A 1,101,349-nucleotide genomic window follows, 5' to 3' on the forward strand; every position below is an offset into this window, starting at 1 on the left:
TCAAGCCATTACACTCGTGCCCTTTAAGGATGCAAACACTCAACACTGCCTTTTTCTTAGCTATCACATCTGCCCGCATGGTAAGTGAACTGCAGGCTCTGTCTTCAAAACCACCTTTTACGTCCTTCTTTAAGGACAAAGTGGTGTTAAGAGTCCGTTAACCTTTTCTGCGAGAAGTGGTGTTGGAATTTCACTTAACAAAAGGATAGTCTTAGCGACTTTTTACCCACCGCCTCATCCATCAAAAGAAGAGGAGAGGATTCATTGTCTAGACCCTAGAAGGGTGTTAAGTTATTACATTTCACAGACAGCGAACGTTCGTCATCTGTAGAGTGTCAACTTGGTCACCCCTTCATACCTTCAGTGGGTTTTGCTGCCTAGACTATGTCAGGAGAAGAGGCTAGATTTAGGAAGGCTTTTCTCCACATCAACAAATAGAAATTCGTAGCACCCACCACCTAAGATAAACTGCTATTAGAGTGTATCGAAGATGAGAAATATGTGGGAGGAGACAATCCATTCGTAGAACACGTTACTTACCCGTGGTAATGTTCTTTCGACTTTTTCTCCCACGCATAACTCATCGCCCTCCCATCCTTCCCCTCTTATTTGCCAAGAATTTCCGTGTTATTACACCTTCCTTTCTCGCAAAGTCAAGTACGTCTCCATCTTTGGCAAAACATGCAGAATAAGGGAAAAAACTAGAACTGAGGCAACGGTCACTGTGCTTGCTTCAAATACCAGCATCAATGTCACAGCCGAGAACAGTACGGAGGTTGTCGAGGGCCATGACTCGACACCGCAGGACACTGGACTCTATGAACAAAATAAATCCAAAGCAAGCTGCAAGTAGACTTCGAGTATATCAAGGATGAGGAATACCTGGGAGGAACATCCAGTCCAAAGAACGTTACCACGGGTAAGTAACTTGTTCTTCTCTGATAGAAGGTTATCATTCCAAGATGACTGGTGGCATGCACTCCTATTGTACTCTTTCAAAATACCTCAATGAGAAAGGGGAAGGGGACCAATAACACCAATGAGGATTCCTGTCTGCCTTGCATAAAATCAAAAGAACATTTGGAGAACATAAGAATTACACACATCTTTATATTTGACAGATATGTCTATGGTACATGAATCGCTAAGTACATAATGCACACTGTGGTTGTTTTTCTAAAACAGTTACCCAGACATTAAACCTTTTGTAACCATGAGCCATATATGCGTGTTTCAACAGCATTTGGATGTGAGGATAAAGTAACTGCAACATCTGTCCATTGGGTCTGAGGGCCACCCTGCCCATTACAGGCATATAAGGAGAGCCTCACAGAATTTTAGAAAGGAGGGGTTCTGACATTAAGGATTTCTGTGCATATGGGGCTATACACATGTCAAGTCTCCAATAAACAGACATTATTTGGAGAGTTATATATATATATAAATATATATATTACACGGCCCGCGGTAGCAGCTGTGTAGTTATGGTTTAGTTGCTAAACCCATAGGAAGACTACTTTTACAGTGGCTTATAACTCTGCTCCTCCTGGAGAAATCCTCACCAAACTTTTCAAAAAAAGTATAGGGCCCACTCTGAATTTTTTCAGCAAGTTTGGTGAGGTTTCGTGCAGGGGGGTAAAGTTATAGGGGGGGTCCCAAATATTATTTTTTTCAATATACTGAATGGGAGAAAATCTTTGCGCACGGCAACAGGCCGAACGGCTGGACAGATTTTTACTGAAGTTGTGGCAGGGGCTTGGTTCAGAAAGCGTGCTTTTATGTGTCTGGTGGAAATCCGACCAGTACTTTTGTTGCAAAGAACTGAAATGTACTTCTAAAAAAAATTGTAATATCTGGCTCCGCCCCGCTGACCCATTGCCCTGTTCGATCTGCAGACAGCAGGCTCATTGGCGTGCAGTATGCGCGCTGTCGACGAACTTTGGACGCGGCCAGTGGTTGGCTGGAGGGAAGCGTGCTGTGCGTCAAAGTTTTTGGGAAACGCCGCCATGGTGTATCGGAGGACAGTGCACCGCCGAAAGGGACTGACAAACAATGTACGGCATGTGGTGGTGGGAAGAGGGGATGGAAGGGGTAGGGGAGAGAGAAGTGGTTCATCAGAGATATGTGATTATTAGATGGACGAAGACGGTGGTGTGCCTGTAATATCCGTGTGTACTGCGCCAATTCACCGGTCCCTGCAAAGGCCCCAACCATGAGTGGTGAATGCAGGCAGCCTTCATTATGCCACGATAGCTTGTGCCGCGACCTCTTACCATGCTGCCTGGTGGTACCTGAATAGCAGATGGGGAGTGCATTGCAAAACATATATTACGCCATGTGGTGATGGGAAGAAGTTATGGAGAGGGTCAAGTAGTGAGAAGTGAATCATCTGAGATATGTCACTAAGTGGACGAACATGTTGATGTGCCTGCAGTGTCCTTGCGTACAGCGCCACATTGTGGGTCTCTGCATAGCCGCCTCCCATGTTCTTTGCATGCAGGCAGGCATCGTTACGGCACGATAGCTGATGCAGAGACCTATTTCTGTGGTGACTGGTGGGAGCTCAATTGCAGAAGGGGAGTGCGGTGCATATGACATGCACATTATAAGATACTGTGTACTGCGGTGTGTTGCAAGGATGGAGGCCTTGCAGCGACAACTATGTGCCGTGGTTGGAAGTAGGTTTCACATTGTTCCCTTCTGTGTGTGGTATGTCAGCATTGCATAGATGGTTGATTACATGGGTGCAGTGCTCCTTAGCACATCCTACAGTGTTTAATCCATGGCTGCAGTGAGTGGAGTGAACACTGGAGACGGACTAAACTGCATATCGCATCAGATTGTATAGTATCCATTGCGTGAATTGATGACATCTGTACTGCAGTATGACGTATTGCTTTTCTGTACTGAATAGAGAGCTGGGAGACATACTATGTGAATGAAAGTGGGTACGGGTGCCAGAGGCTGTTTTATGACTAGGAACCCCACCAAAATTAAGCAAACAAAACAGATCCCTTTACTAGGATTCGTAAGAACCCAAAGACTCAGATCCCGATTCTTAAACCACTCTGGCATAACTGCCTCCTCCTCCCCTGCCATTATAGGAAGCTCACTTCCATTAGTGACCCAGCCCAAATGCCCTAAAAAGATCACCACAACCAAATAACAAGCTGTTATCATAGGGACCGCCAACTCATTCCCACCCCACCCAATCCAAGAGCCACCCTCACACATCAAAGCAGCACTCATTAATGCATGGTCTATACCTGCTCACGCCACAGAAATACATGACTATATCACTGAACAACAACTTGACCTACTTATAGTGACGGAAACCTGGCTCCACCAAGCTTCCGGACCCTCACTCTCTATTGCCATTCCTCCAGATTATACCATCCTTAGGACTGATAGAATGAAATCAGTAGGTGGGGGAGTAGCTATTATTGCTAAAACCCACCTCAAAATAAGAACCTGCCTTATTGAGAACCCAGACGGCTACAAAGTCCTACTAGCCAAATTAGCTACTAATCATAAAACTACCATAAACATAATAACCATTTACAGAGCACCTAACGCCAAATCCCAACCAGAAATAGATATACCACTTCTACTAACGCCACTAATTAAACCAAACACAAAATGCCTAGTCTTAGGGGACTTGAATTTAGGATTTAATGATACCCAAGACCATAAAGCAGCAGCACTACACAGTGTACTCAAAGAGATGGCATTCACACAACTAGTGAATGCCCCTACCCATACAAAAGGGAGAACATTAGATTGGATACTAACACTCAATACTGCAGTATCCATAGACTCTATCAACCCAATTCCTTGGTCAGACCATCACAGTGTACACTTCTCTATGCTGTGTGACGAACCAGATCTACCTAAAACTGTCGTCGAGGTATCTTATGTAACGAGAAACATCTGTAAACTTACAGCAGAAAACCTCAACCCTCTACTAGCCACCTCCCTTAACAACAACATCAATATTGAAAACCCCTGCGCCCTAGCTGAAACCTATCATATTTGTCTAACTAGCACAATTGATACCCTAGCACCTTGTGTTAACAAAATCAAACGCAAGGAAAAAAAATCCTCCTTCTGGTTTAACGAGGAACTAGTCTCTCTTAGATGGATTAAAAGATCGCTAGAACACCGGCTAAATAAAACCCACACATTAGAAGCTATGGAAGCTTTCAACTCTGCAAACAAAATCTATAAATCAGCTATCATTGCTCAGAAAGCAGATGCCTTCAACACCAGAATTAACAACGCCTCCTCCGATAGCAAAGAACTGTTCACTATACTCAAGGAGTTAGAGAATCCAATTCCTATAATCAACCCAGCCCAACCAAGTAAAGAATGGTGCAACACCATCCAAGATGCCCTGTCTTCAAAAATCAAACTATTACAAAATAAAATCATCTCCAAAAGAAATCTCCTAGCTGATAAGCCTTCTACGTCTATCCAAATCTCCATGATCATAGAAGATACCACCCCGCCCTTCAATTTTACACCAGTCTCCCACGATGTAGTACTTGAGACTATATCCAAACTCAAAGCTTCAAATTGCAAAGGAGATAACTTTCCAGTACACCTAATCAAATTATGCGCCCCTACTCTCACACCCATAATCACTAACTCCGTGAATGCCTCCTTCCATACCAAGCAGGTCCCAGCCAGTATTAAAGCGGCATGGGTTACCCCTCTACTAAAAAAAAACGACATTAGATCCATTAGTGCCCATAACGACCGTCCCTTTCCTACTTAAAATCATCGACAAAATAGCCTACAACCAAATACAAACCCACCTCGAACAAAATTATTTACTAGGAGCTAGACAATCTGGCTTTAGATCCAACCACAGTAAGGAGACAGCCCTCTTGGACTTGAAAACCCAATTGGACTCCATTAGAGACTCAGGCAAATTAGCCACTCTACTGCTACTGGATCTATCAGCAGCATTCGACCTGGTAGATCATGACAAACTATGTGACACCCTAAAAAAAGATTTTAATTTTTCCAGTAACGCTACTCAGTGGATCAAATACGTTTTAACGGACCGCACATCCAGAGATGCCATTCAAAACCATGCAGCAGACCCCATAGTAGTACCTATACGAGTCCCCCAGGGTTCCTGCCTCTCGCCCACCCTTTACAATGCATATACTAAACTCCTTTTCTCGGCTCTTGACGATATGGGTGTCATCTACACTAATTTTGATGATGACACCCAGATCCTCATCCCCATTACAGGTGACTACACCCAAGATACCAACACCATCAATAAAGTCTATGCCATAATTCAAAACTGGATGACCCTAAATAGTCTCTGCCTTAACGATGAGAAAATGGAGGTCCTCATCGTGGGCTCCCAAAAAAGAATAAGAACCCTCCACCCTAATTACTCTCACATCAACATTGATGGTACTCAAATTCCAGTACTCAAACAAGTTAAAACGCTTGGTGTTTACATAGATGCCAACCTCACTATGCACAAACAAATAGCAACTCTCTCCTCGTCCACAGCAGTGGCGCCCCCAGACATTTTTCATAGGGGTGGCCTCACTTGAAGTCTTGGGGTGGCACACCCAAACAAACATACATAAATGAATGGACCAGTGGGGGGGGGTGCTTTTATAAGGGTGGCCGTGGCCCCCCTTGGCCACCCCTTGGAGGCGCCCCTGGTTGTCAGGGTCCGGCTTGTCTGAATTCCGCAGGAGCTGATGCTGGCCCCACAGACCCTCACCAGGAGTTCACCTCTCAACCCTAAAGTAAAAGCTGAGCTGAGAACCCCAAGAAAGGGAAAGGGGAATTTGGATAAAATAACAACGGAGACACTGCAGACCTGCAACCTTCTGGTAGGCTCTGGTATCTGTAGTAAACAAATACACTAGGTTACTTATACATTAGTGTAAACCTTTTTCTCTAAATTATTTTTAAAAACAAACTCGAACTTCTTTACCTCTTACACCTCTGCTTAAGACTTAGAGGTTAATAATCTTTAGGGAATATCTCGTAAACAGTTGTAATGTTTTAGTGCATATTGTCACTAGCCATTCCAATCTCTTTAATATCCTAAAGAAAAATGACTCTTGAAAACACCTTACAACCTTAGATATTCTTCTTTGACTTTTCAATGCATTTAACTCCAGTAAGTTTGAATTTTCTATACTCTTGAGAAATGCAGTCTTTCTTGAAGTATTGAATTCTCTTTTGTGTGAAAATTGCATTAAGTAGAAACCCATAAACTTTCTTGAATGCTACTGCTTCTTCTGCATGTGAATCTTTAATTTGTTACACACATGAATATTTAGTTACTTTCTTGAATAACTTATTCACTCTCTGCAACCATGCGATTAACATGCAAAATCACAAGACGTGAGAAATTGTCCTCGCGCTAAAAAATTACACGCGCACCTTATAAATACATGCGCACGTGAAACACGCGCACCTTAACAAATACGCGCATACGTTAACAAATTCATGTGTACGTGAAACACGCGCTCGCTCTAAAAATCTATGCGCGCTAGTTCCAGTGGACCCGCGCTCTATCACCAACCGAACTCGCGCTTTTACTTGCGACGTCTCTCACGTGAAATGGACTTGCGCTCTATCGCAATCCAACACGCGCTCTCATACGTAACATCACTCACATGAAAAATGTACACGCGCTAAAAATTACCCGCGCTCAGTTAATATGGATTTGCGCTCTATCGCAATCCAACACGCGCTCTCATACGCATGCGCTCCCAACAACGTTTCTGAGGACACGAAGACTTGCGTGCACGTTAAACAGTCTTGAAACACTTTTCACGCTATTATTAACTTTAAAACTTGCGCGCAGTCTTTTCAATTATTTTCCATATTGTATATAAACTGTAAACGTTTTCTCTTCTTATAGTAAACTTTAAACTTCTAAACTCTTTAAGTTTCTGATATAAAATGGAAGTTCACTGTGAGAATCTTTAAGCTTTTAAAAGGAACAATCCCACCTGATGTCTTCTTGATCACTCTGGCTCAGCAACGATTTTCTCACTTCTTTAGTAAATCTTCTGAACTCTGAAAGGCCTCACTTAAGGAGCGTAACTAATGTACAACCAGCCACTGAATTACTTTGGATGAAAGGCAGTTTAGAATCTTGCTCACCTCCCAAGAATCCAACCCATTATCCTATCCACCAATCAGACAAACCAAACATACTATTGTTCCTTAAACCAATCAGATTAAGTTTCTTTCTCTCCATCTTGACTTGGGGAACCACAATGTTAATTCTATGTACATACTCTTCCTGATTACTACTCCAGCCAGCCCTGACACTGGTCCACAGCCTATACAGCCAAACCTATGGCACTCAGCCGCCTGTTTTTTACCCCAACAAATTGCATAACCTTGTCCAGAGCACTGATTTTAACGAAATTGGACTACTGTAACATCCTCTTCCTAGGAACCTCCAAAACCAACGTGAATAAACTCCAACTTTTACAAAACAAAGCCCTTACAGCGGCCCTAGGCATAAAGAAATCCGATCATATATCTAGCATCAGAAGAGAAAACCATTGGCTGCCAATTGAAGCAAGAATCATTTTCAAAACACTCAGCACAGTCTACAAATGCATCAACAATAAAGCGCCCAGCTACCTCAATAACACTATCAAGAAAAAAATCTCCTGCAGGACATTGAGATCTAAAAACTGGCCCTTTTGGAAGTTCCTCATTACAAATACAGTAGAGCAGGAGGAAGTGGCTTCAAAGTCCTAGCCCAATCGCACTGGAACACATAACCCTTAGTATCAAAAATGAGGACTCCCTACCAAGATTAAAAAAAGCACTGAAATCCTGGCTTTTCAATAAATATTAACCCTCACCAGCCCCACTCCACCTTAGTACCAGAATGCTTCAGATTACCGCCTTTCTTTGAACTAAAACACTAAATGTAATCCCATGGCCGGCATGAACCTCCAGGGTTCACCTCTTGATCTGCAACCAGTGTTCAAACAAAGTGTGACCTACTACTGTGTCCGACTGTACCTTAGCATAAGAAAGTTGACCCCATGACTTATTGCAATTCAGGATAAAAATGTTCTTTATGATTGTAACTGTAAAACTGTATAAAAATGCCACAATGTATATGAAACTTCGCCGTGATACCAACGGGTCTGGGCGAGTAACAAATGTTATAAATAAAATAAATAAATAAAATATGTTTCCATGAATAGCTGTATTATGGTGTGGAGGTTTGGTAGTAGTGGCGGTGGCTGTGGTAAATGTGTAGTGCAGTGTGTTATGTGAGCACATGATGGTATGCATGGCTGCATTATGTTGCAGTGGGTGTGGGCAAGCCCTAGACTATTGGGTGCATGGCCAAAGGCTGGAGGCCGTAGGCCATGCACCCAACAGTGTAGGCCTTGCCCACATCCCCCGCAGCAATGCAGTTTACACTGCATCTGTCACAGACTCCTCACATTTACAGAATGGTTGTGGAGCACATTGTACACTTGATAGAGTACCAGAAGTCAGCTGACATGCAAATACTGTTGGTTGGTTGGCTTGGCAGTAACACCATCATATGTGAATGAAAGTGGGTAGGGGTGCCGGAGGCTGTGTTAAGTTTGTAGATTCTGGTAAAAGGTTAATCTTTCTATGCATAGCCGTATGACGGTGCTGGGCTTGGGTAGGAGTGCCGGTGGTTGAGGTATGTGTGCGGATTGTGGTACTTGATGACATGTTGCCATGCATGGCTGCATTATGTTGCAGTGGGTGTGGCCAAGGCCTGGAGTGTTGGGTACATGGTCAAAGGCTGTAGGCGCTAGGCCATGCACCCGAAAGCCAAGGCCTTCACTAAACCCACTGCAGCTCTCACAGGGTGGTCACCTTCACAGAATGGTTTTGGAACACATTTTACCCTTCATAGAGCACCACAAGTGCGCCGACATGCATACATTGTTTGTTCCATCAGTGCAGTCGTTGTTGGAGCATCCTATGGTTTTCGGTGTATGACTGGAGATTGTGCAATGAAAACTCTTGCAGTGTGCCCACTGGATGCAGTGTTGGAACACTGTCAGTCTACAAGAAGGTAGGGTTGAAGTAAATGTGTGACATGCTTGGACATTCTGGTTTGTGCTGCTTCCTGGGAGTAGATTAATGTTGTGAGGATTGTGCGGTTTGGTTGCCATTACGTAATACTTTGTGCATGGAAGTGGGTAGGGGTGGCGGAGGCAGTGGCATGTTTGTGGAATCTGCTAACTGTGACATGTTTCCATGCATCGCTGTGTTATGGTGCTGGGTTGGGTAGAAGTGCCTTTGGCTATGTTACGTTTGTAGATGGTGGTTTATGGCCACACATTCTCATGCATGGCTCCATTATGTTGTGATGGGTGTTGGAAAGCAGTAGACTCTTCCGTGCATGGTCAAAGGTATGATGGGTGCCGCTGTGGATGATTTTGGATGCTGACATTGTGTTTTTTTTCCCCACACCTTTGTACAGAAGGTGCTTTGGAAGCACACGTGATGTGTACTTGGAGTGTTGAACGGTGTTGAATGCAGACTTCTTGGCTCTGATTGGTGCATGTATGCGTGAATATTTCACAATCCTCAATGAGGGAGTGGAGGAAGAACAGTGGAGAGGGGAGAGGGACTGCTCCTGCTTTACTGGGGTGTGTGCCTCAGTGTAGCTGGGAAAGCGCATGCACCACATCCTGCCATTCGCAGCATGGTGGGCATGCCAATAGAACTGTGGGCATTATGGAATCATGTGTCGAAGGTGTGATTCACAGGAAGGGGTGGTACTACTTTCTCCCAATACTCTGTGTAATGAGGTTGGTGGACAGGGAGAGATGCACAGTGCTGATTGTGGGTGATACATGTGTACAAGATCTGTGCAGCTATACCGTGCAAAGAGGCTTTGCTGCTAACTTCCGGTTGGAAGGAGTGGATGGTTTGTGGGCCAGTCTCCATGCATGCAGTTTTTGTGGGATGGTTCACCTTTGCAGATATGTGGCCATTACTGGTGAAGTAGTTGTGGTGCAATATGGAGGTCTACATTTGGGTTACATGTCATATGGACGTTTGCACCGTCATGTGAAGAAGTTGATGACTGCAGTGATGTGGATTTTTCCCACTGCCAATGTCGTTTTCGCACCCATTCCCCCAAAAGGAGTATGGGATCATGCCGGTGTAATTTGACCCCAGCCACAGCTCGGAAGGTGTCTTATGAACAGAAGCATGTCTGCATTTATGTGCCCTGATGGCATGTTGTCCACCCACTATGAGAGCATGAATTTCGAAAACATACACTGCCTTCATGGCAAATGGCATTTCTTTGACCGCCATTGCCACTACCATTGTCTTGTACACTGTGCATGAAGTGTTGCCCTTAATTCAGCAAAAAATGAAGCAGGAGAAGCAAACAGAAAGGCATACTAAAAGAAAAAACAAAAAAAGGTGGTTTGCAAGCCTGTAAAAAACAAAGAAAAAACCTAAATAGCACAAAAACAAAGAAAAAATCAAATCTTTTCAGAGGGACCACTAAAGACCCAATCCCCCCCCCCCTCCTAGCACGAAAACTCAGCGGATTATGCTGTACTTTCAGGATTACACGTGCCACATCCTGCCATTTTCAGGATGGGAGCCATGCAAATGGGACTGTGGAGCGAAAGACACTCCTCTATGAGGTTTGTGCTTGTGTTGTGTACGCAAAAAGTGTTGTTGAAGGTCTCTTTGTACAAAGAAGTGCAGAAGACTATGATGGAAGTGGGTAAGGTAAGGGACAGGCATCCTGGGTGTATGCATGAACTGTATGTACTTGTTTGAAGTTCCTAACATGAATGCAGTGCTATTTAGGAGCTATCATTTTTGAAAAGTGTGCAGTAAGTTGGGTACAGCGGGAAAAAACCCTGTACAGTGTACAAGGTAAGTGGCTGGCACCCTACTGTTATGAATACATTCTATGTATGATATGATGTGCAATTGTATGCTATGACATGCGTAATGCGCCTATGCACACATTTAGCTAAGCGCAACAAGACAAGGGATGGGGGAACAGAGGGGAGACAGAGACAACAAACCTACTAGGCCAGGTGTGACTTATATCGCCCAAGTGCATGGGTGGGGTGAGGGGAAGGTGCAGTACATGGGTAGAAGAAGATATGACAATAAGTAAAAATACGGGCCGATTGTGCCAAGTGCAAGGACAAGTGCACACATTAGGTGGTGCAGGAACTGTTAGGGATACAGAAAACAGTCCCCAAGTGCAGGGTTTGCTAGAAAGGCAGTGCAGGGGTTCGCCTGGTGGGGGAGCTGGCATGGGCCCCGACATCACAGAGTCACCAGGTAAGCGGTGCAGAATCAGTTTATGGCAGGCAGTCATTCGGAGAAGAAGCAGGCGCAAAGCGAAAGGCTTTGAGGTGCTTCCAATATCGGCAATGGTTCTCCCCAGGTTTCAGGGAGGAAGGGAGGCTGTTGCAGAGGGAGGCCACAGCAGGAAAAAAAACATCTACCACCTACTGGTTGCTTGCAGAAGCAATTGAACCTGAGGGAGTTGGAGGCGGATGAGGGAAGAGTTCAAGCACAGAGATATATAGTAAGTTAGAGTTGAATTTATTGAGGTCCCAGGGCCCAGAAGGCCTTGCGTATAATGCAGAGGGTTTTCACTGTATTCCTCGCAGCCACTGGGAGCTATTGCAGACATTTCAGTGCAGAGGAGATACCATCCCAAGTCACACATTCCTCTTCTGATGCGTTGCAGAGGGCAGGTAGATTTAAAAAGAGCCTGTTGCAATAGTGCACCCTAGCCAGAAGCACAGCTGTGCAGACAGTGACCTTGTGGAAACTTGCTTTATGTTGCTAAGATACATGCAGTGCTGCTTTTGGTGGTGTAACTTCATGAGTTATCTAGGAGATGGGTTAGTGGGGAAAACATTTCGTAGCATTGCTGGAAGGAAAGTAGAGAGCTCTTGTTTCGATATTACAATGTGTGATATGGGTAAATGAAAACGTTGAAAGCACATACCACTGAAGTGCCACTTGATGGTAGGGTATGGGAAATAAAAGACAGTGGGCCTCATTACACGGTATGCGGTAAAATCCGGCCATTAGCGGCATGGCGCTATTAACGTGTCCGGCTTGGCATGATGCCGCTAATTGCGTGGCATTACGAGTACGCGGACACGAGCACAGCGCCATGCCAGTAATGTCCCTACCGCTATACCGCTAAAGACCCCAAAAAGACCCTTTGCGGCATAGACGAAAGCACTGATAGCACTTTCGACATCCTACAACATGCAAATAGCGGTCACCGCTAATAGCGATGACCGTAAAATTGCGGAACCGGAAATAGCGTCATCGCACAGGAACAAGAAAGAGCACGGCGGCCATCTTTAAAAACACAATCCATTGCCATCCTCGTCCCCCAGGACCTGTTTCCACACCACTCCAACACCAAAGCATCCTGGATACCCTGACGATGCCAAAGGCCATCAAGAAGGGCGCGGATCGGCAGCGCAAAGAAAAATTCACCAGCGAAGAGCTGATCATTTTTAACTGAGAACCTTGCCGCAAATGCTAATGTCGTATTTGCGAATGACATGCGGCGTGAGACACTTGTGAAGAAAAAGACCATCTGGGCAGAGGTGGCCCATAAAGTCAGTGCGGTGGGCACCACCACCCGCACTGTCAGGGACTGCAGGAAGCGGTGGGACGATCTACGGCTTGGGGTCCGCAGCATACTGGCTGCAAATCGCAACCTGGCCATGGCCACGGGAGGTGGTGCTGATTCCCCAATCAAACTCCGGGAGTGGGAGGAGACCTGGCCAGCACAATTGGTGTACAATCCATCGAGGGAGTCGGGGACATGGAGCGCGGAGCGCCCATTTCATCAGATGGAGGTGAGTGTACACATTAAACACACTGTGAAGGGTGGGGGCCCCCCCAAATGTGAGTCAAGAATCAGCCCATGGATCCAGCCACAAACATACAGGCACACAACCCTGCCCATGTGAGTGTCACACCCCAACACACACACATGCACACATCACCACATACACGTGCAACACAGATCCATGCATGCATGACCCACCTGACATCCCCATTACCGGATTCCCAACTAAAGAGGTCCCAATGCATAGAGCGGCATGATGTAATTATTCAGCATGAAGCACGTTGAAACATCACCGATGCTATTCCCTATTTTTGTCCCCCACAGGCTCACAGACAGACAGTGGTGAGCAGGGCACTGTGTCACAGGCTCCTCCAGCCAAGAAAAAGGCCAGGGCACAGGAGACAGGGGACACCGCCACCACATCAAGGGGCACATGGAGGAGTGAGCACCAGCAGAGGGGTAAACGCAGCAAGAGCGCCAGTTCACCAAGGCCTGAAGCCACGGCTGCTAAAATTGCTGCACCCACGGCAGTGTTCCCCCCATCTTTGGAAACAACCACAGAGGGCCCGCTCTCTGCTGCCACCAGTTCGACTGGTGAGACATGAGCCACCGCGCCGCTGTCCGGCATGGAGGAGACCATTGACCTAGAAACGCAAAGGCAGACCCCCGGCCCCCGCAGTCCATTGAGGCAAGCCCACGGCCACCATCTCGATCAAGTAGCCATGGACAATCTGTCAACGAGACCATGGAAGGGTGCCGGAGCACTCTGGTGTCCTCACCTGATGGCCGAGCCATGGACCAGGGCGGAGCAGCCACCCCACGAGCTGGACGCAGTCGCCATGACCTGTCAGCCATCAGCCATAGGCAGGTGGAAATAACAGCGCTGGTTGGCCAGCATGTGGAAGAGGCAGCCTGTCTGAGAGAGGAGGTTAGGGCCAATGCAAGCCAGACAAGAGAGGGCATGGAGGCCTGCACAAACAGACTCTGCGAGGAGATGGCCCAACTGAGGCAGGTCCTCACCCGCATAGCGGACGCTATGGACCGGCAATATCCCCCCCACCACAGGATCAACCGGGCACATCCTCCTCTGCAAGTTCACGTCAGACAAGCCCCCGCCGCCGCTCCTTCCGTGTTTTTGGGAGTGTTGTGGGGGGAGAGGGGGAACGGTGTTTTTGGGAGTGTTGTGGAGAGAGGGGGAAAGGGTGTTTTTGGGAGTGTTGTGGGGGGAGGGGGGAAAGGGTGTTTTTGGGAGTGTTGTGGGGGGAGGGGGAAAGGGTGTTTGCACAGTTGGGGCCATGCACGTTTTGTTCACAAATTCATCATAATACACTGTTGACAAGTTGAAACACAGGCTTGGTCTTCATTATTGTGCATGTGTACTTCATTGGGTACAGGGCCCATTGTGCGCTTCACCACATGCACCAGGGCAACAATACCCATATCCATCCAAAAGAGTTCAACCATGTCTCTCAGAATATTTGATAGATCAGATGCTGACGCACATCGTGTCCCTCCAGGCCATCGCCTCTTGCATCCTATGGTTTTCGGTGTATGACTGGAGATTGTGCAATGAAAACTCTTGCAGTGTGCCCACTGGATGCAGTGTTGGAACACTGTCAGTCTACCAGAAGGTAGGGTTGAAGTAAATGTGTGACGTGCTTGGACATTCTGGTTTGTGCTGCTTCCTGGGAGTAGATTAATGTTGTGAGGATTGTGCGGTTTGGTTGCCATTACGTAATACTTTGTGCATGGAAGTGGGTAGGGGTGGCGGAGGCAGTGGCATGTTTGTGGAATCTGCTAACTGTGACATGTTTCCATGCATCGCTGTGTTATGGTGCTGGGTTGGGTAGAAGTGCCTTTGGCTATGTTACGTTTGTAGATGGTGGTTTATGGCCACACATTCTCATGCATGGCTCCATTATGTTGTGATGGGTGTTGGAAAGCAGTAGACTCTTCCGTGCATGGTCAAAGGTATGATGGGTGCCGCTGTGGATGATTTTGGATGCTGACGTGTTTTTTTTCCCCACACCTTTGTACAGAAGGTGCTTTGGAAGCACACGTGATGTGTACTTGGAGTGTTGAACGGTGTTGAATGCAGACTTCTTGGCTCTGATTGGTGCATGTATGCGTGAATATTTCACAATCCTCAATGAGGGAGTGCAGGAAGAACAGTGGAGAGGGGAGAGGGACTGCTCCTGCTTTACTGGGGTGTGTGCCTCAGTGTAGCTGGGAAAGCGCATGCACCACATCCTGCCATTCGCAGCATGGTGGGCATGCCAATAGAACTGTGGGCATTATGGAATCATGTGTCGAAGGTGTGATTCACAGGAAGGGGTGGTACTACTTTCTCCCAATACTCTGTGTAATGAGGTTGGTGGACATGGAGAGATGCACAGTGCTGATTGTGGGTGATACATGTGTACAAGATCTGTGCAGCTATACCGTGGAAAGAGGCTTTGCTGCTAACTTCCGGTTGGAAGGAGTGGACGGTTTGTGGGCCAGTCTCCATGCATGCAGTTTTTGTGGGATGGTTCACCTTTGCAGATATGTGGCCATTACTGGTGAAGTAGTTGTGGTGCAATATGGAGGTCTACATTTGGGTTACATGTCATATGGACGTTTGCACCGTCATGTTGATGACTGAAGTGATGTGGATTTTTCCCACTGCCAATGTCGTTTTCGCACCCATTCCCCCAAAAGGAGTATGGGATCATGCCGGTGTAATTTGGCCCCAGCCACAGCTCGGAAGGTGTCTTATGAACAGAAGCATGTCTGCATTTATGTGCCCTGATGGCATGTTGTCCACCCACTATGAGAGCATGAATTTCGAAAACATACACTGCTTTCATGGCAAATGGCATTTCTTTGACCGCCATTGCCACTACCATTGTCTTGTACACTGTGCACGAAGTGTTGCCCTTAATTCAGTAAAAAATGAAGCAGGAGAAGCAAACAGAAAGGCATACTAAAAGAAAAAACAAAAAAAGGTGGTTTGCAAGCCTGTAAAAAACAAAGAAAAAACCTAAACAGCACAAAAACAAAGAAAAAATCAAATCTTTTCAGAGGGACCACTAAAGACCCAATCCCCCCCCTCCTAGAACGAAAACTCAGCGGATTATGCTGTACTTTCAGGATTACACGTGCCACATGCTGCCTTTTTCAGGATGGGAGCCATGCAAATGGGACTGTGGAGCGAAAGACACTCCTCTATGAGGTTTGTGGTTGTGTTGTGTACGCAAAAAGTGTTGTTGAAGGTCTCTTTGTACAAAGAAGTGCAGAAGACTATGGTGGAAGTGGGTAAGGTAAGGGACAGGCATCCTGGGTGTATGCATGAACTGTATGTACTTGTTTGAAGTTCCTAACATGAATGCAGTGCTATTTAGGAGCTATCATTTTTGAAAAGTGTGCAGTAAGTTGGGTACAGCGGGAAAAAACCCTGTACAGTGTACAAGGTAAGTCGCTGGCACCCTACTGTTATGAATACATTCTATGTATGATATGATGTGCAATTGTATGCTATGACATGCGTAATGCGCCTATGCACACATTTAGCAAAGCGCAACAAGACAAGGGATGGGGGAACAGAGGGGAGACAGAGACAACAAACCTACTAGGCCAGGTGTGACTTATATCGCCCAAGTGCATGGGTGGGGTGAGGGGAAGGTGCAGTACATGGGTAGAAGAAGATATGACAATAAGTAAAAATACGGGCCGATTGTGCCAAGTGCAAGGACAAGTGCACACATTAGGTGGTGCAGGAACTGTTAGGGATACAGAAAACAGTCCCCAAGTGCAGGGTTTGCTAGAAAGGCAGTGCAGGGGTTCGCCTGGTGGGGGAGCTGGCATGGGCCCCGACATCACAGAGTCACCAGGTAAGCGGTGCAGAATCAGTTTATGGCAGGCAGTCACTCGGAGAAGAAGCAGGCGCAAAGCGAAAGGCTTTGAGGTGCTTCCAATATCGGCAATGGTTCTCCCCAGGTTTCAGGGAGGAAGGGAGGCTGTTGCAGAGGGAGGCCACAGCAGGAAAAAAACATCTACCACCTACTGGTTGCTTGCAGAAGCAATTGACCCTGAGGGAGTTGGAGGCGGATGAGGGAAGAGTTCAAGCACAGAGATATATAGTAAGTTAGAGTTGAATTTATTGAGGTCCCAGGGCCCAGAAGGCCTTGTGTATAATGTAGAGGGTTTTCACCGTATTCCTCGCAGCCACTGGGAGCTATTGCAGACATTTCAGTGCAGAGGAGATACCATCCCAAGTCACACATTCCTCTTCTGGATGCGTTGCAGAGGGCAGGTAGATTTAAAAAGAGCCTGTTGCAATAGTGCACCCTAGCCAGAAGCACAGCTGTGCAGACAGTGACGTTGTGGAAACTTGCTTTATGTTGCTAAGATACATGCAGTGCTGCTTTTGGTGGTGTAACTTCATGAGTTATCTAGGAGATGGGTTAGTGGGGAAAACATTTCGTAGCATTGCTGGAAGGAAAGTAGAGAGCTCCTGTTTCGATATTACAATGTGTGATATGGGTAAATGAAAACGTTGAAAGCACATACCACTGAAGTGCCACTTGATGGTAGGGTATGGGAAATAAAAGACAGTGGGCCTCATTACACGGTATGCGGTAAAATCCGGCCATTACCGGCATGGCGCTATTAACGTGTCCGGCTTGGCATGATGCCGCTAATTGCGTGGCATTACGAGTACGCGGACACGAGCACAGCGCCATGCCGGTAATGTCCCTACCGCCATACCGCTAAAGACCCCAAAAAGACCCTTTGCGGCATAGACGAAAGCGCTGATAGCACTTTCGACATCCTACAACATGCAAATAGCGGTCACCGCTAATAGCGGTGACCGTAAAATTGCGGAACCGGAAATAGCGTCATTGCACAGGAACGGGAAAGAGCACGGCGGCCATCTTTAAAAACACAATCCATTGCCATCCTCGTCCCCCAGGACCTGTTTCCACACCACTCCAACACCAAAGCATCCTGGATACCCTGACGATGCCAAAGGCCATCAAGAAGGGCGCGGATCGGCAGCGCAAAGAAAAATTCACCAGTGAAGAGCTGATCATTTTTAACTGAGAACCTTGCTGCAAATGCTAATGTCGTATTTGCGAATGACATGCGGCGTGAGACACTTGTGAAGAAAAAGACCATCTGGGCAGAGGTGGCCCATAAAGTCAGTGCGGTGGGCACCACCACCCGCACTGTCAGGGACTGCAGGAAGCGGTGGGACGATCTACGGCTCGGGGTCTGCAGCATACTGGCTGCAAATCGCAACCTGGCCATGGCCACGGGAGGTGGTGCTGATTCCCCAATCAAACTCCGGGAGTGGGAGGAGACCTGCGCCAGCACAATTGGTGTACAATCCATCGAGGGAGTCGGGGACATGGAGCGCGGAGCGCCCATTTTATCAGAAGGAGGTGAGTGTACACATTAAACACACTGTGAAGGGTGAGGGCCCCCCCAAATGTGAGTCAAGAATCAGCCCATGGATCCAGCCACAAACATACAGGCACACAACCCTGCCCATGTGAGTGTCACACCCCAACACACACACATGCACACATCACCACATACACGTGCAACACAGATCCATGCATGCATGACCCACCTGACATCCCCATTACCGGATTCCCAACTAAAGAGGTCCCAATGCATAGAGCGGCATGATGTAATTATTCAGCATGAAGCACGTTGAAACATCACCGATGCTATTCCCTATTTTTGTCCCCCACAGGCTCACAGACAGACAGTGGTGAGCAGGGCACTGTGTCACAGGCTCCAAGAAAAAGGCCAGGGCACAGGAGACAGGGGACACCGCCACCACATCAAGGGGCACATGGAGGAGTGAGCACCAGCAGAGGGGTAAACGCAGCAAGAGCGCCAGTTCACCAAGGCCTGAAGCCACGGCTGCTAAAATTGCTGCACCCACGGCAGTGTTCCCCCCATCATTGGAAACAACCACAGAGGGCCCGCTCTCTGCTGCCACCAGTTCGACTGGTGAGGCAGCAGCCACCACGCCGCTGTCAGGCGTGGAGGAGACCATTGACCTAGAAACGCAAAGGCAGACCCCCAGGCCCCCGCAGTCCATTGAGGCAAGCCCACGGCCACCATCTCGATCAAGTAGCCATGGACAATCTGTCAACGAGACCATGGAAGGGTGCCGGAGCGCTCTGGTGTCCTCACCTGATGGCCGAGCTATGGACCAGGGCGGAGCAGCCACCCCACGAGCTGGACGCAGTCGCCATGACCTGTCAGCCATCAGCCATAGGCAGGTGGAAATAACAGCGCTGGTTGGCCAGCATGTGGAAGAGGCAGCCCGTCTGAGAGAGGAGGTTAGGGCCAATTCAAGCCAGACAAGAGAGGGCATGGAGGCCTGCACAAACAGACTCTGCGAGGAGATGGCCCAACTGAGGCAGGTCCTCACCCGCATAGCGGACGCTATGGACCGGCAATATCCCCCCCACCACAGGATCAACCGGGCACATCCTCCTCTGCAAGTTCACGTCAGACAAGCCCCCGCCGCCGCTCCTTCTGTGTTTTTGGGAGTGTTGTGGGGGGAGAGGGGGAAGGGTGTTTTTGGGAGTGTTGTGGAGGGAGGGGGAAAGGGTGTTTTTGGGAGTGTTGTGGGGGGAGGGGGGAAAGGGTGTTTTTGGGAGTGTTGTGGGGGGAGAGGGAAAGGGTGTTTGCACAGTTGGGGCCATGCACGTTTTGTTCACAAATTCATCATAATACACTGTTGACAAGTTGAAACACAGGCTTGGTCTTCATTATTGTGTATGTGTACTTCATTGGGTACAGGGCCCATTGTGCGCTTCACCACATGCACCAGGGCAACAATACCCATATCCATCCAAAAGAGTTCAACCATGTCTCTCAGAATATTTGATAGATCAGATGCTGATGCACATCGTGTCCCTCTAGGCCATCGCCTCTTGCATGACCTGCCGGCCCGTTTGCCCCATCCTCATCCCCATCATCATCATCCTCATCAGGTGGTTGCATTTCAACGACAGGGGGAAGTGGCACATTCCATCTGATACACATATTGTGCCGCATGACACATGCCATGGTTATCTTTGGCACCTTGTAATGGCCGAACAGGAGAGCCCCACCCGACCAGCTTAGGCACCGGAACCGTGTCTTCAGAAGGCGAAATGCCTGCTCAATCATGACGCGGGTACGGTTATGTGCAAGGTAGTATTCCTCTTCGTGCCTGTTCTGTGGGTTCCATATAGGGGTAAGGAGCCACCTCTTCAGGGGATAGCCAGCATCACCTGCATGGCTGGAACAATGGGGCCTTGTTACTGGTCACCTCAATTGCAACCTGGATTTTTCACACTAATTCTGGTGCATTCTGATTGGCATCCACGATTCCCAGCATGCATGGAGACGATCAGTGTAACTGCAATGTGAGAAGGTAAGCGAGTCCCTGCAAGTGGACGTGCACCATGCATGCCTCCGGCACTATTTCCCATGTCCTGGGTGGGGATAGGTCCTAGGTGTTCCTGGGCCCAGGCAACCTTACTGCTAGTGTACTGCCATTATGATTCCAATGTCCCCATGCTGTGAAGCGGCACATGAGTAGTGGTGTATGGGTGTGCTTCTGTACAATGGCTACAGGTGATCCCTTTGCATGCACTCAAGGGCGCATATCTGTTGTGATGTTGTTTAACGCACATTGACGTTATGCATATTGGCTGCATGTAGCAGTTTTGTGTCATATAGGGTATGGTATGATGTGTAACGTGCATGTGGATAGATGTATCATGTTTTGCGTTATAGATTGATGTCTTTGTTGTGCAGCTTACTACTTGCATGTGGTTTCGTGTCTGCTCCATTGTGGGCTGCCTTGGTGGACATTGGCGTACATCTGTATGTCCCTTTATTGTATGGACGACAGTCCACAACCAGTTGGAGTATGCATCTCTCTCCCCCAAACACACCCCACATCACACTGCCATGTGCTTGCCCTGCTACTCACCAAGTAGCCACGAACGTTGTCCAGCATGTCGCTCCATGTTGGGAGGTATCGTTGAGTTCCGCAGGACCATTGATCAGGGGTATCGGGCACAAATGGGTTGTTATCTTGTTTGAGTCACATACCATTTGGACATTGATGGAGTGGTAATGCTTTCTGATTCGGTAGACTGCCTTATTGTGATTTGGGGCCACCATTTCCACATGGGTACAGTCGATTGCCCCGATGCTACTTGGGATTCCTGCCAGTGAATAGATGCCAACTTTGTTGTTGGAGATCTCCTGGGCTGTCTGTGGCAGGGATATGTGTACACTTGTGTGCTTCCAGGGGCATCGAGCACCTGGGTCAGCGTGCGTGAGAATACTGGTTGTGAAATGCCATGCATCTGCCTACTGTATGCTGGTAGGTGCCTGTGGCCAGGTAGTGGAGCACAGTTACCACCTTCAGTAGAGGGGGGATGGCAGTAGGGATATCTACGAGGCTCACTATGTCGTTGTGAATCATGTCCGCAATGGTGGTGATGGTATCCCGGTCCAGGTGGCACAGGGTGTGTGTCTGCTCAGGGGTTAGGTTGAATGGAATGGCTAGAATCCTGGGGATTGCTGGCTGCCTCTGTGGTATGACTCAGTGCACTGGTGGGGCTTGCTGGGCCAGTCTCACCATCCTCCTCCCCCTGTGTCTCCTCTGTGCTGTCTGTTGTTATTGGTGCTGCAATGCAATCATGTCCTCCAGCCCATGTAATGCGGCAAGTATTGGCACCATCTTGCTGCTGGAAGGGGTGTGGGAAGGGGTGTGGTGTGCTCCCCCAGTCTCCATTGCCTCCACCTGTGCTGTTGTGGCCACCTGTGGCAGGTGGGGACACTACTCAGCTCTCTTAATGGGTGGTTCGTGATGCCGGTATTTCCTCCATGCCGGTATGGGCTTCTCTGGCCAATACTATGCCGCTATTTGCATGTCCGCATGGCTTGTAATGGCGTGCTATTAGCGCCATGCTGCTATTTCCGACCTGAGGGGCCGCGTGCCCACGGACTGGCCGCTATTAAAGGCACCGTTCTTATCGGTGCCGCTAATAGCGGCCAGTCCGGGTCGTGATTAGCTAGGGATTTTAGCGATACTGGTAATCCCTTACCGGTATCGTTATTCCCTTACCGCCTAACGTGTAATGAGGCCCAGTATGTTTTTAAAGAATGTAATGGACACTCAGTGGCAGATACAGTGTGCAGAGGCACTTATAACACAGTGGTAAACATACTGCAGAAAAAGTTTTCCTACCCAGTTCATGGTGCTGGGTGCGCATGTTGAGGCATGTGGATGCACAAATCTTGCAATCTTTTACTGAACTTTCTACTGCACGTGCTTCCGAGTGACAGGACACTTGCAGGCTGATTTTGTGATGGTACCTATGAAGTGTTGTGCAGAACTAAAGTCTTGGATGGTATTGGTGGAATCATGTGTGCCTATTTACCCGTACCCAATGAGGTAGTGGTGGACAAAAGATAGTGGCAAGCGAAGAAGAACTGCTCCTGCTTTACTGGGATGCGGTACTTTGGGAAGCACACACGCCACAATGTGCGCTTCTCACTATGCTGGACAATGGACATGGGACTTTGGGATTATCCAATCAGGTACTGTGGGTGTGGTTCACAGGAAGGGGCGGTCATACTGTCGTACGTTACTCTGCGTAGTGAGGCTGACTGACATGGCGAAAAGCATTGTCTTGACTTTGGGTGATGCCTTTGTGATAGATCTGCACAAGTATACCCTGGGAAGACACTTTGATGGCAATTTCGGTTTGGAATGAGTGGGCGTATTGTGAAATTCTGTGTACGAGTGCAGTTTCACTGGCATGCATGCACTTGCAAAGACCTGGCCACTTTTGCTACTGCGGATGTCATTATAATCCACTACGGTGGCATGCATATGGGTTACGTGGCTTGTTTAGGCTTGTTCCATTGACTGAAGAGGTTGCTAAATCTAGTGAAGAGGCTTTTTCCCACTGCCAAGGTGCTTTTCTCATCCATAACACCACGAAGAGTATGGGACAATGCTCCTGGAAGTTGTTCCGAGCCAGAGGCAGGAAGGTGTCTCATCAACATAAGCATGTATAATTTTTTGTCCGCTGGTGGGATGTTCTTCTGCAACAATGACCTCATTAGTTGTGGAAATGAGTTTTTCCAAGCAAATGACATTTCATTGTCGCCCATTGGTAATGCTGTTTTGTTTGCCCGTCTACAAGATGTGGTGAAGAGTTTACTGTAACCATGTGAGCACAAGAAAACACAAAATCAAATAAAAACTGGAAGAAATGTGTTTCTCTACAAGCATCTAAAACATTTTTTTTTAAAAAAAAGGCTCTTTTCAGAGCCGCCTCTTACAACAATCTGCCCCCTACCCTGGTTGCAAGTTATCCCCCGCGCCCGCACGCAGCACAAAAGCCACATGCAGGGATTCTGAGGATGGCGGCCATGGAAAGGGGACTGTGGGGATTGTCCAATCGGGTTCTCAGGGTGTGCGACACAGAAAAGGGCGGCAATAGGAAGAAGGACTCCTCCTGCTTTACTGGGGTGCAGCCCTCGCGGTACTTGAGCAAGCGCACGTGTGACATTCTGCACTTCTCACCATGCCGGCCAATGGAAATCGGACTGTGGGGATTGTCCAATCAGGTGCTCAGGGTGTGTGTCACATGAAAAGGCGGCAATATTTTTTTTCATTACTCTGTGTAGTGAGGATGGCAGGTCATAGATGGCAAGACACACTGTCTTGATAGTCGGTGATGCCTTTGAGGAAGATCTGTTCCAGTATGCAGTTGAAAAAGGCTTTCATGGCAATTTCGATTTGGAGGGAGTGGAGGCTTTGTGGTGCTGTGGCGATGTGTGCAGTTTCGGTGCTGTGCTTGCAGTATGTCGATGAGTGGCCACTTTAGCTAGTGTACATGGTGTGGTTGTGCACTATGGATCGTTCCATTTGGGTTCCATGGCTTGTTCCCGTGTGTACCATCAACTGAAGAAGGTGATGAAAGCAGTGAAGGGCATTTTCCCCACTGCCAAGGTGCTTTTCTCATGTATACCACCGAGAATAGTATGGAACTATTCCAATGATTCCTGTCACCAGCCTGAGGTCGGAAGGGGTCTCATCAACAAAAGAATGTGTGACTTGAGTGCTGCCGGGATGTTCTCCTGTGAGAATGAGAACATTGGTTCTCGATATATAAATCTTTTCAAAGCAAATGGCATGTCTTTGTCGACCAGTGGCAATGATATTTTCTTTCACAATCTACAGGCTGCACTGAAGACCCTATTGTAAGAATGTGAGCTGACGTACAAAACACAAAAATACTTATGAAAACCGAAAAAGTTGTTTCTATGGAAGCACTGTTAACCCCCCCCCCCCACAACATGGCTCTTTTCAGAGCCACCACAACTAACTACGTCCCCTACCCTGGTTGAAAGTTATTCCCCCACTCCCTGTTAGGGAGAATTCTCCAGAATTATATGATATGATGATATGATATGATATGATATGGCATTTGTAACGCGCCTATACACAAGTGTTTCAAGGCGCGACGAGGCAAGGGGGGAAACAAAGGGAAACAGACAACGATCCTACTAGGCCAGGTGTCATTCAGATCGTGCAAGTGCAAGGGTAGAGGGGAAAGGGAGAAGTGCAGGGGGGGAAGGGAGAGGGGAAAGTGCATTACAGGGTTAATAGCATATAGGAAGAAAGAAAAACGACAAGGGCCAACTAGTGGCCAATTGAATGGCTAATTTCCCTTACCTACTGAGTCCCTCAGCAGCTTTGCTGGATTTCTAGGATTTATTTTTTCACCTGGTAAGAGTGTGAGCCTTTTTACCCACTCTTACATGTGTTTTTCTGTGTGTGTTTAACATTTTTGTGTTCATAGACTGTGGAGCCTCACCTACTCCACAAGCATCATCTTTTTTTCTGTGTTACACAGCACCTTCAGTGCAGTGACACAGGGTTGTGTTTTAGACTTCCCAACTCAGACTCCATTTCTGGGACTGACTACTGTCTCCCAGAACATGCAAAGTTGCCATTGACTTTATTAGTCTCTTTTAAATCCACAGACCCAGTACAAACCATCTTACATGGAGTACTGGAAAGGGTTAATACTTATCCCTTTTTATCTGTTTCTCTTGGAGCATTGTTTCGCTCCCTTTTCATCAAGACTTGGCTGGTGGCAGTGGTAACTACCCTATTTTTCCTACCGCGGTTAACTTAAATAACCTTGGTATTTTTTTAGGCTATCTTGAACTTAAACCCGCTAGACCATATATGTTTTATTTCGGTTCCGGCTGGGTTTATTCACCATTTCTTGTTGTAAAAGTCTTTCTTGTGTTTTACTCTGCGTGCCGAACCAGGTTTGATTACTTTGTTCACTCTCTTTGTAGGCTTCTACGCAGAAGCCCTCCTTAGGCGCCTGTATGTCTGGTGGGGACAGGATGTGAGGAAGGGGTTTAGGACGCCCTGAACAGGGTCTCCTTCGAGTCGCACTCTGAAATGATTGGCTGTGGTGACTGTCACGGCGGGGCAGCCACCCTGCTGTGTGATTGACAGCCAGGTTGTGTGAATGGGGGAAAACTGCATAAAAAGCAGGTCTCTTGGTCTGGAAAGGCAGAGTCACCACTGGAACGAAAGAACCGATGAGGAGCTGACAGAAGAGGACCCCTATAACGACTGAACTGCCCGGTGAAGCCCTCTGTAGGTCCGACTCTTCAAACTCCAATGACAGAGAACATCCTCCAGGAATCTTCTTCCCCAGAGCTGGTGGGACCAACTAGTTTGCCCAAACTGCAAGCCAGGACTCCCTCCTCTGGTCGAATTCACTGTACAGAGCTACAGTGGGCCAGATAGCCAGGAAGGTCGGATCCTGCTTGGGTTTTAAGGAGCGCACCTTTTATTCGTTGCTTTGCTTTGCTGCTGGTTTCTTCCCTGGTCAATGCAGGATCCTCCAGTCTTCCTACTTCATTTCAGTCCGACAGTCGCTTCAGGAACCTGCAGGAACTGCCAGGAATGTTCGCCTCAGCTACAGCTTCTTCTCCATTTAAAGGTACTGTGCAAATCCGGTTGCTCGTTTCGTTCAGCCGCGGTAAATGTGTGTGAAACCTTTCGCCAATCCGAGTGCTTGGCCTTCTCTATTCTTTAAACTAACTTTTCTGCCGACCAACTTCATCCAGAACTCTTGGCAAAGACTTAACCGCGAACTACCCTGAACTGTGTGATCTTGAGCAAAATACTTTTGTCCCATTGACTTTGGCCCTAAGCCTTTTTGATTTGATTCCATCACTGTAGTTCCTCTTTCTAGATTGCCTTGCTTACTTATCTGTTGGTGCTGCTCAATTTCTGCCTAACTTTGTCTTTCCCTCCCTTTAAAATTGCGGGAGTGCCATTTTGCTCCCACTTCATTTGTGAGCTTAACGTGTCTGGAATCTATTGGGAGTGGTGTGGTGTATTAAGAGTGTGATTTTTGAACTGCTTTACTTTAGTGAAATGTTATACAACTGATGTGTAAATAAATATATATTCTTTTACTCAGAAACCTTGAGTCAGTGTTTGTTTGAATCATAGTAATTGCTGTCCTTTGTGTAACTATTGATACTGCTCACTTGCTCTTGAGATAAGTCTGGCTACTCAGCCATCGCTACCACTTTTACTGTGTAGTACAGGATTGTATCAAAGGTGAATTTGTACTATAACTTGTAGTCTTAATTGTGTGTGGTGTTCCCAAAGGGTACTGCATATAATTCTGCCTAAAACCCCGTGCGCGCACAGCATGAAAAGTCAGCAGACATTGCGATAGTTGCAGGGTGGCATGTGTTACAAACGCCCCTGTTGCAGATGACGGCCATAGAAATGGGCCTGTAGAGGCTACGGAATTGGTCAATAAGGTTTCTGGGTGTGGTGTGTACGCACAGACTGTGGTACACAGTGTATTGGTCGACAGAAATGCAGAGGGTGCGGTTATGGCTGTGTGTTTCACAAGCCACAGCGTGCAGGTTTTGGGGGAGTTTGAAATACATTGATTGAAAGTGAATGGAAAACACTGTGCAGGGGCTGCTCATTTTGGATTCTATCATGTGGATCAGGCCCGGCTCCAGGAATTTTAATCTGTGTGGGCCAGGTTTGTGACCAGGGGGGCCAAACATTTCTCATATTTGTGATCCGGCAAAACACGTCTTCCTGGATCTGAAAAATCAATTTGCCCTTAAATTCTTTAGTCTGTTAGACTGCTTTATAAGGTGCAGAAGCCTGGATTCAAACCCAGGTTGTTACCCACAAGACTACTTGAATATCTGGTAAAGATGCTTGTTTGGATTGCACTCCCTGGCAGATTTAAGCCAAATAGATTTTGAGCAAAGCTGACAGATGGCCCCGGGTAGGTGGGACATGGGTGTGGAGCTCATGGTGGGAGCAGTTAATCGCTGTCATGAGTGCAACAAATGTTACATGTTTTTTAAGTTGTCTTTTTCTACTATTGGAGCTGTATGTTTAGAGGTATGACTCTAGCTGGAAACAGCCTGTTCACCTCACCAGGTTTTGCTGACATGAGGTGATTTGCCCAGGTTCGCTCAATTCATTGAAATGGGAAATCTGCTCTTGCCTTCCAACTGCTCATCCCTTCCAAACTCACAGGCTCTCCAGTACTCCTTCCACAGTCTTCTGCTCTCTTCTTCCATTTGCTCCTTGTTTCCTTCCTCTGCTCCTTGTTTCCTTCCCTCACTACTTTAACCTTCCATTGACTACTCACTTCATCTTCCATATGCTCCCCCATCTCCATATGGAAAACATTTGCCAAAAATGAAAAATTAAAGCTGTACACTGCCCTTAACAAGAGTCTGAAAGATTAATCCCAATTAGTCATGCCCTAAGAAATATGTTTTGTGGCTTTTTTTCAACATACTGCTATAATTGAGATATAAAAAAACAGTACAGAGCAAAGGAGAAGCAGAAAAAATAGTGTGGCAATATCACCCCCTGTCACTTCCATCAGCTCCCCGTGACTACCATTCCCATTTACAATCACTCCCACCTACCCCACCCTTCCCCCACCATGTCTTCTTGGCCTGGCTGCGGAGAATCAAGAATTATGCCACCTCCTTCTCTGCAGGGCCTGAGCAACGAGGACGCCAGTCCTTATTCCATCTAACATAGTGTGCGCTTAATAATACCTCCCTGAATGCTGTGGCTACTCCCAGGAGGCCACGTAGGAGGTGATTGTAGTCTAGCCATTTTGTTGTGAAAGATAGCCCCCTCCACCTCTATAAATATTGAATCAGAGAATAGGATATTTAGTTCCTTCCAAATTACATTACAGCTATTTTTAATTGAGTTGAGGGTGTGTGGGAGCGCTAGCATGCAGGTGAGAGTGGGATCAGGAGGGAGACAGTGGAGATTGAAGAGTTTCCGGCCTCCTGGCATCAGTCCCGGTTAGATGTGGCAAGGAGGAGGGGCTGCCCCTCCCCTGCCATCCCCTATACATCATTGTGTGGTACATACTGTTTATAATATGCAATTGTCCATGATGACTTCTTATTTGACATGTTTACTTTGCTATTTTGAATGTCACAATTTTGATCAATAAACGTGGCCTTATATTTTCCAAATAAAGATGTGTGCATGTCTCCTTGGCTGGCCCTGACCCCTGCGCTGCCCATCTATTAAACCGTATTGCAAACTGGATCACCTCTAGGGGCTCCTAATTTTGGCAAGAAACACACAGTTAGATTAAATTATTTTGCCAGGATCACACACTTTGGTTAAGTGGTAAAGTCAGAGGGCCTCATTACACGTTGTGCAGTAAAAATCGTAATTTACCAGCATGGCGCTATTAACGTGTCCGCCTTCGCAAGAGGCTGCTAATAGCGTACCATTATGAGTACGCGGACACAAGCATAGCGCCATGCCGGTAATGACCCTACCGCCATGCCGCTAAAGACCCCAAAAAGACCCTTAGCAGCACCGATGAAAGCGCTAATAGCACTTACGACCTACCGCAACATGAAAATTGCGGTCACCGCTAATAACGGCCATCGCAATTAGGGCTCACCGGTAAATAGCGGAACCGGAAATAGCGTCATCGCACAGGAATGGGAAGTAGCAAGGCGGCCATCTTTAAAAACACAATACATTGCCATCCTCTGCCTCTGGACCTGTTTTGAGTACTTCGCTATTGGAATGCCACAAGGACACCCTCGCCATGCCTAAGGCTATTAAAAAAACAACTGACCGCCAGCGCAAGGAGAAGTTTACCACCGAGGAGCTAACAATGCTCACAGAGACCCTTGCAGCGAATGCCGACATGGTATTTGCGAGCGACATGCGTCGGGAGACCCTTATCCGCAAGAAGGCAATCTGGGCAGAGGTTGCCCTTAAAGTGAGTGCAGTGGGTACCACCACCCGCACTGTCCGGGAGTGCAGAAAGCGGTGGGATGATCTCCGCCTCCGGGTCAGAAGCATCCTGTCTGCGAACCACAACATAGCCGCAGCAGGTGGATCTGATTTGCCGATAAAATTAAAGGAGTGGGAAGAGACCTGCGCCAACATGATTGGAATAGAATCGATTGAGGGAGTCGGGACCATGGAGCATGGTGTTGCAACTACATCAGATGGAGGTGAGTGTACACATGAAAGTATGCACTGTGAATGTTCAGGTCCCCCCAAATGTGAGCCCATAATCACCTCATGGATGCGCAAACATCCATACATGCATACAACCCTGGCAATGTCAGTGGCAAACCCAAACACGCACACATGCACACATCACCAGAGACAAGTGCCACACACAACCATGCATGTATGAGCCACTCAACTGACACATCACCTGCATCCCTACCAATGAAGTCCAAATGCTCACAACAGCATGATTGACATATTCTGCATGAAGTACATAGAACCATTACCAAAGTCATCCCCCTCTTTGTCCCCGACAGGCTCACATACAGACAGTGAAGATCCTGGCACTGCAATTCAGGCACCCCCTGCCATGAAAAAACCAAGGCCACAGGACACAGGGGACACCCCCACGACATCAAGGGGCAAAGGGAGAAGAGTCCCCATGCAGAGTGCCAAACATCGGCGGAGCGCCGCTGCTAACATACAACTGTCCACACCAGCAACAACTGCCCCACCTTCTGAAGTGAACCCCCCACCACAGATTCCAGCCACAGAGGGCCCACCCTATGCTGCAACAAGTTCCACAGGAGAGGCGGCAGCCACAGCGCCGCCCTCAGATGTGGAGGACCCAATGGAGTAACCCAAGGAAATTCACACCCCAACCCCCCCAGGAAGCCCAGAGGCAACTCCCCAGGAAACACCTGTGTCCAGTGTCCATGGCCAGTCTGGCAAGGACAACATGGGAGGGTTCAGTAGCCCACTGGTGGCTTCACCAGATGTCCTGGTAGCAGAGGAAGGCGCAGCAACCACAACGCCACAGTGCCCTTGACCTGGCCAGCATCAGGCAGCGCCAAGAGGACTTAACTGTGCTGGTTGGACAGCATGTGGAGGAGGCTGCCCATCTCAGGGGGGAGATAACAGAGACTGCCAGGCACTCAAAGGAGGCGATTGAGGCCTGTACCAACAGGCTCTGTGGGGAGATTGGCCAACTCAGGCAGGTCCTCACGCGGATAGCGGACACGATGGACCGCCAGTTCCCCCCACCACCACCCGGACAGACGGCCACATCATCATCCGCTAGTTTGCGGCAGACAAGCCCCCTCCGCCGCTCCACGTTTAGAATGTTGGGAGTCACACCATTGTCAACCTGCCACCCATTCAGAACTCCTGCCTCTGCCCTCCATCTTGGCTTGGGGTATCTGCAGTACTCTGAATATGGAAGTTAAGGCCCAACCATTTTAACAGTGAAAGGACTATATTTAGTTTTTAAAACTAACAATGAAATAAACAAAGAACATAAGGATAATAATTCTTTAATTACCACCTATTTACTATGGAACCTGACAGTACCCCCTCTCCAAGCCCTCCCTCCCGGACCAGGCTTGACAGGATACTTCCTATGAAATTTGGCGACAAAAATTGGAGCATGGACATCACTAGCAAATTCCCAAGAGCGTTCCTCAGGCCCAAAACCTTTCCAGTCTATTAAATACTGAAGTTTTCCACGACTTCTTCTAGAGTCCAAAATTGCTCTGACCTCAAATTCTTCAGATTGATTCTCCACTAAAACTGGACTAGGAGGAACTCCTAATCTAGTTCCATCAACAAATGGTTTTAACTGACTAATGTGAAATGTTGGATGTACTTTTAAATTTTCGGGAAGTTTCAATCTAACTGCAACTGGATTTATCACAGTCTCAATCTCAAAAGGACCTATAAATCTTGGACTAAATTTAGTTCGACCCTTGATTTTCAAATTCTTGGTAGACAACCAGACTTTATTCCCAACACAAAATTCTGGCCCAGGCTTGCGTTTAACATCAGCAAATCTCTTATAACTAGCCTTACTCAATTGAAGTGCCTTAACTGCTCGTACCAAATTTTCCTTCATAGACTGTAATCTAATCTCAACTGCTGGACTACCAATGTCTTTCTCTATCTGTTCTCTAAGGAAACGAGGATGGAAACCACGACTACAGAAAAAAGGTGACATAGAAGTAGAATCCTTCATAGAATTATTATATGCAAATTCTGCTATCCAAATTAGATCTACCCAACTGTCTCCTGCTTGCAAGTAACATCTTAAGTACTTTTCCAACTCTTGATTAACACGTTCCACTTGACCATTAGTCTCGGGATGATATCCAGATGTTAATTTAACTTCCACACCAAGTCTTCTACAAAAGGCCCTCCAAAATTTTGAAATAAACTGAGAACCTCTATCGGAAATCACCTGACTAGGTAAACCATGCAGCCGAACAATGCCTTGAGAAAAATGCTGTGCCAAACTTTCTGCAGTAACTTCCCCTTTAATTGGAATAAAATGACTTTCCTTAGTAAGTAAATCAACAACAACCAAAATTGTAGAACAACCTTGATCCTTAGGGAGATCAACTATAAAATCCATAGAAATAGTATGCCACGGATGCGGCGAAATTGGAAGATGTTCTAATAAGCCCATTGGTTTACCCACATGTGACTTGGCTCTAATACAAGTCTCACAAGTCTTAACAAAGTTTAAAATGTCACTTCTCATTGTATCCCACCAAAATTCCCTCCTGACCAACTCTAAAGTTTTTCTAAACCCTGGATGACCTGAGAGTTTTGATTCATGACAATCAATCAAAATGTTTTCACAGAGCTTCTCTGAAGGAAGATATAATCTAGTGTCGAAATATGGTAAACCATTTTTAATTTTTCTCATTGGGTCCTGTCTCACCCATTCATCCATTTGTTCAGAAGTCATACAGTCTTGAATTTCTTTAGAAAAACTTCCTTCATCAAAAACTCCCTCCACAATAAAATGTTCAGAGGAAATCACAGGTTGTTGATCAATCTCCTTCAATTGTTCACTACCAGGAAACTGACGAGACAAAGCATCTGCCTTTCCATTTTGACTTCCAGGTTTAAATGTAATTACAAAATCATAATCTGAAAAGAATAATGACCATCTTAATTGTCTGGGTGTTAAAGTTTTAGCTGATCTTAAAAATAAAAGATTTCGGTGATCAGTCAAAACTGTCACAGTGTGTCTAGCTCCATTTAAATAATGGTGCCATTCCTCAAAGGCTGCCTTGATCGCTAAAAGCTCACGATCCATGATGGTATAATTGATTTCAGCTGAAGAAAACTTTTTGGAAAAATAAGCAACTGGATGCAATTGTCCAGTGTTTTCATGCCTTTGAGATAAAACCGCTCCCATAGCCAGATTGGAGGCGTCTGCCTCAACAAAAAAAGGCTTAGAAGGATCAGGATGTAAAAGCACAGGTCCTGTAATGAAACGATCTTTCAAAACCTGAAAAGCCTCTTCAGCTTCTTCACTCCAAATGAATTTTACTCCTTTCTTAAGAAGTTTAGTAATAGGAGTAATGATTTGAGAGAATCCTTCGATAAATCTCCTATAAAAATTGGCAAAACCCAAAAAACTCTGCACCTCCTTAACCTTAGTCGGAGATGGCCAGTCTTTGACAGCCTTAATCGTCTTTAAATCCATCTCCAACCCACCAGGAGTAATCACAAAACCAAGGAATTCAACTGAAGAAGTATGAAATTGGCTTTTTTCCAATTTTGCAAATAAATGGTTTTCTCTCAATTTTTGTAGGACCAATTTTACATGACTTTGATGTTGTTTCGAATCTTGTGAATAAATCAAAATATCATCGATGTAGACTACAACAAAAATGTCCAGAAACTCACGTAGAACTTCATTAATAAAAAACTGAAATGAAGCTGGGGTATTACATAATCCGAAAGGCATCACTAAATATTCAAATAATCCATACTTAGTCTTGAAAGCTGTCTTCCATTCATCTCCCTCTTTTACTCTAACAAGATGATAAGCACCTCTCAAATCCAATTTAGAAAATATTTCAGCTCCTTGTATCTGATCTAACATAACTGAAATTAAAGGAAGTGGATATCTGTTTTTGATGGTTACCTTATTTAGAGCTCTATAATCAATACAAGTCCTCAATGTTCCCTCTTTTTTAGGCACAAAAAATAAAGGAGATGCCACCGGGGACTTGGAATGTCTAATGAAACCCTTTGCTAAATTTTCAGTTAAATACTCCTTAAGGTAATCGTTTTCCTTTTCAGTAAGTGCATAAACCCTGCTACAAGGTAAAGTGGCTCCTGGTTCAAGTTCTATCTTACAATCAAATGGTCTATGAGGAGGAAGACCACCTGCCACTACCTCATCAAAGACATCACTGAATTCTTTGTAGCAATCAGGTAACTCTCCCATAACAGCTCCAATAGTATGAGAGTGAAAAAGAGCTCCAACCTCTCCTAAGAACCTTGCACCCTTAACATCATCAATCTGAGTATCTTCAAGGGATTTACCTTCAAAACAATGTTCCTTACAAAAATTGGAATTTAATTCAATCACCCTTCTGCCCCAATCAATCAAAGGATTATGATGTGTAAGCCAGGGCATGCCTAAAATAATCTTCAATTGTGGAGCATCGATAATCTCAAAAATCAACTCCTCTCCATGGTTCCCTGCCATAATCATTAGTAAGGGAGAAGTTTCATGTGTGATTGGTCCTGAAGGTAATTCTGATCCATCCACTGAACTAACCTGCTCAGATAAAACCTTCTTCACTAAGGGAATACCTAAACTCTTTGCTACTCCCCAATCCATAAAATTCCCAGTTGCTCCTGAATCAATAATCACAGGACCACTACCCACCAATTTCTTTTCAAAAATCAAGGATACATTAATTGTTATGTGAGGAACTGCCGCCTGAAGAGTATTGGCTACTTGATGATTCTTGCCGTCAGGATTTTGTACTTTCTTTGGAGTGTAAGGGCAGTTCCCAAGAAAATGTCCACTCCTTCCGCAATAAAGACAGCGATTATTATTTCTTCGCCTATCTCTTTCCTCCTTAGAAAGAGGTCCTCTAATTCTTCCTGAACTTTCTGAATTTTTTGACCTAAAATCTCTATTTACAAACTCCAGCCTAGGTCTATCAAATCTAGGATTAGATTTATTCTCTTGTTTATTGTCTCCCCTCCTACGCTCCAATCTTCTTTCATAGAGGCGAAAATCTAACTGTACAACTAAATCCATCAAGGCGTCACAAGAAGTTGGTCTATTTACCACCCCAGACAAGGCGTCTTTCAATTCATCCCTTACACCTCTGTAAAAAGGGATGCTCTCTTGTCTTCTGGCCAGTTACTTTCAACAACTAGAGTCTTAAATTGGGTAATATAATTGATTAACTCTCGATTCCCCTGTTTTAACTCAAGCAGCTCACCATCAACTTGTAAGGATTCCTGACGTTTATCAAATAACTTACTGAACTCCTCCTTAAATAACTTAAAATCATACAAAGCTAAATCTTTTTGTTTAACCAACACTCCTGCCCAACTAGCAGCCTCCCCTGAAAGATAAGATATCATAAATGTTATCTTTGACATATCAGAAGAAAACACTTCCGGCCTACTTAAAAAATGTAATTCACATTGAGTGAAAAATGTTTGAAATCTTTTAGCCTCACCAGAAAAACGTTCAGGTGGTGCCAGAGGCACCGGTAAAATTAAAGACTTTAAACCTCCAATTGCTCCTAAACCAGAATCTCCTCTCTGTCGAGAACCTTCCCTTTCCAGAACTGGAGGTTCCAAAATCTGTTCTTCTCTCCTACCTACCAACCTTTCTTCTGACATTTCCTGAATATGTGTAACCTTAATATTTAACTCCTCAATCTTTTTTATTTAAAAGGACATTCTCATTTATAGAAACCCTTAATTCTTCCCTCAACTCCTTAATCATATCCCCCAAGGCTTCCATAATTATTCTGGGAAGTGGTTTCAGCAGCTCAGGCGAAGTTAACTACTTGGGCCTTTCATTCTGCCAGGCTGGTAATATCCACATCCAACGCAGGAGCTGCTGAGTCCCTCGATCCCACTAAGATGTCTACCTCACAACTAAACTGAACAGCTGAGTACTAGACACCCCTGGGGGAAGGGGAAAAGTGGATAAAATAACAAATCAGACACTGGATCTTCTATCTTCATCCGGTCTCTGCATGAATGAAAATTGTTAAGCATTAAATAATATTACAAAACTAAACAACTATTATTTTATGAATATCAACAATCCTACCTGAATACCCTCTGCAAAGAGCCCAGAGGATGATAATTATTTCGATATATTTTTTTTTAGTTTTGAAATAACTCCAACTCTTTTACGCTAAAAGCAAACTTTGGTGGTCATGTTTCATAACTGTGCTGCTGAAAACCAATGAACTGAATGTCATTACAAGTGACTAAACTGATGGAGGTTCCTTGTGGAAATAAATGAACTTGAAGAAAAGAAAATGTGTTTCCAAACAATGTCAATAAAACTGTGAACACAAACTCCAGAATGTCTCAAGAAGATGAGTCTTTTGAATGAAGCACACTTGAAAAAATAGTTGAAAACACAGAAATAATCTTTTGTTTTCCTTAAAATGATACTATTTCCTTAATCAGTTCATTCCATTTCATTTTCCTCTTTTTATGGAAATAGTTCAACAACCAAAGGAAATACCATTTAATATTGAGTGCAGTTTTAAAGTAAAGTTATTCCTCAAAAAACGCCTTTGCATGTAATGAGATGCATTTGGAAGATTCCTCATATAATATGGTACACAAGTCTTATATATTTTCCTCTTTGTTAAAAATACCTTTGCTCAAAAATAAATATCCTTCTTTGTGCTGCTTTTAAAAAAACAAGGTTGCCTGTGCAGTCATTAACTTTAATAGCCTTTAAATATCATGTTTTCATGACTTAATCTCTGATGAATGAGTTTGCCATGTAAAAACACTGGCTTCACAACACGACGTCTTTTAATGAATTAAACATGCAGGCTTACCTTGTTTTCTTTAAACAAGAATGAGTTCACCTTTTTTCGTCATCCAGAATGCGACAGTAATGTCTCTGCTTTTCTTCTCAGCTGAAGCCAGGAACAATCAATCACCGCAGGGACTTCCTTTTTGCTTTAGAAGACCTTACAGGGAAAATTAATTTCTTTAGAGTAGATGTAACTTGAATGAGTTGTTTCTTTTTCTTTTAGTCTTGAAGATATTTTCTTATGAGTTTTCCAAGGCCCAAAACATAGGAGATAAACAGAAACATGACCAGCTCAGGAAACTAAACTAATGAAAGGCAGTTTAGAATGTTGGGAGTCACACCATTGTCAACCTGCCACCCAATCAGAACTCCTGCCTCTGCCCTCCATCTTGGCTTGGGGTATCTGCAGTACTCTGAATATGGAAGTTAAGGCCCAACCATTTTAACAGTGAAAGGACTATATTTAGTTTTTAAAACTAACAATGAAATAAACAAAGAACATAAGGATAATAATTATTTAATTACCACCTATTTACTATGGAACCTGACACTCCACGCGCACCACCAGGCGCACGTCAAGCCAGCCTCCTAATGCTAGTGGTGGCAATGGGGAATAGGGACTGCAGGGTGAACCTTCCACGCGTGCATCTGGACAACTACATTGTGCCAGACACATAAGGGACTGTTGTGGGGGGAGGGAGGAAGGGTGTTTCGGGACTATTGTGGGGGAGGGGGGAAGGGTGTTTCGGGACTGTTGTGGGGGGAGGGGGGAAGGGTGTTTCGGGACTGTTGTGGGGGGATGGGGGAAGGGTGGTGGGATGGTTGGGGACATGCACTTATACATCTTTAAATTCCTTAATAATACACTGGTGATTAATCAAAACACAGGCTTGGACCTCTTCATTGTGTATGTGTACTTTATTGGTGACAGGGTCCATTGTGCGCTTCAACACAGACACCAGTGCATTTCTACCCATATCCATCGTACAGAGAGAAACCATGTTACTCAGAAAATTTGGTTGATCAGATGCTGTCTCACATCACGTCCCTCTTGGCCATCGCCCCTTGCATGACCTGCATCCCCGTCACCTCCGTCGTCCTCATCACCATCATCATCCTCATCAGGTGGTTGCATTTGAACGTCAGGGGGCAGTGGCACATTCCGTCTGATACACATATTGTGCAGCATGACACATGCCATGGTGCTCTTGGCCACCTTCTCATGGCCGTACAGGAGAGCGCCACCCGACCTGCTTATGCACCTAAACCGTGTCTTCAAAAGGCCAAATGTCTGCTCAATCATGACACGGGTACGGGTATGTGCACGATTGTAGTCCTCTTCGTGCCGGTTCTGTGGGTTCCGTACAGGGGTAAGGAGCCACCTCTTCAGGGGATAGCCAGCATCGCCTGTATGGGGGGGGAAGAATGGGGACCTGTTACTGTTCAACTCTGGAGTGGCATGTACATGTCACACAAATCAACTATGCATACTGATTGTGATCCACGACTACCAGCATGCATGCAGACGAACTGTGTGACTGCAATGTGCAAAGGTGTACTTGACCCTGCAAGTGGACATGCCCGAATCATGCCTCCAACAGCAATTGACATGTCCTGGGTGAGGCCAAGTCTTAGGTGTCCCTGAGCCCAGGTATATTTGCTACCACACTGCTAGTGTACTGCCATTCCGACATTGATGTTGCCATGCTGTGTAGCATCACTTTACTGGTGCTGTAGGTGTGTGGTTCAATGCTATGGCTAGGGGTGATCCCTTTGCATGCATTCAAGGGCACATTTCTGTATTGATGTTGTGCTGCACTGATACTGTATTGCCATCTTGACGCCATGTTGCTGAATCGTGTATTATTTGCTGTGGCATAATGTGCAATGTGGATGTGGATGGATGTGTAATATTCGTAGACCTGGATTGTTCTCTATGTTGTGTAGCTTATAATTGCATGCGGGTTCCTCTCAAGTACATTGCGGCCTTTCCTGATGGACATTGGCGTACATCTGTATGTCCATTTGTCCTACGGATGACAGTTGGAGTATGTACCCCCCCCCAATCACACCCAGTTGGAGTATGTATCTCTTCCCCCCCAATCACACCCAGTTGGAGTATGTATCTCTCCCCCCCAATCACACCCAGTTGGAGTATGTATCTCTCCCGCCCAATCACACCCAGTTGGAGTATGTATCTCTCGCCCCCCAATCACACTGCCATGTGCTTGCTCTGCTACTCACCAAGTAGCCACGAACGTAGTCTAGCTTGTCGCTCCATGTTGCATGGTATGGTTGAGTTCCGCAGGACCATGGAATCATGGGTTGATCTGGGAAATCGGGCACAACAATGAGTGATTATCTTGTTAGCGTCACATACCATTTGGACATTGATGGAGTGGAATTGCTTCCTGTTTCGGTAGACTACTTCATTGTGATGTGGGACCACCAATTCCACATGGGTACAGTCGATGGCCCCAATGCAACTTGGGATGCCTGCCAGTGAATAGAAGACAACTTTGGTGTTTGCGATCTCCTGGGCAGTCCGTGGCATGAATATGTGTTCAGGTGCATGCTTCAGGAGGGCATCGAGTACCTGGTTCAGCGTGCGTGAGAATACTGGTTGTGAGATGCCATGCATCTGCCCCACTGCATGCTGGTAGGTGCCTGTGGCCAGGAAGTGGAGCACAGTCACCACCTTGAGTAGAGGGGGGATGGCAGTTCGGATGTCTATGAGGCTGACAATATCGTCATGTATCATGTCCACAATGCTGGTGATGGTATCCCGGTCCAGACGGTACAGGGTGTGTATCTGCTCAGGGGTTAGGTTTAATGGACTGGCTCTGATCCTGGGGATTGGTGGCTGCCTCTGTGGTATGACTAGGTGCCCTGGTGGTGCTTGCTGCACCTGTCTTGCCCTCCTCCTCCTCCTCCTTCTCCTGCGTATCCTCTGTGCTGCCTGTTGTTGGTGCTGCACTGCAATCATTTCCTCCAGCCCATGTAATGCTGCTAGTATTAGAACCACCTTGGTGTGGGAAGGGGTGTGTGAAGGGGTGTGGTGTGCTCCTTTTGTGCTGCCACAGTGTCCATTGCCTCCACCTGTGTTGATTGTGTCCACCTGTGGCAGGTGGGAACACTGCTCAGTTCTATTAACGGGCGGTTCGAGATGCCGGTATTAGCGCCGTGGCGGTAAGGGGTTTTGGGGGCTTTACCATGACGCTATTAGCATGTCCGCTTGGCTTGTGATGGTGTGCTATTAGCGGCATGGCGTTATTTACGGGATGGAGGGTCGCGCGCACGCGGACTAGCCGCTATTAGTGGCACCGTACTTAGCGGTGCTGCTAATAGCGGTGAGCCGGGTCGTAATTGGCATGGGGATTTAACGATACCGGTATTCCCTTACCGGTAACGTTCAATCCCTACCGCTCAACGTGTAATGAGGCCCAGAATGTCAGCATAGCCTGAAATGTAGGTACTTGATCACACACTTTCCCAGCTAAAGTTGGTATAATTATGTTTTGAAGTTTGGTTTTAAATACCTAAAATATTACAATTCTGGGTCTTTGCACACAAGTCACCTTTTGTACAGATTTTGAAATGGGACTTACGTCCTGCTTACCATAGCCGTTACTCTGTATATAAAAGAAACTTTAAGTGATAGGGATGATTTATGGGAAAAAAAATGTATTGTCATGAATTGCATACTTTTATACCAATAAGCCATGAAAATAAAAATGTTTATTTTGTAAGTTTCTGTATTCAATGTTTCTCTTTACTTTTCTTATTCCATTTATTTAGTTTCTTTTTCATACTTTGCTAACTTTATTTGTAAAGGTGAAAAGAGTTTTGGGTCAATTTTGTTTTGAATCCTAAATTGCATAAAGAGGACTGCTACTGTTTGCACCTTCTTTGCAAAAGGGCCCCTACAGGAAATTTGAATTGTTTCCACAAAGTACTGGAAAAGTAAACAGCAAAACAAAGGCAAAATCGCTGTTTCTCTTCACTTTTGTAGTCTGTGTCTGGAAAAGTATAAATCTCTCCCACAATTAACGATTTGGAATCAGTTTGCTTTTACCAATAAAGTTACAATCATAGGTGGTCATTTTCCAAGTCCTGTGGAGTGGAAAAAGTGGCAGTAAAATGTTTTTTGATTGTAGCTTTATGTTCCCCGTTCTGATTGGAAGCCCACAAGCTCCAGAATGCCAATTAATCAGAACTTACAAAAGATCCCATAAAGACACAAAATGAAATGAAATGCATAACAAAGTCATTGTTTCACACAGCTTGTTCTTTACCCCCATCAATTCTAATCACCCAACAGCCACACCTAAATAGCTAATTAAAAGCATATATAATGTAAAGAAAAAAGTATCTTTTCCTATCACTAATCACGTCCTATTTTAAATAATCTGCATCTGAGACATGTTAAAAAGATAAGGTTTCACTGGGAGGAGCTGGGCAGCCCTGACTGACTTTGAGGGGAGAAAGGCAGAGCAAGGGTGCCCCACGAACATTTGTCCATTGTTCGACTGATTGCACTCTGCAGGAAATATCTCAATACCCTTTTTTATGTTTAACAGTTCTGCACCGTTTATACGTTGCCAGAAACATATTGAGAAATGCTTTTTTCTTGTGTTATTTTCAAGGTTTCATGATCAATCTTCTGAGAGCCAAATGTTTATTGGGGGAAGTGGGAACAATCCTCCAGTCCTGCACCCCTGCCCCTCTGTCACTGGTGGGATCCCACAGTAAATAACTTCAATTTCGTGCACTGCCTAAACACCTAGCAGTTATATCATACTTTTCACACGAGGCCCAAAATACACATGATGTATTCAGTTTGCATACAGACATTGTTAATTGTTACTCCAATAGTATGATGTCCATAAGGCAGTACTGATCTGCCCATTTCATGAAAAGTTCTGGCCAGGCAGCCTAGGCTTCCACACAGACAAATATGCATACCACTAGTAAGTATGTATGAGAAGATGATCTGAAGTTGGTCCATACTTGCCATCCTAGCCTTGATATGTTCAGGTAGGTTCTTGTTGGACCAACTCAGTGAGGTGCAGTTTGAGTACCTAGGCGTTGCAAACAAGGCTCCCACATCAGGGCATATATACTGTCACTTAGGGAGATAAACTGAAACCAAAACACATTGGCAAAGCCAAAAATTAAGACTTTAAATACACATGGTAAAGACATTTGCCAGGCACTGCTATAATGGTACCACCTGGCAATAAGGTGGGAACATCTAGAAAATGGGGTGAGTACCTACGCATATATGATGTAATTGTCTGGAAATTACCTGTGTAATACTTATACACATGTCAACACGGTTGACTTTGCGATTGCTTGTTTTAGAATTCCAGTGTAAGGAACAAATGTGAGGACACCATGCTGCTTGTAAATCTACTGGCTGAAAACACACCATGTTAAGAGATTTTTGATTACAACAGGAGCTCATTTACAGTGCCTATTAAGTCTGACAGAGCTAGCTCAAAGAGTACCCAAGAGGGCATGGTTCAGCAGGGAGGGGGCAGGTAGTTGGTGGGAATATCATAGAGATTAACTTGGCAATGGGTGGGTAAATGACCAAACACATCCAATGAATGTGTATCCCTCCTAACATACTTTCTCCATCCTATATGTGGTCCAAATACAATTATTCTGGCTTACACCCAATAATCTACTTCAACGCCTTACATCAAATCACTTTAATTTTACTACACTCTCCCCTCCAGAATCTGCTGAACCACAAGGCCTACAAATGCTTGCGGTAACTTGTGTACCAGTGAATGTAACTTGTCAGGGTCTTTAGCCATGTATGCGCCTGGTGTAGAAATCTTTGTCCAAGCATCACCACCTGCCATTTATTATTTTCTACAGTGAACCATCTTATTAGGCATGATTGGAACAGTTATATTCCCACACATTAACAACTACATTCAATTACAGAAATCTACTTGATAGGTTTGAAACAATAGCTACCATATAAATGAGAGGTTTGTAATGTAAGTAAGATTAAAAGTGTAGATAAAAAAGCAACACAGGATCTTGCTAGACAGTTGTAGGCTGCCTGCTTGAGCAAGTGTGCTACCTTACTTAGAGGTGTGAATGGCCCTCCATATCCCTGGTCATTTCTGCTTTCATGGCTGTGGGGCATAAATCATTGTCCAAGGTAAGCAAACAAATCCTGACTGAGCCACCTTCAGTGCAGCTCCTCAGAATGCTAATCACAAAATCCCCCCAGCCTGTTTTTACCCTCTTAGTCTCCCCCTCCACCCCTTGGTTCCCAGTGGCATTTTAAACTCCATGTTTAGTTTTTTTTTATTGCGTATAGTTAAAATACATTCAGCCTTTTGATGAAAAAAAGAAAAATAGGAAGAAAACCTCACAGCACTGACAAGGTCTCCTTTCTACTGGTAGGCCTCGGGCTATAGGGCCTCTTTTCTTGGGGGAAGGATGCATGGGTACTCAAAATTAAACTATCACTCGCCATTCGGGGATATGCATCCATACAGGCCAGCCTGAGTGTGGCCATTCTCTGTATGATTTGTTTGCCTGCCAGGCCCGCCCCAGCCCATGGATTTTGGGGCTTGCACTCTCGTCGCACTAGGGTGCGCGTGATTTGAAACCGCAGGTGCCCTAGTATGCTCTGTGCTGTTTGGTCACATGTGCAGGTGTGGCTGGGCCCGCGATTGAATGTGCCACTGCCACCTGAGAGACACTGCCGACAGACAGTCCGAGTGCTGTCCTGGTACCAGGCCCATGCCGTGTGCTGTGCTCGTTTTCATGGTGTGCTCTAACAAATTCAAGAAAGACAGCCAACGAACCACGTGAGGCGGGCCGCACTGCCTCCATCAGTAGACAGCAGCAGGTGACCCAAGTGAGGCTGTGGCTGGGGCTGAGAGCAGCTGAGGGCAGTAGCCAGACCTGAAAGGTAAGGGATTATTTGTACATGCGTGCCCCTCTCCCATTCTGCCGAGTGCTTCTGACCCTCACTCTCACCCTATGCGGTAAACCTTTTACAATGTGCTGTAATATTTTCTAGCCATCATGCTATGATGTTTTCCATGTGTTTCTATCCTGCGCATGCAAATGCTGAACTTTTTTCTTTCTGTGATGCCATGGACTGTAACATTCTCCACCTCTGCTGCAATGTGTTCCCCCTATGCTGTAATCATTTACCGGCCGGGGTCGTGTAATATGTTCTCCATGAGCTCTAACATTCCCCTTCCTGTGCTTTAATGATCCCTGCCTGAGCTATACTGTAAAACAGCACCCCGTTTACCTAATATCCGCTCCTTGTGAGGTGATCCCCCAGCCCTGAACTGAATGGGGATGGTTATCGGGGTGTAGTGGGAATACTGACAACCCGTAGACCTATTAAAATACACTTCAGCTCTGCTATGCAAGACCAAACTAAACTGCTAATCCAGTACTGCCACTCACACCCACCTCTACAAATGTACCTTACCATGAACTAAAGAAGTCCCTACCGTCATTATAGAGGCTGACACACCGCTCTGCTAATGCACCTCTTCCCAATCCTGACCTCTCACAACCCCACAATTCCAGCACTGACCTCCATTGATGCCTGCTGTTCCATTACAGCAACTAACACTCATCTGACCTTCACTACAAGTCTACCCTTACCAGCAGTAGCCCCTTTGCTACTATTACAGCCATTCAAAAAACTGTGCTAATGGACCTCAATCCTAGCCAGCAGCAACCCCTGTTGTTCCATTACAGTGGCTGACACTCAGATCTGCCAATGGACCCTCCATCCTGTCTTGCAACACCTCCTGTTATTCCATTACAGTCAGTGTCTCCTTCACACGCAGCTCTACCAGTGTTACTCAACCCTGTCTAGAAGCAACCCCCATTCTTCCATCACACTCACTCCCACAAAGCTCTGCCAATGGAGCTCAATCCTGGCCAGCCGCTGTCTGATCTTTCATGCTTGTGGTAGGTGGTGAGGTCTGCATGCCCCCGGAGTTGTCCTGATAACCAGATCTAAGGTCATGTTGTTTCTGGACAGGGAGGAGATGTGTGTGTGGGGGAGGAGGTGTTCCAGCACCCCCCTCCGATAACCCCTTATCTTATCCGGTTGTATTTTGGATGCCTTAGCATGGCACCTATGCTTCTGGGCCCCTCTGTCTCTGCGAGAACAATAACACATTCCAGAGATTCCAGACTTTATTTGGCTGTGGAGGGGGGCTGCAGGGTGTGCAGATGATCTCTCAGGCCCGCAGGTGGAACTTAGCAAGGTGCATACCACCTTGTGCTGTAACATTCTCAGTGGCGGTAGTGTGCTCTCCCAACACTGTACTCTTCAAGCCATGTGCTGTAATAATCTCACAGTCTGCGGCACCATCCACTTCCCGCTGTAACATTGGCCTGTTCTGCTGGTACATTAGCTCCCTGTGGTGTGCACCTCTCTTCCTGCACTTTAACGCTCCACCCGGTGTGCTGTAATACATCAGTGTGGTGTGATTTCCCCAAAACACCTGCACTAAATCTCTCCTTGCTCAGCAATCGTCGGCTAGTACATTATGCCCTGCCCACCCTCTTGCTCCTCACACTCTCTGCCCTCCCCTCCACCTCCCCAATCCTCAGGACTCTCATGGTTATTTCATATCTTCCCGGCTAATTCATGGGTGCCTGCCTGCCTATGCAGTTGTCCTCACGCTGCGCTGAGCACCCCACCCCACAGTTTGTGCATGCTGTGTAATCCATCAGCCCGCCACTGCTTGATGGTTCTCCTGGTGTGCAAAACTCCAAACCCATGCTGTAATATTTCTGCCACATAAGAAAAATCCCCTTCCATATTATGTAATCCCTTAGCCCTGCATAAAGCCAGCCCTGTGCTGTAGCATGACCTACCCATGACATAATATGTATTTGGGCCAAAATCATCCAGCCCTGTGCTGTACTATTTCACCCTCTGCTTTAAAAATCACATTTGCTATCACACCCCCATGCCGTGGGATTCCTCTGCTGTAATATTCACTACACGCGCTCTTATCCTCATCTCTGTGCTGTTTTTTTGATTTGTTTGGGTTTATAGATGGCACCTGCACCAGCTATGAACCAAAAACGATTGCATTAAAGTATAGGGGAGAAATCGGCTATGAGGAGGAACACCCAGCGTGTAGGTGTTTGGTTGTTTAACCACCCATTGACTGCCCATGATAATCCCCATGGCTATTCCCACCCAGTTCCTGTCCCTCCCTGCCAAAAACACCTCCTCCAGAGAACTCTTTGACTTTGCTTTAATCAAGCCTTACCATCAAACTTCACACTCAAAGTGCCCGCCAGTGTTTTGTCGAAGCAGCCTTCTGAGAGTTAATGACTTAATTGGAGTTGTAAACCCACTACTGGTGTAATAAAAATGTTTTCACCAGGTCTTCTTTTAGCCACTCCATTTATAAGCACTATGCATGCCCTTCACTTAAGTCCTGTTAAAAATAAACATTGGTAAATCCAACAGTTTTGGCTTTGTATAAGTATTAGGCATTTCCAAGGCTCACACCGTTTTGCACCTGCTGCCATTAATGGCCAGTTAATACCAATACGGCAGTGCTTGGAAAGTGCTCTTGTCATGCCTTCACAAACTGTTGGCATTACCAATGCTTGTTTTCAATATGATGGGCCCCCTGGTGCAGAAATATTTTCCTGTGCACTAATATTGCTCACTCGTGCGTCAAAATATGGAGCCACTTTGATCACATTTTCCAGGGCCTCTTTTGGTTCCCAGTCCGGCCCTGATTTCTAGGGGGGGCCAGGGGCTAGCATTGGGGGGCCTTGCCCCCCTGCTCCCATGCTGGAGCCGGGCCTGATGTGGATGTGTAGTACTATGGAGTACCTACAATGAAGTGACTGATTTTGGTTTGTCTGTGTGACACTTTGGTGACGCGCAATCATGCTGACATTATTGTTGTTCATTGTGGAGGGAAAATTGCACAGCATGTTGCATGAGTTTCAGTTCCATTTGCGATGAAGGAGGCACTTGCCCAGGTCATGCGTCTGTTTCCGGTCTCCTGCATAACTTTCTATCGCATTACACAGACATCGATGTGGCTGCATTGTTTTTCATTTGGTCCGCAAATGGAGAAAGCGTGGTACATTGCGAAAAAGTATGTTTGTGCCTTTCTACGACATGTGCCAATGGCGTACTTCACACATAGGAATATGATGTTTCACAGCAAGAACAGTTTTCCCCACCAATAACGTTCATCTTACTATTCCTGCCATCCCGATTTCTGCACACCCCATCCAAATTGCCTTGCTGCCCTTCTTGAAAGTATTTTTCTTGTAAGTGTTGCGTACTTAAACTCTTCAAAACGCTCTGTAAAGAAACCTCTTTCTACAGTGAACCACTTTCCACCCGATTCCACTACAGAGTTCTGCACAGTACCACGGCTCCCTTGATTTTGCGCACATTGCGTGGAGCGTATACGGTGCGCCCCGCGCTTCATCCGTTCATTGGCAATTGCATTGTTCATCTCTGAAAGGAGCTTTCTTTATTTCCCTTTTTTCCTTTCCCAGTTCATTCTATTTATTTTGGACTTCTAACACACACCACAGAAGGAACAGGAGACAAGGCCCGGTACGGAAGGGGTAGCAACTGCATGGATACCATAGGGGACTTGCCGAGAGACGGAAATATTGGGTGGCCTTCACCTACAGTCATTGTCGTACTCCCGGACGGACCCTTCCCACGCACTTCCAAGTACCTTCCCTCTGTACAGTAGCGCATTGCAGTACTTGCACAATACAATGCCCTTTGCCTGCTAAGGGTCTGTAGCGCGGCATATGGTCTGCAAGGATGTTTTAGAGCTCTGCTGCCCTACAGAAGTGCCCCTGTTGTTGGCCGCAGCAGATGTGGAAAATGCTGTACATGAAATTACACTACTGCATTGTTGGAAGGACGGTAGACTGCCCATTGGTCCCTTGTGTTTCCATTTCAGTTGTCATCACATGCAGTACAAACACTTTATGATACGCCATTGGCCGTAGGAGTAGCAGTCACAGAGATGCATACATTCTGGAATGCAAGAATGTTTACAACACAAAACACAGCTTCATGACGTGGAGCAGAAAGATCATTATTCAGCGCGACCCATGCGGCTACAGTACTTTTCTATCCACCACTAACATTGTTTGCACTCTGAACATTCTGCTGTTTGCTTTCTTGCTTTCACATGCACTAGTATGTGCCTGACCAAGCTGCACCAGCTTTGCCATTTTGCAGACTCACTACAAACTGTGACACCTACTGTTACATGTTTTCTTCAACTGTACGACCCACAGGCGACCTCTTGACACTTTCCATCTCTCAGTGTTCAGTGCAGAGACGGTGTGTCTGTTTCACAGGTCATGGAAAGGCAGGCAGCTAATCAATCAAATTAATGCGACATTTAACATGCCCATGTTACACTGGAGGTTGCTGTTCCTTGTTTACCAGTGGGCCTCATACAGCCAGGCGTGCAGCAGCCATACATTGGTAAGTTTGCAGACCCACCCATGTAGTTGGCAGGAGTACTTGAAATGGGGTAGCCTACCATATGAATCCATAGGGCTGGTGCCAGGGCGGTGTTACCAGCACACAGAGGATGCCCTACGCATGGGTAGCTGTACAACGGATATACGTGCACTCCCACAACTATTTAAAAGAGCATTAGAAGATGCGACCATGCAGCCACTAATGGAGTCCTACAGATACTTGCAGTGTGATTGCACATACGCCGGCCAGGTGCCTGCAGTCATCTCGGCCAGTACTGTGCGGCACATATTCACCATGCAATGTTAACACAAAAGAGAAACCACTCAAACACTCACCAACACTTACCATGTACATCTGTAATTGCTAAGATACACCAACACTATTAGGAAAAAGAAGGGGTAGCACAAATGGATACATATACCAGAGAATTTGGCCTTTAAACAAGATCATCATGAGGGCAACTAAGGAATCAGTGACAAACAGTTGTTAACGGGATGTTATGGTTCTGTTGCAGTACCAAACTGCTATCATCTTTACAGAAAACATTATGTCAGTCAAAAAAACACTATGCTAAAACAACGTTCCGGTTACAGTGCCCTACTAAAACCTTATGAAATTCACTAACAAAAAACATTGTTAAAGCGACGTTATGGTTAAGTTACACTACTACAAACCTATCCCCTTTACTGAAAAAACTATTCTAAAGGAAGGGTCTGGTTACAGTGGCCCACTAAAAACCTATCAACTTCAGTGAAAACACGTTGGTGAAGGGACGTTGTGCTTCAGTTGCCCTTAGAACAACCTAGCAACTTCAGGGCAAAAACTTTTGCTACAGGAACGTTACAGCTACTTTGCACTAACAACAACCTATCCATACTGTGCTTACAAGTAAAACCGAAAAAACCCAGAAATTCGCCAGTTATGGTAAGCTAAGCAACCATAACACTCGCCACCACTGTGCACTGCCAAGACTATCACCCATCAAAGATGACATCACAAATGTCCATCATCATTATCCATCTTTGTCACAGTCATTGATTATGGCCTTTTTCCTTTGTCCTAGTCCTTCTTGGATGAATTACGGCATTCTAGTCATCCTCCTTCATCCCAGTCCTCCTTCATCTTAGTGCTTCCTCCATGCCCTTCTCCTTTGCCCAAGTCCTTCTTTGACCTAGTCCTTGATTGTAGTACTTCGTCATAGTGCTTCATCTTGCAACATAGTCCTTCATAATAGTCATTCTTATTTATAGTTCTTTGTAGCTCTGCTTCAGCATAGTCAAATAGTCCTCCTCCTTCGCCATAGTCCTCCTCCATCTTAGTCCTTCTCCTCTGCAATATTCCTAAATCATAGTCCTTAATCATAGACCTTCATCATAGACTTTCACCCTTCATCATAGTCCTTTGTCATATGCCTTCACCTTTGGTCTACTCCCCCCTCCACCCTAGTCCTTCATCTTATTCCTCTTCCATAGTGCATCATATTCATTAATTATAGTTCTTTGTTATGATTCTTCTCCTTTGCCATAGTCCTTTACTTTCATCATAGTCATTCACTATAATCCCTCTACTGCCTCAAAGACCTTTGTCTTAGTCCTACATCCTAGCCTTTCTCCTTCATCTCAGTCATAATCCTCCTTCATCATTGTCCTTCATCATAGTCCTTTATCCTAGTTCTTCTCATGGATCATAATCCTTCATCCTAGTCCTCCTTCATGTGGGTTTTTCGTACTCCTTCAAGACCTAGTGCTTCATCCTAGTTGCAGTGTTTCTCGGGCACAATCTCTAACACAGCCTCCCTCTCTGCCCTGTCTTTCTTATTCTCCATCTCTTTCTCTCTAACTCACTTGCTTCCTTTTTCTTGTTCTCTTTCCCACTCTCTCTCCCAGCCCACTCTCTCTCTCTCTCTCTCTCTCTCTTTTTTTCTCTGTCTTTCCCTTCATCTCACTAGGGAGTGTGGCACCACTCAGGGTAGAAATGGCACAGATACAGACAAATCAGGGACTAAAGGCTGCTTGGAGTGTTTGGAAGGGGGCTGGCTGCTGAAAGCATAATATGTAATGTAATCTACAAGTTGAAAGTACACACATTTAAAACAATAACACATACTTTCCATTTTACTACTACTATTACTATTACAAAAGTACAGAATGTCATTGTAAAAGCTGCAAAAAAAAGATGTATTACCACTGGTACCATTTCAGTGGTGCAAAGTACTTTTATTCAATCAAAATAACTACATCGTAGCACTTCGACTAGTTCTATTTCAAAAAATATAATGTCACATATACTTAAAAAAAACGTTTGATGTGCCAATGGCAACTCCTATAACATCTGCACAATAACAACTTAAAACTTCTTCAATTTCAATTAGGAGTATTTTAACAAGCAAACCTAGCGTGGCCCACAACACCAAAAAAAAAGAATGTACTTATTACTGCTGCTTCTTTAACTTACATACCAGAAAGTTCAACATATTTTGAACCATATTTTGACCATATTTTGATGGCTTTTAAATTGTTTTTGATGCTGCATTAAAGGAAGCTTTGTTTACCTATGGACTCTGACTATCTATGGTGAACACCAAACGTCTGATGTTTGTATCAGGAGAAAAAACAAGGATAATAAATGTATTGCCATAAAACATTTGTTTATTTCCAACGTAAAATAAAATTATATTATTTAAAAATAATCATCATGCCACAAAACAAATTCATATTTTTCAAAACTCTTAAAAAATAGATGTATGCTTTTTACATCATAACATATATACATAATTAAAAATATCTCCTATTACAAAAACGAACATATATTTAATATATTAATAATATAGAACTATACAATATTTTCCAACTCCAAAAGGGCCTTCAACTGGGTTTAGGGCAACACTGAGCTCATAAAAACAGCACAAGAGCACGTATTCCATCTGCCTGAGGCTGCCTGCAAAGGTGACAGGACATACAAGAAGTATCTGGGATCGATCTACGGACTGCTTACGTGACATCTGACCCCAAAACTGCCATCTTTGAAATGTCTTTCCAGTCCCTAAAGGGGCTTCAACTGGGCTGAGAGCAACACTGAGCCCATAACAACCACACAAGAGGTATTAATTTCATGTGGCTCCCCCAACGGCTCCTTCTGCTAATCTGAGAGTGGTATCCTCCAATTAGCCTGCTTCTCTCAGGCACCTGCACCACCATCAAGCAATAAACAGGGCAGCCAGGCCAGGACTCCATCTCCAGGCCTGTTCAGCTCTGTAGCCACAGATTGGTGGTCCCACCTCCCCTTCCCGCCATTGGATGCTCTTCACCGCTTCCAGAACTTTACTCCTTGCTTCGGTGCAACTCAGCCCGGGCGACCCAGTGAGGGCAAGCAACTGAGGGCCAACCTTCAGCCGTTCATCCAAACTCTTTGCCTTTGAGAGATTGCTTTGCTGGGTCCTGCTACTTGCTTATGAGTACCATTTTGGTCTATGCACAGCCTCACCGTCACCATGCACTGCTCTTACTATCTCTTTACTTCTCTTCTACTTCTTTCTTCATTCTCCTCTGCTCAAACCTAGTTCAACTTGCTTCCTATCCTAATCATCTTTTCCTCGACAAGCCCCTCTTCTCGCTCACCTACTCGCTCTATACATAAAGCCTCCAACACTCACTTTCATAACACTTCTCTTCTCGAATCTGCCCCCAGCGCCTCTCTACTTTGCAGACTCAACATCATTATGCTTAAATATCTCACTCTCTTTATATTGCTCTTTGGAATGCACAATCTGTCTGTAACAAGACTTCCTTTACATCTGACTTCCTTCTTTCCCATTCTCCCTCTCTTGACCTCATTACACTTAACAGAAACCAAGATTTCTCCCTCAGACTCTGCAACCCTGTCTATCCTTCACAAGTCTACCTACACCTTCACCAACTCTCCCTGTCCAACTGGTAGGGGTGGTGGTGAGGAACTGTTTGCATCTTCCAAACTTCCTATCTCTCCCACTACCCTATTTCCCGCTAGTTCTCTCTCTTTCTAATACACTATCTCCACAATCACTGCTCCCTGTGGCATTTATATTACATCTCTCTGTCAGCCACCTGGTCTTGCTGGTCAATTTGTTGACCACCTCTCCCAATTAATTGTCTCCCTTCCTCCCCAACATCACCTCATTGTCACTGGTGACTTTAACCTCCCCTCTCTCTCTCTCCACTCTCCACTCCTCTATCTGACTTTAGCTCTATTCTCCTTAACCACTGCCCCTCTTCTGTCCACTCTCGGAACACCCATTTAAATGGTAACTCCCTTCACCTTATTCTCATCTCCTCAACCAACTCTCCACCCGTAATATCGCCACTGGTCGTTCTCCCTTTTATCATTCCATTGTCTTTGCACCAATCTCCACTCCTACTTCCACCCACTTTCGCCATCTACCACTTCCATTACCAAGTGCAAGTTTTCATCCTCAAAATTCCTATCTAACTCTCTGACCTACCCAACTCTCTCTCCTCCAATGCAAAATGCACTGTTCCATCCACTGATAAAGACTTTACTAACTTTAACGCTGCTCTTAACGCTCCCTTCACCTCTCCTCTCCCTTCTTACTACAATCACTCCTTGTGAGGCTGGAAATGCATTGGATGGACAGGGCCTCCCTATCCTCGTCATGTACTCCCTTACCATGTGTGTTCTGTGTTATTTTCTGCACAGGAGTCCAGTTGGGACCCCTGGCAGTGCAGCTCTTCCTCTTTTTGTTTGTGGTGAACAGAGACCCTTTGGATACCCTTATGGCACCGATGGGTGGGGCTACAACCCTGTACCCTCAGTGTATGTTTTAGGGCTTCTGTGTGGTGCCCACAGAGCAGGGTATGGGCTGGTGGCAGCTTCATGCTGATGTGATGGGAGCTCTGCATTTCCTCCATTTTGGAATACCCAGGCCCTGCTGCAGGAATCAGTGGATTCTTGATAGAAGGCAAGACGGCCCCTGGGACCTCTTGGTTTCTATTGCCTGTTACCTTTTTTCCCCAAAGTCCTGGGAAGCTCTTCCCCTGACTGGCTGTTGGGTGGAAGAACCATATATGGCCGTGTGGGAAAGTCCAGGCCAGACTGGCTGGAGCCTTCCCAGTGACTATGTTGTGTGCACAACCTTGGGGTGGGACCTGTGTGAATGGGGTGTGTGACCAATATGCATTCCATGTTATGATATATTATATGATATGGCATTTATAACGCACCTATACACAAGTGTTTCAAGGCGTTTGAAGAGGCAAGGAAGGGGAACAAAGGGAGGATGGACAACGATCCTACTATGCCAGGTGTCATTCAGATCGCGCAAGTGCGTGGGAAGGGGTCAGGGACAGTGCAGTACATGGGAAAGATGATGACAATAAGTAAATACATAACGGCCAGCATGTGGCAAGTGCATGGGTAAGTGCAGGCATCAGGTGTCAAGGGCTGGTAGGGGGGACTGTAGGGATACAGAGACAGTCCCCAAGAGTGGGGGTTGCCAGGTGGGCAGTGCAGGTGTGTGATGCTGGTGGGGGAGGGACCTGGGCCCAAGATCAGAGAGTGTCCAGGTGGCCAGTGCAGTTCCGGTTGCAGCAGGAGGTCAGCAGATAAGGAGGGGAAAAGGCAGAAGCAAAGAGAAAGGTTTTGTGGTGCTTACGGAACTGGAGATGGTTCTCAAGTTTAAGGGAGGCAGGGAGACTGTTCCAGAGGGAGGCACCAGCCGAAGAGAGAGATATACCACCAACTCGTTGCTTGGAGAAGCAACTGACCCTGAGGGAGTTGGTGGCGGATGAGCGAAGAGCTCGATAAGGAAGATATTTAGGAAGAGAGAGTTGAAGGTATTGAACCCCCAGGCCCCAGAAGGTCTTGTGAACGATGCAGAGGGTTTTGAACTTAATCCTCATGGCCACTGGGAGCCAGTGCAGAGATTTCAGTCCTGGAGAGATACGATCCCTTGGCTTGAGCCAAGGACAAGTCTCGCAGTCCTGTTCTGGTTAAGTTGGTAAGGGCAGAGAGTAGAAGCAGGCAGATTAAGAAAGAGGCTGTTACAATAGTCCAGCCTAGAGAGAACCAGAGCTCTGGAGACAGTGAGCTTCTGGGGGAAGGTGAGGAAAGGAAGAATACCTCTGAGGATGTGCAGCTGGTAGTGTGACTTCTTAGAGACGTCAGAGATGTGAGGAGAGAAGGAGAGTGTGGAGTCGAAGATGACCCCGGGGTTTTTAGCCACACAGGTGGGAGTTAGAAAGAGGCTGTTACAATAGTCCAGCCTAGAGAGAACCAGAGTTCTGGAGGCAGTGAGCTTCAGGGGGAAGGAGAGGAAGTTATGGGTGTCTGGTTTCTGTGTGTGTGACACAATGAATGAGACAGTCCTGCCTGAAACTGACATTAATGCAGTGTATTGCACTGAAAGGGTGGGTGCTTGCCCCAATCCATATTCCTTGTTATGGGTGTCTGGGGGAGTGAATGGCCTGTATGCCCGTGAGCCTGATTGGCTGCCTGCCTGCATGAATGCCCTTCTGTGTGATTGGCTGACTGAGCCAGAGTGAATGAGGGACAGATGTGTATATCTGGGGACCTATCACTTACCAATTTTTTTCAGAAGCTGAAGTCGAAGCTTGAAGCTGATCCTTGAAGCCCAGCTGGAAGAGAAGATTGCTGCTGCATTTCCTTTGATGTCATCCAAAAGCTCTCGAGTCTGTCGAGGAATGATCCAAGAGAGGACCTGGCTAGGAGACCTCTCACCGAGCTACGAGAGACCATCGTGCAGAAACTGCTACTCTTCATCAAAGCACCCAGGAAGCCAGTTCTGTGAGTCTGACGCCCGGAGAAGGGGGTCCACCGAGAATCCTGAAGAGAGTGCCTGGACATCAAGGAAGATTTCTGTGACTGCTGGAAGTCAAGCCGAATTGTGTTGCCCAGAAGCGGGGACACCTTGATGCCATGCTGATCGACGCCCGGAGCCGACAAAGCTCCACCTTGCCTAAGAACATCTAAAAGAGGGCTCCCTTGCCACCACAGTCGACCACTTTGCCCCGCTGGAGAAAGTCAAGGTCGCCGGCTACAGAGGAAAGTCTGCCGGCAGGTTTCCCGCCACAAGAAGCCGACAAAGACATCCAGAGGATACTGACAGAGTAAAGATCTGAGGTCCAGTCCATGGTCGAGTCCCGATCGCCAAAGCTATCCCGAGGCACATGCTGCAGCACCGACAGGCCAGAGGACCACCAAACGCTACTACCGACACCCAAAGACCGCTGCCAGGACTTTCACCATCGAAGAAGGGATTGATCGTCGAAGAGCACCGCAAAGGTCGAAGCTGCTCTATCACTGCAAGTGTTCTACTTTTCCTCAAGGATCTCGACGCCCAGTGGCTCCTTCTTCAAAGGGGGTCCATCCTCGAAGGATACTGTTGAAGAAACGCTCCCACTTTAGGTACATTTGGGTGGTTGAACCTTTTAACCAAGAAGCAAGGCTTATTGAGAATGTATGGACTGGGCTTGTTAATTCTTTTATTACAGGTTGCCCAGGTGGGGGGATCCTCTTTCAGAATTGTGCATCTCTCTCCAAAGAAAGCATTCTGCCATTGCTTAATGTTAACCTGCCTTTCTTCCCTATTTATATGCTAATACACCTTTCTGAATGATTTGAATGCTTGGGTAGAACTGTCCAGAGTTGATGCATTTTAAAGAAATCTAAAGTCTAAGGGCCTCATTATAAGTTTGCTGGTCCTGTAACAACAGTACCAGTAAGCTTGCTGGTACCGTTGTTACCGGACTGGCAAACTACGGCGAGGTCTGCTCGCGGGTGCCTTTCAGCCCGCAAGGTCTGATCTGGCGGGTGTATCGGCACCCGTGAGCAGATCATGTCGGATGCACCGGCACCATTCAAGAATGGTGCCGGTGCATTCGGCCTCCCCATTCCCATTGTGTCCAATGGGACTCATATGGGAATAGGGAGCTATATTTTCTGGTGGCCGGGAAACAGCAATTACCGGGTCTGCCGGGGCCATAATGCCCCGGCAATTGGCCATTCCCAGGTGCCGGAAAAAAAATGATTCCGGCGGCAGCCATGCCGGTATTACTGGCACGGCTACCGCCGGTCTCATAATGAGGCCCTAAGTGTGGTACCACATAGAACTGTATAGATTTATCATTATAGTACTACCAAAGTACAAAGTGTTTTATTGAAATGTGTATATATATATGATCCTTATTTTTATATAAAGAGTGTGGTAGTACATAAGATAGTGTGTGGACATTCCTTTGTGGGGGCTTGGGGACACACTGTACTTAAGAACCAGCCCACATCACCTCCTGAGAGCTTAAGTCTTGGTTGCTCATCCATAGTTACCATACAGAGAACCAAAGTGTGTTATTGAAATGTGTATATATATCTGAACCTTATTTTTATATAAAGAGCTCTGGTAGCTATGAGAAACCTGAAGGTGTCTCACTCGCTAGTACCTGGAGGTCTGTCGTCCAGGTGGCCAGGACATGGCCATCGCTATTGGATCCAGTTCCTGGTGGTGGACCTGTGGGGGAGGATCACCTGGACGAGGGGTCTTCAGGTAGTGGAAGTGGGACACCAAAGGTTGAGACGCAGTACCCCTTCCTTGTAACACCTTTTCCCCATCCTACTCTGTAGGATACTTAGAAGCTCTACTCCCCACCCCTTTTCTTACACAGAGAAAGACAACAGACTAACACCAGAGCCGTTTACCTGACACGCCCCAACACAAGGGTCAGGCAAAGTCAGGCAATTGACCAAAACCACACACACCTGACGCCCCTATAACTTCCAAACAGGGATAAAAGGTGGAGCATGAGAGCACACTACGAGCAAGGCTGAATGCACGAGGAAACAGCTACACCGAACCGGCAGTTCAAACGGAGGAGAAAGGCGGCGAGACCATGAGGGATGATGAAGGGGAAATTGCCCTTGCCCTTTTCAATTCTGACCCGCAAAGCCTCTGAAAAGGGAACTACAAGACCGGGAAACATAGCTGACGTGTGGAGCAACAGATGCCGACGGAGCACGGGGGCCTCCCACATTGATAACATAGGCATGGAGGCATGCTGGCTACTGTGGTACCATCCTTGACTCCAGCAGCAAGCCAAGCCAAGCGGACTCAAGACATTCTGTGAGTCAGAGGAAATTGATAGGAAACTAAACTGTGTTTGAGCCCAAGGTTGCAAGTAGCAACATTTGATGAACGCAAGGACTTGAGAACAAAGAACTTTGGAGAAAGCCCAGAGAAGTGCCAGCTGTAGAGTGGTCAGGTGCCGAAAGAGTGCTCAGTCGAAGGACTCTCACTGGCCCTCGTGAATTGAAACTGCAAGTACCAGAAGGCCATAGGAAAGGGCAGCGTGAGGTGTTGGAGTGGTCCTTCAAGGGTCACGTCAAATCCCTTGTACTCTCGAAAGTATCTGACCCATTGCCAAGGGAAAACTAAGACAAGTAAATCCCATATCGTGATAAAGTAAAATAAACTGAGAGCGGCGGACTGAGGGATGCCTGCGAGTTGGGGTGAAGAGTAATACACCTGTGAACATTGTGCGACAAGAATGAACCCGGCCCAGGGTTGTCCGCAGTAGGACGCTGTTTAAAAAGACAAAGGGCCTCATTACGAGGCTGGTGGTAGCATTTATTTTTTTCCGGCGCCCAGAAATGGGCAATTATCGGGTCATTACAGCCTTGCCGGACCCGGTATTTGCCCATTTCTGGCCGCCAGAAAAACTTCTTCCCCATTCCCATTGAGCCCCATGGGAATGGGGAGGTCGGAACGGTGCCGGTGCATCCGACATGCTGTTAGACCTGGCAGAATGAAAGGCACCAACAAGCACAACTCAGAGCTTGCCGGTCCGGATACAACGGTACCGTCATGCTTACCGGTACCGTTGTATCCGGACCGGCAAGCTCGTAACGAGGCCCAAAGACTTTTGAATATTGCAAGCTGCATTTGAAAGGCCGTAGTGAACCCGAGGGAGGGAGGCCCAAGTTGCAAGGAGGATCCAAGCCCAGCAGAGGGAGATCCAAGGGGCGAAGAGCAATCGCCCAAGGCGCAAGATTACCGAAGGAACTTTTGTTTGTTTATTGTTTTGATCCATCAGGCCTTCCAAGGCAAGAGGCTTTATAGAAAAGGGACTTGGCCCCTGATGGTTCTGGTATCATTGAACTGGAATTGGGAACATCGTGCTGGAGAGGTCCAGGAGTGTGCTGTGCTCAGAATTCCCGCCTTGTCCCGTGCTAAAAACGTGGGGAAGGGAGACTTAGCCATACCATCCTGATTTATCATTTTGTGAACACTTCTTTCTTTTCTGTTGAACAGTATCCCACACTCTTTTTGTAGCTTAGTGGTAAGGATTGGCAATAGGTTTCTTAGTATAGGCCCATTTTTATTTTGACAAGACGCCACTAGGACTGCCTTACTATTATTTGATGGTCATAGCTTGCTCCTATCTTAGATTTAGGTTGAGATTAGGCATTTATCTCACCATTAAAAAGTTCAATAAACACCCTTGAACTGTGATCACTTGTGTCCGTCTTAACTGTTGCCACGATGAGTTCCTTACATAGCACATAACATAGTGTGTGGACATTCCTTTGTTGGGGCTTGGGGACTCACTGTACTTAAGTACCAGCCCACATAACCTCCTGAGAGCTTAAGCCTTGATTGCTCGTCTATAGCTACCATATAGAGAACCTTGGCTGGCTTGCTCTCTGTCTACCATTTAGGCGGCAGAGGAAAAACCTTTGCAAATGGCAAATAACTAGGCACTGCTCAGACCGCCGCCTCTACCCGACTGCTCTTCAAAAACTACTCATCTGCTCTCCACTCTGCCACATGTGACTTCTATTTCTCTCATTTTGTCTCAATCCTCTCAAACTGGGTGCTTCCAAAAATCTCTCTACTCAAGTCGCTCACCTCCTAAACCCTCCTCCATCTCCTCTACTCTTTCTACTAACATTCTAGCTCTCTACTTTGCTTCACAATTTCCAATTTTCAAAATACCCTTGCAAATTACCTTATACCTCCCCCACCTGCTCATTTTTCTCCATCACCTCTACCCTCCTCTCCTGCGACAATGTCTTCCTTTACCTCTACTATCCCTGATGGGATTCTTAACTTTAACCTCAGGCAAAACCCTTCATGTGCCTTCATCAACCCTCTATCCCCACATATAGTGAAACCCATAGTTCCCAGTGTTGCTACATTCTTCAACTCTTTTCCATCATCCTACAAGTCGGCTACTGTCATCCCTATCATTAAGAACAAAAAGGGGGGACCCACAGCAAGCTACCTATTGATGTCACACATCTGGGCTGGAAATGTACACTGACATGAGGCAACTGTGCATGAAAATCTTGTGTGAGAGCATATATCACAAGATATGTGCGAAGACTGGTATTTAGAAAAAATATGTATATTCAATTTTATTTTTCTGATATATGCTAAAACCACAGGGCCCACCACGGGTCCAGTACTTATACAGCCAGTGTATAACAACATATAACAACAATATATGAAACATTCAAATGCATCTGTTGGCAATTGTCAAAATTCACTAAAAACCATTTTCAATTTAAAGTGGTGTTAGTAAAATAAGGTGACTTTCAATAATAGACATTTATCTCTGGTTTATCAAGGAAGCCCCTATGGAAAATGTGTCGACAGGGATGACTCTGTTTCCAGCCTTAGGTATGTACGACCGCAGGATGATAAATGTCGGCTGTTCTACCCTGGACAGTTTGTGGTCCAAATAAGGCTTTCATCAGGACACAATGAAGACAACTGGAATGAGATGTCGAATTTTTCACAAGGAATGCTTTGTATTAGCCAGAGTATCTAGACAAACATACAGGAACGTATATTAAAAACCAGCTTCATCACGAATCGTCTTTATAATGTTGCCACATACTTATTAATATTTCCAGACCTATATCACATTATTTAATGTGCATCTTAGATATATCAATATTCAATATTATATATATCACTTTCTATTCTTTAGATTAAACTTGTTTATCCTTATATATTTTCTATTGCTAAGTTGATTCGCATTTCAGTTATACTTCAAGAATTCTTACGTACTCCGAGGTGTAAGACATTATCATATGGATAGAATCAATAAGAGCACAGCAAGCGTTCAATTCTGAAAATGCCTATTAATGTATAGCCTTTGTCTATAGTGATACCTTAGTAATTTCTTCAGACAGGCGCTGTACACAATTTAGGCAATGTCCATTTTTTGTGGTAAATCGGATGTGCTCCTGTGGGCCAATTGGTTCTTCATCGTCCGGCTAGGCTGATAAAGACCATAGCGAGCTGTGTTGGGAAAGCAAACACATAGAGGGACGGGTGACCATGTGATTCAATTCCCACGATTTAGATAATATAAACTAAGTTATTGTATGTATTACCTTAGACTTGCTTCTGAGCTAGTGTGGTTGCTGGATAAATTTCCAAGATTTACATCTGAAAGCTGTCTTCTATTTCAAAACCAGTTCGAAAAGTTGCTTACTGGCTGTTCTAATCGTATAAGCGTTCTGTGGAAGTTTAATTACAAATAACGCTGTATGTTAGGATAGTGGATCAGGCATGTCTACGAGTAACTGTGTCGATTCCTAAATGCCTCGAAAGGACACGTACTTGCGATTCAGTGTGGCAGCAGCGTTATCCAAAGCCAAATGCGAGTGTCTGAGCGATTTTCCGATCACATGATCCGCCTCATATATCTGGCGAATGACGTAATGACGTCATTGCGAGATTCTGGGCTCGGCAGTTGCTCTAGAGTAGCATGGCGGCCATATTGGAGAGTCTATGCGACCCATTTCTATGTATTGGTGTTTCAGTGTATTGATACATAGTTGTCATATACCACATCATTATGACACTGTGGCACCGTTGTTATTTAGCCTAATTCATATAGGATGCCATCATAAGATATTTGTTTGCACAACTGCACAAGATAGTGAAATGTGAAGTTTTACAACAAGCATGTATATAACACTGCATGGTTATAAGCTTATACTAACCAACGCTCGTGTTCTATAACTTAGGAGGCAACATGTTTGTTATCAATGGCTTATTGACATTGACCTGATATGAGTCTCAAGGTGTACCTCTGGTAAAGATTCAGGAAATGTTGTCTCTACCCTGGCTGCTTGATGCCCAAGGTGTGTAATGGATGGGGCCTATTTGTGGATAAAGAAATTCCACTCGATATATAGATTGAGGCCACACTTGACAGAATCTAGTTTGTAAATCCATTTCTGTTCAAGTTTTTGCAGTTTGAGGTCCCTATCTCCCCCACGGGGGTGTGCATCCATAGTTTGTAACACATACCATACAATATCATTGTTGGTGTGCTTCATTTTTTGGTAGTGATCAACTAATGGTTTGTCTTTGATGCCATTTTTATACAGGACCGTTGTTCTCCTATTCTGGTCCTGATCGTTCTTTTGGTTTTTCCAACATATACAAGCACACATGGGCAGATTATGCAATATATGGCCCATTTAGTTGCACAGTTGGTGAAGGATTTGAGTTTCCAGACCCCAGTTTTTAGATCAATGGTTTTGACATTTTTGGTAAAGTTACACATGAGGCATTTCCCACATTTATAATGGCCTATGACTGGAGGGAGACTCCATAGTGTCGATTGTGTAGGCACATTAGTGAACTGTTTCGGGTAAGTGTGAACCAATTTGTCACCAAGGTTATGTAACCGTTTGAAGGCAAAACGGGGAGGAGGGATTTGGAAAGACTCGTTTTTCAAAATGGTCTTTCTTAGAGCATTACTTACAGGAGTGAACAATGTGACACAAGTTATTTTATCCAGTTTGGTACTATCTTGCTTCGATAAGCAATACATTCTGTCAAATCACCCTAATCCTAGATAAAGCCGGCCCTCTTGCTCCTCCTAGACCTTTCGGCGGCATTTGATTTAGTCGATCATGCCATTCTCACGAACCACCTAACTCAGGCCGCTCATTTCTCCAAACAAGCCACAAACTGGATTACCTCCTTCCTCGAAGGTAGAGTGATGAAAGTGTTCTCCAATACAGCCAACGCAGAGCCTATCACCATCAGGTATGGAGTCCCTCAGGGTTCATGTACAGCTCCGACCCTCTATAATCTTTTTATCAAACCTCTCTTTGATAAATTGGACGCACTTGGGATCACATACACCAACTACGCTGACGATACCCAAGTACTCCTCCCGCTCACAGGACGCTACCTTCAGGACGCAGCCACCCTCCAGAATATATATGCCACCATCCAAGCATGGATGGCCACCAACGGCCTATGTCTTAATGGTGATAAGACCGAAATTTTCATCCTTGGCCAAAAATCCACTCTCAAGAATCTCGACCCACTCTACACAAACTTCTGCATAGACAATTGTGTCATCCCAGTTCTACCTTCTGTTAAAACACTAGGAGTCCACATTGACGCATCACTATCCATGGACAAGCAAGTCAACTCCATTGTCTCTGCCTCCGCCCTGAGCACTAAGCTCATTAATGCCATTAAACCTTTCCTAACCAAAGATAATTGCTTATCTATTGCTTATCTATTGCCAGAGCCACCATAGGAGCCAAGATAGATTATTGTAATGCGCTATTGGCTGGCACTTCCATCGCCAATCTCAATAAACTCCAAACAACACAAAATAATGCACTAAGAGCAGCCCTCAATATACCTAAACGGGACCACATCGCACAAGCCAGAAAGGCAGCACATTGGCTACCTGTCAAAGAGTGCATTACATTCAAAATACTTACCACTGCACACAAATGTATTAACCTATCCGCACCCTCATACCTGTCTGATACGCTAGTCAGATCGCACTCCACTAGACCAACCAGACAATGCCACACCAACCAACTTAGGGTCCCACGCATCAAACGAGTCTGAGCAGGTGGAATAAGCTTCCCATACATTGCCCCGAAGCTATGGAACGCACTACCTAGCAAACTCAGAGCAGAAACCTCTCTCACTGCCTTCCGAAAAAAAACTGAAAACCACCTTGTTCAACTAGCTCCTTCTACGACATCATCTCCCCTTCCTCTCCTATCTTCTCCTTACTACTCTCTTGCAACTAAGTAATGACTTCATTGTATGTATAACAAGTCATGTATGTAACAAGCGCCACTATGCCCTACGGGCTGCATGTGCGCTTAACAAATGCGAATAAATAAATAAATAAATAAATAAATAATTCTTTGAGTATTGGCCGCCCTCTTGTAAGATCTTCTGAGGCATGTGGGTGATATTGTCTTGCTTTGAGATTGCTTTTCAATAGCTTGCTGTGCATTATAAAATCTTGTTTCTCAGAGCAATTACGTCTAATCCGTAAAAATTGCCCAAAAGGTAAATTTTCTTTTAATGATGGCGGATGGAAGCTACCAAAGTGGAGTAGGGTATTTTTTGAGTTGGTATCTTGTATAAACTGGTGCCAATTAGATTGTTTGGCCTTTGATATGTAAATCAAGGAAAGGTATTTCTGTGTTGTTTGCTTCCCAAGTAAAATTTAGAGAAGCCTCACATTGATTCAACCACGTATTGAAGGTTTTCAGTTCTTCTGTCGTGCCCCGCCATATCAGAAAAATGTCATCGATATATCGATACCATGCATTGATGTTGTTTGCAAACGGATTGGTGTCGATGTATATGAATTGTTTCTCGAAGTGGTCCATATAAAGGTTAGCCAGGTCAGGGGCAAAAGTAGCCCCCATGCTGGTTCCGTTCAGTTGTTGAAAGAAAGAACCGTCATGGATGAAGACATTTTTAGTCAAGGCCATGTGTATACATTCGGCAATGAAAGCCGAAGGTGGTTGTTTGTCTGCCCGCGTTTCATGCAGTTCTAACATGACATTGATACATTTCATCTGCGGTATATTCATGTAAAGAGATGTTATGTCAAGTGTGACGAAAATATCGTCTGTCTGTATTATGAGTGAATCCAACATTTTTATCATTGCAGCAGAGTCTTGTATGAATGATTTCATTTGGTTCACAAATGGTCTTAGGAATACATCGGCATATATTGACAAGGGTTATAGAAGTGAGCCAATTGCTGAAACTATTGGCCGTCCCGGTGGGGCGGTTAGATGCTTGTGTACCTTAGGCAAACAGTAAAAGGCCGGGGTGACTGGATTTTTATTAATAAGGAATAGTCTTTCTTCATCATTAATCCACCCTTGATGTACCGCGTGTGTGACCAGGCTATCTATTTCTTCCATGATTTTCATAGTTGGATCTGATGGAATAGGTTTGTAAACTGATGGGTCAGACAATTGTTTCTCCACCTCAATTCTGTAGAGGTCGGAACCCCATAGATCAATGCCTCCTCCTTTATCTGCCGGCTTGATTACAAAAAGTGGATTGGATTCCAAATTTTTTAAGGCTAGATGTTCTGCTTTCGAGAAATTGTCTCGGCATTTCTTTTTATTGGCACACAGGAATTTCATTTCTCTTAGGATCTTATTTTCGAAAGCTAGTATTTCTGGTGATACCATAGATTGTAGAGGAGTGAAATTTGAAGGTTTTTTTTCCCGATCTATTGTCGTTATCTGTGCGCATTACGACTTCAGTCTGGAAAGCATCAGCTTGTGATACAGGAACAAAAGATAACCCCTTCGACAAAACTTGTATTTCATCTGGCAGTAGTGTATGTTTACTTAAATTGAAAATGGGGGTTACCAAGTTGGTGGCGGGACCCACTGGCGGGTCCGCATGCCATGGTTGCCCCATTGTCTGTTTCTTCCACGATTTCCCTATCATTAAGAAACCTGGAACTTTCGTCCCGTCTCTCTTCTACCTCACTATTCCAAAATCCTAGAGCGTGTAATTTTCAACCGAGTTCCTTGACACACAAAACCTTTGGGATCCTCTTCAATCTGGTTTCCGACCTCTGCACTCTACTGAGCCAGCTCTCCTCAATGTCAGCAACTACCTCTCTCCCACTTATCATGCTAACCATTCATCTATGCTTATTCTTCTCAAACTCTTTGCTACTTTCGGGACTGTCAACCATTCTGACCTTGTCTGAACACTATCTCTTGTAGGCATCAGGGAAAAGGCCCTTGCTTGGTTTGCTTCAGATCTCACCCCAGACACTTCCAGGTGCCCTGGAAGAGCCTTACCTTTCCACTCACCCCCTTACTGTTGGTGTCCCCCAAAGGTCAGTCCTGGGTCCATGTCTCTTCACTCTCAAAATCACTGTTCTTGTTACCTTAATGTCCTCGTATCACTGGTCCTATCAACTCTTTGCTGACGACACTCAGATCTGCTTTTCCTTCTTATCTGATGAGATACAGTCAAAAATGTCTGTGTCTCCGTCACCAAATACTTTATGGTATCTCACTCCCTCATGCTCAACACCTCTAAGACTGAGGTTCTCTACTTCTCTTCCAAACAGGCCATCTCTTCTTCTCCCCCTATTGTATTCTTCTCTCCTGACTACCTTCCCTACTCTGCTTCTGCCCGGAACCTAGGTGTCAGTTTCAACCCATCTCACAACCTCACGCTCTTCATCTCCAAATCTGCCTCCGTGGCAAGACTACATCTCCTCTACATCAGCAAAATAAGACATGTTCTTCCCTTCAACACTGCTAAGCACCTAATTTCCTCATTATGGTATACAGTGATAATGTTGCCTTGAAAATGGCTGCTAGGTGGCGAAATTTCCCTAAAAATGCACACTCCAGACAAACACTTACCCAAAATATTGTAGGATTAGAGTTAGTAATATATGATTATACCCCTCTGAGAATATTTGGGGAAAGAATTTTAGGGCTCAGGAAAACAAAAGTCGCCAACTTGGCGACTTTTTCACAGCGGCATTATCACATAGAACCCTCTCGATATGACTACTGTGCCAGTTTACTCTATGGCTTTCCCAACTATGCTTTTCACCTCTCGACAAAGTCCTCAACTTTGCTGTCCGTACACTCTTCAACAATTCCCTGCTTCAACCCCACCAGCCCAGCCATTGTCAGTTAGGCTTGTTATATATGAGACAGAGGGCAAAGTATAATCTAATTCTCATCACCTTCAAAACAATACACAGACTTGTCCCACCCTACCTATTGGCCAATCTCACTCCCTACACTCCTCGTTTCTCCCTATGATCATTCTCAGCTCCCCTCCTTGCCACCTCGTGCCCCTTTTGCTCCCTCTTGTTTCCACTCTCTTCCTCGCCTTGCCTCCTTACTCTGGAATGCTTTTCTGCTCCCTCACTGCACTACCCCCACTCTATCCTTAGTTAAATCCAAACTCCCAGCTCCCCCCCCCTTATGAAGAGCCACTTGCATAGCATTCTACGCCACTACATCTCCCTGTTCTTCTCTCCCCCTACCTCGCTACGACAACCATATGGCCCTTATCCCTCACCCCTTCACCATGAGACTTAGCACGTCCTGCTTTATCTGTACCTATATCATACGCTACTGTCCTTGTCTCTGGTTCATGTCCCTACCTCCCATGCATCATCCGGTCTTATATCCACATCCTCTCACTGGAAAGGATAGCAGCAGAGTGTTCTGAAGTCATTGGAGGCAAGCGAGGTGAAGTCTTTTTGCTGTGTATATCCGTGGACAGAGGAGCACACTGGTCTGAAGCCAAGCATCTCCTTTAAAATCCTATTGCGGCCGCCGAGTGTGGCAGCAGAGTCTGCTGCAGTCATTGCGAGTTCGGTGGGGGCAGCGGCTGTATGCTGCGTAAAGAAAGGACTTCATGAACACGCCACAATTAAGGTATTTATTTATAAGCCGCTCCCTAAACTGGGACTTCGGACCATTGACCTACCATTGAACTTGAAAACTTTTCTTCTATGCACGCCTGCGCAGCTCTACAATATTGAAGACGAATAGGGCAGATAATTGCAATTGATATATATCCAAAGACTGATTTATGAGCAGAGGGTTGTGCTTCCATGTGTTATCCCAAATTATAGTCTTAGGGGATCAGGGGCCATAAAAACGTAATCATTCTAAATACACCAATGCTACATTTCAGCGGGGGCTTCGGGCAGAGGACTGCGAACATCATCTTAGCCTCATGGTTACTTTGTATCCAAACTGTGTGAGGACTGTGGGTGCGTGCCTTTGACTCACACGGATTGGAAGGTTAATAAATCTACATTTGTAATAACTGTGGAAACGAATTTGGAAGGATCATTGTTGTGTCAGTGTTCTCATTTCAACATGCTGATTGTCCAGTTGTTTGTGCTGTGGCAAAAAAAAAAGCGGATTGGGGTAGAATTTCTGTACACTTAATAAAACAAATTATTCAAATCTTAGACCGTTGGGTGGCTAGGATCCCTCAGCGAAGAAAGCTCTATTGAAGAACTGTTTACACGAAACAAACAGGAAGAATAAGCAAAAAGATGACAAAATCATACTACTTAAGAAGCACGGCATAAGGAGAGGATCTTGGAACCGCTGATCCCGACTCTTTGATTGCAATGAACAAAAGCTTGGCAGTGATGGAGAAAGTCACCTTTAGGCCCTATAAATCGGGGGGGGGCAGGTTGTATCCACCTTTAAGTGTCTTTCCGGCAGACAATCAACAACCCACGGTTCAGGGGTGGGATGTGCCTCCTTTGCAAATTTAAAAGAAAATAGGGTGTCTACACCAGTACATCAGCCTTTGAAAGATATTCTAACATCAAATTTAAATTACACATTAGCCACCATGAAGAACACAATTGTGAGTCATTTTCCATTAGGATTAAGAGAGCAATCTCAAGAACCCTCTAATGGTGTGAAATCTAATGAACAATTAAGATCAAAAAGTTTGGAGGCCCAAGTAAACCATGAGGAACATATTGATATTCTGGACGAAGACAAGGAACATGGACTGACTCAAGGAAATAGAAAATCTGAGGAGCAAGCATCAGGCTTAAAAATCTTTCCGTCAAGAACAAGCATGTCTAAGGATAGAAAATCACCCTTGAATCGCTCAGAAATCTTGTCAGAAATGAAGTTTATTCCTGACCTAAAACATTTTTGATCATCTGACATAGACCTTTTGACCTTTCAACATGCTTTAAATACAGACACTGCTGAATTGCTCGTGAAATCAAGATTGGGATGCGAAACGATATGGGGTGCCAAAGAAGAATGGGCTAAGAGGAGTTTTCAGGTTTCAAGAATCTGTCCTCAATTGGTTGAAACAGTACAATAAAAACCCTCAATAATGGGCTATAGCAATACTCAAAGAGAGCTGTTCTGCTCCATCTACCAATATTGAGGTGATTAGGGTTTTACCCTGGAACACAAGGGACAATAATTCTTTTTGTGAGGACGTTAGAAAGTGATCTATATTTAAAGACTTTGGGCCTCTTTATAAGTTTGCCGGTCCGGGATCTACAGTACCGGTAAGCATGCCAGTACCGTAGTTCCCGGACCGGCAAACTACGAATTGTGCTCATGGGTGCCTTTCTGCCCGCCAGGTTGGACCTGGTGGGCAGAAAGGTACCTGCGAGAACAGCATGTCGGATGCACCGGCACCGTCATGAACGGTGCCGGTGCATCCAACCTCCCCATTCCCATTCAGCCCTATAGGGCTGAATGGGAATGGGGAGCATCCTTTTTCCGGTGCCCGCAAATGGGCAATTACCGGGTCTGGCAGGGCCATAATCACCCGTTAATTGCCCATATGCGGGCACCAGGAAAAAATGACACCGGCGGCAGCCGTGCCTGTATTACAGGCACAGCTACCGCTGATGTCATAATGAGGCCCTTTGACTTAATATCGTTCCAGGAAACATGGTTAAATTCTTCGTTTGGTTTGGATGGCTTTTCCAGTTATCATCAGCCGGCTGTAGGATCTGGGTTAGGTAGGCCATCGGGAGGTCTGTATATTGCATGCAGGAATGAGATTTCTTCAAACTCAAAGTTACTCTCAAATGATATACAGGGTATTCTGGTCAGAGCTATATGTAGAGGTAATGAGTGTAAATCAGATTGGATCATAATCAATGTATATTGGAACCCCTCGATGTTTTCTCTACTGGAATTCTTACTAAATCTATCAGACATTCTGATTGATTATACTTCCCAATTCCCGTTTGATGAAGTTATAATAATGGGGGATTTCAATTCTCAATGTGTTACAACCAGGTCTCCAGGTATATTAGCTTTGATAAAGGTTAGAGAAAACCAGAAATAGGTACATGTGGTGCAATTTGATGCTGGAATGGAAGTTATGGATGCTAGATGGTAATATCATGGGAGATATCCCTAGTGCTCCTACTTGGAGAAGAGGTTCATCATATTCCACGATAGATTACATCTTTGTATCAAATAATCTTTTTGACAATTGTGTAAAATTCAACCTTGCTGATGTTAATCTTGAGGATCATACCATGCTGGAATCCATCTTTTACTTTCGTCATGACCACCATCGACCTACGTATTCCCAGGAACTGCTTGTAAACAACGCTGGGAATCAAATAACATTTGACAGATGAGGTGTAACTCTTGTGAACAAACTAGGTAATGTTACCAAGACTCTGACTGACCAACAACTGGTCAAATACTGTGAACCTAGTTTTTTTGTAGATATTCTGTGGGATATTAATCACCCAGGCAAACAATCTAGGAAGCAGTGCGTCACCCTTAAACACTGTTTTGATATGCAAATTTGAGAAAAGGAGAGACCTAAAAGCCATCAAATGGCTCTGATAAAAAAATATGAGAGAGTATGAAGATACAATTAGAAGAGTGAATAACACCTATAGAAATTGGATTAGGTCTCACAGATCGATGATGCTACAACAAGATGGAAAGGAAATGTTAACAGCAATATGTGCCAACAACTCCCGAAATATTTGGACAATTGTTGGCTCTGTGAAGACCTCGACCAATAATACCCAAAACACAACTATTCAGGAGCAAGCGTGGATTGGCCATTTCTCGAGGGTCTATGGGGCCGTGGATACACTTGTACCAACAATAAAGCTCAATTCAAACTCGGCTCTGCATTATACAAGTGAAGACATCTTAACCCTTATAAATAAAATCTTTGAAATCAAGGGCTCCCTTGGAGAAACTCCATTATTATTCCAATATATAAAAAAGGAGATCGACTGGCAGCATCCAACTATCGCCCAATATCCCGAAAGGAGGGGACGGAAACATTTTTGCAGGTCTAGTATTCCGCGACCTGGAAAAATTGGCAAAATCAAAAAGATTTATCCCAAAACAACAAACAGGGTTTAGGCGGGGACTATCCACCTCATTGAATTGTCTTATTCTGAGTTCTGTTAGCTTTGGCTCCCTTATAAAGGGAGGAACACCTCTATTCAGAGCCTGGGTAGATTTATCGCAGGCTTTTGATACCATTAACAGACGACTTTGGAGGAAACTGAAATGTTGGGCCTGCTAGAGAATCTACTATCCATCCTAATAGATTTGCATCACATCTCATCATTAAGAGTAAGAACGAATAGAGCTGGTGTGCTGACTAAATCGATTTTTATTGAAAGAGGAGTACGGCAGGGATGCTTGATTGCACCATTTCTTTTCATTCTAAACATGTCAGATCTATCTTAATGGCTTGACGAGATTGGCTTGATCAGCCAAAAGTGGGGCACACAAAGATGAATTGGTTGGTGTACGCCGACGACATTATAGTATAAGACTACACTCAAGTCGGACTACAACGTCTATTGTCTGCCCTAACTGATTATGCATTACAAAACGACTTATTTGGAAATAAATCCTAATAAATCAAAAATAGTTGTATTTAAACGTCCAAATAAGATTCTGAAATCATTCAAGTGGCATATGGGCAATCAAACAATCCCAGTGGCTGACGAGGGGACATATCTGGGATCACAGATTAAAGCCTTCCCTACCAAAAATCTGCTACTTTTGAATTTAGATCTAAAGCTACTAAATTTGTGCTCACAAATGAAGAAAATGTATTTAAAATACTGTAAATTTTCAATCTTGCCGATAATAAAATTCTATATCGGAAAAGTATTCCCAGTCATCTTATTCGTCTTAGATTCTAATCTTGAAGCATTTGATATAGATGAGACAAAAAAGAGAACAATTCGGAAAAGAATATTAACACTCCCGAATTGCGTCCCAATAACATGTATCAGATATGAACTGGGCCTTACATCTCTTTTGGCGCGGGTAGAATGAAAATGGCTCTGTATATATAGACTAATTCTCGATCCACCCACCCTATCTCTCTATGAAGATGTAGCAATATTACTGAATAAAATAGTTACGGGGTAATTCATAGAATCCGGCACACAGGTGGCGCATGCGGATGGCGCACAGTGTGCACGTGTGGCAGTCTGCGCCAGCCGTGTGCGCCAAAACCGATTTCAGAGCACAGCGTATTCATGGATTTTAACATCCATAACCAGCCGTGGCACAGAGTGGCGCAGCGACCTTGCAGCAGCAGCAGTTACGCCCCAAACCCCGCCCCGTGCGCCAAAAACATAGCACAAATCCAGTACATGGCGCAAAGGCCAGTGGACCAGCATACAGCCCCCCAACAACGAAAACGCATGGAAAGCTCCCCGCGCACCCCTGGGAATAAACATACCCGCTCGCGCTAGCGAAAAGGCGTGTAAAACTGCCTGCGCACCCCTCGGAATACACATACCCCTCTTGCGCTAGCGAAAATGCGTGTAAAACTGCCCGCGCACCCCTCGGAATACACAAACCCCTCTTGCGCTAGCGGAAATGCATGTAAAACTGCCCGCGCACCCCTCCGAATACGCGAACCCCGCTCCCGCCAGCCAAATTGCATGCAAGAAGTTCCCCCTGTAGTGTGGGCTGCCTGTGGGGCATGTCCAGGGTGGATGGTCTACCTGTGGGGCATGGGGAGGGTGGATGGGCAGCCTGTGTGAATTTCGGGGGTGCGCGGGAGGTTCCACACGCGACAGGCCCTGTGCGAGCGGGGTACGTGTATTTGGGGAGTACGCGTGGAGTTCCAAACGCAACAGGCCCTGTGTGAGTGGGGTACGTGTATTTGGGTGGTACGCATGGAGTTTCACATGCGACAGGCCTTGTGCAAGAGGGGTACGTGTATTCTCAGGGGTGCGAGGCCAGTTTTACATGCGTTTTCGCTAGCACGAGCGGGGTATGTGTATTCCGAGGGGTGTGTGGGGAGTTTCACACACGTTTTTGCTAGCGCGAGAGGGGTACGTGTATTCTGAGGAGTGCGCGGGCAGTTTCACACATGATACTCCATGCGAGAGCGGGGTACGTGTATTACTGGGGTGCGCAGGGAGTTTCACACGCGATACTCCATGTGAAAGCATGGTACGTGTATTACTGGGGTGCGCGGGGAGTTTTACAAACGTTTTTATTAGCGCGAGAGGGGTACGTGTATTCTGAGGGGTGCGCGGGCAATTTCACACGTGATACTCCATGCGAGAGCGGGGTACGTGTATTACTGGGGTGCGCGTGGAGTTTTACACTTGTTTTCGCTAGCGTGGGAGGAGTTTGTGTATTCCGAGGGGTGCGCAGGCATTTTAACATGCATTTCGCTAGCGCGAGAGGGGTACATGTATTCCGAGGGGTGCGTGGGGAGTTTTACACATGTATTCGCTAGTGCGAGCGGGGAATGTGTATTCTGAGGGGTGCGCAGGCAGTTTCACATGCGATACGCCATGCGAGAGCGGGGTACGTGTATTACTGGGGTGCGCAGGGAGTTTTAAACGCGTTTTCGCTAGCGCGAAAGGGGTACGTGTATTCTGAGGGGTGCGCGGGAAGTTCCACATGCGTTTTGGCAGTGAGGGCCCTCCATGGTGTGTCGCTAACCCCATCCCCATGCCCTGCAGGCAACCCACACTACAGGAAAGCAGCCTACACCCGTGGGCATGCCCCGCAGGCAGCCCATCACCCGTGGGCATGCCCCGCAGGCAGCCCATCACCCCTGGCCATGCCCCGCAGGCAGCCCGCATGGCACCATGCACCTGGGAGCCTTGACACATGTCCCCCACCCCACCCACTATTGACGGGTACCTGCCAGCAGGCCCCGACCCATGTCCCCCCACCCCTACCCCCAGTGGCGGGTACCTGCCAGCAGGCCCAGACTCATGTCCCCCCACCCCCAACCCCAGTGACGGGCACCTGCCAGCAGGCCCCTGATACGTGGCCCACCAAACACCATGTTCTCTCAAAACAGACCCATGGGCCTAATGCCTACACAAATTCCCCCTACCCCCCAGTCCAAGCACGCAAGCATCCACTGCCCCCACTCACAAATTACACATGCAAGCCTCAAAAGAACCACCATGGGCATGCATAAATGTACCACAGAGCCACAAAGTGGCAACACATGACAGAGGCAATGCTCATTGAGCAATGCCCAAAACCAATGAGAGTACACAACACCAATAATGAAGAAATATGATGTGTATTAAAATACGTAATTAAAAAACACAAAGAAAAATCAAACTAGTAAATGAAGAAAAGACAAAATCAAAAAATGATGATGAATCCAATGTAAAACAAAAAAACACAAGAGGAAAAAAGGGAAGTGGTCCATTTCAAATGTCCAAATAAAGTACTTGAAAAAATCCAAAAAAACCATTGATCCATGGGATGACAGAATAATCAAAGTATGTACAAGTCTTCAATTATATACACTTCAAGTTTGAAGGGTCCATGATGGCCAAACAAAAGGAAACCTACCAAAAAACCCTATAAAAATAACTATGTACATAAAGTGGAGCAAAGTCCATGAACTCCAAAATAAAAAAAAAACAAAGGAAACCTAACACTAATGAACTATACACAATGGCAGCGGGCAAGTCCTACGGCTCACTAGTTGATTTCCTGGGCCAGGGCATCATCGAACTCCTGTTCAACGTCCTGGAGGCGGGCCTGTTCCCTGGCCCGAGGTCTCGCAGGGATAAAGCCATGTCCACCTCCAACTCCCTGCAAATTCCCTCGAGGCACTCAGCCCGCCTCAGCGCCCTACGCATGGAGTTCTCCGCCCTGACCATAGTGAGCCATGCCTCCTCCACCCGCCGCGGCTCTTCATCTATCCGCTGGCCCAACCGCTGGCACACGGAAGACACTCCCAGTCCAGGGTCCTCCTGCCCTCCGGCCCATGCCTGCCTCTCTGATGTTGATGGCCCGAGCCATGATGCCTTCCACGTTGAGACTGCCGCTGCCTCCGACGCAACTGCCTCTGTCAGCACAACGGCATCCGGGCTGATGGAATCCACCGGCGCCGTCATGCACGTGCCCTGCCCGATGATGCCGGCACATCCTCCATCTGCTGGGGTCCAGTTGCTGGGGTGTCCACCCCTGCTGGACCTCCGACTCCCGACTGTGGCAGAGATGGGATCTCCACCGAGCTGGCTGCATTGGTCAGGGCAGGTGCACAGGGGGCCCTGGTGGCATTTGGGCCGGAAGACGGCATGGGGAACGACTGGCGCTTAGTCTGCACAGAGGAGGAGAGGGCCGCCAGAGTGCCCGACACATGTATGAAACCCCCGACCATGGCCCCTCCCAACTGGGCCACGTTGGCATGCAGCTCTTCATGTTGACATGCGTGCTCCCCCCAGGAAGCACGCACGTCATCACGAATGTCACGCGTGCGCAACGCGACACCAATCAGGACGGTCTCCATACAGTCATGGGTCCCCTCGTCCGTAGGTAGAGGAGTGTCAGATGAAGTGGACCTCCCCCCACCTGCGGACGGGCCTGGGATGGGGCATCCCTGCTGGTGCATGGTGGTGCAGTCACAGTGTCAGGGACAAGTCTTTGTGGGGGCTCACCCACACCTTCCGATGCAGCCGTAGTGGCAGATGCTGCACCAGTCCCCTCGCTCCCGGATGATGGTAATTCCTGGGAGGGTGACTGGGCCTTGCGTCGCCGGCCGGTGGAGGCATCCCCGCCGCTTTGCTCCACAGCGCCGTCTCCGCCCTCTTCTTCACTCACCGCTGTGTAGAGGGAGACATAGAACACAAGCATCAGGGTACTGTACAATAGTCCCCTAGACAGGAAGCAATAGCACATGAGTGGCACTGTCAAACGTCACTTCCATCATGTCCCTCCACAACACATGGGTAGGAGCAGGCAACACACATCCAGAAACAGGCATGGCGCATGCGAAGAACATTTGCATACATGTCCAAGGAACTGTTGAAACATACAATGGTGGTTTGAAACTCACATGCATCATGGGTCATACTGATCACATGCACACACATCACTGTAGTTTCATCCATCTGGCCTCGTACACCCCAGACACAGTGGATACAAGGATGACTAGGCTGCATCAGTGAATCAGAACATTGTCACGGACATGTGTCATGCATCCATGGCATTTATAAGCCACACACACGCTACTCAGACACATAGACATGTACACCATACATGTCCTTGACAGCAGCACCCATCTCTCACACCCCATCCATGTCCAACAACAGACACAGGCATGCATTCATGTGTGCATTCAGCATGTTGCTCCGCATGTTACATTGTAACACATGCACCATCCATGTTGTTCACGCATGACTGGTCTCACATGCAGCACCATGATGTCCCTGCACACACACATCCATACATGGCCTATGTCACACATACAGGCAAGTAGCTGACTACCAGCACACTGCAACATGCCCTGTTTCACACAGCAATGCATGGCCACGTACCGCTCAACTCCAGACAGGCCTGCATCCTGAGGATCTGGTGGTGAAGTACTGGCCGAATGCGCTCCAGGACCCTCATCTGCTTGTTGGTAACTTGTCCCGGCCTTCTTGAGGTTCCTGGACTTGTAGTCCTCCCAGTGCTTCTGGACGTGTTTCATGTTGCGGGGTGCCACCCCCTCCGCGTTGATGGCACCCACTATGTCCGTCCAGATCCTCTTCCGTCCTTCCTTGTCGACGCGCGATGGTGTGAGGAGGGCATCATACTGCCCCAGGACTTGCTCCACCAGGATGCCAACTTCATCGGAAGTGAAGCTGGCAGCCCTCTGCCTCCCTGGCTGGGGGTTGCCACTGGTGCCGGAAGGTGTTGTGTCGGACATAGCAATCCCCGAGGCAGGTGTGGGTGGGCAACTGGGTCCTGGGGCTGGGCTGTGGAGTGATGGAACATCAGTCGGGAGTCTTCTGTTCCAGCAGGGGTGGTCACTGCAACTGGTCCCCTGAGATGGCAGATATGCAGGCACCAAATGGCAGGGCACGGTGGCAGCAGGCAGGCAGCAGCAGAAGGCTCGTGGGAGGCTGCTCAGGGCTCTGGGGGGCAGGAAAATGGCCTTCTGGGCAGGAGCGTGGTCTTCCGTGTGTTGTTGCGTGGCCAGCTTGATACGGAGTGATTTGGCACATGAAAAAACTGCACGTCAGCGTGTAATTCGAGGAAAGGCCCGTAGCGTGTAAGCGCGTCTGTGACGTTACACGCATGGGCGTTTCCCTCATGACGGTGCATAGTGAATCAGCACGTGAAAAAACTGCACGTCTCCGTGTTAATGCGTGTAATCCGAGGAAAGGGCCTAAGCGCATAAGTGACGTGATGGGCGCGGGCGTTTCCCTCACCACGGGTTAAAGGTGAGCGAGGCCAGCAGTTCGCTGTATGTGCCTTTCGTGGAGACCGACGTGTGTGTTGCTACTTCGTGTTGTTTCACGCCCCATCACTACTTCACAGCGGATCAAGGACGTATCTCTTCTTTTGGCGGGGGTATTGGCTATGCGTGTTTTTCATTATCACGCTAGTCAGAGGGTGAGTTGCGCATGCTATTTTTCCCACTGCGGGCCCTCCGTGTATCGCGTACCGTTTTCAAGGTCATAGTAGCCTGCGTGTCCCATGCATACGTGTTTTTCGTGTTCCTGGGTTCCACCGCATACTGCGGGAGGTTAATTCCACACACGTGGGCTACCGGGGGTTGCGTGCATGGATTTAAAGCAGTTTTGGGGTGCCTGAGCATTGCGTGACCCGTCACTTATTCACCGGGGTCACATACAGCCTTGCAGGTGCAGGGGTGCTGTTAACATCTAGTATCCCACCCTCTTCACCCCAATTGCCCAGGACAATTGGCGTGTACACCTCCCTTTGGCACTACATCTGTGCCGGCACTACTCCATCTGTGCCATGGCTGGGAGGCCATGAAAGGTGAGGGGCGCCTCAGCTGGGCGTACTCCCCGTGGTGGGCGTGGTCAGGAATGTGGGCGGGGGTGACCAGGGAGTAGGGGGAATCCAGGGTGGCTGCAGAGGGGGAAGAGGCAGGGGTGTGCCAGCTCGGCACGATGTTGTGCCACGTGTTGGTGCAGTCATGCCACCACCCCCTGCAGCTCTGGGAGATGCAGTTCTTGCATCTCGCACTGATGCCCATGTGACCCGGCAGTCCGTTTCATCAACTGCCACGGGCCCAAGAGTAGTGATAGCTGCAGCTGTGGACACCACCACCCAGGCTCAGAGTCTGCCAGCGCAGGCTGCATTGGCACGTGAAGAGTCCATGGAAGATTTCCAGGAGGTCAGGAGGCACACTGTAGGTGCACGCAGGGCTGCCCTGACCGAAGCACGTGTCCCTGGGGCAGTAATGTCATCTGCTGCCCCGACCAGCCAGGTGTTGGCAAGTGCATGGGCAGATGCAGCCGACATGAGCCCAGTTGCGAGTCTACCATCCAGGACAGTCACGGTCAATGACCTTGGCACAGCGGATGTTGCTGTGCAGGGTCCATTCCAGGGCACCCAGCAGCCACTGACGCAAGTCACGGCTTCTGTCCTTGTTCCATCTTCCACTCCCTCGGTTCAATCCAACAGCGCCACTGCCCATACTGATCAGGGTGGCATTTGCCAGCCAGGGTCCGCACCACTGTCCAAGAGGAGGAAGGTTGTACCTGCAGTAAAGGCTGGGACCCCAGACACAGCTCCGGCCTCCGGCACGTCGAGGAAGAAGCCTTTCTGCAAGCAGGAATTGGACTTCCATGTGGAATATGTGCGGGACCACAACTGTGATATGCTAGTGGGGCCCAATTGTCAAACTACGGCTGCCCATTGTATGTCCGACTGGAAGCAAGTTGTGGATCATGTGAGTGCATTCGGCCATGAGGTGCGCACAGCTCAAGAGTGCAAAAAGCGTTGGGATGACCTCAAACGCAGTACTAAGAGAAGCGTGCCTCTAATTACAATATGAGTCTGGTGACGGGCAGTGGGCCACCACCTGAGGAGGAAGACCTCACTCCTGCGGAGGGAGTTCATACCAGCAGGAATGGTCGAAGGAGTGGGAGAGATGCTGGACTTTGATGCCCCGTCCAGTGAGTGTTGTAGCTCTTTGTCGAGGACATGTGTGGTTTGCTTGTGTGATGTGTTGTGCTTGACTGCCACTATATGTCATGTGTACATGGTTCCCATGAGCAAGTCATGCAATGCTTCAATGATGCGTGCCTGCTGTGCAGGATGCTGGACATGTAGAGCAGACGGGGACTGTCGTCATGGCCACACTTGCACCCTACTCCGGTCCATGTTCCAGCTCACTGGCCATTCTGCAAGTAGCCTGGCGTCACTTTCCTCTCAGCACTGGGACTATGTGATTGCATGACTGACGTGCATGTGTCTTCGGCTTGCATGTGGGTACTCCACGTAGGCATGCTCCCCTGCCCCTCCACCCCCCGCACCACAATTTCCCCATGGCACTGGTGTGCATCATGTTGGCATACTGCAATGGCCTGTTGAAGGCTCCTGTCTCAATGCAAACTTCCACCAGCCAACCTGCCAGACACATGCAGTGGGGTACATCCTCTGCCCTTGATGAAGGGTGTCTCACTTGGACTGTGCAGATGGCAGATGCTCCGCAGGGACATGAGTGCCCATTCATGCTCCATGTGCATTCCATGCATGCCCCTATGTGTACTTGACAGGATGATCACAGTAGTAAGTGTCCAGCCTGACCTACATTTCCTAGTATTTGATCATCAATTCCATGCCCACTCTGTCTCAGGCCGGCATCACACACAGGTTTAGTGTCACAGTCTGTGTGGCGCACAGGCCTCACCCTGTTTCTGGCCCACTGACTCTGTTCAACTGGTGTAGTGGCTTCTGCACACATGGGTGTACTACTGAGGGTTCATCATGTGTCCTGCTTACTGTCCCATCATCATCTGCTGTGTCGTCAGTTGAGTCAGATGATGCAATTGACGCTACTCAACACTGTCTGGCAATACACAGGTCTGAGGTTAAATGTTAAATGTTAAAGGTATTTGTACCGCGCACCGTCACCAACGGAATTGTTCCCCAGGCGCTCAGGCGGATCTGCAAACGATAAAGGTGGGATGGGTTAGTAGGTTGAAGAAGGGAGTAGGATAGTGAGAGAAGTGGTGTGCTGTTGGCAGCTTCAACTCAGTATACACCGGGTGCTGAGCTTTGGTGCAGGTATCGGATTGGAGTCAGTCCACGTGTGCTGTTTTTCCGGTTTATGTGTTGTTGCAGTGTTGTGAAGTGCGTGCGGTTTGTTGTGCGAGAGATGGTTGTGTGAGTTTTTGAGTGAGATAAGTATGCAGAGTTTGAGCTTATTGGTTAGTGGGTTACCTGACCTTTACCAATGCTAGTACTCGCGGTTCTGGGGAGAGTGGCACTTGTTGGCCCTCGCATTCCCATGTAGGCGCGGCGCAGGCCAATGATTGGGGCTCCATACTGGTGTGATCATGCCAACATTCACACTTTTATCTGGTCGCGGCGCAGGCTAGTGTTTAGAGATCGGTCCAGGAGTGGGCAAGCTAGCGTTCACAACTCCATCCGAACGCCACGCAGGTTGGTGTTCACGGCTTTGATTGTGGCATAAACTAGCATTCACGTTTCCTAGGCGCGGGCGTGTTATCCTTCGAACAGTCCTATCCACATGCGACGCAGGCCAACGTCTATCTAGATGCGTCTGCCAGTCTGGCTGTGTTCATCCGGTGCGTAAGAGCGGGAGAGTGTAGGTCTAGGTTTCGTCTGGGTCTAGTTAGGTGGTCAGTCTCTGTAGCCTTCCTTTGCGGCTGTCTTCCATGATGTCTTATGCTCTGTCGAGTGGTTGGTTCTTTGGCTTGAGCGTTTGTTCAATTTGAGAGTGGCCGAAGTTGGGGTTATTTTCATCATTGTTTTAGTGTATGGGCATTCCGGTGCGTCTCCGTGGTGGTTACGCTTTGAAGAGCCATGATTTGAGGAGTTTCCTGAATGCTAGGTGGTTTGTTGTATTCCGTATATTCTTAGGTAGGTCGTTCCAAGTTTTGGGTGCCTGGTGAGAGAAAGACGATCCTCCGAATTCTTTCCTGTTGTAGGGTTTTGGTTCCAGGCGTATGTCTGTGCTTGATCTTAGTGTTCTTGTCGGTTGATGTAGGCGCAGTTTTGCGCTTAGGAATTCTGCGCCTTGTTTGTGTATTGCTCTGTGCGTGATGCACATGGCTTTGAACTTCATTCGCTGTTTCAGCGGTAGCCAGTGTAGTATTTTTAGCGCGGGTGTGATGTGTTCTCTTCTGGGTAGCTTGAGGAGAAGTCTGGCTGCTGCATTTTGTATGCGTTGCAGTTTTTTTAGAAGTCGTTCGGGCATGCCCATGTATAAGCTATTGGCATAGTCTACTCTGGACATGATCAGAGCGATGATGGTAAGTGTTTTGTTGGCGAACGACAGGAACAGTAGGTTCCTTTTTGCTGCTCGCAGGAGGAAGAAACATTTCTTGATTACTGAGTTTACTTGTGGCTCCAGGGTGAGGTTGTTATCCATCAGGACCCACAGTTTTTTTACCGTAGATGAAGATTCTGGTGTGGTGCCGAGCTCTCTTGGCCATGGGATGTAGTTCATGTCTCCTCCCTTTTTTGAAACAATCATTATCTCTGTTTTACCTGGGTTGATTTTGAGATGGTTGCGGTTCATCCAGTTGAATATGTCTCGAAGGCAATTCTCTAGTGGGGTGCTTTCTTCTCGGGTGTCTTGTATGTTGAAGATTATTTGCGTATCGTCGGCGTAGTTGTAGCATGTGAGGCCGTGTTTTTTGATGAGTTTGATTAATAGGTACATGTAGATGTTGAATAGAAGTGGGGAGAAGGATGATCCTTGTGGTACTCCGCACGTGGAGACTCTGGGTTTGGATTTACAAGGTTTCATCCATATTGTTTCTGTTGTGTTTGTTAGGAAGGATTTGATCCATAGTAGGGCAGTGTCCGTTATCCCTAGTCCTTCTAATCTCTTTATGAGGATGGCGTGGTTGACGGTGTCGAAGGCTGCAGACAGATCAAGGAGAATCAGGGCGGTGCTGTTGTTTGAGTCTGCGTTTGTTTTTAGGTCGTCCCATATTGAGAGGAGAGCCGATTCTGTTCCTCTCATGGGTCTAAAGCCAACTTGTGCCTGGTCTAGTAGGCAGTGCTCTTCTATGAATTCTTGGGTTATTTGGTAGACGTACATTTCTAGCAGTTTGGCTGTGTAGGGTATGTTGGAGATGGGTCTGTAGTCAGATGGGTCCTCCACGTTTCCTGTTGTGTCTTTAAGTAGTGGCTTGATGTAAGCCGTTTTGAAAGCCTGCAGTACTTTTCCTGTTGAGATTGAGAGGTTGAGGTCACCATTTTGTTGCCATGCAATGCCTCCCTGCATTTTCAGTTAGGGGGGTGTGGGGGGTTTGCTTGTAGCCATGAAAACACATTACATGCACATTGCACATGATGCCTGGACTTTCCCTTGCACTGCCTTCACATCGATTGGTGTACTTCATGATGTACTTGTTCATGTAGATAGTGGCTCACGTACACATGTCCTGCACTGCATCAACCCACGTCTGAGCCGGGTTTCACCCTTCCACATTAGTGCTCACTGATGCATTGTCAAAGTCACCTGGCATGTATGGACTCTTTTTCATCCCTTCTCTGTCATGTATGCGACGGGCACAGGTGCATCCTGTGACATATGTACACAGTATTTGGACTCCCTAGTGGTTGTTTAGATGGGTGTATTGGTCAATGTGCGGCCTATACCAACTTGTGTAGGGCAGTGATTGGGTGTAGCCTGCCAATCAGGTGGTGATGACTGTGCAGCATCCTTCACGTGTATATGTGTGCAGTTCCACATACATCATAAAGGCTGCTTGCTTTGGTGTATTGGATGCTGGTCATGTTCCCAATACAGGTGTAAGGGGAAATTGGTGTATCTGAACACTTTCACATGTCCATATGCAGGCAGCTTCAACGTTGTGTGGTGCAACATTGCAAGTACTCACTTATGTGTTTGTGATAGTGCCCATTTACACATGTGTCTTCTGCAGCTTTCTTGTTGACTGACTAATATGACTAATATGTAGTTGATAGACGTTTATGCTGTAGACATTTATGCACTGCACACGTTATGTGGAAGTGGCAGTATCCTAAAGGTTCACTGTTGTGCAGTATGTGTATGGCCAGGCCCACTTAGCTACTATGGTGCCTCCTGGCCGTGAACATTCCCAGAAGAAATTATGTAATAGGCACATTCATTGACCAATGTGCACAATCAGGCCCTGAGGGGTCTTGTGGAGGCCTCATGTCCTGCAGCATGGACGGTACAGGGCGTTATGGTCCCTCATGCCTGGTTGCAGGCCCTTACTTTGCTTGTGACATTCACTACTTCTACATGGCCCATGCCACCCGGTACGGGGCGAGCTGCAGATGGATGTGGCTATATTGATGATGATGCTTCAGTGATGCATGGCTACATGCATGTTACCTGTGTCATTAAGTGTTTGTATTCACTTGCAGCAGTGGTCAATTTGCAGTCCAGGCATGGTTATGGTGTGTTGCATCTCTTAGTTGCCATCTGTCGTTTCTGCCTGTGACATGTGCAGGACAGAGGTGGTGTCTGATGGAGTTCATATACTACATTTTGTTATACTTTAGGCTTTGCTATTTACACACATGCATTTCTGCTTTTGGGATGTGTATGCATATCATGGCCACCGGATGCATGCCAGGTTCTCCTTTGTGTGTGACATGCCTGCTTCATGTGTTGGCTGTGTATGTGATGTCTATGTGTGTGTGTTTAATGTTCTTCTGACATGTGTGGTAATGTTAATCTTCTCTTCCATTTCCAGATGTTGACGCAATGGAGCCATAGGATGGTGTTGTCATTCCAGACACAGGTTTACTATCATACCAGCAATCCAGCACAAGTGGGGGTCGTGGGGTGGTAGGGCACGAGAACCCACTTGTGTTACAGACCATCTTGTGTAGGGCTGGCAATGAGTCTAGCTCCGATGATCACTCTGACGACAATGTTGAGTTGGATGTGCATCGGGTCCATTCATCAGGGGTGAGTGATTCTGATGTGGACGCTCCTCTGTCCACCACACCTGCACTGAGGGGCCAGGCGGTGATGGGACATCCGCCTGTGGTGGATCGGGACGCAGGGTCACCCTCCACTCAAGTTGCTGATGTGCCTGGGGCATCAGGTGGACGGAGGAATGTAGTCCTGCAGCCGCGGGCGGTGCCAACCCAACAAGGACGTCAGCGCCTTGGGCCCCGCAGGTGTCAAGCCCAGCAACGCGGTGGCCGTGCGCCACTGGGGTATACTGAGTGGGAGAAAGCCATGGTTGCCAATTCAGAACACCAGGGGGCAGCAATTGATAACATTGCTGAGAGCATGGAACGTGTGGTCCAATCCGTGCTACCCCCTGCTAAGCAGGTGGAACTCCAGCAGCGGGTGGCACAGTCCATGGCCCGATAGCTCAGGCTGGGCATGGCAGCCTCAGACAGGGCACGCTGGGCTGAAATGGTGTCTTTGCATCAAGCAATTGCTGCTCACGCAGAGGCACACATGGAGGCCATGAGGGTTGAGTATGAATCCCTCCAATCTACTCTCAGTGTGCTCTTGATGTCCCAGAGGCAGCGGTCAGAGGAGAGGTTGGAGCAGCTAGAGAGTACCATCTTGGCTGAGCTATGTGCTTGCCGGGAGGTATACCAGTCGTCCAGCCAGGCCATGCAGGAAGAACTCCATGTTACACATGCTACCTTGCAAGAGGAAGCACGCGTATCACGTGAGGTTCTACATGTTGACCTACGTGTCATCACCGCACAGAACCAGGCTCACCCATCCTGCAGACTTGCTGCCGACGAGGGGCAGGCTGTGCCTAGGCATGGTCATGGTACTGTACCACGTCAACCCTTTCAGTCAGAGGGTGACTCGGATGACGATATATCTCCCACACAGGTCAGGCTGTGCAGGCGTTGAGCCCATGGCGGTTTTTTTTTCTCAACATCATTGCATGTGGGCGTTGAGGTGCCTCCCACCCCTTCCCCTCCCCGGGTCGTATGTGGCCATTTTTGATTTTTCATTTTAGCTTAGTTAGTTTAAATTGTTTTTGATTGTTTAATTAGGTAATGTAGGTCTTTTATAGTTAGTTTAATTAGTTAATATAGTTTAAAATTGCTTGTCTATTGTGCATTCATGTGACAGTGTGGTGCTTTGTGGCTTTTGAAAGCATCCACTGTATGTTCCAGCTGGGCCCATCAAGCTTGTCTGATGTTTTCAGCTTGGGGTCCTGACTCACATAGGCCACTCCTGCTTCCCTTATCCATGGGCTCACAAGGATGGTTCGGTGTTACAGTCATTTACACAAGGGCTTTGGACTCTCATATCTGTGGCCTGTCTGCTGCTGTGCTACTTGTGTTAACACCCCTAGTGGGGATTGTGGGGGTTTTATCCACGGCATGTCTGTATTAGATTTGGATGAGTTCATGATTGATGTGTCCATTAATTGATATAGATTGTGATGTAGGTTTCATTTCTTTGCTGTACATGTGCTTGATGCACTTCTTGCTGTAGACAGTGGCCTGCACCCTTTGCCTGTCAAAGTCACACTGATGGTGGGAGGAATTCTGATGTAGGTCTCTAACATGGCCCAGTCACAACCAGCATGAAGAGACACACAGGGAACTTTCCAGCGTTAATTATATGTTTTGTGCCCTTTCTGCAGGAAATACCACCTTTGTCAGCAGACATGGGGCATAGTACTACAGACAGCTGGCCATGTTCGGTGGGGCAGACATGCGCATGTGTGTGCAAGCAGTGGCACAGGGCCTGTGCTCAGACGTCCAACAGAAGCAGACGTGTTCCCAGGAGCTCCAAGCAAGGTGAGCAGCACAAGGGGGCCACACCGCAGCCAACCTTCCACAAGGCCACTTGCACATGCATGCTAAGTAGCGCCACTGATGGGGAGCTTGGACAGATATTGTTGTAGAAGCGCACAGTACAGCTAAAATGCGTTTGGGGACAAATGGCAAGTTTCTTTCCAAGTTGTCAGGGGCACACGCAGGGGCTGTCGCACATATCCTCCAGTCCCCCCTGCTGCATAGAAGCAGAGTTATTAGCGCAGTAGCATTCCTAGCCAGATACTTATACAGCGCACAGGGACACCCAGCGAGGCACAGACTTGTGTGCATTGCATATCATTTGTATGTGCTAATTGCAACTTGCACTGCATATTGTTATCCACGGCTGGCAGGACACAACTTGTACTGAAGTCGCACCTCGCTATACGCGTCTAGCAGCTCACTCAGGGACCATTCTATCATGTGTGAATCTTGAGGCATTGCTCTTTCATTTACTGCTTGGCCACGTGCGCCGCCCTTACTGCATTGACAGTATATGAACCATCACAATGGCAAGCTAACGTTTACCTACATAGCACCAGACAAGAGTGTGTGTTTGTGTAAAAGTCAGTGACTTTGGGACATTGATGGTGTTGTGTGTGTGTGTTGTAAACACACACAGATTAGTGACTCTCGCTCTCTTTGCAGCATGGAACTGATCCTGCTACCGGACCTGGGAGTGCGCAGGTAGGAGGCCAGCACTCACCCCAGAGATAAGTCTCTCTTTGTCTTGCATTTGACCCATTTAGTACAATGTGCATGTAAAACATGGTTTCTCTGATTGAGTATGTTATTGTGAATTGTGGTATTTTATATTTGGCCTACTTTCCCTTGCCCATCCAACTCCCCTCTCCTGCCCCTCTTTCCGGTTATCCTGAATAACAATGCCTGTCCAACCAACGGATCCCTGACCCTCTTTCCCCACCGGGGTCTCGGCAGCCTGTGTAAGTTTTAACCTGCAGGCACCCAGACCACGGAGGGGGTGGTTGGTTCGTCACTCCTGCGCCAGGAGACCGGAGCTGTGACACTACCCGTCAGTTGTAGTATCCTCATTGGATGTGGTTTCCAGAAAAAGGTACCCATCCTGTTGGCCCATTGTTCAACTGTGCTCCTTGGTAGTTGTATCATTGTGCTTGTAGATGTGCCTAGTCTTAATTTTGCACTTCAAGTTATCTACTGGACACTCTTCCAGGGTTTTTTGGTGCCTAGAGCCTCTTCCCATGTGTTTGGGGTTTGGGTCCTTTGAGTTCTCTGCAATTTTGTATTTTTACCAGTCAAAGAGGCCTCTGAGGGGGCTGCACACTATTTACACGCAAGGTGGGACATAAACACCAAGGGGTAGGGAGATCATGCAGCCAGGTAGTCTAGAAGGAAGAAGGCTACATACCACAGACGCAGTTGTTCAGAAGGTCATGGTGATGTGTACATGAGGGTGGGACTTTTGTTGTTGGACAATAAGTCTGGCCTACAGGGTTTGGACACTCTCTGACAAGGTCATTGTGTGGTACTATTTACATGATGTGTTGTGCTGGTCAATGGCTGTTCCTGTGTTGTATTTACGTTTCAGGTGTCAGGGGATTGTTGTGCTTTGACATGCTGGGGTGTACACCTGGTCAGTGTTCACAAGTGATGTGTACAGGACACTGAGGGTCCCTTTATTTCACATGCATATATTGAGTGCATGTCCCTACTGACACACACAGTTGCACAATGCTCAACCACACGTGCAACCACCCTTCCATGTCCACAGGTGTCCACAGGTGCACACATATTGCCTTCTCGGGCACGCTGTGTCCCTCCAGCGCATGTTGAATTGCCATTTGGGGATCCTGTACATGCGTCAATAGTTTATTTTTTACCTTAGTCCTTTCAAGTTTGATGGTCAGTCATTTCATCTGATTCCATGTCAGGCATCATTGTCTCGGCCCACTTTTCATTTCTCACATGTCACTCCGTATCTTATTGGTCATGTGTTTGGCTTTTGCTGTTGCATGCCATGTCATGGTGTGGCAGACAAGGGTGATGTGGTTTGGGAGGGTTTGGGTGACATACCAGGGATTGTCATGTCCTGTTTTGCGGGGTGTGTGATACAAAGCTTACATGTGTTCCTTTCGGTCAAATGGGATTGGTTATGTTTAAGTAGCTAGGAATGCACACAATGTAGCACTTCCATGGCAACATCCTCAGGCTGGTAAGGTTGTGACAGTTGACTGTCTCTTTGTCATAATCAGTTGTCACCTGGTATGTGCCAGGCCTGTGTGCACTCCGCAGGGGTGGGGGTTTAGGTGAAAAATGTGGCCACAAGCTGGGTCCGGGCTGCCTCGCCACTTGCCCTTTCAACTCCCATGGGCAGCGCCGGTGCATGTGGTTGGGGCACCACCATGTCCACCGGTACGCCCTGCCATGTTGCAACATTGTGCAGGACACATGCTGACACAATGATCCTGCACACTACTGGGGTGCATATAGTAGCTGTCCGCCAGAGTGGTCAAGGGAGCGGAAGCGTGACTTTAGCACTCCGAATGTGCGCTCCACTATGGCCTTGGTTGCAATATGGGCAGCGTTGTATTTTACCTGGGGTGGTGTGGTGTGGTGGGGTTCCGGATTGGCGTCATCATGTGGTTGCTCAGAGGGTAGGCACGGTCCCCTGGGGAGGTGAGGATGGTTGTGATTAGTTGGGTTTATGTATTTGTCTGTGTGTGACATGCATGCATGTGCACAAGCATTTATACTCACCTAAGAGCCATGTGTTGCCATGCTTCCCAGCTTCCAGGGCCCGGCTCAGGGCGGACATTCTGTATATGAAACTGTCATGGGTTGAGCCAGGGTAGTTTGCATAGACAGAGGTGATGATTCACTTTGCATCACATAGAACCTGCATGTTGATGCAATGCCAGTGCTTGCGGTTTCGATAGATGTGCTCAGTGGCCCTAAGTGGACGTAGGGCCACATGGGTGCAATCTATGGCACCGAGCACTTTGGGGAAGTGTGCCACCCTCTAGAAGTCCTGGACCACGGCCTGCCTTTCTGCGGGTGTTCTGGGCATGTATGCGTGCCTGCAGACTGAGGGGTGCGCAGTCATGATTGCCAACACCTGGTGTAGGCAGCGTGACTGCGTGGCCTGTGAGACCCCTCCCCCACTATGGCAGTTGTCTGCTGAAATGACCCAGTGGCCAAAAAAATGCAGGACATTGAGCACCTTCTCCAAGGGGCTCAATGCTTGGGAGCACAGGATGGGGGATGTAAGGTCATCTTCCCACTCCCTGACAAGGTCTAGGATGATACGAGGTGGAAACCTATACCTGCCATAGACCTGGTTGTCAGGCATCCCAAAAAGGCGGGTCCGGGGCAGAAAAATGCGGGGCCTGGCTATTCTCCTCCTCCTGCGGTGTCCCACGATCAGCGCTGCGACAAATGGGGCATTCATCATAGCTGTGTATACGTGTTTGTTGTTGTGTGCACTTTTATACTGTGCGCAGGGACACTTCCGCATGCCTTCCTGTGGAGGACGTGTCGACGCCTGTGCGCTTCTATTAGCGTGCATGTGTTTCCCGTATTCGATTCCATGAATACGTCTTGTTCTCTGCGTGTGGGTGTTCCGTGTATTTCCCTGCAGTACTTCCCCAGTTACACCTTTTTCATGCGTTGTTCCACATTCCTTGTGTTACGCCCCATGTCCCGCCCCCTTTTTGGTGTGTGCACCGACACTGTGCGCCATCGATGTGCGCGATGTTGGAATGACGTGTGTGCCCATGTGCGCCACGCAAGGATTTGGCATACATCCCACAGTAAACACGCGCATGCCCTTCCATCAATCGCACACGTTCGTGTACGCTTGCGCCAAGATTTTCGGCACACCTTTGTTCCATGAATCAGCCCCTTAATGTATTTCTGAGGGAATTAGAATCAAAGTGTGAAGAAATACTAATTGGATCAGAAAGTACGATTGATACACCGATTCATAATCCAGTAAAAGTCAAGAAGTCCATGAAGAGAATGGACTGGATAAGGACCATTGAAAAGATGAGGTTAGCAAAAATCTCATCCTCATTTACACCGATTGACAAACATAGGTCCTCTTAGCCCATGTACTTAAAGAAATCGCTTGAATGGAATTTATGAGACTCAGATTAAACATTCCGTCTACCCGAGAGATCCTCCATATTAGAGATAAGGAGTAATTCTCCACAGATATGTGTGAAATATTTGATGAGAAAAAAACCCAATCAATTCGACACTTATTATCGGAATGCACAGGGACCTGGTTTCTATGAGTACAGAGATTCCAAAGATTTGTCCATGATATTCGATCTCTAGACACTGTAACCTTCTGGAAAAGACTTCCGTCAGGAAATGAAAACTTTCTTACAGGTGAAGTAATTAATCTGGTGAAAGAGTGGAGTCTGATCGCAAAGAAAGTGGATTAAGAGAGGAAATTGATAAACAGTTGTCGAGCATTACCATATGAATTTATATTGACTGAAAGATCTCTGATGTTGACTGTTATTACTGGATTTTGTATTTTGATTTTATTTTCGCTGCCCCGTTGTTTTTTTTTTCATTTTTATTTCATGGTGCTCTCTTTTTTACTACTATCGCTGATGGATGAAATTTTATTGTTTTAGAAGATCCTTCTGAATTAAATTAGAGATGGTCGTGTTTTAAGTTATGGCATAATATGTTTATTGTATGTCCCAATAGCTTTTTCTAATTTGATGTTTTGTTTTGTTAACTGTGTTCTGTTCTCTTTTTTCTTTGTAATGTGGAAAAAGTCAAGATTTTATTTTTGACTAATGCACAATAAATAAAAATAAATAAAAAATATATGCATCCTCTCACCTATTGTTAAGGGTACTAGTCCTCCACTCTATAAATCAACATTAAAATGTTATGTAGGCATCCTTGTGCAGAAAAGGCATTGTTTTCCCTGTATTTTTCATTTAATAAATAAAATAAATATATACTCATGTATGTTTTGTACATTGTGAGACACCTGAGGGTTTCCTCACATCTACTCCCTTTGGGACTTTGTCTCAGGTAGCCAGTGAAAGGCCATCGCTTTTGGATCCTGACCCTGGGGGGTGGAGAACCGAGGGAGGATCACCTGGGTGGAGGGTCCTTAGAGATTGGGGATGAGAAGTCCTTGGGTAAAACACTGTATTCCTCATTTCCCTCTCAGGTGGAACCCTCAATCTCAGATGCAGTTATGGGGTATTGCTATCCCTGCCACACTGAGCAAGAAAACACCAGGAGATATCAGTATAGAAGCACCAGATGGAGGGTGAAGAAGAGAGGGTTTAAGGGTAAGACATGGTATCCCCCTTTCCCTTACGAGAACCAAACTAACCCTCTACCGGCCTTTGTGGGCTATTGTAAAACATCTTCCCTCATGTTACCTATTACAGTGCTGAGACGAGGACAAGGCGACTAGGAGTAGTAAACACTAGTAAGTAATTTCACCACTCTAGCACTGAGATGAAAAAGAGGCCTGCAGATTATTGGAATGGTCAGGCATGTCCTACGTTCTCCACTAATTGCAGTGAGGCAATTTCAATTGGAAACTGTTGCGCGACCTGTGAAGGGTGAACCAAGTGGTCTGACAACTGCTCCTAGACCAGGGAACCCTCACTTGTGAAAGCCAAAGACATTGTTGAAGTAAGGCCAAGAAGGAGCAATCTGATTGAACTGTTAATCCAATCCAGAGGGAGTGTCCAGTGGATCTCGGGTTGTTTTGAACATTAAAAGACTGAGATTGAGTATAAGTTGGAAGGTTGAAGACATGGGGAAGGGAAACCTGAGACTAAAGGAACTTTAGTGCTGTCTTCAGGATGGGAACTTCAAGACCCTTCTTTGTGGAATCATGTTGCCTTGAACTTGGGGAAGGGATCCCCGAGGATTTGTGGAACTGTCTTGCCTGGAACTTGGGTAACTGAACCTCAAGGATTTGTGGAATTGTTTTTTGGAAAGGTAATCACAAGACTGTAGTGGAATTTTCTTGAACTTGGCGAAGGGGAACTGAAAAGCAAGTTAGCAATTAGAAGCTCATAACTTTATTTTGATCACTATTTCTTTATTGCCGACATCACTACACATTGTTTAGCTTTAGTTGTGAGGGCAAGGATAGGTTTTGGGCACAGACAGACTGATAAGTTGCATTTTCTGATTCAGGCTTTCCTTAGTTTTGTTCAGGTAGGGAAAACCCACCTTAGTTGAGGGCAAGTTAGGCCTTCAGCCATCCTGATATTTGTGTTAATAAAGAAATTCTGCTTGACACATACTCCACATGAATTAAAACTAAACTGCAGTATACAGACTTCTCCGCAATTCTGTGTCCACCAATTCTGTTGAGACCAGTCCAGGATTCAGTTACTCTATTGTCAGCATTGAGACCTTCATGACCTTGCTCATTTGTGTTCCTTGTTATAATTGTAAGTACACAAAAGTGTTCATATTATAACTTGCATATCCTTTAATTGGTATTTTTCAAAAAGCTATTACACATAAATAAAATCTCAGTGGAATTTTGCAAAATTTCCAATTAGGTCTTTTTAATTTTAATCCTTTTTTCAAAGGTTCTTAACATTGGAGGTAAAGGACGGCTCTAAGGGGTGATGTGGAGGCCATCACCAAAATTATATTTACATTTTCCCAAATCTGAATAATGTTTATTTTACACAACTGTTACGCTCACCTGACTCCCACGGAGGCGCAGGCCTGGTTTGGAGTGCTGTTGCCTCTTCTATGGTGAAGCGCAGGACTCGGAAGATGGACAGGGCCGGACCTTCAAATCTGGCTTGTCTGACTCGCAGAAATATCCTTCTGTGTGTGAAAAGGGAGTATTAACAATCTGCTGGATAATGTGTAAGCCTCCCACTCCCTTCTCACCCTCCACGAAACCCTTCTGCGATTCCCTGTGAAGTCTCACCTTAGGGTCTGAAAGGACGAGCTCTCCATCCTGCTTCTGATGCAGGGGCGCGTTGTAATCCAGTTACTTCACTGGATCATGGATTGTAGAGAGTTCAAGTTTGCTTGACCTTCCCAGCAAAGTACTGTGAGAATTCTGTTTATAAGCATGAGCCCGAAATAATAATTGTCCGTTGTCTCTATTTCAGGTGCAGAACAAAGATTCCGAGATGAGCAATGGAACCGACGAAGGAAACTCAGGTGAGTTGTTTGATGAGAGGTTCCTTTAGTGTCCTTGCATTAATGCACTAATGCTTGTGTCTTTTTTCCCCATAGGGGCAGGGGTTCTGAAATGCCAGAGATATGGCACCGACCCGTAGTGAAAGGTGCAGTTCCAGTAGATATCAGGTAAGTCTTTAATGAGCGTTCAGGTAATGTCTTAGCATTCGCTCACTAACGCTGATGTCTCTTTTTCCCCTTAGGGGCCGGGATCCGGAAATGCCAGGATGCGGCACCGACCCGAAATGAAGTGGGAATGACCCAACAGGTAAGTCTTATGATGGCAAATTAAGGTTTTCTTATTCACTTCCCTAGCTCACCTTTGTTCTTGTCTTTTTCTCCCTAGGCGCTGAAATGTGGTTGCAGATCCAGATGGTCGCTGATGAACATGGAGGCGCCTAGTAAAGGTGAGTGGAATGCGGCGCTGCAGCGATCGATGCGATGTGCTTTTAAAATGAATGTGTTCCTTTTCAGGATCGTCGGCGAAATGTCTCAGGAATGCAGATTTAGCAGGTAAGGACTCTTCTTTCTTCTATTCTCTTCTCTTCTCCCTTTGCAGGTGTTCCAGGATGCTGGCGGGCGTGGCAGAAGTCAGGATGCAGGAGCAGACACGGTGAGCGTCCAGCTGCTAGATGCAGAACAACGCGAAGCGCGAGTTGCTGCTTGGGCGTGGCTTAAATAGCCTTCTAAGTAGTTCCAGGTATGTATCCTTCCTCTCAGGTATGTATTCTTCCTCCGGCCACACCCGTATGGTTAAGTAGTCCCCAAAGAGAAAGTAGTCCCATTCAGGCCTCTAGATGGCCCGGATGTTGCAGCATGGTTTGCATCAGGTAAGTTTACACCAAGCACCTTTAAACACAAAGTCATCTTTTATAAGCCTGGCGCCTATGGCGCCAGGACTGTTGTCCAATATGAGCCTGGCGCCAAAGGCGCCAGGACTGAGTCCAAAGGGCCCCTACTTGGGGCTGCTGAGACTTCCCTCGGGGACATGATGTCTGCCTCTGGGGTAGCTGGGCCTGGTCTGGCTCCTTGGAGGTAGGCATCATGACAGTACCCCCTCCCAAGGACCCTCCCAAGGTTGTTCTCTCCGGGGGTTTTGGCTTGTTTGGGAATTTTCGGTGGAATTTTTATATTAATCGCGGCGCGTGTACATGGTCGCTTGGTTCCCAAGACCTCTCCTGAGGTCCATACCCCTTCCAATCAACTAGATAGAAGAGTTTTGACTTTAACACCTTGGAATCCAATATGTCTTTAACTTCAAATTCTAATTCCCCATCAATCTGAATTGGTTCTGGTGGTTTGATCAGTCTGGTTCCTGGTTGCACCGGTTTCAACAGTGAGGCGTGAAAAACGGGATGAATTTGCATGTTCGCTGGTAGATCGAGTTTAAAGGCCACCGGGTTGATTATAGCTTTGATGGGATAGGGTCCTATGTATCTGGGGTTGAAAGTCTGCGGTCCTTTGAGAGGTAAATGTCTAGTTGCTAGCCACACCTGGTCCCCTATTTGGTACGGAGGTGCTTCGCTTCGATGTAAGTCAGCATTTTCTTTGTACTTTCTCTTGGCTTGCTAAAGATGAGTTGTAGCTTCTTTGAAAGCTCGGGTTATCGTGGAATGCAAATGATCTACCTCAGGTATTTCTAGGTTTTGAGGAGGGTCCAGGTCGGAGGTTCGAGGATGATGACCATACAAGGTGTAAAAAGGGGTTTGTCCTGTTCCAGAATGTACAGAATTGTTATATGCATATTCTGCGATCCAAAGAATGTCTTTCCAATTGCATTCAGATTGGTGCAACATACACCGAAGATATTGTTCAAGGGTTTGGTTAGTTCTCTCGGTTTGGCCATCGGTTTGGGGATGGTGACTGGTGGATAGTCGTACATGAATTTGCGCCGGTTGACAACATTTCCTCCAAAAATGGGAAATAAACTGGCTCCCTCGATCTGAGACTAATATGGATGGAAAACCATGCATACAAACTATGTTCTCCAGAAATTCCTTGGCCAAGATGGAGGCTGAGGGTAACCCTTTTAAAGGGATAAAATGGGCCATTTTGGAGAAGAGATCCACAATCACCAAGATAGCGTTGTATCCATAGCAAGGAGGCAGGTCGGTAATAAAGTCCATCAACAAGGTGTGCCAAGGCGCCGGTGGAATATCCAAAGGTTGTAGAAGACCGGCTGGTCTTTTCTTTTGACCTTTATTTTGGGCGCAAACTCCGCAAGACATCACAAAAGATTTTATGTCTTTTCTCCGGGATGGCCACCAGAATTGTCGTTTGATCTTTTCCTCAGTTTTAGCGATACCAGGATGTCCTTCCATTAATGTATCATGATAATGGGCAATAACGAGTTCTTGCAGTTCTTTGTTAGGCAGAAATAATCGCCCCTGGAAATACGGTAAATCGTTATTAACGGAAAAATGTGACCCCTTTTGGCTCCATTCTTGTAAGGCTGTGGAGTCTAATAGTTGTTTAACTCGAGTTTGAACGTCCTCAACAGTTTGTAAAGAGGTCAAACCCAAAATTCTCTGTTCAGGTATAATCGGTACAGGTTCTAAGCTCGAATTTGTTTCTTCCATCACAATCCGGGATAAAGCGTCCGCTTTGCCATTCTTGCAACCAGGGCGATATGTGATTACAAAATCAAATTCCGCAAAGAATAAAGCCCATCGGAGTTGACGTGATGATTGGGCTTTGGCCGTCTTTAAATATTGCAAATTTCTGTGATCTGTAATCACCGTGATGGTGTGTCTTGCGCCGAGGAGGTAATGACGCCAAGCTTTGAAGGCGGACTTAATAGCTAGTAACTCCTTGTCGGTGATTGCGTAATTAATTTCAGGAGCCGAGAATTTTCTGGACCAAAAGTCTACAGGGTGTAGTTGGTTAGTTATTGGATCCCTTTGAGACAGGACAGCTCCCATGGCTAAGGTGGATGTGTCGGTTTCAACAATGTAAGGGAGATCTGGGCGTGGATGCTTCAACACAGGTGCGGAGGTGAATTTAGTCTTTAGGTCTTGAAAGGCCTGTTATGCCTCATGTGTCCATTCGAAGCGTTTATTCTTCCGTAAGAGAGCTGTGATGGGTTGGACCACTCGAGAAAATTCCGGGATGAATCTTCAATAAAAATTGGCAAAACCAAGCATGCTCTGAACCCCCTTCACAGAGCTAGGAGATGGCCATTTGAGGATGATGTCCACCTTTCGCGAGTCCATTCGGACTCCTTTAGGTGTCAGGATGAATCCGAGAAACTCGACTTCTGTGGTATGAAAAACGCATTTTTCGAGTTTTGCAAACAGTTTGTGCTGGCGCAATTTTTTAAGAACTGCCCTGACATGTTTTCTGTGATCGGATTCCGAAGAGGAGTACACCAGGATGTCGTCGATATATACGATGACACAAACATTGATAAGTTCGTGAAGAACATCATTCATAAAGTATTGAAAGGCGGCAGGTGCGTTGCACAATCCGAAGGGCATCACCTGATATTCAAAGAGCCCATATTTGGTGCGGAATGCAGTCTTCCATTCGTCGCCTTCTTTTATACGCACCAGGTGATAAGCTCCCCGGAGATCTAACTTGGTGTACATACAAGCATCTTTTACCTGGTCGAGAAGTTCAGGGATCAGAGGCAGAGGATAACGATTCTTAATCGTTATTTGATTTAGGGCGCGGAAGTCAATACATGTTCTAAGGTCGCCTTCTTTTTTCGGCACGAAGAACAGAGCTGAGGAAACAGGAGACTTTGACGGGCGAATAAAACCATTGGCAAGGTACTGATCTAAATACTGACGCAAATGAAGGTTCTCAGGTTCAGTAAGAGCATAAATCCTACTGCAAAGTGGTTGAGCAGTGGGTACCAGATCGATTTGACAATCGTACGACTGGTGGGGAGTTAACGTGTTGGCCTGTTCTTTTTGGAAAACGTCTTGGAATTCTTGGTACTCAGCCGGTAGTTGTATAGTGGTGGAAGTTACTGAGGCCAGGCCCATATTTGGATTTCTTGGATAACAAGTTTGTTCACAATCAGGAAAGGTTATTCTCTTTGCTCGCCAGTCTATTCGAGGATTATGTGTTTCTAACCAAGGAATTCCTAAAATTAATTGAAACTGTGGGGCCTTGATTACGTCAAACACAATAGCTTCCCGATGTCCATCCTGACCCACTAGTGTCACTTCTGTAGTGGAATGAGTTACCGGCCCTGAGGCTATTTCGGTTCCATCAACTGCAGAAATGACATCCTTGATAGTTTTCGGACGGAGAGGGAGATTAATCCTGGAGGCCAATTCACGATCTACATAGTTTCCAATAGCTCCACTGTCGATGTATGCCTTTATAGCATGCAACCGCCGAGGCTGTTTCGGATCCACGAGGACCATTGGCATGATGAAATGCGAGGTCAAAGAGTTTGTTTTCAAGCTCGGCAAGCGGACCTCTACGCTTGTCGGGCTTGGTCGTTTCCCGAATCAGGTTCTGTTAAATTGTTGTCAGTGGCTCCAACCACCTTCTTAGGTGGTTTTACCGGACAATCTCGTAGAAAGTGACCAGAAGCTCCGCAATAGAGACATAATTGCTTTTGCAGCCTTCTCTCCCATTCCTTCTGCGTTAACGGTCCTTTAACTCCACCGATTTGCATAGGTTCTGAAACGTCGGTACTCTTGGGGTTAGCGTGAGTTTTGATCAACACTCTGGTTTCAAACTTGGATCAATCTGCTTTTCTATTCTGAAGTCTGTGATCAAGTTGGACCACAAGGTCTATGTACTCAGGCCAGACTTGGGCTGGATTTACTATTTGGGCTAGCACGTCTAAGTTCTCCGCGCAGACCTCAATTAAATAATGTGATCCTTTTATTCTCTGGCCACCCAGTTTCCACAACCAACCTATTAAAGGTGGCGATGTAAGATAAGAGATCCTGGTTACCTTGTCGTAAGGATAGCAGTTCGTTGTCTAGGGCCTGTCCCTGAGAGTGTCGCGCAAATAATCTTTCCATGCTTGCCTGGAAGCCTTGAAAATCCTGGAGGATTGGGTCATCTTGATTTACCAAAGGAACTGACCAATCGGCAGCACTGCCGCTGAGATAAGATAATACAAAAGCTACCTTGGTCTGGTCATTAGGGAAGGTCCCAGGTCTGCATAGGAAGTGTAAGCGACATTGGTTCATAAAAACGGCATATTTCTTGGGGTCCCCAGCAAAACGTTCAGGCGGGGCCAAAGGCATGTTTCCAGGTAGATTGATTTGTACCGGGTTATTCGAAATCATAGAAGTGGGATTACCCCCGGAACTAGGTAAAGGAGTTTGTCCTGCCTGACCCTGCAACAACCGTTTGGCCAGGTCATCAGTTCTTTCCTTAGATAGGATCAGTTCTCTTTTGAAAGCGTTAGTCTCCTGGCGGGCGGAGTGTACTTCTGCCCGTAATTCCCCCAAAAGCTGGGCCAGCTGGTCTGTCTCGGAAGTTTCCATAGCGCCCGGGTGGGAAATTGTAGGTTGGTTTCGCGTTCTGTTACGCTCACCTGACTCCCACGGAGGCGCAGGCCTGGTTTGGAGTGCTGTTGCCTCTTCTATGGTGAAGCGCAGGACTCGGAAGATGGACAGGACCGGACCTTCAAATCTGGCTTGTCTGACTCGCAGAAATATCCTTCTGTGTGTGAAAAGGGAGTATTAACAATCTGCGGGATAATGTGTAAGCCTCCCACTCCCTTCTCACCCTCCACGAAACCCTTCTGCGATTCCCCGTGAAGTCTCACCTTAGGGTCTGCAAGGACGAGCTCTCCATCCTGCTTCTGATGCAGGGGCACGTTGTAATCCAGTTACTTCACTGGATCATGGATTGTAGAGAGTTCAAGTTTGCTTGACCTTCCCGGTAAAGTACTGTGAGAATTCTGTTTATAAGCATGAGCCCGAAATAATAATTGTCCGTTGTCTCTATTTCAGGTGCAGAACAAAGATTCTGAGATGAGCAATGGAACCGACGAAGGAAACTCAGGTGGGTTGTTTGATGAGAGGTTCCTTTAGTGTCCTTGCATTAATGCACTAATGCTTGTGTCTTTTTTCCCCATAGGGGCCGGGGTTCGGAAATGCCGGAGATATGGCACCGACCCGAAGTGAAAGGTGCAGTTCCAGTAGATATCAGGTAAGTCTTTAATGAGCGTTCAGGTAATGTCTTAGCATTCGCGCACTAACGCTGATGTCTCTTTTTCCCCTTAGGGGCCGGGGTCCGGAAATGCCAGGATGCGGCACCGACCCGAAATGAAGTGGGAATGACCCAACAGGTAAGTCTTATGATGGCAAATTAAGGTTTTCTTATTCTCTTCCCTAGCTCACCTTTGTTCTTGTCTTTTTCTCCCTAGGCGCTGAAATGTGGTTGCGGATCCAGATGGTCGCTGATGAACATGGAGGCGCCTAGTAAAGGTGAGTGGAATGCAGCGCTGCAGCGATCGATGCAATGTGCTTTTAAAATGAATGTCTTCCTTTTCAGGATCGTCGACGAAATGTCTCAGGAATGCGGATTTAGCAGGTAAGGACTCTTCTTTCTTCTATTCTCTTCTCTTCTCCCTTTGCAGGTGTTCCAGGATGCTGGCGGGCGTGGCAGAAGTCAGGATGCAGGAGCAGACACGGTGAGCGTCCAGCTGCTAGATGCAGAACAACGCGAAGCGCGAGTTGCTGCTTGGGCGTGGCTTAAATAGCCTTCTAAGTAGTTCCAGGTATGTATCCTTCCTCTCAGGTATGTATTCTTCCTTCAGCCACACCCGTGTGGTTAAGTAGTCCCCAAAGAGAAAGTACTCCCATTCAGGCCTCTAGATGGCCCGGATGTTGCAGCATGGTTTGCATCAGGTAAGTTTACACCAAGCACCTTTAAACACAAAGTCATATTTTATGAGCCTGGTGCCTATGGCGCCAGGACTGTTGTCCAATATGAGCCTGGCGCCATAGGCGCCAGGACTGAGTCCAAAGGGCCCCTACTTGGGGCTGCTGAGACTTCCCTCGGGGACATGGTGTCTGCCTCTGGGGTAGCTGGGCCTGGTCTGGCTCCTTGGAGGTAGGCATCATGACAACAACTAAATAAAGAAACACAATTACAACCAACATTCATATATTTCAACTAAATATATAATAACACATTCATTTTCAAAATGAAATAGTATTTTAAAATATTTTACATACAGCTTCACAACATATATTATTTTAATATCAATAACATGCAAGTCTACTTTTACATACTTCCTCCATTTCTGGCAATTCTTATAATTAACCCTACACAGAATTGTACAAGTAGATACAAGTAGTCATATTACAACTTAAGCTATTATACATAAATACAATCTAATTGCAATTTTAAAATCTAAAATTATTTTTAATGTGCATTTTTCAGTTGTTCTTATTAACATTGGGGGTAAGGGACAGCTTTAACTGGTGATGTGGAGGCCGTCACAAAAATCATATTTACATTTTCACAAATATGAATAATTCCAATTTTACACAACTAAATAAAAAAACTATTACAACATTCAAATATTTCTATTAAATACATTATAGCACATCATTTATAAAATGAAATGGTACTTAAAACATTTTACAAACAAGTACAAAACCCTAAATAACAGAAAATTATTTGAAAATAATTTATTTTGCAAAAGAGTTAAGGTTAAACCAACAAAACCTTAAGGTCCGCCAAGTGAAAGAAATCATAAAGTTAAAGTAACATCAAAATATATTATTAATAAGTTTAAAAAATATATTATATGTAAATCAAATATCAGGGTAATCTTAATCATGGTACAACATGAAGCCGCTCCTTGTAACATTTGAACTTTGCCTGAGAAGTCCTGAGAGGGACGGAACGCATGGCAAAATTCAAGAGTCAAGATGGTCCTTTTCGTTATGGTGAAATCATTTTTCATGCCGATTTTATTACCTTAAATATTTGCACAAAACACTTTACGGATTGAGTGCCCGTGTTTACTTTAGGTCTGCGTGGCATCTGCAGATGAATGGCAGTGCCAGTTTGGGGTTTGGTTTCATGAATACTTTTTGTGGATTGGCTTTGTCCATTCCCGGAGACCCCAGCTGAATCAAGGAGGCAGAGCGACCATTTCCAAACTGGTTGCTTTGTGATATCAACAAAAGCTATGAAATTCAGTGGGTGTGTGAAGTGACGACCATCTTAACTAACTTGGATCCTCCTTCATTACCCTGCCCTTGAGCAAATACATGACATCACAGCAGGAATTACCATTGAGATCAGAATGACATTATGAGGGACATCGGCGTGAAGGACTCCAAGCTAAGATGGTCGTCACTTCACATACCCACTGAATGTCATGGGTTTTGTTGCGATAAATTGTTTTATCTTAACCAGGTTTTAACTCTATTTAATCAAGCATTTTCAAAGCCAACAGTTTTGACTTCAACGTACGCAAGGGATGTCCAGGCACTGCCACTATACTAATTGGTCATCAGATGGCAACAGCTGCAAAATGGTGTGATTTCATGGGCATATGATAGCAGGGCCTGGCACAAAATCATTAGCCTTTTCAATACAAGTTTTTAAATGGGACTTCAGTGCAAGGAACAGATATAAATCAAGTGGCTCAAGGAACACTTGGTTAAGATATTTTATTTTTACACAAGTAGTGCACCTGAAGCCACAATTAATCCATTAACACTCAGCATCTCAAAGTTTGATGTTACTGTTTGAAAGAGGTAGCTCAAAGAGATCCCAGGAGGGTGTGTTTTGGGCAGGGAGGGAAAGCTAAGGGTGGGAATTGGGGGATTTATTTTAATTGTTCATTTATAATACGCTTAATACCAACAAGTGCTTTCTAAGCGTGGGATCAGGTCACAAACCTGTGTTGCACTGCGTTGTTTTGCTTTCAAGACAAACGTGTTGCCCCCGAGCTATCCTTCCTCCCCTGGCTGTGGTAGTCAATGGATTGGAAAATAGCCAAACAACAGTCACAATCTGTTTGTCCCACCTCTCACATGTCATTCCCCTCATAGCACTCAACCTTTTGTGCCGCCAATGGCGGATGAGAGCTCATTGAAGTGAATGGCTGTATAGGGGGCTTGGCAGGTGAATCAGCTGATTGCAAGGCAGGTGACACCAGCAAAAAGCGTGAGAGTTGAGGGCTATGTTGCTGTTCATAGAAGGCACTTAGGCACCACCCAACAGCTAAAAGTAAATTATACCAGTGGCAGCTATTTAAAACCACAATCACATACATGACAACCCTCCCGATTTAGGAGGGAGACTCCCGATTTTTCAATTAAGAATAGTGCTATTTTTTACTATCTCCCACCTAAAATAATTATAACCCCAATGCAATCTATGGGAAAATTACATTCTCCCGATTTCTGTGGTGAAATCTCCCTCTCCTCCAGAATGTTGGTATGTCCGCAATCACTTTACTTTCAAGGGATTTTCAATGCAACATATGATATACAGACCTGTAAAGGCTTCTAATGTGCCCACTGACAATTAATATAATGTGTGTGAGGTCTCCCCTATTTAGTGCTGCAATCACTAACAGCAGAGGGTGGGGTCCTACATGTGCTTACAAATGCTACTGGATAGATAGTATGTGTAGGATTGCACTGCTGCTTTTTCCACCAGCATGGTGTCCTTGTTGCACATTTCCTATTGGAATGTTGGCTCTCTAGTTCTTTAGTCGAACTTGTGTGAGAGTGAATAGACCGTGACGTACTTAGATATCATTTAGGGACGTGCTGTGAGAGTCTTGTGATGACACGCGTTGCTGGGTCTGTTCCTCTAATGGAAATGTTAGGACAGTTTTTCTGAAGTCCAACTAAGGGCTTAGTAAAACCATTCAACTGAGGACAAGACTCCACTCTTAGTATAAGGCTGTACCACTTAAGTTCATGGTAGTACAGACAGAGCAGCCAGGCGTATCTTAGGAGGGAGAGAGGGCTGTAGAATCAGTACAAGTGAAAATGTAATAAAAATGATCCAAAGAAACACTGAAACACTATGTATTGTAAAAATAAAGAATTTATTTAAATACAGGTAGGCCGAGATAAATCTAGGGGTTAGGTAAGTACTAACACATTATATGAAATCACAATATAAAAACACAAGACTATACTTGAAAGTACACAGACCCAAGTATATACCTTATTTGAAGTACCTAACAATAGTTTTAGGGAAGTCAAAACCTTTTCATACACATTCAGTATAGGTCAAGCCTATTCTTGGGTAGGAAAAACGAATGGTTACTTTTTACAATTACATTCAGTAATGCAAGGGCATCAGACCCTTCCAGTTGTACAATAACTCTCAATAACAAATCACATAAGCAGTCAACTGGACAATATACTTTTGGTGAATAGTGAAACACTTATTCTAGGTGCAGTAAAAACCTATAACTACTTTTGTCATAACACAGTTATAGTAAGTGAGTAAAACCTACGGATGTAATATACAATTACAGGTGCTTCTGAAATCAGGGAACCCCAGATTGAGGGAAGCAGTAACTCTTGTAACTTATTTTGGATGGCACACAAGTAACACAAGGTAAGTAAAACCCACATACTTTGTTTAATCTCACAATGGAGGGGGAAAGTAAAACCCAATGTTACACTTTACTGAATAGTTATTCTCGGTAGGCAACAACCTAATGCAGACTTATTAAGGACAGGCTAAAATCAAGTCAGGGGAAGCAAGACCCAGTTGGGAGACACTCATACAATTATCCTCAAGGGACTAATCAAAACAGTGGCTAAAGAAAAAAAGATGTTAACCATACTTTTAAGAATAGTGCATCACACATTCAAGATCAGTAAGAACTTTTGTAACTGTTCGCTCTTAGAGTTACAGTTACCGACCAACTCTTTACAAGTAAGTAACGTTGAAACACTTATTTTCTTTTCTAGGCAGAAGTCCCAATCCCTTGACAGTCTTTCCCTTATGCTTGGAGCATAAGTGTTCTCAGTGGAAGAAGGGAGGGGGTCACTAGGACTAGTGACCAACAGGCAGTGTCAGGATAGGTTCTTTAGTAGCAAAAGTCACAGTTCCATAGGAAAACTGGGCAAACAGTAAGTACTTCACTTTAGCGTTAGAAGAGGGTCCAGGGGCTTCGCAGAAGACACCCTAGCAGGATTCTAGCAGTGGGACTGGGTGTACTGGACGAGGGACCTCCCAATCACAGAAAACACCACATAGCTACATAGAAATCCCAACAGGCTTAAGGTAAGTACATACCCAAACCAACACAGTACCTCAGCATTGAAGAAGATTTTGCAGCAGGAGAACTTCAGGGCCTGCAGCCAAATACCCGGTCAATGGATTTCTTGTTGTGGAGACTGAAAACAAGACCTCAGAAGGTACTTTGCAGCAGGGATCGATGAAGAAGGCTCTAGGCAAGGTTTCCCTTGCAGCGGAATGTGGTTCTGCCGATTTGGCGCCTTTTCAAGGAGCACAGTAGAAGACAGAAAATTGCAGTTGAATTCTTGTCATTTTAAAGGTCTAGCACTCTGGTGAGGGGACTTTTCGGACAAGATTAATTTCTCTGGATATCCACCAGGATGCCCACAAAGTTTCAGCGAGATTCGGAAGACCGTGCACTGCACGTTGGCTTGAGGTCCCAGGGTATTGCAACAACGCAAGGTTGCAGCAACGCATGGGATGGCTTAAAATGCAGGTCTCCGAGTCTAGTGGGTCTCACCAGGCTCTGGGTCGGGGGGGGTCGTCCTATTCGGAGTTCCCAGGACGATTGGAAGAAAGGGCTACAGCAGGCTCCGGTTACACGGCAGGCTCTCAGGTCGCTGGAAATCATTTCCGCCGCTTTTCCTTAGTCAACCTCTTCGGTTTAAGTTCCAGTGGTCGACATGTCTTCAGCTTCCAGGTTTGCAGTATTTATCAGGAATTACAGCACAACCTCTGCATTCTCTCCCCACATTTTACAATTAGGGGCAGTCTAGTTGTCCAATCAGGACAGTCTGCCCTCCACTGGGATTTGTCCCCATTTAAGCAAGGCGTAAGACAAAGTGCTGGTGCTGGGGAGTTTTGGACTCCTCCCTCACTCCCTGCTCTTACAGACAGACTGGAGCCTGGGCAGGGAGTCCAGAGGACTCCCGCCGAAGACAAAGATCACACAAAGGAATTTCCCGCCCTGGATGTCAGGGGAAGGAACGAGAAACGACAAGAAACACTAAAATGGTGAAAAAAGAAGACAGGAGCCATTTTGGTAAAATTGGACACCCTTGGGTCTCTTTACAGCAGCTGTGAACACAGCCCGCGGTCATGGTGCACAAAATTAATACAAGGTATCACTGCCACCAGCCATTGAAGGTAAGCTTGTCACTAACAGAATTTCTACAGTTTTAGTGTGAAAGGGGATACATTGTATCTCCCCAGCACTCCACATAAGGTGGGGAGTGCTGGTTTCACTAAATAAAATGTAAAAGGGATCCAAAGATTCTTTCTACCCTTGGGAACTGTAGTTCACTCAAGGTTAGCACAAGAAAGCCAATAAGTTATTAAAGATGATAACTTCAAAAAGACACTATGGATAGTCTTAAAAATGACACCCATAAAAAGATTAGGTGAGTGTGGAAAAGGATTCCCACTCACTGAGGTATTAATGAAAAATATCCCACTAATAAAGCAAAAAGTTCTGGGGTTGAACCAGGAAATGAAGATTTACTAGTTCTGTGCAAATCTTACCTAAAAGGGAACTAGTTCTTTCAGTGGCCGGAGGAGTAGAGAACAGTGAGGTAAAGGAACGAGGCGGATTGGCTGAGTGCAATGGGGGGCTCACAAGAGTGAGTGCTTGCAAGCATTGAGGGGTGACAGCCTGAGGCCAAGTAGGGGGTGCTATGTCCAGGAGGTGGGATGGGAGTCGGAGCCCAGGTTAGCACTGACAGGAGCGCAGAGGAGGGCTTGAATGCTGGAGCCCGGTTAATGGATGACAGGACCGGGGTAGTGGGTGACACCCGAGAAGGAGGTGACCCCAAAGTCCGGAGACAGGGCACTGGTTTGGGCAATAGCCAGGGGCCGGAGACGTGAATCAAAGCCCATGGCTGGGTGGCTGATGGGCGTAGAAGATCGACCACCGATCTGTGCTGTTGCATGGTGAGAGGCAAGGTCCCTTGAGACAGGCTAGAAGATGAAAAGTGCACCCCAAGGAGGCAGTGGCACTCAAGCCCAGCGAGAGTGACAGCACAGATAGGAGTAAAGTTCTAAAGGCGGTATCAGAGCTGGAGGTGCGGGGGCGAAGGTGGTTCTCGGGTAGGAGTGACCGCCAATGACTAGGGAGGAGGTGAAAGGTGGACCCCAGGAAGAGGTGAGGTTCGGGGTGTCGGCTGAATCCCAGGGAAGTGTGGATTGGCAAGAATAGAGGCGACATGCTGGCCAGTTGGGGGTAGGTGGGGGGGGGGCAGAGACTAGGGGGAGGAAGGTGTCGCAACTGGAGATCTGGAGTGATTGGTGACGGAAACTGAAACTGGCATGCAATGCGTGTGTAGTGATCTGAGCTGAAGGACGGTGACCGGCGCTCCCGGTGAGGGAAGGTCGGGCAGTTCTAGCCACTTTCAGAAACCTGCAGAACTCAAGGGGGTCAGATGAGCCGAGCTTGGGTCCGGAGTCAATGAAAGGGTTAGCAAAAATGCTGGGGTTTGATAAGGAGAGACAGTGGAAAAACACCTTCCTAAGTAGGGGTTACGAGCAACGTTGGGGTGCGATAGAAAACGCTAGACTGGAAGGTCGAAGTAAACGGTAATTGGGGTCCGCCGCTTTCCTTTTTAATACTAGGTACTTGCACTTGATTTTGCATAAAGTTTCCCAATTCCGTGTGTGCTCTTTTGGCAGCTGAATCCTGTGTCCTTTTTCTTCTCTGAAGTTGCTTCATTCAAATGGACTCCTATTGAGGTTGGAAGGCAGTAAAGCGATCTGCTGCTTTTTGATCCCGGAAATTGGCTTGTGGGGGGCTTCGGGCAAGCTCCCCGTTTCTTCAAGGGGGAAGCTGGAAGCTGCCCGGGGAGCAGAGCTTAAGCAGCTCAAGGAGGGGGAGTGCAGGAAGGGGCCCACCCAACCTACTGCCTCTGAGCTTGCGACTGCCTTAAAGCTTGCGCTGGTGATAGTTATGTGTTCCTTTGTTTCAGTTAAAAGGAGTACATATACCAAACGCAGCCTCTAAGATGCTGAGAGACACGCCCTCTCCAGCTTTGTGCTGACAGAGCTTTTAAAGTGGGGGCAGTTAATAAGCAATGGCTCATTTAACAAGCAATTCTTTTTACACCACAGTGATAAGAATTGAACATGGGGTATTTTTATTCTGAAGGCCAGCGCAAAGCATCAGTTGGCTGATCAAATTAATGCATTCTTTCAAGAGAATTATTGTAACAAACATACAAAGTTTTAAACGGTTCTTTATTTATCTTGTCTTTGACACAACTTTAGTTTGTATATTAGTTTTTAGTTGCATATGGCGCATGCCTCACACAGTTAAGTGACATTTATTTGCCCAAGTGGTCTAGTGGCTGCTTTGGGACATGGACTAAATGCATCTGCTCAGTATCAAGGAACTTTTCATTTTCTTAACATGCCAACCACTGCCATATGGCTCCTCAATGCGACTTGGTTCCTCGATTAAGAAAGCAGGGTTCATTGCGTCACCGTGCAGACCGTAATCTGTGGCAAATCAATGCAGTGATGTGTGCAGCAATGATTGATGCGCTGGCCAAGTAACTACCCTGTTTGTTAAGGCATCTATATGCTGCTCCTCTATGTAACCCCCCCCCCTCCGAGGCCTGCGCAATGGTGAGGTGGTAGTCACTGAGGAACTGTGGGCCCTATACCATATATCAGAAGCGGGTTTTGTTTAAAACACTTCCATCAGTTTATTACTGGTCAGGCTAACTAACGTTTGAAAGAAGTACAACCCTTTCTGTACATTTTTCCCTCTTTATTGGGTGTCTCTTGTTGGCTATCCGTTCCAGTCTGTAGCAATAATTCCCTAAATATGTTTCTGTATTGGGGACTGGGCATGCTCAGACCGAGCCCCTCCTCATCTAATATTTTCCAACACCAAGAAGCAAAAGGGCCCTTATAGCACATTTGCGTGGCTGATGTTGGAGCCATTGTATCCTCACATCCAAAAACATAAGATGTCCGAATGAGTCTGTATGGTTCATGGTTACATACGTTTTAATGTTAAGGGGAGTGTTGTGAACAGTGATGTGAGCGCCAAGCCTTGCGTCTGTTATATATTTACCGATTCGCACATACAACCCTTTCATCACAGACTGGTTTATCAAATATAGAGGTCACTGATCATTGGGCACTGAGATTGAATGCAAAAGCAGACCGGAGCACTCATTGGTGATATGTGTCCCCTTTACCTCTCACATAGGAGTATTTTGAGAGAGTACAAAGGAGAGTATCAGACTGTCCACACCTTGGAATGATAACCTTCTATTAGAACATAATTCATATGATTAGTCTAGAGTGACCCCTTGTGAGGTGGTTTGAACAGGACACCTGCAACACAGGACCAGTGGGCCCTCAGACCGCAGCAGGATGGTCACACCAGAGTGTGCCTGTAAGGGCAGTTTGAAACTGCATTCAGCAAGGCCTTTGTTATGAGCAGGTGACAGAAGAAGCATTTACTTTGTCAGGAACAGCTGTGTTTTCACATTAGATTTCATCTGTAAAGTACTTGAATTACAGTGTAATGAAACCAGCTTAATTTGTTTAGCAACGATTTATTGATATTGAGGAGGGTTTTGTTGCACAACACTGAGGTGGAGTTTGGGAGTGACATGTTCCAGTCAGGGGGGGATCATTCTAGTCCACGTTGGTTAGAAATTGCTGAGCTCATCTCTGCTTTGACACTCTGTTCTGTTTGTAGCCGTCTTCATCGTTAGTTTAGGTCAGAGGTACACAACTGATTTTGGCCGAGGGCGAATGTACCTTACATGCTGCTTAGAAGGTCAAAAAGTAAATGTGGGATGGGCAGGGAGTATCTGATGGGCGGGAGGCCTTTTCAACCCCCAATGTTTATTAGACACATAGAAAAAGAACACAGTTTTGGAGGTGTACCATCTTTATAACTTACATTTTGTAGTACACATTTTCCATTCCACCTTTATAATTTGTTTTTTGCAAAGGACATAATGGCACTAGAATAAATATGCAAATAATACAGGTTGAAAAGACTGCGCTCAAACATTTCACAAGTTATGTAGGTTTAGATTTGAAAGGCACAAGCTCTGTCATTTTGGCACAGCTGTAAATGAGCAATGAACCATTAGTATTTGGGAGATGAACAGTGAACCAGACATACTTGATCAGTGAGAAACATCGCAGCATGTCTCAGCTGTCAGTTTCTGGATCTCGGGCTCCAGTGAGGTTGTTCCTACTCTCAGGATAGCATGGAGATGTTGGTCAGCGAGTCTTGTCCTTAGGCTGGATTTATGTAGTTTCATTTGGGAAAACACTTGCTCACAAATAGAAGTACTGCCAAACATAGATGCCACCTTTAATGCTTCCTGTGACAGATTGGGGAATTGAGCAGTGCTAATAGAGGCATCTCTTTGTGCTTATGTTTAAGGGGACTAAAGCAGTGAAGTTCAATCACTTCCAGTTGAAGTTCAGGTTGCACACTGTCAACATCAGCAGAGAAAGGGTCTGCAAAAAGTTTAAAAAGGAGGCTCACTGTGATTTGAATTATGTGAAATGATTCTCAAAAATATGTGCAGTTCATTCAGGATCTTCCCATGCCGATACCTTCCAACATACTTATCCTGTGGGAAAACCTCTGCACATGCGGGGAGGTGTAGCAGCATTCCTTTCTCCAGTTGGGCTGTCAGAAGTCTTAACTTAATTTCAAAAGGCACAAACTGCCTCAAACAGATCAAATATTAGATTTTGGCTTCCTTGCAACTTTAAATTTAAATCATTCAAATGGCCTGTCAGGTCCGTCAGAAAAAGCAAAGCCAGCTACCCAGTCAATATCTTGCATGACAGAAGTGCCCATTCCCTTTTCATCAAGGAATGCTTTTATTTCCTGCTGTAAAACAAAGAATCGCTTAAGAATATTTCCACGACTAAGCCATCGAGCATCGTTGTGATATAGGATATCACCATAATCCGCCTTTGTCTCTTCTAAACACGCCTGAAGCAATCTGTGATTTAAAGAGCATGCATGGATAAAAGTAACAGTTTTTACAATGAAGTCCATGACTTCTGTGGATTTCAAATGTTTTGCACATAATGCCTCCTGATGAATGATGCAGTGATATTTTTTTTTTAATGACAGCTTATCGGCCAAGTGTCTTTTTCAAGCAGCAAATAAAACCATTTTGCTCCTCAACCATGGCTTGCGGCCCATCAGTGGTCACGCTTACCAGAGTATACCATGGCAAATTTAAAAATTTAAATCATTGATGACTTTTTGAAAGGCATTAAAAATGGTCAGCACCAGTATGCTGCCATGCAAAGATACCAGGGAAGCCAGTTCCTGAAATACTTTGCATTCGTCATTGACCCCCTGAATGAAAATTAACAGTTGGGCTGTGTCACTTGCATCTGTGCTCTCATCAAGGGCAGCTGAAAAGAACTGGATATCCTTACATTGCATTTTCAGTTGGCTGTAACAATTACAGCCATGTCTACTGGATACTCATCTGTCAAAGGGGAACATTTGTAAAATCATCTTTTTTTTCTTTACAAACTGCTTCGCAAATCTCCATCAGGCAGTCTTATGAATTTCCCATCTGTGAAAGGCTGTGCTGACCTTGCAATAAGCTGTGCAACCTTATAACTAGCAAAGGTGGAAGCTTGCAGATAGTTTCTTTTTTCTTGACGGTCCACTCATCCTTAAATTGACAGTGCTCCTGGTCAATATTTCTTTTTTTTAACTGCACTGGACATTGGCAGGGACATCGTTGGAGCACAACCAGTGATGCAATGCACCCTGCGGCCTGCGCAGTGAGATGGAGTACCAACGGTAAAGGGCAAGTTCAGTGGTACTTCGGGGAAGATACAAACTCAACTGTTAAGCTCCCACTACGACGGTCCAAGTGTAGAGTATATACAAATTATATACTTTTTAGACAAGCCTAGAAGCAATAAAAGAACAAGGTCAGATAAAGAACATAGCCTTGCCAGCATACCTTTTCATGCACTTATTGATGGATACTTCCTTTAGGAATAGTAGGCTGCATAACATATTAAACTGCTATGTTTGAGATTAACATGGTGAATGCAGGGATTGGCTGGCCCTACTACAGTAGCCATTTGAAATAAAAGGCAAAGGAGGTACATCTCTTAACTTTCCCTGTTTTAGCATTATGTTGTTCAAAGAGCCACACAGAGAACCCAAGCTACTGCAGTGTCATAAGAAACAGTTTTTACCTGGTTGGGAATCTGAAGTCTACGTTTGTTCCCAGTTTGTAGGCTGTCTGCTTGGAGTTGGATCCGGGCACTTTCTAGATCGTTCCCCTGTTTGCTGCCTTGTCTATCTGGAATTGGGAGAGAAGATCGCAACATTACAAAACATCACCCCAACACTACATGACAGCTACCAACCGAAAACGCACCTACACTAAGTGACACGTTTCTCTGAACTGATGCGACCAACAGCAGTTTACAGTTCTCTTGCTCTTCTCCCTCTCAGTCATACTAACAAACCCTGCTACAGTGCCAAGAAACCACACAGGTGGCAGTGTGCGGTACAAGAACCTTTAACATAGCATAACATAAAAATGCGTCTCACTGCCACTCCATAGTGCAGTGCCAGCACTCCTTGGATATACATGTGTGTGGGTAGCCAGCGTTTGCGCTGGCATCTTTTGAGTTGCAGACTGTGCATGCATTGGAACTAGTTCATGGTCAGGGGTTGTTGAAAGTTACGTTTTGGGGAGATTTGTGAAACTGGAGAATTGTGGGGGCATTCCGAGCCGATACTGTGAGAGTCCCAGAGGGTGGGTGCATGACAAGAGAAAAAGATTGTTTATGGGACCGCTCTTTGCAGACTATGTTCTATAAGATAGCATTATTGTAAGCCTTGAAATCTAAAACTTAATTATGTGTGCCAAGTGGGGCCTGGAAGATATGTATTCAATTTTCTAAACTGTAGAGTAGATGAACATCTCAAATTCACAGCTTAACGAGGTGTGTGATCCTGGGCAAATTATGTAATCTCTGCTGGTAGAACCTTAGTAGAGCCAACATTCCTTTCCTCCCCTACAGCTACCAAAGTTGTGTGGCCCTTCCAGAGAATGATTAAAACGCTTTGCTTTTTCCAGTTATGCTAAGTTATTAAGTCTTTAATCGCAAGCTGTCTACACTTTTTCGCTAGTTTTTGCCAGCACTACCACAGTAAAACACATGTTCTTAATGCCCTTGCCCACAATATTCCATCATTGTCAGTTGAACTCATTTTAGTAATGCTGGTGGCCGCAAAATGTCTGGGAGAGCTGTATGTACAAACCAGGCATGTTCCATTATGGCCCAATGTGCCTGCACCAGAATGTGTTATTCCAGCTCTGTACACTATTCTGCTTTTTGTCCTCTGGGCTACCGCCTCCCTTATAATGGGTAGATGGGAGCAGGTTGCCAACCATTCATATATTGTCTGGTTGGGTGGTATATGATTTAAGCATGACTCAAGTCCTCTATAAAAATAGTGCTGAAATAGTCTTTTATTAAACTGATCCGGAGCCCCCACCGCATCTCAGCATACAAACAAGCATACGCCATGCATACATACACCCATACAGACCCAAAAACCCCCACCACCCATCTCAAAATACAGACAGATCCAACACCCCCCCACCGCCCCTGCATCACAACATACACACAAAAACAAACATACAGGCAGACCCGACATCCCCGCATCTCAACATACACACCCATACAGGACAGACCCGATAACCCCCTCCCCCCCCCAAATATGTACTTACCGGACGTGCTGGAAGGGAGGCTAGCTGGAACGCTAGCAAAGTTTCTGGTACTATGGCTGGCGTGGCAGGGCTGAAATGCCTTCCAGCATTAAGCCTTACTGACCACGCCATCCGTAGTGCTGGCAATTCATTGGAGCCAATGCGGGTCAGTGTTTTGTCCAGCCCGGAAGACTAACAGACTTTTCCTAATGGAGGGCGGCCGATGCTGCTTCCGGGCTGAACTCCACTCCATTAGGAAAGTCTTGCTGGCGGGCCGGACAAAACAGCATGGTGGGCAGCAAGTTGTGCACCTGTGGTTTACGTCCTTACTTTCAAGTCAGAAATGACATGCGTTCCCCACTTAAGTCATTGGATTTGTCAAATGCATCGAGTTAGGCTGTCACATTTGACACAATACCCACGAGTCCACAGACAAAAACCAAGTGTCCATCTCTACGCTTCAGCATTGCCTCTGTCCCTCCAAAGGTCGGAATGCTGCCTGGGCTGCCATAAAGATGCAGAGCATCTTTGCTTAAGACGTGTATCAGTGAGACGGGCGATTTTTTTAGTGCAACCTTTGGCTTTCCAGATGTTTTGAAGTACCATTCTCTTGCGCCCCAGCCAGCACAGTCAATATAAATGCATCATGGGGGTCGTAGTCCAAAACATCTGGCACGCCACAGGTTGCAGACACCCGGTTGAGAGCTGCTGAAATCTCCCAAAAGGAGCAGTGCTGCATTTACTAATACTGTATCGTTTGCAGATGCCCACTGGACCGTGCAATATTGAAACCCTTCCTGAAGCAAGCCCCCCCTGGATCCCAAACATTGAATGACAAAGTTTTTGTTACAGGGGCATGATGCACCACACATCTGGTACCCTTCGTTGTGAGACCCAGTCGTAGCTTTTAAACCTGCTATAGGGCGTTTACATTTTTTTTCTCCCTTTTAAAACGCCATTCTACCCAATACACACCAACGTTCAGAAAAACTGCAAGTTCTTTGAATCAAAACGCTCCCGGCCTGTTCAACTTTCTGCTGTTTGAAAGTGTGTGTTGAAATTGTACAGCGTGTCCCCTTGGCGAAGAAAGCAGTCGCTTATTTTTTGATCACAGTATCCGGCCTTCGGTATTGATAAGAGGCCGTTGCCCTTCTTTCCCTTCTTTCATGAATCTCGTTTTTGCCCCGTTTGGCACGAAACGTGCATTCTTATAAACACTCTGCTACACTGATCTTTCCATATGCAACACCCAGTAATTATCACAGAACATTTTACTATCTGCGTCCCTGCTTGCCAGCCGAGGGCCAGCTTAGTGTGACTTTTAATATCATTTGTTTCTTTTAAACCATCCAGATAACTTTTTTTGTAACAGAATCGTTATTCCAGGCCATGGAGTTTGATTATTTAGGGTGTGATTCCATAACGAGATGTACGACATCCTCTACCCCATGGGTTCCACAGTGGTTTTCTATCATGGCTAATGCCACCTCCCATTTAGGATAGAGATGGGTGCCATTCACGTGGATTCCTGGCCCTTGACACCATCTTGGCGCACATGCCAGTGCAATGCAGGTGGAGATGCGTGTCCATTTCATGCCGATTGGGAAGGTGTGAGAGGCTTCATGTTCTGCTCCCCAGCTGCATGCAAGATGCTGCGACTACAAGCGGATTGCACTGTGAAGGAGGAGACCTCCGGGTCATTTTCAATGGTAACAGCCTTAGCATGGAGGGGGCCGCTTACGACGGGAAATACCTGCAAGCTGTACCCCCATGCTCTTATCTGTCTTATCAGTGGTGGTGTCTTTAACCCAGAAACTCGTCAAGGTCCGTGTATTCGTGCCTTACTCGCTATGAACAAACAGGACCATACATGTCCTCTTCCATATCTGTTCTTGGCGCAGAGCATTTCTGCGACTTCCAATGGAGTCTGGCTGCTTCTTACAGATTCAACAGGTGTCCAAAGCATCTCCACCCACATGATCATCATGGGCTAGCTGAGGGGCTTTTGGATTAGTGACCTGGAGCCTATTTGGGGTGCTGGTGTGGGGGTGGGGGGAGTGAGTGAGGGGTGGTCAATATGATTAATGGTTTAAGCCTAAAACAAACCTACAAAATTACACCTTGCATGATAACCATGTGTCAAATGTTTTATGGGTGCAGTTTAGCACTCTGTGGTTAAGTACGACGTACACGGTCCTCTGCAGCACCACTTGCACTAAGTGTTGTTGTGGGTACTATTAGCAGGTGTGGATGTGCCCTTCTTCTGGGGAGGTTTCTGCTCCAATATCTTGGTATCCAACGCTGGTGACTGTGCCTATGCCCTAGCAGACTCGCTCCACGCTGGAATGGTTCCTCCTCCTTGGTTCTTAGTGCATTCCACTGATTCTTTTTTTTTTAATATATATATTTTATTGGATTTTACAACACAAAACTGCTGGTCCGAGCCGGGCCAGAATAAAACTACAACAATGATAACGTTTGATGGTATACGTGCTTATACAGATTGCATACATTGCATAACATTTCACATGATGAGGTCTCTGCAGCATTGTCTATGTCCCTTATCTCATTCTAACAAGGCTGCAAGGTTCGAGGGTTCATACAGTGTCTTCCCAGCATTGCCAGATCCCATCTGCTTTTTCAGGGCAACCCCTGGATCTATATTCTCTTTCAATGGCTATGCAGATGTGTACATCTGTGATCCATTGGTTTACCTGTGGCGGTTGTGCTGCTCCCCAGAGCTGGGCTATATTTCTTTTGATGATCGCAGTCGCGGTCATAAAGCATAACTTTTCATATCTGGGCAGGTAGCAACAGTTTAGGGTCTCTGGGGATTGTTTGCTGCAGGACCTTCGTAAGGATACCGCAACACTTGCCAGTAGTGACTGATATATGGACATTCCCACAGTATATGAAAGAAGGTTCCTTCTTCTCTACGACAGCGTAAACAGTTGGGTTCCGTTATTTTACACCAGCGGTACAAAGCCACTCTCGGGTAGTAGATCCTGTGCAGTATTTTAAGCTGGACTAGCCTTAGCCTGGTCGAGATGGCAGTTTCACAGGGGTACATTAGGATTTGGACCCAGTCTTCTGGCATGATTTCCCCAATTTCCTGGGATAGTGGTGTCGCCTATATTCATCTTGTGGCAGAGAACATCAGCCAGTGTTTTGTTTATTTTCTAATTTCCGTATGCTTGGATATTCCGTTGAGCTCTTCCTGTCAAAGTCCAATCTTGAATCTTCTTGCAGGAGTGATGCTGGCCCACCAGTATGTTTAAATATATTTTATCAAATTAAATGCAAATACCTGTAGCGTATGCTTGATTGCCGATAGGCTTAATTATATATTATTATTTTAGTATTTATCTTCTTAACTATATTTCTTTTTGCTGTGTTACTTCTCATCTTCATAGTCTCATAGCTCGTAACAAGTTGTAAAGAATTAGCTTGACTGAAGAATAGTTCAAATAATCTTTTAAAGATGTTTTTTCTGTTTCTTGAATAAGTTCTAAACAGATTTGAAAAGTTCTTATTTGTCTTCCTTTTGTAGTTGATTCTCTGAAGAAGATACTCTGAATATTTCAATTTAAATAGTTCGCTTCACCTTTAAAATGATGATAATAATGCTTCAATTGCCATCCAAAAGTAGCGATACACGTACCTTCTATTCTGATGAAGATACGCGCATCGACAATGTAACAGTGCTCTTGGATTGAAACGCTGCCCACGAAACTGCGCACGTAGAAGAAGAACCGCGCGCTCAGCAACGAGATGTGATGACTTTGTGGTCGCGCGAAGCAGAAGATGAACCGCGCACTCTGGACTGCGGTGAGATGACTCCTAGTACGCGCGAAGGTGTAGAAAAAAGCCTGCGCTCACCAAAAACACGATGAACTGAAAAATCGCCTTCAATTAAACTTTCATGCAACGAAGCGCACGAAAAATATGCATACGTCACTATCAGGAAGTGATAAGCATAATATGGACACACGCACGAGTACGTTAGCGGGTCCTTTACTTTAAAGTTATCTGTTACGAGAAACGCACGCACACTAATATTATTATTATTATAGATGCGCAACAAGTTAGTAATGTTAAACAAGAAGGAACATAAATTTAAACACTGGTTGAACCTGCTCATATATATATATATATATATATATATATATATATATATATATATTTAGATATAGTTAAAACTAAATAAGAAATGTAAATGCAGCCGCAAATACAATAAAAGAATGTTAACCTTTCTCAGAAAAAACGACACGAGCAAAAGAGCACAAAGAAGTTCATGTCCTCATATAATTTCAGTTTTCAAAATACTTAGCAGGATAACTTCTTGACTTGACAATTGTTGATAAATTAAAGTCACTTAGTAACAATAAGGAGTTATTCCAATATTTGACTTAGCTTGCTTCATCTGTGAGGATCTTGACTCTATAACCAGCTGATGATTATCTTCTCTGTAGTTTGTTCTTAACAGGCTGTTAGTATAGATTCCTAAGAGCTAAAGTACTGCAACCTTCCTCTAAGGGAAACTGGAATGAAAGGCAGTTTAGAATCTTGGTGAATGTTCCAAACTACCTCACAGCACTTCTCCTCCAATCACTGTTGTGGAACAGACCCTCCATCTTGGCTTGGGAAGCTAGGCACTTCCTGAATAATTTTACATTAAGGAAACTTATGTAAACAATAAGATGTTAACTTCAGAACCAACACCAAACACCACTCAACCATTACTCCTACATTTATATGTGATGATGAGATCTCCTAAAAGAAAGTTTTCTAGTGTAATGTCTCCTTGAAAATGTGGAAATATGCCATGGAATCCGGACACCCATCTTCTAAATTTACATCCACCCCCCCACACTTCATCCCCAACTGAAGTATCTGTCGCCCTTTCAAAACTTAATACATTAGTCCAAACTAAAATGATTAATTATTCTGTGGTTTCTTCCTTGTTAGGGGGGTGGCTCCGGTGTGACCGCCAGCCGTTGCGTACTTTTTTGCTTCTTATCAACTGTTTGGAGCATGAGCTTCTTTTCGTTTCAGTGTATAGTTGTTGTGTCGGCTTTGGTTGTCAACAGATGGTTGTTGCACGTTTCATTATGGCAGTATTTCTTCCTGCTGTTGCTGGGGTCTGTTCTATGGTGGTCTCTCAGGATGTAGCCCATTCCTTTCGCCTCTGGTTTTCTTTTTAACGCTCCAGTCGCCTGCTATGTGTCTCTCTGCCCAGTTCCACGCTTCTTTCGGATCTGTGAAATGCACTGTGGTTCCATTGTGGAATATTTTGAGCTGGGCGGGAAAGATTAGACCATATTTTGTTCCTAGTGCCCGCAGCCGTTTTTTGAGTGGGTCAAATGATTGGCGCGCTTTTTGCACTTCCCTCGAAAAGTCAGGGAAGAAAGCGAGTTTCGATCCATTATAAGTGATGGACCCCTTCAATCTCGCCATCTGCAGCACAGCGTCCCTGTCTCTGTAATTCAGGAATCTTGCAATGACAGCTCATGGCGGTGCCCCTGGTACGACTTTTCCAGTTGGGATCCGATGTGCGCGTTCAATGGAGAAGAATTTGGAGAAGGATTTTGCATCATATATGTCTGTGAGCCATTCCTCGAGGAACAGTTCCATGCTTGCCCCTTCGGCCTTTTCGGGGAGGCAAAGTATGCAAATATTGTTGCTCCTGGATCTCCCTTCATTGTCGTCGATTCTCGCTTCCAGGGTTTTTATTCGGTCTAACATTCCAGACATACAACAGTTGAACCCCCCCCCCCGTAGGCTGTCTTCTGTTTCCGAGATGCGGGCCTCGGCTTCTCCAGTGCACGAGGTCAATTTTTGCAAGTAATGCCTCAGCAAGGACACGTCAACACCAATACTGTCCATCATCTTCTCCATCGATGTTCTGGAGCCGGCGATAGCACTCATCACATCTCTGAAGTAGATGTCATCCTCCATGTTGTCAGATTCCATTGATGCCGGACGTTCTGGTGAGCGGGACATGGGTGTCGTTGCGTATTGTTCTATCATGCTCTGTGCGGATGTCTTCTTTGGTCTGTTCTTTCCCCATGTTGGATCAGTGTCGTGATGAAGCTGAGGTGCCTTGTGTCTCAAGGGAGGGGTTGACAGGAAGCCACGTAGGTGCGTTGCAAGGACTTTTAGATTTTGGGATTGTGGATTTTGAGGTGCTTCGGAGTCGTCGAGTTTAAGGCGGGGTAGTGCTGCGTTTTTCCCAGAGTGGGACCTTACTTTAGCATTGCTTCCCTCAATGGAGGCATCCGTTGTTCATGGGGCTGCGCACGTAACCGCTTTCTCTATCTTAGCGCCAGTCGGTTGTGCTTTACTGTCCACAGCGTTCAGTTCTGTTAGTTTCCCACTTCAGAATGTGCACTGCTCCTGATGCGAGTTATCGATTACCCACTGCGGCGGGATCTCCCAAGGTGCTCGGTTGATGGGCAGCCCACAACGTGCTTTCTCTGGCTTGTGAGGGGCTTGACATGAATACCCGGGGGAGTGGGGGGGTTTCGGAAGGGTGAGCGATATTGTCACTTTTTGCTCTCTATTCCACTCAGCAAGGTGACCTGTAGATGGTGACAGTGTCCACTCGAAGCGTCCCTCCAACCAGCACCCCCCGGCACCTATAGAGCAGTCGCGTATCTGGTGTGCTGCGGTGTGGTTTGCAGCATCTAGTTTCCTTGGCACGCGTGAACCGAGCACCGTAAGGGTGTGCCGCAATGAGTTGCTGGTCCCACTGTGAGTGTCTTGCCTCTATGTTGCTGGTTCAGTGATGCAGCTTCCAGTATCAGGATCTCACCTTCACCCTTTTCCTTCATATGTGGGGTGCTCCAGCCACTGGTCTAGTTGTGGATATTTAATGTTAATGGTGAGTGTGGGTATCTTAACTCGTCTCTTGGGGGTTGGGTGCAGCGTCCCCCTTTCCTTAACTTCTTAGATCTGGAGCGGCTCTGGGCCCCTTTATCCCACTTTGTGCCTTTTCGTGCCTTTGTTGTGGCCTTTACACTTGGGGTGCCTCTTGTGTCCATCAATTTGAGTAGGGGTGTTCAATCCCCTCACCCCTCTACAATAGTTTAGTCACAATCTGTGACTTGGGCTGATATGTTCAGAGTGGCAGTTGGAGGATGTGAGGGGAAGGGGGGGTCCGTCTTTCCCCCCTCCTTCCTAATCGTGTCGCGTTCACCCCGTTCCTCCCACTCCTTACCGGCCTTTCACCGCCGCGTTGGGTGCATGTCCGCACTGCCTCAGCCTGTGGAACGTCGGCGGGCGCTCGACGTTAGACAGGAGCGCCCGCGATGGTTCACTCCCAACCGGAGCGGGGGACTGGTAGGCTGGATCCCCGCACGTCCCCAGCAGCAGTCTCACTCCTCCGGAGTCACTTCTCCTCTCGTTTCTCCTACTCCGAGGGTGCGCAGGTCGGGAGCTCGCAGAGATTACGTCTGTATGCCGAGCCTGCTGGCCACGCCCCACATTCCACTGATTCTTGAAGTCCTGCGTGGGTGGGGATGGTCACGGCCTGATCCATGATGGTCTTTTATAGAGGCAAACGCTTCCCAATGCTGGCATTCTTCATGAGGCTTCCTAATATCTACAGGGTATACTTTGCTACCTTTCTGAATGCCATCTTCCTCTTGTACGGTCACCTCCACCAGCTTATCTTGACCACTCCTTACTAATAAATGGCAACAGGACACAATGGATTATTAATTTGTTACCGGTCCAACTTATTGGAGCAGTTATCACAGGATTGTGTGGAAAGCTCTCGACACCCACTTTATTCAACAACCAATATTTTTTTTTAAATATTTTTCATATTTGTGATGCGCAAAACTCTGGAAATGTAGCAGGCAGAGTAAACTGCATTTGGGTACAGGTAGAACAGCAGATGGACTACAGTGTAGCAGTAACAGAGTTATGGATGTTAGAGGTCCTGGTAGAAAAGTTTTTAGGCGTTTACGAAAAACCAGAAGAGAATTCTGAGAACGGAGATTGAGAGGCAAGCTATTTCAGAGCTAAGGTCCTAGCACAGAGAAAGGCCGGTCTCTTCTGGAATTATAACGGCTGATGGGGCCACTGGGCAGAAAAGAATTGGAAGATCGGAGGGAGCGTGAGGGGATGGTACAGACTGCTATGAAACAAGATGGGGTTTACTCTAGCCCCACCCTAAACATTAAGCAAAACTGCTCCAATGACCCAAGTCATAAAGGAAGATCTTCCTGGAATCATTCTGGAGTCATCCGGTGACTCTATCCTAGAGTCATCCATGGCTAGTTCAGGGAGATCATCCTGAAGTATGTGTATAGGCCAAAATATTTAAATGAAATGACTCTAGAGTGATCACAGAAACCACACCAGGATGAGTTCCGATTAATGCCAGTGATCTTGTATTACTTACAGATGACCCCATGACAACTTCAGGATGGGCGGGGATTACTCCAGGATGACGTTCATGGCAACTTTAGGATGAGTCTGGAATTGTGAATGATTACTGCAGACAACTACAGGAGGAGTTATTTTATAATGCTTCCAAAAGATTTAGGAAAAGTGATTTGATTACTTTGTAGCTGCCACTCCAGCTTTGCCTTCTATGCTAGAGCACTCGAATGCAATTAACCAAGTTCGCCAATTTAGTATACAAAACTACAAATCCACCCCCAATGTCACGAACCAACCTGAAAACTCCCTCATTTCAGTTCTCCCCTCCAGCCAACAGGGCATCCCACCCAATAAACTCCCACAATTACAAATCACTGCACTAAAATGCACGCTTTCAGTGACCTAAGCAGAATCATTTAAAGGCCTACCTGCCTGACAGACTGCTGACAGTCACATCACCCAATATCACTATGAGCAGCAAACAATTAGTTTGACCATTCCCCACACCGGTTTATAGTCATAACATCGAAAACCAAAAACATTGAAAGTCAAAATCTCGAGAAAAAAAATAAAGGTCGAAAAAAAAAGTCGACATTTTTGTAATGACGTTTTTTTATTCGAAATGGTGTGGTCTCCCCCCCCCCCCCCCCAACCCTCCAACCCCCCTTTTTTACCTTATTTTTCTTTTTACATGCTAGAGCCAAAAACTGGCACCAACCTACAAATTCACCAGATCAACTATATGGTTCTACCTACAAGAGCACTTGCATCTTTAGTTCACACAGCAGCATGTGAGCTACAATTACGTTGTCGATTAGGAGCAGGGGCTGACAGCAACCAAAAAACTTGTCGGGAAGTTCGAATTACATTGTTTTTTAAGACCGTAATCTGAATGATTGAGCAGTCGTACGTGTAGGTGTCACTTCAACAGGCATGAACGTCATACTGTAATACACTGTTGAGAAGGCGTGGTGATAGAGTTGAACTTGTCAAATTACATCTGTCTGACAAAAGTTAGCAGACAATTGACCGTTACTTGATAGTCCAATATTTTGTAGTTCTTTCTCAGCTACATCTTTGGCAACTGCAACATTACACAGACATCTGCTGATTTACTGCTGCATTTATCAATTGTCCAAGTGATGTAACAGAGGCGGGTTCTGAGGCAGGAATGTAGGAGGCATGAAGAAAACTAGCCATCCCTGCCAAACAACTTAGGTTTTCCCAGTTTTGTGACCAAAACTGGGCAGCCGATACCTGCCTGTGTGACTGGGCCAAGTCAGTCACAGGATTTTTCCTGCTGGGACACAGGTGGTTGTTCCAGGTCACAAACTTTATATGTGGCGAAGATAGAGGTTCGAAAAGGGTTTTAACGAGACTGGCTAGCACTATATTTATGCTCCATACAGGTGTAATTATTTTTCTTCAGAGGAAAAAAAGCCCCCATAGGAAGTGTTTTGAGCAGCAGGTCGCTGTAGAGGAGGAGTTCCTCTTTTTCTTGTGAATCTGGAGATTGCAGCCAGGTGTACCTTTATGGAGGAGATTGCAAGACCTTCCTTTGCCAGTTTGAGAAGGTAGGGGAGAACCTGTTGAGGCCATATGGCCAGTGGTTGAAGATTGGGCTGCTGCGTACACCATGTACAGAACCTTTTCCATTTCTGGTTGTAGGAATTATGGACGGTGCCCTACCTGCAGCCAGTATCTGCTGGCAGGCTTGCAGGATGTTTAGGTGGCTGAATTCAGCGTGATCGGGAATCCACGCTGTCAGCTTGAGGGACTCTGGGTCATGATGTAGAATTGCACCGTTGTTCGGCGATAGATCCTAGATGGATTAGATTGTCCGTCAACAGTTGAAGGAGGTCCGAGAACCAGGTTTGTCTGGGCCAGTACGGTGCCACCAGAATTATTTTGCAATTATATTGGTAGATCATCTGAATTGTCTTCCTGATGAGGGAATGGAGGGGACACATATGCGAAGATGCCGGTCCATGGGAAAGAGTGTGTCCCCTCGAGAGCCGGCGTGCGGAATCCTGCTTGCCAATTCCTTGCACTGCTTGTTGTCCTGTGTGGCAAAGGGGTCCAGAGGAGGATAGGCCCACGCCGAGAAGCTTCTGGATATTTGGTTGTTGTGGAGTTGCCATTCGTAGGATTGGGTCGAGTCCCTACTGAGGGTGTCCGCTTGTTGGTTGTGTATCTCCGGGAGGTGGAATGCTTGCAACACAATGTTGTGAATGGAGAATGGACCAGTGCCAAATGGTCTGCGCTTCTTGAGACAGGATTTTAACCTTGTTTCACCTTGCTTGCGCAGGTAAAACATTGTGGAGGTATTGTCCGCGAGGATTCACACTACGGAATTCCTGATCAGAGGAAGGAAATACTTTAGGGCCCAATGCACCGCACACAGCTCTGGGACATTTATGTGGAGGATAGATTTGTCAGGAGTACACAGGCCTTTGACTTGGTACTTGCCTAGGTGAGCTCCTCAATCCGCCAGGGAAGTATCGGTTCACTATAGTGAGACGGTGAGTGGGTTCTACTAGGGGCATCCCTTTTGAGATGTTGTCGAGGATTGCCTACCACTTCAGTGACTGAGAGACCCGGGGTGATGGTTATTTTGTCTGACCAGGAGCTGTGTGTGTTTGGGACCATCTGGTAGCTAGGAATCGTTGTATGGTTCGCATGTTTAGCCTGCCATTGGGTATTAGTGGAATGCAGGACGGCCTGGTCCCCAGTAGAGCCATGTATTTGTGCACAGCGGTAGTGAAGGAATTTGTTAAGGTTACTAATTTTTTCACTCTGTCGGATGAGGGTTTGATGAGGCCTTGTCCCGTGAGAAATTGCAATGCCAAGGAACACCAAACTTTTTGATGGAACTATGGAAGATTTGTTTCCATGTCATTTTACCAACATGTTTTTACGACAGGCATTTTGCTGCAGGAGTTTTTCTGAAAATGTAATTGACATTTAAAAAAAAGAATGATTTTGGACTGGTGGGGGTTTCCCTCACCAAGCTCCCTTCCTTTAACTATTTTTTTTATTTCCCAGAATTAAGCAACATTAAAGATGCTGCGAAAGTCGCACACGCTTCCCACGTGCCACATATCAACAATCCTCACACAAGGGAAATATATGCCAGCAGGCGTCTTTGCACCGACATACAGCTGTCTGGGAAACTTAATGAAAATTACAAGCATCGCACACCCGTGCCCTTTATATACAAAAGACACAGTCTCACAGGGGCTACCCAACACTGCAATGTTCTTAAGCAGATGACCAAGTCAAATCTTGAGTATCGCTGGGCACGTGCAACTCTTTCCCTCACAGTAAAGCACTGGAATGATTTGCTCATTTCCACTGAAGGTGCGGTCATGTGTACGAGTTGTTTATGCACTGTACCGTACACAGAGCAACATCGCACATAAGTGCACTGCAGGCACGTGGATAATGGACCACTCTGAAAGGTAAAAAAGCAACCAGGGATTTTGCAAAGGTTTGTTTAGTACATTAAGCTTCCGTTGTTAAAAGCCTGCACGTGCAGTGTCCCCTAGGGACCGTGCAGGGTCCAAGTCCTCTTTCGAACTAGCAATCAAAATATATGTTAACATACAACGGTGATAGCAATTAGGTTTTTTGCCTTTTTTTCTTTTTAAATAACACATTTTCTTGATAAGATAGTCACTCTGCAGCAGTGGTCTTCAAGCTTTTTTGACCCTGTGCCCCCCTAAGAAACATGTACCTGGCTTGCCCCCCCGCCTCCCCATACACATGGACGCCAAAATGTTTGTGAACGGTTATCACGCGCTGGTGTACAATGTTGCCCCAAATGGAGGTGTGGGTGCCAGACACTAAATTCTTTCAAAATCATCGCTTGCAATAACTCAAATTACATTAGGACACATGTGTCAGCACGGCAATCTGAATGATTTGCTACAATTGATTTTTCCAGGTTATTTGCGCTCAATACCCAGAAGTTTCTAAGCGCGGACCCGGGGAATCGAATCTGTGGAGCTCCGTGTCGTCTTGCTTCCAAGACGAGTGCGTTGTCCTTGAGCTATCCTCCCGATAAAATACAGAGGACTTGACTAAAAGTAGTGTTAGATATTTATTTCCCACAAAAGAAAACAGCCAATATTGCTGTCCTACAGTAACGTTTGATATGCAATTGACATAATTTGTTTCTGAAGTACAACTTTGAGATGACTATCAAAGCAGTCACTTGCAAGTTGGACATAGGCACATTGGAGAACTAGTGTGAAGGGTGGGCCTGTCTTTCAGCAGCCAGCCCGTCACCATTGGGTTCAACCTTTGCACTAGCCAACTGTAGGTTTTCATCCACCTCCAACTTTGACCGATATTTAGTCTTCAGGGCTGCAAGTGCTAAGGATCCAATCTCGCAAAAGGTATGAGGTACTGAAAGGTAACAGTACATTTGGATGAATGTTGGAAACTCTGCATTTTGCAAAAATCCAGCCAAAGACAATTTTTTGAATTGGCTCTCCAGAAGGAGGTCACTTTGAAGCTCCATTAGTTCCTTGTGGAGGTGTATTGGGAGGGGGTCCCCTACCTCTGCTAGGAAAAGACTGAACCACCCAGTCATTGACGTTACAATTGTCCTCTGGAAAGTACTTTGAGACTGCTACGGAGATGGTTTCCTATTAGTTCAATGAGGTAAGAAGCTTCCAAAGCATTTGCAGGTACTGAAGCCACATTTTTGACAGTTGCTTTTTGCTTTGGTATGCCTTGCAGCTGCTGCAAAGAAATCCCTGGTCTTTTTTGCTAAATCAGCATGTTTGGTTTCCAAATGCCACCTTAATTTTGTTGGCTTCAGGCTGTCATTTGCTAATGTAGCGCCACAAACCACACACTGCGGCTTAATTTCTCCAGGACTGCGATCCACGTGAACCCAAAGTCCATATAAGAGACATCATATTTCTGTGTTTTTGCATTTCTTTTGTTTGTTTCCACCTCTCCTTCTGTTTTTCATTTGATTCCTACCATCTTTGGGCACTAGGAAACAATCTAGTTCTATGTGATATTCCCACATTTGAAAGCCCGCACACAAAATAAGATGATTTTTTTCAGCCATTTTGTGTTGGCTTTAAAATGCGGAAATATCACATACTGCCCCCCTCCTTACCCAACCCCACATGCTCATTCACTCGTTAATGGGGGTTTAACCCTGCAAAGACCACATTGCCCACCCACCACCACGTTCCTGCATCAACACATGGACCCTCCGCACACAGACACATCACACACAGTCGAAACTCACCTCTGCCTCCTGCGACGACTCCGCTGGGGCTCACAGATCCCATCAGCCCCTGCGCGCACTTGTCTGCGGCAGGGGGTTTGACAAGTATGACAGTTCAATTTAGAAAGACCGCTCCGTGCGTTCACGGAGCGGTCTTTCTAAATCAACCTTCCCGCCCATCCCCCATCGTTACACTGAAAAAAATCTCTTCACTTAGTACCAAAGATCCATCTCAAAAAGGAGCGTGAATCTGTGAAAACATTGCAAACCCCCACTTTAGTGTATGTTACATTTGTTTTTTTAAAACCATTTCAAGTTTTCAAAAAATAAAAATGCCCCCGCCCAAAAAAAAAGATTTAAAATGGCAAACACCACATGCTAATATTCAAAAGGAACCATGTGAAAAGCTGGGGGAAAAAAACACCACACTGATACAAGTCTCAAAGGACTCCCTGTTCAGATCGTGAAGTCCTAACTAAATTTTATTTTTGAAGTGTGTTCATGAACTAAGCCACAGATGGGCGGCAAAAACCAAAATTGGATGCTCATTGCACAGGGCCGATATAAATCTTCAGCACTTCTACTCAACCAATGGTACATAGGGAAAATAAATCCATACCTGCCTGCATGACTGGATCAAGTGCTTCACTGGATTTTTCTTGCTGGGACACACGTGGTTAGGTTGTTACACTGTGCTTGGAGCGATGCTGCTGCAATGAAAACAAACAGCGAGTCAAGGATACATGGGTCTACCTGAGACTTCAAAATTAAGATTAGATGAGCAGGGGCTAAAACCAGCTCTTGGGTGTTGGGCATCAACAAGTAAGCAGGACCCAACGCTGGGAAACGAGCAGAGAGTACACAGTGCACTGTAAATCCCCGATTGTGACTGCTAACTATACTTTTAAAATTGCCCCACCATCACCCATAGCAAAATACAGTCGTTTTTGAAAAAAAAAAGGCATCCTTACCGTCCTACTACAGATGTCAGGATCTTTTATGGTGCCACTGATGCTGGGGACGTCACTGTCCTAGATGAGATGATAGAGCCAATTTGTGTTCCTGTAATTGATAAAGTACAATGAAAAAATATTATAGGACGTACCAGATTGACCTTACCAATATTTGCGCACTATACTCTGCCAGTCAGCACACATCCTCCACCGCACACAAAAAGGGACCTACGGTGCAGAGTCCTACCGGGAAATCTCCAAAGTTCCCTATAGGCCAGTTCAACCAAGCTGTAGAGAGTACAGAGAGAAGTCACAGCACATACCTGAAAACATGACTCATACTCACAGAGACAAAAAATGATAGAGAAAGCGTGTGAAAAAGAGCATCTGCTTTCTATATTTACATGTTCTATTCCCTGCCTACAATAGTTGAGCCTGCTGGCATGATCTGTAGATCATTCATCTACAGATCTTACATAGAATCCGACACGGTAGTGCTTAACCCACCGGACTAACTCGAAAAACGAGCAATAGCCATTTAGCTTTTACTGCAGTTCGGTGACAGCGCTGAAGTAGCAGCAGACTCTGCCACGGCTGCCATGCCAGACACGAGGGACCCTGGCTTCTCCGCAACATATGGTGCCCCATGCAGGCAAATGCCTGGCACCCACAGAAGGAAGATACACATGAATTCCCCTTTAAATCACTTCTATGGAAGTGGTGCACCCAAAGTATTGTTGGTAATGCACAGATGTTTACCACATCAAGGGATGCATAGACTTGCTCTATAATAGATGGCTAACGGGTAGTTCAGCAGGTTGGCAGAGCACTGCATTACTTTTGAAGTGCTATAAAACGTGTTTGGCCAGGAGATGGTTTGGGCTGGGTTGGGGTATTTCTGCCTCTGTATTGGAAATCAAAAGTTGGCACCCATGAACCAGGTTTAATTTCCTAATAACTGCTGTCAGCACAACAAAGCATTTATTTGTGATTAACCAGTTTGACAAACATAACATCTTTATAACTATAACCTGTAATGAAACACAAAGCAAGGAGCATACAAATTACAGAGAATATTGTCGAGGGCCTCCAAAAAAATAAATAAATAACATAAATATATAATTTTTTTTTTTAAACTAGCAAACCCTAGTTTGACCAGCATTTTTGAGTTTGTAAATTACTTTTTTCCTATGAACGTGTGAAATGCATATTTGAACAAGAATAATGTGTTCAGCATGTAGAATGCCTGCTTTCAGCAGTGATGCCCCACAGCTCCCCACCCCAATGATGTTCTTGGCCCATTGATTCCCGTGGTGTCCCTTTCAGGACAGAAGAAAAGAAACGGGAGCCAGGAGATGCGTGAGTGACGGCTGGGGAATGCAGCACATTGAGGTTCCCTCGGAAAAGCTGGGGGCTTGGTAAAGTCTGGTCAGGGCGGGTCCCAAGATCTATCCGGACATCTGATAACAGACCTCGGATCAGGCCAGAGTTGGCCTATGGACCAGAGGAGTGACGAGGCAGAGGGGCAGCCAAAGCATGGGGGTAGGGGGGAACTGGTGTTTGATATCCGGCTACCCACAGGATATTGCTGGAGCCCAGCAATCTGCCATGGGGGAGCCGGATATCATACAACATCGGCAAAGCATGCTTCGGTCCCTGCTCGCCTCCTCTCCCCAGTGTCCCCAAAGGTGGAGACAAAGAGGAAAGAGGGAGAGAGGCACATGGGACTAGCCCCCCCCTCCCCCCCTGTTCACCTCCTCTCTTTACACGTCAGCCTTCATGTGTCCGCAGGGGATTGGGGAGCAGAGGGACCAGGAAAGCCCTGAAACACATGATTCTCAGCACCCCACCCAACTGTGGTGTGGGGGGTGAGCAGAGAAGTGGCGGCGGCACTGGCAGGAAGCAACAATGCAGGCTGGTGTGCACGATCCAAATGCAGGAAAGCGCACATCCAGGCTGCGTTTATTTCCTGTTTAATGGCCACATCCACATTACATCACACGGGCTGAGCATAATGTGAATTATGTTGATCAGAAGAGTGAGCAGTTCATAGATAATGCTGTGTTCCTAGAAACTTAGTGTACACATGGATCAATTCCCTCCTGAGATTTAAAGAGACTTCCTCAAGGAACATCACTGTGGTTGGAATCATCGTTCCATTTTCACCTTGCAGCAATAAGTGCCACCATTCCTCAGCTGACACCAACCCCCCTGTCCCCTCCCGCCCTTCGCCCAGTGGGGATAATACTTACCGACCAAGCAGACACACAAAGACCCGCTGTTGCTGCAACCGAAATCCAAATAGGAAAAACAAACCCACCAGCACCACCTTAGTATGCCTGGGGCTTCGAAACACTTTCGAGATGTATAGGCGCCTTACAAAGAAGGCAATAAATAAATAAATAAATAAATAAATAAACACCTGCGCGTGCAAGGCAGGGACTCCTGCTTCCGCCACGGTTCTCTTCCTGGGCACGTAGACGTGCGACGTGACAACGTCTCCACGCCTTCACGGCATTTCAGGAATACGTCAGGACACCTTAAAGGCATTTCAGACGACGTCGGCGAAGTTTTAAAGGGACGCACAGTGCTGTCGGGTCTCGTGGGGGACTTTAAAGGCGTGTTTGGATTGATAATGAAAGCAGCATAGGGCCCCCCTTGAGCGGGCGCTCCTTTCCAGTTGGCAGGCAGCGGCAGGTGAGTGAGTGAGTGAGTGAGTGAGTGAGTGAGTGAGTGAGTGAGTGAGTGAGTGAGTGAGTATTTGCTTGCGCTGGGGGGAGGATGTTTAGTGCCTCTCTCTCTCTCAGCCTCGGCTCCGGCTCCTTCTCGCCCCTGAGAGGCGCCCCTCTGCAACCCCTGGAAGGCAGTGGCTGCCGCTGGAGCTGCCACTCGCTCTGCTCATCACACGTTGCCATGACACCCCGCAGGTGCCTGACTTCCCAAGCCTCTGAAATGACACCCCCTCAATTCAAACTGCCCACCTGAGTCCCCCCTTTCCTTGCAGCCACCTCCAAAACGCTGTGATTCCCTTAAGTTCTCCAGAATGAAATAATATACATTGAAAAGACCCCATTAGTGTGTTATTGCCCCCTCTGCGTGCAGCTTCATGTAGCCCTCCCTCCTTCACCCACTGTTCGCACCTCTGAGTGGATATGTCTATAGCCACTGAGCTGCCCCTCCCAGTGCATGCAAGCACCCTTGTGCCTACACAAGCACCCCAGCATCTACAGCAATTCCCAGATGATTGCTGCGTGACTGCCTGGGAATAGGCTTCATTTGCAAGCGGTTTATTGAAATAACAGGGCTAGGCCACGACTTGCGGGATAGCACAACTTTGGCACAGGATTGACAAGACAGAGCATAGGTTCAAGTCTCCAGCTGGGGAGCTGTTCGTTTTTTAAAATGTATTTTTTTTTAAACTTGACCTTTCCTACTGTCCTGGAACGCTGTTCCAGGTGACGTAAAGTAAGGGAACTATAACTGATTTCCCTGAGAAGCAAGGGAACCCCGTACACTTTAGTTCCCTCCCGCTCGTCACATCCTCTGGCTGCAGTGAATGATGCAGACACACTGTGAAGGCGCCCTGCACAGGGCAAGTACTCGCACACGCAATCTAATTTTCCTTGCACACCATGCGTCCCGCGAGTCTGCTACAGGTGATGCAGGACAATGTCCCAGTCTGAGAGAAACCTTTGGTGATCCACTTGAATGGAATAGGTCAACCACTCCAGTGCCACAAAGTTCCAGATTTTACTAACACAAAAACAGTTCTTTGGGAGAACAAATTATCACAGTGTGCATATCAATTGTAAGTGAACGCTTGTTGGATGGTAAAACAGTGTAGTAGCTGTCCTTAAGGGAAGAACACCCAGTTCCTGCCAGGAGTGCCTCTCCCTAGGAAGCGTATGATGGAACACCTATCTAATAGGCGTTCTCCCAATGAACCGTTGTTTTTGTGTTAAAACATAGATCTGGTTAACAGTTAGGGAAGGCATTTGACTTTCCTTGTATCTTTGAACCTAGCCTGTTGTTTGTACTTCCAGATTTTACTAACCCATTTGTGTTCTGTGTGGGCAGCTTTTTGTTTCCATTTGTGTGCCACAACAAGCGTTGCCACCACTATCAGAATGATGTGTATGTTTTTCTTTGTGCTTTTGAGGGTAGATTTTCCAGAACCCCACCCATTCCCAGGATGGCCATCCCTAGGTTGTCTGGCCTCTGACTCTCAAAAATACTATTAATTGCTGCACAGATCATGTCCCAATAAGGCTGTATGACTAGGCTTTCACACCAGATCTTTATTTGTTTGGCTTATTTAAACCTTTCAAAACCAAACACACACATTAAACTTCTTCTCATGCCTTTCCAAAATTGATATTCATAAATAAAACGCAGGCAGGACATGCCAGAGGCAGAATTGTGCTGATCAGAAGAGTCAGCAGTTCATAGATAAGACTGTGTTCTAGAAACTTAGTGTCAACATAGTAGTTTTTGTATCAATTCCGTCCTGGGATTTTAAAGGACTTCTTCAAGGAATTTAATTGTCGCTAGAATCATAGTTACATTTCTCCCTTGCAGCAATACGTTCCACCATTCTTGAGCTGAGTTTGTCAACTAGGTGGGATAGGTATTTCGATCTTATGGAGTAAGGATTCCTTTGAGTCACTTTCTATGCAATATCTGCATGTGGTATCGTCTGTTGGTAGTGGTCTTCTTATTTGCAGGACTTCACCAGCTGGAAAGATATTTAGTTGCATCCTTACAAACAGATCTCGATAATGGATAGATGGAAACTTGCCCAGGTATGGAGATAAGCAATTAAGAGCTTGTCTTTCGCCTTGTAGCTGTAATGATAGAATATATTTTGATCTTGAAGTTTACGTATTTATCCAATCATAATCTTAGATTTTTCTTTTTACTTGGTTTGGATTGGATATTAGCATATGGTCAGAGGCTTCGATGTTAGCAAGCCATGTTGCACAATTGCTTTTCTATCTTCGTAACAAAATTTCAGAGTCATAGTCTGCTAGATTTCTAATAATGTCCATTGAAGTAAGATAGTCTGACCACTTCCCGAGGGCAGCAGGTTCCAGAGATTGAAGACCCAGTTTATATCTTATTGATGCTATTGGAAGACCATTAGGGAGTCTCAGTACTCACCGCCAGAAGAAACTTTCTAGAATGGGCCATGTTTGCCAGGCTAGGTTAAGAAGGGCCTCTGCTCCATTGATCGGAATCGGAAGCACATTCTGTTTATAGAAAGGAATTACTGGTGTGAGAGTGTAAAAGTTCCATATAGTTTCAGGATTGCTTGTCCCTGCACCAATCATCTTATTGCTTTGGATTTTAGGATTTCAAAATAATTCTTTTTCACTAATATTTAGGTTGAACTGAACCCCCAAATATGTTGCTGACTTCACCTGTGGCAAGATTATTGTCCAGGTTCCATGTAAAATAATCTTTCAGTTTACAAGTCCGCTTGGTAAGACTGGATAGTTCCATTATGCCTGTTTTCTTGGTGTTTATCTTCGTTTTTGATGGTACATGTTTGGCAATCGTTCAGCCTGCGCTGTAAGCCGATGGGTGTTTTGTCTATGAAAACCAGATCTACATAGAGGATCCGTGGAACTGGTGGAAAAACAATCAGAGCATTTTGTGACTCTTGAAGGCCCGACATGTACAGGTTAAATAAAGTAGACACTTTGGGGCACCCCTGTTTTAGGCCACAATATGTAATTTTTTGTGAGGTTGCCTTTGGTTGACATCTTTACCTGAATAGAGAGCAGTGATGGCACTCACCAAATCTTAGGGGCATCACCACATGCAGAGTTCGTCCAAAGCTTCTGTGTATTGACACTATCGAACGCTTGTTCGAGGTCGATAAACACGAGATAGGTCACTTTTTGCTGGATTGCTTTGAGTTTAAGGATATTCAGTATCATTAGATTTAGGGTGGTACCAACCGTTAAGGGAGAATGTTCATTTCTGTGCTAATTCCCTTCAACCTTAGAGACCCCCCAGCTCTTTTTTGCTGCACTTAGGACTTTTTTTTAATTTTGAGTGATTCACTCCCTCCTGTGTTTTTTTTCCCTGACTAGGATTTTGTTTTCACTGTTTTCGGACTCTGACAAACTCCATGGCACCTGCTTTTTGTATAGTGACACACAGCACCCTCAGTGTAGTGTCACTGAGAAATCCTTTGGATTTTTTTAAAAGGTTTAAATACCTTTTTCTTGGGTGAATGACTGTTCCCAAGAATAGTAAGGTGAAATTAACTTTATCTTTTTTATTTTGTAGGTCCAGCACACACCATTTTATGTGGAGTGCTGGGGGTTTACCTAGTAGTCCCTTAACCTACTTTCTCATGTGACATTTTATGTGACCCTCACTACTTTAAATGGCTGGTGGCAGTGGTTTACATTTTGCTACCAATGTGCGTTTTTACTGCAGGCTGAACCCTCAGCTGCAGTACAGTGCCCATGTGTGACCATTTTGTCAAAAGGGCCCCTGTCTTCTTTTTTTGCCATTTTCTGTTTGCAAGGTCTTTCTTGGCTTTTACTCTGTGCGTTGAGGCAGGTTTGAGCCCTTTGTGTGTTTTTGCCTTTGGTGGACTTCAGCCCTGAAGCCTGCCCCTGGCTCCAGTGTGTCTGGAAGGATAGAAAGTGAAGGAGGATCCCGAAACTCTGCTGTCCTTTGTCTCTAGGTGTGCCTGCACAAACTCGGGCCCGGCTGTCCGGGAAGCACAGCCACACTGCTGGGTGATTTGACAGCCTAGGGCTGTGAATGAATTAGAACAAGCTTAAAAGGCGAGGTTCTTGGGATTACAGGCAGAGTTGACCACTTGAATAAACATCCGAAGAAGAAACTGTGAAAAGAAGCACGCTGCAACCTCCTGGACATTGAAGGGCCTAGTGAAGGCCCTCTACTGTGCTGACCTCCTTTTTCAAATCGACGGAGAAGCTGCAGACGGAACGACTTCTCCCCTTGGGCTGGTGGGACCAACTCGCCCGAGACGAACTTTACTTTGGCGCAACCCCCAACATGCTGTGCCTCTGCAGTGCTGCATAAGCCCAATGCTAGGGGTCTAGTGTCCATCAGAGTGCAATGTCTTCTCCAGATGAATCCGGTCAAAAGCTCCATGAGCCTCCTAAGGACCCTCCAGAAGCAGGAAGTCCTGGTCCAGAGTTCCATCACCAGAGTCCAGGACCAAGGGAGCAAGCAAAGTCCAACCAGGAATATTCATTCTGGATCAGTGCTGTTTGCGAGGTGCTGAAACCACGAAGAGCCGCTGAATTGAAGAAAATCGCTAGCAACCAAGTTCTCTCTCGAGTACTGCCTCAGGAGCCCACCAGACGTCCTCCCTCTTGTCCCCATGACTAAGGCCCAGGAACAAGGGCCTGCTTGTCTGTAGCAAGGAGGAATCCAGCTGGAACACCTTTTTCAAACCAGAGGTACTGTGGGTGGCTTGGCGTGCTTATTTCCTTGCCATAAGCCGTGCTGCCTTGCTTGAGAAGTGCACTGGCTTACCTTTTCTTTTGAGTTGATTTCAACTCCCGTTACGCACGCTTAACAGTTTGTTTCCCTCCAGTTACTTTATTTTTGAACTAACTGACTTTGTCAAAGACTTTATCCAAGAAGTGCATCAGAACTATCGACTTGGTCCATTTTGACTTTGGCTTTCCAGGCTCCCTAAAGGCACCCTTCTAAATCCTTTGACTTTGGCATTGCTTGTCCCCTCATAGGTTGTCATTTGTTGAACACTTTTACTGCTGGGAAAGGCTTACCTAGATTTTATTTGAGGATTCAAACTGTCTTCACATTATACAAAAATATGTTCCAACTTTTCTATTTCCCTAACCCTTCCTTCCTGAAACCAAAAGTCTTAAAAGTATATTGGTGTTTAAGATAAATGCAATACTATCCTTGTTAATGAAGTCACTACAGGGTGTAGGAGAAATGTTTTGGCATGACCAAAGAGTGTTTACCAACTTTATCGACTTTGTAAAATGATTACAAAGTTTGCTTTACTGTTTCAACCAATTGCCTTTTTAACGAATGCTTAACTAAAACTGATTGTGTGTGTGTATACATAATTTATAACTGAAACCCTTGAGTGTAAGTGTTACTTGTATTGACTGATTTCATCTCTGCAGCTCTACAGCTCGCATTTACTCCTCATGAGATAGGCTTGGTTGCTCAGTCACACTACCAACTTGTGTAGTACAGACCTATACCAAAAGGTGGGTTACCTAATACCAAGCAGATAAGTCTTGTGTAGTCTCACCCAGTGTGACTGCACCAATTCTTACACAACACAATCTATTATCCAGGCGGCCGATTGTATTTATTTATTTTCGTCGTTCGGGTCTCGCAACAAAATTGATCCGAATAATTGGCCCATGATATCGAGCAGGGCAATGGGACGGTAATGACTTGGGTGCTATACATTTTTTAAAGATGGGTATAATGATGGCCCATGTCCAGGATTTAGGTATTGTTCTGGTTCTCTTGATTTGTTTGAGCAGGACGCAAAAACATTCCTACCAAGTGCCAATAAATGACTTTAGCATTGAGATTATCAGGATTTGATGTTGTCCATGTTGCACTAAATTGCACAAGATCTGGTCGATCGTATGTGATGTGGTTGGTAGTGCAGCAAACAAATCTGAAAAATGGTATATCCAAGCTATCTCTGACTTGTAGCCCCGTCTGCAAGCTGCCGTTTTTGCTAATGAGCTCCTATACGTTTGTGGTATTCTTCCCTACGGCTTTTAGCATTTGTTGAGCGTCCTATTGCACTCTAGCCGCTTCAGTGGCAATTAACCCGTTTTAAAACTTTTGCTTCTTTTTTATGAATTTCGAGATACTTGTGCGTTTCATTTTAGGAATCTTGCTCTTGAAGCCTGCGTCAGTAAAGGGCGCGAGTTTGTGACTGTTGACTGTGCTGTGCACGTCAAACGCCTCGTACTTTCCGGCTCCTGCTCTACTGCCTTTTCTACAAAGCGTGCGCTGTAAAACACCGGCGTGCTTTGGAGAAACGCACGCCGGCGCTGCAGCACCTCACAGCTGATCCTGCGACTCACTTGCTGGAAGCCGGCGTGGCAGGCTGAGGCCACGCCAAGGACAAGCTTTAAAACTCGCCCCCTGACGCCCTTGTGGAATGAAGCCCGCGTCAGTAAAGGGCGCGAGTTTGTGACTGTTGGCTGTGTGCAGGGCGGTGGACTGTCACTTCCGTTCGTTGCCAACACAGACCTTTATCCCAGAGCAGCAAGGAGACTTCAGTCCAGAAACGTCCAAGATGCTGGATGCCGGGCCGCAAACGAGAGGAAAGACTCTACAACAACGACGTCTTCTAAACCCATGGACGCTAGCGAAACCATCAGGACACAAATCGAAGGTAAGCCCTACTGAGAGTGACACTGTTAGTTGCTTAAATACTGACACAATGAATATTTCGCATTCAGATGGAGACATACTGCTAACCACCAGGCCACAAAATTACCTACTCAGATACCCTCTCTATACACATTAGCTGTAAAAGCAGCAGGGTTACGAGAAGATCTGGTAAAACGAACGGGGCGAATCAATTTAAAACAAGCATGCAAATTACTAACTCTTCCATCGCAGATCGGAATACCAGCAATAGATTTGAGCCAACAAGTATACTCGCCGCTCAATGTCGAGACAGTAGACATAAATCCAGCACTATTTCAGTCTCCATTTGAAGTAACCGATCTTGAACTTCTGAATGCAACAAATCAAACTGACAAGTTGACTGAAATTAGTCCCCTTGGTGACAAAGTGTCTCCTGATATCAAGGCCCCTTGCCAGGATGACAAAAATAGCAAAGGGAGCATGAAATCAAAAAAATTGCAAGCGATAACCACTATTAAAACAAGAGAAGAGTCTGGCATCAATATTACAAGCGACTCAAAGCATGTGGAGGGACAGTTAAAGTCAACCTGGGAGCTACACAGTAAAAAACCCATAAAATTCACGGCTCCCATAGCGTCTGCAAACAAGCTTGAAGCTACATGTAAAACTATACCTCGAAAGGATGTGCCAAAGCACTCCACCATAGAAATTCGCCCACAGCCAAACACTAATGAGGTGACCAGTCCAAGAAGAAAACTGCAGACAGCTCAGGATGCTCGAGACAGCTGCCTGTTTGATAAACTAATGGCTGACTATCTTGCAGTTGAAGCCAAATTAACAGCAGGTTTCCAAGAAGAGGTACAAAAATCAACAAAAAAAAGAGAAGGAAAAGAAATGCATGAAATGGCTAAACAGCCGTATAATCCGGAGGCTAGTCTCAAGCCACCACCAGCACCCCAATAACAAAACTGCCAGGAATTCAAAATTGTGCTTCAAAATCAGTTGGACATTGGGACTCCACACTAAATGTATCGTTAGCGGCTCTAACGGCTCAGCAAGAACAAGATGAGGAGGTAGTAAATCACATCCCAAATAGATGTCGAGCACAAGCAAATGAAACAAACTCTGATCGTGAGACTGGAGTTGCATCAAACCTGTCATCGGCAGCGACCACACAAATTCATAATCGGGTGCTTGCAGCCACAGCCACTGCGTTGGGTCCGTTCATTAAACTTTATCAATCGTTACAAGACACTATAAATAATCAAGTGTCAATGATGACAAATGTTTTTTCTAAAATAACAGCCGTTGATGAGTTTACAAAGCTCTTACAGTCAAGGATCGCCCAGGAAGCAGAACATTCGATGCGGTGGCAGTCAATACAAAAAGAGCAGTTGATCAAAGACCAAGCATCAAATGATGACCTAATGGCAGCTTTAATTGAATCCATTAAATGGATGCACCAAAACGAAATCAACAAAGAATTCCCGCCTTCAAGCCCTCGTTCAAGTCGTCTTAGTATGGTCAATCCCTCAATATCAAATGGAACGGTGGATTTAGAGGTGCATAATACATAGACCTCCAGCAGCTTTATATCCTACTGTCGCCATCGCAATGAAAACAACAAACAACATCACACCGAGCGCGAGCACGGAAGGGCTACAAAATAGTCCAAAGATTAAAGTAGGAAAGACAGACCTAGTGGTCCAACCATCCAAGCAAGAATTAAATGCTGACCTACAAGAAAGACCTTTTAAGATGCCAATAGAAAAATGCAAAGACGGCACTACTGAAAGACCATCCACTCAGGCAGCACATAAAAGCAACGATCAGGTTGAGCTGAAGAAGGATGATCAAATAAATTTTCTCCTCCTTTGTAATTTTTTCATGGTCAGCCAAAGTTGGAAATCTGAACGTGAAAGAAAAAATTAGTTGTACAGCAAATTCGAAGATAAAGAAGCCGCCGACTGAGCACAAATTGAACTTAAGGAAACCATTGCGTCAGACAGCAAAGTCTTTCTTCCGTAACCTTCCCACTCCCCGTAAGGCAGCGCTGTTTGTCTGTGCGACGACAAAAGATAAACCAACCGATACTCGGGAAGCTGTAACAACTTTAGAAAAGACTTTTGGTGGACCATCCCTATCAAAAAGCACAAACATAAACAAACGTCAGAGATTAGAGTCTGAAGATCAAGAAAGCTCTCTATCTGCTACGTCAACTGATTTATGTGACTTATCAACATACTCTGATGACCAGATAGCAGAGGTAACTAGTGTCTCTGAGTCGAAAGTCTAACGCCTCGAAAAGAAACAAGAAAAAAGTCACACGGAGAAGAGAAATCAAATATACAAACTAATGATGCTAGAGTGACCTCTCCGCCTGATGCAAAAAGACTAAGGAATATTCCACAATGGCACAAAGTGAATTCTAATGCACGTTGCAAATTAAACCTGAAATTTACTCTATTACTACAACAACAGAAAGCAACTAATTCTAGCTTAAATCCACCGCAGAGGCGTAAGCACGTTAATGAGTGCACACAAATAAAATTAAGATAACAAAACATCCACTCGGATGACTCTAATGTCAACTTAAACCGAGGTAACATCATGAAACTATTTAAATGCATTCCTGCACTGTACACTGTAACTTCAGAGGACATAATGATCGTAGAATACGCAACCGAAAGAACCTCAGACCAGGTGCTGCTACACATCAACTCGCAGGCCATTAGAAGAACACTTTTTGATGCAAAAGATGACCTCCTACTATATGGTTTCGACCTTTCTCTCGAACCAGAGAGTGAATATAACGCTGATCATGCCTCTAATGACAAATCTGCCCTACCGACACGAATGGATCAAAGAAGAGAACTAAGGCACCACTTTTCTAGAACAAGTCATGTCAAACCGACTATGCCATCACTACAACATGAAACAAAGAGGAGATTTCATACCATCTCCCGAAACTAGCTAGCAAGTGATTCACAAGACCAGGACTATAACTTACTTTCTTGGAATACAAGAGGGTTTGCACACCTGTTGAACGACTTTCCAGTAGCCCTAGATAAAAACTTTGCCCTTTGTCTACAGTGGCTACGGGAGCCACCGACCCGAGATGGTTACACGATGTTATTAAACCCAGCAGGAAAAAATCAAAATGGACGACCCTTCTCGGGACTCTTGATGATGATCAAACACTCTTTGTTGGCATGTGAATGAATTACCAAACCCAAACTTATTTGTACAAGGAGTATTAATTAAACATCGAAGGGTTCCAAACATTGAAAAAGCAAGGATATTGCTAATAAATGTCTGTTGGAACGCTGCAATGATCAGTTCTTCGCAACTGGTAAATTCTGAAACAACAATGATGGATACTTACTTAACCAGTGAAAAAGATCTGAAAATAATGATTTGTGGAGACTTGAACAATTCATGGTTTGAGTTTGACAAGTCCACGAACAAACAAAGGCCTATAGAGTATGAAAAATTAACAGCAGAGGCCAAATTGTGGCAAACGGCAACAAGTAGCAGAAATTGCATTATGCTGAACGGACAGGTTAAAGGTGATATACCAGCCAATACAACTTGGCAACAATTGTACAAGCAGAGAACATTAGATTACATTTGGATTTCACATAACTTGGTAAGAAAGGTCACAAAACTAAATGTTGTTCCAACTTTTAATAGCGATCACTTACCGCTAAAGTTGACCTGGCATGAGTCCAAGCAAGATCTACCGACCAAATATGCCCACTTTGTCACCACAAATGCAAGTGGAAATCGCCTTCGAATGAATGGTAATCAGATCTGCCAGCTGACCGATATATTCGGAAAAGACAGCACTGCATGACCCGAATTATGCACAGAAATTCTTAGTGAAAACAAACGCTAAGGGAATAGTTGGGCATCAACACCACCATAAATTTAGCAAGCTGTTGGTGAAAGAAAAGAAATCTTTCCTGCGAGACATAAGACAAATTAAGAAATCAAAAAACATTATGCGAGACGATCACTTACGACATCGTCGACAACGATACAGAAATTGGGTTAAAGCATTTGCTACTCAAAGAGACCAAGAACGGGCTGAATTAATGCTTCAATTATTTCAAAAACATAATTCCCGAGAAATTTGAGCTATTTTGAACACTGGTCATACAAAATGTAACCAACTACTAAGTAGCGCCCCACACCTGAGAATCTTATTTCTTCAAATTATTTAATGATGGAGAGAAAAACAAGGACATAATCCAAAAGGTTTCAACTGAACGATGGAACGTAATAGAATCTAGCTCCGAAATTCTGGCCGCAACTAAGCAGTTGAAAAATTCAATAGCCGTCGGACCAGATAACGTCTCAAACGTGATGCTCAAACAAGAAGCAGAATGGTGGGCACAATTCATTGAAGTGCTATTTAAAAAAAATAGCATTCACACAAGAAGTTCCTTCATCTTGGCGCACAGCGGTGGTAGTACCAATACACAAAAAGGGGTAAAGGGCCGACCCAAGCACCGCCCTATTGCTTTGTCAGATACAATTGTAAAACTATTTGCTTCATTCCTTAAAAAAAAAACGGACAACTTGGGTCGCACAAGTAGAGATAGCCGACTGTCGACAAACAGGATTTACAAAAGGGGTAGGCACGGAAGTAAACTCATTGCTACTGAATATACTAAAACTAGCCTCACTAAAAGAACGTAAACCTTTATTCCTGGCGTTTGTGGATATGAAGCAAGCCTTCGATAAAATAAATCGAAATCTCCTTTAGCAAAAACTAAGGAAATGGCAATGTCCAGCGAACATACTGGAGCCGATTATAGCCCTACATGAAGCTACATCAATGCGTATTCGGACATACCAGAGCAGTGATTTGACAAACATAATTCCGACATCAAAAGGAGTAAAACAAGGCTGTCCGTTGGCAGCTCTGTTATTTAAGTTATGCATCTCCGATTTACCGGACGAACTAAAAGAGGCGCAATGCTTTCCGCCGAAAATAAATGGTCAAGCACTAAACTGCATCATATATGCAGATGATATAGTTCTGGCAGACCAAACACCAATAGGCCTTCAGCGACTGCTAACAAAATTAAATGCATACTTAACAAAGGACATGCTCGAAATCAATACAGAAAAGACCAAAATCATAAAGATGACGAACATGAAGGGGCAGAAAAATAGAAACTTTAAATGGCATGTTGCAAATGAGATTGAAACGACGACGACAATACGTTATCTTGGAATCATTTATAACACATCAATCCGAAAATGGCCTTGGTACCAAGACTTGAAAAACAGAATGACAACTTATGCGCTACAAGGGCTAAAGATGCACAACGACTATGGTAAATTCTCCATCCAACCAGTATTGACATTCTATTTGAATAAAGTTATACCGGCCATCACTTTCGGGGCTGAATGTGCCTGGAATCTTGATTTCAAAGTATGGGACGTTCTTGAAGGGTTGTTTTGGCGCAAAGTTTTAAGATTACCTCGATATGTCTCAATGACAACATTGCGCCATGAACTGGCGATCACCTCTCTGTATAATACAACTATCTGGAAATCATGCGCATTGTTACGCAAAATAAGAGAACATCCTGGCGAACCAGCATATAAAATACTTAAAGTGAATCCAGCAGATCTAACACCAAATATCTTAAAGGACTGGGCTCACAAAGTAGATCAAATTTTGATAGCAGCCGACATTGACATAGTCTCCTCAGTGGCATCCGCAATTGGTTAAACACCTCCAATTATGGTGTTGGATCCAGAATAGTGAAAAAAGAGCTTATCAAAAAAATGCTCTTCCGATACAACTCACAACGAACAGACTAAATTTACAACCCAAATACCTATTAAAATGTCCATCTCGATATCATCGAGACCAATTTTTGCGGCTAAATGCCCTGCAGACAAAGGAAATGAGATGGATAAGAAAAGACCCTGATTTGAAAAACACTTTGTGTAGACACTGCGAAAAAACTGTTGAATCACTCTACCATCTGATCACAAAATGTGAAGCAATCTTAAATCGGAGGAATCTTTATCTAGGATTTTGTTTTCCTTTAAACAGAAACAAAAAAGAATGGTGGTTGCGTGTGACTTCAGGCCATAATATGAAAATAACTTGTGCAATCATCGATTATTTTATTTTCTTTATTTTTTTGATGTAATTCTAAAAAATTTAGTTGGACCAGTCTAAAAGAGTTTACCAAATAACTCAAGTTGGATTTTCTGTGCATTTGAAAGTGTAAAGTGGTTATATAGATATTTTGTGATAAATGTTTGTGATAAAAGTTTGTATAAACTAAAATTCATAATAAAAAATAAATAATTAACCCGTTTTAAAACTTTTGCTTTTTTATGAATTTCGAGATACTTGTGCGTTTCATTTTAGGAATCTTGCTCTGGTCCGCTCGCAGAAGTTTCATCGCTTTCATCACCTTGCTGTTTATCTGAATTGGTGTAAATTGTCTTTTCCATGGGGTTTACGGGTTTCAAAGAAATCTTGGAGTAACCATGTATAATCAGAGCTGGCATTAGTTTCACTTGGATGTCTTTTAAATTGATTAGTTAGTCCAATACGTCCGTCTTTGGTTTTTAGGCGCATCTGTTCCTTGCATGTGATATTTCTAGGGGCTGATCATATTCTGGAATGCTGTCTCTGGTATTGAGTTTGCAATTATTTCTAAAAGATTATGCTCACTCGTCATCTGAATGACATCTTTTTATGTTTTGCACAAGATTGATAGAGACAAATGCGTAGTCTAAGCAGGTAGATAGTAGGCTGGTCTTCCAGGTTGAATTCCCGGAAATATATCCTTGAGTTTGGGCATTGAGCATTTGAAATTCACGTCCTACGATTTCCTCTGACCATTTTGATGAATTTTTAATCCAGTTTCTGGTATTTATAATCAAGCAGCATTCAACCACCAGATGCATGTTTATATCACAGCAAAGAAGGGCATGAATATCTTTGAGCCAATGATGCGTTATCTAGTTTACAATAGTGGCAATAAAGGTGTCATTATTGCACTTATCTGGACTGCTGTACATGTTGCATAACTGCTGTACACGTTGCATATAACAAGTATCATTTGTTTTGTTTGAATTTCGATTATTTTTTCGACTGCCGATAGTTAGACAAAGGCATTTAGGTTTTGCATTGCCTTGACCGTTAATCCTACACCTCTTCGGACAAGTGTAAGCAGAACGGAATACGGTCTGCCAAGTTTCCCCTTTATGGCAGGGTTAAGGTAACAGTCGTAGCCATCAGAAATGGGGGGGATAGTCTGAGCCATGTTTCCTGGAGACCTAGGATGTCCTATTTTTCTAACCCCAAATTGTCAATATTAAGCAAGTGAATTAAACCATTGCATGTTCCGTGTTTCAATTTTTATGAATCTTTAATGGGTCTTTTCCTGGCTCTAATGATTATAACTGGAGGATAGTAAGGTTGCTATCCAGGACCAGTTTTGTTCAGCATTTGATTGTTGAGACTTTATTATTCTGTGTCAGATCTCGTTTCTCGTTTGTACAATTTATCATAACTCTCAGGGGGAGATGGTTCAGTTTTCCCCATTTGACATGTATTAGCAACTTTTGTTATATGCTGGCTAACTACATGAGGTTTGTCTAAAGGCGTCCTTTCGTCAATTTCCGTTGGTCTTGTGTGATCTTTATTGGTTGATATTTCAAAACCCAAATGTAGGAAGTCACTTGCTGACTCAAACGTGTCACTTCTGAAAGAGGCCATCTTAAAGTGCAATTTTAGCCAATCCATTTGTTCTTCATTCATGAATTGCACTATTCTTATGTCGTCTGATGTAATGGGCTGTGATGAATTAAGCTTTATTTTCTCAACGTATGTTATGTTATTACTTATCCGTTTATAGGCCCCATTTTTGTTTGATGTTGTTTTTGACTTGTCGGAGAAGATCACTTTTTTGGTTTCCTTTGATAGGGTACTAGCTTTACTTGGTACTGCATTTCACTTTTGTTTGAGTGTTGGAAAGATCATTGCGCTAGCTTGTTGAGGGATGGACTCCATTGTCCCTCTTTTGCAACCTAGTATTGGTATTGATTCCTTTGATATGCCTACTATGGAAGGAGGCAAACAACTTGAGGGTACTGCATATACTTCGTCATTGCCATCAGAGTTCTTAACGTCTTTGTGATCAGTGACTTCGAGCAAGGCTGTCATTTCTTCATACATTATCGAGCTATCGGGTAGAGACATATGAACCGCTTGAGAGTGAGCAAGTGTCATCTCTGGTTCCTTAGTTTTATTCTGTGTATTATGAAACGCTGAAGCCATGTCTGTGTTCTTATTTGGCAGACTTGTGGTCATTAGCCTTCTGTCTGTCCTTAAGTGGGACGCCTTACGTTGGCTGGAAATGCTGGCGAAGGTGATTCAGTCGTGGCAGTTGAAACAGACTTGGACCATGTGGTGCAGTCCTCTTCTTCATTCTCAATCACAGGTGTGTTGACGTAAGTACTATCTTTCGTCTCTACTAGGGTATTTCACCTATCTTCTCGCTTCTTGCAAATCTCACCCTCTTGAGCAATCAGCTGTGGTGACATGGAACTTGGTGGTCGTGATAAAGGAGAGGTCAAATCTTGATGGCCCAGTATTGGTATGGATTTTTGCCGGTCCATACAATGGTGCCTCACTCATTTACAATTTTCCAAGAGTGGTCACATAGCCTATTCTGCCACATTATAGAGGCTTCAGCTTCTATATCCAATCTGTTGTGTACTTTAGCAACAGAAGTTTTCAGTGAGACCAATTTGGTCTGAGTCATTGCGAGCAGAGTTGCCTGGTCTTTTAGCGTATCATTTAAGGATTCATAGGGTTTGGTGAAAGGTGACATTGAAATTGTTAAGCTGGCTAAAATATTGTTTTGCAGCAATGCAATATCTTCCGGGGCAAGATGAACCCCCGTCTCTGGATATTTATGGTGAAAAATGGACTCCTGATCGCCGCCGGCAAATTAATCGTTCTGATGGTAATTATGGGCAGGTTCGGTAGCATTGACTTTGATTTTAAGTGGTCTTTTTGCTTTTTGTGTAATTCCACCTGCCCCTTTAAAACTACAATATATTGCTTTAGGCGCACTGCCAAAGCGGAGTGTTGAAGTTCCAAATCCTCAAAGGGGGTGAGATGTTCCACTCGAGGGCTGCTCGCATAGAGGCTCTGCATCTGAACCCAATTACATTTTTGGGCTAGTAATGGCAAAAATACGCTCGAAGGAGGTGCAAACCTGCATTTTGCTTGCTTCTTTGTTCGCGATCAGAGGGATCCGTTGGTTAGGGGGCACTGGTAAATTCGCATTGTTTGTTGTAGATGTGATCGGGGTGGACCGCAATAGTTAGGTTTTCTTTTTGGTGAGTGTGGGATTACAAAGAGGCCAGATGACTTGTCTGTCTGCTTCTTCAAGGCAGGTTCTGCAGGTTTATGCAGCAGTTTCATGGAAATGTTTCCTGTAATGGTTGCAGTTTCCTTGGAGCCTTTTGTCAGAAATTTGCTTCTGTGATGCTTTCACTTAAAATTTTTGATTCTGGGGGGTGGAGGGCTCCGAGGATCTCAAATATTGTCAGTAGCATTTTATCTAGGTCAATGTGAGGGAGCTCTGCCTGTGAGGAGGAGTCGGGCAGACCGCTCTAGCGTCAAGTCGCGCTCTCTCATCTCCGCTGACAGCGCCGTCGTAAGTTGAGAGATCTCTGCAGGTGGTTTGAATTCAGCATATCAATGGCAGCCTGCATGTTGAAATGAGTGCGTACAGATTTGTGTAGCGCTGTAGTGTGAATTACGGATAATTGACGCATTAGTGTCGGCAGTAACCACGTCAGTAGTTGTATTGATTACGTTGTTGTCTGTTGCAGTTATTAACCTGCCCGCAGGTTTATGTGTATGTTTCGGTGAGAACATCGCAGGGATCACATGTGGCAAAGCTGCACTCTCCTCTTGAGGCTTCCGCTCACACTGTTGGTCGCATCGGCATCTTGGAGTCTTAGTTCGTGCCGCGTTATGGTGCTGTTGAAGCTATCGATTTCATTGTGCACATCGTTGAAGTGCAGGGGATTATCATTGGGCCACAGGCCCTCTGCGGACCACAGAAGACCACTTGTCTCCCCACGCTGTGCTGCACTTGTGTGGGTCTTAAGTAATGTAAAGTGCAGATACTGCAACATAGCTCCTCCTCCAGGCACAGAACAGAGTAGACAGACGGTAGCTCCAACTCCAATTCTAACCACAGATGACCACTCGCGTTGCACCTGATATGCTTTCACAATCTCAGTTCCCCACATCCCCTCCAGCAGAGCGCTGATGCAGTTGAGTAGAATTTATGTAGTTTTTCTGGGGTGAGATGCCATTGGACCATTATTAACCCACATCTCCTGAATCCGGATGGCCCATAACTGAGTACAAAGTTCCCCCTCCAGCGGCTGCCCCATTGCAGTGTCCCACTGCTCCATATAGTGCAATGCTGGCTCCTTGCCCCTTCTGCTATAATCCCATATAATGCTCCTACCAAATGCCTGTCCCGGTGTCCATCGTTAAGAACCGTTCAAACGGTGTGAGATCCCTGGTGGCCGCTGACCTGACCATTGGGTTCATAAGCCAGTGCCTCAGTTGAGTAGCGCTACCTCTCCCACTCATCTAACTCAAAGTCCTGCTTGTGCTTTGCAATGGATTTAATGTCCTGGCACGAGAACATGCCACGTAGTTTGCCGCCTCCCACTTATTGAAGGCACCCCTTTCACATACATGATGTGAACTGGGGATTCCTAAACAGCGAATTCAGTGGGGAGGGGAAGGTGGTCAAGTTCACCCTCCACACCAGCTCATCCCATGAGTGCCCCACTAGGGCCCCTATCCTGTTACGTTACATGTTTGCAGGTATATCTCTCTTGGGTCGCCACAACACCTCGTCCAGTGGCAAGCCCACCCCTGCTTTGTCCCTTCGACACCAGACCTCCACACAATCGCCCCTGTACCAATCCCAGATCACTCTTGATTTGAGCCGCAAGGAAATTGAGGTGGATGTTTGGTGCTCACAGCCCTCCCTTGCTTCTGGGAGACATTAGCATCTGCGTAGCTACCCTGGGTCACTTGCGATTCCAAATAAATGACCCCACATGTTTTTGAAGGGTCCTGAAGAAACCTTGGTGAACCGCCACTAGCAGGGAATTCATCCTCCCCATCCAGGATATGGATAAGGGCACCCATTCCGCCAGCAGAGGGCGCAGCTTTTCTGCTAAAGGCCAGTATTTAGCACGGTAAAGAGCACCCTGAGAACCCGTAATCTGGACTCCCAAATATCTAATGCTGGTTTCTGCCCAACTATAGGGTACTATACCCCGCAATTCCTGAACCTTTTCTGAGGGGGCAGTCACGTTTTAATAACTGATTTGTAGGCATTTATTTTTAAACCTGCCACCTCTCCAAGGAGAAGATCCTGCAAGATCCCTGGAAATGAGGTTTCTGGTTCTGTGATCAAGAGGGGCATGTCATCCGCAAACGCTGTGGCTCTATGCTCCCCCCCCCCCCCCACACCCCCAAAGGGAATCCCCTAATATCTGGGGAAGCCCTAAAGCTGGCCAAGAGCGGCTCCGGGTGGATGGTGTATAGGAAAGCGGGCAACCATGCTTAGTGCCTCGTGAGGCCATGGTCCTCTGTGAAAGTTTCTGTTGATTGCCAGGAACAAGGAGTGAGTTCGGTAGTTGGCTGTTACCATTGAAAGGATTTTAGACCCGAATCCCATAACCTCCATGGCATGGAAGAGAAATGGCCATTCGACCCGGTTGAATGCCTTCTCGGCATCCAACGCTAGTATACGTGCAGGAGTTTTAGATTTATTCTTTTTTAATCAGATGACAGCAGACCCAATCCTGAATGGTTGCACGATCAATCATTTGAGGAGGAGCTTATCCAGGCGTGACCCCAGAACCTTGGTGTAGATCTTTGTGTCTAGATTAATAATGGCAATTGGGCGGTATGAACTACATAAGAGTGCACAACCTTGGCTTCTTCCCTTGTCGGGGTGATGCACCCTGCCCCTTCCCCCTAAAGAAATGAGAGCTGGACTGGATTGGCACAGATGGCGATGCCCCTTGATTTTCGGCTTATGTCCGTCTCGCCACCGAACGTGCGTCCATAGCGATACAATTCCCTTGACCTCCCACACCCCCCACCCCAACAACTGTTCCACCTTCCTTCTCTTAACCGGGGAATTAAGCCCCTGATGTTTAGGGAGGTCACCCAAAGCACACCCCCCCCCTTTCCCGTGGTGGTCTTACTGTGCGGCTCCCCTCAACCCCCAAATCCCCTTCACCCTTCTACTCCCCTCTGGGCAGGCTCGACCATCCTCTAGCTCCCCCTGACCCATCATCTCTGGAATTGAGCCCTTGTAGCAGAGTAAACCTGTGCTGGTCCCCCTAGACCTGTGTAGATAAACAAAGACATCCTGTACCTCCCCCTGGTGGGCTACAGCATTCTTTCTTGTAATCCCCCTTTTACCCTCAGTGTAGCGCTCCTGTGTCGATGGGCGTGTGGTCACCTTACACCCCTACCCCCCCACCCCTCGTCATGGGGGCAGGGGGTTAAACCGGGCCACTTAGGCCCCATTTATTTTATCCCCTTGTCGAAACCTTTGTCCACTCTCTCAATTTCCTCCTTGAGTGGTTCTCTCGCTGGTCTTTGTTCTTGCCTTGGTGACCCTTCGTCCTCAATCATCAGTACCCTCGTACCTTCCTCGCAGGTTGTGACCCGATGCTGTTTCCCTTCCCATAGTGCAAAGGGAAAGGCCCATTTATAGCGTATGTCCACTCACATTAGGGCACGCACCACTGTGCCCATCCTCTTATGCTTCACCAGGGTGGTCTGGGCTAGGTCCTGGAATAGCTGAAGTTCCAGGCCATTGTAGCGGATCTGGCAGCCGCCAGCACCTTCTCCTTTTGTCCATACTAGTGTAAGGCCACCACTACATTTCTGGGTCTGGCCCCTGGCTCTCCCCTCTTTGGCCCCACTCTGTGTATGTGGTCCAACTCTATCCCTGCCCATTCTTCCACTTCCAGCAGGTCCACAAACACTTGCTGCACCATCCTGCAAAGATCCTTGTCCGCCACCGCCTCTGAGGCCCATTATTCTGAAGTTAGATCTTCTCAGGCGGTTTTCAAGGTCTTCGCTCTGGGTCTCAAGCTTCTGCATGTCCCTTGCTAATTGCTCTACCAGCTCGTCGATCTTCCTTGTGTCCTCTGGTATGGCGCTCTCTGCTGCATCAGTCCGCTCCTAGTTTTGTTATGTCCCCCTTCACATCTTGCAACGATTGGGACAGTTCCGCTCGCATCATGCTCAACTGCGATTTGAATGGTGTTCGCTATCTTGTCCCCAAAATCCTGAAAGCATTGGTGAAGGGCACCCTGGGTGACCACTTAATCTGTTCCAGGGCCTGGAAGCGCCCCCGAATCCTCTCCTGCCCCGGGCCCCTGATCTCCCCCAGCCAGTACTTCGCTGTCTCTGCCCCAGAGTCTCTGCAGATTGCCCTCCTATGGTTTCTTCACTGACCTTTGGCCGGCTTGCATGTCCTATCCCTTGTTTTTGGATTTAGTGCGTAGGAAGGTCTGATGGGGGAGCCCTGCCCCCTCCTCTTCTCCCTGATAGAGGGCGGGTTTGAACTCCCCTCTAACTGTGCGCAGTTGAGCCACTGTTTGTCGTCGTCGAGTTTCAAATGACCCTCCTCCTGGCCTTGGTGCCAGGATCACTCTGTCCTGAGCCCGACCAAATGGCCTCTCCCTTATTCTTCCACCACGGATTTAGATGGACTCTTCAGCCCTCTATTCGGCCTCAGGATTGGCCCAGGGCCCCACCGGTCACTGTCTCCTATGCGTGGTGCACCTCTGGCTCTTGTCTCCCTTGCTGTGCTTCTGGATGGATGTGCGCTGGCTGAGGCACTATATGCTGCTCCAGAATGTACCACAAATGGGCCTGCAGCCGCCCCGGCTATAACGCCACAGGGCCTCCCCTGGTCTTTTCTGCAAAGTGCTAGCTTCAAAGCTTGGCAGGGGCCCTCCCACTCCTCACCAACACTCTGCTCAAAGCTGTTGATCACTGCCTGCTGATCACTGCCTGCACTGGCCAGCCTCTGCCTGCTTGCACTCTTTCCTTGGGCCAGGGTGCACACTGACCTGTGATGGTTCTTGTCCCAAGGGGTTGAGGTGGGTGGGTTACAAATCCACAATAACATGTCTTGCTATTCCATACATAGTGTATCCGAGTGTTTCTATGACAGTGTTGGTCCAGATGTTTGGAAATTCAAATGTCCTAATACTTTGACACATTAAATTAATGACCAATTAAGCATTAGCATTGTTGGCAGGGCTGCTTTTGGTTTGTCTTAGTCTATTTTGCCCTACCTGCCACCAAATTCTAAGGGCACCTAACCTTGGGTTAAGGCCTGTACAATTGTCACCCCACTTTATCTCCAGGTAGTATCTGTTTGGGGGAGGGGGGGTTTGGAAGGGAGCTCTACATTGAACCAGATTCCGAAGACCTTCGCTTTGGTTAAGGTCTAAGGCATGGTGTTATTGCCCTGCACGTGACCCCTGTATCTTTTTTGCCATTCATGCTCGGGCGCCAAATACTTGGCGTTGTTCCTTGCGAAAGGCTCGGAGTGAGGCCCTTGCTCTTTGGAATGGCTCTTTCGGTGTGGGCTAAAGGCCTGAATGGGTCAGTCGTCTATGTTGTAGGGCAAGCAGAGCTTTGCATTTGCCTTGGTGGGCACAGTGGGACCCATGTGCTGCTTGATTGGAGTAACCCTTGTCAAGGACTGGTCTGATGATTGTTGTGCTGTGCCTTATCCCCTGCAAGCTTCACACGCTGTCACTTCTCGCTACTTTTCCTGGCCGGTCAGTTATTCTCTCTATGGTCAGCCGTTGGGAAGGCCTGTCTAACTTGATGCCAAATGCTTCTGGGATGATCTAAGGCAGGAAGCGCGCTTTTCTCCTGTTGTGTCCAGCCTATGTATATCCAAGAAGGAAATATTCCTGCTAACGTATTCTGTTTTATCCTACCTAACGGATGCACATCAACCTCTGTACCCAGTGCTCCAGATAAGATTTTGAGGTGGGAGGATTTTACTCCCTATTTTTAAACTTTGAGAGTAAATGTTATTTTAAGAGAGTAAAATTACCTTTCTCCTTTGCAAGAGATTAAATGTATGCGACATCCAGCCGACATGTGCAAAAACTGTATGGCAATCATTACTATGCATCAGCTTTCTGCATTGTGACGGTTCCATGTGTTAATATCCCCGCAAAAATATCTCCATCGGGGGGACACCTCCGCAACCCCTATATATTTTTAAAGGGAGCAGGGGACACCCCTGCAACCCCCGGTCCCATTAACCGCATTAATTATCCCCACTTATATCATCGCCTATGGCCTTACCCCATGACCATATATATGGTGATATTATTTGTGGGGATAATATTACCTGATACCATTGTGACAGAATACACCTTTCATTATTTCTCTAAGGTCTGGCCATTTTAGGTCTTCTGTACATATTTAAATATTGAAAACACAAAAACTTAGCCAATTGCATAGTAAAGCAAACATGAATTGTGTTTTGAGGTTTGATAGCAGAATTGTCTTTTGATGTTTAATGAAAGTCCTCATTTCCAGGAGCTATTACTACCTAAGAGTGTGAAGGAAATGGAAACAGACAGGCAAATGCCATACTAGGCCTAACAACATTTCTGCTAGAGCCGGAGGAAAACAAAAGGTGAGGGAGAGGGGTGCAGAAAGGGAGGGGAGGAACAAAACGCGCGACTATCGTACTTGGCCCGACAACGTTTCATATAGTGCATGAGGGGGGGGGGGGAACAGTAAGGGGATGGGGGAGCGACAGACGAGGTTGCTATCATACTAGGTGCAGGGACAATTCTGATAGAGTAGAACATTTTTATCACAATTATCACCAAACTGAAGTCGGTACTCCTTTATCGACCTCGAAAGGATGAAAGGCCGAGTTGGCCTTGCCGGGATTCAAACCTGCAAACTACAGATTACACACACATTGCAGCAATGAGTGCTCAACCGGCTGCGCAATATTGCCTAACATCCTTCAGAGGTCGGTGAACTGAGTATCGATTTAGGCATAATAATAGATGGTGGACGAACCACGTATGAAGCGCTACATAAAGTTAAATATCTATCTGGATTATCACAGGGACAGGTTTTGCTCAGTTTCTATTTCAATTACAAATAACTTTAATTTGTTAGTTTTTGAACAGCGCTTGCACTTCCTGGAGATTCAGGTTTTGGATGTTTTAATTGTAGTCTTGAGGGTTTGAGAGGCTAGAACACCTGTGATTGGTGTAATGACAACCACTCACCCTTGAGCAAAGGCTATGCTGCCACTGACCATTTATAGTTATATACCCCAATGACTGCAAGGTTGAATGGATTTAAACTAGACCGTGCACAGTGCTCATTTTACATTAGAGTGTAAATTAAATTATAAGTATAAACATGATCTGCCTCTGCATGAGTATGCGCACAGCACAATAACTCTGAAAAATACAGTTTTGCAATACAATAGTTTTGCAATACTGGTTTGCTTTCACTGGGAAAAAAGCATAATTTGTTACAAACTATGAATTCTCAATTGCAACTTAGTTTTCCATCTTATTAATTATACAATCCTAAAATGCTAGGAAAATAATTATGCAATGTGGTTCTGTTTGTTCCATGAGCATGAACACAGCAGATGCTGAATGGAAATAACCAATTCCTTTTATGATAATGTGCAGTTCTTCTTTTTTTTTTTTTTTTTTTTTTTGAGGCTATTCTGTTTCAGAGGCTTTTATCCATGACTTGCAATTACATCCATGTAGATAAAAATCAAAAGATGTGTTCTCGTTTGTGTCATGTAAGCTGACCTTTGCACTGGCCTCTGCTCTAAACTTGTGTGTAAATGTACCCAGGAAAATAATAAAGCTGTAGTATTTACAAGATTTTCATGTGTAAAGACCTGGTACGCACCTTCTCTGGAGGCCTCTCTGCATGTCACTTCTTTGAACATGCACTGTTTAAGCAAGAGTACACGTTTGAAACCATTTGGGTGGCTCTCGTATTCACTCATCAGGTACTACATAATTTAACTCCTTTGCTTGAGGCCGGGCATATTGTATTCGCAGAACGTTAACCCGATTCCTTAACGTTGGTGAACTGGAGAATTTCGATGGGGTTTAGTAACAATTGGAATAGGATTTTTGGCCTATTTAGAAATATTGGTGCATGCTCTTTCAAGCAATTCCATTCAGAGTATATGCTATTAAGTGTGAAGGTACATTTTTGATTGCATTGATCCGTTTGGATTTGTGCTACTTGACCTTGGTTTTTTCATTAAGAAAATTGTATTCCTTGGAAATTTCTTTTTCTTTTCTACTTGGATTCCTCTGCGTCTTTGCAACGCTGAAGAGGGAACTGTTTATGTGACTCCTAATCGCTGGCATTGCTTTGAGCAACTCCTCCACCTTATACAGATCAAGAAAGGCCCCCTCCCATCCCCGAAAAGGGGATTCCAGCTGCAAAGATGTCTCTTGTTTAGATGCCTAGAAGAATAAATGTTCAATAGTACATTTTCACAACTGCTCCTACTTGGTTGCAGCCTTCGCTGACGTGGTGCCTCCCGTTATTGCTGTCTCCCTTGCTAAGTACACATTTCCTGGTTGCAAAATGAGCATGTTTACCTTCTTAGCAAAGAAGATCTAACCTATCCCCATGTTTCTTCAATGTCTGTGGCCCCTCTGGCCCACAGGTCCTCTATCAGTGTTCTGCGATGACACGCAGCTCTTTCAGGCTACCCTCAGCCTCTTCCTCCTCCTCGCTCATTCCTGACTGTCTTTCCGCAATTCAGTCTTGGTGTGCTTCTACTGATCTCTGCCTCAATGCCAGTAAGACGGAGATCGTCCTCATTGGGACCCCTGCTCCCGCTTTCCCACTGGCCGGCCTCCCTTGGCACTGCACCTCCACCTATTAGTGAGGCAAAAAATCGGGGGGGTCATCGACTCCACTCTCTGCTTCTCTTCTCACATCTTGGACATCTTCAAAAAGTCCCACTACCCTCTGAACCTCCTTAGTTATTCTACCTTTTCTAACTTCCCCCAAGGCTCACCATCTCCACAGCCCTGGTTTTCTTTAGGCTGGACTTCTGCAACAGCCTCTTTCTCAATCTCCCTACTTCTACTCTCCGTCTGCTACAACTCATCCAGAACAGAACTGCAAGACTTATCCTTGGCCTCAAGCCCGGGGACCGGATATCTCCAGCACTGAAATCCTTTCACTGGCTCCCTGTGGCTGCTAGGATCAAGTTCAAGACCCTCTGCATAGTCCACAAGGCTTTCTGGGGCTGGTGCCTGATCTATCATCAACACTCTGCCTAAATACTCTTTCTAGAGCCCTCTGCTCCTCTTCCTCCAACTCTTTGCGGGTGAGCCATTTTTCGAAGCAGAGATATGGGGGCAGATCTTTATCCTTTGGAACAGCCTGCCTGCCTCTCCGTGCCTGGAGCCGGAGCTCCTTAAGTTCAGAAACTCCTCAAGACTTTCCTCTTCGCTTCCTCCTTATCTCTCTCTTCCCTGCTAACCTCCCCTCTTTTACTCTCCTACCTCACTCCTCCTTCCCTTCATAACTCTGTTCAGTGTTTACAGACTGGTTGCCTAGTTCACATTCAGAGCCTCACAGGTCCCAGGCTCCCCCATCAGTCTTTGCACTTGCCTCCGGGCCTCTGCACTTTATTCAGACCACTGCACTTGCAGCATATGCTCCATGAGGGGTGTATCCTCTCTGCACTTAACCTAGGGCCCTGCTGGACTGGGCGCACTTACCCCTCCCTCCCACGTTTGTCTGTACACTTGAATAACCTGAATTTACTAGGACTAGTAAGTTCTGTCTTGACCGCCTGACCCCCCTTTGTCTTCCCTCGCTAGTTTGGTTCCACCTGAAACACTTCATGCGCTTGCACTAGGAGAAATGCCGTCAGGCTGGGTACGCTAGTTATGTCTTGTTAGAGCATTAAGAACTTCAAGGCATAAGAATGACTACGGTATTCCCTTGCTCCCTTCCCGCCTTGAAACGCTTTGAAGCACTTCACTTGTAAGCGCTGTACAAATAAACAATAAATAAAATAAAGCCAAATATTTGGATGTTTCACACCTTTTCCTTATTTCTGCTCACCTTCTCGCTGGAAGCGGCTTACTGCTCACCTTCTCACTGCAAGCTTGTAAGAGGCTTGCTGAAAATCAAATCTATTTGGACATAACCCAGCACAACTTAATTAGGCTCTGTCCATCACTTATGCTGCCACTTTCCAGGTGCTGTCTGAAGCCATGTGCCTGCTGGATGATCTGGCAACTGTTTGATACTGCAGTCCTGGGACCCTGATGTCCCATGCGTATGGGTTTGGCGAGGGCTGTGCTGGAAAGATTCACACCATTTCCTATATCGTGTCGGAATAATGATGTACTGTGTTTAAGGCTTTGTCTCTGATTCTTCTCTTGGTGTCGGCCTCTTTTTCCACTCCAGCGGCCCAGAGGTATGTTCTCTCTTGCCATTCTGGGCATCACCACTACTATGGTGTTTTCAATTTAGACATCCGGTTTTATTTTGGGCACCAATTTTAGTTTGAGGGGTAATGTTACTATTGTAACTCTTCTTTTCTTTTGAACAGAGTGTCTGTCCTCTGTAAACATCGACAGGCTACATACAAAGTTGATACATTTAAGAAAGTAACATTTAAGTTGGTCTTTAGAGTCTCTCCTTATTGCCTCCCCCGGTCTATCACTATTTTGAATAAGCAGCTTCTCATCTCTTGCATGCGTTCTCTAATTTCCTAGACAGCCCCTAGTTTGAGGCAGCCTTGGTTCACCAGGATAAGTCTCTGGGAACACTCTGGTTGACTCTTCTTTCTCTGAGTATGGAGCTTGTCCTTACCAGGTCTCACTCTATAATCCCACATGGACCTACCTTTACTCGGTCACCCAGAATGGCTTTTTGCATTCTCTTTACATCATATCCTTTTAGTGGCTATTGTATGTCGACACTGGCTGACCCCACTGCGTCTTAGTTAACTTCATCCAGCTTGTGACAAATGATTCCAAAGTCTTCACTATTTGAACCCTTCTAGGTCAAGCAGTAAGTATTTCGTATCCCTTTGCGTCAAATAGCAGTGAGCTTCATGGCTTTTTATTTTGCATGATTCCAATGACTTCTAAATTAGAATCTGCACCCTTTATGCACTTCCTGATAAACATTTGATGGCTCTTTAATTTGGACAACTGTGGACCTCACATGCCTCATGGTAAAACTTACAAAAAGCCGTTGTTTCAGCCAACATGTGCTTCGTGTACTGAAAGGTAGTCCTGTTTTTCACTGACTATGGGGGAAACACTTTCATTAACTCCAATGTGTAAACATTGCTTCATTTCATCATGAACCCCTGATTTCTTCACTGCTTGTGAATGTTCTGGCATTTCAGTGTTCTGATTTGTCTTTATCTGACTACAGATTACCATCCCAGTATGCGCCACTCCTTTTCCTCTCCCCAGTGATGTCCTGAGTTCGCCCGAGTGTTGCACTGTCTAAGTCTTATCTGTGCTGGTTTATAACTGCAACTCCCATCATGCCTCAATCTCGCATTCATTTTTGTCTTGCCTTGTGCTTTCCCAGCATTAAGTGTTTTTGATTTCTTACAGATGCGACAAGGCGCTGCACTTGACGATATACATATTTATCACTCGTGCATCCATGTCCCGGTGATGTCCAAGTTATGTTCATGGATGTTTTCCTCATTTTGCTGGACAGATTTGCCTCCCCTTTGGATGTGAACACATTTTGCTGATTTCCTTGCTCCTTACGGCTCTTTTCCATTACTGTTTTACTTGATTTTCCCAACCGCTGGGTTGCATTCTCTTTTCATCCAACCCCTTTCCCCTCAACTTCTGAGGCTGGCTATTCATTGCTTTTGCTCTGCCTTCTGTTCTTGATTTGGTGCAAAGCAATCTCCTCCTTCCAGTTCTGCTGAACTTGTTGTATATCTCTGGTCCTTATGCACCTTGCCAGTCTTTCCCTTTGTTGTTCCCCTATTGGTTCTGGCAGCGGCTCACAGTGAAGCTTCTCCGTCGCCTCCTCACATAGCCATTTACTCCTTGCAGTCTAAAAGGGGTACGGCCTACTCGCATTGGAAGTCACATAGGCAACAGTCTGCAATACGAAAGTTCTCTCGTCACGCTTAGTCATCACAACCCTCCTTGCAAGATCACATTTCACATTGCCCTAAAATTGTAAATAGCTAACGTTGTTGGGAGTCAATTTGTGCAATAGCATTCTAGCCTGCTGCCCAGTCGCCCCTCCAATCCTTTCTCCACTGACCAGCAATTCTTGTTTGTAAGTTAGAACTTCACCGTCCTGCTAATTTCTCTGCCACTGCTTTTCCTTACTGACTTATTTTGTTTTATATTTTGCTGCAACATACTCAAGATGCTTGTCTTAAGAGAGTCAGAATATCTGGTAAAATTGCAGCTGTCCTGTGCATTGCCGATTCATGATCTAGTGGTGTTTCTTGAACTGCATCCCTTCCAGGCTAAAACTAGGAGCTCGTTCTTCTTTTTATATTTCTTCCTCCATCACCGATTACTTTTCATGAATTATTTTTTTTTTTTTTTTTTTTTTTTTATAAACTCTCGTTTTCAACAAGTTACAATAAACAGAATTAACATCCTAGGTCATTGAATTGAAAAATACATAACAGTGGAAAACAAAATAAAACACAATTCCAAACCATAACTCTGTATTCCAACATATGAAACTTAGGACTAACCTAAAACAAAGTCAGATGTATCAAACAAATGACAACAAACAAGTAAGACCACACAAAACAACCACATAGACAACACAAGTTTTTCTAATGGCTCCACAAGTGTCTCCTTGCACCTACTTCTGAACACCTACGTACAGCAACTGTAACTTAAAATGGGGGTGGGGATTTGACAGAGAATCTAATACGAGTAGAGTGGGTGAAGAGCACAAAGATATCCAAGTAGGTTTGGTGAGTAAGATTGGGGAGTAGCCCACCGGTGAGCCGTACAACAGCTTTTACTTCATTGACATGCTTCTCTGCAGGAGCACAGGGATAAGAATAGGTTTCTAAACACTTAATCGGCCCCACACTACTACACAAGCTGTGATCTCAATCACAAAGGTCAAATGGGCACAACATGAATGGTACTCCTGTCGCCTCTTGTGGTAATGTGGGCTGAGGGTGTCTATACTCTTCAGGGGGCTGTGACCTAGCACAGAAGAAGACACACGACAATACTACTTTGGTACCCAAATAAAAGAAATGTCCAACCAATGTACTCTAGAAAATGGGAGTTTTTAACTGAGCTAACAATACAAAAAAGCTAATGAAACACTTGGAACCGACCCCTGTTCAGGAAAACACAGAATATGTAGACTCTGGAATGAAATGGCACTCTAGGTATGAAGACTCAGGCAATTGTTTTTGCAGAAATGTTAAAGTTCAAAATGCTTGTCTTAGTGGTTTGGGAACCTAAATGTCTCAAAGGCTCTTAAAACCTCACCACTAGTACAGAGCCACCTCCAATACCTTATTGCATTCGGTTGCTGTGTGCAGTCTGTCTTTCTTTGTGTTTTTCTCCAAAGGCGGAGTCCATTTTCAAAAAGCCTCGAAGTCCGTGGAGTGAGGCAGTCCTGCCGTCAGTGGCTGTGTGCAGTCTGTCTGTCCTGGTGTTATTTTAATTTATTTTTTTCCTCCAAAGATGGAGCCCAATTTCAAAAAGCCTCAGTCTGCAGAGTGGGGCGGAGGGGAGCTGTCCGAGCAGGCGACGGGTGAAATGGCATGGCCAGGCAGCAAACTTGACTGAGTTTGTGTTCCCTCAACGCCAAGGAAACGTGGCAAAGCAGTGAGTCTAACATTGCTGTAACTGGATGTCAACTATTCCATATGTGCGACTGTGGAAAAAAATAAGACTCAACTATGGGCAAAGGCTACTCAAACTAATAGATGGGGAGCAACACTTCTACTAACTGGGAAATCTAGCACATTAAGCGCACAAGGAAACTGTGGATGGACCCCTTGATCCTCGGTGAAATAAATTACAAAGCTCAGCCAAACAGATTGGGTTTAAATACATTCATTAAAAGGCAAAAACTGGTGCATCAGACGCACAAGGAGACTGTCGGGTCAGACCCTTTGATCCTTCGGGCAACGGACCACTTCTTCTTACACCGGCATCGCCCATATTGTAAGACCAGTAAAGGTGTGGAAGTTTAAGGAGCTGAACATGAGAGGCAAAGCGAAGCAATACATGCTGAGGGCTGGCAACCGTCTCTCTGCAGAAGCCACCTGTCCATATGGAAGTGTCATCTAGCCTCCCAGGAATTGAAGAAACGGGAACATTTCAACCTTTTTTTTGTCAAGCGCCCGACAAAGCTTTTCAGCGAAGTAACAAAGGAGGGTTGTATGATATCTGACCACACCCTTACTACAATAAATGATACACTAATGGCAAATTAAAATATATAGAAATTTCAGAAATGTGAAATATCGTGACAAGTCCTAACACAGGTGGAACATCAAGCTAGTAGTTCTATCTTTGATGCCTGTGTGAGCCTGGAAAATGAAATGCATGCTATTGAGAACCTACGAGATCGACTAAGTGTATCGCCGGGACTATTCCGAACCCAGACCGAATTCAGTAATGAGATACCTGACACACTATGTCCAGAAGGGGGTAGAATGGACGATTCTGTTGCAACGCAAGATCTTACCTCTTACCTTTCATGGAACTGAAGCAAACTGCAATGAATCAATGGAGGGAGCCTCAATGTCTTTAGCAGCTTAAAATGTGGTCCTGCAATCATTCATACATCTATGTCAGTCGCCCATGACGTAAGATCAATCTTTGAAGGAGATAAAGTTGAGGAGGCACCACATAGAAGCAGCAGTACCGAGACATTGGGTTCATCAGTTCCACCCCTTGATCTGAAGGAATTAAAAGAAACGGCCTTGGTGGAAGTCAGAAACTAATGCCAGATGAGAAAGCAATCAAACGTCATTGGCTGAATAGGTCCTCACCACGGGGACGATGGATATCATTCACATAATTTGTGAACATGATCCCCTCTTGATCAAGCAAGGCAAAAAAGGTGACCATGAACACATTATAAATGGGGGGACAGACGAGCACCCTGTGGTACTCCAAATTCGATAGAGACAGGGGAAGCTTCTGCTTCTCCCGGAAAAACTCTGCAAACACGGTTGTTCAGAAATGAAGCGACCCATTGTGTAGCCACAGGAGAAAAGTTGGCTACTGCCTTCAACCTGTCGACCAGAATGGTATGGTCGACCAGGTCGAAGGCAGCAGAAAGATCCAGGAGCATTAGTAGGATGCCATGCCCTTGTCCGTCCGTTCCATTGGTCTAGTAACAAGGAAGTCCTATAATTTTACAAAAAGCTTGCAGGAAAAAAAGTGATCTTTCCCCAATTGAAGATCAAAGAGTAAAAAAGAACACTAGCACCAAATGCAAAAGTCCTGGAACACTGATAGTAGACCCATCACGGAATGGAAGTAGAAGGAACAAGGGTACAACAACTATTAAGAACATATCGTGTTTGAAGAATATCAGGTGACACCTCCAACTATCCAAAATTGGAGGAAATGGATCCCAAGGGAAAGGTTGTGCTAAGTACAATCGGAGCGACCATGAGGACATACAAAGCAATTAAGGAGGATGCTCAACGTCAAACATTGGGTCTCAAGAGACAAAATGGGGGTCTTTTTCGACAAGCAACAGAGCACTCTCATTTTTTAATCGATCTGTGAAGGAGACCATAATGTCTCTTTGAATAGAAGCAGACTCCTCCAAGTCTTGATGTCCATCCCACACTTGGACTAGATCATCGGCAGACATCAAGTATGTTCACCTATTTGACTGACAATTTGGGGAAATGTGCTGTCCATTAACGTTAAATGGTGGAAAAATTGGTAATGGAACCGGAAGAAATCCTGCAGGGTTACGAATGTTATGTACGGCAACCCAAAAAGACGGTGCGTGATCAGGAGAAACCTACGATCAAAGAAACCTTTCATTATGACACTGTCTACCAAAGAGAAACCATGGACACTCCGGAAGGGTCGAGTTGGGGTTGGCTTGCCTCCTCCCTCCCAGCCACAGCTCAAGGCAAACAAGGCTTTGTTTGAGACTTGGCATATTCTTAGCTGGAATTCTAGATGGTACAATTATTTCCTAAATGACAATATAAGTGAAAAAGGCTAAGGACGATGTCTGTGTGGGACTGGTTTTCAATTGTACAAAAACCGGCTAAAAAGGATTAAGAGGAAGACCAATTGGCGGCTCTTAACAGTGATGAGGGTAACTAAAACCTTGTACATAAGAGAAATCGCCATGAGTCGATATTGATCAAGATGATCACAGACACAAGTTAAATCCCATCTGTTCCATTGGCCCTCGTGATCCTCCTCTACTTCAGTCCACTTAAGTAAAAGACCGTTTGGTTGCTTGGTTATCTGTCCGTCCCCAAGGCAGTGTCGTCGTGGCAGGTGACTTCAACTGTCAATGTGTAGTTGAGGAGTTCGCTTGGGATGACATAAATGGGGATAAGAGAATTTTACCCACAACTGATATGGCAGGGAAAGCCAAGTTAGGAAGGAGATGGTCATCATTTCTATCAAGGTGTGCCTTCATACAAACCTGTTAAATGTAGGTCTTCTTAGAGACACTCCATCGTGGTCTAATGTCTTTGCAGCCACTGTGATGGATTATATTTTTGCTAAAAACTTTGACCTAGAGAAAATAGGTCTACTAGAAATCATTAAAACCAAGACGAGCGATCATGCAAGGTTGCAAATACCTCTGGTTATAGAGGGGCTCCAGTGAGTCACTACTAAAATCTTTAGTAGTTTCGAATCAAGGAAATGGGGTGGCTCAATACTGTCAGGATCCGAAAGCAGCTAATTCGGAATTATGGAAATGGTTGACTACACCGAGTAGTGGAGAGAAATGTGAGCGATCTCTCCCAGAAAACGTTCCTAATTTATCAGATTGAAGAATCTGAGAGTAAATAAACCACCAAATAAACTACATATTCCCTTGTATCCTAATAGAGAACATTATGACGGGGAGATCCAGAAACACAAATGCTTAATGCACAAGGAAATCGGGACTCTGCTCAAATGCAGAGATTTGACATGGACAGAGAAGGCAGACAGGAAAAATTCAGAAAAACACAGACATTGGTGTCAATCATATAACATACAAAACATATATTGATCACCAGGACATTCTATATAAGATCCTGCAAAAAGCTACACAAGCTATTTGGTGGATGCTCGGCAACTAAAATAAATCACAAATCACTACACAGGCCACAGAAGTGAGTGAAGGGGAGTGGTTTAGGTTTTTCTCTAACAAATACGATGTAAACAGGGAGAGTCAAGTGAAGATAGCTCAATCAACCTCTCAGTCGATTGTCTTTGATCGAACAAACATTGAGATTGGTTAATTCCAGAATTCAAGAGTGGTTCTGATGGGATCATGAACGGTATCTTTAAAGAAAACCCAGTACTTTAACACATGTAGCCCAGAAGAATATTCGTCCGTCTTCCTGGGCTGATTCAATTCTTGTTCCAATTTTTGAAAAGGGAAATGGAAGTGAACCATCCAGTTACAGGCCTATCTCATTACTAGATACATTGTCAAAGGTGTTCGCAAACATAGTGCTTAAAGGATTTAACGACTTGGGTGGAAAAAAACTCATTGATTCGGCCCCTTACAGACGGGCTACAGGAAGGGTGTGGGGACAATACAAAGTGGTCTTGTTTTGAAGGCTTGTCTGTCGGATGTTGGACCGTTTTCAGGTCGTACGCTTTATGTTGCTGTTATTGATCTGTCATCCGCTTTTGACAATGTTGATACTTCAAGGCTCTGGTAGAAGCTGTCTGGGTGGGGAATTGAGCCATCTCCTCTTAGTATGGTGCAGCTGCTGTACTCGGAAAATACCACAAGAGTTGGGTTAAATACTTTAGGAGACCTGTCGGGGGAAGATGAAGCTGAAAAAAAGGTGTCCGACTGGGGTGTGTCCTGGCCGCCACCCTATTTAACCTATACTTGGCGGACTTGTGGCATAGTAGTGAAGAGTGGGGAGGCCTGGTACCAACCTGGGCAGAGCTGAAGTTGAGGTGTATCGCTTTTGCAGACGACATCCTGCTAATGGGCTACACCCCAGCAGGCCTCCAAATACAACCTTTGGGGGTTGAATCCTATTTTAAACAAAATTCCCTTAAAATGAACACACACAAATTGTGTGTTATGGTTAGTACAAGTAAAAGAAAGAGCAAAAGGTAGTCTTGGATGTGGAATAATGCTACCGTGCAGCAAGTCGAATCCATTCGCTACTTGGGGTTTGAAATGGCAGTTAAATAACGTGAAAAACAAGCGACTAGAATCGAGGAAAATGTCATGCATGTAATTGCTAAAAGTAACAAAACGTAAATCGTATCTGTAATCCCTTGTTCCTTTGATTGAGCTCTATAGACTTCAAGTTTTCCCTGTTGTCTTGTATGGGTGCGAACGGATGAACATCAAAGACAGGACTTTTTTTACGCACTTGAGGGGAAAATATGGAAACGGTTCATATGTATCCAAAATTGTTTCAATAAGCATCATTAGATTTGAGCTGGGTCTTGCATCTTGGTGGTCTCAGTATATCAGCAGGAGATGGCCAGGATCGAGCAGGTGTACATTCAATTGCCTATTTTGGTGCACGTCACAAATCCTTTCTTGAAAAAACTTGAAAAGATATGAGAACTTCCGCTCATGTTGGACATGAATGGAATAGAGTCTGAAATTGCTCTAAAAAACAAAATCAAAAAATGGGATAGATGCACTGACATGTCTGACTTGGCACGATTAAAACTGTATGCAAGAAAAGATTTGTTATTTACCATCATATCCATTGCGATTTTCTTTGGTGAAATGTCCTTGTTCAAAACATAGCGACTGGTACCGAAATGTAGGTTAAATTGCCTCCCTATGTTGGAAGTCGTAGGTCCTAATTTGGGAGATGTGCGGGAACTATGCACCTGCAGAATGTGTGGATCAGATTCAGTTGAGACACTGTCCCATTTGGTAATGCTATGCCCTGCCTTTCATGATCATAGAGGGCGCATTCTGGGGAGATGTATTCACTCAAACTTTGGCAGTTCTCAGAGATGAGCTGTGGCATAGACCGATGACGAGCTCTCAACTATCACTATTGTTGGCATTGGTTAAACTGTTAATGGAAATAGACAAGTACCACAGCAAGGTATTTCAGACTTAATGAAAGTTTGTGAATTCTAACTCTATTGGAAGTATATTTAAAGTGGAGAAAACATTGGTCCTAAATGTTAGGAGAAGATTTGTAAGTAATCCGTTCTCTTATGTGTCCTTTTTCATCTGGTTTTCTTGTTTTATGGTGTGCTGTTTGTTACGGATTTTATGTAGAAATGTTTTGTGATTTGTGTTACTGTACTTTAGTACAGTAAACCTCAATTAAAGAAATATATACCTTACCTTCTATCCTTTTTCTGGGGGCTCCACAGCATCAAGTTAGGCTTCTAGGCATTTTTTAATTTCGATTCTGCATAGTCTGAGATGGTTGACTGGGTTGATTTGGTCCAATAACTGGCAACAACACTTGGTTCGGAGAAGATTGAGGAGAGACAGTCGATGTTGGAGTTGGGGCAGCCCGCGAGCGCTCAAAGCAGTTTGAAATTGCAGAGAATCTTTTATTTTGGGCTGTTGGGATGCCCTGTTCAGGGTCTCTGAGGATTCGGCGAGTCCTCCTTTCCTTCCCTGCCGAGGAGGGTGCCTGCGAGCACTTGCAGAGCTGACCTTTGCAGTAGAGACTGTCCCATTTACCAGTGATCTCAGCAGGAGGCAGGCCCTCATCCTAGAAGCAGGTCTCTTCAAATGTACCCTTGCAGTGTCTGAGGGGGGGGGGCTGGCTCTTTCTTGGAAAACCTGATCTTCAACTCAGTGGCTGAGGACGTTGGCCAGACTGCACCCCAATAAACTTCAAGCCAAATTATTCTTTTAACCTCTAAAGGTGATTGGATTAATGGAGGGGGGGTCTTACCCCCTTGGTCAATTTTCAATGGCGCGATGCTCTATTATAAGCCATAAAGGTCCAAACTGGGGTTCTGTGGCACCAGTCTTTTGCCTGGTGTCAGTCTTTGTCTTTTAAGGACTGGGGAGAGGGGTGCACCGGAATGGGGTGTGGCCTGCAAAATCCAACATGGTGGAACTCCTCTCCTGGCTGTGACTTTTCTCCTGGGCGCTCTAAACTTTCACCTTCTTTTTGCCCTAGATCAGAGTCTCCTCATTACTTCCCTGATGCGATATCCCTGTTGTGTTGGCAGTGCTGTCTTTGTGGCAGTAGTCCCCTCCTGGCCAACGGGAGGCAGAGCCTGTTCTTCTGGGAAGGTGTCAAGCTGTTATTGGGACTGATCTAATTTTACGGGTTTACACTCATTAGTGAACCATTCGGCTGCAACCTATTTTTAGCGCCACTCCAGTGCTGCTAAAATATGAATGACAGTTTGTCAGAAAAGTACATGTTACTCTGTGGTTGCCATGTTGCCAAGCTGCATGGCAGCTGTTCCCATGTCAGTGGATGGGGTCCAACAAAGAACACGTGTACACGTGCACTATACTTTTTAGCATGAAGCATGTATGAAAGTGAGGCCTAAATAGCAGAGCTCGCTTTCTGAGACTGAAACACCAGAATCATTTTGTGTTCCAAACGCTCAGGCTACTATACCCTCACAGCTGGCATTCAATCACCCCACGTTATCGGCCTAGTTTGCTCTTCAACACCCTTCTTGGGATAACCTAGTTCGATTGCTCTCTGAAAGCCGGATTACATTGCTACCATGTTTTTTGTCTATTGAAAGTTTATTCGCAGGTAACCTGAGCTTTTTTGGTTGTGATGTAATGCATGGCCAATGTCTGTAGTTCGCTTTGGCACTTGTTTTACAAGCTGTTCATGGTGCAGACATCTTGGACTTTGTTCTTGGCGCCAATGGGAACCAGTAAGCAGACTACAGTGCGAATCTGATGTGGTCCTCACTTTTTGTGTCCGTTTAAGGGCCAGCCTTGCACCATCTGATGACTTTCTGTCAGAGGTCGGGAGGCTAGACGATGTCAAATGGAAGTAGTTCCAGTGTGCCATCACTAATGGTCTGGTCAATTCACTGCAGTGGTTTATGTGTAGGAGACGCAGAATTGTATGTAGCATAAATGGCTGAAATATGATGTTTTAACTTGTGTTCACACTGGGCAAGAAGGACATCTCTGCTGTAGCTCCCAGTCTGGGAAGGAGAATTGTCCAATGCAGTAAGCCATTCGAGTGGGGTGTTTGGAACCACGCTGCTCAATTGGAGAATCTGTGTTTTGCCCCACCCCCTCCCTAGCCTGTGCAAGTTCTGATCTTGCAATCTTAAATGCTTCCATTTTCCCCTCTGTTTTTAGACAAAGATAGATTTGCGAGTCCTCTGTAACCCCTTCACTCTGCTTAGCCTCTCTATAATGTTGCTTTTTGCATGCTGGCTTTTGTTTTTTGTATTTTTATTATCCCCTTTGTTTCTCTCATATAATTTATTTGACGTTTTAGACTTTAAATGAGCTTCTATTGCCTGTTAAAAGGGCTGTGGGATTGGTTGAGACCTTGCGTGCACTTGTGTTCTCAATTATTAGAACGATGGGGAATTGGGTTGACGGCATCGCTTTGCTTCTTCCACTTTTCCCACCTCAAGATGGGCTCCAAGTTACCACATTCATAAATATGGTCGGTGTGCATGAGTTTCTTCCCTGGATAACTCCAGCTCGTTGCAAGCTACCCCTGAGTGGTACAGATGGTGCCACTCAAAGGCCTAGGTACACATGGCACAGCATTTAATTTTCCTAGTGCAGAGCACATGCAGGTAATTGAAAGGATGGATCGACTGAAAGAAGCCCCTGGGTATCAGTACCCGTTATAGTTTAAGGTGTGTGTTTTAATGAGGCAGCATAATTACAGGTACTAGACCTCTATTGCATGCAACAATGTGAAAAGCCTGTGGTAGGCTGCAAGCCAATGCTCCGGAGATGTATGGACGTTTAGGGCGAGGGGTGCAGTCTCTAGCAAAGGATGGAGGCCAAAGAGGATGTGATGGGCAGAGACTCTGTGGTGGGCGACAGAAAGGGCGGCTACCTTAGCGGTGTGTGAGAGGACCATCTGGAATGGCCTCCCTACCCCTCAACGGGAACAGCTGAAGACTTTCCTTTTCTCCTCTGCATTCTCGCGCTCTCTCTCTCCCCTGCTGACCTTCCGGTCTCCTGCACTGACTGGACTTAGAGGCTGTAACTGCTACCCACAGTCCCCTGCCTCCTTGCAATTCCCCAGAGCAGCGCTGCCCTTGCTGCACCCCAGCACCCCCCCTTGCACATTACGTAGCAGCACTTGCACGATCTGAATGACACAAGGCCTAGTAAGCTCGTTTGTCTTGTCTTCCCTCCCTTGACTTGTCGCGCCTACAAACACTTGTGTACAAGCGAGTTCTAAACATCATATCATACTTTCACAGTCAAGGTCCATAGTGGTAGCTGCCTCTCACACATTCTTGTACAGTGTTGACAACCAAGCCCGTTGGAGCGCTACTGCAGGAAATGACTTGTAGCTAAATCACGTGCCAAGTGGACTCTGACACAATTTATGTGGTGTTAAATGCTGTATCTCTGCTCACAATCTAAAGTGGAGTGAACACGATTGGCATGCTCTCAAGTGGTGTCTAACTTGACAGTGGGGCAAGAACCGGCATGCCCTCTTTCTCCTCCAACCCCACTTTTTTTCATCATCTGTGGAACCACTACTCGTTTTAACAAAACATATCGAAGGTTATACATTTCGTGTTGGCACAAGACAATAAGATGTACAAAATCCAATTTTCTAAATTTAAAAACACTTAATTAAAATGTGTGTTCTACAGAGAGGACACACTTTTCATAATAACCTGGCTCAAGCTGACTTAATGTTAATCAGCTTTTGTATGTAGGCTTAAGAGCAGCTTCCAGAAGTAGTATTCTGCTGCATCGCCATCGACTGTGCTCCAAAGTGATCTGTTTCCATACGCTCGATACCATCCACACATTTCCCAAATGCCTTTAAAAGAATTGCCCTGCATCCCATTGCAACCTGTTAGTACATGCCTGTCTGCTCCAGTCTCCTGCTGGCACTTTCTGCATATTCTATCTTAAGATGAATATTCTGCCAGGAGCCTTGATATTCAGCAGTGGGAGGTATCTTCTAGCGTATGTAGATGATGAATTTTCTTAAGGCCTGGCTAAAGGGTTTGGTGAGGTAAGTGTGAGGCGAGTTATGCGGAAAACGTGTTGCAAAGGTCCTGTATCTTTTCTTTTGTGCAAGCTTGTCCACGTTATTGCTCCTGTCCCAGTCCCTAGCCTTCAGTTTTAGGACCTGGTTTCTGTTAGGGTTATCCACTATGTGACGTGTTACACCCAAGGCAATTAACAGCGAATCCCCGTTTTTTTCCAGTTCCATCAGGAGTGTTTAGTTTTCCCGAAACAGTTTTAGCTTTGACGCTTAATAATCTGTTTAGACTAGTTATTGAGTGCTTCAATTTGAGATGCAATATAGTTTGCAGTACCATCCAAGTAGTGGCAAGTGAGCACAGACCAAATTCCAACCTCCATGCTTCCCCTGGGACTGCACTAGGTAGGTTCATAATTGACCGCAGGACCTTTGCTTCAAATCTATCCAACCACTCAATCGGTTTCCAAGTGAGAGCCTGCAGTCCATACAGCACCGCGGGCACAATACTCGTACAGTATATAGTTAGCAGGCCCTCTGTTATTTCCTCCTGCAGCTCGTATATCTTTTTATAGCCATCCATTTTTGCCAATTGTACAAGAAGTTGGTTGGATTTGCTTTGATCGGGAAACCCAAGTAAGTATAGCAGCCCACTACTTCGTGTTTATCCCTGCCCAACCTCCATATAAATGTAGGTTAACAAAGAAATTTTCCGGCTATAAGCATAATTTTGTTTTTTAGTGTTAATTGCACGTAATCGACCAGTGTCCAGGATACGCTGCAACCCTAATGCAGTGGGGAGAATTACGCACCTTCTCAAGACGTACCGCCATGTCACAAGTGTATAGGCTGTACAGAAGGGGTGTTAATACACACCCCTGTTTCCATCCTTGGTTCATGGGGATATAGCTGGTTAGTTCACCCTCACAACTGAATAATTAATGTATTGTCAAGTGTTCCATGGGCCTTCCTGAATCCTGTCTGAAAGGGCTTCAATAATTCCCTTTGCTCGTCCCATACACTAAGCTGCTTAAGTAGAACACTTGAGAATGTCTTTTGCCTTGTGTCAAGCATGGCCACCAGGCGACAATTCGATGGATCGCGCCTGTCCCCACTTTTATGGATGGGTATCGGTATTGATTTTATCTAACTTTCAGGCACCCTGCAACTTTTTTCTATCTGCGTGAACAAATTAACCAAAGCCGTAGGCCAGAATACGGTGTTGGCCTTCATGATGGCGTTTGCGAGCCCATGGGGACCCGGAGCCTGAGAGGATGTTGATTAATGCTTCGATCTGAGTTTAGAGGTGTATGTGTATTCCTCTGTTGACTTAGTAACGCAATCCTTGTAATACAAGTTGGTGACATATCTTGCCCAGTCACTCTCCGAAACGCCTGGGAATTCAGCTACCTCGCTACCTGCCAGGTGTTCCCTATATATGGCCCAACATGTTCAATTGCGATTGCTCCTTAGGTTTTTGTAGAGCATTGGCTAATTAGCATTGTTTAATGAGTGCTTATGATTCCTCACCTAGTTTTTATATCTTGTAGATAACCGGGTGAGTTGAAAAGCTTTCTCCTCTGTTGTTAAGGACGCTTGCATACGTAAAAGAGCCCTGGATCTGTGATATTTGATCTTAGATTTAAGATTATGGGGGTCAGACAGGGCTTTGCTTGGCATTAATTTTTTTATAACCCATGGGGCGAGAATGGTCTCTTACCCAGGACGTCATCGCCTCTATATCGACTTTCTATTCAGATATTAAGGGAATCTTCATGTTCCCCAATAAATCTAGAACAAAGGCAGTTTCTGAAGATCTAGCCAAATGAAATATCTCGGCATCTGGCTTCCAAAAGATCACAGTAACATTCTGTTGGTCAACACTGACCTACTAGCAACTGAGATGCACCTGCATAAATAGAAATACGGCTTGATGAATTTCAGCATATGTGCCAGAGTAAAGTCAGTCAAAATTAGTCTGGATTCTGCCTGTACTGGTCAAATGATCAAAATAAGCGTACCTGAAAAAGAAGTTGAGTTTCACCTGAGCCGACAAGGAAACTCATTCCATCTGCGGCCCATGTGTCGCTCCTACAAACACTTGTGTACAGGTGCGTTATAAATGCCATATATATATATATATATATATCAAGGTGAAGCTACCAATTGCAAAAGGAGGGTGGGGCCCTCTCTCTCTCCCACAGGTTCAGGATTATCCAGTGATTACTCCCTCTGAAGCTGAACTGTCCCTCTATGGAAGAACCAACCTGGATACCGATCGGAATCGCAACTGGCGATATACGTGCCACCTCAAGAAAAACGGAAGGCGGAGTAACAAATGTGATGAGTATTGTCTGGTAATCTTTGGCCGGATGAGATGCCACAATGTGGGTCTGATACCTTGCTTCCATACATGGCAAAATCCTTTCTGAATATAGGCCAGTGCAATGAACACTAAGGAGTCTGGTGGACAACTGGAGCGACAGTGATGCACCAAATCTTGAATTGAAACCAACTGATGACATTCAGTAAACTGTGTTTCCCTTACAGCCTTCTGCCAGACGAAAGACCACAGTATGGTATGCTAAAAGAAGACCACAACCCAGAGGTACTACAACTGACAAAATCCCCCCCACCCCTGTGGTCCTAGCCAGGAATGTCCTTGCCCAGAGGAGATTTGGGGGGAGTGGGGGAGCGCTTAATCTTGGCTGCCACAATTTACCAACAAATGTGCAACGTCCCAAACCTGGGCAGAATCTCAGCTACCTGGGAAACATGAGCTTGACGTAGCACTCCATGATGAAAAATGGGGCGGGTTGCTGGATAACATCAGAAAAGTGGGCACCTACTGCCAACGAAGAGTAGTAATGAGATGCTGCTGGACATCGAAAAAGATGTGTAAACTCGGCCCATCAGAAAACGACCAGTGCTGATGCTGTATTGTGCCATACAGACCTCGGCCACATGCTGTGGAGCTGCAACAAGTCTGCTAAATGATGCAAGTTGACTGGCAGGCTTGCGTAAATGGTCCTTTTAAACATTTGTACCCGGTGTAGGTGTTGCAGCAGGGCACAGCTTGGGCTTTAAACTGGGCATTGGCAGCAATCCCTGCACTCTTATCTGGGAAAGAGATTTGGGCTGATCTGAGAAATGCTTAAAGTAGTCTAGTTTAGCTCTGATTATTGTCCGGGCAATAGTAGAAACAGGATTTGTTCAAATAAGGACACATCTGTTTTAAAATGTCTAAGATAGACTAAATTGCTGTTGCCAACCAAATTAATCTATGGTGTCAAAAGGGAATGGAAATGGGACACCACAGACTTCTACAGCTGAGATGAAGGTGCCAACCAGTGAGGAGGCTGTCTGGTTTAGGACGCCTGTGGGATCGCAGAAGAGCTCCTTCAGGCTTCTTACTGTTTAATCCAGGTTTCATTTCTGAAATATCTAGAAGAAAGGGCCATAAGAGGAGACTCCTTAAGAATAATTGGTCGTTGATTCCAAGATGGCCAGTTGCTGAAGTGGACGCACGTACCCTGCGCTCCACACCAGCGTTTAAATCCAAGGTGCCCAAAGGTGTTCACAAGCTGATAAAACCACCAGAATACAAGTAACGGCGATCGAAAGTGAATGGGAGAGTAGGCGAGGACCGAAATGCGCTCGACACCACCCAAAAGACCTCGGGCGGAGAGGCCTGCATCAGAGCTGGTTGGCGGGGAGTATTTGCGCGGGACAGAAAAATCTGAGTCCCGTGGCCACAACTACCCCCCCCCCCCCAGAGCAGGGCCTTGGTGAGCCCACAGTGGTTGTGTAGATATGCAGAGCTCCCCCACCGCATCGAGGACACACTGGCAGCGGGCCTCCGTGCTGAGAGAGAAGTTGGGGAAACGCTGCGCACTGGGTGCAGTGCCTAAGGAGCCCGCGGGGCTGCACGGATCGAGCAGCAGCCTCCAACCAGGCAGAGAAGTCCCGGGCCCTAACGAAGTCTGAGCCACAAGTGTAATATTACAAAGACGGTGCCCATACCTTATCAGCGCTCCCGGTGGACTGGGACAGCATGTGGTGTTGAGTGCGGCTCTCTTCCCCCCCCCCCCCCACCCCTTCCCTCCCTATGACTGTAGCGGCACAGAAATCTGATTTCGAGCATGCCCCGGGGGGAGTAGGATGCATGTGATCCGACAACTGCACCTGCCCCCCCCCCCCCCCCCGCTGGCGTGGCGGCAGACCGGAGAAACACTGCAGATTCTGCAGGACCTCTGCACGGTTCAGGTGGCGCGGCTGGAGAGCAGATGGTCACCCCACACAGGAGCATGGAAAGAAGTGCTTGCAGGTGCCGGGATCTACAAACCTGGGGAGACCAGAACAACTGACCAGGTGAGAGGTGCCCCCCCCTCTCCCCCCACTCCTTCCTCTTCCATTTCACGGAAGCCACCACCAGAAGGGCTGTAATTTAAGGGGAACTGCACAAAGAACTCCTACACCCCTCTTTCTCTACGGAGAGGAGACACTGTCATTGCTGAGGCCAAGCACAGTAGAGTGCGGTGTGGAGCAAAGTGAACCCACAAGCACCCTTTGGCACAGCCACAAGCACCCTTTAGCACCCTCAAGCTCCTGGTGGGCGGGGGGAAGAAAGAGAAGGGCCAGACTAAACAGACACAGCAGGCAAGCAAGCAAAACTCAGCCCGCAAGGCCCTACATATTATCCACCTTGTACCAGCAACGGTCAGAACCTGCCCACACGCCCAACCGAGGTCCATCTAGGTTAACTGCCTGGCGAAACCGGTGTACTGAGAAAGCCCATGGCTCATCCTCTCATCTGACCTAGAGAACAGATGTCTGGCACGAACATAGAACTGTGATCACGTTTGTCCTAACCTCCACTAGCCTGGTAGCCGAAAGGTGTGTATATATCATTGCGATCCCCGGTCAGCAGTGTATACCCAGAAGAGAACAACTGCACATCAGTAAGGAAACCCCGAGCACCAGAACCAAAACCGCCCCACCGAGAGGGAAAGGTTCGCCAAGGAGACAGGAAAATCATCTGGCTAAGTGCTGGGGACAGGCGAAGCAGCAGGATCAGACCTCCCTGCATGCACAACCGGAGCCAACTGAACTAATCCCAAACTCACCTCAGAAAGCCATGGAAACGGACAAAGAAGAATTGTTGGCCTGCCTGAAGGGTATGGAGGCCAGAATGACAAATGCATTTCAGGCCCAAATAGGTCAGCTGAGGGAAGGCCTAAAAGCCTCCCTACAGGAGATTTGAAAAGAGGTAAACTAACTCAGCGACCGAGTGGACCCTGTAGAAAACGGTCTCTCCAACTTAACTGAGGAGTCCAAGTAGTCTAGCCTTTTATTGGACCAAATAGCAGCCGCCACGAACAATCTTGAGCTACAAGCGGAGGACCTAGAAAATAGGTCGAGACAATCCAACATCCGGGTCAAAGGCCTATCCGAATCGATCCAGATGGCAACCTTCGTGAGACACTTCAACAGGCCTTTAGTAACATCTTACAGGATTCAGCGCCAGAATGAATAGGGTTCGATAGGCTACATCGAGTTAGCCCCAGAAGGAACTACCCTGGCGCCCGCCCTAGAGACATGCTAGTGGCTCTCACCTCATTCTCTACAAAAGAAAACATTCTGAAGGCGACCAGATCCATCACTGACCTGACCATCAACAGCAATACGATCAAATTGTTCCAGGATCTTGCGCTCTCAACGCTCCACAAGTGCAGACTCATGCGTTCAGTGACAAAGGCCCTTCAGAAGAAACACATTTCTTACAGATGGGCATACCCTTTCGGCCTGCTGCTCAACTGGGAGGGCAAACGGACGCAAATTAATACATGTGAGGAAGGTCAAGCTTTGTTAAATTTGGGAGAGGATCCGAACCACCCAGACAATGGCATAACACGGAACTCCCAGGCCACAGGGCCCAACCGTGGGAATGGTCTACGGCGCGTAGAAGCAGACCTAGGAGAGAACAAAAATTAAGGGGCCCACAAATAAACCAAGGCCACCGGGAGGACTAGCAGCACTACACCGTATCCTCATACTCACTCTTATCGTGATCTGCGGAGTTATACCTTGCAATACATATAATCTTCTAAAGGCAGCCAGTGCAGAGACAGGCAATGCTAATCTATGGAATCCAATCCGAGACCCTGAACTTTCGGGCTTCTCGACCCTTGTGAATTGTTGGACGATCCGACGCCCCGAGTTGTTAATGGGGGCTGGGGGGATTCAAGGGAATCCGGGTCGGTGGGGGACACAAGGAACGGAAGGGGGGGGGGGAGAGGGGGCCGGTGAGGTGTGAAGGGAATTGGAAAGGATATCAGAGATCAACACATGAAAGTGAGTCTAAAGAACTGGGAAGGGCCCATCGGGACAGGAGAAGGTGGCACCAGTACATCCCATCATAACGTTAAAAATGGCAAGCTTCCTCCTTCTAAATGGGAATGGCTGAGTCAAAGATGGTTCCTCTGAATGTACAAGGACTGAACTCTCCAATTAAACGTCGGGTCATCCTCGATAGGCTGATAGGGATCCTGCAAGAGACACACCTTCTCCCTAAGGATGAGAAACACATGGCCCGTCGGGCCTTCCCACAGCAATACTTTGCATCTAGCAGAGGGAAAAAGAGGGGGATGGCCATACTAATGGGTAAGGCTCTCGCCTTCCAAAAAGCCCAACTCCCCAGAGACAAGGAGGGACGATAACTGGGTCTAAAGGGGTCCAGCAAAGGTAGAGTGTACACAATCCTGGCCATATATGCTCCTTACAAACGTCAAGATGTGTTCATATCAAACTGGGCAAATTGGGTAGCTGATGTGAGGGCCAACTAATTATTGGTGGAGACTTTAACTATGTTATGGATTCACTGTTGGATAAAACGCTCCCTCCCGCGAATGCAGATCAGAGAAATAGACAGGCTCTGGGTCGATTCTTTAGGGAATTGAGGGTCATTGAGACGTGGCGATTCTTTCAAGGGGACAACAGAGTATACCCACTACTCGGCGGTTCACCTGGGATATTCCAGAATAGATAATTATCCTCGTCTCAGCTACGTTAATCCCACAAATAACCGGGGTTGAAATAGGGGTGGAATGTCGCTCAGACCATGCGCCAGTGCTAGTGCAAGTAGACTGGAGGGAGGGAGGACGCAAGAGTAAACCGCCCTGGAGACTAAATGAAATTCTACTGAAAGACACAGCACTTAGAGCGCACATCGAGACCTCCATTAACAACTACTTTAAATAGAATAATGGGGAAACTAATTGGACGATATGGGACGTAGGAAAGGCGGTGATCAGGGGAGAATTTATGTCACAGGCAGCGGCATATTACAGAGAGAGCAATAGTGACGCACCGGCTAGAAACAGAGGTGAAAAAAGCGGAAACGCAACACAAATCCTGCCGTTCAAGGAAATCCCTACGAGCACTCCGAAAAATCTGAGCCCAGCTCGAGAACCATACAGCGGACCAGATGGCCCAGTCAATACTCCGTACAAAATAGTCCTACTACATCCACGGGGGCAAAGCAAACAGATTTCTAGCTGCAAAATTGAGAAAAAGTAAAGTCTGAAATTACATAGTACAACTGAACAACGAACATGGGAAACCACACACAGCAGAGCCAGATAAAATGGAGATAATGGGCCTCATTACGACCCAGGCGGTAAGTTACCGCCTGGGCCGTGACTTTACCACCATGGCGTAAACTATGTTTACGCCATGGTGGTTGGCGGACTTACCGCCCCATTCCGAGTTTGGCGGGGCGGTAAGTCCCCAATCCCCATTTACCCTTCCCCATTCCCATTTTTGCCCCATAGGGCATAATGGGAGTGGGGAAGGCGTTAATTACGCCACCGTAAATTACGGTGGCGTAATTAACTCCATGGTCCCTTAGCGCCATGGATTTTAACACCTGCTAAAAGCAGGTGTTAAATCCGCCATGGCGCTAAGGGACCTCGTACTCGGGCGGTAAGGGTCGGCGCTGTTTACGGCGCCGTAAACCCCTTACCGCCTGAGTTGTAATGAGGCCCAATGAAATGTTTCCATGAGGCACTCCTATGCAACGAGAAACTGGACTCAGCACAGGAAATCTCTTATATAAGCTCTCTCCCCTTGGCCCAGATAACAGAACAAGACAAACAACCTTCAGACCCCGATCTTGGCGCAAGAGGTCAGCGACGCCATCTCAGCTCTACCGGCAAATAACTCCTGGCCCAGATAGCTTCAGCAATGGGTACTACAAGACTTTCCATACGCAATTACTTGGACCGTTGACGAAGCTATATAATACAATCGGAGAAGAGGGGAGAGTAACACCTGACATGGAGTGGTCCACAACAATACTACCCTTGAAGCCTGGAAGGGATACCTACAACTGTGAGCTATCGTCCCATAGCGTTACTGAACACTGACGCAAAAATGTATGCGAAGATCCTCGTCGCCCGATTGACGAAAATCCTCACGTACATAATACATGATGACCAAGCGGGATTCATCACGTACCGCCACACACAGGACAATATCAGAAGGTCAATAGACGTTATAGATGCAGGGCGAAGGACACAACAAGAGTTTGCACTGGCCGCCCTGGACGCTTCCCGGGCATTTGATAGTATGGACTGGCGATATCTGAATCTAATCTTAGAACGCTTCGGTTGCGGCCCAAGATGGTGCTAGCCAATTACCAAACCCCATTGACAAGTTTCATCATCAATGGGCAGAAAACGGAACCCGTGAAGATTAGAAGAAGCACGAGACAAGGGTATGTATGTATTTAATTTTTGGATAGCGCCGGTAGCCCACGGGCATCAGGGCGCTTGTACATAAAACACTGATACTGCGAAGACTGACGACAAATACGAATATCTACTGCCTTATGAGTGCCCCTGAGAAATGGCCATCACCCGAATTCTCATCTAAAAAGGTGTGTCTTCATCAGCTTCCTAAACGCGGAGTGATTTAACTTCCGACCTCAGGGATTCGGGGACGCTGTTCCATAATTTAGGAGCCAGCACAAGAAAAGATCTGCCCAGCCCGGTTTTTAGCTTGAAATTGGGCACGATCAAGAGGCATTTTCCCCCCGAGCGTAGATTTCTACTGGGATTGTAGGGCACTACACTCGTTTTCAAGTAGGCAGGCGCTGTGCCAAAAAGGCACTTGTGTACTGATATTTGTGATGGCAATGGAACCATGTGCTACGCTGTTCCGACAAGAAGCCAACATCAAAGGTGTGACCTTAGGTCCGGAGACCCATAAAATCGCATTATACGTGGATGACATCATTCTTTTCATGGGAGATCCAGGTGACACAAGGCCCAGAGCAATGGCACGGCTGGAGGAATTCGGGCAGGTTTCAGGATTCTCCATTAACTTCTCTAAATCAAAGCTATGAATAGCACGGTGAGGAGGGAAGTGATCGAAATGCTAGAGAAGTAATTCCCATTGATCTGGTTGGAGGACACTCTTGAATACCTGGGGAATACGACCCGCCAGAGAACCAAGCAAGCTATTCTGGGTGCACATTGTCGACGACATGCTCAAATGGGACTCTCGGGAACTGTTGTGGCTCGCCCGCATTGCTGCAGTTAAGATGACCATCTTCCCACGTCTCCTTTATGTGCCAGGCTCAATCCTGGTGCCCATCCCTCCAACCAAGATCAGAGAGTTGCAAAACGCAATACTCAAATTCATATGGCAAGGTAAAAAGCCCAGGATCCAGAAGCGTATATTGATGCGTCCCCCACTCCTAGGGGGCCTGGGAGTACCAGACATGGATAGATGCATATTAGCTGCACGACTAGCCCCTATGCTGCGATGGGCCAGACTCGAGAATCACAAAGGATGGTGCAGAACAATCAGTCTCGTCGACCCCTCTGATAGCCTTACTAGGACTGAAAGCCGAACACAGAGGGAGGTGGAGCGCTCCTGGAATCAACAAAATGGTCACTGCAGAGTTTGGATACGGCCCGGAAAAAGAAACGCATCCCACAAGGACTGGGCCCATACTCTCCTCTACTGCACAACCTGGACTTCACTCCGGGCCTCCAGGGAAAAGACTGGGAGGGCTGGTCTGGTGCCGAGACCCTGACACTTACGGAGATGTATAAAGATGGTTCCCCACTACTCTTCACAGACTGTCAGCAGAAATTCGGCATGGGTGAAAGGGAGCGTTATAGATATGTGCAAATAAGGCACTGGATAACCCACCCAACAGTGAAAAGGGCAGGCACACGACCACCGTCGGGTCTAGAGCTGACCCTGCAGGAAGGTCAGATGACGAAAGGGGTCACCAGACTCCATAAACTCCTCTCAAACGACAGACCGCCTCCCATACCGAGTGAACTGGGAAAGAGACCTGCAAGAGTCATTAACGGAGGAAGAATGGAGTAAAATATGGTCACGAGCAGATGATACCTCCTAGATGCACCATGATTAAAGAATCTGCCTATAAACTGTGCCTCAGGGGGTGCATGCCTCCATACCGCTTACATAAGATCACTAAAACGTATTCGCCAAACTGCTGGAGAAACTGTGGAGAGAGAGGAGACCTATTCCACATGTGGTGGACATGCCCCAAAGCAGTGGCCTACTGGAAGGAAATACTGGGCCACATAAAGGACATCTCTGGTGTCGAACTCCCAATGTCCCCGAAAACAATCTTGTTAGGTGTCCCTATAGACGGCAAATATGCAATGTCAGGGGCGACTGCCACTCTCATCACTCACCTGTTATCAGCGGCAAGAATGACTCTAGCGCAAAAGGTGGGTCAAGAATTGGGGAGTGATGGCCATGGAGAAAATATGCGCACTCAGTGCTGGAAAATACCTAAAATTCCTGACGGTCTGGACCCCATTCCACGAGTGGGCTAGCGACAGAGAGGCCCAATACTTCAAACCCTGTCTTCTCAAGAACACACATGTTATATAAGTCCCATCAACAGTAAGCGGAAATGAACACAAATCAAACCCTATCCATGGATCTCACACATTTTGAACTCCGTATCTTGAAGTTATGGTTAAAGCAGGGAGGGGGATAGTTAAGGGGAAGGGGGTGGAGAGAAATGGGTGAAGGAGCTAAAACATGAAAACACTTAAAGGCAAAGAGATTTTGATCATTATGAGCAGAGGGATCGCCAGGGGGCGCGAGCATGACGGATGTGTGAATCTCGCGCTCCGCCAGCACCGCAGGGCCTAGTGTGCCAGTTCAATCCCCAGCCAGGAGTATGAAATGGAGCCGAAGAAGACCCGTGCCTGCGTAGTCTGCCCCACTAAGTGAGAAGGCCCAGTGGTACACCCCTGCGCAGATTCGGAGCGAAGCTCCCTGAGAGGGTTATCGGGAAGACACCCGCAACAGAGCTTATTACATGCCCAGGACCCCGGAGGCAATTAGCTCCACTGCGCCATCGGACCCCCAGAGGACCTCCGAGAAGCCCGAAATACTGAGGCCCGCACCCACAGAGCACATCCAGAAGTCGGGCATTGGGGGTGGCGTCCCAACGCACACAATCCCAAGCAGAGGGTGCCGTTACACAGACCCAGCCAAGATGAAGTGCTGCACGGGCCCAGGGGCGGAGAGGAGCCCAGCCCGGGGCCCCCCACTACGAACAGCATGCCGGAGCAGGAGAGTGGAGGTGAGTGCCCTGCAGGATCCCAAGAACCCCCACCTGTTCTGGGACAGGCCCCCCCCCCCCCACCATCCTCTAGAACTGGAAAGCCCGAGCGGCGACCCACACACGGCAGTGTCCACAGAGGAGGAGCCAGGGCCCAGAGTGTCGGCTCCGCGGGCACGAAAGACTCATACCAGGCCCCGGCAGTCACCCAGCAGGGCCTGACCCAGAGGCAGCAACCAAGAAGAGGTGAGGAGACCGCGGGGGGGAAGCGGGACAGAGAGGACGCTGTGGCGAGGGTCTACCCCCCCTCCACTCGACCCTCACAGGGCGGCGAACCACCTACCTAAGAGGGACGACGCAGTCCGATCCTTGTGAAAAGCTCCACGCTTCCACCAGACCTGACGACAGAGGCCCACCCCGAAAAGCAGGCCCCAGTCCCAAGTTTTGGAACTCCTACAGAGCCCCGGGCTAACATCAAGGCCTACAAACAGGAACACTGTACCCTTGAAACGAAGAGGGGCCGGGGCCGCCGAGTGGAACATTGGGACTCGGTCAGGAGAGTCCCAATAGCGGCACCATACCAAGGTGCATCTAAAGAGCAAGATCCTGGAGCAGGTTCCATCCACCAGGGCAATCCTCTCACTCCAACGCTTTCGCAGGTCGCACACAGCCCCGAGCGAGACTCACGGAGCCACCATGCCCGCAGGAAACTACCCCCCCCCCCCTCCGTAGCGCTCATTAAGGACAATCTCAAGGACTTTCTCCAGGAGATCAAAGCAATCTGCACTGATATACAGGCATCAATAGTAGATCTCAGAGGGAGAGTGGATACCCTGCAAGAAAAAATGGAAGGAATGGAAAACAACCACCTCCAGACAGACCTGCTGGACATGAAATACGAGGTGAGGCTAACAGACCTAGAAATAAGGGAGGAGGACATAATCCTGAAGATGGATGACCTTGAAAATGGGGAACGCCGAAATAATCTGCGCATTATGGGCGTGACCCAGCAAAGAGGGGAGACAGCGGCCGACATGGGGAGGAAAGTCCAAGGTCTGATAAACCAACTCTTCACATTAGAGGGGGGCAAGGAAGTCCAGCTGGAAAGAGCACATCGAGGTGGAGGTGGAGGGGGAGGCCCAAGGACCATCGCGGTGCGGTTCCTTCGCTATAGAGAGAAAATGGAGGTTCTGGAGAAGGCGAAAAGGCTGGGGAGCTTTATCTTTGAAGGAGATACAATCAGGATCTACCAAGACCTGTCCACCCTCACCCGCAGAAGAGTGGCGTCCGCTCACCCAGTGGCGCACCAGCCAGGACATAAGATACAAGTGGTCGTTCCCATTTGCCCTTTCGTTTGAACGAGCTGGCGTAGACTACAGAGTGATGAGTGGCAAGGAGGCCTCGCAAGTGCTGCAGGTGATCAAGGGAGACGCCCCAGAGGAAGGAAAAGGGGAGGGCATACCGGCATTACCAGAAACCAGGAGAGAACCGGAGGGCCCCTGGTCCACAAAGAAGACAAAGGGCAGGAGAAAATTCAAGAAACCAAACACTGCGGCGATGAATGAAGGAGAGGACTAGGTGAATAAAGACACATCATCAGGGTGTGTAAGGGCAATAGTAGAGCAATCCTGACCGGGGACACAGAGTTCACCAGGGGAGCTGCGGTGGACGGACGTACATTCACTCTGGTGGCTTGCCCGTTGGCAGGCATCATGAACAGGGGATGGAGGAGGGAGGTGGGAGGGAGGGAGGGAGTTGGGGGTAGGGGTTCTCGGACTCGGCATGGATCCAGCTTCAAAAGGGAACAGAGCAGCCCCCACAGGACAGGGAGGACAACGAACACAAGGCAAAGACCCAATAGCAGACAATGAGAGGAAGGGCCGGGTCAAGACACTCAGGATGGGCTCTCTCGATGTTAAGGGGCTTAACTCCCCAGCAAAGCGCTCCCTTCTGGGGAGGGAAATGAAGAATGCGGGAGTAGATGTTCTTTTCGTGTATGAAACTAGAACAGTGAAGGGGGAGGAGAGGGCCATCCCAGGATCGCATGTGGGCCAGACCTTCTTGGCATCCGGCCACACAGAGGCGGAGTCGGAATCATACTACATTGGAACCAGATTGAGGTCAGAGATACTTTTACTGGAGAGGTCGGAAGGGAAAGGGGTGGAAGAGAAGGAGAGGGACCTGGGCATTGCAAGAGGGAAGAGACAAGAACTGAGGGAATTGGAGATGAGCAAAATTGTAGCTGGACTCCAACACCTGGGTCAAAGATATTAGGAAAAAGGCGACGAGGCCGACGCCATGCTGGCAGCTGAACTTCGAGGCCAGCGTGCGGACAGATGGGTGCCAAGAATTGCCAGTGGGGAAGAGGGGGAAAGATCGGACCTGGAAGGCATAGTGGAGAAATTTGCTGGTTTCTACGAGACCTTATACGGGAGGGAAGGGGAGGCAGAGAAGGAAGCACTGGAGGCATACCTCAATGGGGTTTCCCTCCCCGTCCTTGGAATCCCAGAAGTGTCCGCCCTGGATGCCCCGATAACAGAGGAGGAGGAGGTACTGAAGGCAATATCGGGCCTGAAGCTGGGCAGGGCCCCAGGGAAGGATGAGTTTACTGCAGGCTTATACAAGGCCTTCTCGGGCCAACTGGGGGGGTTCCTAGCAGGTCTATTTTCTAACATAATGGCGATGGGGAGGGCTCCCCCCATCCTTTGGCAAAGCATTAATCACGGTGATCCCGAAGGAGGGGAAGGACCTGGCAGACTGCCGGTCCTACAGACCAATCTCTCTCCTGAATGTGGATGCAAAGCTATTCACCAGGATCATTGCTACGAGGCTGGACTGCCATATGCTGGGGCTTTTCCACTCCGACCAGGTGGGCTTTATACAGGGGAGGCAGGGGGCGGACACCCTTCGTAAAACTCTGCATCTCATGAGGGAGGCAGCACCGAGGGGGGATAACCCTGTCCTGGTGGCCATCGATGCTGAAAAGGCATTTGACCGAGTGGACTGGGGGGTTCCTACATGGGGTACTTGAGAAACTGGGTTTTGGAGAGGGGATCCGGCAAGCTATTAAGGCCCTATACACAGCCCCATCAGTTTAGACATTTCTCACGCTTCAGGGTAAACGTAGGCAAGTCAATGATCTTTCCCTTTGCACCAGACACGGATAGAACCTGGTTGAACGGACTCCCCTCGGTCTCCAAATCTGCACTGAGAGGATAAAATACCTGGGGATCAATATTGTTAGACCCAACGAGGATCTGAGTCCGGCAAACTACCCCCCACTGTTTGATAAATTATTCAGGAACATGGAGGGCTGGGGGAAGGGGCAAATATCATGGATGGGAAGGATAAACGCCATAAAGATGAATCTCCTCCCCAGGGTGCTATGTCTTTCAGATGCTCCCTTTGTAGGCCCCTGAAAAGTACCTTGGAGAAGCCAAAAAGCGCATAATGAAATTCAAATGGCAAGGCCAAAGACCCAGAATAGGATACGAGACCCTCATCCTCCCCAAAGAAAGAGGGGGGGTCGCCCTCCCAGATCTGCAGACCTATCGCAGAGAGGCCCAACTAAGGGCACTGGCCCCCCACCTTAGAGAGGACCCCAACAAATGATGGGTCTACCTCAACTATCACCTGCGCCCAGTCACAGTAGGTGAATGGTTGTGGGTTCTGTTGAAAAAGCTCCCAAAAAGAATCAGGGACCACCCAATACTAGGAACAATGTGGAAAGCGTTAGCAGGGAAGGGAAATCGAGAAAAGGTGACCACGTGGCCCTCGCCACATTTGGTCCTCGTCAGTGCTAGAAGAAATCCCAGGCCATGAACATTACCAGTCCTGTTTCGACGCTGGACTCTGTAGGGTCGGCCAGCTGGTGAGGGAGGACACTTTCAGAAGTATCCAGGAGCTTGAGGAGGCATTGGGAATTGGCAGGGTCTCTGCTCCTATATCTAAGTCTTAAGGGAGTCCTAATGAAGTCGAAACTAAAGCCATGCAAACAAAGAAAGCTCACCCCTGTCGAAAAAATCCTAGACACCCATGTAGAAATGAAAGGACTCATCCGCCTCCTTTATGGAGCGCTCATGACCCCCCCGGGAGGGAACAACCAAAAGCCTTAGATGGAAATGGGAGAGGGACCTGGGCTGTGGAATCGAAAATAGTCTCTGGGGGAGACTCTGCAGCAGGGCACTTAAGACATCGATCTCTTGCCAATATAAGATGCATGCCATCAAACTCCTCCACAGGTGGCAGTACGACCCGATCACACTCTCAAGGATATTCCCGGATGTCGTCCCTGTGTGTTGGAACAGATGTGGGAAAAAAGCCAATCATTGGCACATGTGGTGGTCATGCAAAAAGGTCAAAAGTTATTGGTCAGAAGTACTCAGCTGGCTCAAGGAGGCGGGAGAGAGGGGTTTACCCACGAGACCCAATCCTGTTAATATTTGGGCTACAGCAAAGGGATGAACACTGGGAAAAACTCTCAGACCTGACACACCCATTACTTTTGGCTGCCAGAGCCGCTCGGGCCAGAACATGGAAGAGGGCCGTCCTTCCTACGAGGAGAGAATGGGTGGCAGTGGCCAAGGACATCTATTTTATGGAAAGAATTACAGCAGCGATACAGGGATCACGTGTACAGATGGACTGATTGGCTACAGTTCATGGAGGCATTTGTCAACACGGAGGACACGCCCTGAAGACCACATGGGCCCTCGACCCGGCCCGAAACCCGCCTTAGTACAGAACACATTGCCCTTGATTTAGGGGAGTCGGTCAGCTACCGGCGGTCTTGAGCCTGGTCGGAGCTGCCCAAAGAGGTTTACCATGGACAAGTGGATCCTGTGTCCCGAGACAATGGGTTCGGGAGGAGGGGGATGGGGGTGGGTGAATACATATGGGAATTATGGCTTCCTTTTGGAGTTATTGGGGGCATGTGCCCCAAGTTGTTGTTCTGAATAAGCTCTGTCTTTAAAAACCCATAAAATTGATGAGCATGAGAGAGGTGTTGAACAGTAACAATACTGTATGCTTTTGATCCATAAATAGTGTGTTTTAAAAAAGAATAATTAGTAGTTATCTGCGCAGCTATGAAACCAGTGCCCGGAAGGGTTTGTTGTAACGAGATTGGGTTAAACATCTGCACAGCCCCAAATTTCATAGGCATGAAACTGGTTTGGAAACTTATCTAGCCTTAAAGTAGCATGCAGCCCTACAGATCAGCAGTGCCACTGTTCCTGTCTAAAAACAGGCTAATGCACGCAACATCACACAGAGCATTAAAATACTCCCTGCAAAGAAATGTGAAACGACACACACGCAGGATGTTCCCTGGGCTGTGACCAGTGTTGGGCAATGTTTGTATGCAGTACCCTTTGGGACCACTACACACAACAAGGGCAACAAGTGTAAGCAAAACCAATCTTTGGTATAAGTCTGTATTAAACAGTTTTGGTAGAGTTGCTGAGCAGCCAGGCTTCTCTCAAGAGGGGAAGGTGAGCTGTAATGATGTTACACAGAGGTCTACAATCGCAAGTATTCAAATAGACTCTTACACTCAAGGTTTCTTGGTAAAACACGTATTGATTTATTTCAGTGAGTTATAAAACATTCACTAGAAGGAGGCAATCTATATCACACAATATACTTCAGTACTTTACACGGTACGGGTCTAAGGCATTTAAACTACTTTGAAGGAGGAGCAAAAATTCATAGGATAATAAAGACTATTAGTTACTCTTAGACAGCGCAAATAGTTTGAGTTTGCCGGAGGAGCCAATTCAGTAGGTTAGGCCAAAGTCAATGGGCTAAAGTCTTGCATAGGATAAGGCAGTTCTGGTAGTTAAACGGAAAAGTCTTTTCCTAACGCACCAATGTATTTTTTTCTTTTTTTAAACACGGAGTAAAATATTCCCAATTCAAAATGCTATCTGGAGAGCGGATCTATTCTTTCTCAACATTTCGAATCCATTCAACTCCTCGCCACGGACCTGTTTCGTGTATGATTCCAGGGGCAGGGGTGTCCGGCTGCATGCCAACCTATGTGGGAGTCCAAGCAAGTCCTCTCTGGCATGGACTGAATGAAGGGGCATGGACTGAGTGCAGTGGGTCTGCAGTTGGAAGGATCCTTAGTATCGGCGTCTAGGAACGTGTCCGATCCGAGGGGATAACTCGGATACTAGGAGAACGATGGCTCAGAGTACTGGGCCTGCCTTCTTGCAGGTCTCCTCAGGAAGTGGCCTGGTCTGTGTAGGTGTTTGTACAGCATGCCTGCAGAAAGGTCCACGACACTACATCCTCGCACCCTGAAAGTTACTGCGATTGGCTCCGCGGCTCGTGTATCTCTGGTCCCAAAGCAGCTCCATAATTGAGCTTTCAGTATTTGTGTTTTCAGTTCATACTTTGCGCGCAACTTCAGGGTTTAAATGCCCTCTTTTGGGGTATTTTGCGCGCTATTCGTAAGTGCTGAGGCAATCCCATAATGTCTTGGAAAGGAAGGTGGGGAGAAAGGAGTGCCTTTACTGATTTGCCCCTGCATTTCTTATTTGATGACCATTGTCCCTTCCTCACTTCCTCTGTTATAAAGGCTGGCACATGGTGTGTTTACATGGATTTCCTTATTGTCTGGGGCTTTTACCCAGCCAGTGAAGTTGCTCTGAACGGTAGCTCTGGGTACTAGACCTTTCTACCCCTTACTCGCCACATACTTTGCCTTCTATAGTCTAAGCCCCAGGACAAAGTTCAGTAGTGAAGTGCTTTCTTATGGGTCTGCATCCAGCAGGTCCATGCAGTGCTCCGGATAAGATTTTGAGGTGGGAGTATTTTACGCATGATTTTTAAAATTGGAGAGTAAATGCAAGAGAGTACAAATGAGTTTTCGCCTCTGCAAGAGAGTAAAACGTATCCAACACATACACCCAATACATACGTAAAATCAGCCCCGTAGAGTCGCACCCATTCTGTGCCCCAGGGGCTGCTTGACTCCCCAGGCCACTGCAGACTACCTGGGCGAAACCGCTAACACGGCCTGAGAAGGGTGCCTCTTTTGCCCCCCCGGACCCCTGACTAGCCGCAGGATGGCCTGACTATTCATCAAGCCAGTACTTCACCTAGGCCGCCACGTATTTGCAGCTCAGTGCTTGTCCCCAGGCCAGGTTGCTCCTTGTCAGTCCCTACCTGCCCATTTAAAGAGGGCATCAACATTCATATAAACATGCTTGTTATAACTGATGTAGGGAATATCCGATAGCCCGACGGCCAAATGCACATTTCTGGCTAAGAAACATTTGATCGGCATTCATGCTCTACTTTGCCCTTGCCTTCATGTTTTAGACTTAATAATGAGAGTTTAAGTTCCGTGCAAACCTGAAACAATCGATCCAAGAGAGGGCTGTAGTTGCAAAATGTCGACATACAACACACATCTGTATGCAGACGTGGAGGGGAGGGGATTGATACAGTGCAACGACATTCTCATTCATTGCATCGCAATTTATGCTTTCATCATCCAGCTTCCTGAGACTTTCTCCTTTCAGTCTTTAATTCTTTTGTTCCCTTCTCTTGCACTATTTCCATCCTGACCAGGACCACACTCCATTGTGAGATGAAAGAAAGAGAGAAAGAGATGTGTAGAGTTGAAAGCTACCTTCCACTCCGTGAATAGGGAGTTGTTGTGGGAGTCACTGAGGAGGGAAGGCCTGAGGGCGAATATGTGGAGACACTAGTGGTGCTTCACTATGGTAATGTGGCAAGAGTTGGATGAGGCCTGAATTGGAAACCGATGAAGCAATTGTCTCCAATAATGGTTGCCTGACATTGCTGTGTGCGGGCTCACTTCCTGTTCCACAATGTTTTAGACGAGTTTGGTTGGTCAGCAACTGCATGTGCCCAGTTTGGTGGGCCACAGAGTTTTGCTCCTGCTTTTGCAGAGGGTGCCATGCTACTCACTTGCACAGGAATAGCCATGCATAACCACCTGGGCACCTTTTGTAATGACTACATTTGTAAGAAGCTGGTCATTGACGAGAGCCAAACAAGGCAATGGTGATAGCAGTACAGCGTTAATATTGGTGTGTATAGGTCCATATTACAAAGTGACTGTGAATGTAGGCAGACATCCTACACAAAAACCTGGACTATTGTACATCACTCGGGCTAAACTGTACAGGCAGAGCATCTTCAAGAGGCCTAAACCCCAAAGGGCAGACATCCAGAAACAGCACCTGGCCAACACAAGTCCAACCAGAAAAACAATGGTGTAGAGGGTTGCCCAGAGCTGCGCAAGTGGTTATGAATGAGACACTCTGAACTGGGAATCCGTTTCCATAGTTTCACACCTCGCTGGATGACATCTGGAGCTCTTCAAAAATGGAGCAGAAGGTAGCATTTATTGAGGCTCAATTTCAGTGCTTTTAGGTGAATTTCGAGGACACCTAATCGCACTGAGGTATTGCACCCCCAAACTATTGTTCACCAGGAGACTGGCATCTAGTAACCAAAAAAACAAGAGTACCAAATCCCAATGGGGGCCAAGGTGGTACTAATCGGCGTTTAATGTATGAAAAGCCCAACAAAGGGAGTGCTTAGAAACTTTTCTCTGCCAAGAAATGGCAAATTACGATGTTGTTGCTGTAGTCTGCCTTGTGTTCTCGTATGGAGGCGTTCTGTGCATTCCTAGTGTCTGGTTGTCTTCCCTCAAAATTTCTGTAGTTTAATTAAGGAATTAGGAACATTCCGGGCAGTTGTTGTTTTCGATAATGTTTGTCATCACTTGTGTCCAAGACTCCCTCAATTTAAACTGAGGCTTGTTTGAATTGCAGGCATCACAGTGCATTGCCAAGTAAACCTTCATTACTACACATTGTATAAGGTAACGTGTTCTTCTCGTTAGGTTCATTTTTTCGTAACTTTATTTTCTCTGTACTGTCTTTTACTACAATACACTTTATTACAATGGTCTAAATGGACACTGTGCACGCGAGGAGAGAAACGGGCCAGACGGGAATACTCGAAATGACAGAAAAATATTAGTTTGTAAACCCAGATATCTGTTTGTTTTAACTTATCTGTTCATAGTTACACTCCATGTGCTTACAGTATAACGCTGTTAGCTGCCGGCTCTACCATCACATTCCAGCCCAAACTGCAAAGCCACAAATAACCCACATAGCGCTTTTAGGCAACCCCTCCTGGCACAATGTTGGTTTAGAGCCATACAGTCAAGCAGTACACTTAGTTTCAATGGAAAGGCTTTGATGCTATTGTTAGGTACTGCTCACCGACAGTCCTGGGGTCGATTTGCCTCCCCTGCGCTCCTTTGGCGTGGGAGTCTGCGCAGTGCCTCTGATCCCAGACTGCCCTGCTGCATATTATGCCTTAGACTGCTCAAAAAGCTCCTCTGCGAGTTTGGGCGGTGCACATTTGATTGCTCAGGTATTGCCTTGCTTAGAACGTGATGTGAATGTTACGGGGTGTGGATATTTTGCTCTGCCCTCTAATGTTCAACTCTTCACCAGGAATAAGTGTGTGAATTAACCCTTATTTATGGTTGTGAATCCACGCTTTCTTTTAAACTCCACGATCCCTCAGCAAAGGCTGTAGTGCATATGGTGGAAGGGAGATGCAGTCAAAAACATCCTGAATGCCAAATGTTGCAAACCCCTGACCCTAGAGGTTTAACATCTCTGTCATAATCGTGACTTCTCCGCTTGAGCAAACCGTGTGATCTTGGCCAGGGCAGATCTCATCATGCACCTGGTCCTCTGGCTGCCACAATTGACAGAGCTTGCAATCCGACTACACGCCAGAGCGATGAAGAGAACGTTCACGCATGGCGCGAACGGGAGGGGATTGGGAGGGGGGGGTGGGGTTATTATCTCACTCAACAAAAAATGTAGCCTGTACCACAAAATATGCCGCCATGGTATATCACTCTAAAGCCAGTTTGCAAAGCGGTAACAAAGACTCTACAATACAGCGATATTCAGAAATGCACTGAAGAAATGTTGCATGACCCTAAAATGTGAACCCAGACCGATTTCGGTGAACTGGGTTGGAGCTTAAGGCACACAGGTACTGATGGCTAGAAGAGAACCCCCCCCCCCCCCCATATGTCTGCATGGCTTTACCAAGCTCACAATCGGTGTGACAAATATCTATCTCCATTTGGTTGAAAGGCTAATGCGGGCGAGAAGGTGTGTTTTTTTTTATTTTTTTTTTAAGCCAGTTAAAAGCCATATTGCATGCCGAAAAGGTAGCTCTGTTGGTGCCATTTCAGGCCTGTTGCACACTTGCAATGTTAATCAAGAGGGTCGGATTTACAAAGCATTTTTCAATGGGATTGTGTCATTGAAAAACACATTTGTAAATCAGACCCAGACACAGAAGGAGCACACTGGTCGTATACGTGCAGAGCTATAACGAACATCCTTTAAAGATATTTTTACAGAGGGAAGAGTCACTTTAAGCCCAGTGCATCAGTGAGGTTCTAAAGGCAATCCCTTTTATCGGTCTCGCTTCGAGCCCCACTGCGTTTCGCCTTGTAGTGCTGTGCCTTCCAGATACTCGAGCCCCACTGCGTTTCGCCTTGTAATGCTGTGCCTTCCAGATAACTCGAGCCCCACTGCGTTTCGGTCCTTTCACGGCCTGGGGTGATGCCTTAGATTTCATATTTTGGAACAGTCTGGTCCCTGAGTGGTTAGCGTTTAAAGGCACATCGCAGTGACGCCAATGCCTGATCCATTGCAACACCCACACCCCACGTTACAAGGGACCATCAGGTGGCCTAAATGCTGACGAAATCCATCCCTTACTAATATGATTGCTTATTTATAACGCGCTTAATACCCGGGGGTTTCTAAGGGCGAACCCGGGGATCGAACCTCTGTTGCGTCTTGCGATCCTCCCGAGAGAATCTGTCATATGGACAGATGCTGTAAGGATTCATGTTTGCATTGGCCCACCTCTAATGAAGATGCCATCGCTGCCAGCCCTGGGCCACCTGTTGGGGGCCTTGTTTATATGCATCGTTTGACTTGTGATTACGTCTAAATGTTGGGACAATGTCCTTGGATCTTAAGTGCACCAATTGCAGATGGAGCGCATAAAACATCTGTAAAACATGTCTTTCTGGCGAAATGTTCATTGGGGGTGCCCTGTGGAACTTAACATTTTTACACAAACGAGCCCCAGACGGACTATAAAGTTGGAGCAGTGAATGTCTCCATATACGAGTAGTCCCGAGTCGTAGAACCGTTGTGCATACATGTGTGTGGATATATTCACCCGTTCCGCCTGGCTGATGGTCAACACTGCTCCATGAATGCTCACTCCCACAACTTCTTCACACATTGCTAGTGTAAATGGTGACCGGGCTTTTGTGGGTTCATCCTGTCGTGTCGCGCTCACTGCCTGCCTCCTGGTGCTCTGGGAAGGGAAGCAAGCCCTGCAAGGCTGGACCAGGAGGTACTGAGACTGGCCGTGCTAGGGCACAGCTCGATATTCAAAGACTCAAAAGCCTGATCAACCTGATGGGCTTCCCTATCTTAAGGCCAAGTTTCCTAGGACCCTCTGCTCCTTCAGCTATGCTAAACGGCATAGTTACCCCCTGTCTGTGCTCCTCGTCTTTCCTGAAGACTGGCTACTGCACACAACATCCTGGTGGCTCCTCTTCTCCCGGCTGAATGCTTAATCATTTTCCCTGAATGTCTGTGGTATTAAATAGGCCTCTTCCTCATATGGCCCCGCGTTGATTATCCTCTGGTTTCTTGTGTCTCTGTTCTCACTGTTGCAGGTCTGCAGTGTTCTGGTGGCAGTGGCCATCTTTGGTCCTGGCTGAAGTCTTGCCTTGCTTGACTCGGCTCTGCATTCATCGCTGGCTCTGATTGGATTAATGCGTTGAATGGGGGAGTCCAGAGGAAGTGATTTCACTGTAGAATGTTTATGTATGTCTGGGAGAATGTGGACCCAATGGGTTCCACCAGAGTCGGTTGGAGAGCTGGCCTGGGTGCTGGGCACCAGTGGACTACTGTCTTGTACTATACTTGTACTTGTAAAGGAACTTAACTTACCTGAGGTGCCCTGCAAGCCAATTTACAGCCCCCCCGACCCCAGTGCTGTGAATCTTCTGGTCAATTTGGTGTGCCCGCAGAGATCCCTGCCGATATAGGGATCCCGCAGAGCAGTGTCTCCTGTCGCTCGATTCTTTGATCTCATTCCCAGCCTCTGTATTCTCCTTTCACCACACTGGTCCCTCTAGGCATATATGCGACTCGCAAGCCTTTGAGATCTCTGCAGGCCAGGGTTTGAAATTTGTAGGATCTTGGAACTATTTAGCTCCTGGTAATAGCCAAGGGGAGCCTGGTTAGCTTGACATCAACTGCGACCGGGAGGTATACTTGACTCCTCAGGCAGGTGGTGCCAAACGCACAAATCTATGTGATATTAACTGTGTAGTTTGGAGAATGTATTTTCAGGAGATTAACAAACTGGCCCAAACCTTGTATAATCATCAAATGGACAGCATGTTAAAGTTTGCATCTTGCTGTGGGCCGACTCCTGGTTTCCCCAGAGGTAGCTCCTCCTGATGCCCAGGAGCTGCTTTTTGCTTCTGGGCAACTAATCCTAATGTGGACCCCTGCAGGGTTTCCTGGGGTTATTTGATTATCTTTTGTTCTTCTTTATTGAGGGGCTCAGATGATGTCTCCCTACTGGGATTCTGGCTTGTTTACGCTGACCTCAATGCATATATGGGATCTATGTATTAGGTTATAGGGCAATGTACCTTGGCGTCATCCAGATCTTCAGAGTGGGTGTGGCCTCAGATTCCCCTGTGCCATGCCGTTTCCGGTAGCTCATGGCTCTGGCAGAAGGGCTCTGGTTGGCTGAATTTGCAAATGCTGGTAGATCTCCAATGATCACTTAAATAATGTTATGAAGTCTATGGCTTGTGGTTTGGGGAGGGTCAAAAACCATGTGTGGTTTTGTGATCTAATGACTGTTTGTCGTTAGTTGATATACCTATATAGGTATTCCATCGAATACAAATCTTTTCTTGATGCTGTTGGACTGTGCATAAAGTGGGCCAGTTCCTTTTATGCTGGATGCAGAGTATGGTGGGCTGTCACTTTTGCCTCCTAATTGACCTGCAAGAGGAAGTTCATACGTCTGGTGTTTATAGCGCAGAAGTTTGGTACTCTTCATAGTGCCTCATTTCAAGATTGACGGTATTTCCTCGAGATATACTACAAAACTCTAATCCTGTTGCCATATGTGGTATACATGCATAATGGGAAAGAAAGGTTTGCATGATATTTAGTTAAGTGGATCCTGGAGTTATCCACCAATGGAGTCCCGAAGGACTCCATTGATGGGGAGGAGAGAGTAGTATTACTACATGGCTAATACTGCTTTCTGTAATGGTTTTGTTGCGTGGAGGTACTTGCTTCCATACAACAGCTGCGACATAGTGTAAAAACGTAGATCTTTTTTTTGTTGCGATTATTTGTGCTTTTCAGTGGCTATCTTTATGGTATACAATCCCAATCCACTGAACATGAGTCCTTCATTGCAGGGCATGTTCTTTCCATTTCTTGGAAAGTGAAGCCCTTGTTGGAAAGCGGTCCTTTTGGCGATGTCAGTCCTCGAGGGGTGTGTCTAAGGAGAGGGTTACAGTGAACATGTGGCCCTTGCGAAGACCCAGGGAGGTTATGGCCACGCCTCCCGCTAGACCTTCTCATGCACTTGACCAGTGGAGGCTGTGGGAGGTTAAAGATGGTCCTGCATGATGGCACCCGTGAAGTGAGTGATTAGCAAGAAGTGACTGTCCTGTGGACAAAAGACTGCCAGGGTTAGGGAAGGAGATTCAGAACCGTCCAGAGGGAAGAAAGGGGCAGATTTTCCCGTAGGGGCGAGGGGGGCGCGGGGTGCAGGCCTGGGCATCCCAAGGACCGCCTTCTCTGATTCCATGCCCTCTGTTATGGCTGTACACAAGTTGGTATATTTTAAGTTGCATGCTTATAGAGTGTAAAATATATTGTATGGGGCATTTACTTCAGATTAACATGTATACATCCTTTTCCTCTTGGATTACCAAAGAAGCACTCTGACTGGATATGTGAGCTCTGATGCACAAGAACCCCAGCGATTAACTTCATCAGAGCTGGATGCAGCTTTGGGGTGGGGTCCCGGAAATGTCATTTCAAGTAACATTTTAGAACGGTCCTCCATCTCAAAGCGGCACAGAAATGAAGGCGTTGCCCCTAAAAGTTCTCACCCCATCGATCTTTACTAGTTTGATAATCCTAAAAGCACAGTTTTAGGACTGGGGCAGACCCATATAGCCATGGCATATATATGCATACATTTCAATTCTTTTGACTTTTTTGGACTTTGCAGTTGATATTTGAAATCGATGAAGTTGTGACCTATTTTAGAGAACAACCACAGATGATTTCATTGAATAAGTGACGCTGCTTGTGGTCTCGATTGTTTAATATTAGTGAGATTGCGGGGTGCTGCAGAGTGTATGTGTTTGATGTTTTGAGACAACCTGATAATGCAACTGTATATTTTATCTGAGCTCCACCTATAAGATTTAAATCGCCTACAAATAATTAAAATGCAGCTATTACTTTTTTTTTGGTCCCAAAGGGGATTGTTGAAGCTGTTAAGCTAGTGTTTCCAATGTCTGCAAAAGGGCCATACAATAGGTGTGCAAAACCTGTTGGGGCAGGTTGTTAAATTGCCCTGAATAAAGTGCTGGCCAATTAAAGTGACGCTTCAGTATGTGCCTGATCTGTTGTAATGTCGGTGAACGGAGGATAGCACAGGTGCAAAGCGCTGGTCTTGGAAGCAAGACCACGCAGAGCAACATCGGTCCGAATCCCGGATCTGCGCTTAGGAACCGAACTTTGGTATGATTTGTAGGCGCGTTTATAAAAAAAAAAACAATGAATTAAATAAAATGTCCCCGCCTTCTGGGTGGCCCACATCGCGAGGGTATCGTGGGCGCCATCAGGCATTCAGATATTGCCAGTGTAAGCGATTAAGCGATTGAAGACCGCTTTTTGACTCTTGTCTGGCTTCCATGCCACGCTCCTTTGTCGAGCGAAGTGAGCGCCAGAAGCGGGGTCGGATTCCGTGGGTCCTCGAAGTTCTCTGGAAAGTAACACCTCTGCCTTTCTCTGCCTCACTGCAGCGGTATAATGTATTTCAGCGGATTTAGTTGCATGCATTTTATTAAACTGCACTTTTTTGTCATTTTCTTGGCCGCCTGTATTTATGTGCTGCTTGCCAGTCACGTTTTGGTGCGTTGTTTATTTGGCATGCACGCACACTTGGAGCAGTAAGTGGCCTGACTTAGCATGAGCATTTCATTGGCGGACAGCAGTGCCTTATTGTGTGGAGGGAGGCTTTGTTGATGAGGACGTATGTTCTGCTACTTGGTATTTGTATAGCGCCTACTGCCGTTTAGGAGCTCGCGATGTGCGAGTACTGACTAGTGTGAGCAAACCTGAACACCAGAGCATCCCATCCCATCCCATCCCATCGCAACATGCAGAACGCACGCCGAATACAATGCATGTACGTTGCTTTATGAGTGTTTTTATATTGGCGCCATCTCTGAGAATATTTCGCCTGGGAAACCTATGCAGTCTCGGGTAATTAGACGGTCTGGAAAGTGGCGGCAGGTAGTGCGAGAAGTGCCAGAGACCCGTCTTGCTCTATGCAGTGACACCTGGCGCCCTTCTCTTCTGTTACTGTGCTTTGACTGTTGCCTTGAGGCTATGGCCATCTGGGTTGCTTCTACGACGCTGAATGCCGCAATTAGCCCGCCCCTAACCCCTCTCCGAGGAAGGAGGGGCAGGTAAGGAATCTTGCAGGTTCTAGGCCAACAATGTGACCACCAGTGCGCTCTGGGATCAGCAGAGGGTTCCCGGCCAGCGGGCCACGCGAGGAGCCAAAGTGGAGCGAATGGGCACGCGCATTCGCAAACAAACAAACAAACAAACAAGCAAGCAAGCAAGTTGAGTGGTGATCTGGGGGGGAGAGGAGGGGAACCATTTCAATGGAAACGTTTGAGAGGGGGTCGCATGTCAGAAATGCAAATTTCACATCCCGGAAGCTCCCTGAAAAATGAGAAAAATATGACTTCTTTGTCCCCATTTATGGTACACATGTCTTATACTGGGCCTGTCCCCATTTATGGTACACATGTCCTTTACTGTGCCTGTCCCCATTTATGGTACCCATGTCCTATACTGTGCCAAACACTGCAGTAGTCTTAAAGGGCAGAGGCTTGATCATTTGTGCAAATGTTTAAGGACCCTGAGCAGTGCATTTGCCATCTTTCCACAGAGCCATTGTTAGGCTGGGCGTGCTGAAGCCCAGCCCTTCTTACTCCCCTGGGCCACGAATGGTCAGGCTCTATAGAATGGAAAGCTGGAAGGACATTGGGAAAACATGTACATGTGTGGGGTTTAAACCCAGACGCCTCTGGGAGCAAATGCCTGAAGGCCTGCTAGGAACTTTATGGGGATGGTTATAATGATGTGCGAGTCTGGCCTCGTCCTAGGCTGGGTTCTCCCGGCAGTTAATCCGCATGATCCAGACTTTTCTTGACCTTGGCTGCAGTGAACTTGCCCTGTTAATTGAGGGCAGACTCTGACTCTTGGGTCAAAACCGGGACGTAATGTTTGCCTACCAGATTGCATTTCCAGGCTCCTGCTTATCCAATCTCTGGTTCCTTGTTCCCCAGTGATGGCTGCTGGTTCATGCTGGATACAAAGGAGCTGCTTTTAGCTTGTGCTTATCCAATCTCTGGTTTAAGTTCTCAATTGCTATTAAAAATGGTTTCTCACGCTCTCATTTACACTGTCAAGTGCCAAGCTACTGGGCAGGCAATCATACCTTTTGGCATGGGTGCCAGCTGGCCTCATGCACACAGCTCCTCGTGAATCGCATGCCATGGAGAATCTAAATTGTGTGGCCTGATATAGTTGCAGTATATGGGGGTTTGGAATCTTTTTATCTAGTAGAAAGCATTCCTTCAATGCCAACTGGGAGCTCCAACAGATCAGTTGGTCTCAGCTGACATGGAACTGCTTATGCTATGAAATTTATAATGCGCCTGTACACAAGTGTTTCTAGGCGCAACAAGACAAGGAAGAGAAACAAAGGGAGGACAAAAACAACAATCTTACTAGGCCTTGTGTCGTACAGATCGTGGGGGGGAACGTGCCAGGGGGGAGGGGAGAAGTGCTGATAACTCCATAAGTGCAGCCAGCGGGTGGCTCATAAGTTTAGTGAGAAGGGACTGCAGGGTTTCAGGTACAGACCCTTAAGTGCAGGGGGGAGCCCAGAGGCAGTGCTAGGGCAACTGGGCATGCAGGAGCCTGGGCCAGAGTTCAAAGGGTAGCCAGGTGACCAGCGTGCAGAGCAGGCAGGAACATCAGCAGGGGAGAGGAAGAGAGAAAGCAGAAGCGAAAAGGAAGGTCTTGACTTAATTCCGGAACCAGAAGTGGTTCTGCTCATTGAGAGAGGCAGGGAGGCTGTTCCAGAGGGAGGCCCCAGTTGCGGTTGAGAAGAGAGATCTGCCCCCCACTCTCTGCTTGGAGAAGCATCTGACTCTGAGTTGGAGGTGGATGAGCGGAGAGCTCGAGAAGAAAGATGCTTAGGAAGAGAAAGTTGGAGTTAGTGCGGTCCCAGGCCCCAGAAAGCCTTGTGGACGATGCATAGGGTCTTGAACTAGATCCTTGCAGCCACAGGCAGCCATGCGAGAGATTTCAGAGTTGAAGAGATACTATCCCTGGGCTTGAGGCCAAGGGCAAGTCTTGCAGTCCTGTTCTGGATAAGTTGTAAAGGTCGAAGAGTAGAGGCAGGATGATTTAGAAAGAGGCTGTTGCAGTAGTCCAGCCTAGAGGGACCAGAGCTCTGGGGACGGTGAGCTTCTGGGGAAAAGTGAGAAAAGGAAGAGTAACTCTGAGGAGGTGCAGCTGGTAGTTTGACTTCTTAGAGACATTGGAGATGTGAGAAGAGAAGGAGAGGGTGGAGTCCAAGATGGCCCCAAGGTTCTTAGCCTCACAAGAAGAGTAGGAGGGCCCAGAGTGGGCGGACTCAGAGCGAGCGAGAGGAAAGGAGCAAGTGTGCCAATGAGGAAGATCTCACTCTTACTGGCAGTAAGGCAGAGATCTTTGGCGGCACACCATTCCTTAATTGCGGCCAGACTGCCTAGTATGAGGGCAGGAGCAGAGTGGGCTGAGGGGAGCCTGAAAGAGAGCTGGCTGTCATCCACATACCACTGAAAATTGGAGCAGAAAGTTGCGATGCGGTGGGCAAGAGGTGCTAAGTAGTGGTTGAAAAACCAGGGAGAAAGGTTAGACCCCTGGGGAACACCACAGGTAGAGAGAGATGGAAGAGAGTAAAGACCTCAGTTTGACCTGAGAGCGTTGGTCGGTGAGAAAGGTCAACCAAGCCAGAGCCTGATCAGTAATACCCAAGTTATCACCGAGGCGATTGAACAGGATGGCATGCTTGACTGTATCAAAAGCAGAGGTTAGATCGAGGAGCATGCGTACAGAAGGAAGTAGAGAGCAGGTCTCGACGGGTGTTCAGGAGAGCACTTTCCATGCAGACTTGTGGTCGTGGAGACAACCCACCGTTTAGTATGCAGGTAAAGCTGGGAGATGGCGGAGATGGCAAGCTGTTCCATAAGTTTGCCCAGGAAAGGATTGATGGAGATCGGCTGATAGCTAGCTGGAGAGGAAGGACCGGCAGAGGAATTCTTAAGAAGGGGTTGCACAAGGCAGTGCTTAAGGGGGTGTTCCAGTGGCAAAGGAGTGATTGCAGAATTCGGCCAAGGCTGGAGCAAGGGTATCATGTGGTCCTTGATGGTTCTGGATGAGCAGTGGAGAGCCTGCTTTGAGACTTTCATAGATCAGACTTGTTTGGAAACATCGTCATGGATGAACAAGGGGAAGGAGGCGGCCACAGACTGGTCAGGAATGGTAGAGGAGGATAGAGGGAGAGGGTGGACAGGATGTCCTGAGTTTTAGTAGTGAAGGGGGAGGCCAAGGCCATGCAGAGGCCCTGGGAGGTAAATGGGGAGGTGGAGCAGGATTGTCCAGCTCCTTGCAGATTTTGAAAAGTTTGGCCGAGTTGTTACAAGCCACAGAGGTGCAGGCTTGGATCTAGGCTCGCTTCTTAAAGAGGACAGAGTCTGTACTGCCTTTTGGAGCAGGCGGCAGGCCGTTTTGTCAGGGGGTGTGCCTGATCCTACCTCTGCGTTTAAGGGTGGCGAGGTTGGAGTCATGCCAAGAGTTGCACTTGGATTTGGGCTTCAAGCAGATACTCATGATGGGGGCAAAGACATCCAGAGTGTTAGAGATAGAGCGAGAGAAATTAGAGAGATGAGGTTAGAGAGGGCTGTGTCGAAGTGCGAGTCAGCCGAAGGTGCATGAGGAGGAAGAGAGTGGTGGTGAAATCCTAAACTGATGCACGCTTCATGGGTCGGATGACTGAGAAGGTAGGCGGCTGTGCTGGAGTCTGCTTAACCTGAGGGGTAGCGAGAGAAAGAGGTGGGAGGAAAGTAGAAGGTGGTCACTCCGAGAGGAGTGGTGAGCGTGTTAGAGAATGGGAGGTCTGCGGAGATCAGAACATCCAGGATGTGCCCTGAAGAGTGAGTCGGGCCAGGGGTTGAGAGCGATTCGCGAGGGAGATTTGAGATTCGCAAAAGTATGGAAGAAGGGCTAGTAGTATCCAGGTGGATGTTAAAGTATCGGAGGAAGAGAAGTTGAGAGGCAGAGGGAGGAGAGGTCCACCCACTCGCAGGAAGACGGCAACTTGGCCAGGCGGCCTGTAGATAGTGGCCACTGTGAGAGTTAGGCCAGAAGAGATGGAGAGACTGCAGACCAGGCATTCTAAGGAAGAGTAGTACTGCATTGGAATGATGGAAGCAGGGATCCACTCCAGGAAGATCAAGGCTACACCCCACAGGGACGGTTGATTTTGGATTCGGAGAGGATCTTGTAGCCATCACGAAGGAGAGTGTCAAAACTCATGACAGAGCTGACCGTGAATCAAATATGTGACACAGAGTACATACAAAATCCAGCTCTTCCAGGAGGCTGTGGATGTCTGAGGAATGTTTGACAGCTGAGCGAGAAGTTGCAAGTAACGATGTGGAGCAGGTTGCCACTTTTGGACTTCAATTGAGGGCTACAGGCCATCCCGGACAGGCAACCTTTGTGGTCTCCAGCTTGTAAAGCAAGATGCTCTGGTGGGAAGACCACTTGACCGTTTCCAAATGGTTTCTACTGACATCCGACTTTGCATCTCCTGAACCGCTATGAGAAATGATTGTCCTGCTTCTCGAAATCTGCTCTTTCCCTCCGCAACCCTGCTTTGCCGCCATCTTTGCTTTCTTTTTCCCCCCTCCATTACTTTACTTTTGCGCCTCCGTTTCCCTGGTTTGCTTTTTTTTGTGTGTAATTAGTGGTTTTGCCGTTTCTTCCGCTCCTCCTGTCCTTGTCCGATGTCTTTTCTGCGCTTTATTTCTTCCCTTCTCTAGTTTCCTCTTACTCTTCCTAAGGCCCCTTTTTACAGAATAACCGAATATTGTGTGTAACCGCCCTAGTTTAAGAAAGGTTATTGTATCGGCAAGACACTGCTGCCAAAGGCTTGAACGGGTTGTTTTCTTGGCCCTGTGAGGCTTGGATAGGTGTAGCCGTGTTGGGTAGGTGGTTCATTGCTGTCATGCCTGTTGGAGGATTGTGGGTTTTATAAGGCCATTTACGGCCAGAATGTGCACAGAACTATTTTGGCAGGAAGAGGGTGTCCAAAGGGGGGCAATTGACCTGCCTATTGTTACTCCCCTCCCCACCCGCCCAGCTAGGGACACGGTTTGCAGCCATGAAGGTGCTCCTTGGACCAGGTGGACAGCACGTTTTTATAGCCTCTGTGCGCTCTTTGCTTTCCTATCTTCTGGGCCGAGGCCAGGGAAATGGTTGGGGCAGGAATATTTTTGGAGAGAAGGTCCTTCTGTTTGAAACGGGCTTTCCACGTGCTGGGCACACGGTTTGCTAACTGCGCGGCATTCAGTTTAATATGACAACAAAAAGATGCCTTGTTCAACAACATTACTTAAACTTGAAGCCGCCAATTGATTTCTTCAATCTGTGTGTCTTTTTTGTGGGAATGTGCCCATAAACAAACCTACCAGCCGTTTGCCCCCTTCCCTTGAGTAGGTCATGCGAGGGTGTACTTGTAAAGATGCCAGTGGCTTTTCCACATGGTATAGGAAGGGCTGGAAATGGAGCTGCGGCCGCATAAGTGGTGGCAGCTTATGCTATTCACAATCCCCCAGACATCCCTTCAACCTGAATATACATGCATTTCCCAGCACACGGGCCGCGCTTGTTAGAAACAATAGTCAAACGCCAGTCTGCTTATCTCGGCAGCATTTACTCGCCACGCTGGGCTACCTTAGTTGCGTTCTGCTCTATCGCGTATTACCGGCAGTGCAGTCCCAGGTAGATGAAATAAAGCCCAGAGCGGTTCATCTCCAACCCCGCCGGCAAAGCCCACAGATTCATGTAGGACCTAGTCAGCAAATAAACGGCACACCTCTCCAGGGCCGGGCTGCAAAGCGGGGCTCCTGCCTGCTTTGTTGGAGAACTTGCGCCTCTGGGTGATCTCTTCTGCTAAACGGACAGTCATATTATGAGCTGGGAGTGATACGATTGGACAACCCCCACCACCGCCGACTAGGTTGGGTGCAATGCAGGTAGCACGAGCGCATAGGCAGCAGAAGGGACGGTACCACTACCAACATTGCACGCTTTGCTTAAACATACACCTGACGCTTCAACCCCTCCCCGCCGACCTCTCTCACTCGGAATGTCAATGTTTGTCCATTTCCATGGAAAAGAGCCACCTAAACCCGAGACCCGTCCATGCTGAAGGACTGCTGCCAAGGTTGGCCCCAGATTTTGAGGCAGGTTGTAGTGTCTGTAGGTATTTTGGGCCATGGCCGAGTGTTTCCTGTGAGTAACACAAGCCCAAAGTTTAAATGCTGACCATCCACTGTCTACTAGGAGCTAGTACTCTAGGCATTTGGGGGCAGGGTTGGTGTGAGCGGCACTATGGCTGCCTGGCTGCATCACTTCTAAGCGCTTACCTGTTGCTGCCATGTGCAACCTGTTGTCACACATTTGAATTCTGGAGTTGGCTTGGACCCTTCCCTTTCAGAAGTTTAGTATCTTCAGGGGTGTTGCTAGGTCTGGAAAAGATCTGGGGCTAGGCCAATGTCAGGACTGTTGGGACAAGACCCAGGGCTATAGCCCCCTCAGTTCCCACTCCGCACCCCGCCCCAGCAACGCCTCTGAGTACCTTCACGATTTTATGTTTCCCTTCAAATACATTATGGGCCTCCGTGCCCATGTAACGCTGCACACGGGATGATACCCTAGTCTTCGGATACATTTCTCAAAACCTGGCTGCTCACTACACCACAACAGACCAACTAGCCTTGTGCCCTCCACATACCGCACCAATCAGAACCTTCAAGCTCTATCCAGCACAAGCTGGGACTGTAAGACCCAAAGAACCACTCTGATGAGCCAGCCTGGTCCTGCAGCGCCCAAGGCACGAAGCTCCAAACCAGGACAGGATCCAGACTGGCCCATCCGGGTTCAGCCTCCCTGACTCGTGCACTAGGTCTGTGCACAAAACTTGAAAGCAGCCCTCCCTGCAGATGGGACCCCAGTCTGCCAGGCCGCAGGACGATCATCATAAAATGCAAGCGCGAACTGTACGCCGGCTCGCAGCAGGACTGCTTCAGTATAGCCCTAGAATTCCAATACTGGCATGGCGTGGCGCCCCAAACCACCTGGTTTTGCTTGCAGTCCTGTGTCTTCCCATATGGCATGTAGGAAAACGAAAAGTCCCAGAAAACCAAAGGGGACAAACGGGCTGAATTGCCTTGTATCACCACTTGCAATTTGGGGTCTCTTGAACCGCAAGTTTGATAAGCAGCACAATAATTGAATCAAGGACTTGGAGTGGGATTCTCCAAATGTTTTTAGTGTTGGCAAACGTGTCTCTTCAAGCACTTTCTAAACGTTTCCGGATATTTTACCGAATGCGATTTTACCGAATTACTTTTTTTTCGAATGAGATTTAATCGAAACCTACAATGTTGTCGAACAGCTGTTGGTCAAGTTTCGTCTGCGTTAGTCCATGTTGGTCTATGATCCTTTTTGAAAACTGTTTTCGAACACTTTCGGTTAAATAGCCTTCCCTTTCTAAAAGACCCCTATTGGCATGGGAAGTGAAGCTAGGAGAGATGGGATGTGGGGGGTGGGGGGGCATGCATGTTGTGTGGGTATTATTTCGATTTTCATCCACCCATTAACCAGCCTGGCCTTGCTACTCCCTGTTACCATTCGCAGCTACTACCCCTCCCACCCTGCCCCCATCAGCCCTTAGCCCCAAGATCTCTGTGATTTTAAGGGGGAAACTCATATTATTTCTAAGCCACCTTTGTACCCAGGTGTGCCTTTAAGCTCTGGATTTATAATTGTGTGTCCCTGCATCTCTTCCTTGAACTGAATGCCTGGTAATAATGCGCATTGGCAAAGCCAGTAGTTTTGGCTATGGTATAGGCAGTAGATGGGAATTTGCCAGGCACTGCCATAATACGCTGTCTGACAGCGATTGCCATCTAATGGCCAGAGTATTGCTACAGCAGTGCCCATCCTACATAAAAGCCAAAACTGTTGGCTTTGTCTATGCTTGTCTTCATTATTTTCTACTGTTTTGGTTATTTCAGTAGCAGCATCGAAGTTTCACGAAAGTGGCTCCTCGCACCAGTGATCTAGAGGGAGGGTGTTTGCATTGATTGCACAAGGCTGCCCGCCCCCACACATTCTCTGAAACCTCAGGTGATTCTTTCCTTCACAGAAAACTCATTATCGCCGAGAGTCGTCTCGTCGTGTTCCGCTTGCTAACAATAACACCTGCATGAGTTTGCATAAGGGGTGAGCGGGCTGGGTAGGGAAAGCAGGGCAGCCACCATGCCAACCTTGGTGTTCCTCCTGTTCTATTATCTGCCCCAGCATTGTTCTGGGGGAGTTCAAGGTTTTCAAATGCAAAACCGCAGTGGAAAATGCTTTCTTGAGCACAAGCAATTTCAGTTGGTGCAGACTTGTATCCTCGGAGCACGCATCTTTTCACACAATCAATATATAATAATTAAAACAAATGAATGCACTACAAGGGATGTAAATGACTTAAATTGTGGGAGCCAGCTATTTGTCCCTACTGCACAGGTCCTTTTACAGTTTGTTTCCTTTGTTTTGGCTATTCTATTCAGTGGTGCTGAAAGCGCTACCTATAAAGCCAAAACTATTGTCATTAAAATAAGAGCTTGAGCATAAGAACTTGAAATGGGGTCTTTGGATGTAGGTTTGTAATGCTTTTTCAATGCAGATGACGTATGAGGATGGATTTATGTAGTTTGGCTATGTGTCGCACCCATGTAACGCCCATTGCTAAGTGAAATCTATAGGATTTTTCTCACATTTCCCCTCCAATCACACCTCTCCTTGCGCTATTTGGATGAATTTGTACTGTGTGGTGAATTTGTCAGCCATTTTTACTTCCAAAATGGTACCCACCATCTGTTAATGTTATTTTAAGTTCTTTGACTTGATTGCTTTAAAATATGTTTACTGCAGCTTTCAAGTTGATACACATTTAAAAGTATTTTTTATGAAAAATAAACAAGGTACTGTAATTTTGTTTTGGTTTAGAATATCTTTGAAAATGTACATTGTGGAGTGCATTTAAAGGCCCCAAACAAAAGTCCCTTTCACATAAATAGCAAGATTTTAAACACTGAAACAAAAACGACCCATTTGTTTTTGTTTTCCAAGTAAAGTTATAGAGCCATGTGGCAAGGGGCCTACCTGTCATTACCAATGGACAAGCAGCATTTTAATTTACAAACGGAGGAATCAAAGATCCCTGTTAGATGGGAAAACATGATTTTTAAACCTTGAAAACAAAAACGGCATGCAAATGTGTGTGCAAATAAAAACGGTTTGAAAAAATAAGTGAAAAAAAATCACTACTCAAAGAAAAATAGCAGGAAAACAAAACATGTGTGACTTTACAAAGAGCAATGTATATTATGTTTCACCCACAAAACTCCAGTGACATTTGAAGAGCCACTTTGTCTTCATGAAAAAAATGTCAGCCCAAGGCAGACCCTTTTGCTGGCTGTGGACAACTTCACAAGAAACTCCCACTGCCAGCCTGGCTATCACATCTCCCGTCTAATGACCAACTGCAATAAAAATGTCCTGCTAAAGGCGTTGCAATTCAGTGTTCTGCAGACCTGCTGACTCTGAAAGCAAAAGTTACCCTTGGCTGGAGCATGACTAATATGTGTGAAAAAGGGGGCACTCACTTCAAAGAGCAAGCTTCCAACGCAAAGGAGATTGAAAAGAAAAAAAACTGGAGGCACAGGCTGACCCAGTGGAAACAAATGGCCGGTAGCTGGAACGTTTGTCCCATATGAAGATTCACAATTTATTTAAAATTACTATTATCATTTAGGCCATTTTCCCAGCCATCGTAAGGTGAATGGATTTCAGCTATGTACCATTTTTTAAATGTAATTTCTAGGCGGTTTTGGGTATATAAAATTAATCTTCCTGTGACTGGGAACTGTAAGGGCCAGTTAAACGAGGTTTCTGGCTGATCTCAACATGTTCCAAATGTGAGAGTTGGTGAGCGGGTGGAAAATAAAATTGGGGATACGCTTAATAATTTACATATTCATAACTGTTGTGCTTTTTATGGAAACGGCAGAATGGTGCAACATGGCCGTGCTACATGATACAGATTTGGTGGTCGGCCTAGCTAATTCCCCATGATTAGCTGAACATAAATAGAGAAGGGTAACTGTCCAATCCTAGTGGCAGGGATTATTGCAGGGTACTGATTGTAAAATTGGTGGTGTCATCGCTGCTATATACGGGGGACTGCACTAGGACGGGGGACACACAGACAGAAAAAGGAGAAAGACAGGATGACTGAGAGAAGAGACAGACCATCAAGAAGTCTGCTGAAACTTACCATCTGATAGCTGCAAGGAGACGCCAGAGGAGATTGCTGAGAGTGCATCTGTGTGGAGCTGTCCATTTCTAGGAAGGCCTGAAAGCTGATCGGGTCCTGTGGGGGAGAGCGGGAGGCCATCTTTGAGAGTGGAGTGACCAGTCCCCTGCTGCATCTTTGCAGAGTGTCCTCAGATGCAGCTAATTTTCCTGAACCTTAAACAGAGGCTTGGTATGGAAGTAGAACTGAGCATTGGAAAACCAAAAGGTGGGGGGGGGGGGGAGTCTGCTTGCCTTGAATCATTTCCCTTTATAGTGGGTGGGGGAAAAACTGTGGAGATCCTTAGACTATGTAACCAAAAATATTAATTTGGCAGAACACTATGGGGTGAATTTTGTTAAAAATCGAAATTAACAAAGCTCACTTCCCTATAGCCTATACATTAATTGGGCAATCCTTGTTGTCCAGCTGACCCCCCAACACAGGCCTTTCAGTAATGTGGGTCTTAAATCCAAAATTCCCCAAAGCATTCCAATTTTTCTGTCTGACTTCCCAACCTTGACCAAAGAAAGAGGGGTTCTGAAAAACAAAGCAATAAATCACCCCGCGTTTATTTTAAACCAACAGTGTGGGCGATATTATGATCGCCATATGTATTTTTACCAATCTTGAAATCCTACTGCTACCCTTTTAAGCCTGCAGGAAAATCAAAATTGCACAACCTTGCATAAGTGCCTTTGTTATTGATCAATGTAATTATTTTGTGAAGTGAAATGTGCAGAAAGTAAGAATTGTGATGGTGTTCTTTTTAACTCACTTGTGTGATGTATTTTTGATGAGAGAAGTTGATTGTGTTGTGCCACGGATAAAGTTGTGTTGACATTTTTGTGCTAATTTCTATTACTTTAAATTTAAATAAATACCAATATATTTCCTGTAAAGCGGCCTGGTTCTTTGCTCATTGTTGGGTCTGGGGAGAGGGATCCAAAGGGCATGATATGTGTCTGGGATGGGGCTAAAAAAAGAATCTGTTAAACAGTTTGTTGCATAACCACGTGAGTGGGGAGGGAAGGAACTCCCCGTGTTGAGGGTGGCTTCTCAATAAACCATTACAACATCTAGTGACTCATGTTGGTGGGGATTGGTCTACTGTTTTTGATGTAAGGCGCACCTGATTGTGTTAGTGATGTGATTGGATGTGTAGTGTGTGTTTGTTTGCACAAGTAAGCTATTTTGTTTCTGGTAAGCCATTTTCGTTGTACATTTCAGGAGAGCTGAAAGCTGTTTTGTTTGCATTTGTTAATGTGTTGCTGAAATAATGTTAACCCGCCGCCGGCACATGTTTGCAATGTTAGTGAATGTCGGCGGTGACTTGGCTGCCAATGCTTGTTGAGTTGCGCGATCTTGTGAAAAAAAATCCTTTAATAAAGATGGTGCTCTTGGTTGGCATCCTTCACCCAAGTAGAACCCTGTGGCATCCCTCACCACAGCATCTTGGGACCTCCTCCCACTAGTTCTTCATCAAAACTTCAATTCACAAGCATGTTCATAGTCACCCAAGACCCAAACTGGTGACCCTGCTTTCACCCCAAGAATTGCTTTTATTTTTTTTATTAGGAATTGTTTTAGTTGATTAACTTTTTCAATTATAACATTATAATCATTCGTTTAGAGCGTGATTTTTTTTTAGTAGTTAAGCATATTTAAAATCAGTTTTACAGTTGAAGCCAATATATTATTAAATAACATAAGAGTTTCATTAGTAATAACAATTTAAGACCGACATTGGATAAACATACTTGGAGTAGTTCGCTCAGATCAACAATTACACATTATAAAATCTATTCTTTTTAGGAAAAATCTAGGTAAAAGGAAAAATATGTTTAAAAAATTACTCGTGTCATTCTAGAAAATTAAAATTGTCTCAATTACATTCATAAAATCAATATAAGAGCACTGATTGTTAGACTTGGAACTTAAAAAGAGATCTGAGAATATATCAACAGCAAAAATCGGTTATTTAAAAAAAAAAAATTCAAACCTTTACAAAGAGAAATATATACAAAAAAACAACAGATTTCAATAAACACAGATATCACAATGTACAGAAAACAGATTTCATTAAAGAAAAAAAAATTGAATAAAATAATAAAAAAATAAAAAAAAATATATAATATAAAAGAATTGGACCTGTTCTGTTTTTTTAATGTATAACCAGGGGTTTAGATTAGTACGTATTAGATAAATTTAGCTCAGCAAAAAATTGGACTCTCCATTGAGATATTAGTAGCATTAAATATTGCTGCCCATAGTTGCTCTTTTGTTACTGTCGTCAAATGTCGGAAGTGTTTATGCAAATATCGTTTACTCTGATACCTGAGGATAACGCATTCATTTAAGAGGTGTTCTGTGGTTTTGATGCTATCTTGTAGTTTGCAAAATCTGCAGGTATTGCTTAGGTTGGTGTCTTTACTGTAACTTGCTAATTTGGCTTTGGTTAATAGCAGGTTAAGACGTAGCCGTAGGAAGAAGTAGGCATAGATCTGATCAGGAAATTTAGTAAGGTAAAGTGGCAGAACATTTAGAAACTTAATTGTAAAGGCACCAACCAAGTATTTGCAGACAAGCTTCCTTCCAGGATTGTAGAGGGCCCGATTTAGGAGCTTCCAAAATGGTTTTAAGTACTGTAAATAAATTGCGCGAAAAGGTTGTAGAAAGCAGACATTTCCTATATGTGGATAGCATTGACCAAGAAACTGATGCCGAGAGCGAGGTTAGGCCAAGCTCTAATCTAATTTGTGAAATTGGTGTGTTTAGAGGGACTGGTAGTATTGCTTTCCAGTATATACCTTCCACAATGCCCCATTTTACAGATTTAGTGAATGCTTTCGTTTGGCTACCATAAGTAATAATTGGGATTACTTTCTGCATATGAAATATAGTATTGAGAACTTCCCATATTGCTTCTGCAGGGCTTTGCTTTGAGTAGCTTGCATTAAGTTCACTTTTATAAGGTTGGTCCGAGGGGTGTGAGGTAATATTCACTCCAAGACATTTATACTGGTATAAATGGGCACGTGCGTTTTTATCGAGTGACCAATTAAATGTAAAGCCCACTTTCATGGGACGATGATGGGGAAACAAATATATTGGATTTTCTTGTATTAATCACAAGATTGTTTGCTTGAGCATACAGAGAAGGCTGGGAGTTTCCGTTGTAATCCGATGGGGGTTCTGTCTAAAACCACCAAATCAGCTCCGTATAAAAGATAGGTTTCCGAGCTTCCTAATCTTGGGGGTGGGGGGGTGGAAATGAACACACCAAGCTAAAACAAAGATTAATATCATTAATAAAAAAGTTTTAAAAGAATCAACGCAAATGGGCAGCCTTTTAATTCAGTATTTCTTTCTATAGCATTTGATAAGAGGCCATCTGACGTACGTTTTACTTTCACAGGGTGCTGGAGTAAAACTGATGTAAGAGGGGCAATTGGAGTTAAAAAGCTTAGTCCATAGGGTCTGTCGAGGGTCGGGGTCAAAGTCCTGTTCCATTAGAGCAAGGAAGACCGGTTGTTTTGTTTGGATTGCTTGGTGTTTTAATGCTGAAAGCATTAATAGGTCTAGTGCAGTGCCAATGCAAACAAACCCCAATTGATGTATGTCTAACAGTTGGTTTTCAGAAAGCCATTTTGTAAGATCACAGATTACTATTCTAGTTAAGATTTTTCCCAGAGCGTCTAGAAGTGTGATGGGATGGTAATTCTCTGGATTGGACCGGTCTCCTTTCTTAAAAATTGGAATCAATATTGCTTCTTGCCATGATGGAGGGATTTTAGTTGTAGTCATTATCTTTCAGAATATTATATCCAGTAGGGAGGCCCAAGCCTCCGGATTTGATTTAAGAATTGCATTCGATAGGTTATCGGGCCCAGGTGCTCTGGACGAACTTTACATTTTTGATTATTATTATAATGTCAAGAACATCGAATCTGAGCTTGGTCAGGTACTCTCGCTAGGTGTGCATTTATTCAAAGGAATATCCTTGTATTAAATAGTCCATCAACAGAAGGCACCATTGCATTTCCCTTTCAGGAGACCCGCCCGCCATCTTGAAACTCGGCAGCCATCATGTGCAAACTATCGGGGCAATCGGTGCCTCTCCTTTGCCAGCAGCTGATTGTGCCACAAGTGTACACTATCCGACCAGCGCTGCCACAACTTCCCAGTGCTTACACGATGCAAGGCACAACAGTTCCAAGGTCACCACTGCACATTTCCAGTGAAATGCACGTAGACTCTGCATTCTTCAGAATCCAAGCTAGCGCCTTCATTTCTGTGCACCCTGACCCTGTTAGCACCCCTCCCCCACCCCCTCGACTCCTCCATGGAAGTTTACCAAATTTGACAGCCGAGTGTTCTTCCCACATCCAAACGCATGTTCGTGCCAAAGTTGGTGCACTTTCATTAACGTGTGAACGTGAAGACTCAGGAACGTATAAACTGTGCTTTTTGCATTTGTTTTCCCATGCACTCGAGCCTATTGCGAAACTGCCCAATTTCATTATTGGTGTTCTCTGCACCCTCCTAGTACTGATGCGAATTCCTAAATATCAGTTCACAACACTTGATTTAAATATCGGGGGAACTCGCCTACATGCTGGGTCTTGTGTAGTAGCCTGTACTGTGACTTCAATGTAGTAGGGGGGGTGCTGTATTGTGACTTCAATGTAGTAGAGGTGGCTTTGTTTGCGTTAGGGGTGCGCTGTACTGTGACTTCACGCTGTACTGTATATAACATCTCCCTTTCATACCAGATTCAACCACACCACAACATAACATCTCCCTTTCATACCGGAAGTATCCACGCGTGACATCTCCCTTTCATATCAGGTTCATACACACAAACATCACCCTGTATATACTATGTCAATAAAGCATACCTGGAACAACATCAGTCTCCACAGCTGGTCTGTGTGTCCCGTGTGACTAATAAGAGACTTTATTACATTATGTTATATATAGTTCTGTACATTGTCACTGGCCTGGAGTGATTGCCAATAGAATGTGATGTGTGATGCGGCCAGGAGAACGTTGAGTGCATCAGTGTATGAATGTTCTGAGTGAGTCAGTTGGGGGCCTGAGCTGGGAGTGAGTGGATGGCCGGTGGGTCCTCTCCTTCTTGTGTACTCTATCTACCCATCCCTGTCTATGTCCTATCATCCATACTACAGTATATACATAATGTAATAAACTGCGACACCAGAATAAGTAAGTGGGAGCTTTATTTTACGGCCCCCGGAGGCAGGGGCAGTCAGGGAGGGAATGGCCGTTGCGTTCCGTAGTGGAACGAGGAGACAAACATTCTCCGTTCTGGGTGGAACAGAATACATAGGAACATAGACATACATAACATCTCCTTATCTATGAAAAAAAAAACGGGGAAGAGGGGGAGGCAAGGGGGGGGAAAGGTGCAGGGTTGGGCGGGGTGAACAGTTGCTGATCAATAATAAACAAAATCATTCTTGAAATTCCGGATGATGGTGCGATTCCTTCTCGACAGACTTCTGGCAGAGGATTCCTCATCGTTGGGACGGTGTTCGCTGTGCCAATTTGTGCCAACGTGTGAGTCTGTGGAAGTACTGGGTCTGTAGGTGTCGGTGGTTGTTCCCTTCACATCTTCTCTTGACCTGGTACAGATGTGGTTGTTTTTAGAAGTGCTCGGTCTGTAGTTGTCATTCGTTATTTTCACAAGATCGTCGTGGGACCATCTCTTTCCATCCTCTAAAGTGACGGACTTTCCGTGGCATCGCGTGACTTTTTGTGGGGATCTAAATTTCGATTTGCCCTTGAGTATCTTCTTGGGTTCTCTGACACAGACCCAGTCACCTTCCTGTAGTGTCAATTGTCTTGTTCCATTCTTCTGGTCATAGTCATTTTTGTACTTCTTTTGTTTCTCTTTTATATTTCTATGGATCTGTTCCATGTCCACCTTCCGTTCTGTGTTTATTCTTGCTTCGCCAGTATCTAAGAAAATCCATGCTGGTCTCAGTTGGTTGGTTGCTATTCTTCCTCGCATCAAGGTGAAGGGTTCTGAGTTGGTGGTAGAATGCGGCGTTGTTCTATATGCGAGCAGGGCCTCCTTGAGGGTTTCTCTCCATGGCATACCATTGGCTGTGGCTAGTTGGATGACACTTTTTATTAGTCTGTTCATTCTTTCCACCAATCCGTTGGACATTGGGTGGTAGAGTGATGTGGTTGATGGATTTCTTTGCAAGGAATTCACGGAATTCCAACGAGGTGAACTGGGACCCGTTGTCTGACACTGTCTCTGGGGTCACCTTCCCTGTTGAATATTTCTGTTAGAAAGTCAGACTTTTTTCGTGGTTGCGCTGGTTTCTACCACACCCCATTCGGTCCATTTGGAAGTGTAGTCCACGATCATGATAATGAATATTTTTTCTGCTTCCAGATTTTCAAAAGGGCCCATGATGTCTATGGCTAGCTTTGACCATACGTGTTTGGGGGTCTCTGCCGGCTGAAGTGGTGTTTTTCTTAAGATTTTCGATTTGTCGCTGGAAGCGCAGGCACTGCAGTTTTTACTGTTTCTTCCGCCTCTTTCCACATGTTGGGCCACCAGTAGTTGCTCCTTATCCTGTTCTTTGTCAGACTCCTTCCTAGGTGTCCTTCATGGGCTAGTTCAAGTAGTTTTTTTCTGAGTGCCACAGCTGGAATTATTCTGCTACCTTTCAAGATATGATTGTCGTTAATGGATATTTCATTTTTGAATGGAGTGAAATTTGCCAAGTCTTGTCCGACATCTTCCCAGTCGTTCATCACGGCTCTTCTGATTTCTTGCTGCTCCGTGTCAACTTTGGTGATGCGTGTCCACTCATCGGAGGGAATAGTAGAATAGATGGTGGCTATGATGTCTTCTTCTTGAACTTCATTTTCAGTGTCTAGTTTGTCTTGAATGGTGGTTAGTCTGGAGAGACAATCTGCTACTTGGTTTAGTGAGCCCGGATTGTAGAGAACCTGAAGATTATATTGCATCACATCCAGGAACCAGCGTCTTATTCTAGGGGATATTAGGTGTGGCGTTTTGGATTGTAGGATGTTGACAAGGGTTTGTGATCAGTCTTTAAGAGAATGGGCAGACCCCAAATTAGATTTCTGAAGTGTTGTAGGGCCTACTTGACAGCCAAGGCTTCTCTCTCAATGGTGGAATAATTCAACTCAGCATCCCTGAGCACTCTCGAAGCAAATGTGATGGTCACGATGTTGCCCTTCTGTTGTTCTAGTACTGCACCAAGGCCGATCTTACTGGCATCCACTGACACTATTGTCCTAGCCTTGTAATCAAACATGCTTAAAGCTGGAGCTTGATTGATGTCAGACTTGAGGCTCTCGAACTCGTTTTTGCAATCTATGGACCATTGAAATCTGCTACTTTTCTTCATGAGTTTCCTCATGTTTTCTGTCTTATTGGCATAGTTACTCACGAATTTGGAGTAGTACTCCGTCATTCCTAAAAAACCTTTCAACTGGTCTTTGTTGGTGGGTTCAGCCAAACTCAATATTGTGTCCAGTAGTTTTTCCTTGGGACGGATGCCTCTGGCATCGATGGAGTGGCCAAGATAGGAGACTTGATTGCACTTTATGTTGCATTTCTCTAATTTGAGGGTGAGTCCACTTCTTTGGATTATCCGCAACACGCCCATCAGTTTGGCATCGTGATCTTCCTCGGTTCTGGCTGATATAAGAATATCGTCTTGGAAGCATCGTACTCCATCAAGACCTCCAAAGAGATGTGACATGAGTCTTTGGAATACTGCCGCGGCCGAAGCAAGCCCGAACGACATTCTGTTGAACATGTAAGCTCCCAAGGGTGTGACAAAGGAAGTGAGGGCGTTCGAATTGTCATCTAAGGCAATTTGGTGGTATGCCGAGGAGAGATCTAAAGTGCTAAAAAAAACTTGCCGGTTCCATGGTTGAAAGAAGTTCTGTTATATTGGGAAGTGGATGTCTTATCGACCCATATGTTTTTGTTTAGATCCCTTAGGTCAACGCACATGCGTATGGAATTGTCAGGTTTCTTTACAAGGACGATGGGGGCAAGCCATTCAGAACTCTCTATGGGTTGTATAATGTTCTCATTGCATAGGCGTGCGAGTTCGTCCTTCAGTGCCGCCTTGGTCCCAAAGGGCACACCATGCACTCGATGGACCACAGGAACAGCACCTCTTTTCAATATTATTCTGTGCTGGAGGCCCTTGAGCAATCCGATCTTATCGCAGAACACTTTGGGAAATTGTTCAGCCAAGTTAGCTTTGATGTCGGTATCGTTTTTGAGCACACTCAGTATGGGGATATCTTCTCCGGGATGAAAGTCTCACTTGGAGGGCCACCTGTTCTTCCCATCCTACATCCTACTACGGAGGACCTGTTCTTGGCTACGAACAACTTGCAGTATGTTTGTCTGTCCCGAAATTTGAGCTTGACCCAGGCGTATCCCATGATGTCAATGGGTGTTTTCCCATACCCAGTGGCTCTTACTGAAGAGCTCCGTAAATCATGGATTTTTGCCAGAAAGTACCTTTACAAAGGTTTCAAGATCCACCATGGTATATGGGGATCCAGTGTCTACCATCACTCTCAAGGGTATGTCATTGACGTACATGTTAACCCATGGACCATTCGTCTCTTGGAAGGAAGTGGCTGTGAGAATCTGTACCTGTGGGTGCGTCTGATTGACGGATAGCATACTGTCTGACATTTGCTCATAGTCCACTGTTTTTACTGACCCAACTGACCCATATCTGTTGATGGGTCGTCTGCTGATGTTGCCAGGTCCACGTGGTCTCTCACGGGTGTTTCGGTAGAGTTTAGCAAAGTGGCCTAACTGGCCACACTTGTAGCACTCAACATTATTGGCCGGGCACATCCTCCCAGCAACATGGCGTTTATACCATCCGCACTTCTGACAACTCGTGGGGTTTTGATTATCGTAAGCTGATGTTCTCCCCCTTCTAGAACTTCTCCTGGTACTTTGGGGGGCATTTTTTACAGCCGCTACTAATGCCCCATCTTGGTCGTAGTCGGAACTGCCTTCCACATACTTCACGTCCACTCCAGCGCCCTCCTTCAGAACCTGCCTCTCTTTCATACAACGGTCCCCGAATTCCATGCTCCTCACTATCTCAGTGGCTTGGTCCAGCGAGGGATTCTTTGTTTGCCATAGTTTTTGCTGTATGCAAGGGTCTGCTACATTGAGGACAAGCTGGTCTCTCAAGTACTCGTCACTGACACCTGTGAATTCGCACGTGGACATGAGACTCTGAGGGAGGCTAAATATGCGTCGACAGGCTCACCTTTCGTTTGCTTCCGAGAAAAGAATTTATATCTTTCTAGTACTACGTTTATCTTGCTGCCGAAATGCTTGGTGAGCTTTGTTAATGCAGTGTCGAACTTCCGGGTGCCATCTCCACTTGTGCTGTCCGGCTCTGGGAGCGCCCTGAATATCCTGAGGCCCTCTGTTCCTAAGCAGTTCAGAAGGGTCGCTTCCTTAAGGTCGTCGCTAAATTTACTTCCGCCAATGGCCCTGAGGTATATTTGGAAGCTGTCCAGCCATTGCTCCCAGGGGCAGGTTGGGGTTCCGGGGCAAGGAAGAAATTTTGTGGGGTGCGGTACGTTCTGCATGGTTGAGGATGATGAGGCTAGTGGATAAAAGTTGGGGAGGCTGTGATGTGATGTGTGCTAAGGTCACTGAAGGTTTAGGTCTTGGCATCACTGAGTGGCTGAGCGGCTGGTAACCTTCTCCGTTGTTGTTTGGTGTGTTTGTGCTCTAGGACCAAATTCCTGGGCAGGCTGATAGTGACGTGTGCACTGTGGCCTTGTTGTGGTCGCTGAGAACAGCTATGTGCTTTTTCAAAAAAAATATATTTTTTTTTTGTCCAGAGATATCAGCTGATATGTTGCAGAGTTATTTTGTTCTCTGCCCCCTGCGACCTGCGGGGCGCTGTGGACAGCTGATGGGTTACAGCTGTGATCGAAGAACGAAGGCTGGCCCAGACAAAATGGCCGCACGCAGGGCACGTTACGAGGTCCTTTCCTCGAACGGCCGTTGGATAGTGCTCAAAAAATGCACTACAACGCTGGCAGCACACGTTGATTTATGATACAGTAAATATGAAATAGTACCTCTTTCATGTTGAACTGGTGCCTGCCGGGTGGCCTGTCGGACGGCCCCTTCCCCACAGATGGCAAGGCTGGGGGGGCGGTGGAGGCGGTGGCAAGAGTGGGGGGGAAGCCGCCGGGCCGTTGCCGGACGAAGGCTGGAGTACCGGCAGTGGAGCTCTGGGGGCCGGGGTGTCAAGGGGGAGAGTAAGCTCGTCGCCAATTGTAATCAACTGCGACACCAGAATAAGTAAGTGGGAGCTTTATTTTACGGCCCCCGGAGGCAGCGGCAGTCAGGGAGGGAATGGCTACTGCGTTCCGTAGTGGAACGAGGAGACAAACATTCTCCGTTCTGGGTGGAACGGAATACATAGGAACATAGACATATATAACAGTTCACAACACTTGATTTAAATATCTGGGAACTCGCCTACATGCTGGGTCTTGTGTAGTAGCCTGTACTGTGACTTCAATGTAGTAGGGGGGTGCTGTATTGTGACTTCAGTGTAGTAGAGGTGGCTTTGTTTGCGTTAGGGGGGCGCTGTACTGTGACTTCACGCTGTACTGTGAGTTCACTGTAGTACAGGTGCTTTGGAGGGCGCTGTACTGTGACTTCAATGTAGTACAGGTGACTTTGTTTGCGTTAGGGGGGGCGCTGTACTGTGACTTCAATGTAGTACAGGCGGCTTTGTTTGCATTAGGGGGCGCTGTACTGTGACTTCAATGTAGTACAGGCAGCTTTGTTTGCATTAGGCGGTGCTGTACTGTGACTTCAATGTAGTACAGGCGGCTTTGTTTGCGTTGGGGGGGGGGGGCAGCATTTGACTGTCAGACACCCCAACCCCACTATACAGAGTTCCTTAGAATAGTACAAGTGCGTTGATTAAAGAAAAAGCTAAATTTCTGTCAGGCGCAGGCCTATATCTCCCACTAATCTAGCCGTGTTTTAGGATTGCACTGAACTACTCAAATGTTCCTCAAATCCAGTGGAATATGGTATTACTGAATTGGGCTTGGGCCTCTCTCCCACTTTATGGGACTCGCAAATCTGTTCTGGTTTTCTCACCATGCAGGGCTCCCGAAAGCTAGGCATTCAGCCACACTGTGAAGATTAGCTGCATAGCATATAACCCACTAACCAAAAAAAAGCTCACATTTTCTGCATACTTAACTCACTCACAAAACTAACACAACCACCTCTCGCACCGCAAGCCACATTCACTTTACCACACTGCAACAACACATAAACCGCACCAACAGCACACGAGGACTGACATTACTCCGATACTCGCACCAAAAGCTCAGCACACAGTGTATACCGAGATGAAGCTGCCAACAGAATCCCACTCCTCTCACTATCCTACTTGCTCTTCACCCTATAACACATCACGCCTTCTCGCGTGCAGATCCGCCAGAGCGCTTGGGGGACCAACTCCGTTGATGACAGTGCGCGGTACAAATACCTTTACATTTAACGTCGCTATTACCTGCGTCTGTACAGTTTGTTGGGAAACTTGCATTGGCGTACAGATGAGGAGAAATGGCATTTGAGCATGGACACACAGCTTGTAGGTGTTTGGTTATTTGCCTATCCGTTGACTGCCCATGGGCATGTTCATCCCTGTGGCCATTTTGACCCACTTCCTGCCTAAAACACCACGTCTCTTTTCTGGACGCCCAGTTTTGGAATGCCTACCAGTTGACCCACGGCTAATGTGCAATTCCACTGAGTTACGGCACAAGCCAGGAACGTTATCGTTCCACGGTTTCCGCAATAATGCCCCTGCTTTTGGTGCGTGAGGCCCTTCATTCCTTCTAGTGCCTTGATGCCTTTTCAAGGTAAAAGTGTGCTTTACCATTTCTCTAAGAGTTGAAATGTCCAAGTGATATATTTACTCCTTGCCAGTATCCAACTTGAATAATGCGTGAAAGAATGCACATAGTCTGCCTGCACCTCCAGAGTGCACTGGCTCCAACAGCGAACAGCCAGGCTGCCTGCACCTCAGGCCCCATCGGCGAACAGCCAGGCTGCCTGCACCTCCACAGTGCACTGGCCCCATTGGTGAATAGACTGCCTGCACCTCCATGGTAGGCAGACCACAGTTAACAGAGGACTATGTGACCAGATATGAGAGCACTTGCGTAAGGCAATGACCTTTAACATGAGTCTCTTTAATTCAATAATGCCACATGGCTGTTTAGGTGAATGTAGGGTTTTATATGCTGTGTTTGGTGCATCTAACATCACGGCAGAACTTTTCAAGGTCTGCAAGGAACTACCCAACCCGTCTGCAGTCTCATCCTCCTCTCTTCCTTCCCAGGCCCTCTGCAACGCACTGCCACACACTTCGCCACCAAAACTCAGGACATCTTCACCCTTGTTTCTCACCCTCCCAACCCACCACTCGCTCCCTTGGCCCCTCACCCCCTCCTCCTCCTCCGCCCCTGTCGCACCTGAATAAGTTACCGGAGTTGTCCGCTCCATGAAGGTCTCTTTCAAACAGGTTTCCCCTTGCTCCTCCAGAACCTTCAAGGAACACATTGGCTCTCTTGCCCCTGCACTTGCTGATTTCTGCAACCACTGTTTTGCCACCGGATCTTCCCCTCCTCCCTCAAGCACTCTCTTGTGCTCCTCTTCATGGAAAAAACTTCAGCAGGCCCTAACTGTCCAGCCAACTACGGCCGATCTCCATTGCCCCGTTCCCGGAGAAACTGCTGGAGAAGCTGGCCTTTCCTCAACTCTCTTCACACATGAACTTGTTTGTGGTCTCCATGACCATCAGTCTGGATTTCGAGCATCCAGAGGCACGGAAACTGCTCTTCTGAATCCCATGAAGAACTGCTAGCATGTCTGTATTCCAACTCTCCAGCTGTCCTCATCCTATTCAATCTCATCCTCATACAAAGGCTCCATGATACCCTTGGTATCTTTGTGCAGGCACTGGACGGATGGACGGATGGACGGATGGACGGATGGACGGACGGACAGACGGACGATCTTCCTTCCTGACCTGGACTTTTACATTTTTTTAAAACATTTTTTAAAATAAATTCATTGATGGGATATCAACCTCAGAAAATGTGTGAGGCTAATATGCCCACATTTTCCAATGCTCACCGCATAACAAACACATAGTCCCGTGTACTCTGGGTGGACCCAGCCTACAGGCGCAGTCCTCCTGTCATGTTCATTTGGAATGTGACAGCCAGGCGTACACGAAAGCAGCAAGAGGAGGAGGAGGACAACAACACCTTCCTCCTGCCATGGTCAGCCTAATTAATTAAATATCAAAGGCTCCATGGATCTGTTCGCCCGCTGGTGGCAGCACATACTGATAAGAGTTAATTGAAGCAGGCCTGTGGGAGACCTGGTCACAGGACTGACAAATGACCGGAGGCCCAACACTCTTTTGATATGCATCGTGAATGTCATGTCTTGGACAACTGTTTATAGTGGTCCTCACTGCAGGGGGACCCCATTCAGGAAGGTATGAGTATGTGATTTGATGCACAGTCTGTTCTCATTTTAACTTCATGGGAGACCTGCGCTTTGATCGGGGACCACAGAGAGCTCAATTAACCAGAGATGCTCTTTGATCCACAACCAACAGGAAGATGGGTGGGACTTAGTAATACATGTCACCCCTTTACTTTTCCTGTTGCAAAGCACTCTGGTTTTGACCTCGTGCATAACAGAAGATTGTTGGTGGGGACCCAGGATTGGTTCATTTAGATAGGCGTAGCCTGCTCCATCACTAGGGCCCATTTGGCTGAGCCCATCTTTTGCAGATCATCTGAAGACTTTGCAAGGAAGACTCATTTTGTACCCTGGTAGAAGGTACAGTCTGCCTTACAGCTTCCGCCATTGAAAGAATGCCAGGATTTCCAAGAGGGAAGCAAAATATCTCTCCTAAACATCTCCCAGGGAACAGAGGGAGATACGGAATCCAGAGGACCCTTTAGCAGCTTCAGAACCAGTACCCAGCCAGCACACGGTGTGCCCTGCTAGGCTCTGTGAGCAAGCTTCCTAGGTGGGAAGTGCCAGAGAGTCTCTGAACCACAAGAAGGCCAAGGCTGTTGCCTGCAACACTCCTCGGCTTTGGGCCAACCGCCTTAAAGGACGACACAAGCCCAGCGAAGAAGCTAGGAGTGCACCGGCCAGCATCCCCTTTTTAAGGACATTGTCGAGCCCCTTGAACTGCAACCGACTGCACCGTTGACTGTTGTCATGCTGCAGTCACTCACACTGTCCGTGACGCCTCGACCAGTGCTTCAGGGTCGCCAACTAGCACTGAGACGATTTGTGAGCCGCCGTGTAGGCCAGCCTGCAGCTGTCCGCCCATCCTCCCTCGCCAAACTTCCTGTTGCCCGATACGCACTGCTGTCTCCTGTCTGGAACGCTGCACAGGTGCTGCAAAGTGCCCTGGAACCGACTCGATCCTGTCGAGTACCAAGAACTTCTACGAGCACAAGGTACAGTGTGGGGTTGTCCCACTGGTCCTTTTCCAAAGGCCCCTAGTGACATTTTGCAACCACTTGCTACCTTTGTGCTTAGACCAAGTATCCTTGATTATTAAGATTGATTAATTTATTGTTTACGCTCCTGTCATTATCCAGAGTGCACCCCCTTTCCGTCTTGAAACTCTGTCCTCTGTGCTTCTTTACAGGGTGGGTTTTGTAGTGTGCTAGAACTGTCTTTTGTAATAATAATGAAGTAGATATTTGTATGCAACCTTGACTGGATAGTCCCTTTTTATCATTCGGTAATAACTGTATATTCGCTGCGTTGCAACTAACCAGCGATCCACAACCTGCCGTTCCTTTCAAGTTAGCAAAATTGCACAAGTTTTATAATTTACTTCGGTTTCCATTCTGTTTGGATCCCTTTGGGTGAGTAGAGGTGTGGGGCTGATTGATGGTTTAGAAACTGATATGCATCCCTGGACCACTGGTGACCCGGAAGTTGATTTGTCACAGCTATATGGCATTCCTAGTGCTGCCCGTTTCCTACTATGTGTCCGAGTGTTCTGCAGTTCTGCGTCCCATTACCTGCCCCCCTCTACAACCTCCTGCTCATTTGTACTTCTCCTGGGATGCATTGTCTCCTGTATTGTTTCCTAGCTATGAAGAAGCAGCAGATGTCCACACTCTTGTGGAAACGTCCCGTCCCTTGCACGCCCAATCTTTGTTGAGAAACCACCAATAACTTTGCTGTTTACTGTAAAAAAAAAAAAAAATCACTCCAACAATGTTCTGCATTCAGCACACGTATAAGATGTACCTAGAACGCAGATCCTACCGCATGGGCTAGTGGAGCACATTAGCCACACGAGGATGAAGCCCTGATATTCCGCCCAGCACTAGGAAGAAACTGGAAGTAAACCTAAGGGATGTGATGGTGGAAGAGCCACAGCAACAGACTAAGCCACTCTTTGCCAACAAACAGAGGGATCTTTGGCCGCTATTGACAGGAGTAAACGGATTCACTCCAAGAAGTTCAAACACAAGAAAATTATGAATATTTGATTAACACTCCTGATTAACACCGCATGATCCAGAAAAGAATTGGGATCACATTGAATTAGCAGCTTCTGAAGAAGAGAATGTTTTCCTGAAACGCGTAGAGTAGAAGTGCAAGAAATTGGGAAACTACAGTTACCATGAATCCGTCAATTAGAAAAATTGTGCAGGATTAATTTGGCCTTGACTGGACCATCTAATGTGTTTTTTAGATTCTGAAGATACATGAATGGAAAACTCATTTTTCTTTTTTTAAATTGTGCATTTAACTTGTGCTAAAGGAACACACAACTAGATATGTGATATGAAGTAATATTATCTATATGAAAACTGATGCAAAATAAGAGTAAAGTAAATTTTTTTTAAAGAACATTGAGTCATATTATTTTACAGTAAACGGCAAAGTTATTGGCCGTTTTTCCAACAAACCTTGGGTTTGCAAGGGACGGGAGGGTTCCGCAAGAGTGTGGACATCGGCTGGTTCTTCATTGTTGATCACACCTATTGTCGGGGTTGGTTCATCTTCCTTGCACCCCACGATCTATTTCAAAAACCTTACGAGTTATTACATACTGATGGTGTGCTCCTAGTCTTTTGGGAAATAGGTTTGTTTCCTAGGTATGCCATTTCCCCCCAACCTTCAATAAATAAAAATAAGAATAACTTTTTCTGACCGGTCACTTAAAAGTACTAGCCGGGTGTGTAGTGAGGGAATGACGGCTCCAGGCCATGGGGAAACCTTGTAGACTTGGAGCGTTGGCCGTAAAAGGAGCATTCGCAGAAAAAAACTGCGAAGCACTGTCAAGATCTAGCCCTGGTGCTACAGTGAGAGCAGCCGCCGCAGAAACCTCCTGAAGTAGGAGGCTGTGGCCAGGCCCCACTGGGTGTCAAAGCTCTCCCAAGATCAGGGTTGTCGAAGGGATCAGCGGCTGCAGGTGGGCCGACAGAGGCAAGGAGATGCTGCGGCGAGCGGCAGAGCTTAAGTGCGGGGGTAACGCTTAGTGGAGCAGCGGCGCCCAGGCCGTCCTGTAACACCATGGAGAAGCGGCTACGTGCGAGAGGAATAGCAATGGACCTGAGGGCCAGGAAAATAACGATTTACCTGCATGTGGGACTGCTCGAACAAGCTATGGTGCAGTCAAGAGGAGAAAGTGAAATAGAACCGCCAGGGGTGGAAACGTCCACAGCAATGTTTCTAGAATTAAAGAGCATCATGTCCCAGATGTCCATGGTGAAGGGGAATTGGAGCGCTGCTGGATGCAAACACGAGAACAAGCCTGCACCTGGAAGAGCATTTAGCAGAAGACCTCCCTGCCACGCACAGAACAAATGGCACTCAGTAACAAAGTCCTTGTCATATGCCTACGAGACCTCCAAGAAAACATGATCTCATTGCAGATCAGAATCGCCTCACTGAAAGAGGAGTTGAAGACCTGAAAGAAATTAAGGACATTGTGAACCTATGGGGACAAAAGGAGCATACCCTAACATGGGGGCAAGCGACAACATGAAGCAGAACGGCAAACTCCTGGAATACATGACCAGAACCACCCAAAACCTCGTACTCCAGGTTGAAGATCTGGAAAACCGATTGAGAAGATCAAACATGTGAATCAAAGGTTTACAGGAGAATGTGCAAGATCAGGACCTGAAGGAAACTGTGCAGCACTGTTTTGGGACGAAGGACGTCGGAATAGATGGAATTCATAGGGCGAGTCCTAAGAGATCGGAGCTCGGCACACGGACTAGAGACGTATTGGTGGCAATGTCGTATGAACAGAAAGAAACCACACTGATGGTGGCCAGGTATCAGAACTATCACCATCATGTCGACTACAGAAATGAAGATCCATGGGACTGTAAATACGTGCTCTGAATCAGAAACCGATGCAAATGGACCTTTCACTTTGGCATGATTTTCACTGTGTATGATAGACCGTATTATATAACCACTTGCGAGGAGGGTAGGGCAATATTACAAGTGGGCTGATGCCGAGGAAGAGCCTAGAACACTCTGACACCCTCCTCTGAAAAGTCGACTTCCTTGGGAATGGTCAAGAGTGCCCAAGACAATATTGCGGCAGGGGACCGAAACGTCCCAGAGGTCTAAACCGTGACAGTGAGTGGTGATCGACGGGAACAACAGCCGGGTAAAGCGTTTCACCACTGCATACTGGGAAGGGTGCAAAAGCGTCGGGACCCACCATAATTACTTCTGTAGTAACCCATGACAACCCGCTATGGACTATTGAGCAACACCCAACTAGCAGACGTTTAGGCTTCACAATAAAGGGGCTTGAGCAACACCCAACTAGCAGACGTGTAGGCTTCACAATAAAGGGGCTTGAGCAACACCCAACTAGCAGACGTGTAGGCTTCACAATAAAGGGGCTTGAGAGGAGCCAATCGGAACCTGAATGCCCTACTCTAATCCAAATGGAGGCTTTAGAGAACCCCAGTTTTTTATTCTTAGGTTGGATTGTCTGATCACTGCCGGAGGCCTAGATTCTTCGGTGATCATTGATTCAAACCCGGAGAGGAGTTTGTTTGGGAGGGAGGAGGGGGTGTTGATAGTACAAGCTATAGGAGACCATGGAGACGGGGAGTGGTGGGGAGAGCGAGCAAGAGGTTTTGAGGGGTGAGGTGGGGAGACAAAGTGGGCACAACCATAGAAAGGAAAGCTCTATGCGAGGGCACCAGACATTCCCATATACATCAACCTTCTAACATATAAGCGGGATGAACACCCCTATCAAAAGGAGAAAGCTTGAAGCATACTTAAGAATCAAAAGGGTAGATGTTCGTTTTTCTTCCAGGAAACTCGCATAAGGAAAAGACTGGTCTAGTGTACGACTCCATCAATACTCGCAAGTGTATCTGGCCAATGCGCAAGACAAGACTGCAGGAGTCCTTATTCCTTTTAAAATAAATCCAGGGTTTGAAATTGATTCAATGAGCAGGAGCTAAACCCAGCTCCTGTGTTAGGCATCACCCTGCAGGCAGGAGCTACCACAGGGGAATCCGGAGCTACCAGAAATGCTCCTTTAACTTTCTGTCCCTTCTGGATAAACCATTGTGTTTGAATGTGCATTAGATGTGTTGTAATTCTTAAAGTTAATGTCACATTTATGTTTGTTCGTCACCAGTTGGCCCTAGGAGCTAACAGTAGATCCTGGTAGTTGTTTCATGCCAACCAGGCTCTACTATGATAGAAGCCGGAGCTAAATAGGTCCCCTCAATTTGAACCCTGTAAATGTGCAAATTACACATTCCCAAGCCGACCTTGACGGCTGCTTCCTCTTCTACAGAGTGATAATAGGCAGCAACATTTACACTGGCCACTCTATACTACCAAACTGATCTCTAGAGGGGTTTTGATTAGTGGTGGCTGCCAAGCTGGAAACTTGCACTGAAAGGGAAATTATATTAACCAGGGATTTTAACTTAGCCTGGGTCCCTCAAATAGACAGGAGTTTGATGGTGCAACAAGGATTGCCGACTCCATTTAGAACCCTACTGACCAGGTTCGAGATATTGTCCCTTAGAGATGTGTGGTGTACAAATGGGAAGAAAGAGGGTGTACTTACTCTTCCCATGTGCACTGGTCAATGTCAAGAATTGAGTACATTTTGCCTTTGGCTAGATTGATAGAAGTGCAGGATATAACACTAGGATCCATTTCTCTGTTAGATCATGCCCCTTTATTGGCCATGGTAAATGCACTTAGGAGCGCACGGGGTCTATGACGATGGAAGTACCCTAATGGTCCAAGTGATAGACGAGACAATTGGGGACAAAATATATTGCCCTATCTCGGAAGTAAGTCGGGAAACAATCTGGGACATTTAAAGTAGTGATTAGGGAGAATTGATGACGCTGAAGCCCCGTGGGAGAAACAATGTGGGCAGCTGTAGAAAGATCTAGAATCTCAACTGAGTGAGGTCATGCTTGCCCTTGTAGATGAATGAAGGCCCTGCAAAAAAACATCTCTAAGAACAACTAAATTTGCTGCGCAGGTGAAAAGCAGAAATGTCCCTCCTTACTTCAAAGCAGAGGTTCTATATCCATGCCAACAAAGCGGACAGGAGGCTTGCGAGGCAGTTTAAAGCACGATCTGCTACCCAGACTATTCTCAAGTAGATGGTGGAGGTAATTACCAGCAATGACTCTCTATAATCAAAACCTACGCTAACATTTACAAGATGCTATATACTTCTCCCACACAAGATGACAGGGAAATAGTAGAGTACATGCACTTGAAGCGGCTCTGAAGCCAACTTCCTTGGAAAGGGATGAGTTGGAACTGGAAATCTAAGAGAAAGAAGTAGAGGTGGCAATTAAGGCCCTTGAGCTGAATAAAGGCCCGCCCCGCGACTACTTTCCAGCTCTGTTCTATAGGAAATATAAGTCCACATAGGTACCGAGACTCATGAAACATTTCAATTCGTTCAGGGGTTTGGAAAGGGTAACGGACTATGGAGAAAGCGAAGTAGTTGTCTTTCAGAAACCCGATAACAGACTAATTGTGGGTCGTATAGAGCCATCGCTTTAATAAATATGGATGCAAACATTTTCACTATCATTCTCGCCAAAGGGTTCTCCCCCCACTACTCCTGAAGTTGATTGACCCTGATCAATCTGGATTAATCACAGGTTGTCAAGTTTGACAATGTTAGGTGGGTTTGCCATTTGATGGAACAAGTTTTGCTGAAACGGATGCCGGCTATCATGATCTCCCTCGACCGCAAAAAGGCGTTCAGCCGTGTCAAATGGACACATCTCTTCCATACCCTATAACATATGCTGGTCTTTCGTTTGGGTTTCTTGTCAATGGTTTGAGCAAACTATAGATCCCCCTTCAATAATGTAATCAATAAACGGTCACGACTTCAGGTGCATTCCAATACTGCGAGGAACAAAACGGATGCCCCCTGTCCCTGCTACATTTTGCGCTGTATCTAGAGCCCTTCTCTCGGTTAACTGATAACAAAGAGACTGCGTTTTGGAGTCGGGGAGGATCATAAGATGGTGGCAATTTTTTCGGGCAATATGCTGATGACATTGACACAACCGAGACGTCAATAGATGCCCTAATTTGGGAGCTGGGGTGCTTTGAATGGGTAGCAGGTCTGAAGATCAATATGCACAAGTCTGAGATACTTAATCTGACCCTTCAACAGTTCCAGAGGGGCTGTCTTCAACAGCATGCCCCCTGCCCCACTGGTCTAAGGGCGGCATTGGATCTGTGTCGGTGACTCTTACCGAAACCCATCCATCTCCCCAAGTCTTTTTTTCAGGTCTGTGAATAAAATTATCTCTGCCTTCGTCTGGCAGAATAAACACCCGAGATTAGTGATTTGGATGTTGACTGCGCCCAGAGACGGAGGCGGCCTTGGATTGCCAAGCTTTGTGAAGTACTGTGAGGCAGCACAGTTGAAGGTAATCGGAGAATGCTTCTCTAAACACTGGTTGAAACCTTGGGCGAAACTAGATAGCAGTTGTGGGAACGCCTCTGGACGACGTCCTCTGGTTAGACAGGCCAGATAAACATATTATTTCAGTGGTGCTAGACATAGGGGACGGGCTATTAACGAAAGGGGAGCACTGTTCTCCAACTCCCCTCCCCCCCCCCCCGCCCATTTCATCCCGCTATTCAGTAATCCTAAATTTTCCCCCTGGATGGAGATCGGCACCTTTGCGCCATGGTGGAATGGGAGAGGGTAGGCTGTTTGAAAATAAGGAATATGATGCAGGCGGTGGAGATAATGCCATTTGACACTTGCAAGCATCAATTGGTAGTAAAAGAAGGGGATAGAGTGAGATGCTTCTTTCAGATGAGACCTTGGTTTTCCGATACAGCTGTTTAAAGTAGCCGCTACTAGAGAGCTGACCCCATTCGAGAAGTTTATCGCCACACATTCTGGGTCAAAGAATCTGGTGTCCATGATCTACGAGCTGTTTTGGATTCCATGGCACACCAAGTTTGGCCTTGTATGAAGAAGTGGGACAAGACATTAGATACCGAGATCCCACGAGAGCATTGGAAATACACATGAGACACATACCCGAGATGACACAATCGATACAATACAGAAGTATGGTATAAGATAGTGATGCAATGGCATCACACACTAGGCACACTTATCACCCGAAAGTTGGAGTGGGGGGTTGTAAAGGGAGGGGGGCGTGGGGAACTGGGCCCACATTTCATGGGAATGGCTGGGAATATCCTCTTTCTGGTCGGTAATGGCTAAGGGTCTGGGGGATCTGGATAAGAAAGGAATGGGTGACAGGTAATGGCTAAGGGTCTGGGGGATCTGGATAAGAAAGGAAGGGGTGAAAGGTAATGGCTAAGGGTCTGGGGATCTGGATAAGAAAGGAATGGGTGAAATGTAATGGCTAAGGGTCTGGGGATCCAGATTATACTCTTAGCAGCCAAGGCGTAGTGGAAAGCTTTTATGGTGTTCTTAATCGTGCCATGGTTGGTGATGGCACAAAAGTGGACACAAAAGCAACCCCCTGACGGAGATTGACTGGCTCCAGAAAGTTTAGGAAGTATTGGCGATGGAATGCGTCACAGGGAGAATGCAGCATTTAAAAAGGAGTGTGGGTTATTGTTCTCTTTTCTTCAAAGTAACTTTAAAATGCAATGGTGCCCGCATAACCTGCACATTTTGGAATTTCTGTAAAGCTGTCATTTCGGAGCTGTGAGTTGTTGTAACTGGGAAAGATGGTTGCACATTCTACTGTTATCCTGAGGGAGTGGGTCGGAGGGTGGAGAGGATGGGTTTGGTTATAATGCAAAAATCAATAAAATCAACTTAATAAAGTACATAAATCACATGTTTTTTTTCTAAGAAAATTGCAACCAAATTCAGTCCACTTGACAAGCCCGCAGACATTCCGTGCACATGCTCTTAAGTAGATTTCGCAGACATCGTCTCCTACACAAACCTACCAAAAATAATCTCAAAAATTAGTGTACCGGGAATATGTTCACTATAAAATATCTGGACAGCCTGATTTGCTTTGTTGGTGCTTGTTTTTAAATGAATCCAGCAGGAATAAAGTCCAAAATGATCTAGGTGCCAACTGTTGCCAGCGCTTGCCTGGCAGCTTTTGCAGTTTTTTTTTTTAGTAAGAGTTAACTGATATTACTTTAAATATAGATGCTTCTTTTTCGGATTGGCATTGGCATTTACCCATGCTTGGCCTTTGCATACAAAACCAGCAATGGAAAACACAACAGTTTTGGCTTTTGTGTGTTACAAGGATTGGCATTTTACAGCTACTTTCATAATGGTATTACCTGGCCAGAAGATGCCAGGGCATCTGATGATAGTATTTGGCAATGTGCTGTCTAATTCCTATAAAAGAGCCAAACCGGTTGGCTTTGCCAAAGCTTCCTTTTAACATGAATTTAGTGCCGGGAGAAAATGGCAGGGAACATGTACTGCTTATAAATCAAGTGGATGATGGCACGCTTGGTTAATGCATTATTACATCAGGAGCTGTAATTCCATCCTCTTCCAGAAGGCTGTTTGGAAAGCGCAAAGCCCATAGGTCGATGGTACTGTGCAACACGGCGAGCTCGGAGATCGCACAAGGGTTTGTTTTGGCAGGGATTAGGCTAGCTAGTGGGTTGGAATGGCTGTAGGGATAATCGGGCTGTGGGCAGCCGTTGGGTGGGTAAAATGCCAGGCTGTGTTCCTACTCTCCTTCCTCCTATGCCAATAGATTTGGTTTTATAGGTGGTGCTTAACTAAAAATAAAATCTTCACTTCATAAATCTGGGCATGAGGATTGCGCTGATGTAACATGCACTACTGCCGTGTTGGAGGGCCAGTGGGCAGCAGTTTTCTCCACCACTACCACTGTCCAGCCTTTGCTGGGATTATTTGATTTTGATTAATTTCTTATGCGCACCAGGCAGATGACTGCATTCGGGCGCAGATGTTAACTAAAGGATTGGATATATCGCTGTGGCGAGTCTGAAGTAACGGCGGTCCTAGAGGAGAGAGGGTCATTTAAACGGGAAGGTTTTCAATTCCTTTCTGAATCTTTCCAGAGTAGTGCACGAGCGAATGCTTAAGGGCAGCTGGTTCCAGAGTTTGGGCCCAAATACAGAGAACCTTCTATCCCCTTTTAGAGAGACATTTTGTCCTTGGGACGCATACCAGTAGTTTATCTTCTGACCGGAGAACTCTGGTTGGATAATAGTGTCGAATTCTGGTGTTCAAGTATCTGGGTGCAAGTTTGTGATAGCACTTGTACACCAGGCATGCCACCTTAAATTTAATGCAGTCTTCCACCATCAGCCAGTGCAACATTTTCTTGGCTGTGGACACATGATCTCTTTTGCCTAGATGAGCTATTAGCCTAACGGCCGCATTCTGGGCCCTCTGCAATCTTAGCATTTGTTTCCTTGGGATCCCTGTCAAGAGGCTGTTGCAATAATCAAGGTGGGAGTTAACCAGGGCTCCCACCACTACTGGGAGATCCTGAGATGTTAAAAAAAGGAAGTACATTTCTGAGCAGTCGCAGGGAGTAATATACTGATTTTACTTTTGCCCCTGTCTGGGCTTCACTATTTTTGTTGTTATTTTTTTATTTAATGTGCTGGGACCAGAAATTGACCTTTCACATAATCCAACCATAAATATTTCTCATAATACATGCCTAATTGATAATGTATACAAAATACATATACCATATATACAAAACTTGTGTAAGAAAGAAATATAAAATATTCCAATAATAAAATACATCAGTAATCTACACAATTTAAAATCTAATATCTCAAAAGAAGGATCTTTAAAGGAAAAATGTGTTCAACATTTACAAATCCTCTTTCTTTAAGCATCCATAATACTTCAGTTAGGTAGGTCTCATTTCTGGCACTCTATCTGTCCCAAACTTCCTCCAGGTTAATGCAATTAAAAACAGTCTAAAAACGTTTGTCGAAGGCCCATCAGACCCTGACACTCAACCATAATACGCTTAAGATATTGGGGTGTTTCTGGATTTGGACATGCAGCATCAATCTATCTGATCACCAACATGCACAATCTCGCCTGTGGGGAAACGGTTCAAGTGAAATCTCAGAAATTGTTCCTGATAAAATGAATTTGGGGAACATTCCAAGAGCTTTTCTTTTTTCTTTCTTTTTTTTTGAGAATGTGGAATCTAAGCAATAACTACACATTCTATCAATAGACTCGATCCAGTCCATTCCCTTTAAACGTTACTTCACCCAACAGGGACTTTTCAATAAATCTAATTTACCTCATAGATCCAAAATTAATTCGGCCACTGCTTGTTATTTGGTGAGGAAAGGATTCGAATCTAAACACATTACAACCTTTACCTCTTCATACAAAGAAGATCTCAGTGGATGTATACTTTTTCCATATAAAGAGATTACTAGCCAATGAAACCACGCCTTAAGAGATGTTAAACCTAATTTGAAGGGCAGGGACACCATGGGAATGGAAGATGGAAGATTTAAAACCTTTTTCTATTCTCTGCCTTCTAATAGTTCCCATGGCCGTCCATACGCCTGTGGCTCAATTTCCATTCCATATAATATTGATGGAATTACTTTTCCCTTGTAAAAACAAATAAGATGTTTAATGGATCATTTACAATATTTCCGTTAAATTCTTAGCCTTTGAAATACCAATTGATCAATATGGGCACAACAACCAAATGTGGCCGCTACTTTAGTGACATTAAAACCATACACGTGACTTCCTTTACCAAAGCAATTTCTTTCTTCTCCACTGACAATTTAAAACGCCCACGCTGCTTTAAAGTTTTTGAAAAGCAACTAATATATGATTTTGTTTTGTTAATCAGCTCATTATTGCAAGAGTCACTGGAGGCCAATCGGATTAGCGTCTAGTAGGACGATATCGTCGGCATAAGCTAATCAAGAATACCCTGTCCTCCAACTTTAGTGCTAATAAAACCTGCTTCTTTAAAAGAGTCAGCCAGGTCTGCAAATTATTAGTTAAAAAGGCAGGGGGGCCCAGGTTGCACCCTGCATCAGTAATCTGCATCGGTCTGTACCTATTAGGCTCAGACCGGTCTTCTAGATGGGCACAATAATTGACAAACTCAATCTTGCAGGTGTACATTTCTGTTGAACAAATTCTTTATAAAGCAAAAAAAAGAATAGATGCCCAAAGTGGTTTATCTGCCTTCATTATACAGTTTAAGACCATTAGGGCCAGAAGCTCTAGAGTTGGAGACCGTAGCAACCCGTCTCTCAATATCGTCCTTTTAAAAAAGAAGTTCCCATTTTGAATGATTCCATGTTCTCCGTCTATTGTCTTCTGTGATTTTATATACTTCCTCAAAATACTCTGCCAATCTAGCTTCGGAAACATTACTTTCCACAGGAACCTAGGTTTTTAATCCGTTGTTAATCAACAATGAGAAATGACGAGTATTTTTGGATAGAGTATCCAGCATTCTTTCTCCAGCCTCCATCAAATGTTTGACAACAAAGGCAGTTATGTTTTCTTATAAATTCTTTCTCAACATATAAGTCCCTTCTTCTGGACACAGGAGTTGATTTCAATACTCTTCCTTTTCCAAACAACTTGATTAAATATATGCTGGGGTTATGGTTCCGGCCTCTGTAGCATAGGACGCGTGATGTCATTGAAGGGATCTGCTGCTGTCCTATCACATATGCTCTCGTCCTAGATTTCCAAGGTAGCATAAGTAAGCTTGGGACTTGGCACAACCTATAATTGCTCAATCACCAGCCGTGGATCAGGCTATGACCTTCCCACACAGTACACCCCTCCCTGCAGCATCTGCACTCTATAGCGGTGTCCTTCAGATCGTAGCAGTCACCCTATGCTCCGTCCTGTGAAGTGCTTCGCTCTGTTAAAGAACCTCACCCGTTCTTTTTTCCTTCCACTTGTAAGGTGCAGATGGCCTGTAGGGACTGATAGCATAGAAAGCTCCTTCATTTACAGACTGAAGTCCACACTGGAACTGTTTCTGGAATAGCCCATCATTTGGTAACTTAAATGTATGGATCTTCTTCAGTGAATCTGCTCAGTTAATTTTAAGCAAGCAATGGTGTTTGTTATCCTTTTACGACAAAATTATTCAATGTTTTTGTAAGCGTTTGTCTTAACGTTATCTGGCTAGCAGAAACCTATCCGTTGATTTCATGCAATGCCATTTTTGTGAATCTACCTTTAAGATGAGATGTGTGACCAAATTGTTAAGAGGCTGTGAATTATTTGATGGCTTCAGTCCAGTTCGCGGCGCTGGGATTAGATGGCGGGTGTCTCGGCAGTCACCAGCTGGAATAGTTTTAAGCAAAGGGCGGGAATTGCTGGAGCGCTGTCTGAGCTCTGCCCGCCGCGTGTTTGGGTGCTTCATCTGTCATTGGCAAGCACTGTAAGAAGCGTGCACAGATGTGCAGCCCCTCGCTCTGCAGTGCCATGGATGGGACTGGTTTATTAAAGTGATCATATTCCAATAGCAATTGCTCTGGCTGTCCCTCTAAGCCGGCCCTTTTAGGTCTGTCTAGAGAGCGTGTGGGCGCTCTGACAGAACTTCCCCCTTAGGATTTCAAGGGGTGTCTGAAGTCCATCGAAGGCTCTGTGAGGCAGGACGAGCGCATCGCTGAAGTTTGAAGTTAGTGTTGGTTGTTTCATAGACGCTGCTGCATCTTTATAAATTGAGGAGAGAGTTGTTGAATGTTTGTTTGTATGCTGCGTTTTCCCTCCACTTTTGTGGAGCATGTTGTGTTGTTGGCACTAAGGTTTTATTTGGCAATGGCTGCCTCGGTTAGCTTGCTTAAAGAAGAGATTTATATTGCTACCAATCTCGAAGACCACACTCGGTGCATTTAAATGGCCCATTGCAGCTCGACTCTAGGTATTTTCCCGGGCACCATTGTAGCGGAAAATCAAACTGAGAGACGTGTAGGTGGAGGTTGATCTGTGAAGTCCGCAATTCACAGCCTGGCAGAAGATGTAACTAGGAAAACAAGCGCCCGTTGTACCTGCCCGGCTTCAGACATTGGGCAGGAAGAAAGGAGGTCACATTGTTTTGCTGAGGCCTACTCGGCTCAATGCGCCGTTTAATGATGGGTTCTTCTGGGACAGGCCCACGCTTGCGCGGCGTTCATCCCCAGACCTCGGGCCAGAGCTCCTGCGACAGGCTCTACAGGCTGCAGTGCATGACGGGTATGCAGGCAGGCAGGTCATGGTGGATGAAGCAATACACTGAAGAGCCAATAATGTACGGGGCTTTGCTGAAGCTGGACAGCAATAGCGTTCACTAATTGGAAACCATCGTTCAAGGTAAAACAAAGTGCCTCTACCCAAACCCCTTAATGAATTTAACCCGGAACCGGCGCCCTGTCACTGACCAAAAAGTGCACGCCACTCCGGGTATGTGGGAGGTCGTGCCTATGTACCTTTGGTGGAAGGTGGTGGTATTGCTGGGGAGCCACGGGGTGGGCGGGGGTGTTCCGTCCGTGAAATCCCGTGACGGAAGCTACTCTCCGCGTAATAAGTAGCAGTGACCGCAGCAGCTGAGGCACAGAAAGACTGGTTTACCCTAGCCCGGGTCGCTCTACCCCTCGGACGAAATCCTGTGCCATGGTGGAGGCCAGCATCGTGACACGACACCAGCGGGCCCCATGAAAGAATGCCTACAGGCTGCCTGCACTGCCATACTACACGTGTCCATCGGTGGACAGACGGGCTGCCTGCACCTTCCTGGTACACAGCTCCCACCAGTGGACAGACGGGCTGCCTGCACCGCCCTGCACCTCCCTGGTACACAGCTCCCACCAGTGGACAGACGGGCTGCCTGCACCTCCCTGGTACACAGCTCCCACCAGTCGACAGACGGGCTGCCTGCACCTCCCTGGTACACAGCTCCCACCAGTCGACAGACGGGCTGCCTGCACCTCCCTGGTACACAGCTCCCACCAGTGGACAGACTGGCTGCCTGCACCTCCCTGGTACACAGGCCCCACCAGTGGACAGCCGGGCTGCCTGCACCGCCCTGCACCTCCCTGGTACACAGCTCCCACCAGTGGTCAGACGGGCTGCCTGCACCTCCCTGGTACACAGCATTCAACAGTGGACAGCCAGGCTGCATGGACCTCCCTGGTACACAGCTCCCACCAGTGGACAGACTGGCTGCCTGCACCTCCCTGGTACACAGGCCCCACCAGTGGACAGCCGGGCTGCCTGCACCGCCCTGCACCTCCCTGGTACACAGCTCCCACCAGTGGACAGACGGGCTGCCTGCACCGCCCTGCACCTCCCTGGTACAAAGCTCCCACCAGTGGACAGCCAGGCTGCCTGCACCTCCCTGGTACAAAGCTCCCACCAGTGGACAGACGGGCTGCCTGAACCTCCCTGGTACACAGGCCCCACCAGTGGACAGACTGCCTGCCTGGACCTCCCTGCACCTCCCTGGTACACAGGCCCCACCAGTGGACAGACGGGCTGCCTGCACCTCCCTGGTACACAGGCCCCACCTGTGGACAGCCAGACTGCCTGGACCTCCCTGGTACACGGGCCCCACCAGTGGACAGACGGGCTGCTTGGACCTCCCTGCACCTCCATGGTACACAGGCCCCACCAGTGGACAGCCGGGCTGCTTGGACCTCCCTGCACCTCCATGGTACACAGGCCCCACCAGTGGACAGACGGGCTGCCTGGACCTCCCTGCACCTCCCTGGTACACCGGCCCCACCAGTGCACAGACTGGCTGCCTGGACCTCCCTGGTACACCGGCCCCACCAGTGCACAGACTGGCTGCCTGGACCTCCCTGGTACACCGGCCCCACCAGTGGACAGACGGGCTGCCTGGACCTCCCTGGTACACAGCTCCCACCAGTGGACAGACGGGCTGCCTGGACCTCACTGCACCTCCCTGGTACACAGGCCCCACCAGTGGACAGACGGGCTGCCTGGACCTCCCTGCACGTCCCTGGTATACAGGCCCCACCAGTGGACAGCCAGGCTGCCTGCACCTCCCTGGTATACATGCCCCACCATTGGACAGATGGGCTGCCGCCCCACCAGTGGACAGCCAGGCTGCCTGCACCTCCCTGGTACACGGGCCTCACCAGTGGACAGACGGGCTGCCTGCACCTCCCTGGTACATGGGCCCCACCAGTGGACAGCCGGGCTGCCTGCACCTCCCTGGTAGACTGGCCCCACCAGTGGTCAGACGGGTTGCCTGCACCGCACTGGTACACAGGCCCCACCAGTGGACAGCCGGGCTGCCTGCACTGCCCTGGTAAACGTGCCCCACCAGTGGACAGCCGGGCTCCCTGGACCTCCCTGGTACACGTGCCCCACCAGTGGACAGCTGGGCTGCCTGCACCTCCCTGATACATGGGACCCACCAGTGGCCCGAGACGGGTCGCGTGCCCATCCATATTACACAGGCGCCCATCGGTGAAACCCTCTTGGGGCAGCCTTAATTGTGCTCCTTTACAGCCTCTTGCGTGTCCTTTTGCCTGGCCAGAAGCAGACATCGCGGGCATAAATGGGCCATGAATATTAACGGGGCGAGGGGTGCGGGGAGGGGTACAGTGCAAATCTGTTTAATGTGGGCTTCCCGCTTTCCACATGCTGGACACATTGTTTTCTAAATGCGCTGTACTAAAGTGCCTTTTGGTTATTACGTGCTAAAGTGAGACATGTTGCTTCAACTTAGTCACCAGCTTGTTTTTTGTATCTGTGTTTTGTGTGAATTCGCAAACCAATCCTCTATTGTGTCCCTTCCATTTAGAGTTGTATCGGATTGTACATTGACATTGTGTCACGCATTCCACTCCCTCTAGGGATCCCATTCCTCATCCCGTGCCCCCAACACCCCTCGCCCTCTTGCCCGGTTCCGGGACTCACAGGTTCTCTTTGCCCCAGTTGCCATGGCGCCGACTGCCACAAAGCTTGGGTCGGCATGCTCTTTGCCCGCGGAGACGTCTACCCCCTTGGCGTCTTCCGTGGCGGCTGCTAGACCGACTTCTTCCGCGTCACATGACCGCCGCCTTCCGCTCACGTGTTTCTGGACTACACTCACGTGATGCACTCGCGGGTCATGTGACCGGGAGGAAATGGCAGCGCCAGTATTTAAACGGCTCTGTTGCGGTGCTTCGGTGCTTCACAGCTGTTTCTTCGGATTCCTGTATGGCGTATATACCTTTTTGTTTCACCCTTTTTGGATCTTAATCTCGGATTTGTTTTACGGACTGGAAACAGATGACCCTTGGCTTTGGTACTTTTTGGCTCATTGTTACGACCACGGACTGCTTCACGGACTCCTACTACGTTCCGCCCTTCTTGTGCAGATTCTGGCATCAGGTGGGCCTGGCACTTGCAACCTTGCTGGGATACTTACATACTGAAAGAACACCCTTGCTGGGTCTCGGAACCTTCCCCATAGGTACAACCGCCACTCCACAGACTCCTTTTGGTAAGACCGTTCCACTTATTTGTTGATTGGTTGTTGATTCTGTTTTGGCTTGACACTTAACCGGTGTTTCCTTTACAGTTCGAGGTTCCACGAGTACCGCAGTTCCGGAAAGAACATCTCCCACCTGTGGCCTCAAAGGCGGCACAGAGAGTGACTTTGATTCTCTCTGTGTGGCACTTGTGGACAGAGGACTCTTCGGTACACGACAGTCAAGACACAACACATTGGCTGTCCAACATCTCCATCGAGATTACATTTTTCTATTCATCTGACTGTTATTGGGCCAGTGCACTGTGGGTGCCAACGTTTGATTTTTCACCATGGGGGTGTTAGGCAGAATACTGTGCAGTGCCCTTAGGGACCAATACACACAATTAAGACTACAAGTGGTAGTACAATTTCACCTTTGGTACTAACTTGTACTACACAGAGAAAGTGGTAGCGATGGCTGAGCAGCCAGACTTATCTCAAGAGCAAATGAGGAGTAGTAGAGATTAAACAAAGGACTACAATTACTGTGACTCGAGCAAACACTGACTCAAGGTTTCTGGTTAAAAAGTAAAAGTACATTTATTTTTAGACCATCTGTTCACAAAACACTTCACTTTGATTAAATTAAAACCACACTTCAAATACACTGCCACAACCAATTCCCTTTGTGCAGAACAATTCAAGGTAAGAACCTTTGGATTTGACAGACCGGTGTTGTGAAACAAAGACGTTACCGTGGGTCATTACGCAATCACTTTTTGACAGTAATGACAGTTTGGTCTTACCAAAGAAAGGCGTACCCGCGAAGAGAAATGTTACCATAGTCCAACACACATTGCACATGAATTAACACAAGAGAATAGGGGATAAAAATCATAGGCAATACTTCTGTCAAGGCAGATAGAATCAGAAGACACTTTCTAAAACGTAGATAAGTCAATAGGCCTGCACCAGTGTCAAATGGGACAGGGCCCTGTTGTCGAGGATCACAAGGTTAGAACAGTTCACAATTCGAGATGCCAGGAGTACTTGGCTATTGTCCCAAGGGAAACAAAAGTTATAAGAGGGAAGGAAGACAAGGGCAAGCCTTGGGTGAGGAGAAAGGATTCACCCCAATTCCTCGAAGTTGGACACAGTACCTTATTCGTTTGAAGAAAAGCTGGTGCCACAGCAGTTGTTCCTGCAGACTCGCGGTTCATGGAGCTCCAGTCGTGGGGACAAGGACGACGCCTGGAGCGATCTGCACTACCCAGGGATGAAGCCAGCAGCAGCGAAGCAACAGTGAATAAAAAGGTGCGCTCCTTTAAAACAGGAGAGGCTCTTCAGATGGCTATCCGGACCACTACAGCTGTTTGCAGCGATTTTGACCAAGAAGAGGGTCCTCTGGCTGTGGAAGATGAGCTGGTTGATCCCACCAGGCTCAAGGGAAGAAGACTCCGGACTGGATCTTCTCGTCGTTGAAGGGTAGATAGCTCAGGACTGCAGCAGGGCTTCACTGGAGCTCGAGAGTTGCAGCAGCCGTCTTCTTCTCCGCTTCTCTTCGGTTCTTTGCAGTTCCAATGGCGACTCTGTCTTCCAGCCCAAGAGTCCTGCCTTTTATGCCAAAATCCCCCATTCACACAGCCTGGCTGACAATCACTCAGCAGGGGGGTTGTCCGGCCAGGACAACCACCTCAGTCAATCGATACAAAGTGCGACTCGGGTCTCCAAGGAGACCTGTGCAGGGGGTGACTATACCCCTCCCTCACATTCAGCCCACCTAGACACCCAGACGCCAAAGGAGGGCTTCTGGACAGAAGCCCGCCAAAGGTCGGCGAACAAAGAAGGCAAACCTGGTTTGCCGCGCAAAGTAAAACACAAGAAGGACTTTAACAAAAAGAAATGGCGATAAAACCCAACCGTAGCCAAAATAAAAAGTATTTGCTCAAGCATGTTTAAGTTCGAGGCTAATATAATAGCCTAAAACAGTACCACGTTTATATAGTATACTCGTGGTACAAAAGATAGGGTAGATACCACTGCCACCAGCCTAGTCTTTGTGTTAAGAGAGCAACATAAAGCTCAGAGAGGCACAGACAAAAAGGGATAGGAACTAACCATTTCCAATACTCCATGGAAGATGTGGTGTTCTGGGTCTGTAGTTTAAAGTGACTATATAAAGTTAATGACAATTTTACATGTTTCTGGGGGACAGTAGTGAGCCCCAGGAAAATGGAGTCGGTGGGAAGTCTCAAAGACAACCCTGTGTCACTGCACTGAAGGTGCTGTGTAACACACACACAGTGGGGCTCATGGCGTGATGTAGCTCCAGAGCCCAGGATCACACCAACAGTATAAATACACATGGCAAAACACATGTAAGAGTGGGAAAAAAGGCTCACACTCTTACCAGGGGGACAAAATAAACCCCAGAAATCCAGCAAAGCTGCTGAGGGACTCACTAGGTGAGGGAAATTAGCCATAAATGAGAATTTTCCCTGAACATGAGCAAACAACCCGTCCTGCCCTTCCCTAACGGTGCTTTTGAAAGCGCATCTTTTTTTTTATAACCAGTTGCAAAGGCAGGGTTTACAGGCTGCTTTAATAAATAACCCCTCTGCAGCAGGGAGCTACTAAGGTAGCATTTTGCTTTAGGACATGGTGTATACGGACACTACGCCATCTCATTAGCATTTCATCTTCAGCCCCGCTGACACTGCGCCGTCTCATTCGCATTCCATCTTCAGCCACGCTGACATTGTGCCATCTCATTAGCATTCCATCTTCATCCCCGCTTACACTGTGCCATCTCATTAGCATCTTCAGCCACGCTGACACTACGCCGTCTCATTAGCATCTTCAGCCACGCTGACACTACGCCGTCTCATTAGCATCTTCAGCCACGCTGACACTGCGCCGTCTCATTAGAATCTTCATCCCCGCTGACACTGCGCCGTCTCATTAGCATTTCATGTTTAGCCCCACTGACACTGTGCCATCTCATTAGCATTTCATCTTCAGCCACCCTGACACTGCGCCGTCTCATTAGCATCTTCAGCCACGCTGACACTGTGCCGTCTCATTAACATCTTCAGCCACGCTGACACTGTGCCATCTCATTAGCATATTCAGCCACGCTGACACTGTGCCATCTCATTAGCATATTCAGCCACGCTGACAATGTGCCATCTCATTAGCATATTCAGCCACGCTGACACTGTGCTATCTCATTAGCATTCCATCTTCAGCCCCGCTGAGATTTCATCTTCAGCCCTGCTGACACTGCGTCGTCTCATTAGCATCTTCAGCCCTGCTAACACTGTCGTCTCATTAGCTTTTCATCTGCAGCCCTGCTAACAGTGTCGTCTCATTAGCATTTCATCTTCAGCCACGCTGACACTGCACCATCTCATTCCCATTTCATCTTCAGCCACGCTGACACTGTGCCGTCTCATTCCCATTTCATCTTCAGCCACTCTGACACTGTGCCGTCTTCCCATTTCATCTTCAACCATGCTGACACTGTGCCGTCTTCCCAATTCATCTTCAGCCACCCTGACATTGTGCCGTCTCATTCCCATTTCATCTTCAGCCACGCTGACACTGTGCCGTCTTCCCAATTCATCTTCAGCCACCCTGACATTGTGCCGTCTCATTCCCATTTCATCTTCAGCCACTCTGACACTGTGTCGTCTTCCCAATTCATCTTCAGCCACCCTGACATTGTGCCGTCTCATTCCCATTTCATCTTCAGCCACGCTGACACTGCACCATCTCATTCACATTTCATCTTCAGCCACTCTGACACTAGGCGCAACCGTAAACATCTCCTTGGGGGGGGGGGGGAGCAGCGGGTAAGTGCAAGGCCTGCCCCTGCTGCTACAGAACTAAGTGCAGTTGCCTCCTTTCCGCCCCTATCCTCTGTGCCTGGATTCCAGTGATCAAGAAGGCTTACATGGAAAATGGTTATGGGTTAGCTGTGAAAAGCACTGACTGGGCACTTAAGGAAGATCTGTGAACGGTCGTGTTGCACTTGTAATGTGTGGGTTTGGCTGAGGTGCATTGCAGGGTGACCTCCAAGGTACCCGATGAAGGAGGAAGACTCGGGGAGGGGGTGGGCGGGGGCGATTGCAAACTGTTCAGGTCTTCTGTTTATGTGTTTAACGCAGCAAAAGGTGACATGAAAAACGCACACTTTTTATGACCAAATGCCTTGGAAGTTTTTTGGAGGCCTTTTTGCAAACGTGAAGCATCATTCACCTTTTCATGGTGTATATTAACTTGATGCAAACCTTTTATTTTCTTAAACCTGCTTACCCTGAACTTGCAACCGTTTGGTGAAATGCGTTTTCTGAAACCTGTTTCGCCTGTTGACCTTTGCATGGATTTCTGGAGACGCTGCTGGCTACACGTGGCTTGGCAGGGTGCACGTTCCCAATCACTCAGCTTGTCGCACCAGTTTAGGTAAGGAGGCGCGGCTGGTTTTTTAGACTGCCAGACCTTTGCCCCCCACCTAACCCCTCCCCTCCCACATGTCTGCATGCCAGATTCCAGAGCCGGCCCTCGCCTGGGGCAGAGGTGGGAGGGGGAAGCTGTGCCCCTGAAATTAAGCCGAGTACGCGTTCTGCCTGCACCCATGCATGTGGGATTGCATACTGCTTGCCAGTCTCCCCTGTTTAGTGTGTGCTGTTGGGTGTCGCTGGAATGGCCTATGAGGAGGGACAACACTATTGCATTATACCGCACACTAATTTATTGGCCCAAAGTAAAACAATAATTCTTCTTCTTTGCGTTTACTATGCATGTGTAGCATACTCAATGTTCTTGGGTTGTGCACTGGCCAATAGGTGTGAGGGTCAACATTAAAATGCATATTTAAACAAATCCGCATACTGATATTTCCACAATAGTGCAAATGTTTAAGTATTTGATTATCATTGCAACTTTATTCTTTGAGAGAAGACCTATTCTTTTTTTTTTTTCTCCAGCATTGAGTCCGGCATGGATTCACATGCTCATGAATTTTCACCGTTGTCAGGCCTGGAATCCTCGGTAAATGAAAAACAGTTGACATTAATTTACAAAACTGTATTTCTCCCATAAACCCATCCCTGTCTTCTGGGTCGTACTGCCCCAGCCAATTACAGCCTTAAGCCTCTCCTCTGGCAGCCATCTTCTGATTTTTACCGCTCGCTTCGGTGTTGGGGCGTACAAGTTTTGCTCTGCAAGCTACTTCTAGGTTTTTCGCAGAAAAAGTTTCTATTTTTGTTCTAATAGAGCCTCTGTGCTCTTCTCTCCATCTGCTGACAGCGGAGGATCTGTTGCCGTTGAAGTTCGGTGGCCCTCAAGGGTGATGATCAAGTTTCTAGAAGGCCATCGAGCCTACTTCGCGCCCTACCACCATGACGGAGGAGAAGAAAGAAGGAAGATCTCTCTTCAAGCCCTGCATCAATGCTGGTTCTGGAACGTGTTTGTGGAGGACAAGCACCTGCAATGCCTCTACTGCCAGCATACGGACCACAAGGAGGAGGATTGCGAGATTTGCCACAGATTCTCCAAGAAGACGACTGTAACGGGACACTCAGACCAGCTTGTTTGGTTTAACAAAGGATAGTCTTTATTGACTTAAAGAAAAAAAAATAATTTAATTAAAAACCAAATTAATGAATATCCAGTCAGGATCTCTGTTTCTCCTTAACCAAGTCCAGTCTTGGTTCAATGGTAGGCTTCCTGGTCGGGTAAGGTAGAAACCTGGGTTTAATCCTCATAAGCCCAATGATATGGGGTTGTTGTCTCTTCACTGCCGGTTAGATTCTGCAAGACAGATGAGATTTCAACATCAGTCCCTCCTCTATGCCTGACTTAAATAGGGGCTGGATACCCCTGGACCAATCAGCAGTTTCCCTCCAGTTTAGCCTTGAAAAAACTCCAAGCCCTGCCCCTTCCTTCTGGGATGCCGGTCGCCATGATGTCATCCACACGTGCACCCCTAGGTGAGGACTGGGTCTGCTGCCATTAGGTTCTGTAACGTGAGGTAAGTTATAACGGCTTGTCCTGTTCTCCACATTATGTTCGGGCGCATTGGTTTTCCTTTTTGTTAATCGCTGTTCGAGCGGCGGCTCATAAGGGGTTTTATACTTTCCCCGCGTTGCGGCTGTACGGCAGCGTTCTGACCGTGCCGCGACTGCACTTTCCTGCTTCGTGGAGGCACCTGCTGATTGCTCTCATGGTTTGGTAGTAGCAGAAGTGCACCCACACTCTGCCAGGCACAGTCAACACTCTCTTGGCTTTTGTTTTGTTTCAATGGCCGCGTCGTAGCCACAACTACGTTTTTGTTCACCTGCATGAATTCCTCCGTGCTGTGGGGGCTACGCAACTGTTCTTGGTAATAGCCGTTTGTTATTATGTTATCCGTACTCCACCAAGTGGGTTCCAGGTTCTCCGTGTCCCCCTCCCCAGCATTCAGGTTGTCACAACAACAAAGGACAGGCACAGTATACTGGCGGCACGGCTGAACGCTAAGTCCTCTGCACCGTGCCCCGAGCAGGTACATGCCTCGCCCAATGTCGGTCGGTCTGAGGAGCAAGCTTTAAGTCCTGTGAGGGCGCCTAATCCATGTGGGCACAAGATGAGGCCAAGCATCGCAACTCCGGGTCCTCCGGAGTCGCCACGGAAGTGGGTCCCACGTCAGGCAGGGCGCAATTGACATCACCCTCTGCCTCCATTGCCAGCCGGCAATCAAGCTCCTCCTCAAAGAGGAAGTCGTCCATCTCGGCTAAGCTGCAGGGAGAAGCCTGTGAAGCTGCAGATAGAGAAGAAGGCTGAGGTGGCCCAGGCGGCACAAGAAAAGTCTTGGTCGACGATGGAGCTGGCGGTGGCTGCTCTTTTGAAAGATAAAGGGGCTGACCCTAAGCGGGTAACCCCCACAGCGCTGTAGGTATCCCTCCCTCCGAGGTGAGAAGCCGCAGTGGTGACTTTGACCAGATCTGCCGGCAATCCGGAGAAGAGGACACCCTCTCAGAACCCGGTTCTAGCCCCTAAGGGGGGGGGGGGGGCAAGGATGCCCCGGATGAGGCCGGGGCTGGAGCCATGGAAATTTCATCCACGGACGACTAGAATATGAACTCTCTGCACACGGTCCACAAGGACATGGAAGAGGGTGACGACGATGAAGGTGACGGCGAGGAGGGCGCAGGGCCCAGTGTTCTCATCACGCCAGTTCCGCCGAGCGATGTCTCTGGACATCCTATCAACCCTCCACACCTTGATGTCGGAGATTCGGAAGAGGCTGCCATAAGGGCCTGTTACAACGGTCCACTACGCCCCTGATCAACTGCCTACGAAGAAAAGAAAGCACCATTCAATGCCCCCTTTTCAGCCTCCACACCCCTGTCGGGTCTCATCTTCTCCAGTATACCTAGACACGGGTACAGGGATGCATACGGCCACAACGACGGCTTTATCGTCTTAGCGGTCAGCTGGTCCCTGCGGCCACTGGCGTCCCCACCAGACGAGGTGGGATTGCTCCATTCTATGATCCCCAAAGCCTCCGAGCCGTTCCAGCTAGTGCGTGAGGAGACCAGGAAAAAGGGTTTCCTGTACCAGAGGCGCAAGGCCAAGATGAAGACATGGCAGTATCCCTCCTGGACGGCGTGTGGGAGGATGGTATGGCCCTCTTGAACGCTTGCACGGCTCCAGCCAAGAGAGATGGGCTGGAAAAGAAGTACTTGGTACCGGAATCTGCACCCAAGTGCCTGAGGTCGCAACCATTGTTCGATTCAGTGGTTTTGGCGACCGCAAGGAAGCTGTCATCTTACCCGTCCTCGTCATCTTCCGTCGCTCCAGACAGTGAGGGCAAGAAGTTGGACGCAATGGGGAGGAAAGTAATCTACACCGCAGCGTCCACCATCACGGGGGGCCAACGCACTGGCGATCCTAGCCAGGTACGACAGAGCTGTGGTAAAAGCCTGGGCGTATTCTAGAGTTCCCTCCCCGATGACAAGAGGATGGGTTCAATCGCCCTCTTCCAGGAGGGAGAGATCCCATCACAACACGCCATCACAGTGGCACTGGACGCTGCCAACACAGGGTTCTGCCAGATGGGGAACGATGTCTGCCTTCATCGCCAAGGCTGGATGAAGGCCACGAATTTCCATCAGGAGGTCCAAACGAAGTTACTGGGCATGCCTTTCGACCGGATAACCTTTTCGGAAAGGCTGTTGACATGTCCCTACAGGCCATCAATGCGGATACAGAGACGGCCCGTGCCCTGGGCACGCTTCAACAACGGTGCTCTTCCTTTTGTTGTTCAGAAAGTCGGGCAGGTCGTCGAATGGTTTCTCCTCCTTGTACCGTCAGCCATCCAGATCCAAGACTCAGGAAGCCCACAGAGGCTGTTGCCAGGCCTTAGGGGAGGGAGGAGGAGGGAACAGGGAGGAGAAAGGAGGGAGGAGGGAGGACTACCACCGTGTTGGCGTCGCCAGCAAGGCAGGACACAGAAGCAAGCCTGAACCGGTCACAGCATGATGAGGTTCATCAGCGAGTGGGAAAAGATCACCGACAGATGGGTGATGGACGCTCTCGCCAAAAGACATACCCTGGAATTTCAGCACAGGTGTCTGTGTATCCTGCCAGTGGCCCGTCGGGAGCAGAACGTCCCTCAGCTCTTGGAGGAAGTACAGGCCATGCTGTGGCGATGGAGCTGGTTGCCCAGCGACTCCGGGGCTCCGGAGTCTACTCCAGATACTTCTAGGTAAGAAAGAAGACTGGGGGAGGGAGGAGTCTGGAGGCCCATTCTAGAACTGCAAAGTCTAACAAGTATAAAAAATTCAGGATGGTCCCGTTGCAGCACGTGCACCAACTGGAAAGGGGGATTTCTTCGCGTTGCTGGACCTGGAGGATGCCTACTTCCACATTCACAGGAAAACCCCACAAGTTTCTACGCTTCGTAGTGCAGGGACAGCACTACCAGTTAAAGGCTCTACCCTTTGGCCCTAAAGTCGGCCCCCAGAGTGTTCACAAAGTGCCTGGCATCAGTGGCTGCCCATTTGTGTCTATGGGGGATTCCCGTATACCTGTACTTCAACGACTCGTTCATCCGGGCCTGCTTACTGGAGTTGGCCGTCGGACACACGTAGGTGGCCGTCAAGCTGCTGACGGATCTGGTATTCTCCATCAATTATCCAAAGTCCTGCTTGACACCATCGCAGAACACGCTCTTCCTGGGAGCCGGGCTCGATGCAGTGTCCTGCCTAGCATTGCCCTCATAAGAGAGGGTAGCAGCCATTCAGTGGAAGTGCAGCGGCTGTTGCTGATGAAGACGGCCATGGTGTGGACCATCAAGTCGTTGCTAGGCATGACGTCCTGCATCTACCACATTCGGCTCTACAGGTTACAGATGCAACCTCTTCAGGAGTGCCTGGACGCTCGCTGGGTTCAGTTGTCCGGAAACATCGCAGACAAGATCATTCTGGACGACGAGTTCCGTCGGGCAAAAAGGGGGTGCGTCGTCCGCTCCAACATCACCTGTGGCTGTCGCAGGATTTCAGAACCCTCCATTCCTGGAGACAGTCTCTTCACTGAAAGGCTTGGGAGCCCACACGGACGTCTTCACGCCAGAGGCCTGGGGCTGCTGGAGGAGAAGGATCTACATATGAACATTCTGGAACTGCGAGCAGTGTTCTGGGCCCTCAAGTCGTTCCTTCCATACCTGAAGGGCAAAGTGGTGAGGATCTGCATGGACAACACCACCACAATGTTCTACGTCCGGAATCAAGGGGGCACTTGCTCCCCGCCCCCCCAAGGAAGCACAGGAACTGTGGCGCTGGGCCGCCGGACAAGAAATGTTCTTTGTTCTCCATCACCTAGCAGGAGTCAAGAACACCATTGCAGACTCCCTCAGTAGGGAGTTGCGCTGCCGCCACGGGTCGGAACTTCAGCAGTCCCAAGTGGGCCACATCTTCACAAAGTGGGGCAGTCCCCAGATCGACCTGTTTACGCTGGCGGCAAACTCCAAATGCCAGATATTCGCCAGCAGATTCCATCAGCTGAGGAGCCTGGTGGGAGTGTTCTCCTTCCCATGGGAATGGATGTTTCTGTAAGAGTTTCCTCTGTTGCCTCTCCTGCTACAAGTCATCAACACACTCAGTGTCAGTGCAGGATGATACTTATCGCCCTGGTGTGGCCGAGGCAGATTTGGGTACCCGGACCTTCTCAGCCTGTCGGCATCACCACCAATCAAGCTACCGGCAGTCCCAGATCTTCTCTCCACAGAAGGAGGCACAATCCTGCATCACGACCTACGATCGCTCAACCGGAGGGCTTGGCTCCTGCAGCTCTAGAGGTTGGAGGATATGAGTTGCTGGTGGACTTCAGGGAGGTCCTCGCCAAAGCCAAGGCCTTGTTGAGTTAGAAGTGCTACGGTCACAAGTGGAAGTGTTTTGCTACGTGGTGCTGGTCCCAGAAGATTACCCCTCTGAGCATCACAGCCCCACAGATTCTTATGTACTTGTTATCCTTGGCCACGGCTGGACTGGAGCACGCCTCGATCAAAGTACATATAGCGGCTATCTCACGCTACACCAGATCTCCAGGAAGGTCTTCACTTTGCTCTCATCTGCTCGTCAAGGAGTTCCTCAAAAGGACTTTTTGATGTTTCCTGCTGGTCAAGGCACCTCACCGCATGGGAACTCAACATGGTTCTGACGAGGCTCATGGAGGCCCCCTTTCGAGCCTATGCATTGGGCACCTCTCATGGAAAACGGCCTTCCTCGTGGCCATCGCCTCCGCCAGGAGGATGGGTGAGATACAGACCTTGTCCTGCAAACAGCCATACCTTACTTTCCACGAATCGAGGGTGGTGCTGCGGACGCACCCTCTTTCTTGCCCAAGGTTCCATCGGAATTCCACCTTCCTTTTGTTACCTTTTTATTTTTCCCGAAAAGTTTGTCTCCAGCTCAGAGGGTTTTGCACTCGCTGGACGTTGCTCGTGCCCTGAAGTTCTACATGGCACGCACAAAGAGTTTTTCGAAAGACTCCACAGCTGTTCATGAACTATTGTCCTGTGAACCATGGGAAGCCTTTTTCCAAGGCTTCTATCTCAAGGTGGCTCTCCGGCTGCATCATGCAGTTTCATCCGTTTGCTAACCGACTGCTGCCTAGCCGTCCAGAGCCCATTGCACCAGAGTGATCGCTGCAACAACTGCGTTGCTGGCCGGTGTGCCCTTGCTGGACATCAGCAGGGCAGCTTCGTGGAGGTCCATGCACACCTTCACAAAGTTCTACTGTGTCGACAGGGATTCAAGGGAGGAGCCTAGAGTCGGCCAAGCAGTGCTAGGCAACCTGTTCGCTTGAGGCGAGTCTGTTCCAGAGGTAAGAGTGAATTGCTTCTGTTGAGTCTTGCCACTTCCTGTGGTTGTGTAATGTTGTACTGCTGTGTATTGCGTAATTCATGAGCCTGTGACTCCATGCCATACCCCTTAATGGAGAAGGAACAAGTTACTTCCCTGAAACTATTGTTATCCAGCATGGATTCACATGCGAACTCTCCCTCCTTCCCCTCTGTGGGTGGTCTTGGTCATACTGTTACTTTACGTGCTTACCAAATCTGAAGATGGCTCTCAGAGGAGGGGCTTAGGGAGAGGGCTGTCATTGGCTGTGGGCAGTATGACCCAGAGGACAGTGATTGGTTTATGGGAGAAATGCAATTTTTGTAAGTGAGTTTCTTTTATCTGGGATTCCCAGCCTGACGACAGGGAATATTCATGAGCATGTGACTCCATGCCGGGGAACAATAGTTACAGGTAAGTAACTTGTTCCATACTACACATGTATAATAAATACAATAAGAAGAAGAATTCTTGTGATGTCTTCTTTGGGCCAATTAAGAAGTGTGCAGTTGTGTTCTAGGTGCTTTAATTTAGACACTTTTGTTTCATGGAATACTAGGAAGTACCCCTTTACAACCTGCACCTTAAAACTTTGTTTGAATTAAGGAACTATCAAGGTAACGCCTGTAATTGAGTGCGGCCTCCATTGGTCTCCATTGGCCTTGCTCTTACGAGGAGGGACACAGCCTGTAGGGGTTTGGTTATTTGCCCACCCATTGACTGCCCATGGCCATGCTAATCCCTATGGCCAGGTCTTGCCCCTCCCAAAACACCCCCTCATGGGTGTTTTCGAAGCAGTAAAATCGCTACTGGTGTAATAACAGGTCGTCCTTCAGCCTCTTGATTTATATGCACTGTGTGTGCATCATTAAAGACATGTTAAAACAAGCAGTAGCCAGTTATTACTTCGGCAGTGCCTGGCAAGTGCCATTCCCATGCATACACAAGTCCAAACTGTTGCCAATGCCATTTTTTTATAAGACCCCTGGAGTGTCCTTTGGGCATGGTGGTGGTGGGCTTCTGTGATTTAGAGGGCAGCAGAGCCGAAGTGAGGCGATTGCTGTGTGCACAATAGGACTAGTATATTGGCTTTGGGAGACAGCCTGTATGATCCTGGTGGCAGGCATCGCCCCTTCTGTACCCATCCCATAGGCACATGATCCACCAGAAGGAATGATGTGCCGGTACAGGAAGGATTGCGTCCTATTTTTTATGCCCTAAACTCCGGAACCTCCTCCAACCCACATACCTGCACCCACCCCATTTACCCACACACCTGCACCCACCCCCCTTTCAACAGTTCAGGAAGGAGTTAAAGGCCCTCCCCTTTAAGGATTGGCTCTGCAACACCTAGATCAATGGTCTGCAACCTGTGGTTCTATCTATCTATCTATCTATCCTATCTATCTATCTATCTATCTATCTAATGGCCCATGACCATTTGCTATGCTGGCTAGGGCTGTTGGGAGTTGTAATGCAAAATGGCTGGCGTGCCAATGGTTGCAGACCCCTGACCTAGCTCTACACCCCGTCACTTCCCACTAAACCTGACACCAAGTGATCTGCTCCCCCTGGTTTCCTCTCCTGGTTGTTGCTTGTAGACCCCTTGCTGCTGAATTTCCTCCCCTCCCCCATTGTTCACTCCACGGTCCCTTGTATTGATCCCTTGCAATCTCCTTCCCTCACTGATTACTTCCCCCCTGTCTTGTAAAGCACTCTGCTTCCTGAAGCAAGGTCAGCGCTCAATAAATATGCTGATATTTCATAGCCGATATCCCACCAGTGCCCATGCTTCGTTTCTCCTTGTGCTTCACCGCTATCTTTCTCTTTCATTCTTTCGCCGTTTCTCCATCTCCCCCTCCTTTTTTATTTTTGTTGTGCTTTTGCTCTTCTCTTCCGCTCCACTCCCCTGCCCACACCAACGGTAAACCTCATTGCCCCTTATCTGCATGGATTGTGTCCCCGCTATCCCACCGGCACCATAATTGCCCCCTCTCTGCACCTGTGCATTCCCAGTAGCAGTGAGTGTACGCTGACCCTTTGTGCATTCTGTGTCCCTGCTATCCCACCGGCACCATAAACGCCCTCTCTGCACCTGTGCATTTCCAGTAGCAGTGACTGCACCCAGGCCCTTTGTGCATTCTGTGCCCCTGCTATCACACCGGCACAATGATCGCGCTCTCTGCACTTGTGCATTAATATTTGCTCTGTGTTTCAGACTATTCCATATTCCTGTTGGTATTGCTCGCAGCAGCAGTGAGTGCACGCTGACCCTTGGGTGCACGCTGACCCTTGGGGTAGAAGGCTTTTTGCAGTCTGCACCCTTGTATAAGCGATATCGAAGCAGAGGCCATGCATCCCTTTTCCACTTGAACATATTGGGTCCGACCTACTCACTCTCGCATTCAAGCAGTAGTCTGGGTCCTTCTCGCTTACCTGCGAGTTTCTGGTGGCCTGACACCAGGAATTCCCCTGTGCCCCACCCCCATGCTGTGTGTATGTGCGGGACAACGGGGTGGGGTTGCATTTTTTGTCTTGTGCGCGTGATGTGGTGGCTCCTGGGCTAGTTCTAGGATGGCAAGACCTGCAGGGGCTCTTGCATTTGTATTGCTATCGCCGCGGGTGACTGAGGAATTTAACCATCTGCACAGCAGGTGTGCACTCCTCTGGGCTTTTTGATATTTTTTAAAGAAATTGAATGATGGGAGATCAACCTTGGAAAATGTGCAGGGCTAAAACGCACACATTTTCCTATGCTCGCAGCACAACAGTCGCGCGTGTACTCTAGGTGGCCACAGCCTTCAGGCGCAGTCCCCCTGTCATGTTCAGCTAGAATGTGACAGCCATGGGTACATCAAAGCATCTCAGGATGGGAGAAGGCAACACCTTCCTCCTGCCATGGCCAGCCTAATTAAATATCATAGGCTTCACTATTGTCAAGGTTCTGCTGGTGGCAGCGCCTACTGATGACCGTTAATTGAAACAGGCCTGCGGAGGCCTGATCGCAGAACTGATAAAAGGGGACAAGAAACTTCTTTGAAATGCAATTGTCAACTTGAAGCTAGCTCCCACCCATCTGTATGAAAGGCAGTGAATGTCATGTCTAGGACAACTGTTAATAGTAGGCAACCCCTGCAGGGGGACCCCCCTTTCAGAGGGAGGAATTATGTGATTTGATGGAGACAGTCTGTTCGTGCCACATTCATCAAGGGAGACCTGCACTTTGATTAAGAGCCACAGAGCAATAAACCAGAGAGATGCTTCCGGTTCAGGAAGCACCTCAAGACCTTACTCTTTGCTTCTGCCTTCTCTTGCTCTCCCCTGCTGATCTCCTGTCTGATACTGCACTGGTCACCTGGCTACCCTCTAATTTCGGGCCCATGTCTCTGCCCGCCCAGTTGCACACCCACACTGCCTCCTGGCAACCCTTGCACTTCGGTCTGTATCTGTAACCCTACAGTCCCCCTACCTGCACTTATTGGACACCCGTTGTCTGCACCTATCCTTGCACCTGCCACCTGCTGGCCGCACTTCTTGTTATTGTGATCCCATGTACAGCACTGCCCCATTCCCCGGCACTTTTTCCTCATCCCCTCTCCCCTGCATTTGCGCAATCTCAATGTCACTTGGCCTAGTAAGATCTTTCTCGATCCTCCCTCTGCTCCTCCTCGTGCCTTGAAACACTTGTGCATAGGTGCATTATAAATGCCATATCCCATCCACAACAGACATGACGATGGTTGGGACTTAGTAGTACATGTTGTCACCCCTTACCTTTTCTGTTGCAAAGCACTCTGGTTATGACCTCATGCATAACAAAAGATTGTTGGTGGGGACCCAGGACTGGTTTATTAAGGTAGGCTTAGCCTACACCTATCACTGTGGCCTACTTGGCTTTAAAAGAGGGTTGAGTCTCTCTTTTGGCAGATCATCCGATGACTTTGCAAGGAGTAAGAAGGGCTAATGTGGACCTTTGCTGAAGGTACAGTCTGCCTTACAGCTTCCACCAGTGAAGGAAGGCCGGAATTCCAAGAGGAAAGCAAGATCCTTCCCCTAAACATCTCCCAGGGAACAGAGGGATATGCCAACCTCAGAGGACCTGTCCAACAGCTCCAGAACCAGTACAAAGCCAGCACACAGCCCTGCTAGGGTCTACCAGCAAGCTTCCTTGTTGGGGGGAAATGCCAGAGAGTCTCTGACCAAAGGACAAGACCGTTGCCTGCAAACACTCTCCTTTGCTTTGGGTCGCCTGCCTTAAAGGACGACACGTGCCCAGGGAAGAAGCTAGGAGGAGTGCCACACAAGCATCAACCAGCGCCCATCTTTTAAGGCCATTTTCGAGGCCTTCAAGCCCTCGAACTGCGACTGGCTGCACCACTGACTGTTGTCACGCTGTAGTCAAAGCCGTCAAGACGCCTTGACCAGCGTTCCAGATCCACCAACCAGCACAGAGACACCGATTCTTGACATGAGCCGCTGTGTACACCAGCCTCGCTTGCCGAACTGTCTGCTGCCTGATACCCGCAGCGGTCTCCCGTCTTGAACTCTGTTGCAGGAGTTGCAAAGCGTCCTGGAACCGACTTGACGCTCTCGAGCATCAAGATCATCTCGAGCACCAGGTACATTGTGGGGCTGTCCCCCTGGTCCTTCTCTGAAGGCTCCTAGTGACCTTTACGACCCCTTGCTCCCTTGTGCTGAAACTAAATAACCATGAACAGTTAAGACTGATTGCTTTACCGATTACCCTCCTAGTGTCCAGAGTACACCCCTTTCCTTCGTGAAACTGTCTTCTGTGTTCCTTTACAGGGTGGGCTGTATTTTGTAGTGTGCTAGAACGGTCTGTTGTAGTAATAATAAAGTGGGTATTGTTATACAACCTTGACAGGACAGTCCCTTTTATCATTGGGTAATAATTGTACTTTTGCTGTGTTGCAACTAATCAACGATCCACTACTTTGCAGATATAAACCTGCCGTTCAGTCCACGTTACTAAAAATTGGACATGGAGGTCTTATAATTGACTTGTTTCCAATCCGTTTGGGTGCCTTCTGGTGGACTAGGGGTGTGGGGCTGATTGATGGTTGCGAAACCGATATTCACCCCCGGAGCACTGGTGCCCCGGAAGTTGACTGGTCAGTGATTATGCTCAGAATAACTCCAGTGTCTAGGATAGTCTCTTGTGCACCATGGGACATTACACTCCTTTTTATAGCAAGAGTCAAGTAACTGTTGTCGTTATTGTCACTATTCTCAATGGAGCAGTATGGTAGTCCGTTCAAACTTAGATTTTTGATTGTCCGAAAAGCGTGCACTATAAAATCACTCCTACAGACTCAAAACGTTGCCATATGTTTTGCCCAAGGTCATACACTTTATGTGGTAAAGCTGGGATTAGACCAATCCCGCATGCCACACCTCTACCTCTGTTTGGTAAACCTATATCATGAACCAACTTGATAAATCGATACACCCTTTACAGAAATACGTTAAGCACAATGAGTGGGTCTGTAGCTTGTTTTTTCCTCATTCTGAATTGAAGCCTAGAAGTAACGGAACGCAAAGAAATAAATTGGAGTTAAAATAAGCGGGTATTTTGTAATTCTTTACCTCTTGACGTGCAGCAGATTTCGGTTGGCAACTGGAGGGGTGTAGCGCTTTCATATGCAAAGGCCCCAAACCTCTGTTATCACACACAACACTACATTATAGAGCCTTGCTGCCACTCACTGGCGACAATGAGCTACCTTGTCAAGTGTGTAGACTTGCGAGGCCCTGATGCCGGGTACTAGGCGACTGCTTTTCAAGACGCACCCACTAGGTGTTAGCAGGTGCTGCGAGTCCCCGGGGAGCCCTCGGTGGTCCCTTTCTGTACAGTGCTCGGGCTCTGGCCTTGCCACATGGCACGGGCCTGGCGAGTGATGTAGGGGCGTCTTACAGGGCTTCACAGCCGAAGCACCGGATTCCCTGCTATTAAAGCAGCGTTCTGCCTTCATAAATCCGAAGCAAAAGAAAGAAGTGATGGCAACCTCTGGCGCCACTCTGGGCAACCCTCCAGGCCATGGCTCTTCGGCTGCCACGCCCTTACAAAGGGGGAAAACTAGACCATATTGAACGGGCCAGTCCTAGGAGACATTCCAAGTCAGCCCCCTTGCTATACGCTCGCAGCCGTGTCCCCTGTTTTTATATCGCATGATTTTATCTGTGGAACTTTACGATTCCAGCGATCACGCGATACCTCGGCCGCAGGAGGAAGGAAGTCCTCTGGGCAGGCAGATCAACTCCCACAGTACACACATTGCTCTTAATGCGCCTCCACATGGAATCTGGAACCCGAGAACGCTCGATGCCTTCAGCGCAGATCTGTAGGATTTCTGGCACTCCCACACACCGAACCTTAAAGCCGAGATCCTTTCTGCTTATCCTTCAAAAAGTAAGGAACGCCTGTGGGGATGCACGGCTGCTTTCGTGATCTGTGCGCTCACGTGCGTTTAACATCGGGGGACCGATTGTGGGCCATATGGCCAGGAAACAAAAATAGAAATGAGAAAAAAGAAAGGCAAACCTACAAGCACTGGCTGAAGTGCGTAGATGGATACTTGCTGAGCCTGATGGTGAAATCCTGTTTAATAAGACTGTGAGCCAAGGTTCTGGGACGGCAAACGGAGAGGCCGCCGACTAACCCGGTTCCTGAGCAACAATGGCTGCTTCTACAGATACTACTTATGAGGGCGCCTGGTCTGTGGAAGGAACACATAAGATGGTGCCCATCTCCCCAATCCTTGCGCCCATGGACCAAACGGGCTTTCCAATCGAGCGCTTAAGGCTGCGCCCATGGTCTGGTCTGAAGATGGATTCGGGACCAAGACCTTGCCCTCCACCTGGAATAGATCACTTCTGCATGTGTTCTGCTGGAGATGGAGAAGTGGATTTCTTAAACAAATGGGCTTTCAGGTTTCAAACGGGATCCAGAGGGGGGGGAGGGGCAGGTGCAGAGGCGAGCAGCCTTTTTATACACTCTCCAACTGAAAGTGCGAGCCGAGCCTGTGTATGTCGCCTCAGTTGACTTTCGCCAGGCTTTCGACACTAAAAGGCACGGGTAGTATAGCTCAGTGGCAACGCGCTCGTCTTGGAAGCAAGACGATGCAGAGCAACATTGGTTCCAATCCCGGGTCCACGCTGCCCTGTTGTGGAGCTTTACGGAGCCCCTCCTCGCTATCTTGGTCCACGGACACACTAACACGGGAATACATGCGAGGCTAAATCTACAAGGTTCAATGACTTGGATAGGGGTGCGTTCTTGCCCCCTGTCTTTTTAATCTTTATATCTCAGACTTGGTGGGAGTTTGGATCCTCTGTATCTTTTGTGCCGCCACTAATGAATATGGAAAAGTGTTTCTGCTTAAGCTACGCCGACGGCATTTTATTGTTGGACATAACCCAGGTCGGTTTACAGCAGCTAACAGAAGGGTTCTCTGAATACACAGTATTGAACAGTCTTGGGGCTAAGCCCAGCAGGACTAATGTTCTGTGTTTTAGGGGCTCCAAGCCCGGCATTCTGCTGGAAAATGAATGAGAGCCCATTAATGGTACAAGATGCTGTTCAATATCTGCGGTACTTTTAAACCAGAGTCTCAAACCGATCTGGTGGGGGCTGAACCAAAATTTGGAAACCGAATTCATTGAGGGGCCCAGATGATGGTCCTCTGATTGCCTTTTATAACTTGAAGGTTGTCCCGGCTCTTACATATGGAATGGAACTTTTGCTCTTCTTGGCTAAATTTGATTTTTAAAAATTGGGCGCCTTCTCGCGAAATGTGTTGAATCTTCCCAACTACGTCCCAAGATCTATTGTAAGATGAGAGCTGGGTCCTGCTCTTCTGGTTCCCCTGGTCCAGTGGAAAATATTGTATAAAAAACGTATGGAAGCAGCCCCTCCCCCAGCCCCCCCAGACAGTGTACCATTTAATGTTTAAGCAAATGAGATCAAATGAGGGCTGCATGACTATTTTTTAAAAAAAATAGATGTGATAACATTTTTGACAAAATGTTACTTTGGCTGACAATTTGTATACAAATGATAGATAATACAATGAAGAGGCCCTGTGAGAAAAGGAGCTCCTGTAAGTTATAGGAGTATCTCTGCATGGAAAGCAGAGGCCCGCTTCCCAGCTGTCTGAGATTGGGGGATAAGACGCCACCTCCTCCACACTGGAGAATCTGTGCAGATGCATTTATATCCTTTTCATCTGTCGCAAAAGCATATATCATTATTTATTTTTGGAGATTAGGCGCGTGATGTTTTGCATTTGTCCATGCCTTCATTTTGGTGTCATACAGGACAACCGGCCTCCCTATTAATTGAGCCTCTGATCATTTTCAGATCCTTTAAAAAAGACAATGATTTTAAAAATAATATGAAATGGATTTTACTTTTTATAGTTGTTTGTGAATGTATGATCTGTTTTTAAGTCCAAGTTGATTTAAATTTGTTTCCTCCATGTTTTGCTGTCTTTTTAGCGTGGATGTAATTGGATCATGAAAGACACGCCTTTGTGTATGTAGAAGGTTTGTAGCAAACGAATACATACAAAAAGTGGGAAAGACCATATGCAAATCAGGCTTGGTCCACCCCCACAAGGGGCAGTCCAGCGCGAGCTGCTAGGTCGCGCCCCTTCTGCAAGAGACCACAGGCCTCCCCAGATATGCTTCAGTCTGAAGGGGTGTGACCTAGCAGCTCCTTCCAGGGTGGATTTGCAGATGGCATTTCCCCTTCTGTAATGGCTTGGCAGGCGAGGAACGATGGTCTGGAGGGAGGGCTGCCCAGAGCAATGCCAGGGGTTCAGATCAATTCTAACCCTTGCAGCCATCGCCTCCTTTTTGTTTTGCTTTTCGTGCATCGTGTGGATTTACCCCACTGGAACCCTTGTGTGTCATGGGAGAAAGGCGAGAAAAGACCCGTTTTATGCCGAGCAAGAGCGCGGACATTCTGGGAGCCCGTGAGGTGTGGCTGCCAGCGCCGTGCCAGCGGGCTTGCAGGGGCATGTCGGCAGTTGCCTGCTCCACCTGGCCGCCTCTGGATGCCCAGATTCCTGCTCTACTGGCTCCTTTTTTAGAACTCTTTCGCGCTCTACTTTTCTGTGGCTTGCCTTTTCTATTCTGCAATCTTCGGCATTCCGCGGACTGATTTATCGATCCTTCTTTTAGCCTGCGGGTTCTTGCCTCGTTGGGAGAGTGGGTGGGGTGCAGGCAGCAGTGGCAGAGACACCGAATCCTGCCACCTCTGTGCCACGGATGAATCGCACAGGGGCGGACCCTGGCAACCAAAGGAAGCCCTGCAATAATGTTCAAAGTGGCCCATGTTACACATGTTCAGCAAGTCCAACCCTGTTCCTGTGAGACCCAGGGTGCAGAGGCCAGCCGGGAAATCTCCAGTCCACCCCTGGCCACTGGTGCCCTCCTGTGCCTCCCAGCTTGTGACCTCTGGCCGGGCACTGGGACCAGGGTCGGAACGATTAGCTGCTTAGCGAAGTAATTCATCAAACTGGCCCACATTGGAGAAAAAAGTGGCCACTTTGACCCAAAAAAACTGGGACATAGAAGCATTTAGCGTTTTTGGTTCTCCATGGGCCTATTGCCTTATAGGCCAGTCCGAGCCTGACTGGGACTCGCACTCTCTTCAGGCTCGCCGCTGGCGAGACTCTTGCCTGCTCGAGCAATCCATTAAGGGGGGGGGGGTTGTCTGCACCGCGCGTTAGGCCTGGCAGCCGCTCTCCAGTTATGCCTCTTGCCCATTAGCAGGAAAGTCTCTCCGAGGCCGCGGGGGTTCAGCTCCCAGCCCCTCCCATCGCTGCTGCAACTTGTGTAATCTGCACTCGGCCCTTTAAATGCAGCTACTCTGCGAATTCGCCTCTCGGATGTGCTCCCGGCCCTCAAGTACTGAGGGAGCTTTCCGGTAAGTACTTGCAACTCGAGGTGCAGGGCTGTGCTTAAAGCACATCCCGGCTCTGCTGAACTCGCCCTGCAGATAATGGCGGAGGGTCAGGGGGTGTAGTCTTTGCTCATCTTTTCAGCACCATCTCAAATGTGTCTAGTCCAGCACCGTGGGTTTATTCACTCTTGGCTGGCTTTCATATTGGAGGAGGACTTTCCTGGATCCTCGTGAGGCCATCCTGCTTGCGGTAGCGCAGACTAGCAGAGACAGCTTGGTGTCCAACCCCCGCTGTAGTGCAGAATTCCATGCAAGAGGCCCATCCTGCTTGCAGTGGCGCAGACCAGGGCACCAGAGACGGCTTGGTGTCCAACGCCCGCTGTAGTGCAGAATTCCATGCAAAAGGCCCACCCTGCTTGCGGTTGCGCAGACTAGGGCACCAGAGACAGCTTGGTGTCCAACCCCTGCTGTAGTGCAGAATTCCATGCAAGAGGCCCATCCTGCTTGCGTTGGAGCAGACGAGGGCACCAGACAGCTTGGTGTCCAACCCATGCTGTAGTGCAGAATACCATGAAAGAGGCCCATCCTGCCTGCGAACGCGCAGCCTAGGACTCAATAGACCACCTTTGTGACAGACACGCTGGTGTAGTACAGCATACACTACCCCAGAGCTTCTGTCCAGCCCCTGCTGCAGTGCAGGCCCCCCAGTGCCACTGCTCGACCCCTTGGAGAGCCCTTGCCATCATACAGCGCTTTGAGGCCATATCAAGGGGGAAAAGGCGCTATACAAATCCCATTAGATCTGGAATCCATCACTGCTCTTGAGCCAGTCCATACTTGTGCTCAACTCTGCTGTACTGCACCATGCTCTAGACCTGGACCCTGCTGTGCTGAAGGGCCGCCCACTAGACTATTGTACTCGGGCACCGCCCATTCCCCACCCTGGCCAACCCCTTGTGATAGTGGAGTGGCCGCATATCCCTCCAAAGCTAAGTCTCTGCTCTTCTGCCGGGCTACATACACGTCTGTAGCCCGTGACAGCAGTAAAGCCCACAGGGTCCTTCCTGCTTCTCCCCCCCTCCCCTTCCGCTGTAGTGGATAAGAGGATGAGCTCTGATTGGGGAATCCTTGGGAGCCCAGTAGCCCATTTGGCGGTACCGCCTCACACCCCAGTTTCTCCTATTGAACGTGTATTGCAATGGCTGATGTAACCTTATTCTTATGGTAGTTTTTGCCTGGTTTAGTTGCCTTCTTCCGTGTGGACTGTGCTATGCGGACACGTGTTAGGGATGTCATTTCCGCTTCCTTCTCTGGAGCTACACCTGCCAGTGCTTGGCTCAGGATCCAGGGGCATCAAGCGCTCCAAAGCATTGCGTAAGGAACATCCTTTACCTCCAGGTATTGTGTTTGTTCCAGACCATTCGGAGATTAATGGTGCAGGTAAGGTACCAGTAGACCGGAGTCCAGCAGGCTGGGGGAAGCCCGCTGCAAGGGAACCAGGCGTGGCGTCCAGTCCATTCATCCAGGGCAACTCCCGGTGTCCCCAGTCATTGTGCCTTTCCTTCAGCCTCCAAGAGGAGGGCGGTCAGTGACACCACATACATGTCAAGGGTTGTTCCTTTCCAAAGGGCGGGGCAGACCATGACACTGCATACATGTCCAGGGCTGTTCCTTTCCTTCAGCCTCCACCGCATACATGTCAAGGGCTGTTCCTTTCCTTCAGCCTCCAAGAGGAGGGCGGACAATGACGCTGCATACATGTCAAGGGTTTCTCCTTTCCTTCAGCCTCCAAGAGGAGGGCGGACAATGACGCTGCATACATGTCAAGGGTTTCTCCTTTCCTTCAGCCTCCAAGAGGAGGGCGGACAATGACGCTGCATACATGTCAAGGGTTTCTCCTTTCCTTCAGCCTCGGAGGAGGGCGGACGGTGACACCGCATACATGTCAAGGGCTGTTCCTTTCCTTCAGCCTCCACCGCATACATGTCCAGGGCTGTTCCTTTCCTTCAGCCTCCACCGCATACATGTCAAGGGCTGTTCCTTTCCTTCAGCCTTCACCGCATACATGTCAAGGGCTGTTCCTTTCCTTCAGCCTCCACCGCATACATGTCAAGGGCTGTTCCTTTCCTTCAGCCTCCACCGCATACATGTCAAGGGTTGCTCCTTTCCAAAGTGTTAGTTGCACTTTACTTGGGAGAGTTCCTCTCTCAGGCGGCCATATTGAAATACCTCCTTGTTTCAAGGCTGGCAGTTTACATTGCTACAAATATTTGTGATCTGGAAACCTTTTACTCCTGCATCCTGCCCCCTTTCCTCCATACTGTAGGATACCTCGTCCTACAGGGATGGGACTGGAGCCTTTTCTGAAGCGCAATAAAAACGTTCCCTTTGAATGCATGCAGGGTGTGCCCTCAGTCCTTTTTACTGCTCCACAGGACTGGATGCCTTGTACCTGCTCCAACATGTTTTTTTCTTTTGTCGCATGCCTGCCTACCTCCCCTTCATACCTGCATAAGCTGATGAGAATTTGTTTTCTTTCCTGCACCTGTTGCCGCAGGAAGTTCCCTTCTTCAGACGCCTATAGCCTCTGCCTGAGGTGTTTGGGGCCTTCCCACCCCCACCTGTGGTACTCTTGTTCGGCCTGTGCAGATCTCGGTTCTCAGACCTTGTGACGCCACCGGAGTCGTTGGCAAGACGACTTTGGCGATTCTTCTCACTCTTGGATTAAGCACTTTGATGTGGCATGAGGGGCCAGATCCTCGCACCCGCTCAGGTAAGTTCTGTTCTTTTTCAGACACCCCGCCCATGTCACTTCTTCCCTGGGACTGCTTTGGGCTGAAGGGGCCCCACCGGTCCTGCTGAAAGTACTGGGGATGCTCCCCCTAGGCTGTAAAGGCTAGTACCGACACACTGGTCTAGAGCGCTACAAAGCCTGTTGACGGACGGCTGGCTGAGGGCTCTTCTGGGCCAATTGGAGCAGCTACCGACACCAGGCAGTTGCCTGAGGAGGGGCCCGTTAGCAGTGAGGGTCATAGAGGGTACTGAAGGGCCTTCGGGACATAGGTCAGACGCCACAAGCTCCTGTCACCGGGGCACAACCCTGAGAGTCGGAGACCTTTGCCTCGGGGCACCACATTGGTGGACAGTAGCCCTCGCAGGGTTGGAAATTGAGGGGAGTTGGGAGCCATTTAGCTCCTGCTTCTAGCATAGTAGAGCCTGGTGAGCTTGAAACCAACAGCTACCAGGTGCTACCTTTTTGGTTCCTAGGGCCAACTTTTGCCTTCTAAATGGGATATTAACTTTGAGTATTTGAGCATGTTAATGAAGTAGAATTGGAACACATCTAATACGCATTTAAACACAATGGCTCATACAAATGGCCAAAAAGGAGCATCTCTGGTAGCTCCTGGTTCCACAGCAGTAGCTCCTGCTTACAGGGTGATGCCACACACCAAGGAGCTGGTTTTGGCTCCTGCTCTCGAATCTCAAATTTGAACCCTACCTCATGCCCCTATCCAAGCAGTCCACATGCTCAGCCCTAAAATGGTGGAGAGCCAGGGCCAATCTTCTATATATAAAATGGCAGACTCCTAGGAGATGGCACCGTCTGGGCGGGAAAAAAATCTGTAGCTAAGGACTGTTCTGACTGGTCCTGGGCTGCACCAGAGACAGTGTGAGGTGACTGGGTGGTCCTTCGTGTCTTCGTCCCCAGGCAAACTGCCAGCCAGCCCCGACCCCAAGGACATATATCTCCAATTGCCTTACTGCCAACTGTCACACAAGTCTTTTGTACCGCGCACCGCATGGAACCCGGCACAGCAGAGTACTATCCAGCCTACCCTGCTAAGTCACAGCAGATGTAACGCTCACCTGGTATCCACGGGCACGTCACACAGCCTGTTTTGACCTCTTACGACCTCAAACCCTTCCCTGGAGTCTACTCAAGTGGAGACTGGGCCTGAAAAACAGGATTGGTAGAGTTTAACTCCCTATTGTCCCTGTGTGCTTGAACCCCTTCTTCCCCGGGGTCCAACCCTTCTCTTTGATCCACAACTCCCCTTGTTTTCTTGGAAAGTGTGCTGCCCGTCCTGCTTTCAGCGCAGGGGCGCGTTGATTGATGCAGGCTCATTGCTGCCTAGTTACTTCACTGGCAAGAGTCCGACAGGTAAGTATAATGAGTCTTTTGAACAGTTCTCTAACTTCTTTCCTTTCCTTCCTTAGATGATGGCCAGCATCCAGGGATGGCGACGTGCTTCTGAGATGAGTAGCGCTGAAGGTGAGTGAGAGCGCGATGCGACCCTTCCGTATTTGTATTCAACGGAGTTCTTTTTCTGTGTCTTTTAGGTGCCGCGACGTTTTCAGCGTGGATGCCGGTTTTGAAGAAGAAATGCGGTGCGTAAGCGCGGTATGCAGTGCCTTTAGATGTTTCCACGCTAACCTGGAGTCTCTTTTCCCTCTTGCAGATGGATGAGAAGTTCCGGAGACCGAGTTCCCTCAGAGCGGCTGGGATTCAGGTAAGCGTTTGAAGCTCGTACAGTCTTAAAAAATAAGCGAAGATTTGCTGAATGCTTACTAATGACTTTTTTCTGTTCTTTTCCCTTTTCCCTAGGAAGCGGCATGCGGGGATGGGAATGACACCGCCGAAGATGCCTGCAGAACAGAAGAAGCAATGAATGATGGGCAGAAGCGCAGCAGGGTAAGGCTGTTCCCAACGGTGTTCTTGCAGGAGCTGAGCGCAGAAGAAAGATGCAGGCCTACTGGAGACCGATCCGAACACGGTGAGTGTCACGCTGCAGGTGCAGAAAATACAAAGCATGTTTCTCAGCCTGGGCGTGGCTTCAATAGTCTCTGGGTATCCCAGGTGTCTCTGGGCTGAACCACACCCAAAAGACTAGACTGCACATGCAGTTCTGGGAACCGAAATATGTGGGGGCGTCCATCTTGTCTCCATCAATGCACTAAAAGTCCAATCCCCAATGTTATCCTATGGGAGTGAGTGAGTCTGGTGCCACAAGCGCCAAGTCTGACTTCAAGTGGGTCTTTGGAGGGATGGAGAGGCCCTTGAGGGCCATGTAGGTGATCATGGCCTGGCTCCAGCCTGACATCTTGGAGAGCTGGGGACATGAGGGGCAGGAATCATGACAGCAGATGTACTTGGTACCTGCAGCACCAGTCAATAGGAAGCCTGCTCCCCTCATGGTGAGCCACACTTGGACACATACAACCTTGTTTTCTGCAACTGCTGCGGAAGAGGACAGTTTTTTAATAAGTTTCAGATCACGTGCCTTCTCGTCGGCCCATGGGCTTTGGTCTGAACTGGACCGTACACAACACATAAGCATTATAAGTACACTGCACCTTTTTGTGTTGAAGTCGTTCCTGCTGAACATCTACAAAAAAATCACCCTGGTACAAATGGACAGTTCAACTGCGATGTTCTACATAAAAAACTGGGCGGTACGAGATCCCCCTCCTGTTAAATGGCCTTATCAAGCTGGGGCTTGGCCCAGGCGAACCATATAATGCTTAGAGCAGTCCAACTGACTTGGGTTCTGAACAAGGAAGCAGATCCTAAGTCTATGGTCCATGGTGAACTGCGAGTTGATAAGCGTTCTGGCGAACACCCTGGGAGAGAGGGACCAGCGAGGAGTAGAAAGCTTTCACCGTAACCGACTGGGTTCAGCACCGGAGGAAGGAACAAAACCAAGAAATGTTTGTGCTCCCGATGCCCATATAAGATGGCAACTGAAGTAGGATGGAATTGTCAACCATTTCGATCACAGCTATTGAGTTTATTAAAATCCAGGCTGAGATCTTGCCCACATTGGGTACAAGGATCAAGTAATCGTGGATAGAGAACAATATTGATTCTGTGCCATAAGCGGGATGCAAGGCCACCCGAAATGGATCGAACACCATAGTGCTTTCAAGAAAATCCAGCAAGACGCGATTATGGATTCCATAACCTTGGCCAAAGTAGGTAAGAGATCTAGGCCTATGTTAGCCAGAGTAGTGGGGTACATAGTAGGCTTCTTCAAGAGGAGAATAAGGGCACCTGGAACAGACACCTGATGACACGCATTAATGAGGGCTATCGTGGGGTTGCAAATCTCGACTGAAGGAAAGTAATGGAAAACTAGTCTTGAGGCGGGAGCTGGATTTTTAGACTAATCAGGAGACGTTGAATGTCCTCAAAGGTAGATGAAGAAAACTTGAAACAGGCTGAGGAAGTAAAAAGGGGGGGGGGGGGAGGAATCCGTAACCTACAACTGCTTGGTGATCAACTGAATCAGCCGAGTAGTGAAAGTGTCATTAATAGACTGGGATGTCTTGTCCAAAAACCTAAATGGAGTCTTGGCAAAAGGGGAAGGAGCAGGCCATCGAGTAAAAGACCGCTAACAAGTTTGAAAACCTCCTTCTGAATATTGGCAGTAAAGGTAATTCTATCACGGTAGTGTTTTGCTTTAGCATTGGCAATAGCAGTGTCTCACACTTGCGGGATCTGAAGGACACAAGGCCTAGGAGGATAGTTTGTCTTGTCCTCCCTCTGTCTTCCCTCCCTTGTCGCGCCTAGAAACACTTGCATAGTCTTTAAGTGCGAAGTGAAAAGCCGGTTTGTAATGGATTGCTTCCTCCCACAGAGTCCTCATCTTTTGATCTTCGATCTCTAGTGCCAGCTGTCTTCTGAAACCTTTCCACCACCAGGGGGCTCACGACTGCTGTGTCTGCACTCCACCCAGTGCCGATGCGTGCCACATTTCTGGCATGAGGTCGGGCCCATATATATTTTGTTTGATGCTTTGTGTAGTAACAAATAATGGCCTTTGCATTCTTACGTATATCTTGCTTATGTTGCAGTAGCCCCCCTGCTGCAATATTGCCTAGTTGCACATTTGAATGAGACAAAGTTTTGCAACTTTGAACTTTACTAGCGCTTTTTTTGCACTAACCAGCATATCTTGCAATTGCTTATTTGCACAGATCTGGGTAAGAATGGGATATAACCATTTTCTTTTACCTTTTGCACTGGAAATTGCTTGTTTGCACATTGAAGCATATTTGCACTTGCTTATTTGCACGAATATTTGAGTGTTCCGTCTGTGGCTCTGCCACACGTGGCTGATCTCTTATTGATTTAATTGTAATTTTACCTCTGGACAGAATTGCATGGTGATGAATATGATTTACATATTAGTATACCTGACTGGAATAGCAATATAATGGGGATACCAGGTTTTGCACATGCATTATGATATTATCGCACTTTAATCAATGTCCATTGACAGTATGATAACATGTGTTCTAAATAGCTGGTGTCTAGGATTCCGTGTAATATACAGGCACTGGCCTTACACTAACATTGACAGGACGTTATAAAACACACTTTTGACAAATGCTCCCGCGGCTGTCCTTCACTTTTGCTCTCAATTGTGTGAATGAGAGCTGGAGTCTGGATCATTGGCTGCAGATTCATGAATTAAGGTCACAATGATTATGCACTTGCACTTTAAGCTTCGACTTTCAAATCTAAATGTAACTTTGAATGGGCACTGCTGGTTTGGATTGTATGTGATAAGAGCCCTTTGATGTTATATTGAGGTGGACACTAGTCCAAGATGGTGGAATTGTTGCACATGCAGTGGCTTGGATACCCGCAAAGTCACGTGATGTAGGAGTAAAAGTGTTTTACATTGAAAGCTTTATTTAGAGAAGCAAGACAGTGAATAGAGTTTAATCTGCATAGTCGCGGACGGAACGCGTAGCCACGTAACCATGCAGGTGTTATCTAGTCATCCGCCATGATCTTGTGAGAAAGACATTTCATCTGACTCATCAACATTTTTTGTGATTAAATTAATTGCAGCATTGCCTGCACTTTTCTCAGCATTACCTATGAGTGCCTAACTGTCATGCCGACTCCTGGGAAGGGCTTGGACTTCAAGCCCTGCGTGACCTGCTGGAGACGGTCATCTGTCTCCTTAATGGGTTTCCAAAATTACAGACCTTGATGCATATTCATACTAGATAGCAATCCATGGACCTAGAGTCCAGGTGTAGCAATCCATGGACCTAGGGTCCAGGTGTAGCAATCCATGGACCTAGGGTCTAGGTCTGGTGGTTGATGACGCAGAAGTAAAGCGCACACACATTCAGAAAGGCATACTTCAAGCTTTAATAGAAACCGATGGAGTGAGTGCCTGCTGATGTCTGGATTCCAGGCTTAATCCACATCTGGAGAAGTGCTGTGTAAAAGTTGGATTTGGCAAACTTCACTGATTGGATTGCCAACAAAATGTCTGAATACATCTGACTGGGGCTTTGGATAATTGCCCTGACCCTAATTCTCCCTTAAATGTGGGGAACGGCAGAAGAATATGCTTGCCAGACGAGAGTAAACTCTGCTGGAACCTGCAACCTGCCAAGATCTTCCCAAGGGCGAAGTTCTGCTTCCGGGAACCAGACCTGCGACTAAGACACTGAGACCATGAAGCTGCTCACCTTTCTCGTCTCTGCGGGATTAGGCTCAACACTAGCCTCACCCGTGTTCTCAGGCAGTTGTGCACCAAAATCAGTCACTTTGTTGATCTAGCGCCCCCACCCCCCCATGATGAGGAGAAGCGATCATCGGAATCCACATGCACGATTGGCTGGTAAAACCTGTGACCCTACAGTGTTGATCCTTGCAGATAGAGGAGAACCTATTCTTCCACTGAAAAGACTGGTTCTTTCATTTACTTTGTGTACAAAGGTGTAAAGTGTAATAGCCCTGTTTTTCACTATACTGCTGTGTGGCTAACCCTTGATTCCTATATTACCTTGGACCTTGTCCACCTCAATCGCTTCATGAAACCTTAGCAAGAGCAGCCCCAATGTTTGGGTTCAAGATTACTCCTAAAATCGCAGCTCCTGCCTTCCGGAACCCCAGACCCGGTGTCCCCTCAGCCCCCCTTGAATGCCCACCCAGCCCTCACCTGCAACAAACTCTAAATATTATACATTGTGCAGCTGTATGGTGTATGCATGCATGCATCCTATGTCCCCCATTAGGTGCACGTATCGTCCAAAATGTGAAGGCCAACTATCATAGACCCAAGCAGTGGGATTGCTTCAGCTGCTTTGACTTTGTGTCCAGTGCCCCTTCTTTAGAAGCACTGTTAGGTAGAGAATGAATACGGTGCAATGCTGTGCGGGAATAATCAATCCATGTATGTGGATTTCCACACATCCAGGATTGAGCGCACTCCTGTCTTTAGGGGTCCAAGGCAATTTCCTTTGCAAAAAATTAAGTAGTTTGCAAGTTAAAGCATCATGAAATATTTTTAGGGCTGTGTGAGCTGATGCTTGTTTCCGGCTACAAGTGCCTGCTCAGGACTCCACAACCAACTTTAAATGATCTTAATTGCACAATATTGAAGCCCAACCTCCCTCTATTGAGGTAGCCTGGATTTCTGACGTCCATGCTCTATTGAGCTTTGGGGCTATGGGACTCAAGCTGAGGAATTAAGTTTTAAATATGTAGTTTGTTGTGGAGTGCTGAGGAGATGCTTGTTGCTCGAAACACATGTTGACCGGCACTTGAGCTTAAACAGGTTTCATTATGCTTTCATTTTAAAGCTACACCGTTGTTTGCCAAGCATATCGTATTCCCTGCACATCTGGCAATATGTTAACTCTTGGTTGTGTGGGACCCCAAGTGGATTGTTTCGGGGTTCTCATGCTGCAAATATTTGGGGCCATGGTTTTATGGTTGTCGCCTTATGTTGACTATTTCTGATAACCTGGACTTGTTTGACAATGTGATGTGATCAGTGTGCTTGTGGGCGGAATTTCAAAGGTTTTGTTGCTTTAAAACTGACACTTAACTAGAGATTTCTGTGTACACTACCCCACCCCCTCCCTCTGAGTGATAAGATATGCATGGTCGGACTTCATAAGTGACATGCACACTATTCCGGAGGGTCTGCTCCAAATTCAAACAAAGGAGCAAGAGCTTGGCAGGCCAACATAAAGGTACCCGTTGGATCTCTACTGAGAAACAGCCAGACCGTAAGCCTCCCGCCTTGAGCACAGAGCTTCTGCCACAGTGAGAAACAGCCAGAACGCAAGCCTCCCGTGTAGTGCACAGAGCTTCTGCCGCAGTGAGAAACAGCCAGACCGTAAGCCTCCCGTGTAGTGCACAGAGCTTCTGCCACAGTGAGAAACAGCCAGACCGTAAGCCTCCCGTGTAGTGCACAGAGCTTCTGCCGCAGTGAGAAACAGCCAGACCGTAAGCCTCCCGTGTAGTGCACAGAGCTTCCGCCACAGTGAGAAACAGCCAGACCGTAAGCCTCCCGTGTAGTGCACAGAGCTTCTGCCGCAGTGAGAAACAGCCAGACCGTAAGCCTCCCGTGTAGTGCACAGAGCTGTTATTAAGGCAACGTTACAAACGCGTGGTAGAGGATAGGAGATAGATATATCCGCAACCGGTAGGCCATAGACGCTCTCGAATGAATGGGGGCAGTATACATTGGGCACGGGTTCCTGCCTTCAACGCGACTGTCCTGTGTCTCAAAAACTAAGAACATCTGGGCGAACCCTGCTTTGAGACGGCAGCACTCCCAATTCCATAATATACTCCAGATCATAATACATATAGCCTGTTCCAGTTTTATTGGTGGGAAACGTGATATGCTTCACCCAAACCTGTGCTTTGTCAAATGAGGGTTCGCCCAGCTGTTCTTCCTATATACATATAATCAACACTAACCTTTGAGTCTATGGCACATCTCCAATTTCTGTTTCTGTCATAGTCTCCATTTGAACCACTATTACTGCTTCTTTTGTAGTGCATATTTTGTCACACATTTGTATGGAAGCCAAATTGTGTTTAATTTTTTGTGTGTTCACTTGCACTTTATCTTGGTTAATTTGATACGTAGATTATTACAAGGGTCAGCCCCCATGCCACATGTCTAAATATAAATAAATGAATATAACCAGTAGTAAAAGGACGCTTATTAAACCATTTTGAATTGGGTTTCTATGTTAGGCTGGCTATTTCAAGATGGCGCCCTGATCGGAGCACTAGACCGCATTTTCGGCTAGTCTAGTCATTTGACGTGAATAGCATGTGACATGTTGCAGGGGTGTTGGCCTTTGGTGTTAATTTGAGAACCGAGTAGTTGACTAGATTTTGCCTGATGATGTCCCTTCTGTGGCTAGAACGTGTGGCATTGTAATAACTGTATCGCAAGTTATGTTATTGTTTCCGCCATATGAATTGGCTTGCAAGTTATTTTTGCTGGAATGGCTATTTTAAATGAATACGTTTACAGCACCAGCTCTTTATCAGAATGAGTGCCTGGGTCTTTTTCTCGGGCCATACTGTTCCGCTACAAGTTGGAGCTTTGCTATGGACTCAAACGTTATTATTGTTATATTTGGGGTTAGATTTTGTCCCAGCCAGAGGCACCCGCTGCATTTTTTTTAAAAAAAATTTTTTAAGCCCATTCAAACATTCCACATGTGGAATGTGCAACTTGACTCAAATGTACTCTCCTACATATATATTTTATTCAGCCTAATTTAGGTATCAACTCATTGCTTTCTTTTGGATCACCACACACATTTATTCAAGAGTTTGTTGGTGGGTGATGGCAGGTGTATGTTACAGAGACCAGCCCGATGTACTATAAAGTGGACAGCAAATAGGCCAGGGAGTCTAAGTGATGTGGGAGCAGGTACAAGGGTGACCTTAGTTTAGGATGTTGCATTAGCAAGGACTTTAATCGGTGAAAAGAAGTAAAAATTGCCACTTGTTAGTTGAGGGAGCTCCAGTGACGTGGCACAATAAGGAAGATACTGCAGAGGGTGAGAGTGGGGTACTGAGATTAGGGAGTAAGAGCAGAGGGCTCACTGGGGGAGGGGTGAGAGGTGGGGGGGCAGGGGTGAGCCAAGCTAATACACAGATTTGCAGGCAAGCAATTAAATGAACACCAAGGTTCAGAGTCCTGGTCGAGGTGGAAGAGCAAATTTGGTAGAAAGGTGATGGGTGGAGAAGGAGTATTGGAGGCAGGAAGGTAAAATACTTCTTCTGTGTACGAGGAGCAAAGTGCCCTCCTGTGGTGAATAGCTGATATGCAGGGAAGGAGATGTTTTTTTCATATATAGTACTTTTATTCTCAAAGCATAAACATAATTTACAATGTTACAAACCAGTGGAAAAGGACAAAGTAAATCATTGAAATAAACTCCTGATGTGAGGGAAGAAAAGAGAATGTAGTAAGATGTAGATTGCAGCAAATAGGTTTTGAGCTGCTTCTTGAAGAGATGAAGGACATGAGCAAATGTAAAGAGGTGGAGCATTTGCAAGGCGAGATATTAGATGAGGATGACCTAAGAATTCTTACTGCTGAATGTAGAATAGCGAGCAACGGGAGAATGGCGTAGTTAGAGAGACCGACATACAGGGAGCACCAGTAGTTGAGACATGAAAGAACAAACGTTTGTAAGAGAATTTTGGTCGTAGCAAAAGTTGGAAGAGGGCTGATTTTCCTAAAAGGATGGAAATGACAAGATCGCTAAAAAGAAGCAATTTGGGGCTGACTGTAGAGAGTAGAGTTCAAAGATTAACCAAAAGTTATATGCTTGCTGATTAACAGCAAGCTGGAGAGGGGAAAAGAAATAGACAAAGGAGAAGAGGAAAAGCGGAGGCAGTAAAAAACAAAATGACAGTCTTTTTAAGATTAAGACAAAGAAACTGATTGGCCATCCATGACTTGACGGCCGAGAGACTGGAAGAAAGTTGCTGATGAATAGAATCATCCAATGAGGAAACGAAAATGAAAATTGGTCTCTCCTCAGCATATAAGTGCACCTGAAACACGTGATCAAGAATGAAAGAGGCTCCCTCTTATCCTACGTATCTGTAAAGGGGATAAGAGGTGGGGAGCGAGGACAGAACCCTGAGGCACTCCGAAGGGAAGCAAATGTGACTGAGAAATGAACCAGTTCTGTTTTCTTGGAAGGGAACGATCAGTTAAGTAAGAATGGAACCAATGGAGAACAGAGTCCAAGAACCTTGGGGAAGAAAAGGTGGAAGATGAGTGGGATGCTCCACAGTATCCAAAGCAGTGCTAAAGTCAAGTAAAACCAGGATGGAGGACTCATTGAGGTGGCGGGCCGGAAGAATAGAATTTAGAACTGGGAGATCTGTTTCATTGAAGAAACCAGGGCGGAAGCCAGATTGCTGGGAGGAGAGAAGATTAAATAAAGTAACATGAGAACTAAGTTGAGATTGGACCAGTCACTCAAGTAATAAAAAATTGTAGGGACGAGGATAGAGAGGGCAACAATTAAACAGTTTAGTGCAATCCAGAGAAGGTTTTTGAAGGAGAGGAATAACCGTAGCAGCTATGAATGCAGAAGTAGTAAGTACAAGATAATAAATTGAAGAACATTGACAAGACCAAGACTAATGCAGGAAGAATACGTTTTTATAAGTGGGTCAGGCATGGGATCTGAGGGAGCAGCGGTAGGGTGAGCCTGAGAAATAAAGATGAGAATGTCTGTCACAGAGATCGGGCTGAAAGCCAAGTGGGTGGGAGGGTGGTCTATGGCTGCAACATGGAGACTCCTAGAAGTATCGAGAGGTAGTGTGCAGAATTTGAGAATGTCAGTCTCTTGTCCTTTCTAAAAAAAAAAAATTCAGACATTGCACGTAAAAGTAGAGCAAACAGAGGGGCCAGGGGCGGGAGTGACTAACTGTTTATTTAAGGTAAAATGGAGACCTTTAGGAGAAGCGTTCTGGGACTGAATAGATTCTGGGACTAATTAGCGTTTAGCTTGTTTAAGTTAAGTCAAAAAACAGATTGGAGGTAGTACCTGTGATTGTTGGCAACCAGCTGTCCATCTTTGCTTTAGAAAAGAACAGACAACCCTTTTTTATAAGTAACTAAATCAAAAATCAGATTTGAGTGATGCCACAGTAACAAATGGTCCTTTAGCGCCAGGATGCCACTTTCACTTGTGATGGTTGCCCTCTATAAGCTGTGTTAATTTGGCATATTGCAGTTCAGATGGGAGATTTTGGAGTAGTGAGGGGTAGAAATGCAGGTTTACCGGGGTCAGCTGAGGGCATAGGTAGTGCAGTTTCCACCTTGAAGACCTTCACAAAGACTCAAGGAGAAAGGGCAGTTTAAGAGCGAGCAGAGGGATGGGAGCAGGTGAGGTGCAAGCTCCTTCACTGCCTAGGGGGCCAACCCGGCAAACCGTGGCACAGGAGGGTCGACGGTCCCCCAGATGTGAGCTAGTTCAAAATGCAAAGTTGTGGGGCATGAGCACAGCAGGGTGGTGGTAGAGGTAAACTGGGAGACAGGAGCAGGCGAGCGTGCAAAGTATCCTGGAATTATTTTCGATTTTAGAAGTGCACCAGTGGGTGGGTATAGTAGTTGGCAGAGGGAATAAGAGACTGCCTTGGTGCCAAGAGGAGTCAGCATGGCTTGTGTATGTGTTAAAATTGTTATTGCGCCAAATCACTGTAGTGCCTTCGGAATGCATTGCTTATCTGGAGGCTGGCATATTGTGACCCTGATCGTAGTATCCGCACCTTTTAGTCTGTGAATGAAACATAGGGGAAAGTGTAAAATGGTAAACATGGCGATGGGCTGATGTAGAAAGGGGGGAAGCAATGATTTATGTTAACATTTGCGTGAGTCCATTAATGTGTGGCCGAGAGGTTGTAGATATGGGGGGGGGGGGGAAGAAGAGGTGTGCAGTGGCGATTGGATTGGTGAAGTAGGATGCTCTCAGAGTTGAGGGCTGAGGTGGGGTAGAGATGAGCGTTCTTGTAGATTAGAAGAGGGCAGTCTTTGTTCTACCTATGGAGCTGATGCTGTACTTCTGTTTGGAGAAAGTGAGTGCGAGGAATTTTACAGGCATTAGGATGTGTAGTAGAAAGACTGCAGGTTCAAGAGGGGCAGTGGAGTTCAATATTTTGCGGGGAGAGCCAGAGTAAACGTGGTGGAGACTGGAGCGAGAGAGTTACCTTGGGAAGGAGTGGGTAGAATGTGAAGGGAGGGAAGGGGACTGGTCAGAGAGGAGATAATAGCGTTCACGTTGGTGAGTAGGAGTGATTTTAGAAGGGTTGAAGACGCCCATTAGTTCTATTGGGGAACTTACTGAGAAGGGAGTTGTGGAGCGAGGTTAAGATCAGAAAAGGAGTTTGGGTTGGTGGCTTGTGGGTTGCTAGATTAGGGGAAGGTGGGAGAAAAATCCAGTGACTGTGAAGAGTGATAGAAAGTTAGAGAGAGGAAGGAGGCAGAGGGATTAGCCTTATTGACCATTAGGCCAACACCCATTTTAGAAGAGGGGGGGGGGCGAGCGGGAGATGGTAGCAGAGTCAATATGTAAGGCAGCAGGATTAAGATCCAAGGCTGCCGGGGATGGGAGTTGAGTCAAAATGATCAGTGATGAAGGTTTCTTTACAGATGAATTTGCATTCCAGAGCCCTAGTGTGAGAGTAGTAGGAGAAGATGAGAGAGTAGGTGGATTGGTGAGCACTGAGGGGCCGGCAGGGAGAATAGATGACTTTTGGTCAGAGGGCCTTCTGGTGGTGTAGGGCAAAGAACATTCGTTCAAGAGGTAGAGACGTGGAACACAGAGGATATGACTGAGTTAGGGGGCGTGGAGTTCCAGGGGAATAAGAGAAAGGTAACGGTAGAGGGCGGTCAAGAGAATAGTATTGGGGGTAGAGGGCGAATCTTCCTGAGAGGAGTGAAGGAAGCGGTATCGGGTAATATTATCCCCACCAATAATATCGTCATATATATGGTCATGGGGTAAGGCCATAGGTGATATTTTTAGTGGGGATAATTGATGGAGTTATTGAGACCGGGTGTGTCCCCTGCTCCATCAAAAACATTATGGGGGCTGCCGGGGTGTCCCCTGCAGGTTCCACGGCTTAATATCGACACAAAAATATGGCGCTTATTCTTGTATGGAAATATTTTTCCAGGGATATTCATACATGGAACCAAGGAAGCATGCTACTATTATTACTATAAAGGCACATGCTCACCCACAGAAATGCCTTAATTCAGGGAAGATGCAATAATATATGAAATTACAACAAATGGGTTATCACCCAAAAATACAGGTCAGACTTCAAACAGACCCCTCGAGTCAGAAAGCACAGTGTAGAAGGCTTTCATTTACAATGAAAGTAGGACTAGGGTTTTAAGGTTGACTGAACAGAAGAGTTCTGGATATTTACAAAACAAAAGATGAGCCATTCCAGCTTGCTTAAGGACTGTTGCCTTTGTCCCTCTCTTCTCTTGGGATCCAGCCTCCTGGTGGTCAAGTAAGTGGTTGCACAGTTTCAAGTGTCCCTTGCGCTTGTTTCTCATCTTGTTCAAGTGGTCTCTTTGTCGCTGCATGGTAACTACGTTGGTCTCCCAGTTGGTCCGCTCCACCCTTGAGGGATTAAGGGGCCTTGGGCTCGTCAATCGGGGATCCAAGCCTGATGAGGCCGCATCAGACCTCCTGAGGCTTGGGATTGTGTGCCCCTGGTACCCCAGTAACATTGGCAGACTCTAGCACAGTCTCTGAAGGCCGTGCACTGGTAGGCCTCTTTCCAGGTTGTGTGCCTCTTGGCCCGGGCCCCTCGGGAGTCTCTTGGTCTCTACCTCAGTCACCTCATCAACTGGTCTTTCTCCTACAACCTCATTGTTGGGAAGAACACTGTCCACCCACCCCTTTACAACCTCCGTCACTCTTACCTAGTCCCACATACCTCAATCTAAATCTGTAAGGTAGACCATTCCACCTCGCTGCCTTCTACTGAGATGAGGAAGAGTAGGGACTATCCATGTGAATCATTTAACAAAATTGACAAGAACGCCAGGAACCAAGGAGAGAAGAGCAACGTTTTTACTGAGATGGAGAAGCTCGGAGTGCTGAAGAGCACCCATTGGAACCAACAGGAGCAGACTAGTCACTGTGGATAATCTATTAATATCCGTGGTATAAAAAGGGAAGACAGACCAAGTATGTGGTCCACCCCTCCCAGGAGCAACTACGAGAAGCCGAGCCAGACGGGAAGGAGAAGAACAGACCTCGATGCTGAGCCAGGAGCTAACCCAGAGTGGCATGGCCACTTACCAAACTGGTGGAATGTAGCTTCAGGAGTCCCTGAGGCTTGGGAAGAACGAGGAACTAAAACTGCGCAGCACATAGAAACTGGGAAGTTGCAGTTGCATCACTCGACAGTCCCTGCCAGCTGGAAGAAGCCCCCATTCAACCACAGACTCCTAGGAGAGGTTTGAACCCACGCGGACCAAGTCAAAAGGTATGCCGGTTATCGAACGGGTGAAGGGGAGCTAAGAGGAAGGGGGTCAAGTAGAAAGGCTTGGGGAAGGCCCGAGATGGGAAGGTCTGGGACCCGGAAACCAATAGAAGCTGCAAATCATTGAAGTGATAGCAACTGGCAGGATAGTGAACAAGGTCTATTGTGCGAACAGCAGGGGAAGGAAAGAAACCACACATTTGGCAGGATCGTGAACCAAGTATTTCAAGAAGCAAGAGAAGCACCATCCCTCTTCATCTGCCAACCAGGGTCTGGGACCCATGCCAAAGAAAACCTGAGAAAGAAACCAGGGCAAGGGAGTCCATCCCCCTGGTGTTGGACACTGAGAAGGAAGCCAGGGGAAAGGGACTTACTTCCTCCTGGCGTTAAGAAGCAATGAAACCAGGGGAAGGGATTTCCCACCTCCACCCCCCTGGTGGTGTTGGACACTAAAATGGAAGACTAGGGGATCCACCAGGGGGCGCAGAGATGGTCTGACGCATCTCGGCTCGTCTCCCCGCCAGGGCGCTGTTGAGGGTCCCGAGCCCCCCCCGAAACCCCCGGAGCGAGGAGCCGACACCACCCCCACCCACATGAGTGCCGCGGGCGCCCCCGGCCCGAGTTTGGGTTCCCGAGGTGGAACCGTGTTGGAGAACGAAGCCTCCGAGTTTTGAGGGACGGAGGCCCCTCCCTCCTGCGGCGCCGCGGCTCCGCGGAGATCTACTATGCTCCCGGGCCTGAACGAGGCCTGCGCGGAGGTCGGCGACCCGGGCTGGCGGCTCCCCCCCAGCCGTGTGCAGTCCAACGGGGGTCGGATGTGCCTGGTGGCACCCGCGGCGGGCCCGGGAGCGTGAAGCGGCCCCGCGAGGGTGTGGCGGAGTTGTGGGCCTGGATGAGGCCTATGGGACCAGGTGAGGAGCGGCGCACAGCGGCCCCCGAGTGAATGGGTGGAACTTGAGGAGCCCGTGTAGGGCGTACTGGAGCCTCGGGTGAGGGCTCGCATTGGCCCATGCTGGCAACCCACGGCCTTCCACGTTTTTTCCACGAGCGGCGACCCCGCACCCAGGAGGTGAGGCAGTGCTGGCCCGATCTGGTCGGCCCCCCTGGGGACCGACGACACCGCGGGAGGTGGCAGGAGCAAGGCTGGGGAGACACAGCGACACACACATAGGCCTCGGAGGGGTCACGGGAGTCGGAGTGGCCCCCGAGCGCCGCACTTCCTAGGCGGACCGTCCTACCGCGTGGGGCCTTATTGGGAGAGCTGGGCCCCGGCAGACCGCACCCCGGGTCCGGCCACCGGTGCGCTGAAGGCCCTCGCAGCTCAAACAGGAGCACGGTCGCGCGAGCTGGGGAGGAGAGAGGCGAGGCGAGGCGAGGCGAGGCGAGGCGAGGCGAGGCGAGGCGAGGCGAGGCGAGGCGAGGCGAGGCGAGGCGAGGCGAGGCGAGGCGAGGCGAGGCGAGGCCCCTGCGGAGGCCAAAACAAAACCTACGGGAGCGAACTGGCCCGGGACTGGAACCCCAGGTGCTGGGTCTGCGGCCCCAGCCCCCCGACAGCGCCGCCTCTGGGTGGGCCAGCGGGCCACGTTGATCCTGAATTTCTGGGGGAACCCCCCGCAGAACGGGGATGCCTGGGGAGAGTCGATGAACTGGAGAGAATCCCTACAGAAGTTTCGCCGGTCGTCCCCTGATCCCCCGAGGCCACCTGGAATGGCGACCCAGACGCAACAGGAGCCGACCGATGCCAGCACGGTCACCAGAGGCATGGCAGCCCTACTGGAAGAAATCAGAGGCTTTAGGGCGGATATTGCTCTGAGACTGGACACCTTAGACAAAAAGGTGGACAATATTGACGACAGAGTCCAGGCACTAGAGAACACCACAGCCTCGAGTGACATCTTTGAAACACAATTCGATATGCGCCTGTCGGAGCTCGAGAGGAGAGATGCTCTTTAAAAATGGACGATCTGGAAAATAGGGAACGACGCTGTAACTTAAGTTTCCTAGGCTTCCCGGAACACGAGGGAGAAACTCAAGCAGACGTCATCAAGGCGGTCAATGCAGTAATAGGGGTACTCTTCGATGGAGCCAATACCAGCGAACCCACCATTGACAGGGCCCACAGAGCACCCACCATTGACAGGGCCCACAGAGCAGGTGCACCCTCCAGAGGCCCCAGATCCGTCTTAGTTCGCTTTCATTACTTCTCGGAAAAGAGCAGGATCCTGGAACTGGCTCGTAAGAAGGGCCCTGTGGAGTGGGAGGGGGCCCGGATTTCGGTGTATCAAGACCTGTCGGCCTTCACCCTTGCAAGATGCCGCCTCTGCTCCCCGCTGACAAAGATGCTCCAATCCAAGGGGGTCCGCTACAGGTGGGGATATCCCTTCTCCCTTTCCTTTGAATTCGAGGGCTACAAGTATGCCCTGATTACTGAAGATGATATCCAAAGAGTGTCAGGTGAACTTTTGGACAATTCCAACATGGAACTGGGGGAGCAGGAGCACGAGCGAGCACCGACAGGCCCTAAAAGGAACAAAGCTCCCAAGGAGAGGCGCAGGGTGCGAGGTCAGAGGAAATTTAGGAAAATGACCCCGGCTTCGCCGGGCCCTCCAAATAGTTGAAGCGAACATCTGGTGCCTGACGACTTAGCCGGCATCTGCCTATGTGAATGGAGGGTGATGTAGCTATTTGTACTTAACGTTGAACATGGGGGTGGGGGGGGCTCGGAGTGTTGATTATGGCGAGTTATTGAGCCTGTGGAGGGGAAACAATGGTGGCCTGGACTGGCGATCGGATGAAGCCATGGAACGACCAGGCGATTAGGGGGGAGGGGGGGAAAAGGGGGAGTTATGTTGTTGGGGTTACAGTTACAATGTGCCAAGTTTTTCGGGTATTGTCACACCCCTGTGGCTGTCTTATATCGTCAGTGGGTTGTGGAAGTATTGTGGGAGTAAACACGCTTGCTTTTCGAAGAATGGAGCTATGAGCTTTTATCTGTTCTGTAATGGATGATCCGCTCCAATTCTTGACAGTGGGGTCATTGAATGCTCGCGGACTTAACTCGCCTACGAAGAGGTCCCTAATTGTGAGGGAATTTGCGAGTCTGCGACTTCACTTTCTTTTTGTGCAGGAGACTCACTGGGTTCGGGGAAAAGAGCCTAAGCTCAGGGCCAGACCCATAGCTCAGATGTACTCGGCTTCTGTTCAGTCTAAGAAGCGGGGAGTAGCTTTGCTGATTTCTCCTGGGGCCCATTTTGCGTTCAAAGCCTTAAAAGCAGACCCGGATGGCCGATATCTCATGGTGAAGGGGGAGGTGAGGGGTCGTTTGTTCACACTGGTTTGCATATATGCTCCAAATGAAGCGCAGGATACCTTCTGGGAGGGGATGAGAGGGGTAATAATGTCATTTTCTGAAGGTACCCTTCTGGTTGGGGGAGATTTTAACATGGTGCTTTGCCCCGAGAGAGATAGGAAATCTGATAAGCCTTGTCCCAATGTCCGTCACCACAAGAAGCTGGCGTTGGCCTTCCAGGATGTGAATGGGGAATTAGGTTTGGCTGACACGTGCACCCCCGTGAAGGGCCGGAACCCAGACTACACCTATTATTCAAAGACCCATTCAGCCTTCTCCCGTATCGATTACATCCTGGTTGACGCCTCGCTGCTGGGAGAGGTCACCGACTCAGGAGTGGAGATTGTCCCTTGGTCGGACCACGATATGGTAAAGATTAAGATTGGCCTTCCTCCTGTCCCGGTGGCCGGATCCCGATGGAGGTGTAATGACCTGCTTTTGCAGGACAGGGAGATTCGCCAATCCCTCCTAGCAGCCATTGAGGAATACTTTACTCTCAATGACAATGGCGAGGTTGGAACTATGGGAGTGTGGGAGGCATTTAAGGCAACTATTAGAGGCACCCTTATTGGTATTGGCTCCAAGAGAAAAAAGGAGAGGGAACATGAGGAGAAGGGGTTAAAGGACAAAATAGCAGCCCTCCAGCCGGGGGGGAAGTTAAGGTCACAGATGTTCCCCGGACATTGGGAGGAACTACAGGGGTTGCGAACCAGGCTGGCAGACCTCCAGGTGGGTCAGACGGAAAGGAAGCTCGCTTTCTTGAAGCAGAGGTACATGGAAAGGGGGGAAAAGGCGGATATAATTTTGGCTTGGAGACTCCGAGACATGAGAAATAGCAGGAGAGTGAACTCAATTCACACCTCGGAGGGGGACTCGACCGCAAGGGACACCGGGATAGCTGAACAATTCAGGCTATATTATGAAAAGCTGTATAGCTCGGAATATACAGGGGATGGGAATGACGTTGACAGCTTCCTGGACTCCCTCCCGATTCCGGGCCTTCTACCGGACAAAGCGGATTCTATCGAGAGTCCCATCTCCCCGGAAGAGGTAATAGATACTATATCCTCTTTGAAGAGCGGCACAGCCCCGGGAGACGATGGTTTCACAGTCAAATTTTACAAGACGTATAGGTCCTTGCTAGCCCCATTCATGGCTAAGATGTTCAATGCGGCTCTTGTCCAAGGTTCCCTCCCCCCACGATGATGTCAGCCTTGATTGTTGTCCTGCCTAAAGAAGGCAAGGATCCCTCATATTGCCAATCATATCGCCCCATATCCCTCCTTAACACCGATGTGAAAATATTAGCCAAACTCCTAGCGAATAGACTGGCCAAACTGCTCCCCACCCTAGTGCATATCAAGTGGGTTTCATCCCGGGCCGCCAGGGGCCAGACAATATAAGGAAAACCCTTGACCTCATGCATGAGACATCTAGGCAGGGAGTGGAAGGGCACCTCCTCTCACTAGACTCAGAAAAGGCCCTCGACCGTGTCGAATGGCCGTACATGGGCAGGGTCCTCCGGAAGATGGGGCTGGGTGACAATTTCTGTGGGTGGGTCGCAGCACTCTACAATGGCCCTTCGGCGAGAGTCCTGGTCAATGGGGGCACCTCAGAGCCCTTCTCCCTCTCCAGGGGCACTCAGCAGGGATGTCCCCTGTCGCCCCTATTGTATGCCTTGGCAATGGAACCTCTAGCCATAGCGGTTAGAAATGACCTCGAAATCACGGGCATACGGTGTGGCGAGTGCGAGTTTAAGCTTTCCCTCTTTGCAGACGACATTTTGAGCTACCTAACCAACATTCAAGACTCCTTACCCCGGCTGTTTGATCTTATACACCTCTTCGGCTCTTTTTCTGGACTGAAGATAAATGCGTCCAAATCAAGTATCATGCCCATGGGCTTGGGGGATCAGGACATTGGAGACAACACCGTTATTCTTGGGGTTAGAATTGAACGGGTATCCACTAGGTACCTCGGCACCACCATCCCCAGGGATCTATCCCAACTATACCAGAGCAACTTCCCGGAGATCCTCGCTCAAGTCAGTAATGACCTTAGGCGTTGGGCACCCCTCACGCTTTCCTGGCTTGGGCGCATGGTCACAGTGAAGATGAATATCTTGCCCCGCCTCCTCTATCTATTCGCAGCGCTTCCCATTGTGATACCCGAGTCCTTTTTCGAGGTTCTCCAATCTAGAGTTCTCATGTTCATTTGGAATGGTAAGAGGCCAAGGGTCAAGACCTCCACCCTGACCCTCCCGAAGTCCCATGGCGGTTTCGGCCTCCCCGACTTCCGGCTTTACTACAAAGCTGCCCAGCTCAGGGTGATGTTGGAGCATATGCGGGACGACATGGGCACTTATTGGACATATATTGAAGACGTTCACACCCACCCGAAAAAAGTTAGAGACCTCTTATGGGCCTCGCCAAGGGCTCTCCCCTCTCAAATCAGAACACACCCCACCCTAGCGGCCCTGTGGGCACTATGGGAGCCCAACAAAGCTAATAAACTATTGTCATCATGGCCCTCACCGCTGTCCTCGCTCTGGGGCCCCCCCATGGATCTGGGCTCTAGGGGTTTCCAGGACACTCAGGCCTGGTCTGATATGGGGTTGGAAAGGGTCTCCCAACTCTTGCGGGAAGAGGGCTTCATAGAGTATGATAACTTGACCGAGGCTTTGGCAGATAACCCCCTCACGGGCTTTGAATACCTGCGGTTGAAAGGGATTTTGACCCACCCAAGGTGGGCCGGCCAGCTTGGACGCCCCCTCACTCCATTTGAAACCATATTGGCTAAAAGTACGACTCGGAAGGGCTCGATATCCAAATTTTACGGGGTTTTGATAACTGCTGATCTAGAGGGTAGACAGCCCTTCAAAAGCATATGGGAAGAAAGGCTGGGCATGCCACTGGATGACCATACTTGGAGGGCTGTATTTAAAGGTATTTTCTCGGGTTCCCTGTACACCGCTGCCATGGAACATAGTTTCAAGATCCTTCATTCATGGCATCGCCCCCCGGCCTTGTTGTCCAAGATGTTTCAGGATGTGTCCCCCTTTTGCCCAAGAGGCTGCCACCAACGGGGTACCTGGTTCACATGTGGTGGGGTTGTCCGGCCATACAGGTCTACTGGTCGGAGCTGCTCAGCTGGATTAGGGATATTGAGGGGTTTAGCCCGTCTCATCATCCCCTGGAGGTTCTGTTGGCCACTCCCACGCCAGAGACTGATGTGTATCCCAAGGTCATCGGTGCCATGCTGCGAGCAGGGAGATTGGCACTGGCCCAAAAGTGGAAGAGCGCCCTGGCTCCCTCTAAAGAGGAATGGCTCTGCAAACTTAGTGTAACGCTCACCTGATTCTCGCAGAGGCGCCGGTCTTGACTGGGCGACTACCGTATCTTCAAAGGTGATGTGTAGCACCCGGTTGGCTCTTTGGGCTGGACCTCTGTGCACTGTATGCCTGACGTGTAGAGTAAGATGTCTGCAGATAGAAAATATGAGGTTAATGAACTGGGGTTATTGGGGTGTCCCTATCTCTTTCCTCTTCTCCTCTCCTGTAGACCCCCAAAGGTTAACGCTCTCACCTTAGGTAAGTGAATGCCGAGCTCTCCATCGGGGCAGGGTGCTGTAGCCAGTTTCCTCACTGGATAGGTAGCGCAGGCCTCTTGACTTCAGAGGACTGCTGTCCGCCGTTTACTGCACGAACGGTAAGTTTCGAGTCATTCAAATGTCTTTTTAAAGTCTTTAGTAATGATGTCTCTTGTTTTGCAGGGTTCCGGCGATGGCGGATGACGGGGTGAAGTGAGTTGAAGATGGAGCCCGTGTGATGAATAGAAGCGCCTGGAAGCACGTGAGTAAGCGCTTGTTGCCTGCTTCACGATGCGCTCTAACTGTCTTTTTATTTTGCAGGTACGAGTTCGGAGCGGCTGCAGGGTGCCGGAATACCCACTGGATTAGATGTGGAAAGGAGTAATGGCACGTGAGTATTAAAGTTCCCCAATGTCTTTAAACGCACCTTGTTTTGTCTTTCAGATGCGGATGCAGCGCCGAAGGCCTCCGGAACGTGCGAAGAGTTGGTAAGCTTTTGTCTTTCAGATGCCGGAATGCAGTATGAAGACCTCCGGAGCGCACGAGGAGTAGGTAAGCCTTTGCCTTTCAGATGCCGGAATGCAGTGTGAAGACCTCCGGAGCGCACGAAGAGTAGGTAAGCCTTTGCCTTTCAGATGCCGGAATGCTAACCTGTTCTTTCTTGTCTTTATAGGTGCTGCTGAAGACTGGATTCAGGATGGTAAGCCTTTTTCCTTAGGCCCAGGACTGGATGCAGAAGACACGATGAGCGTCCTGCTGCAGAGGGTGCAGAATAACGCAAAGCAAGATTCATCCACCGGGTGTGGTTTAAATAGCCTCCTGTAGTGCTTAGGTGTCTCCTTCCACAGCCACGCCTAAGTAAGAAAGAGTTCCTGGTAAGAAAAGAGTTCCTGCCTTCCAGAAGAGTTCCAGTGTTCTAAATCTAGGGAGTGGCTCCAGCCCCACCCAACAGGAAAAGTAGTTCCAAACAGAAGAGGATCAGAGGCTCAACTGGCAGGCAAGTAAGCAGCATGGTCTGCTGCAGGTAAGTCCACCCAAGCATTATGAGCCCAGCGCTTCCAGCGCTGGGACTGGGCATATTTATGAGCCTGGTGCCACTGGCGCCAGGACTGGGTCCAAAAGGTCCCAATTGGGACTGGTTGGCACTCGGAACCTGGGTTATGGATCTGCTTCCAAGGGAGTTGGGAAAACCCTGACCTTTTGGAAGCAGAGATCATGACACTTAGGATGATCTTTGTATATGAAAAAATTACTGCAATAGCAAATGACACCATGTCTGATTTTGTTCAAGAATGGACTGCAGTTCTCCTGCACGATGATTGTGTTTCCATGAGGCTGTAAAACGAATACTGAGCTAGGTTGTGACGACATACCCTCCTACACCTCCCATGCACCCAAGATGAATTCTGATCGATGGTCCTCTTTTCGAGCCCCGCTGTCTCAAGTAATATGTTTTGCAACCATATGATAAGCAAGTGTTCTCCCCTAAGGTTTGAGAGTTTGCAACACCCCTAGACTTGGCATGTTATTTGTTCGGGGGGGTGGGGTGGGGTGGGAGGGGCGCAAGGGGAAAGGGAGTTAATGTAAAAAAAAAGTGAAAATATTACTGACAACTTGGTTTACATTGATGTTTCTTTTTTTGCCGGTTGGGTCAGCATTCTTGCTCAACCTCATTTGCGTATTGTCAATAAAAACAATTTGAAAAAAAAAAAATGGAAGACTAGGGAAGGAAGACATTCCCCATGAAATTGGAACCCTCAAGAGAAACCAGGTAAAGGGAGACATTCTGCCTGGTACATGTTTAAGAAACTTAAATCCTCTGTCTAACAGAGGCATTCTTCTGGACCAACAGACTTTCTCCTTAGTTGTTTAGAAGTGTAAAGGAAAGAAATAAGATTTTTATTTTATTTGTGGTTTATATAGCGCCTTAATCCAAAGCGCTGACATTATAAAAGAGTGCAGTAAAATAAAAGTGCATAAACAAATAAGTTATCAAGTCCAGGCCGCATACAATCGGGATGTTGAAGATATTTCAGGGAAGCACGAAACAAAGAATAGGAGGTAGTAGAGCGAAGTGAGAGAGGGAGAGCGTTCCAATGAGGAGGAGCAAGAAGTTGAAAAAAACGGAAGCGAGACTGAGCACATGGCGGACGAGGGACCACAAATCTGAAAAGGGAAGAAAACCGAAGAGAACGAGTGGGGATATAGAAGGATACAAGAGAAGCAAGATATCTAGGGGCAAGTCCATATAGATTTAAGACGAGGCAGAGATTTGATTTGTGAGTGAAAGGGGAGCCAGCCAAGTGTAGCAATAAAGGACGAAATAGTCACGATAGGGGAGAAGACATAATAAACAAATAGAAGAATTCAAGATTGATATGAGAGGTGCAAGATGGGAACTTGGGAGCCCAAACAAAGTAGTGGACCAGTAGAAGAGCTGCGAGAAGATGAGTGCGGAAATTAGAAGTTTAGGTGCCTTGAAAGGGCAAGCTTTCCGTATATTCTGGAGGTGGGAGCGACAGGAACGAGAGGTGAGAGAAATAGGATGAGAGAAAGAAAGTTTTGAGTCCAAGTGAAGACCAAGATTAGGAGCAGACGTGGAAATTTGAAGATTAGGAGGAAAGATGGGGAGGAAGACTGTTAGCTGGTAAAAACAAGACCTCTGTTTTCCCTGCGTTAAGAGTGAGGTGAGAGGAAGTGAGAGGACATCCATGATTTAATAGCGGCGTGACGGGCAGTAATAGTGTAATGGATATTGGGAGTAAATGAAGGGAAGGACAGAAAAAGTGGAGTATCATCCGCATAGAAATGATGACAGACCAAAGGAAGAGAATAGCCACAAGTTGTGATGCATATTGAGAAAAGAGGAAGGGGCCTAGGACCGACACTTCATGGTCAAGAGGGAAAGACTAGGAGGAATTACCTGCCCATGAGACAGAGAATGTCCGATTAGAAAGATATGACCTAAACCAAGATTTGACACGACAGTGGACATTTATTATTTGGGATATTCTGACAACCTCCTTAGTTTATTATTTGAGGTGGGGCAACCCCTCGTAGAATTAGGGATAGTAGGGTTTTCTCTTTTCTTTTAAACCAAATAAAAGTTGATAGCAACCACTATGCCACCTATGGCACGGTCTCATACGTCTGCACACTTGCACAGTGCAAACCATTCAATTGCTCAGATGTGCAGTCCGGTGAGCGGAGTGCAAGAATTGAGTTTCTAAATTCTTAATAACAGTGGCTCTGGGTTGAACTGCGCAGTTATGCATGGAGCTGGAGGCCAAACCTTGGATGGGGCCCTCCCCATCTTACTTCTTAAAACTCCATACTGCTACTGCCGGCCCACTGCAGCTGTTGACAACCAGCTGTTCCGTGTCTACTCCTTTACCGAAGGTCGCATGCCTATACAGTGCAGTTGGTAATTGTCCTCGAGCATTTCATGAATTAAACCATTGTTGAACGTTTGCTTGCTTTGGGATGCAGGGCCTTACACTATCTTGCTCCCGCTCTGGTTCACGTCCATTGTCTGCCGGCCTCTGCTGTTGGCATGTACCTGACTGGCAGTTCTCTACTCAAGTAGAGGTGTTGGTGGAAGGGCACACTTTTCCTCTGATATTCATGTTTTTAAGGGACAGGTGGGTCACAAGTTTTGGTCAGACATATGGGTTGTGGCCATTGGTACAACAGGATATGGTTGGGGAGGTTTGTGGAAATCTTAGTAATTAGCCAGGAACACTGTTGGTAGAAGAGGACCAGCTCCTTCCACTTTAGGGGTTATGGAGCTCAGGAATTCTGCTGGTGGTGTTGGAGACAGAGATTTCCCAGCTTCCATCTTACCAGCAAGTGGTACATCCCTTGGAGCCCCATCAGGTGTTCCCTTCTGCCAGGCCCTGGTTGTGTATTTCAGCTCCTGAGGATCTCCTTTACTTGTAGGGTTCTGGATTTCCTTTATCTCGGGGTCTAATGGGGCTTAGTGACATTTGCTTGTTTTGAGGCCAGTGAGGGACTGGGGCTCCTCCCCAGATGAATCCTCCATACATCACCACTCACAGAGCAGGTGGTGGCACCCGGCCCCCATGGTAACCCCAGTCCACCATGATTTCCAGAATTAACCCTGGTGGGAAGATTCTAGGAGGACACCCCAGCGATGGTGAACACATAGACTGAGTTTAGCCAAACCCCAATCGAGGTAATGTGGAGAGGAGTCCAGGCTTAGTCTCCAGAGTGTGTGTGTGTGAGTGGTCTGGGGCCTCAGTGAGTCCACACAGAATAACGCACAATAATTCAGCTTAGACAGTCGCTTTATATAAATGCAACTGAGACATTTAAGAACACACGAAGGAATGAGAATAGTAGGTAGTATTATAACTCAAAACTGTATATCAAAAATACATTCACAAGTAGGTTCACTAGCAATGCATCAACAATTAATCTGGTAAATCATTAGCTGCAGATGTAACTGACTAGAACCAACATAATCCCAATTCCCTTTTACTTACAAAGTTCAGCTCTAAGACGTATGGGGCCTACTGCCCAAAAGTCTCAAGTTCAAGTACTGGTTTCTCCAGAGAAGGTGTTCTGAAAAGGACCTGTGGTAGTGATTTGAAACAGTTCAAAACTATTTAACAGTTAAATAAGTATTTGTTCCAAGACAAGTTTTTACTGCTCTTTAGCTCAATCCCAAGGATAGCCCAGGGGTAGGAAAAATGACCCAAGTTCAAACGCGAGTACAGACAGAGTTTGGGGACAAAGGCTTTGTACCCAGTGTAACCCTTTGGAGGACAGGAACAATGTTTACTTACCCCTGACTCCGATTTTCCCAGGTTACACTATGGGTTGAACCTGGAAATCGCTGGGGACAGTCTTCCATCCTTTTGGGGGTGCCCAGGGGTTGCAGGTCAGAGTGCTTCTTCCAGTTGGGCTCCACTACACGATGCAAGCCCAAAACGATTAAGAATGCAGACTGTTGCAGTGCAGACTCCTGTAAACACTTCACAGGATGGAGGCAGAAGAGTTCCAGAAACGGTCACCACATGCAGCCGGTGACAGGCTATCTTCCAGGCGCAGTCACAGAAGCAGCTCCAGCACAGCCTCCTTTGATGATGGGAAGCTGAAATGTTGTGAGAAGGTGACTTATGGCAACCACCAAAGTTCTGCGGCTTAATGCGGAACAACATCAGTTGTAGTGAGGTAGGCTAGGCTGAGCTGAGCAGGTCAGTCCACCGGACAGTCCAGGGACACTTCAGAAGACTCTGCGGGCAGGAAGGGGGCGGGGAGCGAGACTAGTTGGTTCCACTAATCCAAGGGTCGTAGCACAGATCAGGGTCTTCCGAGATGTGGTAGGGGAGCAGGGCTTACTGGGCCATCACTGGAGAGGATGCTGGTATGTTGCAAAAGTCGTCAGCAGGCTGCTCTTCGTAGGAATCTTGGCTCCAGCGTAGATCTGCAGCCATTCTTCAGGAGTCTTCCTCTTTTGCAAAACTGGACTGGAAAGCCGGTTCGAGACCACCAATGGTAAGGATCTGCACCATCGACTCGGAAAGTAGTTGTCCATTCGGGGACAGCCACTGGTTTTGCATCTGTCGTCGGCAGACTTGCTGGCACCAGGGGATGTGGACTGGTGATCAGACAGCCTCATCTCCTCTCTTTGGCCCAAATTCACAAAGGCTCACTAGCCCGCAACAGCAGCTTTCCCAGGCAAGTGAATTACTTTATTTGGGATTTCCTGACCTGAGGGGGTGTGGAGGAAGGACAAACTAAAATAAGTCCAAAGTACAAGCGAACAACCTTGTGGTACCGCCATCTTTGGCTGGTAGCTACCTTTTATAGTACCCTTTTTTGACAATCGCGAAAGTACATGAGTAAAATAATCCAAAACAGTAAAAATCACTGCTGCCACCAGATTGTTTTAGGTACATATGAAAAGTAACGAAAAACTTAAAAGATGAAACTTTTTGGAGATATTGCACTGCACTCTTGGGTGCTGTGTACAATTGGCAAAATACAGGAATTTCAAAAGTGGTGCTACTCTCTCAGTGGTGACAGTCTTGGGGACTAGTCGGACACCCTTCTTTCAGCTTCACTTACCTTTTGTTCATTGTTATGGGGGGGATCTAATTGAGGCCAATGGTGGGGATGGTGCAATAGAGAATCTTCCTAACCCATCACCCCGAAGAAGATATGGAGGAGGCTTTACAATGAGAGAAAGTTGCTATATCCATGCCAATAGCCATTATTTCATTAACGGTGCTTCTTGTCAACTTGATAGACACCCAATGCACAAGCAGTTCAGGCACCATGTGTACGTCTAATTGTACACAACACTCAGTAATAACAAGGGGTAGGTAGCATGAGCAGAGTGGGGGTTCCTAGCTAGCAGCCTGCCGGTAGCGTGCCCTACTGATTGAAGGGAGGTTCACTAAAAATGCTGTTCCTGTAGTCTAGACTAAACCGATGCAATGCCTAAAGCACTGTTCCAGACTTTGCCTTGAGTATTTATACTAATCTCAGTGCACGTAATGATGGAATTCACAAGAAACAAGAGGTAGCCAGTCTGTTGGAGTGGAGTCCCTTGCATGATACCTCTCGTGCTTGTCCTCCACCCTCAAGAATGCATTTCAATGGAAACCTGTCGAAGTCCTTTCGTCATGGCCGATGATAATGTAATATGTAAACCATTCAGAAAAGAATTGACCTTTGAGCAGAGCTGCTATTCGTTTGCATATAGATCTTTGGCGAATATGGGCCAAAGGCCACACAGTGCTGGTGGGGGGCGGGGTGACTAGGGAGGCTGTGTAGTGTGGCGTGTCTTGTTTGTCAGTGAGTCACACTTTGACCACACTGGGAAGGCACCTTATGTCCTGGAGCCCCAGATATTCAAAGGGACTCTTTGGTCCTTGGTGTCTGTGGCTTTTGGTTGTACTTAACTGTTTGTCACGATCTTACCCACCTGCCACCGAGCACTGCTACATGTGCACATTCAGAGACTTTGTTTATGGTAGACTTGCGAAGTTAAAACCTGCAAACTGCCTCTGGATTAATTTACGTGTTTTACCGCTGCAGTTTTGGACCAATCTAATTTCAAGTTCCATTCCGGGTTTTGGGTTAAACCCGCAGATGCATTCTTGTACATGTATGCTGTCCAAAAGGCAGAGGGCTGCAGGAAGCATACAAAGTACATTTGTTTGCAGCAAGCTACTAGGAAGTGGAGAGTCCCTGATTGCATTCATCTGTTCCGTGCTACTGCAGGCTAGGCTGCAGAGAGCTGGAGAGCCCTTAATTACAATCCACTGCTGCAGGTTACTGAAGCCAGGGCTGGGCTTGGTTGAACAGCCTGAGACTGCAATCAGCTTGTTGTGGTGTTGGCTGGGAGAGCCTTATAAGCTCACTTTGAATAGAAGCAGTTGTTCAATCAGCTGCTTCCATTGGGAGTTTGTGTCTGTGCTCCTGTGGCCTGTATCTGAACCTTTCCTGAATGTCCCGCTTTTTGGCTTTTGAGTCCTGGTTGCTGTTGTTGCTATTATACAGCACCCATTCTAGTCAGCTTTTACAGTCTGCCTGTGTTTGAACCTTTCCTTGAATGCCAGCTTTTTACTTCTGAAACCTTGTCCTGTTTTGCTGTTAGACATTCAGTGATTTACTGCTTTACTGATATCTTTTCTGACGTCCTGTAAGCATTTCTGCTTCAGACTTGTCCTGTTTCTGCCTAGACGTTCTTTCTCTCTGCAATCCCAGACCTTTTTCCTGTTTGTTCCTTGCCTGTGATATTACCCGACTTCAGTCCATAGTTCTAGTGCCTGCTCTTAAGTACTCTTGAGTTTCCTGAATCCCTCACATTTACTGTGTTGGCAGCGACCTATCATGCCCCAGTCATTTGCTGTGTAGTCTGATATTCCAGTCTCTGCTTTGTACTTTGTTTCCCTATCATGTTCTGTACCCAGTTATTTCTTTCAACCCTGCTTTCTACCTGTGTTACATATTGGTCCACTGTTGTGCCTTTGCTTTGAATCAGTTTACAGTGTGACCCCTGCTTTGGTCTCCATTCAGGTCAGATAAGGGAAAGACTTCTGTTGCCTTTGCCTAGTCCATTGAAGTCTTACCTGCCTCAGTACATGGTCTCCAGTTTTACCCTTGCTCAGAGTACAACAGTCTCTTCGGCACGCATAAGTCATGACGCTCCTGTATGACCGCTGTTCAGAGTAATCTGCTGGTAACGATCCCATGGGCTTTCCCCAATCCCTAGAGACCCTGTATCATATTTCGGTACACCCTTTATTCTGATCAATCCATGTTGGTCAGTATATTTGCTAGTCTTTGCATTCTCTCTGTCTCTTTACTTGCCACCAGCTACTGCCCCTGCAGTTCCTGTGAATACCTGCCTCAACTCCCATCAGCTTGGTATATATCCTATTTGCTAGCATTGCCTCAGGAATCTCCCCAAATATACAGTGCAGACTGAGATCTAGCTTTTGCCCTGTGCTCTCCAGCCAGACCCTGCGCTGTTCTCCAATGGTCATGTAGCATATTTTGCTCTTCCAGTCGCTGTTTTAAACAAAAAAGGAAACGAAAGAAGCTCTTAAAAGGAACATTCAATCGCTTTCCCCAAGTTACGCAGCAGCAAAATAGCAGACATTCTAACAGGTTTCACCTCGATGCACTGAAGAGAAAAACAGCATGATGCACTTTTTTTGCATCAGAGGTTGATTGCTACCAGGGTCCCTCCACATAATGCTGCAACGGGAATACAACTGTGGACAAGCAAGAGCTAAAAGCAGGTCCTGGGGATCCAGCAATACCGAGTGACCAGGAGCTGCCACGGAGGGACGGGGAGATGGTACATAGTGTTCCATAAATGTAACCTCCACGTGATATGCAAAGATAATATTGTGTCCATTATTTATGACCCCCTATGCTTCAAATGTGGTATAGCTGTGTCCTTATGCTTAATTCTATATTGTCCCAAACACACCTTGGGAGCCAAAAGCAGCTCCTAGTACCTGTTGTGGTCAAGCTAACCAGGATCTTCTACACTACAAGCAGGAGATAAATGTCTCCCAGCTTCCCTCAATTTCGATCCCTGCTCCGACTACTTCAAGAGATGGGTATAGCTCTCCAGGGGTAGACTGGGATTCAAAAGGGGCCCTGGATATATTTTTTAAATGGGCCAATATTGCACATTTTCAGCAAGCTCACCCATTTTCCTATGAGAATTCGGAAATTAAATGTGTTGCCACACAAGAGGCCCAGGGTTCAGAGGCCTACCAAGAAATGTTCATGGTTCCCTATAGGCCAGTTCACCCCTGTAGCTCTCTAGCCAGACATAGAAATGGGGGCAAAATGGCAAATGCAAAGCATTAAAACCAGAATTACTATCCAAAGGTTACAACAAACATTACAAAACAACATGGTGGTCAGTGGTAAAATGCAGTGTTTTGAATATTGACATATTAATATTACAGCAGTGAATTGAAGCACCATAAGCCAGGGAGTGACCCCGATACACAGGTCAGTCGTGGGCGAGTGGGCTTGGAAGAGGACTCTTCTCTGATTAACTTAACCCAGAGGTTTGACATAGGAGATAATGGTCCAATCCTTCCAGTAACACTGTAAAGTGAGGATTAACTTATTATGTTTTTGTGGCAATTGTGTGTGAATCTATTCTAAACTGCATGCCTCAAGGTTAGGACATCTTTAGGCTGCAGGGACCACTTTATGGCAATGTAGCTAACCACATCGGTCCTCTCGCCTTACCCACTGTATCCTATTGGCTGATAATTTTTCATGATTACCATTGCCCATGAACTCCTATTTCCCTAGCCCAACCTTTTTAATATGCGACTGCGGGCCATACACAATCACAGCGGAGCGTTCCACTTTTTATCCATGTCTGGTCTCTGTGGGCGACAGCAATGCTGTTCATAATCTCGCATAGCAGGAAAGGTTCATGCTCATATCTTTACCCTCACTGGGTTCTGCTAATGGGGATTTGTATAGCTCCCATCTGCGGCGGGTGTGACTTCATAGTAGTGTTGGATCGTCTATAGGTATTGGGCCAGAGCTCAGATGGACAGATGAGAGGGTGCACCGGTGCAATGCGTCTTTTATATGGAAGTTGTTGGGTGTGGTGCAAAAAGTCCAGATCATTAGGCTGTTTTCTTGTCCCTGCATCTTACAGGTGTTCAGTGGATGGTGAGGCATATTCTCTTCAGTCTAACCACATTTCTGCAACAGACTCCTTTGTGCAAGTTAGCTGTGATTCTGTGTGGGGTTTGCAGCTGTGGTGCAGGATCGCAAGATGTGTGTTCTGATCGTGGTGCTATAAGCATGTATCTGCATAAGAGACCTGCAGCATGGAGTCTAGCTACGAAGCCTGTCTGTGTCTCCTCTAAGCCATATTGCAGTGGCAGGTAACACTGGGATATAGCTTCTGCGAAACACCCTACAGTGCTCTTGGAAGAGCAGCTTCTAAGCAGTGTCCAGTAGGCGGTTGCCTGCTTCTGCAGTGCACGAAGTGAGATCAGCGCCCAGAGCTGTGCCACAGTGCTGCCAAAGGGCTTAAGACAGGGACCCGTCTGTCCTCAGAAGTAGAGCAACTGCGAACAATAATGGTATTGTTGTGATCAGACAAGTGCCACGCAGAGAGGCCTCCACGTCAGGCAGCATTGAATCCCAACATGAGCGCAGTACTGCACCCACACACTTGCTTAGTAAGGTCAGTGCCAGGCTTTGATGCCTTGTGTGGGAGTCACGTTTGGTCAGCCCCAGCTGGCAGCATCAGTTCTTATTCACTTCTCCAAATAATACAAAATCCAGTAAGGGACAGCTAGGTACAGGAGAGCAGTTCTATGGGCCTCAGACAGTCTCTCCATGTAACCGTGTTCAGCTTTTGCAAGAGGGCTATGGTGCATGCCAGCACCAGCAGTGACTGTATGGCGGAACATAGACACCACGCACTGGAGTGCATGGAATAGAGTGGGGAAAAGTGCTTCCCGGAGAGAATAAACAATTAGCTCATGTGTGACTCTGCACACTGATACTAGCAGAGTTCACAGACAGTTTGCATTCTCTACAAAATGTGGTGAGTATGTCCCACTGGGGTGCAGATTACCTAGATATTGGCAGGGATTGGGAAACCTTTACATGGAATCTCTGCAAAATGGATTACCTCTGGTGGCGGTATTGGTGACTGTTGGGGAGAATTTGCAGATATGTGCTAATTCCCCTCTACCTTAGACCCCCAGCTCTTTTTGGTGGACTTTGTCTTTTCATTTCTAACCTGGAGAGAGTGAGACATTTCCCCACTCTCTCATGTATTTTATCTTTGATTTAGACTGTTTCTTTTGACTTTGGAGTCTGACAAACTCATTTGGACATCCTCTTGGAGCTGGCTGTACTTCCATTGCTGCTGCAGGAACCGAATTGCCAGGGAGAGGAACACCAAACCGAGTGCATCGCTTTTAAGTCAGACCCGTGTTTCAGGAAGATCCCCCGGACTCCCTTGAAGCAGGACTGACCAAGCCTAAGCCACCTCAACAGAGTGCTGGACCCCAGATGTGAGGAAAGTTCAGAGTGGTATTCGTGAGACCACGGTGGAGCTATTTGCTTTAGACACGAGGAGCTGAAACCGTGAAGTGCTGCCGAATTGAAGTTTGCCCATTGCTGCTGCTGACATTCAAGTTGTAGTGCAGGAGTCCCCAGATACTCTGTCTTTTCCCCATGACTGAGGCCCAGGAACAACAGGATCTGCAGAGCTACACAGGATTAGAAACCAGCTGGAACCATTTCTTCTAACCAAAGGTACTGTAAAGTTAAGAGGACTTACCTCTTGTGGTGTAGCCTTACTTGTTCTCAGTTGAGACTTGTCTTGGTTGACCTTGCAGAGTTGCTTGCAGCTTTGTCCCTCACAGGCCTCCCAGCTTGTGGCCCTTCAAGTGATTTTATTTCTACAAACATTTCTAAAAACATTGTACGAGACTTTTACTTACCTACAAAGAAGATCTTCCGCTCCCCTAGACTTTGCTCAATTAACATTGGCTGTCCTGGTTCCCTGAGAGACTTTTCTTACTTCTGTCTTTGTGTCTTTACCTTTTCCCCCAGGAAAAAGTTAATTTACTTTTCATTGGAGAATTCAAAAAGTACTTGCCAGTTAATGAATTGTTTGTTAACCTTTGTTTTATTCCCCAATCTAACCTTTGCACCATACTCGGTATTGCTCTAAATGTACCAGTGATAAATCAATGTCCAGTGTCCTAGCTATTTAAGTCACCTGAGGGTGTAGGAAGTGACTGTGGCATCCCCAATGGGCATCATCTGATTAGAGAAACAAGTGTGTTTGAAGTATATTTTGAAGTGTTAAATCTTTTGCTTCCTTCTGAAGAAGGCTTATATAACTGACTGTTAATAATTGTTTAATCACGAAACATTGAGTGTAAGTTTATTTGAATAATTGTCACTGTGAATCTCTGTGTAAAAGCCCTACTGCTCACATTGGCCCCTCTTGAGATATGCCTGGCTGCTCAGCCACACTACCAACCTGTGTAGTACAGACTTATACCAAAGGTTGGGTTACCTATTGCCAGGAGGACGAGGTTGCTGCAGTCTCCATAAGGGTACTGCACACAATCTTGCCTAACAGTGCCCATGCACAGTGGCGTTGTGCCTCTGCAGAAGTGAATGCCTGTTGTTAATACTTTCTTTTGTTCTTGCAGGGTGATGGTCGAGCTCCGCAATGCCTTACACGGATCGTCATGGACGGATTTGTGGATTTCTGGACATTGAGGAGCACGAGAGCAGTGGGAAGTTTCTGCGGCGATACTTTATCCTGGACACCCGGGTAGAAAGCTTAGTCTGGTACATGGACAACCCTCAGGTGAGCCAGTCCCAGAATGCTGCCTCTTGCATTTCACATTATTTATCCAAATGTATTCAGCTCCTACAGGTTTTGGTTTACCTATATTCTATTTGAATTAGTAAAACATGGGAAAGCTGTATAAAATGTATTCAGCTCAGCAAGCTGCTATTCAATCATACTGGCTGTGAAACTGTATACTTTGTTAGCAGGACCAGCATGCATTTACTCCCTGGCCTGGTATTAAAAGCAATGTAGTGTGCTAAAGCCTGTAATACAAATCTGCTAATCCTCACTTAAAAGGTTACATGTATTTTTGTATGTCATTTATAGGGAGATAAAATGTAGTTTAAAACAAACCTCTCATACTATTTTGCAAAATGTTTGGTGAAACATAAACAAGTTACACATCTATATATACAAATCATCCAAAAAGAAATCTACAAATCCATTTATCCATAATTCTTTAAAATAATTTTCCAAAAGTCTACTGATTCAATTGATTTGAGACCTCCTGCCCTTCACAACATCTATACCAGAAAGCTTCTTGATCTTTTAAAGAATACAAATTCCCAAACATCCCAAAATATTTTGTTTCCATTCTCCTAAGGAGGAATTTACCCACCATTCATGCAGCTTTTTGTTTGGCAAGGTCTATAAGACCTCTTTCATTTTATTTTTTTTTGTTTTTTATTTTGGCGAGGAATCCTGTTCGTTCTTCCATCACTACTCTGGATTCCTACAGCTTGAAACAAAAAAACCTATGAATGATACCCCTATTTCTCGAAGAATCACTAGGTATGTCGTTGAGGTTCCATCCTCTACGGGAAGGTTTTTGCATATTCCTTTGCCAAGCTTTTAGATCGTAAGTAAGCGCAATGAACTTGTACCTCTCATTCCTTACACATTTTGTTAAGCTCAAAGATTTGATACCTCACTGGTATATTATTTCACCTGATGCATCTGCTTGGCATTTTCAGCCATGACCATACACACCCCAACTAATTTCCGCGAAGCGAGTCTACTTGTGGTGGAGGTAGAAAGAGTTGTTCAGCCCAGCTTGGCTCTTATTAGGATACCCAGTGGATCTAGATTCTTCAACCTATTCAGCCATTTGTCCATGGCAAGACCCCAAATCTCTGCTCCATCGGGTATGATGAGGCTAATTTATTTTAGTCCAGAATCGGCAGAAGGAATGAATGGCCTCCAAACCTCTGGTCATAACCTCCCAGGGTTGTCAATAACTTAGTGGCTTTGTTACGATAGGTTGCTTTTTAAGAGTTCATTGAACAGTAAACCAAGGTGTCAACACTCTAACTATTTTAAGGGCTTAATGTCTCAACTTCTATGTTCTTATGTTTTACAGCAAAACCCATGATTTTTAGATTAAAAAATATTGATATCCAATTTATTAATTTGTGAAAAGTCAACATCTTCATCAAGCATGTGATGAAGCCCTACCCTTGGGAATATCCACGGAATAGACCATCCCCAAATGTGGAACTGGACAATTTTTCTATCCTTTCTGTATCTGCCACAAAAACTAAATTTAAGTTGGTAGGAAGCCCTGTTTCAATTCTCGCCTGGCCTCAAAAGGGCTGATCATAATTTCTGAGGCATCTGATCAAGCTGCAATCTTCCAATCACAGTAAAGTGGAATGATGGCAAGCCAGGATCAATCCCCCATTTGTTTCCGATCCACATGGTGAAGTGATTAATTATCTAATGACTCTAATGTGTCTGCGAGCTCTTCCTCAAAACCTGTTGAGACAGAGTTAAGCAGTTGTCGTTATTCCTTGTGAAATCATGTTTGATAGATGATGAGTATCCCCTTATTGGTCGGGCATTTCGTCAGATCTGCTAACATAAACTTACTAGATGTGCCCATGAGAGCCATCGGCCTAGAATTCTTTAAAATGTTATGTCGCCAAGATGATGGGGATATTAAGTGATAGAGCAGTTGTGTTAAATAAGGCCAGTATAATCTGTGCTGTGAGAAGGTGTCTCACCCGCTAGTCCCCGGGGGGGGGGATCTATCATCCAGGTGGCCAGGACACGGCAATCGCTTTTGGATCCACTTCCTGGCGGTGGACCAGTGCGGGAGGATCAACTGGATGAGAGGTCTCTGGGAAGTGGAAGTGGGGCAGCAGACAGCTCACTGCAGTATACCTGACGTGTCCCAATACAATGGTCATGCAATTACAGATCATTACACATCCCTGACTTCATCACACCTCCCCACACAGATAAAAGGCGGAGCATGAAAGCACACTCTGAGCAAGGAAAAACACACGAGGAAACAGCAGTTCCAAGTTGGCAGTTTAATATGAGGAGAAAGACGGCGAGACAAGAGAGGGTTGCAAGGAGGTAAGTGCCCCTGACCTTTAAAGAACGTTAATTTTGTTTACCTTGGAAAGTAAGAAACCTAGGACCAGGAACTACAGCTGATCAAACCTGCACAGTGTGTCGGAGGTACTCGGGGCTCTCCTGCGTTGATAACCAAGGTGGGGGGGATGAGCAATTGCCGCGGTGGTACTGGCGTTGGCTCCTACAGCAAAGCAGTGCCAGTAATATCAGCACAGCTAGTGAGTCGGAGAGACTGATACCAAACCAGCCTGTGTTAGAACCAAGGTTGCAAACAGCAACATTGTATGAAGATATCTAAAGAGAACAGTGTGTGATACGTATGTGAAGAGCGACGCAAATATAATTGGAAACCAAAGCAGTGACTGAACTTTGGAAGGACAAGAAGATACTGTAGACCAGAGTGGTCCGGCGTCACGTGGGTGCTCATTCGAAAGTCTGTTAGGTATCCAACTGATGCTAAATGTGAGAAAAGGGAATCTTGAGATCAAAGTGGTCCGGCAACGGGTCAAGCTAAACCCTGTGCACATTTGGAAGTCTTTGATGGTTTATGTACACTGCGATTGGTCCGATCCCGGTTGAGGGAGACCAATTGGGTAAAAGAAAGGTATCTGAGCCCTGCTGAGGGGATTCCGGGGTGAACCGTGAGTCACCCGAGAGACTGTTCTCTGAACATTGAAGAAAGAGGATCTGAGCCCGGAAGAGGGGGGTCCCAACGTTGTACTTTTTGTTTTTTAAAGGGATCTGAGCCTGGCTTAGGGGGATCCAGGTTGAACACCCAAATTGAAGACTGGTAACAAGAAAAGCACTTTTGCATCTTGATTTTGTACCTCAGGCCCTCTGAGTCAAGATACTTTCAAGAAGTAAAGAGACTTGGACACAGAAGGTCCTGATACTGGTGATGGAAATGTATCCTCGTGCCGCAGAGTGTGCTTTGCTGGAGTGAAACGCCTTTCCCTGTGTTATAAACCTGGGGATGGGAGGCAAACGGCCCGAACATACTGACATATCATCATGAACACTACCCCACGCTATTTGTAAATTAGTGGTAAGGATTGGCAAAAGGCTTCTTTTTATCATAGGCCCTTTCATTTTGACGAGACTTCACTAGGACTGCATTATTAGCATTTCATGGCCGTAGCTTTCTCCCACCTGTAGATTTAGGTTTAGATGGAAGTTTATCACACCCTTGCGAAAGTTCAATAAACACCCTTGAACTGTGGTCACTGGTGTCTGTACTGCTGTTGATACCATGCCTTCCTTACAGCTGACTGTACCACATGAGCCACCAAAAATATGTTGCTTGAACCACCCGTTCCTGAGGCACACAACATTTTTGGTTTAGTTCATTCATTTGTATTGCGCACCAGACCCGTGGGTATGAGGGCGCAGGAGGAACAAGGTTATTTACAGCTTGGTTACACGTTTGGTACAAAATGACAATGGGGGCAAAAGTTAACAAGTTACAATGAGGCAAATAGTTTACAGATTTACAGGCAAGCAAAAAAGCATGTAGATTACAAGATTACAAATCCGCATACTATATGGTACGTAGCAGTGTGGTGGGCTAGTAGTATTAGTGGTCCTTGTTCTTTATCCACTGCATGTAATTCCGCCTAAAGTGTGTGTAATTTTGGGGTGTCCTGAGGGGGGGTGGAAGGGAGTTCCAGTGTTGGGCAGCTTTCACCTGGAAGCTGTTGCCACCCATTTTGGTGCGTTTGAACCTGGGCACTGTGAGCAGATTTGTGTTAGAGGTTCTGGTGGGTCTGTTGGTGGTGTGCTTACTTATTAAAGGTTACTTTTAAAGGTTTAATGTATATTACCGTATTTTCATATCCTGGAAAACCACGTATACATTGAAGTACTAAATTATGTGGAATGCAACAGGCTATTTGACCAATCCGAGGTTGGTTTCAGACCCATGATAGGAACCGAATCAGCACTCCTTTCCATATGGGACAAACTAAAAATGAACGTGGACTACACCCAATCAGCCCTCATACTACTGTACAGATCAGCTGCCTTCGATACGATCAAATGCACAACTCTGAATATTCCTCCAGCCTCTTGATTAAAGCTCAGCTCTTCCAGCCTCTTGATTAAAGCTCTGCGCTACAATAGCTGAAATCTTTCCTCACTAACCAAACTGAAAGAACCCACCTACTACTGTTTACAGCAAATGCAAAAAATATCACCTGCTGTGTACCACAATGATTATGCCTCTCCCGACTCCTCTTCAACATTATATGCATTCTGCTACCCCCTTACCCCCAAACCCATGTACTGACAGCCTACAACTACGCAGACAGCACCTGACCGATCTTCAGGATAACTATCAACTGTGACCCTTACATTGCCCTCAATAAATGCCTCACTGATATAAACACCTGGATGACAAACAAAACTAAATCCAACCAAAATGGACATAATTATCACCCCATGATGAGATAAAATGTAACAGACGTCTCTCACCTTGACCACGAGCATGAGATCTCAACCGTCGACGTCCACAGTGATGAGAAATCTGGGAATTTGCATGGACAGTGGTCTCACTTTGGAACCACAATTCAACGCAATAGCAAAAAGAATTCTACCCCCTCCGATTTAATAAGAGGATCCTCCCTTACCTCGATTTCCCACACAGAACCATTGTGATCATTTCCTTGATGCCATCAAGAATAGACTACCCAAATAGTCTAACTAGGAATGCCTGAACGCCTCACCAAAAAACTACAGTGCATCCAAAATACTGCAAGACTACTATTGAGACTAAATGGAAGAGGGCACATCACGTCAGCCCTGAGAATTCCACGCTGGCTACCACTAAAGAAATGTATCCACTTCAAAACCTTGCATTGCCCAATACCAACCCTGAAGAGATTTAAGATCTAGCACTGACCTCCAAATAGAAACTAGACACTTTGAGAAAACTAAGTTCAGAGGACCCGCCATATCCTATCTGATAGCCAACTATGGAACTCTACCCCAAAAGGAATCGTAACGATGAAAGACCACTTAACATTGTTAGGAAGTGGCTAAGCCTGGCTATTTACCTTGCAGAGATAGATCTAGGTTTATCTATACAACAACCGTCCCCACGCTTTGACCACTCTTACCACATACAATTTGTAGATGAGGTTTTTTCCTTGTAAGCCTGGAACAAAGAAACCGTGAGATAAATGCCTGCACCAAGAAACAATAACACAACTACACAATACCCAGAGACTGCCAAAAAAAACTAGCCACCTCCCCCTTTTCTCCTCCAAACCCCCACAACTCACTTACCACACACACCCCCCCCCCCCCAGAGGGCGAGCAAAACAACCTACCAAAGTGTGCAAACCACATCTCACTCTCTAACCAATTTACAAACCCATAACCTCAGACACCAAACTGATACATTGGACACTGCCCATCCGGATACCCATCTGGTTGTGCACAAAACCAAGCACACCCAGAAAGCTCACACACACTGATACCAGTTGCTTCTGGTTCTGCATGCACCAACAAATGAATACAACATCTATCCTATCCTCACTCACCAACCAAACCCCCTCCCTTTACCGAGCGCTGCAGAGACCATGGAAATGGCCACGGAATAAATCCAAATTATATATGGGCCATAGCAGTGATAAACCAATAGGATGGGATGTTTGAGAACCTAGTGCTCGGCTTTAAGGGATATATTCTATAAAATCCCTCTAGACGCTCCTCTGAAATTTGGTCTGGAATAAGGTTCTTTGGACTGATTCCGGTTTCCAAATGTTAATGATCAATAAGCCCCAAATCTTACCATCTACGCATTTCTATATAAATCACCTCTGGCTAATTACCATTTTAAAGGGAATATTTTTGTAATGAGCCAGTTTTGATCTGGCTGTTTCAGAGCATTTCTCTGGCGATACCCTACTTCCTGATGACTTTGAAAACTGTTCTCAATGCAGGTTCCTTCTGAGTTCATTTTTCGTCTGTGCGATCATAGGAACGTATGCTTTCCTTAATATGAGCCAATCTAATGAAAATGCTTGACTGGAATGGATGTTAACCTTCTTGCCACATAACTAGAGCAGCGCTTCATGTTTTCATGCGTCTCACATTGTCTGACTATACAATCTGGTTGCTTTTCAAATTTGCATCCACCTGGGAGGCAGTTTCTAATCATTTGTATATTCAACGTTGATGCTAGCAGGAGGGGTAACCCTCCATAAATTATAATGCAGATAGGTTTACAACATTCTAATACGGTTATTGAAGGCATAGTTGAGCATTGCACGTTCTCTGCCTGTAGCCCTTGTAAAATTCCATGGACTCTCATTTGATGCTCCATTGAAGCATAACCCAGACTCTGTTCCACAAATGATGGCGAAATAAACAGTATGCAATAGCCGGGCAGCTGGGATTTCTCTCCCATGGCCACATTAACCTGCTTCTCCCATTGGGGGACTGGGTGAATCCTCGGACATCTCACTTTGAAATCCCTTATAATCACTATGGGACCTGTGCGAAATTCTGTTACCAATCTCTAGTAACTTTTTAAGGTGTACCCTTATCCTAGATGAAACTACTTGAAACTATTAGGACGGTTTTTCTATTGTCCCACCCAGACTCATTAAAAAACATATGAGGCAGTACATACGCTCCACTCTTAGTACAAGGCTGTACCACCTGAGAATGTTTTAGTAGCATGGACCGAGCAGCCAGGCTTATCTTGGGAGGGAGATAGCAAAGAGCAGCCAGGCTTATCTTGGGAGGGAGAGAGGCCTGTCGTTTGGTACAAAGAAATTGTAGCATACATACGGTCCAAAAAAACACTGAAATATTATGCATTGTAAACATAAAGGGTTTATTTAAATACAAGTAGACCAAGATAAATCTTGGGAAAGGTAAGTACTATAAACAACATATAACACAATTATAAAAAAAAAACTCTGTACTTCTGGGCTACAACCCAATGTATAAACTTGATGAGAATGCTATCGGTAGTCCAGGTGAGTCCCACCTGCAACACATTCAGAATGCCAATCGGCTGTTCTCGGGGAGTAAAACCAGATTACATATAGATTTAGAATACAATCAGTATTTCAAGGGTAGTACACCCTGTCAGTCATGTAGTGACACTGTTATGGAAATCACATAACAAATCAACCATGTTACAAATATATACCTTGCAACATTACTTTTTTAGAACTCACTTCAGAGTTCTTAAAACAACTCTATATCTTCTGTATAAAGGGGCCTCAAGGTGCTCAATGTTATCACTCGCTAACTATTTTAAAATGCACCAAGCAAATCGTGGGAAATCAAAATCCAATTGGGCTTTAAGATGCAATGTATTTCAGGGTAAGTAACTGACCTATTGGTTAATAGCTAGCTATACCATCAGAAACCTAAAGGTCCCCCGGGGTTTGGCATCCAGGTGGCCCGGGCACGGCCATCCCTATTGGATCCAATACCTGGGGGTGGACCAGTGAGGGAGGATCACCTGGATGGGTGGTGGGGGGGAGGGGGTCCTCGGGGAGTGGAATTGGGGCACTGATGGGTGAGACGCGGTATCCCCCTATAACACCTTTTCCCCATCTTACCCCATAAGATACTCTAACACTCTACCACCCCACCCGTTTTCCGACACGAATACTTTCGCACACCACGAAAGATGATGGACAAACACCAGAGCCGTCTACCTGACCTGTCCCACGACAAGGGTTGGGCAAAGTGGGGCAATTGACAAGAATCACACACACTAAAAGGTGGAGCACGAGAGCACAATACGAGCAAAGCAGACCGCACGACGAGAGAGCTAACTCAGCCCGGCAGTTGAAGAGGAGGAGAAAGACTGCTCAAATCAAGAGGGTGCTAAGGAGAGAAGTGACCTTGCACTTTCCGACCAAGGCCCGTGAAACCTCCGTAGAAGGAATCTTAAAACTGCAAACAATAGCCAGCGTGAGTTGCAGCAGATGTCAATGTTGGAGAGTCGTCCTCCGCTAACAACCAAGCTGGGAGAGACGCTTGGCCCCATGGTACTGGCCTCGACTCCAGAGACGCTAAGCGGTTCTTCACACCCAGTGAGTTGAGGGTAGTGCCAATAAGAAACTGAACTGTGTTGAACGAAAGTAGCGAGCGGCTGATTTAAGAAAGTACAAAGAACTGTTGATATGCAAGGGGGAAAGCCAGCATAGAAGAGTCGAGCACCACGTGGGTGTTCACTCGGGGAAACTCTGGGCGGTTACGCTGTTGTTGAACTACCATAACCAGAAGCCCTTGGGAGAAGGGAGAGAAGGGGGTCAAAGTGGTCATACAGGGGTCTAGTAAAATCCTCTGTACAGTCGAACGCCTTTGACCAACAGATGAATAGTGTTGACGAGAGTGAACCCGGCAGAGGGTTGTCCACCGTGAACTGGTCAAAAAGATTTGTGAATTAACTGGATGTCAAGAAGATTGTGTTGAAAGCCATCGTGAACCTGGTGGAGGGAGGCTAACAATCGAAGGGTCTGAGCCTGGAAGAGGTGGATCCAGGGGTGTAAAGGCATCACCCAACGTGCAAGCAGAAAGGAACTTATGTTTATTATTCTGCTGAAAACATCAGGCCCTCTGAGGCAAGAGCTTTTTTTGTAGAAAAGAGACTTAACCACAGAATTGTGCTCCAGAGTCCTACCTTGTCCCGTGCTCAAAACGTGGGCAAGGGAGACCAGACTACTGTATACTGAATTTTTATTTTTGAACACTTCTTTCTTTCCTATGAATCTTATCCCACACTTTGTATTTATCGTAAGGATTGACAATGGGTTTTTCTCAGTATAGGCCATTTTATTTGACAAGACTACTCTAGGACTACCTTATTATTTGATGGTCATAACTTGCTCCCATCTTAGGTTTAGATTAGGTGTTTTTCCAACCCACCTTCACAGTTCAAGGGGGTTTATTAAACTGTAATCACTTGTATCTGTATTTACTGTTCCCACCATGAGTTCCTTACAATACCCGGTATACTTCTAAGAAGTGTGTAATACAGTATCTAAGGTAAGTAAGAACATTATGAAACTATTTTAGAATAGCACCAAAGCAATCCAGGGAAGCACAACCCAGGGTTACAAGTTTTGAAGAGCAGCAGCTATTCAAGGTGTGTAAGGCATATATACATTTAGGAGCTACAAGCAACTCAAAGACAAGTATTAACTCTGACTGTTTTAGATCTGTATAAAGCAGACCAGGGAAAGTAAAACCCAATATTACACTTTAAGAAAGACACAATTTATTTCAAGTTGGTATGGTGAGCTTTTACACTCATTCAGTTAAGAAGACTAAAACGGTACCAACCCGTATTACTTTTGAGAAGGGGAAAACAGGGGCACAATGCAACTCAAAGGTAAGCATAAACTTGACACTTCAGATGCAGTTACCACACTAACGTCTTTAGCAAGCAAGTACTTTTACACCTGTTATACTTTCTTGACAGAATCCTTATGTTATGAAGTCCTTCCCTAGTCTATAGCATGAGTTTTCTCTGAGGCAGAAGAGGGGCCCTAGTCGTCTAGGTGCCAGCTGGAGGAAGGTCAGGATAGGTTTCAGTTGCAGGAAAGTCAAAGATCTAGAGGATACTTTCTTAAACAACTAAGCATTAGCTTCAGAGTTAGTTAAAGTGTTCAGTCACTTCAGAGAAGGCTCCCTATATGTGTTCCAGCGTTGGGCCTGGGCGAATGGTATGGGCAAACCCCCAACCACACATCACCCACTCGCCTCACAGGATGCACACCAGACTTCAGGCAAGTATTACCCAAGCCCACACAGTATTTTAGGAGAAACGAAGAGCTTTGGAGTGGATGCCTTCAGGATGCAGCAGCACAGTACCTGGTCCCTGGTTTCTTGGTCTGAAGACGAAAGAACTACACACTGGTTGGGAACCTGCAGCAACAGTCAGAGAAGGCTTCCAGCAAAGCACTATTTGCGCTTTCTCGTGGCTCTGTGGTTTTGGCACCTTTTTTACATCAGCCAGATGCGGAACGAATATCGTCGGTCAGATTCTCTTCACTCTCTTGGGCCTGCACTCTGTGAAGGGACGAAACCTGTCTCTGGAGCTCCAGCAGGAGTCCACCAAATTTTTAGATGGATTCGGATGTTTGAAGACCATGCACCGCACTCAGACCCGAGATCCCAAGGTATCGGTGGTTTTCAGCCCAGCAAGATCGCAGCACGTCGTGGGATGGCTCAAAATGCAGGTCCTCTTGAGACTAGTGGATCCCACCCGCCTCTGGGTAGGAGTCTTCTCATTCAGGACCCCAGGGTCGATTGGAAGGAAAGGTTGCACCAGGCTCCGGTTATACAGCAGGCTCTCTGGTTGCTGGAAATCACTACAGACTTTTTTTTTTTTCCATCTTCATCTCCCTCTTCCGATTCAGCTCCAATGGACGACCTGTCAGCAGCTTCCAGGAACTGATTATTTATCAGGACCTAAAGCACAATTCTACAATTTCTCCCTGCAGTTTACGAAAGGGGTGGTCTTGCTGTCCAATCAGGACAGCCAGCCCTCGCCCCATCCCATTGGGGCTTGGTTCCTTTCAGGCAAGGTGAAAGACAAAGGGCTGCTGAGTTCTGTACTCTTCCCTCACGTCCTGCCTTTTCAGACACTCTGGAGCCTTGGCAGGAAATGCAAAGGATTCCCGCCAAAGACGAAACTTCCACTGAGGTCATTGCTGCATAGAATGGCAGGGGAAGACCTCTGAAAAAATAAGCAAACGAGTAATGGCGACAAAAGTAGTAGCCCACCATGGTCCTTCTGTCCATTACCGAGGCTGATCTAACAGCCTGAGTAATGAGACTAAAGTCACTAAGGTAAAACCACTGCCACCAGCCATTCAAGTAAGCTGATGGCTTAAATTACAAGCTCTTTCCACCAGTTCACAGATGGTGACTCTCGTTTGAGGCCTTAAAGCAGAATCCACTTGCCCGCCGTTCCAACAATGGTCACCCTATTTGCACAACCTTTAAGATACCTTTCGTGCATTTAACAAAGTGGAAGGGCTGAACACTGACTCGTGTAACTAACCTCTGCTAAGTGCAGCCACTACATAACATTTAGTTGAGAATAGAGCCATATTGGAACAGGCTTTCCTGCTTAGCAGAATAGGAGAACCGGTCCTTAATGTCATTTAACCTAGGTTTATCGGTGAAGGCCAGGCGGCTGATACCTGCCCTCCGCACGGACCCAGCCTTTCTTGTAATGACTGATGGAGGAAGCCATGAGCACATTTTTGTTTTTACTAAATGACTTACAAATGCTACACTACAAACAGGCTTTTTATTGAAAAAATTGATTAGTTTAGGGCTTAGAAAGATGCATATTATTTTCTAACAGCATCTCATTAGCTTAGCAATGTACATTTCTGTATATGCAGCTCTGTGTTCTGAATTGTTAAAGTGATAAAACTTTGTACATGGTAATGCTCCAAATGGGTGTATTATGGGATAAGCTGCATGCAATAGCCGACGCCTTTGTATGAAAAGGCATTGGCAACATACACGGTAATGGCACCGCAAAATAGAATGTTAAACCAATGACTCTTAGCAGCTTCTGAGTGTTGCTAAGACCATACCTGCCAAAGTTCCAGGTTTTTACGCTCTTCTCCGGGTTTTCACCCATAGCCCACAGTAGTCACTTTGCCATCCTCCCCTGGACTGAGACTCCCGTGCCTGCCGCTGCTAATCGGCTGCCCTGAATTTAACTTTTTGATATGTGGGTGGGGCATGTAGGCCGAGTCTTGTGTGGCTTTGGGTGGGGCTAAATCTCTGTTTTTGATTTTCAAATGTAATCTGGTATGGTATAGACACACGCAGGCAATGTAAACACGTTGCAGTGAGATCACATGATACTTAAGTTTCGTTTCGAGCTGCGTTATCCAAGGACTTGAAGTGGAGACCCGGATGGTTGCCTGCTTTGCAAAATGAAGGCACAACAAAGGTAATAAAAATACTGGGTTCACCAGGTGTGTAGTGGATTAACGTAAAGGTAAAGAGGTGACCCTTGAGACTATAAGATGCAATGGCTTTTCCAATAGGTCCATCAATGCGTGCGATTTTTGGTTTTCATAAATCAACAGTTCCACAATTGTATCAGGACAAGCCAGCGAAAATTAGTGAAGTGACCGAAAAAGGAGAAGCGCCAAGTGAACGAGGGAACGCTGACATGTTGGTTACTAAAAGATGCAGCAGAGGAAAATTCACAACCTTTGGAGCCTATGATGAGTAGGCCGGTCCTGGCTGCTGCTAGTGTCGAGGTACCAAACGTGGTTTCGATCCCACAGAAGGCTGATCGCATGGTACTACCAGAACCAGATAAACCTGGAAAAAAGGATTGAAATGCCCCCCTGGTCTCTGCACCAGCTACCGGACCGACACTGTACCAGAAAATGTACTATTAAGAAACTGTCAGGAACAGCCAAGCACCTCCATATCAACAGAAGTGAACCTCTCCGAACCTGTGGTAAAATCCCAACTCTGCATATTATGAGTTCTGCTGACTTTGAGTATGTGGAACCAATGGAGGGTGCAGGCATGAGGGGCTCCTGGGTGCTTTTCTGTTTACCCGTTACGGTATCCCTGATAAGAGCCCAAGTTGAATCATTAGAATTGCTGGGTTATGAGTTGGACAAGTTGGTTGTTCCCTCGGCAGAGGGTAGCTGTTTCAATTGTTTTCAACCTTCAAGCCTTGAGTATGCTCCTACTGCTCCAACTAGGAGTGTACCCTCTACTGATACGAAGGACAATTCCCAGGGCTGGAAATGGCTTAAGACCATTCTCACGGGGGTGGAGGGTCCACTGCAATGAAAATTCAACTTGGCCTCTTGGAACATCAGAGGCCATTGCCATTTCCCTCAAAAAGGCCCCCTCATTGGACTTTCTATTGCAACCTCGGTTATTTATGCTTCAAGAAACCTGGCTAGTTGACCAGTTCTTAGCAGATGATTTCTCTGTGCATCAGATCAAGGCAAAAAAGGGCCTGCTAGGGCGGCCGTCTGGTGGGCTCATAACTGCAGTTTACCACGTGTTTGAGTCGCGTATCATTCTCCCCGGTGACCCTGACGGAAATGTGTTGCCGGTCGAGGTGCTACTAAAGGGGTCATCTACCGTGAATCGGTTGCTACTAATTAACATCTATGACCCTCGAGGTGACTCCTCGACGGATGACATATTTGACTTTATAGATGCAACCATCTCTAGGTGGGGCTTTGTTCAGGAAGAGGGATGGTATTATTTTGTGTGGCGACCTGAATGCCAGATGTGGGGACCATCTGATCGAGGGGAGATGTTTCTGGTCTGGTAGCAGAATGGAGCATAAGGAAGCAAACTGTAAAGGGGGGGAAAAAGTGGCTAAAATGTATGGGCGAGTGGGAATTGGTAATTCTTAACGGCAGAACATCTGGGGAGTCCAGTAAAACTACCTTGGATTATGTGTCCTGCATTGTTGCCTTGGTGGAAATGACTGAAAAGTTATCAGTTGTAAACCAATTGGCGAGTGATGACTCTGGGCCTAGTGCCGCTTGGATCTTGGGTTATTAGAACCCATTACCAAGGGGTCCTGCAAATCAGCTGCCCACTCAGGCTGGCAATAGATTAATTTGGTCTGCCGGAGGGCTTGTTGTAGGGTGTGGCATGAGCTCAACAAAGCAGTGGTTGTCTTGTCACATTGGTCCCCCAAATGAGATTGAGCGGTGGTAGGAGATTGCCACTAACACTGGGGTAAAGAGTGGCAAGACGATCACAATGTCTGCAAAAAAGTGTATCCACCATTATGACACCAAAATGAACACGATAAAAAGCGCTCTCAGGAGACGGTTGTGAAGGTTCATTAATGCTGGTTTCTCTGCTTCTCTCCAGAAACAGGTGTCCATCGGGTTAAAGACCCAGTATAGAAACTGGGTGAGGAGGAGGAAACTGGTAAAAGATGACCGAGGCTTTGAGTAGCAATGCGCGCAACATGTGGTTGATGATGTCCTCTGCAAGAAAGTCTCTTGGCCAGTTAGTGCTGAATCCTAGAAGTGAGGCGGCCTGGGTTGAGTTTGTGGAGAGCAAAATGTTTAGTGCTCTTCACAAATCTGAGTAGGATTGGCAGACCCCTCCCCACTGGCCTATGAAGTTTAACATCAGTAACATGTCTGTACCTCTAAGGAAACTTTAAAATTCTAGAGCTTCTGGTCCAAATGGTTTGTCAGCGGCGTTATGAAGGGGGATGTTGATCTATGAGCTGAAGTGGTGTTCCCCTTGTTCACAAGTCTGTCCAGAATTATCCCGGACCCCTGTCAGGAGTCCATTCTGATCCCAGTATATAAAGCTGGGGATCGGGTGGCACTAGAAAATTACTGGCTTTTATGCTTGCTTGACATTACTGTTAAAGTGTTTTCCTTGTATGTCATGGAGCACTTGCAGGCCTGGGTTATATCTAATGATCCTACTCCCCTGTCAGACAGGCTTTCAACCCTGGTCCAGCAGTGTTCATAACATCAAGGTATCGGACACTATTATAACTCGGTCAAAGACTGACTCTAGTTCTTCGGTTTATATTGCATTCATTTGTGGATTTTAAGTCTGTCTTTGACCAGGTAGATTGCAGCATTTATTGTAACAAAATGTGGACTTGGGGATTCCCGGGCTGGCTTCTGAAGATTATAGTAGCCCTACACACAGACGACCTGGCTAGGATCCGGCTTGGTGACATGGGTCAGCTATCAAAGGAGATGCGCATTAGCAGGGGGGAGGTAAGACGGGTATGTATGGTGACATGGGTCAGCCATCAAAGGAGATGCGGATTAGCAGGGGGGAGGTGAGACGGGTATGTATGGTGACATGGGTCAGCTATCAAAGGAGATGCGCATTAGCAGGGGGGGAGGTGAGACGGGTATGTATGGTGACATGAGTCAGCTATCAAAGGAGATGCGCATTAGCAGGGGGGAGGTGAGACGGGTATGTATGCTAGCCCCCTTGCTTTTCAACATCATCCATATAGCAGACCTAGTAGGCAGGCTGTTGGCTAAAGCAGGCTGTATGCCAAGGATTGGCACCCTCCCTGTTGGTGGAATGCTTTATGCCGACGACTTAGTTATGTTTTACCACCCTTTGCCTGGGTTAAAGACCATGCTAGATGGACTTGGGGTATATGCTAAACAAAATTGCCTTGCGATAAACCTATCCAAAACCAAAGTCATGCTGGTTTCGCCCAAAAGAATCAATAGATCTACGCTAATGTCATCAGTGGGCATTGTTGATTATACTGACGCCTACAAATATTTGGGGCTGGAGATGTCCACATTAGGCTATACTGAAATAATTGAGACCAAGTTAAGAAAAGCGAGGCAAATGATATTCATCTCCAAAAAGATCTTAGCTTAACATGCTGGCTTTTCTTTCAAAGGGGTTGTGGTACTATACACAAACAATGGTTATGTCCCATATGGGCTTGAAGCCTTGGCCATGAGATATCTCTGATGGCTAGAGGGGGTGGAATCCCGCTTCTGGAAAACGGTATTGGGTTTAACAAGATCGACCTCGATCGAGTATGTGTGACTATAGTTGGTTCTCTTGTCATTGAGAGCACGACTCCTATCTCATAGGGGGTCCCTGATGCTGAATGAAAAAGGCGGCGCTTGCTTGCCCTCTCCTGGAAAAACTTGGTGAGAACTATGTGCTCGGTCAAGACGGGAAAGTCCTCTTCCCTCAGGCTAAACTATTTAATGATTCTATGCATTGCGATTGACTGGGTTCCTGATTTCAGTTGTTGTTCTGTTTTTTCTATATTAAAAGGGTCCTTTATTCGGAGGCTGATGACATGGGACTGGCTGTGCAATTATGATTACCATAACTCTTGTGTGGAAAGGTACTGTGGCCGCAGTGGTGCACCGTTTCATGAAGCCTGAAAGGTATCTTTTGCTCTGTCCCAATCCAGACGTCCGTATCTTCTGATTAAAACTAGGCCCAGCGGTGTGTGGCCTAAGATGAAGCATACCACAGAAGAAATATTCTGCCGAATGTGTTGAGTTGAGTCTAACCAAGAGGCGGCCAGAGACGGCTAGACATGTGCTTACGGAGTGCCCAGTAATGGGCTCTCTGTACGGCGCTGCTTGGCATATCTGTCTGAATACAACTCTATATCACATCAGCTCAATTCTGGGTGTGTTTGGAATCCATGCAAGTTCTTTTGGCCTTATTTGGGGTCTGGCAAAGGATTCGGCCGTTCTTAAGCAAATGAGTTCTAGATTGGTAACTCAGTAATGCTGTTCAGTTGGCGCATCAGTACAGCCTGAAGAAAAAAAAGTAGAATCCGTGTTTGACTCTTCTTTTTATATTGATGTTTGTGTGTATCTGACTATGAATCTGAAATGTTATCGTAAATATATACTTTTATTGTATTTTTATTGCTATTTAAAATGTAATAAGTATTTTTCTTGTTGATCTAATATCTATGATAAATATCTGTTCTGAACTATGTACAATTAAATTAAATAAATCACCAGGGTTAGGCCAGCATGGGTGGTGTGGTGGCCACTGAGCACATGAGAAATGGCCCTGGTTGGGTTGGGCGGTGGTAAGTGGGGGGGGATCTGCACCCCTGCCGCAAACCCCAAAATGCTGCATGTCATGTGACACACAGACGAGACCACAGTTAGACATGCAAACTGCCTAACGGAGCTGAGAGCTCTACTGTGAACAGCTCAAATGTGGGAACAGTCTAGGCCGCAGTGCTGATGTTAGTTCCTTAGTGGCCAGGCAGCAGGCTCGGCCTCCAACACCCAGGGGATGTGGGTGCCCTTTCCCGAAAGTGGCAAGAAAGGATGGAAAAAGCAAACCCACCCCCTCCCCCCATAGGCTTTGGCTTTCCAGCTTCCATTCCATCAGTGTGTTTTTTCTAAGAGATTACTGGGCTCTCTGTAGTAGAAGCCCTCTTCTCCTCTTTTCCAAATGATGCACTGATGGATGAGTTATTTCCAAGTCATTCACTGCTGCTCTTGAATGCTTCCGCTGGTCATTCACTGCTGCTCTTGAATGCTTCCGCTGGTCATTCACTGCTGCTCTTGAATGCTTCTGCCGGTCATTCACTGCTGCTCTTGAATGCTTCCGCCGGTCATTCACTGCTGCTCTTGAATGCTTCCGCCGGTCATTCACTGCTGCTCTTGAATGCTTCCGCCGGTCATTCACTGCTGCTCTTGAATGCTTCCGCCGGTCATTCACTGCTGCTCTTGAATGCTTCCGCCGGTCATTCACTGCTGCTCTTGAATGCTTCCGCCGGTCATTCACTGCTGCTCTTGAATGCTTCCGCCGGTCATTCACTGTTGCTCTTGAATGCTTCCGCCGGTCATTCACTGCTGCTCTTGAATGCTTCCGCCGGTCATTCACTGCTGCTCTTGAATGCTTTCGCCGGTCATTCACTGCTGCTCTTGAATGCTTTCGCCGGTCATTCACTGCTGCTCCCGAATGCTTTCGCCGGTCATTCACTGTTGCTCCCGAATGCTTTCGCCGGTCATTCACTGTTGCTCCCGAATGCTTTCGCCGGTCATTCACTGTTGCTCCCGAATGCTTCCTCCAGTCATTCACTGTTGCTCCCGAATGCTTCCTCCAGTCATTCACTGCTGCTCTCTTGAATAGTCCTGACGTTTGATTACATTTGCTCTGATGCACCATTGCAAGTGAATGCTTGCTCCCCTGTAAGACTGAGCTGCTCCATTGCGAGTGAATGCTTGCCAATCTGTAAAACTGAGCTGCTCCATTGCGAGTGAACGTTTACCCTGCTGTAAGACTAAGCTGCCTCCCCCAGTCATTCTCTGCTTCTCTTGAATATTCGTGACACTTATTTTTTTATTTTTTATTTGGTTCGATCGAAATAGATCTTTACAAACTATAAAAATAGATTGTCCTATTACATATTCACCACAATTAAAATAGTTTTCTTACAAAACATTTCCGCGCAATATAAAACAAACCTATATACAGTGAATCAAAAGAGAAAAAAAGGAGGAAAAATATTATATTCGTGACACTTATTCCCATTGCGAGTGAATGCTTGCCCCGCTGTAAGACTGAGCTTCTCCATTGCGATGGAATGCTTGCCCCTCCCTGTAAGACTGAGCTGCTCCATTGCGAGTGCATGCTTGCCCTGCTGTGAGACTGAGCTGCTCCATTGCAAGTGAATGCTTTCCCCCCCCTGTAAGACTGAGCTGTTCCATTGTGAGTGAATGCTTGCCCTGCTGTGAGACTGAGCGGCTCTATTGCAAGAGAATGCTTCCCCCCTGTAAGACTGAGCTGCTCCATTGCAAGTGAATGCTTGCCCCCGTAAGCCTGAGCTGCTCCATTGCGAGTGAATGCTTGCCCTGCTGTGAGACTGAGCTTCTCCATTGCGATGGAATGCTTGCCCCCCCCTGTAAAACTGAGCTGCTCCATTGTGAGTGAATGCTTGCCCTGCTGTGAGACCGAGCTGCTCCATTGCGAGTGAATGCTTGCCCTGCTGTGAGACTGAGCTGCTCTATTGCAAGGGAATGCTTCCCCCCTGTAAGACTGAGCTGCTCCATTGCAAGTGAATGCTTGCCCCCGTAAGCCTGAGCTGCTCCATTGCGAGTGAATGCTTGCCCTGCTGTGAGACTGAGCTGCTCCATTGCGATGGAATGCTTGCACCCCCCTCGTAAGACTGAGCTGCTCCATTGTGAGTGAATGCTTGCCCCCCTGTAAGACTGAGCTGCTCCATTGCGAGTGAATGCTTGCCCCCCTGTAAGACTGAGCTGCTCCATTGCGAGTTAATGCTTGCCCCCCACGTAAGACTGAGCTGCTCCATTGCGATGGAATGCTTGCACCCCCCTCGTAAGACTGAGCTGCTCCATTGTGAGTGAATGCTTGCCCCCCACGTAAGACTGAGCTGCTCCATTGCGATGGAAGGCTTGCCCCCCACGTAAGACTGAGCTGCTCCATTGCGAGTGAATGCTTGCTCCCCTGTAAGACTGAGCTGCTCCATTGCGAGTGAATGCTTGCCAATCTGTAAAACTGAGCTGCTCCATTGCGAGTGAACGCTTACCCTGCTGTAAGACTAAGCTGCCTCCCCCAGTCATTCTCTGCTTCTCTTGAATATTCGTGACACTTATTTTTTTATTTTTTATTTGGTTCGATCGAAATAGATCTTTACAAACTATAAAAATAGATTGCCCTATTACATATTCACCACAATTAAAATAGTTTTCTTACAAAACATTTCCGCGCAATATAAAACAAACCTATATACAGTGAATCAAAAGAGAAAAAAAGGAGGAAAAATATTATATTCGTGACACTTATTCCCATTGAGAGTGAATGCTTGCCCCTCCCTGTAAGACTGAGCTGCTCCATTGCGAGTGCATGCTTGCCCTGCTGTGAGACTGAGCTGCTCCATTGCAAGTGAATGCTTTCCCCCCCTGTAAGACTGAGCTGTTCCATTGCGAGTGAATGCTTGCCCTGCTGTGAGACTGAGCTGCTCTGTTGCAAGGGAATGCTTCCCCCCTGTAAGACTGAGCTGCTCCATTGCAAGTGAATGCTTGCCCCCGTAAGCCTGAGCTGCCCCATTGCGAGTGAATGCTTGCCCTGCTGTGAGACTGAGCTTCTCCATTGCGATGGAATGCTTGCCCCCCCCCTGTAAAACTGAGCTGCTCCATTGTGAGTGAATGCTTGCCCTGCTGTGAGACCGAGCTGCTCCATTGCAAGTGAATGCTTTCCCCCCCTGTAAGACTGAGCTGTTCCATTGCGAGTGAATGCTTGCCCTGCTGTGAGACTGAGCTGCTCTATTGCAAGGGAATGCTTCCCCCCTGTAAGACTGAGCTGCTCCATTGCAAGTGAATGCTTGCCCCCGTAAGCCTGAGCTGCCCCATTGCGAGTGAATGCTTGCCCTGCTGTGAGACTGAGCTTCTCCATTGCGATGGAATGCTTGCCCCCCCCGTAAAACTGAGCTGCTCCATTGTGAGTGAATGCTTGCCCTGCTGTGAGACCGAGCTGCTCCATTGCGAGTGAATGCTTGCCCCCCTGTAAGACTGAGCTGCTCCATTGCGATGGAATGCTTGCACCCCCCTCGTAAGACTGAGCTGCTCCATTGTGAGTGAATGCTTGCCCCCCTGTAAGACTGAGCTGCTCCATTGCGAGTGAATGCTTGCCCCCCTGTAAGACTGAGCTGCTCCATTGCGAGTGAATGCTTGCCCCCCTGTAAGACTGAGCTGCTCCATTGCGATGGAATGCTTGCACCCCCCTCGTAAGACTGAGCTGCTCCATTGTGAGTGAATGCTTGCCCCCCTGTAAGACTGAGCTGCTCCATTGCGATGGAAGGCTTGCCCCCCACGTAAGACTGAGCTGCTCCATTGCGAGTGAATGCTTGCCCCCCCTGTAAGACTGAGCTGCTCCATTGCGAGTGAATGCTTGCCCCCCTGTAAGACTGAGCTGTTCCATTGTGAGTGAATGCTTGCCCTGCTGTAAGACTGAGCTGCTCCATTGCGAGTGAATGCTTGCCCCCCTGTAAGACTGAGCTGCTCCATTGCGAGTGAATGCTTGCCCCCCTGTAAGACTGAGCTGTTCCATTGCGAGTGAATGCTTGCCCTGCTGTAAGACCGAGCTGCTCCATTGCGAGTGAATGCTTGCCCCCCTGTAAGACTGAGCTGCTCCATTGCGAGTGAATGCTTGCCCCCCTGTAAGACTGAGCTGTTCCATTGCGAGTGAATGCTTGCCCTGCTGTAAAACGGAGCTGCCTGCGTCAATCATCATTGGAAATGTGTGCTGCCCACTGAATGCATCTACCGTATACACTTTCTCATACATCTTTGTAAGCCGCTGTCTCTGGAAGTTGAACACGTAGTTCCATACAGAAAGCATTGACGAAAGAGAAAGGCCTTCTGCTGGGAAGCATTTGTCTTACTGGCCTCTGCAGACTTCACAAATCTAGCGCTTTTCCCTCCAAAGAGCGTTTTCTTAAAATGCCCAAGTAATGCAAGGAGACACAAACAGCCACACATACAGTGGCTGCCCCGCCATGTGCAGGTCAAGCAGGCAAAAAAAAAAAAATCGCTTGTCTTGGTATGCAGGGATTATATCGAATAGAAAACGAATTAAATTATGACCAGTGAAAAAACAACTAATACCAAAATAACACATTTTGGAAAAAAATAAACGTGGGAGTGGGAATAGTGCTTTTAGGGCTGAGAGAAAAGTATTACAAAAAAAGGGGGCTTTTGGGGGATCCCCCCAAAAAGAGTACATTAGTTATTTTAGTATTCGTTTTTTATTCATTTGTTTTTTCATTCGCTTAATTCGGATGTGAGCCTTGTTTTTAAAGGGCTACTCTGGAGGTTGAAAGATATTTATTTACCTTTTCCATTTCTGGAGTCCTTTCTGCACCTGTTGATATTAAATCTGGCGCACGATTGCAGCGCAAATCCTACACTCACTAATACTTTTAAAATGTCTTTGGCAAACATTACCACGAAAGAATAAAATGTCTCCCAATTTCAGTAGCATCCATCAAGCTTTTTTCCCTGACGGAAGCAAAGGCAGCTTTCTGGAAGTAAAGGAGCTTGGATTGGAGCATGCTAGTGGATCTGTACATTGTTGTGCTGAGGTGCACCCTCGGCGAAGTACCTTTGGGAAAGTACCGCTTTGCCCGCTCGAGACGCTGCGTTTGTTTGGACTTTGGCTGCCTTGGATCGCTTTCTTCCAGGTTCCTGCTAAGACTTTTTCCAAGTTGGCAGCACTGCCCACAACAGGGCTGCACTTGTCTTTGTTTCCTTAATAAAGTGCACGCTTGCGTACCCGCGTGTGCGCACCCTCGGCGAAGTACCTTTGGGAAAGTACCGCTTTGCCTGTTTCGCCTAGCGCAGCCGAGTGAAGCAGTATCTTGCTTTTGTCTTTTCTTTTGCATTTGTTAATTCCTTAACTTGAGACTGCAAAAGAATATTTTTTTTATTTTGTATTCTTAATTTAAGCGTTTGTCCTGTAAGCCTTTTAAACACTGTTTAATCACTTATACTCTCTCAAATCCGGCATGCCTGACCATGCTCTTATTTCATCTAAGATGGCAGCTACGGACAACCTGCATGCAGTGGTCAGAACGCACATCTCGATTATGCAGATTCCCAGTCGCAATATCAAAAGCACATCGAACACACTAAACGCGACCATAAATGAGTCGCGTGGAGTTCTGCAGTACTTCTAATGCCTTCTCCTCTAGCCATCTGCCGCTAACATTTGGAAATGCGCGTTTGTCTGGTTTTTCACACTCACCTTTTTGTGGTATTGAGGGTCACCTTCGACTAAATCTCACTAAAGCTTTTGCTAGTAATGTCATCTCTATGCCGCAGATGCTCTCTGACGCTACACTGCTTACGGCTGATGGTTTCAGGGATGCGAAGCAGACCGCACCTCCAATACACAAATTTAACGCAGACAATGCCCTTCAAGAAACGTATGATTTTATCAAATGACGATAATATCTCTATACATGCAAGACAACATGCATTTCTCATCTGTTGGCAGCGACACTGCTCAACATCAGAATATTTCATCAAGAAGCAGTGAGTCTGATAAGAACTCGCAGTATGTCCCCCCTACCCCTCGCCCATGCTCTAAAACACCCTTAGAGCAGCTTCTTCCATCAGTGACTCCCATGATGTTGGGGATAACTTTTGCTGCCATAAACACTTTCATTATGAGCGTTTTCAAATGACTCGAATGGCTAGATGAAAAGACCTCCAAACAGAACCTGCAGATTGATTCCATATGTGAATGGATGGTTTCCTTAAACTCGTTCCCTGTTACAAATCCTTTGGTTTGTCCCATAGCAATTGTTATTGCAGATGATCCTGTAAGCGTTCCTATTGTCCCAGCCATCGTGGAAATTATTCGACCCTTTGATGGTGACAACTCCTCCTCTGCTCCCCTAATGGGTGATACTTCCTGGTCGAGTATACCATCTGTTCATGATGGTGTCTCTCCCGAGATTTTGGACATTCCAGGTGAGGCTGCTCTGGAGAATGAAGTACCCCCTCCTCACGCATCGCCTAGTCCACGTTACACCCGCAAGGGCAAAAGACAGACGAAAAAACAAATGGTTTCCCGACAGTCCTTGATCAAAAAATCTAAAATCATGGCTGCACCTAAGATACCTAAAAATTCTATTGCTTTATTCTTTAAAGTGATGCCCGCCAGCTTGCATACCGTGTCTATTACTACAAAAACCCTTTTGAAACCACATGAAGTCCCTGTATTAAATTCCGCGACTGCTTCGTCTCACAGTTTAGAATATTCCCCTTTAAGTAATCTTGTTCAAGCTTTGGGAAACCCGACTGTTGAGCCATTACCAAAAAATCCTTCTCCTTTAATTTTCAAGCCTATTGCCAAGACTGTTGTAGTTGGTCCTGTTCATGATTTGATTTCTCATAAATCTCCTATTTCCAGTTCTAATCTTGCCCAGATAAAGTTATCTATTGATGAGTATTTGAATTCTAAAACTTTTGCGCAACTTGTACCGCCTGAAAACATTTCTCAAACTTCATTTCAGGCGAACATGAGAGAAATTGTGGACAATTACTTGCAAAGCAAGTATGTGCCTGTTGCCCCTTCCATCTCGAATACATCAAATAATCTCTCTAGAAATGCACAATTGATTTCCCCTCTGGCTTCTTCACTTGATGGTGGTTCATCTGTCTCCCAAAATCTAGTCAATGACTCTTCTCATCCTAACTCGTTAGCATTACAGTTAAAGATGATGCTGCCACATAGGAAGCCCTGACGTGGTCTTCTTGTATGTCGGAATGTAATTTCAAAATGGTTAAGGGAGCTGTGCTAGGAGATCTGCCGGCTGCTACTAACTGGCATAGAGATAAACTAGTCCGCACGATCGACTACATATATGTAAATGCAAATGTATTCCAAGACATGAATTCCCTATTTATTCTGCCCCAGCTGCACAGTGATCACAACTTGTTGTCTCTCACTTTTTCCACATCGGAATTAACTGCAACCTCACTCAGACAGTTGTATTGTCAATCACTTTCAATGAACCTAGGGAGAACTCATTTCTCTTGGACCCCTAATCAGTTACACAATATTAATAATCTTGTTGCTCATTCATCATTTACTAATAGGAATATAAAATACACTCAGTGTTAATTATGAAGAACAAGCCAATCACTCATTTGCATTCTTTTGATATTGAGTTGCATCATAGAAGGGCCAAGTATAAAAGAGAACATAAGATGCTTCTTGCTTCTGCCTCTATTAAGCGCTTTGATGCTCTCAAAACGGCCAAATGCAGATCTACAAATTGGGTGTGTGCACATAGATCCATTCTTTTCCAGCATGATGGCAAAATTATGCTCAACACTCTGCCACAGAGTTTTTAGAAGCAAATCTGGAAATTTCTCAACCATACAAACTGCTCTCACCAACTTGATTCACAGGCAAATGGAGTACAAGAGGACCAATGGATCCTGCATTTGCCTAAGATGTATGCGGATCCCCTGTTTGACAACTTTTTTATAGCGGACAGACTAAGTCCAACTGGCTCTTACACTGTGATATTGAATCCATAATTTATTATATAAAACTTGCCAATAAATCTAGAGCAGCTGGTCCAGATGGATTAAGTAATAACATGCTAAAGAATGATCTAGAGCAGTGGGCGGGTATTCTCCCTCATCTTTTTCAGCGTATACTATTTACAAAGACTCTACCTACATTTTGGCATAAATCCATCATTGTGCCAAATTTTAAAAAAGGGGAGCAGTCCTTACCATCAAATTATAGACCTATCGCTCTCCTTGATACTCCGGGAACATTTTTTGCCAAATTTGTTCTCCGAGACTTCTGTGCCTGGGCACTGAGTAATCACCATCGAGACACTCCTCAATCGGGTTTCATTGCTGGAATGGACACCACTGTGAATGTTTCTCCTCCATGCAATAAAATCTCAATGCAATTTGCAGAACCAACAGATCTATTTTGCCTTTGTAGATTTGCATTCGGCGCTTGACTCGCTTTCTAGAGTGCAAAACTTAACAGAGACAAATGTCCCTCCACACTCCTTGATATAATTTACAGCTTTCACTCTTCTACATTTGGCCAAATCAAAATTAATCTTAATGGTTTACTTTCAAGACCTATTCCCACATGGCGTGGTCTTAAGCAAGGTTGCTTAATGGCCTCGGCCATATTTAACTATTTTATTTACGAATTAAAATATACTTTTGATTCTGTGATGTCCGACTCTCCATGAGTAAATGGTGTTCCGATAAAAGCCCTTATGTATGCAGACTACATTGTTTTGATCTCAGAAGACTCCTAGTGGATTGCAAAATTTAGTATCTGCCTTTGAAACTTATATAGTTGAAGATGAAACATTGGACCATCGACAATGTAAAATTATTGCTTGTCCCGTCCTATACATACTTGGGAGTTATTTTTGAAGCAACACCAAACTTAACTAAACATCTGAAGCACATTGACTCTAAACTTGTATCTACAACCACTCAAGCTCGCATTCTACTTGCAAGGTATGGCAAATTCTCGATCATCCTGGCAGTGTCCTTCTGGAAAATGAAGGTTACTCCCACAATCTTTTATGGTTTGGAAACTGGGCCTCTGTTGCCAGCTCTCACGCTTGACAAATGGGAAGCAAAATTCTGGCGCAAAATACTACATCTTCCCCAATGTACTCCAATTTCGTGGTTACGCTATGAATTGGGTATTATCTCATTGTCTGCAATTTACCATTGGAGGCAATGCGCATTTTTGAGAAAATGCCACATTTCAACTCAATCAGAAACCCTATTAAAAATATTGTCACATTAGATGTTCAGTACTGAACAGCCATTTATACAAAAATGGCTTGCTTCCATATACAAGATTATGGAACATGCAGATATTACAATTGATTTATTAATTTCAAACCCAGCCAAACACAAAATGTATCAAATGGACTGGATTGACAATCAAATGCTTTACTTACAGAAATGCTTCAAGAGGCTTTATCGAAAATTACTTGTCTAAATAGCAATCCCCTAATTATAGGCAACTGATTTTGCGTATTGGTCTCCATATATGGAAGACTAGAGATTTGTTGTGCTCCCGTAAAAGTCTTGCGATGGACCTACCCACTTGTAGTTTTTATTGTACTTCTGGCACTGTTGAGCCATTAGAACATCTCATCACACAATGTCCCATGCTCTACACTAAGAGACATACATACTTTAATAAGTTATGTTCAACTTTTGTCACCATGGAATCTAGTCCATGTTGGGCACTTATTTATGGTTCTTCCTCTTTACCTCTTCAAATAGCAACTGTACATTTTTTGACATCATTACATTAGATTAGGTATGGTCTGAAAAAACTTTGTTTTAATGAATCTTTGTGTACCCGATATACTTGCCACAAAATTCTCAATATTGTTTTTAAATATGTTAAATTGATAATTGAGGTTTGCTTCTCCAAGATAATTCTTTCTTTTTTTTCTTGTTTCTTTTTCCTTTTGTTCTTCTTTTGTAAATAGAATTGTTATAGTTACATTCTGATATTTCTTCCCACTTTTTCCTTTCTCATGTAGTTATTATTGTTAATTGTAAATTATAAATGAGTTATGAGATTTGTATAATTGTACTTATTTGTATTGATTTCATTCAAAGTATATTGAAAAGTTGATTCAATTAAAAAAAAAGAAAGTTGTGCTTTTTAAATGCAAGATAGCAGGCTTTCATCACATAAATCTAACCTGGTCTCCTGTTATCGAAAGCTAAAAGTACATGTTTGGAACGAGGCCGGTTATAAACAGCAAACGTTTTCTCCCAGTACCACATTTCCCTCATCCGGTAACACCCGGAGCGCTTCAAAACAGGGAAAACACAAACATATAGCACCATGTACACAATTTGACATTTACTGCTGCTTTAAACTGCGGCGCCATATTCTACATGTCTCCCACGCAAATAAATGTTCCACCTCGCCATGTGGAAATGGACCCAAGGAAGCCCTGTGCAGAAACTGTACCCCGAGATCCCAGAGCCCCAAACTAACTAACTCGCTTGCAGCTGAAGACCCAATAAAGTGGAAGACGGGCAAACGCCGCAGGGGGCTAAGATAAGGAAGACCACTACTCCAATAAAGGGTCCAGTTTATTTATTTTGGCATTTCTGTAGCGTAAAATAAAAATCGATGACTGTCACAATGCATAGACCATTTGACACTTCGTGTTCTGCGCAGCAGCCTCTTTGCATTTCTAATTGATTATTTGCAGACCTGCCAGTGTGGCATGAGCTTAGCTGTTTTCAGCTATTTTTTTTTTTAAACAAACATTTTATTGGAGTATTCGCAAATAGAGGGAAATAAAACACATTGACAATAGCATCATGCTTCACATCAACAGATTGCGATCATTGATCCCCATTCTTGTGCTAGTTGTGAGTTCAGCCTTGGAGCCAGTGCGTTAGGGGAGGTCTTCTGGTAAGGCATGGGAATTGTTCCACGTAGTTCATGAATGGTGCCCATGTGTTGAGAAAATAGTTCAGATTTCCTGCCCGGATGGCCGTAACCTTTTCAGCCACCACAATTTCCCAACACTTTGGCCCCCATAAGGGTATAGAGGGGGCCTTCTGCGTTTTTACAGAGCCTTGCCATTGCCACTGCCACCTTTGCAGCTAATAGGAGATAAGTGCAGAGCTGCGATCTCTGCCCCGACATGGGGAATTCCCCACCCCTAGTCCCTCTCAGGAGCACAATTCCGGGATCCTACGGTAATGTCAACCCGGTAATAGCTTTTATGTGCTCTATAACCTCCCTCCAACAGGTCTCAGCCCGTGGCCAGGACCACATCAGGTGGAACAGGGAACCCGGAGATGAGCACCCCTGCCAACAGTTTGGGGGAATGTTAGGATTGGCACTATTTAATTGCACTGGGGTGATGTAATATCTATAGTAGAATGTATATCCTCCTTCCCTATTCGAAATACACTGTGTGCTTTTATGCAGGCTAGTCCAAATCTTGGCCCAGTCCTCAACCTCTATTTCCCGATCTAGGTCTCTCGCCCATTCTAACATGTACTTTTCTTTTTTTGATGGGTCCGATCTATCCAACACGTGGTAGAGTGTTGAGATTTTGCCTCTCAGGGCGGTTGATATCAAGGAGGTCTCGAGTGCCTTGAGTTCCCTTGCCCCCTTCTCGCTAACTGTTTTGTGGGAGGCCCAATGGCGGAGTTGGTCATAATTGAATCTCTCGGTCTTCCGACTCCAAATTATTCTTTGCACCTCTCAAATAAGATGGGGATGGGGGGTCAATCCTCAGAGGTCAGACGGCTTTCTCAGCCCACCCTACCGCAAGGGAGAAGTCAGGATTATTCCAAATAGGGGTGAGAGGCCCCAAGTGGCCCCCGCAGCCCCACTTTTGGGCTGCTGTCTTCCTGCTACTAACAGTCGCGATTGTTGCTGAGAGAGGGTTCTGTGTGTTGTTCATTTTTACCGGGGACCTATGAGGGAGATCTGCTGGGGGAACCGGGCACCAGGCTTCTTCCAGTTGTTTCCACAGGGGTTGGTCAGCTGACTGAGACCATGTGTAAGCGTGGGAGAGTTGGGCAGCAAGAGCAAATCTAGGCACATCCGGGACTCCCATTCCACCCAGACCCTCTCGCGGAGCATGATCCTTTTTGCGATTCTGGGCTCCCCTCACCCTCCGAATAGATTTTTGTATATTCCTCTGCAGGGCGATCAGTTCACTTGATGGGGACATTTACCGGAAGCGCAGCGCATTGGTATAGCAGCCTAGGAACCAGGTTCATTTTTCCGACGGCGATGCGCCCGAACCAAGAGATCTCTTGGGACTCCCGCTGTTTCCAGTCTTGCCGGAACTCCTCCTGCAACCGGGGGGAAGGTGCTTGCGTATAGGTGGGAGATGTCGGGTATCTGCACACTAAGGTACTCGATCGCAGAGTCTGCCCATGGGATCAGCAATATGGGGCTGAGGTCAGCCTGCTGTTTCTTGGTGAGGTTGATTACCAGTGTCGCCAATTTGTCTAGGTTCACCTTAAATCCGGAGACCCGGCCAAATTCTTCGATTTTGGGGGGGAGGGGTGCGGGACAGGGTTGTTTTCAGCTCTGTCATAGCACGTTGTCCGCATATAGTGCAATCTTATTCCCCTGTTCCCCCACCGTGAGCCCTTTCATTTTTGGGTTTTGGCGGATTCTGTCTGCAAAATGCTCCATAGATAACGCGAAGACCCGAGGCGACAGGGGACAGCCTTGTCTAGTGCCCCTGGTTATATTAATCAGTTCCGGTCTGACGCTGTTGATGCGGAGCTGCATGGTGGGGCTATGTATATTGGCCATTACCCATTTTGTGAGGTTGGGGCCAAGGCCATAGTGTGAACACCCACTCAAGGTACCCACAATCCACGTGGTCAAACACTTTGTGCGCATCCAGTGATAATTACGCCATCCCTCCCTGGACCAGGATGCGCTCTCTGAGATCAACAGTATGCCGAATGTTGTCCCTCCCCGGTATAAACCCCGCCTGGTCTCGGGCAATTGGGTCTGGGAGATGTGATTTCAGCCGTGACATTTTCAGCTATGTTAATACAATGTTGCATTGAGTAGGGAGCACGGGAACACGCTGCCTACATACCCGGGTACTTCCTGAGCCTGTAAGAGAGAATGGCACAGCTGTGATGTTCTACTGTTGGCTGCAGTGCCAGTGCAGGCCCTCTGATATTCTGTGTCTGGCTATTCGTGCCTTCCCCCGACTGGCATAGCTTAAATCGCTTATGGCAGAAAGGGTGGGGCTATACCTGGCTGAAGGGGCTTTCTCATCGTGGGGTGTGCTTATGCAAATACAGGCAATGCAGACGCCATTTACAACTTTTTATTACGTAAATTACTTCAGATCACAGTTTCAAATGTACTAAATAAAACATAATGTTTATAACATTATCAAAAATCACTTGTACAATGCTGAAAAATAAAATAAAACGCAAAACGCCAAAATGATTGGCTTTGCCAATGCTTGTTTTTCCGGCTGTTTGTCCTTTACTCATGACTGCACAGTCGCCACTCTGGGCCATCATTACACATTATGGATGTTCGCACCATCCTCCCCCAAGCAGAAAGTAAGCAGCATTTCCATTCTCAATTTGAATCCAGAAACGGGAAATTGTGAGCGGTCAATTTGCAAACTGTAAAGAGCCCTCTGTGTTCTTCTCACTGGTAAATGTTGATCTTGCAATTGGCGATGCAGCAGGTGGCAGCCTTTGCATTCCAGGAGCTGATGCCAGAGGCGTTGTTGGGGGGGGGGGTTATGGGGGCTATAGCCCAGGGTCTTTAGGTTGTAGCCCCGGATAGAAGCTCAGGTGCTACAACCAAAAGGCTAGCTAGCCCCAAGTCCCGCCAGTCCTGACATTAGCATACCCCTGATCTTTTCTAGACTTAGCAACACCCCTGAATTGCCAACTGTTTACCCAGGACTTTAGGACCGTAGATGGCTAAAGAAAAACCCTGGAAGTTCTTTTGCCCTACATCCTCTGCTCGGGGAAGGGAGGGGGCAATTCATTGTCTAACCCTCCTGTTCTGGAAGGAGCCGAGGAGGAGGGGTCATAAGCACACCCAATCCTCTGGTTCCTGTGCCCCCATGCTATTACGGGATGACAGGATGGTACGGGTGATAGTCATGCTGTATTCAAATCAATGTTCAATAGTCCGTACCGTTAACACTTTAGCTGAAGGAAGTCCTTGAAATCTAGTTGGTGAATCATGCTCTGCCGAGTTTATTTTTTTATTTTAAAAAAAAAAGCCTTGGCAAAGCCGGACTAATTGGTGCAGTAAGTACTTGTGGGTATATCGTCAGCATAGAAAAATCTCTTAAAATCTGGTTTCTAACCGGAGATGTAATCACCTTTTATCATTGGTACTTGGCAATTGGCAGGAACTGGGCACATGGAAGAGCCTGGTTATCATGGCGGCAAGATCTTCCAGGAGCTCCCAACGACTCCTCAGGCCAGTAGAGCCACATAAAGATACCAATGTGACATTAACTCCTGGTGTTTGAGATCAACATCGAACAGACTTTCAGAACACATGTTCAATACATTTATTTAAAACCTAATAGCTTCTGGTATGTAAGATTTTAATTTTGGTGCTAAATCTTCCTCACTTATGAGACCCCCAGAACTTTTTGCTGGACTAGTGGACTATTTTTCAGTGAGTGGGAAATACTCACAGATCCTTTTACTTTTTTTTTTTTATGGGTGTCCTATTTAAGACGCTCCATAATGTACTATAAATGTTATCCTCTTTGACACCTTTTTTGGTATATACCTTTTTATTGTTACAGGGGTTCCTTTTGGGCTCCACTTTTACTTTCTCTGGTGAACCTTGGGAGAACTACAGTTCCCAAGGTTAGAAAGGATATTTGTATCCTATGTTTTGTTAGGTGAAACCAGCACTCCCCACCTTATGTGTAGTGCTGGCAAATGCAACGTATCCCCTTACTCACTAGCACTGTAACGTTTCTGTTAAAAGGACAAGCTAAACCTAATGGCTGCTGTCAGCAAACCTTTTTCCCAATTCAGTGTACCTTTGCTACATGTTTCCACAGCTGCTGTAAAGGCACCGGGTGCCCATTTTACCAAAACGGCCCTGGTCTTCTTTTTTGCCATTTTAGAATTTCTTGACCTTTATTGGTCCTTCCCATGTCCTTCTTTATATCGGACCTTGTGGCCTCTGGCATGCATGTTTTATCCTGCAGAACAGAGGCATTTTGCAGGTCTCCCCCACCTGTTCCCGCCAGTTAGACCTCCTCAACCAAAATGGGATATAAACGTGGTCCTTACTGTTCTGTGTCACAAGCCTTTTGAACCACTAGCCATTACGGAATTCAAATTACTCTCCTGGAAAGTGGTCTTCTTGATTGCAGTAAGAGCTGCGAGAATAATAAGCGAGCTCCAAGCTCTGTCAAACACGCGTTCTTGACTTATAACAAGGATGAGGTTGTACTGCACTCATCCTGCTTTCCTTCCAAAAATGTTCTCCGAGTTCCGCATAAATCTGTCAATATCTCTCCCGGTTTTCTTTCCGAACCCAGTCTCGGATGCAGAAAAAGTTCTACATAATCTGGTTGTCAGAAGGGCTCTGAGGTTTTACCTTGCAATTACAGAAGCCCCCCCCCCCACAGCTCTGTTACTTTTGGGGACCCAAAAGGGAAACCGGCTTCCAAAGCGTCAATTTCTCGATGGATCGCTTCATGCATTTCAAAAGCTTATACAATTCATGGCCTTCAGCCTCCGAAAGGGCGTTCATGCACATTTGGTCCGTGGCAAAGCAGCTGCTGTGTCCTTGCAGAAATAGGTCACTTGGGAGTCCATAGCCAAGGCTGCTACCTGGGCTTCTCCCTATGCTTTTTTTAGATACTATTATCTTGACCTGAGCTTCCGGGCTGATGCCCAGTTTAAGAACCTGTTTCAGTAAGGGAAATTTCCATTCTTCCGTTTCTTTGATCAGTGCTTGGGAATCTCCCAAATGTATGGAGGAAAGGGGACGGGACGTAGGAGTAGACCCAAAGTTACTTATTGTAGTGACTACATTACTCTAGTCCATAGTCCCCTTTCCACCATATGCATGCCCCTCGTCCCCTCTAAAAAAGTCTTCTATTTTGCTAATGGCCTTTCGACTGTGGCGGTAGAAAAGGACTTAAAGGCGATGCACGGGTCAGCTCAGGAAGGTGGGTTTATGACCATGTGCGGTGGCCCCGCGTAAAAATAAAAGGACAAAGTAATTTTTGTTGATGCTTCAAAGAACTGCAGTCCCGTGCCGAAGGATGGAATGTCCCAAAAGTATGGAGGAAAGGGGACTATTGACTAGGAGTAAGGTAGTCACTACGGTGAGTAACTTGGTTATTATTAAGCATGGCGACCGATCCACAGATTTGCAGCATTCTGTGGTGAACATGCTTCCTGCCTTGCTCTCCCTCCACGCTTCCTTCTATGTATACCAACAATGGTTTCATTTCGGTATTTTTATCAGGCATTGAATCTGGCCTTCAAGTTTCGTGCCAAGATAAAATGCAAGTAACAACCATAACGTATTGGCACTATCAGTGAAGTTTTTTTGTAGCAAAAGCCAAGATAGGGCACATGTTGATGGCAGATGGAGAGCTAAAACCCATGCTTCAACTTGCTCTACTTCCCGCGTCACTGCAGCGCCAACTTCACCTTCCGCTCACATTACCGTTAGTCTCCTTTAACAGACTTTTTTTAATGTACCCCCATTTTCTCTTTCTGGGAAGGGCCTTATGTGGCACCGGGCGAGCTCCGCACCAGCACTATTAGATTTTGTTTTTCTCAGTGTCCCTTGCCACACATGCATTGCAACAAAGGATGCCCGTATATCGAAATGCCCACCCATGCTTTTTCTGCTATGTGGTGTACACAGCAAAATTATAAACAAAACTTCACTTTCATTATCCCATGTTTATGTTCAGTTTCAAAATGGTCACTCTCTTAGATGTTGCAGTGGCAAAGGCATCTATTGCTGCTGCAGCATCTATTTTTCCAACAGTTGTGCTTTCTTTTCAGTGTCTCCCTTTCTCTCTCCATGCACGCTCTCTCTCTCTCGGCACCCAATGTCACTTTCTCTGCACACGCTTTCTCTCGCTCTCTCTTTCTCCGGCCCTCTTGAAGATATCCCCTTATTCTGTCTTCTCAAAATCTCACCTTTGCTCTCAGCCTTTACTTTATCTCTCATCCTTCCTCTTACTCTCTCATCCTTTCTCGCTCATATTTCCTCCATCATTGGCAGCTTCTATCAATGGCTTCCTCCGTTGCTCTATTCCCCTTCTCATTCCATTGCACACCTGCAGCCCTTATCGCATACTCTTAACACTTTGCATTCTACTCCTTGCTCCCTGGCGCCTATAAATGCAAAGAACAGTACACGCCAAAACTATTGGCGTTGCCAATGCTTGTTTCTTTTTTTTTTATTAATGAAAATGCAGCCAGGTAAAAATTATATTTTGGAAGACCATCGCATCCACGTTATCCTGAACATTCACGTTTTCGTCTACCTATGTGAGTCACGCATTTTGGAGTTGGACTGTTTGCATATATATTTAGGATGTGGTTTAATATGGGGGAGGGGCAAGGGTAATGCCAATATTTCTTCATTGAACGAGGGAACTGGGGAAAAAAACACCACTGTTATTAACATGAGAACCAACACAACTGCCATTAACAAGAATGCCACCCAGGAACCAATGGGGAAGTTAATAAATTGGCCCTGTGGAGTGAAGGGCTGTGAACTTTTCTGGCTGTTAGGCTGTGGCGAGTGACTTCTACAGGACCACTACAGGAGCCTATTCCTCCCTCCTTTCCAGCTGAGGTGCGTGTGCCTTTAATAATTCAGCAGCTCAGGGTCAGCTGACTATTTAAGGCCGCCTTGAGCGCCCTTCTGGAGTGAAGGGCTGTGAACTTTTCTGGCTGTTAGGCTGTGTGTGTGTGTGTGTGTGTGTGTGTGTGTGTGTGCGTGCGCTGGCTCCAACGTCCTCTTGTCAAGGCCCCGGGGAGCTGAGGAGTAGACCTGCACTGGTGTTACTCGTTACGAGACACCACTGAAAGCGAGCTCGCCGGTTGCAATGCTCAGCAGCCCCCAGTGTGAGGCGCTGCTGGATGACGTGTTTGCACTTCCAATCCCTCCTACAGTCTGTAACGACCATGAAATCGAGCCACTTAAAGCTGGAGTCACACAAAAGGAAAATAGAAGATATTCTCTTGGTATTGCTGACTAACCTGATAGTAATGAATAAAACATGTAATGTGAACGCCCATAGAGGGTGTCCGCATTCACCTACCAAAATGGAAAGGCATCCAGGCAAAAGACTAAACTCTCAATTAACGGGGGCAAATGAAGACATTTGGCATAAAGTGTGCTATAAACAAACAAAAACGGATGGCCATATCGATAACTTCCATTTAGATGATATATCTACCCACTTGCTATCCTCTCAAAAGAGGTTACCATTGCGACAACAGAAAGTCATCGTCGACAATGATTTGTCTATGGTTAACCCATTGTCTCCTGGAAGAAATGGTTTGTGTCTAGAGGACTCTCAGGACTCCTCTCTCATGGAATGCCCATTCCCAAAAATTTGTCAAGACAGGGAAACTCCTGTAATTAACTCAAGGCCGTATCAGGTCCGTGAACCCTTCCCCAACAAAACTGTCCCTGTTCTACCCCATGACCTGCAAGCTATTTTGATCTCATCAACCGCAATATCCCTGACACAGTTCATGAAACTATATGAAAGTATGCACGAAGCAAACAGGGATTTATCGACAACGGTGGCTTTAGTGCTTTCTAAGTTAATTCATTTGGAACAAGTGTGCGACCGCTCGTACCACAAACAACATGACAGAATGAAGAGGCTTGACGCATCTTTCAGCCATTTAAACAAGCAAAGGAAAAACAACACCTTTTGATAAAAAGCTTTTCGCTGAAGTTGCAAGAGAAGCCCTTGCGCTATTTAAATTTGAGGGCTGCCTCAGCAACCGAGAACGTCTTGAGCCATTGGCGCCTGACGGCACCTCATCTAATGGAAATGCTGAACAACGTGACACACAGGCCTCCCACACAACTCTTTTGGAAAAGGCATACTCTGTGGCTCTGGACACAAGACCGCTGTTGAGTTCAAGTAATATGCCTGCGATACAAACCGTCCGTAACGTTACTTGACCCAACCGAGTTAAGGACTCCTTCCTCAAACAGCAATCGAGCAGACATCTTCTTTAGGAACTATAGGTTTACCAATTTCTGCGAGCGATTATATTGTCCCTATTGCGGACATTTCCTTCCATACTACATTTGAACAAGCTCGCAGTAGCTCAAATCAAGTGCAGTTGGACTTCCAGGTGGCCGCCTCCTCGCAGATAGAGTTGAGTGTGGACGCAGGTAATATTCTTTCAAAGGCTCCAGATGTGATGCAACCGATTGTCTATTCAATATTTAATGGGGGCCCCAAAATCCAGACGATTCCAGCCGCACCAAAACGGGCTATTATGCAGCCATCGAAGCAAATGAAAAAAACAAAAAATCAAATAAGTCGGAAAATAAGGGGCACAGAAATTCTTGCAGAACATAAATGTAGTAACAAGAAGTTTGGTAATCACCATGCACACCTATATTTTGAGTGTATATAGTAATGATTCAAAGTAGTTAAATCAGGAATAATGAGTAATTTGAGGTGCAGGGGAGAGGTGCTCAGCCTTGGTATCTAGGCTGGAATACATACATGGAACAATAGTTTCAGAACATAAATGTAGTACAGAACGTGGCCAGCAGCATTAATAAATGCATAATCGCCTCATCTCAACCTAATAATCAACAGCAGCAAGTATTTGCTCTACAGGCTGTCCCCACAAATAACACTGAAGTGGTTTCGGTGGAGTCAACTCAGGACAAACCCAGTGAGTTGTTAAATCTATCAATTTATGAAGACACTGACTACATGGATCTGGAAAACAATCTTGCAATGCCAGATATTGTTGAGCCGAGTAGTACAAAGGTCATGACGAACTTATATGCACAGGGTTGCTCAAATAAGCCTCAGGTATCCAGCACGGCCTCAAAAGTGCTTAATAACACCAACAACTCAAAGGAGTCTTTGCTAGCATCTCGAGAGGAACTGAATTTACATGGCAGAATCTGTCGCATTATTACAGAGGGCGACAGTTCACCTCCACAAACAACTCGCTCAGACAGTCCGGTTTTCCTAACTTTACACGAAAAAAGGATGCAGAATTCCGCACCCCAACATCCTGGATGTATTGATGATCCAGGGTTTAACTCTCGTGTGTCATCTAAGTTCACATTCTGGGAGAAACAGGGAGAGCAAAAAAGTTCTCCTGAAGTGTACGAATCTGGCAGACGCATGGGCCTATCTCAAGACCCTAAAGGCCTGCCAAAGCGAGTGCATTTTACTAAAGATTCGTTCCCCAGAAACACCAATTTGTCAACCTTGGTGCAGAAACTGTTAATTGAGAGGCTGGAACCCTCTGACAAACTTATACTGAATCGAGGTAACATAATTAGACTACTTCATTTGGTGCCATCTATGCGTGCTATAAGCTCCAATGACTTGAAGATCGTGGAATTTCCTGACGAAAACAGAAACGACAAAGTCGTCCTTCACGTTTTGTCTTCTTTGATTGCGTCATCTATTATGGAAGCCAACGTAGCGTTGTTCTCTTTAGGCTTTGATGTCTATAAGTTTGACGATACGTTCCACTCATTGGATTCCAGAGTGGACGACTCTGCTCGTTGTATGCCTCCGGTGGGAGTCCCTACCACTAAAACATTGCCAGTCAGAATTCCGACTGAATCTGAAGTAAAAACAAGCCCTTGCCTTCGAACCGACAAGGAGCAAATGGAGGTCAAAAACAACATTTTATCAAAGCACCCTGTTCAAGAACCATCTATGCTACTTACGGAAAGGGTTCCCCGTAAGGATAAGATAACAATAACAATCAATGGAAATACAACCCCGGTTTCAACTGAGGGCTTGAAAGACCAACTCGAGAAACCCACTATAGAAACTCATGAGTGGCTCTGGTTGTCTGAGGCACTGAATATTAAAGCACAACAATGATGCCAAAAAGCCCCAGTGCAGGACGTGTGTAGTCTTGTGTCTTGGAACACCCGTGGTTTCTTGCATTTATTCAACTCAAATTGGCTTGACCATCTACAGAACGTCTGCTTACAGGAAACGTGGTTAACGGAAGCCCCGGTCTCTACTGACTTTGAGGTTGCGTTAAACCCCGCAATCAAACCTTTAAAAGGTCAGCCAATGGCAGGCTTACTCACCATGATTATAAGATCTTCAGGATGGAGGATTGTAAATTCAACTAATTACTCCCCATTTATTTAGATAGCCTCCATAGAATTTCTTGGCCCCTCTGAAACATGTCTTGATTCAATAACGTTGGTAAACACGTATTGGAACCACAAAAGGGCCGAAAAAACAATTTTTATAGACAAATTAATGGATATTTTGGACTGTCTGATGGAGGACTCTGGATGGCCGAATATAATTATTTGCGGTGATTTGAACATTGATTTGTTTAAACCATCTGATGCTGAAAGAAATCTATTAGCACAATCATGGACAGAAGAAATGGCTGCCCGTAACTTTCAGATGTTAAATGGGAATACCCTCCACGACATACCACCAGCCCATACCTGGCATCGGGCTAGTCTGGTCTCAACAATCGACTGTTTGTTTCAGAACCTTTACATCTGCGAATAAGTTCAATGAAGGTAATAAAGAAAAATGACCGACTACAATATGTTGGTAGCAGAATTTTCAACAATACCAAAAGTCCCAACATCTATGTGGCAGCATAAAATCCAGGCTGAATCAAATAGAGTCCGCCTGAAATTGGACACGCTCGAGCTCGAACATCTAATAAACATGTACTGCCACGTCAGTCGATCCTTGGAATATGACAAACTATTGATGCAATTTAAAACTAAAAAGGCGGGCCTAAAAGAAAGTCATACGTACGTGCGCACAGCTTCGATTTGGAGCTCTTGAAAGAGAAGCGAAGCAAAGGTATAAAAATTGGGTAAAATCACACAAGTATGTCATGTTGCAAAATGATGCGGAACAAATGCTGGGAATCTTGCAAAATAAAAATACAAAGGACTTCTGGTGCCTTAACTTGCATGCACCTCAAAACGCTATTCAAGCATGCACGGTGTCAGAAGATAATTGGATAACCCATTTTGGAGCCTATATCATTCAACTGAGTCCTTGGAAACGCCAGCAATGGAAATGTTCAAACCCTGGGCTCTAGTTTTTCCAAAAGATGATAAAGTGGACATAATCAAGAAAGCAAAAAATTTGCGAGTGCCTGGCCCTGACGGGCTCACAAACTTCACTATCAAACAGTTCCCAGAGATATGGGCAGAATTTTGTGAGGCACTCTTTAAAAGGATAGTCCAAACCCGTCAGACTCCCAAATCTTGGAAGTGTGCGATTATCGTACCTATCTTTAAAAAGGGCGATAGATCCAATCTGAAAAACTACCGGCCTGTCGCATTGTTGGATGTGCTAGGTAAAATCTACGCAACAATGTTACAGCGAAAACTAGTAGACTGGGGCGATAACATCAACCCATGTGGATAAACGCCAAGCAGGGTTCGTAAAGCACGTGGGCTGCTCGCTAAATCTATTACTGCTAAATATTATCAAAATGGAGGCTATCAAATCAAACACAAAGGTGTATTTAGCATTTATAGATTTCTCGTATGCATTTGATACCATTGACAGAGCGCTTTTGTGGGCCAAACTGAAGAGTTGGGGGTGCCTGTTGGACTTAATTGCAGCCATCAGAGAACTCCACACAAAGACCTCTATTCGAGTTCGTTTGGATCAATCTGGCCTTCTATCCACCTCTATTGACTCCTTTAAAGGAGTAAAACAGGGCTGTCCTTTGGCCACAGCAATAGTTAGCCTCTTTATCTCTGACATAGGCGAGTCAATCAATGAGGTTAAGTCCTTTCCGCCAAATGTTGCCAATACACACTTAAACTGGTTGCTTTATGCAGATGACCTGATCGTTATGGATGTGACGCCTATCGGGTTGCAAAGAAAACTAAATGCCGTGCAACGATACATCACATCCAACAATCTAGCGATCAACACCAAGAAATGTGAAATATTGGTCCTGCAGAACCTGAATGGCGGCGGAGTGTCCAATAGAAAAAACATAAAATGGTCCCTAGGGCAAGAAACGCTTCAGAGCTCAAAGCGTCAAGTATCTGGTGATGACCAGAAGCTCTGCCATAAATGACGGGGCCTGGCTCGCGCAAACTAAAAGGAAATGTAAACCACTAGCAAGCCAGGCACAGATCATCCACAAGAGATTTGGTAAATCTTCATTACGACCGGTCTTGACCTTCTATCAACAGAAGGTCATTCCGGTTGTGACATATGGGGCAGAAAACGCCCTTGGTTGTTCCTATGAGACATAGGCCTCCTTAGAAAATTGTTTTTGGTCCAAGGTAGTAAACCTTCCAAGGGGAGTGAAGACATTTTGTACAAGGTATGAGCCTGCACTAATATCGCTGCATGCAAGAATATGTTGGAGTCTGTTGAATCTGTATCGAAAAACCAGCATTCCCGCGCAGATTCCACAATTTGATATCTTTCACGACGTCTTACCCACTAACTCCAAAATTGTTTACATGTGGACAAACCGATATGAGGCAATTCTAAAAAAACATGACATCAAAACTGACTTGCTGCATGAGAATCCGGATGCAGCCAAACTTAAAATCTGGCTTGCAGATTGGGACGAAACTTGTGTGGAAAGATCAGCCGGTAGTCGAATGAGTGACGTGCCACTAGAGGCACGTGCTTTCAATACTCTCCAGAGTTATGTGACACTATTTCACAATCCGCAGGCACGGAGATTGTTTATACTGTTTCGACTGAACATGTTTAAAACTGTCAATCGGCTTCGCCTATGGAAGGGTTATGGCCACCTGACACCTGAATGCAGGTTGTGTTCAGGCACAAACAAATCGCTTAAAAATTTAGTGCTATTTTGTACTAAATTAAGATCTGAGAGGACAATTCATTTGGGTCCCTGGAGCCTAAACCATCCATCCTTGTGTGCAGACGACTGGTGGAGGCTGATGTTTCAGGGAACTCATCTAAAACTAATACTTCCTTTAACAATGTTATTGGAAATAATTGAAAACTGTCTGACACCAACAGAATGCATAACTCCTGTAAATATTAATATTGGGTGAAATAGTGTATGTTGATGATTGATGAGACAGCAATGGAAATGGAAGTTCTGTTGGTGTTTGTTATACGATATATGTTAATGTGTGTGTACATGTTGTTTTATTTTAAAGGTTTGTACAAACCAATAAAATTATTTTTAAAAAAAAATAATAAGTTGGCTATGTCATTATCCTTTCCTAATGTGTTTTTCTAATATTACTGCAAATCTGAATCTTTCTTCCACTATTTCACACATTGGTGCATTAAAACATTTCAAAAGACGAGTGCAAAGAGCCAAATACGATGAGTGCAGAGGACTAGGCCTAGATGTGATAGAAGAGGCGCACCACTCAGAATTGAGTAATCGATGTTACGCAGACATGAGCTTGGTGGGGAAAATGAGGGTTTATTGGAGCAGTTACATTTGTTCTTGATAGCACACGTGTGTGGGGGGCTGGTCGGTAAGCAAGGTAGTGATGCTGCAAGAAACTCTGCTTTTGGAGGCTCAATGTTTGGCCCGTCTGATATTTTGTGGCACAGAGCATACAACTCATGATGATGGATCCAGACAAACTGCAGTGTGTCCGGAATCACAAAAGCATACAGTGTTTACAAAGGCCATTCCTGAAGTTGGAAGGTGTGGCGTTTGTGGCGAATAGGTGGCAAGAAACTACAAGGAGCTGCATGGCAGGAGGCCTCATGGGATTTGGTGAGGAAGTTATGGAAGGGGGAACGATGTATGCGCAGTACATTGGAGTGAGCATGTAGAAAAACTAAATTGGATTGAAGCGATGGAGAAACCAGTGAAGTTGCAGAAGCAAGAAGAGTATGAATTGTGTTTCTACAATTAAGGAAGTGTCTTTGTGGGGGCCCTCAACAAATCCAACAAGACATACATTCCAGACCTCAAGAAGGGGACAGCTGCGTTGATGGGCAATTATTGGGTCTGCAGTCAGCAAACGTTTCAGCACCTCTCATCTTGGGGGGGGGGGGGCACCTGCTTGCAACCACGCTGCACTCCGCTCTCCTTGTGGTCCCTGAAGTACACCTAATGGTGGGACCCAGAGGAGTTCTCGCCCCAACAACCGTACCAGTGCCAGAAATCCCCACTGTGATCCCGCCGCCACCCCCCATATTACGTATTCTGTCAGAGAAGAAAAAGAAGGAAATATTGCGCCGCAAGCAGATATACAAATATCTGTCTCAGGACCCATCACAGCTGCTGAAAGACATTGCTGATCAGACTGTATGACAAAGAGACCTTTTTTGCATCGTCATTAGTGCCAGGGATATAAGCAGCTGTCCACACCAAGTGGCTGCAGATAGTCCACTGGGAGGTGATACAGCTGGCAAATGACACTGAACAAGGACTAAATGTAATAAAGCCTGAAATGCGAGCAATCAGGTTGATGACATTGCAGAATCGCTATGTACTGGATTTGCTCACCGCGATGGAAAGCGGCGTCTGTAAAAAGATTAGGAATTTATGTGGCCTGTACATGCCCCCAAATGACGCTTTAAAAGGGTCTCACACAAATGGAGGCGCTGCACACCCTCGGCACCCACATGCAAGCAGAAGCCGTCATACAGAAAAGTGACTGGTGCAACAACCTTTTTGAGGGGCAATGGTAAAGCTACTGGTGCCAGTGATGGTGTTGATCTTCTGCACCTGCCAGATGGGACTTCAATGCTGTGCCAAAACACTGCTTAGCAGTGCAATGATGATGGTTTAAATTGGGGTAAATGCAGCTCCTCGCGGTACAAAAGACAGCCTGGTACAAACAGATGACCCAAGTATACCTCTCATGGTTAGGATAGAGCAACGCTCCACCCTCCAGGCACTGTCATTCCCTCACCAGACACCGAGAACTATGATGAACACGGTCACCCTAGGTATAGTGAACAGGGATCTTGGTTTGCCAAATCCAGATCAAGGTACATGGATGAGCAGTCAAGTCTCGGGGGGACTGTGAGTGGGTCGGGGGGCCTCAATGAGGCAACACAGAGTAGCAGACAATAATTCAATTTAGAGGACGAGCTATTAAATATAAATGTATTTTATGTCTTTCGAGCGCAATGAACAGTTAGCAGTTAGTACTGAAGGGGTTGAATTTGGGATTTGTTGGCCAGGAGCAAAAAGCAGCTCCTGGTATCGAGCATCACACGTTGGGCAGGAGCTACCTTTGCGTGCAGCAATTGTAATATGAGCGCAAGATGCTTGTTGTCAATTTGCATATTATACAATATGCTTTAAATGTCCCTTGATACTCCTGTAAACATATTCCCAAAAATATGCAGTTAATATCACATAGCTATGAGTGTTTGGCACCACTTGCCCGAGGAGTCGAGTGCATCTCCTGGTAGCTGTTGGTGTCAAGCTAACCAGGCTCCCCTCTGCCCAAACCAGGTGCTAAATAGCTCCCATCTCCTGGCAATTTCGAACCCTGGTACTATCAGACAACCCTCTGTAATACAAGCATGTACAATCACCATTAGGATCACTTAATGGACATCAAATAATGCATCCAAGCAATGCAGATTAGTAATGTAGATGCAATAAAATGATGGTAACCAATCACAAGTACAGTATCTGAACTTTGAACTCCAAACCCTAAGATGAATGGGGCCTTGTGCCCAAAAGTCAGTCCAACACAATGTTTTGCATGGGGATGTATTCTCTGTATAGCAGATGCAATGAGCTTGTGGTGGTCAGTTTCAAACTAATTAAAAAGTTCTACAACAATGTACAAGAAGATGGTTACGTTTTCTCCTTGCTTCCAGACCCAAAGCTAACCCAGAGGCAGGATACCCGACCCATGATTGACGACCAAAGGCGAGTGGAATGGAGATGGGGTACAAAGGGACTTGTTCCCAATGTTATCATATGGTCGAAGGAAGGCGGGACAGCACACTGATGCTTAGTTACACCCTGACTCCAATTGCCCCAGATATCGAGGATTGTTATAGAGTGCTCGATCTTCCACCTTTCGTTCCAGTGACCGGTGCCCAGAGGTTGCGCGTTGGAGGATTCTCCCGGTCGAGTGTAACTGCAAGATGCAATCCCTGTGGAGGAAGCAATGCAGAATCTAAAGATGCAGAGCTCTTCTGGCCACTTCACAGGATGGAGGAAGGAGAGTTCCAGCGACGATTGCCATTTGCAGCTGACAAAACCACGTCCTTCCAGAGGCAGTCACAGCCACTGCTCCAGGACAGTTTCTCCTGAGGTTATGAAGCTTGAATTCTGAGAGGAGGCAAAGGTTCTGGACTCCATTGCAAAACAGTGACTCTTCTAATGAGGGAGCCCACGAGAGAGCTTGTCAGTCCACTATGCAGTCCAATGACACTTCGAAGGCTCTGAAGGGTGGGTTCCTCAAAGGCGACAAGACTAGCTGGTCCCACTAGTCCAAGGGCTGAAGCACTGCTCAGGGTCTTCAGAGATCAGGCAGAGGAGCAGGTATTCACCAGGCTCGACACTGGAAGGATGCTGGGCCACTTTAGGAGTCTTCTTCGGGTCATCGATGGTCTGCTCGTCTTCGAGGGATGGTGGCTGCAACGTAGATATGAAGAATAACTGCAGAAGTTCTCCTCTTATCCAAAATCCGAACTGCAAGCATGTCTAAGCCAACCAATGGTAAGGATCTGCACCATTCAAACAGCCAGTAGTTGTCCAATCTCTGACAACTACTGGTTTCACATCCACCCCATATGTTGATTTTCTGGAACTAAGCATGTGGACTGAGACTAGACCGTTCCAGCCCCCTTCATGGGCAACACACATGCTCACTACCCCACGAAAGCATTAGCTTTCCCAGGCAGGTGCATAACCTCATAAGGCCCTCCAAATTCCAGTATGACCAAAGAACAAGCAAAAATCTCATGGTACAGTGATTTTAGGCTGATACCGTAGATTTAACCAAATGCAATTTTACCTAAGGAGAAGTGACCAAATCTATTTGACTGAAAATGGTAGGTAATGTGGTATATGTGTAGCGCATAATATGGGATGGGTGGAGTAAGGGTAAAAGTTGGGGTAGGGAGGGGTGAGGGGAGCTGCAGGGGGAGGGTGTCAAATTACGATTTTTGGTCAAAAGAATTCGGTCACTTCTCTCTACCCCATCCATTTTAGGCCACTTGCCATGTTTTAGTTGCCATAAGCGCAGATCTCTAATGTGCACATTGTGGCGTACCAGAAGTTGTATTCGGTTTACAATGCTTTTATTTAACTTAGTACCTCACTGACCCTGCTGTTAATAGGGAAGTTCCCAACCAAACTAAATTAAGGGTTCCCATCAATGAGTCAAAATAATAGTTTGTCCTCTGTCCAAAATCCTAAATTCTATACTGGCCTTACCAATGGAAAATGGGCACTCTAGGTTGCCCCAGTGTTATTTACTCTGCCGCCTCATAGTGGTTCCAGGAATCTTTTTTTATAGTGCCACGTTTCTTTATCAGGAAATTGATTTTTCTTAAGTTTATCAGTTCATGTCCATCAAATAAAGAACATGTTTTTTCCTTGGATATATTATCCTAAATTACTTTCCACAGAAAGTAACTTCTCTCAAAGTGAGTAGACAAAGGGTCCTTAATCTTTCACCATTTCACTACGTGGTTCTCTCCCCACGGGAGTCCACTTGCTTGACTAGTTTTCCCTTAGGCCGATTCTTGCTCTGCATTGTATGGCACACCTGGCTCCTTCGATTTTCTTGTTCCCAGATTATCATTCAATCCATAGGGATATGCGTTTCACCTCCCTGGGTATCTTTCCGCTGGTTTCTGCTTGTGCCTTTGCTCTGTTTGGCTGATTCCAAGGCTTGGGTTTTAAGGGTTCCCGTAACCTCTACTTATTATAGGTGTTTGCCCCTCATACAGTTTTGTACTATTAGTTCTTTCTCCCCTCGACTGGGTTTGGTCTCTCTGCCCCTCTCCCCTCAACTGGCAGAAACCTGCATACTTTCTTTATAGCAGGTCCTGCTCCCACGATGTAGCCCCAGCCTGTTGATGCTGGCCTTCTCCTCAGCGTCCTCGCTGATAAGTCAGCGGGAGGCTTTCCCCGCTCACCGACATGGTCCTCTCTCGTTTTCCATGGTATGAGCAGGGCACTAGTTTCCCTCTTGCTGTCCGGGTTCAGTGCTGTTTCTAGGGCTGCATGCCCACCACATCTTCTTCATGGTCACCCCTTACCTCTCGGTTGGCTCCACTTGACCATGCCATCTCTGCACAGCCCTGTGCCTCGTTGGCTAAGTTTCGCTCCCTCTTGGACTTTTCTGCTGAAGTCTCTCTAGGTCTCGGTCTGGACCTCCATGCTACAGGTGCTCTGCGTGACTGAGCCACCCAATGAACTTGGTACCTCGGATGCTTGCCTCTGCGCAAGTCCTCTTATCCTTGGTATCTGATAAGAAAGGGGTGCGTTTGATTGTCGAGCCCCAATTAAAACCAGCATTGTCTTGAGACAACTGTTATAATGTATTTCCTACATTATTTGCAAGTATTTCTCACATTATTTGTAGTTCCACAACTGGCAGACCAATCCACTTCTTGCAATCCCACATCTGAAGATGGTGTCAGTAATAGGGAGTTCCTTAACACTAGCTTGGCTAAATAGTCAAGATGTCCTAGTGGGTGTCGTAGACCCTGACGATGGAGGGGACGTGAAGATCTCAATACAGAACAGTGGGAAGGAGTCCTATCAGATAAAGGTGGGGACAAAATAGCTCCTGGGATCCCAGAGAGCCTTATTTCCCAAAATGGAAGAAGTCCGAACAGCTGACAAAACCCAGAGAGTGGAGAAAGGCTTTTGGGAGGCAGTTAAAGAATCCCCATGACACAAGTGGCAATAAAGTGGCAAATGCTGGGTGAGGAAGCGGAAATGATTTTGGACCTAACATTTGCTCAGCGGAATGATCCCTTGCTAGCTGAGGCTTTTCTACACGCAATATCTGAAGGAAGACTAAAAGGAGGACCATTATTCTATATTGGGCATGGGTTACTTTGAAGGGATGATCTCCACTCCAGTGGTACTCCTCTATCACATATGTTGGTGCCTAAAAGCCAAAAGGAGATGGTACTCGAAATTGCCCGCTCCCTCTTAACAGATGGCCACTTGGGAACAGCTAACGCACAGATGAGGAGCCACTTCCTTTGGCCAGGAATCTATGCTGATGTGAAAAATGTTGTACTTATTGTGCCTTAAGCCAAAAGACGATTTCCCAAATACCCCCTCCACCTCCACTGCAACCTTTACCAATTAGTGATGTACCCCCCCACATAGGCATGGACATAGTTGGGCCCCTTCAAACATCTAAACTGGGAAATCGCTACATATTGGTACAATTATGCTACATGATACCCAGAGGACTTTCCATTATGCAATAATTCATCACAGCAAATATTGAAGCACCTGATCCCAATTATCTTCATGGGTTGGTTTCCCGAAGGAGAGCTTAACGGATCAAGGACCCACATTCATGAGTCAGTTAAAGAAGTCACATGCAGAGTTCAAGGGGATCTTACACGTTAAAACTCTTAGGACCTCTGTCTACCACCCTGATACTGATGGATTAGTGGAACATTTCAATAAAGCCCTTAATGTTATTAGAAAAGTAGTTGATGTTGATAGCAAAAATCGGGAAATGATGATACTCTGGGCCCTTTTTGCTGTCCATAAAACACCACAATCCTCAACTGGGTTTTCACCCTTTCAGATACTGTATTAGGGGGCCACGGGATGTCCTTATGCTAAGCGAGACCTGGGAGGAAAGGGAGGAGGCCCCTTGTTGGCTAACTTTTTCTATAGCCCAACTGGTGTGGGACTTCAGAAGATTGATCTATTGGTATTAGGGAACCAACTCTTTGTTTGTGCATTTATATAGCGCTACGAACCCCCAGGCATCTGAGCCTGGCTGATTACCCACAGTGTGTGGTGCTCATTTATCGACCTCGGAAGGATGAAAGGCTGAGTTTGGCCCTGCTGGGATTCAAACCTGCATCAGCAGGCTCTGCACGGATATCAAAGCGAGTGCTCTACTCACTGTGCTATGGGACCGGTAAACAATATAGTGCTGTACTACACAAGTTGGTACAGTGTCTGAGCAGCCAGGCTTATTTTGGGAGGGAGTTATGTGAGCTGTAGAGCAGTAAAATGAAATAATTTCACAGGTATCCAAGTAAACACTTAGTTCTATTAATATATACACAAACAAATCTAAAATGCGGCAATTAACAACTTTCAATGTGAAATGGAATCAATTTATATAAGAAACAATAATGCAGGTGAGTAACTTTTCCTATGCTTTACATATCCAGCACACAGAGTGACATCAATTAAGATCAGTATCGCCACTTGTATATCACCTTTGCAAAATTGAGATCGGAAAGTTTCAAAGTTAGGCAGTACACAGCTGGCAACTGCTAATAACAAGTACACTCTCCCAAGGGATATAGGGAGTCTGTTTCCTAGCAATAAAAGTTTTCACAATTAAAACCTATAGAGGAACCAGCATTGCCAAAGCCAATAGGATCAAAAGATGGACCTTTGATAAACCAGTACAGCCAAAGCCTAATCGACAGTTCCAGGTCTTCTTTTTTTTTTTTTTTAAATCTTATTGATTTATAAAGCGATGTACGTACAGGGCAATATACATAATATTGTGAAAAGCAAAACAAGACCAGGCCGCATTGCAGAACTTGGTTGAGACGCATCAAAATGACAAAGAGTGTGAAGGTTCCGGTGGGAAGGGTGTAGAGTTTTAGCCCCACCCAAACGAGTACATTTGCCAGATGATGACATTCAGACACCAGTAGTTACCTGGTTCTGGTCCATTTCCCCCAGACCTTCAAAAATGTCCCAGAGCAGCCCCTGGCATTACATATGCGTTTCTCCAGGGACTCACATTGGTCCATTTCATTAGTCCACTGACTTAGGCTCATTCCTGCCGACACCCCCCACGTGGAGGCTAGAAGTCTCTTTGCTCGTCCCTTAGCTACTGTGAGGAACATTTTTTCATTCTTCGTATAATCCACTTCACTCCAGATCCCCAATCTTGCCAATTTAGGGTCCTGCAGGACTGAAGAACCCAGAGCCCCACTGATCTCCCAAATGCATTTTTGCCAGAAGTCTTGTATGACCTCACATTCCCATATCATGTGGAGGAAGGTCCCCTCTGAAATCTTTAGAGGAAAAGTTAGTTAACCAGTCAGTGGTTCTTGAAGGAACACAGGGGCTCAATGGGAGCCTACCTAATAGCGCAAAGACTGCAATGCCTGCACAGAAGGCAACTTTTAATTGAAGAAAACGGCACTTCCCAAGCCAAGAAGCACCGATAATGGCACAAGCTAGTGACGACCCAAGGCCCACAGTACCACAGGTCTAAGTGAAGAAGACATTGTAGCTAGCTTCCTTCTAAGTGCAACGTTGCAGAGCCTGATACCGGCACCTTGGTTGTGGTGATGAAAGGGGGACCCCGGGCGGGCTTCTGCGCAAGCACTCCAGAGAAGGGATCAGCAGCAAATGGATTCAGCTCACTCCAGCGTCTCATTGTGGTTTTGGTGCCCTTTTCTTGGTGCCAGTAAGAAACCAATATTGCCAGTTGGATTCTCTTAGATTACTCAGTCGTGAAATCTGCTGAGGGGACTTTTGGTGAAGAATTCCTGTCTCTGTAGGTCCAAACGGATGCCTGCTAGTGTCACCCAGATTCAATCTTCAGAAGGTGATGCACTCGATAATGGTCCAAGTACCCTGGGTATTGGTGTTCTGCAGCCCAAGAAAGTCGCAGCAAGTCAGGGGATGGCCTAAAATAAAGGTTTGGAGGCTAGTTGGCCCCACCAGGCTAAGGGAGGAAATCTTCCTTGGCGGGAGTTCCCTGTCGATGTGAAAACGGGTCAGCACAGCTGCAAGGCTTCACTGGTGCTTTCACGGTCCTGGAAGGTGCTGCTGGCATCTCTGCTAATCTTCTGCTTCAGATTCCTTGTTCCAGTGGTGGACTCTGCCTATGTTCCCAAAATCCTTGCTTTTTATGCTGGAACCCAGTCATTCAGTCATAGAGCTGTCAATCACCTGGGTGTTGGCTGTCCTCAAGGTTAGTCAGCCACCCGGTTGTTACTGGTTTCAGCCAGGCATACCTACAGACAAAGGATGGTGACGTTTCTGGCTCCCCACTCACTTCTTGCCTTCCCGGACACACTGGAGCCTGGATGAGCTGAAGCCCACGAAAGGCAAAACTCACAAAGGACTCAAATTCACTCTAAAGGATGGAAGAAAAGCCTAGAAGGAACTGAAAATGTAAAATGGTGAAAAAAGAAGACCGGGCCATTTTGAGAAAATGCTAGTAACCTGCCCAAAAGGTAGTGAAAGGTAACCACTGCCACCAGCCATTTATGTTAGTCGTGTAAAAGAAAAGTTTCATGAGAAGTGGGAGAAGGAGTTACAAAGTAACTCCCCCCACCCCCTCGGATCCCACATAAGGTGGTGTGTGCTGAACCCACAAAATAAAGGGTGTGTAAGATTAAAGTTATCCTACTATTCTTGGGAACTGTAGTTCTCACAAGAAAATGTATTTAAACATAAAGCGGTCGAAGGGACTTATCACTGACACTGCACATAGGGTGTGGGGTGTCACAAAGCAAAAAGCTGATGCCTGTATTAAACATATGAAGTTTACCAGACTTCATAAAAGAGTAAAAATAAAAATCCCAGTTAGAGAAAATTAATGAGTCAGTGGTAAAAGGTGGCACTCACTTAGGAGATTAAAGTCAAAGTCCACAGACCAGCAAAATTGCTGGGGGTCTCTCGGGTTAAAAGGAATTAACACAGAAACTGGAAAATTCTCCTTAACACCCCACCCCCTCCACCCTCAGACTAAGTGACAGGAGGATGTAATCCACTCCTGGATGAATCTCTTGTTCCAGTCGTTCATACTTCCTGGAAAGACTATCAGCATTATGATTGAATCCTGACCTATGCTCAATGGTGACATCAAACCCTTGCAGTTTAGGCTTTCCTCCCCTTCATTTGCATTAACCATCTCATGTGTTGGTGTCTGTCTGAATAAGGAAAGTTGAACCATACAAGTATGGCCTAAACTACTTCAAAGACCACACAATGACAATATATTCCCGTTCTATGGTTGCCCACCTTGTCCCATGGTCCTTCAGTTTCCTAGCTACTGAAGAAGCAAATGGGGTGTTCCCTGCTTTGCTCATCCAGCTGACTCAAGATTGTCCCTATTCCTGGATTAGATGCATCTGTTTGTTCAATAAAGGTGTGGGTGTAATCAGAAGCTCTTAGTACTGGGGCTTTGCAGAGGGTATTTTTCTGCCCTTCAAATGCTTTTGCACACACTTCATTCTGTCTAACCTTCTTTGGCAATTGGGTTGAAGAGATTACATTCAGGGGAGAAGCCATGATCCCATAGTTCGCTAGGAAGTTACGGTAGTACCCTGTGAGACGTATGAAGGCTCTCACTTGGGTTTGAATAGTAGGGGTGTCCCAGTCCTGTAAAGCTTGTACTGTACTAGGCAAAGGCCTACTCTCACCTCCTTCTACCTCATGTCCAAGGTAGACCACTTTACTCTGACCAATTTGACATTTGCTTGCTTTTATGGTCGGACGGACGGGATGTAACACGTATCCAAGGTGATGCTGATATTCCCAAGTGGGGCTGCACGCTGCAATGTATGCCATGCAGAGTCCTCTAACCCATCCAGAACATGGTTGACCATCCTTTGGAATGTGGCAGGTGCATTCTTTAGTCCAAAGGGCAGGGCCTTGAATTGAAACGAGCCTCCAGGGGTAGAAAATGCAGTTTTCTCCTTGGCACAGTCTCGGAGCTTTTTGCCAATAGCCTGAGGTTAGGTCAAATGTGCTGAGGAATTTGGCGTCTCCTCGTTTATCCACCAGCTCATCTGTCCTAGATAAAGGATGAGCATCAGTCTTGGTGACTGCATTCAGAGCCCTATAGTCCATGCAGAATCTCAACTCTTTGGTTCCTGCTTTTGGTACTAGTACAACAGGACTAACCCATGGACCTGTAGAGGGTTCAATAACCCCAAGGTCAAGCATCTTGTTGACCTCCTCCTTTATAGGAGTACTTACATGATCAGACATTCTGTAGCCCCTGCTTTTGACAGGGAGACTGTCACCAGTGAGAATATCATGCTGGTCCCAAGGGGGTCAAGCCTGGTGTCAGAGAAAACAGAGGGGCAAACTGAGTTCTCCAGCCTGGGGTCTGGCATGGATTCACATGCCCGTGAATATTCTGTTGTCAGGCTGGGAATCCTTAGTAAAGAAAAGATCGGCTTCAGTTTTGTTGCTGAACTGTCTTTCTACTAGTAACCATCACCGGTCTCTGGGTCATTCTGCCCCCAGCCAATGACTGCCCTCTACCTAAGGCCCTCCTCTGGCAGCCATCTTCAGATTTGGTAGCACGTAAAGTGGCAGTAGGACCAAGAGAAGAGCCGCAGAGGGGTAGGAGGGAGGGTTCACATGTCAATGCATGCCAGACCCATGCTGGAGAACAACAGTTACAGGTAAGTAACTTGTTCCTTCTCCAGCATGGGGTCTGGCATGGATTCACATGCTCATGAATACAAGAATACATAGCAGTACACACTTGCACAACCGCAGGAGGTGGCAAGGCTCAACATTAAGCATATCAACAACTCAACATTAAGCATCTCTTACCTCCTCACCAGGCCCACTGTCAGGCGAACCGGTTGCGCAGCACTGCTTGGCCGACTCCGGACTCCTCCCTGGAATCCCGGTCGACGCAGTAGAATCTCGTGAAGGTGTGCGTCGACCTCTACGTAGCAGCCCTGCAGATGTCCAGCAGGGGCATACCAGACAAGAACGCTGTGGTAGCATCGATCGCTCTGGTTGAATGGGCTCTCTGACTGCCAGGCAACAGTTGGTTTGCCAACTGGTGACCGTGCATGATGCAGCCGGAGAGCCATCTGGAAATGGAAGCCTTCGAGAGGGCCTTTCCTTGGTTCACAGGTCCAAAATTCACAAACAGATGTGATGTCTTCTGAAGGTCCTTTGTGCGGTCCACATAGAACTTCAGCGCTCTAGCCACATCCAGCGAGTGCAAAGTCCTCTCAGCTGGCAACAAAGGCGACGGAAAGAAAACGGGTAGTACCAAGCGCTCGTTGAGATGGAAGTCCGACGGCACCTTGGGCATGAAGGAGGGGTGCGTCCTCAGCAAAACCCTTGTCTCATGGAATGTCGGGTACAGCGGTTCACACGAGAGGGCCTGGATCTCTAACACTCGTTGTGCGGAGGTGTGGCTACAAGAAACGCCGTCTTCCACGACAAGAACTTCAACGGTGCCGCATGCAGAGGCTCGAATGGCGGCCCCATGAGTCTGGCCAGCACCACGTTGAGCTCCTACGCCGTGGCCGGGGCCTTCACCGGTGGGAACGATCGGAACAGTCCTTTCATGAATTCCTTCACCAGGCGATGGTGTCACAGAGAACATCGCCCCAGAGTTCTGGTTTAGCGGGAGATAGCCCCCAGATGGATTTTGATGGAGGCATGTGCCAGCCCGCCTTGGCCAGCGATGGCAAGTACAGCAGCACTTGAGGGGCCGTAATCCGTAGAGGGTTACACTTCTGTGCCCGGCACCAGACAGAGAACCTCTTCCATTTGTGTCCATAGCACTTGAGAGTCGAAGACGCCCTGCACTTAGCAAGTACCTCCTTGCAGTCCGCCGGGATATCGTACCCTCCAAACTCTAGTGCTGCAGGAGCCAGGCCTGCAGGTTCAACGATCCTGGGTTGGGATGGAGGATGGCACCTCCTTCCCTGACGAGAAGATCTCCGTCTTTCAGAGATTACTTCCTTAGGAAAACCTACCCTGGTAAAAATACCTAGTAGGACCTTAGCCACTGCCTGAGCAGTAACAACCCTCATAGGTATGGCCTCAGGGGATCCAGTAGCATGGTCTACTACAACCAATCTAAATCGGTTGCCTGAGGTGGTTGAAGGGTCTAGGGGACCAACAATGTCAAGCAACACCCTCTGGAACTCCCACCACTGGGAGGGGCACTAATGGTGCCACATTCTTGGTACCACTTTTACCTGAGAGCTGCCAACAAGTGTGGCAGCTTCTACAATGCTTGTCAACATCAGCACTCATCTTGGGCCAGTAAAAGTACAGCGAGATCCTTTCTTTGGTCTTCTTGGAACTCAAGTGACCAGCAAGAAGGATCTTGTGTGCGTTGAAGAAACCTCTGTCGTGTCTCTTGGGGTACTACCAGTTTCCTGAAGTCCCCTGGAGTAGACTGTAAGCTCGCCGTAGGAGTCCATCCTCCTAGTAGAGTCTGTGCTTCCCCGCTCTTGCCCTTCCAGTTGGGAAGCTGTCTTCGCAGACCTTCTAGAGAGGGACAATTTGTCCTCTACTTGCAGAAGGTGGACCCTCTAGGGCAGATTTCAGCAAAGTCTGCCGCTCCGGGTGGTCTCTCGGTTCCAAAGGCTGGCCTGCCTGTGGATTTGAGATATTGGATTGCTCCTTCATCTCAAACTGAGTCTCTCAAGGTTGCCTCTCTGGCTAATCTTGTCGGCTCCTGTTTCTTTTTACTGGGAGGCTTTGGGGTGCTGGCGACTACTCTTAGAGTCTTCACGTCATTGCCCAACAGGACTCTCCCTGGTATTTCAGATTGCACACTAACAGGAATTCTTATGGTCATGTTGTTAAAGGGCTGTCAAAATGGGTACCATTTGGATAGGGCTTCCAGCAAGCTTATTTGTACGTTTGGCCACCTTAGCTACATCCTCTCTTATGGCAGGAGTCTTGTCATGATGCCTGCCTCCAAGGAGCCAGGACCGACCCAGCAACCCCAGAGGCAGGCATCATTTCCCCCAGGGAAGTGCCAGCGGGCCCAAGCTGGGGCCCTTTGGACACAATCCTGGCGCCTTAGGCGCCAGGCTCATGTTGGACCCCTGTCCTGGCGCCTTAGGCGCCAGGCTCATAAAGCTAGACATGTGTTCAAGTGTTTTAAGGTGCACTTACCTGATGCAGACCATGCTGCTACATCCAGGCCCTCTTGAGGCCTGAATGGAACTACTTTACCTGTGGAACTACTTTCCCCTGGGTGTGGTCGGGGAAGGATACATACCTGATCGGCGGAAGGATACCTGGAACTTCTTCCAAAGCTATTTAAACCACGCCCGATCAGCAACTCACGCTTCGCGTTGTTCTGCTCCTCGCAGCTGGACGCTCACCGTGTCAGCTCCTGCATCTGGACTTCAGCCACGCCTGTCAGCATCCTGGGTCACCTGCTAAGAGAGAATTGGAGAGAAAGAAGACCTTACCTGCTAAAGCTGCATCACGGAGACTTCACACCGACGATCCTGAAAGGGAAGACATCATTTTAAAAGCATTTCGCTTCGATCGCTGCAGCGCTGCATTTCACTCACCTTTCCTGGGCACCTCCATCTTCAGCAGCGATCGTCCGGATCCGCAGCCACTTCCCAGAGCCTAGAGAGAAAAAGACAAGAACACAAGGTGAGAGAAGGAAGGGAATAGGAAAAGCTGAGTTTCCTTCTAAGACTTACCTGTTGGGTCCATCCCATTTCATTTCGGGTCCTGCCGCTTCCTGGCTTTCCGGACCCCGGCCCCTATGGGGAAAAAAGACAAAGACATTGAATGAGCGAATGCAAAGACATTACCCGAACGCTCATCCAGAACTTACCTGTCATTTACTGGAACTGCACGTTTCACTTCGGGTCGGCGCCAAATCTCCGGCATTCCGAACCCCGGCCCCTAATGGGAAAAAGACATAAGCGTTAGCGCTTGCTGCAATAAGACAATGAACATTATTATTAAGCTTGAACTTTTGAACTTGCTACAGAACTCTTACAGCGCCTTACCTGAATAGTCAAGCTTATTTGAAACTCCCATCAAACCTCAATCCAGTGAAGTAACTGGGTTTCAACGCGCCCCTGCATCAGAAGCAGGATGGAGAACTCATCCTTCCAGACCCTAAGGTGAGACCTCACGGGGAATCAAGGAAGGGTATCGTGGAGGGTTGGAAGGGAGTGAGAGGCATGAGCATTATTCTGTCAGTAGGTAATACTCCCTTTTCACGCACAGGGGAATATTCCTGCGAGCCAGTGAGTCCATCTTCAGAGTCCTGTGCTTCACCTTAGAAGAAGCATCAGCACTCGGAGCCAGACCTGCGCCTCCGTGGGAATCAGGTGAGCGTGACAGAATGCGAAGACTACCCACAATTTCCCACCCGGGCGCTATGGAGACTTCCGAGACAGATCAGCTGGCCCAGCTTTTGGGGGAATTACGGGCAGAAGTGCACTCAGCCCGCCAGGAGACTTACGCTCTCAAAAGAGAACTGATCCTATCCAAGGAAAGAACAGATGACCTGGCCAAAAGGTTATTGCAGGCCCAGGCAGGACACAATCCTTTACCTAATTCCGGAGATACTTCCACATCAATGGGTTTGAATAACCCGGTACAAATCAATCCACCTGGACACATGCCTTTGGCCCCGCCTGAACGTTTTGCGGGGATCCCAAGAAATATGCCGTCTTTATGAACCAATGTCGTTTACACTTTCTATGCAGACCCGGGGCCTTCCCTAGCGACCAGACCAAGGTAGCCTTTATACTATCTTACCTCAGTGGCAGTGCTGCCGATTGGTCTATTCCATTGGTAAATCAGGATGATCCCATTCTCCAGAATTTTCAGGGTTTCCAGGCCAGCATGGAAAGATTGTTTGCTCGACACTCTCGGACAGGCCCTTGATAACGAACTACTATCCTTACGACAAGGTAATCAGGATCTTCTGTCCTACGTTGCCACCTTTAATAGACTGGTTGTGGAAACTGGATGGCCAGAAAACAAAAGGATCACATTGTTTCATCGAGGCCTGTGCGGAGAGCTTAAGGATGTTCTAGCTCAGATAGTAGATCCACCCCAGGTCTGCGCAGACTACATAGACTTGGTGGTTCAACTTGATCACAGACTTCAAAATAGAAAAGCAGATCGGTTCAAGTACGAAACCAGAGTACCGATCAAAACACCCGCTAACTCCAAGAGTACCGACGTATCCGAACCTATGCAAATTGGCGGTGTTAAAGGACCATTAACACAGAAGGAACGAGAGGGAAGGCGGCAAATGCAACTTTGCCTGTATTGCGGGACTTCCGGTCACTTTCTTCGAAATTGTCCGGTTAAACCACCTAAGGTGGTTGGAGCCACTGATAACGATTTATTGACACCTGATTCGGGAAATGACCTAGCCCGACAAGCGTAGGGGTCCGCTAGCCGAGCTTGAAAACAAACTCTTTGACCTCGCATTTTGTCATGCCAATGGTGCTCGTGGACCCAAAACAGCCTCAGCTGTTGCATGCTATAAAAGCATACATCAACACTGGAGCTATTGGAAATTACATAGACCGTGAATTGGCTTCCAGGATTAAGCTCCCTCTGCCCGAAAGTAACCCAAGATGTCATTACTACAGTAGATGGAACCAAAATAGCCTCAGGGCCTGTAACGCATTCCACTGTTGAAATGACACTGGTGGGTCAGGATGGACATCTGGAAGCAATCGTGTTTGATGTGATCAAGGCCCCACAATTTCAAGTAATTCTTGGAATTCCTTGGTTAGAAACACATAATCCCAGAATTGACTGGCGAGCAAAGAAGATAAGTTTTCCTGATTGTGAACCAACTTGTTACCCAAGAAATCCAGTTATGGGTCTAGCCTCAGCAACTTCCACCCCTGTACAGCTACCGTCAGAATACCAAGAATTCCAAGACGTTTTTCAGAAGGAACAGGCTAACACGTTACCTCCCCATCGGTCTTATGATTGCCAAATCGATCTGGTACCCAATGCTCAACTACCTTGTTGTAGGATTTATGCTCTTACGGAACCTGAGAACCTACATTTGCGTCAGTATTTAGATCAGTACCTAGCCAATGGTTTTATTTGCCCGTCCAAGTCTCCTGTCTCCTCAGCTCTGTTCTTCGTGCCGAAAAAAGAGGGCGACCTTAGAACATGTATAGACTATCGCGCCCTAAATCAAATAACGATTAAGAATCGTTATCCTCTGCCCCTGATCCCTGAGCTTATCGACCAGGTGAAAGACGCTTGTGTGTACACCAAGTTAGATCTCCGAGGAGCTTATCACCTGGTGCGTATAAAAGAAGGCGACGAATGGAAGACTGCATTCCGCACCAAATTTGGGCTCTTCGAATATCAGGTGATGCCCTTCGGTTTGTGCAATGCACCTGCCGCCTTTCAGTACTTTATGAATGATGTTCTTCGGGAACTTATCGACGTCTGTGTCATTGTTTATATTGACGACATCCTGGTGTACTCCTCTTCTGAATCCGATCACAGAAAACATGTTAGGGCAGTACTTGAGAAATTGCGCCAGCACAGACTATTTGCAAAGCTCGAAAAATGCGTTTTTCATACCACAGAAGTGGAGTTTCTCGGTTTCATCCTGACACCTCAAGGAGTCCGAATGGACTCGCGAAAGGTGGACGCCATCCTCAAATGGCCATCTCCTAGCTCGGTGAAGGGAGTTCAGAGCATGCTCGGCTTCGCCAATTTCTATCGAAGATTCATCCCAGAATTTTCCCGAACAGTCCAGCCCATCACAGCTCTCCTAAAGAAAAACAAACGCTTTGAATGGACTCTTGAGGCCGAACAAGCCTTTCAGGACCTGAAAACCAAATTCACCTCTGCACCTATATTGAAGCACCCGCACCCAGATCTCCCTTACATTGTGGAAACCGACGCATCCAGTTCGGCCATGGGAGCTGTCCTGTCGCAAAGAGACCCAGAAACTAACCAACTACACCGTGTGGCCTTTTGGTCCAGGAAATTTTCTCCTCCTGAAATCAACTACGCAATTACCGACAAAGAGTTACTGGCTATTAAATCTGCTTTCAAGGCTTGGCGTCACTACCTTCTCGGGGCAAGACACACCATCACCGTAATTACGCACCACAGAAATTTACAGTATTTAAAGACGGCCAAGGCTCAATCTTCACGACAACTCCGATAGGCTCTATTCTTTGCGGAATTTGATTTTGTAATTACCTACCGCCCTGGCTGCAAGAATGGTAAAGCGGACGCCTTATCCCGGATTGGCATGGAAGAACCCAATTCAAGTTTAGAACCTGTGCCAATCATACCTGAACAAAGAATCTTAGGCCTAACTTCATTGCAAACTATTGAGGACATCCAAACGCAAGTAAAACAACTTCTAGACTCTTCAGCCTTACTGGAATGGAGTCAAAAGGGTCCTCATTACACCGTTAAGGATGACTTACCCTACTTCCAGGAGCGGTTGTTTCTGCCTAGTAAAGAATTGCAAGAACTTGTTATTGCCCACCATCATGAATCATTAATGGAAGGACACCCTGATATCGCTAAAACGGAGGAAAAAATCAAACGCCACTTCTGGTGGCCTTCTTGGAGAAAAGACATAAAGTCTTTTGTATTGTCTTGCGGAATTTGCGCCCAAAACAAGGGTCAAAAGAAAAGGCCAGCCGGCCTACTTCAACCCTTGGATATTCCACCGGCACCATGGCACACCTTGTCAATGGACTTTATAACTGACCTGCCTCCTTGTGCTGGTTACAACACTATCCTTGTAATTGTGGATCTAGTCTCCAAAATGGCCCACTTTATCCCTTTAAAAGGTTTGCCTTCAGCTTCCACCTTGGCCAAGGAATTTCTGGAGAATATAGTTTGCATACATGGTTTCCCTTCCATATTAGTCTTGGATCGTGGAAGTCAATTTATCTCCCATTTTTGGAAGAAGTGTTGCCAACTAGCACAAATAGGTGTGCGGCTATCCACCAGCCACCACCCCCAGGCCGACGGACAAACCGAGAGAACCAATCAGACTCACGAGCAATATCTTCGGTGCATGTTACACCAATCCGAGCTAAATTGGAAAGACATCCTTTGGATCGCAGAATATGCATACAACAATTCAGTGCATTCTGGAACCGGACAAACTCCTTTTTATACTTTGTATGGTCACCATCCTCGGACCTCTGATCTAGATCCACCTCTGACCCTGGAAATGCCCGCAGTAAATCATCTGCATTCCACAATAACCCGAGCCTTCAAAGAAGCTGCAACTCATTTACAGCAAGCCAAGAAAAAGTATAAAGAAAACGCTGATTTGCACCGAAGTAAAACTCCTCCTTACCAAGTAGGAGATCAGGTATGGCTAGCAACGAAACATTTACCCCTCAAGGGCCCGCAAACCTTCAATCCCAGATTCTTAGGACCTTATCCCATCAAGGCTATAATCAATCCCGTGGCCTTTAAACTGGATTTACCGTCTAACATGCGTATTCATCCAGTTTTTCATGCATCACTTTTGAAGCCAGTACAACCAGGGACCCGACTGTCCAAGCCTCCAGACCCAGTTCAAATTGAAGGGGAATTAGAATTCGAAGTTAAAGACATTTTAGACTCCAAGGTGTTCAAGTCCAAACTCTTCTATCTTGTTGACTGGAAGGGATATGGACCTCAGGAGAGATCGTGGGAGCCTAGTAAGCATGTTCACGCACCTCGATTAATACAAAGGTTCCACCGGAGATTTCCGAACAAGCCAAAACCCCCAGAGGGAACATCCTTGGGAGGGGCCTTGAGTGGGGGTACTGTCATGATGCCTGCCTCCAAGGAGCCAGGTCCGACCCAGCAACCCCAGAGGCAGGCATCATTTCCCCCAGGGAAGTGCCAGCGGGCCCAAGCTGGGGCCCTTTGGACACAGTCCTGGCGCCTTAGGCGCCAGGCTCATGTTGGACCCCTGTCCTGGCGCCTTAGGCGCCAGGCTCATAAAGCTAGACGTGTTCAAGTGTTTTAAGGTCCACTTACCTGATGCAGACCATGCTGCTACATCCAAGCCCTCTTGAGGCCTGAATGGAACTACTTTACCTGTGGAACTACTTTCCCCTGGGTGTGGTCGGGGAAGGATACATACCTGATCGGTGGAAGGATACCTGGAACTTCTTCCAAAGCTATTTAAACCACGTCCGATCAGCAACTCGCGCTTCGCACTGTTCTGCTCCTCACAGCTGGACGCTCACCGTGTCAGCTCCTGCATCTGGACTTCAGCCACGCCTGTCAGCATCCTGGGTCACCTGCTAAGAGAGAATTGGAGAGAAAGAAGACCTTACCTGCTAAAGCTGCATCACGGAGACTTCACACCGACGATCCTGAAAGGGAAGACATAATTTTAAAAGCATTTCGCTTCTATCGCTGCAGCGCTGCATTTCACCCACCTTTCCTGGGCACCTCCATCTTCAGCAGCGATCGTCCGGATCCGCAGGACCTTCCCAGAGCCTAGAGAGAAAAAGACAAGAACACAAGGTGAGAGAAGGAAGGGAATAGGAAAAGCTGAGTTTCCTTCTAAGACTTACCTGTTGGGTCCATCCCATTTCATTTCGGGTCCTGCCACTTCCTGGCTTTCCGGACCCCGGCCCCTATGGGGAAAAAAGACAAAGACATTGAATGAGCGAATGCAAAGACATTACCCGAACGCTCATCCAGAACTTACCTGTCATTTACTGGAACTGCACGTTTCACTTCGGGTCGGCGCCAAATCACCGGCATTCCGAACCCCGGCCCCTAATGGGGAAAAAGACATAAGCGTTAGCGCTTGCTGCAATAAGACAATGAACATTATTATTAAGCTTGAACTTTTGAACTTGCTACAGAACTCTTACAGCGCCTCACCTGAATAGTCCAGCTTATTTGAAACTCCCATCAAACCTCAATCCAGTGAAGAAACTGGGTTTCAACGCGCCCCTGCATCAGAAGCAGGATGGAGAACTCATCCTTCCAGACCCTAAGGTGAGACTTCACGGGGAATCAAGGAAGGGTATCGTGGAGGGTTGGAAGGGAGTGGGAGGCTTGAGCATTATTCCGTCAGTAGGTAATACTCCCTTTTCACGCACAGGGGAATATTCCTGCGAGCCAGTGAGTCCATCTTCAGAGTCCTGCACTTCACCTTAGAAGAAGCATCAGCACTCGAAGCCAGACCGGCGCCTCCGTGGGAATCAGGTGAGCGTGACAAATCTCCTGTCCACCTACAAGTATACTGTCCTTGTAATGCTCTTAGGTGTTGTCAGGGATTGGATTATAAACATCAATATTCTGTTCCCACAGACCCAAGGACCCTACAGAAAAACTAGCTTGAACTCCAATGGGTTCTTCAGCTAGTAAGTGAAACTTGGCACCTGTCATTGGAGTTTCTCCCTCAGGGACAAAGGCTAAGGAGACATATTGACCCCTAAAGATTTACCCTTACATCCGATATCCACTTTCACATGGTTGCCAGACCCACAAACCACACATTTACCAAATGTTTTCTGGAATGGGGGTTTCTGGTAACCTCCCTCCTGGTTTGGCTCCAGAAGTTTCACTATACATGTATGGTTTCCCTTGGAATTTACCCTTATGGTGTTTGTGGCCCGCTTTGGATGGTGGAGGATTAGAATTTTCCTTACCTTCGTTCTTGTGCTTTTTCCCCTCCTTCCTTTTTATGAGTTGCTCCAGAGTCCTTTGAGTGGCCCTGTTCGCTACCCACAAGTCAGCACGTTGTGCTTGTCTCTTGGGATCAATTTCTTTTGAGTCAGCAAATTGCTGTCTCGGCTCTAGGGAGCCGGCATCAAAAATACCTTCCAGTAAAAATAAATTCCTCATTCCTTCAAAAGAGCTTGCATTGTAACCCTTTACCCAGCCATCTAACTTCTTCAGGCATTCACACACTGTGGTAGCCCAAAGAATCTCATCATTATTTTTCTTATGGTCTCTGAACCTTCTAAGGTAATGGGAAGGAGTCATCCCAAACCTGGCTATAAGAGCCTGTTTGACTATTTCATAGTGTTTCTGTCTTCAGCATTCAACTCCATGACCGCATCACATCCATTCTTGGGGAGCCTAGACATAACCCATGGAACTAAATAAATCCCACTAATATCTTGCAAACCACAATTAAACTCAAATGTACCCAACCAATAGAACACATCCAGCTTTGGATCATACACAATCACCTCCTCTTGTATAAGGCGCGGCTTCTTGGGACCATCGGAATGAGAAAACCCTGAACGATGCAGAGTCGAGGGACATTTTCTTCATTTCCTATTCATGTTGCATTTCCCTTTCCCAGTGCCTGCCTTCTTTTTTTTTTTTTTTTTTTGTCCTCAGACTGATGAGGTAGTTTCCTGAATTCAAGTTCAATTTTCATTTGTTCAAGCGATAGATAATCTGAGCTTATATTGTGACCCAGCGGGATCATTATAGGAGGTAACTGAGGTACAGGGGAAGGCTGTGGAGGGGAGTTTGCAGACACCCGAGGACCCTCCTCACCGTCTGATATATCAGGCAAGTTAGAACTAAGCCCTTAACTTTCATCCTCGGAATGCTCTTCCATATCAATGTTTGGAGTAGGGGTTCCAGACCTACTCCCAGGATTTTGGTAATTTAACAACCTCTGTATTAACTAATTTTCTCTTCCCTTACAACGCAGGCCTCTTCATCAAAAGTATCCATTTGAATTTGTTATAAATTACTCTTCTTCTAGAAGAGCTAGCCTTGTGGATGGTTTTCCTGGACACAACTATAACCAAAAGTCCATGTAATCCTCTTTACACCAATCCCACCGCTGCCACCAGTGTTAGGTACGTTTTTCTAAAGTTCAACTGGTGTGGAACTTCATAAGACTTATCTCTTGGGTTCCATGTCATTTCATCGACAGACATTATGGTGACAGTGTTTTTACGAAAGAATTTTGCAGAAAAAAGTCGACATGTATCTAAAAATATTTTTGGCTGGGTTCCCCCACCTAGTCCCCCCCCTCTCCCACCTATTTCTTTTACTATTGCTGACACCATCTCCTGATCTGCACTTGCCGACCCGCCGCTAAACCCCAAAATTTCAATGATTTTCTTTGCCAAAATGTTTTTGTAAACACCACTGCCGACAAACAACCGTCGATGAAACATCATTCCATCGGGACCTAACTCTTAATATAGGCCTGTACTACACAAGTCGGCAGAGTGGCCGAGCAGCTAGGCTTATCCTCGGAGGGAGTTATGTGAGCTGTTGAGCAGTACAATGAAATCAATTCACACAGGTATCAAAGTAAACACATACTCACTTAATTATATTAAAATGTTTGAAATGGATTTTCCTCCCACGTATTCCTCATCTTATAATAATTATCCTTCCAGCTTTAGCTGCTTCAGAAATGTTTGCACCAGGGGGCGCTGTGTGCTGTCTCGTCGGATGTCCCTCGAGGGCCTCTGAACGACTGACATCGTCATCAGTATGAATAGTGCATGCAGCGCCCGTTGGCTTCAGTTCCATTTTTCCAAGTTAATGCTTTGAAGAATTACAGCACGCTTCGGTTCTTCACTGAAACTTCGTCACTATTTTCGGAAACGAACATGTCTTCTCTGTCGGCTCCATCAACGCTTAAGACGGGCTTCCGGAAATGCCAAGACTGTGGATCGGCGATGTCGATCACGTACCTCTGACTGAACTCCTGTCAGGCGATGACCAAAAAAGGCTTTGAGAGAGCATAAAGGTAAAATGGTTGTGGGGAGGTTGCCTTCGAAGTCTCATTCGAAGAGTTCCAGAAGAAAATCCAATGAGTCGAGATTTTCCTCGACGAAAAAGATCTTGATCGCGAAGTCGATCGTGCCATTCTTTTATCTTCTTCTAAGAAGATCAAGAAACTGTGTCACAGGTGACCTTTACCTGTCGAGGAATCTTTATAGGTCAATCAAATGTCCAACTAAGTTGGACTCCCCAGCGAAATGGGATGCATTTCTTAAAGAAATGCTTAAAATCTTCAAGAATGTGGCCCGACCATCTGGAAGGACAAGCAGAAAGCCCTTGCCCCTGTCGAGCTGCCTCAAGACGGCAGATGGAAGTCAAAGACTAAAGCATTCATCTTCTAATCCGAGCCATAAACTGGAACTACGGAGCTGTCGACGCTAGTGTTGAAAGTCGACTGAAGGTTTTCAAACCCTTGCCAAAGAAAGACTTCTTTAACCTCAATCTATGAATACAATGAGCCTTCAGACGATAATACACCACCATTTCATTTACAATATGCACACCAAATGTGCCACAGGAGTTGATTTCTGAGGGGTCTAGGTTAAGACTTGTATGATAACCTACAATCAGCCAGTGGTATAGATACTTCTCTAGAACAGACCCTACTGCCCACACTAACTCCTCATATAGGCAACTAATGAGCAAGTAGGTAGAATGTTTAGGGTGGAGCAGGCCTACACCTTCTTTCGAGCCAGGTGACCTGACTGATATTTTGGATCACGGTCCCCAAAGAGATCCAATTTTGCCTTTTCACATTGCACTACAGAAAAGGTATCCACAAATTGGGACACACCAGAGATTGCGACTGCAGTAAATCTGAATTTTACAAAAAAATATAGGCCATCCAGCAGTGACCCAGAGTACTTAACAAAGCACCCAACACCTGGAAAATTGGTGGTTTAAGCTGCTACGTCTACCTAGCAATCTGCATACCCCTCTATCCCTCCCGATTGGGATGTTAAGAGTGGAGGCCTGGGCGAGAAAAATATTTACTGCTCGTATGGTTTTAAAATCAACTAACACAACCTGTGCCTTGTTAAAGTTTACGTTTACTCTGTGGGACTGCGTAGCTATGGCGGCTGGCCACATCCCAAAAGAAAAGAGACTGCTTCCTGGCTATCATTAAGGATGGCAAAGAGGCAATGTGTGAATTCCTCCAGTCAGGTTTGGATACTGCAGATGGCATCAGCAGATCCTTGGCAACTAGCAGTGTTGAACAGATTTGAGTGGTTGAAGTCCAGATTTGGACCAGATGTGCAGTCTAGACTCCTCAATATGCCCTTTGATGGCTTGAGGCTGTTTGGCAGCAAGGCTGATGAAAGTTTGGATATGCTGCAGAGCTCATAAGGGCTGGTTAAATCTCTTAATGCCATCATTAGACGGCCTCAACACTCCTACTCTGGTTCATTGTTTTGGAGGGGTAAGTCCTTTTTGATTATACTATTCAGTTGGAAAAGGACAAGCCAGTCATAGAGGTCAAAGAAGATTCCCTTGTGGTCGACAAGGGAGAGGTGCCAAGTCAGCCCAAGCAGTAGCAGTTTAACCTTGGCTGCCGCAAAACCCCTTTGGCTCCCTAGACCCTGGTGGGAGGCAGACTTTCTCAGCATCTGAAAGCATGGTGGGGCATTACTTCAGATTACTGGAAACCGTAGCCCAAGGTTACTGCCTTCCTTTTGAAAATGGGCCTCAGGATCATCAACCGGGACGCAACTCTTTCAAAGTTCCGGATCCGCTCCTTGTGCAGGAAATTTTGACCCTGCTAGAGAAAGGTGGTATAGAATCGGTACCTGTGACGGAGAGGAACAAGGGTTGGTACTCCACGTATTTTCTAATTCCCAAAAAGGACGGAGGATTGAGACCCATCTTGGACTTGAGAAACTTGTTCCTCAGGAAAGACAAGTTCAAGATGATTACCCTTTCTCAGATCCTTCAGGCTCTCCATCTCCAAGACTGGATGGTGTCATTGGACCTTCAGGATGCTTACTTTCATGTGCCAATCCATCACAAGCACAAAAAGTACCTACGGCTCGCAGTTGGCAGTTCTCATTTTCTGTTTCGAGTATTACCTTTCGGGCTGACCTCCGCCCAAGGGTTTTCACCAAGTTAATGGCGGTGGTGGCAGTAAGTCTCAGAGGGGGGGGAGGGGAATTACGCCTACCCCTTACTGGACGATTGAATGATGGGGCTCGTTCACCCGAACAAGTCTGGGAACATCTCAGCGTAACCTGCCGCTCTCTCCCTCAATTACAAGAAGTCCCACTTGATGCCATCTCAAAGGCTCCACAGGGAGTTGAGGGCTCAACACATTCTGCAGATGGTCACTAAAGTCGAGTGCCCAGTGTATTCCGGCCTTCTATTTTTTTATATATATATATATATATATATATATATATATATATATATATATATATATATATATATATATATATATATATATATATATATATATATATATATATATATATATATATATTTTATTATTTTTTTTAATTCTTTTTTTTTAGGTTGCTCGGTCTCGTGGCATTCTGCATTTTCCTGGTGCCAGATGCTCGTCTGCGAATGAGATCCCTCCAATGGGTTCTCGGGACTCAATAGTCCCAATTCTCAGGCAGAATGTCAGACCACCTTCAAGTTCTGAGCAGAGTCGCACAGGACCATCTGTGGTGGGTGTGCAAGGACAACATTCTGAAGGGAGAATCTTTTTGGCAGTCATGGCCAGAGTTAACGGTATTGACCGACACCTTACTCACGGGATGGGGAGCCCACGCCAACAAACTGTTAATTAGCAGTTGTTGATCTCCCTCAGAGTCCAAACTACACATCAACCTTTTGGAGCTGAGGGAAATCGGACTAGCGCTGAAGACCTTTCTGCCCTCTGTACGGAGAAAGAATGTCCTGATATTGACGGACAACACAGTGGCCATGTACTACCTCCACAAAAGAGGTGGTGCAGGGTCACTCCCACTGTGCAGAGCAGCAATGCAGCTCTGGTTCTGGGCAATTCAAGAGGGAATCTCTCTATTGGCAGCTCACCTAGCCGGAGAGGAAAACACAGTGGTGGACACTGAGCAGGCAGAGCAGTGTCTCCCACGAGTGGGAACTAGTTCAGGATGTCCTTCAAGAGATCTGCCCCCTTTGGGGAAGCCCTCAAGTGGATCTGTTTGCGACCATGTCAACCGGAAGTACAAACTGTTATGCTCCAGAGGAATTTAGAGGATCTCTAGGGAAAATGTACGTAGTGAACTGGGAGTTTCCATTCCTGTATGCATTTCCCCCAGTTCCCGTCATTCATCACGTGATCAGGAGGTTGAGCATGTTCAGGGAAATCCATGATCCTAATTGCTCTGAATTGGGCCGGGAGGACGTGGTACTTCGATCTTCTGGACATGTCCATCTGCCCTACAATACGTCTTCCACAAAGAGAGGACCTTCTCCCGCGAGAGGAGGGTCGGGTTCTCCATCCAGAGGTCAAGACTCTCAACCTTCACGCATGGTTTCCGAGAGGTTGAGATACACGAATTGGGACCTCCAGGATTACGTAATGGATATCTTGCTTCCTGCCAGAAGGCCAGCAATTAAATCTTTTTACCTCTGCCGTTGGAACAAGTACAGCAGTTGGTGCAGGGATAAGAATGTGGAACCTTTTTCTTTTGTGACACACCTATGGTGCTTTCTTTATTACATCTGGCCATTCTGGTGCTCCAGATTGGAACAATTACAGGTTACCTAACGGCAATTTTCAGGCACTCTTCAGAAGAGGATTCATATTTTAAAATCCCTCTGATTGGTCAATTCCTAAAGGGTCTAATGCTTTCCCACCAGTTCCTTTCCAAGTCCCTATATGGGATCTTAACACAGTGTTAAAATGTCTAACATGCATCCCTTTTGAGCCAATACATTCATGCCCATTAATACTGTTTAACTTTAAAACTGTTTTACTAATAGCAATAATGTCAGCCCGCAGAGTAAGCGAGTTTCTGGCACTTTCCTGTACACCGCCACATACTGTTTTCTATAAGAACAAGGTTGTTCTCATGGTAAAACCTTCCTTTCTTCCTAAGGTAGGCCCTGACTGCTACTTGTCGCAAAAGATAATTTTGCCAACTTTCTACCCACTTTGTCCTCCTGGAAAGGAGAAGAAAAGATTACATAGGATGGACACAAAAAGGGCTTTTATATATCAAGAATGGCTAAAATTTCCCTCCTCAAGCACGACCTCCAAAAACTAACGGCACGCACCAGGGAGGCTGAGCAGCGCATTTCCAACACGGAGGACAGGATGAACACCATGCAACAGCAGCTTCATAACACAACGTCCAAATTGAAGGTGCTGGAAGACAGAATTGAAGAGGGAGAGGGCAGGTCCAGACGCAACAATGTGCGCATCCTCGGTATACGCGCCTGCATGGAACTTTTTCTAGAACAATGGCTTTCCTGTATGGGAACTGTACGAGCCCGATGCCTTTCCAAGTTCTTTTTCATAGAGAGGGCACATAGGGTGCCCACGGGCAGGCCACCGCCTGGCACCCCCCCCCCACGAACTGTAATAGCTAGATTCTTAAATTACAGAGACCGCGACGCCCTACTGCAACATGCGCGCGCCAAAGGAGCTGTCGCGTTCAATGGCTCCAAAATCGCCTTTTTCCCGGATTACATGAGGGAAGTGCAAAGGGCAAGGCAATCCTTCGACTCCCTGAAAAGGCAGCTACACACGATGGGAGTGAAATACGCCTGCTCTCCCCTGCACAGCTCAAGATTTATCACAAAGGCACAACAGTCCATTTTAGTGACCCTAAGGAGGCTTGGCGCTGGGCCGAGAAAAACATAGAGGGAGATTGGTCCGTCCACCGCGAAAATAGGGGAAGAAATCGAAGACCTCCGCCAGACCAACGGCGAGAACCCCGACAACCACCACCGCTGGACCTACCGGAAGACCTAGGGGGGTGATAAACCCCCCACCCCCCTCACCACGGCTGTCAAAATCCTGTGACCACACTGAGATACTCAAGTCAGACCATAGATCTTCCCACAGTACACACACACACAATGATAGGCAGCACATACCCACCTGTAGCGGCCGCAGTATGCCCCAAGCCCTACAATAGAAGGAGAAACCCTCCCCCCGTAGTATATGCGTGGACTCCCTCGGGGATCACCTTTAGAGGAGTACTACCTTCCCCCCGGGTTCCACCTAGGGTAAGGCCACTTTTATTTGATATTGGGTTCAGTGCATGTTAGGTGTCCAGTTGACACCATAGATTCTTTGGGCGACCGATGCTTCTAGTTTGGAGGAGTATGGGGTGGGGGGTTTTGGGTTTGTTAAGCACAGCTTCATTAGGGACCTGTCGAACTAATAGAGGAACATGGCCAGAAAGGATGTCAGTACACCACGGGCATATTTCCAACAGGCGCATAACTCTGCCGGTGACAATCAGGGCAGCCACCAACATGCTCACATTGCAGAGTATCGTAATAATGTCGACACTCTCAAAACAATGAGGCTCATGTCGTGGAATGTCAATGGCCTAGGCAATGCAATAAAGTGCCGCCTGGTGCGCCAATTTTTGAACAGACGGGGGACTGATATAGTGTTCCTATCCAAGACACATCTTCCGGGTACAGAATGCACCTTATTTAGGTGTACAAATTATAAGATGACATTTCACAATGGGCTCAAGAGGCGTCATGATCTTGGTACACTAAAACCTCCCCCTCCACCTCTACACGGTGACCCATGATACTGGCGGCAGATACATATATGTGACGGGCGACTTATGGGGGCAATCCATCGCACTGATGGCTATCTATGCACCACCGACCCCTCTAGAACCACTGCTCACTGACATTACCCCGTTAATCGCTAATGATACCTCCAACTGCATGATACTGGGTGGTGACTTCAATGAAGTCATGAATGTTACCCTGGATAGATCGCACATACGAAACAGGAACCCCAATGTCCCCACTAGGCTTGCACGTTCGCCAACGCACTCGGCCTGTGCGATGTGTGAAGGGAACTTCACCCTGACACTAGAGCGTACTTTCCACTCTGGGGCCCATGCCTCGCTCTCCAGATTGGACTACTTCTTTACTCCCGCAACTGACCTATATAGGGCACAGGAAATAAACATGTTGCCTAGAGGCATCTCTGATCACTCTCCGCTAGAAATGTTACTTATAACGTCCCGGAGGATCCCACCGCCATGTTGGCGCCTGAACAGTTACTACCTGGGAGATCCTGAGCTGCTAGTCAGACTACAGGAGATCACCAACACATACTTTGAGTTAAACACACAGACGGCAACGAATCCTGAGATGCTATGGGAAGCCTATAAAACGGTGCTAAGGGGCAAACTAATAGCATGGACGGCGGCCAAAGGGAGGCTGCACATGAGTAAGATTCTTGAAGCGGAGCTCCATGTCAAACAGGCAGAGGAGGGGCACGTAAACGAAAATACGCCGCCCTCTAACCGGACGTTGCTACTAGCACAAAAAAGATTGCAAAGCATAGCGATGGAAAACGCTTGCCAAGCGCACACTGCTATGAGAGCAAGGATCTATGAAACTGATGACAAGGCCGGCAAGATGCTGGCATGGCTGGAGCAGGGACGCAGCCATGTCCGGAGACTCGAAGCGGACGGATCAAACCCAAGGGTGACAGACCAGGAAATAACCCAGGGCTTCGTGGAATATTACGCAGAGTTATACAGTGAATCCGCAACCCCGATGGACGCCACGATTATGGACCAAATTGAAACCCCTACCCTGAATGAGGCGCAGCGGCAACGGTTGGAGCGGGAGATCACTGAGGATCAGATTCTAGCCGCCATTTCTGGACTCCAGACCGGTAAGACTCCTGGTCCAAATGGCTTCCCGGTGGAGCTATGGCGAAGGGTGGGTACCAACGTGATGGCCCCCCAGCTACTGCAAATGTACCTCCATGCACGTGAAAAGGGCATTCTCCCTCCAGATCTCCGAGAAGCAACGATAGTAGAGAAAACCAAGCTGGACAAGCCCCCGGAAAGATGTAGCTCGTACAGGCCCATTTCACTCATCAACTCCGAGACTAAAATACTGGCAAAGCTTCTAGCGGACCGCCTACAAGAGGTAATTCCCTCATTGATTCACCCGGACCAGTGCGGCTTCATGCCACAAAGATCAACTCGCATCAACCTCCGCAGACTATTCTCAGCTTTGGAAAGAGCCGACAGCATACAGGGGCCACTAGCCCTGTTAGCAATTGACTTTGAAAAGGCCTTCGATTCGGTGAGATGGGAGGCTGTCTGGACCATAATGCGTTGCATGGGCTTTGGCGAGAACTTCATGAGTTGTGTGAGGCTGCTATACGAATCCCTGGTTGCTAGGACCAGGGTCAACGGTTGGCGATCACAACTGTTCGGTCTGGGAAGGGGTACAAGGCAGGGCTGCCCACTACTGGCCATGATTTTCACTATTGCGATCGAATCCCTGGCGATCCTGCTGCGAAACGATCTAACCTGGGAGGGCTTCCGGTGGTCCGGGACCTGGGAAGACAGAATATCCCTCTACGCGGATGACCTACTCATCTACCTGAAGGACCCAAACACCACCTGCCCCAGAGTTATGCAACTGCTGGGCCAATATGAGGCATTCTGTGGACTACGCGTGGACTGGTCCAAATCCATCCTCTTCCCTATAGGGAACACCTCATTGGTGAGTCTGGCGACCGGCCCCTACCAGATCGAGAAGGAACAGTTCAAATACCTGGGGATCCACATCATGACGCACCTTACTGAATATACTGCCTTAAACCTCTCCCCCTTGGTGGCAAGATTTGCAGACGACACTCGCCACTGGATCTCCTTGCCACTGACGCTGATGGGTAGGGCAGCCTTGTTTAAAATGATTGCCCTCCCTAAATTCCTATACATCCTGCAAAACGTGCCATTGTATATCGACCATCGGGACTTCCACAAAATCGAATGCACCCTCTGGAAACTGCTTGGAAAGGAGGCCACCCAAGAATTGCTCTTGCCACCCTTCAGAGGTCCGTCTGGGAAAGGGGGGGGATCGGGCTGCCCAGGCTGCAATCATATTACTGGGCCAGCCAGATGGAGGTGGTAAACGACATGCTTCACGGTGACGGGACCCTCCCACGCATCAAGGGCTTCCACTGTAACACTACAAATAAGCCAATAGAGCACCTGTACAGAGACTTGGATCGCCGTCCGAAATCTGATATGGCATCCCACATCACAAGAGTTTGGAAGGAAGCGCTTCGATTCTTGGGGTGGGGTGGGAATTTGACTTATCCCGCTATGAGAAACTGCTGTTGTCGACCGCTTTTGCAGTCCTTAGGCGGAACATTGCCCAACTGTGGGGCTCGGAGCGCACACCCAGCTATGACCAGTGCGTCACGGACGTGGACATAATGTGCGGTAATGGAGCACCGGGTGTACAAAGCAAGAGGGTGCCCGCAAAAGGCGGGGAAAATATGGAGAAGTTGGGAGAGGATAGCTGAAGGCCAAGGGCGACCCTGTAGCTGCTGAGACTGTGTGAGGCCCACCGAAAGGGAAATATTGACTCTGTTAAGAGCACCCTGTGTCATGAAGTCCTCCTATGTTAAATTCGACGGTCTGTTGGACCAAGGTCCCTGAAGCTGAGTTTGTTACTGTTATTGTTTCTTCTTTTGATTACTTTGCTCTCTTCCCACCACTACCCTTCCCTGGCACTTGCCCCTCCCTCTCTTCTACCACCCCCCCCCCCCCCATATCCCCCCCCCTGGAATGTAGAGAGATGAATGTAATGTTGTTTTAACCTTGAAAACCAATACAATCTTTGATTAAAAAAAAAAAAAGTATGGCTAAAATTTGTCAAATTGGCCAATTCTTTGGCTATGCAGGCCCTAAATTGGGTTCAGCTGGAACAAAACCGACCCTATCCAGATGGATCATCCTGGCTGTTGGGAAATGTTAAAGGTCAGTGAGCAAAGACCAACCAGAAGGCTTGAGAGCACATTCCACAAGGGGCATGGCAACCTCTGCTGCTCTGTTCCAGTCAATTTGTGAAGCGGCCACTTGGTCATCTGTTGACACGTTTGTGAAACATTACTACCTGGATTCATCTTCTAGTCAAGAAGGACAATTTGGAATAGCAGTCCTTCATTCAGTGTATAACTGTTAAAACAAAATATAATTCGTATTTCCACCACAAAATTATTACTCCTTTGGGAGTCTGTCATAAGATGAGGAATACGTGGGAGGACATAATTCATTCGAAAGAATAAGTTAACGTTCTTTTGGCTGGATGTTCCTCCCACGTTTTCCTCATCGCCCCTTCCAGCCTACCCTGCCATAGAATGTTACGTGTCTTTACACTTTACTTTCTTGGAGCCTGCAGTCTATGGTACGCCTGGTAATTCCTCTACAGGAGGGGGGAAAACAGAACTGGAGCCAACGGGCGCTGCGTGCCCTATTTATACTAATGACGTCGATGGTCTAACTGAGGCCCTCGAGGGACATCGACTCGAAGACGGCACACAGCGCCCCTAAAGCTGGAAGGATAATTATCACAAGATGAGGAATTTGTGGGAGGAACATCCAGTCGAAATAAAGTTACCAGGGGTAAGTAACCTGTTCATTTATATATACAAAAGGCACACAAGCAAATCTAAAATGCAGCAACTACCAATAACATTCATTTGTGAAATGGAATCAATTTATATAAGAAACAATAATGCAGGGGAGTAACTTTTCCTATGCTTTAAATACATCAATTAAGATCAGTATCGGGACTTGTATATCACCTTTGCAAAATTGAGTTGGGAGGCAGAACGCAGCTAGCAACTGCTAATAACAAGTACACTCTCGCAGAGGGATATAGGCAGTCTGTTTCCAAGCAATACAAGTGTTAACAATTAAAACCTATGGAGGAACCAGCATTGCCAAAGCCAATAGAATCAAAATATGGAGCTTTGGGAAACCAGGACAGCCAAAGTCAAATGGACATTTCCAGTTCTGATTATATCCAGAGGAAAAGTTAGTTAACCAGTCTGTGGTTCTCGAAGAAACACAGGAGCTCAAGGGGAAGCCTACTTAATAGTGCACAGACTGCTAGCCAGGAAGCACCAACAATGGCACAAGTTAGTTACAATCCAAGCCGCACTGTACCTTGAAAGTGAAGAAGACATTGTATCTGGCTTCCTTCTAGGTGCAATGTTGGAGTCCCTGATTCCTGCCCCTTGGTCATGGTCACTAAAGGGGGATCTCTGGTGGGCTTCTGCTACAGCACTCGGGAGAAGGGGTCAACAGCAATGGATTCAGTTCACTCCAGCAGCTCTTTGTGGGTTTGGCACCTTTTTCTTAGCGCCAAGAAGAAACAAATATTTCCGGTTTCTTTCTCTTCGATTACTCTTTCTTGAACTCTGGTGAGGGGACTTTTGGTGAATAATTCCTGCCTCTGGAGGTGCACATGGATGCCTGCAAAGTTTCAGCCAGATTTGATCTTTGGAAGACAATGCAGTCAATAATGGTCCAGGTACCCTGAGGATTGGTGTTCTGCAGCCCAGGAAAGTTGCAGCAAGTTGGGGGATGGCCCAAAACAAAGTAGATCTTGAGGCTAGTTGGTCCAGCCAGCCTATGGGAGGAAGTCTGCCTTGGCGGGTCATCCTGTTGAAGTGAAAATGGGGCCAGCACAGCTGCATGGCTTCACCAGTGCTTTTGCGGTCCTGGAAGGTGGTGCTGGCGTCTCTGCTGTCTTCTGCTTCAGATTCCTTGTTCCAATGGTAGCCTCTGTCTGTGGTCGCAAAATCCTCACCTTTTTTGCGGGAAGCCATTCATTTACACTACTAGAGCTGTCAATCACCGGGACAGCCAGCCGCCCAGTTACAACTAGTTTTAGCCAGGCATACCTACAGAAAAAGGACAGTAAGAATTCGGGCTCCTCCCTCACTTCCTGCTTTGCCAGACACACTGGAGTCTGGGCGGGCTTCAGGGCAGCATACCAAAGGCAAAACTCACAAAGGACTCAAATGTAATCTAAAGGATGGAAGAAAAGCCCAGAAGGAGCTGACAAACAGAATGGCAAAGAAAAGACTGGGGGCCATTTTGAGAAAATGGCCAACCATGTACGTTGGACTGCAGCTGAGAAATCAGCCTGCTAGTAACCTGCACAAAATGTAGTAAAAAGTAACCACTGCCAGTGTAACAAAATGAGTGGGCGAAGGGAGTTCCAATGGAACCCCAGCACCCCACATAAGGTGGTGCTTGCTGGACCAACAAAAGAAAACATAAGTTATCTTACTATTCCTGGGAACTGTAGTTCTCACAAAAAATGTTATTTAAACATAGAGCAGTCCAAAGGACTTTTCAGTGATACCGCACAGAGGGTGCTGGGTGTCGCAAAGAAAAAAAAAGCAGATGCCTGTAGTAAATGTATGGAGTTTACCAGACTCCATAAAACAGTAGAAATACAAGTCCTAGTCAGAGAAAAAGAATGGGTGATTGGAAAAGGTTCCACTCACTCAGGAGATTAAAATAAATGAAGCCCAGAGTCCATCAAAAGTGCTGGGGGGTCTCATGTTAAAGGGAACTAGCACAGCAACTGAAAATTCTCCCTAACACGCCATTACCACTCTCACGAACAGCCCATTGGCTAAACGAACATATGAACATCACAACCAGGCAACTAAGGAGGGGAAACAAGGGAGAACAAAAACAATGATCTTACTAGGCTCAGTGACATTAAGAGTGCGCAAGGGCATGGAAAAGGGAAAGGGGGGGTGGGAGGGGAGTGCATGGAAGGGGAAGATGTGGAAAGTGCGGAACAGAGGAGAGAACGGAATAAATATTAATATTTTAAATAAATAAATAAAAGCTATACAGTGGTAGTGCAGCCGGCAAGTGCTAGGTTAGTCAAATGGGGTGATAGTGCAGAAGAAAAGTTGGTGGGGGACTGTGTGGGTACAGATGCAGACCCCTGTGCAAGTGGTGGCCCGGAGGCAGCGCAGGAGGGTGGCACGGTGAGCAGGTACCTGGGCCCGGAGGACAGAGGGTGGCCAGGTGCACAGTGCCAGCGAGAGAGAACAGATCAGCAGGGGAGAAGAGGGGGAAAAGGCAGAGCCGAAGAGGAATGTCTTGAGGTGCTTCCGAAACCGGAGATGGTTCTCCTACAGCTTCAAGGTGGAAGGGAGGCTGTTCCAAAGGGATGCCCCAGCTTAAGACAGACCTACCCCTGGCACATTTCTTTGAAAACCGACTGACCCTGAGGGAGTTAGAAGTAGAAGACTGAAGGGCTCGAGAGGGGAGGTATTTACGGAGGGCTAGTTGAAGGCATTTTGGTCCTAGGCCCCAGAAAGTCTTGTGGACAATGCAGAGGGTTTTAAATGTAATCCTTGCATCCACTGAGAGCCAATGGTACGATTTCACAGCTGGAGAGATACGATCCCAGGGCTTGAAGCCAAGGACAAGTCTTGCAGTCCTGTTCTGGATTAGTTGTAAAGGGCAGAGCTTGGAGATTGGAGATAGGTAGATATAGAAATAGGCTGTTATAGTAGTGCAATCTGGAGATAACCAGATATTGGGAGACAGTGAACTTTTGGATCTGGTGAGATCAATAGTTGAGGCCCACATGGTTAAAGCTCAAGAAAAAAAAGCCCTCTCATGATGAGTAGTTCTTGAGATTTTTCTGTTGGACAAAAGGTTATTTTCCTCTTGCCAACATCCGAGAACAAGATGTTGTCCTAATGGCATGGACCTTATGAGGTAATTGAACAAACTGGGACTTACAACTATTGAGTCTCCCAACCTGATAAGCGGATTAAGACCCATATCTATCATATAAATCTCTAAGGAGTCGAGAGAGGATCCCGTTGAGGCCAAAACAGTGGTACTGACCTGACTATTAACAGAGGAGTCCTAAAAGAAAACTTGATTCCTTCCCACCTGCCACAATCCCAAAACAAGACTTGCAAGACTTATTGGAACAGTGTTCAGACGTCTTTAAAAATGAACCAGGAAGAGAATGTTTTTCCATTACATCCCTACTCCGCTGGGGAAGGTTGTCCATTGAAAGCCATATTGAATCCCTGAAGTAAGAATAGGAAAAGTAGTGGAGAAAAGGTTTGTCATTATACCATACCAGAGCCCTTGGTCTTCTCCAATGGTACTTGTTACCAAGCCAGATCAATTGTGGAGGTTCTGTATTGATTTCAGAAAGGTGAATGGGTGACACAATTTGATGGTCACTCCGTGGCAAGGACAGATGACCTAATTGATCTATTGGGTACTGCTGTTTTCCTCTCCACGATTGAACTGACGGAAGGATACTGGAATGTACTCATTAATCCAGAGGACGAGGAGAAAACTGCTTTATCCACCCCTATTGGACTATTCCTGTTCGTTATTATCTTTCACGGGACACCCGCCACCTTCCAACAGTGCTCAAAACTGTTTTCAGCCTGCACATATTACATTGGAAAAACTCTAACAAAGCATTCAAACATATTTATTTTAAACAAACGCTCATCTCTTGTGATTGCTAGTTTTTTATGAGGAGTTTATAGTAGCTGGCAAAACTTTACGTTATCATGAAACACTCTGTGGTGTAGTGAGGATTAAGTGGCATGCTTTTTACTTAGTCTCCTGTGCATTGGAGAAGCAAACCACGTTCTCTTTAACTTGAAAGAGGCTATTGCATATGCAAATGAAAGCTGACACACAGGCATGCCTCTTGGAACAAGTGTGCTTCACCAAATCATTTAAAAAACTTTAGCCATCACACACGCATGCCTCTCCAACACTGCCCCTGCCTACCAGTTTCACACATTTAAGAACATGCATTCAAGACCCACCCGATCTGCTAACACCTACCAGTGATCACCCCCATATGCAATCTAAAGAGAGCGGGAGGATGAGGCTTCCCAGTCACCCTCTCCAAATACTGAGTTTGATGCCCTGCACCCTTGGAGCAGAACAATCCTATTGGATTTTCAGGAAACACCTCAAGACTCTGCTCTTTGCACAGGGGTCGATATTACTATGAAAATGTGGTCTTCTGACCACCATGCACTGACTTTGATATGATATTTTATTTGTATCGCGCTCATACACAAGTGTTTCAGAGCGCGACAAGGGAGGGGAACAGGGGAGAACAAAACAATGATCTTACTAGGCCCAGTGACATTGAGAATGTGCAAGTGCATGGGAAAGGGAAAGGGGGAAAAGACCATGGAAGGGGGAGAGTGGAACATGCAGAGGAGAACAGATGCATAATAATAAATACAAATAGATAATGAAGCAATAAACAGGGGTCGTGCAGCCAGCAAGTGCTGTGTTTACGGCAGAACTGGGTAAGTCTGATAAGTGCATAAAAAGAAGAAAATGGAGGGTGGGGGGACTGTAGGGGTACAGATACAGTCCGCAGTGCGAGGGTTGGCCGGGAGGCAGTGCAGAAGGGTGGCAGGGTGAGCAGGTGCCTGGGCCCGGGGGACAGAGGGTGGCCAGGTACACGGTGCCAAGAGAGCAGATCAGCAGGGCAGAGGGGGAGCAAAGGCAGATGCAAAGAGGAAGGTCTTGAGGTGCTTCCGGAACCGGAGATGGTTCTCCTCATGTTTGAGAGTGGCAGGGAGGTTATTCCAGAGGGAGGCCCCAGCCAAAGACAGAGATCTCCCCCCAGCTCGTTTCTTTGAAATACGACTGACCCTGAGGGAGTTAGAGGAGCGAAGGGCTCGAGAGGGGAGGTATTTGCGGAGGGATAGCTGAAGGTATTTTGGGCCCTGGCCCCAGAAAACCTTGTAGACAATGCAGGCCAAGGACGAGTCTCGCAGTCCTGTTCTAGATTAGGTGCAGAGGGCGAAGAGTAGAGGCAGGTAAATATAGAAAGAGGCTGTTACAATAGTCCAACCTAGAGAGAACCATAGCTTGGGAGACGGTGAGCTTCTGAGGGAAGGAGAGAAAATGAAGAGTACCTCTGAAGAGGTGCAGTAGGAAGTTTGACTTTTTAGAGACCGCCGAGATGTGGGAGGAGAAGGAAAGTGTGGAGTCAAAGATGACCCTGAGGTTCTTAGCCTCGCAGGTGGGGATGGGAGGAGGGCCAAGCAAGGCCGGCCAGAGAGAGAGAGGAAAGGATGGAGAAGGTGTGCCGATGAGGAGGATCTCAGTCTTGCTGGCATTCAGGCAAAGCTCATTGGCGGCACACCAATCTTGAATGGCAGTTAGGCAATCGGAGATGAGAGAGGGAGAGGAGGTGGGCTTTATAAATGTGAATTAAATGGCTGTGTGCACAGGTATTTTCTGCAGTTAAGAACTAAACTGGATGCAAGCATGTCCTTATGTTAATTCATTTGAGTGTCTCCTTATAAACACATGTTTTCTTGGTGTAATGTGGTGGACATCTTGAAAGGCCATAAGTGAGCTTTGTATAACATCAAATCTGTTTCTCCCTCTCTCCCTTTCTGTTTAGAACCTTCCTGAAGGATCACCTCCTGTGGGGTCTCTCAAACTTACTTATATTTCCAAGGTGAGCACTCTTTGTTCTGCAAAGTATGTCAGTACAAAGGAACTTGCAGTAATATATGGAAGCCATAAAGAGCACACCATCAAACAATGGTTTCATGCCACTGAAATATTAGGAGGCCCTGTTTTCCAATGGTGTGGTACTCATTTTATTCGCTCAAAGGATAAGTTGGCCCTGTTTTTTCAACCAGCCAAGCTATAAATGTAGCGCAACCTCTATAAACCTTGCCATTAAGTACCACCCCCCAAGTACATGCTTTTTCAGCCTTATAATTGGTCTAATTGCACTTAGTTAAGAGTTATTGCCCAAGTATGCAGTCAATACTGGATGTTATAAGCCTGACCTAAGGGCCTGACTTAGTGAGGGTGAACATGGAGGGCCAAGGGATCCGAAGATCCTGCATTGCCCCACAATCTAGGGAATAATACTATTAGCAATGGGCGTGACTGGCTAGGCAGAGGGTGAAATGTTGGGGAGTGTCCTGGTATGCTCAGCCTGTGGGTACGACCCCCGGTAAAGGTCAGAGGCTGGAGAGGAGTGGAGAGGCCAACAAAGTGATTCCGGTGCTATGTTATTGAGATTAGGCAGGAGCGGGGAGTTTGAAAAGATGGCCCAGAATGAGCATATCGCACTGCAGAGGGAACGACTGGGAAGTGCGCAGGGGAGAGGGGTGAAAGATAAGGGGAGGCAGACTGGGGCAGAGAGGCTCCGGGTGCAAATTGATTTCTTTGGGCCAACAGATATGGCTGACCGATTCAGAGCAAGAGGCTACCAGGGCACAGAGATTACAGGCTCCCTAAACAAAGTTGAGAATATCACTAGGGAAAATATATTAAACAACGGGCGCGTGAAAACGCGACTCCCGCTCATTGTCACCAAGTACTCCACACAGAGTAACAAGATTAAGAACATTTGGCACAGGAGATGCCAGTGCCTGTCCAGACAGAACACTAGGCAGACTGTATGAGACCCCTCCTGTATTTGCATACACCCAGAGCAGAAACATAAAAGACATGAGCGACAGAAATAGACCTCCCAAGCAACCTCAAAGATGTGTGACCTTCCCATGCTTGCAGTGCACCAACTGTAGGTTTGTGCAGAAAGGAAACCTTGTATTCCATCCGAACACGGGGGGAAAAAGGATCTTCCTCAAATGTTATGCCACATGTGGTAGCATTAACATAAACTACAGCATAAAATGCCCATGTGGCAAATACTGTGTCGAACAATCATCCAGAAAAGCAAAACTCCAATGTTTGTACGTGTAACATCAGATGACCAGTGACTTGACATTTCCTAGAAGCAAAGCACCAGATATCACAGATGAAATTTCAAGTGTTCGAATGATTGAAAAAAGAGAAAGGGTTTGTAACGTCTTCAAACTCAGATTAGAGAGGGGCATTTTGGGTAGAGAAGCTCAACGTTCTATACCCAGTTGGAATGAATGAGGAATGCAATTGTGCATGCTTTCTCTAGATAAGACAATAAGCCTGGCTCCACCAAGACCACTGGGACCCACACAACCGCACCATACACATAATTTACTTACATAATTCTGATTACATACTAAGGTAACGAGAAAGAGGGAGGGAGCTTTAAGGAAAAACTGATCCCTGCGCTACTGAGGTTGCGGCTTGTGTAGTACCTCCTGCTGCTGTTTCTGTGGTTTCCGTGGTTCCTGCGGGACAATGCTCCCAAAGTTCTGTGTACTGAGATGAGGAAAAGGGGTGCTGGAACCCTGTTACATTGGGCGCCGGATATAGTGGTTTTCCCTCTTTGGACTGGTGCCTCCAACGTGGGCAAATGAGAAGTCTGGAAACTGTTAGTTGGGCGTAGTATTTGTTTTAATGGGCAAGTGGTTGGGTATCACAGCGAGGTTACAGACAGCTTACACAATGCATAAAAAGGATGAGGCATAATTAGTTTGGCATTACACACAAAAAAAGTAAAACAGAATATGAATTAAGACAGAGGTCAAAACAGTATTTACATTTAAACTAAGTTCAGAGACCAATTTTCTCAGGTGGAGAGGTGGCTAGATTATTGGTATTGGTTAAATAGCTACATTTTCAGCATCTTTTTGAAACCCGCGAGGGTTTCCTGATTTTTAATGTTGAGTGGGAGGGAATTCCAATGTTTTGGAGCTAGGTATTGGAAGCTAGAGCCTCCTGCTCTGGACTTCTTAAACCGAGGAAGAGACAGTAGTGACTGTTTGTTAGATCTTAAAGCTCTGGTGTTAGTTTTTCTGGAAATTGCCTGATTGAGGTAGATGGGAACATTTTCATGGATACATTTCAACGTGATGCATAAAGATTTGAAGATCACTCTGGCTTTAATAGGTAACCAATGGTGTTCTCTTCTGATATTGGTTATATGCTTAGATTTTCTTATTCCAAGGGTGGCCCTAAGAGCTTTGTTTTGTATCAGCTGCAATTTCTTAAAGTTGGTGGTGGCAGTGCCTAAGAGTAATACATTACAATAATCGAGTCTTGACAGAATCAGAGCTCTGGCTAGTGTGATACAGTTCGCCGGTGTCAAGAATTGGCGGCTGAGGGAGATAAGTTTTGACATGTTGGAGGGGGAGGTTAGAGATAGGTTGGAGTCTAAGTAGACTCCCAGTGTTTTCACATGTTTGTTAATAGGGATGATGGTACCGTCTATGTTGATAGAGACGTAATGAGGATGAAGGGCATTTATTTTAGGTTGGGAGCCCACAATAAGAATCTGTCTTCTCATTAAGGCAAAGACTATTTAGGGCCATCCAATTGTGAATAATGGAGTAGATTTTATTAATGTTTAGTGTGTCTTGGTCATACTTCCCTGATAGAGGGATGAGGATTTGGGTGTCATCTGCAAAATTCGTGTACCTGACACCCATATCGTCCAGAGCTGAGAAAAGGAGCTTAGTGTAGGCATTGTAGAGTGTAGGTGATAGACAAGATCTTTGCGGTACGCCTATGGGGACCGGTATGGGATTGGTAGCTTGTTTACCTATGGCCACTCTTGAAGTGCGTTCTGCCAGGAATGATTTGATCCACAGAGTGGCATTATTGGAGAAATTAAAATCTTTGGCTAGTGTTGTGCAGAGTTTATTATGGTCGACCAAATCGAATGCTGCTGATAGGTCTAGTAACAGTAGGATGCAGAGTTTTCCTGAATCTCTGATGGCATCCATTTGTATTTTAAGATCCAGAAGGGCTGTCTCTGTGTATGCCCTACATGTATGTCACGCCACAATCACTAAACACCACTGCACTAAACATATGACAACTGAATGTACCAATGTAACTTGAAAATGTATCACTCTACAACCAATTATGTTTTTTACTTCCACATGACCACTCGCGGCAATCCACCACATCACCAATTGGCACCTTCCCCTCTACACTGTATCACAGCCTTGAAAAAGACCCATGGTCGAAAATGTGTTGGCTGTTTTTCTCAAGTGATTGATCTTGATAGCAAAGATGTTGCCATAGCAACTGCTTGCCCATTAAAACAAATACTACGCACAACTAACAGTTTCCAGGCTTCTCATTTGCCCACGATGGAGGCACCAGTCCAAAGAGTGAAAACCACTATATTCAGCGCCTAATGTAACAGGGTTCCAGCACCCCTTTTCTTCATGTCAGAATTATGTAACCACCTAATACTTGTATCAGTTGGTCATCCCATGTAGCTTTATACATCAATGGATGGATATGTAACTACTGATGACAGAAAGTGATGTTGAAAACCAATATCCTTTGTAACTCACAATGGACTGATCAGTTGGTGGAATGTTCCCATATAAATTTCATGGAATCGATATCCAAATATTGATGAATACCATACAAAGATTGACTAGAATGACCATATGTAGTATCACACGTTCGGTCCCCATATGCACATGGAGACACACGGTTTACCTTTTGAAACACTCACTTGTGAATAACTGACATGTAACCCCCTGATTACTAGAAACATGTGGGACTCCTGTTGATGCTGCAACATACTTCGAAGAAACATTGGCAGTACAGTCCATTTCAGTATACAATTGAATGCTTAAGTGTTGTAACATACTTCCTAGTTGGAAGGGAAACTTGCAACATCACACAATGACGCAATGCAAGAGATAATGTAATACTGTCACTCACCCATGCAGTAAGGAAAATGTACTTTGATAAAATATGTATGTCACTTATACTGACATGCAGTAATGAAAATGAAGTCTTATTGTATCAACTGCATGTACCTACCGTGATCTTGCACAACCTAAGTGCTCCATTAAGCAAACTATTGTCTTTTAGCCGTAGTGTGTTTCTAATGACCTCACTTAGGTAGTGCAAGCCTTGCAGTATAGGTGATGCACAGAACACTTCATTCTATAGAAATCAGTAGCCACAACATGGGTCCACCATAGCAGTGTTAGCAAAAAAGTACACTCATGGACCATACAAAATGGCCGCCGTTTATTATTTATTTCGCAGTCCCGAGCAGGCGTTATAAAGAAATCCCAAGGTTCGAATGTTAATGTTAAAGTATTTTTGTCTCGCGCACACTAAGATACCCAACTATGCAGCACAAATGAAGATGCACCTATAGAAATCCCTAGCTAGGAACAACACCGAATTGTGGCTATTTAGATGTGGGTCACCAGGAAAGCAAACACGCTGCAAGAAAAAGACCTGACCTCAAGGCCGAAATCTAGTGGAAGCTGCGGAGTATTAGTTTGTTTTTCGAAAATGGGCGTCGACACAGGGCGTGCCAGTAATACTATCCCTAGTGTGATGTCCACTGTACCCATGATCCCCCACGCGTCTAGGACCCTCAGATTGTTTTTTACACCCGCGGAGTTCCCTGGCTTTAGCCATACTTTTGCTAAAATATTGTTATATTTCTGGTCGGAAGCATTCCGCGGAGTTCCCTGGCTTTAGCCATACTTTTGCTAAAATATTGTTATATTTCCCCATTTCTCCACCCCAACGTCGAGTCACCGAACATCCACACTCGACGCCGGCACGGAGAAGGAATCGCCGTCGAGAGCTGCACGACGGATTTGGGCCTCGGAAGGCCTCTGGCCTCGCCCCGGGCCTCGGAATGCCTCTGGCCTCGGCCCGGGCCTAGGAAGGCCTCTGGCCTCGGCCCTGCAAGTAGGGAGAGTGGGGGGTGGACATACTCTACACTCTTTTGGTATATAGCTACATTCTTAAATATTCCTACACCTTATTAGCCCGCTGCCACAAGGTGCGTATGGAGGGTACCCCTTTCCAATTTTGCCCCAAGTGCAACCGCAAGTACCCTTGGGTTGACGGGCACGCCACGTGCAATCTCTGCTTACCAAGGGACCACCCCGAGGCTAACTGCAGAGCGTGTACTAGGTTCAAACCGAAAACACTCAAGGACTGTTCGATCAAGCGTTGGGCCCACCACGCCAGGCTTCAAGAGGCCATGGCAGCGGAGGACTCCTTCAGCGATGGCAGCGACGCCGTGCTTTCGGACGGCGAGGGCAATGTGGCGTCAATTGACAGCCAAGCGCAAGTCCCCGACCTCGGAAGGTCGTCCGGCAGGGTGGCTATGGGGAAGACCCCCGGGGACACAAGCGCTACCCACAGCACTTCCACAAAACACACGAAGTCCAACCGAGACTCGACGCACACGCCCAGTACTCGTTAAGAGGCACATACAGAACGGTCCGATTCGGTGTCCTCTGGGCGTTCTCGATCTAGATCGCCGCATGACTCCAGGCAACCATCCACTGTTGCCAGAAGTGCCTCGCTCCCCAAGGTAACGGAGGTTTGATCGTCAGAAGACGAAGCCGACCTCTATCCCCATCCGCACTCCAGGAGTCGGCGTCTACAGGCCACGCAACGGCTGCTCCCGAGTCCCAACCTCCACTACACAGAGATGGGGACACTACCCCCGAACCTCGGCGCCAGGCGTCGAAGGACTCTGGAGGGGCTAAAAAACAGGCTAAACACTATTCCACACACAGGGAAGGTGGAAAACAGAGGAAGCCGTCTTAGCCTACTTCCACACCTCAGACTTTCTACCCCACTTAAACAGATGGACAAGTCTCGGTCTTCTGTTACCCCTAAGACCCCTGTTCAAACCAGTAGGTCTAGTCTAGATAAGACAGGGAAAGGCCTTCAAGAAAGAATCATTCCCAGTTCAAGAGAGTGGTCTACTGATGACATAGACAGAGTAATGCCAAGGATGTCATCATTGGCAGATTTCTACGCCAAAAACCCTGAACACTTACTCTCTTTTACCCCAGACGGGTCAACTCCCTCAGGCTCTAGGGATCAGATTCCCCCAAGTAAGAAGTCCCGGGTCGAAGCTCCTACTTCTGACCCCTTCATTATATAGCCCTATTCTCATTATCAGGGAGATCCATCCCTTTATAAGGATCCAGATTTGGGCATGTTGGAAGAACAAACTGGGACAGGCTACTATGGGGATGACAAGGACCAAGAGGAGGAGGACAACCCAGAAACCTACAGGCTAGATTCCCCGGTAGATAAAGAACCCCTGGTTACCGATTCCCCTGTCGATAACCAGCCTCTTTTGAATGAAGTGCTGTCCAGAGCGGCAGAACACTTCCACATTGACACCCAGGGTGCACAGGAAGAGAGGAATTTTGCTGAGGAGTTAGTGGGAGAAAGGAGACCTATCCTTAAGTCTATACAAAGGAGGATAGACCCTTCCCTTGTTAATCCCTATCTCACTAGGGCGGTAAACCCCAGAGTTGAGAAGCTTTTCAGGGCAGCCCAAACAGACCCACTGTACATAAGATGGCATCTGAAACCGCACTCCCTGGTAGTTACAAACACCCGTAAGAGGGTGGGAACACCCTTGTCATCATCCGAAGCTCCTCCCAACAAGGAGAGCAAGAAGATTTATGGCTTGGGCAGGAAAGTAGCCTCCACTTCCGCCTACCAGGCAAGGATTGCCAACTCCACCACCCTGCTGGCGAGTTACAACTGCCACCAGTGGGAAGAAGTCGCGGCACTCATTCCTCCCCAGAACCCTTAAAAAGCCAGTTGGCACGAGTTTCGGCGGAAGGGAGAGCCGTCTCTGGTTGCATATTAAAAGCAACCTTTGATGCCGCGGATAACGCCGGAAGATTGATAGCAGAAGGTACTGTTATCAAAAGGCATGCTTGGTAGCGACAGTCTGGGTTCAAAGCCGAAACCCAAGCATCATTGATAGATAAACCGGTGGAGCGGATCTATTGTTTGGAAAGGCGGTCGAGGACGCGCTGAAAAACACCAAGGACGAGTATGAGACACTCAAATCCCTAGGCCAACGAACCAATAAACCCCCTAATCGGAGAGGGAATGGCAATTTTCGTCGCCCACGCGGACAAAATTCCCAGAGAGGATCTAACTATTCCCAGGGGCAGGGTACACCATGGAACAATAACAACCAGCAGTCTACCCAGGGTTATGGCAGGGGTAATAAAAGAGGATGTGGTAAAGGTACAGGCAGCCCCAGTAGAGGCGGTGGCACGCCTCCACCAAAACAGTGACGCTCCGCTCAGGGTCCCTTCTCATGCAACCCCAGTAGGGGGACGCATTTCCAACTTCACCCAAGCTTGGGAAGGGATCACATCAGACAGATGGGTGATGTCCACAGTATCTGCAGGGTACTGCATAGAACTGTTAGAGCGTCCCCGAAACCATCCTCCACGACAAAAAATACATTCTTTGGACCACCAGAAGATCTTCCTCGAGGAGATTGTCAATCTGCTAGCAAAGGACGCGATAGAACTCGTCTCGGGACACCAGGTAAACAAGGGTATTTATTCATTTTACTTCCTTATGCCAAAAAAAGATTTGACAGTGCACCCAGTATTGGACTTGCGGCCTGCAAACAAGTATGTCGAGCCCCAAAAATTTCGCTTGACTACTCTCCAAGAGGTACTCCCCCCCCCCCCCCCCCCCTCCTTAAAAAAGAAAAAAAAAAAGGGGGATTACATGGCAACATTGGACATGAAAGATGCCTATTTTCATATTTCCATGTTCCCAGCGCACAGAAAGTACTTGCGCTTCAAGGTGGACAGTCGGCACGACCAGTTCAAGGTACTGCCCTTCGGGATAACCTCGGCTCCAAGGGTATTCACCAAGGTACTGGCGGTGGCGGCGGCACACCTACGCAGGGAGGCAATCCCAGTGTACCCTTATCTGGACGACTGGCTCATCACGGGGGAGACCCCAGTAATTTGCAGGACAAACATTCAAAGAACTATCGACCTCCTCTTCGAATTGGGCTTCTCCATAAACGAGAAAAAAATCAAGTCTGGTGCCCAGCACCTCCAAGCAGTTCCTAGGAGCTGTTCTAAATACTCAAGAGGGGTTGGCTTTTCCTTCAGAGGAAAGAATTTGGAATATACTACTGCAAATTCCGCAATATCAAACCGGTCGCCAGATAACAGTACGCAAAGCAATGCGTTTGCTGGGCATGATGGCGTCATGTATTTACCTGGTCCCCCACACGCGCCTGCGCATGCGTCCCATGCAAGAATGGTTGGCGAAACTGTGGTCTCTGGCAAGTGGCCAGTGGGACGATCTAGTGGTCGTTTCGCCAACACTTGTACAAAGCCTCCACTGGTAGACAAGAGACAATCTATCCAAGGGGAAACCCTTTTACGATCCAGAGATACAGGCGATAGTCACGACGGACGCATGTCTGACAGGATGGGGAGCTCACCATCTCCACCACACAGCTCAGGGTCTCTGGTCTCACACAGTGGCCAAGAATCACATCAACCTGCTAGAGCTTCTGGCAGTTTTCAGAGCACTTCAAGCGTTCAAGCCCCACCTACTGAACCTGTCGGTGCAGATCCGGACGGACAGCACGGCAGCCATGTTCTACCTGAACAAGCAAGGAGGGACTTGTTCGCCAAACCTGTCCAGACTTGCCCAGAAAATTTGGATATGGGCACTCAGACGGAAGATCTTCCTGTCATCTCAACATGTTCCAGGGGATCTCAATTCTCTAGCGACGCTTTGAGCAGAGATCCCCTTCCGGAGTAACACGAATGGTGTCTACACAGAGAAATCGTAGAAGATCTCTTCTCTCAGTGGGGTTTCCCCACTGTAGACCTATTCGCCACAAGCGAAAACACAGTGCCCAGGATTCGCATCCAGGTTTCCCCAACCAGACTCCCTGGGTAACGCCCTGTGGATGAACTGGTCAGGGATGTTTGTGTACGCTTTTCCACCAACTCCTCATCAGGAAGGTGGTGAACAAGATGAGCAGAGAGTCGATGACGCTCGTCCTAGTTGCTCCCATGTGGGTGAGACAACCGTGGTTTCCACACCTACGCAGACTTTCGGTGTGCGATCCCATCAAACTCCCGGCCTGGTACAATCTTTTGTCCTAGCACCAAGGTCAGAAGGTGCATCCTCTACCCAACTCCATGAACCTAGCAGCATGGCTCCTGAGGTCATAGTTTGGACATCTCAATTTACCACAGAGGTGTATGGACATCCTAAAAGACTCTAGGAAACCGAACACGAGGCATTGCTACTTCGACAAATGGAAGAGATTTGTTATCTGGTGCCAGAATAAACAAATCAACCCAGTTGATTGCACTCCTTCCACAATCGTGACATACATGCTCCACCTGCTGGACGCAGGGTTGGTTTTCAACTCACTAAAGGTACACCTGGCAGCACTGGCAGCGTACACCACCTCACATAGCAAGGTGACGTGGTGGAAGGTACCCGTGGTTAAAGCCTTCATGGAGGGAGTAAAGAGACTTCATCCTCCTATATCTAACCCACCACCAGGATGGGACCTGAACGTTTCGAGCCCATGCATAAAACAAGTCTCAAACACCTGACCTATAAGACTGCCTTCTTAGTAGCCATTACATCCATAAGAAGGGTCCGTGAAATTCAGGCTCTGTCAGTGCAGGATCCTTTCTATTCATAAGGATAAGCTGGTTTTACAGACACACCCTAGGTTCTCACCTAAGTTTATTTCTAAATTCTATGTAAACCAGTCCATTGAGCTTCCGGCTTTCTTCCAAAACCCACAAAGCTCGGCTGAGGTTAAACTACACACCCTAGATGTGCGCAGGTCGGTCCTTTACTACGTAAACAAGACCAGACTGCTTAGGAAAACAGATCAACTGTTTGTCTCCGTAGCCACAGGCAAAGAGGGAGATTGCGTCTCTAAGGGTGCCATCTCTAAGTGGATTGTCTACTGTATCCAGTTGTGTTACTCTCTTTCTGACAAAACTTTGCCTTTTACTCCGAGCCCACTCGACGAGAGGCATTGGGGCCACTCTGGCTTTCATTGCAAATGTTCCCCTTGACACCATTTGCAAAGCAGCTACTTGGAGCTCTATTCACACTTTTACTCAGCACTACTGCATTGACACCCATTCCAAAACAGATACTCAAGTGGGACAAGCGGTTCTAAGACATTTATTTGCTCATGACCCTTCTCAAATCCCACCTCCTTCTAACACTGCTCGCTAATCTATGCACAGCATGTGATCTAAGCAGATTCCACAAGCCTCATAAGGGATACATTACTCACCGTAATCGTATTTCTGATGCTTGTATCTGCTTAGATTCACAAGCGACCCACCCTTCCTCCCCTCTGAGAGAAGGCGCATGGATGCTTGTAGTCTTATCTTATCTATCTTCTATCTGCTTGGATCATCTGTACACCCGCTACTCCTCATGCTACCTCATGTCAGGAAAAATACAATCTGAGGGTCCTAGATGCGTGAGGGATCATGGGTACAGTGGACGTCGCACTAGGGATAGTATTATTACTGGCACGCCCTGTGTCGACGCCCATTTTCGAGTTTCGAAAAAAAAAATGTAATACTCTGCAGCTTCCACTAGATGTCGGCCTATGCACAGCATGTGAATCTAAGCAACTACATGCATCAGAAATAAGATTACGTGAGTAATGTATCATATTACTAGCACAGGTCCCACAAAAGCACCTTGCTGGACGGTGAGTGTCTGCTGACGGTTTTTAAGGAGGGGGCACATAGAACATGTAATTGCTGTGTAATGTTCACTTTCCAGCAGCTCTGCATGGGCTTTGCCTTCCATTAACAGTGAATGAATAGTTCCTCGTGGATGTTACCCTGTCAACCCATTCCAAGGTGGCGTTACCCTGCCAACCCCTCTTGCCAAAGAACCCGAGTTCCCCACTATGCAGAGCAAATGGAACTATTCTTCTGCCAACTGACCAAGAGGAAGGCCTTGCTAGCAGACCCAGGAGCAGTATCATACCAATCCAAATCATGGCAGATCGATGTTGCAAGAAATCTTCATTGGGTAAATTCTATACAGTCCCTTACGTCAAAGGCTTAAAAATAAAGGCTTAAAAATATATATTTTTTTTTTAAAGTTTGAGGCGGTTCCTGTGTTGCTGCGAGAAGACCCTGTTCGGATGGGTGGGCCTCCTTATATAAAAAATGATACGAGGTGTTTACACACTTGGAATGAACAGAGCGCCCCAAGGCAACTATTGATGTAATCTAAAGATAGCTATTGTTTATTTTGGATATATAAATACAAAGGTTTATGTTGCACTAAAACTGGAGATGCCATACTTTTTCAGTGTTTGGATTTCTCATTACTGGCAAGAAGAGTCCAAGATTTACCAATGGAAAAGACCTCTCTATTTAGTGTCTTTAGTCTAGAATGACATGGCATTCCAGAAGTTTCCTTTCGATTCCGAAAATAAGATTGAGCACCTATTAAATGTAATTTTTACTTGCACACGTATATTGAAAGAAACAAAAGATAATTGTACCTCCTAGGAATGGACGATTTCCTGTAAATTCGCTCTGTGAACCGTTTGCAATAATTCACAGGAAATTTGGCCTGTCTGGGTCCTCTTGCTCCACCCGAAATGCCGGCCACCCATGGGAAGCATTCTCAATTTCCATGTTGAAATTACCATAAATAATTAGTGGGAGAAACGCAAATCTTTCGGGTTTCATCCACAGCAGTTTTGGTGGCCAGAATCCTTTATTTTCTATGTATCGGGCCTGTTGAAATTTAGCCTGAAATTCATTCGTTTTCACTTCACCTGCAGTTATCTCGTCCACCCAGATCTTTGTGAATATCTCATTTGGAAGGTTAGCAGTATATATATTTCCTTGGTATATTTTCTTTCAGTTTCCAATGGTTTCTAGATTATTTCATATATTTGCAATGCTTATATAGCGTTTTTACCCAAAGCGCTTTGACAGGAGAAAGACAGTACAATCAAATGAAAAATCAATCGCAGTAGGGAGTGAGGATCCATGACCAGTTATCAAGTGAAAGCGAGAAGACGTTGGTGAGAGTAAAGTGAGGGCCCGAGGAGCAAGAGTGGATTTCATGGCGAGAGTTCCATCTTTTCGGGCAAGAAGGTGTAATGAATGAAAGCGAGATGTAACGCAAGGAGGATGGAGAACAGCAAGAAGGAATTGAGAAGAAGACTGGAGATTCTGAGTAGGTTGATGAAGGGAAATCAAGGAGCAGAGGTATATGGGGGTGAGAGCATGGATACTTTCAAAGGCAAAGAAAATTTAATTCACAACGATGGCGGGCGGGGCATCATTTAAGGTGGGCAAGGTAAGGAGCAATGTGCACAGAGGGATGAAGACCAAATAGGATCCTAACTGCAGAGTGCAAGATAGAACGTAGGAGAAGGGTATAGTTGTGTAGGCCAACATAAAGTGAAGAGCAATAGTAGAGTTGAGACAGACAGTAGCGAGATATGAGCTTGAAAGAAGAGGGTTGGGTCAAAGATGACCCTCAGGTTCCGTGCGTGAGAAGACCAAGGAAGGTGCACCGGAGGAAAGTAAATGGATAGAGGGGGGAGAGTCTTGGACGAAGCAGGAAAGAACAAGATTTCAGCTTTCTTTGAGTTGAGGCACAAGAAACAGGAAGCCATCCAGGCAGAGATGGCAGAAAGACAGGAGGATAGATGATTAAGGTAGGAAATGAGAGGAATCTGGGTATCGTCGGCATAAGTGTGCCTGGAACCCAAAGTAAGCTAGTGATTGGAGCAGGGAGGGACGAAGTATAAGGGGGTAAAAAAGAAGCAGACCAAGAACAGGCGCTTGTGGGACACCATGAGAGATGGGGGAAGGCGGGAGAAAAGGAACCTTTCCAAGAAACTGAAAAGGGGTGCTTGGAGAGGTAGGAAGAGAACCAGTTAAACACTGTGCCAGAGAAACCATTTAGGGTGATCAACCGTGCCAAAGGAGGCACTGAGGTCACGACAAAGCCATAGGGAGGGATGTTTAAGATGGCCTTAAGATTCTATTGAAATTTGAACGTGAATGATTTTGGGGGGAAAGAATGTAATCGATGATTAGCAATGCATAGGTTTTATCACTGCAATCCCTTATTGCCTTTAGGTCCAGAAATAATCATTGGATCGTATTTTATGTATATCAGGTAAAGTTTCATCTAAAGCAAATCGCTATATAAAGATGTTTTGGTAATTTCACAAGATGTAAATGGTACTTTTCTATGAATTGGCCCGAGTGATACCAGCGAGTTCTGAATCCAGGTTGCCAGATCTCTTGGTTTAAGGAATTGCCACGAATAATGGAAAAAGGATTTAGAATTATAAAGCGGTCACTGGGGAATGGGCTGCTCTTCTCTCTTTCCACTGATTGGGTGGGGGAGGAACACTGCTGTATCGTACTTGGTAAAACATAGCAAAAAGAAACGTGTATGTATAATATATATGAAATTAATTTTCAAACAACCTTTAAAGGAATTCTGTACTGCAAGCGTACTGTCTTCACATCTGTAATTAAAATTTCGAAAGCCTAGAATTGTATCGCTTGCTGGCCGTTTACTTCCATCACCTGGGAGGCAGAATGATCGAGGGTTGATTACATTGTTTCACAGCTGTAACCTGCAGTGGGCCACCACTGTATGCAACATCTGTTCATGAAACACTTTTTCCGTGCTACATGTATTGTTTCAGCTCATTGTCTTCCGTGGATCACAATTCTTATTGCGCATAGAGGCATTCTAGGCCTCCCGTTGGCTAACATCTATATTTCACATGAATTCATGTAATTCCTGTGAATTATGGAAAATAATTCTCACTTCCGACATCCCCTTGAATTGTATGTTTTGAAAAGATTCGGTGCTTTAATTAAACCTAGCCACATATGTAATGTTAATTTCGCTTGAGTCCAGTCTGCCCTTCCCCTCATACTCCTTGGGATAGTGTTCCCATTGGTGCAGGAACTGGAGCGCCCTTTGCGGAGCCTAGTAATAAGGGAAGCCCACCTGCAGGCTGGAAGCCGCTCTCTTGTGCGTCCCCACCTATGCTGTACTAACTTCTGCTTCTGGTGCGGTCCTTCTATGCCTGCCTGTGCTGGACCTTTTTTGCTGTTTGTTGGGGCAACCTTTCGTTTTTTTTAATTCACGAACCAGGGCATTATTTGGCTAATGCATATTCCCTTTGGCATCCTGGTCTCAAACGTGTATGTGTAAGGAAGGTTTCAGGAAGTGCACGTGGTATCCTGCCCGTTGTTCATGGTTCTGACGCACATGGGGTGACTCTTGTGGCAAGTCGGAAACATGAGATTGACCATGCAATGTTGTTTGTTTTTATTTAAGTGCCAAACCCATATATACTAACCCTACACTTCTTGTCCCTACGCTGAAAGAATGGGGTTCAAAAGAGTGCACGTCTGTCTGCCTTCTAGAAACACACACATTTCCTAAGGGCCTTCTACCAAAATGATGTACTCTTGGCTGGTTTCTTGCCCCCACTGCATTAGCTTTGGCTTAGAGAAGGCCTTCTCACCCTAAGCAAGTTCCAATAAGATCACCAGCAAATGTGTCTGGGCTTTTCGCCCGATCTACAGTTCAAGACAATGGTCAAGAATTCTCCTTCGGGCTTCCCGCCCGGTGCACAAGAGTGGCAAGTTTGGCTCTAGGCCTCTTGCCCCAGTACAAAGTTCCTTCAAATGTCTCTGGATCGATGAATCTCTTACACCTCTGTTTCGAACCCCTTTGGCTCCTACACCTTTTTGGGGTCTGCGGTTATTCACACCCCGCCCTGGGATCTCGGGTTTTACAGCGCCTCTTCAAGGCCTGTTTTCTTATGGCCCACTCTGGGAGAACAGTATCGAATATCCCTCCCCCCCCCTGTCCCCATCAACCCTTTGTTTACATGGCCGTTCAGCCCCTCTTTGACTATTCAGGTTGTCAGCCCTTCTTGGGCTCTTTGTTCGCTAAGCCCCATTTGGGCTAATGGGATTCTCACCCTTTAAGGAATATATTGATTCTTGCCCCATCTTGAACTATTTTGGTGCCTCATCCCCTCTCTGGCTATTTGGTTTCTCACCCCTTCTTGGGGGGTTAGCCAGCCTGTCCACCGCCCTCTCGGTTCGATGGCACAGTTCTAGCTTTGTCTACCGTTTCAGTTTGATTTGCCCGTTTCCTGTTGGCTCCTGATGGGACTTTGGTGCCAGTTCCAGTAGGTGGCGGTTGACCTCTTTCTGTGCGGTCACGTCGCTTTTTTTTCTTTGGTGTGGCTAGGCTTCTCCAGGTCCCTGCCTTTTCACAGGTAGCAGCGCTGTGTTGGCTTTCTCGCTCCTCCGTGTTGCATGCCATCTGTGTGGGACATCTTCCTGGCTCTACCTCGAAGGGGGCGTATCGTCCTATTCATTACTCTAGTCTTCCGACTGTCTCTTGCTCTCCCTCTTGCTCTTCCTCTTCATGCCGGTCTAACGGGACCTTTGTTCTTCCCTGCAAGTCGATGGAACACTCAATTGTTCTGGCGTTTCAAGCAAGGATGGAAACTGAACGGTCAAACCGCACACACTACTGCTCTATGAATATTCACACAGTTGTCTCATACAGTCCCCATTGCTGAGACGAGAGGGTAAACCATGTTAGGGAGAATTCTCAGAAATGTGCTAATTCCCTACACCTTAGAGACCCCTAGCAACTTTGCTGGATTTTGAGGACTTGGTTTTTCTTTTAACCTGAAGAGTGAGACCCTTTTTCCCCACTCATGTATTTTAATGTGATTTCTGAGCCTTGTGTTTCTTTTGGTTATGGAGTCTGACAAACTCCTTAGGCATCATCTTTTACATTGTGTAACACAGCACCTTCAGTGCAGTGCACAGGGAAGTCCTTCAGATTTCCCCCAGGTTTAACTACCTTCTCTGGGATAAACTACTGTTTCCCAGAGCAGTAAAGTGAAATTGACTTTACTTACATTTGTAACTTTCTAGACCAGCACACACCAACTTAAAATAGGGTGCTGGGGGGGGGGTTACCTAGTATCCCCTTTGTCTAGCTTCTCATGTAACAATTTTATGTTACCCTTCCCTCACTGAATGGCTGGTGGCAGTGGTTTCATTTTAACTACCGTGGTGTGAATTTACCGCGGGTTGCGTTCGCAGCAGCAGTAAAGCACCCAAGGGTGCAGTTTTTGTTAAAATGGCCCGGTCTTCTTTTTTTGCCATTTCTTTGTGGAAAGGTCGTTCTTGAGATTTACTCTGCGCGCCAAACCAGGTTTGGTCCCATTGTTCGCTTTGCCTTTGGCAGGATTCACGAATGAAGCCCGCCTCTGGCTCCAGGTTGTCTGGGGTGGGAGGGTAGTGAGGGAGGTGCCCCCCGAAAATCCCTGTGCTTAGTCTCCTAGGAGACTCATATGCACTCTGTAGTGATTGGCCGGCTGACTGTCCGGCAAGGACACCCACCCTGCTGGGTGATTGACAGCTAGGCAGGAATGAATGGGAGAGAACTGAATAAAAGCTAAGGCTTTTGTCTTGGAAGGCCGAGTCGATGTTAGGGAGAATTCTCATAAATGTGCTAATTCCCTTCACCCTAGAGACCCCCAGCAACTTTGCTGGGTTTTGAGGACTTGATTTTTTTTTTGTTACCTGGAAAGAGTGTGAGCCTTTTTTTTCCCCCACTCTTTCGTGTATTTTGATGTGTTTTACTCTTGTGTTCTTTGATTACGGAGTTTTAAGATAACTCCATAGGCATCTTGTCATGTGTTACACAGCTCCCTCAGTGCAGTGACACAGGGATGTCTTTTTTAGACTTCCCTAAAGGTTTAAATACCTTCTCTGGGATAAACTGTTTCCCATAGAAAGTAAAGTTAAATTGACTTTACTAGTCTTTTTAAATTCCTAGGCCCAGCACACACTATCTTCCTATAGAATGCTGGAGGGGTAACCTAGTATCCCCTGTGTCTAGAAACTCATGTAGCAATCAAATTCATACTCTTTTCTATCGAAATGGCTGGTGGCAGTGGTTTTAGAACAAACTACCATGATTTTTCCCGACTGCGAACACCAGTAGCTAAAAATCGCAGGAGCCCTGTTTTTCAATATGGTGCTTTAAGCCCCTTTGTTTAAATGGGTCCCGGCCATCTTTTTTAGCCATTTCTTTTTGGAAAGGTCCTTCTAGTGTTTGTCTCTGCACACCAAACCAGGTTTGCTCCCTTTGTTTCCATGCCTTTGGCGGGCTTCACGACTGAAGACTGCCTCTAGTGTCTGGGGTGGGCAGGAAGTGAGGGAGGTGCCCGTAACTCACTGTGCTTAGTCTCCTAAGAGACCCAAATGCACTCGGGCGTGATTGGCTGGCTGACTGTCCGGCAAGGACAGCCACCCAGCTGGGTGAGTGGCAGCTAGACTGGAATGAATGGGAGTAAACTGTTTAAAAGGCAAGTCTCCTGGACTTGGAAGCAGAGTCGACCACTGGAACGAAAGAACCAAAGATGAGCTGGAAGAGACGGCTGCAGCAACTCCTTAACTGTTGGTTTGCCCGGTGAAGCCCTGCTGCAGGCCCGAATTGCCAAGTTCATCTCGACAGAGAAGCCCCTTCAAGGACTTCCTTTGAGTTGGTGGGACCAATCAACTCGTAAACCACCTGAATACCATTCTCGAAGCTGGTTAGGATTAACCAGGAGGAAGGACACCAGCTTGTGTGCTTGAAGAACAGCTACTCGAACTGAAGTGACTCCATTTTGTCCGCATTTTCCGACGATCCCGTGCAGTGCAGGAGTCCCGCGCCGTCCTCCCTCTTGTCCTCACGACTGAGGCTCAGGAACAGTGAGATCTGCAGGAACTGCCAGGAACCAGCGTCTTCAGCTGCATCTTTTGCTTCATACTAAGGTACTGTGCCAACCCGATTGAGAGAACGCTTCTCTCGCGGTGAAAGTTTGTGGAACTTTCCCAACTTACAGGCCTAATCAGCTTCTGACTCTACATATGGTTCTTTTTCGTACAAACTACTTTTGAGAACTTTGGCAAAGACTTTACTGTTTACTTCAAGAACTGCTCTTTCCTATCCAAGACACTAGTCCATTGACTTTGGCCTATGCCTATTGAACTGAATCGAGTACTCTAGTAAACTATAACTATTTGCACTGCCTAAGAAAGTATTTGTGATCTATTAACTTGTGCCTTTGCCTTCCCATTCAAAGTGACTGAAATGCCCTTTGGCTCCTATTTCAAGGGAGCTTAAATTGTTCAGAAACTTATTGGTTTTGTGTTGAAGCATATTTGTGTATAATATCAAGTTGCTTCCTTCTAGTGAATGTTTTCTAAATGATTGTGTAATACTAAGAAACCTTGAGTATAAGTGTCTACTTGAACCATTGTAAAACCTCTAACATCTTGTACTGCTCACATTCCCTCTTGAGATACGCCTGGCTGCTCCGCTCGCTACCACAAAACTGTGTAGTACAGACTTATACCAAAGGTTGGTTTTTGCTTACACCTGTAGTCGTAATTGTATGTGGCGGTTCCAAAGGGTACTGCATGCAGTTCTGCCTAACAGTCAACCAGTGGACGAAGGAACCGAAGGAGAACTTGAAGAGGACACCTGCTGCAACTCCTGGACCGTTGGTTTGCCCGGTGAAGCCCTGCAACTGTGCTGAAACTGCAAATTCGTATCGACAGAGAAGCCCCTGCAGGGACGACTTCTCCCCTTGAGTTGGTGGCACCAATCCACTCCAAGGTAAGCCACCTCGACATCCTTCTTGGCACTGGTTAAATTTCCACAGAGTTGCTGCTGGAAACCGTATAGCCAGAGAGAGGAACTCCAGATTGTGTGCGTTGCTTTTAAGCTGGCTTAGAGCTTCAGGAAGATCCTCAGGACTCCCAGGAAGCAGGACTGCCCGAGCCCCCTCAACAGAGTGCGGGACCCCAGAAGCAAGGAAAGTCAATCTCGACAGCCAGGAACCACTGTTGATATTTGCGGTAGAAGCGAGGAGCTGAAACAATGAACAGCCACTGATTTGAAGATTGCCGGTTGCGAGCAGTGACAGTCCCATTGCCTTGCAGGAGTCCCCAGAAGTCCTCCCTCTTGTCCCCACGACTGAGGCCCAGGAACAGTGAGATCTGCAGAGCTGCACAGGAACAGAAGTCATCTGCTATATATTTTCTTCAATTTAAAGGTACTGTACAAAGTCTGAGAGAACTTACCTCTTACTGTAGAGTTGCTTGCATCTTCTACTACTCACAAGTCTAACGGCTTGTGGCTCTACATTTGATTCATCTTTTCCTAAAAGACTTCTAAAACATTGTGCAAAGACTTTTCTACTTACCTACCAGAAGTGCTTCATCCTATATAATACTTTTGCCCATTGACTTTGGCCTTGCCTGTTATAATGAATGACTCTACTGTGGGGATCTAAAAGTATTTGCCTGCTTAAGAATATTTGTGGTCTCCATCTTGTCCTTTCGCAAACTTATAACAGTATCCTAAATGCAAACAGTACGATATTAGGTGTAGGTTATGTCTGTGGGCCATCCCAAAAGTGTCTTTACTGATTTAGAAACTGTGTACAGTATTGAAGTGTATTTGTGTGATACTATTATATTGCTCCCTTCTGAAGAAGGCTTATTCTAACGGACTGCTAAATAAATGATTCATTGTTTATTCAAGAAACCTTGAGTGTAAGTGTTTATTTGAATACTTGTCACTGTGAAGCTCAGTGTAACTCCCCTACAGCTCACATTGACCCCTCTTGAGATAAGCCTGGCTGCTCACCACGCTACCAAAACTGTGAGGTACAAGCTTTGACCACAGGTATAGGAAACCCATCCTTTGGTATGAGATGTTTGTAGTGTTCCCAGAGGGTACTGCATGCAAATTTTGCCTAACACCATATCCCTGTTACGGGTTGGCCTGTCCTCTGAGGGGGGAGTGAGGAGTCCTTCAATGGGTTCCTGCTCACCCTGTCTCCTGGGGCTGTTAAGCTTGGTGGGCTCATCTCCCTAGTCCCAAAGCGGGATGCCTCCCCCTTGGGAAGAGCGGAGACCCTCCCTGGATTTGTCACACTGGTGCCTTGCCACAGGCTTTCAATTAGGTTGGTTTGGCTGCTTTTGTTGAAATCTTTTTCAACTGAAGACTTCAAGAGCTTTTTTTTTTTTTTTAAATTAAAAAAAAGTTTATAATTTAATTAACAAACTTGTACAACTTTCTGTTTTCATTTCACTTTCCAATTTTACATTTTCACACAAATTGCAAAAGGTTTTCTTTACATAAACATTTTACAAAGGTTATTCCTATAAAATATAATATTTAAAAACACTTAAGATCTACTTTTGTGGTCATAGAATGTTTTATGAGGTTGTTTCTTCATTTTCTTTCGCCTCTGCATTTTGGTTACCCTAATACATCCCCAAACATGGAGTCACAACACTATTATGGTATCAGACAATATCACATTGTCACTACAACCTTGTTGGTAATTTTAACTTAATTTTTAGTGTTTCCAGGCCAATGTATCAGCAAGATTTGGGTTTCTCTTCCGATTCAATTGCTGTTCAGCACAGGAGGACCTACAAGATGGGCAGTTTATCCAGCTCAACTTTCAGTATAAATAAGAAACGCGTAAGCCGTAGGTTGGCTTTGGTAGTCAAGCCCCACATACATGCCAGCCACAGCCATCCTCTTGAAGCGACCGAGACATTCACGGGTTCAAGTTCAAATATTTCTCCAGCATGAGGTCTGGCATGGATTCACATGCTCATGAATATTCCCCGTCGTCAGGCCGGGAATCCTCGGTATAGAAAAAATCAGTATCAGTTTCGTTTCTGATCTGTCTTTCTCAGTAGTAACCAATCACTGGTCTCTGGGTCATACTGCCCCCAGCCAATGACTGCCCTCTCCCTAAGCCCCGCCCTTGGCAGCCATCCTCAGATTTTTACCGCACGTTCAAGTGTTGGGAGTCCTCGTGCTTAGCTCTCAAGCTTTTGCTGCGTTTTCGCGCTTTTTTCAGGAGATTTTCTCTTTTTTTTATTTTTTTCGGTTAAAGAGCCTCAAGCTCCACCGTTTCTACTTCCGATCAACGGTGATCCGTTTCGGAGTTTTCTACGCCCCTCAAGGGTGAAGATTTCGTAGAGTTACGCTTTTGGAGGATTCCAGAAGTTCCGAGGCCTACCCCGGACATGGCCCAGGAGAAAGGGAGCTCGACGCCCGGGAAGCTATTCAGGACCTGCCCTGGATGCCAGCTTCAGAACGTTTTCAAGGAGGACGAGCATTCGTTATGCCTCTGTCTCCATGAGGACAAGACGCACAAGGAAAAGGACTGAGCGTTTTGTGGAAACATGTCGGAGCGGACCATGAAGGATCGCCACCTCCGTCTCGCCAACTGGCTGGAAGGTAAGAGCCCGCCAGGCGAGAAAAAGAAGTCCGAGCGGTCTTCTAAGTCCTGTGAGGGTGCTCCGTCGACGGGGGCCCAACAAAAGGCTAAGCACCGCAAGTCCGCGGGCACCGGGAGCGCCGAACAGTCGGGCTCCTTGGCTGCCAGGCAGGGCGCACCCCCCCCCCCCCGGTGCCATCGACCACGTGCCAACGCTCTGGCTCAGGTAAGAGGAAGTCCGAGAACCCGGCGAAGCTTCTGGAGAGGCCCCGGTCGATCTCGAAGACTCCGGCAGAGGGGAAGCGAGGCTCGGACCCTCCCCCGAAGGTGAAGGCCCCGGGCGTACAGAAGGTGACGATGGCCGTGATTCACCCTGCTAGGACCTCGATTGAGGATGTCGCCGCATCCCTGGCTCAGCCTGTGGAGGCTACACCAGTGGAGGCCCCCTCAGGTACCAGAGTCTCCCTGCCACCGCGGAGGGAGTCGTCTTTCAGGCCCATCGAGAAGACCCCCACAAATTCCTCGTTGGAAAAAGGGGGTGAGGGGGTGGTGGCCGTCGTGGATACGGACACGACCTCTGAAGAGGAGCTCATCCAAGTCGTGGAGGAGACCCAGCCCATCGGGAGGGATCCCGACAAGGGCGACGACGAGGGCGACGGTGACGCAGACGAGGCACCTCAAGAGCCCTCGCGCCCGTTGTTTCCGGCGCCGCCGGACACCTCGGCGGCCATTTTGTCAGCCATCCAGTCCTTATGCTTGGAGATAGGGACTAGGTTGCCCCTTCCCCCGACTGAGGAGCCTGAGCCAGACCCGACGGAGGATCCGGAGCCAGGACCTTCGCTGAGCCCACCTCCTAAGAGGAGGAGGACGCATCCTAGGCCTCCTCTCCCGTCTCTGCGGCCTTCTCTGCCTTCCCCCCGGTCCACTACCCACGGGGATGATACAGGCATGGACACGACTACGACGGGTACGGATGACGACGGAGGCGACGACGGGACGTGTCCCCCGTCGCCCCCTGCCCGGGCATCCCCGCCCGACGAGATAGGATCCTTCCATGCAATGATCTCCAGGGCATCCGAGCTCTTCCAGCTCTGCCCCGAGGAAAAGAAGGAGGGGTTCCTTTACCAGCGGCGCAAGGCTAAAAGGAAGACAGTCCTCGCCGTACCGCTTCTTGATGACATCTGGGATGAGGGGCTCGCCCTCCTCAAGAACCCTGCCACGGCTCCTGCGAAGAGGGACCGGTACGAGAAGAAGTACCGGGTCCCCGACGCTGCCCCCTTGTGCCTTAGAGCGCAACCTACCCCGGACTCGGTCGTCTCGGCGGCGGCCAAGAAGAAAGCGGGGGGGCATCGGCCTCGACTTCAACCTCCCCTCCGGACGGCGAGGGTAGGAAACTGGATGCGATGGGACGACGGGTCATCTCATCTGCAGCGACGACCATCAAAGGCGGCCAACGCCCTGGCCATCGTAGCCCGCTACGACAGGGAGTTGTGGTTTAAGATCGCCCCTCTGTTGGACTTCCTTCCGGATGCCAAGAGGGCTGAGACCCTGGAAATCTTGCAGGAAGGTGAGATTGCCTCGGACCACGCCATTACGGTGGCTACGGACATCGCCGACGCCGGTTTCCGTCAGTTGGGCAACACCGTTTGCCTGAGACGACGAGGATGGCTCAGGGCGACGGATTTCCGCCAGGACGTTCAGACCAAGGTTTTGGACATGCCCTTCGATGGGAACAACCTTTTTGGCAAGGCGGTTGATGAATCCCTTCAGGCAATCAAGACGGACACGGAGACGGCCCGTGCGCTGGGGGTGCTCCAACAGCGACGGCCGTCCTTTCGGAGCTCCGGAGGCAGACAGGGTGCCTCCAAGGGAGCCGGCAGCAGCCTCTAGGTCTTCGTCGCAGGAGGCCTACAGGGGACGCGGCAAGTCAGGTGGATCCCGCCGTCGTCGCCAAGGTGGTCAAGGAGGCAAAGCGGCCTCCAAGCAAGATTGAACCATCTGTCGGGTCGGGCCCCCGCCGAAGCACTCCGGTGGGAGGCCGGCTGACGAAGTTCGTCGGCGTGTGGGAGTCCATCTCCACCGACCGTTGGGTGCTGGACGCCCTGGCCCTGGGGCACGCCCTCGAGTTTCAGAAGAGGTGCCCCCGCATTCCTCCCTTGGCCAGGAAGGAAAATCACATCCCTCAACTGCTGTTGGAAGTATGGGCGATGCTCAGGAAAGGTGCCATCGAGCTCGTCCCGAAGAGGCTTCGGAGTTTACTCAAGATACTTCCTCGTGAGGATGAAGACGGGAGGATGGCGTCCCATACTGGACCTGCGACGACTAAACAAATACATCAAGGCACAGAAGTTCCGGATGGTCACCCTCCAGCACGTGCTAGGACAGCTGGAGGAGGGCGATTTCCTGTCATCGTTGGACTTGGAGGATGCTTACTTTCGTACCTCAGGTTCGTGTTCAAAGGGCGGCACTACCGTTCGGATTGAAATCGGCGCCCAGGGTGTTCACCAAGTGCCTAGCACCGGTGGCGGCGCGGCTGCGCCTGCAGGGGATCCACGTCGACCCCTACCCGGACGACTGGCTCATACGGGCAAGGACAAGGGAGCTCGCCGTGGAACACACTGCGAAGTCCGTCCAGCTGCTCACGGACCTGGGGTTCTCCATCAACTTTCCAAAATCCCACCTGGTCCCGTCGCAAGTCGCCCTGTTTCTGGGAGCACAGCTCGACAAAGTGGCGCGGCGGGCCTCACCGTCGGAGGAAAGGATAAGGACCATCCTAGGAAAGGTGCACCGTCTACAGGCCACGGACGTGGCCAGAGTGAGGTCTATCAAGTCCCTTCTCGGAATGATGTCGTCCTGCATTTATCTGGTGCCCCATTGCAGACTTCGGATGCGGCCCTTGCAAGAATTCCTCGACGCCCACTGGATCCAGACGACGGGCAGCTTCGAGGACAGGATCTCGCTCGACGAAACGTTCCGTCAGGCGATACGATGGTGGGGTGTCCGCGCTCATCTGACAGCAGGAACAGGCTTCCTAGCCCCGGCCCACCAGGTGACGGTGACGACGGATGCCTCCCTGGAAGGTTGGGGAGCGCACACCGGGGGCCTCCACGCGAGAGGCCTTTGGTGCTCGGAGGAGAAGACCCTCCACATCAATATCTTGGAGCTCCGCGCAGTGTTCTGGGCCCTCCGGTCCTTCCTTCCGTCCCTCAAGGGCAAGGTGGTGAGGATCTTCACCGACTACACCACCACGATGTTTTACATTCGGAAGCAGGGCGGAACCAGATCCCCTGCCCTGTCCAAGGAAGCCCAGGATCTGTGGCTTTGGGCCATCGCACAAGGGATGTTTCTGGTACCCTTTAATCTGGCAGGGATAAAAAACACCATCGCCGACTCACTCAGCAGGGAGCTGCGCTTGTGCCACGAGTGGGAACTGCGCCACGAATCAAGTGGACCGACTCTTCCGACGATGGGGCGAACCCCAGATCGATCTCTTCCCGACGGCGGCGAACTCCAAGTGCCGGAGGTTCGCCAGCAGGTTTCCCCAACCGAGGAGCATGGGCGATGCTTTCTCGTTCCCCTGGGACGGCCTGTTACTTTACGCATTCCCGCCGTTGCCGTTGCTACTCCGGCTCGTCAACCAGCTCAAGAGGTCCCAGTGCAGGATGATCCTCGTCGCACCGGCGTGGCCGAGGCAGATCTGGTTCCCGGACCTTCTGGACTTGTCAGCTTCCACGCCAGTCAAGCTACCGACGGACGCGGATATTCTCTCCAGAGAAGGAGGCGCCATTCTTCATCACGAACCAGAGTCGCTGAACTTGCAGGCCTGGCTCCTGCAGCACTAGAGTTTGGAGGATACGACATCCCGGCTGACTGCAGAGAGGTTCTTGCAAAGGCCAGGGCATCCTCAACTCTCAAGTGCTATGGACACAAATGGAAGAGGTTCTCTGTCTGGTGCTGAGCACAGAAGATTAAGCCTCTGCGGATTCTGGCCCCTCAAGTATTGCCGTACCTACTGTCTTTGGCCAAGGCTGGCCTATCTCACGCCTCCATCAAGGTACATCTGGCTGCCGTCTCACGTTACACCAGAACTACAGGACGGGCGTCCTTGTGGTCTCATCGTCTGGTGAAGGAATTTATGAAAGGACTGTTCCGATCATTCCCGCCGGTGAAGGCCCCTGCCCCTGCGTGAGAGCTCAACGTGGTACTAACTAGGCTCATGGGGGCCCCATACGAGCCTATGCATTCAGTGCCATTGAAGTTTCTGTCGTGGAAGACCGCATTCCTCGTGGCCATCACCTCTGCACGACGAGTGGGAGAGATCCAGGCCCTGTCTTGCAAGCCTCCATACTTGATTTAGCACCACCCTTGTGTCGTGAAAAGGACGCACCCCTCCTTCATGCCCAAGGTGCCGTCGGACTTCCACCTCAACGAGCCCTTGGTATTGCCAGTTTTCTTCCCGTCGCCTTCGTCGCCGGCTGAGAGGTCTCTGCACTCGCTAGATGTAACTAGAGCGCTGAAGTTCTACGTGGACCGCACAAAGAGTTTCCAGAAGACATCACAGCTGTTTGTGAACTTTGGACCTGTGAATCAAGGGAAGGCTCTCTCGAAGACTTCCATTTCCAGATGGCTCTCCGGCTGCATCATGCACTGTCACCGGTTGGCAAACCGACCGCTGCCCGGCCGTCCGAGAGCCCATTCGACCAGAGCGATCGCTGCTACTACGGCGTTCCTGTCTGGTGTGCCCCTGCTCGACATCTGCAGGGCTGCTACGTGGAGATCGATGCACACCTTCACGAGATTCTACTGCGTCGACCGGGATTCCAGGGAGGAGTCCAGAGTCGGCCAGGCAGTGCTGCGCAACCTGTTCGCCTAAGGTGAGCCTGGTGAGGAGGTAAGAGTTGCTTAATGTTGAGTTGTTGTATTGCTTGATATTGAGCCTTATGCCACCTCCCGTGGTTGTGCATGTGTATACTGCTATGTATTCTTATATTCATGAGCATGTGAATCCATGCCAGACCCCATGCTAGAGAAGGAACAAGTTACTTACCTGTAACTGTTGTTCTCCAGCATGGGTCTGGCATGGATTCACATGCGAACCCTCCCGCCTACCCCTCTGCGGCTCTTCACTTGGTCATACTGCCACTTCACGTGCTACCAAATCTGAGGATGGCTGCCAGGGGCGGGGCTTAGGGAGAGGGCAGTCATTGGCTGGGGGCAGTATGACCCAGAGACCAGTGATTGGTTACTACTGAGAAAGACAGATCAGAAAAGAAACTGATACTGATTTTTTCTATACCGAGGATTCCCGGCCTGACAATGGGGAGTATTCATGAGCATGTGAATCCATGCCAGACCCATGCTGGAGAACAACAGTTACCGGTAAGTAACTTGTTCCTTCATTGCGTTGGGCTTCAAAATAGGCACAATAGAGGGTCAAGTGCTTAAGCGATTCCTGCAAGTTGCACACTTTACAGAATCTACAACTGTCTCCAGACAATGCTTCAGTTGACTTAGTCCAAATTTTAGTTTTTTCTAGTGTTAGAAATTGACTTAATTTGAACCTTGGGTACAGATCGCGGGCTGTAGGGCATGGGAATTGCACAAGATATAATTTGTGTGGGCAGTAGCAAATTTGGCTGCTTCTTTGTAAGTTTTACATTTTTCCAGGGCATTTACTGTTTTACACCAATCGCTTGCAAATAGGCGAAGTTTGACATGTGCTTGGCGATATTCAAGGTCGGCGGGCGTTGGTGCTATCTCTTCCAATAGAGCTTACATTTTTCTATAGAAGTTTTTGATGGAAGGAGGGTTGAGATCGTTGATCATTATTCGCAGATCTTCGTGTAAGGAGTTTTTAGGGGGATATAGCAGTTTTCCAAGGTTTGTTAGTTGGCGCCAATTGTATCGTGCGGACAAGGAAGTCCGTCCCAGTTCCTGCCTTAATACCGCATTCGGAAGGGAGCTAGCCAGACACAACACACCCTTCCAGATACGTCCTTGCAATTGATCGAGAAACTGGTCTAGGTTTGCCAAGCACATGTCAAGAGCATACAAAATCGCCTGAACTTTAAGTGTATAGAATTCAAACAATGGGAGCAGGGAAAACTTGCAATACATGGCTAATATCATACGCATTTGAGTTGAAAGGATGTTTGCTTTTTGATTGAGGATGCTCTTCCACGTTGTAATTGCATTTGAGTCAGAAATAGAATAGCCCAAATATCTAAGTGTGGATGTCCGTGGGATGGTAGTGCAGCCAATGGACCACTGCCATGGACAGGAGCTTCTCTTTAAGTTCTTAAAAAGAAAGATGTATGATTTACCTGCGCTCAACAGCAAATTGTGAGATAGACAGTAATCAGCAAACATAGATAATTTTGTTTGCAGGCCTGACGGTGTTCGGTGGAAGATGACAATATCATCAGCGAATGCAAGCCAGTGAATTTTTAGAAGGCCCAAATGAGCTGGATAGCTGATTTGTTTCAACCAGATGTCATTTATACCAGAAAGATATAAATTAAACAAGGTGGCAGCCAGGTTGCAACCCTGTTTAACACCTAGTGAAATCAGAATTGGGCCCGTAGTGGCTCCAGTTTGGTTTACTCTGATATCGTACACAGTGTTAGTGTGCAATTTGGCAATTGGGTATATGATGTGAGTTGGTATACCCATCTCCCTCATTTTTTGCCAAAGCAGTCCCCTTACTACACAATCAAAGGCAGCTGTCAAGTCCACTGAGGCCATATATAATGGACCTGTGTCAGGCGTCTTTGTTTTGGCAAGAAAATGTGCCATAAGCGTTGCATTAAGGGAAGTCCCCATCTCTGCCCGAAAGCCAATCTGAAAAGGAGATAGAATATTATGATTTTTCAGAAAAGCTTGGAGATCCCTTAGTAATAAGATGGCAAAAACGTTGGCTATTGCGTCTGAGTGTGATGGGCCGATAGTTTGCGGGAATATCCCTATCCCTTTTTTGTGTATGGGTACAATAATTGAGCCCAACCATGAAGAGGGAATGACTAGAGATCGTAAAACATTGTCGAATAGGGATTTCAGTAGTTTGGCCCAGAGTGTTGGATTTTGTTTCAAGACGCAAGGAGGAATGCCGTCGGGACCAGCTGCCTTTGAGTAGTTTAGGGCATTGATTGCACACACTATATCTTGGAGAGACTGCAGGTGTATAGGCGATTTAGGGATAATGGGGTGCATGAATGATAGAATAACGCATTGGCAACACACATTTATTTGCGTAGAAGTTAACCCATGTTGCCGCAGTTATCGTGGAAGCCTGATTAGTGGATAGTTTACTTGCATTGGACCTGAGAATTGCCCATGTCGAGCACCGGTCGTTGCGGCATAAAGCACTTATCTTTTGATTGTCAGAGTTGTAGGTATATTATTTTACATTTTTGCATTTATTTCGATACGCATTGCAAATCATTCTTTTCAACTTAGCATATTCGTCTGTTGAGCAGTATTTATTTTTTTGAGTTTTCGCATTTCAGCATTTTTGATTCGTTTTGCAAGGAGAAGTTCAAGACTGTCATTCTGTGGATTTTTGGCATGTGAACTATACATTTTGTCTTGGATAGTGACCATAGTGGCCGCTATCGTTTTCAGATATTGAGATGGGTATATAGTGATTTTTTGGTACAAGGTTGAAGTTCACTGAAGACCATCAAGCCAGTTGTCAATGCAAGCATTTATTTTATCGCATAAACGGTTGTTCCATCTGACTGAGATCCGTGGGCGATCTTCCAAAAGTCCCTGACTAGGATCATGGTCAAGGACAGCAACAGTGATGTCAATAGGCAACAGAATTAGCATATGATCGCCAAGTTCCGGGTCTATTGTTTGTACGTGTTTGCAAGAGTTTGTAAATTTGTTGAGATAGCAAAATGATCAATGCAGGATAATGATCCCCTCTTCCACGTGTACTCAAAGCCTTGGTTTGGTATTGGTTGGAATACTATATCCCAAGATGCTAGATGAGTATTTCACAAACAACCTCTGCTAATAGATGATGAAGCCAGGTCGTAATCCACAGTGGTGTCCAATAGTTCCCAACTTTCGGCATTAAAATCTCCACCAATTATTCAACATGCCGAATATTTTCTGAGTACTTTATCAAAGAACATGTCTAGTAAACAAATGTGCTGGCAATTTTTTGTCGGATAGGGTTATGGTATAATGATACATAAGTAGTAGGCCGGAGAGATTGCCTGAAATGATATTACAAAAGCCAAATACAGCAAGGATTCATGGACTTCATGTGTAATTATATTCAGTTTCGTATTGATCCAAATGGCTATGCCGCCAAGGGGGCGGCCACTTTGGACACGCGCCGCGAGTGCTTGATAAACAGAAAAACCAGGCAATGCAATATTTTGCATTGCCATGGTTTCTTGGCAGAAAAGTATATCACACTTAAGATCGTCGTGCATCTTATTGAACCAGGAATACACATTTTTAAATCCACATGAGTTCCATGAGTGAATAGTCAGTTTGTGTAAATTGTTAGGTGGGGACGTTGTCCATGGCTGGATTCAAGGTAGAAGCATGGGAGGTGAACCATGACCAATCCTTACTAGCATTCGAGAGGGCAACCAACTGATTTATTACTTCGGGTTGTATACCACCCTGATCATTTGGAGCGGCAGCCAGTGGTATGCTTTGGATAGGTTGAGTCAGAGGGGTTTCATTGAAAGCAATAGCCTCATCAAGAATTTCGAAAGATGTAGGCATAAGTCCAATCATTTGCAAATCCCGCCTGTGTTGCCAAACAAGGTCGGTAATGATGGTGGATTGTACTTTACATACCATCCGGTGGTTGTGCGTTTGAGGAAGGGTGATCCATTCTATATCATCCGAATGGAGAGTTCGAAGTGCCGGGATTTGCCTGAAGACCTTCAACAGGGCAAAGTGGTTGAGTCGTTTGTTGCCGTATATCTCCGGATCGGACTCCCAACCTAATATGGTAGATAAAGGTGTTGACTTGGATGAGCATAAATGCTCACGGGAGGGCTCTTCCACTCTCGTCCCATCGAGTTGTGAAGCCTCCTGCAAGGATTCGTGTTCAGGTTGATTGCAACATGAAGCCCCTCCCTGGGATGAGTTGGAATGTAATTGCTCTATATGTGCAATGAGATGTGAATTTATTTTTTGTGGCACTTCATGCTTGGGAGGGATTTGACATGCCGCTCGCTTTGATGGCAATGGGCTTGAAAAAGGCTGATAACCGAGCTTGGGCGGTCCATGCTCATAGTCTGCAACCTGTTTGTCCTCTTGTTGGGAGGTGCCAGTTGTATTAGACATAGAATTTTTTTTTCATTTTTGGTTTTTTTGTTAAGTTTCGGATCGGGAAGTTTGACCACGGGCAGAGGGGGTTTTCTGTCCGCCTTCCTTTTTAGAGCTCTAAAAAAAGAGTTGCTTCTCCTTGCGAGACGTGAAAAATTGGCCAGCAGTGGCTGAGTTGCCTGTCTTATCTTTGCCATTGCCTAATATACTTTTCGGAGTATTTTGCTCACCGTTTCGCTCCACAAAGAGGTTAGTAAGGGCCGACGGACTGTCCGGATTAAAAATTAAATCCACCTGTTTCATCTTGGGGCTCTACACACTCCATTGGGCACTCAGTAGGATTCTCTTGAACGAAAAAGAGTAATCGATCAATCTTTTCCGTATTTGTGCTGACCATTTGACATAGTTGGGCGTGAGTGTAGATTTGATGGTGAGTAAGAGCAAGGGGGGCAGCAACCGTTTGAGCAAAGGATTGCGTGAAGGAATAGGTGGTTGGTAGAGATGGTTGCATTATGTCGACGGAAGACACCTGTTCTTTCTGTTCAGTTTGAGAAGCTATGCTCACTGATTCAACCTTTGCTATTTTTGCCGTATGGACAGGTGCTGTCACCCCGACCACAGGGCCCGCACCTTCAGTACGAATAGAGTCAGCAAAAATTAATCCTTCTAATTTGTTGAGTTTGAACAGCATTTGACTCATAGACTAACAATCCTTAAGTTCATAGTGGGTGTAGTCATGTCCTTTATCCAGTAAATTTAAGATACGGGTTAGGACCGGGTATGAACCCTCTAGGGACTGCAAGTTATCTGAAGGATCCAGCAGATCAAAGCCTAGTGGAGGGACAAAGGAATTGGGAGTAGGGGAGGAGGGGAGGAGGCATCACCTGTGGTTGGAGTCAAATCTGTTTTGGCAGAGGAGGGCACCTCTTTAGGAAGGACCAATGTTGCAGGGAGTGTATTATGGACCATTGAACTTGAGGATATGTTAGAAATGTCCAACATGACACTTTCCTTGCAATGTAAGTGGACATCCGCTCTCTTGCAACTGGGAAGAGTGACCGGGGTAGAGGGGCCATCTGACAGTCGCACATGTTTTTCAAGGGCAGCCAGAACTGCTGGGGCAAGAATAGAATTGTCGGAGGGATACGTATTCAAAGGGTCAGTGTTATTCTCCCCCGACGGGGGTGGCTTGTCCATCCTCATGCTCAGAAAGCTTTTCCGAGATGAGGGTGTGCGTGCCAAACCCCCCTTAGTAGGATTGGTTATCTGGTTGGGGAGCGTTAGCATTGCTAATTCCGCTTGTGAGCGTGCATATACAAAAGCCATTCCATGACAGATTGTATCATTTGGGGAAGCAGAAGCCAGATTGGAACTAGTAGTTTGCTCCCCTTGTTTATGCTCCATATTTACGATCTCAACAATGGGAGAAAGATTGGTAGTTGCAGCTTTGTTTGCTTTTTTAGAGTTTGTATTTTTAGCCAAGAATTTGCGTGGAGGTCGGCCACTGCGTAGGGAATAAACCATTTGAAGGTTAGACCATGTGCGACCCAATTGGCCCTCACTAATAGCACCACGATTAGTGATATCCTGTGTTCCGTTAATTATTAGCCACAATTTCAGAATAGGTAATTGAACACGTAAATGTTAAAGGGCGAGGTGTCAACCCATCAATGTATCATCACACATGACGAACTGCTGGAGTTAAAATACAGCATCATTTATACCACACACAAGTCAATGCACAGTTAGCACAATTAGCCAGAAATCAGTCCAAACACAACTTGGAAATGGCAGCTCCACAATTGAGGCTACCTTTATTGACTATTCAAGTTGACACACTTACCTAAATGTCAACATTTTATCCGCATTTCTGTTTGAGATAGCATGTGTGTCAACCATTACCTAAGTCAGTTAGAATACCTGGGAAACAAATCTCACGCAGAATTGTTATTAGGTGCCAAGGGAAGTATTAACCATTTTGGCATTTAGGTGGACCCAGTGCCCCCCACACCCTTTGAACAGTAAACAGTACTTCTGAGAACTTCCACGGTGCGTGCGCTGGTGCGCTGGGGCCACGTCTTTTATTTCACACAAGGAGGCGTCACCACGCTGGGGGGGGTGGGTGGAGGCTCGTGCAGTAAGCACACCTTTAAGGAAAATAAAACAGGAGTGTAAATTCACGTTGGGTTTGATAGACTAGACAAACAATGTAAGCGATCAAGGGGGCGTTGCATATATAGCCAAGGGGCAGAACGTGTCATGGGCACAACGTGTGTGTTCAGAAGCACAACATACCAGCATCACGTAAGTTCAAACGTAGGTTAATCTAGGGCAGTGTTCATCTCGTATGCACCCGTATGAAAAGCAGTCCCCTTTGCTTCCTTTACCAAGGCCAGGCAGTTGGTGCCGCCATTAAAGACTTCCTGATGGCTCCAGCCTCGCTTGAAAGCAGTATAGTCCTTAGTGAGCAGGGTGTTCCACGCAGCCAACGAGTCCAGCAGCACCCGCCCGCCCGCAGTAAATGGTACTTCTGAGTACTTCCATGGTGCGCGCGCGGGTGCGCTTGTTCTTCTTCTTGCTGATAGATTTTTATCCATCAGCGGTGATTTTTGGATACCGAGGCTTGAGCCTCATTACTCCATCTTCTCGGGTTGAGTATGTAGTCGTGGGTTTGTTTTCTTCTTGGACTGTGTGGTCTTGTCACAGTAGAGCTGGTTTCACAGGGGCTTCCCAGTGATGGGCCGCGGGTAGCGGTCGAAGGGGTTTGCAGTGGTGGCAGTGAGTCTTCTGATCAGAGGGTTCGGGTTCTGATCCAGTCCTTGGCAGAAGTTCTTACTCAGCTTCGCTAGATGTTCGTCCAACATCTCGATGTCCAGGTCTCTGTGAAGGTCTGCTATCCTTGTGAAGATTGGAGCTCCAGAAGATATCCGCAGGGCCTTGTTCTGGACTATCTGAAGACTCTTCCGGTGTCGCTCATGGCAGGTCATCCATGCTGGGGAGGCATACGTCAGGGTTGGTCTGATGATCGCCTTGTAGACGTTGATCTTTGTCCGGAGGGGCATGGACTTGCTCTTCAGGAGTGGATACAGCGCTGCCATCTTTCCTGTTGCCTTCTGCTGAGTATTCTCGATGTGGCTTTCCCAGTTTAGTTTGCTGTCCAGGGTCACACTGAGGTAGCGGCTGCTGCTCTCCCATTTGATGGTCTCCCCATTGAGGCTGACGTGTGGGTGCTCCTTGATCTTCTTTCTGGTGAACAGCGTTGCGGTTGTCCTGCTGGTGTTCAGTTCTATCCTCCAGTCGCTGTACCACTTCGCAATGGTATCCAATGAAGCTTGCAGGTTCTTCGCCACTTCCTTTTCGCTGAATGACTGCAACATTGTCTGCATACAGCGCCAGGTCGGTCTTGTGGAGATCTGTCGGGATGTCGTTGGTGAAGAGGTTGAACAGGAAGGGTCCGAGGTTCGATCCCTGTGGCACGCCTGCTCGGATGGGATGGGATGGGATGGGATGAGGACATCTCAGACCGCATGGCGACATGGAAGCTGCGGCCTCCCAGGTAGCTTGCAATCGTCTTCACCAGGTAGTTTGGAAATCCCAGGCCAATCATCTTGTGCAGAAGTCCCTTGTGCCAGACTCTGCCGAATGCTTTGGCGACATCCAGGAAGACGATTCCCGTGTACTTGTTGATGTTGAATCCGTGGCTGATGGTGTCCACCACTCTCAGTAGCTGATGAGACATTGCATGCTCCTTTCGAAATCCAAACTGTTCCTTTGCTAGGGTGCGCTGGGGCCACGTCTTTTATTTCACACAAGGAGGCATCACCACACGGGGGGGGGGGGGGGGGTCTGGAGTCTCGTGCAGTAAGCACACCTTTGCTCGCAGCTGTCGTTTCGAGTTCAAGTCTGGTGGCGCTGTGGAGAACTTTGGGGATAGTTTCACCTAGATCGGTGCGATATGAGAAAAGTCGGAAAGTACGCTTGTTTCTGCGGAATCCACTAGCAGTTAGCCAGCCTGTTGCTCCGATCGGACCAGCCACGTTTGGAGATGGCTTCTGTTCACAATCACAGAACTCTGATGGGAACATCTTTCATACTTTGTCCGGACATTTAGAGTTCACGAACTGTTGCTAAACTGCGAAGAGACCATTTTGTAGTGACCCAACTGGTTCTGTCACTACTGGAGGTTCCTCGACGTTGTTGCTAGACGCGTTACCGGTACCAATGACTGAATCCCTGTACTGAAGGTGTTGGGACACACGCCGACAAAGCGGACAGGTTGCCAGATAGTGCCACAAGCATAGCCGCTGTGACAAACTACACACGTTGTTGTAGAAGTCCAGAGGATTTTGAACAGCATTATGTGATTTCATTGAAAGCCAACATGGTTCAAACGGACTGATTTTGTTGAGCGGGAGAGAGGTTTTTTTAAGCCTTTGTGGCTACCACCAATCCCATTAGCTACAACAGTTGCTAGACAGCCTCCGAGCCACTTTAAGGTTGCAAGTGCCAATTTAGACTCTTGTAACCTTCCAGGTATCGCTGTGCGGAACAGACCTCTCTACTTTCCGTACGACGCAGTGCTTCTTTTCTGGCACGGTTTCATCCTCTAGAATGCAGGTTCAGACTGTTTACTTTGCTCTGCAGAGGCCTGTGTTTTCCTGTACAATGTGTACGTCCGCACCATGCTAGGCCTCGCCCCATTATTCCAGTGACCCAGTTTACGGGCACTTTTTACAAGAGTGTAAGACATTGGAGTGTATGACTGATAATGTGTGTCGTCTCCTCCTCATGTACCAGAGTTCCATCCGTGGACTTCCCAGAGTGAGTTATGATACCTATTAGTACCTAGCAGGTGCGTGGCTTAGGCCTCCCAGCCAATGAGGATTCCCAGAACGGGGGCATTACCACGCAGTACAGCCCTCGCTCCGAGCCTCCTCAGAGCGGGAGGCCGCCATCTTTCCCTGCGGGATCACCGGTAAGTCGGCGATGCCCGCGTCCTCGTCTCCCACTGTTCCACATCCACTCTCTACCCTACTTACATTGCGCAGCCTGGTCCCGCCGACCCTGCAAACACTACTGTTCCCGGCGTGTCACTGACCCAGCAATGACCGCCATGGAAAGAGAGAAGGTACTACGCGTCGTTCCCTTCTCCCTGGTCCATGGTGGCCAGCTTTTCTATTTTTAAAGTTGTGAAACGGCAACAATGTTTCACAAATTAAAGCTTAAAAAAATAACGCATTAGTGCTGGGTGTTAATAGTAATATTACCCAATGTGGTGGTGGTGGTAGTTGTTTAGAGTAGGGACAGTAGGTAGCAGGAGTAGTGACGGTTGGTAGTGGAGTAGCGAGTAAGCAGAAATGCAGTAAAGCGTTAGTTGGTAGTACAGGACGATAGTGAATGCTAGTGAGTGGAAGCATCAATAGACTGACAGTAGTAGGAGGGAAGGGTAGCAATGGCAGGGTGATGGAGTAAGAACGGTAGTAGAGGAATAGTGGGAGCCGAATAGTGGGAGTATTACTGTGTTCATACTTGTATATATTTTACTGTCTGTAACTAAGTCTTGCAAATTCTTGTATCTGCTGCGCCTTGTTACCCTTGGGCTTTTCGGCGCATTATAAATAATAAACATAATAAACAAACAAACAGGGAGTGGGAGACTAGGAGTAGCTAGTGCTAAGAGCGAGAATAGCCAGAAGCAAGGAAGTATAGCGGGAGAAATAAGAGTGGAGATGGATGTAGAGGGATAGTTTGATAATAGTAATTACATGATTAAGAAATGATCAAAGGGTGGAGAGATCAGAGGGACAGCAGTATGGTGGGAGAACATCTTAAGCCAGTGTAGCAAAGGGTCGGGTAAGACTGTGTGTGAAAGTCGAGAGAGTGACACTGGGCGAAAGAAGGCACCATCCCAAACTCCCTACAGTACTAAGTAGGATAGGTTAGGGAAAGCCTAAAGAAAAGACCAGGGAGTTAGTCAGCCGTCTCCTTAAAACCGCCGATGGGCAGACTGGTGTCCCTGTGGGCAAGAAACTAACATCCCTGATGGAGAGGGTGGTAAACCGGCGGGAACTAGTGTAAGGGACGGCCCTAGCTCCAAACTTGCCTAGAGCCCTTATAGGTTCTGAAGACCTTTTTTAAGATCCCACTGCCAATGTCATATTTTCTAAATCATAGCATGCGATTCTAAACGGATACAAGCTACAGGAAGAGGATTAGAGGGTAAGTAATATCGGTCTTATCTTATTCACTCCATAATATTGCCACTGGTCCTTCCTTCATAGAGATTCAGCAGATGTCAGAATCCTATATGTCCATAGGGAGAATCCATTAGAAAATGGTTTTTATGGGTTATTATTTTACAAATGATGGACAATATGTAGGGACTTTTTATTTCTATGCACAATCATGACTGCATTTGACTTGAATGCTTTTTTATTGTTATTAACAATCATATGTTTATAGATGGAGTCCAAAATAGGGGGCCACATCTATCCTTGCACGTGCTTTCACACAAAAGGCTTGAATTACAGTACACTTTTTGTTTGCTGAACCGAATATGAACAAGCCCTCTGTCCATGTAGGCTCAATCTAGTGGGATTGTGTAGCATGCTGAATGCATTTTGTGATCACAAAATATGCATAGACCCCCATCTAGTGGTTGGTCTGGGGTATTATGCCTTTTCTTTATAACTTGAGCGTGGCCGTGACCAGTGAGTGGCATTATGCATGGCTGGCCTAGAGGTGGGCAAACCACGAAAAGTGTAAGAGTTGAGCCAGAGCCAAACCGTACATCTGGCTTGGCCGCGAGACCTAAACCATGAGCCGAACCATTGGAAAAATTAGACCGCCCAATTTATTGCAAATAGCCGATGAGACAAAATAAGAGATGCTGGCTTTATCATCGCCATAATCTACTAATAAATCATTACGCTTTCATGATCTACAAACTAACCTGGCCTCGAAGGCCTCTAAAAGCTGCTTAACTCCCATTATTACCACTAACTACTCAAACTCTATGCCTATTAGTCAAGATTGTATGCAGTACCCTGTGGGAGAGTGCACCAGCCTTCTCCTCTTGGCAATAGTTAACCCAACCTTTGGTAACCCAACCTTTGGTAGACGCATGTGCTACACAAGTTGGTAGAGTGACTGAGCAGCCAGGCTTATCTCAAGAGGGGTCAATGTGAGCTGTAGGGTTATTACACAGAGAGTCAAAGTGATTAGTATCCAAATAAACGCTTCTTCTCTAGGTTTCTTGATTAAACAATTATTTGTTAATTTAAGTCAGTTGAATAAGCCGCCTTTAGAAGGGAGCAAATCTATGTAACGCAAATATACTTCGAAATTAAATGCTCTGTTTCAATAAATCCGTAGATGCCCATTGGGGATGGCACAAAGACACTTCCTACATCCTGAGGTGACTTAAATGACTAGGAACTGGACATTGATAAATCACTGGTACATTTAGAGCAATACTGAGTTTAGTGTCAAAAGGAAAAGATGAGGGAATAAAACAATGGTTAACAAATATTCTAAGCATGTAAGTACTTTTAGAACCCTCCAATGCAAAGCGAATTAACCCTTCCCTGCGGGAAAGGTAAGCACAAAGTCAGAGATAGTCTTTCAGGGAGCCAGGCCAGCCAAGGTTAATGGAGCAAAAGTCTAGGTGAAATGAAGCACTTCTGGTAGGCAAGTAAGTGTTCCACAAAGTTTTAGAATTCTTTAAAGAAATGAAATCACTGTTGGGCCACAAGCTGGAAGGCTTGTGAGGGGCAAAGCTGCAAGCAACTCTGCAAAGCAAACAAGTCACGTCTCAAATGAGAGCTAGCAAGGCTACACAAGAGTTAAGCAACCCCTTAGTTTTACAGTACCTTTTGGTTTGAAGGAAACTGCTTCCAGCTGGCTTCTGTTCCTGTATAGGTCTGCATATCCTGTTGTTCCTGGGCCTCAGTCGTGGGGATAAGAGGGAGATCGTCTGGGGACTCCTGCACTACGAATGGAAGGTTGGTGGCAGCAATGGGCAAACTTCAGATCAGCTGCACTTTGCGGTGTCAGCTTCTCGCGGCTCTCGCAAACCACACCACTGCGGTTCTCGGTACCTTTTTATGAGCCTTCCTCGCATCTGGGGTCCAGCACTCTGTTGCGGCGGCTCAGGCTTGGTCAGTCCTGCTTCATGGGAGTCCAAAGGATCTTCCTGTAGCTCGTGTCCGACTTAAAAATTATGCACTCAATGTGGTGTTCCTCTCCCTGGCAATCGGTTCCTGCAGCAGCAATGGAAGTACAGCCAGCTCTGAGAGGATGCCCAAGCGAGTTCGCTTTGGGATTGATTGGCCCCACTAACCCAAGGGGAGAAGTTGTCTGTTGCAGGGCTTCTCTAGTCGAGACTAATTTGGAGCTTCAGCACAGCAGCAGGGCTTCACCTGGCAAACCGACGGTCCAGGAGTTGCAGCAAGTGTCTTTTCCAAGTTCTTATTCAGATTCCTTTGTCCAGTGGTCGACTCTGCCTTCCAAACAAAAAGTCTTGCCGTTTTATGCAGGTTTCTCACATTCATTCGCAGCCTGGCTGTCACACACAGCAGGATGGCTGTCCTCTAAGGACAGCCAGTCGGCCAATCACCTTCGGGTACATTCTTGTAACCAAGGGGATTCAGCACAGGGAATTTCGAGCACCTCCCTCACTTCCTGCCCCTGCCAGACACGCTGGAGTCTTTCAAGGCGGGCTTGAAAGACAAAACCAACAAAGCAACCAAACCTGGTTTGGAGTGCAGAGTAAATGGCACCCATGGGTACTTTACTGCAGCTGCCATTGGGGCCTCGGTAGAAACACACAATGGTAGGAAAAAGTAAACCACTGCCACCAGCCATTTAAAATCCTTCTGGAATATTCACTGTCAACCTGTATGAATGATAACACAGAAAAGTATAGCGTCAATCTGTTTGAAAAATAATACAGAAGTGTATAGACACTTACCTTGACTCAAGCCCTTTATTTTCCATTATCCTTTTGAGTAGATAACATACCATGAATCACTTGAATGATCAAATGTACAAATATGGCAGGATGTTAGAGCGCAGTCTGTGAGGCCAGTACCTCTCTTAACCTGTTCATTGCATAGGCGGTAGTGGAAAACCACCTAACTCGCCACACCACACGGCTGCATCTAGCCCTCAATTCACGTGTATACAAGATTCCTTTACTTTCAGGCGTGCGCATACCCACCCAGGGCTTTTTCTGTTTCCACAAACTATAATATGGAACGTAATGCAGCAAGAAGGCACATAACATTGAACTTACTGCAGCATGGAAGCACATTACATAGGACTTACTGCAGCATGGCAACACAGGACATTGAGCGTATTGCAGCATGTAAAACACATATTGACTCCATAGCAAGAGGGATGGCACATGCAAGGGTTTTCCCCTCTGATGAAGAAACAAACACATAGCCCTTTGGGCAAGCAAATGCAAACATGGCAGTAAATTACATTCAAGGGTTTGCCCTTTATATGCTATATAGGTCCACAAAACCTTCCTCATGTAATGACGGTGAACTCAAAACCGCACCCCATTTCCCACTCCTAAACATGTCTTCCGTATTTCACCACGGCAGACCTTCTCTCCCTAATGAACACAAATGTCTGCCGCTTGTCAGTTCAACCAGCCCCTCCTCTGAGAAGCTGTGATTTGTGCAGCCGTAGTACTTATTCACCGTAAGCAGACGTGCGAGAAGTGCACGCTCAATAACCTACACATGACCAGCAGGGTAAGAAGTGTTTGAGCACTTATCTGAGTGCCCGTGGGGCAACCCGGACTTGGCAGAGCGTAGCACTCGCCGAGCCGTTGACACCAATGTTGCAGCCCAGGCTGAAAAGACTGCTGCATTCCTTCAGCGTCCATGCCTGCTCCAGAATCCCTAACACACACCGCCGTGACAGCCCGTGCTGGAAATTGCTAATAATCTGCACCTGAGCATGAGCGGCAATCGTTAGAAATAGTCTCTCAATCCCAATCAGGTGCTCTAGCGTGCCAAGCCTAGGACTCCAAAAACTCCCAACCGCTTCTGGGAAATGTAGTTGTGTTAGCGTTTTACACACACAGCACGCCTCCTGCCCCAGCCCCAATTCCTGACAATACTGCACAAGGGAGAAGACCTATCAGTGGGGAGAATAAATGGAGGACAAACCTACCTACGAAGCCCGGATGTCGTAACAGCAGGGTACAGCCATGATGGATAAAAGGGGAGATTGGCAACCATCACAGGGGGCGGGGCTTACCCTGAAGAGAGGGGATTGTTGGGTTTTCGAAAGGAGGACATGGATTGGCTAAAGAGGGATAGGTGGGACTAAAAAAGAGGAATAATTTCCTGTTACAAGGTTGCCCTTTTTACCTTCCAGGACGACCGAAGAGAACCCAGAGTGGTGGTGGGCCTATCGCGAACAGTAAAGGAGAAGAGAAGGCTCTCTACCCAGAGATCCCTGGACTCGGAGAAAACCAGATGAAAGGAAGATGGTTAAGCAACCCAACACGGGTGTATCTTTTTGAGCTTGCCCGCTTTGAATAAAAGGTGGACATTAATTTACTCCCTTGCATCCATCTCCTCTGCCAATCCTATAAGTAGTGGGAGCGGTGGGATTAACAGCACCATATCTAACAAAAGCTCTAGCGCAGGGTCAACAGCAGCTCATCCCGGTACAGACACAGCAAGCAGTGGCAGACCGGTGTTTCAGCAAGCCATACAGCTGCAGGGGAACATGCAAGCTACAGGCCAAGACAAGCAGCAAGAAGCTGTCACACCTGCGGTACAATCCGCACTACGATCCTTGCTTTATCCTCCTATGCAGGAGCAAAGACGGCGGAGAACGGCTCCCTTCTGGCAACGCTGGAAGTTGCTAGGGAAACAAAGGTTGTTATCACGTAGTCGCGTGACTGATCAGCTGACCGCTACATTGCCAGCCGGTAGCACGACACTCCCCTCACCTTCCCATGAAGGTGTCCGTAACGCCAGACTAGGTGCTTTTGATTAGCGTTACTACTTCCATACCTTTACTGCCGAACTCCTTTGTGAAATTGACCTCGGATATCCTTTTGACTACTCTTCTCGTCTCTCCTTTGTTACCTGGCTTTTGACTCGTTGGCTTCAGACCTAGACCGTCCGACTACGATTCAGCGCTCTGCTCCTGGAGTTCAAGACGACCTCCCGCGCGCCATCCTCCAAGCCCAGCACGAATCCAGTCTTCGAGCTAAGCAGTCCTGCGTACCCAGCATACTCACAGGAAGTAATAATCCCGATCACGATCCTGATTGGCTAAGACTTCTCCTCACCTGGTAAGATTGAAACTATCTTTTCTCTCTGAGAATTCTCCACACCCTGTCTGCTGTATCCACTTACTTTCAATACCATACTTGCTGATCGTTCACCATCAACATACTTGGACAATACATACCATCCTCATTTCTTTTCTACGTTGGAAACTTACCTGAAGATCAGTGCAATAATTTGAACGCTCTGCTGAAAACATTGCACCAACCCGTACCTAGTATCGGCCCTCGTTCCGCCCGGGGAGTTCCCCATACTAACCTTCCACTTTCTTATTTTATCCTGCCGTTATTTACCAATATCTAGACATTACTTTAGGATACAGAGGGTAAGAACAGGCGATTCCCTTCTTGTTCTTCTGAAAGCTTTTCTCCAAGACCATGGCTAATATAATTCTCCATTTTCTTTCTCATAGATACTACCAATCACCTATCACCTGTATTTTAGGTATTAGTCCTATCAGCAGATCTGTATTATATTCCTTCTTCCATTTTTGGTTCTAATATTTTGTCCTTTCTTTACAGCTTGGTGAAAGCGGTGTGGGTATCCCCGCTCTTTTGGGTAATTTATCATCTTGGCTGTTATCTAAAACAGCGGGAAGGTCCATTACCAAAAAGAGTTCCCTCAGTGAGAGTGGGTCCGGTCTGGGTATTTTCCCTTCTGGGAATAACACCAGCAGTGACTAAAGATTCTGGACTCATTGAACAGCTCTCGTCTGGTCCTGAGCCAACGCCCCGGCCAGTCTGCACTGTGGTGAGTCTAACAGAAACACTGCCATGACTTACGGATATCATGACAGCCACGCAGGATCAACAAGGAATACCTTTGTCCGTGTTGCAGAAATACAAAGCATGTGATGATCTCGCATTTTCTTTACAAGTTTTGAAAGAGTTGCTCGCAGTGCCCAATGGCAGCCAGAGAGGCGGGGACAGTACATAGCACCTCTGTTTTCCGGTGGTATGCAAGGAGCCTACCAGGCTGCGAACCTTAATATGCGGAAATCAAATGGGCAGTACTGGACCGTTGTGGATTGGACAAGGAGTCGTACTGAATGAAGTTTAGAGACCTGATTAAAAGCGGGAGAAACTCCCCATCAGATGTACTACAGAGTGGGTGACCTGGCAGAAAAGTGGCTGCAACCCTTGAAAGCTACCGTACATGAAGTACTCAAAGGCAGTGTTAAGAGCAGTGCCTGGAGACCCAACCCACTCCAGCCCAAAGATGGGTAAGGCAGCACCATCATCCTACTTTGGGGGAGGCTTTTAACATTGCCACAGCATATTAAAAGGGAGGATACTCTAAAATCACTTCAGAGATCCCAAGCTGGAGTGGCCTAGATATGGGGGAACCGCTGATGGCAAGACCAGTCAGGCAGGTGTTTGGAAAATGAAAACCTCTGGAAGAATAGACTGTCCAAAAGTGAAGAAAAGTCCGGGAGAAGCAAACCCAGGAACATTACCTCACCCCCCCCCCCGGGTGCTGACAACCTCCATGTTAAGATTGTGGTGAGTGGAGGCACATCGCTAGGGCCTGCCCGAAGCGAAAGGGAGTCAAACCTATGGCGATCGGTTATTTGCAGCAGTGCGAAGCCAGACAAGGAGGATATCCATCTACCGTTGAAGTGAGGGTGAATGGAACACCTACATACGCTCTGCTGGACAGCGGAAGTCAATAAACTGCCATCGCCACCCAAGTGAGTGGCTCTTGTTTTACCTAATGATTCTGTCGCTATTGAATGTCTACATGAGGATATACAGAGGTATCCTCGAAGAAGGAAAAAAGTGACGCAAGTACAAGACCAGGTTGTGGAAATGAAGGCTGCTGTTCTTCCCTCGTTACCTGCCCCAGTTCTGATTTGGTCTGATATACATTTCAACGAAGTTCTGAGCAACACAGAAATAGACTAGTGGAAATCGGCATCTTTTAATGGGGTAGAGGTTGAAGGGACTGTCGGCGGTCCAAAGAAGACCAAGCAGGAGAACCGAAAACCAAACCAGTATGGAACAATGCCATGTAAGCCACTCATCCGATAGTCTGACTTCATTTGAACAGAGACAGTGACCGATCCATCATTAAGGATAGCCAGAGAAGGAGCGATGCAAGAAGAAAATCCCACCACAGGGAATGTACCTTATTTCAAATACAACCAGGGCCTACTCTATAGAGCCCAACAAGGTGAAGATTGAAACGAGAAGAAGCAGTTGTTGGTCCCAAAATCTCATCGAAACCTGATACTATTGGTGCACAGCCATCCTTGTGGGGGGACGCATGGCTGCCTCCAAGACGCAACAAAATTCCCAAAAGATTCTATTGTCCTGGAGTGTTTGGAGTGTTAGGGGAAGTGTCCAGATACTTCAGGGAGTGCTCGGTATGCTAACTAACCAGTGGGGCGATACCACGGCGAGCACCACTACAAAAAATTCCCCTGCTAACGGTGCAGCTCCAAAGATTAGGAAAGGATATCGTGGGGCCATTGGAACCTCCCTGCAGGGGACATAAACACCTTCTTGTAATAGTGGACTATGCTACCAGGTGCTCAGAAGCATTCCCCATGAAGGGAATTTCAGCCAGACAAACCTGTGCCCTGCTAATATCTTATTTTGCACAAGGCTTCCTAACCGCCAAGATAATTATGGATCAGGGAACCCATTTTATGGCTACAGTTATGTCCCAGGTCTGCTAGAGGCTACGAATTAATCAACTGAGAATGTCTGTATACCACCCACTGATGGCTGGCCTGGTGGAACGATATAGGACCATCAAACAAATGGTCCATAGGATAGTTGGGCCCGAAGGAAAGAATTGAGATAGGGCAGATCACTTGGTTCTGATAGGATTATGGGACACTCTACAATCATCTACGGGATTCTCCCCCTTCAAGCTTTTATTCAGAAGACCGCCTCGGACTCTGCTAGACCTAGTCAAGGAGAATTGGGAGCAGAGCGAGGAGGGTGCCACTTACCGAATATGGCGAACATCTAAAAAACCACCTGGAGGAACTTGGTAATATGGCTCAAGAAAACCTGGGAAGGGCCCAAACGGATCAAGCGGTACACTTCAACAAGAAAAGTAGAATGAGAATAAGTCAGGAGACAAGCAGTTTGTCTTATTGCCCACCAGTGATGAAGAAACTAGCCCGGTGGAGAGGACCCTACAGTGATTGGAGGCTTTAGGTCCAGTGACTTACAGGATAAGTGAACCGGATCGAAAACCACCAGAAAGGGTGTATCACGCAAACCTTTTGAAAGAATGGGTGGAACCACATATATTCATAGGATATTTGACCACGGACAGATCAGATGGGCTCAAACTGTTTGTGGTATGAACTCCTGCTCCATTCTGGGATGAACAATGGGGAACAACTCTAACGGAAAATCAAAAAGAAGAAATCTGACGCACTCTAGGAGACCATACTGAGGCATTCTCCAATTTACCTGGCAAGACCAGTTAGCCGAACATGCGATTAACACCAAGCCCGGCATATAGTTGGCATATAGGGTAGCTGAGACCAAACACCAAGTCGTAAAAAAAGAAGAGATCAAGGAAATGTTGAGGTGAACATCTTATAGCCCTCCGTCAGCCCTCTGGTTTTCTCTCATAGTTCTGGTGCCCAAACCAGACGAATCCACCAGGTTCTGTATGGACTTTCCTTTGCTGAATAGTATCTCCAGTTATAAGGCATACCCTATGCCTACAGTTGACGAACTGTTGGAGAATCTGGGATCCTCTCGTTTTCTTGGTACAATCAACCCTACAAAAGGGTACTGGCAAATTCTGTTGAAGGCTCGGGACAAGGAAAAAACAGCATTTGCCATCCCCCATTGTTGGGGAGAATTCTCATTTCTGTGCCAATTCCCTTCAGACTTGCAGACTCCCCAGCTCTTTTGCTGGACTTTAGGCCTTTTTAATTTTAACCCCTGGAGTTAGTGAGCCCTTTTTCTCACTCCCTCATGTCTTTTGATCTGATTTGGATTTTATATTTCCTTTGTCTTTGGAGTCTGACAAACTCCATGGGCATCTACTTTTTGTATAGTGACACACACAGCACCCTCAGTGCAGTGAGAAACCCTTTAGATTTCTCATAAGGTTTAAATACATTTTCTTGGGTGAACTACAGTTCCCAAGAAAACCAAAGTGAAATTTACTTTACTTGCCTTTTCTCTTTGTAGGTCCAGCACACCCCATCATATGTGGAGTGCTGGGGGTTACTTATTATCCCCTTTTCCTACCTACTCATGTTACATTTTTTATTACCCTCACTACTTTAAATAGCTAGTGGCAGTGGTTTAATTTCCCTACCGTTGTGCTTTTCTGTGCACGAATGGGAGAAACCTGCTTAAAAGGCGAGGCTTCTTGGACTGAAGACAGTCGACCACTGGGAAGGGCATCCCGACGGAGAAACCGCAAATGACGCTTGCTGCATCCTCTAGGACCATTGAACTGCCCGGTGATGCCCTGCTGCTGTGCTGAAACGCCTTTTTCTGATCGACATGAAAAGCTCTAGACGGAACAACTTCTTCCCTTGGGTTAGTGGGACCAACTAACCCCGAGACAATCTTTGCTGGAAGACCTTCGCCAACTGGCTGTACTTTGCTGCTGCAGGAACCAAGTGCCAGGGGTCGATAAATCCGTCGTCGAGTGCAACGTTTGTAAGCCGGGCAGAAGCTCCAGGAGGCTCCTGAGGACCCTGCCGAATAGGACGACCCAAGCTAGAGTCACCTCACCAGACTGCTGGACTCAAGGAGTGAAGGAAGCCCAACCGGTGTCCAAGATCCATGGTGGTGCTATTTACCGAGCGCTGAAACCGTAAAGTGCAGCTGATCCGAAGAACGTCCGTAGCTACTGCTGACCTTTGAATTGCTGTGCAGGAGTCCTCCCTCTTGTCCCCACGACTGAGACCCAGGAACACTGGATCTGCATCACTGCAACCAGACAGAAGGCAGCTGGATCCTCTTCTTCTAAACAAAGGTTCTGTTCTGTCTTGAGGGTACTTGCCCCTTTGTCTGTAGCTTGCTCTTCTCAGTTGAGACTTTCAGTAGCTGCATTTTCTAGAGTTGCTTCTAACTCTAACTTTCACATGTGTAACAGTTTGTGGCCCAACAGTGATTTTCTACAACAAATTCTCTAACTTTATGAAAGACGTTCTTGCTATCTAAGAAGTGCCATAGCTCCATAAACTTTGCTCCAATTGACTTTGGCTCTCCTGGCTCCGTGCAGACTCTTCTATTCCATTGACTTTGATTCTTACTGTCCCTCATAGGTGATACATTGGTTTCTAACTAATATTGCTGGGAAAGGTTTTTATCTAGACTTGGGAGATTTTAAAAGTGCTCACATGCTCTGCGAACCTGGTTAACCTTTTTCTCTTCCTTCAACCTTTCCTTTCTGCCAACCTCTGAATTTACGAAGTACAAAGTGATATATAAATGCCAATACTGTCCTAGTTAGTGAAGTCTCTTGAGGGTGTAGGAAGTGTACTATGAAACCTTGAGTGTAAGTGTTATTTGGATACTTGTATTTGTGAATTTCGATGCTACAGCTCTACAGCTCACATGTACCCCTCTTGAGATGTCTGGCTGCTCACTCACACTACCAACTTGTGTAGTACAGACCTATACCAATAGGTGGGTTACCTAATACCAAGAGGACAAGGCTTGTGTAGTCTGCCACATGTTACTACATCAATTCTTGATTAACACCCATGGACCATTTCGTTTCAAAGTCCTTTCGTTTGATTTACATGGAGCTCTGGCTACTTTCCAGAGGCTGATGGATGTGGTGTTACGACCTCATGAAAGCAATGCTGCAGCCTATTTCGATCTTGTAGAGTTCAGTAGATCCTGGAACTCACATTTGGTACACTTGAAGAAAGTTGTTGCGCTTCAGCGGAAGCCGGCTTACACATAAACCCCACGAAAACTGTTGGGAGCCTTGGATGCTCAGCAGGTGAAGGGTCATCCGCCACAAGCCAGCAAGGGGGAAGCTATTTAGAAGTTACTCCTTCCTAAAAATAAGAAAGAAATAAGGACCCATCTTGGGTTGATAGGCTACTATCGACGGTTCATTCGCCAGTTTGCATTCGTTGCTACATCATTGACGGGCACTCTGAGGGGTAAAAGCTCCTGTGAAGTGTCCAATTACCCCAAAACCCAATCCTTGTTTCACCAGTTGAATGCCATTTCCACTAGTCCTGAACTGTGGTGTCCATACTTCGGGCAACACTTCTTATAAACTGACGCATCCGGAGGAGGGTTAGGGGCCGTATTATCCCAAGAAGATGATGGAGGTCTGTACCCGATTTGTTATGTCAGCAAAAGACTGCTACCTCATGAGGAACCATACTAAACTATCGAAAAGGAGTGTTTGGCGATCAAGTGAGCAGTGGAGGCTCTGCAGTATTGCCTGTTGGTGTGAAACTGCAACCTTTTTATGGACCATGTGCCTCTAGAGTGGCTACCCCTGCTTAAGGATTCTATCCTCTGGGGCCTATGGGTTTGTAGCACTCTACAAGAACTAAAAATAAATATAAATAGAGTGCTGTAGTGGTTTCTGTCACTGCAACTCTTTGATCTCGGGACTAGCATCAACCTACTTGGTTCCAAGTTGTCTGACTTCCTGTCTCGCTGCAAAACCATGCCCAACCGGCCTGGAGCTGATGGGGGGGGGGGTGGACCCTGCAGCACATGCAGGAAACTGGAGACACACGGCAGAAGGGAGAAGCGATACGACTGCAACAGCAGTGCACGTGGTAGGTGCCGCAGAACAGAAGCCTTGGTCTGCAACCAAGCCTGAGGCAACCAGGGACGGGAGGGGGAGTGCAGCGATCAACGCCATTGCAGCACCAACGGGGAACGTGGCGGGCGCTGCGTAAGAAAGCGCCACCCTCCACATGGGGAGACATGACACCAGGTTGAGCACTCACCGACATCACTACCACTGGAGGGAAGGTTTCCTCCATACAGCGCAAGGAGTAAGAAATATCATTGGGGATAAAAACCTACCTGTGAAACCAGGATGTCGTAACAGCAGGGTACAGCCATGATGGATATAAGGGGAGATCAGCAGCTATCAAAGGGGGCAGTGCTTACCCTGAAGAGGGGGGGATTGGTGGGTATTGGAAAGGAGGACATGGATTGGCTAAAGAGGGATAGGTGGGACAATAAAAGAGGATGAATTTCCTGTTACAAGGTTGCCCTTTTTAACCTTCCAGGATGTGTAGGCAGAAGAGAACCCAGAGGAGTGGTGGGCCGATCCGGAACATTAAAGGGTAAGAGAAGGCTCCCTACCAGAGAACCCTGGACCTAGAGAAAAACAGTCAAAGGAAGAGGGGTAGAGGGAATAACCCAACACTGTTTAGCTTGCCAAGTTTGAATAAACTTTGGACATGAACTTATCCCACGCGCCCGTCTCTTCTGTCAATCCTACACTGAGTGTCAATGATTTTTTTTTATCTAAAAGTAGGTTCCACAGGGACAGATGCCGTTTTCTCAGGATTACCTACACGTCCTAAAAATGCATGTGAAAATTACAGAATTTGGGACTTTTAAGCATCTTTGCAGTTTTCTAATACTGCTTGAGACTATTTGTGGAAAAACTCTATTGATTGCACTGTGTATTTTGGGAGGGAGAAGGGCTGACTAGTGCCACTCCTCAATAAATACAGACGCACCTTGTGTCTGTGTAATCACTGATATTCACAGCGAGGCAGATGCAAAAGCTAGCCCCATATGCATTGGGCTAAAATAATATTTTGAAGGGTAATTAAACTAAAAAATGAATCCAGAATCCTCATGCGACCCTTGGCTATTGTTGGAGGATCCTGTGAGAAACCAAAGGGTGTCTCACTTGATAGTCCCTGAAGGGATCTCTCTTTCCCTCTTTCTCTCTTACCCCCCACCCCGGATAAAACACGGAACATAGAGACACTCTGAGCTAGGTGGATCACGAAAAGGAGCAGATCTTCTGGGGCGAATGCAAACCTACTAGAGCAAAGGGTAGATAATCCCTGAAGATCCTTGCAGGAGGAATGCCAGCGACCCTCCCAGGTGAACGACAGAGTTTGGGAGGGAAGCCAAGCCTGAGGTATCAACATTGACTCTTGAATCAAAGCCGAAGAGACAAAGGAATGCACACAACCGGTGAGTTGGCGAAAGTCATGAAAGGCCGGTTTGTGTCCAGGAAAGATTGAAGCCGCAACAGTGTATCTCACAATTGAAAGTTGCGCGCATGCTGATGAGACGTGAAATAAAGCAAACCAATAGTGAACTTTAAAGATGTCGTTAACTGTGAAGCCAGTGATAGAGTAGCAGAGGGGTCTGGGCGAAAGGAAAAAGCCCACTCGTAAGTCTCGGCAAAATGTTTGTCTTGTTATAAAGCGCAAAATTGAACGAACTCTGAAATGCGTAATGGTCAAGAGTAATCTGGTCGTAAGGGGAAGTTAAAACGTGATACATTTAAGAGAAAGATTTCTTTGAACTTTTCTGATTGTGTTATGAAACTACCAAGAAACACTGGGGCAAATAACATAAAGGGAAGATGAAGTGAAAGTCGAAGTGATCCTGCAGAGGTCTATGGTAAAAACCTTGCACGCTCGAAAGTCTTTGAAATCAGTGACAGGTCCGAGTCTGACTGAGGGAGACCGGAAACCTGAAATAAGTTGAGGGAAGGGAACCCCTAATGAACATGAATGAAGCTTGGGGAAGGGAACCACTGAAAGTGCTGTGATTGCGAGGTTTGAACCCGGCTGAGGGAGATCTATGTGAACTTTCGTTGAACCGAAAATAAGTAAGTGACTTTTAACGTGGAAGGCCAAGCCGGCCATGACCCATGTTTTTTTTAACTGGCTTTTTTTTGTTTTATAACCTGAGCCAGAGTGTCCTCCTGTGTATGGGGGCCACCTTGCTCTGCTGTCCAACGTGGGCAGAAGTGCTGAATCGGCCACCTTGATCCTTTGTTATAGCACTGACTTTCCTTTGCATACACATTCCCATTCACACACTTTTTGTATAAGAGATAGGGCAGGCATTAGGTTTTGTTAGTATCAGCCATTTTGATTTGACATAGTCCGACTAGGACTGTATTTTGTTATTTGATGGTAGATACTACTCCCATCACAGCTCCAGGGCAAAATAGGAGTTTTTCCACACCCCAAGAATTGAATAAAGGTTTGGAAACGTGTAGCTCTAGTCAGTGTCATAATTGTGATGCCATGCCTCCCTTACAATCCCCATTTCCACTTTAACTGGGTGAGAGGTGTACAAATCTGAGATCACTGAGCCATTGTGTTAAAGTAGTGTACATTTCGGCAGCCTGGAGTTTAGTAAATAACAGAAATGACGATGTAAAAGGTGTTAAAGTTGCCATCATTCTAATGCACAATAAACCGGCTCCATTTTAATTAAACAGTTGGTAGAATTATCAGTTTTCATTTACACAGCACTTAAGAGCAGTCCGTCTACAAAGAGTCTGGGTAATGGAGCAAAATTGATTTTTTGTATATAGTTTCATGCTGGATTCATAAAATAATAAATACAAATCCTACACCTAAGAGCTTTAATCTGTGTTCTGCTTACCGTTTTATCAACCTCTGAAGGATAAAGGGCAGAATAGCCCTTTGGGATTTGAGCCTTTGACCATGGGATGCAAATGCTTAACCCATTGAGCTATCTTAACATCCTTACATGTGCAGAAATTCAGTCTCAAGTTCGGCCCTCCCAAACTGGCACTGAACATTGTTTAAAGTGCTGTTCACCGAAGGGTGGTTGATGGTGGATATTTTGATCCCTTTTCACCTTCAGTCTCGAGCACGGCTGCCTGCGATTTCCCCTATTCTTGGTGTACCCTGCCTATTTCATGCATTGGAATAACAGATAATCGAGTGGATGCACTGCAATAATAAGGATTTGTTATTATATAGCACTTTTAAATTTTACATTTACATACAATTAACCCAACCAAAGTTGGTGCACATTTATCGACCTCTGAAGGATGAGCGGCTGAGGTCCCCTTGCTGGGATTTTGAACCTGTGACCTGCATATTGCACTCAGTGGCTTGAGCAGTCACTGCTGAGATTTGTGTTGGCCTGAAAACGTGCCAGTACCTAGTACCATGCAGGTGCATGTGTCCATGATGATGTGATGAGATGAATTATGTGCATTGACAGTTCTGCCAGAGTCTCTCCAAATGTTGTTGCATGTTTTTTTGCTGCACAATTGGATTGTACGCTGTATTCTGAGATGAACATGTTAGCTGCACTTTTGTTCCCGCTCCATAACGCATGTTTCAAAAGGAGGATGATGCCCACACTGCTAAGTATTGCCATTTGTGGACTCCAAAAAGTGTCTTTGCTGCTGTGATCCTGTGTATCAGTGATCTCAATGCCATTTCAAGACAAGGTAACTCGCGCCACACTGAGGGATCTCCATGTATGTTCATTGCCTCTTCATCTTGTTTTTGAACAGATATGCACGTCTTCCTCAATGCTCTTGTTTTCTTCTCCGTCTCTAATCTTCCACCGTATTTGGGTCTCCCTTATCTGTTCTTCCTCCTTGTCTTTCCCTCCTCATCTCGTATGCCCATTATTTTGACTACTTATAGTTCCCACTGTGAGAACCCAGAAGGTGTTGCACCTGCTACTCCCTGGGGATCGGTCATCCAGGTGGCCAGGACACGGCCATGGCTTTTGGATCCTGTTCCTGGTGGTGGACCAGTGCAGGTGGATCACCTAGGATGAGGGGTCATTGGGGACACCAGACAGTGAGATGCAGTATCCCCTTCCCTGTAACACCTTTTCCCCATCTTACCAGGTAGGATACTTAGGAATCCAACCCCCTTACCCGACACAAACACTTTCTCACGGACAGCTCACTGTGAAAGAAAAGGGACTAAAACCGGAGCCGTATACCTGACATGTCCCAACACAAGAGTCAGGCAATTACTGATTACACACACCTGACTTCATCACACTTCCCCATACAAGGAGGTGCACGAAAGCACACTCTGAGGAAGGCATAACACACGAGGAAGCAGCAGTTCCGAGATGGCAGTTTAAAATGCGGAGAAAGACGGCAAGACCAGAAAGGGTGGCAAGGAGGGAATTGCCCATGGCCTTTTTGGAGGGAAACCACGACTTTCATGAGCCCTTGAAAATAAGAAACATAAGACTAGGAATTAAAGCTGAAGAAAGGTGCATTGTGTGTCGAAGGTAACTGGGGCTCTCCCGCATCGCTAGCCTGGGCGGGGAGGAGCGATTGCCGCTGTGGTACTGTCCTTGGCTCCTACAATAAAGCAGCACCAATAAAGTTAGCCCAGCCGGTGAGTTGGAGAGACTGATAGCAAACTGGTCCGTGTTAGGACCACGGTTGCAAGTGGCAACATTGTATGAAGAAATCTGCAAAGAACATAGTGTGAGGCGTATGTGATGGGTGACGTGAATATAATTGAACATCCACAGAGTGACTGAACTTTTGAAACCAAGACAGGTACATGTACAGTGTGTTCTGGTACCACGTGGGTGCTCAGTCAAAGGTCTCTGTTAAGTATCCAGCTGAGTGTAAAATTGTGCGTTGTGAAATCGAAGTGGTCCTCCAACAGGTCAAGCTAAACCCTGTGCACATTCAAAAGTCTTCGATAACTGATACGAACTGTAATTAGGGAGACTAATTGTGTAAAGAGGTTATGAGCCCAGCTGAGCGGGATCCAGGGTGAAACGTGACTAACCAGAGAAAAGATATTCTAAAAGCATTGGAGTCAAGTTGAGCCTGGAAAAGGGGGGATTCAGGGTGAAGAGTGAATCGCTCTGGCTCAAGTGTCTGGCTCAATTTGAATATTTGTAAAGAAACTTTTTGTTGTATTGGTACATCAGGCCCTCTGAATCAAGCGACTTTGATAAGAGACTTGGGCACAGAAGGCCCTGATGTTGGTAATGGAACTGTGTCCTCTTGCTGAAGAAGCCCAAGAGTTTGCTATGCTCTAGTGAACTGCCTTGTCCCGGGATGAAAAAGTGAGGAAGGGATGCCAATGGCCTAAACATCCCGACTTATAGTTTTGTGAACACTTATTTCTTTTTCATGAACATTGCTCCACACTACTTGTATTTAGCGGTAAGGATTGCCAATATTTGTATTATTAGGGCTGTTATTATTTAATGGTTGTAGCTTGTTGCCATCTGTAGATTTAGGTTTAGATAGGCGTTTATCACACCATTGATAAAGATCCTTGAACTGTTGTCGCTGGTCTCTTTGATACCATGCCTTCCTTACACCACCTTTGGCAAGGACACCACTCTTAATGTCTGTGGGGCTCTAGAATAGATCAAGATGTTTGGCTAGAGACCATATTGGCAGAATAACAAATACAAATTGACATGAAAGTGACATCGTTCTTGCTAAACAGAAAATTAATAGATGCCATTTTTATGCATGTCAGGAACGATAAAAAAGAGGTAACCGTAGCTAGCTTTTTAGATGACCTGATTTTCCTAGCAAAACGACTGTTTAATGTGTTAATATCCCTGCAAAAATATTGCCATATTTTTGCAGCAATATTAAGGCATGGAACCTGTGGGGGATCCCCCCCGCAACCCTTGTATTATTTCAAAAGGAGCGGAGGAAACCCCCGCTCCCGAAAAACCCTAATATTATCCCCCAATAAAAATAACACCTATGCCCGTTCCCGATAACCATATATATACGGCAATATTTTTGCTTGAGATAATATTACCTGATACCAAAATGACAAACACAGGGGTGCGTTTTCCCAGGTGGTTAAAAGAAAACGGAAAGCAGTACATAATGTGCTATGACCACAAATCAATCTATGGTGCAAAGGATGATAGGAGCTTGATGTTAAGTGCACTGTTAGAATAAATGAATGCGAGCAATGATGGGACTGACAGGGGAGGTGTATCCAGAGAACAGCATCTCTCCACAAATGCCATCTGGGTGCCACCTAGTATACTATACCATTTTTTGTGCCGTAGAGAGATCTCGGTACAGCGATACCCATCAGCCCAAACTAAAACGTACTCCGCGACTCCAAAAGAAACTACATTATGAACCTGTACCTACATGCAAGAAAGATGTCCGCCAAAGATGAAAAATTGATTTGTTTTAATTTACCCTGATGAGGCAGCATTTGAATGGCCAGCTTTTCGTCTGAGCTTGCAGACGGATTTTCCACAAATGGAGCGAAAGAGTGGGTTCTGGGTTGGTCTTATTACTATTTTTTCTCTAAATGTTTGTCATGTTGTCTTCCTGTTGAGTGAGTGCTTTGAAATGTGATCAGCATATTTCCTTATACCTATCCTTTGTGTTTCAGGTTAGTGATGCAACCAAACTGAGGCCAAAGGCAGAGTTTTGTTTTGGTAAGATTTATAAATAAACACATTTTTGTTAGTTGATATAGTGCTTTAGCCAATTGGTGGCGTCTGTGTGCTGTTCAATATGAAAGAGTACAACTACATTGTTTCCATTTTATGCTCACTGCCATCTGAAACTCCTCTCCTGCCTATGAAAGAGTGACTTGAGCAATATTGTAGGTCAGTCTTCCAGTGACAACTGTTTAGGAGGAGCTAGCGCCTTCCTGCACCCCCCAAGCACTTTACCATTGGGTAAGACTTCTCTAAGCACTAGAGCACTGAGAGAGCTTTTTTCGTGCAAAAAATAATCACACACGGGCGTGACAAGCCACTAAATGAAAATAGTTGGTATTTAAATAGAAGTGCAAATAACTATTTAGCTGAATACATTTGTAAAACTGTTAAATTGTAGTTGGTTTTTCTCAGAGCACGGTAAAGAGCTCTGTGTCAAAAGGATTGCAGCCAGGGCTCAAAATAAACTACAGGTATTGGATGGGGCCCGGCTAGCTCTGGCAGAGCACACAGTCGCTGAGCACCGGTTTCCTGTCCATCAAAAGCCCATGTATACTAAGAATAGGAGTGTACATGCTTAATGCACGACATACAACATTATGGAAAACAAGGTTTTTAAGCAGAATTACTGGACCGGATAAAATGAGGATATTGAGTGAAGTGTGGAAATTATGGGGGAAGGTGTGTTTATATATAAATGTTTATAATCTAGCAAATGATGATTAACGGGAGCTACAAGGTATACTTGCCTAGGTAGGAGTACGCAAAGTAGTTTTGTCCTAAATGGAAACCCGGCCATGCAAGCAGGAAGACTGCAGCATCCCTTGTACGGGAAGGACAGTTTTGGATGAGCTATGCCAGTATGCAGTGACCAAGTCAAACAGTATATAATGCGCCTGCTTAGCATCAGTCTCAAGGAGCTGGCCACAGAAGGACAGAATGCTTGTTGGGGGTAGTGGGGGTGGGGAGGGGAGAGAGTCCTTTGCCCCCCCCCCTCCCTCCTCATCTATGTACAGATTAAAGTTGTTAACCTTGCAAGATAGACTGTTGGCCTTAATTCACTAGAGGGGTGAACTATTAATCTGGTGTGAGCGTGATTAGGGGTACCCCAATATATTTAAGGCGTACCCCTGTAAGTATGGTCCACCTTCCACAACCTACAAACTGTCAACGTGCCTAAAGCGTCTCCTACAATCTTTGCGCTCATTCTGCTTGTGTAGGTAAAAGGGTGTTATGGGGTGGACTCTTGCAAGGAGAGTGCAGTGGCAGCAATCCCTGCTCCATGAACACCATGGCTTCCAGACCCCCAAAGGGCAATAGGACAGGGGTCCTGTACAACTCACATGTAGCCTCCTTTCACTGGTTTGTTTCATGAAGCACCACAGTATCCTACACATTCAGGAATGATTTCCCTGCGGCTTTACTTCGTACTGGTCACTCATGGTCTCCTTTCTATTCGTTTGGGCATTAGGTGTCACTTTCGACACCTATAAAGCCCAAACTATTGCATTCAAATCCAGATTCAAGTACACATTGGGAGGAAGGGCATATGACGAGAGATATACAGGAATGGCATCTGAGGAGAGACAGTCCCATTTGGTTATGAGCCCACCCATTCCCTGTCAATGGCCACGCGAATCCTTCAGGCCATTCACACCCATGCCTGCCTCTCTCCGCCCAAAACTCCTCTGCATTGGAACTCTTTCAGCTTGCCTGCTTTAACGTCTGCTCTTCAAGGTGAAGGTGCGTGCTGACGCAAGGCACAGGCTGTGTGGAAGTTCACTCTCCAGCTTCAAGGGAAGGTGGTGTTTGATTCCGGCCCCAGGGCCAGGGAGTGTCTTCCCCTCTGAGCCCCACCTAGTTTTCCTCGTCTCTTTCCTTCTGAACAGAGGGAGCCATGTCCCTATTGCCTATTATGTTGGGGTGAGGGTGGTCGTGCCACAGCTAAATAAGAGAACCAGCCGTCATTTAAGGTCCCCAAGCCTGAATGAGAGGCGCTGCTGAAAAGCAGCCTGTGACTTGTGTTTCCGAAAGGGGTCCTTCCTCACAGCCTCGCTGAGGGGGCTGGGCCACACACTCGATAAAGACATCCTTGAATTGTTTGCCTTGTCCGCTTCCCTGCGGGGGCCTGTCATTTGATGCGCACGGTAATCCGTGTGTCCTGTCTGTGCACCAGGAGCTCGACTGCTTTACATGCTCTGGGACTGCCTGCATTTCAGATCGTTCTGGCTACTTTCCACGTTGATTGTGAGACTTGCATAATGCTCTTCGGTATATCTTGCGTGGATCAGGTATGGGCCAGTGTGAAATGGTAGTACAATGTTGGGAGACATTCCTCGTGAAAGCATATATTGAAGTAAGCTCGTGCCTACGGTGGGTTTGTATGCATACTCTCTATTAATGTCCGGTTTTGAAATGGCATTTAACGATGTATCGCTCCCACATCTAGGTGCCGGAATAGTAGCTGTTATTATTTCCAAGCGCGCTCGATGTTTCAACCTTGCCAGAATGAAGGGCTGAGTCCGCACCTCCCAGGATTCCAAAGTGGGAATGTACGTCTAAGCTCCCCACGACAGCAGATCTAGCCCCCAAACTACATCCCCAATCTCGCCCATTAAAAATGGCATGTTATTTTGAGGGTATTTTACACTGCCCAGTAGACACAGTAGTCTACAGCTCTAGAGGCTTGGCTGGAAAAGAGTGCACTACTCCCTAGTCAGGGGGTATCCGGTCTTGGTCTGCAGGGTGTTGCTAGTTCTAGAAAAGATCTGGGGCTACACTATCGTCGGGAGTTTGGGCTAGCTAGCCTTCTGGTTTTAGACCCGGAGCTTCTATTGGGGGGTACGAAAGACCTGGGCCATAGCCTGCTCGGCCTCACCCACCCCTCCTAGCAACGCCTCTGGGAAGACAATAGAAGAGGCTGGGTGGTGGCGTACAGGAAAGAAAAGGAAGGATGGAGTGCTGGTAGGGACGGGGTGTGCAATGGCTTGACAGTTCATCGTTAAAAGTGGTATTTCTGTAAGGTGTTTCTGAAAGAGCACTATTAAAGCTGCCATGCAGTTACAGAGAAATGCAGAGAGAGTATAAAATATCAGTTGAAAGCGGACCAAGCGTATGCTCCAAAGGGGAGTTTGTAAGGCTTGGGAAAATCGCCTTGCAGCACAGACTGCAATTTCTGAAGCTGTCGACGAAAAGTAAAGCGAAATGGAGGAGGCGGCCCGGAAACCTGTGCAGGGTCCACCTCTGCCACCCCCGCTAGCCCCCTGGGGGAGGGGGGTTCAGGTGCAAAACGGCCAAAAATTAGCAAAGCCCACGAAGGGCAAACAATGGAAAGGGGCAGGGTAACCCCTTTATAAGAAGCAGGCATCCTACGACGGGTAGCATCCAGCACCTGCAGTAGGACGCCCGCCCCGCCGGAGAGGATTTTCGTTTTTAATACCCACAGGTAGAATGTTTGCCAGAGGTATAGAGCTAAAGACAGTGGGGCTACAGCATGCTTCCTAACATGTCCGGTTGGGATCTGGAGTGAAAGAGGGAGGACCTCCAGATGTGGGAGAAATGTTTGGATCAATCAAATGGGGTACTGCTTTGGAGGTAGGGATGGGCCAGCAGCGAAAGGTTCAAACTGTTTATGGATTCTTCGGGGTCTCACAGTTTTGGGGCGATCCTGGGCGACAGGTGGTGTGGTAGGGCATGGCTGACAGATTGGCATCTGAAGGGAATCACAAAGGACATCACGCTGCTGGAACTGTTTCCCATTGTGGTAGCATTTAAGCTATGGGGGGCCCAACTGGAGAACAGAAAGGTGTCTTTATGGTCGGACAATTTGGCGGTGGTTCAGATTATCAATCTGCGGTCATCAAACAATGTAAGAGTGTTGAAATTACTCGGGGAACTCACTAAGAGCCTACTGGCTTTGAACATCAAGGTCAGGGCACCGCACATCCCCGGCGTAAAAAATACAGCTGCTGATTCTGTCTCGTTTGCAGTGGGAGAAGTTCTGAGCCACCTGCCCAGAAGCAAGGAAGGTGATGTCCCCGTTCATGGAACATTGGTGGGGGAGGATTGGGGTGTTCTGAGCTCTCTGATAGACACAGCCATGGCGCCAGGCACAGCAGAAAGGTACAGGGCTTGCTGGGAACATTTCACAGCGTTTCAAAGGGACGTACTGTCGGAAGGGCAGAGAGAGTTACCGGTTCAGGACTTTGTGGGCTGATGCTGGAGGATGGGGAAAACCAGAACCTGGATGACATATCACTTGGCAGCAATAGCCCATTATGCCAAACTTTGGCAGCAATAGCCCATTATGCCAAACTTCGGGGTGAAAGGGACCCACCAAGGAACATTACATTGCACTGGCCATGAGTGGCTGGGCCAAGCAAACTGTACTGAAGCCTGATGATAGGCGGCCCATCGTAGTGAAACTACATGGTTTAATTAAATGTATGAATATAGTATGCAGCAGAAATGCAGAGAGTGTGATTTACAGCAGCCTTCACAGTAGCATTCTTTGGGGCCCTCAGGGTGAGCAAGCTAGTGCCCGAGAACAAGGGGGGGGGAGGCAAGGGGCTGGTTTCTTGTGATTGAGGGACGTTCAGGCAACTTGCAGCCAAGTGACCATTTTTGTGCGTAGGTCAAAGACCGACCAGAAAGGGAAGGGGGTGACGTTGACACTGCAGGCCATCCAGACTAGCTTAGTCTGCACTGTGGCGGCCTTGGGCAGCTTCCTGCAACAAAGGCCGCCATCGGATCCGGGAGCATCGCTACTGTTGCATATGGATGGGTCCGCCTTGATCCGCTTCCAGTTCAGGAAAGTGATGGATCTGGCAATAGCAAAGATGGGGTTGACCGAAGGGCAGTTCGGGACTCTCTTTCAGGATCGGGGCGGCCACCTCTGCAGCAGCGAGGGATTAGGAGCTGAAGAAATCAAGCAAATAGGGAGGTGGTCTTCGGGATGTTTCAAAAGGTACATCAGGCCCGAGAAAATGTAAAGTAACATGCCACCTTTCGTTTCCTTTTCATTACCAGCTTCACATAGGAGGAAGAGGCGCTCCGTTTGGGTGGTGGGGCACTTGTTTATTTCAAGGGCTGGGGCAAGCTGGACACTGCAGCAGGAGGAGCTGATGGCCGGCGAGTACCGGATCTGGTGGCATGGGGTGCCGGGGATGAAGTGGGCACAGCTGCAGGTGCTTATACGGAATTTGCTGGGGAAGCAGCAGACTCCCGAGGTGCTGATCATCCACTTTGGGTGGGTGGGGGTGTATCGTCTTGACTAACTTGGGGTGGGGGGTAGAGGGGGGGTTCTTGTTGACGGACATGATGCTCTCATTACAGGAGATATCACCGCAGCTGGGAGAGACGGAAATCGTGTGGTCGGAGATGATTCTCAGGCCAGAATGTAGGGGAGCTGAGAACCACACAGCAGTTGAAAGATCAAGGAAGAAGTTGAATTGCCCCATGTCTAAATTCTACAGAGGCTTCCAACATATCAGGCATGGCCTGATCAACTTGAAATCCCCCGAATACTTTCTAAAATATCTGTCAGCAATGGGAATGGAGCTCTTTTACTGGAATATGTGTACAAAGCTCTTGGAGCTATAAAAAGGAAACGGGAGAAAGGGGGGGGAGTCACGGTGGACGGTAACCCACAAAGAGGTGTGGCGGTGTTTGGGCGACCAAGCACAAGAGACAGACTCAGAATGGGCCAGGAAGAAGCCGGAAGGGTCATTGCTCTTATCGGACCAGCGCCTCTTGGGAGCCTAACGGCTTGGGCATCTGGTGGTAACAAGGGTTCAGCTTCCCCCCAAAAGAAATGGCGCTCTCCCCGCCCACGGACACCTGCAAGGGCAGGGTCGGCTCTGGCACAAAGGGTTAGAGTTGGGCCTACTGTGGACTTGGTGCAAAGGAATAGGGGGAAGCAGGTGGATTGGACACAGAGCAAGCGCCACAATTAGTCTGAATTTCGCTAAATGTGTGCAGTGATTCTGTTGTGAAAATAAAACTGCGGCCAAGTTTGCCATTTTGAAGAACTCTCATATTCCAGCTAATTTTCTTAAAAGGGAAAATAAAAGGAAATGGAAGAATGAGCAAAATATGGCATATTGGCTATGGGTACAAATGGACAAATGCAAGGGTAATGTGTTTGCACCCGCATGAAGAGCTAAACATGAACCACGGTGGGAGTGTTGTGACTACACGGGTTAAGGCTTTTGCCACTTCAGAGGGGAGGGACGTCGTCGGGTGTCTAATCGGGATGGCGCAGAAAGGACATGCCAAGCTGCACTCCAGAAAATGGCAGTCAAGAAAAAGACAATACTTGTGTGGAGTCTTAGGCAAGATTGGATGTAGTAACCCCGTGGGACACTACACCAGCCTTGTCCTCTTGGCAAAAGGTAACCCAACCTTTGGTATAAATCTGTACTACACAAGTTGGTAGTGTGACCTAGCCGCCAGGCTTATCTCAGGAGAGGCCAATGTGAGCTGTAGGGTTGCATCATAGTTATACAGTGACAAGGATTCAAATAACACACTCAAGGTTTCTTGATTAAATATTTATTAATTTAACAGTCCGTTTTTAAAATAAGCCTTCTTTAGAAGGGAGCAATTGGCAACAATATCAATGTACTTCAACACTTCTTCAGTTCAATAAAGTAAGTAGATGCCCTTTTGGGATGGCACACAGATTTTCCTACACTCTGAGGGCACACCGATTTTCCTACACCCTGAGGTGACTTCAATAGTTGGGGAACTGTGGACATTAATATATCACTTTTCACACTTCAATACTGATGTTGTGGCAAAAAGGAAAAGGTTAACCAGTTTCTCAAACAGGTAAGCACTTGTGAACACCTTAATGCAATGTAGATTAACCATTTTCCCAGCTATACAAGTAAGGTATGTATGACTTTTAGGAGGGATTGTTGGAAGAGTCTTCTGGGAGCCAGTACAGCCAATGTTTTTTTTAGCAAAGTCTAGGGGAGCTGAAGGTAGAAGGTAGAAAAGTCTTGCACAGTGAAGGTAGAAAAGTCTTGCACAATGTTAAAGAGTTCTGTTGTAAATGAAATCACTGTTGTGCCACAAGCTGGGTGGCTTGTGAAAGGCAAAGCTGCAAGCAGCTCTGCATAGGGCAGCCAATGCAAGTCTCAACTGAGAGCAAGCAAACTACACACACACGAGGTAAATACCCCTTAGTTCACAGTACCTTGAGTCTGAAGTAAAAGGGTCTAGCTGGCTTCTGTTGCTGTTGTAGTTCCTGCAGATCCTGTTGTTCCTGGGCCTCAGTCGTGGGGATGAGAGGGAGGATGTCTGGGGACTCCTGCACTATGATTTGAAGGTCAATGGCAGCAACGGGCAAAAATTCAGATCAGCAGCACTTCGCTGTTTCAGCTTCTCTAATAGCACTACTGTGGTTCTTGGACACCTTGTAGACTTTCCTTGCTTCTGCGGTCCAGCACTTTGTTGAGGTGGCTCAGGCTTGGTCAGCCCTGCTTCAAGGGAGTCCGGAGGATCTTCTGGAGCTCGGGTCCGGCTTAAAAACAATGCACTCGATTCTGGTGTGCCTGTCCCCTGGCACTCTTTTCCTGCAGCAGCAAAGGAAATACAGCCAGCAGAGAGAAGGGTTTCAGTCGAGTTCGTCTCGGGGTCGATTGGTCCCACCAACCCAAGGGGAGAAGTCGTCCTTTCCGGGCTTCTCTAGTCAATGTTAAAATGGGAGCTTCAGCACTCCAGCAGGGCTTCAACTGGCAAACTAATGGTCCAGGAGGTGCAGCAAGCTTCTCTTTCAGGGTCTATCTTCGGTTCCTTTGTCCAGAGGTCACCTTTGCCTTCCTTGCAAAAGACCTTGCCTTTTATGTGTCTCCCATTCACTTGCAGCCTAGCCTAGCTGTCACTCACACAGCAAGGGTGGCTGTCCTCCGACAGTCAACCGGCCAATCACCGTTTGGTACATTCTTGTAACCAAGGAGACTAAGCACAGGGAGTTTCCGGGCACCGTCTTTTCTCCCTGCCCTGCCAGACATGCTGGAGCTAAAGGTGGGCTTTACCAGTGAACCCCGCCAAAGACAAAACTAACATAGGGACCAAACCTGGTTTGGTGCGCAGAGTGAATCTCAAGAATATCCTTTCCAAAAAGTAATGGCGAAAAAAGAAGACTGTGCCATTTTTAACGTAGCCCACGGTAAAAAACACACAATGGTAGGAAAAAGTAAACCGCTGGCACCAACCAATAATTGTAGACTGGGTAACATATAAATGTTACATGAGAAGTTAGACTATTGTCTAAGATAGTGTGTGCTGGGTCTATAAAGAGGAAAATGTAAGTAAAAGTCAATTTCACTTTACTACTCTTGTAACGAGTAGTTATCCAAGAGAAGGTATTTAAACCTTAGCAGAAGTCTAAAGGACTTCCCTGTGCCACTGCACTGAAGGTGCTGTGTGTCACAATGTAAAAACATACCACCTATGGAGTTGATCAGACTCCATAACTAATATAAACAGTTTAAATCACAGAAAAATACATGAGCGAGAGGGGGAAAAGGTCTCACTCTCTTCAGGATTGAAATAAAGTCCCAAAAGTGCTGGGGGTCTCTAAGGTAGAAGGGAAGTAGCACATTTCTGAGAATTCCCCCCAACATGGAGGCACTACCAAACAAGCATTGGCAATGCCAACAGTTTGGGCTTTTCAATGGGCATGTGAAAGTCACTTTCCTGGTTCAGCCATAGTAGTATTAACTGGCCATTGATGGTAGCAGGTGCAAAATGGTGCGAGTACCTGGGCTTCTAATAGCAGTGCCTGGCGAATGCCTAATACTTATACTCAAGCCAAAACTGTTAGCTTTGCAAATGCTTGTTTTTAACAAGCCTTCATTGAAGGACATGCAGACTGCTTATAAATCAAGTGGCTGTAGGCTATGACCTTTTTATTACACCCGTTGGGATACAGGGGCGGAGGGGGTTACAACAGCAATTCGGCTTTTGTGTGATGTTTATGAAGCCTGCTTTACATCGTATTACACATTTGTTGTAATTGGTTATTTATGACGCGTTTAATACCTGCAGGTTTCTAAGCACGGACCCAGGGATCGAACCTGTGTTCCGCATCGTCCTGCTTCCAAGGCTAGCAAGTTGCCCCTGAGCTATCCCGCCGAGAGAAGTCTGGCAGTAGTTTTTTGCAATAAGCTTACAACAATTGTGCTGGTGGTGTTAAAGTGTTTTGAAGCGAAAATTAAACATCCCAAAATGACAGCCCCAGTGAAGTATGTTTTTGTGTATACGCTAAAAATTAATCCAAGAAGCACATTCATCATCGGGGCTTTTGGAAGACGCGTAGCTCCCCGAGAAAATTCTCAGTTCCTCTGGTGGGATTTTACCAGAATTCCTCATGGCTAACCTCCGAAATAACCATTGTACCGTGTGGGATAGGTCCATTTGTTGACCACTAGTGATTACATTGCATGGTTATCTGGAATGCAAAAAACGGCAAGAATAAAGATATTGATGTGAAAAATTCCACAACCACAAAGTAGTACACAGGAGTAAAGCCTTTGATCAAGACGATAGAGCTCTGTATGCAGCTGGAACAGACTAGCGGTGGTGGGGGGGGGGGGTGCGTGCGTGCGTGTGTTTTATTTTATTTATTTATTTATTTATTTATTTTTTCTTTCCTGCCACACCTGAATTCGCAAAGAGGGTGGCTCCACAGCTTGATCACCTTGCCCCAGTGCAGCCTTTTCTTACAACACTCTGTCCAGACTCCGCTTCTCCCCTTCACGGCTCGCAGGGACACAGACTGTAGTCTCCATAGTAACCCTGGCACACATGGAAATAAGATGGACGGTGCTGACAAAACTCTACAGCACCCGAACCTCGGCATACGACATTTTCGTAATGTAATAATCAGATTCTCAAATAGTAGACTATGGGCATAAACAAAGAGCACATGTTTTAATGCTCAAAAGTTGTTTTTTAAAGGGCACCAGACAATAATACTGACGGAACATGTAGAAACATACTAACATACCTCCACCCATTCTGGAAATGTAAGTAAGGCCTGATTTTTGCTTTGCATTCTAGGACTTGCAGTCCTAGATCACCCATTTAAAACTGATGACTACAAATCATCTCTAGGTTTTATGTGAGAGGGATGATCTCGCAAGATGAATTTAGAACTTCGCCCCAGTCACGGCCTCAATAAAAGCGAGCTCAGGAATGCGTGGGAAAAGTGCTTTTCCCATGCCTACTCAAAAGCACAACTGTTGGCATTGCGCATGCTTGTTCCACAGGTCACCGGATTTGAGACATGCCAACTTTGCAGTTACCAGTTCACCAAAGGTAGCTCTCAGTGGCGGCAGCTGCTTGTAAACTTTTTAACTGGGGGTGCACACATAGCCCAAATCGCGTGCACTCAAGCCATGCTATGGGGCCTGACCTAGACCCGGCTCCAACACGCACCCACCCCTCACCCTGCTAGGATGGTGTGGAGCTATCTCCTAGAGACAATATTTTAAATATAGGGTTAAAATGGTGGATTTTAGCTCCGAAGTTCCATAGGAAATGAGATAAAAAGCTGTAGGACTAAACTGTTTTAAAGGAAAAATAAGTTCTTGCTTCCAGTGTTCATCATGGGTCTCCCTCCCTCAAGCTCGGACCCCTTTTTATCACAATGTTCACAATTGGTCTCCTTCGATCAGGCTTGGACCATGGATCTCCATCGTTTGGGCTCATACGCCTTTAGCACAATATTCACAATTGGTCTCGCTCGTTTGGGCTCAGACCATGTATTCTCACTTTCTAAGTTTTCCTCTTGATATCAAAAATCGAAGACTTTCGAATGTGCAATGGGTTTTGCTGAGAACGTTGAGGACCACTTCGATTTACTTCACACAATGTTCTTACTTTAGTTTCTGCCACTTCTTGGCTGGATACCTTAGAGACCTTTTCTCCATAAATGTTCTGCTTGCAACCCTGACTTCAACACATACCGGTCTTGCATTGGTCTCCCCAACTCCCTGGATGTGTTGATCTCTCAGGCGCTGCTTTGATATTTGAGCCAAGGATGCTACCAAGGCGGCTGCTGATCTTCCCCGACTCGGTCAGGCGTGCAGGATGGTCCGACGCACAATACAGGATTCTTCAGTCTGGTTTCCTGGCCTTGTGCTTTCTAATTTGAAGGGTTCTGGAAAGTAACGGTTTCTCGCGGAAAAGGTCAAGGTTATCTCCTTTGCGTACCCTTCTTGGTTTGCCGTCTTTCTTCCCTCGTTCAGCTGCTGTCGGAGAAGTACTGTTCCTTTGTGTGCTTGTGTCACGGTCCATACCACCACATATCAGGTGCAGACCAACCTGCCCAGGACTTTGACTTCCATGAGGGCCTTTAAGGCCCCAAAGACTCTCATGGGCCTCCTGGACTTGGTCCTGGCGCCAGGCTCATGCTGCCATCACCAACATGGCAAGTTTCAAACTAAGTGAAGCACCTGTGGACCAATCTGAGCCAGGCTGAAGGGACTACTTGCCTAGGGAACTATTTGCTTGGGTGTGGTTGCTGGGACTACTTTACCTGGGGACTACTTTCTGAAGGCTATATAAACCATGCCTTTAGTACAGAACACACTTCGCATTTTTCTGCACTCCTGCAGCGTAACGCTTACCGTGTCTATTACCTTCAGGCCAGTCTGCTACAGCGCCAGTCCAGTTTCTTCTCAAGCAACCTGCAAAGGAATGAAAAGACATCAGGTTAGCCGCGCTGGTCAAGGATCCAGCATCGTTATCCAGCGCATCGTTCATACCTACCTGAGAGCTGCTCTTTCCAGCGAACCTCCATCTCTCGACCGCTCCCATCTTTCACCCGCCGCTCCGGAGTCGCCGTACCTGTCGGATGCAAGAAGAAACATCAGGTTAGCGCATATTGGGGAAAAGCCACTTTGAACAGTCAATTCATTGCAGCGTCATACTCACCTGAAGGCCGCTTCTACTAGCGATCCCGCTAGTCTTCACCACACGGTCCGAGGTACACCACCTGCAATACAAGAGCAGCAGGTCAGTTGCACAGAAGAGCAATAGCACATATAAAGACTTATCACAGAACGCTGGTGTGAACTTACCTTTTCTTGGAAAACAACTCTGTGTTCTACGTACTTTCGCATCAAAGGGAAATTTACAAGGGAAAGACAACGAAGTGGAACTTGGGCAATTTGAACTCTTTGGCAAACCATATAGATGGTAAAGACTTACCCATTGAATCAACGTTGTCTGAGACTCGACAGGATCAGTGAAGTAACTGGATCCTAGAACTCTACACACCCCTGCATACTGTTGCAGGGCGGAGAGCCTGCCATTCTTAAAACAAAGGTGAGACATAGCGGGGGTTTCAGAAGACCACGGGAGGCGGGTGTGGGTCTTCCACCTAACAGTTGGGTAACGTTTCATTTAACCATTTAGGCGCACCTTTGTGATGGCACGGATACAGAGGAGACACGTGAAACCATTTAACACCAGATCTGCCAGTCCCGTTCGGCGCCCCTGTGGAGACCAAGTGAGCGTAACACTTTGCCACGCTCAGAGTATGCTCCCATGCACCGCCATTTATCTGTGTGGGGAAGTTTAATGGAAGTCCGTTTTTGAGTGATTACCAGTAATTGCCTGACCATAGTAGTGGGACATGCCAGGTACAACGCTCTGGTGTGAGTGTTTTCTCCCAGAGCGGGCTGTCTGTGTGAAAGTGTTCATGAAGGGAAAGTGGGGAAGGGGTGGTAGAGCTCAGAGAGGCACAGCTCCACCTCACAGATGAGGTCCAACAAAGCTGAAACGCTTATCTGAGGTTGCTTTCGGTACTCTTGTTCAAAGGTTTGCCTGGCATTTCAGTGCTGGACTGCCATTGTGGGCGGGACAAAGACTGATATGCAAATATTTATTCCTGCTTTGTGAAATGTACAGGGAGCAGAAAGCGATGGCTGTGGACTCTCAAAGTGGGTAAAAACCTGTGGTTATCATTCCGTGTTCTTTCTAGAGATGGGTGCCTGCTAACTTTTTTTTGTATCATCAGTGAAGAGAAGACAGATGTTCACCATTCTGCCTGGGAGCATCAGCTAGAAAGGCTGCATTGTCTTTTGTTAATGCCGTTATTAAAGACTTTTGGAACGAAAACAGACCCTGCGTTGCCCCTTTCTGAACAGGGAAAGGACTTGTGGTCCTGCATCAGACACCCCACCTTCCAGCAGTTACTAGTATAAAGTGCTTTTATAGGGATTCTCGACTAGTTGGGGATTCTCGACTAGTTGGGGATTCTCGAGAGTGCCACAGAAATGCCATAGACAGACATGTTATGGTGCTCTTTGGATGCATACAAATTTATGAACAAGGTGAAGGGGGCTGGCATGGTCATTCGTGCCTCTCCCAGCCAGAGGATATGGAAGTACTTTTGGTAGTGCACCAAAGTCCAAATGATTAAACTGCACCTTCTCATGGATGTTGTTTTCTAAGGTGTCTATTGGGGAAATCTGGTAAAAATGTGTTGGGTACTCGTGTCTTTAAAAAAGAAAGGGGGATAGCACTACCCTAAGAGCAAGGTACAAAATGATGTGTATTCATAGCATTCAACAGCAAGGCCATAAATGGGGGACACACATCAGGTCCAGCTTTAAATAATTACAGAGGTCTGTCGGACCAGAGGCCTTGCCTATTTTTTGTAAATCCACAGCCATACCAACCTCCGCATAAAAACAAGGGTCTCTGATGGTGCCATTGGAGGGCTGGTATTGAAACATTCAAGCTCTTGAAAGTTCTCAGAATGTCTCTAAAATCGGCTTATCAACTATCCACTGACGGTTTGAAGACCATGGCCTTAAATCGATAACAATATAGTCTGTGGCTACTACACTTCATTACAAGGCTAAAACCACTATCTAGCAGATCAGAGGCGTTTAGAGGTATATTGCTTCTTGGAGGGTGGCAGAAATGGAGAGCAAAGCATGCAAATAATGCACACCCCAAGCTATCTCCTTTTCCGTGAACCTTAAAAATGTAAAGATGTATTTGCCCATTTAAAGTGCCCAAAAATATATACCACCCAGTCCCTCCCGTTACATTGGTCTCCCAAACATTGGCAAATATATTCTCCCTTCAAAAGTTATTTGTGATCTATACTTTTGTTAATAAAACCAAACACCCAGATGAAAAAGGTAGCTTCAGAGCCTCAAAAATTTAGATTGTTTTAACATTGGTATTTACATTGATGTTATTCAATATCATGAGACTCCCTGTTAGTTTGTCCCCGATCTTTTACATTAATTGGACCGGGAAAGTTCAATGGCCTTGCTTATACGTTGGAGAGAGCAGCCAAGCCCCTTCAAAGCAAACAATATCCGCAGCATGCAGACATTTCCAATTGAGTTCTGTAATTTTATTAGCAAGACCTGCAATGTTTCAGGACATGTTAAGGGCTGAACTTTCATCTGCCTCTTAACTGTTGGTCAATGTTGGAGCCGTATTACTTCGAGCTGGACTGCGGTTGTCACGTCTTTTGTGGTTGAGTTCAAGGACAGAGTTGCTACCCATTAAAAAATAAATAAAAAAAGAATCCCTCCCTCAGACTGGCCCAACTTGATACGGATTGTTGCATCAAGGACTGACTATAGTGTAAGGACTGGGGTTATATAGGACCCCTGCCTCGTACATATCCCCGGGTTGAGATGGCAGGGTTCTGTGATCAATTAGGAGTAGTCCTTCCTCTAAATTAATGTTCGAGAGCACACGTTTAACCTACTGGATCACGGATCTATTTGGCCTCCAAGGTATCCTCTTGGGTTGAAGAATAATAGCCCGTGGTAGGCCTACTTCAGTGGATGGTCTTAAGAGATTCACCACATCCAGTAATACCCAGTAGCTGTCTAGGTCCCCTTATCACCCAAAGCTGACGTCCTCTGGAAAGTATTTGTGCTTAGCTTTTGTTTAGGGACACGGTTAGCTTCCCTTGCAGTCTTGCAGAAGATATTCCTTGATTTGATTGCATGCAAATGTTACTACGGGGGCATTCCAGGCTGAATGATTGCTAATGAAGACAAATGGAATTGAATGGCTTGAAAGTAGCTGATCTAGCACTATATTAAAACACTATCCAGCAGTTGGACAGTGATGGGACCCAAGTTCCATTTGATTTATGAGAGCATATTTAATTGGAAGTGACTTTTTTACTAGTTCAGGATTCACTCTACAAGGGGTAGATTAGAGAAGAGAAATGTAGTTACATGTCAAACGTATTCACTATGTACCTAGTGTCAACATCCATGTTGGAACTGTGAGAAACCTGAAGGTGTCTCCCTGACTAGTCCCCGGGGATAAGTCATCCAGGTGGCCAGGTCATGGCTATCGCTATTGGAAGCAGTTACTGGGGCTGGACCAGTGCAGGAGGATCGCCTGGATGGGGGGGGGGTCCTCGGGGGAGTGGAGGTGGGACACCGACTCGTGAGATGCGGTATCCCCCTTCTTATAACACCTTTCCCCATCCTACCACATAGGATACTGACACCTCCAGCCCCTTTTCCGCCACAAACACTTTCTTACACTACGAAAGACAACTGACTAATACTAGAGTCGTTTACCTGACCTGACCTGTCCTAACACAAGGGTCAGGCAAAGTCAGGCAATTGATCATAACCACACACACACACCTGACGGCCCTTTCCCTTCCCCAGGGGGATGAAAGGTGGAGCATGATAGCACACTACGAGCAAGGCAAACCGCACGACGAGACAGCTTCCCAGAACGACAGTTCAAGAGGAGAAAAGCAGCGAGAACTGAAGGGGCCACAAGGAGAGAAGCGACCTTGCCCTTTTCGACCCAGACCCACAAAGCCTCCATGGAGGGATTGCTAAGACCACGACCAATAGCCAGCGTGTGTTGCAGCAGATGTAAACGGTACGCAGAGCCTTCATACTCTTTTAATCAGGGCAGGAAGAGACACTTGCTACCATGGTAATGTACTTGACTCCAGAGCCAAAAAAAGCCAAGCGGTTTCTTACAGCCGGAGGGAGAACCAATAAGAAACCGAACTGTATTGAACGAAAGTTGCGAATGGCAAAATCGAGGGGAAAACCAGCTGCAGAGGGGTCGGACACCACGTTGGTGCTCACTCGATAGACTCTGGTTGATTCCCCTATTGTTGAAACTACCGATACCAGAAGACCCTAGGAGAGCTGCAAGGAAAAAGGTCAAAGTGCTCATACAGGGGTCTAGCAAAACCCCCTGTACAATCTAAAGTCTTTGAACGGCACGTAATTGGGAGGCTAAAGGAGACAAATCAGGACTGATATCCATGATGAGCCTGGCGCCAGGACTGAACCCAAACAGCCCCCAGCCGGGGTGTTGGGGTTTTAGTAAGTATCTGGATGCCTGCTTCTGGAGCTGATGGGCTTGGTCCTGATGCCCGGGGGTAGGCATCATGACAGCACTCCCACCCCACCCCCCCTGCCTCCTAAAGTTGTTCTTCCCCTTGGCCCTGGTTTGTCTGGGAAGTCCGATGGAATTTCTTCACTAACCGAGGTGCATGAGCGTGGTCACTAGGCTCCCATGACCTTTCTTGTGGTCCGTAGCCCTTCCAATCAAATAAAGTTTTGATTTAACCATCTTGAAGTCCAGGATATTTTTTTACCTCGAATTCAGGTTCTCCATCTATCAAGATGGGGTCGGGTGGTTTGGTTAATCTTGTTCCTGGTTGAACTGGTTTTAAAAGTGAAAGACAGGATGAATTCGCATATTGGAGGGTAATTCCAATTTGACGGCCACCGGGTTGATAATGGCCTTAATGGTGTAAGGTCCCAAATATCTAGGGTTAAAAGTCTGAGTTCCCTTCAGAGGTATGTGTTTTGTAGCCAGCCAAACTTGATCCCCAATCTGGTATTGTGGAGTTTCACTTCTATGTTGATCAGCATTTTTCTTATATTTCTCTTTTGCTTGTTTCAAATGTTCTGTTTAAAGGCTTGTGTAATAGTTGAGTGCAAATGACTAACTGCGGGCATTTCTAAATGCTGAGTCGAATCTAGTTCTGAGGTTCGGGGGTGATGTCCATATATGGTATAAAAGGGGCTTTGTCTGGTTCCTGAATGTACAGAGTTATTGTATGCATACTCGGAAATCCATAAAATATCTTTCCAATTACTTTCGGTCTGGTGTAGCATGCAACGTAGGGACTGTTCAAGGGTCTGGTTGGTCCTCTCCGTCTGACCATCGGCCTGGGGATGGTGACTGGTTGATAACCTCACGTCGATTTGCGCCAATTGACAACATTTCTTCCAAAAATGTGAAATGAATTGACTACCTCGGTCAGAGACCAATACGGAAGGAAATCCTTGTATTCGATCAATGTTTTCAAGGGACTCCTTGGCCAGAATTGAAACAGAAGGTAATCCCTTTAAAGGAATAAAGTGGGCCATCTTGGAAAAAGATTCACAATAACTAGAATGGTGTTAAATGCATCACATGGAGGTAGATCTGTAATAAAGTCTAAAGAGAAGGTGTGCCATGGTGTAGGTGGAATATCCAAAGGTTGTAAAAGGCCAGCTGGTTTTTTCTTCTGACTTTTGTTTTGGGCGCAAATGCCACAAGACATCACAAATGACTTTACGTCTTTTCGCCAGGTAGGCCACCAGAATTGTCTCTTAATTTTAGCTTCAGTTTTTGCGATACCTGGGTGTCCTTCCATCAGGGTGTCATGATAATTGGAGATGACTAGTTCTTGTAGTTCCTTGTGTGGTAGAAATAGTCGCCCTTGATAATTAGGTAGGTCATTGATGACTGAGTTGTCTGGGCCTTTCTTTACTTAGTTCTGCAGGGCTGTTGGATCGAAGAGTTGTTGGATCTTTACCTGAATATCATTTAGTGTCTGTAGAGTAGTTATGCCAAGAATTCTTTGTTCTGAAATTATAGGCACCCGTTCCGGGTTCGCATATGCTTCTCCCATCCCTATTCGGGATAAGGCATCTGCCTTGCCATTTTTACAGCCTGGTCGATAAGTGATCACGAAATCGAACTCGGCAAAGAACAATGTCCATCGAAGTTGGCGCGACGATTGTGCCTTGGCTGTTTTTAAATACTGCAGGTTTCGGTGATCGGTGATTACAGTAATGGTATGCCTGGCACCGAGAAGATAATGCCGCCAAGCCTTGAAGGCGGATTTGATGGCTAATAACTCTTTATCGGTAACCGCATAGTTTAATTCGGGTGCCGAGAACTTTCTGGACCAAAATGCTACTGGGTGAAGTTGACCGGTTTCAGCATCCTTCTGGGACAAGACAGCTCCCATGGCTAAACTGGATGTATCAGTTTCAACTATGTATGGAAGTTCAGGGCATGCATGCTTTAAGACGGGTGCAGACGTGAATTTCGCTTTCAGCTCTTGGAAGGCCTTTTCACCTTCTTCGGTCCACAAGAAGCATTTGTTTTTTCGCAAAAGTGCTGTGATAGGGTGTACAACATGTGAGAAATCCAGAATGAATCTGCGGTAGAAATTAGCAAATCCGAGCATGCTTTGTACCCCTTTAACTGAACTGGGTGATGGCCACTTGAGAATTGCGTCCACCTTTCAAGAGTCCATTCGGACTCCTTTTGGATTCAGGATAAATCCAAGGAATTCAACTTCTGTAGCATGAAAAACTATTTTTTTCCAATTTTGCATATAACTTGTGCTGGCGTAGTTTCTCAAGGACTGCACGAACGTGCTTCACATGGTCTGATTCTGAGGAGGAGTACACTAGAATATCGTCTATGTATACGAAAACACAGACGTCAAGTTCGCGAAGGACATAGTTCATAAAATACTGGAAGGCTGCTGGTGCATTGCACAACCTGAAGGGCATCACCTGGTATTCAAATAACCCGTACTTAGTGCGAAAGGCAGTCTTCCATTTGTCGCCTTTCTTTACACGTACCAGATGATATGCCCCTCATAGATCTAATTTAGTGTAGATGCAAGCGTCCTTTACTTGGTCTAGTTATTCGGGGATCAGAGGCAATGGGTATCGGTTCTTAACCGTGATCTGATTTAATGCGCGGTAGTCTATGCACGTTCTGAGGTCACCTTCCTTTTTAGGCACGAAGAACAAAGCTGAAGATGCAGGGGTCTTGGATGGACGAATGAAGCCATTAGCAAGGTATTGGTCCAAGTATTGTCGCAGGTGAAGGTTTTCGTGTTCCGTAAGGGCGTAGATCCTGCTACATGGAGGTTGTGCACCGGTTATGAGATCGATTTGACAATCGTAAAATCTGTGAGGTGGTAAGGTGTTGGACTGTTCTTTTTGGAAAACATCCTGGAATTCTTGATATTCCTGAGGTAACTGCACAACTGGAGCAGCAACTGTGGCCAGGCCTTGGTTCAAGGGTTTTTCCCGGTAACAAGTATGTGCACAATCCGGGAAGGTTATTCTCTTCTCTCGCCAATCAATACAAGGATTGTGTTTCCAACCAAGGTATCCCCAGTATAATCTGGAACGGCGGGGCTTTGATTAAATCAAACTCAATAGTCTCTCAATGCCCATCTTGACCCAGTAATGTCATCTCTGTGGTGGAATGAGTTACAGGCCCAGAGGCAATTTCAGTTCCATCGACTGTGGTGATGACATCCGAAGTGGACTTTTTGCAGAGAGGTAGATTCATCCTAGTAGCCAATTCGTGGCCCACATAGTTTCCTATGGCCCCGCTATCAATGTATGCCCTTACTGTGTGCATACGTGATGGCTGCCTTGGATCCACAAGGACCATTGGTATGATGAAGTGCGAGGTCTGCGTATCCTTCAAGCTCGGCAAGCGGACCTCTACGCTTGTCGGGCGTGGTCGTTTCCCGAATCGGGCTCTGTTTGATTTTTATCAGCAACTCGACTACATTTTTGGATGGTTTTATAGGGCAATCCCGTAAAAAATGTCCTGAGGCCCCACAGTACAGACATAATTGCATCTGCTGTCTCCTTTCTCTTTCCTTTCGAGTTAAGGGTCCCTTGACCCCCCCCCCGATCTGCATCAGTTCTGGTGCATCTGTTCCTTTGAGGGTAACATTGGGTTTAACCAATACCCGATTCTCGGACTTAACTCAATCAGCCTTTCTATTCTGAAGTCGGTGGTCTAACTGGACCACTAAGTCTATATATTCTGCGCAATCCTGAGGTGGGTTCACAACTTGGGCCAAAACATCTTTGAGTTCATCCCGAAGTCCACGATGAAATAATGTAATTCGTTTTACCTCTGGCCATCCGGTTTCCACCACCAACCTATTGAAGGTTGCGATATAGGTTAGTAGATCCTGGTTTCCTTGTCATAAGGATAAGAGTTCATTATCCAGGGCCTGTCCCTGTGAATGTCTGGCAAATAGTCTCTCCATGCTCAATTGAAACCCTTGAAAATCCCGAAGAAGAGGGTCATCCTGGTTGACTAGTGGAATTGACCAATCCGCTGCGTTGCCACTAAGATATGATAGTACAAAGGCTACTTTGGCTTGGCCATTCGGAAAAGCTCCAGATCTGCATAAAAAGTGCAAGTGGCATTGGTTCATAAATACAGCAAACATTTTTGGGTCCCCAGCAAAACATTCGGGTGGAGCTAAAGGAATGCTCCGTGGTAGAACCACTTGCACAGGATTGCTCGATTAAACAGGAGTTGGATTCCCCCCGAGTCCAGGTAATGGTGTTTGCCCAGCTTGGTTTTGCAGCAATTGTCTAGCAAGATCATCAGTGCGCTCCTTTTGACACAATCAGTTCTCTCCTGAGGGCATTAGTTTCTTGGTGCGCAGAGTGCACTTCTGCCCTAGGTTCCCCTAACAATAGGGCTAGTTGGTCAGTCTCTGAGGTTTCCATGACGGCCGGGAGGGGATTTGTAGATAGGCTTTGCGTTCTGTGGCGCTCACCTGATTCCCACAGGGGCGTCGATCGGACCCAGACAGCTGCGGTCTCCACCAACGTCATACGTAGTGCCGAGATGGCTGTCTGGACTGGCCCGCCTAATCTCGTCTGCTTGATCCTTAGAAGTATTCTCCTGCAAGTGGAGAAAGGGATTTAGCCACCCGCGGATATGAGTGATAGCACCCTCCCACTGTTCTCGTTCTCCCTTCTTGTCACCTCCGATATCCCCTTTTAGGAACCTCGCCTTATGTTTTTAAATGAGCTCTCCATCCTGCGTGGATTGCAGGGGTGCGTTGATGCCAGTTACTTCACTGGTTTGAAGGCGTGGGAGAGTTCTGGAGAGTATTGACTCTGAGGTTCCTGGCAAAGTTCGGTAAGTATCAAGTTCATAGAGTTCAATATGTCCGATGATTCACTCTTGTCCCCCCTTCCTTCCTTGTCTTGCAACTAAGATCGTAAGAAGATACCCCTCGTGGCAGTTGGTGGCGCTCAGGTAAGAGTCTGTATTACCCGACGCCGTCCGGTAAATGTTGCCGGTGTTATAGAATAATGCCTCCGGTGGTAATCGGGTAAGTCTATGACGGTAAGTGTTTTATTTGTTGGTTTTCTCGGCTCACCTTGTTTTCTTTAGTCCCTCGGGTGCTGGAGTTCGGTGAAGAAATGATGGAGGCAGCGCCGAATCGGAAGATGCTGCGAGGACTGCTGAGTATGGCGCGGCGCTGCAGCTGGAGATGCGACGCGTACAGAAATGATGTTCTTTCAAGGTCCGGAGGCGAGATGGATCCGAAATCAGGTGAGGAATTCGAAATAGTTTGTTTTCTAATCTTGTCCTTTTCTTTCCTCTTGGTTTTAGGAGCTCCAGATTCGAGGCGGGCGTGGCAGAAGACTGGATGCAGACTGCAGGCAGGGTGAGCGTTACGCTGCTGTATGCAGAATAACGCGAAGCGTGTGCTGTTGTTCGGGAGTGGTTTAAATAGCCTCCAAAGTAGTTCCAGGTAGGAAGTTCCCTAGAACCACGCCCGAGTAAAAAATAGTCCCTGTAGAAAAATAGTTCCATTTGGAACCCATCAGATCTGCAGAGGCAAGTGACTTTTTTTTGTAGAAAAGACTTAACCACCGAAGGACTTAGGACTGCCTTATTATTATTTGATGGTCCTAGCTGGCTCCCATATTAGATTTAGGTTAAATTAGGCTTTTTTCCAACCTACCTATACAGTTTAATAAACCCTCTGGAACTGTGCTCACTTGTCTGTCTTTACTATTGCCACCATGAGTTTCTTACATAACACATCATGAGAGCAAACTTCGCAGTAGTGAAATGGCCACCTATATACTGCCTGAAGGGCAGGCCCGATTTCAAAATTTCAAAGAGATTCCTTACGTAATTTCAGATTGTGGCACAAATTCTTGAACCTACAACTCCACGATCGGATAGATATTAATGCAGTATTCTCCAGCATGGGGTCTGGAATGGATTCACATGCTCATGAATATTCCCCATTGGGCTGGGAATCCTCAGTAAAAGAAAAGTTTCACTTTCACTTTGAAACTGTATTTCTCCTTTAAACCAATCACTGCCCCCTGGGTCATACTGCCACATCCAGTTAGGGTCCTCTCCCTAAGCTCCACCCCTGGTGGCTATCTTCAGATTTGGTAAGCACGTAAAGTGGCAGTATGAACCAAGGGCCCCAGAGGGAACGGACGGAGGGAGGGTTCTCGTGTGACTCCATACCAGACCCATGCTGGAGAACAATAGAAACTTGGTGAAACCAGTGGGCCACATATCTGGGAGGGACACTTTTATTTTTACTTTAGGAATTACATTGATGCCAGAGGATGCTTGTAAATTAATGCCATCAATCATGCGATCAAGCCCATTCACACCAGTGGGCCTGCCCTACTGACCCACACATTTAGAGATTTAATCCCCAATGTTAAGCCAATAGATTGGTGTTTGCAGAGTCCTTCTGATGTTGTATCATTTCAGCAAATAGAATCACAGAAATCCTAGAACCCTGACTGTTAAGACCAGACATACTGACTTGCTCCCCCAGAAACTCTCTGGTGGACTAGCACTGCACTCTTTACAGGAAACTATTCTAAGATTTTCTCTTAGAATTCATGAGTTTATAACACAATCCACTCTAAATTAATAACACTTAAACATATCTTTAGGATTAGTGTTTTACAATTATTCAAATTGATGTGCCCTAACATTCTTATTCCATACATTCTTTAATATGCAATGCTAATTCAATAAAACATCTTTCCAGAATCTGCAGTAATTCAAGTATATTTTCTACATATTTGTGTGCTGATGATCGTTGAAATGAGGCCCCTTGTCATACGGTTTCGAAATTAAATTGATTCAGCTGCTCAATTTCATCAACTTTGTAATTTTGTTAATTCTGATGCTTGACGTGACCTATATTCGTCTTAAACCATTAGTTGCCAATCTCTTACCAGTCTATGCTATATTCATAACACACCGGTGTTGGCTTGAAGTTTCAGAATGAAGAATTCTTTCATTTGGATGATCAAAGCGTTCAGTTCTCATATTGACCACATTTTATTTTCCTCTGTCTGGAATGTATAAAAACAATATCAGTATTTTCCTCCTTCTCTGGAGTTGAAAACAAATACATCGCAAGCTGCAGCATTTGTAGGTGCGGACATGAGGAAAGTAGGTAGGATGCACTTGCCCAGATTCACCACAATGTCCAACAGTGTGTCCTAGATTTACCCTTTGAGGGCTGAAAGCTTTTCCAACCATATGCGTGATAAGCTCAACAAAAAGGAAACCATTTCAGAAGACCAATTCTGTGGCATTGTTGCCCACGCCACCCTGCAAACAATTCGATCAGTCCCAGGGTATGCACGAGAACAGACCCAGGTTTTTTTAGCGACTTCTGCGCATACCGTGGGAGACAGACCAGGCAGCCAGGTAGACCCCACCAGTATGCACAGATGCAAGCAGCCTTGACCTGCATCAATGGGATTCTAATCATCCCACCCCCTTCTCCCTGGCCTCTGACAGGAAAAAAACAATGGTTGCATCTGGGTCAACGGCTTTCCCATCGGAAGCACATTTCCTTTGTATCAGTTCTGGGCATGATCTATTTTCCGAACACTGGCTTGTTTCTGTGCTTCCATTTGTAGTCCACCATCTTGCCCTCCCTCATTTCTCTCCCTTCCATAAGCAGCACCGATCTGTAGAAGTTGAAAAGCTGTGCAAAGCTCAAGCAGTGGAGGTGATCCCTCTTCTGTACAGGGGCTTCTATTGTATTTATGCTATTTCATACAAGGACCAATTAGGCCTGCAGTGGTGCTCCATCTCTCCTTCCCCGACCTCTTCCTATCTCTAGAGAAGGTAGCAAAGTTCCTTTACCTGAGTGCTCAAGACCAGATTTGACTAATTCGGCCCCCACCATTGGTCCCATACTTACTGCCTGGAGTTAAAAAAACAGAAATTGTGCCATGCACCTACATTACTTAGTTTGGCCAGAAATAACACATTTCAGGTCGTTCATTCTGAGCTCTCTTAATGTAAAAGATTGCTGTTGCTTTTGTACACTCCTGATGAAGTCTAGGAACAGTAAGACCTTGGACTCCTCTGCAGCCAGCTGGTTCCATGTGTCACCCTTTGGAGCAGATTATCTCTACATCACAGCATGTGGCCACTGTGACCCTTGGAGTAACGACGGGAGGGAGGTTTTGCTGGTCCTTTTTTGTTCTCTTTCAAACAACAAAAAGACAGACAAACTTACCCACCAGTGGACCGATTCTCCAAGAAGAGCTTGGTCAATCCTACACCCCCAAAATACGTTTGAAGAAGCCTATGATGTGCATATTGATTCATTGTGACAGGCCCTCTGTGATCAGTCTCTGGACATTTAAGTTCACGCCTTCATTTTTACAATGGCCTCTCTCAAAGTCCTCCAGTGTTGCTATCAAATCTTTCGCTGCACTTGTTCTATTGGATACCTTAAAGAGGACTGTGCGCAGCATTGGAAGATCTATCCAAATCCCTCCAATTTGCTTACCATTGAGAGCCATTGATTTCTTGCATCATCTGGAATCACCTTAGATATATTGTTGGTCATCTCCCTGTGTCTGATGACCTGTTGACTACAACCTTTGCTCCCTTGCCCCGGCAGCAGCAGAAGCTGCTGTTGCTGATATATTTGTATTTATCCACTTTGTTGGGTTGGTTGAGACGGGTCGCTTTGATTTACCCCTGGTGATGACCCCTGTTTTAGCATTGAATACCATGCAATCTGGAATCGACACCGGATTACGTTTGATATCCTAATCACCCTTCTCCTGGTTTATTTTGACAATGTCATAAAAACAATCTTAATTTGTAGGAATTCATTACAATGATATAATAATAAAATCAAACTGATACCAAACATCATCTTGAAATATAAAATAAAAATAATCCAAGGTGGGCAAAATGTATAGGTTTGTCCAGTATTATGACGCACAATGCCATAATGGAGGAATTGCAGATGTTTCTCTCTGTATCCCGGCCGGTGCAAATAGTTGGCTACCCCAAAAATTACTTCCAGCAGTTTTATGGATTTGTAAAAACAGCAAACCGAAATGGTTGGTATGAACCCCTGAAATCCCTTAGTTTTAATTACTGAAAGCAACAACCTATGAGAGAACACAGCGGGAGGTCAGCCCCTAATCTTAAGGGAACAGGAGGGCCCCCCGATTAACCTTCCACCTGCAACCCCAAAATTGAGGGAAGAGGAACAGAGCTGTTGAAGGATGGCGTGAAATATGTCTACTACCTGAAAAGCACCCAGTTAAGTGTAAAGATATTTGTCTGTTTTATGTTTTAATTATAAACTCCCTTTAGGGTGAGCTGACTAATCCCATGTCCCATTTCCGACAGTTCCACCTCACAGTTCTAGGAAAGGAACAGACCCCTTTCAAGCCAAATTCTAATTTTATATAAGGAATTAGTAAATTTTTAAAAAGTGGTCTCCGGCTTTATACCAGGGAAGTCACCAACTGTTATATATTCATAAACAATTGGCAAAACAAAACATTTCCTGCCTATATGTATGTCACTATTGTTGATACCCACAGGCATTTATTTCCATAACCCATTCTATGTATATTAGATACTAGGCATTCTAAATACACTTCTATTTTTTCTCAATAAATATCAGCTTCTTGCAAATGACCTCTCGCCTGCATTCAATTTCAAATGGAGAAAACAGTACCATTTTATCTAATACTGTACTTGTCTGGTTAGGATCCCCCTTGGCTCCCAGCCCTCCTCCCACGATGCACACTGGACAGCGCTATGGGCAATCTGGGGTTCTATTGGGGTTCTACTTAAATTGTAAAGATGGCATCTCATTTTTTGTGAATCCGCTGCGACCGTCTTTCTGGAGATTTCCGCATCATCAGTCCCTTTCTTCAGCTGCCTTTCTGGACACCAATCATTTACTTGATGTGTAAGCGCCTTACAAATTCACAATAAATAAATATATATTGCTTTCTCATATGTCTCTAGCATGGGGTCTGGCATGGATTCACATACTCCTGAATATTCCCCGTCGTCAGCCTGGGAATCCTCTGTAAAAGTAACAACAGTTTCACTTTAGCTTGAAAACTGTATTTCTCCTCAAAATCAATCAGTCATTTGGGATATACTGCCCCAGTCCAATGACAGTCCTCTCCCTAAGCTCCACCCCCGGTGGCCATCTTCAGATCTGTGCTGCACGCTGCAGTGTTGGGAGTCCTCTTGCTGCTCTCCGATTTCAAGTTTCTGGCACATGTTAGTAAAGTTTTGGACTTTTTTTTTTTTTCTTCTCATTGTTTGACCAGAGTTCGACTACCAACAGCGGGGACCCAATGTAGGCGACGATCCCACTACATTGCAGATCTTTAATAATAATAATTTAGCATTTATATAACTCTATATAGCTCTACGAACCCTCAGGCATCTGAGCGCTCATTATTCTTACCCACAGTGTGTGGTGCTCATTTATCGACTTTGGAAGGATGAAAGGCTGAGTTTGGCCCTGCCAGGATTCAAACCTGCGTCAGCAGGCTCTGCACAGATGTCAAAGTGCGCGCTCTACTTTCTGTGCTATCGGACTGGCTCTCTTTTATAGAGTTTTGATAAGGCCAGGGCTTGGGCCTACTTCGTGCCTTTCCACCATGACCGAGGAGAAGAGGTGCCTTCAAACTCTGCGCGAAATGTGTATTGAGGAATGTGTACGTTGAAGATCGGCATTGGCACAATAAAAGTCTATATTGCTTGCCTCTGTACCATGATGAGGAGGGATGCAAGGTCTGCCGTGGATTTTTTTGAAGACCAAGAAGGATCGGTACAGCAGGCAGGCAGCGTGGCTCAAATCTGGCAAAGGCTTCTGACTGTTTCCGGGCATGGTCATGCTTCCTGCAGGACCAGCCAGTACCACGAGCGAACTCCCTCAGAAAAGAGGTCGAGATCCTTTGAGGACACCCCACCCTCAGGTGTCCAAAAGAAAACAAGGCTGCAAGTCGTTGATCCCACTGGGTTCGCTGCTGCTGTGGGTTCCAGGTTGGGTAGGACAAGGTCAGTCACCAACCACTTTTATGGTGCGCCTACCAGTGAGGGACATTCTGAGAGTCCTTGACTCCTTCAAAACTTTGCTTACCATCAGTGAACAAGGCGACAGAGATCCAAAGGTGGCCCTTCGCTGCCCACGTCGGCAACGCCATCCGCATCGGCAGTTCATCTGGCCAAAACAACGTTGTCATCAAGGCTCCAGCAACCACCCCTTTGACCTCGTTGACTACCTTTATTTCTTCATCAAAAGGGGGGCTGCCTAGGAAGGTGGTGACCACAGCCACGGCGGCGGCCTCCCCTCAGCTGTCTCTACCTCCACGACATGAAGCGGCTGCCGCAGGTACAGCACAGACCCCTGCAATGGGGACTGTTAGTGAAACCATTCAACTAAGGCAGTACAAGACTCCACTCTTAGTATAAGGCTGTACCACCTGAGTTCAGGGTAGTGTAAATAGATCAGTCAGGCTTATCCTAGGAGAGAGACTGGGCTGTAGAATCAGTACAAAGAAATTGTATTATACCTATGGTCCAAAGAAACACTGACACTATGTCTTGCAAAAATAAAGGGTTTATTTTATATACAAGCTGACCAAGAGATTCTTTAAGTTAGTACTATCATAGATCATATAAACACATTATAAAAACACAACACTTAGCTTTCAGTTCACAGACCAAAGCATAGACCTTATTTAGAAATCTAACAATTTCTATGTAAGTGTCACGGTTCGACCGTGGAAACTTTGGTCAAGATGGCGGCTGTATTAAGCCGCCGCGGGATCGGGTGCACCTCTCTAGATGTTTCCCGGCGCAGATTTAAAGGCGGCCACCCCCCCTTTCCGACGCGCTGCAACTTTTGGATGTTCCGCGTCGGACTGTGCCAGTTCGTTTTTCGTGCCGACTCTCTTCTCGTTCTGTGACTCGTCCTTTTTCCCCTCTCGTGCCATCCTGTTCTTTTCTTCTCCCGATAATTTCTGTGCCTTTCATTTGGCCATTTCCTTCTGTCTCGTCCCTTGCCTTACAATCCTATTCCTCTGAGTACTCTTTCCTCCATCTTCGGCGTCTGCCCGTCTTCTTCTGTAAACTCCTCCTCCTTTTCTAATTTCTTAACTATACCCTCGCTCTTACTAGCTTTCCCAAGTTTCCTACTGTTTACGTTTATTCCTTACCTTTAATTATCCTCGTCCCAGTTCCTTACTATTTGACCCCTTTCTCCTTGGTATCTACTTACTACGCTATCCTCCCCGCTCCTGTCCTTCCCAGCTTTCCAGTGTGCCTTGGATATTTCCTTCTTTTGTCCTGAGTTTTTCTTTCTCTTTATATTGTCACCTGGCTCTTGTCATCATTATCAACCACCTTTTCTGGTGTCGACATCCATCCTTGGCCTCACGGATATTTTGTCAAGAAAAAGAACTTGCATCGGAAATAAGCAGGGGACTCTGTACACCGATCCCGCCTAAGATACCCCAGGGTTGTTTGTGCCTCTTAGGCTTTTTCCCTGGTTTTTGGGGCGAGCTGCCTTGGGGCCGCCTGACGGCTTTTACAACACTGTCAAGGTGGCCTCAGGGGGAGAGCGTCCCTTTCTCTACGAAAGAAAGAAGAAGATAAGGAAGCCTGAGAAGACTGAAGAGGACCCCAAACTTCGTAAGAAGGAGAGAAAGAGATTTGATCAAGACTCCCACTTCTGAAATCTCAGGTGAGGAGGCACAGGGGGAGGTTTCTGCGGACTTTGAAAGTAAGTCAGACCTTGGTATACACATTCAGTATAGGGCACGCCTATTCTTGGCGAGTAAAACCATAAGTGACTTTCAGATTACTTTACAGTAATTAACCTGGAAGCTGAGGAGGTAGTCGACCAGTGGAACCAAAACTGTAGAGGAAGAGGAAAATGAAGAATTTGCAGCAGAAACTGTTTCCAGTGACCGGAGAGCCTGATGTGTAACCAGAGCCTGCTGTAGTCCTTCCTTCCAATCGAACTGGGGACTCCAAAAACAACGGCCCCCGACCTAGAGCCTGTTGAGACCCATGAGACTCAAAGGAGATCTGCATGTTAAGCCATTCCACGCCATGCTGCGACCTCGCGGGGCTGCAATGCCATGGTACCTCGAGCCATTGTGCGGTGCACGCTCTTCCTAATCATGCTGAAACTTCGTGGGATCTCCAGAGTCCTGATTCCACTCCACAAAAAATGCCCCTCACCAGAGTGCTGGACCTTGCAAATGATGAGAATCCGACCAGCGATATTCTGTATTCTTCTCTGCTCCTGAAAAAGGCTCAAAATCTAGTGTCACATCAAGCCGCAAGGAAAACCTTGCCTAGAGCCTTCCCCGTGATCCTTGCTGCAAAAATCCTTCCAGTGTCTTGTCTTCTTAATGAAGGAATTCAATTACCAGGTTTTTGGCTGCAGATGTTGAAGTCCTCCTGCTGCAAAATCTTCTTCTGTTCTGAGGTACTGTGCTGGTTTGGGTATTTACTTACCATAAGTCTTTTGTGATTGCTGTGTAGTTTTTGGGTGCTACTGTGATTGGGAGTCTCTCGTCCAGTTCACCCAGGCCCCTGCAGAATCCTCCTAGTGTGCCTTCTGTGAATCCCCTGGAACCTCAACTAACTCTAAAGTAAAATACTCCCCTGTTTGAACAGTTTTCCTTAGGAATTCTGACGTTTGCTACTTAAGAACCTATCCTGACACGGCCTGTTGGACACTGGACCTTAATGACCTCCCCTTCTGCCACTGAGAACACTCATGCTCAAAGAATAAGGGAAAGACTTCTAAGGATTGGGTCTTTTGCCTAGAAAAGAGAATGCGTTTAAAATATACTTGGTTGCAAAAGAAGTTGGTTGTTAACTAACTCTGAGAGTGAACAGTTACAAAATTATTACTTACCTTAGACTTGCTCTGCCATTCTGAAAAGTATATGTAACATCATTATTTCCTTGAACTGTTTCGCCATTCTAACAGAGTAGATGTAAGATTATATTACTCGCCTGTGATTTGGTTGTGCCTCTTCCCAAAAGTAATGCTGTTGGTTTCACTTCACTATTCCTATTCAGATAAATGTACGAATGTTCCCCAACTGGGTCATGCTTTCCCCGACTTGCTGTTAGCCTGTCCAGAATAGGTCTGAATTAGGTTTTACCTACCTAGAATAACTGAGTCATTCATAAAGTGTAAGACTGAGTTTTGCTTTCCCTGGTCTGTTTTAGACGGGCACAAAAAGAGTCTTCGGCTTACACCTGCTTAAGTTGCTTATAACGCTTGTAAAAAGTGTATCGATTTTACTTACCTTGAGTATAACTATGTTATCAAAAAATGTTAGTTATTGCTTCCCTTAGTCTGTGAACTGAAAAGCCACTGTAATTGAATATTACACCACAAGGTCCAACTCCCCTAGTATAACTGTTATCCTGAATCAGTTATAGTTTTATACAGTTTCTAGTATATTTGTTTCACTAGGTCAGAAAAGTATATTGTCCAGTTGATATTCCTATGTGATTTCTTGCTGAGCGTCATGGTATAACTGATGGGGTCTACTGCCCTTATATTACTGAAAGTAATCTAAAACGTAATTATTGGTTTGACTTCCCCAGAACTCCTGTTAGGTGTTCCAAATAAAGTTATATGCTTTGGTCTGTGTAGGTTCAAACATGGTGTGGTTTTATAATTGTGGTTATATATAATGTGATGGTACTTATTTCCCCCCCAAGATTTATCTGAGCCTATTTATATTTAAATAAACCATTTATTTTGTACAATACATAGTGTTTCAGTGTTTCATTGGACCATTTGTACTACAATTTCATTTGTACTGATTCTACAGCCCTCTCCCCCCTGAGATGAGCCTGGCTGCTCTGTCTACACTACCCTGAACTCAGGTGGTACAGCCTTATAGTAAGAGTGGAGTCTTGTACTGCCTCAGTTGAATGGTTTTACTAAGCCTTTAGTTGTACTACAGAGAAACTGGCCTAACAACAATAGGCACTATGTGCCAAAAGCTGTCAGAGGATAAAATTGAAAAGACACTAAGCAGAGTCTTAAAAATGATGCCCATAAAAAGAGTACAAGACTCTGCAAGTGTGGAAAAAGGTCCCCCTGACTGGGGAAAAATAATCTACCAGTCCAGCAAAAAGTTCTGTGGTTGACACAGGTCAGGAAGATTTATCATTGATATGAAAAGCTTACCTAACGGGGAGAGCATCCGCTCCTCCCCAGAATTCTCCAGAGAGGGCAAAGGGCAAAACTCCTGCAGACCGTGAGAGTGCAGAATCACTGGCTGACCCAGTGAGACCGGTACAGATTTATACGAGCTCCGAAGAGGTCAACGACAATCTGCCCAAAGTCTATATTTCAACCACGTCGTCAAGGCGAGCCCGGTCCTCCACTTCACCAGAAGAGGTGCATCAGCCCAGAGCCTTTATCTCACATTCCTTCCACGCCTCAGCCCAGGGACATGTGTGGATGTTCTGACCACGCTGCGCACGCTTCTATCGGAAATTCAACAGACTGCCACCCACACCGGGCCCTGCTCCGTCTAGGAGTTCTCCAAGACCGCTTCCCGGGAGTCCTTCCTGGTGAAAGCACAGATCAAAGGATCCTGCTGGTCCAAGGCGTCAACTGACACCACCGCCTCCACCTCGGGATTTGACTTCCGACTGGGGATCCTTCCATGGACACGGATATGGCGGCTACGGCGATGGCCCCCGACGAAGCTGATGACTTTGTACCTGCTGATGGGGAACCAGTGGGTGCAAATGAACCGCACAGGGCCTCTCTGGATGAGGTGACACAAAGATGTCCAGGGCCTCAGAACCTTTCCAAATGGTGCCTGAGGAGACTCAAAAGGAAGGATTCTTTTACCAATGACATGAGACCATCATGTCAGTCCCTTGCTAGACGATATCTGGGATGAGGGCCTGGCATAATTAAGAATCTAGCACCGCTCTGCCCAAGCAGGATAGGGTCAAGAAGAAATGAGTTCCAGACTCGGGCCCCCAAGTTTCTGAGGTCCCATCCTTCACCAGACTGTGGTCTCAGCCTTGGCCAGGAAACTTTTTGCAAACCTGTCGACCTCGTCCATGGTGCCCCTGGACCAGGAAGGGAAGAAGCTGGATGCTATGGGGTAAAAGGATCATCTATACTGCTGCCAGCACCATTAAGGCCACTAATGCCATGGCCATTTTGTCTCGCTATGATCGGGAACAATGGTAGAAAGTGGGTCCTATTTTAGACTTCTTACCTGAGGACCAAAAGGTAGACTGTTGCAGGATTGGGGGTGGCCTCAGACCCCTGCATTACAGTGGCGGTGGACATCAGATACCAAGTTCCAGCAAATGGGCAACAGAGTGTCTCTTTGTTGGCAGGGATGGCTGAAAGCCTCTATCTTCAGACCGGACGTTCAGTCCAAAGTGTTGGCCATGCAATTTGATGGAGAGAACCTCTTTGGCAAGAGCGTCTGCAAATTATCAAGACGTCATCCTTTTGTTCCTTGAGAGGAAAGTCTGGCAGGTCCTCCAAGGGATATACCACCCCTTATTGACCGCCTCCCCGCTCCATGACTGAAGAGGCCTACAGAGGTTACTCACAGGCAGCGGAGGTCAGCGTCGGCGCCGCTTGCGGGGCATACCTCTGACACCGAAACAGGCCTAAACCTGCCGTGGACTCGGGACCCTACTTAAGCACCCCAGTAGGAGGCTCACTGGCAACGTTTGTCAGAGTGTGGAGGACCATCACCACCGACGGATTGGTGCTGCACGCTCTGGAAAAGGTACACACCTTGGAGTTCCAAAGCAGGTGTCCTTGTATTCCCACGGTGGCTCGACAGTAACACGTGGCGCAGCAGCTGCAGGAGGTCCACGGCATATTAAAGAATGGGGTAATAGACCCAGAGTATACTCCAGATACTTTCTGGTCTGAAAGAAGTCGGGAGGGTGGAAGCTGATCCTGGACCTGAGACGCCTCAACAGGTAACAAGTACTTTTAAGTACCAGAGATTTACGATGGTCACGTTGCAGCATGTGCTCGGCCAGCTTGAGGAAGGTGACTCTCTGGCGTTGCTGTATCTGGAGGACGCCTGCTTCCACATCCACCAGAAGTCCTGCAAGTTCCTGTGGTTCGTGGTCCTTCAAGGTGCTTCCCTTTGGCCTGTATTCAGCCCGAGTGTCTTTACAAAGTGCTTGGTGCCGGTGCATTTTTGTCTCTAGGGCATCCCAGTCTACCCTCATCTGAACGATTGGCTTGTTCAATCCCGCTCCCATGTTCTGGCAATCCCGCACACGGCGAGGACTGCGCGTCTGCTGACAGATCTGGGATTCTCCATAAATTAAAGTCCTGCTGGGACCCGTCACAGAATGCTCTGCTTCTGGGAGCCCGACTCAACACAGTAACTTGTCTGGCGTCTCCCTCAGAAAAGTGTGCGATGGGCATTATAGGGAAGGTGCAGTGCTCGTCGTCTGCGCAGTCAGCTACTTTGTGAGCTGTCAAGTGTGAGCTGGACATGATGTCCTCTTGCATCAACCTCGTCCTCCTTTGCAGACTACAGATGAGGCCTCTCCATGGGTTTCTGGTTGCTAGGTGGCTGCAAGTCTCGGGATCATGGACAGACCAGATCACCCTCAACGAGGAGTTCTGACGAGCAAAACAGTGGTGGGGAAAGCACCCTCATCTCACACAAGGGGCCTCCTTCCAAGTCCCTCCTTATCAGTATACAGCCACCACAGAGGTTTCTTTGGAAGGTTGGGGAGCACACACCGGACAGTGGCCTGCCAGAGGCTTCTGGCTGCCAGAAAAAAGTCCCTTTACATCAATGTTCTGGAGCTTCGGGCCGTCTTCTGGAGCCGCAAGACCTTCCTGCCATTGCTGAGGGGCAAGATGGAAGGATCTTCACGGACAACGCCACCACCATGTTCTACATCCGGAAGCAGGGCGGGGACGCACTCTCTCTCCAGGGAGGCCCAGGATCTGTGGCACTGGGCCATTCGCTAGGTTATCTTTATTGTCCCTTTTCACCTGGCGGGCACCAAGGACACCATTGCAGACTCGCTCAGCAGGGAGCTACATTCTTGCCACAAGTGGAAGTTTTGCCAGGACCAAGTGTATCTTCTATTCCACAAATGGGGTCAACCCCAGATCAACCTTTTCACGACTGTAACCAATTCCAAGTGTCAGAAATTTGCCAGTAAGTTCCCGCAGCTGAGGCGCATGGGAGATGCGTTCTCGTTCCCCTGGGAGGGACTCTCCTTATACGCTTTTTCTCCATTCCCGCTCTTGCTATGAGTGATCAACACACGCAGGCAGTGTCGCCTCAGGATGATACTTGTTGCTCTTGCATGGCCACAACAAATCTAGTATCCAGACCTGCTAGATCATCGATGGCTCCGTCCATCAGGCTGCCACTACTTCCTGATCTTCTTGCCAGAGAGGGAGGGGCGATTGTACACCACGACCCTGCATCATTGAACCTCAGGGCCTGGATCCTGCAGCCCTAGAATTTGGACATTATTCTTTGCCTGCGGAATATAAGGACATCCTGGTCAATCCAGAGCCTCTTCAACGTTGATGTGCTATGGCCAGAAGTGTAAGCGTTTCTCGTGTGGTGCCGGGCTCAGAAGATTACACCTCCTGCGTGTCGCAGCCCTGTGACTCTTACCCAGATTTGCTTTCCTTTGCCAAGGCTGGACTGGCTTACGCCTCTATCAATGTGCACCGGGCCACCATATCCAGTTATACCAGGACACCAGTAGGCCTTCTCTGTGGTCAGACTGGTCTAGGGGTTCCTCAAGAGCCTCTTCAGGACTTTTCTGCCGGTAAAGGCTCCTGCCCCAGCTTGGGAACTCCATGTGGTCTTGACTAGAGGGTGCCCTTTGAGCCGATGCATCAAGCCCCGCTCAAGTTTCTCTAGCGGAAGTCTGCTTTCCTTGTGGCAATCACCTCGGCCATGCGCATCAGGAGATCCAGGCCCTGTCGTGCAAGCAGCCGTACTTGCCCTTCCACGCTTCAATGGTGGTACTGTGTACACACCCCACCTTTATGCCAAAGGTGCCGTCAGATGTTCACCTCAACGAGCCTTTGGTGTTGCCTGTCTTCTTTCCAAATCCTTTGTCGGCAGCAAAGAGGGCCTTGTATTCTCTGGATGTTGTTCGTGCCTTGAAGTTTACATGGCAGCCATGAAGGGGTTTCAGAAGACTTCTCAATTGTTCTTCAATTTTGGACCTATGAATCATAGGAAGGCCTTGTCGAAGGCTTCCGTCTTCAAATGGCTCTTTAGCTGCATCATGCCATGTCATCGTCTAGCAAACAACCCTCCAGAACGGCCGAGATCCCATTCCAACGGAGCCATCGCTACGCTACCTGTTCACTTGAGGTAAGTCTGTTGCAGGGGTGAGTGTTTTTACTTCTGTTGAGCCTTGCCACCCCCGTGGTTGTGTATGTGTACTGTTGTGTAATTGTTATTCATGAGCATATGAATCCATGACAGACCCCATGCTGTAGAAGGAACAAGTTACTTACCTGTAACTCCAGTTCTCTGGCATCGGTCTGGCATGGATTCACATGTGAACCCTCCCGCCACCGCCTCTGTGGCTCTTCTTGGTTCATACTGCCACTTTACGTGCTACCAAATATGAAGCTCGCCACCAGGGGCAGAGTTTAGGGAGAGGACTGTCATTGGACTGGGGGTGGAGGGGTGGGGCGGGAGCAGTATGATCCGAAGGACGGTGATTGGTTTAGAGGAGAAATACATTTTTCAAGCGAAAGTGAAATAGTTTTTTCTTTTACCAGGGATTCCCAGCCTGATGACTGGGAATATTCATGAGCATGTGAATCCATGCCCAGACCCATGCTGGAGAACAGTAAGTTACTTGTTCTGTCGCTGAAAGGGATTCTTTCTCCAAATGGTGGGAGTTCTACCCATCCAGCTCTTTCCAGTTGTGTCCAGAAATATTCCTCAGCATTTTTCCTTCTGTCTGGCTGCCTTTTTTCTCTTTTATGGAGCAAACACCCATTACATTTTGCCCGTTTTGCAATGACAAAGTCCCCTGTAAAAACACTCGTAAAGAGTCCAATCAGTGCCTCCCGTGTGACCACGACGAGCAAAGCCTGTAAACGTTTTTGGCCCAAAACCCTAATTGACAGGCGCACCAAGCGGGGGCGGCCTACGCCAGGCAGGGCGAGAGTCTCTCTCCTGCTGGCGCCATCGTCCCGGACAAGCAATCTGTTGGTAGCCACGGCTCTGATTCAGATGCTGTAGGCTAAATGGTGAGTGTGTAGATTCAGGTGACCATCCACCGGCCCCGATGAGCATGCTGCTGGCAGTGCGATGGGGACTCCACATCACAAGGACGCACCCCACGTCACTCCTAAATCTAAGCAACACCCCATAAGCCTCAATTTCATGGACTTGTTGAGGAAGCCATCGATGCCCAGAGGCCCACCAAAAACTTCGGCAAAGCCTATCGATCCTTGTGGTTTGGCACCCTCTGCGCACCCGCCATTGCGGCTTACGCAAGGCCATAAGACTTCTAATTTACCGGAATTCACATAAATTCTTGTGCGGTAGTGTCGAAAGACACGCCGAAGTAGTCCCCCCATGTCTAAAACACTTCCCAAGCTTCAGGAAAAACTTTCTAACACCCTTTCCCATGGTTCTGAGCCTAAAAATGCCTCTTCTCTGCCAGAAGGCTATTCTCCAGCCTCTTCTCCTCGCTCTTAGGCCCTGCAACAGGACCCTACTCTAGCTGCACCTCCCCTCGCTCTTCCAACTGATGACTCCTCTTCCTCTGTGTCGACAAGGGAGAGATTTGAGGCCTGTATGGAGAAAATGTCTGCGTTTTATAGAATCTTTAGACACATTTGATGAGGTGGTTAAAAGGCATAAGCCTATGGACACTTGCCCTATACCTGTGAATTCCCCAAGACTCTTTCCTTGATGCGCACAATTTGCATCCCCATCTGAACAATACCCACTCGTACCCCCTTTCGATGTGTTCAGTGAAGACCTCGATGACCCTGATGAGGACCTCTACTGGATCAGACCTTACAAGACTCTGTGTTTCGAGAACCAGATTGGGTCCCTGCTGATGACCAGGGTACTTGCCACAGTACCCGGCACATGACCATGCCAAGACATTTCCTTGGACACTCCTCCCATAATTCAGCCCTGAGAATCATCGGCCGTTGATGACCAGATGTTATTGAACAACCTCCTCAAAAAGGCTGTTGACCACTTCAAAATTGTCACCCAGGAGGCCGTACCCAACACAGATTCCGTGGATGATATCCTTAAGGAGAAGGTCCTGGTCAGTCAGACAATTCCTCTCCTGAACTCTCTAAAGAAATGCCTTGCTCCCTCCCTGCTTACACCCTTGCTCACTCAAGCTGCCAACCCTAGAGTGGAGAAGATGTTCTGCCCAGTACCCTCGGATCCTTTGTATATCAGAGACCATGCTGTTCTGTACTCCTTAGTTGTATCAAACACCAGGAAAAGGGCAGGGGTGCCACTATCCTAGTCCGTCTCCCCCGAACAAGGATTGCAAAAAGCTTTACGCTCTGGGCAAACTGATCACCACCCTGGCTGCATTCTGCACTCGGATCACCAATAATACTACGCTTCCGGCGAGTTCTAGCAATGCCCAATGGGGACTTGTTCAGGAAGGCCTTCAAAATATCTACTAGCACACAACTCTTAACATTGGTGGCTGAAGGGTGTCTGGTGACACAGAACATCCTCAATAACACCCTGGGTTCGGGTGAAACGGCAGGATGTGTTCTCGCACAGGGGACCCTGTTAAAGCGCCATGCATAGCTTAAAAACTCAGGATTTAAGCCAGAGACTCGGGCTTCTATCATAAGCAAGCCTTTGGTAGACCCTGCTCGCTTTGGTCGATGAGCCCCTTGAAACAGCCAAAAAAGAGCATGCGATACTGAAGTCGTTAAACCAGATTTCAGCCAAACCCTTTGTCCAACAAGGCTCCTTTAACACCTGCCGATCTTTTCACGGGAAATCCTTTTCCCGGTCTTCCCAAGAAAACATCGGAACAGGACTGGCTCTTTGGTTTACCAGACCAGGGACCTACAGCAGCTTCCAGTCCCCCCAACAGCAGGGATTTCGGCACGCAAAGGGTAGAGGATCCCCAACCACGGCCAACTAATGACTGCAGTGCCGGTACGATCCCATGTCTCCCCGCTAAATGGGGTCAGGGGGGGCGATTAACATCTTTTACCCACGCATGAGAGGGCATCAGTTCGGATCAGTGGGCTACTCAAAACCATCACCCACAGTTACTGAATTAAATTCCTGCAACCACCCGCTACCATGCACCCAAGATCAGACCTTCGACAGAAAATCTACAGATCCTGCTAGAAAAGGTCCAGATCCTACTTGAAAAGGGAGCGACCGAGTTTGTCCCTCATCTTCAGGCAAACCAGAGTATTTATTCAATATACTTCCTTGTACCCAAAAAGAATCTAGATATGCAACCTGTTTTAGATCTGTGTCCTGAAAAAAAAGTCAAACCTCAAACGTTCAGGATGACAACTCTACATTGGATATGAAAGATACATACTTTCATATTTCAATGTTGCTGGTGCACTGAAAGTACGTTGGATTCAAGATGGAGAACACTCGCTATCAGTTCAAGGTACTCCCCTTCTGCATTGCCTCGGCTCCAAGGGTATTTATGAAGGTACTAGGAGTAGCGGCAGCTCACCTGCGCAGGCAGTCCATTCCAGGGTACCCTTATCTCGACAACTGGCTCATAGAGCATTTCAGGCAAGTCTACAGTTATCTGCAGCTCTTACTAAATACTCTCCTTCAAGATCCTTTCGATCCTCTTGCTCCAACTCTTCTTCTTTTTTTTTTTTTTTTCGCCTATTTTCTGGTACACAAGGTGCAACTTTTAGGAAGTTCTTTTTAGACAAGGAAATGCTATGTCAAGCAATTGTATAGCAGCAATGCTGATCGATATTTTTCTTGCACTGAACATTTCACACCATATTTCATCATAAGATCGACTAACATGTTGCCATGTCATTTCTTTTATCAGTTTGAATCAATGTGGAGCAAAAGCATTACATTGGATAATGTTATGAGCAAGCGTTTCAGTTTGAGATTTAACATTACAAAACCGACAGTGGCTCTGCTTCTTTGTGACCACACCACGTCTTACCAGGATTTCATTAACTGGCCATAAATTAAAACGCAAACGCAAAATTTTCGATCTTAAATTTACAGATGGACATTTAATGAGATAGTCAGCCATACTACCTTGTGACCAAAAAGAGGTCTATTAAAATCTTTTAGTCTTAGGCACTTTTCTTGAGTGGTTAACCAATCGGTCTAATAGATTTTAGTCTCAGCTCGATTCGGATTTGTGATCAAAAGATCAATTGATGTGTGCGTCAACAAGGGCATTCATAACATGCGTTCTCCATTTTTGTGGAAATGAGTTAGTGGAGAACAAAAGGTAATTTGCCAAGATGGCAAGGCTATCTCGCTTACTTATCCCCACAAGACATTTTCTTAGAAGACTGCACATTTTCCATGTAACTTGAGCATGAATGGACAACAGGCCAAGTTCAAATCTCAGTAACATGTTAGGTGTGCACTTGGGCAGTCCAAGTACACGTTTCCAAAATTTTTCTTCAATACCATTCCAGAACTTATAGCTTCTTGGGAGCAGAGATTCCAAACCATATATGAGAACAGGTATTACCTTTTGCTGGTAAAATTTCATGATCGGAGTGCAAGTAAACTTACCAAATCTTGCATGAATTATTCTAGCCTGGGAAATTAATCCTGTTAATTTGGTTTGTATTGTTGTCTCAAATGCATTTTCTGAGGCAAAGTTGTTAAAATATATTCCTAGATATTTATATTCGTTTACGATCTGTAGTTTTTTATTACATATCGACCATGTATATTTAGTCCGTAGAGACAACTTTGGTTTCCCAAGAATAATAATTTGCGTCTTGTATTCATTCACTGTGAGATTATTTTTTGCTACATAAAACGTTTCTCCAAGCAGAGAGCTGGGGTCAGATCTCACTCCTCGGCTGGCTCTCTCCTCTGGAACAGTCTCCCTCTCTCTGTCATGAATAAGATCTCCTCAAGTTTCGCAAACAACTCAAGACTTCTCTTATCCTCCTCCTTCCCTCTCTCCCTCTCTCCCTCGCTTGCTAACCATCCTACAGTCACTGAGATTGGCGGGCTGGCTCATGAGTCCAATAGGGTTCTCACCATCTTCCCAATCGCCACAAGCATCCGCCCCCCCCCCCCCTTGCACTGGGCCTACACATGCCTGAGTGTTTTCTCATGCCTGCACTTACCTGATGGGTGGTTGACCTCCCTCCTTCACTTGGGATATATCCGCCCTTGCACTTGTTGCTTCTTCAACTGGCACCTACGGTACTCTTCCCTCCCCCCCCCCCCCCCCCACTTCCCCGGGGGACCGTCCATTACTTACTTACCGCTGTTTTATTATTTATTCGTTGTCGATTTTTGATTTGTTCTCTTGCTCCCCTTGTGGTGCCTTGAAACACTGTCTTGTTGTAGAAGTGCCTTAAACATGCCTAATAAATAAGTAAAACATTTCTGGAGAACACTCAAGACATTAGATCTCCAGTTCAATCTGGGATTCTCAATCAACTAGAAAGTCAAGTATGGTCCCCAGTCAAGTCAAACCGTTTCTGGGGCACTTATTCGGATAGAAGACTGCCTTGTCTTCCCTTCCGACAAGAGGGTTCAAAACTTGTTGTTCCAAATCCCCCAGTATGTAGCCATTCGCTGAATAACTCTACTGAAAGCCATGCAACTGCTAGGGATGGTGGCATCCGGCATCTTCATGGTTCCACTCACCCTTCTGTGCATGGGCCCAATGCAGGATTGGCTCTCGAGCTAATGGTGTCAGGCAAGTGGTCAGTGGGAAGATCTAGTGGTTGTCTTGACAGCCCTTGTTCAGTCTCTGCAGTGGTGGTCCAGGGAAAACCTTCTAAAGGGGAAATCCTTCACCAGCCCTGCAGTAAAAGCCACTCACCACAGACTCATCTCTTGTCAGGGTGAGGGAGGCACACCTCCTACAACAAGACAGCGCAAAGCATGAGGTCTCCATCAGTTGTAGCCAAACATATCAATCTGTTGCAACTACTGGCGGTGTTCAAAGCACTGAAAGCCTTCCAAACACACTTACAGGGAAAGACAGTTCTTGTCCTTACAGCACCACGGCCATGTACTATCTGAACGTACTGGGAGGGGCACTCTTCAGGGCTATTCAAACTGTCACAGAATATTTGGAAGTGGGCACTCAAACACATGTTCTTCCTATCACAACATCTTATGATAGATATGTTATAAACACTGTAATCGCAGTCTCTGCTGCAGTAAAAACTCTCGGTGTATATCTGGACTCAACCTTATCATTGGACAGACAAGTTAATGCCATCTCATCACGCTGCACTCACGACTAAAATAATCCATGCAGTGAAACCTCAATGAACGCCAGAAAAACCACTGCCTCAACATAGCGAGAGCTACCATTAGCGCAAAGCTGGATTATTGCAACGTCCTACTCCTAGGCACGTCTACCAATAACATAAACTGCAAATCACTCAAAATAATGCTCTTAGAGCGGTGCTAAGTATCCCAAGGAGAGAGCACATCTCCTGGGCTAGAAAAGATGCCACTGGCTCCCCATGAAAGAGCGCATACTCTTCAAGGTCCTCACCATTACTCACATATGTCTCTCTGTCTGCTCCCTCTTACCTAGTGGAAAGAATACATCAACTGCCCTCAAACATCCAAAGACAAGACCAGTCCCGGAGTTCAACGGGGCTAAAACCGGAGGCACCAGTTTCGAAGCGTTAGCCCCAAAAGCGTGGAACGCCCTTCCACTCACACTGAGAAAAGAGAACTCTCTCATGGCGTTCAGAAAGGCGCTAAAAGACAATCTATTCAACTAGACAGTACCTGCTTGTTGTACCTGCGTTGTTACATTGTAACCTTAGAATACTCCTACCATATTGATGATGTACACTGCCTAATATTTTTCATAATAATCTGCGATGTTATCAAAGTGAGTATACTGTAACAGCGCCACGATGCCCCAGGGCCGTTGTGCGCTTTATAAATTGAAATAAATAAATGTTCCAGGGGAACACAATCTTCTGGCACACGTGCTCAGCAGAGACTTGTACCTATCCGTAGAACACGAGTGGTGCTTGTTAGAATATATTCTACTTGGGGTCTTTGCAGAATTGGGTCATCCAGACATCGACTTGTTTGCAACTCTGGAAAACACCCAATGTCCAGATTACACCCCCAGGTAATCTCAAATGGTCCAAAAGGAACAGTCTCTGGATAACATTGTCTGGGATATTTGCCAACACATTTCCCCCGATTCCCCTCAACAGGATAGTGCACAGGATAGTGCACAAGATGCACCAGGAACAAGTTGCACTGATCCTGGTGGCACCAATGTGGACCAGACCGCTATGGTTCTCATCTCATGAGTATGTCACTCTCCCCTCCCAGGACACTGCCCTACCCATGAAACATGCTGTCACAAGACCTAGGGAAAACACTACACCTGTTTCCCCAAACATTTAACTTAGCAGCTTGGCTCCTGAAGTCATAGTTTGGCCAACACTACCTCAGAGATGTATGGATATACTTGGAGGCATGAAATCTAACACCAAATGTTTTGTCATTTTGTGCGACACTAAAAACATCAACCCTATTGATTGTTCCCCGAAAGATATAGTCCATTATCTAACACACCTTAGATTCAGGGCTTTTTTTCAACTCTCTAAAGGTCCACCTTGCTGCCCTATGTGTACACCACATTTTAGAGCAAGGTTTCAAAGTCAAAAATTCCTGTAAATGGGGCATTCATGTAAGGGGTAAAGAGACTTCACTCTCCTATTTCTAACCCAACTCACAGATGGGGCTTGAATGTTCTTACAAAATTAATGTGACCTGCTTTTGAGCCGATGCATAAGACTGGTCTTAAAGCCCTCCCCTCTAAGACTGCCTTACTAGTGACCATCACCTCTATAAGGAGAAATAGTGAACTGCAAGCTCTTGTCCGTTCAAGACCCATTTGTGACCATAAAGACAAGGTGGTACTGCGCACACACACACATATGCTTTGCGTCTAAATTCATTGCTAAATTTCACGTGAATCAATCCATCAAACTTCCAGCTTTCTTTCAGAATCCCATGAACTCCGCTAAAATAAGCCTCCATACACTAGGTGTTAGAGCAGTTATATATTACCTTGAAAAGACAAAACCACTAAGAAAGACAAGCCAATTATTTCTCTGTTGCCACTGGTACAGAAGGGGACCCTACCTCTAAATCCGCTATTTCTAAAGCTCATCACATTGCGTTACTCTTGCCAAGAGATTTACCTTTTACGCCTAGAGCTCACGCTTCCCGAGGCACAGGAGGTCCTATAGCCTTTATTAAAAATGTTCCTCTTGGTTCTATTTGCAAAGCAGCTACTGAAGTTCTGTCAGGGATCGAAACCGAGGGCCGCTGGGACCTATTTAGCTCCTGATTCTAGCCTAGGAGAGCCTGGCTAGCCTAAAACCAACAGCTACAAGGGACTGGTTTTATCTCCCCAGGCCAATTGTTGGCTTACAAACCTGCATATGTAACATTAACACTATTTGAGAATACTTATAAAGAAGTATTAGGGCACACCTAGTACACATTTAAACATAAAGAATTGTACAAAACGTTTGCTGTGGACCGGATACTCTCTCCTGGTTCCCCAGTGGTTTCATCTGCCTATTGGGTGAGCTGGTTTTATTTCCTGCTCATTGAATATTAATTTCGAACCTTGTCTGTTCACACTTTCACTCAACATTACTGCTTAGACACACACTCCAAGTCAGGGTTTCAGATGGGTACCTAGACCTCTCTATGCTACTATTCTGTCACACATCCCAACACCATCTCTGGATACTGCTCGCTAGTCGATGCAAACCATGTGATTATAAACAGATTCGCAATAATCAGAAGACATTCATTACTCACCGTAATCATCTTTCTGGTGTTTGTATCTGCTTAGATTCACACGTGCCCACCCTTTATTCCCTCTAGAAGGATCATCAACATCTTGCACCTTTCCGTACTCACTCACTGATTCTGAAGGTCTCCCTCACGGCAGAACAAAAACAACCGGTGGAACCTCAATGCGGGAAGGTTTTTGGGCACACTACACGTCACGTTAGGGATGGTGTTCATCACACACGTGTCGACGTCCCTTTTTGATCTTCGAATGAAAGATGCAATACTCAGATTACCACTAGAAGTCGGACTATATTCACAGCATGTGAATCTAAGCAGATTATTGTATGTCTTACAGTTGCCACAAGGATAATAGCTTTCACATAGTTATGTGGCTTGGGACTAAAGGTGCATACCTTAATGCAGCCCCTGTGCTGTAGTGAATTGGCTGTCCCTGCAGCTGCCAAGAAGGCACCTTTGACTTCTAACCCTGTTCTGGAGAGCTGGGACTGCAGATCAGGATAAGGATGCCCTAGGGCTTTATCAGGAAGGCGCTCGCTGGGGAGGCAGGTCATTTACGGAGCACAAAAGGTAATCCAAAAAGGAGCATACACCACGCAAGAAGTAACGTTTATTACAGCTGGGCAAGCACAAACCAAATGGCACAGTGAAATAGAACTGATGGATAGAAGCTGACAAAACCACCCACTGCAGCCAAATCTTTTATGCAGTTGCATGTTATTTGCATAGTCCGAAACAGTTGGGAGCATAGATGCAAAATATTAGACATCCTACAAAGTTGATTGGTGGGACTACGTCAGTCCCCTATAGCTAGTCATGCCTTAATCAAAAATGATTGCAGCCAACATTTCTTACCCCTCTGTTCATTACCACCCACGTGACGTCACATACCTTCCTGCTCCGTCCCAGACATGACTTTTTATTAGCAATACGTAACCGCGCTGACCTCCAGAACATTATTAATCTGCAGTTGGTGAGCACATTTGAGAAACACAAGACACCCTAAGCTTGTGGGAACGGAGACATTCACATGGCATACAACCGATAGGCTGCCTTGCAGACATCAGCAAGGACACAAAACACTGTTGCATCTCAGGCACACCAAAACCCATCTGCTGATTTGCTCCCTCACCCCACAGCCTTCTTCGCAGGTGCATCTGCCAAGGGGCAATTTGTAACCGTTGGCCCCACTGTGAATCTGCCTCTCATAGCATGCATTTAATTTTCTCTCTCCCCAGCGAGCGCCTAGAACCTGACTCACTGACCTTGTATGTAGGCGCCTGTCCCCTGTCCCAGTGACTACTGTCTACTGGGAACTGCCAGCTTGTAACGATTCTCCCACTCCCTTCTGTTGCGAGGCGCTCTTGAAATTCAGGTCTGCCCACTATGCAGAGCATGTCACTTTGAAACCCAAGTGGTTTACTTACCTGTGGTTTTTGCCCCACGGTGGCTGTTGGGTGGTTCACATTGCATTATATACTATTTCAACCCCTCGCTTCGGCCCCAAGTAGCCTTGTCCCCATGTGTGCCCCCACCTCTGTCTTGCCCACAGATTTCAAGCTGCACATGTGCGCTCGGCACATATACTACACATTGCAGCAGTCAACGATGTCCCTTCCCCATCTAGGGGTATACCCCATCCCTGCTGCCATAATTCCCGCAGGTGGTAGGTGCGCCCCCCCTTGATGGCACTGAATCTGCACCACAGGGCACTGGTGCACAGTATGCTTTTTGACATGAAGTTTGCTGAAAGGGGAATCTGGCTAACAGGGCACCCTTTCTGAGACAAAACTACCCACATTTTATTCATACAAATCAAAAAAGCTAGAGCATGTAAACCTTTGCCAAAAAGCAATCCTTCCCAATAGCGTTTTTTGGTTGGCCACCTTGGGTAGTTCTGAGATTGACTAGGGTGGTAGAGACAGGGATTCATGTAAAGTAGGGCATCACTCCCTGGAGTGGGGCGGGAGTGGGGGGGGGGAGAACTATGCTGAACATGAACACGGTTCTAAGTTGTCCTGAGCGTCACCTTGTTTGAATTTTGTGTCTAGTTGTATCCCATACTGGGAGAAGTTTATCCACCCCTACCCCAAGCCATCATAGAGCCTAATTTATCAGTCAGTAGAAACTGTACATTGTGATTTGTCACACTGATCTGCCTAGCAAAGCTCCCATTCCAGACCTGTTGCCTTTTCCTGAGACTTCAGTCAGCAATCTGCTACTCACCCGCAAACTCTCAGTTCACAGAGACTTGAGAAGAGTAATTGGTGCACCGAAAAGGGCACTGTGTTTTGGAAAGCAGTGAGACGAGCATTCAGTGTTTGTCCACGTTCTTCAGCATCCATAGTCCTATTTGTGTTGGAGCCTGGGGGTATTATTTCCCTCTATGTACATGATTCTGCTGAGTGCTAAAACTCGAGAGGATGCACATCTCTGGCCTTTAGCTAGACTTGTGGTTGCTGTGCTAAAGCAGGATGGAGCCAAGAAGTATTCATTACTTCGATTATTGGATCTTGATCACCAAGAATGAAAGCAGCCCCCTTTCCAGGTTACTAGATCCCTTGGGTCATTCAAAGTACATTTCGAGAACCACTGCCACCTCGGAAGGTGCTTATTGGAGCCCAAGCACAGGATTAAACCACCTACTTTGAGGTTGTGAATGTCCCAGCACCTTCCAGGGCCCTTCGTTTCTGTGAAGTATTGTAATGTTTGAAATCAGGCAAGGGATTTGTTAATCTCCCTAATTACAAGCAAGAGGAACTGGGCCAAGGTAATCCCCTGCTCCAGAAATGGAAGAGTCCATCAATGTGACAAAATTATCTACTTATCGAAAGCTTTTAGTACATCGATCAAGTGAATGGACAATAAGCAATTCTGCAATACTTTCTCATCCAGGCTCGTCACTGTCTTTTAAGAGCCTGCATTGTCACAAAAAACAAGTTGCGTTGCTAAAACCTAAGAGAATACAGGATTGGTTAGTGAGGTAAAATACATAGGGGTTTAGTATCCCTATTGGCTAGGCAATATCTGGTGGCGCCTCCTGTGACTACCTACCAAATGTTGCTATTACAGGTATGTTCGGTTAACGCGCTTTGATTGGGTTTTGTAACAGTGTGAGCTAGCGTGGAAGGTGGTTAGAGATTGGTCAGCAAGGTTTTTCTCAGCCTTGGCACTTTGAAAGGTTACCAGCCCATAGCAACTATAAGTGGTGGCAGGAAAAGCCATAGAGGGGCTGCATGTACCTAACAAGTTACCATCTCCACTCCTCTAGGCCTTGAGACCGAACATTAAGCTTTCATCCTTGTATTACTTTTGTACCATCTGCCCTCGGTTGAATGGGAACAATGGTCTCCTTCTGGCTCGATGGAATAGGCTGTGTTTTGCAGGTTTCAGGTCACATGTGTAGGGACCACAAACTTAATTTTCCTGCTCGCATTTATGAGGATTTTCGGCGTTTACTCTAGCAGGTGTCCTATCTCTTCTGTTCAAATTTAAACTATCTCACTCTCGTTGTCTTGGGCAAGGCTGTGCACAATAGCTGCACAGACAGCCTAGTCTGCGCGTATCAGCAAAGTCAGAATTTCGGGTCTCTGTGCTCTCGATCCCTTCTAGTGTCTTCCCATTCATTTCAATGCAGCTTGATTTATGGCCGTTCATTTTAATTGCGTTTAAGCGTCTGGAAGCAGTTCATATGTATTTGTGTGCAACTTGCGATTACTGCATAGCGAAGATGTGTCCGTCCACTAGCTAAGTGAGTCATAAGCATGTTCTTTGTGTCTAAGAGTAATGCGGCCTAAGTGTCTGCTTAACTTTGTGCAGGAATGTGTGTGTGCTTCATGTCTAACGCATCTACGTTGTGGTGTTAGTCGTGATGCCATCAGCTCTTTTCGTGGTTAGTCAGTTGACTTGCTCCATCAATTGCAGCTGTACCTCTTCAATGACATCATCAGGTTAAGGTCTAAATAGCTGTCTGAGTGAATGTTTCTCACATCTGTGTTTTTTTGATAGGGAGGACGGGGTCATGAACGAAGTCAACATGAGGGCGGGACTGGTGCAAAAAGGGCCACATTTAGGTCTCCCTCTTCAATCTTCTCTCTGACCAAGCAATCAAACACACTTCTTTCGATGTTTTCCCTGCTTAAGCACAGTTTTGGAATCCATATGTTTGCCACGCCTCCCAGGTGAATTTCATATTTCACTTATTCATCGAAACCCCAGGTCATATAGCAGCAGTCTCCATCGGGTTTGCACCATACACATCGCCCCACGTAGTTATGTGGATCTGGGGGATGTGAGAATCTTGTGCCTGGGGAAACAGAGGACATTACTTAAAATTTGATTGTAGAACTTCAAAAGTCTGCATCTCTCGGTCTGCCATAGTCTCTGGCGAGTAATATTTTCATCCCTATTGTCTTCTTTGTAGTCATCTTGCACTGGGCTATTGCTACTTAGAGGACACAGCAGGCCAGTAGTACAAGCACCGAGGCAGCTACCAGTAATTTCAGCCCGTTGGCCATCCATGATGGTATCCAGGAAAAGATGAACGCCAGCCAATCTTTATCTTCCCCTGCTGGGATCGTGATTTCTTCCATCTTGGCATATAACTCTGATAACTGCATGATGGCTTCTGTGAGGGTTCCATTCTCTCCATCGTGGGATGCTATGTATGTGCACCAAGACGGGCCCATCTTTATGCAGACGCCTCCTTCCATAGCTGTGAGGAGATAAAAAATTTATCTGTTTTTGAGGGTCATGATCCTGACCGCTCCCAATTCTTCCTTGATGGCGTTGAACCCCTTAACCGTCGAATTGATTGGATGCAACAGTTCCCATCACATTATTTGGAGCCACTTTGCGTTTGAGTTGGCCTGGACCACTGGAACATCCGACATGAAAAACAATTCAGTTCTGCTGAACAGTCTGTGCTCTAGTAGTATTACATAAGAGTTTTTCTCCCATTTTGATGAGATGTAGTTTCCTTGTTCACCCTTGTCGGCTCTACTGATCTTTTCTTCCTTTGGTGCTCATCCATTTTGAGAAACCCATCCAATTGTATGCATGTCCGAGGTACTACTAAATCTGGTGTATTTAGCTGGAGTATATCCATCCCCAGTTTGGCGGTAATTGCATGTAGGCTTTGGACCCACATGCCCTGCCATGCCGACCTTCATATCTTCAATGTTCATTTGCATCCTTTATTCACCCCAAACTTCACTGGACCATCATTCAGGAAACGGAAGCATTCTCAAGTGGTATGATTGACGTATGACCTGCTTCAATCTTAAACTGTGTGAGCAGCTTGGCTCTCACCGACCCATTCCTTGAGGCAGTCATTGTTTTCCATCTGGACCACTTCTACTGGAAGAGTTGGGATTGCTTGTGATTTGCACCCCCATCATGCCTACCATTTATCCTTCTCCTGTCAACACCTGTTCGTACACCAACAATTGAGGTCTCTCCCAGCAACATGGAAGTCCTCCTGTTTCATATTCCCTGTTTCATATTCCCTGTTTTTGGGCAGTGCAATTCCTTTTCAGTTATTACTCTTGCTTCCGCTTTGTTTGGGCTGTCCAGTGCATACTGTATCAATTTGTCTGAGTTTCAGTAATCATCTATCATTGCTTGAGTCTTCGTGTAGCCATCTCCCTTGTGCATCCCTCCTCAAGAAGCTGTCTGCCGATCTTACCCGCCTGGCAATCTATCACCCATTCCCCATCACCCATTTCCTGAGCAAACTCTTGGAAAAGCTGGCCATCTCCCAGCTTACTCTTCACACAGAATATGTTGGTTGTCTCCATGACCATCAGTCTAGCTTCAGAGCTGGCAGAGGCATGGAAACTGCTCTCCTCAACAGTTGTGAAGATCTGCTCTCTAACCTTGATTCCAGCATTCCTTCCATCCTCATCCTTGTTGATCTTTCCTCTGCTTTAGACACAGTCAACCACACCATCCTGATCAATCGACTCTGTGAGAACCTGGGCATTATGGATCAGGCGCTGGAGTGGCTGACCTCCTTCTTGGACTGCCCTTCCCAGGTCCAAATTGGTCCTTTTCTCTCCGCCACTTCTCTCTACCTGTGGTGTTCCCCAGGGCTTTATACACGACCCTGGTTTTTCAGCCTCTACTTGGCCCCTTTGGCCCACCTGATCTCTAACTTCTCCTCTAACTTACGGTCTTATGCGGATGACACTCTGCTCTCTTTCAGGCTCCCCTCAGCCTTCTCCTCTCTCGCTCATTCCTGACTGTCTATTTGCGATTCAGGATTGTTGCACCCCCAACGATCTCTGCCTTAATGCCATTAAGACGGAGATCCTTCTCATTGGGACCCCAGCCCCTGCTTTCCCCTCTCACTGTGGCCACCCACCTTGGGCCCTCTTCCTTCACCTTCCTGGAAGGCAAAAAACCTTGGTGTCACCTTGGACTCCTCTCTCCTCACATTTTGGATACCGCCAAGAAGTCCCACTACCAGCTGCACCTCCTCAAAGGGACTCTGCCCTTTCTCACTTTCCCCCCCGAAGCTCACCGTCTCCAGAGCCCTGGTTCTCTCTAGGCCCGACTACTGCAACAACCTCTTTCTCAATCTGCCTTCCTCTACTCTCCGCCTTCTGCAATTAATCCAGAACAGGACTGCGAGACTTATCCTTGGACTTCAGGCCAGGGACCGTATCTCTCCAGCCCTGAAATCTCTTCACTTGTTCTCGGTGGCTGCAAGGATCAAGTTCAAGGCCCTTTGCATTGTCCACAAGGCTTTCTTGGGCCTGGGCCCGCACTACATCTAATACACTCTTCTAAAATACCTTTCTTTTCGAGCCATTCGCTCCGCTACCTCCAACTCTCTAAGTGTTGGACGCTTCTCCAGGCAGAGAGTGGGGGGTAAATCTCTTCTCTGTATGTGCCTCCCTCTGGAATGGCTAGTCTCAGACTTTAGCCGTACCACCTGAAGTTCCAGAAGCAGCTGAAAACATTCCTCTTTTTCCTCTGCGTTCTCTCTCTCTCTTTCTCCCCTGCTGAACTACCTGTACCGACCTGTTGCTTGGCTACACTCGAATATCACTGGGTACCAGGTTCTTTCTTGATCAGTCACCTTTGCACTGCCTCTGGGCCTACCACGCACGTAGGGGCTGTAACTGTAACTCTACAGTCAATTTTTCTCCTTGCACTACCTAGAGCCGCGCTGCCCTTACTCAAAGCATTGCTGTCCTGTTTTCCCCCTCCCCGTTACACACCCCCCCGCACCCACCCCCCATCCCTTTCCCCTTGCACAATCTGAATCACACAAGGCCTAGTAAGATTGTTTGTCTTGTCCTCCCTTTCTTCCCTCACCCCTTGTCTTGTCACGCCTAGAAACACTTGTTATAAAAATGATTTGTATCATATCTTCATACGGGAATGACTTCTGTGATATCCATCGCAGTGTGGGCCATCTTGTTGAAATTGGCACCTTGGAGTGCTAAGTGCATAAACTATTGGTCTCTGGCTGCTGGAATTTCCGTTGCTATGAATGTTCTGGAGGTACTCGTGGCATAGGGGGTGAGAGAACACACTTAGCAGCTTTCCTTTGTGGTTTCTCTCCCCACCCATGTCATGTATTGGTACCACATATAATTGGTGACGTGGGCCGAATCGGCTAAATTGGTATTTACATGCTCAAAATCAGTATTTGCGCTTTTCTTAAGTCTTATTACTTCGCGGGTATCGCTGGTGATTAACTGGGTGACAATGACAATATGGGTTGTATTCGCATGCTCTTCAAAGTGTGTGGTACAGTGCAGCATTTTGTAGGGGTGGGGGTAAAGAGGTAGATACAGCAGAATGCAAAAAATGTCAGTAAAATAACTCTGGCTGCAGTGTGCATATTTTGCACATGGGTACGCTCTTGACGTTGTACACAAACTCAACACAAACCTGTAGAAACAATTAAGCTCTTCTGCGATAGTACTGTGCTAATGTGGCAATAAGAAGGCTTTCGAATATAAACTGTACTTTCGTATTACCAAGCATGGCAACAATAGGCACGTTCTTTCTGGTTAGAATTGGTTAAGTATGTGCAATGTAAAGGAGGAACGCATAAATAAAATTTCTGTCTGGTATCATTGGCTCTGGGTTACAATGAGTTCATAAGAGTGCTTTTCTTCAATAGTGCAGGTGTAAAATTACTTGTTGAACTCAGTTGACAAAACTCACAGGCAGGAATTGGTTTTAGAAAAGACAATATGCCTACTCTAGCTCTTGTCTAGCTCTGTGAACGTGTTTTAATCCATCGCTGTTCTTCTCCATCTTGCGTTGGATTGTCTGTGTTGGACCGGGGCGGGTCTCACCTCAGCAGGGCTTGATGTCTCCCAGGTATTTCCACGCCCTTTTACCCTACTAATTTGGCGGCCATGTCTGTTGCTTACTCTACGATATAGGGGCTGTCAACATTTCTTAAAGGTACTCTGTCTCCTGGATAACAAAGCAGTGGCTTATGCAGTTCAGATTATTCTACTGGTGTGTTGTCTTCATCATTCTTCTTTGACCTCCTCAGCCAGGGCGACTTCAAATGTTGAGAAATTAAAGTGGCACTAGCCATCATCGAAGTAAGATAGTCATGCATTTCATCACCAAGAACAGTGGCAACATTTTGGGCGTCTGTCAGCGCTCTAGTGGGAGGAGCGTCAAACTAGATATGCTATGCTATGGACACAAAATATAACAAGAGATCAGAGACAGAGGAATCGGATTATTTCAAAGCAAAATGCATTTTGTGTGCATTGCAAAATGTAACAAATTACTAACAAGTAAGCAATCGGCGCACTCTAGCCTACGAGTGCTTTTAGCTACCCCAACCTCGCCACCTTCCAAGACTAGAACTGTGGCTGTCTCCTTTCTCTACCAGCTATTGAGACAGGCCCTCTCTAGCTCACACACAAACCCTCCTCTGAGGGCATGAGTGCACACGCATACAGCCACAGACAGTCGCTCACTCTAGCAATAATAGCCACTGTTTTATGCAAAGCAATGATGCATTGCACATTATATTTCAAACTGCGTGCATACCATATAATGTGCGTACTATGGCTACGTACACGCATATTTCAACATACTATACTGGAACATATTGTGGACATTTATTCTGCTTTCTCAGAACAGAACTAGCATATTATGTTTGTTTATTTTGCTTGTATAGTGCACCTGACCCAGGAGTATCTGGGCACTTGAAGTACAGAATATAGTCACATATGATTACAGTTGGGCAGCAAATACATAATACAACCGGTACATAATACAGATGTGTTCAGGTATACAGGGGCGCAATACAGATGCGTATGTACAATATACAAGTGATCAGTACAAAGTGTGAAATGATCTGCTGACGTCACGGAGTTAGACAAGTTTGGGTTCGTATTTGTTAAGTAAGCATGAAATGACATGGCTTCTAAATTCTTTAGGTGATTGTAGGGATTTGACGTTCTGAGGAAGTGTTTCCATAATTGGGCGGCAAGAACCTGGAAACTAGTTCCATCCGCCTTTTTAAGGTTGTATCTGGGCACCACAAGGCAGGAGCTGGTGGAAGATCTGGTGGTTCTGGTTGACGATTTATGAGTAAATGTTTCAGTAATATAAGGTGGGGCTCGATGGTTCAAAGCTCTGTGGATAAGGCAGAGTGTTTTTAGATCCATTTTTTTCTTGTATAGACGGCCACTTACAGTGTTTTCTAATGGCCGAGATGTGCTCTCTTTTGGGTATGTTTAGTGCAGCTCTGAGGGCATTATTTTGCAGAATCTGCAGCTTGTTGGTTATAGATTTGTTGGCACCTAGGTATAAACCGTTACAGTAGTCCGACTTGGATTGTCGAAGTGCTCTGACCAGTGGGAGGCAGCTGTCGGAGGATAGTAAAGGCCTGCAAGCCCTGATCAGCTTGCCTGTATAGGCAGTGGCTGAGGCACTCACATTGACTTGTTTAGTAAGGTTGCAGTTGGTATTGAGGTAAAACCCTAAGGCTTTTACCTTTTTGGCTATAGTTATGTTATTCCGATCTATATGGATTCTAGTTTAGTTGGGACTGAGTTTAATTATGTTGTTAGGTGGTCAGACTATAAGCAGCTCAGTCTTATTGTTCAGGCAGAGGCCATGAGTGGACATCCATGCCTGAATGATTGTGTAGACTTTGTTGATCCGGCAGACGTCTATGTCATAGGTACCAGATAGTGGTAGGAGTATCTGGGTGTCATCTGCGTAGTTCATGTAGGTGACACCCAGGCGGTCTAATTTGTCGACTAAGCGCTTTGTAAAGCTATTGTACAAAGTGGGCGATACACAAGATCCTTGTGGGACACCGCAGGTGATAGGGATCGGGTCTGCCGCTGCTGTAGGCGAGAAGACTCGCATGGTCCTATTGTCAAGGAAAGGACCGTATCCACGTGATGGCAGGGTTTGAAAAGTGAGAAGCCGATGACAGGTGTTTGCATAGAATGTTATGGTCAACCAAATCAAAGGCTACCTACAGGTCTAGGAGGAGTAGAATGGCAACTTTACTTTTATCTTTTAGGTCATCAATCTGGCTTTTGAGGTCAACAAGGGCTTTTTCAGTACCATGTTGTGGTCTAAAGCCAGATTGCCGAGCTCCTAGTAGTTTATTTAGCTCTAGGTAATCTTGAATTTGCAAGTAGGCTACTCTATCTAAGATTTTCAGAAGGAAGGGGACTGTAGTAATTGGCCTATAGTTGGTGGAAATAGCAGGGTCAAGAGTGCGTTTCTTGAGTAGGGGGAGGACCCATGATGGTTTTAGGTTACTTGGGACTGAGCGAATGAGGAGTTTATTAGTTTGGTGATGAAGGGAGCTAAATCCCTGGCTGCATCTTTTATAATCTGTGCAGGACAACTGTTGTCTTCACAATTCGAAGGTTTAAGTGAAGCTATAATGTTTTTGTACTTCAGGGATTGTTGAATTTGAAACCGGAGTTATTGTCAAGGGTGAAAGGCAGAGTTGGACTAATTGGATTGGCTGAGGACAGTTGGAGTTGTTTGTCTTCTGTTCTGGTCTGGAGTCCTGAGATTTAGTTGGAAAGTGCATTTTGGATACTGGTACACCAGGGTTTATCCTTGGTGCTGGTATCTATGGGGGAGGGGGGGTTAGTTCTCTAAGGATAGTGAATAGTTCCTTAGTGTTGGATCCTGCTTGATTGATTTGATCGTTATAAGTTTCTTTTTTGGTTCGAATGATCTCATTTTTGTATGTGGCGGTAGTATTGATAAGGTTGGTTTTTGTTTTCTGGGGTAGGAGATCATTTCCACAGTGTTTCGAGTTTTCTTGTTTCTGCGTGGAGTGGTTTAAATTCAGGGGTGAACCAGGAGTTCAGATGTGCTCTGGGTTTACCTTTGCGTGATTTGAGTGGTGCAATAGTGTGTATAGCTCTGGTCATGAAATCATTGTAGGTGTTAACCAGAAGATTGAGGTCATTAGTGTCAGGTAATGCATTGAGTGTAAAGATAACCTGGGGTATTATGGCCTCGGCTGTAATATTACGTTTATTTCAGGTGAAACAGGGTGGTGCAACTGGAGGCTTTATTAACTTTGAGTTGTTTACATTAAGTTCTAGGGCTAAGAGGTGGTGGTCAGACCACGCAAGTGGTGTGGGGTCCTTGATGGTGATGATCCAATTGAGGTCTGCTACCCAGTCAAGTACCCTTCCCTTCTCATGGGTGGGTGAGGTGCTGACTTGAATGAAGCCTTGTTCAGTTACTGCAATGGCTAAAGAAGTGGCAAGTATGTCATTGGGGTCATTGTAACCAAGGTTGAAATCCCCCAGAATAATATTTTGTGACGTGGGTTTGGTGTTAGATGCTAATGAAGTTATGTCTTCCTCAAAGGATCCGGGAGGACCTGGGGGCCTGTGTATAAGGTGGATAGTAATGGTATTTTTAGAGGATGTTTGTAGCTTGGCTGAGAGGAGCTCACAGGATGTTGGAGGAGAGGTGGCCATTCTCATGTCAAGTGTGGATTTGAAAATGATAGCGGTTTCTCCTCCTCGAGCGTTGGGTCTATCTGCTTTGATGATGGAATAGTTGTCTGGAACAGCTAAGGTAAGGGAAGGGCCTGCAGCGTCATGCAGCCAGGTTTCAGTTACAGCAAGGAAATCGAGGTTGTTGGTCAGAATGAGGTCAGCTATCTCAGTTGCCTGGGCAACGAAGGACCTGGCATTTGGAAGGGCTCCTTTTAAAGGTAATTTCTGTGTGTCCTTCTGGACGTGGTTCGGGTTGCTGTCCGCTAGGTTCTTTAACTGGTTGGCATAGGTTCTTTTGTAGATTTGTTTTTTGCTGGTAGATTTAGTGCAGCGCTTATTATTGGAGTTGGGGTTGCGTTTGATTGGAAGGTTATTGTATCAGGTGTCTGGTGGCTAGTCTATTGTTGCAGTCTGTTATGTCTGGGATGGAGGTGGAGATACTTGTGCATGGATGAGGCAGTTGGGAGGCAGTACGGGTGGGGCAGGGTGTGTTATATTCAACTCTGCGAGAGTTGGAGAGTAATGGGGGGGTGGGGGAGAAAAGAGGTAGGCTTAATGTTGGAATTCTAGTAGGTTGGATTCAATGCTGGAAGGAAGATGGTGGGTCTGATCATGGGCTTCTGGTAGGAGATGGCGCGTATGGCACTGTGGCGGACCCTTAGGTCGGGGTCTATGAGGGGCTCCGACATGTGGCTGGGAGGTTGGCTGCTGTGGAACTTTGAGAAGGTAAGTATCAGCGGAATAATGCAGAAGGTGCTGATCATGATGGGTCTGTTAGTTAACGTAGGGCGGCTATTACAAAAAGCAAAGTTTTAGATGGTATAAACTAGATCGGCATAGTGTAAGTTCATACATGGATCAAAATATTAAAAGCAGAATAGGCTATTACAAGAGACTCTTGTGCATGATAGGCAAGTACATTCAGGCAGAGTAATCTATTTCACAGGTTAATCACGTGCAAGAAATGGGCTAGTATATTCAGGCATAGTAGGTTATTTCGCAAATTGATCACATATGCAAAAGATGGGATTACACTGAACTGGAAGTACTCAAGTGTACTTAAGTAGGCAGTAGTTCACCCAGGGATTCGACTGAGAGTTGGTGAAGGGCGTGAGTGTGTCTATTAGCTCCATCTGGAATCGGTTCGGCAGGACATATAGGAAGGCCAACATGGACCAGATCCTATGCTGGCATGCGGCCTGGACAATGAGGCGCAGTAAGTAAGGGGCAAGTAGTGGCCATCCTCCACATTGAGACAGTAAACCAAAACAAGCATCTCTCAGCGAAAACATTCAATTCAGTCAGCCAACCAAGGTCGTCTCTAATGGCCTGTCAAAAATCACTTTTGTTATGATAAATTTACACTCTGTTCGGCATTTCTTTCCACGCTCCCAACAAGAAGCATAATCATATGGCCAGAAGCACAAAGCAGATCTCTAGCACCTAAAAGCACATTAAAATGCTATAAATGACAAGTGTATATTATTACATCATTCTCAGCATATATTGAACGATAATAGCTAAGAGCAAAACTATACTGCTCAAACATAGCCTATTCTAGATGAATTCAAAACGAATGCATGTATAAATGAATGATTAATGAATGGATTAGGCCACGCTAAACAAACCATAGAAAAATCCAGATTGACGGAGCAAGTGGAAGGCGCATGCATTGTCCTGTCACCGCCTCATGAGGGGTTAAATGGTGGTCGGATGCAGGTTGATTGCGCAAAGCGAATAGTGGTGAGGGCAGGCAACGGAGCCATCCCTTTTCCGTGTCATTTCATCTTTGCTATTTTTTTCCTTGAGCAAGCCATTGAGGCTTTCACAAATCAAATTCTCTTGTGGGTGATAAGCGCCGGAAAACATATGCTTAATCCCCAGCAGGGCTGTGATATTCACAAACACTTTATTTACAAAGTGAAGTCCATTATCTGATTGCAGGATCTCGCACACTGTTAGGCAGAAACCTGTGCAGTTCCCTTAGGGAACACTGCAAAAGATTTAAGACTACAGGTGTTGGCAGTAAACCCACTTGGTAGCAGTCTGTACCACCCAGATTTACCTGGTAGCTGTGGCTGAGCAGTCAGACTTCCCTCAAGAGAGTTAGGCAGTATGCAAAGTATACACAATAGGCACTCAGATATAATAATACAAGCAAACACTGACCAGAGCTTGGGTATCAAAGTATATAATTATTTATTTAAAAACACGGTTTGAAACACTCCAGCACTCTTGTTGTAAAATATTCTAAACACAGTTACTATTGTAATATATACACACCTTTTTCCTTATCAGATAAATCACAGTAAAACACCACTTATTTTCATACAGAGGTGAGCGCTTAACTAGATGGCACTCCAATAAGTTTACGAGAAAGGGAGGGAAAAAGACAGAATATGGAAAGGTACACCACTCTAAGGTTCAGGAACACCGTTAGCAAGGCAGAAGAGCAAAAGTCACTGGTGAGCCAAAGTCCAAAGGCTGGGCCCACTCTTAGAGAGAGCAGAGCACAAATGCGCCCAAGATCACACAGTTACACTAGGCTTAGAAAGTCTTGCAGAGGGTTCAAAAAGAGTTTAGAGAGGCTTAGGAAAGTTTAGCCAGGATGTCCCAGGCTAACCCAGGTTCGAAAGCCGGGGGCTAAATCTACCCCGTACAGTCGGTAGCAAGGGAAGCCAGGCGGGACACGGTACCTTAAGTGGGAAGGATCCTCCAGCGGTGGCAGTTGTTCCTGGCAGTGGGTGCAAGTTGCGTCGTCGTCCAGGGGAAGAGAAGATCTCGACTTGGAGGAAAGATGAAGGTCGTTGCACTACCAGGGAAGAAACCAGCCGCAGAGTTTTCCGGTTAAAGGTGGTACCTTTGTTTCGCGGTCGTGGTAAAACGTGGTATCCCGGTTGCCGGGGTGCTTGGCACAGGCAAGGCGGCCACGAGGTACGTCGGGAAGGCGAAAAGACGGTGAAACTGGTTATCCCCACCAGTCAAAGGAAGAAGACTCTCCGGCGGGAGATCTCCTCTGTCGTTGGGAAAAGTGGTGAGGCGGTCCAGCAGGGCTCCACCGGTGGTGGTGTCGTGGTAGGTCGGCTCAGCTTCTCCCTCGTTGGATTCTTAGGTCCTGTGGTGACTTCTGAAGTTCCAGTCCCCAAAGCCCTGCTTTTATGCAGAAAACCCCCATTCACTCAGCCTAGCTGTCACTCAAACATGCTAAGTGGTGAGCCGGCCGGCTCACCACTTGGGCCAATCAGGACGGAGTGCGACTTGAGTTGCCTAGGCAACTCAGTCCAGGGTGCCTAAATCCCTCCTAAGTACCCCAGACAGAGTGGCACCACTTTGGAGGGCTTCTTTGGAGAAGCCCGCCAAAAAGTGGAACAAAGGGCTCGACTTGGGTTGGAGTCACAGAAGAGAACACAAACGCCATTTTAGAATCAAGTTTTGGCAAAAAATACCAATCGGAGAATTAATGTTAATTAAATAAACCGGCGGTATGTTCGAGGCTACCGTAAATAATTAAATAAAGATAGTAGCCTAAAACAATGGGAAATCCCATAGGGAAATATTCGCGGTTGAATATAAAAAGTAGTATCCACTGCCACCAGCCAAAACTCGATCAGGGGGGAAGGAGACGTGCCCCCTCGACTAACAGACCCCGGGGCAATTGAATTGCCCCAGCCAGTACGTCCACAATATGATGGTTTGTACTGGTTCTGTTCAGAATTTAAGACTAGTAAAGTCAATGGTGACTTTACAGGCCCTGGGAGACAGTAGTCAGTCCCAGGGTATAGAGTCTATACTGGGGAGTCACTATGACACCCCTGTGTTACTGCACTAAGGGTGCTGTGTAACACACATCACAAAAACACATGAATCCCTATAAGTAAAAGACCCCATAGCCCATTAAACACATCTAGATTCAAAGAAACACACTCAAATCATGCCCAGGAGTGAGGGTAAAAGAGTCTCACTCTTTGCAGGAGAAAAAAATAAACCCCAAAAATCCAGCAAAGCTGCTGGGGGACTCACTAGGTTAGGAAATTCAGCCTAAACAGAGAATCCTCCCTAACACACACCACCCACTGTGGGAACACCTTTCTGAGGACTGTCACTGCACGGAAGACTCGGGGTGTGTGAAAGGACCAGCTTCGATCCTGCAAGAAAATGGGCACAATACTATGAGCATGTACCTGTATCCATTACAATTTTGAATCATAGCCATGTAATCTATGTGGAGATGTTGAAAGGGCCCATTAGGGCGCGGGATTGCTCCTCGCACGATGTGACCCGCATTGAATTTCTGCCAGACGATAGTTGTTCATAAAGGTGGCAATATATTCTGCCAATTTGGGACAGAACCAATCTTCCCCTATATGTGCTGCAAGAACATCTTTGCTAAGGTGGGTCGGGTAATGGAGATGCATAAGTGCAATTTGCAATAATGCAAAAAGGATAACTGGCTTTCTGGTGCTTTCCTCTCACCACAGTGCATCTGTAAGGGATATTGGACACCCTCTCTTTATCCATAACTCTTTCTCCCCTGCTGGTGCTTGTCCCTGAAATTCTGTGATTTGGGCAACTGACAATGAACTATATCCCTGAGGCAGTAGCATCCTAACTGCACATATGCGTTTATTAGGTAAGGTGTCAAACTCGTTTATTTCTTTGAAATATGCTGCTCTCTACTGCGGCATTATTGCCGCAGGAAATCCTGCCCTTCTCCCCCTTGTGTGGGTTTGGCATTTCACTATCGCTATGGCTGCTGGGAGCTGCAGCGCATCTTTGGGCGTGTGCTGTACAGGCATGCCGTCAGCACATCGAGAGCCCCTCCTTTTCCTATGTGACAGTCCTGCATGTACTGTTGACATCACGTAGGCGGAGTACACTGGGTTATCCTCATCTAATGCCATTAAAAGAGCTACCAATTCTGCTTCTTGCTCTGAAAAATGACACTACATCAACTGCCGCCCCAGTTTGTCTCTCCTGTCGTCTGGTCAATAGTTGAGGACCCACCCCTGAGGGCATTCTCCTTTGCTCTATGGATGTCATAATATTTGGTGTACGTGGTACAGTCGTGTACATAATCTTCTTCCTCTAGTTCTCCTATGAATGCTGCCAGGTTCACAACTCTGCACCTTACTACCTTATCGCTGGATTTGAGATAGTAATCTCGTATTCAGACGCTCTGTGCGTGGAGTATGTGCTCTTGGGGGTTTCAAAAATGGTGAAGAGGGCATGCTCCACGTATAACATAGTACATGCAGCCCATCGTAATATTTGCTGATTTTCGCAAAAGTAGCAGCAGCCATTGCTTGTTTGCAAGGATAATTACCTCTCGTTACTGTGTCTAAATCCCCACTGTAGTATTTATTGGGCATTTGCATGGCGCCTATACATCAGTGTTTCCCAGCGCCACAAGACAAAAAATGGCAAGGAAGGAACAGGAAGAAAACAATGACAGTTATATTGACCTTGTAGCAATCCTACCGTGCAGGGGAGGGAGTGGATAAAGGGCAACAGTGGGGGGCACAAGGGGGTGAGCAGTGCTGAGGGGGCCAACGAGAGCAAGTGCCAGGGGGAAAGGGAGAAGGGCAGTATAAGTGCGGTGGACCAGATTTGGGATAGTCCAGAGAAGGTTGCCACAGGGCAAGTGCTGGTAGGGGATGCTGGGGAAGACTGGTCAGGGGTGGTCTGGCCCCTGAATGATTCGGGGGGTACCAGACACCAGTCTCAGCGTCAGAGGAAAAGTAGCACGGGAGGGGGAGAGGGAAGGAAGAGGAGACAGGGAAAGTCTTAAGTTTCCAGAATTTAAGATCCGGTTCAAGTCTGGGGGGTTGCTGAGCGTGCATTCCAGAGAGAGCAACTGGTATGCAGTGATGTTATTGAATATATAACAAAGAATGCAATTTTAGACTAACGCAAAACATCGAAAAATAAGGCTAATTAAATGTGGTTGGGAATGGCTTTAGGGGTGGAGAAAATATTTTTTTTAAAAGGGGGCCTGGGGTGGATGACCCACCAGAAACAACAAGACAACATTTGTTGGGGTTTTTTTCTTCGATTTTATTCATTTATTCTTATTTATTTATTCATTTTGGTCGTTGAAATTGATTTTGTTTTCTCATTCTATAAAATCACATGTAAACTGAGGAACCTGCCAAGGAAAGGGATCTATCTCCCACTCTGTTTGGAGAAACGTGTGACCTGCAAAGAGTTGGAGCTAGAAGACCGGAGAACTCTAGCAGGGTGGTATTTAGGGAGAGAAAGCTGGATGTAGAGTGGTCCCAGGCCCCAGACAGCCTTGAGGATGATGCAAAGGATCTTGAACTTCATCCTTGCCATCACCGGGAGCCAGTGGAGAGATTTTAGGGCTGGAGAGATGTGGTCCCTGGGCTTGAGGCCAAGGAGAAGTCTCACAGCCATATTCTCGATTAGTAGAAGGGGGCAAAGGGAGGAAAGAGGCAGATTGAGGAAGAGGCTGTTGCAGCATTCCAGCTTAGAGGGAACCAGAGCTCTGGAGAGGGCCCAAGGAGGGGGGCCAGAGAGTTGGGGCTTGGGTGTGGTGCAGGTGCGGTGGTGAAGAACAGGGAGCAGGTGTCCAATGAGGAGAATCTCGGTCTTACTGGCATTGAGGCAGAGCTAATTGGCAGCGCACCAGGCTGGAATAGCAGTCAGGTCTGAGAGAGGAGGGAAGCTTAAAGGAGAGCTGTGTCTCATCAGCATAACACTGGGAATAAGGAGAGCAGATGGAGATGAAGTGGGCCAGAGGGGCAAGGTAGATGTTGAAGAGCCTTCATGATGGGATAGAGCCTCGAGGGATGTCACAGGCAGAGAGTGAGGTGGAGGAGAGGAAGGGTCCCAATTGTACTTGGGAGGGTCAGTTAGACGGGAAGGAGATCCACCACACCTGTGCCCTGTCCATGATGACAAGGATATCATGGAGATGATTTATGAGGATGGAGTGGTTGACTGTGTCAAAGGCAGAAGAGAGATCAAGGAGGATCAGAACAGTGCGAGAGTTGGAATCAAGATTTGAGAGCAGATCTTCACGGGTTTTCAGGAGAGCAGTCTCTTTGCCTCTGGATGCTCTGAAACCAGACTGGTGGTCATGGAGGCAGCCAGCCGCTTCGGTGTGGAGTCAGTTGGGAGATGACCAGCTACTCCATGAGTTTGCCCAAGAAAGGGGTGATAGAGATAGCCGGGCAATAAGTGTCAGCAGATGGTTTTTTCGAGAGGGAGCACAAGAGTGCTTGAGAGGTTGTGGGAAGGAGCCAGTAGCAAAGAAATGATTGCAGAGGTCAGCCAAGGCAGGGGCGAGAGAGGCAATGTCCTTGATGGTTCTGGAAGAACAGAGGAGCACCTGTTTGGAGGTTATTTTCATAGAGCAGACAACTCTAGAGATCTTGTTGGTTGCAATGGGAGAGAAGGAGGAGATTATGGGGAGGAGGAGAGGGTGGACCCAAGGGAGGCAAGAGAAGAGTGACTGGGGAGTTAGATAACAGTGAGGACAGGATAGAGTTTCAGAGAAGTGGGAGGCCAGTGCAGGGGGCCTCGAAGGGAGAAGGAGAAGATGAGACTGCAGTAGGATTGGCAAGTTCCTTGCAAATTTTAAAAAGCTCAGCCATGTTGTTGGTGGCCCCAGTAATATAGGCTTGGACATGGGCTCTCTTCTTGGAGCAGATAGTGAGTCGTTATTGCCTTTGTAGCAGGCGGCATGCCAGTTTGTCAGAGGATGCATCTGAAGCCTGCCATTTCCCCTCAGCAGCTTTGCACTTGTGTTTCATAGCTGCCAAGTCAGTCATACCAAGAGTTGCATTTGGAGGCGGGCTTCATGCGGTGGGCGGGGGGGTGATGTACAAGGTGTTTGAGATAGAGAGACGGAGGTTAGCAAGAGCAGAGTCAGGAGAGTCGAAGGCAGGTGGGAGGAAGGATGAAGGTTGAGGCAAATGCAGCGACTGATGCACGCTTCATTGGTTGAATGACAGACTGGCAGTGCGTGCAGAGACATTGTCAGGAGGCTGGGGAGCTCAAGGTGGGAGGATAGGAGAGAGTGGTCAGACCAGGAGAGAGTGTCAGGGGTAGTAAGAGGGGTGGAGAGAGGGATGTCTGTTATGAGAGCATCCAATGTATGCCCGGCAGAGTGGGTTGGGCCAGAGGGAAGAATAGTGAGGGAAAGAGTTAGAGGTCATGAAAGAGTACAGTGGCCAAATCCGGAGAGTCAAGGTGGATGTTAAAGTCCCCAAGGAAGGGAAGTTTGGGGGAGGCAAGGAGATGGGAGGAGAGGTCCACCCATTCTGGGAGGAAGAGGGTGTGGGTCCGGGGGGCCTGTAGATGGTGGAGAGAGAGGGGGAGAGGGTAGGAGAGACACAGCCTACAGACAAGGCATTCAAAGGAAGAGTAGGATTGAGTGGGGATGATGGTGGTAAGAACGCACTTGGGGAAAATTGGAGCCACTCAACCACCAGACTGGGAGGGTCTGGGATTGGACAGGATTTTGTAGCTACCGTAGTAAGCCATTGGTTTGTGCCCTAGGGTCGTTTTCTGTGAAACTGCCGTCATCACTACTCTGTTGGAATATGAAAACAAATAAGATTCTGCATTGTAGTCTGGAATCCCCAACTCTGGGTCTGTGCGTTTTGCCCCTTTCAGTTATTTGAATGCTTCTGTCATCTTCCCTTTCGGTTAACAACCCCCCCCACCCCGCCACGCCATCTCTGGTCCTCCCTGAGCCTGCCTGGAAGAGGTCTAGTGTATGCGCGGTAGTCGAAAACCCGTGCCGTGCGTTAATTACAGGGGCCCAAATACTGCTGCATTTCCCCTCAGGTGATTTTTACAATGTATGCCACCAGCAAAGACTGTGCTCTTTCAGGGGTGAACATCCTGCCTTCCAGAGAGAGAGAGAGAGAGAGATATCTCCTCACTCTGGCAATGTTGTAGCTTTGCCTTGTCCACCTTGTAACCCTTTTCTGCTAGTACTGTCAGCAACTGCACTGAGCATTTCCGACTTTGCTCTTCTGACCTCCTACATATCAAAATGTTGTCTACAAACGGAATGGCCTTGCTGTCCAAATGTATGTTCCCTAGGTCCATTTGGAGGACCCAATTTAATTTATTTTTGTATTTCTTTACTTATATTGCGCCGAAGCCCGCAGGCATCCGGGCGTGTACATGAAGACAAGGACAACAGATAATGTACCGGACAACCAGGTTGTTTAGTGAAGTAGGGCTAGATCTTTTTACTTGAATAAGCTTTTTTTTAGTTTCTTTCTAAAGGTCATATAGTTTGCCCAGTCTTGGAGAACTCAGTAAACCATTCCATGTCTGAGCCGCTCTTGCGGGGAAAGAGCGTCCCTGCCCATTTGATCTTTTGGCTCCTGTGCATACAATGAGGCATTGAGCCTCAGATCTCCAGGAACGGTCTTGGGAGTAAAGAGTTATTTGGTCTTTCAGTTAGGCAGGGGCTAATCAAAGATGCAACAATGTACCGTAGTCATGGATTTAGAAGTGATTTGGGCCTCTAAGCCTAGCCAGTGGAGAGCCTACCTGTCGGCTTAGATGTGCTCCCTTCTAGCTTTCTGTCTGATTCCCACAGCATTGTTTTGTGTAGTTTGACAATGCGCTATACACCCCTTGCTAGCTCATAACAAAAGGGCATTGCCATAATCCAATCTGGAGTGGCGCTGGCAATGGTTGCACAGTTCTTTTCCCTTAAATAAGGTCTGATAAATGTAAGCAGTCTCCAGTAATACTGACAGTTTTTAATTAGGTAAGCAGCATTTGTTTCGGCACCTAAAGATGCTTGCAGGTATATACCCAAAATGTAGAAGGAGACTTGCAGTACCCTTGAGGAAGTCTCGTATGGTTCCAGTTTTTATTTCTATATAGAAAATGACGTTGGATCCTGTGACTCTGTGAAGAGGGATAGGGAAGAAAGCGTTTTTCAAATCGATCACTGTGAAAGGAGTAGCTTCCAGTGGAATGCGAGGGATTTGTTAATCTTCCGAATTACCTGCAAGAGGGCCTGAGCCGTGGAATCCCCCCACCACGCTCCAAAAACGGAAAAGTCCATCAATGTGACAAAATTCTCTATTTATTGAAGGGTTTCGGTATATGGATCAAATTAATGGACAATACACAGTTCTCCAATACTTTCTCGTTGCTTCCAGGCTTGTTGCAGTCTTTCAAGGGCCTGTGACATTGCAGAATAGTTATGCTTCCAAAACCGAAGGGAACACGACATTGGTTAGTGAGGTAAACTACATGTAGAGTACATAGGGAAGGGGGTGGGGGGGTGAGTATCCCTATTGGCTAGGCAATATCTGGTAGCGACTCCTGTGACCACCTATTACATGTTGCAATTACAAGTATGGTAGGTTAACGCACTGTGATTGGGTTTCGTAACAAATGTGAGCTGGTGTGAAAGGTGTATAGGGATTGGTCAGCAAGGGTCTTATCCGCCTTAGCTCTTTGGAAGGGTACCAGCCCATGAGCAACTATTGAAGGTGATGGGAACAACCACAGAGGTGTTGCATGTACCCAACCATCTCCTATCCTCTAGGCCTTGAAACCGAACACTAAGCTTTCATCATTGGATTACTTTTGTATCATCCTGCCCTCGATTAGATGGGAACGATGGTCTCCATCTGACTCAAATGAATAGGCTTTCTGTTGCAGGTTTCAGGTTGCATGTGTAGGCATTACAAACTTAATTTTTCTGCTTGCATTTGAGGATTTTCGGCTTTTACTCTTGCAGGTGTCCTATCTCTTCAGTTAACTTGAAACATTCTGTGTCCTTGGCAAGGCTGTACACAATAGCTGCACTGACAGTCTGGTCTGCGCGTTTTAGCAAAGTCAGCATGTTGGGTCTCTTTCTGTGTTCTTGATCCCTTCCAGCGTCTTGTCACGATCGCCCCTAACCTTGCTGCTTGATTGTGATATATTTGGATGAATGCGGCCTCCGGTCCCCTTGGCAGCAGCCACTGTGACCAGGGAATGTTACTGTTTCTTGGCTCTGCCAAGGGGAAGCGGAGCCAATAGGGATGCGGGAAAACACATTAAGGTAAACATGGCAAGCAGGTATGTGTGAGTCCAATGTGCAGAGGTGATGTCCCAATGGGGGCACAGGTACTTGCAGGCAAGATATGGAGGTCCCAATGGAGGCAAACATGCTTGCAGGAAGGAGAAGGAAATCCTAATTGAGGGATAGTTACTTGTAGGGAGGATATACCAAGGAAATGGTAAGCAGGAGGCCAGCAGAAGAGAGAGCAGGAGAAACAAGAGTCCAGGAGGCATATTCATGGAGGAGCAAGCGATTGAACAGTTAGGAAATTAACGAAGCGCAGCGCAACAGGGAAATGTAGCAACGTGCCGCAGCTCTGTTCTTTCAAGAATAAATCTGCTTCTGGGTGGATGAAATCATCATGAACTTGTGTGGAGTCACGTGACGTCGTTCGAATGGGCGGAAGTACCTCCATCTGAGCCAGACAGACCAGGTTGGGGCTCACTGTGGATGCCGCTGAGTCATGACACGTCTTCCCATTCATTTCAGTGTGGCTATCACTTACATTTTTGTTTTCATGTCTGTTCATGTTAATTGCGTTTAAGCGTCAGCAAGCAGTTCATATGTATTCATGTGCAACTTTCAGTTACTGCTTAGCAAAGGTGTCTCTGTCCTCTAGCTAAGTGAGTCATAAGCATGTTCTTCATGTCTAAAGAGTAATGCGGCCTGAAGTGTGTGCGTAACTTTGTACAGGAATGTGTGTCTGCTTCATGTCCAACACATCTACATCGTGGTGTTAGTGGTGACGTCATCCGCTTTCTTTGTGGTTAGTCCATCGATTGCGGCTGTATCTCTTCAACAATGTCATCAGGATAAGGTTTAAATGGCTGTCTGATGTCTCTCACCTCTGCGATACATGGGGGGGGGCATGAGGGAGGAACAATGTGCACCTCATTTGTGACGTCGAGATGAGGGCGGGACTGGTGCAACGAGGGCCACATTTAGGTTTGACTCTTCATGTTCTTAATCGAAACAGCCTCAACATTCCTCACATTTTCCTGTAAGAAAAGGTTGTTTGTGAATTAAAGTGCTAAAACGTGCATGCTACACATGGATTTTGATAAAATTCTGGCTTTATTTTACTTTGTCGTCTACTCTTCATTTAGTTTAAATTTTGTGTGTAGCTCATTGATCACACAGTAGCTCTGGATGCTGTTACCAGTCAGGCCTTTGCTCTATAGGATGTGCATTCAGGTTTAGTGGATTCTTGAATAGTCCTCATGGTGTGGACTATGGTTACTTTATTTGGGATTTCTCTGTAGGATGTATATTAATCTGTAAACCACTGATTTCATGGCTGTAAGAATACAGCACGCTGCAGTCTTTACCGTGTGGTACATGCCCTTTCCTATTTGTGCAATGCATGGTTGGCAGAGGTTAGATTTGTGGACAGTTCTACTTTTGTGCCAGATGAGATGTCTTATGGTTGTGCGGGATCCTCTCCTCAATTCTCACTTGGGTTGCCTTCCACCCTGTAGAAGAATTCCTTGATCCCTTCAATGCTGCACATATTTGTCTACATGCAATTTATATTAACAGCAGTTTATAATGTGCTGTCTTCTTATTCCTTTTCCTAATAGTTATGAATACTGGCATGAGAAAATATTACCTGCAGGCCAACGATGAGCAGGATCTGGTAGAATGGATCAATGCCCTGAACAGGGTGGCCAAAATCACAGTGAGTAGTTATAACCTGTCTTGGCCTGTAGTGTGTTCCTGTACTATGTGGCTTGAATGCATTGCCTTTCTGTGTTTAATGGATAGCAGTGTTTGCTTACCACAAAGTAATTACTGTCAATGAAAGAACGCGACACCCCCACAAGCCATTTAGAAAAGATTGGCTTAGCAATTACGCAGCCTACTGACTGCCTCTGTGATAGAAGGGAAGGGAAAGTGGCACACAATATGTATCCACTTTTGTGGCGAGGGGTGTCGCAAGTTTAGGTCGAACTATTCAGGCTACATTGAACCAAGTTGGTTTGTTTGGTTGATTTTCAGAATCCACCCTATTCTGGTGAAGGGGAGAAGACACTTAAGTCTAGCCAAGCTCTACCTAGGCAGGTGGTTGAGCAGTACGGCCTAGACTGAGGAATGTAGGGGTGGTGAATGGTCAATGAGACGCACACCGAGCACTCTTAATTCAACTTAGTATGTATTAAAATAGCTTTTTTATTTTACATTTTTTAATTGTATTTAGTTGTACAAGCCAACTTTTAAAATATTATATTTCTCTCCACATCATATCACACAACTATAATCAGATAAAACAAATCATCCTTTATTGATACAGTACATCCATAATTGCGACACTTTTCCTTCATATCAAAGAAAAATGGAAAATGCAACCCTCCATATTCCTTGCCATGAATGTCTGCCAGGCCTCATCAGCTGAAAATGTAGCCCGTATTCCCGTCCCTCTGGATGCATTTAGCCGCAGGGAGCAAAACGCTTCACAGCTCATTGATAGATGTTTTGCCGATTCAATGCAAATGTCTCCACAAAATTGACATTGGCGTAGGTTTTGGGTGATTTTTATTTTTTTTGTTTTTGTTTTTTTTTGCCAGGCCCAACTATCTCATGTGTGTTTACACAGTTGATTTTGATATAGCCCCAAACCACTGCATTCCCTGTAAAGCTAACATTGTACCCAGGTGTACTAGGTCTTGTATTAAGGTAGTCAAGGAAACAGAAAGCTTGGGATTTAACTGCCAGCTTCATTATTTGTGGCTCCTGGCTGGTTTTCATGTAAAACCAGCTTCATGTGTTTCTTAAATTTATCAATTGGCCAGCTCAGCGGCTGATCAGGTCCCGTCTCCAGCCAGATGTTATCGGCAGCCTGCAATTTTGTGCTGTTGCTGTAGGGCAGAAGCCTAGCTCTTCATTGCAGCACATTGTGCGAAAGACCCAGTAGGGAATCATGCAGTGCGTTAGACTTCAGCACAGCTGGAGCAGTACTCAGACTCTGTACAGCCTTTCAATGGGTATACTTATCTCTCCAGCAGTTGACCTAGTCTAGCCTTGCCCTCCATATGAGATGAAACCCAGATCTCTCAGCCCCATGAAGAAAGGTAGAAACAATCTTGGACTGATGGCATTGCAGGAGACTCTTTAGGGCATACTTTTAAAAAAAGGGTAGCAGGCGATCCTCTACAGAAAGAACATGGCATGATAACCTGTTCTGAGATGAGTTTGCAGAACACGCTTTTTGCTCACTGTACCTTTCACAGATGGGAAATATCCATTTGCATATCAGTCTTTGTCCCGCCCACATGGGCAGTCCAGCACCGAAATGCTATGGCAATTCCTCTCTGAACAAGAGTACCAACAGCAACCCCATACACGTGTTTTAGCCTTGTTGGGCCTCATCAGTGAGGTGAAGCTCACTGGCATACTGCCTCGCTTGTTGGCTAGCGACCTTATTAAACTGGTCACTATTGCTGTTCTCGTTCTAATGTGTTCCAAATGGTGAGACCCTCGTAGCTCAGCATCTAGGTAAATACCCAGATACTTGAATTCGTAAATACCCAGATACTTCAATTCGGTGACTACCTTCACTGTGACCCCCGCTTCATGGACCATGAAGGCTTTCATTCTTCTACCCCTTGCCCAGAAGACCATGATCTTGGTAGCTATTTGTTAGCCCCTTTTAACTTTCTCTGGCTAACCTTGTGAGAACTACAGTTGCCAAGTGTAGAAAGGGTCTTTGGATCCCTTTTACATTTTATTAGGTGAGACAAGCCCCTCCGCCCCCCACCTTAAGTGGAGTGCTGGGGAGATGCCGAGTATGACCTTTTAAATGTAAAATGTATGTTGCAAGGACAAACTTAACTTTAATGGCTAGTGGCAGTGAATCTTTTTATTAATTTGGTGCACCTTTACTGCAGCCTGTTTGCACAGCCCCGGTAAAGGCACCCATGGGTGCTCATTTTACCAAAATGGCACTTAGTGTTCTGTGTCCTTTCTTGTTCCTTTCTCGGACCTTCACGACGGGAAAATTCCTTTGCGTGATTTTTATCTTCGGCGGGAGCCGTGTGGACTCCCCTCCCAGGATCCAGAATGTCTGTGAAGGCAGGAAGCAAGGGAGGAGTCCACAATTCTGCAATCCTTTGTCTTCCAGCCAGAGTGTGAGAATCCAGTTAGACTGGGAGGTTTGCTCTCCTGAAAGGATTGACAACTGCCCAAGTTTGCATGTTGCAACGCTGTTTGATTGACTGGGTTTCTGCATAAGTCTGATCCTGGAAGCTGAAGAGTTAGTCGTCCACTGGAACCAAAACCGAAGCGGATGAACAAAACGCGGCTGAAATGATTTCCAGCGACCCGAGAGCCTGCTGTTGTCCTTCCTTCCGATCGATCTGAGGACTCCGAAAATGACAACCCTGACCCAGAACCTCCTGAGACCCAATAGACTCAAGAAGACCTGCATTTTGACCCTTCCCACGTCGTGCTGAGACCTTCCAGGGCTGCAATACCTCAATACAGTGGGACCTCGAGCCATTGTGTGGTGCACGGTCTTCCGAATCTTGCTGAAACTTTGTGGGAATCCTGCTGTACCTCTAGAGACGTGAATGGCTCCAAGTCCGAAATGTCCCCTCACCAGAGTGCTGGGCCTGCCAAACGATAAGATTCCGACCAGCGATAGTCTTTTTCTGTGCTCCTGAAAAACATGCCAAATCCACAGAGCTGCATCCAGCCATAAGGAAAACCTTGCCTAGAGCCTTACCTGTGATCCTTGCTGTACACCCTATGTTACGCTCACCTGGCTCCCACAGAGGCGTCGATCTGAACTGGATAGCTGCGGTCTCCACCAATGTGACGCGTAGGGCCGAGATGACGGACTGGACTGGCCCACCTAGTTTTGTTTGCTTGGCCCGTAGGAATATTCTTCTGCAAATGGAGAAAGGGAATTAACCACCCGTGGAGTTGAGCGTAAATCCCCCCACCCCTGCTGTTCTCCCCACAGATCACCTTTGATGTCCCCTCTTATAGTCTCACCTGATTTGAAAAGATAAGCTCTCCATCCTGCATTGAGCACAGGGGTGCGTTGATAACCAGTTGCTTCACTGGCTCGAAGGAATTGGTGAGTTCCAGAACAATATTGACTCCAAAAAGTATGTAGTTCGTAAGAGTTCACATGTCTAACTTTCACTCTTGTCTGATTTCTTGCAGTTTTCAGCTTGACCCCAGCAAAGAGTTCCTCGTGGTAGCTGATGAAGTTCAGGTAAGGATTTGGCTTATCCTACACAGTTCAATAAAATAAGGCCAGAATGTAACCTGTTGCTTGCTCCCTTATTCTGGTGTGGAGAGAAAATATGAAGTTCGGGGAATAATGCCTCCGGTGGTAAAATTAGGTAAGTCTATTGTGGTGGGAAGAGTTCCCCTTGTTTGTCCCTTTATCTCACCTTGTTGTCCTTTTGTTCCCCTTAGGGGCCGGGCTACGGCGAGGTTGCAATGGAGACTGCGCCGACCCGTGAAGAGGAATAGTACCCCCGGCGGTAATCGGGTAAGTCTATGGGGGTGGTTACTATTGCCTCTGTTTAGTCCCTTGGCTCACGTTTGCTGTTCTTGTGTTCCCCTTAGGTGCCGGAGTGCGGCGGGAACGTGCAGAAGGATGCGGTGGATCGTGAGGATGCTGCGAAGGCCGGTGAGTTCAGCGCGGCGATGCAGCATGCGAGGCGGCGCGCGTAAATACTTCTTTCTTCCAGCTTGAAGGCGCAGTGGATCCGGAATTCAGGTAAGGATCGAAGGTTTTGCTCTTATTCTAAACTTTTCTCCTTCTGTTCCTCCCTTTTTCTAGGAGCTGCAGACTCGAGGCGGGTGTGGCAGAAGAGTGGATGCAGGCTTGCAGACACGGTGAGCGTTACGCTGCTGGATGCAGAATAACGCGAAGCGTGTGCAGCTCTTCGGGTGTGGTTTAAATAGCCTCCAAAGTAGTCCCAGGTAAGTATTCCTCCCCAGCCCCACCCGAGTAAAAAATAGTCCCTAGGTAAAATAGTCCCTTCCAAGCCTCATTTGGCTTGGAGCTCTGCAGCATGGTCTGCATCAGGTAAGTTCTACTCTATGAGCCTGGCGCCATAGGCGCCAGGACTGACTCCATATGAGCCTGGTGCCATAGGCGCCAGGACCGCACCCAAACAGCCCCTAGCAGGGGTTTTTGCTTGCTCAAAATAACTTGATGCCTACTTCCGGGGTTGCTGGACCTGGTCTGGTTCCCCGGGGGTAGGCATCATGACACCCTAGGAGTATATCTGCTGTTAAGCATAGCGGCATTGTAATTACTGTAATGTGTGTAGATAGAAACACTGTTAGTATTCTGTTAATTTAATTTTTATGTCTGTATATATGCATTATTGTAACTTTGTACAAATTGCGCCCTGTTGCCTCCGGGCCTAATGGCTTGCGTGTTATAAATAAACAAATACAAAAGTCTTTCCAGTGTCCTGTCTTCTTGATGAAGGAATTCAACGACCAGTTTTTGGCTGCTGATCCTAAAGTCCTCCTACTGCAAAATCTTCTTCTGTGCTGAGATACTGTGCTGGCTTGGGTATTTACTGACCTTAAGTCTCTTGTGATTCCTGTGTATTTCTGGGGTGTTTTCTGTGATTGGGAGGTGTCTTGTCCAGTTCACCCAGGCCCACTGCTGGAATCCTCCTAGGGTGTCTTCTATGAAGTCCCTGGACCGTCAACTAACTGTAAAGTAGAATACTTACTTGTTTGAACAGTCTTCCTCTGAGACCTTGAACTTTGCCTACAACTGAGCCGTATATCACCCTGTCTACAGCTGGCTCATAGACAACTGGGGTCCCTCTTCGGCCTCCGAGAGAACTCATGTACTAGAATTGGGAAGGGCTGGATACATTAAGGGGTCTGCCTTGAAAAGTAAAACAAGTGTTGAAAAGTTTACTTACTTGCAAATGAGGTAGTTGGTAACTTTAAACTCTGAGTGAATAGTTACAAAAATGTATTACTTACCTTATACACGTTTTGCCATTCTGAAAAGTATTATTAGGATTCACTTACCTTGAATAAGCTATGTGCCTTCCTAGTCTTAATTTCCTTAGAAACTGTTTCGCCATTCTAACAAACTATGTAAAGGGTTAACTTACTCGCCTGTGAATTGGGTTCCCCTCTTCCCAAAAGTAGTGCTATTTTCACTTTATTATTCCTGTTAGGATAATTGTAGGAGTGTCCCCAATTGCTTCCCTTGTCTTGCTGTTAGCCTGTCCAGAATAAGTCTGCCTAGGTCATACTGGCTGGTAGCTCCTTATAAAAGTATGTAGAGTTTACTTACCTTGAGTATAACTGTGATCCTAAAATAAGTTAGTTATTGCTTACCTTAGTATATACACTGAAAAGCAACTGTAATGGAATATTACACCCCAAGGTCCAACTCCCCTAGAAAAACTGTTATCCTGAATCATCCAAGCGTGTTTATTTTCTGCCTGTGCCACAGCGCTCTAGAACTTCAGCCCTGCACTTTTATAAGTGGCATAAGCAATGTATTGAAGTCTCTTGCCATTGTGCATAGAGATTACATATCCTCCACTTATATATTTATTTGTGTAGGTGTTGAGCTAGGGGCGATCCCAACACAGGTCCAAAAGCAGGAAAACCGTCATCCACAGAACTCAAAAAGGAATGCCCTACTTTCAAGAAAAAATACAACATTTATTCGTACATCATGACTGTTGAGATGAACGGGACATATACGACTTCAGCACGCCCACTGCGGGCGGAACGTTTTATAGCCACAAGCAAAACATTGCATATTACAGAAGAAATGTAACAAAAACTGCTGAACACCTTTCCTGGACCATCATTTCTCCATATTAGTCAGCCATTTTCACATTGTGGCTGCCTGAGAACTAATCCCACCCCTCACTATGGCCTTCACAAACATGTATTCTTTCCCTATCTGATGAGACTGCATTTTGCTGTCTTGGACTGAGCATTCGTCCCTTGAGAAACACTTCCCTTGCAATAATAAGCTAGCAACTATCTCATACCGCTCCCCACCTGCCAGCGCTCGGCCTATTTGCAGGACAGGACGAAATTCAACCACGCGCTCCCAACCAACAGCTATGGACTAATGCACTGTAAGAGCAGCTTAATAACTCTAGCTGAGGACTACTCAAAATGACGAAGCCCTTGCTCACAGCACCTAGTATTACTACAAACACAAGACACTAATACAGGTGTGTGTGTGTGTGTGTGTTGTCAGATGGTGAAAGTATGGTAATATGTGCTATGCACCTTCTATCCAGCTGCCATGTAACCCGAAAATGTGGTGCCATTAACTTTATTGTGGGCTGGTGTGCTACACAATGTGCTTTCTGTGAAGTGTGATGCATACGGGAATGTAGTGCCATGCACCCTGTTTCCTCTGCAATCGTGCCTAAATTCTACATGGGTCTCAATACATACTAATAGTTGACTAGAAAAACCTTCAAAAAGGATGAAGTACTGTAAACCTCACCACATAATAGAGTAACAGCAGGAATATAACTTCAGTGCGCCAATTGCTAGGTTAATTGAAATAGGCTAGGGTGTCGCGGTTAACGCCATGTTTTCACGCAGGCATTGGTTTCAAACTGCGACTACCCAATAACCTCTTGAAGCCCACAGTTTTCCTTAGGCCACAGTACTAATAGTCTCCAATGTCTAGTTATGAATAAATATAAAGTAAATGCTTACATACATAATTCATGTTAATAGAAATAACAGCAATAACTAGTCTTCTAGAGAAATATAGAGTCTTTAATGCAATGACCAATTTTGAAATTTTAACTACCGAGTCAATGCGCGTTTCGAGCTTTGCTCTTCCTCGGGCTCTGATACAGTGATTCAACCTTCAGAATTGGTATTTAAATTGCGGCGTGTCTGGTCACTTATTGTTCCCTTGCTTTGAACAATAAAAGTCTGGGCATCTTAATTTGCTAATCTCGCCATCAGTGAATGATGGATCCAAAAGGTCTGGACAATCTGAGTTTTCTGTCACTGGCACATGAGAACGTTAGTGAAAGTGTTCTCCTTCATTGAGGAGCAAACCGGCCTGATAGGGATGCTACGATAGGAACGCTACGCTGGTAAACATTTGTGTAAGTCCCCACATAATACTTCTGGAATGGTCAAGAAAGACCATATCGTTGGACACCTTGTTAATTCTCTCCTAATCCTTGCTTCAAAACCATCAAGTGTCAAACTATGCATAAAGTAAACCTAGTCGACTTTTCCACACCCAGAATTGCCCAGACTAATAATGAAGCGTTCTCTCTCGTAAGGGTTCAGAGCTGAGGGATTTACTGATGAATCAAAAACCGATATGAGCTTGGACCTTAGCTTTTGTCCTTATATAATGGACCAACCAATAAGGCTTAGCTTTTGACTGGGTTCCATGGGATGTGTGCTAGGTGATTCACAAGCTCTGCAATCTTTTTACAGGTCTGTGAACGTCGGTTCTTCCCTCTCCCCACTGGATCTGGTCTGCTTGCCTGGCGAACAAACGTCAGTCTGTTGGATTTGTAGTGGTCCACACTTTGCTTTTTCTGGCTATATCTTAAACTCTTGTTGTCGTTGGAATTAGGTGTTGGTAACCGCGACTCTCCTATCAGGTACCCACCCCGTCGGAACACCCAACCATACTAGGAATGCTTGGGTGTTTCGACAGGGGTCAGGCTCATGACAGTTGTGGGGGCTTTCAGGTATTCCCTTGTGGTTGTGATGAGCTGATTGTTTTTCTTACATTTGCTGTCTCTGCTGTATAGTCCCTTTTCTGGTCTGGTTTTCTAGATACTATCTTTTGGTCCGGTCCCTTCCTTCCTTTCACCTCTAGCCACATTCTTTTTCACGTCCTCTCCTTCATTCCATTTTTACTCTTTGCCACTCCACCACATTTCCCCCTCTCCTACTCTTCACCTCTCTGGCTCACCTCCTATTCGTCTCACCTTTCGCTGTTCTTCTGTCCTTTTCCACACTGTTTGCTCCTTCTCTCCACCTCACTATTCCTCCTTCATGATGACCCTGCTCTACCTCCTCTCCACTCTTATCGTTTACCTGTTGCCACTCTTGCTCTCCTCTACCTCCCTTTCACTCTCCTATTTCCCTCTGCCCTCTTGCCACTCCTTCACCTTCTCTCCACACAGCCATGCTCTAACATACACATGCACCCCTCTATAAATAACACCTGCAAACATCCTACCTCTGCTACCCCATTTATTGGTTAGTTCACTTGGGGTCTGACTGTGCTCGGTTGTATGAGTGATTTGAGCGTAGCCTTAGATTGAGTGCGGGTCGGTCCAGTTGTGTTCATCAGTCTTCGCTAGTCTCTCGATGCTATGACATGCTTTCACAAGCAAGAGCTGGTTTTGGGAGGACAGAAGATGAGGTTTACTTGTCCTGTGTGTATGCAAGTCACTCTACTGTCTGCAATGCGTGACAACACTAATAGCTGTCCATGCCTAAAGGCAAAGCACAGAGAACAACCTCCTCGCCCCCCTTTGTGGGTTGCAACAAATGGGTGCAATCAGTGCTGAGGATCAGAGAGCGAATATCTGAAGACAGACCAATGCCTGGCATGGGGGTTCTGAGGCAGAGAGCCCCCCTGGAAAGCTGAGATACCAACAGAGCAGGAGAAATAATGATGACACAGAGAGAAAAAGGTCCTGACACCGATTGTGGACGAGAGAGCATCCATAGAGGAGTCATAAACGCTGACCCGAAGCTCTACGTCTGCTTGAGGACTGCCACAGAGAACAAGGTACCGTCACTCAAGGAGACCTGGAAGGGGCAAGCCAACCATACCCTTAAGGCAGAGTGCCAGACCACTTATTCAAAGGCGGCGGGAGATCGGCTTTAGCCCAAGGGGGGCTACCAGAAACCATACTGCAAGGTGGGGCACCAGACAACTTGATCCAAAGCAGAGTGAGAAAGGGCATACTCCAATGTGGGGTGAGTATCTAGAGTCCAAGATGGGTTACAAGAAATGAGGGCATAAGATTGGTACTAGTTTACAGACCCCATGGAGGGGCGAGAATGGTGACACCGCAGAGTGGGGAAACAGAAGCTGAAACCCAGTGCACGGTATGAGAAGCCAAATGGCAGGAGAAAGTGGGAGCAGCCAAATCCCAAAAGGAGATTCAAGAAGTCCAAGGCCACGCTGACCTGAGAAACCTGAAAACCAAGAAAAGGTTAACCCACACGGGAGAGAGTTGGACAACATTCCTGGCTGGGGATCCCAGGGAAAATACTTGGCACAGAGTATGGTTGGGACAGTAACACAGGCTGGCTGTATAAACTGTAACACGGGAGAGACTAATCGGAGACCATTTATTTTTAAATGTCTTTATTGTGCAAGGAATGAGAATGCGTTGGTGCAAGCATAAGTAAAATAGTTACTGATATAACCTTATTCATCCCAGGCCATTTTGTATACACAAACCAACAAAACCATAGTAATGAACACAAACTTTAAATACATAAGGCATGCATGGCCACAGGGTAGGGGTCGGGAAATGGGAATTGGAAAGGCTCGGTGTTCTGGGCGTTGGAGTGATCAGTCCTGGGATCCCGCCTCACGGAGTGGGCAGGCTCATGGGAGATGGGGCCATTATTGCTCAGAATCAACCCCATGTAAATTGTAGGTGGTTAGGGTGTATTATCTGATGGATGGAACATACTGAGGACAAGTGATTTCCAGGCTACAAAGTCTTCAGCAGGATCGCCCTCGTTAGAGTGCAATGAGCCAGCCCATGCCCTCGTTTCAGCTTTTCAAAGTCATACAGCCATCATTTGAATTGGGGTCCTCTCAGGGATTTTCAAGACATGGCAATTCTTCTTTTTGCAAGTATACACGCTAAGCCCATGAATGTAATATGTTTGTTTGCCCTGTCTGGAATGTGTACCCTACAGGCACTCCATCAGGGTCCAGTTGTATCTTGAGACTCCAGCCCCTCTGCAATCCAGTTCAACTCGGGACCAGAAAACCTGCACCTTCATGCATTTCCAGAACATGAGTATGAAGTCTGTATTATCCTTGTGGCACGAGGGGCAGGCAGACTCAGTGTTTTCTTTTAAATGTGATGACTCTGCAAGGGGTCATATAGGTGCAGTGAAGGACATTAATCTGCAGCAGTCTGAACCTAGCATTCCGGAATGCGCTCTTGGGCAAACCTAGCACACTCTCCCATTCTGCGTCCGTGAGTGCAACGCCCACATCTGTTTCCAACCTCAGTCTCAGACCAGGGTTTCTAATGCTGGTGCCACTCAGTAGGCAACCGTATAACCTCATTACAGGCCTCCAGTTAGTAGACCAGGGCCAGGAACGTTGATTCTGGTGATTCCTCGGGCCACCCATTTCATCTACGTCTTTACACTCCCTCAGCTTCATGTACATAAGGAACTGTCCCTTGGGCAAGCCTAACTGTCAATTCAGGTCCACCAGGTCCCTGAATCTGCCATTATTATACAGATTCCCCCCCACTCCCAGGTGTATATGCCATATTCTTCCTGGCGTCTAGAGACGCCATGGTCTTCTCTGTTTGCACACACATCGGCCACCATTGGTAAATTAGGGGAGTAGGGGCGGCTCGTCCTAAGCACTTTCAGAGTCCTGGACCAAATTCTCCTACCTAGCCCGACCAGTGAAGGCAAGGAGTTCATGCAGCATTCCGGGAGGCACAGTAACTCTTTAAGCTTTGCTGGTGCCACTTCGTGTCGGAGCAGAGTTGATTCCAATGTAGGGCTGTCAGATAGCCATTTCGCAACAAAGCTCAATTGAGCAGCCAGATAGTGCAATTCTAGCCTTTGCAGCTGCGCCCCTCCATCTCTGTAGGCCAGGCACAGCATAGCAAGGGACAATCTGTGGCAACCAGAGCCCCACAGGAAATCAGAGTCCAGGAGACGAAAAAAGGTAACCTCTATATAGTGATGGACGTTAGTGAAATTGCAAAGAAACCTAGGAAGGACAACCATTTCAACGATGGCAATTCTGCCCATAAGCACCAGTGGCAGCCGAGACCCAAAGGATATGGATCTCCTGAGGCCATCCACCACTTTGAGTGTATTATTTTTATACATGTCTACATGTGTATGCAGGATCTGAATTCCCAGGTACTTAAAAGAATACGTCTCCCCGAGGAGGCCAAGGTCCAGTAGAGCGGCCAGGCTTACTCCGCAGAGGCTGCCCAAAGGGAGGAGACAGGATTTCCGCCTACTGAATGAGATTCCAGATAATTACGCAAATCTATCCAGCACAGCGCCAGTGGACCACTCCGGTGGAGATAGTGCGCGGTACAAATATCCTTTAACATTAACAAACATTAACATCTAGGATCATGAGGTTCTGGTGCGGCTCACATAGGTAGAGCAGAACGTCATCCGTGGGTGATATCAAGTGTTTGGACCCACCACGAGGCCCGTGTCCAGGTATTCCTGGCATGAAAATCCTGCTAGGGGTTCCATACCTAGTATTTATAGCATGTTTGAAAGTGGGAAACCCTGACCGGTCTCCCGGCATATGTTCCATACCCCAGAAATTTGGCGACCAGACTTCAATCGCTGTTTGTGAGGTGTACAACAACACTACCCATCTGATGAAGCTCTCTCCAAGCCCAAAACCCCTCAGCGAGGCAAGCAACATTCTCAATATACTGAGTCAAAAGCCTTAATGGCATCTAGGGACACCACCACATAGCGTTCCTCACGCTAGTTTGTTTGGCCAATAATATGGTGAGGTCTGGTTTAAGGCAGTGCTGTGACCTGGCACAAATCCAGTTTGGTCTGCGTGTATCGGGGAGGAAATAAACGTACGTAGGTGCGCCACCAGAACTGTTGTAAGTATCTTGATGTCCTAGTTCAACATCGCAAGAGGGTGGTGAGAATCGACCTGTCAATTGGTTTCCCAGGTTTGGGGATGGGTATTCCCAAGGTTTCCCTCATGCTAGCCGGCAGTATGCCCTTCTTGAATGCCTCTTCAATGACCTTTATGAGTATTGGGGCCAGGTTAGGACCGTATGTTTTGTACAATTCTGGAGGGAGTCCATCACTACCCGGCATTTTACAGGTAGCGAGGGATGTGATTGCTTCACCTATTTCTTCCACAGTGATGGGCTGATCGAGGGAAGCCTGCTTGTCAGTAGCAAGTCTCGGGAGCCGAATCCGTGAAAGAGCTTCTTGTATATCTTCTTGGGAAACTAAGTTATCGTGGCTGTACAGTTGCGTATGATAAGTAGTGAAGATGTCATTGATCGCCTGTTGGGATCTCCATGGGGCCCCACACTCATTTAGGAGTAGTGTGGTTGGGGATCTAGGTTGTTCGCGTTTAGTGTCACGCCAATAGTCTCCCAGGTTTGTCTCACACTACATGGGCCTGAGCCGTGTACGTGGCATACTCAAATTTAGACAGTCTCCCCCACGCCTCCTGATACATAGCGGATCTCAACCAATTTCTCCTCAGTCAACTGACAGTTTGGGTGTTGGGTTTCCAGATATTTAATCTCCTCCTCAATGGCCTTAGTTTCCGGCAAATCCCACAGGCGTTCGCTATGGCCTCCCCCCGGTTACTACTGAAGGCAGGTCCCTGTTAACGCTCACGGCAGAGTGAATGCAACCTTCTAGGGAAAGAAGCGAAGAGATAGCTTGCAAGGATAACAAGGTTTAATTGTACAGAATACAAAATATCAGCAAAGGATTCTGCTGCTCGAGAAAGTTCTGTCTCCAAAATGATTCATTGCCTTTTTGAAGGGCCACTGCATCACTGCGGATGTCACTTATAGGGTCTAAATCTGCAGTTAATTGGTAAGACAGTATACATGGCCCTGTTCCATAGGGGATGCCAGGCTACAATTTGTTGGCTTCTCTCTGCCGTCTGTCAGGCTACACGTGGGTCAGTTGGGCTCATCTCGCCGAGGAGTGAAGGTCTGGTCTCATAAGTAACATGTGTCTAAATTATTCTGCTGCTTCTAAGCCTACTACATCACTGTGGCATGCACCTGGGAGGCTCGGGACTGGTGCCAGGGGGAAGGGAGGAAGAAATGGTCATACTGACCTACACATTCTGGGCTTTGCTTATGCTGCTCCTCTGGCACTCAAGGTTTCCACCCTCATTTTGATCTATAATTTATCCTCCCTGTACATGTGTTACAAAGGAAGTATTTAACGCTAAGCGGGTGAAACATTTACATGTGCTTAAATCTTGGTTTATGCTAGGGGCTGGGGTATGGGGGTCGGGTCAGGGTCGAGTCAGTGGTGTGGGCTCTGGCTCTGGGTAGGCTGGGTGGGGGTTAGAGGCCTGCTGGCAGTTTGGTTGTGATGAATGGGCACTGCGAGGAGCCTGTTGACTCACAGCCTGGCAGAGCGCATTCCTCCCAATGATACAAAGTAATTGCAACAGTGGAGGCGCAAGAGGCCACTTCTGTGAGAACTGATTATGTGGTCCCATCCTGTCTTAATGATCTGGGCCTCGTTGAGCCCTTCCATGGAGCTGAGAGATGTGTAGCGCGGACATGCAAGACTGTGCCTTTGCCATAATTACAAAATGGCGTCTCTTTCTATGCGCTTTCTAAGGTTATGCATCTATTGTTCGCGCTATAATATATCCTTGCCAGGTTTTATAGCACGGTCCGTTCCTCCCTTGTACACTACACAATTTCATATGGGATTCACCTCACCTTAAAGCACCTAAGGTCGTGTGATACACATTTCTCCAGCATTGGATCTTTCATGGATTCACATGCTTAGAATATTCCCCGTCGTCAGACTGGGACCCCTCGGTACACATATATAGCCTTTTCCTATAGGAAAACTTCCGACACTTTTGTGTCCTATCTACGTCCTTTTAGGACCCGCCTACGCATGCTCCGTAGGCCGTCCCAGTATAAGAGGACCGCCCCCGCGGCTCCCCTTCAGATTTCAACCGTCTCCAAAGTAGTGGGATCTCCTCGCGTTGTCCTACTATTTTGTACAAGGTTGTATACCTGGAGTTGGAGTTAGAAGATAATGTCCTCCATGTCAGGAAAAGCGCTGTTCCGTCCATGCGCGACGTGCGGCCTGAATGAGGGGGACGGACATATGGATTGTATATATTGCCTCCACCCTCATCATTCGGCTGATAACTGCGACATATGCAAAGGGTTTTCTCAAAAAACCCTCAAAGACCGGAGTCGACGGCTGGCGGCATGGCTGAATGATGGAGCGGGGGCATACCCCCCTTCGGAGGTAGGCTCCACACAATCGGCGAAAACATCACGCCGCGCTACCTCGTCGGAACCACCGGCGAAGAAATCTCGACCGACGGAAAAAAAGTCATCTGGAGGTCACTCAGCTAGAGACTCCTCGTCAAAAAAATCATCTTCATCAAAAAAGCATGAAAAGGAAAGGCCGAAATCCTCCTTGGGCGATCACCATAGATCGACCGGGAGTCGAGTAAAAGCAGGCCAAGTGTGGAAAAGGCGGGACCGCCTAAACCACCGGCTAAATCACCGTCGTCGACGGCGGTCCAGTCATCGGCCTCCACCCTGCAACTAACGCAGGTGGCATCCACCGTCCCACCGACAACGGTGGCGACGATGGCCTCGTGGACGGGGGTTCTACAGGAGGCCTTGAGGCCTGAAGTTTTTGATCCGATCCCCCCGGATACTTTACTGCAAGAACAGGCTGTGTCGCTGTCCTCGGGGGAGGATGAGAGCGAGAGAATAGCTGGCCCAGCAGACCCAGGGCTACGAGTGGCTGACAAGTCGTCGACGAGGGGATCCGGTATTCCGGTATCTGCCCCTCTTCTCAATCCTCAATCTGTTTGTCGTTGGAAATTCTGTCCACGCTTCAGTCCTTGCTACAGTCGTTGGACCAGAGACTACCTCAGGCAAACCTGCCACAGTCACCCGTCGACGAGCCGGGCCCGTCCCGTCCACCGACGCACCTACGCACGCCAATCTCAGCACTGGCACAAGAGGAAGGTGAGCTGCCAGATTCGGAGTCTGACAGGGGAGCCATGTCGGATATCTCATCATCCCCCTCCAGGGATCCAACCTGGGAGTCAGAGGTGGAGTTGGAAACCCCTAGAAGCCCAGCTAATCCGTCCCCTCCGGACGACATTGCATCATTCCATTCTATGATGGAGAAGGCGTGTAAAGAATTTGGTTTGTCCCAGGAAGAACAGAAAAAGGACAGTTTTTTGCTCGACCACATGGGTAAGCGAAGGAGGTCTGTGTTCTCAATACCAATACTAGACCACGTGTGGAAGGAGGGGTTGCAGACAATGCGTCACCCCCTTTTCGGAGCCGGCAGTGAAAGGATGCCTCGAGAAAAAGTTTAAGGCTCCAGAGTCTACCCCCAAGTGTTTATCCTCCCAACCAATGCCAGACTCGGTGGTGTCGGCGGCAGCGGCGAGGAAGGCGAAGGCCCAGCACAAGTGCACGACTCCGCCTGAAAACGAAGCAAGACGCCAGGATGCCTTTGGCAAAAAAGTGCTATCCGTGGGAGCAACCACAGTAAAGGCCGCAAACTCTCTGGCTATTGTAGCCAGATACGACAGAGATGTGGCACAGGCTAGCTCCGTTGCTTGATCATCTTCCGGAAGAGCATAGGAAGGCAGCGATGTTACTTGTCCGAGAGGGTGAGGAAGCCTCAAATCATGCAATAAACATTGCGGTGGACCTCGCTGAGTCAGGCTTCAAGCAAGTCAATAATGGGGTCGTATTACGACGACAGTCATGGCTTAAGTGTACCTACTTCAGGCCAGAGGTACAATACAAAGTATTAGATATGCCTTTTGGGGGAGACCTTCTATTCGGTGAGAAGGTGGACGAAGCCCTAAAGGGAATGAAAGAGGACACGGCACGTTCATTGGGTGCCCTCCAGAGTGGCCGAAGCTACAAGTCTTTTCGTTCCTTTAGAGGGGCTTCAGGTAATTCCAGATTCTCTGCGTCTGGAGACAGATCCTTTGGCAGGTCGGCTTACCCCTCCCAGGGATACAGGCGTGCTTCCCAAACGGCAAACCGACGCTGTAACTTCCAGACGTCCAGGAAAAGACCATCCTATCCGTCGTCACGAGACAAGCAAAATAAAGGTCAGCAGTGACATACAACACACCGTTCTGGGGGGGAAGAGTGTCAGCATATGTCGACGAATGGGAACGAATAGCGACGGATCAATGGGTGCTGGACACTATAAGAAACGGACACTCTCTACAATTCAAGCACAGCCCTCCGCACATTCCACCTGCGTTCACCGCTCATTCCCATCTGAGGATACTGCAACAAGAGGTAACACTCATGTTAGCAAAGGGCGTGATAGAATTAGTTCCAACATCACAGAGAGGTCAAGGAGTCTACTCAAAATACTTCGTCGTAAAAAAGCCGAACGGAAAATGGCGTCCCATTTTAGACTTACGCGATTTCAACAAGTCTTTAAAGAGCCTAAAATTCAAAATGCTCACTCTGCAGGAAGTGATCCGCGCCGTTCAAGTAGGGGATTTTATAGCGTCCCTGGATTTACAGGACGCGTACTTCCATATTCCAATGTGTCGGAAACACAGGAAATTCCTGAGATTTGTAATAGGGCGGACTCACTACCAGTTCACGGTTCTTCCCTTTGGGCTCAAGACCTCCCCCAGAACGTTCACGAAATGCCTGGCTCCAGTAGCGGCCTGGCTAAGGAAGCAAGGCCACCATTTATACCCATACCTCGACGACTGGCTGGTAAGGGGATCCTCCCCAGCGTCGACCAACACAAGTTTACAAGCCACCATGCAGCTTCTACAACAGCTGGGATTTGCCATAAACTTCGAAAAATCCTCTCTGCGGCCATCGAGAATGCTGGTATTCCTGGGGGCACAGTTCGAGACCCAGTTAGGGCTAGTGAAGCCTTCTCTCGACAGAACCTCAAAACTCAATCAGCTGGCGAGCCGACTACGTCAAACCACCAGGCTCTCAGTGAGAAAATACGTTTCGGTCCTAGGGGCCATGGCATCCTGCATCCATCTGGTGGCAAACTGTCGCCTATTCATGAGGCCAGTCCAGGAATTCCTCGCGGACCGATGGACGCAGGCCCAAGGATCGTGGTCAGACAAGATAACCATCGACGACGACAAGCTGCTTCGGACCCTTCAGTGGTGGCAGAGTTTCCACAATCTGAACAACGGTGTACCTCTACAGCAGGAGTGCACAACTGATTTTGACAGAGGGCCGAAAGTACCTTACATGATGGCTATAGTGGGCCAAAAAGTAAATGTGGGTGGGGAGGTAGGCGCGGTGGGGCGTGGTGTGGCAGGAGGCTTTTTCAACCCCCTATTTTTATTAAACACTATGCCCCATAGCCCCCACCCCTCAAGCAAACACTATGCCCCAAGACACCCACCCCTCAAGCAAACACTATGCCCCATGGCCCCCACCCCTCATGCAAACACTATGCCCCAAGACACCCACCCCTCAAGCAAACACTATGCCCCATGGCTCCCACCCCTCAACCAAACACTATGCCCCATGACACCCACCCCTCATGCAAACACTATGCCCCAAGACACCCACCCCTCATGCAAACACTATGCCCCAAGACACCCACCCCTCATGCAAACACTATGCCCCAAGACACCCACCCCTCAAGCAAACACTATGCCCCATGGCCCCCACCCATCATGCAAACACTATGACCCAAGACACCCACCCCTCATGCAAACACTATGCCTCAAGACACCCACCCCTCATGCAAACACTATGCCCCATGACACCCACCCCTCATGCAAACACAATGCCCCATGACACCCACCCCTCATGCAAACACAATGCCCCAAGACACCCACCCCTCATGCAAACACTATGCCCCAAGGCACCCACCCCTCATGCAAACACTATGCCCCAAGACACCCACCGCTCAAGCAAACACTATGCCCCATGGCCCCGACCCCTCATGCAAACACTATGCCCCATGGCCCCGACCCCTCATGCAAACACTATGCCCCAAGACACCCACCCCTCAACCAAACACTATGCCCCATGGCCCCGACCCCTCATGCAAACACTATGCCCCAAGACACCCACCCCTCAACCAAACACTATGCCCCATAACACCCACCCCTCATGCAAACACTATGCCCCATACTCATACAGACCCCAACCCCCCCACCCCTGCATACAAACTAACAAGTATACACCATGCACCCATACAGACCCGAACCCCCACCCCCCAACTCAGCACACAAACCCACAAGCATACACCATGCACCCATACAGACCCGAACCCCCCACCCCCAACTCAGCACACAAACCCACAAGCATACACCATGCACCCATACAAACGCGAGCCCCCCCCCAACTCAGCACACAAACTCGCAAGCATGCACGCATACAGACTCGGACCCCCCACATCTCAACATACACTGAACGTGCACACAACAACAACAAACATTCAGGCAGACCCGACCCCACCCCCCCAGCCCCCCCACCCCCACCCTCCCAGCATCTCAACATACACTGCACTTGCACACAAACACATTCAGGCAGACCCGACACACACCCCACACCCGCATCTCAACATGCACTTTCACACAACAACAAACATTCAGGCAGACCCGACACACACCCCCCGACCGCATCTCAACATACACTGAACTTGCACACAAACACATTCAGGCGGACCTGACACCCCCCCCCCCCTCCGCATCTCAACATACACTGAACTTGCACACACACATTCAGGCAGACCCGACGCACACCACACCCCCGCATCTCAACATACACTGCACTTGCACACAAACACATTCAGGCAGACCCGACACACCCCACCCCGCATCTCAACATACACTGCACTTGCACACAAACACATTCAGGCAGACCCGACACACCCCACCCCCGCATCTCAACATACACTGCACTTGCACACAAACACATTCAAGCAGACCCAACACACACCCCACCCCCGCATCTCAACATACACTGCAGACATACAAATACAAACACACCCATAGACACCCGACACCCTCCCACCTCCGCATCTCAACATACAATGCAGACATACAAATAGAAACACACCCATACACACCCGACACACACCCCCACCTCCGCATCTCAACATACATACAAAAACAAAAAACACAGGACGGAGCAGAGACAGACACACACAAACACACAAACATACAGCCCCCCCACCATGTACTTACCCGGACGTCCTGGAACGCTGGCGAGGCTTCTGGCACTGCCCAAATCGTTTTGGGTTGGGTGTACCTCTACATCTGTGCACCCCGGTGCACAGATGTAGAAGTATACCCAACCCAAAACGATTTTTAGAAATGGAGGGACAGATGCAAAACAAGAGCCTCTTGCTTTGCATCCGTCCCTCCATTTTATCTTTTTTCTCTGGCTTTTACCCGGGCCGCCAGAGAGAGACAGTATGGATGGAACAAAGGGCCATCCATACTGCCCCTCTTATGTGCGGCCCGTGGGGGGGTGTGGATTGCTCAGCCCCGACTTCATTCTGCTGGGGGCGTGGGGGGGAGGAGGGCCCAGCAGCCCCCCCTACTCTGCACCCCTGCCAGGGCAGATTAGGTCACTGAGCCCCAGCTTCCCTGGCAGCATACACACACACACTGCGTGACTCACGGCCCGGCAAGGAAAACAAAGACTTTCTTAATGGAGGGCGACCTTTGCTGCTTGCGGGCCGCCTTCCATTAGGAAAGTCTTCAACCCTGCCGGGCCGCATCCAGCAGCATCACGGGCCGCACTTGGCCCGCGGGCCGTATGTTGTGCACCCATGCTCTACAGGAACCGGAGTTTCACCGAACCATAGTCACGGATGCGTCCCTAACCGGATGGGGAGCTCACATGGGTGCTCTCCAAACGCAAGGCCGCTGGTCTCCAACGGAGTCACTCCTACACATAAACGTGTTAGAGCACAGAGCAGTACGATGGGCCTTGAAGGCATTCCTACCACACATCAAGAGATCGCGAGTACGAGTTCTGACCGACAATACTACGGCCATGTTTTATCTGAGGAAACAAGGAGGGACGCGATCAAGAACTCTTTCCATAGAGGCCCAGAAAACATGGCATTGGGCATTAAAGCACGAAATTTCCATCGTGGCTCACCACCTCCCGGGAGTGAGGAACTCGCAAGCAGACTCCCTCAGCAGAAGCATGGCCCAGATACACGAATGGGAAATGGACACAGTTCAGCTGATGAAAGTGTTCGAGAAATGGGGTCACCCCCCTCTGGACGCCTTCGCAACCAAAGACAACAAGAAATGCAAGCAATTCGCAAGCAGATGGCCTCAGGAGGGTTCCATGGGGGAGGCATTCTCCTTCCCATGGACGGACAGGTTCCTTTATGCTTTTCCCCCGTTGCCCCTCATACGGAGGACAATACAGTGGATACGCAGATACAGTTGCCGGGTAATTCTAGTGGCACCATACTGGCCGTGGCAACCGTGGTTCTCCGACCTGCTTCACCTGTCGCTGGAACATCCTATAGCGTTTCCGAGAGTCCCGAACCTACTATCCCGGGACAAAGGCACAGTGTGGCATCACGACCCGGACAGTCTCAACCTTACAGCCTGGCTCCTGACTTTTCGGAGTTCGGTGCTTTAGACGTTTTCGGAGGATTGTCAAAAAATTCTGCAGGCGGCTCGAGCCCCTTCTACAAACAAATCTTACACCTATAAGTGGCGGAGGTTCTGTGAATGGTGTCTAGGACAACAAGGCCTACAACCGTTGTTGGTGACGCCGGAACAAGTTCTACCTTACCTGCTTCTCTTGGCGGAGAGGGGTTTATCCTTCACATTGATAAAGGTGCACCTGGCAGCCATCTCGAGGTTCACGAGGAAGAGACAGTCTTCTCCTCTATTTAGCGACAGACTTGTGAAACACTTCATGAGGGGTTTATTTCGAACTTTTCCCCCGATAAAACGTTTCCCTCCAACTTGGAGTCTCAACATAGTGTTGGCAGGCTTAATGAAACCGCCTTTTGAGCCTATGGCCACGTCCGACATGAAATTCATATCGTGGAAGTTGGCATTCTTGATTGCTATCACATCAGCTAGGAGAATCTCGGAACTGCAAGCGCTGGTCGTAGACCCGCCATACTTAAGATTCTTTAAGGACAAAGTGGTCCTGGCAACTAATCCGACGTTCGTCCCAAAAGTTCCGACAGTGTATCACAAACACTCGTCCATTGTTCTCCCTACTTTCTTCGCGACCCCATCATCGACAGCGGAAAAAGCTCTTCATACCTTGGACGTTAAGAGGGCTCTGAAATTTTACCTACATCGTACACAGGAACTCAGGTCTACTCGACAACTGTTCATCGCATATGGTCCGTCGACGAGAGGAAAAGCAATCTCTAAACGGGGATTGGCTCGATGGGTCTCATCGACGATTGCGTTTTGTCACTCCAAGGCCGGAAGGCCACTGCAAGGACATCCTAGAGCCCATTCTACAAGATCAACGTCCTCCTCAGCAGCATTATGGGCAGGAATTCCGCTGACGGACATATGCCAGGCTGCGGCATGGTCAGTGCCCCACATGTTTACCCGCCACTACTGCCTTGCCAGGCAGCATGCGGACGAGGTGCAGATGGGAAGAGCTGTCCTGCGCCATCTGTTTCAGTAAGGTAAGCTCCACGCTGTGGAGAATCTGTTTTCTACCCTTTGGTGACAGTACACTTTATGTGGGTAAGGTTATATGAGTTAACATATTCCTGCTGTACATATGCATTGTGTATTATGGTGAGGGTATATTACATTACTTTCTCACCGCCGTTTCAGGTGTTACTGCTATACAATCTATTCTAAGCATGTGAATCCATGAAAGATCCAATGCTGGAGAAGGGAATAGTTTCTTACCTGTAACTCAATTTCTCCAGCATTGGTATCTTTCATGGATTCACATGCGCCCGCCAGCCTCCCCGGAATGCAATGTATTTGATTGATAAGTTTAACCCTTCCTACTTTGGAGGGGCCGAAATCTGAAGGGGAGCCGCGGGGGCGGGCCTCTTATACTGGGACGGCCTATGGAGCATGCGTAGGCGGGTCCTAAAAGGGCGTAGATAGGACACAAGTGTCAGAAGTTTTCCTATAGGAAAAGGCTATATATGTGTACCGAGGGGTCCCAGTCTGACGACGGGGAATATTCTAAGCATGTGAATCCATGAAAGATACCAATGCTGGAGAAATTGAGTTACAGGTAAGAAAATATTCCCTTCCACCTCAACACTACTTTCATAGTTTCCATGATGGTGCTCCAGCTGTCGACGCTCCAGAAATTATGATAAAGTTAGTCAGGGATGTTAATAACTCTCTCCTAAAGAACTCATCAGTGAACGCCCCAGTACGCATGCGCCATGTCAGGATAGGGGAACTAGAGCTAATACAGTTCCAATCTTCCATGAGGGGAGAGTGATCCCACATTGTACGACCCATGTATTCCGCACCGCAGCATTCAGTGAAGTGACCCAACCCAACAAAGAGTGTCAATTCTAGTGTGCAGTTTGTGGGGAGAAGAGTAAAATGAGTACCCCCTCATATTTTGGTGCAATTCCCTCCAGATGTCTGCTAGGTCCAGATCAGTTAAAACAGCATTTAGGGCCATGGTAGATGGGGGTGGCGGGTTGTCACAGGGGAAAGGATCCATCAAGGGTTCCTCTCACACAGTGAAGTCACCTCCCCAGAAAATGAAACCCTCCCTCTGTGCAAAACGGTACTTAGCATACGTACATGGACAGGATTCCATAGTTCGGGAAGTATGAATTAACAATGCAGATTTCTCTATGGTTTAGAAAGCCCCATACAATTAAATAAATCTCCTCCCCATCCTTCTCCACCTCATGCAATTGGAAGGGCAGCGATCCACTAATCCAGGTCAGCACTCCCCTAGCAAATTTAGAGCATGTGGCACCATAGCCAGTTCCACCCCATCAGTGCAGGAGCACCTCTTGTTCCTCTGCCAATAGGTGGGTCTCCTGGAGTAAAGCTATAGAGATTTTCTGGCGCTGCAAGTAAGATTTCACCCAGTCTCTACAGAGATAGGAGCTCAAGCCACATACATTCCAGGTCAATATTCGAACAGTGGCCATGGTGTTGCCATGTGCTGGTGAGCCCCGGTGTGACCCGGGGGGCCTCTATACTTGTACAGGAGGAATTCCTCACTCCTGACCCCCACAAAGGCAAAACTGTGTACGCATTATAAAGCAAGCCCAAAGTATTATCCCTCCACCCCAATTATGCCAGACTTCCAATTCTGTGTGCCATACTGTATGGAGTAAAAAAACAGAACATTACCAACGCAACTTCAAAACATTGCCCAACAATATCACGTTGTTCAGGCATTACGGTACCAACGGGGCCTAGAGCGGCCGTTCTACACCAGCTAACTGGATCAGCAACAGGCCTGTATCCAGTGTCAACTTGTGGGTGGGTGAATAACACGAACAGTGGGTAACTGGATTTTGCCCCCACCGTATATGAAAAGTATTTGTAGCTTTGTCCAGTCTGGGTTCCATTAGCACTACCGGCAAGGTGGGCCAGGAGTCACAAACTTTTCTGACTGGTAAGTAGCAATGCATGCACTCAGTGCAGACTGAACCTTCTGCGCAAAGGTATCTCACATCCATAGGGGTACACACCAATCCAAGGTGCAGAAGAATGTAATGTTGCCCTGTAGGCCAGTCTTATAACCAGGTGTCGGAGCTGCCCTTGTCAGCCAAATTGTTATGTTCCATCCACATGTTAGCTGCTGCAGGACTATCCAGAAAATACGATTTGCCATTGTAAAGGATCTTCAACCTTGCAGGGTATATGGGCATATATTTGAGCCCTAGCTGCCACAGCCGCATCTTGATGGGCATAAATGTGTTCCTGGCCCTCTGAATTGCAGGAGTGTAGTTGGGGTAAATGGCTATTTTGAAGTTACCGCGTAATATCTCTCCCCCTTCCCTGTCTCGGGTTGGGGAGAATTATCATTTCGAGGGGATTGGGTCCTCTGACGTATTCCATATCTATGACAGGTAATCCCCACAGCTGTGCTGCTTCGTAAACTTTTTCCTGCGTCGATGACGTCGATGCGCCTTCGTCGAGGACCTCCTCCGACGTCCGATGTCATCCGATGTGATAAGTAGGACGCACGACGCCCGTAGCCTCAGTTCCGTTTTTTCCGCAAACGTGTTGCTTCGTGAACCTCGGTTAACGCCTCGACTCTTTGGAGTTCTGTTCTTCTCGGTTCTTCGAACCTGTTCGTTTTTGTGAGAAACTCCTTCGTGTGAAGATGCCTTCTACTTCGTCTTCGACCCCGCGTCCGGGCTTCAAGAAGTGCGGGAGTGTGGGTCCAAGATGTCGGTGACGGACTGGCACGATGCCTGCCTCTGGTGCCTCGGGGAGGCCCACGACACGGATGACTATCGACTGCCAGTCGCCCACGTCCAAAGCCTTACGTGAACGTAAGAAGAAGTTGTCGGTAGGTCGGGTGTCCAAGCCCCGGAAGTCGAAGTCTGCGGGGCTTTCGACGGATGATTAGAGAGGAGACTCTCCGCGTCATCGTCGGAAGTCTCGTGGGTCTCCTTCTAGGAGTCGGTCTCGCCACTCCTCGGCCTCTTCGAGGCATTCTCGGAAGCGCCGACAGCGGTCGTCTTCCAGGTCCTCTTCTGAGGACTCTGCCCGGCACGTCGTTTACCCCACCAGCCGTGCAACGCCGGAGGGATGGGCTTCCTTCGGGAAGATAATGCTGGCGATTCCCGAGTCGCAGGGTACTAAGCCGTCCGCGCCCCCGAGTGGGGTCGGCCGTGAGAGGTCGAGGGACACCGCTCGCAAGAGTGGTCGGCACGAGTCACGGGAGAGGTCCCGTTCGGACAAGGGGACTCGTTCTCGACGTACCCGTTCCAGGTCCCGGTCCTCGATGCGTTCGAGACCGTGTGCACCTGTGATGTCTTCGAGGAAGACATCGACGTCTGAGGCGTCGAGGGCGTCGAGGCTCCGGCTCTGAGGAAGTCGTCGAAGCTGTCGAGGCTCAGGTCGTCGAAGGACACGCTCGGAGCTCCGGCTTCGAGGACTGTGTCGACGCCGTCGATGCTGGCGGCGCTGCATCTGACGTCGATGCCGATTTACTCTACGCCGATCCTCTCAGCGCCGATGCCTGTTCTCTCGATGCCTTTCGAGGCCGGGGTGTCGGAGGTACCCCGTGGCACGGGGGAACCCCCTAGGAAGGCTCTGAGCAAGCACTCTCGGGTGCCTTCTTTTCGCCACCTGGAATATATTTCGGAGGTGGATGAGGATTCTGATGGCCTGGTTCCTAGTCAGGTTCCAGATGAAATGGTCTCGGGCCATAGTCAGTTTGACGATTTGAGGCAGTCACTGCATGATGCCAGTGGACTGGACACCTCTCCGGAGGTGAAGTTTTGTAGGCCTGAGCCTGGCTCTCATGCCGATTCCTCGTACCGGTGCCTTATGGCTAGGGTTTCCGAGTACTTGGGATGGTCTGCTCCCCCAGGGGAGTTTGTGCAGGATGATCTCACGGACATCCTTGATGTTGGTCCCCCAACTGACCCGGTACTGCCGTTTCATATGGCTCTACAGAGAAGGGTGGCGGCGGCTTGGACTGCTCCGGAGAGTATCCCGGCGGTGGGCAGGTCCTTGTCGCGAAAATACCGTCCAGCCAGTAGCGACCCCTGCTACTTGACCAGGCACCCCACTCCGGAGAGTTTGGTGGTGCAGGTGGCCACGGCAAAGCAGGCGTCGTACCCTACCATCCCTCCTGATAGGGACGACAAACGTTTTGATGGCTGGGCGAAGAAAGTGTTTTCTTCTGGTGGTATGGCGCTTCAGGCGGCCAACTCCATTTGTGCCTTGTCTCGTTTCACACACACTCTGTGGAACTGTGTTGCTTTAGCGGCTGAACATATTCCCGAAGGGGACGAACGGGATGGTTTCCTTGCTATGGTCCAGGATGGTAAGGATGCCATGTGTGAGTCCGTTCAGTCGGGTTTGGACATGGCTGAATGCGTCAGCAGGTCCATGGTGGCGAGCACCGTGATACGCAGGTTTGTGTGGTTGCGGAAGTCGGGGTTTGCTCCTGATGTGCAGTCCCGGCTCCTCAACATGCCCTTTGACGGTGAACACCTTTTTGGCAGCAAGGCTGACGAGAGCCTTGAGAGGCTGCAGACCTCCAAAGCTGCAGCGAAGTCGTTGGGCGCTGCAGTTCGCCAACCTCCGCCTTTTCGTCCTAGGGGACAGCAATGGAGGGGTGGTTCCTTTTGCTATTACTCGTCCTTCAGTAAAGCGAGAGGAGCTGGCAGTCAGAGGCCAACGCAGGGGTACCAGAGGTGGACGACAGGGTACCCGTGGTGCCAAGGCCGCTCGGGCAGTTGCCTCTTTGTCCTCAGGTAACGCCGCAGCTGTTACCACTCAAGTCATGAGGCCATGTCCCATGGTTCGCCGGTTGGGGGGAAGGCTGGCGCAGCATCTTGTAGAGTGGCGTGCCATTACTTCAGATGTGTGGGTTCTGGAGATCATAACCCACGGCTACTGTCTTCCTTTTCGGCACAGGCCTCGCGACAATCCACCGGGGAACCTCTCTTTGCAGAGTCCGGATCTGCTCCTTGCGCAGGAAATTCAAGCTCTGCTGGAGAAAGGCGCCATAGAACTGGTGCCTGTAGCGGAGAGGAACAAGGGATGGTATTCCCCTTATTTTTTGATTTCGAAGAAAGACGGGGATTGAGACCCATCATGGACTTGCGCGGTTTGAACAAACTCCTCAGGAAGGACAAGTTCAAGATGGTTACTCTCTCTCTCAAGTCCTCCAGGCCCTTCAGCTTCAGGACTGGTTGGTGTCTCTCGACCTCAAGGATGCTTACTTCCATGTGCCGATCCATCCCAAGCACAAGAAGTACCTGAGGTTTGCGGTTGGCGACTCACACTTTCAATTTTGGGTCCTGTCGTTCGGATTGACCTCCGCCCGAGTGTTTTCACCAAGCTCATGGTGGTGGTGGCAGCGCATCTCAGGCAAGGGGGGATTCACATCTACCCCTACCTGGACGATTGGTTGATCAGGGGGAGCTCTCCCGAGCAAGTCCTGGATCATCTGTCCGTCACCTGCCACTCCCTTCACAGGCTGGGCTTCTCCCTCAATTTAAAGAAGTCCCATTTGACGCCAACACAGCGGCTCCAGTACATCAGAGCAGGGCTCTTCACATTCAGCAGATGGTGCACAAGTTTCACCATGCCCAGACCCTCCCACCGTTCGAGTTTTTGAGGTTGCTCGGCCTCATTGCATCCTGCATTCTTCTGGTGCCAGAGGCTCGCCTGCGGGTGAGATCTTTGCAGTGGGCACTCAAGATGCAATGGTCGCAGTCCTCCGGCAGGATGTCGGACCCGGTTCAGGTGCCGCCCTCGGTCGCCCGGGACCTTCTGTGGTGGGCCGTCGAAGGCAACTCGATGAAGGGGGCTCCATTTTGGCTTCCCTGGCCGGAGGTGACTATCGTGACGGATGCATCCCTCACGGGATGGGGAGCTCATGCCAACGAGCTGACAGTCAGCGGTCGTTGGTCTCCGTCGGAGTCCAGACTCCATATCAATCTGTTGGAGCTGAGGGCCGTCAGGCTAGCCCTGAAGGCTTTTCTGCCGACTGTGCGAGGAATGAATGTCCTGATCCTGACGGACAACACAGTGGCCATGCACTACCTCAACAAAAAGGAGGGGGCAGGGTCACTTCCTCTGTGCAGGGAGGCGATGCAGCTCGAGTTCTGGGCCATCCAGCAGGAAGTTTCGATCTTGGCAGTTCATCTTGCCGGAGACGAAAACGAGACGGCGGATGCTCTGAGCAGGCAGAGCATGATCTCTCACGAGTGGGAGTTGGCTCAGGAGATTCTCCTGGAGATCTTCGCCCTTTGGGGGACCCCTCAAGTAGATCTCTTCACCTCCAGTGTCAACCGGAAGTGCGAGAGGTTCTGCTCGCGGGAATTTCCTCCAAAAGGAGCCTTAGGAGACGCTTTCGTGGTGGAGTGGTCATTCCCGCTGCTGTATGCATTTCCTCCAGTCCCCATCATCCCGCAAGTGCTGCGGAGGTTACGGAAGTTCGGTTCCCGGATGATCCTCATTGCTCCGGCGTGGGCTCAGAGGACGTGGTACCCGGACCTTCTTGACTTGTCCATCTGCCCTCCACGTCGTCTTCCCTACCGAGACGATCTGCTCTCACGGGAGTGGGGGGGTCAGGTTCTCCATCCAGAGGTCAGATCCCTCAACCTTCACGCTTGGCTTCTGAAAGGTTGAGGTATAAGGATTGGGACCTCCCTGAAGAGGTGATGGAGGTGTTGCTCTCGGCCCGACGGCCAGCAACAAAGTCTCTGTACCGTTGCCGTTGGCGTAAGTTCTGCGACTGGTGCAGAGTTCAGAATGTGGATCCTTTTGCATGTGACATCCCCATGGTTCTGTCCTTTTTACTTTCTTTGGCCCACAGGGGCTTGCAAGTGGGTACCATTAAAGGTTACCTGGCGGCGCTGTCCATCTTTAAGCGCTCGTCTGAAGAGTGTTCCTACTTTAAAATCCCTTTAATTTCACAGTTTCTGAAAGGGCTCACTAATGTGTTCCCTCTGTCACCTTTCCTGGTGCCCAGTTGGGATTTAAACCTTGTTCTTAAGTTTCCTATGGGTGCTCCGTTTGAGCCTGTGCATTCTTGCCCTTTGAGGCTGTTAACTCTGAAAACTGTGTTTTTGGTTGCGGTTACTTCCACTCGCAGAGTGAGTGAGTTACAGGCACTTTCAGTTAAGCCACCCTTCACTGCATTTCATAAGGACAGGGTTGTCCTTATAGTTCGTCCTTCTTTTCTTCCGAAGGTGGTTTCGGAATTTCATTTGGCCCAGAAGGTTGTTCTTCCGGCATTCTATCCTCCTCCGCATCCTGGTAAGGAAGAGGAGAGGCTCCATAGGCTTGATCCTAGGAGAGCTTTAAGCTTTTATGTTTCACGCATGTCCCGGGTCAGAGTGGACGATCAACTCTTTATTGGTTACGCTGGAAAGCGTTTGGGACAGGCTGTGACGAAACAGACTTTGTCTCGCTGGATTATTTTGATCATCTCGGAGTGTTACCGCTTGGCGTGTAAGGACCCGCCGGCTGGCTTGCGGGCCCATTCTACCAGGGGTATGGCTGCATCTACTGCCCTGCAGAGGGGTGTTCCTATTCGCAACATCTGTGATGCAGCCACCTGGGCTTCTGTACATACATTTGTACGTCACTATTCCCTCGATTCCATCCGAGGACAGGATTTGGCCTTTGGCAAGGCGGTCCTTTGCTCTGCTATTTGATTGGCAATTCTAAATTTTGATTCTAAATTCTTTCCCTCCTCCTTGCTCTGGTACTGCTTTGGGAGTCTGTCATAGATATGGAATACGTCGGAGGACCCAATCCCCTCAAAGAACAAGTTACTTTCTTACCTGGTAACGCTCTTTCGATGGGATGGTCCGACAACGTATTCCATATTGCTCCCTCCCTGCCTTCCCCGCTGCAGAATTTCTTTTCCGATTGCATCTTACGTTCCGCGAGGCTTTGTGTCTGACTGGCAGTTGACTAATGTCACACGTTCTGGGGGAAAAAACTACAACTGAGGCTATGGGCGTCGTGCGTCCTACTTAACACATCGGATGACGTCGGAGGAGGTCCTCGACGACGGCGCATCGACGCAGGATGCAGACGCCGAAAAAAGTTTCCGAAGCAGCACAGCTGTGGTGATTACCTGTCACAGATATGGAATACGTCGTCGGACCATCCCATCGAAAGAACGTTACCAGGTAAGAAAGTAACTTGTTCTTCTGTGCTAAATACCTTGGAAACCCCCAGCTCTTTTGCTGGACGTTAGGATTTTTAAATTTTTAGCCTGGAGTGAGAGCCCTTTTTCTCACTCACTCGTGTATTTTGATCTTATTTGGATTCTGTATTTGCTTTGTTTTTGGAGTCTGACAAACTCCATAGGCATCTACTTTTTGTATGGTGACGCACAGCACCTTCACTAAAGTGAGAAATCCCTTAGATTTTTCATAAGGTTTAAATACCTTTTCTTGGTTGAAATACTGTTCCCAAGACTAGTAAAGTGAAATTGACTTTACTTACCTTTCCTCTTTGTAGGTCCAGCCCACACCATTTTATGTGGAGTGCTTGAGGGTTACCTAGTAGCCCCTTAACTTAGCCTACATTCCCATGTAAAAAAAAGAAAATGTACCCCCCCCCCCTACTTTAAATGGCTGGTGGCAGTGGTTCAATTTTCCTACCATTGTGTTTTTTTACCACAAGCTGAATCCTCAGCTGCAGTATAGCACCCATGGGTGACCATTTTGTCCAAATGGCCCGGTCTTCCTTTTTCGCCATTTTCTGTTTGTGAGGTCTTTCTTGGGTTTTACTCTGCATGCCAAGCCAGCTTTGAGTCCTTTGTGCATATTGCCTTTGGCGGGCTTCAGTACTGAATCCCACCTCTGGCGTCAGTGTGTCTTGAAGGGCAGGAAGCAAGGGAGGTTCCCGAAATGTCCCTCTCCTTTGTCTTAGGAATGCCTGAATGCACCCAGTCCTGCTGTTTGGGTGACAGCTAGGCTATGCATGAATGGGGGAAACCTGCTTAAAAGAGTATTTTGGGACTGAAGACAGTCGACCACTGGGAAGAACAACCCGACGAAGAAACTGTGAATGAAGCTTGCTGCATCCTCCTGGGCCTTTGAACTGCCTGGTGAAGCCCTGCTGCTGTGCTGAAACTCCTTTTTCTGATCGACAAGAGAAGCTCCGGAAGGGACGCCTTCTTCCCTTGAGTAAGTGGGACCAACTAACCCCGAGACTAACTCCACTGGACCATCTTCCCCGACTGGCTGCACTTCTTTGCTGCAGCAGGAACCGAGTGCCAGGGGTCAAAAATTCCATAGTCTAGTGCAACGTCTGTGATCTGGCCAGAAGCTCCAGGAGTCTCCCCAGAACTCTTCCAAAGCAGGACGACCAGAGCTCAAGTCCTCTCACCAGAGTGCAGGAATCAAGGAGTGAAGGAAGCCCAACCGGTATCCGCGGTGGTGCTGTTGACCGAGTGCTGAAACCGCAAAGTGCCGCTGACCTGAAAAGATCCTCTAGCTGCCGCTGACCTTTGAATTTCTGCTGCAGGAGTACTCCAGACGTCCTCCCTCTTGTTCCCACGACGGTGGCCCAGGAACCCAGGATCTGCATCGCTGTAACCAGACAGAAGCCAGCTGGACCACTCTTCTAACAAAAGTTACTGTTCTGACCTGTGGTACTTACCTCTGTGTCTTTAGAATTGATCTTCTCAGTTGAGAGTTGCAGTAGCTGCCTTGCTAGAGTTGATTTCAGCTCTACCCTTGACAAATGTAACGGCTGGTGACCCGACAGTGATTTTTCGTAAAAACTCTTACTTTGTGCAAGACTTTGCTATCTAAGAAGTGCCTCTTCTCCATAGACTGTGCTCCATTTGACTTTGTCTGTCCTGGCTCCCTGCAGACTCTTCTAGTTTATTTGACTTTGATATTTACTCTCTCACAGAGGTGATAACTTGCTTTTAAACTATTATTGCTGGTAACAGTTTTTATCTAGACTTCATTGGAAGATTTGAAGTGCTCACATGCTCGGAGAACCTGTTTAACCCTTTTCCTTCCCTTAACCTTTCCTTTCTACAAACCTCAACTGCAAAGTGTACTAGTGATCTATAAATGCCATTAGTGTCCTAGTTAGTGAAGTCACCTCAGGGCGTAGGAAGTGTGTAAGAAGCATCTCTAAAGAGTATCTGATAGCTTTGTGTTGATTCTGGAAAAGTATTTTAAAGGATATTTGATTGTTACATACATTGCCCTTTTTAAAGAATGCTTATTTAAAAACTACTTTTAAATAATTATTTATAACAAAAACTTTGCAGTATGTTACTTGACTACTAGAATTGATGGATTTCATTGCTACAGCTCTACAGCTCACATTTACCCCTCTTGAGATAAGCCTGGCTGCTCAGTCAAAACACCAACTTGCGTAGTACAGGCCTATACCAAAAGGAGGGTTACCTAATACCAAGAGGACAAGGGTTGTGTAGTCTCCCACAGGATTACTACATCAATTCTTGCCTAACACTCGGAAGTTGAGGACCCTAGCAATCGCTGGTCTAGGGTGGGATCCCAGAGATGCCCTCTTTTGGAGTGATTGGCGGGCTTGTTCGACAGAAATCTTGCGTCAATTTACCCGAGCCAATCTTTTTCAGCAGTAGGCTTTCAATGGAGGTCGGGTCCAGGCCTACAGTTACCTCCGGTACCCCAAGCACACGCAGGTTGTTCATGCATACTCAGCACACATCCGCAGCGTAGCGTTCTGTCTTTCCAGCTCCTTGGCTCTCGCCTCCAGGCCTTTTGTAGTGACCACTGTGTCTTTCAGTAGCGACTCAGCAGTTGTGACCCTTTAGGTAACTGCCTTGCGTCCTGCTGGAGTAGTTGTACATCAACCTTTTCTTAATCTATCCTGTTCTCCAGGGAGGTTTGCAAGGCGAAAATTGCAGTTAGAACCTGGTTCTCCTATGGGTCCTGGGTGGGAGCCTGTGGCGTTGTCTGCTCTATGCCCATCTCCTGAGGTGCCACTCTGTGTTTGTTTTGCCCTCTGAACAAATCTATGATGGTAGATTTCTCCTTGTGTTTTGGAGGTGGCATTGCACGTGATTACACACAAGGCTGTGTGGGGAATGTGCCTGCACACTACGGTGCCAAATAGCCCCAACTGGGGCAGTATGGAGGCACAGGTCACTGTGACTACGACACCCCCCAGTTCCCTCAGCTGCAGAAGCCAATGGAGAAGTTGATGGGTAATTATGGTGAACTAGGGGAACGGAAGGCACAGCAGAGGTATGATATGCAAGCAGGACTCCACCACCCCAACAGATGTTGCCAACTCTGGCCAGGAAGCAGCGATTTTATTGTCGAGAGCAGCTTGTTCAGGAGTCCGTCCACCCCGCCCCCGGACTCCCCCCTGCTAGATTGTCGGGTCTGGCCCTCAAGAAATGCCGGGGCACCTTGCGAGCGGATGGTGTAGGGAGCCAGGGCCGGGACCACCAGTACAAGTAGGGGAAACACAGCAGGTATGTCAATGGTGTCGTTGCCTGGCGATGAGACGCTCCGGCTTCCAGGTAGCTCCCACGCCGGGCTCAAATACCAAGGCTCAGTTCAGTTCAGGCGCTGCAGCACAACAACCCCAGAACACAAAGCAGTGCCCTGGGTGGGTGGTGCCACCGCTTGTTGAATGCGAGCAGGGCCGTTCCATGCCCCAGCACTCCTCTGCGAAGAGCAGGATGTGTTCTCTGGCCAGCACCACCCACGATTCTCGTGTACCGGAAAGAGATTCCGCTGGGTCCCAGTGGATGGTCCCCCGCAGGTTCAGGCTGGGTATGTGAATGTCTGGTCACAGGGCAGATGCTGGGTCTGCATGGGCAGCATTGTTCGTCCCCACTGTCAATTTCTTTGTTCTGCTTTGTGGATTTGTGGCAGCAGCCATCTTGGGTTGCAGGGGTCTCCTCTTCCAGCACAAGTTTCTCTGCCGTGCCAGCACCGATTTGAGTCGGAAGGCGGATGGCCAGAAAGGCATTGATTTCCCCTATACTGGGATCTTTCTTTAGGCAAATTCAAGCAACTCTTTGAACCGCTGTCAGGGTCACGGCGGGAGCTCCAAGCAGACACAGGCTCACTGCATGAGCTCAAGCCATGCCCCCCAATCTGAGACTATGATACTGTTGGGAAAGATTTCTCTCCTTAGTTCCTGTGGGCCCTCACTCTATCAGTACTGTAAAACTGTTTCCCTTTTGAATTCTTGTACTTAACACTGCACACAGCACCCTACAGTGCAGTGCAATAAGGATACTTTTGTATCACCCTAGCGTTTTACCCTGGGATTTTTGTTAACTTGTATATGTGCCTAAAGACAAGCTGGGGGCAGCAGATATATTTTTACTGTTTTCGCATTATTTTTAGTGTGCACATTCATGTTTACCGCGTATGGCTACTAAACGGGACTAGTGCCCTAAAAAGACTGCCACAAAATGTTCACTTGCTTCTTTGGCCATGTTATTTGTCCTTCTCCCCGTCTTGCCAGGTCAGGAAATCCCATGTATGTCTAATGGATAAGGCTCTGGCCTCCTAAGCCAGGGATTGTGGGTTTGTGTCCCATCTGGGGTGAAACGATTACTTTTGGATGCTTCGAAATACAATGTACTAGTTGTATAAGCACCTTACAAATGCACAATAAAATGAATAAAATGCACTTTCCTGGAAAAGCTACTGTTTCTACTGGGGGGGGGGTGGCCAGGGGGACGGGGGGTGGAGGGGATGTGCCAGCCAATCCACATCCGTGGGTCAAATGTGAAACCAGTAGTGGTCCCTGAATGGGGCAGAACATTCTCATGGTGGTCCATAGGGAACCAGATTAATTCAAAACGTTCCACCCATCACGTTCTTGGTTATGCCTTACCATGGTGTGCCTGGACTTGCTGTTAGCTTGGACTTTGGATACAAACTAATTTCTTTAGATCATCATTGGCGCCAAGAATCCCTCGAAGGAGCACTTCCTCCTGAAGATTGGAGGACGATTCCTGAAGTGACTCAGCATCCCTTAAGTGTCCGGCATGTTGAAGACCTGTGAGACTTCCTGATCTCGGAAGACTCTGATCAGTGCTTCAGCCTTTGGACAAGGGGGACCAACTAGTCTTGGCTGCCAGCTCATGCCACAAGTTGCTTTCTCCCTGAATTTAAGCATCCAGGGATCCTGACCTGGAACAGTGTGTGTGACCATAAAACAGGAGGACGCCTGTTGTCACCTGTGTTGGAGACCATCACTGGAACTCGCCTTTCTCCAACCTGTGACGTGTCCTGAAGAGTTAGGCAGTGGTGTTTTTTGCATTTCTTCATTAACGGAGGGGGCATCTTTCAGCTGCCCCCTCCTGGGCCCCCACACTGGAACCAACAGCATAAGATCGAGCTCCCAGCTACCCCACCCAGACGATCCATGGAGTCCTCTGATTGGGCGGATAGGGGGGATGAACTTAACCATCACCAAAACAAGTAAATTGCAACTCCTCTGCACAGGCAACATTCCGGTGAGAAACATTGTGACTCCTCTAATTTTGGTGCACAAGAGCACATTCTTCTTAGGGTTTTAACTGCTTAAGTTATGTTATTGATTTGTGATCTGGTTCCGTCATTTATTGCATCTATGAATTTAAAATCAAACATAAAAACTTGAGTTGGTTGGAAATGGACAAAGCAAGACTGTGTTTATTGCCTGGTTGCAGCCATCATGAACAGTGTTTTATCAGCCCACTGCACAAACTAATAACCCAACCCGCCTCCAGTTTGTCTTCCCTTATATCCCCTCATGTTCTTGGCCCCTTACAAAAAACATAATTTCCATTTGGGTCAACATTGTGTCCAGTAGTAGTCCTTCAGTTCCTGTTTATTCTTCCATTGCCGTGTGCTTCTCAGCTTGTGCCCCAGTTTCTCCATACTGACTATATCCAGTGTAGTCTTCCTCAGACGAGGAGTGTGGGGCCTATGCCCCCAGATGCACATACGGCCGAAAATAAGGGCCCATTGTCAAAATATGTTTACGCTAGTACAATCCAAGATGGAGTTACAGGTGGCCTTCAACCAGTGCACCCGAAAGCCTACAAAAGCGATGCCTCGGCAGTCCTACAGAACATGTATATTTCAGAAGCCCTCGTTGCCAGTGTTGGTCAATAGGCAATGATTTCCCAAACAAATTGTCTGTCATAATAAAAAGAAGAAAAACTCTCAGGCAGAGTACATGTCCGATTAATAATTCTGTTATATAATACTATGCACAGACTCCTTCCATATCGCGGTTTCTCAACCTTTATGATCATAGTGATGTGATGGCCTTTATGGCGTCCGTACATCTCAAATTAAATCCCCACACCCATCTGGGGTCATCAGCGTTAACACATCTATTTACCTTAATGGTTTGCTGAATACATTAGTTGATGTATTTATGAACCCATGGTGAATGCATATATTAGTTTCACAGATTGTGCCATAATATGACCTGTTTAATTCACTTTTCAGTGCGTTCAGGACGCCTATAATGAATAACTGCTTTATACTTGCTGTCGAAATTCAATTGAGTGCCATTCTGTGTGGACTCGAGGGCCCTTGACCCGACTTCTTCTTCTCATGATAATAAGCCTGGAGTGCTCATCTACATATCTTGATTGGGTTTTGGCAAACCTTTTAGAGTTCCTTGTTCACGATCACTCGGGTGGCCACCTAAAATATGTCCAGCAGGCCAGATTCTGGAAATCCCTCACCTTCAATTACCTTCAGTGAAGGTGAAACAACTGACTGAAATTACTCCGAAAAAGGTCCAAATTGTGGGCTGCTGCATATTTGTGATGTTATCTTGAATTCACAGAGAATATTAGGACACTATCTGGTAAATATTGATTAGTATATCCAGAGAGGAGTGATCCTTGATCTTGCATTTGTTGTGCTCTGTGTTCAGACAAAATGGTGGGGGTGTAGGTAATTCATCCACCACATTACCCGTAGACCACTTCCTGTAGGGACAAATGTTGCTGTTTTTTTTTTTATATTTCAGCACTGGACAGCTCCATGTAACATTTTAATATTACAAAAAATGCTATCTTTTACATGTAAAAGTGCATTTCCATTGAAACCAGTCCATTTATATTTTCGATGGACTGGTTTAGATGGAAATGCACTTTTCCATGTTAAAGATAGACTGTCGATGCTTTGGCATACAATGCATTTTTTTAGATGCTTTGGTATGTTGCTTTTTTTTAGACGGAATGACTATGAACCCATACATTCCACTCATCCACACATCACATTCCACGCTGACATTCCACACATACTCACTTCATCAAACATGCTACACACTTTCTCGTACACCTAACAATTACTACAAGGAGGATTGTTTATAAAGAAAAGTAAACTAAAGAAATAGTAAGCACTTCTTTTTTTTATTTTATTTTTAACTACTACCCATACTCATCACATTTCACCCCTCCCTCCTGCACTTTCACGTTCTGAACACTCCCCAGGCATGGTAGGTTTGTCTCCCCCTCCCTGCTAGTCTCACTTTTGTTTGCACTTTTAATTCAATTATTTATCTGTCGTAATTCATTGTCTACCTCCCCTCTCCCCACACTGTGGTCCGTTTGAAACACTATTGCTAATTGTATAAGCGCCGAACAAATGACCAATAGTCCTTGAATTTCTCAGGTCACCTTGTCTTCCTTCCCTACTTGCTTCCTGCAACATCTATCAAAAACAAAGAGGTGATGGCTGGAAGGTTTAGAATGAATCTTAACCTCTGGCATTGCTCTGGGCAACTCTCCAAATCATCGTTCTTTACCTGCCAAGCCATTACAGAAGGAGAAGGACCACATGCAAATCAGGCTCGGTCCCACCCCAAAAGGTGCAGTCCAGCCCAAACTGCTAGGTCGCATCCCTTCTGCATGAGACCACTAGTATCCCCAGATATGTTTCTAATCTTCACCACTCTCCCAATATTCCAGGTCCTTCCATTCCCTGTCATAATAGCACTGTGTAAAACATTATTCACTCTGCATGGCTTTGACCATTTAATTGGTCCCTGTCTCAAAGGCATTGGCAATTTCACCTTTACCAGATCACCAGTTTGCAAGTGACTTCCTTTGACTCCCTTCCTCCTGTCAAAATTCTTCTTGTTGATAATTTGCCTCTCTCGGATGTGCAACCTTGCTCTCTGTACACGTTCCCAAGACCACCTTGCTCTCTTCATCCAGGGGAGACACAACTTGGAATTAACATTTTTTACTACAGCTCCCATAATCCTTAGAGACTGCATTAGCAATTTAATTGGATTCACCTGAAAAGCAAGGCAACACAGCCTCCCTGAAGAGTGTTGGGACACGAAAGCGCTAGGAGGTGGAGAACAGCAGCAGACATGCAGCAGACATGCAGCAGAAATGCAGCAGAAGGGATCCAACCCTGAAAATATTTTGGCAGCAATTGGGATCTAACCCAATGAATTGGACACTTTTGGAATTTAACCCACCTTTTTTTTACATGTAATCTGTGGAGATCCGGACTACAGAGGCTGCAGCACCGGGGATATTTTGCCCTACAGTGGAGAACCATAGTTATGGTTTACCCCCCGCCCCCTGCTAAGGGTAAGGCGTGTGCTCCTGGAGGGGGTCTTTCCTTGGTCACCTGAACTGAACAACATTTTTTCACTACAGCTCCCATAATCCTTAGAGGCTGCATTAGCAATTTAATTGTATTCACCTGAAAAGCAAGGCAACACAGCCTCCCTGAAGAGTGTTGGAACACGAAAGCGTTAGGAGGAGGAGAACAGCAGCAGAAATACAGCAGAAGGGATCCAACCCTGTGAATATTTTGGCAGCAATTGGGATCTAACCCAGTGAATTGGACACTTTTGGAATTTAACCCAGTTATATATTGTTTTTCTTCAGGTAGTATATTGGCCAGAAATTGGAGTGCGTGCCTCACCCACCTTTTTTTGCACAACTTGGAATTAGCCTTCCTCTCCCTATTCCACTCAAAGGGACGACACTGGTCGCCACATGCGGCGAGAAATGATGCGCTTCAATATTACTTTCTACTACTCTCTCCAAGTCTTCACCATTCGCCCATCGTATGCAATCCTTTATAGCGTTGTTGATCCTTTCGGCCACACCATTGGCCTGAGGGTGATAAATTGCCGTAAACTTGTGTTCTACCCCATTCTTTTCTAAGTACCGGCACATCTCCTTAGACGTGAACTGAATGCCATTTTCAGTGATCACTTTGCATAGTTAACCTTCCTGTTTGAATACAAACATGAATCCTAGGACACCCTTGGTAGTAATGCTCTTAGTGATTCTCACTTACACCCTTTTTGACAATGTATCAATTAAAACAATGCAATATTTATGCCACCGTTACTCCAAATTGGGCCCACAATGTCCATACCAACCTTCTCCCATGGCATTCAGTGAACAGACACTAAAGTCATGGGACTCTCTCTCATCACCAAACATTTGCATTTAACGTCCAAGATGCAAAATTCCTCACAACTCGCTCCACTTCCAAATCACACCTTGACCACCAATAATCTGCACACACTGCTTGCTTGGTTTTTGTAATACCTTGATTCCCCTCATGGGCAATGTCGACAATCCTTTTTCTTACACCAGAGGGTGGTATCAGTCTGTCTGCCCTCATAACATAACCCTCATTCACGTGCAATTCGACTCTCACCATCCAGTCCTTCCATATTCGACCCCTTGACACTCCTTGGTGAACATGCCTTCCTCCCTAGCTTGTCTCTCACTACACAGCACCATGTCTGACATCATACGGTTCTCCAGCATGGGGTCTGGCATGGATTCACATGCTCATGAATATTCCCCGTCGTCAGGCCGGGAATCCTCGGTATAGAAAAAATCAGTATCCGTTTCGTTTCTGATCTGTCTTTCTCAGTAGTAACCAATCACTGGTCTCTGGGTCATACTGCCCCCAGCCAATGACTGCCCTCTCCCTAAGCCCCTCCCCTGGCAGCCATCCTCAGATTTTTACCGCACGTTCAAGTGTTGGGAGTCCTCGTGCTTAGCTCTCGAGCTTTTGCTGCGTTTTCGTGCTTTTTTCAGGAGATTTTCTCATTTTTTGGGTTAAGAGCCTCAAGCTCCACCGTTTCTACTTCCGATCAACGGGGATCCGTTTCAGAGTTTTCTACGCCCCTCAAGGGTGAAGATTTCGTCGAGTTACGCTTTTTGGAGGATTCCAGAAGTTCTGAGGCCTACCCCGGACATGGCCTGGAGAAAGGGAGCTCGTCGCCCAGGAAGCTATTCAGGACCTGCCCTGGATGCCAGCTTCAGAACGTTTTCAAGGAGGACGAGCATTCGTTATGCCTCTACTGTCTCCATGAGGACAAGACGCACAAGGAAAAGGACTGCGCGTTCTGTGGAAACATGTCGGAGCGGACCATGAAGGATCGCCACCTCCGTCTCGCCAACTGGCTGGAAGTTAAGAGCCCGCCAGGCGAGAAGAAGAAGAAGAAGTCTGAGCGGTCTTCTAAGTCCTGTGAGGGTGCTCCGGCGACGGGGGCCCAACAAAAGGCTAAGCACCGCGAGTCCGCGGGCACCGGGAGTGCCGAACGGTCGGGCTCCTTGGCTGCCAGGCAGGGCACACCCTCCCCGGCGCCATCGATCACGAGCCAACGCTCTGGCTCGGGTAAGAGGAAGTCCGAGAACCCGGCGAAGCTTCTGGAGCGGCCCCGGTTGATCTCGAAGACTCCGGCAGAGGGGTAGCGAGGCTTAGACCCTCCCCCGAAGGTGAAGGCCCCGGGCGTACAGAAGGTGATGTTGGCCGTAATTCACCCTGCTAGGACCTCGATTGAGGATGTCGCCACGGCCCTGGCTCAGCCTGTGGAGGCTACACCAGTGGAGGCACCCTCAGGTACCAGAGTCTCCCTGTCGCTGCGGAGGGAGTCGTCTTTCAGGCCCATTGAGAAGACCCCCACGAAGTCCTCGTTGGAAAAAGGGGGGAAAGGGGTGGTGGCCGTCGTCGATACGGACACGACCTCTGAAGAGGAGCTCATCCAAGTCGTGGAGGAGACACAGCCCATCGGGAGGGATCCCGACGAGGGCGGCGACGAGGGCGACGGTGACGCAGACGAGGCTCCTCAAGAGCCCTCGCGCCCATCGTTTCCGGCGCCGCAGGACACCTCAGCGGCCATTTTGTCAGCCATCCAGTCCTTATGCTCGGAGATAAGGACTAGGTTGCCCCTTCCCCCGACGGAGGAGCCTGAGCCAGACCCGACGGAGGATCCGGAGCCAGGACCTTCGGGGAGCCCACCGCCTAAGAGGAAGAGGACGCATCCTAGGTCTACTCTCCCGCCTCTGTGGCCTTTTCTGCCTTCCCTCCCCCAGTCCACTACCCACGGGGATGATACAGGCATGGACACGACTACGACGGGTATGGATGACGCCGGAGGCGACGATGGGACGTGTCCCCCGTCGCCCCCTGCCCGGGCGCCCCGCCCAACGAGATTGGATCCTTCCATGCAATGATCTCCAGGGCATCCAAGCTCTAACAGCTCTGCCCCGAGGAAAAGGAGGAGGGGTTCCTTTACCAGCGGCGCGAGGCTAAAAGAAAGACGGTCCTCGCCGTACCGCTTCTTGATGACATCTGGGATGAGGGGATCGCCCTCCTCAAGAACCCTGCCACGGCTCCTGCGAAGAGGGACCGGTACGAGAAGAAGTACCGGGTCCCCGACGCTGCCCCCTTGTGCCTTAGAGCGCAACCTACCCCGGACTCGATAGAAAGCGGGGGCGGGGGGGGCATCGGCCTCGACTTCAACCTCCCCTCTGGACGGCGAGGGTAGGAAACTGGATGCGATGGGACGGGTCATCTCATCTGCAGCGACGACCATCAAGGCGGCCAACGCTCTGGCCATCGTAGCCCGCTACGACAGGGAGTTGTGGTTTAAAATCGCCCCTCTGTTGGACTTCCTTCCAGATGCCAGGAGGGCTGAGGCCCTGGAAATCTTGCAGGAAGGTGAGATTGCCTTGGACCATGCCATTACGGTGGCTAGGGACATCGCCGACACCGGTTTCCGTCAGTTGGGCAACAGCGTTTGCCTGAGACGACAAGGATGCCTCAGGGCGACGGATTTCCGCCAGGATGTTCAGACCAAGGTTTTGGACATGCCCTTCGATGGGAACAACCTTTTTGGCAAGGCGGTTGATGAATCCCTTCAGGCGATCAAGACGGACACTGAGACGGCCCGTGCACTGGGGGTGCTCCAACAGCGACGGCCGTCCTTTCGGAGCTCCGGAGGCAGACAGAGTGCCTCCAAGGGAGCCGGCAGCAGCTCCTCTACTTACCGTCAAGCAGCAAGGTCTTCGTCGCAGGAGGCCTACAGGGGACGCGGCAAGTCAGGTAGATCCCGCCGTCATGGTCAAGGAGGCAAAGCGGCCTCCAAGCAGGATTGAACCGTCCGTCGGGTCGGGCCCCCGCCGAAGCACCCCGGTGGGAGGCCGGCTGACGAAGTTCGTCGGCGTGCGGGAGTCCATCTCCACTGACCTTTGGGTGCTGGACGCCCTGGCCCTGGGGCACGCCCTCGAGTTCCAGAAGAGGTGCCCCCGCATTCCTCCCGTGGCCAGGAAGGAAAATCACGTCCCTCAACTGCTGTTGGAAGTATGGGCGATGCTCAGGAAAGGTGCCATCGAGCTCGTCCCGAAGAGGCTTCAGGGCTCCGGAGTTTACTCAAGATACTTCCTCGTGAGGAAGAAGACAGGAGGATGGCGTCCCATCCTGGACCTGTGACGACTAAAGAAATACATCAGGGCACAGAAGTTACGGATGGTCACCCTCCAGCACGTGCCAGGACAGCTGGAGGAGGGCGATTTCCTGTCGTTGGATTTGGAGGATGCTTACTTCCACATCCCTATTCTAAAGAGGCACCGAAAGTTCCTCAGGTTCGTGGTCAAAGGGCGGCACTTCCAGTTCAAAGCCCTCCCGTTCGGATTAAAATCGGCGCCCAGGGTGTTTACCAAGTGCCTAGCACCGGTGGCGGCGCGGCTGCGCCTGCAGGGGATCCACGTCTACCCCCACCTGGACGACTGGCTCATACGGGCAAGGACAAGGGAGCTCGCCGTGGAACACACTGCGAAGTCCATCCAGCTGCTCACGGACCTGGGGTTCTCCATCAACTTTCCAAAATCCCACCTGGTCCCGTCGCAAGTCGCCCGGTTTCTGGGAGCACGGCTCGACACAGTGGTGCGGCGGGCCTCACCGTCGGAAGAAAGGATAAGGACCATCCTAGGAAAGGTGCAACGTCTACTGGCCACGGACGTGGCCAAAGTGAGGTCTATCAAGTCCCTCCTCGGAATGATGTCCTCCTGCATTTATCTGGTGCCCCATTGCAGACTTCGGATGCGGCCCTTGCAAGAATTCCTCGACGCCCACTGGATCCAGACGACGGGCAGCTTCGAGGACAGGATCTCGCTCGACGAAACGTTCCGTCAGGCGATACGATGGTGGGGTGTCCACACTCATCTGACAGCGGGAACAGGCTTCCTAGCCCCGGCCCACCAGGTGACAGTGACGGCGGATGCCTCCCTGGAAGGTTGGGGAGCGCACACCGGGGGCCTCCACGCGAGAGGCCTTTGGTGCTCGGAGAGAAGACTCTCCACATCAACATCTTGGAGCGCCACGCAGTGTTCTGGGCCCTCAGGTCCTTCCTTCCGTCCCTCAAGGGCAAGGTGGTGAGGATCTTCACCGACAACACCACCACAATGTTTTACATTCGGAAGCAGGGCGGAACCAGATCCCCTGCCCTGTCCAAGGAAGCCCAGGATCTGTGGCATTGGGCCATCGCACAAGGGATGTTTCTGGTACCCTTTCATCTGGCAGGGATAAACACCATCGCCGACTCACTCAGCAGGGAGCTGCACTCGTGCCACGAGTGGGAACTGCGCCAGGATCAAGTCCGATGATGGGGCGAACCCCAGATCGATCTCTTCGTGACGGCGGCGAACTCCAAGTGCCAGAGGTTCGCCAGCAGGTTTCCCCAACCGAGGAGCATGGGCGATGCTTTCTCGTTTCCCTGGGACTGCCTGTTCCTTTATGCATTCCCGCCGTTGCCGTTGCTACTCCGGATCGTCAACCAGCTCAAGAGGTCCAGGTGCAGGATGATCCTCGTCGCACCGGCTTGGCCGAGGCAGATCTGGTGTCCGGACCTTCTGGACTTGTCAGCGTCCACACCAGTCAAGCTACCGACGGACGCAGATCTTCTCTGCAGAGAAGGAGGCGCCATTCTTCATCACGAACCAGAGTCGCTGAACTTGCAGTCCTTGCTCCTGCAGCACTAGAGTTTGGAGGATACGACATCCCGGCCGACTGCAGAGAGGTTCTTGCAAAGGCCAGGGCATCCTCAACTCTCAAGTGCTACGGACACAAATGGAAGAGGTTCTCTGTCTGGTGCCGAGCACAGAAGATTAACCCTCTGCGGATTACGGCCCCTCAAGTATTGCCGTACTTACTGTCTTTGGCCAAGGCTGGCCTATCTCACGCCTCCATCAAGGTACATCTGGCTGCCGTCTCACGTTACACCAGAACTACAGGACGGGCGTCCCTGTGGTCTCATCGTCTGGTGAAGGAATTTATGAAAGGACTGTTCCGATCATTCCCGCCGGTGAAGGCCCCTGCCCCGGCGTGGGAGCTCAACGTGGTACTAGCAAGGCTCATGGGGGCCCCATTCGAGCCTATGCATTCAGTGCCGTTGAAGTTTCTGTCGTGGAAGACAGCATTCCTCGTGGCCATCACCTCTGCACGACGAGTGGGAGAGATCCAGGCCCTATCTTGCAAGCCTCCATACTTGACTTTTCACGACACGAGGGTGGTGCTGAGGACGCACCCCTCCTTCATGCCTAAGGTGCCGTCGGACTTCCACCTCAACGAGCCCTTGGTTTTGCCAGTTTTCTTCCCGTCGCCTTCGTCGCCGGCTGAGAGGACTCTGCACTCGCTAGATGTGGCTAGAGCGCTGAAGTTCTACGTGGACCGCACGAAGAGTTTCCGGAAGACATCACAGCTGTTTCTGAACTTTGGACCTGTGAATCAAGGGAAAGCTCTCTCGAAGACTTCCATTTCCAGATGGCTCTCCGGCTGCATCATGCACTGTCACCGGTTGGCAAACTGACCGCTGCCCGGCCGTCCGAGCCCATTTGACCAGAGCGATCGCTGCTACTGCAGCGTTCCTGTCTGGTGTGCCCCTGCTCGACATCTGCAGGGCTGCTACTTGGAGGTCGACGCACACCTTCACGAGATTCTACTCCGTCGACCGGGATTCCAGGGAGGAGTCCAGAGTCGGCCAGGCAGTGCTGCGCAACCTGTTCGCCTAAGGTGAGCCTGGTGAGGAGGTAAGAGTTGCTTAATGTTCAGTTGTTGCATTGCTTGATATTGAGCCTTGTGCCACCTCCCGTGGTTGTGCATGTGTATACTGCTATGTATTCTTATATTCATGAGCATGTGAATCCATGCCAGACCCCATGCTGGAGAAGGAACAAGTTACTTACCTGTAACTGTTGTTCTCCAGCATGGGTCTGGCATGGATTCACATGCGAACCCTCCCGCCTACCCCTCTGCGGCTCTTCACTTGGTCATACTGCCACTTCACGTGCTACCAAATCTGAGGATGGCTGCCAGGGGAGGGGCTTAGGGAGAGGGCAGTCATTGGCTGGGGGCAGTATGACCCAGAGACCAGTGATTGATTACTACTGAGAAAGACAGATTAGAAACGAATCTGATACTGATTTTTTCTATACCGAGGATTCCCGGCCTGACGGGGAATATTCATGAGCATGTGAATCCATGCCAGACCCATGCTGGAGGACAACAGTTACAGGTAAGTAACTTGTTCCTTATCCCATTCCTCCTTTGCAAGTATCTTTTGTTCCACATACAACACACAATCGCGTTCATTTTCATCATCCTCATCTTCACTTGTAGTGGGACGCGAAAGACCATTATTAAGTAGGTTTCTTTTTCCTGGAAGGTATTCGACATCAATGCAATATTCTTGAAGGGACACGACCCATCTTATTCTGGATGACTCCATCGAACCCTTTCTTCTGTAACGTTTCCTTTAACAGCTTATAATCTGTTCATATGGTAAAGTCTGAACCCCACAGAAATGTTTTGAATTTCCCAATGGCTCACTTTATGGCCAACATCTCCTTTTCAATGGTGGGGTAATTCAGTTCTGTCCCTTTAAGTAGGTGTGAAGCAAATGCAATGATTAATTATTCACCCCCTTCAACTTGTGTGTAAACTACTCCTAACCCAGTATTACTTGCATCAGTGGTAATGATGGCCTTTCTTTCCATCTTAAAGTTCTGTAGGAAAGGAGTGTTCTCGAAGGCTGACTTGATATCATTAAACTCGGTAGCACACTGTGTGGTCCACTCAAAAGGAGTTTTTCTTTTCAATAACACTCTCATATTGACCGTCTTATCTAGCACTCACTCCAACAAACATTCCACTCATCCACACAGCACATTCCACACACCCCTTCTCACTTCATCAAGCATACTACAGTCCTTCTCTTGATTCAGACTTTCCACAGGGCTCAAATGGTTTTGTCGGTAAGGCAGGGCCCTGTCACACGTTTAGAGATAAAATAATACCAGAGAGCCCCAACAAAGAAAGAAATCCTGCAGCAGCGGATACCACCCCCTCCCTCCCATGCACCTTCCCTCTGGCACCGTTTTCTGTCAAGAGCCTGGTAACGCTCTGATTCATAAGTGTAAATGAAACACTCCACTGCGTCCCCCTAATTGATGTGTAGGGACCTGCCTTCTGGATCCCGACCACTATCCTGTTGACAGATATTTTCTGATTTCAATGAAGGGTCTTAGACCTGCATTTTGACAACCACACCTGTGCAGTTTGTTAGGGAAATTTATCATTTTGTGTTTCATCCCCTCTCCTAGTGAGACCCCCAGCACTTTTGCTGGACTTCTGGACCTTTTTTCTTTTAATCCTGAATGAGTGGAGCCTTTTGCCTCTCATTCATTCTTGTGGGCTCTGGCTTTTGGAACTCTATTCTTTGTTTTCTACCTGTACTATGGAGTCTGTCTGCTCCATAGCTCTTAAAGGCATCTGTGTTTTTACAGCTCCTTATGGGCAGTGTTGCTGGATACCCCTAGGGTCCTCCTTTAAGATTATATTTCTGTATCGTCAAGTAAGTACAGTTCTTAAGGAAGGATAGAGATATACTTAGTATCCCTCCCAAAACTCTACAGTCTGAGAGATTGACACACACCACCTTTAGTGGAATGCCAAAGGGATACCTAGTATCAACCTTCTCGCTGCTCCTGTGACTTTTTAGTCACATAGACCATCACCTGGTTACGGCTGGAGGAGGTGGACGTTTTCTACCAACTATTGTGTATTTTTTGTACCGCAGGCTGTCCGTAGCCTCGGTAGTGAATAATACGGGCACCCAAGTACCAACTTGGGGCCTCCCTTCTTTTTTCACCATTACTAGCATGGTTGTTCTTTGTTAGCCCTTCTACCATTCTGGGAGCTGTGGGTCAGTGTGTGCGTTTTGCCTTTGCTGGCAACCAGTAGGTATCCCTGCCTAGATTCCAGAGTGTCTAAACAGGCAGAAAGTAGGGGAGGAGTTTTCAATCCCCCTGTCCTTTGTCTGCCAGAGTGTCTGAATAGGTCCAGCTCCCAAAGGGGGGGTCTGGCTGTCCTGATTGGACAGCCAAACGCCCATTTCTGTAAAATGCTGAGAGATAGCAGAGTAGTGTATGCTGGAACTGTATTAAAGGTGAGCCTTCTGGAGTGAAAAGCAAGTCGGCCACTGCAAACAGAAGTAACCGAAGGAGACGACCAGAGACTCCTGCAGACCCTTTGCAACACCGTGCAGCGACCACTGCTGTCCTGACCCCATTTTCTCTGCGACAGAGGTGCTCCGAAGAGGACACCTCCTTCCCTTTGGCTGTTGGGAACAACCAGTCCCAAGACTATCACTGTGACCGCTCATCTTGTCTCTGGAGGCCTTGCAGGCCTTCCAGTTTGCTATCCAGTATCCAATTTATTTGGAAACATCCATCAAGGATAAAGACTAAGCACACTTCTTATAATATGCTCTCCTGCCATTTTGGGGTGTTTAGTGTTTCACTGGAGCATCGGCACTCATGCATAGGGCTGCATGGTTTACAGAAGCCCACTGGTGCTGCTGAGCAGGCCTAAGCACCTGAGCATTTATGGAGCATGTTCTGACTGAACCCCCTTGCCCTTAGGTTTCCTAGGTCTTTCTGGCCTATGGGAAGATGCACCTCCTTGATTGCTTTTGGGTGGCATAGATAATGTTCCATGCGAGTGCCGTGTCCCTTACTTGATGGCCACTGCCCTGACAGGTGGGCAGGCGCAGTGGCCGAATCTGTAATACAAAAGGGCCCTTGGATAAAAATTGATTACAAACGGCTTTGCAATCGTTTTGTATCACGTTTGCACTTGCACACTTGTTTTAATGTTAGCCACTGGGTGCCAAACATTCTAACTAGCATTCTTAGGACTGAATAATTCAAAAACAGGAAGAGAGTAAAACAATTCTTTCTGTCTAGGAAATCTGGACTCCAGTTTTTCCTCACCGATACTATTCACCACATGCGATGGGTGATACGGACTGCCTGGCACAAACCACGCCTATCACCAAGGTGCTTTGCCCACCACCTGTCAAATAATGCATGTCACCTCTGTTGGGAACTGTACAGGGCTAGCAGTTGGATACCATTCTGGGATTATAAATCAAGCCAACGTACCCCTTAACAGGAGCCTCAGTGCCTTTTGAGTGAGAGATTGCTCAGACTAGTGTAAGCACAGTGCTGGAAATGGAAAAAATGTACTGGGGGAACTCCCCCTCAAGCTTTTCTGCATGCAGGGGAGTACCAGGTGAGGGGGAAGTGGATTGTCAGTGGTGTTGACGGGACTGAGGGGTGGAGCTAGGTGTCAAATATGGGTTCCCTGAAAATAGTATGCTGGATGATTTGCATAAAAATAAAGTGCATTTTGGGAACATAAAAAAAAAAGCACAATTCTTTCCTGCCTTGACAAAGACCCTTTGGTCGAAACACGTGTCGACAATCTTTATGCGATCGTGCACTATATGTGCTAACAGATCAGATCAATTTGATGCCAATAAAGCAGCACCCTAAAGACTAAACTGAAGTGACAAGACGTATCATTTAGTTGCCTTGAACATACCGCCTAACTGGTCATGATACTCCAGGTCCAGCGCCGTAGCAGACGTGGTTCTTGCCAACCCTTCAGTCCCAAGATTAACCTTTTTAAAAAAATGTTTTTTATTCATTTATAAAGTGCGCAGCAGCCCATGATCATAGTGGCGCTGTTACAGGAATCGTAGGCATATGATGCAAGGCATATACTTGCAGTTGTCGTTGGAATGAAATAGTACACAATACATATTGGTCTTATTTGAACAGCCATGCTTTGAGTGCTTTGTGGAAGGGTTCAGCACCGAGTGATGGGGGCAGTGAGTTCCAATGTTTGTCGGTGTATGGTGCTCTAGTGGGCCTGGAGGAGTGGGCTATACTTCTTTTCTATGAGAGATGAGGCAGGGCTGAGTTAGCGAGGCACTTGTGAGTAATGACTAATGGTTTGAATGGACTCTCTCTCTGTTGGGCAGCCAGTGGACTTCACTTCCTGCTGTCATATGTTCCCTGTTTGGGATGCTGAGAGCTGCCTGGAGTGCGTTATTTTGGATGACTTCGTTTTTGGAGGTTTTTAGAGGACGTGCCAGCGAATAGGGCTTTGCAGTAATCTAGCCTAGAGCCTATGATGGCTCTAGCTATGGTGAGGCCACTTGCTGTATAGAGGAATGGTTTTGCTGTATTCAATAGTTTGGTGCAGATGAGGCGTTGGCGCTGACTTGTCAGGACATAGATAGGGTGGCGTCTAGGTATATTCCTATAGTGACTACCGGAGAGACTGGGATTTGTATGTTCTCGATCAGGAATGAGGAGTATTGGTTGGCGAGTTTTTTTTTTTTTGTTTTAGTTTTTTTTTAGGGTTTCCGGAGGCCCTATTAGTAGGATTTCGGTCTTGCCCCCGTTGAGGCATAGGCAGTTTGCTGCCATCCAGGTCTGAATGATGGAGTAGGCTGTGTTTAGTGCCTTGGAGACTTCTTCGTAGATGCCTGTTAGGGGGAGAAGGACTTGGGTGTCATCTGCCTAGTTTGTGTAGGTTATACCGCTGGAGTCTAGGATATTAGAATGGTCTGGTGAAGATGTTGTATAACGTGGAAGAAGACTATGAAACGAGCCATCTACTGAGGTCCTACGAGCTTCCAGATCTGCAGAACCCCAATACCAGGGGACGTGCTCATTTCAAGTGCATTGTCGTGGAAAGACCATTTCTGTCCAAATCTTTGCTGAACCCGTAAAGACACTCCAGAGATATGATCCAACTTGCCCGGACACCTTCACCAAAGTGTGGGACTGAAGGAAGCGAAGATTGATAGGACAATCAGTGTCCTTTGTTGGTGCTACAGAAAAAGCGCCAAAACCACAGAGTGAACCAAGAAGTTGCTGAAAGTCGTGTTACAGTTCCTCCTTCGAGACTGAGCCGTCAGTCTCCAGACCAAGGAATCCGGAGGTCGGGTCCAGAGCTGCAACATCGCAGAGCATGTAGCACGAACGTTTTCTTTTTCCCCACAATACCTTAGGTGAGAAGTTGTCATTGCTCCAGAGCGTTGGAGTGCACCTAGAGGTGTCCAGGGCAACCCCCTCTTATCTCCGAACCAAGCCGTTGCTTGTGTCCCTTTTCGAGTCAGTTTTAAAGTCTCCTTTTTCTTTTATTTAAATGTTTTTATTCACATTTTTTCATTAAACAGTTCAACGTGTACATGTCTGTAATATGTTTGTGCTCCCCCGCCCCCACCTTTGTCAGTTCTGCCATAGACACGCTTCAATGAGTTCTAATTGCGTCTCACATTTCCGTGGAATGTCTATCGGCTTGCTAATCCAGACAGTGCTTCTTTATGGTCGGGATGCAAGCAGGGTCTGTGTTGGTTCATTCCAAGCTGTGAATTTGCCAGTGTGTTCATCACCGACTCCTCCAGTAGCCTGTAACCACACTGTCGTCTCTGCTAGCATCCATTTCTCTAAATCTTTCCACCACACTTCGACAGAAGGCGCATCTTTTGCTTTCCATGACATGGCTAGTCTACGTTTCGCCAATATGTAGGCAAGGTGTTTCAGTTTCGTTATGTATTTTTTCCTCGTGGTGTGTTGGTATAGCCCAAACAGGCAGGCTCTTGGAGTCTGTACGTATTGCATGACTTCTCCCATAGACCTTGTATTTGCAATATTCTCCCAGTATTGCTGCACCTTAAGGGGCACGACCATAGCATGTGGAGCATCCCAGGCTCAATGTACCCACATTTTAGGCACCTCTGTTCTTCTGCACCTTTGAACCTAGAGACCTTACGCAGCGTTAAATAGGCCCTATGCTTAATGTTTAGCTGTAACATAGCGTTGCCAGAAACTTTTTTATGGTAACCCATTACCTTGCCCCATTCTGTATCGGTGCATATCTTCCCCATGTTCATTTCCCATTTTTGTCTGATTGTTAATTGTCTAGTTACTAAAAGTGTAAGCAGTATGTCTTACAACCGTAACACAGTATGACCACTCTCGGCTATATCATATATTGTCTCTATTACCTCATGTTTTATCACCAATTTGGGCCACCTGTGCTTGATCTTGTGTTATCGCGAGATACAGTAAGAATTGCCCGTCATTTTATGCCTACTTCTGTGTTTTGAAGTCCCAACAGCTCATCTCAACGTACCAGGTCTCCTATAGTCACTAACCCGACTGGTTCCCAATATTTCCTTATATATAAGCGTATGCAGAACCTTGCTGCTAGGCTGGCCACCGGCTCCCCTTACGGTGCCCACATCACGCCAGTGCTCCGCCAATTGCACTGGCTCTCGGTTAACGAGCGAATTCATTTTAAATCTCTGTGCATTGTTCACCGGGCAATTCATGACCAGGGAGCTGAATTTCTGCAGCTCAAATTCACCCGATAATGTCCGGTCCGGGACCTTCGCTCTGCCACCTCCAACCTGCTTACTGTTCCTAGGTTTAACCGGGCAAGGTTCAGAGGTAGAGCCTTTTCTGTCACCGTGGCCATTCTCTGGAACATCCTCCCTGCACCTCTCAGGGCTACGGCTAACCATTTGTTTTAAGCCTGTCCTCTCCACTGGTCTTCTTCGATTGGGTAGCTTCCTTTCCAGCGCCATGATGCCTTTGGGCGAACGTACGCTTTATAAATGCTAATAACATAACATATCATTTCAGCTGTCTCTCTTCCGCCACTACTGCTGCCAGGGGAATCTGCAGTGAGATCGGGTCTGTGATGTCCCATGTTTTACATGCCCGTCTCCATATTTGTATGCCCAATGTTATTAGCAGTGATCGGTGACCTACGTGCGGGGTGAGTGCCTACATTAATTCTTTTAAGTATAATTGCTTCATTGCCGGTTGTAGTAGATGTGTGTCTATAGTAGGGTAATCTGCCAACCATCCAACTACAAATTGTAATTGACTCGCTATGTAGTATAATTCAAAATTCAGTGTTTTATTCCCCCCATCCTCATGTTTTCTTTGGAGTGTTCTTAGGGCGATTCTATTCATTTTTGTTTTGCTAAATAAATGTCCTACACTCCATGTCTAGTATGTTATATGGGATGTTTGTGAAATATTGCAATAGTCTGGGTAAAACCACAATTTTCAACAGGGCCGCTGCCTCCTCCCCCTCCGCCCCCCCCACCCCTCCTCATCAATGTCAGCGGGAGCTTCCCCCAGAACTTCATGCATTTTATAACTCCTTTCAATGCTTTTTGTGTGTTGTCATTATTCTCCTCTAGCGTGTCATGAAATATCTCTATCCCCAAATATCGGAAGCATTCAGGGCTCCAATGCAATTAGTCTTGGTAGGCTTTCTTTTTTTCAGACCCTTTAGGCCTGCCAGGGGGAACAAACAGGGTTTCACTTTATTTATTGTGATACCAGATAATTCACTGAACCTGTCTAGTGTGTCCAATATGTTTTGCAAATTGTCTTCTGGTTGTTGTGCATATAACAACATGCCTGCATACATGGACACTTAATGTCTAATCTCATCTATTTGCACCTCTCCAAGTTCAGCTCTTGGGTAGACTGCGATTGGTTCCATTGCTAGGATAAACCATAGTGGCGACAATAGGCACCATAGTCTGGTGCCTTTTTGTAGTTTAATTATGGCTGAATATACCCCTCCTGTTGGTACTCTAGCTTTGGGGCTTGTATATAATAATGTGACCCATTTAATGAACCCTTCCCCAATGTCACATTTTTTCTAAAACTCTATATAGCCCTTCCCACTGGACAGAATTGAATGCTTTAATTGCATGTAAAGAGGCCATCACACAGTGGTGTTGGTATAACCTTGTGTTATCAATCACATGGTGTAGGCATCTTAAATTCCAAGCCATGTTCCTCCCTGGGACATAACCAGTTTGATCTGGATGTACTAACTTCCCAACAAGATCTGTAATCTACTTGCCAGTATCTTGCTGTCTTGGTTTATTAGTGAAAGGGCCTATATCAGCCACATTCTGTCTTAGGCTTGCTGGGCCTTAGCAATGGAATAATTACTGCCTCTTTAAGGCATTTGGCAGTACGTCTTCGTATGCTTCATTGAACATTTTCACCACTATCGGTACAAGATCTTCTGCGTACGTTTTATAGAACTCACCTAGTAATCCATCTAACCCAGGTGCTTTCCGCGTGGGCAGCGCCCTGATCGTAGCTGATACCACCTCCTCTGTTATAAGGCCCTCTATATTCCCTGCCTCCTCCTCACTTGGACATGGTTGCGAAATCAGTTCTAAAGCGTCCCGCAATTCTTGGTGGTGTTATATCTATTTCCGTGAAGAGGTCAGTGTAGTATTCGTAGAGGGTCGTGTTAACTGCCTCCTGCGTGTTATAGAGGTGGCCTTGTCTGTATTTTACTGCGCAAATGATATCATGGATCACCTTTATATAATCATGCCAGGACTCTTCCCGGGCCTGTCTCCCTCCGTGTGCTGCCTTTCTATGTATTGTGTGTAACTTAGTTTTCCAAGCCTGGCCCAGTACTTCAGGCTTTCTTGTCTTAATTCTGTTCCCCTGCTTCGATCTACTCCCTTTGCTCTATTCGGCTTTTCTAGGTCTTCTAGTTCTTTCTCCGCTTTGTCAAGTGCTCTAGTTAACTCAGCTTGCATTCCCCAGATCTGGTCATGGCTTCCCCTCTTACCACCACCTTAAAAGCCTCCCATAGCATGCCCAGTGATTTCACACTACCCGTGTTCAAAGTCAAGTATTGGCCTATGCATGCTTTGATTTGTGTTCTAAACGCCACATCTGAGTGATTCACTTCTAAGCTTCCAAGACGGAACTGGTGGTCTGGGTTGTGCTACCTGCCATTCAAGGGTCAGTGGTGCATGATCTGATGAGACACGCCCTTTATATGCTGCTTCTGTGAATTCCCTTAAGGTTTCCTTTCCACTAATGAAATAGTCCAGTCTAGTATGTACATCATGTGGTGCCGAGTAGTGTGAATAGTCTCGCACATTTGGGTGGATATTCCTCCAAATGTCTACCATTGCAAAGGAGTGGATTAAGTCACTGAGTACCTTTGCTACGTGCAATTGTGGTCCCCAGCCCATATTATGTCTCTGTGCGTGCTTACTCTAGTATATATGGCTCTAAAGAAGTTGGTTGCATCCTGATTAGGTGCATAGGTGTTCATTATGCATATTTGTCTGTTTTCCAGCGTTCCTTTTTATTATCATTCTACCTTCTTTGTCTATTTCGGTCTGTAATATTTGGAAGTGTACCATCGGCGTGATCAAGGTTAGTACACCTCTTGAATAAGCGGAGTATGTTGAGCCCGCTACCTCTCCCTTTGACTTCCTAGCTAATGTATTTTGTCTGTCTCCAGTGAGGCGTCTCTTGCAACAGAGCTATATCTACTTTGTCTACATAGTTACGTTAGCTATTCAACCCCCTCATATTCCATGTTATTAGCCTAATGTCATTCACCATGTCTAGCATGATATATATTTTCACTAGTCCACTTCCTAAAACAACAAACCAATATCTCAATTCGTTCCTGGTGTTTTTCGTGTTTTTGTACTCTGCTTTGACGAAGGTCGTAGCTCTGGTTTAAACCCCTCCTGAACTTGAAATTGTTGGCCAGCATGCTCAGGCGTGCTCGCATCTAGCACTTCACCTCCCAACTCCTACTGGCTCTGGTACCCGACAGTGGATGCTCTCAAACTAGCTCCCTAAACTGCTACTAATAAGGGTAGAGATGCCAGTACCTATTGTGCCCCAAATACTTCTATCATCCGACCTATGGTGTTTCCTGTTAACGTGTATTCATCGCCAACAAAAGATATGGTAATTAATCTCAATCTGTTTCTGCCTTCATCTGTCTGCAGTAGGTTAACTGGGTAATCTTCTGTGTATGTCTCGACTATTGATGCATTTGCTTTCTTCCGAGCCATCTTAGCTCCTCAAAGTATTAAATCAATCCCTCCGTTCATGATACAGTGATTTCTGGTGTTGTCGCCAACCTTTCTTTGTCAACCAGTCTTGTGTTTTCTCCGGGCTGTTGAAAAACAAGCAGTGTCAGTTTCTTAGGATTTTAAGTCTTGCTTGATAAATGAGCATGTACTTGAGTACTGCTTTTCTCAGCCTTTCTTTAGTGGGGCCAAACTGAGCCCTGCGTCTCTGCACCTGTAATGTATAGTGTGGATAGACAACAATTTTCCCTGATGTTCTCTGCATGACCTCCATTCCTAAAAAATGCTCCCATCTTTTCTCTATCCTTATGAATAATTATCTTCGCTATAATTGGCCGTGGGGTTGCGCCCGGAGGGGGTTTCCTTGTTAAGACTCTTTGTGCCCTCTCCCCAGTGAAACCCTGTGTTAATTTGCCTGGGCCCACCTCTTGCAGCAAACGGTTTTCTATACAAGTAGTTGGATCCGTTCCTTCCATTCCCTCTGGCAATCCAATCAACCTTATATTATTTCTTCGGCCCTTCCTTTCTGCGTCTTATGCTCTTTCTTCCAGCAGCTTCACTTGTTGTTTCAGTACATGGACTTAGGTTTGTGTTTTACTAATGTTAATGCAATGTTTTTCTACTTTTTTCTCCACACTACCTGTGTGTTCCGACAGCGCTCGCACATCTTGAGGCAGCAAGTTTACATCTATTCCCACAGCTTCTATCTTAGTTTCTAATGCAGCCCATAGCGTAGCGGTGGCAGCCAGGATTTGTTGTTGGCCATCTGCTTGAGTAGGTGGTACATCTAATTTGTTTTCCATGTCTTGGCTGTTTCTGTTGCACCTTTAGTAAAGGAAACGTCTATGGTCTGTTTTCCCGTTACCTGCTTTATTTGCCATCAGTGTTCCAGTACATGTCTGCAGTGCAGCTTTTAGTGTATGTATATATTCTGTTTTATGTTTAATGCTGTGTTCTTGTGGTCTCCTCCGCTATGTCTTCTCTATGAGGTGTCAGCTGAATTCTGGCGTAGGTTTCTTTACAATAGTCGCCGATCTTCTTTGCGCTTATTGCTTGCACTGATGGTAATGCTGACCGCTCCTCGCGCACCTGCTCTCCTTTCTTGTGCGTTCAGTATTATTTACACCTCTTTTGGGAGGTCGGGGGAGGGGGACAAGGGGGTTCGGTGTATATATTCGCGCGGGTGGTGTTTGCAGAGTAAATGTACTACCGTATAAACCGTTGAAAACCGCATGAGTGCGCAATAACTGATAATAAATTAACATTGTCTTTCCCTTTCTGACGTTGCTACAAATGTAACCGTGAACAAACACAAAAGTGAAAGTACCCTTTTGAGTGTATTACCAAGTATTCCTGAGTGCTCTACCAAAAACGTTTGAAGTATTTTTTAAAGTGATTCTGGTGTAAATATATACTTTTTATATATGTGGAGGTGGTTCTTTGGTGTCCGTCTATCTAGGAGTCAGTGTACTTACCTACAGCTCACATCTTCCTCTTTAGATAAGCCTGACTTCTCTGCAACTCTACCAAGGTCCTGAGCTAGTACAGACTGATATGAGTTGGGAATCTACAAACTACTGGAATAGTGTGAGAAACCAAAGGGTGCCTCACTCGCTCGGGGGACTTGTCATCCAGGTGGTCAGGACACGGCCATCGCTTTTGGATCCAGTTCTTGGGCGTAGACCAGTGTGGGAGGATCACCTTGGTAAGGGCTCTTCGGGGAGAGGGGGTGAGTAGCTGATGGTGAGACGCGGTATTCCTCCCCCTTTTTTGTCCATCTGCCCCATCTTATTTTATAGGATTTTTTGAAGTCCAAACTACTCCATCCCCCACATTTTTACACAAACACTGGGCAGAGGAAGAGGGGGACTGGGACTAACCAGACTTGCTCTCTCACATCGAACTGGACTTGTCCCGTTAACCGGGGCAGGCAAAGTCAGGCACTTTACACTAAGTGCATACACCTGATACCAGTTGGCTCTCCTCACACAAATAAAAGGCAACACCTACAGACGCACTCTAAGCAAGGTCGGAACACGAGTATGAGCAGAACTTCTGGGATGAAGGCACACCTACTAGAGCAGAGCAATGGACCAAGGGACGAGAGCAGCGGGCCGAAAACCCCAAGTGTTCCATACTGCAGGTTGTTGCTTCTGACAGACTGTGAAAGACACGTGGAGAAGGCCAGATTCCACAAGTGAAGATTGCATGTGTTTCAAGGACGCCAGCAACCCTCCCGGTTGAACAGCAGAGTTAGGGAGGTGAGGCCAAGCCAATGGTACTAACCTTGACTAGTGAATGGGAAAAAACAAAAACAAGAAAAGCGCCAACAGCCGCTGAGTTGGCAAACGACCTGAGAGACAGGCGTGTGTCAAAGCAAATGAAGTTGCTACAATTATATCACAATTGAAGGCTGTACCGTTGGGGATGAGATGCGAAGAAGGGCAGACCTGTGAATGAACTTTGAAGTAAAAGGCAGCTGTGAGATCAGCAGTACTAAGTAACCGAGTGGCTCGGCGAAAGGAAGTAGCCCATTGGAAAGTCTCAGTGAAAGGTAAATTGTTTAAAGTTATAAAGCGAACAAACAGCAAGAGTAAACATGAACGTTGATGTTGAAGTGGTTCTGCGGTTGTCCGTAAAGAGAGCCACGCACATTCAAAGTCTTCGACATCCGAAAGGGGTCCGAGTCTGACAGAGGGAGACTTGAACAATAAGCTTGGGGAAGGGACCCCCCCCCGCCCCCAACCAGGTTTGTGTTCAACTGTGACGTGTGAGGTCTGAGCCCGACAGAGGAGGACCTTTGAATTTTACGTTGGAATAAAGTTTTGAAAGTCAAGCAGGAGACTTTAACGTGGAAGGTTAGGTGGGCATCAATCCACGATATGGAACTGCTTAGTGTTAGAACCTGAGCCAGAGTGTGTCATCCTGCTTACAAGGACAGAGTTACCGTGAGGAGAGCTGGGTCAACTATCTTCATTCATTTGTACACTGATTTCTTTTTTTTTTTTCTTTGCATACATTTCTCCTTTTTACATTTTTTGTATAATAGCTAGGGCAGGCATTAGGTTTGTGTTAGCATAGGCCATTTTGATTTGACAGACTGCACTAGGACTGTTTTGTTTATCGTCAAGACTATTCCCATCTTAGTTATAGGGCAAAATAGGAGTTTCTCCGACCCCAACATTTTCAATAAAGGTTTTACAAATTGTATCCATGGTCAGTGTCATATTTTTTTTTAAACTTTATTTTCAATTTAAAATAAAGTATGAAATGACAACATTTACAAAGGCTATTTACATAGTTACAAAAATATCAAAAATAATAATACTACAGAAACAAACCCCATAGAATCCCATAGTTCACATTTTACAATATACAAAGTCAGATTCAATACAACGCCAAAAACTTTCCCCAAATCTTCACAAATAACCCATTCTTGCCTTGTTTCCTATACAAACGTTCTTCCATATCTGCCAAAATATGCATTTCATTCAGCCAAACTTCTTTCTCTAATGTAACAGCAGATTTCCAATTTCTAAGGATGATTTTCTTACCCACTGCAGCGCCTCTAAAGAACCATTTCTTTTGGCATTGATTGAGATCATCCAAGGTTGAATCATTCCCCAAAATTAATGTTTCAAAATTAAAACCAATTGAGTCATTCAAGACATTGTACCTTTCTACAATCCCACATCATATGTTACAACGTACCAGATTCGTGAACACCTGCCCAACATTCCGTATCATCCTTCAAACCTCTCTTCCATAATCTCTCCGGGGTCCAATAAACCCTGTTTAGGATCTTCATTTGTCTTGTTCTTTCAGTCAAACCCAAGGAACACTGTTTGACATTTGCACACATCCTTGTCCAAGTCTCCACTGTAATGTCCGAGTCAATTCTTCGACTCCATTCATTCCTCAGCAAATCATTGCTATTGTATTCATGCACAATCTGTTTGTTTATCCGGCTAGCTAAGCCATCCTCATCCACCAATGACTTTCTTTTAAGAAAATCCAGATTCAATCTAGCATGGAAATTGATCTCACCAACATCTTCAATTTCCTGTAATCTGTAAATCTGAAATTTTCAATATAAAATTCTTGTAAGTCTCTAGCACTCTTCCATCTCTCCTTGTTAAAGTGGTCATCAATCCAGCTGACGCCACCCAAAAACCATTTAGGCCAAAACATCATCTTGCCATCCAATTTAAAATAAGGATTCATCCATATTGACGCACCAGGATCTTGTATGCATTCACACCCAACAAGCCAGTCAGTTTCTTCCAGGAGTTTCCCAGACAGACAGTTAACAGATCTTTCACACTTCTCGCTCTTGATTCTGTGGTCAATAACGCCCTCGGTGACAGAGGACCATTAAAATTTGCCTCTGCCATAGCCCATTCATCAGGATTCGATGTCAAGAAATCGACTATAAAATCACAAATGAAGGCTAGATGATGGGCCCTAAAGTTAGGTACTCCTAGTCCACCTTTCTCCAATGGTAATTGTAGTTTCCACAAACTTAATCTTGGCGGTTTCTTGTCCCATTAAAAACCCTTGCATAAGCCTGTCCATTTCCTTCAAGTAAGGAGTATCAATATTTAGTGAGATCATACCATCATCTTTAAAGCATTAAACTTTCCCCAAAGTGAAAGATTCAATAAATCCAACGCTCAATCATTTTTAAAAGTCAAAATTAATCATTCTCATGTTCACTCCCACCAAATCACAAATCTTCGGAGTGATCCAGATCCCAAGATACAACATCTTATCCGGGCACCACCTAAACCCCAGGTCAGTTAAATATTTTTTACTACAATTAGGAACCAGTGGCATCACTTCTGACTTGGTCCAATTTACTTTAGAACCAGACAAAGTGTAAAATAATGTTAAAACTTCCATTAAAGTCGGTATTGATTGATCCAAGTCCCGCAGAACCAAAAGAATGTCATCAGCAAACAACCATAATTTTTGCTGCAATCCCCAACATGACACTCCGTGTATATTAAGTTCATTTCTAATGACAGCCGCTAGAGGTTCAATTGCCAGAACAAACAACAATGGGGAAAGAGGACACCCTTGTTTTGTCCCTCTTTCCAGTCTAAAAGGATCAGAGCGTCTCCCATTGGTTTTAACATCAGCTGTCGGTTCTGAATATAATAGTTTAATCCATGACATGTAATTCACTCCTAATCCCAATTTTTCAAGGACTAAAAAGAGGAAGTCCCATTCCACACAATCAAAAGCTTTCTCTGCATCCAATGAAAAAACAGCAGCATCTTCAGCTGCCTTTGTAATTGTATGGAATAGCCTTCTGATGTTACTGGATGTCTTCTTTCCTTTCACAAAACTCGATTGATTCTCATTGATCAAGTTCGGGAGAAGATTCTCCAGTCTAATGGCCAGGACTTTTGCCAGAATTTTATTGTTTCGTTTCTTTATTTATACCGCGCGCCAAACCCTGGGGTAACTGGGCACCAGAGACTTAGAGGAGGTTGCAGCATATTATATACATACAATACAGACTACAATACAACAACAGTAAGTGCAGTAGACCGGGTTACATGATGGTCGACAAAGGAGATGAGTACATTAAGCAGAATTTTTGTTGAAGAGCCATGATTTTGTATTGGCTCTAAAAGTCCAGAACAGGGATCTGCTCTAAGGTTCAGCGGCATAGCGTTCCATAGTTTGGCAGCTCGCACCGGTAAACTTGAGCCACCTGCTTTTTTTTTTTTCTTTTTCATTTATTTTAGGGAGAATTTGGGGACAGATGGGCAGTGTGAGTATGGCGTTCTAGTTTGTCTGGTTGATGTGTGATTGAGAAACTTGTCTGCCAAATATTTGGGAGCGTCATTGGAGTGGCATTTATGGACAGTGACTAGGGATCTGAGAGTGATTCGATCTCGTACAGGGAGCCAGTGTGCATCTTGTCTGATGCTGCAAATGTGTGCGTGTCGTGGGTTACTCAGGGCGGCTCTGAGGGCATTGTTTTGAAGCACCTGTAGTTTGTTCAGATTGCGTTCTGACGTGCCGAGAAGGAGGGTATTACAGTAGTCAATTTTTGAGAGCACTAGCACTCTGGCTAGAATAATGCAACTGGAAGGTGAGAGGATGGGTTTGCAGGCGTTGATAAGCTTATTTGTATAAGCTGTGGATGTGGCTGTGGAGTTCACCTGTCTTTTGAGCGAGCGAGTGGAGTCTAGATAGACCTGAAGGGTTTTCATTTCTTTGGCCACTGTGATTGTTACCGTCTATGTTGATAGTAGCGTAACGGGGTCTAGTTTGTTTCTCCGTGGTTGGGAGCCGACAAGGAGGAGCTCAGTTTTCTCGTCGTTGAGGCATAAGCCATGTTCTGCCATCCAGGCTTGGATCTCCAAGTAGAGGATGTTGATCCTGGTGGAGTCCTCTTCATAACACCCTGATAGGGTAATGAGAACCTGGGTATCGTCAGCATAATTTGTATATGTGACGCCCAGGTTATCCAGGAGGTCAAACAATAGCTTGGCGAAGATATTGTATAGTTTCGGTAAGACACACAAGCCTTGAGGGACGCCACAGATGGGGATGAGGTGGGCTGAAGCCCCCGTGGAGAAGACCCGGGTGGTTCGGTTGGCTAGGAAGGACTGGATCCAGGCAGTCGCCTGATTAGAGAAGGCCGCTGAGGTAGTCAGATGTTCCGTGAGGATCTGATGGTCTATGAGGTCAAAGACTGCTGATAGATCTAGCAGTAAGAGAATGGCTAAATTGCCCTTATCATTTGCCTCGTCCATCTGGATTTTTAGGTCCAATAGGGCTGACTCTGTTCCGTGCCTTGGCCTCAAGCCCGATTGTCTGAGACCCAGGAGGTTGTTGTTGGTGCTTCTGAATTTGCAGGTAGGCCACTCTGTCTAGGATATTTAGGATGTAGGGAACGGTGGTGATTGGCCTGTAGTTGTTTGGGTTATTGGGGTCTACGTTCGTTTTTTTTAGTAGGGGCATGACCAAGGATGATTGTGTCGATTGCCAGTCGCTTACGTCCAAGGCCTTGCGGGAACGTAAGAAGAAGCTGTCGGTCGGTAAGGTGTCCAAGCCCCGGAAGGCGAGGTCCACTGGGCTTTCGACGGATGATTCGAGGGGCGACTCTCCACATCGTAGTCACAAGTCTAGGGAGTCTCGGTCCCAGAGTGGGTCCTGCCACTCCTCTGCCTCTTCGAGGCACTCCCGGATGCGCTGTCATCGGTCGCCTTCCCCGTCCTCATCCGAGGACTCCGCCCGTCGGCGGGTTTCTTATCCCACCAAGCGTTCCTCTTCAGAGGAATGGGCTTCCTTCGGGAAGAAAATGTTGGGGATTCTTGAATCGCAGGTCTCTTGACTGTCTGCGCCTCCAAGAGGGGTCGGTCATGACCGTACTAGAGAAACCGCTCGTACGCCTGTGGCGCCGACGGACTCTCTTGAGGCTCTGCCTCCGAAGTCGTTGGCACCCAGGCTGTTGAAGGACACGCTCAGGGCTCCGTCCTCGAGGCCTGTGTCGAAGCAGTAGATGCTGTCAGCGCCGCACTCAACGTCGATGCCGTTTCACTCAACGCCCTCAATGCCTTTCGAGGCTGTGGTGTCGGAGGTACCCCGTGGCACGGGGGGAACCTCCTAGAAAGGCTCTGGCCAAGGCAAAACATGTCTTTCTCCCTTATTCAATGCCCACTTTCCAGCCTATGGAGTATATTTCCGAGGTAGAAGAGGGTTCTGAAGATGGGTTGGTTCCGGACACGGTACCAGGTGAGATTCTTTCTGGTCATAGCCAGATTGAGGATATGCATCAGTCACTCCATGACGCCAGTGGTCTGGACACCTCTCCGGAGGTGGAGTTCTGTAGGCCTGAGCCTGGCACCCATGCCGAGTCATCGTACCGGCACCTATGTCGAGGGTCACGGACTACTTGGGTTAGTCGGCGCCCACAGTTGATTTTGTGCAGGATGACTTGACGGATATCCTCGACCAAGGTCCACCCACTGACCCGGTACTGCCATTCCATATGGCTCTGCAAAGAAGGGTGGCAGCGGCTTGGACTGCTCCAAGAGTCGCCCGGCAGTGGGCAAGTCTTTGCTGCGAAAATACCGCCCAGCCAGTAGTGACCCCTGCTACTTGACCACGCACCCCACTCCGGAAAGTTTGGTGGTGCAGGCGGCTACGGCCCCAGCAAAGCAGGCGTCGTATCCTACCATCCCTCCTGATGGGGACGACAAGCGTTTTGATGGCTGGGCGAAGAAAGTGTTTTATTCAGGGGGGGGTATGGCTCTTCAGGCAGCCAACTCCGTATGTGCCTTGTCACGTTTCACGCACACTCTGTGGAACTGTATTTCCTTAGCGGCTGAACATATTCCCGAAGGGGACGAACGGGATGTTTTTCTTGCTATTCAGGATGGCAAGGATGCCATGTGTGAGTCCGTTCAGTTGGGTTTGGACATGGCAGACTGTGTCAGCCGGTCCATGGCGGCGAGCACCGTAATACGCAGGTTTGCGTGGTTGAGGAAGTTGAGGTTTGCTCCTGATGTGCAAGCCAGGCTCCTCAACATGACCTTTGATGGTGAACATCTTTTTGGCAGCAAGGCTGACGAGAGCCTTGAGAGGTTGCAGACCTCCAAAGCTGCAGTGAAGTCGTTGGGCGCTGCAGTCCGCCAACCTCTGCCTTTTTGTCCTAGGGGACAGCAATGGAGCGGAGGTTCCTTTCGTTATTACTCATCCTTTAGTAAAGCGAGAGGAGCTGCAAGTCAAAGGGGCAACCGTAGGAGTGCCAGAGGTGGAAAACAAGGTACTTGAGGTGCCAAGGCCGCGTGAGCAGTTGCCTCTTTGCCCTAGCCAATGCTGCAGCCGCTTCTGCTCAGTCATGAGGCCCATGCTTCGCCGGTTGGGGGAAGGCTGGTGCAGCATCTTGTAGAATGGCGTGCCATTACTTCAGATGTGTGGGTTCTGGAGATCATAGCCCACGGCTACTGTCTTCCTTTCCGGCAGAGGCCTCGCGACAATCCACCAGGGAATCTCTCTTTGAAGAGTCCAGATCCGCTCCTTGCACAGGAAATTCAATCCCTGCTGGAGAAAGGCGCCATAGAGCTGGTGCCTGTAGCGGAGAGGAACAAGGGATGATATTCCTCTTATTTTTTGATTTCGAAGAAAGACGGGGGATTGAGACCCATCATGGACTTGCGCGGTTTGAACAAGCTCCTCAGGAAGGACAAGTTCAAGATGGTTACTCTCTCTCAAGTCCTTCCGGACTGGTTGGTGTCTCTCGACCTCAAGGAAGCTTATTTTCATGTGCCGATCCATCCCAAGCACAAGAAGTACCTAAGGTTCGCGGTTGGCGACTCACACTTTCAGTTTCTGGTCTCGCCGTTCGTATTGACCTGCCCCAAGGGTTTTCACCAAGCTCATGGTGGTGGTGGCAGCATATCTCAGGAAAGGGGGGATTCACGTCTACCCCTACCTGGACGATTGGTTGATCAGGGCGCGCTCTCCCGAGCAAGTCCTGGATCATCTGTCCGTCACCTGCCACTCCCTTCACAAGCTGGGCTTCTCCCTCAACTTAAAGAAGTCCCACTTGACTCCTACTCAGGGGCTCCAGTACATCGGAGCAGTGCTCGACATGTCTTTGGGGGGGCAGTGTTTTCCTCCCCAGGTGAGGGCGCACCATCTGCTGCACAAGTTTCAACATGCCCAGAGTCTCCCAGCGTTTGAGTTCTTGAGGTTGCTCGGCCTCCTGGCATCCTGCATTCTTCTGGTGCCAGAGGCCAGGTTGCGGATGAGATCTCTGCAATGGGCTCTCAAGCTCCAGTTGTCTCAGTCCTCCGGCAGGATGTCGGACCCCATTCAGGTGCCGCCCTCGATCGCCCAGGATCTTCTGTGGTGGGCCGACGAAGGCAATCTGATGAGGGGGGCTCCATTTTGGCTACCCTAGCCGGAGGTGACGATCGTGACGGACGCATCCCTCACGGGATGGGGAGCGCATGCCAACGAGTTGAGTCAGCGGTCGTTGGTCTCCGTTGGAGTCCAGACTCCATATCAATCTGTTGGAGCTGAGGGCCGTCAGGCTTGCCCTGAAGACTTTTCTGCTGACTGTGCGAGGAAAGAATGTCCTGACTCTGACGGACAACACAGTGGCCATGCACTACCTCAACAATAAGGGGGGGGACAGGGTCACTTCCTCTGTGCAGGGAGGCGATGCAGCTCTGGTTCTGGGCCATCCAGCAGGAAATTTCGATCTCGGCAGTTCATCTGGCCGGAGACGAAAACGAGATGGCGGACGCTCTGAGTAGGCAGAGCACGATCTACGATCTCTCACGAGTGGGAGCTGGCTCAGGAGATTCTCCTGGAGATCTTTGCCCTTTGGGGGACCCCTCAAGTGGACCTCTTGGCCTCCAGTGTCAACCGGAAGTGTGAAAGGTTCTGCTCGTGGGAATTTCCTCCAAGAGAGCCTTAGGAGACTCATTTGTGGTGGAGTGGTCATTCCCGCTGCTGTACGCATTTCCTCGAGTCCTCGTCATCCCGCAAGTGCTACGGAGTTTACGGAGGTTCGGTTCCCGGATGATCCTCATTGCTCCGGCATGGGCCAGGAGGACGTGGTACCCGGACCTTCTCGACTTGTCCATCTGCCCTCCACGTCGTCTTCCCTACCGAGACAATCTGCTCTCACGGGAGGAGGGTCAGGTTCTCCATCCAGCGGTCCGACCCCTCAACCTTCATGCTTAGCTTCTGAAAGGTTGAGGTATAAGGATTGGGACCTCCCTGAAGACGTGATGGAGGTGTTGATTTCGGCCAGACGGCCGGCAACAAAGTCCCTGTACCGTTGCCATTGGAGAAAGTTCTGCGACTGGTGCAGGGTTCAGTATGTGGATCCTTTTTCATGTGACATTCCTGTCGTTCTGTCTTTTTTTTGCTTTCTTTGGCCCACAGGGCCTGCAAGTGGCTACCATTAAAGGTTACCTGGCGGCGCTGTCTATATTTAAGCGCTCGTCTGAGGAGTGTTCTTATTTTAAAATCCCTTTTAATTTCTCAGTTTCTGAAAGGGCTCACTAATGTGTTCCCTCCGTCACCTTTCCAGGTGCCCGGTTGGGATCTGAACCTTGTTCTAAGTTTCTGATGGGTGCTCCCTTTGAGCCTTTGCATTCTTGTCCTTTGAGACTGTTAACGCTTAAAACTGTGTTTTTAGTTGCAGTCACTTCCGCCCGCAGAGTGAGTGAGTTACAGGCACTTTCAGTTAAGCCACCCATCACTGTGTTTCATAAGGACAGGGTTGTCCTTAGAGGTCGTCCTTCCTTTCTTCCGAAGGTGGTGTCGTAATTTCATCTAAGCCAGAAGGTTATTCTTCCGGCATTTTATCCTCCTCCACATACTGGTAAGGAAGAGTAGAGGCTCCATAGGCTGGATCCTAGGGGAACTTTAAGCTTCGACATTTCACGCATGTCCCGGGTCAGAGTGGACGATCAACTCTTCATTGGTTACGCTGGAAGGCGTTTGGGTCAAGCTGTTACTAAGCAGACTTTGTCTCGATGGATCATCTTGGCAATTTCCGAATGTTACCGCTTGGTGGGTAAGGACCCTCCGGTAGGCTTACGGGCCCATTCTACCAGGGGCATGGCTTTCTCTACTGCCCTGAATAGGGGTGTTCCTATTCGTAACATCTGTGATGCAGCCACCTGGGCTTCGGTCCATACTTTTGTACGTCACTACTCCCTCGATTCTATCCGGGGGCAGGATCTGGCCTTTGGCAAGGTGGTCCTTTACTCTGCAATTTCATTGGGCATTCTAAATTTGTATATTCTAATTCTCCAGCATGGGGTCTGGCATGGATTCACATGCTCATGAATATTCCCCGTCGTCAGGCTGGGAATCCTCGGTAAAGAAAAAACCAGTATCAGTTTTGTTTCTGATCTGTCTTTCGTAGTAATAACCAATCACTGATCTCTGCGTCATACTGACCACAGCCAATGACTGCCCTCTACCTAAGCCCCGCCTCTGGCAGCCATCTTCAGATTTTTACCGCACGTTCATGTGTTGGGATCCTCGTGCTATTGCTCTCGAGCGTTAGTGCTATTTTTTTTCACGTTTTTTCTCAAAAACTTCGTTTTTTCGGTCAAAAGAGCCTCAAGCTCCACCGACTCTCCATCCGATCAACGGGGACCCGTGTCGGATTCGTCTGCGCCCCTCAAGGGTGAAGATTTCGTCGAGCTACGCTTTTGGAGGACTCCAGAAGTTTCTCAGGCCCGGTCATGGCCCAGGAGAAGGGAAGCTCGACGCCCGGAAAGCTGTTCAGGGTCTGCCCTGGATGCCAGCTGCAGAACGTCTTCAAGGAGGACGAACACTCTTTTTGTCTTTACTGCCTACATGAGGACAAGACGCACGTGGAGAAGGACTGTGCGTTTTGCGGCAACATGTCGGAGCGGACCATGAAGGACCGCCACCAACGTCGCTAACTGGCTAGAAGGGAAGAGCCCGTCCGGCGAGAAGAAGAGGAAGAAATCCGAGCGGTCTTCTAAGACCTTTGAGGACGCCCCGGCGATGGGGGTCCAACATAAGGCCAAGCACCGCGAGTCCGCTGGCACCGGGAGCGCCGAACGGTCGGGCTCTACGGGCGCCAGGCAGGGCGCACCCTCCCCGGCACCATCAACCACGAGCCAACGCTCTGGGTCGGGTAAGAGGAAGGGCGAGCACCCGGCGAAGCTCCTGGAGAGGCCCCGGTCGAGCTCGAAGGCCCCATCGGAGGGGGAGCGAGGCAGTGTCCCCCCCTCAAGGATAAGGCGGTGAGCGCACCTAAGGAGGTGAAGGCCTTAATCCATCCGGCCAAGCCCTCTATCGAAACTGTCGTGGCGGCCCTGGCTCAGCCTGTGGAGGCTACACCAGTGGTGGCGACCTCGGGGCTCAGAGTCTCCCTGCCACCTCGGAGGGAGTCCTCTTTTGTGCCCATCGATAGGACCCCCGTGAAATCCCCCGTGGGGAAGAAAAAGGGGGGGCAGGGCGTCGTCGTAGATTCGGCCTCAACCTCGGAGGAGGAGCTGGTCGAGGTCTTAAGCCACTGCCTCGGCATGGAAGAAGACCGGCCCGTCGGGATGGATCCCGACGCAGGTGACAACGACATTGTCGAGGGTACCGACGGGGCCCCTGATCGCCCGTCGGATTCCCCTCTGCCAGCGCCGCGAGACAACTCGGCGGCCATTTTGTTGGCTATACAGTCCTTATGCTCAGATATAAGGACGAGACTACCGTTGCCGACGGAACCTCTCCCGCGGGGGACCCAGAACCGGGACCTTCTGGTGTTCCCCCTACCAAGAAAAGAAGGATCCACCCTCCACCTCCTTTTCAGCCGTCGCGCCCCTTCCAGCCCTCCTCCCCGTCCACCCGAGGGGATGATACGGGGACTGACACGGCAGCGACGGGTACGGACGACGAGGTATACGACGAGGATGTACCGTCGTCGCCTCCCACCAGGGCTTCTCCGCCCAACGAGATTGGATCGTTCCACTCCATGATCACCAGGGCATCCGAGTAGAAGAGACCGGTACGAGAAGAAGTACCGGGTCCCGGACACGGCCCCCCTGTGCCTCCGGGCGCAGCCTACCCCGGACTCCGTCGTCTCCGCGGCGGCCAGGAAGAAAGCGGGGGGGGGTGCGGCCTCCACATCGACTTCCCCACCGGACGGCGAGGGAAAGAAATTGGACGCTATCGGACGCAGAGTCATCTCGTCTGCAGCGACGACGATTAAAGCGGCCAACGCCTTGGCTATCGTGGCCCGCTACGACAGGGAGCTCTGGTACAAACTGGCTCCCCTGCTGGACTTCTTGCCGGACGACAAGAGGGCAGAGGCCCTGGAGATCCTGCAGGAAGGTGAGGTGGCTTCGGACCACGCCATTACCGTTGCGACGGACATCGCCGACACTGGGTTCCGCCAGTTGGGCAACGGCGTTTGCCTTAGGCGGCGTGGATGGCTCAAGGCTACGGACTTCCGTCAAGACGTTCAGACCAGAGTCCTGGACATGCCCTTCGATGGGAACAACCTGTTTGGGAAAACAGTGGACGATTCCCTTCAGGCCATTAAAGCGGACACCGAGACGGCCCGGGCCCTTGGAGTTCTGCAACAACGACGGACGCCCTTTCGGAGCAGCGGAGGCAAGGGCGCCTCCAAAGGTTCCGGCGGCGGTTTCTCCACCTACCGTCAAGCGGCCCGCTCGTCGTCTCAGGAGGCCTACAGAGGACGAGGCAAGTCTGGCGGACCCCGCCGTCGTCGCCAAGGAGGTCAAGGCGGCAAAGCCTCGTCGAAGCAGGATTGAACCGGCCGTGGGGTCGGGCCCCCACCGAGGCACCCCGGTGGGAGGCCGGCTGGCGAGCTTCGTCAGCGTGTGGGAATCCATCTCCACCGACCGTTGGGTGCTGGACGCCTTGGCCCGGGGCCACGCGCTCGAGTTTCAAAGAAGGTGTCCGCGCGTCCCCCCCGTGGCCAGGAAAGAACTTCACGTCCCTCAACTTCTCCTGGAGGTAAAGGCGATGCTCAGGAAGGGCGCCATCAAACTCGTCCCAAAGACGCTTCGGGGCTCCGGAGTTTACTCGAGATACTTCCTCGTGAAGAAGAAGACGGGGGGATGGCGCCCCATTCTGGACCTGCGACGTCTGAACAAGTTCATCAAGGCGCAGAAGTTCCGGATGGTCACCCTCCAGCACGTCCTGGGTCAGCTGGAGGAAGGAGACTTCCTGTCGTCGTTGGATTTGGAGGATGCCTATTTCCATATTCCCATCCTAAAGGGGCACCGAAAATTCCTCAGGTTTGTGGTCCAAGGGCGTCATTACCAGTTCAAAGCCCTCCCCTTCGGACTACGGTCGGCACCCAATGTGTTCACCAAGTGCCTCGCACCGGTGGCGGCGCAGCTGCGCCGCGAGGGGATCCACGTCTACCCCTACCTGGACGACTGGCTCATCCGAGCCAAGACGAGGGAGCTCGCCGTGGTTCACACGGCAAGGACCGTCCAACTTCTCACGGACCTGGGATTCTCCGTGAACTACGCCAAATCCCACCTGGTACCCGCGCAAGACGCTCTGTTTCTGGGAGCGAGGCTCAACACAGTGTCCCTTCTGGCCTCCCCGTCGGAGGAGGACACCAGGACCATCCTGGGCAAGGTGCAGCGGATGTTGGTGGCCGACGCGGCCAAGGTGAGGTCCATCAAGTCCCTCCTCGGAATGATGTCTTCCTGCATCTACCTCATTCCCATGTGCAGGCTCCGGATGCGCCCGTTGCAGGAGTTCCTGGACGCGCGCTGGATCCAAACGACGGGCAGCTTCGAGGAAAGGATCACACTCAACGAGAGTTTCCGACGAGCGATCCGGTGGTGGGGCACCCGCGCGCATCTGACGGCGGGCATGGACTTCCAGACCCCAGCCCACCAGGAGACAGTGACCACGGATGCCTCCCTGGAAGGGTGGGGAGCGCACACCGAAAATCTGCACGCAAGAGGCCTTTGGCTCCCGACGGAGAAATCCCTACATATCAACGTCCTGGAGCTCCGTGCAGTGTTTTGGGCCCTCAGGTCCTTCCTTCCGTCCCTCAAGGGCAAGGCGGTGAGGATCTTCACCGACAACACCACCACCATGTTTTACATCAGGAAACAGGGCGGAACCAGGTCCCCAGCACTGTCCAAGGAGGCGCAGGACCTGTGGCATTGGGCCGTCGCCCAAAGGATGTTTCTGGTGCCGTTTCATCTGGCAGGGATAAAAAACACCATCGCCGACTCACTCAGCAGGGAGCTGCGCTCGTGCCACGAGTGGGAGCTACGGCAGGATCTAGTGGATCGCCTCTTCCGACGGTGGGGCACACCCCAGATCGACCTGTTCGCGACGGCGACGAACTCCAAGTGCCTGAGGTTCGCCAGCAGGTTTCCCCAGGCGAGGAGCATGGGCGATGCTTTCTCGTTCCCCTGGGAGGGCCTGTTCCTCTACGCGTTCCCTCCTTTGCCACTGCTAATCCGGCTCGTCAACCAGCTCAAGAGGTCACGGTGCAGGATGATCCTCGTCGCACCTGCGTGGCCGAGGCAGATATGGTTCCCGGACCTTCTGGACTTGTCAGCGTCCCCGCCAATCAAGCTGCCGGTGGACGCGGATCTACTCTCCAGGGAAGGAGGCGCCATCCTCCACCACGACCCGAAATCGCTGAACTTGCAGGCCTGGCTCCTGCAGCGCTAGAGTTTGGAGGATACGACATACCGGCCGACTGCAGAGGGGTTCTTGCAAAGGCCAGGGCGTCCTCGACTCTTAAATGCTACGGACACAAATGGAAGAGGTTCTCTGTCTGGTGCCACGCACAGAAGATTAACCCTCTACGGATTACGGCTCCCCAAGTACTGCCGTACCTGCTGACGCTGGCCAAAGCTGGACTGGCACACGCGTCCATCAAGATTCATCTTGCTGCGATCTCCCGATACACCAGAACCACGGGGCGGACGTCCTTGTGGTCTCATCGTCTGGTGAAAGAGTTCATGAAGGGACTGTTCAGATCGTTCCCGCCGGTGAAGGCTCCGGCCCCGGCGTGGGAGCTCAACGTGGTGCTGACCAAGCTCATGGGACCTCCGTTCGAGCCTCTGCACTCGGCTCTGTTGAAATTTCTGTCGTGGAAAACAGCGTTTCTTGTGGCCATCACCTCCGCACGACGAGTGGGAGAGATCCAGGCCCTTTCCTGCAAGGCCCCGTACTTGACTTTTCACGACACGAGGGTAGTGCTCAGGACGCACCCCTCCTTCATGCCCAAGGTACCGTCGGACTTCCATCTCAACGAACCCTTGGTGTTGCCTGTGTTCTTCCCGTCGCCGGCTGAGAGGACTTTGCACTCGCTGGATGTGGCTAGAGCGCTGAAGTTCTACGTAGACCGCACGAAGTGTTTTCGGAAGACGTCACAACTCTTTGTGAACTTTGGACCTGTCAATCAGGGGAAGGCTCTCTCGAAGGCTTCCATTTCCAGATGGCTCTCCGGCTGTATCATGTACTGTCACCGGTTGGCAAACCGACCGCTGCCTGGCCGTCCAAGAGCCAATTCCACCAGAGCGATCGCAGCTACCACGGCGTTCCTATCTGGTGTGCCCCTGCTGGACATATGCAGGGCTGCTACGTGGAGGTCGACGCACACCTTCACGAAATTCTACTGCGTCGATCGGGATTCCAGGGAGGAGTCCAGGGTCGGCCAAGCAGTGCTGCGCAACCTGTTCGCCTGAGGTGAGCCTGGTGAGGAGGTAAGATGCTTAATGTTGAGTTTGATGTAATGCTTAATGTTGAGCCTTTGCCACCTCCCGTGGTTGTGCATGTGTGTACTGCTATGTATTCTTTATTCATGAGCATGTGAATCCATGCCAGACCCCATGCTGGAGAAGGAACAAGTTACTTACCTGTAACTGTTGTTCTCCAGCATGGGTCTGGCATGGATTCACATGTGAACCCTCCTGCCTACCCCTCTGCGGCTCTTCACTTGGTCATACTGCCACTTCACGTGCTTCCAAATCTGAAGATGGCTGCCAGAGGCGGGGCTTAGGTAGAGGGCAGTCATTGGCTGTGGTCAGTATGACGCAGAGATCAGTGATTGGTTATTACTACGAAAGACAGATCAGAAACGAAACCGAGGATTCCCAGCCTTACGACGGGGAATATTCATGAGCATGTGAATCCATGCCAGACCCATGCTGGAGAACAACAGTTACAGGTAAGTAACTTGTTCCTTTCTTTTCCCACCGCCTAACGTTGGTACTGCTTTGGGAGTCTGTCATAGATCTGGAATACGTCGGAGGACCCAATCCCCTCAAAGAACAAGTTACTTTCTTACCTGGTAACGTTCTTTCAATGGGATGGTTGGACGACGTATTCCATATCGCTCACTCCCTACCTACCCCACTACAGAACCTCTTATGCGATTGCAGTTTACGTTTCCGCAAGGCTTTTTGTGGTCATACTGGCAGAACATTGGTGCCACACGTTCTGGGGAAAAAACTGCAACTGAGGCTACGTGCGTCCTACTTAGAACATCTGGTGACGTTGGAGGAGGTCCTCGAGGACGGCGTATCGACGCACGACAGACGCCGAGATTTTCCGAAGCAGCACAGCTGTGGTGATTACAGTCATAGATATGGAATACTCCGTTGGACCATCTCATCGAAAGAAGGTTAGCAGCTAAAAAGTAACTTGTTCTTCTAGCAGCCCAGTGTCCTGGACACCTCTCCTATAAACCTTTGAACACTTTGTAACAATAAAGCAATTGAGAGAACCCTTTATGAAACAAATAGAACACAATGTATATTAAATTATGAACAAACCCACTACTTAAAACCGTATATCTAGCACAGCAATAGCGCAATATTCCCCAAGCTAATATATAAAATGTAATTAAATGAATTGATCCATTCACACCCCAAACCCTGCCAACATCCACATTCTCCATCATCAAAATGTCCACAGTCCACTAATGACGGATGACTTCATACCATCTTCAATTTACCTTTAGATCAGGCATGCACATTTAGTGGCCAAATACAAGTTCACATGATAACAGTGAACCCAGAGACGGTACTAATAACTTAGGATTTCGAGTAAACCGTTAAACCAATATAACGGCAACATGTAACACAATGATCCCCATTGTCCACATCACAACATCTTTAAAATGGTATTAAATATTTTTTTTTTAAAACAACCACACCATGTGTCCCATACGCCAATCTCACCCGCATGACCATCTATCCACCATCAAGATATTCACCAATCCTTGAACACCTGAAACTGTACAACTGTGTAAGTGGAGTAATAGAACTATATTGGACGGATATAAGGAGCAGGTATCGCATATTATCTCGTAGACATCAAAATATGAAGCCAATATAGGTGCATTTACTAGTCATTCCTTAGTTGATGAAATCCTGTTAATTTTGTTATTTTTGTTCCACTTCACATGTCAACTACCCCAGCACCACAACTAATCAACCCAAAAGCCGCATAGAGCGTCCTCATTAACTACATCTGGGTATGTCACCCCACCAGTTTATCAGACCTCAAGGCATCTCTCAATTGAAATGCAAAAGTTAAAACCCCTACGTAATCAGTGGGAACATCAATTCTCGACCTAACTAAACATACATTGTATAGGGCATCTAAGTAACAAAGAGCAACATTTTGCATATCGGATGATCTGACAGACCCAGAGTAATTTAAAGTGAGTATAACAGTAAAAGGCACATTTGCAGAATATGACCATACACTATATATTTAGTAGTCTGTAAAATCATCTTGAGTCACCTTTCTCATTACGTCGCTAGATAGAGCTGCATCAGTAGATTTGCATATGTTTAGAAATAAATTTCAACCTTTCCCACTCAGTCTATCAATCATAGAAGGTTATACGTCATAAAATCTCTGATTTCTATCAGAAACAATCGACACATAGTCTTGGAAGAAAGACTGATATGAAAATATGTAACACCATGCAAAATCACCACAGTAATTGCCCCTTTACTGTATTGCTTGTCACAAGATACACCCCCACGAACTAAAAGGTATGGTAAATTCCATGTTGGATAAGAGTCCACCATACGTAATTCATAGCCCCCTACACTCAAATCGCGGCAGCACAAACCATCAAAGCGGAAAACATTTCTAGTACAGGATATTGGGGAGTGGTAGTCGCCATCTACACAGGCCAGAATAATAACATCATAATTTCACCAGAATAGATGGTACATGTTGTATTGGTCCCAGGGCCAGTTCTCACAGGCAGCTTAACCACTCCCATCATTACTTTTGCTCTTAGTTCTCTCTGTGATCCAGACCACATCGAATCTCTGTTGCAGCCAATAGTTAACCATTAGCGATAAAGGCGGATGGGATTTCAACGTCAGTATCCACGTTTCCCCCTCCATTAAATATCTACAAAATGTATCCTTCACCTCTGCGCAAGCCTCCTCATTTTAGTTATAGCATGCAATCGGTTATATTTTCTTTCGGCATTACTTGAAGCTGATTAACAATGGCAGCCTGGTATCTGGTGCCGCTTCCCTCTGCCTTAACCTAGTTAGGCTTTGCACTGCCCATACTGGCACCTTAAAGTAGATAGGCGGAATATTTATTACCCGATATGCTGAAATTCAAAAACCGTGCATGCAACACTTATCAAACACCCGAAGAAGCTCTTTTACCAACTACAGAGGATGGGAATCAATGCGCATGGAACATCAGCTTGTAACTATCAGAACTATGCACACATCACAGATAACATGAACGCTAGTTTGCAGGCCATCATTGACAGCAATACAGTTCACCGCATGTAAACGTCTACTGCTGCCACACAGCCTAAATTCCCTTGTGCCATCGCAGTTTCACCAATATTGACAATGCATATTCATTGTAAGAGATGTGTGAAACATGATTGAATGTTCCCCGATTTCAGTCGATGCCAATATTTCAAGAGAGCCGTTATCTTTGTTAACATGGACATCCAGTATTTCTTTCCATCTGGTAAGTTATGTGTTTAAGAGGGGGATCCGTTCAACCTAATCCCAATATCAGATACTCAGAACGTAGTCTATAACATGGAGCAGATGTATAATATGTTAGTAAGGACCCCAATTAAGGAAAATGAAAATCCGTATGAGGTGTTGAAGCAGTGCCATGCACATTATTAAGTCAGCCATCAGGACGGGGGTACAAGGTTTGTCGATGAATTTGACCTCTGTGAGCAAGGTGACCATATTGCAAAACTGGATACGTCTGTAGGATGCTGGTAAATGTGGTATATCAGGACATGTCAAATACGGTCCCGAAGATGAGGCCGCACGACTTTACAGACCTTTTGGAGTTCTTCAGTCATTATGAGCGAGGGTCCAGGCGTAGGACCATTGGCTCATTCAAGCCTGAGATGCACAGTAAGAAACTTGTGCATTTACATATACTGTTGGTTTCATGTCAGCTCAGTGTAGGAAGGCGAAATTTGCTGCCACTCTTCTGGTACATCAGATCTCAGGGTTAGAGACGAGGTATACCAGTCAGTTGCAGAGTGAAGGTGACTCATACGACGGTGTACAATGGGAAGTTCATGAAGGGGGATGCATAATAACTCTGCTTAATCAAAGGTTGTCGGCCTCTACTCTATACATCTCTGTCCCTGGATGATAAGTTGGATTCAATTGAAGACTTTGAAAAACAAATGTCCATTGAGCCTTATAGCCCTGGATAGCGTGCAACCGAAACTCTCCGCTACTTGGATACTTGAGCCCATTCAGCAAGACGAATGTGTTTGGGACATAACCAAGCCTCCTAGCGTAATGACATAGAGCGCGGAACATTAAACGAACTGCACAGGCTTCACTTACCTCGTTCCCTTCCTGACACCTCGATCTCGCTGCAACTACTCCAGCATATAGACCAAGTCTTCCTCGAAGTTCCAGTTGTACCCGAAAGCTGTATCGGGACGCTGAAACTTCTTGGTTACGCACGTAGGCACGCAAAAGGCACGCCGGAGGGTCCTTTCCTTTATTCCTCCGGCGCTGCAACGGAGCATCTGAAGCAGTCATGAAGGTTTGTGTTCATTTAAATATGAATCAGATCCAATCCTCTAACGGCTGTAGTCAGCTCAGCTCCATTTTAATCCATTAAGTATTATCAAGTGGGAATTTAAAAATTAAGTGTGGGTAACGTTGAGGGGTATAAAATACAGTATATACAGAAAGGTGAAGGTGACTAGATACACTTATCTCTCAATGGTTCCAGTCAATTCATGGCTTCCTTGGGGGCAGAAGTGATATTTTCACCATCTGGTAGAGGCAGGGTTAGTAAATTAGCCTTATTAAGAAAAGCTTTAACTCCCACCAGCCTTGACAAGTCTTTGGCCGCCTTAAAGGATTTTCTTATTAAAGTTGCTTTCGGATAATCAGGATACATAAATATTTGGGTACCTTTTGAAATGCGTTTCCCTTCTTTCTTGCTGCTGCTAGAATGGCCTCTCTTGTCCTGGTGTTAATCAGTGTAATTAAATTTGTCTAGCCTTTGGGCCAGGTTTTCTCCCCACTCTATAAATATTGTCAATATCTGCCTGGACTATTTGATCACAGCCAAAGCAGAACTTCAAAATGTCCATTACCAGATGCATCAAATCTTCATTTACATTTTTCTCAACCCCCACAAGTCTCAGGTTTTTATTCCTCATCTTCAAGTCCAGTTCCAGATTCTTTTCTTTTCCTTTTTGAACTTCATCCTTTAAGGTGTTATATGCTCTGAAACTACCAGTAATTTCTGAAGACAAAGAAGCTGAACTGCTCTCCAGGATAGAAATTCTGTTGTACAGATGAGGGATAGATCATCCATTTATGATATAACCTCCCCCACGTCCTGGACCACTTTTCCCAGGTCTTGAGCCATCTTGAGTAGTAAAGAATAGATATCTTGAGTATTAGGAACTTCACCCATCTCTGAAGCTGGTTTTGATTTCTTAGGTATAGAGTTCTCAGCCACTTCAATCTTTTTCTTAGTGTTCATAGTCCAATATTATCAGTAGCAGGAGAGGGCCAGGAGCTACAGGATTATGCTGCTGCCTCTGCTGCCTGCATTCCGGATTCCCCATTGTCATATTTGTGATACCATGCTTTCCATACATATAAGCTTCCTAGGATTTTAGGAAAACTCTGCTAACGCAGTTGGATTTCAGTGTCCCTGCAGTGCGTCCATCCCACCTCTAGAGTGTGGCAGCCCACGTATGCAGTGAGACATACCTTTCATTCACTGCGACAGTACCCATTAGTGCAGTGAGCCTGCTCCCGTTCCTGCATGGCCCGCCCCTCCATCACGCTGGTGTGACCCTCCAACTCCTGCAGCAGCTACCACAGCCCAATAAAAACAAGGCTCCATTGCTGTCACTGATCAACCCCTGCATTTACTGTCATAGTGTGCAATAATCCTGCTGACTATTGTAGATCGCTCGGGAAGCTCTGATTTGTGCCATATAATATGCATTCAGTTTGTACCGCAGGCTGTGCGTTTTCCCTATTAACTCACTTTTGAAAAGTGTCTTAGCACTGAACGTGCATAATGTTCCCTGATGAAGCCTACTTAAGACACAAAGACTGCAAAATTCCACCAACTGTACAGTATTGCACCGTTTACTCAGCGCTGATTGCCCATTAGTGAGCAAGCCATTCGCCCTCTCGTATTAAACGGCAAATACAATAACTAGTTTTACAATCCAAATTTTAAAATAACATGCACACTGAAGATATTGGATCCTTGCAGAGTTTCATATCGGATTCCTCCCTTTTCTTGGCACTAGAATACCGATTATTACCCAGTTAATGGGGTATCGGGTAATAGTTTCCCCATATATATGGTCGCCATACATAATGTCGCCGGGAAAAGGTTGTGGTGACATATATGGTGACATCTATATGAGGTCAAGGGGAGCATGGGTTGCGGGTATGTCTCCCGCATGTTCAATGAAATAATGTCAGTGCAAAAAACTGCTATTTTTGGGAGACTTTTTTGCCAAGCGACATTTTTGCAGGGACATTACATGGAACCGTTAACGGATGGTTGCCAGAGTCTGCCATTCCCATAGGATTGGAATTTTAAAATTGCAGGCATGCCCTCATTTCAGAGGCTGTGAGAGCAAGACGGTTGGTCATTTGTTAGGCAGGAACTGATGTAGTAACACTACACAACACTTGTCTGCTTGGTATTAGGTAACCCCCCTTTAGGTATAGGGCTGTACTACACAAGTTGGTAGTGTGACTGAGCAGCCAGGCCTATCTCAAGAGGCATAAATGTGAGCTGTAGCAATGAAATTCACAAATATAAGTAGCCAAGTAACTTGTAGTCAAGGTTTCAGTTATTTTTTAATAGATTTTTTCTAACACGCCTAATACTGTACCGGAGTTCGGTTTCTAAGGGCAGATCTGGGATTCGAACCTCTGTTGCTCTGCGTGGTCTTGCTTCCAAGACCAGCATGTTGCCCGTGTGCTTTTCTTCTTATAAATATTTATTTAACATCAATTTTTAAATGAATGTACTTTAAAAAGGGAAAGATATGAAACAAATCAAATATACTTTAACATACTTTTCCAGAATCAGCATAAGTTTAGTGGTTACTATTGAGCGATGCTTTTTTGCACACTTCCTACACCCGGAGGTGACTTTATTCACAAGGACAGTAATGGTATTTCTATATCCCTAGTAGACTTTGCAGATTCTGAGGTTGCCGAAAGGAAAGGTTAAAGGAAGGAAAAAGGTTAAACCGTTTCTCAGGGCATGTGAGAATACTTAAATCTTCCAATGAAGTCTAGACAAAACCCTTCCTAGCAATAAGTCTAAAAACAAGTTAGCACCTCTGAGGGACAGAAAATATCAGTCAATGGACTAGAAGAGTCTGCAGCGAGCCAGGACAGCCAAAGTCAATTGGAGCACAGTCTATGGAGCTAAGGCACTTCGTAGTTAATAAAAGTTGTGCACAAAGTTATTTTTGTAGTAAATCAATGTAGTCACAGGCAGTTATACTTGTGGAGAGCAGAGCTGAAATCGACTCTTAACAAAAGTAGTTACTGCAAGTCTCAACTGAGAAGGGCAAATTTAAAGACGCAGAGGTAAGTATCCCAAGTCTGAACAGTACCTCTGGCTTGAAGACGAGTGGTCCAGCTGGATTTTGTCCTGTTGCAGTGATGCAGATCATGGGTTCCTGAGCCTCAGTCGTGGGGACAAGAGGGAGGACGTCTGGAGGACTCCTGCAGCAGCAATTTTGAGGTTGTCAGCAGCTACAGGCTCTTTTCGGATCAGCGGCACTTTGCGGTTTCATAGTGCGGTAAACAGCACCACCGCGGATCTTGGATACCGGCTAGGCTTCTTTCACTCCTCGAGTCCTGCACTTGGGTGAGGGGACTCGAGCGCTGGTCATCCTGCTACTGGAGGGTCCTTGGGAGACTCCTGGAGCTTCTGGATTGCAGACGTTGCACTAGATTACGGATTTCTCGACCCCTGGCACTCTGTTCCTGCAGTAGCAAAGAAGTACAGCCAGTCAGGGAAGATGGTCCACTGGAGTTCGTCTCGGGGTTAGTTGGTCCCACTAACCCAAGAAAAGAAGTCCCTTCCGGAGCTTCTCTTATCGATCAGAAAAAGGAGTTTCAGCACAGCAGCAGGGCTTCATTCGGGCAATTGAAAGGTCCAGGAGGATGTACAAGCTTTAAGTGTTTCTTCATCGGATGTTCTTCCCAGTGGTCGACTCTGCTTCTAGTCCCAAAACCCTTGCCTTAAGCAGGTTTCTCCCATTCATGCACAGCCTAGGCTGTCACTTAAACAGCAGGGTGGCTGTCCCAAAAGGCCAGCCAGCCAATCAGGACTGGTTGCATTCATGCACTCCTAGAGACAAAGGACAGGGCAGACCTCCCTCACTTACTGCCCTTTCACACACACTGGAGCCAGAGGCGGGGTTCAGGACTGAAGCCTGCTAAAGGCAAAACGAACAAAGGGCTCAAACCTGGCCACTGCCACCAGCCATTTAAAGTAGTGAGGGTAACATAAAACATGTAATATGAGAATGTAGGATAAGGGGCTGCTAAGTGACCCCCTAGCACTCCACATACGATGGTATGCTGGACCCACAAAGAGAAAAGGTAAGTAAAGTCTTACTTTACTGTTCTTGGGAACAATAGTTAACACAAGAAAAGTTATTTAAACCTTAGGAGAAATCTAAAGGATTTCTCTGTCGCTGCACTGTGAAATTGCACTGAAGTTAACAATTGCAATTGTTAACTTTCTCCTAGCTTTAAACCTGGATGTTACAACAATGGATGGTTGAATTGGTATTACTGATGAGATAATCAAAGTTAGTGAATGTTGACATCTCATGTTTTAATTGTCTTGCACCAGAATCCATTACCCATTTCTGAATTCATATATAATTTGGTTTCCTTTGTTTTATGTTACATTTTTTCTGCTTATGTTGCATATCAAATTTTGTTATTGAAAGGTTGATATTGTTTACAAACGGCCATTTCTCCAAAATATAGAAGGTGCTGTGTGTCACCATACAAAAAGTAGATGCCAATGGAGTTTGCCAGACTCCAAAAACAAAGGAAACGCATAATCCAAATCGGGTGAAAACACACGAGAGTGAGAAAAAGGTCCCACTCAGTCCAGGGTAAAAACTAAAAAGTCCTAAAATCCAGCAAAATAGCTGGGGGGGGGGGTCTCGAAGGTTGAAGGGAATTACCACAGAAATGAGAATTCTCCCTAACATCGGTGATGACCTTTGCATGTATGTGCATGTGTTCATATTCATGGCTGGTGTGCAGAATCACATTTCTAGAAGCGCCAGGGACCGCTACGGTGGTGATAGTGCGCGGTATAAATATCCTTTAACATTAACATTTGGTATTTTAAGCCACATATTGAGCAACATCAAAAATTAAGGGCGTTACCAGGTTTGTTATAAATTGCTCTCCAGACCTTGAGCTATCCTCCACTCCTTCGAGGAATTTACTGCGTTCTTTTAAATGATTGTTTTATCTGAATAACGAATCAGAAAAGGAAGAGCATTTTTTCTTTATATAAACAAAAAAGTAGACTAGAAAGTGAGTAGTGCTTTGCCTTGAGTTCGGACTAAAAATCTTTGGATAGAAGGTTGGGAATGTATGCAGTGATTTTATCGAATAAAAAAAAACTAACGAATGACATCTTTATCTAAACAAAAAATGTGCAGAAAAAAATACTGAACTTAAAAAAAAAAAAATTAAAAAAAAATAATATATCTCTATCTCGGTAAGGGGTTAAACCTGGTGGGGAGAGATTATAAACAAAGGGAAACAAGGGGCTTGGCTTGGTTGAGGGGACCCCCCCCAAAGAACATTCAGTATGTGTTTCGCTAAAAATGTTTAGTTAAAGTTTTCATTATTTATTAATTTGGCAAAATAACATATAACCATTTCAGACATGGATATACACTGCAGCATGAGACTTGAGAAACATCACAAATTATGCTCATTTGCATGTATCACCAGATAAGACCCAGGCTGTATCCCAGATTATGGACACATTGGCATGGTTATATTTCATTTTAACGAATATTTTAACAGAGAATGCATTTTTAATTAACACAAAATACCCCAAAAAATCTATTTTTTGGGGGAGCTCCCTCCCAAAACCCCTGTTTCTCTATGCTTTTTAACTCGCCCCAACACCCCCCACCCATTTCAACCCCTTATCCCCCTACCCATATATAAAACCTTCCAAAAATTCTGTAAAAAAATGATTCTCTGTTTTTGATTTGTTTAAATCTCTGGATACCGAATAAGCACACCACCCATTTTTTCAGACCACTGGATTTCGTTTAAGTTTGGTCAAAATGATAAAACATTAGAAATCATGGGTTGCTGAACTATTTTTTTCCGTTCTTTTGTTAGGTGCCAAAGTCTTGTGACCAGACGAATTCTGAGAACCAGAATCGACAGGCGGAGAATGTTGGATGCAAAAAGCAAGTATCCTACAGGACCGATATCATCGGTGGGGTTCCAATCATTACACCCACGCAGGTGAGTGAGTGCGGGATCCACGAGTTGGGACCCTTGCTAACAGATGCATTCCTATCATCCCGTTCATCACAGGCACACTAGTCTCCAACCTGCTTCTGAGCACCAACAGTGAAACCGGGGGTTGAGCAAAGACATTAGTATGAAAGATATAATTCACAGTTTGGCAGCAAAATGGGAAATCTTGGGGACAAGCAAAGTTGTAACCCGTCCAGTGTTGCCAGTCACAGTTCAAGGGCTTTACAGAACAGTAATTCAGGTCATTCTTTTGGGCTATTAGGTGTCGCATGCACCACCTATAAGCGAATTAGAGTATAGATGGGGAGGAATGGCATGAGGAGGGACACAGCCTGTAGGTTGTTTGGTTATTTGCTCACCCATCGACTGCCCAGGGCCATGCTAATCCCTATGGCTATTCCCTTCCAGTTACTGCCTCTCCCCGCCCAAAACTCCTCCTCGTGGGAACTTTTTGAGCTCTCTTTAATCGAGCCTTACCATCATACCTTGCACTTGAAGCAGCCTTCTGAGAGTTAATGACTGATTGGAGCTCAAACTGTAATTAAAATGTCTTACTAGGTCTACTTTCAGCCACTGTGTGTCCTTCAATGAAATCCTGTTAAAAACAAGTGTTGGCAAAGCAAACAGTTTTGGTTTGTGTATAGTGTCAGGCATTTGACAAGCACTGCTACGAGATGCCCAGGTACTCAGACCATTTTGCACCTGCTACTGTCAATGGCCAGTAAGTGCCACTACGGCATTGTCTGGCAAGTGCCTTTCCCATGCTTGCACAATAGCCGAAACTGTTGGTATCGCCAATGCTTGTTTCTGAGTTTGTGATTCAGTAGCTCATGGGGGTGATACTTTGACAGGGTGCAAGGATTGCAATAAAACAATTATATGCTTGTCTGCCGCTGAGGTATAGATAATGATGACCAAAGTGGATGTTTGTATAACCCTGTTGCGCAGAAATAGGGAAAGACCCTAGGAGTAGCCAAGCTACCATCGGATCTGTCTGAGGAAGAACCAACATTTAACTTGCTTATGTAGTAATATGAAGGAGTTCAATTTTTGTCCCAAAAATTTGGAAGCCAGCCAAAATGTCTGTCTTTTAAAAATGTGGACGTATTGCAGCCAAAGATTTGTCGCCCACGATCTTTAATTGTCTATAGTTTGTGGCAACATTTCGCTAAGATTCCTGGAGGAAAACGCTACTCTAGCAGAAGTGCAAGCAGGATTTAGTAAAAGCAAGGAGCACAATCTACCAGACCTAGCTGTTTAAGTAAAGATTTTTTTTAAAAAAGGAAAATATTTCTATTGCTCTTATTGATTTCAAAATGGCCTTCAATAGAACTGACTGCAAAATCCTTTGCAAAGTCTTGGAAAATATGCAAGTCCCAGTAGAAATGACAAACCTTATCCAGACTTTCTGGGCAACTGTGCGCTATGGCCATGGGGGTGAGTCGACGGATATGTTACCTATCTTAGGTTGGGTACAACAGGGCTGTGTTCTGGCCTCCTTGCTACTCATACATTATCAACCCGCTAAACTCCTAATTTTAAATGCAGACGTACAAAATTGACAAGAAATGTAGGAGTTTTATTTTATTAAGACGCTAGTGATTGCCCCATCAGGTATTAAACGGCTTGCTAGAAGTTGCTTTGCACTTTTGTAGGGAGAGAAAAGGCGCCATAAACCCTAGCAGGGCGATGCCCAATGCATGCCATTATTCGCATCAAAAGGAAATAAATATCCCGTTTGAGGAACACTATTAAAACGGGTCAGTTGCTTTGACTTTTTAGGTGTCCGTTTTCAGAAATCGATTAGTTGGTCACAACAAATGGTTTCAAGTGAACGCATGTTAAAAAGATGAACAGAGCGTCTACAATCTCTAGAGCACAAATTAGGGAACAGTCTTTCACCAGCAACCTTTAACGTATGCAAAGCCAAGGATGACCTGGTGGTAACGTATGGTAGCAAAATATTGCGTTACCAAAGTGCATACTCTCTCCCCATGGCTGAAAGTAAATGTATTAAACATATTTTTGGCCTCCTAACAAGCTATCCTAATGTGCCGTTGTTAGAAATTGGAAGTGAACCAATTTTATGAGATTGCTTCCAAACCTGTCCGTCTTTTATTAGCTGCAAATTAACTCTACTAAAGATTTGAGCCTTAGTAAATAGGCAGTTTGTGATGTTATCCACTGTAAAGGGTGTCGAAGAAGGAATCTGAGACAAAGGTGGCATGGTTTTGGTTGTAGACTTGTATTTGTATAATAAAAACTAACCCTCTTTCTAAGAGTGGTTTCCTTGCCTCATAACTAATACCACAGAGTTTGATTGTCCGTACAATCAAATACCACAGTCCTTTGTCTATCCCTCACACTACAATTAAAGGACAAGCTAACAAAGTTCCTTTTCCAGGAGAGTGTCTCCCTTCTCCTGATGCTTGGACAAGGTTTAAAAAGAATGTTCTCTTGCAACAGTAATATGCCAGGGAGAATGACTCCCTCCACTGGCTTATGTGTTTCACACATTCTTACCAAATCCAGGAGTATGTCTTCCTTCTCCTGGTGTATCTCTGTACAAGTTCCACTAGAACCCGGGGGAATTACTCTCTTCCACTGATGCGTCTGCAACTCTCAGTTCAGTTCCAGGAGAATGACTCCCTTCTCCTGGTTAATGCTTGGTGCAATTCACAACAAGGCCAGGGCAAATGATTCCCTTCCCCTTGCTTCTTTAGACCATATTTCAAGAGCTTTGGCCCCTTCAAGGACTCCCTTCTTCTGGTGTCTCAAAAGTTCTTTCTCACTGACCTCCGTTTGTGTTGGGTAGAATTTCCTTTTTGAGTGCACTCCTTCCCACTTTTCAGTCCCCCAGCATTTTTGCTGGACTATTGGATCTTTGGACTGATTCTCCTCCGTGAGTGGGACCTTTTTCCACCCAACTTTTTTTTTTTTTTTTTTTTTTAACTCAATCCTTGGGAACCCTTTTTTTTAATCTTTTGAATACTTTTTTAATGGAGTTATGCTTTCCTCCATGTTTTCTGGCATTTGCCCTTTACTATTGCAGCACACTGCACTTTCTGTGCAGTGTTGCTGGAAGCTCCTTGAGCTTTCCCCTTTTATTTTACCTGTGTTAACACCTGTTACCAGTGCCGGGGGAACATCCTTTGGTACCCCCTGTATTTTATGTTGAGATCAACACACCCCACCTTAGGTTGGAGTGCTGAGCGGAAACATTGTTTCCCTTTTCTCACTGTTTCTGTAACTTTTAGTTATTGTTAAAAGTTTATCTGACAGGCTGGTGGCAGTTTCCCTTTTTTGCACAACTTTTTGTGGACTTTTGTCGCAGGCTGCCATCACAGCTGCGACAAGGGACACGGGGGACACTAGTTCACCATTTGCCTAAAACAGTGGCTCTAATTTTTTAAGCCCTGTTCATGATGCCTTTTTCTTACTTGAGCCGTCTACTAACTGCCCGAGTTCGGGAGGTGCTGATGGATCTTTTATCTTTGGCAGGTTTCCCTTGGAAAGCCTGTCGAGTCTCTTGTCTCTCTGAGTGCCTCAAAGGATAAGAAGTAGGGGACGTGAACAAAACGCAGTTGGTCTTTGTCCTACAGTGTGCCTGCCTGGAGCCAGTTTAAGCCGGGACAACCACCACCCAGATTTGCACGACGGCTTGTCTGGTGATTGGTGGGCTAAGCCAGTTTTCCTGCATAAAAGACAAGGGTCCTGGAGCAGAAATGGAGTCGACCACTGAACTGAAGATCAGTAGAGGCCTTCGTAGGATAACATCCGAGCAACTGCTAGAGCCATTGAGTGACTGCGGCAGGCCCAACGCTGAATTTTCAAGCGACCGGGAAGATCTCTTGAACACTTCCTCCCCTGAGCTGATGGGCCTAGTCAGTCTCGGGACCACCTGAATTCTGTGCTATACCATGAAGAGCTGCAGTTCTTCCGAACTGAAAACTCTCCATATACTGGGTGTGCGCCCTGGACCTGAAGGACGCGTACCTGCACGTCCAGATCTGGCAGCCCCATCGTTCTTTCCTCCGGTTCAGGATCATGGACTACCATTTTCAGTACAAAATCCTTCCGTTTTTTCCTCAACTCGGCCCCCAGGCTCTTCACCAGGCTCATGAATGCATTGGTGGCCCTCCTCAGAGCGCAGGGCCTCCACATTTACCAATACCTCGATGACTGGCTCATCAGGCCTACATCTCAGGAAGCGTTCACCACTCTTCCCATTCCCTTATGAACACTCTGGGCTTTTCGCTCAACCTCAAGAAGTCGCAGCTGCAACCTACGCAGACTGACATTTTTGGGCCTCATCTGCGACACTTGCTCCCAGAAGGTGATCCTTTGGAGGACAAAATCTCGGCTACCAAGAGGGTGACCACTCACTGCCTCAGCAGGGAAGCAACCTCATCATGGTGGTACCAACATCTCCTGTGGCTAATGGCAGCGGTCCCATTAGCCGTCCCGCACACAAGTCTAAGGATGAGGAGGATTCAGCTGCACTTTGCAGCCTCCTGGAACCAGGAGTGGGGCTCGCAATCCGAGATGATCAACGTTCCTCCATCTCTCCACCTGGACCTAACTTGGTGGTCCAGAGACTGCAACCGACGGATGGGGAAGCCCTTCCATCCGCCCACTCAGCAAGCCACCGTCCTCACGGATTCCTCGCTCAAGGGCTGGCGAGCCACCCTGAATGATCTCTCGTCCACAGCACCTGGATTCGACGGGAGCAGGAATCCCACATCAATTGGTTAGAGCTGAACACCGTCTGGCTGGCGCTGAGGGCCTTCCTACCTCTTCTCAGGGGCAAGGTTGTCCGCATCCAGGCGGACAACTCGACCAACATGTACTATGTCAACAAGCAGGGAGGCACCAGATCACCTCCTCCGTGCAGACTGTCGATCAGCATGTGGGTGTCATGATGCCTGCCCCCGGAAGACCAGACCAGGCCCAGCAGCCCCAGAAGCAGGCATCGTGCCACTTGGAGCATGCCCAAAAGCCCCAGTTAGGGGCTGTTTGGGTACAGTCCTGGCGCCTATGGCGCCAGCCTCATAAAGATAGTCAGGCCTAGCGCCATGGGCGCCAGGCTCATTATTGATAACTTACCTGAAGCAGACCATGCTGCATACTCACCTGAGGCAGACCATGCTGCATGAAGACTCAAGCCAAATGAGGCTTAGGAGGGACTATTTTACTGAAGGGACTATTTTGTTACTTGGGTGGGGCTGTGGAAGAATACTTACCTGGATCTTCTTCCAAGGCTATTTAAACCACGCCCGGACAGCCACACGTGCTTCGCGTTATTCTGCTTGCTGCAGCGTAACGCTCACCGTGTTTTCAGCAGCTCCAGTCTTCAGCCACGCCCGCTTCAGTCCTGGGACTCCTGAAACAAGAAGAAAAGAAGGATAAAGGTTAGAACAGGAGTTTTAACTTTAATCCTTACCTGAATCCTGATCCATTTCGCCACGGAACTGAAAGACAGAAGTCTTTGAAGCATCGCTTTGCATTCCTATGGCGCCGCGCTGAACTCACCTGCTTGGCGGTACTTCAGCATTCCATCACGCTCTCTCCATCTCGCGGCCTCCCTCCGACACCTAAGGAGACAAAGACAGCAAGGTGAGCAAGGGAACTCTCTAAGGCTATATAAGCTACCCCAAGGACTTACCTGATTTACCACGGGAGGTACTCACCTCATCTTGGGTCGGCGCAGTCCACTCTGCTTCATCGCCGTACCCTGGCCCCTAAGGGGAAAACCACAATAGACTTACCTGAATCTTACCGAGTGCCATTTGGAAATCTTCGAGTGGATTAATCGGCAACCTGCAAGGAATCGGACAGAGTGAAGAGCAGACATTTGAACTCTTATGAACAATTGGACTTTAGAGTCAATACTGGAACTCACCAATTCCTCTACGCCAGTGAAGTAACTGGTCATCAACGCGCCCCTGCGGTCCACGCAGGATGGAGGGCTCATCCTTCCAAACCATCAGGTGAGACTAAGGAGGGCACATCAAGAGTGATCTGTGGGAAGACAACGGGATTGGGGAAGGTGGGTTGACACTCAATTCCACAGGTGGTTAATTCCTCTTCTCCTTTGCAGAAGAATATTCTTGCGAGCCAGACAAACTAGCCTGAGCGGTCCAGTCAGTCATCTCGGCGCTACACGTCACGCTGGTGGAAATAACAGCGGCCCAGTTCCGGTCGACACCCCCGTGGGAACCAGGTGAGCGTAACAGTGGGAGGGGGCCCTGGAAAACATTTACCTCACGGCAGTCCACCTCCTGGGGGCTTGGGGGGGAATCCAACCCGGAAACTGACACTCAGCAGGCTAGGAGCAGATAATTGAGCATGGCAGCTAAACGACTTCTTTATTCAGGAGATCATCAACAGCTGGGGTCACCCCCAGGTGGATCTCTTTGCCACCTGGCACAACAAGAAGTGTCCCTAGTTCGCATCCTGGCAAGGTCAGGGCCCTGCTTTCTGGGCGACGCATTTCACCTCCAGTGGACCGGCATGAAAACCTATGCCTTTCTGCCCACACCCCTGATTCACAGGGTAATTTGCAAGATCAAGTCTCGCCAACTCCTCATCATTCTAATAGCTCCATGGTGGCTGGCTAGACCATGGTTTTTGGAGCTTCTCAGTCTCTCGAAATTTCACTGATTCACCTACCGACGGACCCAGCACATCTTCTGGCACAGCAGGGGGGCAGAGTCATCCACCTGGCACCAGGGAAGCAAGCCCTCACACAGTGGTACCTGAGCAGGTAACGCTTCGGCACCTCAGCCTCTCTGGAGATCATACAGGACGCCAGGAGCAAGGCTACCAGGGCCCAGAACAAAAGCAAATGGACCATATTCTGCCACTGGGCAAGCTCCAAGGGAATCGACCCCCCCCCCCCCCTGGCATGCACCTTGGATGACGTGCTCTCCTTCTCAGTGCACCTCGCCCACACAGACGTGCAGGTGGACACCTGCCGCACATACCTCACAGCCATTGGGGCTTATAGGAACTCAGAGGAAGGCATCTTCTCCTCCTTCAATCCTATAGTCAAAAACATCTGACCGGACTCTCAAGGCTACCCGGCCGTCAAACTGCACCCCGTGTGGGACCTAAACATAGCCTTGGGCGCCTTGGCGCACTAACCGTTCGAGCCAGTGGCATCCGTGGACATCGGGCTAGTCACCATCAAGACGGCTTTACTAGTTGGCCTCACCTTGGCTCATAGAGTCAGCGAAATCAAGGCGCTGGTCGCCCCAGAACCAAATACTACCTCTCACAAGGACAAAGTAGTCCTGCAGGCTCGCCCGGCATTTCTGCCCAAGGTTCCGTCTGCTTTCCACTTGAACGAGGAAATAGTCCTTGCTATGTTTTTTCCCGATCACAAGGACGAAGCACAGAGTGCTGCACTGCCTGTATGTCAGGCTTGCCCTGAAATTCAACTTGGACAGAACCAAGGGCTTCCGCAAATCGGACTCCCTGTTTGTCACTTACGGTGGCTCAAGACCAAGCTATCCGGCCTCCAAGACTTCCATATCCCGCTGGATGATCTCTGCCATCAAAGAAGCATATGAGGGCCAGCACAAGCCGCTCCCGGCCAACATTCATGCCCATGCAATCAGGGCCAAGGCAACGACCATCGCATTCCAGCGCCATATCCCTTGGCAAGTCATAAGCAGGGCGGCCACGTGGGCTTCTCCCTCTGCTTTCTGCAAGCATTACTGTTTGGGTGCAGGCTCTAGATCTGATGCAGCTTTCGACAGGCGGTTCTCAGGAACCTATTTGCTTAAGGAGGGTCTCCTCTCCACCATGGGGCTACAATCAGTTGTAATTGCCCATACAGTATGGAGGAAAGGGGACGGGACTTAAGAATAATTATTAGTTATTCGTACTAACTAATAAGTTTAACGTACTCTTAGTCCATAGTCCCCCTTCCTCCATACGTCCCACCAACCTCCCCCCTAATACTGGTGTCATTAGGCAATGTAAAATCTATTGTTGACACATCAATGGGGACTGAGGTGTGGCACTGGAGGGCAGAGTCGGGGCAGTGCATGCTCCCTGGCCCGTACCCCTGCGCGCCACTAAATTTAAAGGGGAAGAAGGTTTTTTCGGGTGAAAAAGGTTCCGTCTCCCGTCCCTTGGAAGGGACGCCCATACAGTATGGCGGAAAGGGGACTATGGGCTAAGCGAACGTTGGTTACTACGGTGAGTAACTTATAATTGTCATGTACCGATTTAGCTTAAAGCGCTATATAAAATTTAATAAATACAAACATACCATCCCAGCAGGACCTGCCCTTCATTGATCTGTATGACTCTGATACTGACACTGAAGACATCTATACAGCTCAGGAGGGCGGAGAAGAGGACTATGACGATGAGGAGGAAGATATGTATTCGCCAGTAGACAATCAGCCACTACAAAACGACTTACTCATCAAGGTGGCTGAGCAGTTTCAGATTAAAACACAGGAAATTCATAAAGACAAGGACTTTGTTGAGGACATTTTAGGGGATAAGAAGTTCAGTCATGCAGTTCATTCCCATCCTGCAATCTATCAAGCAAAGGATCCAGCCTTCTCTGGAGACACTTAACCAGGTGCAGGCAGTTCATCCACGCATCGAGAAGCTCTTCCGCCCTGCTCCCACAGAACCTCTCTATCATGGGCAGCTCAAACCAGACTCTCCTGTAGTTAGAACAAGAAAGAGAGCAGGGATACCCTTGGCCTCTTCGGAGGCACCACCGGACAAAGAAAGTAAGAAACTATACACTACAGGGCGGAAAGTAGCCTCTTCGGCTGCCTTTCAGGCAAGAATCGCTAACTAAACTACACTTCTAGCGAGTTATAACTGCCATAAATGGGATGATGTGTCTGCATTACTGTCTTCAGCTCCTGAACCCCTTAAGACACAATTGGCCCTGGAAGTGGCAGAAGGCAGAGCAGTTTCTAGCTGCATTCTAAAAAGTAATTTAGATGCTGCTGACAATGCGGGCAGAATTATTGCAGAAGGAACAATTAAGCTATGCCAGTCCTACTTCAAGCAAGAGACTCAAGCTACGCTTCTTAATATGCTTATTGAGCCCAACGTCCTCTTCGGAAAGGCAGTTGAGGATGCCCTGAAATCTGCTAAGAAGGAATAAGACACGTTAAAGTTCTTGGGCCAGCTTACAAATAAACCCACAGGCCATATAGGTAACAATCAAGGCCAGGCCTCACAGGGTTGCCAAAGGGGACACGCTGATCTCTCGGCAGGGGGTGGTCCTCCACTTCTGGAGGTGGAGCCACACCTCCAAAACAGTGACTACCCGCTTCAGGTGCCCTCCCATGCCACTCCAGTAGGAGGGTATATTTCAAACTTCACCCAAGCATGGGAAGGAATCACCTCAGGCAAATGGATTCATTCCACTGTGACGGGCGGTTATTGTATGTAACTAATCCAACGACTCTGGAACCATCCCCCGCGTCAAGACTCCCTGGCTGGAAGGAAGAACAACGTATCCTTCTCGAGGAAATCACAATGCTGCTCCAAAAGGACGCTATAGAGGTCGTCCCGGCGAACCAGATAAACAAGGTTATTTATTCAACCTACTTCCTTTTGCCAAAAAAAAATCAAACAATGCACCCAGTATTAGACCTATGCCCTGCAAACACCTATGCCAAGCCACAACATGTCTGCATGACTACGCTACAAGAAGTAATCTCTCTGTTAAAGCGGGAGGACTACATGGCAACATTGGATATGAAAGATGTTTATTTTCATATTTCAATGTTCCCAGCACACAGAAGATTCTTGCGATTCAAGATAGCAAACCAGCACTATCAATTCAAAGTGCTACCCTTTGGAATTGCATCCGCAGCAAGGGTATTCACAAAGGTACTGGCGGTAGTGGCAGCGCACCTGCGCAGGGAAACGTGCCCAGTGTACCCTTATCTGGACGACTGGCTGATTACAGGGGAGACTCCCCAAATTTGCAGGCAAAACATTGAAAGAGCTATCGACCTTCTCTTTCAGTTGGGCTTCTCAATAAACGAGAAGAAATCGAGCCTAATGTCAAGCACAACCAAACAGTTCCTAGGAGCTGTAATAGAGTCCAAAATATGTTACTGCAAAAACCTACTTATCAGGCCAGCCGCCAGATAAGCGTACACAAAGCTATGCGTTTGATAGGCATGATGGCATCTTGCCTTTACCTGGTCCCACACGCACGCCTGCCCCCCATGCAGCAATGGTTGGCGAAATGGTGGTCTCAGGCAAGCGGTCAGTAGGATGATCTAGTGGTCATTTCGCCATCCCTGGTACAAAACTTTCGCTGGTGGGCAAGGCAAAATCTGTGGAAGGGGAAACCTTTGCACGATCCAGAAGTGCAAGTGATAGTTACAACAGACGCATCACTCGCCGGGTGGTGGTCTCATCACCTTCATCACACAGCACAAGGTCTGTGGACTCATGCTACGCCGCAGAACCACATCAATCTGCTGAAACTACTGGCGATATTCAAGGCCCTTCAGGCCTAGTAAACCAGTTGGTACAAGTCCTCACCGACCGCACTACAGCGATGTTTTAAATCAACAAACAGGAGGGCACACTTTCTCCAAATCTATCCACACTAGCACAACACATTTGGAAATGGGCCCTCAAACGGAAAATATTACTATCCTCACCAATGTTCCCTCTAATTATTTTTGGCTGTGTGCGCCAAAGAATTGTTTGTGTGCGGGCAGTTTTTTTTTAGTCCTGTGCGCCTTAGTTCTGTGCACAACTGAGTTATGTGGTGCCGGTGAGTCGGCGCCGGCGAGTCGGCGCCGGCGTGCTGGTCCGCCACGGCAAGTGTTTAATGATCTACTGTGCAAGCGAGGAATGTGAGTTTGCGGCACAGCATGCTCTACACCAAGGGGCATTTGCGTGTTCTATTCTCCTCCTAAAACTAAAACTCATCTGAAGTTGTCTTCTTAAATCTCAAAACAATAGCAAGATCTTTTGTTTTATGATGGATTGGTACAAGAAGTGAGTCTGGTTCTTCTGGTGGAACACAGATTCTGCCTCACAAATTAATATTTAGAACAGTAGCAACAGTAGCTCCTGAATTCTCATTTCAGTAAACCTATGGAATATAAAGGAAATGCTTTGTATTGGTTGAAGGAAATAAGAAATACATGAACATGATTAATGGCAGAGATGACTAAAGAGAGGGGGTATGGATGGACGGTCAAATATATTCAAGTGAAACATGTAATATCAGATTGTACTGGAAGTCAAACCGACAGTCTCAGAAGGGTCTGCTCTAGGGACAGAAAAGAAAATCGGCAATTTGAAATCTCCCATAACAGATGGACATGGACAGCATGTGGCAAGCAACAATTGGAAAAATAACGTCCAGCAGCATACTCAATGCATCTATAAATATAAACCCTCCACTAACTCTTGGATACAGCAAAGGAGTACTGTTAGTGTTAACAATAGATTATATGCAGCATACAAGCTTACAAGCATATATCCAAAATTCCAAGTAACTCCAGGTGGTGCACGTTTGCTGAAGGGGCATTTAGTGTGCAAAAAACACAATATATTACATTGAACAAAATGGTAAGTTCACAGCAATGGATGGGTTGGTTAATAAAACGCAATTATTGATTTCTGAAAATGTTATGCTGTGTGGCATTTGCATACCACCTGCTGCCATTAGTATGGCCTTAAAGCGCTGAAGGTTTGCTCTGTTTAATTTCTAAGGCTGTTAGGTTACATTAACCACCCTGACATGTGTGGGCCCAAACAGAGGGAGTTGGTAGACAGTCACTCAATACTGTAGCCACAGCTCCCTGCAATCCTGATAGGACAACCATGATGACTGCCGTCCTCAAGACCAGCAGTATTCAACAACCTTAGTAACCAGTCCAATACTGCTTGCACTTCAGCCCTGCAATGTGCTTAAAGCCTGCAGCCATGGAGGTAGTCAAGCATTGTTATGATGGCTCAGTGGAAGCAAGTGGAATGAGCTCTCACTTGCTTCTGTGATCTTTGAGTGATCTGCAGGTCGCAGGTTCGAATCCCGACAACTCAGCCTTTTATCCTTATGAGGTCGATAAATGAGTACCAACTGCCAGTGGGTGATATTGTTTAATTCATCATCATGTATATATGTTCTGTGTAAAGCGTTCAGGTATAGGTGCTATATTTAAATAACCCAACATTATCATTGTTAGACATCCCTAAAAAGATGGCCAACCTGTTATGCAGCCTGCAACCACAATATCTAAACCTCAACTGCGGGCAGCAGTGCTCTGCATCTCTAATAAGCCACTAAATACTGCAAACCTGGGGTGGCACAGCAGCATCCTGCAATCCTGACAGGCCATCCATAGTTGCAGGCTTTTGCAGCCAAGAAGAGTCCGGCTGTTATTACCCTTATGAGCCACCCAATACTACAGCTGCTTCTTTCCAAACTCCACAATGTACATCAATCCCACTTCCATGGAAGTGGTGCACCAAAATGATGTCATCTGGGTGTCAATGGATGTATGCTCGCACAAAAGCAAGTGTGAAATGAGAGCTCAAAAAAGCTGTAGAATAGAATGCTTTTCCTTGGGTGCTGCAGTGCTGTCAAGAATGTTGTGCACAGATGACATATCTGACATGATGAAGTTGGCTGTTTATGCAGCCCGTCACTAGCTGGGCCATCATCGCCGATTTCAGTAAACCTGTGCTGGCAAACATGTCCCGTCATCACTGCCTAAGGTGGGGGGGAGCCTGGTGTCAGATTGACATGGGAACATGCTATACACACGCACCCAAGCCACTTGTTTGATAATTTTAACCTGACCGCATAAAAGTTAAACTTGCAAATTGAATGGACACCAGTTTTCAAAGTTTATTTCATTGGTTAATGACACTAGTGTTTCTCGGTTGGAAATGGACCTGGACTTTCTCTGACGTACGTGCATTTCAATCTTCCAAGCTGTGGGGTTAGAAAAAGCTGCAGCCTGCAAGTATGTTAACAAGGGACCTACTAAAAGACCTTTGGGCCTCCAAGTCTCACATCTTCATATTCTTTGGGTGCTCCAATTTGTAAGCCACTGGTCAGAAATAGACTGGAGCTGATCTGAGCATCTTCCTAGAAGTGAAGCCCTGCTTTGCACAGCAGGAGGGACAGATTATGGTTAGGTAAAGGAACAGCAGCCCTCGTGCGCACACATTACCACAACCAGGGATCAGCTGCTCTAAGCGTCCCTGATTCCAGGGATCAGCTGCTCTAAGCTTCCCTGATTGGTCTATGAAGGTGTGTGTCCCTTGACACTGCATCACAGGTTAATAGATTGTCTTTGTGCTCCAACGAAGAAGAGCCTGAAGACTGCAGTGCAGACTGGGGAAGATGTTGGCTGTGAGTGGAGTGCTTGATTGAAGCACATGGTCACTTTTTCTCTCTTTCTGGATCTTTTCCTGTGTGGTCCTTGCCCACTCTCCCCACCCCCGAACTCTCTCTCTCCCTCTCGTTCTTCCCTGCACTCTGTGCTTTTGTTCCCCGCTCTCTGTAGTTTTGTTCCCACGCTCTTTGTGGTTCACTCTTGCTCTAGTCTGGGTAGCCCTCTAGTTATTGCTCAGTCTTCATTTTGACATCTCTGCCAAATTCAATCCGTTTAATAAAAGCGTTCTTGTTCAAGTATACAGAGCATTGTGCACCCCCACACGTACATATGGGTGGTAGCAGGCAGGGCTGTTTAAAATGAATGTGTGTAGGTTATTATGAATGCCATACTTCATATAGGGTTTAATCATTAGAACGCCAACTCGTTACATGGCTCAGCTGTGAGCCTGTGAGTGTTTGGAACAATTCCAGAGACATGCTGAAAAGAAGCGTGGGCCCTTTCAAGGAATGGAACTGGTAGCTGTTGTCACACACAAGCCTCTTCGGTGACGATGAGTCCGACCACCAGATTGTACAGATTGCAAAAAGACTGGTGTGCCAGATTGCACAAATTGCAAAAAGACTGGTCTGGTCGGCTCGTCGTCACCGAAGAGACTAGTTGCCAACTTGCCACCAGGAGCAATGCAACAGGAGTGGCAGGCTCGTGCATGACAGCTCCTCTCAGTTCCATTCCTCTCTTATATTAAAAGGAATCCGTTCTGGAACGGTTTCATTTCAATATAAAATTACAGGAATGGTAAAACACTTAGTTTTGCAAAGGAGCGCCGCAGCTGCTCCCAGGCGCTCAATCACTACTATGCTGCATACCTTTTTTGCAATCTTTCAGTCATCGATGAGAGGATCACGCTGACACTGCCAACAATCAGTGCCAGTCCCACTCCAGTCCAGTAAATGTAGGCAGTGGCACTGGCAGGCAGCGTATGGGTCTGAAACACAATCTGGGGCCTGGAGCATGAGCGATGACAGCCACACTGAAGTGGAGAGCTAGCAAGGTGCCACTGCCACGTCTTACGCATGGGGTCGGAGCAGAGGGAACAGCTGTGTTTGATTGGCTGTAGTAGCACGGCACGTGCAGCCAAGTGCTGCTGCAGCTAATCATAATAAAGAATGGTCTGTCACTTCTCTGTCCTGATTGGACAACCATGTGCATAATATATCATACTAATGATGAAGGGAGGGCAGGGCAGGCAAATGAATGTGCGAAGCATCCAACTCCTGTGCCAGACCAACTTACTCACTCAACACGGGGGATTAACAGTGCACCCGCAACCTCACTCGAACTTGGCAGCATGGCTCCTGAACTCAGAGTTCGGACATCTTAACCTACCACAGAGGTGTATGGATATCCTCAAGGAGGCACAAAAGCCAAACACTAGACACTGTTATTTTGACAAGTGGAGGAGATGTGCAATTTGGTGCCACTCTAAACAAATAAACCCGATAGAATATACCCCATCCCACATTCTAAACTATATGCTTCACTTGCTAGACTCGGGGTTAGTATTCAACTATTTAAAGGTCCACCTGGCGGCCTTATCGGAATACACCACCTCTTTCGAAAAAATGCCATTTCCAGATGCACACAACTGTGCTATTCTCTGTCAGACAAGACCTTGCCTTTCACGCCAAGAGCTTACGCCACAAGGAGCACAGGAGCTACTCTGGCTTTTATTGCAAATGCCCCCTTAGACCGCATTAGCAAAGCAGCTACATGGAGCTCAATACACACTTTCACTCAGCACTACTGCATTGACACCCATTCCAAGACAGATGCACAGGTGGGACAAGCCGTTCTAAAACATCTGTTTGCCAATGAACCTTCTCACAACCCACCACCTTCTCCTAACACTGCTCGCCTATCTGTGCTCGGCATGTGATCTAAACAAATTCCACAAGCCTCAGAAGGGATAAATTACTCAGTAATTTTATTTCTGATGCTTGTATCTGCTTAGATTCACATACGCCCACCCTTCCTCCCCTTGGAGAGAAGGTGCATGGATGGTTTATGAGCTTGTCTGATACATATCTGCTTGAATACACCTGTACTCGCGCTACACTTCATGCTACCTCATGTCCAAAACACAACAATCTGAGGGACCTCGACATGTGCAGGACCATGGGTACAGTGGATGTCACACTAGGGATAGTATTACTGGCATGCCCTGTCAACGTCCCTTTTCCAATTTCGAAAACAACTGTAACACTCAGCAGCTTCCTAGTGGAAGTCGGAGTATTACATGATTTGTTTCCGAAACTCAAACTGACGTCAACAGGGCATGTTTAGTAATACCCCTGTGACGTGTACTGTACCCATGGTCCTTCACGCGTTGAGGTCCCTCTGATTGCTTTTTTCCACCATCGAAGTCGGTCTCAAATACAGAGTTCTCTTCTAGGCAGATGCATTTGATTAACTAAAGTTGTACTTGTAGACTTTCTTCCTTTACTTTGTTGTTCGCCTCTCCGCATGACTGCTCAACCACTCGACTGCTCCTGACGAACACCCACATCGTCAACGACTTATCCGACGACCAGATACGGCCTTTACGGGCCTTGGTCCATTACAGTAGGGAGAGGTGGGGAGGGGTTGCTTATACTTAACTCTTTAGAGAATGTCTATCCCATTATCCCCTTTCTTCAATTTTCACACATCTGCCCTTTTAAAATATAATAGACAAAACCCCATTTAAATTTTGCCCCTCCTGCCACTGTAAATCCCTGTGTAAGGACACGCACCGATTGTGCAATCGCTGGCCTAAAACACTAAAGGATCGGCAGAGGCCTCCAGAGACATAACGGAAGACTCTAGCGAGGGCAGTTTCGGGGTCATGAGTGATGCTGAGGGTGTGCTGGGTCCCTCAGAACCCCAAACGCGGGACCCCGACTCCATCAAGCAGGCCGGTGGTCCTATGATGGAGAAGGCGGCCAAGGCCCACACAAACGCAAACACCCTAAGGACATACACTACATCCGACTCTCGCGACATCGTCGAGGCCCATGCAGTGCTCGGGGATACATTCTCCTGTTCCTCACTGTCCTCTGAGCCCTCACGCACCCTTTCGCCTCATGGCAGTTCCCAAAAACAAAAAGCGAAGGTCGGTTCAGACACTGCATATAAAAACGCTCTCCTTTCGCATGCGAGGAACAGGTGGCGAAAGGCATTTCGGCATCTCCAAAGAAAATGCCAAAATCCAAGCAATAGTTAAGAAACACATTGGTGCTTCACTACCTAATGCAAGGTCGCCGAAAAAACATAACGTTTTGACGCCCTTGACCCCAAAGGACACCCAGACAGACCCCATAGACACCCTCTGGGGCTATGCGCCATCAAGATACCATTCCCTCCCAGCCCACCCCTGTTAAGGATGTCACTTCCTCCCATGCCTCCTGTCATTTCAGGTTTCCCGCCCTCATGCCATTTTACACCAGAATAATTTAATATCATTTTAGGGAGAATATCCTGTTTCGTGGACTTCATGGACAAACACCCCAACCAATTGACAGTTCTTGGAGACGCCTCACAGCCAGGGGCATCAACAGAGCGACCCCCTTCCAAAACGTCTCGCCTTGAGCCACAGCCAAGCACCTCTGTTCTAGGCAATCCGGCCTCAGCATTCCGAAACCCCTCTCTGGTCTCATTCAAGCAGACCCAGGGTCCCAGGGGGACCTCTTTGGCCAAGACCAGTTTTACGATGATAACGACATTTACATAATTCAGTCGCCAGACCATCGGGACCATCCTGTAGCAGATTGGCCAGTTGACAATCCACTCCAGTACAACAAACTGCTACTAAAGGTGGTGCAACATTTCAATATCAACACTCACGAACACAGGTCGACAAGGACTTTGTGGAAGATGTCCTAGGGGGTGGGGACAGAGTCCGCCACCCAGTTTATACCTCACCTGCAGTCAGTACAGAGACTTATCCAGCCATCCCTACTAACGCCTACTCTTACGAGGGTGGTCAACCCGAATAGAGAAGCTATTCAGACCCGTGCCCACTGACCCCCTGCATATTAGGAGTCAGCTCAAACCAGATTCCCTAGTGGTCACCACCACCAGAAAAAGGGCAGGCACGCTCCTGGCGTCGGCAGAAGCCCCGCCAAACAAAGAGAGCAAGAAGATGCATACATTTGGGAGAAAGGTCGCCTCTTCTGCAACATACCAAACAATCGCTAACAATACTACACTGTTAGCTAGTTACGGCTGCCACAAATGGGATGAGCTGGAACGCCATATAGAAACTGTCCCAGAGCCACTAAAGGCTCAACTGCTTAAAACTATCTCGGAGGGCAAGCAAATCTCAAATTGTATCCTGAAGAACAATCTTGATGCGGTGGAAAACGCCGGACGCATCATAGCGGAGGGGAATGCTCATTAAGCGGCATGCCTGGCTTAAGCAGTACGGGTTTAAGCTAGGGACATAAGCAACCCTCTTAAACATGCCAATAGAGCCAAATATATTATTTGGGAAGGCCGTGGACAACACCCTCAAGAGTGCCAAGGAGCAGTACCACACTCTTAAGTCCCTTGGGCAGTTAACTAACAAATCCTATTCCCAAAGGTGTTCCCCAAACTCTAGGAGATTTCGGGGCAATGGTGCACAACGCTCCTCGGGCTACTCTCAAAAGAGGATGGTCCTCGTCCTGGGGCCAGTCACAAGGCCAAGGTTCATCATCCAACTTTCAAAGAGGGAATAAAAGGGGCAGAGGTAGGGGCAGTACCTCACCTGGGAGAGGCTTGACCCCTCCCAAACAATGATACGCCGTTTCAGGTCCACTCCCATGCCACTCCACTAGGAGGCTGAATCTCTCAATTCACCCACGCATTGGAGGGGATAACATCGGACAAGTGGGTGTTGTCCACCGTGGCAGGCGGCTATTGTAACAAACGGGTACAAAGACCACCCTACCGCCTGCCGAGACAAGAGGACAGCAGAAGAGCAAAGAATACTGCTAGAGGAAATAAGGACGCTACTCCACAAGGACGCTATAGAGATCGTCCTGGCAGACGAGGTAAACAAGGGTATTTATTCAACCTACTTCCTTGTGCCAAAGTAAGACCTTTCCATGCGCCCAGTAGTAGATCTGCGCCAGGCAAACAAATATGTCAAACCACAAAAGTTTTGCATGACCACGCTCAAGGAGGTAATTCCACTCCTGGAATGGGGTGGATTACATGGCAACGTTGGATAGGAAAGATGCATACTTTCATATTTCAATCCACCCTGCTCACAGAAAGTACCTGTGTTTCAGGATGGGGGGGAATACACTACCAGTTCAAAGTACTCCATCCAGCATCACCTCAGCACCAACAGTATTCACAAAGGTGCTCGCAGTAGTGGCAGCACACCTGCGCAGAAGGTCCATCCCAGTATACCCTTATCTGGACGACTGGCTAATCACTGGGAAATCGCCTAAAATTTGCAAATTAAATACACAAAGAACAATAGACCTTCTATTCAATCTGGGTTTCTCCATCAACGAGAAGCAATCAAGTCTAGTCCCCAGTCAAATAAAACAATTTCTAGGGGCTATCCTAAACACAAAAGAGGAGCTGGCTTTCCCCTCAAACGATAGAGTATAAAATATGCTGTTGCAGGTACCTCACTACAATGCCGGTCGCCCGATAACGGCATGCAAAGCAATGCGTTTGCTTGGGATGATGGCTTGTTTGCATTCATTTGGTTCCTCATGTGCGCCTGCGCATGTGTCCAATGGAGGAATGGTTAGCGAAACAGTGGTCTCACACAAGCGGACAGTGGGAAGATCTGGTGGTTTCACTAACCCTGGTTCAGGCTCTCCGCTGGTGGTCCAAGGACAATCTGTTAAAAGGAACACCTTTACTCGCTCCACCAGCACAAGTGATTCCAACTACAGACACCTCACCCGCTGGATGGAGGGCCCACTTCCTCCATAACCCAGCCCACAGACGGTGGACACACGCTACTGCCCAAAGACATGTCAACTTCCTGGAACTCTTGGCAGTCCTCAAGTCTCTTCAGCAACAACTCAAGGCTCAAACGATGCAGGTCCTCACAGACAGCACCACAGCCATGTTCTATCTGAGCAAGCAAGGAGGCACATACTCTTTAAGTCTGTCCAAGCTTCCCAAAAAATATGAAAGTGGGCACTCAAGTCGAACAGGTTCCTAACATCTCAACATGTTCCAGGGGAACTCAATTCTCTTGCAGACACTCTAAAGAGACACCCACTACCAGAAGAACACGAGTGGCAACTCAGCAGATCTCCTAGACAGAATATTCTCACTATGGGGCTAACCCCCCAATAGACTTGTTTGCCACAAAGCCAAACGCACAATGCCCAGACTTCGCATCCGGGTTTCCCCAGCCCAGGTGCAAGGGGAACACCCTGTGAATGAACTGGTCAGGGAAATTTGCTTATGCTCCACACACCCACCCCTGCCACCTTGAAACCACTTCTGAGCAGTGGGTAAGGCTAGCAAATGTTGGGGAGTGACCATATTCAATGGGCTGCACCCCAGGTGGTTGTCCTTGTTCCCAAAGGGGAGTCCTTTCCCATTAGGTCCTCCGGCATTTAACCACCCCTGTGGGGACTGTTGAGTGGCGGCTGTGCTTCCCTAACCTCATGTAAAAGGGCTTCCCCTTGGTGAGAAGCGACGTCTTGTGAATTGTCACACCGCTCTGAACGTGGAAACAGGTGGAAGTATTATAGATGGGAAATCCTGGAATGAATTGGTCCGGGAGATCTCCTATGGGAATCTAATGTGGTCACAAGCATGGAACGGAGAGAAGTGAAACGAAGATTGGAAATCTTTCAATTTGAAAAGTCACGTTCACGCTCTAGATTTGTGGGTGATCGAGTACGTTTTAATTGCTCCTTGGTCGAACCTTACCTGAATGTTTTTTCCGTCCAAGAAGTGGATTTTTATACTTAAAATTCCAATGAAATATCCTTCCTGTCTTTGGGTGTACGTTGTTGGTGGTCTAACAAGGAGTTGCCAGAAACTGCACCTTTTGCACAACTGTAACTGAAAATGAAATGCACTTTTTGTTATGCCCTGGATACAAAGATATTGGGAGGAGATGGCTTGTTTCAGTGTTCAACCAATGTTATGCAAGATCTGTAACTGACGCATATGTTTTTTGCAAGTCAATATTCTGCTCAGAAGTCGTTTTTTCAGTGTCAAGTTACATGATCAGTGTTTGGTCTTCGAGATCCACATAATTGGGAAATATGGTTTTGTTTGGTACCATCTGTAATGTAAATATGTATTGTTTTTTAGGTTTTCTATTGTAATTTCTAATTGAATGAATTGTTTATATGTGTTGATACTGGGTGCTTTTACGGGATTTGTTTAATTTGGCGGGGAGCATTTATTTGTCTGATCCTCTTGTACCGGTAAGTTGATTGCGTTCGTGCAGGCATGGAACCATGATTCCGCAGTGGCCTTTGACTGATTGGGTCCAAGGTTCCGACGGATCTTAGTGATGCAAAGCGTCTTGAATTCAGTCCAAGTTGGATTGGGAGCCTTTGATCCTTTGGCCTTTTTTTCCCTAAGAGCTGTTGTGTCTTTATTATTCTGTAGTTTATGAATATCTTTTAAGAGAAGCCGATGCGCATTCATTTGCAGTCGTAGATCTTCGGAGCAAAAGGGGCCTGCGTGGTTAGAATTTAGCAGATGTAGGTCTAGTAGTCCCATAAAGTTGGGGTGGCTGATTCCACGCTAACTAGGAGGCTTCCAATTTGTGCATACTGGCATAGGCGTGTGACTGGAAATTTTGGGTCCTCCTAGTAGGACCTATGCTTTTGAGCAATTAAAACGGAGAATGCTTGAGAAAGCTTGAGTTCCTCCAGTTCTGAACTGATTTGAGACCGACAATATGGGTTGGTTAGAGCTGCCTTCATCCAGCTGGATCAACTGCTGAGGTAGTCAGTGGGTAGTTGGGCAGGTAGGTCCATATTTTCAATGGGGCTAGTTTTCAGAGGTAATCTTTGACTATCAGGATGGTGGTGAGGAGCCCTGCATGAGTCGGCATATTTGCAGCACTGATGTTCACTTGCAGTGATTAATGGTTCTTCAGAAAAAGACGAGCCAATAAAGCACAGGTACTTAAATGCCCATTGTTAGGGAGAATTCTCTGTTTAGGCCGAATTTCCTAACCTAGTGAGTCCCCCAGCAGCTTTGCTGGATTTCTGGAGTTTGTTTTTTTCTCCTGCCAAGAGTGAGTCTCTTTTCTTCACACTCTTGGACATGATTTGAGGAGTTACTTTGACTGTTAGTCTTTTATGGGCTATGGGGTCTTTTACTCCATAGGGTCTCATGTGTTTTTACTATGTGTGTTACACTGCACCCTCAGTGCAGTGACACATGGGTATCATAGCGACACCCCACCATAGACTCCATACCCTGGGGCTGACTACTGTCTCCCAGGGCATGTAAAGTCACCATTGGCTTTACTAGTCCCAAATTATGAACAGAAACCAGTACAAACCATCATATTGTGGACGTACTGGTCGGGGAAATTCGATTGCCCCGGGGTCTGTTAGTCGAGGGGGCACGTCTCCGTCCCCCCGATCGAGTTTTGGCTGGTGGCAGTGGATACTACTTTTTATATTCGACCGCAAATATATCTCTATGGGATTTTCCCATTGTTCGAGGCTACCAACTTTAATTATTTAATTCTCATAGCCTCGAACATACCGCTGGTTTATTTATTTAATATTAATTCGCCGGTTGGTATTTTTTGCCAGAACTCGATTCAAAAATGGCGTTTGTGTTTTCTTCTGTGACTCCAACCCAAGTCGAGCCCTTGTTCCACTTTTTGGCGGGCTTCTCCACAGAAGCCTCCAAAAGTGGTGCCACTCTGTCTGGGTACCACAGGGAGTGTGGAAGGGGGTTTAGGCACCCTGGACTGAGTTACCTTGGTAACTCAAGTCGCACTCTTGTGTGATTGGCCCACACCACTTAGCATGTTTGATTGACAGCTAGGCTGAGTGAATGAGGGTGTGCTGCATAAAAGCAGGGCTTTTGGGACTGGAACTTTAGAAGTCGCCACAGGACCTGAGAATCCGACGAGGAAGAAGCTGAGCCGACCTGCTACGACACCACCGGTGGAGCCCTGCGGAACCGACTCACCACTTCCCGACGACAGAGAAGATGTCCCGGCTGGAGAGTCTTCTTCCCCTGACTGGTGGGCACAACCAGTTTACCTTCTTTTTCTTGCATCCCAGGACGTCTTGTGGTCGAATTGCCCGTGCCAAGCACCCCAGCAACCGGATAGCCACTTACCACTGGACTGCGAATAAAAGGACCGCTCCTTTTAACTGAGAACTCCGCAGCTGGTTTCTTCCCTGGCAGTGCAACAGACTCCTGTCTTCCTCCCCGACAAGATCCTCTCTTCCCCCGGACAAAGCACTGACTTGCATCCGCTGCCAGGAACAACTGCCCCCGCTGTAGTATTCTCACCACTTTAAGGTACTGTGTCCGCCAGGCCTCCCTTTCTAAAGATTGCTACCGGGTAATAATAATCCCTTAACCTTCTGGACTGGGTTGGCCGCCTTGACCATCTAACTGGTCCCTTTCTTTTGGTCCAACTCTTTCTGAACCTTTTCGAGACTTTTGTGCACTTTTCAACCGTGTGACCTTGGACACATTTCATTCTGATCCTCTTAAAGTGGGTCCGGCCTTGTTAACTCTAACCTCACGGTTTGACTCTGCCTTCCTCTCTTGCTGTGTTCTCTTGAAAGGGTTGAGATCTGTTTCAATTTATGCTCTGCCTTTCTCTCCCTTTTAAACCAAATTATTAGAGTGCCATCTGTGTTAAGCGCTCACCGCTGTCTGAAAATAAGTGGGGCTTTACTTAAGACTTGTCTAATATTCCTTTAAGGGAGTGTATATCTTTTAGTGACCGTGTTTTTGAACTGCTTAATATTAGTGCCTGTGTGTTTTATTAGATGTGGTTTTAAATAAATAATTATCTCTTTTACACCAAGTTCTGGTCAGTGTTTGCTTCTTCTATTGTGCTCTTTTAACCTATTGTGAATACTCTGTATACTGCCTAACTCTTCTTGAGGGAAGTCTGACTGCTCAGCCACAGCTACCAAGTGAATCTGTGTGGTACAGACTGCTACCAAGTGGGTTTACTGCCAAACACCTGCAGTCTTAAATCTTTTGCAGTGGTCCCAGAGGGAACTGCACAGGTTTCTGCCTAACACTGGGCAGGCAGCTCCATATTTTCAATGGGGCTAGTTTTCAGAGGTAATCTTTGACTATCAGGATGGTAGTGAGGAGCCCTGCATGAGTCGGCATATTTGCAGCACTGATGTTCACTTGCGGTGATTAATGGTTCTTCAGAAAAAGACAAGCCAATAAAGCCCAGGTACTTAAATGCCCATGTACTGCTGAGGAAGGATATGGTGGTCCCAGATATTCTGTCGCTGGGAGGTTTAGAGAAGGGGTGTGTGCTTGTCTTGGAATTTGATTAATTTCTTTTCCCTTACATCAAATATATGGTCGTCTCTGTGCTCCTGCTGTGTATAATACCATATGCTTATTGTAAAGAGGGCTTTGGATTCGCTGATAGTTTGTTGACTAATTACTCAACAAGCTTTGCACCATACAGGGGATTTGTTACTATTGGTCTCTAGTGTGACGGATCTATTATGTCTGAACCTTTTTTGGGGGATGGGAGTGATGAGTCAATTTAAGGGTGATGAGTAGGAATCCTTGCTTAGAGTCGTTAAACGGGCTGGTGGGACTATGGGAAAAGTAAGCTTCATTTCTCACTGGGGGGGGGTGTTGGGGTGTCTTTGAAGATTGTGCCATCCAACTTGTTTAAATTGTTCAGGGTTCAGATCTTTGAGAGTTTGCTCCGATGTATGGCTGTGATGGCAGTCATATCTGTAAAGAAATGACTGCCGTCACTGACAGTTTTTGGGAGGACTGAATGAACAAAGCCTCTTGGATTTGTTTGTGTACCATGCATAATTACAAAATTACAGCTGTCTTTTATGGGACTTATTTGAATCTATGCAGAAAATACTCTTCTTGAGCAGATAATGTCTAATGACTCGTATAATGCTTGAGGCAGTGCATTTGATGGTCGTTGCTGGATTTGTTCTGAGTCTTAAGTTTTCTTCACTTGTGTTTTATTCCTTTACTTTATCAGTCTCTGGTTGCGGACGTTTGGTAATGAGAGGGGCAATTGTGTCAAGAGTAGTGGCAGCCTATGAATCCTAAGGATAATCTCTAGGTCAGAAGTTGCAGTTTGTAAGTTCGTTAAGGCATTTAATTGTCAAGTGACTTTGACCAGCAACTAGCCTGAAGGACAACCGAATCTGTGGTAGGGGATTCAGCAGATGAGGGCGTGAGAGAACAGTCTTGCAAAACACCAAACAAGTTAATGGTCACACCAGAATAAAGGTGAACTTGTGTTGGGACTAAATGTGTGAGTGACTGCTTCTGTGAATGGGCACGTGCCTCAGTGTGAATGGGGCATGAGTCTGGTGTGGGAGTCTCATGTGTTGTCCAGTTCTGCTTTCCTGCTGGCCACTCTGTGAGCCTTGGAATGTTGATTTGTGACGATGCATGTGCAGCTCAGAGAATGTTAAGCGAGTATTGAATGAATGTTCTGTCTGTTGGGGCTGAGCAGGAATAATTCAAGTGGCTAGCAGGTGTTTCGTCAAACAGGAGGAACAATGATATTTCGATCACAAAATAACGTACAATATATAAGAAATCAAATGAGACCGGAAGCGGTGAGCTTCTTACAATTTTGTGAGTTTGAGGGGCATTCTAACCAGGTGGTGCAGGGGAGTAAATCGAACAGTCACTGGGGACAATACGGACATGCATAGATTAAGGACAACCAACATTGGACCCTTTTAAGTGCAGGTAAGCAGTACGGCCATCTGTGCTTGGGACGATACCATGATGGGTGATGTGCTAGAATGGAGGCAGAGGAAGTGAGCGACAGAGGCAGGTTGGAGGCGAGGAAAAAAAAAATGTTAGCTAGCAGGCAGATGAAAGGTAGGTTAAGCGGGTAACTCTGAGGTGGCGAGGTAGGCTTTTAGTTTAGTTTTGAATAAATCCATGTGGACTTTTTTTCGGATGTCCGGCGGATGAGAATTCCATGCGAGGGGAGCAAATAGAGATTACAGAAGCGAGAGGAAGCACAGGAGAGGAGGAAAGATACAGTGGTGCTTTACCTTGGATAGATTTGTGAACCAGACATTGAAATCTGGCTCTGTTTTGCATTATCAGTTCTCAAGCCTGGTAACGTTATGAGTAAGTAGGTGTGAAGTGAGAAAGTTCAAAGGGGGTCCTGGTAGCGAAGTTAATAAACTTATCTAGAGGACAAAGCATATTTGGGGAGACCAAAGAGGATGCTAGCACATTAGTACAGTTTAGAGAAGACAAGAGTGGTTAAGAGATGTTGGTCGATGTTGAAGGGAAGGGGGTGCCTGATTTTTCCTAATATTCACGAGGTTGAGGCAAGCTCCTCCTGCTCCATTTTCGGAGATAAAAGTAGAGAAGGTGTGCAAAGGGTCATGGATGACGCTGATGTTTCTAGTTGAAGAAAAGTAGGGGAGAGCGTCGGGTGGAAACTGGATATGCAGAGAGAGAGCTTTTGGCAGGGAAGAGGAGCACCTCTGTTTTGGTAGTTTAACATCCAAGAGTGCAAAGCCATCCAATATTTAATGGCAGAGACACAGTTGGAAATTCTGATGGAGAGATCATAGAGTTCAGGAAAAGAAAAGATGATTTGGGTGACGTCCGTGAAAGAGTTTGTGCGAGAACCCAAAGGAGGAGATTAGTACCCCAAGAGCAGAGGTGTAGAGTAGTGGACCCAAGACGGAGCCTTGTGGAACACCAACAGTTAGTGTGTTGAGCGGCGTTGTTGCTCCATGCGACGGAGAATTGTCGAGGTGCAAGGTGTAAGATTCAATCTAGGCAAGGACTTAATCGCATATCCCAAGAAGAACAAGTGTTAAGGATATGCCAGCAGGAGAATTGGGACAGAGGATAGGTTGGCGTGCTTAGCAGAGGCGATTAAGTTGGACATATTCATGAGAGCAGTTTCTATGGAGTATCGTGAGCGGAAACGTGCTTGTAGGGGGGCCTTGAAGGCTGTGGAAATCTGAGAAATGTTTGACAATGTTGAGCACAACCATTTCAAGTACTTTAGAGCAGTGCCGATAGAGCGACAAAGGGTGAAAGTTAGCTGGTAGGTTTCAGCCAGCTCCTTTCTTTTATAGGAGAGGGATGACTGTGGCTGTTTTGAAAACCAGTCAAACGAGCAGAATGGAATGACAGGTTGAAGAGTTCAGTGAGGTGAGAGGCCACTATAGGGGCAATATGCTTGACTAGCTGAGGAGCAAGGAGGGGGTCCGATTGGGCACAAGAGGTTGGCCTTCCATCAGTAGAAATAGCATTTAATCCGTATTAGTGCGATTAAAGTGGGAGATGGAGGCGGAGTGTAAAATGTAGGAGAAGAGTCTTTAATTTTGGAAATCTTTGCAGCAAAGTATTCAGCTAGGTCATTAGCCGTGAGTGTGGAGTTGACACCTCCACCTCTGCCAGTCAGTTGAGTGAATGAAGGATAGTTTGAAGTCTTGTAGGGCTGCCACAGTGGTAGTGTCAAATGGAGAAATCCAGGTTTCAGTAAAAGCGAGAAGGTCTGTGGGAGGCGTGCTGGAGTGAGTAGCCGGTGATAAAGGATTTTTGTTTGTATACAGACTGAGCATTGCAGAGTGCAATGTTCAGTTGATGTGGTAAGGAACAGAGGCGAGGTGGATAGGTGTTAAAGGAGGTATGGTTAGCTTGTCAGCTTTGTTTGTTGGAAGGAGGTAGAAGAGAGATGGAGGAGTGAAAGTTTTATAATGGGAATAGGAAAGGAGGAAGTTGTAGCATGATTGGAGAAAGCGTGGGAGAGGTGAGTAGTAGGAAGAGGAGCAGGAGGAGTGAATGCTTTAAAGGTGAGTAGCACAGCATGTAGAGACAGTACACTAATTGGGAAGCTTGGGGTACACAGTTGCAACAGGGAGAAGAAAAAGCAAAGGCTCATAGGTCAAGAGGTCAAGTGGCTGGCCAATGGCTGGTCTTCATCCTTCATTGTTCTGCTCTTCACTGGGACCCCCCCCCCCCCCCCTGGAGTTCAGAAGGGCTACCCCACACGCTCTTGTCATCTAATCGCCTTGTCTGTTAGCGGTTGGTTTCTTTGATATTGTCCCTGGCATTGCTGGGATGAGGCGATTTCTTCCCAATTGGTGTTCCCAGAGGAGCCTCTTGTGGCCTTCGGCTGGAGATGGGGTGATCTAGATGTCAGCAGGAAGTGATGTCACCAATCCAAGATGGCCGCTTGCAATAAAGTTCCAGACAGAAAGTGAAGTAAAAAACCAGAAGGGATGACACATGCTCTTGTCACGGGATTGCCTAGTCCATCAATGGTTGGTCTTTTTGGTATTAGTTGGGGCTTTGATTAGTTCATAGAAATTCAGTTTAGACATGATTTTGAGGATGTCGGTTGCATGGTGGTTTTCTGGATTTTATACCCAACTCGCCCACTTCTAGTACTTTGCCTGAACTATTGGATGCTTTTGTCATGAGGTCCACCCAGTCTGAAGGAATGTGGGTTATTGCTTTAGGGTCTGTAGGCTGTCAGTGGAGATTTGTAAAAGCCTGTTCTTCACAGTGGCATTTAATTGCTGTTCCTGTGGGTTAAATCCAAGCAAATCCACCTGATTTTGGGGCCCAATTTACATTGAGGATTTAATAGCCCTTTGGGACTCAAGCATGCAGTGTGCAGCACAAGCCATCCTCCATGGACTGGTGTGGGAACACTGTGCCCCCTGCTCTTTATACGAAGTAGCAGTTTTGCTACTTTCCAGGCATCTACGGAACATGCTTGTCGAAGTCCTTACTGTGATGTTGGAAATTTATTTTCTCAGGTTTTCTGCCACTGGGGTCCTTCCTGGATCTCTGGCAGAGCAGCTTTTCATGTTTTCCTTTTGGTGAACAACACTCATGGGATACCCTTATGGCACCCATGGGTGGGTGTACATCATTGTACCCCTTATGTGTGTCTTTGGGCACTTGTGTGTGGCCCACAGAGCAGGGCATGCGCTGGTGGCAGCTACATGCTCAATTGGCAGTGGCTCAGTGCCCTCCATTTTGGCACACCCAGACCTGTTCATAGGAATCAGTGGATTCCTGCTAGAAGGCAAGATGGCCCCCTGCAGCCTCTTGGTTTCTTTCGCCTTTTACCTTTTTTCCCAAAGTCCTGGGAAGCCCTGTCTCTGTTCCCTTCGTCCTGAGTGGCTGTTGGGTGGAAATACCGTCTATGGCTCTGGGGCTGCTTTCTGTCAGACTGACTGGAGCCTTCCCAGGGACTTTGTGTTGTGGGTACACCTTAGGGGTGGGATCTGTATGAAAGGGGTCTGAAGTGAACTAACTTTCTGTATTATGGGTGTCTGGTTTCTGTGTGTGACGCAATGAATGAGACCGCCCTGACTGAAATGGCAAGAATGCAGTGTAGTGTGCTGAAAGGCTGGGTACTTACCCCAGTCCACATTCTTTGTTCTCCAGCATTGGATCTTTCATGGATTCACATGCTTAGAATATTCCCCGTCGTCAGACTGGGAACCCTCGGTACACATATATATAGTCATTTCCAATAGGAAAAACTTCTGCCCTATCCCCGTCTGCGTCCTCTACGGGGCCGCCCACGTACGCCCCGTTGGACGTGATGGTATATAAGCCCCGCCCCCGCGGGTCCCTTCAGATTTCAACCGTCTCCAAAGATAGTGGGATCTCCTCGTGTATTTTCTTCAAATACTTATCGATTGTTTCTAACTCCTGCGAGTTGGTCTGTTTGGTCCGCTTCCAACTCCTACGAGTTTTGTTAGTTAGTCTGGCAATAATGTCGGGTAAGCCTCTTTTCCGCCCGTGTGCCACGTGCGGTCTAAAGAAGGTTTATGAAGGGGATGGCCATCTTGACTGCATCTACTGCCTTCACCCCCACCACTCGGCGGACCAATGTGATATCTGCAAGGGGTTTTTCCCAAAAAACCCTGAAGGACCGGAATCGGCGACTGGTCTCGTGGCTGAACGACGGCGCTGGAGCGTACCCTCAGTCGGAGGTAGGATCGGTGCGCAGTATCGCCTCAGCGAAAACATCAGAAGCCTCCCGACGCTCACATCCGTCGGAACCTCCGGCCAAAAAATCACGACCTACGGGGAAGGACGTGCCTCGAAGTCATTCCTCTAAGGCCTCATCGAAAGAATCGACGAAGAAATCATCTTCCTCTTCTTCTTCGTCGAAGAAAGACAAGGACAGGCCAAAATCCTCCTCGAGCGATCAGAAAAGATCAGCTACGAGTAGAGAGGCGGATAAACACAGGGAGAGCTCCGCGAAGGCGGGACCGCCTAAGCCACCTGCAGGCCCTCCGTCGACGACGACGACGGCGACGATCCAAGTGCCCACTCCGTCACAGTCCCCCGCCTTTCAAACGGGCTCATCGTCGACGACGATTCCCTCGTCGACGGAGTTCCAGGCCTGGAGGCCAGAAACGTTCGACATGGGGCTACCCGACACACTGCTACAAGAACAGCCAGTTTCGATCGCCTCCAAAGAAGACGACGGCTTCAGAATAGTGAGCCCGGAAGACCTGGGGCTACGGCCCAGATTTCCTTCTGGTGCAACCTGCTCTCAAGTTTTCACCCAGCCTCCAAACGCCCAGGCTACTCTCTCCATGGAGGTACTTTCCTCCTTACACTCGCTCTTGAAGTCCCTGGACGAAAGGCTCCCGCCTGTTCCGACGACTCCCCTCGTCGACGAGCCCGGACCTTCACACCGCCCGACTAGATCGGTCGTGGGCCCAACTGCTCCAACAGTCCAGGAAGAAGGTGAGCTCTCGGACTCCCTCTCTGAACAGGGGTCAGCATCTGATATCTCCCTCTCGCCGTCGAGAGACCCGTCATGGGTTTCGGATGTGGAGGTGGATCCTCCGAAAAGTCCCATTCACCCATCTCCACCGGATGACATAGGGGCCTTCCATTCCATGATGGAAAAAGCCTGCAAGGAGTTCGGTTTGACCCAACAAGAAGAAAAGAAGGACTGCTTCCTCTTTGACCACATGGGCAAGAATAGGCGTTCCGTTTTTTCGATACCGATACTGGACCACGTATGGAAAGAGGGCGTCCAAACCATGCGGCATCCATTCTCGGAACCTGCGGTCAAAGGCCGCGTAGAGAAAAAATTTAAAGTTCCAGATTCGACGCCAAAATGCCTCTCTGCGCAACCCACGCCTGACTCGGTGGTATCGGCGGCGGCGACGAGAAAGGCAAAGGCCCAGCATAAGTGCTCTACCCCGCCGGACTCCGAAGCTAGACGCCAAGACGCTTTCGGTAAGAAGATCCTGTCAGTGGGAGCGTCAACAGTGAAAGCAGCGAACTCCCTGGCAATCATGGCCAGGTATGACAGGGAGATGTGGCACAGACTGGCACCCATTTTGGACCACCTCCCCGAAGAACACAGAAAATCAGCTATGTCCCTGGTTCGTGAAGGAGAAGAAGCCTCGAACCATGCTATCAATATAGCGGTGGACCTGGCAGACTCGGGGTTCAAACAAATTAACAATGGAGTGGTTCTACGACGCCAGGCCTGGCTCAAGTGCACCAACTTTAGACCCGAGGTGCAATATAAGGTCGTCGACATGCCTTTCGAAGGTGACCACCTGTTTGGCGAAAAGGTGGATGAGGCCTTGAAAGGAATGAAGGAGGACTCTGAGACGGCGCGCTCGCTGGGCTCTCTCCAAAGCGGTAAGCCCTTTCGTTCCTTTCGCCCCTTTAGAGGAGCTACGGGAAACGCACGATTTGCGGGATCCAGGGATAGAGCATTCGGGAGGTCTTCATATCCGTCCCAAGGCTATAGACGCGCCTCACAGTCCTCGACCCGACGCAGAAATTTCCAGGCCTCTAAGAGACGTCCCACTTACTCGTCGTCGACGGGAAAAAAAAAAGATCAACAATGACGTTCTAGGAGGGAGAGTGTCAAGTTGCGTCGAGGAATGGGAGTCAATTACGACAGATCGGTGGGTTCTGGACACGGTGAGACTGGGACATTCCCTAAGATTCAAATCCAGACCTCCAAGACGTCCACCGATACGCCTGTCTCAACCACACCTAAGCGTCTTGCGTCGAGAGGTTGCGCTCATGCTAAAAAAAGGCGCCATCGAGTTAGTCCCTGCTTCACAGAGAGGCTTAGGGGTTTACTCACGCTGCTTCGTAGTAAAGAAACCAAACGGGAAGTGGCGCCCCATCCTCGACCTACGGGACCTCAACAAAACCCTGCTGAGTCAAAAGTTCAAGATGCTTACTCTACAGGAGGTAATCAGATCGGTCCAAAAGAACGATTTCCTAGCGTCTCTGGACCTCCAAGATGCGTATTTTCACATTCCGGGGCGCACTCACCACAGGAGGTTCCTGAGGTTCCTAGTCGGCCAAACACACTACCAATTTACTGTGCTCCCTTTCGGCCTGAAGTCCTCCCCAAGAACCTTTACAAAGTGCCTAGCACCCGTAGCAGCCTGGCTGCGGAAGGAAGGGCATCACGTTTACCCGTACCTCGACGACTGGCTCGTGAGGGGATCCTCCCCAGCGTCGACCAACGACAGCCTATTGACCACCTTGCGACTGCTACAGCGTCTGGGATTTGCAGTGAACTACGAAAAGTCTTCACTAAAGCCCTCGAAGAGCTTGAAGTTCCTAGGTGCTCAATTCGACACCCACACGGGACTAGTGAAACCATCCCTGGAAAGGTTGTTGAAAATCAAACACCTGACAAGCCAACTTCGTTTACAGAGAAGGTTGTCAGTAAGAAAATATGCGGCTCTCCTCGGCTCCATGGCATCGTGCATCCACCTAGTCGCGAACTGCCGGTTGTTCATGAGACCTCTACAGGAGTTCCTATCAGACAGATGGAAGCAGGCCACAGGCCGCTGGTCGGACAAGATAATAGTCGACGACGAACGAGTTATCAAAGCCATCCGATGGTGGAAAGTGGCGCGCAACCTGGACAGAGGGGTCCCCTTGCAGGAGCCGGAATTTCAGAACACCATCATTACAGACGCCTCTCTGTCGGGCTGGGGAGCACACATGTCACGTCACCAAACCCAAGGCAGGTGGTCGTCGACCGAATCTCGCCTACATATCAACGTCCTGGAGCTAAGGGCGGTGAGATGGGCCCTGAAATCTTTCCTCCCACACATCAAGGGGTCAAAAGTAAGAGTGCTCACGGACAATACGACAGCTATGTTCTACCTGATAAAACAGGGTGGCACCAGATCCAGGACCCTCTCGAAGGAAGCTCAAAAGATCTGGCATTGGGCTTTAAAACACCACATCTCCCTAGTGGCATACCACCTACCGGGAGCGAAGAACTTACAGGCGGATTCCCTGAGCAGGACTATGTCACAAATACACGAGTGGGAGCTGGACTCCACTCAACTCAGGGAAATCTTCGAAAGATGGGGGACCCCGTCGATCGATCTCTTCGCCACGGAAAGAAACCGGAAATGTGCTCAGTTCGCGAGCAGATGGCCCCAAACAGACTCCCTGGGGGAAGCGTTCTCGTTTCCGTGGACAGGCAAGTTCCTCTACGCCTTCCCTCCATTTCCCTTCATACGGAGGACGATCCAGGGGATCCACAGGTACAATTGCCGGGTCATCCTAGTGGCCCCGCGCTGGCCGAGGCAACCATGGTTCTCAGACCTCCTTCATCTGTCGCTGGATCAGCCGATACCATTCAGGAAAGTACCGAACCTCCTGTCCAGGGACGAGGGGACCGTGTGGCACCACAATCCGGACAGCCTGAACTTAACTGCATGGCTCCTGACTTCTCGGAGTTCGGGTACCTAAAAGTCTCGACTGATTGCCGAAGGATTCTGCAGGCGGCCAGAGCCCCGTCCACTAACAAATCATATGTAAGCAAATGGAAAAGGTTCTGTATATGGTGTCAAACACAACAAAATATACAACCTTTGGAAGTAACTCCGGAGCAAATCCTCCCGTATCTTCTTCATCTTGCGGAAAGCGGACTGTCATCATCGTCAATCAAAGTACAACTGGCGGCTGTTTCGAGATTTACCAGAAGAAGACAGTCCCCTCCACTATTCAGTGACAGGCTAGTGAAGCATTTCATGAAGGGTCTGTTTAGAACCTTCCCTCCGGAAAAACGGTTCCCACCGTCGTGGAGTCTGAACACGGTTCTAGCTGCCTTAATGAAGCCTCCCTTTGAGCCAATGTCCTCTTCATCTCTACAATTTCTATCTTGGAAACTCGCGTTCCTAGTTGCCATCACTTCGGCTAGAAGAATGTCGGAACTACAGGCACTGGTCATAGACCCTCCATATCTGAGGTTCTTTAAGGACAAAGTTATTTTATCAACTAACCCTTCATTCATCCCAAAAGTACCGTCGGTCTATCATAAGCACTCGACCCTGGTACTCCCTACTTTCTTTGCATCTCCTTCGTCGACGGCGGAGAAGGCTCTTCACACTCTGGACGTCAAAAGGGCACTAAAATTTTACCTACAAAAAACGCAAGATATCAGAGCCACCAGACAGCTATTCGTCGCCTACGGCCCCTCGGCTAGGGGTAAGGCTATCTCCAAACAAGGTCTGGCTCGCTGGGTCTCCTCGGCGATTACCCTGTGTCATTCCAAGGCCGGGAGACCTCTACTACATCGTCCCAGAGCCCATTCCACGAGATCGACATCTTCCTCCGTGGCTCTATGGGCAGGAATTCCGCTGACGGACATCTGCCAGGCGGCGGCATGGTCTGTTCCGCACACGTTTACGCGCCACTACTGCCTGGAAAAGCAGCACGCGGATGAGGTACAAATGGGAAGGGCAGTGCTTCGCCACCTTTTTCAATGAGGTAAGCCAAAGTTTCAAGTAGAATGCTGCCTATTATTATTTGGCCTCAGCTGGTTTTTCAGAGTGTATACATGAATGTGCATAGTTTATTGACCTAAACATAAGTGGTTGGGTAGATATGTGCGCAAGGGGTGCATACTGAGTCATATGACATAGCATTGTATGGCGAAAATCCGTTTCGTATCAGTATAATAAGTTGTTGCTTACATACATGGTGTAAACGGTAGTGTTTGGGGGTGTCTCTACGAATGTAAGTTACATTGCACTCTCACCTCCTTCTTGATGTTACTGCTTTACAATCTATTCTAAGCATGTGAATCCATGAAAGATCCAATGCTGGAGAAGGGAGTAGTTTCTTACCTGTAACTCCATTTCTCCAGCATTGGTATCTTTCATGGATTCACATGCGCCCTCCGGCCTCCCCGGACTGCAATGTGGAAGATTGGTATGTAAGCAAGTTTTCCCCCCGTTATCTTGGAGGGGTCGAAATCTGAAGGGACCCGCGGGGGCGGGGCTTATATACCATCACGTCCAACGGGGCGTACGTGGGCGGCCCCGTAGAGGACGCAGACGGGGATAGGGCAGAAGTTTTTCCTATTGGAAATGACTATATATATGTGTACCGAGGGTTCCCAGTCTGACGACGGGGAATATTCTAAGCATGTGAATCCATGAAAGATACCAATGCTGGAGAAATGGAGTTACAGGTAAGAAACTACTCCCTTATGGGTGTCTGGGTGGAGTGAATGGCCTGAATGCCGTGAGCCTGATTGGCTGCCTGAGTGAATGGGGAACAGAGGTGTAGATCTCACCTACCAATTTGTTCAGAAGCTGAAGCAAGAAGCTGTTCCTTGAAGCCCAGCTGGAGAGAAGTCTACTGCTGTATTTCTTCATGTAATCCAAAAGCTGCCTTGTTCTCCCAAGGACTGTTCAGAGAGAACCTGCAAAGGAGACCACTCACCGACCTACGAGGGACCATCGTGCAAACTGCTACTCTTCATTAGATGTACCCTGGAAGCCAGTCCTGTGTGCCTGCTGTCCGGAAAAGGGATCTTTGTGAGTCCTGAAGAGGAGTGCCCAGACATCTCGAGTCGAAGTCCATTGGGGTCACCCAGGGTCCAGAGGTGCATTTCGTGACTGCTGGAAACCGTTGCTGTCTACTGCCCAGAAGAGGGGGTACCCTGGCATAGTGCTGCTGGACACCCAGAGCTGCGAGTAGAACATTTCGAGGGACATCTTTGCCATGATCACCAACCACTTTTTCTCACCGGAGAGAGCCCAGAGTCGCTGAGTGCAGAGAAAGGTCAGTTGGTGGGTTTCCCGTCACCAGAAACTAACGCAGATGTCCCGAGGGTCCAGCCTTGGTGAGGGTCCGTGGTCCACTCCTGTGGTAGAGTCCAGGTCACCAGAAGCCGTCCTGGGATACCGAAAGGTCAAACCACGATATTCCAAAACCCGACAGCAAAAGTGACCTATGCACACGTCGCTGCCAGAAGTCATCGAAGGGTCCCAGGGGTCTTATTCTCATCTGCCAAACCTTTAAGGAGCCCACAGCAAGTTTCATCTTCACAGAAATTCTACAGTTGGAGAGATCGACCAAAGGAGAGCACCACGAAGAGTAAAACTGCTGCACTTAAAGACTTCGGTTACATTTTTCTTCTTGGACTCAGCAGCCTAGTGGCTCCTTCTTCCAAGGGGCGTCCATCCTCGGAGGTAATCGTTGAGTGAAACCAAGAAACTGCCACTTTGCCTGCCAAGGCTGTAATGAGGAATAGCATCTTCTAGCCTCAGGAGTCGACCAGGGGTCCCTGATACGTCTTGGATCTGGTTCTCCTGAGGCCCGTCAGATACTTTGGGGTGGTAGAAACTTTTTTAAAAGGAAGCAGAAGGTTATTGAACATTATTGGACTAGGCTGTAAAAGACAAGATAAGTTACTCCCTAATGTTTGCATTACAGGTTACCCAGGTGAAGGGATCCTCACACAGAATTGTCTCTAGTCTAAAGAGCGCTTTCTGCCACGGTTCACAACTAACCTGCCTTTCTCCTCTATTCTATGCTGATACACCTCACCTAATAATTCACATGCCTATTTAAAACTGTCTGCAGTTAGTGCATCTATTACCGAATTTAAGTATTGTGTGGTTCCACATAGTGTATATCTTTGCCATTCTATGAATAAGTATTTCCACAGTACAAAGTGTTTATATGTCTCTATATTCCTGAATCTTGTTTGATATAAAGAAGCTGTGTGGGCATTCCTGTGTGGGGGCTTGGGGACTCGCTGTACTTAAGAACTTGCATACATCCCCTCCTGAAAGCTTAAGCCTGGTTGCTCGTCCATTGCTACAAAATTGAGAGCCTTGGCTGTGCCTTTACCCTACCATATAGAGGGCAGAAGCACAGATACCCCCTTCCATTCTTTACACTTACTTTACCTATTGTTTTGGGGTGAGTTGTCCCGGGCTGCGTTTGCAGCTGCGATAATGCACTTATGCACTAAAGGGGCAATATACTTAAAATGGCCAGCCTACTTGTTTTAAGCCCTTTTAAAACTGGCCTGTCCTTTGTTGGCCGTCCTACCTTTTCAGGTGGGGAGCGCTCCCTTTCTTCATGCACCTTGGCAGGTTTCTGGCAAGAAGCCCTCAAAGGCTCTCCCGTGTTGCTGGCAGGAAACGAGGGGGTTGTCTACCCATGATCTACATTCCGCCATGCCCTGGATGCTGCTGGGAAGATTCTGGGAGGGTAGCTTCCACGGTTGGCAGCCACCTCCAGGTTTGAATGTGTCCGTATTGGAGGGCTGGGGTCTCAGCTAGCGCGCTTTCTGGATGTAAGGAGCAAACTGGACCCAGGAACCAAGTCGACCACTGGGGCTGAAGAGATCTGATGAGGATGACTGAGGGACACCGGAGGACTGCAGCAGAAACCAGCATTGGTTCAGGTTAATAGCACATGTGGTGAAAACTGACCTTCATATTGACAGGGAAGATCTCTGGGAGGTGCCTTTTCCCCAAGACTGATATCAACCAGTCACCTGTCCTGCTCAAAGTATATAGCCAGTTTGTTATTCTAATCTTGCATCGTTGTATTTCCTATGCAAGACCCAGAACCAGCTGTTTATCACTGCAAGGACTTGCAGCTGACCTAACGTCTGGAACTCTTCTGTGGGTTCCTCGAGGCTGTGCCGGGAGGGGACAAGCCTGCAGGAAGGGTATTTGCAAGACGTGCATCTGTGAAGATCTCTGGGGGGGGTCTCTTTTTTTTTTTATAAACTTTATTTTTGTACTTTCCGTATCATCGGTACACATGTGCGCCAACATGGTGCATCCTCTTAACAACAAAGGAGAGAAAAGAGGGGAAAGCGGAGAGGGAGAAAGGAAAGTGAAAGAAAGAACAAGAGAAAGGAATAATATAACGTTGCCCACTAACGAGCTCTCCCGCCAAGGCTGCCCCACCACTCCCGTGTCAACAAAACAAGTATCAATGCGTTCATTGCTTAAAACTGACTCGAGTCAGGTCGAGGTTATACATTAGTTCTTCAGTCACAAAGCCCCATTTCACGCTCCTGTGGTTACGGAATCAGATGATACAGTACTATTTAGCAGATATGCGATGTATGGTCCCCAGATATCCGGGGGGCGAGCGTGCAAAGGAAGGGTTCTTATAAATTCACTCTCTACATCCTGACAGTATGTTATGTCTTTCTTCCAGTCTTTGATTTTGGGTAGTGGGCCGCGGCTCCACGCCATGGCGACTCGCCTTCGGGCCAGGACCAGCAGGAGTGTTGCTAGTTTACGGGATGCGGGTTGTAGGTGTCTAGTAAGGCCGAGAAGAGCCGCCAATGGTAGCGGGGCCACCTGTTCCCCTATGATGTCTGCAATTATTTGTAAGACTGAGATCCAGAAGCGCTGAATTCCCGGGCAATCCCATGCTAGGTGAAAGAAATCTGCGTGTGGCGCCGTGCACCAGTCGCATTGGGTCGAGGCTTCTGGATGATGCTGGTGCTTCTTAACTGGAGTGTAGTATGTTTGGTGAACAAAGTTGAAGTGTATTAGTTTAAAGCGTGTATTTATTGCGACTTTTTGAGTTTGGCGCAGGATATAAGACCAGTCTTCTGCGCTTATTGATGACTGAACGGCAGATTCCCATTTTTGCTGTGTTTTAGGATTAGGTGTTCCTGTGTCTGCCACGAGGGATCTGTAAAGTAGCGAAACCAGCCTCCCCTCTCCCCGCGCCTGGATGGTGTTGTGTAACAGATCCCATGTGGGGGGTTGTTTTGGGAATGAAGGAAACAGTTTGTGCAGGGTGTGGCGTAGTCTAAAATAAAGGAATATATCCAGGGAGGTGTTCCCCCCCCTGTCCTTGGCCATTTGTGGGGTGAAGAAGGTGCCTTCCGGGAAGAGGTCCCCGAAGGAGTGGACATTTATCTTATCGGCCCAGATTAGGAAAACTTTTTCATTCGTGAGTGGGATGCCCGGGATGTATCTGATGGGTAATAGGGGGGAATATCTTATGGTCACGCCGTATTTGACAGCCATCTTTTTCCAGATTGCATATGTGGACAGGACTGTGTTCAGCGAGTTATGTGGGACTGGGATTTGACTTATAATAATGGCACTGAGCAGGACTGGTGAGGCTAGGGCGCGTTCCACCTGCACATGTGGGCGTACGAAATGGGACATATACCAGTAGCTCAAAAAATGAGCTTGGGCTGCCCAATAGTATTTTTCTATGTCTGGCAATGCTAGACCACCCTTTGACGTTGGAAGAACTAGGGTGTTATACGCGACGCGCGCAGGTTTACCTGCTCATAGAAGTTCCAGGACTGCAGACTTGACTTTCAGGAGAAAGGCTTTGGGGAGTAGGAGCGGAATATTAGAGAACAGATACAGGAGCTTAGGGAGTATGACCATTTTCGTCAAGGAGGTTCTGCCCCACAATGTTAACGGAAGCGTCTTCCACCTGTGTATCCGTTCTTGGATGGCGTTCAGCGCGGACACATAGTTCTCTATATATGTCGTGGTGGTTGCGTGACATATATATCCCCAAGTAGCGCACCCTTGAGTTTTCCCATTTGAAGCCGTGATCGTCTACAAATTCGACTGTATTGGGGGTCAGGGAAAACACTACAGATTTGGAGTGGTTAATCGTAAGGCCCGACATTTGGCCAAACTTTATTACTTCACGCATTACTGGATTGAGGTTTTCTTGGGGGTTGCCAATAAACAGTATCACGTCGTCAGCGTAGAGGGAGACAATCAGTTTGTGAGGACCTAGTTTAAGACCCCTATGAATTTGGCATTCCCGCAGTCGCGACGCCAAGGGTTCCATGATGAGGGCAAAGATCAGGGCAGAGAGTGGACATCCCTGTCTTGTTCCACGCTCCAGTGCTATGCCCGAGGACCTAGGTTGCCCAGAGTGATGTAAGACCGGGGGTCCTTGTACAACAGTGACACTAACTTAATGAAGAATTTGCCAAAGCCCATTTGTGTAAGCGTTGCCAGCATGAAAGGCCACTCCACAGAGTCAAACGCTTTCTCAGCGTCAAGAAGCACTGCTATTGCTTGTTGTGTCGGGTCCATGGCCTCGATAACACCGAACAGCCGTCTAATGCCAAAGGTAGTGCTGCGACCCGGAATGAATCCGGCTTGGTCTCCAATTACTAGAGCCGGCATAAGAGGGAGAAGCCGTGATGCGAGAATTTTTGCGAGAATTTTATTGTCCAGGTTGATCAAAGAGATTGGCCTATATGAAGCACATTCGTCTGCGGGTTTACCGGTTTTGTGCAGCACTATTATATTAGCTTCACGCATCATAGGGGGGAGGCTGCCTCGCTCAACAGATTCCTCGTAGACTTGGAGCAGGAGAGGCGCCAGGATAGCCGCGTGTGCTTTATAGAACTCTCCAGTGAGCCCGTCTGGTCCCGGCGCTTTGGAGCTCGGGAGGGATTTTATTGCGTCCAATATTTCTGTTTCGGTTATTGGTGTGTTCAGTGGTTCTCGTAGGACTGCCTCCACCCAGTACAACTCAGTGTCGTTAAGATACTCTTGTATCGAATTCGAGCTCGAGTTACCCCTGGAACTGTACAGGTTCTGGTAGAAGTCTCGGAATGTATTGGCGACGTCCTCTTCTGTGTATACCAGCTGCCCGCGTGCATCTTTAATGCATTCTACCCGGGTTGGGGTTTTGTCTATTGAGAGCAGCCGGGCTAGTAGTGTGCCAGGTTTCTGTCCCTCTCCGTATTGACGGATTTGGTGGGCCCGGCTGAGGAATCTTAGTTCCCTTTCGGCTGTTTCCCTGTACTTCAGGAGTTCTTTTTTCAATTCTGCTTGGAGTTGAGGGTTTGGTGCCGTGGAGGCTCTCAGCTCTATCTCCTTTAGACGTCGTTCGCTGTCAGAGAGCTCTCTACGGATTAGCTTTAACATCCCGTTCTCTTTAGATAGGCATATTCCTCGAATGAAGCACTTCAGCGCTTCCCATATGGTGCTGGACGAGTTGACAGATCCTTGATTGATCTCTATGAAGGCTATAATTTCCTGACGTAATTCAGCTGCGAAGCCTGCATCCGAAAGTGAGCCCGGCTTGAATCTCCATCTTAGTCCGGGAACTGTTGTGCCTACTAGGGAGGCCTCAAGCGTGACCATCGAGTGATCGGAGAGAGTGTGTGGTAGGATTTGACTCGTTCCCCATGAGAACGGACAGTGGGTGGATGCCATGATATAATCAATCCGGGAGCTTGTGTTGTGGGCGGATGAGTAGAATGTGAAGTCTCTCGCGTTGCGGTTATGCTGTCTCCATGTGTCCGATAGATCGAACGCATGGCATATCTCTCGGACTTGCATACTGGCTTTGGACGGGTTCCCAGTTGTGTTGTGGGATTTATCAAGTTTGGGGTCAATTGGCGTATTCGGGTTGGCTCCCCATACAATAGTTGCTGTATTGAACTTTCTAAGTTGGGACATCACCCAGTTGAAATTGTCGGGGCCATCGGTGTTTGGAGCGTAGGAGTTCACAATCACTACTTCCCTCCCTGCGATTATCCCTCTCACCAGTAGGGCCCTTCCCTCAGAGTCTTTCTGTGATTCAATTAGGCTAAAGTTTGTCTTCCTATCAATCAGGATTGCAACCCCTCTGGCATAGGACGAGTACGACGAGAAATATCTATGGCACCCCCAGGATTTGGCCCACTGAAGTTCCGTCGCTGGCAGGAGATGGGTCTCTTGGAGTATGGCAATATTGATTTTGTGTCTACGTAGATACTGGAAAATGTTCCTATTCTTCGCTGGTTGGTTACCGCCACGGATGTTCCAGGTGGCTATTTTAAATGTTGTTGCTGTCATCTAGGGAGTCAGGTAGGTTCCTGTTCAGTAGGATGTGAGGGTGAGACCGGAGTCTTGATCCGAGTAGGAGTTTGAAGGGCTTGTCTTCCGAGTAGCTTGTGAGTCGCGGTGCTACTGCCTTGGGATGACAGTGGGGGGAGGCCTGGGTGTGGTCGAGCAGAAAAAAGTAACTGAAGAACATCAACTTCCCTCCCTTGCGTGGGCAACCCCCAACACGCCCACGATGTGCCCACCCGTGACCATAAAACTACAGCCATTGCTGTGCTTAGGGCGCTTGTTGCCGAGCCGGAGGCCGCATGGCCCCGAAATCAATAAATATGGTGTTCTGTGGTGAGTAGTATATATCGTGAAGGTTTCGAAAATGGTTGCTCCGCTCTGCGGTGTCGAGAAAGGGGCTTATGTCGGGTTTCTCCTCCTCCGTTCATCCCGTTGTAGATTCGGGGCATTGGCTGCAGGTCTACATCCGGCCCTGTCCAGGTACTCGGCAGCCTCCTCAGGTGTGGTGAAGAAATGCGCCCTCCCGTCATGCTGGATGCGGAGTTTGGCGGGATACAGCATGGAGTAAAGGATGTGATTATCTTGCAGTCTTCGCTTAATTGACGTGAAGGAACGCCTCTGTGCTTGTACTGCCGATGAGAAATCGGGAAAAATTTGGATAGGGTCGCCGTCAAATTGGAGTTTCCCCTTTTCTCTGGCTGCTTTGAGTATTGCATCTCGGTCTTTATAGTTGAGTATCCTAGCTATGATCGGGCGTGGGTTCGCTCCTGGAATAGGTCTGGTTGCAGGAATCCTATGCGCTCTCTCGACTATAAATAGCGAGGAGAGGACCTCCGATCCGAACAGTTCGGTACACATGCGTTCGATATGGTCTTCCATTTTGGTCTGGGTTTGTTGTTCCCGGACCCCGACAATTCTGATGTTGTTTCTCCGGGAGCGGCCCTCTAAGTCTTCATTCTTAGCGGAGACGGCTTTCAGTTGGGATTCTAGCGCGGAGACCCTGGTGGTTAGGGCCGCCGCACCATCATCGATCTGACGCACGTTGCTCCACGTTGTCTAGTCTATCGGCATGTTGGTCGAGGCGGTGCTGGATACGATCTACTTTGGAAGACAGATTGTCCAGTTTGCTCCCCAGGTTGCCAATTCCGGCTTTCAGGTCCAGGAGAATTTCTTTAATATCGAGGCCGAGGGTCGGGTCCTCGGTGGGTTCCATGACTTTTACCGGGGATGCAGGTCTGCCGTTGGGATCTGTTTGCCTGGTGGAGGAGCTGGCCTCAAAGTTCAGTTTTTTCTGCGACTTGTCTGTTTTCCCCATTGTCTGCGCACGTCCACCTGCCCCCTCCTGGCTGTACGTGTTGCTCGCTCGCTAGTGTGATGGGCCAGAGGCCTTTTGCCGACGTTGGTGATGAAGAAGCGTAGTTGCAGAGTATAGTGTGTATGGGCAGAGTGTGCCCGGACCATGGTGAGCTTGGAGGTCTCCTGCAGCTGTAATGGCCGGGAGCTGGAGCGTGGAGGAAGTGCTGCGGCGCCGCCAGATCGCAAAGGGTATGCCGTTGGGTGTCCAGGCGTGGCCACTGGGGAGTGTTTTAAGAACACTCTGGGATAGTGTACTGATGCCGCTCTCAGCTGTCCCACCAGTGTAGTTGGTGCTCAAGGCGTCTTTGTGGTAAGCGGCGTGAGCCTGTTCACACTGGTTGGTTCTGTTATATTGGTTCCCGGGGCTGGGGGCCGGGGAGTGGAAAGAATGGTGTCTGTTGTTGTGGCCCCTCTCCCAGTTTATCTTCGTGCCCCGATGGCCGGGGGGATCTTGCCTGGTCCACCCGCAGGAGAGAGCCGCCAGACGGAAGTGTCTGCCGCCTGGGGTGGGGGGGCGCGTGTCGGCCGAGGCGCCGCAGGGGTACCGGCGGATCCACCCGCAGGCGATACGACTGGCGCCGGCACCCGTCACTCCACCGCTAGCTCGTGACACGCAGTGCCGGAGGGGTACCCGAATGCCCTGGATGGCGCGCGCCCGGCTGGGCTCCTACCTTCTTCTCCTGCCGGACCACGAGCCGCCGCGGGGACGGAGACCGCAGTGTCTCGATGCGCGCCAAGGGCGCGGACGTCAACCCGACTCCTCTCGGCGGCCCGCCGCCGAAAAGACTGGCGCCGCGGTGATCCGCACCACTGGGGCACCCCTCCTCTGCCCGTCCAGGGAAGCCCGATCCGGCGGGCCGCAGTCAGTCGTCTGGAACTGCGCCGATTTTGGGAGCTTTGGGGCCCGGATGGTTTCAAAATGTGCAGCACGGCGTCCGGAATCAGTGCAGTGTGCTCTGCGTTGAAGTTGGGCACCACAGCAGGATGGATGTTTCAGGATATTTTCAGGGCCATGCAGAGCTCCCTAGGAAGCCGCCATCTTGCTCGGCTCGCTAGCGCCCCCTCTGTGGTGGTCTCTCTATCCTAGAACCAAATCTTCTGGGTGTGTTTCCCTCTGCCCCGAAAACCTCCCCTCTTCCCCCGCCCCCACGACCTGACAACCCTGCACGGTGAGCCTCGGTTTCCCCAGCGATTTATTGTCACCTGTGATCGTTTTGGGCTTGGGGGCCTGAGATGTATTATCGTTTGAATAGCCCACTTCCCAATTGAGTTTGCATTGGGCGTACAGTCCTGCTTCCCTTCGTGCTATCCAGGGCTTTACCACAGTGGTGGTATTCTGTAGGTCATCTGGTTCCATGTGTTAATATCCCCGCAAAACTAATCAGCATATTTTTGCAGCAATATTAAGCCATGGAACCTGCGGGGGACACCCCCGCAACCCCCATCATTTTTTTAATGGAGCAGTGGACACCGCCGGTCCCATTAACCCCATGAATGATCCCCGCTAATATTGCCTATGGCCTTACCCCATGACCATATATATGCTGATATTATTGGTGGGCATATTACCTGATACCAGTCATCCTTGAGAACCCCAAGGGGGGGTGCTAGCTGCTCCTTCTTTTACTGGAACTCGACTTAAAACCCATAGTCCTTATTTTGCATTGTTGCATTTGCCCTGCACTGCACTAACTGAACTTCAGTACATTAACTGCACTACCTGATTGGGCCCTCCTGGCTACTAACCACTTCTCTCGGGAAAAGATTACCAGACACTGGGGATGGACTATTGCAGTTGTAGTATATGTTGCTGGGCCCCTTATAATTGTAAAGTGTGCTTGACATCCCTCCTCCCTATTTTAGTGGATGCATTTATTGTGTGAATTACTGTTTGATCCTAAAGTAGCGTGCACCCCCTAGTGGGTTACCGAACTGCGAGTTGTATCTATGCATTCAAGTTTTTTTTTATGTCCCTCCAAGATATTTAAAATGTGCTTTACAGTAGTAGTGTAATACATTGTGTTTATAACTTTCCTGTGTGGGTCTTTGCCTTATTATTTTTGTGCGAATTTATTTGTAAAACTTTTTACAATTTACACATTTGTTGTAATGTGTAAATCCATGTTTAAAAAGCAGTATAGCAAAATAGATCACTCAAGGAGCATAAAAGGAAAAGAAAGCGAAGAAGAAGAAGATTGACAGAAGTGTTCATTGTACTATACAGTCGTGCCCCCTTCCTCCTTAGTTCAGCCTTGCTGCCTGGTCAATGCTACTTAAGACAGTGGCTTTGCTCAACTGGGGTTGTGAACCTTGCTAACCCTAGGTTTGCTTTCCCCAAGTCGTACCCCAAGTAGTGACTTTGAAACCCCCTCCTAACAGGCAATCGAGGTGCACTTGGGGGTGTAGCACGTAGGGGAAGGGGGGGTGGGTGGGCTGGGGTGGTGGTAGTGGAAGGCGGGGCAGGGGAAACAGAGGTTTGGAACTGGTGGGGCAGAAGGTAGGGGCCGGGTGGGGATTGGCAGGGTGGAGGTTATGGCAGTGAGGGAGTATTACGCGCGTTATAAAAGAACCATTATAAAACATGTGCTTCCAGCCATGAATGTGGTGGGAACTGTCGAGAAAGAGTTTTTTTTTACTTATTTTTTGGGAAGCGGTTTCTCATACCACATCAATATTAAATGTTATGTTTCTTGGCATTTATATAGCGCTCTATATATCATTGGTATGACCTCAAAGCGCTGGTAGGTTGAACGCCCTCGGGATCCGTAGTTCTGGTCAGTAGAGGGAGACAGTCGTAGGGTGCGTGGGTGCACCGGATATGTGTGCAGCTGATGTATTTGCCGGGTGCTAGCTGCATCCTAGCGTTAGGCGTGGTGCAGGAGATATCAGTTGTACGTGTGCAGTCTGGTGGGTGGACACCTAAACTGGGCTCTGGCTGCTTTAAGCCTGACGGACGCATATGTGAGCAACTAGGCCGGAATGTGCTCGGCGAGCTGTGTTTTATAGGGTGATGAGGTGTGCAAGGTGTCATATTCATATGTTAACAGCTAGGCCGAATTAATCAGGTGTATAGCTGTGTTCTAGTTGAATAATGGTGAAAGTAGAGAGTAAGCGTAGTGATATAATGGTTATCTTTAAAAGCGCGGGAGACCAGGCACGTGAACAGGGTGGCAGGGAACAGAGCCACACACGGACATATACAGACAGGGCTGGGATTACAGCCACAGGGGCTGGGATAAGGATATGTAGCAACAACATGGGGAAACAGGACAGCAGGGTACAAAGTGATACACGTGTGGGGCATGTTGACATTTACATTTGTATTTCTATCAGATGCGATTCACGCCAATGTTCACATCCTCAAGCGTGAGTCATGCCAACATCTGCACTTCCATCCGGAGACGGCTCAGGCCAATGTTAACAATCCTGACAGGATCTGGTGCAGGCCAATCATCACAGTTCATCCACTCCGTCCACCCTGTCCACTCCATCGAGTCCCTCCATTTCATCCATTCCATCTGCCCCATTCATTCCGTCCACTCTGTCCATTCAATCCATTTCATCCACTCTGTCCATTTTATCCTTTTTATCCTATACACTAACTCCATCCACTCTGTCCACTCAATCCATTCTACACAATGCCATCTAAGTGTGGGACAACTACAATTGGATGGGGGGCTTTATAGATTATTGATCATAAGTGCTGCAATTGCGCCTACCTGAATTCCAAACTGGGGAAGCGAAAAGGCCTTCCCATTGCACTTAGACCAGGCGATCCCAGTGATTTCCTATTGCTTGGATAAAATTGCCAAACTCTACCATGGTTTGCCTTGATTTTCATTTGCGAAGCAAGGTTAGATGCAGCCCCTTCAGAGGTTAAGTGTGATGGGTGATTAGGAAAAGGCAGTGCATAAAGCAGCATGTTGTGTGAAGCGATTACAAGCACGTCATGTTATCATGCATTTGTGATCACGGTTTCTTTCAGTGTTCATGGTCAATTGTAAACCCAGATTAGATGTATTTGGCAACCTTTACTTTGCCAGTGAGGATATTCACCCTCTTTATGCTTTGCATCCTGGTAATGCAAGGCTTCAATTGAGGATGTTCACCCTCTTTATGCTGGTAATGAAAGGCTTCCATTGAGGATATTCACCCTCTTTATGCTTTGCATTCTGATAATGAAAGGCTCCCTCTTTATGCTTTGCATGCTGGTAATGAAAGGCTTCCATTGAGGATGTTCACCCTCTTTATGCTCTTAATGAAAGGCTTCCGTTGAGGATGTTCGCCCTCTTTATGCTTTACATGCTGGTAATGAAAGGCTCCCTCTTTATGCTTTGCATGCTGGTAATGAAAGGCTTCCATTGAGGATGTTCACCCTCTTTATGCTGGTAATGAAAGGCTTCCATTGAGGATGTTCGCCCTCTTTATGCTTTACATGTTAGTGTAATGACTTGTACATTGTCAAGTGGATTTATTTTGGGATCTGTGCACATTTCAAGGTATTGCTACAAAGCAGGTTGTTTTACTTCATTGGCATGACTGTGCCCCTAAATGTACCCCTGTCGTGCTGCCACCTCCAAGGGTAGAACCAGATTAAAGAAAATCCTTTTCCGGTACTGATCAGGACTACATTTTCCCTAAAACTTAGCGGGTTTCCAGTTTCATCTGTATTTCATGTCAATGATCTGATAATCCTGCTTGGATACATCCTGCAGAGTGCGCTCCACACCCAAGATGATGGCTCTGGTGGCTAAAGGCCTCCAGAGAACACAATACTTGATCTTCTGTTTAGCGCTGCGTACGGAAATGACGGTTTGCGAGCTTGGTAACTGGTGTTTCTAATTCCTGACATGTATGATCCTCCGTTTACTACTTTGGAAGGATGAAGGCATAAGCCGGCTCGTATGATCAAACCCCTGTCCAAGCATCAGCCCCTCATTGGAAACCTGCTACCTGCTCCCTTAAAGTATGCTGGCCTACAATCTGGCTCAAACTGGCCTATAGGGCAAAGGTCCATAGCGAAACCAGAAACGCAAAATACTGGTGTGTGCTTGTTTTATTGGGCAATGTGGGTCAGTTTTTTTGGGCAATGTGGGCCAGTTTGAGTTACTTTACTATGCGGCTAATAGTTTTGACACGTTTTGCTGAACGAATATTCTTTACAAGGTCCAATTTGTATTACATTTTTATTAAAAAACTCCCCCTTGGGTACAGTTCAAACAGTGTCACAAAAGGAATGAATAGCCATTTGCAACTGTGGGCCACTTTTTCATTGGTGCCCGAGACAATTTTATGGCCCAGTTCGACCCAGACTATAATGCCCAGTTGCAAAACTGAAGGTTGATGGCTGAAGGGTTCAGAATACATCTTATCCACTATCATTGCTCTGAGCAATCCTCCATACCATCCTTTCCAGCCCACCAAGCCATTCCCAGAAGGGGAAAGAACAAATGCAAAGCTTGTCCCCACTCCAAAAGGGGCAGTCCAGCCCAAACTGCTAGGTCAATTCATTCTGCACAAGTAACCCCAGTCCTGTTTCTTCCTCAGCAGGCATGCTCACAAAGGAGTCTCTTGTCTCGGTGCATGGCAAGGGCGCACGCTGTTGTCTTCTTGCATGGTTTCCCACATGTATTCATTGATTCTGATCCTCCAGAAGTCCCTTATAACTATCAAGTAACAAACTCTGCACTGGGTGTCCATGATGGCCAAACCATCTTCGTAAAATAAACTCCTGAAGCCATTTGGTAGTCCCTCTTCCCTATCAGACATTTTCTTGCAGTCAAATCTTCCCTGAAGTCTTTGAGAGGGTTGAAGATGGGAGAAAGTAAAAGTTGCTGACTAGCGATTAGTGGTTCCCTAGACTTTAGTTTGAGTTCCTCCTGGTGAACCATCTACCAGCCTTACATCCTTGTTCATAAATGGTGTGCAAAGTGACAGAAATATGGCAGCCAGCGGGTGTCTTATGGAGTGGACCTGGCCCAGGGCGCTGGCTTTTCCACTCAAGAACAAGGATTTATATTTTTAACTCTGGGCGGAAACTGTGCGTGAGTTCTTGGAACAGGTTTGTACCAAATGTTTCTCAGAATTAAGTTGTATGGGATAGCGAGGAACGATTAAACTGCTTTATTTGAAGGTAAAATCTCTGTGTAGTAGCCCTCAGAATACCACACTCCAAAACGAGCATACTTCACTGGAGCCCAGCTTGCCTCACAGATCTGCCCAACACTCTATATTCCACACCCTACCAGCCAGTCACCACTCCATCTAGCTCAGATGGGACACATTCCTAGATATTGAAGAATTGGGTGGAAGAGGCTTTGCAGAGAGTAACCTGCAATGTTCTTGTTTGTATCTTTGGTGAGATCCTGCTACCTGGAGTTCTGCAGATACAATCTGTCAACCAAGCTCTTAGTCTTCATGAAGCTTAATGATGCGAATAGAAGTGTGAATCCTTTAAGGATGCAATCCATGGTTAATCTTGTAAGCTGTCTTGTTGAAGAATCTTGATGAGTCTGTGCGTTTTTGGTTGACTCTTCGTTGACTTCTTTTCTAGCAAGAGATGGAAGAATGTGCTGAAGAGAGCGAACGAAATAACGTAAAATGCTCCCAGAGCCAGGTCTCGGGCCTGATGGCCCGCCAATTCTCCAACGGCCCGGTCATCAAAGCGGGCTACTGCGTCAAGCAGGGGGCGCTGGTGAGTCAACTCTGCTGGGCATGGGGTAGGTAGATTGAAAAGGGTGAGCGCAAACTTATACTCTGCATGGCCATTCTCCAGGTTTTCCCATTTTCTTAGAATTGTGCACTTCAGATTGTGGATAATGTAAGCAAAGCCTTTCCACTTCAACTAGCTTTCCCATAGACCTCATCGTCAACATGTGTATGTGTGTTTAACAAAGCCCTGTGACGGCTCTGGTGCAAAGCCGGCATTGATTAATACACTTCAACACAGTAGTGCTTGGAAGAATGAGAAGAATATTTATTTGCCAAACTTGTATTTTATTTTTATTTTTTTGCCTTTAGGGCCAAGTTTGGTTACTTTTACGTTAACATCCTCCTATCCTTTAATAATCCTCCAGTCCAAAAATAAATAATACTAACATGTGTTTGCCTGGTTTTTGCCGTGTATGTGCAACATGTTTGGTGTACTGCAGGAGGGAGGAGGACTCTCATATTTCACTTCTTAAATGTCCGTGCTGGCAGCATGCCCTCGGCAAGCAGTAGCAAAGTCAGTAGGGCTGGCTTGTGTGTAGGCTTGGCGTAGCATTTGCCAGGCTGTGCCATGATGGTACTACATGGCCATAAGATGTGTCAAGAGGTGGCAAACTGTGTATCGAGGTGCATGAAGGGGCTGCCTGGCAAACCCCAATCTAATGTCTCTAAACGGACTCAAACTGCTAGCTTTGCCAGTGCTTGTTTTTACTGGAATTCCATGCAAAGACAGACACTAGGGCACACATTGCTTAAAAAGGAAGTGGCTGAAGAGCACTTGATTAAGACTTTTTTACACTAAAAAACTAAGAGCTGATTTGAAACTGCAGTTCACGCATTTCCATTCAGCATCCTGCTTGCAAATGCTCATAGCAGCCCCATAAAAGCCCATAGGTTAATGTTACTGCATGATGTGCACAGTCTCCGAGACCCCAGGAGAAATGTTTGGCCAGGGAGAGTCCGGGAGAGGGAGGAAATGGCAGAGGTGGTCAACAGGTGGGTAAAAGCCATACACCCACAGGCCGTCTGTCCTCACATCCCATGTCCCGCCTATCTGTACTCCTTGGGCTGCATGAGTGATGACGAAGCAACACCTAATGGGCAAAATCGAATATGGTAACTCATGTGCTTCTTTTGACCACAGTGAAAGTGAGAGGAGTTACTTTTTCAAGCTCAACATATGGTTTGCTTTGAATAACTTCTCTGGCTCTCTTTTATTGTCCAGTAGGAGGTTTTGAGGGGTCATGTCTAGACTGCTTCTTGATGCTCTGCAACCCTATTGTTATCCCTCTTTCACAGCGTCTTAGGACACCTGCTGCTGCAGCCGGCCAGGCTGGAGAAACCAGTGTCAAGATTTTGGGGCTCAGAATCCTTGGTATGCCAAGTGTCCATCATGCTCCTTTGTGCAATGGTCCTATTGGGCCAGCCGCTAGTTGATATTTTTCCACCGAGCAGTCCGGCCAGAGAACTCCTCCCGTCCTTCTTTTTAATTGCATTTTTATTTTCTAATTTTTATTGGTGTTGGGGAGAATTTTCAGTTTCAGTTCTAATTCCCTAATCTCAGAGACCCCCAGCCCTTTGCTACAATCTGGGATCCTTTTGATTGTAACCTCCTGAGTGAGTGGGTCTTTTTTGCCACCCACTCATTCCTTTTCCTCGAAGTCAGATTTTGTGTTCCTTATATTTTAATGGAGTCTGGTGAACTCCATAGGCATCTGCTTTTTATATAGTGACAGACAGCTCCCTTTGTGAAGTGCCTGGACTCCGCTAAATGTTATACATTTGTGTGAACTACATTTCCCAAGAATAGTAGGACAACTTTTGTCTTGCATGTTTTGGTGGGTCCAGCACACACTACCTTATGTGGAGTGCTGAGAGGGGGGGTTACATAGTAACTCCTTATCCCACTTCTCATGTAACTTTTTGTTACACTAACTTGAATGGCTGGTGGCGGTTGTTTCTTTTGATTACCTTTTGTGCAATGTATCTGCAGGCTTATGCTTCAGCTGCAGTACAGCACCCAACGGTAACCAATTTACCAAAATGGCCCGTCTACTTTTTATTTTTTTTTCCTCACTATTTCTTGTGTCTGTTCCTTCTAGGCGTTCACTCTGTTGTTTCGATAAGGTTTGAGCCCATTGTGGTTTGCCTTTGGCAGGCTTCAGCTCTGTAGCCCGCCCAGGCTTCAGTGTGTCTGGAAAGGCAGGAAGTGAGGGAGGATCCCGCAACTTCACTGTCCTTTGTTAGTAGGCATGCCCGGCCGAAACCAGTTCCAACTGGGCGTGATACAGTCCTATAGGACGCTCCCCCGCCCTGTGTATTTGACAGCTTAGTGCTGTGAATGAATGGGATTTTGCATATAAGGCAAGGGTTTTGGGACTACAGGCAGTTGACCACTGGAACCTCAAATCCGAAGAAGACACAGAGAGAAGCCAGCAACACCTTACATTATCGCAAAAACACCAGTGAAGCCTTACAGCTGTGCTGACCCAGTTTTCCCATCGACTGGGAAGCTCCGCCTAGGACGACATACTCACCTAGGCTGGTGGGACCAACTAGCCTCAACACCTGCTTCGTTCTGGGCAAACCCCTGTGTCGCTGCAACCAACCTGGGCTGCAATTTCCCAATACCCGGGGTACCTGAACCATCGACGAGTGCAACGTCTTCCAAAAGACTAATCCAGCTGAAACTTTGCAGGCATCCATGTGAGTCTACAGAAGCAGATCTTCTCCAGAGTCCCCTCACCAGAGTTGGGGACCGAGGGATCAAGGAAATTCCAGCCAGGGATATTTGTTACTCTTGCTGCGAAAAAAGGCGCCAAAACCACAAAGAGCTGCTGAAATTAGTGGAATCCATTGCTGCAGAGTCCCTTTTGAGAGTGCTGCAGCGGGAGCCCGCCAGACGTACTCCCTTTCGCCACCCCGACCAAGGTCCAGGAACAAGGGTCTGCATTGCTGCATCAAGAAGGAAGTCAGCTGCAACATCTGCTTCAATTCTAGGGTAATCTTGGGCTTTGGGGTTAACCACCTTTAGCCGAATCTAGTGCTTCCTATCTTGGGGTGCTCCTTTCTATCCTTTTTAATTAATGCAATTCATTTGTGCAGGCCTAACATCTTGTCCACATCAAGTAGGCTCTCTTGAGTGCCTGGATTTTTCTTCAAGGAACTACTGACTGTTCAACACATTTTGTCTAAGAAGACTGCATCAGAACTAGAACTGTCCTATTGACTTTGGCTGTCCTAGGTCCCTAAAGGCATCCCTTTGGAACCCTATTGGCTTTGGCAGTGTGTGTTCCCTATAAAGGTTTTAATTGTTTGATACTCTTATTTCTGGGGAAAATACTTCCTACATCCCTCTGGGGAAAAAAGTGCTACAGAGTTCTATTTTAGGGGCAGGAGATTCTTTCCACTTACTACTGCTTCCACTTCCTGGACAAAGGAAAAGTATGAGAAGACTATGTACAAAATGTCCCCGTTTATGGCGTTTCTAGATAAACACCATATTAAAAGAAAACCCATAGTTACAGGTGAGGTTTTACCACCAAAAAAGGCAAACTAACAACGTAAACTAGTATATGACTACCCCATTAAGAACTAAGATTACACTGACGGGGGCACATTTGAGGAAGATATAGGTACTGAACCTGATGACTACCCTGTGGAAACCCTTTATTTACAAATTTGTTTGGGATGGTAGACTGCCTAACTTGCCCTAATTCTAAAATGGGAGTAATCTCGACCATTAAACAATAACGCATACGTCCAAGTGAGTCTGGTCAAAATAAAAAGGCCTATTCTAAGATAACCTAACCTTGCCCTCCTTCTCAAGATAACAAATGTGTAAAGGGAATACAAAAAGGAAAATAGTGTCAAAAATGTCAGAATGGCTTCAACACCAACTCCCTTCCCCACGTTCAACCCCACGGGGTCTAGAGTCTCTTGATAAACAAATGATAGGTGGATGGCACAGGTCTCAGTCTTGCACACTTTGGCTTACCTGGTACAATTCAATCTTAGGCTTTCAACTTCTGGTAGTTCAATCACTTCCTTAGGCTTCACCCGTCTTGCCATCAATACTTAGTTTATATGCTTTCAATTTCTCAGTTTTCCACAGGCTACCCTCTGCTGGGCTGGAGCCTGTCTTTTCATGGGGGTTTCCTTCCCCATGTTTTATCCAAGATACCTTTCACTGTCGACTTTCCAAACTGCAAGGAATTTGCAGAGACCTCTGCATGACATCTTCGGCCTCTTTCCGCATTCCTTCAATTTACAATCTTTTCTTGCAGCATCAGTGCCTCTCGGTACTTGTAGTACTTATTCTCTTTTACTTGTCTTCTTGGCATTTTCCAAAGTTCTTATATTCGACTTTTGCCCTCTTGGAATATTTCACAATTTGCATCTTTCATTTTCCTCTTATTCAACTTTCTTTCCTTTGATCTCTTCTTGTAATATCTTTCAAAAAGTTCCTAACATTTCAGAGACTTTCAAATGTGAGACCTCCTCTCTCTCAGGACCTTTTCGATTTTGTATCCTTTTCTTTAACAGTTGTCCTCTTCAATTCGTGTTTTATAGGCACACGCGCAACCTTCAACTTTCAAATCAGTCCCTTTCTCTTTAGCATCAACCAGACCTTTGTTGCTCTTGATAACTCGCCGGTTGTGCTAAATGACTCATCTTGTTTCCCACACTTCAATGCAGTTACCAGCACCTCCTTTGCTCCTCCCCAACTCTGCCATTCACCCTGGAGGGTTGCTGATTGTCTCCTGGCACCTGGAAGGTTTCTTCCCTTCACTCACTCGGCTCTGCTTTTCTGTTTTCCCGAAAGCTTGATAATCTTGCCTGGCTTGCTCTTGATCCTCTTAATTGTTGATCAGTCCGTTGGCCTTCCAACTCCCACAGCCTGGTTCGCATCAGCCTCAGAAGAGCTGTTGCTTCTCATACCCGGCCTCGCTCAGTGTCTGTGCACGCCACCTTTTATTTTCACTGGGAGACTTCATAAATGGCTGGTGAACATTATTAGAGCTCTGTGCCTGAGTCTGCTTGGCCTCATTACAGAGACCGGGCCAATGCAAGTCAGGGGAAGTAATCCTTTTGACCTAGTTTCTCCTCTTCCTTGGTGCAGTACTTTTGTCAAGACAAAGTAGTGAGGAATTATGGAAGTTGTAGTTTCCCATAAAATAACCAGGGATGGGGGTTAGATGGGTTGTGGAAAAAGGGGGTACAATGTCTCGCCATTGGGTGCTTCACCTCCACTCCACAAGGACCCTCTACCCAGGTGATCCTCCCCCCAGGGACGAGATCCAAAAACAATGGCCTTTCCCTGGCCACCTAAGTATGGGAACCAGGGAATAGGTTGTGAAACACCCTCTGGTTTTTCACATAATCTATTCAATTACTAGTTTTTCTTTAAAAACCAACAGAACTCATGAGAAGGAGCTCTTCATACACGGGATGTACGTAGAGCAGTTGGGTACTACCTTAAAGAAACAAAGCCACTGAGAAAGACCAATCAATTCTTTGTATCTCTGGCAGCCATAAGTGAAGGGGGCCCTTGCTCAAAGGCTACCCACACCTGGTCTATTGAAAGGTTTAAAAGCCTTTCAAGCAAAATGCTCCCTTTAACATCTTGGACACACCCTACAGGTAGCACAGGAGCTACTCTGGCTTTTATTGTGAATGTGCCACTGGGTGCCATCTGTAAAGCAGCTACATGGAGTGTGGTTCACACTTTCACACAACATTGTGTTGATGTAAGCTAAGAATGATTCACAAGTGGGGCAGGAAGTGTTCAAACATTCGTATCTCTTCCTTCAGTTACCCCACCGCCTTCATCGGCTACTGTTTGTGATTCTAGGCAGATCCACCAGCCTCAAGACAAACGTTACCTTCCAGTAAGTCTCTCTGATGCTTGGATCTGCTCCAATTCAGATGCACCCACCCCTACTCCCCACACTGGGGAAGTTATTACAAACCTGTTGCATGGGATTTAATCATAATTGACTTTCTATACCTCGTTAGTTTTCACACTCCATCTATAGAGATTATGCATCCTCTGGGCAGAAAAAATAGGACTTCTACGCGTGAAGGATCATAGGTATTGTATTTGTATTTCATTGATCTTTTATAGAGCGCCTTACGCCTTCATGTGTTTTTCTGACTAGGATTTTGTATTTCTTACTGTTTAATGGAGTCTGGTCAACTCCACAGGCATCTGCTTTTTGCATTGTCACAAAGCACCTTTTTGTGCAGTGCCACTGAGAAGTCCTTTCCCAAGAATAGCAAGGTGACCCCTGTCGCTTAGCTTTTCTTTTGTGGGTCCAGGACACACCACTCTGTGTAGTGCTGGGGGGGGTTACATAGTAACTTCTTATCCCATTTCTCATGCAACATTCTCTTAACTAACTCGCTTGAATGTCTGGTGGCAGTGATTTCTTTTTTTACTACCTTTGTGCGGTTGCCAGTCAATTCGTCGAAAAAATTGGTCGACCAGACAAATGGTCGAAGCAAATTGGTCGAAAACCATTTCGTCGAAATTTTTTTTTTTCTATTTTAACCCTTTATTTATTTATTTTTTTGGGGGGTCCCCCCCAACCCCCCTTTTTTGCCTTAAAAAACCTTTTTTTGCCTAAACGAACACCCAAAAAAATATATATAATTTAAAAAAAAAATTCGACGAAATGGTTTTCGACGAAATTGCGTCGACCAAATGTCATTCGACCAATTTGAGGTCGACGAATTGACTGGACACCCCTTTGTGCCATGTATCTGCAGGCTGATTTCTCAGCTGCAGTACAGCAGCGAAGGGTGAGCATTTTCACAAAACGGCCCCCGTCATTTTTTTTTGCCATTTCTTGTCAGTTTCTTCTGGGCTTTTACTTTGTTTTATGAATTGGATTTGAGTCCTTGGTGCATTTTGCCTTTTGGCAGGCTTCAGCACTGCAACCCGCCCAGGCTCCAGTGTGTCTGGAAAGGCAGGAAGTGAGAGAGGGTCCTGAAACGTCCCTGTCCTTTGTCTCTAGGTGTGCCTGTGTGAAACCAGTTCTGATTGGCAAGCTGGCTGTCCTGGAGGACAGCCACCCTGCTGGGTGATTGACAGCTTAGGACTGTCAATGAAAGTGGACTTGCTTAAAAGGTGAGGTTTTTGGCACTAGAGACAGAGTTGACCACTGGAGGACAACATCCGACAAAGATGTGAAGAGACGCCAGCAGCACCCTCATGTAACGCAAAGTGCCCGGTGAAGCCCTGCAGCTGTGCTGACCCCGTTTTCGTTTCGACTGGCAAGACCCGCACGTGCTGACTTTCTCCCTTGGGCTGGTGGGACCAACTAGCCTTGAGACGAGCTTCATTTTGGTGCATCCCCCGACTTGCTGTGACTTTCCAAGTATGCAGAATCCCAACGCCCAGCGACCCCTGACCATCAACTGCATTGTCTTCAGAAGTGCGAATCCGGTCAAAACATTGTGGGTATCCAGAGGACCATACACAAGCAGGAAATCTTCATCCAGAGTCCCCTCACCAGAGTCCAGGACCTAGTAACTTCCAACCAGAGCTGGCTGTTCTTCTTTGGTGCTGAGAAAAAGGTGCCACAACCAAATACCAGGAACAAGGGACTGCTACACTGCAACAGGAAGGCATCCAGCTGGAACCCATTCTTCAATTCAGAGGTACTGTGGGGTTTGGGGTACATCTACCTTTTGCCATTTATGGCCATTTCCTAGCTTGGGGAGTACTACTTCAAACCCTTTTGAGTTGACCTCCACTCACCCGCACTGGCCTCCAGCTTGTGCTTCAAGGTGGCTCCCCTTGAGCTTCTGTGATTTTTCTACTGAACTACTGACTATTTTAAAATATTTTCTAAGAAGAGAGCATTGGAACTTTGAGCTGGCCCATTGACTTTGGCTGTCCTGGCTCCCTAAAGGCCCCTCTTCTGACCCTACTTGCTTTGGCAGTCCTTGCTTCCTTGCATGGTTTTAATTGTTGAACACTATTATTGCTGGGATAAAAGACTGCCTGTATCCCTCTGGTAGAATCTGTTTTTCTACTTATAAAGTATGTTCTAACTAACTCTTCCTCTTTGAAACTCAGTATTGTAATGGGGATCACAAATAAGTGCTAAATCTATCCTCAAATGACGTCGCTCAGTGTGTGCTGGAATTTGTGCTGGAATATGTATAACAGAAGCAAAGTGTACTCTCCTACTTTATTGCTGTTGTTGAATTGAATCATAACTTTGGGATTAATGTTACTATTAGTGGCTGCTTTTTAAAGATTGTCTAATTATCCTTGTGTATATATAAATACAAATGTATACTGTAACTCTAAGTGTGCAAATGTTTACTTGGATACTTGTATTTACTAATTTCATTGTACAGCTCTTCAGCTCACATTACCCCTCTTAAGATGAGCCTGGCTGCTCAGTCACTCTACCAACTTGTGTAGTACAGGCCTATATTAAAAGGTAAATTACCTAATACCAAGAAATGTCTTGTAAAGTCTGACACCTGTTGGACTGCAAATTCCTACCTAACCTGGTGTTCTGCTTGCCCTCTCGTGTTCAATACATTCAGCTGGGAAGGTCCAAGGCAGGTTTGTCCCAACTTCAGGTACTACCATTCACGCTCTAATTATGTCAAATGTCATACCCGTCTCATTACGCTAAACATTGCCAACTGACTGTTATTGAAAGACTAACTCGCTGGGATTTCCCCAACTGACTGCTTGGATCAAACTGAAGCGAGTATTAGAGATTCTCCAGCATGCAGTCTGGCATGGATTAACATGCTCATGAATATTCCCTGTCGTCTGGCTGGGAATCCTCGGTAAGAGAAAAAACTGTTTCACTTTCACTTAAAAACTGTATTTCTCCTCTAAACCAATCGCTGTGCTCTGGGTCATACTGCCCCCCCATCCAATGACGGTCCGCTCCCTAAGCCCCTCCTCTGGCAGCCATCTTCAGATTTTTACTGCATGCTTCAGTGTTGGAGTCCTCAACATTGCTCTCCGAGCTATTTGTAAGTTTTTGTTTTAAAGAAGCCTGTGTGCTCTTTTCTTCATCTACCGACAGCGGTGATCCATTGTCGGTAAACTTACACGCCCCTCAACGGCGAAGATCGTCGAAGATTCTACAAGGCCTTTGTGCTTACTTCGCGCTCCAACCATGACGGAGGAGGGATGGTCTCTCCTCAGGCCCTGTATCAAGTGCAGGCTACGGAATGTGTTTATACTGGACATGCATGTGCAATTCCTCTAATACCTGCACCGGTACCACAAGGAAGTATAGTGTGGTATTTGACTTGGGTTTTCGAAGAAAACAACGAAGGACGGGCACAGTAGGTTGGCGGCATGGCTTAACGCCAAAGCCTCTGACCCATGCTCTGAGTAGCGTCATGCCTCATTCAGGACCAGCCGGTCCAAGGAGCGGTCTTTTAAGCCCTTTGAGGGCGCCTCATCCGTGGGGGCCCAAGACAAGGCCAAGAGCCGCAAGTCCAAAGGATAGGGTGCAATCAGCATCACCTTCAACCTCCCATTGCAAGCCTACCATCAAGCCTACCATCAAGCTCCTTTTCAAAAAGGAAATAATCTACCCTGGCTAAACTATGTGGGAAATCCGAGAAGCTGAGGACGGAGGAGAAAAAGGCTGAACGTACCAAGCAGGTTCAACCGACACAGGCTAAAACAGCTAAGGGCGCTGCTCCTGCGAGGGTAGCACCCACGGCTCAGTGTTTCTACCCCCAAAGCATGACACTGCTGCAGTGACTTTGGCAAAGTTTACAGGCACGCCAGAAGGTGTGAAACATGCTCAGGTCCCAGTTAAAACCCTCAGGGGGGGACGGGGGAGGCCCGGAAACAGCCTTCCCATGCTGTCGCCCAAACCATGGCGGTCTCTTCCACGGACAGCGCGGATCAGGAGTCCTTGCACGCGGTCCACAAGAACGTTAAAGAGGAAGACTACAGCGCAGGGCCTAGTTTTCCTGTTCTACCTTCTGAGCCGAGGGACCATTCCTTGGATATTCTGACACTACACACCTTGGTGTCAGATCCAGATGAGGATGCCTCCTGCTCCGGTACCTGATGGTACCCAGGTCCATGATCAGCCTCCAATGAAGAAGAGGAAGCTCTATCTGATGCCCCCGTTTCATCCTCCTCCACATCGGGTCCCGTCTTCCCCCAGCAGACCCAGACACAGGGACTGATACGGCCTTAACGACGGATGATGACGAAGACATTGTCGCAGCTAACAGTGAATTGCCACATTTCAATGCATCACACAGGGTGTCGCCACCAGATGAAGTGGGATCTTTCCACTCCATGATCGCATGAGCCTCTGAGCTTTTCCAGCTGGTGCCAGAGTAAATCAAGGAGGCCTTCTTATATCAAAGGTATGAGGCCAAGAGGAAAACTATTGTGGTGCCCTTTCAGGACGATGTTTGGGAAGAGGGCCTGGCCCTCATGAAGAACCCTTGCACGTATCCAGCCAAGTGGCATCGGCTGGAGATGTATAGTGTGTTGGATTCCGCACCCAAGTGCCTGAGGTAATCATCATCGCCGGATTCAGTGGTATCTGCATTGGCGAGGAAACAGTCTGCCAACCCTTCGTCTTTCGGTCCCTCTGGACAGCGAGGGGAACAGGATGGATGCCATGGGAAAGAGCGTGATTTACACCACAGCATCCACTACCAAGGCGGCCAATGCACTTGTGATCCAGGCCAGGTACGACAGGGCACTTTGGTACAAGCTGGGGCTGATACTGGACTTCCTCCCCAATCCAGAAACACTGGAATGCCAGACACATGCTGGAGAACAATAGTTACTGTTAAATCGTAATTATATAGTGCCTCCTTATATTTAATATTGGCCTAAGCCCAATCGCGTTACACGGAAAACCGCATTGCAAAAGCTCTGATTTTTTAGTTTCTACTTTGCCGCCATTTTAAGATTCGTCCGCCATTTTGATTTTCACTTGTGTTCCATAATCTAAAATGGTGGTCTGTATTTTCGTCTTGCAAGTCGAGCCGACCGACCTTTGAGTTCTATTAATGTTTTGGTTGTCTGCGAGTCGACTGTTTAAGCAAAGAAACCGTGTGCTTCATATGAACTGCTATTCGAGTGTTGTCTGCGCTCACAAGCCTCATCCTTGTATAAACACTGAAACAATGAAGAGTAAACGACGATCGTATGTTTTAGCTGAACTACATTGTAAGAGGGTCTTGAAACAAGGCTTAGCGCAGATCCGAGAACCTATACCACCATGGTATTTTCATGGAAATGTAAATTCATGTAATCCTTTGCATAATGTTGTAAAATCTGTCATATGAACTGGGCACGAACTCTAGATACGAATTAACGTGAAGAGAAGCTGGACAATATTGTAGGAAATATATAAAAATGCCAATGTTTAAATGTCCAGTACCTCACTCTCCTCACTGTGTCGGCTGGATCACACCACGAGGTGTTGGGGCCAGATAACAATCTGTTTTGCTTTATAAACTGTACAGTCATAAAAGATACTTGTATCTTTTCAGCCTGTGATTGGTGTATTTCATTTGTGGTGCTCGACCTCGATATTTCTTTGTTCTTTCAGATGGAGCCCGAATGGGGACCCTCAAGATTGATGCCATCTCATTGAAGGAAAGACGCGGCTATCTGACCGGAATCGGACGGTGAGAAAAAGGGGCCCCTTTTGGATGAGACGCAATACCTCAACAGTACTGCAAAATCTGATCCCTGGACGGTGAGCATGCGGTCCGAGACGGCAACTTGACGAGGGTCCACATATTGAGGCGGGCAGATTTGCCGAAATCCCCAACCACGAGGGTCCTTTGTCCTCCGATCGAACCTCCTTAGTCCTTTGTAATCGGGTGAGTTGTGCCCCGATTCCTAAGTATCCTGATATTTGATTGCAGATCTGTACTCGCGAGCACAGAGGACGCCAGGTAACACCAGTAATCTGACATGCCTGGGAAATTGCCTGTTTCAGGGCGTTATTCCGCAGGGATAGACCATCTGTGGAATTTGGCCGACCGGCGCCACAGGAGGGGTCGCCGGCATGTACTATGTACTGTAAGTTCGGCATTGGTAGTAGAGAATTCAACGATATTTGGCACAGACAAACTAGACAAGCTTCCGAATTTCACTGGCCAGTCAAAGGTAGCTTTGAGATTGCCCGAATAGAGTATTTCGAAACTATATTGTTAAAGAAAAAAGCTAGACCTGCAGCATTTGATGTAATTCAGAATTGGAAAAGGGAAGCTATGCAGCAATTTAAGAGTAAAGAGAAGCATACATGTCTTCATAAATCAAATTTAGAAAAAACATTATTATATGATCAACAAAAACAGTCAGTCTGTTAGAAACATGGATGGGGCTTTTCAACTTGGTTTACAGAAAATATATCTGTCTAAAGATGTTCATGCCTCAGATGAACTAATTAATAAACTCTTAAACAAACATAGGCCTGGTGCCACTGTACCACCTCCTTATGTACCTATTCCTGTTGTCTTACCTCTTCCCGCTGTCGCGCCTCCTCCCGTAGCAATTCATGTTCTTCCCGTTGCTCCTCTTCCTATTGTTGTTCGTCCGCCTGTACCTCTACCTCTACCCATTGTTACTGTTCCAGTAATTCCGTCTTTGTTACCAGCGGTAGTATCTCCACTACCTGTTGTACAGGATCTATCTACACTCTTTCCCAAGCGGTTCTGCTCCTCTTGTAACTGATGAAGGGGCGATTGAATCAAAAGTATTGACTCGAAGTACAGTTTCTAAAGATAAGAAGAGAGAATTGCATGCATGGGCTAAACAATGTATAGAGAAAGGTGAAAAATCAACTGTCTTAGCTACACTTCTTAATCTAGTAAGTATTCCCGAACAGAATGTCTTTATTGAGGGGATAGGAATACATTTGGGTGAAATGTGGAATAATTTGACAGACATAGATGTCCCACAAGGGTTCAGGGATTTGACTGTTTTAGCCTATTCAAGGGATTCCGCGGAGAAAGTAAAAGAGCATGTCGAGTGGGTTTTTGAAAAGGGAGTTAGAATGGTTACAGGATGATGAGATAGATGGTGATAGTTTGGGCGCTTTGTATGTGCAGAAACGGTTCCTTGCTCCTTATAAGTCAACGAGTGAATAAACACAAATTTGCATGAGGGATGCGCTTAGATGGATTTTGGATGTGTCGATATCTCCCATAGAAGTATATGATACGTATAGTCTGCATACTCCAGAAATGCAGAGGAAAGTATTACAGGTAATGGTAGAATATCTGCTGGATGAGTATATAAAAGATTTGTTGTCCCGCATAATTGATAATTATTTATAAGAAAGCCTTTGTGCCCGATACTGTTTCTACCACTTTAGTGCTTGACTGGGCTTTATTGCTTAACAAACGTTTGGCGCCGCCTACTACTCAGTTGCCTATGAGGGAGGTTCCTCTGACATTTGTTCCTAAAGTTGAGATTCCAGCTAATGTCGCAACAGGTGCAGCAGCCATCGATATTGAAGCTCACTATGCATCACAATTTGTTCACGTCCCGTTCTCTAGACAGGAAGTGAACACTATCAGACAGTCAATTCCAGACATTAGGAAAAATCCAACAGGGTTTTACAAAGAAATAGAATCTGTCTTGCATTCGTCAGTTTTCACTTTGGGTGATATAGACTTGTTGTTTCCTGTGATCCTACCTGCTGATTTATGGAAACAAATTAGGCCTGTAGATGATCAAGCAGGATGGGGTGACACATGGGTTAACTTGGTGAGAATAGATGGAGAAAGAAGAGCTGGTGAGAGACCACCACAAGTGATACTGACTTTGCCAGACAGAATAGTAGCGAAATTTAAAAACTGTGGTTCCCGAGAGGATTGTTTGAGACAAACTCGCTGCTTGTACCCAAGGAAAATCTGAAGGTGCTACCAAATTCTTTAATCGGTTTGAACAAGTATTTTCAGATTTTAGCTGACAGGATTTAAGTACCGAGTTAGGGAAAAGATTGTTTGTGGATAAGTTTGTGCGTGGATTGTTTCCTGATATTCATTCACAAATCATGACTTCTGAGAGTGCTTGGTAAGCTAAATCGCAGTCCGAAGTATTGCATATGACTCAATATTACGAAAATGAGGTCAATAATGAAAAAGAGAGGATTGAAAAGAAAAGGGGAGACCTAAAAACTAAAGTATAATTGCAACAGATAGTTCGAGGGACTAGAGGTGGGAATATAGTTTTGAGGTCAGTTTCTTCTACAAAGTAATGCGCAGTTGGGTCCTGTACACGTGAACCAATGTGCTTATTGCAGACCAGAGGGTCATTGGAGAGCACAATGCCCGATCCTTCAGCAGAGGTCAAATAACACATATGGTGTCATGGGTTGACGATCCAGAGGCCGCCCTGGGATAGGGGGTCCTGGTAGAAGCCAGTTCACTCAAAATCCACAATCATTCTCACAAGATAATCAACAACCTAGTATAGATAGCAGAAATATTTTCGATAATCCTTCAACTGCCTATCTTTCTGAAGATCTTGTCTTCGACGATATATTGTGTCGTAAGGACAGCCTGAAGCATGGTCTGGAACCAACACCTATTCCTGTTAATCAGCGAGATCCCTACGTTGAAATGATGGTGGGAAATAGGAAACATCTATTTTTTTTGATAGACACAGGAGCACAGAAGTCTTCCATTGATCATTCACGGGTTCCAGACATTCCACAGGGTTTTCTGGGATGCCAGTGGTTAGTCCGGTTTCTCTGCTGGTACCGATTTCACTCGGGCCACTTACGGATTACTGTCCATTTCTTCTGACAACGAACTGTGGAGAGAATTTATTGGGGTTGAATCTGTTGAAGGAATTAAATGCGGTAATTCATTGTTCTTCGGATGGCGTAAGTTTGACGATTTCACCCCAGCAATCTTTGCTGCCTGAATTTAGTAAAGTTCCAATATGTTTATGGGCAGCTGACAACAATGATGTTGGTGTTTTGCAAATTAAGCCTGTTAAAATGGTTTTGAAACCAGGAGTTAAGTTGCCACGTATCCCACAATATAAGATTTCAGTTGATGGTGAGCAAGCGTTGAAGAGTGTAGTTTCCGATTTTGTACATCGTGGAGTGATTGAAGAAATTGCAATAGCCCGATTTTACCAGTGTTCAAGAAAGGGGATAATGCGATTCCTTTTCGTTTCATTATCGATTTAGGCGCGATTAATAAGGTTGTTGCTCCGCAATTTCCAATTGTGCCTGATGTAACTACGATATTAACAATGATCCCAGCTTCTGTTACTCATTTCAGTGTGGTGGATCTTAAGAATGCCTTCTTTAGCATTCCCATACACGTGGATAGTAGATATTTTTTCGCGTTCACCCTAGGGGGATGCTTGTTTACATTTACCCGTGCACCACAAGGGTACACGGGGAGTCAGAGCATTTATAGTAGGGCTTTGAAAGAGCAGCTTGACGCACTTGAGTTGCCTTCCACTTGTACATTGTTGCAGTACGTTGACGACCTTCTCTTAGCTGCAGACTCAAAGTGCTTGCAAAGAGGGTACTGGGTTATTGCTTATTCATCCCACAGTTAGATGTTAGTGTGTTTCATTGGTGTTTTTTCTTTTGAATTTAGTCTTCTCTAGTTTCATGCTTGCTTCTAATTTGATTACTGCAATTAATTTCTCTTTTTCTAGATTTTCAACATTTGTCCAGATTGCTTTATTGACGCACATTTTTTGTCTTCTTATTTAGACTTGTCAGGGCGACTGGGGGTTCCCCATCCGAGTGATTCCCTTCACTCGTTTGGGGCATCCTACTCGGTATGCTCACATTAACATCTAGGACTATTGTGATTTATTTCTTTGTGATTTTTGCAGCAGTCAATACCTGAAACTAGCACTATATTACAGTATGCACTTTATTACACAGTCATGTTATATTTGTGTACATTGTGCAAGTTTTAGATGATTTAATACTTTTTTTAAAGATATACAATTGAAACAAATATAGTATTTTATATTTTTTTGTCTTATGCATGGTGATCTGTGTTGTGGATAAAGGTGCTTTTCCCTCTCTTTACATTGGGACGATGTCCTTTGAGTGAACATATTTTCTTTCCTGCTGGCTTGACCTTTGTTAATTACTGTCTGTTGCTTCCCTTCAGCCAGCGAAATAGGAGAAACCCATCCACTGTTCCATTGGTTATTCATCTAGCAGAACATGGGCATAAGGCTTTGTTAAAGAAGTTTCAGTATTGTCGACAGGTGCCTATTTAGGCTGTCTCCTGTCAAAGGAGGGAAGAAGATTGACACCTAAACAGATAAAAAGCATTTCTAGCATGTCTGTCCCAAATACACAGAAAGAAGTTAGAGCCTTGATAGGAATGGCTTATTACTGTAGACAGTGGATCCCAAACTTTTCACTAGTGATAAAACCAATGTTGGCATTGACAAAGTAGGGCATTTCTTTGCCACTACCGTGGAACTTGGAACACCAGAAAGCTTTTAATCTGCTCAAGACTGCACTGTTTTCAGCACCAGTTTTGGGCACACCAAATTATGATAAGGCCTTTATGTTGTATGTGATGGATGTGCTTTGGCTATGTTAACGCAGAAACATGGGGGGGAAGAATAGACTGTGCGGTTATTTTTCCTCCACACTTGATCCTGTTGCATGCGCTTTGCTGAGATGTTTGAGAGCTGTCGCTGCTGCGTCTGTGAAACTAAGAGGGTATGGTTTTAGGTTACTCTTTCATAGACGTTCTACTAAACAGAACGCAAACGCAACACCTTACTTTGACACGATTAACGAGATACAAACTAAGCCTATTTGCACCGCATATCCAAGTTAAGAGGTGTTGCGTATTGAATCCGGCTGAATTGTTACCTCTTCCGCAAGGTATTGCTTGCAGTGATGAAATGTCACATGACTGCCTCTATGCCACAGAGCAAGAAACCAAAGGCAGGATTGATTTAAATGATACACCTCTGAATGATCCGCAAGTGGAGCTGTTTTGTGATGGCTCCTGCTTCAAACTTCCGGATGGTACATCCACTTCTGCTTATGCCATCACTACACTAAGCATGATTGTGGAAACCAAGAGAATTTCGCATAACTCTGCGCAGTCCGCAGAGATTATCGCACTGACTCGAGCTTGTGAACTTTGCGAACGGCTTAGAGTAAACATATTTACAGATAGCCAGTATGCCTTTGGGATGGTTCACAATTTCGGTAGACTATGGGCAGTACGTGGTTTCCCTACCTCACACAGAACAAAAATCCAACATGGCACCTTGATAGTTCAGCTACTCTCAGCATTTGCGTTTCCTACTCAACTAGCAATCCTAAAGTGTGCCGCACATCAAAAGGTAGTAGATGTAGGGAGAGGAAATGTTTTTGCTGACAGGATAGCTACACGGACCGCTACTGATTTATACTCAGAAATGTATGTCAGGAAAGAAACTACAAATATCTGTACAGTTGATGAAGGGATTGACTCGATAAAGAATATTCAAGCTGATGCCACTCTAAAAGAACTTAAACACTGGGCTGGGGGTTTAGCAAGTTTGGATGAGGAAGGTTGTTAGGTGGAAAACAAAAGGAAAAGATGGATGCTACCCGAAGCATATGTCACCGCCATGGTTACAACGGCTCATGGTCCTACTCACATATGTGCTAGGAAAGTTTTTACATTGTTAGAACCTGTCTGGGTAAACGTAAATATTTCAAAGACTGCTGAGCGTTTTTTTCAAAGTTGTATGGTATGCTTACAGCATAATGTGGAGGAGGGTACAATGACACTGAGGGGTAGTTTTGGTCCCCCCTCTATGCCTTTTGAGGTGATTAATTTTGACTTCGAGATGGAGCTCTGCTATAACTACAAATATGTCTTAGTAGTGATTTGTGTCTTTAGCAAGTGGGTTGAAGCCTTCCCTGTAAAAGATGCCCCAGCAATGACAACGGCAAAAACCATGCTTAAGGATATTTTCCTAGGTTTGGGTTGCCGAGGGTCACCTGGTTGGATAATGGTCCACATTTTATTGCTGCTGTAATCTTGCAAGTATGCGCGGGATTACAGATCAATAAACGGTTCCATTCGGCTAGACACGCTCAGAGTGCTGGACTTGTAGAACGCCATAATACTATCTTGATGAACAAGCATCCGAAAGTCTGTGCCAGCAGTAATTTGAAATGGCCAGACGCCTTACCTATAGCTCTTCCGTCCATGCGGACGACCCCACAGACTAGAAGTGGACTCTCCCCATATGAAATAGTAATGGGGAGACCAGCTAACATTTGGAATCTGCCGAAACCCAAGCATTGAAAGATGTGGAGCATTTGCTTCTTGCTGAATACTGTGACCAGTTAACTCAAAATTTGTATTTGATTTAACAACAGGTGCGAGAAGCCCTCGCAGTTAAATATGAGGCGCCAGGTCATAGAACTCGACCTGGGGATTGGGTGCTAACAAAGTCATTTGAGAAAGCATCCAGTCTCGCACCGTGCTGGAGAGGACCGTTCCAGGTCCTGTTGGCCACACAGACTGCTGTATGAGTAGCAGGCAGGAGACACTGGATCCACGCAACACACAGCATGAAAATACCTTTTCCTTTGCCACTCAACGAAGAAGAAAAGAAGGAAACCACTTGTTCTGTTTCTGGTGATCAATCAGTCATGAACAACATTAAGGGTGTTTCGGAGATACTTCCTGAGCCCGTGGGGCCTGGGGAGATGGCTGCTTTGTCTTTGAATTCTTCTACGGATCTTTCTGCACCCTTGAGCAATCTTTCCTCTGTTTCACCACTTCCATCAGGAAGCAACGACACTTTTCACAGATCACTCAGTGCCTGGAGTCTTAAGGTACGATCTGCGTCCACGGCACGAGACCTACAGCACAACATGGCTGTGCCCACGGGAAACGATTGGTGAGCTAGTCCTTTGCCACTCTCTCGTTGAAACATAAGTGAGTGGCTGGGACAGGCAAAGCTATCTTCAATCAAGATACATCACGTGGTCAGGAGATAACCAACGAACAAACTTAAGGAGTCCATCGCAGAAACCTTCCGGAACAAACTTTTGAGGAAGAATGCCTGTCACTACTCCTACTCGTACGAAGCAACCGATCGATTGTGTGGCTAACAAAGACATTGGACATAAGAATTCATGGTCCTTGAGAACTTATTGTTTTCTCTTGATTTTGTTAATTGGTCTAACAGTAATCATTGCTTTAGGGTTTTTGTATATTGAGTGAGTATGCCCACTTGAAACTTTGATACCCACAGAGTGTTCCTACTAAGTCTTCTCCTTTCGTGCATGTAACGCTCACCTGATTCCCGCAGAGGCGCCGGTCTTGACTGGGTGAATGCCGTATCTTCAAAGGTGATGTGTAACACACGGTTGGCTCTTTGGTCTGGACCTCTGTGCACTGTATGTCTGACTCGAAGAGTAAGATGTCTGCAGATAGAAAATATGGGATTAATGAACTGGGGTTATTGGGTGCCTCTCTCCTCTTCCCTTTCTCTTCTCCTGTAGAACCCCAAAGGTTAAAGCCCTCACCTTAGGTAAGTGAACGCCGAGCTCTCCATCTGCCTCGGGGCAGGGTGCCGTAACCAGTTTCTTCACTGGATAAGGGTGCAGGCCTCTTGACCTCAGAGGACTGCTGTCCGTCGTTAACTGCACGAACGGTAAGTTCTGGTCACTTCAAATGTCTTAAAAGTCTTTTGTAATGATATCTCTTGTTTTGCAGGGTTCCGGCGATGGCGGATGGTGGGCTGATGAGAGTTGAGGATCGAACCCACGTGAGGAATAGAAGCGCCTGGAAGCACGTAAGTAAGCGCTTGTAGCCTGCTTCACGATGCGCACTAACTGTCCCTTTTATCTTGCAGGTACAAGTTCGGAGCTTTAGAGAAGCTGAAGGGTGCTGGAATACCCACTGGATTCGGCGTGGGAAGGAGTAATGGCACGTGAGTAATAAAGTTGCCCAATGTCTTTAAACGCACCTTCTTTTGTCTTTCAGATGCGGGATGCAGCGCCGAAGGCCTCCGGAGCGTGCGAAGAGCTGGTAAGCTTTTGTCTTTCAGATGCCGGAATGCAGTGTGAAGACCTCCGGAGCCTGCGAAGAGTAGGTAAGCCTTTGTCTTTCAGATGCCGGAATGCAGCGCGAGGCGTTGGTGACAGCCGATGGACCAGGTAAGAGATGCGCTGCCACTGAAGACCGTAGTGCTAACCTGTTCTTTCTTTGTCTTTACAGGTGCTGCTGAAGACTGGATTCCAGGATGGTAAGCCTTTGTTCCCTTAGGCCCAGGATCAGAAGCAGAAGACACGATGAGCGTTCTGCTGCAGAGAATGCAGAATAACACAAAGCAAGATTCATCCATCGGGTGTGGTTTAAATAGCCTCCTGTAGTGCTTAGGTGTCTCCTTCCACAGCCACGCCTAGGTAAGAAAAGAGTTCCTGCTTTCCAGAAGAGTTCCAGTGTTCTGAACCTAGGGAGTGGCTCCTGCCCCTCCCAACAGGAAAAGTAGTCCCAAACAGAAGAGGATCAATGGTTCAACTGGCAGGTAAGTAAGCAGCATGGTCTGCTGCAGGTAAGTCCACCCAGCATTATGAGCCCGGCGCTTCCAGCGCTGGGACTGGGCATCTTTATGAGCCTGGTGCCACTGACGCCAGAACAGGGTCCAAAAGGTCCCAATTGGGACTGGCTGGCACTCGGAACCGGGGTTATGGGTCTGCTTCCAAGGGAGTCGGGCAAGTCCTGATCTTTTGGAAGCAGAGATCATGACAGCACCCCCCCTCAAGGCCCCTCCCAAACCGGGCTTCTCCGGGGGTTTGGGCTTGTTAGGAAATGTTCGATGAAATCTTTTGATTAGACAAGGCGCGTGGACATATTCTGCAGGTTCCCAGGATCTTTCTTGGGGACCGTAGCCTTTCCAGTCAATCAGGTAAAATAGTTTAGATTTGGAGATCTTGGAATCCAGGATGCTGTTGACTTCAAACTCGAGTTCTCCATCAACTAGAATAGGTTTTGGAGATGTAGTTAGTCGGGTTTGAGGTTGCACGGGTTTTAATAGAGAGACGTGGAAGACCGGATGTATCTTCATGTGAGGGGGCAAGTCCAACTTGACCGCTACTGGATTTACTATGGTAGTGATGGAATAGGGACCAAGGTATCTTGGGTTGAATGTGCGTGGTCCTTTTAGAGGTAGATATTTGGTGGATAACCAGACTTGATCTCCTACTTGATATTGGGGGGCTTCCTTCCGATGTTGGTCTGCTCCTTTCTTGTATTGTTCTTTAGCCCTTTGAAGGTGAGAAACGGCTTCCTTAAAGGCTTGGGTGATTGTAGAATGCAGGTGGTCTACTGCTGGTGTTCCAAGATCTTGGAGTGGATCCAACTCCGAGGTTCGAGGGTGACTACCGTATAAAAGAAAAAACGGGGTCTTCCCAGTTCCCGAGTGGACAGAGTTATTGTAGGCATATTCGGCTATCCAAAGGATATCTTTCCAAGTTTTTTCAGTTTGTTGTAGCATGCAGCGCAAATACTGTTCCAGAGTTTGATTGGTCCTCTCGGTTTGTCCGTCGGTTTGAGGGTGGTGGCTGGTTGAAAGTCTCACATCAATTTGAGCCGACCGACAGCAACTTCGCCAAAAATGAGAAATAAATTGACTACCTCGATCCGAAATTAGAACTGAAGGAAAACCGTGCAGTCGGACGATGTTTTCGAGAAATTCTCGGGCCAGAGTTGCTGCTGTTGGTAAGCCTTTGAGTGGAATGAAATGCGCCATCTTGGAGAATAGGTCCACGATTACTAGGATCGTATTGTATCCGGAGCATGGAGGTAGATCGGTGATGAAGTCCATAGAAAGCGTATGCCAAGGGCGAGGCGGGATGTCAATAGGGCGTAAGAGGCCGGCTGGTTTTTCCTTTTGACTCTTGTTTTGGGCGCATACTCCACAGGACATTATAAAGTCTCTGATATCTTTTTTCCAAGACGGCCACCAGAAGTAGCGCTTGATCTTTTCCGAGGTCTTGGTCATACCGGGATGTCCTTCCATTAAAGAATCGTGATAACAAGAGATTACCTTTTTCTGTAAATCTGTGCTGGGCAGGTATAACCGTTCTTGGAAATATAATAGGTTGTCCTTCACCGTAAAGTCCTTTCCCTGCAGATGCCAATTCTGTATGTCTGCTGGAGTTACCAGTAGCCTGGCTTTATCCTTAACTTCCTCTATGGGTTGTGTGGCGATTACACCTAGAATTCTTTGTTCGGGAATGATAGGTACAGGTTTAGGATTGATCAAATGTTCTTCCACTCCCATCCGAGAAAGGGCATCAGCTTTACCGTTTTTTGTACCAGATCGATAGGTAATTATGAAGTCAAACTCGGCAAAGAATAGTGCCCAACGGAGTTGCCTAGAGGATTGAGCTTTTGCGGTTTTCAAATATTGCAGGTTTCGGTGATCTGTAATCACAGTAACGATGTGTCGGGCACCCAGAAGATAATGCCGCCAAGCCTTAAAGGCGGACTTGATAGCTAGAAGTTCCTTATCAGTAATAGTGTAATTGATTTCAGGAGGCGAGAATTTGCGGGACCAAAATGCCACGGGATGCAACTGATTGGTTACTGGGTCCTTTTGTGATAGAACTGCCCCCATGGCAAGGCTCGAAGCATCAGTTTCAACGATGTAGGGGAGTTCTGGGCGAGGATGTTTTAAGATCGGTGCAGAGATAAATCTAGTCTTCAAATTCTGGAAAGCTTGTTCCGCCTCGGTAGACCATTCAAAACGTTTGTTTTTCTTTAACAAGGCGGTGATGGGCTGGACTATTCGAGAGAATTTGGGGATAAACCTGCGGTAAAAGTTAGCGAAGCCTAACATGCTTTGAACACCTTTTACGGAGGATGGCGATGGCCATTTGAGAATTGCATCGACCTTCTTTGAATCCATACGCACTCCGCTAGGTGATAATATGAATCCCAAGAATTCAACTTCAGTCACGTTGAAAACACATTTTTCCAACTTAGCGAAAAGTTTATGTTGACGCAATCTCTCGAGGACCATTTTCACGTGTTTCCGATGTTCAGTTTCCGATGAAGAATAAACGAGGATGTCGTCAATGTAAACAACAACACACACATCTATGAGCTCTCTGAGGACATCGTTCATAAAATATTGAAAGGCGGCCGGGGCATTGCAAAGTCCGAAGGGCATGACCTGATATTCAAATAGCCCATACTTGGTGTGGAAGGCCGTCTTCCATTCATCACCTTCTTTTACTCGTACCAAGTGGTAGGCTCCTCTAAGATCCAGCTTTGTATATATGCATGCTTTTCTGACTTGGTCCAGGAGTTCAGGGATCAAAGGTAACGGATATCTATTCTTAACGGTGATCTGGTTCAGGGCGCGATAATCTATACAAGTTCTAAGGTCCCCTTCTTTTTTTGGAACGAAGAACAAAGCTGAGGAAGCAGGGGACTTGGAAGGACGAATAAACCCATTCGCTAGGTATTGATCCAGGTATTGTCGGAGGTGAAGATTCTCAGGCTCGGTGAGGGCATAAATTCTACTACAAGGAGGAGTAGATCCAGGTATCAGGTCTATCTGGCAGTCATAAGACCTATGAGGAGGTAGAGAGTTAGCCTGATCCTTCCGGAAAACATCTTGGAATTCTAGGTATTCAGGAGGTAACTGGGGAGCCTCCGAGGAAATTGCTGCCAGTGCAACACCAGGTCGAGGGTGACAAGTAGAGACACATTCTGGAAACTGAACCGTTCTTGCTCGCCGATCGATCTGAGGATTGTGCTTCTCTAACCAAGGAATTCCTAGAATAATCTGGAACTGAGGGGCCTTGATCACATCGAACACGATCTTCTCGTGGTGTCCATCTTGACTTACTAGCGTCACTTCTTGGGTGGTATGCGTTACTGGTCCGGAGGCTATCTCCGTACCATCCACCGTAGTAATGACGTCCTTTACAGCCTTTGGACAAAGAGTCAGATTCATCCTCAAAACCATTTCATGATCCACATAATTGCCGATGGCACCGCTGTCGACGTAAGCTTCAATCGCATGTAATCGATCCGGATGTTCAGGGCTAATGAGGACCATAGGTATCACGAAATGCGAGGTCACTGAACTGGTTTTAACACTCGGCAAGAGGACCTCTATTCTTGTCGGGCAAGGTCGTTTCCCTGCTCAGAGTTTGTGACCCTGGTAACTGCAGCTCCTACTGCCTTCTTGGCTGGTTTCACCGGACAGTCTCGAAGAAAGTGCCCCGAGTTTCCGCAATAGAGGCATAATTGCAGCTGTTTTCTCTTTTCCCGCTCCTTTTGTGTTAGTGGTCCTTTCAGGCCCCCTATTTGCATGGGTTCCCCGGAGTCTACTCCTTTGGTAGGAGTTGGTGGTTTGGAAAATACTCGAGCATCAAACTTGGAACGATCGGCCTTCCTGTTCTGCAGTCTGTGGTCAATTTGAACGACTAAGTCAATATAGCCCGAACAGTCTTGCGGGGGATCCACTACTTGGGCTAACACATCTTTGAGCTCTCCACGTAGACCTCTATAAAACAGCGTAATCCTTTTGTCCTCAGGCCATCGAGTTTCCACTATCAGTCTGTTGAAAGACGCAATATAAGCCAAAAGGTCTTGATTACCCTGTCGCAATGAAAGGAGCTCATTGTCCAAGGCCTGCCCCTGTGAATGTCTTGCAAACAGTTTTTCCATACTGAGCTGAAAAGCTTGAAAATCATGGAGAACCGGATCATCTTGATTAACTAAAGGGATCGACCAGTCTGCCGCATTGCCACTAAGGTACGAAAGCATGAAAGCTACCTTAGCTTGATCAGTTGGAAAGGCTGCTGGCCGGCATAAGAAGTGCAACCGGCACTGATTAATAAATACTGCAAACCTCTTTGGGTCACCAGAAAATCGTTCGGGCGGAGCCAGAGGTACATTCCCAGGTAGGTTGATCTGCACTGGGTTCGTAGAGGATGTTGAAGGAAGATTTGCCCCTGATGCGGGTAACGGAGTTTGTCCAGCTTGTGACTGTAGCAATTGTCTAGCGAGATCGTCTGTTCGCTCCTTGGAAATAATCAGTTCCCTTCTTAGAGCATTTGTTTCCTGACGGGCTGCATGCACTTCTGCTCTTAGTTCCCCAAGTAACTGGGCTAGCTGGTCGGTATCCGAGGTTTCCATAGCGCCTGGGTGGGAGTTTTGCGGTAGGCTTTGTGTTCTGTACCGCTCACCTGATTCCCGCAGAGGCGCCGGTCTTGACTGGGTGAATGCCGTATCTTCAAAGGTGATGTGTAACACACGGTTGGCTCTTTGGGCTGGACCTCTGTGCACTGTATGTCTGACTCGAAGAGTAAGATGTCTGCAGATAGAAAATATGGGATTAATGAACTGTGGTTATTGGGTCCCTCTCTCCTCTTCCCTTTCTCTTCTCCTGTAGAACCCCAAAGGTTAACGCCCTCACCTTAGGTAAGTGAACGCCGAGCTCTCCATCTGCCTCGGGTCAGGGTGCCGTAACCAGTTTCTTCACTGGATAAGGGTGCAGGCCTCTTGACCTCAGAGGACTGCTGTCCGTCGTTAACTGCACGAACGGTAAGTTCTGGGCACTTCAAATGTCTTAAAAGTCTTTTGTAATGATATCTCTTGTTTTGCAGGGTTCCGGCGATGGCGGATGGCGGGCTGATGAGAGTTGAGGATCGAACCCACGTGAGGAATAGAAGCGCCTGGAAGCACGTAAGTAAGCGCTTGTAGCCTGCTTCACGATGCGCACTAACTGTCCCTTTTATCTTGCAGGTACAAGTTCGGAGCTTTAGAGAAGCTGAAGGGTGCTGGAATACCCACTGGATTCGGCGTGGGAAGGAGTAATGGCACGTGAGTAATAAAGTTGCCCAATGTCTTTAAACGCACCTTCTTTTGTCTTTCAGATGCAGGATGCAGCGCCGAAGGCCTCCGGAGCGTGCGAAGAGCTGGTAAGCTTTTGTCTTTCAGATGCCGGAATGCAGTGTGAAGACCTCTGGAGCCTGCGAAGAGTAGGTAAGCCTTTGTCTTTCAGATGCCGGAATGCAGCGCGAGGCGTTGGTGACAGCCGATGGACCAGGTAAGAGATGCGCTGCCACTGAAGACCGTAGTGCTAACCTGTTCTTTCTTTGTCTTTACAGGTGCTGCTGAAGACTGGATTCCAGGATGGTAAGCCTTTGTTCCCTTAGGCCCAGGATCAGAAGCAGAAGACACGATGAGCGTTCTGCTGCAGAGAATGCAGAATAACACAAAGCAAGATTCATCCATCGGGTGTCGTTTAAATAGCCTCCTGTAGTGCTTAGGTGTCTCCTTCCACAGCCACGCCTAGGTAAGAAAAGAGTTCCTGCTTTCCAGAAGAGTTCCAGTGTTCTGAACCTAGGGAGTGGCTCCTGCCCCTCCCAACAGGAAAAGTAGTCCCAAACAGAAGAGGATCAGGGGTTCAACTGGCAGGTAAGTAAGCAGCATGGTCTGCTGCAGGTAAGTCCACCCAAGCATTATGAGCCCGGCGCTTCCAGCGCTGGGACTGGGCATCTTTATGAGCCTGGTACCACTGGCGCCAGGACAGGGTCCAAAAGGTCCCAATTGGGACTGGCTGGCACTCGGAACCGGGGTTATGGGTCTGCTTCCAAGGGAGTCGGGCAAGTCCTGATCTTTTGGAAGCAGAGATCATGACAGTGCATCTGCACACACTATCTCCTAGGGATTCCCAACACAGACTGATTTATCAAAACAATACACTTTTGTTAATTATGAATGCGACCCATGCAATTCTGAATACAACTAATTGCTGGATATGTTCGCATTTGCCACAACATGGGGGGGGGGGGGAGGGTTGGGCTGGTATATTCATCCTTTGCTTTTAACTACTGCATGCTACGCCTCTCTAAGGGCACTAATCTTTGGGCGTTGGAATGATAGCATCTCAGGAAAGTTCGATGGGACTAATTTGAACGACGCCTCTGGGATGTTCTTTTTGCAAATAGGAGCAAACTTAACGTTGCTTCTATTAGGCCTTCCGATAGACTTTCTAGACCTTTCCAATCGTTAATCTCTTTAAAGATGGCTCCCGTAGGCAAATGGGATGCCACGCCACCTTCTTACACTATTAATCACAGCACTCTCTGTTTCCTTCTGCAAACAAAGGAATGGTTCTCAGTCAATGGGTACTTTTAAGGGTTGTACCAATATTGCAAATTTGACGAGTGAGGACAGACCTTTGTGTGTAGGTGATCCCGTTTATTTCATATGTGGTAATGAAGCTTATCCTTGGTTACCTAGAGATTGGCAGGGTACTTGTTATTTAGGTATCTTGCTACCTGGGGTATTCGTAGCTAGCACCTCTGAGGTCTCTAGAGCTCGTCCAAGGCGGGACTAGAACGGCGATACTCCTTCACAGGTCACGGGTGATGTAGCAAAATCCTTTGTGCCATTTTGGGGACAGATCATGAATTCCGAGCATATTAGGAGATTGGCAAGAGTATTGGAGAGAACCATCAACCAGACCACTGCCATACTCTACAATATGATGTTAGAACAGAAAGCTATTAGATTAGTAGCTCTAGAGAACCGGATGGTGTTAGGACGTCATCCTGGCTGAGCGTGGTGGAGTATGTAAATTAGTGGGATCTGCTTGCTGCGTTTTCGTACCCGATTCCTCCCCTACCGTATTTAAGGAAATACAAAATCTGCATGTCCCAAGTACAGAAGTACATTTTCCCGAGGGAAATTGGGATCTTAGTGCTTGGTTTTGGGACTTTTTGCCGTCTTGGGGATGGAAACTCTTCTCGGGTTTTAGTGATAGTCCTTGTTTTCTATTGTTTTGTTGTTGCATACAATGTCTTCCTGCCATATGTTCGATGTTAGGGGGATGTTATGCGCCAACTGTAGGTACATTAGGGATGAAAATACTTGCACCCGAAAAGATGACTAAAGTTTTTGTAATGGAGGATATTACTGTCAAGGATCTAATGGTGATCGATATGTCTGATGAATGTGATTCGGAATGTACGGACATTGAAACGTGGAGTTACGAGTAAAGTGAATATATTTAGTAAGCTATTGGCTTAGGCCAAAAGGAGGGTTTGTTAAACCGTAATTATATAGTGCCTCCTTATATGTAATATTGGCCTAAGCCCAATCACGTTACACGGAGAACCGTGTTGCAAAAGCTCTGATTTTTGAGTTTCTACTTCACCGCCATTTTAAGATGAGTCTGCCATTTTGATTTTCACTTGTGTTCCATGTTCTAAAATGGTGGTCTGTGTTTTCGTCTTGCAAGTCGAGCCGACCGACCTTTGAGTTCTGTTAATGTTTAGGTTGTCTGCGAGCTGACTGTTTAAGCAAAGCAAAGAAACCTTGTGCTTCAAATGAACTGCTATTCGAGTGTTGTCTGCGCTCACAAGCCTCATCCTTGTATAAACACTGAAACAATCAAGAGTAAACGGCGATCGGATGTTTTAGCTGAACTACATTGTAAGAGGGTCTTCAAGACAAGGCTTACCGCAGATCCGAGAACCTATACCACCATGGTATTTTCATGGAAAGGTAAATTCATGTAATCATTTGTATAATATTGTAAAATCTGTCATATGAACTAGACACAAACTCTAGATACGAGTTATTAACGTGACGAGAGGCTGGACAATATTGTATGTAATGTATAAAAATGCCAGTGTTTAGATGTCTAGTACCTCACTCTTCTCACTGTGTCGGCTGGTACACACGGCGAGGTTTTGGGGCCAGATAGCTATCTGTTTTGCTTTGTAAAATGTACAGTAACAAAGATACTTGTATCTTTTCAGCACATGATTGGTGTATTTCATTTGTGGTACTCGGCCACGCTATTTCTTTGTTCTTTCAATACAGGAAAGTAACTTAAACCTTATGAACCTCACTCAACGAACCCCTTACAAATTACTGCTTGGAAAAAGCCCAGAAGACCCAAGAATACTCTTGCCCTCCCCCAAAATTCCCTATACCCTTGAAATGTGCATCTGCCCTTGCTAGCATGACCTATTGTTCCCTGTGTGAACCCAAACAGACAACAGTACTTATGGTCAGCCTCCCTCAGATTAAGCTGAAAGAGGTTTAATTTCCTGTCAGAAAAGGCACCATCGGGGGGTCAGAGGGCAGGGGCTTTTTATCCTGCTGATTGTCTTCTGGGGGCGCCAAAAGGTCTGAGTTGCACGGCCAGTTTGTTGAAGGAAACTGCACTCGCATGATGCATTTGGGAGAGTAGCAAGGAACCGGGTCAGCCATTAAGCTGCAATGCAATACAAAAACTGGCAGCATATGTATCTGCTCCTGAATAGCAACCTAACCCCTCTGTTACAGTGCTGACAAGTGAACTTGTCCCAATGAGCTCACACTGGATCTGGACAGGAGTTTTCCTAGGGTCTCCATCTCCCCGTTCAGTGCACCTACTGTTTCCACTGATTGTGATGCAAACCCCCTCAAGTTCAGACTGTAGAAAAGCTCCATGCTGTTTTCTCCAATGTATGGCATCCTGGGCTTTCCTGACTACATTTTAGTGCTGCGTATCGATGCAAGTTCAATGTTCCAGCAACCTTTATAGCTGAGGGCTCATAATGGCTTTTAAAATTTGTTTTCACAGATCATTGCCATGCCACGGCGAAAAACTATAGATGAATAATGTTGCACTCCCACACTATTAAGACTGTAGAAATGCTACGGAATGGTGTAGCCAAAAGCAAAGTGTGTAGCTGCCACCAGCATATTTCCGCCACATTTCAGGGCTGAGGGAACAAACAAAAGGACAACATGGGATGCCTAAAAAGCATGTGTGCCCTTGTAGCCATTTGGACACTAACCGCAGCAGATCAAAAATGAAGTTGCATCTGTAGGAAGACTGCAGTAAAAATTGTTTGACAGAAAAATAAGTAAAGAAATCCAGAAGCCCAGCAACCCGTTTAAGGGACCTCGCAAATGTGGACAAAGGAAATGACAAAAAACATAAAATTCTACCAGAAGAGCCTTTTTGTGCCATTATCCAAGGATTTTAGTGTTCCATGTAGATGAGTTGCGTCTGAAAATCCCTCCTTGCTTCTTGACAACATTTTTGTCAAAATGTCATGTCAATATTTGGTCCAACCTTTACAGAATCCAATCACTACTGTCTTGATGTCAGAAAACCCCCACAGTTTTGTAGAGTAGACCAAACTGAATAACTGTCCGGGCTTTTTTGTCACCTTTGGTAATGCAATGATTGGGTTAGAGGATCTAATGGGGTTCCAAGCGTGTTCTTGTATATTTGAAGTATTTTCTGTGTATGAGCTGTCTGCTTCCTAAAGGTCTTCATGCTCACTCAGCCATGTCCAGGCTGTGCATGAACTGTCTACTTCTTGAAGGTCTACATGCTCACACAGTCCAGGCTGTGCATGAGCGGTCTGCTTCCTGAAGATCTTTGTGCTCACTCAGTCCATGTCCAGGCTGTGCATGAGCGGTTTGCTTCCTGAAGATCTTTGTGCTCACTCAGTCCATGTCCAGGCTGTGCATGAGCGGTTTGCTTCCTGAAGATCTTTGTGCTCACTCAGTCCATGTCCAGGCTGTGCATGAGCGGTTTGCTTCCTAAAGACCTTCGTGCTCACTCAGTCCATGTCCAGGCTGGGAAGAGCTGTATACTTCCTTAAGATCTTCGTGCTCACCCAGTCCATGTCCAGACTGTGCGTAAGCTGCTTGCTTCCTGAAGATCTTCGTGCTCATTCAGTCCATGTCCAGGCTGTGCTTGAGCTGTCTGCTTCCTTAAGATCTCCGTGCTCGCTCAGTCCATGTGCAGGCTGTGCATGAGCTGTCTGCTTCCTTAAGATCTCCGTGCTCGCTCAGTCCATGTCCAGGCTGTGCATGAGCTGTCTGCTTCCTAAAGGTCTTCATGCTCACACAGTCGATGTCCAGGCTGTGCATGAGCTGTCTGCTTCATAAAGGTCTTCATGCTCACTCAGTCCATGTCCAGGCTGTGCATGAGCGGTCTGCTTCCTGAAGACCTTCGTGCTCACTCGGTCCATGTCCAGGCTGGGCAGAGCTGTATACTTCCTTAAGATCTTCGTGCCCACTCAGTCCATGTCCAGGCTGGGCATGAGCTGTCTGCTTCCTTAAGATCTTCATGCTCACACAGTCCATGTCCAGGCTGGGCATGAGCTGTCTGCTTCCTTAAGATCTTCATGCTCACTCAGTCCATGTCCAGGCTGTGCATGAGCTGTCTGCTTCCTGAAGGTTTTCATGCTCACTCAGTCCAGGTCCAGACTCTGCATGAACTGTCTGCTTCTTGGAGACCTTCATGGTCACACAGTCCAGGCTGTGCATGAGCTGCCTATTTCATGATGATCTTCATGCTCACACACTCCAGGTCTAGGCAGTGCATAAGCTGCCTTCGTCCTGACGATGTTCTCATGCTTACACAGTCCAGGCAGGACATCTTTGGTGGCTTTTCAGCCAGAATTTCTGCTGGCTGCAGTGTTTAGGGCACCCACAAGCTGCAGTGTGGTTCGCAAACGTGTAAAGTCATCACCCTTTCTGCTGCCTTATCCAACAATCAGCCCTGCAGAGTCTACTTGACATTCTATGTGTAGACAACTATGGGTGAACAACTACAAGGCTAGGTCAAGCTGGTGTGTGAGGTCCAGACTTTGGTGTATAGGTGAGGATGTCATTACAAATTTCGTTGGACCTCTTAGTGCTCTGTGCCATTGTTTGTAAGATGCCCTGCCCTCTCCTTACTTGGGGGTGGAGTGATTCACCCAAAAAAATCTTACCCTGCTGCCTGATGCAGCACTCAATTTGCCTAGTTCCTTTCTGCATTGTTGATGTCATGGTCATCAACATGGAATGCACACTTGACTTTTGCGGTCCAGCGGCATGCAGGATTTCTAGGCAAGATTTATTATCTTTTTCAAACGCCATTAGCACCTGTGTATGGTCTACACGGGTGCTTATGGCGATATAACTCTCGGACGGGATGGCCGCAGCCGGAAACAGCACCGCGACCCCCGTTAAGGGAACCTTGCTTCGCTCGTACCCTTAATCCAGACTGTTACCGGCAGGCTCGGTCACCCCCTCAGGCTATATCGCATCTTTACATGTAAAATGGGCAGTGCTGTAGGACGGCGTACAAGAGTCCCTACAGGAAACGTGGTCTAATTGGAGTCTATGGGTGCCTACTTCATATTTCACAGGTGCAAAAATTGAACAGATGGAAGAAGTAAATTAACAGTTTAAATTGTTTGAGCAAGTAGGGATGCCTACCTCAGTGTATTATGTGAATGTGAGTTGGAGTAGCTTTTATTTAGCAGCATGGTCAGGGCTACTGATGTTTTAAAGGGTGTAAAAGAAATCTCTAATGGGGCATTAAGCTGATCGCTTTGTGTTGAGTTACCAAATGGAGGTTGGGGGAAGTTCACTTAAAGGTGGGAGTGCAATCGTTAAGGCCACATTGAAGTTGCAGTCATGGGTAGGGCTGTTCATAGGATATAAATGTCTACCTTCAAAGAGAATGAATTGATGGCGACCAAGATGATCTTAGATCACAGCTGGTAGGTATCTATCCACTTGGACATCGCTGCCCGCTCCCTGTGGCAGGCGATGAGGGGTAAAGTCTGCAATAAAGGAGGGTGGGAAGCTACTGTGAGATTGGATTGTAAAAGCTGATCTTTTCCTTCTTGCCCAGGCATGCGTTTTCTGAAGCTTTTGTTCTCTTCTGCAGAGAAAGAATTGGAAGAGGAGATATTTTCAGCTGGATGATAACCTGATCAGCTACTTCAAAACCAGCACGGTACTGTGTGCCATCTCTTCACTTGCTTTTTGTTAACATTGATGGCTTGACCTTTATGTGGTTGCAAAGAGAAGGCAATGGACGAAGAAAACTGTAAATCCGATTCTTCTACGCTGCCCTTTTTTTGGGGCTCTTATCTAAAATCCACTCTGCATTTTCGAATGCTTTGATTGTGTATGCAGGAGTAACCGGGCTGTATAAAATTGGTACGGATGAGTGAAAGAGGACAATAGCCTTATAAGGTACCCGTATGTCCTCAGATCAGGGACTACAGTGGCTGCCGAGGCCATAGGCATCTGGGTGAACCTTGGTACATTGTCTTGGTTGTGTTTTGAGTCATTTACTAAACCTGAGCATCAGTGTCCCAGAGTATTGTAAAGTTCCACAGTCTACACAAAATGATTCCCAAGACTACATGCATGATTTGATTGATGCACAAGAATGTCAGTGCTACTTAAACCCCCCCACAATGCACATTTGTGCTACCTGAAAGGCTACAGGAATGTTCACTGCTATGGCATTAGCTGACATCATTGAGAATGCAAAGTCTCCATATAAAGCTTTATTTGATTAACCCTCACACAGCCAAGCTTTGGTGTAGGTTGATCTGAAAAGCCAGTGTTTTCAAGCGAGGTATATCATCGTCTGTGGTGGAGTTGTCTAAGCCTTTCCATTCAGAATGCTGGTTACGGTGGTCCAGCACCACTACTCCCCTTTGTATTTCCTTACTCTCATATGACTGAATCCCCCCAAAGGTTTAAAGTGTGAGGAGGGATGTTATGGATTAGGGGAGCATGTTACGTTTCTCTTGATACAAATCCCAGGAAGGACTGAAGACCACTTGACACAAGGCCCTGGATTGTCCACTGGAGAGGGGGTTGGGGGGGATGGGCGGTGGTGGTGGTGGTGGTGGTGGTGGTGGGGTGGGGTAATCAGGGGAGGGGGTGGTTGTGGTTGGGGTGGGGGGGGTGTGACGGCTTCACGCGAGCAGTTGAGCAGAATGCTTTTAAAAGCTTAGGCTTGTGTTGGAGTGCCCAGAGAGTGGTGGTGATGCCTTCATGTGCTAACTAGAGACTAAGTGAGAAATTGTTGGGTGTTGGAGCATTACCAATATCCAGTATTGACGTCCCAGGGTTTACGTTCATCCCAGGATTCCCACCTTAATGGCATAAATGTAAAGGTTCCAGCAAACCTGTTTCTCAATTGCAGACCACTGGTTTGCTTACATGGCACATCTGCTCCAAAATCCAGCTGCGGCACCAAGCAGTCGGAATCCATTCGCGGGATAACCTAATATTTATTTTCCACTCCCCGACACCACATAGTTCTTATTAAGGTTAATTGTGACCTTTGTGCTTTTCAAATTGAAGGATAATTTCTTCAGGCTTTTGAATCTGGCCCACGCCTCTGCTCCCATTTGCCTGATTTAGTGACCACTTGGCCTTCCTCCCTTATTTCTAGATACCTTTGCAGACTTCTGCTCCCTTTCTGTGGTGAAAGGTGTAGTTAGTCAGAAACGGACAGACAAGGTGGCATTTTGGATAACGTCTCTTTATTCAAACAACCCATCCGTCCCCATCATTCTTGGCCCTATCCGGAGAAAATAAGGAAGTCTAAAGGATGCTTGTCAGGCTGTCCTACAACACAAACGTGGTCTCTTGTACAGAAACCTAATCTACCCTAATTCCTGTCGCTACCGCTAAAATATAACGGACGCTAACATATACAAAGGTTGAACCTCTTGCCCAATGGTGGAGTGGTTTTTAGTTTCTGACCCAGTATTATATTCTTCTCCCAAGAGGCTTTCCCTAACCCTGTTGCTCAGTTCAAGTAACCAGGCACTAGACTGTCTTTCACATCTACTGTCTTTGATTGTGAGTTTCTCCAGCATGGGGTCTGGCATGGATTCACATGCTCATTAATATTCCCTGTCATCGGTTTGGGAATACTCGGTAAAAGAAAAAAGTTTCACTTTCACTTAAAAACTGTATTTCGAATGGATTGTGTCCTCCAACGTATTCCTCATCTTTGACAGGTAGCGTCCAGCAAATGTTTAGGCAGAGGGCGCCCTGCGTTAATGCCATTGAGTCTCTGTCCCTCAAAGGCCTCTGTCAAGGGTGAAATCATCGGATGTTATAAGTAGCTTGCACAGGTCGCCCATTGCCTCAGTTCTATTTTTCCACAAACGTGTTTGCTTCATGAAACTCAGCGCACCTCGTGCTTCTGAAGTATTTGCTGTTGGTTTTCGTTATGTCCTCGTCTTCTACTCCGACGACACCTCTGTCCGGATTCAAGAAATGCCGGGACTGCAGCTCCAAGATGTCCATCACGGATCTGCATCGAGTCTGCCTGTGGTGCCTCGGCGAGTGCCATGACATGGACATGTGCTCCAACTGTCAGTCTGTCTGGAAAGGCCTTGAGGGAACGAAAGGGGACACTCAAGGTAGGCAAGGTGTCCAAGCTCTATAAGGCCCGACCTGCTGAGCCTTCGACCGATGAGTCGAGAGGTGACTCTTCTCAGAGGAAGAAGACCAAGCTATCAAGGTCCAGGAGTGGTTCCCGCTACTCGTCCTCGTCGAAGCGTTTGAGGAGAATGCACCGCCGGTCGCCTTCCTTGTTGTCTTCCTCAGGCCGCACGCCAAAAGGGTGAGATGCCCCTCCAAGAAATCGACGCTAGCAGAATGGGAAGCTTTCTGTGTGGAGATGCTTAAGATATTTGATAAACAGGGCAAAGCTCTGTCTGCGCCTTCTGTGGAAGCCAGCAAGGAGCGGTCTCGGCCGGATACTGGCGTGCCCTCAAGCCCAGGTAAACGCCATAGTCCACATCTGGAGCCCTCGAGGCCTTATTCGTACAAGGTATTGAAGGATCAATCAAAACGTGGAGCGAGGTCAAGGTCTTCTACACCATCCAAACCTTCAAAACCATCGACGCCACTCCAGTCGATGGTACCTATCGGGTCTTCCACCCCAGACAGGGTCTTCCACCCCAGTCAGGCCTTCAATGCCGTTGGTGCTGTCTGTGCCACTTTTACTGGTGCAGATCCCTGTGACTGAACCTTCAAAGAAGGGGGTTGATAAGCCGAAGACTTTGAAGCCTATGGGCACAACACCTGAGAAAACGTGTACTCTATCAAAAACAGATTTTTTTAAGTCCCTCACTTCAATTCTGGAGGAGGACGAACATTCACATTAGGATGATGCCCCCTTTTGGTCTCCAATTTGGGACCCCAATTAGACCTGAATGCCTCATTTCAGAGGAGAGTAGGATGCAGGATCTCTGTGATACCTTGCATAATGCCAGTGGTATAGACGATTCTCCTGAGCTGGAGTTCGGCAAACCAGACCCAGGGGAGCATGCAAACTCCTCTTACAGGCAACTTATGTCATATGTTTTTGAATATTTGGGCTGATCTAGACATCCTGTGCATTATGATCAGGATGATCTGACATCCATTTTGGACAAGGGTCCGCCTACAGATCCAGTGTTACCATTCCATGTGTCTCTGCAATAAAGGGTGGCCAGGAATTGGGAAATCCCGGAGACTAAACCAGCGGTGAACAAGTCTCTTACAAGAAAGTACTGCCCCTCCAGTAGCGACCCCGGCTACCTTTGAACTCACCCCACTCCCAAGAGTCTGGTGGTCCGGGCAGCCACGGCTACCTCGAAACATCCAGCATACCCTACCATCCCTCTTGATAGGGACGATAAGCACGTGGATGGCTGGGCGCGTAAGGTATTTTCAGCTGAGAGTATGGCGTTGAAGTCGGGCAACTCCATTGTGCCCTGGCAACATATTCGTACACTCTGTGGGAGTGCATATCTATGGCGGCAGAGCATACTCCCGAAGGGGAAGAAAGGGGCTGCTTACTGGCTATTAAGGACGGCAAGGAAGCCATGCGAGTCCCATCAGTCTGGGTTCGATTCTGTGGACCGCATCAGCAGGTCCATGGCTACGAGCACCGTGATACGCAGGTTAGCGTGGTTGCGAAAGTCTGGTTTTGCACCTGATGCGCAGGCTAGACTTCTGAACATGCCTTTTGACTGGTCTCATCTTTTTGGCTGCAAGGCTGACGAGAGCCTTGAAAAGCAGTCGCCAAGTCTTTAAGCGCCGCTGTTCAACAACCTCAGCCTTTTCGTCCTAGCGGACAGCAGTGGAGGGGTAGATCTTTTCGCTACTACTCCTCATTTGGAAGGGCGAGAGGAATGGCCAGTCAAAAAGGCCAACAAAGGTTTCCTTGTGGTGGACAAGGTAGAGGTGCCAAGTCGCTCAAGCAGCAGCCTCTTTACCATCGGCCTCTGCAACCGCCACTTCAAAACCGCTCTGAGGCCTTGAGTCACTGCTCACCAGTGGGGGCAGGCTGCCTCAGCATCTGGAAGAATGGTGAGACATTACTTCAGATGCTTGGGTTCTGGAAACAATAGCCCACGGTTACTGCCTTCCTTTTATAACAAAGCCTCAGACAAATTCACTGGGGAATCACTCTTAGAGGATTCCAAATCCGCTCCTTGTGCAGGAAATATTGAACCTGCTAGAGAAAGGCGCTTTAGAAGCAGTGCCTGTGGCGGAGAAGGGTTTGTATTGCCCATATGTTTTTATCCACAAAAAGGACGTGGGACTGAGACCCATCTTGGACTTGAGATACTTGAACAAGTTCCTCAGGAAGGACAAATTCAAGATGGTCATTCTTTCTCAGATCCTTCAGGCCCTCCGACTTCAGGATTGGTTGGTGTAATTGGACCTTCAGGATGTGTATTTTCATGTGCCGATCCATTACAAACACAGGAAATACTTGAGGTTCGGCTCCCATTTTCAGTTTAGAGTTCTGCCATTCGGGTTGACCTCCACCCGAGGATCTCAGGAGAGGGGGGGATTCGCGTCTACCCCCATCTGGATGATTGGCTGATCATGGCGCGTTCTCCTGAACAAGCCCTGGATCTTCTCAATCTTACCTGCCACACCCTTCACAGACTGGGTTTCTCCCTCAATTTCAAGAAGTCCCATATGACACCTGCCCAACAGCTCCAGTACATCGGGGCTGAATTGGACACATCCTTGGGCCACCCAGGATGAGGGCACAAGACATTCTCCAGATGGTATCCAAATTCCAGAATGCCCAGAGTCTTCGGCCTACGAGTTCTTGATGTTGCTCAGCCTCATGACATCCTGCATTTTTCTGGTCCCGGAGGCCCTTCTGAGAATGAGGTCCCTTCAATGTGCTCTCAGAACACAGTGGTCCCAATTCTCAAGGTGGCTGTCAGATCGCCTTCAGATTCCGGTTATTCTCACAGGATCTTCTGTGGTGGGCCTGCAAGCAGAATCTTATGAAGGGAGAACACTTTTGGTAACCATGGCCGGAGATGACTGTAGTGACGGACGCCTCACTCACTGGTTGGGGAGCTCATGCCAACGATCTGACCTTGAAGTCCAAACTACACATCAATCTTTTGGAGCTGAGGGAAATCAGACTAGCACTGAAGGCTTTTCTGCCATCTGGAAAACATGTCCTGATTATGATGGACAACACAGAGAGGCAATGCAGCTCTGGTACTGGCCAATTCAAGAAGGCATCTCCTTAGCAGCAATTCACCTAGCCGGAGAGGAGCACAAGGCGGCGGACGCTCTGAGCAGGCAGAGTGCTGTCTCCCACGGGTGTGAGCTAACTCAGGAAGCCCTTCAAGAGATCTTTACCCTTCGGGGAACTCCTCAAGTGGATCTGTTCACGACCGGTGCCAGCCGTAAGTGCGAGCGTTACTGCTCAAGGGCATTTCTTCCGAGAGGAGCACGAGGAGACGTGTTCGTGGTGGATTGGGAATTTCTGCTAGTGAATGGTTTTCCTCCAGTCCCCGTCATTCCTCAAGTTCTCATGAGGTTAAGACGGTTCGGGACCCACATGATCCTCATGGCACCGGATTGGGCCAGGAGATCGTGGTACCCGGACCTTCTGGGCATTTCCATCTGTCCTCCGATACATCTTCCACAAAGAGAGGATCTTCTCTCTCTCTCTCTCTCTCTCTCTCTCTCTCTCTCTCTCTCTCTCTCTCTCTCTCTCTCTCTCTCTCTCTCTCTCTCTCTCTCTCTCTCTCTCTCTCTCTCTCTCTCTCTCTCTCTCTCTCTCTCTCTCTCTCTCTCTCTCTCGAGAAAAGGGTGGGGTTCTCCATCCAGAGATCAAGACTGTCAACCTTCATGCATGGTTTCTAAAAGGTTGAGACATAAGGATTGGGACCTCCCGGATGATGTCGTGGAGGTGTTGCTTTCGGTCAGGTGACCAGCAACATAGTCTCTGTACCATTGCCGTTGGAATATGTTTTGCGACTGGTGCAGAGAAAAGAATGTCAATCCTTGTCAGTGCACGACTCTGGTTGTTCTATCTTTTTTGTTTTCATTGGCGCACAAGGGTCTTCATGTTGGAACCATTAAAGGTTAACTAGCAGCGCTCTCAATCTTTAAGCGCTCATCCGAGGAATGTTCCTATTTCAAGATCCCATTGGTTACTCAGTTTCTCAAAGGGCTCACAAATGTGTTCCCGCCATCACCTTTTCAGTTTCCGGTCTGGGACCTTAACTTGGTCTTCAAGTTCCTGATGCATGCTCCATTGGAACTATTGCACTCATGTCCATTGAGGTTATTGACCTTTAAGACTGTACTATTGGTTGTGATAACATCTGCACGTAGAGTGAGCGAGTTGCAGGCACTTTCTTCCAAGCCACCCTTTACTATATTCCACAATTACAGGGTTGTGTTGAGGATAGGACCCTCAACACAACCCTGTAGTCAGAAAATTGTGCTTCCATCCTTCTATCCTTCTATCCTAGTAAGGATGAGGAAAGGCTCCATAGGTTGGATCCTAGGCGAGCATTGAGCTTTTATATTTCCAGAATGTCCAAAGTGAGAGTGGATGAACAGCTCTTTGTGGGGGTGTACAGAACGCAAACTGGGCCAGGCTGTTAGGCGGATCATCCCCACTATTTCTGAATGCTATAGATTGGCCGGCAAGGACCCTCCTTCAACATGATCTTCAATACACAGTTTACTAAGCATTACTCCCTGGATACTTCCCATGCTCACGATGTTGCTTTTGGTAAGGCCGTAATTTACTCTGCCCTTTAAATACAAATGTCTTATTTCTTCACCCTCCTCCAATCATGGATATTGCTTTGGGAGTCTGTCAAAGATGAGGAATACGTTGGAGGACACAATCCATTCGAAGAACAAGTTACTTACCCCTGATGATGTTCTTTTGACAATGTTCCTCCAACGTATTCATTCTCGCCGTCCCAACCTACTGCTCTGTAGAATTTCCCATGCTATTACAGCTTTCGGTCCAAGAAGGCTTGGTACGGCCCGCTTTATAGGCATAGCTGCTACACGAGGAGGGGAAAAACAGAACTGAGGCAATGGGCCTTTGAGGGACGTCAACTGGACGCAGGGCGCCCTCTGCCGAAAAATTGCTGAAGCTGGACACTACATGTCAAAGATGAGGAATACGTTGGAGGAACATCCAGTCGAAAGAACATTACCAGGGGTAAGTAACTTGTTGTTTCTCCTCTAAACCAATCACTGTCTTCTGGGTTATACTGCCCCCATCCGTTGACGGTCCTCTCCCTTAGCCCCTCCTCTGGCAGCCATCTTTAGATTTGTACTGCACGTTTAATTGTTGGGAGTCCTCGAGTTTGCTCTCCGAGCTATTTGTACTTTTTGACGGAAAAAGTTCTCTTCTTTATCTGCCGACAGCGGAAGTCCATTGTTGGTTGAACTTGCGTGCCCCTCAAGGGCGAACATCGTCAAAGATTATACAGGGCCTTTGGGCCCTACTTTGCGCCCTCTGACCATTACGGAGGAGAAGGAGAGAAGGTCTCTCTTCAGGCCTGGCACCAAACGCGGGATACGGAATGTGTTTGTGGAGGACAAGCACCTGCAATGCCTCTAATCCCTGCACCCATACCACAAGGAGGTAACGTGATATTTGCCTCAGGTTTTCGATGAAAACCATGAAGGACAGGCACAGTAGGCTGGTGGCATTGTTTAACGCCAAGGCCTCTTACCTGTGCTCCGAGCAGGGTCATGGCTGTCTGAGGAGCGGTCTTCTAAGTCTTTTGAGGGTGCCTCCTCCATGAGGGCCCAAAACAAGGCCAAGAGCCGCAAGTCCAAAGTATAGGATGCGATCGGCATCACCTTCAGCCTCCATTGCCAGCCTACCATCAAGCGTCTCTTCAAAGAGCAAGTCATCGACCCCAGCTTAACTACGTGATAAATCCGAGAAGCCGCAGATGGAGGAGAAAAAGGCAGAAAGAACCAAGCAGATTCAACCGCACAGGCTAAGACCTCGTGAGCGACCCCATTGACTGCTACTGCCATGACTGCCAAGGGTGCTGATCCTGCAATGGTAGCTCCCATGGCCAATTGTGTCCCTACCCCCTAGGCGCGACACAGCTGCAGTGAATTTGGCAAAGTTACAGGCACGCCAGAAGGCGTAAACCTGACTCGGGCCCATGTTCAAGACCCTCAGATGGGATAAAAAGGGGGTTGGGGGGGGAGGGTGAGGGTGCCCCAAAACAGCCATCCCAGACCGTCACCCAAACTATGGAGGTCGCGTCCACGGACAACGAGGATCAGGAGTCCTTACACACGGTCCACAAGGACGTTGAAGAGGAAGACAGCGGTGAAGTCACACAGGGCCTAATGTTCCTGGTCTGCCTTCTCAGCCGAGGGACATTTCCTTGGATATTCTGTTGACTCTACACACCTTGGTGTCAGATGAGGATGCCTCCAGCTCCGGTACCTGATGGAGGTCCCTGATAAGTCTCCCAACAAAGAGGAGGAAGTGTAACCTGATGCCCCTGTTTCATCCTCCTCCATGTCGGGTCCCGTCTCCCCCAGCAGACGAAGACACGGGTACAGAGACTAATACGGCCACGACGATGGATGATGACGAGGACATTGTCACAGCGGACTGTGAATGAAGTGGGATCTTTCCACCCCGTGATCGTCAGAGCCTCCAAGCTTTTCCATCTGGTGCTGAGGAAACCAGAAGGAGGGCTTCTTGTATCAAAGGTGCAAGGTCAAGAGGAAAACTATCATGCAGGTGCCCTTTCTGAATGATGATTGGGAAGAGGGCTTGGCCCTCATGAAGAACCCTTGCATGGCTCCAGCCAAGCTGGATAGGCTGGAGAAGTAGTATAGGGTTCTGGACTCTGCACCCCAGTGCCTGAGGTAGCAACCATTGTCTGGTTCGGTGGTACCGGGGGCTGTGAGAAAACTGTCGGCCAACCCGTCCTTTTAGTCTTCAGTCCCTCCATACAGCGAGGGGGAAAAGGATGGACGCTATGGGAAAGAATGTGATTTACACCACGGCATCCGACGCACTGGCGATCCTGGCCAGGTACGACGGGGAGCTGTGGTACAAGATGGGTCAAATTGGAGTTCATTCACGACTAAGATGGAGACAATCGCTCTCATCCAGGATGGGGAAAGTGGCATCGGATCACACCATCACAGTACCATTGGACGTCGCTGACACGGGGTTCCGGCAGATGGGGAACAGTGTTGGCCTTTGTTGCCATTGTTGGATAAAATCCACCATTTTCCGTCATCAGTAGGTCCAAGCGAAGGTGCTGGACATGTGCTTTGACGGGAGCGCATCTGTTTGGGAAGGTCATTGATGAGTCCCTCCAGGCCATTAGGACACAGACGACCCATTCCGTCAGCCCTCTCCAGCAGCACTGCTCGTCTTTTCACTCATCCAGGAGAAAGTCGAGCAGGTCTTCAGAAGGTTTCTCCACGTCGTACCGACCGTCTTCCAGATCCCACACACAGGAAGCCTACAGGGGCCGTTCCAAGTACTACGGTAGCCGAGGATGGCATCGCTGTTGTCTACAAGGCAGGACGCAGGTGCCAAAGCAAGCCTGAACCGACCGGGACGTCTGGTCCCCACCCATGCATCCCAGTGAGTTGGGGGACATACTGGGTTAGTCAGCGAGTGAAGAAAGATCATCACTCACAGATGGGTGCTGGAGCCCAAGGACGTACCCTGGAGTTTCAACTTAGGTATCCGCGGAACCCCTGGTTCCTGGGCAGGTGCAGCACATCCCTCAGCTCCTGGAAGAGGTGCGCTCCATGCTGCAAAAAGGAGCGATAACGCTAGTTCAGCCGCCAGGGTGTTCACGAAATCCCTGGCGCGAGTGGTGGCCCATCTACATCTACAGGGAATACACATATACCCGTGCCTGGACGACTGGCTGATTCGCGCCCACTCGAGGGAGATGGCCGATGGGCACAAGGAGATGACCGTCCAGTTACTGACGGAGCTGGGATTCTCCGTCAACTAGTCAAAGTCCTGCTTAACGCCATTGCAGAACGCGCTGTTCCTAGGCGCCAGACTCGATACGTTGTCTTGCCTGGCGTCGCCGTCGGAGGACAGGATAGCAGCCATTCAAGGAAAGGTGCGACGGCTGTCGTCGACCATGGTGTGGACCATCAAGTTGTTACTGGGCATGATGTCCCTAGTCTGCTCTGCTGGTTGCAAATGCGACCCTTACAGGAATTCCTGGACGCTCGCTGGATATAGGTGTCCGTAAACTTCACGGACAAGTTCTCTCTCAATGACGTGTTCCGTCGAGTGATGGAGCAGATGCCCCACCATCCAAACATCGACCATGGCACAGGATTTCAAAACCCCGCCCATGCCAGGAGACTGACACCACGGACGCTTCTGTGGAAGGCTGGAGCCCACACCGTATGTCTACACGCCAGAGACCTGTGGCTGCCGGAGGAGAAGGATCTTCATATCCACATCCTGGAGCTAAGGGCAGTGTTTGGGGCCCTCAAGTCCTTCCGTCCCTGGGCAAGGTGGTAAGGATCTTCACTGACTCTCCACCACCATGTTCTACATCAGCGAACAAGGCGGCACTTGATCCCCGGTGCTCTCCAAAGAAGCACAGAACTGTGGGTGCTGGGCCATGGGACAGGTGATTTTCCTCATTCCTCTTCACCTTGCAGGAGTCAGGAACACCATTGCAGGCTCCCTTGGCAGGGAACTGGGCATCTGCCATGAGTGAGAACTTCCTGGAAGAGGTTGTGGGATCAGGTGTACCGCCTCTTCAAGTGGGGCATGCCCCAGATCGATTTATTTGCGACGGCGGCAAACTCCAAATGCCTGAAGTTTGCAAGCAGATGCCACCAACCAAGGAGACTGGGGACGCGTTCTTTCCTTGGGGAAGGACTGTTTTCGTATGCGTTTCCTCTATTCCCTCTCCAGCTACGAGTCAGCACACTCCCACAGTGTCAATGCAAGATGATACTTATCGCCCCGGCATGGCCGAGGCAGATTTGATATCCAGACCTTCTCAGCCTGTCTGCATCGCCTCTGGTCAAGCTGCCAGCATTTCCAGATCTTCTTACCAGAGAAGGAGGCGCAATCCTTCATCACAACCCAGGATCACAGAGGGCTTGGCTCCTGCAGCCCTAGAGTTTCTAGGGTATGAGTTGCCGGCAGACTGCAGGGAGTTTCTCATCAAGGCCCGGCTGTCATCTATCTTCCAAGAGGAAGCTTCTCGCTACGTGGTGCCGGTTAGATTACCCCTCTGAGGGTCACGGCCCCACAGATTCTTCCATACCTGCTATCCTTGGCCAAGGCCGGATTGGCACACGCCTCATCAAGGTGCATCTGGCGGCTATCTCCCACTACACTAGCTCCCCAGGAAGATCTTCAGTTTGGTCCCACCAACTCGTCAAGAGTTTCTCAGAGGACTTTTCCGATCTTTCCCGCCGGTGAAGGCTCTTGCCCGGGTGGGAACTCCACGTGTTTCTGACGAGGCTCATGCGGGGGGGCCCCCTTCAAGCCTATGCACCAGGCCCCCGTCAAGTTTGTCTCGTGGAAAACAGTTTTCCTTGTGGCCATCACCTCTGCCAGAAGGGTAGGTGAGATACAGGCCCTATCCTGCAAGCAACCGTACCTGACTTTCCACTAGTCCAGAGTGTTGCTGCATGCGCACCCCTCTTTCATGCCAAAGGTTCTGTCGGAATTCCACCTCTACGAGCCTTTAGTGTTACCGTTTTTTTCTTTAAACCTTTGTCGCCAGCGGAACGGGCCTTGCACTCGCTGGACGTTGCTGGTGCCCTGAAGTTCTACGTGGCACGCACAAATAGTTTACTGAAACTTCCCATCTGTTTTGTGAACTTTGGTCCTGTAAACCATGGGAAGGCCTTGTCCAAGACTGACTTCCATTTGAAGGTGCCTCTCCGTTTGCATCACGCACGGTCGTCAGTTGTCTAACCAATCACTTGGTCTGAGAGCCCACTTCACCAGAGCGATCGCTGCAACAACGGCGTTCCTTTCTGGTGTGCCCCTGCTCGACATCTGCAGAACTGCTACGAGGAGGTCCACACACACCTTCACAAAATTCTACTGCGTCGACAGGGATGCCAGGGAGGAGTCCAGAGTTGGCCAAGCAGTGCTACGCAACAGGTTTGCTTAAGGTGAGTCTGTTCCAGGGATAAGTGTAATTGCTTTTGTTGAGCCTTGCCACCTCCCGTGGTTGTGTAACTGTGTATTCGTTATTCATGAGCATGTGAATCCATGCCAGACCCCATGCTCGAGAATGTTTAAGTTGCATACCTGTAACTATTGTTCTCCTTCATCGGTCTGGCATGAATTCACATGCAAACCCTCCTGATTCCTCTACGGCTTCTTGGTCATCCACCACATTAAGTGCTTACCAAATCTGAAGATCGCTACTGAGGAGGGGCTTAGGGAGAGAATAGTCATTGGATGGAGGCAGTATGACCCAGAGGACAGTGATTGGTTTGGAATAGAAATACAGTTTTTAAGTGAAGGTGAAACAGTTTTTTCTTTTACTGAGGATTCCCAGCATGACGACTGGGAATATTCATGAGCCTGTGAATCCATGCCAGACCCAAGCCAGAGAACATGTTATTTACGTTAGTGTATTTTTCTCCCCTCTGTTTCTTTGACTTGTCACACATGTTGTACAAGTCCAGAGTGTCTGATACCAGTGGGATTGCTGGGATTTGTAAATCCTGCCCTAGGTAGTCCCCTGTGTTCACTTTTCAGTGATTAAAGGTAAGCTGCTCCCAACTCCTTTTGGTTACCCCTTGTTAGGACAGTGTTAGGAAAGATTTCTTAATTGTGGTTAATTTTCCTTCCATGTGGCAACCCCTAAACTTTTTGCTGTTGTTTTCACCAGGATCTAGACTTTGCCAGAGAAGTGCAGCCTTCTGCCGCACTCCTCTGGGCTTTCGCTCCATTCTTACGGGGAAACTGACATGCCCTTAAAACAGTCAGTACCGGGAAACGTTGTTTTCCATAGTTTCTTTATCATGTTGCAGCTTTCGTGCAACATGGCACAAGAGGGCACTGTAAGCTAAGTTACTGCTCTCTTGGGTCTCTAGTCTTCTACAGGCCCTAGATACTCTCTTTGGATTGATAATGAACGGTGCAAGTGAATCACGGACGGGACTGGTGGCAGCGATCGTTTCTTGTGTTTTTGAGCTCCTTTTGCCGTTTAAGCGCGTTTCTCGTGCTTAGCCCAAAATGGTCGCCTGGCTCCCAAAATGGCCAGACCACAAGGCTCTTTGTCCTGTCCGCTGACCGTCTTGCCCCCTTCACCTCCCCCAGGTCGAGCCGACCCGGGGCCTTCCTTATTTGGGCATGTACTTTCCTGCGAAAAACAGATGCTTTCGCGGGCTTCTACAGGCCTTGTGTGTGCCTCCAGGATGTGGGCTGGGATGTCTGGTGCGGCACATCCTGGGTGCCAGAGAGTCTAGGGTGGTGTGAATGCCTGGGACCCCGGTGGTCCGTGATAGGTCCACGTATGGTGTGAGTGTTTTACGAGCAGATCTCCCATTGGGTCCCCTCCGTTTTGGCGCAAAGGGAACCGTGGATAAGAGGGGGCTGGAAACACCACTACCATGTCGATCTCCTGAGTTCCCACGAACAAAGGAATACAGGAGCCAAGTATCCTGCAACCACGAGGCTGAACCGAGGAATTGCTGGTGACCCGCTGAAGGACTGCTCCTCTGCACTGCTGTCGCTTTGTGAAACCCTTTCTACCTCTGATCGAACGAGAAGGCCTGTACTGGTACTTCGACCCTTGGAATAGTGGGAACAACTATTCTCGGCATCTTCACCATCTCCTGCACGTAAGCCTTCGGAAGTGTCTCTGGGCCATCCAGCAGACTGACCAGCCTACCCAGGAGTCTTGCTCTGTAACCGCTGTCAGGTTGTGTTGTATTACGAGTCCTTGTCACTCTCACACGATTTGTACACTTGGCATTCCCAGGTCTGAAGTGAGTAGTGTACATTTGGCTGAAATACACACGGCTGCTCCGTTGCCCTGCTGTGGTAACAAACTGTGCGGGTTCACTGCGTTTGGGACACCCTCAACTCAACTTCTGCTGCTGCGGAATCTACACGACGCCGAGACATCCCCTGCTCGTATCTGAACCTGCCAGCATGGAAACTGACGCGGAGAAGCCTGGGTCTGCCTGCATCGGGGACCGTGAGTAGCATCGCTAGTAACTGGTCGCCCTCCTGCAGTAGCCCATCGCTTCTCCCCGCTGTGTCTAACAGCACGCCTTTCCGTACTTGCGCTCTGCTTCTGCCCACAGTGGAGGCTGCGCTTGAGTCGCGGAGCTCTGTTCATCTTCATTTGTTCATCGAACTAAACTGCCTGATTCCCTCGAAGAGACTCCCCTTTTGCCCGTTGGCACCAGCGTGTGCAGGTACTTTTGAGCACAAGGCTCCACTCTTCGTAGGGCTTGGACTTCCTTTTAGTTAGGTGCCTCTGAAGGCGGACTGGGTCTAATTATTATTCGCACTACCTGTTTTCCTCCCCATCTAGGTGGTCTACACATTTCGTGCGTCCAACTCGTTAGACTCGTTTGTATTTGTATATATATTGTATTAGATTTGTATGTGTTGGTTTACTTGAGTTTTATTGTGATTTCTCGCTACGGTCAATGTTACAAAGGCCTTGTGATAAATGTACATATAGTTTTAATATAACACCTGCTTGCAGTAATTTGTAAGTGTCCTTGCTTTGTGTGCTCATTGCGGGCTTTCAGTCACCCTCACCCCTCTTGAGACCTAGTCTTGACCGCCGCGATCGCTACCCTGATTGGTCTGGCTCATCCAGAGGTTACCCTGTTCCAAGAAACTAGGCTGGCCTTCTGAACCTCTGCCCCTCCAGGACAGAGTTCAAAAATCCGTCTTAACAGACAGTTTTTCTGGAGTCCAACTAAGGGCTTAGTAAAACCATTCAACAGACAGTTCAAGACTCCACTCCTAGTATAAGGTGGTATCACCTGAGTTCAGGGTAGCATAGACAGAGCAGCCAGGCTTATCTTAGAAGAGAGAGAGGGCTGTAGATTCAGTACAAATACATTGTATTATACATATGGTCCAAAGAAACACCGACACTATTGTAAAAATAAAGGGTTTCATTTAAAAACAAGCCGACCAAGAGATTCTTGGGTAAGTAAGTACTATCATAAAGCATATAAACAAATTGGAAAAACACTACAGTATGCTTTAAATGCACGGATTTTATTTAGAACACCTAACAGTGGTGGTGGTGGTAAGACCTTTGAATGCACATTTAGTATAGGGCACGCCTATTCTTGGAGTAAAACCATTCTTTGCTTTCAGATTACTTTACAGTAATACAAGGGTAGTAGACCCTAGCAGTTATGCAGTGACACTCCATGATGAAATCACATAGTCAACCAACTTGCAAATATACCTTCCTGAATAGTGTTGCACAGATTCAACGAACAGCATATATCTCTACTACTTTTGTGATAATGCACAGTTATACTACGTGAGTAAAACCTTTTCGGTGGAATATACAGTTACAGTTGCTTTTCAGCCCAGTAGAACACAGACTAAGATGAGCAAGAACGATTTTACACAAATTTTGTATGCACCAGGCAGACTAGCTACACGTGAAGGAACACTTTTCAGGAATGGCACACAGCTATTCTAGGCAGGTAAGACCTAATGTTCTAATATTCTATTACAGTTGCATTTTAAGAGCAGTGGAACACGGATTGAGATAAGCAATAAATCTTAACTTCTTTTTAGGCTGTCACACGGGCTAACACTAGTGAAGTTAAACATATTTACTTTTTTAAAGGGGCAATCAGCAACTTAAAGGTAAGTATAACCTTAGGCAGACTTATTCTGGACAGTCTAAAAGCAAGTTGAGGGAAGCAAGACCCAATTGGGGACACTCATACATTTATCCTATCAGGAATAGTAAAGTGAAACCAACAGCATTACCTTTGGGGGAAGAGGGACAACCAATTCACAGGTGAGTAACTTAACCTTTATATATACTTTTCAGAATAGTTGTAAGAACTTGTGTAACTGTGCACTCTGAGTTAGTTACCAACCAACTTCTTTTACAAGAAAGTAACTTTTTAACACTTGTTCTTTTCAAGACAGAACCCTTTACCTATGCATTCCTTCCCTCAATCTATAGCATGAGTTCATTCCGTAGTAGAGTGATCCTAGTGGTCTAGGTGCCAGCCGTAGGCAGGGTGAGATGAGTTCAGTTGTAGGCAAAGTCAGAGTTTCAGAGGAAGACTGCTGAAACAAGTACGTTTTTCACTTTAAAGTTGGTTGCGGTTCCAAGAACTTGAGAGAAGACGCCCTAGGAGATGTCTGCAGTGGGCCTTGGTGAACTGGATGAGTGGCCTTCCAATCACAAAACACCCCAATCCTATACAGAAATCACAAAGGCTTAAGGTAGGTAAATACCACAGCCAACACAGTACCTCAGCACAGAAGACTTGCAGAGTTAGAATGGCAGAACAGTTTCTAAGGAAGGAAAGATTGTGCATATACTTTTCAGAATGGCAGAACATTTCTAAGGTAAGTAATAACTTTTGTAACTGTTCATTCTTGAGTAATTACCAACTAGCTTCTTTAGCAAGTAAGTAATTTTAAAACACATATTCTCTTTTGTAGGCAAAATGCCCAATCCTTAGAAGTCTTTCCCTTATTCCTGGAGCATGAGTGTTCTCAGTGGCAGAATGGGGGGGGGGTCACTAGGGTCCAACAGGCATGTCAGAATAGGTTCTCAAGCAGTAAAATTCAGAGTTCCTAAGGAAGACTGTTAGACAAATTAAGTACTTTACCTTTAGAGTTATTTGAGGGTCTAGTGGCTTCAGAGAAGACACCCTAGGAGGATTCCAGCAGTGGGCCTGGGTGAACTGGGCCAGAGGCCTCCCAATCACAAAAAACACCCCAAAGCTATAAAGGAATCACAAGAAGCTTAAGGTAAGTACATTCCCAATCCTGCAAAGTACCTGCAAGATATTGCAGCAGGGAGACTTAAGGATCTGCAGCCAAAAACCTGGTTGTTGAATACCTTCATTAAAGAGACACAAGACGGGACACTGGAAGGACTTTTGCTGAAAGGATCACAGGTAAGGCTCTGGCAAGGTTGTCCTTGCGGCTGGATGCAGCTCTGTGGATTTGGCACCGGTTTTCAGGAGCACAGAAGAAGACAGAATATCGCTGGTCGGATTCTCGTTGTTTGCAAGGTCCAGCACTCTGGTTAGGGGACCTTCCAGATTAGAATCCAGCCTTTGGAGATCCAGCAGGATGCCTACAAGTTTCAGCGAAATTTGGAATTCGGAAGACCGTGCACCGCACAATGGTTCGTGGTCCCAGGCTATTGGGGCATTGCAGCCTGTAAGGTCACAGCACAGCGTGGGATGGCTCAAAATGCATTTATTCTCGACTCTAGTGGGTCTCACCAGGCTCTGGTTCGGGGTTGTCGTTTTCAGAGTCCCCAGGTCGATTGGAAGGAAGGGCTACATCAGGCTCCAGTTTCACAGTAGGCCTCCTGGTCGCTGGAAATTGTCTCGGCTGCAGTTTCTTGATCTTCCTCTTCGGTTTTGGTTCCAGTGGTAGCATACCTCTTCAGCTTCCACGATCGGACTTTTATGCAGGAACCCAGCCTACCAAACAGCATTGCAACATTTAAAATTTGGGGTTGGGGGGCCCATTGGGGTGGAGGGGTTGACAATCCTTTCAGGACAGCCAGCCTTCCAGTTTGAACTGGATCTAGCAGTCAGGCTGGAAGACAAGGGGCTGCAGAGTTTTGTTCCCCTCCTTTGCTTCCTGCCTTCACAGACACTCTGGCGCCTGACGGGGAGTCCACAGGACTCCCACCGAAGATCAAAATCACACAAAGGAATTTCCCACCCTGGATGTCAGTGGAAGGAACAAGAAAGGACAGACGTTAAAATGGCAGAAAAAGAAGACTGGGGCCACTTTGGTAAAAGGATCACCCATTTTTTTATTTATAACTCACTGGGAACCCGAAGGCATCGGGGCACACAAACACAAGGGGGCAAACATATAAGAAGGTGACTTCACAGGAAACATCACCTATTCGCAGGAAGGAAATACCACTAGGAATAGGGAGAGTAATGAATAGAGTTTTCAAGGAACTTCGGAAAAAAAAGAAATCCAAGCGTAGGGTACTTGGCAGGGAGTTCCAGTAGTGTGCAGCCAGACGGGGAAAAGCTCTACCCAATCCGCTGGCCCTTCTGGCCTTGTAGGAGTTTATCAGACCCGTATTTGTATAACTTGGGGTACGTTTAGCCTCATTTAAGGTAGTGCCAGTCTTTAAATAAACTTAGCCTTACCATACAGGCATTTATGTACCAACAAGGCAGTCTTCAACTAGATCTGAGCACAGACAGGAAGCCAATGCAGTGATTGCCTAGTGGCAATGATGTGCTTGCGTCATGGAATTCCTTTAGCAGTGCGGACTGCATCATTTTGGAGGGTCTGGAGTCTATGCTTGGATTTTTTACTTGCCCGGATCAGCAAAACTTTGCAATAGTCTAGGTGCGAGAGTATTCTAGCTCGTGCAACCGACTAACAATTTGCCTCTGAAATAGGTTTACTGTTCTTTAGCAGTTTCAGGTGAGATTGGTAGTTTCTGGATATGTCGTTGGACTGAGTTTTGACACTCCGTGATGTGTCAAGGAGTACGCCCAAAGTTTTCACTTTCTCAGCCATTGCAAAACAATTCTTAATACTAAGAGGAGTACTCTGACGCTAATCTTGCTCTATCTAACCTGAGCACTTCCGAATAACAAAGGTTCGGTCTTCGCTCAGTTGAGACGGAGCCAATTTTCCGACACCCACCTTTCAATAATCACATAGATGGTGGTAAGATTTTTCGGGTCAACCTCGTTTTTCCCACTGATTTCCATGACCAGCTGTATGTCGTCTGCGTAGTTGGTTAAAAAGACCCCTTCCCCACACCCCCCGAGATTCTAAAAGACTGCAGAGATGTCTAATATACAAATTAAACAAAGTTGGTGAGATACAGTGCCCCTGAGTAACGCCGCAGGTAATAGGAGCTGATTTAGAAGAGGCATTCTCCCAGCACATAGTTTATTTTCTATTAGACAAAAAAGATTAAATCCAACTGGCAGTCTGGGGAGCGCATTTCCCTGGGCTTTTCAAGGAGTATAGCAGACTATCGTGATCAAGCAGACTGAATGCTGCCGACAGATTGAGAAGGACTAAGAGACCAGTTTTCCCCTTGTGCAGGCATTCAAGCATGTTAGTCTGCAGGTCTAACAGTGCTGTCTGTGTACTGTGATGGGCTCTAAACCCAGATTGCTTGTGGTACTATACTGATGTAGTTTCTCAGAGAGTCTGAAATTGGCGAGTAGCCACTTTGTCTAAGACTTGAGTAGGAAGTTTAAATTGGTAATGGGTCTAACGTTTTTTTGCATCTTTAGGATCAACCCCCGATTTCTTCGCCAGTGGGCTGATGGACACAACTTTAATTCTGGGACCATCTTATGGTCAAAGGAGGAGTTAACCAAACTCACAAAGAACAGATTAAATGTGCCTTTATTGTCCGACACTAGCTTGGCAGAGATGACTTTTTTTCTGGGCAAGATGTAGGATGCATTGAAGCCAGTACTGAGACCATTTCTTGATTAGACACCTGTTTAAACGTTAAGATTGCTCCTGGTGGTGAGATGAAGGCGGGGTGCCAGTGTCCGAGTATTGGGACCACTCTCTAAATCTTGTTTAATTTTATCGTGTGCCACATTCAGTTTTTTAGCAAAAGCCTGTTGAACCTCATCACAATCCTTTTTCATTGGGTGAGCCAGGGCATTGGGATTCCCCAGAATTTAAGAATCTCGAAGAGCTTCCTTGAATTGTTTTCTGGCCTGGATATTTCTTCATTGGAGTTATTTTTGGCCAAAATGATGCTGTGTTTATAGGCTTGCTCTAATAACTTCCAGTTCGCTTTGTTAGGGGTTTTTGGGATATTTCAACCAGATTTGTTCAACCCGCCTTTTCTATTTCTTCAAAGTGGCGAGATCAGGGGTATCCCATTTTTTTATGGTTGGTGTTTACTCACAAGTTTGTTTTTGAATGGGGCTATTTCATCCTGCATTTTTAACATGGCCTTGTTGTACTTTTCCACTAAGTATACTGGAGAATCGGCATCACTTGTGGCCCATGGGTGCCTTTACCGGGGCTGTGCAAACATTGGGATGATGCTCTCGTATTTGTGAAGCCGGTAGTTAGACCAATAGGTATAGGTCAGTGCAGTTGAATGTCCCATATATCGGACCTATGATGTGCTTTGGTTAGTGAAATTTAACAAGCGGGTGCCGCCAGGTTGTCCATAGTGCGGTAATGAACTGGCAGACATACTGCATATGTTTTGGACGTGCCCAGACACCTAAGACATGTTTTGCGATAGATAAAACGAACATTGGAGGGAGCTGGGAAACCTGGATGTAAATGGACACTTGTGGAGTGCATGTTGGGCGTTTACACCCGACCCAAAAAAGTTAAACATGTGATCAAAAGAATGGAGCCGTCCTGTATTTTGGCAAATAATTGCCATGCCACGGGAACACAGTAAGGGTCCACAATATTTGCAGTGGTGCTGCGATATGAAAAAGTGGTGTGCAGCAGAGACCACAATGTGGCATAGAGCAATGAAAAGGGGACTCTGGGAGTCCACAAATTACATGAGTCCTTGAGTGCTCGTCTACAGGCGATGCTAGCTCACTCTGATGACATGCCCCCCTTATTACATATGAGGCTACCTTCACTGGAATGTGTGCTAGATTGAGAATGGATGTCTGATAGAACACCCACACCGGGGCTATGACCCGAGACATTGGAAGGCTTATTCTGCCCCTGTGCTGGGCCCCACCATTGCTGCCTTGGTTTGTGGGAGGGGTGCGGAAGGGGGTGAAGATATGTATGCTTCGACATGTCACTGTGACCCTTCAGATCATAAGTTGATTTGCTCGAATTCCGAATTGGTAGATTCGTTTTTTTTCTTTTTTTTTTTCCCAAAAATGTTTTTGCTGTCTATTTGGCAGCAAATATGTTCGTGGTGGGGAAACCCCTCCCCCCAGCAGCCCAACCACCCCTTATATTTAGGTTGACGATTCCCTCCACCCCACCCATATATTTGCAGCCAATTTTGGCCAATAAAATTCAGCCAATTCTGATTCAACCAAATAGAATGCGCAGTAATCGACCAATCCTGTCACAATATTGTACCGTTGTTGCCCAGTTGTTAGTTTCTCTGGAATCGGTGATGTCCTATTTTCCTTGAAGGATGCATTGTCATGCTATATAAATGGCAATAAACAGATTGGAAAAAAATGAGAATTCTGGCGTAGAGAGAAAAAGGTGGGAGATGAAAAGATAAGCCCCCATCATGTGAGGGGTATTGACCTGTGTTTCTGAATGGAGAGGGCCCCAAGAGTTAAGGTTGGTCGTCAGATTAAGTTATCGGTGAAGCTTGTGTTTTGGGGCCCTCAACATGAGATTGCTTTAGTTTTAAGAATTGTTACTGGTGTGGGCCAGGGAATGATCAGAGTGGTCCTCTGCTTTGCGTCAAAATTAGTCTTCCTAAGGTGAAACCATAGTGTTGAAATTGGCTCATTTTAATGCTAATTGAAGGACCACTGTGATAAAGTTTGCATTTTTACTATGAATTGTATTTTGAGTGGCGGGTTTGGTCCTGATTGTGACTGGCACTTTAACTCTGAGACTATCTTTGAAAATGATGCACTTCTGTGATCATTGGGGAAAATATTTTGGTTTGAGTTTCATATTTGGCTCCCTATAATAATGGTGTAGGCGAGTATGGGGGCCCTAATTGGAACAGCTATGTCCATTAGCTGTCCTTGGCTATGCATTACACTTGTTTAAAAGCTATGCATTTGTCTGTAACCTATACCCTTGCTCGCGTCCTATTGTGTTGGCAATGTGAAATGACCCGGTTGCTTTAAGACTTGGTGGGCGTGCTACATACCGTTGCCTTCTTTCTCAAAGCCCTCCCTACAAAGAGTCCTCTGAAAAAAACAAAATAAGTCTGGCTTCAGATGAGAATCCAAAAAAAAGCCCATTACTGATTTTGTTTCTCTCTCTTCCTGCAGGAGAAGGATCCTCTTCGGTCAATCCCGCTCAAGGAGGTGCAGAAAGTGCAGGAGTGTAAACAGAGGTGAGGGGCTTGCGTCTTCTAGTATAAACCCAGAGCACGAATGCCACATAGCTGTCTGCAAGGGGGCGCTTCTATTGCATGACCAACTTCTGCTTTGAAAACATCTTGTATGATTAGAAGCATTTTATAAACCTGTTCTCATCATTGCCACCGTTGATGAGCAAATTACGCTCTTACAAACTCATTGCGCTGATCACAACTCCTACTTGAAGCACCTTTTTATCAGAACTGCTATGAACTACTATTAAGCCATTTCCCTTGTCACTGTTTCTCTTTCTAAGCTCCATTGCCCGGAAGAGTGAAGAAACGCATGAGCAGCTTCCTGCAGCTCACATTCCCACTGTAAATACATTGTGCATCTAAGAGCCATTGCCTTGACAGCACAGCTTCTTAGAGGTCCTGTCTTGGCACTGTATTCGGCTCCGCCATCTTGCATTTCAAGTTGCTAATTCTTGCATAGGATTCCGGCAGGATGGTATTTAACTGTGCAGGATGCTGTTTATTCTGGTTCATCTGCATATTGCCATGCTTTAATTGTGTATTTACTAATGTAGTATATCTAGTTATTGCTCATAAGTATTATAAAAATAGTTTTTGATTGGTCTTGTGTAATGTTATGTTTTCTGGTGTAGTGCTTGATGGGAGAATGCACTTCTAGCACGAGTCCTAGAAGGATCCCTTCTCAGGGGATCTGATTGAAAGGATCTCTTGTGGGAGGAGTGTGTTCATGAACGTCCCTCCCATATAGCTTGCATGCCTGATTATTACAATATCATCAGGTGACCATGCGCATAACTAGATCTCGGATTCGGACAGACCCATCCATCCAAACATCGAAATATTGCTTCATAATTTCCCCCAAAAGGCGCTGTCCATAACAATTCTAAAACCTATATGTATTCATGAATCATTTAATCAGATAGAGGTGCATAAATGTCCATAAATAAAACTTCCCATCAATAATGAACTCCAAATAGACATCATGTTTGGCTAATCTCCACTGTCCGGTGCAGCCTTCACACGAATGAGGACATCGCTTTGCTTCAATGGCTTTAGGCATCTTATATCACTTAAGTAGCAACCTGCATACATCAGGCAAAAAATAAAGCCATGCTGGTTGTCTTCGCCTTAGTTATTGCCAAGCCAGCATGAAGCATCCCCTTGATGTGAGGCACTTGCAGTACATGTCGCAAATCTTAAAATACAAACCTTATCGATCATATTCAAATGTTTCTTCGCCAATAGCTACTTTTCTTCCAAAAGTAATGATCGAATACGCTGTTATTACAGTTTGACAAAAACAAAAGGCCAACCTCCATATGTTCATTCCTATGAAATGTTTGAGTAATTGAAATTTTGATTGTTTTCCACATTACTTTGCCACTATATTGTAACCTGCTAACCCAGTGACTGCTCCCTACTCTTTTTCTTGCATCTTTCTCCTACTGCCTTCCCTTCTTTACTTGCTCATGGCGTTGGCTGTTTCTCCTACCTACTCAAACTGCTTCTCTATTAACTATCCTTCCCTTCTCACTAAGTCTGGTAAGCAGAAATTCTAAAAGAATATCTTGGCTTCCAACCCTGGTCTCCCCATCGCTGATACCTATTCAAGCGCCTCTGGTAGACAAACCCTCACTGACCACCTCTTTTTTGTTCCTTCGCCAGATCTCTGGACCCCTCATATGATCTCTGTGCTTCGTTCTATCCCTACCTCTCCCATTAATGGTGGCACCCGCTGGGAAGTCCTCATGGACTTTTCTGACTCCTCCAAAGTCATCATTAATGTCTACCTGAATGGCACTGTCATGGTGCAAGGCCCTCAGGCTAATCTCCTTTTTGATAGACGGTTCCCCCCCCCTCCTCATCAACTTCCTCTCATCCCCAGCTGTCCCCTACTCTCCTACCTTGGCTACCTTGCCCTCCTTTCCTTCCGCCTCCACCCCATCTCAAGCTCCCTTCACACCTCCGCCGGGCGTATCTCTGATTTGTAACCCTCCTCGGAAGGTCTTTAATGATGGCAACCTTCTCCATCTTGCCACTCAACTCTCGATCTGCAGTCAAAGGCTCCTCTGACATCTGCCACCTCCTAGAAGAACTTAACCTCAATGTCCTCTGTCTTGCCGAGACCTGGTGCATGGCTAGCTATGTCACGAGTTCTGACACTCTCCTCCCTGACTGCTACAAGATCCTCTCCGCCCCCAGATCCAACCGGCCTGGAGGGGGTGTAGCCCTGATCTTCCCTGAGTGGATTCCTGCCTCGATCATCCCGACTCAGACTTACTCTTTTTCGAATGCCTTGTCTGCAGGCTCTCTCTCTCCTCTAGCCACTCTCTCACTATTGCTACTCTGTACTGGCCCCCTGGTCAAATTACCTCTTTTCTCTCTGAGCGGGCAGACCTCTTCTCCCTCCTGTCCTCAACCACTCAACTCCTCCTTGGTGATCTCATCATCCATCTTGACTCTCCCTGTTGCTCATATGTGCTCTTTCGTGACCTATGCAATTCACTCTCCCTCTCTATCCTCCACTCTGGCCCGACTCACTCCGCCGGCCACACATTTGATGTCTTGATCTCCTCCGGCCTCCCCCTTTCTACTCCCCTCACCACTCCTCTCTCCTGGAGTGATCACTGCCTCCTCTCATCTTTCCATCTCCTCCCCCAAGCCAAGCCTACCCCAGGATTGCCACCCACCTACTCTGACAGCTGACCCATGAAGCGTGTGTCAATCAAGGCTTTCACTGCCACCTTCTCCCCACCGCCCCGGGCCTGCCTCCACCTCAGGCTAAATCACACCCTGACACAGCCCTGTCCCTGCTCTACGCCTTTATTTCTGCCACTCTTGATGTTCTTGCCCCTGTCATGAGGATCCGTTTGAAGTCCAAAGTCAAGTGTAATTCCTGGTATGACTCTGACCTAGCTACACTTAAACGCAAGTGAGGACGGCTGGGAGGAAATGGAGGTCTTCCTGCTCATCCTCTGACAAACTGGCCTGCCACCTGCTCTAAAGGCAATGCCGACTCTGTCCTCACGAAGAAAATAGGCCACATTGAAGCTTGTGTCTCTGCGGCTTCGAACAACTCGGCCAAACTCTTTAAAATCTGTAAGGAGCTGGCCAACCCTGCTGCAGTCTCCACCCCTCCTCTCGCCTCCCAGGCTCTTTGCAATTCCTTGCCTCTTACTTTATCTCTAAAACCCAGGACATCTTGTCCACTCTCTCCTCCGTTCCCCCTCTTCTCCCCTCTCCTTCCCGGCCTGCTGACCCTGCTTCAACTACCCCGTCCCTCTTTCTCCTCCTTTCCTCTCTTCTACCCTGATGAGGTTGCTAGACAAGTCTGATCTATGAAAACTGAAGGCAAGCATCCCCAAACAGCACAATCCTCCCCGCAATGAGAGACAATGAAGGACTCTCCCAAAATGGGAATAAGGCCAAGACAGAGTGCGGGTGAGCGTAAATGGGAGTTTATCAATCAGAATTGGGCATGCAAAGAACTCTGCAAACTCCGAGAGCGCTCTGTCTGACAATAGCAAAGACAGGCGTATATATTTACAAAAAACGTCATCAAAACCTACATACTATAGGGGGCACAAATTCATGGGGATTGGGTGGCGACGACTAACTATAGGTGCTGCTGTGATGTGGTTGGCTTTGGCTGGAAGACGTCATTGGGCAGCCTCGTGGGTTGGGCTGGGCCTGGCCGGGTGGCGGAGTTCATCCAGGCGGTGTTGTGGGGCCATCGTGGCCAGTGGCAGAGATGAATATCTCTTCCTGACTTATTAGCCCTATTCCATGCACACCGCAGTCATTCAAGCAGTTTTAGTGTTATCTTCTTCAGTAAATCTTACAATAGGTTATGCAACAGGTTAATGCAACACAGGAGGAATGCACCTTGTGAGGGGACTGGAGGCAATACGTCAGGGCATGGTTACCAGTGTCCTGTTGACCGGGGCCATAGGTCGAGGGGCTAAGCTTCAGGGCCTGGCACGGGCGGTACATGTCTTTCTGCTTTGTTAGAAGTTGTTATGGATGTTCCGCTGTGTGTTGTCAAAGCGTGGGGTGTCTTTATTGCACAGGGCCGTAGGTCTGAGGTGGTCTGGTGGGTTGTGAGGTTTACTGCTATGCTGTAAATAATGCAGGTGGCGGGTGGTGGCCTTGGGTGCTACAGAGGGGGTTACAAATCTTTGAAGCGGCTCCAGTCTGGTTTGGGGGAGGTAAAGCAGCGCGGCGCGGTTTCTGCTCTCATGCCTTTGGCAGCCTTCACAGGGTGGGAGGGGGAATGGCCTTGCAAGTATTTCACAAAGGTATCTCCCTCGTGTGTTGCTGAATACAAGTAAAGACATCGCAAACATTTGAACACTTTCTATAATACTTATTTAGAATCACGTCAAAAACATGCTTTTAACCTTTGCTGGGTGCGTTTCGATTATACCCAGATCGAGCATCATATTTGTACATTACACTCTAGCAGCTACAGTGTTTTAGTTACATGCATATACATTTGCGGTAAATGAGGTAGTGGTTGGATCAGTGGAGTACATAGAAAACGACCCGCCACCGTCCGTGATGGTGGTTGCATATGAGGGGCTCAGACATTCACACATGATACGTGTACTCTTGCGCATTCTTTAATGAGTTCATAGTATAGTTGCATCCGCTTTCTCGTGTACTCTAGCAGCATTAGCTTTAGTTATGGCGCGAGCCCATGGGGTGTAAGTATCTCAGTAATACGTGTAACAAATAGATTCTTGGTGCGTTCTTTTATTATTAACATCCAACTGCAATGGTGTATGTTCATTGTTGCTTATATCATGGGGGCATGATCTCTTTTTAATTATACATCTTACAGGCTTTTATAATATAAGGGATTTTATGAGAGGAAAGCATCCTTTGCAAGTAGTTTAAACATAAATATATGAGGATTGTCAGGCCTGTGACGACCATTTTACTGTTCATTGTATCTTGCCTAAGCCTGCTGGCCGGGTCATGCTGGGAGCGATGATACGATACACTACGGAAGGTGACTGTTACAATGTTAGAGCATTACACTGGCTCATGTCCTTCTGGCTCGTGGGAAGGGCTCGCAGCGGATCTACCAGGGTGCTGCGGCAACAGGGATGTTCTCCAAGGGTGGGGGCCGCGCTACAGTGCGCTGAGTTCACACCATCTTTACTGGGCAGAGAATGGTTTTTGGGCCTAACTAAATTTGTGTTGTGATCAATAGATGTGGGCATTCGATATGTGCGGGCAATTAATACGTGCGGGCAATGTCTCCAGTGGGCGCGCCCTCCACCACCTGGGCCCGGGTGGCACGAGGAGACGCCCAAGAGAGCCACAGTCCTCAACTGGGGAGAAAGTGCAGGCGAGGGGGGTCGTTTTGGACCAGTCCTCCCCTACATTTCCCCCCTTTCGTTACTTAAGTAACGAATTCTTTAAATCTTCTATCCTCCTACATTCTGCCTCGTCCATCACTGCCTCATCCCATGCCGGAGTTCCTTTGATGGGCATCCATGCCCTGCACACTGCTCTTAAGCTCTCACCTCTTCGGGCATATTCATCTGGAGTACATGTTAGATATATGCACCCACCATCTGCTTCTAAATCTACCCAAACTTCCTCATACCATTCTAGTATACGAGGCTCTTTGATGGTGGTGTGCCACAACTTATCTACAATATCTTTATCGTGGTATATGGGCACCAGTTGGTACCTGGGTGAATTATCTATTCCTGTTTGTACTTGTGCTTCTTGCATTGTTTTCATTGTACCGTGTGAGTTGCCCATTGTCACCATCATCATTGCACCGTTTGGTACTGCGTTGGCACAGACTCGAAGACCCACCTGGCATAGGCAAAAAAGTAGGAGGAACACAACAGCTGGTATTAAAAATTTCACAGTTGTTCCAAGCCATGAGGGAACCCAGGAGAAGATGTCGTCAAACCAGGTGCTCGCTTCTGCTCCACCTTCCATTTTCATTTTTTCTCCCAGGTTGTGGACTGCTTCGATTACATGGGACAGGGAGCCATTCTCTGCGTCTTCGGAAGGTACGAAAGTGCAGCAGGCACTTCCTATTTTTCGGCAAACACCACCGTCCATCGCTGTCAACAGGTCCAGGACATACCTGTTTTGCATGGTCATTAGTCGTAAAGCTCTTAGTTCGACTCTGATGATATTGAATCCTTCTTCAGTGTCGTTCGCCAGCTGAATCAGTTCCCAACGTGTTATCTGGAGCCATTTTGCATTTGCCCTTGCTTGGACACTTGAGACTAGTGAGGCGAAGAATGTTTCTGCTGAGCTGAATAATCGATATTTGTCTGGGATCTGGGCCAATAGTTCTGATGATGCTTTTGATATGTAATTTGATGCTCGTCTTTTACGGGTTAGCACTTCTCCCTTGCTTCCAGAAGACAGGACATATATTTGTGTCTCTGCAGTGGGTTGAGCCACACTCTGCACACGTTCCTGTGTCCTTTTGCTCCCATCGATGTGGCTTTCTGGTATCACCATTAGTGCCGAGTGTAGAGTGGCCATTGAGCAGCTGCCACTCCATGACTGGGGGAGGTGTAGGTATGCTTGTTTGCCGCACACCCAGTATGTGTCCATGAGGGCCGCAGTCCCTTTCTTTAAGTCCGGGATGGTGAGGGTCTTGTTGCAGTTCTTGTTTGCTCCCATGGGGGTTTTCCCTTCCCCTTTAAAACACAGGTTATAGTCCATCTCGCTCTGTAGTTTGAATGGCTTTTCAATGGCAGTTACCCAAGTTAGCTTCGAGATGTGTTCTCTCCATACCGGTGTACACGTTTCTTCTATCCACTGTAATTTATCCGGCGCCACACCTCTTAGTGCTTCCGCTTTGCACAGCACTTCTTCATCCTTCCGTTTGTTGTCAGAAAAAAGTGTCCCTTCTATCACAAAAAATGGTTCTTTTAAACATACTACTCCTGTCGTTTTTGGGTAACAGGTTTTCTCGTTCTGCAGCATTCGAAAAGTCACTTCGTGTGCCTGGAAGGTGTTCTTAATCCTGCACAGCGTGAGATGAAGGAGACATTGGGCATCCACAATAGGCAACTCTTTGGGTAACAATACTTTGGGTGTACCTGATGCATGGGGGATGAGGGAACAGACATAACAGCTTTCGTTTGTAGTCTGTTTAGCTGTGGCACTCATGTCTGCATACCACTTATTTGTTTGATGGGGGTGTCGTGGGTCTTCCATCTTATCTAGACCTAGCCCATAATACTCATCATACTTCTTCCTCCCTGTTTCTCTCTTTCGTCTGATGTTCTTGTTACTCATGTATTTCCCACCCCCCTGAGCAGTGGGCAAACTAGACCCCCCCTTTCTCATTCCCGCCCCCCTGGGCCCATTCATCATATAGTATTTCGTGTATTTTTAGTAGTTTGTCGTTTTCTTTTCCGACGTTATCTGGCAGATTGTTTTCTGGAATGTGGGCAAGTTTGCTGGTGGGGGTGTCATACAACCATGATATGGCAGACGGGTTTCGATCGTTGAGACTATGGGCATTGTAACTGAATACCCCTGGTGGAGATACTGTGTTGCTCTGTATTTCACCATGTGGCTTTTCTCTTTTTGTGGCCACAACACTTGATGGTGTGGTATGATACCCCCAGACAAGTTTAGTTCCGTCCCATATCAAAAAATCACCTTCCCTGGTATTGACATCTGCAGTTGTATTGGGCCCGTTGGTACTGTTAATTGGTTCAGTAGTGTTATTACTCCCTCCCCCCTCGTACATCTCGATAGAGATGAACGCTATAAACCAATATGTAACCAAGCCAAACATCATCATAAAAAACAATGTGATGCATACTGATAATCCACACTCATACGAATATCTACATCTTTCATATACTAATTCTCTCATTCTACTAATTCTATCCGTTGCAGGCTGCCCGTTAGATGCCATGGAAGCTCCTGTTTGAAATATAAAAGTGCATTAAGTGCATGCATGTAAACGTTTTGTTGGCACCATCTGTGCCAATACATTTGACGGGGAATGGAAGCGGGTGGGGGTGCGGGGGAGGGGTATTCACAGACAAGGGTATATACAAGTTATAATATTATTATTTCACTAGTTATACATCATTCGCCTAGATAAAAAAAAAAGAAATCCCCCACACATTTTTTTTTTTTTGATATCCTTATCAGGCATTATTTCATTCAATTCCAGTGCTGACAGTATTCCATTTAGGTCCAGTGTTGACACACACACACACACACTCAAGCAAGCCGATATTTAGACATCCTACTCATTTGCATCGTTTGCTGTTGTCTGTGCCTCCTCGTCTATCTCCTCGTATACATTGCTGTATGCTTTTCGTACGTCGGTTAAGTGCACCCAGTATCGCAAACCCTTCACCTTTACTGCTGTGGGCGTGCAAAATATTACTTCGTATGGGCCATGAAATCGTGGTGCATTCCACCGACGCACGAAGCTTCTGACATAGATTGAATCACCTGGCATTAACTGCAGCTGTTGCTCTGGCTCCGCGACAGATCCTGTTACATTTCCCTCTTCTCTAGTGAAGGGTGGGGACAGTTGCTTTGATATTGCGCGCGCTGCCCTTGTTAATTTTCTTAGGTAGTCTGTGAATTCATCCCCCAATATTGCGGCGCTTCTGTGAGCATCTGAGTGTTCACGCAGTGGAGAGTGTGCTGTGTTCATTCGTCTCCCAGTCACGATCTCGTGTGGGGACAAGTGGTGGTCTTTACTTGGTTGATTTCTCAACTCAAATAGAGCCAGGGGTAGACAGTAAATCCAATTTTTCTTTAATGAAAAGCATAGTTTTGATAATCTGCCCTTTAACAGGCCGTTCATCTTTTCCACTACGCCATTACTTTGTGGATGATAAATCGAACATTATTTATGTTTGATACCCAATAACGTGGTAACTTCCTTGAAAAGTTCATTCACAAAGTGAGAGCCGTTGTCTGAGCGTATTACGTCACAAATTCCCCAGCGCGGGAACACTTCCCTTACTAGGAACTTGGCGGCGCTTTTGGCATCAGGTCGCGCACATGGTCCCGCTTCCACCCACCTTGAAAATGGGCACACTACCACGATCATGTACCGCGAGCCATTACACCTTTCCCCCATGTCTGCATAATCTATATGCAGTTCTCTGAAGGGGCCAATGGGTTTGGGAATTGTTCCCCGGAGTGTGCGTAATGTCATTCCTGAGTTGTATATTTGGCATGTTGTACATTCCATTGTCAATCGAGACACATGTTCCTGGAGACAGGGCACAAACCATTCTTCCTGTATCTCTGCTGCGATGTGCTGCTTAGTGTTGTGTGTGGGGAAGTGTAACTGTTGAAACGCAACTTCTAGCAATTGCAGTGGCATTACCACTTTCCCTGAGTTATTTTGCCGCCATAGTAGGTCTGTCCCTGATTGGCTGCATCCCTGTTTTGTCCATGTTAGTTTTTCTTCTGCACTAGCTTCTTCCTGTAATTCTAGTATTTGTGATAGGGACATCATGTTATATCCTTCTGACAGTTCTTTAGTTGTTGCGTTCTTGATCATGAACTCACCGGTGTCGTATTTCTGGAAATAGGAAGCCTCCTTGGCGGCAGCGTCTGCTGCCGCGTTCCCTAAAGACACAACATCTGAGTTGGAGGTATGGGCCTGGCACTTCACTATTGCTACGGCAGTAGGGTTTTGTAGGGCCTCTATTAATTCTTTTAACAATTCTGCATGTTGTACTGGTGTTCCATCTGCCCTTCTGAAACCCCTACGGCCCCATCTTGCTAGACCTCCATGTACGGTCGTTGTCATGTAAGCTGAATCTGTGTATATTGTAACCGCACAGCCCTGTGCTGCGTGTAGTGCTTCTATGAGTGCAACCAGTTCTGCTGCCTGTGCAGAGTAATGCGACGGGAGGCGGTACTGTACTAATGTTTCAAACTCACCTTCCTCTAATCTCACTACCGCCATGCCAACATGTTTTTCTCCCGTGTCCATATCAATTGATGCGGACCCATCCACAAAGTACACTTCCCCCTCGCTGAGAGCGTTTTCACACACCACTGTGCCCTCCCCTCCTTCTCCTGTGTAGGTTGCGCAGTCGTGATTTTGCATATCTTCTACTGTGCATGCTTCTGTAATGAAGGTGGCGGGGTTCACTGTTTTACATCTCACTATGTGAATGTTGGCGCTGGACAATATAATCTCGTATGCTGTTGCCCGCTGTATGGTCAGTGTGCTTTTAGATCTTTCAAGTATTGCAAATAATGAGTGCTCCACAAACAATGTCACAGGGCATCCCATTACTATTGTGGCACTTTTTTCAATCGCAAATGCGGCTGCTGCGAGCGATTGTTCGCACGCGAAATGACCCTGCATTACAGCATCTAAAGTACCACTATAGTAAGCCAGGGGCTTGTGTCCCAAGGATGTCTTTTGTGTTAGCACCGCTGTCATAAGTGTTCCTTTGCAATGGGAAAATAGGTAAAATTCGTGTCCATAATCAGGGTTTGCTAGTACTGGAGCGCTTGAAATTAGTTCTTTCAGTGTTTTGAACGATGTGCGCATTTCTTCTGACCACTTTATTTTTACATTCTCCTGTTGTGCTTCTTTGAGTGCTTGTAGGAGGGGCCTGGTGTATGCTGCATAATCTAATATCCATGCTCGGCAATAATTGCACATCCCCAAAAATTTCTGCATATCTTTTACTGTTGTGGGTTCTCCTACCGATCTTATTGCCTCTACCCTGTCGGGAATTATTCTTTTTCCATCTTTCGATATGAGCTGTCCCAGGTATAGGACCTCAGGCAGACAATACTGTAGCTTCTCCTTGTCTACCTTGTATCCTTTGTTGGCCAGTAAAGTCAGGAGCGTTGTTGAATCTTTTCTACACGTTTCTTTGTCTTGTGCACACACCAATAAATCGTCCACATACTGAATAATCGTACTCTCTACTGATAGGTTCCCCAAGTCTTCATGCAATATGCGATTGAATATGCTCAGGCTCTCACAGTATCCCTGTGGCAGTCTACAGTGTTCATATCTTTTTCCCCCCAGTGTGAACGCTGTAAGGTATCTGCTCTCTTCAGCCAGAGGTATTGAGAAAAATGCGTTTTTCAAGTCCACCACTGTAAAATGTGATGCTGTTTTTGGGATACTGCATAGTATGGATGCAGGGTTCGGAACTAGAGGGAACTCTTTTTGTATTACATCATTGAGGGGGCGTAAATCCTGTATCATCCGCCAAGATCCCCCCTTTGCTTTTTTGATTGGATAAATACATGTGTTACATGGGGAGTTTGAAGGCACTATTATTCCTTGTGCTAGTAGTGCATTTATCGTCTCTTTTATCCCTTCTTCAGCTTCACGGGACAATGGATACTGTTTAACTCTTGGTAAGATAGCTCCTTGTTTTAGGTTTATTCTCACAGGTTGTACTCCATGCAACAGTCCCACATCATGTGGGCCTGTTGTCCATAAATTGTTTGGTACTAGCCTCATGTCGTCATCAAAAAACGACGGTGGTGTTCCTAGCACTGCCATCAATTGGACGGGGATCTCTCTGGCTTGGATCAAAATGTCACAGGGCATCGCTATTTCCATTACTATCTCACCATCTACTTCTGTGTCTGAAAAGAGATCCTCATCTGTTACCTCGCGTAGGGCAAGGTTGGCGTTTGTACACAGTACGGTGCGCCATTCACATCCTTCTCTGTCTATTCCAATCACAGCGATCCGTTTCGTTGATACCTGCACAGCGTGCAAGTCCAACGACACCACTGTCCCTGGTGTTGCATTCGGACACACTATGGGGCGGAAGAGGAATTCTGCTGGAATCCTCCAATCCATGTTTTTTAGTTCTGGGACTATGAGGGCCAAAGTCTTTAGCCCTGCAATAAACATCTCTTCCTTTTGTGGCAGCCCTCGTATCTCCTGTGTGGTTGTGTAAGCTTGCACTACCAACATTGCACGCAAGGGACATATCCCGGGTGTAGAACACACTATTCCTCCTTCGGTAAATGATATGGTCATGTTAAGTTTACTCATTAGATCCCTCCCCAGCAAATTTATCGGGGACTGTTCATAATACAGTAAGGGTGCTTTTACGGTTTTGCCCCCTATGGTGACATCCAAAGCTTCCGTGTAAGGAACTTCAATTACAGCCCCAGAGAACCCCTGCGTCTCTAACTTCCTGTTAGATAACGGGAATCGGCCCTCTCTGACACATGATTTCTCCGCTCCCGAATCAACCATGAATATAAATTGCCTGTCTCCTATCTGCGCCCCCACCAATGGTTCCTCTGCTGCACTGTGGGTGGTAGATAGAACTGGACACGCAAGTGTTCTCTGTGGGCTGTCCTATGCGGGGTGTCTCATGGCCCCCCCTTCATTAAATACGTTACCTGAGACCACTGACATGCCGTTATAGGGTGCTGGTGCGGGGGCCCCGTTAGCTGCTGTCGCGAAAGGGTTGCCTGGTGTATATTGCATGCTGTCGTTGTTAGGCATGTTTTGTGGGTGGTTCTGTGTTCTGTATTGGGGTCCCTGTTGTTGGCTCGTGTTACCCTGGCTTGGGTCCCTCAGTTGCTGCTGTCCCATCGGAAGGCCATATGGGCTTCCCGGATGGGGATGGCCATACTGTTCCACCTCCTGGAACCCGTTGTTTTGTCTACTTCTGCACTCCCTGGAGTAATGTCCCCATCGCCCACAGTTCCAGCAACTCCCCTGGGGGCCCGTGGACCCTGCCATCCACTTCCTCCCATTCCTCCATACCCCTGTGGTCCACCTCCTCTTCTGCTCCTGTACCCACCTCGTCCCCCTCGAGGGGTCCTCTCTTGCCACTGCAGACCTCCACCCTGCTCCTGCTCGTCCCACTGCCGCTGTCCTGTTCCCGCCCAATTAGTTGCCATCCTTCCTTGTATTGCTATCAGCCCCTCCTCTTCCTCATCTCCCTCCCTACTGTGTGGGAGCGCGGCTACTGCTGCTGCAACCTTCACTAACTTTGACTGTACTAACTTCGCCTCGTCTGCCAATCTTTTCTGCGCCACCTCCTTCTCCCTCTCCTTTATTCTTTTACAATGGTGTACTATTATGCTTTGAATTTCTGGCCATCCCTTTGCTTCAATACCTGCTATCTTGTCAAGCGCCTTCTGTACTTCCTTTGGGAGCCCTCTTTTTATAATGAAGTAAAATAAAGATGTCGATTGATACCAGGGCGTGCCCGTTTCTGCTCTCCACATCTCTTGGACCCGAAAAATGTAATCCATAGCCTCTTCCCCGTCGTTCATTGTACACTGCATCACTGACTGCAAGTCCGGTGTGTCTGGGAATGTTTCGCGTAAGGCATCCCACACCCTGGCACGCACCGTGTTAAAGGATGCCCCATCATGGCGGTCGCAGTCTAACGTTACTCCCGGGAAACCGGCTTTAACCCATACCCTCTCGGCCTGGTCACCTACCGCTGATACCAGTAGACTTTTCACATCTCCTATGGCTAGGGGTACCCCGGCAGTATGTTTCTCAAAGGCGTATATCCACTTGCTTGCCCCTCCTGACAACGGGGGCAATAACTTCAATAAATTGGCCTTATCCATCTGTGCCCATGGGGTATAGTTAGGCCTCCCTCCTCCCCTGTGTATCAATGGGAGCTGTAGCCTTCCTTTTTTCGTTCCGTCCGGACCCTGTTGATCTGTTGATGTCCCTAGTGATGCGATTTTTCCCACTCTGTTCCTTAGTCGCCCCGTCCACTCATCATCCAGGGTTCTCAGCGAACACGTACCTTCCCCTCCTTCGCTTCCCCCTCCTGTCGCCATACTCAACCTGTCATTTTCTTCTACCTCGTCCCTTATGTCACATAGCAACTCCTCTCTAATTCCCCCCCGCCTTTCTTCGCTTGCACTATCTCCCTCTCCGGGACCTACTTCTATTATTCGCGTTGGTTCTTCCTCAATTCTGAACAAAATCTCGCCTTTTTTCCACCCCTCTTCGGGCTTTCTATTTTCACCTAGCGCTCTGGACGTGCGCCCTGATCTAGGTGCATCTAGTGCTGTCCGTTCACATATGTCTTTTATCCTAGAGAGCTCATCCTTTGCTATCGTCAGTCTTGATTCTAAATCATCTGTGAGCTTCTCTATGTCCACCCTATGTGTACCCACCTGGCCTCGCTCCCTTTTACTTTCATAAGGTGGGGGTGCAGTGGGCCGGTGGGGTGTGGTAGTTGTCGGGGGAGGTACATACGTTGGGTCACTGTATCCTTCTGCGGGTACAGGTTTCTTTAATATCGGGTATAAACTTATTACCTCCACTGGTGGTGTGACACCTGGCAATTCTTTGATATCTTTCTGTAATACCAGTGGATTGTCTGTAGTAGATGGGAGATCAGGATTTGGTGCTGGCGCTTTAGGCGGTGGCACCTCTTCGAATAACCGCCAAAGATCTAATATTTCCATCCTATTCTGCAGCTGTTTCCCTCGGTACTTCAAGAAAATGCATGTCATCACCATATCTAGAACGCTTTTGTCAAATGACCCTCCCTCTGGCCATATCTGGGGTAGCCCCTCTCCTTTCAGCTCGGTTACCCATTGGTCGTGGTATTTCTTGATCCGCTCCGCGTGCCCTGGAAGGCTTTTACAACTATGTGATAATGGTGTTTCAGGCCCCATCTTTGTGTGCTCCCCTGGTGCTTATGTGTCTCTGTATCTCTACACCTCCAATGGTACTATAGTATAGATATTACTTTTTGTATTCTACTCCACTTCCAGTGTTATGCTCGCTTGGGCTCTCCCTCCCTTAATTGTTCGATACAAAAACTGTCTGTACACAATTTCTACTTTGTTCTCTTCGGGGGACACATACAAGAGCAATCCATCATTTATTTTGACACTATCAACCCGGAAATCAAAGGGTACCCACTCACGTCACTTTCTCAGCGTTGCTTCAAAAAGAATTTTTATCCGGTCACACTTACCATGACCATTTGACAATTACACGTTCATAGCCGTTTTACACATTCGCAAATGACAAAGTTATCCCTTAACACATACGAGGTGCACACACCTCTTGGTAACACTCCGTACACCAGTCACGCTGCCCTCCCTTTCCTCCCTAGCCGGCTGTCCCTGTCTATCTTGCTCAGCACATGTGCATATATTTATAGGTTTTAACCTTCTCTCCCCCCCTAGTAGGACCCTTGTTCTCTTATTTTTCTCCCAAGTTTGTGCTAATTCCGTTGTTATTCTCCCCCTACCCCTAAAGAAAAAGAAAAAGAAGTAGTAGCGATCACTAATATATTCTCAGTGCCCCCTTTTGCTGAACACTTTTATCTTGTATTTCACTTCGTCATATATTCCCAGCACTAGTCAATATAGCACTATGCGGCGCCGCCTTCCACCCCCTTTCGGAGCTAGGTTCCCGTCACTTCTATCTCTTTTTTCACCTCGTAATCCTAATGGCCATATGCAAAGAAAAAGAAAAAGAAAGGAAATTTTAGAGTAATCCTTAGTATATCTTCGTACCCCCTTCACGTTCCCTGTCCTACCCTTCTCTCCCCACTCCCTTTACGATCGCTCACACTCAGTACTCACGTGCCCGTCTTGAACCGATAGTCTCCGAAACTGGGTCCGTCCAGGCAGTGTCACCGGTAACTCAACGGTCAGCCCCTGGCTCCGGCGAGCGGCACTCAAAGGGGATTTTTTTCCAATCGGGATCCCGTACCCTTTCTCATTGAGTGCGCACTTCTTAGTGTGCCGGTCGCCGTTGGCGGGCAGCCTCCCGGAGCCGGCTCACCGTGCGTATCCCTTCTCGACCGGAGATTCTCGTGCCAAACGGGGACGGTTATAAGGAGTTTAGGAAGAAAAAATCACGCTATCGGGGTCACCACTGAAGGCAAGCGTCCCCAAACAGCACGATCCTCCCCGCAATGAGAGACAATGAAGGACTCTCCCAAAATGGGAATAAGGCCAAGACAGAGTGCGGGTGAGCGTAAATGGGAGTTTATCAATCAGAATTGGGCATGCAAAGAACTCTGCAAACTCCGAGAGCGCTCTGTCTGACAATAGCAAAGACAGGCGTATATATTTACAAAAAACGTCATCAAAACCTACATACTATAGGGGGCACAAATTCATGGGGATTGGGTGGCGACGACTAACTATAGGTGCTGCTGTGATGTGGTTGGCTTTGGCTGGAAGACGTCATTGGGCAGCCTCGTGGGTTGGGCTGGGCCTGGCGGGGTGGCGGAGTTCATCCAGGCGGTGTTGTGGGGCCATTGTGGCCAGTGGCAGAGATGAATGTCTCTTCCTGACTTATTAGCCCTATTCCATGCACACCGCAGTCATTCAAGCAGTTTTAGTGTTATCTTCTTCAGTAAATCTTACAATAGGTTATGCAACAGGTTAATGCAACACAGGAGGAATGCACCTTGTGAGGGGACTGGAGGCAATACGTCAGGGCATGGTTACCAGTGTCCTGTTGACCGGGGCCATAGGTCGAGGGGCTAAGCTTCAGGGCCTGGCACGGGCGGTACATGTCTTTCTGCTTTGTTAGAAGTTGTTATGGATGTTCCGCTGTGTGTTGTCAAAGCGTGGGGTGTCTTTATTGCACAGGGCTGTAGGTCTGAGGTGGTCTGGTGGGTTGTGAGGTTTACTGCTATGCTGTAAATAATGCAGGTGGCGGGTGGTGGCCTTGGGTGCTACAGAGGGGGTTACAAATCTTTGAAGCGGCTCCAGTCTGGTTTGGGGGAGGTAAAGCAGCGCGGCGCGGTTTCTGCTCTCATGCCTTTGGCAGCCTTCACAGGGTGGGAGGGGGAATGGCCTTGCAAGTATTTCACAAAGGTATCTCCCTCGTGTGTTGCTGAATACAAGTAAAGACATCGCAAACATTTGAACACTTTCTATAATACTTATTTAGAATCACGTCAAAAACATGCTTTTAACCTTTGCTGGGTGCGTTTCGATTATACCCAGATCGAGCATCATATTTGTACATTACACTCTAGCAGCTACAGGGTTTTAGTTACATGCATATACATTTGCGGTAAATGAGGTAGTGGTTGGATCAGTGGAGTACATAGAAAACGACCCGCCACCGTCCGTGACGGTGGTTGCATATGAGGGGCTCAGACATTCACACATGATACGTGTACTCTTGCGCATTCTTTAATGAGTTCATAGTATAGTTGCATCCGCTTTCTCGTGTACTCTAGCAGCATTAGCTTTAGTTATGGCGCGAGCCCATGGGGTGTAAGTATCTCAGTGATACGTGTAACAAATAGATTCTTGGTGCGTTCTTTTATTATTAACATCCAACTGCAATGGTGTATGTTCATTGTTGCTTATATCATGGGGGCATGATCTCTTTTTAATTATACATCTTACAGGCTTTTATAATATAAGGGATTTTATGAGAGGAAAGCATCCTTTGCAAGTAGTTTAAACATAAATATATGAGGATTGTCAGGCCTGTGACGACCATTTTACTGTTCATTGTATCTTGCCTAAGCCTGCTGGCCGGGTCATGCTGGGAGCGATGATACGATACACTACGGAAGGTGACTGTTACAATGTTAGAGCATTACACTGGCTCATGTCCTTCTGGCTCGTGGGAACGGGCTCGCAGCGGATCTACCAGGGTGCTGCGGCAACAGGGATGTTCTCCAAGGGTGGGGGCCGCGCTACAGTGCGCTGAGTTCACACCATCTTTACTGGGCAGAGAATGGTTTTTGGGCCTAACTAAATTTGTGTTGTGATCAATAGATGTGGGCATTCGATATGTGCGGGCAATTAATACGTGCGGGCAATGTCTCCAGTGGGCGCGCCCTCCACCACCTGGGCCCGGGTGGCACGAGGAGACGCCCAAGAGAGCCACAGTCCTCACCTGGGGAGAAAGTGCAGGCGAGGGGGGTCGTTTTGGACCAGTCCTCCCCTACATTTCCCCCCTTTCGTTACTTAAGTAACGAATTCTTTAAATCTTCTATCCTCCTACATTCTGCCTCGTCCATCACTGCCTCATCCCATGCCGGAGTTCCTTTGATGGGCATCCATGCCCTGCACACTGCTCTTAAGCTCTCACCTCTCCGGGCATATTCATCTGGAGTACATGTTAGATATATGCACCCACCATCTGCTTCTAAATCTACCCAAACTTCCTCATACCATTCTAGTATACGAGGCTCTTTGATGGTGGTGTGCCACAACTTATCTACAATATCCTTATCGTGGTATATGGGCACCAGTTGGTACCTGGGTGAATTATCTATTCCTGTTTGTACTTGTGCTTCTTGCATTGTTTTCATTGTACCGTGTGAGTTGCCCATTGTCACCATCATCATTGCACCGTTTGGTACTGCGTTGGCACCGACTCGAAGACCCACCTGGCACAGGCAAAAAAGTAGAAGGAGGAACACAACAGCTGGTATTAAAAATTTCACAGTTGTTCCAAGCCATGAAGGAACCCAGGAGAAGATGTCGTCAAACCAGGTGCTCGCTTCTGCTCCACCTTCCATTTTCATTTTTTCTCCCAGGTTGTGGACTGCTTCGATTACATGGGACAGGGAGCCATTCTCTGCGTCTTCGGAAGGTACGAAAGTGCAGCAGGCACTTCCTATTTTTCGGCAAACACCACCGTCCATCGCTGTCAACAGGTCCAGGACATACCTGTTTTGCATGGTCATTAGTCGTAAAGCTCTTAGTTCGACTCTGATGATATTGAATCCTTCTTCAGTGTCGTTCGCCAGCTGAATCAGTTCCCAACGTGTTATCTGGAGCCATTTTGCATTTGCCCTTGCTTGGACACTTGAGACTAGTGAGGCGAAGAATGTTTCTGCTGAGCTGAATAATCGATATTTGTCTGGGATCTGGGCCAATAGTTCTGATGATGCTTTTGATATGTAATTTGATGCTCGTCTTTTACGGGTTAGCACTTCTCCCTTGCTTCCAGAAGACAGGACATATATTTGTGTCTCTGCAGTGGGTTGAGCCACACTCTGCACGCGTTCCTGTGTCCTTTTGCTCCCATCGATGTGGCTTTCTGGTATCACCATTAGTGCCGAGTGTAGAGTGGCCATTGAGCAGCTGCCACTCCATGACTGGGGGAGGTGTAGGTATGCTTGTTTGCCGCACACCCAGTATGTGTCCATGAGGGCCGCAGTCCCTTTCTTTAAGTCCGGGATGGTGAGGGTCTTGTTGCAGTTCTTGTTTGCTCCCATGGGGGTTTTCTCTTCCCCTTTAAAGCACAGGTTATAGTCCATCTCGCTCTGTAGTTTGAATGGCTTTTCAATGGCAGTTACCCAAGTTAGCTTCGAGATGTGTTCTCTCCATACCGGTGTACACGTTTCTTCTATCCACTGTAATTTATCCGGCGCCACACCTCTTAGTGCTTCCGCTTTGCACAGCACTTCTTCATCCTTCCGTTTGTTGTCAGAAAAAAGTGTCCCTTCTATCACAAAAAATGGTTCTTTTAAACATACTACTCCTGTCGTTTTTGGGTAACAGGTTTTCTCGTTCTGCAGCATTCGAAAAGTCACTTCGTGTGCCTGGAAGGTGTTCTTAATCCTGCACAGCGTGAGATGAAGGAGACATTGGGCATCCACAATAGGCAACTCTTTGGGTAACAATACTTTGGGTGTACCTGATGCATGGGGGATGAGGGAACAGACATAACGGCTTTCATTTGTAGTCTGTTTAGCTGTGGCACTCATGTCTGCATACCACTTATTTGTTTGATGGGGGTGTCGTGGGTCTTCCATCTTATCTAGACCTAGCCCATAATACTCATCATACTTCTTCCTCCCTGTTTCTCTCTTTCGTCTGATGTTCTTGTTACTCATGTATTTCCCACCCCCCTGAGCAGTGGGCAGACTAGACCCCCCCTTTCTCATTCCCGCCCCCCTGGGCCCATTCATCATATAGTATTTCGTGTATTTTTAGTAGTTTGTCGTTTTCTTTTCCGACGTTATCTGGCAGATTGTTTTCTGGAATGTGGGCAAGTTTGCTGGTGGGGGTGTCATACAACCATGATATGGCAGACGGGTTTCGATCGTTGAGACTATGGGCATTGTAACTGAATACCCCTGGTGGAGATACTGTGTTGCTCTGTATTTCACCATGTGGCTTTTCTCTTTTTGTGGCCACAACACTTGATGGTGTGGTATGATACCCCCAGACAAGTTTAGTTCCGTCCCATATCAAAAAATCACCTTCCCTGGTATTGACATCTGCAGTTGTATTGGGCCCGTTGGTACTGTTAATTGGTCCAGTAGTGTTATTACTCCCTCCCCCCTCGTACATCTCGATAGAGATGAACGCTATAAACCAATATGTAACCAAGCCAAACATCATCATAAAAAACAATGTGATGCATACTGATAATCCACACTCATACGAATATCTACATCTTTCATATACTAATTCTCTCATTCTACTAATTCTATCCGTTGCAGGCTGCCCGTTAGATGCCATGGAAGCTCCTGTTTGAAATATAAAAGTGCATTAAGTGCATGCATGTAAACGTTTTGTTGGCACCATCTGTGCCAATACATTTGACGGGGAATGGAAGCGGGTGGGGGTGCGGGGGAGGGGTATTCACAGACAAGGGTATATACAAGTTATAATATTATTATTTCACTAGTTATACATCATTCGCCTAGATAAAAAAAAAAGAAATTCCACACACATTTTTTTTTTTTTTTTTTTTGATATCCTTATCAGGCATTATTTCATTCAATTCCAGTGCTGACAGTATTCCATTTAGGTCCAGTGTTGACACACACACACACACACTCACGCAAGCCGATATTTAGACATCCTACTCATTTGCATCGTTTGCTGTTGTCTGTGCCTCCTCGTCTATCTCCTCGTATACATTGCTGTATGCTTTTCGTACGTCGGTTAAGTGCACCCAGTATCGCAAACCCTTCAACTTTACTGCTGTGGGCGTGCAAAATATTACTTCGTATGGGCCATGAAATCGTGGTGCATTCCACCGACGCACGAAGCTTCTGACATAGATTGAATCACCTGGCATTAACTGCAGCTGTTGCTCTGGCTCCGCGACAGATCCCGTTACATTTCCCTCTTCTCTAGTGAAGGGTGGGGACAGTTGCTTTGATATTGCGCGCGCTGCCCTTGTTAATTTTCTTAGGTAGTCTGTGAATTCATCCCCCAATATTGCGGCGCTTCTGTGAGCATCTGAGTGTTCACGCAGTGGAGAGTGTGCTGTGTTCATTCGTCTCCCAGTCACGATCTCGTGTGGGGACAAGTGGTGGTCTTTACTTGGTTGATTTCTCAACTCAAATAGAGCCAGGGGTAGACAGTAAATCCAATTTTTCTTTAATGAAAAGCATAGTTTTGATAATCTGCCCTTTAACAGGCCGTTCATCTTTTCCACTACGCCATTACTTTGTGGATGATAAATCGAACATTATTTATGTTTGATACCCAATAACGTGGTAACTTCCTTGAAAAGTTCATTCACAAAGTGAGAGCCGTTGTCTGAGCGTATTACGTCACAAATTCCCCAGCGCGGGAACACTTCCCTTACTAGGAACTTGGCGGCGCTTTTGGCATCAGGTCGCGCACATGGTCCCGCTTCCACCCACCTTGAAAATGGGCACACTACCACGATCATGTACCGCGAGCCATTACACCTTTCCCCCATGTCTGCATAATCTATATGCAGTTCTCTGAAGGGGCCAATGGGTTTGGGAATTGTTCCCCGGAGTGTGCGTAATGTCATTCCTGAGTTGTATATTTGGCATGTTGTATATTCGATTGTCAATCGAGACACATGTTCCTGGAGACAGGGCACAAACCATTCTTCCTGTATCTCTGCTGCGATGTGCTGCTTAGTGTTGTGTGCGGGGAAGTGTAACTGTTGAAACGCAACTTCTAGCAATTGCAGTGGCATTACCACTTTCCCTGAGTTATTTTGCTGCCATAGTAGGTCTGTCCCTGATTGGCTGCATCCCCGTTTTGTCCATGTTAGTTTTTCTTCTGCACTAGCTTCTTCCTGTAATTCTAGTATTTGTGATAGGGACATCATGTTATATCCTTCTGACAGTTCTTTAGTTGTTGCGTTCTTGATCATGAACTCACCGGTGTCGTATTTCTGGAAATAGGAAGCCTCCTTGGCGGCAGCGTCTGCTGCCGCGTTCCCTAAAGACACAACATCTGAGTTGGAGGTATGGGCCTGGCACTTCACTATTGCTACGGCAGTAGGGTTTTGTAGGGCCTCTATTAATTCTTTTAACAATTCTGCATGTTGTACTGGTGTTCCATCTGCCCTTCTGAAACCCCTACGGCCCCATCTTGCTAGACCTCCATGTACGGTCGTTGTCATGTAAGCTGAATCTGTGTATATTGTAACCGCACAGCCCTGTGCTGCGTGTAGTGCTTCTATGAGTGCAACCAGTTCTGCTGCCTGTGCAGAGTAATGCGACGGGAGGCGGTACTGTACTAATGTTTCAAACTCACCTTCCTCTAATCTCACTACCGCCATGCCAACATGTTTTTCTCCCGTGTCCATATCAATTGATGCGGACCCATCCACAAAGTACACTTCCCCCTCGCTGAGAGCGTTTTCACACACCACTGTGCCCTCCCCTCCTTCTCCTGTGTAGGTTGCGCAGTCGTGATTTTGCATATCTTCTACTGTGCATGCTTCTGTAATGAAGGTGGCGGGGTTCACTGTTTTACATCTCACTATGTGAATGTTGGCGCTGGACAATATAATCTCGTATGCTGTTGCCCGCTGTGTGGTCAGTGTGCTTTTAGATCTTTCAAGTATTGCAAATAATGAGTGCTCCACAAACAATGTCACAGGGCATCCCATTACTATTGTGGCACTTTTTTCAATCGCAAATGCGGCTGCTGCGAGCGATTGTTCGCACGCGAAATGACCCTGCATTACAGCATCTAAAGTACCACTATAGTAAGCCAGGGGCTTGTGTCCCAAGGATGTCTTTTGTGTTAGCACCGCTGTCATAAGTGTTCCTTTGCAATGGGAAAATAGGTAAAATTCGTGTCCATAATCAGGGTTTGCTAGTACTGGAGCGCTTGAAATTAGTTCTTTCAGTGTTTTGAACGATGTGCGCATTTCTTCTGACCACTTTATTTTTACATTCTCCTGTTGTGCTTCTTTGAGTGCTTGTAGGAGGGGCCTGGTGTATGCTGCATAATCTAATATCCATGCTCGGCAATAATTGCACATCCCCAAAAATTTCTGCATATCTTTTACTGTTGTGGGTTCTCCTACCGATCTTATTGCCTCTACCCTGTCGGGAATTATTCTTTTTCCATCTTTCGATATGAGCTGTCCCAGGTATAGGACCTCAGGCAGACAATACTGTAGCTTCTCCTTGTCTACCTTGTATCCTTTGTTGGCCAGTAAAGTCAGGAGAGTTGTTGAATCTTTTCTACACGTTTCTTTGTCTTGTGCACACACCAATAAATCGTCCACATACTGAATAATCGTACTCTCTACTGATAGGTTCCCCAAGTCTTCATGCAATATGCGATTGAATATGCTCAGGCTCTCACAGTATCCCTGTGGCAGTCTACAGTGTTCATATCTTTTTCCCCCCAGTGTGAACGCTGTAAGGTATCTGCTCTCTTCAGCCAGAGGTATTGAGAAAAATGCGTTTTTCAAGTCCACCACTGTAAAATGTGATGCTGTTTTTGGGATACTGCATAGTATGGATGCAGGGTTCGGAACTAGAGGGAACTCTTTTTGTATTACATCATTGAGGGGGCGTAAATCCTGTATCATCCGCCAAGATCCCCCCTTTGCTTTTTTGATTGGATAAATACATGTGTTACATGGGGAGTTTGAAGGCACTATTATTCCTTGTGCTAGTAGTGCATTTATCGTCTCTTTTATCCCTTCTTCAGCTTCACGGGACAATGGATACTGTTTAACTCTTGGTAAGATAGCTCCTTGTTTTAGGTTTATTCTCACAGGTTGTACTCCATGCAACAGTCCCACATCATGTGGGCCTGTTGTCCATAAATTGTTTGGTACTAGCCTCATGTCGTCATCAAAAAACGACGGTGGTGTTCCTACCACTGCCATCAATTGGACGGGGATCTCTCTGGCTTGGATCAAAATGTCACAGGGCATCGCTATTTCCATTACTATCTCACCATCTACTTCTGTGTCTGAAAAGAGATCCTCATCTGTTACCTCGCGTAGGGCAAGGTTGGCGTTTGTACACAGTACGGTGCGCCATTCACATCCTTCTCTGTCTATTCCAATCACAGCGATCCGTTTCGTTGATACCTGCACAGCGTGCAAGTCCAACGACACCACTGTCCCTGGTGTTGCATTCGGACACACTATGGGGCGGAAGAGGAATTCTGCTGGAATCCTCCAATCCATGTTTTTTAGTTCTGGGACTATGAGGGCCAAAGTCTTTAGCCCTGCAATAAACATCTCTTCCTTTTGTGGCAGCCCTCGTATCTCCTGTGTGGTTGTGTAAGCTTGCACTACCAACATTGCACGCAAGGGACATATCCCGGGTGTAGAACACACTATTCCTCCTTCGGTAAATGATATGGTCATGTTAAGTTTACTCATTAGATCCCTCCCCAGCAAATTTATCGGGGACTGTTCATAATACAGTAAGGGTGCTTTTACGGTTTTGCCCCCTATGGTGACATCCAAAGCTTCCGTGTAAGGAACTTCAATTACAGCCCCAGAGAACCCCTGCGTCTCTAACTTCCTGTTAGATAACGGGAATCGGCCCTCTCTGACACATGATTTCTCCGCTCCCGAATCAACCATGAATATAAATTGCCTGTCTCCTATCTGCGCCCCCACCAATGGTTCCTCTGCTGCACTGTGGGTGGTAGATAGAACTGGACACGCAAGTGTTCTCTGTGGGCTGTCCTATGCGGGGTGTCTCATGGCCCCCCCTTCATTAAATACGTTACCTGAGACCACTGACATGCCGTTATAGGGTGCTGGTGCGGGGGCCCCGTTAGCTGCTGTCGCGAAAGGGTTGCCTGGTGTATATTGCATGCTGTCGTTGTTAGGCATGTTTTGTGGGTGGTTCTGTGTTCTGTATTGGGGTCCCTGTTGTTGGCTCGTGTTACCCTGGCTTGGGTCCCTCAGTTGCTGCTGTCCCATCGGAAGGCCATATGGGCTTCCCGGATGGGGATGGCCATACTGTTCCACCTCCTGGAACCCGTTGTTTTGTCTACTTCTGCACTCCCTGGAGTAATGTCCCCATCGCCCACAGTTCCAGCAACTCCCCTGGGGGCCCGTGGACCCTGCCATCCACTTCCTCCCATTCCTCCATACCCCTGTGGTCCACCTCCTCTTCTGCTCCTGTACCCACCTCGTCCCCCTCGAGGGGTCCTCTCTTGCCACTGCAGACCTCCACCCTGCTCCTGCTCGTCCCACTGCCGCTGTCCTGTTCCCGCCCAATTAGTTGCCATCCTTCCTTGTATTGCTATCAGCCCCTCCTCTTCCTCATCTCCCTCCCTACTGTGTGGGAGCGCGGCTACTGCTGCTGCAACCTTCACTAACTTTGACTGTACTAACTTCGCCTCGTCTGCCAATCTTTTCTGCGCCACCTCCTTCTCCCTCTCCTTTATTCTTTTACAATGGTGTACTATTATGCTTTGAATTTCTGGCCATCCCTTTGCTTCAATACCTGCTATCTTGTCAAGCGCCTTCTGTACTTCCTTTGGGAGCCCTCTTTTTATAATGAAGTAAAATAAAGATGTCGATTGATACCAGGGCGTGCCCGTTTCTGCTCTCCACATCTCTTGGACCCGAAAAATGTAATCCATAGCCTCTTCCCCGTCGTTCATTGTACACTGCATCACTGACTGCAAGTCCGGTGTGTCTGGGAATGTTTCGCGTAAGGCATCCCACACCCTGGCACGCACCGTGTTAAAGGATGCCCCATCATGGCGGTCGCAGTCTAACGTTACTCCCGGGAAACCGGCTTTAACCCATACCCTCTCGGCCTGGTCACCTACCGCTGATACCAGTAGACTTTTCACATCTCCTATGGCTAGGGGTACCCCGGCAGTATGTTTCTCAAAGGCGTATATCCACTTGCTTGCCCCTCCTGACAACGGGGGCAATAACTTCAATAAATTGGCCTTATCCATCTGTGCCCATGGGGTATAGTTAGGCCTCCCTCCTCCCCTGTGTATCAATGGGAGCTGTAGCCTTCCTTTTTTCGTTCCGTCCGGACCCTGTTGATCTGTTGATGTCCCTAGTGATGCGATTTTTCCCACTCTGTTCCTTAGTCGCCCCGTCCACTCATCATCCAGGGTTCTCAGCGAACACGTACCTTCCCCTCCTTCGCTTCCCCCTCCTGTCGCCATACTCAACCTGTCATTTTCTTCTACCTCGTCCCTTATGTCACATAGCAACTCCTCTCTAATTCCCCCCCGCCTTTCTTCGCTTGCACTATCTCCCTCTCCGGGACCTACTTCTATTATTCGCGTTGGTTCTTCCTCAATTCTGAACAAAATCTCGCCTTTTTTCCACCCCTCTTCGGGCTTTCTATTTTCACCTAGCGCTCTGGACGTGCGCCCTGATCTAGGTGCATCTAGTGCTGTCCGTTCACATATGTCTTTTATCCTAGAGAGCTCATCCTTTGCTATCGTCAGTCTTGATTCTAAATCATCTGTGAGCTTCTCTATGTCCACCCTATGTGTACCCACCTGGCCTCGCTCCCTTGTACTTTCATAAGGTGGGGGTGCAGTGGGCCGGTGGGGTGTGGTAGTTGTCGGGGGAGGTACATACGTTGGGTCACTGTATCCTTCTGCGGGTACAGGTTTCTTTAATATCGGGTATAAACTTATTACCTCCACTGGTGGTGTGACACCTGGCAATTCTTTGATATCTTTCTGTAATACCAGTGGATTGTCTGTAGTAGATGGGAGATCAGGATTTGGTGCTGGCGCTTTAGGCGGTGGCACCTCTTCGAATAACCGCCAAAGATCTAATATTTCCATCCTATTCTGCAGCTGTTTCCCTCGGTACTTCAAGAAAATGCATGTCATCACCATATCTAGAACGCTTTTGTCAAATGACCCTCCCTCTGGCCATATCTGGGGTAGCCCCTCTCCTTTCAGCTCGGTTACCCATTGGTCGTGGTATTTCTTGATCCGCTCCGCGTGCCCTGGAAGGCTTTTACAACTATGTGATAATGGTGTTTCAGGCCCCATCTTTGTGTGCTCCCCTGGTGCTTATGTGTCTCTGTATCTCTACACCTCCAATGGTACTATAGTATAGATATTACTTTTTGTATTCTACTCCACTTCCAGTGTTATGCTCGCTTGGGCTCTCCCTCCCTTAATTGTTCGATACAAAAACTGTCTGTACACAATTTCTACTTTGTTCTCTTCGGGGGACACATACAAGAGCAATCCATCATTTATTTTGACACTATCAACCCGGAAATCAAAGGGTACCCACTCACGTCACTTTCTCAGCGTTGCTTCAAAAAGAATTTTTATCCGGTCACACTTACCATGACCATTTGACAATTACACGTTCATAGCCGTTTTACACATTCGCAAATGACAAAGTTATCCCTTAACACATACGAGGTGCACACACCTCTTGGTAACACTCCGTACACCAGTCACGCTGCCCTCCCTTTCCTCCCTAGCCGGCTGTCCCTGTCTATCTTGCTCAGCACATGTGCATATATTTATAGGTTTTAACCTTCTCTCCCCCCCTAGTAGGACCCTTGTTCTCTTATTTTTCTCCCAAGTTTGTGCTAATTCCGTTGTTATTCTCCCCCTACCCCTAAAGAAAAAGAAGTAGTAGCGATCACTAATATATTCTCAGTGCCCCCTTTTGCTGAACACTTTTATCTTGTATTTCACTTCGTCATATATTCCCAGCACTAGTCAATATAGCACTATGCGGCGCCGCCTTCCACCCCCTTTCGGAGCTAGGTTCCCGTCACTTCTATCTCTTTTTTCACCTCGTAATCCTAATGGCCATATGCAAAGAAAAAGAAAAAGAAAGGAAATTTTAGAGTAATCCTTAGTATATCTTCGTACCCCCTTCACGTTCCCTGTCCTACCCTTCTCTCCCCACTCCCTTTACGATCGCTCACACTCAGTACTCACGTGCCCGTCTTGAACCGATAGTCTCCGAAACTGGGTCCGTCCAGGCAGTGTCACCGGTAACTCAACGGTCAGCCCCTGGCTCCGGCGAGCGGCACTCAAAGGGGATTTTTTTCCAATCGGGATCCCGTACCCTTTCTCATTGAGTGCGCACTTCTTAGTGTGCCGGTCGCCGTTGGCGGGCAGCCTCCCGGAGCCGGCTCACCGTGCGTATCCCTTCTCGACCGGAGATTCTCGTGCCAAACGGGGACGGTTATAAGGAGTTTAGGAAGAAAAAATCACGCTATCGGGGTCACCACTGAAGGCAAGCGTCCCCAAACAGCACGATCCTCCCCGCAATGAGAGACAATGAAGGACTCTCCCAAAATGGGAATAAGGCCAAGACAGAGTGCGGGTGAGCGTAAATGGGAGTTTATCAATCAGAATTGGGCATGCAAAGAACTCTGCAAACTCCGAGAGCGCTCTGTCTGACAATAGCAAAGACAGGCGTATATATTTACAAAAAACGTCATCAAAACCTACATACTATAGGGGGCACAAATTCATGGGGATTGGGTGGCGACGACTAACTATAGGTGCTGCTGTGATGTGGTTGGCTTTGGCTGGAAGACGTCATTGGGCAGCCTCGTGGGTTGGGCTGGGCCTGGCGGGGTGGCGGAGTTCATCCAGGCGGTGTTGTGGGGCCATTGTGGCCAGTGGCAGAGATGAATGTCTCTTCCTGACTTATTAGCCCTATTCCATGCACACCGCAGTCATTCAAGCAGTTTTAGTGTTATCTTCTTCAGTAAATCTTACAATAGGTTATGCAACAGGTTAATGCAACACAGGAGGAATGCACCTTGTGAGGGGACTGGAGGCAATACGTCAGGGCATGGTTACCAGTGTCCTGTTGACCGGGGCCATAGGTCGAGGGGCTAAGCTTCAGGGCCTGGCACGGGCGGTACATGTCTTTCTGCTTTGTTAGAAGTTGTTATGGATGTTCCGCTGTGTGTTGTCAAAGCGTGGGGTGTCTTTATTGCACAGGGCTGTAGGTCTGAGGTGGTCTGGTGGGTTGTGAGGTTTACTGCTATGCTGTAAATAATGCAGGTGGCGGGTGGTGGCCTTGGGTGCTACAGAGGGGGTTACAAATCTTTGAAGCGGCTCCAGTCTGGTTTGGGGGAGGTAAAGCAGCGCGGCGCGGTTTCTGCTCTCATGCCTTTGGCAGCCTTCACAGGGTGGGAGGGGGAATGGCCTTGCAAGTATTTCACAAAGGTATCTCCCTCGTGTGTTGCTGAATACAAGTAAAGACATCGCAAACATTTGAACACTTTCTATAATACTTATTTAGAATCACGTCAAAAACATGCTTTTAACCTTTGCTGGGTGCGTTTCGATTATACCCAGATCGAGCATCATATTTGTACATTACACTCTAGCAGCTACAGGGTTTTAGTTACATGCATATACATTTGCGGTAAATGAGGTAGTGGTTGGATCAGTGGAGTACATAGAAAACGACCCGCCACCGTCCGTGACGGTGGTTGCATATGAGGGGCTCAGACATTCACACATGATACGTGTACTCTTGCGCATTCTTTAATGAGTTCATAGTATAGTTGCATCCGCTTTCTCGTGTACTCTAGCAGCATTAGCTTTAGTTATGGCGCGAGCCCATGGGGTGTAAGTATCTCAGTGATACGTGTAACAAATAGATTCTTGGTGCGTTCTTTTATTATTAACATCCAACTGCAATGGTGTATGTTCATTGTTGCTTATATCATGGGGGCATGATCTCTTTTTAATTATACATCTTACAGGCTTTTATAATATAAGGGATTTTATGAGAGGAAAGCATCCTTTGCAAGTAGTTTAAACATAAATATATGAGGATTGTCAGGCCTGTGACGACCATTTTACTGTTCATTGTATCTTGCCTAAGCCTGCTGGCCGGGTCATGCTGGGAGCGATGATACGATACACTACGGAAGGTGACTGTTACAATGTTAGAGCATTACACTGGCTCATGTCCTTCTGGCTCGTGGGAACGGGCTCGCAGCGGATCTACCAGGGTGCTGCGGCAACAGGGATGTTCTCCAAGGGTGGGGGCCGCGCTACAGTGCGCTGAGTTCACACCATCTTTACTGGGCAGAGAATGGTTTTTGGGCCTAACTAAATTTGTGTTGTGATCAATAGATGTGGGCATTCGATATGTGCGGGCAATTAATACGTGCGGGCAATGTCTCCAGTGGGCGCGCCCTCCACCACCTGGGCCCGGGTGGCACGAGGAGACGCCCAAGAGAGCCACAGTCCTCACCTGGGGAGAAAGTGCAGGCGAGGGGGGTCGTTTTGGACCAGTCCTCCCCTACATTTCCCCCCTTTCGTTACTTAAGTAACGAATTCTTTAAATCTTCTATCCTCCTACATTCTGCCTCGTCCATCACTGCCTCATCCCATGCCGGAGTTCCTTTGATGGGCATCCATGCCCTGCACACTGCTCTTAAGCTCTCACCTCTCCGGGCATATTCATCTGGAGTACATGTTAGATATATGCACCCACCATCTGCTTCTAAATCTACCCAAACTTCCTCATACCATTCTAGTATACGAGGCTCTTTGATGGTGGTGTGCCACAACTTATCTACAATATCCTTATCGTGGTATATGGGCACCAGTTGGTACCTGGGTGAATTATCTATTCCTGTTTGTACTTGTGCTTCTTGCATTGTTTTCATTGTACCGTGTGAGTTGCCCATTGTCACCATCATCATTGCACCGTTTGGTACTGCGTTGGCACCGACTCGAAGACCCACCTGGCACAGGCAAAAAAGTAGAAGGAGGAACACAACAGCTGGTATTAAAAATTTCACAGTTGTTCCAAGCCATGAAGGAACCCAGGAGAAGATGTCGTCAAACCAGGTGCTCGCTTCTGCTCCACCTTCCATTTTCATTTTTTCTCCCAGGTTGTGGACTGCTTCGATTACATGGGACAGGGAGCCATTCTCTGCGTCTTCGGAAGGTACGAAAGTGCAGCAGGCACTTCCTATTTTTCGGCAAACACCACCGTCCATCGCTGTCAACAGGTCCAGGACATACCTGTTTTGCATGGTCATTAGTCGTAAAGCTCTTAGTTCGACTCTGATGATATTGAATCCTTCTTCAGTGTCGTTCGCCAGCTGAATCAGTTCCCAACGTGTTATCTGGAGCCATTTTGCATTTGCCCTTGCTTGGACACTTGAGACTAGTGAGGCGAAGAATGTTTCTGCTGAGCTGAATAATCGATATTTGTCTGGGATCTGGGCCAATAGTTCTGATGATGCTTTTGATATGTAATTTGATGCTCGTCTTTTACGGGTTAGCACTTCTCCCTTGCTTCCAGAAGACAGGACATATATTTGTGTCTCTGCAGTGGGTTGAGCCACACTCTGCACGCGTTCCTGTGTCCTTTTGCTCCCATCGATGTGGCTTTCTGGTATCACCATTAGTGCCGAGTGTAGAGTGGCCATTGAGCAGCTGCCACTCCATGACTGGGGGAGGTGTAGGTATGCTTGTTTGCCGCACACCCAGTATGTGTCCATGAGGGCCGCAGTCCCTTTCTTTAAGTCCGGGATGGTGAGGGTCTTGTTGCAGTTCTTGTTTGCTCCCATGGGGGTTTTCTCTTCCCCTTTAAAGCACAGGTTATAGTCCATCTCGCTCTGTAGTTTGAATGGCTTTTCAATGGCAGTTACCCAAGTTAGCTTCGAGATGTGTTCTCTCCATACCGGTGTACACGTTTCTTCTATCCACTGTAATTTATCCGGCGCCACACCTCTTAGTGCTTCCGCTTTGCACAGCACTTCTTCATCCTTCCGTTTGTTGTCAGAAAAAAGTGTCCCTTCTATCACAAAAAATGGTTCTTTTAAACATACTACTCCTGTCGTTTTTGGGTAACAGGTTTTCTCGTTCTGCAGCATTCGAAAAGTCACTTCGTGTGCCTGGAAGGTGTTCTTAATCCTGCACAGCGTGAGATGAAGGAGACATTGGGCATCCACAATAGGCAACTCTTTGGGTAACAATACTTTGGGTGTACCTGATGCATGGGGGATGAGGGAACAGACATAACGGCTTTCATTTGTAGTCTGTTTAGCTGTGGCACTCATGTCTGCATACCACTTATTTGTTTGATGGGGGTGTCGTGGGTCTTCCATCTTATCTAGACCTAGCCCATAATACTCATCATACTTCTTCCTCCCTGTTTCTCTCTTTCGTCTGATGTTCTTGTTACTCATGTATTTCCCACCCCCCTGAGCAGTGGGCAGACTAGACCCCCCCTTTCTCATTCCCGCCCCCCTGGGCCCATTCATCATATAGTATTTCGTGTATTTTTAGTAGTTTGTCGTTTTCTTTTCCGACGTTATCTGGCAGATTGTTTTCTGGAATGTGGGCAAGTTTGCTGGTGGGGGTGTCATACAACCATGATATGGCAGACGGGTTTCGATCGTTGAGACTATGGGCATTGTAACTGAATACCCCTGGTGGAGATACTGTGTTGCTCTGTATTTCACCATGTGGCTTTTCTCTTTTTGTGGCCACAACACTTGATGGTGTGGTATGATACCCCCAGACAAGTTTAGTTCCGTCCCATATCAAAAAATCACCTTCCCTGGTATTGACATCTGCAGTTGTATTGGGCCCGTTGGTACTGTTAATTGGTCCAGTAGTGTTATTACTCCCTCCCCCCTCGTACATCTCGATAGAGATGAACGCTATAAACCAATATGTAACCAAGCCAAACATCATCATAAAAAACAATGTGATGCATACTGATAATCCACACTCATACGAATATCTACATCTTTCATATACTAATTCTCTCATTCTACTAATTCTATCCGTTGCAGGCTGCCCGTTAGATGCCATGGAAGCTCCTGTTTGAAATATAAAAGTGCATTAAGTGCATGCATGTAAACGTTTTGTTGGCACCATCTGTGCCAATACATTTGACGGGGAATGGAAGCGGGTGGGGGTGCGGGGGAGGGGTATTCACAGACAAGGGTATATACAAGTTATAATATTATTATTTCACTAGTTATACATCATTCGCCTAGATAAAAAAAAAAGAAATCCCACACACATTTTTTTTTTTTTTTTTTTGATATCCTTATCAGGCATTATTTCATTCAATTCCAGTGCTGACAGTATTCCATTTAGGTCCAGTGTTGACACACACACACACACACTCACGCAAGCCGATATTTAGACATCCTACTCATTTGCATCGTTTGCTGTTGTCTGTGCCTCCTCGTCTATCTCCTCGTATACATTGCTGTATGCTTTTCGTACGTCGGTTAAGTGCACCCAGTATCGCAAACCCTTCAACTTTACTGCTGTGGGCGTGCAAAATATTACTTCGTATGGGCCATGAAATCGTGGTGCATTCCACCGACGCACGAAGCTTCTGACATAGATTGAATCACCTGGCATTAACTGCAGCTGTTGCTCTGGCTCCGCGACAGATCCTGTTACATTTCCCTCTTCTCTAGTGAAGGGTGGGGACAGTTGCTTTGATATTGCGCGCGCTGCCCTTGTTAATTTTCTTAGGTAGTCTGTGAATTCATCCCCCAATATTGCGGCGCTTCTGTGAGCATCTGAGTGTTCACGCAGTGGAGAGTGTGCTGTGTTCATTCGTCTCCCAGTCACGATCTCGTGTGGGGACAAGTGGTGGTCTTTACTTGGTTGATTTCTCAACTCAAATAGAGCCAGGGGTAGACAGTAAATCCAATTTTTCTTTAATGAAAAGCATAGTTTTGATAATCTGCCCTTTAACAGGCCGTTCATCTTTTCCACTACGCCATTACTTTGTGGATGATAAATCGAACATTATTTATGTTTGATACCCAATAACGTGGTAACTTCCTTGAAAAGTTCATTCACAAAGTGAGAGCCGTTGTCTGAGCGTATTACGTCACAAATTCCCCAGCGCGGGAACACTTCCCTTACTAGGAACTTGGCGGCGCTTTTGGCATCAGGTCGCGCACATGGTCCCGCTTCCACCCACCTTGAAAATGGGCACACTACCACGATCATGTACCGCGAGCCATTACACCTTTCCCCCATGTCTGCATAATCTATATGCAGTTCTCTGAAGGGGCCAATGGGTTTGGGAATTGTTCCCCGGAGTGTGCGTAATGTCATTCCTGAGTTGTATATTTGGCATGTTGTACATTCCATTGTCAATCGAGACACATGTTCCTGGAGACAGGGCACAAACCATTCTTCCTGTATCTCTGCTGCGATGTGCTGCTTAGTGTTGTGTGCGGGGAAGTGTAACTGTTGAAACGCAACTTCTAGCAATTGCAGTGGCATTACCACTTTCCCTGAGTTATTTTGCTGCCATAGTAGGTCTGTCCCTGATTGGCTGCATCCCCGTTTTGTCCATGTTAGTTTTTCTTCTGCACTAGCTTCTTCCTGTAATTCTAGTATTTGTGATAGGGACATCATGTTATATCCTTCTGACAGTTCTTTAGTTGTTGCGTTCTTGATCATGAACTCACCGGTGTCGTATTTCTGGAAATAGGAAGCCTCCTTGGCGGCAGCGTCTGCTGCCGCGTTCCCTAAAGACACAACATCTGAGTTGGAGGTATGGGCCTGGCACTTCACTATTGCTACGGCAGTAGGGTTTTGTAGGGCCTCTATTAATTCTTTTAACAATTCTGCATGTTGTACTGGTGTTCCATCTGCCCTTCTGAAACCCCTACGGCCCCATCTTGCTAGACCTCCATGTACGGTCGTTGTCATGTAAGCTGAATCTGTGTATATTGTAACCGCACAGCCCTGTGCTGCGTGTAGTGCTTCTATGAGTGCAACCAGTTCTGCTGCCTGTGCAGAGTAATGCGACGGGAGGCGGTACTGTACTAATGTTTCAAACTCACCTTCCTCTAATCTCACTACCGCCATGCCAACATGTTTTTCTCCCGTGTCCATATCAATTGATGCGGACCCATCCACAAAGTACACTTCCCCCTCGCTGAGAGCGTTTTCACACACCACTGTGCCCTCCCCTCCTTCTCCTGTGTAGGTTGCGCAGTCGTGATTTTGCATATCTTCTACTGTGCATGCTTCTGTAATGAAGGTGGCGGGGTTCACTGTTTTACATCTCACTATGTGAATGTTGGCGCTGGACAATATAATCTCGTATGCTGTTGCCCGCTGTGTGGTCAGTGTGCTTTTAGATCTTTCAAGTATTGCAAATAATGAGTGCTCCACAAACAATGTCACAGGGCATCCCATTACTATTGTGGCACTTTTTTCAATCGCAAATGCGGCTGCTGCGAGCGATTGTTCGCACGCGAAATGACCCTGCATTACAGCATCTAAAGTACCACTATAGTAAGCCAGGGGCTTGTGTCCCAAGGATGTCTTTTGTGTTAGCACCGCTGTCATAAGTGTTCCTTTGCAATGGGAAAATAGGTAAAATTCGTGTCCATAATCAGGGTTTGCTAGTACTGGAGCGCTTGAAATTAGTTCTTTCAGTGTTTTGAACGATGTGCGCATTTCTTCTGACCACTTTATTTTTACATTCTCCTGTTGTGCTTCTTTGAGTGCTTGTAGGAGGGGCCTGGTGTATGCTGCATAATCTAATATCCATGCTCGGCAATAATTGCACATCCCCAAAAATTTCTGCATATCTTTTACTGTTGTGGGTTCTCCTACCGATCTTATTGCCTCTACCCTGTCGGGAATTATTCTTTTTCCATCTTTCGATATGAGCTGTCCCAGGTATAGGACCTCAGGCAGACAATACTGTAGCTTCTCCTTGTCTACCTTGTATCCTTTGTTGGCCAGTAAAGTCAGGAGAGTTGTTGAATCTTTTCTACACGTTTCTTTGTCTTGTGCACACACCAATAAATCGTCCACATACTGAATAATCGTACTCTCTACTGATAGGTTCCCCAAGTCTTCATGCAATATGCGATTGAATATGCTCGGGCTCTCACAGTATCCCTGTGGCAGTCTACAGTGTTCATATCTTTTTCCCCCCAGTGTGAACGCTGTAAGGTATCTGCTCTCTTCAGCCAGAGGTATTGAGAAAAATGCGTTTTTCAAGTCCACCACTGTAAAATGTGATGCTGTTTTTGGGATACTGCATAGTATGGATGCAGGGTTCGGAACTAGAGGGAACTCTTTTTGTATTACATCATTGAGGGGGCGTAAATCCTGTATCATCCGCCAAGATCCCCCCTTTGCTTTTTTGATTGGATAAATACATGTGTTACATGGGGAGTTTGAAGGCACTATTATTCCTTGTGCTAGTAGTGCATTTATCGTCTCTTTTATCCCTTCTTCAGCTTCACGGGACAATGGATACTGTTTAACTCTTGGTAAGATAGCTCCTTGTTTTAGGTTTATTCTCACAGGTTGTACTCCATGCAACAGTCCCACATCATGTGGGCCTGTTGTCCATAAATTGTTTGGTACTAGCCTCATGTCGTCATCAAAAAACGACGGTGGTGTTCCTACCACTGCCATCAATTGGACGGGGATCTCTCTGGCTTGGATCAAAATGTCACAGGGCATCGCTATTTCCATTACTATCTCACCATCTACTTCTGTGTCTGAAAAGAGATCCTCATCTGTTACCTCGCGTAGGGCAAGGTTGGCGTTTGTACACAGTACGGTGCGCCATTCACATCCTTCTCTGTCTATTCCAATCACAGCGATCCGTTTCGTTGATACCTGCACAGCGTGCAAGTCCAACGACACCACTGTCCCTGGTGTTGCATTCGGACACACTATGGGGCGGAAGAGGAATTCTGCTGGAATCCTCCAATCCATGTTTTTTAGTTCTGGGACTATGAGGGCCAAAGTCTTTAGCCCTGCAATAAACATCTCTTCCTTTTGTGGCAGCCCTCGTATCTCCTGTGTGGTTGTGTAAGCTTGCACTACCAACATTGCACGCAAGGGACATATCCCGGGTGTAGAACACACTATTCCTCCTTCGGTAAATGATATGGTCATGTTAAGTTTACTCATTAGATCCCTCCCCAGCAAATTTATCGGGGACTGTTCATAATACAGTAAGGGTGCTTTTACGGTTTTGCCCCCTATGGTGACATCCAAAGCTTCCGTGTAAGGAACTTCAATTACAGCCCCAGAGAACCCCTGCGTCTCTAACTTCCTGTTAGATAACGGGAATCGGCCCTCTCTGACACATGATTTCTCCGCTCCCGAATCAACCATGAATATAAATTGCCTGTCTCCTATCTGCGCCCCCACCAATGGTTCCTCTGCTGCACTGTGGGTGGTAGATAGAACTGGACACGCAAGTGTTCTCTGTGGGCTGTCCTATGCGGGGTGTCTCATGGCCCCCCCTTCATTAAATACGTTACCTGAGACCACTGACATGCCGTTATAGGGTGCTGGTGCGGGGGCCCCGTTAGCTGCTGTCGCGAAAGGGTTGCCTGGTGTATATTGCATGCTGTCGTTGTTAGGCATGTTTTGTGGGTGGTTCTGTGTTCTGTATTGGGGTCCCTGTTGTTGGCTCGTGTTACCCTGGCTTGGGTCCCTCAGTTGCTGCTGTCCCATCGGAAGGCCATATGGGCTTCCCGGATGGGGATGGCCATACTGTTCCACCTCCTGGAACCCGTTGTTTTGTCTACTTCTGCACTCCCTGGAGTAATGTCCCCATCGCCCACAGTTCCAGCAACTCCCCTGGGGGCCCGTGGACCCTGCCATCCACTTCCTCCCATTCCTCCATACCCCTGTGGTCCACCTCCTCTTCTGCTCCTGTACCCACCTCGTCCCCCTCGAGGGGTCCTCTCTTGCCACTGCAGACCTCCACCCTGCTCCTGCTCGTCCCACTGCCGCTGTCCTGTTCCCGCCCAATTAGTTGCCATCCTTCCTTGTATTGCTATCAGCCCCTCCTCTTCCTCATCTCCCTCCCTACTGTGTGGGAGCGCGGCTACTGCTGCTGCAACCTTCACTAACTTTGACTGTACTAACTTCGCCTCGTCTGCCAATCTTTTCTGCGCCACCTCCTTCTCCCTCTCCTTTATTCTTTTACAATGGTGTACTATTATGCTTTGAATTTCTGGCCATCCCTTTGCTTCAATACCTGCTATCTTGTCAAGCGCCTTCTGTACTTCCTTTGGGAGCCCTCTTTTTATAATGAAGTAAAATAAAGATGTCGATTGATACCAGGGCGTGCCCGTTTCTGCTCTCCACATCTCTTGGACCCGAAAAATGTAATCCATAGCCTCTTCCCCGTCGTTCATTGTACACTGCATCACTGACTGCAAGTCCGGTGTGTCTGGGAATGTTTCGCGTAAGGCATCCCACACCCTGGCACGCACCGTGTTAAAGGATGCCCCATCATGGCGGTCGCAGTCTAACGTTACTCCCGGGAAACCGGCTTTAACCCATACCCTCTCGGCCTGGTCACCTACCGCTGATACCAGTAGACTTTTCACATCTCCTATGGCTAGGGGTACCCCGGCAGTATGTTTCTCAAAGGCGTATATCCACTTGCTTGCCCCTCCTGACAACGGGGGCAATAACTTCAATAAATTGGCCTTATCCATCTGTGCCCATGGGGTATAGTTAGGCCTCCCTCCTCCCCTGTGTATCAATGGGAGCTGTAGCCTTCCTTTTTTCGTTCCGTCCGGACCCTGTTGATCTGTTGATGTCCCTAGTGATGCGATTTTTCCCACTCTGTTCCTTAGTCGCCCCGTCCTCTCATCATCCAGGGTTCTCAGCGAACACGTACCTTCCCCTCCTTCGCTTCCCCCTCCTGTCGCCATACTCAACCTGTCATTTTCTTCTACCTCGTCCCTTATGTCACATAGCAACTCCTCTCTAATTCCCCCCCGCCTTTCTTCGCTTGCACTATCTCCCTCTCCGGGACCTACTTCTATTATTCGCGTTGGTTCTTCCTCAATTCTGAACAAAATCTCGCCTTTTTTCCACCCCTCTTCGGGCTTTCTATTTTCACCTAGCGCTCTGGACATGCGCCCTGATCTAGGTGCATCTAGTGCTGTCCGTTCACATATGTCTTTTATCCTAGAGAGCTCATCCTTTGCTATCGTCAGTCTTGATTCTAAATCATCTGTGAGCTTCTCTATGTCCACCCTATGTGTACCCACCTGGCCTCGCTCCCTTGTACTTTCATAAGGTGGGGGTGCAGTGGGCCGGTGGGGTGTGGTAGTTGTCGGGGGAGGTACATACGTTGGGTCACTGTATCCTTCTGCGGGTACAGGTTTCTTTAATATCGGGTATAAACTTATTACCTCCACTGGTGGTGTGACACCTGGCAATTCTTTGATATCTTTCTGTAATACCAGTGGATTGTCTGTAGTAGATGGGAGATCAGGATTTGGTGCTGGCGCTTTAGGCGGTGGCACCTCTTCGAATAACCGCCAAAGATCTAATATTTCCCTCCTATTCTGCAGCTGTTTCCCTCGGTACTTCAAGAAAATGCATGTCATCACCATATCTAGAACGCTTTTGTCAAATGACCCTCCCTCTGGCCATATCTGGGGTAGCCCCTCTCCTTTCAGCTCGGTTACCCATTGGTCGTGGTATTTCTTGATCCGCTCCGCGTGCCCTGGAAGGCTTTTACAAATATGTGATAATGGTGTTTCAGGCCCCATCTTTGTGTGCTCCCCTGGTGCTTATGTGTCTCTGTATCTCTACACCTCCAATGGTACTATAGTATAGATATTACTTTTTGTATTCTACTCCACTTCCAGTGTTATGCTCGCTTGGGCTCTCCCTCCCTTAATTGTTCGATACAAAAACTGTCTGTACACAATTTCTACTTTGTTCTCTTCGGGGGACACATACAAGAGCAATCCATCATTTATTTTGACACTATCAACCCGGAAATCAAAGGGTACCCACTCACGTCACTTTCTCAGCGTTGCTTCAAAAAGAATTTTTATCCGGTCACACTTACCATGACCATTTGACAATTACACGTTCATAGCCGTTTTACACATTCGCAAATGACAAAGTTATCCCTTAACACATACGAGGTGCACACACCTCTAGGTAACACTCCGTACACCAGTCACGCTGCCCTTCCTTTCCTCCCTAGCCGGCTGTCCCTGTCTATCTTGCTCAGCACATGTGCATATATTTATAGGTTTTAACCTTCTCTCCCCCCCTAGTAGGACCCTTGTTCTCTTATTTTTCTCCCAAGTTTGTGCTAATTCCGTTGTTATTCTCCCCCTACCCCTAAAGAAAAAGAAAAAGAAGTAGTAGCGATCACTAATATATTCTCAGTGCCCCCTTTTGCTGAACACTTTTATCTTGTATTTCACTTCGTCATATATTCCCAGCACTAGTCAATATAGCACTATGCGGCGCCGCCTTCCACCCCCTTTCGGAGCTAGGTTCCCGTCACTTCTATCTCTTTTTTCACCTCGTAATCCTAATGGCCATATGCAAAGAAAAAGAAAAAGAAAGGAAATTTTAGAGTAATCCTTAGTATATCTTCGTACCCCCTTCACGTTCCCTGTCCTACCCTTCTCTCCCCACTCCCTTTACGATCGCTCACACTCAGTACTCACGTGCCCGTCTTGAACCGATAGTCTCCGAAACTGGGTCCGTCCAGGCAGTGTCACCGGTAACTCAACGGTCAGCCCCTGGCTCCGGCGAGCGGCACTCAAAGGGGATTTTTTTCCAATCGGGATCCCGTACCCTTTCTCATTGAGTGCGCACTTCTTAGTGTGCCGGTCGCCGTTGGCGGGCAGCCTCCCGGAGCCGGCTCACCGTGCGTATCCCTTCTCGACCGGAGATTCTCGTGCCAAACGGGGACGGTTATAAGGAGTTTAGGAAGAAAAAATCACGCTATCGGGGTCACCACTGAAGGCAAGCGTCCCCAAACAGCACGATCCTCCCCGCAATGAGAGACAATGAAGGACTCTCCCAAAATGGGAATAAGGCCAAGACAGAGTGCGGGTGAGCGTAAATGGGAGTTTATCAATCAGAATTGGGCATGCAAAGAACTCTGCAAACTCCGAGAGCGCTCTGTCTGACAATAGCAAAGACAGGCGTATATATTTACAAAAAACGTCATCAAAACCTACATACTATAGGGGGCACAAATTCATGGGGATTGGGTGGCGACGACTAACTATAGGTGCTGCTGTGATGTGGTTGGCTTTGGCTGGAAGACGTCATTGGGCAGCCTCGTGGGTTGGGCTGGGCCTGGCCGGGTGGCGGAGTTCATCCAGGCGGTGTTGTGGGGCCATTGTGGCCAGTGGCAGAGATGAATGTCTCTTCCTGACTTATTAGCCCTATTCCATGCACACCGCAGTCATTCAAGCAGTTTTAGTGTTATCTTCTTCAGTAAATCTTACAATAGGTTATGCAACAGGTTAATGCAACACAGGAGGAATGCACCTTGTGAGGGGACTGGAGGCAATACGTCAGGGCATGGTTACCAGTGTCCTGTTGACCGGGGCCATAGGTCGAGGGGCTAAGCTTCAGGGCCTGGCACGGGCGGTACATGTCTTTCTGCTTTGTTAGAAGTTGTTATGGATGTTCCGCTGTGTGTTGTCAAAGCGTGGGGTGTCTTTATTGCACAGGGCTGTAGGTCTGAGGTGGTCTGGTGGGTTTACTGCTATGCTGTAAATAATGCAGGTGGCGGGTGGTGGCCTTGGGTGCTACAGAGGGGGTTACAAATCTTTGAAGCGGCTCCAGTCTGGTTTGGGGGAGGTAAAGCAGCGCGGCGCGGTTTCTGCTCTCATGCCTTTGGCAGCCTTCACAGGGTGGGAGGGGGAATGGCCTTGCAAGTATTTCACAAAGGTATCTCCCTCGTGTGTTGCTGAATACAAGTAAAGACATCGCAAACATTTGAACACTTTCTATAATACTTATTTAGAATCACGTCAAAAACATGCTTTTAACCTTTGCTGGGTGCGTTTCGATTATACCCAGATCGAGCATCATATTTGTACATTACACTCTAGCAGCTACAGTGTTTTAGTTACATGCATATACATTTGCGGTAAATGAGGTAGTGGTTGGATCAGTGGAGTACATAGAAAACGACCCGCCACCGTCCGTGACGGTGGTTGCATATGAGGGGCTCAGACATTCACACATGATACGTGTACTCTTGCGCATTCTTTAATGAGTTCATAGTATAGTTGCATCCGCTTTCTCGTGTACTCTAGCAGCATTAGCTTTAGTTATGGCGCGAGCCCATGGGGTGTAAGTATCTCAGTGATACGTGTAACAAATAGATTCTTGGTGCGTTCTTTTATTATTAACATCCAACTGCAATGGTGTATGTTCATTGTTGCTTATATCATGGGGGCATGATCTCTTTTTAATTATACATCTTACAGGCTTTTATAATATAAGGGATTTTATGAGAGGAAAGCATCCTTTGCAAGTAGTTTAAACATAAATATATGAGGATTGTCAGGCCTGTGACGACCATTTTACTGTTCATTGTATCTTGCCTAAGCCTGCTGGCCGGGTCATGCTGGGAGCGATGATACGATACACTACGGAAGGTGACTGTTACAATGTTAGAGCATTACACTGGCTCATGTCCTTCTGGCTCGTGGGAACGGGCTCGCAGCGGATCTACCAGGGTGCTGCGGCAACAGGGATGTTCTCCAAGGGTGGGGGCCGCGCTACAGTGCGCTGAGTTCACACCATCTTTACTGGGCAGAGAATGGTTTTTGGGCCTAACTAAATTTGTGTTGTGATCAATAGATGTGGGCATTCGATATGTGCGGGCAATTAATACGTGCGGGCAATGTCTCCAGTGGGCGCTCCTCCACCACCTGGGCCCGGGTGGCACGAGGAGACGCCCAAGAGAGCCACAGTCCTCACCTGGGGAGAAAGTGCAGGCGAGGGGGGTCGTTTTGGACCAGTCCTCCCCTACAAAACCTCATCAAAACCGGTCCATCCCTGTTCCTCTAAAACCATTAAGGACCACATTGATATCCTCGCTCCGGCCCTGGCCGATTTCTGCAACCTCTCTTTTGCCTCTGGATCTTCCCCCTCCTTTCTGGAGCACTCCCTTGTGCATCAGCTCCCCAAGAAACCCACAGCTGATCCTTCTTGTCCGGCTAACTATCGCTCAATTTCCATTACTCCCTTTTTGGATAAACTCCTGGAAAATCTGTCCATCTCTCAGCTTAACCTTCATTCTGATTCTGTTGTCTCGCTCCAGGACCACCAATCTGGCTTCAGAGCTGCCAAAAGCACGGAATCCGCTCTCTTGACTATCCGTAAAGACCGGCTCTCTAACCTTCACTCTAACATTCCCTCTGGCCTCATCCTACTTGATCTCTCCTCTGCTTTTGACACGGTCAACCGTACCACCCTGCTAAACAGTTTCTGTGACAACCTGGGTATCCCCAATCGGGCTCTGGCCTGGCTGACCTCTTTCCTTTCTGATCGACTGTTACAGGTACAACTTGGGTCCTTCCTATCTTCTATCACCCTCTATACCTGTGGTGTTCCCCAGGGGTCTAACCTCTCACCCTGGCTTTTCAACCAATACCTGGCAACTCTCGCCTACTGCATTTCCATTTTCTGCTCAAATTTCCAGTGCTATGCTGATGACACCCAATTCATTTTCAGGCTTCCTTCAGCCACAGCCTCTCCCTCCCTCATCCCTGATTGCCTAATCGCCATTCAAAATTGGTGTGCCGCCAATGATCTTTGGATAAATGCCAACAAGACTGAGATCCTCCTCATTGGTACTGCTTCACCATCCTTTCCCCTTACACTCTGTTCGGCCTCCGTTGGCCCTCCTCCTACCCCCCACCCACCACCTGCGAGGCTAAGCACCTTGGGAGTCATCTTTGACTCTACACTTTCCTTCTCCTCTCACATCTGACATGTCAGTCAAACTTCCTACTGCACCTCCTCAAAGGTATTCTGCCTTTCCATTCCTTCCCTCAGAAGCTCACTGCCTCCCAAGCTCTGGTTCTCTCCATGCTGGACTACTGCAACAGCCTCTTTCTAAATCTACCTGCCTCTACTCTCCGACCTTTACAACTAATCCAGAAGAGGACTGCAAGACTTGTTCTTGGCCTCAAGCCTTGGGACCGTATCTCTTCAGCCCTGAAATCCCTTCATTGGCTCCCGGTGGATCCAAGGATTACAGTTAAACCCTCTGTATTGTCCACAAGGCTTTCTGGGGCCTGGCTCCAAATTACCTTCAACTATCCCTCCGTAAATACCTCCCCTCTAGAGCCCTTTTCTGCACTACTTCTAACTCCCTAAGGGTCAGTCGTTTAAAAAAAAAACAAATGCTGGGCGTAGATCCGTCTTCGGCTGGGGCCTCTCTTGGAACAGCCTCCCTGCCACTTTGAAACTTGAGAAGCATCTCTGTTTTCGGAAGCACCTCAAGACCTCCCTCTTTGCTTCTGCCTTTTCCATCTGGCACCACTGTTTATCCCCTTATTTATTTTACTTATTAATATTCATTCTGTTTCTCGCCTCTGTTACGAACTTTCCACCTCTTCCCTCCCTTCCACGCACTTCTCCCCCTTTTCCCTTTCCCTTGCACTTGCGCGTTCTCAATGTCACTGGGCCTAGTAAGATTGTTGTTTTTGTTCTCCCCTGTTTCCCCTCCTTTGCCTGGTCGCACTCTGAAACACTTGTGTACGAGCGCAATATAAATAAAATATATCCTATCATATCATATGATGTGCTCTTTGCTCTGGGAGCAAAAGACAACCTCCGTATGTGCATTCCTATGATGTGCGCTCTCCTCCGGGAGCATAAGACAACCTTGGTGTGTGCATTCCTATGAAGTGCTCTTTTCTCTGGGAGCATATGACGACCTCTGTATGTGCATTCCTAGGATTACATTACAGTATTTGTATTGCGCACTATGGGACCCTCAGTCATAAAGGCGCAGACAATTTTAAAACAGACGGTTACAAAAAACGTTTATCTCACGATGATGGGTGAGTCAAGGGTGTTATTGGTGGAGGAGATTAGAGCTAGAATTATGCAAACAAGTACGTTTTTAGGTCTTTATTGAAAGCCGACCGCAAGCTCTGGAATCTTAACATTTTCGATAATTGATTTCAAAGTTTTGGAGCCACCAAATAGAATGCCCCCCTTCTCGGCTTTCAAGGTTCTATTTCTGGGAAGAACCAGCAAGTTCTGTCCACAAGACCTCAGCGCTCTGCCATTAACCTTGTCGATAATAGAATACTGCAGATATGATGGCATAATCCCTTGTCTACATTTAAATGTTACGGTAAGAATCTTGTATTTAACACATGCTTCAATAGGAAGCCAGTGAAGAGACCCCCTGGCCCCCGTACATGATCTCTTCGAGAGAGTCCCAGCACTACTCTTACAGCCCTATTTTGGATGGTCTAAAGCCTATGCACATCACACTTGCCAAAACTGACCAATAAACTACCACCGTAATCCATCTTGGAGCCAATAATGGCTCTGCCTATTATCCCGCCACTAGCCTGAATAATCAGCGGCTTGAGATGATAAAGCAATTTAATGTAGTAAGCTGAAGCAGAAACTACGCTAGTAACGTGAGAACTCATGGATAATGACTGATCGAGAGTCACCCCCAAGATCTTTAGTTTGGGGACTGGAGTAATTGGATCAATCCCTAGCCTAAAAGAACCAAAGTTACAGTCCAAATGTTTAATGGCGACTGAATTGCCCACTATCATAAATTCAGTTTTGCTTTTGTTTAAAGCCAGATTATTGTTGATCATCAGTTCTCCCTATGATATGATATTTGCATGTGCATCCCTATGAAGTGCTCTTTTCTCTGGGAGCATAAAACGACCTCCCATGTGCATCCCTATGAAGTGCTCTTTTCTCTGGGAGCATAAAACGACCTCCACATAGGGATGCACATGAAGTGCTCTTTGCTCTGGGAGCATAAAACAACCTCCACATGTGCATCCTTATGAAGTGCTCTTTGCTCTGGCAGCATAAGGCGACCTCCAAATGTGCATTCCTACGATGTGCTCTTTGCTCTGGCAGCATAAGGCGACCTCCGTATGTGCTTTCCTATGATGTGCTCTTGCTCTGGGAGCATAAGGCGACCTCCGTATATGCTTTCTTATGATGTGCTCTTGCTCTGGGAGCATAAGGCGACCTCCACATGTGCATCCCTATTATGTGCTCTTTGCTCTGGAGGCATAAGGCGACCCCCACATGTGCATTCCTATGATGTGCTCTTTGCTCTGGGAGCATAAAATGGCCTCTTTATGTGCATCCCTATGAAGTGCTCTTTTCTCTGGGAGCATAAGAAGGCCTCTTTATGTGCATTCCTATGATGTGCTCTTTGCTCTAGGAGGCCGTTGTAAAGGATGTACGAGATTTTCCAACTCATCGTATCCCTTTTGACTTTGTTTATGCCACAAAATCCAGAGGACTCCCACCACCGCACTCACTACAGCCCCTCACCACCTTTTTATATGCCTTTCCCCGCCTACCATCTGCATATTTGCTGTAGAAAGCGGCAAAGCGTGATCAGGGGAGTTGGGATGTGATTCCATTGTAAAGAGTTCTGCACTAGAACCTCCTTTCCTGAGCACATCCGCTGGTAAGAATTCTTATTTAGACGTACCCCATGAGAGGGGCACATGCAGCGAGTACACTCACTACTGTGCCCGGATGTAGTCAGAAATGTAACTAGATGCAACCAGAGATTAGTGACCCCTATCTAATCTCGCCTACTATGGTGGTGAAGACATATAGGGTACATCCTGACCTACCCCCCTAGACCCCCCCACTTCCTCGCTCCATCCGGGACTTGCTAAGGATTCCCTTTTCTTTCTGCCCCACGGTGGGATCCGTTTGAATTTGAGATGGCGCCTGTCCTCTTGCAAGCTTTCCTTCTCACCTTTCTTGTGTTCTCGATATCCACTCCTCACTCTCTCTCCTCTGCTCTTCTACTAGTACTCACCCCTGTCTTCACCCTCTCTCCTCCCTTATCCCCCTGGTCTTCTCTCATTCTTTCTCCCTCTCCCCTGTCTCAGCCTCCCCGTTTGTGCCCCCCTTGCAAGGACATGGGGGCACAAAGTATTCCCTCTGTTACACAAACCTTTGTACTTCAAGGCTTTGGGCACCTATACCGATGTTCAGAAAGCCTCGAGACCTCTTACACACATCTAATGCAGGCCGTGCCACAGGCCAACCTGTCGGCTTCACACATGGCTCATGTCGTACACAGATCGTGCACATATTATGAGACATAATTAATGAGGGACGAAGGGGACGCGCATGTTGGCACAGGACAGAAAAAAAGGAATTGGCTGTACTCTCTCAAACTTTTATGCTATCATACCAGACTGATTAGATCCCCTAACTTCATCTGGACCCAGTAAATGCTGCTGCCTCCTTATTTCTATGAGCAGTTGGCAGAAGCAGAGACCAGTTCTAAATCCCATCTTGCCCAAAGAGCACCGTGAACCCATCTCCAAGGCTCCGCTGAGCCAGGTATATACTGACGCACAACACTTGTGATGCACTGTGAAGATGGCATTCCTGGGCACCGGCGCTGCTACCAGACTAAAAAGACATTTGCAGGAAAAGTGGTAAAACAAGCAAGAGGGTATCCACGTTGTCAGATGCTGACATTGACCGTCAGTGTAGATTACCACTCCCTCAAGAGTCGCACATCGTCAGTTTCCATTCAGAACAAGGCACGGCACCATTTCAGCACACGCATTTCCTGATGTGTGCAGTCTACTTACTCACTGTATAAAGTATTATCATAACATGGCAGCTTGATCTTCTGTGTATCCACACCCACCTAGCCTTGCTCTCCCAGGTGTGAGGGGTAGAGTGCAGAGAAAGGAATGTTGCCTGGAGGTTGGGGAGTGGTTGGCACAAAGAACTCCATTCCCTCGCTGTGTATTTCAGAATGTTTATATATACTTCCTGAGGCGACTCCTTCCATTTCCTGACTTTATTCCAGCATCATGCCATGAACGATCAAAACCAACAATGATCACAAATCAATGACCATGCACTTCGATCATCTCATACGGAATTTGGAGGGCCATCAACCATTTGGTCAATCTATGTATGAATTCAATAAAAACCTATACCACAGAATCAAAATAATTGAATAGGGCTTCGCCAGTCTGTATCTCAGTCTCTTGTTCCATGCTTTGGTCAGGAACTGGGTCGCATTCACCATTCCATCCCAATCATTTGCAGATTTACAAAGTCTTCAAGCATCATTGGCACACAGGGTTTCAGCCAACGTCCCCTTAAGGCTTTGATCAACGAGCATAACAAACCAAAGTGAGTTAGCATTTTATTACAACTGGAACAGTGATGTCACTTTGCAGAATTATTCTGTCCCCTGCTCTGTTTCCACAGATGGGAAATATCCCCAGCCCCCGTACTTTTAACAGGTTCCTATCCTTTACAACCAATCTATCAAGATCATTTTCAAAGTCAATGGAGCTTTTTACTTCCAGGTAATCACTTATTTTATGACTACCCTCATAGGTAAGCAAGCTTTCGCAATTCGTCCATTCCTCCGAGGCCTCAGTAGTTTTGGACTTTAAACCATAGCATCCTGGATCAATCCAAAGCTCTGGTAGATGAAGAGAATACAACAGTTTTAACATAATTGAACCAGGGTGAATCACTTGTGCCAGCTGAAGATAAAAGGTATTTGAGTGATTCTAAGCAAACTTTTAAGTTTCACTGTCCCACACTTGTATCCAACATAAATATTGCCTGGGCTATACCTTCTATAGCCAGCTCCATCGTAACTGGCAAAGTCGATGCACTGTGTGCTAGTATTGGTAGTCTCCACAAACTTATTTTCTTTAATCTCTATACATTAATATTAGTATGGGCGCATAAGTCTGAGACATATATTGAAGCAGCAACTGTCTGAGATCTATATATTTCCAGGGCACCGGAAATGACGGATCATGCTGTTTCGAAAATGTTAACATCGTATCCACTCTTCTGCCTAAGGTTTTACAACTTTTCTGAACTAGAAATGGCTCGGTCCATTTAGATACAGAAATAACTCCCGGGGTGCCAACACGCGCCCCTGTCTGACCCCAACATTGATCTTAAAGGAAGCCTTATGAATCATGGCACACAATTGGAAAAATGTTCCTTTATTTAACAGCTTGATTGCACCTACTAAATCAGCTGGGATTGCTAGTTGTTCAAGCGGCATCCATAGTTTGGACCGGGGAACCAGCTCAGATGCTGTTTTCCGATGTATAAATACTAAATGCATGGACTGCCTTTTAAAACCTATACAAAACTGATGAGACCGAATACTAGATCGATAGTTGAGTCTTTCTAAAACCTAAGGCGACTCAGAGTTCTATGGACTTCTCTCACAGCAGTTTCTTCTGAGCACATGAATAGTCCAACATGAATGTGTCTGGGATTTGTGATCCTCAGATCCTTGCTCTTGTGTAGGATGGGGGCAGAGCCAGCCTTAACTGCATTGGTAACTATGCGATGACCACCAGCATAAATCCAATAACCTCTGAAGATCCCCCTCCCCCTTGACATGATGAAGGCGGGCTACAGCAATGATAACCACGTCTAGGTGGCCCTTGTGGCAGTGAAAAAAGCTCGCTCTACAAGGCCCCTCTTCCTTCTGAAAAGCCACAGCTGCAGGGGATGCATCGAGTCTCTGAACTAAGTCTTCGGAGTCCCAAGTCAGAGTTTGGGATGCCGATGCAGAGAAGAGACCCAGGAGGAGCTGGTCAGTCCACAGGGTGGTCTTGGGACACTTCTGAAAGCTTCCAAGGGCAGGATCCTTGAGCAGGGGTCTGGACTGGTGGTTCCTATTGGTCCAGAGATTGAAGCGTCGATGAAGGTCTTCAGGAGATATTGAGATGGATTTCCAAAATAAACCCTGAGGGTGTAATTTGGGAGACCAACCTATTGTGGTGAACAGGGAAACTGAGTTTCCTAACCCAATCACGGTATGATAATGGAGCAGCAAGGCTTCATTCCAGGAGGGTTGCAAGAGTGGTCTAGGGCTATTCCAGGTGAGTACACAAATCTACAAAGCTTTATTGGGCCTTTAAAATACTCTAATCACACACTTACTATAAAACTGATAAATACATTCACCCTTAGGAGAAGAACGAAATCGTATGATTCAATAACCAATGAAACACAGGTAACTACTCTGATGCAAGAAATTCAGTAAAGGCACATTAGAATAACCACAGAACAGTTTCCCTGACCCTTAATGAGTCCAACCCTAAAATGGATTAGGGCCTTTTTTCCTAAAGTCATATTTTCCAGATTCGTTTACTAAGAGATTGAACAATGCCAGTAGTTCTAATTCATAAGTCAAAAAAGGAAGTTAACTCATTCAATACCAGACACTAGGATAGGTTTAGGATAGGTTTAGGAAGGGATCCTTAACCAGGCCTCCAACAATCAAAGTCAGCAAAGAGTGATTTGTGGACGGCGATTTACACTGACGTAACCCTATGGAGAACAGGTGGTGCGGGGGAGCAGGTATGTTAACTTACCACGCTGACTCTGATTTCTCTGGAGACCACTCTTGAGGTTCCGGAATTGATCAGGAGCGCGATTCTGTGTGCTTGGTCTACTTGAGGAAGGACCAGGTGTCGCGGGAGCAAAGGTCACTTTTGTACACAGGATTTAGTTTTGGTCCATCGGGGTGCATAGGCATCATTTCAGACACCTTCCAGCTGATCACCCAAACAAAGAAAAGGAGAAGAGGTCAGCGGTGTACGCAACCTCAGGACACCTGTAGGATGCAAAGAAGACTGATTGCAATGGGAGTCATCAAGGCCAAGTGGCGACAGGCGGTCTTTCAGGGATGAACTAAGGAGCAGATCCTGCACAACTTCCATGATACAAGAAGGCTGAAAATTCAGGAGTAGGTGTCTTGTTGAGGATCATCCCAGGATGCACTCTGCACGGCGACAGCTGCAGTGAGGTAGCCCAGGAGAGAACTGGACAGTCCACTTCTTGTTCCAGGCACACTTTCAAAGGCTCAAAGCATGGACCCTTGAGCAGGGCTCGAGACTGGTTCTCACCGATCCAGGGGTCTAAGCCAAACAAGGGTCTTCTTGAGATCAGGCACAGAAACTAGGCTGACCAGGGACTTCACTGGAGTTGGTGTTGGTCAGCTGCAGGGGTCGTCATCAGCTGGCTGTTCTTCCTCGTCTAGGACTTGGCTCCAATGAGGATCTCAAGAATGGCTGAATGGGTCCTCCTTTTATCCAAGATCTGGACTGGAAGCTCGCCCAGGTCCACCAATTGGAAGGATCTGCACCATTCACACTGGCAGTGGCTATCCAATCATAGATATCCACTTGCCAGAACATCTGCCCAGCAACAGACATACAGGCACCAGGATGTGTCCTGGGACCAGACCGTCCCAGCCTTCCCTCCGGACTCGCACCCAAACTGCCTCTTTGCCTCAGAAAGCGGCAGCTTTCCCCAGGAAATGGCGATACATGGCAATTCAGGGCCAGAGAGGGCAGGAAGAAGGGCAAAAAACAATATGGCAAAAGGACAAACACAAACCTGGTAGCATGACAATCTTAGGGTGCTAGCCACCTTTAGTAGCCATTTGCGGTAAATACAAAAAAATTGTGCACAAGTAAAGTATGAAACACGGTTCAGAAAATATCCACTGCCACCTGCCCATTCTAGGAACATTGTAAATTAAACCAAACCACCACCACAGAAAAAATTATAAGGATGCAAATTATCGTAACCACACCTCACTTCAGAGTGATGTGAGCAATTGTATAACTACTGTACTGTATCCCCATAGGAATGAAATCGGAAGGCTTTACTTGCCTCCAAAAAGTCAGGACAGGAGTCTAAACAAAGCATGGTGCCCCAAAGAAGTCTAGACAAGAAGCAAAACACCTCTTTCTAACAAGATATTAGCACAAAGGAGCAGGGCTTTGCCAGGACTTGGCTGCAGGCAATGCTGGTTAGCTGCAGTGGATGTCAACAAGTCTTTATCAGGATTCTCCTCTCCTTGGGGGACTTGGCTCCAACGGTGATCTGAAGACTGAATGCAGGACTCCTCCTTTTATCCTAAATTCGAGCTGGGGTGGCTCCTTAGCCCACCAATGGTAAGGATCTGCGCCATTCAAGCTGGTAGGGGTTATCCAGTGGATGTCCTCTGGCCACCACATCTGCCCAGCAACATACACACTTCGGCCAACATATACACTGGGTGCAGCCGTCCCAGCACCCACATCTGGCAACAAACAAATACTGCTGCTTTGCCTGCTAAAGGGCTTTTTTTTATATGTTGTAGGCTGGAAGGTGGCCCAAGGAGCAGATGGCCAAAGCAGAGGCAAAAATGCATCACTCTGCCATTTTTGAGTTTTATACTTAAAATGCCTTTTTGCAGTAAAATGCAAAGTGCATGCGAGGAAAAATAAAAAGTGCAGTAGAAAAATATCTGCTGCTCCCAGCCCCTCTTGGACACATCATACATTTTGTAAGGTAACCATATTCTGCATTTAGCCTAATTGTGTAAGGAAGCCATTTTCTGCATTTAGCCCACTTGTGTAAGGAAGCCCTTTTCTGCATATAGCCTACTTGTGCAAGGGCCCCATATTCTGCATTTAGACTACTTGTGTAAGGTAGCAACATATTGCATAAGGTGTTTCTAAAATCAACCACTCCATGTCTTTCTACACATTTTAGGCCCTGCTCTCCTCCCTTTTTTAATAAAGTTGATCTGTAGCACTGCTCTTTGTAGATAGACTGAACCAAGGATGTAAATGTTGTTTGTACAGCTAACCCATGTTCTCCACCCGCACCTTCGCAACTTAGCAATAGGCGCGTACTCCTTTCAAACACCCTGCACTGACATATACCACAAACACTATTGCACAATACCTCTCCCATAAGAATGAAGCTACCTTTAGTGGCAAAACTTTGAATGGTAGCTTCCCACATAATTCTTGAACTCCTTAAACACAATCTGCCCTGTTTAGTTCATAGTTTATCTCCACTGCACCCATCCACACGCTATTCAGACATGGGTGACTAGCAGGGTCTTGACCACCCTCACATAACTGTAATGGCTGAAATGCACACACGCCTAATGGCACTTCCCAATTTCTCCCAAATATGGGTGTCCAACCAAACAGCGCTTTGGGACCATAATTATGGTAAAAGGTGCTATAGAAATGACAAAAATAAAAAAATAATTAATACAGGTAATACAAATGTTACTAAAAACAAAAAAGGGATACAAAGTACTCCTGCTGCAAGTTGATGAGAGCATCTTTAAAACAATGAATTTTGTGATTGGGGACAACCCTAACACTGATTGCAGTAGGTACGGATCAGAGCCCCCGAAATAGTTGCAAAAAGGTGTTCTCTTGGTTAGCTTGTTTGAATCCTGGCCTTAATCGTGAGACCAGGATTCAAACCAGGGCAAAAAGCTGGAAGGGGGTGGGGGGGTTTAAGGAAAGGCGTGGTGTTTTGGTTGTGAATGCTCAGTAGATAAGGGCAGTCTAGAATATGATGCGTGCTTGAAGGGGAGCCGGTCCATCTCCTTAAGGATAGGGGTGATGTGGTTGAAATGTCATAGTCCTGTGATGGTTTGCTGCAGCATGCTGGGTGGGTTTGAGGGGCTAAGGTATGGATCAGACTCCTGCGAGTAAGGTTTTTCCACCATCCAGATGGAAGATGACTTGGGCTGGGACAATTGTTCTGAAACTCTGGCCAGGGATGAAAGGCTCGACTTTGAAGAGGAGTGTAAGCTGGTCTCATGATGCTTGGGCATTGTTGGCGATCTGTGTTTTGAATGAAAGTTCACAATCAATAGCGAAGCTGAGACCTTTTTCACTGGATGAGAGTTGAGGTGTGAATCTGTGAAGCTTCATGTCAGTCAGCCAATTCTGGACGTGGGCATTGCTCATGTGGTTTCCTAGAAGAATTCATTCGGTCTTTGTAGGCTTGAACTTCAGGTAGGCCCTTCACATTCAGGCTTGGGTGAGGGGCACAGTAATTGACCCAATCAATGTCGTCCATTCGATTCCTTGTGTAAAGCTGTATGTCGTGTGTATCTTTATATTGGTGTTGGCGATGAGTCTCGCAGAGGTCCCATGTAGAGGTTGAATGAGAAGGTAGCTGGAATGGAGCCTTGTGGTATGCTGTAGCTTTGGGTGAGTGGGTCTTTGTTGTTAGAGGTATGAGGCAAACCACTGCAGGACTGTTCCACCGAAGACCACACTTACCAAGCATGTTGCGAATGGCTTCATGGTCCATGGTATTAATGGCAGAAGAGGTCGAGGACGACTAAGCAGGGCTCCCCTTTGTCCTGAATGTGTAGTGCCATCGTAACCTAGATGGTGGCAGTCTTTGTACTGCATTGTGGTCAGACACTGGATTGGTAATCCTGTAGGAGATTTTGTTGAGCGATTCTATTGTGCATCTGGATCGCAACTGTAGTCTTAACCACTTTGCTGTGGAAGGGTAGATGCATGACAGGGAAGCAGTAGACAGCTCATCTGGGTTGAGTGTTTTCTTCATAGTGAGAAGATCTGTCTCATTGTCGGTGTATCTGGGAAGCTGCCTTGTGTCAGGGATGTCTTGATATCATTCATTGTTTTGAGTGATTCACCTTTGATGGCCTTCATGATGGAGATGGGAAAGCATGTTCTTTGTAGTTACTGGGCTTGAGAGCTGCAAGTGTGGGGTAGGGTCACCTGGAGAAACTGCCCTAAATGTGTTTTATCATGGTATGCTAGAGGCTGGCGTGATGTTTGTGGTATGTATTGGAGTACTGAGCAGTCAGTGTTGCCTTGTCTTTGAAGGTGTTGATGGCATTTCAGTTGTCCGTGGATTGTGGTATTGCAGGGCCTGGCTGCGGTTTGATGCAGTGCTCAATGGCGTGGAAGAGCGCTCTGCTCTTGTTGGGAGCTTCTATGATGGTTGTTGTGTACTAGTTTGCCTTGGCTGTGGTGATGTGTCCTGCATGCTGATTGGAGGTATGTGGAGGCCACAGGGATGAGGAGTCCTTCCATTGCACCCAAGGGAACATCGAAAGAGCTGTGGGGGTGTCTTGTTTGATTTGGGGTTAAGCAGGACGGTTTATGGCTGCATGCTCGGTCCAGCCCAAAGGTGGGGGGGCTACAATGGCTGTGGAGATGGTGAATACCAACTTGTGTGTTGCCATTGCTGTGGGTTCGTTGGTTGGCATTTGGCTTGATGTCCATGGTGTGGAGCAGTTTGAGTGGAGTCCGTCATTTGTTAAGGGGCTTGTATGGTTTCTTCTTTCCATGTTTAGACTTCCGCTTTCTTGTCAAGGTGGCTGTGGTTGGCTTCTCTCCTGTGTTTTGATTTCAGCAGCTAATTGAAGAAGCAGGACAATGTTTTAGCTGACCCCAGACAGCTTTTACTAGCTTTTGGTCCCAGCATCAAATGTGAGTTTATATGCCAGGTTCGGCCACCTGGATGATCTCCAGTGCTGGGCTATGGTACCAGTTACAACTCAAGCTGCCTGGCAAACGGATAACACATCTGGGGAGGGCAAGTCTGAAGTCGCGTACTTTGCTTCCATTCCTCTTGCAGAAATACAAAAAGCTGCATCCTGTACCATACCTCCCTGCAAGGTTCGCACCTGGCTTCAGACTCAAGCAGATACTCAAATTTATGGGCCTCAGTCTCTTTAGACTCCCCCTCTGACCCCCCCCTTAGCTCTCATCCTATAGAAAGTAACTCGCTCAATTCAGCAGCCCATTGGTGATGAGAAAATGTCTGACCTGTAGAAATGACGGTAGAATGTGGATGTCCTTTTAGAGTCCCACCCTCACCCTTAGTGAAGATCTCTTATAGTGGCGGCTGGATATTCTGGGCAAACCGATTGGCTCATATCTGAGCAATAAGCACACTTTCTGTTTATAGTGTTCCAATTTCATTTAGCCTGGTCCTATAGAAACTCGATGACTTTCCTGAACGTTGGCTATGGGGTGGGGTGGGAGGGGAGCGATGACCTATTGCACGTATTGTTTACCTTTTACTCTACTGCAGACTAATGATGTCTGGGTGTGTTGCTCCCGTGTGCCTCTCAGAACAGGCTCTTACTTTGTGCCTTTGCTCTTTTTACAGTGATATCATGATGAGAGACAACCTCTTTGAAATTGTAACAACTTCCCGCACGTTTTACGTCCAGGTAGGTCTTGCATCTTATACATGAGCACCCGCTGCAGTTTCAGTTCATAGGCCCGCTTTCTCGGACCCTCAAAGCTCCATCTTGAGACATCTTATCCAGACTAGTCGTTATGGGCACATCGCATAGCTGACAGATTTGTGTGTAGGATTGTAGTTTTGGTGAAAGTGTTCTTTCATGCATTTGTAACCGTAGCTTGAGCAAGGCAAGATTGTGCTGTGGGTTTTCATTTGTATTTCTAGGCTTATGACTGTTTAGATGCATATGCTATGCATTTTACTCTATCTGGGGGTTGGTCTAGGGTAGCATTTTCCACCATCTGGGGGTTGGTCTGGGGTAGTGCATATGCTGTGCAGTTTTCACCATCTGGGGGTTGGTCCAGGGTAGTGCATATGCTATGCATTTTCCACCATCTGGGGGGTTGGTCTAGGGTAGGGTTTATACTATGCATTTTCCACCATCTAGGGTTGGTTGAGGGTAGTGCATATGCTATGCATTTTCCACCATCTGGGGGTTGGTCTAGGGTAGTGCATATGCTGTGCAGTTTCCACCATCTGGGGGTTGGTCCAGGGTAGTGCATATGCTATGCATTTTCCACCATCTGGGGGGTTGGTCTATGGTAGTGCATTTGCTATGCATTTGCCACCACCTGGGGGTTGGTCTAGGGTAGTACAATCTTTACTTCCTCTAGGGCATTACATGTTTTACTTCCATAATAATAGGTGTTAACCTATATTATAGAGCTGGCTGAGTGGTCACTGTTGCAGGTTCGAGTCCCGGCAAGCCCAACTCACCCATTCATCCTTCCGTTGTCGATAGAGTATGAGCTTCGATTGGGTGATAATTGTATGCAAATGTTCTATGCACAGAGCTTTGAGGAAATGGCTATACACATAACAAAACATTAACAGGGGCATTCCTGTATCACTATCCCTGTGCTATGTATAAAGGTAACTGTGATTTTCTTTGAGTCGACACCCTCCAGTATATTTTTTTCCACCATTGATCTGGTCGCAGGAGTTTGGTGTGGGAGATAACCAATTGTAGTAAGACGTGTGTCAACCGTGCAACTTGGATATTTTGCTACTTTAACTAGGACCTCAAACGTTGATGGCTGGAAGGTTTTGAATACATAATCATCAGAACCACAGGCACAGCTCTGGGCAACCCACCAGACCATCGATTTTCCGCCTGCCAAGCCATTACAGTATTGGTCTCGAGCTTCTGATAGAGTGCCATTTGTGACCGCATACTAGCCTTATTTTTGTTTTATTTTTTCTTCATATAATATTATGCTGGTATCTCTGCCTTTGAAAGTGAGATCTGCTAACCCAACCTCCTTTTCATAATACTCCACGCTGAAAAGGTTTAACTCTGCTGAGCCCGTCTACTTACACTCCTTGGCAACTGCCTTGTGCATTCCTGCAGACAGCCTGATGAAACCCAAAGTTGCAACAGGAAGGGACTGCATTTATCTGTGGGCAACCCTGATCCAAATGATATAATTGAGTGCTCCCTGGGCCTTGTGGCTGATTAATATCTATATATAAACTATGTTTGGTTTTGACATGGTGGTTTTGAAATCTACATTTATACTGGCCAAAACCCTTTTGTGTTTAATGTCAGCTTGGTTTTCTAGTGATCCTCTGGTGAGGGCTTTCTGTGCATTCACTGCCTGGGACTGAGTATCGGCCAAAACAGACCATTTGGGGTCGGCCCCAGCTAAGCCTTTGTTCTCTCTGGGAACGACTTGTCACCTTCCAGGGTGGCAGGCAGAGAGGCCCTGTGCTTCCACGGGCAGGCTTTCATTTAGAGAGGCCACAGCAGGGTACTAATTGCTAGACTATTTGATGCAGGGCACACGTGAGAGAGAGCAGAGTTCGAGTAGGGGTCCCATAATCTTGGAATCACCCAGGGCTTCCACACCTCCTAAGCCAACATCCACTCCTCCTACAGACAAAGCACTCTGTGACTGACAGCACCAGAAAAAGAGACTGCTCGCAGCAGCCAGCATGTTTGTAATGGACCAATCTGCTGTGTCGGATTGACATTGTATGGTGGGAAGCCCCCCAACTCTTGATTTATCTGGTTATAGTCTGTCATAGAGGTTAAGGTAGAGGCTCCAAAAAGGAAGAAAGACCCATGCATCACCTACTCCAGAGGAAAATTTGGAGTGTACCGCTGTGTGGACAAGGCCACTGGAACCAGGCTGCTGCTTACTAGATGTGACCACTCCTGCAAATACTTCCTGGCAGCCTTCCTGCCTGTGTAGGGCAGAACAAGGATCCCTGGAGCCCACTGCACTGGGTCTCCCACCAACCCAGGAGTCGAGAAATCATGCCGGGCTCGGTTTCCCACCTCAATCTGTTTTCTAGCGGGCTTCACTACTTTGGTGTTTTTGAGCTGCTGCAGACCTTCCCAGCCTCCGCCGAGGCTACTTTTGACACTCGCTGCTTTATGATCGGATTCCAGCAGTCATGCTGCTGACTCTACCATCGCCTGCCTGCACTCCAGCAAATTTCGAGCTGATCTCCACTGGAGAACTGCATTGCATTATTGTTGGATCACGTGAAACTGAATCAACCACTTTGAGACACTGACTCAACCATCGCCTGCAGTTTCTTCGCCAGATTTGAGCCAATCGCCCCTGGACTGGAACACCTTGTGCTAACTGTCTCTATTCACTCAATGCATTGGGACCCACCAACATGACTGTCTCGACAAAGACTTGTTCCATTGTGAAGTGCCTAGAAGCATGTTTCAATGCTGTTGAGACCCTAGAACAAACCTACCCTGCATTTGTAAAGTACATATTTGAAGACCTGTTCATTGAACTTGAAGATTTGCTACTGAAAATATTGCTGTTCTTTTTCTTGGCTTGAGACCAGGAGTCTCTTGCAAGGGTCTGTTTGTACTTTCAGTTAAAAGAAAGTCTGTCTCAGGAGGATAGCTCAGCGGCAACGTGCTCGCCTTGGAAGCAAGACACGGAGCAACACAGGTTCGATTCCCCGGGTCTGTGCTTAGAAACCTCTGGGTATTAAGCGTGTTATAAATAACCTATCTTATTCTATTTTTTGTATAGGTTCCTGATTGGGCATACTTTCATTTTGGTACTAGGGTACTGTTTTGAAGCTTTGCCAGCTCACAACAGTACTGAAAAGTATATCCTGCCCTCAGCCCAACCTATCGCAAGAGGTGAATGTTTAACTGCCAAGCAGTGCCTGTTTCTCCTTGATTACTGGGATTAGTGCTCGTTTAGTAATAATCTGTGACGGAGTAGAGGTTTTACACACCACACATCCCCGTACTCCTGCAGAGCAGTAGTCATTTTGTCACAATGGAAACCACTCTGTAACTCTGCCCACCTTGCAAATGCAAATTCCCCAGGCATGATTTGCATGCGGTTTGTAACCGCAGGCTACAAAGGGAAGCCGAGTGCTCTGCGTTTGCAAGGTGTTTCAACCAAAAACCATTAAATTCGGGAAAAATCAAGGATGGGCAGCACATGCCGTGGAGGCCGCAAAGGACAAATCTCTGAGCAGTGCTCGATGTCTAGTCCCCTGGGAGACTGGTGACTTTGGACCCAGGTGAGATTGAGTGTCCCCAAATGCCCAAACGAGAAGGAGCATTGCCAGTTCCTTTGCATACAATTTGCATCTCAGAAGGGATTGCCACACAACCAACTCATGAGCCACAAAATACAAAACACCATAAAATGGCATCAAACGTAACTAAAGACAATTAGTGTGGAGTGAGCACATATGCCACCCAAAGAAACCTCACACTCAACGTCCCACCATCCTCCACTAAAAAGGACCTCTTTGACATTGGAACACTGTGCCCGGTCATGGTGTTGAGCACATGGAAGCAACCTCCAAACATGGCACCAGGCATAGCTGAGCAGCGCAAACACGCAGTGCTGAACAGATCAGAGCTAAAGTCTCCACCGAAACAGATGGCACTGAAAGAGCCTGTGCTGAAAAACGAAGATCCAAGCAGGCTGATGTGCTAGGTGTGGCACCCACAAAACCGGTATGAACCAGCCCAGGACACATGTGATTCCTAACCAAACATATGAACATAAAGACTCACAGCAACATGGTGATGGGTGTTGGGGAGAATACTCAGAAATGTGCTAATTCCTCTCTACCTTAGAGAACCACAGCTCTTTAGAGAGAGCCACACAGACCCCCTGTCATGTATTTTAATTAGATTTCTGTACTCTGTGTGTCTGTTGGTTGTGGAGTCTGACAAACTCCATAGGCATCATTGTGTCGCATAGCACCTTCAGTGCAGTGGCACAGGAAAGTCTTTCTCATAATAACAATAATAATAAATTGGATAAACTGTTTCCAAGAGCAGTGAAGTGAATTTGACTTGACTTACACATGTAACTTTCTAGACCCAGCACACACCATTTTACACTAGGGTGTTGGAGGGGTTACCTAGTATCCCCTTTGTCTAGCTTTTCATGTAACATGTTTGTTACCCTTTCCTCACTGAATGGCTTGTAGCAGTGGTTTACTTTTAACTACCCTGGTGTGCATTTACCGCGGGCTGCGTTCGCAGCTGCAGTAAAGCACCCAAGGGTGCTATTTTTGGCAAAATGGCTGTCTTCTTTTTTCGCCATTTCTTTGTGGAAAGGTCCTCCTTGAGATTTACTCTGTTTGCCAAACCAGGTTTGGTCCCTTTATTCATTTTTGTCTTTGGTGGGATTCACAGCTCACATTGACACCTCTTGAGATAAGCCTGGCTGCTCAACATGCTACCAACCTGTGTAGTACAGACTTATACCAAAGGCTGGGTTCCTATTGCCAGGAGGTCAGGTTTGTTGTAGTGCACCCAAAGGGTACTGCACACAATCTTGCCTAACCATGGGCATTAGCAGCTGTCAGTCAAATACACTGTTGTGGCAGAAGATAATTTAGACGGACCAAATTAACCAAAAATCATGACCCACACTCCCATGTTTACGTGCACATTGAAGCACGTGCTGTCCTATCAAAGATTTTAAAGATCACGGCAAAGGAGAGACGGAAGAATCAGATTTTCTGCATGAAGCAGCAACATTTGAAGAGGTAGAACAAGACCGCCTTTATCACATTACAGAGGCACGATCGCCAACTTGGCAGAAGCAGGCTTCAGTAGAGGCAACATCTGATGTCAACTTTTTAGTGAGAGATAAGATGGTGGTGCGGAGGAAGAAGAGGCAGGATAAATTGCATGAATGGAGAGCCAAGCTTCCTGCCAAGATATCATGAATGGCCTGTTGTCATCGAGATTACCTCATCTGGGAGGAAACGGACAATGAGCGAGAGAATGTCCATGGGGATATAGCACAGGGAAGCCCCAAGATTACCCTATGAGCCCCCAAAGAATGTGGACACTACGTCTAGTTCTGCTAAAGGGGACAAGTGTTCATATGCAACTCTTGAGTCACTACATGGTTCGTAATCCGGAGGGGCCCCAGACTTCAATGAAGAGACTTTGGAAGGACCGTAACAAATTTCCCACTGTCATAATATATGTCAAGTCAAATGTGGCAGGCTGTGCAGAATATGGAGACACCTGAAACTGCACAGACTGTTCATTTCTCGGTTGAGAATGTTTAGGCCCTCACCAACAGATCCTCTAGTTCAAGGCCAACTATGAGTGCTTAGATGCCTGAGCAATAGTTAACCCTGTGACTAAGACTGCAATGCAACCAAATCCTTAAACAATATTGCTCAGATGGCTGAGCCAATGTAACCGACTTCATAAATTCAAGCGCCTAGATGCCTGAAGGCTAGGTGCGCTCTATAAATGTAAAAATAAATACATTGGAACTGCATGTAAATGCTGCAGAACCCTGGTATCCTCTACAGATGCACCATCGGATACAGAGCCAGGGGCTCTATTTCATGGAGAGAAAAATAACCACATCAGCAGCCTACAACGTCCACGTTGCCAGCACCACAGCACTGGTGAGCAGATTATGAAAGGTCGTAGTGGAAAGATACGCAAGCATTGCTGAAGGACAAGCCGTAGAGCGTTGGCGCTCGGGCACAAGCTATCATCAAAGAAGGGCAACTAGTAATCGACCGTTATCAAGAACAGCTTTGATGAAGCAGAGTGCACAGTGTGCCAGCTGGCTAGTGCAGCGGTTTTAAAGAGATACTATTCCTTACCTGTAGCAGGCTTTCGGCTAGAGACAGAGGTTACATTGTTGGAGGCAGTGGAAAATGCAAAGAGCAAGAAACGCCAAAATCACTTGGCTGACTTTCCGTATGCATCGTCCAATGTAGGCTCTCCTCAAGCTCCAGAAGAGGCAATTGCACACATTCTCAATTGTTCCTAGAGCTCTACTAGTGTGTTTAACTACTTGGAATAAGAATTGCAAAAACTAGAGTCGCTGATAAAAAGGCGATAGACAAGGAAAATGGAACTAGAATTGAATGCTTGGGAGGATCTCGTATATTCAGCAGATCTGGCAAATTCTAGGACATTTTGGCACTTTGTGAACTATAGACCTCAATTTGCCAGGATAAATGACCTGTTTGAAACCAATGTTCCGGATAATGAATGGGTGTCGTGAGGTACCAGGTGTGAGACACAGACACTGAGGACTCCTGGTGATTGCTTATAGACTTTTATTAAATAATAAAGGGGTTGGAAAATGCTGCCCTGTCCCTAATCTAGGAGGTATTTCTGTACCTCAACAAAAGCGAAGGGTCTGTCAACTGTCAAGATGTACAAAGCAAAAATGTATTGCACCGAACATCCTATCCTAGTAATCGCATTATAAAACTAACTATGATATTAAGGGTATTGTGTTTGGCTTAGAAAGTGTGCTCATGTTCAACAAAAGGTATACATCCAACAAAGGTTCCAAATGGATAATGTTCACAGTTCCAAAGGGGGAAGGGAGTCATTCCCAGGATGTTCTCCCCCAAAACTAAAGTTCAAAGAACCAATTTCTTTATAGCCCAAGAGGATAACTCCCTCCTTGTGTTAAAATTCTCTCCAGGGGAAATTACTCCCTTCCCCAGGCTTTTTTCACTGTCAATACTATTCAAATCCTAAGTGTATGGGTCTTTCTTATGATTCCTTTTCCAAGATAACACTCGGTGCAAGTCCCAGACTCTCAAAACACCTAGATACTCCCCTGCCAGGTTATCTTGTACAGTTCCTTATGGGTGCGAATCCAGTATCGGCAATTTGCCTGGTATTCTCTCCTACCAGGATTTTTTTGCAATCTTTCTTTCTGTACAAGGGGTCATGACTCTTTGTTTCTTTATGGCAAAGTACTTTGAAACACAATTTCTTGATATATAAGCGCTTTACAAATGCACAATAAATGAATACTGTGATGATGAAGATGACATTAATTCCAATGAGAATTACTCTTTCCCCACTTTTGGCAACCAATTCACTCGTTCAGAGTTGTTAGGCAGAATCCTGTGCAGTGCCCTTAGGGACCACTACACACAATTAAGACCACAAGTGGTAATACAAGTTCACCTTTGGTACAAGCCTGTACTACACTGTTAAAGTGGTAGCAGTAGCGGAGCATCCAGACTTATCTCAAGAGTATATGAGCAGTAGCTTAGATTACACAAAGGGACCACAATTACTGTGACTCAAGCAAACAGACTCAAGGTTTCAGGTAAAAAATATAAGTACATTTAAACCATCCGTTATAAAACACAACACTTCTATCAATTCAAAACCACACGTAAAATACACTACACACAACCAATTCTCTTGGCACAGAATAACTCGAGGTAAGTACCTTATGTTTTGGTGGACCGTTATTGTGAAACAAAAGACGTTACCGGGAATACATATGCGATCACTTTTTGACAGTTTGGTCGTATTAAAGAAACGCGTATCCGCGGTAAGAAATGTCACCGGGGCAAAAACACACTTAGCACCTGGGCTAACCAGAGAGAGTTGGGGGCAAAAATCAAAGGCAATACTTTTGTCAAGGCAGACAGAATCGGAGAACACTCGCTGACAGAAATACAAAAGTCAATAGGCCGGAGCCAGTGTCAAGTGGAACCGGGCTCCTGTTGTCAAGGATCACAGTCATACAGTTCAAGATTCAAAGTTGCTAGGAGTACTTGGATATTGTCAACGGAGGAAGCAAAAGTTATAAGAAGGAGGGAAAACTAGGGCAAGCCTTGGAGGAGGAGAAAAGGGATTCACCCTAGTTCCTCAAAGCAGAACACAGTACCTTATTCAAGGAAGAATCTGGTGCCACGGCAGTTGTTCCTGGTAGTTTCCTGCAGACCCACTGTTCCTGGAGCTTTGGCAAGAAGGACGACATCTGGAGGGGTCTGCACCACACAGGGATGAAGCCAGCAGCAGCAAGGGTGAATAAAAGGTGCGCTCCTTTAAAACAGGAGAGGCTCTTCAGATGGCTATCTGGACCACTACAGCAGTGTGCAGCGATTTCGACCACAAAGAGGATCCTCTGGCTGTGGAAGATAAGCTGGTTAACCCCACCATGCTCAAGGGAAGAATACTCTGGACTGGATCTTCTCTGGTCGTCGAAGGGTAGATAGCTCAGGACTGCAGCAGGGCTTCACCGGGACGGGGTAGTTGCAGCAGTCGTCTTCTCCACTTCTCTTCGGTTCCTTGTAGTTCCAGTGGCGACTCTGACTTCCAGCCCAAGAGTCCTGCCTTTTATGCGAAAATCCCCCATTCACACAGCCTGGCTGTCAATCACGCAGCAGAGGGGTTGTCCAGCCCAGACAACCACCTCAGCCAATCATGGCAAAGTGTGACTTGGGTTTCGTAGGATACCCTCTGCAGGGGGTGACTACACCCCTCCCTCATATTCAGCCCACATAGACACCCAGGCGCCCAGAGGAGGGCTTAGTGGCAGAAGCCCGCCAAAAGACGGTGAACAAAGAAGGCAAACCTGGGTTGCCGCGCAAAGTAAAACACCAGAAGGACTTTAACAAAAAGAAATGGCGAATAAACCCGACCGGAGCCAAAAGAAAGAGTATTTGGTCAAGCGGGTGTATGTTCGAGGCTAATATAATAGCCTAAAACAATACCACGTTTATATATTATAATCGCGGTAGAAAAGTTAGGGTAGATACCACTGCCACCAGCCAAGTCTAAATGTTAAAAGAGCAAAACAAAGCTCAGAGAGGCACAGTCAACAAGGGGTAGGATTTAACCCTTTCCAGTACTCCATGTAAGATGGGTTGTACTTGGTCTGTAGTTTTAAAGTGACTATGTAAAGTTAATGGCAACTTTACCTGTTTCTGGGGGACAGTAGTCGGCCCCAGAAAAAGGAGTCATTGGGAAGTCTTGCAGACAACCCTGTGTTACCTCAAGACTACTGCTGAGAGATCCAGTCCATTGTCCTGCCTCTCTGGAATCCAGGGGTCGGGTCCAGAGCTGCAATATCGCAGAGCATCCACCACCAATGTTTTCTTCAAATATAATGTATTGCTTACCTGGTTCCAGAAAGTCGCTCCAGAGCATTGGAGTGCACGTAGAGGTGTCCAGGGCAACCTCCTCTTAACCCTGACTCAAGCTGCTGCTTGTGTCCCTTAAGCAAGTCCTTTAACAGGGTCTCTAACGTTGGTTAAGCCTTCTTGTATCTTCCGTCCTAGAGACCAGAAAGTAGCCACAGGAACTTTTGATTTCTACTGCTTTGCAAGACTTCTAGCCGCTACGCACTGCCTTTAAGCGAGGATTGCGTTTTTGACTTTGAAACACTTGCTGTGCCGCAAAACTGCCTCTAGAACCAGAAGCTCTGCTCGGATAACAGTAACCAACAATGTTCATTCCCAAATATCATTATCTTGTATGTGTATGCAAACTAAATACAATTCCGTATTATCAAGATAACTGCGAAACTCCTGTAACAATTGTATGCGTTCAGCCACTACCAACTATGAAGTGACTCTTTGAAAGTATTGAAAAGTATACCTATGTGTGATGGGATAGGGTGCTAAGTATTTAACTGTGACTTGTGTGCAAATATAATCTATATTTCACTGTACATTTATGTCCAAGTGTTTGTTTGATGTGCTTTACTGACTGGGTTCAGTGTACTTACCTACAGCTCACATCTTCCTCTTAAGATGAGCCTGACTGCTTTGCCACCAAGGTCCTGAGTTAGTACAGACTAATACTAAGGGTTGGGGATCTACAAACCACTGGGTTAGCTACTAAAGTCTTACTATCAAGTAGGACTTTAGGTAAATTCCCCTAACACTAGTAATGGCAAAAAAAGAAGTAAGGCTCTGAGTTAGTACTTGGGTGCCCCTATCTTGCACTACTGAGGCTATGGACATTGCCTACGGTAGAAAAATCACACAATAGTAGGTAGGACATGTCCACTGCCACCAGCCATAACTAGGAAGTTGTCTGTGACAAAAAAGTCACAGGAGCAGAGAATGGATATAGTAGGTATCCCTTTGGCACTCCACATAAGGTGGTGTGTGCCAATCTTTCAGACTATAAAGTTTTAGGAGAGATGCCAAGTATCTTTCTCTCCTTATGAACTGTAATTACTCTAGGTTAAAGAAAAGAATCTCAATGGAGGTTCTCCGCAACATAAGGAGCGGTGTGCTGCAATAGTAAAATACAGATGCCTTTAAGAGTTGAGGAAAATAGACTCCATAGGATAGGTACAATACAACGAATAGCGTTCCAAAAGACAGAGCCCATAAGAATGAATGAATTAGTTGAAATGGCTCCACTCATTCAGGATTTCAGGAAAAGGTCCAGAAGTCCAGCAAAAAGTGCATACAAATGATAAATCTCCCTAACACTTTTCAATTAGCCATCACCTGAAAAATGAAGTCAGTTTGCCCCAGGCACTGTCGATGGATAACTCTTGGAAGCGATGAACAAGGATAAGCTGGTCTTCTAAACGACTCCCCATTTCACCAAAGTATACTTCAAGATTCCATGTTACTCTGTCTATTGAACTACCTGGTTTGTTTCAGTTACCCCAAGAAAAGTAGAAAAAACGTACATCCCCTCAATGGTCATAGGATAGTTATGCTTTGCAATAACAGGGCTAAACAATTGTGCAGTTTTCTTTGTATCTTTTCACTGAGCAATTCAAGCATTGAAAGGTGGATTGTATATTCGATCCAAGAATGCTGCAAGTTGGCACTCGAGCTATTGCCCTTCACACCAATCACAGTGGACTGGGGCACCACTAGCATTTTTAGCCAACTTTCCCTTGGACACCATATGCCAAAGCAGCAACATGGAGTTCACTATATTCATTTACACAACAATACTGATTTGATACTCAATCCATAGCAAGTTCATAAGTGGACCAGGTAGTATTCAAACATTTATTTTCTACAGAAAAATATCTAAGGCAGGCATATTGTTTTTACTGAAGTTATTAGAAAAGTGTTTACGTACAGTTAATGGGAATTTACTATCCGACACTCCAGGTCAATTTACCTTTAGGAACACTGGATTGTTGATCGCAATCTACTATTTTCTAGTGCACTTCTATGGCTGCACCACACCATCGCGAGAGTGATCATGACCCACTGATACTGTCTGTGAACCCTGATCCAAATTTGCCATTGATTCCCTGAGTGATTTCAAAAACCATTCAAACGGGCAAATATGAATGCAAAGACAATTTCAAACAAACTGATCACTGAATGCCTAAGCTGCATAGAAATCTGCCTTATTAGTCCAGGTGCAGATTTGGGAGCAACTACTTTGGCGCCAGGCTCATAACCATCATGAAGACCAACATTAGAATGGGACTATTTACTTGGGACTATTTAACTTGAGGGGGGGGGGGTGCAGCCAACGTGGAGGCACACACATAGCCCAGTTACAAGGAACTGAGCTATGCAGTCTAGTCTTTTGGATGTGGCAGGCCTGCGACTACTTTACCTGGACTACTTTGGGTGTGGCAGGCCTGTGAGTGGGACTTTTTTACCTGGACTGCTTTACCTGAGACTATTTAAACCACACCCAAACAGCAGAACATGTTTTGCGTTATTATGCTGTGGGCAGCGTAACGCTCACTGTGTCCAGTTCTTTGATGCCAGTTTACTTGAAACCAAGGACCTGCAGAGAGAGAGAGAGAACACTACGAAACTTACCTGGAACAGTATCCTGTCTTCAATCCATAGCTGACTTCAGTTCCACTCACCTGAAGGTACAAACTCCATCATCCGGCACTGCATGAATCCTGGAATACCATAACCTGGAAAGAGGAGAAAGAAAGATGGTATTAGTAAGCGTTTACTCACGTTTCCTCCTGAATGAAGAAAGCCACACAATTCTTACCTGGGTATTCATCTCCTGGTCAGTATCATTGCTGGAACATTACGGCGCTTGGCGAGGAACATCACAACCTGCAAGGAGAGGAAAGGCCCAGGTTAGCAATATAAAAGGCGAAACAGCGCATCGCGCATTACTCACCGGACAGCATCGCGCACACCGCGCTTTCGCCTACCGGCACATGCTCATCTTCAAACTGCATGACAACACCAAAATACCTTTCCATACCTAAAATGAAAGAAGCAAGACATTATTATTCGAACTAAGAGGAACATAAGAACTGCATATAAAGACTGTAAAGCGGCAAACCTACGGAGTCGCAGCAGGCCTGGATTCCCACAGGGGGGCTTGCACCAGTGAAGTAACTTGGTCGCTGCTCGCCCCCCACATCTACGCGCCCCCGCCACTAGGAGCAGGACGGAGAATCCACCTTTTACAATATTAAGGTGAGGAGAAGGCCCAAGGGGGAGGAAGGAGTTGAGGCCAAGGGAGGTGGGAAAACATAAAGACTATCTGGTATTGAATCCAGCGCTCCTATATTGCAGACCCATCTTTAACTAGAGGCCTTACCAAGGGACCGGGAGAGGGTTTGAGAGTGCAAATCATCCAACCAGGGCTGGGTGGCGTCCCCATGGATGCCAGGTGAGTGCAACAACTGGCCCCATCCAATGACAGTCCTATCCCTAAGGCCCGCCTCTGGCAGCCATCTTCAGATTTGGTAAGCACGTAACGTGGCAGTATGACCAAGAAGCGCTGCAGAGGGGCCAGATGGAGGGTTGGTTGTCCACGGCTTCCATTTCAAGATGGCTTTCTGGCTGCATCATGCACGGTCATCGGCTGGTGAACTGGCTTCCGTCGGGCGGTCTGAGAGTCCATTCCACCAGAGCGATCGCTTCGACATTCCTTTCCGGTGGGCCTCCGCTTGACATCTGCATTGCTGCAACATTGAGGTCCATTCATACCTTCACAAAGTTATGCTGCGTCAACCGTTCTTCCAGGGAACAGTCCAGAGTCGGCCAGGCAGTGCTACGCAACCTTGGCTTGAGTTGTCTGTTCCAGGGGTAAGTGTAATTGCTTCTGTTGAGCCTTGCCACCTCCTGTGGTTGTGTAATGTTCTACTGCTATGTATTCGTTATTCATGAGCATGTGAATCCATGCCAGACCCCACGCTGGAGAAGGAACAAATTACTTACCTGTAACAAGCAAGTCAGGGGAAGCAAGACCCAGTTTGGAAACTTATACACCTATTCTCTGAAAGAAATAGTAAGTGAAGCAAACAGCGTTACTTTTGGGAAAGAGCCACAATCCATTTACAGTTGAGTAAAATAACCTTGCATCTACTTTCTATTGGAATGGTGAAACTGTTTCTAAAGAAAGAAAGATGTTAACATGTACTTTTCAAAATGGCAGAACATTACTAAGGTAAGGTAATAACATTTGTAACTGTTCACTCTCAGTGTTAGTTACTAACCAACTTCTTTTGCAAGTAACTTTTAAACAGTTGTTTCTCTTTCTCTTTTCTATGCAAAAAGGCCAAACCCTTGGAAGTATTTCCATTATTCTTGGAGCATGAGTGTACTCAATGGCAGAAGGGGGGGGGGGGTCACTAGGGTCTAGTATCCAACAGGCAGGTTAGGATAGGTTCTTAAGTAGCAAGAGTCAGTGTTACTTTAGAGTTAGTTTAGGGTTCAGGGGCTTCAGAGAAGACACCCTAGGAGGATTCCAGCAGTGGGACTGGGTGAACTTGGCGAGAGGCCTCCCAATCACAGTAGCACCCCAAAGCTATACAGGAATCACAAGAGACTTAAAGTAAATTCCCACGCCAGCACAGTACCTCAGCACAGAGGAATTTGCAGCAGGAGGACTTCAGGATCTGTAGCCAAAAACCTGGTTATTGAATTCCCTCATCCAGAAGACAAGACACTTTTTCAGTAAAGATCACAGGGAAGGCTCTAGGCAAGGTTTTACTCATGGCTGGATGCGCCTCTGTGGATTTGGTGCCTTTTTCAGGAGCACACAAGAAGACAGACTATTTCTGGTCAGGTTCTCGTCGTTTGCAAGGTCCAGCACTCTGCTGAGGTGACTTTTCGGACTGCAATCGTGCCTCTGGAGATCCAGCAGGATGCTCACAAAGTTTCAGCGAGATTTGGAATTCAGAATACCGGGCACCGCACAATGGCTCGAGGTCCCAGGGTATGCAGCCTTGCAAGGTCGCAGCACGGCCTGGGATGGCTCAAAATGCAGGTCTTCGAGTCTGGTGGGGTCTAACCAGGCTCTGGGTCGGGGTTGTCGTTTTCGGAGTCGCCACGTCGAATTGGAAAGAAGGGTAACATGCAGGCTCTGGTTACACAGCAGGCTCTCTGGTCGCTGGAAATCATCTCGGCCGCATTTCCTTCATCATCCTCTTCGGTTTTGGTTCCAGTGGCCGACTACCGATTCAGCTTCCAGGATCAGACTTTTATGCAGGAACCCAGCCAATCAAACAACCATGCAACATTCAAACTGCGGGGGTTGGTGGTCTTTCAGGACAACCAGAATTCTTGCAGTCCGGCTGGAAGACAAATGGCTGCAGAGCTTTGGACTCCTCCCTCGCTTCCTACCTTCACAGACACTCTGGTACCTGAGTCCACAGGACTCCCGCCGAGGATAGAAATCACACAAAGGAATTTCCTGCCTTCAGGGCAAGGAATAAGAAAGAACAAACAAACACTAAAATGGCGAAAAAAGAAGACTGGCCATTTTGGTAAAATGATTACCCATTGATGCCTTTACCGGGGCTGTGCAAACAGCCCACGGTAAAGGTGTACTGAATTTGCTGCCACTTGCCATTAAAGGTAAGTTTGTCCTTGTAACATATATGTTGCATTTAAAATGAGAAAGGGGATACTCCATATCTCCCCAGCACTCCACATAAAGTGGGGGGTGCTGGTCTCATCTAATAAAATGTAAAAGGGACCCAAAGATCCTTTCTACTGTTGGGAACTGTAGTTCTCACAAGGTTAGCCAGAGAAAGTTAAAGGGGGAGCACCTAGGTCAACCCAGCAACAATAAAACCGTTGTCAAAGAGGATACCTTTTAAAAGACACCATGTAGAGTCTTACAAATGACACCCATAAAAAGAGTAAAAGATTGTGAGTGTAGAAAAAGGTTCCCACTCGGAGGTATAAGGAAAAATAATCAACCAGTAAAAGCTAAACATTCTGGGGTTGACACAGGTCAGGAAGTTTTATCATTGCTATGAAAATGTTACCCAACAACCACTCCATCCTCATAGACTGTCTCCATGATACCCTGCCCATCATTCCTCCATTTCTCTTCCTTTCAAACAGACCCAAGTGCAAATGGGTCCTTTTCTCTCCTCCACCACACTCTCTACCTGTGGTGTCCCTCATGGCTCTTTCCTATCACCATGGCTCTTCAACGGCTACCTTGTCCCTTTGGCCCACTTGATAGCCACCTTCTCTCCTCATTTCCAGTATTATGCTGATGACCCACCACTCTCCTTAAGCTTCATTCCTCCTCCTTCTCCTCCTCCTCTCCTTCCTCTCTCAGACCTGACTGCCGGACTGCTATTCAAGCATGGTACGCTGCCAATGATCTGTCTTAATGCCAGTAAGACAGAGATTCTTCTCATTGGGACGTATGCTCCTTGTCCCTCCGCACCTCCCCCCCCCCCTCCATCTCTCTGGCCACCCTCCTTGGGCCCCCTCCCCTTACGCTCTTGTGAGGCAAAAAGCCTTGGGTTCATCTTTGACTCCTCTCTATCTTTTTGTCCACACATCACAAGCCTTGCCAAACAGTCAAATGTTCAGCTTCACCTCCTTAGGGGCGTTCTCCCTTTCCTCAACCTTCCCCCAGAAGCTCAATTTCTCCAGAGCTCTGGTTCTCTCTAGGCTGGACTACTGCAACAGCCTTTTCCTCTATCTGCCCCTTTTCTCCCATCAACTAATCCAGAATAGGGCTGTAAGACTTATTCTTGGCCTCAAGCCTAGGGACCGTATCTCTCCATCCCTAACATCTCTCCACTGGCTCCCAATGACTGCAAGGATCAAATTCAATACCCTTTTGCAACATCCACAAGGCTATCTGGGGCCTTGGACTTCTCTACATCCAGCGTTTGTCTCCCTAACCTCCTTGTTAGAGTTCTTCAGTCTTCTAGCTCCAATTCTCTGCAGGTCAGACGTTTCTCCAAACAGAGTGGGGGGGTAGATCACTTTCCTCAGCAGGTTCCTCCCTTTGGAAGGCACACCCTGCCCCCCCATGAGACATGAGCCGGATCTTCTTAAGCTCTGGAAACTTCTGAAGACTTTCCTATTCTCCGCTTCCTTCCCTCTACCCCTCCCATGCTAATGTTACTCTGCCGCTGAGACTGGTGTCTGGTCCACCCCTGACCAGTCTTTCCCAGCATCCCTTATCAGCACTTGCCCTCTGGCCCCTTTCCCTGGACTAGCCTGAATCTGGTCAACCACACTTATTCTGCCCTTCCCCCGTTTTGTCTCATTGGCCCCCCTCAGCACTTCTCTCCCTCCCCCCTCTGCCTTTTATCACCTCCCCTCCCACCCTGCCCTTACTCTTCCCTTGCTTGCACTTATCACCTTTATCTACACTTGCACGGTAGGATTGGCACAAGGCTCATATAACTGTTTTCTTCCTCTGTTTCCTCCACTCCCCCCCCTTACCACCATTTTTTGTCTTGTGGTGCATGGCAACACCTGTGCATAGGCACCATACAAATACCCAATAAATAAATAAAATGTATCTCTCAAGCGAGGGGTGGTTGGGTATGGGGGTTCTGGGGTAAAGCCAACTAATGTGTCAAAGAATGAATGGGAGGCAATCCCAAAGAGCAGTCCGTCTTGGACACATAAGGTACTAATATTGCATTGAGTTCCTGATTTTTCTGTCCAGTAGTTCACCAGAAGTATTCTATCCAGAAAGGGCACCTTCAAGTCCTCCGTACAGATGTCACTGCTCTCCTGCTAAAGGGGGCTGTGGAGGAGGTACCAATAATACATTGAGGCAAGGGAATATATTCAACCCGTTTTCATGGTCATTGCAAAAATTCCAGATTCCCATGTTACAGGATGTCATTCCACTGTTGAAACGGGGGTCCTTGTGGCAATGTTGGATAGGAAATCTGTATTCTTTCTGTTTTCCCAATGCACTGAATAGGCAGGGTAATACAACTTCCACTCAAAGGTTCTTCCCTTTGGGATAGCACTGCCACCTGTGTATTGACAAACATGCTCTGGGATCACAGGCCTGGAGTCCATGTTTACCCCTACTTAGATGACTGGCTGATAACAGGAAACAGTGCATCACAATGCCCAGAACACACGCAGGTCACAATCAAACTCTTAAACTCGAGTCTCAGTCTATATGAAAATCAGTGTGCCAAAGTCAGGTCCAAAACCACCAAGAACAAAGACACATTTCTTGGGGAAAAATTACACCCAAATCAGCCACTGTATTTTCCATCCAAATAAAGAAAACAAGCCTTCATGTCAACAGTTTGTTCCCCTTCATCAGCCATCTTAAAAGATCACAGTAAAAAAACAACGCAAATGTTAGGAATTCTGGCATCCTTTATAGGATTGCTACCGCATGCAAGAATGCACATCACAGATGTCTGTGGCTGTCTCACCAGACAGTGGTTACAAGCTACTGGGGATTGGGGTGATCTAGTGGTGAGTTCACAAAAGGTTGTGTGAGGGAGTGTTCCTGGTGTGGAGTACTGTTTTTTGCTGGAAGGAGCTGCAGTGTGTTTTCACTGTCTACTGTGTTGGGAGGAGCTGCACTACCAAAAAACCCCTCCGGACGTGGAGTGTCGCAGAGCCATGAGGGAGTGGTCCTGGTGTTCGTGGTGGCCCGTGGCTGGCCGGCTACAGAAGTCCTATTCTTCTGGTAGCTAATGGAGCGATCCGATTTTGATACTGTCAAGCTGCCACATGGAATCCCGTTAATGGCCGCTAGCACGAGAGCGCAGCTCCGGTGGTGCAAGTCAGTGATCGACGCAGCAGTGATGTCAGAGCAAGAGGAGACCTGCTCAGACTCCTGCATGTTAAGTGAAGTAAGTGGGAAAGTTACAAAAACATCTGTTTGCCCTACCCTACGTTTAACTCGTAACCCCAAAAAACAAGAAGAAGGATGCTGCGTAATTCCAATCTCAAGTGCGCACATTACACCATGTTCAGAAGGGTATTTTATGGGCTCGAGGAAGGTGGAGGAGCACAGACAATGTCCAGCCCGTGTCAGTGGCACCTCCTCCTCCTCGCTGCCTCACACATCTGCTCTGTGTGGCAAACTTGGGATGCTGCGTGGGGTCACTGAGTGCGTCCGCAGATATAGACACTATCATAGGATATACGCAGAGTGCGGGTGGGTTAGAAGGCACTGAAGAGGCATTGCGGGAAATCAACAGGAAGACCGAGCCTGTGTTTGAGTCCAGTGCCCTTCTCAATTGCCCTGAAGGAATATTAAAAGAATCTCTTACCGCTGGCGTCAGTCACTCGTCAGTAAGCTTTTCTTTTCTTGCAGTGAGAGCCCACGCCGTCCACCAACACGGGACGCTCCCCTGCTGGAACGTCACGGCAATCCTTGCGAGACGGGCCAACTTGTGGGCGGAGCAGTGTGGAGCGTGTGCAGCACCGATGTTGAAAGGGAGCAAGGACCTGAGGATCGAAGCCCACAAACGGAAAGCAGATCAATAGATCATGAGAACGTGGATATTACTGCATTGAGCCCTGAAATAATCAACAAAGAGGTCTGGGAAGCACAGACCGTTGAGCTATTTAAGAAGCTGGAGGGATCAAATGACTATTCATGTCAACTGCGAGATGAGGTGTTTAATATAGAAAAGGAGCAGTCAGTGAGCCTGGATATCTCGAGTGCATTTCAGGTTGTAGTACCAACTCATGCTGAGGAAGGAAAAGGTGCTGGAAGTCGTAGAGATTCATTAGCGGTGGCGGATCAATTGCTAAAAGATATCATGTCAATAAATGCAACAATAAGCTCAAAAACACAAAGAGCTGAATTTGTGAGTGATGGGGATAGTTTTATAAAGTGTGGGCCCGTAAATGAGAAACTGAAATAGGACAAAAGGAGCAAATCTGATTCTAATGAACAGAAAACTGTAAATTAGACTGAAAATAATACCTTCTCTGAGTGAGAACAGCCTCTGAAAAGAAAGCGAATGGATCATAGTCCAAATGCAGCAGTAGCCTGCTCACAGAAAAGAGATGCCCTTTTAATCACAAATGGGAGAGCCCAAAGAGGAGTGCAACCCCTCTTAAGATCACTTGACAGGAGAACAGTCCTATCCTCTTCAGACGAATCCCCAGACAATACCTCGTCTGATTCCTCATTTATCCAGAGAGAATTCCCCAAGGTGCGAAAGGTGGAGACAAGGATTAAATTAAAAAGAATATTCGGCCAAAGGAACCAAAGCCAAGATAGAAAGCGACGAGAGAACCATGCAACAAATGGCTGAAAGGATTGCAAATGATCCAAGACCTTTGATTACATCGGCTATTGCGATCTCAGTGCCCCATTAACGAAATTACATGAACTATTTCATGAAACATATAGGGACCAAAATACCATGTTGGCATTAATGACTGCCAAATTGACAAAGATGGAGATGGACATGATGTTCTGGGAGCAAGAAGGGAAAAACGAGAAACAAAAAACCGCTGATGCTAATAAAACGATCAAAGAGCAATTAAAGAACAATGCGGAAGAAAAAAGGCTTGTTGCGGAGGTCGCAAGAGAAGCCTTGGCAATTCTGAAACAAATGAAACATCCAGGAGAAGTAAAAAAGGGAGAACTAAAGGAATCAAAGAAAACCAGTGACAAAAGTACAATGAGCGATCAAAGTGAAAGCTCTAAGTTGCAAGTTGAAGAAAAACGACAAACTCAATGAATGGAGGAAATGAAAGTTCAAGGGTTTTGGAACAGGAGCAAACCTGTCCCATGCTGTCCAAACCAATGGAAAAGCAAGAGTCAATTGTGGTGGATTTAACAGTTGAGTTAAAAAACAAAATGTTCCGAAAGAGCCAATTGCTTCGTCTAAAAATGCTGAAGGGCTTGACGCGGACCCAAATCAAGAGGCCATGGTTGTTGAACCAGTGAGTAAAAACTTGAGTGAAATGTATGGAATTTTCGAAAAGGGAAATAAAAATTGGTCCAACTCCGAACCTGAGCCGGACACTCACAAATGGAAAGTGTAAAAAGAAAACAAAAAACAAGGTGCAAAACAAAAACAAAATGTCACGAGGGTCTTGCAAGTTTTTGAGGAACTTAAAGGCACTGAATGTAACAATTTGCACTGAACTGCCTGAAAAGAAGGATGCCCACAATAAAGTTGAGAAAAACACAGACCATAGAAACAGTGGACACTGAAGAAAGTGTTGATGATGGAGAAGATGCAAAGATTGCAGAAGACATGTTGGATTTTTCAACATATGAAATGGAAGATGTGGAGGACAAAGATCAAGAGTGTCAAACACTTGATCCTCGTGCTGAGTCGTCTATAGAACTAGACAACAAAGAGATTCAGTCTCTAAAAAAGATTACTGGAAAAAATTTGAAAAATATTCTGCACTCGAGAGTCTGTGCCTTCCTGTCTCCACCTAAGACAGTCTCCAAACATCTAACCCTGAAAGAAAACCGTAGTGTCTCCAATGGAATATATATGACAATTGAAGAAAGAAGAGAAAGAAATCTGAAGTTTGTTGAGACGAAGGAACAAACTGATCAGACAAATCATTCACCGAAATATCGTGAAAGCAGACAAATGAGTGAGCAAGATCGGGAATGACGGAGTGTTCAAGGAAAAAACAAACTGAGAGGTATTAAAGAGAACCCGATAAAAGAGAAGGAGCAACCCAAGAAAAGAGGGATATGCCTTCTGCTAGAACGATGCAGTCCTAAGAATGATGGTCTGATCTTAAATAGATATGTCATGCAATTGTTACACCACATTCCTCATCTGAAAACAATCTCCTCAAGTGACGTTAAGATTGTGGAATTCGTAGAAGATGATGTCTTGGACTTGGTCCGAATTCATTTACACTCAAAGATAATTAAAGAATTCTTAATGGAAAGCAGGGACATGTTGAACAAATTGGGCTTCGACATAAGAGAGGACTTTGGCTCTAGAAATAAGGAAAATCCAATGGAGTGTATTAAGAGGTGGAAAACTCAGAGAAGAGCTTGGAAGGGCGTGAGGAAAGTGAATGAGGAAAAAAAAAACAGCACCAGTGCAGAAGATGATCTGTATAAGGCTGAAGAAGATTGTCCAGTAAAGAAGAAAATCCTAGGAAGCGTATAAGGATCACGGTTGCTGGTAACAACTGAGACGAGGGATCCACAAAAGTGGGTGAAGACGAGACAGAAGAGGAATCAAATGAAGAAAACTGGTGTTGGATGGCAAGAGCCCTAGCTTCCTCCAGCTGAAGTTAACACCCATGAGTGGCCAGATCAATAATCGAGTGCGGGTCATGGAACAGAAGGTCATGCGCACTCACTCACAAAATCTTCAGAGGCACTGTGCAATCTTGACATTGTGTTTACAGGAGACCTGGTTACTTAATCTGCCTTGTATTGAAGGGTTTGAGATTGCGTTCAATCCGGCAACCGCTAACAAAAAGGGACTTCCAATGTCTGACCTCTTGACTATGGTAAAAAAAAAGGGGGGGGATTACGGATCACTAAGACCACAATTGTCAATGCATATTCTCAACTGACCACAATAAAATGCGTGGATGAAGAGGACCCATCAAATTCAAGTCTCCAGATATTAAACATATACTGGAACCATCAGCAGGTCGGAGAACTATCATTCATAGACAAACTGTGTGACACTATTGATAAATTGAGGATGTTGAATGAACAAGATGAATTAATAATTTGTGGTGATTTAAACTTGGACTTGGTGTCACTGAGCAATGATGAATCGGTTAAAAAAAACCTAAAGACGAAGAAACTCGAGTTGGCAATAATATGGCTAGAAGAAATGGAGGTCAGACATATAAGTATGATGAATGGGACCAAACATGGAGACATCCCGCCAAAAGCAACATGGGAAAGAGGCCCTCAAACCTCTATATTGGATTACTTCTTGGTCTGTGAATCCATTGCTAAGAAAATCTCTAGGATGGAAGTGAAACATACACCGGACAGTGACCATTAAGTTGGGAAACAAAACCCGAGCAAAGACTGAAAACTGTAGTAAGGCCATAGAAATCGAACCGGGCCTAAATAGTTTGAGGATGAGTAGAACTAACATCGAGGAGCTTATAAGCAATCTGGAACAACAAGCACATTGCTGTGAACAACTGCTCTATGATGTACTTCTTCAGAAATACTCAAACCTCAAACAGAAGAAGGAAGAACTCGGGCGTCACGTTTGACCCAATGCTAGTGCAAAAAAGAGGGACTTGAGAAAAAGAATAAGAGCCCTTGAATCCATGGCATTACTAGAAAATTGTGTGAAGAAGAAGCTAAAAACACGTTATAATAACTGGATCCGAAGTCAGACACATCATGCAGCAACAGGATGCAGAGAGAATGATGGTAACATTAAAAAACAAAAACTTGAGAGATTTTTGGACCTTAATGACAAAGTTACGCCACAAGGAGCCGTAATGACAAACATGGTTTCCGAACGTCACTGGACAGAGCACTATTCAAAGCTTTTCCAAAAACAAGGCAAGAAGGTAATTAATGTGGAGGAACCTCTTTTGAGATGGGACATTGAAATCTCAAAAGGAGATCTTCTCCAAATAATGAAAAACAGCTCGCAAAGAGCCCCGGGACCAGACTGCATTTCCAATATAATGCTAAAAGAACACCCCAACGAATGGGCAGACTTCGGTGAAGCATTATTTAAAACAATCATGAAAGATACTGCTATTCCAACATCATGGAAAGCCGCAGTCATTGTTCCCATATTTAAAAAGGGTAATAGATCTGACCTTAGAAATTATCGACCCATAGCCCTGCTTGACGTGATAGGGAAAATGTTTGCCACGTCAATATTACATCATCTAACATCATGTGTCAAACAAGTGGGAGCATTTGATTGGAGAGAAACGGGGTTCGTAAAGGGTGTTGGCTGCGGACTGAACATTCTAATCTTAAATCTACTAAAGATGGAGGCTCTAAGGAAAGTAATAAAAATCTATGTAGTATTTGTGGACTTGGCTCGTGCATTTGATGGGGTTGAGCGGGAGCTATTATGGGAGAAAATGGCAAATTGTGGATGCCCTCTGGGTCTGTTAAAGGCCATAAAAGAACTGCGCTCTGAAACCAATGTAAAAATTCGTCTTGACCAAAGTGGGACACTGACACAACAAATAAGTACTACGAGAGGCATAAAACGAGTCTCCCTCTAGGATCCTCTTTTTAAGTTGCTAATAGCAGGCATGGGCGAAACTTTGGAGGAAATCTCTGCATTCCCACCGAAAGTAAATGGGAACCATGTGAGCTGGCTAATATATGCGGATGACATCGTCCTTTTGGACCTTATTCCAATAGGTCTACAACGAAAAATGACCGCACTTGTAATTTATCTGCAGAAGAATGGGCTCGAAGTAAACGCCAAAAAATCTGTGATTTTACAATTAGCAGATTTAAAGGGTCAAAGACGAACAAAGAAAACCAAGCATGAATGGAAGCTCGGAAACGAGGCACTGCGGACAACATCTCAGGTGACCTATTTGGGAGATCACATAAGTTCAAGTATATTGGATGAACCGATGGTGACCAGAATAAAAATGTAATGCAAAGCCTTAGCAGTGCCAGGAGCGGTGCTGCGTGAGAAGTATGGGCAATTCTCCTATAAACCCAACTTGAACATCTATAAAGCCAAGGTCATTCCAACATTAATACATGGAGCGGAGTCAATGTTTGGATGCCCTTTCTCACTCTGGTCACAGTGCGAGAATATGTTTTGGAAGAGGATTCTCCAAGTACCTTAAAGCACACCAAATGCGTGTATAAAATATGAACTGGGCCTCTCGTCCATCAATGCAAGGGTAATATGGAATACCTTATCGATATATAGAAAGATCATTGAAAGCGATGGTGCACCACAATATGAGATATTGAGAGCATGAAGTGGGAACACTCCAAATGAAGTGAGATTTGGAAAACGAAATGTGAAAACATTCTGCTGCAATTATCAACGACGAAAGAGACGTTAGGAAAAAATCCTAATGAAGTTAAAACAAATATGGACAATGAACTGGATAGAGACTGTGGAGCAGCGAGGAAAGCATATATGCATGAAAGATTGCCCCCCTGGAAACTAAGGCACTAAATGAAATACCTAAGTATTTACAATCTTTCCCATGTCCAAGGTAAAGACAAATCTTCCTAAAGCTAAGGCTGAATTTCTTGCACACGATGGAGGTCCAAAAAATGAGAAGGCGAAAAGGTGAGATTATAAGCTCCACCTGTCGATTCTGTAATCCTGAGGTGGAGACACTAAAACATCTAGTAAGCTCATGCCCGAATTTGAGTGACTTGAGAAGTTAACATTTGGGAGATTAACTTTTACTTATAGTGCTGATGAATGGTGGAAAAAAATGCGCGAAGGAGAAAACGGGAAGTTAACCTTTGCAATTACTTTTTTCTTGGGGGAATTGGACTCCTTGTTGAGTGAGATGGAGAAGTGAAAGTAGAAGTGAGGTAAAACTTAGAATGAGTTTGGAAAAAGTGTGTTTTCTCTTTATAAAGTTTGTAACAAACTGTAATAAAATTGAAAAAAAGTTGTTTTAGCACTGAAATCATGGAACAAAGAAATCCCAGCCATGAGGGGCCGATTTTCAAAACCCTGAAGATCAAGTAACCATTACAACACTTAGCTTTACTCATAGCTTCCAAATACAGATACAGGTTCAGATGAAGGGTCCTCATGAAGGCGGGCAACACAACAGCAGACGGTCCCACAGGCGTGCGCTGAACATTCACAGAGGTGCGAACACCAACAAGTATAAATGCAAAATGCCCAAACCGGTCGCCTTGTACCCAGCACCAGATTTAGTGGACATGATAGGGTATATTTGCTTAGTTGTTACTCCAAGACTTCCAGTGTACAGAGTGGTGCAGAGAGTCATTATATGTGGACTTAACTCTCCTCTTAATTGCCCCTGCATGGGCAGCACGTGTGTGGTATGCACCTCTCTTGCATGTTTACTATCCCTGCTGAAGATTCAGGCAGTATCTACATATATTTACACACCACCACTACCACCAGATCACTAGCCCAAATCCACACCACATGAATTTGGCAGCATGGCCCCTCAAGTGGTAGAATCTGGACACTTGCATTGGCCTTAAACGTGTTGGCACTTTTTTGACCTCTTTTCAAAGTGCAATTTCAGTAAGTGGAAAAAATGTGCAATTAGGTGCAACAAGCAGAGTATCAGCCTAGTACACTGCACTGAAAACCATATATTGTAAAACTTGCTTTACCTCTTACACAGTGGAGTCATTTACAGTTGTCTCAAATTCCAGCTGGCAGCCATAGCCTTGTACCCCTGCTCACACTATATAGGAGCACCGTGAAAAAGGTTCCAGTGGTGAAAGCATTCAAAGGAAGGGTGAATGGAATACACTCACCAGTATCAATTGCAGCACCTTTCTGGGATCCTGGTGGTCTAGGGCTATTGTTGCCACCCTTTTGAGCCCGTTCACAAGTGCTCCCTTTACAGTTTGGCTTTTTTCTTTATTCCAATCTCTTCCATTAGTTAGTGAATTGCTGGCACTCGGAAGATGAGACCTTTGTGACCATACACTAAGAGGGGGGCATTTGCACTCATCCACACGTCTTGCTATGTGCACTGGTCAGATGAGTGGCAGCCTTTTCCCAGAAACCACAGAGCAAGGCATAAGAAAACTTCATTGCCGTCTTGTACATGGATGGAACGCAAGCCATTTTTGTATTTTGTGATGTAGAACGAGCTTGTCCCTTTAGCAAATTAAGAATTGCAAGTCGGATAGTGTGTTGTAACCAAGCGTGCTACACTCTTGCACACAAGTGGCTGCCCGCTACACCAAGGCCACAGCCAACATGAGCACAGGGGCACACTCCCATTCCTAGCTACTGCTCCCCTAGATTCTGTATGTATAGCAATCTTACACTAATGCATACATTCACTTCCCGGTGCACATTCACAGGTGGGTCAAGCAATACCATACAGAACCTATTTGCAACTGTGCACCCATCACAAGAGACCAACACGATTTGGTCATCTATGATTAGCACGTAAATGTAAACGGCGACACAAGGTCCAAAAGACAAAGCTTGCATAGTCATAGTCTTTAGTGTGTGCGTGTAGGTTAGAATCCCATGCACCCGCCTTAGCTCCCTTCTGTGGGATACAGTACACGGAAAAGCTACATATTGCCTTATAGACTGTATTGCTCTAGTTTAAGGTTTTATTTAATTTAACAGTACTGTGCTTCCATTATCATCGATAGCAATAGGGCGCAAGCACCTGATCTCCTAATTGCACCCAGGAAGGAGAACAATCGGGTGTCCACTCAAGGGAGCATTATCCCTACCCATACATATACAACAAAGCTTCTATGTCTAGAATGCCCCAGTCAATGCCCATCGTTTACCAACCACTAGGTGGCAAACTATTCATAGCACCGTATTCTAAACCGAGACTGGCTCCAGCAAGACTAGTAACATTTGCAAGAAGTACATTACCTCAGTTTAAGGGGCGGGCAGTTGGAGACAAAAAGGGGCCTGGCCAGTTGGGGTCGGTTACTCAAAGAACAGTGGGTTGAGGTAGCACTCACTTGAATGCATATACACGTGGATCTTACCAGTGCCTGGCAGTGTTCATCACAGAATAGTGAACATGCAGCCATCTTCAAGAGCTGTAAGTGAAGAGACTCTGTCGCTCTCATAGGAAAACATGTTTACAGTGGGAACCATTGCACTGTGGAATAGGCTTTCTTGAGTGTTTGCATATTTTGGCTGAATGACGCAAGGAATAGTGGGCACTAGCTTTTTGCTACAGATATCAAGAATGGCTGATAAGCGGCTGTGCTAAGTGTTATTGTGCGCAACATTAGTATTCCTTCAGGTTTACCAGTGAATTGGGCTTTTTTTTCTTTTTTTATAACTGCTCAGATTTTGCTAATTGGAAGGAAGTTAATCTTTATGGACTGTGGATTTTCTTTCAACTCTGCCAGCTTTTAGTATATTTGTTTAAGGGTGATTTGAGTGTGTTCCTGCTGGTAGTATGGGTGCCCGTCGGGAATGTGCTTTAAGTGATGGCATGCTTGAACGCAGCTGTATGGTTTGTATGGAGGTTGATGATTTCTTTGTATGAGCAAGCTAGTGGGCAGCCAGTTTTTGGGTTCATAAGTGATTGCAACAGCGTGAGGTTATATCATTATATCACAATGTTTTCTTTTCATTTTCTCCTTGCTCCAGGCGAACAGCCCCGAGGACATGCACGGCTGGATCAAGGCAGTCTCTGGAGCGATCGTGGCACAGCGGGGTCCTGGCAGATCGGCAGCCTCTGTACGTCCTCTGTGTAGGCTTGTAATCCTGGGTTAGCTTGTGCTGTGCCTATCCCACTCCTTGAGTACCTTCTTGATGTAGTTGCTGCTGTTGCCTGCCTCTAGTTTGAGGCAACCATGCTTGTGATTGTATCGGCATAGAATTGTTTTGTATTGCTGTAATGGGTTGATTATGCTTGGATGATTGTGTGTGGTTCCTGAGCTAGTTTTGACGCTTCTGCTAGTAACAAGCATACGGGACCACTGAGGGCACTACTTGAGTAGTTCCTCACTTCCTCTATTGTAACAGGCCCTCTCTGCTTTTACGGAAGTGCAGAAAAGTGCTGCCCTTTTGCTTTCAATGTCCTTTCTGCAAACGCATGCATGGAGTGTGGCAAGTTCATTGTCCTGTGCCTCCGTCCTCCTTGGGGACATATGATTTCATACGTGGATGCCTGTATATTAGACCGTTCTCCTTGTGTGTTGTGAAAAGTGTTTTCCAGGTGGTCTTTCCTTTCCACAGTTAATGGCAGTGTCTGGAATGTGTGTGCTAGTCTGCAAGCTCGGCCAGGTAAATTTTATGGAATAGTGGAAGGCATTAGATGACTGATGGAATGTTCCTGTCACTCTTCATCCTCCGTCTATTCCAAGAAAAGATCATGTACCAAATGGATGTTGCTGGTTTTCAGCTATTTTGTAGTATGCAGGTCATGAACATTTTTCCTGTATCTGTTACTCCTGCAGCAGCACAAACTGGGTGACCCTCTGGAACCGATGAGGGATCATCATCGCAGGATAACAGTAGGCAATCCTTGAGCTATAGTGAAGTAACATGCACTGAAGCCAGTCACTCGGAAGCATGCTATTGATGGGCATGTCTTCGTAAGGAAGCCTCTCCTCAAGCTTGCGTTGGGCAGCTGTCCACATAGGGTATTCCTTCCTCTAAGGCAGAACTGGGTGACCCTCTGGAAATGATCAGGGACCATCATCGCAGAATAACAGTAGGCAATCTGGGAGCTATAGTGAAGTAACATGCACTGAAGCCAGTCACTCGGAAGCATGCTATTGATGGGCATGTCTTCGTAAGGAAGCCTCTCCTCAAGCTTGCGTTGGGCAGTTGTCCACATAGGGTATTCCTTCCTCTAAGGCAGAACAGTTGGTATGTTTGTCCTTCTCATTCCTGGTAGTGCAGACACTCCACAAGACCAGCAGTGTTAACCCCTTTAATATGAATGTGAAACTTTGCTTCCTGCATGGTAGGACAAAGCCTGCACACTCCCTACCAAACAGGGATGGGGGAACATTCTGAAAGATAATGATGTTTGGCCTTTTGCAACATGGCAGTGTTTCTCTTTTTAAAGAGTACTTACCACCCTGTTGGAAAACCCTTGGGGTTGAACCAGGAGTGCCTCTGGCTGTTTCGCAACACTCCCACCACCGCCCGCAGGAAGTACTTCATTTCTCCAGATTAGATATTCCATAAACATGCCCTTTCAGATTGAGCCTGTATCCTAGAAAATTGTAAACTAGTAAGGCTTCTGTATCCTTCCGAGTCATCCATGTCAGGCTCCAGCTGTTGTCATAAACATGCCCTTTCGGATTGAGCCTGTATCTTAGAAAACTGTAAACTAGTAAGGCTTCTGTATCCTTCTGAGTCATCCAGGTCAGGCTGCAGCTGTTCTAATGTCATCAGAGGTGTCGGTCTCCCCTCCCTCTGCATGTTCCATCCCTCACCTCAACACTGGAGCAAAGATCCAGAGGGATGTCCTCTTTTAACACTAACTTTTTGTGGGAAAGAGGGCACAGCTGGACTGTTCACAACAAACATTTTAATAAGTGGTTTCCTCAGTCATTCTCCTTAAGGTTTGTGATATTGGTGTTAGAAGTATTATAATGTGCAACACTATAACAAAATTGGCATGCTTGCTCGTGGTATTTTAGGTAGAAGTGTTTCTTTTTGAGGTGTCCCTCTGAATTTTCTTTGCTTAGTGGTAGGTACGAAGGGGTTATTGGGTGTGTTGATTGCAGCAGTAAAATGATCCCAAGTTCTGAGAATCCCTCTCTAATTTGCTTGATGTGGCATTTATATTTCCTGTTCCCCTACGCCCCTTTACAGATTTGTTTAGAAAGTTTTTTTTAGCCTTAAATGCTGACGTACAGAAGCAACTGAGGGCCACATTGTGCCTCTGCCATTGAGCTTTGTCATTGGCAGTAAGATCTGCTTCATCAACAATGTACAGTGAATCCGAATTGCGTTGGCTTTTGCAGTGGTGTCTTTGAGGTCATCCACTATTCTGCACCATTCGGCTGAGAGCTCGCCTTTTATAGGCAATGTGGTCAAACATATTTCATGTCCATCTTTGAAATGCATCGAAAAAGGCGGGAAGCAGACATTCCTGAATTTCGCACAGAGATTGTTTCGGAGGTGTGTAGTTGGGATTGAGTGTGTGAACTAGAATATGGTTTTGTGGAGATCTTATTAGGTTTGGGGTGATTAATATAACCTCATAATGAAAATGATGTGCTAGGTAGGCATGTCCCTTGATTGCATGGCATTCTTTTCAAGCCTACTGCAAATGGCAAGCAAATATTCGAACGCTCTCTGGCGGAACCGCTGTATGGTGTCTCCACCATGTCATTTGTGTGCTTAGAAAATCGACATGGACAAAGAAGATATGCTCCAAGTGATTATTTGCCGTTACATATAAAGGGGCCAGGGTGTTGTAGAAACATGACTGTCAGATTGATAAACGTGGTGGAAAGTAAGGTGAGGGAGAATATCTTCCTGTGAGAGATGGACGCTTTGGGACTGAGGTCAAATCATTTCCTAAACAAGAACTTGGAAGAATAGGACTTCCCTTCTTACCTCAACCGGGCTCCTGACATTCAGAATCCTCCAGTTTCCAAATAAGTGACTTGCATAAGTCTTTAAGGAGGTCATGTCTCAGCATGCTAAAGCCATATGCAGGGAGGTTTTCACCCTCGGCTCTTTCCTTGTCCCATAGACTGTTCTCTGCCACGGTCCCACTGCCTTTTGGCAGACTGCTGTTTCAGTGGTCTACCAGACCATTGCCTCCTTTTCCAGTTAATTGCTCATGGCTTCACTTGCTGGGAGGTCTTTCTGGCTGAGTAGTATTTGGTGGAGGAGTTTGGCCTTGCTCCTAGCAGCCCACTTCTTGCCATGATTCTCTCTCCTGGCCCTTCCTTACACCTCCTATTCTTTTCTTCCTTTTCTCTGATGTAATGTCATGTGCAGCTTCTTTACTCAATCTGTGACCAAAGTGGTCCTCTGGAGCCTCCCTAAATATCTTGTTCTTTGTTATTCACCTCGTCTTTCTCTTGGTCCCAAATGGTTATCCACCTTGCCTATTCTTCCGCAGTCCTCTACCAATATTTATAGTCTTCTTTTCCCCAGCCTCCTTTTCTTTCCTTGTTTCCACAACTCTCCTTCTCTATCTTCTCCTGTTACAAGCCTGCCCCACAGTACCCCTCACCCTGTCCACCCTTCGCCATCGCACTAGTCTCCTGTCACTTTTCCAATAATCTTACTCTCTCCACCTCTTACTTCACAGCTGCTACCACCCACTTTGTTTCTCCCAGTTGATGCTCTTGTCTCTCTTCAAAGACTGACTTTCTCTCTCTAGCTCATTCACAGTTCACTTCTGTTCCACGTTACCTTCTACTTCGCTGGTGATGCCCCTTGTTTCCCTCACCAAGCTAGGACACGTATCACACTCCTCCCAAACAAGTTTTTCTTCTCTTTAAGCATTTTTGAGTCTCTTACCTTGCTGTTTCCCTGGTGGTATCCATTGCTACACTTTCAATGCTGATACCCTTCTTACCCAGCAACTCTTCTTCTAAAAATCCCACTCTGTGTATAGTATTCCAAGCTTCTCCCAGTACACCTCTCTCGCGGGGTTCCTCCCTGCAGCAATTTGTTGTGCTTTCGTCTTCTGGCACCTCCTTGGTAACAGTCCCCCAGGGTATGCTTCTCCCCTCTGGTCAGCTCTCGCTAGGTGTGTCCTTCAGCTTCCAAGTCTCCTCCCTTCCTGGATCTTCTTTCTTCCATGCTCTTCCAGGACTGACTTCCTCTTTTTACCAATCTTCTGGGTTTCCTGCTTGTAATTGTTTCAGGGACTGGCACATTCCAACTGGCATGGCTGCCTTTTAAAGGGTGTCTGCTTCTGCCCTGGAGTGTGCTCTAAGAGGACAGCCATCACCTGCATGTTGTTTTCTACTGATTGGCCCATATAATTGGGGGTTTGCCTTTATCCTGAGGCTGTATGCTTCTCAGTGTACATCTGCGTATCCTGTGTGTATTTTCTTAAAGAGCAACCCCTTGGTATTCTTTGGGAACTTGTATTGCTTTTCTTCATCTTCGCCTAGTGTTTGTCACAGAAACTGCATCATTGTCTTCTACAACCCTTAACCAAATGGGAGTACAATGTTTGATACTTTGGTTCTCCACGCAGGAGGCCCACGTTTGTTTTCCCGCTTTCCAGTTTCATTGGAATTGATGCAGAATGTGCGCAGGTTGTGTTCCAGCTTTCAGGTTTCCTTGGCAAGCCTGCTGAAGGAAACCAACTACAAAAGCCATTAGTTTAGTTGCTTTGATATGTCTTTTGTTTGCTTAAAACCAACCCATTCATTGCCCTCTCAATCCTAAAGGCATGGTTTTGACTGGTGTTCCCTTGCACTTAGGGCTTTTAAATGATAAAGGTGCCTGGAGGTCCAATTGGATAGGTCCCCGCTCACGGAAGGGTTGCCTCATCACACACTCCCATTGCAAAGGGCCATGTGAGGAAAACGTGCTGCTTGAAAATTGAAATCTGGTGTTCAGTCATCAATCCAGATAACATCATTTGATCCCCAGAAGGAATCACAAAGGAATGTGATGGATGTCCTTCCTCACAATGCGGATGCTTGGCTTTGCGCTAGACTGTCAAGTCATGTTGCACTTGAGCCTGTTGGTCAGCCGGAAGGGGGCAGCAGAATCAGTGCAAGTTTTTGAGGAGTTCTACTGACAGGTAAAGAATAATCTTGGGCCATCTCGCAAGAGGCAAATACCTTTTGGCATCACTTACTGTAACCATGAATTCTGATGCTATTTAGGTGTGGTCTGTCCAGAAAATTGGAAGAATATCAATGTTTCTCATAGAAATGCACACGGATTGGGAATGTTCTTGTTGAGGGTTGGCGCTCAAGAAAATACAACTGCTGGTGGTAAATGAGTGTCAGGCTATTTTTAAAATATTCCTGGGTGGCTGTGATTTTTTTCTTCTTCTTCTCCCCCCCCCCAGCCGCCATTAAGGGCACATCTATATATCAGTCTGTATGTGTAACTAGTTAAAGATATCTAATATACTGCTGTATAGCAGCCATATAGACATAGTTAAGATTACAAGACAATGTTCATAGAAGTACGATAAAACATTTTCCTCCGATAGTTTGACATCCATTAAAGTCCACCAAATTTGGCAAACAGTTGATCTGGCCTCACCCGAACACATAGAAAAGTCCATGAAGTTCAGCAGATTTGCCAAACAAAAACGTGTTTTATAGACCACAGAAAACACCCTTTTGGCACTCGGTTAGCCCCAGATAAGATTTTGAAGTGGGAATAGTTTAATGCCACTACTTTTTTGTGGGTTGAGTATAAAATAGATTGTCGTTTTCATGGGGTATTGGTTTTAGCTCATAAAAAAAAAACATTCTAACACTAAAACTAATGTCTTTTTGTAATCCATCCTTTTCACCTAGTAATACATATAAAGTAAAATATATATTTTTTTACATTTACACTGAATCAGGCAATAATATTAGGGCTAATTCCTGTGGTACTGCTCTGGAGGCAGTGTGAGGGCAACTGGACATGCAGGAGCCTGGGCCGGAGTTCAGAGGGTCGGTAGTATGTGGAGCAGTCAAGTGCATCAGCAGGGGGGAGGAAGAGAGAAATCGGAAGCGAAAAGGAAGGTCTTGAGTTGCTTCCGGAACCAGATGTGGTTCTGATCAAGTTTGAGAGCGGCAGGGAGGCTGTTCCAGAAGGAGGCCCCAGCCGAGGTGATCGATTTGCCCCCAACTCTCTGCTTTGAGAAGCATCAGACCCTCGGAGTTGGAGGTGGATGAGCGGAGAGCTCTAGAAGGAAGATGTTTTGGAAGAGAAAGTTGGAGTTGGAGCCATCCCAGGCCACAGAAACCCTTTTGGAAGATGCAGAGGGTCTTGAAATGGATCCTTGTAGCCACAGGGAGCTAGTAAAGAGATAGCAGAGCTGCAGAGATATGAGCCCTGGGCTTGAAGCCAAGGACAAGTCTTGCAGTCTTGTTCTGGATAAGTTGTAATGGTCAAAGAGTAGAGGCAAGAAGATCTGGAAGGAGATTGTTGCAATAGAGAGGACCAGAGCTCTGGAGACAGCTTCTGTGGGAAAGTGAGAAAAAGAATACCTCAGAGGTGCAGCTGATAATTTGACTTCTTAGAGACGTCCGAGATGTGAGGAGTGTGGAGGTGAAGATGACACCAAGGTTCTTGGCCTCGCAGGAATAGGGCCCAGAGTGGGTGGCCAGAGAGAGGAAAGGTGGGAACGGGTGCCCCAATGAGGAGGATCTCACTCTTACTGGCATTAAGGCAGCAATCATTGGTGGCACACCATTCCTGAATTGCGGCCACAGTCTGGTATGAGAGAAGAAGCAGAGGTGGCCGAGGGCAGCCTGAAAGGGAGCTGAATGTCATCCGCATAACATTGAAAATTGGAGCAGAAAGTAGCGATGCGGTGGACAAGAGGTGCCAGGTAGTGGTTGAAGAGCCAGGGAGAGAGGTTAGACCCCTGGGGAACACTACAAGCAGAGAGCGAGCTACAAGAGAGGAGAGGAAAGACCCCAGTTGGATATGAGAGGATCGGTCGGTGAGAAAGGAGGTCAACCAGGCTAGGGACTGATCAGTAACACCAAGGTTTTCGCAGAGGTAATTGAGCAGGATGGCACGGTTGACTGTGTCAAATGCAGAGGATAGATCTATGAGAATGAGGACAGAAGGGAGATTAGAGTCCAGATTTGAGAGCAAGTCTTCACAGGTGTTGAGGAGAGCGGTTTCCGTGCTTCTGGCAGCTCTGAAGCCAGACCAGTGGTCATGGAGGCAACCAACAGATTCAGTATGTAGATAAAGCTGGGAGATGGCCAGCTTTGGCAAGAGTTTGCCCAGGAAAGGAGTGATGGCTATCGGGCAATCATTAGCCAGAGAGGAAGGTATGGCTGAGGGCTTCTTTAGACGGGGGTGCTTAAGGAGAGGATGGGGGGTGGAGGGGGGCAAGTGGCAAAAGAGTGATTGCAGAAATCAGCCAAGGCTAGAGCAAGAGTGTCAATGTGCTTCTTGATGGTTCTGGATGAGCAGGGGAGAACCTGCTTCACAAGACTTTCATAGGTCCGACTTGTCTAGAAACATTGTTTGGGGTCAACAGGGGAAAGGAGGAGGAGATACGACCTTAGACAGGCCAAGTGTGGTAGAGGAGGTAAAGGAAGATGGGGTGGACAGGATGTCCTGAGTTTTAGTAGTGAAATGAGAGGCCAAGGCCATGCAGAGTGTCTGGGAGGGAACGGGAGAGGTAGAGACTGCAGCAGGATTGGCCAGCTCCTTGCAGATTTTGAGAAGTTTGGCCGAGTTGTTAGATGCCGCAGAGATGCAGGCTTGGATGTAGGCTCTCTTCTTAGAGAAGACAGAGAGTCTGTGCTGCCGTTAGAGTAGGTGGCAGGCCAGTTTGTCAAGAGGTGCACCCAAGGATGGGAGGGAGAAGGTGGGGAGACGGGGGGACAAGAGGGGGGGTGAAATCTTCCCGGTGTCTATGGAAATGTGAATAATGCTTAATACATCAGGATGAAAGGAAATACTCTATAACAGGATGGACGTGAAGGCCAAACCCTGGCCATCGTGCAAAAGATGGGAATCTCAGGAAAAAATACATTATACCCCGGGCACTGTAAATACCTGAGGAAGGTAATGCAAAGATCTTGTTAGTTTCTCTATCGCATTAGATGGCCATCTAGCAAATCTAGCCATAATTGGAGGTCACCATCTGCTTTGGCTGCAGCCTTATGCAACTAACTCAATGATTGTGTCCACCTTTCCCTCGTCCACTCTCAGCCTGCTACCTTACTAGGAATCCCTGAGTGAAAATAAGAAATTGCTCAATGTAGGAAACCAACCGTGGGAAGTTCAAAGTCCCACCAGTCCCTCTCCAGCAGGCACCCATCACACTTAGGCTGCTGGCTAAGTATTGCATTCACATTAGTGGTATACATTCAGCAACCTTACATGCCACTTAAGCCCGCTACCTGGAACCCCAGTGCCCTCATAGAAGCACTTTGCTTCCACCTTTTCTTTCACCTACTCCTGTTTCCCTGGCAGGTCCGGCTTCTGCTTTGTCTCCAGGTCTGTCGGGCCATTGCGTGTCTCTGGTGTCTCCAAAATTCCTGGTTCTTACCACAGCGTACGTATCTAGTGCTTTGTTCTCCTCTCTGCCCACGTCCTCCCACTGTGTCTTTTGCTGCAGCTCACCTTTTCCCTTAGTTCTGTGGCAATCCAGATTTCTATCTTTTCCCTCTGGCGTCAATGCAGGGATTGTATCCTGTTCCACTCGTGCCTGACTGATTTCTCAAGTGTCTGGTATGGATTTAGAAAAACCTACTTGTAATTTAGGCAGATGGATCATGACTGATACAGAGGTAGCTCTGAATAAGCAGCCAGAATTCATTCTGAGGGAGGGTAGTTTGTCCACTGTAAGCACACAGTAAAGGAAAGTACTCTGAGTGCATACTGAAATTACCCTCAGTAGAGGGTTCCATGTTAGCAAAAATATGTTAGGACACCAAAAAGCCTGTAAAATGTCGAGGGTAATGGATTTTGGAAGAAAGGGGAGTTAAAAGGTGCTTTCTAACCTAGCAGTCCTTCTGCAGTTTCCCCCTTGGGAGGGACTCTGCCTGTTCTATATGGGTCCCCAGGAAAAGGTTGTGGCAACATTATATAGGTGACCGTATATATAGGGACAGGGGGTTGCACGGGTTCCATCTAATGTCCCTGCAATTTATTTGCCTGGTGTTTATTTATTTATTTTTTTAAAAGGTGAGCTAAAGACTCTGGTTGAGACTCTAACCCGGGATATAGGCCAGTAATGAGAGACACTCCCAGGACATTGTGCATATTAAGTAGCTTTTAGTTTTCACCCTAAGTTACTAGGGTAATCCAGACGTTGAAACCCTTGCTCACAGTTCTGAGAGACACAGCTCCACCTCACTGACGAGGCCCAACCAGGCCGAACACGCGTCTGTGGTTGCTGTTGGTACTCTTGTTCAGAAGGGAATTGCCTGGCATTTCAGTGCTGGACTGCCCTTGGGCAGGACAAAGACTGATACGGTGTGGACATTTCTCTTCTGTGAAAGGATGGTGAGCGAAGGACTCTGGTTCAGACTCTAACCCGGGATATAGGCCGGTAAAGAGACACTCCCAGGACCCCCCCCTTGTTTGTGCATTATTTTTGAGGGGACATTATTACATGGAACCGCGGGTCCTGTATGGCTCCAGGATCGCCCAGCTTCAGTTCCTTTGCCTTCTGTGACTCGATTGCTCAAACTCTCTCATTTCTGCCGCCATCTACAAGGTAAGCAGGCACTGGGAATACTACCCTACTGTTGGAGGCGGGTGTAGAGGAGGAGATTACAATGGAGGGTCGAAGCCCTTCAAGCTTATTCTTAGTCCCCCTGCAAAATCACTGGGCCCCTTCTGTATCCAGTATTTGCTCCTCTTAATGTGGCTCTCCTGCACCAGGTCCTTGTACTGAAGACCCTGCCTATAGGTGGATCCTCCCAGAGCCTATTGCCAACCAATCATGCGAAGCTGCATCCTGTGGTGAGGTTCCAATCCATTGCTACTCACTGTGTCCCTGCTACAAGGCCCGCGCTGTGCTCATGGTCGGCTAGCATCACTAATTTGTCGCTTCCTGTGCACCTCAGAAATGTCTGGTCCTCACAGCAAGAATGTTCTTCTATCAGTGGGGCATTGGCCATAACCGTTAAGTTAGTTTTCTGACGAACAACCAGCAGGTCAGCTTGGGGACTTTGCATGTAACAAGTCTATCTCAAATCTGTAAAAAACGAGATTACCCAAGCTTAAATATACTACGAAGCCCTAAATGCACTAAAGGCAGTGAATTCAACCTTTTATGAGAATATGCATGACACCTTCCCTACAGGCTTATTCCACATCAGGATCATCCCTGGCAGTGCCTCAATGTCCTCCCTGATTTAACCCCCAGAGTTCTGCAACCATGTTCTTCAAATCAGTGCTATGATGACCACTTCCCTACAGGAAGCTCTTATTCCACATACAGATCTTCCCTGGCAGTGCCACGATGACCTCCCTGATGGAAGCCCCAGAGTGATGCATCCATGTTCTTCATATCAGTGCTATGATGGCCACTTCTCCAGCATGGGGTCTGGCATGGATTCACATGCTCATGAATATTCCCCGTCATCAGGCTGGGAATCCTCGGTAAAGAAAAAATCAGTATCAGTTTCGTTTCTGATCTGTCTTTCTTAGTAGTAACCAATCACTGATCTCTGGGTCATACTGCCCCCAGCCAATGACTGCCCTCTCCCTAAGCCCCTCCGCTGGCAGCCATCCTCAGATTTTTACCACACGTTCAAGTGTTAGGAGTCCTCGTGCTTTAGCTCTCGAGCTTTTACTGAGTTTTCGCGCTTTTTCAGGAGAATTTTTTCGGTTTTATCGAGCCTCAAGCTCCACCGTTTCTACTTCCGTTAAAGGGGACCCATTTCGGAATTCTTCTACGCCCCTCAAGGGTGACGTTTTCGTCGAGTTACGCTTCTTGGAGGATTCCAGAAGATCTGTGGCCTACCTCAACGGACATGGCCCAGGACAAGGGAAGCTCGACGCCCGGATCCAAGCTGTTCAGGAGCTGCCCAGGATGCGGATTGCAAAATGTTTTCAAGGAGGACGAGCATTTGAGATGTCTCTACTGCCTTCATGAGGACAAGACGCACATGGAGAAGGACTGTGCGTTCTGCAAGAACCTGTCGGAACGGACCAAGCAAGATCGTCGTTCCCGCCTCGCCCCCTGGTGGTGAGAAGGCAAAGAAAAAGTCTGAGCGGTCTTCTAAGTCCTCTGAGGGAGCCCCGGCATCGGGGGCCCAACAGAAGGCCAAGCACCGCGAGTCCGCGGGCACCGGAGTACCGAAAGGTCAGGCTCCTCGGCTGCCAGGCAGGGCGCGACTTCCCCGGCACGATCAACCACGAACCAGCGCTCTGGTTCGGGGAAGAGGAAGTCCGAGAACCCAGGTAAGCTTCTGGAGAGGCCCCGGTCAATCTCGAAGGGAGCTGAGGGGGAGCGAGGCGATGAGCCCGACCATTGCGCCGGGCCCCCACCGAAGCACCCCGGTGGGAGGCCGGCTGACGAAGTTCATCAGCGTGTGGGAGTCCATCTCCACCGACCGTTGGGTGCTGGACACCCTGGCCTGCGGACACTCGCTAGAATTTCAAAAGAAGTGTCCTTGCATTCCTCCCGTGGCCAGGATGGAGAATCACGTCCCTCAACTGCTGTTGGAGGTAAGGGCGATGCTCAAGAAAGGTGCAATTGAGCTCGTCCCCAAAAGGCTCTGGAGTATACTCAAGATACTTCCTCGTCGGAAAGAAGACAGGCGGTTGGCGCCCCATTCTGGACCTGCGTCGGCTGACTAAGAACATCAAGGCACAGAAATTCAGGATGGTCACCCTCCAGCACGTGCTGGGACAGCTGGAGGAGGGCGACTTCCTATCGTCACTGGACCTGGAGGATGCTTACTTCCATCAACTACCCCAAATCCCATCTGGTCCCGTCGCAGGTGGCACTGTTTCTGGGAGCGAAGCTCGATACAGTGAAGTGATTGGCATCTCCGTCGGAAGAAAGGACGAAGGCCATTTTGGGCAAGGTGCAGCGTCTGTTAGCCACGGATGTGGCCAGAGTGAGGTCCATCAAGTCCCTCCTCGGGATGATGGCCTCATGCATCTACCTTGTGCCCCTTTGCAGACTTCGGATGCGTCCGCTACAAGAGTTCCTCGACGCCCGCTGGATTCAAGCGGCGGGCAGCTTCGAAGACAGGATCCCGCTCGACGAGGAGTTCCGTCGGGCGATTCTATGGTGGGGTGCCCGTGCGCACCTCACGGCAGGCATGGACTTTCAGACCCCGGCGTATCGGGAGACGGTAACGACAGATGCCTCCCTGGAGGGATGGGGGGCCCACACAGGAGATCTCCACGCAAGAGGCCTCTGGCTCCCAGAGGAGAGGCCTCTCCACATCAACATCCTGGAGCTACGAGCCGTGTTCTGGGCGCTCAAATCATTCCTTCCGTCCCTCAAGGATAAAGTGGTGAGGATCTTCACCGACAACACCACCACGATGTTCTACATCCGGAACCAGGGAGGCACCAGATCCCCAGCCCTATCCAAGGAGGCCCAGGATCTGTGGCACTGGGCTGTTGCCCGGGGGATTTTTCTGGTTCCCTTCCACCTGGCAGGAATAAAAAAACCATTGCCGACTCACTCAGCATGGAGCTGCGCTCGTGCCACGAGTGGGAACAACGCCAGGACCAGGTGGATCGGCTCTTTCAACGATGGGGGCAAACCCCAGATCGACCTGTTTGCGACGGCAACAAACTCCAAGTGCCAGAGGTTCGCCAGCAGGTTCGCACAGCCGAGGAGCATGGGCGAAGCTTTCTCGTTCCCTTGGGACGGCCTGTTCCTGTACGCGTTCCCTCCATTGCCGTTGCTGCTCCGTCTCATCAACCAGCTCAAGAGGTCCAGGTGCAGGATGATCCTCGTCGCACTGGCGTGGCTGAGGCAGATCTGGTTCCCGGACCTTCTGGACTTGTCAGCGTCCCCACCTATCAAGCTGGCAACGGACGCGGATCTTCTCTCCAGAGAAGGAGGCGCCATTCTTCATCACGACCCGGAGTCGCTGAACTTGCAGGCTTGGCTCCTGCAGCACTAGAGTTTGTAGGATACGATATCCCGGCTGACTGCAGAGAGGTTCTTGCAAAAGCCAGGGCGTCCTCAACTCTCAAATGCTATGGACATAAGTGGAAGAGGTTCTCTGTCTGGGGCTGTGCGCAGAAGATTAACCCTCTGCGGATTATGGCCCCTCAAGTATTGCCGTACCTACTGTCGCTGGCCAAAGCTGGACTGGCTCACGCCTCCATCAAGATACATCTGGCGGCCATCTCCCGATACACCAAAACTACAGGACGGGCGTCCTTGTGGTCTCATCGCCTGGTGAAGGAATTTATGAAGGGACTATTCTGATCGTTCCCGCCGGTGAAGGCCCCTGCCCCGGCGTCGGAGCTCAACGTGGTGCTGACCAGGCTCATGGGAGCCCCATTCGAGCCTATGCATTAGACGCCGTTGAAGTTCCTGTCGTGGAAGACAGCATTTCTCGTGGCCATCACCTCTGCACGACGAGTGGGAGAGATCCAGGCCCTATCTTGCAAGCCTCCATACTTGCCTTTTCACGACACGAGGGTGGTGCTGAGGACGCACCCCTCCTTTATGCCCAAGGTGCCTTCGGACTTCCACCCCAACAAGCCCTTGGTGTTGCCAGTTTTCTTCACGTCGCCTTCGTCTCCGGCCGAGAGGACTTGCACTCGCTGGATGTGGCTAGAGCGCTGAAGTTCTACGTGGACCGCACGAAGAGTTTTCGGAAGACATCACAGCTGTTTGTGAACTTTGGACCTGTGAATCAAGGGAAGGCTCTCTCGAAGGCTTCCATTTCCAGATGGCTTTCCAGCTGCATCATGCACTGTCACCGGTTGGCAAACCAACCGCTGCCCGGCCGTCCGAGAGCCCATTCGACCAGAGCGATCACTGCTACCACGGCGTTCCTGTCTGGTGTGCCCCTGCTGGACATCTGCAGGGCTGCTACGTGGAGGTCGACGCACGCCTTCTCAAGATTCTACTGCATCGATCGGGACTCCAGGGAGGAGTCCAGGTTCGGCCAAGCAGTGCTGCGCAACCTGTTCGCTTAAGGTGAGCCTGGTGAGGAGGTAGAAGATACTTAATGTTGAGTTGTTGTATTGCTTAATGTTGAGCCTGTTGCCACCTCCCGTGGTTGTGCATGTGTATACTGCTATGTATTCTTATATTCATGAGCATGTGAATCCATGCCAGACCCCATGCTGGAGAAGGAACAAGTTACTTACCTGTAACTGTTGTTCTCTGGCATGGATTCACATGTGAACCCTCCCTCCTCCCCTCTGCGGCTCTTCACTTGGTCATACTGCCACTTTACGTGCTACCAAATCTGAGGATGGCTGCCAGGGGAGGGGCTTAGGGAGAGGGCAGTCATTGGCTGGGGGCAGTATGACGCAGAGATCAGTGATTGGTTACTACTAAGAAAGACAGATCAGAAACGAAACTGATACTGATTTTTTCCTTTACCAAGGATTCCCAGCCTGACGACGGGGAATATTCATGAGCATATGAATCCATGCCAGACCCATGCTGGAGAACAACAGTTACAGGTAAGTAACTTGTTCCTTCCCTACAGGGAGCTCTTATTACATATCTGGATCATCCCTGGCAGTGCCATGATGACCTCCCTGATGGAAGCCCCAGAGTTCTGCACCCATGTTCTTCATATCAATGCTATGATGACCACTTCCCTACAGGAAGCTCTTATTCCACATACAGATCTTCCCTGGCAGTGTCACGATGACCTCCCTGATGGAAGCCCCAGAGTTCTGCATCCCTGTTCTTCACAGTTGTTCTACCATGGCCTGCCTGCTACAGATAGCAAGGGTTTCACATACAGATCCTCTGGCACTGCTGCAATGACCTGCCGCCTTAATAAGCCACCATAGAGTGCCTTATCTGCATTCTTCACATCATAACGTTCCTGCCCCCGGGAGTTAGGGTTTCACATCCGGATACTCGCTGGCAGCACCATGAGTGCCTATTCCAGGCAACCTTTGCGTTCCACATCTGAATTCTCCGACAATGGCGTGCTCGCTGCAGGGAAAAATCCACATGAAGATTTACCTCTCCACTTCCCAAAGCCCAGACACTTCTTGCTTCGTACTTGGAATAATGCTAAAATCTGCTCCCCTCATTGCCACATGGAATAACTTCTCTTCCAAAAGAACGGAACTCATGACCGTAAAGCATAATTGCACATACGGTCCCCAGCGTCATCATTTCTCCAGTACGTACCGGTTCCTTTGCTACAATCGTTCTTTTGAACATTGTATTCCTTGATCCCATCTGAATCCTGAGGTACATCAGGCTTTGGGTAAATCCCTTCTCAAGCTTGCCCACAGAGACATTCCCAAATCGATTGTTTTGGGCAAACAAGGTTCTGAGATTGGCAAAAGCTAATGTATTCAGCTTTTGAATGCATCAGCACCAAAATACTCAGAGGTCATCAGTCACACTGAATTGTGGATATGCAGAAGGACTTTGATACGGTGTCCAGTCAAAGGATCTAAAACAAAAGGATCGAATACAATAGGGTCGAGTCAAATGTAATATATTTTTTTTGGTTTCCATATAGGGGGGGAAAGTGTTTTTTACACCAAAAACAGGGGTTTGCGGGGGGACCACCCCCCCAAAAAAATGCGACCCTTTTGTTCGGTCCTTTTGACTTGACCCTATTGTATTTCGATCCTTTGTATTCGATCCTTTCACCTATAACCCTTTGATACATGTTGGACCCGAGAGTGCTAATTCTCCAGTCACATCCTATACTGTCTGAGGTGGGCCTGCTGCCAGATCACACATGCCCTAGGCCTGGTTTTCTTGAAGCTGGCTGGGTAGAAGTCATGTGGCACTACTGCTTTAACTACTGGTCTTCTGTAAAGCAATGGTCTCCATCACTGGAAATACTTGCTACAGTGCAGCTAATTGGGCGTGCTGAATTAGCCTTCCTAGATGTGTTGGACACTTGTGGCTGCTCAAGAGTTTTTGGGAAATGGCTGCTTTGCTGTCACACCTGGTCTTCAGCAGGGAGATGAAAGGGAATATATGAACAGAGCTGTGAAGAGCAGATGGATGAAAATTACCTGGGAACCCAACACAAGGCCACATATAATGGCTGACTGAACAATAAGTGGTCAGCAATGTAAACCAAAATCAAAATGTCATCCTGCTTCCAGGTTTCCCTGATGGTGGTAAAATGCCATTTGGTTTCTTAATATTTTAGAAAGAAAACTGTTGCAGAGGAATGTCTCTGTACAGTTTGCCTGAGCTTTTTCTTTTCATGTTCGATTTTCATTTCTATCCACTATTGATCTTTATCTTGCTGGCTCTTTCTTATGCACTACATTTGCCCACTTTCTCTGCCCTCTTTCTCACTCTGTGCCTTGCTCACAAATACTCCCAGCCCAGTGCCTCGTTCTTTCGTCACACTTTCCCTCTCTCCCATTCCTTTACTTTTAAGATTCCTTAATGTTTTCCTCCACCTTCTGTGCTTCATTTTCATTTTTTTATCCAGCTTGCTCAGCTTTATTGCCTTTGACGCTACCATTTTCTCTTAATGCCTTTTTTCTTCTGTACCGCCTTTTCCTAAAGGTTTCCTTATCGTAGTTTCCTGTGTATCTTTTCTTTATCTGTGCCCTTGTTGTTTCCGAGCAGATATCCTCCCTTTTTCTGTCTTCTTAGCTACACATTCCTGCTCCAGGCTTCTGCACACAGGTGTCTCTAACTGAACTCACTGTGTCCTTCCAGATGCGGCAGGCCAGAAGGCTGTCAAACCCTTGCATACAGCGGTACACAACAAGAACCGGAGAGTGCAGCACGTACGTGGTCATGCCGCCTCCCAACCAGAGGCTCCAAACTGCTGCTCTACATATGCACGGACTGTGCCTGCACACCCCATAACTATCCACGTCAAGCACTAACCTGTACATTCACAGTGTAACTTCATGGCCGTTGCATCATGCTAACCCATCGCCCACTTCACTGCAGCCATCCTGCTCTTTTCCCAGACACTCCACATGCTTACTAAATCAGTGTAAGAAAGACGTTGGATGTGTTTTTTGATGTGATAGCAGTGTGTTTTAACATGATGTATGAAGTATGAAATGGTCAGCCTGGGATTCCCACCTCCCAGCAGAGAAGTGGACCTGCAACAAGTCTCATCACACCCATCATTGTAGGTCTAGCTCAGAGCACGAGCTTGGACCAGGTGTTTCCCAGGATCCCTCCCTGATGTGCATGCTGAAACCAGCCTGATTTACAGAGAGTCGCGGCTTCTGTGATCTGGGACACCTGGCGCACCAAAAAGGATCTTCATTCATATTTATAAGCATTAAGTGGCTGCACCAATGAGCGTGATCTTGGAACCCTTTCTGTACATTCAATTAAACATTTCTTTTAAAGGATATTTCAAAAGTATAAATCAACTGCCAATCTGGCTTTTCCATTATTTTTTAAAAACTATTATCTATACATAGAATGTACTTATTTTCTGTTGATGGCACACTCACTGTGCCCATCGGAAATAATTACAGAAGGAAACCACTAGGCTGGCAGGTGTCAACCTAGAAAAAGGCGGCTGTCACTTGGCCAGACTCCTGCTCTTCCATTATGCAGTGTAATGAAGAAGTGCCTCGGTTTCTGTTTCCAAGGACTTCCAATCACGCACAAATCTTTTGCAATGGGATTGTGCTCAGCCAATGTTACCTCATGCAACCTCTTTGTACTGCTGCACCTTTAAAACTGTTCCGGTCATTAGAGCCTCACACGGTATTGTAATGCTGGTGACGCAAGGGAACTGCTTTTTGCCCACTCACCAAAGACAATCCTGGTCCAGGTTAAACATGCAGGGCCTTCTTCTATCCAGTAAAAATGGTTTGGGACTCATGCAGATGAAGTTACCGACATGAAAATGACTGGCACCCTTACACCTGTAGGATTGGCCACCGAGAAAGGAGTACAACAGACCCTCCTGGCATTGGCATGGGGCTTTACAGCAGCAGATGAATCCTGAAGATGTGGGTGTGAAGAAACTGGATCAGAGGTAGGTAAGGAGCAGGTCATAGCATACAAGAGAAATCCTAAAGTTTAATGCCAATCTCCACCCCTTTAGTCTTTTGTCGCTCATTAAGTAGTAGGCCAAGGGTTCTATAAAAACATTAAAAAGCCGGGCCAAGGGGTAACCTTGTCATTTTCTGCGACATATTGGGAGCAAGTCAGTTTTCAAGCCATTTGCAATGACATGGCTTGAGCCCCACAATATAAGTCCCTGAACAGTGTCCTGAAAACCCACCTAAATCCAAATCCTCCCCAAAACAGTTGAATGCTTTATCTGCACCCACACTGACCGCTGCAACTGTGGTTGTCTAGATGAATCGCCCCAAGCAGTTCACTCGCATTGTCTGAGCTATTCATATCTCTGATGAACCCAGTCTGATTCTCAGGTATCCAGTGGGCATATCTACATTCAATCACTCCATCATGATCTTTGCCACAATCTTTACTTCAACAGTCGGGGCGGCGGGGGCAATTGGACAGAATATGCCACATCTATCCTGTTTTGTTCTCTGCTTTGATTTAAGGTAATGATCGCTACTTGCATTGACTGGTGCCTTGGCGTTACTGCGGAGTAATTGCAGCGCACGTCTTTACCATGTCGCAGTGCAGCAAATAAGCGTGTGCCAGCCTGTGTGAGGGCTGGCTAAGTTTCCGTTAGGAGTGCCAATGCCAGCATCACCAGGGCCACGCATGATGTGATACAGCATGCAAAAACCCCAAAGGAGATGGGTGGTGTGGTGGAAATGGCGAGGGTGGCAGAGTTGAGGGTGTGTTAAGAGGGAACTCCCCTGATGAGTGTAGGGGGGCCAAGGGAGAGCCCCCCTCAAGCAGTCTCTGAGCGTGAAGGGGGAACAGCGAGGGGAGGGACAGCTTGCCAAATTCAGCTCCATAAATCCCTGCATAATACTATGCAGGCAATACTTGGAATCCCTTGACTTGGGGATTTCACTGCACCCCTCTAGACGCCCCCCTCGCCCCCACTCACCACAAACCTATTCAATAAACTGCATTTGCATCACCGGGAATGGCAGTTCCCGAAAGACCTTGTGAAATTCATCTGAGTAGCCATCTTGTCCAGGGCATTTATCAAATTGCTTTGAGTCCAGCGCTGTAAATATCTGCTCAACAGAGATTTCACTGTCTAATGAACCAAACTCCTATCACCTGGCATATAGACACCATCCCAACAAATCATTGCTCAGTCCACTATCTGTCGCTCTTGAACTTAGAGGACTCAAGTAATCTTTGACACCTTTTAGTGACTTTTTTTATTTTAGTGCAACAATAAAAAACAAATTGGTTACAATTCTTGAATTTTGTGCAAAACAACTGCTAACACACTCGCCAATGAGCAAGGATTTATTTTACTAAAGGGAAGATGGACGGACTCGAGGTTGATACCATGACCCAGGGATTTGTGGCAGTTTTCTATTCCATATCGTAGTCTTTAATGTGAACAAGCACTTGCTCTATACACACACTCTTCCAAATACATGCACCTATCACCTTTCTTATTCCAATAGCCTCGAAACACCTCATTGCTCACCCCAGAGTAGAGTAGACACTGTTTACCATTGTGAGATTTCAACTGTATATGGTACCTCCCTGCTCCCCGCGCCCTGATGCCTGCGGGTTTACAGCGCGTTATAAGCACAAAGACATAGACATAAAGTCTGTCCTTCCATTCATTTAGACTGTTCTCCAGCATGGGGTCTGGCATGGATTCACATTCTCATGAATATTCCCCGTCAGGCTGGGAATCCTTGGTAAAGAAAAAAATCAGTATCAGTTTCGTTTCTGATCTGTCTTTCTTAGTAGTAACCAATCTCTGGTCTCTGGGTCATACTGCCCCCAGCCAATGATTGCCCTCTTCCTAAGCCCTGCCACTGGCAGCCATCCTCAGATTTTTACCGCACGTTCAAGTGTTGGGAGTCCTCATGCTATAGCTCTCAAGCTTTTACTGCGTTTTGCACTTTTTCAAAGAGATTTATCTCATTTTCCGGTTTAATCGAGACTCAAGCTCCACCGTTTCTACTTCCGATCAACGGGGACCCGTTTCGGATTTATCTACGCCCCTCAAGGGTGAAGCGAGTTACGCTTCTTGGAGGATTCCAGAAGTTTCTGAGGCCTACCTCGCGGACGAGAAGAATAAGGCCCAGGAGAAGGGAAGCTCGACTCCCAGCAAACTGTTCAGGATCTGCCCTGGATGCCACCTACAAAATGTGTTCAAGGAGGACGAGCATTCGAAATGCCTTTACTGCCTCCAAGAGGACAAAACGCACGTGGAGAAGGACTGTGCGTTTTGCATGAACATGTCGGATCGGACTATGAGGGATCGTCGGACCCGTCTCTCCAGCTGGCTGGAAAGCAAGAGCCCAGCAGTGAGAAGTAGTCCGAGCGGTCTTCTAAGTCCTGTGAGGGCGCCCCGGCAATGGGGGCCCAACAGAAGGCAAAGCACCGCAAGTCCGCGGGCACCGGGAGAGCCGAACGGTCGGGCTCCTCGGCTGCCAGGCAGGGCGCCCCTTCACCAACGCCATCAACCGCGAGCCAACCCTCTGGCTCGGGGAAGAGAAAATCCGAGAACCCGGCTAAGCTTCTGGAGAGGCCCCGGTCGATCTCGAAGGATAAGGCCGAAGGGGAGCGAGGCGGCGACCCCCCCCTAAGGTGAAGGCTTCAAGCGCGCCCACAGTGGTGAAGGCCTTGATCCCGGCCAAGGCCTCGATTGAGGGAGTCGCTGCTGCACTGGCAAATCCTGTGGAGGCGACCTCGGGGCCCAGGGTTTCCCTGCCTCCACGGAGGGAATCCTCTTTTAAGCCCGTCGAGAAGACCCCTGTGAAAACCCCGGTGGAAAAAGAGGGGGGGGGGCAGTAGCCATGGCGGACACAACCTCCGAGGAGGAACTGACCGAGAATTTGGAAGAGGCCCGGTCCCACGGGAGGGATCCTGACGAGCGGGACGACGAGAGCGAGGGTGGCGACGACGAGGTTCCCGTGGAGGAGGAACAACCGTTGCTCCCGGCATGCTCGTCACAACCTGAGCCACAAGACAACTCGGCAGCCATTTTGACGGCAATCAAAACCTTTTGCACGGACGACCCAGCTGAACCGGGTCCGTCGGGAAGCCCTCCAAACAAGAGGAGGAGAATTCATCTGGCTCCCCTTCAGCCCTCACGGCCTTCTCAGCCTTTGTCGCCCTCCCCGGTCCCGAGGGATGACACGGGAACAGACACGACGGGGACGGATGACGACGACGGGACTGACCTCCCGTCTCAGATTCCTCGGGCGTCTCCTTCCGACGAAATTGGCTCCTTCCACGCCATGATTGCCAGGGCATCTGAGCTTTTTCTGCTCTGCCCCGAAGAAAAGAAGAAAGGCTTCCTCTACCAACGGCGCAAGACCAAGAGGAAGACGGTCCTCGCGGGGCCGTTGCTGGATGACATCTGGGACGAGTGTCTTGCCCTCCTGAAGAACCCGTCCACGACGCCTGCCAAAAGGGACTGGTACGAGAAGAAGTACCGGGTCCCCGACGGCGCCCCATTGTGCAGCGGCCAAGAAGAAAGCAGGGGGGGGGGGGCCTTCGGCTTCAACTTCCCCAACGGACGGCGAGGGAAAGAAACTAGATGCCATGGGACGACAAGTCATTTCGGCGGCGACGACGATTAAGGTGGCCAACACCCTAGCTATTGTGGCCCGCTACGACAGGGAGTTGTGGTACAAGATCGCCCCCCTGTTGGACTTCCTCCCGGACGACAAGAGGGCAGAGGCCCTGGCGATTTTACAGGAGGGTGAGGTGGTGTCGGACCAAGCCATAACTGTGGCCACGGACATTGCCGACACCGGTTTCTGCCAGTTGGGCAACAGCGTTTGCCTTCGGCGGGGGTGGCTCAAGGCGACGGATTTGCGCCAGGACGTGCAAGCCAAGGTTTTGGACATGCCCTTCGACGGGAACAATCTGTTCGGAAAGACAGTGGATGAGTCACTGCAGGCCATCAAGACCGACACAGAGACGGCTCGGGCCTTGGGAGTTCTGCAGCAACGGCGGCCACCCTTTCAGAACTCCGGAGGCAAGCAAGGTGCCTCCAAAGGATTTGGCGGCGGCTCCTCGACCTACCGTCAGGCGGCCCGCTCCTCGTCACAAGAAGCCTACAGGGGACAAGGCAAGTCGGGTGGATCTTGCTGTCATCGTCAGGGAGGCAGAGGCGGCAAGGCGCTTCCAAGCAAGACTGAACCGGCCGTTGCGCCGGGCCCCCACCGAAGCACCCCGGTGGGAGGCCGGCTGACTAAGTTAGTCAGCGTGTGGGAGTCCATCTCCACCAACCGTTGGGTGCTGGATGCCCTGGCCCATGGGCACACTCCGGAATTTCTAAAGAAGTGCCCCTGAATACCCCCCGTGGCCAGGAAGGAAAACCACGTCCCTCAACTGCTGTTGGAGGTAAGGGCGATGCTCAAGAAAGGAGCCATCAAGCTTGTCCCAAAGGGGCTCCGGAGTATACTCAGAAAGAAGACAGGAGGTTGGCGTCCCATCCTGGACTTGCATTGGCTAAACAAATATATCAAGGCACAGAAGTTCCGGATGGTCACCCTCCAGCACGTGCTGGGCCAGCTGGAGGAAGGCGGCTTCCTATCGTCGTTGGATTTGGAGGATGCGTACTTTCACATCCCCATCCTAAAAGGACACCGAAAGTTTCTCAGGTTCGTAGTCCAAGGGCGGCACTACCAGTTGAAGGCCCTCCCATTTGGATTGAAGTCGCCACCCTGGGTGTTCACCAAGTGCCTAGCACCAGTGGCGGCGTGGCTGCGCCTGCAGGAGATCCACGTCTACCCCTACCTGGACGACTGGCTCATCCGAGCAGGGACAGGGGAACTTGCCGTCAAACACACAGCAAAGACCGTCCGGCTGCTCACGGACATGGGATTCTCCATCTTCCCCAAATCCCACCTGGTTCTGTTGCAGGTCACGCTGTTTCTGGGAGCCAAGTTCGATACAGTAGCGCAGTTGGCCTCGCCGTCGGAGGAAAGAACGCAGGCCATCCTGGGCAAGGTACAGCGTCTGCTGGCCACGGATGTGGCCAGAGGGAGGTCCATCAACTCTCCTCGGGATGATGTCCTCTTGCATCTATCTGGTGCACCTGTGTAGGCTTCGGATGCGTCCTCTGCAGGAGTTCCTCGACGCCCGTTGGATGCATGCGACGGGCAGCTTCGAGGACAAGATCCTGATCAACGAAGTATTCCGCCAAGTAATTCGATGGTGGGACACCCGCGCGCATCTCGCAGCGGGCACGGACTTTCAGACCCCAGCATACCAGGTGACGGATGCCTCCCTGGAGGGGTGGGGAGCGCACACCGGAGATCTTCACGCGAGAGGCCTGTGGCTCCCGGAGGAGAGGCCGCTCCACATCAACATACTGGAGCTCCGACCAGTGTTCTGGGCCCTCAAGTCATTCCTCCCGTCCCTCAAGGGCAAGGTGGTGAGGATCTTCACCGACAACACCACCACGATGTTCCACATCCGGAAGCAGGGAGGAACCAGATCCCCAGCCCTGTCCAAGGAAGCCCAGGATCTGTTGCACTGGGCCGTTGCCCTGGGGATGTTTCTGGTACCTTTTCATCTAGCAGGGATAAAAAACACCATCGCCGAATCACTCAGCAGGGAGCTGCGTTCGTGCCACGAATGGGAACTACGCCAGGATCAAGTGGATCAACTCTTCCGGCGATGGGGCAAACTCCAAATTGACCTGTTTGCGGCGGCAACGAACTCCAAGTGCCAGAGGTTCGCCAGCAGGTTCCCCCAGCCGAGGAGCATGGGCGATGCTTTCTCATTCCCCTGGGACGGCCTGTTCCTGTATGCGTTCCCTCCGTTGCTGTTGCTACTCGGGCTCATCAACCAACTCAAGAGGTCCCGGTGCAGGATGATCCTCGTCGCACTGAGGTGGCCGAGACAGATATGGTTCCCGGACCTTCTGGACTTGTCAGCGTCCCCACCAGTCAAACTGTCGACGGACGCCGATCTTCTCTCCAGAGAAGGATGCGCCATTCTTCATCACGACCCGGAGTCGCTGAACTTGCAGGCCTGGCTCGTGCAGCACTGGAGTTTGGAGGGTACGATATCCCGGCTGACTGCAGAGAGGTTCTTGCAAAGGCCAGGGCGTCCTCAACTCTCAAGTGCTACGGACACAAGTGGAAGAGGTTCTCTGTCTGGTGCCGTGCACAGATCAACCCTCTGCGGATTACTGCCCCTCAAGTGCTACTGTACTTACTGTCGCTGGCCAAAGCTGGACTAGCCCATGCTTCCATCAAGATACATCTGGCAGCGATTTCCCGATGCACCAGAACTGCAGGACGGTCGTCCCTGTGGTCTCATCGCCTGGTGAAGGAGTTTCTGAAAGGACTGTGCCGATCGTTCCCGCTGGTGAAGGCTCCAGCCCCGGCGTGGGAGCTCAATGTGGTGCTGACCAGGCTCATGGGCCCGCCATTCGAGCCCTTGCATTTGGCTCTGTTGAAGTTCCTGTTGTGGAAGAAAGCATTCCTTGTGGCCATCACCTCTGCACGACGCTTGGGAGAGATTCAGGCCCTTTCCTGCAAGCCTCCATACTTGACTTTCCATGAGACGAGGGTGGTGCTGAGGACGCACCCCTCCTTCATGCCCAAGGTGCCGTCAGACTTCCATCTCAAAGAGCCCTTGGTGTTACCAGTCTTTTTCCCATCGCCTTTGTCGTCGGCCGAGAGGACTTTGCACTCGCTGGATGTAGCTAGAGCGCTGAAGTTTTACGTGGACCGAACTAAGAGTTTTCGGAAGACATCACAGCTCTTTGTGAACTTTGGACCTGTGAACCAAGGGAAGGCTCTCTCGAAGGCCTCCGTTTCCAGATGGCTCTCCGGCTGCATCATGCATTGTCATCGGTTGGCAAACCGACCGTTGCCCGGCCGACCGAGAGCCCATTCGACCAGAGCGATCGCTGCTACCACGGCGTTCTTGTCTGGTGTGCCACTGCTGGACATCTGCAGGGCTGCTACATGGAGGTTGACGCACACCTTCACGAGATTCTACTGCATCGACCGGGATTCCAGGGAGGAGTCCAGAGTCGGCCAGGCAGTGCTGCGCAACCTGTTCGCTTAAGGTGAGCCTGGTGAGGAGGTAAGAGATGCTTAATGTTGAGTTTTATGTAATGCTTAATGTTGAGCCTTGCCACCTCCCGTGGTTGTGCATGTGCGTACTGCTATGTATTCTTATATTCATGAGCATGTGAATCCATGCCAGACCCCATGCTGGAGAAGGAACAAGTTACTTACCTGTAACTGTTGTTCTCCAGCACGGGTCTGGCATGGATTCACATGCGAACCCTCTCTCCTACCCCTCTGCGGCTCTTCACTTGGTCATACTGCCACTTTACGTGCTACCAAATCTGAGGATGGCTGCCAGGGGCGGGGCTTAGGGAGAGGGCAGTCATTGGCTGGGGGCAGTATGACCCAGAGACCAGTGATTGGTTACTACTAAGAAAGACAGATCAGAAATGAAACTGATACTCACTTTTTCTTTACCGAGGATTCCCAGCCTGACGAGGAATATTCATGGGCATGTGAATCCATTCCAGACCCATGCTGGAGAACAACAGTTACAGGTAAGTAACTTGTTCCTTAGATAACATGGTAATAGTACCTCGGATTCAAGCAGCTGTGGGGAGTCGGACATGGGAGACGGATATGTAGGTGAAGTTTTAGCACAGGTCACAATTTATTAAATTATAAAAGGGGTGATAAACACCTGTCTTTCCCCAACCTAACAAGAAATTCCCTGCCTATCAAACAAATGCTAAAAAGAAAATGACCTAATGTCCAAAATGTCTGCATCTCACACTCGTACATACAAAAAAAATCATACAGGAATCATTTGGCAACTTCAACATACAGAAACAAGAGAACAAGAACTCTTATGATCAGGGCTGGATCCCCTTCACCTAGAGTAATTCTGAATGGGTTAACTCGAGTTCAATTTCAAGTTGAACGTACAGTTCTTTGTATCCAATGTGTCCTTCACTTGGCAAAGGGAACTTCCTTATCTCCACAAGGTTTCTCACTCTTATAACAGTTGTTATATTTTACACTTGGCAAATCAAGTCTTTCTTCATATAGCAACCTGAAAAGTCAATGACAAAAAGATTCCTTTCTCAGGAGACCAAACAGTTATCACTACGTTACATTTCTTCTGAAACAACACCTTAATCAGAATAGACCATTTAACAGTTTCACTTTAATCAGGATGAACATAGTGGTGGGATTGCAATTCTTTTCCACCTTCTACTTCAACCACAACCTTATACCACAGGTGTACAGTACTTCAGCTTCTTTTCTTCCTAGTCCACTCGCCTGCCAGGACTAACCACTAATTATCCCTTTCCTGGTATACTCGCCTGCTAGGATAAAGCTCCTACTACTACTTCTCTTACTGTGTGGGAAGGTTTGTTCACAACTTTCCACATTAATTCCTTAATAGGGAAAGTTAAATCAACATCTTGTGGAGTAAGTCTTTGACTTGAAACACAATTGGCTTACAACATTTTTCATACACAAGAGGACGATGATTCTCACATTGATTTGTTTGCCATTGGCCATGCAGGTTGCAATTATCTCCCTTTTGATCCTTTGTACTAGACTGATGGCTCTTCCCCTGCTGTCTGAGTTCTTTGCACACAATCCACGGGCTGTTGATAGTGTGATTTACAAATTTTAAATTTGCCACATTCGTTGCCCTGCTGTCTCTTTGCTTGGCAATGCAGGAAACAAGACCCCTTATGTTCCTTGTTGGTAACACGGTATCCCTTTGATTTTTATATATGCCCTTCTTTGGCTTGGACAATGCGGATTCGTGTTTTCTCATTGGCCTTTTCTCTCCTAGAAGTCGTAGTCACTTTGTCCACGCCAAAAAGGGACAATTTATAAACAATGTGGGTTATAATCTTCTTCTGTTCGCCCTTCTTTTTTTTTCTTACTTGTTTATTGCGTGAACCTTGCCGGCAGGCAGCGGAGCACTTTAGAGTGCAGGAGAAGCCAGAGGGTAGCATTGAGCTAGGGATTTTTAAGAGTAACGCAGTACTCTGGGGGATTGTCGGGATTTCAGTCTTTGGGGAGGAAGCGATGAAAGGGCCGTATGAGCCTCCAGGGGGAGTGCGCTCCAGATTGGTGGGGCATAGCAGGAGAAGGACCGCTTTCTGGTACTTTCCTTATGGTTAAGCGTGGACTCTAACATTTTGATGGTCAAGCTATGGGAGGTGCGGGAACCTCCTGAGAGGGTTTGACTGCCTGGTAAGATGGAGTTATGTTTGAGACAGCTTTGGATGTGAGGCAGGTGGTATTAAAGAGAATCCTTGCGGGGAGGGGGAACTAGTAGAGCTCACGTACGATGGGGTATTTAAGAGGTTTCCCATGGACTCCATATTAAGGTTGAAGGTAATGGGTGAGCGAATGGAGCCCTGCAGTATGCCCCAAGACACCGGTAGGTGTTTGGACCTGAACTGCCCCATTTGGACGGCTTGGAATCTGTTGGCGAGGTACGAGGAGAACCAGTCGAGGACTTTCTTAGGCCCATTCTGGGGGCCAGCAATTGATTGGCTACAGCCTTTTCTGTGAGTTTCCCTATGAAAGTGAGGTGTGTGATGGGTCTATAGTTTCCTAGGTTTGCAGGATTGATTGAAGGCTTTTTCAGGAGGGGGCAAACAAGCCCTGTTTTTAGAGGATCCTGCAGCTAGAGAGCAATTGACGATATTAAGGAGTGTGTTGAGGGCACAGCCTTTGAGCTGTGTGATGATGGAGGCTAAGAGGAGATTGCCCGAGTAGGCTGTGGGTTTGAGGGATGCAAGGGTGTCAGAAACGTCTTTAATCGCGAGAGGGGTGAAAGCTGACCATGGGGGGAGTGCCATGTGGGGGGTGGCACCTTCGAGGCCCTTATGGAGTCGATAAAGTCCCTAATTTTAGCAATTTTGTCAAGGAAGAAGTTGTTAATGCTATTGCAATTCTCCTGCGATGCCGGTACCTCAGGGACCGGGGTAGGCCTGGTACAGTGTCTGACAATGTTGAAGAGGGCTCTGCTTCTGTTTGGGGCACCCTCAGTTGCGGTGGCATAATAAGTTGATTTAGCATCTGTAATCAGATTTTTGTGCAAGGTTCGCAGGGTTTTGAGTGAAGAGGGAGACACTCTGGATAGCAGTGTTTACACCACTGTTTTTCCACCAGCCTAATTGCCCTTTTGTTTGTCCCAAGGTCAGGAGTGTACCAGGGGGCGGATGGTCTGGACTTGTTCTGTGTGGTCTTTAGTGGGGCGTGGGTGTTAACCTGGTCAGTGGCGGCAAGAGAGAAGGCTTCAAGGAGGTCTGAAGCATGTCTGGTGGAGGGGACGACGGCCAGAGCTGGCTGAAGGAGGTTCACTGGGAAGTGGTTGAAGTCGCGGCGGGTGATCTCAGGGCATTTAGCCTGTCCCTTATGGGGATGTTCGTAGTGTTGCAGGGTCAGACGGATTGCCAGGTGGTCTTACCAATTAAGTGGGATGGGGTCGGCACAAGAGCGGAGAGCCAGAGGGGTGAAGACTAGGTCGAGCGTGTTTCCTCCTGTATGGGTTGGAGATGTGATGATTTGTTTGGAGGTTGCATGAGTCGGCCAGTGCGTAGTGGGTCACGTAGGTGTTTAGAGGGTGGCGTCTACGGGATGTTGAAGTCACTGAGGAGAATGTTGCTGGCGTGTGCGACTGATGCCGAGATGAGGTTGGTGAGGTCCTCTATGAACGACCCGTTCCCTTGGGGCGGGCGGTATATGATATGGAATGTTAGTCATTGTGGGGCAGGGGGACTCAAAATGACAGCGATTCGAATGGGGGTGTGTGGATGGCAGGACAGTTCAGGGCCAGTCTGACTTATGGATGACAGTGACTCTGCTACCTATTTTTCCTTGCCGTCCATATGTTGAATACTGTACCCGGGTGATAGTAGAACGTCAAGGATGAACTTGGAGGGGGGGTGAACCACATTTCTGTGATGATCACGTATAGGGTATTCTCTGTGATTAAATCAATGATTTTGGCGGCGTGGGCTATGGCCGACCGGGCGTTTACCAGCATGATGTGCCGGGGGCACATGATGTGATGGTGTTGTTGTGGGAGACGCAGTATGGTGTTTAGGTTGAATATGGTAGCCACTCGTAGCTGCCTAGTGCGCATTGGAGCACAGGCCTTGGAGATCGTGAGGATGGATGAAACACATGGCGATGTCTATTGGAGGATTTGAGGGGCAGCATGGTTGACCCTGGGCCCTGCCAGACCCTTGCAGGCACACACAGGCAGTGTCCTTGTACAACCAATGACGCCTGGCACTGCGGACGCCTAGGTGAGACTGAGGCTATAGAAGGGAGCCTAGGGGGCATAGTCTGGAAGGCCTGCTTAAGTAGGAAAAAGGGTGGGAAAAAGTGTAGCAAAACGAGAAAATTACCAGTGATTGAAAGGTGGGAGGAGACCTAATCCCCTTGCCCCAGCTGAAGGCGGCTGGAAGGCCTGCTTAAGTAGAAAAAAGAGCGGGAAAACTGGAAGCTTACCAGTGATTGGCAGGTGGGAGGAGACCTAATCCCTTTGCCCCCACTGCACTGAAGGTGGCTGTAATGCCTGCTTAAGTAGGAAAAATAATGTTAAAGCATTACATTCAGTTTATCAACTTTTCAGTATTCAAAATTAGCTTTCGTGTAAAAGCGGTCGGTCTTACCTTGTTTAGGCCAACTCACCAGTTGCTGCTGGCGTCTCCTCCAGACCCACTTCCTCTGCTGCAATGCTCGTCAGGGTTTGCCACGGGTCTGACGGCGCTGGTTGGCTTTCAGATGACTGTGCAGTCTGTTATTGGAGCTCTCCCTGCTCCACACGCGCTCCGGTGCAGTTCGTTCACTGGAGCGAGACACAGGACACAGAGCACTTCGGGGGGATTGGTTCCTCCAACGTATTCCATATCTATGCCAGGTAATCACCACAGCTGTGCTGCTTCGGAAATTTTCGACTCCTGCGTCGATGAGATAGATACGCTGTCCTCGAGGGCCTCTGTCGAGCCGACGTCACCAGATGTTGTTAGTAGGACGCACGATGCCCGTAGCCTCAGTTCCGTTTTTTGCACGAACCTGTTTGCTTTGGAGTTCTCGGCGCGCCTCGGTTCTTCTGGTTATTCTATCAGTTCTTTGAACCAGTTTGTTTGTGAAGATTTCCTGATGTCTTTGTCTTCTTCTACCCCGCGGCCGTGTTTCAAGAAGTGTCGAACTGCGGTTCCAAGATGTCGCTGACGGACCCTCACGACGCCTGCCTTTGGTGCCTCGGTGAGGACCACGCCATGGACGATTGTGACGATTGCCAGGCGTTAACATCGAAGGCCTTGCGGGAGCGTAAGATGAAGCTTTCGGTCGGTAGGGTGTCCAAGCCCCAGAAGTCGAAATCCACTGGGCTTTCGACCAATGATTTGAGGGTCGACTCTCCGCATCGTCGGTGTAAGTCCAGGGGGTCTCTGTCCCGGAATGGGTCCTGCCATTCCTCTGCCTCTTCGAGGCACTCCCGGAAGTGCCATCACCGGTCGCCTTCCCCGTCCTCTTCGGAGGACACGCCCGTCGGCGGGTTGCTTGTCCCAACAAGCATTCCTCTCATGCGGAATGGGATTCATTTCGTAAGGAGATGTTGGCGATTTTTCAGTCGCAGGGCTCCGTTCCGTCAGCGTCTAAAGACGCCGGCAGGGAACGTGCTAGAGCCACCGTTCGCACACCTTTGGGCTCGAGCAGTCGGCGCGATCACCGGGAACCTTTGAGGTCCCGGTCGGACAAGGTGGATCGCTCTAGCCATGCCCGCTTCAGGTCCCGGTCCTCAACACCATCGAGACCATCGGACCCTGTGAGGTCTTCGAAGAAGACGTTGGCGTCGAGGGACTCTATCGAGGCTCCGCCTTCCAGGACACCATCGATGCCTTCAACGCCGAGACCATCTAAGGACACGCTCGGGGCACAGCCCTTGAGGTGCCCCGTAGACCGGTGGAAACGTCGAGGAAGGCTTTGGCCAAGTCCAAACACATGCCTTTTTCTGTGTCCTCATCCAGGGATTTATTCCAGCCTCTTGATTATATTTCTAAGGTGGATGAAGGGTCTGATGAAGGTCTGGTTCCTGATGAGGTTCCTGACCTTTTATCTGGTCATAGCCAGTTAGAAGACCTGCGTCAGTCTTTGCACGACACCAGTGGTCTGGACACCTCCCCGGAGGTTGAGTTTGGCAGGCCTGAGCCGGGTACGCATGCTGAATCCTCGTACCGGCGCCTCATGTCGAGGGTGACTGAGTACTTGCGGTGGTCTGCGCCACCAGGGGATTTTCTGCAGGATGACCTGACGGATATCTTGGACCAAGGTCCACCAACTGACCCGCTACTGCCATTCCATATGGCCTTGCAAAGACAGGTGGCAGCATCTTGGACTGCTCCGGAGAGTCGCCCGGCAGTGGGCAAGTCTTTGCCGAAAAAATACCGTCCAGCCAGTAGCGACCCCAGCTACTTCACTACGCACCCCACTCTGGAGAGTTTGTTGGTGGTGCAGGCGGCTACGGCCCCAGCAAAACCGGTGTCGTACCCTACCATCCCTCCTGATGGGGACTACAAGTGTTTTGATGGCTGGGTGAAGAAAGTGTTTTCTTCAGGGGGTATGGCTTTACAGGCAGCCAACTTTTGTCTCTTTGGCGGCTGAACATATTCCCGAAGGGGAGGAACGGGATGGCTTTCTTGCTCTTGTTCAGGATGGCAAAGATGCCATGTGTGAATCCGTTCAGTCGGGTCTGGACATGGCAGATTGTGTCAGCCGGTCCATGGCGGCAAGCACCGTAATGTGCAGATTTGCGTGGTTGAGGAAGTCGGGGTTTGCTCCTGATGTGCAAGCAAGAGGTTCACCATCAAACATGCCCTTTGATGGTGAACCTCTTTTTGGCAGCAAGGCTGACGAGAGTCTTGAGGTTGCAGACCTCCAAAGCTGCAGCGAAGTCGTTCAGCGCTGCAGTTCGCCAACCTCTGCCTTTTCATCGTAGGGGACAGCAATGGAGGGGAGGTTCCTTTCGTTACTACTCTTCCTTTGGTAGAGCGAGAGGGGCTGCAAGTCAAAGGGGCCACCGTAGGAGTGCCAGAGGTGGAAAACAAGGTACTCGAGGTGCCAAGGCCACCCAGGCAGTTGCCTCTTTACCCTCAGGCAATGCAGCAGCCGCTTCAGCGCCAGTCATGAAGCCATTTCCCATGGTTCGCCGGTTGGGGGAAGGCTGGCGCAGCATCTTGTAGAATGGCGTGCCATTACTTGAGATGTGTGGGTTCTGGAGATCATAGCCCACGACTACTGTCTTCCTTTCCGGCAGAGGCCTCCCGACAATCCACCAGGGAATGTCTCTTTGAAGAGTCCGGATCCGCTCCTTGCGCAGGAAATCAAATCCCTGCTGGATAAAGGCGCCATAGAACTGGCGCCTGTAGCGGAGAGGAACAAGGGATGGTATTACCCTTATTTTTTGATCCCGAAGAAAGACTGGGGATTGAGACCCATCATGGACTTGCGCGGTTTGAACAAGCTCCTCAGGAAGGACAAGTTCAGGGTAGTTACTCTCTCTCTCAAGTCCTCCAGGACCTTCAACTTCAGGACTGGTTGGTGTCTCTCGACCTCAAGGACGCTTATTTTCATGTGCCGATTCATACCAAGCACAAGAAGTACCTGAGATTCGCAGTTAGTGACTTGCATTTTCAGTTTTGGGTCCTGCCGTTCGGATTGACCTCCGCCGAGGGTCTTCACCAAGCTCATGGTGGTGGTGGCAGCTTATCTCAGGAAAGGGGGGGGAATTCACGTCTACCCCTACTTGGACGATTGGTTGATCAGGGCACGCTCTCCCGAGCAAGTCCTGGATCATCTGTCAGTCACCTGCCACTCCCTTCACAAACTGGGCTTCTCCCTCAACTTAAAGAAGTCCCACTTGACACCTACCGAGCAGATCCAGTACATCGCAGCAGTGCTCGACACATCTCTGGGGCAGTGTTCGCCTCCCCAGGTGAGGGCTCATCACATTCTGCCAATGGTGCACAAGTTTCAACATGCCCAGAGTCTCCCGGCGTTCGAGTTCTTGAGGTTGCTCGGCCTCATGGCATCCTGCATTCTTCTGGTGCCAGAGGCATGGCTGCGGATGAGATCTCTGCAGTGGGCTCTCAAGATGCAATGGTCAGTCCTCCGGCAGGATGTCGGATCCCGTTCAGGTGCCGCCCTCGGTCGCCCAGAACCTTCTGTGCTGGGCTGTCGAAGGCAATCTGATGAAGGGGGCTCCGTTTTGGCTACCCTGGCTGGAGGTGACGATCGTGACGGACGCATCCCTCACAGGATGGGGAGCTCATGCCAACGAGTTGACAGTCAGTGGTCGTTGGTCTCCGTCGAGTCCAGACTCCATATCAATCTGTTGGAGCTGCAGGCCGTCAGGCTTGCCCTGAAGGCTTTTCTGCCGACTGTGAGAGGGAAAGAATGTCCTGATTCTGACGGACAACACAGTGGCCATGCACTACCTCAACAAAAAGGGAGGGGGGGGGGCAGGGTCACTTCCTCTGTGCAGAGAGGCGATGCAGCTCTGGTTCTGGGCCATCCAGCAGGAAATTACGATCTCGGCAGTTCATCTGGCCAGAGACGAAAATGAGACGGCAAATGCTCTGAGCAGGCAGAGCACGATCTCTCACGAGTGGGAGCTGGCTCAAGAGATTCTCCTGGAGATCTTCACCCTTTGGAGGACCCCTCAAGTGCATCTCTTCGCCACCAGTGTCAACCAGAAGTGTGAAAGGTTCTGCTTGCGGGAATTTCCTCCAAGAGGAGCCTTGGGGGATTTCCTAAGGGGTGCTCCATTTGAGCCTTTACATTCTTGTCCTTTTAAGACTGTTAACCCTTAAAACTGTATTTTTAGTTGCGGTTACTTCCGCTCGTAGAGTGAGTGAGTTGCAGGCACTTTCTGTTGAGCCACCCTTCAGTGTTTCATGAGGACAGGGTTGTCCTTGGGGTTCGTCCTTCCTTTCTTCCGAAAGTTGTGTCGGAATTTCATTTAAACCAGAAGGTCATTCTTCCGGCGTTCTATCCTCCTCTGCATCCTGGTAAGGAAGAGGAGAGGTTCCATAGATTGTATCCTGGGAGAGCTTTAAGTTTCTACTTTTCACGCATGTCCCGGGTCAGAGTGGACGATCAGCTCTTTATAGGATACGCTGTAAGGCGTTTGGGACAAGCTGTTACTAAGCAGACTTTGTCTAGATGGATTATTTTGGCAATTTCTGAATGTTACCGCTTGGCAGGTAAGGACCCTCCGGTAGGCTTACGGGCCCATTCTATGGTATTGTGTGGCTGCCGCTACTGCCCTGCAGAGGGGTGTTCTCATTCTTAACATTTGTGAAGCAGCCACATGGGCTTCGGTTCATACTTTTGTAAGACAATACTCCCTAGATTCTATCCGTGAGCAGGATCTGGCCTTTCGTAAGATGGTCCTTTATTCTGCAATTTAATTGGGCATTCTAAATTTCTAAATTCTTTTCCCTCCTCCATACGTTGGTACTGCTTTGGGAGTCTGTCATAGATATGGAATACGTTGGAGGAACCAATCCCCTCGAAGAACAAGTTTCTTTCTTACCTGTTCCGACGACTTATTCCATATCGTACCCGCCCAGCCTGCCCCGCTACAGAATTTCTTATGCGATTGCAGCTTACGTTTCTGCAAGGCTTTCTGGGGGTCATACTGCCAGAAGATTGGTGCCACACGTTCTGTGGAAAAAAACTAAAACTGAGGCTACGGGCATCGTGCGTCCTACTTATAACATCCGGTGACGTCGACTCGACGGAGGCCCTCGAGGACAGCGTATCGACGTCATCAAAGCAGGACGCAGACGAGGAACATTTTCCGAAGCAGCACAGCTGTGGTGATTACCTGTCATAGATATGAAATACGTCGTCAGAACATCCCATCGAAAGAACGTTACCAGGTAAGAAAGTATCTTGTTCTTCTCTCCTCTCGGACAGCCAGTCTCAGTACTGTTTCCCGCTGTGCGTCCTCTGCATCTCTTGGGCACCATGAATTCTGGGCATCCAGCCATCAATAAAGCGGCAACGCCATCTTCTGCTTTTGATGTTCCTGCTGTCCTGCTGCTTCCCCTCAACCCGCACTTGCAGGTCCTTTAAACATTTAAAGGTCTTGCTCAGGTGTGGGTTGTTGCAACCACTAGACAGCATACGAGAGTCTATTAACTCTGAACCTCTATTCCTGGAAGTCCATAATGTTCTTAGTTGAATTAGCATGAACATCTTTTATTTCACTTTGTTCAAGGGATTTATGTGACATGTTTAATGGAAGTGTTTCAAGGAATTGGGGATCCTTTCTTGGATTTGTAAGCGAAATCCCACGTAGAATCAATACTACTAAAAGTAGTAGCATTAACTACCTTTTCCTGATCTTCTTCTTTCTCATACCCACAAAGAAGTCTTATATATTCGGTACATTGGGCAAAACTCAGAGGGGAGGCCCTACGGCGACATGGCATCACATATTCAGGCATTCGCAAAATAGGAGGATGAATACTGCGTCTCTCCTGACAGTGTCCCCCCCCTCCACCCCCCATTACCTTGATAGCCTTCTCCTCCCATGTGATCCTTCCCCTGATACCCCCCAGGGTTAGGATCAATGCGCTTCTGCCTTTCCCTGGCCACATGGCAGGAGGCTTTAGGCTGGGATTATGGGGTGACTCCGCAGGATTCATCACACGGCACTCCAGCACAATGACTGGATGGCATCTCTAGATTGTCAAGATGCATATTTTCATATATCATTATTGAGGGAACACAGTCAATACCTGAGGTTTACCATAGGAAAAGTGCATTACCAGTACACTGGTCTTCCATTTGGACTGAACTCTGCTCTGATTTTTTGCCAGAGTTTTGGGCACAGAGGCAGCCCACTTACGGTTGAGAAATGTTCATCTCGATCAGCCAATCGTCCAGGTATGGGTGAAGGCCCAAGTGTTGCAGAAGGTGCAGTTGACAAGCGACACACTGGGCGAGCTAGGATTCTCGATTAAATGTGGTCAAATCAAAATTAATCCCATCCCAGAGTTTTTGGTTTGGAGCAGTAATGGATACTACTCTAAGAAAAGCCCGCCCCCATAGACAGTGTTTTGGCAATACAAGTATTCTCTATTGTCATAACGCATAAAGCACTGTCGACCTGGCGCTACCAAAGACTCTTGGGTCTGATGGCATCTTGCGTCCATCCAGTCCCCTATGAAAGAATTTGGATGAGAACCATTCCATGGCACCTCACCAGCAGGTGGAATGAATTACTGGATCTGCAGAGCATGGAGATTTTGATACTGATTCACATCCAGGAATCCCTGGTTTGGTGGAACAAGTCGGAAAATCTGTTGATGGGTTTTCCTTTTCAACTCCCCCATCATCAGACTGTAGTAATGACACTCTTTAGAATACAGGTGGGGTATGGGGTGCTCATTGTCAGGATTTTACGTCGCACATTATTTGGCCAGAACAGGAGAGAAAGGACCACAAACGTTTTGGACCTGACAGCAATTTTTTATTCTCTAAAGTCATTCTTCCCTCAGATCAGGGAAAGGTGGTAAAAGAATGTATGGACTATACCACCACAATGATTTACGTGAACAAGCAAAGGAGGGGACTCGCTTCCATCCTCTTTCTATTCTAGTGGAACAAATACTGTATTGGGCCTTAGAAAACCATCTTTTTCTGACTGCGTCTCATCTACAGGGAAAGAATGACATCTTAGCGGCCTAACACAAATGGGAACTAAAGGCATTAGTTGTGAGAATGCTATTCCAGAAGTGGGTTCATCCGGCGGTTAACTTGTTTGCAACCCAGTACAAAGCCTTATGCCTTCTATTTCCATTGAGGGAGGGACAGGGGCGTCACCCATAGGGAGATGCTCTACAGCTGGACTGGTCGAGCAAGACTTCAATGCATTTCCTCCACTTCTCCTGATTTCAAGACGTTGATGAGGTTCAAAATGACTCCTAATTCTACAGTGATCTTTGTAGCCCCGCTCTGGCGATGTCTGTTTTGGTTTACAGATCTGCTGGATTTAGTGGGAACAGCAAGTGTAGATCTACCGGTGTTGCTGAATCTTCTGATTCAGCAGAAGGGGCAGGTGCTTCACTCTTCCCCTCAATTACTGAACTTGAAGGCTTGGTTCCAGAAGAACTAACTTTCGCTCGTTTACATTTATCGGAACAGAAACTACAGATCATGACCACTTCCAGGAAAGCATTGACAAGGAAGTATCCAAGCAAATGTTTGCGGTTTTGCCATTGGGTGTTAGATTGCAGTTTAAATCCATTAAAAGCATCGGTGGACGATGTCATGTCTTTTATGCCATTTTTGGCATCAACAGGAGTGAAAGTTGACACTTGTAAACATTTGTCTGCAATGGGTGCCTTTTTAAATGGAGAAAAGAAATCTTTTTGGTTATCAAATGAGGCAATTCAGAGGTATTTCAAAGGCCTCCTTCGTTTACATACACCTATTTGCGATCCTGCACTGCGGTGGGATCTATATTTGGTTCTGTCCGCATTCATGCACAAACCATTTGAGCCTATGGCCTCTTAATGTGGAAGACGATGGAAGACAGCTTTTCTGGTGGCAGGAGAGCTTCAGGCCCTCATCAAAGGAACCCCATCTGGTTTTTCATAGAGATAAAGTAGTCTTTTGTACAGTACCCTCGTTCTTACTGAAAGTGGTATCGGAATTTCATCGGAACCAAGAGGTATTCCTTCCAATGTTCCATCCCAGACCACATTTTTCACCGGCCGAAGAAGCCGTACATAATGTGGCTGGGTCAAGGACCAAACCTTTCAGATACACAGATCACCTGGGTCGCAAATGGTGGTATTTCACCTGGTAATGAAGCATCCAAGGCTCCAATTGTCAGGTGGGTTGCCTTACGTATTGAAAAGGCTTGCGACTTAATGGGGCTTTCGGCTCTGCCAAGACTTTGGGCTCATTCAACAAGAGCCCAGGCAGCCTCAGTAGCCTTTATTAGGCATGTCCCTACTACAGAAATTTGTAGGGATGCTACTTGGGCGGCTACTCTTCCATTTTGCAAGCATTGCACTTTTGACCAAGAGGTGCCTCACAATTTATTTGCTTGAATCTTGTTTATGCTGTCTCCTCCACCCTTACATAATTTGCTATGTCCCTGACTTAAGGTTCCTGTCTGGCAATGAAACCCAAAGCTCTCGGATCACGTGACCAAATTGGCCCTCGGACTCCCCTTTCCTAAGTCTAGAGAGACCCCCTTAAGAGGTTGCTCTTTGGAGGAAGAAAGGGCTTCAAACTTCCCACACCAAGAAGGAACCGAACCGTCCAAGGCTTGTGAGAGAAGAAAGCAAAATCTCAAACACCATAAGAGGTCTCACTTTAGAAATGGCACCAAGCCACTCTGTCTTCCTCAACCCACAAAACGAAAAATCACAGTTCACGGCAGGGTGAGACCAATGACGCATCTTCTGTCTCCTCATCAAACGTGATGAGATGCCCCATACTGACTTTGCCCACGGATAAGTGGATAAAGTTTTAATTGGATGCCTGATATGTTTGGGAGAAATCTTCTGTTACCTCAACGTCAGTAAGTACAGAAGTTCTCGCTGTACCTGCAAAAGCCTAATGGTACCCAAAAGGATTGTATGTATATTGGAGATTGAAGGCACGTCTTTGGCAGGTCCTGTAGCGACCACGCCTTCCGCACCAAGTGCATCAAGACATAGTGGCCATAGTTTTTTTCACTTACTGGGGACACATTGCAGTATGCTTTGGCTTCTAGAAGTGTATTCCCAGACAACACAACAGAACACAGCAGTTTTTCCAAAAAGAGGGGTCCTGATATCTTTTGGCCTGGAGCCTTTGCTTTAACCCCAGGACCAATCAGCGGCTGATGCTATGTTGGTGCCTCAAGACTTGACTGTTGGCAACCTGATCTTCTAAGAGCTGTACCTCATGACAATCGTGGCAGGCCTCCAAAAAGCGAGTGGTCGTGATACTTCCCCAGATCTTCATATTGCAGAGGCTCTGTTGTGCCCACACCTGAACGCAGCTTTCCATCAGACCATTTATAGTTTGTAGACACCTTTGGGACTGGGACCCCCTCTAAACCTGTGCAGTAACATGCAAGATATTATTGTGAAGGGATCAAGGAGCAAGACTGTCATGCCATTTTACCCAGCTGTCACCAACCCTGTTATGACTCAATGCGAAATGTCTTGCTCACTGCCGACAGTAAGCAGGGATTTGGAGAAGAAGTACAAACCTGCCTCTCATCTGTCAAGGCAAACACCCGGTGGTCCAAGCAGTTGCTGTGGGTTACATGAGCTTTGTGTTCTCATCCTTACCCACCCTCCTTAGACCCCTACCCGACCATCCGAATAAAAAATGCATTCAGCAAGAACGTTTTCAGGGCAGGTAATGTGGCCCTTAAGATGATCAAATGAATCATGTGCCTTGGCCAGATTTTCACATTTCCTATGGAAAGTCCTTTTCGGAAGGTGAGATCAAACAAGCAAGTCTTAAACATCTCACTTATAAGACAGCATTTGTTGTGGCTGTTTCATCTATTAGAAGGGTTAGTGAATTGTAAGCACTGTCCCTGCAAGATTCCTTTGTTATTCACAAAGATAAAGTTGTGCTTAGCACACACCCTCTCTTTTCTCCAAAATTAATTTGAAAGTTCTGTAAATCATCCATAGAACTTCTCGCCTTCTTCCAACACCCCACAAAAAAGCCTTCATACCCTGGATGTAAGACAGGCTGTCATGTATTACCTACAGAAGACTAAATCCTTCAGAAAAACAGACAGACTGTAACCCCATCTCTAAATCGGCTATTTCAAAATGGATTGTCAACTGCATCCAACTTTGCAATTCTCTTGCTAAGTGAACGTTGCTGTTCAAGCCCAGAGCACACTCAACTCGAGGCACAGGGGCAACTCTAGCTTTCATAGCAAATGTGCCCTTAGATGCCATTTGCAAAGCTGCCACTTGGAGTGCAGTTCACATTTTCACTCAACATTACTGTTTAGATACACATTCGAAAGGGGATAGAAAGCTGGGCCCGGCATGTTAAAACATGTTTGTCGCACTGCCTTCAAATATCCCACCTTCTTTTCCAAGTACTGCTTGCTAATCTATGCAAAGCATGCAATTCTAAGCAGATCCACAAGCCTCAGAAGACCTACATTACTTACTGTAATTGTATTTCTGATGCTTCCATCTGCTTAGATTCACATGCAGCCGCTTTTCCTCTCTTCGTGGAGTTAAAGGTTCTTGGGTAAATCATGGATGTTTTTCACACCTCATCATAACTTACCTACTCTCCACGCTGACACTTTACATTCCCTCATGCCAGAAATCAATAAACTGAGGGACATCGATGGGTGAGGGACACCTGGGTATGTTAGCTGTCACACTAGGAATAATATTGGAAACTGGCCCAGTCTATGTCCCTTTTTGAACTTTGAAAAACATATGCAATACTCTGCGCCTACCACTGGATGTCGGCCTATGCAAAGCATGTGGATCTGAGCAGATACAAGCATTGGAAATACGATTACGGTAAGTAATGTATGCCATATTTCTTTTATTTTTGAGGCTTGTGGATCTGCTTCGAATTGCATGCTTTGCATAGGCTGACATGTGGTTGATGCAGAGTTTTACTTTAGCTCTTGTCTATGTCCCCTCTCTATGCCCTTTTCAATTTCAAAAGCAAGAACTAATGCAATACTCTGCATCAACCACTGGATGTCGGCCTACTCAACGCATGTGAATCTAAGCAGATATAAGGTACAGAAAGACTATTACTGGATAAATAATGTTTGAAGGCCTTCCAAGAGTGTGCCGCAAAGCTTTATACTTTCCTCCACAATTGTGGGATGTTAGTCTCCGGCTCCAAATCCTTATTCCAAAATAAGAAGGGGAAGCGAGACTGAGGAGGTCCCTGCTCTTTTAGTTATTACTATTATTATGGCATTATTGAGCGCAGACCTAGCTTCGAAAAGCAATGGAGTACATATACAACCAGAGCACTTTTCAGAGGTAAGAGAACAGATATACTGCGGGGGAGGGGGGGGAGGATACTGCAGGGCACAAAGGAAAAAAGTACAGCTGTAACGGGTGGTGGGGAGGGTTGGGGGGGGCTTTTGGGTTTGAGGTCCTAAGGAGAAGAAATTGAAGCAGCAAAGTAGAAGCAGTATTATTCTTCCTCCAAGAAAAGTAGTCTTTCCTGAAACATGGACAACAGCAACACCTCAGATCATCTCCACAACCTAATGTACCTCTGGTGACCAGTTCCTCGACTGTTGAACAGTTAATGTAACTGATGGACATCTTCGCTAAAGTCCTAGCTCTGGAGACTTTGGTTCCAATGTCAGTAGCAGAGCAAGGGCCCGCTATTCTTGGACAAGCATGGAGACAAACCTCTTCGGACCGCAACTACATGCCTACTGGCTCTGTTCCAGCATCAGCATTGGAGTGCTCCCCTCAAGTGCCATGTGATTCGGTCTTTGAATGTTGAAATCCTGGCGTCCGCGCTGGCACCTAGCTGGAGTTTATGGCGGCTCTGCAAGCCCAGTGTTTGGCCTCAATGTGCCATTTATTACTTGAGGGTCATCTAATCCATTCCAAGATGGATCTCTTGGATTCAGGTGTGATGGAGGACTTTGCGCACATTAAACGTGTGAGCGGGCACAGCTGAGGGAAATTCTATCTTTACAATTAATCACTTTTGATTGTGGTCAAAATATGGGGTGAATACCCTATAGAGAATGCCTCTGCATGGGTCATTGAACATAGGCGAAACTGTGGACCTTGGCTTAAATAGCCAATGGTGAGAGCTGCATACCCCTAGTCTATAATTCACTAGAATAACATTTCTTTAAAGCATAGCTGTATTGTTCCACCAGTTTCGTCTTTGAATAAGGATATCATTGTGAACCTAGATTTCCGAAACTGAAGGGAGAAGCCACAACTATGCAGTAGACTGGTGTGGTGCAGGTAAATAGGCACCCAACCTGGGTTTCAAGCTTCAAGGAGCCAATTGGCTGAAAGACGTGAACCAGGTCCCTCCTCAGATGCACATCTACATCAGCATGGTCGAGACACTCGGGGCACAGGAAAGACTGATGGGCAAGACCTTGAATGGATAATGGCTGTCTTGAACCACAAAGTCCAGTTACTTCCTGCACTTGGATGTTTTTGCATGTGAAAGTAGGCATCCTGGATGTCCAGTTGTTAAGATGGATTTCTAAACTCTGACCTGGTGGGCAGAAGTTTAGGAGGCCACCCTAGTTTAGTGGAACAGGGGAACCTTCTGGACATACCAGACCAATCTACGATAGCTTGGCAGGCGGTCAAGTCTCAGGAGGGTTGAGAGTGATCAGAAGCCCACAATGAGCACACCCAGTAAAACTCCACAGATTACCCTTATACAGATGGATATAAAAAATAAATGTATTATAGGCCTTTATAATCAAAACGCAATTAAACCACAGTTATGAAGAAACAATACCACACATGATCATTCACTAACATATATACTATAATGCGATTAGCCAAAGGCTGATGATGATGATGGGGGCGGGGGATAACCACAGCCTGCAACAGAAAGGTGTTAAATCAATAGATATCAGTTTAGGCAATCCTTCATCAACAATCCCTAACTTATGTGGTCCAGCCCTATGAAGAGAGGAGCCTAGCGCTCCAAAAGTGGAGTTGTGCGTAAACGAAATAGCGGGTCTGTAACTGCTCAGGAAGGGGCTTGAGGCGATGAAGAATAAGTTCCTATTTCTAGAGAGGGTCCGTGGCAGGACGGTTGCTTCTTCTCAGCTCTTGAAGGAAGGATAGTTCCGGTGCAGCACATCTCGGGACACAGTAGGCAGGAACTGCAGGCTCTTTCGGCGATGGTCACCACAGCGGGGTGACACAGTAACTGCAAATGCTTGCACAGTGGCGCACTCTCATAAATCGCGAGCCAGAGGAGCTAGGCCAACAGGTTTTCGCAGGAGAGGGCCCAGGACCACAATCTACCGATTCCGAGAATCTCAAGCCTCAACTCGGGACGGCAGCGTTCCTGTGCCATACCCTGGGTTTGAGCTGGTCAGTTCACTTAATGGCCCAAGAACACTTCTGAAGAGGCTCTTTTCGAGGAGAAGTAGGAGAAGCCGAGAGTAGTTGTTCACACTACTCCAAAGGGGTGAAGCGCCCTTGCTTTCCTTCTTGGTTCGATGAAGAAACAGGGGTCCTATGGGACAACAGCTTTGTCAGGGTGCCAAAACTTCCAAGCATGACACCTGCGGTTCCTCGAGTCTGCTTTCTTGTTAAGGATACCTAGCTCTTTGTGAGGTTTGGTGTGAACTTCAGTACATCGACCTGGTATGGATGCAGAGCCCCTTCTCTTAGCCAATATTTGGTTTGCGCTCTAGTCTCAGATAGCCAATTGCAGATCTGCTCTCTTGCATGCACGTCAGACGTGGGCCAATTGTGAACCACGGTGGTTCCAGCCATTCATGGCTACCAGACATACTGGCACCAGTAGTGTGGATTGGGACCACACAGTCCCAACCCCCTTTCTGGGCACTAGCACATGTGACATGCAGGAGCCCACGTAAGTTGAAATTTTTCCGGGAGGCTGCATGCCCAAATAAGGAATACCCGAGTCTCTCGACCTGGTGGAAGACAAAAGGACAAAATGGCCAAAGGACCGAACAAAAGACTTGGTGGCACAGCCATTTTCTGCACTGGCCACAGTCTTGGGCCAAATGCGGAAAACTCGGTATGGTCCATAAAAACGAAGTAAAAATACTTAAAGTGAACTGCTGCCACCAGTTCATCCTAGGCACACTTGTACAAACACCAGAAAATCCTTAGAGAATGGCTAGGGCCATAAAACAAAAGTACCCCTATGCACGGTACAGTAAGGTACTTGGCACATAGATAAAAAGTTAACAAGAAAAGGCAACAAAGTCGAAGATGAAGGGAAACTTGGTTTCCAAGTACGGACAGCCTGAAGGACGTGTCAGTTTGCCTATAACAAATGAGCGAAAGCCCCAAGGAGTGCAACTAAAGGCTGTGCTCCACTGGAAAAAGTCAGGTTAGGTACTCCAAACAAAAACTTTGGGGGTGGGGGGGTTCATAAATTGAGGGAAAATTGCACCCAAGGGAAATCTTTCCTATCACCAGTGACGAGCCTGTCCTGCAATTCAAGATCAAATAATGTTGCCCTTATTCAAAGACAAAACTAGTGAAACAATACAGCTACGCTTTAAAGAAATGTTATTTCAGCTAATACGCTAGACTATGGGTGTGCAGCGCTCACTGCTGGATTATTTAAGCCAAGGTCCACAGTTTTGCCATGATGGAGGACTTCCAATAGGTATTGTTTCTGAACTGGCTTCTGGCCTCAAGGATGTCCGTGGTGTGGACGTTTTCCTGAAGCTGCTTTTCATGCAGGCCTCTACTTATGGCAACCCACATTCATCCTTTCAACAGACCATTGCTAAGGTTGTTGATACCTACGGTTGATGGCATTGACTAAGTCAGTAATCCAGTTTGGCCTCAAGAATATTCTAGACCAGGGTCCTCTGAGACCAGTATGATCTTTTTAACCTAGCGGTTGTCTCAGTGGTGGTGCTGGCATGGGTGAGATTGGCCTAGAACTCTGCTGTGGTCAAAGACCTGGCCAAGAAGCATTGCCTGGCCCCCATGGATCCAGGCTTCTTGTCCATGCAGCCCACAGCAGAGAGCCTGGTGGTTCAGGCCCTCAACATAACTGGTTTCAAGTTGGACGCTTTTCCATCTTTTAGCAAAACAAAAAAATTTGATTCTTTAGGTTGCAAGAGGTTAGCTTTGGGCAGCCTGGCTTTGAGGGGTGTGAATGCCACCTGGGCCATGACCAAATACACTGCTTGTGAATTGTGATCCCCAAAGTTGCAGAGAATCTTCCCATGCCAGAGTTGGTGGGTTTTACCTCCCAGGTCAATGATAGCCAGTAGGCAGCCAGTCCGATCCTCACGTCAAACCTGGGAATAGCAGACTGTGTCGCCTGGGCCATGGGTTCAGGGTCTGCCATGTGTGTACCTTCCTGGATGGTGATGTATGTTTGTACCCCTGCTACTAAGGCCAAGCTTCTCAATCTACCCTTTGGTGGCGACTGCCTTTTTGGGTACATAGGTTGATGAGTGTCCAGAGAAATGTAAAGCCTACAACGCATGCGGCTACATCCAAAGTGCAGGAAGTAGCTGAGCTTTGTGGTTCAAGATGGCCATTATCCGTTCAAGTCCTTGCCTATCAGTCTTTCTTATGCAACATGTGTCTCAACCATGCTGATGTAGGTGTGCATCGGAGGAGGACCATGGTTCACGTCTTTCAGATAATTGGCTCATTAAAGCTTGCAACCCAGATCAGGTGCCTGTTTGCCTGCACCACACCTGTCTACTGCATAGTTGTGGCTTCTCCCTGAAGTTCAAGAAATCCAAGGTCACGTCATCCCAGTTGCTGCTTTTTCAGAGTGGTTCTGGGCAACCACTCAGACAGGGACTTCCCTGGGTGAGCAACATGTTGCAGATGGTGTCTCTTCTGATCCCACAGTTTGGGCCCAGCCTCAGCCTTTCTGCTTCTTCTGGGTCTCATGGCATCCTGTATTTTCGTGGTATCTGAGGCCTGGTTGTGCATGGGGTTCTTCCAGTAGCTGCTTTGTTGTCCGTGGTGTCTGTCTTAGGGCGAAATGATGGATCTTAGATGATTGCATTCACCCACAGATCAGATTCCTTATCTTGATAGCTATCCAGTGGCAGCTGCTCGGAATTTCTTTTTCAACGGGGTTGGGGGCAGGGTCGTAGTGCCGCTTGATAAAATAGTCAACCACTCTCTCGTATATGGCTGCACCATTCCTCGACAACAGACATGATGTTGGGTGCTGTTCCTTTTTTCCATACGCTCACCACACTATTTCGGAATACGCTCCAATTCGATTCAAGAAAAATCGATCCTACGTTAGTATGGCGGTGCCTAAACCATCCTGGTTTAAACGCTGTACTAGATGTGTACCGTGCCTTGGTGTCATGCATGGTATGAGCAATGTGGTTCTTGTTTGGTTATTAAACCCAAAGACGGTGAAGAAAATCTCTGCTAAGCTGGTGTTTCACAGCCCGCCATCTAAATCTCCGGAAAAATCGCTTCTTCAGTCATCTGAGCACGATACCGAGGGACCTACTCCCGAGAAACATTGAGGAGCATCGCCATAAGAAGTCCAAAAAAAGTCACACTGACGTAGCAAATCGCGCCCCTTGTTGCACTAGAAAAGAAGCAGGTGCAATTCCAGCTCGTCGGATGAAAGGGTTAGGTCTTACCCTACAAATGCTCCGTCTAGGGAGGAGTGGGAGGACTTCAAAAACAAAATGCTCAATGTTTTTGAAAAGGCCTCAGCTGGTACGGCTTCTGCCTCGACGCCGCAGGTTAAATACAGCTCCAACACTGCCTGCTCCGTCTGGCACAAAGGCATCCAAGGTGGGTCGAATGCCCTCATGCAAGACCCCTAAGGAGAAACCACCTCCTGCGCTGAGACCGTCGGCAGCCCACTCGGGCCAAGAAGCCCCTCGACTGGCAGAGGCCCTGCAAGATCCAAGTTTTGTACCAGACACTCCATCTGTGCTCTTTGACTCTGACGTGGAGGGCAACCCAATACCATTTCGGTTCGGGCCGATAAGGTGGGGTGGAGGGGGGCGTTGGGTTTTTGCACCTTCAATCCGTTGCCAGATTGTATGGCGGACCAGGCTGGGTTGCTTCAACTGGTGGAGGGCCTCCGCAATGCCAGTGGGCTGGGCACATCTCCGGATGTGGAATTCAAGCAACTAAACCCATATGCTTTCCAGAATGCTGAATACTGCAAGGCTTTTGAGAAGGTTGTTGTGGCGTTTGGGATTGGCACATCATCTAAACTGGTGTAACAGCACGACCTCATCCACCTCCTCGACTGTGGGCCACAAACTGAAGGTGCTTTGCCGTTCAATGCGGCCATAGCTGATCTGGCCTTGACCTTGTGGCAGCGCCCATGCTAGACACCAGCAGGCGGCGCAGAGCTTATGAAAAAAGTAAGCTGTGAAGGGGCGTCCTTCCATTTTTGATGACTTACCCGAATCCTGAACGGTTAGTGGTGCAGACTGCAATGGTTGCGTCCAGCCCCTTGATGTCAAACCTCCCCACTGAAAGGGAATCGAAAAAAGCCAACGCTTTAGCAAAGCACGTTTTTGCTGCAGGGAGCCTGGCACTCAAAACTGTGAATGCCTATTGTGCTTTTTCCAAATTCTTACATATCCTCTGGAGTACCATTTCAGAAGTATCTGACCACCTCCCAGAGGGAGAGGTCAAGAATGGCTTCTTAGACATGGGGGGCTGATGGGCCAAGAAATGGCCTATCAAGTTTGGATACGTCCGACTCTATAGGTTGTGCTATGGGCACTTAGACAGTCTTGCTCAGGTCTGCTTATTTGAGGGGCTCAGGGTTTTCCACGAACGTTCAGTCAAAGCTGCTGGACCTTCGCCTTCGATGCCTTTGGCCCCAAAGCAGACTAGTTGCTATAAAAATTCAAGGACTCAAATCTGAAAGGTAAATTGTTAGACTTCGCAGTACATCAACAGCCGCCACTGCAGAATTGTGCCTTTGGGTCCAGAGGACGGGGATACAGGAAGTACTCCACCTTTCCCAGAAGAGCGCAAGGCCAACTGGGACAATGCAGGTTGTCATGGCCAGGTAGAGCTAGTAGAGAGTCTTGACAGTCGACTACTATCACGTTGACAGCACCACAGAAAGTTCTTGGGGAAAATGTAAAGAAATTAGATTCCTGGGTCCTTCAGTTAATCGAGTGGGGTTACTGCCTCCTGTTTTTGAAGAGACCACCGGACAGACCTCCATCTCCCTCCGAACTGCGGAACGGGAGCTACAGGAAGAGCTGCAGGCCCTTCTTTTGAAGGGAGCAGTAGAGGCAGTTCCAGCCAAGAAAGTAGGCTATGGTTGGTACTCCCGATACCTCCCGGTTCCCAAGAAATGGGGAGGACTCTGTCTCATCCTAATCCTCAGTGATTTGAAAAGATTCCTCAGGAAGGACAAATTCAGGATGGTGACATTGAGTGACATTCTCCAGGCTCTGCAATTCCAAGACTGGCTGGTGTTGCTGAATTTTCAGGATGCCTATTTATGTGCCTATGCATAGGAAGCACAGGCGATTGCTAAGGTTCCTCAACTGGGACGTGCATTACCAATTGGCTTGACCTCTGCCCCCAGGGTCTTTACCAAGCTGATGGCAGGAGTAGTGCCCACCTCAGGAGAGCTGGCGTGTTTGTGTTTCCATACTTAGATGATTGGATGATCCAAGCATGGTCGCTGGAACAGGTTTCGAGCCATCTCGAGGACACATGCTCACTACTGCATGACTTCGGTTTCTCCAACTTAAAGAAATCAGACCTCCAGTGTAAAAGCTCCAGTTCTTCGGAGCAGTCTTGAACACCTGGAAAGCGAACGATTTTCCCCCCCGAGGCGAGAGTCGCCAATGTGGCACGTATGTTCAGTCTCTGCCAGACTTCCAGCAGTCTCCCAGCATCCGTGTTCTTGCGCCTACTTGGCCTAATGACACCCTGTATTTTTCTGGTGCCACAGGCGAGACTCTGGATGAGATCCCTTCAGTGGCTTCTCAGGATGTCCTCCAAGTGTCGAGGTCTGTAGTGAAGGACCTCACCTGGTGGAGAGACAGAGCGAACATGGGTCCATGGCTGGAGAATCAGTTTGTCACGGACGCCTGTCTGAAGGGCTGGGGGTCCATTGCGTCTCACTCCAGATCAGCTGTCCTTGATCTCAGAAGGAGAAAGGTTGCCCCATCAATCTGCTGGCTCTGCGAGCAGTCAGGCTGGCGTTGACTGCATTTGTGCCTTCTCTGCAGGGGAAACGCACCCTGAATTGGCTAGACTGTGTCCATGCACTAAATCAACAAACGAGAGGCATGAGATCACTGCCCCTGTGCAGATAGCCCATGCAGGTATATGGTTCCAGATGATGGAGAACAACATCTCAGCCTCTGCAGCTCATCTGGCAGAGGTGGAAAATGGGTTAGCAGACACCAGAGCTTGGTCTCCCATGAGTGGGGGCTATGCCCGGCGGTCACTTCGGAGATCTTCACCGCCTGGTGGGGCACTCAATGGTGGTTTTGTTTGCGGTGGTGGACCACACGACTTGCATGCAGTTCTGTTGGAGGGAATTTCCCTCCACGGGTGGGTGGGAGGCATTGGAAGATGCATTTTTAGTGGAGTAGGTCTTCAACCTCCATCATGCATTCCCACTGATAAGTCATCCCTTGGGTTCTTGGGTTCTTAGGAGATTGCAGAGATTCAGGGCTTCCTGATCGCTCTGGACAACTCTTGGAACTGGCTTATGCCCACCTCTCCGACTTCCTCAGATGCCAGACCTCTTGTCACAGTCGGAAGGCAATGTGCTTCACCTGACCCTTGACCCTCTCAACCTGTATGCTTGGCTCTTAAGAGGCTGAGGTACAGAGACTGGTACTTCGAACAGATGCTGTTGGCTGCACGTAGACCATCCACTAGGTCCCTGTATGTGTGCAGGTGGAGAAAGGTTGTGACCTGGGGAAAGGAGGGGAATCCAATATCATGTCCCACCTCCTGGGTTATGGAGTTTTTGTTGGCTTTCGCAATATTGGGCCTGCAGTTGGGCACGATGAAGGGGTATCTGGCGGCTCTGTCCCTTTTTGTAAAAGGACGCCAGAACAAGATTGCCTCTGTACCATCCCTGTGGTGGCACAGTTTTTGAAGGGCCTGGTTCATTCTTTCCCTCCACCTTTCGTAGTCCCAGATTGGGATCTGAACTTGGTTCTCACCTTTCTGATGGCTGCTCCGTTTGAGGCTTTGCATTCAGCGTCCATCAGACTCGTGACAATGAAGACAGTCTTGGTGACAGTCACGTCCGCTAGAGTAGTCGGTGAATTGCAGGCAATATGTAGTGTCTCCCTAAAAGAGCACTCTTTTTTTGCCACAGATGGTGTCAGAATTTCATCTAGGCATAACCCTACCAGCGTTTTACCTTCCACCCCATCCTTTAGAGGATGAGGAAAGGCTCCAGAGATTGGATACCAAGAGGGCGCTGAGGTTTCACCTGGCCAGAATGGGCACTTTCAGAAAAGATGACCAGTTTTTCATTGCTTTTTCACAATCCAGGTTGGGGCAAGCAGTTACTAAGCAAACTATCTTGCGCTGGATTGTGCTATGCATTTTTTAATGGTACCAGACTGCGGATAATGAGGTTGCAGCAGGATTTAGGGACCACTCTACCAGAGGTGTTGCGACCACCTCGGCTCTTCAGAGGGGAGTGTCGGTTAGAGACATCTGTTGCACGCCGACGTGGTCTTCTTTGCCCACATTCGCCAGACATTACAGCTTGGACTTGGTGTGTGGGGCAAATGCGTGCTTTGGTTGGGCGCTCCTCCATAGTTTTTTGTTGTGGCTTCCAACCTTTCTCCAGTATGGTTACTGCTTTGGTAGTCTATCAAGATGAGGAATCTGTGGGAGAATGCAATCCATTGAGGTAGAAATGACCAGTAATGTTCTTTCTATGGATTCTTCATCCGCAGTTTCCTCATCTCCCTCCCAGCCTACTCTGCTTGGAAGTAAGTTGGAAGTAAGTGGGCTTAGTGCATCCTTTTAGATGACACACAGCCTCACTCTGTTGTTTAGGAATGGGATGGTCGTATACAAGGGAGTCGTTGGCTATATGGAGCTGCACTATGCCCCCAGTAAAAACATTTTCAGAGTCGCTGACTCTGGATAGCGATCTATCAAGATGAGGAATCTGTGGGAGAAGTATCCATACAAAGGAGATCACTGGTAAGTAATTTCTCCTTTGGCAGGTCTAGAAAGAGTGGAACATACGACCTCCTGTTGTGGGCCTGGCAAGGAACTGTTTGGATAGTGAGAAGCTATGATTTCATCCTTCGCCTCAAAAGTCTCCAGCAATGCTTCCCTGAAAGGCTGGTGTGCTCTCCTAAATGGTCTGATGGTCAGCAGGGTGTGGTGTTCTGCTGAGGCTCGAACTAGAAGCTATCTGGAAGGCCCTGGTGGTTTCCCTTCATACTTAAGGGGGCCAGTGTGTCCTGATCTTTCCGGAAAACTGTTTCAATGCATTACTTTTGCAAGGGGTGTGGTGTAGGGGTTGCTGCGTCTTTGAAGGGACAGGATGTGTCTGTGTTTCTGGCTGTGGAGAATGACTTATCTGCTGTCCATGTTACTGTGATTACAAAGGGAGTTGAGAATGCAGCCTCTTGTAAATGGGTGCTCTGCGTGGAGGTTCTGAGCGAGACCACCATTGGGGGAATCCCTCAAATGGACCGCTTCTCTTCCAGTATCAACAGGAAGTGTGAGCTTTGCTTGAAGGAGTCTTTCCCGCGAGGTGTTTGAGGGGATTGTCAAATGGAACTGGCTCTCCTTTCTGCAGTCACACCCATTCCTGTAATGCTGCTTGTTCTCATGATACTGCAGAGGTTTGTGTCCACACTGACCCTGATTGCTCGGACTGATCCTGAAGAACGTGCTACCCAGAACCTCTGGGCATGTTCTCAGTCTTGGTGGCTTCTGGCAATTGAACTGATCTCAGAGTCGAGGGCCTGTGTCCTCCACCTCAGCCTCTGTAGCCTCAAACCTCAACCTTGCCTGCTGTACAGCTCAGGTATAATGGCTGGGACTTGTCGGGTGATGTCCTGAACCCCAAGTCTGTCTATGCCTTCAAGTGGTCCAACATCTCATCTAGGTGCAGGGACGTTTCTGAACCCTTTTCACTTTACCAGCCTTTGCAGTTCTGGATTTTCTGGTCCTTGGCCTCTCTGGGTATGCAGACTGGCACTGTGAAGTGGTGCCTGGCTGCTATTTATAGCTTTGAGAACACCTGAGCAGGCTTGTTCTTTACCATCCGCAATATTATGCAGTTTTTGCTGAGTTTGGGTAGGCAATTTCCTCCATGCCCGTTTGTTGTTCCAGCATGGGATTTATATGTTGTGTTAAACTTTCTGATCGTGCCTCTAGTTTCAGCCCCTTCATTCTTATTATTTGCAGTTGCTTGCCCTGAAGGTGATCTCCCTGTCTGCCATCACTTTCACTAGGCGAATGAGTCTTTCTGTGACACTTTAATACCTAGTCTTCTCCAAAGAAAGTGAGGTTGAACTTCCTCCCCAAGGTCGTGTCTGGTTTCCTTTGCTCACAGAACAACAATCTTCTAACCACACCTCATAAATCTAAGGTGAAGTGTCATTATCTGGACCCCAAGAAGGACCCCATATGTTAAGGGAATTGCGCGTGGATTACTTGTACTTTGTTGGTTATGCTTGGACTTGTTTGGGCAGGGCTGTTGCTGATCAGACCCTCTACGGGTGGATTGGCCTGTGTATTTCAGTGCTTTGATTTGTCGGAGTAGGATGTGTCTGAAAATCATAGGGCCCTTTCTACCCGAGGCCTGATGCCCCTGTTTGAGGCATTTGGCAGACTACTTACTATGAGGGCTTCACTGCACACATTTGAAAATCACTACAGCTTGGATTCGTTATCTGGCTACGAAGCCTGCTTTGGTTGTGTGATGCTCCAGAGCTTTCTGGTCTACACATTGGGATCTCACTATTCTCCCTCCTCCAGGGTTCTAGAATTCTTTGTTAGTGTTTCTTAGATGAGGAATCCATTCGAACAAACAATGACTTGTCTCTTCGCGTGCCAGTGATTTCATCACTGGAAATAAACATTGGGGGCATAACGATATTTGTGTAACCCACTATCCTACACGTTCCACAAATAGTCTAGAATGGGAGTTTGTTTATCTAATTGCAGCAGTCCTAAAAGATGTTGCGAAGGATGTTCAGTGAATTAAAAAACATATAGTTTTCCGCTCAATGTTTATTTCCAGTGATGAAATTGCATATATCCCCCTCTCAGTAGGTTCTTTCTGATGGATTAGTGCTGCCTGCCACGGATTGTCTCCTTGCATTCCCCAACACCCATGTTGGATCGCTTGTTCGCCTGTTGCTATTCTGCATTCACTGATCTGCAGAGTTCTAGGGGGAAAGACGGAACCAAGTTCATGGGGTGTAATGGCTCCATGTATTCTGCCCTAAAGTCATGGGTGTGCAACAGTTGAGCAGATCCAACACATAGCCACATTGCGCCCTGGGTGGTGGAAAAGCTTTCAGAGAGGAGCTGAAAGATATATATCTAGGATGAAGAGCCCATGCGAAGGACTATTGCATCCGAATGAACATTACCAAGAGTAAGTAATTATTCTGCTCTAAGCAAGCCTTTTGTTGTATGTTGGAATGGGGGAGGGGATGGGATGGCTGCTTATTGCTGCTCTGGCCATCCGTGCAGAGGACAGGAGGCTGCAGGCTTGTGGGGTTTGGTGTCTGCTTCTTGCTGCTCTGGCCATCCGCGCAAAGGACAGGGGAGGCTGCAGGCTTGTGTGGGCTTGAGGGGTTTGGTGTCTGCTTCTTGCTGCTCTGACTCTCCATGCAGAGGACAGAAGGCTGCAGGCTTGTGGGGTTTGGTGTGTGCTTCTTGCTGCTCTGGCCATCCGCACAGAGGACAGGAGGCTGCAGGCTTGTGTGGGCTTGTGGGGTTTGGTGTCTGCTTCTTGGTGCTCTGGCCATCGGCGCAGAGGACAGGAGGCTGCAGGCTTATGTGGGCTTGTGCGGTTTGGTGTCTGCTTCCTGCTGCTCTGACCATCGGCGCAGAGGACAGGAGGCTGCAGGCTTGTGTGGCCTTGTGGGGTTTGGTATCTGCTTCTTGGTGCTCTGGCCATTGGCGCAGAGGACAGGAGGCTGCAGGCTTGTGGGGTTTGGTGTCTGCTTCCTGCTGCTCTGACCATCCGCGCAGAGTACAGGAGGCTGCAGGCTTGTGTGGGCTTGTGGGGTTTGGTGTCTGCTTCTTGCTGCTCTGCCTGATGCTCTGCTCTCGCTCTTTTTGGCTTTTTGTTTTCCAGAGAGTGAAGTGTGAGACTGAGTTACTAACTTGTCTATAATGACTTGAGCACGTATCTCACCAACACTCCCCTTTGCAGGAGCACCCCGTCTCTACCACCGAGTGCAGCTCCGCAGTCCGTTCCACCACCTCACTTTCTACTGGCGCCACCCATGACAGCCCACCCTGGAGCTCCAATGCCAGACACTCTATCCTGGAGAAGAGAGGATTTCACCAGTCTTTTACCAAGGCCCAACCAGGCCTCACCAAGGTCCAGACTTTCTCTTCAAGAGACAAAACGCACCAAGTGACCGGGCCAAGCAAGGCTGAGAAACAGGGGGCAACTTGCGCCCAGGAATCTTCTTACCATTTGGATTTGGATGATGACAGTCTTCCAGTCAGTGATGTGTGATGGCTGGGTTTACAGCTAAGGTGGGTGCCTGGTCTTCTGCATTTTGGACCATGGTGGACAAATGACCACTGAGACTTTGAGGCTCATGTTGGGCTTCCATGACACGATGGAGTTGAACTTCATGGAAGACTATATTTTCCTACATATTACGCCTTCTTCATTCAAGTGTTTTCATGCCTATGCCCTTTGTCATGTGATGTGACCATTTGTCATGACAACGCCTTGTGGTAGAGTGTGCACACAAACTCCAATGCCGTGCCTGAGGAGGTAAAGCAAACACCAAAGGATGCCAGCGTAGCGCCAGTTGTGAACCATGAGGTTCAGGGCACAGCACACATGCCTGCAGTTCCACAAGGAACTCGTGACACATGCCCTCCTGAGCTGTTTCTCTCCTGGAGGCTGTATGCTCTGCTACCATTGATTTGATTAAGAATTTACTAAGTGCAATGATTCCCACTTCGATGTGCACTGAAACTGGTTATCCTGCCAGGTGCATGTCTCCGATTGCCAGTGCCATAGAAACAGAAGACCAACTACCCAAAGGGAAGTCTTCTCGGATGCAGGTGAAAAGGTCTTCCACACAGGAATACTGTTATTTTAAACGAGAGGCTTTGTATGAAATCAAATGTCTTTATGAATTTGCAGAGAATACCTGTGTTTTAGTTTCAGTAACCAGTGTCCCTTTTGTACTACCTTTACTGCTTTACATACATGTGTAAGTGTACTTGTTAAATGTGCTCCAATGAGTTTTCCTCATGCGCAAGAAGTCTCGAGGAAGCAGTAATGATATCAGCCCTGCGGCACACTTTATAAAAAGTAAAGACCCCCAACTTTGGCTGGTTTGCTATTTTCAGTAACTGCAGACCAAACCGGTCTTTCCGGCACACACCTTTCATAATACATTATTTTGGAAGAGGACTCTAGAACTTGTGGCTGTACAAGCTAGTTTTGAGAACTGTTCTCTTGGGTCGAAGTTGTCTGCTGTTTGTGGTGGAGACTGGATATAGGAAAGCCCCAGAGGGTTTGTTCATGTATTAAAGGGAGTTTATCACCCTTTTGCTGATGCATGATGCGCAGGCGATTTGCTGTGGATGCTTAGATTGTAATGAAAACAGAAGCTTCCGTTTGGAGTTGACTGCCATGTTTCTCTTCATATGGGTTTGGGTGCATTCTCTGTGATGCACAAACTTGCCATCCAGTCCCATTTCAGATTCTATACTTGGCTGTACAGAGTACTGTACGGGGGGGGGGGAGTTTGGTGGGGTTACTGAGGGCAGATAGTCCTACTACAGGAACCCACCTGCAGAGATTGTTTGACTTACATGTTTGGTTGCTTCGAGAGGTAAGGTGCTGTGAGCTGAGTCTACCTAAAAGCACCTCCCTGTACAAGCAAACTCTGCTATGAAGCAGAAAGCCATAACTCTGTGGCTGTTTGCTAACATTCTGTGCTCACATTTTAGTCCATTTGTGTGTTTTGGAAGTATCCAATGGGCCCGCTGTCTAGAAATGGGTGGTAGGAGCTGCTATTGGACCCACGGTGTGCTAGGCGCACAAGTCTTCATCCTTCCCGCCCGTGCCTTAGACCCTGCACCCACGCTCCCTCAGACTGTACGACAAGGAGATTTCTTGTGGTACTAGTGCACAAGGGAACTCCATGGGAAAGGTGGTCAGAAGAACTTCTATGTGGATTGATCCGTGCAAGGCAAGTGTTTGCTGCCTGTGTCTTGGTCTCTGGATCAGTGAGCAGTTTAGGATCAGGAGCTGTGGGCTCTTTCTTCTGGTGGTTGAACTCTGTAAAGTTTGCTCCTTTTGTTCCTTCTGGAGTGTACGTATAGAAGTTGCAAGTATTGGCCAAGGGCTATGAGCTGCAGGTCTTCCTTCATCTCCCGATTACGCGCTCCTATCAGTTTCCTCAACCTTTCTTTGATGTTCGAGCCGAAGGTGCTCCGTGTCAGTGACTGAGAGATAAAGTCCATAGCACACACATGAAAGGCGCTGATGTAAGGGCTTCGCAGATATTGGTATAGAACAGATTCTCTGATACAATCCGGGGTAAATCTGGTAGACCAACTATGATGATCCATCAATAAAAATAAATCACCGGTGAACAATGGGATCTGATTTGTAGCGCCCCTTGTTCCCGTCACATCTGATCTTGCTTAATCAATGGCCTGCTTCACTCAATTGTAATGGCAGCTCTCTGACAAAATGGTAGCTGGAGACCTTGGAACTGCACCAGCTTGAAAGCTCATGGGATATAAATATAGCCCACATGAGTACTTGAGAGGTCTTTACTGTTTACAATGTCTTCTATTATTTGCTTTCAAAATTTCAACCGTGCCTCCTTATTGAAGAAGTGAGTAAGTGGCAACTAGTGAGATGCCGAAAAACACTAGAACCTGATTCATGGATGGGGTCTGTTTAATTGACGCCCATATATCCTAATGGTGTTTTTCCAAGGTGTTTTTCTAATTCCACTGGGATAGAATAGGCATGAGAATATGTGCAGTCTCCATTGCATGGATTCCCATCCGCGTACGGCCCTGCATTTTGGGCCAGCTCTTACTCGATCATTGGGGTATAAAGCCACTAGTCCTATGTGTTTAAGACTGGTGATACTTGCAAGTCAACCTACAAATCACAACACTTTGTTTGAGGTTGGCGGTGATCTCACACTTTCCACACTTGGCATACTTTTGCCAAACATCTCACTGCAAGGCTCACACTGTTTTCTCGTCTCTGCCTTCAACATCAAAGAGGTCCTATTGCCTCCCCAGAAACATTGATGATCTGGAAAGTAAAGAAGGGGTGGGTAGGTGGGTGAGTTGCTGACCCACTGTAATGTCCAAGTAAGAGTATATATATACCCTGGTGCAATTTAAGCCCCACGTTTCACGCCCTCAGCCTGGAATGGAGGTACATGCAGAGTATGCAAGTTCAGAAGAAGGCGCACTGACTTATCGTTAACAGTTCACTTTAATGATTCTAAGTTAAGCGTGAGACCAGTGGATGTCGAACATACTATGTTGCCTCTTTTCTTTTCCAAAGGAATTGTGGGAAACCGTTTCATGTATTCTGTGATTGGGATGCAGAGCTCACTATTGTTGACTTTTGGGTATGAAATCTGTTTACACGTGATCCGTGAGGGACATGAAAGTACTTTGCACCTCTGAATATTGTGTTGTACCTTCAAATGAAAATGGTTTATTTTTGGGACATGCAGAGGTTTTTTCGGGAGAGAAACTGACATATTGATTTGTGGACATAATAAAGATATTTTATATATTGTCCAAAATTGCGTGGAAATCCTTGACTTCTAAGAAAAATCCATTTGTCCTGGAGCACCTTTACCTGCTAACAAATGCTCCCTTAACTGCTACTGGTAAATTCTCCTTACTTTCTAAAATAAAAGCTTCTGTGCCTGCTTTTTGGGGACAATGCTTCACCTGCTCCCAGGAATTGTTTGTATAATGGACACTTGTCTTCCTGCACATTCTGTTTACTCTGCAGCAATAGCAGTGCTACAGCTAAGGTTACGTCACACTTCACATTGGAGCACAAGGAAATCTGTTACTCTAACTTATGACTTTCTCCATGCAAGTTCACCACATTTGGCAGGCATCAGGAAATGGCCATGTCCAATTCGGTGGCATTCCAAGAACATTTTCCTGAAGCAAAACGATACTGGAAAAATGCATGTTCTCTGTATTCGGTTTTCCATAGATGACCAAAATATATCCACTATTCTAATGGATTCCTTGTTCCCACAGATTCCTCATCTGATATCCCTGACCCAGCACAGCTGTTTTTTTGGCAACTTTTACGCTGCAAGAGGAGTGCAGCGTGGCTCTGCCTGATACCTCCCTGTGCCCGTCACATCATCAGGGCCAGTATTTGAGACACTGCGCCCTGTGACCTCGGCTCCTTTTTTCCACGCACGCTGATTGAAACACATTTGCTAAGATTAATTTTTCTCCACGCCATGCAGACTCCATTGAGGGACAGTGGATTGTTTTGCTTTTGTCTCACCTGTAAGGGACACAGAACCACTCACCTGACTACACAGACAAAATGTTCTTGGACTCGGGGAGGCAACCCCCCCCCCCCCCCCCCACACACACACACACACACACACACACATTTACAGTTAGACCAATAGTTAGAATATAATTGGCTCTTTACAGGCCCTTTATTCAAACAAGATATACAAACAACTCTAAATATTAATAGATTGGGTTATACATAGAGGCATACGTAGGTGAAAGAGTAGATCAGTTACATCACTGTTTGGTGCAGTTGAGGAAGAAGACGTTATATCTGCCAATACGACACTACCCGGTCCCAAGGCAGGTAGGCAGAGAGCGATCACACGTAATAACGGGGTCTGGAGTGGAGCGTCCTCCCTCTCAGTGAAACTTCATCACCCAGGGTTCCAATTCTCTGACTTTTCATTAGGAATACCTTTCCTCTGAGAACCTAAATCGAAATACTGCCTAAAGGCTTCAACACAAACTCAAAAACAGAAGAGCAACTGAAGGACTCGCATAATTTTGTATATTGCAACAAGGCAATTGGACTAATAACTCTTAAGAGGAACATTGAGTTATCCAATGTATAACAAGTTTTTTAAGAAAACTTAATCACAATAAAAAAGAAATACCTCTCCTCTTTATGGGGAGCAGATCCCCATCCCCTCAATAGTTACCAACTGCCCCAGCCGAAAGACAGACAGCAAGCATGGGGAGCAAAGACTGGAAAAATCCAGCTTAAAGTGGAAAAACCCTGCTTCTCTCCCTCGTTGTCAGCACCCCGTATCACTGCACCTTCATAACTCCAACTCCCTTCTTGGTGTGTCCTTGATCGAACAATACGCCAACTCTCCGGCATAATGAGCTCATCTGCCTTCAAATATGAGCATCGCCACCGTGGCAGAACCCATGTCTGCTGACTGAGCTCACAGAAACGTAGACTTCCATTGCTGTTTTGGAAATGAATGTCCAAAATGGTCACACACCAGTGCCATATTTTTAAGCTCATTTTTGCACACACATTACACTCCACCTTTTGGACAAACAATTTCCATAGCACAATGGATGAAAAGCCGGTCTTTGCCGCAGACGAAAAATACCTATTAAATTCGGGATGCAGGAAATACAACCACCACAAGCAAGAGGAATAATCAACACAGCGAAAATCCAAACAAAGATAACGCAATGCCGCTGGAATCCATCAGAATACCTGATCCCACCAGCTCCCATCCTGAGTGACTTGAGATATAAGGTCCCGCAATCCACCATTATGCTTTTTCAATTGAATGAGAACGATCTTCCAAATCAAAACAACGTATTCCTTCCACCGTTTTGCAACCCAGATTATGCTTCAAAAAATGGATAATCAATAGCAGCTCTGTTCTGCAGAATCGCATTTCTAAAATGTTTATCTAACAATAGCTCTGTTAAAGCCTGAGAGGTTTCATTAAGGCCTTTTCCTACCACACAAGCCAGCTTAATTAAGGATTTATAGCCCCCAGCTGCTAAACCAAAGACCCCCACTAAAGAAATTGCAAGGGCCAACACCTCAGTTTCAGATAACAAGTGCACGTTAGAATCACATTTAGGATATAAACCAATGTGATGAAGAGCCCCCATAGAAACATCATTAGGCTAAGGCACGTTAAAGCTCAAGGACCACCCGAAATATTAGCAACGATGTATGAATATGTATAGTTCCCACAGGAGAATAACCAACTCGTAGGAAGTTTCACATGACTCGGGTGGCTGGCAGTTAAGACAGTAAAGTTACACAACATGTTATTAGAAACATCAATACACACACTTGTTGATAGAGTACACAAACGATGTCGGTGCATCCTCGATCATTGTTCATATCCAACTGCTGACATTTACTGATATAGTTCAGATCACAAGTCATTTCATAACAAACATCACCAGGAGCGATATTTTAAGTGATAATACGTGTTGTGTTCCTCCATTTGCAATCAGTGTCCGCACAGAATTTGCAATACTCATAAACCGAAAAATAACTCCTTACATCGGACTCCTCCACTAGGGAATCCTCATGTAATACTCCGAAAACGTGCTGTTACACAGGGGCCAGCGTTGGCACAGCCATGAGGCATGTTGAAATTAAATTTGCGGAATCATGAACATCAGCCAAGCAGAAGCATGAAATGTTTAGTACACGCCGAGCCAGAAAAACCATTTATTCTTGGTTTGCTAGACAATGGCAGAGTAGCCATGCTGCACGAAAGACATGGAAACTGCAGAAGGGGGCAAGACATCATGCCTATCCCCACAGCGTTTTCTCAAAGAGCCACAATAAGCCACAGTTGATGCGTCTTCATGCGCCGTGGCCGAAGCAAACTCGTCAGTCCTCATCCAAATCCCCGATTCCAGCTGCAGGATGGAGACATTTGCCGCCTCTTCTTGCATGTCCCCGTACCCTCATGAATGCACTCCACACAAGCCCACAAGTGCAAACATCATGACCAGGGTCTAAAAGAAACAAGTCAGAAAAAACACGAGATCAGTAGAGTACATCACTCGCGTAAATAACATTTGCCAGCTGGATCATGGGTCCATTTTCGTTTACCAGGTTCCATTACCAGAAATACCTGATCCTCCCCTGCTGCAATCACATTGGGCGGCCCACTATGCTTTTCAACCCAGACTTTCGCTCCAGGAACCATCCTGGCTGACGAGCCAAAACCTCTGTCCCCACGTGTAGTTACTACAGTGGATGGCTCTCCCATTTTCACCATGGACAATTTTACAGGTACAATAATTAACTGTGCCACCCCGTCCCCTTTATGGATGCGTAACATGTTCTCACCACTATTAATGAGAGTGATTTTTATCTCTCCTTGGTAGTCTGCGTCCACAATCCCTCCCAGCACTTGAATTTCCCCTCAAAGCTAATACAGATTTAGGGGTGATTAATCCCATGTGTTCTGGGGGAATTTGTGCTCCATTTCCAGTATCAATCACACTGATAACTCTGGTCTTGAGCGTAATCTCATCCAGGGCATGCAAATCCACCACTGCAGATTCTGGTGTGCCTCAATAAGGAGCTAGCGCTCCAGGTGACATTTCGTAGTGCAATAAAGTTTCACGTGCCCTGTTCAGCTTCATTTCAAAGGCTGGCATTAACATGCGAATGAATGGAGTTCTGCCATTGGCGGTCAGCCTATTGTTTAAGATTTGTTCCGCATCCAAAACACGCTCACGCCACCTTTCCAGGTGTCCGTCACCAGATTTTCGCAACTGTTCTTTCAACAACCCATTAATTCTTTCAATCAACCCCGAAGCCTCGGGATGATGCGGGACGTGGAAAATCCATTCCACGCTCTTCTCCCGACAGTCTTGAATCACTTTTCCTTTAAAATGTGACCCATTGGCACTTTGAATTTGCAAAGGCACGCCATAATATAATGCCACTTGATCTAATAATTTAATCCTATTCAATTGGGTAGCTCTTTGGCATGGCAGCACCATCAAGTATCAGGAATTTGTGTCCATAATTGGGCACGCATATTGACATCCTCTGCTAATCGGCATTGGACCAATATAATCGATCTACCAAATTTGTCCAGGTAATTTACCTCGTTTCAACATACCCTGAATGATATGTGGGATAGACCTTGATTTGTGATGTTGGCACACCAGGCACTGCAAAATCAGTCTGTATGATCTCTAACAGAGGGCTAATTCCTCGATCTTGTGTCCGCCTGATAGCCTTTTCTCTGAGGGGCCCACTTTTCTGGTGTGCCCACTTAGCCATCCCCTCCAGATAATCTTCCTCAGACCTTGTGTCTATGACTGAGATTTTGGCATGTTCATCTGTAACAGAATTGAACCAATGTTCAAATGAGTCGATTGCGCAATGCACAGCTACATGATACAATTACTGAAGATCATCGACGTAGTGTGGAATCTGCATGTCAGGTTTGCACAGAATTTTATCTAAATGTTTTGCCACTAACCGGTGATAGATGGTCGGACTATGCATGTTACCCATAGGCAAACGTTGAAACGTATATTGCCTTCCATTCCAAGAGAATGCAAACTGCTCTTGGCTTTCTTCTTCAATTGGCACAGTGAAAAAATGCATTCACCAGATCTATTACTGCATACCATGTTCCTTTGAACTTTTGCACATTTTCAATTAAGGTAAACCGCATCGGGGACTAACGGAGGAGTGTACTTATTCAACTCGCGATAATCCATAGTCATCCTATAGCTTCCGTCCGGCTTCTTAACCGTCCAGACCGGATTGTTCCAAGCCGTGGTCACAGGTCGTAGCGCACCTGCTTCAACATGGCCTTTAAAGGTGTCCGAGATCTCCTTCTGCCCCCCTGGAATACAGTGTTGTTTTACAGATACCTGCTTCGTGGCTAAGGGAACCTGTATGGGGGCATTTTAAATCTCCCTACAAGGATCGGAGTACATGTCAAACCACTCACCCCAAATTGATAGGTTTTACCTTCCAACCCCAGTGTCAACCCCTCCAAAATATCAAAGCCAATAATGTCTTCAGGGATGGGGGACAATGAACACTTTCAAATTACCAATCTTCATGTCAACTTTTTTTTGGACTGCGGGAGTCTCTTTAACCGCCAATCCCGTTATTGTGAAATGTTTGTTATTAAACCTGGAAGGATTCCTGTGAATGAATCAATGAGGCCTCCGCCCCAGTATCAATTAAGGCGCGAACCTCTTGCACGTTTCCTGATTGCCAGAATAATTTTACATTTACATGAGGCCATCTGTCTAACTTAAGTCGGGCAGTCGCTACCAGAGTTTGACCACAATCCTATTTGTGTTTTGAATGTGCATATGTGTACTCTGTCTCTAACATTGCGCTCACTGCTTTCTGTAACTCTGCCTAGGTCGGCTTATATTGTGAAGGTGTCCCCATTGATTCCTCATCCGCCTCATCCTCAGGCGTGCAGAGGGAACCATGCCTCCATTGGATTTATTTAGATCTTGCCTTTTCACCTGCTTGTATCGCTCGTTTCCTTCTATCCCTCTCTTTTTATAGAGCTGATACATGTCTTGAGTTTTGATTTCATTAATGTCTTCCTGCGGCACTCCATCTTGTAGGAGTGCCAAAAACATATCCTTTCTCGATACACGAGAATCTCTGCTATCGAACCTCCTTCCGGGAGTTTGCCTATCACTGTGCCCCTCCCTTTCTCTTTCACACGGTCTTTCTTCTGCCTTATCCCATTCCTCTAGATCAGCCAACTGCCTGATAGCATCCACCACCTCATGCGTTATCTTACCAGTCATCCCCACCAGCCGGGTCATGATGACATTTTCTGTATGCAGGAGGAGCAGTTCGAATTATTGTATTCCGGGCTGAGTCCGATAATGCAACGACCCCCATATGTTCGGAGGTTTCAACAAGGATAGCTTCCTTCATGGCATGCTCTCTAAGCTCTGAATTGTCTCCTTCAAAGTATACAATTTCTTCTCTTCATTCGGCCGATCTGATGGCATCGGATACGTGGAATTACACCCCTGTGCAGCTAACTGTAACAGCGACACTTGTGGTTCTCGCCCATATTGATCATGAGGTGGCCCAACACCACCTGAATCTGAGTCTCCTGTGACAATGGCAGAAACCTTGTGGCATCAGTAACATCCTCAAGAAGACCCGCCGCACCTCGGTCACATAATCGGACCATCCATGTAAACGGAGGCTCCCCCCGCTCTGTTTTAATCGGATGATGATCTCCCAACCTCCTGCTGAGAGTAATCCTCTAACGTTGTCAAATCCACGAACCCACCTGCCGGATTCGAGGCAGTTTGCCTACGCATGACTGGGTTAACCATCACTTTTTTCCGACCAGGCTCTAATTTTGACGGCACTTCGTTTTCTGACCCAATATCTGAACTAGTACTGCCACATACATCTCCATTCCATTGATCAGGGTCCCAATCGACCCCTGCAGAAGAAATTACTGTTGCTACCTTTCAGATATTCAACCTCCTGTTTCTCTTTCGAAATTTATATGGAGCAACCCTCGCAACAGCTCGTTCTGCCACTGCTTGATATTTGTCCCCCATATCATGAAACAATTTCATTTGAAGCTGCTGCATTAACGCAATCTGTTTCTCGGCAGCCAGCTCCTTTTCCAATCTACGGACAAACGCCTGCAATTCTACATTCTGTTGATGCACCCTTCATAATGCATGTAACAAAAGCCACCCTTGTCTACCCAAATCAGAACACTCCTTTCTCTTTTCCACAGGCACCTGTTGCAGGCAGCCTGCCACTTCCGCCGGACTTGCCTCTCCTATACTCTTATCCCAGGTCTCACTCAAACCTGCGCCACACGCCCAAGTCTGTGTCAGTTTATTGTATGGAGCCTTTATCCACCCTGGAATCGTTACCTCAGGACAGTCTCTGCCTGTGGAGCTTCCTTTTTTTTTTCCTAAAGAGGGAACTCATGGTGTCAATGGATGTTCCACGTTCTTATCACCAATACCTCAAAACACACCTGCTGTCTTCCACAAGCAACAAAGAAAATTGCCTTTCTTAGTCCAAGCTCCAAATTCGTTGGGTCCTTTGACATCAACAGCACAAAGACCCTGCTCACAGCGCCAACATTTTTTGATTTTGTGTCACGTGTAAGGGACTCCGAACCACTCACCTAACTACACGGACAAAAAGTTCTTGGAGAGAGAGTGAGAGGGAGAGAGAGAGAGACTCATATATTGGCTCTTTACAGGCCCTTTATTCAAACAAGATATGCAAACAACTCTGAAAATGAATATATTGGGTTTTACATAGAGGCATACATAGGTGAAAGAATAGATCACTAACATCACCGTTAGTACAGTTGAGGAAGAAGACATCATGTCAGCCAATACCACACTACCCAATCCAAGGCAGGTAGGCAGAGAGAGATCACAAGTACTAACGGAGTCTGGAGTGGAGCGTCCTCCCTCCCATCGAGACTTCATCACCCGGGGTTCCAATTTTCTGACTTTTCATTAGGAATACCTTTCCTCTTTATGGGGAGCATATCCCCGCCCCTTGACGATTACCGACTGCCCCAGGCCGAAAAGATGGACAGCAAGCATGTGGAGAAAAGAGTGAAAAAATCCAGCTCGAAGTGGAAAACCCAGCTTCTCTCCCTCACGCTTGTTCTCAGCACCCCTTATCACTGCACCTGCATAACTCCAACTCCCTTCTTGGTGCATCCTTCATTGAACAAAACGCCAACTATCCTCCATAATGAGCTCATCTGCTTCCAAATATAAACATCGCCACCGTGGCAGAGCCTGCGTCTGCTGACTGAGCTCACAGAAACTTAGACTTCCATTGTGGTTTTGGAAATTAATGTCCAAAATGGCCACACAGTGGCGCTATGTTTTTAGGTATAGGTAATTTTCACACACACACTACATGGATTCAAACCGTGTGCAAATTGCAGCTAACCGATGTCTGTTTCGGATCCGCACCAAATCTGTATCTACTGCTTAGGTGATGGTCACATGACCCCCCAGGATTGCGGGGTCATGCCAGTGCATGCATCCAAAGACACTGCAGGGAAAGGGTGGCAACGCTCTTCACTTGTGATCGGCAGTCTCGCAACGTGCCGGTTAGAAGATTGACTGGCCCCGCGCAAAGCTGAGGAAAAGAAAGACCAGAAGAAACATTGGAAGAGGTCCCGCTCCCCGAGTGGTTCCTCCCACCACCGGTCATCCTCTAACATGAGGAGCCACCGCTCCAGGGATTGGCCAAAATGGTTGACACGGGTTTCTTTTCCTACCCAATCCTCCACTAAGGAGGAATGGGAAAACATTTGCCTCAAGATGCCTTCGGCCGGCACACCGACGGGTCCCACCACATCTCTTGAAACTGGTAAGGCAGTTGCTGGAGACCACTCCCGCACTCATTTGGGCACAGGCCTGTATCCACTTGCAGGTGAAGTGTCTTGGTACCAGCTGACCCCTGCTTATGGTTGGCCGAGTATTGACGGCGATCAGTGTCTGGGATGTGGAAGCTCCTCTCCAAAGAGATACCTTCATGTAAAAGATGTACTCCATCGATGACGAAGAAGTTGACAAGATTCTCTTTGGGTTGGAACCCCTGGTTTCTAGAGAGGAGAGGGGTGAAGTTGGAATAGGGTTGGCCAAGGAACTACACGTCACTTGTGACCTTAACACATCGCGCTCCGAGGAAGTGGGCTGTCTGCTGTGTTGCTGTGCTGTGGAACGTTGCTTGTGATACTTGAATCCTGATTTTGGGACTACTTCTGCACAGACATTGTGCCACGCCCCCTTTTGGAAAAAAAATCTTAAATTGCCCAGAGTGCGCACTCCGAGGAAGTGGGCTGGAAGTGGGCTGTCTGCTGTGTTGCTGTGCTGTGGAATGCTGCTCGTGATACTTGGATCCTGTTTTTGGGACTACCTCTGCACGAACATTGTGTATGGACCTTATTACACTTATAATTTAACATTCTATTTCAGAATTATAGGTTTCAAATGTTTTTTTTAGGCCATAACCACTTTTGAGAAAAAAAATCTTAAATTGCCCAGAGCGTGCGCTCCGAGGAAATGGGCCGGAAGTGGACTGTCTGCTGTCCGTTGCAGAGCAGCGCACGTGCAAATTCTGTCCCTTGCATCAAAAACACGTGGCTTTTTGGCTGCATCTTAATATATGTAGATCCTGGATAAGGACTCGCGTGCTTAACGCACGGTAAGTGGGAGAGTTTTCTTATTCTCCTCAGAAAGTCAATAAAAAGCTGCGTGCAGTTAATTCATACTGTGGGTACAGACTGTGTGTAACGTTATATTACCTGTTGCAGTTGGTGCTCCAGGATTACAGCGTGACCTGTTAGCAATTTCAGTCACAATTGGAGGTGACACTTCTAACTTTACTTTCTCAGTACACATACTTGTATATGGTTGCAATTTATGTTAGATTCCTAATTCGAATTTGTGGGGCCAAGCACTGTACTACTCAAAAATGGCAAGTAATACCTGAAGTGGGAAATGCAATAAACCTGCAGTTCTGATCATCAAGGAGGGTTCTTTTAAGTTTGAAGAGCATGTAAAGCATATTATCAAACATATGGAAGGTCCTCTTGACCTGCTCATTGATATAAGCCAGGATTGTGATACGGCGCCCACAAGCTTGCCCGCTATCATAGCGGAACAAACTAATTATGTAAACTGTGACAAGGGACTTTGTGATTATGCTTGTGCTTCTGGGGATGTTTCCACTAAAAAGAAGTCGTTTTGAATCAAGGAGATGTATGATGGGGTACTGTCAATCCAGCCTAGTTTCCTAAGCATGAGAGAAACTATCATGCCAGGGACGGGAACCAAATCAATTATTAATCCTTTAAGTGACCAAATATCTGAAATTTTTATGATGGGGACAACTGTCATGACTGAACTCTCTAAGCGAGCACAACTTTCTTTGGGCCCATCCACTCCAGCCACAGGTCAAAAAGGTGGCATAGAGCATGTTCATTTGCATCTAGCTACTGAACAAGATGCCACTGTTACTGCTTTACCCTCTGTTTGTCAATTGCAGGCTGCTTCAGATGTGAGCAGCCTGAAAATGAGTCCTTCTACAATTGCACAGCTGTAGGCCTTTAGGATGGCTATGTTTCAAAGTGATGCTGTAGAGATGCAGTCCCTGTGCTTGAGGCCAAGGATAAGTCTTGCAGCCCTATTCTGGATGAGCTGGAGGGGACGTAGAGAGGAAGAGGGTAGGTTGAGGAAGAGGTTGTTGCAGTAGTCCAGCCTAGAGAGTACCAGAGATCTAGAGACATTGGAGGTCATTACGACCTTGGCGGTAGGGGGTTAACGGGGCTCGAATGGGGATGGGTTCCTGGAATGGGGAAATACCGGGCCCTCCAAGGTCGGAATGGCCCAGTATTTCTGCATTTCAGGAACCTGTACCCGGAATGGGGGTAGCCATGCCGCAAATAGCGGCATGGCTACCTCCAAGGTCATAATGATCTCCATTGAGCTTCTGGGCAAAAGTGAGGAAAGGAAGGTCTCCTTTGAGAAGGAGAAGTTGAAAGAGGGCCTTCTTGGCAAGGTCTTGGATGGATGGGAGGGAGGGAGGGAGGGAGGAAGGAAAGCGAGGAGTCGAAGATGACTCCAAGGTTTCTGGCTTCGGATGAAGGAGAAGGGAGAGAACCCAGAGAGGGAGGCCAGAGTGAATGGAAGAAAGGGGGAGCATGAGTCCTTATGGGAAGGATCTCTGACTTGCTGGTGCTGAGGCAGAGATCCTTGCAGGCACATCAGGACTGGATGTCAGAAAGGCAGTTGGGAATGATGGCGGAAGTAAGGAGAGGATCAGAGGGAAGTTTGAAGAAGAGTTGTTGTTAGGGAGAATTCTCTCTTTAGGCTGAATTTCCTAACCTAGTGAGTCCCCCAGCAGCTTTGCTGGATTTCTGGAGTTTGTTTTTTCTCCTGCCAAGAGTGAGACTCTGCTTTTCTCCCACTCTTGGACATGATTTATGGTATTCCTTTGACTGGTAATGTGTTTTATGGGCTATGGGGTCCTTTACTCCATAGGGTCTCATGTGTTTTTCTCTAGGTGTGTTACACAGCACCCTCCGTGCAGTAACACAGGGGTGTCATAGTGACACCCCACCATAGACTCCATACCCTGGGACTGACTACTGTCTCCCAGGGCATGTAAAGTCACCATTGGCTTTACTAGTCCCAAATTATTAACAGAAACCAGTACAAACCATCATATTGTGGACGTACTGGTCGGGGCAATTCGATTGCCCCAGGGTCTGTTAGTCGAGGGGGCACGTCTCCGTCCCCCCTGATCGAGTTTTGGCTGGTGGCCGTGGAAACTACTTTTTATATTCGACCGCAAATATTTTACTATGGGATTTTCCCATTGTTCGAGGCTACCAACTTTAATTATTTAATTCTCATAGCCTCGAACATACCGCAGGATTATTTAATTAATATTAATTCTCTGGTTGGTATGTTTTGCCAAGACTCGATTCTAAAATGGCGTTTGTGTTCTCTTCTGTGACTCCAACCCAAGTCGAGCCCTTTGTTCCACTTTTTGGCGGGCTTCTCCACAGAAGCCTCCAAAAGTGGTGCCACTCTGTCTGGGTACCACAGGGGGTGTGGGAGGGGGTTTAAGCACCCTGGACCGAGTTACCTTGGTAACTCAGGTCGCACTCTTGTGTGATTGGCCCAGCTCACCACTTAGCATGTTTGAGTGACAGGTAGGCTGAGTGAATGGGGGTTTTCTGCATAAAAGCAGGGCTTTGGGGACTGGAACTTCAGAAGCTGAGCCGACCTACCACGACGACACCACTGGTGGAGCCCTGCAGAACCGACTCACCACTTCCCGACGACAGAGAAGATCTGCCGGCTGGAGAGGCTTCTTCCCCTGACTGGTGAGCACAACTAAGTTTACCTTTCTTTCTTCGCACCCCAGCCCGGTTTGTGGTCGAACTGCCCGTGCCAAGCACCCCGGCAGCCGGATAGCCACTCAACACTGAACCGCGAATCCCCGGACCGCTCCTTGTACCTGAGAAACTCTGCAGCTGGTTTCTTCCCTGGCAGTGCAACGGACTCCTGTCTTCCTCCACGACGAGATCCTCTCTTCCCCCGGACGAAGCACCAACTTGCATCCGCTGCCAGGAACAACTGCCCCCGCTGGAGCGTTCTCACCACTTTAAGGTACTGTGTCCGCCAGGCCTCCCTTTCTAAAGATTGCTACAAGGTAATAATAACCCCTTAACCTTCTGGACTGGGCTGGCCGCCTTGACCCTCTAACTGGTCCCTTTCTTTGGTCCAACTACTTTTTGAACCTTTACAAGACTTTTGTGCACTGCAACCGTGTGACCTTGGGCACATTTTGTTTGGATACTCTGAAAGTGGATCCGGCCTCTTGAACTCTAACTTCACGGTTTTACTTTGCCTTCTTCTCTTGTTATGTTCTGATAAAAGTGTTGGGATCTGTTTCAACTTGTTCTCTGCTCTTCTCTCCCTTTTTAAAACAAACTATTAGAGTGCCATCTACGTTAAGCGCTCACCGCTGTCTGAAAATAAGTGGGGCTTTACTTAAGACTTGTCTAATATTCTTTTAAGGGAGTGTATATCTTTTAGTGACCGTGTTTTTGAATTGCTTAATATTAGTGCCTGTGTGTTTTTCTAGATGTGGTTTTAAATAAATAATTATATCTCTTTTACACCAAGCCCTGGTCAGTGTTTACTTGTTCTACTGTGTTCTCTTGACCTATTGTGAATACTCTGTATACTGCCTAACTCTTCTTGAGGGAAGTCTGACTGCTCAGCCACAGCTACCAAGTGAATCTGTGTGGTACAGAGTGCTACCAAGTGGGTTTACTGCCAAACACCTGTAGTCCTAAATCTTTTGCAGTGGTCCCAGAGGGAACTGCACAGGTTTCTGCTTAACAGTTGTGTGTCATCTGCATAACACTGGAAATAAGGGAGAAAGTGTAATTAGACGTGCAAGCTGAGCAAGATAGATGTTAAAGAGTCAGGGAGAGCGGTTGGAACCCTGGGGAATGCCACAGGTGGTGAAAGCTGTGGGAAAGAGCCCAGGATAACCTGGGAGGGACGGTCAGTGAGGAAGGAGATCAGCCAGTCCAGTGCCCGCTCAGAGATGCCTATGATATCATGGAGTCTTTGACTGTATCAAATGCAGAGGAGAGATCATGTAGAATGAGAACAGGTGTGGAGATAGAATCAAGAGATGTAATTGGTTATTTATAACGTGCTTAATGCCCAGAGGTTTCTAAGCGCAGTCCCGGGGATCGAACCTGTGTTGCTCTGCGTCGTCTTGCTTCCAAGGCGAGCGCGTTGCCCCTGAGCTATCATTTCTTCACGGGTGTTCAGAGGAGCAGTTTCCGTGCCTCTGGATGTTCGGAATCCAGATTGATGGTCATGTAGGCAACCAACAAGCTGAGCCAGTTGGGGGACGGGGGGGTATAACAGCTTCTCCAAGAGTTTCCTAAGGAAGGGGATGATGGAGATGGGGCGGTAGTTAGCTGGACATGAGGGGTCGGCTGAAGGTTTTTTCAAGAGATGGCTGCACAAGAGTGCTTGAGGGAAGAGGGAAACGACCCAGTAGCAAGAGAGTGATTGCAGACATCAGTAAGTGCAGAGGCAAGGGAGCCGATATTGTCCTTAATAGTTCTGGAAGTACAGGGGGGAGACCTATTTGGAGGAAACCTTCATAGAGCGGACAACTCTAGTGACCTCATTGGATGTGATAGGAGAGAACAAGGAAAGAAAGGCAGATGGAGGATGGGAGGCCTAAGGTGGCAGGGGAAGTGGAGGGGGAGAAGGAAGAGAGGGTGGATGTCTTGAGTTTTTGCAGGAAGTGAGTGGGCAATACATTGCAGAGGGTCTGGCGGGGAAGAGGCAAGGTGGAGACTGCTGAAGGGTAGGGTAGTTCCTTGCAGATTTGAGGGTTCAGCTGTGTTCTTGGAAGCACTAGAGATGCACGCTTAGATGTGGGTCCTTTTCTTTGGATGGATGGAAAGTCTGTGTTGTCTTTGGAGAAGGCGACAGGCCAGTCTGTCAGAGGGTGAGCCTCTTCCATTCTGCAGCTCTGCACTTGCGTTTCAGGGCTGCAAGTTCAGAGTCATACCAGGTGTTCTGCTTGGTGGCATGTTTCAGGCAGATCCTCATGACTGGGGCAAGAATGTCGAGAGTGTTAGTCATGGCAAGATGGAGGTTGCTGAGAGTGGAGTCGGAGGTAGAGTCTGCAGTGGGGGGAGAGGTGCGTGAAGGTTAATGCGAAGGCAGCAGCTGACACTCGTTTCATCGGACAGATATGTGAACAGGGTTGGCAGAGCTGGGGGAGTTGCGGTCGGGTGGCAGAGAGGACCCAGGTGAGGTGAGAGGAGAGGAGAGGAGGGAGTGGTCTGAACAAGAGAGTGGGGCGGAGACCAAATGTACAGTGTGGATCAAGGCATCAAGAGTGTGTCCAGCCGAGTGGGTAGGACCAGAGTGGAGAATGGAGATGGAGAGCGAGATGCAGAGGTCACGGTAGAGAAAGGACGCCGTGAATGAGTCAAGATGGAGGTTGGTCACCCAGGAGGAGTTTAGAGGTGGATGTGGGGAGACGGGAGGAGAAATCGCCCATTTCGACAGAACCTGGGTGATAGACTGGTGACCTGCAGCTAGTGGCAATGGCCAGGGAGGAAATGGGAGAGATGACCAGCTTGCAGACCAGGCTCTCGAAGGCGGTGTATGGCTGGGTAGGTATGAGGAAAGAAGGGACCCACTCAGGGAAGATCAGGGCAAACCCACCGCCAGCACGGTTAGGGCAGGGCTTGGAGATGTTCTTGTACTCATTGGGGAGAAGGGAGTCAAAAGCAGTGACTGAGCTGGCCTTGAACCACGTCTTGGTAAGAACGAGGATATCGGGGTCACAGTCTTCAGGGAGGAGGCAGATGTCGGCAGAGTGTCTGGTAGTAGAGCGAGCATTAAGCATGGCTAAATGCAGCCAGTCACTGCCTTTGAAGGTTTTCCGGTGAGGGGTACAGGGGTGTGGTACACCAATCAGAGGAGTGGGGGCAGAGAGAGAGGAAGGAAGGAGTAGGAAGGAAGTTGAGGGACGGCAAGCGCCAGTCAAAGAGGAGGAGAAGGTTGAGTTGAGGACCCTGAGCCGCAATAGTGCCATTGCGATAGATATTAATGATACACCTGGATGATGAGAAGCCCGGCAAGAGTATGTCCCATCTAGTGCCACCATTAATGAGTGAAGATGTGTGAGGATAGACAGTAGGGATAAGATGAGGAGTTCAGAGATCTGGAGAGGGGATAGAAAAGAAGATGTCAGTGTTTATCTGTCTGTAAGTTGCGCTGACGTAGGTGTCTGCAATGGGTAGACCAGGGTTGGTAGTCAAGATGTCTTTTTTTTTTAAACCTTTTTCTTCCAGACTTCGTGAGAGAGGGAGGATAGGTGATAGTATGGCAGTTAGAATAGATAGGGGAGATGGTGGGTGCCAGAGGGGTGGTGGAGGGATAGGGATAGAAGCTAGAGGGACTGTGCTGCACCAACAAACTCAGGCAGCCTAGTATTCAAAAACCAATAAACAGATGCAATAGAAACACTTGAGCACCAAGAATGAGGGTCGTTACAAATACACCAGGATTCGAATTTCACCAAAGCACAGAAATGCAATGCAAAATGGGGGTGAAGGGTTGTTAAAAATACCAGGATTCATGACTGAAGGCAGACCTGGTATGACATTTTTATTACACCAGTAGTGTGTTAGAGCTCCTATTAACTCTCAGAATACTGCTTTGAAAAACACTGGTGGGCACTTTGAGTTCACGGTTTGATGGTGAATTTTGATCCAGCTAGATCAAAGAAATCCTAGGAGGATGTGTTTTGGGCGGGATGGGGCAGGGAGTGGGTGGGAATGGTCATAGGCATTAGAATGGACTTGGACAGTCAACGGGTGGGTACATAACCAAATCCCTACCAACCTCGTGTCCCTCTTCGTATGCCAGTTCTCCCTAGCTGCACTCTAATGCAATAGTTTCTGATTATAGGCGGCGCTTTAGCGCCCTTGAATAGCCAAAACTAAAAAGGAATAGGCTGCAAACCACATTGTCTGTGAAAATGGGCCTCTGTCAGCAGTCCTAGATCAGCTGAGCAAGGTTTATGGTTGGGGGGGGGGGGGGGATACTTCATCAACCTCAGCTGGACAAAGGCAGGGGCAGTTGAATGGAGCCTCGTGCACACCGCATTGCTTTGATTCAGCTTGTCATTGAGCGGCTGTCAATGCAGGTTCCTAAGCATTTGAAACCTGGGCCTTGATTTGGAGTAGGGCTCATTAGTGAATTGGCGCCAAATCCAGCGCTCCACTTAGCACTTTAAAGTTGCAGCGGGAATGGTGCGCCTTCGAGCAGATCACTATGCTGTGGGAAGTGCTAGTTGTGCTGAGTCCTGGCCAGCATGTCAGGCGTCATAGCAATCAGCACTTCTGTGATCCTCATGCTAAATCCTGGAGTGCAGTTAATTTTGAGGGAGGATTGCTTTGGTTGTAGCTGGCACTTTGTCCTGCAACTGCACCTCACCCCCCTTCCGTTAAGCTTGTGGTCTGTTTGGCGGACGCAGAATAAAGCCCTGCAAATGAGGTGTGGGTGAACTACAGGATTTCCCCCATGCTGAATGGATGCCAGAAATATCCCATTAGAGTATCTACAAATGGTTCATGTCATATTTTATTCAAACTGTATTTTCATTTGATTTGGGGTGATTATCTGCAATTTCAACATCAAACATAATGAAAATGAAAGCCAGTTTAAGTGAAACCCATTTATTTTAGGTCTCTTATGGTAACATAGAAGATTTTCACACTCATAAGAAGTGTATGCATGCCACCGGGGGATAACTCAGCGGCAACGTGTTTGTCTTGGAAGCAAGATAATGCAGCACAACACAGATTCGAATTGCCTGGTAAAACCAGGTGTCCTTACCGGGTCCCGCGAGGGGAAGAGGGAGCTAACAACGGGCCGGTTGTAATCGGCCTGTTGTTAGCTCCCTCTCCCATTCCCATTGAGCCCTACGGGGGCTCAGATGGGAATGGGGAAGGTCTGGGCCCGGGTTCCCAGAGGGAGGAATTACAGGGCCCTCTGACCTTGGTATGGCCTGGTAATTCCCCATTCAGGGAACCCGGTAAAGGAGCCCGGTTTGGCGGCAGCCATGGAGCTCAATGCTCCATGGCTGCCGCCAAACTCGTAATGAGGCCCAGAGTGTCATTTTTCTGACGGTTCTTCCTTGTTGCGTGTGCTGTCCTAAACTCGCCACTAATGCCAACTGCACTTAGGCTCAGTCTGAGTTCTAATGGATTCTTTCCTCCCACCGATTTCTCAACTATGAAATCCCTATCGCAGGGCAGCTGTTCTCTGGAAACCTTTCTGCCTCCAGGAGGCGATCTGACGCCTCTACGCACTCTGCATCAGATATAACGTTGGGCCAGTATATATAGTGGTGCTGTGCCCCAGATCGCAGTTATTTTTTTCTGCGCACTCTTCGCTAATCGGGAACATGCTCATTGAGCTAAATGACACCATGCCTAATCTGTCGAAGGCCTCCGGTTTTAAGCCGTGTGCGCATTGCGGCCGACAGATGTCGGTCTCAGATCCGCACAGTATCTGCCTAGACTGCTTGGGCGAGGCCACGGCACCTAGGACTGCGCGTCGTGCCAGCCCATGCACCCAAAAGCCCTATGGGAATGGGTGGCAAAGATTTTCACCTTCATCTACAAAACGAAGGGTGATCTCGGTCAAGGTTGTAAAGCGCAGATCGGTATTCCGAAGATCGGTTGGCTCTGCGCAAGGAAAAGATGAAGAGGAAGGAGAACCGGAAGAGGTCCCACTTCCGAAGTGGGTCCTCGCACCAGCATTTGTCTTCGAAGAAGAGCCACCGCTCCAGGGGTTCACCTGAGCAGCCAAAAGAGGTACCTTTTCCTACTCGGTCCTCCACTGAAGAGGAATGGGAGAAATTCTATTTGAACAAGCTAGATATCTTTGCCCAAGGGACAACCACGACTGTTGTGACTGGCAGGGCACCCTCAAGGGCCCACCCCTACACGCGTTCAGACCTGGCTCAAAAGGAAGCCATGATAACTCAGCGTCCAGACGTCCTGCCTTCGGGTGTCACGGCCCTGGTTTTGGCACAGATGCCATGGTTCTGGCACCAATCCCGTGGAGACTGTGGTTCTGCAGGAGTATGCCCTACTCTCTATGGATGCTTTTATGTCTAAGATGCATGACATCTATGATGATGGGGGAGACCAGATCCCTTTTTGGCTGGAACCTCTGGGCTCTAGAGAGGTTAGGGATTTCCCTGGGAAAATCTACAGGGAAAGTGAGAATCTGTGGGAGTGGCAGAGGCCCTGCAGGAAGCCAGCAGCCTCAACACCTCAGCAGAAATATATTTCTTGCCGGCACCCACTCTGGGGAAATCCCCAAGTCGTATTCTAGTGCTTGATGGCAAATGTGGGCAGTACTTTGGAATGGTCTGCTCCATCCAGTTCCATGGTGCAATATCAGTTCTCAGACGGTCTGGATGAGCCACCCAAATGTGAGGGTGAAAGCACCTGTGCTGGAGGCGTGGAGAAACATGCCTCTGTTCCGGCTGTGGACACAGACCTGGTGAAGAAACACTATCCCACCCAGTCAGACCCGTATTTTTTCTCCTCCCATGCTTCACCTTAGAGATTGGTAGTCCAGGCTGCCAAGACTAGCCTAAAAACATCTACCGGCCTGTCCCTTCCACCGGACAGGGAGATTGAGAGGTTCGACACATGGGGGGAGAAGGTGTTCGCGTCAAGCAGTCTGGCTCTGCGGCCCGTGAATGCCTTGTACTCAATTGGCAAAGTTTTCCTTCAGCCTTTGGACAGTGGTAGCCAATACAGCCAAACACCTCCCCGAAGGGGAAATGAGGACGGATTCCAGGCCCTGGTCTCTGATGACGGGGAGATAGCACGCCAAAAGCTGCAATCGGGGCTGGACGCAACAGATTGTGTGGGAAGGGCCATGGCCAGCAGCACGGTGGTCAGGCGCCACGCCTGGCTAAGGACATTAGAATTTGTGGCCGATGTCCAAACCAGATTGTTGGATGTACCATTTCATGACCACCTTTTATGGAGCCAAGGCTGACGATGCCCACCAGAAGGTTAGTCCTCAAAGGCGACGGCTGTGTCCTTGAGGCTTGCCATTCAACAGCCCTCCACAAAACTGCCATACCAGGGGAGGGGTTTCATCCCTTCAACCCGAGAGGCTGTCGTATATCTGCCCTGGGAAGAGGCAGTCTCTTCCTGGTAGGGGTTGGGGGAGGGGAAGAGGTACCCTGAGGGGTTACGTGGCCACAGCCTCTGTCCCTGCTGTACCCCAAGGCAGCAAATCTCAGTGACTTCTTTTACCATGCATCACCCGTGGGGTGCTTGGACTCTCCATGTTCAGCACAGAATGGTGATAGACCACATCAGACAAGGTTTTTTCCTCCTGTTTCTCCAGCAACCCCCAGACCAAAGACCCCTGGCTACCTCCTTGTCTCCGGACCCCATCCTCCTGGAAGAGGACTGTCGGCTTCCAGTGAAGGGCGCGATCAAACTGGTTCTGTGCTGATAACAAGGAAAGGGGTGATATCCACCTATTTTCTGGTGCCGAAGAACGGAGGCTTGCACCCCATCCTAGATCTGCAGCTGCTGAGTTTGTTCTTACGCAGGGATAAGTTCAAGATGGTTACTGAAGCCCGGGTCCTACAAGCCCTCGATCTGCAGGACTGGTTGGTTTCCCTAGATCTTCATGATACCTACTTCCATGTGCCAATTCATCTAAAGCACGGGAAGTAATTGGGGTTCGTAGTGGGCTAACACCATTACCATTTCAAGGTCCCGCTATTCGGTTTTCACCAAGCTGCTGGCGTGATGGTGGCTCTGTTCAGGAGAGTAGGTATCTGTCTTTCCCTACCTGGGACCCACTAAACTGCTGGCCTCCATTCTTGGAGCAACATGGTGGCTCTGTGCAGTGAAAAGAGGTGGGACTTCACCTGCTACTTATTACTTCCTGTGATTGTAATGCAGGGAAGACTTTGCCAAATTGGTCAGTGCCTGAAACCCAATGGAGAATATGATTAAAAGAGCAAAAGGAAGTTGTGTATCGTTTGGGTGAGGTTAGAGGAGGAGGAGGAGGAGGAGGAGGAAGAGTTGGTGAAGGTGGCAGTCCAAGAGACCAGGAGGAGGAAGGATAGTGGACTCGAGAGTGGAGGCAAATTGTAGAAAAGGTGTAATATTAGTTGTTGCAAACAAGTGCTACTGTGTTGTGAGTGTGCTTGCAATCTGGGTGAGTGTAAGTGTTATGCAGGGAGTGAGACTGAAAGCAGCATGACCGAGTAGAAGGTGGAGTAGAAGTAACGCGTAGGGTGGAGTTATAACATCAGGGTGGAGGCAGGTAGTAGGAGTGAGACACCGGATGGACAGAGGAGGAATACTTGGAGAGAGAATGTGGGTGTAGTGGGACACCACAAGCGAGGTACAGAGGGGCAAATAAGATACAGAGACAGGGAGCGGAATATCCAGGCATGCTAGGAAGGAGACCTATCATAGTGTCTGGAAGGCATATTCCCTAATCTCTTTTAGTTACTAATAAAAGTGATAGTGTAGGAGTAGTCTAGAAAGTTCCAGAGGGAGTTTAGACAGAACATGCAATTCCCTTTAGGCTTTCACAACCAGCTAGCCTAGATATTAGACAATGGGGTTGAGAGGGTTTCAGTATTTGCTTAGGGTGGAACGCTATCTATAGACTAGAGTGCGAGGGACAACCGTAGCATCCTCAAAGCAGATGATATAAAGCAAAATAAATAGAAGCCGTTCCCCAGGACTTGGAGTGTTCTCTGAGCTATCCGTGACAGCGGGTATGACTGTATTAAGCAGAATTATTCTTTGTTTCATGCAACAAAGTTATCTGAGATGTCAGAGGTTTGAGATGATGAACAAGATTTGATTATTTGATTGAGTTGTTGTTTAGAAGAGTCAAGAGTCGACTTAAACGATACACCACATGGGCAGGATGTTTTTGACTTGGCTGGTCCTACCGGCCCAAACTGATGATGGTGATTTTGCAACAAGGAAGAGCATTAGACCAGGAAGGACCCTGCCAAACCCATATAGGAAGATAAACTGTTCATCAGGACCTCCTCATTGACTGTAGCAAATGCAGCTTTGCGATCCAAAGGAAACTGTAAGGAAGACATGGTATCTACAGTAAGACAGATACAAGCGACCACAGTTGAAGTGTGTTTACTGAACTTTCGCCAGGGCGTGATAAACGCCTATTTGAATCTAAATCTACAGATGGGTGCGAGCTATGACCATCAAATAATAATAATGCAGTCCTAGTGAAGTATTGTCAGAATAAAAGGGCCTATACTAAAAAGCCTATTGCCAATCCTTACCACTAATTTACAAATAGTGTGAGGTAATGTTCATGAAAAAGAAAAAATTGTTAATAAAATAATATGTCGGGATGTTTGGGCCGTTGGCCTCCCTTCCCCACATTTTCTGCACATGTCAAGCGGTTCACTCGAGCAAAACACACACTCTGGCTTCTGTGGCACGAGGATACAGTTCCATTACCAGCATCAGGACCTTCTGTCAAGTCTCTTGATTCAGAGGCCCTGATGTACAAAAACAAGATGCAAAAGTTATTTTCTTTTTACCAGTATTCAATTTGGGTGTTCACCCTGGATCTCCCTCAGCCGGGCTCAGATCCCTTTCGAAAACAAAGTTCAACATTGGATCCCCCTCTTTCGGGCTCAGATTGCCTTATTACAATTTGCAGAGAATATTCTTTCTCGGGCGACTCATGGTTCATCCTGGATCCTCTCAGCCGGGGTCACATCCCTTTCTTTTACCCAAGTAGTCTCCCTCAGCTGGGCTCGCACCAATTGCAGTGTACATTAAACCATCGAAGACTTTCGAATGTGCACAGGGTTTAGCTTGACTTGTTGCAGGAGAACCTTGATCTCACAATTCCCTTTTCTCACACTTGGCATCAGTTGGATACCTAACAGACTTTCGAATGAGCACCCACGTGGCATCAGACCACTCTGTCTACGGTATCTTTTCTTGGCATCCTAAAGTTCTGTCACTCCTTTGGTTTCGAATTATATTGGCGTTGCTCGTCACATACGTCTCACACACTGTTCTCTTTAGATTTCTTCATGCAATGTTGCTGCTTACAGCCTTGGTTCAAAACACAGGCTAGTTTGGTATCAGTCTCTCCAACTCACTGGCTGTGCTGTCTTTACTGATTTTTTGTTTTAGGAGTTAAGGGCAGTACCACAGCGGCAATTGCTCCTCCCCACCTTGGTTATTGACGCGGGAGAGAGCCCTGGGTACCTGTGACATACTGTGCAGGTTTGATCCGCTTCAGTTCCTGTTCTTAGGTTTCTTACTTTCCAAGGTTCACGAAAGTACCACTATTTAAAGGTCAAGGGCACTTCCCTCTGGTCTTGCCGTCTTTCTCCTCGTATTAAACTGCCATCTTGGAACTGCTGTTTCCTCATGTACTTTGCCTCGCTTAGAGTGAGCTTTAGTGCTCCCCCTTTTATCCGTGTAGGGAATTGTGATGGAAGCCAGGAGTGTTTATGATCGTTAATTGCCTGATCATGGTATTGGATCATGTCGGGCTCTGGTGTTAGTCCGTTGTCGCTCACAGTGAGCTCTCCCGTGAGAAAATGTTTGTGTCGGGGATAGGGGGTTGGGTGGTTTGAGTTCCTAGGTATCCTGCTCGGTAGGATGGGGAAAAGGTGTTACAGGGAAGGGGATACCGCTCTCATCATCTGGTATCCCACTACCATTCCCAGAGGAGCCCACATCCGGGTGACCCTCCCGCACTGGTCCACCCACAGGAACTGGATCCAAAAGCGATGGCCGTGTCCTGGCCACCTGGATGACCGATCCCCGGGGACCAGCGGGTGAAACACCTTCAGGTTTCTCACAAAACGGAAAATGGCATCTCCCGCCACCCCGTTTCTAGAATGTGCAAAGCACTGTGCACCACCTGAAAGGCAGAGGTCTCAGTGGTAGATCAATGGTGGAAGCAGACAGATCGGCCTGCAACAAACAGTGATTTGGTTATGTGACGGGCAAGTTGTGCTGTTGGACATTTTGCCTAGAAACAGCAATGTGGTAGGTTAGTCGTTGGTGTTGTCCAGAGAGTAAGTCCAGGTTCAGACTGGCCTATAGGGCAACAGAGCAATGCCCGAACCAAAAACACAAAATGCTAGCATGGGCCCGTTATTTTGGTGAAAGTAAGCCACTTTTTCCGGTTTGATAAGTTACTTCACCATGCGGCTAGTAGTTTCAACCAGGGTTACTGAATAAATATTCTTCAATATGCACAATTTACATCACATTTTATCAAAAATCTTCCCATTGAGTACTACTCAAACATTCTGTTACAAAACAAATGAATTGCCATTTTCAACTGTGGGTCAGGTTTTCATTGGTGCTCAACAATTTTATGGCCCAGTTCGACCCTGAATAAGTCTTAATTATTTAGTTTGAGGGTGTTTCTACCCTACCTAAAGATGGCATTTATCAGAGGAAGCCAAAATAGGCAAACAATATTGGGAAACATTCAATCAAGTATATGGGAGGGCGATTGTCAAATTGGAAGTATGTTTCATGAGAGAATGTACATGACTCAAATAAAAACTAGAAATGGAGATTTATTTTGTCCCAGATGGGGACAATTCTAGATGAGTTGCAAAGGTTAGAGTGGCAGAATGTGGGAACTTGGAAGCAACAGATGATTACATGTTTTCAATGTTCTCAAAGTAAAGAAATTGACCCAACGCCATGAGAAAATACCTAACTGAATTCTAGAAGAACGCTGACTCCACCCCAGAGATCAGATTGATTTGGGAAATCGTGAAGCGACAGTCTGAGGTCTCCCCATGATTCACAAACATGGTATTGAAAAGTTGCACAAGGTTCTGGAGACAAAGCTTAAGACGTTGGATGGGGAATTAAAAAGAGATCCACAGAACACCGATCTTACACAGAGTAATCTGAGCCAAATCGGATTTGAACTACTTCCATACCAAAAAGGTGGGAAAGGGTGTAGAGAGGCAGATGAATGTGTCATTCATGATGTTGGCCCCTCCCCCACCGCCGTATTGCAGATAAGAGAGAAAATATTCACTGAGGCATCCATTTCGAGCACTTCTAGGAGAAATGCAGCAAGAGGCAAAACTGCTGATGGATGTGAAGTCTGGATGTGTGAAGACGGCTATTAATCAAGATATCAAACTACTCGTATTTACCTATAGACCTGAAGCAAATAAGCATACACCATGAAGTTACATAAACATTAAGCTAAAGATGGAAATTAGACATGAATAATATATACACTTCACATTTTATGACATACAACACGACTAAATATAGGCAATGAAACGCAACGCAAAGAAAACGCGTATGCTTGCTTGTAACGTTGAACACAACAGAAGATTGGAAGCCATCTTGGATTAAATGACTGGCAAAGCTACATCTCACAGAGAGGGAAGCCTGAAGCTACAAAAGAGGCGATGGGGAAATAAGTTAAAATCATGAAGTCGTGATGGAACAAATGGAAGCCGAGTAGCCCCGTTCAATGGTCCCTGTGAAAATAAGGGAGGATTGAACTGTCTGGAGAGGAGTCAAGGTAACGCGCTCCTGAATGCCAGACATTGTTCGCGTTAAGTTTAGTCAGATATTAGCCAATCTCATTGAATGGCATGCCATCACCTGATGCTACCAATCATGTACACTGCTATGCAGGATGGATTACACTTCTGACTCGAATGCTGCATTTCCTGGACCTACTGTCTAGGACCCAAGGTGCCGCCTTGTTGACGACACCAATGGCAGCAATGGCCTGGGCGCGTGTATTTCAGAGGTGCGCGAGAAGTTTCACACGCGATTGGGCTGCGTGCGGGTATTTCAGGGGTGCGCGGGAAGTTTCACACGCGATTGGGCTGCGTGCAGGTATTTCAGGGGTGCGCGAGAAGTTCCACACGCGATTGGCCTGGGGGAGCGTGCGCGTGTATTTCAGAGGTGCGCGGGAAGTTTCACACGCAATTTCAGCAGGGTACGTGTATTTCAGGGGTGCCGGGGAGTCCTACATGTGATTTGGCAGTGTGGGTCCTCCCATGTGTTCCCTGTACACCCTCCACGGCCCCTGCAGGCAGCCCACACCATAGGGGACTACCCTGCATCCCTGGTCATGTCCCGCAGGCAGCCCACCCAACATGGGCATGCCCCCCAGCAAAGGCACATGTCTCCTTGCAGTAATGATCACCAACTCATGTCCCCTTGCACCCTCACCCCCAGCATTGCGGGGCACCTGCCAGCAGGCCCCCACCCATGTCCAACTCATGTTCCCCACCCCACCCACCCCCCAGCACTGTGGGGCACCTGCCAGCAGGCCCCCACCCATGTCCAACTCATGTTCCCCACCACCCCCACCCCCCCAGCACTGTGGGGCACCTGCCAGCAGGCCCCCACCCATGTCCAACTCATGTTCCCCACCACCCCCCAGCACTGTGGGGCACCTGCCAGCAGGCCCCAACTCATGTTCCCCAGCCAACATGTCATCACAATCTAGATCCCTGGTCCCTATGGTCAGCCTCCAAATGCAAAATACCCACCCGAGTATTGCATCCACCCACTCAGAAATGGCAATTACATGACAGAACACCAATTGCAAGTTTCGAAACAAACACATGTCACTCACATACACCCAATGGGTGTCAGTGAATGTCAAAACCCATATCATGACATGCATGAAACCAATGAGATGATACTACACATTGAAGTTCGATAAAAAAATATGTATTAAAGGAAACATAGATTCAAAAATAAAGAAACAGAAATGGGAATGTACAAAAATGAAAAGAAGCATGTCTGTGAAAAAAAGCAAAACCAAAAATCATAATCCAAAGTAATGGTGTCCAAAGTCACTGTCCACAAAAGAAAATCCAATGGGAAATAATAATTGAAAGCCATTGCTCCATGGGTAAATTGTGAAAGAAAAATAAAATCCAACAGTGAACTATGTACAGACGAACAAGCCAGGGTCCATTATCCCAAGAAAAGAAATGAAACCTATCTAACAACACTAACTAATAAAATAAACTATATACAAAAATGTGGCCAATGTCCAAAAGGTCCAAAATAAATCAAAAAACAAAGGAAACCTAACACTACCTACATAACTATGTACAGGTTTATAGTCATAATGTCGAAAAAAAAATGTCGACAGACAAAAATGTCGAAAAAAAAATGTCGACAGACAATAATGTCGACATCCTATACTTATAATGTAAAAAGTCATTTTTTCGAAAAAAAAATGTCGACATTTTTTTTTTTGACATTACGACTATAAACCCTTAAAACTATCAACACCTCACCCAACACCCCCCTGCCACCCCCCCCCACACCCCCCAACCACCCTTTCACCCCTCATACTCAACACATACCAATTATTTATTTATTTATTTATTCAATAAATAAATAACCTAAAAATGATCATTTACTATGGGGGGGGGAACCCCCCCCTCACCCAACACCCCCCTGCCGCCCCCCACACCCCCCAACCACCCTTTCACCCCTCATACTCAACACATACCAATTATTTATTTATTTATTTATTCAATAATTAAATAAATAAAAAATTGTATTTACTATGGGGGGGTCCCCCCCCCAACCCCCCCTCACCCAACACCCCCTGCCACCCTCCCACACCCCCCCAACCACCCCTCATACTCAACACATCATATATATATTTATTTATGTATTTATGCATACACTAAATTAATGTCGAAAAAATATCGAATAATGTCGACATTTTTGTTTGTCGACATTATTGTTTTTCGACATTAATTTGTCGACATTTTGACTGTCGACATTATTGATGTCGACATTATGACTGCACACCCTATGTACAAGGGCAGCGGGCTAGTCTGACGGCTCACTTTTGGATGTCCCGGCCCAGGGCATCATCGAACTCCTGCTCAATGTCCCGGAGGCGGTCCTCCATGGCCCCGAGGGTCCGCAGGGCCGTCGACGTGTCCACCTCCAACCACCTGCGGATTGCCTCGAGGCACTCGGCCCGCCTCAGGGCCCTCTGCATGGAGTTCTCCGCCCTGACCATTGTGAGCCGTGCCTCTTCCGCCCGCTGCCACTCCGCATCTATGGCCTGGCCCAACCGCTGCCACACGGAAGACACTCTGTCCTAGGTCCTCCTGCCCTCCGGCCGATGCCTGCCCCTCCGATGTTGAAGGCCCCGAGCCTTCATGGCTCCCACCATGTTGCTGCTGTGCCTCTGCCCGTGCACTGCCTCCTGCTGCCTGCACATCCTCCACCGGCTGGGGTGCAGTCGTTGATGTGGCCACCCCTGCTGGACGTCCGACTCCCGACTGTGGCAGGGATGCCTCCTCCACCAGCCTGGCCGCACCGTCAGAGGCAGCTCCACAGGGCACCCAGGTGACTGATGGGTGGGAAGATGGCACGGAGGACGACTGGCGCGTAGGGGGTTCAGTTGAGGAGGGGGTCGTAGCAAGCCCCATCAAATGGAGGAATCCGGCCTGGGTGACCTGTCCCAGCAGGCTGACTTGGTCAACGAGCCATTCGAGATGACGTGCAGTCTCCTCATGAAAAGACTGCAGGTCACCTCGCATGGCCCGTTGACGCAATGCCACACCAGTCAGGACAGGCTCAACCCGGACCTGGATAGCCACGTCCGCAGGCAGAGGAAGGCCAGTTGTCGTTTGCTCATCCCCTGCCTGAAAACGGGTCTGGACATAGGCATCCCTGCTGGTGCAAGATGATGCAGGGACAGGATCAGGGACAGGATTGCACACAGGCACCTCCGCGGCGGCCTGTGCTACCTCCTGTCCCTGGTCCTGCACTGCACCACTAGCACCAGTGGGATCCCCACCTCCAGACCCCGTCTCTGTTGCTTGCACGGCCTCCTCGTCCACCAAACCCCCCACCAACCTGGATGACTCTGTGCCATCTTCCCCCGTTGGGCCCTGTGGGGTCCTAGCTGCCCCTTCTGCTGCCGAGGAGTCGAACTCCAACCTCCGCCTCTTGGACCTCCCCCCGGCAGCTGCGGCCTGGGACGCGGCACCGGACTCCTCACTCCCCGACGAGATGACAACATGGGAGGGGAGCAAGGCCTTGCGTCTCCTGCTGGCGGTGGGATCCCCGCCGCTGTGCTCCACAGCACCTTCTCCGACCTCTTCATCAGTTGACGCTGCAGACAGGGAGAAATAAAACACAGGCATCAGGGCACTGTACAATGGACACATACACACATGACAGTTGTACATGAGTGGCATTGGCAAACCTCAGACATGCCATCACAATCCCCAACACACATGTCATTTCAACTTGCACACATGAGCCATACCACAGCCATATCGCAACTACCAGCACCATCCATACCCATACAACAGCATGAGCAGGCAAAGCTGAGCCAGACATCACATGCAACACAGGAAGTGCAACACACATATACACACAACCACACTTGCATGCATGTGTACACCTCTGCCAAGTGTTGCAGTGTACAGATGGGCATCCATGTCACATCTGCCAATCAGGCTTCCACATCCCGCTGTCACATGCATCCATGTTGCATCACTGTTGCACCCTTGTCAAATACACACAAATGCACATGTACACAGTGCTGATACGTGCAGCTGAAAACAACATACATGTGTGACATCACAGACATGTCTACTTACATACATTCATCCAAACATGTGTGCCCACACAACTGCATCTGGCATGCAAGCCTACACACACAAGTACCATCCATGTCTCATACATTACAGCCCTCGCATGTGTTAGCCCCACGGCCCTGTACACCCCCACCCATACTCGACCCCATACAAACAGATGTGCAACCTGCACACTACTGAAACATCACCACACGCACAGCTTTCAATCATGATGCATGTACACTTACCGCTCGACTCCAGACGGGTCTGCCTCTCAAGGACCTGGACGTGGAGCGCTGGGGATATGCGTTCCAGGACCCTCATCTGAACTTCTGACAAGTGGCCCCGGCGCCCCTTGGCATTCGCTGCCTTCAAGAGGCGCCGGGCCTTGTTCAGGGTCCTGGACCTGAAGTCCTCCCAGCGCTTCTTGACATGTTGGAAGTCGCGGACTGCCACCCCTCCGCGTTGATGGCAGTCACGATGTCAGTCCAGATCTGAGTCCGTCCTTCCTTGTCGGCGCGGGAACTTCCGAAGAGGGCATCATACTTCCCCAGGACTTGCTCCACCAGGACACCAACTTCGGTGGCAGTGAAGCTGGGGCCCCTCTGCCTCTCTGGCCGGGGGTTGTCAGTGGTGCCAGATGTTGCAGTGCCCGACATGACAACCACAGAGGCAGGAGTGGGTGGGCAACTGGGTCCTGGGGCTGGGCTGTGGAGCGATGGAATCCCAGTCGGGAGTCTTCGGTTCCAGCAGGGGTGGTCACAGCAACAGCACCCCTGGCTGATGTGCAGGCAGCAAATGGCAGGGCACGTGGGCAGCAGGCAGTCAGGCAGCAGCAGATGGCAGGTGGGAGCGTGCTCGGGGCTCTGGGGGGCAGTAGTTCGGCCTTCTGGGCAGGAGCTTGGTCTTCCGTGTGCTTACGCGTGGCCAGCTTGATACGGAGTGATTTGGCACGTGAAAATTCAGCACGTCAGCGTGTGAATCGAGGAAAGGCCCTCAGCGCGTAAGCGCGTCAGCACGCATACACGATTCCATTGGACCAAAGGCCCTTAGCGCGTATGTGTGTCTGTGACATATCGCGCACGGGCGTTGCTTTTCCTGGGGTGCGGTGCATGTGTCTTGCAGGCGTTGGGGTTCACACGCTATTACTTCACAGCGGGTGGGTGTTGGCTACGCGTTCTTCTACACGCAAGGCAGACGGTGAGTGGTACCCTGCTCCCCCAGGCCTGATCGCGTGTAAAACCACCCGGGAGCCCCTGAAATACACGTACCCCACTCCCCCAGGGCCGTTCGCGTGTAAAACCACCCGCGAGCCCCTGAAATACACGTATCCTGCTCCCCCAGGCCCGATCGCGTGTAAAAACACCCGCAAGCCCCTGAAATACACGTACCCCGCTCCCCCAGGCCCGATCGCGTGTAAAAACACCCGCAAGCCCCTGAAATACACGCGCCCAGGCCAATCGTGTGTGGAACTTCTCGCGCACCTCTGAAATACACGCGCCCAGGCCAATCGCGTGTGGAACTTCTCGCGCACCCCTGAAATACACGCACCCAGCCCAATCGCGTGTAACTTCTCGTGCACCTCTGAAATACACGCGCCCAGGCCAATCGCGTGTGGAACTTCTCGCGCACCTCTGAAATACACGCACACGCTCCCCCAGGCCCGATCGCGTGTGGAACTTCTCGCGCACCCCTGATATACACGCGCACTGGCCAATCGCGTGTGGCACTTCTCGCGCACCTCAGAAATACATGCTTCCAGGCCAATCGCGTGTGGAACTTCTCGCGCACCACTGAAATACACGCGCCCAGCCCAATCGCGTGTGGAACTTCTCGCGCACCTCTGAAATACACGCGCCCAGGCCAATCGCGTGTGGAACTTCTCGCGCACCTCTGAAATACACGCACACGCTCCCCCAGGCCCGATCGCGTGTGTAACTTCTCGCGCACCCCTGCTATACACGCGCACAGGCCAATCGCGTGTGGAACTTCTCGCGCACCTCTGAAATACACGCGCCCAGGCCAATCGCGTGTGGAACTTCTCGCGCACCTCTGAAATACACGCGCCCAGGCCAATCGCATGTGGAACTTCTCGCGCACCTCTGGAATACACGCACCCCCAGGCCCGATCGCGTGTGAGACTTCTCGTGCACCTCTGTAATACACGCACACGCTCCCCCAGGCCCGATCGCGTGTGGGCCTTCTCGCGCGTGTAGGACTTTGGCGCACATTTTTTTCCTACGCAGGGACGCTACCGCTTGCTTTCGTGTGGCGGACATGTCTGGGCCTGTGCGCGTCTTTGGCCGTGCGCTGTTTTTCCCTATTCGATTCCATGAATACGTGTTGTAGGCGAGCGTGTGTCCGTTCTGCGCACTTGCCTCCTGTACTTCCCCCGTGACGCCCACATTTTCACGAGTTGTTCCCCATTCTGCGTGTGACGCCCCGTGTTACGCCTACTTTGTTATGTGCGCCGCGCTATGTGCGAATTCGCTGTGGCCTTATCGCATTCGATGACCTGTGCACCAGCGTGCGCCGCACACTTTTTCAGCGCACATCCCACATTTTGCGCGTGCACGGACTTCCATGAATTGATGTGCGATGTTTTCTGTGCGATAATCGCATTTGAACTGCGATTTTCGGTATTTCACTGCGAATCGCACGTTTTCGCACGCGTGCGCAGTTTTTTCGGCGCACATTATTTCCATTAATCGGCCTGCTAGAGTTTTAGTATCTTTAGAGACCTTGATGTCATTACCGTCAATGGTAAAATATTTGAAGGCTTGGTCCAGTTTGTTGAGTCGCTGAGTTGATCCTAATAATAGAAGCTCAGTCTTGTCGTTGTTTAGACATAAGTCGTGTTGTGCCATCCAGGCCTGGATGACCAGATAGACGTCATTTAAGGATTTGGTATCAGCTGTGTAGTCACCAGTGATGGGCATGAGTATCTGGGTGTCATCCGCATAGTTAGTGTAGGAGACACCCAGATAGTCGAGCACATCAAAAAGGGGTTTGGTAAATACGTTGTAAAGCGTAGGTGATACACAAGAGCCTTGGGGGACACCGCAGTGGATAGGAGCAGGGTCAGCCGATGCAGTGGGCGAGAAGACCCGCATGGACCTGTTTAGGAAGGAATGGATCCAAGCATTAGCAGAGTCTGAGGTGAGCCGCAGATTTGAGATGTTGGCAGAGAATTTGGTGGTTAACCAGGTCAAAAGCTGCAGACAGGTCATGGAGGAGGAGTAGCGCTAACTTCCCATTGTCCTTTAGAGTCTCCATCTGAGTTTTCAAGTCAAGCAAGGCTGTTTCGGTTCCATGTTTGGGACGGAAGCCTGATTGTCTTAGCCCCAGGAGATTGTTAGATTCAAGATAGTCTTGGATCTGAAGGTATAGTGCCAGATCTAGGATCTTGAGCAGGAACGGGACCGTAGTGATTGGTATAAAGTTGGTCAGAATGTTAGGGTCAAGGGATGGTTTTTTAAGTAGTGGGATCACCCAGGCGTCCTTGAGGTTGTCAGGGACTATGCCAGTTTTGAACGAGGCATTTATGAAAGCTGTGATAAATGGGGCTAAGTCATGGGCGGCTGCCTTAATGATAGGTGCCAGGCAAGGGTCACCTTGGCAGTTAGAGGGTTTAAGTTTGTTTATGATTCCTTTTACTTCAAGGGTGGTGAGAGGGGAGAAGGTGGGCCTGAAGTGGGGTGGTTTTCCCCCGAGGGTTCTGAAAATCATTTTGAGAGATTTTAAGGGAGTGACGTGTTGACACAGTAATGCTTGCACAGTGGCGCACTCTCATAAATCGCGAGCCAGAGGAGCTAGGCCAACAGGTTTTCGCTGGAGAGGGCCCAGGACCACAATCTACCGATTCCGAGAATCTCAAGCCTCAACTCGGGACGGCAGCGTTCCTGTGCCATACCCTAGGTTTGAGCTGGTCAGTTCACTTAATGGCCCAAGAGCACTTCTGAAGAGGCTCTTTTCGAGGAGAAGTAGGAGAAGCCGAGAGTAGTTGTTCACACTACTCCAAAGGGGTGAAGCGCCCTTGCTGGCCTTCTTGGTTCGATGAAGAAACAGGGGTCCTATGGGACAACAGCTTTGTCAGGGTGCCAAAACTTCCAAGCATGACACCTGCGGTTCCTCGAGTCTGCTTTCTTGTTAAGGATACCTAGCTCTTTGTGAGGTTTGGTGTGAACCTCAGTAGATCGACCTGGTATGGATGCAGAGCCCCTTCTCTTAGCCAATATTTGGTTTGCGCTCTAGTCTCAGATAGCCAATTGAAGATCTGCTCTCTTGCATGCACGTCAGACGTGGGCCAATTGTGAACCACTGTGGTTCCAGCCATTCATGGCTACCAGACATACTGGCACCAGTAGTGTGGATTGGGACCACACAGTCCCAACCCCCTTTCTGGGCACTAGCACATGTGACATGCAGGAGCCCACGTAAGTTGAAATTTTTCCGGGAGGCTGCATGCCCAAATAAGGAATACCCGGGTCTCTCGACCTGGTGGAAGACAAAAGGACAAAATGGCCAAAGGACCGAACAAAAGACTTGGTGGCACAGCTATTTTCTGCACTGGCCACAGTCTTGGGCCAAATGCGGAAAACTCGGTATGGTCCATAAAAACAAAGTAAAAATACTTAAAAGTAAACTGCTGCCACCAGTTCATCCTAGGCACACTTGTACAAACACCAGAAAATCCTTAGAGAATGGCTAGGGCCATAAAACAAAAGTACCCCTATGCACGGTACAGTAAGGTACTTGGCACATAGATAAAAAGTTACCAAGAAAAGGCAACAAAGTCGAAGATGAAGGGAAACTTGGTTTCCAAGTACGGACAGCCTGAAGGACGTGTCAGTTTGCCTATAACAAATGAGCGAAAGCCCCAAGGAGTGCAACTAAAGGCTGTGCGCCACTGGAAAAAGCCAGGTTAGGTACTCCAAACAAAAACTTTGGGGGTGGGGGGTTCATAAATTGAGGCAACATTGCACCCAAGGGAAATCTTTCCTATCACCAGTGACGAGCCTGTCCTGCAATTCAAGATCAAATGATGTTGCCCTTATTCAAAGACAAAACTAGTGAAACAATACAGCTACGCTTTAAAGAAATGTTATTTCAGCTAATACGCTAGACTATGGGTGTGCAGCGCTCACTGCTGGATTATTTAAGCCAAGGTCCACAGTTTTGCCATGATGGAGGACTTCCAATAGGTATTGTTTCTGAACTGGCTTCTGGCCTCAAGGATGTCCGTGGTGTGGACGTTTTCCTGAAGCTGCTTTTCATGCAGGCCTCTACTTATGGCAACCCACATTCATCCTTTCAACAGACCATTGCTAAGGTTGTTGATACCTACGGTTGATGGCATTGACTAAGTCAGTAATCCAGTTTGGCCTCAAGAATATTCTAGACCAGGGTCCTCTGAGACCAGTATGATCTTTTTAACCTAGCGGTTGTCTCAGTGGTGGTGCTGGCATGGGTGAGATTGGCCTAGAACTCTGCTGTGGTCAAAGACCTGGCCAAGAAGCATTGCCTGGCCCCCATGGATCCAGGCTTCTTGTCCATGCAGCCCACAGCAGAGAGCCTGGTGGTTCAGGCCCTCAACATAATTGGTTTCAAGTTGGACGCTTTTCCATCTTTTAGCAAAACAAAAAAATTTGATTCTTTAGGTTGCAAGAGGTTCGCTTTGGGCAGCCTGGCTTTGAGGGGTGTGAATGCCACCTGGGCCATGACCAAATACACTGCTTGTGAATTGTGATCCCCAAAGTTGCAGAGAATCTTCCCATGCCAGAGTTGGTGGGTTTTACCTCCCAGGTCAATGATAGCCAGTAGGCAGCCAGTCCGATCCTCACGTCAAACCTGGGAATAGCAGACTGTGTCGCCTGGGCCATGGGTTCAGGGTCTGCCATGTGTGTACCTTCCTGGATGGTGATATATGTTTGTACCCCTGCTACTAAGGCCAAGCTTCTCAATCTACCCTTTGGTGGTGACTGCCTTTTTGGGTACATAGGTTGATGAGTGTCCAGAGAAATGTAAAGCCTACAACGCATGCGGCTACATCCAAAGTGCAGGACGTAGCTGAGCTTTGTGGTTCAAGATGGCCATTATCCGTTCAAGTCCTTGCCTATCAGTCTTTCCTATGCAACGAGTGTCTCAACCATGCTGATGTAGGTGTGCATCGGAGGAGGACCATGGTTCACATCTTTCAGATAATTGGCTCATTAAAGCTTGCAACCCAGATCGGGTGCCTGTTTGCCTGCACCACACCTGTCTACTGCATAGTTGTGGCTTCTCCCTGAAGTTCAAGAAATCCAAGGTCACGTCATCCCAGTTGCTGCTTTTTCAGAGGAGTGGTTCTGGGCAACCACTTAGACAGGGACTTCCCTGGGTGAGCAACATGTTGCAGATGGTGTCTCTTCTGATCCCACAGTTTGGGCCCAGCCTCAGCCTTTCTGCTTCTTCTGGGTCTCATGGCATCCTGTATTTTCGTGGTATCTGAGGCCTGGTTGTGCATGGGGTTCTTCCAGTAGCTGCTTTGTTGTCCGTGGTGTCTGTCTTAGGGCGAAATGATGGATCTTAGATGATTGCATTCACCCACAGATCAGATTCCTTATCTTGATAGCTATCCAGCGGCAGCTGCTCGGAATTTCTTTTTCAACGGGGTTGGGGGCAGGGTCGTAGTGCCGCTTGATAAAATAGTCAACCACTCTCTCGTATATGGCTGCACCATTCCTCGACAACAGACATGATGTTGGGTGCTGTTCCTTTTTTACATACGCTCACCACACTATTTCGGAATATGCTCCAATTCGATTCAAGAAAAATCGATCCTACGTTAGTATGGCGGTGCCTAAACCATCCTGGTTTAAACGCTGCACTAGATGTGTACGGTGCCTTGGTGTCATGCATGGTATGAGCAATGTGGTTCTTGTTTGGTTATTAAACCCAAAGACGGTGAAGAAAATCTCTGCTAAGCTGGTGTTTCACAGCCCGCCATCTAAATCTCCGGAAAAATCGCTTCTTCAGTCATCTGAGCACGATACCGAGGGACCTACTCCCGAGAAACATTGAGGAGCATCGCCATAAGAAGTCCAAAAAAAGTCACACTGACGTAGCAAATCGCGCCCCTTGTTGCACTAGAAAAGAAGCAGGTGCAATTCCAGCTCGTCGGATGAAAGGGTTAGGTCTTACCCTACAAATGCTCCGTCTAGGGAGGAGTGGGAGGACTTCAAAAACAAAATGCTCAATGTTTTTGAAAAGGCCTCAGCTGGTACGGCTTCTGCCTCGACGCCGCAGGTTAAATACAGCTCCAACACTGCCTGCTCCGTCTGGCACAAAGGCATCCAAGGTGGGTCGAATACCCTCATGCAAGACCCCTAAGGAGAAACCACCTCCTGCGCTGACACCGTCGGCAGCCCACTCGGGCCAAGAAGCCCCTCGACTGGCAGAGGCCCTGCAAGATGCAAGTTTTGTACCAGACACTCGATCTGTGCTCTTTGACTCTGACGTGGAGGGCAACCCAATACCATTTTGGTTCGGGCCGATAAGGTGGGGTGGAGGGGGGCGTCGGGTTTTTGCACCTTCAATCCGTTGCCAGATTGTATGGCGGACCAGGCTGGGTTGCTTCAACTGGTGGAGGGCCTCCGCAATGCCAGTGGGCTGGGCACATCTCCGGATGTGGAATTCAAGCAACTAAACCCATATGCTTTCCAGAATGCTGAATACTGCAAGGCTTTCGAGAAGGTTGTTGTGGCGTTTGGGATTGGCACATCATCTAAACTGGTGTAACAGCACGACCTCATCCACCTCCTCAACTGTGGGCCACAAAGTGAAGGTGCTTTGCCGTTCAATGCGGCCATAGCTGATCTGGCCTTGACCTTGTGGCAGCGCCCATGCTAGACACCAGCAGGCGGCGCAGAGCTTATGAAAAAATGTAAGCTGTGAAGGGGCGTCCTTCCATTTTTGATGACTTACCCGAATCCTGAAGGGTTAGTGGTGCAGACTGCAATGGTTGCGTCCAGCCCCTTGATGTCAAACCTCCCCACCGAAAGGGAATCGAAAAAAGCCAACGCTTTAGCAAAGCACGTTTTTGCTGCAGGGAGCCTGGCTCTCAAAACTGTGAATGCCTATTGTGCTTTTTCCAAATTCTTACATATCCTCTGGAGTACCATTTCAGAAGTATCTGACCACCTCCCAGAGGGAGAGGTCAAGAATGGCTTCTTGGACATGGGGGGCTGATGGGCCAGGAAATGGCCTATCAAGTTTGGATACGTCAGACTCTATAGGTTGTGCTATGGGCACTTAGACAGTCTTGCTCAGGTCTGCTTATTTGAGGGGCTCAGGGTTTTCCACGAACGTTCAGTCAAAGCTGCTGGACCTTCGCCTTCGATGCCTTTGGCCCCAAAGCAGACTAGTTGCTATAAAAATTCAAGGACTCAAATCTGAAAGGTAAATTGTTAGACTTCGCAGTACATCAACAGCCGCCACTGCAGAATTGTGCCTTTGGGTCCAGAGGACGAGGATACAGGAAGTACTCCACCTTTCCCAGAAGAGCGCAAGGCCAACTGGGACAATGCAGGTTGCCATGGCCAGGTAGAGCTAGTAGAGAGTCTTGACAGTCGACTACTATCACGTTGACAGCACCACAGAAGGTTCTTGGGGAAAATGGAAAGAAATTAGATTCCTGGGTCCTTCAGTTAATCGAGTGGGGTTACTGCCTCCTGTTTTTGAAGAGACCACCGGACAGACCTCCATCTCCCTCCGAACTGCGGAACGAGAGCTACAGGAAGAGCTGCAGGCCCTTCTTTTGAAGGGAGCAGTAGAGGCAGTTCCAGCCAAGAAAGTAGGCTATGGTTGGTACTCCCGATACCTCCCGGTTCCCAAGAAATGGGGAGGACTCTGTCTCATCCTAATCCTCAGTGATTTGAACAGATTCCTCAGGAAGGACACATTCAGGATGGTGACATTGAGTGGCATTCTCCAGGCTCTGCAGTTCCAAGACTGGCTGGTGTTGCTGGATTTTCAGGATGCCTATTTATGTGCCTATGCATAGGAAGCACAGGCGATTGCTAAGGTTCCTCATCTGGGACGTGCATTACCAATTGGCTTGACCTCCGCCCCCAGGATCTTTACCAAGCTGATGGCAGGAGTAGTGCCCACCTCAGGAGAGCTGGCGTGTTTGTGTTTCCATACTTAGATGATTGGATGATCCAAGCATGGTCGCTGGAGCAGGTTTCGAGCCATCTCGAGGACACATGCTCACTACTGCATGACTTTGGTTTCTCCCTCAACTTAAAGACATCAGACCTCCAGTGTAAAAGCTCCAGTTCTTCGGAGCAGTCTTGAACACCTGGAAAGCGAACGATTTTCCCCCCGAGGCGAGAGTCGCCAATGTGGCACGTATGTTCAGTCTCTTCCAGACTTCCAGCAATCTCCCAGCATCCGTGTTCTTGCGCCTACTTAGCCTAATGACACCCTGTATTTTTCTGGTGCCACAGGCGAGACTCTGGATGAGATCCCTTCAGTGGCTTCTCAGGATGTCCTCCAAGTGTCGAGGTCTGTAGTGAAGGACCTCACCTGGTGGAGAGACAGAGCGAACATGGGTCCATGGCTGGAGAATCAGTTTGTCACGGACGCATGTCTGAAGGGCTGGGGGTCCATTGCGTCTCACTCCAGATCAGCTGTCCTTGATCTCAGAAGGAGAAAGGTTGCCCCATCAATCTGCTGGCTCTGCGAGCAGTCAGGCTGGCGTTGACTGCATTTGTGCCTTCTCTGCAGGGGAAACGCACCCTGAATTGTCTAGACTGTGTCCATGCACTAAATCAACAAACGAGAGGCATGAGATCACTCCCCTGTGCAGATAGCCCATGCAGGTATATGGTTCCAGATGATGGAGAACAACATCTCAGCCTCTGCAGCTCATCTGGCAGAGGTGGAAAATGGGTTAGCAGACACCAGAGCTTGGTCTCCCATGAGTGGGGGCTATGCCCGGAGGTCACTTCGGAGATCTTCGCCGCCTGGTGGGGCACTCAATGGTGGTTTTGTTTGCGGTGGTGGACCACACGACGTGCATGCAGTTCTGTTCGAGGGAATTTCCCTCCACGGGTGGGTGGGAGGCATTGGAAGATGCATTTTTAGTGGAGTAGGTCTTCAACCTCCATCATGCATTCCCACTGATAAGTCATCCCTTGGGTTCTTGGGTTCTTAGGAGGTTGCAGAGATTCAGGGCTTCCTGATCGCTCTGGACAACTCTTGGAACTGGCATATGCCCACCTCTCCGACTTCCTCAGATGCCAGACCTCTTGTCACAGTCGGAAGGCAATGTGCTTCACCTGACCCTGGACCCTCTCAACCTGTATGCTTGGCTCTTAAGAGGCTGAGGTACAGAGACTGGTACTTCGAACAGATGCTGTTGGCTGCACGTAGACCATCCACTAGGTCCCTGTATGTGTGCAGGTGGAGAAAGGTTGTGACCTGGGGAAAGGAGGGGAATCCCATGTCATGTCCCACCTCCTGGGTTATGGAGTTTTTGTTGGCTTTCGCAATATTGAGCCTGCAGTTGGGTACGATGAAGGGGTATCTGGCTGCTCTGTCCCTTTTTGTAAAAGGACGCCAGAACAAGATTGCCTCTGTACCATCCCTGTGGTGGCACAGTTTTTGAAGGGCCTGGTTCATTCTTTCCCTCCACCTTTCGTAGTCCCAGATTGGGATCTGAACTTGGTTCTCACCTTTCTGATGGCTGCTCCATTTGAGGCTTTGCATTCAGCGTCCATCAGACTCGTGACAATGAAGACAGTCTTGGTGACAGTCACGTCCGCTAGAGTAGTCGGTGAATTGCAGGCAATATGTAGTGTCTCCCTAAAAGAGCACTCTTTTTTTGCCACAGATGGTGTCAGAATTTCATCTAGGCATAACCCTACCAGCGTTTTACCTTCCACCCCATCCTTCAGAGGATGAGGAAAGGCTCCACAGATTGGATACCAAGAGGGCGCTGAGGTTTTACCTGGCCAGAATGGGCACTTTACGAAAAGATGACAAGTTTTTCATTGCTTTTTCACAATCCAGGTTGGGGCAAGCAGTTACTAAGCAAACTATCTTGCGCTGGATTGTGCTATGCATTTTTTGATTGGTATCAGACTGCGGATAATGAGGTTGCAGCAGGATTTAGGGACCACTCTACCAGAGGTGTTGCGACCACCTCGGCTCTTCAGAGGGGAGTGTCGGTTAGAGACATCTGTTGCACGCCGACGTGGTCTTCTTTGCCCACATTCGCCAGACATTACAGCTTAGACTTGGTGTGTGGGGCAAATGCGTGCTTTGGTTGGGCGCTCCTCCATAGTTTTTTGTTGTGGCTTCCAACCCTTCTCCAGTATGGTTACTGCTTTGGTAGTCTATCAAGATGAGGAATCTGTGGGAGAATGCAATCCATTGAGGTAGAAATGACCAGTAATGTTCTTTCTATGGATTCTTCATCTGCAGTTTCCTCATCTCCCTCCCAGCCTACTCTGCTTGGAAGTAAGTTGGAAGTAAGGGGGCTTAGTGCATCCTTTTAGATGACACACAGCCTCACTCCGTTGTTTAGGAATGGGACAGTCGTATACAAGGGAGTCGTTGGCTATATGGAGCTGCACTATGCCCCCAGTAAAAACATTTTCAGAGTCGCTGACTCTGGATAGCGATCTATCAAGATGAGGAATCTGTGGGAGAAGTATCCATACAAAGGAGATCACTGGTAAGTAGTTTCTCTTTTGGAGGGCTAGAAAGAGTGGAACATACAACCTCCTGTTGTGGGCCTGGCTGTTGTGGGCCTGGCAAGGAACTGTTTGGATAGTGAAAAGCTATGATTGCATCCTTCGCCTCAAACGTCTCCAGCAATGCTTCCCTGAAAGGCTGGTGTGCTCTCCTAAATGGTCTGATGGTCAGCAGGGTGTGGTGTTCTGCTGAGGCTCGAACTTGAAGCTATCTGGAAGGCCCTGGTGGTTTCCCTTCATACTTAAGGGGGCCAGTGTGTCCTGATCTTTCCGGAAAACTGTTTCAATGCATTACTTTTGCAAGGGGTGTGGTGTAGGGGTTGCTGCGTCTTTCAAGGGACAGGATGTGTCTGTGTTTCTGGCTGTGGAGAATGACTTATCTGCTGTCCATGTTACTGTGATTACAAAGGGAGTTGAGAATGCAGCCTCTTGTAAATGGGTGCTCTGCGTGGAGGTTCTGAGCGAGACCACCATTGGGGGAATCCCTCAAATGGACCGCTTCTCTTCCAGTATCAACAGGAAGTGTGAGCTTTGCTTGAAGGAGTCTTTCCCGCCGAGGTGTTTGAGGGGACTGTCAAATGGAACTGGCTCTCCTTTCTGCAGTCACACCCATTCCTGTAATGCTGCTTGTTCTCATGATACTGCAGAGGTTCGTGTCCACACTGACCCTGATTGCTCGGACTGATCCTGAAGAACGTGCTACCCAGAACCTCTGGGCATGTTCTCAGTCTTGGTGGCTTCTGGCAATTGAACTGATCTCAGAGTCGAGGGCCTGTGTCCTCCACCTCAGCCTCTGTAGCCTCAAACCTCAAACTTGCCTGCTGTACAGCTCAGGTATAATGGCTGGGACTTGTCGGGTGATGTCCTGAACCCCAAGTCTGTCTATGCCTTCAAGTGGTCCAACATTTCATCTAGGTGCAGGGACGTTTCTGAACCCTTTTCACTTGACCAGCCTTTGCAGTACTGGATTTTCTGGTCCTTGGCCTCTCTGGGTATGCAGACTGGCACTGTGAAGTGGTGCCTGGCTGCTATTTATAGCTTTGAGAACACCTGAGCAGGCTTGTTCTTTACCATCCGCAATATTATGCAGTTTTTGCTGAGTTTGGGTAGCCAATTTCCTCCATGCCCGTTTGTTGTTCCAGCATGGGATTTATATATTGTGTTAAACTTTCTGATCGTGCCTCTAGTTGCAGCCCCTTCATTCTTATTATTTGCAGTTGCTTGCCCTGAAGGTGATCTCCCTGTCTGCCATCACTTTCACTAGGCGAATGAGTCTTTCTGTGACACTTTAATACCTAGTCTTCTCCAAAGAAAGTGAGGTTGAACTTCCTCCCCAAGGTCGTGTCTGGTTTCCTTTGCTCACAGAACAACAATCTTCTAACCACACCTCATAAATCTAAGGTGAAGTGTCATTATCTGGACCCCAAGAAGGACCCCATATGTTAAGGGAATTGCGCGTGGATTACTTGTACTTTGTTGGTTATGCTTGGACTTGTTTGGGCAGGGCTGTTGCTGATCTGACCCTCTACGGGTGGATCGGCCTGTGTATTTCAGTGCTTTGATTTGTCGGAGTAGGATGTGTCTGAAAATCATAGGGCCCTTTCTACCCGAGGCTTGATGCCCCTGTTTGAGGCATTTGGCAGACTACTTACTATGAGGGCTTCACTGCACACATTTGAAAAGCACTACAGCTTGGATTCGTTATCTGGCTACGAAGCCTGCTTTGGTTGTGTGATGCTCCAGAGCTTTCTGGTCTACACATTGGGATCTCACTATTCTCCCTCCTCCAGGGTTCTAGAATTCTTTGTTAGTGTTTCTTAGATGAGGAATCCATTCGAACAAACAATGACTTGTCTATTCGCGTGCCAGTGATTTCATCACTGGAAATAAACATTGGGGGCATAACGATATTTGTGTAACCCACTATCCTACACGTTCCACAAATAGTCTAGAATGGGAGTTTGTTTATCTAATTTCAGCAGTCCTAAAAGATGTTGCGAAGGATGTTCAGTGAATTAAAAAACAGATAGTTTCTCGCTCAATGTTTATTTCCAGTGATGAAATTGCATATATCCCCCTCTCAGTAGGTTCTTTCTGATGGATTAGTGCTGCCTGCCACGGATTGTCTCCTTGCATTCCCCACCACCCATCATGTTGGATCGCTTGTTCTCCTGTTGCTATTCTGCATTCACTGATCTGCAGAGTTCTAGGGGGAAAGACGGAACCAAGTTCATGGGGTGTAATGGCTCCATGTATTCTGCCCTAAAGTCATGGGTGTGCAACAGTTGAGCAGATCCAAAACACAGCCACATTGCGCCCTGGGTGGTGGAAAAGCTTTCAGAGAGGAGCTGAAAGATATATATCTAGGATGAAGAGCCTATGCGAAGGACTATTGCATCCGAATGAACATTACCAAGAGTAAGTAATTATTCTGCTCTAAGCAAGCCTTTTGTTGTATGTTGGAATGGGGGAGGGGATGGGATGGCTGCTTATTGCTGCTCTGGCCATCCGTGCAGAGGACAGGAGGCTGCAGGCTTGCGGGGTGGGAGGTGGGGGGGGTTGGTGTCTGCTTCTTGCTGCTCTGGCCATCCGTGCAGAGGACAGGAGGCTGCAGGCTTGCGGGGTGGGAGGTGGGGGGGGGTTGGTGTCTGCTTCTTGCTGCTCTGGCCATCCGTGCAGAGGACAGGAGGCTGCAGGCTTGTGGGGTTTGGTGTCTGCTTCTTGCTGCTCTGGCCATCCGCGCAAAGGACAGGGGAGGCTGCAGGCTTGTGGGGGCTTGAGGGGTTTGGTGTCTGCTTCTTGCTGCTCTGGCCCTCCATGCAGAGGACAGGAGGCTGCAGGCTTGTGTGGGCTTGTGGGGTTTGGTGTCTGCTTCTTCGTGCTCTGGCCATCGGCGCAGAGGACAGGAGGCTGCAGGCTTGTGTGGGCTTGTGGGGTTTGGTGTCTGCTTCTTGGTGTTCTGGCCATTGACGCAGAGGACAGGAGGCTGCAGGCTTGTGGGGTTTGGTGTCTGCTTCCTGCTGCTATGACCATCCGCGCAGAGGACAGGAGGGTGCAGGCTTGTGTGGGCTTGTGGGGTTTGGTGTCTGCTTCTTGCTGCTCTGCCTGATGCTCTGCTCTTGCTCTTTTTGGCTTTTTGTTTTTCAGAGAGTGAAGTGTGAGACTGAGTTACTAACTTGTCTATAATGACTTGAGCACGTATCTCACCAACACTCCCCTTTGCAGGAGCACCCCGTCTCTGCCACCGAGTGCAGCTCCGCAGTCCGTTCCACCACCTCACTTTCTACTGGCGCCACCCATGACAGCCCACCCTGGAGCTCCAATGCCAGACACTCTATCCTGGAGAAGAGAGGATTTCACCAGTCTTTTACCAAGGCCCAACCAGGCCACACCAAGGTCCAGACTTTCTCTTCAAGAGACAAAACGCACCAAGTGACCGGGCCAAGCAAGGCTGAGAAACAGGGGGCAACTTGCGCCCAGGAATCTTCTTACCATTTGGATTTGGATGATGACAGTCTTCCAGTCAGTGATGTGTGATGGCTGGGTTTACAGCTAAGGTGGGTGCCTGGTCTTCTGCATTTTGGACCATGGTGGACAAATGACCACTGAGACTTTGAGGCTCATGTTGGGCTTCCATGACACGATGGAGTTGAACTTCATGGAAGACTATATTTTCCTACATATTACGCCTTCTTCATTCAAGTGTTTTCATGCCTATGCCCTTTGTCATGTGATGTGACCATTTGTCATGACAACGCCTTGTGGTAGAGTGTGCACACAAACTCCAATGCCGTGCCTGAGGAGGTAAAGCAAACACCAAAGGATGCCAGCGTAGCGCCAGTTGTGAACCATGAGGTTCAGGGCACAGCACACATGCCTGCAGTTCCACAAGGAACTCGTGACACGTGCCCTCCTGAGCTGTTTCTCTCCTGGAGGCTGTATGCTCTGCTACCATTGATTTGATTAAGAATTTACTAAGTGCAATGATTCCCACTTCGATGTGCACTGAAACTGGTTATCCTGCCAGGTGCATGTCTCCGATTGCCAGTGCCATAGAAACAGAAGACCAACTACCCAAAGGGAGGTCTTCTCGGATGCAGGTGAAAAGGTCTTCCACACAGAGAATACTGTTATTTTAAACGAGAGGCTTTGTATGAAATCAAATGTCTTTATGAATTTGCAGAGAATACCTGTGTTTTAGTTTCAGTAACCAGTGTCCCTTTTGTACTACCTTTCCTGCTTTACATACATGTGTAAGTGTACTTGTTAAATGTGCTCCAACGAGTTTTCCTCAGGCGCAAGAAGTCTCGAGGAAGCAGTAATGATATCAGCCCTGCGGCACACTTTATAAAAAGTAAAGACCCCCAACTTTGGCTGGTTTGCTATTTTCAGTAACTGCAGACCAAACCGGTCTTTCCGGCACACACCTTTCATAATACATTATTTTGGAAGAGGACTCTAGAACTTGTGGCTGTACAAGCCAGTTTTGAGAACTGTTCTCTTGGGTCGAAGTTGTCTGCTGTTTGTGGTGGAGACTGGATATAGGAAAGCCCCAGAGGGTTTGTTCATGTATTAAAGGGAGTTTATCACCCTTTTGCTGATGCATGATGCGCAGGCGATTTGCTGTGGATGCTTAGATTGTAATGAAAACAGAAGCTTCCGTTTGGAGTTGACTGCCATGTTTCTCTTCATATGGGTTTGGGTGCATTCTCTGTGATGCACAAACTTGCCATCCAGTCCCATTTCAGATTCTACACTTGGCTGTACAGAGTACTGTACGGGGGGGGGGGGAGTTTGGTGGGGTTACTGAGGGCAGATAGTCCTACTACCGGAACCCACCTGCAGAGATTGTTTATTGACTTACATGTTTGGTTGCTTGGAGAGGTAAGGTGCTGTGAGCTGAGTCTACCTAAAAGCACCTCCCTGTACAAGCAAACTCTGCTATGAAGCAGAAAGCCATAACTCTGTGGCTGTTTGCTAACATTCTGTGCTCACATTTTAGTCCATTTGTGTGTTTTGGAAGTATCCAATGGGCCCGCTGTCTAGAAATGGGTGGTAGGAGCTGCTATTGGACCCGAGGTGTGCTAGGCGCACAAGTCTTCATCCTTCCCGCCCGTGCCTTAGACCCTGCACCCACGCTCCCTCAGACTGTACAACAAGAAGATTTCTTGTGGTACTAGTGCACAAGGGAACTCCATGGGAAAGGTGGTCAGAAGAACTTCTATGTGGATTGATCCGTGCAAGGCAAGTGTTTGCTGCCTGTGTCTTGGTCTCTGGATCAGTGAGCAGTTTAGGATCAGGAGCTGTGGGCTCTTTCTTCTGGTGGTTGAACTCTGTAAAGTCTGCTCCTTTTGTTCCTTCTGGAGTGTACGTATAGAAGTTGCAAGTATTGGCCAAGGGCTATGAGCTGCAGGTCTTCCTTCATCTCCCGATTACGTGCTCCTATCAGTTTCCTCAACCTTTCTTTGATGTTCGAGCCGAAGGTGCTCCGTGTCAGTGACTGAGAGATAAAGTCCATAGCACACACATGAAAGGCGCTGATGTAAGGGCTTCGCAGATATTGGTATAGAACAGATTCTCTGATACAATCCGGGGTAAATCTGGTAGACCAACTATGATGATCCATCAATAAAAATAAATCACCGGTGAACAATGAGATCTGATTTGTAGCGCCCCTTGTTCCCGTCACATCTGATCTTGCTTAATCAATGACCTGCTTCACTCAATTGTAATGGCAGCTCTCTGACAAAATGGTAGCTGGAGACCTTGGAACTGCACCAGCTTTGTTGTTTCCCAGTTATTATTCTGAAAGCTCATGGGATATAAATATAGCCCACATGAGTACTTGAGAGGTCTTTACTGTTTACAATGTCTTCTATTATTTGCTTTAAAAATTTCAACCATGCCTCTTTATTGAAGAAGTGAGTAAGTGGCAACTAGTGAGATGCCGAAAAACACTAGAACCTGATTCATGGATGGGGTCTGTTTAATGGACGCCCATATATCCTAATGGTGTTTTTTCAAGGTGTTTTTCTAATTCCACTGGGATAGAATAGGCATGAGAATATGTGCAGTCTCCATTGCATGGATTCCCATCCGCGTACGGCCCTGCATTTTGGGCCAGCTCTTACTCGATCATTGGGGTATAAAGCCACTAGTCCTATGTGTTTAAGACTGGTGATACTTGCAAGTCAACCTACAAATCACTCAACACTTTGTTTGAGGTTGGCGGTGATCTCACACTTTCCACACTTGGCATACTTTTGCCAAACATCTCACTGCAAGGCTCACACTGTTTTCTCGTCTCTGCCTTCAACATCAAAGAGGTCCTATTGCCTCCCCAGAAACATTGATGATCTAGAAAGTAAAGAAGGGGTGGGTAGGTGGGTGAGTTGCTGACCCACTGTAATGTCCAAGTAAGAGTATATATATACCCTGGTGCAATTTAAACCCCACGTTTCACGCCCTCAGCCTGGAATGGAGGTACATGCAGAGTATGCAAGTTCACAAGAAGGCGCACTGACTTATCGTTAACAGTTCACTTTAATGATTCTAAGTTAAGCGTGAGACCAGTGGATGTCGAACATACTATGTTGCCTCTTTTCTTTTCCAAAAGAATTGTGGGAAACCGTTTCATGTATTCTGTGATTGGGATGCAGAGCTCACTATTGTTGACTTTTGGGTATGAAATCTGTTTACACGTGATCCGTGAGGGACATGAAAGTACTTTGCACCTCTGAATATTGTGTTGTACCTTCAAATGAAAATGGTTTATTTTTGGGACATGCCGAGGTTTTTTCGGGAGAGAAACTGACATATTGATTTGTGGACATAATAAAGATATTTTATACATTGTCCAAAATTGCGTGGAAATCCTTGACTTTTAAGAAAAATCCATTTGTCCTGGAGCACCTTTACCTGCTAACAAATGCTCCCTTAACTGCTACTGGTAAGTTCTCCTTACTTTCTAAAATAAAAGCTTCTGTGCCTGCTTTTTGGGGACAATGCTTCACCTGCTCCCAGGGATTGTTTGTATAATGGACACTTGTCTTCCTGCACATTCTGTTTACTCTGCAGCAATAGCAGTGCTACAGCTAAGGTTACGTCACACTTCACATTGGAGCACAAGGAAATCTGTTACTCTAACTTATGACTTTCTCCATGCAAGTTCACCACATTTGGCAGGCATCAGGAAATGGCCATGCCCAATTCGGTGGCATTCCAAGAACATTTTCCTGAAGCAAAACGATACTGGAAAAATGCATGTTCTCTGTATTCGGTTTTCCATAGATGACCTAAATATATCCACTATTCTAATGGATTCCTTGTTCCCACAGATTCCTCATCTGATATCCCTGTCCCAGCACAGCTGTTTTTTTGGCAACTTTTACGCTGCAAGAGGAGTGCAGCGTGGCTCTGCCTGATACCTCCCTGTGCCCGTCACATCATCAGGGCCAGTATTTGAGGCACTGCGCCCTGTGACCTCGGCTCCTTTTTTCCACGCACGCTGATTGGAACACATTTGCTAAGATTAATTTTTCTCCACGCCATTCAGACTCCATTGAGGGACAGTGGATTGTTTTGCTTTTGTCTCACGTGTAAGGGACACAGAACCACTCACTTGACTACACAGACAATAGGTTCTTGGACTCGGGGAGGCAACCCCCCCCCCCACACACACACACACACACACACACATTTACAGTTAGACCAATAGTTAGAATATAATTGGCTCTTTACAGGCCCTTTATTCAAACAAGATATACAAACAACTCTAAATATTAATAGATTGGGTTATACATAGAGGCATACGTAGGTGAAAGAGTAGATCAGTTACATCACTGTTTGGTGCAGTTGAGGAAGAAGACGTTATATCTGCCAATACGACACTACCCAGTCCCAAGGCAGGTAGGCAGAGAGCGATCACACGTAATAACGGGGTCTGGAGTGGAGCGTCCTCCCTCTCAGTGAATCTTCATAACCCAGGGTTCCAATTCACTGACTTCATTAGGAATACCTTTCCTCTGAGAACCTAAATCGAGCGAATGTAATTCAATTATTCCATTCTGTAACAGAATTGCGACATATAACCTCAGACGACATAGCCATAGTTGAATACCTGAAAGAAGAAAAAGTAGACCAAGTGGTCCTGCATATAAAATCAACAAAAGTAGCAGATCGTTTGGAAAAGGAATTAAGTGAGTTGCTCCGGCTGGGGTTTGACCAAAGAGAATATGAAGAATCTCGAAACAAGGCAGTGCGGGATCGAGAAAGACACTCAAAACAACAAAGGGACAAGCCTGAAATTAAAAAGGATCCGAAACAAGGAAAAGCAAAGAAGAAAAGTGGACGTCAATATGTTTTGTTTGTTTGAGTTTGTAGAGCGAATTTAAGCCAAAGCACTTTACAGTAGAACAAGGTACATTAATGAAAGAAGCATATTTACAAACATGAAACAAACCAGTGATGCAGTATGTAGAACAATTTACTTGGAAGGGGGGGAGGGTAGGGGAGAGGAGGTAGGTGATGGGGGTTTCAATGTCTGATTTGAGGTCAGGGGAGTGGGAGTAAGGGGGAAGGAGGGAGGGTACGGGGAGGAGGGTGTCCCCTGGTGACCTCCTACGCCCTTAAGTGGTTTGTGTCCAATTTGAGGTCAATAGGAGGAGGGAGGGGAAGGGCGTGAGATGCAGGAGGTTTGAGGAGGGGGAGAGAGGTAGGGGAGGAGAGTCATGGAGTGAAGAAGGGCTTTCAGAGAGGAGCGGAAGGATGTGTAGGTAGGGGTGGAGTAGATAGAAAGAGGTAGGGAGTTCCAGTGGAGGGGGGCCAAGAGTTGGAAGGAGCGGAAGCGTGAGGAGTCGCATGCGGCTGGGGGTACAGTGAGAAGGTAGAGATCAGCTGAGCGGAGAAAGCGGGAGGGAGAGTAAAATGAGAGAAGGGAAGAAAGAGAGGGGGGGGCGAGGTCATGGAGATATTTGTAGACAAGACAGAGGAGTTGAAATTTCAGTTGTGAGAGGAAGGGAAGCCAGCCGAGTTGTAAAATAAAAAGTCACATTTATAAAATGTGAATTTATAAAATGTATAAAAGTCACATTTGCAAATTAAATTTTAACATCAAGAGGACTACGAGACGAAATAAAAGGGAGAGAAAGAAGCTAAGGGAAAAGACTGGTCATCGTTAGCTGAAGCACTCGTACAAAATCCAAAACAATAGGATGAACATGGAACCCTGAACTGTGCCTTAATAACATGGAAGACCAGAGGTTTCAACCCTCTATTTAACCAATTACTAGAAAACATAAAAAGAGCGGAGATAATTTGTCTGCAGGAGACCTGGCTCCAAACATGCCCAGTTTGTGAAGGATTTGACATCAGAGGAATTCCAGCAGGCAAAGGCCAAAAATGGTAGACCATTTGCAGGCCTAATGACAATGGACAAAAATAACGGCAATTTGTCAATATCTAGCACTGGAAATCCAAATCCTTACACACAATGGTCTCTACTGAAACCTGTGATGCAAGGTAAAGACGACTCATCTGACATTCTAATTATAAATCTTTATTGGAATGCACTGAAAATTTAAACGGTTCTTTTCAGCTTTATAGGAGATTTAATAGACAACGCTCACAACACCTTGGCAAATCCTCAAATAATAATCTGCGGCGATTTGAATATACAATGTCTAACGCAACATGGAATACCTTCATTAAATCACGAATGAGAAGTAGAACGAACACCCTCAAATGAGGCTCAGCGGTCTAACTGAATGCAATCTCGAAACCGCTAAATAGCAAAACATTCCAGGGAAACACACATGGAGTACCGGGATATATGCTTCAACACTGGATTACATATACATATCAAGGAACTACCTCCACAAAGTAAAAAGGCTGGAAGTACTAGAACAACAAAGCAGTGACTACAGCCCACTGAAACTAACATGGGAAGTGAACAACAAAAGAAACCAAACAATAAAGGAACCAAGGCTAGAAATTAACTAGGGGTGTAATCGATTGAAAATAAGGAATGGTGATGTAGAAAAACTTACAAGGAAATACACGAACAAATGGGAAGGGGAAGAAGCGATAGCGCATATGAACCGCTACTGGCAGAATAACGAGAAGTCAAAACTGGTTTCAAACAGCCTTTATTGCATCCCAAACACATATATAGTAAAACAGTAGTAGAGAAAAGATGAATACTACAACGAGATCTAAGAAATTAGAAGAAAGACCACTCAGATCAATATGAGGTGGAAATAAAAAAGGTATAAAATCAAGGTTACAACAATATCGAAATTGGCTGATTGGATTTAAGAAAAAAGGGATCAAGAGCAGGGGGAAATCCTGCTTAAATCCAAGAGAGACAAGACATCAAAAGAAACTTGCTCCATAATCAACAGCATAACCTTGAATCAACAAAGCCGTTTGAGTAATGCAGTTTCCGAGGCAAGTTGGATTGACCATTTCTCAAAGATATTTGGAACAAACACAAAATGTACAATAAGAGCCAGGGAAAGGGACAACCTGGAACCATGACTTTACAGCAAAAGAGATGAGTGTAATAATGAAGAAACTTAACAGCTCAGCGGCGGCAGGGCGGGATGGTCCAACTAACATCATTTTAAAGCAAAATCCGAACAAATGGGCAGTATTCCTGGGAAAATTGTAGAACATCATGAAAACAAAAAAGTTGCCACCATCATGTACGTCTGGAATAATTGTACCAATATTTAAAAATGGACCAAGAGAAAATTTGGCCAACTGTAGGCCAATAGACCTATTAGACATACCAGGGAAAATTCTAACGTCAAGCCTGCAAACAAGACTATCGAAATGGGCACAGGAAGCTAACATAACTGACCCAACACAGACAGGTTTTACTAAAAACACTGCGACGGAACCTATTCATATTATCCCTTTCAAAATTGGAAGCAATAAGAGCAAAAAGCAAGCTATACGTCGCCTTTATTGATCGAAAAGCAGCATTTGATGGGGTCAATAGGCAAAAGCTGTGGGATAAACTGCATAAATGAAAATGTCTAGATGACGTACTAGAAATGATTAAAGCATTTCATAAGAATACAACTGCGAAGGTTCGGTTAATAAAGAGGGTGAGCGATCGAGTCAAATAGAAATTAAAAAAGCTGTAAAACAGCTGCCCAGTAGCTGCAATGCTCTTTAAATTATACCCGGCGGGTTTACCAGAAGTCACAAGAGACGCCAAACTCAGACCACCAATCCTTAATAACACCAAAATACCAGCATTGGTCTACGCAGATGACTTGGTCGTGATAGACCAAACTGAGAATGGCCTACAACGAAGTCTGAACAACATACACATATGGAGGACAACGTGTTGAAAATAAATAGTAAAAAAATCAAGGATTTTGATGATTTGGGAAAAAGAGAACTAGGTGTGGAAAAAACTTTCAAATGTGAAATAGGTGGAAAAGAGTTAAAATCAGTGGACACCATAAAATACCTGGGAACCCTGTATAATATATCCGAAAAGGAAACCTTCTGGAAAGTAGACTTAGAGAACAAAGTTATAGCTTTAGCGGCACAAGGTACATGCACGATATGGAAAATTCACAGCAGTACCACCACAACTCTTATTTACAAAAAGTAGTACCTGGTTTAACCTACGGACGAGAAGGAATCCTGAATTTACACTGGAAAATATGGTCCAAATTGGAGAGTAAATTCTGGAAAAGGGTACTGAATCTCCCAAATAGTCTTCCAATAGTGGCAATAACAACAGAGTTTGGCTTACAATACCTTCAATCAATGAGAGTATGGAAGTCATTCAATCTCCTCAGACAAATCATGGAAGACAAACCAACAGTGGCCTATGAATTCCTAAAACGAAAAGGGAAAGGTACAGTACTACTATCAAGCTGGAAACAAAAATGTATGAAACATCTGGAACAAATAGGCTCGTCATTGGAGTGACTGACTTCTAATCCCGACAGAGTAAAAGAAAAACTGAAACGTCATGTCTGGATTAACACAAAAGAAGGAAAATTGAAATTCAAATGCTTGCAAAATGCAGCAAAAGAACACAGGAAGAGAAATGAAATTCCAAAATGCCTACAGCAATTTCCAAGCAGATATTGTAGAGACCAGCTTCTACGAATTAGACTTAACATCTACAAAACATACAACTACCCATGGCTAACGGGAAACATGGGCACTAAGGAAAATGCAGATTCTGTAAACAGCAAGAAAAGATGGAAACTGTAAGACATTTGTTGACAGAATGTCAAGCCCTCACAGAAATTAGAACTCTGTTTCTGGGGAAATACATGACAAAGGGAAGAATGGTGGCTTAAATTCCTTACAGGAAAAGAGAAAGCACTTACCTGTGCTGGAATCCATTTCCTAGACAAAGTTATGAAGAAAATGGATGGAAATACTGCCTAAAGGCTTCAACACAAACTCAAAAACAGAAGAGCAACTGAAGGACTCGCATCATTTTGTATATTGCAACAAGGCAATTGGACTAATAACTCTTAAGAGGAACATTGAGTGATCCAATGTATAACAAGTGTTTTAAGAAAACTTAATCACAATAAAAAAAATACCTCTCCTCTTTATGGGGAGCAGATCCCCATCCCCTCAATAGTTACCAACTGCCCCAGCCGAAAGACAGACAGCAAGCATGGGGAGCAAAGACTGGAAAAATCCAGCTTAAAGTGGAAAAACCCTGCTTCTCTCCCTCGTTGTCAGCACCCCGTATCACTGCACCTGCATAACTCCAACTCCCTTCTTGGTGTGTCCTTGATCGAACAATACGCCAACTCTCCGGCATAATGAGCTCATCTGCTTTCAAATATGAGCATCGCCACCGTGGCAGAACCCATGTCTGCTGACTGAGCTCACAGAAACGTAGACTTCCATTGCTGTTTTGGAAATGAATGTCCAAAATGGTCACACACCAGTGCCATGTTTTTAAGCTCATTTTTGCACGCACATTACACTCCACCTTTTGGACAAACAATTTCCATAGCACAATGGATGAAAAGCCGGTCTTTGCCGCAGACGAAAAATACCTATTAAATTCGGGATGCAGGAAATACAACCACCACAAGCAAGAGGAATAATCAACACAGCAAAAATCCAAACAAAGACAACGCAAGGCTGCTGGAATCCATCAGAATACCTGATCCCACCAGCTCCCATCCTGAGTGACTTGAGATATTAGGTCCCGCAATCCACCATTATGCTTTTTCAATTGAATGAGAACTATCTTCCAAATCAAAACAATGTATCCCTTCCACCGTTTTGCAACCCAGATTATGCTTCAAAAAATGGATAATCAATAGCAGCTCTGTTCTGCAGAATCGCATTTCTAAAATGTTTATCTAACAATAGCTCTGTTAAAGCCTGAGAGGTTTCATTAAGGCCTTTTCCTACCACACAAGCCAGCTTAATTAAGGATTTATAGCCCCCAGCTGCTAAACCAAAGACCCCCACTAAAGAAATTGCAAGGGCCAACACCTCAGTTTCAGGTAACAAGTGCACGTTAGAATCACATTTAGGATATAAACCAATGTGATGAAGAGCACCCGTAGAAACATCATTAGGCTAAGGCACGTTAAAGCTCAAGGACCACCCGAAATATTAGCAACAATGTATGAATATGTATAGTTCCCACAGGAGAATAACCAACTCGTAGGAAGTTTCACATGACTCGGGTGGCTGGCAGTTAAGACAGTAAAGTTACACAACATGTTATTAGAAACATCAATACACACACTTGTTGATAGAGTACACAAACGATGTCGGTGCATCCTCGATCATTGTTCATATCCAACTGCTGACATTAACTGATTAGTTCGGATCACAAGTCATTTCATAACAAACATCACCAGGAGCGATATTTTAAGTGATAATACGTGTTGTGTTCCTCCATTTGGAATCAGTGTCCGCACAGAATTTGCAGTACTCATAAACCGAAAAATAACTCCTTACATCGGACTCCTCCACTAGGGAATCCTCATGTAATACTCCGAAAACGTGCTGTTACACAGGGGCCAGCGTTGGCACAGCCATGAGGCATGTTGAAATTAAATTTGCGGAATCATGAACATCAGCCAAGCAGAAGCGTGAAATGTTTAGTACACGCCGAGCCAGAAAAACCCATATATTCTTGGTTTGCTAGACAATGGCAGAGTAGCCATGCTGCACGAAAGACATGGAAACTGCAGAAGGGGGCAAGACATCATGCCTATCCCCACAGCGTTTTCTCAAAGAGCCACAATAAGCCACAGTTCATGCGCCGTGGCCGAAGCAAACTCGCCAGTCCTCATCCAAATCCCCGATTCCAGCTGCAGGATGGAGACATTTGCCGCCTCTTCTTGCATGTCCCCGTACCCTCATGAATGCACTCCACACAAGCCCACAAGTGCAAACATCATGACCAGGGTCTAAAAGAAACAAGTCAGAAAAAACACGAGATCAGTGGAGTACATCACTCGCGTAAATAACATTTGCCAGCTGGATCATGGGTCCATTTTCGTTTACCAGGTTCCATTACCAGAAACACCTGATCCTCCCCTGCTGCAATCACATTGGGCGGCCCACTATGCTTTTCAACCCAGACTTTCGCTCCAGGAACCATCCTGGCTGACGAGCCAAAACCTCTGTCCCCACGTGTAGTTACTACAGTGGATGGCTCTCCCATTTTCACCATGGACAATTTTACAGGTACAATAATTAACTGTGCCACCCCGTCCCCTTTATGGATGCGTAACATGTTCTCACCACTATTAATGAGAGTGATTTTTATCTCTCCTTGGTAGTCTGCGTCCACAATCCCTCCCAACACTTGAATTTCCCCTCAAAGCTAATACAGATTTAGGGGTGATTAATCCCATGTGTTCTGGGGGAATTTGTGCTCCATTTCCAGTATCAATCACACTGATTCCTCTGGTCTTGAGCCTAATCTCCTCCTGGGCATGCAAATCCACCCCTGCAGATTCTGGTGTGCCTCAATAAGGAGCTAGCGCTCCAGGTGACATTTCGTAGTACAATAAAGTTTCATGTGCCCTGTTCAGCTTCATTTCAAAGGCTGGCATTAACATGCGAATGAATGGAGTTCTGCCATTGGCGGTCAGCCTATTGTTTAAGATTTGTGCCGCATCCAAAACACGCTCACGCCACCTTTCCAGGTGTCTGTCACCAGATTTTCGCAACTGTTCTTTCAACAACCCATTAATTCTTTCAATCAACCCCGAAGCCTCGGGATGATGCGGGACGTGGAAAATCCATTCCACGCTCTTCTCCCGACAGTCTTGAATCACTTTTCCTTTAAAATGTGACCCATTGGCACTTTGAATTTGCAAAGGCACGCCATAATATAATGCCACTTGATCTAATAATTTAATCCTATTCAATTGGGTAGCTCTTTGGCATGGCAGCACCATCAAGTATCAGGAATTTGTGTCCATAATTGGGCACGCATATTGACATCCTCTGCTAATCGGCATTGGACCAATATAATCGATCTACCAAATTTGTCCAGGTAATTTACCTCGTTTCAACATACCCTGAATGATATGTGGGATAGACCTTGGTTTGTGATGTTGGCACACCAGGCACTGCAAAATCAGTCTGCATGATCTCTAACAGAGGGCTAATTCCTCGATCTTGTGTCCACCTGATAGCCTTTTCTCTGAGGGGCCCACTTTTCTGGTGTGCCCACTTAGCCATCCCCTCCAGATAATCTTCCTCAGACCTTGTGTCTATGACTGAGATTTTGGCATGTTCATCTGTAACAGAATTGAACCAATGTTCAAATGAGTCGATTGCGCAATGCACAGCTACATGATACAATAACTGAAGATCATCGACGTAGTGTGGAATCTGCATGTCAGGTTTGCACAGAATTTTATCTAAATGTTTTGCCACCAACCGGTGATAGATGGTCGGACTATGCATGTTACCCATAGGCAAACGTTGAAACGTATATTGCCTTCCATTCCAAGAGAATGCAAACTGCTCTTGGCTTTCTTCTTCAATTGGCACAGTGAAAAAATGCATACCATGTTCCTTTGAACTTTTGCACATTTTCAATTAAGGTAACCGCATCGGGGACTAACGGAGGAGTGTACTTATTCAGCTCGCGATAATCCATAGTCATCCTATAGCTTCCGTCCGGCTTCTTAACCGTCCAGACCGGATTGTTCCAAGCCGTGGTCACAGGTCGTAGCGCACCTGCTTCAACATGGCCTTTAAAGGTGTCCGAGATCTCCTTCTGCCCCCCTGGAATACAGTGATGTTTTACAGATACCTGCTTCGTGGCTAAGGGAACCTGTATGGGGGCATTTTAAATCTCCCTACAAGGATGGGAGTACATGTCAAAGCACTCACCCCAAATTGATAGGTTTTACCTTCCAACCCCAGTGTCAACCCCTCCAAAATATCAAAGCCACTAATGTCTTCAGGGATGGGGACAATTAACACTTTCAAATTACCAATCTTCATGTCAACTGTTTTTTGGACTGCGGGAGTCTCTTTAACCGCCAATCTCGGTATTGTGAAATGTTTGCCATTAAACCTGGAAGGATTCCTGTGAATCAATGAGGCCTCCGCCCCAGTATCAATTAAGGCGCGAACCTCTTGCACGTTTCCTGATTGCCAGAATAATTTTACATTTACATGAGGCCATCTGTCTAACTTAAGTCGGGCAGTCGCTACCAGAGTTTGACCACAATCCTATTTGTGTTTTGAATGTGCATATGTGTACTCTGTCTCTAACATTGCGCTCACTGCTTTCTGTAACTCTGCCTAGGTCGGCTTATATTGTGAAGGTGTCCCCATTGATTCCTCATCCGCCTCATCCTCAGGCGTGCAGAGGGAACCATGCCTCCATTGGATTTATTTAGATCTTGCCTTTTCACCTGCTTGTATCGCTCGTTTCCTTCTATCCCTCTCTTTTTATAGAGCTGATACATGTCTTGAGTTTTGATTTCATTAATGTCTTCCTGCGGCACTCCATCTTGTAGCAGTGCCAAAAACATATCCTTTCTCGATACACGAGAATCTCTATCGAACCTCCTTCTGGGAGTTTGCCTATCACTGTGCCCCTCCCTTTCTCTTTCACACGGTCTTTCTTCTGCCTTATCCCAATCCTCTAGATCAGCCAACTGCCTGATAGCATCCACCACCTCATGCGTTATCTTACCAGTCATCCCCACCAGCCGGGTCATGATGACATTTTCTGTATGCAGGAGAAGCAGTTCAAATGATTGTATTCCGGGCTGAGTCCGATAATGCAACTACCCCCATATGTTCGGAGGTTTCAACATGGATAGCTTCCTTCATGGCATGCTCTCTAAGCTCTGAATTGTCTCCTTCAAAGTATACAATTGCTTCTCTTCATTCGGCCGATCCGATGGCATCGGATACGTGGAATTACACCCCTGTGCAGCTAACTGTAACAGCGACACTTGTGGTTCTCGCCCATATTGATCATGAGGTGGCCCAACACCACCTGAATCTGAGTCTCCTGTGACAATGGCAGAAACCTTGTGGCATCAGTAACATCCTCAAGAAGACCCGCCGCACCTCGGTCACATAATCGGACCATCCATGTAAACGGAGGCTCCCCCCGCTCTGTTTTAATCGGATGATGATCTCCCAACCTCCTGCTGAGAGTAATCCTCTAACGTTGTCAAATCCACGAACCCACCTGCCGGATTCGAGGCAGTTTGCCTACGCATGACTGGGTTAACCATCACTTTTTTCCGACCAGGCTCTAATTTTGACAGCACTTCTTTTTCTGACCCAATATCTGAACTAGTACTGCCACATACATCTCCATTCCATTGATCGGGGTCCCAATCGACCCCTGCAGAAGAAATTACTGTTGCTACCTTTCAGATATTCAACCTCCCGTTTCTCTTTCGGAATTTATATGGAGCAACCCTCGCGGCAGCTCGTTCTGCCACTGCTTGATATTTGTCCCCCATATCATGAAACAATTTCATTTGAAGCTGCTGCATTAACGCAATCTGTTTCTCGGCAGCCAGCTCCTTTTCCAATCTAAGGACAAACGCCTGCAATTCTACATTCTGTTGATGCACCCTTCATAATGCATGTAACAAAAGCCACCCTTGTCTACCCAAATCAGAACACTCCTTTCTCTTTTCCACAGGCACCTGTTGCAGGCAGCCTGCCACTTCCGCCGGACTTGCCTCTCCTATACTCTTATCCCAGGTCTCACTCAAACCTGCGCCACACGCCCAAGTCTGTGTCAGTTTATTGTATGGAGCCTTTATCCACCCTGGAATCGTTACCTCAGGACACTCTCTGCCTGCGGAGCTTCCTTTTGTTTTTTTCCTAAAGAGGGAACTCATGGTGTCAATGGATGTTCCACGTTCTTATCACCAATACCTCAAAACACACCCGCTGTCTTCCACAAGCAACAAAGAAAATTGCCTTTCTTAGTCCAAGCTCCAAATTCGTTGGGTCCTTTGACATCAACAACAGCACAAAGACCCTGCTCACAGCGCCAACATTTTTTGATTTTGTCACGTGTAAGGGACTCCGAACCACTCACCTAACTACACGGACAAAAAGTTCTTGGAGAGAGAGAGAGTGAGAGGGAGAGAGAGAGAGAGAGACTCATATATTAGCTCTTTACAGGCCCTTTATTCAAACAAGATATGCAAACAACTCTGAAAATGAATATATTGGGTTTTACATAGAGGCATACATAGGTGAAAGAATAGATCACTAACATCACCGTTAGTACAGTTGAGGAAGAAGACATCATGTCAGCCAATACCACACTACCCAATCCAAGGCAGGTAGGCAGAGAGAGATCACAAGTACTAACGGAGTCTGGAGTGGAGCGTCCTCCCTCCCATCGAGACTTCATCACCCGGGGTTCCAATTTTCTGACTTTTCATTAGGAATACCTTTCCTCTTTATGGGGAGCGTATCCCCGCCCCTTGACGATTACCGACTGCCCCAGGCCGAAAAGATGGACAGCAAGCATGTGGAGAAAAGTGAAAAAATCCAGCTCGAAGTGGAAAACCCAGCTTCTCTCCCTCGCGCTTGTTCTCAGCACCCCTTATCACTGCACCTGCATAACTCCAACTCCCTTCTTGGTGCGTCCTTGATTGAACAATACGCCAACTATCCTCCATAATGAGCTCATCTGCTTCCAAATATAAACATCGCCACCGTGGCAGAGCCTGTGTCTGCTGACTGAGCTCACAGAAACTTAGACTTCCATTGTGGTTTTGGAAATTAATGTCCAAAATGGCCACACAGTGGCGCTATGTTTTTAGGTAATTTTCACACACACACTACATGGATTCAAACCGTGTGCAAATTGCAGCCAACCGATGTCTGTTTCGGATCCGCACCAAATCTGTATCTACTGCTTAGGTGATGGTCACATGACCCCCCAGGATTGCGGGGTCATGCCAGTGCATGCATCCAAAGACCCTGCAGGGAAAGGGTGGCAACGCTCTTCACTTGTGATCGGCAGTCTCGCAACGTGCCGGTTAGAAGATTGACTGGCCCCGCGCAAAGCTGAGGAAAAGAAAGACCAGAAGAAACATTGGAAGAGGTCCCGCACGCCGAGTGGTTCCTCCCACCACCGGTCATCCTCTAACATGAGGAGCCACCGCTCCAGGGATTGCCCAAAATGGTTGACACAGGTTTCTTTTCCTACCCAATCCTCCACTAAGGAGGAATGGGAAAACATTTGCCTCAAGATGCCTTCGGCCGGCACACCGACGGGTCCCACCACATCTCTTGAAACTGGTAAGGCAGTTGCTGGAGACCACTCCCGCACTCATTTGGGCACAGGCCTGTATCCACTTGCAGGTGAAGTGTCTTGGTACCAGCTGACCCCTGCTTATGGTTGGCCGAGTATTGACGGCGATCAGTGTCTGGGATGTGGAAGCTCCTCTCCAAAGAGATACCTTCATGTAAAAGATGTACTCCATCGATGACGAAGAAGTTGACAAGATTCTCTTTGGGTTGGAACCCCTGGTTTCTAGAGAGGAGAGGGGTTAAGTTGGAATAGGGTTGGCCAAGGAACTACACGTCACTTGTGACCTTAACACATCGCGCTCCGAGGAAGTGGGCTGTCTGCTGTGTTGCTGTGCTGTGGAACGTTGCTTGTGATACTTGAATCCTGATTTTGGGACTACTTCTGCACAGACATTGTGCCACGCCCCCTTTTGGAAAAAAAAATCATAAATTGCCCAGAGTGCGCGCTCCGAGGAAGTGGGCTGGAAGTGGGCTGTCTGCTGTGTTGCTGTGCTGTGGAATGCTGCTCGTGATACTTGGATCCTGTTTTTGGGACTACCTCTGCACGAACATTGTGTATGGACCTTATTACACTTATAATTTAACATTCTATTTCAGAATTATAGGTTTCAAATGTTTTTTTTAGGCCATACCCCCTTTTGAGAAAAAAAATCTTAAATTGCCCAGAGCGTGCGCTCCGAGGAAATGGGCCGGAAGTGGACTGTCTGCTGTCCGTTGCAGAGGAGCGCACGTGCAAATTCTGTCCCTTGCATCAAAAACACGTGGCTTTTTGGCTGCATCTTAATATATGTAGATCCTGGATTAGGACTTGCGTGCTTAACGCACGGTAAGTGTGAGAGTTTTCTTATTCTCCTCAGAAAGTCAATAAAAAGCTGCGTGCAGTTAATTCATACTGTGGGTACAGACTGTGTGTAACGTTATATTACCTGTTGCAGTTGGTGCTCCAGGATTACAGCGTGACCTGTTAGCAATTTCAGTCACAATTGGAGGTGACACTTCTAACTTTACTTTCTCAGTACACATACTTGTATATGGTTGCAATTTATGTTAGATTCCTAATTCGAATTTGTGGGGCCAAGCACTGTACTACTCAAAAATGGCAAGTAATACCTAAAGTGGGAAATGCAATAAACCTGCAGTTCTGATCATCAAGGAGGGTTCTTTTAAGTTTGAAGAGCATGTAAAGCATATTATCAAACATATGGAAGGTCCTCTTGACCTGCTCATTGATCTAAGCCAGGATTGTGATACGGCGCCCACAAGCTTGCCCGCTATCATAGCGGAACAAACTAATGATGTAAACTGTGACAAGGGACTTTGTGATTATGCTTGTGCTTCTGGGGATGTTTCCACTAAAAAGAAGTCGTTTTGAATCAAGGAGATGTATGATGGGGAACTGTCAATCCAGCCTAGTTTCCTAAGCATGAGAGAAACTATCATGCCAGGGACGGGAACCAAATCAATTATTAATCCTTTAAGTGACCAAATATCTGAAATTTCTATGATGGGGACAACTGTCATGACTGAACTCTCTAAGCGAGCACAACTTTCTTTGGGCCCATCCACTCCAGCCACAGGTCAAAAAGGTGGCATAGAGCATGTTCATTTGCATCTAGCTACTGAACAAGATGCCACTGTTACTGCTTTACCCTCTGTTTGTCAATTGCAGGCTGCTTCAGATGTGAGCAGCCTGAAAATGAGTCCTTCTACAATTGCACAGCTGTAGGCCTTTAGGATGGCTATGTTTCAAAGTGATGCTGTAGAGATGCAGTCCCTGTGCTTGAGGCCAAGGATAAGTCTTGCAGCCCTATTCTGGATGAGCTGGAGGGGACGTAGAGAGGAAGAGGGTAGGTTGAGGAAGAGGTTGTTGCAGTAGTCCAGCCTAGAGAGTACCAGAGATCTAGAGACATTGGAGGTCATTACGACCTTGGCGGTAGGGGGTTAACGGGGCTCGAATGGGGATGGGTTCCTGGAATGGGGAAATACCGGGCCCTCCAAGGTCGGAATGGCCCAGTATTTCTGCATTTCAGGAACCTGTACCCGGAATGGGGGTAGCCATGCCGCAAATAGCGGCATGGCTACCTCCAAGGTCATAATGATCTCCATTGAGCTTCTGGGCAAAAGTGAGGAAAGGAAGGTCTCCTTTGAGAAGGAGAAGTTGAAAGAGGGCCTTCTTGGCAAGGTCTTGGATGGATGGATGGGAGGGAGGGAGGAAGGAAAGCGAGGAGTCGAAGATGACTCCAAGGTTTCTGGCTTCGGATGAAGGAGAAGGGAGAGAACCCAGAGAGGGAGGCCAGAGTGAATGGAAGAAAGGGGGAGCATGAGTCCTTATGGGAAGGATCTCTGACTTGCTGGTGCTGAGGCAGAGATCCTTGCAGGCACATCAGGACTGGATGTCAGAAAGGCAGTTGGGAATGATGGCGGAAGTAAGGAGAGGATCAGAGGGAAGTTTGAAGAAGAGTTGTTGTTAGGGAGAATTCTCTCTTTAGGCTGAATTTCCTAACCTAGTAAGTCCCCCAGCAGCTTTGCTGGAGTTCTGGAGTTTGTTTGTTCTCCTGCCAAGAGTGAGACTCTGCTTTTCTCCCACTCTTGGACATGATTTATGGTATTCCTTTGACTGGTAATGTGTTTTATGGGCTATGGGGTCCTTTACTCCATAGGGTCTCATGTGTTTTTTTCTAGGTGTGTTACACAGCACCCTCCGTGCAGTAACACAGGGGTGTCATAGTGACACCCCACCATAGACTCCATACCCTGGGACTGACTACCGTCTCCCAGGGCATGTAAAGTCACCATTGGCTTTACTAGTCCCAAATTATTAACAGGAACCAGTACAAACCATCATATTGTGGACGTACTGGTCGGGGCAATTCGATTGCCCCAGGGTCTGTTAGTCGAGGGGGCACGTCTCCGTCCCCCCTGATCGAGTTTTGGCTGGTGGCAGTGGAAACTACTTTTTATATTCGACCGCAAATATTTTACTATGGGATTTTCCCATTGTTCGAGGCTACCAACTTTAATTATTTAATTCTCATAGCCTCGAACATACCGCAGGTTTATTTAATTAATATTAATTCTCTGGTTGGTATGTTTTGCCAAGACTCGATTCTAAAATGGCGTTTGTGTTCTCTTCTGTGACTCCAACCCAAGTCGAGCCCTTTGTTCCACTTTTTGGCGGGCTTCTCCACAGAAGCCTCCAAAAGTGGTGCCACTCTGTCTGGGTACCACAGGGGGTGTGGGAGGGGGTTTAGGCACCCTGGACCGAGTTACCTTGGTAACTCAGGTCGCACTCTTGTGTGATTGGCCCAGCTCACCACTTAGCATGTTTGAGTGACAGGTAGGCTGAGTGAATGGGGGTTTTCCGCATAAAAGCAGGGATTTGGGGACTGGAACTTCAGAAGTCACCACAGGACCTGAGAATCTGACAAGGGAGAAGCTGAGCCGACCTACCACGACAACACCACTGGTGGAGCCCTGCAGAACCGACTCGCCACTTCCCGACGACAGAGAAGATCTCCCGGCTGGAGAGGCTTCTTCCCCTGACTGGTGAGCACAACTAAGTTTACCTTTCTTTCTTCGCACCCCAGCCCGGTTTGTGGTCGAACTGCCCGTGCCAAGCACCCCGGCAGCCGGATAGCCACTCAACACTGAACCGCCAATCCCCGGACCGCTCCTTGTACCTGAGAAACTCCGCAGCTGGTTTCTTCCCTGGCAGTGCAACGGACTCCTGTCTTCCTCCACGACGAGATCCTCTCTTCCCCCGGACGAAGCACCAACTTGCATCCGCTGCCAGGAACAACTGCCCCCGCTGGAGCGTTCTCACCACTTTAAGGTACTGTGTCCGCCAGGCCTCCCTTTCTAAAGATTGCTACAAGGTAATAATAACCCCTTAACCTTCTGGACTGGGCTGGCCGCCTTGACCCTCTAACTGGTCCCTTTCTTTGGTCCAACTACTTTTTGAACCTTTACAAGACTTTTGTGCACTGCAACCGTGTGACCGTGGGCACATTTTGTTTGGATACTCTGAAAGTGGATCCGGCCTCTTGAACTCTAACTTCACGGTTTTACTTTGCCTTCTTCTCTTGTTATGTTCTGATAAAAGTGTTGGGATCTGTTTCAACTTGTTCTCTGCTCTTCTCTCCCTTTTTAAAACAAACTATTAGAGTGCCATCTACGTTAAGCGCTCACCGCTGTCTGAAAATAAGTGGGGCTTTACTTAAGACTTGTCTAATATTCTTTTAAGGGAGTGTATATCTTTTAGTGACCGTGTTTTTGAATTGCTTAATATTAGTGCCTGTGTGTTTTTCTAGATGTGGTTTTAAATAAATAATTATATCTCTTTTACACCAAGCCCTGGTCAGTGTTTACTTGTTCTACTGTGTTCTCTTGACCTATTGTGAATACTCTGTATACTGCCTAACTCTTCTTGAGAGAAGTCTGACTGCTCAGCCACAGCTACCAAGTGAATCTGTGTGGTACAGTCTGCTACCAAGTGGGTTTACTGCCAAACACCTCTAGTCCTAAATCTTTTGCAGTGGTCCCAGAGGGAACTGCACAGGTTTCTGCCTAACAGTTGTGTGTCATCTGCATAACACTGGAAATAAGGGAGAAAGTGGAATTAGACGTGCAAGCTGAGCAAGATAGATGTTAAAGAGTCAGGGAGAGCGGTTGGAACCCTGGGGAATGCCACAGGTGGTGAAAGCTGTGGGAAAGAGCCCAGGATAACCTGGGAGGGACGGTCAGTGAGGAAGGAGATCAGCCAGTCCAGTGCCCGCTCAGAGATGCCTATGATATCATGGAGTCTTTGACTGTATCAAATGCAGAGGAGAGATCATGTAGAATGAGAACAGGTGTGGAGATGGAATCAAGAGATGTAATTGGTTATTTATAACGTGCTTAATGCCCAGAGGTTTCTAAGCGCAGGCCCGGGGATCGAACCTGTGTTGCTCTGCGTCGTCTTGCTTCCAAGGCGAGCGCGTTGCCCCTGAGCTATCATTTCTTCACGGGTGTTCAGAGGAGCAGTTTCCGTGCCTCTGGATGTTCGGAATCCAGATTGATGGTCATGTAGGCAACCAACAAGCTGAGCCAGTTGGGGGACGGGGGGGGGTATAACAGCTTCTCCAAGAGTTTCCTAAGGAAGGGGATGATGGAGATGGGGCGGTAGTTAGCTGGACATGAGGGGTCGGCTGAAGGTTTTTTCAAGAGATGGCTGCACAAGAGTGCTTGAGGGAAGAGGGAAACGACCCAGTAGCAAGAGAGTGAGTGCAGACATCAGTAAGTGCAGAGGCAAGGGAGCCGATATTGTCCTTAATAGTTCTGGAAGTACAGGGGGGAGACCTATTTGGAGGAAACCTTCATAGAGCGGACAACTCTAGTGACCTCATTGGATGTGATAGGAGAGAACAAGGAAAGAAAGGCAGATGGAGGATGGGAGGCCTAAGGTGGCAGGGGAAGTGGAGGGGGAGAAGGAAGAGAGGGTGGATGTCTTGAGTTTTTGCAGGAAGTGAGTGGGCAATACATTGCAGAGGGTCTGGCGGGGAAGAGGCAAGGTGGAGACTGCTGAAGGGTAGGGTAGTTCCTTGCAGATTTGAGGGTTCAGCTGTGTTCTTGGAAGCACTAGAGATGCACGCTTAGATGTGGGTCCTTTTCTTTGGATGGATGGAAAGTCTGTGTTGTCTTTGGAGAAGGCGACAGGCCAGTCTGTCAGAGGGTGAGCCTCTTCCATTCTGCAGCTCTGCACTTGCGTTTCAGGGCTGCAAGTTCAGAGTCGTACCAGGTGTTCTGCTTGGTGGCATGTTTCAGGCAGATCCTCATGACTGGGGCAAGAATGTCGAGAGTGTTAGTCATGGCAAGATGGAGGTTGCTGAGAGTGGAGTCAGAGGTAGAGTCTGCAGTGGGGGGAGAGGTGCGTGAAGGTTAATGCGAAGGCAGCAGCTGACACTCGTTTCATCGGACAGATATATGTGAACAGGGTTGGCAGAGCTGGGGGAGTTGCGGTCGGGTGGCAGAGAGGACCCAGGTGAGGTGAGAGGAGAGGAGGGAGTGGTCTGAACAAGAGAGTGGGGCGGAGACCAAATGTACAGTGTGGATCAAGGCATCAAGAGTGTGTCCAGCCGAGTGGGTAGGACCAGAGTGGAGAGTGGAGAATGGAGATGGAGAGCGAGGTGCAGAGGTCACGGTAGAGAAAGGACGCCGTGAATGAGTCAAGATGGAGGTTGGTCACCCAGGAGAAGGAGTTTAGAGGTGGATGTGGGGAGACGGGAGGAGAAATCGCCCATTTCGACAGAACCTGGGTGATAGACTGGTGACCTGCAGCTAGTGGAAATGGCCAGGGAGGAAATGGGAGAGATGACCAGCTTGCAGACCAGGCTCTCGAAGGCGGTGTATGGCTGGGTAGGTATGAGGAAAGAAGGGACCCACTCAGGGAAGATCAGGGCAAACCCACCGCCAGCACGGTTAGGGCAGGGCTTGGAGATGTTCTTGTACTCATTGGGGAGAAGGGAGTCAAAAGCAGTGACTGAGCTGGCCTTGAACCACGTCTTGGTAAGAACGAGGATATCGGGGTCACAGTCTTCAGGGAGGAGGCAGATGTCGGCAGAGTGTCTGGTAGTAGAGCGAGCATTAAGCATGGCTAAATGCAGCCAGTCACTGCCTTTGAAGGTTTTCCGGTGAGGGGTACAGGGGTGTGGTACACCAATCAGAGGAGTGGGGGCAGAGAGAGAGGAAGGAAGGAGTAGGAAGGAAGTTGAGGGACGGCAAGCGCCAGTCAAAGAGGAGGAGAAGGTTGGGTTGAGGACCCTGAGCCGCAATAGTGCCATTGCGATAGATATTAATGATACACCTGGATGATGAGAAGCCCGGCAAGAGTATGTCCCATCTAGTGCCACCATTAATGAGTGAAGATGTGTGAGGATAGACAGTAGGGATAAGATGAGGAGTTCAGAGATCTGGAGAGGGGATAGAAAAGAAGATGTCAGTGTTTATCTGTCTGTAAGTTGCGCTGACGTAGGTGTCTGCAATGGGTAGACCAGGGTTGGTAGTCAAGATGTCTTTTTTTTTAAACCTTTTTCCTCCAGACTTGGTGAGAGAGGGAGGATAGGTGATAGTATGGCAGTTAGAATAGATAGGGGAGATGGTGGGTGCCAGAGGGGTGGTGGAGGGATAGGGATAGAAGCTAGAGGGACTGTGCTGCACCAACAAACTCAGGCAGCCTAGTATTCAAAAACCAATAAACAGATGCAATAGAAACACTTGAGCACCAAGAATGAGGGTCGTTACAAATACACCAGGATTCGAATTTCACCAAAGCACAGAAATGCAATGCAAAATGGGGGTGAAGGGTTGTTAAAAATACCAGGATTCATGACTGAAGGCAGACCTGGTATGACATTTTTATTACACCAGTAGTGTGTTAGAGCTCCTATTAACTCTCAGAATACTGCTTTGAAAAACACTGGTGGGCACTTTGAGTTCACGGTTTGATGGTGAATTTTGATCCAGCTAGATCAAAGAAATCCTAGGAGGATGTGTTTTGGGCGGGATGGGGCAGGGAGTGGGTGGGAATGGTCATAGGCATTAGAATGGACTTGGACAGTCAACGGGTGGGTACATAACCAAATCCCTACCAACCTCGTGTCCCTCTTCGTATGCCAGTTCTCCCTAGCTGCACTCTAATGCAATAGTTTCTGATTATAGGCGGCGCTTTAGCGCCCTTGAATAGCCAAAACTAAAAAGGAATAGGCTGCAAACCACATTGTCTGTGAAAATGGGCCTCTGTCAGCAGTCCTAGATCAGCTGAGCAAGGTTTATGGTTGGGGGGGGGGGATACTTCATCAACCTCGGCTGGACAAAGGCAGGGGCAGTTGAATGGAGCCTCGTGCACACCGCATTGCTTTGATTCAGCTTGTCATTGAGCGGCTGTCAATGCAGGTTCCTAAGCATTTGAAACCTGGGCCTTGATTTGGAGTAGGGCTCATTAGTGAATTGGCGCCAAATCCAGCGCTCCACTTAGCACTTTAAAGTTGCAGCGGGAATGGTGCGCCTTCGAGCAGATCACTATGCTGTGGGAAGTGCTAGTTGTGCTGAGTCCTGGCCAGCATGTCAGGCGTCATAGCAATCAGCACTTCTGTGATCCTCATGCTAAATCCTGGAGTGCAGTTAATTTTGAGGGAGGATTGCTTTGGTTGTAGCTGGCACTTTGTCCTGCAACTGCACCCCACCCCCCTTCCGTTAAGCTTGTGGTCTGTTTGGCGGACGCAGAATAAAGCCCTGCAAATGAGGTGTGGGTGAACTACAGGATTTCCCCCATGCTGAATGGATGCCAGAAATATCCCATTAGAGTATCTACAAATGGTTCATGTCATATTTTATTCAAACTGTATTTTCATTTGATTTGGGGTGATTATCTGCAATTTCAACATCAAACATAATGAAAATGAAAGCCAGTTTAAGTGAAACCCATTTATTTTAGGTCTCTTATGGTAACATAGAAGATTTTCACACTCATAAGAAGTGTATGCATGCCACCGGGGGATAACTCAGCGGCAACGTGTTTGTCTTGGAAGCAAGATAATGCAGCACAACACAGATTCGAATTGCCTGGTAAAACCAGGTGTCCTTACCGGGTCCCGCGAGGGGAAGAGGGAGCTAACAACGGGCCGGTTGTAATCGGCCTGTTGTTAGCTCTCTCTCCCATTCCCATTGAGCCCTACGGGGGCTCAGATGCGAATGGGGAAGGTCTGGGCCCGGGTTCCCAGAGGGAGGAATTACAGGGCCCTCTGACCTTGGTATGGCCTGGTAATTCCCCATTCAGGGAACCCGGTAAAGGAGCCCGGTTTGGCGGCAGCCATGGAGCTCAATGCTCCATGGCTGCCGCCAAACTCGTAATGAGGCCCAGAGTGTCATTTTTCTGACGGTTCTTCCTTGTTGCGTGTGCTGTCCTAAACTCGCCACTAATGCCAACTGCACTTAGGCTCAGTCTGAGTTCTAATGGATTCTTTCCTCCCACCGATTTCTCAACTATGAAATCCCTATCGCAGGGCAGCTGTTCTCTGGAAACCTTTCTGCCTCCAGGAGGCGATCTGACGCCTCTACGCACTCTGCATCAGATATAACGTTGGGCCAGTATATATAGTGGTGCTGTGCCCCAGATCGCAGTTATTTTTTTCTGCGCACTCTTCGCTAATCGGGAACATGCTCATTGAGCTAAATGACACCATGCCTAATCTGTCGAAGGCCTCCGGTTTTAAGCCGTGTGCGCATTGCGGCCGACAGATGTCGGTCTCAGATCCGCACAGTATCTGCCTAGACTGCTTGGGCGAGGCCACGGCACCTAGGACTGCGCGTCGTGCCAGCCCATGCACCCAAAAGCCCTATGGGAATGGGTGGCAAAGATTTTCACCTTCATCTACAAAACGAAGGGTGATCTCGGTCAAGGTTGTAAAGCGCAGATCGGTATTCCGAAGATCGGTTGGCTCTGCGCAAGGAAAAGATGAAGAGGAAGGAGAACCGGAAGAGGTCCCACTTCCGAAGTGGGTCCTCGCACCAGCATTTGTCTTCGAAGAAGAGCCACCGCTCCAGGGGTTCACCTGAGCAGCCAAAAGAGGTACCTTTTCCTACTCGGTCCTCCACTGAAGAGGAATGGGAGAAATTCTATTTGAACAAGCTAGATATCTTCGCCCAAGGGACAACCACGACTGTTGTGACTGGCAGGGCACCCTCAAGGGCCCACCCCTACACGCGTTCAGACCTGGCTCAAAAGGAAGCCATGATAACTCAGCGTCCAGACGTCCTGCCTTCGGGTGTCACGGCCCTGGTTTTGGCACAGATGCCATGGTTCTGGCACCAATCCCGTGGAGACTGTGGTTCTGCAGGAGTATGCCCTACTCTCTATGAATGCTTTTATGTCTAAGATGCATGACATCTATGATGATGGGGGAGACCAGATCCCTTTTTGGCTGGAACCTCTGGGCTCTAGAGAGGTTAGGGATTTCCCTGGGAAAATCTACAGGGAAAGTGAGAATCTGTGGGAGTGGCAGAGGCCCTGCAGGAAGCCAGCAGCCTCAACACCTCAGCAGAAATATATTTCTTGCCGGCACCCACTCTGGGGAAATCCCCAAGTCGTATTCTAGTGCTTGATGGCAAATGTGGGCAGTACTTTGGAATGGTCTGCTCCATCCAGTTCCATGGTGCAATATCAGTTCTCAGACGGTCTGGATGAGCCACCCAAATGTGAGGGTGAAAGCACCTGTGCTGGAGGCGTGGAGAAACATGCCTCTGTTCCGGCTGTGGACACAGACCTGGTGAAGAAACACTATCCCACCCAGTCAGACCCGTATTTTTTCTCCTCCCATGCTTCACCTTAGAGATTGGTAGTCCAGGCTGCCAAGACTAGCCTAAAAACATCTACCGGCCTGTCCCTTCCACCGGACAGGGAGATTGAGAGGTTCGACACATGGGGGGAGAAGGTGTTCGCGTCAAGCAGTCTGGCTCTGCGGCCCGTGAATGCCTTGTACTCAATTGGCAAAGTTTTCCTTCAGCCTTTGGACAGTGGTAGCCAATACAGCCAAACACCTCCCCGAAGGGGAAATGAGGACGGATTCCAGGCCCTGGTCTCTGATGACGGGGAGATAGCACGCCAAAAGCTGCAATCGGGGCTGGACGCAACAGATTGTGTGGGAAGGGCCATGGCCAGCAGCACGGTGGTCAGGCGCCACGCCTGGCTAAGGACATTAGAATTTGTGGCCGATGTCCAAACCAGATTGTTGGATGTACCATTTCATGACCACCTTTTATGGAGCCAAGGCTGACGATGCCCACCAGAAGGTTAGTCCTCAAAGGCGACGGCTGTGTCCTTGAGGCTTGCCGTTCAACAGCCCTCCACAAAACTGCCATACCAGGGGAGGGGTTTCATCCCTTCAACCCGAGAGGCTGTCGTATATCTGCCCTGGGAAGAGGCAGTCTCTTCCTGGTAGGGGTTGGGGGAGGGGAAGAGGTACCCTGAGGGGTTACGTGGCCACAGCCTCTGTCCCTGCTGTACCCCAAGGCAGCAAATCTCAGTGACTTCTTTTACCATGCATCACCCGTGGGGTGCTTGGACTCTCCATGTTCAGCACAGAATGGTGATAGACCACATCAGACAAGGTTTTTTCCTCCTGTTTCTCCAGCAACCCCCAGACCAAAGACCCCTGGCTACCTCCTTGTCTCCGGACCCCATCCTCCTGGAAGAGGACTGTCGGCTTCCAGTGAAGGGCGCGATCAAACTGGTTCTGTGCTGATAACAAGGAAAGGGGTGATATCCACCTATTTTCTGGTGCCGAAGAACGGAGGCTTGCACCCCATCCTAGATCTGCAGCTGCTGAGTTTGTTCTTACGCAGGGATAAGTTCAAGATGGTTACTGAAGCCCGGGTCCTACAAGCCCTCGATCTGCAGGACTGGTTGGTTTCCCTAGATCTTCATGATACCTACTTCCATGTGCCAATTCATCTAAAGCACGGGAAGTAATTGGGGTTCGTAGTGGGCTAACACCATTACCATTTCAAGGTCCTGCTATTCGGTTTTCACCAAGCTGCTGGCGTGATGGTGGCTCTGTTCAGGAGAGTAGGTATCTATGTCTTTCCCTACCTGGGACCCACTAAACTGCTGGCCTCCATTCTTGGAGCAACATGGTGGCTCTGTGCAGTGAAAAGAGGTGGGACTTCACCTGCTACTTATTACTTCCTGTGATTGTAATGCAGGGAAGACTTTGCCAAATTGGTCAGTGCCTGAAACCCAATGGAGAATATGATTAAAAGAGCAAAAGGAAGTTGTGTATCGTTTGGGTGAGGTTAGAGGAGGAGGAGGAGGAGGAGGAGGAGGAGGAGGAGGAGGAGGAAGAGTTGGTGAAGGTGGCAGTCCAAGAGACCAGGAGGAGGAAGGATAGTGGACTCGAGAGTGGAGGCAAATTGTAGAAAAGGTGTAATATTAGTTGTTGCAAACAAGTGCTACTGTGTTGTGAGTGTGCTTGCAATCTGGGTGAGTGTAAGTGTTATGCAGGGAGTGAGACTGAAAGCAGCATGACCGAGTAGAAGGTGGAGTAGAAGTAACGCGTAGGGTGGAGTTATAACATCAGGGTGGAGGCAGGTAGTAGGAGTGAGACACCGGATGGACAGAGGAGGAATACTTGGAGAGAGAATGTGGGTGTAGTGGGACACCACAAGCGAGGTACAGAGGGGCAAATAAGATACAGAGACAGGGAGCGGAATATCCAGGCATGCTAGGAAGGAGACCTATCATAGTGTCTGGAAGGCATATTCCCTAATCTCTTTTAGTTACTAATAAAAGTGATGGTGTAGGAGTAGTCTAGAAGTTCCAGAGGGAGTTTAGACAGAACATGCAATTCCCTTTAGGCTTTCCCAACCAGCTAGCCTAGATATTAGACAATGGGGTTGAGAGGGTTTCAGTATTTGCTTAGGGTGGAACGCTATCTATAGACTAGAGTGCGAGGGACAACCGTAGCATCCTCAAAGCAGATGATATAAAGCAAAATAAATAGAAGCCGTTCCCCAGGACTTGGAGTGTTCTCTGAGCTATCCGTGACAGCGGGTATGACTGTATTAAGCAGAATTATTCTTTGTTTCATGCAACAAAGTTATCTGAGATGTCAGAGGTTTGAGATGATGAACAAGATTTGATTAGTCAAGAGTCGACTTAAACGATACACCACATGGGCAGGATGTTTTTGACTTGGCTGGTCCTACCGGCCCAAACTGATGATGGTGATTTTGCAACAAGGAAGAGCATTAGACCAGGAAGGACCCTGCCAAACCCATATAGGAAGATAAACTGTTCATCAGGACCTCCTCATTGACTGTAGCAAATGCAGCTTTGCGATCCAAAGGAAACTGTAAGGAAGACATGGTATCTACAGTAAGACAGATACAAGCGACCACAGTTGAAGTGTGTTTACTGAACTTTCGCCAGGGCGTGATAAACGCCTATTTGAATCTAAATCTACAGATGGGTGCGAGCTATGACCATCAAATAATAATAATGCAGTCCTAGTGAAGTATTGTCAGAATAAAAGGGCCTATACTAAAAAGCCTATTGCCAATCCTTACCACTAATTTACAAATAGTGTGAGGTAATGTTCATGAAAAAGAAAAAATTGTTAATAAAATAATATGTCGGGATGTTTGGGCCGTTGGCCTCCCTTCCCCACATTTTCTGCACATGTCAAGCGGTTCACTCGAGCAAAACACACACTCTGGCTTCTGTGGCACGAGGATACAGTTCCATTACCAGCATCAGGACCTTCTGTCAAGTCTCTTGATTCAGAGGCCCTGATGTACAAAAACAAGATGCAAAAGTTATTTTCTTTTTACCAGTATTCAATTTGGGTGTTCACCCTGGATCTCCCTCAGCCGGGCTCAGATCCCTTTCGAAAACAAAGTTCAACATTGGATCCCCCTCTTTCGGGCTCAGATTGCCTTATTACAATTTGCAGAGAATATTCTTTCTCGGGCGACTCATGGTTCATCCTGGATCCTCTCAGCCGGGGTCACATCCCTTTCTTTTACCCAAGTAGTCTCCCTCAGCTGGGCTCGCACCAATTGCAGTGTACATTAAACCATCGAAGACTTTCGAATGTGCACAGGGTTTAGCTTGACTTGTTGCAGGAGAACCTTGATCTCACAATTCCCTTTTCTCACACTTGGCATCAGTTGGATACCTAACAGACTTTCGAATGAGCACCCACGTGGCATCAGACCACTCTGTCTACGGTATCTTTTCTTGGCATCCTAAAGTTCTGTCACTCCTTTGGTTTCGAATTATATTGGCGTTGCTCGTCACATACGTCTCACACACTGTTCTCTTTAGATTTCTTCATGCAATGTTGCTGCTTACAGCCTTGGTTCAAAACACAGGCTAGTTTGGTATCAGTCTCTCCAACTCACTGGCTGTGCTTTCTTTACTGATTTTTTGTTTTAGGAGTTAAGGGCAGTACCACAGCGGCAATTGCTCCTCCCCACCTTGGTTATTGACGCGGGAGAGAGCCCTGGGTACCTGTGACATACTGTGCAGGTTTGATCCGCTTCAGTTCCTGTTCTTAGGTTTCTTACTTTCCAAGGTTCACGAAAGTACCACTATTTAAAGGTCAAGGGCACTTCCCTCTGGTCTTGCCGTCTTTCTCCTCGTATTAAACTGCCATCTTGGAACTGCTGTTTCCTCATGTACTTTGCCTCGCTTAGAGTGAGCTTTAGTGCTCCCCCTTTTATCCGTGTAGGGAATTGTGATGGAAGCCAGGTGTGTTTATGATCGTTAATTGCCTGATCATGGTATTGGATCATGTCGGGCTCTGGTGTTAGTCCGTTGTCGCTCACAGTGAGCTCTCCCGTGAGAAAATGTTTGTGTCGGGGATAGGGGGTTGGGTGGTTTGAGTTCCTAGGTATCCTGCTCGGTAGGATGGGGAAAAGGTGTTACAGGGAAGGGGATACCGCTCTCATCATCTGGTATCCCACTACCATTCCCAGAGGAGCCCACATCCGGGTGACCCTCCCGCACTGGTCCACCCACAGGAACTGGATCCAAAAGCGATGGCCGTGTCCTGGCCACCTGGATGACCGATCCCCGGGGACCAGCGGGTGAAACACCTTCAGGTTTCTCACAAAACGGAAAATGGCATCTCCTGCCACCCCGTTTCTAGAATGTGCAAAGCACTGTGCACCACCTGAAAGGCAGAGGTCTCAGTGGTAGATCAATGGTGGAAGCAGACAGATCGGCCTGCAACAAACAGTGATTTGGTTATGTGACGGGCAAGTTGTGCTGTTGGACATTTTGCCTAGAAACAGCAATGTGGTAGGTTAGTCGTTGGTGTTGTCCAGAGAGTAAGTCCAGGTTCAGACTGGCCTATAGGGCAACAGAGAAATGCCCGAACCAAAAACACAAAATGCTAGCATGGGCCCGTTATTTTGGTGAAAGTAAGCCACTTTTTCCGGTTTGATAAGTTACTTCACCATGCGGCTAGTAGTTTCAACCAGGGTTACTGAATAAATATTCTTCAATATGCACAATTTACATCACATTTTATCAAAAATCTTCCCATTGAGTACTACTCAAACATTCTGTTACAAAACAAATGAATTGCCATTTTCAACTGTGGGTCAGGTTTTCATTGGTGCTCAACAATTTTATGGCCCAGTTCGACCCTGAATAAGTCTTAATTATTTAGTTTGAGGGTGTTTCTACCCTACCTAAAGATGGCATTTATCAGAGGAAGCCAAAATAGGCAAACAATATTGGGAAACATTCAATCAAGTATATGGGAGGGCGATTGTCAAATTGGAAGTATGTTTCATGAGAGAATGTACATGACTCAAATAAAAACTAGAAATGGAGATTTATTTTGTCCCAGATGGGGACAATTCTAGATGAGTTGCAAAGGTTAGAGTGGCAGAATGTGGGAACTTGGAAGCAACAGATGATTACATGTTTTCAATGTTCTCAAAGTAAAGAAATTGACCCAACGCCATGAGAAAATACCTAACTGAATTCTAGAAGAACGCTGACTCCACCCCAGAGATCAGATTGATTTGGGAAATCGTGAAGCGACAGTCTGAGGTCTCCCCATAATTCACAAACATGGTATTGAAAAGTTGCACAAGGTTCTGGAGACAAAGCTTAAGACGTTGGATGGGGAATTAAAAAGAGATCCACAGAACACCGATCTTACACAGAGTAATCTGAGCCAAATCGGATTTGAACTACTTCCATACCAAAAAGGTGGGAAAGGGTGTAGAGAGGCAGATGAATGTGTCATTCATGATGTTGGCCCCTCCCCCACCGCCGTATTGCAGATAAGAGAGAAAATATTCACTGAGGCATCCATTTCGAGCACTTCTAGGAGAAATGCAGCAAGAGGCAAAACTGCTGATGGATGTGAAGTCTGTATGTGTGAAGACGGCTATTAATCAAGATATCAAACTACTCGTATTTACCTATAGACCTGAAGCAAATAAGCATACACCATGAAGTTACATAAACATTAAGCTAAAGATGGAAATTAGACATGAATAATATATACACTTCACATTTTATGACATACAACACGACTAAATATAGGCAATGAAACGCAACGCAAAGAAAACGCGTATGCTTGCTTGTAACGTTGAACACAACAGAAGATTGGAAGCCATCTTGGATTAAATGACTGGCAAAGCTACATCTCACAGAGAGGGAAGCCTGAAGCTACAAAAGAGGCGATGGGGAAATAAGTTAAAATCATGAAGTCGTGATGGAACAAATGGAAGCCGAGTAGCCCCGTTCAATGGTCCCTGTGAAAATAAGGGAGGATTGAACTGTCTGGAGAGGAGTCAAGGTAACGCGCTCCTGAATGCCAGACATTGTTCGCGTTAAGTTTAGTCAGATATTAGCCAATCTCATTGAATGGCATGCCATCACCTGATGCTACCAATCATGTACACTGCTATGCAGGATGGATTACACTTCTGACTCGAATGCTGCATTTCCTGGACCTACTGTCTAGGACCCAAGGTGCCGCCTTGTTGACGACACCAATGGCAGCAATGGCCTGGGCGCGTGTATTTCAGAGGTGCGCGAGAAGTTTCACACGCGATTGGGCTGCGTGCGGGTATTTCAGGGGTGCGCGGGAAGTTTCACACGCGATTGGGCTGCGTGCAGGTATTTCAGGGGTGCGCGAGAAGTTCCACACGCGATTGGCCTGGGGGAGCGTGCGCGTGTATTTCAGAGGTGCGCGGGAAGTTTCACACGCAATTTCAGCAGGGTACGTGTATTTCAGGGGTGCCGGGGAGTCCTACATGTGATTTGGCAGTGTGGGTCCTCCCATGTGTTCCCTGTACACCCTCCACGGCCCCTGCAGGCAGCCCACACCATAGGGGACTACCCTGCATCCCTGGTCATGTCCCGCAGGCAGCCCACCCAACATGGGCATGCCCCCCAGCAAAGGCACATGTCTCCTTGCACTAATGATCACCAACTCATGTCCCCTTGCACCCTCACCCCCAGCATTGCGGGGCACCTGCCAGCAGGCCCCCACCCATGTCCAACTCATGTTCCCCACCCCACCCACCCCCCAGCACTGTGGGGCACCTGCCAGCAGGCCCCCACCCATGTCCAACTCATGTTCCCCACCACCCCCCCAGCACTGTGGGGCACCTGCCAGCAGGCCCCAACTCATGTTCCCCAGCCAACATGTCATCACAATCTAGATCCCTGGTCCCTATGGTCAGCCTCCAAATGCAAAATACCCACCCGAGTATTGCATCCACCCACTCAGAAATGGCAATTACATGACAGAACACCAATTGCAAGTTTCGAAACAAACACATGTCACTCACATACACCCAATGGGTGTCAGTGAATGTCAAAACCCATATCATGATATGCATGAAACCAATGAGATGATACTACACATTGAAGTTCGATAAAAAAATATGTATTAAAGGAAACATAGATTCAAAAATAAAGAAACAGAAATGGGAATGTACAAAAATGAAAAGAAGCATGTCTGTGAAAAAAAGCAAAACCAAAAATCATAATCCAAAGTAATGGTGTCCAAAGTCACTGTCCACAAAAGAAAATCCAATGGGAAATAATAATTGAAAGCCATTGCTCCATGGGTAAATTGTGAAAGAAAAATAAAATCCAACAGTGAACTATGTACAGACGAACAAGCCAGGGTCCATTATCCCAAGAAAAGAAATGAAACCTATCTAACAACACTAACTAATAAAATAAACTATATACAAAAATGTGGCCAATGTCCAAAAGGTCCAAAATAAATCAAAAAACAAAGGAAACCTAACACTACCTACATAACTATGTACAAGGGCAGCGGGCTAGTCTGACGGCTCACTTTTGGATGTCCCGGCCCAGGGCATCATCGAACTCCTGCTCAATGTCCCGGAGGCGGTCCTCCATGGCCCCGAGGGTCCGCAGGGCCGTCGACGTGTCCACCTCCAACCACCTGCGGATTGCCTCGAGGCACTCGGCCCGCCTCAGGGCCCTCTGCATGGAGTTCTCCGCCCTGACCATTGTGAGCCGTGCCTCTTCCGCCCGCTGCCACTCCGCATCTATGGCCTGGCCCAACCGCTGCCACACGGAAGACACTCTGTCCTAGGTCCTCCTGCCCTCCGGCCGATGCCTGCCCCTCCGATGTTGAAGGCCCCGAGCCTTCATGGCTCCCACCATGTTGCTGCTGTGCCTCTGCCCGTGCACTGCCTCCTGCTGCCTGCACATCCTCCACCGGCTGGGGTGCAGTCGTTGATGTGGCCACCCCTGCTGGACGTCCGACTCCCGACTGTGGCAGGGATGCCTCCTCCACCAGCCTGGCCGCACCGTCAGAGGCAGCTCCACAGGGCACCCAGGTGACTGATGGGTGGGAAGATGGCACGGAGGACGACTGGCGCGTAGGGGGTTCAGTTGAGGAGGGGGTCGTAGCAAGCCCCATCAAATGGAGGAATCCGGCCTGGGTGACCTGTCCCAGCAGGCTGACTTGGTCAACGAGCCATTCGAGATGACGTGCAGTCTCCTCATGAAAAGACTGCAGGTCACCTCGCATGGCCCGTTGACGCAATGCCACACCAGTCAGGACAGGCTCAACCCGGACCTGGATAGCCACGTCCGCAGGCAGAGGAAGGCCAGTTGTCGTTTGCTCATCCCCTGCCTGAAAACGGGTCTGGACATAGGCATCCCTGCTGGTGCAAGATGATGCAGGGACAGGATCAGGGACAGGATTGCACACAGGCACCTCCGCGGCGGCCTGTGCTGCCTCCTGTCCCTGGTCCTGCACTGCACCACTAGCACCAGTGGGATCCCCACCTCCAGACCCCGTCTCTGTTGCTTGCACGGCCTCTTAGTCCACCAAACCCCCCACCAACCTGGATGACTCTGTGCCATCTTCCCCCGTTGGGCCCTGTGGGGTCCTAGCTGCCCCTTCTGCTGCCGAGGAGTCGAACTCCAACCTCCGCCTCTTGGACCTCCCCCCGGCAGCTGCGGCCTGGGACGCGGCACCGGACTCCTCACTCCCCGACGAGATGACAACATGGGAGGGGAGCAAGGCCTTGCGTCTCCTGCTGGCGGTGGGATCCCCGCCGCTGTGCTCCACAGCACCTTCTCCGACCTCTTCATCAGTTGACGCTGCAGACAGGGAGAAATAAAACACAGGCATCAGGGCACTGTACAATGGACACATACACACATGACAGTTGTACATGAGTGGCATTGGCAAACCTCAGACATGCCATCACAATCCCCAACACACGTCATTTCAACTTGCACACATGAGCCATACCACAGCCATATCGCAACTACCAGCACCATCCATACCCATACAACAGCATGAGCAGGCAAAGCTGAGCCAGACATCACATGCAACACAGGAAGTGCAACACACATATACACACAACCACACTTGCATGCATGTGTACACCTCTGCCAAGTGTTGCAGTGTACAGATGGGCATCCATGTCACATCTGCCAATCAGGCTTCCACATCCCGCTGTCACATGCATCCATGTTGCATCACTGTTGCACCCTTGTCAAATACACACAAATGCACATGTACACAGTGCTGATACGTGCAGCTGAAAACAACATACATGCGTGACATCACAGACATGTCTACTTACATACATTCATCCAAACATGTGTGCCCACACAACTGCATCTGGCATGCAAGCCTACACACACAAGTACCATCCATGTCTCATACATTACAGCCCTCGCATGTGTTAGCCCCACGGCCCTGTACACCCCCACCCATACTCGACCCCATACAAACAGATGTGCAACCTGCACACTACTGAAACATCACCACACGCACAGCTTTCAATCATGATGCATGTACACTTACCGCTCGACTCCAGACGGGTCTGCCTCTCAAGGACCTGGACGTGGAGCGCTGGGGATATGCGCTCCAGGACCCTCATCTGAACTTCTGACAAGTGGCCCCGGCGCCCCTTGGCATTCGCTGCCTTCAAGAGGCGCCGGGCCTTGTTCAGGGTCCTGGACCTGAAGTCCTCCCAGCGCTTCTTGACATGTTGGAAGTCGCGGACTGCCACCCCTCCGCGTTGATGGCAGTCACGATGTCAGTCCAGATCTGAGTCCGTCCTTCCTTGTCGGCGCGGGAACTTCCAAAGAGGGCATCATACTGCCCCAGGACTTGCTCCACCAGGACACCAACTTCGGTGGCAGTGAAGCTGGTGCCCCTCTGCCTCTCTGGCCGGGGGTTGTCAGTGGTGCCAGATGTTGCAGTGCCCGACATGACAACCACAGAGGCAGGAGTGGGTGGGCAACTGGGTCCTGGGGCTGGGCTGTGGAGCGATGGAATCCCAGTCGGGAGTCTTCGGTTCCAGCAGGGGTGGTCACAGCAACAGCACCCCTGGCTGATGTGCAGGCAGCAAATGGCAGGGCACGTGGGCAGCAGGCAGTCAGGCAGCAGCAGATGGCAGGTGGGAGCGTGCTCGGGGCTCTGGGGGGCAGTAGTTCGGCCTTCTGGGCAGGAGCTTGGTCTTCCGTGTGCTTACGCGTGGCCAGCTTGATACGGAGTGATTTGGCACGTGAAAATTCAGCACGTCAGCGTGTGAATCGAGGAAAGGCCCTCAGCGCGTAAGCGCGTCAGCACGCATACACGATTCCATTGGACCAAAGGCCCTTAGCGCGTATGTGTGTCTGTGACGTATCGCGCACGGGCGTTGCTTTTCCTGGGGTGCGGTGCATGTGTCTTGCAGGCGTTGGGGTTCACACGCTATTACTTCACAGCGGGTGGGTGTTGGCTACGCGTTCTTCTACACGCAAGGCAGACGGTGAGTGGTACCCTGCTCCCCCAGGCCTGATCGCGTGTAAAACCACCCGGGAGCCCCTGAAATACACGTACCCCACTCCCCCAGGGCCGTTCGCGTGTAAAACCACCCGCAAGCCCCTGAAATACACGTACCCCGCTCCCCCAGGCCCGATCACGTGTTAAAACACCCGCAAGCCCCTGAAATACACGCGCCCAGGCCAATCGTGTGTGGAACTTCTCGCGCACCTCTGAAATACACGCGCCCAGGCCAATCGCGTGTGGAACTTCTCGCGCACCCCTGAAATACACGCACCCAGCCCAATCGCGTGTAACTTCTCGTGCACCTCTGAAATACACGCGCCCAGGCCAATCGCGTGTGGAACTTCTCGCGCACCTCTGAAATACACGCACACGCTCCCCCAGGCCCGATCGCGTGTGGAACTTCTCGCGCACACCTGATATACACGCGCACTGGCCAATCGCGTGTGGCACTTCTCGCGCACCTCAGAAATACACGCTTCCAGGCCAATCGCGTGTGGAACTTCTCGCGCACCACTGAAATACACGCGCCCAGCCCAATCGCGTGTGGAACTTCTCGCGCACCTCTGAAATACACACGCCCAGGCCAATCGCGTGTGGAACTTCTCGCGCACCTCTGAAATACACGCACACGCTCCCCCAGGCCCGATCGCGTGTGTAACTTCTCGCGCACCCCTGCTATACACGCGCACAGGCCAATCGCGTGTGGAACTTCTCGCGCACCTCTGAAATACACGCGCCCAGGCCAATCGCGTGTGGAACTTCTCACGCACCTCTGAAATACACGCGCCCAGGCCAATCGCGTGTGAGACTTCTCGTGCACCTCTGTAATACACGCACACGCTCCCCCAGGCCCGATCGCGTGTGGGCCTTCTCGCGCGTGTAGGACTTTGGCGCACATTTTTTTCCTACGCAGGGACGCTACCGCTTGCTTTCGTGTGGCGGACATGTCTGGGCCTGTGCGCGTCTTTGGCCGTGCGCTGTTTTTCCCTATTCGATTCCATGAATACGTGTTGTAGGCGAGCGTGTGTCCGTTCTGCGCACTTGCCTCCTGTACTTCCCCCGTGACGCCCACATTTTCACGAGTTGTTCCCCATTCTGCGTGTGACGCCCCGTGTTACGCCTACTTTGTTATGTGCGCCGCGCTATGTGCGAATTCGCTGTGGCCTTATCGCATTCGATGACCTGTGCACCAGCGTGCACCGCACACTTTTTCAGCGCACATCCCACATTTTGCGCGTGCACGGACTTCCATGAATTGATGTGCGATGTTTTCTGTGCGATAATCGCACTTGCACTGCGATTTTCGCTATTTCACTGCGAATCGCACGTTTTCGCATGCGTGCGCCGTTTTTTCGGCGCACATTAATTCCATGAATCGGCCTGCTAGAGTTTTAGTATCTTTAGAGACCTTGATGTCATTACCGTCAATGGTAAAATATTTGAAGGCTTGGTCCAGTTTGTTGAGTCGCTGAGTTGATCCTAATAATAGAAGCTCAGTCTTGTCGTTGTTTAGACATAAGTCGTGTTGTGCCATCCAGGCCTGGATGACCAGATAGACGTCATTTAAGGATTTGGTATCAGCTGTGTAGTCACCAGTGATGGGCATGAGTATCTGGGTGTCATCCGCATAGTTAGTGTAGGAGACACCCAGATAGTCGAGCACATCAAAAAGGGGTTTGGTAAATACGTTGTAAAGCGTAGGTGATACACAAGAGCCTTGGGGGACACCGCAGTGGATAGGAGCAGGGTCAGCCGATGCAGTGGGCGAGAAGACCCGCATGGACCTGTTTAGGAAGGAATGGATCCAAGCATTAGCAGAGTCTGAGGTGAGCCGCAGATTTGAGATGTTGGCAGAGAATTTGGTGGTTAACCAGGTCAAAAGCTGCGGACAGGTCATGGAGGAGGAGTAGCGCTAACTTCCCATTGTCCTTTAGAGTCTCCATCTGAGTTTTCAAGTCAAGCAAGGCTGTTTCGGTTCCATGTTTGGGACGGAAGCCTGATTGTCTTAGCCCCAGGAGATTGTTAGATTCAAGATAGTCTTGGATCTGAAGGTATAGTGCCAGATCTAGGATCTTGAGCAGGAACGGGACCGTAGTGATTGGTATAAAGTTGGTCAGAATGTTAGGGTCAAGGGATGGTTTTTTAAGTAGTGGGATCACCCAGGCGTCCTTGAGGTTGTCAGGGACTATGCCAGTTTTGAACGAGGCATTTATGAAAGCTGTGATAAATGGGGCTAAGTCATGGGCGGCTGCCTTAATGATAGGTGCCAGGCAAGGGTCACCTTGGCAGTTAGAGGGTTTAAGTTTGTTTATGATTCCTTTTACTTCAAGGGTGGTGAGAGGGGAGAAGGTGGGCCTGAAGTGGGGTGGTTTTCCCCCGAGGGTTCTGAAAATCATTTTGAGAGATTTTAAGGGAGTGACGTGTTGACACAGTAATGCTTGCACAGTGGCGCACTCTCATAAATCGCGAGCCAGAGGAGCTAGGCCAACAGGTTTTCGCAGGAGAGGGCCCAGGACCACAATCTACCGATTCCGAGAATCTCAAGCCTCAACTCGGGACGGCAGCGTTCCTGTGCCATACCCTAGGTTTGAGCTGGTCAGTTCACTTAATGGCCCAAGAGCACTTCTGAAGAGGCTCTTTTCGAGGAGAAGTAGGAGAAGCCGAGAGTAGTTGTTCACACTACTCCAAAGGGGTGAAGCGCCCTTGCTGGCCTTCTTGGTTCGATGAAGAAACAGGGGTCCTATGGGACAACAGCTTTGTCAGGGTGCCAAAACTTCCAAGCATGACACCTGCGGTTCCTCGAGTCTGCTTTCTTGTTAAGGATACCTAGCTCTTTGTGAGGTTTGGTGTGAACCTCAGTAGATCGACCTGGTATGGATGCAGAGCCCCTTCTCTTAGCCAATATTTGGTTTGCGCTCTAGTCTCAGATAGCCAATTGAAGATCTGCTCTCTTGCATGCACGTCAGACGTGGGCCAATTGTGAACCACTGTGGTTCCAGCCATTCATGGCTACCAGACATACTGGCACCAGTAGTGTGGATTGGGACCACACAGTCCCAACCCCCTTTCTGGGCACTAGCACATGTGACATGCAGGAGCCCACGTAAGTTGAAATTTTTCCGGGAGGCTGCATGCCCAAATAAGGAATACCCGGGTCTCTCGACCTGGTGGAAGACAAAAGGACAAAATGGCCAAAGGACCGAACAAAAGACTTGGTGGCACAGCTATTTTCTGCACTGGCCACAGTCTTGGGCCAAATGCGGAAAACTCGGTATGGTCCATAAAAACGAAGTAAAAATACTTAAAAGTAAACTGCTGCCACCAGTTCATCCTAGGCACACTTGTACAAACACCAGAAAATCCTTAGAGAATGGCTAGGGCCATAAAACAAAAGTACCCCTATACACGGTACAGTAAGGTACTTGGCACATAGATAAAAAGTTACCAAGAAAAGGCAACAAAGTCGAAGATGAAGGGAAACTTGGTTTCCAAGTACGGACAGCCTGAAGGACGTGTCAGTTTGCCTATAACAAATGAGCGAAAGCCCCAAGGAGTGCAACTAAAGGCTGTGCGCCACTGGAAAAAGTCAGGTTAGGTACTCCAAACAAAAACTTTGGGGGTGGGGGGTTCATAAATTGAGGGAACATTGCACCCAAGGGAAATCTTTCCTATCACCAGTGACGAGCCTGTCCTGCAATTCAAGATCAAATGATGTTGCCCTTATTCAAAGACAAAACTAGTGAAACAATACAGCTACGCTTTAAAGAAATGTTATTTCAGCTAATGCGCTAGACTATGGGTGTGCAGCGCTCACTGCTGGATTATTTAAGCCAAGGTCCACAGTTTTGCCATGATGGAGGACTTCCAATAGGTATTGTTTCTGAACTGGCTTCTGGCCTCAAGGATGTCCGTGGTGTGGACGTTTTCCTGAAGCTGCTTTTCATGCAGGCCTCTACTTATGGCAACCCACATTCATCCTTTCAACAGACCATTGCTAAGGTTGTTGATACCTACGGTTGATGGCATTGACTAAGTCAGTAATCCAGTTTGGCCTCAAGAATATTCTAGACCAGGGTCCTCTGAGACCAGTATGATCTTTTTAACCTAGCGGTTGTCTCAGTGGTGGTGCTGGCATGGGTGAGATTGGCCTAGAACTCTGCTGTGGTCAAAGACCTGGCCAAGAAGCATTGCCTGGCCCCCATGGATCCAGGCTTCTTGTCCATGCAGCCCACAGCAGAGAGCCTGGTGGTTCAGGCCCTCAACATAATTGGTTTCAAGTTGGACGCTTTTCCATCTTTTAGCAAAACAAAAAAATGTGATTCTTTAGGTTGCAAGAGGTTCGCTTTGGGCAGCCTGGCTTTGAGGGGTGTGAATGCCACCTGGGCCATGACCAAATACACTGCTTGTGAATTGTGATCCCCAAAGTTGCAGAGAATCTTCCCATGCCAGAGTTGGTGGGTTTTACCTCCCAGGTCAATGATAGCCAGTAGGCAGCCAGTCCGATCCTCACGTCAAACCTGGGAATAGCAGACTGTGTCGCCTGGGCCATGGGTTCAGGGTCTGCCATGTGTGTACCTTCCTGGATGGTGATATATGTTTGTACCCCTGCTACTAAGGCCAAGCTTCTCAATCTACCCTTTGGTGGTGACTGCCTTTTTGGGTACATAGGTTGATGAGTGTCCAGAGAAATGTAAAGCCTACAACGCATGCGGCTACATCCAAAGTGCAGGACGTAGCTGAGCTTTGTGGTTCAAGATGGCCATTATCCGTTCAAGTCCTTGCCTATCAGTCTTTCCTATGCAACGAGTGTCTCAACCATGCTGATGTAGGTGTGCATCGGAGGAGGACCATGGTTCACATCTTTCAGATAATTGGCTCATTAAAGCTTGCAACCCAGATCGGGTGCCTGTTTGCCTGCACCACACCTGTCTACTGCATAGTTGTGGCTTCTCCCTGAAGTTCAAGAAATCCAAGGTCACGTCATCCCAGTTGCTGCTTTTTCAGAGGAGTGGTTCTGGGCAACCACTTAGACAGGGACTTCCCTGGGTGAGCAACATGTTGCAGATGGTGTCTCTTCTGATCCCACAGTTTGGGCCCAGCCTCAGCCTTTCTGCTTCTTCTGGGTCTCATGGCATCCTGTATTTTCGTGGTATCTGAGGCCTGGTTGTGCATGGGGTTCTTCCAGTAGCTGCTTTGTTGTCCGTGGTGTCTGTCTTAGGGCGAAATGATGGATCTTAGATGATTGCATTCACCCACAGATCAGATTCCTTATCTTGATAGCTATCCAGCGGCAGCTGCTCGGAATTTCTTTTTCAACGGGGTTGGGGGCAGGGTCGTAGTGCCGCTTGATAAAATAGTCAACCACTCTCTCGTATATGGCTGCACCATTCCTCGACAACAGACATGATGTTGGGTGCTGTTCCTTTTTTACATACGCTCACCACACTATTTCGGAATATGCTCCAATTCGATTCAAGAAAAATCGATCCTACGTTAGTATGGCGGTGCCTAAACCATCCTGGTTTAAACGCTGCACTAGATGTGTACGGTGCCTTGGTGTCATGCATGGTATGAGCAATGTGGTTCTTGTTTGGTTATTAAACCCAAAGACGGTGAAGAAAATCTCTGCTAAGCTGGTGTTTCACAGCCCGCCATCTAAATCTCCGGAAAAATCGCTTCTTCAGTCATCTGAGCATGATACCGAGGGACCTACTCCAGAGAAACATTGAGGAGCATCGCCATAAGAAGTCCAAAAAAAGTCACACTGACGTAGCAAATCGCGCCCCTTGTTGCACTAGAAAAGAAGCAGGTGCAATTCCAGCTCGTCGGATGAAAGGGTTAGGTCTTACCCTACAAATGCTCCGTCTAGGGAGGAGTGGGAGGACTTCAAAAACAAAATGCTCAATGTTTTTGAAAAGGCCTCAGCTGGTACGGCTTCTGCCTCGACGCCGCAGGTTAAATACAGCTCCAACACTGCCTGCTCCGTCTGGCACAAAGGCATCCAAGGTGGGTCGAATACCCTCATGCAAGACCCCTAAGGAGAAACCACCTCCTGCGCTGACACCGTCGGCAGCCCACTCGGGCCAAGAAGCCCCTCGACTGGCAGAGGCCCTGCAAGATGCAAGTTTTGTACCAGACACTCGATCTGTGCTCTTTGACTCTGACGTGGACGGCAACCCAATACCATTTTGGTTCGGGCCGATAAGGTGGGGTGGAGGGGGGCGTCGGGTTTTTGCACCTTCAATCCGTTGCCAGATTGTATGGCGGACCAGGCTGGGTTGCTTCAACTGGTGGAGGGCCTCCGCAATGCCAGTGGGCTGGGCACATCTCCGGATGTGGAATTCAAGCAACTAAACCCATATGCTTTCCAGAATGCTGAATACTGCAAGGCTTTCGAGAAGGTTGTTGTGGCGTTTGGGATTGGCACATCATCTAAACTGGTGTAACAGCACGACCTCATCCACCTCCTCAACTGTGGGCCACAAAGTGAAGGTGCTTTGCCGTTCAATGCGGCCATAGCTGATCTGGCCTTGACCTTGTGGCAGCGCCCATGCTAGACACCAGCAGGCGGCGCAGAGCTTATGAAAAAATGTAAGCTGTGAAGGGGCGTCCTTCCATTTTTGATGACTTACCCGAATCCTGAAGGGTTAGTGGTGCAGACTGCAATGGTTGCGTCCAGCCCCTTGATGTCAAACCTCCCCACCGAAAGGGAATCGAAAAAAGCCAACGCTTTAGCAAAGCACGTTTTTGCTGCAGGGAGCCTGGCTCTCAAAACTGTGAATGCCTATTGTGCTTTTTCCAAATTCTTACATATCCTCTGGAGTACCATTTCAGAAGTATCTGACCACCTCCCAGAGGGAGAGGTCAAGAATGGCTTCTTGGACATGGGGGGCTGATGGGCCAAGAAATGGCCTATCAAGTTTGGATACGTCATACTCTATAGGTTGTGCTATGGGCACTTAGACAGTCTTGCTCAGGTCTGCTTATTTGAGGGGCTCAGGGTTTTCCACGAACGTTCAGTCAAAGCTGCTGGACCTTCGCCTTCGATGCCTTTGGCCCCAAAGCAGACTAGTTGCTATAAAAATTCAAGGACTCAAATCTGAAAGGTAAATTGTTAGACTTCGCAGTACATCAACAGCCGCCACTGCAGAATTGTGCCTTTGGGTCCAGAGGACGAGGATACAGGAAGTACTCCACCTTTCCCAGAAGAGCGCAAGGCCAACTGGGACAATGCAGGTTGCCATGGCCAGGTAGAGCTAGTAGAGAGTCTTGACAGTCGACTACTATCACGTTGACAGCACCACAGAAGGTTCTTGGGGAAAATGGAAAGAAATTAGATTCCTGGGTCCTTCAGTTAATCGAGTGGGGTTACTGCCTCCTGTTTTTGAAGAGACCACCGGACAGACCTCCATCTCCCTCCGAACTGCGGAACGAGAGCTACAGGAAGAGCTGCAGGCCCTTCTTTTGAAGGGAGCAGTAGAGGCAGTTCCAGCCAAGAAAGTAGGCTATGGTTGGTACTCCCGATACCTCCCGGTTCCCAAGAAATGGGGAGGACTCTCTCATCCTAATCCTCAGTGATTTGAACAGATTCCTCAGGAAGGACACATTCAGGATGGTGACATTGAGTGGCATTCTCCAGGCTCTGCAGTTCCAAGACTGGCTGGTGTTGCTGGATTTTCAGGATGCCTATTTATGTGCCTATGCATAGGAAGCACAGGCGATTGCTAAGGTTCCTCATCTGGGACGTGCATTACCAATTGGCTTGACCTCCGCCCCCAGGATCTTTACCAAGCTGATGGCAGGAGTAGTGCCCACCTCAGGAGAGCTGGCGTGTTTGTGTTTCCATACTTAGATGATTGGATGATCCAAGCATGGTCGCTGGAGCAGGTTTCGAGCCATCTCGAGGACACATGCTCACTACTGCATGACTTTGGTTTCTCCCTCAACTTAAAGACATCAGACCTCCAGTGTAAAAGCTCCAGTTCTTCGGAGCAGTCTTGAACACCTGGAAAGCGAACGATTTTCCCCCCGAGGCGAGAGTCGCCAATGTGGCACGTATGTTCAGTCTCTTCCAGACTTCCAGCAATCTCCCAGCATCCGTGTTCTTGCGCCTACTTAGCCTAATGACACCCTGTATTTTTCTGGTGCCACAGGCGAGACTCTGGATGAGATCCCTTCAGTGGCTTCTCAGGATGTCCTCCAAGTGTCGAGGTCTGTAGTGAAGGACCTCACCTGGTGGAGAGACAGAGCGAACATGGGTCCATGGCTGGAGAATCAGTTTGTCACGGACGCATGTCTGAAGGGCTGGGGGTCCATTGCGTCTCACTCCAGATCAGCTGTCCTTGATCTCAGAAGGAGAAAGGTTGCCCCATCAATCTGCTGGCTCTGCGAGCAGTCAGGCTGGCGTTGACTGCATTTGTGCCTTCTCTGCAGGGGAAACGCACCCTGAATTGTCTAGACTGTGTCCATGCACTAAATCAACAAACGAGAGGCATGAGATCACTGCCCCTGTGCAGATAGCCCATGCAGGTATATGGTTCCAGATGATGGAGAACAACATCTCAGCCTCTGCAGCTCATCTGGCAGAGGTGGAAAATGGGTTAGCAGACACCAGAGCTTGGTCTCCCATGAGTGGGGGCTATGCCCGGAGGTCACTTCGGAGATCTTCGCCGCCTGGTGGGGCACTCAATGGTGGTTTTGTTTGCGGTGGTGGACCACACGACGTGCATGCAGTTCTGTTCGAGGGAATTTCCCTCCACGGGTGGGTGGGAGGCATTGGAAGATGCATTTTTAGTGGAGTAGGTCTTCAACCTCCATCATGCATTCCCACTGATAAGTCATCCCTTGGGTTCTTGGGTTCTTAGGAGGTTGCAGAGATTCAGGGCTTCCTGATCGCTCTGGACAACTCTTGGAACTGGCATATGCCCACCTCTCCGACTTCCTCAGATGCCAGACCTCTTGTCACAGTCGGAAGGCAATGTGCTTCACCTGACCCTGGACCCTCTCAACCTGTATGCTTGGCTCTTAAGAGGCTGAGGTACAGAGACTGGTACTTCGAACAGATGCTGTTGGCTGCACGTAGACCATCCACTAGGTCCCTGTATGTGTGCAGGTGGAGAAAGGTTGTGACCTGGGGAAAGGAGGGGAATCCCATGTCATGTCCCACCTCCTGGGTTATGGAGTTTTTGTTGGCTTTCGCAATATTGAGCCTGCAGTTGGGTACGATGAAGGGGTATCTGGCTGCTCTGTCCCTTTTTGTAAAAGGACGCCAGAACAAGATTGCCTCTGTACCATCCCTGTGGTGGCACAGTTTTTGAAGGGCCTGGTTCATTCTTTCCCTCCACCTTTCGTAGTCCCAGATTGGGATCTGAACTTGGTTCTCACCTTTCTGATGGCTGCTCCATTTGAGGCTTTGCATTCAGCGTCCATCAGACTCGTGACAATGAAGACAGTCTTGGTGACAGTCACGTCCGCTAGAGTAGTCGGTGAATTGCAGGCAATATGTAGTGTCTCCCTAAAAGAGCACTCTTTTTTTGCCACAGATGGTGTCAGAATTTCATCTAGGCATAACCCTACCAGCGTTTTACCTTCCACCCCATCCTTCAGAGGATGAGGAAAGGCTCCACAGATTGGATACCAAGAGGGCGCTGAGGTTTTACCTGGCCAGAATGGGCACTTTACGAAAAGATGACAAGTTTTTCATTGCTTTTTCACAATCCAGGTTGGGGCAAGCAGTTACTAAGCAAACTATCTTGCGCTGGATTGTGCTATGCATTTTTTGATTGGTATCAGACTGCGGATAATGAGGTTGCAGCAGGATTTAGGGACCACTCTACCAGAGGTGTTGCGACCACCTCGGCTCTTCAGAGGGGAGTGTCGGTTAGAGACATCTGTTGCACGCCGACGTGGTCTTCTTTGCCCACATTCGCCAGACATTACAGCTTAGACTTGGTGTGTGGGGCAAATGCGTGCTTTGGTTGGGCGCTCCTCCATAGTTTTTTGTTGTGGCTTCCAACCCTTCTCCAGTATGGTTACTGCTTTGGTAGTCTATCAAGATGAGGAATCTGTGGGAGAATGCAATCCATTGAGGTAGAAATGACCAGTAATGTTCTTTCTATGGATTCTTCATCTGCAGTTTCCTCATCTCCCTCCCAGCCTACTCTGCTTGGAAGTAAGTTGGAAGTAAGGGGGCTTAGTGCATCCTTTTAGATGACACACAGCCTCACTCCGTTGTTTAGGAATGGGACAGTCGTATACAAGGGAGTCGTTGGCTATATGGAGCTGCACTATGCCCCCAGTAAAAACATTTTCAGAGTCGCTGACTCTGGATAGCGATCTATCAAGATGAGGAATCTGTGGGAGAAGTATCCATACAAAGGAGATCACTGGTAAGTAATTTCTCCTTTTGCAGGTCTAGAAAGAGTGGAACATACAACCTCCTGTTGTGGGCCTGGCTGTTGTGGGCCTGGCAAGGAACTGTTTGGATAGTGAAAAGCTATGATTGCATCCTTCGCCTCAAACGTCTCCAGCAATGCTTCCCTGAAAGGCTGGTGTGCTCTCCTAAATGGTCTGATGGTCAGCAGGGTGTGGTGTTCTGCTGAGGCTCGAACTTGAAGCTATCTGGAAGGCCCTGGTGGTTTCCCTTCATACTTAAGGGGGCCAGTGTGTCCTGATCTTTCCGGAAAACTGTTTCAATGCATTACTTTTGCAAGGGGTGTGGTGTAGGGGTTGCTGCGTCTTTGAAGGGACAGGATGTGTCTGTGTTTCTGGCTGTGGAGAATGACTTATCTGCTGTCCATGTTACTGTGATTACAAAGGGAGTTGAGAATGCAGCCTCTTGTAAATGGGTGCTCTGCGTGGAGGTTCTGAGCGAGACCACCATTGGGGGAATCCCTCAAATGGACCGCTTCTCTTCCAGTATCAACAGGAAGTGTGAGCTTTGCTTGAAGGAGTCTTTCCCGCCGAGGTGTTTGAGGGGATTGTCAAATGGAACTGGCTCTCCTTTCTGCAGTCACACCCATTCCTGTAATGCTGCTTGTTCTCATGATACTGCAGAGGTTCGTGTCCACACTGACCCTGATTGCTCGGACTGATCCTGAAGAACGTGCTACCCAGAACCTCTGGGCATGTTCTCAGTCTTGGTGGCTTCTGGCAATTGAACTGATCTCAGAGTCGAGGGCCTGTGTCCTCCACCTCAGCCTCTGTAGCCTCAAACCTCAAACTTGCCTGCTGTACAGCTCAGGTATAATGGCTGGGACTTGTCGGGTGATGTCCTGCACCCCAAGTCTGTCTATGCCTTCAAGTGGTCCAACATTTCATCTAGGTGCAGGGACGTTTCTGAACCCTTTTCACTTGACCAGCCTTTGCAGTACTGGATTTTCTGGTCCTTGGCCTCTCTGGGTATGCAGACTGGCACTGTGAAGTGGTGCCTGGCTGCTATTTATAGCTTTGAGAACACCTGAGCAGGCTTGTTCTTTACCATCCGCAATATTATGCAGTTTTTGCTGAGTTTGGGTAGCCAATTTCCTCCATGCCCGTTTGTTGTTCCAGCATGGGATTTATATATTGTGTTAAACTTTCTGATCGTGCCTCTAGTTGCAGCCCCTTCATTCTTATTATTTGCAGTTGCTTGCCCTGAAGGTGATCTCCCTGTCTGCCATCACTTTCACTAGGCGAATGAGTCTTTCTGTGACACTTTAATACCTAGTCTTCTCCAAAGAAAGTGAGGTTGAACTTCCTCCCCAAGGTCGTGTCTGGTTTCCTTTGCTCACAGAACAACAATCTTCTAACCACACCTCATAAATCTAAGGTGAAGTGTCATTATCTGGACCCCAAGAAGGACCCCATATGTTAAGGGAATTGCGCGTGAATTACTTGTACTTTGTTGGTTATGCTTGGACTTGTTTGGGCAGGGCTGTTGCTGATCTGACCCTCTACGGGTGGATCGGCCTGTGTATTTCAGTGCTTTGATTTGTCGGAGTAGGATGTGTCTGAAAATCATAGGGCCCTTTCTACCCGAGGCTTGATGCCCCTGTTTGAGGCATTTGGCAGACTACTTACTATGAGGGCTTCACTGCACACATTTGAAAAGCACTACAGCTTGGATTCGTTATCTGGCTACGAAGCCTGCTTTGGTTGTGTGATGCTCCAGAGCTTTCTGGTCTACACATTGGGATCTCACTATTCTCCCTCCTCCAGGGTTCTAGAATTCTTTGTTAGTGTTTCTTAGATGAGGAATCCATTCGAACAAACAATGACTTGTCTCTTCGCGTGCCAGTGATTTCATCACTGGAAATAAACATTGGGGGCATAACGATATTTGTGTAACCCACTATCCTACACGTTCCACAAATAGTCTAGAATGGGAGTTTGTTTATCTAATTTCAGCAGTCCTAAAAGATGTTGCGAAGGATGTTCAGTGAATTAAAAAACAGATAGTTTCTCGCTCAATGTTTATTTCCAGTGATGAAATTGCATATATCCCCCTCTCAGTAGGTTCTTTCTGATGGATTAGTGCTGCCTGCCACGGATTGTCTCCTTGCATTCCCCACCACCCATCATGTTGGATCGCTTGTTCTCCTGTTGCTATTCTGCATTCACTGATCTGCAGAGTTATAGGGGGAAAGACGGAACCAAGTTCATGGGGTGTAATGGCTCCATGTATTCTGCCCTAAAGTCATGGGTGTGCAACAGTTGAGCAGATCCAAAACACAGCCACATTGCGCCCTGGGTGGTGGAAAAGCTTTCAGAGAGGAGCTGAAAGATATATATCTAGGATGAAGAGCCTATGCGAAGGACTATTGCATCCGAATGAACATTACCAAGAGTAAGTAATTATTCTGCTCTAAGCAAGCCTTTTGTTGTATGTTGGAATGGGGGAGGGGATGGGATGGCTGCTTATTGCTGCTCTGGCCATCCGTGCAGAGGACAGGAGGCTGCAGGCTTGTGGGGTTTGGTGTCTGCTTCTTGCTGCTCTGGCCATCCGTGCAGAGGACAGGAGGCTGCAGGCTTGTGGGGTTTGGTGTCTGCTTCTTGCTGCTCTGGCCATCCGCGCAAAGGACAGGGGAGGCTGCAGGCTTGTGGGGGCTTGAGGGGTTTGGTGTCTGCTTCTTGCTGCTCTGGCCCTCCATGCAGAGGACAGAAGGCTGCAGGCTTGTGGGGTTTGGTGTGTGCTTCTTGCTGCTCTGGCCATCCGCACAGAGGACAGGAGGCTGCAGGCTTGTGTGGGCTTGTGGGGTTTGGTGTCTGCTTCTTCGTGCTCTGGCCATCGGCGCAGAGGACAGGAGGCTGCAGGCTTGTGTGGGCTTGTGGGGTTTGGTGTCTGCTTCTTGGTGTTCTGGCCATTGACGCAGAGGACAGGAGGCTGCAGGCTTGTGGGGTTTGGTGTCTGCTTCCTGCTGCTCTGACCATCCGCGCAGAGGACAGGAGGCTGCAGGCTTGTGTGGGCTTGTGGGGTTTGGTGTCTGCTTCTTGCTGCTCTGCCTGATGCTCTGCTCTTGCTCTTTTTGGCTTTTTGTTTTTCAGAGAGTGAAGTGTGAGACTGAGTTACTAACTTGTCTATAATGACTTGAGCACGTATCTCACCAACACTCCCCTTTGCAGGAGCACCCCGTCTCTGCCACCGAGTGCAGCTCCGCAGTCCGTTCCACCACCTCACTTTCTACTGGCGCCACCCATGACAGCCCACCCTGGAGCTCCAATGCCAGACACTCTATCCTGGAGAAGAGAGGATTTCACCAGTCTTTTACCAAGGCCCAACCAGGCCACACCAAGGTCCAGACTTTCTCTTCAAGAGACAAAACGCACCAAGTGACCGGGCCAAGCAAGGCTGAGAAACAGGGGGCAACTTGCGCCCAGGAATCTTCTTACCATTTGGATTTGGATGATGACAGTCTTCCAGTCAGTGATGTGTGATGGCTGGGTTTACAGCTAAGGTGGGTGCCTGGTCTTCTGCATTTTGGACCATGGTGGACAAATGACCACTGAGACTTTGAGGCTCATGTTGGGCTTCCATGACACGATGGAGTTGAACTTCATGGAAGACTATATTTTCCTACATATTACGCCTTCTTCATTCAAGTGTTTTCATGCCTATGCCCTTTGTCATGTGATGTGACCATTTGTCATGACAACGCCTTGTGGTAGAGTGTGCACACAAACTCCAATGCCGTGCCTGAGGAGGTAAAGCAAACACCAAAGGATGCCAGCGTAGCGCCAGTTGTGAACCATGAGGTTCAGGGCACAGCACACATGCCTGCAGTTCCACAAGGAACTCGTGACACGTGCCCTCCTGAGCTGTTTCTCTCCTGGAGGCTGTATGCTCTGCTACCATTGATTTGATTAAGAATTTACTAAGTGCAATGATTCCCACTTCGATGTGCACTGAAACTGGTTATCCTGCCAGGTGCATGTCTCCGATTGCCAGTGCCATAGAAACAGAAGACCAACTACCCAAAGGGAGGTCTTCTCGGATGCAGGTGAAAAGGTCTTCCACACAGGAATATTGTTATTTTAAACGAGAGGCTTTGTATGAAATCAAATGTCTTTATGAATTTGCAGAGAATACCTGTGTTTTAGTTTCAGTAACCAGTGTCCCTTTTGTACTACCTTTCCTGCTTTACATACATGTGTAAGTGTACTTGTTAAATGTGCTCCAACGAGTTTTCCTCATGCGCAAGAAGTCTCGAGGAAGCAGTAATGATATCAGCCCTGCGGCACACTTTATAAAAAGTAAAGACCCCCAACTTTGGCTGGTTTGCTATTTTCAGTAACTGCAGACCAAACCGGTCTTTCCGGCACACACCTTTCATAATACATTATTTTGGAAGAGGACTCTAGAACTTGTGGCTGTACAAGCCAGTTTTGAGAACTGTTCTCTTGGGTCGAAGTTGTCTGCTGTTTGTGGTGGAGACTGGATATAGGAAAGCCCCAGAGGGTTTGTTCATGTATTAAAGGGAGTTTATCACCCTTTTGCTGATGCATGATGCGCAGGCGATTTGCTGTGGATGCTTAGATTGTAATGAAAACAGAAGCTTCCGTTTGGAGTTGACTGCCATGTTTCTCTTCATATGGGTTTGGGTGCATTCTCTGTGATGCACAAACTTGCCATCCAGTCCCATTTCAGATTCTACACTTGGCTGTACAGAGTACTGTACGGGGGGGGGGGGGGAGTTTGGTGGGGTTACTGAGGGCAGATAGTCCTACTACCGGAACCCACCTGCAGAGATTGTTTATTGACTTACATGTTTGGTTGCTTGGAGAGGTAAGGTGCTGTGAGCTGAGTCTACCTAAAAGCACCTCCCTGTACAAGCAAACTCTGCTATGAAGAAGAAAGCCATAACTCTGTGGCTGTTTGCTAACATTCTGTGCTCACATTTTAGTCCATTTGTGTGTTTTGGAAGTATCCAATGGGCCCGCTGTCTAGAAATGGGTGGTAGGAGCTGCTATTGGACCCGAGGTGTGCTAGGCGCACAAGTCTTCATCCTTCCCGCCCGTGCCTTAGACCCTGCACCCACGCTCCCTCAGACTGTACGACAAGAAGATTTCTTGTGGTACTAGTGCACAAGGGAACTCCATGGGAAAGGTGGTCAGAAGAACTTCTATGTGGATTGATCCGTGCAAGGCAAGTGTTTGCTGCCTGTGTCTTGGTCTCTGGATCAGTGAGCAGTTTAGGATCAGGAGCTGTGGGCTCTTTCTTCTGGTGGTTGAACTCTGTAAAGTCTGCTCCTTTTGTTCCTTCTGGAGTGTACGTATAGAAGTTGCAAGTATTGGCCAAGGGCTATGAGCTGCAGGTCTTCCTTCATCTCCCGATTACGTGCTCCTATCAGTTTCCTCAACCTTTCTTTGATGTTCGAGCCGAAGGTGCTCCGTGTCAGTGACTGAGAGATAAAGTCCATAGCACACACATGAAAGGCGCTGATGTAAGGGCTTCGCAGATATTGGTATAGAACAGATTCTCTGATACAATCCGGGGTAAATCTGGTAGACCAACTATGATGATCCATCAATAAAAATAAATCACCGGTGAACAATGAGATCTGATTTGTAGCGCCCCTTGTTCCCGTCACATCTGATCTTGCTTAATCAATGACCTGCTTCACTCAATTGTAATGGCAGCTCTCTGACAAAATGGTAGCTGGAGACCTTGGAACTGCACCAGCTTTGTTGTTTCCCAGTTATTATTCTGAAAGCTCATGGGATATAAATATAGCCCACATGAGTACTTGAGAGGTCTTTACTGTTTACAATGTCTTCTATTATTTGCTTTAAAAATTTCAACCGTGCCTCCTTATTGAAGAAGTGAGTAAGTGGCAACTAGTGAGATGCCGAAAAACACTAGAACCTGATTCATGGATGGGGTCTGTTTAATGGACGCCCATATATCCTAATGGTGTTTTTTCAAGGTGTTTTTCTAATTCCACTGGGATAGAATAGGCATGAGAATATGTGCAGTCTCCATTGCATGGATTCCCATCCGCGTACGGCCCTGCATTTTGGGCCAGCTCTTACTCGATCATTGGGGTATAAAGCCACTAGTCCTATGTGTTTAAGACTGGTGATACTTGCAAGTCAACCTACAAATCACTCAACACTTTGTTTGAGGTTGGCGGTGATCTCACACTTTCCACACTTGGCATACTTTTGCCAAACATCTCACTGCAAGGCTCACACTGTTTTCTCGTCTCTGCCTTCAACATCAAAGAGGTCCTATTGCCTCCCCAGAAACATTGATGATCTAGAAAGTAAAGAAGGGGTGGGTAGGTGGGTGAGTTGCTGACCCACTGTAATGTCCAAGTAAGAGTATATATATACCCTGGTGCAATTTAAGCCCCACGTTTCACGCCCTCAGCCTGGAATGGAGGTACATGCAGAGTATGCAAGTTCACAAGAAGGCGCACTGACTTATCGTTAACAGTTCACTTTAATGATTCTAAGTTAAGCGTGAGACCAGTGGATGTCGAACATACTATGTTGCCTCTTTTCTTTTCCAAAAGAATTGTGGGAAACCGTTTCATGTATTCTGTGATTGGGATGCAGAGCTCACTATTGTTGACTTTTGGGTATGAAATCTGTTTACACGTGATCCGTGAGGGACATGAAAGTACTTTGCACCTCTGAATATTGTGTTGTACCTTCAAATGAAAATGGTTTATTTTTGGGACATGCCGAGGTTTTTTCGGGAGAGAAACTGACATATTGATTTGTGGACATAATAAAGATATTTTATACATTGTCCAAAATTGCGTGGAAATCCTTGACTTTTAAGAAAAATCCATTTGTCCTGGAGCACCTTTACCTGCTAACAAATGCTCCCTTAACTGCTACTGGTAAGTTCTCCTTACTTTCTAAAATAAAAGCTTCTGTGCCTGCTTTTTGGGGACAATGCTTCACCTGCTCCCAGGGATTGTTTGTATAATGGACACTTGTCTTCCTGCACATTCTGTTTACTCTGCAGCAATAGCAGTGCTACAGCTAAGGTTACGTCACACTTCACATTGGAGCACAAGGAAATCTGTTACTCTAACTTATGACTTTCTCCATGCAAGTTCACCACATTTGGCAGGCATCAGGAAATGGCCATGCCCAATTCGGTGGCATTCCAAGAACATTTTCCTGAAGCAAAACGATACTGGAAAAATGCATGTTCTCTGTATTCGGTTTTCCATAGATGACCTAAATATATCCACTATTCTAATGGATTCCTTGTTCCCACAGATTCCTCATCTGATATCCCTGTCCCAGCACAGCTGTTTTTTTGGCAACTTTTACGCTGCAAGAGGAGTGCAGCGTGGCTCTGCCTGATACCTCCCTGTGCCCGTCACATCATCAGGGCCAGTATTTGAGGCACTGCGCCCTGTGACCTCGGCTCCTTTTTTCCACGCACGCTGATTGGAACACATTTGCTAAGATTAATTTTTCTCCACGCCATTCAGACTCCATTGAGGGACAGTGGATTGTTTTGCTTTTGTCTCACGTGTAAGGGACACAGAACCACTCACCTGACTACACAGACAAAAGGTTCTTGGACTCGGGGAGGCAACCCCCCCCCCACACACACACACACACACACACATTTACAGTTAGACCAATAGTTAGAATATAATTGGCTCTTTACAGGCCCTTTATTCAAACAAGATTATACAAACAACTCTAAATATTAATAGATTGGGTTATACATAGAGGCATACGTAGGTGAAAGAGTAGATCAGTTACATCACTGTTTGGTGCAGTTGAGGAAGAAGACGTTATATCTGCCAATACGACACTACCCAGTCCCAAGGCAGGTAGGCAGAGAGCGATCACACGTAATAACGGGGTCTGGAGTGGAGCGTCCTCCCTCTCAGTGAATCTTCATCACCCAGGGATCCAATTCACTGACTTCATTAGGAATACCTTTCCTCTGAGAACCTAAATCGAGCGAATGTAATTCAATTATTCCATTCTGTAACAGAATTGCGACATATAACCTCAGACGACATAGCCATAGTTGAATACCTGAAAGAAGAAAAAGTAGACCAAGTGGTCCTGCATATAAAATCAACAAAAGTAGCAGATCGTTTGGAAAAGGAATTAAGTGAGTTGCTCCGGCTGGGGTTTGACCAAAGAGAATATGAAGAATCTCGAAACAAGGCAGTGCGGGATCGAGAAAGACACTCAAAACAACAAAGGGACAAGCCTGAAATTAAAAAGGATCCGAAACAAGGAAAAGCAAAGAAGAAAAGTGGACGTCAATATGTTTTGTTTGTTTGAGTTTGTAGAGCGAATTTAAGCCAAAGCACTTTACAGTAGAACAAGGTACATTAATGAAAGAAGCATATTTACAAACATGAAACAAACCAGTGATGCAGTATGTAGAACAATTTACTTGGAAGGGGGGGAGGGTAGGGGAGAGGAGGTAGGTGATGGGGGTTTCAATGTCTGATTTGAGGTCAGGGGAGTGGGAGTAAGGGGGAAGGAGGGAGGGTACGGGGAGGAGGGTGTCCCCTGGTGACCTCCTACGCCCTTAAGTGGTTTGTGTCCAATTTGAGGTCAATAGGAGGAGGGAGGGGAAGGGCGTGAGATGCAGGAGGTTTGAGGAGGGGGAGAGAGGTAGGGGAGGAGAGTCATGGAGTGAAGAAGGGCTTTAAGAGAGGAGCGGAAGGATGTGTAGGTAGGGGTGGAGTAGATAGAAAGAGGTAGGGAGTTCCAGTGGAGGGGGGCCAAGAGTTGGAAGGAGCGGAAGCGTGAGTCGCCGCATGCGGCTGGGGGTACAGTGAGAAGGTAGAGATCAGCTGAGCGGAGAAAGCGGGAGGGAGAGTAAAATGAGAGAAGGGAAGAAAGAGAGGGGGGGCGAGGTCATGGAGATATTTGTAGACAAGACAGAGGAGTTGAAATTTCAGTTGTGAGAGGAAGGGAAGCCAGCCGAGTTGTAAAATAAAAAGTCACATTTATAAAATGTGAATTTATAAAATGTATAAAAGTCACATTTGCAAATTAAATTTTAACATCAAGAGGACTACGAGACGAAATAAAAGGGAGAGAAAGAAGCTAAGGGAAAAGACTGGTCATCGTTAGCTGAAGCACTCGTACAAAATCCAAAACAATAGGATGAACATGGAACCCTGAACTGTGCCTTAATAACATGGAAGACCAGAGGTTTCAACCCTCTATTTAACCAATTACTAGAAAACATAAAAAGAGCGGAGATAATTTGTCTGCAGGAGACCTGGCTCCAAACATGCCCAGTTTGTGAAGGATTTGACATCAGAGGAATTCCAGCAGGCAAAGGCCAAAAATGCTCGACCATTTGCAGGCCTAATGACAATGGACAAAAATAACGGCAATTTGTCAATATCTAGCACTGGAAATCCAAATCCTTACAATGGTCTCTACTGAAACCTGTGATGCAAGGTAAAGACGACTCATCTGACATTCTAATTATAAATCTTTATTGGAATGCACTGAAAATTAAAACGGTTCTTTTCAACTTTATAGGAGATTTAATAGACAACGCTCACAACACCTTGGCAAATCCTCAAATAATAATCTGCGGCGATTTGAATATACAATGTCTAACGCAACATGGAATACCTTCATTAAATCACGAATGAGAAGTAGAACGAACACCCTCAAATGAGGCTCAGCGGTCTAACTGAATGCAATCTCGAAACCGCTAAATAGCAAAACATTCCAGGGAAACACACATGGAGTACCGGGACATATGCTTCAACACTGGATTACATATACATATCAAGGAACTACCTCCACAAAGTAAAAAGGCTGGAAGTACTAGAACAACAAAGCAGTGACTACAGCCCACTGAAACTAACATGGGAAGTGAACAACAAAAGAAACCAAACAATAAAGGAACCAAGGCTAGAAATTAACTAGGGGTGTAATCGATTGAAAATAAGGAATGGTGATGTAGAAAAACTTACAAGGAAATACACGAACAAATGGGAAGGGGAAGAAGCGATAGCGCATATGAACCGCTACTGGCAGAATAACGAGAAGTCAAAACTGGTTTCAAACAGCCTTTATTGCATCCCAAACACATATATAGTAAAACAGTAGTAGAGAAAAGATGAATACTACAACGAGATCTAAGAAATTAGAAGAAAGACCACTCAGATCAATATGAGGTGGAAATAAAAAAGGTATAAAATCAAGGTTACAACAATATCGAAATTGGCTGATTGGATTTAAGAAAAAAGGGATCAAGAGCAGGGGGAAATCCTGCTTAAATCCAAGAGAGACAAGACATCAAAAGAAACTTGCTCCATAATCAACAGCATAACCTTGAATCAACAAAGCCGTTTGAGTAATGCAGTTTCCGAGGCAAGTTGGATTGACCATTTCTCAAAGATATTTGGAACAAACACAAAATGTACAATAAGAGCCAGGGAAAGGGACAACCTGGAACCATGACTTTACAGCAAAAGAGATGAGTGTAATAATAAAGAAACTTAACAGCTCAGCGGCGGCAGGGCGGGATGGTCTAACTAACATCATTTTAAAGCAAAATCCGAACAAATGGGCAGTATTCCTGGGAAAATTGTATAACATCATGAAAACAAAAAAGTTGCCACCATCATGTACGTCTGGAATAATTGTACCAATATTTAAAAATGGACCAAGAGAAAATTTGGCCCACTGTAGGCCAATAGACCTATTAGACATACCAGGGAAAATTCTAACGTCAAGCCTGCAAACAAGACTATCGAAATGGGCACAGGAAGCTAACATAACTGACCCAAGACAGACAGGTTTTACTAAAAACACTGCGACGGAACTTATTCATATTATCCCTTTCAAAATTGGAAGCAATAAGAGCAAAAAGCAAGCTATACGTCGCCTTTATTGATCGAAAAGCAGCATTTGATGGGGTCAATAGGCAAAAGCTGTGGGATAAACTGCATAAATGAAAATGTCTAGATGACGTACTAGAAATGATTAAAGCATTTCATAAGAATACAACTGCGAAGGTTCGGTTAATAAAGAGGGTGAGCGATCGAGTCAAATAGAAATTAAAAAAGCTGTAAAACAGCTGCCCAGTAGCTGCAATGCTCTTTAAATTATACCCGGCGGGTTTACCAGAAGTCACAAGAGACGCCAAACTCAGACCACCAATCCTTAATAACACCAAAATACCAGCATTGGTCTACGCAGATGACTTGGTCGTGATAGACCAAACTGAGAATGGCCTACAACGAAGTCTGAACAACATACACATATGGAGGACAACGTGTTGAAAATAAATAGTAAAAAAATCAAGGATTTTGATGATTTGGGAAAAAGAGAACTAGGTGTGGAAAAAACTTTCAAATGTGAAATAGGTGGAAAAGAGTTAAAATCAGTGGACACCATAAAATACCTGGGAACCCTGTATAATATATCCGAAAAGGAAACCTTCTGGAAAGTAGACTTAGAGAACAAAGTTATAGCTTTAGCGGCACAAGGTACATGCACGATATGGAAAATTCACAGCAGTACCACCACAACTCTTATTTACAAAAAGTAGTACCTGGTTTAACCTACGGACGAGAAGGAATCCTGAATTTACACTGGAAAATATGGTCCAAATTGGAGAGTAAATTCTGGAAAAGGGTACTGAATCTCCCAAATAGTCTTCCAATAGTGGCAATAACAACAGAGTTTGGCTTACAATACCTTCAATCAATGAGAGTATGGAAGTCATTCAATCTCCTCAGACAAATCATGGAAGACAAACCAACAGTGGCCTATGAATTCCTAAAACGAAAAGGGAAAGGTACAGTACTACTATCAAGCTGGAAACAAAAATGTATGAAACATCTGGAACAAATAGGCTCGTCATTGGAGTGACTGACTTCTAATCCCGACAGAGTAAAAGAAAAACTGAAACGTCATGTCTGGATTAACACAAAAGAAGGAAAATTGAAATTCAAATGCTTGCAAAATGCAGCAAAAGAACACAGGAAGAGAAATGAAATTCCAAAATGCCTACAGCAATTTCCAAGCAGATATTGTAGAGACCAGCTTCTACGAATTAGACTTAACATCTACAAAACATACAACTACCCATGGCTAACGGGAAACATGGGCACTAAGGAAAATGCAGATTCTGTAAACAGCAAGAAAAGATGGAAACTGTAAGACATTTGTTGACAGAATGTCAAGCCCTCACAGAAATTAGAACTCTGTTTCTGGGGAAATACATGACAAAGGGAAGAATGGTGGCTTAAATTCCTTACAGGAAAAGAGAAAGCACTTACCTGTGCTGGAATCCATTTCCTAGACAAAGTTATGAAGAAAATGGATGGAAATACTGCCTAAAGGCTTCAACACAAACTCAAAAACAGAAGAGCAACTGAAGGACTCGCATCATTTTGTATATTGCAACAAGGCAATTGGACTAATAACTCTTAAGAGGAACATTGAGTGATCCAATGTATAACAAGTGTTTTAAGAAAACTTAATCACAATAAAAAAAATACCTCTCCTCTTTATGGGGAGCAGATCCCCATCCCCTCAATAGTTACCAACTGCCCCAGCCGAAAGACAGACAGCAAGCATGGGGAGCAAAGACTGGAAAAATCCAGCTTAAAGTGGAAAAACCCTGCTTCTCTCCCTCGTTGTCAGCACCCCGTATCACTGCACCTGCATAACTCCAACTCCCTTCTTGGTGTGTCCTTGATCGAACAATACGCCAACTCTCCGGCATAATGAGCTCATCTGCTTTCAAATATGAGCATCGCCACCGTGGCAGAACCCATGTCTGCTGACTGAGCTCACAGAAACGTAGACTTCCATTGCTGTTTTGGAAATGAATGTCCAAAATGGTCACACACCAGTGCCATGTTTTTAAGCTCATTTTTGCACGCACATTACACTCCACCTTTTGGACAAACAATTTCCATAGCACAATGGATGAAAAGCCGGTCTTTGCCGCAGACGAAAAATACCTATTAAATTCGGGATGCAGGAAATACAACCACCACAAGCAAGAGGAATAATCAACACAGCAAAAATCCAAACAAAGACAACGCAAGGCTGCTGGAATCCATCAGAATACCTGATCCCACCAGCTCCCATCCTGAGTGACTTGAGATATTAGGTCCCGCAATCCACCATTATGCTTTTTCAATTGAATGAGAACTATCTTCCAAATCAAAACAATGTATCCCTTCCACCGTTTTGCAACCCAGATTATGCTTCAAAAAATGGATAATCAATAGCAGCTCTGTTCTGCAGAATCGCATTTCTAAAATGTTTATCTAACAATAGCTCTGTTAAAGCCTGAGAGGTTTCATTAAGGCCTTTTCCTACCACACAAGCCAGCTTAATTAAGGATTTATAGCCCCCAGCTGCTAAACCAAAGACCCCCACTAAAGAAATTGCAAGGGCCAACACCTCAGTTTCAGGTAACAAGTGCACGTTAGAATCACATTTAGGATATAAACCAATGTGATGAAGAGCACCCGTAGAAACATCATTAGGCTAAGGCACGTTAAAGCTCAAGGACCACCCGAAATATTAGCAACGATGTATGAATATGTATAGTTCCCACAGGAGAATAACCAACTCGTAGGAAGTTTCACATGACTCGGGTGGCTGGCAGTTAAGACAGTAAAGTTACACAACATGTTATTAGAAACATCAATACACACACTTGTTGATAGAGTACACAAACGATGTCGGTGCATCCTCGATCATTGTTCATATCCAACTGCTGACATTTACTGATTAGTTCGGATCACAAGTCATTTCATAACAAACATCACCAGGAGCGATATTTTAAGTGATAATACGTGTTTTGTTCCTCCATTTGGAATCAGTGTCCGCACAGAATTTGCAGTACTCATAAACCGAAAAATAACTCCTTACATCGGACTCCTCCACTAGGGAATCCTCATGTAATACTCCGAAAACGTGCTGTTACACAGGGGCCAGCGTTGGCACAGCCATGAGGCATGTTGAAATTAAATTTGCGGAATCATGAACATCAGCCAAGCAGAAGCGTGAAATGTTTAGTACACGCCGAGCCAGAAAAACCCATATATTCTTGGTTTGCTAGACAATGGCAGAGTAGCCATGCTGCACGAAAGACATGGAAACTGCAGAAGGGGGCAAGACATCATGCCTATCCCCACAGCGTTTTCTCAAAGAGCCACAATAAGCCACAGTTCATGCGCCGTGGCCGAAGCAAACTCGTCAGTCCTCATCCAAATCCCCGATTCCAGCTGCAGGATGGAGACATTTGCCGCCTCTTCTTGCATGTCCCCGTACCCTCATGAATGCACTCCACACAAGCCCACAAGTGCAAACATCATGACCAGGGTCTAAAAGAAACAAGTCAGAAAAAACACGAGATCAGTGGAGTACATCACTCGCGTAAATAACATTTGCCAGCTGGATCATGGGTCCATTTTCGTTTACCAGGTTCCATTACCAGAAACACCTGATCCTCCCCTGCTGCAATCACATTGGGCGGCCCACTATGCTTTTCAACCCAGACTTTCGCTCCAGGAACCATCCTGGCTGACGAGCCAAAACCTCTGTCCCCACGTGTAGTTACTACAGTGGATGGCTCTCCCATTTTCACCATGGACAATTTTACAGGTACAATAATTAACTGTGCCACCCCGTCCCCTTTATGGATGCGTAACATGTTCTCACCACTATTAATGAGAGTGATTTTTATCTCTCCTTGGTAGTCTGCGTCCACAATCCCTCCCAACACTTGAATTTCCCCTCAAAGCTAATACAGATTTAGGGGTGATTAATCCCATGTGTTCTGGGGGAATTTGTGCTCCATTTCCAGTATCAATCACACTGATTCCTCTGGTCTTGAGCCTAATCTCCTCCTGGGCATGCAAATCCACCCCTGCAGATTCTGGTGTGCCTCAATAAGGAGCTAGCGCTCCAGGTGACATTTCGTAGTACAATAAAGTTTCATGTGCCCTGTTCAGCTTCATTTCAAAGGCTGGCATTAACATGCGAATGAATGGAGTTCTGCCATTGGCGGTCAGCCTATTGTTTAAGATTTGTGCCGCATCCAAAACACGCTCACGCCACCTTTCCAGGTGTCCGTCACCAGATTTTCGCAACTGTTCTTTCAACAACTCATTAATTCTTTCAATCAACCCCGAAGCCTCGGGATGATGCGGGACGTGGAAAATCCATTCCACGCTCTTCTCCCGACAGTCTTGAATCACTTTTCCTTTAAAATGTGACCCATTGGCACTTTGAATTTGCAAAGGCACGCCATAATATAATGCCACTTGATCTAATAATTTAATCCTATTCAATTGGGTAGCTCTTTGGCATGGCAGCACCATCAAGTATCAGGAATTTGTGTCCATAATTGGGCACGCATATTGACATCCTCTGCTAATCGGCATTGGACCAATATAATCGATCTACCAAATTTGTCCAGGTAATTTACCTCGTTTCAACATACCCTGAATGATATGTGGGATAGACCTTGGTTTGTGATGTTGGCACACCAGGCACTGCAAAATCAGTCTGCATGATCTCTAACAGAGGGCTAATTCCTCGATCTTGTGTCCACCTGATAGCCTTTTCTCTGAGGGGCCCACTTTTCTGGTGTGCCCACTTAGCCATCCCCTCCAGATAATCTTCCTCAGACCTTGTGTCTATGACTGAGATTTTGGCATGTTCATCTGTAACAGAATTGAACCAATGTTCAAATGAGTCGATTGCGCAATGCACAGCTACATGATACAATAACTGAAGATCATCGACGTAGTGTGGAATCTGCATGTCAGGTTTGCACAGAATTTTATCTAAATGTTTTGCCACCAACCGGTGATAGATGGTCGGACTATGCATGTTACCCATAGGCAAACGTTGAAACGTATATTGCCTTCCATTCCAAGAGAATGCAAACTGCTCTTGGCTTTCTTCTTCAATTGGCACAGTGAAAAAATGCATACCATGTTCCTTTGAACTTTTGCACATTTTCAATTAAGGTAACCGCATCGGGGACTAACGGAGGAGTGTACTTATTCAACTCGCGATAATCCATAGTCATCCTATAGCTTCCGTCCGGCTTCTTAACCGTCCAGACCGGATTGTTCCAAGCCGTGGTCACAGGTCGTAGCGCACCTGCTTCAACATGGCCTTTAAAGGTGTCCGAGATCTCCTTCTGCCCCCCTGGAATACAGTGTTGTTTTACAGATACCTGCTTCGTGGCTAAGGGAACCTGTATGGGAGCATGTTAAATCTCCCTACAAGGATGGGAGTACATGTCAAAGCACTCACCCCAAATTGATAGGTTTTACCTTCCAACCCCAGTGTAAACCCCTCCAAAATATCAAAGCCACTAATGTCTTCAGGGATGGGGACAATTAACACTTTCAAATTACCAATCTTCATGTCAACTGTTTTTTGGACTGCGGTATTGTGAAATGTTTGCCATTAAACCTGGAAGGATTCCTGTGAATCAATGAGGCCTCCGCCCCAGTATCAATTAAGGCGCGAACCTCTTGCACGTTTCCTGATTGCCAGAATAATTTTACATTTACATGAGGCCATCTGTCTAACTTAAGTCGGGCAGTCGCTACCAGAGTTTGACCACAATCCTATTTGTGTTTTGAATGTGCATATGTGTACTCTGTCTCTAACATTGCGCTCACTGCTTTCTGTAACTCTGCCTAGGTCGGCTTATATTGTGAAGGTGTCCCCATTGATTCCTCATCCGCCTCATCCTCAGGCGTGCAGAGGGAACCATGCTTCCATTGGATTTATTTAGATCTTGCCTTTTCACCTGCTTGTATCGCTCGTTTCCTTCTATCCCTCTCTTTTTATAGAGCTGATACATGTCTTGAGTTTTGATTTCATTAATGTCTTCCTGCGGCACTCCATCTTGTAGCAGTGCCAAAAACATATCCTTTCTCGATACACGAGAATCTCTATGGAACCTCCTTCTGGGAGTTTGCCTATCACTGTGCCCCTCCCTTTCTCTTTCACACGGTCTTTCTTCTGCCTTATCCCATTCCTCTAGATCAGCCAACTGCCTGATAGCATCCACCACCTCATGCGTTATCTTACCAGTCATCCCCACCAGCCGGGTCATGATGACATTTTCTGTATGCAGGAGAAGCAGTTCAAATGATTGTATTCCGGGCTGAGTCCGATAATGCAACTACCCCCATATGTTCGGAGGTTTCAACATGGATAGCTTCCTTCATGGCATGCTCTCTAAGCTCTGAATTGTCTCCTTCAAAGTATACAATTTCTTCTCTTCATTCGGCCGATCCGATGGCATCGGATACGTGGAATTACACCCCTGTGCAGCTAACTGTAACAGCGACACTTGTGGTTCTCGCCCATATTGATCATGAGGTGGCCCAACACCACCTGAATCTGAGTCTCCTGTGACAATGGCAGAAACCTTGTGGCATCAGTAACATCCTCAAGAAGACCCGCCGCACCTCGGTCACATAATCGGACCATCCATGTAAACGGAGGCTCCCCCCGCTCTGTTTTAATCGGATGATGATCTCCCAACCTCCTGCTGAGAGTAATCCTCTAACGTTGTCAAATCCACGAACCCACCTGCCGGATTCGAGGCAGTTTGCCTACGCATGACTGGGTTAACCATCACTTTTTTCCGACCAGGCTCTAATTTTGACAGCACTTCTTTTTCTGACCCAATATCTGAACTAGTACTGCCACATACATCTCCATTCCATTGATCGGGGTCCCAATCGACCCCTGCAGAAGAAATTACTGTTGCTACCTTTCAGATATTCAACCTCCCGTTTCTCTTTCGGAATTTATATGGAGCAACCCTCGCGGCAGCTCGTTCTGCCACTGCTTGATATTTGTCCCCCATATCATGAAACAATTTCATTTGAAGCTGCTGCATTAACGCAATCTGTTTCTCGGCAGCCAGCTCCTTTTCCAATCTAAGGACAAACGCCTGCAATTCTACATTCTGTTGATGCACCCTTCATAATGCATGTAACAAAAGCCACCCTTGTCTACCCAAATCAGAACACTCCTTTCTCTTTTCCACAGGCACCTGTTGCAGGCAGCCTGCCACTTCCGCCGGACTTGCCTCTCCTATACTCTTATCCCAGGTCTCACTCAAACCTGCGCCACACGCCCAAGTCTGTGTCAGTTTATTGTATGGAGCCTTTATCCACCCTGGAATCGTTACCTCAGGACACTCTCTGCCTGCGGAGCTTCCTTTTGTTTTTTTCCTAAAGAGGGAACTCATGGTGTCAATGGATGTTCCACGTTCTTATCACCAATACCTCAAAACACACCCGCTGTCTTCCACAAGCAACAAAGAAAATTGCCTTTCTTAGTCCAAGCTCCAAATTCGTTGGGTCCTTTGACATCAACAACAGCACAAAGACCCTGCTCACAGCGCCAACATTTTTTGATTTTGTCACGTGTAAGGGACTCCGAACCACTCACCTAACTACACGGACAAAAAGTTCTTGGAGAGAGAGAGAGTGAGAGGGAGAGAGAGAGAGAGAGACTCATATATTAGCTCTTTACAGGCCCTTTATTCAAACAAGATATGCAAACAACTCTGAAAATGAATATATTGGGTTTTACATAGAGGCATACATAGGTGAAAGAATAGATCACTAACATCACCGTTAGTACAGTTGAGGAAGAAGACATCATGTCAGCCAATACCACACTACCCAATCCAAGGCAGGTAGGCAGAGAGAGATCACAAGTACTAACGGAGTCTGGAGTGGAGCGTCCTCCCTCCCATCGAGACTTCATCACCCGGGGTTCCAATTTTCTGACTTTTCATTAGGAATACCTTTCCTCTTTATGGGGAGCGTATCCCCGCCCCTTGACGATTACCGACTGCCCCAGGCCGAAAAGATGGACAGCAAGCATGTGGAGAAAAGTGAAAAAATCCAGCTCGAAGTGGAAAACCCAGCTTCTCTCCCTCGCGCTTGTTCTCAGCACCCCTTATCACTGCACCTGCATAACTCCAACTCCCTTCTTGGTGCGTCCTTGATTGAACAATACGCCAACTATCCTCCATAATGAGCTCATCTGCTTCCAAATATAAACATCGCCACCGTGGCAGAGCCTGCGTCTGCTGACTGAGCTCACAGAAACTTAGACTTCCATTGTGGTTTTGGAAATTAATGTCCAAAATGGCCACACAGTGGCGCTATGCTTTTAGGTAATTTTCACACACACACTACATGGATTCAAACCGTGTGCAAATTGCAGCCAACCGATGTCTGTTTCGGATCCGCACCAAATCTGTATCTACTGCTTAGGTGATGGTCACATGACCCCCCAGGATTGCGGGGTCATGCCAGTGCATGCATCCAAAGACCCTGCAGGGAAAGGGTGGCAACGCTCTTCACTTGTGATCGGCAGTCTCGCAACGTGCCGGTTAGAAGATTGACTGGCCCCGCGCAAAGCTGAGGAAAAGAAAGACCAGAAGAAACATTGGAAGAGGTCCCGCACGCCGAGTGGTTCCTCCCACCACCGGTCATCCTCTAACATGAGGAGCCACCGCTCCAGGGATTGCCCAAAATGGTTGACACAGGTTTCTTTTCCTACCCAATCCTCCACTAAGGAGGAATGGGAAAACATTTGCCTCAAGATGCCTTCGGCCGGCACACCGACGGGTCCCACCACATCTCTTGAAACTGGTAAGGCAGTTGCTGGAGACCACTCCCGCACTCATTTGGGCACAGGCCTGTATCCACTTGCAGGTGAAGTGTCTTGGTACCAGCTGACCCCTGCTTATGGTTGGCCGAGTATTGACGGCGATCAGTGTCTGGGATGTGGAAGCTCCTCTCCAAAGAGATACCTTCATGTAAAAGATGTACTCCATCGATGACGAAGAAGTTGACAAGATTCTCTTTGGGTTGGAACCCCTGGTTTCTAGAGAGGAGAGGGGTGAAGTTGGAATAGGGTTGGCCAAGGAACTACACGTCACTTGTGACCTTAACACATCGCGCTCCGAGGAAGTGGGCTGTCTGCTGTGTTGCTGTGCTGTGGAACGTTGCTTGTGATACTTGAATCCTGATTTTGGGACTACTTCTGCACAGACATTGTGCCACGCCCCCTTTTGGAAAAAAAATCATAAATTGCCCAGAGCGTGCGCTCCGAGGAAATGGGCCGGAAGTGGACTGTCTGCTGTCCGTTGCAGAGCAGCGCACATGCAAATTCTGTCCCTTGCATCAAAAACACGTGGCTTTTTGGCTGCATCTTAATATATGTAGATCCAGGATTAGGACTTGCGTGCTTAACGCCCGGTAAGTGTGAGAGTTTTCTTATTCTCCTCAGAAAGTCAATAAAAAGCTGCGTGCAGTTAATTCATACTGTGGGTACAGACTGTGTGTAACGTTATATTACCTGTTGCAGTTGGTGCTCCAGGATTACAGCGTGACCTGTTAGCAATTTCAGTCACAATTGGAGGTGACACTTCTAACTTTACTTTCTCAGTACACATACTTGTATATGGTTGCAATTTATGTTAGATTCCTAATTCGAATTTGTGGGGCCAAGCACTGTACTACTCAAAAATGGCAAGTAATACCTAAAGTGGGAAATGCAATAAACCTGCAGTTCTGATCATCAAGGAGGGTTCTTTTAAGTTTGAAGAGCATGTAAAGCATATTATCAAACATATGGAAGGTCCTCTTGACCTGCTCATTGATATAAGCCAGGATTGTGATACGGCGCCCACAAGCTTGCCCGCTATCATAGCGGAACAAACTAATGATGTAAACTGTGACAAGGGACTTTGTGATTATGCTTGTGCTTCTGGGGATGTTTCCACTAAAAAGAAGTCGTTTTGAATCAAGGAGATGTATGATGGGGAACTGTCAATCCAGCCTAGTTTCCTAAGCATGAGAGAAACTATCATGCCAGGGACGGGAACCAAATCAATTATTAATCCTTTAAGTGACCAAATATCTGAAATTTCTATGATGGGGACAACTGTCATGACTGAACTCTCTAAGCGAGCACAACTTTCTTTGGGCCCATCCACTCCAGCCACAGGTCAAAAAGGTGGCATAGAGCATGTTCATTTGCATCTAGCTACTGAACAAGATGCCACTGTTACTGCTTTACCCTCTGTTTGTCAATTGCAGGCTGCTTCAGATGTGAGCAGCCTGAAAATGAGTCCTTCTACAATTGCACAGCTGTAGGCCTTTAGGATGGCTATGTTTCAAAGTGATGCTGTAGAGATGCAGTCCCTGTGCTTGAGGCCAAGGATAAGTCTTGCAGCCCTATTCTGGATGAGCTGGAGGGGACGTAGAGAGGAAGAGGGTAGGTTGAGGAAGAGGTTGTTGCAGTAGTCCAGCCTAGAGAGTACCAGAGATCTAGAGACATTGGAGGTCATTACGACCTTGGCGGTAGGGGGTTAACGGGGCTCGAATGGGGATGGGTTCCTGGAATGGGGAAATACCGGGCCCTCCAAGGTCGGAATGGCCCAGTATTTCTGCATTTCAGGAACCTGTACCCGGAATGGGGGTAGCCATGCCGCAAATAGCGGCATGGCTACCTCCAAGGTCATAATGATCTCCATTGAGCTTCTGGGCAAAAGTGAGGAAAGGAAGGTCTCCTTTGAGAAGGAGAAGTTGAAAGAGGGCCTTCTTGGCAAGGTCTTGGATGGATGGGAGGGAGGGAGGAAGGAAAGCGAGGAGTCGAAGATGACTCCAAGGTTTCTGGCTTCGGATGAAGGAGAAGGGAGAGAACCCAGAGAGGGAGGCCAGAGTGAATGGAAGAAAGGGGGAGCATGAGTCCTTATGGGAAGGATCTCTGACTTGCTGGTGCTGAGGCAGAGATCCTTGCAGGCACATCAGGACTGGATGTCAGAAAGGCAGTTGGGAATGATGGCGGAAGTAAGGAGAGGATCAGAGGGAAGTTTGAAGAAGAGTTGTTGTTAGGGAGAATTCTCTCTTTAGGCTGAATTTCCTAACCTAGTGAGTCCCCCAGCAGCTTTGCTGGAGTTCTGGAGTTTGTTTTTTCTCCTGCCAAGAGTGAGACTCTGCTTTTCTCCCACTCTTGGACATGATTTATGGTATTCCTTTGACTGGTAATGTGTTTTATGGGCTATGGGGTCCTTTACTCCATAGGGTCTCATGTGTTTTTTTCTAGGTGTGTTACACAGCACCCTCCGTGCAGTAACACAGGGGTGTCATAGTGACACCCCACCATAGACTCCATACCCTGGGACTGACTACCGTCTCCCAGGGCATGTAAAGTCACCATTGGCTTTACTAGTCCCAAATTATTAACAGGAACCAGTACAAACCATCATATTGTGGACGTACTGGTCGGGGCAATTCGATTGCCCCAGGGTCTGTTAGTCGAGGGGGCACGTCTCCGTCCCCCCTGATCGAGTTTTGGCTGGTGGCAGTGGAAACTACTTTTTATATTCGACCGCAAATATTTTACTATGGGATTTTCCCATTGTTCGAGGCTACCAACTTTAATTATTTAATTCTCATAGCCTCGAACATACCGCAGGTTTATTTAATTAATATTAATTCTCTGGTTGGTATGTTTTGCCAAGACTCGATTCTAAAATGGCGTTTGTGTTCTCTTCTGTGACTCCAACCCAAGTCGAGCCCTTTGTTCCACTTTTTGGCGGGCTTCTCCACAGAAGCCTCCAAAAGTGGTGCCACTCTGTCTGGGTACCACAGGGGGTGTGGGAGGGGGTTTAGGCACCCTGGACCGAGTTACCTTGGTAACTCAGGTCGCACTCTTGTGTGATTGGCCCAGCTCACCACTTAGCATGTTTGAGTGACAGGTAGGCTGAGTGAATGGGGGTTTTCCGCATAAAAGCAGGGATTTGGGGACTGGAACTTCAGAAGTCACCACAGGACCTGAGAATCTGACAAGGGAGAAGCTGAGCCGACCTACCACGACAACACCACTGGTGGAGCCCTGCAGAACCGACTCACCACTTCCCGACGACAGAGAAGATCTCCCGGCTGGAGAGGCTTCTTCCCCTGACTGGTGAGCACAACTAAGTTTACCTTTCTTTCTTCGCACCCCAGCCCGGTTTGTGGTCGAACTGCCCGTGCCAAGCACCCCGGCAGCCGGATAGCCACTCAACACTGAACCGCCAATCCCCGGACCGCTCCTTGTACCTGAGAAACTCCGCAGCTGGTTTATTCCCTGGCAGTGCAACGGACTCCTGTCTTCCTCCACGACGAGATCCTCTCTTCCCCCGGACGAAGCACCAACTTGCATCCGCTGCCAGGAACAACTGCCCCCGCTGGAGCGTTCTCACCACTTTAAGGTACTGTGTCCGCCAGGCCTCCCTTTCTAAAGATTGCTACAAGGTAATAATAACCCCTTAACCTTCTGGACTGGGCTGGCCGCCTTGACCCTCTAACTGGTCCCTTTCTTTGGTCCAACTACTTTTTGAACCTTTACAAGACTTTTGTGCACTGCAACCGTGTGACCGTGGGCACATTTTGTTTGGATACTCTGAAAGTGGATCCGGCCTCTTGAACTCTAACTTCACGGTTTTACTTTGCCTTCTTCTCTTGTTATGTTCTGATAAAAGTGTTGGGATCTGTTTCAACTTGTTCTCTGCTCTTCTCTCCCTTTTCAAAACAAACTATTAGAGTGCCATCTACGTTAAGCGCTCACCGCTGTCTGAAAATAAGTGGGGCTTTACTTAAGACTTGTCTAATATTCTTTTAAGGGAGTGTATATCTTTTAGTGACCGTGTTTTTGAATTGCTTAATATTAGTGCCTGTGTGTTTTTCTAGATGTGGTTTTAAATAAATAATTATATCTCTTTTACACCAAGCCCTGGTCAGTGTTTACTTGTTCTACTGTGTTCTCTTGACCTATTGTGAATACTCTGTATACTGCCTAACTCTTCTTGAGGGAAGTCTGACTGCTCAGCCACAGCTACCAAGTGAATCTGTGTGGTACAGTCTGCTACCAAGTGGGTTTACTGCCAAACACCTCTAGTCCTAAATCTTTTGCAGTGGTCCCAGAGGGAACTGCACAGGTTTCTGCCTAACAGTTGTGTGTCATCTGCATAACACTGGAAATAAGGGAGAAAGTGGAATTAGACGTGCAAGCTGAGCAAGATAGATGTTAAAGAGTCAGGGAGAGCGGTTGGAACCCTGGGGAATGCCACAGGTGGTGAAAGCTGTGGGAAAGAGCCCAGGATAACCTGGGAGGGACGGTCAGTGAGGAAGGAGATCAGCCAGTCCAGTGCCCGCTCAGAGATGCCTATGATATCATGGAGTCTTTGATTGTATCAAATGCAGAGGAGAGATCATGTAGAATGAGAACAGGTGTGGAGATGGAATCAAGAGATGTAATTGGTTATTTATAACGTGCTTAATGCCCAGAGGTTTCTAAGCGCAGACCCGGGGATCGAACCTGTGTTGCTCTGCGTCGTCTTGCTTCCAAGGCGAGCGCGTTGCCCCTGAGCTATCATTTCTTCACGGGTGTTCAGAGGAGCAGTTTCCGTGCCTCTGGATGTTCGGAATCCAGATTGATGGTCATGTAGGCAACCAACAAGCTGAGCCAGTTGGGGGACGGGGGGGGGGGGGGTATAACAGCTTCTCCAAGAGTTTCCTAAGGAAGGGGATGATGGAGATGGGGCGGTAGTTAGCTGGACATGAGGGGTCGGCTGAAGGTTTTTTCAAGAGATGGCTGCACAAGAGTGCTTGAGGGAAGAGGGAAACGACCCAGTAGCAAGAGAGTGAGTGCAGACATCAGTAAGTGCAGAGGCAAGGGAGCCGATATTGTCCTTAATAGTTCTGGAAGTACAGGGGGGAGACCTATTTGGAGGAAACCTTCATAGAGCGGACAACTCTAGTGACCTCATTGGATGTGATAGGAGAGAACAAGGAAAGAAAGGCAGATGGAGGATGGGAGGCCTAAGGTGGCAGGGGAAGTGGAGGGGGAGAAGGAAGAGAGGGTGGATGTCTTGAGTTTTTGCAGGAAGTGAGTGGGCAATACATTGCAGAGGGTCTGGCGGGGAAGAGGCAAGGTGGAGACTGCTGAAGGGTAGGGTAGTTCCTTGCAGATTTGAGGGTTCAGCTGTGTTCTTGGAAGCACTAGAGATGCACGCTTAGATGTGGGTCCTTTTCTTTGGATGGATGGAAAGTCTGTGTTGTCTTTGGAGAAGGCGACAGGCCAGTCTGTCAGAGGGTGAGCCTCTTCCATTCTGCAGCTCTGCACTTGCGTTTCAGGGCTGCAAGTTCAGAGTCGTACCAGGTGTTCTGCTTGGTGGCATGTTTCAGGCAGATCCTCATGACTGGGGCAAGAATGTCGAGAGTGTTAGTCATGGCAAGATGGAGGTTGCTGAGAGTGGAGTCAGAGGTAGAGGCTGCAGTGGGGGGAGAGGTGCGTGAAGGTTAATGCGAAGGCAGCAGCTGACACTCGTTTCATCGGACAGATATATGTGAACAGGGTTGGCAGAGCTGGGGGAGTTGCGGTCGGGTGGCAGAGAGGACCCAGGTGAGGTGAGAGGAGAGGAGGGAGTGGTCTGAACAAGAGAGTGGGGCGGAGACCAAATGTACAGTGTGGATCAAGGCATCAAGAGTGTGTCCAGCCGAGTGGGTAGGACCAGAGTGGAGAGTGGAGAATGGAGAGCGAGGTGCAGAGGTCACGGTAGAGAAAGGACGCCGTGAATGAGTCAAGATGGAGGTTGGTCACCCAGGAGAAGGAGTTTAGAGGTGGATGTGGGGAGACGGGAGGAGAAATCGCCCATTTCGACAGAACCTGGGTGATAGACTGGTGACCTGCAGCTAGTGGAAATGGCCAGGGAGGAAATGGGAGAGATGACCAGCTTGCAGACCAGGCTCTCGAAGGCGGTGTATGGCTGGGTAGGTATGAGGAAAGAAGGGACCCACTCAGGGAAGATCAGGGCAAACCCACCGCCAGCACGGTTAGGGCAGGGCTTGGAGATGTTCTTGTACTCATTGGGGAGAAGGGAGTCAAAAGCAGTGACTGAGCTGGCCTTGAACCACGTCTTGGTAAGAACGAGGATATCGGGGTCACAGTCTTCAGGGAGGAGGCAGATGTCGGCAGAGTGTCTGGTAGTGGAGCGAGCATTAAGCATGGCTAAATGCAGCCAGTCACTGCCTTTGAAGGTTTTCCGGTGAGGGGTACAGGGGTGTGGTACACCAATCAGAGGAGTGGGGGCAGAGAGAGAGGAAGGAAGGAGTAGGAAGGAAGTTGAGGGACGGCAAGCGCTAGTCAAAGAGGAGGAGAAGGTTGGGTTGAGGACCCTGAGCCGCAATAGTGCCATTGCGATAGATATTAATGATACACCTGGATGATGAGAAGCCCGGCAAGAGTATGTCCCATCTAGTGCCACCATTAATGAGTGAAGATGTGTGAGGATAGACAGTAGGGATAAGATGAGGAGTTCAGAGATCTGGAGAGGGGATAGAAAAGAAGATGTCAGTGTTTATCTGTCTGTAAGTTGCGCTGACGTAGGTGTCTGCAATGGGTAGACCAGGGTTGGTAGTCAAGATGTCTTTTTTTTAAAACCTTTTTCCTCCAGACTTGGTGAGAGAGGGAGGATAGGTGATAGTATGGCAGTTAGAATAGATAGGGGAGATGGTGGGTGCCAGAGGGGTGGTGGAGGGATAGGGATAGAAGCTAGAGGGACTGTGCTGCACCAACAAACTCAGGCAGCCTAGTATTCAAAAACCAATAAACAGATGCAATAGAAACACTTGAGCACCAAGAATGAGGGTCGTTACAAATACACCAGGATTCGAATTTCACCAAAGCACAGAAATGCAATGCAAAATGGGGGTGAAGGGTTGTTAAAAATACCAGGATTCATGACTGAAGGCAGACCTGGTATGACATTTTTATTACACCAGTAGTGTGTTAGAGCTCCTATTAACTCTCAGAATACTGCTTTGAAAAACACTGGTGGGCACTTTGAGTTCACGGTTTGATGGTGAATTTTGATCCAGCTAGATCAAAGAAATCCTAGGAGGATGTGTTTTGGGCGGGATGGGGCAGGGAGTGGGTGGGAATGGTCATAGGCATTAGAATGGACTTGGACAGTCAACGGGTGGGTACATAACCAAATCCCTACCAACCTCGTGTCCCTCTTCGTATGCCAGTTCTCCCTAGCTGCACTCTAATGCAATAGTTTCTGATTATAGGCGGCGCTTTAGCGCCCTTGAATAGCCAAAACTAAAAAGGAATAGGCTGCAAACCGCATTGTCTGTGAAAATGGGCCTCTGTCAGCAGTCCTAGATCAGCTGAGCAAGGTTTATGGTTGGGGGGGGGGGGATACTTCATCAACCTCGGCTGGACAAAGGCAGGGGCAGTTGAATGGAGCCTCGTGCACACCGCATTGCTTTGATTCAGCTTGTCATTGAGCGGCTGTCAATGCAGGTTCCTAAGCATTTGAAACCTGGGCCTTGATTTGGAGTAGGGCTCATTAGTGAATTGGCGCCAAATCCAGCGCTCCACTTAGCACTTTAAAGTTGCAGCGGGAATGGTGCGCCTTCGAGCAGATCACTATGCTGTGGGAAGTGCTAGTTGTGCTGAGTCCTGGCCAGCATGTCAGGCGTCATAGCAATCAGCACTTCTGTGATCCTCATGCTAAATCCTGGAGTGCAGTTAATTTTGAGGGAGGATTGCTTTGGTTGTAGCTGGCACTTTGTCCTGCAACTGCACCCCACCCCCCTTCCGTTAAGCTTGTGGTCTGTTTGGCGGACGCAGAATAAAGCCCTGCAAATGAGGTGTGGGTGAACTACAGGATTTCCCCCATGCTGAATGGATGCCAGAAATATCCCATTAGAGTATCTACAAATGGTTCATGTCATATTTTATTCAAACTGTATTTTCATTTGATTTGGGGTGATTATCTGCAATTTCAACATCAAACATAATGAAAATGAAAGCCAGTTTAAGTGAAACCCATTTATTTTAGGTCTCTTATGGTAACATAGAAGATTTTCACACTCATAAGAAGTGTATGCATGCCACCGGGGGATAACTCAGCGGCAACGTGTTTGTCTTGGAAGCAAGATAATGCAGCACAACACAGATTCGAATTGCCTGGTAAAACCAGGTGTCCTTACCGGTTCCCGCGAGGGGAAGAGGGAGCTAACAACGGGCCGGTTGTAATCGGCCTGTTGTTAGCTCTCTCTCCCATTCCCATTGAGCCCTACGGGGGCTCAGATGCGAATGGGGAAGGTCTGGGCCCGGGTTCCCAGAGGGAGGAATTACAGGGCCCTCTGACCTTGGTATGGCCTGGTAATTCCCCATTCAGGGAACCCGGTAAAGGAGCCCGGTTTGGCGGCAGCCATGGAGCTCAATGCTCCATGGCTGCCGCCAAACTCGTAATGAGGCCCAGAGTGTCATTTTTCTGACGGTTCTTCCTTGTTGCGTGTGCTGTCCTAAACTCGCCACTAATGCCAACTGCACTTAGGCTCAGTCTGAGTTCTAATGGATTCTTTCCTCCCACCGATTTCTCAACTATGAAATCCCTATCGCAGGGCAGCTGTTCTCTGGAAACCTTTCTGCCTCCAGGAGGCGATCTGACGCCTCTACGCACTCTGCATCAGATATAACGTTGGGCCAGTATATATAGTGGTGCTGTGCCCCAGATCGCAGTTATTTTTTTCTGCGCACTCTTCGCTAATCGGGAACATGCTCATTGAGCTAAATGACACCATGCCTAATCTGTCGAAGGCCTCCGGTTTTAAGCCGTGTGCGCATTGCGGCCGACAGATGTCGGTCTCAGATCCGCACAGTATCTGCCTAGACTGCTTGGGCGAGGCCACGGCACCTAGGACTGCGCGTCGTGCCAGCCCATGCACCCAAAAGCCCTATGGGAATGGGTGGCAAAGATTTTCACCTTCATCTACAAAACGAAGGGTGATCTCGGTCAAGGTTGTAAAGCGCAGATCGGTATTCCGAAGATCGGTTGGCTCTGCGCAAGGAAAAGATGAAGAGGAAGGAGAACCGGAAGAGGTCCCACTTCCGAAGTGGGTCCTCGCACCAGCATTTGTCTTCGAAGAAGAGCCACCGCTCCAGGGGTTCACCTGAGCAGCCAAAAGAGGTACCTTTTCCTACTCAGTCCTCCACTGAAGAGGAATGGGAGAAATTCTATTTGAACAAGCTAGATATCTTTGCCCAAGGGACAACCACGACTGTTGTGACTGGCAGGGCACCCTCAAGGGCCCACCCCTACACGCGTTCAGACCTGGCTCAAAAGGAAGCCATGATAACTCAGCGTCCAGACGTCCTGCCTTCGGGTGTCACGGCCCTGGTTTTGGCACAGATGCCATGGTTCTGGCACCAATCCCGTGGAGACTGTGGTTCCGCAAGAGTATGCCCTACTCTCTATGGATGCTTTTATGTCTAAGATGCATGACATCTATGATGATGGGGGAGACCAGATCCCTTTTTGGCTGGAACCTCTGGGCTCTAGAGAGGTTAGGGATTTCCCTGGGAAAATCTACAGGGAAAGTGAGAATCTGTGGGAGTGGCAGAGGCCCTGCAGGGAGCCAGCAGCCTCAACACCTCAGCAGAAATATATTTCTTGCCGGCACCCACTCTGGGGAAATCCCCAAGTCGTATTCTAGTGCTTGATGGCAAAGGTGGGCAGTACTTTGGAATGGTCTGCTCCATCCAGTTCCATGGTGCAATATCAGTTCTCAGACGGTCTGGATGAGCCACCCAAATGTGAGGGTGAAAGCACCTGTGCTGGAGGCGTGGAGAAACATGCCTCTGTTCCGGCTGTGGACACAGACCTGGTGAAGAAACACTATCCCACCCAGTCAGACCCGTATTTTTTCTCCTCCCATGCTTCACCTTAGAGATTGGTAGTTCAGGCTGCCAAGACTAGCCTAAAAACATCTACCGGCCTGTCCCTTCCACCGGACAGGGAGATTGAGAGGTTCGACACATGGGGGGAGAAGGTGTTCGCGTCAAGCAGTCTGGCTCTGCGGCCCGTGAATGCCTTGTACTCAATTGGCAAAGTTTTCCTTCAGCCTTTGGACAGTGGTAGCCAATACAGCCAAACACCTCCCCTTAGGGGAAATGAGGACGGATTCCAGGCCCTGGTCTCTGATGACGGGGAGATAGCACGCCAAAAGCTGCAATCGGGGCTGGACGCAACAGATTGTGTGGGAAGGGCCATGGCCAGCAGCACGGTGGTCAGGCGCCACGCCTGGCTAAGGACATTAGAATTTGTGGCCGATGTCCAAACCAGATTGTTGGATGTACCATTTCATGACCACCTTTTATGGAGCCAAGGCTGACGATGCCCACCAGAAGGTCAGTCCTCAAAGGCGACGGCTGTGTCCTTGAGGCTTGCCGTTCAACAGCCCTCCACAAAACTGCCATACCAGGGGAGGGGTTTCATCCCTTCAACCCGAGAGGCTGTCGTATATCTGCCCTGGGAAGAGGCAGTCTCTTCCTGGTAGGGGTTGGGGGAGGGGAAGAGGTACCCTGAGGGGTTACGTGGCCACAGCCTCTGTCCCTGCTGTACCCCAAGGCAGCAAATCTCAGTGACTTCTTTTACCATGCATCACCCGTGGGGTGCTTGGACTCTCCATGTTCAGCACAGAATGGTGATAGACCACATCAGACAAGGTTTTTTCCTCCTGTTTCTCCAGCAACCCCCAGACCAAAGACCCCTGGCTACCTCCTTGTCTCCGGACCCCATCCTCCTGGAAGAGGACTGTCGGCTTCCAGTGAAGGGCGCGATCAAACTGGTTCTGTGCTGATAACAAGGAAAGGGGTGATATCCACCTATTTTCTGGTGCCGAAGAACGGAGGCTTGCACCCCATCCTAGATCTGCAGCTGCTGAGTTTGTTCTTACGCAGGGATAAGTTCAAGATGGTTACTGAAGCCCGGGTCCTACAAGCCCTCGATCTGCAGGACTGGTTGGTTTCCCTAGATCTTCATGATACCTACTTCCATGTGCCAATTCATCTAAAGCACGGGAAGTAATTGGGGTTCGTAGTGGGCTAACACCATTACCATTTCAAGGTCCTGCTATTCGGTTTTCACCAAGCTGCTGGCGTGATGGTGGCTCTGCTCAGGAGAGTAGGTATCTATGTCTTTCCCTACCTGGGACCCACTAAACTGCTGGCCTCCATTCTTGGAGCAACATGGTGGCTCTGTGCAGTGAAAAGAGGTGGGACTTCACCTGCTACTTATTACTTCCTGTGATTGTAATGCAGGGAAGACTTTGCCAAATTGGTCAGTGCCTGAAACCCAATGGAGAATATGATTAAAAGAGCAAAAGGAAGTTGTGTATCGTTTGGGTGAGGTTAGAGGAGGAGGAGGAGGAGGAGGAGGAGGAGGAGGAAGAGTTGGTGAAGGTGGCAGTCCAAGAGACCAGGAGGAGGAAGGATAGTGGACTCGAGAGTGGAGGCAAATTGTAGAAAAGGTGTAATATTAGTTGTTGCAAACAAGTGCTACTGTGTTGTGAGTGTGCTTGCAATCTGGGTGAGTAAGTGTTATGCAGGGAGTGAGACTGAAAGCAGCATGACCGAGTAGAAGGTGGAGTAGAAGTAACGCGTAGGGTGGAGTTATAACATCAGGGTGGAGGCAGGTAGTAGGAGTGAGACACCGGATGGACAGAGGAGGAATACTTGGAGAGAGAATGTGGGTGTAGTGGGACACCACAAGCGAGGTACAGAGGGGCAAATAAGATACAGAGACAGGGAGCGGAATATCCAGGCATGCTAGGAAGGAGACCTATCATAGTGTCTGGAAGGCATATTCCCTAATCTCTTTTAGTTACTAATAAAAGTGATAGTGTAGGAGTAGTCTAGAAAGTTCCAGAGGGAGTTTAGACAGAACATGCAATTCCCTTTAGGCTTTCCCAACCAGCTATCCTAGATATTAGACAATGGGGTTGAGAGGGTTTCAGTATTTGCTTAGGGTGGAACGCTATCTATAGACTAGAGTGCGAGGGACAACCGTAGCATCCTCAAAGCAGATGATATAAAGCAAAATAAATAGAAGCCGTTCCCCAAGACTTGGAGTGTTCTCTGAGCTATCCGTGACAGCGGGTATGACTGTATTAAGCAGAATTATTCTTTGTTTCATGCAACAAAGTTATCTGAGATGTCAGAGGTTTGAGATGATGAACAAGATTTGATTATTTGATTGAGTTGTTGTTTAGAAGAGTCAAGAGTCGACTTAAACGACACACCACATGGGCAGGATGTTTTTGACTTGGCTGGTCCTACCGGCCCAAACTGATGATGGTGATTTTGCAACAAGGAAGAGCATTAGACCAGGAAGGACCCTGCCAAACCCATATAGGAAGATAAACTGTTCATCAGGACCTCCTCATTGACTGTAGCAAATGCAGCTTTGCGATCCAAAGGAAACTGTAAGGAAGACATGGTATCTACAGTAAGACGGATACAAGCGACCACAGTTAAAGTGTGTTTACTGAACTTTCTCCAGGGCGTGTTAAACGCCTATTTGAATCTAAATCTACAGATGGGTGCGAGCTATGACCATCAAATAATAATAATGCAGTCCTAGTGAAGTATTGTCAGAATAAAAGGGCCTATACTAAAAAACCTATTGCCAATCCTTACCACTAATTTACAAATAGTGTGAGGTAATGTTCATGAAAAAGAAAAAATTGTTAATAAAATAATATGTCGGGATGTTCGGGCCGTTGGCCTCCCTTCCCCACATTTTCTGCACATGTCAAGCGGTTCACTCGAGCAAAACACACACTCTGGCTTCTGTGGCACGAGGATACAGTTCCATTACCAGCATCAGGACCTTCTGTCAAGTCTCTTGATTCAGAGGCCCTGATGTACAAAAACAAGATGCAAAAGTTATTTTCTTTTTACCAGTATTCAATTTGGGTGTTCACCCTGGATCTCCCTCAGCCGGGCTCAGATCCCTTTCGAAAACAAAGTTCAACATTGGATCCCCCTCTTTCGGGCTCAGATTGCCTTATTACAATTTGCAGAGAATATTCTTTCTCGGGCGACTCATGGTTCACCCTGGATCCTCTCAGCCGGGGTCACATCCCTTTCTTTTACCCAAGTAGTCTCCCTCAGCTGGGCTCGCACCAATTGCAGTGTACATTAAACCATCGAAGACTTTCGAATGTGCACAGGGTTTAGCTTGACTTGTTGCAGGAGAACCTTGATCTCACAATTCCCTTTTCTCACACTTGGCATCAGTTGGATACCTAACAGACTTTCGAATGAGCACCCACGTGGCATCAGACCACTCTGTCTACGGTATCTTTTCTTGGCATCCTAAAGTTCTGTCACTCCTTTGGTTTCGAATTATATTGGCGTTGCTCGTCACATACGTCTCACACACTGTTCTCTTTAGATTTCTTCATGCAATGTTGCTGCTTACAGCCTTGGTTCAAAACACAGGCTAGTTTGGTATCAGTCTCTCCAACTCACTGGCTGTGCTGTCTTTACTGATTTTTTGTTTTAGGAGTTAAGGGCAGTACCACAGCGGCAATTGCTCCTCCCCACCTTGCTTATTGACGCGGGAGAGAGCCCTGGGTACCTGTGACATACTGTGCAGGTTTGATCCGCTTCAGTTCCTGTTCTTAGGTTTCTTACTTTCCAAGGTTCACGAAAGTACCACTATTTAAAGGTCAAGGGCACTTCCCTCTGGTCTTGCCGTCTTTCTCCTCGTATTAAACTGCCATCTTGGAACTGCTGTTTCCTCATGTACTTTGCCTCGCTTAGAGTGAGCTTTAGTGCTCCCCCTTTTATCCGTGTAGGGAATTGTGATGGAAGCCAGGTGTGTTTATGATCGTTAATTGCCTGATCATGGTATTGGATCATGTCGGGCTCTGGTGTTAGTCCGTTGTCGCTCACAGTGAGCTCTCCCGTGAGAAAATGTTTGTGTCGGGGATAGGGGGTTGGGTGGTTTGAGTTCCTAGGTATCCTGCTCGGTAGGATGGGGAAAAGGTGTTACAGGGAAGGGGATACCGCTCTCATCATCTGGTATCCCACTACCATTCCCAGAGGAGCCCACATCCGGGTGACCCTCCCGCACTGGTCCACCCACAGGAACTGGATCCAAAAGCGATGGCCGTGTCCTGGCCACCTGGATGACCGATCCCCGGGGACCAGCGGGTGAAACACCTTCAGGTTTCTCACAAAACGGAAAATGGCATCTCCCGCCACCCCGTTTCTAGAATGTGCAAAGCACTGTGCACCACCTGAAAGGCAGAGGTCTCAGTGGTAGATCAATGGTGGAAGCAGACAGATCGGCCTGCAACAAACAGTGATTTGGTTATGTGACGGGCAAGTTGTGCTGTTGGACATTTTGCCTAGAAACAGCAATGTGGTAGGTTAGTCGTTGGTGTTGTCCAGAGAGTAAGTCCAGGTTCAGACTGGCCTATAGGGCAACAGAGCAATGCCCGAACCAAAAACACAAAATGCTAGCATGGGCCCGTTATTTTGGTGAAAGTAAGCCACTTTTTCCGGTTTGATAAGTTACTTCACCATGCGGCTAGTAGTTTCAACCAGGGTTACTGAATAAATATTCATCAATATGCACAATTTACATCACATTTTATCAAAAATCTTCCCATTGAGTACTACTCAAACATTCTGTTACAAAACAAATGAATTGCCATTTTCAACTGTGGGTCAGGTTTTCATTGGTGCTCAACAATTTTATGGCCCAGTTCGACCCTGAATAAGTCTTAATTATTTAGTTTGAGGGTGTTTCTACCCTACCTAAAGATGGCATTTATCAGAGGAAGCCAAAATAGGCAAACAATATTGGGAAACATTTAATCAAGTATATGGGAGGGCGATTGTCAAATTGGAAGTATGTTTCATGAGAGAATGTACATGACTCAAATAAAAACTAGAAATGGAGATTTATTTTGTCCCAGATGGGGACAATTCTAGATGAGTTGCAAAGGTTAGAGTGGCAGAATGTGGGAACTTGGAAGCAACAGATGATTACATGTTTTCAATGTTCTCAAAGTAAAGAAATTGACCCAACGCCATGAGAAAATACCTAACTGAATTCTAGAAGAACGCTGACTCCACCCCAGAGATCAGATTGATTTGGGAAATCGTGAAGCGACAGTCTGAGGTCTCCCCATGATTCACAAACATGGTATTGAAAAGTTGCACAAGGTTCTGGAGACAAAGCTTAAGACGTTGGATGGGGAATTAAAAAGAGATCCACAGAACACCGATCTTACACAGAGTAATCTGAGCCAAATCGGATTTGAACTACTTCCATACCAAAAAGGTGGGAAAGGGTGTAGAGAGGCAGATGAATGTGTCATTCATGATGTTGGCCCCTCCCCCACCGCCGTATTGCAGATAAGAGAGAAAATATTCACTGAGGCATCCATTTCGAGCACTTCTAGGAGAAATGCAGCAAGAGGCAAAACTGCTGATGGATGTGAAGTCTGGATGTGTGAAGACGGCTATTAATCAAGATATCAAACTACTCGTATTTACCTATAGACCTGAAGCAAATAAGCATACACCATGAAGTTACATAAACATTAAGCTAAAGATGGAAATTAGACATGAATAATATATACACTTCACATTTTATGACATACAACACGACTAAATATAGGCAATGAAACGCAACGCAAAGAAAACGCGTATGCTTGCTTGTAACGTTGAACACAATAGAAGATGGGAAGCCATCTTGGATTAAATGACTGGCAAAGCTACATCTCACAGAGAGGGAAGCCTGAAGCTACAAAAGAGGCGATGGGGAAATAAGTTAAAATCATGAAGTCGTGATGGAACAAATGGAAGCCGAGTAGCCCCGTTCAATGGTCCCTGTGAAAATAAGGGAGGATTGAACTGTCTGGAGAGGAGTCAAGGTAACGCGCTCCTGAATGCCAGACATTGTTCGCGTTAAGTTTAGTCAGATATTAGCCAATCTCATTGAATGGCATGCCATCACCTGATGCTACCAATCATGTACACTGCTATGCAGGATGGATTACACTTCTGACTCGAATGCTGCATTTCCTGGACCTACTGTCTAGGACCCAAGGTGCCGCCTTGTTGACGACACCAATGGCAGCAATGGCCTGGGCGCGTGTATTTCAGAGGTGCGCGAGAAGTTTCACACGCGATTGGGCTGCGTGCGGGTATTTCAGGGGTGTGCGGGAAGTTTCACATGCGATTGGCCTGGGGGAGCGTGCGCGTGTATTTCAGAGGTGCGCGGGAAGTTTCACACGCAATTTCAGCAGGGTACGTGTATTTCAGGGGTGCCGGGGAGTCCTACATGTGATTTGGCAGTGTGGGTCCTCCCATGTGTTCCCTGTACACCCTCCACGGCCCCTGCAGGCAGCCCACACCATAGGGGACTACCCTGCATCCCTGGTCATGTCCCGCAGGCAGCCCACCCAACATGGGCATGCCCCCCAGCAAAGGCACATGTCTCCTTGCACTAATGATCACCAACTCATGACCCCTTGCACCCTCACCCCCAGCATTGCGGGGCACCTGCCAGCAGGCCCCCACCCTTGTCCAACTCATGTTCCCCACCACCCCCACCCCCCAGCACTGTGGGGCACCTGCCAGCAGGCCCCCACCCATGTCCAACTCATGTTCCCCACCACCCCCACCCCCCCAGCACTGTGGGGCACCTGCCAGCAGGCCCCCACCCATGTCCAACTCATGTTCCCCACCACCCCCCAGCACTGTGGGGCACCTGCCAGCAGGCCCCAACTCATGTTCCCCAGCCAACATGTCATCACAATCTAGATCCCTGGTCCCTATGGTCAGCCTCCAAATGCAAAATACCCACCCGAGTATTGCATCCACCCACTCAGAAATGGCAATTACATGACAGAACACCAATTGCAAGTTTCGAAACAAACACATGTCACTCGCATACACCCAATGGGTGTCGGTGAATGTCAAAACCCATATCATGATATGCATGAAACCAATGAGATGATACTATACATTGAAGTTCGATAAAAAAATATGTATTAAAGGAAACATAGATTCAAAAATAAAGAAACAGAAATGGGAATGTACAAAAATGAAAAGAAGCATGTCTGTGAAAAAAAGCAAAACCAAAAATCATAATCCAAAGTAATGGTGTCCAAAGTCACTGTCCACAAAAGAAAATCCAATGGGAAATAATAATTGAAAGCCATTGCTCCATGGGTAAATTGTGAAAGAAAAATAAAATCCAACAGTGAACTATGTACAGACGAACAAGCCAGGGTCCATTATCCCAAGAAAAGAAATGAAACCTATCTAACAACACTAACTAATAAAATAAACTATATACAAAAATGTGGCCAATGTCCAAAAGGTCCAAAATAAATCAAAAAACAAAGGAAACCTAACACTACCTACATAACTATGTACAAGGGCAGCGGGCTAGTCTGACGGCTCACTTTTGGATGTCCCGGCCCAGGGCATCATCGAACTCCTGCTCAATGTCCCGGAGGCGGTCCTCCTCCATGGCCCCGAGGGTCCGCAGGGCCGTCGACGTATCCACCTCCAACCACCTGCGGATTGCCTCGAGGCACTCGGCCCGCCTCAGGGCCCTCTGCATGGAGTTCTCCGCCCTGACCATTGTGAGCCGTGCCTCTTCCGCCCGCTGCCACTCCGCATCTATGGCCTGGCCCAACTGCTGCCACACGGAAGACACTCTGTCCTAGGTCCTCCTGCCCTCCGGCCGATGCCTGCCCCTCCGATGTTGAAGGCCCCGAGCCTTCATGGCTCCCACCATGTTGCTGCTGCTGCTGTGCCTCTGCCCGTGCACTGCCTCCTGCTGCCTGCACATCCTCCACCGGCTGGGGTGCAGTCGTTGATGTGGCCACCCCTGCTGGACGTCCGACTCCCGACTGTGGCAGGGATGCCTCCTCCACCAGCCTGGCCGCACCGTCAGAGGCAGCTCCACAGGGCACCCAGGTGACTGATGGGTGGGAAGATGGCACGGAGGACGACTGGCGCGTAGGGGGTTCAGTTGAGGAGGGGGTCGTAGCAAGCCCCATCAAACGGAGGAATCCGGCCTGGGTGACCTGTCCCAGCAGGCTGATGTGGTCAACGAGCCATTCGAGATGACGTGCAGTCTCCTCATGAAAAGACTGCAGGTCACCTCGCATGGCCCGTTGACGCAATGCCACACCAGTCAGGACAGGCTCAACCCGGACCTGGATAGCCACGTCCGCAGGCAGAGGAAGGCCAGTTGTCGTTTGCTCATCCCCTGCCTGAAAACGGGTCTGGACATAGGCATCCCTGCTGGTGCAAGATGATGCAGGGACAGGATCAGGGACAGGATTGCACACAGGCACCTCCGCGGCGGCCTGTGCTGCCTCCTGTCCCTGGTCCTGCACTGCACCACTAGCACCAGTGGGATCCCCACCTCCAGACCCCATCTCTGTTGCTTGCACGGCCTCCTCCTCCACCAAACCCCCCACCAACCTGGATGACTCTGTGCCATCTTCCCCCGTTGGGCCCTGTGGGGTCCTAGCTGCCCCTTCTGCTGCCGAGGAGTCGAACTCCAACCTCCGCCTCTTGGACCTCCCCCCGGCAGCTGCGGCCTGGGACGCGGCACCGGACTCTTCACTCCCCGACGAGATGACAACATGGGAGGGGAGCCGGGCCTTGCGTCTCCTGCTGGCGGTGGGATCCCCGCCGCTGTGCTCCACAGCACCTTCTCCGACCTCTTCATCAGTTGACGCTGCAGACAGGGAGAAATAAAACACAGGCATCAGGGCACTGTACAATGGACACATACACACATGACAGTTGTACATGAGTGGCATTGGCAAACCTCAGACATGCCATCACAATCCCCAACACACATGTCATTTCAACTTGCACACATGAGCCATACCACAGCCATATCGCAACTACCAGCACCATCCATACCCATACAACAGCATGAGCAGGCAAAGCTGAGCCAGACATCACATGCAACACAGGAAGTGCAACACACATATACACACAACCACACTTGCATGCATGTGTACACCTCTGCCAAGTGTTGCAGTGTACAGATGGGCATCCATGTCACATCTGCCAATCAGGCTTCCACATCCCGCTGTCACATGCATCCATGTTGCATCACTGTTGCACCCTTGTCAAATACACACAAATGCACATGTACACAGTGCTGATACGTGCAGCTGAAAACAACATACATGCGTGACATCACAGACATGTCTACTTACATACATTCATCCAAACATGTGTGCCCACACAACTGCATCTGGCATGCAAGCCTACACACACAAGTACCATCCATGTCTCATACATTACAGCCCTCGCATGTGTTAGCCCCACGGCCCTGTACACCCCCACCCATACTCGACCCCATACAAACAGATGTGCAACCTGCACACTACTGAAACATCACCACACGCACAGCTTTCAATCATGATGCATGTACACTTACCGCTCGACTCCAGACGGGTCTGCCTCTCAAGGACCTGGACGTGGAGCGCTGGGGATATGCGTTCCAGGACCCTCATCTGAACTTCTGACAAGTGGCCCCGGCGCCCCTTGGCATTCGCTGCCTTCAAGAGGCGCCGGGCCTTGTTCAGGGTCCTGGACCTGAAGTCCTCCCAGCGCTTCTTGACATGTTGGAAGTCGCGGACTGCCACCCCTGCGCGTTGATGGCAGTCACGATGTCAGTCCAGATCTGAGTCCGTCCTTCCTTGTCGGCGCGGGAACTTCCGAAGAGGGCATCATACTGCCCCAGGACTTGCTCCACCAGGACACCAACTTCGGTGGCAGTGAAGCTGGGGCCCCTCTGCCTCTCAGGCCGGGGGTTGTCAGTGGTGCCAGATGTTGCAGTGCCCGACATGACAACCACAGAGGCAGGAGTGGGTGGGCAACTGGGTCCTGGGGCTGGGCTGTGGAGCGATGGAATCCCAGTCGGGAGTCTTCGGTTCCAGCAGGGGTGGTCACAGCAACAGCACCCCTGGCTGATGTGCAGGCAGCAAATGGCAGGGCACGTGGGCAGCAGGCAGTCAGGCAGCAGCAGATGGCAGGTGGGAGCGTGCTCGGGGCTCTGGGGGGCAGTAGTTCGGCCTTCTGGGCAGGAGCGTGGTCTTCCGTGTGCTTACGCGTGGCCAGCTTGATACGGAGTGATTTGGCACGTGAAAATTCAGCACGTCAGCGTGTGAATCGAGGAAAGGCCCTCAGCGCGTCAGCACGCATACACGATTCCATTGGACCAAAGGCCCTTAGCGCGTATGTGTGTCTGTGACGTATCGCGCACGGGCGTTGCTTTTCGTGGGGTGCGGTGCATGTGTCTTGCAGGCGTTGGGGTTCACACGCTATTACTTCACAGCGGGTGGGTGTTGGCTACGCGTTCTTCTACACGCAAGGCAGACGGTGAGTGGTACCCTGCTCCCCCAGGCCTGATCGCGTGTAAAACCACCCGGGAGCCCCTGAAATACACGTACCCCACTCCCCCAGGGCCGTTCGCGTGTAAAACCACCCGCGAGCCCCTGAAATACACGTATCCTGCTCCCCCAGGCCCGATCGCGTGTAAAAACACCCGCAAGCCCCTGAAATACACGTACCCCGCTCCCCCAGGCCCGATCGCGTGTTGAAACACCCGCAAGCCCCTGAAATACACGCGCCCAGGCCAATCGTGTGTGGAACTTCTCGCGCACCTCTGAAATACACGCGCCCAGGCCAATCGCGTGTGGAACTTCTCGCGCACCCCTGAAATACACGCACCCAGCCCAATCGCGTGTAACTTCTCGCGCACCTCTGAAATACACGCGCCCAGGCCAATCGCGTGTGGAACTTCTCGCGCACCTCTGAAATACACGCACACGCTCCCCCAGGCCCGATCGCGTGTGGAACTTCTCGCGCACCCCTGATATACACGCGCACAGGCCAATCGCGTGTGGAACTTCTCGCGCACCTCTGAAATACACACACACGCTCCCCCAGGCCCGATCGCGTGTGGAACTTCTCGCGCACCTCTGAAATACACGCGCCCAGGCCAATCGCGTGTGGAACTTCTCGCGCACCTCTGAAATACACGCGCCCAGGCCAATCGCGTGTGGAACTTCTCGCGCACCTCTGGAATACACGCACCCCCAGGCCCGATCGCGTGTGAGACTTCTCGTGCACCTCTGTAATACACGCACACGCTCCCCCAGGCCCGATCGCGTGTGGGCCTTCTCGCGCGTGTAGGACTTTGGCGCACATTTTTTTCCTACGCAGGGACGCTACCGCTTGCTTTCGTGTGGCGGACATGTATGGGCCTGTGCGCGTCTTTGGCCGTGCGCTGTTTTTCCCTATTTGATTCCATGAATACGTGTTGTAGGCGAGCGTGTGTCCGTTCTGCGCACTTGCCTCCTGTACTTCCCCCGTGACGCCCACATTTTCACGAGTTGTTCCCCATTCTGCGTGTGACGCCCCGTGTTACGCCTACTTTGTTATGTGCGCCGCGCTATGTGCAAATTCGCTGTGGCCTTATCGCATTCGATGACCTGTGCACCAGCGTGCGCCGCGCACTTTTTCAGCGCACATCCCACATTTTGCGCGTGCACGGACTTCCATGAATTGATGTGCGATGTTTTCTGTGCGATAATCGCACTTGCACTGCGATTTTCGCTATTTCACTGCGAATCGCACGTTTTCGCACGCGTGCGCCGTTTTTTCGGCGCACATTAATTCCATGAATCGGCCTGCTAGAGTTTTAGTATCTTTAGAGACCTTGATGTCATTACCGTCAATGGTAAAATATTTGAAGGCTTGGTCCAGTTTGTTGAGTCGCTGAGTTGATCCTAATAATAGAAGCTCAGTCTTGTCGTTGTTTAGACATAAGTCGTGTTGTGCCATCCAGGCCTGGATGACCAGATAGACGTCATTTAAGGATTTGGTATCAGCTGTGTAGTCACCAGTGATGGGCATGAGTATCTGGGTGTCACCCGCATAGTTAGTGTAGGAGACACCCAGATAGTCGAGCACATCAAAAAGGGGTTTGGTAAATACGTTGTAAAGCGTAGGTGATACACAAGAGCCTTGGGGGACACCGCAGTGGATAGGAGCAGGGTCAGCCGATGCAGTGGTCGAGAAGACCCGCATGGACCTGTTTAGGAAGGAATGGATCCAAGCATTAGCAGAGTCTGAGGTGAGCCGCAGATTTGAGATGTTGGCAGAGAATTTGGTGGTTAAACAGGTCAAAAGCTGCGGACAGGTCATGGAGGAGGAGTAGCGCTAACTTCCCATTGTCCTTTAGAGTCTCCATCTGAGTTTTCAAGTCAAGCAAGGCTGTTTCGGTTCCATGTTTGGGACGGAAGCCTGATTGTCTTAGCCCCAGGAGATTGTTAGATTCAAGATAGTCTTGGATCTGAAGGTATAGTGCCAGATCTAGGATCTTGAGCAGGAACGGGACCGTAGTGATTGGTATAAAGTTGGTCAGAATGTTAGGGTCAAGGGATGGTTTTTTAAGTAGTGGGATCACCCAGGCGTCCTTGAGGTTGTCAGGGACTATGCCAGTTTTGAACGAGGCATTTATGAAAGCTGTGATAAATGGGGCTAAGTCATGGGCGGCTGCCTTGATGATAGGTGCCAGGCAAGGGTCACCTTGGCAGTTAGAGGGTTTAAGTTTGTTTATGATTCCTTTTACTTCAAGGGTGGTAAGAGGGGAGAAGGTGGGCCTGAAGTGGGGTGGTTTTCCCCCGAGGGTTCTGAAAATCATTTTGAGAGATTTTAAGGGAGTGACCTGTTGATGGACACAATTCGGGGCCTCCACGTAGGCTCCTTGAATATTCAAGGGCACAACTCACCGACTAAACAATCATTGGTTATGAGAGAGTTCAGGAGATTAAAACTGGACATGCTTTGCTTACAAGAGACTCACCTCCTTCGGGGTAAGGAACTTTACATGAAGGGGGATGGTTAGAAAAGTTTGGCAGCTTTCAGAGCAACCTTTTGGCGAGTTGTGAATTGAACAGTTCCTGTTATAGTTGTGATGAACAGAAAGGGCTGCAGTTTTAGGCGTTAGTCACTGTGGCTGCCCAGTGTTCTGAAATACTTGATTGTTAGGAAACACCTGAAATGTAACTGCGCCCTTCAAATTGCAAATAAAGAATTTGGACTTCTTGTGGTATGAACATTTTTTTAAATATAATTTGAAAGCAAAAAGAAAAAAAATGTTAATCCACATCTGTATTGTAGTCAAATAATGCTTGAAATGTGTGAAGATATTAGTCCTTGAAGACTTTGCAAGTTACCCTCAGATATTAGTCCTTGGAAACTGGGAAAATTACCCCTGAGGCAGGTTTCTCCAAATAAGATTGTTTGGTTCCTCAGGAGGGTTTGTGTTATCAGTGAACAACTGTAAATAAATACATCATATAACCAATAAGTAACATCTTATAATAGTGATGAAAGTGAAAAGAAATGATGGAAGAGGCTTGCTATCATTATTAAACTGAATGCATGCTAGGAGATATTTGGAACTCAAGGGCTGAAAACTTGATACATGAAGAGGGGTGGGCTGCGCAGGATTTATTTTGTGTCAAGGGGCCAAAAGAAAAAAGGAACATCCATACTGATTGATGTGAACTTCAATTTTATGTTGGAAAAATAAATTGCTGGTCGATTGGGAAGGTCATTACCTCTTTTCAAAAAGCTCTATTGCAGTGATGAAGGTCATGGTAGTGTTGGTTTATTGCCCTAATCAGTCAGCTGTTGTACTAGGAAGGGGTATGCCATGAACTTTGGCTGTTTGTTTAAGGGCCCTTATTGGTGGGTGAAAATATTAATTATTAATATGGTGCTAGACACTAAATGAGAGAAGTCCTGTAGGTCATCCCAGGTGCCTAAGGAACAGGAGAGATTCTCAAGGGGGTTTTGGGAGCTCAATTATGCTTTTGGTGTACACATGGGTACTCCTCCCTGCACCTTTTTTATTCAGCAACTCACAATCCTTTCACGCGGACAGACACAATTTTAGTGGACAATATGTTGGGACATAGAGCTTTGGGAGTGGACCTTTTTGCGTTTCCGTGGTCGGACCATGATCAGGTACACGCTCTGATCGATATTGGGGAGGTAAGGAGTGAGACTGTTTCAAATGTAATGGCTTTCTCTTGAAGGACTGAGGTGGGGTAGGAACTTAGTAAAGATCAAGGAATCCTTTGAATTTAACGACAATAGGACGGGTAGTTTGTCTACCCTGTGGGACGGATTTAAGGCTACTGTGCATGATGACCTGATACAAATAGTGCCATACCGTAAGAAACGGAGGAAAAGCAAAGAATTATCCCTGAGGGATAAGATAGGTAAATGACAGTCAGAAGGGCAGGGGGAGATTGTTAACCCCATGAGGGGGAAATGGCTGATACGATACTGGCCTGGCAGTTAAGGGAACAAGTCTCTAGAAGAGTTGCTGCGATTCATATGCCGGCGAGTGATATCAAGTAGAATGATATGGTTATTGCAGAGATATTGAAGTAATTTTATGATCCCTTGTACCGGTCAGAGTGTGACGGTGGACAGGAGGAAGCCTGTCTGTGTTCTTGCGATCCCGTGGCTGTCTGCAGATAGGGTAGAGGGTCCCAAAGCTCTGATTACTGTGGAAGAAGTGCTTGATACAATCAAGTCTATGTAGAGTGGTAAAACCCTGGGTGATGACGGCTTCTTGTTTCAATTTTATAAATTGTTCCGTTCCACTTTGGCGCTGGTCATGGTTCAACTTTTTAATGACATTTTGCAGGAGGGTTGGTTCATTGCCAGACACGATGTTGGGGGCCATTATTACTGTAATTCCCTAGGAGAGAAAGGATGATACGCATTGTCGCTCGCATCAGCCTATATCTCTTCTTAATAGGACTATGAAATGTGTGAAGTTTTTGACAAACATTTTGGGGAATAGGTTGGATGGAGTCCTCCCATCTCTGGTTCATGGAGACCAAGTGGGTTTTGTTCATGGGCTCCAAAGCTCAGATAATCTCAGGAAGACTCTGGACTTGATGTATTTGGCCCAGTGTACAGGGACATTGGTGTGCCCGTTTTCTTTAGACTTGGTAAAGGCCTTTGATGGTGTTGAATGACGCTTTATGGGGGCCCTATTGGAAAGGTATGGTTTTAGGGTTAATTTTCAGAGTTGGGTGGCTTCATTCTATAGAAATGCTATGGCCTGCATTAAGGTTAACTTTGTTCTGTGTGATGTGTTCTCACTCTCCAGGGGTACGAGAAAGGGATGCCTGCTGTCTCTGTTGCTTAATGTGCTTATAATAGAGCCCTAGCAAAAGCATTTAGAGAGAACATGAATATTCAGGGGATTGTCTGTTGGGAAGTGGAGTTTAAGCGTTGTCTTTTTGCTGACGACATCCTGGTTTATTTGACTGACTCAGAGGGAATCTCTTGAGGAGTTTATGGGAGGGATTGAGGGGTATGCCAATTTCGCAGGATTAACCAAGCCAAGCCTAATTTGATGTTCTTAGGGGTTGGAGTGGAAGAGGAGAAGGCTCAGATTATAGATGGTTTATCCGTCGTAGATTCTGTGTTTTGTTATTTGGGGATTGAAATTCCAAAAGACTGCGGTCAATTGCAACAGGGGGGCATAGTTCAAAGCAAACAAATGGTTAGGGCATATCTTCGGTGCTGGTCTAGGTTGTCTATGAGCCTCATTCAGATTCTGCTGGTCTGGAAAAAAAAAGTGCTGGTATTCCCATATACCAGCACTCTTCCGGACCGTCAGAGTACAAGTTTGCCGGTGAGGGTTGTGAGAAACCAGATGTCTCAGCTGCTGGTCCTGGGGATCTCTCATTGCCTTTGGATCCAGACCATGGGGGTGGAGCAGTGCAGAAAGATCGCCTGGTTGAGGGGTCTTGTGGGAGTGGGACACCGCATGGCGAGATGCGGTATCCCTCCCCCTGTAACACCTTTACCCCATCCTACGAGGTAGGATATGTGGGAACTTTACCTCCCTGCCCCTTTCCCTTCTCCAACACTTTCACACAGACAGCCCGCTCTGGGAGAAAACACTTGCATCCAAGCAGTGCACCTGGCATGTGCCACTACTATGGTCAGGTGAAGTCAGGCAATTGCTGACAATCATTCACACCTGACTTCCATTAAACTTCCCCACACGGATTAAAAAGGCACAGCACGAGAGCACACTCTGTGCAAGGCAAAGCACACAAATGAACAGCAGTTTCGAGTCGGCAGCTGAACAATGGGAGAAAGACGGAAAACCAAGAAGTATTTGCAATGTGGGAATACCCTTTACCTTTTTGGCAAGAAACTTACTTTCCAGAAACCTTTGAAGCAGAAAGTATAAGGCCAAGAAACCTGACTGAAGACTGCTGCATTGTCGGAGATACTGAAGGCCCTCCCGCATAACCAACCAAGGTTGGAGGGAGCAGTAGCCGCTGGGGTATTGTCCTTGGCTCCAAGAACAACGAAGCAGTAGAGAGATGAACACAGCTTGTGAGTTTGGGAGACCGATGCAAGACCGGTCTGTGGTGGTCAAGTTTGCAAGCGGCAACATTGTATAACAAGCTCTGGAACAAACATTGTTAAACACGTGTGATGAAAGACGCCAGTAGAGCTAAACTGCTGATGAATGTCTGAACTCCAGAAGGAAAGATACAATACCATTAACAGAGTGGTCCGGCACTGTGAGTGTGCGCAATTGCAGGTCTCTGTAAGGTATCCCGCCAAGAGAAACGAAAGCCAAAAGATTGTTGAGAAGATTATATGAAGTAAATCGAAGTGGTCCTGCGATGGTTTAAGCAAAACTCATTGCACATTCGAAAGTCTTCGATTTTGATATCAAGAGGATCTGAGCCTGAATGAGGGAGATCTGTGCTCTGAGCCCGAACGTAGAAGACCAAGAGTAAACAATGTGGTACAAAGGGGTCCAAGTCTGAAGAAGGGACACCCATGGTAAATACTGGAAGCGAGAATTTGTGCATGTGAAGATCCTTATAGAAATGGAACTTTGATATTTATATATTACAATATTCCCTCCGCAGTAAGAGACTGTTTGTTAGAAAAGAGACTTTTGCAAAAGGCCCTGATGTCTATGCTTTGAACTGTGTCAGAGGAGACAGAGTGTGTGCGAAGCTCGAACGTGCCACCTTGCCTTGTGCTGAAAACGTGGGGAAGGGAAGCCAACTGCTCCATCGTCCTGACATATTATTTCTTGAACACTTTTCTTTGTTGCATACATTATTGTTCTGCACCATTTTGTATTTAGAAGCAGGGATTGGCAATAGGTGTATTAGTATAGGCCCTTTTATTTTGACAGAGACTTGACTAGGACTGCGTAAATATTATTTGATGGTCGTAGCTTGCTCCCATCCTTAGATTTAGGTTAGATAGGCGTTCAACCAACCCATTGAAGTTCAATAAACACACTTGAACTGAGATAACTTGTGTCTGTCTTCACTGTTTGATACCATGCCTTCTTTCCAGGGTTTATTGATCTACCTTCAGCCAAGAGCTGGAGGTAAATCAGGCCGCCAACGGCAAAAACATCCGGTATTACTGGTGCCAGTAATACCGGCAATCCCCTCCATGGAGTCCTAGGGATTCCTTTAAATGGGGAAGGACAGCCATTGCCAATGAAAAGGGAGTTTCAGCACAGCACCAGGGCTTCAGCGGGCAATTCAAAGGTCCAGGAGGTTGCAGCAAGCTTTGTTCATGGTTTCTTCATCGGGTGTTTCTCCCAGTGGTCGACTCACCGACTCTCAAAACCCTCGCCTTTTAAGCAGGTTTCTTCCATTCATGAACAGCCTAGGCTGTCAATCACACAGCAGGGTGGCTGTCCTGAAAGGACATCCAGCCAGCCAATCAGGACTGGTTGCATTCAGGCATTCCTAGAGACAAAGGACAGGGGGGTTTCGGGACCCTCCCTCACATCCTGTCCTTCCAGACACACTGCTTCAGGGCTGAATCCCGCCAAAGTCAAGACAAACAAAGGACTCACATCTGTCCCAATGCACAGAGTAAAAGCCAAGAAAGACATCACAAACAGAAAATGTTGAAAAAAGAAGACCAGGGCATTTGGACAAATTGGTCACCCATGGGTGCTGGACTGCAGCTGAGGATTCAGCCTGCAGTAGAATAGCACAATGGTAGGAAACAAACCACTGCCACCAGCTATTTAAAGTAGTGAGGGTAACATTAACAATGTTACATGAGAATGTAGGATAAGGGGCTATTAAGTACCCCCAAGCACTCCAAATAAGATGGAGTGTGCTGGACCCACAAAGAGAAAAGGTAAGTAAAGTCAATTTAACTTTACTATTCTTGGGAACAAGAAAAGTTATTTAAACCTTATGAGAAATCTAAAGGATTTCTCTGTGACACTCCACTGAAGGTGCTGTGTGTCACCATACAAAAAGTAGTTGCCAATGGAGTTTGTCAAACTCCAAAATCAGTGGAAACACAAAATCCAAATCGGGTCAAAACACATGAAAGAGTGAGGAAAAGGTCTCACTCCAGGTTTAAAATTAAAAAGTCCTAAATCCAGCAGATTAGTTGGGGGTCTCTAAGGTTGAAAGGAATTAGCACAGACATGAGAATTCTCCGTAACACACACCAACAGTTAGAGGAGTGAGTTGAGAGGTGTTGTTGCTCCAGAAGAAAAAATTGGTGAGGTGCCAGGTAGGATTCAATCCAGGCAAGGGCTTGATATTGAATCCCAAGAAGAGAACATTAAGGAGATCAGAGTGATCGACAGTGTCAAAGGCAGCAGATGGGTCAAGGAGAATTAGGCCAGAGGATGGGTTGGAGTGCTTAGCAGAGGCGATGAATTGGAACACATTCATAAGAGCAGTTTATGTGGAGTGACAGGAGCTTAAACATGTTTAGAATGTGTTTTGAGTAGGAAAGTGTTAAGAATAGGATATTTCTTTTTTATCTGCCAATGTACATTTAAGGTATAGATGCTCTTACTGAAGACTCCAAGATCACCAGCACCTAGTGATGATGTAAGGGTTTTTATTGTAGTTTCAGGCCTGGCAATAGTTTGTCCCACTCTCTCTTGTCTATACACACCCCTTCCACCATAACCCCAGGGGTCCTTATCCCCCTGGTTAGTTTATACATAAGGTTTCCCCCTACTGTCTGGGTTTTATTTTGTGCTGTTGGGAATGCTGTTTCTGTCTAACCTCACTCAGGGATTTCCTGCATGTTCCTGACACTATCCAGGGGTTAGTTGATGACAGAGAATTATAGGGTGTGCCTGACCCACTCTGCCCAATGTGGTTTCCTTCGTATTTTGCCCAAACTCTCCGCTTCCTCTCTCTGTCTAATGTTCTTCTCTCATGACTCTCCTACTTCTCAACTCCTCCCTCCGTCACTTCTACACCCTGCTTCTTTCTCTTCTGTTCCTTCATTGTCTCACTGGTTCTATGCTTTGTCTCCACCCTTCGCTGTTACTACTCCCTCCTCCACACCTTCTACTCCTACACCCTTTTTCGCACTCACATTCTGTGTATACACTCCCTCTCCTTACCCCACTCTAGACTTTCATGCGCGCTCACTAACCAATACTGATCCAAAAAACGCCTCCACACTGCTGCTTCATGATTCCTCCTGCTGGTCTCTTGGTCTGAAACCCCCTCCACTGACCACCTGAACAACTCAAAACCTCATGTTTCCTGGGGTCTCTTTTGACCCCCTCCCTATGCATTATTTGATTGTCTGGCCCTGGTCAGTTTGACACAGTTGTCCCCAGCCAGGAAGTGTCTTCTACTGAGAAGTTTTTAAATACTGTGTTAAGCCCCACCTCGTTTCCCTGCACAGAGTTGCTGTGGAATGGTGAGCAGGGATTCGTAAGGTCCAGGTTCGTGTTGGGGGGGTCTTCCCAAGGTGAGTATAGCCTGGGTAGGGCCTGCGGCCCTGGTTTTTAGTTCCTGGTGGTCGTGGGAGTCTGCTGAAGTCCCTCTCTCCCTCTCTCCCTCCCTCCCTCTCTCCTCCCCCTCTTCACCCTCCCTCCCTCTCTCCCCTTCTCTCCCTCTCACCCTCTCTCCCTCTATCCCTCTCTCTCCCTCTTTCCCTCTCTCTCTTTCTCTCTCTCTCCCTCTTTCCCTCACTCTCACTGAGATGTGAATGCTTGCATTGTAATTAATATACAGCGCCATCCTGTTCAGGGCACATATAATTGTTTAGAATTGGATTTCTACAGGAGCCAGCTAGGAACCGCACATTATTTGACATTGCCATGCTTTTCTGGGCGCTTCTGGGCACTTTTTATTCTTTAGAGGGACCTCACCTGATCTGGAGCTCAAGGAACAAGTCTGATGGAGTACTGCTGAGGCTCCTTGGCACCCCAATCCTGGTGCTCTCCGAGTCCGTTATCCAGTCTTTTGTCCTTGTTCGAGTTGTGCTGTGGCAAGTCTTGGGCCAGGCCGCAGGGGATCCCTTTGCAGTTCTGAAACAGGTTGCTGGCTACTGGGGTTCCTGCTTGTCCTTCTGTCGGTCCTAATGTGTCCACTTTGCAGATCTGAAGCTGGTTGCTGGTTACTGGGTTTCGTCCTTGTCCTTCTGCTGGTCGAAGGGTGTCCCCTTTGCAGATTTGAGACAGTTTGCTGGCTACTGGGGTTCTTCCTTGTCCTTCTTCAGGTCATAAGCTGCCCCCTTTGTAGAACTGAGACAGGTTGATGTGTACTTGGGTTCCTCCTTGTCCTTCTGCAGGTCGCAAGGGATCCACTTTGCAGATCTGAGACTGGCTGCTGGCTACTGTGGTTCATCCTTGTCCTTTTGCAGGTCGTAGGGTGTTCCCTATGCAGTTCTGAGACAGGTTGGTGGTTACTGGTGTTCCTCCTTGTGCTTCTGCAGGTCGCAGGGTGTCCCCTTTGCAGTTCTGAGACTATTTGTTGAATACTGGGGTTCTTCCTTGTCCTTCTGCAGGTTGTAGGGTGTTCCCTATGCAGTTCTGAGACAGGTTGGTGGATACTGGGGTTCCTCCTTGTCCTTCTGCAGGTTGCAGGGGATGCCCTTTGCAGATATGAGACTGGTTGCTGTCTACTGGGGTTCCTCCTTGTCCATCTGCAGGTTGTATGGTGTCCACTATGCAGTTCTAAGACAGGTTGGTGTGTACCGGTTTCCTCTTTATCCTTCTGCAGGTCGCATGGGATCCACTTTGCACATCTGAGACCGGTTGATGGCTACTGCGTTCTCCTTGTCCTTCTGCAGGTCGTAGGGTGTCCCCTTTCCAGTTCTTAGGCCAGTTGCTGGCTACTGGGGTTCCTCTTTATCCTTCTGCAGGTCGCAGGGGATCCACTTTGCAGATCTGCTATTGGTTGCTGGCTACTGGGATTCCTATTTGTCCTTCTGTAGGTCACATGGGATCACCTTTGCAGATCTGACACTGGTTGCTGTCTACTCAGGTTCCTTGTCCTTCTGCAGGTCGCAGGGGATACACTTTGCAGATCTGAGACAGGTAGGTGGATACTGGGGTTCCTCCTTGTCCTTCTGCAGGTTGCAGGGGATGCCCTTTGCAGATATGAGACTGGTTGCTGTCTACTGGGGTTCCTCCTTGTCCATCTGCAGGTCGTATGGTGTCCACTATGCAGTTCTAAGACAGGTTGGTGTGTACCGGTTTCCTCTTTATCCTTCTGCAGGTCGCATGGGATCCACTTTGCACATCTGAGACCGGTTGATGGCTACTGCGTTCTCCTTGTCCTTCTGCAGGTCGTAGGGTGTCCCCTTTCCAGTTCTTAGGCCAGTTGCTGGCTACTGGGGTTCCTCTTTATCCTTCTGCAGGTCGCAGGGGATCCACTTTGCAGATCTGCTATTGGTTGCTGGCTACTGGGATTCCTATTTGTCCTTCTGTAGGTCACATGGGATCACCTTTGCAGATCTGACACTGGTTGCTGTCTACTCAGGTTCCTTGTCCTTCTGCAGGTCGCAGGGGATACACTTTGCAGATCTGAGACAGGTAGGTGGATACTGGGGTTCCTCCTTGTCCTTCTGCAGGTTGCAGGGGATGCCCTTTGCAGATATGAGACTGGTTGCTGTCTACTGGGGTTCCTCCTTGTCCATCTGCAGGTCGTATGGTGTCCACTATGCAGTTCTAAGACAGGTTGGTGTGTACCGGTTTCCTCTTTATCCTTCTGCAGGTCGCATGGGATCCACTTTGCACATCTGAGACCGGTTGATGGCTACTGCGTTCTCCTTGTCCTTCTGCAGGTCGTAGGGTGTCCCCTTTCCAGTTCTTAGGCCAGTTGCTGGCTACTGGGGTTCCTCTTTATCCTTCTGCAGGTCGCAGGGGATCCACTTTGCAGATCTGACACTGGTTGCTGTCTACTCAGGTTCCTTGTCCTTCTGCAGGTCGCAGGGGATACACTTTGCAGATCTGAGACAGGTAGGTGGATACTGGGGTTCCTCCTTGTCCTTCTGCAGGTCACAGGGGATGCACTTTGCAGATCTGAGACCGGTTGCTGGCTACTGGGGTTCCTCCTTGTTATTATTGTTATTTTGCATTTATGTAGTGCCTTATATACCATTGTATGGTCTGAAGGCGCTGGTAGGTTGAACGCCCTTGGAAACCGAAGTTCAGATCAGTAGAGAGGGTAGAGAGATTCAAAAGGTGTGTGTGAGCACTGGGTATGTGTGCAGCTCGTGCGGGATCCGTGTGATAGCTGCATTTTAGCGGTAGGTGTGGTGGTCGAGAGATCAGGAGTATGTGTTCGTTCTGGCAGGATTTATCCAGACCGGATGTGTCTGCGTTAGGCCTGAGGAGAACGCCTGGCTGGGGGGGTGTGTAACCAGCAGTGTTTACTTAGAATGATGTGGAGTGAGCGGCAGATGTTGGTATGAGAACAGTTATGCCGAATGGTGTCATAGTATCTCTGTGTTCTAGTTGAGTGGTGATGTAAATAGAAAGTAAGCATGGTGGTGAGATATGATGGGTTATATGCTCTTTCAAATGTTCTCTGCATTCCAACCCATACTATATACGACACGTAATTCTATGCGCTCCAGTCCGTTCCATGCACTCCTTTCCACTCATGCATCCCAGTCAGCTCCATACACTCTGGTCTGCTCCACGCATTCATGCTTTCCTGCTCATCCCGCGCGCTCGAGTCCATTCCGCGTGCTCCAGTCCGCCATGCGTACTCCAGTCAGCTCTACACATGCACTCTTGTCTGTCCCTCGTATGTAGTCTTGTCTGTCCCTCGCATGCCCTCTCTTCTGCCTCACGCATGCCCTCTTGTCTGTCCCAACACCTGCACACCTGTCTGTCCCAACACCTGCACACCTGTCTGTCCCAACGCCTGCACACCTGTCTGTCCCAACGCCTGCACACCTGTCTGTCCCAACGCCTGCACACCTGTCTGTCCCAACGCATGCACATCTGCCTGCCCCATGCATGCATTCCTGTCTGCCCCATGCTCTACGCATTTGGCCGCTCCACATATTCATCCATTCTACGCACTCATCAGTATTGGATGCAATCTGTGCTTGTTGGTTCTACGTACTTGTCCACTCTATGCAACACGTCCGTTCAGTTTGGGCACTTGTTCGCTCCAGGCATTCATCCGCTTTATGCCCTCACATGTACTATGCATTCACCTGTTTTACGCACTCCCACCTCTACGCACTCCCCCTTCTATGCACTCCCCCCTCTACAAACTCCCCCCTCTACGCACTCATGTGCTCCCGGCACTCATCTTTAAGCACTCACGCTTTTCACGCATTCAGCAGCAATATCATGTTTATCTCTTCACTCATCTTTTCTGTACCTTCATCCGTTCTATACACTTATCCACTCCTCCGCTCCATCCACTCCTCCGCTCCATCCACTCTATCCGTTCTATCCACTCTATCCGTTCTATCCGCTCTATCTACTCATCTGCTATATCCACCCGTCCGCTCTATCCACTCATTCACTCTGTACACTTTATCCACTCATCTGTTCTATCCACTCATCCGTTCTATCCACTCTATCCATTCATCCACCCATCCACTCTTTCGCTCTATCCACTCTTTCGCTCTATCCACTCTTTCGCTCTATCCACTCTTTCGCTCTATCCACTCATCCGCTCTAACCACTCATCCGCTCTAACCACTCATCCGCTCTAACCACTCATCCGCTCTAACCACTCATCCGCTCTAACCACTCATCCGCTCTAACCACTCATCCGCTCTAACCACTCATCCGCTCTGTACAATCCTCAGGTCTGTACATTCGACAGGTCTGTACATTCGACAGGTCTGTACATTCATCTGTTCCAGCGATCTATACACTCTCCACACTTCCATATTCACTCGTTATCCACACTCATGTGCTCTACATACTCATCCGCTCTGCATACTCATCTGTTCAACACATTTATCCGGTTTACGTTCATCCGTTCTGGACATTCATCTGTTTTACGTACTCTTGCGTTCTATACGCATCTCTGTATTTGCGCACTCATCCGCGCTACACGCTCGTCCGTTCTACGCATCCAGCTGCTCTACACACTCATCCACTCAACATGTTTATTCATTCCATATACTCATCTGATCTACATATTCACTCGATTTCCACACTCATTTGAACTATATAGGTATCTGTTCTTCCACTCATGCATTCTTCCACTCGGCACATTCATTTGTTTCACCTGTGTTATCCATTCTAACTAATTCATCCACACCATTCACTACGTTCACTCAGCATGCATTCAGTCCATTTCAGGGGTTTAAATCTCTTTACTTTTTCCGTATGATTTACTCTTATTAGTCATTCCACTGCTTTGATCTACTTTATTCGTTTAGTTCTGTTTGTCCTTCTAGTTTATATTAGGGGTCAATCGCATCAGGAGGTTTGATGTATTGGAGTCTTTGAGTTGCTGTTGGTCAGTTTGGTACGGGTTGGTTTTAGGGAAACGTTAAATCCTCAGTTAGGCGGATGTGGGGTGGGAGTGAGTTCCATAGCATGGGGGCCAAGGCTGAGAATGATGATCCGCCTAACCTGCTTGAGTTCGTCTTCAGTATGACTAGGAGACCGGCTGAGCTTGATTTTAGGGTGCATGGGGGGTGGTAGGGTTTTAGCTTGTCTTGAAGATATTGCGGTCCAGTTTTGTGCAGAGCTCGATGGGAGATGCACAAGGTTTTGAAAGTGACCCTTCGGGCTACTGGAAGCCAGTGCAGCGTCTTAAGGGCTGGGGAGATGTGGTCTCTTGGGCCGAGCGCAAGTAGCAGCGTTTTGTGCCCTTTGGAGTTTATTCAGTTGGTACGAGTGGACTCCGAGGTATAGGGGGTTTGCGTGGTCCAGTCTTGATATGACGATTGATTGGACCGCGTAGAGTCTGTTTGGAAAGGTCTGTTTTGTCCTTCTGCAGGTCACAGGGGATGCACTTTGCAGAGCTGATATTGGTTGCTGGCTACTGGGGTTCCTCCTTGTCTTTCTGCAGGTCGCAGGGGATCCACTCTGCAGATCTGATATTGGTTGCTGGCTACTGGGGTTCCTCCTTGTCTTTCTGCAGGTCGCAGGGGATCCACTTTGCAGAACAGAGATTGGTTGTTGTCTACTGGGGTTCCTCCTTGTCCTTGTACAGGTCGCAGGGGATCCACTTTGCAGATCTGATATTGGTTGCTGTCTACTGGGGTTCCTCCTTGTCCTACTGCAGGTGGCAGGGGCTGCCATCTGCAGATCTGAGACTGGTTGCTGGCTACTGGGGTTCCTCCTTGTCCTTCTGCAGGTCGCAGGGGATCCACTTTGCAGATCTGAGGCTGGTTGCTGGCTACCGGATGTGAGACTGGTTGCTGGCTACTGGGGTTCCTCCTTGTCCTGCAGGTAGCAGGGACTGCCATCTGCAGATCCGAGACTGGTTGCTGGCTACTGGGGTTCCTCCTTGTCCTTCTGCAGGTCGCATGTGATCCACTTTGCAGATCTCAGGCTGGTTGCTGGCTACTGGGGTTCCTCCTTGTCCTTCTGCAGGTCGCAGGGGATCCACTTTGCAGATCTGAAATTGTTTGCTGGCTATTGGGGTTCCTCTCTGTCCTACTGCAGGTCCCAGGGGATGCCCTTTGCAGATCTGAGACTGGTTGCTGGCTACTGGGGTTCCTCCTTGTCCTTCTGCAGGTCGCAGGGGATCCACTTTGCAGATCTGATATTGGTTGCTGACTATTGGGGTTCTTCTCTGTCCTACTGCAGGTCACAGGGGATGCCCTTTCCAGATCCGAGGCTGGTTGCTTGCTACTGGGGTTCCTCCTTGTCCTCCTGCTGGTCGCAGGGGATGCCCTCTGCAGACATGAACACACTCTGCTATTTAAAATGGGTTATTCACACGTGTGGATTAATGATGGCACTTTCTAGTACATTTTTCTGTTGTAAAACATGTGTCTGTGATGCAGAGACCCCCTGCCGCTAAATCTGAATGCTTGCATCGGAATTTCCAGGCCAGGCGCCTTTTCTTTTCGGTTTTTACCATGTTCTACTCAGCATTAGGTTAGGAAAGGGCTGTTAATTAATATTTTCATATAACAAAATATTTTTTCAAAGAAAAGGTGAATATTATCTCGGTTTGAGTGCCCAAATAGCAATCACTGTGCCATTCTGGGCACTTTCATCTGTTTGGAATGGGTGTTGGGCGGGAACTGGAAAGAAGCTGCGTATCATTTCACATTTTTTTGACTTGAAATATTCTTTTATATTATAACTGACGTTCTTGCATAGATTGAAAGCATTAGTTGGAATCAATATACACTTCTGAACTGTTAATGGCCCGAAGTTGCTCTTTGAAATCGTTTTTTGGAGGAACAGTTAATCGCATCTGTATTTATGCCGCGTTTTCCTTTTGGAATCTTCCAAGCTGTGATGACTTTTGCAGCTAGAACCCTTGAACTGGGCGTGGAGTGCTTCGTGAATGCTGTTGTCTGTTGAGCTGGCCATACTGTTTGCTCTTGTGCCCTGAGCCCCTCCTGGGCTCGTGCTGTAGCCACGTGATTTGTGGCACGTGGGAGGCGTGCCATCAAACTAATAAAGGGCAGAACAACATGCGGCAACATGTTGCTAAAACCAGGGCATCCTGTTGCTGGATTAACAAGCAACTCTTTGCGTTGCGGCCGTTTCTCTCTGTCAGCAATATGTCTCTTCTAGCAACGGCCCTTGTTAATTCTAGGTTAGACTATTGCAACAGTCTCCTAGCAAATACTTCTGCTGCTAATATCACTGCTCTCCAGACAACCCAAAACGGCGCAGTCCGAGCCGTGCTAGGTCTGGCCAGGCACTCTTCTATTACTGATGCCAGGTAGAAATTGCACTGGCTGCCCATCAAGCATAGAGTATCATTTTAAGATACTCACTCTTACCTTCAAATGTCTGATTGGTTCTGCACCCATCTACCTGACCCAGTGTATTCATCGCTACGTCCCCGGCCGTTCACTTAGGTCCACTGAGCAAGCCATGCTCACTCAGCCCCGTTTTCGAAATGCCAAGTTCGGCAAAACTATCTTCAGTGTCTCAGCCCCTACTCTCTGGAACACTCTTCCTCTCCATTTTAAGAGCTCCTCTTCACTGACTCAGTTCAAGAAAAATCTCAAGTCCCATCTCTTCAATGCTCCCTAAATCTTCATTTCATAGTTCCCCCTGAGATGTCTGCTTTTCAACTGTCTGTTTAGTATTGTCTTTTTTGTTTTGTGTGGCCGTGAGGCCTTTGGGTGATTTGGCGTGTTATCAAGAATTAAAATAAATAAACACCTTCCCGCTCGCTGCCACTACAACGTGCGCACCATACAACCCTCCCCCACAGGCACTGGCGTAACAGGGGCCCCCGCACCCACGCAGTGCGGGGGGCCCCGCGACCACATGTTCTGGAAGGGGGCCTGTGAGGTTTTGCTCGGGACCTCCAACCGACGTGATAACAGATCACGCGGGAGCCAGGATAAACAGTCACCTTCTTTATTAAACATACGGCGGGAACTGCCGAACCCCACAGCAACCCCTCCCCACCCCAACGTCGCTTCCCTTAACCCTGGGAAGAAAAGGACTGCAACGGCGGTCCACCCACATAACGATGTGGGCGGGCAATATGCCAGGGGAGCAACCTGACATCTCCCCCCTTTTTAACATGCAAGGTCCTCGCCTCTTTCTCACTCCATCTCCTCTGAGTCTGTGAGGCTTTATGCGGCTTCTTTGAGGTCTGCCTGAATATTGCAGTGTCCACCCTGTCTCCTCATGTTGCATTATGCTGTCATCACTTTTAAAAGCCTCGCTGTCTCCCAGATAGGGGGCATCCCTACTTCTGCCTTCGCCGCTGTCTTCTGCTCTGTCCTGCGGGTTTTGCTGGTGTGTTGTCTGGGGCTTGAAATGCGATATGTTCTGAGTCACTGATGAGTGGTCCATTCTTTGTGCCGTGATCATCATCGTTCCTTTTGTCTGTGAGATGGTCGGCGGGTCTTTTGCGAACGTGGCGTCCTCCTTTCTTTGCTTTCGGTTGTCGCATCCACACTTGATCCCCTGGTTTGATGTTTGCCTCTTGGGCTCTCCTTTTATGGTCAGCTGTCTCTTTCATCTTGGCCTTTGCTCTGTCATCTTTGGCTCGGGCCGCCTGTTCTAGCGGTGTGGCCTCTGCCGAGTGAGTGTCTTCCGGAAGTCTCGTTTGGATTGGTATTCTGAACATCAAGTCAGCCGGGCAAACTCCTGTCGTGCCATGCGGTGTGTGCCTATAATCCCTGAGGAATTGATACAGTGCTTGTTCAAAAGGTTTGTTGAGTATGGCCGCTATTTGGAGTGTTCTTTTGATGTTGGCCATGAATCTTTCGACCATGCCATTCGCCTGCGGCCATCTGGGTGATATCCTCCTGTGTTGGAACCCCATGTATTTTGAAAAGGTTCTCACAGTCATGACTCATGAATGGCGCTCCGTTGTCCGACTTTATGATCCGGGGTATTCAATATGTGGACAACATTCGGTCTAATGCTGGGATGATGCTGGAGGCAGCCGTGCTGTCGACTATTTGTGCCTCTGGGAATCTTGAATGTTCATCTATTAGCACCAGTACATAAGTACCGTCTCTCAGAGGTTCAAAGAAGTCCACTGCTAGTTCCTCCCACACGTGTCCCGGTAGGGATGACATGTGTAGTGGGTTTGGGTGTGGGGGTGGTGCTATTTGTGCGCATGTCGGGCAGTTGCCTACTATGTCTTCTATCATTGTGTCCAAGCCGGGGAACCACACCTTCTGCCTTAGTAGCCGCTTGGTAGCAACCACCCCTCGGTGACTTTCGTGCGCTGCCTGTATCGTCCTGGTTCGTAGCGATTTCTGCCCACCCCACTGGCAAAGGTTGCAGGTGATGGACGACATAGTTAAGATACTCGTCTGCTATGGACGGTTGCTGGTTGGCGGGTCCGGTTGGGTGGCGAGATAGATAGTGCGCCGGGTTGTCTTCTTTTCCTGGGTGGTGCTTGATGGTAAAGTTGTAGTCTTGAAGACTCAGACCCCATCTGGCTATTCTCGTGGCATTCTTGATTTTGGATCCCCATAAATTGTGAGTAGAGCTTGGTGGTCCTTTATTATGGTGATCTCCTTACCATACAGGAATAGGTGGAAGTACTCACATGCCCATACCACCGCCAGGCTTTCCTTTTCCGCTTGGGAGTACGCCTGTCCCGTGGGGGTTAGGCTCCTGCTGGCGTATGCCACTATGTATATGTTTGTGGGCACCTGCGGATCTATCTGTGTCAGTATGGCGCCCAGCCCAATGGAGCTGGCGTCAACGACTACTTCCGTATGTTGCCTGGCGTCGAAGTAGGCCAAGTCCTCCGCTTTCGTAATGGCATCATGTATCACTTCGAAAGCCCTCTGGCAGTCTGTGGACCAGGTGTAGGGTTGATCCTTTCGCGTTAGTAGGCGCAGGGGGTTACTAATCGTGGCATAGTCCTTCAGGTACCTGAAACAATAGCTGGCCAACCCTAAGAATGACCTGAGTTCTGTCGTGGTTGTTGGGGGTGCTGCTGAGTTGAGCATGGCCACTTTATCTGGGTCCGGCCTCATTCCTTTGCTGGAGAATATGTGACCAAAAAAAACGCAACAAGCCTTTCCCAAATTCACATTTGGCTTTGTTCATAGTTAATCCAGCCGCTTCCAGCGCTTCACACACCCTGTGAAGAGCCGTGTCATGCTCTTCCTTCGTCTTCCCAAAGACCAGAACATCGTCCAAATAATTTAAACAGTTTGGTACATGCCTGATGACTCTATGTATTTCCTCCTGAAAAATTCGGCTGCAGAAGATATCCCGAAACTGAGCCTCTTGTATTGGAATAAGCCCAGGTGTGTGACAAATGTTAAGTACCTGGACTCGGGTGCAATCTCGATTTGGTGGTAACCTTTCGTGAGGTCTAGTTTGGAGAAGACTTGTGCTCCATGGAGGAGGTGGATCATGTCAGTGATCCTGGGCGCCTGATGTCTCATGTCTACGCACAGGCGTATTGATCCGTCGGGTGACTTTTTAGGGACGGGAACAATGGGAGATACCCATGGGGTGGGACCTGAGACCGGCTCAATAACGTTGAGTTTGATGAGCTTGTCTAGTTCTTCTTCAACTTGGTGTTGAATGTTCACAGGTATCCCACGATAACGTGCAGCAACTGGAGGTATGTCTGGGTTTATGTGCAACTGTACTTTCCTGTGTTTCAGCTTGCCCAGTCCTTTGAACAGGTTCAGGAACGTTTGTCCTATTGCATCAGGTCTGGTGAAGTACTTGTGGGCCATGAGGTGATACAAGATGTGCACTAGGCCCATTTCAACGGCCGTCTTAAAGCTGAGGATGCACCCGCTGTTGGCTTCAGTCTTTTAAGATGTGTAGGGGAATTTTTGCAGCATGTGACTTGTGCACGCACCATTCTAAGAGGTTCCCTTTGCAAGGTAGTGGGGTGGTGGCGCTGTATGGGTAGATATCCACTGTTGCTTTCCGGATCTTTGGAGTGCAGTTGAGCGAGTTGTATGCTTGTTCACCTATAATGTTGACTGTTGCCCCTGTATCGATGAGGAATTCGAGCGGGGTGTTGTTAACTTGTAGTGTGAGCGTGGGACTGTGTTGGGTGGCCGTGGCATTGTTGAGCGCCCATACATACCCTTTTTTCCGTTGGTCATCCTCTGATGATGGGGATTCACTGTCGGACGGAGATCGCATTTCATTATAACGGACGAATCTCCTCTTCTGAGACCGTCTGGAACCGTCTGATGACTTTCTGTCTTCTCTTGCATACGAGCCCCTCCGGGTCCTGTCCTCTCGTCGTGGCCCCCTCTGTTCTTCTTCTTCTCTCCCAGTAGGTGGGCTGAGCCACGAGCCTCACCTTCTTTCAGTTTGTCTCGGCCTACTAGGCACTGGTCCCGGTGCATTCTTGCATAAGGCCCTGTAGTGGTCCAATCCGCAGCAGGCGGCACATTTCTGTCCAATAGCGGGGCATTCACCCAGGTGTGGGTATTCGTATCCACAACGGTAGCACGTGGCATCTGTGCGTCTTCCGCTTTGCGAGGGGGCTGCATAGAGTTTGTTGATGGTGTCGGAGTTGGATGGTGGTTGTTGTATGGTGACCTTGCCAAGACTGTCTAGCTGCGACTCCACTGCGGCTTCCATTCTGGCTAAGGCGAGGATTTCCTCTAGAGATCTTTGATTTTGGAGCAATTGCTTCCTGAATGGTTGTGATATGCAGCCTGCTATAACTTGGGATCTCAACGCTTCCTCGTTCGAATACCTGTAGAATTCGCAGTATTTCAACTTGATGCGTAGGCGCATCACAAAATTGTCCAGCGATTCTCCCTTTTCCTGTCTAGTGGTATGGAACACGTGGCGCTCATAGTCAATATTGGTGTGAGGGGCGAAGTATTCGGATAGTTTCCCATGAAGTTCTCCGTAGGTGCCAGTGTCTACATTCATCAGCTCCCCTGCTATGTCCCTGACTGCAGGGCCAACTGTCATGAATAATGTGTTTTTCAGCCTGGCGTCAACAATCAAACCAATTGCCCCTGCGTAAAACTTGAAGTCCCTTAGCCATATGACCCATCTGGGTCCCAGATTGGATGTGTCCCTGACATCAAATGGACCGGGTAAAGGCATGTTCTTAGAGGTATTACCTGGTTCTTGTGCCTGTTTTGGATCAACCACCACGGCTCCTGAGCCTTCTGACGACGATGCCGCCAGGCTTGTTGGTGCTGAAGGCATGCCTGGTGCAGCTAGGTGAGCTAGCTCTGTCCAGTTACTCAGTGGTGCCTTTAACTGTTGTTATACTGCAGCCTGAGTGCCCGTGCTATTCCCCTTGGAGAAGGAGACTTGTGTGGGTCCCTTGTGACCTGTGTCCGTGGCAGGCACGCTTCCTCGTGCGTTTTGGCTGCCTTTGTTATCACGGCGTGTAGCGGGTGCTGGTGGGGGGGGAGGGGGCAGGGTCGCCGCCCGCACCGTATTTTGTGTCCCCGGAGCCGCCTCGTGACACCCTGAGCACGTCCGTGCTCCGCGCCCACTGGGGCCTGCACCCACTTTCCTCGCGGTGCCAAATGAAGCCTCGTGGGAGGTGCCGCCTCCGGAAGAGGAGCGCCGACGCGCCTTGCCGCTCGACCGCGGTCCTCTGCGTGCCTTCCCGGGCCTCAGTACTGGAAATGCGCCGACGCGCTGCCACCGCTCGACTGCGGGCCTCCCTGGCACGGGTGGGTGTCGAACACCCCTCGTTGCCAGTTGTGAGGTTTTGCTCGGGACCTCCAACCAACGTGATAACAGATCACGCGGGAGCCAGGATAAACAGACACCTTCTTTATTAAACATACTGCGGGAACTGCAGAACCCCTCAGCAACCCCTGCCCACCCCAACGTCACTTCCCTTAACGCTGGGAAGAAAAGGACCGCCACGGCGGTCCACCCCTATAATGATGTGGGCGGGCAATATGCCAGGGGATCAACCTGACAGGGCCCTCTTGGAGAAAAAAAAGAAATTATTATTATTTTTTTTTTTTACATTTTCTTTTTTAATTCACTGCATTTCTATAGAAATGATTTCTGTAACAGAAAAAATGTCTTTATGAAGGCAGAGTGAATACAAATAGCTAACCCCACCCCATGACAAGAAGACCTTAGGCTGGAGTCCTCCATGTCATGGGGTGGGGGAAGCCCTATGACTTCAAAAATAAATAGTTTATTTTTGAAGTCACTCTGCCGTCATAAAGAAATTATTTCAGTTATGGTTCAGTCCTTAACGGAAATATTTTCTTTATGAAGTAAGAGTGACTTCAATAAGAAACAATGGGCCTCATTACGAGCATGGCGGTAGCCGTGCCTGTATGGCAGGCACGGCTACCGCCATGCTCACTACCGGCACCACCTCCCGTGATTGGGCAATAACCGGCCCATTACAAGATGAATGGGCCGGTAATTGCCCATTCGCGGGTGGCGGTATTGTCAGGCTCCCGATCCCCATTCTGCCCAATAGGGCAGAATGGGGGTGGGGAGCATGGTTGTGCCGGCACCGTTGATAATGGTGCCGGCGCAATTACAAGTTATGCTCGTGGCTGCTGCACAGCCCGCCAGGTACGACCGGCACCGTTCATACCGTCACCACCAGGGTCCTAATGAGGCCCAATGTATTTTTGAAGTATTATGGCTCCCCTCAACCCATGACGTGTGCGTGTGTGAGTGTATGGTGAAAGGATGCACACTGAAATGTGTGGGTGGCTGCCTGGGTGTGCCTGTATGGTGAAAATGTCCACATTTAAATGTATAGGTGACAGCCTGTGTGAGTGTATGGTGAAAGGGTGCACACAAATGTATGGGTGGCTGGGTGTGCGTGTACGGTGAAAGGGTGCACACTTAAATATATGGATGGCTGGGTGTGCGTGTGTATAAATGGTTAATGGTGTGTGTGCGCTTGCGTTCAGGGGTGCAACAAAACCTACATTTCAGGGGGGCTAACTTTTCAAATGTTGGGAGAGGTGCTAACTTCACGTGTGGTGGGGTGGAGCAAACTTATTTGTGTGGGGGCATCTAACTTCTTTACGCATTTTAATGAGACTATTCTAGTGCAGCTTCAATGTTACAAGCAGTTAACTCTCTCCTATAGGTCTGAAAGCACCCACTTATGGGCTGCTGTGAGAATGACTGGTCTCCTGTTTCCGCTCTACCTTTCCAATCACTCCCCTGGCATGCAAGTACTAAACCCACATCACAATTTCAATTGCTTAAAAAATGTGGCATTTGAATGCAGGTGCTAACAGTGAAATAATGTACATTAGTAGTTGCTGGGCTGGGCCCTTGTTAATGGCAAATCCCAGGTGCTGTTTAACATCTGTGTCCTTTTCTGTTCGGCAACTGCTCTGAAGGTCAGCCAGGTCAAGTCAACATAGCCCCAAATTTCAGTGGGGGGCAGGGGAGTGCTGAAGCCCAGTCAGCTCAATGGTGTTCCACCACTACTTGTGTTTAATGCCTTGATTAATTATTGGTAATCTTCATTACTGCTAGCCCTATTCTTCCGCATCCCAGTACTTGTGTATGAGGCAGTACTTGTGTATGAGGCAATATGCCTCATACACAAGTACTGGGATAAGGTAGAGGTACATGAAGGTAATGCCTGACTTAGCTACCTGTAATCTTCATTACTCCTAGTCCCACTCTTCCTCCAGTACTTACCAGTGAGGCAAGGAGCCTTGTAAGTAAGCACTGGGACAAGGAAGAGGGACGTGGAGGTAATTCTGGGCCAATGAACTGATTTTGGAGGTTGGGGTAGGGGATGGCATGGAGAAGAGATGTGTGGGGGGGGTGTAGGGTCGTGCAATAAATCATAATGGTCGTCCATATCCATGCTAAGCAGGCATGATATGTGGTATTAGTGGCTAGAGAGGCATTTTGGTGCAGCCAGCCTAGTCATTCCTCAGTTTGGTATGACTTTTTTTAACTGGGCATTTCTGATAAAGCAGTCCTGCTAAGTGTAATTATCTGGCTAGACTGGCATTTGGGTTCTGCCAGTCTAGCCGTTTCTTACTGTGGCACTGTATATTGTTCTGGGCATCTGTGATAAAAAGATATGATATGATAAGTCATATATAACGCACCTGTACACAAGTGTTTTTAGTCACGACAAGACAAGAGAAGGAAAACTGAGGGAGGACAAGACAAATGATCTTACTAAGCCTTCTGTCATTCAGATCGAGAACGAGAAGTGCAAGGGAAAAGGGGGGGGAGTGCAAGGGAGAGGGGAGCGGAAAACAGGGCAGCAATGCACTGAGTAAGTGCAGCCAGGGCAGCGCGGCTCTGGGTAGTGCAAGGAGAACAAGGGACTGTAGGGTTACAGTTACAGCCCCGAAGTGCGTGGTAGGCCTGGAGGCAGTGCAAGGGTGACTGATCAAGAAAGAGCCTGGACTCAGTGAGACAGAGGGTAGCCAAGCAACCAGTTGCTACAGCGGACATGTAGGTCAGCAGGGGACGGAGGGAGAGGGAGAAAGCAGAGGAGAAGAGGAACGTTTTGAGCTGCTTCCGGAACTTCAGGTGGTCCGGCTCATGTTTGGGAGGGTCAGGGAGGTCATTTCAGAGGGAGGCGCCTGCAGGGGAGAAGGATCTACCCCCCCCACTCTCTGCCTGGAGAAGTATCTAAACCTTAGGGCTCGAGAAGGAAGGCATTTTGGAAGATAGCGTTGGATGTAGTGCAGATACCAGCCCCAGAAAGCCTTGTGAACAATGAAAAGGGTCTTGAACTTGATCCTTGCAGCCACCGAGAGCCAGTGGAGAGATTTCATGGCTGGAGAGATACAGTCCCTGGGCTTGAGGCCAAGGATAAGTCTTGCAGTCCTGTTGTGCATTAGTTGCAGAGGGTGCAGAGTAGTGGAAGGCAGATTGAGAAAGTGGCTGTTGCAGTAGTCCAGCCTAGAGAGAACCAGAGCTTTGGAGACAGTGAGCTTCTGGGGGAAAGTGAGAAATGGAAGAGTCCCTTTGAGGAGGTACAGCTGGTAGTGGGATTTCTTGGCGATGTCCGAGATGTGAGGAGAGAAAGAGAGAGTGGAGTTGAAGATGACACCAGGAATGAGCGAGAGAGGAGAGTAGGCTGAGGGGAGCCTGTAGGAAAGCAGAGTGTCATCCGCACAACACTGTAAGTTAGAGGAGAAGGTAGAGATCAGGTGGTTCAAAGGAGCCAAGTAGAGGTTGAAAAACCAGGGTGAGAGGATAGAGCCCTGGAGAACGCCACATGTAGAGAGAGGTGGCGGAGTGAACTGGACAAAGTTGGACCTGGGAGGGGCGGTCCAAGAGGAAGGAGGTCAGCCACTCCAGGGCCTGATCCATGATGCCCATGTTCTCACGAAGTCAATTGATCAGGATGGCGTGGTTGACCGTGTCGAAAGCAGAGGAAAGTTCCAGGATGATGAGGACAGAAGGAATGCTGGGATCAAGGTTAGAGATCAGATCTTCACAGGTGTTCAGGAGAGCAGCAGCAGTTCTCTGGCAGCTCTTAAGCCAGACTGATGGTCATGGAGACAACCAACAGATTCAGTGTGGAGTGTAAGCTGGCAGTTGGGCAGCTTTTTCAAGAATTTGGGAGAGGGGAGAAGTTCCAGTGCCAAAAGAATGATTACAGAAATCGGACAAGGCTGGATCGTGTCAATGTGGTCCTTGATGGTTCTGGAGGAGCAGGCGAGCACCTGTTTCGACGACACTTCCATGGATGGGACTTGTCTAGAAACCTTGTCAGGTGTTAGAGAGAAAGAGGAGAAAGGAGGAGCAGAGGGAGAGATGGCCAAAGGGGGCCGAGAGAGGAAGAGGGAGAGGAAGAGGAGATAGTGGACAGGATGGTCCTGAGCTTGAGAAGCGAGAGGCCAAAGCTGTACAGAGGGCCTGTTGAGGGAACAGGAGAGGTAGAAACCGCAACAGGATTGGCCAGTTCTTTGTAGATTTTAAAGAGTTTGGTTGTGTTGTTAGAGGCCTTAGAGACGCAGGCTTGAATGTGTGCTGTGTTCTTGAGTCTTATTGCTTCGACTGGCATTTTTGTGCAACCAGTCTAGGTATGTCTAAATGTTACTGTAATGTTATTATGTGTCTACACTGTGCATCCAGTTGGACATGCTTTCATTGTGGCATGGCAATTTTAATAGCAAAGCATTAATGTTCATGTGCACTGTTGGTGACTTGCATGTTTTGGATTGCTGTTACCCTACACAACAATAGCAAACAATTTTTCTCAGAAAGTGTGCTGTATATTGCATTAAAACACATATTTATATCTTTCTCCTAGTGCAGTGTGTGGCATACCCCTTCAGCAACACGTTTGTGCGTATTGCCCAAGCGTGGTAATCTAGGGTGGCCCAGAGTGTGGCGCGACTCGTGATTTGTTGCTGAGTTGGGGGGGGCCCCTCTCAGCATGGCTTGCAGGGTGGCCCCCAGAGCTTGTGTTACGCCACTGCCCACAGGACCATTCACCCTGGGGCGCGGGGCCACCCACCAGCCCTCAGAACACTCTGTGACTTCGGCGGCCGCGAGATCTCCACTACTCTATTGGAAGCAAGTGTCGGAGGAAGTTCACCTGCTATTTCTTTTATTTTTTTTCCTGGTTGCACCCGCGCGCACTTGTGTGGTCGGTGCTGGAAATGGAGAACATTTATTGGGGGAGCCGTCACTTCTTAGGAGGGCGGGCATTGGGAAGGATAGTGCGGGGCCAAGGGGCCTGGCCCCGACCAGGCTGTGCAACACAACTCTCTATTTGGAACCCAATCCTGGCCGTTTGCATGAAAAACAATGTATTTTCTGAATTGTGAGGGTAACTGGTTTTTCATGGTTCTACTCAGAATCTCCCTTTGAAGCCAGGGAGGCTGCGTTTATGGGCAGTGGCTGACATAAAAATGAGGGATGGAGAAGCGGCAATGGCGAGTAAGCAAAAAACTAAGACATCAGCCTACAGCCTCAGAGGAAATAAGAAACATAACAAACAAAAGTCTATTCCTCAAAAGGGAATGTTGTAATGTTGTCCACATAAACTCATTAGTACGCACTTTATACCCCAAATCCTTATTGCCGTTATAAATGCCACCTAAAACACGTAACATTAACGTTAGTTGCCTGCAGAACCACGAGGGTAACAGTACCTTTTTCCTGGTCCTTTTTATAAAACACGCGCTGTGGCAGCAATGTACTACTATCAACACAGTACCTCTTTGCACATCCATTGGAATGCTATAACAGTTGATCACACGGAAGACAGAGCTCATCTAATGTTTCTCTCTCTCTCCGTGCGCTTTGACAGGAACGCATCAGCATAATTGCAATGTTTGCAAACACCAGTTCACAGGTTCCAGGCTTCGCCATACTCCCTCGCATTCGGAGCCACGTCATCATTCTTGGTTTGGATCCGAACGAGCAAGACCTCGCTGGGCCTCCTCACCGCCACTCACTCACAGCATTATTCAAATGGCAAGTTCATGCTGTATGGCACTGGATGCCAACTTGTTCGCCTAACATCACAATTATAAAACTGCACGGGAAACTGAATATATTAATAGATCTCCCTTATCCGAATTCCGGACATCACTGATCAAAGTTGATCACAAACACACGGCACATTTCCTCCATAGACACACGGGCCATGTTCTTTCACAATTTTGTTATGCACATTTCTCGTAAAGTACATGGATCTCTGGCGCCACCCGCTGGATAATTACAGCATTTACTCCACCAAGTCACTTGCAGATAGTCATAGCAACTGAATGTATCTCCAATTCGTATTCATATGTCCTTCAGGTGGGTCTGACTAAATCACAGCCGCCCCATGTTCCTCTTTGATGGTAATTCCTGGGCATATCTGTTGGATGGGGGCCTCCCTCCCAGGGAATCCTTTGTGATAATTTGTATGCTTGCTGGGCAGGATGGTTATATACCAGACTCTGGGGGAACGGTAGGTCACTTTAACGCTGCTCCCCCCCCCACAGCACTCCTTACTGTACCTTATAGTAGCTGCAGCTCCTCTATATGCACGCTGACCAGTCTCTCTATCCATGTCTTCTTCACTTTTCTGGTTATCCTCGTCGCCATTTGTAGAGATCTCTCTTATTAGTCACACGGACACACAGACCAGCTGTGGAGACTTAAGTTATTTCCAGGCAAGGCTTTATTTTACATATGTACAATCTTTACAGGGAAGCACAGAGGTAGTAGCTGAGGGGAGCAGCAACCTCGCAAGGGATGAAGTACCCGCGGCACGGGTGAATGCTGCGGGGGGAACAGCATTTCACACGAGTGGGTGGGACATGATCATGCCGATACCCTTGACTCGGGGCAAATTGTGGATATTGGCCATAAGTCACTATTGAATGTGTGTTATTCACTGCAGACAAAGACCAAGTGGAGCTCCCCCCGCCCCCTGATGCACTTGGTTACCCTGGTGAAGATCTGGCAGTGCCATTCCAGAGGCAGAGCCGGCCAATCAGAGTGAGGAACCAACCGTGGATCTGCTATCTGCCACCTCGACCATTCAATTCGCCCTGAAAATTCTGCTTAAATTAGGAGGCAGATTCAATGATAAAATTACTCTGCTGGGGACCTCGCTGCAGAAGACTGAGTCTTTATGCAGCAGGCACCGGCCCCATTGCACCAGAGCTTAATCGAAGCGAGGGCGCCAATAACGATGTCCGCATGATTAGGGTGCCCATTGCACCTAAACCACAAGAACTAGCTCCAAATACGACAACAAACGAGCAGCAGCTGGAGGGCGGAGGGCTGAGATAATGCTGAAATAGTCCCAGGGTCGACTTGGCCCCTGGTACCAACACAGGTTGGGTGATATTGTATGCATATTTGTTATATAAAAAAAAGCTTAAGCGTGAGTGCTATATAATACCATATTATCATGTGGCCTTGGACGTCTGCTTGCCTTCACAGTAATTTAGTGTACTTAGGGGCCATGCTATGTGATGCCACTTCCTGTATTGTCAAAGAGTGAAAGGTCGTGTTTCATCGCTTCCCGGGATGTCACTTTGGGGTGGGGTCAAATGACATCACTTCTGGTGATGTCATCAGAGGTCAAGGGTTGTGAGGCGAGGGGTGGCCTATTTCTTGTCCTAGTCCGACCCTGAATATTCCTCACTCGTAAGCAGCGCCGCCGTCAGTTAAAAACTCACCAGAAACAAATGGGTAATAACGAGAAAGCAGTGACGATCCTGGGTCTGAAGGCCTTTCTAATAAGGTGACTATGATCTCTGTGTTTGGCAGGAGGGCAAAGAATATGGTGAACTGAAAAGGAGGAGAGAGGCAAAACAAGCAGGCACACTGACCAGCTGGCTGTTAAAAGATCTACAGGCGAAAAAACAAGCAGAAAAAAACGGAGAGTGTAGAGGAGGCAACATCCTTCACAGACTCTGATTTGAGTCAGGAATCTGGAATTGGCAGAGAAAACGGAGAGTGTAGAGAAGGCAACATCCTTCACAGACTCTGATTTGAGTCCAGAATCTGGAATTGGCAGAGAAAACGGAGAGTGCAGAGGAGGCAACATCCTTCACAGACTCTGATTTCACTCCAGAATCTGGAAATGGCAGAAAAAACGGAGTGTGTAGAGGAGGCAACATCCTTCACAGACTGATTTCACTCCAGAATCTGGAATTGGCAGAGAAAACGGAGAGTGTAGAGGAGGCAACATCCTTCACAGACTCTGATTTCACTCCAGAATCTGGAATTGGCAGAGAAAACGGAGAGTGTAGAGAAGGCAACATCCTTCACAGACTCTGATTTGAGTCCAGAATCTGGAAATGGCAGAGAAAACGGACAGTGTAGAGGAGGCAACATCCTTCACAGACTCTGATTTCACTCCGGAATCTGGAAATGGCAGAAAAAACGGACAGTGTAGAGGAGGCAACATCCTTCACAGACTCTGATTTCACTCCAGAATCTGGAATTGGCAGAGAAAACGGAGAGTGTAGAGGAGGCAACATCCTTCACAGACTCTGATTTCACTCCAGAATCTGGAATTGGCAGAGAAAACGGAGAGTGTAGAGAAGGTAACATCCTTCACAGACTCTGATTTGAGTCCAGAATCTGGAAATGGCAGAGAAAACGGAGAGTGTAGAGAAGGCAACATCCTTCACAGACTCTGATTTCACTCCGGAATCTGGAAATGGCAGAAAAAACGGACAGTGTAGAGGAGGCAACATCCTTCACAGACTCTGATTTGAGTCCAGAATCTGGAAATGGCAGAGAAAACGGAGAGTGTAGAGAAGGCAACATCCTTCACAGACTCTGATTTCACTCCGGAATCTGGAAATGGCAGAAAAAACGGAGAGTGTAGAGGAGGCAACATCCTTCACAGACTCTGATTTCACTCCGGAATCTGGAAATGGCAGAAAAAACGGACAGTGTAGAGGAGGCAACATCCTTCACAGACTCTGATTTCACTCCAGAATCTGGAATTGGCAGAGAAAACGGAGAGTGTAGAGAAGGTAACATCCTTCACAGACTCTGATTTGAGTCCAGAATCTGGAAATGGCAGAGAAAACGGAGAGTGTAGAGAAGGCAACATCCTTCACAGACTCTGATTTCACTCCGGAATCTGGAAATGGCAGAAAAAACGGAGAGTGTAGAGGAGGCAACATCCTTCACAGACTCTGATTTGAGTCCAGAATCTGGAAATGGCAGAGAAAACGGAGAGTGTAGAGAAGGCAACATCCTTCACAGACTCTGATTTAACTCCGGAATCTGGAAATGGCAGAAAAAACGGACAGTGTAGAGGAGGCAACATCCTTCACAGACTCTGATTTGAGTCCGGAATCTGGAATTGGCAGATGCTCCACGCCAGAGCCCAAGCAAAAGACCCAAACATGGTTGAATAAGAACCATGAGCAAAAGCAGGTGCAGAGGGAAGAAAACGGTCACAGTGAGATCATCTCTAGCTTTAATTCTGCCAATATCCAGTTTATACTCGAATAGATCTGATCAGCTTATCAATCGCTCAGTGGTCCTAAATCTACTACAGCAAATTCCGCCACTAAGAGTTGTGAGTTGTACTGACCTGGACTCTATAGAAACAAGGGAAGGTACACTCATGAACACTACTCAAGTTCATTGTACTTCCCAGGCAGTGGCAGATCTTATAAGAGCCGGTGGAAATCCATTTCTGAAATTGGGTTTTGCACTGCGACAAAGAACAGCAGCGTGGATGCACTCCCAAGCTATGGCGTCACATACAGACTTGGTTTACTCGCCTGCCAAGTACTGCATGTACTGTCTGTCACTTTCACAGTTCTCTTTATATGGCTGCGGGTCCCCGTCAATACTCCAGTGAATTTACTTCACTCTTCTGCCAAGTAGTATTCACCTGATTAGGCTTTCCGAATGTTTTTGAGTTTTCCTAAGGTCCCAGACTCATTCATGTGGCTCTATGGGCTACTTGCCCTCTTGGACTCTCTCTGCCACATTAGAAGTCCCCCGGGCACCTCCCGCCCTTCCACGTACCTGGTTTTGTAGTTCTGCAATGTTCTTGGGACGTCCTGTGTGCCTACCATCAGCGGTGGGGCTTCACCTGCTTTCTTCTCTCATTTCTGGAGGTCGGCAGCTCCCCCGTACCTGCTTCACTCTCGTCAGCGTAGTACCGTTCCTCCACAAACGCCGACCTTCAGGGATGCCAGGAGCCTCTTCCCTGCTGCTCAGCTCACAGTGCGGTCCCTTGGCTCATTTATATCCAGTTGTTGGGATTTTGTTTTTATTTTTTCTTCTTTCACTCAAGTATCACACATGCCATCAAACTGAACTTAAAATGAGTTCCATGGTCTGCAAGATTCTAATGTATTCACCAACAATTACGAGGCAATGATCGCAGATTCTTTTTGGGATTACTGCCTGAACTCCAACACCATCACTGTGCAACTTGCTTTATTTAGTGTATGGCTGCACGTTAAAACCCTTCTACCTAATTAGGGTCATTGCGTTTTTTTTCCCTGGAGTTTCCATGGTCCCTTGAATCCTTGGCCCTTGTCCTGCCCTGTTATATGCCTCTCGCATCTGATAGCAGCTAGGAGGAGGTGCTGTCTATTTGTACCTACCCTGAGCTGTTTGGGTCACTTACATTTATCTGATGATCTGTCTAATGAGTTTGGAGTTGAATTGAAGTTCTGTGATTACCTGCACACTATGTACTATGTATCATAGGATCTTGTTACAGTCAGCACAAATCAGACTGACAGGTCGTTAACCCGGGAAATTAGAGGCCCTCCATGGATGGTTTTGGCTCCACACATACCTAAACATTTGCAGCTACACTAAATTCTACCGGGAAATATGAAATATGTATGGTATTGCATTGTACTTTGTATGTTATATGTCTTATGCTACATGCATTATGTGTTGTATACGTTTTATTGTGTGTAAAGTCCTAATTTGGACTAAATCACAATAACATTATTATTAATATTTATTCTTCTTGGACCTATGGTGCTTCAATTATAAAAGGATCACTTGAATCTGTGTGGTTTTTTCCGCAACGGAAATGTTTGAGGGAGAAATGATTGAAGATTGTGCTCGAAATAATCTTTGCTCATTTCTCCCCTGAACATTCCCGATGTTCCCAAACCCCCAACCATATCCTTACTCCCCACACACCCCCACCCCAAGCCCTTACTTAGCTTCCGTCTCGCTGGACCCAGAGACTTCCGTGATCGGGAACCGGCGCTGCAGAGTCCTTTTCTTTTTTGTTGTTGTTGTTGTTGGGCAGCTGCAGGGGTGTCCCCGCAATCCCCGCTCACTATACTGTATAGTATGTTGAGCGGGGTGTTGCGGGGGAGACCCCCAGAGCCTTTATTTTTATTTTTGGGTCAGCTGCCTGCATCAGTGTTCTAGTGAGCGGGGTGCAGCCCCCGCAGCATCCGCAGCCGTTGTTCCAATGGTGCCCCTCAATTGCCCGCGTCTCCCATCGGAAGTATGCCTTTTTGGCCGCTCGTGACCGGTCAGCCCTCGGCCAGCAAGTACACAACCTGTTCAGCCTGATCTTTTCGGTCTGCTCAGAGCAGGGCCGTAATACAGCACCCTCTAGATAGCACAGACTGTCGAATTCCCGCCACACAGATCTCATTAGCCGCTTGGTACTTTTCATAAGTAATCCGTTTATGAATCAGGCCTCATTAGGAGGCGCCAGTGGCGTCTGGTGAATTATTGTCTAGTAGCCTGGCCTAAATGTAGGCCCTGGTTTAGTGAGTGTTTCCGAACCCACTCAGGATGGATTTGGGGTTCCACCGCTCAAGAATGGGTGTGACGGATTTCCATGTGCTACGGGAAACATTATGTTTTAAAAATACTTTTAAAAAACTGTCCCGAACTAGAAATGTGAATTAATTTCTTTTCTCATAACCATGCATGCACCAGTATTTGATTTCAATCGACTGTTATTCTGTCCAACAAATGCTAATAAAAAGATGTTTCAAACAAAGAAAAAAAAACTGGCAGCAGCGCTAGTGAATAGATTCTGAATGCAAGTTTCTTCCAAACATGTTTTTATCATTTAAAAGTACTAAAACTCGCCTGTCTGCGATTGGACATGAGCTAGCGTGGCAGTGACTCACAATGCAGCCCCTTCTCGCCAAAGATAACTGTCTAGCTTGGATCCAGCCGTTATGTCCTTTTTATTCTGTGAGTGACACCTTTTCACACTTCATTCGCACGTGAAGGGAATCCTTTTAAAGATTTAGCGGGTCCCAGAACAGACCTCTGGGGCCTGGACATCAGGGAGGGATTAGGGAACTCTATATTGGAGGCAAATACTAGAAATACATGGAGGGCTATGGAGACTGGACCTGGGTCCAATAACAGCAGAGAATGTTGGAGTGTGGTCAAAGCAAATATCAAGGCTGACTCGGCCCTTTTAGCTCAAAACATATCTCCAGATGAACGGTGCAATCGCTTCCATTTACTGTATTCGCAAGACCATCAATTGATATCAAGTGGCGAGGCACCTAGAGTGGCTGCAATGGCACATCGGGCAGGCCCACAATGCGTAGAAGTTACGCTTAGTCCCATCACCCTCCATGAAGAGAAGCGCGCTGTGTTTGAGCAGCAAGGTGGTAGAACCCCAGGCCCAGATTCTCTCGCATATGATTCGTTTAAGAGTGAACCTACCTCCTGGATCCCCTTCCTTACCAAGTTTTTCAATGGTGTTTTTTCTAGGACCATCCCACCGCATAGTTGGAAAGGGTGTTTTTATCCCTATCCAGAAGAAAAGTAATGTACCATCACATTTTAGACCCACTTCTTTCATTCCTTGGCTTCAATCTATTGAAGGGTTATTCTACATCGATTGGAAGAATGGCTAAATAACGTAGGCATCCTCACACACGCTGAGGCGGGTTTTCACCCCGGGGTCTCTACGCTAGACCAAGCGATTAGGCTGGACCTTCTGCTTCACGAATATGTGCGCTTGAATTCCCCTGGCGTTTGTGGATCTGCAAGTGGCCTTTGATACTGTTCCCAGAGAACTTTTATGTGCAACCTCAGACTCGGGAGGATAGCTCTGGGGCAACGCGCTGCCCTTGTGGGCAAGATGACACGGAGCAACACTGTTGCGATGCCCGGGTCCGCCCAAGAATTCTAAGTCTCTGTTGTGGGATGTTTTTATCCATGCATCCGAGCCCTACCTCAAAACTGTGCAGTACTGGCATTGAAAACATCATGATGGCCAGAGCTTCCCAGAAAATGCCCAGGGAAGTGCATGAAGAATAGGCCGCCACCCATTTTGCTGATGTTATGGGCACAGAAGGGCACTGCCTAAAAACACCATTGGACTACCCACACAGTAGCCTGAAACCATTGGGAATGGCAATGCTGATTGCCAAAAGCAACCTAGAATTGTGGGGAATTCATTTTCTTAAATCCCAAAAATGGGTGCATTACCAGTACTCACCACTATCAGAAAGCCGGCGTTTTAAAACAACACCAGACTTTTTTTTTTTTGTGTAAAACTGAATAAATGAACCCAAAGCAGGCCAAAGAAAGACTTACTGAGAGGTGGATCCAATGTAAAGTTATATTCTGAAGTGACTTAAAGGTTTATAACAAGACTGGCTGAGCTGTGGATTTCAGCAGTTTAAGTAAATTTGGACTGAAAGACACTAAAAATCTAAATGTTTAAAAGAAATGAGTGACCTACTTTTGAGTGTCACATAGGTTGCAATTGTTTAAATGTCATAGTTTTAAACTTAGAATCAGCATTCTAGCTGCATATGTAAAAATGGTTAATTTTATTTGAATGCAGAAAACTGGGTAACTAAAAGTGACATTAGCTGGGGCCTGGCTTAAGGAACTGAATTCTGCCCACCAGCTACCCCCGACAGGAGATGAGACTTGCACAACAGCTGTGTTCCCAGGCCTAGCTGCCCTTTTGCTGCTCCCACCAAAAGGGATATGACACTTCCCTGATTGAATTACCTGGGCTCTGCAGGAAATTGAACAAAGCCCTGTCCTGACTCAGGCAAATGTTTTATTATCGGGGCCGTAAAAAGTGGCTTCCTCCTGGAAGGAAAGGGGAGGAGCACTGCCTGTGAGAGCAAGCTGGCTTGGCAGAACTGGAAAAACCAGAAATTCAACCTTGTGATGGGGGGAAACCACACCCCTGTAGCCAGAATATGGTTTTAGAAAAAGATGAATAACTCATAGTACGGACTTGTCATAATTATTTAAATGATACCATAATTCTTGTGATTTTTCTGCCCACATTTTAAGAGGTTTTTAGAACCGGTGGCCTGATCTGGGGGCAAGCTAGCAGTTAAGAGGGTATTACTTAAAATGTATGCATGTTAAAAGTCTGATACATCATCAATTAATGCCTGCATGCCTTGCACACATTTGGGTAAATTTGAGTAAGAATCTGATATTGGTAACTTGACCAAAAAGTGAAATATGTTGCCATTTCTGAATGCAAGCTCCCAGGAAGAGCAGATTTGGACAGGGTATACCTCCTGTGATATGTGATGGGTGCATGTAATTTTAAACAAATGTGTACCTGTGCAAATATGTCTTTTGGGTCAAAATATAGATTGTGTGTAATTTGACAGGTGTGGGTTCTCTGTACCATAAACAGACCTCATCATGATGACACTTCATTTCATTCCCCCAATCAAGGGGAAGAGGAGGAAGTGGCCAATGACAAGTGGAGAGGGGTAGAGCCTAGTGATGCTGCACACACACCCATTTTCAAAACACATAAAAGCAGACAGTCAGAACAGATAGAGACATTCAATTCAATTTGCTGCAACGCGCTCTGCCGGACCACACAACATCCAGAAGATACTAGATTCAACACTTAGACTTTAAAACTCCAAAGAACTTGATTCAGAACTCAAAGCAAGGGCCTAAACCCACAAACTGAGAACTCTTCTCAGTGGGCCTCAGCATCCAGCAAACCTAACAGCGTGCAGATCAGCGCTGGGTCCAGAGAAAGCAGAGCGGTATCCAAAACCAGAGGCAGAGCAGAGCTGACCCAGACCGCTGTATCCGGACCCACAGACCTGATCAGAACCAGAGACCCAGACCAGACCAGCAGAGTAGAGCTGACCCAGACGCTGTGCGCAGAGACCGTCCGTGGCGAGTGAAGAAAACCTGACCAGATCCGTGGCGAGGCCCATTCTATTTCTAAATATATTGTGAGTACCTAGCAGAACTGTGCAGAACCAATCTCTTAGTTAAAATAATATAATTCAATCTATTTTAATCTAAGTAGAACTGCCTCCTAGCTGTCACCTGTCATTTCTTGTTGCTAGCTGTCACTTGTCACTTTGAACTTTGCAAATTTCTCCACGTGTGAAAACAGCAGTTCTTGCTTTCCTTGCTACAATTTCGTTTGCCTCTTAAGAACCATCCCTGAATCATTGCTAGAGTGAGCCTGGACTAATATTAACTTGATACCACTCACCCTGAACCTCAAGAGGGAATTAAAAGCATTTTAGCATATTTTTCACTTCATTGCCAGCACATATAAAAGCATTTTGGGCCTGTGTTTCAAACTTCTGTAGTCTAAGCTTGCTAGGGTGAACTGAATTACATTTGATTGCATTTCTGAGAACTGTGTGCTTTCCTTCCATTGCATAAAGGGGGGGAGTGGATTGCCAGAGAAAAGTGATTACATTGTTTTGGTGAAATCATATTGAGTATTTTCTGTACTGCCTTTCATTCAACATTGCACCCATCTGAACTTATATAAAGCATTCTCTACCACCTTATTCTTCTGTTCCTATTCACAAGTGTGCCAGTGCCAGACTATCCATTATTGATTACTACTCAGATTAAGTGTCATATTCAATTATTAATTTATTATAAAGTGTGATATATATATCTATTGTTTAAATTATCAAATAAACCTTTTAAACTTGCAAAACAGAACTACTTCGTGGCTCAGTGGGGTCAGGGGGATTCCAAGAGAGGGGTGTTATATAGGGATAGTCATCCAGAACGCATGAACTGGACATAAAGATATATCAATAAGGGTTTTCATTCAGTATTCTAGACTAGGCGTTGACTTAGCTGTAGAGTTGAATTGAATCCTCTTACACTGTACAATAGCAATAGTGCCTGTGTCCGTTTGGGGGGGAGGGGGCAAGTGAACAGTTCAGCCCAAGTGTCGCCTTTAGTGGCCAGGCCGTGCCCCAATGTGGCCCTCTATACCCGTGCTATGCCCCTTGTGGCCCACATAGCTTCCACACTGTGCCTAATGTTTGCCCAATGTGGCCTTCCCTGCCACAGTTCTGCCTCGGCGTGGCGCTCCGTGCCCAACGTATGCCACAAGGCTGAAGGGTATCCAGCAGGGATGCGTACTGGCCCTGACCCTCTTGAGTCTATACACTAACTCACTTAGTGCTCATTGGCAGCGTGTCTCCGCCGATGTACCACGTATTGGGAAGAGGCAAATTCCCATTCTTGGTTGTTTAGATGATGCTGTCCTCTTAGCCGCACTCAATCTAAATTCAATAAAATGGTGGCCATATGTATTGTACATGTCTAACGAGGGCCTTATAGTGAACATTAAGAAATCAGATGTCATGGTGATATCAAGGAAAAGAGTACAATGTAATCCTGTCTGCGTGGAACATTAGAGTAGACATGAGCACGACATTTGAGTGTTTGGGGATACGGGGGAACTCTATCCTTTCATCGGTAGACCACGTACAAAGCCAGGCACTGAGAATGTGCGCCGGGGACACGCATCCCATTGGTGCTGTTCTGAAAGCGTGTACGGTGAAGGCCACCTCAAGAGGGATGTCTGGTGTGGCTATTTGGGGATTAGTGGAAGCGGGGAAATTGCAAGTGGTACAGAATCAGGTCTTGTGTGATGGTCTAGTCCTTGGACATAATACGACAATTTATAATGTCCACTCAGAATTAGGAATGCCTTTTTGAGTGATCTAATTGGCTTGACACCATTGTTCTTCTGGGCTAGTGTTTGGAACCAAAATGAAACTGTATTCACAAAAGAACTGCTGCTTAAAGATGTATGTGGAAGCCCAGCCCTTCAGTGGGTAGAGTACCCCGGCTGAATTACGTAACAGATCGTCTGTAGGGCTAGGTTTAGAGACTCGATTCTTAAGCCCAGATAGTATCCCCTGGTTACAAAAAATATATAAAGAAAAAACTGGAATAAAAAGATATTGGAAGGAAAATGTTCGCCAAGGGACAGCGTATCACGGGCATCACAAGCACCAATGTGTCTACGAGGGTGAAGTGATGCAAGTAAAAGCAATGATCTGTGTCTATGGCTATGAAACTCTTCTGAACTTGCTGTTTTGCTCTTTAGAAAAAGACATCAGAGCAACTCATTAGAACAAGTCTGGAAGAAGCAAGAAATAAGCTACCATAGATTGGCAGCTTTGGGCAATAAAAAGCCAGAACTTTCAGGCAAAAGGCTAGATTTTGTATGTTGCACCACCCGCAAAATGTTTTTTTTTAGTAGCTGCTAAATTCTTTTAGCCAGATAAATGAAATTTCAGTAGAAAAAATGTCTAAATGTGATGAAGCAGGTATAACTCCACACGACTCCATGCAATACAGAATTGAGCCGAATTTGACGAATTTTCTTTAGTTGGCTGTCATTTCTCCGACCCGTACCTGTGACTTCAACCATTGCTGTTCCTTGGACGTTCCTGCCAGTGGCCCCGGCCCTCAGGTGGATACCACTCCTCAGCACGTGGAGAGAGGTGCGACTGAGCGTGGGGTCTGTATCGTGCTGCCATTGATTACCAAGAAAATGGACTTGGATGTCATCCTTCAGCAGGTAGTCACTCATTTGGCTGAGGTCAGAATAGACCTTGCGCGGAGTGGTGCTGAGTGGTGCAGTCTGCCAGTCGTTCAGTCTGTTGCTACTGTTTACTGTGAAGGCGGAGCTTCATTACCAAAAGACCCTAAAACTCGCGCAGAAGGTGCAGAGTGGTGCTGAGTGGTGCAGTCTGGCAGTCTGGGGAGCTGGGAGACTGAGCTGCCATGGACTTCATACAACTCTGCATAATTACTGGAAGAGCCTTCAAGTGCTTTCAAGTATTCACAGCTATCGGCTTCCCAGCAAGTAAGCGGGAGACCTGGTGAGTAACCCGTGTTCATCTGGTATCCGCTGCTCGCAGTTTTCTCCCCGGGTTTAAGCCGTTGTTCTGTTCATTTCCATTCAACGTGGTCTCCCCTTCCGAAGCAGCACTTTCGCCCTCCCTGCTTTACATTAGTGCTCACCCTCCTTCTCCCCATCGTTGGGACAAATCAATAAAATTAAGAAAAGTCTGATATCATTGAAGAGTCCTTGCAACCGTAGAAAGGGGAGATGGCGTAAAGAACTGCCGGTGGGCTGTGATTCAGACAATACAATCAATGTTTCGGGGGAGATCCGCGAGCATGACGTCATTGAGGTGACGTCTGATCTCACTCTACCAACTGATTGTGATATTGCTCCTGCCACGGGTGTGCCTGACAGCCTGCAAACAGATTTGCTGCCCTTGCCTAACAACCTTAATGAGGAGTCAGTGGAAATGACACAGGAGATGGAGCAAATCCAACCCAAGGCTATCGGGGACAGAAGCTCTCATTATATACTCCCTACACACCCTACGGAGACCTCGTTTATGACTAAGAACCAGATCCTTTCCCCTCCAAGGACCCATGAAGTTTGATGGGTTGGAGGGGAAGGATAATGCTATCACAAATACCTTAGAAATGGTGGAGAAAATAAGGAATACCCACACCTCTGCTCTATAGTTGGACTGCTCAGAGTATGCAGAGGAGTATGTGGATTTAGAGGACGATTTCTGCATGCCCTGACTCCCCTGAATACTTGCAAAATATTGATAATGAAAAAATTGAAATGGATAGATGGCCCAACTCATCTATAGAGTGTCTGGAGACACAACATGCGGCCATTGCAGCAAGGCTATAGAGAGATATTGCCGAAATCAAAATGACAATGGAAAGCTAGAGATGACTAAGTGAGGTCTTTAAGCCACGTGCACCTCGAACACCAACTGATCGATTAAAAGAACGGGGAAAGATCTCATTGAATCGAAGTAGGACGGAAAGGTTTGATCGCAATGATGAACCTCTCTTAGCAAGAATCAATCTAATTTCTGCTCCAATGGCAAATACTATGAGTACGGATAGGTTATTAGAGGCGTATTCAACCCTGCCTATCATTACTGAACCAGTGGCAGTGAGGGAGAGAAGCATAATGAGTGAATCCTCCTTATCCTCTCTGGAGTCTGAACCGTTGGAGAGACCTCTGTGTCGTCAATTTGGATCATCGAGGATACGAACTGAGAGGAATTTGGAGACCGAAAATATTCAGACCATCATAATGTGATCTCTGACGGTCTCCATTAATCCCTTCATCAAATTATATGAGTCATTGAATGACTCAAACAAAGAGAAAGCTACTCTTTTAACAATAACACATACAAAACTATTGTCATTGGAATCGCTAGCTGAGGCTTTGAAAGGCCGGCTGGATAAAGTGGCTGAAGCATTGTCGAAATGACAGGAAAGGCTGACTGGCTTTGCTAGAGTGGAGACCAATGAAAAAGATACATTGATGTCCGCCATTCTCCAGACCCTGAATTGGGCAACAAACACCCAGGAAAGTTCTCATCTCCGAAATGCTGGCGTTAAATCTTCCTCGGCTCAAACTGATGATCCTGGAAAGCAGTGCCCAATATTTAGATCTGTGGAGGTCCCTAAGGAGAGAAGAGAAATGCAAGTACAAAGTGATACTATCAGGGAAGAGAGGCCAAAGAACCTAGAAGAATGTCGTCATGACGGTTTGCAATCTGGGACTAATACCCGATTAGGACACAACGAAGGATCCCCTAAGGCACGAAGCACGGAAAAGGCGACAGCAAGAACCGAGGACGATGACCAGGAGAAAATCTCAGACAAATGAACCATCCACTGAGACTAACACCACCACGACAGACGCGAAGCAATTTGTGATCTTTGACAAAACAAAGTCCAAAGCTCAGGTCATCAAATGGGAAGGCATAATGCAGAAAAAGACAAAAAATCTGCTGAATAACATCAAACCAAAATCAAACGGTTTGAGGGAATTTCTTCGTAAATTACCAATGCCCCCACCAATATCTGCAAAGCAGGATAAGGCATCAAAAATACTACCATGCCTGCGCTGAGAGTTGCTCTAAATCCAATGTCATATGCCGAGCAAGAAAAAGAAGATGTGGTGATGGATGAGGAAATGCTACGTTGCCTTGACTCATCAACCTACTCAGATGGGGTAGGAAATGAGGACGAAGTAGCAGAGGTTACTCACTGGGTTGAACCTGGGCTTGACCCACTACTTTCCCCTAATGGCGTATCAGTTGCCCCCCGCCCCCATCCTCCTTGGGTCCTTGACCATTCAGCCTAGGATTAAAGCTGACCTTGATCCGTCCCCAAATGAATTCTTTACTTTAGAAGAAAGAAGAAACGGGACAGCTATCCACTCATAGATAACACAGTAATGGCTTGGACGTGCACTTCCACATATGCCTGAAAGAATAAAACCAAAAGACGAATCAGCAAAAGTAGAGGTATCCAATGGAAAACTGGCTCTCATGGTCACAATAGAAAGTCTTTTGCCCTGCAAAGATGGTTTAATCCTAAACTGGGTGAACGTCCTAAAACTTCTACATTGCTTGCCAAAGCTAAGAAATATTAAATTGGAAGATTTGAAGATTGTACAATTTGTCAATGAAAAGTGGATGGATTGGGTATCCCTGCAGCTATACTCGAGCTTTGTGCGTAATGTGTTACTTGAAGCAGCAGGTGATCTACTTACATTCGAGATCACAGAAAATCCTTTTTATGGCCCAGCAAGAGATGATCCACTTGGATCTATGCAAGTAGAACATTCTAAACGTAGAGCGGAACAGAACATAATAACGGACGTGGGTCCTTCTGAGCCATCGCTAGTCTCTCAGCCCTCCACTCTTCACGAACAGTGGCGGCCACCCAGAGGTAATGACTTGCCATCCTTAAAAATGACTATGGACTGTACAATGGCGGACACATGGACTATATAAATTGTCAAGGAACAGAAACCAATGGATAACAACAGTCAAGATTGGTCATGGCTGGCTGGGGCCTGGGCCCAATCATCCAAGAATTAACAGCCAGATCCAGCAGGTCGGGTGCCGTTCTAATGGTGCTCCTGGAAAACAAGAGGACATGAACATTGGTTCCACACGGAAGGGCCTGACTTAAAAAACTACAATGTCATTTGCCTCCATGAGACCTGGCTATTGAGCCCTCCCATTTGTGATGGATTCAAGGTCTGCTATAAACCGGCAAAAAAAACTTGCTGGGTCGTCTTTTATCGGATTTAATCACCTTTATAAAGCTGGATCGAGGGCTGAGAATGATGGAATTTGTCAATTTCAATCCGCAGGCCCAACTGGTTTACTTGAGCTGGGAAAGAGCTGGGGGTTGTTCCAAAGCTATCCTTGATTATTTCTAATTTATATTGGAACCCTTTGTCAATTCAATTGCTACTTGGATAGACAGGATTTATATAAAGGAGTCTAATCCCCATTTTATCATGTGTGGAGACCTTAACTTTCATTGTTTTGATGATGAGGGAAGAATACTGCCTCGCATAAGTTCGCCCTTCCCTTTGGTTTCGTGTTGGGTCTGCACAGCATTCCTCCTTGGCTCCCTGAGGCACATAACTTTTGTGGAAGGCTCCATTCCTCCAGCAACATTTCAGTTGTGGGCTTCATCCATACAACAGTACGGTCAACAAGAAATACTCGTCACAATCAAGTTTCTTGAAATCAATGTTTTGCTTTCTCTTGTCCTGAAGACGGCTATACTCGCATCAACAGACAATTTTGTGCATTGCCTGATTCTTTTTGGTGTCATTAGCCGAAACATATGTCGACCATCACAAAATCAACCTAAATTGCCTAATGGGTTTCCTTTTTGGATAGAGCTGCTTTTACTAAGAAGTGCTCTGCCTGTGTGCTTGCTTTTGAACAGTCAGTGTCCACAAGACACAATTTTCACATACTAACCCCACCATAGCTCTTGTTGCATTATATCAGATTCTTTGTCTGATTTCATTGATTTGTGCATTTATTGTGTTATTTGGTGTGAAGTTCCTTTCTTCCTCCCTTTTTTAATACAACTTTTATATAGTTTTTAGCACATTTAATAATAAAATTGTCCTGTTATTGATAAGTGGTTGTGTTCTATCTAATTCAGTGTTATACTGGTGTTTTGTCACTCTCATACACACAGGCTTGCTCCTGGTGTCTTATCAGTGCTGTCTTCAAATAGTGGGTACATTGTTCACCCGAGTGTGTCTTGAAGAGACAGGGTCACCACCTCCTTTGTTCTTTTTCTTTCGTCACATAAGTATGCAAGAAAAAGCCTCCCTATGGGATAAAATAATGGAAGGCTTGCGACATTGAGATGTTAAATGGCCAAACTAGGGGTGACATACCTGCAAATATCACATGGTCTAGATGTGCCCAACGCTCCTGTTTAGATCATTACTTTTTGTCTTCTAATGTCTCTAGATGGGTGGCTTCCTTGGAGGTTTGCCCGATGGGCAATAGTGACCACTATCTCCTGAAATGTACATGGAAGGTGGGAGGGATGGTGATCCCTAAAATGGAAAGTGAGATTATCCAGGTAAATCATGCTGGGAATAGACTTTATATTCGGACAAGGGAAGTGGCAATTGTAGTGGAGGGTTTGAGGCAACTGTTGCTGGTCAGGGGGGCGCTGCGGAATCATGAAGGCCTTTTCCAGCAGTTTAAATCTACCCGTTACCAGGGTTCCTGTTGCAAGGTCACAAGAGCACACTATTATAATAACAATCTGGTGGAACAAAAGAAAATATATCAGGCGGATTTGAGAGAATTGAATATGCTGAACACACCTGCAAGAAATGAATTGATAAGGAAAAGGAAGCAACAGTAGCGCAATTGGCTCCTATCATCCAAGGCTACGCGTATGCAGCTTGATGCAGAGCCAATACTAAAAATAATGGTGAAAAAAAAGAGTAGAGAGCTATGGGCTGTGCTAAATAACAGTCATATCCACCAACTGCAACACTTTGTCCAGTAGTGCCTGAGCTCATGTGGATTGAGCATTTCTCACCTCTTTTCGCCAAGGCGCCCTCTTGGGAGGCCGATTCATCAGAGCCAAGATACTTGGATTTGACCCTGGAGCTGGAGGCTGAAAATCAATCCTCCAACATGAATAATTCTCATTCAAAATGGGATATCGCATTTGATAGGGAAGACATGATTTGTCTAATAAAAAAAACGAAACACATCTAGGTCTGCCGGACCCGATGGCCTTAACAATAACATCTTAATGCAGAACCCAGAACTTTGGGCCGAGTTCTGCTTCTTGCTATTTAGACAAGTTTTAGAATGTAAGGAAGTGCCAAAATCTTGATTGTCCCGGTGTTTAGGAAGGGCAGCAGGGAACACCCTGCAAACTATCACCCTATTGCCCTGCTTGACACTATAGGAAAACTATTTGCTTCCCTCCTACTACACCACCTACTCACATGGGCTAGAAAGGCTGGGTGTTTCCACTGTAGACAAACCGGTTTTGTGAGGGGAGTGGGGACAAGTCCCAACCTTTTCCTGCTGAGCATATTAAAGGCTAGAACTCTGCGGACAAATTGTAAATTATATGTGGCCTTCATCGATCTTCAGCAAGCCTTTGATAGCAGGGAAAGGTTGTGGGGCAAGCTGTTGTGTTGTGGGGGGGCCGAGGGACTTGGTTGAGGCATTTATGTCCTATATTCGAATACGAGTTTGAGGGTCAGACTCTCCACTCAGGGCCACCTCATCGGGGAAATCCAGACCTTCAGGGGGCTGAAACACGGCTGCTCCTTGACCCCCCGCCTTATTCAATCTCTTCTTGGCTGACATTGATGAAGGCCAGACTCCCATTTGGGCTTTTCCCCCCAACCTTTATAATCAGCCTATCCCCTGGGTTCTCTATGCTGACGACATTGTTATCCTAGATCGGACACAAATAGGCCTCCAGCGGAGACTCAATGAGTTGACAAAATATTTAGAGCGGAATGATCTGAGCATTAATGTCAAAAAGACGAACATTATGACCTGGGTGACCCAATGGGGGGGGGGGGAGTGAGTTGGGTTTCAAATGGAGGGTAGACTTTGATTGTGTGGATACGATGACTTACCTAGGTGTGAACCTGAATCGAAGTAGCATTGAAAAACCATGGATGGAAAACATTAGACTTAATTGTAAAAGACCTACGATGCAGGGGCTGATGTTACACAAAAGGTCGGCAACATTCTTGCTGATAGCTGTATGCACCTTCTTTAATCAGAAGGTGGTCCCGATCTTGATATATGGTGCTGGGTCCATCCAGAGGTGGCTTAAAGCTTCTGGGCAGTCATGCAGGGTTATTTTTGGAAAAGAGTGAGTAACCTTCCTCCATCCACCCTAAATGTATTTATCACATTAGAAGTAGTACAGTAGTGGGGGGTATTTTGGAATACCAACCATCAGTGTCCTGCGCTAGATAAATAAAGGTGGCAGCTGAACAGTGGAGTAACGAAGTAAATAAACCCCCTACTCCGGTAAAGTGTGAGTAAGTATATAGGGCTCAGAAGGAGCCCTGCTCCACTTGTAGGTCAAGCGCCACAAAATAAGGAAAATGCAGCAAACTGTTAGATTTTCATAAAAGTATATTTTGCAAACAGTTGCCCTATAGACACAAAATAAGGAAAATGCAGCAAACTGTTAGATTTTCATAAAAGTATATTTTGCAAACAGTTGCCCTATAGAGACACGTGTTTCGGCGAATCACTCGCCTTTTTCAATCAGGGCTAATTAGTAAGACAGAAATCAAAGGGAGGGGGAGGGGGAAGGATTATTAGGAACAATAGAGAAAACATCACAAAAGGAAAAAACAAGAGAAACAAGTCATTAGATATTTTGTATGTGCAAATTATATGTGTGTTAGTGTTCATAAAGTACAAAGAAATTGCTTACCTAAATAGTGAGAACTATAATTCACTTTTTCAAATATGGTGATAAATTTCATGGGATCAATCCCGCCTGTAAAAAAATGTGTTATGTATTATACCCAATCATGAGTATACTCTTTTTGGATATAAAATGAGCATTTATCTGTTTTTACGAGCACTGTGCCCCAGCGAGTAGTTACAATATAGGTACTTGGTAACTTATGTCAAAAGGGATCATACTTAGCTTATTTCGTGTCATACCGCTACTAGTACCCTATAGTGCCGGCACGAGTGTATTTAAAAAAACAATTTTGTACTAAAGTGAAGTGCTTAGGGCTCACCTCTCAAAAAGATGGTCTCCTTCCTAAGCGTCGGCGTCTGGAAACGAGCACAGACGCCGCGCTTATACATCGGTATTGATAATGCCGTCGCTATGGTGACGGTAGTCCTTCTACCTTTTCAAAATAACGGTCAAAAACCAGGCGCCATTTTTTAAAGGTGTAAACGTTTCAAATTTAAATTGTATGTAAATAAAATTAAAAATTAACATGGACATCCGATCAAGAATAGGACTAATTCATTATGTTTGAGTACAGTTTCCCCATATTAATGGGCGAGTTCTTTATATTAAATGTGATTAGATAGTATTTACATTAGTTTTATACAATATTAAACAAGTTTTGTTCCTTAAATGTGCGTAGTTAGCGCATTTTTCGTAATATACTGCTTATGATGCACTGTAGTGCCGGCTCGAGTACATTCAAGGACAATTTAATACTAGGATGAAGTGCTTGGAACTTACCTCACAAGAGGTGGTCTCCTTCGCAAGCGTCGGCGTCTGGAAGCGAGCATAGACGCCGCGCTATGCATCGGTAATAAAACTGCCGTCGCTACGGTGACGGTAGTCCTTCTACCCTTTCACAATGGCGATCGAAAAGCTGGGCGCCATCTTTTAAAGGTATGAACATTTCAAATTTTAAACTGTTTATGTGAAAATCAGGTCAGGACTTAATATAAACACCTGATCAAAAATACGACTAAGTAGATTATATTTGAAAACAGTTTCCCCATATTAAAGTATAGTACGAACGTGAATTGGAATTCTATCGGTGGAAGCTTGTAACTAATGGGTTGTGTATTATATATGAAGTAACTCATTTACCACTTGCATATTAGTATATATGATAGAAGACCAAATTACCATAAACTATTTCTAATGTTAGTTAGTATCCACAACTCTCAATCCAAAAATATTATTCAGTATTAATATCGTAGAAAATATTACATTGCAAAGAAGCATAAATTTCATTAATTCAGAGGAAAACTCCCATCTCATTGTCCGAGTTAAGGCCCACTCTTGTAGCTCTGAAGTGGCATATGGTACGGGCTTCCTGTTGTCTCAAGGAAAGTTCTCGATTTCCCCCTCTTCTTCCTATGCTGATTTTTTTGAGGCCAATAAATTTAATACCATTTTTGTCATCCATTTGATGGCTCAGTTGCCAATGAACTGCAAGTGGAAGTGAGGAGTCCTGGCTCCTTATTGATGAAAGGTGTTCTCTTATCCGTATCCTTCAAGGAACACCTTTCATCAATAAGGAGCCAGGACTCCTCACTTCCACTTGCAGTTCATTGGCAACTGAGCCATCAAATGGATGACAAAAATGGTATTAAATTTATTGGCCTCAAAAAAATCAGCATAGGAAGAAGAGGGGGAAATCGAGAACTTTCCTTGAGACAACAGGAAGCCCGTACCATATGCCACTTCAGAGCTACAAGAGTGGGCCTTAACTCGGACAATGAGATGGGAGTTTTCCTCTGAATTAATGAAATTTATGCTTCTTTGCAATGTAATATTTTCTACGATATTAATACTGAATAATATTTTTGGATTGAGAGTTGTGGATACTAACTAACATTAGAAATAGTTTATGGTAATTTGGTCTTCTATCATATATACTAATATGCAAGTGGTAAATGAGTTACTTCATATATAATACACAACCCATTAGTTACAAGCTTCCACCGATAGAATTCCAATTCACGTTCGTACTATACTTTAATATGGGGAAACTGTTTTCAAATATAATCTACTTAGTCGTATTTTTGATCAGGTGTTTATATTAAGTCCTGACCTGATTTTCACATAAACAGTTTAAAATTTGAAATGTTCATACCTTTAAAAGATGGCGCCCAGCTTTTCGATCGCCATTGTGAAAGGGTAGAAGGACTACCGTCACCGTAGCGACGGCAGTTTTATTACCGATGCATAGCGCGGCGTCTATGCTCGCTTCCAGACGCCGACGCTTGCGAAGGAGACCACCTCTTGTGAGGTAAGTTCCAAGCACTTCATCCTAGTATTAAATTGTCCTTGAATGTACTCGAGCCGGCACTACAGTGCATCATAAGCAGTATATTACGAAAAATGCGCTAACTACGCACATTTAAGGAACAAAACTTGTTTAATATTGTATAAAACTAATGTAAATACTATCTAATCACATTTAATATAAAGAACTCGCCCATTAATATGGGGAAACTGTACTCAAACATAATGAATTAGTCCTATTCTTGATCGGATGTCCATGTTAATTTTTAATTTTATTTACATACAATTTAAATTTGAAACGTTTACACCTTTAAAAAATGGCGCCTGGTTTTTGACCGTTATTTTGAAAAGGTAGAAGGACTACCGTCACCATAGCGACGGCATTATCAATACCGATGTATAAGCGCGGCGTCTGTGCTCGTTTCCAGACGCCGACGCTTAGGAAGGAGACCATCTTTTTGAGAGGTGAGCCCTAAGCACTTCACTTTAGTACAAAATTGTTTTTTTAAATACACTCGTGCCGGCACTATAGGGTACTAGTAGCGGTATGACACGAAATAAGCTAAGTATGATCCCTTTTGACATAAGTTACCAAGTACCTATATTGTAACTACTCGCTGGGGCACAGTGCTCGTAAAAACAGATAAATGCTCATTTTATATCCAAAAAGAGTATACTCATGATTGGGTATAATACATAACACATTTTTTTACAGGCGGGATTGATCCCATGAAATTTATCACCATATTTGAAAAAGTGAATTATAGTTCTCACTATTTAGGTAAGCAATTTCTTTGTACTTTATGAACACTAACACACATATAATTTGCACATACAAAATATCTAATGACTTGTTTCTCTTGTTTTTTCCTTTTGTGATGTTTTCTCTATTGTTCCTAATAATCCTTCCCCCTCCCCCTCCCTTTGATTTCTGTCTTACTAATTAGCCCTGATTGAAAAAGGCGAGTGATTCGCCGAAACACGTGTCTCTATAGGGCAACTGTTTGCAAAATATACTTTTATGAAAATCTAACAGTTTGCTGCATTTTCCTTATTTTGTGTCTATAGGGCAACTGTTTGCAAAATATACTTTTATGAAAATCTAACAGTTTGCTGCATTTTCCTTATTTTGTGGCGCTTGACCTACAAGTGGAGCAGGGCTCCTTCTGAGCCCTATATACTTACTCACACTTTAGAAGTAGCGCTTCAATCGATGCAAGCTCAGATTAAATGGAAGATACTGGCATTGTATGGGAAGTGCGTTGATTTAGAGGCACCTCTGTCTTTTAAAATACTAAAAACTGACCCTAATAAGCAGAGCAAAGCCCTGCTAGATTACTGGGAAGCAGAATGTGTGTGTCTTGGTTGGAGGACCTGAGATTCATGGAGAAGGTTCTTCTGAGGGCCTTGAGTAAAGTTAAAAAGCAACTCCTCTACCAAGACTGCATCAATACAATCGCCAAAAGGTCAAAATATAAACTAGCTCTAAACCTGGGTCTGGAAGGTGGAGGGGTAAATCATCCATCGTACCTGACTACATTCCCTTGTCCTTGGTACCAAAATCTATTCCTTAGGCTAAGATTGAATATGTTACCAACTAGGGAAGTAGCTATCAGGTAATATAATCGCGGCAAAAATGTTGCGGTAAAAAAATTTCACGGCAATATTTGCAGCCGTTTCAACCAGTAAAAGTGTGCCCCATTATACCATTTAAGGGGAGCGGGGGTTGCGGGGGTGTCCCCCGCATGTTTTACATGGACTGCGGTGCAAGAACTGCAGCATTTTTGCCGCGATATTTTGATTCAACAGCAATTTCTGCCGCGATTATATCACATGGAACCTGGAAGTACTGAATCAGAGAAGGATGTTTGGGGGTTTCCCCCCGGGGTGCCGGTTTTGCGGCCAGACCCCTATGATTGAATCTCTTGAGCATCTAGCCATAGATTGTCGAGCCTCAAGTGGATTGAGGAATACATATTTCCATGAGATCGTAAAGGGCGGTAACTCTTTAATAACAGAAAAGCAATGGTGGAATATCTTTCTAATTGGTGACAATAAAACAGCCATTATAGGGGTCATGAAATACATGGAAGAAGTGTCAATGTTGCCAAGAAACAGGCAAATAGCCGACGTCTTGCGAAGGCGGACAAAGAAACTGCAAACTCCAAATCGATTGGGTCTCTTATGTGTATTAGATGTGCAGTGAGTTTTGAAGAGGTGTAAGGACATATTCGTGTTTTAATGAGAGGAGAAAATATTTGATTTGGTATGACGTTTTTATGCACTTTGAGTGTTTATGTTCAAGGATTGTATTTGGTTTTAAGGTGATGGAAGTATATTTGACTGTGTATGAAAGGTTTGAAATAAACCAACCATAAATAAAATTAAAATGCAGAATAGACCTTGCACCTCCCGGCAGTACAACGCTGCCATTCTGCAATCCATTCTAATCCTTCTGGCCTGGGGTTGCAGAACAGTATTGGGGTCCCAGTTTCCTCTGCCCCATAATCTGCTTTAACCATAGAGGGATGACCGGCCCGCTGCCACTATCAGTTGGGTTCCATGGGGATCTGAGCAGGTTCACCTTAATTCAGTCCCTGTATCTGCTGCATTGTCCGGGGAAGCCTTTCAAATGCAATACTGATAAGTAAAGGTTATTTACCACCTGAGGGGTGAAGGTATGGCCTGTGCTCCCCTCACCTCTGCATGGACAGTTGATTCTCCTCCATTATGCCACTGTTTGTGCCGCCTTTAAGAAGATGCTTGAGCGACCAGCCACTCTAAAGGAGTGGCCACGCTCACCCTGAAGCAAGGTTCCCGAGATGTGGCCAAGAACTTTACACGTTTCCCGAAACTCCTCACAGAAGTCCTGTAGTCTGAAAAGTGGCAGCACACTGCTTCCCAGCGCAGACTGCCAAATGAACTGCAGGAGCCCTGGCACCGCGTCATATGGTCCGACTGCCTTCAAGCAAGTCATTGATGCCACATTTCTGTTGGCCCCGCGGAGAGAAGAATGACCGGGCCACCGCAGACAAACTCAAGGACAATGAGTCTTTCCTTCTAGCCGGGAAAGCGTCACGTGCCATTCCCGTGGATGCCGGATGTGTGGTGGGACCTGTCGAAGTAGGTGGGGTTTGGGGTCTTCTCACTTCAGAGGAATGGCCATAGTGAATGCAGGGGTGCACAACATTTTCGCTCTAGGTCCGAATGTACTACACAAGCCTCATCCAGTGGGGCCGAACTATGAAAGCGAATGTGCGGGTGGTGGGGTCATCGGTTCATAAATGTGACCATACGTAGATCTTTGAAAATTGCACCTATGATGCAAAGACAAAATCTGAAGAGAGACTTCACACACCTTATAAGACAGACTTAGTGACTGACTGACTGACTTTAGGCCAGGCAACACTTCATTAAATTCATCTGACTTGGAGGGCCAGAAATAATGTCCTAAAGGGCTGAACGTTGTGCACCACTGCACCACAGCAGCAGGAAACACTGCACACTGCATTGCTCACTCTCGAGTTCAGGAACCAAGCCCGATGGAGTCCTCTTTCGATTATCGATCAGGCTTTTCAAAGCTCTTGATTTCTGAATCGAGCAGATCCCATTGCTGCTCATGCATTTAGAGGCATAGCCAGGATTGTCCAACCAGTGGGGCCTGAAGCTAATGTAGTTGGGCCCACCTCAGCTGCTGAGTGGGCATGTACAGATTTTGCCCGCTCAGACTCTGTCCTGTCTACGCCACTACATGCATACCTACCCAAGGAATTCCTGGCCCGGAGTGCCTATAGGGAGTACATAGAACTAGAGTTTGCGCAATAGCACGCAATAACTGTGTCCCTCAAAGCACACTCTGAACTGGTACATTCTGTTGAAGTTTGAAGCCGTAGCCCATGGCACAGTGACCCTGCAGAGGAGTGTTCAAAAAGTCAGGGGTACATCTGATTTGTTTCTTGCAGAATATCTTGGCCATTCTTTCCCTTACTCGTCACAATCCCTTCACGGACTGGCTCCTGCAGACTGTTCATCTCCACTTGGCCTATTGCCAACATTTATTTATTTTATTTAAACTTTTCACGCCAAGTATTTACATTGTCATCTGCCGTACTAATTAATTTAATTCATTTTGAGCCTCAAATCGATGTTCCTCATAATTCACGAAGAAACCATGCACCATTGCCAATGAAGCAATCTGTCTCCCCTCCATCAGACGTTGGCAAAAAGAATCCGAGTGTCAAAATTACAAATCATGCAGACATTATAAAAATGCTCTCTGTTAGCTGGTGCTTAGAGACACAGCCAATTAGCAAATGCTTTAAAGTCTCTGGTATAGTTGAAGTTTCGGCACAAACGACAACCACATCGAGTCCAGCATAAGGCCCCTATCTTTCAAGAGCGTAGAGTATATTAACACAAAGCCTAATGTGGATATAACAATGTGTCTTATCTGGGAACCTCGACAGGTATTTAGGTTATATGGCCTCTGGATTTTAGAATATTCTGAGCATGGTTTGTAGCTTGCAGTTTGGGTGTACTGGATACGCCTCTCAGGAAACAGCATTTTATTTTTTCACCTTCTGTGGTTTTGCTCCAAATAGATTGGCGGTTTGTATCTATTTTTAGCAATAAAAGAGTTTAAAGACTTGGGCTGGTTCTTTATCGAGACCAGATTTAAGTCGGCATATAAGGACTTCTTTTAAGAGCCATTTTTGATGTGTTCCAGAGAATATTAGAACTCCAAAAAGAAATGCCACCATTTCTCACAGTTTGGGGTTTTCCAGATGGACACTCCAACCCTTGCATCCACTGCTGATCATGACATCACCATCCTAAATGGCCAAGAATTCCACTGTGTGTTTTCAGCAGAAGATGTGCAAGGTTTGTCAATTCATTGGCCACGTGGCTGCTCCATTGACTTGATCCCCGAGGTTTGTCACTTCATTGGCCAGGTGGCTGCTCCATTGACTTGATGCCCGAGGTTTGTCACTTCATTGGTCACGTGGCTGCTCCATTGACTTGATCCCCGAGGTTTCTCACTTCATTGGCCACGTGGCTGCTCCATTGACTTGATCCCAGAGGTTTGTCACTTCATTGGCCACGTGGCGGCTCCATTGACTTGATCCCTGAGGTTTGTCACTTCATTGGCCACGTGGCTGCTCCATTGACTTGATCCCCGAGGTGTGTCACTTCATTGGGCACGTGGCTGCTCCATTGACTTGATCCCCGAGGTTTGTCACTTCATTGGCCACGTGGCTGCTCCATTTACTTGATCCCTGAGGTTTGTCATTTCATTGGCCACGTGGCTGCTCCATTGACTTGATCCCCGAGGTTTGTCACTTCAGTGGCCACGTGGCTGCTCCATTGACTTGATCCCCGAGGTTTGTCACTTCATTGGCCACGTGGCTGCTCCATTTACTTGATCCCCGAGGTTTGTCACTTCATTGGCCACGTGGCTGCTCCATTGACTTGATCCCCGAGGTTTGTCACTTCATTGGCCACGTGGCTGCTCCATTGACTTGATCCCCGAGGTTTGTCACTTCATTGGCCACGTGGCTGCTCCATTGACTTGATCCCCGAGGTTTGTCACTTCATTGGCCACGTGGCTGCTCCATTGACTTGATCCCCAAGGTTTGTCACTTCATTGGCCACGTGGCTGCTCCATTGACTTTTTCCCCGAGGTTTGTCACTTCATTGGCCATGTGGCTGCTCCATTGACTTGATCCCTGAGGTTTGTCACTTCATTGGCCACGTGACTGCTCCATTGACTTGATCCCCGAGGTTTGTCACTTCATTGGCCACGTGGCTGCTCCGTTGACTTGATCCCAGAGGTTTGTCACTTCATTGGCCACGTTACTGCTCCGTTGACTTGATCCTGAAGTTTGTCACTTCCTTGGCCATGTGACTGGTCCGTTGACTTGATCCCGAGGTTTGTCACTTCATTGGCCATGTGGCTGCTCCGTTGACTTGATCCCGAGGTTTGTCACTTCATTTGCCATGTGGCTGCTCCGTTGACTTGATCCCGAGGTTTGTCACTTCATTGGCCATGTGGCTGCTCCATTGACTTGATCCTGAGGTTTGTCACTTCATTGGTCATGTGGCTGCTCCATTGACTTGATCCCCGAGGTTTGTCACTTCATTGGCCACGTGGCTGCTCTATTGACTTGATCCCCGAGGTTTGTCACTTCATTGGCCACGTGGCTGCTCTATTGACTTGATCCCCGAGGTTTGTCACTTCATTGGCCATGCGGCTGCTCTATTGACTTGATCCCCGAGGTTTGTCACTTCATTGGCCATGTGGCTGCTCCATTGACTTGATCCCCGAGGTTTGTCACTTCATTGGCCACGTGGCTGCTCCATTGACATGATCCCCGAGGTTTGTCACTTCATTGGCCATGTGGCTGCTCGATTGGCTTGATCCCTGAGGTTTGTCACTTCATTGGCCACGTGGCGGCTCCATTGACTTGATCCCCGAGGTTTGTCACTACATTGGCCATGCGGCTGCTCCATTTACTTGATCCCAGAGGTTTGTCACTTCATTGGCCATGTGGCTGCTCCATTGACTTGATCCCTGAGGTTTGTCACTTCATTGGCCATGTGGCTGCTCCATTGACTTGGTCCAGAGGTTTGTCACTTCATTGGCCATGTGGCTGCTCTATTGACTTGATCCCCGAGGTTTGTCACTTCATTGGCCCCGTGGCTGCTCTATTGACTTGATCCCCAAGGTTTGTCACTTTATTGGCCATGCGGCTGCTCTATTGACTTGATCTAGAGGTTTGTCACTTCATTGGCCATGTGGCTGCTCCATTGACTTGATCCCCGAGGTTTGTCACTTCATTGGCCACGTGGCTGCTCCATTGACTTGATCCCCGAGGTTTGTCACTTCATTGGCCACGTGGCTGCTCCATTGACTTGATCCAGAGGTGTGTCACTTCATTGGCCATGTGGCTGCTCTATTGACTTGATCCCCGAGGTTTGTCACTTCATTGGCCCCGTGGCTGCTCTATTGACTTGATCCCCGAGGTTTGTCACTTCATTGGCCATGTGGCTGCTCCATTGACTTGATCCCTGAGGTTTGTCACTTCATTGGCCACGTGGCTGCTCCATTGACTTGATCCAGAGGTGTGTCACTTCATTGACCATGTGGCTGCTCTATTGACTTGATCTAGAGGTTTGTCACTTCATTGGCCATGTGGCTGCTCCATTGACTTGATCCCCGAGGTTTGTCACTTCATTGGCCATGTGGCTGCTCCATTGACTTGATCCCCGAGGTTTGTCACTTCATTGGCCACGTGGCTGCTCCATTGACTTGATCCCCGAGATTTGTCACTTCATTGGCCATGTGGCTGCTCCATTGACTTGATCCAGAGGTGTGTCACTTCATTGGCCATGTGGCTGCTCTATTGACTTGATCCCCGAGGTTTGTCACTTCATTGGCCACGTGGCTGCTCCATTGACTTGATCCCCGAATTTTGTCACTTCATTAGCCATGTGGCTGCTCCATTGACTTTATCCCGAGGTTTGTCACTGCATTGGCCATGTGGCTGCTCCATTGACTTGATCCCTGAAGTTTGTCACTTCATTGGCCATGTGGCTGCTCCATTGACTTGATCCCGAGGTTTGTCACTTCATTGGCCTTGTGGCTGCCCCATTGACTTGATCACCGAGGTTTGTCACTTCATTGGCCACGTGGCTGCTCCATTGAATTGATCCCGAGGTTTGTCACTTCATTGGCCACGTGCCTGCTCCATTGAATTGATCCCGAGGTTTGTCACTTCATTGGCCACGTGGCTGCTCCATTGACTTGATCCCCGAGGTTTGTCACTTCATTGGCCACGTGGCTGCTCCATTGACTTGATCCCCGAGGTTTGTCACTTCATTGGCCATGCGGCGGCTCCATTGACTTGATCCCGAGGTTTGTCGCTTCATTGGCCATGTGGCTGCTCCATTGACTTGATCCCGAGGTTTGTCACTTCATTGGCCATGTGGCTGCTCCATTCACTTGATCCCCCACCAGCTGGTCTCCCACAGTCAGATGTATTTGTTGACGACGTAAGAAGAAGCAATCCTAAAGTTATCCATAGAAGATGCTATAATCAAGGCTTTATTTCAGTCCTCCATCTCACCGGTGTGGGGGGCCTATCATCTACATAATAAAGAAGGCAGGTGATCTAGAACCCTGCATTGACTATTGGAAATTGGTCGGTATTATTGTGAAGAACCCATATCAATCACTGCTGATTCTGGGGCTCACTAAGGAAGTCGGCGGTGCCAAATGGTTAATCAAGCTTGACTTGTGAGGCACTTAAAATTCAGTGAAGATTCTAGTGGACAATGAGTGGACAACAGCATTTAAAACCATGTGCAGCCATTATGAATACGCTGATGTTTTTGTATTATGCAATGATTGCAGCCTTTTAACATTTCATATCTGATGTTTTCCATGATAATATGCGGAGTCTACATGTTTGTGTGTCTGGATGATATCCTGATTTATTCCCATTCACTGCTGGAACATGTAAATCACATGCAAGAAGCTCTACAATGGCTGCAGAAGAGCTAAAAGTATGCAAGAGTTGAAAATGTATAATTCCATGTACAGGAAACACGGTTCCTGGACTATGTGCTCGTGCCAAACGCAGTACAGATGGATCCAAAGCAGAACTGGGAAGTAATGGAATGGTCACATTTGGTGACAGTCATGGATGTCTTACACTTTCTGGGGTTCACTCATTTTTACCAGTGAATGATTTCTCGGTCATCTCTCAATCGCTCACCAATCAAGACATCACATTCCGGTGGACCTCACCGACAGAAGAGTCATTTGATCGGATCAAGTTGGCATTGTGCTCTGCTCCAGCCCTTCTGCAACCTGATCCGACCAAATGGTTCATGATGGAGGCTGACACTCTTACACAGCACTAGGGCCTGTGCTTTCACAGGTGGAATCAGGCAGGTTTCTCCACCTGGTAGCATTCCACTCAAAGTGCTAAAATCCAGCAGAATTATCTAATCTACAACAAGGAACTGCTGGCAGTAAAGGGGGGCTGCACTGGCTGGGGACTCTATTTGCAAGGGGGTCTCCATCCAGCAAAGGTAACAACCAAACCCAAAAATCTCAGCTTCTTACAGCAGCACGATGCCTAGCGCCATGGCACACCAAGTCGATGCTGTTTTTCACCCGATCTGTGTACATTGTCTTATCAGCCTGGAAGTCTTCAAACAGAGCTGTTGTGTTGTTCAGAACAGAGATTACCCAAATACAAGAGTTAGGCCCCCATGCATCCTCATTCTGCAGACTGCTCCAGTAATGGGTTGTTCGGCACCTTAGACTGTGAATTTGACTTACCCTGCAGGATCCACAAAACTTTCAACTGCTCCAACAGCATCCAGCAATAAAGCTATTGTACATTCTATCAGAAGAGACAAAGAAGGAGCTACTTCAATGGCGCCATGATTCCACATAGTGTAATCAACCAGGAATGAAACAAACTTGTGAGATGGTGCAACATTTGTTCAGTGGCCCCAGACGCAGGCAGATATTGAAGAGTACATAAGACAGCACCATCTGAGTCCAGCTAAATGATACCACAGAAACGCCTGCAAGCCTGCTACGACCTCTTGACAATGCCTCTGGGGTAAAACAACTCTGGATTTTGTGACTGAATGTCCCCATTTAAGAAAACCATTGTCATTTGGGCTTTCCTCGACATTTAAACCATGGTGGGAAATGTAATGGAGAAGGAGCCCTGGTTACCTCGCACGGGTATGTTCAGGAAAATTGATTTCCTCGCTGGTTGCGGTTTGCACAGTGCAACTTTTTAAATTTTTAGTGTTGACTCATAGTCCTACTGGTGGTCTGCCGACACGTGTTTCGACCTCTTGGGTCGTCATCAAGGCTAGAGTGCATATAGGCGTGTCTGGCCCTAGTTGGGATTCTGTTTCGGTTTTGAGCAGTTCCTGTGTGTTCACAATCTTGGTCCTTGGTGGGCCTATAGTTATGTGTCCCAATCTAGCGATTGCTGCATCGGTGTACCGATATGGGTTGGGTGAAGGTGCTCTCCTGATCTGTTATTGTAATAGTATAGAAATGTAATAGTATTGATAGTGCTAACCATGGCCATGTACGCTAGCACAACATTTTTTTCAGCGGAGGATCCAATTGCGTGGACTTGTCGCGGAAATAGTACCTGATGCGTGCTACAGTTTGCTGACACATTCTGGGATGCATTGGCTCAGAAACTGGGCTTTCATATTTCACTCCTTTTGCTTTCCACCTGCAGACAGATAGGCAGACCAAAAGAGTCAATCGGGTCATTGAACACTGTGTGCAATGTATGTCTTATTAATGCCATGCAAGACAATTGGGTGGCTCTGCTTCCATTATCAGAGTTCACTTTTGATAATCATTATCGCTCTTACTTCGGCCTCAGTCTGTTCTTCCGTCTAACGGGCATCCTCCCAAAATCATTGCTTACTCACACACCTCCCACATGCATGGTACCTGCGGCACAAGAACACGCAGATAGGATGATGGGCATTCTGAATAACGCTCAGGACACCAAAGAGACATACAAGAATTATGTAGATCCAAACATCAGCCGAGCTTTGCTGTACAATGTGCACGATGACCTTCAGCTCTGAACTAAGAACATCCGTTTTCTCAGTGCCATAATGAAAGTTGAAGGCCCAATTTGTGGGTCTGGCCCATAGTGTCAAGATGGGGTACCCATTGGCTATGAGGTTTTTTCTTAATAAACACTGTTGTATCCACCTGTTGTTTCTACCCATTGACTATGAGGTTGTTACTTAATAAACACTGTTGTATCCACCTCTTGTTTCTACTCACTGGCTATGAGGTTATTACTTACTAAACACTGTTGTATCCACCCCTTGTTTCTACTCACTGGCTATGAGGTTGTTACTTAATAAACACTGTTGTGTCCACCCATTGTTTCTACCCACTGGCTATAGGTTATTACTTACTAAACACTGTTGTATCCACCCCTTGTTTTTACCCACTGGCTATGAGGTTATTACTTACTAAACACTGTTGTATCCACCCCTTGTTTCTACCCACTGGCTATGAGGTTGTTACTTACTAAACACTGTTGTATCCACCCCTTGTTTCTACCCACTGGCTATGAGGTTGTTACTTAATAAACACTGTTGTGTCCACCCCTTGTTTCTACCCACTGGCTATGAGGTTATTACTTACTAAACACTGTTGTATCCACCCCTTGTTTCTACCCACTGGCTATGAGGTTTTACTTAATAAACACTGTTGTATCCACCTGTTGTTTCTACCCACTGGCTATGAGGTTGTTACTTAATAAACACTGTTGTATCCACCCCTTGTTTCTACTCACTGGCTATGAGGTTATTACTTAATAAACACAGTTGTTTCCACCCCTTGTTTCCGTCCTATGTTGATCCTGGACCAAACACAAGAGAGGATCCGTTGCATGAAAAAATGGAACACATTTTATGTGGCAATGACCAAAATACATTTTATGTTATAACACAGATTGTGCAAAAGACTCAGGGTGCAAGAGCAAACAGTACAACAATATCCAAGGCACCAGGGCATTCAAATACAGTACATAATCTTCACACATATTACATTACACCCTACAATACACCATAACACACAATAGTTCTATTACAGACACTACAATCATACTTGTTGATCCTGGTGCATGATTGATGGACCAAGGTGGTGCAACATGTCTGGGAAGGTGGGGTGGAATACCTGGTCCATTCACAAGGATGGGGCCTGATGAAAAAGCAAGCTCATGGGCACCCGACACAGCCATCATTGTGCCACTGCTGTTAAGATCATGCCATGCTTGGCATCCTCTGAAGCCTGCTGGGGAGTGGACTCTTACTGCTGGGGTATGTGAGCAGCTGCAGAGGACCTTTGGTGGGGAAAGATGATGAGCACCTGGGAGTGGTAAAAAGGGAGCTGCAGTAACGGGCATGCATGATTTGTAATCTACTCGCCCCCACACCCTCTTGTTAGCCACCACTGGACCACTTCTGCTCGGCTGGACCCCGCACCCCCAGCTGTTAGTCAGACTGCTCCTGAGTTTCCATGGTCTGCTCCACTCCCCGCCAGGAATCCACATTTCCTGGCTGACCTCAGCTGCCCGAGATATACGTGGTCTGCCTCTCTTCCCGCGGCTTGCCCCTGCTTCAGAGCCTGCTGTCATTTCATGGCAAACCACCTCTGCATACGCAGTACTCCTCTCTGGGTCCCTTCTTCCCACTTTAAATTCTGGTATCTGTGTGTTTCTATGGGTGTGTGTGGCAAGATAGGAGGTCTGGCATACATGGCTGTCTTTAGTTTCTGTCCTCCTTCCAGTCTCACACTTTCCTGAACTTGTTCCCTAACCCTAATCTTTGTGCTACCTGAACCCTCACGCCTGGCCTTTGTGGCCTGCTGTCTCTTTGGTCACCCTCCTGGATCTACCCTCTCCCTGCCTTACCCCAAGGAGCCTTTTGAGTGTTCTTTTCCCCTTCTGCAACACTGACCTCTACATTGTGGTGCCACCAGGGGAACTAACCCAATAGGTGCATCCTTACCCGTCATGCTATGCTGGAGGTACTACTAAGATTTGGAAAACCCAGGAGGTGGCCATCTAATCTTCTGCTCTTTTTCTCTGAAACAACACTAGCTCTCTGCCTGCTCTGTTGCCCCTTGTCTCTGCAACCCCACTAACTCTGCGCTTGCTCTTTAGCTCCTTGTCTCTACAACCCCACTAATTCTGTGCTTGCTCTTCTGCTACTTGTCTCTGCAACCCCACTAACTCTGTGCTTGCTCTTTTGCTCCTTGTCTCTGCAACCCAGCAAACCCGCTGCCTGCTCTTCTGCTCCTTGGAAGGCTTCCAGAAAGGACCAGCATGATCCCTTTAATGCCACCTTCTTTTGCCCCTTGTCTCTGCAACCCCACTAACTCTGTGCTTGCTCTTCTGCTCCTTGTCTCTGCAACCCCACTAACTCTGCGCTTGCTCTTTTGCTCCTTGTCTCTGCAACCCCACTAACTCTGTGCTTGATATTCTGCTACTTGTCTCTGCAACCCCACTAACTCTGTGCTTGCTCTTTTGCTCCTTGTCTCTGCAACCCCACGAACCCGCTGCCTGCTCTTCTGCTCCTTTGAAGGCTTCCAGAAAGTACCAGCACAATCCCTGTGATGTCACTGTCTTCTGCTCCTTTGGTGTTCCTATTAGCAGTGCTGGCCCTCAGGATGGGTCCCACTCCACAGTACCCAGACAGGGACGTGACTGAGGCTTAGGGTCTGGATTGTGCAGTGTTATATAGCTGTGTGAAGCTGGGTCAGTAATTCTTTGCTCGGATCCCCAAACTTCACTGGTCATAGAGTTTGCCACTTCCACCTGCCACAGCGATGTATGGATCTACTATGTGAGGTAAGGGAACCAAACTCAAGTTACTACTACATCAATAAATGAAAACGGTTTGTAATCTGGTGTACAAAGAAAGGTATTAATGCAATCGATTGTTCACCTGCACACGCAGCTTACCTGCTTCATCGCCTTGACTCAGGTTTGATATAAACGGACTGAAAGTACACTTAGCCACACTCATGGCTTATACCACTTCACTAAACAAGTAGTTATGGGGGAACGTGGCAGTGGTCAAGACTTTTATGGGAGGCTGAACGTGCATTTATCCACCATTTGCACCCACCAAACTCGTTAGCCTTTAAATATAGTCCTTCATAGGCCGTAAGACCACACATTTGAACCCATGGACAAGACTCCTCCAAAAGATCTCAAATACTAGACTTCCTCATTGCGATAACTAGTATTCGAAGGGTAAAGTGAGCTCCAGGCACTTTAGGTGGTTGAACCTTTTGCCACAATCCACAAACACAAAGTCGTTTTCAGAGCTCATCCACAATTCCCACCAAAGATCACTTACAAAGTTCATGTTAATCTACTGAATCACCAGTATTCTCTCAGAATCCACAGAGCAGGGGCATAGAAAGAACTGATCACACTTGATACACACAGAGCAGTGAGGTTCTAACTGGGCAACTCCAACGAAGTGCATTAAACAACTCAGTACTTTGTATCTTTTTGAACAGGAAGAGAGGGGGTCAAGTAAGGGAAGCTACCACAGCCAGGTGGATTGTTCACTGCATTCAACTCTGCCACACTTTAACTACCAGACCTCTTATTTTCATACCCAGAGCTCAGTCCACAGGAAGAACAGGAGTAGTGCTAGCTTTCATTGCAAACATTCCATCATATACAGTTTGCAAAGCTACAACATGGAACTCAGTCCACACAAAACTATTGTGTAGATGCACACAAGAACAGACTCATATGTGGGTCAGGCAATACTGAAACATCTGTTTTCAACTGCTCCATCCGCTCACCCACCACCTTTTTCAAACACTGCCAGGTAGACTATGCAAAGTGTTTGAATCTAATCAGATTAACAAGCCACAGGAGGCAAGCAGTATTTACCCATTAATAGTCTTTCTGTGGCTTGTATATGCTTAGTCACATGCGCCCACCCAACCTCCCCATGTGGTAGTTGAAAGTCTCTCATGCAGTATGTCATGTCAGAAAAATAATAAATCTAACAATGTTGACACATAAGGGATCATGGGTACCTGTACACGAATGGTAGGGATAGTGTGACATAAATGCCCTTCTTGTCACCCTTTGCAATTTGTACCCTAGATCAACCACTAAATGGCCTATGCAAAGGACAAGGTTCCAAGCCAAAGAAAGACAATGGCTGGCTTTGTAAGTAATGCTTTCCATATAATCAATCTGCATTCTTTAGGGGAGGTATCTTAGTGTTTATATTTTCTATCTGATGAATCCTGCAGAGTCATCACTGAACTCCAGCCTAAGATCTCCTCCCATGTGGCCAGGGGAAGGCAGTCGCTACCTGATCTTAACCATGGGGGTGGTACCATGAGGGAGGATCACATGGGAGGAGATGGCTGTCGGGGGGAAGTGATGACTCCTTTGTAAAAGGCGCAGTATTCATATTCTTGGGTAATCCCCAAATATCTAATGTCATGCTGTCATTGCAAATGTCCTCTCATGAGGAAACCCACAGAACTTTCTGTGAAGAGTTACTGGGCAGAATAAGTCATATACTTCGGGAGTTCCTGAATTAGATGTGACATCCTCTAATGTCCATGACTCTGTCTTGGGTAGAAATCTTAGCCCTAATGATAAGTCGCACATCCCTCATATAACATCTCCTAACTTTAATAACATTCACTTCAACAATCAAACAGAAATGAGTAGACCTAAAAGACTTAAATCCATTATGGACTTCAAGATCCATAATGCCTGTGGTATTGGGATGAGGAAGAAGGACCAGGAGTCAATGAAGATCAAAAGTGCCACTGAAGAGAATGTGCAGTCTAGTTGTGTGAAGACAAGGCACCTGAGTGGGACATTTAAATCGGGACAGCTGTGTGGAGGTGGAAGGTGAAAGGTGGAGGTGGAAGAGGAAAGGCAGGAGCAGCAATCGGAGGCAGAAGCAGTGCGGGAAGATATCGAAGTGGTTGAAGCTGCGGCTTGGGCTCTGATTGTGTGCAAAGCAGCAGGTGTGCAGAGAGGGAGAAAGCAGATATGGCGGTGTCTGTGAGGAGGACGGGAGATCAGGAGAGCTGTGGTTGCCAAAAGTGGAGCAGCAGAGGCTCCCATAGAGAGAGACCCAGACGGCGAGAGATTCTCTTCACCTTCCTCCTCTTTTTGATATCCCAGTCTTGATAAATGATCAGCTAACACATTTTCACGACCAGAAATAACCTCCATGGAAAATGTATGACCCAGCTAGCCCCCCCCGTCGCAACACTTTGCTCAAACTCTTGCACTCAAGAATATTCTTAGGAGGTTTATGGTCTGTCCTAAGTACGAACTCCGCACCCTAGACAAAATTAGAAAACATTTCCACAGTCCATGGCAGGCCAACACCTCTTTCTCCAACACTGAGTAATTTTTCTCTGGACCCCTCAACACTCTTGATGCATGTGCCACTATTTCTCCACAGCCCTCTCCATTAATTTGCACCAAAACAGCACCAACTTCATTGTCACTCGCATCCACAGTAGTAACACTTCTCCTCTGTGTGTCAAAACATTTCAACGCACTAGCCAGCAAATCTCCTCCTTATCCTTGCAAATGTCTTCTCACATAACCCATTCCACACAAATTCCTCTCCCCTTTTTAGTAACATTCACATTTCCGTCACTTTGTCTGCAAAATTCTGAACAAGTTCTGATAGAATTCAGCCATCCCCAAAAAGGAGCAAAGCTCTCCCGCGGACTTAGGTACACCCACCTTTTTTATTGTATCCACCATGCTACTCTTTGGTCTTACACCCGATCCTGAGATCTCATGACCTAAGTACTCCACCTTCTCTTTTCCAAACACACGTTTCTCTTCTCTCAAAGTGATGCACCTCCTCCCCCAGATCTCTAGAACACGCTCTAGAGTAGCATCATGTTCTCTTCCATTTTGACAACATATCAATACATCATCCTAAAAACAGAATACTCCATCCCCTTATACAACTTATCCATCACCTTCTGTAATACTGATGATGCCCATACTAGGCCCAGTGGTATCCTCTGAAACTGAAAGATCCCTTGATAAGTTATATATGCAGTACATGTTCTGCTCTCCTCCTCCAGCTCTATTTGATGATAATATGAGACCATGTCCAGCTTTGAGAGATCTTTTCCACCACCTATGATAGCAAGCATCTCATTCGGTTGTATACTAATTGACCTTTTCACAATTGGCCTCGGGAGTATTGACCTCGGGAGAATTGACCTAATTTAGAAGGTCAATTAGGACATATATGCGGGGGGAAACCCCTGCAACCCCCACCCAATCCAAAAAAACCTGCAACCCCCCACCCAATCCCCTTATATTATTTATAATCCAAAACCAACCCAATACATATATAAAATAACTAAAATAATATAAAGGTCAATTGTGCGGAAGGTAAATTAGGACCACTATAGTTAGGTCAATTGTGCAAAAGTTCAATTGTAAAAGGTCAATTTGGGTAATACCTCTCATTCATGTTAGGCAAGGGTGGAAGACCAACATGAGGCTTACTACAAAGAAATGGAAATACGCCAGTCACGAGGTCAAAGAACAACGTTTATTACAGTCACGTGAAAGAGGTCTCAGCACCCCACGATGCATGCACACAGGCACCGTAAAGGGAGAGAGCCCCGAGTTCCAGAAAACAGCAGCATATATACATTTAGGAATAACTGTAACGCTCACCTGATTCCCACAGAGACGCTGACCCGAACTAGACTGCTACCGTTTCTTCTATCGTGAGGCGCAGGGCCCGGAAGATGCTCTGGACGGGGCCTCCGAATTTGGATTGCCTGGCTTGTAGAGTAAGTTTTCTGCAGGTGGAAGAAAAGGGATTGATTACCAGCTGGGGTGGATATGTGTTCCCACCAATCTCCCGTTTCTCACTCTTCTTGACCCCCAACTTGGTTTCTGCGAGCTCTCACCTTAGGTATTGTAAAGATGAGCTCTCCATCCTGCTTAAGGTGCAGGGGTGCGTAGAATCCAGTTACGTCACTGGATGGGAAATAGTTGCGGACACTGTGTCCTTTCGTCTCTCCTGCGGTGGCCGTAAGTATGAGTGTCTTTTCTCCACAGGAGCCGGGGCCCAGAAACCTAAAGCAGGTAAGTCTTTTGGTGAGTATTTGTTCTCCGTGCTTGGTTAGTGCTCACCATGTATTCCTCTTATGCAGGTGCTGGGATGTAGCTGGCGTCGTAGCCGCGGTGGAGAAAGGTAAGTGAAAGAAAAGCGACTGCTTACTTCTAATGATTGTCTTTTTCTGCTTACAGGTGCCGAGATGCTGCCGGCGACACAGCCGCTGTCGCGCGTGATGAGGCACGTAAGTAAGTGGAAGAAATGTGGCCGCTTTAGAGCGGGCTCCTCTAATGACTGTCTTTTTCTGTTTTTCAGGTGCCGAGATGCTGCCGACGTCGTGGCAGTTGTGGAGTTCGGCGAGGCCACGGATGGATAAGGCAAGGCGGCGCGGCTGCGAGCGTTTGAGAGCGCTGCTAATCTTGTACCTTTCCTTTGCAGGATCGTCGGAGGTAGGATTGCTGAGGCCGGATTCCGGTAAGTATAATTTCTAATGCTCGCCTTCTCTTTTCTTGTCTGTTTGCAGGTGTTCCGGGTGCTGGCGGGCGTGTCAGGAGCCAGGATGCAGGAGCCGACTCGGTGAGCGTCCTGCTGCTGATGCAGAATAACGCGAAGCACTTGTATTCCATCAGGCATGGTTTAAATAGCAGAGAAGTGCTTCAGGTGTGTGTTCTTCCACCGGCCCCACCCAGGTAAGAAAAGAGTTCCTGAATAGAGGAAATAGTTCCTCCCAGCCCTGATGGCTGGGGACTTCAGCAAGACTGGATTGTTCTGGGTAAGTATGCAGCATGGTCTGCCTCAGGTAAGTCCACCCAAGCATTATTACACAGTTTTCAATATGAGCCCGGCGCCTATGGCGCCAGGACTGAAGTCCTTTATGAGCCTGGCGCCAAAGGCGCCAGGACACGGTCCAAAGGGCCCCTGTAGGGGTCTGCTGGGTCCAGAGATGTGGAAGAAGGGTCTGCTTCCGGGGGCGCTGGGCCAGTCCTGGCTCCTCGGGAGTAGTGCTCATGACAGCACCCCCCCCCCCCCCTGAAGGCCCCTCCCAAAATTGTCTTCCCCGGGGGTTTTGGTTTATCCGGAAAGGTTCGGTGAAATTTCTTGATTAGACGAGGAGCATGGACGTGGTCATAGGGTTCCCATGACCTCTCGAGGCCCGTAACCCTTCCAGTCAATCAGGTAGAACAGCTTTGATCTGATGATCTTAGAGTCCAAAATGTTTTTAATCTCGAATTCAGGTTCTCCATTCACTTGAATTGGTTCTGGAGGTTTGGTTAGTCTGGTTCCAGATTGCATGGGTTTCAAAAGCGATACGTGAAAAACAGGATGTATTCGCATATGAGCTGGCAATCCTAGTTTAACGGCCACTGGGTTTATTACGGCCGTAACTGGATATGGCCCCAGATATTTGGGATTAAAAGTGCGAGGTCCTTTGAGTGATAAGTGTTTGGTGGACAACCAGACCTGGTCCCCAATCTGGTATTGAGGGGCCTCGCTTCGGTGTTGATCTGCTCCTCTCTTGTACCTTTCTTTAGCTTGTTTTAAATGTGCAGCAGCTTCTTTGAAGGCTTTGGTAATAGCAGTGTGTAACTGATCCACGGCGGGTGTTCCAAGATCTTGAGGTGGATCGAGGTTGGAAGTTCGAGGATGAATTCCATACAAAGTGTAGAAGGGGCTTTGCCCGGTTCCAGAGTGAACAGAATTATTGTATGCATACTGAGCTATCCAAAGGATGTCCTTCCAGTTGCTCTCTGACTGTTGTAGCATGCATCGTAAATATTGTTCGAGAGTCTGGTTAGTTCTTTCAGTTTGACCATCGGTCTGGGGGTGATGGCTGGTTGAGAGTCTTACATCGATTTGAGCCAATTGACAGCAACTACGCCAAAAATGGGAAATAAACTGGCTTCCTCTATCTGAGTTTAGTACCGATGGGATTCCGTGTAACCGGACAATGTTTTCAAGGAATTCTCTGGCTAGTACCGAAGCTGAGGGTAAGCCTTTTAACGGAATGAAGTGGGCCATCTTGGAAAACAAATTCACAATAACGAGAATAGTGTTGTACCCGGAGCAGGAGGGTAAGTCTGTGATAAAATCCATAGAAAGGGTGTGCCAGGGAGACGGTGGAATGTCTAATGGTTGGAGAAGACCAGCCGGTCTTTTCTTTTGACCCTTGTTTTGAGCGCACACACCACAGGACATCACGAATTCTTTTATGTCTTTTCTCCACGAAGGCCACCAGAATTGTCTTCTCACTTTCTCTTCTGTTTTGGCTATGCCAGGGTGGCCCTCTATCAATGAATCGTGATAGCAGGAGATTACTTGCCTTTGCAAATTGGCGTGTGGTAGGAATAATCGTCCTCGGAAATAAGGCAAGTCATTGTTTAAAGTGAAATCCATTCCTTTTTGTAGCCAGTCCTGCAAGTCTGTTGGGTTCAGAAATTGTTTAACTTTTGCCTAAATGTCCTCGATGGATTGTGAAGAAATCAGGCCCAGGATCCTTTGTTCAGGAATTATTGGTACAGGCTCTGGGTTGACAATGGTGTCTCCCATTCCAATCCGGGAAAGAGCATCTGCTTTGCCATTTTTGCTGCCGGGGCGGTAAGTGATCACAAAGTCAAATTCGGCAAAGAACAGGGCCCAGCGGAGGTGTCCAGAGGATTGAGCCTTGGCGGTTTTGAGATACTGTAAATTCCGATGATCGGTGATCACCGTGATGGTGTGTCTGGCCCCAAGGAGATAATGACGCCAGGCCTTAAAGGCGGATTTAATAGCTAACAGTTCCTTGTCTGTGATGGCGTAGTTAACCTCAGGCGCCGAGAATTTTTGAGACCAGAACTCCACGGGATGTAATTAGTTAGTCTCTGGGTCTCTTTGTGAGAGGCCCGCTCCCATTGCTAAGCTGGATGCGTCGGTTTCGACGATATAAGGGAGATCTGGGCGTGGGTGCTTCAGTATTGGCGCAGAAGTAAACTTGGCTTTTAGCTCTTGGAAGGCTTGTTCAGCTTCTTCAGACCACTCAAAACGTTTATTCTTTCTTAAGAGAGCCGTGATGGGTTGTACCACTCGTGAATACTCCGGAATGAATCTGCGATAAAAATTGGCAAAGCCTAACATGCTCTGAATGCCTTTTACAGAAGTAGGTGATGGCCATTTGAGAACAGCGTCCACCTTTCGCGAGTCCATGTGGACGCCTTTGGGTGTCAGGATAAAACCCATAAATTCGACTTCAGTGGCATGGAAAACACATTTTTCAAGTTTGGCAAATAGTTTGTGTTGGCAAAGTTTTTCAAGTACTGTTCTAACATGATTTCGGTGATCTGCTTCCGAAGAGGAGTAAACAAGAATGTCATCTATGTAGACGACAACACGGACGTCAATGAGCTCCCTGAGGACATCATTCATAAAATATTGGAAGGCGGCCGGTGCATTACATAGTCCGAAAGGCATCACTTGGTACTCAAATAACCCATATTTAGTGCGAAACGCCGTCTTCCATTCATCGCCTTCCTTGATCCGTACCAAGTGATTAGCCCCCCGTAGGTCTAGTTTTGTATATATGCAAGCAACCTTCACCTGGTCAAGGAGTTCCGGGATCAGAGGTAAAGGGTATCTGTTTTTTACCGTTATCTGATTCAGAGCGCGGTAGTCTATACAGGTTCTGAGGTCACCTTCTTTTTTTGGCACGAAGAACAGAGCCGAGGATGCAGGGGACTTCGATGGACGAATAAAACCATTGGCCAAGTACTGGTCCAGGTACTGTCGCAGGTGAAGGTTCCTCGGGCTCGGTAAGGGCGTAGGTCCTGCTGCAAGGAGGAGTTGCACCGGGTAGTAGATCTATCTGGCAATCGTGTGACCTGTGGGGCGGTAAGGTGTTAGCCTGTTCCTTTTGGAAAACATCTTGTGACTCTCGATACTCTAGCGATAATTGCAAACTGTCGGCCGTTACTGATGCTAGGCCAATGTCTGATCGTAGATAGCAGGTTTGTGCACACTCTGGGAACGTTATCGTCTTTGCTCGCCAATCAATCTGAGGATTGTGTTTTTCCAACCAAGGGATTCCCAGAATTATTTGAAATTGCGGAGCCTTGATCACGTCGAACACTATTACCTCCCGATGCCCGTCTTGGCCTAGTAATGTCACTTCAGTAGTGGTATGGGTTACCGGCCCGGAGGCGATCTCAGTCCCATCCACAGTGGTGATGACATCTTTAACAGCTTTTGGGCAAAGAGGTAGGTTCATCCTGGAAGCCAACTCGCGGTCCACGTAATTTCCTATAGCTCCACTGTCCACGTATGCCTTAATTGCATGCAATCTTTCTGGCTGCTTCGGATTTACGAGGACCATTGGCATAAAGTGCGAGGTCAAAGAACTGGTTTTTAAGCTCGGCAAGCGGACCTCTACGCTTGTCGGGCAAGGTCGTTTCCCGGCTCAGACTTTTCGGAATTCTTGTCGGAAGCTCCTACGGTCTTCTTAGGTGGTTTTACAGGGCAGTCTCGAAGGAAATGTCCCGAGTTCCCACAATAGAGACACAGTTGCATTTGCCGTCTTCTGTCACGCTCTTTCTGGGTTAAAGGGCCCTTTATAACCCCAATCTGCATAGGTTCGGTGCCATCGACACTTTTGGAGTTGCTCTGAGTCTTAGTGAAGATTCGGGTTTCAAACCTGGATCGATCCGCCTTCCTGTTTAGAAGCCTGTGATCTAATTGGACCACCAAATCAATATAATCCGAACAGTCCTGAGGTGGATTTACGACCTGGGCCAGGACTTCTTTGAGTTCGCCGCGTAGACCTCGGTGAAATAGCGTGATTCTTTTCTCCTCGGGCCATCCAGTTTCCACAACTAACCTATTGAAGGATGCAATGTAGGCTAAGAGATCCTGGTTGCCCTGTCGTAGGGAAAGGAGTTCATTGTCCAGGGCCTGCCCCTGCGAATGCCTTGCAAAAAGTCTTTCCATACTCGTCTGGAAGGCTTGGAAATTCCGAAGGATTGGATCATCTTGTGTAACCAGTGGAATTGACCAATCGGCGGCACTGCCGCTAAGATACGAAAGTACAAATGCTACCTTGGTCTGATCATTCGGGAAGGCCGCAGGCCTGCAGAGAAAGTGCAATCGGCATTGATTTATGAACACTGCAAATCTTTTAGGATCTCCAGCAAAACGTTCAGGTGGTGCCAGTGGCACATTTCCAGGTAGGTTGATTTGAACGGGATTGGTTGAAGTAACTGGGGTAAAATTCCCCCCTGGATTGGGCAGAGGGGTTTGCCCCGCTTGGCTCTGTAATAACTGTCTGGCAAGGTCGTCAGTTCGTTCCTTTGACACTAATAACTCTCTCCTGAGGGCGTTCGTCTCCCGGCGAGCAGCATGAACTTCAGCCCTTAATTCCCCCAGTAGCTGGGCCAGTTGATCTGTATCAGAAGTTTCCATAGCGCCTGGGTAGGAGATTATTGGTAGGCTTCGCGTTCTGTAATGCTCACCTGATTCCCACAGAGACGCTGACCCGAAATGGACTGCTACCGTTTCTTCTATCGTGAGGCGCAGGGCCCCGGAAGATGCTCTGGACGGGGCCTCCGAATTTGGATTGCCTGGCTTGTAGAGTAAGTTTTCTGTAGGTGGAAGAAAAGGGATTGATTACCAGCTGGGGTGGATATGTGTTCCCACCAATCTCCCGTTTCTCACTCTTCTTGACCCCCAACTTGGTTTCTGCGAGCTCTCACCTTAGGTATTGTAAAGATGAGCTCTCCATCCTGCTTCAGGTGCAGGGGTGCATAGAATCCAGTTACATCACTGGATGGGAAATAGTTGCGGACACTGTGTCCTTTCGTCTCTCCTGCGGTGGCCGTAAGTAGGAGTGTCTTTTCTCCACAGGAGCCGGGGCCCAGAAACCTAAAGCAGGTAAGTCTCTTGGTGAGTATTTGTTCTCTGTGCTTAGTTAGTGCTCACCATGTATTCCTCTTATGCAGGTGCTGGGATGTAGCTGGCGTCGTAGCCGCGGTGGAGGTAAGTGAAAGAAAAGCGACTGCTTACTTCTAATGATTGTCTTTTTCTGCTTACAGGTGCCGAGATGCTGCCGGCGACACAGCCGCTGTCGCGCGTGATGAGGCACGTAAGTAAGTGGAAGAAATGTGGCCGCTTTAGAGCGGGCACCTCTAATGGCTGTCTTTTTCTGTTTTTCAGGTGCCGAGATGCTGCCGGCGTCGTGGAGTTCGGCGAGGCCACGGATGGGTAAGGCAAGGTGGCGCAGCTGCGAGCGTTTGAGAGCGCTGCTAATCTTGTACCTTTCCTTTGCAGGATCGTCGGAGGTAGGATTGCTGAGGCTGGATTCCGGTAAGTATAATTTCTAATGTTGCCTTCTCTTTTCTTGTCTGTTTGCAGGTGTTCTGGGTGCTGGAGGCCGTGTCAGGAGCCAGGATGCAGGAGCCGACTCGGTGAGCGTCCTGCTGCTGATGCAGAATAACGCGAAGCACGTGTATTCCATCGGGCGTGGTTTAAATAGCAGAGAAGTGCTTCAGGTGTGTGTTCTTCCACCGGCCCCACCCAGGTAAGAAAAGAGTTCCTGAATAGAGGAAATAGTTCCTCCCAGCCCTGATGGCTGGGGACTTCAGCCAGACTGGATTGTTCTGGGTAAGTATGCAGCATGGTCTGCCTCAGGTAAGTCCACCCAAGCATTATTACACAGTTTATCAATATGAGCCCGGCGCCTATGGCGCCGGGACTGAAGTCCTTTATGAGCCTGACGCCAAAGGCGCCAGGACACAGTCCAAAGGGCCCCTATAGGGGTCTGCTAGGTCCGGAGATGTGGAAGAAGGGTCTGCTTCCGGGGGCGCTGGGCCAGTCCTGGCTCCTCGGGAGTAGTGCTCATGACAATAACATACAAAGTGCTTGTCCTGCCCTTTCATGTGATAGGGACCATAGGGTTTGTGACCTTTCCACGTAGATGGTATTACCATGACAACATAATTGCATATTCCCCAGTCTTCCCGCAGACAATTTACTGTCTGGGAGCAGGACAAAGAGGTGCATGGGGGCATATAGTCTTCTCTAGTACAAGGTAACGTTCTCTGTGCAACTTATCTATGCTGCTCCTAAAGCTAAGGTCGGTCTGCTCCAAAGCCTGAAAATATGGTTTCTCTTGAAGGCGCACGTTTCAGATGCACATTAATATAATTAACAGTTCAGGGGGAAAACATGGCCGAGATAGGAGGGCACCTAACTTGCAGATTAACTATGCTTCTGCAAGGACTTCAAGGTTCTTCAGTGTAAGACAAACAACGCGCTCAGCAGAATGTGTATTCCTGTCTGTAAGTGTCAGAAAGTTTGTGCAGCGGTCTCCTACCGCGTTCAGAGCGTTTCAGAGCAAAAATGCAGAATGAGCAAGGGACTGAATAATGCAGGTAATTGCGATGTGATGTGAATGTGCTTAGGCCAACATACATTGCATACATTCTGAGGCACCAAAACTGAATATATTTTCACAAGGGGTGCTTTTCCACGACAACACACGTATTAAATTCTCGTAGATCCACACACAAGCAAGGCTCTCCTGATGGCTTCTTCACCACCACTGAGGGTGAAATCCACTGTACACCTCCAGCTCTCTCAATCACATCCATGTCATGCAATTTCTCCTACTCTTTTTTCACACCTCTCAATGCAAGAGGAGCTGACCGCACCTTGGCCATCACAGGTGCATACCCTTTTTTCAAAATAATGTTGTGTTTCATACCCTTGACTCTTCCCACACCTTCTTTGAGCATGGTCCTATACTTTTCGTAAACAGAACCATTGACTTACATAACTCGAGTAAGATAGCACCCTTCTTCGTAGCATGCACTTTCCCCAGCGCAGACTTGCCCTTAAAGTCAAACATAGCAATAAAGTAACCCAACAATTCAATTTTCTCACAATTATAACCACCTGGTTGCTGACATCGCCCCCCACTGTGTGTTCATATAAATCTGTAGACAACAGAGAAATATTTGCCCCAGAATTAGCCATCATGGACTAAGCCTTTCCATTCATTTGAACTACATCATAAGGAAAACAAAGGGGTGTCTGGGAGTCTCTCTACCAGCACGAACACAGCCCAATGACCTGTTCTTGGGTGAATACCCCTGGGAGAGACTCTACCAAGTCTTTAGCTCACTGTCCCTTTCACAGAGAAGAAATTTCTCTACATATCAGCCTTTGTCCTGCCCAGGGGCAGTCCAGCACCGAAATGCTAGGCAATTCTCCTCTGAACAAGAGTACCAACAGTAACCCCATACACATGTTTCAGCCTTGTTGGGCATCATCAGTGAGGTGAAACTGTGCCTCTCTATGAACAGTGAGCAAGGGGTCCACGTCTGGATCGCCCTGTTAACTTAGGGTGAGACACAAAGTTAATTTATGCAAAACAAAGGGGGGTCTGGGAGTCTCTCTACCAGCACGAACACAGCCCAATGACCTGTTCTTGGGTGAATAACCCCTGGGAGAGACTCTACCAAGTCTTTAGCTCACTGTCCCTTTCACAGAGAAGAAATTTCCCTGGATATCAGCCTTTGTCCTGCCCAGGGACAGTCCAGCACCGAAATGCTAGGAAATTCTCCTCTGAACAAGAGTACCAACAGTAACCCCATACACGTGTTTCAGCCTTGTTGGGCATCAACAGTGAGATGAAACTGTGCCTCTCTAAGAACAGTGAGCAAGGGGTCCACGTCTGGATCACCCTGTTAATTTAGGGTGAGACCCAAAGTAAATTTATGCAAAACAAAGCGGGGTCTGGGAGTCTCTCTACCAGCACGAACACAGCCCAATGACCTGTTCTTGGGTGAATAACCCCCTGGGAGAGACTCTACCAAGTCTTTAGCTCACTGTCCCTTTCACAGAGAAGAGTACCAACAGTAACCCCATACAAGTGTTTCAGCCTTGTTGGGCATCATCAGTGAGGTGAAACTGTGCCTCTCTAAGAACAGTGAGCTAAAGACTTGGTTGAGACTCTCCCAGGGGCCATCCACCCAAGAACAAGTCAATGGGCTGTGTTTGTGCTGGTAGAGAGTTTCCCAGACCCCCCCTCTGTTTTGCATACCAAGTAACTTTGGGTCTCATCCTAAGTTACCAGGGGAATCCAGATGTGGACCCCTTGCTCACTGTTCTTAGAGGGGCGCAGCTTCACCTCACTGATGATGCCCAACAAGGTTGAAACTCGTGTATGGGGTTGCTGTGGTACTCGTGTTCAGAGGAGAATTGCCTAGCATTTCGGTGCTGGACTGCCCCTGGGCAGGACAAAGACTGATGTGTGGGGACATTTCCTCTCTGTGAAACAAACAGTGAGCTAAAGACTTGGTTGAAACTCTCCAAGGGCCATCCACCCAAGAACAAGTCAATGGGCTGTGTTCGTGCTGGTAGAGAGTTTCCCAGACCCCCCCTCTGTTTTACATCACAAGGGCCGTCACACTCTCCCTCATCCACACCATTTATAGCATTCACACTGATAATTTCAACATGACTATCATCATGTTCTCCAGATGAACCCTGTTCTTCCTCAGTTACATATAGAAGTTTCCTCTGGAAATTCTTGCACCGACTGGAGTAGTGCCCCTTCTTGCATTTTCAACATACTGCCTTCCTCGCAGGACACACAGGAGATGCAGAAAATTGTGATGCTCTAGCACAGCGAAAACATACATGTTCTTCACCTCTCTGGCTCTTCATTTGTGATCCTTTGCTTGCGAGGCTTCCTTTCCCTTCCTTCGCCTTCCGCTTACTCTCCGAAATGTCCAAAATCTCAGCTTTGCTCTCCTTGTTCTCAGCTTTGACTATTTTTGCCTCACAAACCATATAATGTTCTACCCATCTAGCAATCTCTAGACTTGGTCCTATTTTTTAGCCAAAGATCTTCCCTTATTCTGTTATTGCAACAGTGGATCATAAATTGATCCGCAATATGTTCATCTAAGGAGTTGCCAGACTTACAAGTCAGAGTTCAACACGCAGAATGGATATATTTTTTTTTGCGTTCTATGCTACAGTTTATTTTTTTTATTTTTAAATGTGTGTATTGGTATTTAGTAATAACATGGGTACAGATAGTATTCCTTTAGCCACACGCAGAAAGGATATAATGGAGATAACCTTTCTTGCATTGACCCCACTTCCCCTTTATGGGGCCCAGCGAAGCCATAAGGATTGAGGGACCAGGAACTCATGGCATCGCCATGTTTTCCCACACTTAAGAATCCCATCCTCGTCGCCATTGATATAAAGATACTCAGACCCATCGGGTACAGTTCATCAGCAGTTTAATAAGTATCCTTAACAGTGACCCCCAGGATATGCTCCCTCCTCTGGCTCCACACTCCAATTGGCCCTTACAAGAACACAGAGCTAGTTTCTCCGAATACATTCCATCCCGAACTTCCACATTCCCAAGATGCATTGCAACAGAATCCCCCAAAAGCGGTACTTGGGTCATAAGAAGACATTCAAGGACCGTTTAGATCTTACCAGATTTAAGGACATATTTTAGGGCTTCTAAAGACAAAATGTTGGAATTTGGCAGTGAGTTCCAGAGTTTGGTGGCCTGCACAGAGAACGACTACCTTACAAGTAAGTATTTCGGAAGTTGAGGAGTGTTGAGAAAATGTTCTGAGTTTGAGGAAAAGACTGTGCTCGGGTTCATAACTGACCCATAACTGACCAGTATCGACTGTAAACATTCTTCCCAGATACCATGCAGAATTACAACAGGTGAGTCTTAAGGTGTGCATAAGGGGACCAACGGCAGGGAGAGTAGAGGTCTGTGGTGTGCACCCCGAGGGGAGCTGGGGACAAGAGATGGATGCAGGGCAGACTATGGCAGAGAGGAAGTAGGGGTTCCAATCCCAGACTCTGACTCTTGCCAGGCAAGGTTTCTTTGATGAACGGCAGGGGTAGTATAGCTTAGTGGTAACTCGCTCTTCCAAACCACAGCAGAGCAATACAGGTTCGAATCCCAGGTCCGCGTTTAGAAACCTCTTCGCTATTAAACGCGTTATAAATAAGCAATTATTATGTAATGTTGTATTTCATTTTATTGTTTGGTAAATGTGCTTATTGACAGCCATGTTGCTTCAACGTGCATGTTGTGGGAGGGGAGTTAAAGTATAGAATCTCAAGTTGACCCTGAAGGGTTTATGCTCTAAAAGGCATGAATCGTGTCCAAATAAAGACATTTGCCACATATGTACATGCCATATGTCAAATTCCATATGAAAAAACAAAGTTCACAGCTTAAAGGAGTGCTTAATGAATAGTTCCTGTGCCCCCAGTGGGCTGGGCACTGCCTTCTTGGGATATGGCATGGGGAAAGGCAGATGTGGGGCCTGTGCAAGTGGGGAAAAATCAATGGGTGGATTACTGCGTCCAGCAGGCAGCAGGGGGTAGGGAGGGTGCAGGGGAGCCAGGCTACCACATTTGGAGTGTATCAGTTACTCTACGTGGAATAAGGAATGTTTTATCCCAAAACCAGTTCTTGAGTTTTCTTTGAAACCCGTTGTAATTGAAATTGGTTTGAGGTCTGTTTGGATGCTGTTGCAGAAATATGAGGTGCAGGTTGCAAAAGCGCAATCACCTATCCACTGTTTCTTGAATTTTGGCAGGAATGAGGCTATTTCCACCAGAGGGTCTCAATATTCTTTTGGTTGCTTTTAGGCGATGCACTTTTGACAGATTGAGGAAATTTGACTGTGGGTGATGCATATTTTATGTCTATGATTCTGTGGGTAGCCATTTTAATGCCTTATGGCCGATGATATAAGGTCCTTTGGTTCTAGGCCCATGTTCTGTGTAGGATGGTGTGTAGTGGGTGGGTTTTTGACCTATTGCAACTGATGTGTAGGCTTTCAGAATATTCAAGTTTAAACAGGACTCTGGTCAAGTCAATTCTTTGGGTTATTTTTAAATATGGCTACATGTTCCATCATTTAACAGTAGCGCAGTACTGTGAGTTGTGGTGTGCGCATCAGTCCTTCTTGAAAAGCCCCATTTTGAGAGATTGGTGGAACTGGAGAATTGTGGGGGAATTGAGAGTCGTTACCTGGTTCAGTTTCAAGAGCTTGGGTGCGTGATGAGAAAATAAATGTTTGCAGGTCTTCTCTTTGAGGACTAGATGTGATTCAAGCTGGTTGGTCGATTTGCTGTGTGAGGAGCGTGTGCCACCAGATATGGGGGGCTTAGCCGCCAGGTACGCTGGTGTGCTACGCGTGACTGCTTTGTAGATGATACATGCATTCTTGCACAGTATCCTGTCCTGGACAGGAAGCCAATGTAGGACGGGGTGGTTAGGGCAATGTCTGTGCACCTGAAGCGTTGTGGACTGCTCTTCGGGGAGCTAAGGGAGCCATCCAGTAGTAGATGCCTTGTGAGCAGTTAGTATTGACAGCAATATCTGAAATTGAGTGTCATTTGAGTGCCGTCAGTGTAGAGTTGGAAGCTGGGCGAGAACGCTGCAGTTAGAGTGGTGGGAGCTTTGATATATGCATTAAAGAGTCAGGGGGTGGACGGGGCCTTGGGGGACCCCTCATATGAGTTGCAAAGGAGGGGATTGGAGACTGCAGCATTTAACTTGGGATGACGTAACATTGAGGATTTGCTGGTCCAGAAATTGCCATGTTGGTTTGTATTCTTAAGTGGCTCGAGTGCTCGGCTGTGCCACAAGCTCTGGAAATATACAGTAGGATTAATACAGAGGGGGTATTATTATCCAGTAACGCTAGAATCTTCTCTCCCAAGAAGAGGGGAGCAGACTCTCTAAATCCAGATTGGTGCTCATGGAGTAAGGACTTCTTCTCACTACCATCAAAGAGTTGGAGGGTTTCAGTGTTTCCACCATCTTGGCCATGAAAGTACTGTTAGCTGTTGGTGAATAGTGGGATGGGCCACCTGGGAATAGGTTGAGATATATTTTGTAGGGGATGTTTTCCTTGATCGGGATAGGGCGGAAGATGGCAACCGAGCCATAAGCAGCAGAGGGGGACCCAGGGACGTCATTTCACCAAAATGCCAGGGGTAGCGGAAGTGACATCACACAAACACGACCTTTCACCCCTTGACAAAACAAGAAGTTGCATCACATAGCATTGTTCCTAAGTACGCTACGAAAAATATGGTTACGATATCACTATAATGTGATATACATTTCATACAAGAATGGATCACCATATGTATTGTTAAGATCAGTGTGTATAGGCCCATATTACCAAATTACTGTGAATGCAAGTAGACATCCATGACCAAATGATAACGAGGTGTTACGATATAGCATTTATGCTTAAGCGCTTTATATAGAACAAATATACATGCAATATCACCCAACCTGTGTTGGTACTCATTTATCGACTTCAGAAGGATGAAAGGCTGAGTTGAGGTGTTTAAGAACAGACTAAATCAGTGACTCACCCCCTGAAGTGTGCCTGAAATAAACCTTTAATGAATTTAGCAATTATTGTATAGAATTCCAGAAAGACAAATTATTTGTTATTCCTATTCTTTCTTATTTAGGGTCACTGCTGAATGTGTACATTTTCTTTTAATATGTCTGTGTAGTACGTGCTAAAAGTCAAAAAATGTGGCTAGTGCACTATAAATAAAATGTAAAAAGCAAGTGTTAAACTTGTGGAAACAAGAGGCCTGAACAAGAAAGCCAGCCACTGCAGAAGCAAAGAGCCAAATGTTGCTGGCCATAGGCCAGGAGGTTGCATTTAAAAAAAAAAAAACTGTTCTTTTTTTCTTTTTTCTTTTTTTAGAGGTTGCAAGAGAGACCCCAGGGGTAGCAAGTGAGACCACAGGGGGGAGACCACAGGGGTCGCAGTTTCGACCCTTGGCAACCCCTAAATGACGTCCCTGGGGGGACCGCAGAACGGGGGCGGCCACCCCATTCACACCCACCTGATTCTTCCAGCCATCCCAGATGGAAATTGGAACTGCGTTCTTGCCACAGTTTGGCTGAAAGGGTATCTGGGAATGGCCCAGCAGATTGGATCGCATCACCGATCAATCACAATTCCCCTTCCTGTTCACTTGGAATCTCTACTCAACATGTCCGTCCATTACACTTACTCATTTACTCTAAGTGATGGGGTAGCTGCTATGATCCAGTTATGTTTTTGAAGTGGGACTATTTTTCTATGGGAGTATTTTATAAGCGAGTAAACATTTTCTAAATATAAAACAGAAATGTAATAAATATTTCTTTGCACCTAGTTATTCATGCACATTAAAAGATAAATGTTTACCTCTTCAGATCAGGCAGTAATAATGCAAGCGTCTTCCTGTGGTATCATGTGAACTCCAAATGCAGACATGTCTGTGCAGTGCAGCTGTGCGGGTGGGCGCAGAGGGGACATGCTCCTATCTGTGAGGCTTCCTATTTTTTCGTTGGGAGTATTTGCACAGTCTATTCTTTTTTGCGGGGGGTATTGTCTATTTTTAGGAAGTAAAAATGGACGATGCGCCCCATATCTGTCTGGCTGGAGCCGGAGAACTCACAGGAAGGGTGGGGCACAGAAAGGTTGGGAGCAGAGACCCTCAGAGCACAAGAGGGACAGAAAAAAGAGATGCCGTCAGTGTGGTATATGAGGGGTGCATCCCACCAGGGCTGGACTGGGCCTCTGTCTGCAGGGCCTCTTTGGTGCGGAAGCGCTGTGACAATGGTAATTAGAATTGTAGTTAACACTTCAGAATGTTGGAGCTGGAGGATTGGCTCGAACCCCCAAACTTCCAGGTACAAGTCACAGCACTTATTGACTGTGCCACAGAGACTGCCTTGGAAATGGCTGTACAGAAAGCCATATAATATCAATGAGAGCAAACGCTTGTTTTGAATTAACATGCCAAGATTCACAGACAAAACGGCACAAATTAGATCATATACAGTTTATAAAAACGAGAAGTGCTGGAAATATGATTGGGTGGTGGTTGTGGGGGCGTGTTGGGGACACTGGCGTAACAGGGGCCCCCGCATCTCCCGCGGTGCGGGGGGCCCCGTGACCACATGTTCTGGAAGGGGGCCCCACTTATGTTAAAAAAAAAAGTCTACCTTTTTTTTTTACATTTTCTTTTTAATTCACTCTGCATGAAGGGCAGAGTGAATACAAAAATTCTGGTGGCTACCCCCACCCCATGACATGAAGACCCTAGGCTGGAGGCCTCCATGTCATGGGGTGGGGGAAGCCTATGACTTCAAAAATAAATAGTTCATTTTTGAAGTCACTCTGCCTTCATAAAGAAATTATTTCCATTATGGTTTAGTCCTTAACAGAAATAATTTCTTTATGAAGTCAGAGTGACTTCAAAAAGAAACAATCGGCCTCATTATGAGCATGGCACCACCGCCTGCGAATAGGCAATAACCGGCCCATTACAAGCTGAATGGGCCGGTAATTTCCCATTCGCGGGTGGCGGTATTGCCGGGCTCACGATCCCCCTATAGGGCAGAATGGGGGTGGGGAGCATGGTTGTGTCGGCACCGTTGTTAATGGTGACGGCGCAATTACGAGTTATGCTCGCTGGTGCCACACAGGTCGGGAACCTGCGAGCAGAACTCATAATGCGGCGGGACAGTATGAACGGTGCCGGTGCCCTACCGCCACCGTTCATACCGTCACCGCCAGGGTCCTAATGAGGCCAAATGAATTTTTGAAGCATTATGGCTCCCCTCAACCCATGACGTGTGCATGTGTGAGTGTATGGTGAAAGAGTGCACACAAATGTATGGGTGGCTGGTTATGCGTGTGTGTGTGTGTGTACAGTGAAAGTATGTACACTTAAATGTATGGGTGGCTGCCTGGGTGTGCCTGTATGGTGAAAGAGTGCACTCTTAAATATATGGATGGCTGGGTGTGTGTGTGTGTATATATGGTGAATGGTGTGTGTGTTTGTGTTCAGGGGCACAACAAAACCTACATTTCAGGGAGGCTAACCATTCAAATGTTGGGAGAGGCGCTAACTTCACGTGTGGTGGGGAGGAGAAAACGTATTTATGTGGCGGCATCTAACTTCTTTACGCATTTTAATGAGACTATTCTAGTGCAGCTTCAATGTTACAAGCAGTTAAATCTCTCCTTTAGGTCTGAAAGCACCCACTTATGGGCTGCTGTGAGAATGACTGGTCTCCTGTTTCCTCTCTACCCTTCCAATCACTCCCCTGGAAAGCAAGTACTAAACCCACATCACAATTTCAATTGCTTAAAAAATTTGGTATTTGAATGCAGGTACTAACAGTGAAATGCTGTACATTGGTAATTGTTAATGGCAAAACCCAGGTGCCGTTTAACATCTGTGTGGGGTGTGGAGTTGTGCAATAAATCATAATGGTCGCCCATGTCCATGCTATGCAGGCATGATATGTGGCATTAGTGGCTAGAGAGGCATTTTGGTGCAGCCAGTCTAGTCATTCCTCAGTTTGGTATGACTTTTTTTAACTGGGCATTTCTGATAGAGCAGTCCTGCTAAGTGTAATTCCTGGCTAGACATACATTTGGGTTCTGCCAGTCTAGCCGTTTCTTACTGCGGCACTGTATATTTTTCTTAGCATCTGTGATAAAATGATATGTTATGATAAGTCATATATAACACACCTGTACACAAGTGTTTTTAGGCACGACAAGACAAGGGAAGGAAAACTGAGGACAAGACAAATGATCTTACTAAGCCTTGTGTCATTCAGATCGTGCAAGTGTGAGAATGAGAAGTGCAAGGGGAAAGGGAGGGGGGAAGTGCAAGGGAGAGGGGAGGGGAAAACACGGCAGCAATGCTCTGAGTAAGTGCCGCCAGGGCAGCGTGGCTCTGGGTAGTGCAAGGAGAACAAGGGACTGTAGGGTTACAATTACAGCCCCTAAATGCGTGGTAGGCCTGGAGGCAGTGCAAGGGTGACTGATCAAGAAAGAGCCTGGACTCAGTGAGACAGAGGGTAGCCAAGCAACCAGTTGGTACAGCGGACAGGTAGGTCAGCAGGGGAGGCAGAGAGAGAAAGCAGAGGAGAAGAGGAACGTTTTGAGCTGCTTCCAGAGCGTCAGGTGGTCCGGCTCAAGTTTGGGAGGGTCAGGGAGGCCATTTCAGAGGGAGGCACCTGCAGGGGAGAAGGATCTACCCCCCCCCCCACTCTCTGCCTGGAGAAGCATCTAACCCTTAGGGCTCGAGAAGGAAGGTATTTTGGCAGATAGCGTTGGATGTAGTGCATATCCCAGCCTCAGAAAGCCTTGTGGACAATGAAAAGGGTCTTGAACTTGATCCTTTCAGCCACCGAGAGACAGTGGAGAGATTTCATGGCTGGAGAGATACAGTCCCTGGGCTTGAGGCCAAGGATAAGTCTCGCAGTCCTGTTCTGGATTAGTTGCAGAGGGCGGAGAGTAGAGGAAGGCAGATTGAGAAAGTGGCTGTTGCAGTAGTCCACCCTAGAGAGAACCAGAGCTCTGGAGACAGTGAGCTTCTGGGGGAAAGTGAAAAATGTAAGAGTCCCGTTGAGGAGGTGCAGCTGGTAGTGGGATTTCATGGCTACGTCCGAGATGTGAGGAGAGAGAGAGAGTGGAGTTGAAGATGACACCAGGAATGAGCGAGAGAGGAGAGTAGGCTGAGGGGAGCCTGAAGGAAAGCAGAGTGTCATCCGCACAACACTGTAAATTAGAGGACAAGGTAGTGATTAGGTGGGTCAAAGGGGCCAAGTAGAGGTTGAAAAACCAGGGTGAGAGGATAAAGCCCTGGATAATGCTACATGTAGAGAGAGGTGACGGAGTGAAAGGGACCAAGTTGGACCTGGGAAGGGCGGTCCAAGAGGAAGGAGGTCAGCCACTCCAGGGTCTGATCCATGATGCCCAGGTTCTCACAGAGTCAATTGATCAGGATGGCATGGTTGACCGTGTCGAAAGCAGAGGAAAGTTCCAGGATAATGAGGACAGAAGGAATGCTGGGATCAAGGTTAGAGATCAGATCTTCACAGGTGTTCAGGAGAGCAGCAGCAGTTCTCTGGCAGCTCTTAAGCCAGACTGATGGTCATGGAGACAACCAACAGATTCAGTTTGGAGTGTAAGCTGGCAGTTGGCCAGCTTTTCCAAGAGTTTGGGAGAGGGGAAAGTTCCGGTGGCAAAAGTATGATTACAGAAATGGATCAAGGGTGTCAATGTGGTCCTTAATGGTTCTGGAGGAGCAGGCGAGCACCTGTTTCGCCGACACTTCCATAGGTGGGACTTGTCTAGAAACCTAGTCAGGTGTTAGAGAGAAAGAGTAGAAAGGAGGAGGAGAGGGAGAGATGGCCAAAGGGGGCCGAGAGAGGGAGAGGAGATAGTGGACAGGATGTTCTGAGTTTTAGCGGAGAAGCGAGAGGCCAAAGCTGTACAGAGGACCTGTTGAGGGAACAGGAGAGGTAGAAACCGCAACAGGATTGGCCAGTTCCTTGCAGATTTTAAAGAGTTTGGCTGTGTTGTTAGAGGCCGCAGAGACGCAGGCTTGAATGTGTGCTCTCTTCTTTGAGTCTTATTGCTTCGACTGGCATTTTGGTGCAACCAGTCTAGGCATGTCTTAATGTGGCCTGGCATGCTTTACTGTAATGTTATTATGTGTCTACACTGGTCTACATTGTGCAGCCAGTTGGACATGTTCTCATTGTGGCATGGCATTTTTAATAGCAAAGCATTAATGTTCATGTACACTGTTGGTGACTTGCATGTATTGGATTGCTGTTACCCTACACAACAATACCAAACACTGGCTTTTTAGCCAATTTTTCTTGGAAAGTGTGCTGTATATAGCATTAAAACACATATTTATATCTTTCTTCTAGTGCAGTGTGTGGTATATCCCTTCATCAACACGTTTGTGCGTATTGCGCAAGCGTGGTAATCTAGGCCGGCCCAGCGTGTGGCGCGACCCGTGATTTGTTGCCGAGTTGGGGGGGCCCTCAGCATGGCTTGCAGGGGGGCCCCCAGACCATGTGTTACGCCACTGGTTGGGGAGGGGCGGTAATTGGTGGGCTGCAACGTGTTACTCCCTCTTTTATGTTGTTGGTCGTCCCAGTTTTTCGTTTTGGAAATCTGGTCACCCTAAACCATCAGCAGATAGCAGAAGCAGGAGGCGACTCGAGGGAGACTGTGGCTGGGGGCAGCAGCCAGACTGCCGACTGAAAGGTAAGAATTATTTTTTGCGTGCTGAGTGCCCCACTCTCCCATTGTATCTTCTGCTGAGTGTAGTTGCGCACAAGGGGCAATGTAATGCCACTGCCCGCAGGCTTAACGCTATGGATATGGATGTAGTGTAACTTACTGAATGGCACGTTTCACTGAAGCACTGGCTAAAAAAGGGAAGAAAAAAAAACTGAAATCTAAAAAACACTAATCCGAGTCAATACTTCACATAAGTGACTGGACGTTACATTTTCGAACTCTGGACGAGTGTAATTAAGGTTGACAGTTCAATGAAGCCCCCCGACGATGTCACTGATTGAAACAAGGCTGGTGTCACATTAAGAACACTTTAAACAAGACCTACTTTCCACATGGAGAAAAGTAATCAACCACACCCTTCACAAAAGAACCTACAGCACAAGAACATGGAATACCCAGACCATTTACACTTAACACAAACCTAAGCACATGGGAAACATAAGTGTACAGCTGCTGTTATTTGTGGAGACATGTTAACGAGCTTGAAATATGCATAATATCTGCTTATCTTGCTTCAGCATCATTGTGGATACACCACCTGTATCCACAATGGCCAATTCACTGACACCGATTCGAATCAGGCCACCATTTGCTTGACTGAGGTATCACACCAGGTTAGATTGATCCTCGCATACATTCTTTGTTAAATGAATGGGGGCATTGCCATGTTATCCAATGTAAAATAATAGTTAAAACGTACTTGTAGTACTTGTTTGTGGTTTTCACTGATGTGCACATTTTGGCTGTGTTTTCCTGACTTTCGTTTTTTGACATAATGTTATATTGTTAGTCGGGGTTTGGTAGACAATTTTCGTGGCTCTAACTTGCAATCCACACAGCCACGTGTTGAAGTGGTGTCCTTGAGTTGTTAGAGTTATTGAAAGAGGTTCCGCAGAGCACATTTTGAAATGGGGCAGAGGAGAGCCACAGCTGTCAGAAGGGAGTGTCAAAGTCAGCTCCTTGAAGGAGCACACGCCTGTTCATGCCAAGGTCGCAGTGGGGACGACAGATAGACTCGGATGAGTATTTTGGGTAACACTGCTGAGTGACCATCACTTGCTAGTTCTTCTCTGGTACTTTTACCTCCTTCTTTCCTCTCCTGGCTTACCTGCCCTCCTCTCTTCTGGATCCTTCCCATGCCCCCACAGTCTATTTTCTAGAGCCAACAGTAAAATGTACCAACTTGGTCCAGTGAAACTAGGGCACGTGGGTGCAACTGGCCATGAGGGTGTGGTGTCCGTGTATTCCTGAAGTCCGTGTATATCACCAGTCATATCATATGCACTTACTAAGTGTGTTTCCGAAATGCACATTTTGCAAATTATATGGGAGGAGTGTATTTCCACTGTGTGCATGGTGCAAATCACGGGAGGCACGCCCCCTGCGTGTATATTTAGCAATTCATGCGTTGGCATCACATAACTAAGTAATGGGTGGGCATTAGCATTGCACAGTGTCCCAAAGTCTGTTTATTACGCACTGGGAATGATTCATCACAAAACGTTTTTTAATGGGTACAGGCCCAAATTCTTCTTGGCCCTTGAACATAGTATGTATGCAGTGGATGCACTTTACACATTTGGTTACGTTTCCTGTACCAATGACCTACTCAGTGTCCCTACATCTTTCTTTCCACAGTGTGATCTCTTTGACCAATCCTTGCACAGTGAGGATTCATAATTGCACTTTAGTTTCCCTCCCATGCACTTTGCATTGCGTGCCCTGAGGCAGGCCTTTGTGCACATTGTCTGCCTGTTCTTTGCACACTGCCCTGTCACACAAACTTTGCCTGCTGTGTCTCAAATCCAGGGACCTGTCTAATGCACGTGCCCAGTGCCCTGTCCCTGCAGCACATCCACAAAGCCTGGTGGGAATTAATAGCACAGAAGCTCCCCCCAAACACCCTCAGGAGCTGGCTGGGGCACCAAGCCTAAATCACGTCATGTGTGTTTCATACCAGTTTCCTGCACGTTGTGCACTGTGGATTGTGGGCAAACAGGCGTGGCACTGGCCCTTGGCCTGCCTGTCTCTAGGGTACAATGTGTGCACGCAGCTGTCCTGCTGTGTACATAGCACCTACTGCCATGCATACCCCACAACACAGAGTTATTAGTGGCCTGTGCACATGACTCCTACAAGCGTGCACACACAGGGTCACTAGGAAACCACCCCAGGACTCTGTTTACATCCCTTCATACCCAGACCCCATGCAAGCAGTCCCACACCTCTATGCATGTCTACTACCTCCCTTCACCCACAAGAGCACTTACATGTGTGCATAGCTCCTACATTCATACAGATCACTTGAGAGCTCTCTCTCATGCCTGTGAACATAGCACCTACCTCTATAAAGACACACGGCCATTGAGAGCGTTCTCAGGGTAGCACACATAGCGCTTACCTCCCTACTAACCCAGGGCTATTGAGAGTGCTCTCAGACGCCTAAACATAGCCCCCATCACCCTGTACACATGGTACTGTTGTATGAGTGCTCTCAGGGGCCTGTACACACAGCCTCTACCTCTGTGCACACCCTGTGCTATTGATAGCACTCTCAGAAGCCTTTACACATAGCTCCTCTCCCCTGCACACGTTAACCCATTGAGAGGACCCTCAGAATCATGTTCACATAGTTCCTATCTGTTTGCACACATTGGGGCACAGAAAGCATGTGCAGGGACAAGTGTACAGAGTTTTCATCTTCCCTCACAAAGCCAGTTAGAGTGAGAGCAAATAGCAGATCCAATGAAAATCTTCACAGAATGTGACTAGTGACTACCACACACCCTGGGGGCCTACATCTGCCAGAGACCAGGGCTAGGCTTGGAGAGGGGATGGGGGACAACCGTGCCATGGTCAGGGGCCCCAGAAGCACTAAGCAGTTGGCATTGATTTCACGGTGCCCATTTTCCCTAACAGCCTCAGCTCGTATTTGCCTACCTGTGCTTTGGCCCAACAAAGGACCCAAGCTACGAGTCAGTTAACACAGAACCAGAGGAAGGTCCGGGGGAAGACAAACACCGGACTCATTCATGGCCTGGGGATTGACCCTAACCCTTTTAAAGTGCCTAGAAATACCCTTCAGTTGGCACCATCTTGGAAGCAGGGGAGGGCAGGTGTTCCTTCTTCCTGTTAATTTCAATCTCCTACTCTTCATAGTAGCAGGTTTCCTAACACCCTTTTGGTGCGGGACCGGGTGTCTCGTGGCCTGTCTAATGCACAGTGTGTTGGGCTCACGCGCTATGCTCGCTCGTTCAGCAAAATATTGGGCCACTTTGACAACATTTTCCAGGGCCTCTTTTGGTTCCCAGTTCGGCCCTGCATCCCACGGATAGAGCCAACGACAAGGAGTAGGAATTTCAAGAGGGAGTGACGGTGCATGGACAGTCATCCAGCATGGAGTGTGTAGGTGGGGTGGGGGAGGATCTGGGTAGGGTATGGAAGGCACGTGTGGTGATGATGAGGATTTTCTTCATGGGAGAGTAGGGGAGAAAGAGTAGAGAGGAAGACCGACGAGTAGGCTAGAGTGGTAATCAGGTTTGCTGAGAACTAGGGTCAAGATCACAGTCTTTGATGGGTGAGGTGGGGGCAACACTCTCCAATATTCAGGAGGTTGTTCCTGGCCATGTTAGCCGTAGTAGCAATAAATAGATGGAGTCTAAGGTCGCTGTCGTAGACGACCCCAATGTTGCGAGCCTAGTTTGAGGCAGTCGTGGGGGAAGGAGATAGTAGAGTAGGGTTGGCATTGGAAGCCGGAAGAAATACGTTTTGGAGGAGCTTAGCATCCGGCAGCGTAGAGCCATCCAGTGTCCGAATGCTATGAGACAACAGGCGATGCCTTTCGAGATGGCTGAGGTGGAAGAAGGAAAGGAGAACAAGATCTGAGTGTCATCAGTAAAGAGCTGGTCTTGAAAGCCGAAGAATTGGACGAGTTAACATGGGGCATAAGTATAGAAGGTGAAGAGGCGTGCCCGTAGGACTGATTCATGGGGAATACTCACTGAGGGAGGAGGAGTCTGAGTCCATGGGATGGTGATGGAGCGGTTAGACAGATAGAAGGAAACCCAGTCAAGGGCAGTGTGCTTGAAGCCTAGGGAGGGGACGGCTTGAAGAAAAGAGGGATGATGTACTGTGTCGAAGTCAGCAGAGAGCTCAAGTAGGATGAGAATGGAGTAGAGGTGAGAGTGGTGAGTGGTTGAAAGGAAGTACATGGGCGAGAGCAGTATTGGTGGAGTGTTTACTTTGAAGTCTCTATTAGATTATGAATTAGCCTCAAGGAAGTTCACAATGCGATTCAAGAGGGCACCTTTGAAGATTTTGAGTGGTGGGGCCCAGAGAGTGAGGGGTCTATCGAAAGAGAGCTTCTTGGGATCAGCAGTGGGGTTATTTTGTATGGGAATGACAGGAACTATTTTATAGCAGGTTGGGAAGATGTCTGTGAGGAATGACAGGTTGAAGAGTGAGGTAAGGTGATGGGTGACAGTTCTATAATAATTTGCGGTGTGAGGTGGTCAATTTGAGCACAGGAAGGGTTGGCTAAGCAAATGATGGGTAGAAGTTCAGTGAGAGGATTGGGATAGTGAGATAAGGATGGGGCTGGTAGGAAGTGGAGGGAAGGACGAAGGGGTGGAAGTGAGAAGAGGCTATGCATGGTGTCTCATATTTTGTAATTTTGGCGGATAAGTAAGATTCAAAATCCTCGTCAGAGGGGGAGGGGAGAGTGATAGTTTGGGCTGGGGAGTGGGAAGGGCCTGGTGGGTCATGGATACTTTACAGGAGTGAGAACAGAAAGAGGGCAGAGATGGAGTCCTTGCAGGTAGTGAGAAGAGTAACAGCAATTTTCTGCACTGGTGGCAAAGGCGTGGGCGCATGGCTATCCTTAGCTGTTGGATGGCTGTGGAGATACATGGTTTCGGGCAAGGGTTGGAGGTGGTGAAGGAGATAGCAGCCTAATGGCAGTCAAGGGAGGAGCCAGAGCACTGTTGAATTAGATGAAGGTGAGTTCAATACGGTGGGAGTGGTGAGGTGAGAGGGAAAGGAATGAGGACAATGACCTTGTTGAGATGAAGGTGGCATGGCGGCATGTTTAACTCTTCCTCTGGTAATTGCAAAAGTAAGGAGAGAGGGGAATGGAGATGAGGAAGTGGATAAGCGAGTATCCGAAAGGGAGAGGGGACGGCAGAGAGAGCAGAGAGGTTAAGAGTGGAGGATAAAAAAATAGGATCGAGGGAGTTCCCTAGGGTGTGAGTAGGATGATAAGGCATGTTGATCAGGGCGTGATCAGAGAGAGTGATCTCCACTAGCAGGTGATAGTCCTTCGTCATGATGGAAAAGTGGAAGACCTCTCTTATGGCGATGGGCACATCAGCAGGAAGTGTGTAAAGCAGTAGCTTGAGATCTGGGAGGAATAGATGAGAGCAAAGAGAGGTTGGGAATAAGGGATTTGGAAACCCCGGGCGAGGGAGAGGGTGTTGAGGAGAATTCAGAAAGACAGGAAGTATGCTGGAGCAGGGAAAATGGGAAGGTATCAGAGGGGGCGGGAAAGATATGCGGGGGTGAACAGAGGCACAGGGAGTTGTTTCTTTTCTATTTGCCTACTAAGGTAGGCTAGTAGTGGGTGGGAAGTGGGTTATCAGCGGGAAACCAGTGTTTGAAGCAAGGTAATGGGGTATGGACAGAAAAGGAGGTGGAGTGTACTTAAATTGCGCAGATGGACCTAAATTACAGTGATTAATACTTGAATTTACAATTCGGAATCCTTAACAACATCAAAAAATATATACACAGAGGAAGCCATTGGATGTGTGTAAGTGATTTCATCCAAACACAGCCGACACGTGTTTCGACCACTAGGTCGTTATCAAGGCCTGGTGGATTGGTTATGCAAAGTAGATACTGCGTGGCAAAAAGGGTTCCTCAGTCAAAGAAACCCCTGTGGTAGGTCATCTGATTGCTTTGCTTGAGTGCCTGAGTAGAGATCTGTAGTGGGGCGCAGTGGCCAGTCTGTGTCATTCAATCTTCCATTAGAAATAGAGATGTCAATACCTTGGATTCTTATTAATGGGATAAATCCCAAGCGTTTGCCAGCAGTGAGCGTTTGTGCTCACTATGGCAGTCCGTGTTTTGGTTGCACAACGCATCGGGTATGGAGTTTGTAGGGAACTGGGTGGTGTGCTTGTAACCACATTTGGGGACTGTCGGTCAGATCACCTCTGCAAAACCAAAGTGCAGTAGTGGAAATGTAAAACCAGGGCCCTAGACAACCAAATTAAAAGTCAATGTACATTCAATTAAACATTGGTGGTAAGTAAAGAGGGGCAATGTTGGAGGGTCAGAGCAGATGGTGCATTTGCCAAGTTAAATGGTCCTTACACAGCAGGAAACTTGCGATATGTTGTATATATGAAGTTAATAGAGCAGGGAGAGAGGTCAACGGTCCTCCTAGGCACTAATAATGCAAAATAGGACCAGCCCTTTTCTTTGGATGCCAGGCAGCGTGACACCTCTGGACAGAGATCTACTAGATGGCACATGGGCTGGAAAGGCCAATAAGGGAGCTGCCTGATTCCAAAATGGCTGCTTCATATGGGACGAAGGCCAGGCACTATGGTGGTCCAAATACAGAAATCTTCTTCAGCTGAACTGCAATTCTGCTGAGTGGGCCATTCCTCTCATCTCACATGCTTTTAGAGGGTATCACGCGCCATGCTATAAGGCACCTGCCAAGCCATGTACAGGACTATACATTTCAAGGGGTTCTCTCCCACTAAAATCTAAGTGCTCAGTTTTCACCTGTCGTGGCAACTCAAGAGGTAGAGAGGCATGGAAAGAGGCTGGATTCTGGCTTGAGTGCAATGAGGAGCACGCTGCTTCCCAGGGCAATGCTGGTAAGAAACGGATCGGCAGGCCTGGTGGCCTCTAACAACGTTCATATAAAAACTGAAGCCGCTCGAGTTTCCATAGGCACACCTGCTGAACGGTGCAAAAGACACTCGTGGGTGATGTGTGCAGGTAAGTGTTACAAATCAATCGATCAGCAACTATTGATTTTATAGGTTGGGGGCATTGGGACTGTCTATGGCCTTTTCAATGCCTAAATGTGAACCTCCCCATGACATAGGTCCTAAAGGCGGGAATGGTCAGAGCAGCAAATCTTGGACACTTAAGGAGCGGGCGCTGGAGGCAGGCATGTCTTACAGTAAGTAGAAGAGACTCCCCGACTGCCCTGTTGGGCAGAACATGGGCTGAATGTCATCTCTTCCCAGGCTGCAATGTGAGTGTACCATGGCCTCATCGAGGGGGCCATGGCAGCGGAGGACTGGCCACTTTTGGCCTGGGGGCAAGTACAATGTTCTGGTCCATGGTGCAGTGGCACAAGCCCACAATGCAGCAGCCCCAACTCTCAGAACAATTAAACTCAATACCAACCCCCCCCTAACATTCTCGAGTATATATAGTAGATATTATTCACATTACTTTCCTTTTATGCAACACCTTTGTTATGTTTGGTTTCTTAGACATCTGGACATCAAGGAACCTCTGCCACATAACAAACATAGCAAAATGTTTTCACCAATATAATATAATTTGGTGAAATGTGAAAGCTGGGATTTGAGCCCAGGTTGTTTTTTGCGTACCATTTCACCATTTGATAGCAGGCTACATCTCCTCCCATCTCATCCCATCCCATCTGTAGTTTGAGACCAATGTATAGAGGTGGACAAGCTAGTGATTTCATTGGTGGAGCCGAGTCAGGGGGTCTACCCACATGTCCCACAACATAAGAACCTCACGTAGCATACTGCATCCCTACTAATATGTCAAGTAACACTATAGATTGTGAACCCATACGAGTGCAGCACCCACTACAGATAGTTAAGGAAAACAAGGCACAGTCATGAAAAGTGATTTGCTCAAGATCACATAAGGTGTCAATTGTGGAAGGTGGCAATTTGAGCACGGGCTTCCTGGTTCCACAGTTTCTAATTTAGACAGCAGAGGAGACTTCATCTTCTCCTATCCCCTCATCAATATTAGAACCAACTAAATTCTTTCTGATGAGTTGTTTAGGGGCTAAACTAAAGCACTGTAAAATAAATCTGACAAAATGAAGTTTTAATTGAAAACATATGCTCATGAAGCAAGTATTCATCAATTCATTGAGAAAGTAAAAAGGGGTGGGGCCAGTCCCACAATCGGGTGCAGTGCCACGCAGGTCAGGCTCAGATCTCAGCACCAGTTACTCAATCTGCTGATCTTTCCTTTGCACCGCATCCTTTATGCGCCTTCACCCTCTTCCTTAACTTTCAGACTTCCGCTCCCCTTTTGTAGCATGCCTTAAGTGAATCGCTTTCCCTCACCCCGCTTGCATCCCCTCTACTTGTCCAGATTGCTCAGTTACCAGTTCCTTGTCACTCACCCCCTTCCATTACTCTGGTTCACACGTAGATGGTAGTCACCCTCTGCCAGACATGACAAGAAGTGTGGTCAAGGACTTGCTGGCAAATGTGGCTGTCAGGTCTGCACTTGAACAATGTAGAAAAAAGACACAGAGGGGACTTTGCTTTTATTGTGCTCCCAAGATGCACTTTGTTGGAAAGTCGGCTGCATATTTAAGTTCCTGGAAGCAGAGAGAACTGCAAGGGGAGTCCATCTGGGATCTGAAGGCGTAAGAGCGGTCCATCATATTTATTTGTGTTTTTAAGAAAAATGGCTTGTGTGTCTGTGTTAGGATTGTGCAACTACGTTGATGTGTTTGATTGAATCTGTGACTGGTTATTGGATGCATCTGTCTTCATGTGACTTTATCTATATACATGAATATGCTTTTGATTTGCATGTGTGTCTTTTGTTGGTCACATAAGTGTTCTGGACAAGATGAAAACATTCAAAACTTAGGGGGTCCTTCAAAGTTGGCTGGTAATGGTAAAATCAGGAGTATTTGGAAAATTCCACTGTTTTTACTCCCCATCAAATTCAGTGTTTCATCAAATACTACCTGCAGGATTCCAAGGGAATACCAGCCACAGAGTTTTAGGCAGACCTTCTTCTGCACATCTTCCTATTTTGTAAAAAGCTAAATTATCCCCAATTCAAAGGTCCCTCTCACATGAAAAACAGAATTTCTAAACACTGACATAAAAACGGCTTTGCATGTGTGCTTGCAACTTAAAGCAAGACATGAGAAAAATGTTGCCTTGCCAACATAAAGATGTCAGGGAAAAGACATGGGGCCTCATTCCGAGGTCAGCAGTAATCTGCCGGTGCCACTGGCGGGTTACCGCTGACCCGGAAACACTGAATCAGTCGCCTGACTTCCCAGTGCCACTGGGACATTACAAGTCTCTGCAGTGTGGGAAGTCAGGTGGCATGTTTGGTAACTCCCCATTCTTGTGGAGTCCAATAGGACTCAATGGGAATGGGGAGACAGAAGCAATGGCACCGTTGCTAACGGTGCTGGTACTTCTGTAAAAAGTCTGCCTGCAGAGGTTGTTGCCCCTGGCAATGGCCCCTGCAGGCAGACTATTAGTGTGGTGGTCCGAAAAACAAGAGTTCCGGTAAGCTTACCGACACCCTTGTTTCCGGATCGCCACATTTGGAATGAGGCCCATGGTGTGTGTGACAAAAAGTAAGGTAGATTATGCTTCACGTGCAAAATACCCGTCAAAACATTTGAAAAGAAAGGCCTGCTGGGTTGCAATGAAAAGGTCCTGTAGTGTTATTTAGGCAGACTATGCGGGTGTCTTTCTGCAAGGAAAATCTAGAGAAAGCGAAAAAAAACATGTAATCCAAGTGTAGATTGGAAAAGCACATCGCGTTACTGGCTGAGAAATAAATGCAGCATTTTTCACAGAAACTGCCACCTTTCAAAAGGTGGTGTGCTGTAACAATTCAGACCCACTTTTCAGCAGAAAAACGAACAGCAGATAATAAAAAGTGTATTCCTTCTTCACTCCAATATGTCAGTGAGAGTTAGGATTACCCTTGACGGCAAGTTATCTCCTCTAATTAAGACGCAATGAGGTGTAAAACAAGGGTGCCCTTTGGCAGCCTTTCTATTCAACTTCTTTATTTTAGATCTAGGAATCGAATTTTGCAAGTCCATGGGAGATCCCCCTAAGTTAGGTGAGCAAAAGATCCCTTACCTGCTTTATACGGATGATCTTGTGCTATTGTCCTAGACGCCTCGAGGCCTTCAGATAATGCTGGCAAATCTGGGACTCTATGTGCAAGCAAATCATTTAGAAATTAACATTGAAATATTAAGATGTGAAAGGAAACAGTGCACTCAGAGTAAAAAGTACTCCTGGAGAGTCCATGATGAAACAGTCCAGAATGTATCCCAATATAAATACTTGGGGGTTCTAATTAGCAATGTAAAAAGTAGACATCCAGAAGATGAAGTGAGGAAGAGCAAAATACAACAGCTCACTTCTCAATCTCGATGTGTAAAAGCAAAAGGAAATATCGAGGCTGAGTACCCCAAAAGGGAATACACCAAACACTGGCTTATAAAGATTCACAGATCGTTATTCTAATACTGTACAGTTACAAAGAAACAAAGTATCAGATAGCTATCTGGCCCTCAGTACATCACAGCGAATACCAGCCCTTTCAGTGTGAAAAGTGAGAGGTACTGGACGTCTAAACAGTTGTGCATTATATACATTTTTGATAATAATGTCTAGCCCCTCTGCAAGTTAATAATCCATGGTCTAGAGTTCGTGCCGAGTTCACTTCTGGCTTGACCGACAATATGCACATGGATCATCCTCAGTTTACATGCAAACAAGTTACAATGGCAACAGTGTATTCTTGGATTTAACAATAAGCCTTAGCACATGTCCTTTACAATGCAGTTCAGCCAGTGTCCACGTTCAGTATTTGTTCAACATTGTGGTCGATGTATGTCCGCGGATAAAACTTATTGGTGCAAACAATCCTCAGTCTACAAGTCAAGCATGGGACAAGGTCTCTTTACTCAACCCAAACATTCGGCCAACGGACAGTCTAAACATTAACTTCAGTACAAGGTTCAGGTCGGCTCAGTTACAAGCGGGAAACACTGTCCACCATTTTAGAATACAGAATTACATTGGAATGGAAATCAAAATGGCGGATGGACCTAAAATGGCGGCAAAGTCGATCTAGAATCGGAACTTTGCAACGCCGTTTTCTTCGCAGAGCGACTGGGTTTAGGCCAATATATACAATAAAGGAGGCACGATAAGATATCCCGTTTAACAGATTTCTAATTAGAAAGTATGGAAAATTCTCCATGAAACATATAGTCCTCTTTTATAAAACGAAGGTACTCCTGATTTTGCTATATGGTAGAGAAGGCTTTCTACCTAAAGATAGGCACTACTGGGATCAGATGGAATCAAGTTACTGGAAACAGATACTAAATTTATCCAGGACTGTTCCTAGTGCCATTCTGGGCTATGAATTCGGTTTGACCTCCATGTATACCCAGGTAACTTCGAAACAGTGTGCACTCCTTCGCAAATGCCTACTGGAACGAAAATGTAATAACATATTGAAGGTGATAGCCCATTACCTGTTGAAATCCTTAAACATCTTTGCTACTAAATGGAGAAATCATGTATTTCACAAGTTGGCCGATGCAGATATTACTGTTGAACTATTATTATCAAATCCACCTAGAGCAAAAATGAAAATACATTTAGCAGATTGGGTCGAAAATATGACAAGATGCTCCGAATACAAAGATTTTGATATCCATTTATATGGTGTTAAAAAATATGGTTCAAAGTCAGGTTATCTACTGAAAAGCCTGTCACCAAAGGTGAGAATGGGGTACCTAAGATTTAGATTAAATCTATGGTACACGAGAGGCGTGCTTTGTAAAAGGAAAAAGTTATCAAAAGAACAAAACAATTGTAGATATTGCACTGTGCCAGAACTAAGGGAGACCTTGCAGCACCTCTTAGTAGAATGTGAAGCTCTTTGTAATGTCCGAGATAGATGTTTTGCTAATATTATACTAACACTGAGGGCAATGGGGAGTAATGAAACATGGCACTCATTGTTTTCAAGTACCCGTACAAGAGTCCAGCTAGCTATAGTACAGTATTTACAAATTGTGCTGCCTGGTCTAGAAGTGCCAAAGGTGAAATGAACTTTTCCCCGAATTAAATCGAGTTATTGATTAACTGTAACAAGTAAGGACTGGTCAAGATAGTTTACTGGTTTTCACCATTGAATCAGAATGAACTGATTCAAATTGAATTGTATCTAGGTTGCGAAATGTGACCTTGTTTTGCGATATGTTTTTAAATTGTGAGAATGTATGATTTCTCTTTTTTATGTTTTGTAAAATTATAGTATATGTATATATGTGTTTGAATATTTGAAAAGTTGTCAAGACAACCACAACAATTTATTTTTTTAAAGTGTATTTTATTAATGACTGAAAAAACAGCCCTGCGCTTTCAGCGCAAAAGCAAAGTGAACCCTGATCAGTAAAACACACCTTAAATGTCAAAGAATAAAGGCTGATGTTAGAAATTGCAATCTGTGACTTCCCTTCAGCCCAGGACAAATGGTGGGACAATGGGCACACTTCACAAAGGACTTCCCTCACTGAAAGCTTGGCTTACATCTCAGCTGTTTACAACTGCAATAAAATGTGGCCTGCCCGAAAGATGTGTCCTGAAGGGTGGGCTACGGGTAAAGACAAATGGCCCTGGATGGTGCATGCCTGGAATATAGATGGGAGGTGTGAAAACAGGGGCTACAATTAAGAGGAGCTGAACTTTAAAAGAAATACAAGAAGTAGATGCCTGTCAGATCGGAATGATGGCCCCTTCAGATAAGAAACAGGCCTTGTGACATCACAAGGCCCGGCTCATTACCTACAGTGGGGTATCTCTGTGTAGCAAATGCAGCCCCCATTTATGATCTGAAGTCACCATCTTCAAACAGCAAAACTTGAAACACAAAGAGATTAATAAAAACTCTGATTACAGGCTGGCCCACAGAGACAAATGGCCTGGAGGCAGGGGAGCTACCATTTGCCCAACATGAAGATTTACAATTAATTTAAAAGGGCTATTGTAACTTAGATCTTTTTCTCAGCAGCCATGAGTCATACTGGTTACATGTATGTTTCGTTTTTTTAATATAATTTCTAGGTTATTTTGGTGGCATAAAATTCATCCACCTGCGACTCAGGGAACTGTAATGGCCATCTAAGATGGGTTTCTGACTGATCTGAAAATGTCCCCATATGTGAGAATTGGCTTGCTGGTGGAGGGTGAAATTGGAATATGGGTAATAAATTACATGTTCCTAACTATTATATTTTTGTAAAAGAAGTGGGAAATTGCCAAACGGCGGTGCAACATGGTGCGGACCTGGCTGTTTTTTTTAATTCAATTCCCCCTGATTAGCTGAATCAGAAATATATATATATATATATATATATATATATATATATATATGGCAGTTACTAGTAAATCACAAAGCTTTAGATACATAACTGTTTTTTTTATCAAAACTTTGACATGAGAACCAATAACGGTTACAAATGGGAAGTGCCATATGTCTGCTCCAGACTCCTAAGCCAATCCTTAGAGAGGGGATGGATTTGGGAGGAGAGAGAAGGGTAACTATCCAATCTTATTTGCGAGAACTTGCAGGGTACTCCCTAAGATGTAATCTTGATGGTGCCATCACTGCTATATAAGTGAATGCACTATGAGGAAGGGGGAGAGCTACTGAACCATCTGACAGCCGCAAGGAATCACCAATGGAGATTGCATCTGGGTGGAGCTGTCTATTGCTAGGGAGGCCTAAAGGCTGACTGGGTCCTATCCTCCAAGAGGGACCTGAAATGCAGCTGACTTTCCTGAACTTTAAACATATGCTTTCTATGCAAGTAGAACCGAGCCCTGGAAATCAAAAGGTGGGTGAGTCTGCTTACCTTAAACCCTTTCCCTTTATAGTGGGCTGGGGGCAAAACTATGTAGAGCCTTGGCCTAATTACCTACACATATTAATTTATTATTAATTTATAACAAGGTGATTTTTGTTTAAATTCCAAATTAACAAAACTCATGTGTGTATGTGCCTATAATTATAGACTGTAATTTAATTGGGTGATTCTATTTGTCCTGTATACCCTGACTTCTTTAGGAAGAGGGGTGGCTTTGTCCCTAAATTAAAAAAAAAATCCCTAAACTGCCAGCTTCCTCAATAACAGGCCTTTAAGTGGAGGGGGGTCTGAAATCCAAAATTCTCAAATCCGCCCCATTTTTGCTGTCCAGCTACCCCAACACAGGCCTTTAAGTGGAGGGGGGTCCGAAATCCTAAAATCTTCAATCAACTTAACTTTTCTGTCAGACTTCTCTAGCACAAACCAAAGTAGGGGGGGGTCTTAAAAACAAACTGCTAAATCACCCTGGGTTTATTTTAAAGCGAATGTGTGGGTCAAATAATAATTGCATATCCATTTGCACAAATTTGTAAAACTAAACTGCTAGCCTTTTAAGCACACAGGAAATCGAAATTGCTCAGCATTGTATACATAATTGTTTTCTTTTTGTTTATTGATATGTTTGATTATTTCTTGAAGTGAAATCTGTATAAAGTAACATATTGCGATTTGTATTTTTCCAACTAACTTACGTGCTTTATTTGTGTAACAAGAAGTTCAAAGAAGGTGGCATGTGTCATTTTAGTGTGATCTCTAGTATCTATCTTCCAAATAAATACAAATATATTTCCTATACCCTAGCCTGGTTCTTGGCTCGCTGTGTGCCCGTGGGAGTCAGGGGGTGGGGGGGGGGGTTTGTGTGACTCTATACGAGTTTTCAGTAAGGCCAGCACTAAAAAAACATAAGCGAGTATTTGCGGGCTCTTTGATTGGGGTGGGAAGGAACTCCCTAGTTTAAGGGTGGTCTCAATATAACTCAACACAGTTTTTAGAAAGGACTATGCCGCCTCTCACCACCTTACCCATGAAATGCATACAATTATCACAACTGGCCATTTTGTGCATAAAGAAAATGTTCGAACCAGTACTGTACATAATCCATGTCCACTTTCACACTTAAGGTGGAAATGGCTGAAAAAATATTTTAGTTAAAAAACACCTTTTTACATAATCAGCAGAGGTGATATTTCAAAAATACCTCAGAATGTATTAAAATAAAACTGACAACAAACTCTAATGGACCCTTACTTTTGCTGTGCCTAGGTGCCTCTTCTGCTCACTGTGGAGGGCCACAGGTGGGGGGCTATCCAGGACCATCTGTAGCATTGCTGAAAGCTCAAAGACTACCCTGAGCAAGCACGCAGCTTTAGGCTCCTCCCAGACAGCCTGGATTCTGAAGGATTTTAACTTTTTCAATTATTTTGTTTACATTTTGCGGCCCATGGAGCAACAGCCCAGCCAGCGTGGGGGGCAATTTTCCTCTTTGTCTCCTTTCCTAGTCCACCCCTGCCCACTACACTTAGTCCTTGCAGCATCAGGCCTCTATATGTCACCTGACTTCTATCTCACCTGCCCAGGCCATACTCCTCCCTGTGCCCAAAGCAAAGGGGAGAGGAGGCAGTAACGCTGGGGCACAATACGTCCACCAGTCACCCACTGGCTATTGATAATCAGAAGCCTGCCTAACATCTAAAAAAAAGACAAGATTTCGTAAATCGCCCTAGCGGAAATAACAATGACAAATCAACTCCTACATTTGAGTTTTATAGCTGTTCAGAATCAGACGTTTTTGACATAGTTAATAAACTCAGATCCACATCATGCCTGGGAGACTCATGTTCGACTGACATCCGAAGGAATCGTGGACCTCCTTGTTCCTTGGATCACCAAGATGATCAACATCTCTTTCAGGGATTGCACCGTGCCGGCCTCTCTTAAGGATGTTTGAATAATCCCCTTACTTAAGAAAACCTTCCTTCATCCTGCATTGGCCAAGAACTATCAGCCAATAACGAATGCTCCCTATCTGCTAAAAATCATGGCTAGAGTGGCCTACGCACAGCTACCGAGATTCTCAGAAGAACATAGAATCTTAAATGTCCATCAATCTGGCTTCAGAGCCCAACACTGAACAGAGACCACACTCCTAGATCAAGTCAAACATCACAGGGATCATATGAGAGGGTCAACCAGCGCTGCTCATGTTGTTGGATCTCTCTGCAGCATTTGATCTCATTGGTAATAACTTGCTGCAAGAGATGTTGAAAAACATCGCCAATTTCTCAGAGAGGGCCTCCAAATGGATCACATCTTTTTTGAACCGTAGAATATCCAGAGTGGGCGTCAAAAATGCCTAGGCATCTCCTATTTCATCTACCTGCGGCGTACCGGAGGGATCCTGCCTCTCTCCTATTCTATTCAATATCTATACCAGGCCTCTCCTCAACATCCTCGACGGACTGCGTGTCAAATACGCTAATTACGCAGATGACGACCAGGTACTACTTGAACTTACTGGGACACACTCGATAGACACTAATGTTCTGAATAGTCTGTACTCGGAAATCCAGTTATGGATGCCGGTTGACAACTCCCCTGGCTTTGAATAAAGAGAAGATGGAGCTCCTCATTGTTGCCTCTGGTTCTCGTTTGAAAACACTTGACACGCAGTATTCCCACCTTTTCTATCGCTGGGATTCAGAACCCAGTTACTAAATCTATTAAAACCCTGGGGGTTATCTTGGACCACGAGCCCCTGGGTGTTATCTTGGACCACGAGCTGTCCGTGAAACATGTCCCACAAACTCTTCGTCATGTGGCTATATGACTAAATTACTCCATCCAATCCGACGTTTTCTCTCCATAATAAACAGATCTCTTCTGGCCACTGCACTAGTCAACAGCCGTTTGGACTATTGCAATAGTCTGCTCACTGGTACAGCACAGGCAAACTTGCAGCGCTTGCAGACCACCCAGAAGGGCACTGCGAGGGCCGTCCATGGACTTTCCAAACTCGCATCTCGTCGTGCAGAAAAGCACTGCACTGGCTACCCATCAGGCAAAGGATCTTATCTGTCGCTTATGAATCCAGAACCAGCAAGCCTGCTCCCCAGTACCTAATTGACAGACTTTCCTTGAGACCATTGGTTGGGACACTGTGCTCTAGCGAGCACCAGGCCTTGAACCATTTGGTGATGCAAGCTTTGAAACTCCCGCCGCTTCTCGGGAATGGAATGCTCTTCTTCTCAGCATAAGATCCTCATCTTCTCAGGCAGGCCTTAAGAGGACAGCTCTTTGAAGAGCCTCTTTAGCTCTGCAGATTAAATCTCTCTCCTCCCCTCTCCGAACTTTTCCTCAAACTACTCTGCTTTTCATGCACTCTGAGGCCCAGGGGCGTGTAGGGCTTAATAAAATACCCTTCGGGTAACTACCATGTGGGGGGTGGAGGGGTGGTCCTAGCTTGGCAGCCTGCCAGGAGAATGCTTCTACATCAGTGAATGGGGGTGCCATCGTGTGGTGCTTGGACCAGGGGCTCTTGTGGTTTTATGAAAGTGGTTCTCTCAGCTCTTCCTGCAATAGTTATGTAGCCCGCCCCCGCAGCTGACAAGACCCAACAGAAAGTTTTGGGGGGCGTTCTCCCATGGGTCTAGGAAAGGGTCATCTTGTGTGTACACATTCTTTACATGTGCAGAGAGTGCATATGAACCAGCCCCCCCTTTCAGTCATCCCCCCACATTCCCCCGTGTGCTCTCTGTGCTATCACACCGTCCTGCCTCTACACGCCTCTCTTTGTCTCTTTCCACGTCCTGCTACATGGCTGTCCCTGGTCTTTGCACTCGCTGTATCTATGTCTCTTCGCTCTCGGCCGCATGACTTTCTCTGCACCCTCGCTATGTGACTGTCCCGTGTCTCCCCTCTGCATTATGTTTCTCTGCAGGCCCCACTGTGTGACTGCCCCGTGTCTCCCCTCTGCATTATGTTTCTCTGCACCTCCCCAGTGACTGTCCCGTGTCTCCCTTCTACATTGTTTCTCTGCACCCCCTGCTGTGTGACTGTCCCGTGTCTCCCCTCTACATTATGTTTCTCTGCACCCCCCGCTGTGTGACTGTCCCATGTCTCCCCTCTGCATTGTTTCTCTGCACCCCCTCTTTGTGACTGTCCCATGTCTCTCCTCTGCATTATGTTTCTCTGCACCCCCGCTGTGTGACTGTCCTGTGTCTCCCCTCTGCGTTATGTTTCTCTGCATCCCCTGCTGTGTGACTGTCCCTGTCTCCCCTCTGCATTATGTTTCTCTGCAGGCCCAGCTGTGTGACTGCCCCATGTCTCCCCTCTGCATCATGTTTCTCTGCAGGCCCCACTGTGTGACTGCCCCATGTCTCCCCTCTGTATTATGTTTCTTTGCACCTCCCCAGTGACTGTCCCGTGTCTCCCTTCTACATTGTTTCTCTGCACCCCCTGCTGTGTGACTGTCTCGTGTCTCCCCTGTACATTATGTTTCTCTGCACCCCCTGTGTGACTTTCCCGTGTCTCCCCTCTGCATTATGTTTCTCTGCACCCCGCTGTGACTGTCCCGTGTCTCCCCTCTGCATTATGTTTCTCTGCAACCCCCCGTGTGACTGTCCTTTGTCCCCCCTCTGCATTATGTTTCTCTGCATCCCCGCGCTGTGGCTGTCCTGTGTCTCCCCTCTGCATTATGATTCTCTGCGCCCCCTGCAGTGTGACTGTCCCGTGTCTCCCCTCTGCATTATGTTTCTCTGCACCCCTGCTGTGTGACTGTCCCATGGCTCCCCTCTGCATTATGCTTCTCTGCACCCCTGCTGTGTGACTGTCCAGTGTCTCCACTCTGCATTATGTTTCTCTGCACCCCCACTGTGTGACTGTCCTGTGTCTCTCCTCTGCATTATGTTTCTCTGCACCCCTGCTGTGTGACTGTTGTCGTGTCTCCCCTCTGCGTTATGTTTCTCTGCATCCCCTGCTGTGTGACTGTCCCTGTCTCCCCTCTGCGTTATGTTTCTCTGCACCAATGCTGTGTAACTGTTCCGTGTCTCCCCTCAGCATTATGTTTCTTTGCAGGCCCAGCTGTGTGACTGCCCCATGTCTACCCTCTGCATCATGTTTCTCTGCAGGCCCCACTGTATGACTGCCCCGTGTCTCCCCTCTGCATTATGTTTCTCTGCACCTCCCCAGTGACTGTCCTGTGTCTCCCTTGTACATTGTTTCTCTGCACCCCCTGCTGTGTGACTGTCCCGTGTCTCCTGTCTACATTATGTTTCTCTGCACCCCCCGCTGTGTGACTGTCCTGTGTCTCCCCTCTGCATTATGTTTCTCTGCACCCCCCTGTGTCACTTTCCTGTGTCTCCCCTCTGCATTATGTTTCTCTGCACCCCCCCTGTGACTGTCCCGTGCCTCCCCTCTGCATTATGTTTCTCTGCACCCCGTGTGACTGTCCTCTGTCTCCCCTCTGCATTATGTTTCTCTGCATCACCGCTCTGTGGCTGTCCTGTGTATCCCCTCTGCATTATGACTCTCTGTGCCCCCTGCTGTGTGACTGTCCCGTGTCTCCCCTCTGCATTATGTTTCTCTGCACCCTTGCTGTGACTGTCCCGTGGCTCCTCTCTGCATTATGTTTCTCTGCACCCCCGCTGTGTGACTGTCCAGTGTCTCCCTTCTGTATTAGGTTTCTCTGCACCCCCGCTGTGTGACTGGCCTGTGTCTCCCCTCTGCATTATGTTTCTCTGCACCCCCGTGTGACTGTCCTGTGTCTCCGCATGTCCCGGGTTTCCCTGCATCCCCGCTGTGTGACTTTCCTGTGTCTCCACTCTGCTTTGTTTCTCTGCAAGCCCCTTGCTGTGTGACTGTCCCGTGTCTTGCCACTGCATTATGTTTCTCCGCACCCCTGCTGTGTGACTGTCCCTGTCTCCCCTCTGTGTTATGTTTCTCTGCACCCCCGCTATGAGACTGTCCAGTGTCTCCCCTCTGCGTTATGTTTCTCTGCATCCCCTACTGTGTGACTGTCCCTGTCTCCCCTCTGCATTATGTTTCTCTGCACCCCCGTGTGACTGTCCTGTGTCTCTGCATGTCCCGGGTTTCTCTGCATCCCCGCTGTGTGACTTTCCTGTGTCTCCACTCTGCTTTGTTTCTCTGCAAGCCCCCTGCTGTGTGACTGTCCCGTGTCTCGCCTCTGCATTATGTTTCTCTGCACCCCGCTATGTGACTGTCTAGTGTCTCCCCTTTGCGTTATGTTTCTCTGCATCCCCTGCTGTGTGACTGTCCCTGTCTCCCCTCTGCATTATGTTTCTCTGCAGGCCCAGCTGTGTGACTGCCCCATCTCTCCCCTCTGCATCATGTTTCTCTGCAGGCCCCACTGTGTGACTGCCCCGTGTCTCCCCTCTGCATTATGTTTCTCTGCACCTCCCCAGTGACTGTCCCGTGTCTCCCTTCTACATTATGTTTCTCTGCACCCCCCGCTGTGTGACTGTCATGTGTCTCCCCTCTGCATTATCTTTCTCTGCACCCCCGCCCTGTGGCTGTCCTGTGTCTCCCCTCTGCATTATGACTCTCTGCGCCCCGTGCTGTGTGACTGTACCATGTCTCCCCTCTGCATTATGTTTCTCTGCACCCCTGCTGTGTGACTGTCCGGTGGCTCCTCTCTGCATTATGTTTCTCTGCATCCCCGCTGTATGACTGTCCCGTGTCTCCCCTCTGCGTTATGTTTCTCTGCATCCCCTGCTGTGTGACTGTCCCTGTCTCCCCTCTGCATTATGTTCCTCTGCACCCCCTGCTGTGTGATTGTCCCGTGTCTACCCTCTAAATTATGGTTCTCTGCACCCCCCGCTGTGTGACTGTCCTGTGTCTCCCCTCTGCATTATGTTTCTCTGCACCCCCTGTGTGACTTTCCCGTGTCTCCCCTCTGCATTATGTTTCTCTGCACCCCCCTGTGACTGTCCCGTGTCTCCCCTCTGCATTATGTTTGTCTGCACCCCCCGTGTGACTGTCCTGTGTCTCCCCTCTGCATTATGTTTCTCTGCATCCCCGCTCTGTGGCTGTCCTGTGTCTCCCCTCTGCATTATGACTCTCTGCGCCCCCTGCTGTGTGACTGCCCTGTGTCTCCCCTCTGCATTATGTTTCTCTGCACCCCTGCTGTGACTGTCCCGTGGCTCCTCTCTGCATTATGTTTCTCTGCACATGCGCTGTGTGACTGGCCCGTGTCTCCCCTCTGCATTATGTTTCTCTGCACCCCGGTGTGACTGTCCTGTGTCTCCGCATGTCCCGGGTTTCTCTGCATCCCCGCTGTGTGACTTTCCCGTGTCTCCACTCTGTTTTGTTTCTCTGCAAGCCCCCTGCTGTGTGACTGTCCCGTGTCTTGCTTCTGCGTTATGTTTCTCTGCACCCCCGCTATGTGACTGTCCAGTGTCTCCCCTCTGCGTTATGTTTCTCTGCATCCCCTGCTGTGTGACTGTCCCTGTCTCCCCTCTGCATTATGTTTCTCTGCAGGCCCAGCTGTGTGACTGCCCCATGTCTCCCCTCTGCATCATGTTTCTCTGCAGGCCCCACTGTGTAACTGCCCCGTGTCTCCCCTCTGCATTATGTTTCTCTGCACCTCCCCAGTGACTGTCCCGTGTCTCCCTTCTATATTATGTTTCTCTGCACCCCCGCTGTGTGACTGTCATGTGTCTCCCCTCTGCATTATCTTTCTCTGCACCCCCGCCCTGTGGCTGTCCTGTCTCTCCCCTCTGCATTATGTTTCTCTGCACCCTGCTCTGTGGCTGTCCTGTGTCTCCCCTCTGCATTATGACTCTCTGCGCCCCCTGCTGTGTGACTGTTCCGTGTCTCCCCTCTGCATTATGTTTCTCTGCACCCCTGCTGTGTGACTGTCCCGTGGCTCCTCTCTGCATTGTTTCTCTGCACCCCCGCTGTGTGACTGTCCCGTGTCTCCCCTCTGCGTTATGTTTCTCTGCATCCCCTGCTGTGTGACTGTCCCTGTGTCCCCTCTGCATTATGTTTTTCTGCACCCCCTGCTGTGTGACTGTCCCGTGTCTCCCCTCTACGTTATGGTTCGCTGCAGCCCCAGCTGTGTGACTGTCCTGTGTCTCCCCTCTGCATTATGTTTCTCTGCACCCCCCTGTGTGACTTTCCCGTGTCTCCCCTCTGCATTATGTTTCTCTGCACACCCCTGTGACTGTCCCGTGTCTCCCCACTGCATTATGTTTCTCTGCACCCACCGTGTGACTGTCCTGTGTCTCCCCTCTGCATTATGTTTCTCTGCATCCCCGTTCTGTGGCTGTCCTGTGTCTCCCCTCTGCATTTTGACTCTCTGCGCCCCCTGCAGTGTGACTGTCCCGTGTCTCCCCTCTGCATTATGTTTCTCTGCACCCCTGCTGTGTGACTGTCCCATGGATCCCCTCTGCATTATGTTTCTCTGCACCCCTGCTGTGTGACTGTCCAGTGTCTCCACTCTGCATTATGTTTCTCTGCACCCCCACTGTGTGACTGTCCTGTGTCTCTCCTCCGCATTATGTTTCTCTGCACCACTGCTGTGTGACTGTTGTCGTGTCTCCCCTCTGCGTTATGTTTCTCTGCATCCCCTGCTGTGGGACTGTCCCTGTCTCCCCTCTTCGTTATGTTTCTCTGCACCAATGCTGTGTAACTGTTCCGTGTCTCCCCTCAGCATTATGTTTCTCTGCAGGCCCAGCTGTGTGACTGCCCCATGTCTCCCCTCTGCATCATGTTTCTCTGCAGGCCCCACTGTATGACTGCCCCGTGTCTCCCCTCTGCATTATGTTTCTCTGCACCTCCCCAGTGACTGTCCTGTGTCTCCCTTCTACATTGTTTCTCTGCACCCCCTGCTGTGTGACTGTCCCGTGTCTCCTGTCTACATTATGTTTCTCTGCACCCCCCTGTGTCACTTTCCCGTGTCTCCCCTCTGCATTATGTTTCTCTGCACCCCCACCGTGACTGTCCCGTGTCTCCCCTCTGCATTATGTTTCTCTGCACCCCCGTGTGACTGTCCTGTGTCTCCCCTCTGCATTATGTTTCTCTGCATCACTGCTCTGTGGCTGTCCTGTGTATCCCCTCTGCATTATGACTCTCTGTGCCCCCTGCTGTGTGACTGTCCTGTGTCTCCCCTCTGCATTATGTTTCTCTGCACCCTTGCTGTGACTGTCCCGTGGCTCCTCTCTGCATTATGTTTCTCTGCACCCCCGTGTGACTGTCCTGTGTCTCCGCATGTCCCGGGTTTCTCTGCATCCCCGCTGTGTGAATTTCCTGTGTCTCCACTCTGCTTTGTTTCTCTGCAAGCCCCCTGCTTTGTGACTGTCCCGTGTCTCGCCTCTGCATTATGTTTCTCCGCACCCCCGCTGTGTGACTGTCCCTGTCTCCCCTCTGTGTGATGTTTCTGTACACCCCCGCTATGTGACTGTCCAGTGTCTCCCCTCTGCATTATGTTTCTCTGCATCCCCTGCTGTGTGACTGTCCCTGTCTCCCCTCTGCATTATGTTTCTCTGCACCCCCGTGTGACTGTCCTGTGTCTCCGCATGTCCCGGGTTTCTCTGCATCCCCGCTGTGTGACTTTCCTGTGTCTCCACTCTGCTTTGTTTCTCTGCAAGCCCCCTGCTGTGTGACTGTCCCGTGTCTCGCCTCTGCATTATGTTTCTCTGCACCCCGCTATGTGACTGTCCAGTGTTTCCCCTTTGCGTTATGTTTCTCTGCATCCCCTGCTGTGTGACTGTCCCTGTCTCCCCTCTGCATTATGTTTCTCTGCAGGCCCAGCTGTGTGACTGCCCCATGTCTCCCCTCTGCATCATATTTCTCTGCAGGCCCCACTGTGTGACTGCCCTGTGTCTCCCCTCTGCATTATGTTTCTCTGCACCTCCCCAGTGACTGTCCCGTGTCTCCCTTCTACATTATGTTTCTCTGCACCCCCCGCTGTGTGACTGTCCTGTATCTCCCCTCTGCATTATCTTTCTCTGCACCCCCGCTCTGTGGCTGTCCCATGTCTCCCCTCTGCATTATGTTTCTCTGCACCCCTGCTGGGTGACTGTCCCGTGGCTCCTCTCTGCATTATGTTTCTCTGCATCCCCGCTGTGTGACTGTCCCGTGTCTCCCCTCTGCGTTATGTTTCTCTGCATCCCCTGCTGTGTGAATGTCCCTGTCTCCCCTCTGCGTTATGTTCCTCTGCACCCTCTGCTGTGTGACTGTCCCGTGTCTAGCCTCTAAATTATGGTTCTCTGCACCCCCCGCTGTGTGACTGTCCTGTGTCTCCCCTCTGCATTATGTTTCTCTGCACCCCCCTGTGACTGTCCCGTGTCTCCCCTCTGCATTATGTTTCTCTGCACCCCCCGTGTGACTGTCCTGTGTCTCCCCTCTGCATTATGTTTCTCTGCATCCCCGCTCTGTGGCTGTCCTGTGTCTCCCCTCTGCATTATGACTCTCTGCGCCCCCTGCTGTGTGACTGCCCTGTGTCTCCCCTCTGCATTATGTTTCTCTGCACCCCTGCTGTGACTGTCCCGTGGCTCCTCTCTGCATTATGTTTCTCTGCACCCCCGCTGTGTGACTGTCCAGTGTCTCCCTTCTGTATTAGGTTTCTCTGCACCTGCACTGTGTGACTGGCCCGTGTCTCCCCTCTGCATTCTGTTTCTCTGCACCCCGGTGTGACTGTCCTGTGTCTCCGCATGTCCCGGGTTTCTCTGCATCCCCGCTGTGTGACTTTCCCGTGTCTCCACTCTGTTTTGTTTCTCTGCAAGCCCCTGCTGTGTGCCTGTCCCGTGTCTTGCCTCTGCGTTATGTTTCTCTGCACCCCCGCTATGTGACTGTCCAGTGTCTCCCCTCTGCGTTATGTTTCTCTGCATCCCCTGCTGTGTGACTGTCCCTGTCTCCCCTCTGCATTATGTTTCTCTGCAGGCCCAGCTGTTTGCCTGCCCCATGTCTCCCCTCTGCATCATGTTTCTCTGCAGGCCCCACTGTGTGACTGCCCCGTGTCTCCCCTCTGCATTATGTTTCTCTGCACCTCCCCAGTGACTGTCCCGTGTCTCCCTTTTATATTATATTTCTCTGCACCCCCGCTGTGTGACTGTCCTGTCTCTCCCCTCTGCATTATGTTTCTCTGCACCCTGCTCTGTGGCTGTCCTGTGTCTCCCCTCTGCATTATGACTCTCTGCGCCCCCTGCTGTGTGACTGTCCCGTGTCTCCCCTCTGCATTATGTTTCTCTGCACCCCTGCTGTGTGACTGTCCCGTGGCTCCTCTCTGCATTATGTTTCTCTGCACCCCCGCTGTGTGACTGTCCCGTGTCTCCCCTCTGCGTTATGTTTCTCTGCATCCCCTGCTGTGTGACTGTCCCTGTCTCCCCTCTGCATTATGTTTTTCTGCACCCCCTGCTGTGTGACTGTCCCGTGTCTCCCCTCTACATTATGGTTCTCTGCAGCCCCCGCTGTGTGACTGTCCTGTGTCTCCCCTCTGCATTATGTTTCTCTGCACCCCCCTGTGTGACTTTCCCGTGTCTCCCCTCTGCATTATGTTTCTCTGCACCCCCCTGTGACTGTCCCGTGTCTCCCCACTGCATTATGTTTCTCTGCACCCACCGTGTGACTGTCCTGTGTCTCCCCTCTGCATTATGTTTCTCTGCATCCCCGTTCTGTGGCTGTCCTGTGTCTCCCCTCTGCATTATGACTCTCTGCGCCCCCTGCTGTGTGACTGTCCCGTGTCTCCCCTCTGCATTATGTTTCTCTGCACCCCTGCTGTGTGACTGTCCCGTGGCTCCTCTCTGCATTATGTTTCTCTGCACCCCCGTTGTGTTACTGTCCAGTGTCTCCCTTCTGTATTAGGTTTCTCTGCACCCCTGCTGTGTCACTGGCCCGTGTCTCCCCTCTGCATTGTTTCTCTGCACCCCCGTGTGACTGTCCCGTGTCTCCCCTCTGCATTATGTTTCTCTGCATCCCTGCTGTGTGACTGTCCTGTGTCTCCCCTATGCATTAGGTTTCTCTGCACCTCCCGCTGTGTGACTGTCCCGTGCCTCCCCTCTGCATTATGTTTCTCTGCACCTCCCCACTGTGTGACTGTCCTGTGTCTCCCCTCTGCATTAGGTTTCTCTGCATGCCCCCCGCTGTGTGACTCTCCTGTGTCTCCCCTCTGCATTATGTTTTTCTGTACCCCCCTGCTGTGTGACTGTTCCGTGTCTCCCCTCTGCATTATGTTTCTCTGCACCCCCTGCTGTGTGACTGTACCGTGTCTCCCCTCTGCATTATGTTTCTCTGCAGGCCTGCTGTGCGACTGTCCCGTGTTTCCCTTTGCATTGTTTCTCTGCACCCCCCCTGCTGTGACTGTGCCGTGTCGCCCCTCTGCATTATGTTTCTCTGCACCCCCCTGCTATTTGACTGCCCCGTGTTTCCCCTCGGCTTTATATTTCTCTGCACCCCCCGCTGTGTGACTGTCCTGTGTCTCCCATCTGCATTGTTTCTTTGCACACCCGCTGTGTGACTGTCCCGTGTCTCCCCTCTGCATTATGTTTCTCTATGCCCCCCGCTGTGTGACTGTCCTGTGTCTCCCCTCTGCATTAGGTTTCTCTGCACATCCTGTTGTGTGACTGTGCCGTGCCTCCCCTCTGCATTATGTTTCTCTGCACCCCCCACCTGTGTGACTGTCCCGTATCTCCCCTCTGCATTATGTTTCTCTGCATGCCCCCCGCTGTGTGACTGTCCTGTGTCTCCCCCCTGCATTATGTTTTTCTGTACCCCACTGCTGTGTGACTGTCCTGTGTCTCCCCCCTGCATTATGTTTTTCTGTACCCCCCTGCTGTGTGATTGTTCCATGTCTCCCCTCTACACTGTTTCTCTGCACCCCCCTTGTGACTGCTCATGTCTCCCCTCTGCATTATGTTTCTCGGAGCCCCCGCTGTCATTATTTTTCTCTGCAACCCCCACTGTGTGACTGTCCGTGTCTCCCCTATGCATTGTTTCCCTACATACCCGCTGTGTGTCTGTGCCATGTCTCCCCTCTGCATTATGTTTCTCTGCATCCCCCTTGTGACTGCCCATGTCTCCCCTCTGCATTATGTTTCTCTGCAGGCCTGCTGTGTGACTGTCCTGTGTCTCCCCCCTGCATTATGTTTCTCTGCACCCCCCACTGTGTGACAGTCCTGTGTCTCCCCTTTGCTTTATGTTTCTCTGCACCCCCCTGCTGTTTGACTGCCCCGTGTTTCCCCTCTGCTTTATATTTCTCTGCACACTCTGCTGTGTGACTTTCCTGTGTCTACCCTCTGCATTGTTTCTCTGCACCCCCTGCTCTGTGACTGTCCCGTGTCTCCCCTCTGTATTATGTTTCTCTGCACCCCCCGCTGTGTGCCTGTCCCGTGTCTCCCCTCTGCATTATGTTTCTCTGCACCCCGCTATGTGACTGTCCAGTGTCTCCCCTTTGCGTTATGTTTCTCTGCATCCCCTGCTGTGTGACTGTCCCTGTCTCCCCTCTGCATTATGTTTCTCTGCAGGCCCAGCTGTGTGACTGCCCCATGTCTCCCCTCTGCATCATATTTCTCTGCAGGCCCCACTGTGTGACTGCCCTGTGTCTCCCCTCTGCATTATGTTTCTCTGCACCTCCCCAGTGACTGTCCCGTGTCTCCCTTCTACATTATGTTTCTCTGCACCCCCCGCTGTGTGACTGTCCTGTATCTCCCCTCTGCATTATCTTTCTCTGCACCCCCGCTCTGTGGCTGTCCCATGTCTCCCCTCTGCATTATGTTTCTCTGCACCCCTGCTGGGTGACTGTCCCGTGGCTCCTCTCTGCATTATGTTTCTCTGCATCCCCGCTGTGTGACTGTCCCGTGTCTCCCCTCTGCGTTATGTTTCTCTGCATCCCCTGCTGTGTGAATGTCCCTGTCTCCCCTCTGCGTTATGTTCCTCTGCACCCTCTGCTGTGTGACTGTCCCGTGTCTAGCCTCTAAATTATGGTTCTCTGCACCCCCCGCTGTGTGACTGTCCTGTGTCTCCCCTCTGCATTATGTTTCTCTGCACCCCCCTGTGACTGTCCCGTGTCTCCCCTCTGCATTATGTTTCTCTGCACCCCCGTGTGACTGTCCTGTGTCTCCCCTCTGCATTATGTTTCTCTGCATCCCCGCTCTGTGGCTGTCCTGTGTCTCCCCTCTGCATTATGACTCTCTGCGCCCCCTGCTGTGTGACTGCCCTGTGTCTCCCCTCTGCATTATGTTTCTCTGCACCCCTGCTGTGACTGTCCCGTCGCTCCTCTCTGCATTATGTTTCTCTGCACCCCCGCTGTGTGACTGTCCAGTGTCTCCCTTCTGTATTAGGTTTCTCTGCACCTGCACTGTGTGACTGGCCCGTGTCTCCCCTCTGCATTCTGTTTCTCTGCACCCCGGTGTGACTGTCCTGTGTCTCCGCATGTCCCGGGTTTCTCTGCATCCCCGCTGTGTGACTTTCCCGTGTCTCCACTCTGTTTTGTTTCTCTGCAAGCCCCTGCTGTGTGCCTGTCCCGTGTCTTGCCTCTGCGTTATGTTTCTCTGCACCCCCGCTATGTGACTGTCCAGTGTCTCCCCTCTGCGTTATGTTTCTCTGCATCCCCTGCTGTGTGACTGTCCCTGTCTCCCCTCTGCATTATGTTTCTCTGCAGGCCCAGCTGTGTGCCTGCCCCATGTCTCCCCTCTGCATCATGTTTCTCTGCAGGCCCCACTGTGTGACTGCCCCGTGTCTCCCCTCTGCATTATGTTCTCTGCACCTCCCCAGTGACTGTCCCGTGTCTCCCTTTTATATTATATTTCTCTGCACCCCCGCTGTGGGACTGTCCTGTCTCTCCCCTCTGCATTATGTTTCTCTGCACCCTGCTCTGTGGCTGTCCTGTGTCTCCCCTCTGCATTATGACTCTCTGCGCCCCCTGCTGTGTGACTGTCCCGTGTCTCCCCTCTGCATTATGTTTCTCTGCACCCCTGCTGTGTGACTGTCCCGTGGCTCCTCTCTGCATTATGTTTCTCTGCACCCCCGCTGTGTGACTGTCCCGTGTCTCCCCTCTGCGTTATGTTTCTCTGCATCCCCTGCTGTGTGACTGTCCCTGTCTCCCCTCTGCATTATGTTTTTCTGCACCCCCTGCTGTGTGACTGTCCCGTGTCTCCCCTCTACATTATGGTTCTCTGCAGCCCCCGCTGTGTGACTGTCCTGTGTCTCCCCTCTGCATTATGTTTCTCTGCACCCCCCTGTGTGACTTTCCCGTGTCTCCCCTCTGCATTATGTTTCTCTGCACCCCCCCTGTGACTGTCCCGTGTCTCCCCACTGCATTATGTTTCTCTGCACCCACCGTGTGACTGTCCTGTGTCTCCCCTCTGCATTATGTTTCTCTGCATCCCCGTTCTGTGGCTGTCCTGTGTCTCCCCTCTGCATTATGACTCTCTGCGCCCCCTGCTGTGTGACTGTCCCGTGTCTCCCCTCTGCATTATGTTTCTCTGCACCCCTGCTGTGTGACTGTCCCGTGGCTCCTCTCTGCATTATGTTTCTCTGCACCCCCGTTGTGTTACTGTCCAGTGTCTCCCTTCTGTATTAGGTTTCTCTGCACCCCTGCTGTGTCACTGGCCCGTGTCTCCCCTCTGCATTGTTTCTCTGCACCCCCGTGTGACTGTCCCGTGTCTCCCCTCTGCATTATGTTTCTCTGCATCCCTGCTGTGTGACTGTCCTGTGTCTCCCCTATGCATTAGGTTTCTCTGCACCTCCCGCTGTGTGACTGTCCCGTGCCTCCCCTCTGCATTATGTTTCTCTGCACCTCCCCACTGTGTGACTGTCCTGTGTCTCCCCTCTGCATTAGGTTTCTCTGCATGCCCCCCGCTGTGTGACTCTCCTGTGTCTCCCCTCTGCATTATGTTTTTCTGTACCCCCCTGCTGTGTGACTGTACCGTGTCTCCCCTCTGCATTATGTTTCTCTGCAGGCCTGCTGTGCGACTGTCCCGTGTTTCCCTTTGCATTGTTTCTCTGCACCCCCCCTGCTGTGACTGTGCCGTGTCGCCCCTCTGCATTATGTTTCTCTGCACCCCCCTGCTATTTGACTGCCCCGTGTTTCCCCTCGGCTTTATATTTCTCTGCACCCCCCGCTGTGTGACTGTCCTGTGTCTCCCATCTGCATTGTTTCTTTGCACACCCGCTGTGTGACTGTCCCGTGTCTCCCCTCTGCATTATGTTTCTCTATGCCCCCCGCTGTGTGACTGTCCTGTGTCTTCCCTCTGCATTAGGTTTCTCTGCACATCCTGTTGTGTGACTGTGCCGTGCCTCCCCTCTGCATTATGTTTCTCTGCACCCCCCACCTGTGTGACTGTCCCGTATCTTCCCTCTGCATTATGTTTCTCTGCATGCCCCCCGCTGTGTGACTGTCCTATGTCTCCCCCCTGCATTATGTTTTTCTGTACCCCCCGCTGTGTGACAGTCCTGTGTCTCCCCTCTACACTGTTTCTCTGCACCCCCCTTGTGACTGCTCATGTCTCCCCTCTGCATTATGTTTCTCGGAGCCCCCGCTGTCATTATTTTTCTCTGCAACCCCCACTTTGTGACTGTCCGTGTCTCCCCTATGCATTGTTTCCCTACATACCCGCTGTGTGTCTGTGCCATGTCTCCCCTCTGCATTATGTTTCTCTGCATCCCCCTTGTGACTGCCCATGTCTCCCCTCTGCATTATGTTTCTCTGCAGGCCTGCTGTGTGACTGTCCTGTGTCTCCCCCCTGCATTATGTTTCTCTGCACCCCCCGCTGTGTGACAGTCCTGTGTCTCCCCTTTGCTTTATGTTTCTCTGCACCCCCCTGCTGTTTGACTGCCCCGTGTTTCCCCTCTGCTTTATATTTCTCTGCACACTCTGCTGTGTGACTTTCCTGTGTCTACCCTCTGCATTGTTTCTCTGCACCCCCTGCTCTGTGACTGTCCCGTGTCTCCCCTCTGTATTATGTTTCTCTGCACCCCCCGCTGTGTGCCTGTCCCGTGTCTCCCCTCTGCGTTATGTTTCTCTGCATCCCCTGCTGTGTGACTGTCCCTGTCTCCCCTCTGCGTTATGTTCCTCTGCACCCCCTTCTGTGTGATTGTCCCGTGTCTACCCTCTAAATTATGGTTCTCTGCACCCCCCGCTGTGTGACTGTCCTCTGTCTCCCCTCTGCATTATGTTTCTCTGCACCCCCTGTGTGACTTTCCCGTGTCTCCCCTCTGCATTATGTTTCTCTGCACCCCCCTGTGACTGTCCCGTGTCTCCCCTCTGCATTATGTTTGTCTGCACCCCCCGTGTGACTGTCCTGTGTCTCCCCTCTGCATTATGTTTCTCTGCATCCCCGCTCTGTGGCTGTCCTGTGTCTCCCCTCTGCATTATGACTCTCTGCGCCTCCTGCTGTGTGACTGCCCTGTGTCTCCCCTCTGCATTATGTTTCTCTGCACCCCTGCTGTGACTGTCCCGTGGCTCCTCTCTGCATTATGTTTCTCTGCACCCCCGCTGTGTGACTGTCCAGTGTCTCCCTTTTGTATTAGGTTTCTCTGCACATGCGCTGTGTGACTGGCCCGTGTCTCCCCTCTGCATTATGTTTCTCTGCACCCCGGTGTGACTGTCCTGTGTCTCCGCATGTCCCGGGTTTCTCTGCATCCCCGCTGTGTGACTTTCCCGTGTCTCCACTCTGTTTTGTTTCTCTGCAAGCCCCCTGCTGTGTGACTGTCCCGTGTCTTGCTTCTGCGTTATGTTTCTCTGCACCCCCGCTATGTGACTGTCCAGTGTCTCCCCTCTGCGTTATGTTTCTCTGCATCCCCTGCTGTGTGACTGTCCCTGTCTCCCCTCTGCATTATGTTTCTCTGCAGGCCCAGCTGTGTGACTGCCCCATGTCTCCCCTCTGCATCATGTTTCTCTGCAGGCCCCACTGTGTAACTGCCCCGTGTCTCCCCTCTGCATTATGTTTCTCTGAACCTCCCCAGTGACTGTCCCGTGTCTCCCTTCTATATTATGTTTCTCTGCACCCCCGCTGTGTGACTGTCATGTGTCTCCCCTCTGCATTATCTTTCTCTGCACCCCCGCCCTGTGGCTGTCCTGTCTCTCCCCTCTGCATTATGTTTCTCTGCACCCTGCTCTGTAGCTGTCCTGTGTCTCCCCTCTGCATTATGACTCTCTGCGCCCCCTGCTGTGTGACTGTCCCGTGGCTCCTCTCTGCATTGTTTCTCTGCACCCCCGCTGTGTGACTGTCCCGTGTCTCCCCTCTGCGTTATGTTTCTCTGCATCCCCTGCTGTGTGACTGTCCCTGTGTCCCCTCTGCATTATGTTTTTCTGCACCCCCTGCTGTGTGACTGTCCCGTGTCTCCCCTCTACGTTATGGTTCGCTGCAGCCCCAGCTGTGTGACTGTCCCGTGTCTCCCCTCTGCATTATGTTTCTCTGCACCCCCCTGTGTGACTTTCCCGTGTCTCCCCTCTGCATTATGTTTCTCTGCACCCCCCCTGTGACTGTCCCGTGTCTCACCACTGCATTATGTTTCTCTGCACCCACCGTGTGACTGTCCTGTGTCTCCCCTCTGCATTATGTTTCTCTGCATCCCCGTTCTGTGGCTGTCCTGTGTCTCCCCTCTGCATTTTGACTCTCTGCGCCCCCTGCAGTGTGACTGTCCCGTGTCTCCCCTCTGCATTATGTTTCTCTGCACCCCTGCTGTGTGACTGTCCCATGGCTCCCCTCTGCATTATGTTTCTCTGCACCCCTGCTGTGTGACTGTCCAGTGTCTCCACTCTGCATTATGTTTCTCTGCACCCCCACTGTGTGACTGTCCTGTGTCTCTCCTCCGCATTATGTTTCTCTGCACCCCTGCTGTGTGACTGTTTTCGTGTCTCCCCTCTGCGTTATGTTTCTCTGCATCCCCTGCTGTGGGACTGTCCCTGTCTCCCCTCTTCGTTATGTTTCTCTGCACCAATGCTGTGTAACTGTTCCGTGTCTCCCCTCAGCATTATGTTTCTCTGCAGGCCCAGCTGTGTGACTGCCCCATGTCTCCCCTCTGCATCATGTTTCTCTGCAGGCCCCAATGTATGACTGCCCCGTGTCTCCTGTCTACATTATGTTTCTCTGCACCCCCCTGTGTCACTTTCCCGTGTCTCCCCTCTGCATTATGTTTCTCTGCACCCCCACCGTGACTGTCCCGTGTCTCCCCTCTGCATTATGTTTCTCTGCACCCCCGTGTGACTGTCCTGTGTCTCCCCTCTGCATTATGTTTCTCTGCATCACCGCTCTGTGGCTGTCCTGTGTATCCCCTCTGCATTATGACTCTCTGTGCCCCCTGCTGTGTGACTGTCCCGTGTCTCCCCTCTGCATTATGTTTCTCTGCACCCTTGCTGTGACTGTCCCGTGGCTCCTCTCTGCATTATGTTTCTCTGCACCCCCGCTGTGTGACTGTCCAGTGTCTCCCTTCTGTATTAGGTTTCTCTGCACCCCCGCTGTGTGACTGGCCTGTGTCTCCCCTCTGCATTATGTTTCTCTGCACCCCCGTGTGACTGTCCTGTGTCTCCGCATGTCCCGGGTTTCTCTGCATCCCCGCTGTGTGAATTTCCTGTGTCTCCACTCTGCTTTGTTTCTCTGCAAGCCCCCTGCTGTGTGACTGTCCCGTGTCTCGCCTCTGCATTATGTTTCTCCGCACCCCCGCTGTGTGACTGTCCCTGTCTCCCCTCTGTGTGATGTTTCTGTACACCCCCGCTATGTGACTGTCCAGTGTCTCCCCTCTGCATTATGTTTCTCTGCATCCCCTGCTGTGTGACTGTCCCTGTCTCCCCTCTGCATTATGTTTCTCTGCACCCCCGTGTGACTGTCCTGTGTCTCCGCATGTCCCGGGTTTCTCTGCATCCCCGCTGTGTGACTTTCCTGTGTCTCCACTCTGCTTTGTTTCTCTGCAAGCCCCCTGCTGTGTGACTGTCCCGTGTCTCGCCTCTGCATTATGTTTCTCTGCACCCCGCTATGTGACTGTCCAGTGTCTCCCCTTTGCGTTATGTTTCTCTGCATCCCCTGCTGTGTGACTGTCCCTGTCTCCCCTCTGCATTATGTTTCTCTGAAGGCCCAGCTGTGTGACTGCCCCATGTCTCCCCTCTGCATCATATTTCTCTGCAGGCCCCACTGTGTGACTGCCCTGTGTCTCCCCTCTGCATTATGTTTCTCTGCACCTCCCCAGTGACTGTCCCGTGTCTCCCTTCTACATTATGTTTCTCTGCACCCCCCGCTGTGTGACTGTCCTGTATCTCCCCTCTGCATTATCTTTCTCTGCACCCCCGCTCTGTGGCTGTCCCATGTCTCCCCTCTGCATTATGTTTCTCTGCACCCCTGCTGGGTGACTGTCCCGTGGCTCCTCTCTGCATTATGTTTCTCTGCATCCCCGCTGTGTGACTGTCCCGTGTCTCCCCTCTGCGTTATGTTTCTCTGCATCCCCTGCTGTGTGAATGTCCCTGTCTCCCCTCTGCGTTATGTTCCTCTGCACCCTCTGCTGTGTGACTGTCCCGTGTCTAGCCTCTAAATTATGGTTCTCTGCACCCCCCGCTGTGTGACTGTCCTGTGTCTCCCCTCTGCATTATGTTTCTCTGCACCCTCCTGTGACTGTCCCGTGTCTCCCCTCTGCATTATGTTTCTCTGCACCCCCCGTGTGACTGTCCTGTGTCTCCCCTCTGCATTATGTTTCTCTGCATCCCCGCTCTGTGGCTGTCCTGTGTCTCCCCTCTGCATTATGACTCTCTGCGGCCCCTGCTGTGTAACTGCCCTGTGTCTCCCCTCTGCATTATGTTTCTCTGCACCCCTGCTGTGACTGTCCCGTGGCTCCTCTCTGCATTATGTTTCTCTGCACCCCCGCTGTGTGACTGTCCAGTGTCTCCCTTCTGTATTAGGTTTCTCTGCACCTGCACTGTGTGACTGGCCCGTGTCTCCCCTCTGCATTCTGTTTCTCTGCACCCCGGTGTGACTGTCCTGTGTCTCCGCATGTCCCGGGTTTCTCTGCATCCCCGCTGTGTGACTTTCCCGTGTCTCCACTCTGTTTTGTTTCTCTGCAAGCCCCTGCTGTGTGCCTGTCCCGTGTCTTGCCTCTGCGTTATGTTTCTCTGCACCCCCGCTATGTGACTGTCCAGTGTCTCCCCTCTGCGTTATGTTTCTCTGCATCCCCTGCTGTGTGACTGTCCCTGTCTCCCCTCTGCATTATGTTTCTCTGCAGGCCCAGCTGTGTGCCTGCCCCATGTCTCCCCTCTGCATCATGTTTCTCTGCAGGCCCCACTGTGTGACTGCCTCGTGTCTCCCCTCTGCATTATGTTTCTCTGCACCTCCCCAGTGACTGTCCCGTGTCTCCCTTTTATATTATATTTCTCTGCACCCCCGCTGTGTGACTGTCCTGTCTCTCCCCTCTGCATTATGACTCTCTGCGCCCCCTGCTGTGTGACTGTCCCGTGTCTCCCCTCTGCATTATGTTTCTCTGCACCCCTGCTGTGTGACTGTCCCGTGGCTCCTCTCTGCATTATGTTTCTCTGCACCCCCGCTGTGTGACTGTCCCGTGTCTCCCCTCTGCGTTATGTTTCTCTGCATCCCCTGCTGTGTGACTGTCCCTGTCTCCCCTCTGCATTATGTTTTTCTGCACCCCCTGCTGTGTGACTGTCCCGTGTCTCCCCTCTACATTATGGTTCTCTGCAGCCCCCGCTGTGTGACTGTCCTGTGTCTCCCCATTGCATTATGTTTCTCTGCACCCCCTGTGTGACTTTCCCGTGTCTCCCCTCTGCATTATGTTTCTCTGCACCCCCCCTGTGACTGTCCCGTGTCTCCCCACTGCATTATGTTTCTCTGCACCCACCGTGTGACTGTCCTGTGTCTCCCCTCTGCATTATGTTTCTCTGCATCCCCGTTCTGTGGCTGTCCTGTGTCTCCCCTCTGCATTATGACTCTCTGCGCCCCCTGCTGTGTGACTGTCCCGTGTCTCCCCTCTGCATTATGTTTCTCTGCACCCCTGCTGTGTGACTGTCCTGTGGCTCCTCTCTGCATTATGTTTCTCTGCACCCCCGTTGTGTTACTGTCCAGTGTCTCCCTTCTGTATTAGGTTTCTCTGCACCCCTGCTGTGTCACTGGCCCGTGTCTCCCCTCTGCATTGTTTCTCTGCACCCCCGTGTGACTGTCCCGTGTCTCCCCTCTGCATTATGTTTCTCTGCATCCCTGCTGTGTGACTGTCCTGTGTCTCCCCTATGCATTAGGTTTCTCTGCACCTCCCGCTGTGTGACTGTCCCGTGCCTCCCCTCTGCATTATGTTTCTCTGCACCTCCCCACTGTGTGACTGTCCTGTGTCTCCCCTCTGCATTAGGTTTCTCTGCATGCCCCCCGCTGTGTGACTCTCCTGTGTCTCCCCTCTGCATTATGTTTTTCTGTACCCCCCTGCTGTGTGACTGTTCCGTGTCTCCCCTCTGCATTATGTTTCTCTGCACCCCCTGCTGTGTGACTGTACTGTGTCTCCCCTCTGCATTATGTTTCTCTGCAGGCCTGCTGTGCGACTGTCCCGTGTTTCCCTTTGCATTGTTTCTCTGCACCCCCCCTGCTGTGACTGTGCCGTGTCGCCCCTCTGCATTATGTTTCTCTGCACCCCCCTGCTATTTGACTGCCCCGTGTTTCCCCTCGGCTTTATATTTCTCTGCACCCCCCGCTGTGTGACTGTCCTGTGTCTCCCATCTGCATTGTTTCTTTGCACACCCGCTGTGTGACTGTCCCGTGTCTCCCCTCTGCATTATGTTTCTCTATGCCCCCCGCTGTGTGACTGTCCTGTGTCTCCCCTCTGCATTAGGTTTCTCTGCACATCCTGTTGTGTGACTGTGCCGTGCCTCCCCTCTGCATTATGTTTCTCTGCACCCCCCACCTGTGTGACTGTCCCGTATCTCCCCTCTGCATTATGTTTCTCTGCATGCCCCCCGCTGTGTGACTGTCCTGTGTCTCCCCCCTGCATTATGTTTTTCTGTACCCCACTGCTGTGTGACTGTCCTGTGTCTCCCCCCTGCATTATGTTTTTCTGTACCCCCCTGCTGTGTGATTGTTCCATGTCTCCCCTCTACACTGTTTCTCTGCACCCCCCTTGTGACTGCTCATGTCTCCCCTCTGCATTATGTTTCTCGGAGCCCCTGCTGTCATTATTTTTCTCTGCAACCCCCACTGTGTGACTGTCCGTGTCTCCCCTATGCATTGTTTCCCTACATACCCGCTGTGTGTCTGTGCCATGTCTCCCCTCTGCATTATGTTTCTCTGCATCCCCCTTGTGACTGCCCATGTCTCCCCTCTGCATTATGTTTCTCTGCAGGCCTGCTGTGTGACTGTCCTGTGTCTCCCCCCTGCATTATGTTTCTCTGCACCCCCCGCTGTGTGACAGTCCTGTGTCTCCCCTTTGCTTTATGTTTCTCTGCACCCCCCTGCTGTTTGACTGCCCCGTGTTTCCCCTCTGCTTTATATTTCTCTGCACACTCTGCTGTGTGACTTTCCTGTGTCTACCCTCTGCATTGTTTCTCTGCACCCCCTGCTCTGTGACTGTCCCGTGTCTCCCCTCTGTATTATGTTTCTCTGCACCCCCCGCTGTGTGCCTGTCCCATGTCTCCCCTCCGTATTATGTTTCACTGCACCTTCCCTGTGTGACTGTTCCTTGTCTCCCCTCTGCATTATGTTTCTCTGCACCCCCACTGTGTGACTGACCTGTGTCTCCCCTCTGCATTATCTTTGTACACTCAGCTTTGTGACTGCCCCGTGTCTCCCATCTCCATTGTTTCTCTGCTCTTCCCCTCTGTGACTGTCCTGTGTCTCCCCCTGCATTATGTTTCTCTGCACCCGCCCGTGTGACTGCCCCGTGTCTCCCGGCTGCATTATATTTCTCTGCACCCCTCGCTGTGTGACTGTCCCGTGTCTCCCCTCTGCATTATGTTTCTCTGCACCCCCCACTGTGTTACTGCCCTGTGTCTCCCCTCTGCATCATATTTCTCTGCACACTGTGCTGTGTGACTGCCCTGTGTCTCCCCTCTGCATAGTTTCTCTGCACCCCGGCTGTGTGACTGTCCAGTGTCTCCCCTCTGCATTGATTCTCTGCACCCCCCTGTAAGACTGCCATATCTCCCCTCTGTGTTATGTTTCTCTGCACCCCTTTGTGACTGTCCCGTGTCTCCCCTCTGCGTTATGTTTCTCTGTACCCCCGCTGTGTGACTGTCCCGTGTCTCCCCTCTGCATTATGTTTCTCTGCACCCCCAAGTGACTGTCCCGTGTCTGTGTGATTGTCCCCTTGTCTCCCCTCTGTGTTATGTTTCTCTGCACCCCCCGCTGTTTGACTGTCCCGTGTCTCCCCTCTGTGTTATGTTTCTCTGAACCCCCTCTGTGTGATTGTCCCATGTCTCCCCTCTGCATTATGTTTCTCTGCACTCCCCCTGGTGACTGCCCGTGCCTCCCCTCTGCATTATGTTTCTCTGCACCCCCTACCGTGTGACTGTCCCATGTCTCCCCTCTGCATTGTTTCTCTGCATCCCCCGTGTGACTGTCCTGTGTCTCCCCTCTGCATTATGTTTCTCTGCACCCCCTGCTGTGTGACTGTACCGTGTCTCCCCTCTGCATTATGTTTCTCTGCAGGCCTGCTGTGCGACTGTCCCGTGTCTCCCTTTGCATTGTTTCTCTGCACCCCCCCTGCTGTGACTGTGCCGTATCGCCCCTCTGCATTATGTTTCTCTGCACCCCCCTGCTGTTTGACTGCCCCGTGTTTCCCCTCGGCTTTATATTTCTCTGCACCCCCCGCTGTGTGACTGTCCTGTGTCTCCCATCTGCATTGTTTCTTTGCACACCCGCTGTGTGACTGTCCCGTGTCTCCCCTCTGCATTATGTTTCTCTGTGCCCCCCGCTGTGTGACTGTCCTGTGTCTCCCCTCTGCATTAGGTTTCTCTGCACCTCCTGTTGTGTGACTGTCCCGTGCCTCCCCTCTGCATTATGTTTCTCTGCACCCCCCACCTGTGTGACTGTCCCGTATCTCCCCTCTGCTTTATGTTTCTCTGCATGCCCCTGCTGTGTGACTGTCCTGTGTCTCCCCCCTGCATTATGTTTTTCTGTACCCCACTGCTGTGTGACTGTCCTGTGTCTCCCCCCTGCATTATGTTTTTCTGTACCCCCCTGCTGTGTGATTGTTCCGTGTTTCCCCTCTACACTGTTTCTCTGCACCCCCCCTTGTGACTGCTCATGTCTCCCCTCTGCATTATGTTTCTCGGAGCCCCCACTGTCATTATTTTTCTCTGCAACCCCCACTGTGTGACTGTCCGTGTCTCCCCTATGCATTGTTTCCCTACATACCCGCTGTGTGTCTGTGCCATGTCTCCCCTCTGCATTATGTTTCTCTGCATCCCCCTTGTGACTGCCCATGTCTCCCCTCTGCATTATGTTTCTCTGCATCCCCCTTGTGACTGCCCGTGTCTCCCCTCTGTCTTAAGTTTCTCTGCACCTCCGCTGTCATTATGTTTCTCCGCACCCCCGCTGTGTGACCATCTGTGTCTCCCCTCTGCATTATGTTTCTCTGCACCCCACACTGTGTGACTGTCCGTGTCTCCTCTCTGTGTTGTTTCTTTGCACCCCCCACTGTCTGACTGTCCCGTGTCTTCCCCTCTGCATTTTGTTTTTCTGCAGGCCTGCTGTGTGACTGTCCCGCGTCTCCCTCTGCATTATGTTTCTCTGAACCCCCCACTGTGTGCCTGTACCGTGTCTCCCCTTTGCATTATGTTTCTCTGCACCCCTGTGTGACTGTCCCGTGTCTCCCCTCTGTGTTGTTTCTTTGCACCCCCGCTTTGTGACTGTACCATGTCTCCCCTCTGTATTATGTTTCTCTGCATCCTCCCTGTGTGACTGTCCCTTGTCTCCTCTCTGCATTATGTTTCTCTGCACCCCCACTGTGTGACTGCCCTGTGTCTCCCCTCTGCATTATATTTCTCTGCACACTCAGCTGTGTGACTGCCCGGTGCCTCCCATCTCCATTGTTTCTCTGCACCTCCAATGTGTGATTGTCCTGTGCCCCCCTCTACTTTGTTTCTCTGCACCCCTCTGCTGTGTGACTGCACCCACCCGTGTGACTGTCCCAGTTCTCCCCTCTGCATTATGTTTTTTTGCACCCTCTGCTGTGCAACTGTCCCGTGTCTCCCTTCTGCATTATGTTTCTCGGCACCCCCCCTGTGTGACTGTCCCGTGTCTCCCCTTGGCATTATGTTTCTCTGCATACCCCTGTGTGACTCTCCTGTGTCTCCCTACTGCATTGTTTCCCTGCACCCCTCCTGTGTGACTGTCCTGTGCCTCCCCTCTGCATTATGTTTCTCTGCACCCCCCACTGTGTGACTGCCCCGTGTCTCCCCTCTGCATTATATTTCTCTGCACACTCTGCTGTGTGACTGTCCCGTGTCTCCCCTCTGCATTGTTTCTCTGCACCCTCCTGTGTGACTGCCGTATCTCCCCTCTGCTTAGTTTCTCTGCACCCCTGTGCGACTGTCCCATGTCTCCCCTCTGCGTTATGGTTCTCTGCACCCCCTGCTCTGGGACTGTCCTGTGTCTCCCCTCTGCGTTATGTTTCTCTGTACCCCCGCTGTGTGACTGTTCCGTGTCTCCAGTCTGCGTTATTTCTCTGCACCCCCCGTGTGACTGTCCCGTGTCTACCCTCTACGTTATGTTTCTCTGCAACCCCACGCTTTGTGACTGTCCCGTGTCTCCCCTCTGCATTGTTTCTCTGCACCCCCCGCTTTGTGACTGTCCGTGTCTCCCCTCTGCATTTTCTTTCTCTGCACCCCCGCGCTGTCATTTTATTTCTCTGCACCCCCCGCTGTGTAACTGCACCCCCCTCTGTGTGACTGTCCCGTGTCTCCCTTCTGCATTATGTTTCTCTGCAGCCCCGTTGTGTGACTGTACCGTGTCTCCCCTCTGCATTATGTTTCCCTGCACTCCTCCAGGTGACTGCCCATGCCTCCCCTCTGCATTGTGCTTCTCTGTACCCCCTACCGTGTGAATGTCCCATGTCTCACCTCTGCATTATGTTTTTCTGCACCCCTGTTGTCATTATGTTTCTCTGCACCCCCGCTGTGTGACTGTCCGTGTCTCCCCTATGCATTGTTTCTCTGCACCCCCTGCTGTGTGACTGTCCCGTGTCTCCCCTCTGCATTATGTTTCTCTGCATCCCCCGTGTGACTGTCCTGTGTCTCCCATCTGCATTATGTTTCTCTGCACCCCCCCTGCTGTGACTGTGCCGTGTCTCCCCTCTGCATTATGTTTCTCTGCACCCCGCGCTGTGTGACTGCCCTGTGTTTCCTCTCTGCTTTATATTTCTCAGCACACTCTGCTGTGTGACTGTCCCGTGTCTCCGCTCTGCATTGTTTCTCTGTACCTCCCTGTGTGACTGTCCCATGCCTCCCCTGTGCATTATGTTTCTCTGCACCCCCTGCTGTGTGCCTGTCCCTGTCTCCCCTCTGCATTATGTTTCTTTGCACCCCCGCTGTGTGACTGTCCCATGTCTACCCTCTGCATTGTTTCTCTGCACCCCCCCTGTGTGACTGCCTGTGTCTCCCCTCTGCATTATATTTTGCTGCACACTCTGCTGTGTGACTGCCCTGTGTCTCCCCTCTCCATTGTTTCTCTGCACCCCCTGCTGTGTGCCTGTCCCGTGTCTCCCCTATGGATTGTTTCTCTACACCCCCTGCTGTGTGACTGTCCCGTGTCTCCCCTCTGCATTATGTTTCTCTGCATCCCCCGTATGACTGTCCTGTGTCTCCCATCTGCATTATGTTTCTCTGCACCCCCCCCTGCTGTGACTGTGCCGTGTCTCCCCTCTGCATTATGTTTCTCTGCACCCCGTGCTGTGTGACTGCCCTGTGTTTCCCCTCTGCTTTATATTTCTCGGCACACTCTGCTGTGTGACTGTCCCGTGTCTCCGCTCTGCATTGTTTCTCTGTACCTCCCTGTGTGACTGTCCCATGCCTCCCCTGTGCATTATGTTTCTTTGCACCCCTGCTGTGTGACTGTCCCATGTCTACCCTCTGCATTGTTTCTCTGCACCCCCCCTGTGTGACTGCCCGTGTCTCCCCTCTGCATTATATTTTGCTGCACACTCTGCTGTGTGAACGTCCTGTGTCTCCCCTCTCCATTGTTTCTCTGCACCCCCTGCTGTGTGCCTGTCCCGTGTCTCCCCTCTGCATTTTCTTTCTCTGCACCCCCTGTGTGACTGCCGTGTCTCCCCTCTCTGTTATGTTTCTCTGCACCTCCACTGTGTGTCTGTCCCATGTCTCCCCTCTATATTGTCTCTCAGCACCCCCCTGTGTCACTATCCCATGTCTCCCCCCTGCACTATGTTTCTCTGTACCCCCGCTGTGTGACTGTCCCTGTCTCCCAACCGCATTGTTTCTCTGCACCCCCGCTGTTTGACTGTCGCGTGTCTCCCCTCTGCATTGTTTCTCTGCACCCCCCTTTGTGACTGTCGTGTCTCCCCTCTGCATTATGGTTCCCTGCAACCCCGTGTGTGACTGTCCCGTGTCTCCCCTCTGCATTATGTTTCTATGCATCCCCCGCTGCGTGACTGCATTGTGCCTCCCATTGCGTTATGTTTCTCTGCACCCCTGCTCTGTGACTGTCCGGTGGCTCCCCTCTGCATTATGTTTCTCTGTACCCCCCGCTGTCTGACTGTCCTGTGTCTCCCCTCTGCATTAGGTTTCTCTGCACCTCCCGCTGTGTGACTGTCCCGTGCCTCCCCTCTGCATGATGTTTCTCTGCACCCCTCCACTGTGTGATTCTCCTGGGCTTCCCCTCTGCATTATGTTTCTCTGCACCCCCCACTGTGTGACTCTCCTGTGTCTCCCCTCTGCATTAGGTTTCTCTGCACCTCCCGCTGTGTGATTGTCCCGTGCCTCCCCTCTGCATCATTTTTCTCTGCAGCCCCCACTGTGTGACTGTCCTGTGTCTCCCCTCTGCATTAGGTTTCTCTGCACCCCCCACTGTGTGACTCTCCTGTGTCTCCCCTCTGAATTATGTTTCTCTGCACGCCCCCCGCTGTGTGACTGTCCTGTGTCTCCCCCCTGCATTATGTTTTTCTGTACCCCCTGCTGTGTGACTGTTCCATGTCTCCCCTCTGCATTATGTTTCTCTGCACCCCCGCTGTCATTATGTTTCTCTGCACCCTCGCTGTGTGACTGTCTGTGTCTCCCCTTTGCATTATGTTTCTCTGCACCCCCTGCTGTGTGACTGTACCGTGTCTCCCCTCAGCATTATGTTTCTCTGCACCCGCCCGCTGTGTGACTGTCTGTGTCTCCTCTCTGTGTTGTTTCTTTGCACCCCCTGCTGTGTGACTGTCCCGTGTCTCCCCTCTGCATGATGTTTCTCTGCAGGCCTGCTGTGTGACTGTCCCATGTCTCCCTTCTGCATTATGTTTCTCTGCACCCCCCGCTGTGACTGTCCTGTGTCTTCCTTCTGCATTGTTTCTCTGCACTCCCCCCTGCTATGACTGTGCCGTGTTGCCCCTCTGCATTATGTTTCTCTGCACCCCCCTGCTGTTTGACTGCCCCATGTTTCCCCTCTGCTTTATATTTCTCTGCACCCCCCACTGTGTGGCTGTCCTGTGTCTCCCCTCTGCATTGTTTCTTTGCACACCCGCTGTGTGACTGTCCCGTGTCTCCCCTCTGCATTATGTTTCTCTGTGCCCCCTGCTGTGTGACTGTCCTGTGTCTCCCCTCTGCATTAGGTTTCTCTGCACCTCCTGCTGTGTCTGTCCCGTGCCTCCCCTCTGCATTATGTTTCTCTGCACCCCCCACCTGTGTCACTGTCCCGTATCTCCCCTCTGCATTGTTTCTCTGCATGCCCCCCGCAGTGTGACTGTCCCGTGCCTCCCCTCTGCATTATGTTTCTCTGCACCCCCCACCTGTGTGACTGTCCCGTGTCTCTACTCTGCATTATGTTTCTATGCACCCCTGCTGTGTGACTCTCCCGTATCTCCCCTCTGCATTATGTTTCTCTGCATGCCCCCCGCTGTGTGGCTGTCCCTGTCTCCCCCCTGCATTATGTTTTTCTGTACCCCCCTGCTGTGTGACTGTTCCGTGTCTCCCCTCTACATTGTTTCTCTGCACCCCCCCTTGTGACTGCCCGTGTCTCCCCTCTGCATTATGTTTCTTGGAACCCCCGCTGTCATTATGTTTCTCTGCATCCCCGCTGTGTGTCTGTGCCGTGTCTCCCTTCTGCATTGTTTCTCTGTACCCCCACTGTGTGATTGTCTCATGTCACCCCTCTGCGTTATATTTCTCTGCACCCCCCACTGTGTGACTGTCCCGTGTCTCCCCTCTGCGTTATGTTTCTCTGAACCCCCTCTGTGTGATTGTCCCGTGTCTCCCCTCTACGTTATGTTTCTCTGCACCCCCCGCTTTGTGACTGTCCCGTGTCTCCCCTCTGCATTGTTTCTCTGCACCCCCCGCTTTGTGACTGTCCCGTGTCTCCCCTCTGCATTATGTTTCTCTGCACCCCCTGCTTTGTGACTGCCCCGTGTCTCCCTTCTGCATTACATTTCTCTGCACGCTCTGCTGTGTGACTGCCCTGTGTCTCCCCTCTACATTGTTTCTCTGCACCCCCGCTGTGTGACTGTCCCGTGTCTCCCCTCTGCATTGTTTCTCTGCACCCCCCTGTGTGACTGCCGTATCTCCCCTCTGCGTTATGTTTCTCTGCACCACTGTGTGACTGTCCCATGTCTCCCCACTGCGTTATGTTTCTCTGCACCCCCTGCTGTGGGACTGTCCTGTGACTCACCTCTGCGTTATGTTTCTCTGTACCCCCGCTGTGTGACTGTCCCGTGTCTCCCCTCCGCCTTGTTTCTCTGCACCCACCTTGTGACTGCCCATGTCTCCCCTCTGCATTATGTTTCTGTGCACCCCCTACCTTGTCACTGTCCCGTGACTCCCCTCTGCCTTATGTTTCTCTGCACCCCTGATGTCATTGTTTATCTGCAACTCCGCTGTGTGACTGTCTGTGTCTCCCCTCTGCATTATGTTTCTCTGCACCCCCCACTGTGTGACTGTCCCGTGTCTTCCCCTTTGCATTTTGTTTTTCTGCAGGCCTGCTGTGTGACTGTCCCGTGTCTCCCTCTGCATTATGTTTCTCTGCACCCCCCTGCTGTGACTGTGCCGTGTCGCCCCTCTGCATTATGTTTCTCTGCACCCCCCAGCTGTTTGACTGCCCCATGTTTCACCTCTGCTTTATATTTCTCTGCACCACCCGCAGTGTGACTGTTCCGTGTCTCCCCTCTGCATTATGTTTCTCTGCACCCCGCACCGTGTGCCTGTCCTGTGTCTCCCCTCTGCATTATGTTTCTCTGCACCCCCCGCTGTATGCCTGTCCAGTGTCTCCCCTTTGCATTATGTTTCTCTGCACCCCTGTGTGACTGTCCCGTGTCTCCCCTCTGCGTTGTTTCTTTGCACCCCCCGCTGTGTAACTGTACCATGTCTCCCCTCTGTATTATGTTTCTCTGCATCCTCCCTGTGTGACTGTCCCTTGTCTCCCCTCTGCATTATGTTTCTCTGCACCCCCGCTGTGTGACTGCCCTGTGTCTCCCACCTGCATTATGTTTCTCTGCACCCCCAACGGTGTGACTGCTCCGTGTCTCCCCTCTGCTTTGTTTCTCTGCACCCCCGCTGTGTGACTCTCCCGTGTCTCCCCTCTGCATTATGTTTCTCTGCACCCCCCTGTGACTGTCCCGTGTCTCCCCTCTGAATGATGTTTCTCTGCACCCCTGCTGCGTGACTGTTCCGTGTCTGCCCTCTGCATTATGTTTCTCTGCACCCCCGTCTGACTGTCCCATGTTTCGCCTCTGCGTTATGTTTCTCTGCACCCCCCATGGTGTGACTGCCCCGTGTCTCCCACCTGCATTATGTTTCTATGCACCCTGCTGTGTGACTGTCGCGTGTCTCCCCTCTCCATTGTTTCTCTGCACCCCCTGTGTGACTGCCGTGGCTCCCCTCTGCGTTATGTTTCTCTGCACCCCCTGCTGTGTGACTGTCCCGTGTCTCCCCTGTGTTATGTTTCTCTGCACCCCGCGTGTGACTGTCCCGTGTCTCACATCTGCATCATGTTTCCCTGCACCCCCAGTGTGTGTGACTGTCCCGTGTCTCCCCTCTGAATTATGTTTCTCTGAACCACCCTGCTGCATGACTGCCCTGTGTCTCCCCTCTGCGTTATGTTTCTCTGCACCCCCCTTGCGACTGTCCCGTGTCTCCCCTCTGCATTATGTTTCTCTGCACCCCCCTGTGACTCTCCCGTGTCTCCTCTCTGCATTATGTTTCGCTGCACCCCACTGTGACTGTCCCGTGTCTCCTCTCTGCATTGTTTCTCTGCACCCCTGCTGCGTGACTCTCCCGTGTCTCCCCTCTGCATTATGTTTCTCTGCACCCCACTGTGACTGTCCCGTGTCTCCTCTCTGCATTATGTTTCTCTGCACCCCCGTGTCTCTCCTCTGCATTATATTTCTCTGCACCCCCGCTGTGTGACTCTCCCGTGTCTCCCCTCTGCATTACGTTTCTCTGCACCCCACTGTGACTGTCCCGTGTCTCCTCTCTGCATTGTTTCTCTGCACCCCTGCTGCGTGACTGTCTGTGTCTCCCCTCTGCATTATTTTTCTCTGCACCCCCCTGTGTGACTGTTTCGTGTCTTCCCTCTGCATTAGGTGTCTCTGCACCCCCCTGTGACTCTCCCGTGTCTCCCCTCTGCATTATATTTCTCTGCACCCCCCCATGTGACTGTCCCGTGTCTCACCTCTGCATTATGTTTCCCTGCACACCTTGTGTGTGACTGTCCCGTGTCTCCCCTCTGCATTATGTTTCTCTGCACCCCCCTGTGACTCTCCCGTGTCTCCTCTCTGCATTATGTTTCTCTGCACCCCACTGTGACTGTCCCGTGTCTCCTCTCTGCATTTTCTCTGCACCCCTGCTGCGTGACTCTCCCGTGTCTCCCCTCTGCATTATGTTTCTCTGCACCCCACTGTGACTGTCCCGTGTCTCCTCTCTGCATTATGTTTCTCTGCACCCCCGCTGTGACTCTCCCGTGTCTCCCCTCTGCATTATGTTTCTCTGCACCCCACTGTGACTGTCCCGTGTCTCCTCTCTGCATTATGTTTCTCTGCACCCCTGCTGCGTGACTGTCCGTGTCTCCCCTATGCATTATTTTTCTCGGCACCCCCCTGTGTGACTGTCCCGTGTCTTCCCTCTGCATTGTTTCTCTGCACCCCCGCTGTGTGACTCTCATGTGTGTCCCCTCAGCATTATGCTTCTCTGTACCCCCCTGTGACTGTCCCGTGTCCCCTCTGCATTATGTTTCTCTGCATTCCCCGCTGTGTGACTGCCCTGTGTCTCCCACCTGCATTATGTTTCTCTGCACCCCCCACGGTGTGACTGCCCCGTGTCTCTCACCTGCATTATGTTTATATGCACCCCGTCCCCGTCTGACTGTCCCGTGTCTCCCCTCTGCATTATGTTTCTCTGCACCCCCCTGTGGCTCTCCTGTGTCTCCCCTCTGCATTATGTTTCTCTGCACCCCCGTGTGACTGCCCCGTGTCTCTCACCTGCATTAAGTTTCTCTGCACCCCCGCTGTGTGACTCTCATGTGTCTCCCCTCTGCATTATGCTTCTCTGCACCCCCCTGTGACTGTCCCGTGTCGTCTCTGCATTATGTTTCTCTGTACCCCCCGCTGTGTGCATGTCCCGTGTCTCCCCTCTGCATTATGTTTCTCTGCACCCCTGCTGCGTGACTGTTCCGTGTCTCCCCTCTGCAGTATGTTTCTCTGCACACCCGCTGTGTGACTCTCCCGTGTCTCCCCTCTGCATTATGTTTCTCTGCACCCCACTGTGACTGTCCCGTGTCTCCTCTCTGCATTATGTTTCTCTGCACCCCTGCTGCGTGACTGTCTGTGTCTCCCCCTGCATTATTTTTCTCTGCACCCCCCTGTGTGACTGTCCCGTGTCTTCCCTCTGCATTAGGTGTCTCTGCACCCCCCTGTGACTCTCCCGTGTCTCCCCTCTGCATTATATTTCTCTGCACCCCCTGTGACTGTCCCGTGTCTTCCCCCTGCATTATTTCTCTGCACCCCTGCTGCGTGACTGTCCATGTCTCCCTTCTGCATTATTTTTCTCTGCGCCCCCCTGTGACTGTTCCGTGTCTCCCCTCTGCATTATGTTTCTCTGCACCCCCTTCTGACTGTCCCGTGTCTCCCCTCTGCATTATGTTTCTCTGCACCCCCCTCTGTGACTGTCCCGTGTCTCCCCTCTGCATTATGTGTCTCTGCACCCCCCTGTGACTCTCCCGTGTCTCCCCTCTGCATTATATTTCTCTGTGCCCCCATGTGACTGTCCCGTGTCTCGCCCCTGCATTATGTTTCTCTGCACCCCCGCTGTGTGCCTGTCCCGTGTCTCCCCTCTGCATTATGTTTCTCTGCACCCCTGCTGCGGGACTGTCCATGTCTCCCTTCTGCATTATATTTCTCTGCACCCCCGCTGTGTGACTCTCCCGTGTCTCCCCTCTGCACTGTGTTTCTTTGCACCCCTGCTGCGTGACTGTACCATGTCTCCATCTCTGCATTATGTTTCTCTGCACCCCCCACAGTGTGACTGCCCCATGTCTTCCACCTGCATTATGTTTCTCTGCACCCCCAACGGTGTGACTTCCCCGTGTCTCCCCTCTGCATTATATTTCTCTGCGCCCCCAAGTGACTGTCCCGTGTCTCGCCCCTGCATTACGTTTCTCTGCACCCCCGCTGTGTGCCTGTCCCGTTTCTCCCCTCTGCATTATGTTTCTCTGCACCCCTGCTGTGGGACTGTCCATGTCTCCCTTCTGCATTATATTTTTCTGCACCCCCGCTGTGTGACTCTCCGGTGTCTCCCCTCTGCACTGTGTTTCTTTGCACCCCAGCTGCGTGACTGTTCCATGTCTCCCCTCTGCATTATGTTTCTCTGCACCCCCCACAGTGTGACTGCCCCGTGTCTCCCACCTGCATTATGTTTCTCTGCACCCCCAACGGTGTGACTGCCCCGTGTCTCCCCTCTGCTTCATGTTTCTCTGCACCCCCGCTGTGTGACTCTCCCGTGTCTCCCTTCTGCATTATGTTTCTCTGCACCCCCCTGTGACTGTCCCGTGTCTCCCCTCTGAATGATGATTCTTTGCACCCCTGCTGCGTGACTGTTCCATGTCTCCCCTCTGCATTATGTTTCTCTGCACCCCCATCTGACTGTCCCGTGTCTCGCCTCTGCGTTCTGTTTCTCTGCACCCCCCACGGTGTGACTGCCCCGTGTCTCCCACCTGCATTATGTTTCTATGCACCCCGCTGTGTGACTATCGTGTGTCTCCCCTCTCCATTGTTTCTCTGCACCCCCTGTGTGACTGCCGTGGCTCTCCTCTGCGTTATGTTTCTCTGCACCCCCTGCTGTGTGACTGTCCCGTGTCTCCCCCCTGTTATGTTTCTCTGCACCTCCCCCGTGTGACGGTCCCGTGTCTCATCTCTGCATTATGTTTCCCTGCACCCCCTGTGTGTGACTGTCCCGTGTCTCCCCTCTGCATTATGTTTCTCTGAACCACCCCGCTGCATGACTGCCCCGTGTCTCCCACCTGCATTATGTTTCTATGCACCCCGCTGTGTGACTATCGCGTGTCTCCCCTCTCCATTGTTTCTCTGCAGCCCCTGTGTGACTGCCGTGGCTCTCCTCTGCGTTATGTTTCTCTGCACCCCCTGCTGTGTGACTGTCCCGTGTCTCCCCTCTGCATTATGTTTCTCTGCACCCCCCTGTGACTCTCCCGTGTCTCCTCTCTTCATTATGTTTCTCTGCCCCCCCTGTGTCTCCCCTCTGCATTATGTTTCTCTGCACCTCACTTTGACCTTCCCGTGTCTCCTCTCTGCATTGTTTCTCTGCACCCCTGCTGCGTGACTGTCCGTGTCTCCCCTCTGCATTATTTTTCTCTGCACCCCCCTGTGTGACTGTCCCGTGTCTTCCCTCTGCATTATGTCTCTGCACCCCCCTGTGACTCTCCCGTGTCTCCCCTCTGCATTATATTTCTCTGTGTCCCCCTGTGACTGTCTCGTGTCTCCCCCCTGCATGCTGTTTCTCTGCACCCCCGCTGTGTGCCTGTCCTGTGTCTCCCCTCTGCATTGTTTCTCTGCACCCCTGCTGCGTGACTGTCCATGTCTCCCCTCTGCATTATGTTTCTCTGCACCCCCGTCTGACTGTCCCGTGTCTCCCCTCTGCATTATGTTTCTCTGCACCCCCCATGGTGTGACTGCCCCGTGTCTCCCACCTGCATTATGTTTCTCTGCACCCGCGCTGTGTGACTCTCCCGTGTCTCCCCTCTGCATTATGTTTCTCTGCACTCCCCGCTGTGTGACTGCCCCGTGTCTCCCACCTGCATTATGTTTCTCTGCACCCCCCACGGTGTGACTGCCCCGTGTCTCTCACCTGCATTATGTTTCTATGCACCCCCGTCTGACTGTCCCGTGTCTCCCCTCTGCATTATGTTTCTCTGCACCCCCCTGTGACTGCCCCGTGTCTCCCACCTGCATTATGTTTCTCTGCACCCCCGCTGTGTGACTCTCATGTGTCTCCCCTCTGCATTATGCTTCTCTGCACCCCCCTGTGACTGTCCTGTGTCTCCTCTGAATTATGTTTCTCTGTACCCCCCGCTGTGTGCCTGTCCTGTGTCTCCCCTCTGCATTATGTTTCTCTGCACCCCGCTGCGTGACTATTCCGTGTCTCCCTCTGCATTATGTTTCTCTGCACACCCGCTGTGTGACTCTCCCGAGTCTCCCCTCTGCATTATGTTTTCTGCACCCCCCTGTGACTCTCCTGTGTCTCCCCTCTGCATTATGCTTCTCTGCACCCCCGTGTGACTGCCCCGTGTCTCCCCTCTGCATTATGCTTCTCTGCACCCCCCTGTGACTGTCCCGTGTCTCCCCCCTGCATTATGTTTCTCTGCACCCCCGCTGTGTGCCTGTCCCGTGTCTCTCCTCTGCATTGTTTCTCTGCACCCCTGCTGCGTGACTGTCCATGTCTCCCTTCTGCATTACATTTCTCTGCACCACCCTGTGACTGTTCTGTGTCTCCCCTCTGCATTGTTTCTCTGCACCCCCCACGGTGTGACTGCCCCGTGTCTCCCACCTGCATTATGTTTCTCTGCACCCCCCACGGTGTGACTGCCCCGTGTCTCCCCTCTGCATTATATTTCTCTGCACCCCCAACAGTTGACTGCCCTGTATCTACCCTCTGTATTATGTTTCTCTGCACCCCCGCTGTGTGACTCTCCCGTGTCTCCCCTCTGCATTATGTTTCTCTGCACCCCCCACGGTGTGACTGCCCGGTGTCTCACACCTGCATTATGTTTCTCTGCACCCCCGTCTGACTGTCCCGTGTCTCCCCTCTGCATTATGTTTCTCTGCACTCCCCGCTGTGTGACTGCCCCGTGTCTCCCACCTGCATTATGTTTCTCTGCACCCCCCACGATGTGACTGCCCCGTGTCTCCCACCTGCATTATGTTTCTATGCACCCCCGTCTGACTGTCCCGTGTCTCCCCTCTGCATTATGTTTTCTGCACCCCCCTGTGACTCTCCTGTGTCTTCCCTCTGCATTATGTTTCTCTGCACCCCCGTGTGACTGCCCCGTGTCTCCCACCTGCATTATGTTTCTCTGCACCCCTGCTGTGTGACTCATGTCTCCCCTCTGCATTATGTTTCTCTGCACCCCCCTGTGACTGTCCCGTGTCTCCTCTGCATTATGTTTCTCTGTACCCCCCGCTGTGTGCCTGTCCCGTGTCTCCCCTCTGCATTATGTTTCTCTGCACCCCTGCTGCGTGACTGTCCCGTGTCTCCCCTCTGCATTATGTTTCTCTGCACACCCGTCTGACTGTCCGGTGTCTCCCCTCTGCGTTATGTTTCTCTGCACCCCCCACAGTGTGTCTGCCCCGTGTGTCCCACCTGCATTGTGTTTCTCTGCACACCCTGCTGTGTGACTCTTTTCTCTGTACTAACGCCTGCATGTCTGTCTATACTCTTGGCTGTACTGCTTTTTTCTTGTCTCTGCACTCCGGGTACCTGCTGTCTGTTGCTCCGGTCTGTCTCTTCACTCTCTTCTGTTTGGTGCTGTTTACTGGGTGTTCGGGTCGCCCTCTGTCTCTCCGCCTCCCCCTGTATGCCCGCCGGTGCACTCCCTGCTGTGAGAAGTGGTCTCCCCTCCCAGCGTATGGCTGTCACTGTCACTGCCCTCCCTAAACTCCCTGGTCTCTCTTGGTGTCTCTGCTTTCACTGGTATATGGGGCTCTCCTTCGCACTGCATGGATGGGGTTGTCTCTTGTGTCGTCGTTTCAAACCCAGTGGCTTTCTAGTTTCTCTGTTCTGACTCTTTGTCCACCTCTCAGCACTCCCTGTCGCACCTGTGCTGCT

General features: G+C 47.5%; 1 protein-coding gene and 1 long non-coding RNA gene across 9 annotated transcripts; one reads left to right on the forward strand and one right to left on the reverse strand.

The window, feature by feature from the left end:
- Window positions 1-102,082: 102,082 nt before the first annotated feature.
- Window positions 102,083-129,140, reverse strand: LOC138473319 (uncharacterized). 4 transcript variants are annotated; one of them, XR_011268757.1, is made up of 5 exons: window positions 129,011-129,140; window positions 126,607-126,697; window positions 126,255-126,342; window positions 110,465-110,571; window positions 102,083-110,169 (listed from the first exon to the last, which is right to left on the reverse strand). It is a non-coding gene; the product is annotated as an uncharacterized lncRNA (long non-coding RNA). The 4 variants fall into 4 exon arrangements; XR_011268755.1 differs by having other exon boundaries at window positions 126,255-126,345; XR_011268756.1 differs by lacking the exon at window positions 129,011-129,140 and adding an exon at window positions 128,841-129,003.
- A 19-nt stretch (window positions 129,141-129,159) lies between these two features.
- On the forward strand, window positions 129,160-878,275 carry PLEKHA1 (pleckstrin homology domain containing A1). Of its 5 annotated transcripts, none has more exons than XM_069611983.1 (13): window positions 129,160-129,285; window positions 295,598-295,758; window positions 375,942-375,998; window positions 431,526-431,571; window positions 500,660-500,757; window positions 583,629-583,757; window positions 633,362-633,502; window positions 666,233-666,301; window positions 688,780-688,844; window positions 744,966-745,029; window positions 772,757-772,846; window positions 789,576-789,646; window positions 874,639-878,275. In XM_069611983.1, exons 2-13 carry the CDS (start codon window positions 295,618-295,620, stop codon window positions 874,847-874,849), a joined length of 1,182 nt encoding a protein of 393 aa, XP_069468084.1. In that variant the 5' UTR covers window positions 129,160-129,285; window positions 295,598-295,617; the 3' UTR covers window positions 874,850-878,275. The 5 variants fall into 5 exon arrangements, with proteins under 5 accessions (XP_069468084.1, XP_069468083.1, XP_069468082.1 ...); XM_069611982.1 differs by lacking the exon at window positions 874,639-878,275 and adding an exon at window positions 827,066-830,672; XM_069611981.1 differs by lacking the exon at window positions 789,576-789,646.
- Window positions 878,276-1,101,349: the final 223,074 nt, after the last annotated feature.

Source organism: Ambystoma mexicanum, chromosome 8 (assembly GCF_040938575.1).
Source record: "Ambystoma mexicanum isolate Mex_15411 chromosome 8, UKY_AmexF1_1, whole genome shotgun sequence".
In the NCBI taxonomy this organism is placed as follows: domain Eukaryota; kingdom Metazoa; phylum Chordata; class Amphibia; order Caudata; family Ambystomatidae; genus Ambystoma; species Ambystoma mexicanum.

Coding starts and splice junctions, on each gene's coding strand:
- PLEKHA1 (XM_069611981.1), top strand. CDS start 295,618: ATGCCTTACACGGATCGTCATGGACGGATTTGTGGATTTCTGGACATT. Junction 375,999..431,525: donor AACTTACTTATATTTCCAAG/GTGAGCACTCTT, acceptor TTTGTGTTTCAG/GTTAGTGATGCAACCAAACT. Junction 745,030..772,756: donor CCCGCACGTTTTACGTCCAG/GTAGGTCTTGCA, acceptor TCCTTGCTCCAG/GCGAACAGCCCCGAGGACAT.